Below are 1,153,433 nucleotides of genomic sequence, written 5' to 3' on the forward strand. Positions count from 1 at the left end.
ACAGCTTCCTAGCTGCAGACAACTTACCCCATGAAGTCCCAAAGCAAACTAAGAAGTTACATCACTTCCACTCTGGCTTCCTACCCCAAAGTTCTGCCTCCTCCTCATTGAGAGTGAAAAGTCAGAAAGGGTAAATTGCCTTTCCTGAGCTTAGCACTTCTCCACTGTGAGAAGTTTAAACTGACTGTGTGTTTGTCTCTGGGCTGGGATACTGTGAGGCTCCTTATGGATAGAGGATCTGGATTGGAAAGCAGTATCAGGAAGTGTAGGTTCTGACTCATCTGGTTCATAGGATTCTTGACTAGTGGATACATAGGGCTACCAAGTCCCTGGTCCAGGTGGGGGTTCTCCCGCCTGGGAGGTTCCCAATCCGCTGAACCTCTCCTGATATCATCAGCGTGATAATGTCACCCAGAAGTGATGTCATCATGCAGCAACATCGCTAATGACCGCTCTAGGCATTTTTGGGAAAGTTCTTTGGTTTTCCCAGACTCTCTAGCCATTTGGGAGGAGAAACTCTATGGTACAATGTTGGGAACTTGGCAACCCTATGGATACATGCCCTTATCTGCTTTGCTTCCAAGTTGCTCTGTACATATATTTGTGAATAAACAAGTATTACAAAAAATGCTGTACTTCCTCTGTGTATATGGTGTTACTTTTTCACTACAGGGAAACAAAGCTTGTATAGTGCTAATCCTCAGAACTTCCTTCCACTTGAGCAAATGGGATGAAATAATTCCCTTTATTATGATATCATTCCTTATTCTCAGCCCACTCCACACATGTAGTAAGCCAGTATCTATGGAGAGTCATGCTTCTGTTAATTAGTTTAGTCTCCAAGGTGCTACACGGCTTTTCTGTTTCATTTATTTTATTGGATTTGTTGCAACATATAATTAATTGCAATGTTCATGTATGATGTCATTATTTGTAACTTGCTCCCAAGATATAGAAAATATAAAATATTCCTTCAATATCACCTCTGGTTCTAATACACCCTAAAACAATAGAAGTGGTTGGTGTATGGTATTGAAAAAACCCTGCATTCTTGTATGAACTAGAAGGGCTAAACTATTTTTCTTTTTCTTTTTTTTTGGGGGGGGGGGTGTCCTAGTATTTAAATGTTTAAAGATAAAGAGAAGTCAAAATTCTAGACCATTCAGACCACCCAAATCACCAATCCTATGTAACTAAATTTGTTTGAAGCAATATAATATATACATATGGTTCTCTTCTCATGTGAGGCAACAACCCCATGAGGAACAGATATGCACACATGAAGCTGCCTCATAATGAATCAGACCAGTCGTCCATCAAGGTCAGTATTATCTATTCAGACTGGCAGCAGCTCTCCAGTGGCTCCAACGGAGACCTTTCATATTACCTTCTATCTGTTTTTTTTAAAAAAAACTGTAGATACCAAGGATTGAATCTGGGACCTTTTGCATACAAAGCACATGCTCTTCCACTGAGCCAAGGCCTCTCCCTTGATTAGGTAGATCAGGGAGAGGGATAGTTACTGGCCCAAGGTCACTGTTGGGATTTGCAAGTTCTTTGCTTTAAGCCAAGAATGAATTAGCATGTCTGTTTATGCATGCTAATATCCTTGCTAGTTAGGTTTAGGGACCCAATGGTAGAGCCTGCACATATTTGCCACCAGAACAAGGTGACAAAGCACATAATTAGATAGTATTGGAGTTCTCCAATTGGGTAATCAATACATTGGGATGGACTGGAGAGTAAGGATTAAGTTTCAGTTTATGTTCCTTCCCCTCTAGTCCATGCCCACAAGAGGTTTAGAAGTACTACAGTAAAGATGTAGGTTGGAGGAGGTAGTCAGGATGTCAATCCTTTTTTGTTTGTTTGTTTAATCCCGCAGTTTACCCTCCCTTATTAGTAAAGTAAAGTTTATTTTAAAGCTACTACACATTTGTGTGGCTCTGTAATCTATATCTCTTCTACCCTGCATATCTAACACTTACCCAGTAATATTAAGCTCTTATTCACACATACACACATATTTTTTGTGTGCTGAATAAATTAGCATAAGAAAATGAAAACTGTGCTGGATCAGACTGATGGTTCTTCTAGTCCATCATCCTGTTTCATATAGTGGCTGACCTGATGCCCTCAGATGGTCTACTCTACTGCAAGCAAAGTAAATAGGCCAAAGCCTTCTACTGTTCTTGTCCCCAGTCAATGGTATTCAGAAGTAATGGCTTCTGAACATGGAAGTTCCACATCATCATAGCTAATAAATATTGATGGATCCCTCCTCCATGAATTTGTGTGAAAAACACCCATACCGTTTTCGCACACAGCTCACCTCGCAGTCACAATCCTGTTCCCTCCTCAGCGTCTGGTCAGATTTCCCACCATCTGCGCCAAAGTTACAGGAAGTGCCGCAGCTTTTGCGTAGCAAACATAAACCGCTAAAACCCAGTTTACATTTGCTACGCAAAAGCCGCGGCACTTCCTGTAACTCCGGCGCAGATGGTGGGAAATCCAACAGATGCTGCGGAGGGAACAGGATTGTGACTGTGAGGTAAGCTGTGTTCGAAAACGGTTCCAGTATCACCTCAAAATAGTTTGGTCACTTGGGTGAATACAGATTATAATTTTATCACACCTTCTTTGCACATTTTGCCACACAATGGCCCCTGAAGTGTGGGAAAATTATCCTTCTCAATTGTCAGAATTGTAACAAGCTGCTATAGAGTGAGTAGTTTACCCATAGGTAGTTTTGGAATGTCTGCATCATCATCCTATCAAGTAGTAAAAAAAAGTGTACTCCATGTGCAGATGTCTGTTAAAGAGCCAGTTTGATGTAGTGGTTAAGTGCCTGGACTCTAATCTGGGAGAACCAGGGTTGATTCCTTGCTCTCCACATGCAGCAGCTGAAGTGATCTTGGGCTGTTCTGCTCAAGAGCAGTTCTTGGAGAACTCTCTCAGCCCCACCTACCTTACAGGGAGTCTGTTGTGGGGAGCAGAAGAGAAAGCAGATTGTAAACTGCTCTGAGACTCCTTCAGGTAATGAAGGGTGGGATATAAATCCAATCTCCTTCTCCTCCTCCTTTTTAAGTGTGGTGTGAAATAGATATCTGCAAGGCTCATTAATGTTTAAGTTTCTGGCAATATCATAGCTAGGCTAAGTCACTCAGGCATTCATGAAGCTCGGTGGTGGTGGAATGTGCCCTCAAGTCACAGCTTATGGCAACCCAGTAGGGTTTTCAAGACAAGAAACATTCAGAGGTGGCCTACCATTGCCTTTCATGCACCACAACTCTGGTATTCCTTGGAGGTCCCCCATCCAAATACTGGCCTTGCTTAGCTTCCCAGATCTGATGAGATTGGGCTAGCCTGGGCTCAGTTAGGCTCTTAAAATAAAACATGGCATTTTGTAGTTAGTTTCCCTTTTCTTGTTGATATAGAAAGCAGCAAGACAATGCATTGTAATGCGAATTCCATTGATTTGCTGCTATAAAGAGTTACAAGAAACTTTTGAATGAAATGCAAGCTTAATTAACTGAAGTCGATTGTTTGTTGGACAAGGAAGGGTGAGTAAACTGTGTTCAGAAATGCTGTTACAATTCTCATGGTCACGAGATCAATAAAACAGACTGGGGAACCAGCTAATAAAAAAGTCCCACCCATTATTCATCTATTTAAGGATGGGCGTGATTTGATATAACAGGCATAAACCCTGCTGTAACAGAGAAGGATATCCACAATAAAGAAATAATTTAACTTTTTCACATCTCTTTCAGACTACAGATAGATAGATAGATAGATAGATAGATAGATAGATAGATAGATAGATAGATAGATAGATAGATAGATAGATAGATAGATAGATAGATAGATAGATGATAGATAGATAGATAGATAGATAGATAGATAGATAGATAGATAGATAGATAGATAGATAGATAGATGATAGATAGATGAATTTATTGTCATTGTTCTCAACAAAAAGAGAGCAACGAAATGAGGTGCTCTTCCACAAACATACCAACACATCAAACACACATATTCATAAACCATTTAAATACATCTGAAACCATTAAACCATTTAAACCATTAAAACCATTTAAATACATCTAAAACGGATAAACATTCATAAAACCATTAAAACCATTTAAACCATTAAATAAACATTCATAAAACCATTAAACATTAATAAAACCATTAAAACCATTTAAACCATTAAATACATCTAAAACAGATAATCCTTCATAACCCTGCATTTAACCTAACCACAGCACTTGGATAGAAACTGTCCTTAAATCTGTTTGTCCTAGCCTTTTGTCCTATAAACTCTGAACTACCACTAGTGTTCAAAATGGACTCAGGAGTAGGGGTGGGTATGAACTGGAAAAATGGAAGTTTGTGGAGGTTTTCACAAACCACAGACTTCCATGAACTAGTCCATTACATGAACTGGTTTGTAGGTAGGAAGTGAGCTCCAAAGGTATTTAAATGCCATCAGAGCTCACCAACAGCCCTTGGCCTGACCCGAGTGAGCTCTGAAGGCATTTAAATACCATTGGAGCCCTCATAGATGTTTGTGGGTTGATTGTGGGGAGAGAGACACATCATCCCAAATTCTGGTTCATGAACCACAAGCTGGCCTGATTCATCGCAAATTTTGGTTCGTGGTTTAGTTCATGCCCATCCCTACTTAAGGAATGAGATCTAAAGAGGGTAGTAGGATATATCCCCCTCCCTGTGTGTTAGAAAGAAAAAGAAACATGTTTATTCTTCAAGAGCCTCTCTATTTCTGGCTAACTAACTGGTTCTACTCACTAAGCATGGTTGCCAACACAGGGTTGGAAAATTATTGGGGATTTTTGGGGGGGCAGTGGAGCCTAGGAAGGACAGGGTTTGAGTAGGGAGTGGACTTCAGTGTGGTATAATTGTAAAAAGTCCACTGTCAAAAGCAGCCATTTTCTCCATGGGAATGTATCTCTGTCATCTGGCAATCCATTGTAATTCCAGAAGATCTCCAGGCCCCACTTGGAGGATAACAACTCTACTACTGAGTGACCAATGTTAAAAAATTATTGATGGGTCCCTATTCTAGGATTCAGCCTTTGTGCAGAATGGAGCAAGATTGAAGACTTTTGCAAGGCAAATGAAATGGACTTTGCTTATAAACTGACTCTCTATTCTACCCGCAGAAGCCACGGAGGAAGACCAGTTGCTCTTATCTTGTCATAGGCTGGCTTGAAGTTTAACTTTATCCTTCCATTCACCGTGTACAAGGAGTTTTGAAATGCCAGTTACTGAAAATGGTCAGACAGCCTAAGACAGTTAAAATGAGCACTTTAACTTTTAGATGTGATTATCAGCCTCAATTTTATTTAATATATGTAACAGGGGGAAAATCACGGAATAGGGTGCTCTCAAATACTTGCCATTTAGGAAAGAAAACCGAGGTGGTGCTCATTATGATCTGCTTCCTCCATCCTACCCCACCCGGTCCCCTTGCTTAATAAATCTTGGCCTGCTGCCCTTTCACTGAAAATCCCTTGTAGTAATGTCCCATTAAAGGAAATGCTAATGGCCGTGTAAATATATTAGTGGGAGATGTTATCCTTACCCTTCCATTTACAACCAGAACACTCATTTTTCAGCTTGGTGCTTTACTTGACAGACTGGTGGTAGATTTGAAGGTAAATATACTCCTGTTGCCCTCTGACTCTCTCCAGCTGAGGCTGATGGAGACCTGATGTGCAATACCAGACTGAGCCGAGGATCTCTGGAAGGCTAATTATGCCAATGTTGTAGCACAGGCTAATAAGATGCTGTGTGAGGGCAAAGTAGCAAGGGTGCCTCTCCAGCATTATGTTTAAATTAGGCCTAACAGAGGACAAAGAAAGGACATGATGAAGTTCATGGATTTCCACTCATCTGTTGAAGGTAAGGTGTGCATGCTGCTATTCAGATGGCTGCCACACAGGTGGGATAGAAGAGATCTAATTAACCCTTCAACTGCCCCTTGGTTTCACTAATCAAAACTGGGCTTCCTGCATTAGCAATTAGCATTTTAAAGAGAAAAGGACAGTATTTTTTTTAAAGGACAGTTCTTTTCCTCTTGGCTATCACTAATGTTAGCAGAGGAAGTCCAATTAGCAAAAATGAGAGGGGCTTGAAAGGTTAAATCCCACCTTCTCTTCTGACGCAGCTCTTATCCAAATCACAGCTACACATATGTGCAGCCTGATATAGTTTACACAGGCTGATGGAGATCCACGATTCAAGCTTAAAACATCTCTATTTCAGATTAAAAAATAATCTTTATAGAGCATTTTGTTTGCTCAAGTCTAAATTATATTGTTTTTATGACTTTGCCATTTGTTTTGACTTTGAGAATTTTCTTAAGCAGGTCACTGGAAAGCCACCATGTAAATATTCTAAATAAATAAATGATGGTTCTTATACAGAGTAAAATAATCAACTTGTGCTGGATCCATCACCTTTGGAGAGGATTACAGTCTCATGTACATGCAGTTTGTTCCAGAAACAGCTTCCAAGCCACCTGCTCTTATCCTCTGTGTTCTCCATCTCTGAATGAGACACATGCATTTCACAGTGCCTTTAAATAGAAATCAGTAACATTAACATGGCCTGATTAGATATGTTGGCTTGTATATTAGTTTACCACAGGTGGGGACCTGCAAGAAACTTGTGGGAGCAGCTTTCCCATCCACCCCAACCTTTGCTTCCTCCCTTCTCCCCCTACTTAGCCTCTCACTCTTTCTCCCTCCTGCCACCCCCTTTCTTACTGTCCATCCTCCATACCTTCATTCTCTCTTTCTGCCCCCACCTCATCACTCTTCCTCTTCCTGCCTCTCATCAGTCTCATGGCCTCCCACCTGCTTCCCCCCTCCCCTGCCAGTAGCAGTGGTGGCTCTCCAGGAATCACAATGGATCTCCCAACTACTGAGATCAGTTCCTCTTAGGGTTGTTAGCTCCAGGTTGGAAAATTCTTAGGGATTTGGGGGTGGCACTTAGAAGGGTGAAGTTTGGGGAAGGAAGCAACCTGAGCAGGTAATAATGCCATAAAGTCCACTCTTCAAAACTGCCATTTTCTCCAGGGGAATTGATCTCTGTCATCTGGAGATTAGTTATAATTCTAGGTGATCTCCACTCCTCACCTGGAGGCTGGCAATGCTAGTACCCTGGAGGAAATTACTACTTTGGAGGGTGGAGTCTATGGCATTACACCTCTCCTCAAACCCCTCCTTCTCCAGGCTCCACCCCACAAGTCTCCAGGAATTTCCCAATCTGGAGTTGGCAGCACTGTTACCTTCCCATCCAAGAGCCAACCTACCTTTATCTTCCCCTGACTTCAACTTTCCATTTCCCCCCTTCCCTTGCCACAGCCTTTACCTAGGAATACTTCAGTCTTTCTCCACAGTGGGGACCAAAGCAGCTTACATTATTCTACTTTCCTCCTTTTTATGTACACAACAACCCAGTGGGGTAGATAAATCTGAAAGTATGAGCGGTCCAAAATCACCCAGTGAGCTTCCTCAGGAAGATGGGGATCTGAACCTGGGTCTCACAGACCCTACTCTGAAGCTCTAACTGCTAAACTACACTGGCTTTCATAGGATGGCTGCTGTTGAACAATATCAAGCAGTTGACCCATGCAAGTTGGGGGTATCAAGTCACTCAGTCTGTTGTCAGGCTAGAGTTCCCAACCTCCCACTGGGGGTGGAGTTTTCCCCAGTTTGGGGAACCCCAACCCACCAGCATGAAGCTGGCCCTCAGGGAGATCCCCACCCTCAAAGAGCTCCGTGACACATGGCATGCCTGGTGTGATGATACCTAGAAGAGACATCAACACACTGGGCTTCTTGCAGGGGGATGTTCTAGCAACTTGGGTTAAAACTATGGTGCAATGTGCCCAGCATGATGATGTCACTTCTGGGTGATGTCATCACACTGGGCATACTTCACAAATGCAAAGGTTATCCCTCACTTAGAGCCTGGTAGGACCTGGCAACCCTATGTCAGGCCTAAGGTTGCCAGCCTTCAGGTAGGACCTGAAGATCTCCCAGAATTACACCTGAACTCCAGACAAGAGACGGTTGTTTCTCACTGGAGAAAATTATTGCTTTGTAGGGTGGACTCTGTGCCATTATTCCATGCTGAATTCTCTCAGTCTGGGAGGACGCTCCTCCACTTTTGTGGGCTCCTCCCTGCTTGCAAATGCCCCAAAACGTGGTGCAATGATGTCACCCAGAAGTGAAATCATCATGGCAATGCCCTAGGGGGTTGGGTTTTTGGGGTTTTTTTTTTTGCAAAACTCTACGGTAAATTTGGGCTCAGACCATAGTGTTTTTGTCCAAAACATAGAGTGTTGCTGTGTGATGTCAGCAGCATGATGATATCACTTCTGGATGACATCATTGCTTTATGAGCATGGCAGAAGCTGCCAGGAAAGCCCGAAGATCCCCCCGCTGGGAAGAAGGTAGGACCTGGCAACCCTAATGCTGAGGACTCTCCCCTCCCCTAACCATGCACTCCTCAGACTGAACCACAAAGTATCCAGGAATTTCCCAACCTGGATCTAGCAACCATAGTCAGGCCTGACCCAAAGAAATCTTCCCTTAAAGGCAAAAATAGGCCAAAAAGGGGCCCCCCCTCCCTCTAACTTTTTACTCAATAAGGGAATCCAGGTGCTTCTTTTACCATTTTCAGATTTTTTTAAATTCCCCCATGTGGCTTTAAAAAAAAAAAGATTTCACATTTTCCTGCAAACGTGGAGCCCTTTTCTCTCTGTCCATTCTCTCTACCCTGTGCCTAATTTTATAAACTTTTATCACGTCTCCTCTTAGTTGCCTCTTTCTGAAACTGAAAAGCCTCACTGACTTTGCTATTAGAATATAAGATTAGGTTTATCTGTAATTTCCGTTGCCTAGAATTACCTGCTCTGTGTGTGCTTTATTGTTTCCTTCATTCTACTTATGGCATGCTTGTCCTTTGCACTGTGGTGGGCTGTATCACCTGGGCCAGTGGACCTCCATTTACTGTGCCATCAGACCTCACTCCTCACAAGTTCACAGGTACATTCCAGTTCCATCTCTGAAATGTCAGCGGGCATGTGGTGATAATTAAGCATGTCTTTAAGGTAGCAGACAAAAGTAGACTTAGCTGATTTAAAGAGGTTGGTTTTATTTTATTTGTTTGTACCCCACTTTTCTTCGTGGGGCCCCAAAGTGGCTTACATCACTCTGCTCCTCAACACAACTCTGTGGGATAGGTCATACTGATAGAGAGAGAGATTGACCCAGAGTGCTTCATGGCAGAGTGGGAATTCTCAGACCTGGGTTTTTCACATCTTAATCCAGTACTCTAGCCACTATACCACACTGGCCTGGTTTTCACATTATCCCAAATGACACGGAAGCATCTGCATCTCCTTCCTGTGCTATTAGGCAAATGGGAGAAGCTTTTTGGTTTCAGAAAGAGACAACTAAGGGGAGACATAATAAAAGTTTGTGAAATTAGGCACAGGGTAGAAAGAATAGATAGATATAATTTTTTCTCACTCTCTCAAAATACAAGAACTCGAAGGCATTCAATGAAGCTGATGAGCAGTAGATTCATTTTGGACAAAAGGAAATATTTATTTACACAATGGGTTATTGGTAGAAAAGATCAAGAGTCCAGAAGCACCTTAAAGACTAACAAAATTTGTGGCAGGGGAGGAGCTTCCGTGAATCTGAAGAAGTGAGCAGTTACTCTTTTCTACTGCTAAAAAAGGTAAAGGTAGTCTCCTGTGCAAGCACCAGTCGTTTTCAACACCAAGAATACAGAGCATCACTGCCCCAGACAGTTCCAATAATATGCTGTGGCTAATAGCCACTGATGGACCTCTGCTCCATATTTTTATCCAAACCCCTCTTGAAGCTGGCTATGCTTGTAGCCAATTCTTGGCTCTTGTCTGTAATGGTTTTTGGGCTGACATTACTGCCTTCCCATTATAAATATAGGCTTTACAATTGAAGTCACCAAGTTCTTTTCAAATGGTCTAGTCATATAGATTAGGGCATGCCCTTTCAGAAAAGCCCAAAATCGCCGTCCTCCTATGCCCCTGGGTCCAGATATTAATTTTTAAAAAGTTATAGTTTCCCAAAATGGTGCTCGATGTTTCTCTATGGCTTAGTCCTAGAGGGGCTTAAAAAAACTTGTAGTTTTCCCTTCCTTTGATAGCCTCTTCCTCCCACACTTGCCACAAAGTCTTGTTATCTATGGTTATGAAGTCTCACAATGTTCCCAAATGCCATTTCCTGTAATAACTTGTTGATCTGCAGTTCTTCCACTCTTGGGGGGAGTGACCACAAAAATGCCAAACAATATCAGCTTTTGCCTTTTTTAAAGCCTTATATCTGTTTAACTCAGTCCAAAATTTCCCCCTCCTCCTCCTTCTTTATTATTACAAGTTGTTTATGTGTCCAGACCTTCGTTTGCCTTCCAAATATTTCCCAATTTAGTCCCGGAGCAACAGATAAAAATCTCTTTACCTTTGAAGTCCCGACATCAAACACACTGGTCTGTTTCTCATCCACGATTAATTAGCCCTTAAGAAGCTTGGCACACGTTGAATTTATGTCGATTTAACGATCCCAGATACCCTCTATAGACGTTGGAAGCGGACCTTCTCTGGAGATTCTTCAAAGCCAAATAGAAACGCCCCCTGGGATTTCTCGTTAGCCAAAGTATGTCTCCTCAAAACTTTAAGCATAACTTGGCCATCATCTTGCCTAGATGATGTAGACAGCAGGTATTGAAACACCTTCTCTGTCCAGAACAGAGGGTCTGGTGAGCTCCCCCACTGGAAAGCTCGTCAATTCTTCATGAAATCCAAACCAGAAGTCCCAATGCTATAATATCCTTTTTGAGGTGCGGTGACCAGAACTGTACACAGTATTCCAGATGAGACCGCAGCATTGATTCATTCAGGGGCATTATGATACTGGTTGATTTGTTATTAATTCCATTCCTAATAATACCCAGCATGGCATTGGCCTTTTATATTGCAATCGCACACTGTCTTGACATTTTCAGTGAGTTATCTACCACAACCCCAAGATCTCTCTCTTGGTCAGTCTCTGTCAGTTCACACCTCATTAACTTGTATTTGTAGCTGGGATTTTTGGCCCCAATGTGCATTACTTTGCACTTGGCCACACTGAACCTCATCTGCCACATTGACGCCCACTCACCCAGTCTCAACAGATCCTTTTGGAGTGCCTCACAATCCTCTCTGGTTCTTACCACTCTGAACAATTTAGTGTCATCTGCAAACTTAGCCACTTCACTGCTTACTCTCAACTCCAAATCATTAATGAACAAGTTAAAGAGCATGGGACCCAATACTGAGCCCTGCGGCACCCCACTGCTTACCATCTTCCACTGCGAAGGTTGCCCATTTATACTCACTCTCTGTTTCCTATTAATTAGCCAGTTTTTGATCCACAAGAGGATTTTACTCCATGACTCTTGAGCTTACTAAGGTGCCTTTGATGAGAAAATTTATCAAAAGCTTTCTGGAAGTCAAGGTAAGAACATAAGAGAAGCCATGTTGGATCAGGCCAACGGCCCATCAAGTCCAACACTCTGTGTCACACAGTGGCAAAAAATTTTATATACACACATACACTGTGGCTAATAGCCACTGATGGACCTGTGCTCCATATTTTTATCTAAACCCCTCTTGAAGGTGGCTATACTTGTGGCCGCCACCACCTCCTGTGGCAGTGAATTCCACATGTTAATCACCCTTTGGGTGAAGAAGTACTTCCTTTTATCCGTTTTAACCTTTCTGCTCAGCAATTTCATCGAATGCCCATGAGTTCTTGTATTGTGAGAAAGGGAGAAAAGTACTTCTTTCTCTACTTTCTCCATCCCATGCATTATCTTGTAAACCTCTATCATGTCACCCCGCAGTCGACGTTTCTCCAAGCTAAAGAGTCCCAAGCGTTTCAAGGTAAACAACATCTATTGGGTCCCCTTTGTCCACATGTTTGTTCACCCCCTCGAAGAACTATAACAGGTTAGTGAGGCAGGACTCATGCTGAGTCTTCCTCAATAACTTGTGTTCATCAATGTGCCTACTCATTCTGTCCTTGATAATGGTTTCTACCAACTTTCCCGGCATTGAAGTCAGACTGACTGGCCTGTAATTTCCTGGATCTCCTCTGGAACCCTTTTTAAAGATGGGGGTGACATTTGCTACCTTTCAGTCCTCAGGAACGGAGGCAGATTTCAATGAAAGATTACATATTTTTGTCAAAAGATCCAGAAGTTCATCTTTGAGTTCCTTCAGAACTCTTGGATGTATGCCATCCGGACCTGGTGACTTATTCGCTTTTAATTCATCTCTCAGTTGTAGGACCTCCTCTCTTACCTCAATCTGACTCAGGTCTTTCAACACCCTTTCCAAAATTAGCAGTTCTGGAGTGGGCAAACACTTCTCATCTTCCACAGTGAAGACTGAGGCAAAAAATGCATTCAGCTTCTCAGCCAGTTCCCTATCCTCCTTCAGTAATCCTTTTACTCCTTGGTCATCCAAGGGCCCCACTGCCTCCCTGGCTGGTTTCCTGCTTCTAATATATTTGAAGAAGTTTTTATTGTTGGTCTTTATGTTTTTTGCAATATGCTCCTCATAGCCCCTTTTTGCCTGCCTGATCACAGTCTTGCATTTGATTTTCCACAGCCTGTATTTCCTTTTATTAATCTCACTTGGACTAGCTTTTCACCGCTTAAAGGAGTCCTTCCTGAGCTTCTAGGATTGTAGTTTTAAATAGCCTCCAAGCTTCCCCAAGGGTTTTGACTGCATTTACCTTTCCTTTCAGTTTCCTCCTCATCTCAGAGAATTTACCCCTTTTAAAGTTAAAAGTGGTTGTGCTGGTCTTTTGGGGCAACTCCCTATTTATACAAATGGTAAAATCAATAACGTTATGGTCACTGCTTCCAAGCGGTGCAATCGCTTTTACATCTCTCACCAGGTCTTGGGCTTTACTTAGGACCAAATCCAGGATTGCCCCACCCCTGGTAGGTTCTGTAACCATCTGCTCCATAGCACAGTCATTGAGAGCGTCTAAAAACTCAATCTTTTTCTCTTGACCAGAACACATATTGACTCATTCAATCTACGGGTAGTTAAAATCACCTATTATGACACAGTTTTTACGTTTAGCCACTATCTTGAATCCTTCCATCATATTATAATCATCCTCTATCTTTTGATTTGGTGGGCGATAAACTCCCATAGTTAAATTTCCTTTTGGGCCTTCTATTTCGACCCAAAGCATTTCTATTTATTTTTTATATAACATTTTATTATTAAAACATATAATACACCACTCAGAAAATAAAATCAAGCACTTACTTATGTACAATATACACTGAAGCATAAGGATCATATTAACTTCTATACATCATTTTCCATCTTTTATCTATTTAAAGGACTTATAGTTTTAAATCAAATTTGTTAATATTCCAACTAATTCCATTTTTCATATCTTATTATTTTAACTAAAACATCTGTTTCCTAAATCAACGTATGACCTTCATCCACTCATATAATGGTTTCCAAGTTACTTTACATTCTTGTATATTGCCCTCCTTCAATTTAACAGTTAAGAAATCCATTTCAGCGGTCTCCAATAATTTTTGAAGAAATTCCTCCCTTTTGGGAATCTCCTGGTTTTTCCAATACCTAGCATACACCAATTTAGCTGCCGTTACAGCATTAAGTAAAAATCTGTTGATCAATTTGGGTAATGAATTCGGGCACATATTCAACAAATACAATTCAGGTGAAAACTGAACATTTATTTTCAATGTTTTTTGGATCCAACTATTTACCTGTCCCCAGTATTTTCTAGCCTTCTCACATTGCCACCAACTGTGGTAAAAAGTGTCCTTTACCTTTTTACACTTCCAACATTTGTTTGTTGTGTTCGGAAACATTTTTGACAATTTCTCTGGTGTGATATACCATCGATATACCATCTTATAAAGCTTTTCCTTAAATATGGATGATCTTGTTATTTTTATATTCTCTCTCCATAATTTCTCCCATTCTATCAACTCTATATTATGTCCAACATCTTGCATCCATTTCATCATATTTTCTTTAATAGTTTCATCCTGCATTTTCTCATTTAACAAAAAATTATAAATTTTTGTAATCAATTTCTCATTGGTTCCTAAAATTATTGCATCAAATTCATTCATTTTTTTTACTAAATCCCATTTCCTTGCCACTTTTATATCTGGATGTAACTTTCAAGACCCAAAGCATTTCTAGAAGGGAATCTAATTCTCTGACCTCAGTCTTACTGGACTGTATACCCTCTCTGACATACAGAGCCACCCCATCTCCAACCCTTCCCTCCCTATTCTTTCAATATAATTTATATCCAGGAATCACCGTGTCCCACTGATTCTCCTCATTCCACCAAGCTTCTGAAATTCCCACAATGTCTATGTTTTTCCCCAACACTAAACATTCCAACTCACCAATTTTACTCCGAACACTTCTAGCATTTGTATACAGACATCTATAATTTCCCAGGCCCGCAACCTTCCTCCTTCTGCCTCGAGACTTTGGCAGACAGTCCATACTGTTTGTCACCATCTCAGTGGACAACTCTGATCCATTACCCGGTAGAAATGTAACAGCTAACCCTTCATCTCTTTGAGATGAGTCCTCCCGAACCAGAGACATTTCATCTCCTGTTGGCTTTCCCCCAAGATTTAGTTTAAAAACTGCTCTGCCACCTTTTTGAAGCACCAGCAGCCTGGTTCCTTCTGGGGACAAGTGGAGACCAACTCCTTTGTACAGTTCCCACTTGTTCCAGAAAGCATCCCAGTGCCTAACAAACTTAAACCCTTCCTCCCTACACCATCATCTCATCCACACATTGAGACTTCTAATTTGTGCCTGTCTCTCCAGCCCTGCACGTGAAACAGGTAGCACTTCTGAGAAGGCTACCTTGGAGGTCCTGGCCTTTCCTGCCTAGCAGCCTAAATTTTTCCTCCAGGACCTCACAACTGCATTTCCCCACATCATTGGTGCCAACATGCACCACGACCACTGGCTCTTCCCCAGCACTGTCTATCAGCCTATCTACAACATGTGTAACGTTCGCTACCTTCACACCAGGCAGACAAGGCACCATACAGTCAGTACGCAGTTTTGCCAGCCAGCTGTCTACTTGCCCAAGGATCGAATCACCATCTACCAAGACCACCCCTCTGTTCCAGCCCAGGGATGGCTCCTTGGTGCGAAAGGATACCCGCTCACCAACTGAAGAAGAGGTCCCTTCTGAGGGTGCATTCCCCTTGTCTTCAGCATGGTGCCCTGTTCCCTCTCGACCTTCATGCTCCCTGGCAGCAACGGGGCTACCATATTCAGAGTGGGACTTATCTAACACATCCTCGAGAGTCTTCTCCGAGTGCCTGACTGTCTCTCCTTCTCCAGGGTACTCATTTTACCAACCTCAGAAGGATGGAAGGCTGAGCCAACCTGAGTTGGCTGCCTGAACCAGCTTCCGCTGGGATCGAACTCAGGTTGTGAGCAGAGGGCTCTGACTGCAGTACTGCAGTTTTACTGCTACAGACAGACTAACATGGCTATCCATCTTAAAGAGTAAAGTTTGAGTCCAGTAGCACCTTTAAGATCAACAAAGTTTTATTCAAGGTTTGAGCTTCCATGTGCAAGCACACTTTTTCAGATAAAAAAAAGAAGCGTGCTTGCACACAAAAGATCATACCTTGAATAAAACTTTGTTGGTCTTAAAGGTGCCACTAGACTCTAACTTTATTCGCTCCAGACCAACACAGCTACCCACCTGGATCCATCTTAATGAGTGATTAGAATGTGGCATTTGCTGCTAGAGAATGTCATGATGACATAGCTTTAAAAAGGGATTACGTAGATGGATTCATGGAGCGGAGTTCTGTTAGTGGCTACTAGCCATGATGACTAAAGAGAAATTCCACATTCAAAGGAGGTAAATACTATACCAGGAGGTAACACTGGAGAAGGCCACAGCTTCTATGCCCTGTTGTTGGCCCTCAAGAGGAACTGGTTGGACAATGTGTGAGAAATGATGCTGGATTAGATGGACCACTGGTCATATCCAGCAGGGCTCCACGTACGTTCTTAGCCGCCAATTATATGAGAGAAGCTCATCCTGCAGCTATCAGATAACTGGATTAACAAGGACATAGAATCATAGAGTTGGAAGGGACCTCCAGGGTCATCTAGTGTAGTCCAACCCCCTGCACAATTCAGGAAACTCACAAATACCTCCGTTTAAAATACCTTCCGTCTCACAAATACCTTCCGTCTCTGTTTAAAAACCTCTAGAAAAGGAGAGCCCACCACCTACCGAGTAAGCCTGTTCCACTGAGGAACCGCTCTAATGGTCAGGAAGTTCTTCCTAATGTTGAGCTGGAAACTCTTCTGATTAATTTCAACCCATTGGTTCTGGTCCTACCTTCTGGGGCCACAGAAAACAATTTCAACCCATTGGTTCTGGTCCTACCTTCTGGGGCCACACCATCCTTCATATGACAGCCCTTCAAGTACTTGACATAGATATCTCCTGTTTTGTCACATTTTCAGTGATGCAGGATACTGCCGCTGCTCCCATGATGCCAGAGTAATGTGAGAATCCATCTTTAGTAAGAACAACAGACTGGGAAGGTGACACTACTACAACTGCTTATTGACTGAATGTCCCCAGCCTAACATAGTAAGGTGCACCCAGGCACTAAGTACAGAAAAAGAGAAATGATAAAGAGGTGAGAGGAGATGGAGGAGAAAATGACCTATTACTCTGGACAGATTAGAATTGAAAGCTTGACCCACTTACAGAAATGGCTAATTATGGCATTGGACAAGAAGTCACTTCTATTACTTGTACTGCGATTCCCAGGTTTAGGAACCGCTGCATTACTATGAGCATCAATACTGGAAAATTCTGAAACCATACCAGAGACTGTAGTTCTAATAATAACGTTTTTATTCTTGCCTAGGATCATACAGACTTCTCCCTGGTCCCCTTCAGACATTAGAATTGCAGGTCCATTTTATTTTTGCAAAGCTGGCAGAAGCTGTATGGATACAACCCCTTAATTTCTTTGGTTCACATTCGCCTTACGTGCTGCTACAAATATAGATTAGGGGATAGAAAGCTAGCAGTTTGTTGCTTAATCTACTAAACAGCCTGCTGAATCCTGCAGACCTCAACATCTTGTAAGGACTTAATCTAATCCCATTCTCAACCACAACTCCCCTCCCCAACAAGCAGCATCCAATTAATTACTGTGATTTTCTAGCAAGTTAGATCCAGGGAACCTGGCCTTCTAATATATTTGAAGGCAACAAAATGACTGCATGAACATGCCACAATCAAATAGTTCTCTCATATGCTACTTGATCATTATACCTTTTGTAACAGGGTTCTGAATCAGCTGCTGTTTGCCATATTTAGACTGTAGCTACATTATTGCACTGTGCTCCCCTTTTCCTGCTTGCTTTCCATAAAGGGTTGATTCACATATAACAAAAAATGTGTTCTAGAGTTCCATACCTCTCAGATGCCCATGTGTCCAATTGAGAACATGGGGTGTGCAAGCAAGATGCTTAAGCCTCCTTCCACTGTAGTGCCCTGCCATGAAACAGCCCCAAGGAGCTGCTGTTTGCCTAGCTGGGAAAACTTGCAAATGCTGTTTATTACATATAAGTTTCCCCAGTGGGGCAAACAGTTGCTGCCTTGGGGCATTTCTGGTTCGGGAAATGGCATGGATAAATGGCTGAAGTCCCTTCTCTCCTTGCTTCACATTCCTGGTCTGAATTAGACACATAACAGGCCTGACTTTCTGTTCAACTTCATTGTTGTCTGCTGGAGTGCAGTATTATTAATCCTACTTTTTGCCACATCCAAAAATAAATGATGCAAAGAGGAAGTTGAACACTGAAGTGCTCAGCCTGGCATCCAAGCAGACACTATCTTGTCTCCCACTGTGGAGACATTTACTTTTGTTATTCTGTCAGGATCAAGAATGGAATGCCTGGGCTACATTTCCCCTTTCATCCCCTAATAAATTTGTGATGAACTCTTACAACCAATCTGTGTCTGGGGGACACAGAAGGACTCACATGTGGGCCTGAACTTCTTACCATGAGCACAAATTCTGTAGATCAGGATTTCAATTTCAGCCAAAGACAACGATGACCTGAACTAGGCATGTTGGTGGCAGCCACATATTTTTAAATGAAACCTGCTTAGTGAATGGTTATATATAAAACTTTCTGTGTATGTGTGTGTGTTATGGAGAAGCAGTGGACAACAGGAGATAATTCCCCATGCCTGGCACTGCCATCACCCCCGCCCCCTTTATGAGCATCCTCTTTTCTCAGACATGCCTTAATTCAGGAGCTTCAAAGCCCTGCTAAAAGAACAGCAGCTAGAGGTGGAGCTGGGGGGGGGGCAGTGGAAGTTAAGGACTGTTTTCGCACACAGCTAACCTCACAGTCACAATCCTGTTCCCTCCGCAGCGTCTGGTCAGATTTCCCACCATCTGCACTGAAGTTACAGGAAGTGCCGCAGCTTTTGCGTAGCAAATGTAAACCGCTAAAACCCAGTTTACATTTGCTACACAAAAGCCGCGGCACTTCCTGTAACTCCGGCACAGATGGTGGGAAATCCGACAGACGCTGCGGAGGGAACAGGATTGCGACTGCGAGGTAAGCTGTGTGCGAAAAAGGTAAAGGTTTAGCACAATCATCCTAACAAACACTTCTCCTCTGGAAATCCTACCTGTCATGTGGCTGTTTGGTATCAATCCATATCTAAACACATGGGGCTTCCATCAGCACATCTAATTTTGTATTAGAAGAGGATATGATAGGTTGCTATCATTTTCTGAAGGGTGTTGAGAAGGTAAATATGGAAAAATTTCTCTACCTCAGAAAACTGGAACTGCCCCATGAAACACATGGACCAGTAAGACAACACTACTTTTTTTTCATTACCCATATGAAATTCATTGTCACAGGCTCCTATGAAGGCCACCAGCAAAAAATAGTCTTAACAAATGAATGACAAAATTTATGATGGATTGTTTGATCAGCAGCTGTTAACAAATGGCAGTCTGTAGTCATGAGTGCTTAGGTAAGGTAAGGTAAGGTAAAATTTTATTTGTATCCTGCCCTCCCCGCCTAGGCAGGCTCAGGGCGGCTAACAACATCTTATACATATACAACAATAAATGTAAAAACTTTAAATTTAACAATAAAACTTAAATTTAACATCATAAAAACCCGTTAATGTATTTATGTACATTAATGTAATGGCTTAGAGTTGCCAGGTCTGTGTTGTAAAAGCCACAGTTGGGGGTAGAGCTGAGAAAGGGCAAGGTTTGGGGAGGGGCCTCAGCATGGTGCAATGCCATAGAGTCCACCCTTTAAAGCAGCCATTTTCTCAAGGGGAGCTGGTCTCTGCCAGCTGGAGTACAGTTGTAAAAGCGGGGTTCTCCAGGCCCCACCTGGAGGCTGGCAATCCTATGAGTGTTAGATGTTAGAGACAGACCAGAGGGTATATCTCTAGCATGCTCTACTTGGAACTTTCCCAGATACCTGGCTGGTCTCTGTTAGTGATATTTTGATACCCTAGGTGGACCTTTGGATTGATTGCAAAGGCAATTCCTAAATTCATATGATGTGGTCTGTACAACAGGTGTACAAAAAGTGTGCTTGCATTTGTGATGGATGATTGTACAAAGCAATGTACAGTGTAATCAAGGCAGAGGGTGGCCATTCTTAGGTGGCCGGAGTCCAAGCCTGCCATCTAGTGATCACGCCAGTGGCACCTCTATTATATTGTGGACCCAGAATAGGGAAATAGTGAGACAGAAGGAGGAAGCTAACCAGAGAGAGAAGGGAAAAGAGGGGATAGGAAGAGAAACCAGGTAGCTATAACTCAGATACAATTTACATAAAAAATTTAAAATGTCAGTTTGATCCCACAATAAGGATGCCATTCAAGATGGATTTGACAAGATTAACAGCTACTATGCAAAGTCAAAGTTTTATTTGGGATTTCAAGGAACTTTAAGAAATGGCCATATATGGGGTTATCCCTAATATTACTGTATAAAATAATGGATTCAGTGTGAGTTTCTTATTTTAGAATCCTTCCAGCCAGGGCTTTTTTTGAGCTGGAGTGCAGCTCCACCTGGAATGGTCAGGGTTCCGGCTTCCTCCTGCCCTCCTCCCAAAAGTTGGATTGTCAGCTGACCTCCCACGTAGTCCATGTGTCTCCTCCTCCTCCACACTGGCTAGGCTTGCAGGGCTGAGACACACTGCAGTGGCAGCTTCCTGGAGCCCAGCTCACTAGCTGAGCTTGCAGGGCCGAGCCGCGGTAGCTTCCTGAAGCCCGACTTGCCGGTGAGGCTCGCCGGGCCAAGCTGCGCAGATCTGTAAGGGGCTTGCTTCTGGCTAGGATTGGGGGAGAGGGTGCACCTGCAGTCCTCAAGGTCAAGATTGCAAGTAAGTATTTCACAAATTATAAATAGTGAAGTTTGTTGCTTTAATTTTGGGCAAGGACTGTGCCTCTCTTGATTTCCATCCTGATACCTACAGCACAACGCTAAAGCAGAGTGATGCCCTTTCAAGACAATTTACTTCAGTGATCTTAAATCATATAACCCTACTTAGACATGTGCTGTTGGTTGGTTAGAAGCATCAGCGGCTGCAGCCTTTCACTTTAACCTTAATCCCTTCCCTTTTGCTACTGGGGAGTCAGTCCCATAGATTACTGTGGAATCCTTCCAAAGAAGTGTACTGGGCAGTTTGGGGCAGCAGTTTGGGGTCGCTGTCATCCTATGCATGCTTGCTTGAGAACTAGACTCACTAAACACTTTGGAGCTTGCTTCTGAGTAGACCTGCATCGAACACAGTCAGGCATGCTTAAGCTTGTCTATTTTCATTGGGTGCCTAGCTGATGTCACTTCTGGTGATGTGGCAAGGTGGGCATGGCAGAATGACAATGCTTCTGGTGATGTCAGGGTGTGTGGCCTACTATGCAAATGAGCCCCTGCTAGACTTTTTCTACAAAAAACCCTGCTTCCAGCTATAAAGTGTCCTGAGGCCCCAAGAGTGTTGGTGGATGGAACAGGGATATTTTACTAGGTCCAGATATCCAAATGGGTCACAATCCAGGCCACAAGCCTATGACCATGCTATGGCCTATATGTTTCATTTTAGTAACAAGAAATGCATTTTTTTCCTTTCATGATTCATGAGACTCTGTGTATGGGATAGGATCGAGGATGTCTGAGATAGTACAAACGGTGTTTCCACACAACTAGGAGAAGGCTAAGGGGGCATGGGGTGTGTTGGCTGATGGAAAAACCAAGTTATATCTGTCCTATTTAGGAATTACCAAAAACTCTTGGGTTTTAGCACAGAATTTAGGCAAATTCCTAGGGAGGCAAGACATCATGCCAGCCACTGACAGCCATTTTATTTTATTTTTCTGCCATCACAACACCAGCTGGGGTGAGGCAGCCATTCCCCCCACTAAGGGGCTGGCAACCCTAATTGCAAGTTTTTTCTGATCCAAGAGAACCAATGCGTGGGCAGTGAACAATGCCCATAAAAGAGAGAGATCAAATGCTAGAGCTGCTGATGAACCCTTCCTTTCCAAAAATTTTGAGCTGGCAGTACAAGCAGGGCTATTAAGTTTTGTGACTACAAGTAACAGAATATATAATCTATTACTCTGTTTTCCTGTTCACCAGCAACACTAATACTGCCCTCCTCCCCAGCCTAGCACAATGTTTTCTTTAAATGTTGCCTTTCTCTCATCTGTGTGTGGATGAAGTGAGGCCTATAATAAAAATCAAGATTTATTAGCCTCTCCCCAGTGTCCCCAAGGCTCAAGAGAGAGAAGATTATTGGAGTTACCACATCAGACAGTCAACGTTCCTGCAACAGTCATAAAACTTCCATTAGATGCTGAGAGGAGGGAGGGAGTGGAGGGATATTTACTCCTGCATCCGCTGCCAAAGCCTGAAGTCAAAACCAAAGATATTGGCTCACTTCACAGTGCTTTGATTCGACTGTGTATGAAATAAATAATGTAGAATTAAAGTGAATCCCAATAAAAAAAATATGCCCAGGATATTGACGATCCTATTTCTCAAATGGCAGGTTATTGAACGTTTAGGGTCTACTGCGTACAAGAAGAAGAAAATGGTGTTGACTGTTTGTTGTTGCTTTTTTTAATTTGGTCTATTTGCACAGAGTGGATGTTTTCAGGCGGAGGGGGTGAATTTAATATGTTATTTATATGGTCTATTATCTAAACAGCTGGGTCTGTGTAATGACACACTCATCTTTGTAATCATTTTGTGTACTTTTAAAGCACTGGATCTGACTCCCATTATGCTCAAGAAGACCTGCATTGGTGATCAAGAGGATTCAGGATCAGTCCTTTAATCTGCAGTATTCAGATCATGGCTTCTATTTTGAGATGTTTGCTGTGGTTTCAACAATATAAAATTCAGTTAGATATAAATAGATTAATCAAATCATGACAAATCAAAGGAGGTCAGAAAGCAGCATTTGAAATCATATCTTCATACTTTAAAAAAATGCTTAAATTGTAAAACCTTAATGCACTGTATAATCATTAAAAATGTACATTTTTAAAAAAAAAATCATGAAGGAGGAATTCAACTTATGTCTAAGGGTTCTAGTATATTACCAAGTACCCAACATTTATGTAACTCACACTCTGACAACCATTCTGTAATGCACAAGAAATTACTCAACTCCAGGAGTGACATCCCTTTTTATTTTGGATGAAATGAATCTGAATTTTCCTTCAGCTGTTCAATATGAGAAAAAGGCAACAGTGTGTAGAAAAACTGAGTCTACTGATGTTTCTCCCTTTATTACCTGTACATACCTTGCCTATAATTTTCATCCAGGTCTAAGGGACTGTGGGAAAACCAGCTCCCTTCAGTGTGCCCATACTTTCCCCCTCTCCTCATGAACCTGCCTTCCACCAATAATGGAGCATTTATTACCAGCTTTTGAAACCAGTCAAGTTTCAAATGGGGAGGGTGATTAAACTACTCTCTTTGAATGTAAATGGGTTGGCCTCAGATGTCAAAAGATATAGATTGAATAAGCTACTGCAGAATAAAGGAATAGAAGTATTATGTTTACAAGAAATGCATAAAAGTAAAAAGGATTTGAGACCATTATTTAACTCTTGATTTCCATCCTGGAGAATGGAGAATGGAAACGGAATCAAGGGGAACAAAAAAATCAAGAAGGGTGGCTATACTTTTTCATTCTAAATTAAATGTGAATATAATAGAACAGTTAAAAGATAGAGAGGGGAGGTTTATTTTTTATGAAATTTAGTTTGAATGAAAAAATATATACTTTGGCAAACATATATACCCCTAATAAGGGACAAGAGTCTTTTTTGAATCAAACTTTTCAAAGGTTGCAGTCATTTTATGAAGGAGAATTATTGATAGTTGGATTTTTTAATGCTGGTATTAAGGGAAACAAGCATTTGAAATTTTAAAAATGGAAACTTAGTGAAGTATATGAGTTCCTGCAAAAGGAAGAACAACCTACTTATTTCTCTAAAAGGGTTTAAAAAATCTTTTACATAGACCATATTTTAATAAAAGAATCTAGTGAGACAAAAATTACTAAAATAGAAACAGGATCGATATAGATCTCAGATCATGCACCGATTACTATGGAAATGGAATTAGATGAGGAAAGGAAGATTAAAAGATGGAGATTCAATCCTAAGGTGTTTTTTTTTCATCAGGAAGATAAAGATTTATTTAAAGGGGTGGAAAATTATTTTAGGGAAAATAGACAATCTGAAGAAGAAGAGATAATGTGGGATGCTGCAAAGGCAGTTATTAGAGGAATCTGCATATCTAAAGAAGTTCAGCTTAATAGGAAAATAAATATTAAGAGAGAGGAAAGGCTGAAAGAGCTATTAGAACTTCAGAGGAAGTTACAAAAGAAATATGAAAAACAAACTCAGGAAAAACTGTCTAATCTGAAAAAGGAATTGCAGGAACTGGATCTGATAACCATGTGGAAAAGAGACTAAATAGTGAAAAATTAATACCAAAGGTCCAATATAAATACAATGAAAAGATTGGCAAATTATTTAAAAAACAGAAGAGAAAAACAAAGGATAGGGTCAATGAAGAATGAAGAAGCTGAGAAAATTTATAAAGATAATTAGATAAGGGAGGTCTTTGCCAAATATTATCAAAATTTATTTAAAGCAGAAGAAAGTAAACAATTCGTTGAAATTATAAGAAACAAAGTTAGTCGGGAGGAATTAATGGAATTAAATGAGGATGTCACACAACAAGAAATATTAAATGTTACAAAAAACTTTAAAAATGGGAAGTCACCAGGATTAGATGGGTTTAAAGCAGAATTTTATAAATTGGTGGGAAATTTGATAGCCCCAGAATTACAATGGTTGTTTAATAAAATTTTGAATGAAGGGAAAGGCCCAAACTCCTGGAGGAAGACAGATTATTACAATCCAAAAGCAGCAAAGGGATCCAGAAGATCTGAATTCTTATAGACCAATAAGTTTGGCAAACCCAGATTATAAAATTTTTGCAAAGGGCCTAGCAAATAGATTAAAGAAGGTATTACCAAAGTTAACAGGAGAAGACCAATATGGATTTGTAAAAGAGAGATATATAGGGCATCCTATCAGAAATGTGATAAATGCTTTATGCCATGGAAATAATAAGAAAAAATTGCCTTATTAAAATTAGATGTACATAAAGATTTTGATACTTTAAATCATGAATATGTGTTTAAAGTGCTACATAAATTTGGTTTTGAGGGACAGTTTGTGAATGCAATAAGAGAAATATATAAGAATGGGAAAGCAGTGGTTAAAATAAATGAAGGACATACTAGGGAAGTTATGATTCAGCGGGGGGGTTAAGCAAGGTTGCCCCCTATCACTGATGCTTTTTGTCATGGCTATGGAACCTCTGGCTGATAGAATTAGGAACAGTAGTAGAATACAGGGATATAAGGTGGGGAAGGAGGAAATTAAGCTGAATTTATTTGCAGATGATATATTATTCGTTTTAGAGAACCTCCTAAAGGCTATGAAAGAATTAATAATAATTTTGGAAGATTTTAAAGAATGTTCAGGACTGGGAGCAAACATTGGGCGTTTTCGCACTCACCTTCAGCCGGCGCGACCCCCCTCTTCACCGTGCAGGATCTGTGCGGATTTTGCACTAAATGCCGCGGAGCAGCCGGAAGAGCCGGAAGCTCCCGGCGCAAAAGCCGCTCAAACGTAAACCGCCAAAAAGCAGTTTCCGTTTGCGCGGCTTTTGCGACGGGAGCTTCCGGCTCTTCTGGCTGCTCCGTGGCATTTAGTGCGAAATCCACGCAGATCCTGCGTGGTGAAGAGGGGGGTCGCGCCGGCTGAAGGTGAGTGCGAAAACGCCCATTGAGAAATCAGAAATAATGTTCAGTAAAATAGATATAAGGGAACAAAAAGAAATAGTAAAGTTAACAGCCATGAAATTAGGAGTTAAAAAGTTGAAATATTTAGGGGTAATTATAACAAGGAATGTTAAGAAGTTAATGACATTAAATTATAAAATAGTTTGGGAAAAAATAGAAGAAACTTTAATTCAATGGAAGGACAAGTATATGAGTATATTAGGAAAAATAAAAGCAATTAAAATATTTATAATACCAAAGTTGATGTATCTGTTTCAGGTACTCCCAGAGTGGGTGCCCAAGAAACAACTGACAATATGGGATAAGGTACTTAGAAACTGGGGTTTTGGAAAGAAACAAGCTAGAGTCTCAAAGAATGTGATATATACTTCAAAAGAAGAACTAGGTTGGAGTGTACCACAGTTGGAAGCATATTATGAAGCATTCCAAATAAAAATGTTGATGGAACTGGATGGAAATAACAGAGATAAATGGGTAAGATGGGAAGATAGTATAAATAAAGGAGAAGGTAGATTTGGCATATTTACACAAGAAATAAAAAGGGATAAGAATTACAATAGGACCAAGACAAGAGGGACTAAAAATATGGGGGGAAAAGAAGGCAATGTGGATGCCTACAGTTTCAAAATGTGTACCATTAGAATCATTAAGTAGGGAGTCAAAACAAATTCTCCCAAACCTTTTGGGAGAAACTGAAGGAAAATGATATAAGGAAAGTGAAAGATATGTATGATATCCAGGGTACTTTAATACCAATGCAAGATTTATTAAGAATAGCAGGGGGTCAATATTGGTTAGGTGTTAATGGTTTATATAGTATGTTGAAACACCAGAAATATTCTGGAATATTTAAGGATGATACCCAGATGGAAGAACTGTATAGAAGTAGGAAAGATGACAGAAAAGGTTTAACAAGAAAAATATATAATATTATGAGGGGAAGTAAAGATTATATGATGTATAATACAGTCGAAGTGGGAGAAAGATGTGGAACTCTCGGAACAGGAGATAAATAAAGTAATGAGAAATATTAATGATATAAAATTGGAAAAATTTAGAGAATTAGAAATGAAATTAATTTGGAAGTGGTATAGAACACCAGCTCAATTAGCATATATGATTAAGGAATTGAGATCCAATTGTTGGCATTGCAAAAAGGAGAAGGGACATTATGTGCATTTATGGTGGGAGTGTTCAAAAGTGGCTGAATTTTGGCAGAAAATTTTGGGAGAGGTGCAAGACGTGTGTAAAGTTAAAGTGAAACTTTTGGGAAAGGTATTATTTATGGGAATATTGGGGAACCTTAAAGTGGATAAGCCTTTTCAGGAAATATTTAAGGCTATGATTTTGACAGCCCAGGCTCTCACAGCATTTGGTTGGAAAGATGCCACGAAATGGACTTTGGATAAATGGAACAGTTATTTATATGAATGGATTCAGTCAGATATATTATCAATACTAAAACAAGGAAAGCAAGGAGAGGACAAGATTGAAGAAATTAAGGAAAGGTGGTATAAATATATAGGATGGGTAAAAACAGGAGGGGCCAATAATGAAATAAGGCTCAGGCTCCAAAGGGTGTGCATGTGATTGAAAATATAAATGGGTTCTATAATGGTTAATTTGGGAGGGGTAGGAGGAGGGAGGGAGGTAATTGATGGATCTGGAATATTTTTTTATATATGAATATATTTATTGTTTTAGTCATTTACATTGAGCTTATCCTTTTTCTCATACAGAGTATACATCTGAATCTCTATCTCCCTTTACAAAGTATTCTTGCTCGGTCCTTTTAGTTTAAATGTTCTTATATCAGTCCATATTGAGGTCTTCTTGCTTCCAAGTAGTACCGTCGTTCTTTAGTCTTCTCCTTCTAGGCCTTATTAAGTCCATTTTCTCTTTCACCTTCATATTCTTGTCACTTCCGAGCTTTTCCTGCCCTGACGATAGGGATGAGAATGTTTTAATACATAGGATTTGATTTCCTATCACATTCATCAATCTATTTTTCTCTTCCCTAATCCCTCCCTCCCTCCCTTGCGTGCTCAACTTTCTAGCCAGGGGCACAAATTAAGAAGCTTCCACCGAATGTCCCGCCGTTGACCTTCTAGTGACCACTTTAAATATGGAAACCATTTCTCCTTTATCCTTTTTGTTTTTGACCCCCATTGTTCATCACGATTAAGCATAGCTATAATGTCCGACTGAACATATTCAGATAAATAATTATGCCAGTTTTGCTCCGTCCATTTGGTTTTATCCTTCTAGCCAAAGGCTATTACAGCCTTGCCAGCTAGCACCATTGCTTTGAATAAATCCAGCCCTTCTTTATTGATTCCGTATTTATTTAATATGCTCCCGAACATTAAATCTAGATCTATCGTTGGTCTTATAGCAAAAAAGTTATGGATATGCTCTATTACCTTTTCCCAAAAGGGTTTAACTTCTGAGCATTCCCACCATATGTGGGAATACCATCCTTTTTTCTTTCCACAGTGCCAACAGTTAGAATTCAAACCCTGGAACATATTGGCTAATGTTGCTGGTGTTCTGTACCATTTTGTGAGGAACTTTAACTCCAGTTCTCTAAATTTATGCATTTTGAGCTGATGTATACCTTTCTTGAGACTGTCAAATACATTATCTGCTAAGTTGGTTTCAGAGCTCCATTTTTTTTTAACTAAATTTTTTATCTCCTCCTTATCCGTCGTCATTTTTCTATATATCCTTCCTACTGTCCCTTTCTTTGTTTTTATCATCCCTTTTAACAACTCCTCCATTGGTTCTCCTTCAGTCACCAATCTGTCTTCTATTGTCTTCCTAATTCTGTTATATAATCCTGTTATTTTCAGCCAATATTTCCTACCTATTTCATCGTATAGCGTTTGCAATGGTTTGAGTGTCTGCCCAACTAACATATCTTGTAGCTTGTTATACCCTTTTTTACTGAGTAATCTCCACCATCCTTTATCGTCATTCTTTTCATGATGGATCTGGAATATGAATATAAGATACTGTAGGAATGTAAGATGGAGAAATAACATGAGTTATATTACAAAATAAAAAAAATTATTTACAAAAAAAAATGTGCTCTTTCACGCATATTGTGTGGCTCTCAAAGCCCCCACTGCCCCATCTGCCAGGTTGGAGAAGGCATTTGTTTCCTTAAATCATTTCTTCAAGCCAAGCCAGCTGGTGGCTTGCAGAATGCATTTAAAGTTAAAGTTCCTTTCTTTCTACCTCTCCCTCCCTCCTCTCCATGTATTTGCCTTCCTTCCCTCTTTCCTTCCCTTCTTCCTGCTCTCAAACATCTGATGTTCATGTCTTGTGGCTCTCAAACATCTGACATATATTCTGTGTGGCTTGTACATTAAGCAAGTTTGGTCACCCCTAGATGTTCCGAGGACTACCTCTTATGGCTAATCATGTTCCCTGACTGAGACATAAGACTTAAATTACTTAATAGCCATGAAACAAGAAACCAGTTCAGTCTCTAGAGATGTCATCTGCCAAGCACATGTCCTTATATCCCCTCATCAACAGCTGAGAGAGAGTCTGGATAAGAAAGTCTCCTGTGGAAGGCCAAGACTGGACTAGTCTCTCTTTTCTGATCATTGGGTTGCCCAGCTTTGTGAATTATGAGCTGGGGGAAGGAGCTATAACAAGAAGTTGACGAACTAGTGACAGAGTAGATTAGAGAGATTTCCATCTTCTTTGTAGCATGACTTAGGACCCCATCACGGTATCTGATCATAAACCATCCATTTTTAGGCTTATAGCTCAGAATGGTTTAATAATGTTTCATCAGTGAGAGTTACTGGTTAGGAAGAATAGTGGTATGGAGATCAGGTGAAATCAGGTAAAGAAAGGAAATAAGATAAAGAGGCAGAAGTTTATTTATTTGTTATTAGTATTCAGTTTAATTTGTAGAAGACAACAAGCAAAAAACAAAAAGTATTTATATGAGATATATAAATGTATAAATCTGTTTATATACTGTATGTACACTTAATAAATTATTATTTTTTAAACAAAAATTAAAAAGAAGAATATTTCCTAATAGGTAAGGAATCTGTCTCAAGGATTTTTACCTGAGGATCTGTTTACTAATCAGAGTTTGGACAAGCTGGTACTCTCCAAATGTGTGTGTGAAGAGAGAGTCTGGAAGAAAACAACAAAAAAACAGATCAAATTTGGTTGAAGATGAAGCGGAAGGAATGGATGGAAGTGGCCCTCAGGTACTCTAGTCCTAAGGCATTTAGAGCTTCAGTCAGTATCAGCATTTTGAATTGAACCTAAAAAAGAATCAGCAGCCAGGAGTATCTTCAGTCTGCGGCAAACCTAGTCCTTCATTGTCACAACCCCCCATTATGTGTTAGTTGAATTATAAAGCTTAGGCTTTATTGCCTGTTCTCTATTGTTGGGAACCAAAATATTACATATAAAAATATTTCTATATTTCTGTTACATGAAAAATATATGAGAAACACCCAAACGATGATACAATGACTCAAATCCCTGTAATGACAAATTTCAAATAACATGAAACTAGGACTCCTCCTATTTATATCAAACAAAGCATGGAAAGTGAAAGTCCAAGCAAACTGTAGAAGTAGCTTGTGAAGCAGAGGGTCCATTCCAAGAAGAAAGATTGCAGATAAAAGTGTAACAACCAATGTGACTTCTGGATGAATCCGACATTTCAGGATCAAGCCCTTCTTCAGGAAATAATTTCACTCCAAACCAAAGTTTCATTCATCAAGGTCCCAATTTCAAAATTCCAACTGGCATAGCTCACAAATATCTCTTGATCTAGTCCAGTCTTGGCCTTCCACTGGAGACTCTTATACCTGTGGTATTTGAAATTTGAGCCATTGTATCATCATTTGTGTGTTTCTATTTTTAATGTAATTGAAATATTATTATAGGTAATATTTGTAGTGTCTTAGAACACAGATTTTAATTGGTTGTTCTCTACTGTTTTCAGATTCAAAAACATTGTATGTTCAGTAGTATGTAAATGTATCCCACTATCGATTTTTCCTGCATACTGAGTGTACAAACAGTCAAATTAGAGAAAGGGTTTTAAAAAAAGATGGCCCTTGATGATGCTCTACTAATGTCTGTAGCCTTTCATAGCTTTCACTCTTTTTTCAAAATATTAGAGGAAAGTTATGCACAATTTCATATAATATGTAGTCTGACAAGGCTGCAACCTTGGGAACGCTCACTTTAAAGTAAGCCCCATTGGTCTCACTGGGACACTTCTGAGTCATCATATAGAGAGGATGCAAAGAACCTTACAAATAAACATTTGGTATCTAATGGACATGGGACTGCTTGAAATCATAGTATTAATTTTAAGCTGCTCAGTGTCCTCTAAGGGATGACTGATCAGGTGAAAACACAATCAGATCAAGAAAGCTGGAGACCAAAACATATAAAAACAAATGAACAGAGGCATTAAAAGGTATTGAAAATTTCAAGACCAGATTCATTATAGGTCGATGGCGCTTTTGTGCTTTTACAATGATGCAGTACAGACATAAACTGGGGTTAACATGCCAATTAAATGGGAATTTCTGAAGCTTTACCTTGTCAGCAGCATTAGCAGACCGATGTGATGGGACTCTGGAGTAGAATATGACATGTTCCACATATCCTGCATGTGTCTTTAAGATGGGCTCAAAACACATTCAATTTCATTAATGAAAGTTGTTGACACTGTGATTAGATATATGAGAGTCTGTTTCTGCTGGACTCGGAACCAGTGGATGCTGTTTATTGATAGAGGGGTGGAGTAGATTGCTTGTGTCCATTTTAGCATTCAGAAATCTAAATCCAAATTGATTTTCTTTAAAGGAAATTGGACACCTGAATGTCATTTTTACTTCCGGATATTAACCTCATAGGGCAATCATGATCAATTATTTTTCTCTCTGTAGAAGAAGGTCTGCAAAGGAATACACATAGAAACAGGGTACATCAGATTTAGCACTCAGTATTAGCCTTTGGGTAGACTGGAATAGACTAATTAATTTGATTAAGCTAATACAACAGCATCTTCTTGAATTCAATGGCTGTTTGAAAGCTCCTTTCTGCAAAGACAGATGGAACCAAGAGAAGATGTATAAAGAGGAGTATAAAGGTTTCAGTATTCAGCTCAAAATGTTATTTACAAAGGAGGAGCATCTGATGTAGTGGCTATAAAGGCAAATGCAAATTTGGGCTATATCAACAGAAGTATAGTGTCCAGATCACATGAAATGATGGTATCGCTTTGCTCTGCTCTGGTAAGACCTCACCTGGAGTATTGTGTTCAGTTTTGGGCACCACATTTTAAGAAGGACATAGACAAGCTGGAACGGGTCCAGAGGAGGGCGACAAAGATGGTGAGGGGTCTGGAGACCAAGTCCTATGAAGAAAGATTGAAGGAGCTGGGGATGTTTAGCCTGGAGAGGAGGTGGCTGAGAAGTGATATGATTACCATCTTCAAGTACTTGAAGGGCTGTCATAAAGAGGATGGTGTGAAATTGTTTTCTGTGGCTCCAGAAGGTAGGACCAGAACCAATGGGTTGAAATTAAATCAACAGAGTTTCCAGCTCAACATTAGGAAGAACTTCCTGATTGTTAGAGCAGTTCCTCAGCAGGCTCTCCTTCCTTGGAGGTTTTTAAACAGAGGCCATCTGACAGCAAAGAATATCCTGTGAATTTAGGGGGAGGCATTGTGAGTTTCCCGCATTGTGCAGGGGGTTGGACTAGATGACCCTGGAGGTCCCTTCCAACTCTATGATTCTATGTACCAGCCAATTTGTGGGAAATGCGAGTAAATGTGTAAAAATTCTTCTCCACCACAGAAATAGTGGAAGCCCCACTGAATGGTGCCTCTGACAATCCTACAAGTCTGAAATGTATCTCACAGTGAGAGACAGGTGAGAAGAGTGGAGTATAAAAATTCAGTATTCAGCTCAAAATGTTACTTACAAAGGAGCTGAAGCAGCTAGAATGTTAGAAGAACCCTGCTGAGTCAGACTAATGGTCTATCTAGTCCAACATCCTTCTTCCCACAGTGGTCAGCCAGATGTCTCCATACGGACAACAAGGAGACCTGGAGGTCAAAGCCTTTTCTTGATGTCACTCTCTCCTGCAACAGATATCAAAATAGCTACATTATACTAATCTGGAACCAAAAGTACTTGAGGGCACACCTGCAAGTTTCTTAGCATTATTATCATACATACTCAAATCCTCCAGATCTTCAGCTTAGGTAGGAAAAGCAGAGTGGTAAAGGAACATGCAGCAAATTCCCATTGTCTCACAGCTGATCCAGCTATTCTGCTCGTATAAATTTATTTATTGGTGGTATTTATATGCTGCCTTTCTAATAAGGGAGGCTTACAAAAATTACAATACAAGATTAAAATGAGTAACACAAGAAAAACACTGACAATCACATCAAGCTCTAAAACATTAACCACTTATTCAAACCAGCAAAAACAGCAATATAAACTAATAAGATGAAAGCGATAGTTTATCAATGAAATTTTAAAACAGTTACAAAAGAGAGAGAAATCCTCAAGCCTATTACCAACATCATCCAAAAGGGATTCAGACTCCGCTTGCCCAAAGTCCCTTTTGGAAAGAACACCACCCCCCCCAACCCCTACCATTTTCTTCAGGGCCTACAAGCAGGTTCATGGCACAAATGATCATTTCAGATGCCATGATTATGGGGACATCCCAAGACATCCAGCTACCTTTCCTCTGTTTCAGGCAGTTGAATGGCTTTAGCCAGCTGACCAGGCCTCAAGGGGAAGGAAATTCCAAGGCTTAGGAGTGAGATCTGTGAAGGCCTTCCTCCCACATATCCACCTGCCTCACCTTACTCATACTAATAAGGTATGGAGGGGGACAAGACCACCTCAGCCTACCACACTACAGGTCTGATCAGGATTGGGGCCTCATGGCAGTTTAAAATGGTGGCTGCATCCCCACGGTGGCTACAAGGATGTTGCCACATCTAGTTTGGCCCTGACATTTTACATTATGCTGTTAGCCGCCCTGAGCCTGCTCCGGTGGGGAGAGCGGGATACAAATAAAATTTTGTTGTTGTTGTACAGAATATTGTAAGTTTCAACTAAACCTTCTCCTGTAAAATGCCAAGTGTAGTCCATCCTTCAGTGATACAGTCCCTAAGGCAATTTACAATGCAATAAAATACAATTACTGTATTTGCTTAAATGCAAAACTAGGTGTGTCATTTTTGAAGTATGCCACCAAAAAAAGGAGGGAGTCCTCTAAAATTCACATACAAATTACAGTTTCAGAGAGTAGTCAAGTCAGTCTGCAGAAGAATTGCTAGTGGCACCTCAGAGACCAACAAGATTTCAGGGGTATGAGCTTTTGAGAGTAAAAGCTCCCTTCATCAAATCTGACAAAGGGAGCTGATGAGGTCTGATAAGATCTGAAGAGAGCCTTGACTCTTGAAAGCTTATACCTCCAAAATCTTGTTGGTCTCTTAAACTGCTAAAGGACATGAACCTAGCCATACAAATTACAGTTGTGTCCACTATTTTTTTAAAAAACGTTTTGTGCATAACATTGGGGGAGGGGGTCAACTTATACTTAGATTTGTCTTCCTTTCAAGTAAATATGGTAAAATCAATTTTTTGTGTGTAAACTGCCGTTCAGCTGTACCTTACATAGTGACAACAGCAAGAGGCTTTCAAGGCAAGTGAGAACCTGAGGTGGTTCGCTGTTGACTTCCTCTGCAGAGTCTTTCTCCGTGGTCTCCCTCCTGAGTTCAGATGAGACTGGGCTATACCATGCCACCTTCTCTCCCTAAAATCAATATTTAAAGTCAGTAAAATACAATAAAACACAGAAAGCATTTAGGGAAACAGTCATTCTCAACTCTGGCTGGAAGAGTTCCAAAACAAGGAAGAGGAATATAAAAAAAATCCATCCTCCAAGTTTCTAGCGGCAGACCCTCTGGCAAAGCTGGTGCCTAGTGCCCAGAGAAAGGCCCTCTGGACCAACCTGATCCACAAAGTGCTTAGGGCCAACAAGAAAGGGAATGAAGAAAAGGAAGACAATTACAATTGAACAGTGGGGGTAAGGACTAAGTAACCAAAGTTGTAAAATGTTGTAACACAAAGACTTGGATCCATACTACTGTTTCTACAGGTGCAAGGATTTCTGCTTGCAACATCTGACTTTCTTGCCTCTATGGCAGCCTGGATGATGCAATGCTGTTCCTGTGAGTCCCTGTCCACAGGGAACAGGATTTTTGGGGGGGTGACATTTCTGTCTGTTAGAAGAGAGAATGTCACATATTGCAGGGAGAAATCCTTGCATCAGTGGAAACACTATTCTGGATCCAAGCTAAAGTCCTGGTTGGTTGACTGGCAGTCCTCATCCATTTTCACAAACTGTGAATTGGCCTGAAGTGAGGAGGACAGCTTGTGGTTTCTTTGCCTGATATATATATGTGGGCCAGCTGTGCCCTCTGCCTTTGGCTCCTGGTGGAGGCATCCAGGGACAGAGATGCATTGGCAGCTGCAGTTGTGACTCTACTGCCACTTGGAATGACATTGTCATCCATAAATCCTAACAGATAGCTTCCTCCACAGCTGCTACAAGAACCATGTGCTTGTGATTAATGCATCTTTTTAAAACTGTCTACTTTTTTTAGCCTTATTACGGCCAGTAAATCTTTGTGACATGTGGGGTTTCTCCCCATCCCCATCCAGTCTTATTGCATCCAGTAAATCTTTCTCTTTTTTTACTTTTTAAAACCTTTTGGTTCCACAGTTCTACATATACAGATGAGCAACCATTGTTCAACAGTTCTTTTTCCATTGGGTTAATGTCTCCAGCCTCATTTGGATCATTAATCACTTGGCCATTATTGCCCTTGAACCAGGCATTGGCTTTGCTTTCCCCCTGCCTTCTAATGCAGATGAATAAATAGCCTCAGTTTGCCCTCTTCAAGTCATAGGGTCACAGTAGGTGTCAGGAAGGAGAGCAGCTCCATGTCCCACTATCGAATTCTTACTGCAATCTGCACACAGCACTTTGCATTAGGGATTTGTTCCAGTCATATTACAGACATATCAAATAGTAATTAACATGTGGAATTCACTGCTGCAGGAAATGGTGGCAGCTACCAGCATAGACAGCTTGAAGAGAGAGTTGGATAAATGTGGAGCAGAGGTACAACGGTAGCTATTAGCCACAAGGTACCGATGGAACACTATGTCTGGGGTAGTGGTGCTCTGTATTCTTGGTGCTTGGGGGGCACAGTGGAAGGGTTTCAGAAGTTCTGGCCCCTCTGGTGGACCTCCTGATGGTACCTGGGTTTTGGCCACTGTGTTACATTGAGTGTTGGACTGGATGGTGAGCTAGCTCACAATTTTTTAGCTTCCAGCTCACACATTTTTGTCTCATCTCAGGAAAAATGCCCCCAAAGCACACTAATTTATGCAGTAGCTCACAACTTTAATGCCAGTAACTCACAAAGTAGAATTTTTTGCTCACAAGACTCCACAGCTTAGAGGGAACATTGGTCTACAGTATCAAAGCTACATCTGCACCCATGGACTACAGCTGTTCAGTTTTCCATCATCATTTCCCACAGTGCCTCCCATTTTTTGGCTCATACTTCTGGCTAAAATATTGGCTTTTCAGTTACATTGTCTGAGTTTGGCCTCAGTGGTGAGATTCTGTAGCTGCATCTGTTTGGCTGTATGATATTTTGAATTCTTCTGTTCACCGGAGAATCACAAACTGGGTGGGATCACACAGTTAACTAATTCAATCTGGTAAAAACAGCAACAGGTTAGGAAAACCATGGTGCTAAACAGGACTGGGAAAAGTGGATATTTTAACAACCAGGACTATCTTGCCAAGACTGCTACTTTCTAACTAGAGAACAAAGTTGGAGAATATCCAGTCTGGCTTCTAGGTTAACCATTTGAATATCCAAGCACCACACTTTCCAATTTGTATGATATCCAAATACACATTTTTTTTAAAAAAAAAGATACTTTTGCATTGCATCATAGTAGGTAGAGAAGACTATGTGAGTAAGCCTTAAAGATGGAGATAAGTGAATTCAAATTTATGCAACTGCTTTGTAATAAATCAGACTTTTGGATCATCTGGTTTTATGCCAGGCTCTCAGGCAGAGGAAGTTCATCACCTGCAACTTAGATCCTTTGGCAGGAAATGCCAGGATTGCACCTGGGGCCTTTTATGTAGGTGCTCTACCTCTGAGCCATGGCTTCTTCAGCAAGTATGGACAGAATGCCATATAAATTTGCTTAGAATATTTCAAATGTACATTTCCATAAACCCTAGAAAATTTATAATTGTATGCTTATATAGCATGGCTATGTATGTATGTGGCCATAGAAAAATTAATTCTAAAACACACACACACACACATATTTAAAATCACCATTCAGTAGATAACAGGAAGTAGTTCATCTCGTACCAGACCAGGAAAGTAGAATACCATTGATACGCAGATACAATGTGACAATATTCCCAGGTATTTTATATAGGGCTGGTATACAGCAGTGAACTAGTGATAATAGTAAATAGGTTGAGGGAATGAAACTGACCACCCAAATCCTGAGTGTGCAATGCTGGAGCTCGGGTTGCAGTGAACAAATCCCTACTATCATCAGGGGTCATTTCCTAGAAAAAGAAGCGCCGGAGCTCATTAGCACAACTCATTTACTTATGCCACATACCCCTGACATCACTGGAAGGTGTACTAAATTATATCATCTCATTATCTACCTTAAAATGCTTCTTGAATTATAATTATTTTAATAAAACCTTATTCCCATCATAGTTTTTAAATTACTTTCTCTTATGTGGCCACAGTAGCATGATGAAGATTTCCATCTGTCTGCTTGATATGTTTTGGTTCTTTCCCTCTTTTTTGTGAGAAAAAATATTAGAAAGTTTGTCAAAACTTAGAGTTCAGCAAAATTTTCACAGGCAGTTTGAACAATGGAGCCCAGAAGCAAGTATTTGGGGGGAGGGGAAGAAAAAGAGCACAATAAAATGTAGAGGTTCTGGAGCTTCTGCCCAAAATGAGGCCTGATTATCATGCTATCACAATTCCACAATTACTTCCAGACACCATGGAAACTTGGTAAGCATATTAAAAATGCTTTCTTTACTGTCATAAATGCAACCTGGAATTACACCAAAGAATATTTTCAGGAGCTGTGAAGATAAGTTACATTCTTTCAGCCAAAATGAGGTCCCATTTACCAGAATCATCTTATCAGGTAATGCATATTGCAAGTGGTCTTGTTTGGGAGAGATGATGTGGCATGGTTGATTTATTCCTAGTCAAACAGAATTTGGAAAATTTACGTAAGTGCTTCTCCCCCACATCCTGCTTGGTTCAGTCCACTGGGTTCATTAAGGCCTTTCTATTTGGTTCAAGACATTTTTAAGGATTTTTTAAAAAGAACTTTGGATAATTCCTCTGTAATCTTTGTTGGCCAGAGCTGATCCAGCTATAGAGGCAGAACAGCCTGTTTGTAGAGCTGCACAACTTAAAGGATGTTTTCCTGCCAGACACACTGGCCAAATTTCATCTTCCCAAGATATTCTACCACGGACAGCTCCCCACACTTCAGATATTCAAATACCTTCACACTATGAAAATAGCCTTTTAGGGAAAGAGCAGGTTGTAAGAGGAATAAATAAGTACATTTTGGGTCTTTCACATGATGATACTTCAGTATTCAATGGTATGATGATACTTCAGTATTCAATGGTATCTACTGAAGTGCTTTGGCAACTTTCATGCTGTCCCTTAATTTGCTCTTTCTTTGTGCCTGCTACATTTTTGTAGCCTCCTTTCCTTTACACATGATGCTGCATTCTTTGCTGGCTGGTGATGATGTGCTGGCTCCCACCCCCACCCCTCCCTTCAAGTCTGCTGTGATTGGAGAATTGTGTCCTGCCTCTGAACCCACAGGACTCTTGGCTGCTTGCCCCAGGAGATAATTGAGAAACATTTCCAGTTGGTTATAGTTTCTCTAAGAGCCCCGTGGCGCAGAATGGTAAAGCTGCAGTACTGCAGTCTTAAGAGCTGCTCATGACCTGAGTTTGATCCCGGTGGAAGCTGGGTTCAGGTAGTCGGCTCCAGGTTGACTCAGCCTTCCATCCTTCTGCGGTCAGTAAAATGAGTACCCAGCTTGCTGGGGGGAAAGTGTAGATGGCTGGGGAAGGCAATAACAAACCACCCCATAAAAAGTCTGCCGTGAAAATGTTGTGAAAGTGACGTCACCCCAGAGCTGAAAATGACTGGTCCTTGCACAGGGGACTACCTTTACCTTTTTATAGTTTCTCTGGATGGACTTCTCTGGATTATTGTTGGAAATTGTGAAAGGAACATGATGGGCAACAAGACTGTATGAATGCAGGGGCAAGCAATCAATCTGCTGCAATTGGGAGCTCAAACTGGAGCAAAAAGCTCATGTGAAAATCTCCATCGTGAACTGGGAATTTTGGTAACAAAGAAAATGGGAGAAGCACAGGGGCTACATCCACACATGGTTGGATATTGCAGCATCAAGGTGCTTTAGCAATTATTTGCAACTGATTTTTTTTGTCTGTGGGCAAGACAATTACAATTGCAAATGATTGCTATATTATAATACCCAACCATATGTGGGTGAAGCCAGGATTTGCCTATGCACAAATGCTATAATGAGCAAGCCATTCATTCAGTTTTGCAAACCAGAGAAATTTCCACATTGTCAAAGGGATATTTCTGGTCACAGACATAGCCACAGTTGTCCACTTGTTGCAAACAGGGGACTGAATTAGATTAGCTATATATCCCATTCAGCAAGGCAGGTCTCAGGCTAAAACCAATCATATCTCCTTAGTTTACTGTGGAGCCCCAGACAGGCCCCGTGAGGGTAGAATCATATGAGAAAAGGGGGAAACAAAAACAACAATTTTAATTCCCTGGTGGTCTTATATAGTCATCTAGTTTTTCTGATTATTTTATTTTGGAACAGAATTCATATAGGCATGAGGTATGTCAAAACCACACAGTGTCTTATAGATAATGAGAATGAGCCTGCATGAGAAAGAAATAGACAGCAAATCTAATAAAATGTCTCTAACGATGGCAATTTTCAGACCCATATTAATTTATTACACCCTCTGGGGAATGCTTTGTTACAAAGCTATTGCATCCAATACTGGCTTGCTTTATTGAAAGGTGATAACCAAAAAATAAAAAAATCCCAGTGGTGACAAAGGAATCTGAGAGCTTGTTCCCCCCACACGCAACTTGAGTAATTTACTGCCTCTTTTGACATATGTAAGGGAGTATACCAGAGACAGAAACATGCCCTTGCTGTATGTTAACTGTAATTGTAGCCACGTCATTAATTGTAGCCACATTGACTGTGAACATAACCAGCTTGGTAGCAAAGCCTATTTAAGGTCAAAAGATTATTTGAAAACATTAAGCTGTTCTTTGTGCCTAAATGTATATTAAAACAATTATTACAGATTATATACCCTCTAAATCTTAATTGAAGCTTTATGTATTAGAGATCTGAATCTATCTTTAGCATTTGCTAAGTGTAGTGATATGATTACAAACCTGATTCTTCTGCCTCTGGATTGTGTTAAGTCTTATACTAAATGTTATTAGAACTGGAGCTACAAACAGGCTATTTTTTTAAAAAAAACTCAATCAATCAAAATGAGGTCATGGCTGATTCTTCTTCAAAGAACACTTTCTCTTGATAACAGGTTGGTTTTTCTAACTGCGGTCTCTTAGATTAGCCTGCTTAATTGACCAGCTTGCAACATAGACATTACATCTCTTCTGACTGAGAAATGGGAAATGAACTTTATTCTCAGAGACAATTTAGATAAACCAGTGCTTTATCTGTAATTCTGAGGCCATTTTCCACTCATGAGTTAACTGCACCCCTGAGTATGATGTGCTACGTGGAAATGTTAATGTGAGATAAGATGTGAAAGAGAAATGGAATATACTTTGTAGGTAGTATAGACTTTACATTTGTATTTTTTAGTTTAAATAATTTGTATTCTGTGTTTTTATATGAAAGCACCCTTTCAATCATATTTGCTTTCTGTTCTTCCTCCATGAGTTCAGACCAACAGATGAAGGGTAATCCTATTTTTTCATCATAGCAGTCATGAAGGATAAGATTGCGAAATTGTGAAAGGTTTCCCAGCAAACATAATAGCTGAACAGGGATCTAAGGCTAGGCCTTCCAAGTCCAAATCCAATGTGCCACCTAGTTCATCACAGCCCAACTTAAGCCATCACTGATTTGAAGCTTCATTATGAAAATCACATGTTTTAGTGTTATAGAAGAAGAGGAAGAGGAGACTGGATTTATACCCCACCCTTCACTACCTGGAGGAGTCTCAGAGCAGCTTACATCTCCTTTCCCTTCCCCTCCCCATAACAGACACCCTGTGAGGTAAGTGGGTCTGAGAGAGCTCTCTAGAACTGCTCTTGAGAGGAACAGCTCTGAGAGAGTTATGGCTGACCTAAGGTCATTCCAGCTGCTGCATGTGAAGGAGTGGGGAATCAAACCCAGTTTCTTTTTCTTTCTTTCTTTCTTTCTTTCTTTCTTTCTTTCTTTCTTTCTCTTTCTTTCTTTCTTTCTTTCTTTCTTTCTTTCTTTCTTTCTTTCTTTCTTTCTTTCTTTCTTTCTTTCTTTCTTTCTTTCTTTCTTTCTTTCTTTCTTAAAAAGAAAACACTTGGCAGACTTAAGGAAAGATGTCGGCAGTGCCATGGTGCCCACCCAACACCATTTTGCGAACCCTTGCTCTAAATCAATGCATTAATTAAAATGTTGCCTTGTGGCTCTTTTTGACATGCCTACATTTTTGTTCTATCTCCTAAATCTACCTTTTGTTTGCTAGATGCTTTGTTTGCTACTGGGTTGTTTAAAATTCTCAACAGACCTCAAAACCTAATAATTCCCTCCCTCCCCCCTCTGAAATCTTACTCTTGAGAAGATAGACTGTGGGGTGGAGAGCTACCTGGTGTACATGGGAATGGTGTGCATAAATTAGATTAAGTGCCTGATGCTTGGATTAACAAGAACCCACTTGTTTGTAAAGGGGGAGGGGAGGCAGCTGCATGAATTCGGTTCCAGCCTAAAAGATGTTTGGCCTAGTTTTGCTCAAGAGTCCTGGGGGGTGGATTCTAAGTAAGCAAGTTTGGCCACCCAGAGTGCTCTCTAGACTCAAGACAAGGAATAAGCATGAGACAGTACCAGGAAATGGAGATGGAGGAAGTACAGAAGTAATTGCAGCATTTCAGAGAATATTTCGAGATAAACACATGTGAAAAAAACTGTGAACCATTTGTATACTGGCATGATTTTAAAAAATGCAGGAAACTCTGTGTAACACTCAAGGAGCCTCTGATCTCAGAGAACACATTCTTTCTCTGGGAATGGAGCCATAAGAACTCCTCAGAGTTTAGGCTGAGAGCAGATGAGTTTCCTTTATGGAAACCAAAAGCAAGGATGTAGAGGACCATTAGCCCATCTGTCAGAAAGAAGCAAGCTAGGTGGCTAAGTGGATATCTTGAGTTGGGCCATAAAAGTTTTGGAATGTGCACCTTAATTTGACTGGAGAAAGGATGCAGAGTAACACATGTGGGAACTACTCCAAATTTCATCATAGAGCAAAATGAAACCTTCCCAGAGTGGGCAGAAATGGTTATAAAATCTTAACACGCTGTCAGAAGTACACAAGCCAAGGTTTGGGGAATAGGGAGCAATGGAGTGAAGTCTGCTTTATCCAGCCTCTATTTTCCAGAGTTCCAACAGGCTTGCATCCATTCCAGGGAAGGGAATGACAAGACAACACTGGTATAGCTTGGTTAGCCTCATGTCTTTTATTTCTTTTCTTAGCTCTGCAATGCCCCGTAGTATTTTGATATAGTTTTCCAGTTCCATTGAGCCCTAGTGATGTGAGATTGTATTTTGATAAAGAAAGATATTTTCCTTTTAATAATTTCAGACTGGTCAGAAATCTCACTCAGGAGCCTGACTGCTCATCTACACAATAGACCAGGCCTGTAGCTATGGGGGGAGGGGAGACAGGCCACTCTCTTTTTAAAAAAAAACCTTCCCTCTGTAGGGCCCCTCCATTGGAGAGCCTCCAGGACTGGAAGAAAAGGGAGGAAAGAGAGAGAGAGAGAGCACATGAGAGAGCAACAAGAGCAAGAGAGAGAGAGCACAAGAATGAGAAAGTGCCAGCGAGCAAGAAAGCAGCAGCAAGGGGAAGAGCGAGAAAAAAGCAGTGCGAGACAGCAGCAGTGAGAGAAAACAACAATGAGGGGGAGAGCAAGAGAGCGGCAGTGAGAGAGAGAGAGAGAGAGCGACAGCAAGGGTGGGGGAGAGTGGCAGCGAAAGAGAAAGTGGGATAGTGACAGTGACAAGGGGGAATAAAAGAGCAACAGCCAGAGGGAGAGTGCAAGAGAGAGCTGGGGCTGGGCAGGCTGGCCGCTAGAGGGAAGAAGCAGCCAAGCCCCATGCCCCCCTCCCATTTTTTTAAATCTCCGAGGCCCCTCCACCCAAAATTTTCTGACTACGGGGCTGCAATAGACCAGAAACTCCTGCCTGGACTACAGACAGTTACCTGGCCAGGAAGAATAGAAGTTGTAAAGCAGTACATGAACACCCCCACATTCATAGCCAGGCCCCTATCTGTTCCTCAAGCCACAGGTAAGAAATAAAGGACAGAGTTTGGTGGTGGTGGCTTGGGTGGCTACTTAAGGAAGACAAGAAAGGGTGAAACAAATGGGGCAAGGTCTCTTTCTGTGACATATACAGATTTCCCTCCACCTCTTGGGCAAAGTGGCTGGAGGGAATTGTAGTTACATATACAAGAAACAAAACAACATTACTTCTTGCCTAAATATTTTGAATTGCAATCGTTAAGCATCAGATACTTTATAATTTAAAAAATCACATACACATCTATAGCTACAGCTCCGTGAGCATTAACTATTTGCATGTTTTTTTTTTTAAACCTTCCAGTCTTATTTAGCTATTTCTTAGTTTTCTTTCTCCCACTGGTAGCACGCTTTGGCTTCTCTTCCTCCACTTTTGTTGCATCCACCAAAAGTTCTTCATCTCCCAGAGACCCCCTGACCCTAGGATACAAATCAAATGCAGAGAAAAATTAATGGAGCAGGTTGCATTTTAGACTTCTTTCAGCCAAATAAGTTATTACGAATATTAAATGTCAAAGATACTGTCCATAGCTGTAAGAATCAGTAGGCTGTACATGACAGCCAAGAAGCAGAGTAGGATCCAGAAAATGAAGGTTTGAATTCTCCCTCTCCCAGGGATGCTTGCAGAGTGATCTTGAGTCAGTCACTTCCTCTCTCTCTCTCTCTCTCTCTCTCTCTCTCTCTCTCTCTCTCTCTCTCTCTCTCTCTCAGTCTAATTTAACTCACAAGGTTGTTGATGGGATGGTAAAAAGGAGAAGGTGCTGAAAACTGCTGCCCCCCCCTCTCCTTCTTTTTAAAATATATTTATTCAACGTATCATTTGCTAAACAGTTAATACAGGGGAAAACTGACATTAATATCACATGATTATCATGACAATTCTGAACCATTACCTATTTTAACACAGAACGTTTTAAGGATTTATAAAACTATAAATATATAGCACAGTACTTATACCAGCCTTTACTTACATTTAGCTCTTGGAACCAAGCATCATTGAATGGTTTCTAATTGTTTTAGGGGCATGTTTATATTCTGTTCTATGATATTTTGTTCCTTTAACCGCATGATCACCATGACTTTGCAGACTTTATTGCAATTATTACAGTTGGAAGAGCATTCAAACAAGACTAAGGCAAACTAGAAACTTCTATTACCATAATGAAAGGAAAAGATCTGAACACCTTTTACAGCCCATAAGAGATCAGTTAATGACTGAACTATTATATACGGACACACACACTACTGATTGACTGTCTTCATATTCCCTCAAACCATCTCCCTTTTTTCCTGCCCTCTGATGCTTATTGTGTGGGGGAGGGGGAATTTTGCAAGTGAAGTACTTTAAAAAGGTAAAGCTAGTCCCCTGTGCAAGCGCCAGTCGTTTTTGACTCTGGGGTGACGTCGTATCACAATGTTTTCACGGCAGACTTTTTACAGGGTGGTTTGCCATTGCAGTCATCTAGTCATCATTCCTGTCTCTCACATAGCCTGGCTCTAAACATACGACTTAGAAGAGTGAATATCAGGTGCTGCCTTGTGCTGAATCAGACTATCTGTCCCAGCATTTTCTATGCTGACTGGTAGAACAAAGCAGGAGACAAGTGCACCTTTAAGACCAACAAAGTTTTATTTAGAACGTGAGCTTTCATGTGCTCCAAGCACACTTCATCAAACTAGGAACAGTGAGCTACATATAGCTGGTAGGCAGTGGTTTGAAGTCAGACAAAGTCATGCCTTGAGATCCTTAAATTGCAGCTATCAGCGATTAGATGTGGGACCTCATACATGTAAAATATGTGTTTTTCCATTAATCTGCTATCTCTCCCAAGTGAAGCTAAGTAATCAGTTGGGAACATAAGAACTGCCTTGCTGAATCAGGCCATGCAGTTCAGCATTCTCTTTCCATTAATGAAAATAAGCTAGGATTCCCTAACAATGCACCCACGGGAGCCATGGCCCACTGATACTTGCTGTGGCACATCCCCCACAGAAGAAGCATGGGGAAGGGAGTGCAGCACACCAATTTGCTGGGTAGTGGGGGAGCAGAAAGCAGTAGCACCCCAATCTACCATGTGATAGGGAAAGAAAGGATTCAAGGTAGGTGAACAGAGGTCCCCCAAATCAGCTCTGCAGCAGGAGAAGAGGGAGCCAGGGCAGGCGAGGAACCCCAGATCAGTGGTGTGGTATGGAGAGAAGGGAGCCAGGGCACCCCCATCAGCAGTGCTTTACTCAGTGACCAGCATCTCCACCCTGGGGCTCTTCTCAAAGTCAGGGAATAAAACAAAAAAGGGATTGATTTGCCTGGGCTGAATCCCATTAGGAAGGAAGGAAGGAAGGAAGGAAGGAAGGAAGGAAGGAAGGAAGGAAGGAAGGAAGGAAGGAAGGAAGGAAGGAAGGAAGGGAGGGAGGGAGGGAGGGAGGGAGGGAGGGAAAGAAAGAGAGAAAGAAAGAGAGAGAGAAAGAGAGAGAAAGAGAGAAAGAGAGAAAGAGAGAAAGAGAGAAAGAGAGAAAGAGAGAAAGAGAGAAAGAAAGAAAGAAAGAAAGAAAGAAAGAAAGAAAGAAAGAAAGAAAGAAAGAAAGAAAGAAAGAAAGAAAGAAAGAAAGAAAGAAAGAAAGAAAGAAAGAAAATAAGTGTTAGGGCAGGAAGTACAGCCTTGCACCTCCTAGTCCAACTCTTCTCTCCCCCCACCACCACCAGCCAGGGCCAGCCCTAGACTGTCTGGCACCCTAGGCAAGGCTAACTTCTGCCCCCCCCCCCTACACACTGATAATGTAACTGAGTCACATGGGGAGCACCCAATTTGGCACCCCCAGAAGGCTAGCACCATAGGCATTTGCCTAGTTTGTCTAATGGCAAGGCCAGCCATACCTCCAGCAGCAACCTAGGTGCAGCACAAGTCAAGCACCCCTCTGCTCTTCTTCCTGCTTGGCTTTGTGGAGAGGTTCTTGGCTTTCTCCTGCTGTGCCCCAGCAGCTCAACTTTCCAAGCCCCAGCAGCTCTACTCTTGCCTTGGTGTGGATACCAAGGCACGGCTTCTGTGGAAGTTTGTGCATATATACATAGCAGGAACCCATGTGCAAAACATATGACATGAGTGATAGTGGTGGAGAAGAGAAGGTCTCCAGGGAGAAGGAGAATAAGACTGGCTTTGTCCAGCCTTAGGAGTCAATGACAGTTCAAATCTATCTGCTACACTCCTCTGGTGCATTCAGTAGGTGCTTCAATTAACTCCAGTGTTTTGACAGATGTCACTAGGATTTTCCTTTTCCAGCATCTCAACCAGCAGAGCTTGCTAAAGTTAAATTGAGACAGGAAATATAATTTGCACTTCCTAAAAAGAATTAACATACTCCTGACAGGCTGACAATTTTTAAAAGCTGATAACTGTCTCCTGGTGAGAAATGCTACAAAGTCAAATCTAATGTTTACCAGGGGGAACCCCCCCCCCCCGTTAACGTGGATTCCTGATTTGCAGACTTCTTATATTCACATCTTTGAACGGTATATCAGTTTCCCCAAAGTAACTAAATATCACATTGGGAAAAGAGCAAAGCTCACGAACTCTTTGTTGATTTGCTAGTTTTATCCTTCACATGATAACTACAGTCACTTTACATAATTGCATCATCTCCGCTCGCTTTGTTGTTAGTAATGCTTTCTAAGGCCCATTTGACTTCACACTCCAGGATGTCTGGCTCAAGGTCAGTGATTTCACTGTCATGGTTGTCAAAGACATTGAGATCCTTCTTGTATAATTCTTCTGTGTATTCTTGCCACCTCTTCCTGATCTCTTCTGCTTCTGTTAGGTCCCTACCATTTTTGTCCTTTATCATGGCCATCTTTGCACAAAACATTCCCTTGATTTCTCCAATTTTCTTGAAGAGATCTCTTGTCCTTCCCATTCTATTATTTTCCTCTCTTGCTTTGCATTGTTCCTTCAGGAAGGCCTCCTTATCTCTCCTTGCTGTTCTCTGGAAATCTGCATTCAGTTGGGTGAATTTTTCCTTTTCACCTTTGCCTTTCGCTTTCCTTCTTTCCTCAGCTATTTGTAAAGCCTCATCAGACAGCCACTTTGCTTTCTTGCATTTCTTTTTCTTTGAGATGGTGCTGATTACTGCCTTCTGTACAATGTCATGAGCCTCCGTCCATAGTTCTTCAGGCACCCTGTCTATCAACTCTAGTTTCTTAACCTATTCTTCACCTCCACTGTATATTCATAAGGAATGTGATCAAGGTCAAACCTGAATGGCCTAATGGCTTCCCCAGTTTTCTTCAGTTTAAGCCTGAATTTTTCAACGAGTAGCTCATGATCTGAGCCGCAGTCAGTTCCAAAAGTAGTGGAAATTGCTAATATGGTAGCTAAAGGGCCATCACAAGCTACAGAGGACTGTGGGAGGGTAGTCACCTTATAATTTGAGCACTAGCACACAGTAAACATAGAGGAATGCAGTCACTGCCCTTTGCAGATTAATATCCTGGGTGCCCACAAGAAAAGGGAAAGTTGCCAATGCTTCAGTTAATCTAGTAAAAATAGTTCACAGGGACAAAACAAAGAAGATTTTGTACCCCCAACCAAAGATTAGAAACCTGTATGTTCCCAGGTATGTTCTATTAATACCCAGCAAACATAATTTTAAACAAGTGCAAAGCAAGACTCCCCTAGAGCCCTTCAGGTCTTCCTCTCCCTCCCTTGCTCATTATGAACAGGGTGCTAACATACTCCTGATGTCTTGTGGTAGAGAGACTCCTGCCGGCCTGCTGTTCTTCCTCACTCTCTATGATATTATTTTAGGGCACCATCACTGACACTCTGCTGTATTTGAAAAGAATTGGTGAAAGGAACTGCCTTGCAGTATTCATAGTAGGCACTTCAAACCAATCTTTCCCCATCATCTCCCCACTGACTGTATTTATTCAGGGGGGGGGGGGGTTTGCCAGAGCTGTCAAACTCCCACCTTAGGCAGAGAAATCCAAAGCACTAGGCTTCTGTGAAAACCAGCCTCCATACAAAGAAGCAAACCATGTAAACAATGAATAAATATACATATATTGATTTACAGCAGACCATACAATTGGTCCTCTATAACAAATAAGGAATGTTTTCACCAGAAATTAGTCCAATATTCTCAGCAAATCCATGCCAAACTCATCCAAAATGTTCCAGGTGAATAAAAATAGTTCACTGTCTCTTAATATATGCAGCCAGCAGTCCAGAGAAGTACAAGGTCATACTGGAACCCTTGTTTTGCCTCAGCTTCTTCGAGCTTTTAACATTATTTTCATGCACTGGGTAAGGATGTCATTTAGTTACAGCACTTAAATGGTGCTGAATGGTGTTGGTTGCATAAACTCCCACCTTAGGCAGGGAATCTCCCAGCCCAGACCAGCAGTGGAAGAAAGAAAGAAAAATCACCACCCAGGCAAAAGTGTGGGTTGACTTCCAAGGGAAATCTCAAAGTGACATCAGACCACTTTAGGGTTTTTCAGAAACTCTGTGATTTTCCCCCCTCCACACACACACACAGTTTCCAGTTTTTCCTAGAGCAGCATGACATCACTTCCAGGTTTTTCCACAGAAGTGATATTATGCCATTGCTGACAGTGTCTCCTCATATCCCTGCCCCCCTCCAGTCTCCTGCTTCAAAAAAATATTCTTTAATTAGATAGACACACATCAGTACTAGAATACACAGCAATATTTTAATATTTAAAAAAATAAACTGGCAGTTCAGTGGTTTTGGAGGAGTGTTGTCTATATTCCTACATAATAAATGAGAGGTCAAATTGCATCAGTACTGGGAGAAAAGGGGATCATGTGCAAGTACCCTCTTTCACAAATTTAGGCAAAACCCTTAGCATTATTAAAATTAACTCCTTAAGCACTGGTGCTTTATTTAAATAAACAAAAATCTCCCTTTTGGGACCTTTTCAATCCATTTATGAAGCAATGACAAATAAGTTTTTTTTCCATGAGAAAAAGCATAACCATTGCATATTTATTTTAAGATTTATTTTAAGATCCACAGGATAAGATCCCCACTACAGCTCTTGGTGCCATTTATTACATGCAAACATATATCCAGATACTGTTAGTGTACTGCTCTTGGAGAAAGAGAAAGCTCTTTTAAAAATTATCCTATCTCCAAATCAAACTTTTTAAGATTACTAACCTGCTCTGTGTAACAGGAACAGAAGATGCCTTCTTACTATCAACACTGGAACTAGATGTAAAAAATTAACAAAATATGCTTTGAGGAACACAACTAGGTATTTTATGCTATTATCTATATTTTAATGAATTGCTACAATTTCTCTTTTGTCTTAATAATAATAATAATAATAATAATAATTTTTTATTTATATCCTGCCCTCCCCGCCGAGGCAGGCTCAGGGCGGCTTACAAGACACTGTCTACTTATCATAGACACAAATTACCTAGAGTAAGTAAAAACTTCCTGAGTAAACACTTTCCTTTCCCACTTCACACATTGTTTTAGGACTCATACACATCTTTATTCATTTACTAAAGTATATAAATGACTCCTTCCCACCCCTATAAGGAAGTCCCAAGCTGCATCAGAACAATTATAGCTGAAACCAAATGCTTCTTTTAAAAGCAATTTACAATCAAGTTAAAACCCCACAGTAAGGGAATATCACCCTCAAAGAATAGGATACTGACTATCAGACTTGACACTTAAACCAAATATAAAACAGCCCTTACATGCTATTCTAAAGGCTTGCAACAGAGATAAACTCCTAATGGGATAGTGTTCCATAAGACTGGGGTAATGGCCCAAGAAGGCCTGTCAAGGGTTCTGAAGGTACTGAGAGATGGCAAGTGCAACTAGTCCATAGGTTCATTCAGGGAAAGGCAGGGAAAGGAATATTTTAGAGGGCTAATACATTACTAATACTTACCAGAAAACCTGCAGAGATCTATTTTAGAATGGATATTATCTTTGATATAAAAGCCAAAATATTTGATCAAATAAACCTGATATGATTACTCTTTATTTGTTTATTTACATTCTCTATAGTCTGCTTTTCTCAGTTAGGCTAAAAGCAGATTATGCATGGTAGGTCAATGCAATCAAAAGGAAGAGACCTCTAATAAGCAATGCAACATGGTTGGGTTTACAGCAATCAGAAACGTAAGTATTACACATAATATGTAGCATAACTTAAATCCAGGTGCGTAGCCATGTTGGTCTGAAGCAATGTGATGAAGTCCAATAGCACCTTTTAGAACAACAAAGTGTTATTCAGGATGTGAGCTTCTGTGTACATACACACTTTGTCAAACTGAATGCACCATTTTTGGCTTAATCAAAATTGAGTACATATTTATTCACAGATATAACGGTTCTAAGTTGCACACCCCAAAGTTCATGCTCTACACACATTTAAAAAGATTCCCACTATCTATGTTCAGTTCAAGGTTAGTTTTCTGCTGGCAGGAGCATCTGCCTGTGCCAATCCAGTCCGTTGCCTTGGATACCAGATAACAACATTCTTTGAAGAAACATTCTAAGGCCAATGCTCCCACCAGTTCTCTCCTATAGCTAACAATACTTAAAATTACAAAATAAAGTCTGGCTACATGGTGATCATAAAATGAATAAAACATGTGGTGACTTGCCAAGGAATATGGATATAATGATTAAATGAATAAATGAGCAAACAGAATAATAACAAAATACAATATAAAATAGGATTAATAAGCAAGGAAAACCATGCAAGAATATGTGATTAATGAGCAAGGAAAACAATACTCCAACTGCAGAACCTGTGATCAATGAGCAATACTAGAATCTAAGAACTCATGTTAGGAGGCCATCCTGACCTAGACCTAATATGTTAAATAATGCAGAAAATGGTATAGTGTGTAAAGCGCCATCAAGTTGCAGCTGACTTATGGCAACCCCAGCAAGGGGGTTTCAAGGCAAGGGAGAAGCAGAGGTGGTTTGTCTTTGGCTTCCTGAATTCCAAGAACTGACACTGCTTAGTTTTCAAAATCTAATGAGACCAGGCTACACCATGATGCCTTTGCTCCCCCAAAATGTTATTACTTAAGTGCACAAAGCGCAGAGTTTCCCATTTTATCTAGAGCAGCATGATATCACTTCTGGGTTTTTCCACAGAAGTGATATCATGCCAATCGCTGATTGTGTCTCCCCATGTCCCTGCCCCCTCCAGTCTCCTGCTTCAAATAAATGTTCTTTAATTAGATCAGTGCTAGAATGCACAGCAATAGTTTAATATTTTAAAAAATAAACTGGCAGTTCAGCTGTTTTGGAGGAGCATAGTCTATATCCTACATAATAAATGAGAGGTCAAATTCTCTCAATACTGGGAGCACCCTCTTTCACAAATTTAGGCAAAGCCTTTAGCATAAGTAAAATTAACTCCCTAAGCACTGGTGCTTTATTTAAATAAACAAAAATTACTCATCTCCCTTTTGGGGTCTTCTCTATCCATTTATGGGGGAAATGACAAATAAGTTTATTTCCATGAGAAAAAGCATAACTATTGAAAATTTATTTTAAGATCCACAGGATAAGATCCCCATTACCGCTCTTGGTGCCATTTATTTCATGCAAACATATATCTAGATACTGTTAGTGTACTGCTCTTCATCGCCTTGCTCTTTTTTTCATTCTCCTATCCTCAAATCACACCTTTTAAGATTACTAACCTGCTCTGTGTAGCGAGGACAGAAGGCTCCTTCTTATTTTCAGCAACGGAACTAGATGTAAAAAAATGAACAAAATATGCCTTAAGGAACACGACAAGGTATTTTACGCCATTATCTATATTTTAATGAATTACTGCAATTTTTCTTGTCTTAAGCCACTATCTATTTATCATAGACACAAGCTACCTAAAGTAAATAAAAAATTTCCCCTGAGTAAACACTTTCCCTTTCCCACTTTTTAGATTATTTTAGGAAGCGTACACATGTCTTTGTTCCTTTATTAAAATATATAAATACCTCTTTCCTGCCCCCATAAGGAAGCCCCAAGCTGGATCAAGAAAATTATAACATGGTGAAATAAAAAAAATGGTTTGGTTTTGTTTTTTAAAGCAATTTACAATCAAGTTAAAACCCACAGTGAGGGAATATTACCCTCAAAGAATAGGACAATCAGACTTGCCACTTACATTTGACAAAAACACCTAATATAAAATAGCCTTTATATGCTGTCCTAAAGTCTTGCAATGGAGATAAACTCCTAATGGGATAATGTTTCATAAGACCGGGGTCAGGGCCAAGAAGGCCTGTCAAGGGTTCTGAAGGTACTGAGAGATGGGTCAAGAAGATGACAAAGTGACAAGCACAACTAATCCATAGATTCATATAGCGAGAGGCAGGAAAGGGAGAGTACATTGCACGTACTTACCAGAAAACCTGTATAGATCTATTTTAGAATGGATATTATCTTTGATATAAAAGTCAAAATGTTTGAGCTAATAAACCTTATTTGATTATTCTTTCTTTGTTTATTTACATTCTGTATGGTTTACCTTTTCCACTTAGACTAAAAGCAGATTATGCAGGGTAGGTCAATGCAATCAAGAGGATCAGCAATGCAATAGGGCTAGTCAGGGAATAAGGGTGTGCAAAAAAAAAAAATTGGAAAAAATTGGATTCGGAAATATACGGGGCCAAAAAATTCAGAATACTGTATTCAGGACAATGAAAATTAGCCCCCCCACCGCCAAGAACCAGAACCAAAAGAGAAAAGGAGCAACAGCAGCACAACACAGCAGCAACAAATCAAACACAGAATCCTTTTAAAACCGTAAAAAACTTGACTTTAACAATATAGGAACTTTACCAACCCCTCCCCCCAAAAAAACCTTCACCCTACCCCCAAGAAATCCAAGCCACCCAAATCAGGAAAAGTTAAAGGACACTGCACTTTTAAAAGTCCTCTCACTAAAGTAAGATATAGGCAAATTGGCAAAAAACCCCCACCCCAGGCCCCCACCCCCCAGCAGAACCTTCTAACCCCAAATAAGCTACCCAGTATCCACCCACCCAAATCTGGATAAGTAAAGGGACTCTGAGTCTTAAAAAGTCCTTTTACTAATTAAAGAAAAACAAGAACCCTAAGACTGTCTTACCTTAGATGTCTTCTCTTCTCTAGGTAGGTCAGGCAAGGCTGAGAGAGAGCAGCAGCAGCTGAGGCCAAGGGCCAGCACAGCACAATCTCTCTCACACACCAACACCAACACAGCAGCAATGGAATGGAGTCCAGCCAAGCAGACTCCTTTAAAGGTTCTCTGGCCCTACACAGAGCAATTTCAAAAAATGTCACTGCTCTGTGATTGGCCAGAGAACACTGTTTACTTGGATACCCAAGTAAACAAAAGAACAACGATGTTGCTGATGGCTGGGGAATTAGCCCAGCCATCAGCTACACAACAGCCCTGCAAAGCATGCATTTGCAATGCATTTTGCAAATGCATGCTTTGGATTGGCTGCTGGGGCTTCTCTCCCCCTCCCTCCCTGATCCCAGCGAGGCTATGGGAGAGGTGGGAAAAGGCTACCTAAGGCAGGAAAGGAGGCAAGCAGCTCCCCTGAGGCTGCAGAAGCTTCTTTTCCGCCTTTTTTATTGACTTCCGTATACTTCCAAATATTGATTCGGAAGTATACGGAGAGCCGTATACGGCTCTCATATTATGGCTGCAGATTGGATTCGGAAGTATATGGCGCCATATACTTCTAAATCAGGGGTGATTTGGATGTTTCTTCGGTTCAGCTGAACCAAATGCACACCCCTAGTCAGGGTTACAGCTATCAGAAACACAACATAAGTATTAGACATACTATGTTAAACAATGCAGAAAATGGTATTGTGTGTAAAGTGCCACCCCAGCCTGGCAACCCCAGCAAAGTTGGGCAAGTCAGAAGCATAGGTAGTTTGCCTTTGCCTTCCTCCATTCCAAGTACTGACCCTGCTTAGCTTTCAAGATCTGATAAGACCAGGCTACACCATGACGCTCCCCCAAAATGGTATTACATAAGTATACAAACAAAGCAGTGAAAGTACATACATACATACTGTGAACAGATAAGACATACTATCCACAGGGTATAGTTCACAGTCCCTTTCCTTTTATAACAGGACCTGAGATTACTACTGATCTCTAAGCAACAGAGATCAGTTCACCTGGAGAAAATGATGTTTTCAAGGCAGACTCCACAGCATTATACCCTACTGAAGTCCCTCCCATTCCCAAACCCTGACCTCCTAAAACTCCACACATACCTCAAATCTCCCAAGTATTTCCCAACCTGGAGCTGGTAAACATGCGCCTTAAACTGAATGCAACCCTTTAAACAATCGAGGATTTGATAAGCTCCCTAATTTTCTGGCATTTGGGGACTTAACAAGCATTTGGCAGGACAAAATGCAGGGCTCAGAAGTTTTACCCAATTTAATGAATATCTAGTATGACATAATGGTTCATGATTGGAGAGCCATGTTTAAAATCCCAGCTCAGTCATGAAACTTCACCAGGTGACTTTCTTAGCTTGATTGCTGTGAAAATAAAATGGATGTCACTGAGCTCCATCAAGGAAGGGCAGAAAAAATATCAGACAGATAAAAATTGTGCAGATCTGACTTAGTAATTGCTGCCCTTGATTCACAAAGTTATATAATAGCAAGTTATTGTCAGGGTTTAGAAATAAATGCAGTTCTGCAATCTCAGCCAAAATTGTTCAAGGGGAAAAGATCAGGAGAACTCTCTTCTGTCACTTACAGGACATGAACAAGTAAAAGTTACAAGCATGCTCTTATGGTTTTTGAGAGCATCCCATGGATTTCACTGAGGCACATCCCTATGGTCACAATCAAAACATTCATTCAGTTTTTCAAACTGGAACAAGATCTTTTGGAAGATAAGAAAAGCAAAAACAGGGTGTCTGTGTACACACACTACCTACAACAGAGGTCACAGATTATTGGTCTGATCCAGAAGGGCTCTTCTTATGTTGATCTCCAGAAAAACTGAATAGTTTTGTAACTTACAACTCTCAACTTGAACAAAATTAATTCTTCCCCTTAATTTGGTTTTTCCAGTCTATGAAATAAGCAGGAAACATATTGTCTACATAGATAACACATGCTGCATTGACTACTTGATAACAAATGAGGAAAGGTGGTCCCTGGGTCTCCAGGTAACTTACAAATAGAGTTGAGAGGAGGCAGAAGCTCGCAAATCTCTTTGCAACAACCCAAGATTTCCTGGGAAGGCTTGTCTCATCCTTCCAAAGCCAGGGCTCTGCTAATCAGTTCTCTCTCTGCTTAACAGACCTAACAAGACTCACCTCAAACTAGGAGTGGTGATGAATAGGGATTGGCAGGTTCTGTAGAGGACATTCTGAATCTTTATGAGTTGCACAGAAGGTACATGCTATGGATGAAATTTCCCCGCTTCAAAGTAACTGAATTTTATAGAAGCCTTGTTCTGTCTTTACTCTGGAACTGCCAGCTCAACCAAGATCTTGATACCTCTCTTTGCATTTCTTGCACCTATTTAGAAAGGTTTTCCTTCACACTTTGGACCTCCATAAGATACTAAATCTTTGCACTCAACTGTCTTCACATCATTATTCTTAACAGGAGAAAGAGTGCAACCACAGCTCTCATTTTCATTCACACTGGTACGCTGGGGGTGGCAAGCTCTCTCCTGAATGGAGGGAGAAGGATTGCACCTTGATCTAAAGAGACACCATTAATTTCTTTGCCTCTTATCCCTTGCACAAGTCTAAAAAAGATTTCATTTACAATTGGGTGAGATAAAACCCAAAAAGAAATCTCAGGAGGTCAGCAAAGCAATTCACTCTCCTGACCTATCCTGCTCTGATGCTCAAGACCTTGGTGTAGAAGAGAAAATGCCTTTTTGCAAAGAGAGTTCATCACTTTGGTGAGGATGTAGGGAGAAGGGCAAATCATTTCTGGTAATGAGGCCATGGCCTTTCCACAGGGAGCTCCTTGCTTTTGAGAGAGAAGTTGACACAGACACAGTATACTTAGGTAATAGAGATGCTAGCCTCTGGGGGGACCTGTGGATCCCCTGGAATTACAGCTCAGCTCCAGACCATAGTGATCAGTTCCTCTGGAGAAAATGGATACTTCAGAGGTTGGACTCCATGGCATTGAACCCCACTGTAGTCCCTATCCTCCCCAGGCTCCACCCCCCCAAACTTCCAAGAGTTTCCCAACCTAGAGCAGGCAATTTTACCTTTCCACCTTCTGCTGGTGGCCAGAAGGGACCTGGAAACCCTATCAGATGAAGAGTTGTCTTTGGGTTTTGCCCATGTTGTTGTTTAGCCCATCACATTAATGACTAGTAACACAAACAGTGCAGCCCATGGGAACTGGGAATATCTCTCCACCTAAGTTTTTACTAGCACCCAATTCTAAGCTAAGAGTCAGTCCTGGCTTTCCCCCACCTTTCTGTAGCAAGTTGTGTATTGCCTATATGTTTCTGCAGGGAGCAGCTGTTCAGAATCCCTCTCCTAGGAGAATGCTAGGCTTGGAACATCCCAGCATCTTGTGACCAGAACCAGACTCAGTGGCAGCTATTTTCTGGTGTCACCCATTTCAAAATTGTAAATGTGTGGCCAAGGGTTTCTTTCTAGCAAGGATCCTGTCACCAGACCTCTTAGCCTTTTGCAAGTCAAACATGAAAATTCTGCAACCTGGAAAGCTATTTATTTCAAAGTTTGCTCAGAGCAGAAGAAAGCATGCTGATGATATGGCTCATCTGACCAACTAATTTCAGAATTTGATTGAAACACAACCCAGGCTCTCCACCCATTCCGATAACTATACTACACAAGACAATGGGAACCAGATTCCATGATACATAATATGGATCCAGCCATGATAAATGACTTTCTGTAAGACTTCTGCTTAGTGATTGTCTCGATGATGCATTCTCTGCAGTGGGAAAGGAGATTCTTTGGAAGAATGTCAAATGAAAAATACATGAGAAAAACTAAAGGTTTGTGAGAACAAGTAACAGAAACAAGCTCCAGTTCCGGGCCTTATGAACCTTAGCAGTTTGTTTCTGTTAAGCACCTTCTTTTACAGCTCTTTCTACTGTTTTGCCTCAAGACAAAGCAGTGCAGCTTTACAAGAAAACTAATTTTGAAAGGGTGAAGTGAAGAGGGAAAACTTCATTACAGCAAACTGGGATGATGGGTTTGCGTAATGAAGTGATCAGCAGAGCCCATTATGAAGCCCACCTGGGCCCAGATCTCTTGTTAAGGCTGAACGCTCACTTACAATTCTCTTATGTCAGCCATGTTCTCTTTCTTTCACAGATATTGGGGAGTAAAGGCCAATTAAACTGTAAACCTGGCTGCTTCTCCAAACCCAGCATGGAGCAGTCGTAAAAGTACAACGAACTGTTAATTTGTGTTGGGAACATACCAAGTTGGCAGCTATATCCCTAAATAGAGTAATATAGTTCTGTAAGCCACCTAAGAAAGCTCTAGTGAATCAATTGGAGGAGATTTAAAGAAGAAAGGTCCCCTCCCATTTTGACAAATTTTGTGGGGCCTGGAGAGTGAAGGAAACATAGCATGGTTCTCACTCTGAACTTGGTCCCAGAGCAAGGGTTTGGTCAGGAATGTTAATGATTATCTCTAGAGATAGAGTATGGCTCAGAGGAAGAACCTCTGCTTTGTATGCAGAAAGTCCCAGGTTCAGTCCTTGGCATCTCCAGTTAAAAGAACCAGGGAGAAGGTGTGTTGTGAAAGATCTCTACCAGAGACCTTGGAGAGCCACTGCCAGCCTAGTCCAGTAAACAGTACTGACCTCAATAGATTGATGGTCTTATTTAGTATAATGCAGCTTTCTAATGTTCTGTTCTGACTGTCCAATATCCTGCTCAAGGGGCAAAGAGCCAATTACAGGTCCTCCAGTGTTTCATTTAAGGATTGCCTTGGATGATAGTTTGGAAGTCTCAGTTGGTGCAGAGATTGCCTCCACACATCACTGGATACTGCACTAACACACAGTGGGGAGGCAAGTCCAGGAGGCAAGGCTTGCCTCAACCTCCACCCTGGATGAATCACATCTGGCTTCCTCTTCTTCTGCAGATGCTTCAGAGGGAGAGGCACTGCTCACTTCCCTGTCCCTCTCTGGCTATCTCTCTGGCTATCCTCAGGGAAATGAGCCAGCTCACAAACTTCCTCTCTAGCTTCTGCCAGAGCTTAAATAGATCCTGGAACCCCCTGCATTCTCTTCCCTCCCAACCCCACATCCAGTGCAGCTTCCAGGTCCCTGAGGGACCTTGTTTCCATAGCACCAGCATAGAAATACTTAGCTGCATTGCCAAGCTCAGCCTGCCTGTAGTTGGAGCTCTCTGCACCGTCTAATGTCCTTTCTTGTTTCCTGTCAGCCTGGGGGGCATGGTCCCACCTGTCAGCTGTGCTACAGGATTTTAGACAAGGCCAGAGGGAGTAAATTCTGGACGTACACTGTAGCAGTCATTTGTTACTGGATTGCCTTGTCTATACAGGGAAACTCAGCTGTGAATGACTGCTGTAGCACAACAATACCCCTAATCGAAGGCTGCTAGCAATTGTCTCATAAGGAAAACATCAGAATGTCCCTGATTAGTAAGGTTGCCTGGATGTTGCTGGTGTGGTAGATGGAGGCAGGAACCTCCAGCTGGTCAGCAGGGGGATTTGCTTGGAGAAAGAGAAAGACCCAGGCCTCATCATTGGGACTGCACAGGAAGTGACATCACTACACCAGCAACATCCAGGTGATACTGGTATTTGGGCAAAAACTCTACAGAAGCTGGTTTTACCATAGAGTGTTTGCACAGACACCAGAATGTTGCCTGGACACTGCACACCAGTCATGAGGACTTGGCCTTTCTCTTTCTCCAGGTAAATCCTCCCCATCCCCTGTGGATTGCCAGGAGGGTCCTGGTAACCATACTGATTAGCTCCCTCTGATGTACTCAAAGCACTTCAGGAAAGCATACTGTCAGAAAGGTGCAGTGATACAAAGGGTGACTCATACTGATCCTATGCTTGGAGCCCCATGCCCACCCTTCCTGTTCCTAATCCATGGCTAGACTGGGTCCAGTTCTTCCCAAGGAGCTGCAAAATGACTTAGATGGATCCATCACCACAACAGCAACCAAGAGGGTTGCTGCTCCAGGCTGGAAGGAGAGGGTTGGATCCTTGCACTGGTGCCAGGGGATAAATCCTGCCTTCACTGTGGTGTCACTGACACCGTGTCAGCCCCCTTCTGCCAAACTTTCAGCACAGGCATTTGTAGTACAAACCTCAAGTGCTGCTATTTGTTTTATGAAGAGCAGAGAGGTTGTGCTCAGGGATTTCTGCAAAAATGGTCTAGCTACAGGGCTTTTTCCCCCAAGCTTCCAGCAGGCAGCTACAAAGCCCCAAATTGTCTTGGGATTGAGGCATGATTTACAGGCAGTTTCCAGATTTCCTCCCATTACTTGCTTTAATTCAAAAAGCATTTTAACTATTAGCAAAGTTCCAGTGTGTGTCACTGCACTCAATTATTCACAGCAATGGACAGCGACGTTGACGGACTGCACAAGCATTAATGCAATTTAGAACCGGGGGCTGCTAGCTCCCTGATAATTTATTATGGCTCATTATGCAGACCAGGAGAAAGTCGGGGACTTACTTACAATAAATGTGCAATCCATAATCCATCACTACCTGAAACAGACCCTGGATATCCTAGTTCCTCAGCTTCACTGGGATTTAAGGCCTTATTAGTTGAAACTATGGTAGTTTCATTCATGCTAGAGTCTGCTGTCCGGGACACTTAAGAGAACTAAACTCATTACATTTCTTCCTATTAAAGTATGCCAACATAAAACAGGGGTAGGCTATTATCAGACCCCTGAGGCGCATTCAGCCTCCATTACAACTGATGCAGACATTTGCTCAGGGTCCACAACAACCCTCAGAATGTTATGAACAGGTTTCCAGTTGCCTTCTTTAAAACAGTTTGAAAATGTAAGAAAAAAAAACCCAACCCAAAAGGCACATCATAAAACATCAAAACAGACACTCAAAGAACTGCCACCTTAATAGCCCAGTCCTACAGAAAGGGTGCTTAATCTAGGGATCTCACACAGGCTATAGCTGATGCCACATCTATCTGCTACTGCCACCAGTTCTTCCAGCTTTCTAACACAAGAAAGGAGAGTCAGTGCCACATGGCATTCATTGCTTTGCACTTAATACAGAACCCTGCTGCATCAGTGGCATTCTCAATCATCAAAGGGCCCCTGATTTTGTAACAGGAAGTGTTGCAGGTCTGTTGCCCCCCAAAGCAAACAAAAATAAGTCTCCCAGCACCTTAAAAGATTAACTGTATTTGGTTCCAGCATAAACTTTCATGGATCAGAGCCTACATGCTCAGATGAAAAGAGTGGCTTTTCACTAGGCAAACTTTTTGGGTAGGAGGTATGAAAATAAATACCCTGATTTGGACAATCCAGGCTAGCCTTATCTCATCAGATCTCAGAAGCTAAGCAGGGTCCACTCTGGTCAGAACTTGGAAGGGAGACCACCGAGGAAGTCCAGGGTTGCTTTGCAAGTAACGCCAAACCCACCTCTCTTTGTCTATTGTTCTGAAAACCTTATGCAGTTGCCATACATTTGACAGCATTTTCCACCAGTTTGAAAATAAATAAGCAGCAAGGTCAAAAGGCCACAAAAATGCAGGAAGTGCAAAGCAACATGCAGTCATGTAAAATTCAGACCTGATCAAGAAAAATTAAGAGACCGTTCATTACTTATGCTAAACTAGTTAATCCCAATAAGTGGTGTTCCAAATGCTGCTAAGAGTATTTTACAACAGCAGTATGGCATAAGAATTGTTGGGAAGAGTCAGAAGGCTCAGGAAGTTCTGGATTCATATCCCTGTTCAGCCATGACTCTCACTGGGAGATCATGGGAAAGTGGCTATCTTTTAGTGTGATTTATGTTACAGAAGTTATTGTGAAGTTACAAAAGAATAATTCCACTGTATACTGCCATGAGTTTCTTGGAGAAAGTATGGATACAGATGCTATAAATACCTTTGGGGGGGTCTCTCTCAATACAACCAACAATCTGAGCCTTTCTGTTCTGTTTAGGATTTTGTGGATGAATTGTGTCCAGCATATTACAATTGTGGCTCTTCCCAACATAAGGAAGTGACATCATCACACTGGGGACCAGTGCCTGCGCTCCACCCCCACTCCTTGTAAAAAAAAAAATTAAAGGATCCCTTTAAATGCTTTGGGGGAGAAGCAGAGATGTGGCATGCACCTGCTATTTAAGCTGTGAACTCATGCACGCGTGCGTGCATGCACACACACACACCAGCTTCTCAAAAGGATTTAAAGACACGGCTTTTTTGAGCAGGAATGCACAGGAATGCAGTTCTGGCTGGCTTGACCAGGGTGCCACCACCAGCTCAAAAAAAAAAAGCTCTCCGGCAGAGGAAAGGCACTAGGCAGCCACAATCTCCCAGATTGCATGCTCCATCCTCTCTGCCACTTTCAGCTTCCAAAGGGCTTGTGAAGAGAGTGAGAGATGTGCAGCCAACCATGAATGCCCCCTCCTGGAAGCAGCTGGGCCTGCTGCTGCCTGCTGTACCACACATGGCTCTCTCTCTATGGCCGTGTTTTTTGGGAGTGTGAATCAAGGGCTCTCATTGGGCTGTGTGTTCTCACACATCCAAGAAATGCAGCTGATGGCACTGTATTGTTCTGTGTCAATATGCAGAAAATAACCTACTGAATGGGTGATGTCACTTCTGGTGATGTCAGGGGGTGTGGCCTAACATGCAAATGAGCTCCTGATGGGCTTTTTCTACAAAGTCCTGTTTAAAGGGATTCTTTAAACTCCTTTGAGAAGAAGCAAGGGTGGTGCCTGCCCCTTCTCCCTCCCTTCTGCAAGATTTAAAGGGCCCTCCAGCTGATTAGTGGACCACCTGCTCCCCACTGATCAGCTGAAGGGCCCTTTAAATCTTGTAGGAGGGGAGGGAGAGGAGTGGCTTCCAGCACTCTGGCTTGCAGGCAGGGCTTCCCCTCCCTGCCAGCTGAGCAGTGGCATATTGGAGCTCCCCAAAAAAGGGGAACCCTCACCAGGACCGGGGGGATGGCAACCCTGCCATGTTGATAATTAGATATAGTGATACCCTCCTCCAACATATACCTTCCAAATTAGTTATTCTGCTCACTATGGTTTTGAAATATGGCTCTGCAAGTCATCTGTCTGCCTGTCTATCGTCTAAATTTTACCAGTCTGTATTATGACAGAGTTTTTATGTGTATGCCTTGTTCTCATCTCCTACAATCTGATTTGTTTCAACAAGAAGCATATTGATTATTCACTATGCAATCTGAGCACAGGGCAGGATGTGGAATGTGGTTGTTTTATTTTTTGAAGTCTGCTCCTCAGCAGCAGCTTGGCTACCTTCACCTCTTCCTGACACCCAATATCACCAGTTTGTGTTGCTGACCTTCAAACAGTCAGATTTTCCTTTCTGCCATTTTCAACATTCCTTTTGGTATGTCAATTACATCCTATTACAAAGGCCATCAGCCCATTTTCCTGCTCCCTACCCCAGACAGTTCACAAGGGCAGGCACAAAGAGGAACACAGCTGCTGTGTTTTCATACCCCTGAGTCACTAGCTGGCCTCAGACTATCTCTTTCTCCTTATTGTAGTTTTATCATTACAAACAGGAATAACTCCATGGGATTTGCAGGACATTGACTGTATTCCATACTCAGTTCCGGATTCAATCATTATTCTGTTTTAAAGAACATGCTATCCTTCTCCTTGATTGATCTCACACCTGCAGTTACTCTCGTTCCAGAAACTCAACAGAACTGCCAAAAGAAGTTTAGCATGATGATAAGGTAAGTCCTTATCCCCCATTTGTGCCTATTATTGTCCCATATATATAAATTATTGTGCCTATATATACAAAGGAATTACAGTTGGCTGTGGTCTTCCCTATGGTCACACATTTCCCCAAAGCCATCAACCCTTAGCAAATGGCTCTTTAATCTCAGTTATCTTCTCCTTATGGTCGTCCTTCCATATGCCTCTCTGTTCTTCCTCCTATTAAAAAGGTAAAGGTACTCCCCTGTGCGAGCACCAGTCATTTCTGACTCTGGGGTGACGTTTTCCCAACATTTTCATGGCAGATTTTTCCATTATTCTCCCAAGGGTTCAGCTTTGGTGGGAACAGTGGCACAGATTCCATTTCCATATCTGGAATCATTCAGGAACTCTATGAAGACTAAAGAGAGTGCTTGTTTCAGGTCAACAGAGGGAAAGATTGAAATTGATGAAACAGAAAGCATGTCATTACCAATTGTGTCAGCAAAACAAAATCTCTAATAGTCTTTCACAAGCGGTAGGCCGTTACTTGGTTGTTACTGTTACTCTTCAGCAAACGGACCACCTAAGAGACATAAGGCAAAGAACCAGACCCCCAACACCCTGACAATCTAGATGTCAGCTCTGTCCTTACATCCTACTCAAGCAACACTATTGCAGGATATAATAACAGGGGTCATGCAGCTATTCATTTTCCAATGTGACATATGCAATCATTTGTTAATAATACCATTCTGCTGTCTATGCAGAACAAACAGGCCAGTCTCTTACAAAAGAATAAATGGACACAAATATGACAAAACAGCAGCATTCAGAAACTAGTGGGACAACATTTCAGTGTAGAAATGCACCGTAGAAATGCACTGATTGCACTGTACTGATTCCTTGAAACCAATATAGCTGGGATTTGAACACCTAGTTGGGACAAGTAAGTCTAATCGATCTGTTTATACTAGCTATGCCACCTCACCTAATGCGAGCTGTGGCTTAATTGTCTTAATTTTAAACTATTTAACTGTTTTAATTGTTTTAAATTGGTTTGATTGTTTTATTGTGTTGGAAGCCGCCCTGAGCCCACTATGGGAAAGGGCGGCCTATAAAGCTACAGAAATAAATAAATAAAGGACACACTGACCTGAAAGTCTCCATTCTTCACCAACAAAGGACACTTAAATGAAGACTCTAGCTAGAATTAGGTTTAATTTATAGTTTTAATTTATTAACCAGGTTTTAAACTGTCAACATGTTTTCTAGGTGTTAAATAACATAACTAGACAGCTGTGTGATCCATGATTATAGCTGTTCTGAGTGGTCACTGGGTTCATCTTGTATAGTGGAGTTCTGCACAGCCTTTTGACCCCGGTTCACAATTTTTCTCCTTTGTGTATGTGTGTATATAGACACGAGCAGACTGAAAATTCAATTTGTGCCTCTGATATTCTGCTGGTCTTTGTGGTGCCTCAAGATCCTTTCTTGACTTCTCTGCAACAGACTACCACAGCTACTCAATGCCAAACCTCAAATCTGGAGGAATTCTTAACAGCTGATGCCTTGAAATGGACAGGCTGAATGCATGCCCATCTGTTACCAGGCTCAGGTTAAGATATTGCCTATCACATACAAAGTTCTTCATGACTTTTTCCCTTCTTATTTGAAGGATGGTCCCTCTCCCTATGTTCCAGCATGACAACTTTGCTCATGTCAGCAGTGGCTTCTGCAGGTGCCAACCTGCAAAGGGGCAACATCAACAACTGCACATTCATGTGCTTTCTCCATTGAGGCTCCCACTTTGTGGAATGGTTTGCCCAAGGAGCTCAGGAAAGCTCCTGCTCTTTTCGCTTTCCACAAAGTATGCAAAACTGAACTATTCAAGAGAGCTTTCCTGCACAGGTAGTAGGATTGCAATGTACAACATGGTTTTAGAAACTTGCTTGGGTAGGTGATCAGGGACTGTGGTCTATACTGCTGTGTATAGCTTATTGTAAGTAGGATTCTATTTATGTAATTTCTGAACCGCTTAATGTGTCATGTGACTACTTAGGCTTCAGTTCTTTCTGGTGGCTCCCCACTTCTAATGTCTTAATGCATTGGTTACTGAATGTTTCGTTTCATTGATTTTACCAGCTCACTCTGTGCAATCCGCCTTGAATCCCAGTAAGGAAGGGTGACTATAAATAACTAAAATAAAACAAATTTTAAAACACCAAAGTTCAGGAAGGAGGATGCATTGTGTTATTGGTCTGGGGCTCTTGCCAAACTTCATTTGACCTACACTTGATTATCACTTCAGAACAAAGTTCCAGAACAAGGGCAAGTGATTACATGGAAGGAAAATGACCTCAGACACCTTTTCCTGTGCTCTACAAAAGTTCTAGAATAATAGCTACCCTCTAAAATAAGAGGATTGTGGAATGTGGAAGGGATACATAAATACATTATTCACTGTGGAATGGATCCTACCACTCTGCTCAGCTGAAGTCTTCCTCCATCCCAAGAAGACTTACTTATGTGCCTTCTCCTGTTGCTGAAAGAAGGCTGTAGTGGTAAGACTGTAGTGGTAAATTCCAACTCATTGTTTCTAAAAATAGGATCAGATTGGTCACAATGTATATATACTTTTTGAAAGTAGATAGGATCCAGGCCCCATAAAATCTCATGGCAGAAACCACAAAGGCTGTATTTGACCCTGTGAAGCACTACTGTGAAAGCATCAGAACCTACTTCCTTTCTTTCTACATTCAGATTATGTTGCAGAGAGAATAAACAGGGTCCAAAAGTTTCCTGACTTTTCCTCTTCTCTCTGCCTTATCTCACAATAAAAACTGATGAGATCACAAACAAGCTCCAGTGATGCACAATGAAATTCTCAGCCCCTCGGTCCCACACAGAGACATGTTATCAATAAAGTACTGATCAATTCATAAAATCCATGGGCTCAATCCAGGGGGGGGTGGAAATCGGTCATGACTAAATCCTATTGAAAGCAATGGGACTTTCTCAAGAGTAATGAAACCTATTTATTACTATGGGACTTGCCCAAATAACTTTTGCCAGATTGCACAATCTGTGTTTAGAGATGCTTGGGTGCTTGTCAATTTTCCTGTCTTCAGCACAAATTGCTATATACTATGCAACACAATAAGATTTTCAACACTTTCACAGTACCACCACCATGGTGCCATATGCTTAAGGACTAAAATATGTCATCCTTAAATTCCTACACAATACAATATTTTCTAGCAATGAAGGATTCCACACCCCTGGCTGAATCTATCTAACACACTGCTACAGTTTTAAATCCAACAGTGGTTACTTTATGAAGGGGAGACAGAATGAAGTAATGTTGTTCCCAGATATCTGAGGGCTTTACCCCTCCTGAACTGAGTGCAGAGAATGAACCACCATTAGTCTCCCCACAGCAATTGGTTTAGCAGACCATCCTGGAGAGGATGTTACATTTTCCACATCCACATTTTGATAGGGCTTTCCTCTTCCAAACTACAAACTTCCCAAGAAGAGGCTGTAAATCTTTTCAGTACCAGACCTGCTGTTAATGGGGCCCATGTGACACAAAATAATATAAGGCTATAATAGCACAGGAGAGGACTGCCTCTCATTGCTGAGGGGAAATTGGAGCATGAGCTGCATTTACCTAGAACAAATTCTGAACAAAGCCTTCGCAATGGAGGACGGTAAGCAGTGGGGTGCTGCAGGGCTCGGTACTGGGTCCCATGCTCTTTAACTTGTTCATAAATGGGATTGAGCAGTGAAGTGGCCAAGTTTGCGGATGACACTAAATTGTTCAGGGTGGTGAGAACCAGAGAGGATTGTGAGGAACTCCAAAGGGACCTGTTGAGGCTGGGTGAGTGGGCGTCAACGTGGCAAATGCAGTTAAGTGTGGCCAAGTGCAAAGTAATGCACATTGGGGCCAAGAATCCCAGCTACAAATACAAGTTGATGGGGTGTGAACTGGCAGAGGCTGACTAAGAGAGAGATCTTGGGGTCATGGTAGATAACTCACTGAAAATGTCAAGACAATGTGCGATTGCAATAAAAAAAGGCCAACGCCATGCTGGGAATTATTAGGAAGGGAATTGAAAACAAATCAGCCAGTATCACAATGCCCCTGTATAAATCGATGGTGCGGTCTCCTTTGGAGTACTGTGTGCAGTTCTGGTCGCCGCACCTCAAAAAGGATATTATAGCATTGGAGAAAGTCCAGAAAAGGGCAACTAGAATGATTAAAGGGCTGGAACACTTTCCCTATGAAGAAAGTTTTTTTGGCCACTGTGTGACACAGAGTGTTGGACTGGATGGGACATTGGCCTGATCCAACATGGCTTCTCTTATGTTCTTACCAATGAGTATAAGCACTGTGAATAAATAATTAAATGTATGTAACAGTTTCGTTATTCAAAATACTTCACATATGTTATCGCAATAATTTTTACAACCAGCCCATAAGGTTAATCAATGGTGTTTATCCTGTGACTCCACTGAGCAGAATGTTAAGTTTTCCTGCAGCTTCAGAGGTCTTCCTCCAACTTAAGTGGCTCTTTCTGTGCTGGAAAAGTTGGAGGATGGCTTCTTAGGCTGGTGGAAGGCTTCAGACTTTGCTGAGTGGAATGGTAGAATCTACATCACCACTCACTTCATGCCAGGGATACTCTGACCTTCTGTTAATTCTACTGGATGCTCAAGTGTATTTTCTAAGGTTGCCTGCACAACGGACTGAAATTCCTGTAGGACTTAATTAGGCAGTTGAAACATTTCAATACGGAGGCAAAAGCAGTGTTGGGAAGCAAATGAGTGGCTGCTGCTTAAAATTTAAGGACTATATAACAAAGTTATATTTCAGCTCTTCAGGGAAACCACATACTGCAGAGCTATAGTGAAAAACCTGTATGCGCAGCTGTGTTGTATGCTGCCTGTGGTCCCCAATTAGACATCAGTTTCTGCCTTTCTCTTTAAGTTTCTCCTTTAGAAGTTCTTGTAGCCTTTCTCTACCATCAGAAAGGGGAAGAAGCAAACTGAGGGGAGGAGGAAGAGATGGAAAGGGGCTAAAAAGAAAAGAGCAGACTCAAATGCTGTATTCACCTCTGCGGAATTAAGCTACAACTCCAGCTACATCAATGGGGACACCTTTGGAGAGACTCCATCACATTTTTCCTTTGCCCTTCCTCCTAGCAGCTCAGGGAAGCATACATGCAGTTCTGCCTTTCTCCATTATATGCTCCCAGTGATCCTATGAAGTAGACTTCGGTGAAAAATTGACTACCACAAGGTTATCCAGGGAGTTTTCTGGTTGATTTGAACCTGGATCTTCCAGTTTTAGTCCAACACCCTATCCACCACACCCTATTAGTTTCTTCTAGATTGGTGACCCTTCTCAGAAGGTCAAGGAGAAAATGAGATAACTGAGCCTTGGAAATTGCTTCAGTGAAGCTCATATCTTGAAGGAAACTTTGTTCGTCTTAAAGAGAGGTGTTCTAGCCTAACCTGTTTTTTGCCAGGAAGTATGCTTACGAGAAGCAGCAATCAAACATTTGATCTTTCACCTGTTTTTATTTTTATTTTATTTTATTACATTTATATCCCACCCTCCCCTAATGGGCTGAGGGCAGCTAACAACAGTTAAAACAACATAATGTTAAAATAAAGGTACAGTAAAATCATTAAAATATTTCAAAAAGTTCATGCAGTTTAAACATGTAGTACAGTTTCAGGTTCACTCCCTAGGATCCAAGATGGTGGATTTTAGTTCTTATTGAGCACTACATATAATGATGTTACAGGATGTTATTTGGCACTCTGCATTTGTACTGGGATAGGTTCAGATGCCAGTGCTGTGGGATGGTGGAATAGTGGTTGCCTCCCCATTTTTTCAAGTAGCAGAATCCTGAAAGGGTTGTATCATGTGGTTCTGCTTAATGTTCACCTCATAAGTAGTAATTGCTTCACCTTACTGGGTGTTTCCTCAATTACTATTCACATCTAAAGGAACAAAGCAACATCCTCTCCCACCAAGTGGGAGGCAGGCAACCCTTTGGGAGCCAAGTGACGGGGGGGGGGGAGGAAATGGCAACATCTGTCTGCAAAGATGCCTGTATATTAGCAACAAAAGGGAGGGGAGTAAATAAAGGTTTTACTGAGCCAGGCTCACTTATGAGCAAACAAAGCCCCAGCAGCACTGCAAGTGCCTCAGGAGCAGAAGTGTCTCCCAGTACTGGCTCTCATTTCTCATCACCACTTTACAAGATGGTGGGAGGGAAAAAAGGGGGGTTTGTGGGTGTCTCACAGATGTGGAACTTCATCTGCAGCACAAAACCAGAACTGGTGTCATCTATGGTTTACCATAGAGTTTTGGGCTAATCTTAGAATGTTACCCCAGCAATGACATCATTTCTGGTTTGTGCTGGAAATGACATCATGCATTGGTGTGATGCTGGCAAACCTGTCCCCACCCCCAAATTTTTAATCAGGGGCTTGCCAAGGGTCTGGCTGGCAGCTACAATGGTAGGCATAAGCCATGCCTATCCCATTCTCCTATGCCATAAACCCCACTGGTAATGTCTCAAAGGCTTGCCTCAGTGCTTTGGCAGAGAATCAATTTTGTATGCTCAAAAAAATAGCCCAGCATTTTGTATGCTGTTAGCCCAGCTTACATTGTTCAGCTTGCATGCCAGAAGTAGCCAGGGCCTTTTTTCTGCAAGAGCCCATAGGAGCGGAGCTCCATCTGGGCTGGCCAGAGCTCTGGCTGGCCCAACCTGCCATGTTGCAGCCAAGTACTCCTAGGTCAGGTGGTGCAGCTAATGTACAAATGAGCTCCTGCTCAGCTTTTTCTACAGAAAAAGCACTGGAGGTAGCCATCTTCAGTACTAGACCAGTGAATTTCCCAGCATCTTCTGGACTCCAAACATATATATTCTTACAGATGGCTTACCGTGGATCCTTAGTAAATTGACCAGAAGCAGGAAACCAAGCTCATATATGATTTTTCTGGGGAGAGGGCAGGCCTGCCACTGTCAACATGATACCTCCTGGCTTTAAAGGGCTATTCTGTGCAAAGTTTCTCCATAGTCCCATTGATTTCAACTTGCAATGCCTATTTTGTATAAGAAAGACCCTCCATATTGTGTTTCCAGTAGTTGCCTCTCTAGCATCCCACTGCAATTAGTTCAACATCTTCTGTAGAAGATTCAGCCACTCCACCAGCTCATGGTAAATATCTGTAGTTCTACGCTGGAGATGTTTAAGCTATGCAAGAGTTCTACACTGTTCTCTTTTATTTTATCTGGATATATTCTTGTCCCCAAGATACTCATTTGTAAAACAAGTTCCACAATACCATGCCAGTAAATTTCACACTAGAACATTGCAGTAAGTAGATGTATAATACATTATCCATTCTTTTTATTTATAAGGTTATGCCTGGTTTCCAGAAAAACCAGAAATCAAAGACAAATATGGGAGAGGCAGTGAGAGAGAATTGGTTGTGGAATTTGGGTTCTGTTTTCTGAAACCAGGTCTTTTGGTAAGTCTGGGCACAGCAGATTTGTCCGGAGATTCCTATAATCTTGCATAATAAGAATATGCTACAAGACTCTGGAATAGCAAAGCAGAAGTCCAATTGAAATCTGAATAATCTAAAACAGTAGCTCTCAACCTTTTTGGCACTAGGGACAGGTTTTGTGGAAGACAATTTTTCCATGGACTGGTGGGGGGCAGTGGTGGGGTTTTTGCCACCCCAGGCTGCCCCCACACCCACACCCCATCCCTGACCCCATGAGGGTATTTATATGGGGGGGAGGCTAGGTGGTCAGGCAGCAGAAGGCCAATCAGCCTCCTTCTCTCATTTAAAAACCCCTCCAGTCATCTGATTGGGTCCCGGGTGGGCGGAAGGGGCAGTAGGGCTGCTCTGCCTCACTCTGAGGCTGCCTCCTTGCCTTGGAGCAAGGCCACACTGTCTCTTTTGTCCGTCTGATCCTGGGCAACCAGGGGCGGTGCGGTGCCTCTGCCTTGCTCTGCGGCCCAGTTAATAGCAGGCCACGGACCAGTACCGGTCCACGGACCAGTGGTTAGGGACCCCTGATCAAATAGATTCAAAATATTAGTAAACCAGACCCTATAGAGTTGGGGGTATCAAACATGCAGCTTGGGGGGCAAATCGGGCCCCTTGAGAGCTCCTATCAGGCCCCCAAGCAACTGGCTGCTATCTGCTTCCTTCTCCCTCTCTCTTGCTTCCTTCTGCATCATAGCTTGCTTTGCAAGACTTGCTCAATCGCACAGGAACTACATAGCAAACCCTCTATTTTCTCCATTGGATGAGGTTCCTCCCTTGGGGAGGAAGGGGGGAGGCCGAGCTTGCTTTGCCAGGCTCTCTCAATCACACAGCAGAGCTACTGAGCCAAGCCTCCCTTCCTTCTAATCTGTGTCTCTCTTTCCCAGGCCCTAGTGCAGAAGAGATTGCAAGGTGGCTTCTGGAAGGGGATCACCAGCTAAACCCAAAAAATTAGGAAGACTTCATGTCCAAAAGATCCTAAGAAGAAGGGTTGGGGAAGCTGCAGTATCTCCATGTGCATTTGAATCTCTGATAATAGCACCCTCCTGCTTTTTATACTGAGGTCCACTCTCCCAACTATACTGAGTCCTGCAGTTGGAAATGCTTTTGTTCCTGCAGAATGTGTACATGTTGGGAAAGTGAGTGAATGTGGCATGGTGATAACCTGGTTTGCTATGCACTATCAATTTGCCAGCCTCTAATATCTCCCTCCCTCAACGTCACTATCCCCTTGTCCATGAAAGAAAAATTCATTATCCTTGTGGGCAGGAATCACATTATTAATTATTTTTATACAGCAGCTATTGAAACTCCTACCATTTACCAGGATCAATAAATTCTGTGTCAAACGCTTCCCTAAGTAGTTAAGAACTCTCATGTGTTTCTTGAGAATACTGATGTAATTTCAGGAATATAAGAAGTGCTGGACAGGGGCGGACCTGAACTGGATAATGGCAGACACGTAATCTGAGAGCTCCATGCGTAGACACTGAAAAAGACTCTAAAATGCAAACTTAATAGCACTTAATGGATGAAATATTGGCTGCAATAGACAACAGATGTCCTAAAGAACTCAAATATTTAGAGTCAATGGACTTAAGCATTCAAAGGAATATTTGAACAAATTGACTCCCTTTCACAGAAGCAAGAAGATAAGATGGCTGTTAAAACCACAGAGAAAGAAAACATTGAGAGCAAAGCTGAAAACATCTTAAAAGGTATGCAAAAACAACTATCGCTTTTAAACAATTATTTGAAAAATAAAAAAGGATAGGTGGGAGGAAAAGGTAAAGGTAGTCCCTTGTGCAAGCACCAAGTCATTACCGACCCATGGGGTGATATCACATCACATTTTCTTGGCAGACTTTTTATGGGGTGGTTTGCCATTGTCTTCTCCAGTCATCTACACTTTCCCCCCAGCAATATGGGTACTCATTTTTACCGACCTCGGAAGGATGGAAGGCTACCTGAACCCAGCTTCCGCCAGGATCAAACTCAGGTCATGAGCAGAGCTTGAACTGCAGTACTGCAGTTTGCCACTCTGCACCATGGGACTCCTGGATGGGTGGAAGAACCTACTAAAACCCATAAATAGCCAATTAAAGGAAATGACTGATAAAATGAAAAATGTGGCTGAAACTGCCAGGCAAGCTTTTGATATGAGCAAAACTCAGCATGAGGCAATTTTTTTAAAAAACTGGAGAGCCAAAACAGAACTATGAGACTAAAATTAGCAGATTTGGAAGACAGAGACCATTGTATAAATCCACATTCATGGGTTGGCGGAGAAGGTTGAGGGAGATAACATCATGGGATTTCTCACTGACTGGTTTAACTCCCAGGTTCTGGACCCCCCCCCCCCCAAAAAAAAGTAAAACGGATCTTGAAAGAGCTCACAGAATTGCAATTCCAAGAGGAATAGATACCTCAACTCACAGAGACATTGCAATATTTTTTTTACGATATGCAGTGAAAGACCACTTCCTTAACAAACAAACATAGCCTTTATTGGCATAACAGAAAAGAAATACAAGATACAAAGGAACTTCAAGATAGGACAGACAATCCACAGTAATTCACCAGTATAGGCCCAGGCAGCATGGGAATATATAGTGGCAAACAAAACTTAACTAAGAAAAGTGGAGTGGGGTATTCCCCTACCTGGCTCCATTTTTAATTTCTTTCTCGCTCACTGCTAGGGCCAAAAACTCCACAACCTGCTCAGTAATTGAGAGACATTTGTCAGCCAACAAAAACTCTGTCCATTTGTTTGTCACCAGATTGGGGGTCAAGAGAAGTAGTTTGATCAGGCGGCATCAGTGAGGGGTAAGTAATGAAGAGTCTAATAGAATGTGTCTTATAGAATCAGATTCTCTACCACAACTTCACTGTCTCTGTTCGTAAGTGATATCCTTATACCTACCAGAGACCACAGATGAAGGAAACATATTGAGTCTGGCCAACATAAATTATTTCTTTCAAACACTTCCCATATCTATCAAACCAAAGGACCTGGGCAGCTGGCAAATTTTTTTACCAATTTTATTTACTAAGGTAAAAGACCAAGACTTATGAAAGCTATAAGATACAAGAGGATGGATCAAGGAGGATGGGAAGAACCTAATACCGTAGAAGTAAATATTATGAGGAAAACCAGTTGATTGCTTTGGTGTCATACTTAAATGAATCTTTTGATAAGTCTTGAGTGAGCATGGAAGCAGATAGGAAACATCTGAAATTAATTGAGAAAATGGTTTTTGGTGGGGGGGAAAGCAAGAGATATAAAGTGGGTAGAGAACCCCTTTCTATATACCACATTAAAAGTTTGGATTAAATGGAAAAAATAAATTAATCCCAGAGATATCCCCACTGCTTCCTTTCATGCTGAATCCCAATTTTTCTTATTTGGAAAAACCAAAAAGGTATGTTAAATGGAAAGAAAAGGGGCTTTATAGAATAAAAGATTTTTATGTTGATGGGACTCCCCTTACTGTAATGCAACTAAAAGAAAAATTGCAATGAGAGTTAACGAATTGGGTTTTGCTATATCAATTACACTACTCAATTGTAAACTCTATGGTAAAGCAAACTATAACCAGAAAGCTGTTGAAATTTGAACAAATCCTAATGCAGTATGTGACCAATGCAAAAGGAGTAATCTCTAAAATATATGCTTACTTAATTGAGATAGACTCAAATACATTAAATGTTTGAAAATAATATGGGAGAAAGATATTGGGATAAAAACAAAACAAAATATTTGGAATAAGATATGGTTTACCCAAACAAGGAAGATTATCCATAGCTCTTAGAGAAAACTCATTGAAATTATTACATAAATGGTATTTTACTACAGCATGCCTTGCAAGAATATGTAACACAAATAATAAAAAAGAGAAATTGTAATCAGCAATTACATCTATATGTGGTGGTCATGCCCAATAGTGTCACAGTTTTGAGAGAAAATCTTTGCAGAATGGCAAAAATTACACATCAAACCATCCGTATTACACCAGCTTTGGCTCTATTAACAATATGGGAGAAACAAAATGAAAAACTGTCATCTAAAGGATTAATAGTGTTCATGTTAATGGCGGCCTGTAGGGCAATAGCAAAAAGTTGGAAATCTGTAGAATTATTAGCGTTACAGTCTTGGTATACTGAATTATGGCAGATAGCTATGGCAGAAAAATTAACAAGCCAAATTAGAATAATCAAAGACAAAACCTCAGATTTTTTTGAAATGTGACATGACTTTATTTTATGCATAACTCAGAATAATACTCAAAGTATGTTTAAGCCCTTCCTCAGCCTATGGAAAAAATCAAGTAAGCTGCTCTCCATTCTTGAATTATATTTGTTTAAAGGTTTTTTTTAAAAAGAAAGAAATCCTTTTTTTCTGTATATATGCTGTATGCTGAGCTCTCTATCAGTACTTCAATATGTGAACTTTCCTATTATTATATGTTCTCTGTAATTTGTATGTATGCATATGTATATGTGTGTGTGTGTATACACATATATGTTTATAATTCCTTCCCCCCTCCCTTTATTTTGGGAGGAGGGCGTGTTTGTGCTTGTATATGTATCCTTGGGTTTTCCCCCCTTATGTTTCCTTTAAAAATCAATAAATGTAAGAAATAATAAAAAGGAATATAAAAAGTACCCCACTGGATCAGATGAGACTGGTCCATCAAGCTGGACATCCTGTTTCACACAGTGGCCAACCAGTTGTCCTGAAGGGCCACTGAACCAGGGCAATGAGGCCTTCCCCTGATGTTGCCTCTCACCATTGGTATTCAGAGTTCTACTGCCTCTAGCTAGGGAAGTTCCCTTTGGTTGTCTTGATATAGCCCTACGTGCATCCCATTCCTGGAAAACTATGGTCATGTGGGTAGCTGTGTAGGTCTGAAGCAGAAAAATGTTTGAATCCAGTGGAATAAAACTTTGTTGGTCTTAAAAGTGCCACTGGACTCAAACTTTGTCCTAAGGTTCTTGGCTTCCTCTTCTGCCCATAAAAATGTTGGCTGACTCTTTGGAACATTACTGGCAGTGCCAGGCACTCTATAGATATAATTTACCAGCAGACACAAGCCATGGGAAGGGAAACCTCCTCCAAGCCATTTTCAATTTTCATTAGAAGTTTTGTCTCCAGCTTCAACTGTGTGTGATGAGAGTCAGCATAGTGTAGTGGTTAAGAGTGGTGGCCTCTAATCTGGGAGAACTGGATTTGATTCCCCACTCCTCCACATGAAGCCTGCTGGGTTACTTTGGGCCAATCACAGTTCTCTCAGAACTCTCTCAGCCCCACCAACCTCACAAAGTTGTGGGGAGAGGGGAGAGGAGGGAGATGAAAAGCAGAGTAAAAAAAAAACGCACTATGTTTCCTCTTCTAAATTTACTAATTATATTTCTCTGACTTCCCAGAACAGAATCTTACCTCTCTGCTGCACAACTTTCAAGACCTGGTTTGGAGAGTGTAGACTGCACTTTGCGGGTACCCTCACACAATACACTTGGAGAGCTATAGACATAAAAAAGAACATGTACAAAGATTTAAAAAAAAAAATTCAGTGTAATACTTATGTGCCTACAAGACTTGAAACGATGGTGCCAAGGTACTTAACCAAGTGATCAGAGTGAATCAAAATCACCATTTCCTTCCCTGAAGGAGGTGACCATCAGCCACAATCCACAAAACCATATCACTTAAATAGAGCCTTCATTGCATTAAAAAAAAGATACATGGGCAAAATAGTTTAAAACTCAGAGCCTTTGCATATGATCTCTAAACCAGTTAAGCCTTTCACTTGGATTCAAGTTTCATGTCAGTGGGACTCAACCTGACTAAAGCCCTAGGATGCTGTGGTTCCTATAGACTAAAATATCAAAAGATTTTACCAGCTCATAAACTACTTGAAAGAATTTGGATCATAACATAATTTAACACTGGAGATTCTGATTTGTTTATATATCCCTATAAATTTAGGGGGATTAGGATGATTTGTTTTACTGTCTTCCTCATCCAAAGGCTCAAGGTAAGTAACATATTTATACAATAAAGCCTTTTAGAATTATTAGCCATCTGCATTCCACTCTATCCCTGGTCTTAAAAAGCCATTTGAAGTAAAAGTGCCTTACACAATACACAGAAGATGCTCCGACTTGACCTCTCTTTCCACATTCTTAACTGTTCCTCTGTCAATTGAATAATAGTCTTGTGTGTATGAACTTTTACACTTTCCAGTGGGCTATAGTTTCCTGTGCCTTTAAAAGCTTGAGGAAAGGGAACAAGATGTGGGTTTTTTTCTTCCTCCGCTTACAGCCAGCTTTGATCAGTGTACCTCCATGGCCCTTGCCAGCTTTTCTGATGTACAAGCCTGACTACAAAGGGGGGGGGGCAGCCTTTCAGCAGTAGTAGAGGACAGAAAGCCTAGAATTTCTGTAACAAAATTCATAAAGAATACAGGAGTTTGGGAACTGGCATCTCAAGCAACAAGTCTCCATGCCATTCTGTGATGTGGACAAGTGATTGACAATGAAGAGGCAAGTGGGCAACCAGGTGATCAATTTCAATTTGAAAAAACACAAATTGCCGTCCTTTGTATTTTTGCATTGCTTTAAAATGTCATAGCAGCCTCATACCCCAGACTAGTCTGATCTTGTCAGAGCTGAGAAGCTCCACAGAGTCAGCCCTGGCTAGAACTTGGATGGGAGACCACCAAGAAGACTGACCTTGCTATGTGTTTATTTATTTGACTGGTCGATGGTGTTCTGCCATTTGAGATCTAGCCAGGTTCATGGGAATTGCAGATGTATCTTCATAGGATTCTTTCTTTCCAAGCAACACTGCCTTCTGGAGCTGAGCTGGTGTTATTTGCTCAATGCACAGGTGTTTCTTAAGACTTCTAGGCGCTGCTCCAAAGGCTGCAGTGACATATGGCATGATGATAACCTTCTTTTTGCATAGGTGCTCTTATTCATAGGTCTTGCTTTTTGGTGATCTTCTCCTGCTCTTTCTTTTCTATTTTGCTGTCTTCTGGGATTGCAGTGTCAATTATCCAAACTCTATTTCTCATTTTGTTGTTGTTTTTGTTGTTGTTCAGTCGCACAGTCAAGTCCGACTCTTTGCGACCCCTTGGACAAAGTCACACCAGGGCCTCCTGTCTTCCACTATCCTCCGAAGTCTGCTCAAATTCGTCTTTGTTACATCAGTAACGCTGTCCAGCCACCTCATCTTTTGACGTCCCCTTCTTCTTTTGCCTTCTGTCTTTCCCAGCATCAGGGTCTTCTCCAGTGAGTGCTCCTTTCTTATTTGGTGGCCAAAGTATTTGAGCTTCAGCTTCAGTATCTGACCTTCCAGGGAACAATCTATGTTGATTTCCCTTAGGACTGACTGATTTGATCTTCTTGTAGTCCAAGGGACTTTCAAGATATCTGTGATATTGGGGGGTGTTATGCTCCAGGTATTTATCTGTTTGCAATCGGAAGTCCCAAAGTATCTTTGTTTAATCATTCTCCATGATTTTGTCGAGTTTGTGCTCCCATTAATTCCTGGTTGATGGTAAAGATTGTTGTTTTTGCAAAGGTTGTTGTTGTTATACCCTCACACACTTCCTCAGATCATCCCAGAGACGATGATTTACAGATTTTTTTCTGTATTTGACCTTTTGAACATTATGGATTTTTAGTCAGGTTATAAGCATGAACAGATTCAGATGGCAGATTAATCAACTTCCACTTTCAACTGATTAAAATCTGCACATGCACATGAACTCATTTTATTAGCGAGGCTAAGAGTAAATGATATATCACAGTGCAGTTTATGCACAAGCTCTCTTCTTCATCCATCAGCTCTAGGGTTGCCAGCCCCCAGGTCCCAGTGAAGGTTCCCCCACTTTGGGGGGCTTTGATCCACTGCCAGCTGACTGGCAGGGGAAACCCCACCCCCACCCCCAAATAGGGACGCCACTGCATGATGTCCCCAACATGATAGCATCACTTCTGGGTGACATAATTGTGCTGGGTACATTGCATGGTGACTCTATGGTTTTGAAGGGTAACAACTCATACAGTTTTGCCCCCAAACTAGAGCATCACACATGATGTCACTGATACATGATGCCACTTCCTGGTGACATCACTGCATCAGAGACATTGCACACAATGTTCCACCCACCCCCAGAATGCCTCCTAAATCTCCCCATCAAAATGGCGAGGGGATCTGGCAAAAGAAATTTATAAATGGTTTTTCCTTACAGTCAGTACTCCAGAGTTGCAGGTATTCCATTCTCCAGCATAAAAATGCAAGCCTTTGTTTCTAACAAAGGACACTGTCAGCTCTGTTGAAATCAACCTTAACACATCTTCTCAATCCAGATCTTCTAAAATACTAATGGAATTGGAAGATGCTCACTTTTAAAGTCATTTGAGGTCTGATGCCTTAGTTATAATTGGAAACATTCTAATAACCTTAAATTGGTAAAGAGGAAAACAAATTTAAAATGGTGTTATCTTCTAACAATGAGTGATGGCATTTGCTTAATGAAGGTATAATCTATCTCAATCTTACCACAATTTTAATAGATTTAACATGCATTTGTACTAAATTTTTCATTAAACGCATTTTTAGTAAATATAATTGATTGCCTGATTAAAAGATAAATGATTAAATCTTCAGTCAATGGACAACCCTCGTCTTTGAAAATCTCAAACACCACAGGGAAGAATTCCATTCAGTTCTGGCTTTTCTACTGTTCTTCTCATTCCCTTGTTGGCAACTTATGCAAATTTTTGCTTCCAAGAAACATTCCATCCTCTTTGTCACAGTTCACCCTTCCCCTCTCCCCATTTTCCTCTTCCCCTTCCTGGTTTACCTAAATTTGAAACTCTGAGGCAGGAAGTGGCCCATCTTGCAGTCTAGGCGAGCTTGGCGGACTTGCTTCAAAAAGTCCTTCTTGCTGTAGCTGTATCCATTGAAAACACAGCCTCCAAAGACTGGCTTCCCTCCAGAGTACATCTGTTGACAAACAGGCAGGAAGGAAGAAGAGGACAGACATGTTTTGCAGTAAAAATTAAAAAAATAAAATAAAACTAAGTCTGAGAGCTTGGGCCAAACAGTTTCCTTTTCCTGTTTTGCACAGGACTCTGAAATGTTTTCACCAAGACATAAGGGGCTGTGACAGTTGCACATGCATACTCCCTCCCACACATCATTGAATGTTGAATATATAATGCTCTTTGCTACTGGGAAGCAGGAAGCATGCAGGTTCAAAAACCTGACATTAGAAGCTGGAACAGCAAGTGAGAAAACACGGAAGTTGAAAGGTAGAAAGGGAAAGCAAACAGCTAACGTGTCAACAAAGCCTCAGATTCAAAGTCAACAAAACTGCACACTCTATTATATGAATTATTCAGAATTACTCAAAATATATCCATGATATGCATTGCATATACAAAAATTGTGGAAACAGGGAAACAAATTACAATTGCCTAGAACAGAACAGAGAATCCAAAAGTATCTACATAGCTGACACTGAAACTATGTTAAACTGAAGCCAAGTGTGGTGGACTTTTTCTGTTTTGGATTCCTCCACATTAAATTTTCCAGTACAGAAGATATTCATCCTAAAGAAAGTTGATTTGGTGCAACTGTGAAAGACTTGCCTATGTGGGTACTTTTGGATTTTCAGTTCTAGGCAATTGTGATTTGTTTCCCTGTTTGCATAATTTTATATACATACTACATATTGTAGATTTTTTTTTAATAATTCTGAATAATTTGTATAATAGTGTAGTTCTATTGGCTTTGTAGTTGAGGCTTTGTTGATGTGGTAGCTGTTTGCTTTCCCTTTATCTCGGATCAGGCCATCAGTATTAGCTTCTTTGACTACCAATAGCTCAACAATGTTTCAGGCAGAGAAAGACCTTTTCCAGCAGCTGCTACCTGAGACCTATCAGCTGGAGATGCTGGGGAACAAACCTGGCAGTGTATTTTCCAATGCTCACATATTTTCAAAGCCTCTCTCCAATATTACAAGAATGAGGAATGGATTCTATGTAGAGTTGCCAGGTCCCCCTGGACACCAGCAGGAGATGTGTAAGGTTGCTAGATCCAGGTTAGGGGATTCCTAGAGGTTGGGGAGGACAGAGACTTTGGTGGAGAAGTTCTAGGGCTGCCTCTCACCAACTGTTTTCTCCCTTCACTGCATCAGCAGCTCCCTCTAGTGGGCCATTGATGCAAAAACTGTCAGCATGGACAAGAACCCTGGGATGCGAAACCATTCTTTCCACAGTTCATAGAAGGCAGAGTTGATTTTTAAAACTTAGAATCCCACTTCAAAGAAAGCTCAGTATTGTTGCAAGTATCAAGTCACCCTGCCAGAGGCAGTAACTAACATTTTGGTAGGTCCATATGTATGTATGTATGTATATATATAAGAACATAAGAACATAAGAACATAAGAGAAGCCATGTTGGATCAGGCCAACGGCCCATCAAGTCCAACACTCTGTGTCACACAGTGGCAAAAAATGTTATATACACACATACACTGTGGCTAATAGCCACTGATGGACCTGTGCTCCATACACTGTGGCTAATAGCCACTGATGGACCTGTGCTCCATATTTTTATCTAAACCCCTCTTGAAGGTGGCTATACTTGTGGCCGCCACCACCTCCTGTGGCAGTGAATTCCACATGTTAATCACCCTTTGGGTGAAGAAGTACTTCCTTTTATCCGTCTTAACCTGTCTGCTCAGCAATTTCATCGAATGCCCACGAGTTCTTGTATTGTGAGAAAGGGAGAAAAGTACTTCTTTCTCTACTTTCTCCATTCCATGCATTATCTTGTAAACCTCTATCATGTCACCCCGCAGTCGACGTTTCTCCAAGCTAAAGAGTCCCAAGCGTTTCAACCTTTCTTCATAGGGAAAGTGCTCCAGCCCTTTAATCATTCTAGTTGCCCTTCTCTGCACCTTCTCTAAAGCTATAATATCCTTTTTGAGGTGCGGCGACCAGAACTGCACACAGTACTCCAAATGAGACCGCACCATCGATTTATACAGGGGCATTATGATACTGGCTGATTTGTTTTCAATTTCCTTCCTAATAATTCCCAGCATGGCATTGGCCTTTTTTATTGCAAACGCACACTGTCTTGACACTTTCAGTGAGTTATCTATCATGACCCCAAGATCTCTCTCTTGATCAGTCTCTGCCAGTTCACACCCCATCAACTTGTATTTGTAGCTGGGATTCTTAGCCCCAATGTGCATTACTTTGCACTTGGCCACATTGAACCGCATCTGCCACGTTGACGCCCACTCACCCAGCCTCAACAGATCCCTTTGGAGTTCCTCACAATCCTCTCTGGTTCTCACCACCCTGAACAATTTAGTGTCATCCGCAAACTTGGCCACTTCACTGCTCAGTCCGAACTCTAAATCATTTATGAACAAGTTAAAAAGCATGGGACCCAGTACCGAGCCCTGCGGCACCCCACTGCTTACCGTCCTCCACTGCGAAGACTGCCCATTTATACTCACTCTCTGCTTCCTATTACTCAGCCAGTTTTTGATCCACAAGAGGACCTGTCCTTTTACTCCATGATTCTCAAGCTTTCTAAGGAGCCTTTGATGAGGAACTTTATCAAAAGCTTTCTGGAAGTCAAGGTAAACAACATCTATCGGGTCTCCTTTGTCCACATGTTTGTTCACCCCCTCAAAGAAATGCAACAGGTTAGTGAGGCAAGATCTTCCCTTGCAGAACCCATGCTGAGTCTTCCTCAATAACCCGTGTTCATCAATGTGCCTACTCATTCTGTCCTTGATAATGGTTTCTACCAACTTTTTGACCACTGTGTGATACAGTGTTGGACTGGATGGGCCATTGGCCTGATCCAACATGGCTTCTCTTATGTTCTTATGTTTTACTGTATAGCCCCCATATATGTTCTTATGTTTTACTGTATAGCCCCCATATAAATGCTGAGTAGGATCTCCCCCCCATTTCTTATTGATGTCTCTGTACAAAAGCCCTGTCTTGTGTTCCCTATATAGGAGGCCCAAGGTTGCTAGCCTTGCTCAGTTTTTATACCCCAACTCTGAATTTGAAAAGAAGACCACAATGCTCAATATTATGGACTAATTCAGAAATAATGTAGCGTTTTCATTTGGCTGTGCTGCCGCAGAACTTTGCACAGTTACTGACATACTTTAGATTCTTTCCCTCTAATTTGAGTGTTTTTAGGTGGGTTATTTCTATATGTTCACTTCGTGGTTTTGGGCGGTGGGGATGTTGTAAACTGCTTTGGCTCCCCTGTCAAAGCGAAATGTGAGGTATACATTTTTGACAGAACGAAAGTACAGTTCTTATAGGGCACAAATCAGCTGAAGCCTGGCCTGAAAATATGCCCTGCTGAATACAGTGGGTGTTTCTAAGTAAACATACTGATAAGACTGGGCTGCAAGACCTACCTCCTCTACTGACAAATTAGGTGTTCTATGAACCATTGTACTTGCCTTGCAATATATTCATTACAAGGCAACTAAAGAGAGCCAGTTTGGTGTAGTGTATTCATTACAATAAGATAAAAGGATAAGAATCCTCTAACCATATTTTATAAGAATCCTCTAACCAAGGGATTAGCCCCATGAATACATGGGTAATTGCTAAGGGCTACACACTTACAAATAATGTTCCTGTTCTTTTGAATTGGAGGTACAGATTTAAATGAATGATCCATTCACAAAGTGATAATTTTCCAGTTAATGTTAGTTACTAGGAAATCTTTTTAAACCAACTCCTCGGTCACATGACAACCCTGGTTTTGCCAATGGCATAGAATAGCAAGATGCCATCTAAGCATTCCATACATAATTCTTCATATGAAGGCATTCTAGCAAGAGTACAAGAACCCTCTGTTGGTTTCATTCTTGGAGTGACAAATATTTTGTGTATGCCTTAAGGAATTAAAAACATTTTCAGGAAATCTGTTTCAGGAAAACAGATCCTCTGTTTTGCATGCAGAAAGCCCCAGGTCCAATCCCCATCCTCTCCAGGCAGTAAAAAGAACCAGGCAGTAGGTGATGTGAAAGACCTCAGCTTGAGACCTTGGAGAGCCACTGCCAGTCTGAGTAAACAATACTGACCTTGATGCCTCAAGGATCTGATTCAGTATAAGGAAGCTTCATGTACCCTGAAAGATAAACTCTACCTAGAAGCTAAAATGACTAAACCAAAGCTAATATATTTTGGTCACATTATGAGAAGATTCACTGGAAAAGACAATAATGTTAGGAAAAGTTGAAGACAGCAGGAAAAAAGGAAGACCCAGCATGAGATGGATTGACTGGATAAAGGAAGCCACGACCCTCGGCTTGCAAGACCTGAGAATGGCTTTTAATGATAGGACATTTTGTGTTTAAAACAATTTATTATACTGTAATATATTGTAATAGCACATTATCACTTGTTATTAAAAATTAATACATATACATTACATTTTCTCCATCCCTCCCCCCTTTTGGTGACCCCCGGCAGTGTATTTTATTTAAATTGTTAAAAAGGTAAAACTTTATCTATTAAAAAATCTTACTTCATAGAAAAAACATCAAAAAGAAAAGAAAAAAACCATAGGTTATAATTATAATCCATTTTCATAGCAGTCCTTTAGTCATAAACAAAAAACCGAAAAAGATATATTCCAATAATCTTGCTTTTTTACTATAATCCATATAAAGTTTCTTTAGAAATTAACCATTGTCAAAAATCGCCAAATATCGCCAAAAATCGCCAAACATTCCATTGTTTTTCAACACACTTTTGGAACTTTGCGAACTCATTTTTAAACTTCTCTAAGTCTTGTTCTTTTAAGATTCTTGTAAGCTTGTCCATTTCACTCCAATGCATAACTTTCAAAATCCACTCCCACATTTCTGTTATTTTGTCTTGTTTCCACATCTGCACATATAATGTTCGTGCAGGTGAAAGCATATACCAGATTATCATTCTATCTTGTTTTAAAAATGTTTCCATTTGTAATCCCAACAAAAAAATGTCTGGTGCCTTCTTAATATTATATCCCAAAATTTTTGAAATCTCTTGCTGAATCATTTGCCAAAATTGTTTTGCCTTTTCACAAGTCCACCACATATGGTAGAAAGATCCTTCTTGTTTTTTACATTTCCAACATCTATCCGACACCTGATTGTTCATTTTTGCCAATTTCTTAGGTGTCATATACCACCTATATAACATTTTAAAGCAATTTAAAGCAACTCTTTTCATAGAGTTCTTCCATAAATGTTCCCCTGACTCCATCTGTATTTCTTTATTTATGTTTATCGCCTATTTTATCATTTGTGATTTAACTACTTCATCTTCCGTAGACCATTTCAGTAATAGTTTGCATGTCTTTGAAATCAGCTTTTCATTCTCCCCAAACAGCATTCTCTCCAATTCTGTTTGTTCTTGCGGTTTTTCTGTCCTTTTTTTTAAAAAAATCCTTTTTTCTCCAAAATTGATTCTAAACATATAATCCAATAGATTTAACCTTTTAATAGTGATATCTGCCGGCTCCACTATTTTTTAAAGTCCTGATTTCTTTTAATTAATTTTTAAAATTTTGACCTTCTTTTAATGGCCGCCAATACTTCTCTATGATTTAAAATCCTAAAGAGGGCTGGGAGGCTTGCTGTTTTCCCTTCTCTTAATGGCTTCTTCCTTCCTTTCTTGCCACGAAGTCTCGTTTTCAATGATTAAGAAGTCTCACGTTATTTCTATGACGCCATTTCCTGTGTCGTCTTCACCAAGTCAGCAGTTCTCTTTGGAGGGGGTTGTCTGCTCTCAACCACAGGTATTCAAAACAATAATTGTTTTTCCTCTTTTAATCTTATTCCTCCAATTCCACCAGTCCCAATAATACCCCCTCCTTTATCTTCCTTAGTTTAAGATGATATAATTTGATCCAGAGCTTTGTTTTTATTTTAAATTAGTCTTATATTAGTCCCGGAGTGATAGATATAGATCTTTTACCTTCAATGCTGATATCCTTCTGCACACTGCTCTTTTTGAAGTTAGATGTTAATCAGTCCCAAAGAAGCTTTGAATCTTGGTGAATTTAAGTCAACTTAATGACCTCAGAAATCCTCTGTAGATGATTGAATGCAGTCCTTCTCCGGGGACTCTTCAAAGCCAAAAAGGAACCCCACTGGAGTTCCTCGTCAGCCAAAGTAAATCCCCTCAGAACTTAATATGCATACCTTGGCCTTCTCCCTGCCTCGAAGAAGTAGGCAGCAGGTGTTGCAATCACCTTCTCTGCCCAGAACAGAGGCTTTGATCTACTCCTCTGCTGAGAAGCAGCTCAATCCACCATGACCAAAACCCGGAAGTCCCATGATAGGACATTTTCAGAGGGTCAATATAACTTCAAAGCAACTTGGTGGCACTTAACAACACACATACACAAACATCTTGAAAGGGAATCATCACCACATGCTTCTACCCAGGGGTCATTTTCTAGAAAAATAGGTGGCAGAGCTCATTAGCATAACTCATTAGCATATTCCACCCCTTCCCCAGCCAAAAGCAACCCTATGCAAAAAAGGGGAGCCCTGGGCAAGGGAGGCCTGCTTGGGCTGGCTAGAGATCCAGCTAGCCCAAGCAGGCCTCACTCACCTGGGGCTCTCCTGTGCTGCCCCCCCCCCGTCAAAAGGCCAGCAAGCCACCCACCACCCAAAATCACATCAGAAGTGGAGAAAGGGTGGCACAGGCTTCTCCAGGGGTTAATGAGGGATCCTGGGGGCATGGCAAAGCCCCTGGTGGCTGGCTGGCTTCCATTCTCCTAATCCAGGGATTTTTATGCAGCTGTACCTACTATTCAATGGACAAGGTATGTGGGGTGGAAGAGGGGGAACTGTCAGAAAAGTTCAGGAGCTGTGCTCCTGTGAGCTCCTGCTGAATCCGAGGCCTGCTTCTACCTTTACTTGTTAATGGCTTGTTTGTAATGACTTTAAGTATTTATTTTGTTTTTATATTGATAATTTATTATTTTTTATGACTTGATGGCATTATTTTTACTTGTAAGCCACCTTAAGTAGAACTGGACAGGTAAGCATATACATTTCCTAGATAAATAATACCTGGTTCACTCATCCAGCTTTAAGGAAGCCATTCTAAGTATGTTTACTTGGAAGCATATCCCATTTATTGCCAAGTAGAGATAGAAGACTGGCCTCTTAAAGGGCTCCTAGTTGCTGAAATGTGCTTTCAGAAACCCACAATTGTAGTAACCAGTGCTAAATGTGACCAGAATCATATTTGTAGGGGAGAAGCATTTCTAAAAAAATCTTTAAATGTTCCACATTCCATTGCCTTAATTTTTCACGTGTGGAGATATTGGGGTGTCAGCCTGTTTTTGAGATGAATCAAAATACTCAGGCAATGTTTATAACTCTCCCGCACCCCATATTCATGATGTTCAAGGGCTGTTCTAACAGGGCAGATGTATCAGAGGCAACCTCAAGGCTGTTAACAATATGATTAAATGTACTGGAGGGAGGTCAGCCAACAGATTTTGGCATGTTGGAGGGGGTGAATAACAGCATCGGAACCCTCAAAACTGTAAGCTTGTCCACCCAATGAAACTAATGTAACATTTCTGCAGACAGGGGATTTACAAGCATCTAAAAGAAATGCTTTGGGACACAGAAAGGCTTTCATTGGAAATCTCTGTCTTTCTTATCTGATTTGGCGCCTCTGTCAGCAAACCCAAATAAAAACATCTCTCCTTATGTGCCAAGGCTCCCAAGAAAGGAGCTTTATCTTTCCAGGCATAACGGGAAAGGGTGAGATTCCCAGCCATTCAGTTAAGTAGTATATTTTCTGTATAACACGTGAGATTAGGGACAATGAATCACATCCTGGACAACACCTTCTGTTGTTATCCCCATTTTCTTGTCCTCTAAAACTGAGATCATCATACCATTTTCGCAACCTGGATGGTAAAACAGATCAAGGAGAAATTGTGCCTTTTCACCTTTCTTTAGAAGGGCTATTAAAAGAGAGGAAGCAGGTGTTGCACATCAAATTAGAATGGAGTAGGAGTGCAATTCATAATCTTCAAGTGATTTAGGAATAACTAATGCCAGAACGTTACTCTACTGATGTATTAATAATGTAGAAATGCTGCATTAATATTTGATGCCAAATCCTAATATTTGTATTTAATTTAATCCCTACTGATGTTAATTCCCTGCAAAGCCTGTGAGTCTGTCCAGTGAACATGTGCTCCAGCTGCCTTTTAACTAGTTCACGATGGTCCACACACCCCTTCAAAGGTCAAAGTACAATATCTACGCCACAAATAATGGCCAGAGGGAGAGCACTGCTGTGCTTCCTCTGTCTCTCAGAGGAAAAAAATATCAACTGTACTCTACAGTACTAGACAGAAAAGCACAGCCCTCTAAGTACACAGCCTTTTTGAAAAGCAAAAGATTCATGAAGCAACAGTACATCACAACAGGGGGTGGCACAGTTTTACTCATGCTTAGCTTTTTGGTCTGCATGACCACTCCTACACTGGAGTGAAAGGTTCGGAAATATTCCTCTGGTGAAGAAATAAAGAGCACAAAATGGCATGATGGATGGACACTGCATCACTTGCGACAAAGGTCACATCCAGTAGGTGCTCATGATGCTCACATAACATAAAAGAACCAGTTTGGTGTAGTGGTTGAGTGCCCGGACTCTTATCTGAGAGAACCGGGTTTGATTCCCCACTCTTCCACATGCACCTGCTGATGTGACCTTGGGTCAGCCACAAGTTTTCTCAAAGCTGTTCCACAGCTCTGGGCAGTTCTAGGAGAACTCTCTCAGCCCCATGTACCTCACAGGGTGTTTGTTGTGGGGAAGAGAAGGGAAAGGAGATTGTAAGAAGTGTAATTTTGAAGGAAAATATCTGGACTCCCTCAAGCATATGGATAGTAACTACACTTTCATCATGCTAAACATTAGTAGTCTGGAAAAGCTCTCAGGTAAAGAGGTAATGAGAAAGAGCTCCAAGAATATTTCATTATTGATTATGTTTGCTGTTCCTTTATAAGGCAGTTTCCATAACCAGCCTCCCCTGGATATGTAAATAGCATGATACATGATCCTCTGCAGGTTCACATGAGGTACATCTGCCACAGAGCATGTGCCTTTAGCAGTTCCATATGTAATCTTTCCATTTTAGCAATCACTTGAAGATGTGAACCTTGATGCAGTAAAACCATTTACATGCCACATCTATGAATGCTGGTGTGCATTAAGCATCTTCAAGTCACTTCTGACTTACAGTGACCCTATGAATTAATGATCTCCCAAATGCCCAGTCGTTAACAGCCTTGATCGGCTCTTGCAAACTGACAGCTGTGGCTTCCCTAACTGAATCAATTCACCTCATGTAGGCTCTTCCTCTTTTCCTGCTGCCTTCAACTCTTCCTAGCATTATTGTCCGTTCCTGGGACTAGGGCTGGATCTAGGGGGGGCAGAGGGGGGTGCTTGCCCTGGGCGCTGATGGAGGGGGTTGCCAAATTGAGTATGGAGTCCATTGTTTTCTATGAGAAATAAGATAGAATGGCCCATAAGGTGGCATCATTTTTTAATTTTGCCCCTCCCCCCTCAAAAAACGTGTAGATCCGGTTCTGCCTGGGACTCCTGCTTTCTCATAATGTGAACAGAATACAAGTTTCAATGAGTTCAATGGTACTTCCTTCCAAATATGCATACCCACGATTTCAGCATTACACATGTGCAAAGCTTTGCATGCTGAGAGGTCTGTGTTAAGTTTCACTGTCACATTCCCCCTACACAGTTTCCAGCATCCCCACTCCATTCATTTTTTTTAAAAAATGATAACACACTTTTGAGTAGGGTTGCTAATAGGATGGAAGGAAAAAGTGACTAATTGCTCAAGCTGACAAATAATGGTTCATTGGAATAGAGAACATATGCAATAGCCAGTCAGTACAGGGGGAACAAAAGTCAGCAACAGCCCAGGCTGAAGTACAATTGCTAGCCTTACTTGCGTGTGCTATAGGGAATGAACAATAAGAAACAACCTTTATAATGAACTTGAACATTAAGGAACAATAAGCTAGAGTAAAAACTGACCACCCACATGCCTAATGTCTTTCTCAGTAGTGGTACAGAATTTTGGAAGTGCCTCCAAGGAGAGATCCATTTGCTTCCTTCTCAGGCTCCCTTTAGATGGCAGCTGAAAACAGTGCTATTCAAAAGAGAATTGTGTTTTTGAATTCTGTATGCTTTTTATGTCCTGGTTTTAAATGTTTCTGGATTTTCTCTCACTTTTGAAATAACCTGTTACATCTTTTTTTTTTAATTACCTTGGAACTTTGGTGACGAGTGAGAGATAAACATTTTAATAAACAAAATATACAGTAGTAAATTAAAATAGATGATGGCAGCTCACCTGCTGACTGCATCACCTGTATAGGTGAGCATAAGGCTGGCGCTCCGTGACCTGCACTGGCTGCCTATAGAGTACCAGATCCATTTCAAGGTGTTAGTTTTTACTTTTTTTGTTTAAAACAATTTTATTTAGTAACATATGGTAACAATATCTATTTCTTGCATAGTTAATAACTTATTTTTATCTATCCCATATATTACTTTCTAACCCCCCTCCCCCCGTTACTTGACCCCCATCGGTGTTATTTACTTAAAATACTAACATTTAAAGGTACCCTTAACTAATAAAAACAAAGATTAATATTCTTCTTCCTTCTAAGACTTAATCATTATCAAAAATTGTCCAATGTCCTTTTATTTTCTACTCTTTTTCTACATATCTTCTAAACTTTTTCCACTCCATATTAAAAACTTCTAAGTCATAGTCTCTTAAAATTCTTGTTAATTTGTCCATTTCACTCCATGTCATAACTTTTACAATCCAATCCCATTTTTCTGGTATTTTTTCTTGCTTCCACAACTGCGCATACAGTGTCCTAGCAGCTGAAAGCAAGTACCAGATTATAGTTCTATCTTCTTTTGGAAATTTTTCCATTTGTAATCCCAACAGAAAAGTCTGCAACTTTCTTAAATTTGTATCCCAAGATCCTAGAAATTTCTTGTTGAATCATCTGCCAATACTTTTTTGCTCTTTCACAAGTCCACCACATATGGTAGAAAGAACCTTCATGTTTTTTACATTTCCAACATCTATCTGGCATTTTATTGTTCATCTTTGCCAAATTTTTAGGAGTCATATACCATCTGTACATCATTTTAAAACAGTTCTCTTTAATACTATGACACGTCGAAAGCTTTATAAAATTCTTCCACAAATATTCCCAAGTTTCCATCTGTATTTCTTTATTTACATTAATTGCCCACTTAATCATTTGAGATTTCACTACTTCATCTTCCGTAGACCATTTTAAAAGTAATTTATATAATTTTGAAATTAATTTTTCATTGTCTCCAAGCAGAACTTTTTCCATTTCTGTTTGCTCTCTTCTTATTCCTTCAGTTTTAATATCATTTTCCACCAAGCTCTTTATTTGTTGCATTTGGAACCAATCATATTTATTATTCAGCTCTTCAGCAGTTTTCAATTCTATTTTGCCACTTTGTATTTTTAATAGTTGATTGTATGACAACCACTTTTCTTCACCCATCACAGCTGTTATTTTTATTACTTCTGCTGGTACTATCTGTAACGGTTTTCTCTCATCCCTATACTTTTTATATTTCATCCAAATATTTAGCAGATTATTTCTTATATAATGGTGAGAGAAAAAACCATCCATCTTTTTTTTCCCATAGTACATATAAGCATGCCAGCCAAATTTATTTCCATGACCTTCCAACGCTAAAAGTTTTTTGTTTAACAGCGTCACCCATTCTTTTATCCACACTAGACAAACTGCTTCATGATATAATTTTAAATCTGGCAATTGGAATCCTCCTCTCTCTTTTGCATCTGTTAAGATTTTCATTTTGATCCTTGGTTTCTTCCCAGCCCACACAAACTCTGAAATTTTCCTTTGCCATTTATTAAATTGTTTACTGTCGTTCACAATCGGAATAGTTTAAAACAAATACATTATTCTTGGCAAAATATTCATCTTAATTGCAGCTATTCTGCCAAGCAATGACAAATTAAATTTATTCCATTTTATCATATCTTCATCCATTTTACGCCATAGCTTCTCATAATTGTTTTTAAACAAGTCAATATTCTTCATTGTTATCGCCACACCCAAATATTTTACCTTAGAGGTAACTTCACATTCCGTTATCTTCTGCAGTTCATTTTGTTTGCTTACTTGCATATTTTTACATAGAAGTTTTGATTTTTCTTTATTAATACACAGTCCCGCCAATTCCCCATATTCTTGTATTTTAGCTAACAACAAAGGTGTAACTTGTATGGGATTTTCATTTATAAACATTATATCATCTGCAAATGCTCTATATTTGTAAGTAAATCCTTTTACTTTTAATCCTTCTATTTCTCTATCTTCTTGGATTTGCATCAGTAAGTTTTCAAGAGTCATTATAAACAAAAGTGGGGAAAGCGGACAGCCTTGTCTTGTACCTTTGCTAATTATCATGTCTTCAGTAAGATCTGCATTTATACATAACCTTGCACGTTGTTCAGTATATATTGCTTTTATCATCCTTATACTGTTTTCCCCCAACTCCATTTTCTCCATTACTGCAAACATAAAGTCCCAATTTAAATTATCAAATGCTTTTTCTGCATCCGCAAAGAATAATGCTACTTCCTTTTCTGGATGTCTTTCATAATATTCTACAATATTTACAACAGTTCTAATATTGTCTCTTATTTGCTTTTTGGTGAGAAACCCCGCTTGATCTTCCTTTATAAAATTTATCAAATATTGTTTAAGCCGTTCTGCCAAGATTCTTGTATATATTTTATAGTCATTATTTAATAGTGAGATTGGTCTATAATTTTTTACATTCGTGACATCTCTATCTTCCTTTGGAATCAACGAAATAACAGCTTCCTTCCATGTATTTGGTATTTTTCCTTTTATTCTTATCATGTTCATCAATTTCTGAAGTTTTGGAATTAACTCCTCTTTGAAGGTTTTAAAAAATTTAGCTGTATATCCATCTGGCCCAAGTGCTTTCCCATTTTTCATTGCATTAATTGCTGCTTCAATTTCTATTTTTTCAATTGGATCATTCAAGACTTTTCCCATATTTTCTGTTAAGGGTGCTATTTTAATCTTTTGTAAATACTCTTCCATCTTTTCTTTATTTTAACACCCTTAAATAATTTGGCATAATACTTAAAGAATTCTCTTTTTGTTCCTTCTTGATCTACCACCTCTCTTCCCTCCACCACAATTTTATTAATAATTGTACTTTCTCTCTTTTTCTTCAATTGTCAGGCCGAATATTTTCCTGGTTTATTTGCTCCCTCGAAAGATTTCTGCTGCAAGCTTTTCAGATTCCATTCCAGTTCTTTATTTAACAAATGTCTCATCTGTGTTTGTAATATTGTAATCTCCCTCATAATTTCATTTTTCCCTAACCTTTTTCTCAGTTCCCCTTCTTTTTTCTTTATTTCATTTCGAATGTCCAACATCTGTTTTTCTTTTGCCCTCTTGTCTTTATTATTCAATGTAATCAATATTCCTCTCATTACTGCTTTATAAGCATCCCACACCGTCTGAAATTCTATATCTTCTTTGTCGTTTATTTGGAAGAAAGCTTTAGTTTCATTTTCTAGAGATGTCACTATTTCTTTATTCTGTAGTAAATCGTCATTCAATCTCCATCTTCTCGACTTTTTAGACAATTTTGTAATCCACATTATTGAGTTATGATCAGCCCCTATTTTAGGTAAAATGTCTATTTTTTTGTTATATATAATCTTTAGTACCCCACAACATGTCAGTTCTGGAAAAAGTTTTATGTCTTGCTGAAAAAAAAGTATAGTCCCGCACTTCAGGATTAAATTTCCTCCATATATCCTCCAAGTTTTCTTGTTTGATCAATTCAAAAAAAGACTTTGGCAATTTTTCTTCCTTATTTTTTTCCCCCCAGACCATATGTCACTTCATCAAATTGTTGTATAATGTCTTTTAAAAAGCATCCTTTGCTCCATTTGGTGCATACAGTCCCAGTAACAACTTTTTTTTGCATTTAATATTATTTCTACCGCTGCAAATCTTCCATCTTTATCTTTAAACACTAGTTTCGGGTCTAATTCTTGTTTAATATAAAAAATCACTCCCCTTTTCTTCTGTTCAGCCAATGAATGAAATTCTAGACCCAATTGTTTATTCCATAAAAATTTGTAATCCTTTTGTTTGATATGTACTTCTTGTAAACAAACTATATTACAATTTTGCTTTTTAATCCAATGAAACGTTGCCTTTCTTTTTTGTGGTGAATTTAGTCCATTTACATTCCAAGATAATAATTTGTAATCCATCATGGTGCAAATTCTTTATGTTCTTCATAAAATCCACGCAGTTCCTGTGTGTTTGTAATTGTAATCCTTTTTCCTGGTAGCTCAAAGCTCAAACCTTCAGGTATTATCCATCTATACCTCATTTCATTGTCCCGCAATTTTTCTGTCAGTTTCTAATATGCTCTTCTGTCATTTATCACTTGTCTTGGCAACTCCTTCATAATTCTTACTCTGCTGCCTCCCACTATCAATGTCTTTTCAAAGTTTTTATTCATGATTTTTCCCACCATTTCTTTTGTCATATATCTTATAACCACATCTCTTGGTAGATTTTTTTTTTTTACATATAGTGAGTTCACTCTATACATATAGTCATACATGTTTCTAGTCCCTTCAGAATCTTCCTCCAAAAATTCTGCAATTATTTTTATTATATATTCTTTCAAATCAGTTTCTTCATCCACAGGTACTCCTCTCAGACGTATCTGGGTCTCCATCAATTTGCAGTCATGAATTGCCACTTTTTCTTGTATTTTTAACAAGGTGGAATCATGTACTTTCACTCTCCCTTCCATCTCTTGCACTTTTTTTGATGTCACCACAGTCTCATTTCTGAGATCCTCTATATCTTTTTTTAGCTCTTCAATATCTTTTCTAATTTCTTTTTTGGAAGCAGTTATCATCTCCCCCATCCCTTTCATTATCCTGGCTTCCATTGCATCTAATTGGTCCTGCATTTTCTCCAGTGAAGCAGTCCTTGCACGGGTTTGCTTATGGTCTGACATGTAAAAACACCGAAATTTTTGACCTCACCAAATTAAGTTTCAACTATCAGATTTAAAAGAGTGAGGCTTGCTCTTTTCAATAAGCCTAATTTCACTGTCCTCAGAGCCTCCTGAGCTCAGATATTAATTTTTAAAGTTTTTATTTTTTCCAAAATGGCAGTTGCGACATTCTGCCTCACTTTAATTTTTTTTCCCTTTTTCCTCTAGAGGCTTCTAAAATAGTTATTAACAGTAATGTCCAATAGTATTTACCTTATAATCGTCACCTCTGTCAGCTCCACCAATTTTTAATGTCCCGAACACTTAAAAAAATTATTTAATTTTTAGCCTCCTAGCAATGGCCACCAATGTTTTTCTATGATATTATAGTCCTAGAGTAGGCTGGCTGCTTCAATGATTTCCCTTTTCCATCCGATACTTCCTGTGTTGCTTGCCACCAAATCCCGTTTTCGCTGGTAGAGAGATCTCATGATACTTGACGTATTTCCTGTGTTGACTATGGGAGCTGCAAGTCTATGACGATGGGGCTTTTTCTCCAAAATCGCAAGTAGACAAAACAATAAATTCCTTTCCACTTTTTAGTACTGTCCTTTAAATTTACAAAGTCCAAATTTCGCCCCTTCTCCCCTTCTTCTTCCAAGCTTTCTAGATTTCAATTTCCAACCTTCTGATTTTATTTTGTTTAACTTTAATTAGTCCCAGAATGAAAGATAGCCATTTGTACCTTTTCTGTAGTTATCCAGATCAACACTGGTCTTGTATAGCTTTAGATGTTTAGCAGTATCAAAGAAGATTAGGATCCTGTCAAGCTTATGTCAAATAAATGACTCTGGAAACTTATGTAGATGATGAAAATGCAACTCGTCTCCAGAAATCCCTCAAAGGAGCCCCCCCACCCCGGGACTCCCTTTTAGCCAAGGTAAATCTCCTCAAAGTTTCCTGTGCATATCTTGGACTGATCTCTGACTGAGAAAAGTAGGTAGTAGGCATTAGATTGCCTTCCACTTCCCCGAATAGAAGTTCCAGCCTGCTCCCCTTCTGAGAAGCAGTTCAGCTCGGCATTTTCCAACCCCGGAAGTCAAGGTGTTAGTTTTTACTTTTAAGGCCTTGCGCGGCCTGCGACCAACATACTTATGGGACTGTCTCCTCCCATATATGCCCGGAAGGTCGCTTCATTCAGCCTCCCAAAATCTTCTGATAGTCCCCGGCCCGAGAGATGCCTGTCTTGCCTCTACCAGGGCCAGGACTTTCTGGTGGAATCAGCTCCCTATGGAGATCCGGGCCCTACCTGGCTTTCTGGCCTTTCGTAGGGCCTGCAAAATGAAGCTGTTCCGCCAGGTCTTTGGATGAAGCAGCAGGCATCTATTTATCAATCAGTTGGCCTCCCCCCTACTGCTCTGCTGCTCTACTGCACTACTGTACTGTGATGCTGTATTGCAGTACTATTTTGTGCTATACCACCTTGCTGTCATGTCATCTTGCTGAATCATCCTGCTGCACTTTGATGAATGTTGTATTTGGTTTTATTATGATTTTATTGTGATTTTATTTCTATTTGCTGTACTCCGCACTGAGCCCCCAATGGGGCAATGGGTGGAATATAAATAAACTAATAATAATAATTTAGTCAACGGTACAGGTTTTTATTAATTATGGGTTTAAGTCATAGAATCAAATGTTAATTTACTAGTATCAGTTGTCATATCCATCCAAACTAATACTCCACCCTTTATTTTTATGTTACTTGAGGGTCATTTGTGAAAGGAAACTAATTAAGAAGCTGGAGCCTTCTGCTTTGCTTGCTCCTCCTGCCCTTCATTAGTTGCCTATAGAATTTTTCCTTCCTCCTTGACCTATCAGGTATGTTCTTTAAACTTTATGCTATCACTTAAAATAATTAACTAGATTGGTTAATTAGTTGCTTTAAATGTTAACCTTTTCTCATCTATGGAAGTTGCAATGACTAGGTTTAGTACATAGACCCTATGTGCTTGATTAAATGTTAATTAATACTGAAACATCACCAGCAGCCTGTGAAATCTGCAAAGGCATTTGCCAGTTTCATGAAGGATTTGTTAATTTCCCTCCTTGTGGTGACCTACTGCTGCTGACTGTAGTCTTGATAGCTGCAGTGACTCTACTTAAAGAGAAGAAGCAGACATGGACTATTATTCTCAGAGCCTTCTTTATTTTTGAAGAGGAAATAGCTACTACATAAGCCTAGAACTATGAATATGTGTGTGTGGCTATTTTAATGTTCTGTTGCCTTGAACTGGGATTCCCACATACAAAACCAAAAAAAGATGATGAGCTCAATGAATTCACAAAGCCCACTTGTGGATGTATCCCCCATAGACCATAAAAGATCCAATTTACCCTCTCTCTGCTCTCAGACACTGCCAGGCCATTGTGGGGAGTGGGAAGCTTGTGCATGCCTCCTCTTTTCCAATCAAGTCCACCTTTTCTCCTTATTCAAAGAAAATACACATACCACCACCATTCCTGGAATGACACCATGCTTCTGGATGAGAAGAGGAGGCTTCTTGTTCACCGGGCTGTCTAGGTCATATTTCAGGAAACGGAAGGGATCGTGCTTGCACTGAAAGAGAAGTCAAATGTTCAACCTTAAGGCCATGAGGTCTTCACTCCAAACAAATATGTGAGACTAGGAATAAGGCCTGTTGTGATAGAAAATACAATGGGTTCTAGAATGAGGCTGCAGGTGAATGCTCCAGCATTCTTGCAGTCTTTCCATCCACTCACCCAAGTGAAGGTATTCGCTTCCCCCAACCTTGGTGTCTTCCCACTACCCAAGGTGGCCATTTTCTGTAGAGGAAGTGATCTGACTTCAGCTTTCCATCTCGTCTTTTACACAAAGAGTGTATATGCAACCTACATTTTTCAAAATATGTGTAGCAATAGCCATCATTAGTAACTTGTTATCCACTCATTTCATTCATTGGGGGAGTGAACGGAACTCTATGTCCAGTCACGTTTGTTGAATCATGTATTATGAGCATTTGTTGAATTAAGTAATATGAGCGAATAACAAGTTACTAATGATGACTATTGCTACACATGTATTTTGATAAATGTAGGTTGCATATACACTCTTTGTGTAAAAATAAATTCCGGTGATTTTTGGCTTAATTTTCTCCAGGGGAGCTGATCTTTGCCATTTGGAGAGCAGTTGTAATTCTGAATGCTCTCCAGCCCCCACCTGGTAATTTTTTTTATTTAGTTAGTTAATTCCATTTATATCCTGCCCTTCCCACCGAAGCAGGCTCAGGGTGCCAGCAACAATGATTCCCCAGGAGGAAATGGCTGGTTTGGAGGGTGGAGTGTATGGCATTGTACTTGTCTGAGGTCCCACCCCTCCAGCTTCCCTCTTCCCTTTGCTACCACCCCCTCACTCTCCTTCCTCCACTTGTCACTGCTGTTTCCACTAGCTCTGCTCTCTCACATCCTTGTTTCTTTGAGTGTTTGTGCACCTTTTTGGATTGCTTTTTGTCATATGCCAGCTGTGACTTGACAACAACAAGAAATGACTGAACTCTGGCTCTTTGCCTTTTTTTGTGAAGTCTACATGTGCACTAATCAGCTTGCGGTTTTTACCCCTCGGGCGGCCATTGCCCTCTCTTGACTGTCCCTTGTTTGGGAGGCAGCCAGGGGGTCTCAGACTGGGTGGGAAGGCTGGGTTGATGTCACCCTCATCAGCTTCTTCCAGGTTGCCCTCTCACCTTGTCTGCTTCTTTCTCAGGTCCTCAGCCTCTTGCCAGCATGTTGCTCCATCAACTCTCCACATTGCCTCCTTGCTTTGGCTGCCTCCTCCTTTTATTTCCTGCCCTGCTCCCCCACTGGTCAGTCTGCTAGGCTCCGCCCCCTTTTTAAGCCAGGATACCCAGCGTCGGCTCCTGGCAGCCATGTGGGCTGGACCTGTCCCCCTGTAGTTGGGCGTTCTCTACTGCTTTGCGGCAGGCTCCTTCCCTTGCTGTCTAGGAGCGGCGATGCTGGCCATGAGCCCCACTGGGTTCCTGGGGCTCAACTTGGCCTTCTCGGCTCTTCCAGGCTTTTGGGGGGGCAGGTGTCACTCTGCACACTCCCAGGGCCTGGTGCAGGGTTTCTTCAGGGTGGGGTTGGCCCTGCCAGCTTCACAGGGCCCGGCCACCTCCATGACCAGCTGTTGCTCCTCAGCTACCTCCCAGATGGCTCCCTTCCCAGGTGGTTGGGTTGTGGAGCTGGCTGTTCCTGGGGCGAGGGCCACAGCCAGGGGTCTGGGGGACAGCAAGGAGAGTCCCAAGTGTGTGCTAGCAGGATATTTTCTTATGCAAGAACATAATAGCCAGCAGCTTTTGGCTATTATATTCCTGCAGCTGCACCTGAGTAAATACATGATAGGTCTAAAGAAGCATATATTGGTTTACATTCCATAACTTAGTCAGTTTCTAGAGGAGGGGCAGGTGATATACACAGAGAACAGAAAGCTCCATCCATGACCAGAAGGCTTTGCCTATCTTTCCACTCTTCCTTCCCCATTCCACCCCACCCCCATATCTGTTCACATGCTTCTCTCATTCTTAGTGTCCATATGATCTGGAAACTTTTTAAAATGAAGGACACTGGCAGCATCCTGAATTCTGCATCAGATATCAAATTGCAGTGTAAACATGGGGCTGGGATTGCACACATTCAGTCCACACGTTTAGTTGCTTTCCTCTGTCAGAAGGATACTTGGAAGACTTTCTTACACCAGAGACAGACTCTTTCTGCCAGAGAAAAGCACCTCTGCTCATGGAACAGATCTGCAGGATTCAGCCCATAGGTGTATATTCATGCAGCTCTGATCTTACTGAACATGGTTTGTGGACAGCACTTATGCCATCACATAGAATAGCAACAGTTATCAACCAGGCAAGAATGAGTGAGCTCTGAGGAAAAACCTATGTGCCATTCACGCTATGGCTCTCCAGGATCTTGGATCGAGATGTTTCAATTCACCTGTTACCTGATCCTTTTCATTGGAGATGCTGAGGACTGAACTTGAGACCTTCCTCATGTAAAGCGGTTGCTCTACCACTGAGCCATGGCCCCACCCTGATACTGCAGTTCTGAATGCCAGATTAAGCTTACCTGAATGCAAGGGGAGGCTCGACCATGCTGCATCTCTATATATATCTTTTCTAAAGACCACTCAAAGAATGGAGAATAGGACTGGGTTTTGGATGACAGCACGCATATCACAAGGATCTGATGACGATCTCTCGGGGCAGCGACAAACTTTTCAAATTCCAAGTCTGTGATTGATGGGATTTTCACAACACACTTGCAACCTACAATATCTTCTTCTTTGGCCATTATTTTGCGCAGCACTATTGGACAGTCTGCAGGAGAAGTTGCCCAGGGACTTTGAAGTTGTGTTTCACCACCTGCTTCTGCTTTGTCTCTGGGAAGCGTATATTTGAGAGGGGGAAAGAGAAAATGGAAAGCCAAATAAATATGAACACACCCATGACGCTGCTTTATATTGAATCAGACCCTTTATCCTTTAAAGTCAGTTTTGTCTACTCAGACTGGCAGCAGCTCTCCAGGGTCACAGGCCTGAGTTTTTCACATCACCTTCTGTACAGTCCTTTTAACTGGAGGACTGAACCTGAGACCTTTTGCATGCCAAGCAGATGCTCTACCACTGAGCCATGGCCCCTCCCCAAATGCAAGCCATGTGTCTTTAATTATATGGTTGGGAGGGCTTTTTTGTAGCAGGAACTCCTTTGCATATTAGGCTACACCCTCCTGATGTAGTCAGTCCTCCAAGAGCTTACATTAGGCCCTGTACTAAGAGCCCTGTAACCTCTTGGAGGATTGGCTATATCAGGAGGATGTAGCCTAATATGCAAAAGAGTTCCTGCTAGAAAAAAAGCCCTGATGGTTGGCAAATGCTTGTATCCTACAAACTGTAAACACAATATGGCTTTCCTGCCTGCTATCAAAAAGTCATTGCCAGGACCCATGCAAGCCTTGTGGACAAAATGCTCTTCAACAGAAGAGTGGGATAAAAATGAGACATATACAGTATGTCACAGAAGTGAGTACACCCCCTCACATTTTGTAAATATTTAAGTATATCTTTTCATCTGACAGCACTGAGGACATGACACTTGGCTACAATGTTGAGCAGTGAGTCTACAGCTTGTATAACAGTGTACATGTGCTGTCTCCTCAAAATTATGCAACACATAGCCATTAATGTCTAAACTGCTGGCAACAAAAGTGAGTACAACCCTAAGTGATAATGTCCAAATGGGGCCCAAAGCATCAATATTTTGTGTGGTCACCATTATTTTCCAGCACTGTCTTAACCCTCTTGGGCATAGAGGTCACCAAAGCTTCACAGGTTGCCACTGGAGTCCTCTTCCACTCCTCCATGACGACATCACGTAGCTGGTGGATGTTAGAGACCTTGCGCACCTCCACCTTCCGTTTCAGGATGCCCCACAGATGCTTAATAGGGTTAGGTCTGGAGACATGCTTGGCCAGTCCATCACCTTTACCCTCAGCTTCTTTAGCAAGACAGTGGTCGTTTTGGAGGTGTATTTGGGGTCATTATCATGTTGGAATACTGCCCTGCGGCCCAATCGCTGAAAGGAGGGGATTATGCTCTGCTTCGGTATGTCACAGTACATGTTGGCATTCATGGTTCCCTCAATGAACTGTAGCTCCCCAGTACCGGCAACACTCATACAGCCCTATACCATGACATTCCCACCACCATGCTTGGCTTTAGGCAAGACACACTTGCCTTTGTACTCCTCACCTGGTTGCCGCCATACATGCTTGACAACATCTGAACCAAATAAGTTTACCTTGGTCTCATCGGACCACAGGACATGGTTCCAGAAATGCATATCCTTAGTTTGCTTGTCTGAAGCAAACTGTTTGCAGGCTTTCTTGTGCATCATCTTTAGAAGAGGCTTCCTTCTGGGACGACAACCCTGCAGACCAATTTGATGCAGCGTGCAGCGTACGGTCTCAGCACTGACAGGCTGTCCCCCACCCCTTCAGCTTCTGTAGCAATGTCATGGTCTGGGGCTCCATGAGTGCTGCTGGCACTGGGGAGCTACAGTTCATTGAGGGAACCATGAATGCCAACATGTACTGTGACATACTGAAGCAGAACATGATCCTCTCCCTTCGGAGACCGGGCCGCAGGGCAGACTTCCAACATGATAACGACCCCAAACAAACCTCCAAAATTACCACTGCCTTGCTAAAGAAGCTGAGGGTAAAGGTGATGGACTGGCCAAGCATGTCTCCAGACCTAACCCTATTAAGCATCTATGGGGCATCCTGAAATGGAAGGTGGAGGTGCGCAAGGTCTCTAACATCCACCTGTTACGCGACGTTGTCATGGAGGAGTAGAAGAGGACTCCAGTGGCAACCTGTGACGCTCTGGTGAACTCTATGCCCAAGAGGGTTAAGACAGTGCTGGGAAATAATGGTGGCCACACAAAATATTGACACTTTGGGCCCCATTTGGACATTATCACTTAGGGGTGTACTCACTTTTGTTGCCCGCAGTTTAGACATTAATGGCTGTGTGTTGCGTAATTTTGAGTGGACAGCACATTTACACTGTTATACGAGCTGTAGACTCACCACTTTACATTGTAGCCAAGTGTCATTTCTTCAGTGTTGACACATGAAAAGATATACTTAAATATTTACAAAATGTGAGGGGGTGTACTCACTTCTGTGACATACTGTAATTGTGGGGGTCTTTTTTAACTTCTGACTTGTGCACTGAACTACAAACAAACACTTCATCACAACGCTAGCCCCACTGGTTCTATATGCCTCCCTCCATCGTCAAAGAACTGCTTGGTTTATCACTCTTGTAACGTTTGTTAAAAGATTCCTCCTTCTAAAGTCTCCTACTTACATCTGACCTACTGCAGTATTTATCTTATAAGAATCCTCTCACCAAGGGATTAGTCTTGTTTCTCCGGACCAGCTGCAGAAAAGTTGACTATAATTTTTTCCTCCTCCCCCCCCACACCACCCCCCCCCCCCCCACTCACTGTGAGGAGGTCTTTATTTTTTCTTTGAGGGTTCGGTGATAGACAGTGCTCCGCCTCATGGGAATTTTGGGCCTTGGCTTCATTTCTGCTTCTGGAAGAGCAATAGTTTCTTCTCGGAACTTTCGCTCCCAGGCCTGAGGTGAAGGCTCCCTTGTCTTAAACCTCACTTGCTTTGAACTTTCTCCAAGTGGGTAATCAACACAACATATACCTGCCAGACAAATGAGGCATGAATTGCCAATTTAATTTTTTATGGAATGGCATCTACAGAAATGCCTAACAACCAAGATTTTGATTTCCTTTCAGAATGTCCCTTAACTCTAGGCTTCTTAACCTTTGAGTGACAACCACAAATCACCCTCCAGTAAGCATTAAAGAAATCCAGAGGATCAGTGCACTAAATTTTTTTTTAAAACTCAGCTGAAAAGCATTAATTGATTGATCAGCCTAACTTTACTAAGGAAGTTGTTGGTTCCTTCTTCTATTGCCTGCCCTACTAGGCATAGAGTTTATGCCTACTAGGCATAGAGTATGTATAGAGTTTTGCTTTACCTCTGGATGGTAGGAGGAGCTAAACCAGGGGTGGCCAAATGGAGGCTCGGGAGCCACATGTGGCTCTTTCACAGATATTGTGTGGCTCTTGAAACCCCCACCACCCTGTTGGCTGGCTTGGAGAAGGCATTTGTCTTTTTAAATTGCTTCTCTTAAGCCAAATCAGCCAGTGGCTTGGAAAATACATTTAATGTTATATCATCTTGCTGAATCATCTGTTGCACTTACTGAATGTTGAAATTTATTTTATTATGATTTTATTGTGATTTTATTTCTATTTGATGTACTCCGCCTTGAGCCCCCAAATGGGGGAATGGGCAGAATATAAATAAACAGATAATAATAATTTAAAAGTGTTAAAGTTGCTTTCTTTCCACCTTTCCCTCCCTCATCTATTTTCTCTCAAATATCTGACATTCATTTTTTTATTCAGAATGTAAACTTTCATGTGCATTACATTCTGAATAAAACTTTGCTGGTCTTAAAGGTGCTACTGGACTTTTATTTTGTTCTATTGCATAGAATTCATTCTGAGTCTGCGTCTAAAATAGTAACAGCTCACTGGAAATCTCTTTTCTCCTAAGAAAAGGGATTATTCTGCAAACTGTCAGCTACAGTGTGACCTGCATGGGTATTGATTATACAGCACTAAAATATATTCAAGTCAAGGCAGTGTATATTCTATGCCTAATTCTGCACCAAGAAAAAATAAAGGTCTGAAACTTGTATAAATTATGCAAACTGAGTGGACTAACATGATCTATCTGCATAATTCATTCTGTAGATCCTACTGTTCCATAAAAATTATTCTGGTTTTGCTAGACAGGTTGAGACAAAGAACAATGCAGGGCATTGACAATTTTTTTTATTTATTAATATAAGAAAGGATACAATATTACATTAAATATACAGTACTTAGGTTCAAAAACATTTTCATATAAGCTTAACCCTAAAGTACATTTGTTGGTGGATACCACTCCACAAAGAAAAAAGAAAAAGAAAATTGAAATATATTAGGAAGCATGAACAATATTGAAATAAGTTTGTTCAAGGAAACCAATTTTAATAAAGGTTTTCAAGTGGTCTACTGCGCAGCCTTCAGCACAGATCTTAAGGACAGTTAAACAGTCAACTCCTTTCAAAACACAGAATCACAACTAGAAATAGTATAGAACCCCCATCACCCCCCCCCCCGAAACACTCAGATGTGCAACAGCAGCACCCACTGGTAGCATGGGCTTATAACACAGTCCCACCCCACCCCACCCTGTCAATTAAGCACCTACAGTATATATCTATTCCTCAAGTGTGGCCACTGTGGCTGAATGGGCCTGCTTTGGCCTGCAGCCCCTATTCTACCCTGCCCTTCAAGGTTTCCCCAACACCTGGAAAGGCTTTTCTTTCTCCCTCAGGTAACCTGCTGCCACCACCTGACCTTTGTAAGGAATTGCCCACTGAAGGGTCAGGACTGTTCCAGCTTCCCTTCCAAGACAGTGTATCTCCCACTGTCTAGCACCTGATCACCACAGGGACCGCTTACTGCCTTGTGAGCCCTTAAAAGAATAGCAGTTGCCAACTGCCTTCCTTCCTCTGGGGCTCCTTTTAAAATAGTGTGTTGTAGTTTTATAAATTGTAAGCTATAGACCGTTATATGGAGAATTTTATGCATTTATTGTGACATTTTATTGTATTTATGTTGTTATCAGTCCTGAGCCTGCCTCAGAGGGATGGATGGATGGATGGATGGATGGATGGATGGATGGATGGATGGATGGATGGATGGATGGATGGATGGATGATGGTACAGTGATTCCTATAGCACACTGGTGTCACTTTCTGGGTTTTTCAGTTTTACCATAGAGTTTTACTGTAGAGTTTCTGACAATTCCTAGAGCAGCATGACATCACTTCCAAGTTTTCCCTGGAAGTGATGTAAAGCTATCCCATCAATGGCATTTTTTAACTTTATTTTTCTCCAGCTAGGCACCAGAGCAGCGGCAAGCAATGGAAGCTGGAGACACAAGATCTCCCACCCCCAATGGATACCTGACAACCCTATCACCCCCTGAATTTGTGTGTGTCAGAGCCACCCTGCATGAAAAAAGTAAATCTTGTATATTGTTGACATTATAAGAGCAGCAAAACTCATGACTATACCTGCAGTCAGCAAAATAGCATTGGCAAACTGTTTCACAATTCTCTCAAACCTCCTCTTACTGTCAGCTATGATTCTAGTCCACTGACCTTCATCCTCAGTTTCACTGGCCTTTGCAATGGTCTTTAGAAAAGGAAAAGGATAAATGAAATCAGACTTAAGGAATGTCAGTATTGGTCTGAGGGTTAAAAGTAGCAATTTATATGGCACATTCCAAGTGTTCCAAGTGTATATTGCATACATTGGGCAGTATCCTACCACAGGCTGAAGTTCTTCCTGCTTATTACCATGGTAACCTGGCAACCAGTAGAAGACAGGGTGGGGACATAGGTGGGCCACCATCGGTGATGTCAGTTCTGTCTAGGAATCACCAAAAATTGTATGGAAAAATCACAGAATTTCTGGCAGTTCCTAGAGAGGACTAACATCACATCTGCATTTTCCCTGGAAGTGACATCACACCATCAGGCTGATGGCCAAAGTGGTGGTGGGAAAAGGTGGTTGGAGGCAGGGTTCCTACTAAGGTACCCTAGTAAGGAGTATTCCTCCAACTTAAGTGGTTCTCATGTTAGAGAAAGAATTGTATAATTTAGAGAATGGTACCTTAGGTTGGAAGAAGGCTTCAAATTTTGCTTAGTTTGCAGCCATTATTTCAGTCAGCTTTACAACACCCTTTTAAGGCAGGACAGTATTATTATTTCTGTTTCTGATCTATTTTTCAACCTGTACACTGGGAAATAAAGGGTTGTAAGGATAAAATGGTAATAAGTCTCTTTGGATTCTCATTAGGGAGAATGACAGGCTATAAATGAACTCACTGAATACATAAATAAAATGAGAATGGCTGAGTGCTGGTCCTAAGATATAATGGGAAACAACCTCTGCTTACTATTCATACTGAGGAGAATTTTGTACTATACAATATCACACTGAGGTAAACAGGTAGGATCTTCCTGGTGATGGCCTCTATTTAACTGGTTTTTAAAAAGAATTAGACAAACTAATAAAGCATAGGTTTATCGACTCTTATCAGTCATAATATCTACGTGGCACATTCATAGGCAGAGGCATCATAGCTCTGAATACTTGAAGATACTGGGCCAAATTAGACAAGGCAGGCACCTCCAGGCTCACCCTGGGGATGCGCCACCATTTTGAAGAGTGAGTTCCCAGCCAGGAACTCCTTTAACTGTACTGTGGGAGGAGAGTCAATTCTAGTCAGGAGGACCTCTGTACCATGGTGGGAAGCAGGAATTTTGTCTTCCCCACAAGCCATGCCAGTTCAGAAAAATGGTGCAGGGGAAAAACAACATCCCACCATGCTCCCTGTGCCACAGTAGTCCCAATCAGAAGCCAGCCCCCACGGCACAGTTTAAAGCAGTTACTGGCTGGGTACTCACTGTTTAGAATGGGGATGGTTGTTTAGTTTGGCCCATTTCTGAGGCTCTCCTGAAGAGTGGCCACAGTTTGGATCAGAAAGCCAGACTAGATATATAGTTGCCAACTCTAGGTTAGTTTGGGGGATACAGCTTGGAGCATGGTTTGCGGAGAAGATGGACCTCAGTTGGGTGTAATGCCATGGAGTTCACCATTCAAAGCAGCCATTTTCTTCAGAGCAATTAATCTGTGGAGTCAAGAGATAAGCTGGAATTCCAGGAGATCTCCAGGCCCCACTGAAGTTTGGCAACCCTAACATCCATTGTCTGACCCAGCATGAATACAATAGTTACAGTCTTTTAAAAAAATTAACAGGATACTTTGAAGCTACCGAAATAAGACAATTCTGTCTACTAGAAATGGTGTGATGAATAGGGTTGCCAGGTTATACCTGGCTCCCAGTGGCTCACACGGCACAATGACATCACCTGGAAGTGACATCACTGCACCAGGCACATCACACAGGGTCTCTCTAGAAAGTTGCATTAAAACTCTATGGTGCCATAGAATTTTTACCCAGACTGCTAAAGTGCCCCCATTTAACATGCCTGGTGTGATGCTGTCACTTCCTGATGATGTCATCATGCCAGGCATACCAAGCACGATGGAGTTCATTGGGAGTAAGCTCTGTGCTGGTAGGTTGGGGACCCTAAAACCAGGGGAACTGCTGCCCCCAACAGGAGGCTGGGAACCCTAGTGGTGAATATAGGACCCTTGTGTTTGATAAGAAGACACACAGTTGACTGTACATTTTTTAAGTGTGCAGTTATTCGCCTTAATGCACTACAAATTTACAATATACCAGAAAATATCTATGTAGTTTTCTATATATTTTTATTTCCTTAACATTTACACCTACACCTTTATTTTTGTACAATTGCAATGAGTATTTTTATATTATTTATATGTGGGTGTACGTGTTCTGTATTTTAAAAAGTGGGGGCAGGGGGGAGAAGAGGCCACCTGGGACAATAGTGAATTCTTAATCTAAAAAATGGCCCAATTAACACCAAGTGGCTGGAAAATATGTCATTCAGCCAGCCTACAAGAGCAGCCTGTGGGGTAATAAAGCATTTTAATGGAAACACTGTCATTCCACAAAAGTGCATACACAATATAAATATTTAGGAAAAGACCTGGAAATAGGCTCTTAACAAAAAGAGGTTCCCTTTAATGTCAGTTTCAGTGTAGTTCCTGGGGGTTACTCTTCAAAGGTCAATGGATCTCTAGGGAAGCAATTGGAAAAACAGCCCAGTATGGAACACTGTGGGGCTTTTTTTTCCTCCTCCAGCGAAGGAGAGAGAGATAGAGGTATGATTTGTCAGCTAGCCTTTATAGCAGAGTTTGCTTTTTCTGATAAGTATAAAACCAGGCTAGGGGGCTGTGTTAGCTAAAGGGCACAATATTGTAATGCACAAGGCTTTAAGCAATGCTCTGTTCAAGTACTGGAAGACACAGAAAAGGCTCATGGTGAAATCCTCGGCAATGCTACATCATTCTAAGCCAAGTGACTTTTTAAAGGGTTGCACTATTACTTTTATTGTCTGCCCTTATTTCAGCATCCTGACTGAGAGTTTTGAAGATCCTCTTTCCCCAACCATCCTGAAGCTGGAGGCAATCTAGATAAGGCAGCTATCATGCAATACTGCTGTTGTAGAACAGGATCCTGCACAGTCAAGAGCCTTAGTCATAATCAACACAATCAATGCAAATGACCAGGGCTTTTTTATTTTTGTAGCAGGAATTCCTTTGCATATTAGGCTACACCCCCATGATGTAGTCAATCCTCCTGGAGCTTACAGCAGGCCCTATACTAAGAGCCCTGTAAGCTCCAGGAGGATTGGTTACATCAGGGAGGTGTAGCCTAATATGCAAAGGAGTTCCTGGTACAAAAAAGCCCTGCAAATGACTCCCTTCCAACTTCTATGCAGCACAAAGCAATGCTAAGTTTACTGTTGCAGTCTGGGCCATTGTGATGGGACATCCCACTATGTGTTGCGGCATATCTCCATATATCTGCTTTTCCCTATAGGAAAAGGGTCACTACCACATCATTACCTGTGTCATAAGTTAATAGGGTCTCCAACGACCCAGATATTTAGGAGCTGAGCTCAGAGGGTGGAGTTTAGCAAGGGGAGAGATCTCAGTGGAGTGTAATGCCATAGAATCCACCCTCCAAAACAGCCATTTCCTCCTGGGAAACCGATCTCTGTCATCAGGAGATCAGTGGTAATTCCAGATCCCCCATATCCTGTTTCCCACCATCACTCTGAGGGGCAGTAGGGGAGAAAAATGTTGAAGAATGGTTGTTGGGACAACAGCATGATATCACTTCTGGGATCCCTAGTGAGGCATGATATCACTTCCAGTTTTTCCCAGGAGTGATGTTACACAGTTGCTGACAGTAGGGTTGCCAAGTCCAATTCAAGAAATATCTGGAGATTTTGGGGGTGGAGCCAGGAGACTTTGGGGGTGGAGCCAGGAGCAAGCCTGTGACAAGCTTCATTGATCTGGCCATCGCATTGAAAGGGACCACACTCCTTTTAAATGCCTTCCCTCCACTGGAAATAATGAAGGATTGGGGCACCTTCTTTCAGGGGTCATGGAATTGGACCCCCTGCTCCAATCCTTTTGAAACTGGGAGGGTATTCTGGGGAGAGGCATCGGATGCTGTGCTGCAAATTTGGTGCCTCTGCCTCAAAAAAAACAGCGCCCCCCCCCGGAAGCCCCAGATACTAGCAGATCAATTCACCATTATACCCTATGGGAATCGGTCTCCATAGGGAATAATGAAGTGCCCAGCAGACATCCCTCCCTGCTTTCTGATGACCCTGAAGCAGGGGGAGGGCCTCCAAACCGGGAGATCCCCTGCCCCCACCTGGGGATTGGCAGCCCTAGCTGATAGCCACCCCCTGCCCATGTTGATGCCTTCCATGATCTCCTGCTCTCTCCCAGGCCAGGCCTAGAAATCCAGCAAGCCTCACTTGGAGTTTGGCAACCCTGGTAAACAAACATTTGTACTCTAAAGCCAGGTCCATCTCTGTGATGCTCACTGTTGCCTCCACTTAATAATAATAATAATAATAAAATTTTATTTATATCTTGCCCTCCCCGCCCAAGCAGGCTCAGGGCGGCTAACAACATCCATAAAATATACAATACAATAAATATACAAGACTTTAAAATCAACATTATCCAAAAACAATTTGACATAATTTGACAGTAACAGTGATGTTCCTGGCGCTATTTCCCACTTCCCTAATACCTCTATTTGTAAATTATGCATGTACACTCAGATGGAGTTCACACATGCTAAATGCAGTTTCAATCCACTTTCAGTGCACTTTCCAACTGAATTTTGCCAGTTCACACAGTAAAATCCAGTTAGAAAGTGGATTGAAACTGCATTATTTAGCATGTGTGATCACAGCCTCTGTGTACAGTGTACATTTGATTGTTCTTTATACATGCATTGTAGGCTTCCCAATCCCCAGGTCCCAGCAGGGGGTCCTCCGGTTTTACAAACTTCCCCTCCCCCACAGCCACCATGTACCTCTAGAGCTCCAGCAGGACCTGCAAAAAGGTCTGGTTTTAAAATGTGTGTGTGCCTTTAAATTGGAGCAGGAAGTACTTCATGGGGAAGGCTCAGCAACAGCAAACTTCATCAGAACGCAGCCTCCCCGTTTGTTTTGCTTTCGTTCCAGAGCAAGTGAGTATGTATGTAAAAGAGAGCAGCGTAGCCCCTGTACTTTCCAGACCTCATTGTGGAGGTACCAGAGACAGTTAAGCGTGTGTGTGAGAGAAAGAAAGCGGGGGGAGTGGAGGGAACTCTATTATTCCCTATGGAGACATATTCTCATAGGAAATAATGGAGAATTGATCCGTGAGTATCTGGGGCTCTGGGGGGGCTGTTTTTGGAGATAGAAGCACCAAATTTGCAGCATAGCATCCAGTGCCTCTCCCCAAAATACCCCCCAATTTTCAAAATGATTGAGCCCCAAAAGAAGGTGCCTCTATCCTTCATTATTTCCTATGGAAGGAAGGCATTTTAAAAGGTGTGCAGTCCCTTTCAATGTGATGACCAGAACTCCCTTGAAGTTCAATTATGCTTGTCACACCATTGCTCCTGGCTCCACCCCCAAAGTCTCCTGGCTCCACCCCCAAAGTTCCCAGATATTCCTTGAATTGGACTTGGCAACCCTAATGCATTCTCACTTTACAGTCATCACATGTACAGCAAGTGTGATTGAACCCCCACATTAGTCTACATACTGGTCCCTTGTTTCATTTGTTAGATAAACACGTGTTGGCTTTTTCCTACAAACAGCATGTGCACACTCACATGCAGGTTATATGAACATTCACTGCAGAAGTGCTGAAACAATGAACACCTTACGCCCTCCATGGCCAGGAAATTCTTGCTTTCCTGCTTCTCCTTTAACATGAGGCTCAGCTGTTGAATTAAAAAGCTCATATAAGGCTGGAGGAGGAGGGAAAGGGTGCTTAGCTCTGTCATTTTGAAGGCAGAACTTAGCTCGTCTTAGCCCTCTCCCTGGATGGGCTGAAGGCCAAACATCCACACAAATATCTGCCCATAGCCATACCACTGTTTTCCATTTGAGCCAGAGCAAAGGGGTAGGTGGGTTTTGCTTCGGCTGAAAGCCATTGGAATGATAATGATATTGAGTGCAAGCAAACAAATAAATCACTGAAATTGGGGAGGGAAGTTGTATGTAGAAGGTGCCAGAGTAGTACTTCAAAAGACAAGCAATTTTCGAAGATTCCATTCTCCTTGTGTTACGTAGCCAAGATCAAAATTATTTCTATTCTTCTTACCCGTTTTTCAGTCTTGGATTCATGTGGACATGTAGTGCTTGACACAGAGACAGTGATGGTTTCATTGTGAGAAGTAAAACTCAGAGTCATGGACTGTAGACTAAGAACCTTTAGTTTTACCTGTTCATTTATCTAAGGAACAAACAAACAAAATAATTAACTTGCATTTTCAACTGGCCTTCTTTTCCATATGTAAAGATTCCCTTACTTGGAACACAAATGGCACATGTGTAGGTTACAGTCATGTGCAGTGTTTACCCGCATTTCAGATGGAGGTTGTACATAGGTTAGGCTTCACATCAGATGCTGGCCAAGGGAGCATTTGAGATTAAGATGAAATAGGCAGTTTCAAGAAATGTCAGGGAAGTAGCTGCACTATGCTTTCCCAGTCTAAACCATTGGTTCTGTTCCTCTGTTCCTCTGTACCTAATCCTTATATCTAGCCAGCATGGTATAGTAGTTATAGTATTGGGCTAGGATCTGGGAGACCCAGGTTCAAATCCCCACTGAGCTATGGAATCTCATTGGGACACCCTGAGCCTGTCTTTTTCTCTTAGCCTCATGGGATAATTCTGAGGATAAAATTAGGGTTGCCAGGTCTGACTCAGGAAATATCTGGGAACTTTGAGGCTGGAGCCTGGAGACTTTCACATTCCCTAAAACAAATAAATAAAAATACCGCAGTGCAGTTCTCCTGAATACAGTCTTCATTTCCTCATCCCCTTTTTTTGCCTACCCTGGCAGTTGCATTGAATGAAAGTGAAATTTGATATATCCCCACAAGTCCCCTTGTCAGGCTTTGGAAGCATTTCCAAGCATGGCTTTTTTAAGGGACACACACACACTCACAAAGCAGCCAAAATAAACAGAGTTTGCAAGCACACACTTTTGTGATCTCACTGGGACAACTTACTCATGAGAGCTGCTGCATGTAACCATTTGCTGTATTTCAGCCATCTTCTTCAGTCATGAACAGGAAAGGAGAACATCCCATAATCAGGTTTTATCTAACTCTTTCCGATCCATTTTACTATAGAAACGACGTCTGAAGTGAATGCAAAACAAAGGGACTCTGCTCTCTGCCTTTGTCACAGCTTCACACATTTGTGGCTCTGCCTGCTCACCTTACCCCCTGCTTTCCTGCTGCTGAGATTTAAAGGCACACACACATGTTCCAAAACACAAACAGTTGCAAGCATTTTCTAAGCCAGCTGAGGTTTAAGGCCACATGGTGGCTGTTGAGGTGGGGTGGGGCTTTTCCCTGCTGGCCAGCTGACTGGCAGTGGGGAGGAGCCTGAAAAGCCAGGGGGTCCCCTGCTGAACCTGGGGACTGGCAAGCCTAGGTAAAATGGAGGAAGGGAGAATTATTTTTAAGTTGCTTTGGGTCTCCCATTGGGGAGAAACCCAATGTGTACATGTGCATTTTTGCAGTCTTTACCCTCTATATGAAGTAGTTCTTCATCTCTCCCTTGTTGTGCCATCGCATTTCAGGCTTCATTAGTTAGAATCAAACTAGCCATTGCACTAAATGTGGTGCTGCTGCCCAAATGGAAACCATCCCTTTAAATCCCCCTCCCCTCATATAATATAATTATCCTCTGTTTCCTGACATCATATTATTCTGCATTGCTCTGTCTGCCCTCTCCTTCCCATTGGAAACCAATGATGTGGAGCAGAGATGGGGAACTCTAGTAAGTCATGGCATCAGACTATGACACAGTTCTCCCAGGAGTTACAGAGAAGGAGCATGTCCATTCACTGCTTTTCATGGTAGTTATGGCTTTAGTGTAATGTCTAGTTTGGCCTCCATAGATGGGGCTTACTGAAGAATTAAGACCAAGCTAAATATTACACTACAAGTGCAGCAGTTCCCCCCACCCCACCCTGCCAGCTGTGCATTTAGGTCCCATGCACTGAACTATCTAGTCAAACCATGTTGAATTTGCATGGCAAAAGTGGTCTGCAAATACTGCAAATAAACATGTTGACTGTGTCCCACCCACTGCCATATCATTCTACATTCAAAACAGTTGTAAAAAGTGCAGGAAGCCATCCTACTCATTTGGCCCACAGTGTGGTGCCCCAAGGCTTCCTCTCCCATTGTGATGAGAGTTAACACAAGTGTGCACTGGAGCCTGAGACATTTGCTTCCTCAAGCTGGGTTTCTAATAGATGGGAGCAAGGAAGAGGGCATAGGCCCTCTTTTTTCTCCCCACTCACAACTCAGAGTTGGTAGCCTTCATGGGAGGACGGTCCTCAAATTCTACTATGGTACTTATGTCACTACATCTCTGTAGGCTTTAGGTCTTAAAGCTGGGTGACCTGTCCCATTTTTATCCTGAACATAGCAATGGATCAAGCAGGAACAGAAGCTGTTCAGATCATGCGAACCAGTCTTTTGTGGTTCTCCTGGCCCAAGGACATTTGTGGGTGGTTCCATACCTGAAATTCTAGTGACTGCAGAATTTGTTGTTTTGAATACCAGCTCCATTGGTGGGTCAAAATTCCAAACTGGTCTCTAACTGTTCCTCCATCTTGAGTCATCAAGAGCGCTAATGAGCACCTGAGTAAAGGAGGAAGCAGTTAAACCACACATTACCATACTAAGAAAGCAGAATTACATGAAACACAACCCTTGTTTCTGGTTCAAGTGACAGTTGCTATTATTGCAACATGAATATTATAATATAGTGGGTTCTAGGCATGGCAGAGTCTCACGTAGTGATAACAAGCTCTTTATTAGGAATCAGATAGTAAAGGTTACAATACAAGACTGAGAATGGGGCCTGCAGGCCCAACTTATATACATCTCTAGGTTCCCGCGCTAGCACATCATTGGGTCATTCAAACTGGTGGGGGCTTATGATTGGTCTAGGGCTGCAGAGATTTGGATCCTGCAGCCCTTTGTTCCCATGTCCCCAAGCTCAGTCTGCCTGGCTCAAATGAGCCGGCAGGAATATCCAAGTCTTCTCTTGAATCCACATACATAACAAATATCTTAAATGCAAATACTGGAGATTTATAACAAGACTCCTGAGAATCTCTCTCTCTCTCTTTTTAAAACCCACATTCTACATATGAACTAACTTGCAGATTCATTGTCCTTGCAATATGAATGGGATCCAACATCTGATCTTCCATGACATCACAGTGACACTGCGTAGGCATGGCTGCTATTAAGAGAACTACTCTGATAATGCAAATGAGCAAGGCAGCCTAAGGCTAGGAAGCTGTCTATGAGGAGAGGCTTGGGGAAGGGCCATGGTTTAGTGCCAGAGCATCTGTCTGGCATGCAGAAGGTCCCAGGTTCAATCCCTGGCATCTCCAATTAATAGGTGATATAAAGACCTCTGCCTACGTCCTTGGAGAGCCACTGCTAGTCCGAGTACACTATATGGATCTTGACAGATTCAGTATAAGGCAGCTTCATGTGCTATATATTGAAAAGGAAAATCAGTGGACTACTTTTCCAGAGATATAAAAATAAACAGGAGTCTAGTTCATGCCTAAACCCTTGCTGGCTTCAAAGCCACAGTCTAATCCTGCTATCTCATATAATCCCCTTCTATATACACTGCTTATTATGACAGCAACCTTTTCCCTCCCAGAGCTGCACCATGTGGTGCACCCATTAGTTACACCCAGTGGGGTTAAGCTTTTAACATCTGCCATTAACAGCTTCTCGTACCACACGCTTCGGAGACTGAGGATCGGGATAATTAATTGTCTCTCCTATAAAGAGTGATAGATGGGAATCATAACAATAAATGACCAGTAACGGCAGACTAAATGGATCTAGACAACTTGGTTTTGAAAGTCTGCCATAAAATGATAAAATGCATTTGATTTTATTGAAGGGATGACCCTGGCTTTTCTGTCTGTGTTACTGACTAGCTCCCTGACCTTGGAAGAGTCTCTTAGCCTGTATTTCCCAGTTTATTCATGTGTAAAACTCAGCTAATGCCTCTCTTGTAAAAAACCCAAGCGGGCTAGAAAGGGAAAACTTCTATAAGTGGTCCTCTTTCTACAAAATCAATGCCTTGGCAATGCAGTCCTTCCATCTCCCTTCTAAATCTCTTAAATCAATCATCTTAGATGGGTACAACTTTGGTTTGGATTGTACAGTTAAGGTTTTGGGGTTCTTACCACCAAGTGAAGCTTTACCTAAGCAGGTTGGAATCTTCTTCTCAGAGGAGAGTCTGACATTGCTATATCAGGACAATCAAGCAGCGTTCTTAAGGTGAACCTGGCTAAGGCTCAAGCTGGTTTAATATAATGCCAATATCAGCATAATATTATGTAATCAGATTTAACTTGGACTGTCTTCTGATTAAAGATATCTTAGTCAATTAATCAGTTAATGGATCTATTGCATCTATATACATCAGCATACGAGGAACAGCAATAGTTCTAATGAGAAAAGTATGCTTTATTCTAAGAGCAGCCAGCATAATTTTAGGAGATTATTCCCCACCCCTCTCAAACTGGAGAGAATACTTCTTCTAAGATGGGGAGGCTTCTGCAACTTTTATGCAGTTTTTTAATTAAAATATTCTGCTTGATTGATCTAGCTGAGTAAATATTGCAGCCCTGATTTTAACTACTTTTTTTCAGTTGAAAACCTTCCATTCTGGGCTTGCTGACAACAGGCAAACCTCCACCCCCAGTTCCCAGGCTTTCATGATTTGAGGACTGGAAGATAAAATGGGGAGGGGGGATAACATTGATGGTAAAGACCATAGGTTCCTAGAGCATCATCCAGAAGTGATATCACATCCTCCATGACGCTTTAGGGATTTTCCCAGTATCTGTAGTCGTGGCTGGTGGATGGGAGTAGGCCATGTAGGCAGCTGCCTAGAGTACTGCATGGCCTATGGGGCGCCCCCAAGTGCCCTCTCCCCACACACCAGCCAGCCCAGTGCTGCCTCTTTCACCCGCCCAAGACTCAGGCGGAGGAAAGAGGCAGCTCGGCCTCACTCCCAGGCTGCCTCTCCTGCAAGGGAAGACAGCCTGACAGTGAAGCAGAGGCCCCACACCACCTCTTTCACCTACTGGGGATCCAACAGGTGAAAGACAGCATGCGGCAACCCCCTCCCCTCCCATTTAAACCCCCATCACTCAGCTGATCGGCAGGGGTCTTTAAATGGGAGGGAGGAGGCAGATCAGCTGCTTCTGCCACTTCTCTGTCTAGCAGGGAGGCGGCAGAAGCAGCCCCACCTCCCCCCTCATGGAGGGTGGGGACAGGGGGGCACGGGTGGAAGGGCGGCCTGGGGTAGCAAAAACCCCAGCGCCACCCCTGGCTGTGGTTTTTGCTATATGTGATGTCATATCCTCTGCCCTCCCCAATTTCTTGCCACTTGCTGGCACAAGACTGGCAACACTACTCCATTCCCAGACAACAAGTTGACCATTGCACCTTCTTGTACCCCAGCCAAAACAGAAAGGATCCATTAGTACCACTCACCTGGTTTTAAAAGAGTAGTGTACACATGACTGGCCATACGATATAAATGTACCTAGAAGAGCTGAACTCCGAGCATCATGGTACAGAAGGGTGATTGTTTTTCCTATGCAGCATACAGGAAATTGGTATATCGCAATATTTCCCGATGGATAACTTTTACTTGGGTCAAGCAACATTACATACGAAAAAAGGGTATTCATCTAGTAATTGTTCAAAAAAATGTGATAATTCTTCACTCTGTTGAACCTTTGAAATGGACAGTTTCTGTTGTTAAGATTGCCAGATATAGAAGCGTTCTCACTAGTCACAGTCTGACAATGTAACGAGAGCAATAATTATACAGGAGAAAGTACAAGACACAAGCATTCTAATTCCTTTCCAGAAGTCTGCATTTTCAGATCTGGGAGACTTGCAGGTAGAGACTCCAGTGCTGGGAAAATGCAATGTTCATTGTATTTATTGAGACACCACATGTTGTCCTAGGTAGTCTTGCAAACTGATAAAGAGAAGTAATATCAGCCCATTAAACTCTACCCATGGTCAAATACTCATCTTAAACAGTTCTGTCTTATATTACTTCCAAAATTTGGAGCAGACCATCTGATCCCTTCTGGGCAGCTATTCATCTTATACTGGCTTGGAAGGCCTATGTTAGGAGGGACTCAGGTTGCCAACTCCAGATGGTGCCTGGAGATCTCCTGCTATTACAATTGATCTCCAGACAATTGAGATCAATTGCTTTGGAGAAAATGGCCACTTTGGAAGGTGGACCCTATGGGATTGTACCCCACTGAGGTCCTTCCCCTGCCCACGCTCTGCCTCCCAAATCTCCAGGTATTTCACAACCCAGAGCTGTCAACCCTATATGTGGGGCCTCTTGGTTCAAGCACTTTGGTACAATGTTGTTGTTAATTTGATTTGCTTAATTGTCCCATCCCAGCCTAGACTAAAAACAATGAAAAGACCATGCAATTCTCAACAAACATATATATAAAAGTATATTACAGTGAAGAATAGTCAAACAATATAGATGAAGTTACAGTCCATAAATGGTGAAAAACCTTTTCAGTCCAAAAACAGGCATTCTACAAATATAGTCCCAATAGAGAGTGCTTTCCTCCTACTAGCCAATGGAACTTCTCTTGAACAAGAGACAAGCTTCCAAATAGGAGAGAAGAATCCCTGAGCCCAACTTGCTATTCAAATATAAGCAGTTTCATGTCTTCCTCAAGAGCTCTGTTCTTTCTCAGTTAGTGTCTCAATCAAGCTCAGGGAGCTTTCTCTCCTATTTGGAAGCTTGTCTCTTGTTCAAGAGAAGTCCCATTGGCTAGCTGAAGAAAGCAGGAGAGCACTCTCCATTGGACTATATTTGTAGAACACCTGTTTTCAGACTGAAAAGGTTTTTCACCATTCATGGACTGTAACTTCATCTATATTGTTTGACTATTCTACACTGTAATAATATATATGTTTGTTGAGAATTGCATGGTCTTTTCATTGTTTTTAGTCTAGCTTGGAGATTGTTGTGCCTTGTGTTTTATTAACCATCCCAGCCTAGGCCAGGTGATGTACATCAGTATTACTGGACTGTACCGCCCTCAGAATGCATGGGAGAGGAATCACACCTGTTTGAAAATTTTCTTTATTTGGAAAGCTAACACGCTGAACAAGAGCTATCATTTTAGCCTCTTCTGAGATGCAGCTAAACCAGCAAACACATATTCTCCTTCCAATAACCGTCCCACTGCCTGTTGTCTATTGTATCCTTTGGGGCACATATCCTTGCCATAGTGAAACTTCGTTCAAGGCAACTAAATAAAGACTGTGTGCCAGAGCAAAGCATAGCTCTGTCTGTGAAACAGCGGCATCTAAGGGATTGTTTCCCTGACAGCGCCATGGCGGCAAATGAATCTATTAGCCAAAGTGATGAGCTAGAAAAAGAAGGGATGTAAAGGCCATTGAAAGAGTCTTTGTGCTTAACACGCCGCATTCGAAAGCAGAGACTGATAAATGGAGTCATTGGAGCTCCCGAAGTAATATGAAATCTTGCACTAAGAGCCTTTCATTCTTAATTCTCAGTTCAGTGGGAAGATCAAACGGAGCATGTACTTTCTGTGAAATAACTCCAAATGAACCACAGCCAAGTGGCTGTCAAAGAAGTTAAAGGGGGGCATAAGAGGGAGAGAAACAGAGCAAGCGATTCTAACAGTTCAGTTCTATGCTGCTGCAATGGGAACAGAGGCTTAGGCTGTAAGAAGGAATACCCTAGGAAAGGGAAAGGGAACTTCAGCAATTTTTGAAATATCCCTGATTACTGCCTATTACACTTTTATCTTTCCCTTCCTCTGAGGAAGTTTTCTCTCGCCACTGTATCCTCACAACAACCCTGTGAGGCAGGTTAGAGTGTGAGATGGTGACTACCCACAATGTTCTTCATGGCAGTCTAGGAACTTGAATTCTGGATCTTGGTCTGATACTCTAACCCTGTGAGACTCATTCAGTGGCTTGGGAGCTCCATGTAGTTTTTCTGAGTCCCAGAGGGACACAAGCTTCATGGATCAGAAAAGTGGGCAAGACAAAGCCATTGCAAGTAGAAAACTTAGCAATGAGAGAGGCTCTAGCCACCACATCTCCTGCAATGCTGGAGTTCAGCTTAATGGGAACTTTTGGCATAGGGAATTTTTGTTCTTGTTGGGGTTCTTGTTGGGCATCCAGTCTAATACAGAGTTCTGGAGAACTTGAAAGTTTGCATACTATTTGGGGTCCTAAATCTGACTTGCGAGCCCTTCTCAAGGGCTGGTTCAGGTTCAACAGTGGTGGGGAGAGACATATTCTCAATCTTCTGCTCAGAAGTACTCTGGTGATTTAAGAGGTTATTGTTAAATATTATATTGTTGGGTCTTATATTATTTTGTGTGCTGAGTGTCATGCTGCACAGATAATACTTTAATCATGTGGCTCTTGCAATTTATGGTGATTGCAATGTGGCTCTCCACAAGCTCTGACCATTGTTCCACACTGTCTGATTCCACCACTGTGCTGAATTGTGCTGCTTCTGATGAGTAGGAAAACTTTTACTCCAAATACAAACTTCCCCTGTACAAGCCTCAGAGTCACCTCTGGACAGGAAACAGAAGAAACCTGCTATAGCCAAGATTCTTCCAATTCCCAGTGCACTATCACCAATGACTGCAGCTGACCCATGTAAGATATTTCAGAGGAACAGTAGGATGCGGTGAAGTTGTCAGTGAAGTGCTGTTGGAAGTGAAGGGCTGTGCACTCTCTTAGCCTCAGCCTTCAGAGGGGGACTATGAGACAGTCAGTGAGAGATGGGTTAGGACACTGAGCATTCTTTCCTTCTTTCCTCTGATGCTATCCCTTTGATGTGTAGATTGCTACTCTTAGGGAAACTTCCTTCTTTCTGACCTAACACCTTCTCTCCACACACAATGCCAGACTTGTGGCAGAGAGGAACGGAAGTCTACTGGATATGGTAAGCTGCATGCTTAAGGATGCAGCCCTTACAGACAGGTTCTGGGGAAAGTGCATCATCACAGCCACATACATACAAAACAGGCTACCCCAAAAAAGTCATAGACACTACACCATATGAATTTTGGCATGGACATAAGCCAAGCATGTAGCACCTACATGTGTATATCCCAAAAGAGAAAAGGTCCAAGCTATGTGATAGGGCCCCAGAAGAGATAATGGTTGGCTATTCAGCGAAATGTAAAGGCTACAGAATTCTAGAGCCATGCACTAACAAGATCAGCATCAGCAGAGCAATTTACTTCGATGAAAGCAAGAAAGCCCCACCTTCAGAGGGGTCCTGTGCTGAAGTGAACAGCCATATTGTGAATCCTGATGTCAGCAGTTCTAAGAAGAAGAAGATATTGGATTTCTATCCCGCCCTCCACTCCGAAGAGTCTCAGAGCGGCTCACAATCTCCTTTACCCTCCTCCCCCACAACAGACATCCTGTGAGGTGGGTGGGGCTGGAGAGGGCTCTCACAGCAGCTGCCCTTTCAAGGACAACCTCTGCCAGAGCTATGGCGGACCCAAGGCCATGCTAGCAGGTGCAAGTGGAGGAGTGGGGAATCAAACCCGGTTCTCCCAGATAAGAGTCCGCACACTTAACCACTACGCCAGACTTAACCACTACGCCAGACCACTACACCAGGAGGAAGAGGCAACAGATCCTGACATGATCCTACTTGATGGAACTCGAGTATTCAACCAGATGTTCCTGTAGAAAAATAGGTGGTGGAGCTCATCCAGGGATTGTTATGCAGCTGCACCTACTATTCAATGGACAAGGTGGGAAGGAGGAGGTGGAACTCTTGGGAAGGTTCAGGTGCTGTGCTCCTGTGAGCTCCCGCTGAATCCGAGGCCTGTTCCTGACCAAGAAAGAGAGACCACAGAGGGTGAAGTGAGGTGATCAATGTGTTCAAACAAAGGTATTCCAATTCCAACTACCATCACAAGAGGCACAAAAGTGGAAGTGAGCTGCATGAGAGGAACTTGAAGCTCTGCAGAAAAACAATATATGGACACTTACAGAGCTACTTCTGAAGAGGCAAGCTATAGGTTGCAAATGGGTTTTCAAACTGAAACACAATGCAGAAGGTAAGATCCAGTTCTACAAAGCCAGACTGGTAGCTAAAGGATACTCACAGAAATATGGAGAGGACCATGATGAAACTTTTGCACCTATAATTAAGCACACAACAGTGTGAACACATCTAAGCATCACAGCAACCAAGGGAATACACGTCGAACACCTAGATGTGAGAACTAGAAGAGGAGATTTATATGCAACAACCTCTTGGATTAATAGAAAAAGGCATAGGAGCACTTGTATGCAAACTTCACAAAATATACAAGCTTCAAACAAGCTGCTAGAGCATGGAATGTGAAACTGAATGATAGGCTACTTCAAGCAAACTTCAAGAAAAGTGAATCTGTACACCAAGTACAAAGATGGTAAATGGACTTACATCTTGACTTGCACTGATGATTTGATTCTAGCATATGAAAATCCAGGTGACAGCAAAGAAATTGAATCATCTGAACAAGTAGAAATCAAGCAACTAGGCAACATCACACACGACCTGGGCCGGGGGTCAGGAACGTACGACTCGAGAGCCGCACGCGGCTCATTGATGACTTTCTTGAGGCTCTTTGGCTGGCTGACTGGAGCAAGGAGGAAATGTCATCGCGGGCTCGCACTGTTATCTCAACAGCAGCATCTCTGGCTCACAGCAGCAGCACAGAAGGAAGGGGGGAATTCTAGTGAGGTTTGGGTGCAGGGGGGAACTCTCGCGAGGTTTGGGTGCAGAGCATCGTTGGAGTGGTGCATTTTGGAACTGGCTGACTGGAGCAAGGAGTTGAATGTGGCGGCAAAAAGAAGCATTCAAATTCAGGACCCCACTTAAGCTGCGAGCTTTGCTGGGACTTTGGCTGGCAGGTTAGAGCCGCACTGCAGGGGGTGAAAATGGTGTGGGGGGGGAGAGGGAGAAAAAGGAGCGTCTCTGGGGAAGGGATGGTGGTGCTGGCACAGCTCCTCCTGCTGCCGGGCTTCTGGGATGGCAGCACCTGAGAGCAGGTGGGCAGGCTGGTGGGGCGGGGGCTCCCTCTCCTTTCCCTCCTGCTGCTGGAAGATTTATTGTACTCTTTGACCCCTGGTAGGCCAACCATGAATAAATCCAAGAAAAGAAAAATTTCAGAAGAAAACAGAAGATTTATTGGAGCATGGATAGATTCATTCGCTTTCACTACTGACGAGACTGGTTTACCATTATGTTTAATATGTAGTGAGAAATTGGCAAACAACAAAAAGTTGAATGTTGCAAGACATTTCCAAACTAAACACAAAGCCTTTGCTGAAAAATATCCGGATGGAGATGAGAGAAGAAAATTTGTTTCGAAACTGATATGTAAGGTTGATTTGAGTAAAAATCACTTCAAGAAGTGGATTAAGTCTGCCAATTCAACTACATATGCTAGTTTTGCAGCTGCTCAGAAAATAGTCAGGCACGGGAAGCCATTCACAGATGGAGATTATATAAAAGAATCATTCATGAAGATTTCAGAACATCTATTCTCGGACTTTAAAAACAAGAGTGAAATTGTGCAGAAAATCAGAGATATGCCTCTCTCCACATACTCATGTGAGCAGGTCTTCTTCCACATGAACTATATTAAAAACAAACATCGCTCATGCCTCACAGACGACAGTTTACAATCCTGTGTGAAGATGAAGGTGACGTCTTACAGCCCCGATGTACAGTTGTTGTGCGCTGAGGTTCAGGAGCAAAAATCACATTAACCAGGTAAAATAAATATTTTAATTGGGTATTATTTTTCAAATATATATTTTACATTGTTCAGTGAAATAGTCCTTTTATTCCGGTTGACAGCTGACTGCACACTCCAGTACACGTGATAAAAGGATGGCACACAGAAGCAGACAGCATTTTTGGTTTGCTGCAGGTGGATAATTTAAGTCTGGTTTTTTATTTCATAAATATGAGGAAGACTCAAATAGACACTGAGTGTTTTATTTGAAAATAACTTTCAACCCACCGGGTTTTTTTCAGAGTTCAAAATGTTTATGTTGCATGCAGAAATAAAAATTTGTTTTCTCTGCAGCAGTTCATTGATTTCATAAATGCAACACACTATCATAAAGGTAAAAAATGATAGATGCATTGTTATCTTCATTTTATATGTCAAAAGGGTTTTGCGGCTCCCAGTGTTTTCTTTTCTGTGAGAAATGGGTCCTAATGGTTCTTTGAGTGTTAAAGGTTTTCTACCCCTGACCTAGGCATTCAAATACAGAGGGAAGAAGATAGGTGTTTTCTTATCAACCAAGAGCGAAAGATAAAAAAACTGATAAAATACCTGAGAATAGAGGATGTCAATCATGTACCAACTCCAATGGAAGTAAGCTACATAAAACAACAAGGAGTTGCCTACTAACAACAGAAATCATGAAGCATTAGGTAAGCTTCTCTATATTAGTACACTGACTAGACGAGACGTTAGCCCTGCAGTAGGATTACTATGTAGAAAACCAAAGCTGCATTCAACTATCTAAACAAGATCTGAACATGCAAACCAAGCATACTGATACATAAAGTATCAGCTAGTGAGAAAGCTGCAAAAGAAAGAAGTTATCAAGCTGCCCTACTGTCCAAGAGAAGAAGTGATTGCAGACATTCTCACTAAGCCAGTTTGATGTAGTGCTAAGAGCACAGACTCTTATCTGGGAGAACCGGGTTTGATTCCCCACTCCTTCCCAGGTTTGATTCCCCACTTGCAGCTGCGTAATAGCCTTGAGTCAGCCATAGCTCTCGCAGAAGTTGTCCTGGAAAGGACAGCTTTCTGTGAAAGCTCTCTCAGCCCCACCCACCTCACAGGGTGTCTGTTGTGGGGAGAGAAGATAAAGGAGATTGTAAACTGCTCTGATACTCTGATTCAGAGAGAAGGGTGGGGTATAAATCTGCGGTCTTCTTCTAGAATTTAGTTTGAAGTTCTTAGAAAGAAGATGAATATTGTGAGCTGAGTCACAAGACATCAAGAGGGGGTGCTGGAAGTGAAGAATTCACAGCCTCAGCTTTTAGAAGGGGGCTATGAGAATTTCAGAGAGAGAGAGAGTAGGCTACGACACTGAACATCCTTTCCTTCTCTCCTCTGATACTATTCATTTGATACATATATTGCTACTTCTAGGGAAACTTCCTTCCTTCCGGTCTGACACCTTCTCTCCACACACGGTGCCAGACTTCTCTATCTTGGCAGCATGAGAGCAGGTCATGCGTCCTGTATCTCCATCTATCTTACCCAGTTAGACTAGATTAGAAACCTTTCTCTACTCTATCCTGTCTAGAATGAAGTTTCTTAAATAAAAGAACTTATATTAGTTTACAAAGATAAATTTGTAAGAGAGCCAGTTTGGTGTAGTGGTTAAGTGTGTGGACTCTTATCTGGGAGAACCGGGTTTGATTCCCCACTCCTCCACTTGACCTGCTAGCATGGCCTTGGGTCAGCCATAGCTCTGGCAGAGGTTGTCCTTGAAAGGGCAGCTGCTGTGAGAGCCCTCTCCAGCCCCACCCACCTCACAGGGTGTCTGTTGTGGGGGAGGAAGGTAAAGGAGATTGTGAGCCGCTCTGAGACTCTTCGGAGTGGAGGGCGGGATATAAATCCAATATCTTCATCTTCTTCTTCATAAATGGCTCCATCTGTAATGCTGTTTCTGGGTAGCACACACTAACCTGATGGGTTCTGCTGCACTGTAAAGCCTTAAGCGCTCTGCTATCCTAATATTCCAACAACAACAATCAAGCAGAAGTGTTTTATAAAAACAACCTGAATAAAGTAGGGCTGCCAACCAACAGGTGGAACCTGGAGTTCTTCCAGAATTACAAGTGATCTCCAGACTACAGAGATCAGTTCCCCTAGGGGCAACAATGGCTGCTTTGGAGGGTGGAGTCTATGGCATTATACACTGCTGAGATTCCTCCCCTGCCCTCTCCAAACTCCACCTTCCTCCCCTCCAAAGCTCCATAAATTTCCCAACCCAGCACTGGCAACCCTAGCTGCAAACAGGAATGTAACATTGCATCTACTGGAATCTTGCACGGATAAGTCCAAGTCTTATGGCCAAATCCAGTCTTATGCTATTTCTGGGGGTCCCACATTCCCCCAAAGCAGCATTTTGGTGGTTATTTACATCTACAGCAGAAGTGTGGCTGTCTGTAGTAACTGTAAGTGGGATCCAAACCTGTATGTGGAGTGATGCAGACATCCCACGTTCCCTCCAATAAGCTCAAGGCAACACATACAGCTCTCCCTTCCTCTGTTTTATCCCCACAACCACAACTGTGCAGTGGGTTGAACTGAGATCAATGGACCAATAAGCTTAATGGCTGATGGAGATTCAAATCTGGGACTACAAAGTCCAAGTTTAACTACTATACCACAGAAAGCGCATGTACAGCCTGAGCTGGAACTGCTACAGAACACACCACAGACTTTTAAACAGTACATCCCCCACTACAGGGTGAATGGCTGGGTCTCAGAGCAAGGCAAGAGATGCTTCCTGATTTAATCTGAGATTTTGAGTTCTCCAACTCATATATGTCTGTGGAGAGCTCAACAGGCATGGCCAAATTTTGTAACTGGATCCCATGGAAGAGTAGGTCAAAGGCACAGCAGCTGATTATGTGCCCTCAGCTCTGCCACTAGCAAGCAACCTCCACACTGTCTGCAGTGTTGGCAATAATCCAGCCCTTTTGGTTCTACCAGAACAAAGGATACAAGATAAATGATGTCCCGTCAGGAAAGGCATAGTGGAACTTCTTCGACTTTTTGTGTGGTTTAGGTTCATGGAAAGTTGCGGATGATGATGATGCCCCTCTTTTCATGGCTGCAGATGGCGTTTTGATGATGACCGGGTAGTGTCTCAGTGTTAAGGGCCTTGTATAGCCTTTTGCTTTGTAGAAAGCCTTCTCCTCCTCTCTAGAAAGAACAGAAACATTGCATCTTCTGTCCGGGATATCAGGGAGAGATCTTTGCATCTTCTGTCAGGAGTGCTTACCAGGATAGAGGGTCACAACTTATTGAGTACGCTGTACATTACTCTTCATTTAAAAAACATTTTTAAAAGTTGGGATTCACAACTACCACAAGGCAGCCAGTACTTTTTTTAAAATATGGGTTTATATTTGATTCACACAGGGAGAACTGATACAGGATGTGTCTAAGAACATGTGCTGGGAAGTTCCCAGTTCCATTCTCATCTCAGTCACAAATAGAGTAGCCAGATTTTACACTGATCCTTATAGATATTTCTCTAATGTAAACTTGATTTGCAAACAATTATCAAGTGATGTTATTTGACTATATAGCATGAAAAGTTTCAACTATTTCTAGCCATTAAATCTCTATTAAAGAGACAGTGGTTTTCTTCCCCTTTCCACCTGGCAGCATTAGCCTGAAACTTACTGACAATGTTGTTCACTTTCAGTGTATTATGACCCTCTGAAACTGGCCTGCCATTCGATGTGAAGGGCATACTCTATCCTTGAACCTTTGGGGATGCTTACATACGTTGGCAAATTTCTCGGAGCTTTTCCCTGGCTTCTGGACAGGGGTCAAGTCTTTCATCATAATGGACTGCATCTTGACTAGCTCTGCGTTTTCCTGCACCTGCAAAAATATATTTGAAAACAAGGTTGAAAGAAAGCAACTCGTCCAGTAGCTCAGTAGATCTGTGAAGACATCCAGGTGCCCATTTCCTATAAAACCACCGGGAATGCCAGGACTGGCCTGTCTACTAGGCATCCCCAGGGCACCAGAGGCCAACCAGACCTGTTGATGCCCTGCTGGTCTGCCTACAGCAGACTCTGGAGATATCCATAGCCCCAGTGGCCAGCTTGCCAGAAGCCTGTTCTCTCCACCTTTGCAGTAGAGGAAAGAAGGGCAGGCAATGGCTTCCTGCCCCCCCCCCTTGAGATCCAGAGGGTGAGGAGAATTGGTGACAGAGTCACCTCTTGCCCCTAAAGGCATGGGGAGGGTGAGGAGGATAGGCAGCAACCTCATTTCCCACCACCCTGTGGTATAGGGGGGAGCAGGAGAATGGGTGGTAGATTCAGGACATCTTTCTCTTGGAGGCTTAATCCTATGATTCCACTAAAGAAATCCCTCTCAAACAGTCTAATAGCTGACAATACAACAATGATGTAGGCTAACAGGCTATCCTCTGGGATGCCATGGAGGAGATATTTCGATTAGAGAAGTCTCTGTGAACAAAGCAGCAAAATGAAGCTGCCAAGGAAAAGCTGTAGAAGGAAATCATCCATTTGGAACGAAGGCTTGGAACGAAGGTTTAACAGTGCCGTGAAAGACAAAAAGACTGTAGCCAAAGACTAGGATTGGGTTAGTAAAGACAAAGGCAAAATTTAAGAAGCAGTGACTTATCTAAATGAAATCGATTATGAATCTGGTGACAAAAAAAATCACAATTAGCTAGGCATAGAAAGAAGAATGCAAAAGATGTCAATCAGCTCTTTGTTACTTTTCATGAATGCACACTTCATATGCCTCCCACCAGCCCACCAAGATTAACAATATGTACCTTGACGAGCAGAGCGGTCAAGCACCAAAAGAGGATTTTCGCCCACTCCTAAACCAAGAAAGATCCATGCAAAATGTTAAACAAGCCATTTGCAAGGTTTTTTAAAAGCAAATCATAAAACGAGATTAGATCCTGAGTTTATAAACAATTTATGGGACACTATAACTCCACATCTTAAAAAAATTGCTTACTAATGCAATGGAGAAGGGGCTAGCCTGGTCACAAAGAGTCAATTCAGACTACCCACCTGCCAAACAGACCAGTGACTCCCATGCACCTGGAACCTCACTGGCCGCAATGTGCTTTGAACTTTTCACAGCATTTTTGGCTGGCAGAAGAAATTCCATCATACAAAACTGTATTTTTAAAAGATAAGACAAAGTATTTCCCAAATAGACAGCTGGGAGATATGACCACAACTAGAGCCACAACTGAAAAAACTGGCTGAGTAATAGGAAGCAGAGAGTGAGTATAAATGGGCAGTCTTCGCAGTGGAGGACGGTAAGCAGTGGGGTGCCGCAGGGCTCGGTACTGGGTCCCATGCTCTTTAACTTGTTCATAAATGATTTAGAGTTGGGAGTGAGCAGTGAAGTGGCTAAATTTGCGGATGACACTAAATTGTTCAGGGTGGTGAGAACCAGAGAGGATTGTGAGGAACTCCAAAGGGATCTGTTGAGGCTGGGTGAGTGGGCGTCAACGTGGCAGATGCGGTTCAATGTGGCCAAGTGCAAAGTAATGCACATTGGGGCCAAGAATCCCAGCTACAAATACAAGTTGATGGGGTGTGAACTGGCAGAGACTGACCATGAGAGAGATCTTGGGGTCATGGTAGATAATTCACTGAAAATGTCAGGACAGTGTGCGTTTGTAATAAAAAAGGCCAACGCCATGCTGGGAATTATTAGGAAGGGAATTGAAAACAAATCAGCCAGTATCATAATGCCCCTGTATAAATCGATGGTGCGGTCTCATTTGGAGTACTGTGTGCAGTTCTGGCCGCCACACCTCAAAAAGGATATTATAGCATTGGAGAAAGTTCAGAAAAGGGCAACTAGAATGATTAAAGGGCTGGAACACCTTCCTTATGAAGAAAGGTTGAAACACTTAGGGCTCTTTAGCTTGGAGAAACGTCGACTGAGGGGTGACATGATAGAGGTTTACAAGATAATGCATGGGATGGAGAAAGTAGAGAAAGAAGTACTTTTCTCCCTTTCTCACAATACAAGAACTCGTGGGCATTCGATGAAATTGCTGAGCAGACAGGTTAAAACGGATAAAAGGAAGTACTTCTTCACCCAAAGGGTGATTAACATGTGGAATTCACTGCCACAGGAGGTGGTGGCGGCCACAAGCATGGCCACCTTCAAGAGGGGGTTAGATAAAAATATGGACCAGAGGTCCATCAGTGGCTATTAGCCACAGTGTGTTTGTGTGTGTGTGTATGTGTATATATATATATTTGGCCGTTGTGTGACACAGAATGTTGGACTGGATGGGCCATTGGCCTGATCTAACATGGCTTCTCTTATGTTCTTAACTCAGTGGGTTAGATCCTATGCCAGGGGTTCCCAACCTATTTGAGCCTGCAGTTACTTTTGGAATTCTGGCACAGCATAGTGGGCACAGCCACAAAATGGCTGCTGCAGCTTACCTTCAGTTACATAGTTAAGATCCTTGTGCTGTGGAGGCAGCTGCTGCAAAAGCAATGTTTTTAGAAATCTGCACAGTCAAATCTCCAGTGGCCAACAGAAGTCTTGCTGGGCAAAAGTCCCACCTGGCTCCACCCACTTTCTAAGAAAAACTTGTTGGGCACCAGGAAAGGTGTTGGAGGGCACTATGGGATCCCTTTTCCTAGGCATACATTCTGTGTGTGATTCTCTTCAGCCATCGCAGAGGCTGTAATGGAGCACATGTCTTCCGGCACTAGGCACTTCCACTTGTGCAAGACCAGTGTTTTTTAAGTGCCTGGCAAGAAAGGAACATGCTCCACAGGGGAAGATGACCTCCATGATTGCCAAAGATAAATGCTTGGGGAACAAAGGCATAGGATCCATGCCATTGGATGGGCCACAGTTACTCTCTTAACCCTCAGATGTCCTCGAGACATTCTTAGACAAATTACTCTGAAAAACAAGCATGGACCAACAGTTTTGCATGGCACTAAGCAACTCTATGCACCCTCCAGAGCTATTGTTGGTACCACTGCCATGGATTTATCATTGTGTCCCTTGTTGAGGGGTATCAAGAGGCCACTGTCCTTCTTCTGCATGTTGTTTTGATTGATCACTTGGTCAAGAGCATTTCAAAGGTCTGTCTGCAAACAACATTTCAAAATAACTAGATATCAGTATCCTTATAAAAAGTTTCCCATCTCCAGAAGTTCAACACAAATGCAGTGGTATAGTATACAGGCATACAGAGACCCCAACCTATACAATCTAGGATGGCAGAACTGCAGCAGTAAAGATTTATTTCTTATTTTTCTTATTGATACCCTGCCTTTCTTCTAGATGGGGATTCAAAGCAGCTGACATCCATTTTATCCTCACAACAACCACCCTGTGAGGTAGGTGAGGCTGACAGCATCACCCAAGGTCACCCAGCAAGCTTTCATGGCAGAGTGGGGATTTAAACCTGAATCTCTGAGATCCTACTCTAACCACTACACCAGTCACATAAATCTGCCACTGATCTATCAAGGTCAATATTGTCAACTCAGACTGGTAGCAGCTCTCCAGGATTTCAGGCTGATGTCTTCTGAATCACCTACTGCCCACTTCTTTTAACTGGAGATGCTGGAGATGGAATCTGGGACCTTTTGCATGCAAAGCTCTTCCACTGAGCCACAGCCCCTCCGCATTCAAGACAGCACCCAATTTATTTAAAGAATGGCATTGCATGGCTGAAAAATGCATAGACCAGAGGTGGGGGAATCTGTTTGCCGTCTGAACTCCTTGGAGAAAGGGCAGGATAATTTGTTTAAACAGTATCTATAGATAGATGCTAAACTTTGGTTCTATTCTCAGAGGCCTGCGATAGGATCTGGAAAGCAAACCCCCTTTGTGTAGCATCTCCTTCAATTAGGCAAAATACTTTGAAGCTACTGCTCTGGTGGCATCTCACCCCACTAAAACTCCATCACATTTACAAGACCTTTCCACTTAGCGTGGGATATAAAGATCGTTCAAGGGTAAGGGATGCAACAAAACTGTGGACACGGATCTTCTGTGAAATAGAATTGCAAAGTAAAATTTAACTCTTGACCCTCAAATAGCCCTTCTGAGTAGTTTTACAGGCAACGAGCACAAGGCCTTGATTCATAAACTCTCATGATATTTTTTATGCCTGTAGCAGACTTGATTGTAGCCCAGTATTGGAAATCCACAACCCAGCTCACCGTTCAAACATGGAATGACCTTTTCTGGAATTATATTCTATAGCAAAAGAATCGATCACAGCCTATTACACAGTTTTGTACTCCCCCCCCCCATTCCTTAGAACCAAGCCTGATACATCCTCCACCCCACAGAAAACCCTTTGTAAAGACGATCTAGTGAACTAGTTCATGGGTGCACAGATTAAGGGTTGGATCCATCCAGACTCAATTTTCCAAAAGCCAGAAAGAACTTTCCTACAGTCTCCTCTCACATTGCAGTCCATTGATCTGCACGTTCTCTGATTCTATAAAGGGATGGGAGATCCCAAGAAATGACATGAAGGGGAGTTTGCTGGGGATTGAAAGCTGGGTCTCCCATATTTTAGTCCAGCCCTCTAGCCCCTGCCCCACACTGCTTTCTTTGTGACTCATCTGAACTGCTATAAGTCAATTTTATAAGGAAACAAGATAAGTTCATCAAACTGCTAATAAGCAGTAGGAACAGGAACTACCTACTACCTTTTAAAAGGATGTTACTTTCTAATGCCTGGCAATTTTAAGCACTTTATGAGAAAAATCGATGATAATAATTATGAGATATTGGGAAAACTCCCAAAATGTCCTTTAAATAAACTTTCTTTTGCAATTTGGCATTGAATATGTGCATTTTTTTTTACCTTGGTGGTAATATTTCCTCTCCCCCTTCCACCCAGTCCTGATATGATGCCACAGCTGTAAACAACTTTGGAGGGAGTCCTTTCTGCTCCCATAATGTCATAGATGTTGTATTTACCCTTGCTCTGCTTGCTGTCTTTCAGCGCCAATGAGAAACACAGACAGGAATAGGATACTTGTTGGATCAGCAAAGTGGTCGAGTTAATAGGAATTGCCGGCACCATTGGTACTGCAGTCCGCCCACCTGCAAGTAGAAACAGGGAGTTAACAAATGTTATTTTACAACTCAAATTACTCCAGAAGAAGGAGCCAAGAGAGCTACAGTGGCCCTTTCTGCATTCTATTTTTACTCCATAGTTTCCCAGTAAAGTTATGTTTTCGATTCAGATTAGTGACTGAAAAGTGGATGAGAACAAAGAACCGCAACAAAAGGAGTTCTGTTTATTACAGGGCAGTAGAGTGCTGAAAGTGGTCAGAATGCTGGTAAGCAGGGCTTTTTTTGTAGCAAGAGCTCCTTTGCATATTAGACCACAAACCCCTGATGTAGCCAATCCTCCTGATCTTACAGTAGGCCCTGTACTAAGAGCCCTGTAAGCTCTTGGAGAATTGGCTACATCAGAGTTGTGTGGTCTAATATGCAAAGGAGTTACTGCTACAAAAAAAAACCCTGCTGGTAAGCAAATGCAGAGGACATAACAAGGAGTGCAGCAAGACAGATGTGAAAGTGGAATACAGTACAGAACGGAAGACTTGGATGTGCTCAGAAACTGAGGCAAAACACAAATGCATAAAGGGCCGGTGACTAGAAAGAGAAGTGCCTTAGAGATACCTGAAGAAAAGTCTCAGGAAGGAACACTCATTCACACATCTACAGTTCTTTTTTTTCTTTTTTTCTTTCTTTTTCTTCTTCTTCTTCTTTTTTTTTTTTTTTTGCTAATCGTTGAGTTGTAGGGTTTCGAGGCAGGACGCTTACTGCCTGAATAAATGGAATATCCATTTCTGAGATTTCCCATGTTCTGGGAAGGGACACTCAGGCTGATTTCGCACTGACCTTTTACTGGCGCGACCACCCTCCTCCCACCGGCGGATCTGCAGGGATTTCGCACCAGAAGCGCCGGCGCAGCCAAAAGAGCCGGCAACTTCCGTCACGAAACCAGCTCAAACGGAAACCGCCAAGAAGCAGGAAAACGTTTGAGCGGGTTTCGCGACGGAAGTAGCCGGCTCTTTTGGCTGCGCCGGCGCTTCTGGTGCGAAATCCCTGCAGATCCGCCGGCGTGAGGAGGGTGGTCGCGCCAGTAAAAGGTCAGTGCGAAAACGCCCTTAGTGTTCTCAGGTATAACAATATCACAGCAATGGTGGTGATAAACAAGGTGGTTGTGGGGAATTAATAATACAATTAGAATTGCCAGCTTCCAGAAGGCGACTGGAGATCTCCCAGAATTACAACTATTCTCCAGACTACAGAGATCAGTTTCTCTGGAGAAAATATCTGCTTTGAAAGACAGACTCTATGACCCTATACCCCACTGAGGTCCTCCCTAAATCTTCCCTCCCTAGGCTCTACCCCCAAATCACTCAACATTCCTCAGCCCTAAGTACCAACCTAAAGAGTTACACCCTTCAAAAGTCATTGTAATTCTGATTGGGATTGAACTTTTAATCATTGTTCTGCAATTCAACAGAAGTTGCTTTGGTTCTCTTTGTGCTATGGATCTTGCATTTGGATCATGGGCAAGTCATGAAAGAAGAAGAATAGTTGGTTTTTCTGACCTGCTTTTCTCTACCCTGACAAGTCTCAAAGTGGTTTACAATCTCCTTCCCTTCCTCTCCTCAGAACAGAAAACTTGTGCAATAGGTGGGGCTGAGAGAGCTCTGAGAGTCTGTGACTGGCCTGAGGCCACCCAGCAGACTTCATGTGGAGGGCTGGGGAATTAAACTTGGTTCTTCAGATTATAGTTTGCCACTCTTAACCACTACACCATGCTGGCTCTCTGGGCAGCTGTCAGAAACATGACACACAGTTGAAGTTGGAGACAAAACTTTTAATGAGAATTGAAAATTGCTTAAAGGAGGTATCCCCATGGCTTGAGACCACTGGTAAATTAAATCTATGGAGTGCTTGGCAGAAATGTTCCAAAAAGTCAACAAACATTTTTGTGACCAGGAGAGGGAGCCAAAAACTTACTAAATGTTCAAATAGTTTTCCAGGGATAGGATGCACATAGGGCTAGTCAGTGATGTATGGGCCAGACTGTGCACTAGAATTCAAACTCAGATACAGACACAGAGCAAGGTTTTAAAATGAGACTAGACAGCTCACAGAAGATAGGTCCAGCAATTAGGGTGGCCAGACCGTCCCGGGCGCCCGGGAATGTCCCGGTTCTGGCCCCCTATTCCCGCCTCCCGGGCTGGCTATACCGGGACCATTTAGAGGTCCCGGTTTAGCCAGCCCCGGAGGCGGTGGGCCGCGGGCGCCGGCGGGGAAGGCGGCGAGTGAGGGAGGGAGCGTCCCTGCGCATGCTTCGCGCGCGCACCCCTGCCTCCCCCCTTCTCCCCCAAGGTGTCCCTGGCTGGCCTTCAGACATTATGGTCACCCTACCAGCAATGAATATATCAAGATGAGTGAAGAGAACTTTCCTATCCAGAGGCAGTAGAGCTCTGAATATCAGTACTAAGAGGCAACATCAAGGGAAGGCCTCATTGCCCTGGTTCAGTGGCCCTTCAGGACAACTGGTTGGCCACTGTGTGAAACAGGATGTGAGATCGTGTGACCAAATACAAGTCAGCCAATTAAGAACATCTCGAGCGGCTTGGGTAACGGATCTGTGTTTCATGATACCAATGGCCACCCTTGAACAACTAACTAGAGAACACTGACTCACCACCCCTTTCATACTCTCGCCATCCAAACCCTTCACCATTCTGGATATTAAGTTCGTCTCCTGGAATGTGGTCGGCTGGCAGAATAAGGCTAAGGATGCTTATAAGATATATTAAGGGGTTTGATGTTATACTACTACAAGAAACCTGGACTCCACACCAGATCCAACTAGAAGGGTACAAGTCCTATTCCCTCCCAGCCTTCAGGAGTAATACAAGGCGTCGTTTTCAAGCAGGATTGTCTATACTTGTCGCCTCACATTTACCCTTGGAACACATCACTCTACAGACAAACATCTCTATGGTGCAGGTCATCAAGCTTCTCCTCAAAAAATTCTCCTTAATTATTGTGAATGTATATGTACCACCCTCTCTAGATAAGCTAACTCTTTTGCAATATTGGGAACACTTGGCCACACTCACAGAGGAATTAGAGAGGAAATTTCCAACTATAGAAATAATTCTAGTGGGCGACTTTAATGCTAGGGTAGGGAAGGACTGTAGCATATTTTAAAGCCCTTGATTTTAATCAAGACTACACCCTTCCACCCATTTTCTCCTATCCAAGATACTCCAAAGATAGCCTTCTAAATTCAGCAGGCATTTGTCTTATCAAATTCTGTACGCAATACAACATAATTTGGTTAAACAGTTTGATTGGCTACCTGTAAAGTACTGGGGTCGGCGCAGTAAGAGACCAGAGTTGGAGAGTGATTTCAGCAAGCTTTACTTCAGGAACACCAACACAGACTGAGCTCTATTCAAACCTCCCGCTCTTTTATGCCATTCTTGCCCCCTTCTGATTGGACCTTAACTATGTACATGGATTGGCTATTTACAGAGGCCTAAGGGCCTATCAGGGTACAGTATGAGCCTAGATGTTGATTGGCTACTTATGTTTCAATCCTTCCCCTGATTGGGCACGCTTAGGCCTTCTCTGGAACCCTGGTGTGGAGTACAAGCTTGGCTTGTTCAGCTTCCCTCCAAAAGTAACAGTTCTCCATTTGAACCTAGGACACAACACCCCTCCCCCCATAGTTCCAGCTATCAGGTGACATAGTCCTGGAGATATGCCGGAGGGCGGCGGTCTCGTGTCGAGCGTCGGAGCTCCGAGGGGACTGGGCGTTCCGACTCGGTTGGTGGTTCCGCGGCTGCAGAGCTGGAGACATCTGGGACGGCGGCCCCGGGAGACCTGGGTTCAGCTGCGCGGTCGGGGGTCTCCTCCTGCTGGGCCGAAGCGGGCTCTACGGAACCCTGTTCTGTGTCAGGCTCACAGGGACTTACGTTGTCCGGATCTGGAGCCTCTGACCTTGGCTCCCCGGCAGGCAGGCGACCTCGGAGTTGGTCGATGTGTCGCCTCAGGAGATGTCCACCCTCCAAGGCCACTGCATAGGAGACCGGTCCGGTGACGTGGTCCACCTTTCCAGGGAGCCAGGCGGGGCCAGTGGAGGCATAGTTCCGTGCCCACACTGTCTCACCTGGGTAGAACCCTCTGGGGGCTTTAAGGTGTTCCGGCGCCGGTCGCCTGTCTGGGGCTCGGTCAGGGTGCAGCTTGTCCAGCAGGGTGGTGATGCGGCGGCCCATGAGGAGTTCGGCTGGACTACGACCTGAGGAGGCGGTGGGTGTGGTCCGGTAGGCCATTAGGAAACACGCCAAGTCTTTTGGCCAGTCTGAGGGGCCCAGACGGTTCAAGGCCTCCTTTGCTGTGCGCACCATCCGCTCTGCCTGGCCGTTGGTGGCTGGATGAAACGGGGCAGAGCGAATGTGCCTGATGAGGTTCCTGGCTAAGAAGTCCTGGAACACTGCGGACGTGAATGCTGTGCCGTTGTCGGTGACGATGGTCTCCGGCAACCCGTGGGTTGCAAAGATGGCCCTCAGAGCCGTGATGGTCGCCTGCGAGGATGGCGAGGGCACCTGGACCACCTCCAACCACTTGGAGTATGAATCCACTAGTATGAGTAGAGTCCGCCCATGGAAGGGGCCAGCAAAGTCCATATGCAGTCTTGACCAGGGGGTTTTGGTGGATTCCCATGGTTGCACTGGGCCACGTGGGGGGTCAGGCCTTGACACCTGGCATGTCGGGCACCTTTTAACCCAAACCTCAATTTCTGCATCGAGGCCAGGCCACCAGACATAGCTCCGTGCGAGAGCCTTCATGCGGACTATGCCCGGGTGTGCCTCGTGCAGGGCTCTCAGCACTTGGTCTTGCAAGGGTTTGGGGATGACGACTCTGTTGCCCCATAGTAGGCAGCCTTTGTGGGTGGATAGTTCGTCTTTCCGGGCTGCAAACGGAGTAAATTCCGGCCCAGTCGAGCCCTTGGGCCACCCCCTCCCCACCCAGTCCAAGACACGGGAGAGGACTGGATCACGAGAGGAGCGGGCAGCAACGTCGCGGGCGAGCAATGGCCTGTCCGGAAGCATGTCCATCAGTAGGATCTGATGAGCCGGGGCTGGATCAGGATCCACGTCAGGCAAGGGCAAGCGGCTCAGGGCGTCAGCATGGCCCATTGCCTTGCCCGGGCGATGCACTAGGGTGTAGGTGTAGCCGGCTAGAAAAATGGACCAACGGAGGACCCGTGGGGACAACACCTGAGGGGTCTGCCGGTCCGATGCAAAGAGGCCCAAGAGGGGTTTGTGGTCCGTATAGAGGGTAAAGGGCCGGCCGTAGATGTAATCATGAAATTTTTTGATGCCGGCCACAACTGCCAACCCTTCTTTGTCGATTTGGGCGTAGTTCTGCTCCGCCGACGAGAGGGTCCGCGAGTAGTATGCGATAGGGACTTCGGTCCCATCAGGGAGTCGGTGGCCCAGAACTGCCCCCACGCCATAAGGGGATGCGTCGCATGCAAGGACCAAGGGCAGGGTCTCGTCGAAATGGGCAAGGACGGAGTTGGATATCAGGAGGCCCTTGATATCCTGGAAGGCTTTAGCATGCTGGCGGCCCCACGCCCAGGGTCGGTTCTTGTCTAGAAGCTGGTGCAGGGGTTCGGCCACCGCTGCCTTGTGGGGGAGAAAAGCATGATAAAAGTTTAGGAGGCCGAGGAAGGCCTGGAGTTCTTGCTTGTTGGTGGGCGCTGGAGCATCTCTGATGGCACGCAGCTTGGCGTCGGAGGGGTGGACCCCCTGGGCATCGATGGAGAACCCCAGGAATTCCACCCGATCCACGCCCAGGAGGCACTTCTCCCGTTTGACCTTGAGGCCGGCTTTTTCAAAACGTTGTAGGACTCCTCTAAGGCGGGTGGCGAATTCTTCAGGCGAGGCTGCAGCGATCAGCACATCATCGAAGAATGGAGTGACTCCGGGAAGTCCTTTTAAAAGAGAGTCCATGAGTTCCTGGAACAACCCCGGGGCCACACTCACGCCAAATTGCAACCGCTTTACTCTAAAGGCCCCCTGGTGGGTCACAATTGTTTGGGCGTTGGCCGTGGCCTCATCCACCGGCAGCTGTTGGTAAGCTTGGGCCAAGTCCAACTTGCCAAAAAAATTTGCGCCGGCTAGAGTGGCTAAAACGTGGCTGACGATGGGCACAGGGTATGCGTGGGCCTGAAGAGCCTTGTTGAGGGTGCACTTATAGTCTGCACAAATCCGCACTTCCCCACTGGGCTTGACTGGAGTCACGATGGGAGTTTCCCAGGCTGCGTAAGTGACAGGCTCTAGTATTCCCTGTGCAATCAGTTTATCCAGTTCCTCCTCAATTTTAGGCTTGAGCGCGAATGGAACTCGCCGCGCTTTAAGCCTAATAGGCCGCACTGTGGGGTCAAGGTGTAGTGTAACCGGGGGACCCGTGTAGCAGCCCAAGGTGCCATCGAAAACGGCCGGGAACTCTTCACAAACCTTGTTAAAGTCCACTCCGACAGTCTTATTGACCCCCCTGATCTCTATTCCCAGGGGCTTGAACCAGTCGAGACCCAAAAGGTTTGTAAGGTGGTTCTTGACCACTAGCACTTGCAGCTGGCCCTTGAACCCCTTGTATTGGACTGGGACCGGGCCCACTCCCAAGATAGGCACCTTATTCTTCTGGAAGTCCACTAAGGTAAACCCCGGGTCCCTGAGACGAGGCCTCAGCCTGGTGGGGATTTTAAAAAATGTCTCTGCCGCTATAATAGATGATGCTGACCCAGAGTCCACCTCCATTTGGCAGGGCACCCCCCCGATCCCTACATTGACCCGGATTTTGGAGGGCCTGACTGGCGAGGGTAGGTACTGTACCGGGTATGGGTGGGCGTGGAGAGCGTCGGTCTCGAAGTCTGGCTGGCCTTCGGAGTGCGCAGATCTTTGCGGGACGCGTGCTCGGGATGTGGATCTGCAGGCACAGGCGATATGGCCTTCCTTGTTGCAGAGTCGACAGGTGGCATTCCGGAATCGGCAGGTCTTTCGCTCGTGCTGGCCCCCGCAGCTTGCACATGCAGGTGGTGTCTTGTGTCTTATGCCCTGTGGGGCATGGGTGGTCTTCCTTCCTGCTGAACGATAGCCAATTTGTAGAGCTTTGTCCTCGTCTGAGTCCTCTGTAGATGGTTCAGGGTTGATCTGGTGTGCCGCAGCCTGTCTTGTCAGCTGTGGCTCTGCTGATCTGCCCTTCTCCCAGCTGGTGGCCACATCGATTGCCTTTGTTAGGTCGCACTCGGAGAGGGACAGGAGTTTCTGTACTAGTTTTTCGTCCCTCAAGCCCCATACAAACTGGTCGAGAAGGGCTTCGTTGAGGTCTGCGAAACTGCATCGGCTTGCCACCCGGCGCAGGCTTGTCAAGAATGCCATCGTGGTTTCGCCTGCCTTCTGTGTCCTTTGTCGGAAGTCCCAGTGCCGGGTGAGCTTGGTTGGCTGGGGCTGGAAATACTTCTCCAGAGCGCTGATGATGTCGTCCACCGGCGTCTCTGAGAGCTTCCTGGGTTGGAGAAGAGCCCTGGCTAAGTCCACGGTCTCCGTGCCACACGTACTGATAAGCAGAGCTCTCTGCATGGTAGTCTCTGTAATCTTCCGGAAGGTCAGGTATGACTGGAAGCCTTCAACCCACGAGTCCCACAGCTCGGGGCGATCGATGCTAAAGGGCTGCAGGAGGTTAGCTGAAGCCTCCATTCTTGGCAGCGTGTCTGGGCGGCTTGAGAGATGGGGTGTGCGCAGAGCGGAGGTGCGGACCCAGATGGCTTGGATTTAGCCACCTTTCCATGTTCCTGGTTCTGTTGCTGGTTCTTACTGGCATCCCATCCTCGTCGCCAGTGTAAAGTACTGGGGTCGGCGCAGTAAGAGACCAGAGTCGGAGAGTGATTTCAGCAAGCTTTACTTCAGGAACACCAACACAGACTGAGCTCTATTCAAACCTCCCGCTCTTTTATGCCATTCTTGCCCCCTTCTGATTGTACCTTAACTATGTACATGGATTGGCTATTTACAGAGGCCTAAGGGCCTATCAGGGTACAGTATGAACCTAGATGTTGATTGGCTACTTATGTTTCAATCCTTCCCCTGATTGGGCACGCTTAGGCCTTCTCTGGAACCCTGGTGTGGAGTACAAGCTTGGCTTGTTCAGCTTCCCTCCAAAAGTAACAGTTCTCCATTTGAACCTAGGACACAACACTACCCAAATTCAGGAGAATCCACCTTTGTCTCCCTGAGGGGCTGTAGTGTAATTGATTACGTTTTAATCTCTCCTTTATTGAAACCTTATGTCAAAGATTTTACATTGGGGGATTTTATTGTTAGTGACCATTTTCCCCTCATTTTGACTCTTCAAATTGGTCCTCACATTTATCCCTCCTGTAACTTGTCCTTGCAACCTTACAAGACTGACTTATTGCCCAGAATTCCAGGGAACGATCACACAGTTTGGAAAACCCAACAGCTCTTCAGATCTGGTCTTGCTGTAGAATACAGATCCTCTTTAATATGTGCATCTGTCCCTAATGTATCTGTATCAACTTACAATTCTTTAACATCTTATATCTCTGAATCACTGAGTGTCAGTTCAGGGTGCCCAAGCAGAGGTGCAATTATTCTAGTAAATTCTGCACACCGATGGTTCAACAGAGAATGTAAAGAAACAAAAACTCTTCTGCGTAAAGTTTTCAACCAATACTGCAATTCCAAGGCCCTGAGCTTGCTATCACAATACTTTGTGCTTAAGACTCAGTTGCACCACCTTATCACAAAAAAAGAGGCACAATTATATCAAAACTCAATGGGAAGAGTTATACCATGCTACTACCTTAAAAAATTCTAATAAGTTTTGAGCCATAGTCTTGGGTGCATTCCGGGCCGATGACCCATCTATGTCTGCCATTTCCTCTTATGTTTGGTTTCAGCACTTTTCAGTTCTGTTCCATCAAGATCTAACTTGTGTTTTACCATCTGATTTTCCTCTAGCCGATTTACCTGACTGGCCTCCTGTCCCTCCAGAGGAAATAAAAGAATTAATTACACAACTGAAATTAGGAAAGGCTCCTGGCCCGGATGCCATTTCCTCCGAAATCTTAAAATTAGACCCAGACTGGTGGGCTTCTCCCCTTGCATCTCTGTTTACAATTGTAGATCGAACTGGCATAATTCCCTTGGCATGATTGAATGCAATAGTGGTCCCGCTATACAAAAAAGGTGCTCACACTAACCCTGCCAATTACAGGCCGATTAGCCTACTCTCCATCATTGATAAGTTTTACTCCAAACATCTATTTGTCAAGCTCAATCTTTGGATGTTGCAGGAAAAAATTCTAGGCCCTGAACAGTTGGGCTTCTGCAAAGGGAAGACCACTTTAGACCACTGCATTACCCTATCCCATCTAGTCAACAAGTGCACTGTGCATAATAACCAGAAATTATTTGTTGCTTTTTTAGATTTAAAAGGCGCATTTGATTCAGTTGACAGGGACCTCCTCTGGATTAAGCTAGATAAACTAAACATGGATAAAAAACGCCTTATGCTTATTAAGAGATTACACACTTCTACCACCTGCCAGATCAAATGCTCATTAGCAGGCAACCTAACATCGAAGACTGCTGCCAATAAGTGTGTCAAACAGGGTTGCATTTTGGCTCCCTTTTTATTCAATCTCTTCCTTAATGAACTGGCTATTCAGTTGTCTAGTCCTGACTGCCATAGTCCAAAACTCGGTGCATTACATGTACACTTGTTACTTTATGCTGATGATACGGTGCTGTTGTCCTGCTCTAGAGTGGGCTTAAGACGTCTGTTGTCCCGTTGTGTTCTGTATTTTACTAGTAATAAGCTCCAGCTCAAGTATGAGAAGTCCAAAATCTTAGTTTTCTCAAAAAAAGTGGAGACTTTACAAATGGGTTATTGATGGTAAAGAGATAGAGCAAGTCAAGTATTTTAAATACTTAGGTGTTTATTTTCAATATAATGTGACTTGGTCTACCCATCGCAAGTATACAGTGAAGATAGCTAACATAAGTTCATCTGCCATAGCTCGCTTTTTTATGGCAGAGGTAACCAATTTGTGCCAGCTGCCATAAAAATATTCAAAACCAGAGTGATTTCACAACTTCTGTATGGCATTCCAATCTGGATTGGATCTTATGAAGGTGCTATCAAATGTGTCCAATCCAAATTCTTGCATAAAATTCTGGGCATGCCAAAATGTGTCCCATATTCAGTTATCTGCTTAGAAATTGGCATGTCTTTAATGGTTACTAGTGCATGGCTCATGACCTTCAAATTCTGGTTACGCTTGCACTACAACTCTGAACCGGGGAGGTATCTCTCTTAGTACTGGGAAAATGGCCTCATATCTATCCATCTTGCAGGTGCCACAGCAGCGTAGAGCTTTTTCCCTCGCCAGATGCAACACCGTGCCCTCGGCCATTCTTTATGGCAGATTTAACAAGATGGCCTACTCAGTCAGATACTGTCTCTGTAAGCAAAAATGTGTGGAGTCAATTACTCATATTCTTCTTTATTGTAATTTGTATACAGATCTTCGTCACAAGTATTTACATCCTCTTTTAGTTAGCATGGTTGATTGTTCTGATGCACTTAAGGCCTATAATCTTTTAAACGATACTTCATCTAGTGTCACTGAGAAAGTGGCTAAGTTTCTTTATTCTGTTTTAAAGGCACGCCAGAGGATCTCATAGAAATAGTTTATGTTTATGCTTTTCCTGATGTATATGTATGCAATCGTTCCATTTTATCTTTTTTTTTTAAAACCAGTTTGCTCTGATATATACATCTATATATTTTATGCCAATAAAGGCTAACTTGACTTGACTTGACTTGAAACAGGATGCCCACTCTCATCTGATCCAATGGGGCACTTCTTATGTTCCTGAAATCACATCAGGATTTTCAAGAAATACATGAGAATTCTTAACTTCGTAGAGAAGCTTCTGACACAGAATTTATTGATCCTGGTAAATGGCAGGGGTTTCAATAGCTGCTGTATAAAAATAATTAATAATGTGATTCCTGCCCACAAGGATAATGGATCTTCCCTTCATGGACAAGGGGATAGTGAAGTGGGGGAGGGAGTTAATAGAGCCTGGCAAATTGATAGCGTATAGCAAACCAGGTTATCACCGTGCCACATTCACTCACTTTCCCAACATGTGCACATTCTGCAGGAACAAAAGCATTTCCAACTGCCAGACTCAGTATAATTGGGAGAATGGACCTCAGTATAAAAAGCAGGAGGGTGCTATTATCAGAGATTTGAATACATGCGGAGATACTGCAGCTTCCCCTACCCTTCTTCTTGGGATCTTTGGTCATGAAGTCAAATGCCTCTTCCTGATTTTTTGGGTTTAGCTGGTGACCCCCTTCTAGAAGCCGCCTTGCAATCTCTTCTGCACTAGGGCCTGGGAAAGAGAGAGAATGATTAGAAACAAAATATTCCAGGACTATTTAAGATGCAAAGTTTTATTTTTTTAAGTCCTTACAATGATGTATATGTGTATTAATTAAGGCAGAACATATTCATCAATTACCAGCATGAACATTTAAGATGAGGGGCTGTTGCTCAGAGGTAGAGCCTCTGTTTTGCATGCGGAAGGTCTCAGGTTCAATTCCCCACATCTCCAGTTTAAAAAGGACCAGGTTGTAGGTGATGCAAAAGACCTGACAGCCTCTTGTGTTCCCAGAGAAGAGAGCCATAAAATGCACCAAGAGAGCAGTTAGAGCTGAGATGCTTTGCACAGATGACCATTTGCTCTACTTGCCAGGAAGGGCAAGATGAATAGCTGTTGAAAAATATGGTCTGGGTATTGAGATGTTTGGAAAGGTTCTTAAGCTAGAGCAAGTTTTCTTTATTAAGACTGTGTTTCAGATTCTTCTCCATGTGTCTTGGCCACTTGCTCCTGCTGATGCACATACATAGTGAAAGGGCTGAAGTAACTGGGAAGCTCTGCCCTTTGGTACTTGCTTTGAGGCAGCCTTTATTAGTATTCCCCAAGTTACTCCTAATGTTGGAGACTGGATTTAATTTGGAATGGTGGCACCAAAGAAGGAACACTTTTATATGCACATGAACACACTGCACAGATGTAACAAACATAGACCCAAGATCCAGATCAAGTGAAATGATGGTATTGCTTTACTCTACTCTGGTTAGACCTCACCTAGAGTGCTATATTCACAGTTTTAGAAGGATATAAATAAACTGGAATGTGTCCAATGAAGATGGCAAGGGGTCTGGAGACAGTTCCCAAAAGGAAAGGTTGAAGGAGATGGATATATTTAGCCTGGAGAGGAGACAACTGAGAGGTGATATAATCACCATCTTCAGGTACTTCAAGGGTTGTCATATAGAGGATGGTGCAGAGTTGTTTCCTGTTGCCCCAGAAGGTCGGACCAGAACAAGCGGGTTGAAATTAAATCAAAAGTTTTCAGCTAAACGTTAGGAAGAACTTCCTGACAGTTAGAGCAGTTCCTCAGTGGAACAGGCTTCCTCAGGAGGTGGTGGGTTCTCCTTCCTTGGAGGTTTTTAATCAGAGGCTAAATGGCCATCTGACAGCAATGCTAATTCTGTGAACTTAGGCAGATCATGAGGAGGAGGACAGGAAGGGTTGCATCAGTGCTTAGCTCCCGTGACCCCTTCTTACACACCCAGGGCAATGCTGATTGCCACTTTGGGATCTGGCAGCAATTTTTCTGCAGGTCAGTCTGACCAGAGATCCTGGATGTTTTTTGCCATCTTCTGGCATGGAGCAGGGGTCACTATGGGTGTGTGTGTGGGAGATATTTGTGATTTCCCTACATTGTGCAGGGAGTTGGACTAGATGACCCTAAAGGTCCCTTCCAACTCTATGATCTCCTCCTGCTGCTGCAGCCTGAAATGCTGCTTCTGGGGGATGGGAGACCTCCAGGAGGGCTGCTATAGGAGGGGGACATTGGTGAAAATCACCCTCCCACCTTGTGCATGTGTATCTTTTCCATGGAATCTAACCCCTTGATTCCTCCTTTGGTGTTTGGCCATTATACTACAGAACTTCAGGAAGCTGCCTGGATTTTTGGATGTTTTAAAAAATTGAATGCTAGGATAGAAACATTGAAAAATAAATAATAATGAAAAGGGGCCTACTGCCTTTAAAAAATCTAGTTGGTGTAATGATGCTGCAAAACAAATTAGTGGATGAATTAATAAGCCATTATCAGGGCTTTTTTTTGTAACAGAAACTTCTTTGCATATTAGGCCATACACCCCGATGCAGCCAATCCTCCTGGAGCTTACAGTAGGCCCTGTACTAAGAGCTGTGTATGCGAATGGAGGATTGGCTACATTAGGGATGTGTGGCCTAATATGCAAAGGTGTTCCTGCTACAAAAAAAGCACTGGCCATTATCCAAACAGGGGATTTTAAACCATTCTTTATCACCACCTCAGCACAGTGATCAGAAAAATATAGACTGAGAGCTACTGAAATATATCAGTCACCTTCTATATTCAGGTAGGCCCACTTTACTCAGGACCATTAAAGTTTTTTTTTCAGAATTGCCCAAATTGCTGTGTCATATGTACATGAAATGAGTGGACTACATGGAGAGACAAAGTCTATCCTTCCTCACAGGGTCATCAGCTTCTTCACCTTGGTGGAGTGATCTTATAGCTAAACAGCTCATGTTTAACGAGTATGACAATCTCATAACAACAAGCCAATTTGGAGTGAGGTAAATGCCTTCATTGTTGCAATGCTCTTATTATAAATGAGTGTTAGGGGGCTGTGTGGAGAGAAGAGAGCAGCATCAGGAAACTTATGGAGTCATGGTGAGATGGTTCTATGCCCTCATTGCTTTGGACTAAGCTGGATGCATCCACATCCAGCTGGTGTTTCTTTTGCTCTTTTTGGAGCTTTGTCCAAAAGCTGAACTGGAAGATTGCTTTTCATTAGAAGTACCCCCCTCCCATTTTATTACAGCCTGTCACAGATTTTAGAAGAGTCTCTCCTGAGATTACTTCCTGAACTTCATTAGTAATTTGCAAGCAAACAGCCTTATTTAAGAGATCTTACCAGCTACTGCATTGATCATTATCTTCATCTTCATCTTCAGGAGTTCAGACAGCAGATGTACAGACCGTTGCTGGAACTTGAGGAGCATCTGTTGTTGACTATCAACTGATGGGGTCACGTAGGTTGGCTTTATCCCTGATATTGTGACACCAGGCTTGTGAATTTTTGAAGCAGCGGTGGTGGGAACAGAAAAGTCTTCATGCGGGGAGAATTTGACAACGGGACAATATATACCACTGAAAGATTTCCTGGGCAATGACGCCAAGAGTTCTTCCCATGTAAACTCAAAGACGTTCTTGACTCCTCGTGGTACGTGGAAGCCCATTTTCCGCCATGTGACAAGCATGTGTGCCATCTCAGACAAAATGCCTGGTGCCTTGGCTTTCATGAGTTCATACTCAAGATTTTTTTTGTGTGTAGACATATCTCCTAGTGGCTCATTCAATAGACTGTAGATATCAGAAGATCTAAATGAAGTGAATGTGGGAAAGATGTCTCCATGAAGCCAAGTTTAAGAGGAATATGTCATTTCATAAGTGAGCACTACAATCTAGTAACACATGTATGGAAGAACCATATAACACCATAACAAAGGGTATGCAATAGATATTAGCCAAAGAGAATAAGCAGAAAGGAAGAGCAAAGGGACTGCCAAATAAGAATTAAAGATGGATCTTGGCAGAAACAACTGGCAGACAAAATGTAGACAAGGAAAGAATGAATAGGTCAAGAAAGGTTTTGATGAGGAACTGAAGTCTAAGAAGGATTTCAAAGTAAGAGAAGAAAAAGATTGAGAGAGAAGAGCTAGATAAATGTTTAGGGCACTTAATACTTTTTAAATTCATCTTTGACTAAACTAACCTGGGCATAACAAGCAAAATTCCTAAGATCTCTTCACATAAAGCCTTTCCAAAAGGCATTTTTCCCCCTGAGCAAATGATAGTACCATTAATAATCTGTCTTGTTTTATTCTCAAGGCTGTGGATTCAGCCTCTGAGGCAGGTGTGGGTGCCTCTTCCTCCTCTCCAGCTAGAGCCTCAGACAATTTCAGATCCCCCACCTTTGAAGGAAGGTTGGGATTCAAATGAGATCGATAAACACCGAATGCAAACACAGGTCTCCCCCACAAAGTAAGGCTATGCCTCAACAGTGCAGGCAATCCTATCGTATTTCATTATTTTGAGGCAAAGACATTGGATCATATGGTTGAGATCACATAACTAGACCCAGTTTAAAAAAAATGTCTAGGAAGGGACATTAAGTTCTACATTCAAAGCTGCTGACAGGTCCGCATGAAATTGAAAATTACTAGTACTGTACTTATACTAACCTGCAGCAGAACAAGCAAAACACAGAATGCTGTTGTCTTGCCATCCCTCGGTTTAAAAAGTAATCATTCAAGTAAAATTGGCACACTGAGCTGCAGCCATGGTCTTTTTGATCCAGACTGAATTAATCTCTTGTCAGGGAACACTGCACTAGACCTACTTTTCCAGTTTGTAATGTTACAAGGGAGGAAGGGATTGTACCTTCTGAGATAGTTAATTATAAGGTGCACTTCACATAAGAGCCTATGAATGCAGTCTGCATTTGTACAGAAGCCCCCAGATGGGTCAGCTATCAGCTATGAGAGGTGCCACAAGTACCCCAAAACCCTTTCCCAGATCCCCCAGCTATGCTGCCATGACCTCTAAGGAGGAAGAGAAGGGCATCCTTTCTCTGTTATCTGACAAAACCTGCTGCTGAAATAAATGAAATAGGACTCTCTAGGTGCCCGTGGCAACCCTCACAGCCAATAGCTGCTACAATCAGAAAGAGAGGCTTCTGTATATGTATGGATCTTGGGTGAACCGGTCTTTGGGTTTACTCTCCTCTTCAGTGACAATCAATTTATAGAACTGACCAGTAGTTTAAATATATGTAAAAATGTTTATTGATTTAAAAAACAAAGGCTAAGCCACCATTCCAGCAGTTCAATGCAGTTTACATGAGAAAAAGCAATTATATATTTTTTAAAAAAATCTCTATGTGGCAATCATGTTACAAATACATTAAAGCAAACTAGCAGAAGCAGTATCACCAACATTGATTGTCACTCTGCAGACATCTAACTACTGCTATCAGTAATGTAAATAGGAAGGTTTTAAAAGAAAGTTAGCCTTCTTCACCTCCTCCAGAAGACAATTCCAGAGAGTACGAGCAGCCACAGAAAAGGTGTTGATATTTCTGGTCTCTGCCGATGTTAGCTTTGGAGTTCAATCCAGTGGTCTGAAGATTGCAATATGAGATGCAAAAAACAAAGTATTTAAGAAACACTGACTGTGGTGGAACATGCTGTCAATTCACAGCAGACTTATGGTGACTCCATAGGGATTTTGAGGCAAGAGATGTTCAGAGGTGGGTTTTGCCATTGCCTACCTCTGTTTCACAACTTTGGTATTCCTTGGACGTTTCCCACCCAAATACCAGCCAGGGCCAACCCTGCTCAGCTTCTGGTGAATTCAGGCTCCAGGTTAGGGTAAGAAACACTGACTATATACAGAAACATTGACTATATATAGATAAAATAGCTATATGTCTTCTGTTTCCTTCTTGAAATTTAATGAATAATTGTTTCAGAATCACAGGGCCAGTTTCAGCTGTCTGCCTCTGAGCCAGTCCTTGAGTTTTACTTTTCCTTATAATTGTGCCCGATACTCTTGAAAGCACATTTTAGATCAGATGGATTGCAACAGACCAGGAGAGAGAAGCTAGCAAAACTCTGGAGGCTTGAGGAACAAGATGCTAATTGAATTACAATGCTTAATTGAAAAGATTCAGAGAATTAAAGCAGGGGATTAAAGAGACATTAAAACTTTCCAGCATCGGCTGCCATGCTTGTTTCTAATGCTTTTATATTCACCAGTTCAGAAGTCCAAAAATAGTTCTAGGCACTGTGGAGGGGAGGGTGAAGCAGGCATCAGATAAATTACTTTTGATTTAATTATAAAAAGCTAGTGAAGCACTTTCTTAATTACAAAATAAACTTTCAGCTGGAACAGATAAACTGTCAATCTTAAGTTTTATGTAAGTTCACATTTCTATGACTGGCTGGAGGCGAATATCCTGTGTAGAGATGGATGCCTAATTAATTTCAGCCTCCTCATCCAAGCCGCCAACTCTTAGATTTGTTTTTGCATTCATTTAGGTCTTGGTGCCTTCAAGGCATTTTTGCTACGTAAAATGGAAACATGATGGTGGAAGAGGCCTCCAAAGCAATCTAGTCCAATCACTGAAAGGCTGGCCAGATTCAGACTACCCTCCTTACTGTTATCCTTATAACACAAACACATAACGAGCTGCCCCATGCAGTGCCAGTTTTAGACTTCCCATACCTGGCTCTTCTATTATGAAACTGGATTTTTTTCAAAATAATAGCTCATGCATAGAGCTGGCAGCAGCAGATGGGAAAAGGGAACTTTCTCTAGAATATTACAATTTGATCTACAGGCATTGGCAGTGCTGCTAATTACTCAGTGATTCTTAACCATCTTATACATTATTCCAGGTTTTTTCTCCTCCCTCCCCCTCTTTCTTGGCTTAGCTTTTGCTCATTGCAGGCTTAATACGCATGATAAAGATTCTACTGTTATTGGGTCTTTACTCACAACAAAAGGGTAAGCCAGCTTGAGGGTGCTTGCAGAAAGGCAATGTATAAATAAAGTGAGTAAAGAAAATGCATCCTTGAATACTTGTTAGGCTTGCCATTCCCCAGGTCTGGGCAGGGGATCCCCTGGTTTTGCAGGCTCCTCCCCACCACCAGCCAGTAGGGGGAAGCCCCACTCCAACAGCCAGGATGTGCTTTTGGATCTCAGGTGTGTGTGTGTGTGTGTGCGTGAGAGAGAGAGAGAGAGGGTAAGAGAGAGAGCCCAGTCCCTCTCTTCGTTTTGCATTCCTTTCAGAAACTGTTTGTATAGTAAAAAAGTTTGTAAAGAGTTAACTAGAACCTTATTACCGGATTGAGGAAAACTCCACCCCCTAGACCTTTCTCTCCTTAAGTCGGTTGAAACACAGCAAATTGTTATATTCAGCAACTTTGGTGAGTGAAGCTATCTTTCTATATCATTGCCCCATGGAGACCACAACAGTGTGGGCATGCAAACGGTTTATTTTGGCTGCTTTGTGAGTGTGTGTGTTCACTTTCATTTAGTGGAAGTACAGCCGCTAGGGAACAAAAAAGAGGAGGAGGAAATTAAGACTGTACTCAGGAGAACTGCACTGCTGTGTTTTTGTCTATTTATTGGGAATGGGAAAGTCTCCAGGCTCCACCTCCAAAGTCCCCAGATAATTCCCAAGTTGGACCTGGCAACCCTACTTCTTGTAGATGTTTCTCCATGGTCCAAATTGCCCTGCTGGTGGTCAGGAAGATCCTGGCAACCCTGTCAAAGACTCAAATTGCAAATTCTTATATTTTTATCTGCCTGTCTTGCAAAGGACAGGCCCTTGGATCCTTTCATCTTCATAACAATCCTGCAAGAGCAGAGATGGGCTCAACATCACCCTGTTAACTTAACAGCGGAACAAGGAGCTGCACCTCTACTGTCTAAGTTTGCCATTCTGCTTGCTCTCTCATAGTGCAGTCTTAAGCATAATCCTACATAGTTCATTTAGTAAAGACTCCCAAGAGACGTTTCTTTTCTCTATTCTAACCTATGCTTCCTGAATTATTCCATCAACAACAGTACAGAAATCCTTCCAGCATTTTATGGACAGTTTATTTAGATGAATCAGGAGCTTGGATCCCACACAAAATATCTGCTGACAAAGATTTCCATCAGCGGGGCATAGCCTTCTTACTTTCTCCCTCCTGTTGCAGCCCCAAATGCCACCTGAAATGCTCCTGGCAACAGGGGACAGCCAAGAGAGCATAAGAGAGGAGTCAGCAAAAATTACCCCCCTGTCCAATACAACATTTAGAACAACTTTGAGGAAGCCATTAGTTCTGGATTTTGTATCATTTCTGAGCAAGATATAGGTTGCCAGCTCCAAGTTGGGACATTCTTGAAGATTTGGGGGTGTAGCCTGGAGGGGGGGGGAGTTTGGGAGAGGAGCTCAGCAGGGATACGATGCCACAGAATCCATCTTCAGAAGCTGCCATTCCCTCCACGGGAACTGGAAGGCTTCTAATGTCCTGGCCCCATTGATGGACTTCTTGATGGCACCTGGGGGTTTTGGCCAGTGTGACAGAGTGCTGGACTGGATGGGCCGTTGACCTGATCCAACATGGCTTCTCTTATGTTCTTAACTGATCTCTGTAGCTTGGAGATCAGTAGTAATTCCAGAAGCTCTCCAGGCCCTACTTGGAGGTTGGCAACCCTATGCAGCTTTTAAAAACCAAAATGAGACAATAAAGTGAAGGTCATGAGATCAAGGGCAAAAAGCTTCTTTTCAGCAGCACAAACAGCAGGAAATGGAGAAAATCCTCTGTAGGAAGTCTAAGAATGGGCATGCTGGAATGGAGGTGGCAGTAGTTCCCTTTTCACATTGTTTGGAGCTCTCGTTAAAACCTGAAACATACATCCATGCCCTTTTTTTGGTCTGCCATCATTGTGAATTTTCTGTTTTGTTAGTTTTCATTGCGGTTCCCCACTCACTCATTTTTGTCCTGCCATTGTTAACTTATTGTATGCTACTTGCACACTATGCACCACTTCTGCACAATTGCATCGTCAAAACTGCAAATGTTTAAGAGAATTTCAGCACAAGGAAGCTTAAATGGTGCATCCCAGAAGCTCTCCAGGTTAGAATTGCCCAAGAGAGAAACAAAATCAGAGCAAGGATTTTCAAGCCAAACAGCAGGAACAAGAAACATGAAGTTGTCTCAAGTTGCGCCCAATACACACTCGAGAGAAGATCTTGTTTGAGTTGCTTTCTGTAGCACATAGCAAGAGCCAAACAAAACACTTTCAGGTAGGGCTTTTTTGTAGCAGGAACTTCTTTGCATATTAGGCCACACCCCCTAATGTAGCCAATCCTTCTGGAGCTTACAGTAGGCCCTGTAAGCTCTTGGAGGATTGGCTACATCAGGGGTGTGTGACCTAATATGCAAAGGAGTTCCTGCTATAAAAAAGTCTTGCTTTCAGGGATGGAGGCCTTGGCTTGCATCAGGGTTTTACATCTAATTCCCACTTTTGCCTTTGTTGGAAGATGAATGAGTTATAATGGAGTGTGTGTGTCTGTGTGTGTCTGGGGGGGATGAAATAAAAAGAATACCACCTCATTTCGTTAATATACAGGAGGCTGCCATGTAAGTTCAGAATCTGACTCGCTGTGAAAAATTGTCTATGAACAGCTCACCTCAATTTAATTTTCATTAGTCATAAATCAAAAACTGCCTATTATTACCTTCAGGCTTATACATAAAATGGCATGTCTTTAAAAATTTAAATATCACAGGCACCAATCCAGCTACACAAAACCCTCTGAGATTAAAAAAAAAAATCAGCAATCACACCAATTGCAGAAATGTGACATCTAATTCAAAGGCCTGTGTGCAACCCTCCAGTGGGGCAAATAGCCCCAGGGCCATTTCACACCTGAAAAACAGGAGGGGGGAGTGTTAAGCTTGCCTCTCCAAAAGCCAAGATCCCAATCTCAACTGGACCTGTGCAGCTTTATAAAACACAAACACACCTAAGGTTGCCAACCTCCTGGTGAGGTCTGGAGTTCTTTCACTGTTATAACTGATCTCCAGACTACAGAAATTGGGTCTACTGGAGAAAATGGTTGGTTTGGAAGTGGGCTCTGTGGCATGCTGAGGTCCCTCCCCTCTCTGAACCCTGCCCTCTCCAGGATCTACCCCCAAAATCTACAGGTATTTCAGCCCACAGCTGGCAACTCTACCTGATCCAGAAATGTTCCTGGTGGAAATATGTTTATGTTTAGTGAGACCCCCAGAGTGTTAGACTAGGAGCTGATAGGATTATTACTTTCCAGGTGGGGCTTGGAGTTCTCCCAGAATTACAACTATCTCCAAAACACAGAACTGAGCTCCCTTGCTGGAAAGGGCAGCTTTGGAGCATGGACACTATAAGCATCACATCCCCGCTCAGCTCCCACCCCTCCCCAACTCTCCCACCTGATCTTGGGGATTTGCACATCCCAGAGTTGGCAGTCCTTGGTTTAAATCCCCATTCCATCCTGGAACTCACCAGGTGACCTTGGACCAGCCACTCTCTCTAACCCTTACCTAGCTTACAGAGTTAGTTTAAATCCCCCCCCCCCGCCTAGATCTTTCAAAGAGCAGGATAAAAATGCACTAAATAAAAACCATGTTCAGAGGAGAAAGGGGACTAAATCCCTCCCTGTCAATACAGGATATGCCTTTACTGCTATATACATGCACTGTGCCTGGGGCCAATCTGTGTCTGCAACTGCTCAGTGGGGTAGGGGTGTGTGTGTGTGGGAAGGCCTGGTTGTACATACATTTCAGTGTTCAATGAGCCGAAGTACCAGCCTTCCTTTAAAAAATTAAATATATTTTTCAGATTGGGAATCCAACCTTAACATGAGCTCTTTCAGTGAGAGTGGGGATTGCCTACCTTTTGACAGGAGGTGTTTCAATAGTAATACAGCACGAGCAGGTGGAAAAGACTGCACATTCTGTACCACGACCATTCTGTCTTAGGTCACAATAAGGAGAATCCTCAGAACAGATTCTATGGTAAAGACCTATGTTCTTTTGATCAATCACGCCTGTTGAGTCCTTTTTTATAGTGGAACTGAAGCAAAGGCACTTGGTTTTTGAAGATCTACCTGCTGCCTCCTCAACACTTCACTCAGAAGAAAACAAACGGATAGAGAGGTATGAAGGCATGCCAGCTGCACAGTGAGCTGAAGAGCTCTGGTTTTACAACCAGTTCCCTCTTATCTTGGGTAACAAGTTTTAGAGCAGTACAGATCATCTAAGCAATTCTTTAACCTCATACGGACATAAAAACCAGCCTCATGGTGGGTCAGGCAATTGGTCCATCTAGCTCACTATTATCTATTATTGCTGGTGGTCATTCACTGGCCTCTCAAGCAGTGAAAGGTCACAAGGACTTCAGACTCCACAGGCAGATTTCCTCCCTTCCTGTGGCAACATAAACTCCCCCTCAAAATCCTTCTCCTGGAGGAGGAGCAAGATTTCAGAAGCCATTTCACTGGCTGTTGAGTGAAGTGGGAAAATCACACACTGCAGGTGGAAAACCTTGCACCTGTGGAAGTGCTAGTCTGGGGACCTGACCTTTTAAATGGAGCTATCATGCTTGAACCTGGGATAGCGTGCCATCTCAGGGTTGGGGAATTGCTGGAAATTTGGGGTGAATCATTGGGATAACAAGCTATGGGGAACAGAGGGACTTTAGCAAGGTATAATGGTATAGAGTCCATCATATAAAGTAGCCATATTCTCCTGGAGAACTGATCTCTGTGGCCTGGAAATCAGCTCTAATTCCAGATCTCCAGGCCCCACCTGATGTTTGGCAATCCTAACCTGGGACCTTCTGGATATGGACCATGCATTCTACCACTAAGTCATGAACCATGTCCTTTTAATTCATCCAGACTACAGAGCTACAGCTAGTGTTAAACCTTGAAAAAAAAAAGACAGCAGCAGAACAGACAAGAGGAAGGATATAATGGAAACAGACCTAGATAGCTCCCTTACTAGCTCTACTACCCTCTCTGGAGTACTGGTGTGCTTTGTTCAAAGCGACATAGCACAGTCCATTTCCAACAACACCCCCCCCCCACGAAAGTAAATAGAAAGACATCAGGAGCACTGAGAAATCATTGATAACAGATCAGATCCCCATTTGAAAGCAGTTGATTCAGGACCCACAATCTCACACCTCTATTTGCATTTTAAAGCACTGCAGAGTGGTGGTAGCAGCAGATACACACAAATGCATGCCTTCACATGTAAATCAGGTAGTTGCACCTGTCTAGTTGAAAGCAAAATCAGAGAGCATGGGTGAAAGATGCTTACATGGGTACTCTCAAATTTTAAACTACACACCTCTTTGTATACACAGGGTAGATTTACTGCCTACTCCGCCCCTTTAAAGAACCCCGATATGTAGATCACCCACAATACGCATGTACTTGCTGGGGCAACAGTTGAAAAAGCAGAGTTCAGTTTGGTTTGCCTGCTGCCTATCAGAAGGATCCCCATAGATGGCATAAAGGCAGAAATTCCACTGACAGTGCTCCATACCCAGATCTGGAAGTATCTTCACTGAATATGCCTTTTCTACCCCACTATTCCAGGAAGACTGACAAGGCAGTGGGATTGCTAACATCCATCAGTCTAATAAAACTACCCTGAAATTCTGAAAATGTACATGATAAACAGAATTCCCACTTCCTCCAATGTACAGACTTTAAAATTTAAGCTATCTGCTGCCCTCTAGTGGACAATAGTAATTATAGGGATTTTTATTTAATTAAAACTTTCTCAGAATGGTGGGATGAAGAGAAGAGGCAGATGTAGGGCGGAGATGCACACACTTAGGAGGACCTTCGCAGATTTATAAGCATATCTACTGTTGAGCAATCTCAGAAATATAGTTCCTTTCTTTAGCATTATGGCAGACTCACAAAGCAAGCAATAGCTACAAGATCATTTGTCAAAGCCACTGCTAGCAGCTGAGCTTTCCCACAGTTGTTCATCATGCAGAAAAATCCCATGTGCCTCATGAATCCCACCCCCTGACCATCATTACCATGGAGGATTCTGGCAAAGACCTGTTTGCTTTTTCTGCACTGGCAGAAATCCAGATGACTACGGAAAAGCAACCCATCCTGTTAGTCTTAATGGAGTTTAATAGATAGCACACAGCCATCATGGCAGCGGAAGACTTTCAGCTTTCCTGTGAGTTAGTGCATACCAATATTTTCTTTGAAAACAAAATCAAAGTTATCGAGCAAGCTACTTTAATGATGAGATTAAAAAGCAAAGTAAAACTAGCTCTGTGTGCCCCCCCCCACCATGCAGTATAGCAAATTACAGCTAAATTCAAGGGAATTTCACAATACTGTCTTTATAGTGGCAAGAGTGGGTTATTGATGTATTGTTTTAAAAAGTCAAGATCCCCACTAAGCATGGGGGGCCAACAGTAATATCTTGAATGCCTGCCTAAGCTATGGTGAAGAGCTGCCAAATGAAGAGCAATGAATTGTAATAGATGTATTATAAACACACTAGAGGAATATAGCATCATTACAATAGAAGCCTTTACTGTTAAGAAGGTAACAACAGGAGTCAATCGGTTGTCACATGTACAGTTCATGCCACCTCATGGCAAAGGTATTTGATATCTAGGCTAACATTTTTTTCTGCTGTGGTCTTTAGGGTTCTCACTTCTGCTGCTGCTCAAATGTAAGACTTCCCTTCAGCTGTCAAGGTACTGGCCTTGTGCACAGCATCTCAACACTCATGCCACTTGTTTGTAGTACGACAGCATGTCATCTAAACTGTGGTAAACAGGCTGCTCATTCTGCAAGTCACTGCTGGAGGCCTGAGAGGGCGGGCACCAGCTGCTCTGTGTAGTGCCACCGGTGGTCTCTGCTGATGGGGAGGGTGAGCTATCTCCTGGATTCGGTTCCCTTTTGTCATATGAGGATCCAGCTTTGATCCAATAATGGCTTTCCAAGTCAGGCACTCTGCTTTGACCCATATAATAACTAGATGGTGGTGCAAATTCTGGGTCTCGTTCATTCCTGAGTTCTGACTGCTTCTTTGACCAAAGTCCAAAAGTGAATTCTAGGAAAGGAAAAGAGGAAGAAATCATGGGAAAATTCAATGTTTACAACTCAGCAATCCAGAGGAAACCAAGATTAATTGCCTCCTTCTCCCCACCCCACCCCCTTTTTTTGTGAAGAAGCTTTATTCCAGCATACATCTAGTGTGTGAATACAGAACTAATTGAAAAGGCAGCTCTGAAGAAAATCTGAATTATGGCCTTCTGTATTGTAGTATCTGGGAAAGACAGAAGGCAAAAGAAGAAAGGAATGGCAAAAGATGAGATGGTTGGACAGCATTAATGATGTAACTAACACAAATTTGAGCAGCCGTCGGAGGATGGTGGAAGACAGGAGGGCCTGGACTCAACTCAACTGTGCTACTGAACAACAACAAAAATTGTGGTAATGCTGGATCTGGTGTGCCCTCTAGTGGCGGTGAAGGGGAACAAATTTGTTAAGTCACTAGATACGGCAGTTCAATCCTTACTTCACACAGCTTTTTTATTTTAAGAGAATTTTTTGAGGATTCTAGTCTGCTTTTACCCTCACAATTTTTGAGGACTCTAGTCTGATTTTACCCTCACAATCTAGTTCTTACTTAATTTTTAAAGTAAGAGCTAGAATGTGAGGGTAAAATCAGACGAGAAGTCATTCCCCACCTGTATGCATATGCATAGAGCATAGTCTTCTCTCCATTATGTAAGCATTTTTTAACACACAGGAACAAGCCATTCCCATTCCTAAAATGGTAGACTCAAACTGCAGACAGCTTATACCTAGTGATTTTTGTTCTACTGTGACAGCCTTCCAACTGAAGGGTCTTATCTCCTTCTCATGTTGTGGCAGAGGCCCTGTTCCACCCTAGCTAGCCCTCCTGAGTTTTCCCAACACCTGGAGGGGCTTTTCTCTCTCTGTTCAACTGCTGCCACCACCTGACCTCTGTAGGAATTGCCCACTTGGGGGGGGGGGGGTGTCAGGACTCCCAGCATCCCTTTCCATATTATGAGGCCTTGCCTCTCTGTCTCCTGTTACCCAGCATCTGGTTACCATGAGGCCTTGTGCACCACTGGGAGAGTAGCCACTTGCCAACTGGCGGCCCTTCCCTTCCCTTGGTGCTCCTTTTAACATAGTGTGTCCAAGATGGTGGAGGTGTGATATGGCACAGAGAACCACTACCAAAATCAAAAGTTACAAAGCATTTATTAAAAAGGAAGTGTTTACTAGCATACTTTTTAGCAAAGCACCAAACTGAGCAAGGAATTCAAAAGAAATGGGTAAAATACAATTCCTCTGTCCCTCCTTCTATACATGCCCTATCAGTTGTTAAATATAAGGCAAGCTCCTTAACTTAGCAAGTTACAGATTTTTGCAGGATATTAATTACCTTCAAGCCTCTTTCAGCTGTGCAGGCCAGCATGTGGCACTGGTCACCTCCTCCAGAGCCTAGTTAAGAGTTCTGTCTGCCTCGATGGAATCAGCGCGTGCACACACACACACAAACCCTCTTCCTCCTTGCTCTCAGCACTTTTATCATCCAACTTTTCCCCACCCACTGATCAGGTCAGGCTGGGTCAACAAAGCTTTTCCTGAAGTCTGCAGAAGTTTCTTCCTGAAGTCCTTCTGGTACTTAATACTTTCAAATTTCTGTTCTTTACTGAGGGGGGCTTGACTATCCCACTGTCTTTAGCTAGAGCTATTAGCATTTGTAAAAAGGTACGGCTGGAAAGCGACTGAACTGCCTTTCCCCCCACTCCTGCCTGTTCTCTGCCCAGAGAGAAAAATTTCTTAAAACTCCTGGTGAAGGTTTTACTCAGTTCAAATGTCCAAAGAAAAAATCCATTTCTTCTCTCTCTCACACACACACACGCAAACACACACTTACCTTTGCCTCTGTCCCACTCGCGAACATAGGGTATCCCAGGTTTTGTATCTTTCCGCTCCTGAATGACAACCTCCACTTTCCTGCTTTCTGCAGCAGATCTTGCCACTTCACTGGGGGTGGGTTCCACAGGTGCTGGCTCAACAATTTCTTCCTCTGTTTTGTGAAAGAAAAACACAGCAGATGTTATTCAAAATTCACATTTTGCCATTTCATAGGCAAGTGTGCCCAACTGTTACCCATTAAAGGCAGTATTTCTCACTGGGATATGTTCCCAGATCACCATGAACATCAAAATCCAGGAATACTGGTAGGCATTTTTTTTTTTTTGGGGGGGGGGGGAGGTATCTGCTGGCTCCCAGTAGCCAGACAACTAGATTCCCTGCAATGAAATGACTGTGACAACAGGCTGGAGATTGCACTGCATGATTGTACCATGGGCTGCAAATAAGTGAAACTGCAAGTCATGAATCCGCAGATGGTTAGGTCTGCTGTATAGAAAAAAATTACTGTTAATAAAGATGGAAAATAAACTAAAAGGATAAAATAGAAATCACATACTCTACCACAATTACCCACAGATGCAAAAGGACAGCTCAAAAGGTATTTCTTGGCAACACAGTTTGGACTGACAGCATCATCACATAAGAGGTGGAAAACAAGGCAAGAATAGAAATACACCAGCAGCTTCTCCCTTATCTAGACTTCATGTACCCTGATTACTCCATATTACGAACACACTTCATTCCTCTCAGTTTCAGCTGCTCTTGCTAGCTTTTCCAGAACCCAGTTCTCAGTATCAACAAGCTGCATAGAGAGTTGCCTGAAGCAGAGGCAAGCACTCAAATAAGTCGTTCTGGAACCAAGAATTAACCTTAGACTGCACACAGACTTCACTATACGGATAAACGTGAGGGGGGGGGGGGGAGAGACTAGATCCTATAGAACCCCTTGCTCAAGAAATGAGAGGAACAAAACATGTACCAGTTCCTTCTTCTGGTAGACCTCTTCTCCACCATGCTGTATCCCAAGACATTCCCAATGATCCCCAAGAGTGGCTTTTAAGGAATCACAATGAGGGTAAAGAGGCTGCAGAGCAGTATGTTTTGCCACCAGTCAATTCTGTTTAACATTCTTCAGGATTTCATTCAGTCTGTTCGGCTCCTACTTGCATTAGTTTGTATCCTTTCATCACTAGGACTTCTCAGAAGTTCCCTAACTGTGCACCTTCTCCTTCCTTCTTCACCAGCTGCAAGCTACAAGTGGAACACTTTATCTCAACCACTCACAAAAGCTGTAAGTATACCCCTATGGACAGACTGTACCAAGTCAGCTTTGGAACAAAGAAGTTTTGTAGGTTGCTTCACGTGCTAAATCAAATGCTGTTTTCTGACTGGTGTAACCAAAACCTTGTTTGCATTTCAGTGTCATGAACACACAAACATGGATCTTTTATTCTTGGCATTCAAATAATTTTTAAAAAGAGCATACCTCCATTTTCTACTGGGTTGCCCTCTTTTAAGCGCTTTTTTGCCCGAAGCTTGGACAGCCGTGCCTCCAGAACAGCCTTGCGTTTCTCCTTTAAGTGCTCACGTTTCGCTCTCTGATCTGTGGTCTTAAGAAGCAAAACAAAAGTAAGTTATTCTGCGATTCCAACATTATACTGCTCACAATATTTACACACAGACAATCCATCAGTCAGCAATGTCATTTCCTTTTACTGTTTCTTCCCACATTATTGAAATGTGAGCCTAAATGTTACAAACACTGCTATGGGAAAAGTAGATATTTCATAAAGTTGCAGAACAAAAATATTCAACTAATGAAAAAACTACTTACCTGGCTTAAATTGACTTGTTTTGTTTAAAGCATCTCTGAATATGCCTGTGTTCATTTATTAAACATTTATCCCAGCAATTACTGTGAAGTTTATGGCTATAACTCTAAAGGCACTTACTAGGGAGTGTGACCCACTGAACTCAGAGGGTACACTTCTGGGATTGCCCTGCATACATGATTCAGCTGCCCCACATGCATTACTCAGGTGGCTTTCTGAAAGGCTGGAAGGCTATTTTGGGCTAGTCAGGATTACACAGCTTAGCAGAGAAGGGCAGCACTTAAAATAAAATTAGCCACCATTCTCATGTAGCTGCTAGCAAAAGCCTCCATACTGAATACTCTTCTAGCATATGTTTATACTACTTTCAAAACCTCATACCTGGTCTCTTAGCATTTCTAATGTTTCCATCTGTTTTTTCCTCAAAGCTTGGTCACGGGCAAAAGCAAAATAACCAACACCAAGTTGCCGGGCCTCTGAAAAGGAAAGATTTTGCACACTGTTAGAAAGTACCCATATATTTATAACTCCAGGATGTACATCAGTACAAACAGATGCTCTACATCATGGGTCCCCAACCCCCAGGCCGTGGACCAGTACCGGTCCATGGCCTGTTAGCAATCAGGCCATGAGTTGTATAATTATTTCATTATATATTACTATGTAGTAATAATAATAAGACAACATTGGATTTATATCCCACCCTCCACTCCAAATCTCAGAGGGGGTCACAATCTCCTTTACCTTCCTCCCCCACAAAAGACACCTTGTGAGATAGGTGCCGCTGAGAGAGCTCTGACAGCAGCTGCCCTTTCAAGGACAACTCCTATGAGTGCTATGGCTGACCCCAGGTCATTCCAGCAGCTGCAAGTGGAGGAGTGGGGAATCAAACCCGGTTCTCCCAGATCAGAGTCCGCGCACTTTGCCACCACACCAAATTAACAGAAATAAACTGCACAATTATATCATCCTGAAACCATTCCTCCCCTGTCCTCCCTGGTCCATGGAAAAATTGTTTTCCAGAAAACCGGTCTCTGGTGCCAAAAAGGTTAGGGACCGCTGTTCTACATCTTCCAGTCCAAGGGATAGTCTCTTCATTTTCAAAGAACTAGAAGAGAAGTCAAACTCATACCTTCAAATATATCACCATTTTAAACCATCTTTTTGTATTTCAAATGGGTTTTTACACTTCGCATATACTTATAGGTAAGACCAAAGAATTCTGCTCTTTGACTGTGATTAGAGAACTGTAGGTTATTCCAGGTCAAGTAATCCACAGCAAGATGTCCAGTAAACATACTATAAGATACTGAACTTATTTTTCCATCCTGAATGCATAACAACTTGAGAATTCTGTAGGGACAGAATCTAGTTTTGTGGGCTTCAACAGGGCAGCACATCAAATGGTATTGTTACACTAGGAATAAAAGTGCACTTTTCTCCCCAAGACAAACACTTCTAATGGAAGGAGTGCACACCATGTTCACGAATGTCCTCATAATGTATTGGTCCCACAGGTCTCCGCATGGCCTCTTCTTCCTCTCGTTCCCACTGCTGACGCTGAAGCTCCCTTCTCATATCTTCAGACAAAAGAGTCTTCTCTTCACTCATTTGCCTAATTAAAACAAAACAGAGGTACTGCTTGAAAACTGGGAAGCAATGAATGGTAAGGAAAAATTACCTGAACAAGACTAATACATTCTAGGGGAAAGCACTCAATAACTGCATTCAGAAGACTAGTCCAACAGAAAACTCTGTGTGAATTTCTAGAAAACATTCTGCAGAGCACTGTAGAGTACCCAGTGAGAATGTTTCCTTATATGCACTTATTAATTGGCCTTAGAATAGTTAAGACAGTGCTCTCAGCCAATCTTTAATATGGCAACAGGACACAGGGAGGAGACATTTGCTTCATGGGAAAGAAAATTCATTCGTTAGCCACTTCTCTGGTACAACAGGTATACATTTCAAGACTCTTTACTTCTCCTACAGATTTATTCAGAAGCAAGTCTCACACCCTTGTAAAATTGCATAGGATTGTACTGGCAATCTAGCACTGCAGTCCTGTGCAGAGCTACTTGAGTTGCTCTACAGAGGACCTCAGGTGCATTTTAGCAACAGGCTGCCTTTGAACAATGAGCTGCTCAGACAATGGTGCCATCTATATTTTAACTATTTCCCCCATAATGCCCGGCTTGGCCAGGTCCAGTGCAAAATTAAATGGCTTAAACAAGTGGCTTACGCTTAATATCATGTCCTTAACTGCATTACAAGCGTCAAGTTCCATTCACTGTCTGAAGGGGGAACCCCTATTGGAATTCATTGGGACATATTAAAATTCAGTCTCATATAGAAGGGCCATTGCTCTAAAAACATGGATAAAATTTCTTTAGATAGTTAATTGGTCTGTGAAGAACACATTAAGAGCCTTTTCCCCTTACACAGAGCATTTTAGATTTTGTCAGCATTATTATCCCATTTTCAAATAAGTAGAAGGGATTTTAAGAAGTAATAGCAAACGTCCCCATAAACAGTCATCATCGTGTGCTCCTTTTTTGAGACATCCTTTTCATTTCTACAAATTATTTCCCTGTTCTTTAAGTGGTGTACAAAACCTCAGGGCCAATTCAACAACATCAGTTAAAGACTATATAGCTACCACTTCAGCTACTAGCAGAAAATGGAGACATTGCAGTCAACACTGATTTCACCCTAAGATTTACCACCACTGTAAACCGTAATGTACATAATCAGGAGAACTACAGCTGTGCCTTAAGGGAAACAGACTACACAACCCAAAAGTCTAAATTTTGCAAATGGCATATGATATGGGAAAGGCAATGATGCACCCTCCTGTTTAATATATGCATATTGGGAATGAAAGGGAGAAACAAAGATCTGGTTACTGGTACCAATGGAGTATGAAATCACAGAGACTGACAGATAGGAAACAAGAGCAATGGAATGCAAAGGCATTTTGCCACACACACACACACCCAGCTCCTAAGAATCTCAGCCCAGCCTTCTCCAAATTTGACACAGTGAGAAGCTACCAGAGATATTTTCTTCTCCCAACAATCTGGTTTCTCCAAGAGTTTGCATTTTCTGTATTATGTCCCCAGAATCCATAGCACAATCACATCATTATCTATCTCAATCACAGCCAAGAGAATTTAAGAAATCTGCTATTTCAGTCTCTGTCTCTTCCCTTACCCCACTTGCAGCATACTTCCACATTACCGACACTCCTGGGAACCGGCAGACTTAGATTCCCAAGTTCTCCCCATTGCTATGCAATCAGAGCAGCTACTTAGCTACACATTTTAAGGTTCTAGCACCAGCTCTTTGCTAGTTGCGCCTCTCCTCTGAGACCTCCTTCACTACCCCTCTACCTCTATGCCTCATCTACTCTGTTTAAACGGATGAGGGAGAAAGTCTTGCTCATGGAGGGAGGGAGAATGAGTGCCCACAATGTCAGGACCAAGGAAAGGAGGTAACTACAACAGACCTCCCTCTGCTTTTCAAAACTGGTGACACAGATCAGCCCCCAAGGAGAAGTAGGGTGAGGTATGAAATGGAAAGGAGTCAGGGTCCCTGGGCAGTAGCTCTGGAACCAGGCAACCACTCACAGACCCAACAGAGAAGTAGGGTGAGGTTTGAAATGGTAGAGTCAGGAGATGGCATTCCAAGCAGTAACTCTGGACCAGGCAGACAAGCCCCCCAGGAGAAGTGGGATGGCATTTGAAATGAAGGAAAAACACCGCAGGCAGTAATTAAGCTGAAGCCCTCCCCCCCCCCAAAAAAAAGCAGCCCAAAAATCCCTCTACTGCAGCCCAAAGGAAAGGGAGGGAAAAAAATTAAAAGAGAAGGGAAAGCTGACAGCAGCAAACTCCCGCTAAACCAAAATGCTTGCTATGTGAAAGAGAAATTTAATTCCGATTTTCCTGGAACACTTCTGCTACTCCCAGTGGCTGTCATTCTACTCTGCAACCTGTCATTCTTGTCCTAGAGTGCTGAGCCTGTTCCCAGGGGCTCTCATTTCATTCCCAGAATGCTTCTGCTACTCTCAGGGACCATTCATTCCACTCTGTGATCTGTCATTCCAGTCCCAGAGCACAGGTTCTATTCCTAGGGACAGTCATTCCACACGGGAGGCTCTTTCATGCACTAGTACACCTGCTCTATGCCAAACCACCACACTCTGCCAACAAAGGGAATGTGTCCGATGCTTATATAAATCATCCTCTCCCATTGCAAGCAAGAAGGGAACTCTGTTATTGGCAGGCAGTATTGCCTGTAAGCGTTGAAGGTCCCTATTCATGTTTTCAAGCCTGGAAAACGTTACCACCCCCACTGTTATCTAGCATTTTCACTTTGTGGGTTGGTTTCACTTTCTGAGCTGCTCCGAGCTTAGAGATGTGTTTGGTGTACATATGAGCGACGAACCTCAGCTCACAAACCTTGAACTGGGCAACGTTCAGTTCTGATTTTGGCTCATCACCTAGTTCATGCCCATTCCTAATGGGGAGTACTATAGTATGAATTATCTTAATCTTGGCCACCAGTAGCACATCCATACACGGAAGGATCTTTTCTAGCAACTTCATGGCTGCCCTTCCAGGTCTCAGTCTTGTTCTAGTTTCTTGGCTGCAGTCTCCCTTTTGGTTGATGACTGAGCCAGGGAATAGAAAACCTTTCCCAGTTTCAGTTTCCTCATCATCAGTCTTAAAGCTGTATAACTCTAGAGATTAAACTAGGGTATAGGCACAGATTCAAATCCCCAGTAAGCCAGAAAGCTCCCTAGGTACCCTTTGGGCCAGTCACCCTCTTTCATTATGACTAATCTAACAGATGGTTGCTAGGACAAAAAGGAGGAAGGGAAAACTATGTTAGCCACTTTGGAAGATAGGAAGGATAAAAATGCAGTACATATATGGATCTAAAGTTTCCTTTGATTAGAGAGATATATAGGGGGTAACAAAAGCAAAGATCAAATAAGACCCTCCCAAATGAAAAGGCTGGAAGCAGGCTGAAGGCAAAGACATTGGACAAAAGGGAGAGCCAAGTTACTTTCAAATATAGCCATGGGAGGGAAAGGGAGAAGTTTAAGACCCAGGTGAGCTATTCTTCATAGCAAGAAAAAACAGGAAGGTGAAAAGCAAACCTGAGGGCAGCAAGAGGACAGTGGAAATAGAGGAGAAAAGGAAACCATAGCAAATGAAATTAGTAGCTGCTTTCAGATTGAAGAGTGGAGGAATGATACACCAGAAGAAAAGCAAATTAAACAATGACAAAAGGAAAGGTTCCTCAAAATTCTACACCCTTGTTTTGACACAGGGCTAAACATGCTGAATGGATTTTTTTCTATTTTCAACTGCATTATCAATGCTATTGCCCCATACTTGCAAGAGTCTACAAGAGTAACAGGGACCAACATCACCTCTTCCCCTGAAGTTCTTTATCCATTTGAAGCAGATGTGGCAAATCCTTCTTCATACAACGTCTTGATCTCCCCAAGGAGTCCACATAGTCAACCCTAGAGTTGAAAGCAAAATGAACTTCATACAGAACCCCAGATTTATTCACTAGAATGATACTACTTACAGAATCACTAACAGTACACTCATATCCCTTTTCAGTCTGTAGTTGTTAATTACTAGGATGGACGTAACTTAGTAGTGCAATCCTAAACAGAGTTACACCCATCTAACTCTACATAGTTAGAGACAGAAAAGTATAGCTCTGCTTAAGGCTGCACTAAATTACCTTCATTCTAATAACTCACAGCTAGAGACTGATGCAAGTACCCCTTAAAACAGTTGCCAACATGTTAAAATTTTAAAGGCAGTCACTGTGAGGCATCTGTCTGCTTAGATAAGGTAGCTAGAGAAATGTTAACAAGTTATAATGGCACTTCACTTTCTAACTTTGCCAGCACAGAATATCTGCTCCCTGTGGAAAGAATAACGATCCACCATTGACTTTCCACACTAACATTACACTGCAACAATAGATTTCAATTATCAAGACAAGACTCATTTAGTGATTGCTTCAGCAACTGTTCCGCTATTTTAACGAAAACTGAAAATAAATGCAAAGCGGGACTTCCATTGAAGTTCTTTTGATGTGAAACTGTTTTCCCCCTGCTCCCCAAAATTCACAATTGAAAACTGTTAAGAGATTCAGATAAACAACAGTATTTGCTGCCCATTAATAGTGGCAAGTATTCTTTAACACTGAACTCTTCCCCAATTACAGTGGCGCAGACACACAGCTGTCCAGGTGCTGATGGGCCCAGCATGCAATGCTAATGGTTAACCATTAATGATTTATACTTCCATTAAGTTGCTTGTTACAAGAATGTAAAGGAGACAGAAGTGGCTGTTTGCTTTCTTTTTAGTTCTTGAAAATGGTTGTTGCTGGGGGGGCGGAGGGGAGGCTCCTACTGATGAGTGTGCAGTTAGAACATCAGAAACAAGTTTCTTCAAGGATTTCCCCCCCCCCCTCCAACTATCAAAGCAGAGCTTTCAAAACTTGCAGCTTTTCCAAAACTCTTTATCTTACTGATGTTAGTGGCAACTGAGAAAATAGATGTCCAGTTATTCAGAAAACCCAAATCATGTGGTAATTACATGTATGCATTTTCTACCCCAAGACATTTAATTTGGTGATGAAATGACTTGCCTGCTCATGATGGCCTAGAATACCAATTATGTGGGCTGGGGACTACTCAAATAGTTCTACTTGGGAAAGACTGATAGATACGCATACTTCTAGGTGTGTTCTTTTTTCACATGGAGCCTCATGATATATTAAAAGACACATAGACTGATTTCCCACTAGCCTTATGCTGCTCTCACGCTCCTCTTCTCAGCAGGGCTTCCGTTGGATTTCACACTAGCTGTCCCGGGGCAGCAACTAGCTTTGCCTTTTTCGCAAAAAGAAAATGGTTTTTAGAGGATCCTGTTTGCTGTGCAAAAGAGGCAGAGTGAGTCGCAGCCTTGGGGCAGATAGTGTGAAATCTGACGGAAGCCCCATGGAGAAGAAAAGAGTGAGAGTGACGTGAGGCTAGTGGGAAATTAGTCATAATGTTTTTTCCCTAGCATTAACTTCCATGGAGTTTCAACTCAGTTCACCAGATGATTATTGCTATTTAAACTATACTGGTAGTATATTTAAGGAATCTAGTACATAACGAATAGAGGTCTTGTGAACCAAATTCCAGCTAGTTAACTTCGTAGCTTCTACACATGCTAATTTATATGTGCTGTGTGGGGGTGGGGAGAATACTACAATAGAATTGCAGTCTAAATTGAAGTAGAATTTTACTTACAGCTTCTAAGAAACTTATTGCTTATTAATGGAAGAATAAAAATACACCAACAATAACTCAATGGTATGGAAAATTGCAGGAATTTCTATTTATGAATAAGATTTCAGAGAAAGTACAGTTATTACAATTAAAAAGTACAGTTACAGTTATCAGTGGTAGAGCATCTGCTTGGGAAGCAGAAGGTCCCAGGTTCAATCCCCGGCATCTCCAAAAAAGGGTCCAGGCAAATAGGTGTGAAAAACCTCAGCTTGAGACCCTGGAGAGCCGCTGCCAGTCTGAGAAGACAATACTGACTTTGATGGACCAAGGGTCTGATTCAGTATAAGGCAGCTTCATGTTCATATATGTTCACAAGTTAACCACTTCTGTTCTAAATTTATAGGAAAATGGTCCCCTTTTTTTTATGCTCCAGAATCAAATCTGCTCAAACTGGATATTCCAAAAAAGTACAAAAGTATAGTTCTACTTTGGATTGTTGCAGAACATATGTCAGAGACCACCATTATACATAACCTGAATTTAAGACATGACTTTCTTTTGTTTATTGTTATCAACAATGTAATGTTATTTATAAAGGTAAAGGTAGTCCTCTGTGCAAGCACGAGTTGTTTCCGAATGTGGTTAGATGTCGCATCACGACATTTTCATGGCAGACTTTTTACAGGGTGGTTTGCCATTGCCTTCCCCAGTGGTCTACACTTTACCCCCAGCAAGCTGGATTATTTGTACATAATTAAAACAAAGTGTTTTTTTTAAAATAAACTGAAGTAGAAGGCAATTTCCAGTGACTTTTATTGGGAAACCACAGTTCACTTTGTGCATCTGACAAAAAGGACCATGGCTCAGACAATCTCATGCCCAATACACCTATTATTATTTAAGGTATCTTAAGAGTCTTTGTTGTTTTCATCTTCTACTGGAATCTCTTCTGCAAGGCAAGGAGAATGAAATGGCAGGATATTTCTTGATAGGAAGGAAGGTTTATCACAGACTTATAGGGACTAATGAAAGAGATTCCTACAGAGATTTGTGGGCTTAAAACAAACAAACAAAAATAAGAATCCAGAGAAATCACACAAAACTAATTGTACCCCTACAATGTTACCACTGACCATTCTTCAGTGGGGTCCTGCGGAGGCGGAATCTCCATTTCAGAGTGTCTCTCGTCTTCATTCTCCTTCTCCGCTGCTTTCCTAGCAGCTTCATTTGCACATAGCTCTTGTACTTCTCTCTGTCTGTCTATGATCTTTTGAGTGAAATCCACAAGGTACAAATCCTCAGTTTCTTCGTCTACAACAGAAAATCAATTCTTAAATAACAGGCATCAAAAAGTACCCAGCTGAGATAGGAGTCAATATGAAATTGCAGCAATCAGCGCTATTGCTGCTGACAATGCCCTTGACTACAATACAGGACAATGGAAAGAACACAATGAAACTACCCAAGCAATCCTTGTGCGTTTCTCCAGTTCTACAACAGCCAAGCATAATTATGGATTGTGCTGCTTTTGTTAAGGAAAGGGCCCCAGAGCTCATGGAATATTGTCTTCTATGGCCCGTGACTTGCAATTCCAACTCAACAAACAAGTATTCCAGAACTAAAGGTTATGGGGAATGTGCAGCAGCCACTGAATACAGCAGCCCAACACTACTTCCTCATCTCTTCCATAACATAATAATACAAGACCAAGGGCATGATGCCATCACACTGTGAATGTCCCTGCACCTACAAGAAACAGCTAGTGAAGCAGAGCTAGGGCGGGAAAGCTCACATTCAGCTGACACCACACCCGGAGTTCTGTATAATAGATGTGGCTGAAAGAAAAGAAGAAATCCTTTTTGGGCTATGCACCATATACAGTAGGTCACAGAAGTGAGTACACCCCCTCACATTTTGTAAATATTTAAGTATATATTTTAATGTGACAACACTGAAGAAATGACACTTGGCGACAATGTAAAGTAGTGAGTCTACGGCTTGTATAACAGTGTAAATTATGCAACACACAGCCATTAATGTCTAAACTGCTGGCAGCAAAAGTGAGTACACCCCTAAGTGGTAATATGTTCAAATGGGGCCCAAAGTGTCAATATTTTGTGTGGCCACCATTATTTTCCAGCACTGCCTTAACCCTCTTGGGCATAGAGTTCACCAGAGCTTCACAGATTGCCACTGGAGTCCTCTTCCACTCCTCCATGACAACATCACATAGCTGGTGGATATTAGAGACCTTGCACACCTCCACCTTCCATTCCAGGATGCCCCACAAATGCTCAATAGGGTTTAAGACTGGAGACATGCTTGGCCAGTCCATCACCTTTACCCTCAGCTTCTTTAGCAAGGCAGTGGTCATTTTGGAGGTATGTTTGGGGTCGTTACGTTGAAATACTGCCCTGCGGCCCAGTCTCCGAAGGGAGAGGATCATGTTCTGCTTCAGTATGTCACAGTACATGTTGGCATTCATGGTTCCCTCAATGAACTGCAGCTCCCCAGTGCCGGCAGCACTCATGCAGCCCCAGACCATGACATTCCCACCACCAGGCTTGACTGTAGGCAAGACACACTTGTCTTTGTACTCCTCACCTGGTTGCCGCCACACACGCTTGACACCATCTGAACCAAATAAGTTTATAAGTAGGATACATCTATACTCAAATTAATAAAAACATGTGAGTTAACTTCCCATGTGAAAAAGGAATTACTGACTGGATGGACATGACTCCATAAAGTGTACATGAAGAATGTGGGGGGGGGGGGGGAGAGATAAGAAATGGCGCAACTAACTTTCGACACCATGAAGTGGCTTAGAGAGTATATTAAGCATGTATGTAGTGCTTTTTCCAAGGGCTCAACTCAGTTTGCATGAGATCTCTGAATTATCTTTATAATAGCCTTCTAAGATACATAACTGTTGTTTACATATGGAAGACTAGAGAGAGAACGTAAGGCCACTCCATAAACTCACTGATGATTCAACACCTGAATGAAGAACTTTCACGTTAACAGCTAATTCTGCTGAGCAGCAAGCCACTAATGCTTTATAAAAACTGGTACACAGACATGGGACTACTACACACAAGCTTCCCTTCTCCCAAGTCACTGAATCACACATCATTGAAACCTTTTCTTAAGCTTCCAAATTTCAAATCCAAAGATGAAACTGAAAGCCCATATAATTATCTTTCATGCGCATTAACAACCAACATTTTCCTCCCCTCCCTTTTTGTGGAGTGATATGTATGTGGTATGTTCTAAATAAACTTTATTAAAAAAAATTTCTTTCAGTGCAACAGTTATCATGTGAAAAAAACCTATCCTTTTCAAAATAAAGGATACCTTTCTTAATTAAAGAAGAAATTTGAATTGTGTTTTAAACCTTTGGGCCAGTTGCAACAGAAAACTACATTGCAATGTCTGAAGCACTGTGAGGCAAAGTGCAGTGGTAAGGAAAACAGGGATCTGGGAGACCCAGGTTTGAATTCCCACTTTGTCATGGAACACTGCTAGGTGACCATGGGCCAGTTACACAGTCTCAGTCTAAGCTACCTCAGGGAGTTGCAGTGAGGATAATGTGGAGGAAAGAACAATGTAAGCCACTTTGGGTCTCACTAGGGAGAAAGATGGGGTACAAACAAAACATGGCTATTTCGAAATTCCATTAAGCCCAAGGGTACTGTTCCCTGGTAACAGTGATGTGGGCTGAAGTCTTATATTAATGAAATGTAACATCAGGCAGAAATAATTAACTAGCAATGAATTCCATGATCATAGGTGCACTTATTCAAGCTGTTGCACTGAGAGAGGTCAGAAAACAATTAGCTCCAGCTACATATAATTCTCATTGTACTTTGGAAGGTCATCTCTCTCATACATGTATCCAGACTCAAGAGTCAAGACTGCAATCCTAAGTACTTGTTAGGGAGCATGTCCCTAACAGAAATATAGTTTTAATTACCTGGAAAGTCTCCTTTTGTCATCTTCTCGTACAATTTTGCTTTCTCTTCCAGTTTCTGTCTACAAAATAAACCCCAAAATATAGTCATATAAATGTGAATTTGCCACTACACAGTAGTAAACTTTTTAGTATTTTGAATTCAAGAGATGTATGTCATTTCTTGGAGCCAATATACATAGCCAAAAAAGTCACCACATAATACTATCAATGCTGTCCTCAGCACACATGTGCCTCTAATTGCATGGAAGATTCCAGGGGTAATCATTCACCAAGCAAAGCAATAATTAACTAGCAATGAATTCCATGATCATAGGTGCACTTATTCAAGCTGTTGCACTGAGAGAGGTCAGAAAACAATTAGCTCCAGCTACATATAATTCTCAGTGTACTTTGGAAGGCCATCTCTCTCATACACGTATCCAGACTCAAGAGTCAAGACTGCAATCCTAAGTACTTGTTAGGGAGCAAGTCCCATTGAACCAAACTGAACCAACTTCCAAGTACACATCACACAGCATAGGGGACTATATTTATTCCAAAGCCATTTGTCACATAACTACACATCTGAATCTGAATTCTAGCCTCTCAAGCACAACAGTTTGAAACGCACTATTAGAAATGACCTCCATAGTCTGAACCACATGATTAGAAATGGCCTCCAGATATGTATTAGTGAACAAGACATTCCTGCAAAGATCCCCCTACACAAATTCTTATCCATCTGGCATGAGGATGATCATCAGCTATAGCCATGTAGCCCCGACCTGGATAGCCCAGGCAAACCCAATCTCATCAGATCTCAGAAGCTAAGAAAGGTTGACTCTGGCAAGTACTTGGATGGGAGACTCATTGGAATACCAGATGTGGGAGGTGGAGGCAGGCTTTATTCAGCCACCTCCCTGAATATCCTCCAGGCCCCCAGTAGGAGTCAATCACGAGATCACCATGACTTACAAGTGCACACACATACGTGCACATATAAATATTAAAAAATACCAAAAAAGAGAGAGAGACTGGTGCTATAGCCATGTATATTTCAAAGCCTGGAACACAGCTGGTTCCAGAAGCAAAGAGCCAAGTTGACACCATGATCCTATTTTCCAAATAATATAACCAGTGCAAACTCAATAACAAACATTTCAGACCTGCTCTTCACACAAGTGAAGAATTACCTTGCTTTATCCAATGTTTGCTGCTCTTCTATCTTCTGCTCAGCATCTTTCTCGGCTCGATCTGAAACACCTTTGTTCTGCTTAGTCCAGATGCTCGGCTTCTGTAATATTTGGTTTTCAGAATAAAACACAGATCTTGGGAGTAAAACAGCCTTCCTGACTAACATAATCTATGCCTAGCTCATCAATATTTCACCCCAAACAGTAATCAATGCTAGTCCAATAGAGCAGCAATATACTACCCCCCCCCATTGCATTAAACATTCTGAGGCTTTCCCCATGCAAAGCTTTCCCACCTACAACAAAACGCCTACAAATAAGTTGCTAGGCAGCCACAGGGAAATGACTACCCCTTGCTTTAAAAAAAATGCATTTAACAGTATAAGCTAGTTGGTTTTACTTTTAGTATCTTCCTTGAAAATCACATGTGTTTTTTTTTTAATCTATAACACTTTATTGCTACATCCACTGACATTTCTTACATTTTAAGTATGCTATTTGCTCACGATTGGTGATTCCAGAGATTTCTGAAATTCTCATTATATAAATAACTAGCAGCAATGACTTGAAAGTCCTTACTTTTTATTTTTAACACATGGTAAGTTTATATTCATTTATTATATATTTCAGAATTATATCTACAAACAAAAAATGGTGTGGCTGTGGGCAGTGTTGAGGGAATGGCCTGAGTCGGTTGGTTCCCCAAGCCCTTTCAGCCTGGGAACGCCCCCTGCCAGAGGCAGAAAGTTACACCAGGAAAAGCATGCCATAGCCCATAGGTACACATTGACCTTGAAAATCAAGTCTTCCGTCACTGCTGCAGCCTCACCTATTAGGCTTGGAGGAGCTCAGGATGCCAAGTACAGACTCGGCCAATCATCTCCCTCCCCAGAACGTCCAAGCCCCTTCCCCAACACCCAACTGCAGCCTCCTCATCCTACAAAAAGTTTCACCAGGACACACTGCAACTCAGTAGTTAGGGCATGGGGCTCTGTGTCAGAGCTCCCTGCTGTTCAGACTCAGAGCAAGTGGCAAGGAATTCTGATGGTGGGAAAAGCACAGACAGGGCATGGCACTGACACCCAATGAGGAGAGCTAAGTCCATACTATGCGGCTGCCCTCTCCCATTTCAGAACCCTAACAGGTACCACACCTTTGGAGGCTCATGCCATAGAAGCTACCATGCACTGACAGGTAAGCAAGGGCAATGATCCCAAACCTGCTCCCCCATTCACCTTGCTTGAAGCTGAGTGCTGTGAAAGCATCTCATGTCCAAGTGTGGGACAACACAAGCCATGGCCACACAACACCATGGTCCCTGATATGCCATAGGAAAAGTTCCCCTGGAAGTTTTCCTAGAGATCAGGGGGAGGGAGGGGATGCTCTGTCATTTGCCTGGTTCCCACCCTCAGCAGAGCACAGGGTATGTCTGTGAATTGCGGGGTGGGGAATCTGGCAGTTGCTCCATTGCACACAGTGACCCAGCTTGGCAAGTGTTCCTTTAACTCAGGGGTGGCCAACGGTAGCTCTCCAGATGGTTTTTTTTGCCTACAACTCCCATCAGCCCCAGCCAGCATGGCCAATGGCTGGGGCTGATGGGAGTTGTAGGCAAAAAACATCTGGAGAGCTACCGTTGGCCACCATTGCTTTAATTCATTCCCTAGCAGAATCAGAGGTTTGAGCTGCAGCTACCACAGCACAAGACAGGTTGCGAGTTGGCTGGTTCCATCATGCACCTCAAGGGCGTTTATGGCAAGCCGCCCCCCTTCCGCCATGGGGCTGCATTTGCAAACCCTGTCATGACAACACACCCATGGCTGAGCCTTGCATGGCACTAGCACCCAGTTGCCATGACGATTTTACTGTCTTGAGATTCAACAGAGAGACTTTTGAGTGTGGCAAGACCGCCCCCACCCCCACAACCACTCTGCTCAGTTCACTGTTCCAGCCCTTCCAAATTCCACCAGCATACCATGCTGGAAGTAGACAGAGATGCATACCATGCTGGAAGTAGACAGAGATGCATACCATGCTGGAAGTAGACAGAGTCCTCACTCCTTGCCATGGATTCCAGTGCAATAAAGCCTATGTTGAGCCACATCTGTGTCTCTGCTGCTTGGTTCCTGCTTCATAACAGGAGCCCCACACCCCTCCATGCCCCATTCCCTCCCCACCCCATTTGCTACTCTCCCTGTGGGCTTACCAAGGACACATTGAAGAGGAAGGGCTCGTGGGTTCTGTGAGTGGCTGGGGAGGGTTGCACATGTTCCACTGGTCATAGTCATCTACCATACATAGCATGGACTCAGATGCACAGACAGATTCCCTCTCAGGCTTCTGTGTGAAGGGGGGAGGGGCCAGAGACTCGTTTGGTGAAAAGCAAGCATGTTGTGCTGGTTAGAGATTGAGGCTGGACCTAAGAGATCCAGATTCTGTTCTCCATTTGTACCATGGAAGGAAGGTAGGTGGCGTTGGGCTTGATAGGGCTGTTGTGAGTGTGAAATAGAGGAGAGCAGAATGATGCAAGCTCGGGGGGCAAGCTTGCTACTAAAATGAGTGAGTAGATGAGGTTCCTAACTGTGTGTCTGCTCCATGAAGGGGATCCTCTGGCACCTAGGGGGAAGGCATCTGTGCAAGTAGAACTGGGGAGGCAGGGAATCATGGAAATGTCATGAGACAACGGTGGGGGGAGTCACTGCAGTGGGTGGACTCAACATATTGGGGGAGCGGGGGGGCTTGACCATGGGAAATGCAGGAACAATAACTGACAGCATCTGAATGCCTATCATCGCTGCGAGTCTCTTTCAAGGGGACAGGAGAGGAGAATGAGGCTTCCCTGAGCTGCTCTTCCCCGCTTCCTAGCTGTGACATGCAACAGCATCTGTCCTAAGGACTGGATGCTCCCATCAATTCAAAGTGCCCCTCCCATCATGCCACCCCTACCGCACCACTATGCTGCAAGACCATGCTGCAGCAGAATCACCACAAATGCAGCCTTGCAAGCATCCAGCTACACTCACCATCACCACCACTCGCCCCCGCTCTACTGCTGTGTGACTTGTCCCTTAGAGAGCCAACTAGCAGTGCTGTGGCTCACTGCTGCAGTGCAGGCGTGGCTCAGAATTGCTCTGTCAGTGTTGTTAGGCAAACCTCACCTCCACTATGGACAAAAGCTTACCTACTTTACAGGGCTATTACAAAGATTTCTATGATAATATACATAAAGAAATCTGAAAGTGCAATAGAAGCAGTAGGTATCATCATCAAAACAGTGTTTCAAATGTCAGAAGTAAATTTTCAAATGACTAAGTATTCTCTCTGCTTGGAAAAAAATTTGTTTCGAAGGAGTCTAATTTGACCTGACTTCTTGTTTTCATCAGTTTAAACAATATTTGAACCAAACCTGTTAGTGTCTGAAGTCTCTATACAGTTGGAGAGAAAACTATTAAAATTCAACGTGTGGGGTAACCAATAATTTCTATTCATCTACCTTGTTTGTTGCTTTGGGCTTTACAAAGGTTCCAGCATCTTTCAGAAGTTTTTCTTTTTTGAACTCTTCTTGTTTTCGGAAAAGCTCAGCTTTCAAGTCTACCAGCTGAATGAAGTAACAGTAAAGAAACAACAACAACAAAAAAGTCAATCCACAATGGAACAAGAAACATAAAAAGTTTATAGAGAGGAAAAACAGTTAAATGTTTAATACTACCGTCAGATACTAGCAGCAGCAACACCAACATCCTTTGGAAATTTATATACACCTGTTAATGCAATCATGGCTCCATAGTATGCAGCCCAACAGAGTCACGTGTTACGGTCTGCAGTCATGTCCTATGAGGTTGGGGGAAGGAAGTACTGGACAGCATTCCACCCTCCCAAAAAAAACAACTTCTTGCCAAGATCCTTCTCTGGGATACAGGCCTGTTAGAAGGGTTGAAAGCATTTCATCAGGCAGCTCCCCCTCAATCCATTGCACTGCAGAGATGTCTTCTCTGCTTTATATATGTATAATCAATTGCTTTTTAAAGAGAAAAAATAAGCTAACTACTCAGGGGGGCCACAATGTGATAGTATATAAAACCATTTGCATGGTAAGGAGCACCCTTGGAAACCTGTTTGTACCGTATAAACAACTAAGCTTAGTATTAGTATGTACAACATGTGTAATTCCCCTACCAATTGTAATCCTCCCCAGAACATTTGGGAGAGACAAGGATCAAAGGTATAAAACAGGGGGGTAGGGAGTGGCTTTGACCAACATCCGGTCAAGAGCCTTTGCCTAACGCTCACCCAGCTGGCTCCAAAGTTATATTCTTTTTACCCCTTTAAACTATATTTTTTGAATCTTTGAGTGATGTCTCATAAAAGGGTGAAGAAGGGAAATAAACAGAAGGAAAAAAGCATTCAGCTTTTAACTGACTTCTTGGAATTGCCATCCACCTCCCATACAAGGTTGGAGAGATACAAGGAACCAGCAGGAGAATGTCCTCTCGCATTGAATTTATTGACGCAGGCAATGTCTAAGTTAAGACAAGAAATACGAGAGGACATAACCTCTATGTTACAACCGTTGTGTCAGCGTCTGGATGAATAGAGGAGTCTCATAAACAAGTTACCCAGACAGCACAAGAAGCTTTAAAAAGAGCTCAAGAGCGTGAAGGGAGAATATCTGAAATAACATCAGATGCATGGACGAGGGAACGGGTTTTAACAATGGACTTTCATAACCGGGAGCTGTGTTTAAAGTTTAGAGGTTTTAAATCTGATGTGAAAGCTGAAATGGACTTATATGTATTTATGGCAAATTGGCTTGCTGAAGCAACTCACCTGGAGGCCGAAGTTCTCCCACTCATTCAAAAAGTATATTGGGTCGGCAAGGTATGTGAAGACAATTTGTCTTATACTAGAGATATTTTGGTGCAGTTTAAGGACTATTGAATGAGGCAAAGAGTCTTTGCAGAGGCCAGAGAGAGGGGAGGCTTGGACTATCAGGGGTTATAGATTCAGGTCTTTCCAGATCTCCCTCCTGAATTTTTAAGAATCAGAAGAGACCTCAAGGATACAACTGCCAAACTGCGGGACTTAAAAATTAAATATAAATGGCTACAATCAGGCAAATTATACGTCCAAAAAGGTTCCACTTCATATACAGCATGATGCTCGGGTGAATTATTACTCTCCAAGTTAACTCTCTCCTCCCCTGCATCGAGAGTAAACAAGAGAAAGGAATGCTCTCCTCCCATCTCTTTAAGGACAACCCGTGCTTGTACTGAAGAAGATTATGTAAACTTGGAAGAAAGTATGGATTCTATCTAAAAAGAAACTGAAGTAACAAGAAAATGGAACAGTTGACGAAATTTATAATCTATATCTAAAGACTTTTCTTTCGGAATTTATGGTTGGGTGGGGTCAGCTGGCGTGAGCATTTGGGTAATATCCCTCCATAGCTAATTCAGTCCAGGTGGAAGAAGGGAAGTATCTCTTCTAGACCTTAACCCCTGAGGTCTCCAGGGACCAAGATATTTTGTTAGAATTTAATTTTATTAACTTTTTTTTGAGAGTAGAAGGAATAATGAAGTTATAGAAGAAGAAGGAAATATTGAATTGATTGTGGTATTAAACTTTAAAAATGTGTTAGGGAAGATAGTATTGTTAAGCTTAATTATTCCTCTACTAAAAAATATAATAATATATAGACATACATATATACATATTAAGAAGTGTGGAATGGTAACATATGATGTAATCTCCAAAGAGATAGATCAACTTTAGTTTATGTTAACTCTGGTGAGATGTTATTAAGTTTTGTTGTTTTTGATTTGTTATTGTTGTACACTTCTCTGTTGGAATAGGTATGAATTATAAAGAGTCTATAATAAAATTTTGATTTATATGCAACAACAACAAAAAAGAAAGATATAAAGCAGTCCATACAGCTCTCTAAATCTGGCACCCAGAAGACTGTAAGGCTGAAACCAGGCAAACCTCCATGGGAAGATAGTTACATAGTTCTGGCCCCATAAAGGAAAAGGTCCCATGTTTGGTGCTCATCCACCTAGTTTCTGGTCATGGAGATTAAGTAGTGCCTCTGATGACCATCTCGATTGACAGACAGCTGTAAATTACCTTGAGGCTTTTGTTGAAAGTCTTGATAGCAAGATATTCCCTAGCAGGAATTCATTTCAGCCCCTCAAGGATTAGCAGAGAAGGTCGAGAAAAAAACAAGAAGCAAGGCACAATTTATGCCCCCAAATACACCCTCAATACAATGCTCAACCCTGGTACATATTACACATGCTCTGGTTCACAGACGCTTATGCTACAAATAAATGTCTTTCAAAGCCCCATTGGGCTCTTGTACGATACTCCATTTTTAAAGCATACCGCCCGTAAACAAAGCACCCCATTCCAGTACCAGAGACTGAGACCTCCAGACAGCTATTCCTTCTTTTTGGGAAAGGCAAAAAGAAGTCGGAGCACCTTAGAGATTGTTTCGGAAGGTTTCCCGTGAACTATAAGAAGCCCGCTTAATAAGAGTAGAACCAAAGTAGGGGCGAGCCCAGCGAAATTATCCCTCCCTCCTCTCTCACCGAAGCAACTGTCACATCCAGTGGCTTCTTCCTACGATCCATGATGACGGCAGCTGCTGTTTACCGGCCCAGCAACGAAAAACGAGCGACAAACAAATAGGCTAAAAGAGAAACATCCTTAAAAACATCCTTTCTCATGCACTTCCGGGCAGAGCCGCAAAGCGCAGTTTCCGCAATAGCGACAAATTCGCTGCCCCAAAGAACAGCTTATTACGACAATGCCGGAAAACAGGGTGCTCCCTGAGAACGTTTGTGTCGAGACTTCGGCTGGTGAAAGAGATGCTGCGACTGCGCATAGGAAGAGCTCGGGCGTGGGGGAGGTGTCGGTGCGTGGAGATCATAGAGGCACCGAGTTTCTTTCCATCTAACTGCCATTCCTTAGGAAGACCATGGTTTCGCGAATATCAGTGCGATTGAATGAGAATTACCGAGCCCCGTGGCGCAGAGTGCTCACGACCTGAGTTCGATCCCGGCAGAAGCTGGGTTCAGGTAGCCGGCTCGAGGTCGACTCAGCCTTCCATCTTTCCAAGGTCGGTAAAATGAGTATCCAGCTTGCTGGGGCGAAAGTGTGAATGACTGGGGAAGGTAATGGCAAACCACCCCGTAAAGAGTCTCCCGTGAAAACGTTGTGAAAGCAGCATCACCCCAGAGCTGCTACTGAAGGTTCCCTTAAGCTCCAAGCAATTAATCACAGTATTTTAACTATCAGAGGGCTGAAATTCTGGAACTGAGGAGTCAGAAAGGGATACCATCCTCCCATTTATAATATTGAATTCATTTTCTCCCTGATTTCTTTGGAGCACTAACATATCCCCCCTAAAATATCCCCCCCCCCAACAAAGAATCTTAGTACCAATTAATTTATTGTTCTAACAGCTTTTGTGAGCAAGAGCCCACCTTGTCAGATGACCTCCAAACAGAAAGGGGGCATTATGATGAAGAAAGACCAGAGGACCTGTTATCCCAAGATACTGGTGTGTTACATATAATTGCTGAGCACAAGTGAACACAAGATCCAGAAAAAAGACTAAATGGACACTTAGAGTGGGCTGGGATCACATCCCAACTGTTGATGAGTTGACATGGTAAGGTCCATAGGGTACTTCTACAGAAGAGCAATAGCTTTTTATAATAAAGTAGCCCAAAAGTTGATAATGTCAAATAATGCACAGGGATTTCAACATTGACATTTCATGCTGGAGACCCTCTTGAAACTTTTTAATTTATTTTATTTATATCCTGACCTCCCCGCAAAGCAGGCTCCTGGAGACAATCAATTAGCCAGTGTCAATGGTTGCAGGCAAGGCTGAAACAAAGGAGAAATGAATGCAAAAGGGAGGGCTTCCCTTAGCACCTCATAATCAGAGATGGATTACTTTTGGACATGGAACATGGGAAAAAGCATAGTCCACTCTTGTCTTGTCTTGTCATAGTCCACAAAGAAGAAAGAAAAACTTTAGATTTTAAAAATTTTATGTAGCTATCTTCCAATAATGGTATAATTTCTCAATAGGAGAAGAAGATGGATTTGGGACAAGAGTCAACTGCTTTATACCCAAAATATGTGGAACAGCAGACATAATGGGGGGATCATTTAATTAAATCCTTTAATTAAACTATAATGTGATGGATTGTGCCATTTTGTAAATAATGTTTTATCAGGTGATAACTAAGAAAACTTTCTCTTCTAATGTTTGACCTGCACCCCCACACATCCCATACGTAGGATTATCCCAGTTTAAACTGTACCAATCCAGCATCCTATATCCAACATTATTTTTAAAAGAGTTGCATCTCCAGAGCATTTACTGGTGTTTCACCCAGAGGAAATGCTTAGGCACAAACATCACATAGTCTTCTGCAGATAAATTTACCTGTAATGCAAACAGCACTGGTTTCTGGGCTGCAAAATGACCGTGTTCTGTTTGGTAAGACTAAGAGTGTCCCTGGTAGGATATACATCCCAGTAGGCAGCTATGTTGGTCTGAAGCAATAGAACAAAGCAGTAGACAAGTGTACCTTTAAGACCAACTAAGTTTTATTTAGAATGTAAGGTTTTGTATGCTCTTAGGCAGACTTCATCAGACAAAATGGGAATGGTAAGCAGCACTTATATTAAGTATTGCTGCTTGCCATTCTCATTTTGTCTGATGAAGTCTGCTTAAGAGCATATGAAAGCTTACATTCTAAATAAAACTTAGTTGGTCTTAAAGGTGCACTTGTCTACTGCTTTGTCCTGGTAGGATATGACCTCTTGAGTTTTGTAGAACTCTGAACAAAGGTCAGTAGAAGAAGTGAATGTTGGAAGAAAAGCAAATCTAATCCAAATCCCTTTTTCAAGGCAGGACCAACATTGCCCACTCTTTCGGCAAATGTGAGAGCATCTCCTTTGAGCACAGGAAATCCTGAATTCAGTCTCTGCTATTTCCAGTAACCAGGGCTTTGTTTATAGAAAAAGCCCAGCAGGAATTCATTTGCATATTAGGCCACACTCCCTGACATCACCATTGTTTAACACGGCTTTTTTGTAGGAAAAAGCCCAGTAGGAACGTATTTGCATATTAGGCCACATCTCCTGACACCAAGCCAGTGGGAACTGCATTCCTGTGTGCTCCTGCTAAAAAATAAGAAGTAACTAAGAAGGGTCTTATGTAATGACTGGAACATACCTCTATCTGAATCTGAGGAGATACTTTCCCTTGAATTGACCAGCTTCTTCTAGTGCAGGGTTTCCCAAACTTCTTTCCCGTGGCCCGGTTATATTTACATTTCTCCTTCGTGACCCACTAAAATTTGGGGGTGGAGCCGGGATACAAGAATTATGTCATTTCCTGTGGTGTCAAAGGCCAAGTGATGTCACTTCTGGGGCACACTGAACCAGAACTCCACCTTTTCCTGTGATGTCACTTCCAGAATGTCCATCAGTGGGGCCAGGGCACTAGAAGCCCTCCACTGTTGCTTCCCCCCCCTCCAAGCACCAAGAATACAGACAGAGCATCACTTGCAGGGAAAGAAAGAAAGAAGGGGGGGGGGCAAAGGAAAAAAAAGCCTTCCTCACCATCAGATGACCTCAGCCAGCAACAATTCTGCCCAGGGGTCATTTGGTAAAAAAAAAAAAAGTAGCGACTGCAATGCCCACTCCCCGCCGCTCCCGGCTGAAAAAAACATACACACCCTTCTTTGCTGCCCAGGCTTCCCAGGGAAATCTCCCCAAAATAACATACTGCAAAGCACAGGAAAGCTCATACCCTGAAGAACATTTCATGGGTCTAAAGTGCCAGTGGATGCCAGCTTTTCTCTCAAACACTGGGAGGGGGGGAGAAGGAAGGAGAGGCAGCCCAGCTCCTCTCTGCACAACACAGAGATGGGGGAAGGAAGGAAGCCAAACAGAGCTCAGACTTTGCAGCCTGTGTCAGTCTTCAAGGCTAGCTTTTCTCTGCACAACAGAGAGATGGGGGAAGGAAGGAAGCCAAATGGAGCTCAGGCTTTGCAGCCTGTGTCAGTCTTCAAGGCTAGCTTTCCTCTGCACAACAGAGAGATGGGGGAAGGAAGGAAGCAGAGCAGAGGACATGCTTTGCTGGGGGGCAGGGCTAGCTTTGGCTTTTCTTTTGACCCAGTAGTGAGGCTTCCATGGCCTGGTACCGAGTCACAACCCTGCAAATGGGAAACACTGTTCTAGTGCATTGCATACAAGACTTTCAGCCAATACAATCAGCAGCCTTTATTAGCTGTTTTTAAATAACTGGATGCTGCCTATTGATAGAGCCCTCACACAACTTCTGTAAGGCTTTATGCAGCTTCTGTTAAAATGGGATTTTGTCCTTGAGATCAATGGAGGAAGAATTAGAAAGAGACTTGTCCGCACACTAGATATGAGTAGTTCGTAGTCTTTACTGCAAAGTAATAGGGAGAAAAAAAAGGAGAAAGAAGGGAAATAGGATTAGTAAATGATTCGTGTGCTTGATGGGTCATAAAAATCTCTTACCGTCTCTTCTTGACTGTAGAAAACCAGAATTTACTGCTTTTCATTTCAACTTGGTGAGGATGGCCTGTCAAGAACCCTTTTTTGAGAAAAATGATGACATATTATCCTTCATATGAGGCTTACAGGTTGACTTATTTCATAAAGAATAGGATTGGGGGGGAGAGCACCAGTGAGGTTTAGGGAGTTAGGAAGACTTTGAGCCTGTCATACAAATCTCAGTTTGCAAGTTTCAGGTTTATTTTATCAGCCATTGTGCATACCAGATTAAAGGAACAAACAATGGGCCAGCCTTTAGCATTAAAAAAAAAAAAAAAGTAGTCCCCTGTGCAATCACCAGTCATTTCTGACTCTGGGGTGACGTTGCTTTCACAACGTTTTCATGGGAGACTTTTTACGGGGTGGTTTGCCATTGCCTTCCCCGGTCATCTGCACTTTCCCCCCAGCAAACTGGGTCCTCATTTTACCGACCTCGGAAGGATGGAAGATTGAGTCAACCTTGAGCCGGCTACCTGAACCCAGCTTCCACCAGGATCGAATTCAGGTCGTGAGCAAAGCTTAGGACTGCAGTACTGCAGCTTTACCACTCTGTGCCACGGGGCTCTTTACCTTTTTTCCTTTACATCATAATTATAAAAAACAGTTGCAGTGCAGGATTCTGACAATGCATAAGGTTCTGAATTTTTCTTTTGATGCTTATTAGCCAATAGACTTTTGAAGATATGAGCAATGTCCTGTGCCTAACAAGTTCCAGGGGAGAATTTTATTCCCAGCTGATAACAGAAATGCATTTTTTAAAAGTAGTGAATAAAATCCTTGGTTTCTTTTGCATGAGGCAAAATTGGTAAGCATGTGAGATATTTCTGATGCTGCCCTCCAAAGCACAAACAACTGTTGCCAACAGTTGGCATCAAGTTAAACCTTAACTTCATAGATAATCTCCCATCAATCATGGGTATGTAAACATAGTATACCACGGGGTAATTGTTTTGCTACCTACAAGAGCCATATTAGGCTGGTTATCCTCTCTCCAGAAATTATGTATGGGCGGGCCTCATTTTGGGCAGGAGTTCACAGGAATGGAGCTCCAGAACCTCTAAATTTTATTGTGCTCTTTCTTAACCCCCCTCCCCCAATTCTTTCTTGTGGGCTCCATTGTTCAAACCCCTTGTGAGAATTTCGCTGAACTCTAAGATTTGGCAAACTTTCTAATATTCTCCCCCCCCACAAAAAATGGGGAAAAAACCAAAACATATAAAGCAGACAGATGGAAATCTTCATCATGCCACTGTGGCTCCATAAAGGTAAAGGAAGTCCCCTGTGCAAGCACCAGTCGTTTTCGACTCTGGGGTGATGTTGCTTTCATAACGTTTTCACGGCAGACTTTTTATGGGGTGGTTTGCCATTGCCTTTACCAGTCATCTACACTTTCCCCCCAACAAGCTGGGTACTCATTTGAATGACCTTGGAAGGACGGAAGGCTGAATCAACCTCGAGCCGGCTATCTGAACCCAGCTTCTGCCGGGATCGAACTCAGGTCGTGAGCAGAGCTTAGGACAGCAGTACTGCAGCTTTACTACTATGCATCACGGGGCTCTTAATGTGGCCCAATAGGAGCAAGTAATTTTAAAAGTATGATGGGAGTAAGGTTTTATTATGACAATTATAATTCAAGAAGCATTTTAAGGCAGATGCTGAGCTGATATAATTTAGTACACCTTCCGATTATGTCAGGGGTGTGGCATATGCAAATGAGTTATGCAAATGAATTGTGCTAATGAGCTCTGGCACCTATTTTTCTAAGAAATGACCACTGTATGGGAGTTACGTGCCTTACAGCTAAGTCACCAGTGGCTGTACCTAAAACAGTCTGAGAGCCAATATGGCAGAATGATAAGAGGACTGGACTACGACTGGAGAGCCTTTGCTTCAAAGCCCCTTTCCGTTGTGTAGCTTGCCGAGTGACCTTGGGCTAGACACTCTCACTCAGACTAACCTATTTCACAGGATTATTATAAAGATAAAATGAGAAAGGAACAATCATGTATAAGTTTCTTGAGGAATGTTGGAATAAAGATGTGATAGATCTAGCCTCCTGGGGCATGATGCCTAATCTGTTCCCATTATGATCTGAGAAGCAAAGAAAGGTTGTAGAGTGAGTGGCATTTGTGCCACAGAAGTTGCCATTTTGGGTTGGAGATCAGGGCAAAGTAGCCTGGTCTCATCCTCTCTCTCTTAAAAAAATAAACTCCCCTTTTTAAAAAAAAAAAAAAACATTCTGGTTGATTACTTATTAGTAGGAAACCATTCAGTGCCCCGTGGCGCAGAGTGGTAAAGCTGCAGTACTGCAGTCAGAGCCTTCTGCTCACGACCTGAATTTGATCCCAGCGGAAGCTGGTTCAGGTAGCTGGATCCAGGTTGACTCAGCCTTCCATCCTTCCGAGGTCGATAAAATGAGTACCCAGCTTGCTGGGGGGGGGGGAAGTGTAGATGACAGGAGAAGGCAATGGCAAACCACCCCGTAAAAAGTCTGCCGTGAAAACGTTGTGAAAGCAACATCACCCCAGAGTTGAAAATGACTGGCGCTTGCACAGGGGACTACCTTTACCTTTTTATTCAGTGGATCAGCAACTATGAAGTCACACTTCTGTGGAGTTCTTTGCAGCCCCTTATGTAGCTGATTTTCGAAGCAAAAGGCATATGTTACAACCTGAGTAGTCCAGAATTGAAATGAGACAATTTAACCCCAAGAGATTCCATTTTACTAGGAACTATTTCATTATCAAGTACTTAGTTCGTAGAATGTTACAGTGTGCTTGGTTAACATAAGTGTATCAGAATCAGGGTTCCTTCTAAACTGAGTTAGTGTGAGCTAGCTCACAGTTTTTTAGCCTTTGACTCACACATTTTTGTCTTAGCTCAGGAAAAATGGCTCCAGAGCAAAATAATTTATGCAGTAGCTCACAACTTTAACGCCACTAGCTCACAAAGTAGAATTTTTGCTCACAAAACTCCACAGCTTAGAGGTAGTATTGATCAGTATATATGCCATCTCTTCAGTTGCTAGTATAGCATTTATATAGAACTCTAAAACATTTATAAACTACACATGTGCATGTTTGTACATAATATGAAGCCATTAATGCAGCTAGAAAGTAGGATTGCCAGCCTCCAGGTGGGGCCTGGAGATCTCCCACTTTTATAACTAATCTCTAGGTGGCAGAGATGAGCTCCCCTGCAGAAAATTATGTAAATTATGGTTTTATATGTTTTATTGGACTGATTGTATTGTATGATGTTGTGAGCCGCCCTGAGTCTGCTTGCGGAGAGGGCGGGATATAAACTGAACGTAATAAATAAATAAATAGAAAATGGCTGCTTTGAAGATGGACTCTGTGGCATTGTATCATGCTAAGGCGACCCCCTTCCCAAATCCTGCCCTCTCCTGGATCCACTCCCAAAGTCTCCAGGAATTTTCCAACACAGACCTGGCAATGTGGAGAAATGCCATTTTGTGTGTGGGTTTAACTGTCTGTGAGTTGGGTTGCCAATCCCCAGGTGGGGGCAGGGGATCCCCCAGCTTGGAGGCCCTCCCCCTGCTTCAGGGTAATCAGAAAGCAAGTGGGGAGGGAAATGTCTGCTGGGCACTCCATTATTCCCTATGGAGATCGATTCCCATAGGGAATAATAGAGAATTGATCCACGAGTATCTGAGGCTCTTGGGGGGGGGCTGTTATTTGAGTTAGAGGCACTAAATTTGCAGCATAGCATCTGATGCCTCTCCTCAAAACACCCTCCTAGTTTCAAAAGGATTGGACTTGGGGGTCCAATTCTATGCTTCCCCAATAGAGGCAAGGCATTTAAAAGGTGTGCTGTCCTTTGGAGTTCAATTATACTTGTCACAACCTTGCTATTGGCTCCACCCCCAAAATCTTCTGGCTCCATCCCCAAATTCCCCAGATATTTCTTGAATTGGACTTGGCAATCCTATCTGTGATTTGGATGGGAGGAGACTATCAAACTTTAGGTAGGACTTGGCCTAGTATCCTCCTCATTCCCCCCCTCTCCTCCTGTCTGTATAGGCTTCCCAATCCCCAGGTCCCAGAGGGGGATCCCCCGGTTTTACAGGCTTCCCCACTCCCCCAGCCAGCTGGCCGGCGGGGGAAGCCCCGCCCCCAGAGCCATCATGCACCTCCATGAACGATTCCCATAGGGAATGATGGGGAATTGATCCGCGGGTATCAGGGGCTCTGGGGGGGGGCTGTTTTTTGAGATAGAGGCACCAAATTTTCAGTATAGCATCTAGTGCCTCTCCCCAAAATACCTCCCAAGTTTCAAAAATATTGGACCAGGGGGTCCAATTCTATGAGCCCCAAAAGAAGGTGCCCCTATCCTTCATTATTTCCTATGGAGGGAAGGCATTTAAAAATTTGTGCAGTCCCTTTAAATGTGATGGCCAGAATTCCCTTGAAGTTCAATTATGCTTGTCACACCCTTGCTCTCGGCTCTGCCCCCAATGTCTCCTGGCTCCACCCCCAAAGGAATTCCCCCAAGGTTAGAGGATATATGCACCAGAATGCTAGAGACAGAGAGCCAGTTCCTGGGTGGGAACTGCTGTTTATTGAGTTTGGGGCAGGAAGCCAGTCAGTCTTTGGTTGGAGTTTGCAACAGACAGAGCCTTGTTCCTGGGCCAGAAACAGTGGCTATGGGGTGGGGGGTGGGGATATGTTTGACCAGCTTACTCTAAAGTAACGAAGTAAGGTGCCTGCCCTGAACCCATCTTGATTAGGGCATGAATTTATAGGAGGGAGAGAGATGGAGCATTTTTACTTATGTTATTTCTTCTGTTCACTTCTGATATGCCTGTAAGTTAGGGTTGCCAAATCCCCCGCAGCCTCTGGCAGCAGACTTTTTTTTGTGTGCGTAATGCGTGTGCGGCACAATGCGATGCTGCACACCGACTGCTCTAGATGTTTCCAGGAAAACTCTGTGGTTTTCCTGGACGCTCCAGCGATTGTACCTATTGTACCATAGAGTTTTTCCCTCCCAAACTGCTAGAGCATCTGAGAAAACCATAGAGTTTTCCTGGAAACGCCTAGAGCAGCCGGTAAGTGGCGGTGCAATGATGTCACTTCCTAGTGATGCCATTGCGCAGGCGATGTCAGGGGAGGTTCCCCCCACTGGCCCAATGTGGACCAGCAGGTTGGGAACCTCCAGGGCAGGAGAACTCCTGCCCGGCCTGGGGGCTTGGAAGCCCTACTGTAAATAGTTGTGAGTTTTAACTAAATCTTTTAACTGCTGAAGGACTGAAATCCCTCTGTACCACATAGTTTCCCCAGTCACCTGGAAATGTTAGGAGTGGGTCAGGGAATCCCTAGGGAGGAAAAAAGTGGTAAAATGGCCCATTGCCAACTCTCTAGGAGAGCCCCAAATATCTCTGGGAAGACCTGAGGTAGGTTTTTAGCAGGACCAGATCTACATGTTTTTGAGGGGGGGGAGATTAAAAAATGGCGCCCCCTTATGGGCCATTATATCTTATGGTCCCATAGAATACAATAAACTCCATACCCAATTTGCCCCCCCCCCCCCTAGATCCGGCTCTGGTTTTTAGTGACACTAGAGGGAGGTTAGGAGGCTTCTTTCCTAACCAGAGCCCAAGACAGGGACAGTGGTAGCAGCAATACCCTGAGGCAGGGCACTTACTTCCTACATCTACTTCCCCCTCCCCTTAGCACCTATATATCTCTGGCCAGTTTCTACATACCCTCCATGCACCTGACGAAGAGAGCTGTGCTTCTCGAAAGCTTATGGTACAATAAAATCGGTTAGACTTTAAAGGTGCTACTGGATTCCTTAATATTTTTCAGCAACAGATGAACACGGCTAGCTCCTCTGGATCTATTTTATAGCTGATGTGTTTTGAAACAAATGTCCTTTCTTCTTCCTTTTTACTTAACAAAATACCAGTCAAAAATGCCAAAATCACATTGTGATTTTCTGTATAACTGTATGAAATGAACAGACCACTGAAATATGCATGGCATTATGTATTATGTATAATGTATTATGTAACCATAAGCCATATTATTTTATTATTATTCTGCAGCTCTGGGGATGTAAGCCTGTTCTTGAAGGAACAGTACAGTCTTATAAATTTGCCTTTTTATCTTTCTCTTGTTTTTCCATTCTCAGCCGTCTCTTTTTCTGTGGACACAAGAAATTGCTCCATCTTGTCAGCAAAATTAGGTCCTGACTGATATTTTGCTAGGAAGTTTTCACATACTGTAAACCAAAGTGGGAGTTTTTTGGCCTTTGCAAGCATTTACTGAGCTGCCTGAAGGGCCTAAATAGAACTGGCTGGCCTTCTAAGCCAAGGTGGATTACAGTTTCAGCTGCATGTCTGCAAACCCCTTCAGGAGGCTGACAGCTCACAGCTCTTCATCTCTCCAGAGCCAACATGTCACGTTGGAAGAACTGCTTCGCTTTCTGTCGGCAACGAATGCAGGATGGAGGTAAGCCTATAAATGACTGCAGTGGCTGATTTTTTTTTTGCAGTCATTAATTTAAATTTTGATGCCATTTCTCCCCTTGTCCCTTGTTAGAGAAAGAGGGCCAGCCATGCCCAGCTATTACCTGTGAATGAGGTAATAATATCGGAGAGGAGGATAAGGACACAGAATGGCTTGGCCATACTAAGTGCAGATTGGGGTTTATAGAATTGCAGCAAGGAAGCTCGGTATGTGAGTTCACTGGTAATGTGCTCCAACCAAAGACTTGCCCCCCCCCAAATACTAAAATGTCTAGAGGTTTTAACGTTAAAATGTTTTAATGTTTACTGCCATGGGGACCCTATTTGACTGGAAAGGTGACATAGACATTTTAAAAATAAATAATAAAAGAATGGTCAAGATTGAGCCAAACCCAGGCTACATTTGGCCCTCAGAGTAGTCTTTCTCAGATGACCAACACACCAGTTACCAACTCAGAGGTGAAATGGGTGGATGGGGCAGTAACTGTGACAGGGCTAATGATAACCACCAAGGGCTCCCAGACAGATTCCCTCTGACCCTCACCACCACACAGACCCAATTCATTATTATATGAAAACAAATCACATGACTTGCCTGATTCCATGGGTTCCCCATGGGCCGATAAATCTTGTCCCCCTATATCCCCCAGCAGTTCTGGGCTACAAAACAAAATGAGGCATTGAGCAACATTTTGGAGAATGAAGTTGAAGCCTTTGCCCATCAGTCCCTTCACCTTGACCCTACTCAAAATAGTTGCTAACTGGGTTACAATATTCTCAACAGCGAGTGCTGTGTCAAAATCTGAATGAATGATGCTATGCCAGCAAAAGAGGTGTATTTGGCAGGTAAGCTTCAACACTAAGAACACAATATACCACCAACCCACACTGAAAATAAGTACTGTTTTATTAAACATCTACTGAATATGTATAGTGGGTGTGTATGATGGAGTGTTCTAATGTCCAGCTGTTCAGATTTCTGTTTATTCTAACTGAAAACGTCTCACAGTATTAGAAGAAAATTATTTTTGGCCCAGTTGTCTTTTTGATAAAATTGTGCCTCAGATTGTACCTCAAGGGCTTGATTTTCAGAAGTTGTTTTCTTGTCTGATAACGCTGAAACTCAGCTATTTGTGTTCCTTCAGTATCAGATGACAGTAAAACAAAATCGTGCATGCCAGGAAAACTGTTTGTGAAATTATTTTGTGCTTGAGATGAATTAATATAAAGATGTAGGCCTATGGCAATTGGTACTAGAGCTCAAAACCTTTTGATATTGGCAGAAGCATTTGACTGGCACCTAACTTTTGGAGAGTCAGTTTGGTGTAATGGTTAAGTGCGCGGACTCTTATCTGGGAGAACCGGGTTTGATTTCCCACTCCTCCACTTGCACCTCCACTTGCAGAGGTTGTCCTTGAAAGGGCACCTGCTGTGAGAGCCCTCTCCAGCCCCACCCACCTCACAGGGTGTCTGTTGTGGGGGAGGACGGTAAAGGAGATTGTGAGCCACTCTGAGACTCTTCGGAGTGGATGGCGAGATATAAATCCAATATCATCTTCTTCTTCTTCTTCTTCTTCTTCTTCTTCTTCTTCTTCTTCTTCTTCTTCTTCTTCTTCTTCTTCTAACTTTTTCTACAATGAAAAACATCTACAAGTTAAGTCAGGCTCATAATAAATGTGAGAAATACAGGAAGCAACTTTATCAGATCTGGAAGGATTAGCGATGTATACAAGAAATGTTGGAATACAAACACTGAACTTGTTAAATAAATTACTAAATATAGTACTTCCATTATTAGACTGCATAATTATTCTTCTTGGATTTTTTTTTAAATGAAGGCTGAAAATACAACATGGAATTTATTTTTAAAGCATTATTTGCTGCTGAAGAATATGTTGAAGCAAGTGGAAATCTAATTAGAGCCTACAAATTGCCAGTGCAAGGAGTTTGGGGAAGTGGATCTTCCTCCTCCCAAAACGTTTTCTGCGGTCAGACTGAAAGGTTGGTGTGGTTTGGGCACACTAGTAATTACTCTGTTGCTTTTTGATATGGAGATTTTCAGTCAGACTCCCTCCCTGATCCAGTTTCAGTTCAGTCTTCTTCCATGGTTGACTGTTCAAATTAATGTTCCATGGTTGACATTTTTTAGAAAACGTTGACTTTTTTTGGAAAACATTTCTTGGGTGGACATATACAGTACCATTTTTTTGAAAAAACAGAATGGTAAAACAGGAATTAAAGGTTCACACTTTTGAACTGGTTTGAGCATGCTCCAGGGGAGTTCAGACATTCAGAAATATGGGATGAATGCATTATTTGATTTATAGCATTTCTAGCCCACCCTTCCTGTGAGTGAGTTCAGGGCAGGTTACAACATAACCATAAAACATTAAAAACTACATCTGATGTGTTTAAAAACTATTACAATATAAAACCATTACACTACACTCTTGCAAGCATGGACACCTGTAAGTACCAGACTTTCTCTGGTGGCTGTTTACTCTGCATCCAGCCTGCCATATGACAGGGTGAGTATGACTGAGGAACAGGAACCAGTTGTGGCTGTATGAACAATCCCATTTAATCCATTAGTGAAGAGTAACTATATCGTGCCAAACTGCCCATCTGGCCACAGCTTGGAGAGCAATTTTAAGCAAGTTTACTCAGAAGTAACTCCCAATTTTATTCAGTGAGGCTGAAAGTGGTCTTAGGAGTGCAGCTGTGACTCATGCACACTATGCCAGGTGGCCTATGATTACTTGCCCTCTGCCTTTCTCTCTTTCTTATGCAGCTAGCTCCTTGCACTGGCTGTTTGTAGCATCTGACCTATTACGTTCCATCAGATTCTCCTGACTGAAAAAGGGTTTAGAATATAGTGACCATTTCAGAATTGAATGAACTATAGTCCTAGGCACATTTGCTTATCAAAAAAATCCCATTTGAAAAGACAGGGCTACCTTCCAAGATAACATGGAAACACTAAATTGCAATTTGATGGAAGTGAGAAAAAAAGGAGAATTGGATATTATTTATTCAGTAATGGAAAACTAAATTTAATGTTGAACAATTTACACAGTTTTCTCTTTCCTAATTTGCAGTTATTTTCTCCATCAAGATGGGGACTGATCATTGCTATTGTGCTCTGAGGTTTGATCATCTCTTGGCTAATTATGTTTCCTTTTGTTAAATTCATTGTTGAGATAAAATTTATGATTTTAACAATCTGCTTACTCTCCAATATTGGCAAAGCGTCTACCTTTAATTCCAAGTGCCCATCCTAGACACTCAATCACCTGGGTGGTTTGGTCCACAAATTATCTGCTGTGGCAAGCAACTCAGTTGCACATTAGACAAACTGTTTGTTGGTACTTGGGTCATTTGTGCATGTTTTGATGGTGCAAAAAAAGTCAATTTTGTCAAGATCCCTTGCTATTTCAGAGAGCTGATACCTTAAGAAACTGCTCAAGGTAGGGTTGCCAGGTCTGACTCAAGAAATATCTGGGAACTTTGGGGGTGGAGCCAGGAACAAGGGTGTGACAAGCATGATTGAACTCCAAAGGGAGTTCTGGCCATACCATTTAAAGGGACTGTGCTCCTTTTAAATGACTTCCCTCCATTTGGAAATACTGGAGGATGGGGCATCTTCTTTTGGGGCTCACAGAATTTGACCCCCTACTCCAATTTTTTTGAAACCTGGGGGGTTTCTTGAGAAGTGGCACCAGATGCTGTGCTGAAAATTTGGTGTCTTTACCTCAGAACACCGCCCCCCCCCAGTCCCAGATACCCATGGATCAATTTTCCATTATATGCTATGGGAACCAATCTCCACAGGGTATAATGGAGTACTCAGCAGACATTTCCCTTCCCTCCCTGCTTTCTAATAACTCTGAAGCGAGGGGAGGGCCTCCAAACCAAGGGATCCCCTGTCCCCAACTGGGGATTGGCAACCCTAGCTCAGGGGATTTCCAGTGTATGGGCAATCCCACACTGGTTCCAAGCACAAAGTGATAGCTACATTCTTTAAGTACATAAAACATACACAGTGAGTGACTTGTAGATGTGTCTCTTTATGTCCCTTATGACTGCCTGATGCAGTCATAAGACAAAAGACAGAGGAGTTGCCCAGATCAGAAATAACTTGTCAGAGCCTAATAACATGAAAAGAAGTTACAGAAAACAAAACTACAAAGTCTTCATGTCCCCCTCCAATGTCTACCATGGGTCCTCAGGGTGCTCCAAACTGAATTCTCAGGTGTGCACAAGACTCGTTCGAACTGAGAAGAAAAACCAATCTGCAACTAGGACTTTTCTGAATACAATAAACCATTTACAACTAACAATATGTGATAATAATTATTGCATATAATTAAATATCCAAAGATCAAAACTGAGAGCATGGCACAAAAGAGCTTAACCGCTTCCCCATGGGCTATTTTCTTAGCTTCAAGGAGCTGCTATTTGTCCCACAGAAGGATTTACTTGTACTGATGGGCTACATGTGAGATTCCACTGTGGTATAAATAGCAGCTCCATGGGGCTGCTTAAGGTTGAGAAAACAGCCCAGTAAGGATTGCTCTCCCTGCATGCCAAGATCCCAATGCAAAATGAGCTTACACCTGGGAATTAAGTTTCAAGCCTGAAACTCCCAGAGCATGTCAGGTTGACAGGGACCATGGCAGACATGTGGACTTTGCCATGAGTGATTAGGCCCTCTACGTACTGTTGTGGAGGAGCGCAGGTCTGAGCCCAGGAACATGAAATGAAATTGACCAACACCTTCAGTCATGGAGGTGCTGCACACCTTCAAGATTTATAGAACAATAGGGAGTGTGTGTGGAGGGGATCCTACCCGTAAAGTTCAAAGGCAGAGGAGAAGAAGGAACATTGCAAACCGTGTAAGTTGGGGGGGGGGGAAGCAGAGACAACCCGTGATGACCCAGGGCACAGTAGTCAAACACATGATCATCAGTTACCTAACTGGCATGCCAAATGCAGAGCTGCTTTCAAGCGAACCTTCTAAGGAACAAAAAAGAACTGCTCAACTGGACAAAAACAACCAGGCATCTTAGTGAAGGTAAGTTTGAAAGTTGCTGATGATTTTGGCAAAATATTCGGCATTTCTTTTACTCATGAACAATCACTAATAGTGAAGGTGCATAGAATACATACATATGTAAAACTCTGGAAGTAACATGTAATCATCTCCCTACCTTTCATACAAGCTCCAGCTCTGTGGGATGGTCCAGTGATGCATGAAAAGAAATGTTACCGCAGAACACAGTTGCAAAACCTGTCAACCCTAATAATTTCTTGCACAATGTGGAAATGCAAGTTGGGATACAGTAAGTTTAATGCAGGGCAAGCTGCCAGCACAGTCTTTGCAGTGTGCTTCCACTTGCATAAGGGCTCTAGCATGTGGAAATCTCCCACTGCATTCAGCCCTATTGTTGAATACTCAGAAGGAATTCAGAGGTTTAGCTGATTTTGTATGGTTGAATAAGCCCCAAGTCCTATCATATTTCCTGCATCTCGTTTAAAAACTCAGCATCACCCCTGCTACTTCTCTATCTTTCTTAAAGGTACATCAAACTGCCCATGTGACAAGGTGAAAAGTTTTAATATTATTTCTAGTAGCAAAATAGAAGCATTGATGAGTTATCCAGTTCAACAACAAGTATTCTACCCTGTGAGCTGAAGCCAATGAGTGCAAGGATTTTGATCCTTTTTCAGCACGGCAATGCCTGTGCTTCTTTCTTTATTTTTTTAACCTCATCGCACGGACCTATTGGGAGCTTTAAAAGCTTTGAGAAATGTTTTTAATGTCATCAAGTATTCCCAAAGCAAGCTATGCCAGCTTGCACAGACACCCATGCATTCTGTACACACTTGGCTTGTTACGAGTCTAGTTCTTCTTGATTAAACAAACAGGAGGTGGGCTGGCAGAATTCATCCACATGTGACTTGATTAAGCCGATGTTCAAGGACAGCTTAAGCAGCATCCTCACTGTTCTAGCGCTGCACCATTGTTTTCTCAGCATGTGTAGCGGCTTAGCTTACTATTTATTGAAACTTATTGCCTCAGGAAGGAAGAACCACAGAGAAACAAGGCAGGCTAGGAATATACTGGAAAGCAATCCAGCTCAGCTCAGAGTCGTGCCTTAGAGGTAGAGCATCTACTTTGTGTATGGAAGGTCATAGGTTCAGCTCGCAGCTTCTCTGGTTGAAAAGATTAGGTAGTAGGTGATGTGAAACACCTCAGCCTGAGACTCTGGAGATCTAGTAGTAGTCAAAGGTACTTAATGCTGACCTTGAAGGCAGATTCATGTGTTCAATACACCTGGACGAAGAACAGCTAACATAATATCCCATTTAAAAAAAAATTTCAAGTGCACAAGCAGAAAGAAGGGTGAGGTGAAAAGCGCTCATGGTATGAATATCCAGTGGTATGGTGGTAGCATAATAAGTCAGATTTTCTTTTATTTTAAAATAAGTTAACTTTATATATGTTACTAATAACAAAGAGGCTTGTATCACAAAAGAATTACAAAGAAAACACAGGGTCAAATACCATCCTTATGTGCATTACTCTAGAACAGGGGTGGCCAAACTTGCTTAAAATAAGAGCCACAAAGAATAAAGATCAGATATTTGAGAGCTGGAAGACATGAACAAATATTACAAACAAGTCTTTATTAAAACTCTTAATATTTTCTTTGCACAGAAGGATAAAATACATATGTATGCACTTTACAATACGACCATGCTAGGAGGAGACTTTTTTAAAAAACAAAACCTGAGAAAAATAGTCCCCATAAGACTAGCATAGGATAAGGTTAGGGAATTATTTTTTGGCAGTGGGAGAAGAAAACACGTGTACTTTATAAAACACTGACCACCGTTTGCATCCTTATGCATCTCTCTTTGCTTTGACACCAAAGTTAGTAAATACAGCTATGAAACGAAAGGGGAAACCTGCACTACCCCCTTTAATTCCGTCCCGCCTTCCAGTGGCTCCCTCTGCTCTTGCACTCTCTTTCCCTCCTCGGTCTCCAGGTGACCTTTGTGATAGAGAAGAGCTTGCAAACCTGTCTTTTCCCTCTGCTTCCCCGCTTCACACACAGTAGAAATAGTCACCTATCTATGGGTTAGCAGCACTCAGTTTTGACTGAGGTCCAAATGCTAATCATGCTTACTTGAGAGTAAGCATGCATTAAGCTCCTTCTCGACCTCTGGGAGCTGCACAATATGTGTGAAAGAGCCTCATGTGGCTCCCAAGTTGCAGTTTGGCCACCCTGCTCTAGAAGATAATAAAGTCTATCATTCAAGAAGGTTACCCATAGGGAAACAATTACTTCCAGAACATACTATAGTGAGTTTAGTCAAATATGCTGTCCTACATATGCTGTACAGCTATTCTGAGATTGTGGGGATTAGTTTCCAGTAAGCTGCAATACATAACTGTGCCACAGTTAGCAGATATAGCACCATTTCAAGATCATTAGCTAGTGCATCTTTGAGATAACAAAGTCCCGAAGTCCAGATTGTATTTTCTAGATTTGACATGTGTACGTAAGATCATTCAAAACCAAAACATGTTCAGGTGCTTAAGAGTTAACTACCTATGGCTGCTTAGCAAGCTTCCTTTATTGCCAGCCGCTGGATAGGAGAAGCTTTATAATGAGGTTCCTGAATTCCCCGTGGAGCATTAGATGATGATTGCCAAGGACCTGCTCAAAAATATATCAGATCGCAGGAAAAGGAGAGGGAGGGGAGATGAAGGAGCAGCCTCAAGCAACTTTCACAGGGAACATTTCCTGCTCATGTCTACAATATTATCCGTATCTGCATGTTCAGATGTTTTATTTATTTATTATTTATTTATCTTTTCTGCAGGTTAACAGTTTCAGTTTTCCTCACTGTACATTAAGTCTTAGTGCATGGCAAACCATACACCCAAGAGAGAAGCACAGGAGCTGTTACCCTACAGAAAAATTAATGCCAGGTGATCAACCTATGAAGTGCATTGGTTTGCCAGCATTTTGACTGACTAGGGTAGCCAGCTCTGGGCTGGGAAATACTTGGAGATTTGGAGAGTGACAACTGAGGAGGGCAGGGTTTGGGGAGGGGAGGGACTTCAGTGGATATCACGTTACAGAGTCCACTTTCCAAAGAGGCCATTTTATCCAGGTGAACTGATCTCTGTTGCCTGGACATGAGTTGTAATAGCAGGCAATCTTTAGCCACTACCTGGAGGTTGGCAAGGCTATGACTGATACTGCTCCTGTGCTTTCAAGAGCTGGCCAGCATGCAGGAATTAAGCAGGTGACTCACATACACCCCTGGCCTTGGAAAGCAATGGGAACAGCTTGCTTAATCCTGCAAGCCAAGCTGCTGTAAAAGCACTGCCACAAGTCCATTGAACACTGGCTGTGTTATTAGTATACAGTCAGAAGCATAGGAATTATCCTGTGCAGCCTATCCTGATCTAGGCAGTAATGGTACAAGGGGCCTACACATCTGGGCCAGAGGAAGTAGAAGTGATGAAACAGCACATAGAATTCATGGGAATCCTGGAAGAAGAATGTATAGAGGGCATATGGATTTCTTTCTCCTGCTGCAATATGGGTTCACTTTTCCGACTTGGAACTGGTATTCTCTCAGTAGAGGGCAGTGAAAGACTATTGCTAGAGATAAGCCATTCATGCAGCACAGTGGGGTGCTGCTCTTTTAGCAAAACATACAGCTTATTAACAAGGAAATAGTTCTGCTCCTGTAGCCTAATTGGTATGGTGCATTGTAAGAAATAGACCGATCCACTGTTTTATTTTCAGAGTGCCATAAGCATAGTTTGTGCATTAAAAACTGAAAGCCCCAAAATGTGGAAATGACTACAGGCCTGGGATCTTGCACATGAAATGGGAATGGCCAGTATCACAGGTAGGGTTGCCAACTCTGGGTTAAGATATTTCTGAAGATTTGAGGGTGGACCCTGTGGAGGGGAAGGAACTCATCAGGGTATAATGCCACCCTCCAAAGCTGCCATTTTCTCCAGAGGAACTCATTTTTGGAGAGCAGTTGTATTTCTGGGAGAACTCCAGACCCCAACTGGAGGTAGGCAGCCCTACCCACAGGGATAGGTTTGAGTGGTTGTTAATTTAAGTTCAAGGTAATCAAGATAGGATAGATCTACAGATATTGCCTCTTGATGCTCCTGCAATCAGATGTGAGTGGCTAGAAGAGCTTGTACAGTCCTAAGTGAACTGCTGTATGAGCAGATTAGGCACTGAAAACTGAAGGTATTCCCAATATCGGCTGACAGAAAACTCACCTAACCCATAAGGTCAAGTAAAATAAATGTTAAAGGGCCCTTTATGTGGTTATGACATACTTATGAGATGCCCTGCTGTGTGGATATTTGTCTGGGGCCATCTTTTTGAACATTCAATGCTTTTGTTTGTTTCAGCACTGTCATCTTCTCATTATTTCTGTTGTAATGCTGCTTTGTTCCATTTTTATTGTATTTATAAAATTCACTGTTGTTGGCTTTTATTCATTATAAGCAACCCTGAATTTATTTTGAGACAGAAAAGTATCATACAGATTTTTGTAAATGAACAGCAAGTATAGAAGTGACTAAAGTTTATGAATCCTTGGCTGTGAATTGCACAGGTTACTATTGCAAAAGAATGGAAATAAGAATCGTAACAGATTCATACAGTTTTTAAACACATTTAATATATCATGAAGGATACACTATATAAAAAAGCTGATACTGAATAAGTTTTTAAACATGCTTTTTGATCTAGTCTTGTTCAAACAGCTGGAGCCAAATATCTGAGTAACCATAGTTAATATCAACCTTGCAATTAGAAAACAAATGATTTTCTTTTTTTGGTACTGAGAACTCAGTAGAGCAGCATGCAATTCATTCGTAAGTCAATATCAATTTTGGCAAAGTTCAAAGGTGTTCAATGCACGTCACAGGATTTAATGAAGTCCCCAGCGCAAGTCTGTACTCATGCTTGGCATGGCAGGACTTGCTCACATCACACATTGCACACCCCTCTCAAGGTTATGGATCAATCCCAAATGTCACCATCGCTTATGCTTCCATTTGGGGAAAAAACTACACTTGAAATGTGTGAAAAATGCTGGAGTTTTGCCAAAGAATAGGAGGGGGGAAATTAACCAAGACTGAGATAAAATGAGATTTGCAACCTGATTTACCAGAATTGTAAAATAGAAGGCATGTACAGTGAATATATCTACTGTTTATTCTGACCCTTCTTTCAAGAAGCTTAGGGTAGTGTGTATGGCACAACAACCCTTTAAAGTAGGGCTGGTTGAGAGTGACCAGCTCAAGGTCACCCAATAAGCTTCATGTCAGAATTAGGATTTGAATCTGACCTACCATTTGACACTTAACTCTGAGCATCTGGCAAATTGGGACCTGGTTCACAAAAACTTATGCCATGATAAATCTATTAGTTTTTAAGATACCACAAGGCTCTTTTGTTATTTTAGCAGCAGTAAGCTAACACAGCCGCCTTCTGGAAAACACTGCACTGGCTCTGAATGTATCAGTGATTTCACATAGAAAGTTTAATGGATAAATTTATGTGCGCATAAATTGCTGTCAATTTGCCGCTGACATTTGGTAACCCCAGCAATGGCTTTCAAGGCAAGTGAGAAGTGGATGTGGACCACTGCCTTCCTGTGCAGTCTCCCTTCATTGTCTCCCTTTAAGTACTGACTCTGCTTATCTTCTGAAATCAGGCTATACCATGCCACCTTCCTTCCATACTGATAACATTAGGCTTAAATTCATCTAACAAAGAGGCCTGATGCTTTTCAGTGTTGTGGGTGTGGGTCAAATATCTCCATGCAAATCTGTGCATTTGACCTCACATGTTCCAAACCATCTCAAAGGTTTTTTTTAAACTGTCCTAGTCCTATAAAGGACTGCATGAGGCTGAATCAATCAGAACCGACTTAGCTGTGGAAGACAATCTTATTGTCTCTGCAGAATACCCATGACTGAGACACCAACTGCCAAGGCAGGAACTCAAAATTAATCCATTTGAAATGAATGGAGGAACAGCTGCTGTCTTCTATGTTATATAATTCCAAGCAAATGTTAATGGCACAAAGCATTTGTGGCCGCCCACTGGAACTCCCAATACTTTGCTGATGACTTGGAATGAGAGATTATTCAGGATCACACAGAATATGATCAGTTGCCCCAGTATATTGAGTTATGAGCTAGCATCTCCACCGGCAGGTCAGAAATCAATATACAGTAGCTGCAGTGGAACTTGAAAGTGATCCTGTTCAAAATGTGACTGTGTTAGAGAAAGTGTGTGGTGTGCTAGAACAAAGTTAAGAGTCCAGTGTACCTTTAAGATCAAAAAAGTTTTATTCACGATGCATATGTTTTCAGATACAATGAAATGGAAGATAACTTCCAATTTATAGAGGTAGAACAGTAAATTAGCATATAACATAATGATGATCTTTTAAGATATGTGGAGATAAAACAGGAATAACAAGTTTTATAAGGATCAACAGTGATGTGGATTTTATTAAGGAGGAACAACAGCAAAGCAATGAATATGTCAAAATAGGAGATAAATGTGTGAGAGAATCCTTTCAGATTGTGGGACGTTAACTGAAACTGATTTCGCACTCGCCTTACACTGCTCTCATGTTTGTCTTCTCAGCATGGCTAATTTCCGATTTCCCACTATCTGTGCCAGGGCTGCACGTTGTTTCCATGTAGTGGGTTTTTAGCGGTTTCCATTTGCTGCACAAAAACGACGATGCTTGCTGCAGCACCAGCACAGATAGTGGGAAATTGGAAGTTAGCTGCGCTGAGAAGATGAACATGAGAGGCATAAGGTGAGTGCGAAATCGGTCTGAGACTCCATTGTGATGCTCCATTCATCTCCTCTCAAGCATGAAGGTAACATACAACAACATTCTTTTGTTGGATGGGGTGCAGTGTTATGTAGTAATTTATCCATACAACTGTTGACCCTATAAACTTAACTTGTTGTTCCTATTTTGTCTCTGCATAACCTAAAATATCTTTGTCATGTTATGCTAATTTGCTGTTCAGCCGCTGTTTATAAGTTTGAACTAGAAGTTTACATGTACCAGGAAAATTGCGGTTCATAGTTTGGGATTTTCTCAGACCAGAACTACAAACCTCCCATTAACTCCCCCATTGCCCAAACCAGTTTGTGGTTCAGAGAGTTTGGACATGAGTGCCAAAGGTATTTAAATGCCTTCAGAGCTCATTTCTGAACTCCCAATGGAGATTCATGGTGGATTGTGGGAGGTATGTTCTCCTGAATACCAGGTTCAGGAAGCATGAATGAGCACAAACCAGGTTCTTTTATGGGTTTGTGGCCATCCCTAGTTTGAATGGTTATTTTCCATTTCATCATCGTATCTGAAGAAGTGTGCACGCACACAAAAGCTCATGCCTTGAATAAAACTGTGTTGGTCTTAAAGGTGCCACTGGACCCTAACTTTGTTCTATTGCTTCAGACCAATATGGCTACCCACCTGGATCTGTGGTGAGTTAGGTTCATCTTGATTTCAGTTACATACCCCAGACTCAGGGTGTGTTGCAGCTTGCCAATGATAACACGAGAATAAAGAAGTGATTCAGAAGGTGGAATAGCTATTTAGCTGTTACTACTAACCCATGTTACCTGGAACTACTGCACTTTAGAGAGAAAACAAGAACTTATCTCTCCTGGTTGTAATGATTCCAGAGACTTCTGATATAACAGGAATTGAACTTTCTTGGAATGGAGCATGGGTTCACTCTGGACAGCTATTTGTACAGAGTGAGAACTCAGAAACTCTCATGGTGTAACGGTTAAAAGACAGGGCAATCAAATTACATTCTTCTCATCCTATTGACTTCATGTTTAAAATTGCACAGTATGCTAGAAATCTTGAAGTCCCTGGTTCAAACACCAACTTTGCCATGAGCACAATAGCAGGCCCTAGGCAAGCTGCTCAGCATCTTGGATGAGGAAGAGGCAGAGGAAACCAGCCCTGACTCTCAGATGCTGCAGTAAGACTTGCCAGACAAGGTAGGGAGACTCTGTCAGGTGCAGAGGAGGAGTCTCAGGCCCAAGTCAGCATGCCGTACTCTCAGTTCTACAGCCCTGAATCTGAAGCCCCGCAGCCACCAGCTCCCTCCATGGGGGGGGGGCGGGAGTCAGAGCCCTTGGAATGCTGGAGAAGGCACTCCAAGGGCTCTGGAGAGGCATAGGAGCAGTGTCATAGTTGGCAGCCCAGCACTGGTCAACCTCTGCCTGGCTGTGAGCCTGAGTCAGGGCTGACAGCCCTGTAGGCTGCTCAGCCACTGATGAGTCACTCCTATCCCTGAATGACTCCCAAGGAAAGTAACCTGAAAAGAGGGCACCAGTATGGAAGTAGAAGAGATTGGATTTATACCCTGCCCTTCACTCAGAGTGGTTTACAGTCTCCTTTCCCTTCTCCTCACAATAGACACCCTTTGAGGTGGGGCTGAGAGCTCTTTTGAGAACTGCTCTTGAGAAAACAGCGCTGAGAGAACTGTGACTGACCCAAGGTCACCCAACTGTTGTGTGTGGGGAAGTGAGGAATCAAACCCAGTTCTCAAGATTAGAGGTAACTGCTCTTAACCACTACACCAAACTGGCTTGTCTACAAGCTCTCTGTGTGCATGACATTGGTTCTTGTATTGATTTGAACTCTTGTGTGTTTGACTTCCTGGACAGTGACCTGATTTTTGGCTTTTGAATTTGCTGTAGTGTTTTGGCTCTTGGACTATTGGATACCTGTGCCTTGATCCCTGGACTGTGTTTTGACTATGTGCTCCCTTGGTTACCTGCCTGAACCAGGACACTGAGGCACTATGGGTAATAATATAATACTGGCCTACTTTGTAGAGTTGTTGTAGTAATATGATGGCATATGTGGAGTGCTTTGAACACAGTAAAGTGTTATATAATGCTAATTTTTAAAACTAACAAAGAACTGAGATGAAAAGAAGCTTGTCCTTCCAATGGGGCTGCTTCAAAATAGATATGCTCTTCAATAAGGATACTTTGTGAAATTTCAGTCCCAGTAACAGATACCCCACAATATAATCCTAGATCTGTTGCTTTTCCAAGTTTAGAAATGGTGGAGTAGCTTTACAGCCAACAATATATCACAAGTCCCCAGGAATGGGTTCTATTTGCCTCATTGAGATAACTGCTTACATAAATTAAATGATAGGTTGAACCCTATGGAAGTTTTGCCATAGATGTCAGAGTTTCAGGAGAAACTGAATTTTAGCAGAGGAGGATTCAAGACAGAGGTGCTAAATAGAAGAGGGTGAGGTGAAAAAAATTGACAGGTGCAGTTTGGCACTGTGGAGTGTGTGAAACTGCACCCACTGAAATTTCCTTTTCTTGACATACATTTGCATCATTTTGTTGCAGATAGTTCTCCCCTCAAGCCTCAAGCCAATCTGAATGGCTCTTGTTGGAAGGAAATGTGCTTCCAATTGTGTCTGTTAAGTGACAAAGCATGCAACGCTATACACTCTGGCTTTTCTGGATGTTTCTTTCCCCCATGTCCAGAATGCCTGAGTAATCCATAAAAATACAGAAAACTAGATTTTGGTAATCTGAGAAATGTACCATCTGTCTCAGAACCTTTCATGCAACTGCAAGAATCACCATAATGAATACATTTTTAAATTACATGTGAAATACTGTTTTAGACAACATATTCACGATCACAGCTCAGGTTAGTTAGCTACCCTATAATCAAATCATTACACTTCAACTCTCTTTTTGTTTACACAATTCAACTGGAATTAATATGATCTTGAGGCCATGTATTTTGATAGTGTTGCTTTAATAATAATAATAATAATAATCGTCATCTTCTTCTACCTCTGCTCCTTACAGAAGCTCATCTCCATTTGTTTGACTGACAATAGTCCACTGAAATGGTATTTAAAGTGGAATGTTCCTTATTGCAAAAAAAAAGGAGCCTAATGGTATGAAATAACATAACATTAGCAGTAGAAGTGATAACACATAGAAGTAAAATAGCTAGTGATATGGCAACTCCTGATGTAGTTTGACTGCAGACGAGGGCCAGTGTTAGCCTTCAACAATATTCATCATTTGTGAATTAATAAAGAAGGTAGGCTGGTGCCAAAATAACAGATAGTGAGAGCAGTTGTGCATATATATGGGAGAGAGGGGACATTAAGGAGCATAGGAAAATCTTGGTTTTGGTCTGATGTACGTATGTAGTTCAAGGATCCTAAGGAATGAGCAACAGAAACTAAGGTGAGTGGCCATTCCAGAGGACTGGATCTACTGCAGAGTAAACCCATGACTTAGTTGTTCTCATCCTGAGAAGGCACCACAGAAAAGGTATGTGATGCACAGGAGTATACCAGAAAACAAGGTTCAATAAGTATGAAGTCACTGTGCTGTGGAGCTTTAAAGATAATAATCAGCACTTTGAAATGGGCCTAGTAGCAAATTGGTAATCAGTACAATTGATGTAGCACTGGTATAGTTGACCCCTCTCCTCCCCCCCATTGTGCTGCCACATTTTGTCCCTATTCAGGCTTTCAAGACGTCTTCAAAGACATCCCTGTAAACAGCCCCTTAATCCAACCTGTAGGTTACAGTAGCACAACTCATACTAGGCAATGGTTTAAATTTATAGTATGACTGTAGTCTCTCCCTTAAAGGCTGACAGTAGAGTGGGGGAGCTAGTTTCAAGTAGCAAAACTTAGGGGAGGAGGGGCTGAAGGATTGAACATCTGCTTCCTGGGGGGGCACTGAGGCAAATTTACAACAGAAAGCTTGAAATGAGGCTCCACATCTCCTGCCGGTGAATGGGGGGGGGACCTGGCAACCCTTGATGTCATGGAAGGAATCAGTCCAGTGTTCTTACTTTCCTACGTCTGAGGTTTCAGGCATATTGTTAACTTTGTAGAGACAGATGTGGTAGCATGGATATTTGTACCCGAGTTGGCACACCCTTTTCCTCTGAACTGGCCCTTGTAGTGGGCACTATGTTGGGATCTCAACAAAATTCAAAAGTCTAATGCTATCTTGTCCCACATGTACTGATATAAGCATCCCCTCTATCTTGCTCAGATATAACTTAACTGAATGATAACATCAGAGGCACACCAGATGTTCAGAACAATATTTGTGCTTTACAGAAAGTGGCTCAACAGCTGACCTCCCTTTCCCCAGCAAACGGCAGTAATTTGTATTGATATCTGCATTCAAAGATGTGTTGAGATAGTTGCTGCTGAGCATAGTATGTCCGTTTTTCAAAACCCTGCCTTGTGTTTATTTACTGGCAGATTATAACACTCCAGCAATGCACAAATCAATGTAAATTGCTAGCTCAACTGTAGCGCAATCTGGGTTCTTTATCGGGTTAGCAATCTAAACGCAGAATCCCCACTGAGCCAAGGGGAATGCTGTATTGACACTACTCGTGGTGGGTTATGGCCAGTCTCCATGAGCTGCATTTTGTCCCTGATGCATGTCAAGGCCAGGGCTTTTTTTTTTGAGCAGGAATGCAGTTCTGGCTGGCTTGGTGTCGGGGGTCTGGCCTAATATGCAAATGAGTCCCTGCTGGGCTTTCTCTTCAAAAAAGCCGTGTGAAACAGTAGTGACACGAAGGGGTGTGGCCTAATATGCAAATGAGCTCCTGCTGGGCTTTTCCCACAAAAAAGCCCTGCGTGAAACAGTAGTGACATGAAGGGGTATGGCCTAATATGCAAATTAGTTCCTGCTGGGCTTTTTCTACAAACAAAGCCCTGGTCAAGGCCATGATTTTCCCTGCAGACCGCTGAAAATGAGGAAGACAGGAGTTATCTTGAAATTAGCAGAGAAATGCCCATCCACAATATTTGCATGAACAAACACATTATGCCGTGCAATTGTTTGCTGAGCTGATTCAACAGAATGAAGTGAGCTTGAATGTCAAAAGAACACAAGAACCTGCTGGATGAGACCTGTGGTTCATCTGCTCCAGCATCCTGTTTCACACAGTGGCCAGCTAGTTGCCCTGGAGGGCAAATGGGGCACAGAGGTTGAGGCTTTTGTTTGCTGCTATCTCCAGCGCTGGTATGCAGAGGTTTTCTGCCCTGGATATGAAGACTCTCTTCAGTCAACATGGGCACTGATGGATCTTTCCCCATTAATCTGTCTAATTCCTTTTAAAACAATTTATGCTTGTGGCCATTACTACTTCCACAGTTTAATCACTCGTTAAGCAGATAAATATTTCCTTTTGTTCTGAACATATTTCCCAACAATTTCATTGGGTGCCCCTAATTTCTAGTATATAGAAGAGGGAGAAAAAGCTCCCTCTATCCACTTTCTCCACCCCATGTATAATTTTACAAACCTCTATCATTCCTCCCTTTAACCTTTTTTTCCAGATTGAAAAGTCCTAGGCTCTTCAGCCATTCCTCATAGGAAAGGTGCTCCAGTCCCCTAATCATCTTTGTTGCATCTTCTGTACTTTTCCCCAGTTCTGCACTGTCCTTTTTGAGATATGGTCACCAGAACTGCACACAGTATTCCAAAAGAGGCTGCTTTATGCAAGGGCATTACAACATCGGTTGTTTTATTTTTTCAAAACCTTTCCTAATAATTCTTAGCATGGGGTTTGCCTTCTTTACTATTGCTGCATACTGAGTCAGAAATCCAAACTAGTAGACTTGTCTCAGCAAGTCAGTTTACCAGTGTAGCTATATTATAAACCTTCTGATAGGGACCACCCAGAACAAACCAACCTAATGTTGTATCCTAACCAACATATATTTTTATTACAGAAAATATACAAAAACCAGAAGGAAAAAAACCCAGAATGCTCTAATGTTTTTTAGAGTGCAATGCTATCCAAAAAAATTTTTTTAACTGCAGGCCAGTTCATTTCAATGGACTGGAGTAGCTCTATATAAGATCGCACTGTTAGTATTTTGATTGTGTGGATGGAATACAAAGCTGGTAAATTATAATATTTACTGCAAATGGCTTGGATCCACTGGAGCATTTGCACAGACAGAAGTATTTCTGCCTAAGGAGTGTGACTTCTTTGCCTCCCTCTCCTACTGCAGCCCCAAATGCCTCTGGTAACGCTGTTCCAGGAAGACAGGAACCCCTCCTCCCATAAGCAGCAGGGGGGGCGGGATTTTGGCTTGCAGTGAGAGGGGAGGGGGAGAAAAATGTACTCTGTAGGCCGAAATCCTTCCGTCAGCTGAAATTCTCCGCTGGATCCATACCATTTTTTAAGTTACTCCCTGTGTAAACAGCAATCTAGACACCTGGGAGATTTTCACAAACAGCATAGCATGGGAGGAGGGTACCAGCTCTTTTCTAAGAATAATCAGAAGAGGTTCCACAAATCTGGATGAGTAACTTGTCCCATGATGCAGTGCTTGTGCGAGAAGACACAGTGTGCAAGTGGCTGTTTGCAAAAGCAACATCAGGCAAATCTCTTTTCAGAGTTCAAATGGTCTTTACCTGACTTACCTACATTGCAGGGGTTCTGCAATTAATACTTTTTTGTGTCTGTGATTTTGACTTCTGTCAGCTAAAGGGTGATTGGGCCCAACAGACTTCAATGTTTTTTTAGAACTCAAAACATTTCATCCTCTCTGAAGAGGTCACGAGATAAATAAGTGATGAGTTTTTCTGATGTAGCTAGCTGTGCCATCAAGTCCACTTAGGACAAGATTCACATTTAATGTGAAAAAATCATTTCCCCTGCTTTGGTTAGGTTCTCCTTCATTTTAGTTTTCTACTCTAATTATTCATCAAGGGTTGTGATTTTTTTATGCCTTTGAAAAATTAGGAAGTTTTTTAAAAAATGTATTGCTTATTACATTATTATACTGTTTTACCTCATTTCTCTCTAGTTTTGTAATGTTGTTTTATTGCATTATTTTTGCATTTTATACTTGCCTTTTAAACACTGTCTTCTAATACTGTGATCTATCCTGAGTCTCAGTAAGATTATACATGAAGTAAGTAAATAATTTTAAAGGGGTGGTGCTTACTAAATCAATGCAGACTACAGCTCAGCTCCTCTACACCGTGAGCTGTGTGCAAGCTAATGACAACTTCATTAGTAAAATACCTAAACTGTTGAAATCTAAGGGCTTACCAAGTCATTCAGTCCCTGCAAGACCTTAAATGTGAACTAGCTAACTCTTCAGATTTAGGGCAGCTTTTTAAGCTATTTGATACATTTCCAGCAAGTAGTTCTGAACTGTCTACATTAAACTTTTCAGAGTACTGTAGTAACTTTAAGATTTCTACCTCATCTAAAGGCTTAAAATAAAACAATATTAAAACTGATAACTGAATTTCAGAGCTTCATTCCTGGATAGGCTTTGCAGAACTTCTCTTTGGGTTTTTAATTATCTTTAATCATTTCTATCTACTGCTGTGGGTATATGCCTTATTGTGCCTTTTGTGTTTCTCCTCCCATTCTCTTATCTTTATTATTCTCTGTAAATTGCCTTGCACTTTTTGGTGAGGTGGAGTAAAAGACTGAGACAGAACTAATTTCCCCCAGAAGCACTCCAGCTGCTAGAGGAGGGGTGTTAATAAAAACTCACCAGGGGATGCTCTCCCTATAGGCCTGCCAGGAAAGTCCCACCTGCTAGTTACACGGCTGTGAAAGGGACAGAGGCCTGGCCAGCAAAAATGGAGACAATACAGGCTAACAAGATAATCTCTCACACAAAATGAGCTCCCTCTGCACCAACGCAGCCACAAACATATGAGATTTTCACCAAACAAAAGATAGGTAGGCAAAATTCATTGTATATGGCCAAAGGCTGTTACAATATAACAAAAATAACTGCTTCAAGCAGCAATAAATAAAACAGCAATAAAAGCAAAATAAAACTGAGACTGAAAACATAGCATAAATTGCAGCGCACTGAAATGTTAAACAGAAATGTCACACAGATTTTCTTAGAGGTTAGTGTGTATAAAGGTGTCATATAGGTAACATCAGAAATAATAGAAATTCATTTATGTTCAGCTGAGTGCAAACCTTGCCTGGCTAAAGTGGCTTCATGAAACTTGGGACTTGGTAGCCAAGTGAAGGCAGCAAAACAGGACGTAGTAGTGGAAGCCCTCCTATTCTGGAGCTCTACACTAGCTGAGAGACTGTTTTTTGCAGCTAGCTAATATGGCAGTTGGCATTGTTTGAAATCAGATGGCAGTAAAGACTTGTTTCAGTTTACGGAAGGTGATACTAGTTAAAAGCTTTGGTGTGATCCTATTTGAGCAGTTTAAATCAAGAATAAAACCTGGTACTGGGAATAATTATCCTATTATCAGTGAATTGTTAAATATCCAGTCATGAGTTTTAGGGCCATCCAAAGTAAGATCCTAGGAGTTGCCAAAGGCTGAGCACATCTCACAGAGGTCTGAGAGGAGCAGAGCAGCTCTGATAGCTGAGACAGCTGGAGAAATTGCTGAGAATTTCTGAGTTTTGAAGGACTTCATTCTGAGGTTTGTGGGGCTGCCTAAAATTCTGAGGTGTGATAGCTGGGGAACTGCTCTTTGTTTGGTTGACTGTTCTTTGTTTGGTTGACTGCTCTTTATTTGGTTGACTGGGCTAAGGGTGAAAGAGATTGAGAGTGATTGCTGCTGATTGCTGACGAGTGCCTCTGCTCCACCCTCTTTGCATTTTAAGCTGCGCCTTGCCAAAGGCTGAGCACATCTCACAGGGGTCTGAGAGAGCTAAAGGGATCTTGGCCTGTGGCTCTTCGCCTAGGGGCTCCCTAAGGACCAGGAACCCAGATCCCTGGTGTCCTTGTTCTCCCAATAAGGTAAGTTAAGGTAAGGTAAGTTGACCCTCCAGAAGGGGAGCCACTTAAACAAACAGCATTTAAAGAGGACTGTATATATATATATATATATATATATATATATATATATATATATATATATATATATATATTGAAGATAGAATGCCAGCAGGGGGTTGGGGGCTTTCCAGTGTTTTGCACTGAGTGTCACATGTATGACTATCTGCCCAAAGGACAGAAGTCTTGGGTGTGTGCTCGATGCAAGGAGCTCCTGGTCCTCAGGGAACGAGTTCGTACCCTTGAGGCCGAGGTGACTGCCCTATAGAAGCAGAGACGGTCAGTTAGGCACTTGGGGAAGACTCTCGGGGGCGTATTAGATGAGCCCCGCTGTGAACGTGGCAGCCCCGTTGCTACCAGAGAGCGTGAGGGTCGAGAGGGAACAGGGCACCGTGCTGAGGATAAGGGGAATGCGGCCTCAGAAGGGACCTCTTCTTCGGTTGGTGAGCGGAAATCCTTTCACGCCAAGGAACCATCCCTGAGCAGGGGGAGAGGGGTTTTTTTGGTAGTTGGTGATTCAATCCTTAGGCAAGTAGACAGCTGGGTGGCGAAACCGCGTACTGACCGTATGGTGACTTGCCTGCCTGGTGCGAAGGTAGCGGACATTACGCATGTAGTAGATAGGCTGATAGACAGTGCTGGGGAGGAGCCTGTGGTCGTGGTGCATGTTGGCACCAACGATGTGCGGAAATGCAGTCGTGAGGTCCTGGGGGAAAAATTTAGGCTGCTAGGCGGGAGACTTAAGGCCAGGACCTCCAAGGTAGCCTTCTCGGAAGTGCTACCTGTTCCACGTGCAGGGCAGGAGAGACAGGCACAAATTAGAAGTCTCAATGTGTGGATGAGACGATGGTGTAAGGAGGAAGGGTTTAAGTTTGTTAGGCACTGGGATGCTTTCTGGAACAAGCGGGAGCTGTACAAAAGAGACGGTCTCCACTTGTCCCTGGATGGAACCAGGCTGCTGGCGCTTAAAATCAAAAAGGTGGCAGAGCAGTTTTTAAACTAAATCTAGGGGGAAAGCCGACAGGAGATGAAATGTCTCTGGTTCGGGAGGACTCGTCTCAAAGAGATGAAGGGTTAGCTGCTATTTTTCTACCCGGTAACGGACCAGAGTTGTCCACTGTGAAGGTGACAAACAGTATGGACTGTCTGCCAGAGTCTCGAGGCAGCAGGAGGAAGGTGGCGGGCCTAGCTCGCCTGGGAAATTATAGATGTTTGTATGCAAATGCTAGAAGTGTTCGAAGTAAAATTGGTGAATTGGAATGTTTAGTGTTGGGAGAAAACATAGACACTGTGGGAATTTCAGAAACTTGGTGGAATGAGGAGAATCAGTGGGACATGGTGATTCCTGGATATAAGCTATATCGGAAGGATAGGGAGGGAAGGGTTGGAGGTGGGGTGGCTCTGTATGTCAGAGAGGATATACGGTCCAGTAAGACTGAGGTCAGAGAATTAGACTTCCTTATAGAAATGCTTTGGGTTGAAATTCAGGGCCCAAAAGGAAATTTAACAATGGGAGTTTGTTATCACCCACCAAATCAAAAGATAGAGGACGACTATAATATGATGGAAGGCTTAAAGATAGCGGCTAAACGTAAAAACTATGTCGTAATAGGTGATTTTAACTACCCGCAGATTGATCGGGTCAATATGTGTTCTGGTCGAGAGAAAGAGATTGAGTTTCTAGATGCTCTCAATGACTGTGCTATGGAGCAGATGGTCTCAGAACCTACCAGGGGTGGGGCGATCCTGGATTTGGTCCTAAGTAATGCCCAAGACTTGGTGAGAGATGTAAAAGTGATTGCGCCACTTGGGAGCAGTGACCATAATGTTATTGATTTCACCGTTTGTATAAATAGGGAGTTGTCCAAAAAGACCGCCACAACCACGTTTAACTTTAAAAGGGGTGAATACACTGAGATGAGGAGGCATGTGAGGAGGAAACTGAAAGGAAAGGTACATACGGTCAAAACCCTTGGGGAAGCTTGGACACTATTTAAAACTATAATCCAAGAAGCTCAGATAAAATACATACCACAAGTTAGGAAAGGCACAAACAGGCATAAGAAAAGGCCTGCATGGTTAACAAACAAAGTAATGGAAGCTGTAAAAGGTAAGAAGGACTCCTTTAAGCAGCGGAAAACCAGTCCAAGTGAGATTAGTAAAAGGGAACACAGGTTGTGGCAAATCAAATGCAAGACTGTGATCAGGCAGGCAAAGAGGGACTATGAGGAGCATATTGCAAAAAACATAAAGACCAACAATAAAAATTTCTTCAAATATATTAGAAGTAGGAAACCAGCCAGGGAGGCAGTGGGGCCCTTGGATGACCATGGGGTAAAAGGATTACTGAAGGAGGATAGGGAAATGGCTGAAAAGTTAAATGATTTTTTTGCCTCCGTCTTCACTGTGGAAGACGAGAACTTTTTGCCTGCCCCAGAACCACTAATTTTGGAAGGGGTGTTGAAAGACCTGAGTCAGATTGAGGTGACAAAAGAGGAGGTCCTACAACTGATAGACAAATTAAAAACGAATAAGTCACCGGGTCCGATGGCATACATCCGAGAGTTCTGAAAGAACTCAAAGTTGAACTTGTGGATCTTCTAACAAAAATCTGTAATCTTTCATTGAAATCTGCCTCCGTTCCTGAGGACTGGAAGGTAACAAATGTCACCCCCATCTTTAAAAAGGGTTCCAGAGGAGATCTGGGAAATTACAGGCCAGTCAGTCTGACTTCAATACCAGGAAAGTTGGTAGAAACCATTATCAAGGACAGAATGAGTAGGCACATTGATGAACACGGGTTATTGAGGAAGACTCAGCATGGGTTCTGCAAGGGAAGATCTTGCCTCACTAACCTGTTACATTTCTTTGAGGGGGTGAACAAACATGTGGACAAAGGAGACCCGATAGATGTTGTTTACCTTGACTTCCAGAAAGCTTTTGATAAAGTTCCTCATCAAAGGCTCCTTAGAAAGCTTGAGAGTCATGGAGTAAAAGGACAGGTCCTCTTGTGGATCAAAAACTGGCTGAGTAATAGGAAGCAGAGAGTGCATATAAATGGGCAGTCTTTGTAGTGGAGGACGGTAAGCAGTGGGGTGCCGCAGGGCTCGGTACTGGGTCCCATGCTCTTTAACTTGTTCATAAATGATTTAGAGTTGGGAGTGAGCAGTGAAGTGGCCAAGTTTGCGGATGACACTAAATTGTTCAGGGTGGTGAGAACCAGAGAGGATTGTGAGGCACTCCAAAGGGATCTGTTGAGGCTGGGTGAGTGGGCGTCAACGTGGCAGATGCGGTTCAATGTGGCCAAGTGCAAAGTAATGCACATTGGGGCCAAGAATTCCAGCTACAAATACAAGTTGATGGGGTGTGAATTGGCAGAGACTGACCAAGAGAGAGATCTTGGGGTTATGGTAGATAACTCACTGAAAATGTCAAGACAGTGTGCGTTTGCAATAAAAAAGGCCAACGCCATGCTGGGAATTATTAGGAAGAATTGAAAACAAATCAGCTAGTATCATAATGCCCCTGTATAAATCGATGGTGCGGTCTCATTTGGAGTACTGTGTGCAGTTTTGGTCGCCGCACCTCAAAAAGGATATTATAGCATTGGAGAAAGTCCAGAGAAGGGCAACTAGAATGATTAAAGGGCTGGAGCACTTTCCCTATGAAGAAAGGTTGAAACGCTTGGGACTCTTTAGCTTGGAGAAACGTCGACTGCGTGGTGACATGATAGAGGTTTACAAGATAATGCATGGGATGGAGAAAGTAGAGAAAGAAGTACTTTTCTCCCTTTCTCACAATACAAGAACTCGTGGGCATTCGATGAAATTGCTGAGCAGACAGGTTAAAACGGATAAAAGGAAGTACTTCTTCACCCAAAGGGTGATTAACATGTAGAATTCACTGCCACAGGAGGTGGTGGCGGCCACAAGTATTGCCACCTTCAAGAGGGGTTTAGATAAAAATATGGAGCACAGGTCCATCAGTGGCTATTAGCCACAGTGTGTGTGTATATATAATTTTTTTTGCCACTGTGTGACACAGAGCGTTGGACTGGATGGGCCGTTGGCCTGATCCAACACGGCTTCTCTTATGTTCTTATGTTCTAACTGATATTGGATGAGGGGAGGGGAGATAATCAGCAACCCAGACACTATTTTTCTGCTGCTGAGTAAAACAACACCTTCATAGATGACTAGATGGAGGAAAGGCAGCTAATGCACCTTGAGACAGAGTCAAAATTCTCCTTTAAAAATTCTGTCTTATCTACAGATTCGTGAGTGTGCTGTCATCTCAGCCTCAAATATCAACCCTGTAGAAAAGCTGAACAATAACTTTACTTAGATTCTGCCTTGAAACTGTTTCAATCAGTGTAAAATAGTGAGTTCAGCCATGGGTAACAAGCATAACTGTATTAAGCAGAACTGAACTGGAGAACAGGCAATATATACAGTGAGTTGGGGAAGGAATAACATACTCCCTTTAGTTGGTGGCAATCTGCCCTATTGATCTCTCTAGGATCCTTCATTTGAATGTTCATTGCTACATGCCTTGCGTCCCAGTTCAATTGGCCAATTCAAATGAACAGCCAATCAGAATGCAGGCATCAGGATCCTGGAGGGTAATGGAGCGCTTCAGTTTCTAAACACTTGCAGAAGAACTCTGGTTAAGTACAATACATAACAAATCAGGAAACCTCCTTTGGACTGATAGAATTTAAGAACTGCCCCAGTCGTACTTGTGACTAAAGTCTTCGTTATCATCAAATGTTTTCAGAAAAGATTATGAGACTTCTGTCCAGAAACCATCACCTTGGACTTAGTTGATGCATCATCACCATAATCATCTTATTATTATTATTATAATACAGAAGGGACTATACAACACCCTTATGATGCCTATGTGAGTAAGAGACAGCAGAACCATGTCTATGACCTTGGGCCAGTCATTCTAGTCAGCCAAACCCCTCATGGGGTTGTTTTGAGGATAAAATGGGGTAGGGGAGAACAATGTATACCAACTTGAATTTCCTGGAGATAGGACAAGGATAAAAATGCACTAAATAATAAATAAATTACAAAGATCTTATATAAGAAACAAGAAGTTAGACTTTACTAACCCAATGGCAAAACAAAGCTGGACCTAACCCCCCCCCCCAAACCTATAAAAGAAGCTTCACTTACAGAATAGATCTTTTCTATGTATGACAAAAATTCTTAGTGGAGAGTCTGAGGAGGTAATTTAGGTGGCTCTGTTTTTTTTAAAGTGCCTTCAAAAAGAACTTGTTGGGGAATAAATGAAGCCAAAATTACAAAACAAACAAACAAAAACTTCCATGGATCATGATTTATTTAGGTCAGTTGAGGCAATCCATGATTTTCATCCAGTCCATGGTGACTTTTTGCCATTTCACCACAGTTGTGTCTATGATAATGTCCAGGGCTTTTTTTTTTTTTTTGAGCAGGAACGCACAGGAACGTAGTTCTGGCTAGCTTTGTGTCAGGGATGTGTGGCCTAATATGCAACTATGTTTCTGCTGGGCTTTTTCTTTTAAAAAGTCCTGTGTGAAACAATGGTGATGTCAGGGAGTGTGACCTAATATGCAAATGAGTTCCTGCTGGGCTTTTTCTACAAAAAAAAGCCCTGATAATGCCATATGTTGAAGTAAACACATAACCAAATCAACCTATGGAAGCATGGCTAAATTCATCATGGGGTTATAAAATGTGTCTGCAGTGGCCATGTGAGTGGGCTCTGAGCCTCTCACAATGGCTTCCAAGGAAATGCTCTCTGCATTTGCAGAATTTAAGGATTATTCTGCTTGGTTAGATAACTGTGTCATCTACCCTAGCTTCTAATGACCAGTGAATAACCAGACAAATGACAAAGGGAAGCTTCAAAAGCATTTTTGTAGCTCTGTTTAATCAGGTGTATTTTTTAAAATATTCTTTATCAAGTGAGTGAACTGACTCCCCCCGTCCCCGCAGCAAAGCCCCACAAATGACATCAGCAGGCATGAACCAGCATTGGAAACCAGGTGTCTTTATTGCTTTGTAAATTCAATAATAAATGAAAAGACATGAACATAAAAATACTGTTTTATTGTTTGACTTATGCATGATTCATAATTAACAAAAACTAAACAGTAGGGGTTTATACTGTAGCCTTTGAAAAGATGTTGCACATCCAAAAATGGCAAACATGGAGATGACAGTGGGAAAATGTCAGATCTGGTCCACAACTTGGTTGTAACGTATGTGCAGCATGGTATGGTAAGATCTAAATTAGAGACACACATATGAGGAAGAATAGACCAGTTTCTTCCCCTGGTTGCCAACCTAGTTCCAGAAAAGAGGGACGGAATAATCCAGCTGGCCACTTTGCATATGGGGCGATATGGGAATTTAGTGCTTTCAGTGTGCCACAGCCCCTCTTCAAAATGGTCTTAACATAACTAGTTGTTACCCAAGAAGATCCTTAATGTTCCTACTTCCTCAAGGTGAAGGGAAGGGAAAAGGGTCCTCAAAGAAACCAGGTCGCAAATGTGCTGAGTTATTTGCACTGCCATAAAAACAAGAGTTTGGTTTGTAATCTTGCAAAGGTTATCTGTCGCTACACACATTGGAATCACGGCTTCAATGGAAACAGATCCATACTGAGACCTACCAGTCTGTTAATAAAGGCTTGGTGAAGTAGTGAAAGACCTGCCAGTCAAGTCTAAGGAATTTTGCCCCCAGGAAATTAAAAACATGAACACTGTGGCAAGCACAATAAATAGTTTCTTTGTTATCCCTGTTTTTAAGGCTCTGGCATAATAATATTAAATCAGTGAGATATTTTTGTTTCAGCAGACAGAAATTCTTAACTATTTATGAGCCATTGTAAAAATGCAAAATATAAAACCATGGCCTAGGTCTGCCACTGTATTCAAACAAATAGGTATGTGCATGTGCAGATATATGTTTGCTACCCTAAAGACAAAACAGTGAACTTCAAAGCTGTGATTTACTTAGCTGTATGCCAGGGGTCAAGGAAATCCAATGCCTTATAAATTCAGAGAAAGGATTTTTGATTATGTTGTATCCTTCCCACAACAGTGTCTGTTCCTTTCAGCTTGGAGTATCAAAACCAATGATGCATGCTTCACTTGTTTGTAGACTGTTTCACTTCAGGCTTCCACTTATAGGTGAGAAATGCTTATTTGCTTAAAACTAAGACAGCCACCTGAACTGAACTTGTTCCTTTCTCTCTTTTTTAACAGAGCATATCATAGAAGCATCACTTGTGGTTCTAGGTCATCCAGTTAATTAGTCTGAAAGTACAAACTTGTTTCATACCATGTGAAGAAAAGGAAACCTTTAAAAAAGCCATTTCAGTTTCTGTTATTGTTGCTTAGCCAGAAGATTGCAACAAAATGGCAGCATAGAATTTGGTGGCTTTGCACATGAGGCCCAGATGCTGAAGGTGGTATTCTTTGGTTGATTTCTGCCACTTTTAATAATGAAGTATTGCTGATTATAAGCTCCTTTTGACTGTTTGGTGTATACCTTGGGTTGCATTATGACTGTGGTCTACTTTTACTATATATAAATACCACAATGGTTCATGACTGTGGTCTGCTTTTGAATTAGTTGTTTTATGTCAACTGAGCTCACCATGGATGAAGGAAGGCAGTAAAAATGCATGTTAAAATTCAGCACTCATGCAAAGAAGATATTTTCCAGTACGCCATCATGCTTCTGCAAAATGTATTAATTTACTCTGTAATAATAACCTGGTTTTGCACTGGGTCCTTTCTGAAGCGGAATGTGCTGGAAAACTGGCTGAGACCAAGTCCTATGAGGAAAGGTTGAAGGAGCTGAGTACGTTTTGCCTGGAGAGGAGACGACTGCGAGGTGATATGATCACAATCTTCAAGTACTTGAAGGGTTGTCATCTAAAGAGGATGGTGCAGAGTTGTTTTTTGTTGCCCTAGAAAGTTGAACCAGAGCTAATGGATTGTAAATAAATCCAAAGAGTTTCTGGCTGAACATTAGGAAGAGCTTCCTAACAGAGTGGGTGCTCAGTGGAACAGGCTTCGTCAAGACGTGGAGGTTTTTGAATAGAGGTTAGGTGGCCATCTGACAGCAACGCTGATTCTGTGAATTAGGCAGACCATGAGAAGGCGGGCAGAAAGGGATGCATCAATGCTTAGTTCTCATGGCCCTTTCTTACACATCCAGGGAAATGCTGACCTTCACTGTGATCAAGAAGCAATTTTCTCCAGGCCAGTTTGGCCAGGGATTCTGGAGGTTTGTTTGTCATCTTCTGGGCATGGAGCAAAGAGTCACTGGGGATGCGAGGGAGTATTTGTGAATTTCCTGCATTGTGGAGGGGGTTGGACTAGATGACCCTGGAGATCCCTTCCAATGCTATGATTCTATGAGACGTGTTCCATGGGAACACGCACATGCACACATTTCCTAGAACATTTAATCTTAAAATAGAAGAGCTGCCACACAAACACATTTAGGTAGTTGTGGACAAGGATGGAAGGACAACAGGGTGTTATGTAGGAAACTCAGTCACAGCCTTGGTCTGGTTACATGGCTTTAAAAACAGAGATGTTATTTTGTTTGAGACTATATACCAATTGTCTTATATGCTACACAACCAATTTGCTGCCCAGTCTGCAGCATGTGAAATGGCAGGATGTACTTTGTGTGATACCTTAGCACTCATGTACATGCATCAACATGCAAATACACTAATGACAAATAAGAGCCTGACAGCCAGATCCTAAGCATGTTTGCTCCCAAGTACATCCCACTGTGTCAAGTAATTATGCATAGAGTTGCAGCTGATAAAAGAATCTGCAGGTAGCTGCCATGATCCAAAGTAGAGAGGATTTCAGAGCTGGCCCTCAATCATCTTTTTTTCCCTTCCTCTTTTCTTTTCTAACATCCATGACAAAGAGTTCTGGAGAAGCTGAACACTTGCATACTGTTTTGTGTGTTTCTTGGATGGTTTTCATAATGAAAAGGCTTTTGACTTTCATAGAAGAAAGGAACTGGAACCCACCCACATTCTTCATACAAGGCATCCCCAAAGGCAAAATATGGACAGGGACTTACCAAGGACAGGTACCAGGTGTCCCTCTATTTGTCATCCTTAAAAAAGCCCATATGAGCACATGTATCTGCACCCCAAGGAAAAAAAGCAGCAGAAGAATCAAAGTGGTACATTTGGCAGCTCTGCATGCAGTGCGCCTCTGCAGTCTGTGGCCCAATGAAGTCCAAACAGCACATAGTGCTAAGAGGCAGGACGTGTGGAATGCCAATGGTACTGTTAACACAGATCTTTCAGTCTTCTTGGCTCAGCTCAGTTACTATAAACCATCCCTGTTGAACTCAGAGGGCCTCACTTCTGGGTAATCATACTTAAACCTGCACTGCCCAAGTCCATTTTTGCATCCCACTTTGCCAAAAGTACATGGCTCAATAATGCCTAATGTTACTTTCCCCCCTCCCCCTCCCATTCCCCGTCCCTGGAGGAGGGGGGGGGGGACACAACAGCATGGACCAAGTGACAGCTTTTCCCTCTGCTTGTCAGACGGGTCTTGCGGTCAGACTGCGTGGGCAATGTAATGAGATGCAACCGTGGTGGTTTGAAAGCCCCCGGAGGCCCTGACAGAGCGCACGGTTGAGGAGGAGGCAGCCGCCAACACTTCGCCTTGCTCAGCTCCCTGGAAGTGCGACTACCTCCTCTCACCCCCCCACCCCACAACTTTCCCCGCTGTAGAATCAAAGCGGAAAACCTCTTTCCTACAGGCGCCACTATGAGGTCTACCACAGATTTTCTTTAACCACATATTCCGTATGCTTCCTAAGAGACCCCCCCCACTCTCAAAAGGGGGGGGGGGTCGATGTTGTCTCTTGTAAAGCGGCCTTTAAATAAAAATACTACGCGCCGCCCAAGTCTCTGGCCTTTCTGTTCTCACCCCAGAGACTCACGCACTCACACGTGCTGCGGGAGGCCGAGCTTCCGCTTGAGACTCAAACAATACTCGCCGCCACCCGCTTGGGCGAACGGCGCCTCCAGGCTGCTCTCTTCCCAGGCTCCCGCTCGGCTATGCCACAAGGACTCTGCCGCCGCCGGGCATGAAAGGCGAAGGCTGGCCGTGGGCGTGCAGCCAGCGAGGTGGGCCGGCCACCCAGCCGCGATTGCAGAGCCCGCGGCTCTCCTTCTCCCACGGAAACCTGGAGTCACAAGCGTGAACTCCTCTCCTCCTGCTCCCCTAGTACGACACCTTCCCGTTCCCCTCCCCCCCCCCTGAGACTGGGAACTGCAGCTTCCTACTCCCGAGAAGCAGAAAGACTTCGCTGAACCCTGGTCCCGTGCAATAGACCGGGAGATCCCCACGTCGCACCCCGCCAGCCTTATTTACTGAGCCGCCCCCCCCCCCTTCGTCGCCGCCTCGGCCAGCCCTCCTCCCCACCCCTCCCCGCCTTCCGTGGTTTCCTACCGGTCCAAAACACAGATGGAGCACGCTGCACACATCCATGCCTAGTCTTGCAAAGCCTCTCTCGCTCTCCGTCGCCAGCTCGGCGTCGCTGGAGCCGCTCGCACTTTTGGCGTGGCCTGGCGGGGGGGGGACTCTCGGTTAGGCTTGCGAAGGAGAAAAGCTTCACCCCCACTCCCCTCCCCACCAAGGCTTATATTTCTGAGCTACAGCAGGCTGACCCTGTGCCGGGATGCCGGGCTGGAGGAAGAACCTGACCCTGTGTTTGCAGAGAATGCAGGATGAAGGTAAGGTCGGCTGCAGAAGCCCTCGGGGGGCAAAGCCTACCGCCGGAGGGCATGTCTGTTGCATTGCATCGTCCTGCATTCAGAAAGTGCCATGAAGCTTAGCGTCATGTCTTGTGTGTGTGTGTTGCAAAGAAAGAGGGGAGGGGAGACGAGAAGGTTGGGGGGGGGGGATTTCAGCATTGGTCTGTTTCGCCTCTGTCCCTGGGGGCATGCTTGAAAATGCAGGCTGAGGCCCCCTGCGTGAATGACTGTGTTACTGTTTGATTTGAGATCCGCTGCATTTCAAACGGGTTTGATGTCACCCTGAAAGGGAAGTCATCGTTGCAAACTGGATGATTCCCTGTTGCTTTAAAAAGAAAAGAAAAAGAAAGCCCAGTACGCCTCAGACGGGCGATGAGGTGGGCAAGTAGCTGACGTGTCTCAGTGGCCGATTTGAGGCTGCCTTCTGCAAAAAAACCAAACAAACCCGTAACGCTTGGGAGGTGATTGAGTTTTGGGATAGGAGAGCTTTGTGTTGGACGCTTCCGCTTGCAGTTATGCTCTGCGAGGAGGATCAGCTTCAAGAGGTCGATTAAGGTTCACGTGAAAGGGCCTGGTGGTCCCGCATGACTTGAGGCTGGTCTTAGCTGGGGACCGAGGATGCCGGCCGCGTGTGCTGCAGAGAGGGGGACGTGAAATTAGTGCAGAGCCTCCGGCTCATAAAAGTTTGAGGAAATGTCCCACCAGGTGGCAGAACGTTGAAGGATGCTGAAAACCTGGCTTTGCAGTTTGTCTTGCTTGGCGTTTTTAGGAGTGGTGGTGAGGCGGAGGGGAGAAATGCATACGGTCTTTGGACTTTGGGGGGGCCAGTTCTAATTTGACAGCGTGTACCGAGAATACTTGGACTCTCTCCCATGCATGATGGGACTGCCAGTGTCTCAGAGGGGTGATGTTTTCTGTTCTCCCTTTTTTGCCTCTAAAAATGCTGTCTTGTCCAAGGAGGGTTAAGACTTGTCACCTTCTGGATGGTAGCCGCCACCCACAAAGCCAAAGCTTGCCCCTTCTCAGTGTACCACATGGGTTAGCTTAGGAAGACCTTTGTTTTTGTAGAATAAATGAATGACTTCAAGGACTCCGATTTCGCTCCTGTTTTTGCCACTTGTTATTGTCTATACAGCTCAGGTGTTTTAAACAGTTTTGAATGACTTTTTGAAAAGCAAAGTAGTCCTGTAAGCCATGTAATTGTAATTTCTTTGCAGTGTTAAACTTGTTCCTGCTGTCTGGATGTAACACCGTGGAAGAGTGGTTTTCAGCAGTGCCAAAGTGCCTTCCTGTTCTATGAACTGGGGGGGGGGGGGACTTTCAGATGATGTGTTTCTTCAGGGATGTTGGCAGTGCTGAACCACTGACTGAATTAAAAGTGTTGCTTTTATGATTTGTATTTCTGTTTAAATCATGTTTTCTGACTTTTTGGCAAGCCTTGAGCACCTTTTCCTCTATAAATTTGGCGAGCGACTTCATTGGATCCCATTATCCTTTGGTGTGCCATCAATAGCTGGGTGCTCCGTTGCTTGTATATTGGTTGCACTGCCTGGCTTCTTAATGTCTCCAGAAGTAAAAGACCTTAATAATTCATTTGGATCTCAGATACATTGCAGAGCTGTCCTCTGGAAAGTAGAATCAGAAGGGCCATCCTTCCAGTTCCTGATTAAGTAATGGGTGTTGCTTATTTAGACTTGTGGCCTGTTGATTCCAGAGCTCCACATCTGCACAATTTCTACAGTGGGAACATCAAATTGTGATACTATTACGGAATGAGCTTTTGCAGTGTCACTGAAACTTTGGTCTGGCAGTTCTGAGCTGATTGCTGGCATCACAATAAAAGAAAATTGCCAAGCAGAGAAGGCAAGGCTATCCTGACAGGGTTCTCTTTTGTTTCTCCTTATAACATTGTCCTGCTTTCCAAAGAATGCTCTGGAGAAATATGTCTAACCAATTATGTGGTCAGCTGTGTATGCAACAACAAGACATTTCCAACAGAATAGATTCCGAAGCTTTGGGGGGCCCATAGTAATAACCTGAAGTTAGAAGGCAAAAAGGAATTTGTTTGATCTAGGATGATGTGCTGAGTATCTTGGGCAAAAAAATTCTGCCTCTCAGCTTTTGAAATAACATCTTTTTCTTAAAAAAAAGGGGGGGGGGAAGAGAACTTAGCAAAACTGTTTTGATATTTTGCAGGCTGAGACTGTACCCTTCCAGTGGGAAAAAAGAAATGGCCCTTGCCAATATTGCAGTGTGCTGTTCAGCTGGCCTCCAGACAAACTTTCCCCATTTTACCTGGTGTAATAGCATTTTGTGCTCTCAGTCTCAGCACAGCCTTGCTCAGGTTTTTTTTTTTAATTTTAAGACCAACTCTACCTATACTCCCATTTTCCAGTTTTCTTTGCATCTGAGCAAGTTGTTTCTGCCTGTTGTTGCAGTGTACCCAGAGCAAATAGGGCATGTTTAGTTCAGCCATCCATGGCTTGGAGCTGAAGACTCAGAAGTCCATTTTTGGGTAAAGAAATGTACATTTAACTATGTGTGAAGATATACTGGCACAACCTGAGTTTATTTATGTCTGTAGGAGACATCCCAGTCCCCACCACACCTATAGGGTTGGATCCTAATGAAAATTTCCGTGTATATATGTGTGTGTGTGTGCAATTTTGGCAGATTCCATCCCCCCCTTCCTCCTTGAACTCCAGGTACCACCATTTCCTGTTCCTGGAGGTCCCACATCTTCATGAAAAGACATCAGCTACATAAATTACCCAGGGAAGATTTCAGGAGCTACACCCCAGTTTTTCTGTGTGATTCAACTCTCAAGACAATTTTAAGACCATATTTAGCAGTTGTATATTTTTAAAAAGTAGACATTTGAAATGTGGTGCTGGGAGAGAGTTTTATGGATATCATGGACCTCCAAAAACACAAATAAATGGGTTCTAGACCAAATCAAACCTGAAGCTACATTGTGGAAGCTACAATGACTAAATTGAAGCTGTTGTACTGTTGTCACATTATGAGAATACAAGAGTCACTAGAAAAGACAATAATGCCAGGAAAAATTGAAGGCAGCAGGAGAACAGGAAGACCCAACATGTGATGGATTGACTCAATCAAGGAAGCCATGGCCCTCAATTTGCAAGACCTGAGCAAGGCTGTTCATGATACGAGTGTTTGGGAGGTCATTAATTTGTAGGGTCAGAAGCAACTTGACAGCACTTAATCAAAAATGTTGACAGCCCTGCTGTGCAGACCACGCTGTACACAAGAGAAGAACTGATTCCTGGGGAATGGTGTCTGTAAGGACTCCTAGAAAATTTAGGGCAGAGGCAAGATTTGAGGTGGGCGTTCTCTCACTTAGAGGATTTAGCTCCTGGACTACATGAACTCCCAACAGCTTGCATAGATGTCATTTTTTAAAGTTGTGCTGACATGGAATATTCCAGATATTGTATACATGTTGCCAAAGATTATGATTTGGATCCCAAGCCTTGCTTCTGCTTTTGTTGTATCAGTTATGGGGGCAGCTCTTTGTTGTGCCATGCAGTACTTTTAATTCTATTATTTATTACATTCAGTTTATTTATTACGTTCAGTAATGCCAAACACTTTCCTGCTGTTGAAAGATGCTGGTCTTTTGCTTCCATCTAGTGATGGAGGAACACACTCCACATGGAGGAGCATCCTGTGCAGTGGGAAAAGGTGCAGCACAAGTGAAAGCAAGGCTTAGGATCCAAATTGGGTTATGTTGGGCCCAGTGTTTCTGCAAAATAGCATCAGGGCACACATCAAATGGTGGACACCTACATGTGATGTCCACATGTAACACAACAGTGAATTTAGCACTCCTGGCTAAAATCAAGTCAGTTGTATAGCTGGATTTCAGATTTTTTGTGCTGGGCCATTCTTTGCCAGTTATTATATGAACAGGAGACTGCAACACTTCAACTTCGTGAATAACTTTCTCTGCATGAATCAGCTGGGGAAAGGGGGGGAAGTTAAAGCTGTTCTTCAGATATTATAGGATGGGGTTGCTGCTGCATTGTTCCTTTCTTTCCTCTGCATTTCTCTAGTTTATATGGCTCTGTGATGGTTACCTAGGAAACAGCTGTAGGAGTGTACAATGGAATTTTATTGGCTGTATCATTAAGCTGACTGTCAGAGTTGAGGGGAGAGGTTTCCATTGGTAGGTTTGTGCTGGTGGAAGCCCGGAGAAGGAAACAGTTTATTATGTGTTTTGATTTATAAGATGAAAGGATGCTGTTAAGTCTTTAATAGAGTATACCATTAACATAATTTTTTAGCTGCATAAGCCATGGCACATATTAAGAGATAGAATTGGAAGAACAGAGGGTTGTTGTTTTTTTGTCTAAGAAGGGTCTTATATCCCACATATGTTTCAAACACAAAATTGCTTTCTGTCTGAGAGTCCAGTTTTTATGCAGATATAAAAAGGAGTCCATTATACTTCTTGGCTGGGTATATCATCCCTGATACGTCTTTTGGGGGTGGGTGGATATTCCTGTATTTGTTTAATTGGTTGTCATTAAGGGGCACAGACCAATGAAATTAGTGGGTTGAATGCAGCCAGTTGTTCTGCTCGATCTCTCTTAACAGTAAGGAGGGGCGCTCACTGTAGCCCCCATCCCACATGGTGTTTATCCGTGCTGGTCCCAAGACTTGTAGCATAGCCTTTTCAGTGGTCAAAAGGGACCCACTCCTCCTTTTTTCACCAGTGGAATATCTGGTTGGATCAAACTCACTGCTGAGAATATGGTCAGCAGCAGAGAAATGGTTGGTTATATCCACAGTCATCTAGTTGACCACTCTATTTTCCCAAACCATACAGAATGACTTGGTCCTGTACTTCCCAAAATAGAAACCAGAGATAAGCAGCCAAACCCAGTTTTTTAAAAGATGCAACTTTTTCTGCTCAGGAGATTTTGTTGTATACTCCCATCTTCCACACCTGGAGCAAATTCTTTTGAAAATGTATAATGTTTCCTGATTTGACTATTAGCATTAGCATTCTCAGTTACTGGGGGATGTTTGCCTAAACAGATGTATATCTGGGGATGACTAGCACTGCCTATGTGAGTGATAACTGTAACTGGTTGGATCTGAAAGTGTTGTTGTGCCGGTGTAATGGCAGTGATGCCAGCAGAACTGCTCTTCCATTGGTGAGGGAGGGAAGGACAGTTTTAGCCAATGTCTTTCTTCCACCGTGGATTTTTGTTTTGCTCTCCCCATATTATTTTTAAGTGAAGAATTTCTGGAGTCTTGGTGGGTTGGAGGAAGAAAAGGGAAGTATAGAAGACCTAGTCTGATTGCTGGCAGTGCTTTGGATCCAAATCTAACCCACTGTGTCCATTGGCTTGTAGAAATGGAGGATATTAAAGATGAAGCAATGTAAAAAATAGCACATTATCCATTGTAGTTAAATAGATGTAGGTTAAATAGATACGAAAATATTTGCAAGATTAGACCTAAACTACTAATATTCCACATAACCTTTACAGGTAAATCTGCGTTCAACGATCTGTTAAATGAGTAAATTTGGATTTAAGCTATTTAGCCAATGGGACAAAATCCTAGTATTTTGGCTTAACTGGTTTGGTTAATAGGGCCACTACTTTATTCATGAACTTTAATGAGATTTTTTTATCCATTACCCTAAAGTCTCAGCTGGATGCTATAAAGTACCACATTACTGTTAGCGGCTGTCAGCCAATAATTAGCAGGCTTGCTTTTAATCAGCCAATCAATTAATTCACTGATTAAAATAAATTGTAACATATCTCAACATAGGGACTATACAGAAGACATTTAATGAAGATAGCTTATTTCTAACATTTGTGGCAAGATTTCCCAAAGTAGGGTTGCTGAGTAGATATATATGTATATGTGTGGTGGGAGTGGAATCTGAGAAAGCAGGTGAATCCAAAGAGAAGCTGAAGGATATTGTATATGCCTAGTTCTTTTATGGTACCATGGACGTGGTTGCAAATATGTACAAATGTAACAACTACTGTGCAATCGTAAACTGAGTTATACCCTTCTAAGTTACAGGCTTCTAAATCCATTGAAGACAGTGAGTTTAGCAAGGTGTGTAAGTCTGTTCGGAATTACACTGTTAGTCTTTCAACATAGAGATGGAAGGCATAAATTCTTAATGGATCATTTTTCAGATTGATGTTATAAGTTGGAACTGAACACTTCCCTGTTCTACTGATTTCAGGTGGGAAAAGACTAGACATGGATCATACTTGTTGATCATACTTGTTTGTCTCACTAACCTGTTAGAGTTCTTTGAGGGGGTGAACAAACATGTGGACAAGGGGACCCAATAGGCTTTGTTTACCTTTACTTCCAGAAAGTTTTTGGCAAAATTCCTCATCAAAGGCTTCTAATTAACCTCAATAGTCATGGGGTAAAAGGACAAGTCCTCTTTCTGATGGATCAAATACTGGCTAATAAATAGGAAACAGTGAGTATAAATGGGCAATTTTGGAGGGTGGTAAGCAGTGGGCTCAGTACTGGGTCTGTTGCTTTTTAACTTGTTCATTAATGATTTGGAGTTGTAAGCAGTGAAGTGGCTAAGTTTGCAGATGACACTAAATTGTTCAGGATGGTGAGAACCAGAGATCAAAGGGATCTGCCGAAGCTGGGTGAGTGGGCGTCAATGTGGTAAATGAAGTTCAACGTGGTCAAGTGCAAAGTAATGCACATCGGGGCCAAACATCCTAAATATAAATACATGTTGATGGGGTCTGAACTGTTGGAGATTGACCAAGATTGGAGTTGTGGTAGATAACTCACTGAAAATGTCCAAACAGTGTGCAACTGCAATAAAAAAGGCCAACGCTATGCAGAGGATTATTAAGAAGGGAACTGAAAACAAATCAGCCAGTATCATAATGCCCCTCATTTGGTGCAGCCTCATTTGGAGTACAGTGTTCAATTCTGGTCACCATACCACAAAAACAGTGGCTACTCAAATTCCTCTAAGAGGCCCACAACCACAGTTTGAAGACATCAACACTACACGTATCTCTGCATTTGAATCACAAATGTATTTTGCCACTAAATGTAGAAGCTTCATTTCGTTATCATGGCAGATAACTGATGATTGGTCTGTCCTCTGTTATGCATTTGTCTGAAGCCTGTTCAAAGCCAACTGAACTAGTGGATCTTCATTTACAGTGACCTCATAAGTCATGTGGTTTATGAAGAAGCGCTTCCCTTTGCCTATACTGAACCCACTGCTAATCTGTTTCGTTGTGTAACCGCCCCCCATGTAAGACAAAATAAGTTGTCATTAGTTGTTCTTTTCATACTAGTAAATGTTATAAATGTTAAATGTTTTTTTTCTTTTGGGGGCATCTTTTTTTTTCTAAATACACAAAACAATAAACCCCAAACACTAACCTCACAGGTCCGTACCTGTTCTGTGTGCATGTACACACACACACAACCTGATGTACAACCTGTTGTGCATGTACCAACTGATATATGATTTTCGTTGCTGTTTTGTGTGCCTTTTCTAATCCTATATTCCCCTTTTTGAGATGGGGAGATCAAAACTTGTACGGAGTTTTCCAAATGTCAGAGCACTGTAGATTCATATAGGTTTATATTTTCTGTCCCTTTCCTAATAATTCCCAGAACAGAGTTTACCTTTTTCACTGTTCTTCTACACAGGAGCTTCTTTCGTGGGTCATCAGAGTCAATTCAAACATCAGTTCTTTGAAGAGTTTAGTCAGCTCTAAAGCCATTGATTTCAGCAGTCTTGTACTGAATTAACTCTTCATAGGATTGGGCTAGTGGAATCTCATTTGCCATTTCATTGCCCATTTAGTCAGTTTGGAGAGATTCATTTGGGGTTCTTCACAGTCTGTGAAAATCTATAAAACTTGGCTGCCTCACTGCTCATCTCCTGACTAGATATAGGAATAAGTTAAGTAGCTCTTATCACAGTGGGAGGAACCATTGCAAAAATATTTAGCACTCTGCTTCCTATCTGTTAATCAGTTACAGATCTGTAAGACACCTTGTTCTTTTATCCCTTAGTTGCTCAGTTTACTCTGGAGCTTTTGGTGAATTTCAGATCCATAGGCTGTTTTCAGCAAAGTCTGAGGCCTTCTTCCAGCCTGAGAAGTAGCTCAGTGGAAGAGGCAGGCTCAAACTTTGCTAAGGTACTCTATCCCCTCATCTGAAGAAGTATGCATGCATACGAAAGCTTACATTCTGAATAAAACTGTTGGTTTTAAACGTTCAACTTGACTCCTACTTTGTTCTACTGTTTCAGACCAACACAGCTGCCCACTTGGATCTATTTTGCTAAGGGAAGTGATAGGATCTAATGATGCCATGATACCTAGCAGACAATCCCTATCTACTTTCTCTGTGATTCAGTGATACCCTGAAAACATTCTAAAAAGTTTGCAAGGGAGGACAACTTTTATAGAAGCCATGCTGATTTGTCCTTAGCAAGGCTTGTTCTTCTGGGTGTTTAATATTAACAATGTATTGTTCTAATTTTCCTGGGAGAGTAGGTAGGTTGACTGGTCTGCAATTCTTTGTTCATCCCTCAGTTTGTTTTTTAAAAAAAATCAGCAACCTTCAAGCCCTCTAGTGAGGCAGATGAATTTAATGAAGCTGCATATTTTTGTTAACAGAACAGCAGTTTTGCATTCATGTTCTTTAAAAATTCTCAGGTGATTGACGTCTGACTCTGGTCACCCATTAATTTGTAATTGATCTATTAAGTTTAAAACTCTCCATTCTTTATCACCAGTATGTGTTGTAATTCTTCAGACATTTCCCCTGAAAACAATGATTCAGATTGGGGGTGCATTTCTAACTTCCACAGATGCAAAGAGCTGATTGAAAGTACAATCCTAAAAAGAGTGATATCCTTCTTAAACCCACTGACATCAAGGAACTTAGAATGGTGTATGTTGAGGGCTGCAGTCTCTCTACAGTTAATACAATTATTGCATTACTAGCAATGGTTAATGGCTGTGTAGTACTGACTGCTTAGAGGTTCTGCTCTACAGAATTACTTGGCTCTGATTTCCTGACAAGGCATTCCAGTGTATGATACCAGAGCAGCACCTTTTCTCAGCAAAGCCTTTGTTCCCACACAGATTGCTCTTCCCGAAATGTCCAGCAAAATATGATTGACAGCTGCAAGCATTTATGGCCACTTGTGTATACCCTGTCATATCATAATTTCTTAAATTCCAACCCTTAATTTTGGGCAGAACGCTTCAGTTTTGCCTGGGAAGCAATTGCTTAAATGGTGCATAAGAAGTTATGGGGCTGCTGTTTGTCGCTAATGCTAATTATACAGGCCACTGCTTTTAAAACAAAATGTTAAAATTGAGGCTCTGACCTCCAGCAACTTTTGCAATGTATAGTGTGGAATTAGAATGGCTTTCAAGTCTCAGCTGGTAATACTTCAAGGAAAATATTCATACATCAGACTCAGAGGACAGTTGCCCAGAGTGTGGTGTGCTTGCCTTGCCTCACTTCCCTTTGCTTTCTGTTAAAATGTTGATGGATAGAAGCAAAAATGAGGATTTGTTCATAGTGTTATCTTCTGTTCAAGCCATTTCATCAACCTTGAACCAGTAAGTTCAAATTGAATCTTTCCCAGGAACCTATTAGGCGTGTTCTCTCAGCCTCAAAACCATATCTGCAGTAAGAGGACAGTAATATTACCTTACAGGGTTATTGTGATGTTTACTAAGGAATATGAAGCATTTTAAATATTACTATCAGTGCTTAAAACAGGACAGCTAGAGCACCCAGATTATTGTTGTCCCACAAATGATGAATTATTTAAATCTGGAGCCCCAGCAAAATTGAGGAATAATACCCATGTGTTTGTAGCCAAATTCCCAGGGAGATTTTAGTGGATTACTTTGCTTGTAATCCACTGGATTCACATGTACTTTAAATGCAGCTATGGAAGTGCTGCTCTGTGGCACAGGGTTATTTCCCTTGTGTTCTGAATGCTTCTGAAGGTGGTAAAAATATGCTGTGCAAAGGGTAGCAAAATTGTGAAAAGCAAGGGATAGCTTTTTGGTTAAAATGAGAGAAAATGTGATTAGGCAATGACTAGGTAGAGAAGCGTGTTAAATGTTTTTAAAAGCATGTTTTTAAAAGCATGTTGTATTTTAGACATGGTCATTAAATCCTTAGACTTAATTTACTAATTGAAGTAGTTAATGTTTAAAATGTTCATGGGTCTGTTTTAATGCTCGTCTGACTGGAGCCCATGTATGAGTCTCAAAATGCTGAGAAGTCTCTATTTGACTGTAGCAGCCAGTAGTTTCAATAGCTTTTACAGGAAGTTATGAAGAACCTTCTCTCTATTCTGCTGCTGCTCACTCCCCTACTCCCCCCCAAGCTGTCCTGTTTTAAGCCATTACATCCTTGTATCTTTTTGTTGATCCAAGTCCTAAAAGTTTCTACATGGAAAGCGAGAATGTGAACACATGGTTAGGGCCCTAACGAAGAGTTGCAAGTGGGCTCTCCACAAGAGGTTGTATCTGTCATGCATTGTAGTTCTCAGAACTGGAAGTTATTACACTCACCATAAGGTTTCCACCATAGGTAGCCTCATTCAAGCACTTGGGGCACTAAACTTGGAAGGGGAATTGGCATGGCAGGAAAGCAGGCAACTGGCATGGTTTGTACAAGACATCACCTCTCACTAGACCTGTACTGCTGCTGCCTGGGTCTGAAATTGCCATCATGGTAGGAGACTTGTGCTACCCTTCAGACTTGTGCTACCATCAGACTCCAGGAGGAAGTTGTGGCCTTCTGTGGAGGAATGTGTGAAGTTACCCCCTTTATTCCTGCAGCTGGACGTGGAGGAGGCGGCAACATGAATGCTTGGGGTGGCAGTATAAGTTCTAGTCCTGAGCCTCATTCACAGACTCCTGTAGAAACTTTCCCTTTTACAAAATAGCTAGCATATTACTGTTATTTCAGTTATGGCTGCAGAAATCAGATCTGAACTTCACCAAAGTAAGAAATGTTACTGTGGATTTATTCCAGTTTGTGTGAGATGAGAACTCGCTTTGATTTTGCCAGAGGGTTATGATGAGAAATTCCTGGAGGGACTGTGCTTTACACTAATGTGCTGGTCCTTGGAGAGATTGATGAGCTTCCTTCTCAGCAGTGCTTGATTCAGCTGAATCACAAGCTAAACTAAAACAGATTCTTCAGAGAGTTTGCATTGTGCCCAGTTATTTTTTTGATATTCCTGTAGACATATTCTATGGGAAGGAAGAGAAATTAAAATCATAATATTTCTCCAGTCATCCTGCTTGGTGAAAGGAGCTGAACTTACCTCCAACTTCCTCCACCTCTTTTCTGAAGATGCTGGTGCTCAAATTGGATAAACGTAACATCTTCAAATTGCAGGTTTTATGATGATTCCCATTTGCCTGACTTTTTCTTTCATTAACATTAGATGTTTTTGGCAGCCCATAATTACCAGCTTTGGATCTGTACCCAGAGCTGTCTTCTGCTCAAGCAAAATTCACTGATTCCTGTGACAGTATTTAACACATTGCCTTTCGATAGGGAATTCATTCAGTGAAGCACGCTCTGCTCTGACACTTTTTGCTCCAGGTATTCTACTTTCCAGCCACACCGGATGTAAGCAGAAGGGGGCCATGGTACATTCTGAGAAGTTCAGGGACCATTTATGAATCGGGCTGTGATTAAATGCCTGAGTTAAGTGGAAGATGTCACTGGCCCTGCCAGTTGAATGGTTCTCTTCTGGGTAGCAGAGGGCAAAGATAATATTATGAAGACACACATACCCTCTGTCTCAAGCTGCAAAACAATTTCTCTCATTTATTCTTCATACAGTTAAGGGTTATCCTGTTAAATAATACACATTTTCCATTATACTTTATTGGCACAAAGCAAAGAGTTTTAGTCCCTTCCTTACAGCTGCATATGCTAACCTTGGTGTGTTTTTAACTAACTTCACTAGAAGATATTCTCAATATTTATTTGAGTTATGGATGCTGTCATCTTTTTCAGTTAATCACAGTTTTTGCTGTGGTGTTGCTTTATTTGTGGGTTTTGGTGGAGTTGTACTCTAACTTTGAAAAGATAAGTTTTGAGGACGCAGGACAGTTTTGTGGTTTTGCTTATCTGTTCTTTGAAGCAAAGATTATGTAATATCAAGATTATGGGGACTATGATTTCATGTTCATAACCAAGAATTAATGGCATTAAACAACTCTTGGGATAGGGTTTGCCCCTGATAATTTGTATCACATGAGAAAGCAGATGATGAAGATAGATGAAACCACATGATTCTTTAGTAATATTTAGCAGAAGCTGTGTTCTGGGGCATGAAGACCTATCCTATCTTATCCTAGACTGTAAAACAAAGAGTTTAGAACAGCTAACAGACTTCACCTCTCATGCATGGAAGCCTCCAGTGATATTGTCAGTCTCTGTAATGAATCAGAGTTCTGTGTGGGCCAGAGCCATCTGGGGCACAGTGGAGGATTCTGTTAGGACTTATGGTTGTTTATTGAGGGTTCTACCCAGCATCCCCTACTTATCTCATTCTCCTTCAAAAATCTCATGATAAAAATGAAGTCAAGAGTAGTTGTTGCAATCCACTATAATTTAGTATAGATAACTTATTAATATCAAAATTGTCTACCAAAGTATAGGTGAATTAACTGTTATTTGGCCAATATTAACTGTTTATCCTCTACAGTTGATAAAATGTTTATTCTCAACATGCTTTTAGGACAGCATTTCATTCAATTCTTTGTATTTGAATGATCTTTAAAAAAAAAAAAATTGATCCAGACCCCAGTGAGTCAAGAAATGGGCACATATTGAATCGTTCTCAAGACCAAGCCTGTATATGTATAAATCCACTGAAAAAGTCATTACATGTTGACTTTTAACATACAAAAATGATGGTAAGAATCCATCCTAAGGCATTTGTATTCGCTTTTCAAATAACATTTTAGGTCAATTATTGAAAACAAGCTCTAAGAAAAAACATGTCACTGATAATTTTGTCCTAACAAATGGGAAGCAATCATTCAAGATGCTTTCTCTAGAAAACCAGAATAAAAGACAATGGCTGTTTGAACTGCATAATACAGAATCAACAGAGATCACTGGAAAAAAGTGAGTGAAGATCAAAGACAAAAATGTTGCCTTTTAGCTTTTATAAATTATAAGCCTTGCTGCACTCTGCTTTTGGCTAAAGTCCAAAGATTCTGTTTCCGTGAAACACTCTAGTCCTAGGGTCTTGAACCTTGTGCTGTGTGTTTGTTTGTGTGTGAATTCATATGTAACATTAATTGTGGGTCTGAAGCACCACCTTGTCTTGGCGCTTCAGAGCTGTGTGTTGCTGAGGTTCCAACCTTTAATGGTAGGCCTCATGGTATGTACCTGTTAGGCCTATGATGGGCACTGCTTTCAGCAGTGTGGGGGCTTCATAGGGAACATATATTATTTTGGGGATTCGTTGTGGTTTACAAAATAGATGTAAATATATAGCACAAACAAGCAGACATGTATATAATGGAATGTTACAACATCCTGGCCTGGTGCTGATTTGAATAACTGACTAATTCAGGGCTATGGGCTGTGAGACATATGTACCTTCGGCCATTCCCAGCCTTAATACCTGTATCTGAGGAGGAACAAAAGCCACCTTCAGCAGGCGAGATGTTTCCAAACTTCCTCCCTAGCTTTTTATATTGCAACCGTTTTCGCACACTGCTCACCTCGGAGTCACGTCCTTCTTCACTGCGCAGCGCCTGTTTGGATTTCCCACCATCTGCGCCAGAGGAGCAGGAAGAGCCGTGGCTTCTGTGTCGCAAACGGAAACTGAGTTTTAGCGATTTCTGTTTGCGACGCAGAAGCCGCGACTCTTCCTGCTTCTCTGGCGCAGATGGTGGGAAATCCGAGCAGACGCTGCACAGTGAAGAGGGACGTGACTCCGAGGTGAGCAGTGTGCAAAAACGGTTTGCTTGTACCATGTTCTGATTTTGAAATCATTACCGTCAAAGCTTAAAAAGGTACAGACAAGACTTAAAATATCTTGATATCTGAGAGCATAAGAAGAATAATTAGATCATCTTCTCTCATATTGTAGCTTCCAAATATTTAGCATCCCCCCAATCATATTTTACCTCTGAAGCTGCAAAAACAGCTTTCTCAGGTATACTGTATGCTTACTTGGGAATGCATCTGCATTCCCTGCCATCTTGTTTAGTGGGTCTGCTTGCTTATCTTAGTTTTCCAGGCCAGTAGCCAGAATGATATGGAGCACATGTATGGCATTCTTGTGGCTGCCAACTCCTCCTCCTCTCTTACTAATATCTACTATATGTATGGAATGTAAGCACTATTGTGTGGGGGAACACGTTGCAGTGTCTCACTGCCAGTTGAGTATCCATTCATATGGCTGTATCACAAGCAAGAGTTCTTTTCATTAATGCTTAATGAGTAAACCATCATGTGGAGAACTTAAACAACCTGTCAGTCACATAAGCCATGACTTGTCCTTAAACCTTTTGCCTTTTAGGAGGCCAAATTGAGCCTTCGGTCAGTTTCATGCCAAACATATTAAGAAAGGTATCCAGTCTGATGAAACCGACTTCAATGAATCATGTGAGTTGTCTTGCTGCATCGTAGTAGAAACTCCGTAACTAATTTTATTTGGTGTGAAAAATGTTGTGAGACAAATGACCATTCCTTTGCGTTCTGAATATGTTTTGCAGGTCTGCAGTTGTCCCTGGTGGCTGAAACTCCAGATGCTTTTTTCACAGAGATAATCTTACACAAGCAGCCAACTGCTGCATTTCGTTATGGAGTATGTGATGTTTGCCAGGAACCATGTGCTGCATGGCTGTAACAGCAGACATTGACAAAACATCAACAAACAGCAGTCTTTTAATGGCTTTTAAATAATTAAAGGACGAGAGGAATGTCACTCTATGCAGAAAAGCAAGTTGGGCTGCGTTTGTTTTGTTTTGCTCCCCCCTTCCCCTTTTGCCACTCCATCTGCCATCTCAGATGCTAACTGCCATAAACATCATTGCGGAGAGCAGCTGTGGCCAGTTATATGTACACAGCAGTAGAACACACTGAAGAGTCATCTTCTTTGGCAGAGGCTGCCTTGAGCATTTTTTTCCTCCAGGTGACATATTCAGAGGTTCTCCTCCCTCTCCTTTCCCTGGCCCTGGAGCTCTTCAGGCTGGTGACCTCCTGTTTCACCAGACCTTTTTCATGAGATGCCACTACACAGAATTCTTACAATTGTACCAACCTCACCCTTATCCCATCCCCCCCCAGTCCAATTCAAGAACTGGACAAAACTAAAACAGAACTTCAGGTTTATTAGTATAGATTCACATGGTATTGGTCTGAAGCAATAGAACAGAGTTGGAGTCCAGTGGCACCTTTAGGACTAACAAAATTTAATTCTGGGTATAAGCTTTCATGAACACACACACGATAGCTTATACCCAGAACTGAACTTCCACACTCATTAAAACACTCTGACTCTCCAGAGGACAAAGTGTTAAAATGGTTTCAAGTGCATTGATTTTTGTGGGATTATTCAGCAGGAATAAATGGCTTCAGAATTGTGTTCTGGTTCTAACACTATTCCTGAGCCTAAGAACAAAGCGAATTGGACAATCACCCTGGCTTCCTGCTATGGCTGAAGTTGCTGTGCACTGCTTGTACACCCTGTGTGTTAGGATTTAACTTGGCTGTTTCAAGAGTTATCAAGTACCAAGGAAAGAAACCCTAACACTGTATGTCTGGAAGCTTAAACCAAGGGTGCCTTCACTAAATTCGTACCCCAGCCACTTGCCAGAAAAGCTGGTTTTCTGTGCCATGGGCTTCATCCAGCCGTAATGATGGCATACAGAAGCTATTGAAGTATCCCAGCTCTATTAAGATACCATATCGCAGAGTACTTGTATTACAGTCTTGGCCCAATTCTGGGTGGGGTAATTAAACTGGATCACAATAATTTGCCACTGCCAGGAGGCTGAAATCCTTATGGATCAGCATGGAAAGGAACAGTATTTTCGACAGTAGCAGAACACCAGGCTGATATTTGCAGTGAACTGTTCAGAATGTCCTCAGAGGCTTTTTTCCCAAGTAGTAACAAGTCATTTAGACCTGATATTGCCTATGCAAATTAGCATTACTTTAGTCTTGGTCCCTTTGCGCTAATTGAATTCATGAGGCCACTGTATTATCCAGTCATATACTTCGGCAACAGCCCATCTCTGTTTGGTTTTACGTTATTGCTATCCACACAGGACTTCATTCTCTGAAACAGTTTTATCTGTCAGAGAATGTTGTCATTTTTGGGGGAGGGGGAGGGTCATCTGATTTCTAGAGCCTCAGGCCTGCTTCATGTGGAGGCAGAAATCTTTCAGTCTAGAAAATTATGGACAGTCTAGCTGTTTACCTTGGCAGTTGGATAAAATAGATATGACCTCGAGATGTCAGATACAATCACAGTGTAATGATATCAGGCCAGCTCTTTGTGTTGTTTAATTATTAAATATGGGTTGGGGGAAAAATGCCATGAACATCATAGCCTTTTATTATCCTGCACAGCTGTTACAGTTTTTGGAGTGAGTATGACAGAACATAATATTACTACAAAACTTACCTTGGGTTGGATCCAACCTGCTTTCTGCTGATGAAAAAGGAAGGCAGCATCCTCTTGGACCACTCCAGAAGGCTATGCCGGGAATTATGAGACCTATATATACAAAAGTCATGTGTGATGGGGAGGAATTTGGTGACACTGAGTAAAAAAGTGGCTGGATCCAATCTCTTGATTTTTTTTTTTTTAAAAACTGGATTTTTAACATTTGAGGGTTTGCTTTTTAAAGCAGTCTGCTACTGGTCACTTGGGAGATAGTGCTGGAAAGCAGTAAAAAGAATGAGCTGTGATTCAGAAGGCCCTTTGTTCAAATTATGCCCCATCACAGATGGTGGCAGGTGGTGGCCTTATTCACAGCAGACAAGATAAATATATCTTCACACAATGTGTAAGTAACTTGTAGAATTCATGGCCACATGTAGTCATGGAGGTCACCTTAGTTTTCTTTGGAAGAAGATTAAGCACATGTCTGTTTGCCATAATGGCTAAGTATAACCTCCATGCTCAGGGGGCAGGATATCTCTGAATACCAGTTGCTGGAGGACCAACAACATGGAGAGGACTTGACCTGTGTGCCAATGCTGGTGAGCCTTTCAAGGCCTCTGCAGGAAACTGGTTGCTGGATTGAAAGGGCCATTGGTCTGATCACATAAGGCTCCTGTTATGTTATTACGTTTTCTCTCAGTCCTCACCTGCAGCATGGGAATACTAATATTGTCCTACATTACAGGTATAATTCTTACCATGAGAGTTTGTCTCTTCAGTGCCAAAAGGCCTATAAATCTAGATGAACAACTTTCACCTGTCATGAGTCAGCCAGGGCTCAGTGACAGCGAGGACTCCTCAGAGGAAAAGGAGCTCTATGTAGTCAGTGCAGATTCAATAGAAGCCAACCACCAAGATAATGAAGAATAGAAATGTCAAGACTTAGAGCCAGAAGCTAGTGCAGAAGAACCTTTGCTCTCCAGTTCTTCTTTACCCTCCAGCTCTTCCCCAGCAAGTGAAAGTCAGTTAGCCATAGAACAACACAGGCAAAGGCTGAGAAAAGAGGTACAGGCTAAAAGACGAAGTGCAGATCTCCTGGCTTGTCATCAGCTGCTACTTTCTAAGGGAGAAGATGAGGCTTCACAGGAAGACTTGTAGTTTGGCTATAAAAGTTTCCTGGGAGGTGCTATAAGGTGTGGATGCAAGGAGTACAGCAAATGCTGCAATGTTGACACCACCTTGCCTGTTTCCTAGATGTTGGACCTCAGACTGGATAACCTTGGATGACATACCTGTGGAACCCTGACCTTTTGACTGAATGACTTTGCCCTTGGAAAACTCTTCCTGCCTGGTAACTTTGGAAAACAGAAAATGACACTACCACCTGAGACCAGAAGCCTATGGAACAGTACTAAGATACTAAATATGTGTACATTTTGTTGTGTTCTCTAACTGCAGTATTTTCTGTTTGCTATGAAATAGTCCTTACCTGTGAACTACTCTATTGGGATTTTATTAGGGTTTTAAAATTCCAGAGAAGAAACAGCCTCCCAGGACTTTGACTGTATTCATTTCCCATAGAATAGTTTAGGTATTTCTGCACTTTGCTTTTGTATCCTTGCATGAGAGTGTTTATATGCTTATAAAAATCCAACTAAGAAATAATCACTTTTATTCCAATAGATCTATTTGGTAGTATCCATTTTGCATTGGAATAAGTAAACTGTTTCGCTGTAGTCCCTGTTTAAATGATTTTTTTTTTATTTTGCAAGGTGGAATCCAGAAAGAGGGTAGCCTTTAGGAATGCCTATCACTTATTTATGGCTTCACTTCTGTTCCAAGTGGAACAGTGTCTTAAACCTCCCGTTATGGGTCTGTAATTTATGTTTTCAAATTTTTTTACGATTGTTATCTTTCAGTGTGTTTATGAACTCTTTATGTGGGGTTGCTTGGATGGAGCTGTATTTTAAACATTGGCCAGTTCTCCAGGAGAGCAAGTGAAGTTATAAATTATGAGAAACTTTCTAGAATACAGGGCTTGCTGCCATCTTAGTATTTATGCCTATTTGGTGTAATGTAGACTTTGGAACCTTAATAGCGTATCTATTGGAAAGTTCAGATACTAAGATCAGATGCTGCTACCTAGGACTGGTATAGTCTAGGGTTTAAGAGAATGAGTTGTGATCCAGCTATTTGTGGGTGCAACCCTCATCTCAACCACACTCACCTGGGGGCCTTAAGCAAGTCAGTCTTTCTCAGCCTCATCTCTTCCTTCTTCAATATCTGAACAATAATGTCAGCTAATAAGGATTACAGTGTATATGCTGGACATGTCATATAAATGTTATTGTTATTGTTATTAATTTCCTACCAAGCTGTACAAAAGAAAACCCTCTTAATATTTGTCCTGCCTTCCAGAAGGAAGCACACATTAGCAGCACAAGTAGAGTTACACCCTTTTAAACCTTCAGCAGATTAAGAATGGTGTACCTATGTTTAGGATTACACTGTAAATTGATAAATAAATATCTATTTTTCTTGACTAACTAAACCAAACCAGAATGTATTCCACTGTACATTGGAGTTCATATTTCTGACCAGTGATGTTCAACTAGACACTATAGTTACCCTTGAAGTACCCTTCCCCCCCCCATTCTTCAGTAGGGTTGCCAGGTCCCACCTTGCCCGTGGTAGGGATGGGGGGTAGGGTTGCCAGATCCAGGCTGGGGAACTCCTGGAGATTTGAGGATTGAGCCTGGGGAGAATAAGGACATCAGAAGGCTACAGTGTCATAGAGTTCACCCTCCAATGCATCTGTTTTCTCCAGGGGAATTGATCTCTGTAATCTGAAGATGAGCTGCAATTCCAGGGGATCCCCATGTCCCACCTGGGGGCTGCCACTCCTAGCATTCAGAAGAGAGGTGAAATCTTGGGGGGAGCACAGTAGGTAATAGTTAAATTCAGGTCTGCCTCAGAGACTTCAGATTGACCTCAGGGAGAGCGCAGTGATAGTCTAGCTCTGCCTCAGTGAAAGAGCAGACAGTTGGAAGGGTAGCTCTGCCTAGTAGTGTGGCAGAGTTGTTAAGCTCTACCTTTGAGGGTCTAGAGCACCCAGTTGTTAGATTTGTCTCTGGTGATGAGCTTAAGAACCCTTGGTAACTGAGGGGAAGGTGTATAGCTTAAAACAAAACTGGTTCCTCTAAGTCATAGGAGGCTGTATGAATCTCTTTGGTTGAAAGAAAAGGCCTGCTGCAAAAAACTTTCAATGAGAGACCTCATTTGTTTGGCAAGATTGCACTGAATCAGAGAGAAAGTATCTCTAAGCTAGGGAGCTTGACTATTGGGATTTTTGTGGTAAGAAAAGAAATGTCAATCACTATCCTGTGTCACTTGCCCTGCAATTTTTTTGTTCGGGATTAATTTATTGTTTTTACTGACTAAAACTGATTTGGTTTTGTAGTTTTATCATGATGTTTTCTGTGTTATGTTTCTAGATGTAGCATATATTTCATTTCAGACAGCCAATGTTCTCCATAAGGCTATTGCTTTGCATCTGGAAAGTTTAGGTTTCAGTCCCTGCTCAATCTGCTCTGTGTGCTCTTGAACAAATCACCAGCCTACCAAGGTTGTTGTGTGGCAGGCCACTCTGACTTTTTGGAAGGAAGGGCAGGATAGAAACATTATAAAGAGATACATGAGTAAATGAATTATAAACAAAAACAAAAAAACCCTGTCACCTTTCCTGTTTTAAGAGTTAAATAGATAAATAAGTAAAAAATTGTAACTTTTCCTGTTTTAAATTTAATTTTATAGCTGTGAAGAACTGGTCAGGGTCAGCTTGGGAGGGTGACCACTAAGAATTTTTCCTTGTGACCTTCCCTCAGTACCTCAGGCACCCATACAGAAATCCTGTCATAAGTATAAAAAATAGGCACCAACCATTTTTAAATTTCAAAAACCACAAAAGAATAAGAGAACATAAGAACATAAGAGAAGCCATGTTGGATCAGGCCAATGGCCCATCCAGACCAACACTCTGTGTCACACAGTGGCCAAAATACACACACACACACACACACACTGGCTAATAGCCACTGATGGACCTCTGCTCCATATTTTTATCTAACCCCCTCTTGAAGCTGGCTATACCTGTAACCTCCACCACCTCCTGTGGCAGTGAATTCCACATGTTAATCACCTTTTGGGTGAAGAAGTACCTCCTTTTATCCGTTCTAACCCGACTGCTCAGCAATTTCATTGAATGCCCACGAGTTCTTGTATTGTGAGAAAGGGAGAAAAGTACTTCTTGCTCTACCTTCTCCATCCCATGCATAATCTTGTAAACCTCTATCATGTCACCCCGCAGTCAACGATTCTCCAAGCTAAAGAGCCCCAAGTGTTTTAACCTTTCTTCATAGGGAAAGTGTTCCAAACCTTTAATCATTCTAGTTGCCCTTTTCTGCACTTTTTCCAATGCTATAATATCCTTTTTGAGGTGCAGTGACCAGAATTGCACACAGTATTCCAAATGAGACCGCACCATCGATTTATACAGGGGCATTATGATACTGGCTGATTTGTTTTCAATTCCCTTCCTAATAATTCCCAGCATGGCGTTGGCCTTTTTTATTGCAATCGCACACTGTCTTGACATTTTCAGTGGGTTATCTACCAGGATCCCAAGATCTCTCTCTTGGTCAGTCTCTGCCAGTTCACACTCCATCAACTTGTATTTGTAGCTGGGATTCTTGGCCCCAATGAGCATTACTTTGCACTTGGCCACATTAAACCTCATCTGCCACGTTGATGCCCACTCACCCAGCCTCAACAGATCCCTTTGGAGTTCCTCACAATCCTCTCTGGTTCTCACCACCCTGAACAATTTAGTGTCATCTGCAAACTTGGCCACTTCACTGCTCACGCTCAACTCCAAATCATTTATGAACAAGTTAAAGAGCATGGGACCCAGTACTGAGCCCTGCGGCACCCCACTGCTTACCGTCCTCCACTGCAAAGACTGCCCGAAGACCAATATTTATTGGTTCACAAAAGGCAAGGAAGAGGGATAAAATAATATTAATTTGTTGCATTTTTTTAAAGGCTGAGATACTAATAAACTAATATACTAATATAATTATAAACAGGTAACTTTAAAACTATACAAAAACTTTGGACAGGCAGGCAGTGCCTTCTTGGCACTAGAACATTTTGTGGAGTTGATGGTCTAGCCCTATTCTCAGACTTCACAAATCATAAAAATAGTAAACTGACATTCACTTTTTCCACACACACTGAGGACTCCTGACTCATGCCAGATAACTTTTCCCTCACAGACATGCACACTAGCATACAGGATTCACATCTTTGAGGGCTAATTTCCAGCCCCTCACTCCTGTGTGACCCACCCAGCTAGATTCCTAGTCTGAATCTTGGGATTCCCTTCTAGCCACCAGAATCCCTTCTTTCAGCGTGTTTGCATGTTCTCATTTGGAACTGTTGTGCTGACAGAACCCCACAGAGAGTTTTGCCTCACAGATGTTGCCTGGCTGTGACCCCTTTCGACCAGAAACTCTCTCACTGACAGAAGGTTTTATTTACTTCTGTCTCCTAAGGAATTCAGCCCCACTGGTTGTTCTCAGCTCCTTGTCCAGTTGCTTCACACAGCAACTCTTCAGCTTTAGTACCTAGTCTCTACTCCACTGTTCAGTACACAAGCTCCCACTCCAAAACTTAACCCTGAGGCGTTTTCTCTTCTGCAAGCCTCTTCAATTCACTACATTTTAGTTACCATGGCTGCATCCCAGCCAATTGTTGCAAGGCTGTTCCCAGCTTCCAGGCTAAGTGCCTGAGTCCATTACAATAGCATAACGACCTGAGAAACTTAATTCCAAGTAGTTTCTTGCATGTGGCTTTGCTATCCCATTTATCAGGCATGGTTGCATTGAAGTTGTGTCCCAGGAAGTGGTGAAGGCACGTAGAAGAAATGAATGACCGTGACTAGTGAAATCTGTTGGTCTGGATTTATTGGCTGACTTTGGCACATCCCCGTGACTGATGAGATCCCCTCACTGTTCCCTCCCCTTCACCCTGGTTTCCCAAAGTCCTTATGTGCTGCGTTACCTTCTGTGCCTATTTCCTTCCGTATGCTGCGAGCATCAGTTTAATGAGAAATAAAATTGATTAGTGTATTCTCAATGGATCTTTTAGAATTTTGGCAGCAAATGCAAATGGTATGCATGAAGCTGTTTACTGAAGCAAGGGAAAGGAGTGTTATTCCCTTTAAAAATTGATCCGTGCTGGTCCAGCCTATTGATCTGACAGGCCTGAGCTAGCAGATGTGGTGCCAGCCCATTAGAGACAGCAGGGAAGGTGGGAAATAGGTTGTCAGAGAAACTGAGTTGGTTGAGCTAGTGGGTCAGTGCTGGAGCTGCATGATAATCTTCAATGCACAGACTGTCCTTTTTTCAGGACTGCAAAATGGGAGTAAAGTGTATCCATCTAATTAATGCACTGATCCCCAGATTAATATCTAGCTCTTATTACCTAGGCCCTAAACTAAGCAGTTTCAGACTTTGCTGGTAAATGGCCCAAAGGTTAATGATGATAAAAAATTATAAGTTAGATTCTGGTGGGTAGCTGTGTTGGTCTGAAGCAGCAGAACAAGGTTTGAGTCCAGTGGCACCTTTAAGACCCACAGAGTTTTATTCAAGATATAAGCTTTCTGTATCTGAAGAAGTGTGCGTGCATATGAAAGCTTATACCCTGAAAAGAAGAAGTAGTTGGATTTATACCCTGCCCTTCACTCAGAGTCTCAGAGCAGCTTACAGTCGCCATTCACTTCTTCTCTTTACAATGGACACCCTGTGAGATAGGTGGAGCTGAGAGAGCTCAAGAACTGCTCTTGAGAGAACAGCTCTGAGAGAACTATGGCTTGCCCAAGGTCACCCAGCAGTTGCATATGGAGGAGTGGGGAACCAAACCTGGTTCTCCCAGATTGGAGTCTGTGCTCTTCACCAGCACACCAAACTTTGTTCATCTTAAAGGTACCAGTGGGCACAAACGTTGCTCTTCAAGGATTCTAATGGAAATGTATGATGAAAATGCAGTTATCCCAAAGCAATATATACTGGAGAGTGACAAGTGGGTAGTTTGAGAACACATGAAACATACAAGTTTTTATTTATTTATTTGGGCAATCCATGTGCTGCTTCTTCGGAGACCTGCTTGAGGCAGTATACAGCAGGTATTAGCTCTTCCTGTGAGAGCCATGAATTGGCCGTGGCGCTGTGTTGAATGTACACAGTGGCAAATAAGGATTTGCTGTGTGCAATGTATGAAACAGACTTTGGAGTCAGCATCATTGCTTTTCCTGGGGGGGGAGTGCCTGTACTTATACATAAGTATGTGCTAATTTCCACCAATTCCTGTTTCTCTCTGCAGATCTCCACTAGGCTTTTCCTGAGGGTCCACTCTCTTTGGCTGAGTGGGGCAGGTGGGCACACAAGGATCAAGACTTGAGGGAAGGCCCTCAAAGGTGCCCAGTACTCAGTACCTGTGACTGCTGTCTCACACACAATCACACACACAAAGCCCTGGTCAATGCAATTCTGAAGGTTAAATGTATTAGAACCATAGAATCATAGAGCTGGAGGGGACGCCAAGGGTAATCTAGTCCAACCCCCTGCACAATGCAGGAAATTCACAAATACTTCCCCCTAAATTCACAGGATCCACATTGCTGTCACATGGCCATCTAGCCTCTGTTTAAAAACCTCCAAGGAAGGAGAACTCACCACCTCCTGAGGAAGCCTGTTCCACTGAGGAACCACGCTGACTGTCAGGAAGTTCTTCCTAATGTTGAGCTAGAAACTCTTTTGATTTAATTTCAATCCGTTGGTTCTAGTTCTACCTTCTGGGGCAATAGAAAACATTTTGACACCATCCTCTATATGACAGCCCTTCAAGTGCTTGAAGATGGTGATCATATACCTCGCAGTCATTCCTCTCCTGGCTAAACATACCCAGCGCCTTCAACCTTTCTTCATAGGACGGTCTCCAGACCCCTCACCATCTTTGTCGTTCTCCTCTAAACCCATTCCAGCTTGTCTATATCCTTAAAATGTGGTGCCCAAAACTGAACACAATACTCCAGGTGAGGTCTTACCAGAGCAGAGCAAAGTGATACCATCACTTCATGTGATCTGGACTCTATACTTCTATTGATACAGGCCAAAATTGCATTTGCCTTTTTAGCCACCGCGTTACACTGTTGACTCATGTTCAGCATATGGGCCACTAAGACCTCTAGAGCAGGGGTGTCAAACTGATTTGTTATGAGGGCCAGATCTGACATAAATGAGACCTTGTCGAGCTGGGCTGTGTTCGGCCTGGCCATGTGTGTACCTATTTAAGATTAGGTAATAGAGATATAAACTTTATAAAAGACAAAGACAAGTAAAGATTTTTTTAAAAAAAAAACCCTTAAAACATGCACAAAACATTAGCACTTTTTGGTCTTAAAGTTGTTTTCTTTGTATCTCTCCCATGTGATTCAGGGAACTGGGCAAAAGAAGCTCTTACTCTTTCCTTCCTTCCCCAAGGGACGAAGAGTGGGAGGAGCCTCAGCCAACAGAAGGAAGACAGACTTGGCTCAGTACCTCTGCTGTACTATTGAAAGAGCCTGGCAAAGCAAACTACCCTTCCCCCCTTCCTCTCCAAGGGAGGAGCCTCAGCCATTGGAGAATATAGAGGCTTTGCTCTGTAGCTCCTCTGTGGTTGAGCAAGCTTGGTAAAGCAAGCTGTGATGCAGAAGGAAGCAAGGCAGAGGGAGAAGGAAGCAGATAGCCAGTTGCTCAGGGGCCTGATCAGAACCCTTCAGGGGCCTGATTGGGCCCTGGGGCTGCATGTTCGACACCCCTGCCCTAGATCCTTTTCACATATACTACTGCCAAGACAAGTCTCCCCCATCCTATAACTATGCATGGGATATTTCTATCTAAATGCAGAACTTTACATTTATCCCTGTTAAAATCTACTTTATTGATTTTAGCCCAGTTTTTCAGCCTGTCAGGATCATCCTGTATCCTGTTTGTCATCTACTGTATTTGCAACCCCTCCCAACTTAGTATAATCTGCAGATTTAATAAACATTTCCTCTGTTCCTTTATCCAAAACATTTATAAAGATGTTGAACAATCCTAGTTCTCAATCCTAGTTCATAACCATCAGAAATAACTATACTGATCCTGTTTATGGAACTTAAGTATTCATAGAGATAACTGGGAAAGCAAATGACTCAAGTATTCCTTTGCTACATTTTATTCTAATACTTAAACTGCTGTAAAGCCCTCAATAGGCAGTAAACAAGGGACATTATTGCCATTTTGCTGTATGGGAAAACAAGTAACAGTTCGATTTGATAGAGAAGGATATGCATGCCTGAAGTTCTTCTGACTCAGCCTGCTTTTGAGCCCCATTCTGTTTGCAGCTCTCAGAGTCTGCAATTCTTGTTTAGGAAAAAATCCTCTTAGAATCCAAATTCAAGTCTGTAAGAGCATCATACAAGTATTATGACATGAGGTCATGCTTCAAGAACCCACTGTTGTGTTGAATTCCAGGTCAGTGATTGATTGCAATTATATTTATTGTTATAGCAATCCCAATAAAAACAGACCTGAAAAGCCTGAAAATAATATATAGTTTAATATTATTATATGATCAAGGCATTGAATGATTGGAGAGCACTTTTGGCTACAGCCTAAATAGGTTTTGACCTGATAAGTTTTCTCCTGCAGGAGACCAGTAAGAGCCTTTGTATGAGCCAGATGTATGGATTGGATCCAGGAACTCTGCTTATGGAATGCATTTTTGCTGCCTCTCCTTTCAAATCAGAGTGCCCTGCCCTTCAAGAAAAACAGCTCTTTAGGGTTGGGAACAGGCCTAGTTCCCCACCCAAGTGGACACTTGAAATTCAAACCAGCAGAGAGTTCTGATGTGGAAGGAGGTGACAGGTATAGTGCACCTTTCATCACCTCCTGCACCACTGGTGCTGCCACAAGGGATCCAAGAATGGCTGCAGAAGTGCTTCCTGTGCATGGCACAATGGGCCCTGCCCCAGTAGCAGGAGAGGAGACATATACCTTCTTCGTTGCCACTGCCACTTTCTCAGGATCCATTAAAAGCTGAGTTCAGGGGAAGCTCCTGTCTCCAGTGGAAGAGCCCAGAATGGCAGTAGCAAAGAAGGTACTCTCCTCCCATCCTGCTATCTGGGATTCATCTGAAGTAGGGTACATAGAAAACACCTCAGGCTTCATCCCACGGTTCCTTGGAGCTCAAGAGCCCCAAGTGATGAGGAATAGACACTTCCAGCACATTCCACTGCCACTCAGTTTCAGAGTGTGGCAGAGAGGACCTCTACAGCCACCCGGGAGCAGGTGAGAGTGCATGAGAGGAGGTATCCTGTTGACTTGTGTATCTACCATCCAGGTCCAAGAGAGAGAGAGAGAATTGAGCAGCATTGACATGAATAGAGGGACTCAGCTTCCTCTGTGTGCTGTTCCCACTGCCTGGGACAACAAAGATTTCAGCTGGCCCTACTTAGGGGAATCTTGAAAATAGTGTGGCTTGCAGGGCTGGAGTGGGAAAAGGAAACTGGCAAAAATGGTCCCCCTCCCTGAGAGAAAGCACAAATCAGGCATGTATCCAACCTACTATAAATAATTTTTGTGTGTTTAAATTCAAGACAGCAGATAGAAATAAAAGAACATTCTGCTTGTTTTGTTTGTTTTTCATAACAAGTACAATAAAGTCCAGCTGGTGTCTCTTTGGTAATGTCAGTTAGATCACATTATTTGCTCCTTCTTAGACATCTGGTTGAGCTAGTGAGGTATAGAGGATAAAGTGCTGAGTTTGTACTGGGTGGAGATAGTGGGCCCTAAGGATTACTTAAAAGTGTCACCCACGTGATCAAACCCTTGAGGCTGATCATGAGATGGAGAAGGAAATAAGGGAGATGACTTAAACAGATAATGTTATTATACTGGAAAAGTACCCTCACACTGACTGGATAAACATGTGCTCAAGTCATGCCATAGAAATGAGATTCCTAGACATCATAAATGACTGTGTACTGGAACAATTGGTCACAGAGCCAACCAGAGGGATAGTGATCTTGGACTTGGTTCTGAGTGGGTCTCAAGACCTGGTGAGAGATCTAGATGCTGTTACACCAATTGGGAACAGTGACTAGGAATGGGTATGAACCTAAATTCATCACAAAAATTGCGCAGTTCATGAGCTGAGGGTCATGTGATCATGTCTGCAGTAAACCTCCATGAAAATCATGTGTGATTCATGTTGGCGGTTTGTGCAGCAAAGATGCTGTTGTCAAATTGTTGGGGGGGGGGGGGCAGAATGAACATCTGCAGCCCTGGAAACACCAATAGTGGCCTCCAAAACTTGACAGGCAGTGCTGGCTGCCAACAAGAGAGTTCCTGTTCTGCTCTATGGGAGCAGAATGGATACATACGCCTAGATCACATGTAGCTGTTTTTATTTTACAGTAGGCAGTTAGGCCAAGAGGAAAGGGAACTGGAAGGCATTCAGCAGTGTGAAAACAGTGGGGTTGGGGATGTTTGGTGCTTATTCAGGGCTCTAAGAAGCCTACCTTTCTGCTCAAGCCAAGCAGCCAATGAATTCCTCAGCTGAGGACCCACACTCCCCCTCAGTGGGATTTTTGAACCCTCAGTTTCTCCCCACCCCCCTTTGCCCTTTGGACCATTGACTTTCATGCCTCTGCCCCCCCTTCCAGACTTAACATTATCCATTGTCCTTTTTCTGCCTGCCCCTTGTCTTGGTTTTTCAGCTTTTTACACACACACACCAGCCTCCTGCTTGATTCCCCTCTTTCTGCACTTTGGATCCTAGGATCCTCAACTTCTGCGCCTCTGGGAACCCCCCGCCCCCACTGGGCTTACCCTTGCTGTGCCTGCCCCTCATCTTGGTTTTCTAACTCTCTACTTGCCTTCTGCACTAGACCTCCTGTTGGGTCTCCCCCTCCAACTTTTGCACTTTGGATCTTAGGATACTCACCTTCCATGCTTCTGAGCACCTCCCCCCCCCCCCCACTGCTGCCAGGCTTAACATCATTATCTGCCCTTGCTGTGCCTGCCCCTTGGCTTGGTTTTTCCAACTTTCCACCCCAGGAGGAGGTGGGTGGGTGCCTGTCTCCTGAGCCCAAGGAGAGGGATTGCCCATCTGCAACAATGTCTATGAGGAGGAGGTAGACAGTGCTTGCCCCCCCCCCAAACCAATCCTCACCAAACTTGGAGGGCAGGTAGAGAGGCATCCTGAGGAGGTCTGTGAGTTAGATACCTCTAGCTTACAAGGGGACTGTTCAACACACTCCTCCTCAACCTGTGACTGTGATTTCCCAAGAGCGCTCTGATTTTCCCAGAGCTTTCCCGGGGGCACCTGCTTTGATGGGCCACCACTCACCTCCACCCCCCAGCCAATCCTCACCAAACTTGGAGGGCAGGTAGAGGAGCACTCAGGGGAGGTCCTTTGCAAGAGTGGTGCCACCATTCAACACACTCCTGAACCTGTGGCTGTGATTCCCCCAGAGAGCACTTTCCTGGGTGCACCTGCTTTGGGAGCTGTAACTCACCCCCCCAATCAATTTCTCACCAAACATGGAGTTAGAGGAGAATGGGCTGGAAAGTTGTTGTGAGTTTGGCATCTCTAGCCCACAACGGGGCTGTTCTTACCCCATCATGAACCTCATGAAATGAACTGGTTTGGTAAATGTGGCAGGATTTCTTTTGGGTTGGCCCTCTATATGAAATTGGCTACAAGAGCTTTTATGAAATTGGTAGCAAGGGGCCAAGCTTTCCATCATTATTAAGCATTCATATTGGTAACAGCTAAGAGCTTAGGCTGAGAATCTAGGTCAGTGGGTGAAAGTTGAAAGCTGTCTCAGGAGGGGTTTCCGGTTCCTGGCGGAGCGACGCGGCGGCGTCTCTTAACCTTGCTAGAGACAAAACCGAACAAAGGCTTCAGGAGGGCTAATATCAGCCCGTGCTGGGTTCCAGTTGTGGAACGAGCATATAGAAGGGGCGAAGGCAGTGACTACAATCCTTGGCCGTTGTCATACACCTTTATTCCGAAGCCGGCGGCGTCGTGAGACGAGTCAGCTCCTGCCTACCGGAGAACGAGACTGAGCGCAAAGGCGTTGGCGTGTGAAAAGCGAGGTCGGAGATTTTCTTTTTATTTTGTCTGCGGCTGTGGCTCTGTGTGCTGGGGGAAGTGCATGGTGGTCGTAAATCACCCGAGGAGGGGTGAGAAGTCCTACGAAGCCAGTGGAAGGTGCCGAGAGGCGGTGGGACGGAGCGGAGCTGAGGAGAGAGAGGAGCCGACAACAAGACTGCTGAAGCTGAAGCAAGTCTGTTGGTTAGGCGTTTGGAATTTTACTCTGAAGACGCCGTTTTGAACTCATTGGTTTGGATATTGGTTGAATCTTTATTACTGAGGCGAGGGTTGACTGCTCCGGGGACCTTTAATAAGAAGGTGGCGACAAGTAATCATAAAAGGGAAAGAGATAAAGGACTAAGCAGCTGTCTGAGAGTTACACTTCGACTCCTGAGGTGTGTGGAAGACGCTGGAAATTGGCAGAGGGGTAGGACTGGTCTCTGAAAGTTGCTGGGACAGTCTGACGAATTTGGTGGAGACAGAGTGTTAGAAGTGGGAAACAGCTGGAAGTTGTGGAAGAACGGAAGAGTGACGGAGAGAGAAGGTGTCGACGAGGCAAGAGAGTAGAGTTATTTAAAGGGACAGTAATTTATTTTTCAGGGGGATTGAGTGATGCTTAAACTGTGAAGAAACAGTATCTTTTATTAAGTTGATTATAGGGGTGCGTTGATATATTAATTAATTAACACTCTAGGGCTACTATTTGTATCTGGGCCATTAACTGTTATGTTAAATATTTTTTCCTTTGTTAGATGCTTGATATTTAATTATTAATAAGTTGATATACAGTCTGATATAGTAATAAGAGAGATGTCTCAACAAGCTAAGGCCAAATTCTCTCCTGGTCAACCTAAGGCGGTTGGTACAATGTTATCAATGGATGCTGTAAAAGAAATACAGCAGACGTTTGCAGAAACATTAGGTCAAGCTCAGAAAGTGTTAAGTGATCAAATTCAAGGTTTAGCTTGCAAACTGGAGGGGTTGGAGACTCATTCTAGAGATACTAAAAAGGAAATAGATGAATTATTAAAAGTTACTAAATCAATTGAAAATAATCAGAAAATGTCTGATAAACGTGTAGAAGAGCTAGAGATAAGACAACTAGATCAGGATAAAAAGCTATCAAAATTAGAAATGGATCGAGCAGAATATATATTGAGGTTTTTGAACATCCCGGAAGAAAAAAATGAGAACCTATACGCCATCTTAGCTGAGGCATTGACGGAATTACTTAATATGAGGCAGGAAGAGATAGAAATGGAGTTTGACTATGTATACAGAGTAAATTCATTTTATGCCAGGAAGAACGATCTCCCGCGGGAAGTCCATCTGAAATTTGTAAGGAAAAGGATTAAGGATAAGATTTGGGTAGTCACAAAGGAACAACCTCTTATAATAAAAGGTATAAAGATAAGAATTATGCGCGAAATTCCATGGTCAATTAGAAGCAAAAGGAAAAGTTACAAAAAATTAGTGATGGCCCTACAGGAAAAAAATATATCGTACAGATGGCTCACGCCAGAGGGAATATTGTTTAGTGTGGCTGATACTAGGTATAAGATTGACTCGATTTTTAAGCTTGAGGAGTTTTTAAATAGTCAGACGGGGAGTTGGCTGACAGAAATACAACGGAAGAACCCCAGAGAATTCAACAACAAAATGACTCCGGAAGTAGAGCTGAGTGAACATGAGGAGGGAGAGGTTAGTATAGAAGCAGTAAGAGAGACCAGACAACGAAAAAAAGAAAGAGAGACCGCAATTAGCAAAAGATAAAGACTGGTAATAATTAATTATGTCTACGCAACTAAAGATACTTTCGTTAAACGTAAACGGATTAAATTCTCCACAAAAGAGAAGACGTGTTTTTGAACAACTCAAAAAATTTAAGGCAGACATTATATGCTTACAAGAAACACACATAAAACAGAAGGATGTAGCTTTACTGCATAATAAAAGGTTGGGGAAGGCAATAATTTCGTCGGACAAAGACAAAAAAAAAAGAGGTCTGGTCACTTACTGTAAGGAGGAGATACAAGCTAATTTGGTTTTTGAAGCAGAAGATGCCAGATATCAGGGCATACACATTACTAAAGGTTATCATAATTTTCTTCTTATCAATATATATGCTCCCAATGGAAAACAAGGCGGTTTTTATAAGAAGCTACAACGAGTGGTTGACATAAATAAGTTGGATAACATCTGCATAATTGGAGACTTCAATGCTGTGACGTGTCAAAAAATAGATAAACAATATGGAAAAGATAGATCAAAATGTAGACCAGTCTCATGTAAAACTCTTTCAGATAGCTTCTTTAGAATGGCAGATGAACACGTTTTAGTGGACGCTTGGCGAACCTTAAATCCAGATAAGAGAGACTTCACCTTTTTCTCAAATCGACATTGTTCGTGGTCTAGGATCGATATGTGCTGGGTTTCCGCGCCACTTATGCAAGAGGTAGAAGAGGTGGAAATTTTACCCAGAACAGTAGCAGACCATAGTCCACTTATGATTCACATGAAAGGCCAAAGGAAAAAGCAAGGTTGGAGGATGGATCAGAGATTATTAAACAATAAGAAATTTGTTCAATATGCTGAAAAAGAAATGGAAGAATTTTTTCAATGGAATGTTAGAGAAGAAACAACATTTATGACGGTCTGGGAGGCAAGTAAAGCCTTTTTTAGAGGCCTAGTAATAAGCTTCAATGCACAAAAGAAACACGAAGAAAGTGGTAAATTAAAGGAAATGATAGAAGCAATAAAAGGGCGAGAAAAGAAACTGAAAGATAATCCAACAGTACTGCACATAAAGGAAGAGTTAAAAATTCTGCAACACAAGATACATTTATTTTATTTGGAGAAGATGGAAAAGAATATTAGATTTGCTAAACAATATTTCTTTGAAAATGCTAATAAGCCGGGAAGATGGCTCGCCCATAAGATCAGACAAGAACGAAATAATAAGATTATTAAAATCCTTAAGAATAACGGGGGTGAATATAAACATACACAAGAAGATTTGAAAGAGATAATAAAAGATTTCTACTCCCAACTTTATGGAGCTAAGGAGATGGACAGGAAAAAACAAGAAGATTATTTGCTGAGAAAGTCTTTACCCAAAATAACATTAGAACTACAGGAGGGATTGAATCGCCCAATAGCAATGTATGAATTAGTAGAAGTCTGGAATAAATTGAAGAAAAATAAAGCCGCCGGTCCGGATGGCATTCCACCTGAATATTATATTGTGCTCAAGGAGACATTAATTAACCACTTCAAAAGGCTTCTTGAAGAGGTGTGGTCTAAAGCGGAAATCTTGGACTCTTGGAAGATGGCGAACATTGCATTAATACCTAAAACAGCACAAGGTGCAGATGAAGTTAAAAACTACAGACCGATATCGCTTCTGAACGTGGATTATAAAATTTATTCTGCTATTCTCGCTAATAGATTAAAAAAGGTATTAAATAAAATAATTCATACTGATCAAGTTGGGTTCCTGCCTAAAAGACATATGAGGATGAACTTAAGAATGATACTGAATGTTTTGGAATATTATGAAATAACGGGGAAGAAACAGTTGGCTTTGTTTTTTATAGACGCCGAAAAAGCTTTTGATAACTTAAATTGGGATTTCATGTTGGGTCTATTGAAGATGATGGATTTTGGACAGGATTTTATTCGGAATGTGGCAGCAATATATAAAGACCAGAGGGCGAAGATAATAGTGAATGGAGATCTAACAGAGGAGATAAACCTAAGGAAGGGGACTAGACAGGGATGCCCTCTCTCGCCCCTACTTTTTGTGTTAGCTCTGGAAATATTACTGGAGTCCATAAGGAAAAATGACAAAATTAGGGGTTTAGAAATCAAACATGAAAGCTATAAAGTGTTAGCATACGCAGATGATTTGGTTTTAATTGTTCAAAATCCAATTGAAGCAACTGAGGAGATTTTACAGGAATTAAATGACTATGGACAAGTGGCAGGATTAAGAGTTAATTATAATAAATCTAAGCTTATAACTAAAAATATGTCTTCATCTGATATACAAACGGTGGTAAAAGGTACTGGCTTCCAGAGTGAATCTAAAGTTAAATATTTAGGGATAATGTTAGATAACAAGAGTAGTAATATATATGCACTTAATTACGAACCACTTCTAAAAGAACTTGAAGGTAAATTAAAAAAATGGCGTTCATTACAATTATCTTTTATGGGTAGAATTGCCTTGATAAAGATGTACATACTACCTAAGGTACTATTTTTATTCCAAGTCGTTAACTTTGCAGCTCGGAAAGTCTTTTTTGTTAAATTAGAACGTATTACCAGATCTTTTATATGGTTAGATAAAAAACCTAGAATCAGAGGGAAAATTCTTATGGATGCTAAAGAAAATGGCGGTCTTGGTCTCCCAGACTGGGAAAATTATCACACGGCTTGCGGTATTCCGTGGTTATTGGAGTGGATAGGGCTTGAAAACAAAAGAGTCTTGACATTAGAAGGTTTTGACCTATTAAATGGTTGGCACTTTAATTTATGGTATACCCGGAAAACGCAAAAGTATTTTGTTAACCATTTAATACGGAAGGGGACATATAGTGTGTGGTTGAAGCTTAAAAGGTTAATTTACAACAAAGTCCCAAGATGGATTTCTCCTTATGAGGCCTCCATACAACCTCAGTTATATGATTATACAAAAACAGTTAAATATTATGATTTGTTAGATGAAAATAATAGAATAAGAGGGAGGGAAGACCTAGAAAAGGGAGGTATAAAGATAGACTGGTGGCCCATGACACAGATATTGGCTAAGTTTAATCAGGATAAGTTGTCTGGGTTCACCAGTTTAAGATTTGATTTTGACAAAATTTTACAAAATAAGGTTGACAAAACAATTAAGTGCACATATAATTATTTGATGCAGCTCAAACTAGAGGATGAAATAGTTAAGGTAGTCATGCTAAAATGGTCCGAAAACTTAGAGAAAAATATAGATTTAGAAACTTGGATGTTATTTTGGAGATTAAATCATAAAATAATTAAGCCGATTAATTTTAAGGAAAATTTTTTTAAATTATTTCACAGGTGGTATGTAACGCCTGTTCAATTAAATAAGATTAACCCGATTACTTCACCAAAATGCTGGAAATGTGGGTCAAAAATAGGCTCATTTTATCATCTATGGTGGACCTGTGTAATTGCAAGGAAATTCTGGGTTAAAATACACGGAATGCTGAAAAATATGCTGGGTATAAATTGGCAGTTTAAACCTGAAATTATGCTCCTTTCTTTAGTGAGAAAGGAAGTCCCCAGAGAGGACGAATATCTTACGATTTACGTACTAACTGCTGCTAGAATTGTTTATGCAAGGTTTTGGAGGCAAAAAGACAGCCCAGAAATAGAGGAAGTAATAGACAAGGTTTATCAGGCCGCTGAGATGGATATTTTATCCAATATGCTGAAAGGGATTTCCAAAGTAGAAGCCACTAATAAGTGGGAAAAGTTTTATTTATGGTTAAAGACAAAAGGCAAGACATAGAGAACGATTGACAAATGATAATGTTAAGTATCTATGGTGGTCAAGTAAATGAAGTGAAGTAATAACTGGAAAGAAGATAGGTGATAAATATTTATTGGGTAATTTGTTACAGGCAATATGTGATGTTACACTGAAGTATCACTGCCCTCAGTCTCAAGCGGAAAAATAGATCCGGGTGAAAGTTTAGGTTAATTTTTCTTACTATAACTTTTTCTGTTAGTTTGTTTGTTTGTCTGTCGGTTTCATTCAATGTAAGCCTTATAGAAGGCGAATGATAAAGTATACAAAAGTTTGTAATTTTCTTTTTGTGGAGTTGAAATAAAGTTTTTTTTGCCATAAAAAAAAGAAAAGAAAAAAAAGAAAGCTGTCTCAGGACAGGAATAGCCTTATTTGGTATGAGCCTTATATGGTATGAACAGGAACTGGTAAGAATGACAGATATTGCCATCTCAAGATGCAGCTGGAGATTGTTGACATATATGATAAGATATATGATGAAGAAATAGAGATAAGTGATAAAGTTTTCTGGGGAAAAAGCCTATATAAACCTTGAAACTTTGAGCAGAAGGGGCCTAACTTGGATAGAGACAGGGGTCTCTATGCTGGTCAAGCCATGGAAGGGGGCTGAACTGCACTAGAGAACAGGAGACTGTCTCTGTGCTGATCATGCCTTTCTGAATGGGACTTGGGACTTAGATTCTGACCGGGAAAATGTAGACTAATAGGGTGAAGTCCCTGTTGGGACTTAGATTTTTCATTATGCTCTCTGCTTTACTGTAGAACTATGCTTTATGCTTGACTAAATTCTAACTGTGTAACTATTCTGAAATGTACTAATGGTATCTAAACTATTTTGCTTTTCTATCCACATATTTTAAGCCTTCTGTATGGAGTGTAACTTAAGTGTAATAAAAGCTTATTCATTCATATGTATTAGCCTTTTGATAACTAAGGAAGGTATTGATATCTTTTTGACCCAGGCTTAAAACAATATATTCATTAACAGACATTCTCACATTTTGATATATTACTGTTTTATTGCTTTTGCATGCTCATGATCAAAGTTTTGCTCAATTTGTTAATTTTATTATTTTGTCATTGAATTTGTACCATTTTGCATTCTAAACCACTCCCTACCAGATAATTTTATTATATTGTCATTGGATCTTAAATTTGTACCAGTTTGCATTCTGAGCCACTGACTACCAGCTATGTGTGACTTTGCTTACTGTATTGGATTCCTCATCTGATGAAGTTTGCTTAGAGAGCACACGAAAGCTTACGTTTTGAATAAAACTAAGTTGGTCTTAAAGGTGCAACTTGACTCCTATTTTGTTCTACTATTTCAGACCAACACAGCTAACTACTTGGTTAATTGATAGGAACAGAAAGTAATAGGGTCCTACAAGGATCAGTATTGGGGCTGATCCCATTTAATTTATTCATCAGTGATCTGGAACTAGGGCTGAGCATTGTAATGGCCATGTTTGCAGACACAAAATTATTCAGGATGGTGAAAAACAAGGCTGATCGTGAAGAGCTCCAAGAGGACTTCAACAAACTGGGTGAGTGGGTGACAATGCGGCAAATGCAGTTCAGTGTTGATAAGCGTAAGGTGATGCACACTGGGACAAAAAATCCCAACTTCAAGTATAGTATGGTCTGAACTTGCTCAGACTTGACAGGGGAAGGGATCTTGGGGTTGTACTGGATAGCTCAGTGAAAGTGTCAACTCATTGTACTGCAGCAGTGAAAAAAAATCAAATAGGAAATAGGGATTATTAGGAAAGGGATTGAGAATAAAATTGCTAATATTGTAATGCCCCTGTATAGATCTATGGTGTGGCCTCATTTGGAATACTGTGTACAGTTCAGCTCTCCATATCTCAAAAAGGATGCTGGACAGCTGAAAAAAGTACAGAAGAGGGCAACTGAGATTGTTAGGGGATTGGAGCATCTTCCCTATGAGGAACGGCTGAAGAGTATGGGACTTCAGTTTAGAAAAGAGACAACTGAAGATAGGAGGTTATAAAATTATGCATGGAGTATAGAGTGTTAACAAAGAGAAATTTCCGCCAAAGTACTAGAACTCGAGGGCATCAAATGAAGCTCATGGGCAGTAAGTTCAGGAAAGACAAAATGAAATACTACTTTACACAAAGAATGATTTAAATGTTGAATTTAGAGCTTTAAAGGGGGATTACATAGATTCATGAAGGATAAATCTATCAATGGTGACTAAGGGGAACCTCCACATTCAGAGGCACTAATCCTCTGACTTCCAGAGGCAGGAAGGTACATCAGGCGAAGGCCTCAGCCTCTATGCCTTAGATGATGTACTAGATGGACCACTGGTCTGATCCAGCAGGGCTCTTATGTTCATAATAATAATAATAATAAATTTATTCTTATATCCCGCCCTCCCCCGCCGAAGCGGGCTCAGACAACTGTTCCCCAATCTCTTAGCCAAGGAAATTATTGGGTGGGGGCTTGCCGACTTCCTGGTGGGGTCTGGAGTTTTCCTGGAATCACAACTGGTTTGCAGACTACAGAGATCAGTTTTCCTAGAGGAAATGGTGGCTTTGAGAGGGTAGATTCTGTGGTATCTCCTCCCTGCAGAACTTCTTCACCTCCCCAAATGCTGCCTTCCCCAAGTACTGCCCCTAAATCTACAGGAAATTCCCAAGCTGTAGTTGACAACCATACGGATATGATGGGCAAATCTCTCTCTCTCTCTCTCTCCCACACACACACACACACACACACACACACACACACACACGGCTGTTATGAGAATAAAGTGGGGATAACCCCACATATGTAGCACCAGGAGTTCCTTGGAGGAACAGCAGTTTTCTAATGTGATTGGCAGATACATCAATAATTGTTATGCATAAAATAACTAGGAATGCTGCTGAAGTAACTGTGTCTTTCTCCCTTGAAATAACTGATGGAGTTATTTGGTTTATGTACTGAAAATGTGTCTTGGCCTAGAGTGACATTCCATTTATTACTTTACACTCACCACATGCCTCCTGCCCTTTGACTCCTTTATTGGAGTATTGACCTTGTTTTGGCCATTGTAGCTAACTAAGTAATATCTCATTTGCTCAAGGGCAAGCACCTGCTTCAAGATCTGATGGTCACTCATTCAGATCAGTTCAGGAAGTGGTCAGCACAAGCCTACCCGCTTTCAGATTTCTCTAATAGCCTTGTGTTTTTCTGGGATGTATGTAACAGTACCATAGATCTCCATCAGTCTTGTTGGCTAAGAAAACATTATGTGATATAGTGTAACAGAGGGATGGAATAGCTGAAGCTCCTTTTCACATTTCAGTTTCTTTGACTGAAGGAGAGGAATTTGGTCAAAAACATTACAGGACTCAGGGAAACTCAGATTAGAGTAGAACTGCTAGGATAGATCACTGAGTGACTATTTAAGTAATAGTAAGAGTGACTACTTAAGTAAGCAGTAATGGCCTTGGGAGATAGCTACCTGAATACCTCTGTTTGCCTGGTGCCTTTTAAAAACTAATGGAACCTTATTGTGTCTAGAACTAAACATGTAGCTTGGCCATACAAGCTCATGGCGTCTATGTTCTTTTTGTGGAGATAACCCATGCACATAACCTTGTCACTCATTATGCTGTAGACTTTGTGGAGGAGTCCAAGAATCTCTGCTTCCCTGTCATGGAAATGGTTCAGGTGAGTTTTGGAGCAGGGTCTGCTGACTCATTGTGTGGCCCTAGGAGCGCTGCTTCAGTTTTGGAATTTAGCTGAGCTGCTATCTCTCAGCTTCACTAAATGGCAATGACCTACAAGGTAAACTTGATATAAAGGCAAATATGTTGTAGACTAAGAGTTGGATCCTACAGACTTGAACCCAGAACGTCAGGTCTTACACATTTTACCCTCCCCAACACAGCTGGGGGTCAGGGAACCTTTATGGATAAAGTGCCACATGGCATGGGGTGGGGTAGGGGCTCCAGAGAGGAATGGGGGGCGGGGGTAAGGCAAATTCCTTTTGCCCACTTGCATTACCAGAAAATTTGCTCCTCCAATTTCCTCAGCTAGCAGAAGAGGGAGGAAGGGTGGTTTTGCCTGACAACCCTCACACACTGCAGCCCACCTATGCCTTGTGGCACATTCTTTCTATTAGGGTCCCCTTGACAACCAGCATTAAATATTGGGGAGTCACAGGGGTCTGCAGCACAGGAGAAGGTGGAAAAGAGCTGTTTCTGCACGCATGAGCACTTTGTGATTGCGGTTTTCAAGTGCCAATGCTAAATAATTTGCAAATTAGAAGTGCTATGTAAATATTAGGTAGCCATGTTTTAGGCAGAGTTGCTAACCTTTGCCTGAAGTGTTTGGAAACATTCCCAGGAGAGGCCCAGTGCAGGGTGCCATACCAAAGCTCTTTGATCACCCTTCATGCCAGGAATTCTGGGCAGAAACGTATTAAAGCATTTGAAGAATTTAATAGCCCTCAACAAGAAGAGGAGGAAGGCTTTTTACATAGTGTTTCCCCTGGAAGCCATTATTGTATATCCCCCTTTCCCCACTCATTTCTGGGGTGTAGCATCCTTCCTCCTACTGTTATAATGCAACTTCTGTTCACCTTCTAGCTTTTTGTGCCTGCAGTCAGGGTGAGGACTTCCTAGAAATCCCTAAGAGAGATTTGTTCTGCCACATCAGATTTAAGACCCGTTTTGTCTGACATCTTGCAGCAAGCAAAAATAATGGATCGTGCAGTGGAAGACAACAGATAGTGCCACAGCAGTTTAATTTAGCCGGCAATGGAATGTAAAACTGCAGGAGAAATAAAAACTCATTCCTGAACCCTGCAGGTGGCTAGTTTACATCTTGAAAAACAGGATGAATCTTTAGTCCTGATCATGATACTTAAAAAAAAAAAAAAAGCGGAGATTATAAAGGCCCAAAAACTAGACTCTTAACCTTTGTTGCAGTTTTCTTCCACGCATTAGGCTTGATCTGCACATGGTGAAGAATGAGTGAGTGGGAATAGAGTCCTAAAATGGTACATTGGACTGTACCATTCTGAATGCCAGGTGGGTTAATGTTTTTAGGGCTTTCTCTTGTAAATAAATCTCTGTGTGAGTAGGAAAACTAGCACAGCAGAGAAAGGGCTAGCTAGACCTTTACTCTGAACAGGTACTCGTACTAAAAAACCTCCAGTTTTGGTACTTATGGGACAGTTTCTTTTCTTTATTGTTGGGAACCTTTTTTACTAGCATCCCCACCTGCAGCTTGTATTGTCACAACCTTCACCTCCCCAACCTTGTCGCAACCTCAGGTGGGCCCTGGAGGTCCCCCAGAATTTCACCTAATTTCCACATTACAGAGATCAGTTCCTCTGGAGGAGAGGGCAGCTTCAGAGGCAGACTCTTTCCAAATTCCCCCTCTGTAGGCTCCACCCCAACTCTTCAAGCATTTCCCAGGCCAGAGTTGGCAACCCTAGACCTGAAATATTGTATTGTATTGAAATATTGTACGACCTTCTCATGCTGCATATGGTAGAGTGCTTGTCTTAGAGGTGTGATTTTGCATTCCCACCTATTCTAAGATCTGAATGGGGCCTTCAAGGCTGCATTCCTATCTTTCATCGGTAGTGCTATAAGTGTAGATTATTTCCTTTTATTCAAGATGCGGATTAGCCCCTTTATGTGTATATGCTGTAAGAACAGGCACATATGTGAGCCCTTCATAACTATTCTTACCCTTCCTTGTAGTAGAAGAGGTCCCAAACTGAGAAAAATGGATGACAGGATTCTAGTGCTTGTAATTTTCCAGATTAACTACAGTTCACATAAAGTCAGACCAGGGTTATTCTGATATTTTGTCTCTGACCAGTATTTTAGGGCCTCTCTGCCATTTCCATCTTGACTCTTTTCCGCGGAGAGAACATCAACCCTCTCATTTTAGTTTTTCATCCTGTGAACTTATGTAGGACACCAGATGGAGTAGTTAACAGTTCATTTTTGATTCTTCGCCTAGTGATGTTGTCTCCCACTATTCCTGGGCGGGATCCATTTGCAATAACATTGATAGGGCTGAAAAATGGAGCCGCTAAATGCGGCAACCAAGCTATCCTTCACACAGCATCGTTTGTAGCTTAAAAATACCAACAATGATAAATAAGACAGAGATATCTTTAGTCTTCTCCCCGCCCCTTTGAATTTAAAAAGGGAGTTGTGGGCTCAAGAGTTAGGAAATCAAATATATAATTTATTTCTGGGCCCAATCCCATCCCTGTGCTGGTAATAACTCTCTCTCTTCAAATGAAAGTCAGGTGGGAGGCATGCACTAAAATTGAATTTTGCAAGACAACCCCATACTAAGCATCCTCATATACCATGAACCAGAGATCTGAGAGCATGTGTGTGAGTCAGGGAAAAGCTGACATAAGCTAATGCCCTTTTCAAACTGCCTTTGTGCATTCCATTTTAGTAACTGGTTGCTAATGTTTTTTTTTTAATATTTTAGACAGGCCTGTTTTAGTAATCAACTGCTAGTAATCAACTAGAATTTATTTACCCATTCATACAAACCTGCTTGTGTTGGGTTAGCAAAGTGTGGTTGAGCTGCTTTTGAGGGAAACTGCTTTCTTCCATTTTCTACCCCTTCATTGTGCTTCTGAATTGCTGTGGTGTGCTGTTTAAAATGTCTATAGTACTTCCTACAATGCCACTTTTTTACCCTGTGATCTTCCTCATACTTTGAAAAAAAACTTTCTAAGTCAAGGCTATAGCACTAAACCAGTATAGCACTTAAATGCTATAGCAGCACCACTAAGATGCCTTGACTCCATTGACTCAGTAGAATCAATGGAATCACGGAATCTCAAGTTCTATATTGATACAGTGAGATCATGGCTGTTGTTACCTGAAAACAAGAGAAGTAGCTTTTTGGGTAGCAAATTCTCAAAGCATCAGTGATTGGTGTGACAGACAGCTAAGAAAGGCCCTTTTCACATTACCATTCCAAACTGGATAGTATTTGTTGTTGGCCTGATTTCAAGTAAAGTGAAACAGGGATGGGAGTTTCATACAGCAGATTTCCTTCCATTAATGAGCCGCCTCTGATGCGCTATGGTAATTTCAAAGTGCTGCTCCCCCCCCCCTGCCCCTTTTCATTGCGTTATCTTTCTTAGAGTTTTTTAATGTTAAAGTTGAGTGCTATAGCACTAAATATAGCACTTCAGTGCTATAGTGGCACCATTGAGATGTCTTGACTCTGTTGACTCCACTGTTCATTGTCTGTCTGTACCACCAAATAAATCTTTATTGTTCTGATTTAACTATGCGAACAGATACTGCAACAACTGTATTTGGTGGGTAACATATTGAAACAAGGCAGCAAGTGAGAGTCCAGACAGGCAGTATGTTATAGGACTATATAGAACAAAAAATAAGCTAGTATTCTAAACTGTTAAGTTTAAAGTTTAACAACAAAACTGCAACCCTGTAAAGTAGACAATACACATAAAACATGCACACTACATTCCTCTGTGCATCAGCTTTGGAAGTGTACTTCCTCACCCGCAATCCCACACAAAGCCTGTTGGCCCTAGGAAACAGGGTAGACATCTCACCACTTTAATTCTGTCATCACACTGCAGCCCTCGGTAAAACAGGTAGAAATAGCACATGCATGTAACCCCACACACAACACTTTAAACTTCAGAAACTGCTTTATTCTTGCCCCTCTCTACCATAACCTGTGGAACATCTTCTAACACCAGATATGATATGCTGTTCAACAAATGACAGTGTGCTAATGAGGCAGGACCTGCGATTTAATCATCTGTCAGAAAAGACAAACAGCAAACAAATAACCCTTCAGAAAGCTACCACAGTTGAAAAATGCATGCCCAACTTAACAGGAACATTTAAGCAGATGTCCTCCGAGTTCATTGTCACCGGAGCCTCATCACAAAACAGTTATTGGAAAATCACTTCACGATGAACAGAAGAAACCGGCTTATCATCTTCAAAGGTAATGCTGTGTGCCAATCTTTTGGGCTTTATGCTAGCATCTCCTTTCAGGATGCTGTGTAACTCCCTACAATAGGGACATGTGGCTGGTGAATTACCAGACCATTAATTACTTGCTTGTATACAAGCTGCAATGTTTTTGATTTTGTGGGACATACCTCAGGTGTCTGCTTAGAGCCATGCCTGGACATCTTCTCTGAAATCCTCTTATAACTTATAATTCTTGTGAAAGGATCACAGGGCTTTCTGGATTCTCTCTCCCTCCCAAAATACAAAGATATCAAGAGTTTTGTGCTCCTTCCAAGCTGCCCCCCTTGTCTCACTCATCCTCTTTGTAACTGACCAACAAGACTAGCCTCACAGATAAGCACACAAGCACTCACAAACTTCAGCCCACAAAGAGAAGCTCACCTCCCTGAGATGCCTCTGATCCCTTTGACAACAAGTCACTTACCAGCCAGTTGTGTCTGGGCAAGGATGGGCTGCATGAGTGGGGGAGCATCAGGATGTTTGCTACAGACACCTTATGTTAGCAACAACTCACACCAATCACTGATGTCCTGAGCATCCACTGCCCAGTGAGCTACTTCTCTCCTTTTGTTTCCAGGTAACAACAGCCACATTCATACTGTATCAGTATAATGTTTGCGATGCCCTGACTCCATTGATTCAATATAGTCAAGACATCTGTGCCGCTATAGTGCTGAAGTGCTACATTGGTTTACTGCTCTACCACTCAACTTAAAATACTAAAAAAAAGTCTGAAGAAGATCACACAGCAAAAAAGGTGGTGGAAATGTAGTACTGTTTGAAATGACAATAGCACTAAAGACGCAGCTCATTAACAGAAAAAAAAAATCCACTGTATGAACCCCCTGTCCCTGTATTGCTTGTAATGTACTGTAGTCACCTCTTTCCTGCTGTTGTTGTGCTGCTGGTCTAACATATCTATGGTTTCCCTGCTTCTACTGATACCTTAGCAGACTACCTTTGGGGTGCATACATACAAGAGGTGAAAAAGCATAAATGAACCTTTCATAAAGTCCTATTGCAGCAAGATGAATGGCAGGATCAGCTACCATGAAGCGTGTGTTTGCATATCACTGGAAATAAGGCAATAGGTCAGTATTCTGAGCCTGGCTGTGAGCAGGAGAAGATGCACAAGAATAGCATGTAATATAGCATGCCTTATCCCCCTCAACCCCAAATCTGGGAAGAAGCTCTTGCAGCTTTACCCCAATCATGATTTCATTCCCCTTTTAACAGATGCTCTGCTGCTGGACAATGCAGATGGCTCTCTTTGGAAACAATGGCTCCCCCCCACCCCCACCTGGTCTTTTATGGCTAACCCATAATAGCTCAGCAATGATAATGGCTGTTGTAAGATCAGAAGAATCAAGCTGGCTTCATCCCTGGCAGACGTGGGATTGTAAAGGCAGTTTATAGCAGTGTATAAAAAGGTATTATTAAACCAGTCGTCAATCTGCAGGTCTGTATCTGTAGGCATGAACATTCAGACACTGATTTGGGAAATGTGTCTATTCCAGGGACAAAATGTTTGCTCTCGAGGGCCACATGAGTCTCTTCTCGGTGTCATTTTAAATACCAAGAGGGATCACATTTTTCATTCACCGAGCACTGGAGGTGAGTGTTAAAACAAACTCTGGTCTGACAGTTACAATTAAAAAAAAAAAGGTTAAGTACTAAGTGGGCAGCTGAACAGTACACAGTGTATTTATAAATCTTTATGAATACCATCGGGATGCCAGCTTTTCAATTGTCCTTATAAGGAACACATTTATTGCTCTCTCTTTCTCTCTCTCTCCTGGAATGTAAATCTTTATGGGTATTCCATATACTGAGAGTAGGGGAGGGGAGGGCCACCAGCTTTGTGTGCAGCCTGAAGCCAGGAGCAATGCAGGCATCAAAGATAATATAATAAAAGTTATTAATAGAATATTAAATTATGCATTTTTTTAAAGTATGAAATAACAAAATGACAGAGGGAAGCTTAGTGAAGAGAGAGGTTTGGTAAAGCAGCTCTCTTGCAATTTCTCATTGGCCTTGTGATGATCACATTGCTGTTTTGTTGCCAAGACACACATATATTTTGCTGCAAAAGTCCAAAGAAGGAGCCAAGAGAATGCAGAAATGCATCTGGCCATTTTTAAAGTTTCAGCGGGCATGGCTCTTCTCTTTTCCAGATTCATAGCTTGCTTCTCATAATGGGGCAAGTGGTCTTCCCAGGGTTGGTTAGATTTTCAATAAAGGCAGATTTATCCTTTATGCTTAGCTCTGTCATCATTTTTAAAAAGGACTTTTTTTCTTTTCCTAATACAGCTGCTGGATCAACTGGGTTTTTTTAGAGATGATTTGGGGGGGGGGGGGGCGGGGAGAGATTTCTCAATAAACAAAGCCATCCTCCAGCCCCTTTACTCCCAGTCCCATCAGGGAAAAGTTATAAGGAATGCATATCCACCCCAGGAAATAAAATTAAGTTTTAGGCACATTGCAGAGAGCTCTGGGATAGAGCAGAGAAGTGCTACAAGCGTGAGGTTTGTGGCTCAGCAGCTGGGGGAGCTGCTGAAAACTTCTGAGTTTGTGTGAAGGGCTGAAGGTGAAGGTGATTGTTGATGATTGATTAGGAGTGGCTGTGTTCCGCACCCTCTTTGCATTATTAAGCTGCACCTTGCCAGAGAGCTAAAGGGCTCTTGGTCTGTGGCTCTTAGCCTGGGGGCTGTGTAAGGACCAGGAACCCAGATTCCTTGTGTTCCCAAAAAGGTAAGTAGACTCTCCAGGTGGGGAGCCACATAAACAAACAGGGTTTAAAAGGGGACTGTATATTTTTAAAAAGCTATCATGAAGGTAGAATGCCAGCAAGGGGGTGGGGGCTTTCCAGTGTTTTGCACTGAGTGTCACATGTATGACTATCTGCCCACAGGACAGAAATCTTGCGTGTGTGCTTGATGCAAGGAGCTTCTGGTCCTCAGGGAACAAGTTCGTACCCTTGAGGCTGAGGTGACTGACCTGGAGAAGCAGAGAAAGTTAGTTAAGCACTCAGAGAAGACTCTCGGGAACGTGTTAGATGAGCCCCACTCTGAACGTGGCAGTCCCATTGCTGCCAGGGAACATGAGGGTCTAGAGGGAACAGGGCACCGGGCTGAGGATAAGGGGAATGCGCCCTCAGAAGGGACCTCTTCTTCAGTTAGTGGGTGGGAATCCTTTCATGCCAAGGAACCATCCCTGGGCAGGGAGAGAGGGGGATCTTGGTAGTTGGTGATTTGATCCTTAGGCAAGTAGCTGGGTGGCAAAACCGCGTACTGACTGTATGGTGACTTGGCTGCCTGGTGCAAAAGTAGCGGACATTATGCATGTAGTAGATAGGCTGATAGTGCTGGGGATGAGCCAGTGGTCGTGGTGCATGTTGGCACCAATGATGTGGGGAAATGCAGTCGTGAGGTCCTAGAGGAAAAATTTAGGCTGCTAGGTGGGAGACTTAAGGCCAGGACCTCCAAGGTAGCCTTCTCAGACGTGCTACCTGTTCCACGTGCAGGGCTGGAGAGACAGGCACAAATTAGAAATCTCAATGTGTGGATGAGATGATGGTGTAGGGAGGAAGGGTTTAAGTTTGTTAGGCACTGGGATGCTTTCTGGAACAAGTGGGTGCTGTACAAAGGAGATGGTTTCCACTTTTCGCCGGATGGAACCAGGCTGCTGGCGCTTAAAATCAAAAAAGGTGGCAGAGCAGTTTTTAAACTAAATCTTGGGGGAAAGCCGACAGGAGATGAAATATCTCTGGTTTGGGAGAACTCATCTCAAAGATTTGAAGGGTTAGCTGTTACTTTTCTACCGGGTAATGGATCAGAGTTTTCCACTAAGATGGTGACAAACAGAATGGACTGCCTGCCAGAGTCTCAAGGCGGCAGGAGGAAGGTGGCGGGCCTAGCTTGTCTGGGAAATTATAGAAGTTTGTACACAAATGCCAGAAGTGTTCAAAGTAAAATTGGTGAGTTGGAATGTTTAGTGTTGGGAGAAAACATAGACATTGTGGGAATTTCAGAAACTTGGTGGAATGAGGAGAATCAGTGGGACACGGTGATTTCTGGATATAAGTTATATCGGAAGGGTTGGAGGTGGGGTGGCTCTGTATGTCAGAGAGGGCATACGGTCCAGTAAGACTGAGGTAAGAGAATTAGATTCCCTTCTAGAAATGCTTTGGGTTGAAATAGAGGGCCCGAAAGGAAATTTAACAATGGGAGTTTGTTATCACCCACCAAATCAAAAGATAGAGGACGACTATAATATGATGGAAGGCTTAAAGATAGTGGCTAGACGTAAAAACTGTGTTGTCATAGGTGATTTTAACTACCCGCAGATTGATTGGGTCAATATGTGTTCTGGTCGAGAGAAAGAGATTGAGTTTCTAGATGCTCTCAATGACTGTGCTATGGAGCAGATGGTCTCTGAACCTACCAGGGGTGGGGCGATCCTGGATTTGGTCCTAAGTAATGCCCAAGACTTGGTGAGAGATGTAAAAGTGATCGCACCGCTTGGGAGCAGTGACCATAATGTTATTGATTTCACCATTTGTATAAATAGAGACTTGCCCCAAAAGACCAGCACAACCACGTTTAACTTTAAAAGGGGTAAATTCTCTGAGATGAGGAGGCATTTGAGGAGGAAACTGAAAGGAAAGGTAAATACAGTCAAAACCCTTGGGGAAGCTTGGAGGCTATTTAAAACTACTATCCTAGAAGCTCAGATAAAATATATACCACAAGTTAGGAAAGGCACAAAGAGGTATAAGAGAAGGCCTGCATGGTTAACAAACAAAGTAATGGAAGCTGTAAAAGGTAAGAAGGACTCCTTTAAGCGGTGGAAAGCTTGTCCAAGTGAGATTAATAAAAGGGAACACAGGCTGTGGCAAATCAAATGCAAGACTGTGATCAGGCAGGCAAAAAGGGACTATGAGGAGCATATTGCAAAAAACATAAAGACCAACAATAAAAATTTCTTCAAATATATTAGAAGCAGGAAACCAGCCAGGGAGGCAGTGGGGCCCTTGGATGACGAAGAGGTCAAAGGATTACTGAAGGAGGATAGGGAAATGGCTGAGAAGCTGAATGCATTTTTTGCCTCCGTCTTCACTGTGGAAGATGAGAAGTGTTTGCCTGCTCCAGAACCACTTCTATTGGAAGGGGTGTTGAAAGACCTGAGTCAGATTGAGGTGACAAGAGAGGAGGTCCTACAACTGATAGACGAATTAAAAACTAATAAGTCACCAGGATGGCATACATCCAAGAGTTCTGAAAGAATTCAAAGTTGAGCTTGCAGATCTTTCATTGAAATCTGCCTCCGTTCCTGAGGACTGGAAGGTAGCAAATGTCATCCCCATCTTTAAAAAGGGTTCCAGAGGAGATCCGGGAAATTACAGGCCAGTCAGTCTGACTTCAATACCGGGAAAGTTGGTAGAAACCATTATCGACAGAATGAGTAGACAGGTTGATGAACACGAGTTATTGAGATAGACTCAGCATGGGTTCTGTAAGGGAAGATCTTGCCTCACTAACTTGTTACCTTTCTTTGAGGGGGTGAACAAACATGTGAACAAAGGAGACCCGATAGATATTGTGTACCTTGACTTCCAGAAAGCTTTTGATAAAGTTCCACATCAAAAGCTCCTTAGTAAGCTTGAGAGTCATGGAGTAAAAGGACAGGTCCTCTTTTGGATCAAAAACGGGCTAATTAATAGGAAGCAGAGAGTGAGTATAAATGGACAGTCTTCGCAGTGGAGGACAGTAAGCAGTGGAGTGCCGCAGGGCTCAGTACTGGGTCCCATGCTCTTTAACTTGTTCATAAATGATTTGGGGTTGAGAGTAAGCAGTGAAGTGGCCAAGTTTGCAGATGACCCTAAATTTTTCAGGGTGGTAAGAACCAGAGAGGATTGTGAGGAACTCCAAAGGGATCTGTTGATGCTGGGTGAGTGGGCGTCAACGTGGCAGATGAGGTTCAATGTGGCCAAGTGCAAAGTAATGCACATTGGGGCCATGAATCTCAGCTACAAATACAAGTTGATGGAGGGTGAACTGGCAGAGACTGACCAAGAGAGAGATTTTGGGGTCAATCAATCAATCAATCAATCAACATTTTATTTATATCCCGCCCTCCCCGCCGAAGCAAGCTCAGGGCGGCTAACAACATCAAATACAGTAAATTATATAATAAATATTTAAAAACAGTAGCTAATTTTAAACAGTCTAATTTAAAATTTCTAAAATTAACATTCTGGGTCGTGGTAGATAATTCACTAAAAATGTCAAGACAGTGTGCGATTGCAATAAAAAAGGCCAACGGCATGCTAGGAATTATTAGGAAGGGAATTGCTTGGAGAAACGTCGACTGCGGGGGTGACATGATAGAGGTTTACAAGCTTATGCATGGGATGGAGAAGGTAGAGCAAGAAGTACTTTTCTCCCTTTCTCACAATACAAGAACTCGTGGGCATTCAATGAAATTGCTGAGCAGTCGGGTTAGAACAGATTAAAGGAGGTACTTCTTCACCCAAAGGGTGATTAAGGGTGATTAACATGTGGAATTCACTGCCACAGGCGGTGGTAGCAACTACAAGCATAGCCAGCTTCAAGAGGGGGTTAGATAAAAATATGGAGCAGAGGTCCATCAGTGGCTATTAGCTACAGTGTCTATATATGTGTGTGTGTATATATATATGTGTGTGTGTATAAATTTTTTGGCCACTGTGTGACACAGAGTGTTGGACTGGATGGGCCATTGGCCTGATCCAACATGGCTTCTCTTATGTTCTTATATGTTCTTAGGGTTGTCTCCCTCCTCCCACCAGGGAAACAGCAGAGGATGAAAGCATTAATCAACCCCTCTATCATTGTGTGGGGGTGGGGGGTGGGGGAAACAGCCATGCTAGCTGCATTTGGAAAAGAAGTATTTTAAAATGATTGTGAACTAAACCTAACAAATAGTACTGCTCAAAGGCACCCTGTGTATAGGTACGCCATTACACTTCCCTTCCAACTCTTACCTTGCCCTCCCCATTCCCAGTAAGGAGAGAACTGTTTGTGCCCGTCAGTTCACATTTGGGTGGTGTCTTGTGTTTTTGTGCAAGAGGAAATAATCAAGATACTGCCCTGCTGTTTGCCTTCCTTGTTCTGTCAAATGGTGGAAGTTCTTGAACAAGCAAGGCTGTCAAGACGGTTGTGTGGGTGTTGGAGATGGCATCTGTAGAGTGTTTCAGAACTGCAGGCCACTATGTGTTTGTTGAGGCTTCTGAACACAGGGTCTCTCAGGGCCAAAGTAGATGTGAAGGGTACGAGATCCATGAATCCACTGTTCTTTCTAAATAGCAGCTGTCTGGTGCCTGACCCAAGTTTGTTCTGTGCCTCATAGGGAAGGAGGTTGACACCCTGCTCCCCATTGCTATTCTGTGATATCAGTTGGCACCTGGAACCGCTGACTGCATTCATATATTGCCAGATCTAGTTTGGCTTTACGTAGAAAGGTAATGTTTTTATTTCTTAGGAGCACCTTTCTCCACAATTGGACTCAAGGCATGTTACAATGATAATTAAAAAAAAATACAATTTAAAATACACAAATAACTAGTTCATTAAGAATTAGGTGGCAGCATCAAAAGCTCTCCTGAATAATTCCACCATGAACAGCTTGCAAAACTGCAACAAAATGGAAGCCTTTCTAGCAACTTCAGGAAAGCTATTCCATTAAATAGAAGTCACTGATGAAGATGACGCAGTATGTGAACTTGGGGTGCGGCCACACCTCACATTAAAAGCGTGTGTGTAGCACTCAAATTTGAACAGCTGAATATTGATTCGATGCAGAGCTATTCAGACAAGCATCCAAGAATGTGACTCATTCTGTTGTTGAGCGTTCAGACATCCAATACTATCACGCTCTTTTCTTGGAGCATGCGTGATCAGGTGGTGATTTCTGGAAGGGGGGTGGTCCATTGAACATGCGCCCAACTGTTTGGAGGTGGGAAATCAAACGTTACTTCAGAGGGGGGGGGGGAAGTTTCCAGAAATCCTCCACATTGAAAAAAAGATTTTTTTTCCTGTTATAAATAGTGGGATAATGCCCCCCCCCCTCTGATCCTGTGTTGATTGAAGAAGCAGAAGCATCACCTCAGATTCCCGGATGATCTGGCAATGCGCATGTCTGCTGGGGCTTTTTTTTTTTTTAAAAAGGTGAGAGGCAGTATCGCGCGTGAGCTGTCCAAACAGGAAAAAGCCAATCTTGTGCAGCTTTTTGAAAAGGGACCGGACTTTATGTGCTGTCAAATTAATGCGCCATTGAGGCGTATTGAGGCGTAGGAAGCCGGGATGACCCTGGATGATGCTCGATTGCCAGATGTGGATGTCTGAACGAACATATTTAATCCGTCAGCGAGATGGAGCTGTATCGCCGCTAATGGTACGTCTGGCTGCACCCTTGTTCTATCTCTATTGTGCTGGAATAATCTGAATTTCCTACTTTTGGCCTTCAAACTTGGTGTAGTACATAAGAACATAAGAGAAGCCATGTTGGATCAGGCCAACGGCCCATCCAGTCCAGCACTCTGTGTCACACAGTGGCAAAAAATTTTATATATACACACACACTGTGGCTAATAGCCACTGATGGACCTGTGCTCCATATTTTTATCTAAACCCCTCTTGAAGGTGGCTATGCTTGTGGCCGCCACCACCTTCTGTGGCAGTGAATTCCACATGTTAATCACCCTTTGGGTGAAGAAGTACTTCCTTTTATCCATTTTAACCTGCCTGCTCAGCAATTTCATTGAATGCCCACGAGTTCTTGTATTGTGAGAAAGGGAGAAAAGTACCTCTTTCTCAACTTTCTCCATCCCATGCATTATCTTGTAAATCTCTATCATGTCACCCCGCAGGCGACGTTTCTCCAAGCTAAAGAGTCCCAAGCGTTTCAACCTTTCTTCATAGGGAAAGTGCTCCAGCCCTTTAATCATTCTAGTTGCCCTTCTCTGGACTTTCTCCAATGCTATAATATCCTTTTTGAGGTGTGGCGACCAGAACTGCACACAGTACTCCAAATGAGACCGCACCATCGATTTATACAGGGGCATTATGATACTGGCTGATTTGTTTTCAATTCCCTTCCTAATAATTCCCAGCATGGCGTTGGCCTTTTTTATTGCAAACGCACACTGTCTTGACATTTTCAGTGAGTTAGTAAGTAAAGATACTACACAGTAATCCATTGTACCAGTGTTTTTCCTTTGGAAACTGACAGTCCCACAAAACATGAGAATAAGACACTTGTGGAAGCAGTTCTTCCCCTGCCTTCTCCTGCCCTGATAAAAGGCATCCCCAGAGATTGGCGGATCCCCATGGACAAAAAGCCAGTGGGCATGTGAAAGGGAAAACAAAGTATAGCAACTGGGCAAAGTCACCATTCCCTGGGTGATTTCACACTCTTGCTAATGGAGTTTCTGCTGGTGTAAAACACTTTGTTGGTAGAAGCAGAAGAGGGAAGGTGATTTTATCTTATTGCCTTTCTACGCCTCCCCAAACCTAGTGACTTTTTACCTGTGGAGATTCCCTCAGCCCCAGCTGTGCCTTTTGGGGGGGGAGGTGTCTCAGAGGGCTTCTGTGGGAAGGAGAAGGCAATGATGATTGTTTCTCATCCTAGGACCGGCATCAGAAATAGACTCCTAAGATGGGTATTGTTGCTCCATCATGTATCTTTCAAATCATGAAAGGATTTTGTTCTGAATTGATGTACTGCAAAGTTGGCAACCCTATTCGATGTTTATATGTTTTGGATAACTAGTTCCAAACATTTCACCTTACACTTCTACCTCACTGTTTGTACATGATGCAGAGTGTAGCAGGAAGCAGCATGTTGATTCTGCTGAAATTACTGCTGTATGTCAAAGATATGCAACAAGATTTTCTTGCAAAAATTGCCCATGAAAAGCTTACAATTCATTATCTGAGGACTGTGTGTGTTCCCTTTTGTGTTGGAAATTTCACAGTACTGAAAGCTCCCAATTAGAATTACACATGCTCACAGAGCTGAGAGTTAATTTGGGGTAAGTTATTTAATGCTCGCCAAACCACAATGCTTTTAATCATCCTAATAAAATATCAGTGGTGCCTTTCCTGATTCACTCAGCCTGCTGCTGGGCGGCAGGGGACGACTTTCCAAAATCATGACCTAGAGCAAGCGTACTCTTGAGCGCCCGAATCAAAATGAGAAATGTCAATTGCGTCGTGAGCACTGTCGGGCAAGCATTTTGAAAGTCACAGATAAAAACTAATTGTATGCGACAAAGAAGAAGAAACAAACCCAGCTACAGAATACACATGAAAAGGGCAGATTCCTATTTTTTTTTCACTACATTTTTTTGGGGAGGGGGGGAAGCAGAATGTTTAACAGGACAAGTCTCAATCTGCATCAGGATGAAATGACTGGGAAGATACTTTCCTAGATGGCAGAAAGCAAGAACACAGTAACAACTTTCTCCTAAAAGAGAGGACTTCCTCCTCCCATTCAGTCAGTCTGTTTCCTCTGTGGAACAGAAGGAGTCAGCTGAAGCTTTTTGAGCTGCATCAGCAATTATTTTTCAAAAGAAAGAAGTGCAGATAATTGAGACATTAGTAAGAGGAAATGGAACTTGGTTGCCACCACTTCTATCCGTAGCCCTGTTAAGCAGCATCCATCAGGGAGAACTTTGCCTACACGCTCTCAGTGGTTGCCATAGAACCCTTTGCCTCCAAGCTGCGGGATGTTGAGGAGATCCAAGCTCCTTGATATTTTTCCACCTGGATAAGCACTAAGATCTGAAGAACATGAAGTCTATCATAGCTTCACCTTCCCTTGCCTGTGGAACCTGTTCACAGAAGCTAGACAGCAACATTTTGGAGAGACAAGAGCCAACTGAATAACATACCGAAGTCCAGAGTACCTCATGCCCTGCAACAAGGTACTTGGGTCCAATCAGAGGCTCTTACATGGGTGAAGAATATGGCTGTCCAGGAATAGGCTGTTGAGAGTGTCACTTGCATGGTTTTTCCAGAGTCAATGGGAAGGTGGAGTTGAGCTAGCTGAGATCAGGACAAAGATGGAATGGATAAAAAAGAGAATCACAGGAATGAGGTAGAAGAAGATAGAACTATTGTTGACAACACAGGGAAGTGGAGTAAACTTTTGCCTTGTGGCTGCCTAGAGGAAGTCACATGGAACATTTTGGTGAAAGGTTAGGTACCTCTGGCATGCATGTTGAAAAGTGGCACACCCGACCGTTTTGCTTAGCAGGCAGGGCTGGTTCTCTGCCCTAGGAACCAAGGAGAAACACCACTGAGGCTGGTAGTGTCGAAGGCAGCAATGGACATGGCTTGTGCCAAATATTACCTCCTAGAATCATGCAGCTCCAGCCAGATCTGAGATTCATCTTGATCTGTATAAGGCAATCCTTGTTTGTTGCCCCCATTTTGCTTGCGAATATACTGGCAATACAGGTAGATAGGCTTGTTTTGATGCTCAGGCCAAAAAGTTGCCCACCTTCTGCTATACAGATTGTCAGAAATGTCCTGGAAATGACGCTGAACAAGCTTGGTGGCAACATCCCTCTCTGTAGAAATTGTAAGCAAGCAAAGCTGAAACAGAAGTAGGGGCACATTAAATTTTAGAAATTTCCCACAGTCAGCACTTTCCAGTTTGACATTTTCCCCATGTTTGAGTGATAGGATGAAACTGTAATATTACCAACAGCTCCGTAGAAGAACAGGATCAATTTCATCCCCTTGACCCACCTCATTCCACAGATCACAAAGCCGTTTCTCTGCATGGAGCCTGCAGCCCCAGGAATCATCTCTTAGGGAATGGAGAGGAAAATGGGAAAACTTCCATGCATGCATGGATGGATACATTGTTTCTGTACTAGAGGCAGGTTGGTGGTTGACATTGCTTGTTTATGGTGCAGGGATGCCCAATGTTGAGAGCACTTTTGGAATTTTGAGAACAAAATGGTTGACATGGGCATATGGCTGCTTTAGGCTAAGTGTCTTCCTGTGATGGAGGCAGCTAGTTCTGAAAAAGTGCCTCCTGCATACGCAAAGGTAGTGGCTTCTGAGCTCTTCTGAAGTAACTAGTGCCCCAGTGAGGTAAAGGAAAACCAGTATTGTCTCTTTGCTTTGGGGAAGAAGGAAGTGGGCACCACGAGACACATTGGGTACCCTGTGGATGCAACACTGGAATCACTGCTCTGTTGAATTTCCTTTAATCACTGTTGAAAGTAAGGTTGCAGCTATGTAGAGGTAGTCAGGACAATTTATCTTTGGGTATATAATCCAGAGAGTAATACATAAATGGGAATGTTCCAGAATTTAGCAGGTGTCTAATGCACTTATGGATTTGATATGCATGGGGCTGTCCCCTAGTCTCTTCTATGCTCTTCATACACAACAAAGAACTCCATTAGATTCATGACGTATTCCCTGGTTTAAAGACTAAAACAAATAGCCCCTGAATGCACATAATTTCCTGTGAACATTATAGTCCTGAGAGCTCATATGTGCTCAAGCTGTGAGCTCTCAGAAGCAAATGTGTACAGGAGCTTTGAGACTTCAGAATTTGGGGCCAGATCTCCAGTACATCTGCCTTAATTCCACATGGTCCCATGCTCACAGAGGTTCCTTCATTTCTAAGTGGAAATGAAGCTGAAATTGAAATAAAAGCTGTTGTTTTCTACTGGCCTTTTAGTGCTCCTAGTGTAATTGGGTCTTCTCAGTGGTATTGAATTGGGGACTGAGGACGTTTATTGGACATCAGCCCTATTGGCTGTGGGGCAGGAAAGAGGGCAGGGAGAGGCAGTTGCATGCCGGCAGTAATGCCCCTGCCCCCTTTCTTTTCTGATATGTTTCCAGTTCACTTCATGCATTAAGGAGACATTAATAGTCTCTGATAACAGTTTCACGCTCTGTTTGCATTCTTTCTAACAAGTTCCCTTCACTTTTTTATGGGAATATTTTCTCGGAGATAAAAAGTGCCATCTGCAGACGAGCTGCTAAAATGCTGCCAAATAAATGAATATAAAAACACACTGAGTTTAAAACCACACTCTGTGGGTTGGTTCTGTTATATGTGTTTGGCTTTCAGAAGGACCGAGCCATAGGATACTAAAGAAAGCAGAAATATATACTAAATGATGGGAAGAGTAGCTGCTGCTTACAGTTCCTGCTTTAACACCATGCTAGGTTAGGCCGTCTCTGGGCTGAAGCACAATAGCAGCTAAAGCACTGTTGCACTTGTTCTCGTATTACATTTGCAGGCAAGAAGATTAGTTAGGAAATGGCCGCACATAAATGGCCCTATCTCAGTTGTGAACTTCATTGGATTGCTTTGATGGCAAGGCACTTTTGTCCCTGCCTGCACCCCTATCAATCCTGTTTTAGGGGGCTGAGAGTCCTCAAGGTCTGGGGAAAATTGCCAGCTGCCTAGGGAAAAAAAAGGCCTGTCTCTTTAACATGGTGTTATTTACCAGGTGGTATTATTCACCTGCATATCATGAAAAGCTTCAGCTGCCCATTTCTACACATTAAGCCTCTCTTAAGGGATGGGATACTTTTTCTCCAGGGAGTCCTAGGATTGGGAGGGAGGAATGTGCAGGAAAAGTATAGGAAATAATGTGAGCCAAAGGACATTCAGAACCTTGTGGAATTGTAGCAGGACAGATATTGTTTCCTTAACATGCTAACACTTATACTGTGGTTCACCTCTGGTTGGTTTCCAGATCTCTGCAAGTCAAATGCCTATTGCATTGTCTTTTGGATGTCCCACTCTATTGAGTATACTGATTTATTCTGCGTACACCTTGAGTCCTATGACTATAAATAAATATAACAATCAGAGCAAAGGGTGGGACCTCTCTCAAGCCTTGTAGAACTGGACCTTGTCCTGCTGTTTGGAACCTGATATGTGATACTTGTGGGCTAGAACAAGATAATTCGTACCTCAGCTGAGACCTCCTTAGGCTTTATTTTGTGACCAGTTAGTCTCAGGCTGGCTGTACAGGACAGTGTTACTTCGAGTTGCTGCTGCTGCTCTGTTGGAAGGTATTTTGGGGTCTGTTTGGAGATATAACAGTGCTTAGTCAAAAGCAAAAAAGGATAAAAGGAAAGGAATGGAAGCTCAGTCAAGGGGCTATGTAGGTTGTATGTGTGGTTGGGTTAAAGATCTGAAGAGGTCCATATTGGGTCAAAGTGAATCTTGGAGTCAAATATCTACCTTGTTCACAGTCCAGATTTGGTTATTCACATGATACTGGAACAATGTGGAGCAACTCCTTCCATACGGCTTCTTTTTTTGCTGGTGCCACTGTAACATTAGGTTTCAGGCACTACAGATACCTTATAAGTGTACATACATGTATGGATATGACAGCTGTATGGAGTGAACATGATTACTCTTAGTGCACAATACCATGCTAAAATAAGTACATCCCTTCAAGGCAAAAAAAGCCTCTGAAACAGCCAGTTCAAGAGGCCAGTTTGGCAGAATAGTTGGACAGTGAAAAATAAGATAAAATAAAAAGTTCTTGGCTTCATGGTTCATCTGAGAGAATGAAGGGCAGATGCCAGGAACAGATTTTCTGGGGCATGATCGAGTTAGTGAAGAAAATTAGGGTCTAGAACAGCTGATCACAGCAGCCAACTATCTGTAGAATGCTAGGAAAAACTTAGATGTCTGAATGAATTGTCAAAAGTAGAGTCATTGGCACATGTCTGCTCCTGGAAAATAAAGAACAGGAGATGAGCCAGGCCTAGATGGATTGTGTTAGAGCCAGGTAGAGAATGGCTTGGAGGGAAGCTAAACACCTGCAAGTAGAGCTTAATGACAGAGAAAACATTCTGGGAAATGTGTTCACAAGCATGCAGATCACAGCAGGGTATATATTCCAGGGCCTGTGATACAGTTTTGAAGGAAAATGGTTTATCTTCAGTCTTCTGGTGGGGGCAACAAAAGGTTTGCTGTTCATCCACTTTTTTTCTCCTGATCAAGTCCTAGTGAGCACAAGAATTACTGGCGTGTAGTAATTAGAGTATAAGACTAGTGTTTGGAAAACCTGGATTCAATTCTGATCTGTATGTTATGCTTGGCACATGATTTCACAGATGTCAGCTGTGAGTTCCCTATGGATAAAGACCATAGTGTGGAAAGATAATGGCTTCTGCCTTCTTTCCCATGTTGTTTTCTTAACCCAAACCAACCCTAGGAACATTATTTGGCCCTTTGGAACCAACCATAGGAACCCAAACCAAACCTAGAAGCAATATTATAACCCATCAATACATGTGTAGCCACCAACAGGACAAATATTGTCCCTACTGGGGTAAATTTGGGCTGGAAAAATGGCATGTGGAGCCCCTTGTGTACTGTGGTTCTGATCCAAATTAGGTTTGTGTGAGTTTATAAATTGAGTTGCCATGGGCAGGATTTCTCTAATTGTATGTCCCTATCACAGCCAATGCCAAATGTAATGTGTTTTATCTTGAAATTGTTTTCTAGCAGTACGGACTGGTTGGAAGCTGTTGTTAAATTTTCTTGCACGTTTTTTAAAAAGCTGCAATATTCAGTGATGTATTGAATTATTTTTGTTTTCCTTTTTCCAAATCCTACCAACCTGTGGATGAAGGGATAGAAAATAATAAAATTAAAAAACTAGTGTGTAGTTTGGTCAGCTACAAAGCTAGCTAAGTAACCATCCACTGTTCACTCCTTCTCAGGCCTAACCTATCTCAGAGGGTTCTTGTAGAGATAATAGAAGAGGGGATATGTTACCTTGAACTACTTTGAGGAAAGCCTGGATAAAATTAGCATTACTGACACAGGGAAATTTCTCTTCAGCCTGTCCACAATGTAGTTCCATCCCCACCTTCCTGTTGCTATGTAATGATGGCTTTTCAGATGTCTGATACTGTTTTTCTTTTTCAAATTTCAAATGTTATTAATTTTCAAAGCCATAGAACACAAAAAGGAAAAAAACTAATGAACGGGGGAAAAGGGATAACAAAGGCAACCAGAGGTTGTGAGAATATTGTCAGGCTCTTCCCCTGTCAGACCCTGGGAGGGGCTGGGCAACCGCGCCAGGACAAATTAAACCGGGGACCAGACACGCCTCAGACCGAGTGGGGAGGTTGTAGGTTAACGTCACCTAGACACCCCCGACTGCTCTCGCTCCTGTTGTTCGCTTCCTTCTTTCTCTCTGAACTGTCCAAAACGACAACACCGAGCTCTTTCTCCCTGGCGTGCATCTCTGGCTCCCTTTAAATTTTGTCCCTCTCAGTCCCCGCCCCTTCCCAGTTTATCTTCCCCACTTTTATTGAGCCTAGCTGCATGCAGTTGGCCCCTGTCGATGTCTGTGTTGCCAAATGGCGTCTGAGGGCTTCCTGGCCGGAGGTTGGAGATCCTTTCAATGCTGGAAATGGGTGGCAATCGGGATGGAGGCCAGAAGGGCATCTCCCGGCGATTCCCCCATTGATGGTGGCAGCAGGCAAGAGGCCGGAGGTTGGGCTGCGAGGCAAGCCCTCTGGACCCACCTTCTCTCTTTGATCTTCCTTGGCACCTGGGCTGTCCTTGTAGAATCGGGACATGAAGTCTGCATTGGCGTGGAGTCGCCCCTTCCGGTACTGGACATGAAACCTAAAGGGAAGAAGGGACAGGTACCAGCGGGAGACTTTGTCATTGTGATCTTTCATCCTACTGAGCCACTGCAAGGGGGCACGATCGGTGACTAAGGTGAAGGGATTGTTGGCCAGATAGAATTTGAGGGCCCCCACGGCCCATTTGACTGCGAGGACTTCCTTTTCTACAGTAGAGTACTTTAGTTCGGGAGGGTGCAGATTCTGGCTAAGGAAGAGGATGGGGTGTTCTATCCCCTCTTGTTCTTGCGAGAGCACGGCACTGAGTTCCGAATCCAAGGCATCTGTATGCACCAGGAAGGACACAGCAAAGTTAGGGTTGTGTAAGGCCGTGGCGTCGGTTAGAGCGCTGGCTAAGTCCACAAAGGTGGCCCTATGCGGTGGCGACCATGCAGTTTGGTTGGGCTGCATTTTCTTGAGTGCATCGGTGAGCGGGGATGCATGAGGCGAAGTGAGGCACAAACCGCCCGTAGTAGCCGATAAGGCCAAGAAAGCGCCTGAGGTGTTTCTTTGTGCGGAGTAGCGGTGTGTCGCGGATCTGGACCACTTTTGGGGGCCAGGGCTTTACCTGTCCATTTCCCACGAGGAACCCGAGGTACTTTGACTCTGAAAATGCCAACTTGCTTTTCTTGGGGTTTGCCTTGAGGCCAGCTCAGGCAAGTGCCTGCAGGACGGCCTGTACATGCTGTAGGTAGTCCTCCCATGAGGTGCTGAAGATGATGATGTCATCAATTAGGCTGCCACGAACCTATGGCATTCGGCTAAGGCGGAGTCCACCAGCCACTGAAAGGTAGCCGCCGCCCCGTGGAGCCCGAAGGGGATACGATGGAACTGATATAATCCCAAGGGGGTCACAAAGGCCGGGATTTGCCAGTATCCCTTTGTTAAATCCAGGGCGAAGCGATATCAAGCTGCCCCAAGGAGGAGCAGGTGATCCGTGTGTGGCATAGGGTATGCGTCGAACCGTGAGACCCTGTTCACCTCCCGGTAGTCGATGCAAAAACGTGTGGAACCGTCCAGCTTTGGCACCAGCACTATGGGACTTCGCCATGTACTTCTGGATGGCTCGATGATTCCCATTGCTAACATATCCTGGACCTCCTGCTCAACCTGTTCCCATCGCTTCCATGGCATCAGCCTCCACACCACTCTGACCACTTGCTGGGGTTCCATGTGGATGCAGTGCTCAGTGAGCGGGGTGACTCCGGGCATGCAGGAGAAGACCCCTGGGATCTTGGCCACTGCCTCCTGTATGGCCTGCCATTGCCCTTTTGACAACTGGTCTTCTAACTGGGGATCCTCTGTCAGGGCCGCCGGGATCCAGGGAAGCACCGGTGATGGCAGCTCTTCAGGGTGATGGCCGAGGCCACACTAGGGCCCTTCACGGGAATACCAACACTTCAAATGATTGATATGTAGCAGACGGAGGTCCTGGGCTCTCTGCCCGCACCGGACTTCATAGGTGACTGGTCCAACTTTGCAGTGGACCGAGAAGGGTCCCTCCCAGGTGTCCAGGCCCATTCCGGGGGCGGCCCTGCGGTGTACTAATACTTGGTCTCCTGCCTGTAGCTCCCTCTGGCGGGCCCCTCAATTATAATACTGGCGCTGTTCTTCTTGGGTCCGTGCCAAGTTATGGCGCACTTCCTCATGGGTGGCGTGTAGGCATCCCTGGAGGAGCTGGACGTGTTTAATACGGGTACGACTGGGGACTTCATCCGCCGCCACTGGCCCTCAACCAAGTCAAGCAGTCCACACAGTTGACACCCAAAAAGCAGTTTGAACAGGCCGAAACCTGTGGAAGCCTGTGGAGTCTCTCTGAGGGCAAACAGCAATGGGTCTAGGAACAGATCCCAGTTGTGAGGGCGGTCGTGGGCGAGGTGGCGGAGGCCCGCCTTTAGAGTCTGGTTGAACCGTTTGACCAGTTCATCGGTTTGGGGGTGATAGAGTGAGGTGAAGATCTGTTTAATGCCCAAGGAATGGCACAACTTGCACATGAGGCGGGATCGGAATGTGGCCCCCTGATCTGTAAGAATTTCTTCTGGTAGCCCGAAATGGGCAAAGATGTGGAGGAGCACCCTAGACACCAGTGGGGTCTTCAGGGACCGCAAGGGGATGGCCTCCGGATATCGAGTGGCATAGTCCACCACCACGAGGACATACAGATGACTTCGAGGCATGTGCTTTAGGGGCCCTATGAAATCTATGGCCACTCATTGGAACAGGTTCTGCTGTATGGGCAGTGAGTGCAAATCCTCCCACTGTCCACACGTGTAGCAAGGGCCTATGGGCAGGGGCTGCGCCTCTGGACGTCCGTTGCCACTGGGGTGCGGTGGAAGGGCTGGTGGATCTCCCCGGGTCATTGGTTCCTGTGGCCGGCCTTGCTGAAAGGAGTGAGCCCACCCTTCTCTGGTTGGTGGGTGCCCCGGCGTCTTCCTTCCCCCAGGTTGTCATAGCCTTTAGGGGTCTCGAGGGCCTTGCCACTCGGGTCGGCCATCGAGTAATTCTCCAGGAGAGTAACCAGGGCTTTCAAGTCCATGGGTTTATTGCGCACGACCCAGAGGCGGACTTCCCTTGGCACAATTTGAAGAATCTGTTCCCCAACAACCTTCTCAATTACCACTTCCTTTGTGGTAGTCCCAGGTGCTAGCCAGCACGTCGCTAACTCTGTCAGTTCTGCTCCATGAGGCAAGGCCAGTCCTTGGAGCCCCAACATTGAGCTCGAAACTTGCTCCGGTACAACTCCTCTGTTACCTCAAAGTGGTCTAACAAGGCATTTCGCATCGTGTCATAGTTGGTCATTTGCCCACGAGGTAACCCCCGGAATGTAACCTGGGCTCCCCCAGTCAAGTACGGGCCCAGGATATAGGCCCAATGTGCCCTGAGCCATTGGGGCATCTCAGCTGTGCTCTCAAAGGTGTCCAGGAAAATTTCTATGTCATGTTCCGTGGTGAGTTTGGTCAGTAGCAGCGGTGGGGGGCGCACGGAAATTCCAGTAGGATTGGGGTGCGTGGCCTTCCAGACTTCGCACATGTCTCTCACCAGGGTCTTTTGGGACTCCCTTTGCTGCACCATCCACTCTCGTATCATCTGGTCTTGTCGCTCCATCATCCACTGGGTGAACTGTGCCAAGTCGAAAGCTGGCGTGGCCAGGTCAGACATGATTGCAGGTAGCGTCATTGGGCGAGGCCCCAGGAAACGCGGACAGGTTAAGACCGGCCTTCGAGGCTGCCAGCCAGCGGGTGCGGGGATGGAAGGGCGGGGCCAACTCTTCCCCGTACGGACCACCAATTTGTAAGGCTCTTCCCCTGTCGGATCCTATTGGGTGACTGCTTCAGGACGGATTAAACCAGGGACCAGACACACCTCAGACCGAGCGGGGGGGTTGTAGGTTAATGTCACCTAGGCACCCCTGACTGCTCTCGCTCCTGTTGTTCACTCCCTTCTTTCTCTCTGAACTGTCCAAAACGACAACACCAAGCTCTTCCTCCCTGGTGTGCATCTCTGGCTCCCTTTAAATCCTGTCCCTCTCGGTCCCTGCCCCCTCCCAGTTCATCTTCTTCACTTTTATTGAGCCCAGCTGCATGCGGTTGGCCCCTGCCAATGTCCGTGACGCCAGAGGCTGGAGATCCTTTCGATGCTGGAACCAGCGGCAATCGGGACAGAGGCCAGAGGGGCATCTCCTGGCGATTCCCCTGTCGACGGTGGCGGCGGGCAAGAGGCTGGAGATGGGCCACGAGGCAACCCCCCCCGGACAAATATATAACTTTTTATTTTCATTTCTTTTCATTTTTCAGTTCCAAACTTTGAGAGATGTTCACAACATCTGTCAGTCTTGTGCACTGATCCTGGTGACTAGTGTTTTCTATTTTGATAAGCTCAACACTCAGTGCTTTCCATGATACACCCCCTCTCTCATCTGCTGATCTTACCCTTCTATTATTCTTGCTGGTATCCGCTGTCACACTGAAGCAACATCCTCCTGGGGTAGAGATGATTGATGTCAGTTGGCAGATGGGAATTGGTTGCTACATGGCACATGACCCTGATTTGGATGGGAGCTGGAAGACTGACATGAGTGCAACACTGGCTTTGCTGTGGTTTTTCCAAAAACATTGCAGCAAGGCAGATTTGGAAATGGTCACAGGAAGACAGGAAAACCCAGAAGGTGCATGGAAACTGGCGGTGGAAAGTGCTGTCAAGTCATTGCTGTCTTATGGCAATTCTGTAGGTTTTCAAGGCAAGAGGCATTCAGAGGTGGTTTGCCATTGCCTGCCTCTGTATAGCAAACCTGGACTTTCTTGGTGGTCTCCCATCCAAATACTAACCAGGGCTGAACTTCCTCAGCTTCTGAGATCTGGCATAGATTCATTAAGATTAATAATTTCAATTGATAGCTGCTTCCTGTTATCATTTGTATCTCTGGAACTTGTAATAATTGCAAGCATAATTCAAATACTTAAAAAGCTGGCTGTTATCTCAAGGTGGCCACTGCATTTCATATTAGCTTGACTTAGGCAAGCTATCAAAAGGAAGCAGGAAAAAGTCCTGGGGGGGGGGGAGCAAAAAGGCAGGGGTGAGGGAAATAACAACCCACAATTTAGCAAGCTGGGCTTCTGTTCATTGGCTCAAGACAGAGAAATGGCTGACAAGGGGCTTTTTATTAGGGGTTATGGGGAATGAAAAAGCAATCATATAGGAGGCTGGTTGACCTTTGAATAGCAAGGAGAAGAGGAAGGAATGGCCTAAGATGATGTAGTGGGGAAATGAATGTGTATTTCTTGAACATTGGGGTTGGGGGCTGACTCCAGTAGAGCTGACTCTTTGCTTGAAAGCAGGATGATGATTGGACAACAAGCCTGACTAATCAGAAAGAATTCATCAGGACTGTTCACCTGGACTGCAGTCCTGACCGAAAGATCCAAAGAATAATGAATGTGGTATATGAGATTAGAGAAGTCAGCACTCTCTCTTAGGTCTACACGTTAAGGGGGAGAACATATTTTGTAATGGTTAAAAGTAGCTGCTGGGGGAGTGATTCAGATCAGGCTGTAGAGTTGCCAATTCTGGGTTAGAAAATTGCTGGAGATTTGGTGATAGAACCTGGAAAGGGCAGGGTTTGGGGAGGGGTGGGGTGGGGGCTCAGCAGGGCACAATGCCATAGAGTCTACCCTCCAAAGAAGCCATTTTCCCCAAGGGAGCTGATCTCTGTGGTATTGAGATAGCTGTAATTTTGGAAGATCTTCAGGTCCCATTTGGAGGTTTGGCAACTGTATTAGGTTGTGATAAGTGAAAGAGCTTTCAGTCCTTTCCTTGTGCTGGTTTACTAGTTTAAATTAGGGACTCTGTGTTGCTGTTAGATATGGTAGGAAAACAAGTCATGTTATACTTGGCTTGTTTCTCAGGTGGGGCTAATAACAAGTAGGGGGAGGTAATTTTTTGCTGCGGGGGAGGAATGGGTTAGCTCTCTTCCCCCTGCCATTTTGCAGTGCAGATCCAAACCGGGCGGGGGGCACAGCTGCTATACATTATTAAAATACATCAGGAGAGCCAACTGAGGATCTCCCATGAAACATACAGTTTCAGCCACTGTCTCATTTGTAACATGTTTTTTCTTTCTTTCTGTGAAATGGTAATATTACAGGACTTTATTAAGGATGAATATTTTAAAGGTTTTAAAAACATTAGGATTATGGAGCTAATAATTACTACTATTACGATTACTACTAATAATGAAGTGATAGTAAAATGCTTGTGTGGGACACTCTTGGGACATATTAGTTAACTGCAGTAATGTTTGCTGGAGCACGTAATGGCTTAACCCTGAAACTCAGTTTGAATGACTAGCATTAGTCCACATGAAGATATACAAGGAAACATATATAATAAAGGATGTTGAAGTGTTTTTCTAGGACCACTGAATGATTGTAGCTAGACCCTGTACAATTCACTGTAAGGAAAAAGTGTTCTAAGACAAGGAACTTGTCTCGAACCTTGACCTGTTGAAAAATAAATTGAGTCATGCCTATAACAAGAGACACTTTTGCTCTCAACTGTTCCGTTAAGAGACTGTTTTTCCTGGAGAAAAATAGTGTTTCTAGAGGATTGGGTTTATACTTTTTGTGGCCAAAGAGGGATGGTTCAAGGATTGCTGTGATTTGTTTGGCTGCCAATATTTCAAGAATCAGCAAAGCCCCATGAAAGAATCCCAACTGGACAGGAGATAATCAGTCAGCCAAATGTATGCACTAGTAGACACACACACACACACAAACACACAGACAAGCAGGGAGCAAGCAAGCATGCAAAAGCAATTGAGCTTTAGATGCAATTTTCATTCCATTAAGTGTAAAGTTTTTCTGTTTTACATTCCTCTGCGGTAGAAGCTCTGTGCAGGAGGCATTTTCCTATTTTGATGCTTGGTAGACTATGAAATGTACTTAGTCACAGTGCTCTATCATTGATCACAAAAATTGCTCTGATCTCCCTCTAATAATATCTTCTTAAAGACAACATCTTAATTCTTTTCTGAAGGTAAATACTTATTTTCTCCCTGACACATTTGTGATTCTGCTGAATTCAACTTTGTTCTTTGGGAGACTGGAGTGTAAAACTTTTGATGTATTTTCTCTGCATCTGTGTCCTACCCTGACTGCTGCAAGGTACTGTATGGACTTTGTGGTAGCAGTAGTTACCAGGGGGCTCTATGCTACCCAATTCTTTATAACACATTTATTTTCTCAGCTGTACTTTGCCTTGAAGTTGTCTTCCCCCTGCCCCCAGTTTACTGTTTTTACCAGGAGTCCGCACGTTTTGGTTGAACTTGGTATTCAGCAGTTATCTGTGGTTGTACAGGCACATTTAAAGGATCTGGGGGAGGGACTGAGTGTTCATTATGAACCAGGCTATCTATCTATCTATCTATCTATCTATCTATCTATCTATCTATCTATCTATCTATCTATCTATCTATCCATCCACATCCATCCTGCCTGTACAGGTATACATCTGTGAGAAAGAGCCAACTCTCATTCACTTTACAAATGAATCTGGAGACCAGTACCTGGATAAATGTGGGGTTGCAGTTGTAACACAAGAATTTCCCATGTTGAAGATAATACGAGATTTACTGAATACATGTAGAAGAGTACACTGTAGCCCTGTTCACGTGTTGGAATGTTCATGCATATATCTGTTTGTAAGAAACAGCCAACCCGAATTCACTTTGCAATTGAAACTGGCAACTAGTATCCGGTGAATGTGTGGTTTGTATCATGTGTCGAATGTACTATGAGCTTTACCCAACCGATGTATTAAAAACAAGTGTAAACTGGACATAGGATGAATGGGCATTTACTGTAACTTGTGGACAGGGCTTCTACATGGATTGTACATGTATTCCCTGTACCTGATGAACCAGGGTTGAGTTCTCATGTGTCTGGTGAACAGAAAAATAGTAGGATTTCATGTAACCATGAAACAAGCATGCCAAAAGATGCTGGAGTATAAAGTGACCCTGTAAGCGTGTTGTGTAAGGGTGGCAGAACTGCATAAGCCCTAATAATGAGAGCTCTTGTGCAGTGTAGTGCCTAAGAGTATGAGCTGATAAGTCCCCAGTTATATCTCGCTTCAGACATGAATCTGCCAGGTTGCCAATTAACCTCTCATCCACAATATGAGGACAATACCAGCCTACTTTACAAGTCAATTTTAGATCATTACTGAGACAACATATGTGAAGCAGTTTGAATACTTGCAGTGTGCTGTGCACGTGTCCTTGTTGTTATTTATTCATTTATAGCTATATTCTGCAGGGGGAGCAAGGCAGGAATTCCACCCTCCAAGCCGTATGTCTAGACTGTTCCTAGGAGAAACACAGATTTATGCAGAGGTCTGAATAGAGTGTGCAGATTAATGTAGTGTGGAGTTCTGTGTCCTAAAGCCAAGAAGCTGTAATAATTCTGTTGTTAGCATTAAAGGGCATCTTGCATGGGCCTGGCAGGCTGGGAGCTGAAAGGATGAGAGTCCTTGCTGCAGACTTCTCCCATTTCTGAAGGGAAATTAGAATTTGCAGCATAGCCATTTAACCTTCGGGCAAAAACTTAGCCATGAAGGATGTCTTCCCTCTATTGTACTTGATGCTTCTGGTTTTTAATTTCGCTCCCTACAGAGGTAACAAAACTGATCAGGCTAGCATCTGTCGCTCCCCTCCCTGGAGACTGGAATTACTTGGGGAAGATAGGTGATGGTAGTTAATGGGGAGACAAGGCAAGACAAGAGAGAAGAGAGAAAATATAGGTGCAGCTTAGCTTGAAGAGCTGGGAGGGCAATGCTGGCCTGGGTTTCTTGTTTGAATCCCTCGCTCTGTCTCTGGAACCTTGTCACTGTCTAGTCAAGGCCAGGGCGAAGGCTAAGGAATGAAAGAGCTTGGGTCATTAGAGGCAGTCTATAGCCATATTTTCTAGGATTTAGTTCTTAGCTTCAGAAAGGACATTTATGCCTTTTAAAAACCCTAGCTTATAAAGGAACTAGCACCAGGAGAATTCTCAATTGTATAAATTCTGTCATGTCATATGATCAGGACAATTCCTGCTCATCCTAAAGTTAAAGGAAAAGTTATAAAACCGACCAGAGCTAGTAATAAAAGTAATCAAATCTGAAGAGTATCAAATGGCAAAGGAAACTCCATAAAGGCAGAGATGGATAAGACAGTTTAAATGCCTTGAAGCAAGTTGACTGAAAACCAAACAATGCCTGACCTCAGTAGCCCACACAGTAGCCTTAAATCTGCATTGCTTGAAGAAGATTGGGGGTACTTAACAGGTTAGCATCTCTCTCTCTGATCATGAAAATGTGGCAATTTGCTGGTTAAATTAGTTACACTCTACAAAAGAATTGCATTTAATTTTTTTTAATGTAAAATTGGGTTTTTTTAATTTATGGGTTAAAATCTAATTCCACATAATTCAATGATTGTGGGATTGGGAAAATAAAGTATGAGAGGTTGACTGATCAGCTATTGCTTTCCAGTGTTCCCTCTAAGATGCAGAGTCTTGTGAGCAAAAATTCTACTTTGTGAGCTACTGGTATTAAAGTTGTGAGCTACTGCATAAATTATTGTGCTGTGGGATCATCCTTCCTGAGCTAAGACAAAAATATATGAGCTGGAGGTTAAAAATCTGTGAGCTAGCTCATGCTAACTCAGTTTAGAGGGAAATCAGGGAACACTGCATGCAACATGTCCTATATATGTATGAAGACCAGTAGCACGAGCACGAGTAGAACTGGGATCTCTTCCCAGTTGCAAGCTGTCTAGACTACAGCCTGCCTCCAATGTAGCCTTCCAGACAGAACCTCTCAGCCTGCAGCTTCTCCTGGAAAGAACACACCCTGTCTGCACTTGGCCTTTTTAAGTTCTCCTCCTAGGTCCCACCCCTCTGGGCTAGTTTCCCTCCAAAATTTGCCATTAGGGACAGAAGGGATTGTGGGAAATGTAGGCTTTCTGTAATAATTTCTAGGCAGGCTTCTCTGGAGCCTGTAGGCCTCACTAGGCCCAGGATCATGATAGTGAAGCAAGGTTTTTTTTGTGGCCGCCATATATCCTTTGCATTGGCTAGTATTTTCCTAAGATGATAGGTGGGGTATACATGTTAGGCTTCAAGCTTTGTGCTTTTGATATTGAGATATGTTTTGAATATATTTGGTTTTAAAGACAGTGTGAAAACTTCCCTGAGTCCTAAGAGAAACTTAAATTAGCTGTCCTCTAAGGCTGGGTCCAGACTTGAATTTTACACCCGCGCAGGGATGGGACGTGGGCGGATCAAAATAGTGCAACCAAATGCATGCAGCTGCCTCCCATCCCGCACCCGCACCCACCCTGTCCCAGTTGTGCCTCAGAAAGTTGTAGTGCGACTGGGACAGGGTGAGTGTGGGAGCGGGACGAGAGGCAGCTGCACGTGTTTGGTCACACTGTTTTGGTTCACCCTAGGGTTGCCAAGTCCAATTCAAGAAATATCTGGGGACTTTGGGGGTGGAGCCAGGAGACAGGAGACACTGGGGGCGGAGCCAGGAACAAGGGTGTGACAAGCATAATTGAACTCCAAGAGAGTTCTGGCCATCACATTTAAAGGGACAGCACACCCTTTTTAAATGTCTTCCTTCCATAGGAAATAATGAAGGATAGGGGCACCTTTTGGGGGGGTTCATAGAATTGGACCCCCCGGTCCAATCATTTTGAAACTTGGGGGGCACTTTGGGAAGAGGCACTAGATACTATATTGAAAATTTGGTGCCTCTACCTCAAAAAACACCTTCCCCAGAGCCCCCGAAACCTCCAGAACAATTCCCCATTATACCCTATGAGAATCGATCACATAGGAAATAATGAAGACGTTTCCCTCTCTCCCCCCCCCTCTTTCTGGCCAGTCTGAAGCAGCGGATCAGCCTCTCTACTCACCATTTGCTGCCAGCTTCTTCACAGAAACACACACAGACACACCATCCTAAATGGAAGCCTTTCAAGTCAAGCCTCTGGAGGTGCAAAGGCACATGGTCCTTTGCAGGCGGGGCTCCCTCTCTCCCCCCCTCCCCCACCAGCCAGCTGATTGGGACTGGAAGCAGCCTGGGAAAACTGAAGAAAGGCTGCTGCGATCGGGGCTGGGTGGGAAGGGCAGGGCAGGGCAAGGAGAAGCTGCTGAGATTGGGGCTGGGTGGGAAGGGCCGCCATTCCCCCCCCCCCCCGCTTTCCAGATTTTTGGCTACCGGGGGAAGAAGGCTCCAAATCGGGGGTCATCAGGCAAGGCGGGGGATTTGGGAAGCCTAGTTCACCCATGTCCCATTCCTGTGCCGGTGTAAAATGCTGGTCTAGATCTAGTCTGAGAGCTATCCCACCCATACAAAGTCCCAAGTATGAATACAGAGTGTTGTGAAGAAGCCTAATAAGACTGGGAATCTGTAGACCGTCAGCCCATGAGATCTGTGGCTTTTAATTGGTCTGTTGGCTTCTACAAAATGACTCAGTTAATGGGCTTAGCAAAGCAATGACAGCACAGCTGTTATAATTCCTTTCTCTTTTCACTGCTTTTTGCAGTGAGAAGCACGAAACCTGGCCTAGTACCATATTAATTATGCAACTGTTCTGAACAGCCTTAAGTATCCCACATGTTTTCATCACACATATCTCCTTCCCTGTCTTCTTAAACCAGCAAACATGTACATTACTAGATTTTCTCCCTCTGTAGGCCCTCTAGAGACAGCAATACAAGCATTGAAATCAATAGTCTGTAGGCATCAGTGTGCTGTCCCCATCCCTATATATGTGCAGTTTCCAGCTTGTGAGCACAGAGTGTACATGCACAGGAAGTGTGCTCATTTCCTACAAGCATTGGGAAATCTGAAAGACCACCATTCCTGATCATGAGGTCTTTTTATGTGCATAGATTCAACTCACAGGCCAGCGAAGCCAGCATGCTCATGCTCACTTCAGTTCTCTGTGCATGGATTCCAGCACATGTCATTTTGTCAGTAGTGAGCTACAGAAAGTGCATCGTTCAGTCCATGTATTTGAACACAACATATTCCATCATTCTCATGGTGAATTACAGGTAAAATATATGAGAATTTTTTGTGACACCTGTTTTTCACTGGCTGATGTGCTGTTTTGCTGATCCCTCCTGCCCCCTCACACCATGTCCTGCTCTGTTCCTGGTGGTCTCATAGACCTCACAGGCAGTACTGGGGAGCCAGGAGGACTGCAGAAGAAAGGAGGAGATGGGAAAATTCCTTTCTGTAAATAGAGCTCTCTAGATTGTGGTACTTTGGATTCAGCCTAATGGTTATAATAAATCAACAAAGGAAATTAAACAGAAGACAAAGACTCCCAGTTCCTCAGACTTAACATCAGCAAGGTCCTGCTGTGGGACTGTAACCAGATCTTATACCAGTCAGGCTCCAGCAACTTAAAACTTAGGCAGCAGGACAAGCTCCTATAAAAAAGTGAAGGAGGATCTGGGGCTATTGGGGCTCAGGTCCATAGCTATGAGGGGGCAGGGAGGCCCAGCCTGTTCTATTTAACCCCCCCTTCCCTCTTTAGGGCCCTTCTGTTGGACCCAAGGAAAAGGGAGGGAGGGAGCGCGCGCGCGAGAGAGAGAGAGTGCACAACAGAGCAGCAAGAGAGAGAGGAGCGACAGTGTGTGTGAGAGAGAGAAACAGCGACAGAGTAGCAGCGACAGAGAGCAACAGAGTGCGAGAGAGCATGCGTGACAGCAAGGGGGGGGGGAGAGAAAGAAACAGCGAGAGAGCGGCAGTGTGAGAGAGCGACAGAGAGAGCTCAACAGCAAGGGGGAAAGTGAGAGAGCAACAGAGAGAGAGAAACAGCAAGACAGCAGCAGTGAGAGAGAGAGAGAGCATGCAACAGCAAGGGGGAGACCAAGAGAGCGGCAGAGAGAGAGAGAGACAGCGCGTGGGACAGCGAGGGGGGAGAGAGAGTGGGACAGCGAGGGAGGGAGAGAGAGAGAGAGCAACTGCAAGAGAGGAACAGCAAGAGAGAGCAAGAGAGAGAGAGAGCCTGGGGCTGGATCAGAAATGTACAGTCCATAGGAGAGAAGACACACTGTAAAATAACCTCCTCCCCACATTTTTTATTTATTAAGGTGTCAAGCACACAGGGAACTCTCCCTGATTGCCAGCAGAAGCGTGCCTTTAACAGTCTGGCAGGTACAATTTGGTACAATTTGGTGTGGTGATACAGCAGTTGGTAGAGATGCACCTGTTGAATTCTTGCCAGTTGGGCAGCTTTTAGTTACAGAGCCTCTGCCAGGAAATAAAGGTATCGTTGCCGTGTAATCATCACAGGCCATGATTGATTTGAAGTTTACATTGCAAGTTAAAGCAGGGAACCTGAGAGCTGCCTTTGGTGTGCCCTGCCTTTTAAATGAGATCTATAGGTATTTTAGAGACGGGTATTCAGTATTCACAGCAGTGAGGCTTATGCACAGGTCCATTGGGCAGATCAAACAAAGCTAACTAGTTTGTGCCAGCTTTGCCAAGGGAGACCGGTTGCCAGGAAGAGCTTTACAAGATTTGCATACAATGTAATGAGACTTTAACAAGCCTTGTGGTTTCATCTAGAACCGATGGTGGGCTTCCTGCTTCCAATGAATTAAGATAATTACTTGCGCACACCAAGTGCTAGAAGACTTTGGGCATCTAATCTTTCTGCCTAAAATCAAAACTAGCTCTGAGCCAGCTCCAGAATGTTAAATGGGTGAGACATGAATAGTTCCACCTCTTCAGAAAGCTCGTATTAGATAGAGGGGGAAAGGAAATCAGGGATTTGAACTGAAGGCTGCTGGATCATTCTAATGGATGCTTTCATAGGTAGTAGCAAAACAGAGCCTGTGTTTATGGTGGCAGGTTAGACACCTATATGGCATAATGGCTTTTGTCATTAAAAAAAGTAGAAATATTTTTTTGGTCTCAGAATGGTACAGCATTGATATTCAAAGGTCATCTGTTTGAACCAATCATCATCTGTCAGTATAAATTATAATTCTAAAACCATAGACCCTCTTGCTTATATTTGATAGATCCAGGAGGGTAGCTGTGTTGGTCTGAAGCAACATAACGAAGTTTGGAACCTTAAAGACCAACAAAGACCAGTGGAACCTTAAAGACCAACAAAGTTTTGTTATTTTATTATTTATTTGATGTTAGTCAGAAGCAGCAGGATTCTGTGCAGAGACACGCACAGCCAAGAAAAACTGAGGGGATCCTTGCAACTGCTAGCTGCCACCTTGGGGAGTGAAAAAGAAAATCCAGGGACCACAGTGTCAAATGGAAAAAAAATATTAAGACAGTACACCATGCTGCAGGGCACAAACGTACATATGATATGTGACAATAAAAAATTTATTAAATACTTGAACCCCTGAGGATGGATTGCAAGAGACAGTTTGCAGGCACGTTTGCGCAGGGCTTAAGAGTATGTGAAGATATTCCATTTATGAGACAGCATATTGTATGTGGAAGATTCTGTATTTGATAAGGAGAATGGGTGTTATGGTGCAAATGAAACTGATGGAGGACTGTGCTGAATGTTAAAGAATGTGACTTCTGAGGAAGCGAACGGGAAACCGAATTACTCATCAAGTCAATATAAGCACTGATCAGCCGATGAATTCTTCTTGGTGATGAGCCTTATAGCTGAGATCAGTTGCAGCAGCTAGTCAGATCATTGTTGCACAAAAAGTGTAGTCATCTTGACATCATATTTGGTCCATTGTGGTTTAATTATAGATTAATCGTATTTTGTATATCTCATTGTGTGGGAGTTTAACCTATCACTGAATATTTGTGAATTTTGGATACTTTGGATAATTTTGATGATTAGGGTTAGTAGAATCTTTCGGGCTTTTTGGATAATTTTGATGATTAGGGTTAGTAGAATCTTTCCGTGTTCTACTGGAGAAAGTTTTTCTTCCAGACATTTCGTTCTCAGCTGCGGAGAACATCCTCAGTGGAGTTGCAACCGGAGCAGGCGCTCTGACCTTCTTGGCTGCTGTGCATTGAGTGAGGCCAGGGCTGCTGGAGAGCTGCTATTTCTAGGCTGGAGGGGGTGTGGTGAAAGGGCAATAGGTTTGTGGATGTGCCCATGGTTTGGTGGGGCTTCCTGGAAGGGTAGTGATAAGGAAACTGGCTGTTGAATGTGACCATTGTTCTGTGTTAATTGCTGGGAGGGTTGGGAGGGGTGTGAAGAAAAGGAAGATGGTTGTTGACTGTGCTGATTGTTCTGTGGAATGTGCTGGTTGTTCTGTAAATTTCTGCAATTTATAGTCTGTAGGGCGTTTTGCAAAGCTGGATACCAAGATTGGTGGATGGAAATGCCTTCTTCCTTTCTGTAAAAGTTGTGCTGGTGTTTGTAAAAATCAGCTGTAGCTGAACGTGCACTTCAAGAAGGAGACCACATCATCCACTTTGAAAGAACTGAAGTCCTTTCTACGGCCTCACATTATCATACCCGCCTGAACAGAGAAGCTATTGAGATTGCACATAGGAGCAAACCTGGTAGTCAAGCGCCAATTAAGAAAACAGCACAATGTGGCTACTTGCATGGATTTCTTAGATGGTCTCCCCAGAAAAACATGTCTGGAAATTACAAGAAATACCTTCCTTATCCCTCCAGTGGCTTGATGAGGACTGAATATGCTCTAAGAAGCATGGAATCCATCTGCCCCATAGAATGCTGAAAGCAACTGAGCATCGTTTAAGAGGGGAAAGGGGGTGAGAGAAAAAGACCTTGCTCAAAATTCTGAGAGCTTATGGAATCCTAGAAAAAAAAAATTGGGGGGGGGGGGGTCCCAAAGTTTGCCTCCTTTGTGATTACCCCTGGCCCTTCCAACTTGTTTGAATTCTAAAAGCCACACTATTTTGAAAAACCTTTCCCTAGCGCATGCACATTCAGTTTCTTTCTTATACAAAGGGTGTGGCCTTTGGCTTTTTTAGAAGTCAGAAAGGAGTGGATTTTGTCCTGCGAGTGTTGTCCATTTAAAGGCATAATTACAAGAGGAGTAATTTTAACACAAGTGTTGCTGGGACTTTGGGTGGGGGAAGGGGATGGTTGCTGGGGAGTGTTGGCAGAATCTTTTTAGATCTCCAGGAAGATTCCCTTGAGACCTCCTGTTCTCGAAATCTCCTGGGCATGGTATAAACACAACTGGGATATGCCTTCCAAACATACAGGTTCCCGGAAAGGGCAAGAGTATTTTTTCCAGCTCATGGAGTGTGTTGTTGGTTGCTATGAAACTCACCTTGCAACCAGTCTAGAGTTCCCATGCGGAATTCTTTTTGAGGAGCTGCTGCTTGAGAACTACACCCCCCAGAATGCTCAGCGTGAGAAAGGTTTGAATATTAGAAGATTAGAACACAACAGCAGCTGTATGTTTGTGGTGGTTTCAGAGTTTAATCTTTCTGTCATGGCACTTGATCGATAGCTGAAGTTACAAGAGAAGCAAAGCAGCACTTGAAATTCATGAAGTTAACTTTATTGCAGGTCCTTGTAATTCAAAGGTAATTCTGAAATCAATACTAATGTGACTTTGCTGCTGTGTATGAACAATTCAAGTAGGTTCAGCTGTAAGTGCGTTTGTAGTTGAAAGTGCTCCTGTCTGTGTTGGGAAATCATTGTTATCCAAACTGAATGGAGGTGGCCAAGCGAAACCAGCTGGTCCTGCAGTTGAGGCAAAAGAAATCTCTGTCTTCCTCAGAGTTTTTTTCATTTTTCATTTCATTTTATTCAATTTCTATCCCGCCCTCCCCACCGAGGCAGCTCAGGGCGGCTCACAACATAAAATTCTAACAATAAGATTAATGAATATTAAAATGCATTAAATAAATTAAAGAGTTACTGGAGATCATCAGTTTCCTACCCACCTGTCCTGCCTAAAAATTTGGTTTTTTTGGGATGCAATGGCACTTATACTAAGCTCTGACTCTAGTGCAGTTTTGAATGGTGTGTGTAACCTGGAGAAGCTTACTTTTAATTGACAAAAGCAGGTTTTGATCTAATATACTTCGGAGTTGGTCAAAGCCACTTGGGAGGGGCTGAAGCTGGGTGGTAGAGCTTCTGGTCTGCATGCAGAAGGTCCCAAGTTCAGCATCTCTTGTTTAAAGGATCAGGTAACAATGGATGATGTGAATGACCTCTACCTGGCACCTTGGAGAGCTGCTGTCAGTAAAAGTAAACAATACTGACCTTGTTAAGACTGACTCAGTATAAGGTAGCTGCAGGCATATCTGAATATGTAATGACTGGATATTTGAAACCCCAGAAATTTTGCTATATGCAGCACTGCTTTCTGAAAAGGGTGTTGCAACTGGTACCAAATTCTTTTTTTTAATGTTCCCCTATAGATTCCTTTGATGAATCCACCAAAGCCTAGGAAAAGACAGTTTTTAAAGAGATTTTGAAGGGCATGATAGAGCCATTGTATCTTGTGAGCCACTTTTGTTTTTGTTTTTAACTCTCACATAATCTATTTTGAAAGGTGCTGGTTTTTGAAAAGAGGGGTAGTGGAATGCACAACATGGCCCCAAATTACCTCCATGGTCAACTTTCTGAAATAAATTATGGTCTTTTCCTAGCCAGAGTGGGAGGCAGGCTTCCACAGGCAGTGTCAGAAAGCTGACTAGGGAGGCTTATGGAACAGGACCCTTACTCTGGCCAGTCAGTGTCTTTGGGTAGGATGGAAAGCATCGTGATACAATACCTGAGACGTTCATTGCATTGCAACTGTTAAATTACTTGTGTGAGTTAACAGTTGGTTCTTTATGAATATACTCCTGGGTTAAAGCTGGGAAGGTAAGAAGCCCCTTTTCTTTGTGAAATAGGTGTGTTAGGGTGGGAGAATACTTCAGAATCATTTAGGGAGATTCATACTCATAATTTCATTTGCTTCTGAAGCTTTATCCTGAATCCAGAAAGCATGAGCTAGCTAGAGGGTGATTTATCTGTTGACAAGGTAGAAAACCAAACGAGGCCACCGAATGTACACCTGGCAGGAAGCCAGGGCCAATCCCAGCTCCCTGATGTGTATACCTGTATGATTTATGTGTTTGCAAATGCACATGAATTGAATTGCTGCTTTATGTCTACACCAAAAATTGCCAACAGGCAAAGACCTGTATGGGGAAGCATGCTTAGGATAAGAGAAAAAGGAGAAATGAAACATTTATTTTCTACCAATGCAGTAGGATGTGGATTTTGCTATTGCATGAAATTACCTGCATTGAGCTCTGCTGCTGTTGTCTCATCGGCTGCTCAACTAAATGGGATTTATGCATATACTGTACACAAACCAAATTGGCTTAGGAAAAAAATTGTCACTGACCTTATTTTCAAAAGGGACTTGGACCTCTTCCTCGACAAAGAGGAAGCTGGTGATGTTATACCTCATGTACAATCATAATTATAGTTCTTTATTAGTTTGCAGTACAAAATACTTGCTCTATCAGTGACTAAAAAACCAAGTTAGCATGAAGCTCTCAAGATTATAATACCTAGAACCAGGGCTTTTTTTTTTTCTGGAAAAAGAGGAGCTGGAACTCTCAAGAGGGAAATGAAGAAGAAAGACATGGGTTTCCTTCATGAACTTTTAACCCTTTTTTTTTTGAGAGAGAGATAATTTTGTTTCCATTAAGAGGTTCCAGAATTTCGTTCCACGGTGTTTCCCCAGAAAAAAAAAAAGTCCTGCTTAGAACTCAAATTCATGTTCTAGCCAGATGCATAGGAAAGGGCCCTGATCTCAGTAGGGTCATTCTGTGCACTACAGGTCATGAAGTTTTAACTTTTTGTGTTATCTCAACCTTTTCATAGGGAGTTCTGGTCAATTTATGCTAAACTTCAGTAATTTTGGTGGCTTCGTTCCACATATATCCAACACTCAATAAAAATTAAAATAAACAGCCGATAATAAAATAAACATAAAAACAAACCCAATACGCAGCAATTGAACTAACATAATTGGGCTGTAGAGCAGTGAATTCCACTCTGTGGTTATTTAAGTATAAATATGGAGGGCTGTCAACTTGACATGATTGTGCGAATTTATCCCTAGTTCATTTCCTCTGTTATTAATAGTGGTAGGGGAAACAAGCAAACACCCATTTGATAGCTTGTGTGTTTGTGTATGTTTTCTGTTAGAACAGTGATTTAGAAAGGAAGAGTTAAATCTTTCTTCTCCAATAACGTAGTGCCAATCCACACTGGGGAATCATAGCTTCTCTTTAATGTTAGAAATTTTAGGAGATCCTCATTCAATTACTCCCTTAGTCCAGTGCCTAGTCTGTACCCAGAGCAGTGAACTCAAATCTGGGAGAACCGGGTTTGATTCTTCACTCCTAAACATGAAGCCTGCTGAGTGACTTTGGGTGTCATGTTCAGAATGGCCAAAGACTCCTGAGGAGCTGCGTGCAGCCAGCTCTGAACCAGTTGAGGCTAGCAAGCTAGAGCTTCAGAATTCTCAAAATTCATTGCCAGCAGCTGACCCTGAGCCACCCACACCTAGCTCTGAAGTAACCAGTGAACCACAGCTGCATGAAATCAGCCCAGCAGGTTCACCCCCACCTGTCAAATGGCGAAGGCAGAGGCTTCAGCAAGAATTACAGACACAAATACAGAGTGCTTGGCTCTTGGCCTGGTGCTGGCTGCTTTCTGACATAGCTACCAAAGCACTCTCAAGCAGATGGCTGTAGATAAGGCTTGTTAAGAGAGACCTATATAAAATCAGACCAGGAGACCTGCAGATCATGGAAGCAATGTGATAGAACCCTGTGACCACAACACCAGACCCTGCCTTGCAACCTGTGACCTACAGACCAGCTTCTGACTTGCTTTTTGAACCTGCCTGAACCTTGCTGTTAAACAACCTCACTGGGCCAGTCACAGGTCTCTCAGAACTCTCTCAGCCTACCTCACAAGGTGCTTTTTGTGTGGAGAGAAAGGGAATGTGATTGTAAGCATAGCCACCTTCAAGAAGGGGTTAGATAAAAATATGGAGCAGAGGTCCATCAGTGGCTACAGACCAACTTCTGACTTTGCTTTTTGAACCTGCCTGAACCTTGCTGTTAAACAACCTCACTGGGCCAGTCACAGGTCTCTCAGAACTCTCTCAGCCTACCTCACAAGGTGCTTTTTGTGTGGAGAGAAAGGGAATGTGATTGCAAGCATAGCCACCTTCAAGAAGGGGTTAGATAAAAATATGGAGCAGAGGTCCATCAGTGGCTATTAGCCACAGTGTGTGTGTGTGTGTATATATATATTTGGCCGCTGTGTGACACAGAATGTTGGACTGGATGGGCCATTGGCCTGATCTAACATGGCTTCTCTTATGTTCTTATGTTCTTAAGCTGCTTTGAGACTCCTTAAGGTAGAGAAAAGCAGGATATAAAAACCTGTTCTTCTATCCATTCTGCTGCCATTTTGCCTACAGGCTGAAGCCCACTTAGGGACCGCGTTCCCTCCTCACCATATTTGTGAGGATGTGGCATTTTATCCTGCTCTTCCTCTAGGGAGCTCAGGGTAATGTTCATGTTTCTCCACATCTTCATTTTATCATCAAAAAACTCAATGAGTTGGATAGGATAGGGTAAGAAAAAATGGTGAACATAAGGCCACCCATGACTGAGTAGATGTTGGAAAGCAGGTTTCCCTTTTTCTCGTCTTAGAAGTTTTATTGCACTGGCCTTTCCTCTAGTCACATGACTTCCTCTAGTCACATGACTTCCTCTAGTCACATGACTTTCTCTCTCCCACTTCATGAGACATGTACGATTCATAGGCTTCATCACCACATGGACAATACAATATTAATGAGGCAAGCATGGATATAGTGGTGGCTAGCTAAACTGGATCCACCCCTTACCATATATTCTCTCAGACTACATGTGGAGTCCTGTACATTTACTCTACATTTCTGAACAATTTTTGCATGTTGCATATTAATTTTGCACATCAGAGCTAATGTTGCATTTGGGCCAATAAAAGGTCTTTTATGAAGTTTTTTCTTTGAGACCAGATAGCAGCTAAATATTTTTAGCCACAGGTTTGTGGTAGAGTTGTCAACTGCCTGTAGAAATAAAATGCCCTATTCCTTTAATAGAGCTTTAATAGGATGGTTCTTACCCAGTGATGTTATTTACCTCTACTCCCATGAAAAGCTCCAACTGCCCAGTTCCATACACCATGAATGTTTTTCTCCAGGCATGGTGGCAACCATAAATCAGTGGCTATGTCTTGTGGAATTTGTGCTAAATCTACATTGACAAGTTGTAGAAATCAGGTCATTCTTCTTGCTCATCAGTTGTTTACTTGTTGCCTCCTACTCCCTTGATGGTTCTGTTTTATTATTTTCCTCAGCCTCTGTGCTACTCAACAGGCAATTTTAAATTTACTTTGACTTAGCAAATTAACACATGCTCCTGAGCAATGAATGACATGATTTCCTCCCACTGAAAGCTCAAAGCCTGAAGAAAGGTTAAAAAGAGCTAATTCCTGGCTTAAATACATTGAGTTAAATGTAGAAAAAAGAAATATCATTTGCCTTGGAAATCACAGAAAATTTTTGCAGCATTCCCCATCCTCCACATTCTCTTGTTAAGGGAAAAATGCTATTCGGTACAAATTACAAAGATGATCTGACTCCAATGATAACAAGGCTGCAATCACACACTAAATTATGCACTTTCAGCCTGCTTTCCAACTGGATTTTACTGTGTAAACTGGCAACATCCAGCCGGAAAGTGCATTGAAAGTTGACTGAAAATGTGATCGTAGCCCAAGAGAAAGAAATTTTACTTACAAAAATAAAAGCACATCCTACATGGCATATTCATATACATACATTTGACTTATTGTGAACAGATTGACTTCAAAAAGATTCTCTTGCTATAGCTACAGAGTAAGAAGAACATGTCCCATGTAAGATAAAACAGATGACAAGCAACTCCCAAAGTGGTTCAACTTCTAACCAATGAGAGGAGGGGAGGGCCAACTGTCAAGTGTACCTTAGTGAGAGAATTCTCTTAACCCTTTCCTCCCAGATCTTCTCACATACAGAGTTACAATATCCATCAAAATATGGATGGTGAGATAAGTTATAGTCAACCCTCATCTCTGTTAGTGCCTCTCAGGGTCCTGCATCAAAACAGATAGCCTCCTTAGCAGAAAAGAACAACTGTGGGTTAGAGGACTCCACAACATTAGGTTTCCCTGTCATGAGATCCCAGATTTTGTTTATTTATTTATGTAATTCAGTTTCTGTCCCACCCTCCTGCATGAGCTTGTTTCTCCTAGGGAGATTGCTGTGTGGCAACTTGAGTTCCCGCTGCCGTTTTAGTGCAGGTGTAGTTCATTTGCAGGTGCAGTGACTAATTAGGGCATATGAAGCTGACTGCTTCAGGTTAGGAGGCTGGTTGGAGAGACGGGCAAGTTCCTAACGCAGCAGAGGCTTGTTAGTGAATCACCAGTGCAGTTGCAGCTAATGAAATTCAGACAGAACAGGTGGAATTAGATTAGCAAATAGAATTTTTCACTTCTTGGTTTAGAGGGATTCTGTGCAGGGCATATTAATTTGGCAGCAAAGCGACAGCATGTTTGAAGTCTCTGAACCCAAGCACAAGCGCTGTGATTTTAGAAACATTCAGCACATCTGAGTGAGTCTTCTATTTCCGCTGTTTAATTGTGGATATTGCAGTAGCTTAGGTGAAATATTGAAATGAGGTCAATGTGTACTGACTGAGCTGGTTGGCCTTCTTGATCTTCATCACTTGCCTATCTTCCCTTGGGAATATGGAAATGTGAAGGGACCTCATTTATCTTTCTCTTCTGGTTCTTCTTCAACTTCTAACTGTTCAGATAAACTGCTGGGTTTTTCCCCCCTCCTGATTCCTGTGCTTCTCATAGCTTTGATCTGCAGATATTAGCAGGTGATAATTGTTCATGCCCACATCTGCTGATCAAGCTGGTAAATATAAAAGAATTGATCAGGCAGTTTTTCATTTTGTTCAGTTGCCAACTCTACCATTTTTGGTGAACTGTGGCTCCTGATTGACTGCGAGTTCTTCCCTACCCTTTATATTTTTAAAAAAATCCCATTCAGGTATATGTGTAAAACCTTTCCCAACTTGCTGTGGCATTAATGAATTGCAAAATCTATTATCCCAGCTACTTTAACAGTGAAGGACACTGTGGCAAGTGTTTCATAAGAGAGACACAGAACATTTCATTTTCAGGCCTTGGCCCATGATTTATCACATCCGCTGTAAGGAATAGCTCTTATGATGCCATTAACTTGAAAGAATTTGCACATCAGTACCAATTAATGCTTGATTGCAAATAATGAAGTAGACACTCATTTTGAGCTGTTTGCAGAGATGCCCTCCTGAGATCCTGTAATGCACAGAGCATGAAAACAGAACTGGTGCCAGACCTTGCTAATATCTGAAACCTCCTTGCAGAATTTTGTGCTGCTTTTTTCCCTCTTATGATTATGCATGACTTTAAAACTCCTTTGGTACAACTGTACAGCAGGGAGAGGCTTGATAAGTGCATTTTCTCTTGTTCAAAGCACTGCAGTGGAAATGGTGGCATCTGCTAAGCCTTTACTTGCTATGAAGTTTGCTATTAAAACAGTAGAAGGGTTGGATCAGGAGATGGGATCCATTAGGTTCCCCCCCATCTGAAATAGCTTGAATGCAATGACTTGTCAAATACTACAAAATTGCTACTTGCTTAGCAAAGTCTGTAGGACGTACAGAGAATCAAAGGACTGCTTTGATTCATATGTTCACAACATAACCTTATTTCAGGAGCAATAGTCAACTGGGCTGTTGTGGGTGGAGATGTGAGTGCAAATAAGTGCATCTGAAAGTAAAGTGAAATGGAATATCTCTATCCCATTTAAGACAACAGCAGTCAAAGGGGATATCTTGAGTACCACAGACTCCTAAAGAAATCTTCCTGGTAGCTGAACTTTCTCCTCTGCTTTGTCATGCCATTTGAAGCAAAATTGTATCACATTGATCCTACATTGAAACCAACATAGAATTATAGAGGAAGGAATACAGAGGTTTAACTAAACTCACTAGCTGATTTGACTCAAAGCTTCTTGCTTCAAATTCCCCATTCTCCTGATTTATTTCTAAGCCATTTCTGCTATCATTATAAGGACAATGATATTGCTGCCTATATTGCTGTGTCTGCTCTGCAGCCACTGGCTTTGCCATGTTTCTAGCTCCTGCAACATCTTTGGCAACCATCTGTGTCCCAAAGGGAGATCCCCAAAGCCTGGCAACCTAAGAACTTACTCTTCTCAACCGTTCACTAACCATTCTGTTTACTTGATTGGATTTTGTCTTGTAGACAGCCTGATATTTAAGCCAAGCCGAGCTGCCATCTGCCTAAGGGAAGAAGATCAGCCACTGATAAAAATGCATAACTTTGAATGTTAATATCTGTAAATGGAAACAAATGTGGACTCCAGGTTTTTGTGAGCTTTCAAGCTTGCGTGGATGACAGATGGGTGGGGAGGGTTATACAGATAGCTGCTCCAGTCTTTAAGGATGCATTCCTGTTTTGGAAGGGGCCTAAGCAGACTAAAATTAGCATATACTGCCCTTGCCCTGATTCATGATTTGCTTAGGGTGTCTTGTGACTCTTGGGTATATTCTCAGCTTGATGTATGGCAGGTTAGACATTGCATATTCTGCCCCCAATGTGATTGGGCCCAGCAGGAAGCAAGACTGTATTCTTCCCCCTCTGCTGTGATGGCACAAAAGGTTCTGGAATGTGCTCTTGAACACATGTCTCAGCAAAGTCAGGCTTTGTGACATGAGACATGGATTGAGCCACCAGAGTGATATTCATAATAATCCTCAATTAGGTTTAGTGTGCGTGTGTGCTCACACACACCCCATCTTGCCAGCTGCTAGCACGAGCTATGAATATGACACTTTATATTATGAAGGCTCAAAGAGGCATTTAAAGCTTTCGGGGGAGGGAATATCTTATCTAAGAGTTCTCTGATTTGGTTACAGCTGCTATATTTCAACTGAGTCTGGGAGAGTTGTCCCATCACTATTTAAGACTAGGACTATTCTGAAATGTGCTGATTTTTGCAATGTTTTTGCACCCCCTGTAAAGATGCATTCTCACTTTTTGATGACCATTGAAGTAGGGGAATGTCAGAGGAAGTATTCTTGGGAAGGAGGGGTCATGTATTTTATTACCAAGACTGGTTTGCTGAGACAAAGAGATGATATCATGGCGTTAAAGGAATAAGAGAGATGGAAAACACAGTAATGCAATAATGCAATTCAAAACCAAGATTCCCTCAGGGCAGATTTGTTCTAGGTTTCTGGGTATGGGGGGGTTATGCCCCCAAATCCTTTTCTAATTCCCCAGGCGTTCACAGTTTTGCCTTGTTTGAAATGCAAAAAGATTGAAGATCTTTGGAAGAAACTGATATATACATGGAACCTACCAAAATTTCAGCTGAGAGTTGGTTTGGGGATATGTGTGTCATAAATCTGTTCTCAAGACTGGGAAGGGGCAAGTGCACGAAAGAATTCTTCCAGTGGCATGTTTTGTGCATGCCTGCTTAATAGCAGTTCTGAATTTCATGTTGACTGAACCCTGAGACTTCTACAGAACAGCCCTTAGGAGCAATACTGGTCTTAGCAAAGCAGTTAAAATGATCTCTTTGCCATTATCTTGTCTGTAATCAGCAAGGAAGATGGCAAGATGGAGTGAAAGGTTCCAGCTACTCATCACCAGCTCAATGACAGACTGTGCCTGTGGGAGACTATGAAACATCATAGAGATTTATCAGGGATGGCAGGCTACCAAAACCTTGTTGGGATTTGTTGCACTGACTAATGATCCATTGTGCATGGCTGCCATTAATCCTAGAGAGAAGAGAGCACTTGTGAAGGGCCTGTTGCCTCATCCCATAGATAGAAATCACAAAAGCGATCTCTTTATTTACCTATACAGAAAGCACTAGGAGGAAGACAATTTTAGATAAATCCTGAAGCTGAAAGGGGATTCTGCCACAGTTGCCAGCAGCATCTTGGGTCCCACAGAGCCATTCCATTCCATGGGCACAGCAGCATTTCCTCTGACAGAATGGCACTTCCATTGGAAATATGTATCTGTTTTGTATGTCCTTTGCAATGTTCTAAAGTTCCAGTCATTATAGGGTTAACACTGTGCCTGATTCCCTATTGTCTTCATGACCTGGGAAGAAGATACTGCTGTCAATCATGGTCTAGAAGCGGGAAAACCTGTTTTGTCTGTTTGGTCAGTTAGTCAGGTGCCTTCCTTTGTTCAGGCACAGAGGTCAAGAAGGAGGAAGTAGCCTCTATTAAGCACATGATCTTCTAGTGTAAGCATGTACCGTATTTTTCGGACCATAAGACGCACTTCTCCCCCCCCCCAAAAAAAGTTGGGGGAAAAGTGTGTGTGTCTTATGGAGCGAAGGGACGATAGGACGTACCTTCCTCCGGGGGGGGGGGGATCCACTGCCTCTGCCTCCGATCCCGGCGCTTGCTTTAAGCATCAGAGCTGGAGCCAGGCAGACAGGCACGGAGGAAGCACGCCGCCCCCTCCGCAGCTGGCGCTCGCAAAGTGCTGGGTTTGCGGAGGGGGCAGATGCTTCCTCCGTGCCTGTCTGCCTAGCTCCAGCTCTTATGCTTAAAGCAAGCGCCGGGATTGGAGGGCGGAGGGAGCGATTCTGATGCTTGCTGTAAGCGTCAGAGCTGGAGCCAGGCAGACAAGCACGGAGGAAGCACGCCGCCCCCTCTGCAGCCGGTGCTCACGAAGCGCTGGGTTTGCGGAGGGGGCGGGTGCTTCCTCCGTGCCTGTCTGCCTGGCTCCAGCTGTGATGCTTAAAGCAAGCACCGGGATCGGAGGGAGCGATCCTGGCGCTTGCTGTAAGCGTCAGAGCTGGAGCCAGGCAGACAGGCACGGAGGAAGCATGCTGCCCCCTCCGCAGCCAGTGCTCGCGAAGCACTGGGTTTGCGGTGGGGGCAGCATGGAGCAGTCCTAGTGCTTGCTGGAAACAGAGCTGGAGCCAGGCAGGCAGGCGTGGGGGAAGCGCTGGGATCAGAGGCAGCGGATCGCCCCCCAGGAGGAAGGTGCGTCCTATGGTCCGGAGCGTCTTATGTACCGAAAAATACGGTAGTTCTATAGTGTTGGTTATTTCTGTACACTGACCCATAGGAGCATAAATATCAAGGGAATATGGAAAGCTGCAGTGGACAGGGGAGGTGAGGAAATGTCCTTTCTCAAGCATATGGACATAACATAAGAATATAAGAAGAGCTCTGCTGGATCAGACTAGTCTAGATCTAGTCTAGCATCCAGTCTTACACACTGGTCAACTGGAGAGCAAAGAACAGGGCACAGAGGCCAAGGGCTTCCCCGATGTTGCCTTCTGGCACTGGTGTTCAGAGTTTCATTTCCTCTGACTCCAGTTATTCTGCTTAAGAATTTAACTTCTCAGTGGCCCTTCTCCTGGGCCAACCTGCAGAAAGGAGGGGGATGATGCTTTTCCTCACCTGGAGATATAGTTATAAGGAAGGAGATAAAGTTATATTACTGATTGAATTTGTGTTGGGGCTGCTTTTCAATCCACAGCACTAGTGGAAAAGCAGGAAACTCTAAATCAGGGATCTCAAATATGGGCCAAAGGGCTGGGTCAGACCCTCTAAGGGTCTGCATCACAGCTTGCTTTGCCAGGCTTGCTCAATTGCACAAGAGCTACAGAGCAAAGCCTCTATTTCCTCCATTGGCTGACCAGCACATGAAGCAATTTAAGTACAAAAGCTAGCAATGCCCAGCCATTTCATGTTTTCCCTTTTGGTCTTAGGCTCAAAGTATTGCCCATGAGATTTCTGTAATCAGTGGCAATAAATCAAAAATAGGTTTGAAATTTACAGACACACACCTGACCAGCATAGTCAAGATTGCTACAGCGCAGACATTGTCTCCAGATTTTGATGCAATAATTCAGAGCAAGGGTTATCAGTTATCAGAAACTGTTAAATAACCAAAATATTGCAAACATGCTAATCTTTTAAACATATTTTATTTTAAGTTTTTTTTTTAAAAAAACATCTTTATGTTTGACTGTTTCCTTTATAAATATGTCTCCATTGCCCGGCATTACATTTTATGACACACATGGCCTGGCCCAGCAAGGTCTCATTTATATCAGATCTAGCCCTTATAATTAATGAGTTTGACACCCCTGCCCTAAATTTTCTCATTGAGAACTCTCCACCTTTTTTTCTCATTTACGGAACTGGATGAACCTCAGTGGTGAAACAACTATAGGCAAAGTAAAAAAAATTGCTTGCCAGTGTTCTATTAACAGCAAAGGAGCTCTGTCCTCTGTTTCTCCTAGTTAACCTAATTTTGTTGGGATGGGGGTGTTCCCAAGGAATTCTATTATTTCTGGCAGCCTGCAGAAAGCAAATTAGGTAGACAGTTTCTGCTGTTGACCTGGTGGTCTTTTTACAAAATCCAGATTCCACTAATTTATGGTGACATTGCAAGCAAACTGGTTGGGTGCCTGACAGCATGAAAGCTTTTGAGGGCCCATTAAGAGTGAATTCAGCTGCTGCATTCAACCTCCATTCTTTTCATTAGCATTGCTGAACATTCTTCTATTTCCCTGGGAGCAGCCAGGATGCAAACAGACCCAGGACAGACAAGGGATCCAATCAGTAATTACCTCATTCCTGCTACTTTCTAAGACTTGTGCGCTCCCTTTCTCCTCTTGCAACAGCCTTGCAATAGATGAGTTTTCTTTCAGTTTAGCAAAGGACCTGAGGAAAGTGACTCTTTGCAAGAGTAGAACAAAGTTGGAGTACAGTGGCACCTTTAAGACCGCCAAGGTTTTATTCAAAGTGTGAGCTTTCATGTGCACCCACACTTCTTCAGATATGTTTAATGGTCTTAAAGGTGCCACTGGACTTAAACTTTGTTCTGCTGCTTCAGCCCAACATGGTTACCCACGTGAAGGTTACCCATGGAGGTTGAATGCAGCAGCTGAATTCACTCTTAATGGGCCCTCAAAAGCTTTCATGCTGTCAGGCACCCAACCAGATATGTTTAATGGTCTTAAAGGTGCCACTGGACTTAAACTTTGTTCTGCTGCTTCAGCCCAACATGGTTACCCACGTGAACCTATCTTTGCAACAGTGACACTCTCTGTGGGAATTTGCTTCTGGTTTGTACTGCACAGGTTTGGCTTCCTTGCTGGATCTTAACTGCCTGTGTTCTTCTCTCCCTCTTGCTGTTGTCCTCTCAGGAGGAAAGTCTTCTTGGCATGCAGAAGGTCCCAGGTTTGACCTCTGGTATCTCCAACTAAAAGAAGGAATGGGTAGTAGGTGATGTGAAAGACCTCTGCCTGAGACCCTGGAGAGCTGCTTCCACTTTGCATGGACAGTACTGACTTTGTTGGACCAAGGATCTGATTCAGTATATGGCAGGTTCATTTGTTCAGTTTCAACTGTTCAATTTCTCCCATATAAGAGAACGGTTGCAGTTCTTTTCTGTGGGAAAAAGTCACACACTGCATTCTGTTTTGTCCTGTGCTCAGCTAGCTGACACTGACCTTACTGATTCCTTGGGAGTGGGAGTGCTCTGTAGACCCTCCCCACAGGGATGCAACGCATCCGCACTCCTCAGGAGTCCATACAGAGCCCTCCCATCTTAACGATGGCATTTTGATTTAATGTGATAGCAAGACTAGAAGCCGTTGCTCACATCTGAGCATTTGCTTCTTCTTTTAATGCACTTTTCTTCTTGGTTTAAAATCCCATTGCCAGCATGATAATTGTTTTCAATGCTTCAGTGGGAATGGTGAGGTTAATATCTTGAACAGACACAATAACAGACAAGAATATGCAGCACGAGGAAATTGCATTTTTTGAAAATAGAGTTGGCTTTTATTTTTTGCTTTCCTTCCATTCTTATATTTATTTATTTTGAGGGGCAGTGACCTGTTATATTTTGTTTACAGATAAGCTTGTGGTCTGTTGGGCCTGGCTTCAGAAATGTACGGCTATACTGAATGTAGCCCTTCTGCTCCCCCCCCCCTTCATGTGTCTAGAAAACCAACCTAAATTACACCAGATATGAAGCTAACCCATAAATAGTTGTTGAATTCAAGACTCAAATTGTAAATGTATACTCTGTGAAAGGCAATTCATTCTTGCAAACCCTGTGATCAAGGCTGCAACTATCAAAGGTTTTTCTCCCTCTGTTTTTAAAGCATATGGCACTTCATGTTTGAAATAATGGAGCAAACATTTTCTGAATATTTCATATTTTTCATGACCAGAGAAATGGATAAATGCACTTATTGTGACTTAAAAGACATACATCTTGAGTCTAAGGTGTTCTCATCCATCACATGCCATTGCTTAATTAACCATCCATACAGATACACAAAAGTGGGTTTAAGTTCCACAGCCCATTCCCCTTGGAGCAGGAAGGCAGAAGTGCTCTGAGCTCAGAGTAAAAGCTTTGTTATCTGGCACTTGGTTATCCAGTTAACTGGCATTGCCCAGATGGCAAGCTCCTCCTCTTCAGCTACTGTAGTCCTGCATCTTCAGGCACATGCATGCCCCACTCCCACTTATCCAGCCAGTCAGCATGATGCCTTTGGCCACTGGTGGATTTCAAACAGCTGGTGCTACCAGCTGACATCATCTTTGAGTGCCTCCTTTCCTCTCAGCCTGCCTTGAACTATCAAGGAGCCAGCTGTGCTGGAGGGATCATGATCAGTTGGCTTGCTTGTGTACTTGCAATGTAGAATGGCTGTGTGTCCTCGGTGGAAGTGTCCCACTAAGCACAGAGGAACTGATGCCGTGTCATTTCCAATGTGTTGTGTTACGGTTGCTCTAGATTTCTCTGAAGCAGAGCACATTTGATTAACCAGCAAGCCCCGTTCCCCATAAATGCCAGTTAACAACATTTCTATTGTAATTAGTAATTTCTGGTTTTTTACTATTTACTAGTTATTAAGGTAGTTCAAATTAACTTGTCCATTTACTTCTGCAGAGAAAAACCCAGTATTAAATAATCATGGAAACAGTGTGAAGTGTTTTGAGTAACCCGTTATTTGCCACTTTTTGGAAGCACCTGCTGTATAGAGAGCAAGAGAGATGTGCCTCTTGCTTGTCTTTGCCTGCCTACTAAGAAGACCAGCAGCACTCCTCAGCACTTGTTGAAAAAACAGTTGTTGGCAACATGTTAGCTGGATTTAGTATGATTACAAAGCTACCACAGTTTTTACTATTGTTCACCTCATATATCCTACACTGATTCCTCCTGTCATTTTCCCTTCCAAGTTAAATAAGATATTTTGTTTATTTTTGAACTTTCAATAGCCTTCCGTGTGCCATTACAGGAGTAGAATATTAGCAGGTGATTTTGTCTCTTCCCTCAAAATATATAACAACGTGACAGGGTGGGACAGCCCTAGACCAACAAATAAGAAGAAAATAGGTATAGGGGCTGTTCAGCAAGAAAGAAGAAACCAAGGGAAAATCCTATGTGTGAGGGAGAGAAGAGAGCAAAATCAACATAGCAGCAATCAGCATTTCTTCATGGAGTTACATTAAAGAGCACATACCTTCAGACATTCTGTCTTTGGAAATTTGGTTTGCTGATGACTTCACAAAATCTTTTTTTAAACATCAAAACTTCAAGAGGAAATGGCACTCAGTTTGTAATACAACCAAGCAATCTGTCCTGAAGAACCAGTTAATTACACATTTTTATGCTATTGTTATTTTAGAACTGGTGCTCTTCTTAGCTTTGTGCTTCTGACCTTGGGGCTTAAATACTTCTGTCCTCCTGGCTGAGGCTTGGCAGGAAGCCCTAGCTCAGTATTAGAGTGTGGTCTGCATGAGAAAGTTTCTGACCCAATCTGGCATCTCCAGTTAAAAGTAAAAGTGTGAGAAAAGCACCATTACCTGCTGCTCCAGTTTCTGGAATTCCTGCAGGTGTCGAAGGCCAGCTCTGCTAGCATAAAAATCTAATACAATGAATTAAGTAGAAGATATGAAGCTGACATGCTGAGATCAACCATTGATCTATCCAGCTCAGTATTATCTGTTGATTGGCAGCAGATCCCCAGGTTCTCAGCTGTGACTTGAGATCCTTTAACCATAGATGCCCAGGAGTGAACTCGGGGCCTTCCATATGCAAAATATATGCTCTTGACACTGAATCATGTTCTGTCTTCAGTTCTCCTTAGGGCTTTATATCATGGATAAATGGATGTAAAACTTCAGCAACCCTCCATCTGTGGAAATGGGAGAAATCTAACTTACTTCCTCCTTTGATCAAGTGAAGCTGGAGCCAAGTTGACTCCTCAGTGCTTCGAGTATGTCTCCTTTTTGGGGGGGGATGCTCCTCCCCCTCTGATTTTCTGTTTGTCTGTCTGTCTTTACAAACATCCATATATATGCAGCAATTTTCAATGAGAGCCATCTGGGTTTGACAGATGCCTCAGTCTTTTTCTAGGCCTATTGTTAAAAGAGGGAATACTGTGAATTGGAGGAAATAGCTTTTGATGGCAGTCTGCAATTTCATGGGCTGTGAGAGTCGCTGCCTTCCTTTCAGTCAATTGCCATCAGCTTCATTCATAGCAATCCGCGTTTACTGGATGGGAAGCTTTCCCTTTTGGTTCACTGTGCTTTGGAGTTGTCATGTTTCCTAAGGAAGCTTTTATGCTTATTACGGATGCTATCTGCATGCAGCAGAGTTATGTTATTTGGGATTTCTGTGTCATGGCCTGAAAGCAATGAAAAATTAGATTTTTCTGAATGTGCTATTCATTCTTAAGGCTGCTTGTTAAAGGTATGAAATTTTGTGGCAAAGCAGGCAAATGTTGGGACCATTCCACCACTCCCTCTGTCGTGTTATGGGACAAATTATGGACATTAGCATTTATCTAATTTCCATAGACCTGATTGCAAATCTGGAATTTTTGGAAGACTAGCTATAGTGAGAGATAGACTTTTGGACCCTTGTTGTTCAGGAGCCATCTGAAGCATGGAAGCTTGGCAGTGGAGAAAATGTTCAGAGATTATTTTTCTCCAGCCACCTAGACTTCCATCATATAGCTGGCTTTCCAGCATTAGCAGATTCTTCCATAATATTTTAGAATTATTCTGTGGAAATGCGGGGAGTAGAAACCAACCTGTGTTTTCAAATGAAATTATCCTCTTCTTTTTGTGATTGACAAGACTGTGTGATTTCTAGTGTAAGATGCAAGATTGTCTTCATCTCCCCTCTTTCAGTTTATAAACTTGTGCATTCCTGTTTTTGTATTATAGCTTCTCTCCTTAAAAAGAAAATAAAATCTTTATGTAGACATTTCCTACCACTGAATAAATGATAGATTTGGCAGAGCTAACTTGAAGCTGAATGCAAATATTAACATTCTGATGGCTGATTTAGCAGGATTTTTTTTAACGTGTACTCTTGAAAACCACTCTCTTCATGAAAGAGATGATATTCACAAAACACAAGAGGGTGTTGAGGTTTTGCATGCCATAAAGGTCATGCATCAGAGGTTTCTCTGCCAAGAAAAATACCAGCCTGATAATTGGAAGAGACAATTAAGTGATCATATACACAGACTGACTCCAAAGGGACTGCACAATTGTAATTGAGTTTTCTGTGTTCTACTTTCATGCATTTACAGACAGCCACACAGTGGCTGATTTCTGCTTCTTTTATACATATTCTCAGAAATGTTTTAATGTGTTGTATTTTCCAGATAGATTGATGACTAATCATCAGCAGTGTGCAGAGCCTGTAAACAAATTACCATTTATCCAGTGGTGCCCATGGTGTGTACATGGAAAGATGGTTCTTTTAAGCAACAGATGAGAGAGTGATACACAGAAAGTCTGTGTTTCGTTGTGCTTCCCTAGCCCAATCAAGGAACACATGGACAGATCCTGAAGGAGAGAAAAATATCTAAAAGCTTTATTAATAAGAATATACCAGTACTAGTAGGAGAAGCCTAAACCCACAGAGCACAAAGGACTCCAGGACATCCCAAACTCATCAGAGAAACAAAGGGTTGCGGACCCTCTTGTACTACCAATGATGCATGAATACATTAAGCATTCAAACAAACACTATTAGACCCAAAATAAGGCCTCCTAGTTCTGACACCTCTTTATTGGCAGGTCTTAATTAGGGTGGGCTTGCTGAAATCAGATCTTGTTTTCCCCATCCATGAGAGATGCTCTGATACCCTGAAAGGGGCAATAAAATCACCTGCCTTCCTGTTTTCCTCTTGATCTCTGGATCATTTGGTGACAGCCCAGGCTCTTCCCTATTGGAATGTAGATTTACCGTATTTGCCGGCGTATAAGGCGACTGGCCGTATAAGACGACCCCCCAACATTTCTTACAGGAATTGGAGATTTGAACCAAAACCCATTATTATTAGAAAGACCAGCCACAGTTCTAATCTCTATTTGCTATTTGCCATTCCTATTTATTATTATTATAATTACGTCTATCTCCTCCTTCCCTCCCGCCTTCCCAGAAACTCTCCTCAAGAAACATTGGACAAAAAGGAAAGAAAAGCGCTCCACCAATGCGCATGAACTTTCCGCGCTCCCTCAGGGTGGGACAATGTTTATGTTTGAGGCGAGGGGCGGAAAAAGAAAAGGGGGGCCTCGCTGCGCAGGCGCAGTTGCGTCCCGTTGTCAGCCGCTTTAACACACGAAAGGGGTGTGGGGAGGCTAGGTAGAAAAGGAGAAAACGAGAGAGAGACAGAGCGCTCCCGCCCGCGAGGTGACATGACGTCAGCGCGCCCCGTGCTCGGGGTCCGGCAGGCTCTGATCCCTTTTCTCCCCCCCCCCCGTTCCTTCCCGCGCGGGTGCGTGCGAGAGCCAAAGGGGGAGGGTCGAGCGCCTGTCAGTGAGTGAGTGAGGCGCTGCTGGCTGAGGCGGCGGTGGGCCTCCTTCCCCTTCCCTCTCCCTATGGCTGGGCTGCTGAAGCGCTGAGGGAAGGGTCCGGGCGCGAAGCGGAGCGTGTGGAGACGGGGGCCATGAGCGCGGCAGCCTCCTCCGCCACCTCGTCCTGTACAGGCTCCGGTGCTGGCGGCTTCTTCCTCTTCCCGAGCGGCACCGGCGACGAGCCCTGCATGGCCATGGGGCCCGGCGAGAGCGCGGCCGGCTTCTGGGCGCTGCACTTGCTGCTGCCGCCGCATCCCGTAGCCTCCTCGGGCAGCGGCGGAGTGCACCCGGCGTATAAGACGACCCCCCCAATTGGAGGCATGTTTTTCGGGGCAAAAAAGTCGTCTTATACGCCGGCAAATACGGTATGTCCACCTCAATGTCCTGTTTCCCAGGACATATGCCATCCTTTTATGGTGTTGCTAAGAAACCCAGAGCCCTTGTGCCAAATGTGGAATTCCACCCCCCCCCCCCTTTTCTCCCCAACCAGGGCCAGGTCCTAAAGAAAGATTTTTAAAAGAAACTACTTGCCTAAGCATTCCATCTCACCTATTCTCCTAAATTTTACATGCATTGCTACTAACTATTGCTACAAATCAAGGTTGTCATAGCTAGTCTATAGGTAGTGATAGGAAATATCAGAAAAAAATATCAGAATGTGCTGGATCTCAGTCCCCACTTTTGGCAAAGCAGGAGTACCTACACCTTGCTGATGCCAACCCTATCTCGTCTTAATTCAGCACATCTTCTGGCAACCATCATCATGCATTCACGTTTTGGAGGGGGCTTCGGTACACAAGCTCTTACCCATGATATTATGAGTGGACAACACTGAATTGCTGTACATACTCCAACAATCAGCAATATTCCCACAAGTACATAAATGAGAATTGCCTTCAGTCTGGCTCCCCACCCTCCAAAGATGTTACCGATCCAACCAAACCAACTTTCTTCTTCCCTGGACTGAGTGGCTAAGTCTTGGAGGTCCCGGATGTGGGCCTCAATGGTCTGAGAGTGGTCACTTAGATTAAGACAGCACACTCCCTCAAATTCATTACATCCATGATTCGATTTCAAAAGCAAAAAGTCAATAGCCATTCGATTCTGAATGGTAGCCCGTTCAGTAGCTTTGAGGTCTTTCATTATATTAAAGACCGCAATAGATGTATCATTTATTCCACGCATCAGTTTACAGGCCAAGGCATTGATATTTTCCCCATTTAGACCTGCTAATGCAGGCACGCTCACCAAAAATCCTGTCACCAACCCATATTCTGAGGTAGAAAGTAGGGGAAGTGTTGGGTCGCAGTTATGGTCAATGACAAGCCGCTTTACCCTGTGACCTGGTAACCTTGGTTCCTGCTTCTCATCCCTGTGATCCCAAGGAACAAGAAGTGGGGTAAGTCTACCTATAGCACATGGTCCTCCATATGCACCATCTGGAAGATATGACATTGCCAGGACCCCACATAACAAAAACCAACCATCTGGTAAAGGAGAATAACTGGCAGGTGACATGACCTTGTAAGTTCCGTTACACTTCAGTCCTTCATGTGATATATCAGTGCTTTTTCTTCCAGGCCTTGATCAGGACCCAGTCACCGGGCTGGAACAGATGTACAGGACGGTCGTAGGGGAGTGGCTGGGCTCCCTCAGCGGCTCTGTGAAGGAAAGTTAGACAAGACTGCAATGCATAGACATATTCAGCTAACATTTTATCCCCAATTTAAATGTCTACGGACCCTGGCCCTGGCTGTACCAATGGATAAGGACACCCATGCATTAATTCAAATGGCAACAGACCCAATCTACCCCGGGCTGCTACCCTGATGCGTGTGAGTGCGAGGGTGAGGAGCTTAGTCCATTTCAAAGAGGTTTCCATAGTCAGTTTGGTCAGAGCTGCCTTCAGAGTCCTGTTTAGGCATTCTACTTGGCCGCTACTTTGTGGCCTCCAGGCGGTATGAACTTGCCACTGGATACCTAAGGCTAGTGCCACCTTCTGGATGAGCTCACCAAGGAAATGAGTCCCACAGTCTGAGTTTATGGCTGCAGGTAAGCTGAACCTTGGTAACAGGTCATTAAGGAGGTGTTTAGCAGCATTCCTTGCTGTGGGGGCTGTGCAAGGAAAGGCTTTGGGCCAACCTGTAAGCTGGGCTACAAAGACCACTAAGTACTTGTATCTCTCGGATCGTGGCAGTTCGGTAAAGTCCACTTGTAAGGCCTCAAAGGGCCTCTTGACCCAAGGTCTGGTTCCTGGGGGAACAGCTTTTCCCTTCTTGGCGTTCACTTGTTGGCAGATGATGCGGGCACGAGCCTCACGCTCAGCTTCTTGGTTTAGTCCGGTGGTGACGAAGGTGCGAGTCAGAGTCTTGGACATCACAATTCCCCCATGGTGGGTACCTTCGTGATACTTGCGAATAACAGTCCTCGGCAGGGAGCGGGGCAACCAGATTCTTCCATCGGGGTTGATGAGCCATCCCTGCTCATCTTCTCGTGCTCCTTCTTGGTTTGCCTTCTCCTTTTTCTGGTCAGAGTATGTGGGTTTGCCAGGCAATTCGTATGCGGCGATGAGAGTCAACTGAGTTGGGAGAGGCTGGAGGGCACCTTCCTTGGCAGCAATGTCTGCCCTATTATTTCCATGAGCCTCTGGGGTGGCGAGTTTCTGATGACCTCTTACATGGATGACTGCAACTTCCTTGGATAACAGAATGCTGTTTAGGATGGCCAGGACCCGGTCTTCATGTGCGATTGGTTTCCCAGTGGCAGTGAGGAAACCCCTTTCCTTCTAGAGGGGACCGAAGGCGTGTACTACTCCAAAGGCATACTTGGAGTCTGTGTAGATGTTAACACATTGCCCTTCAGCACGCTGGAGAGCTCTGTCAAGTGCATGGAGCTCTGCAGCTTGGGCTGAGTAGGATAAGAGGAGGGATCCTGCCTCCACAGTGTCGTGTTCTGTAGTTACAGCATAGCCAATGAATCTTTTCCCATCTCTCATGAAGCTACTACCATCAATGAACAGTTCAAGCTCTGCATTAGGGATCGAGGTATCCAGAAGGTCCACCCTGCTCATGGTGGCCGAATCAATTACGTCCAAACAGTCATGTTCCAGGTTCTCATCAGAGACAGGGAGCAGGGTTGCAGGATTTAGGTGGTTGCAAGCTTCAAAGGTGATGTCATCAGAACCAAACAGAAGGGCTTCATACTTGGCTAGGCGGGAGCTGGTCAGCCACTTGGCCCCCCTTTATTGGAGTAGGGAAGCCACGGAGTGGGGACAGTACACGTGAATTGCATGCTCAAGAGTCAATTTCCGTGCTTCCTCAACTGCCATGGCTGTTGATGCAATTGCTCAGATGCAGGCATGCCAACCTTTTGCAGTTAGGTCAAGCTGTTTTGACAAATAGGCCACAGGTTTAAGCTGCTGCCCTAGTCTTTGTGTAAGCACTGCACTCATGTGTCCTAGGCGCTCATGCACAAAAAGCTGGAAGGGTTTCCTGAGATCGGGAGTCCTAGGGCGGGAGCTGACATCAGGGCCTTCTTAACATTCTCCCAAGCATGTAGTTCCTCAGGGGTCCAGATTAAAAACTCGGGCTCATTCATATGGCATTTTTCCACTAGGGCCCTGGTCATGGCACTGAATTCTGGGATCCAACTGCGGCAGAAGCCTGCCATGCCAAGGAATGTCCTTAAAGCCCTCTTGGTGTTAGGGAGGGGCAGTTGACAGATAGCCTCCTTCCTTTCATGCAAGAGTTCCTTCTGCCCTTTTGAAATCTGGAAGCCCAGATAGGTAACTGTTTGCTGAACTAGTTGTGCCTTATCCCTGGAGACCCTGTACCCCTGCTGTCCCAGAAAGTTGAGAAGAGAGATAGAGGCCTCCTGGGCCGAATCCTGATCTGGGCCAGTCATTAAAAGATAGTCAACATACTGAAGTAAGACCACCTCTCCCCTCCTTCCAGCCCAGGAGCGCAGACTCTGCGCTAGGCAGTTCCCAAAGAGGGTTGGGGAATCTATGAACCCTTGTGGGAGGACAGTCCATCTAAGGTGTGATTTAAGGCCAGTATCGGGGTTCTGCCATTCAAAAGCGAAAAGATCCTGAGGGTTTAAGTCCAGAGGGATTCTGAAGAACGCGTCCATGAAATCTAGGACAGTGAACCACTCATGGTTCCCAGGGATGGTTGACAAGATTGTGTAAGGGCTGGGGACAACAGGGTGGGTACTTTCCACTACACTATTCATCGCTTGAAGGTCTTGAACCAGGCGCCACCTGGTCTGGGCAGCGTTCTTGGGCACAGGTAGTATCGGGATATTGTAGGGTGAGGCACACTCTTCCATTCTCCCTTCTAGGATCAGCTGTTCAATCACTGGTTTAAGTTCTGACCAACCCTTTGCAGACAAGGGGTACTGACGGACTCTTTCCTGGCTTGAGGGCTATCTTAACTGGAGGAACCCCTATGGCCCAGACAATAGGGTCAACTCCTTGGAGGGGGTCTGGCCTTGGGGACCCTGGGGATCCCTGTCTGTTGGCATCTGCTATCCTGAGAGCTGCTAAATAGTGTGGGGCATTCTGAGTGGGGAGGTGTAACTTAACTCCCTCTGAGCCAAAGTCCAAACTGGCCCCGAGCTTGCATAACAGGTCCCATCCTAGCAGGGCGATGGGGCAATCAGGGGTTAACAGAAAAGAATGTTCAAGGTGATGCCCAGCCACTGACATCTCACATCCCTGGAGAAACCTTTGTATCACTGGGCCTCCAGTAAAACCAATCACTGAAGTGGTTTTTGAGGAGGTTGGCAGTCCAGGAGGAGCCTCAGGGAGGGATGAGTAAGTTGCACCAGAATCCACAAGAGCAGTATAGATGTGGTCCCCCACTCTCATCTGTATCAAGGGCTCGGCGAGTGGGGAGTCAGATAGTCCTTGCCCCTGACCTCCCTATTCTGAATCCAGCTGCTCACCAAGTGGCATCTGAGTAACAGGTACCTGCTGAGGTCGTGGGTGAGGGGGCGGAGCTTGGCCCAGCTGGGGGTGTGTCAGGCACTCCCTTTTCCAGTGCCCCTCCCCCTTGCAGTATGCACATTGGTTGGGGCCCAAGGGGACATGGCTTGCATTCCGTGACCGCCCCTTTCCCTGCTTGGCTGACGCTGCTGGGTTGGTTTGCCTCTGCCAGGGTGATGGGCGACCCTTGAGGGCCTGTGCTAGCATATTAGTCTTATGCTTTACTTTCTCCTGGTCTCTATTAACACAGACCTTATATACAATGTCCACTAGCTGTGTTGTGGACTTGGTGCTCCAATCTTCTATTTTCTGAAGCTTTTGCCTAATGTCCTCATAGGAATTTCCCACAAACATTGCCACCAGGGTTGTTCTGTTCCCTTCCTTTTCTGGGTCTAGGTTGCCCCACTTCTTAAATCCCTCCACTAGGCGGCCCAAGAACTCAGCGGGGTCCTCATCTTTTTTCTGCTTGATCTCCCATACCTTGCTAAGATTCACAACTTCCTTCCCCAATCCAGGTGTAGTAGGTGACGCTGCACTCCCTGCCTTCCGGAGTTCTTTGGTCCCCATTAGGGTTGGACAGGGGAACAATAGTATTAATGTCTCTAGGCCCCCCGGCTCTTGCATGCTCTTTTATTTGGCACAATGCACGTGCCTTCTCTACCACAAGGGTTATATTCTCTGGGCTTAAAATCTGATGAAGTATTTGCTGGGTGTCTAGCCATGTTGGTTTAAACATTTGTACCAGGTCTGTAAATTCCTGTGCGACCCTATCACAATTTTCTCTGAACTTAGGCAGAGATTGTTTCCATGCTAGCAGATCTGCATTTGAAAAAGGGCAGTAAACAAAGGTGACTTGGCCATTAGCTGTAATGGTCTCTCTCAGTGGCATCATGCTGACTGCTTGCCCCCCTGATGCTGTTGCCGACAAGCATGACCCCTCCTCGAGTGGACTGGCTGCTTGTTCCTGTTTAGCCCCTGGAAAGGCCTCCCTGGCTGATGAAGACTCTGGGGTCTGAAATCGCCTTGTGAATGGGTTAGCCAGATTGGCAAAAGCATCTAAAACCCACCCTCGGATGGCCTGCTGCTGAGGTGTGGTGGTGGGGTCTAGTGCCCTGCCCTCAGCTGTTTGCAGGAACGAGTTGTTGGAAGAGGAAGAGACTGGCGTTGAGCTGATGTTAGTATTGGCAGGCTGACACTGCTTGAAATTGCCAGGCGTAGGGGGAGACATCTGGCCCAAGCTGCCAAAGATAGGCAGACTCTGGCTAGCAGCTCCATAACTAGTCCTTGGCATGTCAGAAGAAAGCAGTCCCTGGCTGTTTTCTGGCTAGCTATGACAGAAAAGGGTAGTTTTCCCTCCTAATTCAACCGATGAGGAAGTAGGACTAGGGTTTACAATCCCGTGCTCACGAGTAGCCATATCACCAGTAGTGGAAACCACAGAGTCCATTTGAACCTGTTGCATCTGAGGGGAAAGCCGGGTTGGGACTGTCTGATTGGTGGCTATAAACCCATGCGGCTGCTTTTGAATCATGGGCTGTGAGAAAGCATTCAGCATTTGGACAGCATTTTGTTAAGCTGTCTCCTGTGGAAGAGCATTCAGCATTTGGACACCGTTTTCAGCAGCTGAATGGGTGGGAAGCGAATCTGCTGCCAAAGGAAAACAATTGATTCCCAGTTATTTGGTTTTCTTGGATTAGTGGTGGCAAGAAGAAGATGAAGATGAAGAAGAAGATATTGGATTTATATCCTGCCCTCCACTCCGAAGAGTCTCAGAGCGGCTCACAATCTCCTTTATCTTCCTCCCCCACAACTGACACCCTGTGAGGTGGGTGGGGCTGGAGAGGGCTCTCACAGCAGCTGTCCTTTCAAGAACAACCTCTGCCAGAGCTATGGCTGACCCAAGGCCATTCCAGCAGCTGCAAGTGGAGGAGTGGGGAATCAAACCCGGTTCTCCCAGATAAGAGTCTGCACACTTAACCACTACACCAAACTGGCAACTGGGGGTTCTGGGCCAGGGGGGGTTGAGGGGGCAGTGTGAAATGATAGGAAGTCCATGGGGTCTCCAGGAGACACTATGGTGCTTATTGAATCAAAAGACTGGCTGGTGAGGAGTTCTCCCTCCTCCTTCCCCCTCCCCCTTCTTTCCCTGTTGCTAATTCTAACCAGCAGCTGGAGACATCTGGGCTGTTCAGTTTTGCAACTTACAAACTTCCCCCTTCTCACAGCATTTTGCCAAAAATTTTCATAATCTAACTGTTCCCATTTCTAGTTTTCCTGCAGAAAGTCCACAAGCTTCTGGATTTTGCTCTTATTGAAACTGCCGGCTGTGGGCCATTTTGTCCCCCCCCCCCCCGGGGAATAATCTGTCCAGACCCCCATGCAAAATTACATCAATTTATCAACAGGAAAATCTGTCTCTGCTGTGCCAACAATCAAGGTCCAATTTTGGGCGATGTGTTTGAGGGGGGTGTTAGGTTTCCGACCTGCACCCGCATCCTGTTTACTAAATAAGTTCCCCACCCCCAATGTAGTAAACGACACAAATGCAAACAAAGTGCTGGGACAAGAGGGAAGGGGGTGAGGCTCAGCTGCGACTCGAAGTGATCAGATCACTTTACGTGGACGCCCTATGCTCTTGTTTATCCCTAAGAGCTGAGTTCATTTCAGGAAAGGCAGCTGGGAAAATCTCTCTTGGATGCCGACGGAAGAGCTTTCTGCAGTGCTGATAGGGCGAGGAGCCAAGCCAAAAATGGATATGGGGGGGAAGCCTGTCAGTGGGACATGCATAAACCCCTAATGGGAATGCACCGTCTAGGTAGCTGCTCATGAAACTCTAAACATCAGCACACATTGACAGACAATCAGGACAAAATCAGCAGGACAAATTCACACAGTGCAGTTTAAAAGCAACCGCCAGAGCAAATTTAAAATGGGGAGCCCCCTCCCCATTTCTTCCAGAAATTCTCCGGGCTAGCAGCCGGCAAGGCAGTTTAGCATCACAAAGCGGTCCCAGAATAGATCCAAACAATTCTAACTAAGCCCAGATCCCAGTGCGTGTGTGTGTTTCCCCAGCTCAATCAAGGAACACATGGACAGATCCTGAAGGAGAGAAAAATATCTAAAAGCTTTATTAATAAGAATATACCAGTACTAGTAGGAGAAGCCTGAGCCCACAGAGCACAAAGGACTCCAGGACATACCAAACTCATCAGAGAAACAAAGGGTTGCAGACCCTCTTGTACAACCAATGATGCATGAATACATTATGCATTCAAACAAACACTATTAGACCCAAAATAAGGTCATAGTTCTGGCACCTCTTTATTGGCAGGTCCTAATTGGGGTGGGCTTGGTGAAATCAGATCTTGTTTTCCCCACCCAGGAGAGATGCTCTGATACCCTAAAAGGGGCAATAAAATCACCTGCCTTCCTGTTTTCCTCTTGATCTCTGGACCATTTGGTGACAGCCCAGGCTCTTCCCTATTGGAATGTAGATTTATGTCCACCTCAATGTCCTGTTTCCCAGGACATATGCCATCCTTTTATGGTGTTGCTAAGAAACCCAGAGCCCTTGTGCCAAATGTGGAATTCCACCCCCCCCCCTTTTCTCCCCAACAAGGGCCAGGTCCTAAAGAAAGATTTTTAAAAGGAACTACCTGCCTAAGCATTCCATCTCACCTATTCTCCTAAATTTTACATGCATTGCTACTAACTATTGCTACAAATCAAGGTTGTCATAGCTGGTCTATAGGTAGTGATAGGAAATATCAGAATAAAATATCAGAATGTGCTGGATCTGGATCTCAATAGTGACAGCTGATCCTGAACAGTGCCACTTCAGACTACAGGCAAGGGTGGCAGAACAGAATGTTCCTGTTTTGTAAATAAGTCTACATGTAGAAAAATGTATGTCCAAGAGAGCCCCTGTTGCCTGGGACTGCTAGGTTATGGATCCAAAGCTCACTGTGGTCTGGATCCCATTTATTTTGCGAACACCCAACTTCTCCCTGCTGTTTAGGCCAAGAATTGGACAGCATACTGGGAGGGCAGTTTATTAAGTAAGGTCTTGTGGCCAAACTTATTTCCTACCCCCCCTTTCCCCCCAAGACCTTACAAAACCAAACGGCTGGTTTGGAGTGACTTGCAGCCTCCCCAAAGAGAATCGGCCGGAAATAGAGTGCCCCGGAGCTTCCAGACGGCGCTTGGGGAAAGGGGCAGGCTGTGGGTGCCTGGGGACCATCAGGAAAGCTTGTGTGTCCTGGCCGCAGCTCCCAGGGCACTCTCCAGGTGCTTCCTGACTTTTCAGACGGTCGGGAGGCGCCTCAGAGGCACTGTAGCTAAAAGGCACCACTTTTGAAATGGTGCCTTTTTGAGACAGGTGGACAGCAGATGTTGCCGTCTGGAGGGTTTTTTTTGGGTCGACTTCAGAGTTGTCTCTGAGTCGACCCAAAGTGCTGGTCTGTACTCAGCCTATAAATCCTTAAATAAACAAATACCATCTTGGAGAAGATCCAGGGAAACTTTTTTAGGAGACAGAATCTATCAGTGCTCCAATTCATAACCCCTTTGATTTTTATTAACCTCAAAATATAATGGGCATAAGCTTAATTATTCAAATGAGGCTTAATCTGTCATAATACAAATAATCATGCAATTCCACATACCCCTCCTGTGTCTCTAAATCCATTAATCCCCTTATTTAAAGACTAATCAGGATAAAAGGACTCTTTTAAAGATTAGGGTTATTTGTTTTACAGTTAAGGTTGCCAGCAAACTGGACAGGAAAAAAATGTCCCTTTAAGGGAGACCTGACATGTGGGAGTGGGCAGCTGAAATTTTTTATGCCGCAGAAGTAAATAGCATCCTATTAAGCCTCTGTTAAAAGGCAGAATAATTTTTTTCTCCAGGTTGTTGGCAACTCTAGTAATTATAGGGGAGTTAAAGTCTGAGTTTTATTCTTACCCCTTGCCTTCTGGCAAATCACTCAGTGATTCTGAGACTTTGACTTTGTCACCTTTTGACAAAATTTAATGTTTCCTATCTGTTTTTGACCAGAATTCTCACTTAGTTTTCCAACAGTTATTGGGAAGTCCCCCTGCTGCCATTTTGCCTCTGCCTCCTTAAGCCTATTTAACAGACTCATATAGAGTAGCTGACACTCCAGTTGAAGTTCTCACTGGAATGTTTTGTACATGCATGGAATTCTTTGCCTGGGGAAGTTTTCTCCTAGTTTCAAAGATTTCCAGTCAGGTATAGAAATGGAGTAGACTTCTCATCACTGCTTGGCAGGATGTGGAGAAATGCCCTCCATGGTAGAGATCATATTTGTTTTTCAGTAATTAGGTTTACATGGTAACCAGGTTTCAGGGACTTGTCTGTAAATTGGTAGCTGACAGAGAGGAAAAGTACAGGGAATGATTCAACCCCTCCCCCCAAAGCTCCCAGTACTTCAGGGCCTACAAATGTGCACTGATCTGTCCAAAATAGAACAAGAGGGTTACCATCTCACACTGTGTTAGAATCCCCACCTGAAGAGACACAGACTTGTACAGTCAAATGGCTAAACAGTAAGTTCTTCCTCTTGAGTCAGAAAGATGACAATGACCCCAAGAGGGTTATAAATTATCAGGTCACAAGGAAGAGCTCTTTTGGCAAGGGAGGGTGAAGGACTAAAACTTTGCCTAGAGACACCATCTAGTGCATGTAGCGATGGCAGATGAGAAGTCCCAACCTGGATAACAAATGCTGCAGCTTCAAGAATTGCTTTGTTGTGTTCAGTCGCCCAGTCAACTCTTAACTCTTTGCAATCTCATGGACTAAGTCACTCCAAGCCCTCCTCTCTTCCACCATCCTCTTAAATCTACTTAAATTCATGTTAGTTATATCAGTAACGCTGTCCAGCCATCTCATCTTTTGCTGTCCCCTTCTTCTTTTGCCTTCTGTCTTTCCTAGCATCAGGGTATCCTAGTTAAACATCATTTGGGATAAGTACCAAGAAGGCTGCATATTTCCCTCTTTTCTTTGTATCCTTGCTCAGCCTGATATTTGAACAGATCATGTATCCCTTTAAATTCCATATGTTAAACTTTCTTATATTTGAAATGCTGTAAGCCTGGTCTCTGTAAACACCTCATGCCCATTTGGTCTTGCCATCCAAACAACAATAAAGTGGCAATTCCTTGAACATGATAGCTTGAAACTGTGAAGGTGTGATGATCATCCCTGGGTTGGTGAGGCCTCTAAGTGGCAGTGCAGATATGGAGTGCTAAATGTGTAAATCTATTTACGGGAGGTATCCTCAGATTTTCTAGTGCAGTGTTTGATTTTGATGCCCCCTGGGAGGAAGGGAAAGGGGCATTGGTGTTGGGTAGAGATGTGGGATGGCCACAGGAGTTTCCAGATTCTTTGGACTTGAGGGAATGGGACTTGTAGGTTTGTTTCTTCACATCGGACCATGCAAATTCCTGGCTACTCAAGAGATCATTTATATTACTTGGTAAATGGCTATTGGTACTTGGTCAGCTACACATTCCATCACAAACAGTTTTAAAACACTGACCTTTGAGGTATATTGGAAAAAGGTTTGTGTTTTTTTAAAGGGTTTCTTTACAGTAGCTAGCTGGATCTTATGGTCAGAAGTCAGCTTCCTGGCAGTATCTGAACACTAGATGGTTATGCAGAACCTTTTGTAGGTTTCCTGTACACTTTTTTTTTTTTTGAGAGATAACTTTGTGTTTAGAGATTCACCACATTGAAAAGCAGAACAAATTGGGGAAAGGCTATTGACTTTGAATGAATCATAGTTTTGTTTTGTTTTTTTTAAAAAAATCTTTCTGATTACTTTGACTCACCATACATCATGCTGACACTGTATAATATATAAAATCAAGTTGAATAAATGCTGTGCTTCTCCTTGCTGTTAACTTCTGTCTCTTACTTAACTTTTTAAAAAATGTCACAATGCCCTTGTATTATTCAGTGTTGATCAGATGTGGAAATGTGTTCTTGGCCGATAGCTCTCCATAACTGAGATCTCTAGCAGAAACTGGGATTTAGAAATTGTAGCTGGAAAGCTGAGGACCACCAGCATAATTCCAGCAAAAGGACTAACATCTGGCACATCTGTGATGGCCAGAGGTGTGAGACCAAGTATGAATCTAGCCTTAGTGGAGTATTCTTGTGCAGGTTTATTTGGAAGTGTTTGGGACAGGATAATGCAGGCATGGGGCAAAGTTCTATTTGGTCTGCAGCTAAAGAGATTTGCTATTTCTTGGGGGTAGAGAAGGAATGGTGAAGGCTTTGTAGGAGACTAGTTGCATTGGGAGAAGGTCTCTGCAACAAAGTCAGACTCTTACATGCAATCCTGTGCAGAGTTACTCTAGGCCAATCCTGTAGGATTGTTGCATGAGAGTTGTAACCATGATAGATAGATAGATAGATAGATAGATAGATAGATAGATAGATAGATAGATAGATAGATAGATAGATAGATAGATAGATGAATTTATTGTCATTGTTCTCAACAAAAAGAGAGCAACGAAATGAGGTGCTCTTCCACAAACATACCAACACATCAAACACACATATTCATAAACCATTTAAATACATCTAAAACCATTAAACCATTAAAACCATTTAAATACATCTAAAACGGATAAACATTCATAAAACCATTAAAACCATTTAAACCATTAAATAAACATTCATAAAACCATTAAACATTCATAAAACCATTAAAACCATTTAAACCATTAAATACATCTAAAACAGATAATCCTTCATAACCCTGCATTTAACCTAACCACAGCACTTGGATAGAAACTGTCCTTAAATCTGTTTGTCCTAGCCTTCAACACTCTATATCGTCTACCTGACGGTAAGATCTCAAAAAGCAAATGGCCCAGATGTGTATGGTCCCTTAGGATCATTTGTATCTTCCTTTTACATGTCATATTATACAGATCCACCAATGAGGGGAGAGAACATCCACAAATCTTTTGTGCTCTTCTCGTCACTCTTTGGAGCACCCTTCTCTCTGCTTCCGTGCAGCTCCCAAACCATGCGCAGAGGCAATAAGATAAAATGCTCTCAATGGAACTACGATAAAAGGCAACCAGCAGACTCCCTGACAGTTGTGATGGGAGTAGAGGCACATATATCTACTGTACACTCTTGTGATGGGCTCCCATGGTCTCCAAATGGAGTCGCAAATCATGAACAGGCAAACCCACTGATGGAAGACTGGCTGATTCTGAAATGGTCACAGGACATCCCTCTTTACAGTACAGAAGCTTCTTTTTTCAAGAAGGCTAAATACTTGGAAGTTGTGGTTTGCAAGCAGCTGCTTGTTCAAACTCAAGCCCAGCCTTGAACTTCAAAAACTTAATGGGAAGTAGTGGCAGTCCCATCTGGTGGCTTCTGTTGGATGTTGTAGCAGTTGCACCATTACAATGGATATCTCTTCTGAGAAGTGTCTTGCAAGGAAGTGGTTGGGCATTTAGATTACAAAGAAATAAAAAAATTGCTTAAGGAAGATGGGGGGAATGGCAGAAAAACTGAGTGAATTATTTACACCTGTGTTCACTGTGGAAAACATGGGACACATACCCATATTGGTGCTGCTGTTTTGGGGGAGGGTGTCTGAAGAACTGAGTTAAATTGAGGTGATGAGAGATGAAGCTGTAGGACTACTACAGACAAACTGAAAACTGATAAGTCTGCCAGTCTAGATGGCATAGACCTGAGCTTACTTAAGGAACTCAGTTGTAAACCTGATTATCTACCATCAGGCATGTCTAACTTGTTGCTAAAATTGGTCTCTATGCCAGATGACTGGAAAGTAGTAAATGGCACCCTAATTTTAAAAAAGGGTTCAGGGGTGGGATCCAGGGAATTATAGGTCAGTTAGCCTATAGTCTGTTCAAGTAAATTAGTAGAAACTGTTATTAAAGAGAAAATTATTAAGCACATTGAGGAACCAAGCGCTCTGTGCATGGCTTCTGCAAAGGGAGGTCCTGGCTCATTAACCTCTTGGAGTTCTTTCAGCAGGTCAACAAGCATGTTAACATAGCCTGTTAACTGTATAGAATGATGTGGTATAAACTGCCTGAGGCTGACACTGAAGGAGTTCTTGGGGTTGCAGTAGATAGCTGGATGATAATGTTGACTGAATGTATGACAACAGAGAAAAATATGAACTCCTATGCTAGGAATGATTAAGAAAGGGATCGAAAATAAAATAGCCAATATTATAATCCATGGGTGTCCAGTGGTAGCTCTCCAGATGTTTTTTGCCTACAACTCCCATCAGCCCCAGCCATTGGCCATGCTGCCTGGGGCTGATGGGAGTTGTAGGCAAAAAAAATCTGGAGAGCTACCATTGGCTACCCCTGCATAGTGTAAAGCTATGGTATGCCGCATTTGGAATACTGTTTGCAGTTCTGGTCACTGTATTTCAAAAAGGATATTGCAGAACTGGAAAAAAGTACAGAAGAGGGCAATTAAGATCATTAAGGGCTTAGAGCAGCTTTCCTACAAAGAAAAACTGGAGAGTCTGGGACATTTCAGTTCAGAAAAACACAGATAATGGGGGACATGATTGAGGTTTATAACATTATGTATGGGGTGGATAGAGGGAGCATTTTCTCCCTCACCCATTGGGTTTCCAACTCCAGGTTGGGAAATTCCTGGGGATTTGGGAGTGAAGGAGGATGAGGTTGGGGAGGTGAGGGGCTGTAGTGAGGTATAAGGCCATGTAATCTACTTTCCAAAGCAGCCATTTTATCTGATGGAGCTGATCTCTGTCAGTTGTATTTTTAGGCAATCTCCAGGCTCTGCCTGGAGGCTGACAACCCCTCTCAAAATATTAGGACTTAGGGGACCCCAATGAAATTTTTGGGAAACAAGGTCAGAACAGATTACAGAAAACACTATTCTATTTGAATGAGTAATTAAACTGTGAAATTCTCTGCCAGTGGAGGTATAGATGGCTTTAAAATAGGTTTAGACAGATTCATGGAGGAGTGGTACATCAGCGGCTAGTAGCCATTGCTGGAGTACACAGAGGCAGGAAACCTTTGAATACCAGGTGTGGGAGGTAGCATCGGGAGAGGGCCTTGGTCTCTGTTTTTTTTCGCTCTCCAGGGCACCTGGTTGGCTGCAGTATGCTAGATTAGATGGACCACTGGTCTGATCCTGCAGGCTCTAGTTATGTTGTAATGCAGTCTGGTTCTTTATCATGTGTTTCATAAATATGTAAAAATGCTTGCTTTGCAAGACATTTCAATAGTTTTGTTTATATTTATGGTTTAATTCTGCAAATGTAGTGGTTTTGTTGGAGCTGTAACAGATAGCTTCATAAGCTCTGAATATTCATCCTATATTATGGAATATTATTAGCCATTCCAAATACAGTGCCTGTAAATATAACTAGTTAAATAAATTTTCAACTGGTTGTTTTGCACCTTTCTAATTCCTCCGTAGGTTTTTTCTGTGAGGCACTAACAACACTTCACAGGTTGGATCCATCCAACTTTACACTGGTGAAGAAGGGAACCCCCTTCAGCAAAACCAAAATGGCTGTGTTGGGGATAATGGAACTTGCTTGGACAAGAGCCATGTGGGGTGAGGGTTGCACTAAGGAGGAAAATTAGGGATGACTGAGTGAAAAAGCTTTTTTGAATCCAACATCATGGATATGGAATTGATCTCTAGTTACCTTTATTAGAGGAAGCAGAAAGATTTGAGGTTTAAACTAGGACCACAGAAATGATACAGTGAGAACTGTTTGTAACAATTTTCTGAGCAGCTGCTAGAGGGAAAAAACAAACTGGTGTAACTAGTTTACTCTTGAGCAGAGTGTAACGTGGGGATGGCAAACACAAACCATTGGATTATCTTCAGTGACAAGGAGAAAAAGTGTTTTTGCAGAAGAGGAGTGAGCACTTGCCTGAGTTCACTGCTTCCACATTATGCTGCTCTTGAGAGTAGGCCTCTCAAATGCATTGGTTCTTAAACACAAGTCAGTCCCAGCATATTGTTGAAAGCGACTGTTGATTTGCTTCCACACTTTGATCATCACTGAGGGCGAACAGAGTTCTTTGTGCCTTTTTTTGGTCGCAAGCCCTTTCGCATTCTGAGTCTTCCCCCACCCTGCACATTTTTGCAAAGCGTTTAAATTCTGTTGATGCCCTAGGATCTGCATTCTTTTCCCTTAATGCTAGCAGAGGGGTTTAAAAAAACAAAAAAACCCTTCAATCCCATTCATTGATTGGTGTGACCAACAGATGCTGCTGGGCTTCAAAATGATCAAGATAATTACTGTTTCATTCTAGCTCTGCATTGTGTGGAGCGTATTTGCAAACACCAGTTGGCCAACAGTTTTTCCTCCCCAACATGTCTGTCAAATTTTGTGCTTGTTTGTTTGTTTTCTTACTCCCAATTTTAAAGCCAACAAAGACAAAGCGTATAAATCCATACAAGAAGATGATGAAGGAACTATGTATTGAATGGGGGAATAATGCAATAGAAAACATGAGCAGTCTGTTAAGGAGACATCTCATCAATGGAACAGATTTCTCTTGCTGTTCAGAGAAGGGCAAATCAAGCTGTGTTTAAGCTGAAGTAGAGCAATTTTAACAATGGCCATTGTATGAAAAATTCTAATGTGCAACAAGCAACAAAACAGGACTGCAGTTCTCTTGTAGCATGGAAAGTGGGAACAATTTTCTCACAGACAAGGCAATTCTCCCTTGGAAGGACCAGGAGACCTGGATGAGTAGGGAATATCCTTCTCCTCCACTCTTGGCAGCAGAAGTCCAGCTTTGTTGTTCTGGAGGGGAGGAGTTTCTCCATTTCCCTTTCAGTCTTCTCTTTCTGCAAATGAGAGCACATTTGAGGGATTTGCAGTAGCTATATCTACCCTGGCAGGTGGCAATAGCAGTAAAGTGTCATCAGAGGATTCCAATCCCAGTTAAAGTGAGATCATCCTTAACTTGGTGCATCAATTCCTTCACCTTTTGAGAGGCAAATTCTTTCTTCCCATACCAGAGAGGGTGGTGACTAAAAGTTTCCCCTCTGATGTGTCTGTCACTGCCCCCAAGTGGATTAATATCTGTGTGGGCTACAAGTGACTCTTCCCAAAGTTTATCATAAACCTGTATCTCTGAAGAAAGCTTATCATCCTCTGAAAATCCTCTGTTTCCTCTTCTTTGGAGGATGAACTCAGCAGAAGTGGGTACACTCAGTCAAGATTTCTGGTTCCTCCAGACAGTTCCTTTGGGATTTCAACTAGAGTTTGCCCCTCAACCTCCAAGAAGGTTTCTGCAGTTCCCTCTGCCTTCCGATCAAACAAAACTTCAACAAGTTGTTCAAGTTATCTGGCACCTTCAAGAACCTGGGACCATAGAATCAGTCCTTTAAAACCAATTCAGGTTAGGTCTATACTCATTTTTTTTTTGTGGTTCCAAAAAGGAATGGGAAAGGGTACCCCATTCTGGCCCTCCAACTGCTAAACTGGTCACTGAAACCTCATTAGTTCCAGATGGAGACTCTCAAAGTCATCATAGAAGCCAAGAACAAGAGAGATTTCTTGTTCAACTATAGACCTCACCAAGGCATATCTGCACTTTCTAGTTCGGCTTCCTCACCAGAAATTTTTGAGATTCTCAGTTTTGGACTGGCACTTCCTTTTTGGAGGATGGTTTTTGGTCTGGCATTGGCTTCCAGGACCTTTGGCAAATTTATGGTATCATTAGTCACAGCTCTTCAGAAGAATACCCTCCATATTTATCCCTACCTGAGCACCACACAGTGTGCCTTCTTGCATACAATCATGCTAGATTGGCATATATACATTTTGTTGTTGTATGGTGCTAGAGCTCGTGTTCAGCCTTTTGCTTCATTGCTTGGGAAACAGTAATTCTGAAAGAAGCGTTTTGACCTTGTGATATGTTTACAAAGTAGATAAGGGGCAAAAAAGAAAGAAAACCAGGAGCTGAAAGGTTAGAAGTTTTCTGCAGAAAGAATTTCTCACATTTTCAGTCCCATCATTATATTTCCTTTACATGTAAGCTAACATTTGAGACATGCATACCTCCCTGGAGCATATGCCCATCCTTTGTGTCAGTGGCCTACCATGTAAACATTCAACCATCTGTTGTATCTTTTTGCAGCCAATATTTTGGAGTTGATGTGGCCTACCTCAGCAAACCCTGCTAGGAAAGGGGCTGTGTGAATGGGAAGGAAGTTTGCAGTGCTGTAGTGTTGTTGAAGCCAAGTGTGTTTGGCTCTGAATAGGGCCTGAATGAAATCTCTGTGAGAGCTGTTTGAATGTCACACAAATTAGGGAGGTATTTTTCATTTCAGTGTGGGTGTTCATTTTTACACCAAATGGCACAAAAATAAGCATTGATTGTAATAGGGCTTTTTTTGTAACAGGAACACATCAGAGGGGAAAAATTTTTGTTGCACTTTTTGTAACTCTTCTTACAGGGCCTATTGTAAGCTTCAGGAAGACTGGCTACATGAAGTGTGTGGCCTTATATGCAAATGAATTCCTGCTACCAAAAAAGCCCTAGTAATAGTAATAATTTTGTTAACTTTCTTAATCTGTTGAGGGGGCAGGGAAGATGACTGAAGTTTCTTCTGCCTTCTCAGGAAGAAAAGGCTGAGAAAAGGCTGAAGGCATCTTCATTCTTCCTCTCTTCTCCCTCCCACATGGCAATTAAGTACACTTAAGCCTAACAGATCATGAAAAATAAGGGGTTGGACTGTACACAGGCACAGGCCCCTTTTAGAATGTACAAGTTTCCTTCTGTCATGGCTGGGGCCTCATTGTGCTAATTTTGGCATTTCAATTGGTCTGGCCACATCAGTATAAAATAGAAGCAGGGCTTCTAGGCCCAGCCTGACAACCAGAGGTAGACTGGGAGGAGGACATGGGGTAGGCAGCTGTATGCAACATGACATCACTTCCAAGAGGACTTGGAAGTTGTTAGTCCTCTCTAGGAATCACCAAAAGCTCTATGTTTTTACCATAGCATTTCTGGTGATTCCTAGAGGTGTAATAGCACCTCAGGGTTTTTTCAAGAAGTGACATCAGATTGTGGTTTTTCCTTCTCTTTGGCTGCTGGGGTACTAGTAGGCAACACTCACTGAGGTTGGAAGATCTCCCACCCCCACCAGACATATGGCAATCCTAAACAGAGCATATATTATATGACGCCACTTATATGGCAGACTCTGGTGTTTTTAAGAATCCGAAATGCCGCTAAACATAATTGGCAGTAAACTCTTCAGAAAATCCTACTGTAAAAGCACAGGCCTTTCAGACTTTTCAGACTCACAGCAAGTTCTAAAGCTTTTCCATAGTCAACCATCCCACTCTATCAAGTACAATCAAAGAGAGGTCAGACTTGAATGAGCAATTGAAGTTGCAGTTCTTTTATAGAGTCAGTGGCCAAGGAAATGTTCACACTGAGATGTTTAGCAGTCTTTAATAAAATTTGAGTTGGACAAGCTGACATTTCCTGCAGAGGCATATTATAGAAAGAGATGAGATAAAATAGATGCATGGACTGCTTTAGATTGTTGGAACTAGCGTTTTCAGAAGGCCCAGCAGATGCATTTTGAATTACAGGGGACTTCTCTGTGGCTCTATGAGCAAATTGTCAGGACTCCTACTATCTGACATATGTGAAGCCATCCCCCCCCCCAAAAAAAAACAAACAAGAAGAAGTAATGTACATGAAACTCCATCTTCCTTCTAAATGCAGCAAAGGTAAACTGTAGCAAGATCATGGGTTGAGGTGCTGCATCTGGCTTTCCCCAAGCCAAATCTTTTAGCATTTCAATTATAGACAGAAGAGTTTTCTAATTTAATATTAAAAAAAAAAAACTGCTGTGGAGGAGCTACTCCAGATTGTTTTTGGTGACTTTAAAGACAACATCCGCACTTGTCTACAGAGAACATGAAATATTAAGTACAGTAGCTGTGCACGTAGGACAAGTATTGTGCAGGTGCTTAATGGTGTTGTTAAATTGGTTAAGGACAAATGTAACAGGATGCAGCAAACAGGTTGCATTGGGAAAATAGAATGCTGATGTAATAAGGCTCTCCTAAAGCATCTGCTTGTACTGTAGGCTATAGTCTTCCCTTTCCTTTTCTTGTTAGCTTCTTTGACCAAATGGTTTTAAGCTCAACATAATAAACAGGACATTGAATAAAACTGCAAACAAAGGCAAATTTATGGAAACAAAATTTCACAACAGTTTAAAAATCAAGTTAAAATAAAAAATTACATAGCATTGTTATTAAAATTACATAGCATTGTTATAGCATGTTATTAAATTCATAAAACCTCTTAGAATTCAAAATGTTATTATACATTTATGTTACATAATATTGATGAGGATGGTTTCAGCAACATTTTAAGGAAAGCACTATTGACAGGTTATTTTGCCACCGAGCGGGTTATTTTAGGGTTCGTATCTGCCAATAATAGGGTTATCACCCAAGGTTCCATCAGAAGTTGATACCTTTGGAGAATGGGGGTAATCCATAAGGATCTAGAATTGATCCACTGATGGCGAAATAATATAAGATGGCCTAATATCTCTATTAAACCTGCTGCACAGTCACATAAACGGTCAGAGTATGGAATTTTAGCAAATCGTCCACTCAGCTCTGCAGTTGGGAAAGCATTCAGTCTAGCAAGTGTAAAAACATATCTAGGTCTAGGAACTGTAAGAAAACTCATATAAGGAGGAAGTTTCTTGGAAGGCACAATTCCAAGTGCAAAGCTAGAGCACACCCACCTTGCCCAAGTTGAAGTGCTGATTTGGTCTATATTTGTCACCCCTCTGTCTAGCCAGATTTAGTGCATCTTATTATTAAGCACTAGGGGGGGGAAACCAAACAGTTCCAGCCTCTTGTCCACATATCTTGCCCATATGCTATTATGATTATCCTCTTTTAAAAGATAAAGAAGACTCCCACGGGCATTAGGTATTGAGTAGAAGGCTTTCAATCTCAGTTTGAAAGCAGCCTTCCAAGCTCTAGATTGAAAAGAATATTGTGCAAACTCCTCCCTGAGAGCAGTCCCTGTAACACAACTGGGAATTCCTGCAATTCAACACAGAAACTTAATAAGGACTTCCTTTATCCAAATGGCAGAGACTTCCTTTATCCAAATGGCTGCCCCATATAGAAATTGGGGGAATTACTTTTGCGTTAAAGGCTGTTAAAGCCATTGGGACATATTGGCCACCTTTGGAATAATAAAACCCGAGGAGAGCACTAGAGTATGTTTTGGCATTTTCAGTTACTGGCCTAATATGATGTTTCCAATGGAGGTTATAACTGAAGACTATACCCAGCTATTTAAAATGTGACACTTGTTCTGTCTGCCCTTCCTTGATAGTCCATGATTTCAGGTTAGGGCGAGGCTTGGTTGAGAAGACCATAATTTTCAATTTTTCATAATTAACTGATAACCCCTCTTGTGTACAGTAATCAATAAAAAACATTTACTATCTTGTATAGGCCCTTTTCAGTTCTAGATAACAGCACCGTGTCGTCTCATTAGAGTAATATTGTGGTTTCATATCCTGCCAGTGTAGGTGCATGACACGCTAGCTTTTTAATATATGGAACCATGTCATTTAAGTAGAGATTGAAGAGCATAGGGGCTAGTAGGTAGCCTTGTTTAACACCTTTGGAAAGGCAAATGATGTTAGTAAGCTGCTCATCCAGCCTGCAGCGAATTCGTGCAATAGGGTTTTCGCAGATTTTATAGATCAGCCAAAGTAGTCTTTTATCTAGAGTTGTCTTAGATAGTTTAGCCCAAAGACAGGATGTAGGGACTGAATCAAAGGCTGCCTGAAGGTCCATAAATGCTTCATAGAGATATCCTCCCAGATAGGAGGCATATTTATCAGCAAGATGATATAGCACAAGACAATAATCTAAATCTGAAAGAATGGCTGTTCCAGTCATCAGCCATTCCTTCTCCTGACACTTTTACTAGGTACAGTATAGAGCAGTGAAGGGACATGCTCTGTGCCAGAGGTGCAAGGCTGGAATGTGGTGGAGGAAGATCATAATGAACATAGATTAAGGAGAGTCAATTCAAGGTGCTAGTGCTAAGCCATTCATGACCTGGTGAGGGTTGCCAATCCCCAGTTGGGGGTGGGGGATCCCCTGGTTTGGAGACCCTCCCCCTGCTTCAGGGTTATCAGAAACTCAGCCAGAGTTCTTCAGGAAAGAAAGAAACACATTACCAGGACAGTTCAATTAGACAGGGAAAGAAAAATGGAGGAAAAATCTTGCCTCTGGGGAAGGGAAGTGGATGGGGCCATCATAGTGCTTTCACAAGCTGTGCACGCCATCTACCAGCCACTGCCCTCAAAAGAGTATTCCTTTTTCCCAGTGGAGGGAAAATCTTGCCTCTGAAGCCAGGACACATCTTCCCCTGAGCTGCTGCCTACTAGTCGTTGCTGTAGCTCTTTAAAGAGAAAGGCTTTGGGAGTCAGTATGCAAATGGTGGCAGCCTTTCCTCTGCCCCAGAGGAACTCCCAGAAAGTCCAGGAGGCTCTCTGCCTTGTTCACAAGAGTTAACAAACTCTTTTATATTCTATCTGATATCCTCAAAACTGCTCACAAAAAACAACCATGTCCAATTAAAAAACCAACCATGTCCAACCATGTTCAATGTCTCTGAAAGAGAACAGTCTTTCAACCTTACTAAAAGGTAGGCAGTAGTAGCACTCTTCAGATCTCTGGAAGGAGATTCCACAGAGTTGGATATTCCACAGAGACTGAGGAAGCACAAGGTTGAATTGAGAAGGATTTATTTATTTATCAATTTATCCGGCTTTTGGCCCCAAAGGAATCACCACGTTGACCAATTAAAAGAACACTATAAAACACATCTTAAAATCTGTCAAAAGCAAAAATAAAATATGCATAAAAGCCAGCAACTAAAACATAGTGCAGAAAAGAGAGGTCACTGAGGGAACTAAAAAAACATCTGCTGGCAGGAGACAGAGATGGAAGAGGAGAGACAAATATCCCAGATCCCTGAGCAGCAGTCCCCCAGTACAACCTCTTGAACCTATTTTGCAGGTAAGACCAAAACTACTGCAAAATGGTGCCTCCCAGTCCCAACCCTGAAAGGTGGTCCAGAAGGACACTAATGTATCAAAAGCTGCCGAAAGGTCAAACGAGAACTCAAGGTTGCATTTCACAGAGGCTACTGTGAACAGAAGCTGACCTCAGTTACTTGTTTTTAAGCTCTTGGTTGTTGTTGTTTTAAAATCTGGTTTGTAATTAATAATTTTTAATGTTATGGTGTGTATTTTGTTTTTGAAAGCTGTCTTGGACAGGTCCCCTGGAGAGCTGGCATAAAAAAATTATTTTAAATAAATGTGTAAATGAAAAGCACCCGCTAGAATTACTACAGTTGTATCTTGATGTCAGTTCACTGGTGAATGTCATGTTACATGTGGAATGCCCTATGGATGCCAATGCAAAGCAGTAATTGTGTTTATCAAGTAGCCTCCTGCATACACTCAATTGCCCAGTCTGCTCCTGGTCTCTTGTGTGGTTGTGGGTTAGTAGAAATATTTTTTCGTCTTTTTGCAATATAGTACTGTTTGAGAGAGACTGATGTCTCTCTTAGTTCAATGGGGCTTATTCCTGGGTAGCAATTATTATTCTGTTCGCAGTAACAGAAAGCCAAGTGATTTGTTTTGTTTTGATATTTGTTCTGTATCAGGGTCAGGGTGAAAACTTTTGTTCGGGGGCCTACAGTGGCTCTCGGAAGCCTTGCCAAATGAGTGTGCCGTTTTTATATCTTAACATCACACTGTAGCAAAATACTTTCTTGAGTTTCTCTTAAAAAAAAAAAAGGTTGACTGAATTTTAAGGTTTTTTTTTCTCACAAGGAAGCCTGCTGAGCACTCGTTTGAAATATCCTCATTGCAGGATGCACTTTTTCGTGGGCACTTGGTGGTTAATTTTGGCAGACTGATTGTAGAAAGAAAGAAAACCAGAAGCTGTTTTCTTTCTCAGAACAATAACATTCAGCAACTGAACTGTTTGTTTAGCTGTGTAAGCTGCTTTTAACAGAGGAAAAGCTTCATATAAATAGCTATTGGCTTATTTATGGCATGACTGTTGCCAAGGATTACTCTCTATTAACTTTAGCATTTGGTCCCCTTTGTGCATAGTTATTTTCTGAAGACCAGATTAAAACATAATGAGGTATTAAAGGTATTAATTTGGGAAAGTCCTTGTCTTCCCTTGGCCCTCCTGCAATTCAGAAATTGCAGTTTAGAGAGGTCCTCTCACTTCTCCTCCTTCTGTATTATTTGCATGTTTAGTTGTCCATTTATGTGTCCTCTAGGTGTATTTAAACATCATCTTGCCATGTCTGAGAATTCATTCAAGGCACACTACAATTCAGTCTGCAGCTCTGAAGTGTATTGTGACCTTCTAATAGGAACAACTTTGCTTAATTTACCGAGTGAGTTCCTTGCCCTCAGTTAAAAGACTCCTGATTATGGTTACCCAGAGAACTAAAGGGACTGGAGAATCCTGAGAATGTCCACAGATATGCTTTGGAATTTTCCTGTTTGGAGTCCCTTGCATAGCAGGTACCAGTGGCCATAGTTCTGCTCAAAGAGAAGCTGAAAATATTGGCACAGTTTATATATTGCTGCATTATTAGGCAGAGGAGTTGGAGAACTGGCAGAAGGACTTGTTTCTCTGTTTCTTAGAACTACTGTCATGTCCTCCTGGACTGTGGCCATCATATCCTGGAGTCTGACTTTTACTTCAGATGGAGAGGAGCAGAGGGTGAGTATTATCCTATTCCACATCTTCTCCCCTAGTTCTACTTCACTCTGTTCTGGGAGCCAGAGCTGGTAGACTCCTCTCTCAGGGCTGTAGCTATGGTTTGGGTATGCTCCTTTTACCCAGAAGCCCAGTGGGGTTGTGGCCAAACCCCATGAGGGGCCAGTAGCAGCCTTAGAACAATCCCCTGTTGCTCCCCTTTCTAGCTCTGAGGGTGAACCTGCCAAACAGCTGGTTGTAAGATGGCTGGCTGTAAAGGACCAGCAGTTCATTGATCAGCTGGCTGGCTTGTGGCTCTTTAAAGTGCAACCATAGCCATACTGAGCCTGGTAAACACGGCCAGGTGCCATGGTGCTCTAGGAAATATGGCATCACCATGTACCTTCCAAACATTGGGCAAGGGTGCTGCTAACACCTGTACCAGTAGTAAAGAGCTTGGGTGTGGTCCTGGATGCCTCACTTTCTATGGAGGCCCAGGTCACAGCAGTTGTAAGATCTGCATTTTCCTATCTACCACAGGTCAAGCAACTGGTTCCTTACCTTTTCTCCTGTGACCTAACTACAATGATCCATGGAATGGTCACCTCCAGGTTGGATTACTGTAACTTGCTCAATGTAGGGCTGTCTTTGAGAGTGCTCTGGAAACTGTAGCTGGTCCAAAATGCAGCGGCACGTGTCCTTATGTGGATACCCTTGAAAGCACACATTGACTCCAGTTGAATTCCAGATCAAGTTCAAGGTCTAGGTTCTTACATTTAAAGCATTATGCAGACTGGGACCAAGATATCTCCAGGCTCGCCTCTCTCTGAATAGCCCCCAAAGGGCTTTACACTCTTCTGATCAACATCTACTGATCATCCCCTGCCTCATAGATATCTGCCTAGCCTCACACTTTTCAGCTCTGGTGCCTGCCTGGTATATCACTCTCCCTAGTGAAATCTGGGTCTTGTGGGATCTACTGCAGGGCCTGTAAAACAGAGATATTCCACCAGCCCTATGGTTGAGACAGCAATAACTCAACCATAATGGCCTCCCCTTCCCTGCATTGCTCTTCCTAGCTTAGCTATGCCCAGCAACACTCAGGGGTGGCTCTAGGGTGAATAGCTCCATAGGCAGCGAGAGGGGACGGAGGCAAACTAAGCACTTGCCTAAGGCACTGGAGGGGTGGAGAGCCCAATTTGCTGCCCCTGGCCTCTTAGCGCCCTAGGCAACTGCCTAGTTTGCCTAGTGGGCGAGCCGGCCCTGGCAACACTACAGTCCATCTTAGCTGCTTACTCACACACCTGCTTCTCCTGTTTCTGCTTAGATCTGCAGCTGCATCGAAATTGGAACCTCATCCTATTCAGTTGAACAAAATAAATAAATAACATTGAGTTGAAGAAAATAAATAAATAACATTGAGATACACTTTTCCAAAGGAATGATGACAAAGGATAGAAAAGGCTACGTGGTGAATTGACCAGATGCAAAAAGTTGCTTATTTTGTGTGGGTAAGAAGATATGCTCCCCTTGAAATTCCCCTTTAAAGCACAGTAGCCCTGTCTTTCTTTTTAATTTGGTTGAAGTACAATATGAATCACAAAAGTAGGCAAGGATACCTTCTGGAGAAAATCCCCCTACACTTTAATTTTGGCTTTTTTTTGGCTGATTAATGAATCAGAGCAATGGCAAAAAAAGCCAAAAGAAACCCCCAGCCCCCCCCCCCCCCACCGACTGACAAGCCAGCTGTAGCCTTTTCTGATTACAATTTAATTAATCAGTTTCCCTCTTGCACACCATACCTTAAGATGGATTCAGTGACTTTCTTCTTCAAGTGCAACAAAACAAGAGAAATGCGCGCCTGTTGTAAAGGCGGCAATCTGGTATTCCTGGCTGTGCTAAATAGCCTACTGTTATGATTGATTATGATGGGATTGACTAGAATAACCCCTCTAAATGCTGATGTTTGGCAGTAAAGAAAACAGAGCTTGGATCTTACATAAATAAATCTTATCACTCTGAAAAGCAGCAAAATTATATCCTGGGATAACCTAGAAGGAAAGGCAGAAACTTCTCTTGGAGTTTAATATAGGGCTAAACAAATATATCAAAGGTTCAAAAACTCTAGACATCCAGGAGCTGCTAGTGTCTGGATGAAACTGGGCCCACTTACTGGGTTGCTGAATAAGTGACACATTATGCATACTGTTGGATATGCAGTGAGATGCCTTGGTTCATTGAGAGTGTCCAGCTTCTGTATCCTCTGCATACATGCAGAAATAACATACAGATGCTGCAGAAGTTTCCCTGCACTCTTGATTTCACACCATTTCCTGCATGGAAGGGCTTCCCATGAAGAAATTCTGTTGGATCCATATTTGGCATTCATATGGTCTATGTGACTTAGAAAGGATTGTGCAAAGGATGGTCATCCAACAAAGCCTTGGTCACCTTGGTTGATTACTTCTATTAAGAACTAGAGAGGGGCAATGTGACCCTGCTAGTTCTGCTGTATTCCTCAGCAGCTTTCAGTGCTACTGACCATAGTGTCTTATTGAGCTGCCTCTCAGCATTGGAGCTGTGTTATGGTGGTTTGAGCCCTCTTTGGGAGGCGGGTCAGTCTCAGAAGGTAGTTGCAGAATTCTTGCTTTGCTCCGTGGGCATTGACCTGTGGGGTTCTGCTGGGTTCCATTTTATCTTCCACACTATTTAATATCTATATGAAGCCACTGGGAGAGGTCATCAAGAGTTATGACTGCAGTGTGACCAGTATGTGAATGATACCGAGCTCTACCTTTCTTTTCCAACTAATTCTGAGAATGCTATTGATGTTCTGAACTGGTGCCTGAAGTCAGTAATAGGCTGGATAAGGGTGATAAACCAAAATTTAATCTTGACAAGATAGAGCGTTTGATGACAGGAAGACTGGGAGATTAAAGATCTCTCCTGTTTTGGAAGAGGTTATACTTCCCTTGTAAAAGCAGATTTGCATTTTGGGAGTGCTGCTTGACACAGTGGTCACCTTAGAAAACCAGGTGGCTGCAATGGCTTGAAGTGTTTTTGCCCAGCTTCAGCTGGTGCATCAACTGCAGCCATTCCTGGGTCAGTCAAATCTAGCCATAGTAGTCCATGCCCTAGTTACATCTAGATTGAACTACTGCAGTGCACTCTATTTGAGGCTGCCTTGAGGAGTGTTTAGAGACTGCAGCTGGTGCAGAATGTTAGGCCCAATTAATGGGAGCATGTGACCCCAATACTACAGCAATTACACTGGCTACCAGCACACTTCCAACAAGCCCAATTCAGGTTTCGTCCTTTAAAGCCCTACATGCTTGGGATTGGGGTATCTGAAGGACTGTCTTTTCACATACTTCACTATCTGACAATTAAAACCACAGGAAGAGGCCCTTCTGTCTATCCCACCAATTGAAGAAACTTGTCTGGTGGGCACACGAGAGAGGACCTTTTCATTGGCAGCCCCACAATTATGGAACAACCTCCCCATGGAGGTGCAGCTGAAGACAGTTTCCTTTAGAGTTGCATTTGACTAATGTAGTTTTTATTTATCGACACTCCAAATTAAGGTTTTAAACTGTTGTCTTTTGTGGATTTTTGAACTGTTGTTTTATTACACTGAAAGCCGTTTTAGGTGCTGCAAGGTAGAAAGGCATCTAATAACTGTTTTAGACAAATGCAAATGAAATAAAATACATGAGAGTGGTATGGAGGAAGCAGAAGGATAAGAGGGTAAAGTGACAGCAGCAGACGGTCTCAGATGGAGGGACACTCCTTCCATGTCTGTGATGCAGCTGCTTGTCCAGCCCTGGATTCCAATGATTTTTGATTGCTCAAAGAGCTTTCATTGGAACATCAGGGTGGGAAATGAAAAGAAAGCCACTGAATATTGTTTTATGTTCATGGTTGACTCTTGGTTTGTTTGATTGCTTGTTTTGATATTGATCCTTTTATGTTCATTATCATTTTGTTGTGCTCTTTTGAGTTTTTGAGCTTGCTCAAGCAGGTCTCTGGAAAGGCGTCCTAATAATAAATTTTTCAGTAAAAATAAATGTTGTAGCAACTGCATCTCTTAAGCTGGGAAAGGTGCAGTCAGTCATCACTAGTGCTAACCCCATCCTGACTCAGTACAAATATCAGGAAGAAACAACTGCACTTTGTGTGATGATGTGTCAAAAGTTTTAGTAGATTATGCTGGAGACAGTGGTGTATCAGCATGGAGAAAACTGAATTGCAAATTTGTGGTCATATAGATGCAGATCTGGTCTTCAGTAAAATCACAGTTTACTATTAGAGGAGGGAAGAGCTGTGGCTCAGTGGTAGAGCATCTGCTTGACATGCAGAAGGTCCCAGGTGCAATCCTCATTATCTCCAGTTAAAAGAACCAGGCAGACAGTAGTTGATGGGAAAGAACTCTGTCTGAGACCCTGGAGAGCCATTGCCAGTCTGAGTAGACAATACTGGCTTTGATAGACCAAAGATCTGATTCAGTATAAGACAGTTTCATGTGTCTATGAAAACTTCTAGGAAATCCAGTAAAACAAGAAAGTAAAATGAAATTTGTTCATGTAAGGTCTGGTTGGACCTGTAAACCTGTGCTGTTTTTCCTGCAATTCTCAGTATGTCCACAGGCTGCTGCACATTCATAGTTCAGCAACTAGGACCTATAGATCTACTCTGCTCTGGATCCACTTTTAAGCTGAGATTGCTTTTTGGACATCTCCCAACAGAGTAATAAATTGTTCAACTGAATAGTAAATTGTTGTCCAAATTATTTCAAGACATACCAGGGCAGCAGCATACTATTTTTAATAGCTGTCCTTGGCTTCTCGCATCAGAATGTTCTGCATTGCTAGTATGTATAGGAATACTGCTATAGGATTAGCATACAGATATATGTTAATGATCAGCCTTTGTTAGAGCATAAGAATGTAGAATGTTTGCCAGTTCTTTACAGTTCACTATGAACAGGTGGGAGTAGCCTGTCTCATAATCTATTTTTTTTTAAAAAAAAAACAAACCTTGTTCTGGTTGTAATCCAGAATACAAACGCAAACAGTCTTCCTGCTGATGACATTTGGAAATCAGGACAAGCTTTTCCTGGATTTCGCCAGAGGCTCCACTGCTGTGTGTGTCTGACTTGGTACAGTGAGCAACTGCGAAATCTCTCTGCAAGGGGCAGAGATTTGGTTGAAATCCTTCGCACACATTATAAACCCCCTCTCACCCGCCTTTTTATTCTTGGCCAAGCAAAATTAATGTAAAGAGGCAAATCAGCTGGCATTAAACCCAGAAGGCTCTTCATGTTGTTCTTTCTGGGAAGTATTTGAAAGTAGTGATTATTTGAAGGTAATGTTTGCCCTAGAATATTGTCAAAATGAACGAGAAAGCTCAGTGACTGGAACAGCTGTAGTCATGGCATGAATGTTGGGAAGGGTTTACAGACAGAAATAAGAAGGGGAGGGGGTTCGCATCCTTGCTTATGGCTACCTACTCTCCTTTCTCTTTTTTGTTTGCATCATCCTTGGGGACAACCAGATTTCCCAAGATTCTTCCTCATTGGTTTCATTCTCTCTTTACTTTTAGGGTTTTGTCCTGATGATCTTCTATCAAACTCTGGAACTTTGTGGAACCCGAGGAGCAAAGAGAGAATGCTCTTACCCATTTTCCCAATGTCTGGAAATAGCAGTTGTGCTTTCTGCAGCTTAAAAATGACAAGAAAACAATAGGAAGCCTGAGTGCTGGGATGCTTAACCCCCCCCCCCTTAAAATAAGCTTTTCAGTGCGCCAAAGATGCATATTGAAATGGCCCCTCATTTTGTTTCTTTCTTTGTTACAACACATGATGGATCTGCTCACGGCAGGCAAAGATGCCCACAGGACCCTCCAGTGGGGTGAGGGCATGGTAGTGGTGTTAGCACAAGGGTTAAATCAGTAAATGTGTCTGTCCTGAAAGCCATCATGATGGGTGCAGCTGGCTGGTAGGCACAGGTACAGCTCTGTGCAAGGAGGGTTTCCCTTGGGCTGATGTGGGTGATGCTGGAGAGGGGCCAAACCCCTGGTATCCTAGACATCTACAGTTATTGGGGAGGGATTTAAAGGCAATCATGCAATGAAATTGGGAGGCAGAGGACAAGGTAGGCACAACATGCACAGGCAGTGAGAAGGCACTAGGAGGCTGGTGCAGGGGGTGAAATAACTCCAATGTGTTGGAGGAGATGGCAAGAGCATCCTTGGTAATAAAGCAGTGTTGATTGTACCTCAAGCCCTGTGCAGTACTTGAGGGGGGGGCATGGAGACCCATCCCCTTCTCAGCCTTCTGTGAACACACACACTGTTGTCCCCACACTGAGCTAGAGGTGGACCCAGTGACGACAGTACTTTTCCAAGATAACCCAAACTCTGGGTCATGGAATTGCATGCATGCATGCGCTTGCACACATACATGTGTTTGTTAAAAAACAAAATTTCCCTCTGGTGGTTAACGTCTCCCAGAACCCCTGGGAGGAAATCAGAACCCCTGGTAGGAAATGGGGAGGAAAACCCCATAAGTGCAAATGCTTCTTGATCTGTTCACTGGAACTTGTATAAATTGGTCAAAAAGGAATCTGGGAATCATGGTGTGGTGTGTGTGATCAAGGCTTGTTTTGCAAATTCTACTTGCACAGTTTTGTTTTTTTAATAAAGAAATATCCCCAGTCATGCCCTTCCTTCAAGGACTTTGGAGAAGCAGCGCATGAGGATTAGTCGATTTTGTCCTGGTAAGAACCCAATTAGATTGAGCTATGGTGAATGACAAAGTATTACCCAACTGACCCACATGGCCGATTGGATTTGAACCTTGGTCTCCTCAGTACCAATTGAACACTGTAGCTAATACAGCACAGTTATTCTTCCACAGTGCAATAAGAGGCACTGAATAAGCTATAGCAGGTTGTGGGAAGAAGGGAAGAGAGAATCTGCTTGGGCTTTCTCCTATAATATGATCTATAGAAGTACTTCTCTGACGGTTTCCATCAGTGCTGTATTGTGTAGTGCTGATGTGTAATAGACAGATAACTGATTCCTGTGGGCACTTTTGCGATAATCCCTAACTGTGGAATTCTATCAATAAAGGAAATTGTGTGCACTATTAATCTGTGCCATTCTGTTCCTGCCTTGTGGTTTGTTACTTGAATGTAGTCTGATGCATTCTCGAAGAAGTTTATGACCCCTCTCTGTGGGGCATGTGCATCATGACCAATTGCATTAATTTTAAAAAAGTATTCTCCCCCAGGAGGTTATACCAATACCACACTTACACACAGCACTCACAAGCAAACCTTGGAAGACCCTTCAATCCTAATCACTCTGCTCATGCCAAAAATGGATAATCCTCCAGCTATATTGGTTTTAAAGAAAATGTAAGGAAGTAGATGGGGTGGGGAGGAAAGGCAAGATAACAACATGGTACTGAGGAACTGGTGCTGCTGTTACAGAAATCCTGATGGATCTCAAGAAATACGGCCTGTGATCTTATCTTGTAATGAACCAGAGGATTATATTGTGCATTCTTGGCAGCAAGGGCATTTGACGAGATACAGCATTGTGATTCCTGTTTGGCCCCAATGAAAACAGGAATAGGAAGCCAGTAGCCGAGTGTCAACACTGTATGAAATTCTACAAGTAAATATAGCCATTACACAGCGAGGGGTGGTGAAGAATCTAAATTATGTTCATATTAGCTTCCTTGGGAGTTTTGTAATAGCAACAATGAAATCAAAGCTCCTTTGTCAAGGCTTTTATTGGGCTTGAATGCTAGAAAGAGACAAATATCAGCACTGCTGACGAGACTGACGTATATCCTCAGAATGAGTCTGTGAGAATCTATACAGGCAGAGTAGCGATGAGCGAATGTTCCTCATATTCGTTTCTTTTCATGTTTTTATGTTTTTGTCAGTGGACTTTGGTTCTCTGGTTTTCACTGTTGGTTTTGTCAGTTAGTTTTATTGTGTTCAAAAGTTGGCATGGTATTTATGCATACAAAGAACACTTTTAATAACTGAAATGTATAATGATGATTTCTTGATGTTTCAAATCATGTTGAGAAACGTGCATGTTTTAATTGGGGAAAGTTCAGCACAAGGAAACTGGGCATAATGCGAAAATGAAATTTCCCTGGTTTAATTCACACAAATGGAGAAGCAAAATCATAATGGAAATATTGAGGGTCAAAACTACAGGGATGAGACATTTTGAATTCTTCTTAAATTCAGAGAAGGTTTATCCTGTGGGCTCCCTCCCTTCTATCTGCTACTTTACATCTTACTGTGAATCTATTATGTTAGAAGAAACAGCTATGGTAGAATGCTTAGTGGTCGGCCATTATACCAGATATGACACAGAATGGCTTCAGTCCATGCATGTAAAGCTTCAGACTTAGGCCAAACTAGATCTTAAGAGAGCCAGTTTGGTGTAGTGGTTAAGTGCACAGACTCTTATCTGGGAGAACCGGGTTTTGATTCCCCACTCCTCCACTTGCACCTGCTGGCATGGCCTTGGGTCAGCCATAGCTCTGGTAGAGGTTGTCCTTCAAAGGGCAGCTGCTATAAGAGTCCTCTCAGCCCCACCCACCTCACAGGGTGTCTGTTGTGGGGGAGGGAGATAAAGGAGATTGTGAGCCGCTCTGAGACTCTTGAGTGGAGGGCGGAATATAAATCCAATGTCGTCGTCTTCTTAATTTGTATCTTCAGAAGAGCATATGATAAATAATCTTGAACGCTGTTACTTCAGAATGTGGGTGGGGAAATCAGTCTTTTCCAGGAGGGGCTGTTGCTTGGTGACAGAATGTTTGCTTTCTTTGCAGAAGGTTGCAAGTTCAACCCCAAGTGTCTTCAGTTCAAATGATCAGGTAGGTGTGAAAGGTTGCTACCTGAGGCCCTGAAGACCTGCTACCAGTTAGTGCACTACTGACCCTGATCTTCCAATGGCCTGATTCAGTATAAGGCAGTTTCATGTGTTCAGGTTAAATAGCCAAACTAAAAATTTTCCTATAAGTCAAGTGGAAGCTTGGGCAAAACTCACCTGAAATCAGTAAGTATTAACCCACTTAAGAGAGATGGGTTTAAATAAATTTCCAAGGCAAGGAATCTTTGATTTCTTGTGGTGGCTCAGCCCTAAAGAAGTCTGGGGAACTGTATTTCAGTGAATTACTGGGAATACTGAAACATCCATCTTGAAGCTCTAAAACATACTTGTAGAATTACAGTTCAAGCTTAGGAAAAGGGAATGACTGTTAAGCTGACTTCTAGTATGGTTATGCTCCCCCCTCCCCCTAATCTAAATGCAGCGGTTGCCATTTAGTACTCCAAAAGTCAGGAGTAAAGCAGGACCAGCTTTTAGACTTTCATGAAATGTGTGGAAGAAATTTGCAGCCTTGGTTTTATGGGAGCACATTCCATCATGGTCCCTGCCTATATTCACCAGACATTTCTAAAACCCTGTGTCACAGCTGCTTGCATTATTTAGATCTTTAGTAAAACATAGAAGCATTTCCTCAAGTCTCTTCATACTAGTCATACTTGCAGAAATATGACCTAAAAACAGGAGCTTGAAGCACTTCATTTGAAGATCTGGAATGCTTCCTTTATCTTCTCAATTAAATTTCAAATCACCAGCATTCCAGGAAGACCCATCTGGTAACTGGACTTGGCAGCTTAAAGAGTTTCTTCCATATATAAACAAACCTTGAGTTTAAGAGGGCGAAGGTTTTGTGAACTTTCTGGGTGTTTACCATACAATCTCCCCTCTCAGATTTGCTTGCTTGTCCATGGTTGGGTCAGTGTCTCTTCCAGATGAGTCATTCTCTGCCTCAGGAAACTCAAAACATTATATATATTGAGATTCTTGATATAAGCACGGCATCAAATTTGATTTCATCTGCAATATCCCTAGACTTACAAAGAGCTGCAATGGCTCCCAACTGCGTGCCCTTGGACCACTAGTTTTGTCAAAGTTCTAAAGGGCACAGGTAAGGGCTAGAAAGAAGATCTTCAGTGCAGATTTATAAATGTTCAGGACAGGTCTATTGCATAAGAGAGACTAAGAGTTATGGACAGGGTTTTTTTTTAAAGCAGGAACTCAGTTCTAGCTGGCTTCACATCAGGGGGTGTGGCCCAATATGCAAATGAGTTTCTGCTGGGCTTTTTCTACAAAAAAAGCCTTAGTTATGGATTCTGGTATGTTGGAAAGGACTAAAAGTTTCATTCTGTCAGGACAACATTTTCCTCTGTATGTGAGAATGTTTTCACATGCCATTTTTATGAGTATTGTGTGGGTGTAGGTATGTGCATGCCTGAAAGTGTGCATGCCTGGCAGTTTGACTTGTGGTGCCCCCTACTGGGGCTTGGACATTTAGAGAGCTGGCTCTGTTACTCTGCCTCTGCTTCCTGGTCCTGGTATTCCTTGGAGGTCTCCCATCCAAGTACTTGCCGGGGTCAGCCTGCTTAGCTTCCAGGATCTGATGAGATCAGGCTTGCCTGGGCTATTCTGGTCAGGGTTTTACATGCCATTTTAAGAACAATAAAACCCCAACAATGTTGACAACAATTAACATAACTAGAAAATTTGCAGTTGGGAAGCCACTAACAACAATCAACATACTCTTTAGCAAATGTCAACAAATGCTCATTCCAAGAAGCTTTAAATAAGCAACACACATTTTCAAAACAAAATAAAAAGGTCTGAGTTATGTCTAAATAAACTAATCCTGCCATTTTAGCCAGTCCCCCCTCCCCCCAATTTTTACCAGCAGGGTTTCCCCACTGTTGAAAATGAAAACTACTCAGGGTGGTTCCACATTAGTGAAATTTAGTACAATTACCCTAATTCTAACGTGCTTCATTCATCCATTCTTCTCCCGTTCTTTCCTCATTGCAGTGGAAAATCTTAATGGTGTGGAATTACAGTGATAGATCCACACATTCAATTAATTCAAATTGTTCCAGTGTGGGACTACCTCCAGCCCCTTCACCCTCTCTGTCCCATCTGTCCACTCAGTAAATGATGGTCCCTTGTATACTTAAGGAGAAGTGTAAATAACTGGCACCCTCTGCCTGGTCAGTGGCTTCCCATCTGCATTCTGGGCATAGTGTCTCAAGTAGGGCTTTCTTTATAGCAATAACTCCTTTGCATATTAAGCCACACACCCCTGATGTAGGGGCTTCTGTAAGCTCCAGGAGGATTGGCTACATCAGGGGTGTGTGGCTTAATATGCAAAGGAGTTCCTGCTACAAAAAAGTTTTGCAAACAGCTTAGAGCCAATAAAAATTCCCACAGAGGGAACATGAAAAAAATTCATCCTACTGAAGCCAATGGCATGGCTGCTACTGAGTTCTTTTTTTTTAAGCACCATGCTTCACAAAAATATGATTTCAATGCAACATAACTTTACAGGTAATTGAATGAATGTACTTTTCCCCACAATTTATACAATATTTTAATATATAAATACATCCAGGTGTTTAACTTTAATGCAGAGTATATACCCAAAATATTTATTTATTTGTTTGTTTATTTATTTATTTGATTGGATATGTACTCTTCACTAAAATTGGCTCAACAGCTGTGCATTGAGAGCAAATTAATGAAAGAACTAATAAGTGCATTTGCTTATCTAGAAGAAGAAGAATTGCAGATTTATACCTCTCCCTTCAGAGACTCAGAGCGGTTTACAATCTCCTATATCTTCTCCCCCCCACAAAAGACACCTTGTGAGGTGGGTGGGGCTGAGAGGGCTCTCATAGCAGCTGCCCTTTCAAGGACAACCTCTGCCAGAGCTAATGGCTAACCCAAGGCCATTCCAGCAGGTGCAAGTGGAGGAGTGGAGAATCAAACCCAGTTCTCCCAGATAAGAGTCCACACACTTAACTACTACACCAAACTGGCTCTCTGGTTTATAATCTCTGGTTTATAATCTATCCTTCCATAACAAGTTCAAGTCTCTGGATCCAGGTGAAAAGCCAATTCTCCAATTATCCCCTGCAGCTGAAGCCGCTGAGGAGAATGGGATGATAGACACTCAGCCATCCCTTCCAAGATTTTCGAATGTGGATGGTATGGGCAGGACTCCCAAAGAGACACTCTGCTCAGATTTGCAGGAGACTATTGCCTCCTCACCGGTGAAACTATGGTGGCAATTTTCAACATATAATACAATTTTCATATTATGGGCCATTTTGAAACAGTTACAAGGATCAACTTTAAAAAAAAAACCCCTTCAGGGTCCTATTTGCATCCTTTGCATCTTGTGACAGCAGTTTAATATTTAGGACTCCTCCATCTCAACCCCCATTTAGCATTACCTTTTTTTGTAGAAACCAGCAAACATGTTCCTCAAAGGCTATGAGATCAACTAACCCAAGCACAGCAGTGTCTCAAGGATTAGAAAACTCCCAAGAGTTATTTTGAGTTTTCTCCTATAAAATGCACTGTGTGTGGAAAAATATATTGACCAAGCAGAGAAGGAACATTTTTTTGCTGCAATTAATTGAAGGCTGGGGATTCTGAAGAACTTCCTGACCGTGAAAGAAATGTCATGAAGAGCAGAATTGAGGATTGTGAGGGGCAAAATTATAAAAAGCTGTTTCTGTAGGCTAGAAACCGATTATTGGATTTTTGCGCAAGGGCAGCCTTTTCATCGCTGAGTCAAGGATCCTCTGTATAAATCCATTTGAACATAATTTTTGAAGGGAAGCAGGACCAAAAGAGCTGTGAGTAAATAATATCTTCCCATGGGTTGGGTGTAGCAGGCTGTAGGTTAGCTTGATGCAGCTCCTGAATTTGCATACTTCAGGGTCGGGGGAGGCAGCTAAAAGTAAATATAAGTGCAACTTCAACAGGAAAACCTACAGGATCCACAGCTTTATTATGAATGTATGAACCACTACTTGAGTAGAGAATGATTTTGGTAATCTTTATTTCATACATCTTTTGTTCATAATTTTCATTTTATATATCAGGCACTGAATAGTTGAGAGGTGACTTGTATGAATTACCTTTCATCCAGTGGTGCCTTCTCCCACCAGTAACTCTTCTTCTGCTTGTGATTACTTCTGCTACCAGGTGAAAAGCACCTGCAGGCAGACTAGAGTCTCAGCACCCCTTGGGACTTTTGAAATGTAGCATTTCACCCCATTTAAGGCATGATTGGGCAAACCTAATTTTAAAGATATGGCTCTGCCCTCAACATAGTCTCGTTCTAAATGTTTTCTCATGCACACTACCTGCATTCCAAAACATCTCTATAAGCACACACAACAATATTCTAACTTTCTAAATTGTTTAATTTGAGTCACAATAACATGCTAAGGCATCCAGTGGGCTTCCAAGCTGGTCAGAGATTTGAATCCAGAAGTCGCTGGTATCTAATTTTCATTTTGAGTGGGTCTTCAAATTCTATGGCTAATCCACAAATGCAATCTTGGTATAGCAATCCATTTACATGACCCAGCCTTCAGGTGGATTTTTTTTTGGGGGGGGGGGGGAAGGTGTGAGTTGTGCAAAGCTGCTCATGGGGAAACAACATGGAAATACAACTTCTCGCATGAAGAAGTTTTCACAGTGTTACATTTCTAGGGGCTACTCATATTGATTCACACAGGTGACTGAATCTTCGTGGTCCATGCTATCCATTGTATAATACCTCTGAGGACCTCAGGGAGAGAGTGCACATATAGGTTGAGAGTAGTTCTCCTTGCCTTCTTGTGTTGTATGTAGCTAAATATGCTGGCTGTGGCTGATTGTTTCCATTTCATATTTGATCATCTTTATTTGTTGTTTTCTGTTGAAGAGGAGGAATAGATTGTAAAGTGAGAGAACCTCCAGAAGAGACTTCATACTTTGTCTTCCTGAAGATGGTAGACAACTTACACATCTGCAGCTGGCCTAAGTGTAATTGAGTGTGGTTTAATGAAATAGTTTTCCTGGAGCTCTTTTAATTAAGAAGTACAAGGCTGTCTGTGGGCATGTTTATTTTTAGATTAAAATAAAATGTGTTAACATGCTTGTATGCAGGTCAGTTCTGAGAAAGTGGAGACCAGAGAACATTCTTTTAATCTTGCCCCACTAGATGTCACTGTTGCTTATCTATCTACATGATAGAAAATGTACGATTCTGGTACCAAGTGGTGCAGTTATCTTTCCTAAATGATTCTTTGCATAATGAATTCTGTGTTACCACAGCATGGGGTAACTGTGGATCCCAAGTCATGGAGCTTATAGTGAACACTATAGCTGACTTAACAATAAAATGCACTGCTCTGGAACACTTCTTGTGTTGAAATGAAATCAATGAAATGTCAATTTGAATTTTTTATTTGGACTTTGCACATTGCACTTTAGGAAAGCAGGAGAAATTTGAATATAGTGTTTGGACTGGAGTTTTCTAGGAATAACTGGGAAAGAGATAGCAAGATAGGGCTTGGCTTCATTAGTAGATTGGGAGAAAATGGCATAAAAAAGATAAAACAGATATCTGGTAATTTAGGATCATTTTGCATAGTTCTTAATTCAGTGTAATACTGAGATAAGTTTTAGAAGAATGCTTGTATTGGTCATCTTATTTTCCCTTTGGTCATTTTTGCTCATCTTAACAGCTTTTTTTTTTCAATCACTTTAATTACAACTTAGTATTTCTTGTATTTTTATTAATTCAAAGTTATTGAGTCCTTGATTTTAAAAAGAAGGTAAAGGTAATCCCGTGTGCAAGCACCAGTCATGTCTGACTCTGGGGTGACGTTGCTTTCACAATGGTTTCATGGCAGACTTTTTACAGGGCAGTTTGCCATTGCCTTCCCCAGTCATTTACACTTTACTCCCAGCAAGCTGGGTACTCATTTTACCGACCTTGGAAGGATGGAAGGCTGAGCCAACCATGAGTCAGCTACCTGAACTCAGGTCTTGAGCAGAGCTTGGACTGCAGTACTGCAGCTTTACTACTCTGCACCACAGGGCTCTTTGAATGAGTCCTTGATATCAAGGTACAAAGAGAAGGTACAGAAGAAGATTTGTTTTTAGTTATTTATAGTCTGCCTTTTTCACTGGGACTCAAGGCAGAATTCACAGTGCAAGTCAATGCATCCAAGAGGATGGGACATTTAATGAACAATGAAATAGGATTTGGGCTATAGAACCAACCAAAACATTGAATTGAAGCAAAGCATAGATGTTAACATGACACATACAATGATGCAAGATTACACAGTAAGATCCAGTTTACAGCAAACAGTAGTATTGAGCATAGTCACTAAAAAATTGTCCAGGTAATTTTGTGAATCATTTTATACAATGCTATTCCCGTGGTGCAGAGTGTTAATTGCCCCCCAAGGTTGGAATAAAGAGTCAGACACAATGCGTTGGTATAAAATTGGGCCACTTTATTAAACATCATAATAAACGGCAAGGGCAGCCAACCAGTGGCCTGAACAGGGCTAGGGGTCACCGCGACTGCTCCCCTGCCATTAGCGGGCGAGAGACCCAGCCCCCCAGTCAGAGCTGTATGACTCAGCTCCCGCCAGGCAGGCCCAGCAGGGAGGCATGCACCAGAGGGCCCAAACCCAGATGCACGTCTCGACGGAAAGGCACCCTCTAGTCGAGCCTCCAGGACGGTATGCATTCTCCACACCCTGGGTCACCAAACCCCAAGGTTGATCATGCCAGACCCCTAATTCCCCAAAAGGGGGATGCTTCACAGTCCTCCCCTAGCCGCAGTGTCCTAAACCCCCAAAACCTGCCACTACTAAGGCCACGTCTCTACTTAGGGCTTAGCGCCCACCGGCAACCCTTGCCGCAAATCTCTCAGGAAAAGCATATTACCCTTTTCTGAGAGATGCACCCCATCCCCTCTGTAGAGGTCAGGAAATTTTGATGAAATGTCCGGATGAGGCAGATAATGGCCCAACCTCCCTTCCAATACCTTCTTAAACTTTTTATTAGCTTTATACCGAGCCATCTCAATAGCTGCGGGGTCCCAAGCAAAGCGCCAAACAAGTCAAGGCAGCATGGCTGACCAAATTATAGTGGTCCCCGGCCATCGCTCCCAAATGTCCTGAAAATCCTCACGGGCCTACAAGACAACGCCTTGCCTTGTACTAGCCCGAGATCGTTCCCTCCGAGGTGAATAATTAAAACCTGAGGAGAAAGGCCCATGCTCCCTTGGACTAACAAAGGCAGCAGGCCTGGCCACTGAAGGCCCTGGCACCCCTGCCACTCGACACAAACATATTGGCTGAGTCGTGGCTGAGAGCCGAACGAAGTTCTCCGTGCCTGATGAACAGCCCAAAACACATGGCTATGGTCACAGACAAGAACTTGGCTCCTCTGGCCAGGAACAACAGCATCTAAAAAGAAAAAAAGTCAAACAAGAACATAAACCAGTAACATTACAGTCAAACAAGCAAAGCTAGGGACTGAGCAACAGTCGAACATAAGATTTGAAATACGATGAGCACCAACGTCCCAAGCGCTGAATGGAGGAGGAAAGATACCCCAGGGCAGCAGCTGTTGAAGCTGCCCCAATTCTAAATGAGTGGGTCCCAAACTGAACCCCAGACAACCCCAGCTCACCTAAAGCCTGTGACGTCAAAGCCCAAAACTGATGCTTTGTCAGTGGGCTACCCTTATTGTGACAAAAACAAAAACCCTTCCATGGGCCCCCAAACTGCCAAATAAGCAGCCAAAGCAGAACTGGGCACAGCTCAAACTCAGAGCAAGTGCCAACTCGGAGCAGGTGCCAAGCTCCAGCACAGTACCTCTTTGACATTGGTTCGTCTTAGAGCGATGGACAGTAATGACTGCCTTACCCTCAGTTAACCTCAGGTCCCGTCACAACAAAGCATTACCATAAATTAAAGGACTCCAAAAATTCTTGCCAAACCCCCAAATCTTCCCTCATGCTGCTGGTAACCCGTGTTCTATGCTGTGGCAAGTGTAGACCTGCCATTGCTTTAACTACCGGCTCTAAACCCTTAACAGAACTAAGGTTCCCAGACAAAAACGGAACCCGGGGCCCCTGAAAACGGATCCTAAAACCAAACTTGAAACCATTTAACAGGTAAACGCTGTCAGCTCTCCGTGGATACCTGGACAGCCACCGCTCAAGAGGACACACCTTTATCGGACTGGGCCCCTTTTCTAGCCTGATAACTTCCCCCTCCTGGCTTCTTTTAATTCTCATGCACCCGGGCTTTAGGGCAGTTATTGAAGGAGTGAGGCCTGCCACACATGGGGCATTCATGCTTGAACTGAGAAGCCTTTCTGCTACACACTCCCTGAGAACCGAACTCCAACAAATCAGGCGGGGTTGAATCCCCTGCCCCACAGAACTGCGGGAAGAGGCTGCAGAAGCTGAGGAGGTAGCACCCGACCTGGCCATCAAATGACTGCTATCAGAGCGGTCACCTAAATTTGGCCAGGCAGGAGACATGACCTGCAGCCACAGCTGCTGGTGAATACGGTCCCACTAAAGGGAAGGGTACAATGCGGCCCTCATCCTGAATTCCTCATCATATTGAATCCAGGCAGGCCCACTAAACATAGTGTACCCTTTATAAATTATATCCAAGTACTGGATGATGCAGCCACTCTCCAAGGCTGGGCACGTGCAATCACTCCAGCATAGATAAAAAACCCTGGCAGCCAATTCGCCCAGGTCCGATCCACATTGCGCTTCTTCAGTTTTCCTTCTCCTTGTCGTCCAGATCCTCCTTATCCTTCTTTTCCAACTCCCAAAACAGAAGGGAGAAGATATCGACATACTCCCCCTTTAAGATCTTATCTTTTGTTGCAGGCAACAAATGATCCCCTAAAGGCAAAGCAACCTCCCCAAAAGGTAAGGCGGTAAAAGGAACCATCCCATAAGGAGAAGGGGCACCCCAATTCCCGATTAAAGAACCTGCACTACCTTGCTGTCCCACACCCGGCCAAACTACACTGGGACCACATTGCCCAGTAGACCAAGGCCAATTTGATAATGGCCCCACCCCTGCAGGGGAAGCAAATCCTGTACTCACAGCAGGGATGCCCTGCCCCGCAGGCGAAGCAGGACTCCAAAGCCAAACCAGCCCTGCATACGCTTGCGAGCCTTACCGACGGATCCAGCTGGTACCACCGTTGACCCAGCTCCCGCAGCTCCAGATGATGACACCGATCCCACGTCTGGACCGCCAAGGCCCATGGCACTGCCAGTGAAGAATGCACCAGATCTGCCCTCAATAATAGACAACCTGGTTAGTACATTCGCTTGGAGCTCCCTCTTTGAAGCCCTTTCCCCTCCTGCCCCTTCAGAAGGAGAAATGCCCGACGCCTGTTCCAGCACCCGCAGCCTTTGCATAATGTTCGCATTAACAGCCTCATCATCTTCCTCATCAGAAGACGACAGCTGGGGTGGAGGCCTCTTAGCAGAGGCCTTAGGGGCCTTTGGCGCCGGCTGCTTCCCTTTTGGCTTCCCTGACCCCTTTCCTCCAGGCATCTCTATAACTAAAGCAGACCCTCAAAATGGCTTCCACACAATGCCAACTAAAATGGCCTTCCTCCCTTAACTAAGAATAAGGGGACCCAATATGGCCGACCTACAAAATATCAGGGAAGCAAAATGGCAATGCAGCTAAAACAGTAATCCTCCCCCTGCCTGCCTGAAGTAAAACCACCAAACCCAACCACTTCCCTGTCAAAAGAGGGGGGAGGCTGGGCACCCCAACAATAAGAAGAGAAAAAAGACCTCCTTGTGTTATCCTGGCTCCAAACAGCCGATGACCCTTAGTGTTCATCCTCACCGCCCCAAAACGACAAGAGAGTGCACAGCTCATAGGAGAGGCCCTTCAACCGTCAAGACGGCCGCCAAAGACGCAACCTCCGAGCCTGGGGAGCGCCCAGCTCCCAAGAGACTTCCTTCACCTGCAAAGACGGCTGCCGCCGCCACAGATGCGGTCTCCGAGCCTGGGGAGCGCTCAGCTCCCAAGAGACTTCCCTCACCTGCAAAGGCGGCCGCCGTTGCCACAGATGCGGCTTACGAGCCTGGGGAGCACCCAGCTCCCAAGAGACTTCCCTCACCCGCAAAGGCAGCCGCTGCCACAGACACGACCTCCGAGCCTGGGGAGCACCCAGCTCCCAAGAGACTTCCCTCACCTGCAAAGGCAGCCGCTGCCACAGACACAACCTCCGAGCCTGGGGAGCACCCAGCTCCCAAGAGACTTCCCTCACCTGCAAAGGCGGCCGCCGTTGCCACAGATGCGGCTTACGAGCCTGGGGAGCACCCAGCTCCCAAGAGACTTCCCTCACCCGCAAAGGCAGCCGCTGCCACAGACACGACCTCCGAGCCTGGGGAGCACCCAGCTCCCAAGAGACTTCCCTCACCTGCAAAGGCAGCCGCTGCCACAGACACAACCTCCGAGCCTGGGGAGCACCCAGCTCCCAAGAGACTTCCCTCACCTGCAAAGGCAGCCGCTGCCACAGACACAACCTCCGAGCCTGGGGAGCACCCAGCTCCCAAGAGACTTCCCTCACCTGCAAAGGCGGCCGCCGTTGCCACAGATGCGGCTTACGAGCCTGGGGAGCACCCAGCTCCCAAGAGACTTCCCTCACCCGCAAAGGCAGCCGCTGCCACAGACACAACCTCCGAGCCTGGGGAGCACCCAGCTCCCAAGAGACTTCCCTCACCTGCAAAGGCAGCCGCTGCCACAGACACAACCTCCGAGCCTGGGGAGCACCCAGCTCCCAAGAGACTTCCCTCACCTGCAAAGGCAGCCGCTGCCACAGACACAACCTCCGAGCCTGGGGAGCACCCAGCTCCCAAGAGACTTCCCTCACCTGCAAAGGCAGCCGCTGCCACAGACACAACCTCCGAGCCTGGGGAGCACCCAGCTCCCAAGAGACTTCCCTCACCTGCAAAGGCAGCCGCTGCCACAGACACGACCTCCGAGCCTGGGGAGCACCCAGCTCCCAAGAGACTTCCCTTGCCTGCAAAGGCGGCGGCCACCACCACAGACGCAGCCTCTGAGCCTGGGGAGCGCCAAGCTCCCAAGAGACTTCCCTCGCCTGCAAAGGCAGCCGCTGCCACAGACACAACCTCCGAGCCTGGGGAGCGCCCAGCTCCCAAGAGACTTCCTTCACCTGCAAAGACGGCCGCTGCCGCCACAGGTGCGGTCTCCGAGCCTGGGGAGCGCTCAGCTCCCAAGAGACTTCCCTCACCTGCAAAGGCAGCCGCCGTTGCCACAGATGCGGCTTACGAGCCTGGGGAGCACCCAGCTCCCAAGAGACTTCCCTCACCCGCAAAGGCAGCCGCTGCCACAGACACGACCTCCAAGCCTGGGGAGCACCCAGCTCCCAAGAGACTTCCCTCACCTGCAAAGGCGGCCGCCGTTGCCACAGACACAACCTCCGAGCCTGGGGAGCACCCAGCTCCCAAGAGACTTCCCTCACCTGCAAAGGCGGCCGCCGTTGCCACAGACACAACCTCCGAGCCTGGGGAGCACCCAGCTCCCAAGAGACTTCCCTCACCTGCAAAGGCAGCCGCTGCCACAGACACAACCTCCGAGCCTGGGGAGCACCCAGCTCCCAAGAGACTTCCCTCACCTGCAAAGGCAGCCGCTGCCACAGACACAACCTCCGAGCCTGGGGAGCACCCAGCTCCCAAGAGACTTCCCTCACCTGCAAAGGCAGCCGCTGCCACAGACACAACCTCCGAGCCTGGGGAGCACCCAGCTCCCAAGAGACTTCCCTCACCTGCAAAGGCAGCCGCTGCCACAGACACGACCTCCGAGCCTGGGGAGCACCCAGCTCCCAAGAGACTTCCCTTGCCTGCAAAGGCGGCGGCCACCACCACAGACGCAGCCTGTGAGCCTGGGGAGCGCCAAGCTCCCAAGAGACTTCCCTCGCCTGCAAAGGCAGCCGCTGCCACAGACACAACCTCCGAGCCTGGGGAGCGCCCAGCTCCCAAGAGACTTCCTTCACCTGCAAAGACGGCCGCCGCCGCCACAGGTGCGGTCTCCGAGCCTGGGGAGCGCTCAGCTCCCAAGAGACTTCCCTCACCTGCAAAAGCGGCCGCCGTTGCCACAGATGCGGCTTACGAGCCTGGGGAGCACCCAGCTCCCAAGAGACTTCCCTCACCCGCAAAGGCAGCCACTGCCACAGACACGACCACCGAGCCTGGGGAGCACCCAGCTCCCAAGAGACTTCCCTCACCTGCAAAGGCAGCCGCTGCCACAGACACAACCTCCGAGCCTGGGGAGCACCCAGCTCCCAAGAGACTTCCCTCACCTGCAAAGGCGGCCGCCGTTGCCACAGACACAACCTCCGAGCCTGGGGAGCACCCAGCTCCCAAGAGACTTCCCTCACCTGCAAAGGCAGCCGCTGCCACAGACACAACCTCCGAGCCTGGGGAGCACCCAGCTCCCAAGAGACTTCCCTCACCTGCAAAGGCAGCCGCTGCCACAGACACAACCTCCGAGCCTGGGGAGCACCCAGCTCCCAAGAGACTTCCCTCACCTGCAAAGGCGGCCGCCGTTGCCACAGATGCGGCTTACGAGCCTGGGGAGCACCCAGCTCCCAAAAGACTTCCCTCACCCGCAAAGGCAGCCGCTGCCACAGACACAACTTCCGAGCCTGGGGAGCACCCAGCTCCCAAGAGACTTCCCTCACCTGCAAAGGCAGCCGCTGCCACAGACACAACCTCCGAGCCTGGGGAGCACCCAGCTCCCAAGAGACTTCCCTCACCTGCAAAGGCAGCCGCTGCCACAGACACAACCTCCGAGCCTGGGGAGCACCCAGCTCCCAAGAGACTTCCCTCACCTGCAAAGGCGGCCGCCGTTGCCACAGACACAACCTCCGAGCCTGGGGAGCACCCAGCTCCCAAGAGACTTCCCTCACCTGCAAAGGCGGCCGCCGTTGCCACAGACACAACCTCCGAGCCTGGGGAGCACCCAGCTCCCAAGAGACTTCCCTCACCTGCAAAGGCAGCCGCTGCCACAGACACAACCTCCGAGCCTGGGGAGCACCCAGCTCCCAAGAGACTTCCCTCACCTGCAAAGGCAGCCGCTGCCACAGACACAACCTCCGAGCCTGGGGAGCACCCAGCTCCCAAGAGACTTCCCTTGCCTGCAAAGGCGGCGGCCACCACCACAGACGCAGCCTTTGAGCCTGGGGAGCGCCAAGCTCCCAAGAGACTTCCCTCGCCTGCAAAGGCAGCCGCTGCCACAGACACAACCTCCGAGCCTGGGGAGCGCCCAGCTCCCAAGAGACTTCCTTCACCTGCAAAGACGGCCGCCGCCGCCACAGGTGCGGTCTCCGAGCCTGGGGAGCGCTCAACTCCCAAGAGACTTCCCTCACCTGCAAAGGCGGCCGCCGTTGCCACAGATGCGGCTTACGAGCCTGGGGAGCACCCAGCTCCCAAGAGACTTCCCTCACCCACAAAGGCAGCCGCTGCCACAGACACGACCTCCGAGCCTGGGGAGCACCCAGCTCCCAAGAGACTTCCCTCACCTGCAAAGGCAGCCGCTGCCACAGACACAACCTCCGAGCCTGGGGAGCACCCAGCTCCCAAGAGACTTCCCTCACCTGCAAAGGCAGCCGCCGTTGCCACAGACACAACCTCCGAGCCTGGGGAGCACCCAGCTCCCAAGAGACTTCCCTCACCTGCAAAGGCGGCCGCCGTTGCCACAGATGCGGCTTACGAGCCTAGGGAGCACCCAGCTCCCAAGAGACTTCCCTCACCTGCAAAGGCAGCCGCTGCCACAGACACAACCTCCGAGCCTGGGGAGCACCCAGCTCCCAAGAGACTTCCCTCACCTGCAAAGGCAGCCGCTGCCACAGACACGACCTCCGAGCCTGGGGAGCACCCAGCTCCCAAGAGACTTCCCTTGCCTGCAAAGGCGGCGGCCACCACCACAGACGCAGCCTCTGAGCCTGGGGAGCGCCAAGCTCCCAAGAGACTTCCCTCGCCTGCAAAGGCAGCCGCTGCCACAGACACAACCTCCGAGCCTGGGGAGCGCCCAGCTCCCAAGAGACTTCCTTCACCTGCAAAGACGGCCGCTGCCGCCACAGGTGCGGTCTCCGAGCCTGGGGAGCGCTCAGCTCCCAAGAGACTTCCCTCACCTGCAAAGGCAGCCGCCGTTGCCACAGATGCGGCTTACGAGCCTGGGGAGCACCCAGCTCCCAAGAGACTTCCCTCACCCGCAAAGGCAGCCGCTGCCACAGACACGACCTCCGAGCCTGGGGAGCACCCAGCTCCCAAGAGACTTCCCTCACCTGCAAAGGCGGCCGCCGTTGCCACAGACACAACCTCCGAGCCTGGGGAGCACCCAGCTCCCAAGAGACTTCCCTCACCTGCAAAGGCGGCCGCCGTTGCCACAGACACAACCTCCGAGCCTGGGGAGCACCCAGCTCCCAAGAGACTTCCCTCACCTGCAAAGGCAGCCGCTGCCACAGACACAACCTCCGAGCCTGGGGAGCACCCAGCTCCCAAGAGACTTCCCTCACCTGCAAAGGCAGCCGCTGCCACAGACACAACCTCCGAGCCTGGGGAGCACCCAGCTCCCAAGAGACTTCCCTCACCTGCAAAGGCAGCCGCTGCCACAGACACAACCTCCGAGCCTGGGGAGCACCCAGCTCCCAAGAGACTTCCCTCACCTGCAAAGGCAGCCGCTGCCACAGACACGACCTCCGAGCCTGGGGAGCACCCAGCTCCCAAGAGACTTCCCTTGCCTGCAAAGGCGGCGGCCACCACCACAGACGCAGCCTGTGAGCCTGGGGAGCGCCAAGCTCCCAAGAGACTTCCCTCGCCTGCAAAGGCAGCCGCTGCCACAGACACAACCTCCGAGCCTGGGGAGCGCCCAGCTCCCAAGAGACTTCCTTCACCTGCAAAGACGGCCGCCGCCGCCACAGGTGCGGTCTCCGAGCCTGGGGAGCGCTCAGCTCCCAAGAGACTTCCCTCACCTGCAAAAGCGGCCGCCGTTGCCACAGATGCGGCTTACGAGCCTGGGGAGCACCCAGCTCCCAAGAGACTTCCCTCACCCGCAAAGGCAGCCACTGCCACAGACACGACCACCGAGCCTGGGGAGCACCCAGCTCCCAAGAGACTTCCCTCACCTGCAAAGGCAGCCGCTGCCACAGACACAACCTCCGAGCCTGGGGAGCACCCAGCTCCCAAGAGACTTCCCTCACCTGCAAAGGCGGCCGCCGTTGCCACAGACACAACCTCCGAGCCTGGGGAGCACCCAGCTCCCAAGAGACTTCCCTCACCTGCAAAGGCAGCCGCTGCCACAGACACAACCTCCGAGCCTGGGGAGCACCCAGCTCCCAAGAGACTTCCCTCACCTGCAAAGGCAGCCGCTGCCACAGACACAACCTCCGAGCCTGGGGAGCACCCAGCTCCCAAGAGACTTCCCTCACCTGCAAAGGCGGCCGCCGTTGCCACAGATGCGGCTTACGAGCCTGGGGAGCACCCAGCTCCCAAAAGACTTCCCTCACCCGCAAAGGCAGCCGCTGCCACAGACACAACTTCCGAGCCTGGGGAGCACCCAGCTCCCAAGAGACTTCCCTCACCTGCAAAGGCAGCCGCTGCCACAGACACAACCTCCGAGCCTGGGGAGCACCCAGCTCCCAAGAGACTTCCCTCACCTGCAAAGGCAGCCGCTGCCACAGACACAACCTCCGAGCCTGGGGAGCACCCAGCTCCCAAGAGACTTCCCTCACCTGCAAAGGCGGCCGCCGTTGCCACAGACACAACCTCCGAGCCTGGGGAGCACCCAGCTCCCAAGAGACTTCCCTCACCTGCAAAGGCGGCCGCCGTTGCCACAGACACAACCTCCGAGCCTGGGGAGCACCCAGCTCCCAAGAGACTTCCCTCACCTGCAAAGGCAGCCGCTGCCACAGACACAACCTCCGAGCCTGGGGAGCACCCAGCTCCCAAGAGACTTCCCTCACCTGCAAAGGCGGCCGCCGTTGCCACAGATGCGGCTTACGAGCCTGGGGAGCACCCAGCTCCCAAGAGACTTCCCTCACCTGCAAAGGCAGCCGCTGCCACAGACACAACCTCCGAGCCTGGGGAGCACCCAGCTCCCAAGAGACTTCCCTCACCTGCAAAGGCAGCCGCTGCCACAGACACAACCTCCGAGCCTGGGGAGCACCCAGCTCCCAAGAGACTTCCCTCACCTGCAAAGGCAGCCGCTGCCACAGACACGACCTCCGAGCCTGGGGAGCACCCAGCTCCCAAGAGACTTCCCTTGCCTGCAAAGGCGGCGGCCACCACCACAGACGCAGCCTCTGAGCCTGGGGAGCGCCAAGCTCCCAAGAGACTTCCCTCGCCTGCAAAGGCGGTGGCCGCCACCACAGATGCAGCCTCCGAGCCTCAGGCTCCTGAATCCCCTCAAGACCGCGCTAACCTCGACAAAGAGGCAAGGGCTCCTCCCCCTCAGCACTCCTAGCCTACGAAGATCGACCCTTCAAAACCGATCGTCCGCAGGACTGTCAGCAAAGGGCGGAGGTCTGGCCGTTAAGACAGCCAGGCCCGCCCACCACCTTGCGTGCCCAAATGGGCGAAGACTGACTCTATCCTTTTCTGGGCGGCAAAACAGGCTGTAGCAGCCTAGCAGCGAAACTGCAGGCTGCAAGCCTCATAATCTGCAGTACTGCAGTCCAAGCTCTGCTCACGACCTGATTTTGATCCCAGTGGAAGCTGGGTTCAGGTAGCTGGCTCAAGGTTGACTCAGCCTTCCATCTTTCCAACGTCAGTAAAATGAGTACCCAGCTTGCTGAGGGGAAGTGTAGATGACTGGAGAAGGCAATGGCAAACCACTGCATAAAAAGTCTGCTGTGAAAAGGTCGTGATGTGACATCATCTCAGAGTCGGAAATGACTAGTGCTTGCGCAGGGGAGTGCCTTTACCTTTACCTTTAGCCTTCACCTTTATCCTACTTATGGCTGAGGCTCCTGATGCATCTCTTACTTTGTGGTAGGTGATCAAGAAATGCCTGGGGCTATTAATTTTAGGATGACTCTAGAAAGAGAAATAGCCATGAAATTAAAAGACATTTGTTCCTTGGGAGAACAGGTATTGCAAACCTAGGCAGTATAATAAAAAGTAGAGACATCACCCTGCCAACAAAAGTCTATATAGTCAAAGTCAGGGCTTTTTTTGAGCAGGAACGCACAGGAACTCAGTTCCAGCTGGCTTGGTGCCAGGGGGTGTGGCCTAGTATGCAAGTGAGGTCCTGCTGAGCTTTTTCTACAAAAAGCCCTGTGTGAGACAATGGTGATGTTAAGGGGTGTGGCCTAATATGTAAATGAGTTCCTGCTGGGCTTTTTCTTAAAAAAAAAAGCCCTGGTCAAAGCTATGGTATTCCCGGTAGTACTGTATGGCTGTGAGAGTTGGACCATAAGGAAGGCCAAGTGCAGAAGAATAGATGCTTTCGAGCTGTGGTGCTGGAGAAGAATCTTGAGAGTCCTTCGGACTGCAAGAAGATCCAATTAGTCAGTCCTAAGGGAAATCAACCCAGGCTGTTCCCTGGAAGGTCAGATGCTGAAGCTGAAGCTCAAATACTTTGGCCACCAAATGAGAAGGGAACACTCACTGGAGAAGATCCTGATGCTGGGAAAGACAGAAGGCAAAAGAAGAAGGGGACGGCAAAAGAGAAGATGGCTGGACAGTGTTACTGATGCAACTAACATGAATTTGAGCAGACTTTGGTGGAAGACAGGAGGGCCTGGCATGACTTTGTCCATGGAGTTGCAAAGAGTCAGACTCGACTGTGTGACTGAACAAAGCAAGAGAAATAGATGTTGGTTTACTTTCCACAGGCACTCAGCTGGCATATCACTAAAATCCTCTGGTGGAGGCAGTAGTGGTAAAGGGTTCTTATTTCTGTTGGTGCAGAGTGGGGGGAGTTGCAGTAAAGCTGAAGAGATGAATTCCTCATTCATATGTAACAGCTCACAGCTGAAATCAGCTAGGTAAATTCCACATCCCCAGTGGCCATATGAGGTAACTGCCATTTCTTTTTTGCCTCAGCCTGATTGGATTAAATACATTTTGCACTTGGTAAACAGAAAGCTACAATCTCATGAATGACAGTACTGCTTCATCAGGTGATATGAGAAGTCTCTAAAGACCTGGGGGAATAGTGATAGTGTCAAAATGAAAACATGCAGTCCTGGAGCTGTTTAAGAAGAGCTGTGGTTTCACTTGGCAGGTGGCAGAGCCAAATTATCAGTATGGTAAAGAACAGTATCCAGTACCTTAGCTGGTCTATGAATTCATGTTTTGCCAAAGGTTTGGGTTTTTTTTAAAAAAAGAATATTTTAAAAATTGTGTGGGAGTGTAGAGCTATGAAGTCACAGAAAGTACAAATTTAAAAATGAAAAAAAATGCTTTGAGGCTTTGTAAAACTGCTACATTTGTACTGTGGCCTACCATTAGCCTTCTAGGGAAAGTGATTTGTGATTTGTTTATAAATTATCTGATGCCTATATTTTAGGAGAGCCTTATTGTCTTGCTGTACCTACATTCTTCTCTCAAGACTGTGGGATAGGGTTCCCAAATGTATAGGAAAAGGTGAGAAATCTGGTTTAATCATCAGTGCTTTCATTACTAAAATAAAATATTCTGAAGTTATACCTGTCTGCATATCACTCCCTCTAACCTAGACATGCACGCATGCTTTATTAGATGATGTATGCAGACAGAAAAAAGAGAAGTCCATGCCTGTTATGGTTGCTGTGTCGCCTTTAGCAGTGATCGCCATGCGGTACACAGCTTATGTTCAATACATAACAGTTGCTGACTCCAGTTTGGGAAATTCCTGGAGATTTGGAGGTAAAGCCTTGGGAAAACATGGTTTGGGGAGCTGGGGGCTTCATCAGGGTGTAAGGCCATTGAGTCCAACCTCCAACATAGCCATTTCATTCAGAGGAAATCTCTCTGTAGCCTGGAGATCAGTTGTAATTCCAGGAGATCTTCCGGCTCCACTGGGAGATTGACAATCCTAACAGGGTATTTGCAGTCTCAGCATTCAGAGTAGGCATTATTGTTGGCTCAATATTTGTAGATCCTTCCAAAAGCCTTTTTTTTTTGTAGTGAGAAGTGGTAGATTTTAAAATAGTTTTATGATCACTCAAGCCTTTGACCTTGTGCAGTAAAATGCTTTCACCATGGCACAGTTTTGAGGAACTGTGTTTTAAAGTATATGGTTTTCACTGGCTTGTTCACTTAACCTTGTTTGCAATCTGCTACTCACTTGTATCCTTTTGCATATGCCTGTCCTGGCCAAGAAGAGAGTCTCCTGTGACTGGTGTGGCCCTTTTATTATCCTTTTCCAACCAAGAAAAAGAGTGCCCTTGCTCAGTGGTAGTTTGTGTGCTTCACACATTCAAGGTCACACTCTGAATTCTTAGAACCTTCAGTTCAAAGGTTCTCTAAGAAAGATCCAGTGCCTGTAATCCTGCAAAGCCACTGGAGTTAGTGTGAAGCAGCTTCAGATGTCCCATAATTTTCTAGGAGACCTGATTCTGCTGGTCCTTGTTTACTTACTGCCCATGTCCCCACCCCACCCTAAAGAAACCCAGGATGTGCTAAAAGTAGATTTTAAAAAGTTAGAAGATTTGATCTGAGATTTGGATGGCATGGATATTTGATGTATGACAAAGTTAAAGCCAATGCGGAATTTAATAACTGTTATATTAGACATGTCATTTTGAGAGTGTAAAATTAGTATAAACCTAGATTTTGTTGGAAACTGCCATTATGGTTATCCCCACAAGAATCGTATTTCAGAAAAGAAATGACTGGTTCATATAATTGGTTAACATATCGTGATGTGTTAGAATTTCAACAGGGTGAATATAAATTAAAATCTAGAGAAGAGTTAAACAAACAAACAAAAAGGTCATACCTGTAACTGGCTCATGTACTTACAAATCTAGGAGAGGTTTAAGGTTGATAAAAAAAAAAACTTTATTTTGACTGTTCAAAGTCTGAATTTGAAAAAGAACTATGTATGAATGATGATCACATTACTGTTAAAATATATAAACATTTATTGAAATTTGAGACTGGGGAAGAATGAATTAAAGACAGTATGATTAAATGGTCCAAAAATATGGGACATGATATACTAATTAATCAATGGGAAATGATGTGGACAAAAGGGTTGAAATTTACACTTAGCTCTAACTTGAGAGAGAATTTTTGTAAGATGATGTACTGATGGTATATGTCTCCAGAGAAATTGTCTCTGGAGATTTTGTGTTTGTAATTACAAGCAAAGAAAATTTTGTAATCAAAATTATATTTGTTGTAGAGAAAATCAGAAGCCTTTTGCTTACATAAACCCTTCAGCTTTTCCTTTTAATTTGTATTTTGCTGTTTGGTTTTGGAAGTTTTTACTTTCTCTGAATGTCTTCCTTGTTTAATCCCTTTAGAAATCCTAAAATTTGAAAGAAAAGAAGAAACAGTTCAGGAGGTTAATATCTACTCAAAATGCTTTTCTAAGCAATAAACTTTTCCTATAGAACATCAGGATTCAAGCTTGGCAGTGTATCATACACAGTCATTGGAAGAGTGGGAAGTTTTAAAAAAAAACAAATAAAAGTAGTAAAGTAATAATAATATTATCTAATCATATAGTTCTGAAGACTTAATAAAGTCTTCATAAGAGAGCATGACAATTTCTGCAAATCCTACTGCAGACCCTCCACTTTTCCCTCTGCTGTTTCTGCTGCTGGGGTGGGGGGAACTCATTGGGTTGCAGTGGGAGGGGGAGGTGGGAAAATCCTGCTTTGGAAAGTTCACTTATGGCTGGATACACAACCAGTAACAAAGGCAGAAAAAGGTGTTCATCCCCATTACTAGCCCAAGAGTGCCATTGCCAGTTAAATCTGCTCTGGAAAGTACATTGTTTAGCAATAAGGTTAAATCCAGTAAGGAGGGCAAGTAAATTGCATAGAGAATGTACATTCTTGAAACAGCGTGTTTCTTTAATAAGACTGAAAATATTAATATCTGGGATGTGCCCCTTTCTCCCCATCTTCTCCAAGCTATTTAAATAAATTAGCTTGTTTTGCATTTCTTGCTCTTGAATCCACCAGTCACCTGAAACCAGTGTGCCCTTTGGTATGCAAGTGGGCTTATGTAAGAGGCTCTTGGCTCATGGTCTTTGACAATCTTCCAAACAAGGGTTTTCATCAGGGTGAACTGGCTGTGATTGCATTAGTTTAGGAGTTTTATTGTTGTTGTTTAACATAAGCATTGAACAAATTTCTGAAGTACATCATTAATTGTATGCAAAATATGGTCATCCACATTCATTATTTGCTTTATATTTTCACTGGGAGAGCTTGGGGTAATGCAAAACAATAAAGTACAAGGTATTCACCTTAAAGCAATCTTGATCTGTGTCTCTGATGAGCCGAGTCTTTTCATTCACAATCATTAACGATCAGTTTTACTTACGCAACTGTGTACTTTAAGTTCTCATGGAGAGAGTGCTCTTATTATTTTACAAAGCCTTTCAGAACACAGATCTGACTGGATGTTATGAAACTGGAACAAACACATCCCCAGCGCCATGTCATGACCATGAAAAATGTTCTTATGATTATTGGATCTAAACACAAGCAATTACTTTATTGGTCAAGGAGTTAATAGCTAGGGGACACAATCTGTAGAACCAAAGCTGGAGCATAAACAATGTCCAGAGAGTGACAGTTGGTCTAAGCAGCATGTAAGAAATTGCTGGAGCGTTCATAACTTTCTTGGCATTTACTGAGTACTCTGGGCTGACTGATCCAAGGGCTGCATTTGAGGGCAGCAAGTCTGAGATGAAAGGCTTCATTCATGGATAGAACAGTTTAGGAGCTTCCTCTGCTCCCAAAGATAGTTGTAGAGTTGAAGCATGTATCCACTGATCAAAGGAAGCAGATGGATACCTGATGATCCTTGCAGCAGAGCTACAAAAAAGAAAAAATGTTTGAACATAGTTTTGGTGAGCGTTTGTTTTGGGTAGATGGTAGTATTTCTGTTTCCTGTTGTTCCTTTTGAAGGTGTGAAATAATCAAGGTAGTGATACCAGGGATACAAAATTTGTCCTGTGCACAAGATACACAAAATTGGGACTGGGACAGGTACTAAACAGTCAGATGTTGTATTGGCCATATCCTGCTCATCTTTGTTTTAAATTGCCTGTTTTATTTGTTCTCTTTATGCCTGCTTATGTGTAGCAGTCTGCTCTGAAGAACAGATCTAAAGTTGGTGCTCACATTCCCGACATTATTCTGTGTTTCAAACTTAAACACAGCTCAGTAGACAGAATGAATGTCATATCTGAAGAAAGGCCTCTTTTCCCTGTGATTTACCAGTTATACCATGTACTTTTAACTACACCAGTGGGATGATCTTAGCTTGGCCTGAGTTAAGGAATAGGGCCTTGATTGAAAAAGGGCTTTCTCAACCACATGCACATGACGTTTCTCTTTCTCTGTTGATGTTGCAATCAGGCCTCGGATTCAGTGGGGGCTTACAGGAGCACAGCTACTGAACCTTTCTGAGAGTTCCACCTCCTCCTTCCCACATTGTCCATTTAATAGTAGGTGCAGCTGCATAACAATCCCTAGATGAGCTCCACCACCTATTTTTCTACAAAACGACCCCTGGTTGCAATGATTGCTTCTGTGCTTATATGTTTGCCTAAATCTGTCTTCTCTGTTTCCCTTCTCCCCCCCATCTCTAATAGAGATGCCAATTATTTGTGCCAATTATTCCTTGGCTTTTGTTCTGTTTTTGTCAAGTTTGAACTGTAATCAGACAGGCTGATGGTTTTAAATATCTAGCATAGCTGGTATCCACTGCTGGATATTTGTTAAATGAAGAAAATGGATGTTCAGTAGTAAGAACCAGGATCATGTAATTATGCGAGTGCTTGAACTTGTGGGGAGTCTGGCTTAGATCACATGCTCCCATCACTCTTTGGTGGACCTTTGCTATGTTGCTTAATTCCTCATTTAATTTCCAGCTGGTATGTCGCCTGACATTTAAAGATGGTGTGATCATAGAAACAATAATCATTAAGAGATGCTCAGATGGTATTAATCCAATGGCCATTGTAAAAAAATGAAATGTCGGCACGGTTAACAAAATTATATATCAACCCTGGGAACTATTTTCCCAATGAAAAGTCAAAGAGTTTATAGCAGTGGTTTTCAAGCTTTTGACTTTTTGCCTCTTCCGTCTTCTAATTTCAGCTTCTCTGTCAAGGATTTCTGAGCATCTGCCTTAGCACCTTAGAACAGAAGATTCATGGGTTTGTATTAGGACATATACTCAGTGGGCTATGTTGAGCTTCATGTTGCCCTGCACAAATTACTAGAATGGAACCAACACTGCCGCTTGTATATTGGCAGTGTCTCTTAGGTTAAGTAACCTTGAGAGCAATCCTGAACAGTTCTATTCAGAAGTAAATTCTGAATTTTTCCCAATGGGTCTTACTCCAGGAAATTTTTCCCAATGGGTCTTAGGACTGCTATCGTCCTCATTGAGGAATGCCACCAAATTTTTAGGAACCTTAGGGTTACCCAGAACACTAGCTGATAATTTTTGGTTGAAAACAATAAGAATAGCTTTCCAGGGGGCTTAGGGCAATGTTGTAAATACCATTATGGTTTGCTGTAGACATTCTTTTCTTGTCTTACATCTAAGTGTGGCTCCAGGTGAAACTTTTTTTGCGAATTTCTGTGACCCTACCAACAGATTCTGCACATGCACAAAACACCCCTTATGATTTTGGATTAAATTAAAGCTGTTGAACAACCCAGTTTATTCCCTCACTGTCATCCCTCGCTGGAAGTGGAAGTTTGTATAATTAGCACCTTGCATGATCTTGGAAGATGCCCCTTGTGGGCTGCATTGAATCCTCTGGGAAATGAATATCTGTAAATAGTTATGAAGAAGAGTTGGTTTTTATAATCCACTTTTCTCTACCCTAACGAGTCTCAAATGGCTTACAATCACCTTCCCTTCTAACAACAGGCACCTTGTGTGAGGTAGGTGGGGCTGAAAGAGTTCGGAGAGCATTGTGGCTGGCCCAAGGTCACCCAGCAGCTGTCTGTGGGGAGTGGGGGATCAAACCTGGTTCTCCAAATTAGAGTCCACTGCTCCTAACCACTACACCATACTGGCTGTCATATGAAGTATATGAAATGACACAGATTGTTCCATGCTGCTCAGGATTATTGTTAATGATCTATGAATAAAATGCATGCCTCTGCTTTTCAGTCATTAAAAATGTTTGTGGTTATTGCATATGGCTGTGAATGTTTTGGGCTTGTCTGTGGAGGCTTTGGAAGCTATTAATGGGATTAATTCCAAGGATGGTCTACTACAAGGCCCTGAGCCACAAGGAAGTGACCCATTCTCCAAGCAGGTCACAGTGGCTGGTTTTCGTTCTGATCTGCTCAGTTCCAAATGCTTATAAGAAAAATGAAAAGATTCTCTATGTGGGGATTCTTTTTGAAAATTAATCTAGAAGCTCTGTAGTCAAACAAAATTATTTTAAAATGATCCTTTTTATTTCTAACATTCAAATGTTATCACAAAATTCATACAATTTTTTTTAAACTGCCTTGTTTCCCTCTTCTGCCTTCACTGAAAAGAAAATATGGTTAATTATGTTTTTCTACAGACTGCTCAAATTATCTCACCAAGTGAATGTGAACCTGACTGGAGAGTATCCAGATTAAGAGGCTTTTAAAATGTTAGGCTGTTTGTTTCGAGGGTATTTCTTAGATCTACTTAATGGTAAGAAAATAAAATGTATGGCTTTGGTTTCCTCTTTCTACTGCATAATGTTCAGCACCTAGAATTTGTAGCCTTATACCTTTAGCTCAGCCTGTAGAGCTGCCAATCTGAAAACATGAATTGTTGGAACACAATTTGGAGGGATGGGGGTGGTGGTGGGGGGTTGCTTTCAAGTAAGATCATGCATACACGAGGGGGGTCAGCAGGTATATTCTGTAATTATCTTTGTAAACCCCTCTGAAATCTGCAGGACCTTTTTCACACACACACACACACAAAGAGAGAAAAATAAAAGGTACTGTGAAAATTATTTGTCATGGGCTATAGCTTCCACACTTGGAGAAACTAAATATGTCATGACTAATTTAGGCTTGAAAAGAAAAGACCAGGGGAGATAGGGGACAAAATTTAAAAAAAAAATTAAACAAGTGCTGAGCATATGTGACACTATTGCCTTTTGCTCTTGAGCCATATATACAACCTTAATCGCAAGAATCTGTCAATGCAAGGGACTTCATTTAGTTTTATCTTTTCACATGCTTTTGGGAGTCCAAGATAAGATTAATGAAGTAATTTGGATTGAAAGATGTTAGAGCTATATGTGATGGATGAGTGGATAGGTGATATCGGCTCATGCTTGCAAGATACCAGCTAAATGCTAGAGCTGGGGAGGGGGGATGAATATAAAGATAGTGACAATTTTTGTGTGTGTAAAGTGTCATCAAGTCACCTATGACTTATGATGACACCAGAAAGGGGCTTTCAAGGCAAATGTTTAAGAAGAGGTGGTTTGCCATTGCCTTCCTCTTCAAAGTCTTGGTTGATGGTCTCCCATCCAAGTATTGGCCTTGTTCAGCTTCCAAGATCTAATGAAATCAGGCTAATACTATACCATTCCACACATCCCACTGGCAGTTTTAAAAGGAGGTTAATCCCTCCTACCCAAGGGCCATTCACCAGGATTCTGTGCCTGATCGTTTGGATTAGGCAAGATGCTGTGCTGAAAGAATTAGTATACCCAGATGGAGAATGACAGTGCAGTCTAGGGAAACAGTGAGGTGTATCCAACCATCTGCAGACCTTACAGCTCAGGATCTCCTCCTTTTGCTGTCCCATTGAGTCTTTCACTTTTGTTCCTGAGCATGCAGAACGAAGTGGGGATCTTCAGTGAAAAGGGAAAATGAATGAAAATTACTCCCTCATGTTCTGAATACATAAGTGCCATTAATTCATTGGAATCCTGTGATGGGATAGATGCCACGGTTTCCAGTTGCTGACTCCTTCTTATGTTTAAAACAATTTTATTGGTAACATATGGTAATAAATCTATATCTTACATCTTTTAAAAAAACTTCTTTTATCTACGCCATATATTACTTTCTACCCACCCCTCCCCCCGTTACTTGACCCTCACCGGTGTTATTTACTTAAAATGCAAATATTTAAAGGTACCCTTTACTATTAAAACAAAAATTTATATTCTTCTTCTTTTTAAAACTTAATAATTATCAAAGATTGTCCAATGTCCTTTTATTTTCCACTCTTTTTCTACATATCTTCTAAACTTTTTCCATTCCGTCTTAAAAACTTCCAAATCATAGTCTCTTAATATTCTTGTTAATTTGTCCATTTCACTCCATGTCATAACTTTTATAATCCAATCCCATTTCTCTGGTATTTTTTCTTGCTTCCACAACTGCGCATACAATGTCCTAGTGGCTGAGAGCAAGTACCAGATTAAAGTTCTATCTTCTTTTGGAAATTTTTCCATTTGTAGTCCCAACAGAAAAGTCTGTGCAACTTTGTTAAACTCATATCCCAAGATCTTAGAAATCTCTTGCTGAATCATCTGCCAAAACATTTTAGCTCTTTCACAAGTCCACCACATATGGTAGAAAGAACCTTCATGCTTTTTACATTTCCAACATCTGTCTGGCATCTTATTACTCATCTTTGCCAATTTTTTAGGAGTTATATACCATCTATACATCATCTTAAAACAGTTTTCTTTAATACTTTGACCTGTTGAAAGTTTCATAGAGTTCTTCCACAAATATTCCCAAGTTTCCATCTGTATTTCTTTATTTACATTAATTGCCCATTTAATCATTTGTGATTTCACTACTTCATCTTCTGTAGACCATTGTAGAAGTAATTTATATACTTTTGAAATTAATTTATCATTGTCCAAGCAAAACTTTTTCCAATTCTGTTTGCTCTTTCCTTATTCCTTCAGTTTTAATATCATTCTCCACCAACCTCTTTATTTGTTGCATTTGAAACCAATCAGCAGTTTTCAGTTCTATTTTGCCACTTTGTATTTTTAATAATCAATTATATGACAACCACTTTTCTTCGCCTATCTCAGCCATTATTTTTATTACTTCAGCTGGCACTATCCATAACGGTCTTCTCTCATCTCCATATTTCTTGTATTTAATCCATGTATTTAGCAAATTATTTCTTATATAATGGTGAGAGAAAAAACCGTCCATCTTCTTTTTTCCATAATACAAATACGCATGCCAGCCAAATTTATTTCTGTGACATTCCAACACTAAAAGTTTTTTGTTTAACAACGTTATCCATTCTTTCATCTACACTAAACAAACTGCTTCCTGATATAATTTTAAATTCGGCAGTTGAAACCCACCTCTTTCTTTTGCATCTGTCATTTTAATCCTTGGTTTCTTCCCAGCCCACACAAATTCTGAGATTTTCCTTTGCCATTTATCAAATTGTTTGCCATCCTTCACAATAGGAATAGTTTGAAACAAATACATTATTCTTGGTAAGATATTCATTTTGATTGCAGCTATTCTACCCAACAACGACAAATTAAGCTTATTCCATTTTAACATGTCTTCATCCATTTTACGCCATAACTTCTCATAGTATTTTTAAACAGATCAATATTCTTCATTGTTATCTCCACGCCTAGGTATTTTACCTTAGAGGTGACTTCACAACCCATTAGTCTCTGTAATTCTTGTTGCTTGTTCATCCGCATATTTTTACACAGAATTTTTGATTTTTCTCTATTAATACAAAGTCCCGCCAACTCCCCATACTCTTGTATTTTAGCTAGCAACAAAGGTGTAACTTGTATGGGGTTTTCATTTATAAACATTATATCATCAGCAAAAGCTCTATATTTGTAAGTAAATCCTTTTATTCTTAATCCTTCTATTTCTCTTTCTTCTTGGATCTGCATCAATAATATTTCAAGAGTCATTATAAACAACAATGGTGAAAGCAGACAGCCTTGTCTAGTACCTTTGCTAATTTTCATATCTTCTGTAAGATCTGTGTTTATACACAACCTTGCACTTTGTTCAGAATATATTGATTTTATCATTCTTATAAAGTTTTCACCTAGCTCAATTTTTCCATTACTGCAAACATAAAGTCCCAATTTAAATTATCAAATGCTTTCTCTGCATCTGCAAAGAATAATGCTACTTCTTTTTCTGGATGTCTTTCATAATATTCTACAGTATTTACAACAGTTCTAATATTGTCTCTTATTTGTCTTTTGGGAAGAAACCCTGCTTGATCTTCCTTTATAAAGTTTATCAAATGTTGTTTAAGCCGTTCTGCCAAGATTCTTGTAAATATTTTATAGTCATTATTTAATAGCGAAATTGGTCTGTAATTTTTTACGTTTGTGACATCTCTATCTTCCTTAAGTATCAACGAAATAACAGCTTCTTTCCATGTGTTTGGTACTTTCCCTTTTATTCTTACCGTATTTATTAACTTCTGCAATTTGGGTATTAACTCATCTTTAAAAGTTTTAAAATATTTAGCTGTATATCCATCAGGCCCAAATGCTTTTCCATTCTTCATTGCGTTAATTGCTGCTTCAATTTATATTTTTTTCAATTGGGTCATTCAAAAATTTTCACGTATTTTCAGTTAAGAGCTCTATTTTTATCTTTTGTAAATACTCATCCATCTTCTCTTTCTTTGTTTTAACACCTTTAAACAATTTGGCATAGTACTTAAAAATTCTCTTTTTATTCCCTCGTGAGTAATCACTTATCTTCCATCTACCACAATTCTGTTAATAATTCTATTTTCTCTCTTTTTCTTCAATTGCCAAACCAAATACTTTCCCAGTTTATTTGCTCCCTCAAAGGATTTCTGCTGAAGTCTTTTCAAACTCCATTCCACTTCTTTATTTAACAAATGTCTCAACTGAGTTTGTAATATTGGAATTTCCCTTAAAATTTTCTTTTTCCCTGGCCTTTTTCTCAACTCCCTTTCCTTTTTCTTTATTTCATTTTGAATGTCCAACAACTGCTTTTTGTTTACTCTCTTATCTTTATTATTCAAAATAATCAACATTCCTCTCATTACTGCTTTATAGGCATCCCAGACCATCTGAAAGTCAATATCCTCTTTGTCATTCACTTGGGAAAAGGCTTTAGTTTCATTTTCTAAATATGTCACTGTTTCTTTATTCTGTAGCAAATCTTCATTCAATCTCCATCTTCTCACCTTCTTGGACAGTTTTGTAATCCACATTATTGGGTTATGATCAGCACCAATTTTAGGTAAAATCTCTATTTTCCTTGTTATAAGACCTAAATCTTTAGTTCCCCACAACATGTCAATTCTTTGTGTCTTGCAGAAAAGAAAGTATACTCCCGAACTTCAGGGTTAAATTTCCTCCATATATCTTCCAAATTTTCTTGTTTAACCAGTTCAAAAAAAGACTTTGGCAATTTTCCTTCTTTACTATTGTTTTTTTTCCCCTCCCGACCTGTCCAATGAGTTCTTAACTGTTCCATTAAAATCTCCCATTATCAAAACTTGGTCATAGGTCAATTTATCAAGCTGTTGTATAATGTCTTTAAAAAAAACATTCTTTGCACCATTAGGCGCATAAAGTCCCAATAACAACTTTTTCCCCCATCTAATATTGTCTCTACTGCTACATATCTTCCATCTTTATCTTTAAATACTAATTTTGGCTCCAATTCTTGTTTAATATAAAAAACAACTCCCCTTTTCTTTTGTTCAGCCAATAAAAAAATTCCACTCCCAATTGTTTATTCCATAAAAATTTATAATCCTTTTGTTTGATATGCACTTTTTGCAAACAAGTTATATTACAGTTTTGTTTCTTAATCCAATGAAATGTTGCCCTTCTTTTTTTGTGGTGAATTTAGTCCATTTACATTCCAGGACAATAATCCATCATGGTGCAAATTCTTTATTTTCTTCAAAAAATCTACACATATCCTGTGCATTTGTAATATGATTCTTTTCCCCTAGAGTTCAAAGCTCAAGCCTTCAGGTATTATCCATCTAAATCTCATTCCATTGTCTCTCAATTTTTCTGTCAACTTTTTATATGTTCTATCACTTATCACTTGCCTTGGCAGCTCCTTCATGATTCTCATTCTACTGCCTCCCACTATCAATGTATTTTCAAAGTTTTTACTCATGATCCTTCCCACCATTTCCTTTGTCATATATCTTATGACAACATCTCTTAGTAAGTTGTTTTTCTTGGCATAAAGTGAGTTCACTCTATACATATAGTCATACATGTTTTTAGTCTCTTTAGGGTCTTCCTCTAAAAATTCTGCAAATATTTTTATTATATATTCTTTTAAATCACCATCCTCCTTCTCAGGCACTCCTCTCAGATGTATCTGAGTCTCCATCAATTTGCAGTCATGGATTGTCACTTTTTCTTGCATTTTCAACAAGGTGGAATCATATACTTTCATTCTGCCTTCTACCTCCTGCACTTTCTTAGATGTTTTCTCAGTTTCCTTTCTGAGATCTTCCATATCTTTTTTAAACTCTGCAATAATTTTTTCCCCCGATTCATTTATCATCTCTCTCACCCCTTTCATCATTCTGGCCTCCATTGCCTCCAATTGGTCCTGCATTTTTTCCAATGAAGTAGCCCTTGTATGGGGCTGTTTGTGTTCAGACATTTAAAAAACAATGAAAATTTGGACCTCACCAATTTCCAATTCGACTATCAGATTCAAAAGAGTAGGACTTGCCCTTTATAACAAGCCCAATTTCGCCATCCTTGGAACTCCCGAAGTCAAGATATTTATTTTTAAAGTTTTTAAATCTTCCAAAATGGCAGTCACAACTTTTAGTGCTCCTTAGAATTTTTTTCCCCTTTTAAAAACATTCGAGGTTCACACCAATAATATGACAATAGTATTTAACTTCTTACCCTCTTCTCAGTTAACTCCAATAATTTTTAATGTCCCGAATTCTTTAAAAACATTGTTTTTATTTTGACCTCCCAGTAATGGCCACTGATGTAAATTCCTAGAGTAGGTTTTCCTCCCGCTACTTCCTGCTTTTGTTGCCACAAAGTCTCATTCACACTGGTAAGGAGATCTCACGATACTTGATGTACTTCCTGTCTTGCTTGAATGTGCTGCAGGTCTGTGATGATGGTGCTCTTTTTTCTAAACCACAAGTAGACTAAACAATAAATTCCTTTCCACTGTTTAGCACTTTTTAACACTGTCTTTTATATTTATAAAGTCCAAATTTCACCTCTTCCTCCCCTCTTCTTCCAGACTTTCTAGATTTTCCTTTCCCACCTTTTAAATTTATTCCATTAAGCTGTAAATAGTTCCGGAATGAAAGATAGTAATTTGTACCTTCTCTTCCAATTATCCAAGTTCCCACCGGTCTTGCAAAGCTTTAGATGTTTAGCAATGTCCAAGAAGGTTAGGATCCTATTGAGCTTATGTCAAATAAATGACTCTGAAAACTTCTGCAGATGATGAAAATGCAACTCTTCCCGGAGACCCCCCAAAGGAGCCCCCCCGCAGGACTCCCTTTTAGCCAACGTAAATCTCCCCAAAGTTTCCTGTGCATATCTTGGACTAATCTCTGACTGAGAAAAGTAGGCAGTAGGCATTAAATTGCCTTCCACTACCCGAACAGAAGTTCCAGCCCGCTCCCATTATGAGAAGCAGCTCAGCTCGACATTTTCCTCCCCCGGAAGTCCAGTTGCTGACTTCTTCCTTAGAGCTGTTGCAGGTGCAGGTACGTTGGCTCTGCCATGGTTAGCATCTATTTACTCTAGATTTCAAAGTTGTTTTTGTTTTAGTCAAAGCCCACTTGGATAAGCCATCAACCAGACTGACTGCTGTATGCAGTATCAGGTTCTAATAGATACAGAGCAGTGGGTAGAGGTAGACCATTAGAACAATCTGCATGCACAGACTCTTGAAGAGTATTGACCTGCGGTCTGGAGATTTGACACCCCTGTGCTACAGCTTCAAGCCCAGGTAAGAGAGAATAGAAGAGAGTTCTGTCAAGCATCAGATCTCAAAATAACCAAACGTTGATTTTGAAACAAAGTCTTGGTTTATTGATAATCCATTGTGCTCGGGTAGGCACCAGATTGGAAGTGATACAATGTAACTCAAGAATACTAATTTTAAGGGGGCACATCAAAGGTATTTTAGGAATCCTAACACAGGCGTGTGAAACTAACACTCTAGCTACTTTATCTGTTCTTGCGGTCTAGCAACATCCTGGGTCCAGGTTTAACCCTGGGAAAGTATCCCAGGAGACCTTATTTTCAAAGCAGGCATTCCTGCATTTGCTACTAGTGAGAACTAAAGAATAGGTTATATGGCTTTGATGTGCAGTATATTAGAACAACAGTTGAAAATACAGTTATACAGGTTCCATATAAGTTGAAACACGGAAGGCAAGCAATGGGCCAAAGAGGCTCAACATCTAATTGATGAGAGAGGCGTGGTGCCAACTGCTGAGTGTACCCAAGTGAGAGAATTCTCTTAATCCTTTCCCTCCCAGATCCTCTTGCATGCAGGGTTACAGTATCCAACATGTTTATCCCTTTCCCCAGGATTTAATCAATTATTTGCTCTATGAAATGAGGCTGTCACTTTGATTTCTCTACTTTTTAATAGACGTATTACTGGTTTCTTTTATTATTTGAGGCAGTTTAGTGTAGTGCCTTTTAAAATGATTGTTCATCAAAGAAAGGCTCCACTCTGTTTTCTCTTTAGGTTTTTCATCCCTCCTTTCCCTTTTGATTTTTTTAAAATGATGATTTCCAAGTAGTCAATGGCTGCTGTCATGCTGTATTGAGAGTGAAGATGGGGCTGTCAATAGCAGCATGTGCTGTAAGATTTCGTGAAGAGGGAAGCCTTGGGTTTGACTGAATGGAACTCAGGTGCAGAAATTGATCAAGTACTGTTTGATTGAACACTGCGAGTGAAAAGTTCTTTTTGTCCTGGGTGACGTACAATGTCTTTGTCTATCAAGCAGGATTCAAAAGCAGAAATATGGAACCTAAACAGCATTTATTTCAACCCCTAGAATTCTAGCAGCTGAGACTCAGGAGCACTGTATGTGTTGCCAAAAATGTCTGATTCACTACTGAGAACTCTGTAGATAGTTTAAGGAGACACATTTCGTCCCCATAGAGTGCCAGCTTCACCTTGCTATATTTAGAAGATTTGTTAACGCCACTTCTGTAAACTCTGTAAATGTGGCTCAGTAGCAAACATACTTGTTGCCAGTGCCAACTCAAGGGCACGTGGCGCCCCAGGCAGGCTCCCCCCCAACAGCCCCCCTCTGCAGCGCTGCAATGCAGCACCGCACTCCATCGTCCTTTGTTGCCCCCCCATCAGAGTGCACCTTGGCACCACGCTTGCCCCTCCCTTCCCCTTCTCTTCTGCTCCATCTTCCCCTGGCGCGATCACAGTGTGCTGCACCTCGGCCCCACTGACTGCGATGCAGTGTGCATCTTATCCCTCTTTAAACAACACGCTGGAGGATGCTTCTCCCCCCTCCTTTCCAGAACTGGAAGGGAGGGGGAGCAAGGCTACTTTGCCTTAGAAATATTTGCCTTAAGTGCTTGGAATTGAATAGAGTGCCTTGTCTAAAATAATTACTTGAAAACTTAGACTTAATCACGCAATTAATTATTGGACCCACAAAATATACAGGGTGGACATAAAAACCACAATGATGGCAGAGTTTGGTACACGCCATTACTATCTGGGGTTCACTGAGGAAGAAGTCATCAGAATGAGGGATTATCTAGAATCCTCATGTGTACTAGGACTGCATATTGGACTTCTCATGGACTTGATGGCTTCCATTTGAGAACTAATGAGTGTGAACTTATAATGGACTTTGTGAATTAATTTCTTTGTTTGCTTTGCCTGTTGCTTTAATGCTCCATATTAAGAGGCAATAATATTGTGTAAAAATATAACAAGATTCTGTCATCATTGACATTAATGAAAATTGTTTTTTATTTGTGTGCTATTACAGCTAACAGTGCGTTGGTTCAATTTGGTCTTCCATGCTGTAATCCTTAAATTTTTTTTTTGCCTGGAGATTGGCAACAGTGATTCCCCAGGAAGAAATGGTATTGTACCTGTCTGAGGTCCCACCTCTTCTAAAACCCCAATCTCCCCAGGCTGCACCCCTTAAATCTCCAGGAATTTCCTAACCTGGAGTTGGTAACCCTATCTCCTTCCCGTTATTTGCCCCTCTGACTTCAGCTGATCATCTCCTTCCCTGCAGCCTCTACATAGAGAAATGACAGCCTCTCTCCACAGTAAGGGAGGGGAGGGGAACCAAAGCAGCTTACTTCAGAGAGCCAATTTGGTGTAGTGGTTACATGTGCGGACTCTTATCTGGGAGAACTGGATTTGATTTCCCACTCCTCCACTTGCACCTGCTGAAATGGCCTTGGGTTAGCCATAGCTATTGCAAGAGTTGTCCTTGAAAGGGCAGCTACTGTGAGACCCATCTCAGCCCCACCCACCTCACAGGGTATTTGTTGTGGGGGTAGAAGATATAGGAGATTGTAAGCCGCTCTGAGTCTCTGATTCAGAGAGAAGGGCAGGGTATAAATCTGCAGTCTTCTTCTTCATTCTCCTCTCACAACCCGGTGTGGTGGGTTAGGCTGGAAGTCTGGGACTGCTCTGAAATCACCCAGTCAGCTTCCACAGGACCCCACTCTGGGGCTCTGACTCCTCTGCCCTCCTTAAGCTCCACCCCAGAACCTCGAACTGGCAGCCATAGTCAGGACTGGCCCCAAGGAATTCTGCCTCCAAGGCCTGTATGGAGACCTTTCAGACCAATAGTCTGGTCTTAAGCACAGAACTTCAGTCTCTCTCTGTCTCTCTCTCTCTAGATCTGGTCTTTTGGCACAGGACGCCGTCCCCCCCCCCACCTTTTAAGAGGAGGAGACGGAGGAGTCCTCAGCCACTCAAGCCTCTTTCTACTTGCACCCACAAACCTCCCTTATTAGCACTCTGATTTCATAAAGGGGAAAATGGTTGAAATCTGGTCAAGTAATGCCTCTGGGTATAATTTGGTTACAACCCCCTTCTTCTCACATTCCTGTAGCATCTGGCAAAAGATGTTTACTTAAAGGAATTGTTTTGCTTTGTTTTAGTACCAACACTCCCCCTAAAAATCCCAGGCCTCTCTAGGTCTTATCTTGGTCACAGGCTGGCGTTAGAAGGCTATGGCTAGGTAGAGGAAAATTACTGCTTTGCCCTTTGAACTCAGAATTCCAAATGTGTCTGTTTGTATCTATATAGCTGGCTGTAACCGTGTCTTTTTTAATCTTCTCAAAGACAATGTCATCTGCAACATGGAGTTTCAATAAAGAGCTAACTTTGATTAAAAACAAAGGAGTCTATTCTTGAACTACCTGTGCTTGACATTTTGAGAAGACTCCCTTTTGTGAGATTGCAACCAAATTTGGAAACTCTGTACGCCATAGCTGATGGAGGTCCAGACAATGGAGAAGCTCTCACAGACCCTGGCACTCCGGCAGGCGGAGATCCAGATCCAGGAGCAAGACCCAGGCCTTCTCCGTAGCACATCCTAGACACTCAGACACAAGTCGAGAGAGGCTCCCCGCTACACGTGCAGCGGCTTTGTATCACTCTGAAAGATTGTGGTCTGCGCCGATCTACCACGCTGATGGATGAGAGGCCGGAGCACAGGGAAGCGATCCTGGAACTACCCCCCTTAAGAGCACGGTCAGAGGAGGGGAACCCAGGAACCTTGGAGGTGAGCAGAGATGATGGCCAAAAGGATCAAGGCATGGACCCGATCCCAGAGGAGGAAGGAGAAGATCAAGACCCTGACCCAAGGGACTTCTTCCAACTCATAAGGTTCCAGATGATGGAAATTGCCCAGGATCTGAGAGACGAGATGCAGGCGAACAAGGACTTCATGATCCGGGAGATGAGGACCAGGATCAACCAGGCACTACACCCCCTGGCCCCTCCCACAGGGCAACCAGTACCGCAACAACTGCCACCCCACCTCAGCTGCCTCAACTGCCGCCGCCGCTGCAACAACCTCCAGCTAGACTGGTGGATTTTGGGAGAGGTCAGGAGTTGGCGGTCACCTTCGATGGTGACCCGGAAGAAGTGGAATACTTCACCATACAAGCTAACAGCCTTATGCACTATTGAGGTCACACTTTCCCAGATGAGTTTAGCAGAGTGGACTATCTGGGATTGAAACTGGAAGGGGCACCTCTACGAGACCTGCAGCCCTGAGCTCAATATGGCGGCGGCGTTCCTGAGGGCCATACTGATACAATATGAAGATCCACTCCAAGAGACCCGAGCGTTGACTGCCTTAAAAGACATGGAACAAGGGTCCAGATCGGTGAGAAAGTACGCCGCCGATTTTCGTGCCAACGCCGCAAAAGTGAGAGGGTGGCACGAGCAGATGAAGATCAAGCTGTTCCAGGGGGGCCTAAATGCGAGCATACTGGATTGAGCCCTCCAATAGGCCCAACCGACCACCCTAGTGGGGTGGATACAACTGGCCAGTGAAGTAGAAACCATAATGAAGAGAGTGGCTCTCCAGTGACAGCAGCAGAATGGGGGAAAGGGGGGATGTGAGTCTCGGTCTGGGGCTAAAACAGAAGCAAGGAAACCCACCGCGGGGGCAGGGGGATCCCAAACCCCTGGGCCCAGGAAATGCTTTTGGTGCAGGGATCCAAATCATCTGGCTGTAAATTGCACGGAAAGACATTGAGCCCCCCCCCTCCACTCTGAAGCCCAGTGCTCCCAAAGCAAAGAAGCCAGAGGGACACTCGCAGGAGCCAGCCAAAGGGACATTGCCCTCCCAAGCCCTGGCGAAGAGGGAATAATCATCATCACCGAGTTGGGAGAGGAAAGCTGGGAGGAAGAGCTGGCGGAAAATGGGAGCGACCTGCACTGAGCGGCGCCGAGCCGCAGGAGTTAACAGTGCCATTATGGGTGAGACTAACAGGGACTTCATTCTTTATACCATTGACTTTAATGAACCCTGGGTGGAAAAGATTCATACACGCCTGAGCATTACTGGATTCCGGGTGCACGAGAGGCATCATCACCCCAAAACCTGTGGAGACTTTAAGTCTTCAAAGCAGCCCGTTGCGGCACCCTGTCCAATTTGAGCAGATGGATGGGACTATCATGAAAGGGGAACCGTGCACCCACCAAACCCAAGGGATGCTGGTGGGAATAGTAGACCACTGGGATACTGAGATTTTTGTAATCGTCCCCTCCTCCTCCTTCGACATAGTATTAGCTGTGGGTTGGTTAGCCAAGCATGAACTTGACATCCGGTGGGGGGATCAAATCATTGATTTTAAAGATCCCGTGTGTGACGACCACATATGACAAAAGGCTTGGGGGCCTGATCCCCCACCGATTAATGAAAACTATAGAGGAGGTGAGGTCAATTCCCAAGGAGTACTAGGACTTAAAAGCAGTGTTCAATGAGGAGGAGGCAAATGAACTCCCCCCACAGAGACACGGATTGTGCAATAGAGCTAATCTCGGGCCAGGAGCTACCTAAGTCAAAAATTTATTCTATGAGCTGGGTGGAGAAAGCTGAGCTTAGGAAATTTTTGGACAAGAACTTAGAACGGGGATTTATCCACCCGGCCACGTCCCCCTCACGCTGCCCCTATGTTATTTCATAAGAAAAAAGACGGGGGGCTCTGGCTCTGCACGGATTTCCACGAAATTAGCGCCATCTCTTCCTCGAACGCTGTGGCAAGGGGAAAATATTCACTAAGCTGGATTTGAGACACGCCTATTTTAGGGTCCTCATAAATGGCATTCAATACTCCTATGGGTCACTTTGAATACTTGGTGATGCCTTTTGGATTACAAGGGGCCCCAGGGGTGTTTATGAACTTCACCAATGAAGTGCTGAGGAAATTTCTGTACCAAGGGGTGATAGTGTACCTGGACGACATAATTTATTTCGAGGATCTCCCCTCTCACGTCAAACTAGTGAGGGAGGTTTTGGAAACGCTGTATGAGCACAAACTGTTTGCCAAATTGTCTAAGTGTGAGTTCCACAAAATGGAACTCAATTATCTGGGATCCAGAGTCTCGGGGAAAGGTTTAGGGATGGACCCAGCAAAAATACAGGCAGTACTGGATTGGGAGCCCCCCCGTCCCCCTCAAATGCGTAGACAACTCCAGTTCTTCATCAGATTTGCAAACTTTTATAGGGGATTCATTCAGGGGTTCACCTCTATCATGCTACTGCTAACTGACCTGAAAACGAAGGGGAGGGGCCCAGAGGCATAATGTTCCAGAGCAAAGCTCTCATGGATGAGTAAATGCCAAGACGCATTCAACGGCTTGCAAAGACTATTCACTACTGAACCGATATTAATTCACCCTGATGAGCAAAAGGGTTTTGTAGTGCAATGCGTTGGCAGTGATGTCACTGTGGGGGGAATTTTCATGCAATTAGATGATGAAGGGGCTCTGAGACCCTGCACATATATATCTAGAAAGTTCTCCCTGGACCAGCGGAACTGGTCAGTATGGAACAAAGAAGCATTTGTGGTGAAATTTGCCTTAGAGACGTGGAGATCATGGCTAAAGGGAGCAAGGGTTCCCTTCAAGATTTGGACAGATCATAAAAATCTAGAAGCCCTAACAGGTCGAAGGAAATTAACCGAAAAACAGATCCGGTGGGTGGGCTTCTTTTCCAAATTTGACTTCACGTTAAAACACATTCTGGGGATGAAAAACTTTCTGGCAGATGCACTAGCCCGCCTGCCTCAGCATAACAGTCAGAAGGAAGCCGTCATGAACTCTCTAATTTCCCCCTCTCACTTAGGATTGCAAAAGCTCTGGCAAGAGACTGAGAATCAATGGGGAATCAAACTTAAATTGGAAGTAGACAGAGAAGGGGAAAATAAGCCCCAGGGAGTCAAACAAGGGGAAGGGGGTCTATGGTATAAAGACAGCGAACTGTATGTCCCAGAGAGCACGTGCCAAGAAGTATTACAGGCTTGCCACAACAGCAAAACAGCAGGGCACTTTGGCTACATAAAGACTTTGCACCTATTTAATAGACAGTTCTGGTGGCCCTTGATGAAACGGGACATTTCGGAGTACGTGGCCTCGTGCCCGGTCTGCCTAATGGCCAAAAGGATGGGAGGAACCACCAGGACTGCTCCAACCTTTAGAATCTCCCGCAAGGCCATGGTCGATGGTGTCACTAGACTTTATAGTGGAATTACCCCCCTCACAGGGGAAAACCGTAATTCTGGTAGTAATGGACACTTTCTCAAAACAAGCACATTTCATCCCTTGTTCCAAACTCCTCATCGCTAGAAAGCTAGCTCACTTATTCTTTCAACACGTGGTCCAATTACACTCGTTCCCAGAGAAGGTAATTAGCGACAGGAGGGTTCAGTTCATTGCCAACTTCTGGCGGGAGTTTTGCAAACTAGCAAGCATTGAACAGGGATTGAGTTCCGCCTACCACCCCCAGACTGACAGACATACAGAATGTACCAATGCAGTGCTAGAACAGTATTTGAGATGCTTCATTAACCACCAGCAATCAAATTGTGTGGGATTACTCCCCTTCGCGGAATATGGATACAATAATAGTTTACACAGCTCCACCAAAACCACTCCTTTCTTGGTGGTAAATGGCTATGAGGGGAAACCCTTCCCTACCCTGCTGGGAGGGAAAGTAAGCAGCCCCTCTTCATTTGAACAATGGTGGGGTGATTTGGGGAAAGCTTGGAGGAGCATACAGGAAAACCTGAACGCAGCTAAAGAGACTTACAAAAAACATGACAAATCCCACTCCCCTGCCTGGAACTTCAAAGTGGGAGATACTGTGTTTTTGTCAACAAAAAACTTACCAGTCACCCAAACTTCAAAGGAACTGGCATATAAATTCATTGGTCGCTTCCGGATTAAATGGATTATAAACAAAGTAACTGTAGAGTTGGAGTTGCCTAAAATGTTTAGTAAAGTTCATCCTATTTTCCATTGCAGTTTACTCAAGAAAGACCCTGTGTCGACGCGTTGGCACCCTCGACAACCAGCCCCGGACCCGATCCCAGTAGGAAACCAGAACCATCATGAGGTGGAGGAGATTCTCAATGCTAAAATGAAACGGGGTGTATGTGTTGCATTTTCTAATCCGCTGGAAACATTTCCTGAAATCCCATGATGAATGGGTTTCAATGTAGAGGCCCCAGCCCTGATCAAGTAATTCTACGCTAAGTTTCCTAAAAAAACCTCGGGGGAGGGCCTAAGTGTGGGGGGGCAGTATGTCAAGCACTCTAATTTCATAAATGGTTGGTCAAGTAATGGCTCTGGGTATCATTTGGTTACAACCCCCCTCTTCTCACGTTCCTGTAGCATCTGGCAAAGAATGTTTACTTAAAGGAATTGTCTTGCTTTGTTGTAGTACCAACACTCCCCCTAAAAATCCCAGGCCTCTCTAGGTCTTATCTTGGTCACAGGCTGGCGTTAGAAGGCTATGGCTAGGTAGAGGAAAGTTACTGCTTTGCCCTTTGAACTCAGAATTCCAAATGTGTCTGTTTGTATCTATATAGCTGGCTGTAACCATATCTTTTTTAGTCTCCTCAAAGACAATGTCTTATCTGCAACATGGAGTTTCAATAAAGAGCTAACTTTGATTAAAAACAAAGGAGTCTATTCCTGAACTACCTATGCTTGACACATCTGTGTGGTCTGCCAAAGTTTTCTGAATTGAGCATGCAGTTTTCTTGTTTTCTTTTTTTAAAAAGTTTTCAAAGATTTTATTGGTTAACTATATTGACAATACAGAATAGATATAAGGAGAAATATTTTAACAACCTGCAATATAAATTACTGAGCAAGCATGCAGTTTTCTGACAATACAAGTTCTACATTTTGAGGAAACTATGCAGACCTTGCCTGATGTGCATAACTGATCCTCTGTTTTCTTGGGGTTTTTCTTAATGCTTTCTATTGATGTTGTTCCTTTAGTATGTTAAGAATTTACAGAGCAAAAGTAATCCCAGGGAAGCTTTCATTGCTTAGAATGAATGAACTGTGTTCAGTGAAGTAGTGACTTGTCCATCATGGTAAGACCACAGATCTTTCAGAATGCAATGATGTGTTAAGGCTTCATACTCTGCAATCTAGTTTTTTCTGCCACTTAGCAAAAGAAGATGTGGATTATGGTATCCATGTGCTGGATAATTTCAGATAGTGCCCAGCAATGGGACATGGCAAAATTGCAGGTGGTCATTAAGCATATCACGTTTTCTTTTACTCTGTAACTTATGGAGCAATTTTAAAAAGTGTGCTATAAAATATGATGTATTAAAATTAATAGAAAGAAATAACATCATTTTAAATTTAAAGAAATAGCATTCAGGACGTTAACATATAGAAAAAGACCTAACAAAAATGCCTCACAGTTGGAAAATGAAATAATAACATACTGCAATGTTATGGCAATATTCATAGATGTGCCTGCTTATGCAGGCTGTAGGGTTTTAAAGGGGCAGTATGATATTAGCATATGACAGGCATTCTGGGTAGTTTAGAAATAGTACAGGAGAGGTATTCTGGACACCGAAAGATCATTCAGGGTCATAGAAAAAGGAGAAGGCTTGGTACAGACAAGCTGAAGCTGACAATGGGCAATTTATTTCTTCCCTTTCTGATAAATATGCATGTTATATAAATAATATATCATGCATAACCTGGTAGCTAAATAAATAATGGTCTGTGTACAGCATGTGAGCTGATCTGCTTTTCTCCTCCCTTTTGAGCAGTGAGGAAAATTGATGAGCCAGTACAGGCTGCTCTTATGTGCTGGCATATCCCTCATAGTCATGCTCAGTGCTTACAAAAAAAGAAAAAAAGAATGTGTACAAGACAATAAGACCATGTGGCCTATTAGCCCTCCTTTCCACATGACAAACATTGCACAAGATATCTCTCACAGTCTACTATTGTGGCATTGCATTTACCCAAAATATTTAAAGCTTTGGGTATGGAGAGATATTGTTTTAGGTACTGGGATGCCCTACCTGTTCCTTTCCTATCTGTACGTTATGGCACATAAACAAAATAGTAGAACAGAATATTGAAAAGTTACACTGAATTGTTCATCTCTGTGTGCTTATATTCATACTTATATTCTTAGCGTAAGGTTGCCAATACTCAGTTGGGAGCAGGTAATCCCCTAGTTTGAAGGCCCTCCCCCCACTTCAGGGTCATCAGAAAGCAGGGATGGGAGAAGGAAATGCCTGCTGGGCACTCCATTATACCGTATGGAAACCAATTCTCATAGGATATAATGGAGAATTAATCCATGGGTATCTGGGGCTCTTGGGGGCTGTGTTTTGAGGTAGATGCACCAATTTTTCAGCATAGCATCTGGTGCATCTCCTCAAAACACTCCCCAAGTTTCAAAAAGGTTAGGCTAAGGGGTCTAATTCTATGAACCTCAAAAGAAGGTGCCCCTATCCTTCATTATTTCCAAATGGAGGGATTTAAAAGGCCTGCAGTCACTTTAAATGTGATGACCAGAACTCCCTTCTGAGTTCAGTTGTGCTTGTCATACTCTTGCTCCCGGCTCCACCCCTGAAGTCCCCAGATATTTCTTGAGTCAGACCTGGCAGCCCTATCTTAGAAAGCAACCCAAAGCAGCTGTACTTGGAAGAAAGGCCCATTTTAATAGTGCTTACTTACAGAGAAATAATCTTAGGACTGCAAAGTCCCTGTATATTAAATGGTGGAATCTTATCCTTTTTCCTCATGATAAGAAGTGGCGGTAGGTTGAAATGTGAACTTTCCAGAAATGTTGAAGCTATGGGGAAAAGGAAATGGGTGGTTCCCAGAAAAAAAATTGAAAATTGAAGTATATGAAATATTTAATTTCCCATCAAACCTAAATATAAAATGCATCATTTATAACTTAGCATATAAAATAGTACAGTTTGGCATATTTATGAAATTTGAAAGTGTAAATGACTTCGTTTTCTACAAGAAAACCTGCAAATAAACCAGTACAAGAAAGTGTGCTATAGATTGCTATACCATACTTTAGAACATGTATCTTAATTTTTGTCATCTGTGAGGTAAGAAAGATAATATTAGAAATTAGAAAACAAACGTGGTAGCAAACAAAAAGTGTAGTTTTTGTACACATCATGAGAGTTCCTCCCTGCCAATGGGTAAGAACAGCAGCCCAGACCTAAGCTTTCTCTTTGGTGGGCCCCACCTTGTGGCATCACCCTTCTGCCATTCTGCAAATTATGTAACACAGAATTGCTCTGGAGGGCATTTCTATAAAGGGGATAGGGCTGTTTTATAATGGAATGGTTCAGGAAGGTGCTGTTATAAACAAGAGAAATGTAGAACATCACACACATAGTTTACAAGGTATGTATTACTTGCTTTTGCTGTCATGTCTTCTACTTCTGTAATCCATTTTCTGCATTGTTTAAAGTATGTAATATTTTAGACTTTTTTCTGCATTATCTTCTGTAATCATAGTCCTGTTGCATTGTTTACTGGATGTCTTATGCTGCCTTTTTCCTTTCGCTTATCCAACAAAAGCTCTGTAACTCAATGCCTTGAGCAGTATAACAATCTGTAATTTCATTCATAATCTCTATTCGTTTCCCAAAACAGAATAAAAAGGGGTTTTGCAACATCTAAGGTTATATTAGGATTTCGATCTGAGAGTAGGAAGGGAACCACCCTGCTTGGATTAAAATCATTGACATTCACCAGCCATGGTAGAATGAAACGGCATTTTAAGATTAGAATATAGGGAGCATTCCAATAAAATATGAGAAACTGAATCTATTTTACCAAAGGAGCAAGAGCAAATTCTTTCAGAGTAGGGAAGATGCAAAAAGTGGCCTCTCATAACCACTGTTGAATGGACATTCATTCTAGCAAGCCCTGAGGAGACCAGGTGAGGTCAGATGATAAGTATAGGAGGGAAGAGAATCATAGGAAAGTATTCTAAAAAACTGTGAATAATAAACTTGTAAAGTAAAAAGAATGTAATCAATCTGCCTGATTCATTTTTAATTTTAATTACTGATTCAGCGAGCCCCAATTCCTTGAAAGATTCAGTGGTAAAACCAATAGTCGGCTATTTCTTGTCCATTTTCCTAAGCCATGATGATTTATAAGAATCCTCCTTCAATAAGGCCAGATGGCCATTGCCACAGAAAAGTAACTTTAAATGCTGGATTAAATGCAGGTACCCATGCCCAGACTTCTAATGATGGCTGACTAAATTCAGTATGCAAAGTCACACCAGCAGCACAGCATGGTATATTTTGCAGCTTTCTAAGGAAGTAAAGAAGTGGGAAGTCAATAGATTCAATGACCACCTTATTGCCACCCCATATAAAATAATACGGATTACCCTTAGATTAAAAACTTGAGTAGGGGGAGGTGTTTGTGAGTTTCCTGCATTGTGCAGGGGGTTGGACTAGATGACCCTGGAGGTCCCTTCCAACTCTTAAGTAGACTCTGGTACATAACTCCTTCCCCCTGCTCAAAAGAAACTCAAAATACCCCTAGTACAGGGTTTGATTTTGGTTCTCACAGTTTTCTGATTTGGAGCCCAGTTTAGATAAGACACAAATAAGATTTCAAGATAAGAAAATTACTGAACTTGTTCTCATTCACCCCTCCCCTCCCCTCCCCAGGACCAATGGTGTGTTTTAGGATTCCTTTTTAAAATCAAAACCACTACCTTGAATTTCCAGCAGTTTACTGTCCAACCTTGTTTGCAATAGTTGTAAAAGATAAAAAAGTTTTAAGGATCTCCAAACCAATACAAGTGTGGGATAACAAGACTGCATTGTCTGCATACAGCAGAATAGAAATACCATGGTGTGCTAGATAAGGAGGATGGCAGGCTTGATCAAAATGACTTGACAGATTATTTAGGTATTTATTTATTTGTTTGATTTTTAATCCCTCCCTCCCCTGTACAGCAGACTCAGGATGGGTTACAACACAGTTAAATAGATATGGATCTTTGGATAGATATGGTGTAAGTTAAATTTATATGGATCCAGCAGGCAACCTTGTCTGATGCTGCGTTCAAGGCTGAATGAGTCAGACAGCTCTCCCCACCCCCCATCCACAATGAAACTGAGCAGTAGCATCAGAATGCAAAGACTGTATTAACCATGGAAACCTTTTATCAATTGAGGTATCTTGCAGCTTCTCCCCCAATCTAGTCTGGGGAACAGAAATGAAAGCCCCCTTTAGGTTCTTATCTTATATTTTGTAGTCTGCCTTGAGACTCAGTGACCGATTTCGCACTCAGCTTACCCCGCGGTCACGTTTCTCCTCTCTGCACAGCATTCGTCAGATTTCCCACTATCTGTGCTGGAGTTACAGGAAGTGTCGCGGCTTTCGTGCAATGAACGGAAACTGGTTTTTAGCGGTTTCCATTTGCTGCGTGAGAGCCGCGACGCTTCCTGTAACTCTGGCACAGATAGTGGGAAATCCGAAGGACGCTGTGCAGAGAAGAGGAACGTGATCACGGGGTAAGCTGAGTGTGAATCGGTCAGTGAGAAAACTGGGCTATAAATCAAACAAACAGCAGTGCAGTCACAGTAGGATTACAAGCATATTTGGATGTCGAGTTGCACATTATACAACTGATCAAACTGAACTCTTCAAAATATATTATCAAACACCTTATAGCATATTAATTGCTGCCATAATTATTCCCATTTAACAATAAACACATCCTGAAGATGCATTGTAAATTTCTACTAAGGTTGCTCACCCGATCTGGATAGCCCAGGCTAGCCTAATCTTGTCAGATCTCAAAAGCAGTGCAGGATTGGCCCTGTTTAGCATTTGGATGGGAGACCACCAAGAAAGTCCAGGGTTTTGCTACACAATATGGATGGAGACAGTCCTTCAGGTCCTGAGCTATTCAGGGCGTTAAAGATAAGAAACAATGAGTTTAGAAGAGTGTGGCTTCTTTAGGATTCTACTGCCAGTGTCTGAGATACATTGTAAGGTCACAATGTAAAGTAAATCCCATAGGTAGCCTAGGACTACTTATCATTTACAAGTGATAAATAAAGAGGCGAGCTATGTAACTTCCTAGTCTGGCTTTTGAGTATATGGCAGAACACTTCCTTTTTTTTAAAAAAAAAGACAGTTTGAGTTTTCAATTGCACATGATTTTTGGTGCTTCATATCATAGAACGACAAATTTGACCTACCAAATTTGGCATCCAGTTGCAGCTTTTCTCAGTAGAATAGTGATGAACCCAATTCAGTCTATTTTAGGCTCCTCAAATATCTGCAGGTGTTTGGCTGGAAGGACCAGTTGATGGCTGGTTGACAAATTGCCGAACAGCCATTTCATTAACAAAGAACTTTGAACACTTCAAACAAGACGGAAATGGGAATTAATGTCTGACTGTTCATATTCTACATTCTTGGAATCCACAGCTGAATGACATGTTTCCAGTTTGAAGTATATCCAGATATTTTGATGGATATTCATGTGAATGTTCATTTGCAGTCTACATAAAACTGCAGGATGTATCATGACCAGTGTGGATCTCTTTTGATTCCCATGTGAATACAGGTTTGTAGACTGCGCCTTTTAATAATAAACAATATAGATTATATGGATAGATAATGATAGCATTAGTTACAGATGAATATAGAGATATCTACTGCTTGACCTTAGGCCCCTAAATCAATATTTGGCATGAAAATAAATGGACTAGTTTTACAAAGTGCTGAGCACACAAGTGCTATCAGTAAAGTCAATGAAAACTATTGGATACTCAGCACATTGAGACTAAGTACTTATTTAGTTCTTGATTATGGTTGTGGGAGCCTAATTTTTTAGATTAGGTTGTTTAATTTTGGCTCATCCTGAGCAGGCTGTAAAACTGGCAGTGGGCATCCATAAGACAGCACTGGGTTTTCCTGATGTTCTTGGGTCAGTGCTGGTTCAGTTCACCTAATGGTACAACTTGCCCTGTGGGTACAGCGCTTTACTGTGCCAACCTAAACAGAGTTACATCCATCTAAATCCACTGACTTCAATGGAAACAGGAAAGTATTATTCTGGCCCTGTTCTAGATACTGTTCCAATGCATTTGATTCCCACAATACTCATGGGTAAGGTGCTTCATTATACCATCTTCCGTGACACCTTCGAAGAGCAGAATTTCAAGCCCTAACCAAAAACTGAGATGAGAATACATGTAAAGCTGTCCGGAGTTGACAGAAGCTCCCCTGCCTTACTTTATAAACCCTCCCAAAGAATATGGATCCTGATTAAATGAAAAGCAGAAATTTGTGCCATACAAATAAGCTTATCTTTGTGTCACTTCACCCTCTCCCCGTGGTTTTGGTTCTCCTTCTGAATTTTGTTTCGGAATCTTTACTGTACTGACTGACTTACATCCCAGGCTGACAAGGCTAACAGACACTTTAAATATTAATGCTTTTTTAAAAAAACTAATCACATTAGTAATACAGTCCCTGCCACTTAAGAGTAATCTAGGCATCGTGGCATAGCAAGAGACATTCACTTTCTCCTCAGAAAGCCATAATTCTTTAAAGAAGCATAGACAATATGTTGCACTTGTCTGATATCTCCTAGTGAACATTCTCTGCTGATGACTGTGCCATGGGGAAATTGAAAGCTCTTTTCCCCCCTAGGAAATATATAAAGTTTCTGTCTATTAAGGACATGTCAGGAATTTGACAGACTTGCAAGAAATGGACTATACTATGGCCTGTATTCATGGCCATGGTGGCTTTCAACCTTTCTACCTTCCAGAAAGTTTTCCCTGTGTGTATGAGTCTGCTAAAGAAATATGTATGGGGCCGGTGCCTCATCTCCTGATTAGTCCTGGTTAGTTGCCAGGACTCAGGGCTTCTGGGAGGACCTACTGTCAATTAGCATGCAACTCATCTTCTGCCTGCCCGCTCTTCTACTTGCTTTCTTGCAAGTTCTGTGCCATACGTGCTCCCAGCTGCACACACTGCACAGCATTGTCAGGGACTGAGTATGTGGGTGGTGCAGGCATCTGTGGGTACAGGTGGTGAAAGGGCTCATGACAGGGTCGGGGGAAGATTGCATAGGCATGTGGGTCAGTGGGTGGGAAAGGAGGCATCAGAGAGAGGGTATGCAGAGGAATGGAGGCAGACCTTGGGCATTCTCTACCCACAGCCTCCCAAAATCTGGAACTTGCAACACAGTTTTGGAAAACAGTCTGTTAAGACAAACAGCAGTCACAGAAATGAATCCTCTTTTGGAGGATGTTTCTTCATGGACATGCAGCCATGAGAAGTGGCCAGATTTTGTGCAGCTGTTATTGCAATTCTGTATTAAAGGATTACACTTGCTCATTTTAATATAATTTATGTAACTTTTTAATGTATAATTAAAAGTTTGTTGCTATTGATGCAGCTAAAGCTGTAAAGGCTAGGCTGAAACTCAAAGCAGACTGCAGATCCCGCCCTGAGCCATTCGTGGGAAGGGCGGGATATAAATCCCAAATAAATAAATAAATAAATAAATCAAAACATTGAGCTGAAGGCTACATAGGCTGAAGGCTGTACAGACATTCTATACATGTCTGACTTACAACGTGATCTTGAAGGCTAGTATGTAGTGCCCTCCTTTTAAAGGAATCTTAATTGGACTGTATCGTATAAAAACAGTGCATATTTGGTGTGTTATGTATAGGGACCTTTATGTTCTATTATGTAATGACTAAATGCTATATTTGCCAAAGATACACTGTCTATGACTCAGTGAGAGTTTCTAGGATATAAATTACAGCTATAGTGCTTTAATAAGCACTTAGGTACTTTTGTGGTAGCACATAAGAGTTTTTCATGAGATATTAGGTTTAATAGTATTATCATAATAAATTTATATTAGTTTTATTTGTTCATTGTTTAGTTATTTTCATGGAATTTTTCTTCATATGCCTTGCCTTATATCTGTGATTCTCTTGTTTTTTGTGAGCCTCCATGTGGTGACTGAAGATCTCTAGGTGACAAAAAAAGTTAATCTGGAGAAAATGGCTGTTTTGCAAGTTGGAGTCTATGGTATTATATGCCATTGAAGTCCTGCCCCTCCCCAAACCCCACTCTCCTCAGGCTCAAAATCTCCAGGTCTTTCCCAACCTAGAGCTAGCAACCCTACTTCCTACTTTTGCAAGGTGTTCAAAGTTTATAAATGCTTAAAATGACAAATAATCCGCATCATTCATACACAAAAAAACCCAACCAGTCTCATTAGCATTAGAAAACCCCCCCACAAACTCTGCAAATGGAGGCCTAGAATTTTTAACAAAGGCCTTAACTTGATCTTTGAGTCCTCTGTCCCTCAAGCAAAAGACTCTCGGTTCAGTAGGAACAGATTCCCCACATACTCTGAGGGATTTCCAGCATGACGAACACATGAGTATGTCAGCAGCCACAGATCAGATCCATGAACTCTTAAGACGTTTCACCCAGAAGGGTAGATAAATAACATGACATTTTAATAGCCTTTGGAAACGTTAGTCAGAAACCTGTGAAGAATTGGGGCTTAGACAGTATTTTAGAAAGCTAATATTTGTAGCTTGGTGGTCTTAGCCACCCAGAATCTTTCTCTTCTTTTGGTAGCTGGGAATTTATAGTATGACTCATGGAGATAAAACAAGCTAAGGCTCCACTCTCATCAAAGAGGGATTCTTGCCATGCTATTGAAGTGTGTTCTTTTTAATTCATAGGTTGTGGATGGTTAAAACCAGCATTAATCTGTCCTGAGGGAGAATCAAGATGTAAAACTAATACAAGGCCTGATCCGGATAAACCCTTTTATCTCAGTAGGATTTGGATCAAGGCCAGAGTTTAATTTGAAGCAAGGCTCTTCAGGATAAAGTCCCAGACCCTATTTTCTCTGTGAATGCTAAGCTCTGGAATGTATTAGATCATTTTTAAAAAGACTGCATTTGAGCCTGTCCAGTTCTCAGTTCCTTTCTCTTACATTTAGCATGAAGTAGAATATGAAAAAAATATGGTGCTTGGGTCAGAATAAAGCCAGAAATAGTCTTAATATCTAAGACCATGTTGCTCTCACCTTTTAAACCATGCAGCCCTGGGCAAACCACCTTAATAAGAACTAAGAAGCCATATTAGTTGGTTAGGCTGAAAGATGGGGTTTTAGCAGAAATACACAGAGCAGAAGGCAGTCTCCAGTTGTCTGCCTGAAAGGTACCACTGAATGGATAAGGAAAAAATAGTATAATAGAGAGAAGAGGGTGAATCTTGGAAGGGACAGCAGAACCAACCATAATTTGGATGTCAGGAAGAGGAAGTAAGTTTGTTAGCTGAAGAAACAGGAGAGTTTCACTAGTGATGGCATATGGTGGAAGGGGAAAGTATGAGAGTGGAATCAAGATACATTCCCTTTCCATAATGTTAAGCAGCCTATAATACTGAGCTATTAGGAATATTAGTGATGCAAATGAACTGAGACTAAACTAAAGAAGTAGAATTGTGTGCAGAAGGCAGGAAACAGATTACTGTGTTTATATCAAAAAGTGAGAGATCAAGGAATATGTCTGTTGTGTGCTCTACCAAGAGGACATAAGAGAGAAAGATCAAAGAGGATTGGGGCAGGAGCTGTACCTGGTTCTGGGAGTCCATCTGTCTTTCCCTTGCTACTTTTCCTCCTCAAAACATTTGGTTTAATTGAGAGTACAGTAGCTATTGTAATGTGTAGGAAGGCAGACATTTCTGTGTGAACTCACTGGTCTGGTGAGCACAATGACAGAATATTCTGAGCACAGCATGCTCCATCTCATGAGCTCCTGTGCCCAGGTGGATCAACCATTGTACAATGCTGGATGACTCTAAGTGTTGAGGGATTGCACTGTAAGCAGCTACAGCTCCTGTATCGATCAGTTGTTTGAGAATATGCCCAGTTTAACTGAACCGAAATGACATGGAAAATAAAAAGTTTTGATTGAACACCAAGCTGTGAGAAATAAACATCTCTCCCAGTGGAAATCAGAAATGTTTAATTCAGGACCCCAAGGTTCTGCTAATGGCTTACCTCCAGGAATCTTGCTGGAATGGCTTTGCAAAAACCAGAATTGTTCCCAATAGTCTGTCTGGACCTATAAACAAAGTAGATATTTTTATTTGGCAGATTAAAATGCTTCTATTTATTTGAGCCAGCTACTCTTACTACATCCTCAGGTAATTCTAAAGAATGGTGCTGTGTGAGAGAGACGGAGATTAAGTCAGGTTAAAGAGTCACATCCTGTGATGCATGAAAAGGGCAGTCTTTAAAATTTATATATGTATTTTCCACTGACTGACTTTATGTATCACCTTTCTACTAATGCATTCATGGCAGTTTACAATCTAAAAGAGTGAACTACCATAACAATCATGCTACAAAAGGGAAAAGATGACTGAGGATGAAGTTAATAAGCAAATTGGAATACCAGCTATTACATAAATTTTGCCTCACTGCTATATACTGATCGACTTAAGTACAATGGGACCCACCTCTTTGGTTAGGACTTCTAAAAATATCATTATACGTTTTTATAATGGATTGTAGTTCCTTCTGTTACCTTTTGTCATCTGTTATCTGTTTTTAAGCGTTATGCCATTTTCTAGACTTTTCTAGACGATCAAAGCCACCAAGTAATACACCGTCTTTCAGTTTGCAAAAATATATATTATGATTGTGTATAACACATTATAAACAATACAATAATGATAGAGACCAGCGGTGCTAGGGCCTTTTAAAGTAACAGAAACTCCAAGGGGCCAAAAAAACCCATCCCCAAGTGAATAGATACAAGTCCAAACTTGGAAATAGTCCTCCTGAAATTCACAAGGTTGATGCTCCTGAGGAGTGTAGCTTCAACATAGCCGCTTTCTTAAAAAGACGTCTCTCTAGATTTTGGTGACGTTTCAGTTCTTCAGTTTAACAGCTCAATTATTTAGGAACCCCGTTCTACATTCTCTAATCATAGCATTAAGCTTCTCGTTTCAGTGTGAACATCAGGCTCTTTTTATGCCATTTTCTGGCTTGGATCCAGACTGATGTTTCTGTGTGCACACAGGGATTTCTACCTGCACAATGGGATTTTCCTGCCTTCCGCAGCCTCGAAGCCCCAAATGCCTCCTGCAATTTTGTTCTTGGCTTCCCCTTGTCCTTCAGGAACAGGATTTGGATGGTATTTCATACTATAGAAGGCAAGAAAATCACATTTGGGAGGTGGAAATGCTAGTCTGGAGTTATGCTAGGCTGGATCCAAGCCTGCTTTAATGCTGTTTTTATAATTCTTGTCCCCTCAGTAACAAAGAAATGGAGAAGTGCAACAAATCTTGGGAGATTCCATATGCTAGTGTAATATGCTACACCAAGCGTTTACAGTTTCACTTGTTATCTGTGCAGCATTGGAAAAATTTCCACCCTTATCTAGAATTATACAAAAGAGAGATCTTATGTAAGATTACTTAATGCTTACAGACACTAGAAATGCAGAAGAGGAATTCAGTGCAGTTTGATGTATCTTCTTTTTAAATCTTTGGATTTTGCCTCCTAATAGTCAATACAAACGAGCCCCGTGGCACAGAGTGGTAAAGCTGCAGTACTGCAGTCTGCTCACGACCTGAGTTCGATCCCAGCGAAAGCTGGTTCAGGTAGCCAGCTCCAGGTTGACTCAGCCTTCCATCCTTCCGAGGTTGGTAAAATAAGTACCCATCTTGCTGGGGAGAAAGTGTAGATGACTGGGGAAAGCAATGGCAAACCACCCTGTAAAAAGTCTGTTGTGAAAACGTGACAGCAACGTCACCCCAGAGTTGAAAACGCCTGGTGCTTGCACAGGGGACTACCTTTACCTTTAGTCAATACAAAGAAGTAATTCCTCTAGGCACTTTTCCCAGGGACTGTTCCGCTACTTGAGATGCTTTTGTCTGGGGGAGGGAGCCTTCCCATGATGCAGGATGCTCTTTCAAGTATCTTGCATCAGGGGAAGGCTTTTTCCACCACATAAACAGGCCTCTGCTAGCATAACAGGTCATGGTATCCAACCTGCTGCTTCAAATTTCATTTCTGCAGTGAACTCACTGGGAGGTATTAGGCAAGATGGTGTTTCTGAGTCTTTGCTGTGCCGCTCAGCACCTGCACTATTGGGATAACAACACTGGCTGACCTGTCATAAGTCTTATAACAGTTAGTGAGATGATACATAGTAGCATTTTGCAGGCTTCTGGTTTGCAATATAGATTCTACTTTTATTTGTTGAAATTTAATTACAACTCAGAAATGTTTTCTCCTTTGAGCAACAGTAACAAAATATCATACTTTAATTTAAAAAGGCCTGCTGTATGAGAAGTTAGAAGTAACATTGGTAAGAGAAATCCTCCTAATGCCTCTTTACCCCATTTTGCTTTTCACTCTACACATTCTCACCAACAGGCAGTGTCTCCCCAAACCTTCCTGTCCTCCTGCTAGAGCACTATCCCGTAATCTGTAGCATAAAACCACTGCAAGCGCTGAAATTATAAAAGGGTGCATTGATTTCTCTTCAAGGAGAAATGAAAGGGAAATCCCTCTTTTAAAAGAGAAAGAAAGGAGCCTTAGCAGAATCAGTGGTTATATCTTAAGTGAATTTTTGGATAGAAATTCCTCTCCTATTAGTGCTAGTGTGAAGTAACCTTGGAGATAATATGGATTTTAGAATAGAAATTCCTCTCCTCTTGACAGTGCTAGTGTGAAGTAATCTTGGATATAATATGACAATCCTTCATTCAGTTTCGTTTATGAAACTGTGGCATCTTCCTCTCATTTTGTGTTCCAACTATTAAAACTAAGAAGGTGGGGAAAAAAACAAGCAAGGGTTAAATTGAACAAGAATACGAATTCTCATTCACCAGCAAGAAAGAGACAAGTCAATCGGCTACTTAAAGGAGGGAAGGAAATTTTCCTTTGGAAGTGTTAAATCTGCTTGGCCATTGTTTCTAGTACGCTTGAAAGAAAAATTAAATCTGTTCATGTGGAGGAAGTCTGATTGTTCCTCCATCCTTTCAGTTGGCCCACTGTTTGCATAGCAAATGTTACATTTCTCCATTGAAATAGGCTCAGGGAATTTTAAGCAGTTGGCTGCCATACTTTTGTCAGATATATGCCTTGCTACGTTTCCAATAACTGCCATGTACTTTCTCTTCTGACTTCCCTCTGCTTAGCCTAGGGCAACTTGTAGAGAGCCTGAGGACAAAATGTAATCTGTAACAATGCTCACTAAGTACATTTAAAGGAGGTTACTTCCCTCATTGTTCCTCTGTTCTTTCTGCTTTTCCTTTTCTTTGGGTATCAGCATTGAACCTAAGTCCATTCCCTATTTTAGGCATCCTACTGCTATCTCATCTTCCTTTCCTACCCATGCCAGACAAGTATTCAACTAGAGACTGGAGTTCCACATTTTCAAAGTTATACCTACACTTTAGAAGGGATGAAAACCTCCACCTATGGAGTACAGCATCAGCATTCGTGATCTGTATGCAATGTTCACAAAAGCAAGGGGAAATGTGAATTACCCTGATAACGTAGCCTTGGCATCCTTTCATTAGAGTGAATGCAGTCTATAAAACTATAAAGAGATCATCAGGTCAGGTTTAATGCCATGAAAGCTTTCACGCTGCCATTGTAATAGCATCAAATCTGAATATATGTGTTTATATCCGTACCGGCTTTGGAGCTCAGGAGATGTGCTGCGAGGAATGCAAAAACAGGGCAAAGGACAATTTTGAAAGGCCTGGCCAGAAATGCAATCGCAAATGTTCAGGGCTTTTTTTGCAGCAGATACTCCTTTGCATATTAGGCCACACACTCCTGATGTAGCCAGTCCTCCAAGAGTTTACAGGGCTCTTAGTACAGGGCCTACTGTAAGATCCAGGAGGATTGGCTACATTAGGGGTGTGTGGCCTAATATGCAAAGGAGTTCCTGCTACAAAAAAAGCCTGGCAAATGTTGAAGATCATTTGTATCCTTGTTGTTTTCATAATGGCATTCCAGCAGAAGGGCTTCCCAGAAACACACAGGTAACATGCACAACACTGGAGTTCTGTGAACAAAACTCTAGATGTGTGTTGGGGTGGGGGAGGTAGTCCCCTGTGCAAGCACCAATTGTTTCCGACTCTGGGGTTACGTCACATCATGACATTTTCACTGCAGACTTTTTACGGAATGGTTTGCAATTGCCTTCCCCAGTCATCTACACTCCCCCCCCAGCAAGCTGGGTACTCATTTTACTGACCTTGGAAGGATGGAAGGCTGAGTCAGCCTTGTGCCAGCTACCTGAACCCAGCTTCCGCCAGGATCAAACTCAGGTCATCAGCAGAGCTTGGACTGCAGCACTGCAGTTTACCACTCTGTGCCACTGCTGCAGAGAGGCCCAGTGTGGTGCTTGGGAAGAGGGGATTTCTCTCCCTCCCCCCATGCCACTTTCATGTTCAGAAATCCTCCTCTCCAACTCCTTTAAGCCCAAGTATGGAATTAAAAAAAAGAGGTATCCATAACAGGAAGTTGTTAAGACAAAAAAGAGGAGAGAGAATGATGTTGTAAGCTGTGTTGGTTGAGAGAAGTAGGGTATGAACATCTAAATAAACAAATAATTGTAGAAGCACTAACACCTTCAAGGAGAAACACAGATATAGATAATCAACCTAGAATCAGAGCTCATTGGTAGAAGACACTTAAAGCCTCATTCCCTGGGAGAATAATGCAAACCTAATTGACAGGGTTTAAAAGGACATTGAAACTCTGCTAAATGTATGTGGCGACTGATGCTGTCAGATCTCCTGGAATGACAGGAGACCTTCTACCAGCAGCCTTCTTTCCCAGCCCCCACTTGGAGGGCCAGTGGAAGGAGGAATGGGGGGAGTAGGTTTGCTAGATCTGTATTGAAAAATACCTGGAGACTTGGGGGTGGATCTGGGAGAGAGCAGGGTTTGGAGAGGGGAGGGACCTCAGCATGGTACAGTGCCATACAGTTCACTCTTCAAAGCAGCCATTTTCTCCAGGGGAGCTGATCTCTGTCAGCTGGAGATCAGTTGTAAAAGCGGGAGATCTCCAGGCCCCACCTGAAGGCTGGCAACCCTGAGAGGGAGTCATCTATGATGGTAATACGGTGATGTCACGTGGTCTGTCATGACCCAGAAGTTAGATCCAGGCGGGCAGCCGCGTTGGTCTGAAGCGATAGAACAAAGTAGGAGTCCAGTAGCACCTTTAAGACCAACAAAGTTTTATTCAGAATGTATGCTTTCATGTGCATGCACACTTCTTCAGACGAGGAATGAGGTACAGTGAGCAGAGCTACATATAGCTGGTAGGCAGTGTTTTAGAATGCAAAATGGTACAAAGTTAAAATCCAATGGCAGAAAAGCAAAATTAACAAATTGAGCAAACCTTTGATCTGGGTAGCATTACCGTGGGAAACCAATAAAACAGTAACATGTGAGAATGTCAGCTGATATTCTCCAAGCCAGGGTGACCAATTACATGTAGTGCTCTCAGGAAAGAAGCAAGTTTGTAGCATGGAGGTGCATTCAGATTCTAAATACAATTTGAAATTGCTTAAATGTCTTGTGCCCAGCATATATGAATATCTATTTGCTTCCAAATAAGTGCTGCACATTCATGTACCTGAGAGGCTTTTCACCTGTCTTCTGCTGGGCTGGCCCTAGACTGCCTGGCACCCTAGGCAAGGCTAACTTCTCTTCCCCCCCCCCCCGCACTGATAATGTCACCAAGTCACACGGGCGGTGCCCAATTTGGTGCCCCCAGAAGGCCAGCACCCTAGGCAATCACCTAGTTTGCCTAATGGCCAGCCCTGTAGAGGCCAGAGTTATGTCCTTTTAAGTGTGGCTTCACATCTATGGAAACCTCTACCCAGCGGTCTCCAGTAGGTAGCTTATGAACCTGCCTGCTTCAGAGGTTCAGGAAGTGATTGTGAAAATATGTACTCTAGATTTTTTTTTAAAAAGTCTTTCATGGGATTTTTCTCTGCATTGATTACCTTAGAGCTTCATTTCTGGTGTTCCATCTTGTCCACATTCTATTCTTAGGAGAGGAAATAAACTTGGTAGCATTCCAGGGGGTGGGGAGGAAGTAGCTGAGAATATTTTTCATTACTCTGAATTAGCTTTCATTAAAGAGGAGGTTGGCAAACTTTGGTCCAGGATTGCTTGGTGCCTTGGCTATTGGCATTTGGGCGTCAGGCAACCCCTTTTTTATTGTCTCTGGCATACGTTTTTTATTTCGCTGACTTATACTGCTGTTTGATTATTGTTCTGTTCTGTCACAACTGAGATCTGGTTGACTTAATCATTTTTAAAAATCTGTACTTGGTGTTTTTCGTATTGATTGTTTTATGGATTTTGTTGGCCACTTTGCGCAATTGTTTATCGCTGGGGGGAAAAGAAAATAACAGTTATTTTAATAAATATGGAAATCTGGTAAATCAAACGATGCCATGGGATACCAGGGCAAGGGAAATGATAAAGAGTCTTCAAGAGACCCCAGGGACACCCTGACCTGGACAGCCCAGGCAAGCCAGATCTCAACAGATCTTGGAAGCTAAGCAGGGCCAACTCTGGCAAGAACATGAAATACCAGAAGTCAAGAGGCAGGGGCAGGCTTTGTCCAGCCACTTCTCTGAATATCCTCCAGGCTCCCAATAGGGGTCAGTCACCAGAGGACACCATGACTTCCAGGTGCACACACACACATATAAATACAAAAATACCGCTCCTCCCAAAAAAAGACACCAGGGACATCACATCTACATAATGTAGGTGGAGCCAGAACCAGGTAAAATAGTGGCTTTTCTGTAGGATTGCCAGCCAGCAGTAGGCATGCAGGGGGGCAGGGATATGGGGTTGCTGTTATGCATCAGCATTAATTCAGTTCTGGGCAAAACCACCAGCAAGCCTCTCTAGAAATTGCTGGAAATTCAGTGGTAAAACTGTGATTTCCCCAACCCCTTCCACTGGTTGCAGCAGTGCTGGTAGGCAACAAGAGCTGGGGAGGGGATATTTCCCACTTCCAGGGGGCAAATGGCAAGCCAGCTTGCCTATTTCATGAGCTCATGGCTCAAGCTGCAGTTGAATCAAGGACTTCGAAGCTGATCACTTTAGCCATTATCCTGCTCCATATTGTGGCAGCAAGGCCAGTCTAAAGGTCTCTGGCACGTTGTGCAATTTCCCCCAGTGTCACAGTGAAGTTCTTCCCACAGGAGCTGGGGATTGCAGCACTCCTACCACCAATCCTGGATGCAGTAATGAAGAAGACCCACCACCACCACCTGGGTGTATCTTAGCGATTGTCATGGGTCAGTCAGGAGAGGAGGATTCCAAAGGAGGAAAGGAATCCTGCTCTGAAGCAGCAGAAGCCGGCAAGCAAGAAGATGCACTGTGGGCTTGTCAGAGTTCACAGCTGATGCAGAGCCACTAGCACCTTCCAGCCTCCTCCCAACAGATGAAACCAGGTGGTTGTTACCAGCCTTCCACTGCGTAATGCCTTCTGATCCTGCTCTGGACCAGGCAATAGAAGAAGGCACCACCTGTTGCATGAGTACCTTGGCACAGTGCCACCCACCCCTCCCAGTCTCACAATGCTGTGGGAAGGCTGGTTGGTGCCCCTCTAGGTCTGGGACAGGTTGGTTCCTTGGTGATTGTCTAGGTATGCGTACTTGATAGGCTGACTTTGCGTGGCTGACAGAGTATTCAGGTGGACAGAAGGTCATCTTTCAACTCTGGAGACTCGGGTTCTGTTTCTTTCTTGATCATGAATAAACTAGACAGACCTTTGAGCCACGGTTCTTTCCTTTTTGCACAATGATCCCACAATCTTGCCAAGCTCCCACAAGAATGAATGAAGTAATTAATATAGTGTACCTTGTCTACTTAAAAGGGATATAAATTATTTAGTACTTGAATTTAGCTATCAGAAGCAAAGGACCAGATTTGTACTACATTCTCTGGAAATGGTGGATGTGGACAATAATCTATTAAATTAATATTTATTATTAAATTTTATTTTTATACCACCCATTCCTTGTAAATAGGGCTTGGGGCAATGTACAACACATTTCACTTAATATTGCTGATTCCTGGAATCAATGAAGGGTTTTTTTCACTTTCTAAGTATATATTGAAAAATCTAGTGCTTTTGATTAAAATGTCATAATCTATTTTCCAGGAAAGGCTGGCTTTCATTAATGGAAGGCACATGGAGTTTTCCTGTATTCCTTTGGTTCCTTCAGCCCCTTCTGACCGCCAGAAAAGCTGTTTTGGAGTTCCAGAAACCACATGGCAGAATAGCTGTGTGGGTAGAGGGCTGGAGTAAGGAGGGTCAAGGGGAGGAAATTGCCTTTTAGTAGAGCTCTCCCTGTGGAAGGGGGAGGGAAAGCCATTTCACTCCTTTGTTGCTGTGTGCTTCTGGCCCCTTGACCTTTGCATGTCTTTCTGGGGGTGAGAATGACCTGAAAGAACAGAGAGTGGACAGGTCCTTTTTGGGGACTAAGAGAACCCACATAGCCTCTTATGATTTGAGAGGACTGCGTTTTGAATTGTAAATTGTTTTGAATTTGTTTTGAATTTTCTTCAATTGCAAGATGTTATTAGGGTAGTAAGAATAAAGAATTTGAGTTCAAGAGCCAGTGTGGTGTAGTGGTGGACTCTAATCGGGGAGAACCAGGTATGATTCCCCACTCCTCCCCCACATGAAGCCAGCTGGGTGACCTTGCATCAGTCATGGTTCTCTCAGAACTCTCTAAGCCCTACCTGCTCATAGTGCCAGTTATGGAGAGAGGAAGGGAAGGCAATTGTAAGCTGCTTTGAAACTCCTTTGGATAGAGAAAAACTGGATATAAAACCCAATTCTCCTCCTCCTCCTCTGTGTGGTGAGTTTTATGGTGAGCAAGAAGAACATAGAGATCACTGAAGCTAGAGTTGTATGTGAATAGCAAAGCATATTTATTTATTTACAGGTTTAAAAAGAAAAGATCAGCACTGTTTTCCAGATCGTAATAGGAGAAACCTGGCTGAGGCACATAATTTTAAGTTAGTGATGGCTTCAGAGTGTGGTTTAATTCTACTTAATGATTTCAGGTACAAATAAGCTAGTCACTAGGTTGGATCCTTTCATACACACAGGGTTCCACCCACACCAGCCTACCCAAAAGTAAGACTAAATGGTACAAGGTCTGCTCATCACCAGAAACAGGCCTAACAACCAGGTACTCTAACCTAGAATCATAGAAATAAATCCAAGTGGGCAGTCGTAGTGGTCTGAAGCAGTTGAACAAAGCAGGAGTCAAGCGCACCTTTAACACCAACAAAGTTTTATTCCGAACGTAAGCTTTTGTGTGCTAAAAGCAGGCTTCTTCAGACGAGGGAATCAGGTACACTGTTTTCCATGCACAGATTGTTGAATTTAGGCACCTATATCTTAATTCCATTTAAACATACTCTCCGTGGCTGTGAGTAGATGGAACTTTAAGAGAGGTGAAGAAAAATCACAGGCATGCTTTCCTGTTTCTCCTCCATTTATTTATTTATATTTGTGAATTAAGATATTTATGTCACACCTTTCCTTTCTGGTTAAAACAATTTTATTGGTAACATATGGTAATAAATCTGTTTCTTACATGTTTAAAAACTTCTTTTATCTACCCCATATATTACTTTCTACTCACCCCTCCCCCCGTTACTTGACCCTCGCCGGTGTTATTTACTTAAAATGCAAATATTTAAAGGTACCCTTTACTATTAAAACAAAAAATTATATTCTTCTTCTTTTTAAAACTTAATCATTATCAAAAATTGTCCAATGTCCTTTTATTTTCCACTCTTTTTCTGCATGTCTTCTAAACTTTTTCCACTCCGTCTTAAAAACTTCTAAATCATAGTCTCTTTAATATTCTTGTTAATTTGTCCATTTCACTCCATGTCATAACTTTTATAATCCAATCCCATTTCTCTGGTATTTTTTCTTGCTTCCACAACTGCGCATATAATGTCCTACCAGCTGAAAGCAAGTACTAAGTTACAGTTCTATCTTCTTTTGGAAATTTTTCCATTTGTAATCCCAATAGAAAAGTCTCTGCAACTTTCTTAAATTCATATCCCAAGATCTTAGAAATTTTTTGCTGACTCATCTGCCAATACTTTTTTGCTCTTTCACAAGTCCACCACATATGGTAGAAAGAACCTTCATGTTTTTTACATTTCCAACATCTGTCTGGCATCTTATTGTTCATCTTTGCCAATTTTTTAGGAGTCATATACCACCTATACATCATTTTAAAACAGTTCTCTTTAATACTATGAGATCTTCATAGAATTCTTCCACAAGTATTCCCAAGTTTCCATCTGTATTTCTTTATTTACATTAATTGCCCATTTAATCATTTGAGATTTCACTACTTCATCCTCCGTAGACCATTTCAAAAGTAATTTATATATTTTTATATATATAATTTCAAAAATGTCACGCCTTTTCTTGTGGCTCAAGGCAACTTGCCATTCACAAGTGAAAATATAATCTAAAACTTCCAGACAAAGGCCCCAAACAACTTGGTTCCAAATACTTGTAGTTCATATCCCATTAAAAAAAACTCTGGCAGCTCCTCCTAAAAATGTCTAGAGATGGCACTTCCTTTACCTCACCTGTTCCACACTTCCTTTACCTCACCTGTTCCACAAGGTGGGAGCTGCAATGCAGAACACAAAGTCTTGGGTTGATACCTGGCAAGCTACCTTAAATGAGGGAACAGCCAATTGGCAGCAGCCTGAGAACCATAGTTGGCACATGGGGACCTATGTTTGCTGCTGAATGGAAATGTGTTGTCCATTTTGATCAGCAGAAGTTGGAAAAGCACAATGACAAGAGGATGGGATAGAGAAAGTCCCAGTGGTTATGTGTCACCTTGCACTCCTGCAAAAAAGAGTAGATTGAAGCATGATGCAGATATATTCTGCCTCATTTCATCCCAGTCATTTACTGGTGGAATCATATTTGACTCTTATTTAGATGCCATCATGGCAGAGAGTTCCAGCCCACTATGTCTAGCTATTTGTTGCACTATAATTATAGACTGGAGCTGCCTATTCTTATTAAGGGAGTCAACATTAAGATGTATAGCTAAATTCCCTGCCTAGATCTTGGTCAATTTGTGCCCCTTAGGTATGTTGCTGACTTCAAGGCTGCCATTTTAACTGTAGCAGCCACATGCTCCTTTGCTTCTGACAAAACTGGTGGTGTGATATGGAGTTACTGCAGTCAGATTGACAGTTAGGATCAGGTTGTAGGGGAAAGTTTATGAGAAGCAGATTTATAGGTTGCTGAGCTCTGCTTGGGAAATGGTTTTGCTGCATTCCATTCGGTGTATTGGCATGACAGTTTGGGAGGGCTTCACTTATCCTTCAGTGAATAAGGGAAGGATCAATGTACAATTGCATTCAGGCACATCATAGGGAGAGGCAGGAGCAGCTGAGTCAGCCAGTCAGTCATTGTTTGAATTGGGCAGAAATCAATGACCCAGGGATAACATTGGCTTGCATTGACTTATTATGTATAGCTTGCTGTGGACTTGGATCCAGCCTTTGCTGGCTGTGTATAGAACGTGCGCAGCAGCAAGGAACACAAACAATATGGAGTAACTTTATTGTTTCTTGTCTTATCTGGACTTTGACTCCTGATTTCTTTCTGGTTTTTCTCAAGGCCTGCTTCCCTGTTCCTTGAATTGATTTAAGAACATAAGAGAAGCCATGTTGGATCAGGCCAATGGCCCATCCAGTCCAATGTAGCCTTTGTCCATCAATTTCCTTTCTCCATTCACATTGAACCTAAACTAATTTTTGCTGCCTTTGGGGTATTCCATTGTGTTGGCTGCAGTCTTAACTAAATATGTGACAAGCCCACTACAGATCCATTGCAGTTTGGAAGAGTGTGATTCAGTTTGAAGCAGCAGCAGGGAGGGAAGAGAACACTTAACTTGTTCTCAGCCCACTACTTCTCTGCTGTGAATACCCTCTGCCTTCATCTGTTTTTCCAGTCATGGAGTAAAAGGACAGGTCCTCTTGTGGATAAAAAACTGGCTAATTAATAGGAAGCAGAGAGTGAGTATAAATGGGCAGTCTTCGCAGTGGAGGACGGTAAGCAGTGGGGTGCCGCAGGGCTCAGTACTGGGTCCCATGCTCTTTAACTTGTTCATAAATGATTTGGAGTTGAGAGTAAGCAGTGAAGTGGCCAAGTTTGCAGATGACACTAAATTGTTCAGGGTGGGAGAACCAGAGAGGATTGTGAGGAAGTCCAAAGGGATCAGTTGAGACTGGGTGAGTGGGCGTCAACGTGGCAGATGAGATTCAATGTGGCCAAGTGCAAAGTAATGCACATTGGGGTCAAGAATCCCAGCTACAAATACAAGTTGATGGGGTGTGAACTGGCAGAGACTGACCAAGAGAGAGATCTTGGGGTCGTGGTAGATAACTCACTGAAAATGTCAAGACAGTGTGCGATTGCAATAAAAAAGGCCAACGCCATGCTGGGAATTATTAGGAAGGGAATTGAAAATAAATCAGCCAATATCATAATGCCCCTGTATAAATCGATGGTGCGGTGTCATTTGGAGTATTGTGTGCAATTCTGGTCACCGCATCTCAAAAAGGATATTATAGCATTGGAAAAAGTCCAGAAAAGGGCAACTAGAATGATTAAAGGTTTGGAACACTTTCCCTATGAAGAAAGGTTAAAATGCTTGGGGCTCTTTAGCTTGGAGAAACGTCAACTGTGGGGAGACATGATAGAGGTTTACAAGATTATGCATGGGATGGAGAAGGTAGAGAAAGAAGCACTTTTCTCCCTTTCTCACAATACAAGAATTCGTGGACATTCAATGAAATTGCTGAGCAGTCGGGTTAGAATGGATAAAAGGAGGTACTTCTTCACCCAAAGGATGATTAACATGTGGAATTCACTGCCACAGGAGGTGGTAGCAGCTACAAGCACAGCCAGCTTCAAGAGGGGGTTGGATAAAAATATGGAGTAGAGGTCCATCAGTGGCTATTAGCCACAGTATGTGTGTGTGTTTGTGTGTGTGTGTGTGTATATATATATATATATATATAAATAAATTTTTGGCCACTGTGTGACAGAGTGTTGGACTGGATGGGCCATTGGCCTGATCCAACATGGCTTCTCTTATGTTCTTAGTGGCTTAGAAATACCATCTGTTGGAGTTTCATCATATTCATTTGCATGTATCTTGTCACTGGAATGATGTGCCCTGCTTAGAGCTTCTTGGAGGATGGGAAGGATAAAACTACCTCAAATAAATAAGTGTTGGTACTCCACTCCATCCGACTTGATTGGTGTATATGATATTTACAAAATATTATTTATCTTAAAGTGTTTCAGAGAGTAACCATATTGGTCTGCAGTAGAACAGTCAGATTTGGGTGGAGTTGCACGTTAGAGACCAACAAGATTTTCAGGATGTAAGCTTTCGAGAGTCAAAGCTCCCTTTATCAAAGTCTGCCTAAAGAAGCTTTGACTCATGAAAGCTTACATCCTGAAAATCTTGTTGGCCCCTGAGGTGATACTAGATTCAAATCTAACTATTCTATGTTAGATTGTAATTTGGGAAGGGGGGCTTGGATCTGCCTGTTTCCCCCTTACTCTGAAACAGGGATGGCCATACTTGCATAATGTAAGAGCAAATTGAATATATGTCAGATGTTTGAGAGTTGCAAGACAGGAACGTCAGATGTTTGAAAGCAGAAAGGGAGGGAGTTGGAAAGAAAGCAACTTTAACTTTAAATGCATTCTCCAAGCCACTGACTGGCTTGGCTTGGAGAAGTGATTTAAAGAAACAAATGCCTTCTCCAAGCCGCCCATCGGTGGTGGGGGCTTCAAGAGCCACACAATATGTGTGAAAGAGCCACATGTGCTCTGAGCCACCCCTGCTCTGAAATATGGTGCTATGTAAATAATCATTAAAATAATATAGCCCAGAAACCAGTTTGTGGATAGATTATATATAGGTAGATCTGGTTGTTTCTGTGAACAGGATTGTTAGAGAGGTGAGGCCTATGCCAAGTATGCACAACTCTTGCTCATCCTTGACTTAGGTCAAAACTGGTTGATTGGGAGTTAGTATAAATGCTGCTCTTCAGCAGATGACAGGGAAGGAAGTTGAAGGCTGTACTGATGAAGTGCCTTTGCTTCTTCATTAATATTGTACAACACCAGATCAGTGAAGAATAAAACTACACACTGGGTTGCGGGGGGAGGGGGGATTGATCTGGATTGTACTGGATTCTGGAGCATTTTTAGCTGCTATGTGAGTCTTTCAAAGGTTGTGATTGGCCCCATAAGAGATCAACGGATATACCTTAGACTTAATTTTTTTATACCGGGCCAGGGGAGAGGTCTGGTTTGGGGACTGGGGGTTCAGTCTGTTCTGGTGCCACATTCACTCATGCTACGGACTCCTTAAGGCATGAGTGAATCTGGCACCCACACTCTGCAGGAGACATATGCATTCAGTTTGGTTCTGGGATGCACTGCGGCAAGGCATGGTGGTTAAAATAGTCTACCCATGAGACTTATAGATACTATTTGATTCTGGAACTCCATGGGGAACTCCCAAATGACAGCATCACTGGAGACTGCTGTGGGAGCTTGAAATGAGAAGTTCTGAGAAGCTATTGATATGGTTTCCTGCAGTTGAGGTAGAACCCAGCACCTCTAGATCCTTGTCCACTCTGGTTGCTGCAATCATATAAGGATCACATCAGTGAGTCTCTGATATCCATCAAAACTCAATCACTGATTCAGGGTGCCTTCCCTCAGACATTAAAACAGGTGATCAGCTGTCCATTTCTTAAAAAAACAACACCAGCACTAGCAAATAATAATGTGGCTAATTATTGTACTTTCTGGATATGATGATGAAGTGGTTATAGAACAACTCCAGGTATTCTTGGATGACTTGTTTCCTCTAGACCTTTTTCAGTCTGGCTTCAGGCTGGACTCTGGAATGCAGATTATGTTTGTGGATTTGGTTGACAATCTCTGAATGGAGATGAGCTTTGCTTCTTTGTTGCTTTAACCAGTATTGGTTGCTTGGCCAGCTGTGTCCCTTCCAAAGCATGGAATTTTGCCATTATTGCTTAATGGTGCAAGCATTGGCTTCTGCTGTAAAACTTGAGTTGCCTTTCAAGGATGTTTGGAAAATGTAGTATTCCAGAATATAGCTGCCAGGTTGTTTATGGACATAGGCCACCAAGAGCATGTTAATCTTAATTGCCAGGTTGTTTCTTGTCTGATGGACAGTGCTGGCCACTGAAATCTTAAATGGTATGACAATATCTTAAGGCAGGGGTGTCGAACTCATTTGTTATGAGGGCCGGATTTGACATAGATGAGACCTTGTCGGGCCGGGCCATGTGTATCATAAAATGTAATGCCAGGTAGTGGACATATAAACTTTATAAAGGGCACAGACACAATTAAAGATTTTTTAAACTTAAGATAAAACATGCTTAAAATATTAGCACGCTTGTAATATTTTGTTTTAGTCTCTGATAAATGTCACCTCTTGCTATGAATTATTGCATCAAAAACTGCAGACAATGTCTGTGCTGTACCAGTCTTGAATATGTGCTGTTCAGGTGTGCACATCTGTAAGTTGCAAACCTCCTTTTGATTCATTGACATTCATTACAGAAATTTCATGGTCAATGCTTTGAGCCTAAAACTCAGAGGAACATGAAGCAGCTGGACACTGTGAACTTTTGTACAAAAGTTGCTTCATGTACTAATCAAGGACATGTGAAGGCACCATGGCACAGACAGAGGGTTATGTGCTTGTCTACAAAACTATAATTTCCCCCAGAAAAATGACTATAACTAAAAAAAATACAACTTCCTCCCAAAAAACAACTATAAGAACAGAGAGACAGCCATGTACAGTGGTCAGTGACAGCCTACTATCTGGGAAGTCTAAATTCAAGACCCCCAATCAAAGGAAAATGTGAAAGAAAAAATAAGGAAAATTTGCTGGGTAAACCTGGGGTGGAACACACTCTCAGCCTAATTTTGATATTTCTCTTCTAAATAGTTCACATGCTTTCCTATTGAGAAAGACTGGAGGGCATGAGTACAGTGAAAAAGAGGAGGGGAACCCAGGCTGCTTTGCTGCTCTGGCCTGTCCGGGGAGAAACACAAAATGGTGACTGAAAAAAGCTGTCAAGGGAAGATGAAGCAGAAGGCAGCCAGTTGCTAAAGGGCCTGAACCGGCCTGTGGGCCATATGTTTGACACCCCTGTCTTAAGGAGAAGTTTGACACCCCTGTCATAGACCTGTAGCAGTGCAGAGGCTATCTTTGGAGACCCTTTTTCATGTGCTTCCACAAGTGCCATGGGGGTTTATGAGAGAAAGGCCTTCTTAATAGCAGTACCATGACTTTAGAATCCTCTTCCAAAGAAAGTCCATCTGTCCTTATTGGCACTCTGCTGTATGCTGAGCACAGTCCTCTTTAAAACAGCTTATACCAATCTGAAGTGCTAGTCATACTGTGTTTGTGCGGACTGACAACTGCTATAGTACTAATTTGTGTTAATGGTGGAGGTAAACGTTTTTATTGTTGCTGGGAAATAAGGTTCTGCTTTATCTTGCCATCATTTTAAATAGTTGTGGGAGTTTTTTTAAATCCCATTTTTAAATCTGTTTTAACCAGCCCCATCAATCAGTTTTAGGATAGAAGGATGAAATACTAAGGCTATATATTATGAATTATTATTCATGATTGTTACTAATCCATGCACTGTTTACAAGAGTTGTCAATTATTGCCACACTGCTTTCGCCTCTTTTCTTTCGGTCTGGTTCTTCCATTCAAAAAATGAATTTAGATCCTGCCTTCTTTTGAAACTGACTTTTCCAGAGATATGTGGTGGTAAATCCTTTGCAGAAGGATGCTGGCTTGGAGGGAAGTCTTCTGCTTGAATGCACTCTCTAGGTTTGTGGAGAGAGGCAGCAGTTGCTAACCCGAATGAAAATCCTGTTCTGATTCTTCTAGACATTGGAGATAACATTCAGATTTGTTGTGGCCATTCTTGAGATCAGAGTATATCTTAGCCATTCACTCACTTTTTGAGCTCTGTTGGGGGGGGGGGGGGGCGGAGTCTGTCTGATACATTAAATACTCATTTAGGAAGCATCTAGTTATGGTGAAGGACAAACCTACCTGCTGTCAAAGAAATGTGCTCCTAACTTGGCTACCTATGCTTTTGGGAAAGGGGGAGAGGGAGAGAGAACATGGCTAGTTATATAGGTGGAGCCAGGCAGTTCAGGAAGCCCAGCTATTGATGCAGTTGTAGAAAAATAATGTGGCTTGGCAGGTGGCAGCATTTCTTTCATTTTTATCTTCTGCATCAGTCCTGTGCCCAAGTTTCCTTTGTCTAATTCCAGTTTAAATCCATTCCACATTGCTTAATTGAAGCTGCCATATCTCATTTCCATCAAAGACCAGTCACTAGGACTGATTTGTATTTCAGGTTAAGAACAGCTGACTGGCAGACCATAGATCAGATCCATTTCCTTTATCCGACATTTATCCAGCTGTCCAATTTTAATTAAGATAGGGTAAAAGGTTTACCACAATTAAGATAGGGTAAAAGGTTTACCACAATTATACGTGCAGTTAAATTAGGGTTGCCAATCCCCAGGTGGGGGCAGGGGATCTCCCGGATTGGAGGCCCTCCCCCCGCTTCAGGGTCATCAGAAAGCGGGGGGAGGGGAGGGAAATGTCTGCTGGGAACTTTGTTAGCCCCTATGGAGACTTATTACCATAGGGAATAATGGAGAATTGATCTGGGGCTCTGAAGGGGCTGTATTTTGCGGTAGAGGTGCCAAAATAGCAGCATAGTATCCAGTGCCTCTCCCCAAAATACCCCTCCCCCCAAGTTTCAAAAAGATTGGACCAGGGGGTCCAATTCTATGAGCCCCAAAAGAAGGTGCTCCTATCCTTCATTATTTCCAATGGAAGGAAGGCATTTAAAAGGTGTGCAGTCCCTTTTATATGTGATGGCCAGAATTCCCTTTGGAGTTCAATTATGCTCGTCGCACCCTTGCTCCTGGCTCCACCCCCAAAGTCTCCTGGCTCCACCCCCAAAGTCCCCAGATATTTCTTGAATTGGACTTGTTAACCCTGTTAAATGCATATGATTTGTAAGAGTCGAATGCTGCACACTTGTTGCATTTCTGTGCCTGTGTGCATGTACTCCATAAATGAAAATGGGACCCCTGTCTCAGTGGTAAGCCTGTGCTTTGCATATGTAAAGTCCTAGGTTCAACTGAAGCAGGTTGCTGCTACACAACCCCCAAACATTCAGGATCTCCGTCTCATTCTTGGACATGGAGAGTTATTGGCAGTAGTCAGTGGTTGGACTACTGGGCCTGATTCATTATAAGGCTGCTTCATATGACTAATGTGAGTGCTGCTAGGAGAACAGGATGCCCTCAGGGAGTATAGAAACTGGCCTTCCCTGTAGCAGGTGAACTGCATGCAGCAGGAAAAGTAGTGGTGTTGGTTGCACAAACCATGTAATTGTTTATGTGTTACTGGAGGGGCTTAAGAAGCAGCCATGTAGAAACACCTCTAATGCCTCTTGGGTGATGTAGGAACTGGTGCAAAGAAGTGTATAGAGGCACCATGAGGGCTGCCAAAACATCTGTCCCTAGTTAGCATTATTTGGAGGTGCAGAGGGATAGAAGGAAATGCACTTGTGAATACCTCCGGTAACTCTATTAGTGCCAGCCAGTACTGCCAACTAGTAGTCCTCTTCCTGTCTTTCCTTCTTCTGGCCTTAAAAGACTGGTTGAGAAATTAGATTGGAAAAGGCAGTTAAGGCTGCAATACTGTGCATGCCTGTAATCGCCATGGAACTCAGTCGTCAGCATCCAACCACACTCCAGAGACTGAAGTTTTCTGCTAATTTCCATCTCCCACTGTAGACCTCCACTATGCTGACTCCACCATAGTAGACCTTCACTATGCTGGGAGGAGAGCACAGTGAACTGCAATGGTAAGGGGAATCAGTGGAAATCAGCCCCTTTCATAAGAAAATATCAGAACTGAACTTCTGAGTAGACAGTTTGATACTCAGCTGAAGTTGAGCCAGTAGCAGCTTGCAAGAGATCTGAAAAGCAGAATTGGAATATAAACAAGAACCTTTTGATCTCCCACCTTGTCTTCTGTATGTTGTTTCAGTATTTCTAAGACATTTGCTCCACCTCAAAGAAGAACAAAATCATTTAAATAACATAAAGCACTAATTAATAGTCAATGTCACAAATGTGCATTAAAATATAATCAATTAAAAATTCTATAAGGAACAATGATAGTATTTAGTTCATTCAAAGCAATCCCTATACATTGTCTCAATAATTCTTCTGACAGGAAATTGAATATCGTCATCTAGCATTCCATATTTATTTATTTCATTTTTGTGCCCCTCCTTCAGGGAACTAAGGGGGAATTAATTAATTAATTAATTGTTGTATGGCAGTGGGTATAGTATAGTCAGGAGATCCAACAATTGTCTGGGAGATGCACATGGTTTTCTCCTGCTCCATTTTATTCTCACAACAGATATGTTCAGTTGAGAAAGAGTGACCCAAAGTTACTCAAAGAGCTTCTGCATCTCATTGGTTTCAGACTAGCACTGTTAAGATGGCATGATACAGGGTTTGGCAGCTTTGCGGTAGATATGAATATTGCAGACCAAGTTAGGGATGCCAGCCTCCAAGTGGGACCTCAGGATCAACTGTAATTACAGCTCAGCTCCAGACTACAGAGATCAGTTCCCCTGGAGAAAATGGATGCTTTGGGGGTGGAATTCTATGGCATTGTACTCCACTGAGGCCCCTGTCCTCTCCAGGTTCCACTCCCAAATCTACAGTAATTTCTCAACCTGGATCTGGCCATTCTACCCCCCTTCTCCTGTCGGTGGCTAGAGGGGGACATGGCAACCTGAGGTCAAGCAAATCTGTGTTGTCAGCCTTGAGACAGTTTAACTGGCAGTTAACACCTGTTCCAGTCACACATAACATTTTTCCTCAAAAAGAACATTGCAGAGCTGGGAGAAGTACAGACAAGGCAACCAAGATGGTTAGGGGGTTGGAGCACATTCTCTATGATGAAAGGCTGAAGTCTGGGACTTTTCAGTTTAGAAAAGAGATAAGTAAGGGGGGGGGGGGGGACATGATAGAGGTTTATAAAATTATGCATGGGAAGAAGAGAGTTGATAAAGGCAACTTTTTCTCCCTCTCCCAAAATACTAGAACTTGAGGCCATCCAATGAAGCTGATGTACAGTAGGTTCAGGACTGACAAAAAAGAAATACTTCTTTACACAGAAAAGGGATCAAAATGTGGAATTTGCTATCAGAGGATGTAGTGATGGCCATAGGAATAAACAGCTTTAAAAGATTAGATGGATTCCTGGAGGATAGGTTTAGTGACGGCTACTAGCCATGGTTACTGAGGAGAACCTCCACATTCAGAGGCACTACTGTTGGCTGCCCAGAGGAACTGGTTGGCCACTGTGTGAGGCAGGGTACTGGACTGGATGGACCACTAATCTGATTCAGCAGGGTTCTTATTATGTTCTTATGTTCCAGTGATAAGAGAGAAAGGGATATAAATGAAAAGGATTTTTGAATACTGAACAATGATGTGTTTTTATTAAAAGTAATGTTCTAAGTGGCAAACCTGCCTCTGAAGACACATTTTTGAATGGATGTGGTTCTAAATACAGGCATTAATACTGAATAGGTAGGACTGGAAATATTAGCAGAAAATATGAAAAAAATCATACTGCCAGTTAACTTTTATGGCCCTGTATGAGAGCCTAGCCGTTAAAGAGTGTCCATTCAGAGATTTGGGTGGAATTTTTAATAGATGTTTGAAGTGACTGTGCCATCTGCTGAAATGGTGAGAGGGAGGGCTGATTGGTTGATAATTGCATATGCATATACTCCATTAGGCCATTTGCATGATCCTGAAGTATGTAGAACATTGGTTTCTTCCCCAAAATCTACTCTGCAAAAAAGGACAAGGAAGCTTCCTGATATGCAGGTGTACAGTACTGCAAATATATGGGGAAGTATATGCAGAGTTATTGGAGCTGAACACTAAACTGAATCGTTGCCTGTGGACTATGTGGCTATGCACCTGTAAGTTTTCAAAAAATGTGGCCTTAAAATGCCTGCGTGGAGCCTGTGTGGCAAAGAAGAGCCATAAAGCTGTCCCTCTTTGCTTTATAGAGTTGCAGCCAGTAATTCTGTAAAAAAAGGCAGCAAAAATTCACTGTGCAGAATTTAATATTATTGAATTGATGCCACAAAGCCAGTCTGCATATGGTCCCAGAGCAAGTTTGGCTGGGATTTTTGAAAGCAGAAATCTTTCATCTAGCAATCTGATTTCTTAGTAAAATTTTAGCTGGATTGTGATTTTTATTTTTTTTTTACTTTTGGGGTTGTAAACTTGTTAATTATTAACTCCCAAGTAAATTATTTCTTTTCAAGATATGAAATCCCCTCTTCTCCTGTGCTTCAGTAATAATCTCCCTTTGGCATGGGCAGCACCCAGAGGCGGAGAATTCCCAGCGACGGTGAGACAGTTCAGTTCACTATCTGTGACACTTCCAAAATGAAATATATCATGTTGCAAAGGTTCATTAAGAAACTCAATTCCAGAGCTCCAAAGAGCAGAGGTGGGATGTACCTTGGGCCAAAAGCTGGCACTGCATGCTGTCTGAGAGAAAGGGAGGAATGAAAAAAGCCTCACATTGCCATTTCTTTTAACATTTGTTCGCTTTTCTCTGTGAATGGGCTCTAAAGCTTAGCTGTTTATTCAGCTTTTCATAGTAGTTTCTCCCTTTATTTTGTTTATATTCCACCTTTCTCGCCAGTAGGAACCCAAAGCTGCTTACATCTAGGGCTTTTTTTGAGCAGGAACACAGTTCCAGCTGTCTTAGCATCAGTGGGTGTGGCCTAATATGCAAATAAGTTCTTGCTGGGCTTTTTCCAAAAAAAGCCATGTGGGAAACAATGATGAGGTCAGGGAGTGCAGCCTAATATGCAAATGAATTCCTGCTGGGCCTTTTCTACAAAAACCCCCCTACTTACATCATTCTCCTCTCCTCCATTTTATCCTCAGAACAGCCTATGAGGTATAAGTGAGTTTACACAGTGTTTATTTCTGTGGTTGCTCAGCCTCCAGGTAGGGCCTGGAGATCTTCTGGAATTAAAGCTCTTCTCCAGATTACAGGATTTATAGGGATCAGTTCCCCTGGAGAAAATGGTTGCTTTTTGGTCTGGTATTATACCCCACTGTGTTCTTTCCCTTCCCAAAGTCTGCCCTTCCTTGCCTCCACCTCCAAATTTCCAGGAATTTCCCAGCCCTGGGCTGACAAAACCCTGTGCAGAAGTGTGTGTGTGGGGTGGGGGGGAGAACTAAATTATTCTAATGCTTTTAGTTTTATTATGGGATGCATTTTAATCCAGTTGTCTACATTTCAAAGTTGACTACTTTGATTTGTTTTTAATTTTTGTCATTAACTGTTCTGAGCCTATATTGATAGACTTGCCAACAGGCCTGGAGAAAAGTGTGTGGAAAGAGACTTAACTTGTGGAAAGAGATGTTCTTGCTGAGCCTGCCCTGGCGGGGAGGGCAGGATATAAATCTAACAATGAATAAATAATAAAATGTCTGAAGCTTCTCGTGGCATGGAGGTCAATAACATTACCCTATTAAGCCTCTGTTAAAAGAACAAGATTTTTTGCAGTTATCCCCATCCCCACACCATATCCGCGATTACCTTGGTCATCCACTTGGGCAGGGGGACTGGGCTGCCAAGGAATAGAAGCCTTCTTGAGAACACAGTGTGACGCACAACTGAGCAACTACTTGATCAGGTAATCTGATAAGAGAGAATCACGATAGACCAGGGTTGGCCAACAGTAGCTCTCCAGATGCTTTTTGCCTACAACTCCCATCAGCCCCAGCCATTGGCCATTCTGGCTGGGGCTGATGGGAGTTGTAGGCAAAAAACATCTGGACAGCCACCGTTGGCCACCCCTGTGATAGACCATGGCAAAGCACCTTCCCTGACTGTCAGTTCTAGCCTGTTGAATGTCAAGCCTTTTGTGCATTTTCAGATTTGCATGCTGCATGGCAAAGAGTGAGGTTAACGGGATCTATGATGGGTAGGCTGATAAATATTGGGATTAACTAAAGGTTGTTGCTCATGGCTTTGTACAGTTTAAACCGAGTGTTTGTTTTTTACTTTAACATTGCAATAATTAAGGCTTCTCCCCTGTGGGCCTTCTGACAAAGCCATGATTGAATTTATTTAACTTGGATTGCTGGCCTGGGGTGGCTGTGCTGAACCATGTTCTTTTTGAGAGCCTATTTGGAATGGTAAGGTCTTAAATGGAGCAAAATGAGGAAACAATAGTAGATTGTTTACCTTCCCAGGGAAGCGCGCTCTGTTTCCAAGGGCAAAGTTAGGTACAATTAAAGTAATACTATCTGACACAGCAGTGGAGGAGAGCAAAGGTTTCTGAAACAGTGGAAGTAATTGCTTTGACTCTTGAGCTGAAGAACTCGGGGAGCTGAAGCGCTGAATGATGTTTTCTGCTCCCATCACTGCCTTTTCATTCTGTTATGTTATATAATACCAAACATCATCCTTCTTATCACAAATAAGGTTTGAGAACTGTGGTGTGTTGCCTCTTGACTGTTGCTCTGAAGCATCTAAACTTGTTTAGACACTGCTCTGAGGCTGCACCATGTGGTTAGATTGCAAAAAAGCATCATAAGCATAATGCAGTCCCATAGCTGTCCAAGTTTCAGTCATCTGCTTGCAAATTCACAAAATGCTGAGCTGGGACCACATTTTACTGCTTTATATTGAATCTAATTGAGTGCGGAGAACTTTGTGAGTGTGGTTACCTTGAACTTCTCTTGCTTCCCCTCCACATTTGCACAAGAGTTGAGTCCCCTTACTGGAGTGGTTCCCAGCCTTTTTGGTATAGTGACTCATCCAAGTCTGGCCCAAAGTTTTTGGTGTCTTAGGCAAACTGTTTCCTTGGCACCCATCTAGTTCAGCATTCCATTTTCTACAGAAAGCAATGGAAAGGACAGGTGTGGCAGTATTTATATATTTATTTGACTTTTGCCCGCCCTCCCTCCCTCCCCTGCACAGCAGGCTCAAGGCAGGTTGCAACATTCTTAGGACATACAAAGAATTAAAATAAAATATAATTGATAAAAACAATTTCAATACAATATTAATACATACAGTATAAAGCCATAAAAACTCTTGAGATGTGCCAGCTAAACAATTTAATGAATTAGATGAAATTCCAAATTATGCATAGGTGCAGATTGAGACAGAACAAGGAAAGTGAGTGGATGTGGGAGCAGCTGTGGCTATGGTTGAGGCTTGGTAGACTTCTTTGGGGCCGGGAATGACCACTAGGTGTGGTTGGGAAGAACGTAAGGTTCTTTGGGAGAGACTGTCCTGCTGATATGTTGGTCCCATTCTGCATAGGACTTTGAATGTAAGAACCAAAACCTTGAACTTGATCCACAATTCAACTGGGAGCCAATGCAGCTGGTACAGCACTGGATCATCAATTTGTCACTCTCAGTTGTGTCCCTGTGAGGACATACATCGCTGCATTTTAGACCAGCTGAAGTTTCTAGTCTCAGTGTCTAGAGAGCCAGTTTGGGGAAGTGGTTAAGTATGCAGACTCTTATCTGGGAGAACCGGGTTTGATTCCCCACTCCTCCACTTGCACCTGCTGGAGTAGCCTTGGGTCAGCCATAGTCCTTGAAAGTGCAGCTCCTGTGAGAATCCTCTCAGCCCCACTCACCTCACAGGGTGTCTCTTGTGGGGGAGGAAGTTAAAGGAGATTGTGAGCCACTCTGAGATTTGGAGTGGAGGGCGGGATATAAATCCAATATCTTCAAGGGTAGCCCTACATAAAATGAGTTATAGTAATCCAGCCTGGAGATGACCATTGCATGGATCGCTGTAGCTAGGTAAGGGCGGGGAGAGGTAGAAGACTAGTTACCTGACATGCCACAGATGGAAGAATGAAGATGCCTCCATAATGAGGCATCCAAGATCATGCCCAAACTTTTTACTGCTGGAGCAGGTAGTTTTCCAGAGTTGGGAGCTGGATCCTTAGCCCAATTACCCTACAACCAGGTACAGAACCTCTGTCTTCATCAGATTCAGTTGATTCTGCTTTAACCATGAAGTCACAGCATTCAGATCCTCGACTAGAATGTCTGGAGTGATATCCATTCATCATCCAATACAGCCGGGTGTCGTCAGCATACGGGAGGGAGTTAGATTGAAATGGGTCTGGGATAGAGGAATCTTCCAGGAAAGCCTGGAGCGATTTAGCTGCTGCTCTCTCAACTACATTACCCAGAAATGGAAGGTTTGAAACTGGGTGGTAGTTTGCTGGATCTGTGGGGTCCAAAGATGGTATTTTCAGGAGCAGTCTCACCACTACCTCTGTTGAAGTCCCTGGAAAAGTCCCAGTGCTCAGGGACAAACTGATGATATTTGCAGAGGCGGGGCTGTATTCTATCACTGCCAGCTTTCACTAGCCATGATGGACATGGGTCCAAGGGGCAAGTGGTGGGCTTCACAGCACACAAGATCCTGTCAACCTTGTCCTGGGAGAGTTGGCTGAAATGGTCCATTACTGGACCTGAAGATGGCCAAGAGGCCTCCAGTTCTTGTACTGTACCAATAGTGGCTGGCAGGTCCTAGCAGAGTGACAAGATTTTGCCTGCAAAATTGCCTCCAAAAGCCTGACAGCTAATAGCCAATTAGTGTCATTTTGGGATTCCCATGAAAGGAATGTAAGTGACCTAATTACTGGGCAAAAGCTTGCAGATTCAATGGAAGTTGCATAGAATTCCTTCTTTGTGGCTTTCACTGCCACCTCATAGGCTTTCATAAATGCCCTATAAGATGTTCTTGCAACTCTGTCAAGAGTCCATCGCCACCCTCACTCTAGCCACCTCAGCTCCCATTTCACCCTTCAAAGCTGCTTGGTATACCAAAGGGCTAATCTGGTATGGGGGCACAGAGGGCAACAGGGAGCAATCTCGTTGATGGCTTCAGAGAGATGGCCATGTCAGTCCTCTACTAGCACACCTAACTAGCACACCAGGGACATTGGATCCTGCACAGCATGAGGGAGGCCAGCCCATGACCTACTTTCAGAGGCTTCATACCCCACTTTTGGGTCCCAACCCCACTGCCTTGCTAGATCTAAAAGGAACACTGCTATACTGGATCTTGGTGTTGTAAAACTTGCTGACAAAGAGCCACAGTTTAAGCACACTGTTCATAAACTGTGGCTTTAATGTTATATTTGAATGTGAGAATAGGTTTCTGCATACACAGTAATGTATGAAGTAGGCCTTATTCTCATCTTTCTGACAGATAATTTAGGCTGGAGATAAGCAATTTGGGGGGGTTGGAACAATGAAGGTGATGTGAAATAGGATCCTTGCTTATGCTATTTATAGTCAACTCTCAGTCATCTCCGAGTAACAAGTTCTGCAGCTTTTTGTAACTTTGCAGAATTGTTTAACTAGAGACCTCAGTGGCACAAGAAAAAAAATGAGTATTCATGTAAAGTGCTGACATGATGCCAGTATGGTGGTTATAATTGCTGACCAGGTCAGAGGAGCCCTGTGTTCAAATTCTTGAAGATTCCTGGGTACTGTGAGCTATTCACTCTCAGCCTAACTTACCACACAAGGTTGATGTGAAGGAACAATGGAGGAAGCAAGAACCATATATGCTGTTCTAAACTCTTTAGAGGAAGGGTAAGATAAAAGTGTGATAAGTAGTTCTAGGGCACTAAGATGCGGTGTGTGTGTATTTTTGTAATTTGTACTTGTAAGTTGGGATACTTACGATGTGTCGTGGCTGTAAGTTTAGACTTAAAAATAAATAAATAAATAAATAAATAATTTTTTTATTTATACCCCGCCCTCCCCACTGAGCCAGGCTCAGGGCGGCTTACAGGACATGGCAAAAGCCATGTTAAAACAATAAAACAAGATAATACAGTTAAGTACAATTAACAATTAAGCATTTAAATAATCTAAAAACAGTCTAAAAGAATATAATTTAATAGTGCTACTATCTCAGTTATATGAATGATGGCGTGATGTTTATTCCAAGTTCCATCTTAGAAGGCTAGCTGGAAGAGGGCAGTTTTGCATGCCCTACGGAATTGGTTAAGATCCCGTAGGGCCCGCACCTCTTCCGGCAGCTGGTTCCAGCATTGGGGTGCCTTTATAGAGAAGGCCTGTTCTCTAGTTGTTTTTAATTTGGCCTCCTTTGGCCCAGGTACTTCCAGAAGGTTTTGTGAACTGGATCGTAGTGCTCTCTGGGGAACATATGGAGAGAGGCGGTCCCTAAGGTAGGCAGGTCCTCGGCCATATAGGGCTTTAAAGGTAATAACCAGCACCTTGTAACGAACTCGGTATACAATTGGCAGCCAATGCAGCTCCCGCAGCCTAGGCCGCACATGTTCCCACCGGGGTAGGCCCAATAGCAGTCTGGCTGCTGCATTCTGCACTAGCTGCAGTTTCCGAGTTCGGCACAGGGGCAGCTCCATGTAGAGGGCATTACAGTAATCTAGCCTCGAGGTGACCGTTGCATGGATCACTGTTGCCAGGTCATTGCGTTCCAGGAAGGAAGCCAACTGCCTCACCCGCCTAAGATGAAAGAAGGCGGATTTGGCAGTGGCTGCTATCTGGGCCTCCATTGTCAAGGAAGACTCCAGTAGCACTCCCAAGCTCCTGACCCTGCGCACTGGTACCAGTGGCGCACCATCAAAAGCTGGAAGGGAGATCCCTCCCTCCAGACCACTGTGCCCTATGCAAAGGACCTCTGTCTTCGCTGGATTCAATTTCAGGCCACTCGACCTAATCCAATCTGCCACAGCTTGCAATGCCCGGTCCAAATTTGTAGGGACATTGGCAGCTCGGCTGCCCATCAATAGATAGAGCTGGGTGTCATCCGCATACTGGTGACAACCCAGCCCATATCTTCAGGCAATCTGGGCAAGGGGGTGCATGTAGATGTTAAATAACATCGGGGAGAGAACTGCCCCCTGAGGCACCCCACAATTAAGTAGGTGTCTCCGGCATAGCTCTTCCCCAATCGCCACCCTTTGTCCCCGACCCTCCAGGAAAGAGGAAAGTCACTGCAAGGCTAGCCCCTGAATCCCTGCATCGGCAAGGCGGCGGGTCAGCAGCCGGTGGTCGACCATATCGAATGCAGCTGATAGGTCTAACAACAGCAATACCGCCACATCGCCTTGGTCCAGATGTCGCCGGAGATCATCCATGAGGGCGACCAATACTGTCTCCGTCCCATGGCCTGGGCGGAAGCCGGACTGGAATGAATCTAAAGTGGAAGCGTCATCCAGGAAACTCTGTAGCTGCAACGCCACAGCCCTCTCTATGACTTTGCCCAGAAAGGGCAAGTTTGAGACCGGCCGGTAATGAGCCAATTTGGCCGGGTCTGATGTAGCCTTTTTCAGGAGGGGGTGGACCACTGCCTCTTTCAGAGGGGTTGGGAAAAAACCCTCCGAAAGAGATCTATTTATGATGTCCCGTACAGGACATCTCAGCTCCTACTGGCAAGCTTTAATTAGCCAAGAGGGGCACGGGTCCAGATCGCAAGTTGTTGAGCGTGCAGTAGAGAGGATTCTGTCAACTTCCTCTAGGCCGAGCGGGTCGAAACGGTTCAGGGTCAAACCAGAAGACAGGCACGGAGCCTCGAGTTCACATACTGTATCCAATATGGCAGGGCAGTCGCGGCGGAGCGACTGGACTTTGTCTGCAAAACATTTGGTTTGCCTTGTGGCAATGTAGTAAGGTTCCGAATTGTCCTAAACAATTGTGCGGGGCGCGAATTTGCAGACGCAATCTTAGCCGCAAAGTACGTTTTCTTTGTGGCCTTGACTGCCATCTCATAGGACCTCATAAACTCCCTATAAGATGCTCTAGTCGCTTCGTCACGAGTACACCGCCATTGCCTCTCTAGCCGTCTGAGGCCTTGTTTCAGCTGGTGTAGTTCCAGGGTATACCACGGCGCCAGCCTAATCCAAGGTCGCAGAGGGCGTTGAGGTGCGATCTCATCAATGGCCCTGGAGAGCCGGCTATGCCAGGTCTCAACCAGGTCATCGAGGGAATCACCAGAGGGCCAGGGATCCCGCAGAGCCATTTGGAACCGTTCCGGATCCATCTGGTTCTGCGGGCGAGCCATAATGCGCTCATCGTCTAGACAGGTTTGGCGTGGAGCGTCCACACGAGCCCTGAGGGTGAGGTGGTCCGACCATGGCACCGCTTCTGCGATTATATCATCCACCATAGCCCCGGCTGCAAAGATCAGGTCTAACATGTGCCCGGCCTGGTGAGTGAGAGATGTAACAAATTGAGAGAGCCCTAGTATTGCCATGGATGACACTAGGTCCGTCGCCAAACTGGAGGCTGGGTCATCAGCATGGACGTTGAAGTCACCCAGGATCACCAGCCTTGGGTGCTCCAACGCCCAGCCTGCCACAGCCTTGAGCAGGGACGGTAAGGCATTGGCTGGTGCACTAGGCGAATGGTACACCAGCCAAATCGCCAACCCCTCTCCAACTTCCCATGCCAGACCGGCACATTCAATACCTTCGATCCTCCCCCCGCCCGCTAATCCGTGATTGGTGAAAAATTGAGTAACCCGGGGGAGCTGTTTGTGAGAGGGCCACTGTATCTCCCTCTCGAACCCAGGTCTCAGTCACGCAAGCCAGGTCCATGTCCTGCTCGAGTAAAAACTCTCGAAGGACAGAGGTCTTATTATTAATGGACCTGGCATTGCATAACACCAATGACGGAGGCGGGTCATCCAATCTGGCCCTACTACCTGTCACCGTCGGGATGGGACACAGACTGGAATGTGGTCGAGCACTGGCTGGTCTCGGCCCCCTTCCCCTATATCGTTGCCTGTTCCCACCACCATACCTCCCCTCCCCAGGAGCACTGGAATCCCTGGGCCAATCATCCCTGCTAGTGGAACCGTTGTCGTAGCCACCGCCTCCAATGCCAACTAGCACCACCCTCAAATAACTCCCCAATCCACTCCACCCGCTAGCTCCCAATTTCAAATCAACCCAATCAAGCCCAACCCACAATCTCCCTTTGTACATTAATTGGTAAAGCACGTAAGTTAAATCAAATGGCAATAATTGACTATAAATCCCTCCCTAATAAACCACCCTCAAATTAATTTGCCAAAAATTTGTATCATTCAGACCCAATCAGTACCATAAAACAATCACAATGAGTTAATTGACTAAATTCAATTAAACTAGCAATTCATGAGCGGATGGAGGTAGAAATTACAGGAAAGTGCTGTCGTGCTAATCAGTGCAAGTTCTTCCCAACCAGGATAAAGTGCGAAGTAGAGCGGTGAGTAAAGTGCTGAGCAGAGTAAAGTGCAGAGTGCAGGCGTCGAAATAGTGCCGTATTGGATGAAATACAGAGTAGCGGTCACACACCAAGGCGTAGGGTAACACATGTCCGGCAGCCAAGGGTTCAAATCCAGTATCCCTCGTGTAACCTGGCAGGTCCGGGAGGGATAACCCCCCCCTCGTGCCCCCCTGTCACGCTACAGGGCTCCACAGTTCCCCTGTGGAATTGACCAGTTCGTTAAGGTCTTTACTCTTTGAGGATCCTTGCTCTGTCCATGCGCCCAACAACTCCCGGACTCTCTTCTCTGCTAACGGCACCTCAATCGCTGCCAATCCCCCCTTCCGTGGCGCTCCTCTCCGGCGGCTGGCCACGTCAGCAGCTCAGCCCCCCGATAGTTGCGTCCGTCATATGGGAGTCTCCGGCCCTGCTTTCCTCGGCATCGGCCGGCTCCACTCAACGCCACCCGGCTCCACTCATCAGTCGGTCGGCCACGCCCCAGCCAGATCGCCGCTTCGGCTGCCTCTGCGTCCGTAACGGGCCCCACCTTGCAAACTTACTATTTGCATTTAAAATGGCTGTCTTTTTTCTTGGAGACAAGCAGATGTCCTGTGTTTAGTAGCTTCCATGGCTGATCTTAGGACTAGCTTAGACTGACTGGTGACAGGGGCAGCGGTTAGGACTGGAGCATGGGGAAATTATGGAGTTTGGGAGCACTTGGTTCTCTAACTGCAGTGAGGAGTTTTCTTCACTGATGCTCTCCTTTAATTTAGGCAAGGAACTTGCATGGAATTTCTGGCAACTTTGTCATTACCTTTGGGCCCCATTGTTTCCCTTTGCCATCAAACATTTCGAGTCTTACTATGTTGAGATTTCAAACTCAAGACAATCATCCAATTGGAAAGTATCCTTTTCATCTGACTGTTGTGTGGGGTATGTGTACTAGGTTTTAATAAAATTATCCAGGAATTCCACAGTGGAGATGGGGTCTCCCAATGCTTGTTGGGCCACACTGGTGAAACAAGCAAACCAGCCACTTATGTGTATGATACTTGCAGTGATCCTCATAAGTTTGAATGGATTCCACCATAGGATCTTAAATGCTTGTGTGGGGGGGGGGGGGGGAGTTGTATGTTAGAGATAAAAAGACCAGAAAATACCAAATAGAAGTAAGATCTTGTGTATTTCTATTTGAATATGAAATATATATATATATGTTGATGGCTGGCTCTTTGGAATAAAAATAAATTAGGAACCAGGAGTTGTGCTGGTGGCTGGCTTTAGAAGGTGATACTGTCGAAGTTTGTGTTCAAAGATATATAGTTGTGTAACCAAATTTTTTGTTTGCCCATGCTCTGTGAGAGATGTGATTTTAATGTTCCATTTTATTTAGTATTGCCAGCAAGATTGGTACATTTTTAGTTCTACCCAATTGCTATTGATTTTTATAGCAAGCCCCTGGCGATAAAGAGCAACTTCGCTGACATTTCATATCAGTGCTTATTCTTATATTGCCAATTAGACATGCAGTCACCAAAGCTGTGTTTTTGCATCATCTTCGAGTTCCAAAGCTGTATTTTGTCTTTGTGTTCCAAGGAATGAAAAAGTGGTTTTCATGTCCTGCTGCATGATATCGAGCATGTTTGCATGAAAGATGTGCCAGATCAATTAGGAAAGTATTTCCCTCTTGTCTTGTACTAACTTCATTGTCCTGACAACACAACTGAGCCAGCGTGGTGTAGTGATTAAGGTGTTGGAATAAGACCTGGGGAACCCAGGTTCAAATCCTCACTCTTAAGACTTGCTTATGGAAGATCAGGAAATTTTGGGACAGCCAGACACTCTCAGCCTAACCTACCTCACAGGGTTGTTGTGAGGAAAAAAACAGAGGAGAGGAAAACAATGTAAGCCACTTGGGGTCCCCACTGGGGAGAAGAGTGTGGGGCTGAAGACAGAAATGTGGGTGGATCACACATTTGGCATATCAGCCTGAGCCGCTCACGTTGTGTCTGAAACGCTAAAAGGGCGCAGACATCTTACACTCATATTCTTGCTTCCTTTTGCTGACATGTATTCTTGATAAATTGCTGGCTGTATCGAATCTTGGAGGCTATGAAGACATAACCTCTTGCTAGTGAACAAATGCTTCCTATTTTCATTAACTGCCTAATTAGCATCAGCTAGATGTATAAATAAAACAAGGACTTGCAGAGAGAAAAGCAAGCTTTCCTCACTTCCTCAATACACGTGTCGAGAGTCTTCATTCCTACAGAAGAGTAGGATATAAATAAAGGAAATAAATAAACTGTAGTTGTTTCCATTTATTGTCACTTACATGTTCATTCCTTCTGGTCTTGCATGTGGAGGTGAGGCAGGAGTGAAAAAGAGTATATGTCTTTAAAAGGTAAAATAGAATTAGAATTGCACCCGCGCGAAAAGACAGGTGGTGTGTAGAAGGCAGCAGAACCGCCATGACACGATAGATGCTACGCTTCAGTTAAAACAGGAAATAAGAGCTGAACCTCAAGGTGTTAGAAAACAGGAAATATGCAAGATATGCTATGCTTGAGTGCAAAAAGGTATTATGTAGCAGGGAGTGGCAAATGCTTGCTGCCTGTGCTGGAAATTGTAGATGTTAGAGTGTGAGATGAAAAGTTATTTTAACCTGCCTATGCTGACATTTGAAAGTATAAAAGTCTATGTAACCCTTATAACGGGGCTTGGCTTTTTTGGGTCACTAGACCCGTTTGAGTCTATCGGCACCATAATAAACCAGTCTGCTTCACCTGTCCTTGGAGCTGGTCTGTGTGTGTTTTTCCTGCAACATTTTCTGGTGCATTGGCCAGGAAAGGGGGCCGGAAACCACCACAGGTGGATGGGTCCTTTAGACCCTCTTGGCCCTCGGGTCTGCCGGCCTCATGCTGTGGAACTCCTGGACCTTGACTAGGCACCACAGTCCTGTTGACCAAGTCTGGCACCCTGAGTTCTGATGGTCCAATACCACCATCCTGATCGTCCAACAACCCTGGCAGGAGGCTGAACCAGACCCCTGGGAAAACCTTCCGGAGTATGAGTATAGGTAACTGGGTTTCTGGCCACTCCCGTTTGGAGTGAAGAAGGGCTTGATAACCCCCTGTATCCCGACCTTGAGAGCAGATCAGATGGATCTTGCTCGACTGGCAGTGATAAGGACTGGGGTTGGGATTTGTGGCTTGTGTGTGTGTGAATGAGAGGGTTGCCAAGTGAGAGTGGACTCCTGTTTTACGTGCATTTCCCAGTCGGGCGACTGCATTGGGTCACAGAAGGGAGGAAGCGGTTGAATAAGGGTACCCTCTTTGTGTTTTGGGGTACCAGAGCCCTTACTGGTATCCCACCACCCTTTTACCCCTTGTGTTCAGTTGTCTTGTCTGTCTGGTACCATGGGAGAGAGTCAGTCAGGACTCATAACTCCGTTGGAGTAAATAATTGCTTATTTTAAGGAACTTTTTAAAAAAGGAAGTTGGGGTTTCGAGGTCAACCCCTAAAGAAATTAAGAGCACCATTTTCCCAGAACAATTTTTAGTATTTGGTAACACTTAGGCCCTTATGTGTTGCCCCAGGAAAAGATTAGGAAAACTAGTAAACGGAAGAAAAAAGAGACACCACGCATTTTTCAAATCCCTGAGACCTCTGAAGCTGATGACTCATTTCCTTTTGTCCCCATTTAGCCTTTGTTTTCTCAAAACTACTGGGCCAGTTGCTGACATCCAATCTAGTGTAATAGTTATCAGGGTTTTTTTAGATGGGCTAGGAGTGACTCATGGATGACTTCTGTAGACATGATTGGGGGTTTTGGACACAGAAGGAGAGATTCGAGGCATTAGTCTGCCCTTGGGTAGCAACAGAAAGAAAGCTATCTTTTTGCTGGGAAGGGGACTTGTGTCCTAAATATAGGTTCCAATTCTAGAAAGGAACTGATCAAGATACAACAGCTTGGGTGATTAGAAAACAAGGGAAGACATGGAACGAGGATTGGAGGGCCTGATGGAATAATTGGTGTTTTCTTAGGGAAATCAGTAAAGATCACATTCAGGTGTGGGAAATAACTAACACAAGGGCTGGAGAGGAGACCACCAATTATACAGAAGGGTGGGAAAATCAGATTATATATAATATTCCATATCTAGACAATTTCCATTCAAATAATTGCTTCCTATGTGGAGAGGTGGAATTACATACAGGAAGTTCAGCTGAATCAGACGCGTCAAGCTCGGAAGGGTCAATAGAGTCTGAGGAGTATTGGTGAGAAGAGACCTTAAACCAGGGGCTACATCCTTGGAAACCAGAAGATGTAGAGGCAGTGTAGGAGGCCTCTTTGTTTATAGAAGAAGAACTGGTAGTAGTTGGAGAGGTTTCAGACAGTAACAAAAACAGTGAAATAGAAGTGGAATATTGAGCCATATGTTTGCCATTAGCCCCCAAGACTTTGGACAGGAAGATGACCCAGGGTGGTCCCCAACTTGGCATTGGACCATGTTTGGTTGTCAGTTTGAAGACCCCCTCCAACATCCATATGGTCCAATAATTACTGAATCAGGATATCTGTGTCCTTGGTTTAAATATAGAATTTGTCATTACGATGAAGGCAGAGCAGGAGGCTGGGGTAAGGTAGAATACAAAACCCGACTCCGCTTCCACACACGAATTTGGAAGACTCATTTTTATTTTCAACACAGACCGGGAAAGCCTGAAAGGTTCTGACTGTTCAGGCAGATATCAGATCTTCACCCACCAGAATTGTTTTTGGCTCAGGAAACATCCAGCCCAGTAATCTCTCCCTAAGGAAAATTAATAGATAAGGCAAGGTTACATTCCCTAAATTGTCCCAAGTGCACTCCACCACCCACACAGCCCCTATCCTTACAGGGAATCCCTGACTACCCCCTTTCTGAAGGAGAGCGTGCCACAAAATGATTCCAGAGGGGAATGTAACTGGAGAACCAGAGCAACAGGAGACATGTATATACATACTGGTTCCTTTTCTAATTATTTTTGCTATACTTGTTTGGATATGGGACACCTATTGGCCGTAGGAGTGGATCCCCCACCTTCTCTTGGGAGGAGGACGAGCCTCTCCACAAGCTATAAGAGCAGATTGGAAAGAAGGGAATTTTGGCTCCCTCCCCCAATATAGAACAGTTAAAAGAAAATGATGAGTGCTGAAGAAGAGCCAAACATCCAGTTGAGTTATGGGTCAGCCTTATAAATAAAATTTTAATATTAACTAGGCATAAACTTATACTACAAGTATTATGTAGCAGGGAGTGGCAAATGCTTTCCGCCTGTGCTGGAAATTGTAGATGTTAGTATAAGTTTATGCCTAGTTAATATTAAAATGAAGACACTTAATAGAACAAAGAAAATTAAGTAGTGGTGATAAATGTTTATGCCCTGAAGTCAGAGGAGGATGTAAATGCCCGGGTGGAATGGGAAGTCAAATATACTGCAGCCAGATTGAATAAAAGCAACTGTTATGCTTAATGTATCAGGCAGGCTAGTATCGCTGGTGATTCCTATCCCGTTGGGACACAATAAAGACCATAGCACAGCATGATCTTACCTCCACATCAGCCAAAGGCAGCCTGGAGCAACGAGTTGTGGAGATCTCTCTCTCATTGCTCTCTGCCATCTCTTAAGGATAGGAACCTGGGGTACCCCCTGCATTCTCAAAGGCCTGCGGTAATCACTCTGTTTGCCTGAAGAGGCAAGGAATTAATACACCAAAGGTGTGGGCACTCTGGGAACATGCACAGTGATCCTTGGAAGCACAGAGGTGAGAGCGGAGGAGAGTATTTGCTCCTGGATGGGAGACCCTTGGGCTGACCTGTAGCGATGTTGTGGAGGAAAGTGTTGGGGTATACTTTTCTGTCCAACTGGTCTGAAATCTGTGCAACCAATTGGCCATACCTTCTACTCTGGCATTTAAACAAAAGTCTACACCTAAACAAAGTGAATGAATTATATTACTTATTACATGGTAGGTGCACACTTATAGGAACATGACTAGAGGCAAAAAGCCATATGAAGTGTTTATAATTAGGAATAGAGAAAATAAGTTTGCTTGCTTGTCGGGGTTGCTGAGGCAGTTTGGCTAAACATACATTTTGCTAAAGTCTCGCTGAGATTGTTAGGATCAGGGAACACAACATAAGATACTCTGTCATATGAGGAATCTAGTAAATGAAAGTTAGGGGCCAAACAAAGTAAGTAATGAGAGATTGTAAATAGAGAAGAGACTTTTTGTAATGTACTTAGGTGTCCCAGAATAGCTTGTGAACTGCAAATGGAGGAGGGAACTTCTCCGGTTGGGTAGGAAATCAAAGGTTTAAATCTTGACCCGTTGAGTGTGCCTACATTTTAAGAATACCTTTAAAAGCCCGAAGAGCCACAACTGAGAAAACAGTGAAAAATGTGCTCCAGTTTGTGAACCATTTGTCAGTGTTTGACTTAAAAATCACACACCAAAAAGAGGAAGATACTTATCTGGTTCAGTTCTCCACTCCTCATTCATCACAAGGCTATTTAAAGAAGTCTCTAATATACGAGATAGCCTACGGGCTGAAAGCGCCAACTGGACCACAAGTGGCAAGACCAAGGTATTTCAACATGTTCCATTAATCCTTCTGAAATGGGAACTGCAGCCAAGCATAATGTATAAACTTTCAGTCCAAGCCCAATGATCACTTTTTCAAAGGCTCGTGGAGTGAATGGAGCTCTCCTGCCTACATCCAGACTGCACAGCGAATGCCAAAGGAAATAGATAATATAGTCCGAATGGTAATATCTTCTGTGGCCTTCCTTATGCTGCTTATTCCTAATATTTGACCCTAATATTTTGGAAGAGCAAGATTAAACCCATTGTGTGGCCAACCATTCCTAGCCATGAGGAAACTCTGGTTGAACTTTCTAAATTGGGAAAGAACTCTGAGGTAATAGTTTTTAACCCGGAGAGTGTTGGGGATGGTCACATCCACAAGGTGGACAGCATTCAAGCCAAAGCAGAACAGTGACAGTCTCAACAGTTGCTGCTTCCTATTGATATCCCTGAGACAGCTGGGAACAGCAGCAGCGATCAGTTCATCCATGCCAATCCACATACCCCTTGCCACCCAGTGTACGCCCGCAGTCAAGTTGAGGATGCTTATGTCAGTCCGAATGTGACATTTGCCTGCCAAATAGAAGGTCAAATCTCCCCCTTCGAGGCAATGTTTGGTCGTCTCCCTTACCCCTGATTATTAAACCGGGGGGGGGGGGGGAGAGAGCTAGAACAGTTGGGCAATTTAATCACACAGCAAAAATTATAAGCAGTGGGTAGGACTATAAATAAGATCTTGGACTATGTGCAAGAGAGCCTCCCATACCAAGTGGTCACCCCTATGCATTCTTATCGACCAGGAGATTTTGTTTGGGTCAAAAATCGGAGAACACAACCCTGGCAGTCTAAATGAAAGGGTCCTTACATGGTGTTGTTAAGTCCTCCCTCCCCACAGCTGTTAAGGCTTCTGGAATTGCCGCATAGGTCCACTGGTCACTCTTAAAAACAGCTGCTAAATCCTGGGCAGTGCAGCCGGTCCCTGGGGAACATTTAAGACTCCAGTTCCAGAAGACAACCTCTGGCCTCAGTCCACCGGAGGCGGCTGAAGGTCACAGGCAACGCTATAGGAAACAACCCCTGGCCCCAGCCCACCAGAAGTGGCTGGGGGCCACAGACAACACTGCAATCCTTTGCTCCTGTTACACCAGAAGCTAACAAGTTTATGCACAGGCGAAGATGAATTGGGACCAGTCGATACTGTTTACTATATTAGTAGCCATGTTCTTAAGGGAAAGGGAAAGTATATATGCAAATACAATAGATGCCAAATATCTGATGCCCCTTGGGGATGATGAACCAAGTAATGGAAATCCATGAGTCCTTAAAGCAGGGTGACCAGACTCCTCTCTTTAAATCAAGAGAAAACTCTGGAGTTCCAGAGAGAATTCTGGAAGGGGGGAATGAGACAGCAGTGAAAAAGAGTATATGTCTTTAAAAGGTCAAATGGTATTAGAATTGCACCCATATTAGGGTAGAAGGCAGCAGAACCGCCATGACGAGATAGATGCTACACTTCAGTTAAAACAGGAAATAAGAGCCAAACCACAAGGAGTTAGAAAACAGGACATGTGCAAGATATGCTATGCTTGAGTGAAAAGGGTGTTATGTAGCAGGAAGTGGCAAATGCTGGCCACCCGCGCTAGAAATTGTAGATGTTAGAGAGTGAGATGAAAAGTTATTTTAACCTGCCTATGCTGACATTTGAAGGTATAAAAGTCTGTGTAACCCTTATAATGGGGCTTGGTTTTTTTGGGTCACTAGACCCGGCTGAGTCTATTGGCGCCGTAATAAACCAGTCTGCTTCACCTGTCCTCAGAGTTGGTCTGTGTGTGTTTTTCCTGCAACAGAGGCACATTTAGTGTATACCTCCTTGTGCAATCTGGCCAGGTGGCGTGATATTCAGGTGCCTTTTACTGCCAGAAATCAAGGATTGAAAACTGGCAATACTGTGTGGCTGTCTAATAATGACTACTGAGGGCATTCCTTTCTTAACTCTGCTTAGCGCTGCTTTTATTATTTTGGGAGGTTTCAACCTCCAGATAGTCAGTCAAGTCAGTCTGTCTATCTATCATCTACCAATAATCTATCTATTTATCTTACTTTTTTCCAGGATTGTCTGCAAACGTGGGGTGTTTTTCAGGTTTGTAGAAAGGTATGTCTTGTTTGTCCATACTTCCAGGCTCCAGGTTTAAATTTCCACTGATTTGGCCATGTTGAGATTTAGGTATTTATATTAGATATTGTTTAACATACTAATGCTTTTGCATCTTTCTGTGCCGCACCCAGACCCTGCTACAGTGGTTTGGTGGACTTCTGAGGGAATAATGTATTCCTGTGTTCTGAGAACACTTGTACCTATCACTTTTTCAGAATCAGATAACTAATGAGATTTTCATTTTTGTTTATTGAGAAAAAAACATCTTTTCCATCTCAAATGTGGTCACCTGAACAAACACAAAATGCAGTTAATATAAAACTATAAAGTAAAAATATAAAGATCCTGCACACCACTTCATGATTTTTTGTACTAATGTAGTAGACAACTTTGACTATTAGTTTTTTGTCTTTTTCAGTCCAAATCCCTGGGTGACATTACTTCTTTTATGAAACAGCTTCTGACAACTGAAAATATATTTCATCCCTCTGATGAAGTAGGCTCTTGTCCATAAATGTTGATGCCACCATAAATCTGTTAGGGTTTTAAGATGCTATAAGGTTCCCTTTTTGTGCTGCCTGAAATGGACAAAAATTGCTGTGAAATTTGTTCTAGAGGTTATTGCTTTTATACCATCCTGCAGAGGGTGCTTGTTCTTTAGATAAAAGGTGTGGTATTAAATGCCAGAGATTGATAATAATTTTAAGAAGATACAAATAGTTTTGAAATTGGAGGTACCCCCCCCCCCCCTCACTGTATAAGTAGATTCTGTGCATCCAGTTTGGTGTAGTGATTAAATGTGCGGACTGTTATCTGGAAGAACCAGGTTTGATTCCCCACTCCTTCACTTGCATCTGCTGGAATGGCCTTGGATCAGCCATAACTCTGGCAGAAGTTGTCCTTGAAAGGGCAGCTGCTGTGAGAGTCCTCTCAGCCCCACCCACCTCACAGGGTGTCTGTTGTGGGGGAGGAAGATAAAGGAGATTCTGAGCTGCTCTGAGACTCTGAGATTTGGAGTGGAGGGTGGGATATAAATCCATATCATCATCATCATCATCATCATCATCATCATCATCATCATCATCATCATCATCATCATCCTGTTGCAAAGCCAGAAAAACAGAAAATGGTGGAATCTTGATTTCATTTGTATACTGTTCCATTGACTTGGCTTAATTTACTGTTATTACTTGGCTAAAAACCAGCATTGACTACTGAAATTTTAATTTACTGGCAACTAATCTTGTATGCTTTCCTTGATTCTTTCAACAATATCACATGGATTGGCAAATATCCTGTTGCTGTCCTGTGAAACATCAAATATACAGAGCCACACACAGAGCCAAGCTGAATGGAAAATTTAAGGTCAAACAGGATCATATATTAAAGTTTGGCTGTCAGGCTGCCACCAAAAATTGCAATAATGATTTCCTTCTGGCAGTTTTTGTGGTGCTATGTTGGTAAAGGATGGGTAAATGTGCAGCTTTATGCCCTTTGTTGCCAGGTGAAATAGTGGAGGGGATAGGGGAGAGATAGGTTGTGCCCGTGCAGACATCTAGTCTGGATGCAAGCCAAGATAACGAAATGCAGAAACAAGAAATGCTTGTGGTCAGCAGACAATGATGACTAGAATGTTTTTATTAACTTTGTGTTCCAGATTAGCAACTATTGTCAGATTAGGAGCTCGGCACTGGAGGCACCATCCATTTCTCAGGATGTGATATTAAAAGATAAGGAGTACACTTAAGAGAATACAGCAATCCTGAGATTCAGGATTCAGGAGATAACTTTTAGAAGAAGGGTTTTATGGAACTCACCTGACGTTGTGCCCATGGGAAGCCTACTAAAGGAAGTAGAGTGTGTTGACAGGATAGGCCTTGGTCCAAGTACCACAGGAGGGGTGCTGTTGTATGAAAGAAACAAAAAAAGGGATCCACTAGCACAGGGGAAAACAGCAACAGCTTTGTAGACAAAGTAGCATTTTTAATTACTCAAGGGAAAATTGCAGTTGAACTATGTCAGTGTCTCATTCTGTTATGCAGCCTTATCTTGATAAAAGGTTATGAAATATACATAAGGCACAATATTGTACTCTATCAGTCTATCAAATGACTGAGAAATCTAACTGCTTTTTGTACTTGTAAAGCAATTTTTCTCTTGAGAGAACTTGGTGCTTGAAATGCAGTGGGAGTTAAGATTTTCTTTGGAGTTTTTTGCCTGCCCAGCTGGCACTGCTGTTGTTTCTTTCCTGCATTGAGGTGCGGTCCATTGTCTTGTTATGATGTGAGACCTAGGCCATAGGCTGTAGTCCCTGTATTGAAAAGGCCAGGACTTTGCCCTAAATATTTTAAGCCATGGTTTGTTGCTGTCGTTTCTCCTTTCAGTCATTACACTACATTTGTATCTCAGTCTTCTCTCAAGAATCTCAGATTGGTGTGTGTGGGATTATCCCCTTCTTTGGAGAGTGTATTTCTCTCTGCCGAAAATGCTTTATTATCACATTGTTCAGGAACAAAGTGTTCAGGTGCCTGTTTTTAATTATAGTACAGGAGTGCCAGACAGTGTTACCAGCTTGAAAGAGGAAACTTAGAAGAAGCAACTGATTTTGTAGCAATATCAACATTGGTATAAGAAATTAGGAAGCTGTTGATCCTTCAAATCTCAGTTCTAAACTTTACAGATTGAATGATTCTTGGGATTGAAAAGGTGGTGTAGCCTAAATAAATAATATATTTATATTCTCAGATAAACTGTGATGATATTTCCAATTATAGAATACCACAGAAAACAAGACAGGCTATATTGCCAGGCATGGATTATGTCAGGGTTATCAGGACAAAAACACACAGGAATCAGACCATTGCTTAATAAAACAATCAATTTATTTGGGAAATATCAGTTGAAAGGAATTATTGCCAACACATTACTCTAAAATCATACAGAATAGAAAATACCAACAGCTATCTTTAGCTACCTAACACTTTCAATAAACATATTAGGTGGCACAAACCTTAATTTCTAATGGAAGGCCTCAAACCAGCATTGTCTATGTTTCTAGCAATTGCAGATCATAATCTTGGCTCATAGTCCATGGAAATCTCAGCTAGCATCTCGCCTCCCAGGCCATAGTTCAGTTATAATTTTGGTAAGCACGTCAGGTGATGATGATATCCAATCTGCACATGTCTTCAGAAGAACTCTCCAGAACATTACCTTATGTTCTTGACCTCCCCCCCCCCCCGCCATTGTTGGCTTTGAATATGAGAAGAGATATGCAGGCTGAGAAACCAATTAACGAGTTCAGGCCCATTGGAAAAGGAAAGGTCCCCTGTGCAAGCACCAGTCGTTTCCGATTCTGGGGTGATGTTGCTTTCACAACATTTTCACAGCAGACTTTTTACAGGGTAGTTTGCCATTGCCTTCCTCAGTCATTTACACTTTCCTCCCAGTAAGCTGGGTACTCATTTTACCGACCTCAGAAGAATGGAAGGCTGAGTCAACCTCGAGCCGGCTACTTGAAAATCCAGCTTCTGCTGGGGATTGAACTCAGGTCATGAACAGAGCTTATGACTGCAGTACTGCAGCTTTAACACTCTGCACCACGGGGCTCCATTACCAGCCACTTAACTCTTGAGGGGAAGGAGGGGGGAGAGGTGCTTTGCCTGACAACTATGTTCTGATACAAAGATTCAGGAAGGTGGTTTAATAAAAGGAAAGGACCTGTGGGCTCTGCTACTGTTTATGTCATATGTTAGCTATTTGCTCTCACTACATCACTATCTACCAATCTAATTGCAACTTTTGGCATTGTTAATATATCTTAATACTTATGATTTGTTTTCAGATTTTTACATTGTGTGATCCACCTTGAGTTGCAATGAGAAAGGTGGACTATAAATAATTTTAAAATAATAAATAATAATAAATTGTCACTGGGAACATTTCATGCCAGTGCATGTCTACAAAGAGCACTTTATGTTCATGCATCTCCTTACATGGTCACTCAAATTTAGAGAACTCCTCTCTCAGTCCTTGTATTAGTATTGTGAACATTGGACAAGGAAAAAAACTGCCAGGAATAAGCATGGGCACAGACTGGGAAAACCTGGTTAAGTCAAGGGCTTGCAAATTGGGTGGCCCCAGACTGAACTCCAAACCAACCCCCTGAACAAATAACCACCCAAAATGAAGTGGTGTGGGTGGTGCCAGGCCCTGTCCCCAGCATTACCCAAAAGTGACATGAGCATGTTGGTGATACACTTGCATCACTTACGGATGACATGTGTTGGGGTGGGACCTGATGCCTCCTGGAAGTGGTGTGCTGAACAGCAAGCCAAACTGAGAAGAGAAGTTTGGTGAGTGTTTTGGGGAAGGCGTCTTCTCTGAACCTTGGCTTGCAAACTCTGAACCAGGCAAAGTTAGGCCCAGTCTTTGACTCAGGTTTGGGTCTGTGCCCATCTCTCACCAGGAAGAACATTGATTCATTTGAAATGTGGTACTACAGGAGAGTTTTACAGATATCGTGGACTCCCAAAAGGACAAATAACTGGGTTCTGGATCAAATCAAACCTGAATTCTCCCTAGAAGCTAAAATGGTTAAACTGAGGCTTGGTCACATCACAAGAAGACACAACTTGCTGGAAAAGACAATAATGCTAGGGAAAGTCAAAAGTGCTAGAAAAAGAAGTACCACCAACATGAGATGGATTGACTGAATCCAGGAAGCCAGTTTGCAAGATGTGAGCAAGGCTGGCAGTGATAGGATGCTTTGGAGGTCAATAATTCACAGAGTTGCTGTAAGCAAGAAGCAATTAACATGCAAGAAAACAACAGTTGACTTGCTGGATCAGACTGTGGTAATCTACTTCAATATCCACTAGTGGCCAGATAGATAGTTCTGGATGTTTCAAAGCAGGGCATAGTTGAACTAGAAGAATTAATTCTGTTGTAAGTAGCAGCATTTCTGCAATTCTAGAGCAGCAGCATGTACAGTTTGGGTTTCACACATCTTTCAGGATGATCATGACTTTTTTCACCCCTAGGCTTTACCATTGTGCCTCTGCAGTCTTGATTATTTTTCTGCAGTGTTTGACTGATGTACGTATGCCATCCAGCATGTTGTAAAGCACCATATAAACCAAATCATGGGACAATTATCTGTGCACCAGTCATTGAAAGAAGGGCATAAGGGAAAGGTGTAGCAAATAGCACATGAACACAGCTCTTTGTAGGAAATTGATTATTCCTAATTGGTTCCCTTTTGGAAACCAGAGCAGGTGATTCAGAACTGCAAATGGATAATTTTTGAAGTATCTGTAACTACAAGGTTCTGTAGTATGGATGGGAAAAAAACAACACTGGAAGAGTAAACCATGACTGATAGTGAAATGTAGTGTGTATCTAAGCCCTTGTCCCTCTATTTATCAATAATAGATTGGTGACAAACTGTTGGCATTTAGGTGCCCTGTTAGACTGGTAACTGCATGACTGGCTTGTTCTAAAGTCTCCATGAATCGATCTGCTACTGACAAGATTGCAGTTTACCCCCTTCTTTTGACTGGACTTCCCTGCAATGTAAATTCCATTGTCCTAGACAAAAATTAGCTGGTAATAAACAGAAAACACAGTGTACCAGCAAACAAGCTGGAAGACCACTTTTGATCTCTGATGACAAATGTTCTGCATTGGCAAATGAACAGATTTGTCTGGCTTCAGAGTCATCTTCAGGTTAGAGATGAATGGATATGTCAAGGTGTGGATTTCTTCTGTCTGCATTTAGGACTGATGGTTTAATTCATTGTGATTGAGCCCCAGAGGAACGTTTGCATTTTATGTTAGCAAGTCTCTAATCTATACTGACACCTGCAAAGGTCTGGCCCAGTTTTAACACCAGCCAGATGATGCTCAGCATCTCTTATCTCATGGGGATTTTTGGAGGAATATCCTGGTCGCTGAATTTTATACGGTTGAGCAAATAAAGGCAGAAACCCATTTCATGTGACTGTGCTGGCCAAAAATTGCCCTGTGCAACCAAGTGAGGAGCATCAGAACCAAGTGAAATTGCATTTCTTCATTCTCTGGCCATACAAGCCCCACATTTTAAAATGTAGGCTATGTTAATTGCATGCAATAAGAAGCTAGCTCTCCCCCATATACCTTAAAAGCAAGCAGTGTATTCACTACTTAATTTGATAAGTGAGTTCTAAATTCATTGTCCAGTGCTAACGAATGTAGCAACATACATGTAATTTACTCCTTAGTATAAGTTTGGAAGAGCAGCTGCTTAAAAACAATAAACTCTGTTATAGCGCTGTGAGCTCCCAAAATTCCCAAACCCATAAATCAAAACATCTGCAGTTATGAGACTGTCTTCTGCCATATTTGCAAATATCTATAGGGAGCTCACAGTGTTATGAATGCTGTCAGCTTTCTTTTTCAATTAACATCTGGCTCTAGCACACTAGCAAACTGAATGCTGATAAAATGGATGTATGGGCATTTATGTTCGAAGAGTTCTGCTTCATCCCTTCCTGAGTTCTTTTTCAAAAAATACAAATTGAAATTTCACTATTATGTTTTTGTTGCTCATGTTTCATTGTCTTTTTTTGTAGCCATATGGTTGGAGACATTTTAATATATATTTTAATCCTTTCTATTTCCCAGAATTGTGAATGGGCTGGCATTTTCCTGTAATGTTTGGTTTCCTTTGTTTTGCAAACTGAGCTGTCCTTTGTGCTGATCTGTCAATGGGGCTTGAAAAGATCTCATCCTCTCCTCTGTTTCAGGTTCTAGTGGATATTATTGTGAATGAATTCACTGAAAGTGAATGTTTCCATGCAGTTCTTTGCCTTTTTCTTTTGTAAGGTATCAACATGTTTTAAGCACATGTTGAAGTTTTAAATAGATCAGTATGGCCTGGTAAATTTGCTCTTCCTGTCCACAAACAGATATGCACCTTTCCTCTCCCTTCAGCTGAAGCTTCTCCTCATTTAATAGATATTTAACAAAGCCATCCCAGGGCTATTTCTGAACAACTAATGCCCAATGACAAAACGTTAGTCATCCATTCTGCACTGTTAACCTAGCAAAGGCTTGGTCAGCCAACATTTGCAACCAGGCTATTACAAATAACAGTTGGACACTTGGTATGAGATCCTGAGGGAACATTCCCAGCAGGCGGTGATAAAGATGTCCTAAGTCATGAAAGAAAGAATGACAGTAAAGGCATTTGAAAAATCAGATAGCAAAAAAGAAAACAGATGACAGAAAGACTAGGCAGTAGAAATACAATAGAAATATGCTCCCACTTGGACTTCAGCTAGCCACTGCATAAATTCAGCATGGTTTTGAGCTGAGTCACCAAATGTGAAAATTTCTTTTGCATCCCTAGTTGGTATGTAATCCTTGCTGTCCCCAGCCCCACTCACTTACTTGCTTGACATTGCTGCCTCTGCTTCCTCTGGCTGGGAAACCAAGTCAGTAAGTGGAGAGGGAAGTGATGCGCTCTCCAGTGCATCCAAATGGAAGATGCTTGGTTTTCAGCTGTAAGAGGAGCAACTGAACAGGTAAGCAAGGGGGGAGGAGCATTCAGCATTGGTATGTTTGAGGCAAGCAATGGCATAAAAAGAGAACTGATGGGATATTCAAGTTGCAGCTTCAGTCTTCAGCATCTCCAGATTTTGTTTATTTATTAACATGTTTATACTCCACCTTTCCTCTTAGCTCCAAGTTGTTTAAAGAATTGAAATATTACAAATTAAAACTACATTTAAAAGCCCCAAATGCCTTTATACCTGAATCAAGTATTAATTGATGTTAAAGGCAGCTTCATGCATTCATGTACATATTTTGTGAACGATACTCATCCCTTCAGAGAAGTTCAGTTCCAAGGTTCTGCCCTGAGCCCCCATGGGGAAATGGGCAGAATATAAATAAACTAATAATAATAATTTTAAAAGGTTCCTTGGCTAGAAGCTCTGTCAGTTAAACAGATCTGAACCTGATTTTTGTATGTTTTGTAGACTTACTCATGGAATATGAGGAAATTCCACTTCAGCAATGGGAAACATAGGTGGTCCATCACTTGAACAGTTCAGTAGACCAAAGGCAGAGCACTTCTCTGTTTGAAAGGTTTTGTGGGGCAATCTGTGCATGTCCTGTGACATATGAGAAACCTGGTCCACTATTTCTTGAGCAATGAAATAGATCCAGTGTGAGCACATACTCGGGGTATCTCTACTCAAACACCTTTGGGATAATCTGTAAGGAGGCCTCTTGGGTAAAAGTACATGAATTACTGCAAAAAAATTAAAAGTTGTTATACCATTTAAACCAGAGCTCTTTTTATTAAATATAATACCACAAACATTTGATAAAAAAGTAGATATTTGATAACACATAGGGTTACTGCAGCCAGAATATTATTTGCAAAATATTGGAAGAAATATGGAAGCGCTTATACAGAAAACCTTGGACACCACAGAAATGGACATTTTATCAAACTTATTGAAAGAAGAAAGTAAACAACAAGCTGTAGAAAAGTGAACACCTTTTTATGAATGGATAAAGAATACATGAGCAGTAGACTGATAACCAAATATGAAAAAAAAATATTGCAAGAATACCACGGTTTACTACCAAACTGTAACAAGGGAGAAAGTATAATTCAAAGAGAGAGATTGTTGTTATGAAAGTATAACTATGTTGCATTATATCGACAACATTTTGTTACCACTACCTATCTTCCATTTTACCTGACCCTTTCCCTTATCCATTTCCCCTTGGAAAAAATAAAATCTTTGGAGATGAGAAATCTGTAAGGAAATGCATTGTCACAATCCATGAATATATAAATATAAAATCAATTCATTTTTGTTGCTTTTCCATGGATGCTCAAGAGCCAAGTAGTTTTAGTCAGACAGAGAAAACACCTTGGATCAAGAATTACTGTAATGAATCATTCCAGTGTACTTGGACTAATTACTCAGCATATCTTAGTACAGTGGTCCCCAACCTTTTTTTGGCACCAGGGACTGGTTTTGTGGAAGACAATTTTTCCACAGTCCTGGGGGAGGGGGTGTATGGTTTTGGGATGATATAGTGCACTTTATTTCTATTAGTCTGGTGTGGTGGTTAAGTGTGCAGACCCCACGCCTCCACTTGCAGCTGCTGGAATGGCCTTGGGTCAGCCATAGTGCTCTCAGAGTTGTCCTTGAAAAGGCAGCTTCTGGGAGAACCCTCTCAACCCCACCCACCCCACAGCATGTCTGTTGTGGGGGAGGAAGGTAAAAGAGACTGTGAACCACTCTGAGACTCAGAGATTCAGAGTGAAGGGTGGGATATAAATCCAATGTCTTATTACTATTATTATTATTATTATTACTACTACTACATTGTAATATATAATGAAATAATTATACAACTCATGGCCCAGTTTCTAGCAGGCCATGGACCAGTACCGGTCCATGGACTGGCGGTTGGGGACCTCTGTCTTAGTTTATGTATCTTTCCCATGTGAGTGAATGGCCTACTTAAGATGCAGACCAGTCTTGCTCCTTATGGAATGATTATAGATATTGATATGGGACGGTAGTATTAGATCAAGGATATGCTGATGAATTCCTGAAACCAGCCACACCCAAAATGAACATACTAGGGCTTTCTAGATAAGTAATCTGGCATATATCCTTTTCTTCCTGTGTATTAGCTTGCCATGTAGTTCGATACTTCTATAGGCAATCAAGGAGATCTCTAAGAACCTTACCATACATATTTTCAATCCCAAATAGCAAATCAAGAATTTTATGTAAAAGTACGAGAAATGTGTTTCTCAGTTGTTCACAGTCTAGCCCTGGAGAAAAGCATGAGAGTTCAGTACTAGATACAAGTGTTCTAAATTAAACTGGCACTTTGTTTGAATCCTCATTTGCTATTTTGCTTCATTGCTTTAGGGTATAATTTGCATGGTGCTATAGCATGCAAAGGGACAATGTATGGTCAGTGCAAGTCCCTAATGTCCATGAGAGGGAAGGTTATACGCAAAGATTTTGGTAAGGAACTGATGGCTCATGCAGAGGATTAGCACTATCTGAAAATCTGGATTCTCCTTTCAATTTTTGCTTCTGGATTGGTCTTTCTTCTTGAGCTCACTTAACTTCAGTTCCCCCTATCTGTAAAAAAATGTGGATAATATTGTTGTTGATTCATAAAAGAGGAAAGTGATTAAATACTTCTATTCTTAGGATTAAAAAAGATATGCAAGTGTAATATTTTGTGAGAAATACTGATATGAACCAAAAAGTAATTTAAAAGGCAGTTGAACTAAATCTGGCTTTTTTATAGCAGGCCATGTCTGTCAGAAATTGTGTTTGTCAAGTGAAGGGATTTTTTTTTTTTGCTTTGAACAGGCATGGATGGCATTTTGCTTGGAATTAGTAAGAGGCTCTGTTTAACTTGGAGTGTTCGTCTGCAAAGGTTCTTCCAGAAGAAAATAGGGTAATATATGTGGAGAACCCCCAAATATTTGGATTTGAAGTGGTTTTCAATTCAAATATGGATGATTGTGAAACCTGAACCTTATATAGTTGGAGGTTGAATCAATTCAACATTCATACCACACATGCAAGAAGGAACATTCCCCTCCCCCCATTTAATGTATGGCTGGAAGAGTTCACAGAGGACTTACCATCTACTTATTACATCTACTTCATATTTTTAAGGCATACACATGTAAAGTATGAATGCAGCAAAAAGGTACTGGAAACCATTAGTGTCATATAAGTTCATTTGTTTGAGAGCCAAGATGAATTGTACTCTTGTTTGAGATTAATACCCATATTTGTTCCTATGTTGTTTACATATTTTTACCCCACTTTTATCTCTAGGCAGGGCAAAAAGGCTTACAAAATACAATATAAATAACAGAAAAAAATTAACAGTACAACACACCACATCCTGGACTGGTCCTAAGTCCAGTGGTCCAACCATTCAGTTTCCCAAGGCATATGCCATGGAAGTGCTAAGAGCCAAGTGCCAAGAATGGTTTGCCTCCTGCCCTCAGCTTGTGCCTGTGGTGCTGCTCAGACTTAATACCCAAAACAGAAGGTAAGCTTGGCAGCCTCCAGGTGAGGCTGGAGATCTCCTGCTTTTACAACTGATCTCCAGCTGGCAGAGATCAGCTCCCCTGGAGAAAATGGCTGCTTTGAAGAGTGGACTCTATAGCATTGTACCAAACCCCGCTCTCTCCTGAATCCACCCCCAAAATCTCCAGGTATTTTCTAATACAGACCTGGCAACCTTAACAGAAGGGGAAAGATCTCATTCAGCAGCCATAAAGATGTTTCCACCCTTCTTTCCCTATATAATATATAGCTTGAAGTATTACCTGTGACGGAATGATTGAAAGTACCTGGGTTCTCTTGTGGATAGAAATAAAAAGATATATACAAATTACATATTTTAAATATACAGCCAAGACAGTATAAGCATGTATGTAACATAATGCCAGTTGTACTATAGATCCACTTGTCAGGGAGCAGGGATTAGCAGCAGCTCTCTGTTGACTGTCAATTTGAGGGCCAGCTTGGGTCTGCTGCTATGTTATGTGTAAAAATGACTAAGAAAAAGTTCTGCACAAGGGGGCAGTTTGGTGAAATTGCAGCAAAACACACTTGCATCATACACACAGAGGATTGTTTAACTAAGTCATACCTTTCCCCCTCTCTTTGCAAAGATTATCTCCATACAGGAAGAGTAACTGTCAAGGTCTTCACTTCATTCTTTCATTGAACTTTGCCTGGGAGGTGATCATACTCACTACTGTATGTCTCAAGGACTGCTGGTACTCCCCAGACCACACCAGAGCCATAACAAGGGCCACATAACAGGCATCCCCTTTGCACAACCTCTGGCATGACACCAACAGTGTGACCACTAGCTGCTGGCAAGATGACACAGGCATTCCCATAGAAACCGCTGCTCCAGTTTTGGCATTACAAATGGTCACTCCTTCCTTAGCCTGGGGAAGGTTCCTGTAGCTGCAGCGAGGTGTTCATGTTGCTCCCTGCTTGTCTAGGAGATAGCACTGCAGGATCCAAGCCTCAGCATTGGGGACATTCTTGGGTGGAAGCATTTATTAATAACACTAAATTGTTCAGGGTGGTGAGAACCAGAGAGGATTGTGAGGAACTCCAAAGGGATCTGTTGAGGCTGGGTGAGTGGGCGTCAACGTGACAGATGCGGTTCAATGTGGCCAAGTGCAAAGTAATGCACATTGGGGCCAAGAATCCCAGCTAAAAATACAAGTTGATGGGGTGTGAACTGGCAGAGACTGACCAAGAGAGAGATCTTGGGGTCGTGGTAGATAACTCACTGAAAATGTCAAGACAGTGTGCGTTTGCAATAAAAAAGGCCAACGCCATGCTGGGAATTATTAGGAAGGGAATAGAAAACAAATCAGCCAGTATCATAATGCCCCTGTATAAATCGATGGTGCAGTCTCATTTGGAGTACTGTGTGCAGTTCTGGTCACCGCACCTCAAAAAGGATATTATAGCATTGGAGAAAGTCCAGAGAAGGGCAACTAGAATGATTAAAGGGCTGGAGCACTTTCCCTATGAAGAAAGGTTGAAACGCTTGGGACTCTTTAGCTTGGAAAAACGTCGACTGCGGGGTGACATGATAGAGGTTTACAAGATAATGCATGGGATGGAGAAAGTAGAGAAAGAAGTACTTTTCTCCCTTTCTCACAATACAAGAACTCATGGGCATTCGATGAAATTGCTGAGCAGACAGGTTAAAACGGATAAAAGGAAGTACTTCTTCACCCAAAGAGTGATTAACATGTGGAATTCACTGCCACAGGAGGTGGTGGCGGCCACAAGTATAGCCACCTTCAAGAGGGGTTTAGATAAAAATATGGAGTGCAGGTCCATCAGTGGCTATTAGCCACAGTGTGTGTGTATATATAAATTTTTTTACCACTGTGTGACACAGAGTGTTGGACTGGATGGGCAGTGGCCTGATCCAACATGGCTTCTCTTATGTTTTTATGTTCTTATTAATCTACAGTTCTGTTCTTGGCTCTGGTACCACACCTCCTGTCTGCTCTTTTGTTTCCCCTTGGATCAGGGGTGGCCAAACTGTGGCTTGGGAGCCCCATGTGGCTCTTTCACAGATATTGTATGGTTCTCGAAGCCCCCCCTCCCCTTTAGCTGGCTTGGAGAATACATTTCTCTCTTTAAATGCATTTAAAATTAAAGTTAATTTCCCTCCATCCATCTATCTATCTATCTATCTATCTATCTATCTATCTATCTATCTATCTATCTATCTATCTATCTATCTATCATCTTCATCATCATCATCTTCCTTCCCCTGCCTCTTCTCAAACATCTGATGTTCATGTCTTGTGGCTCTCAAACATCTGACATTTACTCTATGTGGCTCTTACCTTAATTAAGTTTGGCTACCTCTGCTCTGGATTCATTTTTTTGGGGGGGGGGCATATTTTTTTGTTTATATATTTGTGTGTGCGTGTGTCTGCATCTGGAAGTCATGTCAGCCACTTGTGACTGACCCCTACTGGGTGCCTGGAGGATACTCAGAGAGGTGGCTGAATAGAGCCTGCCCCCTGCCTTGGTATTTCAAGGAAGTCTCCTATTCAAGTACTAACCACAGTCAACCTTGCTTAAGCTTCTGAGATCTGATGAGATCGGGCTTGCCAGCGTTATCCAGGTCAGGGCGGTTCTTGTTAAGTTTTGCAGTTCAGTTTCATGTTAAGCAGTTGGCCTGACTGTAGAACCTTTCCTCAAGTCACCTTCAGGGTGTGCAGTGAGTGAAGAGGTCCTTGCCAGATAGCTAAAGACATGCTGTGAGTGGCTCCACTTAATTACGTCCTCCAGAATTGATCAGGTTATAGTGATGATGGCTATGTTGTAATAAGAAAAGTCCCTTCATAATGGAATAGCAACCAAACAGCTTCTGGAGTGTCTGGAATGTTGTAGTTGATTCTTTGCAGCAGGCAGAGTCACAAATACTTTACTCCCAACATACACGTAGCTAAGCATGAGTATTGTCTTGGTTGACTTCCAGAGAGGTGGTTATCAATGAACTGAGGCCTTGGGAGGCAGAGTAGGTAAGGTAAGGATGAGTTCACGCTGAAAAAGGAAAAAAAAGGAGAAACTATGAAGTAAACATATGCTGAATAATAATTACTGTAGTCTGATTTCCCCCCTAATGTATATGTACTTTATTTGGCAGCCACTTGCTTTTTCACAAGAAGGGAGGGGGAGGGATGATAACACAGAAAGGCAATCCAGCAATAATGCATTATAAAAGAACGTAAAATTTTTGTATCTACCAAGGGATAATGTTATTGCAATGTTGGTTACTTGGATCCTACATTTTGTCAGGGGAGACTTTAAAGGCCTTTTGTTCAGAATCTACCTGGAGGACCTGATAAGTCAGCCCTTGATGACTTGTGCCAATCTGGAATGAAAGGAAATTGCCATTCTAATTCCAAATGGGACAATCAGATATATAGCACAAATGCAAAATCCTTTCTCAAAGGTTTGGCAATAGACTTTAGTGAGTTTTCTAGCAAAACTTCCTGCCTAATCCTCACCTGCACCTCTAATGTTGCTTCTTCAACTATGATCACTCTGCTGATATTTTATTATTTATTTTATTTTTTCAGGTGCACTCAGGGTAGGTAACAACAACTCAAGAACATTAAAAACCAGCCAACAAATCACCATAAGAACAATTACACGATTTAAAAATTAAAAGATGGCAAAAGCTAAATAACTGGTTATCATTATAAAGCCCTACGGCTGGAGTAGATGAGATGGAGTCAAGCAAGATCTTTACAGTGCTCCAAATGCGCTGATGGGTGGGTGGTTATAGCAGGGCGGCCAGATGATCGAATGCCCACTGCGTCAACTGATAGCCTGGTGAAACAGCTCTGTTTTACAGACCCTAAAGAACTGCAGTAAGCTCCACAGGGCTCTGATCTCAGGCGGGAGCATATTCCACCAGGTAGGGGCCAGGACAGAGAAGGCCCTGGCACTGGCTAAGGCTAAGTGGACGTCATTTGGGCCAAGGATAACAAGTAGATGTTGATCAGTGGAATACAAGGCTTTCTGGGGAGCGGGTATATGAGGAGAGACGGTCCCTTAGATGTGCTGGTCTCAGGCTGCTCAAGGGACTTGAAGATTAATGCCATCACCTTGAAACAAACCTGATATTAAATTGGTAGTCAGTGCAACTGGTGGAGCACTGGCTGCTTACAAGCCTGCATAGGCATCATAGTCAGCAGACGTTCCACCACATTCTGCACTGGCTGGAGTTTCTGGGTCAGGTTCAAGGCTAAGTCCACATAGAGTGAATTACAGTAATCGAACCTGGAAGTGACCATTGCATGGGTCATTGTGGTGAGAGCCTGGGCAGAGAGGTAGGGGACCAGTTGCCTGACCTGCTGTAGATGATAGAAGGCAGATCTGGCAACCATGGTGATCTGCGCTTCCATGGAAAGCGAGGTCCCTCCCCCCCTTCCATAAATGACTGGCAAAGATATATGCAGATCAATAGGCTAATATTTTTTTGAACCTGTAAGTTATGCCAACTAACTTACTGTTGTGGGTATATACAGTCTTTCAGTACTGAGGCACTGGATTAAAGGATGTCAAAAGGCTCTGGAAATTAACAGTTTGATTTTCTGAAGCATTTATTATTATAGGTGCTTTCATGATGGGCAACTTGAATCAAATCCTAACACAAATCTCTCTCTCTCTTTCAAAGGAGCTTTTATTTGTCTGCCTCATTTCCATGCCTTGGTTGTGGCACTTCAGATCACTTTAGAAAAGCGTGCTCGTTTAATCTGACTGCTGGTTCCATGTGCATCTTGTTGATTACAGGCCTTTTAAAGATGCCATTTGTGGCTGCCTCTTTACATGCCGTGCTGTCAGCAGCTTTTTGCTCCTCTAAGCCTCTTGAACATCTTGCTTGCCAGATTATAAACCTTGCAACAAAAACAGTATGATTACTGAATGACTATGAACTTTACCCTGGAAGTGCCAGTCATTTAGGGTTTGAAAATCAGTAGCACTAGAAAGGCAAAAGGCACCTGCATTTTGTCATGAGAGGCCATCTGGAGATGCTGTAAAGAAATCCATTACTTAAATAATGACTATAAATCAATAATGAACCCAGTGCCAAAGGAGGGGGAAAATCATTGCTGACATTCATGTTTTTAAAAAAGAAATCAAAAGTAACTTGATTACCAAACCCCCCTCTGTACGGGTGATTTGTTCCATTCCCAAGTGTAAGCCACAGATATGGTAGAATAGAAAGGCTTTGAATGGTGGCAAATGGAATAAGTTGATTGGTTGACTTCTATGAATCATTTGGGGGAAAGCTAGAAATAGTTTTGCTTTGCTCAGCCAGAGTGTCCTGAGGGCAAAAATATCCTCTGTGTTCATTACAGATTACGTTTTGGGTTGACATTAACATTTTCCTGTTTGCATATGAAAAGTGTGTCTCTGAAAATGTATTTTTAACACTTGAAATCTGATTGCAAATTGTATAAATTCTGAAGGGCATTTCTTTGGGAAATGGGGGTCTGCAATAGTCAATGCTGCATGAAAAGAGAGGAGGAGGGGAAAACTTGTATTCCTTTCCTGAATGCATGGTGAGGGAAACTTTCTCCAATTTTCTTTCTGCATGCTGAGAGAATCTGCCTCCACCTGTCTGGTATCTGTGAAATGTACAGAAGCCCAGGTGGTGGTGGGGAAAATAACCTAAGGTAGGGCTAATACCTCCATCTTCCATCTGACACCTCAGATATTACAGAAGGACTGCCTGCTTTTTAGGAAAGCAAGGAAAGAAACGTATTATTGGGAGTAAGCCCTAAGTTTGACCACAAAAGACTCCTCTAGAAAGAAAAGATCTAGTGCCCTGAATGTATCTCCTTCAGTGACAGAATGTTCCACAGTAACAGAAATGCAGCTTAACCCACCTTCTGCATTTCACCTACACTGCCATTGGACTTGCCTGCCCCAAACACATGGGATCTGTATGTTAGAATGAGAAATCCATGTAGATTTTGCAGGAACTTGTGAATTGTTTTCACCATCTAGTTCCTGGGTCTGTTAAGAGCAGCCTGTAGAGGCTCCATGAGTATGAGGCTCCAAATGAGGCCACCACCATATCCTTCACACCACACCCCCTAGGACCCAGATCATACTCCTTCCCTCCTCATTTCCCTGGCACCTGTAAACACAGAGCATCTTATGAGTGTTTGTGATTTCTTATTGAGTCCACATGGCTTGCCATATGAAGATAACTGGAGAACAAGGTAGGAAATAAACTTCAGGACCTCCAGCTCTTGAATGGGGCAAGGTAGTTGCAGAGTAGGGCAGCTGCTTTCCAAAAGCTGCTGTTCAGAGCAACTGCACTGTGTCAGATGAAGCTCCCCCCCCCCCACACACACCAACATATCAAATAATGGGGAAAGCCTTAGCTGCTTAATTGCTGTGTGTCAAGCTGCTTTTCAAGGGGACTATAAAAATGTGGAGATCCATACTCTCTTGTGTGCAGGACTATTAAAGGGAGAGAATCTTGGGGACAGCACCAGAAGTTCTCTGGCCAAGTGTAATGTGAATGTGTTGATGCTGACACACTTGCTAGGTGAAGACAGGCTGGAGTGGATTTTAGTACGAGGCATACACAAGCACCTTCGTGTCTTGTCTTGGAGATAGGATTTTGCTGCATCCTGCCCTTTGAACCCCGGTGTTCCTTTCTCTCATGGCTCACAGATTCCTGGAGGCTCAAGTGCTCACATTATTGATCCAGTTTGAATGTTACTTGCATGGATGGTAGGCTTCAGCAGATGGCGTAAAAGCCCTGAGCAATAATATGGAAAGAAAATTATTCCAGGAACAAAACGGATGCAATTTAGATTAGTAAGTAAGCAAGCTCAGCAGTAGCAAATAGTATACGTAATGCTAAAATGCCCAGTGTAAATTTCTCGGTACAGCTTGACTGTGGGAAAAGGCAGGTAGCTTCCTAAAAGAATAACTGCTTTCATGATATTGAGCTTTTATCCACACAGTTGAGGAATGCAACGTTTTTTTTAATTGCATATATGTATAAAACTTTACATTTATTTGTAAATTAGAGACTTCATGTTCCCAATAGAGCCCCTTGGGGAAAACAGGGAATTAAAGTTTTGTGGTGTTTGAAGTTTGGCAAACAGGGATCAAAAATGTCTTCATGAGATACATCAAGCTCCCATCCAGTCTCTTGCTGAGCTTAAGCACTGGCTCAGGAGAACAGCTACTGCCAAACAGATGGAAAAGCAAGGGAGTGCTGTGCAACATCTGCACATGGGCATCGCTCAAGCCCAGATCTCACCCAGCAGTTTTATGTCAGTGTTAAATAGTATGAGAGACAAGATGGGATGCAGCAGAACTACATAAGACTCTCAACATTATCTTCTAAATAGGTCTTCCAGAACCACCAGAATCAGCCTCTTGGCTTGGTTCTTCAATCTGTTAAGCAGGTTTGCTTCAGTCTTGGAGAAGGGGAAGTTTAGCTCATCCTAGGATGCTTAGAGACTTCCCTGTGCCCCTAGTGGCTGCAGCCAGAACTGCATTTCAAAATAAAAGGTTGGACACCGCATGACACTGTCTTCAGGGGCCCTCCAGCTGATTTCCTCAAGCTGCGCCTGGGATGACATGGACCATATCTCCATGCCATTGGTACACCACTGCCAGTGAGAGCAAATGAAGATCTTCCCCATGAAGCCCTGCTGGTTGATTATTGGTTCCACCTCTATATAATCTATAGTTGAAAATGGAGGAAACACAGGAGATATTTGGTAAATTTCCATGTAGAAAAATGAAAGAAGGAAAGGGTTTTTGGACCACTATTCCATAAAGTTTTAAGACTACAGATGATCCTTATATTTTAGACTAGGGAAGTGCAATGAATAAGTAAGATTTTATAAGGTGACAAGGACAGAGAAGATAAAAATTAGGATGGGTGGAGGACAAGAACAGTTATGTAGAGGGCATGTGTCATAGAATAGACATCTCTCTCTTGGATAGCCACATAGATGAGAACCAAGATTTTTCTTTGACCAAGGAGGAGTTATTTAGCATTCTCAAGTGTATGGAATGTGTCTTTATTGGAGCCAGTTATGGAGGAGCTTAAGATCATTTTGATTCAACATTTCTGCATCTTCGCTGGGTATACCTACTGTCATTACTCTTGGATAAGTTGCAGGATCTGTGATTCTGTTTCATTCCAGCATATGCAGTCATGTAAACAGTTTCAGAGTTACTTTGTGGTGGTTGGACTCTACAGTTCTATAGAGAAATCAGCTGACCTGAGAGTCCTAAAAGAGTGGTTAACAAGCAGTTTCATTCCAATCCTGAGGTCAGAGAGAAGGAATGAGAGAGGCAGGTCATCTGGCCTATGGAGTGTGTACAAGACAATGTAGGAACCAAGCCTCATATAAGAATTAGGATTTTCATGAATCTCAACAGAACAAGACATTAGGTGAACAAGTTATCCTTGATCTAATGAAGACACATCTCAGTAAGAGAGAACAATAGTAAGAGAGGAGCTGGAGAATTAACTTGTGTCTCATGAAGGACACCTGATTTATACGTTGAGAGCTATGGCACTAAAAACTTTATATGATCAAGTGTGTGTTGTCATAAAGAATTATATACATCTATACATCTATAAAAGTGAATTCCTTAGTATGAGTTCTATGAAAAATAAAATAGAAAAGAGGCCATTTCCACATAGAGGCTTAGCTTTGCCTTGGCTTCCTTTTAAAGTCATTGTTGTGGGGAGCATCCACATGATGTTGTCCTGTTTTCATGCCACCCTCTGCTAAACCTGGTTTGATATTTTAGGCTTATTTGGGATGGATGAATGGATTAAAAAGCAACCACTAGAATATAATGAGTATCATAAACAGCCAGGAAAGACTTAAAAGGGTTTCTCAACTTTCTTTTAGGATGTGTGATGAAAGATTTTTTTTATGAAAGTTTTTTTTTTCGCCTTGTTTTATAAACTTGCCATAATTCTTTTACTTTAGTGAAGCTTGTCGATAGGTTAAGTTTCATCACAGAAATTGTTGAGTAAGAATCCTGACATTTAGGTTCCCTTTTATTCATGTCTGGAGGGCTGACTCCTTTGGAGAAAGACATAAAACAAAATTTCAGCTGGAGAGCGTGGCATAAAATTTAATACAATGTGCAATACCATACAGAAAAAATGAAAAGAGAGTTCCCCCCTCCTTGGCTGTCATATGTTTGGCTCTATACCAGATTTCTAAAAACATCTTGTTTGTACAAATTAACCAATTTACATGCAAAAATGCAATGGCAAAAATTGTTGCATGTGAAAAAAAACCCAACCCCAGCTCTTACTGACCAGAACACGGGAGGTATGTGCTTTTCTCCAGAAAAACCTGGGAATTTGCAGTTTTATAGAAGACTGCAAATAATTCTCTATAAGAGAACCTTGTCATGGCAGTATGATTCCTAGGATTCATTAGTCAGACCACAACACTTCAGTGTGTTCATTCAGAATATCAGGGTAATGAATAGATGGAAAGTAGGCTTTGTATGACACAGCTAAGGGAGGGGGGCATGGCTTCCCTGTCCAATCTCTTTCCTATTGTGTGAAAAATGCAATATCTATTTACTCATAATGGGTACATGCTCCTGATCGGTAACTATGTTGCAGGGAATGCTGGAAGACAGCTGTTCCCCTGTAACTAATATTGTGGCTTGGTACTGTTTATTTCACTTGGGTACTGGATCTGACAATTTTGTTAGCATGAGCTCAATTTTGAAATGCTGAAGCAATTTTGTATCTTGGAAGTAAGAAGCTGAGTGGCAATGCAATATGTCCATTGATGACACCTAAATATAAAACAATATAGTTTCTTGGATGCAGAATCATATTATTATCTCTATCATCTACATTTTGCTTTTTAACAATCCAGAGATCCTATTAGTCCCAGGGGACCTACATTCTCATTAGTCGTTTGGGAGAATTACGGTTGCTTGATCACTTTATTAAATGTCATGTGTGTTTGTTCACTTGATTGCTCAAAAATTAGTTAAAAGTATTGTCCCTGGAGAGCATAAAAAGAGACCTCCAGGGTCAGACCAATGATCCATCTGTTTTAGCATCCTATGGAACAGTGATGAACCCCCACCCTCTCCTCCCTCAACTCTAGAAGGAGGGAGAGAGAGAGAGGGAGATTGGAAATTTTTTTTAAGCTTATGAGATGTTAATTTAAGGAGTTAAATTAAGGAGTTAATGCAAAAGATTTTTTTAAAAAAGATAGGAGTATAAGTGCTGTGTTAAAATAGAGTGTATACATTTGCCTGTAAACTGATTTGTATAATTTAACCTAGTCTTTAATCCCTGTTGTTATATTGTATCATTTGCTCTGCACTACTGGGTATATATTAACCAAAAATTTCACACAGTACACTGCAGAAACTTCCTTTTTTTCAGATCTGATCCTGACCATGATAATGCTCTGTTGAAAGCCATTATTTCATTATTTATTTAGACAATGTTCATGTTGCCTCTTCAGAGTATTGCTCAAGGCTGCTTACAAGAAAAATACCACCATAAAATCACCATAAAGCATCACTATAAAAACAAAATAAGCCATTAAAAACAAGTCAAGATAAAGCATCCATAAATCAGGCTCAAACCAGAAGCAGACTATAAAATAGCTTTAAAAATTAAAACTCATTAGTTGAAAGCCTAGGTAAAAAGACAAGATCATTCTTGGATACTTCATCTTCCCTTACTGTAGCTCCCTGTCATCCTTTAAGGGACACCACTGCAGGTTGTGCCCCGCTTTGGCTTTTACTGAAGGAAGTATGAAGACATTCTATCCAATCTAGTACTTTAGGAGTTAGGACATAGGAGTTATGAGGGTTACCTTACAGTGGTTTTCCTCCTTTCACCATTGTTAGGGACAGAGCGTGGTGCTCAGTAAGATGGTCTCCCTGTCATATCCACTGGAATGTGGCGTACTGCAAGGGGTGATCCTCTCACCGATATTGTTTAACAGCTGCATGTGCCCCCTTGCCCAGTTGGGCTGGGTTGTCACCAGTATGCTGATGACACCTAGCTCTATCTGCCACCCAGACTCTGCCCCAGAAAATCTGGGCCAGGCTTTGGAGGCCCTGGCTGGGTGATTGCAACAGACTCAGATGAAACTTAATCCATCGAATACGAAGGTCTTGTGTCTGAGCCAGGGCAGGACTGGTCTAGGAATCAGACTTGCAGCTTTTGATGGGGTTCCATTGGTGCCTGCATCAAAGGTTAGGAGCCTTCAGATGATCCTGGGTGCCTCTCTGTGGAGGCTCAGGTCACCACTGTTGCCAGATCTGCTTTTATCATCTACAGCAGGTCAGGTAATTGGTTCCTTATCTCTCCTCTCAGTCCTATCCACAGTGACTCACACAGTGACTGGTCACTTCCAGGTTAGATTACTGTAATTTACTCTATACGGGTTTACCCTTGAACCTGACTTGGAAGCTCTAGCTGGTGCAAACTGCTGTGGCACGTCTGCTGATTGTGATGGCAGATATCCAGCCAGGTCTCCACCAGTTGCACTGGCTACCAGTTGAGTACTGAATTCATTTCAAGGTGATAGTGTTAACCTTTAAAGCTCTGAGCGGCCTGGGACCAGCATATCTAAGGAACTGTATCTCCCCATATACCCTGCAGAGAGCTTTGCACTCTGCTGATAACATCTTCTGGTTATCTCTGGCCCAAAGGATGTCAACTTAGCCTCAACCAGGGCCTTTTCTGTCCTGCTGTCCCCCCCCCCCCAATGGAACATGCTCCCACCTGAGATCAAGGCCCTGCAGAAGCTATTGTAGTTCTCCAGGACCTGCAAAACAGAGCTGTTCCACCAGGCTTTTGGTTGAGGAAGTGGACATTCAACTCAACTATCTGGCCTCCCTGCTTAAAACTGCCCATCCATCTGCCCATGTGGATTACTGATATTGTATAAATCTCATTGTGAATGGATTACCATCTGTTCCAGCTCATGGTGTTATATTATAATGTTATTAATGTGTCACCATCTTTTAATTGTTTTAAATAGTTTTTAAGATCTATATGTTAAGTGGTTTTTAATGTGTATTAAACTTCTTGTTACCAGCTCTGAGCCCGCTCATGGGGAGGGCAGGATATAACTCCAAATTAGTAAATAAATACATTTTGTCTCCAGCAATAGCTAACAAAATGTCCCTGGAAAACACTCAACCTGGGCATGAAAGAGGAAGAGAACCCATCTCTATTGCTTCTTCTGCTCATGCTGTTTGGGGGTATTTAATAGCCTCTGGTAGACCTATACTTCATTCAGTGGCACTGCTGGAGTATAAAAGTGTCCCATAGTTACAAGGCAGTTGTCTCATGGAAGACAATATCTCAAGAAGTGCTGCCTCATAATCATGCCCCAAACACTACACAAATGGACATGATAGTATCAGATGAGAAAAAGCACAACATGGACCAATAAAAGTGGATCAGCCTTAGATCTATACCTGGGCCCCAAAACACAGCTCAAGGCAGAAGTGCTGCAATATCTACCCTGCTGAGTGCTGCTGTTGTCACATCTGCCATCTTCAGTGTGCCATCTTCCAGGTGCAGGCAAGATGGCAACCATATTTGGTAAAGACAGCATGTAGCAGAGCAGCCAGCAGCCTTCTGTTCAGTGTCTTCTCCAAGTCCAAAAGTGGACATTTGCTCAATATTTTGTTAGTTTCTGTTTCAATTTCTTCCCCTGTAATGATATTCATAGAGGTGCTTTTATTGTACATTGATATCTGTGTACATGGAAGCAATTGATTGATGGTACATGACAAAGCATCGCAGCAGAGTGTCACACTATCACAGCAAGTTGTGTTGATTTAAATTAAAGGCTGGAAGCATCTTGAATAGAACCGATCGGTTAATCTGCAGGGTGTGTGTGTGTTGTTATGCTCAAAACCTTTCTTCTTACCTGAGGCATGACTTATTCATAAGTGTTCTTATTATTTGCATAGTGCAAAGTCAGCTGAAAGTTACCTATTTTAATCTTCACTAGTAATTAAAAAAAAAAGGGCAGAAGTTTGCTATGTCTTTGGAAGGATGGATTTTGTAACTTTTGGCTGAGTTACAAAATTGGTTACTTGAAGGAGGAGGGGGGGTGGGAGGAAGAAGTGCAGTTCAACAATTGATTTGAAAGGTGAAAAGCTGGTGCCTAGGGAGAAAGAAAGGAGGACCAGAAACAGATTCTAGATGTTATGGAACATGCACTGTAAGTTGGCTGCTTACGTTAGCAGAATGCCCATATTTAGAGCCTACCTTATACTTTGTATTCAGAGTTCTCTGGAACCAGTTGTGACTAAGTGGGCTCTGCACCTCATGTTTATTGACTAACAAGCACCGAAGCAGATCCTCAGTAAACAGCCTCATCTGAATTTAGTAATGCCTGGCACTTTTTCACCTCTGGGAGCTGGGGGAGGCAAAACTGCTGTACAATTCTTCTTATCAGGACAAACTTCTGAGTGGTCATTTATCACCCTTATCCAGCCAAAAGCTAATTAAAACTGTGGCCTGAAGGAGTGGGTTTTTAATGAGGCATTTAGTCCCACATAGAAAACCATTCAAAATAAATCCCTCACTAAAGGAACACTAGGCGAAATGCAATTTTTCCAAACTGGTTTAGCATACAGTAAGAGGAGAAGTCAGTTTGGACCCCAAGAGATGACTTGGCTGAGAGGGTCCCTTTTTGTGTTTTTTCTGTGGGAGGGTGATAGAAACTCATTAAGGATTAACTTACCTCTGAATTAAGTCTTAATGAGTTTCTGTCCTTCCACTGAGAAGTCTTAAAGCAGTCTTTATTGCTAGATAAACATATATGGCAAATGAGATAGTATGACCAGGGCCATCCTGCAGGCTGCTCCAACCACTAGGCAAATCTAGGCAATTGTCTAGGGTGCCAAATTTCAAGAAGGTCCCAAAGGGTGAGAGGAGTCTCCAAGTGCCTTTGTCTTGCAGACTGAAGGGAAGCCACCACTTGCTCACCATCCTTCTTTTTCCTTCCTCCTCCTTGTCTAGCCCAAATTCCATCTGTCTCCATCCTCACTGCTCTGCCAGCACCACCCAGGTGGGAGAGTGGCATAGTGTAGGACTGAAGCTGTCTAGGAAACAGTTGCTGGAACCAGTGAGAGGAAGCAACCATGGACAAAAGCACTTAGTTAAGCAGGGCCATGGCAACAACAGCAACAGCGTCCAGTCTGCTCCTGCCTCACTTCAGGGCCCCCATTCACAGCAATGGAGAGTGAACATTCTAGCTCTACTCTTGATTGTATCATCAAGAGGAGGGATGCAGGGCCTGAATGTGGCCAAGGAAGACTCCCACTTCCACATGAGATCCTGTATGCTGCCTAGAGTGCCATAATGGAAGGAAGCCAGGATGTAAAAGTAACAAGTAATACATTTTGTGATTCACTAGTGCTGGGGCGATGTACAAATCCCATCTCCCCAGGTTGGCCCTGCTGATTCTGGACAGCCATACTGCAACGATGGCTTGAAGGAAAGCTTGGCGTTAACTGGCTTCTGGAATCTGTTAACTGTCTTCTTCTGTAGCTGCCATGATGCAACACAGAAGGCTTTTGAAGAGCTATTGTTTGAATGACCAGTATGTAAAGCATTCATTTTAGACCTCACATTTTCTCTTTGTTGCATGGGTGTGGTAAGTAACAAAGTTATAACTTGCCTTGGGTGCAACCCCCCCCCCCCCTAACTTTGGGCCAGCCCTACCATCTTACCACTCAACTGTAGCCCCATTCCAAATTCCCAAGTTAGACAAGCTCAACTATGATCCATGAGCAGGCAATGAACACTGCAAGTTTGGATAGTGAAAGGAAAAATCCTATGGAGAGATCAGTCGATTTAATAGTTTATCACGTAAGCCAATCTGGTTTAAAATTTGGCTTGCCAGTTAGGTCCGTAACAGACCATGATTGAAGAATCACCAAAGAGTACAAATTACTGTTCTGGAAATTATAAAAATCCAGGAAATGCTATGTATCTGACTAAGTACATCAATTTCTAAGAAACAGTAAGGAAATATCTGTTATAAATAATTCTCCAGGTGTGGTCGCAATTCTGACCATCCTGAATCATTGGGGCTCAATGGGACTGTACGGCACAAGTCTTTGGCCCATCAAACTATCCATCAAGAGTACTTGCATTTCATTGGTTGAGTCTGCTCCTCTCTCCCGCCAAGTGGCTGTTGCCAGCCAGCAAAGCTGATTCTCTCAGTAAAACACAACCAACCTTAGTTCTGGCAGTTACTGTGGGAACACACTACTGGCCCATCACATATTGATCACCCAACTCTGGCCTCCCATTGACTGACTCCCTTGCCCCCACCTCCAGCAGGCCCAGGAATGTTGAACAAATTGCCAGAAGCAGTCTTGCCTCAGAGACAGCCACATCTCTTAGCTCTTCTCTGTCAGCTGGTCTCAGAAAGGTCTGCAAAGCCCCTGCAGCCTCACAAAAAGCCTTATCAACAGCCCACACAAATGGCCTTCTAGCACACATAGCCTCCAAAGGCCATTGCAATAGCCAAGAAGCCTGGCACTGCCTCAGAGGAGGCCTTACTCCTAGTACATGAATAATTCCCAGAAAGATATGGTATTCGCAAAAACAACAATTAAAAAACACAATGGAATTTTCCATAGCATTCTCTGTTAATTCTGTACTGCATTTTGATTTGAGGATGTGGGGAAATGAGAGGGCCACCCAGCAATTGCTAGTTTTGAGTCAGATTCTTATCTAAGTCAACTCATAAAATTGTAATGAACATATGAAACTGTTGGTGCAGTGGCAGCAGCAAAATATGCAGTCTAGCAGTGAACCCTGGTCAGCCCCCTGAAATGAAATCAATTGTTTTAGGTTATTGATACCTCCTGAGGTTGTGATCTGAGGGCTCTGAGGTATGCAATAGTGGTGAACTATCAACATATCTCAAAGTAAATTGTCCGCGGCTGAGTCAGTGCAGAACTTCATCTGGACAACATCCAGAGACTCTCTTCCTTTCTGGATCTTTCCTTGCACTATCTACTGGGCTAGGTTGTGTTTGAGGGTTGCTTAGAGGGATGAGAGGTAAGCCTTAATGAGTTTCTGTTCAAGAAGCATCAGGAAAATAAATGTCATAGCATCTCCTTTCTCTCCTCACTATGCTCTTCCTTTCTTCTTCCGCCTACCTGTCATCTGAGCAATCATACAGTCATATGTTGCCGAGTAAACAACAAGGCCCTAATGTTCTAAATGTAGTTTAAACAAAACCATTATGACAAACACCACAGATTTTCCCTTTTGCAATAAACAACTGCTTGCAGGGAACTGAATGAATTTGTTAAGAGATGTGGAGCGTCAGTTCCACTGACAGCTTGTCAGGGGTCCCACTATAACTGGGAAGTGAAGTTGTTCTACAGAATGAATGTCTGAGCTATGCACACAACCTTCTCAGTCTTCAAAATCTCTGCTTTATCTGAGGAGCAACCTGGGCCAGGCTGCAGGGCTGAGTTAGAACTGTTTGCTAATTCACATAACCAAACAGATGCTTTGTGAATGTATTCCCATTCAACCAGACATTCTGTAGTCTTGTATTCCCATTCAACCAGACATTCTGTAGTTCCCACATGACCATTATGTTTACCACACTCCTCTCTGATATGTTTCAACATGATGGTAGGATGAAAAAGATGGGTAAATGATTTGCAAAACATGCACAGCTAGGGGAACATGATGGTATACCATGCAGAAGGATAAAAATGAAGACTCTTGTGGATGTTGCTGGAACATATTCATAAAAATCTATAAATGGGAAACAGCTGCAGAAAAACAAGTTTAGCCAGAATTTCCATGTTCAAATTTTGAGAAGCCATCGGCTTCTACCCAGAATATTTAAATTCAGTAAATTCTTCGGGGGGGGGGGGAGTTATTTTACAAAAATCCTGCTGTTTTTTCCCCTAGGAAGCAGATGGTGCTATTGGTCCCCACCCCACCCAAGCATCTCTTTCTGGAGGTTGCTTCTGCTTCTTCTTGCCTGAATTAGTCATAGGAGTGATCCCTCCCAGTCAGAGATCAGTGAATGGGATGGGATTGTAATGCCGCACAGTCAAATGGATTTGGCTGCATGATGTCATGCAAGCAAGGGCAATGCAAAGAATATGGGTGCAAGGATTACTGGGGGGGCATAAGAAATGGGGGGGGGGGATAGATAGCATTGTCAGGGGTTTTTTTTAGATTCATCTGACCACTACTGAAAACAAAAACAAAACAAAACAACCCCTCCCTCCCATGAGAGTCAAGTCTAGTAGCACCTTAGAAACCAACAACATTTTTTGGGATATAAGTTTTGAGAGCTAAGTCTCGCTTCATCAGACAGGGCTTTGATTCTCAAAAGCTTATACTAAAAAAATGTAATTGGTCTCTAAGGTGCTACTGGACTGGAATCTCACAGTTCTACGGCAGACCAACACAGCTACCCTCTGAAGTCAGATTTATGAAATTACTTCAGACTATTCTTAACAGAAATTCATACAACATTTGAGAAAACAGCCAAAGCTGGTTGTAACTGCCTTTCATCTTTGGAGGCTTTTCAAATCCTCATAAAGGCATTTGTTAAAAGTTTGCTCCTGAAGGATTAGAGGTGCTGCCTTGGAGATTAAGGATCCTGCAGTCAAGACTTGTGTGGTATTTTCCATGCACACTGGTTCCTGCCAGCCCATATTGATGACAAGTTAGGGCAGAGGATGCCAGCAGGCCATGCAGTTTTACACCGTGAACCTGGATATGCTGTAGAGAATATAGGACCTGTCTTACTCCATCTATGCTTGAGCTGGCGCTTTAAAAACTCAGTAATTGCAACACAATGGAGGATCAGTAATTGCAACACAATGTCAGTATTTCTAAATAAAACATTTTAAAAATAAACACAGTGCAAAAGAATGTTTAAAACCCACAGATCTACCTGATTGTGTTCCCACAAAGATACCAACATTGTGTATGTGTTAAGTGCTGTTAAATTGCTTCTTACAACAACCTGATGAATTAATGACCTCCCAAATGTCCTATAGTTAACAGCCTCCCTTGTTAAGATCTTGCAAACTGAATATCAGCCTTACTATTTTAATATTAGATTAGAGAAATGTAGGTGGCATTTCCCTGTTGGGATGAGGGCTTTTTTTTGTAGCAGGAAAGAACTCCTTTGCATATTAGGCCACACACCCGTGAGTTTACGGGGCTCTTAGTACAGGGCCTACTATAAGCTCCAGGAGGATTGGCTACATCAGGAGTGTGTGACCTAATATGCAACAGAGATCCTGCTACAAAAAAAAAGCCCTGGCTGGGATAGGAAGAATATACTCCTCTGCTCCTATCTTGTCTGTGCCACTCCTATCCCTTCACACATTGACCTGAGTCTCTTATTTTTCCCTCTGGTACTAGTTGTCTCTTTCCCCTCAAGCACTCTGGTTTTATTCCCCTTGCAACCCCTTTTCTGGCTCTCCCTTCCTTCAGCACAAGCCCTTTACTTTCTACTAATACAAATCAATGGTAGCTATTGAACTATGTGGAGAAAAATACTAAGTGGGCTCAGTGGGATGTGTGGGATGAGGCCAAAGCTGCTCTTCTGTGCATAGCTCCATTGAGTCACCTAAAGTGTGATGGAACATTAGTAACCGGAGTTCTGTAGTAAGAGGTTATTTTAAAAGCTTTCTTTAAAAGACAATGAGACGATGGTGCAAGGAGGAAGGGTTTAAGTTTGTTAGGCACTGGGATGCTTTCTGGAACAAGCAGGAGATGTATAAAAAAGATGGTCTCCACTTGTCCCCGGATGGAACCAGGCTGCTGGCGCTTAAAATCAAAAAGGTGGCAGAGCAGTTTTTAAACTAAATCTAGGGGGAAAGCCAACAGGAGATGAAATGTCTCTGGTTCGGGAAGACTCATCTCAAAGAGATGAAGGGTTAGCTGATACTTTTCTACCGGGTAATGGAACAGAGTTTTCCACTGAGACGGTGACAAACAGAATGGACTGCGTGCCAGAGTCTCGAGGCGCCAGGAGGAAGGTGGCAGGCCTAGCTTGCCTAGGAAACTATAGATGTTTGTACGCAAATGCTAGAAGTCTTCGAAGTAAAATTGGTGAGTTGGGATGTTTAGTGTTGAGAGAAAACATAGACATTGTGGGAATTTCAGAAACTTGGTGGAATGAGGAGAATCACTGGGACACGGTGATTCCTGGATATAAGTTATACCGGAAGGATAAAGAGGGAAGGGTTGGAGGCGGGGTGGCTCTGTATGTCAGAGAGGGCATACGGTCCAGTAAGACTGAGGTCAGAAAATTAGACTTCCTTACAGAAATGCTTTGGATTGAAATAGAGGGCCCAAAAGGCAATTTAACTATGGGAGTTTGTTATCGCCCACCAAATCAAAAGACAGAGGACGTCTATAAATTGATGGAAGGCTTAAAGATGGTGGCTAGATGAAAAAACTGTGTCGTCATAGGTGATTTTAACTATCCGTAGATTGATTGGGTCAATACGTGTTCTGGTCGAGAGAAAGAGACTGAGTTTCTAGATGCTCTCAATGACTGTGCTATGGAGCAGATGGTCTCAGAACCTACCAGGGGTGAGGCAATCCTGGATTTGGTCCTAAGTAATGCCCAAGACCTGGTGAGAGATGTAAAAGTGATCGCACTGTTTGGGAGCAGTGACCATAACGTTATTGATTTCACCATTTGTATAAATAGGGAGTTGCCCCAAAAGACCAGCACAACCACATTTAACTTTAAAAGGGGTAAATTCTCTGAGATGCGGAGGCATGTGAAGAGGAAACTGAACGGAAAGGTAAATACAGTCAAAACCCTTGGGGAAGCTTGGAGGCTATTTAAAAATACAATCCTAGAAGCTCAGATAAAATATATACCACAAGTTAGGAAAGGAACAAACGGGTATAAGAGAAGGCCCGCATGGTTAACAAACAAAGTAATGGAAGCTGTAAAAGGTAAGAAGGACTCCTTTAAGCGGTGAAAAGCTAGTCCAAGTGAAATTAATAAAAGGGAACACAGGCAATGGCAAATCAAATGCAAGACTGTGATCAGGCAGGCAAAAAGGGACTATGAGGAGCATATTGCAAAAAACATAAAGACCAACAATAAAAATTTCTTCAAATATATTAGAAGCAGGAAACCAGCCAGGGAGGCAGTGGGGCCCTTGGATGACCAAGGGGTCAAAGGATTACTGAAGGAGGATAGGGAAATGGCTGAGAAGCTAAATGAATTTTTTGCCTCCGTCTTCACTGTGGAAGATGAGAAGTGTTTGCCTGCTCCGGAACCACTTCTATTGGAAGGGGTGTTGAAAGACCTGAGCCAGATTGAGGTGACAAAAGAGGAGGTCCTACAACTGACTGATGAATTAAAAACTAATAAGTCACCAGGTCCGGATGGCATACATCCAAGAGTTCTGAAAGAACTCAAAGTTGAACTTGTGGATCTTCTGACAAAAATATGTAATCTTTCATTGAAATCTGCCTCCATTCCTGAGGACTGGAAGGTAGCAAATGTCACCCCCATCTTTAAAAAGGGTTCCAGAAGAGATCCAGGTAACTACAGGCCAGTCAGTCTGACTTCAATACTGGGAAAGTTGGTAGAAACCATTATCAAGGACAGAATGAGTAGGCACATTGATGAACACGAGTTATTGAGGAAGACTCAGCATGAATTCTGTAAGGGAAGATCTTGCCTCACTAACCTATTACATTTCTTTGACGGGGTGAACAAACATGTGGACAAAGGAGCCCCGATAGATATTGTTTACCTTGACTTCCAGAAAGCTTTTTATAAAGTTCCTCATCAAAGGCTTCCAGAGCCTACTAAAGACATCCACAGCTGGATTCTAGCAAGCTTCTTTCAGGAGAACAAGAAAGTAGTCTTCTATGTGCAGAGAAGAGTCAGGCTTGTTTATAAACCTCTAGTTAATTAGCCAGCAAGTTATCTTTCCAAAGCACTTGTGGCCATCTATTGTGGTCTGATTTATAAGAGGTCCTGAAGGAGTCAATAAATGTGTAGATGTTTAATAAATTACCATGGCTTGGGTTTTCTTTTTTGTCAAAAGCCCTACAAAAGAAGCTTTTAGACCTGTTTATAGCCCTAAGTAAATGCCTTCTGTTGATAAGCTTGTTGTTAATTTTTGGTTGGGATCTGAGCAGTTGTTCTTGAAGATTTAAAGATTATGTTAAGGTTTGTGGATGACTGAGGAGACTGGGACCAAGGAGATTGGTGGTGTGTATATTTGCAGTGGGTTTGATTGAGATGAGGGCTACCCTCTGAGGACTTTATAGAATGTTTTAAAGCCACACTCCCTGGTGGATTGCTGCACTCCCTAGTGGATTGTCTTGTACTGTACCCAGCTAAGGATTCCAAACCAGTAAAAACCAAAACCCACCAATTGTAAATTGCCTTCATCTGAGTTTAAGCTACTGAGAAAGCCTCTTAATAACCCTTATGGCATCTAGAACATTTTTAATAACCTTCTTCTTTAAGGAGCAAAGAAATCCAGTATTAAGAGAGAAAACTCATAAACGTAGCCGAGGCATAGCACAGGTAGGCAAAGGTAAAGTCACAGTTCAATACTTGAAAAGTAAATGCTATTTTATTAAAAAGACAAATCAGAAATGTACCCATCCAGCACCATCCCAGTCCAGGATTCACACAGAACTAACAGATGGGGACTTTAGATTATGTTGCCATGCAGTTTCTATCAATATATTGAAAATATATCAGTGGTCCTACCTTGTTATGGAATGTCATTGTTTTATAGAATATAATAGCTTGTCACTTAGCTTCAAATCATTATACAATAGAGACCACAGCTCTTCATTTTTAAATCTTAGAAATATTAGATCAGCCGGCTGTTATTCCTGAAGACCTGTTTAAAAAAATCAAGTAGCTGCCTTTGAATTTCAGTCCACTTCTTTATATTATGTATCAGCTAACAGAGAAGAAAAGAAAAACTGGCTCTCAATTTTTTCTGTGGGGGTTGTAATTATTTTTCAACAGCCTTTATTCCTCTGCCCCTCAGCAAACTGAACTGCAAAATGTTTTATAGACCTAATGAATCAGAAAGGAGATAGGCAGCCCAATCCAGACATACATGGCAGCCGGCCGCTCGGGCATGGGCAGATCTATGGTGCCACTCATTGACTTTCAAAGGGGAGATGTTACGCCACTAATGGAGGGAGAAGAGCGGCCCGACAAGCGAGAGAGAACCCGTCGCCATGGTAATTCCACCCAGGCGCATGCCATTGGCCTGCTGCTGAGGTGGAGGTGGGGGAGGCGCAGGCTCGCGCAGGACTGCAGGATTGGCCAGCCCGTTGCATATGACCAGGCGAGGGGGCGGAAAGCCTGTGCCTGAGAGGCTGTAAATCCCCCCACTCCCTCCCGCTGTCAGAGACTTTGCCAATGTACAAGGAACACCTCCCCAGGGGGCTGCAGAACTCAGAGTGCAAGCCACTGGGCATACATCCACTTCAGTGCCCCCCCCCCCCAAGTGCCCAGCGCACAACAGCCCTGTGCGGTCAGATAGACCGTCAACCCAGGCAGAGATCAAGAGCACCTGCAGGGGTGGCAGATGGAAGAGCAGGCTGCATTTCAGCCTGGCGCCCTCTTAAAGGAACAGTCTCTGACCCAACTCCCCACATCAGGGCAGCTGCCACACACCCCCTCCCCCGTTCCCTTTCAGGGGTTGGGAATGCAGCAGAGGGCAGACCAAGGGAAGGGAGCAGGCAGCAGCACAGGGGGTGGGCTCAGCAAATGCCCCCTTATAACAGCGCGCCTCGCGGTCTCACAGGATCGTTTCTATATGAGGCTTATGGCTACCCCCGCCCCTCTTCCACCTCAGTTCTTCCTCTTGAATTTTACCTCACAGCTATGAAACTCAAGGGGTGGGTGAAATATGGATTTCTCAATACTAGTCTCTTTGGGGGTTTTGTTTTGCTTTCTGATGCATATAAACTCAGTTTGTAGGTAGGGGACCACAGCAGCTTTGATAGCTTTCCCAATATACTGGCACCAGAGAACTTTAAAGTAAACCACAGAAATTTATTAACGTACACACACCGTCTTCAACTGGGGAATGGGAAATATATACATGGGCTATATTGTATCTCAAGCAGTTAACAGTTTTTTCGTAGTTCAGGCTTTATAATATCAAGTTCACTTAGGTCTCTCAGATTCACAGTTCATATAGATTCACTCTCCAACACTATTCTAGGTTGGCCTCTTGGGTATAATGTGTCAAGTCCCTTAAGTCGACTGGTGTCTCTTCTCCCAACCCTTCAGACTTCTAGACCCACATCTTTCCCTCAACCACCTCTTTAGCTCTTAAGAGAAGTGTCTCTGTGTCTGTGACCTCTCAGGTCTTTTACTGTGACTCTCCTTTAGTCACACACAGCCCCTTGGCTGTCTTTATAGGGTGAACAGTGAGCTCTGCTTCTCTCGAAGACTCTCCTCAGCTCCTGTCTCAGCTCTTTCTCAGACCAACTGCTCTCTTCAGCAGTCTCCCTCAGACTCTGTCTGACACTAACTGCCATCAGCCATTAGCTGTCAATCACCTCTGAGAGTTCTGAGCACTCTGGCCCCCACCCTCAGGTCATCTGACGCAGGCTCTATGTGTCCTTAGTTTTCTTGTTAACCCGTTCATTACTGTCATACCCCTATTGCAGCCCATTGCCGGGTTCAAGTGCCAGAGATGCTCGCACACCGAGTAGTCAAGAGCGAGGAGAGTGGGAGGACAGGGGGGGACAGCGCCGGTCGTAGCAAACCCTTCCTGCACCCACGTAGCGGCTCGTCTGCTCCCAAAAGACTTTCTGCCCCCCCCCCCCCTGGATTGTGCTGTTAAAACTTTCTGATCTGGGTTAGTCATTTCTGAAAGTCAGCCAAGTTACATTTGCTTCAAGAAATTCAGAGTAACCAATTTTTTTAAAACACACACACACACACACACACAAAGCTGCCTTATACTGAATCAGACTCTTGGTCCATCAAAGTTAATTCATCTTTGTGGTTTCTGTGAAATCCCACATGGGACTGTGCTTGCGGAGACCTGCTGTGGAGATCCTTTTCTCAGGCTCTGTAGAATGTTTGGAGTGCTCCATTCCTCCCCTCATGGGCCGGCTCCTTCCTGCCCAGCTAACAGGTGATGGGGCAGGGCGAGCGCTCTTTCCTTCTGTTCTTTCTTCACCACTGTAGAAATCAGATATGTTTGCTCTCCTCTTTTTGTCACAGATTTAGTGGTTTTTCTCTCTCCTTATTTTTCTTCCCTTCATTTCTTCAGCTGCTTCATTCTCATTTGCATATTAGGCCACACCCTCTGATGGCAAGCCAGCTGGGACTGTGTTCCTGCTCAAAAAAAGCCCTATTCATTCCTATAAAAAGGGGAATTGGAAGGAAGACTTTATTATTGGGCATGGCTCTCTTCAAAAAGTACATCAACTGGGACCTAAAATGGTTCAAATGGTTGGATGACCACGACCATTCTCTCTTATGCTTTGGTGAGGCAACAGTGTCTCTGACTGCTCTATTTGCAAGCAGTTCACTCCAAAGGCTTGGTTGGTCTGGGCTTCCAGACCAAAAACTGCCCTTTGGGAAAAGACTTTAACAGCTCTAGGCAAAGATCAGACCCCTTTTAAGGAATCGGAAGTGGACTGCTGGGCCCATATCCCCCCTTTGGGGTCAGGGCCATCAGGTTCTGTGTCAGAACTGGGCCTGCCCACTATCAGCTCCAAAGAAGTCCTTGGTGGCAAGTAATACATTGGAACCACAGCTGCCAAAAAAAAAAAGACTTCTCTCCTCCAGTCAACTGGGAGTGGATCCATCTCCTATCTGGCAACTGCAGACCCCTTCAATTTATAGACAGGGAAGGCTTTTCTTCCTCAGAATAGAGTAGCCTCCTGAGGTTTACCTCCAATAGAGTTGGCAACCTAGGTGGTGTACATGATTCTTTCCTCTATTTAATCCTATGGTAGGTTAGGCTGGGAGAAAATGAAAGCCTCACTCATGTATGATACACTAAGCCCCTACACCACATTACTTATAGGTGTCAGCTTACTGGCATGCCAACACTATTGATGTGTCCTGGTTCAGTTGCTTGAGTTGTACAGATCCTTTTATGTGCTGCATCTCATTCACTCTTACCGTATTCTTGTGGCATAACATAAGCTGAATTAATGTGGGTTAACTTGTAGAATGTCTGTACATGGGGACTGGGGGAGCACTGTCCTGGGACTTGCAGGGAGAGATACCCTTTGAAAATTTCCATCTCATGGCAATTACATGATTTTATTAGGTATTGTAATTCATGTTACCCAGGTAGGTCCAGAAACTGGCGTGAAGTGAAAAGAGGAAAAGAATTAGGAAGGGGAAAGACAGACTCATCCACCCCATTCAGCCTTCAGCAAATTCCCTCATGGTTGGGATATATTGAGCCCACTGTAGAAGACAGTGGCCAGGGGCTTGGGTCCACCTACCCTCAAATTTCCTCAGCCCATTGAGCAGTTGCCAGGATTTTGCTGTGTCATGGTGTAGCATCTTAGATCCTTTTTTTCCTTGTATGTCTTGGAAGAAGAGTAATGTAAGTAAGAGGAAGACAGTTAGGATGGAAGACTGGAAACTCAATGAAGTTGCAGAATACATCCCATTTTATATAACAAAGATGTTCCCTACACCTAGCATGACTTTATGTGAAGCAGCCGGGGGGAGGGAGGACTGTGAAATAAATTGGTTGCCCAAACAGGTTAAGAGCTGTATGTCAATTGAGCAATAAAGAAATAAAGAATTTCCCTAACAAATAAAAATACATGCCCTTTAATAATCCACTATGAAATTGCCTTGAAACCCAAAGCTCCTTCAGCACATTGCCTATCTGTAGAGAACCCATACATTATTTTGTCAGATTGAATGATACCCTGTTTTGCTAAACAACCGGAGTCATTCATTACTTCTAGGGTTATTTCGGTGCTGGAAAGATGGCAACTTCAGCAGAGCTTCCCCCCAAATGGCTGAAACTGACTTTACAAAAGGCAGTGAAAGGAAGCTGGTAAAGCGACAGAAATTGTACACTTAGAAGTAAAAATCCTCTATCTGCTCTTGTATTGAGTGGACCGTTATAGAACAAATTACTTTCTGATTTGTCAGTGAAGGTGTAATCAGTTCCACCTGTCAAATTCTGGTTTTAGTCTCTGTTATGGAGGGGAATGGATACAAACAAATTAGAAATCCAAATGATTAAGTGTTGCTTTTCTTAGCAGTTGTGAAGATTCTCATGGAGTTTGCCAAATGGGAAATAATGCTAGGAAAGGAATGAGTTGGAGGTGTTGATGACCATGACACAAAGATCTAGGAGAACAAATGAGTAGGCAACAGCATTACCAACAATTGTATATACCAATAAGAAACTGTTAAAACCAAACCTCAGATTCAGCAGGAGCTCACAGGTCACACGTTGGTGACCTCCTTGGAATACCAGGAGTGGGAGGCAGAGCTAGAAAACAGAGCCACCTCTCTGAACATCCTCCATGCCCCAGAAGGGGTCACCAGAAGTCACCATGACTTCCAGACACACACACACAAATACAAAAAATACTAAGGTATGATATCATCTATTTGATTCTCCATTGTACTTATTCAAGAACAGACACAGAAAAAAATGAGATTAATGAACAGAACAAAAGAAGCAGATATTGATCTTGAAGTTTATACTGATCATAAAGTGATTTTGCTTATGCACGAGAATAAGTAATGAAAATAAAAAATCCATGAATTGAAGCAATATAGACATATTCATCTAGTCTGGTGTAAAAAGTGGGAGAGAATTAAAATTATCCTTTGTAAATAATTTTTGTTCTGAAGATATAACATATGGCTTGGGATATCACAAAGCATTTCTAAAAGGACAATTCAATGGGACTTCTTTTTTTCCTTTTTCCTTTAAGACCACATCTAATGTGAGGCACAGTGTTGCACTGGTTAGTGACAGATCAAGAAGACCTGTGTGAAAATCCCCATGTTCCTATCATCTTCTCTGAGTGTCCTTGGACCACTTGCTATCTCTTAGTCCAACTTACCTCACAGCACTGCTGTGAGAATAAAATTGGCGGGGGGGACTTGTATGAATACATAAAGCTGCCTTATACTGAATCAGACCCGTGGTCCATCAAAGTCAATATTGTCTACTCAGACTGGCAGCAGCTCTCCAGGGTTTCAGGCAGAGGTCTTTCACATCACGTACTGCCTGGCCCTTTTAATTGGAGATGCCCAGGACTGAACCACTGTGTGACACAGTGTTGGACTGCATGGGCCATTGACCTGATCTAACATGGCTTCTCTTATCTTCTAGATAAGGTACATGGGCTAGATGAGGTACATTTGAGTATGTGTTTGTGTGTGCATGTGCATGCATGCATGCAATAAAACAGTGGATTTTGTTTGGAAGAGACAGAGCCATACAGAGACTGCCATGGATTGTGCTCTACTTGTGTATTTTTCAGAGAGCAAGTATTACAAAAAAGACTACAGATGTTTAAAAGAAGTAACTTCTTGGAGCAAAGTGAAAACTGAGATGACACAGAGATGTGAGCAAGAGTCATTGGTCTCATCACAGTCCATTTTCATTCAGCATCCTTAGAAGTTATTCTCTAAAAGTTCTCCAGCTCCCACAGAAACCCTTGCCATCACCACACAACCCTCTCACATGGCAATGGGCATATCAGAGCATGTACCAGAGTTCTCAGAGTCAATCTCTTAGGGCAGCAAACGGTTCCTAAGCTTTAGCTGCTGAAATCGGCTACAGGTTCGCCTGCATCTAGTCTCTGTCCATGGTCCTGACCTCTGGCTTGCCATCCTGGACTCCTGAAGAACGCAGAAATATAATATTTAATAACAAAACAAAAACAAAAATGGAGTTTTATGGCACATTAAAGAGTTATATATCAACAGTCACACCCTTCAAACCTGTTGATTTAGGTGGATGTAATTGATTGTGCTATTGTATTAAAACCCTTTTCGCCAAATACATAAAGGGCATGCTTTGTTGCAGAAATAGGTAAAATGAACATATTATAAACTGTATGGCTAAAAGAACAAGAAGGCACAGCCTGGGGCATTCCTATGGAAAAACCAAATATATGCAAAGGTAAGCAGAGTGACCATTCAACTGAAGAGACCAGGATCGCTGTTGTAGGCATAGCAGATATATATGAATTCTGTCAATTCTGTATTTGGTTCCTGAATCCATGAAATAACGGGCAGAGCAATCCTAAGCTACACCTATGGCTGCAGCAGCACAGCTGTGGTGGTGCTAGTCACCTCCCTAAGGGGATAGTTACATGGCAGCTGAATGAGGGAAAAGGTGCCCCTGTAGTGTTGCCAGCAGCTGCTGTGGTGTGTCTGGCAATTCTGCTGCAGTGTTCCAATCTGAGGTGGGGGTGGCATGATAGAGAGGGCAGGCAGGATCAATGGGAATCATGAGTTGAAGAGGCTGAGCCAAGCATCTGTCACTGGCGGAGGGTGGAGAGGCGCAGGCCATAGGAGTGACACCCCTCCTTTGCCGCAGGCACATCCTTAAAGAGATCAGCTACTGTCACAAGTCCCAGCCACCTGCCAATAGGTGGGGCACGCAGCCTGGTGCAGTGGTTGCCATCTTCAGCCCCCTCCCCTGGCAGCTGCTTCAGGCAGCCCTCAACACACTGAACTGCCTGGTGAACAGGGTCCATGTGTGTCTGGGGTAGTACTCCTGCTCCCCCCACAACTGCTGGGTTAAGGAGTGGACATAAGAACATAAGAGAAGCCATGTTGGATCAGGTCAACGGCCCATCAAGTCCAACACTCTGTGTCACACAGTGGCAAAAAATTTTATATACATACATACACTGTGGCTAATAGCCACTGATGGACCTGTGCTCCATATTTTTATCTAAACCCTTCTTGAAGGTGGCTATACTTGTGGCCGCCACCACCTCCTGTGGCAGTGAATTCCACATGTTAATCACCCTTTGGGTGAAGAAGTACTTCCTTTTATCCATTTTAACCTGTCTGCTCAGCAATTTCATCGAATGCCCACGAGTTCTTGTATTGTGAGAAAGGGAGAAAAGTACTTCTTTCTCTACTTTCTCCATCCCATGCATTATCTTGTAAACATGGACGATGCCATGCCCAGTGCAGCTCAATGCCATTGTTGTTTTCCAAGAGGGGAGTGGGGGTTGAGGAAAGGGTTCCTTGCTCACCTGTTTGTGCATGGCTTCTTCTTGGGATCCCAGCTGATGAGCTGCTGTACCAGTGGGGCCTGAAATCTGGGAGAGGTCAGCCACATAGTGTGGACTTTGTTCTCTCAGTGGTATCTCTTCCCCAAGTGCTTGCCCAGTGGTGCTAGGTGTCCTTTTTGTGTGTTGCCCTCCACCAAGATTCATGTGCACTAGCTCTGAGTCCACATGGCAGGGAGATGTAAGGCAGCAGCCAGTGCCATGCACATTACCCCTGGAGTTATGGAACCATTTGTAGGATGGTGCAAGCCATTATTGGGTGCCACAGAGGGGCTGGCATGGAGGTCGTTGACTGGGTGTGCATGTGGTTGGTATTCTGAGCTGCTTGGGTTCTTGAGGGCATGGCCACAGCTGAGTGGGGGCATGAATTGGGAGTTACCATGGCCACCAATGGGCTGTGCTGGCATTTTCCCTGCTGCAATTCTGTGCCTGTTCAGGGTGGGGCATTCCTATGCTGAAAATGCTTTGGGAGTCAACTGGCTGGCTCCATGCCCCCAGGCACACTCACATTTCCACCAGTGCAGGGGTTTGCACCATCACTCCACCAGCATGTGGCCGTGGTGCAGCCGCATCATTGCAAGTATATTAACCCAGCATATTATTATTATTATTACACCCATTCCCCCATGGGGGCTCAGAGTGGAACACATCAAATATATGATAATAAAACAAACAATTAAAACAGCTAAAATCATAATAAAATCAGTTACAGCATTAAGCTCAGAAACTAATCAGCACTTTACCTATCATGTATTATGATGTTACATAACCCACTGGCCCCCGTCAGTAACAACAGTCCAAATAATGATGAAATAGCAATGCTGTATTAATAGCATAATTTTTTCAGCATTGATGATGGTACGACATGATGGTACAGCAGGGGAGGCCAACTGATCTAACAAATGGACGCCTGCTGCCTCATTCAAAAGCCTGGCAGAACAGCTCCATTTTACAGGCCCTATGAACGGCTAAGAAGCCAGGTAGGGCCCGGATCTCCATAGGGAGCTGATTCCATCAGGTTGGGGCCAGGACTGAAAAAGCCCTGGCCCTGATAGAGGCAAGATGGGCATCTCTTGGACCGGGGACAGTCAAAAGATCTTGAGAGGTCGAACGAAGTGACCTCCAGGGCATATATGTCTGAGTTATGCCGACGTAGAGATCCGTTGGCTCCCTAGTCCGATTTGGCCCCCTGGGCAGGATTGACATTCCACATGTATAATTATTAATACTTTTTGAGCCACTGGGGGGTTTTTTGTCTAATTGGCATAATTTCTCTTGCATACTATAGGGTTTTTTTGGTGAATTTAGTGTAGAAAATGCCATCTATATTTTAGAATACTGTTAAAAATAAAAACCACATTGTTCTCAGTAACACTATAACCATCCCAGTTCTCCCTCATTACATGATACAGCGACCCAGTTTTTCTCCCTCCCTATAGTGTTATGATGTCCTATTATCATTATTATTGGAATTACAGTGTCTGCCAAACAAATTCCCATCTGCCAGAGTCAGCACAAATTTGGCAGCTTAAGGGATGCTTCAGTCATTCACTAGGTAACACCTTTGCACCAGAAACTATTTCAATCAGAAACCAAACATGGGGTGGGGGTGGGGAGCAGAACTCTTTTAAACTCTGTTTAGTTGTTTCATGCGTTATTGTGGTTCATGTTCCCACAGTAACCAAACTGCACTCATATATGCTGATGCTATCACCTCCACTTGATGTGGAGAAACATCACACAGATAAGATTAATGCCCTGGCTGATGTCAAGCTTGTTAGTGGTAGAGAAAGGAATGGAACCCAAACAATATTTCAGCTATTTCTGCACATCTGAAGCTTTTTCAGGCGTATAGAAAGATGTATCTTGTCTGTTCCTGGCTCCAATATCCAGTGTCTGAATCTGAAGATTCACAGATTTGGCTATGTTGAGAATTAGTTATATTGATGCATGGTTTGGCTCTGAGTGGTATTAAGAGGAGCCTAGAGGGAATCTGTTTGGGTGCTCATAATGGTTCTTGAGAGCCTTGCTAAAAAGCACAAAGAGTTTGATAAACTGAAGCAACTATGGATGAGACTATTCATGTGGCCCAAACAGACCATTTCTTTTTTAAACATAAACTTGGATCCAGTAGAGGATTCCCACAAACAAAAGAGAGATGGCACAGCAGACCTCTCACTCCTCCTCACGCTGTTCCTGAGGGGGTCTCCTCTGCCCCTTAAGCAGCATTTGAGGGCATTTGGAGCTGCAGCAGAGGGAGAAGATGAGAAGTTCTGCTGTGTTTACCGAAATCCCTGCCATCAGCAGAAATTACCTCAGGATCCAAGACATAGCCAGCCTTAATCTCATCTTTGTCTCCTTTTGCTGCTTTAGTCCTTTTTTCAAGCAAAATTATTCCGATGGCAAACATTGTAGAATAGTGCTGAACTAGACTGCTTTGAGGCTTGCTCCTTCCTTCCTTCCTTCTAGTTTAGTGTAGTGGTTAAGTGTGCGGACTCTTATCTGGGAGAACTGGGTTTGATTCCCCACTCCTCCATTTGCACCTGCTGAATGGGCTTGGGTCAGCCATAGCTCTGGCAGAGGTTGTCCTTGAAAGGGCAGCTGCTGTGAGAGTCCTCTCAGCCCCACCCACCTCACAGGGTGTCTGTTGTGGGGGAAGAAGATAAAGGAGATTGTGAGCTGCTCTGAGACTCTGAGATTTGGAGTGGAGGGTAGGCTATAAATCCAATATCTCCTTCCTTCCTTCCTTCCTTCCTTCCTTCCTTCCTTCCTTCCTTCCTTCCTTCCTTCCTTCCTTCCTTCCTTCCTTCCTTCCTTCCCTCCTTCCCTCCCTCCTTCCCTCCTTCCCTCCTTCCTTCTCTCCTTCCTTCCTTCCCTTCTTCCTTCATAAGAGATACAGAATAGGCAGAGATTCACCAGGAAAAGTTCCTGAAAAGGTGCCTTCAAGGTGCTTCTGCTCAGGACAGAAGTAAGTCTAAATGCTGTTAGATCTTGGTGGGTAGTCATGTTAGTCTGAAGCAGCAAAACAAGGTTTGAGTCTAGTGGCACCTTTAAGACCCAACAAATTTTTATTCAAGGTATGAGCTTTTGTGTGCACACACACTTCTTCATATACAATGACATGGAAATAGAAATAACAGCCATACATATAGAGGATAGGCAGTAAATTAGCATACAGAATAATGAAGGTGTTTTTGACAGATTAAAAAAACAGTGAGTTTACTATATATGGCTATCATCTATTTGGGTTCAACTCAGGGGACAAACATAGCATAGGTATTAAATATGCCAACTAGAAATTAATGTATCCTTAATTGTGGAATGGAGAGAGCCTGTCTCTTCTCAAGCATGGAGGCAACCTTGCAGCATCTTTTTCTTTGAAGTGGGGCAACTGGCTGTGTAGAGTTATTTTCCTTGTCCCCAAACTAGAGACATACATTTAAAATCTATCATTCTAAATTACATTACATACTTAATTACATTCTTAATTATTAAGAATAGTAAATTGAGTTGTTGTTGTTGTTGTTGTTGTGAGGTTATGGCACACAGGGAACCGGTGGGAGCGGCATGGCAAGGAAAGGGTGCAGCCAGAGGAAGTGCGTGTTTGGTGTGTGTGTGGGGGGGTCATTAATTAGGCAGGGCTGTTTGCTGGACTTAAGGGTGGGGCTAATGGGGGAAGGAGTTCCCTTAGGCTGGCAAAGGGGAGAAGGGTGGTGGTGACCTGTCCAGGTGGGAGACAGGTCCTAAAAGTTTATTTAAAGGCAACCATGGTCAGGAGCTGGAGAGATTAGAAGGTGTGGCATAGGTGGAGACCAGACAGTGTGTGGTAGGTGAGGGAACCAGACGGCTGATTGCAGGGAGTGGGGCAGCTCCCCTGCATGGAAAGACTGTGGAAGGCAAGACACGATCGAATAAAATGAAACGCTGAAAACCAGCCTGCATGTGTGTCGTCTTCTGAGGGGAAGATATTGAAGGGTGTCTTTTACCCAGCCTGTTGAAACCTCCCACTCTTAACTGATCCCTCTGCCCAGGCTGGGCTGGGATGCCAGCTGGTGGATGTAGACGTATTTCTGGTAGTAGAATTATTTTATGCATTTTGCTATGTAAAGTATGGTTGCAACTGCTTTGCATAGACTCTCTAGTATACCTGCACTGTTTATGTAACATCCAGAGTATAACTATAGTGGGGGAAGAAAATTTAAATATTGCTGGCAGCATAACTATACCCCTAGGAGAACATAACTAGCAGCATAGATGATACTCTCAAGATAACTATACCCAGAGGATAACACAAACATTGAAATAATAGGCAGAGCACAAAGTGCAGTATAAAAGTCAGAAGGCCATAATATTGATGCACAAACAAGTCATGAGACTTTTACCCAAAGGGACAAGATATAACCATCTTTATAACTACATGGCAGTTACAACAGTGATAAAAAGCATGATGCTGTAAATTATGATAGTGTTTATACTTTTGTTACCCCAATAGTCAGGTCACTGAGGAAAGTAATAAGCTATTTAAAGTCTCATTATGTTGAAGTGGTCGGGAGGGTATCTTAGACATTGCCACAGAAGGCTTTCTATTCAGGTATTGTGTTTTTAGGTGTACACCTCAGGGTAGAAGGAGAGGATATGAACAACACAGAATTGCCATCCATAACAGCAAAGCCCATCTGTTCTTTATCACTCTTCCCTTGATGTATGGGGGAAAACACAATGGTTTTTGTGATGGTACACACTGGTACTGCCTACTGGAGCCTTTTTTTGAGGCTCTCCCAAATCTTCATACTTACTGAGATGGTGTCTGGATGGTGGTGGGGCCCAGAAACGTATGCAGTGGCCACAACAGAGTTTGGGAGGCTAGAGTATTATCCTGAGCCTGGTGTGTTGAAAGAGAGAGGAGGAGGTAGGCTGGGGCAGGGTGCACCATGAGTTGAGTTGCCACAGGTGGCAGACATGGACCTGGCCACACGCAAACCAGGGTGTGCCCCAAGCTGCTGTGCCTGAGCCAGGTGAGAAGAAGGAGTCTGCCCACCATTCCCCTGTAAACTGGCTGGGGACCTGCTTGATCTCTCTGCTTTGTAGATGAGGAGTGGGGTGGGCCAGGTGATGGCAGGCCAGTTGATGGTAAGTTGCCATGGGTGCAGGCAGGCCATGAGCTGGATGGGCTTGGAGCCTGGCAGTGGGAGTGGAGAAGCGGGAAGAAGTGACCATATGTGGGGAATCATCAGGGGAAGAGCCATCAGGGAAAGAGCAGAAAAGTAGGTGGCAGTCTCCTACTCTTCTTCCTTCCCTTGTGGAAGTATGGAATGGGAAAAGAAAGCCAGACAGGCCAAAAGACTGAGCAAGGAAAGACATGCCAGGCATTGGTGCATGCTGCTGCTCCCTTCCCCAAGCAGCCTAAGAGCCTCTGCTATCCTTGAACTGGGTGGATGTGGACCCCAATGAGGAGTTGAAGGGAGAAAAGGTTGGGTAAGGAAAAGTGGTGGCAGAAGAGTCAAAAGTGAAGGTAAGTCACTCTAGCAGTTGCTGGAAACTCTAGAGTTTATGGGAGTTGCTAGTGCTACCTGATGCCACTTCTGGGTTTTCCCCAGAAGTGATGTCACAGCGCAGACAATGCCAATGTTTTTTTTAAATATATTTTTCTTTTGTCACCACTTGCAGTGGTGGTGGGCAATAAAGGCTGCTGGAAGGAAACCTGCCAGCCCTATATCTGGAGGTAGAATCACAGAGGCTGGGGCTTAAGGAGAGAATCATTACCGGTTTGCTGTGGGAGGGCTGCTCCCATGAGCTACTGCAGCATAGTGATTGACAGTTCAGTCCTGTGCAGAGGGATTTCAGTCTAAGCCCCGTTACTCTGCATAGGACTGCACTGTGACTGAACTGTGAAAGTCTCCAGTTCAGATTTTCCCCTTCATAGGAACTAACCCAAGTGCCTTTTACACATTATCCAACACATGCAAGCACCACCACTAGATAAATCTACATTATAAGGTTATTGTGATTAAACATATGAGACCTTGATATTGAAAACAAACACACAGCCTTCTAAGACCACTGAAGGGCAGTTTCATGAATGGTGAATAATGCACTTTCAAGCCATTTTAGTGATTGCAATTGGATCTTGCCATTTCACACAGAGCTTTTCCACATTCTCATTACACTTTCTTGCAGTCCCCTGCATTCTTCATGCATTTTGTACCCTCTAGTGGTCGATTCAATATCACACCTGTTTATTTCCAGCACATCTCCCTGCAGATTTAAACTGCTGGCTTTTATACCAGACATAAACCTCTGTGATATCAAATCAACCACAAGAAAAAGCAAAGCACGTACAGAACAGGGGGTGGAACGCTGAAGAAACAGGAATTTACTGGTGAGTAAAATGAGAATATAGAAGAGCCCACAGTAAAATCAAGTCGCAAAGTGCATAGAAAATGGATTAAAAGTGCATTTTTCAATGTGTATGAAAGAATGGACTTAGAGGGTTGCTTAGAGTTGCACTATGACAGTGCAATGCTAAGGGATTTTTAAGACCATTGACTTCAATAGAATCAGAAGGCTGTCACTCTTAGGACTGCTCTGTGAGTGCTATAGAACATTATATAAATGCTCAAAATTACAAGTCTGTACTTGCATTAAGAGAAATGGTGTCTTGCACAATATTTAAACTTCTGTGTGATAGGAATGTGGAAAGAACTATCCTGTGAACATAGAAGCTTAAAAGAGATGGATTTTCCACTTAATGAAATGGAAAGTGAACACTACTGAACACTAGGGATGACACCATATTTTGAAAGCTAGCTGATGCAATTAGAATACTCTCATTTTGATTTAATTTCCCTTTGTGGGAAATGAATCTACAAGTCTTCGTTTTCATATCAGTTTCCTTTCTCACCATTTCCCCATTAAAATTAATGTATTTTCAAATTTTATTTGTGCTTTTGTGGCATATAAATGGCATAAAATGGTGCATAGATGAAATTAAATGCTGTGTGCATATAAATGGCTACAAAAACAAACAAAAAGTAAGGGTTGGTAACCAGACTGAGACAAACCATAATGGATGGTAATGTATGTATGAAATTAAACAGAAATTAAAATAGCCTTAACAGGTACATATTTTTCCAATATTGCCAGACACATGGCAAACCATTTGGCCCTGTGGGAATCATGCCAGAAGAACCAGCATCAACCTAGATCAGTTTCATAACCAATGTTCCCTCTAAGCTGCAGAGTCTTATGAGCAAAAATTCCACTTTGTGAGCTACTGGCATTAAAGTTGTGAGCTACTGGCATTGAAGATGTGAGCTACTGCATAAATTATTGTGGTCTGGGGCCATTTTTCCTGAGCTAAGACAAAAATGTGTGAGCTGGAGGCAAAAATCTGTGAGCTAGCTCATGCTAACTCAGCTTAGAGGGAACACTGTTCATAACACATCCTGCTGCTTGAAATATGTGCCAAATATCTGTTAGTTTTGTCTGCCTTTGTTTATATCTACTTTGGTGTGTTTATTTTTTATATAAGTCACTTTGAGTCCCTGGTATGATAGACCAGCAAGGTACACACATTTAGATAAATTTAATTTTTTAAAAAATCTGCTCCTCTCATTGAAGATTAGTGGCAGGACACTCTGTTGGGTTCATGGGACCCCCCCTCCCCCACCTTTAAACTTTTCACCTAAAGCCTGATCTGATCTGGTGACTGAAAAGTAAGACTGCATGATACTGGTAAGTTAAGACTTCAGAAATGCAAGAGGCACTATAAGTAGAGGAGTAGATGGGTGGGGGGAAGGATAGGCTTGGTATAGCAGGAGTCTCAGATCCATTATTCACTCATTTCCTTCAAGCCAGCTGGAAGATTCATGTTCTGCTCCATTGCTTCCTGAAATCACAGGGGTGGATGTTCCGTACAATCCCCAAGTCGATTTAACAAAGCCAATTGTTGGGTTTACCAGATGGCATCAGATAATCAGTAGGGATGTTTGACAGGGACTTGTAATCACCATTTAGGTTGATTGAGACCAGGGCATCTGGAATGACACTTATGTAATGGATACAGCCAGTTCATATCGAACCAGGAGTTATTACACACTCAAGCATGTCCATGGCAGAAGAGAAGAATCAGAGATCTGTTATGTTAATTAATAGCATAGAAATTTTGTGGTCAAGTTTTATTGGAATGGTTACCCTTTGATCACATGAAGCACAAGTCTTCTCTGCGATTAATATCTCTGAACTGTGAATGAAATAAATGTTTTTGAGGTGTAATATCCTGACTCAGACCACATTCCTGTGTTGTTAAGTGAATCAAGCAATGTAATAGGTCTGACAAAACAGATCTGCCCTATTTTTTTTTCCCCTCTGGGCAATATTCTCATATGATCTTTGTGCACAGTTTTAAAGATAAGACTGGAATTGTATTTCTGACTGCCATGCAGTGAAAACAGGCAGCACTTGAAAACAGACTGGTTTTATTATTTAAAAAAAATCTGTCTGGAGGTGCTGGGATGGAATTGTATAATCTGGCGTTATTTTTAAAAAGATTGATCCCATATTCCTTAGAGACAGAGAGAGCTGTGTAGGTAAGAAAATGTGCAAATATTAGTTTTGAGGCCTCAAAGAAGAAGAAGAAAAGTAACAGTCATTGGTGCAGACATCTTCTTAGAACAAATGCAATGTTGTATTAATGACCTTTGTTCTCTGTGCTGCTATTTATATTCCTATAGTTGTAGGCTTGGATTATGGTTACTGTAGGTCTGTTAGTTTGCCTTAAAAGTAACATGCCTTGCAGGAAGCCTGAGTCCATGGCAAAAGGAATGGTAAAATTATCAAGTTGTAAGCATTATCTCAGTGGGTCTGAATTTTTAGGAAATGGCTCAGTCAAAGTACCCCTCAGGACATGAGAGAGCTCCCCTCCCACCCCAGGTGAAGGGAGAGCATATGTGTATCATTCTATGAAGAAACAGTAATTTGGGTTCTGGAGAAGAGAAATGGGGGCCTGAGTACCTGAGAATGTTGGCCCGACTTGGGGAAGCTCTGTCCCTGGAACCTCTTGCTTGGCACTTGGAGAAGTGTGGAAAGTTTCAGGCATTCAAAGCTTCTACAGCAGGGATCCCCAACAGTTTTGAGCTGACACACCAGTGTGGTGGGTATAACCACAAAAAATGTCTCCCACAAAATGGTTGCCATAAGAATGGCTCTGCACCTTAACTTCAGGTACACAATGAAGCTCCTTGTGTTGTGGTAGCAGCTGCTGCCAAAGCAATATTTTTTTAAAAAAATCTGTGCAGGCAATTGTCCAATCGCCAGCTGGAAACCATGTTCAGAGTGGTAAGAACCAGAGAGGATTGTGAGGCACTCCGGGATCTGTTGAGGCTGGGTGAGTGGGCATCAATGTGGCTGATGAGGTTCAGTGTGGCCAAGTGCAAAGCAATGCACATCAGGGCCAAAAATCCAGGCTACAAATACAAGTTGATGGGGTGTGAACTGGCAGAGACTGACCAAGAGAGAGATCTTGGGGTCGTGGTAGATAACTCACTGAAAATGTCAAGACAGTGTGCGATTGCAATAAAAAAGGCCAACACCATGCTGGGAATTATTAGGGAGGGAACTGAAAACAAATCAGCTAGTATCATAATGCCCCTGTATAAATCGATGGTGCGTTCTCATTTGGAATACTGTGTACAATTCTGGTCACCGCACCTCAAAAGGGATATTATAGCATTGGAAAAAGTGCAGAAAAGGGCAACTAGAATGATTAAAGGTTTGGAACACTTTCCCTATGAAGAAAGGTTAAAACGCTTGGGGCTCTTTAGCTTGGAGAAACATCGACTGTGGGGTGACATGATAGAGGTTTACAAGATTATGCATGGAGTGGAGAAAGTAGAGAAAGAAGTACTTTTCTCCCTTTCTCACAATACAAGAACTCGTGGGCATTCAATGAAATTGCTGAGCAGTCAGGTTAAAACGGATAAAAGGAAGTACTTCTTCACCCAAAGGGTGATTAACATGTGGAATTCACTGCCATAGGAGGTAGTGGCGGCTACAAGCATAACCAGCTTCAAGAGGGGTTAGATAAAAATATGGATTAAAAAACAGAGGTCCATCAGTGTCTATGAGCCACAGCATATTTTTGGAACTGTCTGGGGCAGTGATGCTCTATATTCTTGGTGCTTGGGAGGGGGCAAATGGAAGGGCTTCTAGCCCCACTTGTGAACCTCCTTTCTTTTTTGGCCACTGTGTAACACAGAGTGTTGGACTGGATGGCTTCTCTTATGTTGTAATAAAAAAAAGTCCCACTTGGCCCTGCCCATTTTCTAAAAACATTTGGCAGGAACCAGGAAAGTTGTCAGTGGGTGCCATGGCACACCATGCTGGGGATGCTTGTCTTATGGCATAGCAAGATATACATGACCTGAGGGATCCAGCTTACGATGAAGCACAATTATTTTTAGAGCACTGTTAATGCAAACAGTTCCCACATTCCCCTGGTTACTCTTACACTAAGGAATGTCAGCCTTTTGACTCCATTTTGAAGTCTATACAAATTTCCTTGGAGGTTTTGCATGCTATTCCCTTCTCATCTGTCTTGTGGCTTCATTGTATAGATCAGGGGTGGCCAGCGGTAGCTCTCCAGATGTTTTTTGCCTACAACTCCCATCAGCCCCAAACAGCATGGCCAATGGCTGGGACTGATGGGAGTTGTAGGCAAAAAACATCTGGAGAGCTACCATTGGTCACCCCTGGTATAGATTGCCATTTGTTCCAAAGGTGTTTTTTTAAAAACTGTGGTTACAATGGCTATTGTTAGAGCCCAGAGGCACCTTTAAGACAAACAAAGTTTTATTCAAGGTATGAGCTGGACTCTAACTTCTGCTTCAGATCAACACAGCCACTTACCTAGATCTATCAACAATGGATACTGATCTGCATATGAAGTTTCTAACTGGAGATTTTCAGAGGGTTCCCCCCCCCCCCAACCTAGGTACTCAGACCAGCTTTGATTAGCAGGTTTTACCATTCCCAAGTAAAAATTCAATTATTCCCCAGAAAAAAAATATATGGCCATGAGCAGCTGGTAAGCAATTAGGGGTATTTTGGTAACAATCTCTTGGAAATCTTGACATTTTTTTCTTGCAGAACACAAACTAAGGAGGAAGGAATTCAGAAGGGGGCTGAGGGAAGAGATGGAAGGAAAGATAAGATGATCTAAGCATGGCTTATGGCTTCACATTCTGTATCCAGCCTCATTAGAGTTTAGCCACCAGCATGGATTATTTGCAAGGCTGTATTTCTGTTGTTTAATATTTCTTTTCTTTTTTTTTTTGGCAATTAATGAACTGCCTTTACACTTTGCTTTTGTGTGTGTACTGCTTTTATCTTGCTGTTGCTTAACATGCTTACAGCATTTCAGCTGCTCTCAAAACTATCTTGGTCAATATGGTTCCATCACTAGTTTTAATGTAGATGCTTTTTCATACTTCAACTGTAAAATAGCCATTTTGATGTCTTGCATATTAAAAAAAAGCATTTTTTTTTTAAAAAATGCAATTACTGCATCTTTTTTCCTTGAAATGACTAGGCTGCTGCCAGGACTACACACACACACAGAACACATCTCTTTCATAGCCTCATTCTTGGAAATAGCTGCATCAGGCTAGCTGAACTTTAAAAAGGGAAATTAAGCCAGAGGTGGCCACCTGATATAACAAATGTATGCAGAAATTGTTAAAGTTAAATCTTACAGTTGGACACTTAGACTGAAAAATATTGTGGAACATTACAAATTTTATTGCCAGGTCTGAATATAATCTGCCATCATTCTATTCTGTGTGCATTTTTGTTCACACAGTGGGGCAAAGCAGGAACTCCTGTTTTGTTTTCTCTGTCTGATATATGCACACACATGCAAACATACCCACCCACTTACACACAGAGCTTCCATTTTGTTTGATCATATAGACCACAATCCACTAGTAATTTGGTTCAGACATCAGAGATGGGCTGATTTGGCCATTTTAGCTTCTTTTTCATTCCATATGTTATATTTGGCTTTAGTTTACCTCATTTTTGTTTGTTGTAGATGACTCTTTAAGCCATTTGATACATTTTGAATATATAGGGATAGGAGTGAGAAGGGGAAAGAGTGTGAGAGGAAGGAGAGCCAGGAGGGGAAAGTGGCGACTGTGGCAGGTGGATGGGAGTGGAACAAAAAACAGTTGGAAGAGGGAAAGCATAGGTCAACTCATTCTGGCCCCCTCCCCTGCAGAAAGCATTAAAAAAACCATAATATTTTTTTAAATGGCAGAGATCTCATATCTTCCATTTTCAGTTTCAGAAGTAATGTTGATTGGAGTTCTTAGGTAATCACAAATGGTGTTTGGGAGATATCAGTGCTTCTAAATTATTTTATACAATTCTCCCACCTCCTGGTTAACCCTTTAAGGCTTTTTTTTTTTTTTTTGGCAAACCTGGGATTTCCCTTGGGTTTGCAAAAATCTCCCCTAATGCCAGGTGTCCACCTTCAAGATTTTTTGTTCTGCCTGATGTGTCTGAAACTGAACATATTTGAATTTTGTAACTATAATTTCTGGGTACACAAACTCCATTCAGAGAGTTAATATTCTAGATCCCTGGCTCTTTCCTTAAGAGGGCTGATTTTTGTGTTGCCAGCTTCTTGGTGGCACCTGGAGATCTCCCGCTATTATGGTGATCTCCAGATGGCTAAGGTCAGTTTTTCTGGAGAAAATGGCTGCTTTGGAAGGTGGACTCTATGGCATTATATGCTGCTGAGGTCCCTCCTGTCCCTCCATAGCCTCCGCCCCCAAACTGTCCAGGTGTTTCCCATCCTAGAGCTGGCAACCCTACTGATTAACAATAACCAGTGCAGTGAGTTCAGGGCTTGCCATCTAATGGGTCAGCACACACTCCAGAATAGAATAGTTTGCCATGACCTTATTGTAAAATACTTAAATAATTTTGCATGATGCATAATTAACCTATGCATAGGTTAATGTGCTAGCCTCTAGCCTAGGTGAGAAATATGAAGGCTGCTGGATCTTTTATTGGTTATAACTGTGGCATGAGAATGATACATTTTAATTGGATTCTAAAGGAACTTTTATACCATTTTCCCTCAAGTCAGTAGAGAAATGAGCAGCAAGAAGTACTAGGAAGCTTTTCATTCTAATCTTCACTCACCCATAAAGTTCACTGGATGACCTTGGGCCAATCAGCCTTCTTTAGGGTTGCTAACTCTGGGTTGGGAAATCCCTGGGGATTTTGGCACTGGAGCCTGGGGAGGAAGGGGTTTGGGGAAAGGAGGAATCTTGAGGGATATAGTGCCAGAGAGCCCACCCTTCAAAGCAGCCATTGTCTTCAGACTAAGTAATATATAAATAAATGATCTCTGTAGTCCATAGATCAGCTGTAATTCCAGGGGATCTCCAGGCCCCATCTGGAGGCTGGCAACCATATAATTTCATAAAGTTTTTTGTGAAAGTAAAATGGAGTGGGCGGAACCACATGTGTCATTAGGATTGCCAATCTCCAAGTCTCAGTGGGGGATCTCCCAGTTTGGCAGACTCTTTCCTGCCCCCAATCAGCTGTCCTAACAGCTTCCACGTTCCTTCAAACCTCAGAAGGCTTAAGAAGGCACTGGGGACAGCTTGCTTGTAGAAAAGTGTGTGTACTTTTAAATCTTTGAGCCAGGCTGAATAGGGGCAGGGTGAGCCTGCAGAACAACGTGCCTGTTGAAAGGGAGGGGAAGGAGCCCAGAACCTCCATTTGTTTTACAGTCCCTTAAGAAGCTGTTTGCACACCAAAATAGTAATGTTTGGTTTCCCTGTGTTCGTCTGATGAACTGAGTTGGGTATAGAGCAGTCAACAACTTCCATGGTGAGTAAATTGCTCCAGTGAGACCATAAAGTATGTGCTTCCAAACTGTGTTTATTTTGGCTACTGTGTGCATCCGTGTATGCATGTGAGAGTTGTAGTGGAAGTGCAGCCAGCTGCTGGGGGATGACAACATGTATTCAGGGGAACTGCACTGCTGTATTTTTATTTATTTATTTTAGGGAATGGGAAAGTCTCCTGGCCCCACCCCCAAAATCCCCAGGTATTTTCTTAGACTTGGCAACCCTACTGAGCTCTTCAGAGAACAGACAAGATAAAATATACAGAGATAGAAATTTGTATTCCAATTGAGGCTGATTTTCTTCTAGATCTCTAATGCTTCTATAATCATTCAATGCAGATAATGCTGTTATTTTCCAAATAATCTTGGGTGAAAGAGGTAAAACTGAAGCTGGAAACACAGAGAAGTGTTTCTCTACACTGGCTGGGGGAAAATACAGCCTCTAAATCAGAGGTGTTAAACGTGCCATCTGGGGATGGAATCAGGTTCCCGAGCAACTATCAGGCTTCCGAGCAACTGGCTGTCACCTGCTACCTTCTCCCTCTCTCTTGTTTTCCTTCTGCATAATAGCTTGCTTTGCAAGGCTTGCTCAATTACACAGGAATTACAGAGCAAAACCTCTATTTTCTCCATTGGCTGAGGCTCCTCCCTTGGGGAGGAAGGGGGAAGGAGGCAGAGCTTGTTTTTCAAGGCTCTCTCAATTGCAGGGCAGAGCTACTGAGCCAAGCCTCTCTTCCATTTATTGGCTGAGGCTCCCCCCCAAGTCCCCTGGGGAAGGAAGGAAAAAGAATTGTGTTTTTCTATGTCCTTTATCAAATTTATGTCTCTGATATCTAATTTAATAAGGTACACACATGGCCCAGCCTGACATGGCCCAGCCCAACTAGGTCTCATTTATGTCAGATCCAGCCCTCATAATACATGAGTACAACATCCCTGCTTTAAGCGTTCAAAACAGGAAGGGGCTTGGTGGGGCCAGCAATATGGGCCTAATATTCATCTTCCAGAGACACCCATGACACTTTTCCAGCTGCAGAGCTCTATGGAGTTTAAGACGATTGTATCAGACTTGAGCTGGGGCTGCTTCCGTCATAAACATATTTTTTCTCAAGCAATGTAAATTTTGGAGTGAAGATAAAAAGGCTTCCCTAGCTATCCCTGGAGATCTGCACTGGAATTTATTTTTAATTGAATTAGTTGCGTATATATGTAAATCGAATAACACATTTCACTAGAAAAAAATTAAAAGAAAACACTTTCAGTAGGCTTGAGGCAATCTTGTTGTCGGCTTGCAGGGCAAAACTGTGCGGTGCTCAAAGTTTGACTCCTTTATTGTTCTTTTTTTTACACATGCTAGAAACCATTTTGGTAGCCATGCCCATATTCCTTTCATGGTGCCATTAGCAGAACTAAATGGTACCTGAATCAGTGGAAATGACATTCAAGTAACATGTTTATGAAAGAATTCAGGTTTTCACGGCTGGTAACATCATTAGGGTTTGTAGAATCTTTCGGGATCAAGTGCCGTGTTCTACTGGAGAAAGTTTTCCTTCCAGAAAACTGGAAGGAAAACTTTCTCCAGTAGAACACGGCACTTGATCCCGGAAGATTCTACAAACCCTAACATGTTTATGACTTTTACCTTTTAAACTTTGGTAGCTGGCTCCCTTACTGACAGATCTGCAAGTAGGAATACCAGCCTACAGGTGGGGCCTGAGGAATCCCATGGAATTACAGCTGATTTCCAGACAACAGATATCAGTTCCCCTGGAGAAAACGGATGCTTTGGGGGGTGGCCTCTATGTCATTGTACCTCACTTTAGTCCCTGCCCTTCCTGGGCTCCTTCCCAAACCTCCAGGAGTTTCCTAACCTGGATCTGGCAACCCTAACCCCCACCCCACTGGTGGAACTTGGCAGCCCTATCTCCAAGCTGCATGCAGCTCTTGAGGCAACTTTGGTTGACAGACTAAAAAGGTTCTAGTCCTCATGTGCTTTTAATATGTGAGAGCAAAAACAATGAAGACGCAAAACACTAAGTAATGTTTGTTACCTTCTAATGAACCAATCTTTATTATCTGAGTGGGGCCACTGAGGCAGCAAATGAGGTTTCATCATATTGGGATCTGATTCTAGCAGGCACTCACAATGAGTTCCCCTGTGCCATTGATAGTGCTTTGTGTGAATTTTGACAAATTATCTTGGATTCAGTGTTCCCTCTAAGGTGAGTTAATGCGAGCTAGCTCACAGGGGTTTTTTTAGCTTCTGGCTTACAAATTTTTGTCTTTGCTCAGGAAGGATGGTCCCAGAGCAAACTAATTTATACAATAGCCAAATTGCTCCCTCACAAGAGTAGCTCACAATTAGAATTTTTGCTCACAAAACTCCACAGCTTAGAGTAGGGCTGCCAATCCCCAGGTGAGGGCAGGGGATCCCCTGCTTCAGGGTCATCAGAAAGTGGGGGAAGGGGAGTAAAATGTCTGCTAGGAACTCCATTATTCCCTATGAAGATCAATTCCCATATGGTATAATGGAGAATTGATCCATGGGTATCTGGAGCTTTGTGGTGCTGTTATTTGAGGTAGAGGCACCAAATTTTCAGAATAGCATCTGGGGAATCTCCTCAAAACACCCACCAAGTTTCAAAAAGATTGGACCAGGGAGTCCAATTCTATAAGCCCCGAAAGAAGATGCCCCTATATCCTTCATTATTCCAAATGGAGGGAAGGCATTAAAAAGGAGTGTGGTCTCTTTAAAATTGATGGCCAGCACTCCCTTCAGAGTTCCATTGTGCTTGTCAAACCCTGGCTCCTGGCTCTACTCCCTAAGCCTCATGCTTCCACCTCCAAAGTCCCCAGATATTTCTTGAGTTGGACTTGGCAACCCTAGCTTAGAGGAAGTATTGCTTGGATCCCAGTACTAATGCAGCCCTGTTTCATTGGTTTACAGTAGTGACAAGGTCTTTGGACCAATGGCAGTCTGGTGGTCCATAGAATAACAATGCAGAGCTGCAATCACCTAACTGGGTTTTTCTCTTCATCCACAGTAGACAAAATGTCCCTGGCTCACGCTGTTCGGCGGGGGGGAAGGGGGGGGGAAATTCCTGCTTCCCCACAGCATCATGCACCTCCAGGGAGTTTTCTGGCTTTTCTTCCATTTTTCTCAAATCTACTTTGCTCTGAGGTTTTGTGAAAATCACAGTAAAACCTGGATTTGGATTTCTCTATCTACATGGCAGCTTTTTTTTTTTTTTTTTTTAAAAATTGACACTAGCATATTATTATATGAATATACTGTTGTAGGGGGGGAGGGGGGGCTCCCTCTTGGGTATCCTGCCCCCCCAGGGAAAGTGTATGCGCAATACATAGCCTCTCCTTCCCGATGTAGTGAATGCCGCGTGGTCACTGTCCGGCTATGCCTGGCAGATGGTCACTGCAATGGCCTCTCCTGCATTACTGCATCTGTGGCAACACCTTCCCGCTGGTCCCCCCCCGTTTCTCACAGAGTTTGCCACGTCATGGTGCGACCGAATGTCCAGCGGTATAACTGGATGGGCAGGCTGGGCTCACCAACCTCGCCAGCCAAGAGAAGGAAAACTCTAACATCAAACCCGGGCAGATAGAGCTCGTTAATGTAACACCTACCACCTGGAGGACTCGCTGCCGGCGTCCCGGCTTACTGGGCCATGGCAGATGACCCCAAGGTGAAAGGGTGGAGCCAGTACTGCACACACTGTGCTTCACCTAAAAATTCCTCTGCGCAGGCCTGAAGGGCATATCCACATCCACAACCCACAACACACCAAGTCCTGCAACGATGGGCAAGGGGCAAAACGGCAGGTGGAAGATGCCACTGGAAGCCGCAGTCCCGACCCTGCATGTCGGCGGTTCAGGGTATTGGTCGCCTGATGCTGACCCGGAGACGAAAGCATCTTTCGGCAGCACCCTGAACGACCAAGCAACCTTATCTAGGGACAGCACTGCTTGCTCCACACGGAGAGGGGCCTAGAAAAGGTGGCCTAAACAAAGCTCGTCTCCCCCACCCCAGTTGGCTAGCCGCGGTCAACGGGCATCCTTACTTGCGGTCAAAAAATAACAACAAAGAAAAGGCATGCACCTGCCTCACAAAGTGTGCAAAGACTTAAGCTTGCATGTTGGAACATCAGAACCATGCTTGACACAGTAGACAGTGGTCGCCCTGAACGACGCTCTGCTCTAGTTGCCCACGAACTTCTCAGGTTGAATATTGACATAGCAGCTGTCAGTGAGGTCCGTTTCCCTGAGGAAGGTAGTCTTCAAGAACATGGTGCTGGCTATACCCTCTACTGGTCGGGTAAGTCAAAGGCTGAGAGCCGCCTTTCTGGCGTTGGCTTCATGGTCAGGAACTCTATTGCCTCCAAACTCGAAAACCTGCCAACAGGTCACTCAGATCGCATCATGTCCATGCGCCTCCCACTTCAAAACAAGCAGCATGCAACACTCTTCAGTGTGTATGCCCCAACCCTTCAAGCAGATCCTGCAGAAAAGAACAAGTTCTATGCTGATCTACGCAACCTCGTACGGAAGACCCCTACAGAGGACAAGATGATCATCCTTGGCGACTTCAATGCCAGAGTAGGTAAAGACTCGGAAGCCTGGAAAGGAGTACTTGGCAAACACGGCATTGGCAACTGCAATGATAACGGGCGCCTCCTGCTAGAATTCTGCACGGAGCACCAGCTCACCATCACCAACACTATATTTCAGCAGAAGAAAAGCCTGAAGACAACCTGGATGCACCCACGGTCCAAACACTGGCACCTTATCGACTACATTCTGGTGCGCCAGAGAGACCTTCGAGATGTCTTACACACCCGAGTAATGCCCAGTGCGGAATGTCATACGGATCATCGTCTTGTACGCTGCAATCTCCATCTTCACTTTAAACCCACACCCAGGAGAGGAGGTATCCCTCGGAGGAAGCTTCAGGTTGGCAGCCTTCAGTCAGCCGAAGTTAAAGCTGCCTTCCAGGCAAAACTCCAGTCAAGAATTGAGGACCCCAGTTGCCCCACAGACCCTTCTCCAGAAGCACTCTGGGAACACCTAAAAACTACCATCCTGTCGATCTCTAAAGAAGTCCTCGGGTTCTCCACAAGGAAAAACAAGGACTGGTTTGACGAGAACAATCAAGAGATCCAAGAATTACTAGCGAAAAAGAGATCTGCCTACCAAGCACATCTTGCTCAGCCCTCCTGTCCCGGGAAAAAAGCAATCTTTCGCGCTGCATGTAGCATCCTCCAGCGCAAGCTTCGAGACATTCAGAACGAGTGGTGGACCAAGCTTGCAGAGAGAACCCAGCTGTGTGCAGACACTGGTGATTTAAGAGGGTTCTATGAAGCCCTGAAGGCAGTATATGGCCCATCATATCAGGCTCAGAGTCCCTTGCGTAGTGCAGACGGCCAAGTACTCCTCACAGACAAGGCATCCATACTGAATCGGTGGTCGGAGTATTTTCAGGCTCTCTTCAGTGCCAACCGCGTAGTTCAAGATTCAGCAATCCACCTCACCCCACTTCAACCAGTGAAAACAGAGTTGGATGAGATCCCCACCCTAGAAGAGACTGTTAAAGCCATCAAGCAACTGAAAAGTGGCAAGGCAGCGGGAGTTGATGGAATCCCACCAGAGATCTGGAAGCATGGGGGCACAGTACTACATAGCACACTTCACAAAGTACTTGTCACCTGCTGGGAACAAGGCAAACTACCACAGGACTTTCGCGATGCAATCATCATCACTCTACACAAGAACAAAGGAGAAAAGTCAGACTGCTCCAACTACCGGGGAATAACCTTGCTCTCCATCGCAGGCAAAATCCTTGCCAGAATACTCCTGAACAGACTGGTGCCCACCATTCCAGAAGAACTCCTCCCAGAGAGCCACTGCGGCTTCAGAGCTAACAGGAGCACCACCGACATGGTATTTGTTCTCAGGCAGCTCCAAGAGAAATGCAGGGAACAGAACAAGGGTCTATATGTGACTTTTGTTGACCTTACCAAAGCTTTCGATACCGTTAGCAGGAAAGGCCTGTGGCAAATCTTGGAACGTTTAGGATGTCCCCCAAGGTTCCTCAGCATGATCATCCAGCTACATGAAGACCAGCGAGGCCAAGTCAGACACTGCAACAACCTCTCGGAGCCCTTCCCAATAGGCACCGGTGTAAAGCAAGGCTGCGTTCTCGCGCCAACTCTCTTTACGATCTTCTTTAGCATGATGCTTCAAAGAGCCGCAGTAGATCTAGATGATGACGATGGTGTCTACATCCGCTATCGCACTGATGGCAGCCTGTTCAACCTGAGGCGACTAAAGGCTCACTCCAAGACAATGGAAAAACTCATCCGAGAGCTACTAAAGGCACAAAGATCAATGTTTACAAAGCGGTTGTGATGACAACCCTCATCTACGGCTCCGAATCGTGGGTTTTATACCGTCATCACCTGCGACTCCTTGAGCGCTTTCATCAGCGCTGCCTTCGTACCATCCTCAACATCCACTGGTGTGACTTTGTGACCAACACTGAAGTCCTCAAGAGGGCGGAGGTTACAAGCATTGAAGCACTGCTGTTGAAGACGCGGCTGCGCTGGGCAGGGCATATTTCTAGGATGGAAAACCACCGCCTTCCCAAGATTGCTCTGTATGGTGAACTTTCCACCGGCCATTGAAATAGAGGGGCACCAAAGAAGAGGTACAAGGACTCCTTGAAGAAATCCCTTGGCACCTGTTGCATCAACCATCACCAGTGGTCTGACCTAGCCTCAGATCACAAAGCATGGAGGCACACCATCCACCAGGCTGTCTCTTCCTTTGAGAACGCACGCATAGCTGGTCTTGAGGACAAAAGGAGATTGAGGAAGAATCGCACTGCTACAGCACCAACCCCAAATCAGACTTTTCCCTGCAGCCACTGTGGCCGGATCTGCCTGTCCCGCATTGGTCTTGTTAGCCACCAGCGAGCCTGCAGCAGACGTGGACTACTGCACCCTTCTTAAATCTTCGTTCGCGAAGTCAAGCCGAGAGACTGTTGTAACAATATGTGTAACAGGTTTTTTAATTATTATTTGTTGAAAGTAAGCCCCTTACTTAATTATTTGTTGAAAGTAAGCCCCTTCCCATTTAAAATATAAACTGAAAGGCATATCTCCACAACAGAAAGACTTACTTAAAATAATAATTGATATTCTAGTGCCATTTCAAAAAGAAATTGCAACACGCTATGGGCCAGAGGAGGGGGGGCAGCCACTGCTGTGGGATTGGGGCAGGGCAACCATGTGAAAACATTTTGTTTGGAAGCCGCATTGCATTAGCATTTTCTCAGCAGCCACATCAGCAACAAGGAACCCGGACAAGACCATCCCTGTGTGGAGACCACCATTATTTGCACCATTTATCTAAAGTTCTTTAGCATTGGCTTGTTAAACTACAACCACCAACACATGTACCAAACAATGCAATATCAGACTATTTGTGTCCATAAGCAGCCAAGGCATATTTCTAAGGTACTAGTAGTTTGGGTATTTATCCCCCATTTTTTCCTCCCCAATGGAAACCCAAAGTGATGGGTTCTAATTGAAGTCAATGGTCCTTCTCTCCTCCTCCATTTTATCCTCAACCCTGTGGAGTAAGGTATGGCCTATGGTTGCTGTGATGGTTGGGTAGAGGGGGCACCCCCCAGGTCTGTACCAGTGAATGCTTGCTTGCCAGAATTCATGCAGGGTGAGTCTGCAGTTGAGCTTGATGGAGGAGAAGCGTGTGGCCAGCAGCCATAGAAGCCAATTGGATGTGCATGGCCTTGTACAAGCTGGTTAACCTAAGGAGTTCCTCCAGGTGAGGCTGCTAATATCTTTGAGGCAGAGAGGTCAGGCAGAGAGCACCAAGGTGGAACTTGTACAAAGAGGCACTATGGAGGGACTTATAAAGCACCCCCTTGACATAGTTTGGGACTGGCAGGTGAGTAGGAGTGAGGAAACTCTTACTTCTGATATGTTGTAACCAAGAGGGACAAAGAACCCCAGTGGGGAATTGTTACACCAGACATGATTGTATCCCACTCACACAGCTGGGATGGACCAACAACTGCTCCTCAGTTTACTCTTTGCAGCAGTACTGTGCCCTTGTAGATCCTCAGCAGTGAGTCTCATTAGTGTTGGCATAGTCACTCAATACGTTCCATTCCAGAAGCAAGATTTGAACTTAGATCCACTCAGCTGTGGGGGCAGGGTTTATTCCCTATGTATCTAGCCAAGAACAACCCTAATTTCTCATTCCCTCTTCTAGGTGAACTAACATCTTCACAGACAGATGTTGAATTTTTGGCCCACAAAATGTTTTAAATGATGGGTTCATTGCATGGAAGAGGCAAAGCTGCAGTGATCAAAGTTCTTTATTGCAATAACAGAATTGTAACGGTTAAACTAGAGGCTGCTGAATGGGGCCAATGGGGCCCAATATATACACACTCAAGTTCCCATGCTGGAATGCCATTGGGTCATTTGAACCAGCAGGGGGCTGGTGATTGGTCCGGGGAAGTGGGAACTTGGATCATGCTTCCCATTGTTTCCAGTCCCCAAGCTCGGTCCTATGGCTCCAATGAGCCCGGCAGGAACTACCTCAAACATGAGGTCCACATACACAACAAAATGTGTCCTATATTTGGTGCAGACAATTCCTGCATTATGCATCAAGCAAGGGAAGTGCCTCCTCCCACACATTGCCCTCTGCATTGTTACACTGTGCTCCACTCTGCTCAATAAGTCACAGTCCCCCAGGTTCGTTTCAGGATACTTGTGAGATCAAGACCAACAAGTCATCTGATTTGTCACATGTACACATCAAGCCAGTCTGTCGAACACAGCAATAGCAAATTCCTACCCACTCCATTCCATTTTCCTCCTATCTTTGCATATTGCTTCAAGCAGCTGTTTCTGTTTTGAATATTTCTTTGTGTGAGCCGTCCCCCAGTTTTCCAGATATTCCAGTAAAGGGATCCCCAAGAATAAACTTTGGCGCTCTGGGTCTGGCTACATACACAAATTGCTTCATCTATCTGTTTATCCTTGATACTTACCAGAAGCTTTTTCAGTAACTGTCTACATCTGTAGAACAAAGGTCTTGAAGGTGCCATTGGACTCTAACTTTGCTCAATTGCTTCAGACCAACACAGCTACCCACCTGGGTCTGGCTACATCTAGTTTCACTGCAAACTTACCAGTCTGTAGCAAATCTTACCAGACTGTAGGCCTCTTTTTACAATAGGAAAATTTTATTTTCACAGCTGTAATCTTTGACCCTTTAATTCCTTAATCAAGTTCTGATTTAGGCTGATTCCGCATTTGGCGTTGTTCCATGCGGGCGTGATTTCCCGATTCCGCACTAGAGGATTTCTCCTGGATTCATTTCCCAATCTGTTCCGTGTGTTCTGATTCCACATTACTGCTGCTCCCGGAGTTTCCCCCACAATCGTAGCAATTTTCCCCTCCCTCATATGTTTCCCTTTTTTTTTAAAACATGCATGCGTGTTCGCGGTACAACGCGATAGTCTTTGTTTGCGTTACAACGTAATGCCAGAGGCATAATACTGGCAAAGTCACGTGTTTTCCTTTCGCCCTGCCATTGGCAGGTTATCTAAGCCCTGGGAAATCTGAGTTGGCGATCCACCATTTTTATCCACACACACTGAATGTTAAGCACACAGTTTTCCATTAAAAGCTATAACAAATTACAAATAGGTGCATGAAGGTTGGGGGGGGGAGATTTATGCTGAGGGGTTAAGGGAGAAAGTTTCCCCAACCTATCAAAAATATAAACCTATAAATATAATCAAATTCCCATTCCCGTTTGAGGCCATATGGGGGGGAGGATCAATAAAGGTGGCAATCACACATCTTTAAAGTAGTTCATGTAACATCGCTGTTTATTTAGTTGCATTTTAACGATCTTATTTGAAAAAATAATTATAATAGTCAGGAGTGATTTAATCGGAGGGGGGAAGTAATCACAATGTAATGACACATTATCAAAATCATGTGGAATACCATAAAGAATGGGGGCGGGTGGAAGCAAGGGATGTATTCATAAAAGAAAATCACGTTACATCGTTATATATTTTTCGCATTGTAACGCGAAATGTGATTTGTTTTTTAAAAATTACTTTATTTCTGGAAAATATTGGATAATTTTTAAAGGGAGTAAAATTAAGGAAATATGACGAAATAACTGGGCAGAATCATGGACGTGGAGTTATGTGGGTGTGTTCTACTGATGCGAGAAGTTTGACAGTGCATTGGCGTGAGTTCCGCACATAAATTTCGAGCCCCGAAACTGCATCAAAAATAAACTTCTCGCTTTTTAAGTATCTCCTAAATGCGGGGCAACACCGCTTTGGAGGCGAGTCAAAGTGCCGCCCCGGGTCAAGATATGTGGAAGCCAACACAGCACTGGAGCCGGTGCAAAGGCTAATGCGGAATCAGCCTTAGTTATACAGTGGTGGAAGTTCTTCAACTCCTAAAATTCTGGGATCTCCCATGTAACTGCTGTTTGCTTGATTACTTCATTTAAACCCCCATTCCCCCAATGAGAACCCAAAACAGCTTACATTGCTCTCATCTCTTCCATTTTATCCCCACAGCAACCCTGAGAAGGTTGAGAATGTGAGACTGGCCCATAGGGTTGCCAGGTCTGTGTTGGAAAATACCTGGAGACTTTGGGGGTGGATCCAGGAGAGGACGGGGTTCAGGGAGGGGAGAGATCTCAGCAGGGTACAACGCCATAGAGTCCATACTTTTAAGCAGCCAGTTTCTCCAAGGGAGCTGATATCTTCCAGCTGAAGATCAGTTGTAAAAGTGGAAGATCTCCAGGCTACAAGCTTCCAGGTAGGGCTGCCAAGCTCTCACTGGGGGCGGGGAATCTCCTGGTTTTGGGGGCCCCAACCTGCCAGCATGGAGTAGGCTGCCAGGGGATCCTCACCCCCAAATGACCTTGACACTATGTGTCCTTGTGCCCTGCGTGATTTCATCACCTGGAAGTGATGTCAGGGACACTCTAGGATTTGCAGAGTTTTTACAGTGAATCCTAGAGCATTGCTCCAAGGACATTCTAGGATTTGTGATAAAACTCTATGGTACCATGAGTTTTTACTGTAAATCCTAGAGTGTTCCCGCACAACGTGCCTGGCACAATGAGATCACTTCTGGGACGATGGAGGGACTTGGCAACCCTACTTCCATGGCAGAGTAGAGATTTGAATCTGCATCTCTCCCAGATCCTAGGTCAACATTCTAGCCCAGGGGTGTCAAACATGCACTCTGGGAGCCAAATCAGGCCCCCAGAGAGCTCCTATCAGGCCCCTGAGCAACTGGCTGTCACCTGCTTCCTTCCTTGCTTAATTGCACAGGAGCTACAAAGCAAAGCCTCTATTTTCTCCATTGGCTGAGGCTCCTCCCTTGGGAAGGAAGGGGGGAAGGCACAGCTCAATTGCATAGCAGAGCTACTGAGCCAGGCCTCCCTTCTATTAGCTGAGGCTCCTCCCCCTCCTGGTCCTTTAGGGAAGGAAGGAAAGAGCCAGAGCTTCCTTTGCCCAGTTCCCTGCATCCCACAGGAGAAATGCAAAGAAAGCACTCTAACACCAATGAGTGCTAATGTTTTAAGTTTTTTTAAAAAAATATTTGTCTTTGTCCTTTATAAAGTTTATATCTCTGCTACCTAATCTTAAAATAGGTACACACATGACCCGGCCCAACATGGCCCATCCCAACAAGGTCTCATTTATGTCAGATCCAGCCCTCATAACAAATGAGTTCGACATACCTGTTCTAGCCATTCTGGCTCTCTATCCAGTGTACTAGGATGTCGAAAGAGAATGCCTTTTCACAGTGCTGAAAAATGAGATGGTAGAGGTATGGTAATCCATAATATGCACCCAGACTGTTAAACAGTTACCGGAAGGTACTATAGTGCTTCAAAAATCTTTGACTACATATGATAATAGGACAAAAAGATGAATATATACACACTGAGTAAGTACACACTATAATCACACAACCTTCAACTGTCTGTCTTCATGCTAGTCTCCAAATTCTTGTCTGTCTCCAAACTTACAATCACTTCATGTTCAAAACAGCTCTCTTTCTATGAGATTTGGGACAACTTTGTGCCCTTTGGTGAGAAGCTAGACTTGTGTGAAATCTTTGCAGTAAGTATGTCAACACTGGCATTTCTGCCCTCGCTGCATTTATTTTTGTCATCAGTATCCCTAAGGCTGAATTCACAGCCACCATTGTGTGCAGTCTGTCAGGGTTAGGAGAAGACAGCAAGCTGGAATGCTGGTGGGATAGGAGGGTTCCTTCCCAAAGGCCATCATCCATACTTTCCTGAAGCAAGAGAGATTACAGGAAACAATCAATTGGTTACACCTTGAACATCATTTCTTTAAAAAGCAATTCAATAAAGGAAATACTTCTTTTCCACTTCAAAAAATGTCTCTTCCCTTGGTAGTTTGTCATGGACTTTTTGCTCCAAGAGCAACATCGCTAGCGGCTGAATCATTTTATGCTCTGAGTATTAGCTAGGAACACAGGAGGTCTCAGCAGACGCTTCAGCAGATGTCAAATGTCAGACTTGAAGGGTGATACTTAATTGCTCCTTGCCAAAGTGTTGTTGTTCCGAAAGTGCTTCCCTGACAGTGTAAAATGCCCTTTCTCACTCAACTGTCAGTTCAAAGATACAGCCAGGGCCTCCTGTCCACTGGGAGAAGGCAACAACAGAAGAAATGCAATGCCAGAGCTTTACAGAACTGCATGACATCATTTCATTTTTTAAAAAAATTATGTACATTATGTTTTGTTATCTTTGTTCTATTTTGTTTTCAAATTCCTTCAAGATATTAATTGTGAAAGTCCTAGAATCATTACCACTTTCATTCCCATTAATTATTTTGTGTGTTAGAAGAACCCCAGATAATTTTAATCTAACTTCTAATTGTTGAGATTACTTAGTTACATTCTAATTGTCAGAAAGCCAGCATGATGTAGGGGTTAGAATACTAGATTGGGATCAGGAACAACCCGGAGGAAATTCTACATCTACAGAGAGCAGAACCAGAATGTTCCAGAAATACTAAGGTGAAGGAAAATACAGCTAGGAATCTCACACATCAAACACTTTGCCTTCCGCTGGGTCCCCTGTATTACAAGGCCAGCTGGTCAGAAGAAAGTTTTGTCTTTGCTGCAATGGAGTCCATCAGTTCACACCCCTTCCAGACCTAGGATGTTAGGTAACACTGTTGTGTCAATCTTGTACCTTTCAGTCCCTAAAGTAATGTCTTCTTTCAGCCTCTGGGGGAGGCACCAGATTCTTCCACATGACTCTACCTAACTGCTTGCACTCAAGCCAGAATTCCTGACATGGAAATAGTGAGTTGACTTTATGACAAAATTTCCATAGGCCAGTGGAGCTGATCTGTTAGGTTCTGGCCTGCAGAAAGAGGTGGACTGTTCAGTGACCTATTCTAACTGCTTTGCTCAGCACTTTGCAGATAAAATTTCTTGCATCCGTTCCAACTTGTACTCTGTGTTAGCAGTGACAGAGTTGGATAGTGCTAGGATGCCAACCAGTCCAATTGTTTAGGATACTTCTCAGTTAATTCAGTCTGAGGATACAGGCAGAATCCTTGGAAGTCTGAGGCCTACCACCTGCTTGTATAACCCTTGTCCTTCCTGATTGCTTAAATCTTGAGGGGACGGCTGACTGGGTTGAATAGATAGTTAATGTTTCCTTAACAGAGGGAGCGGTTGCCCCACCTTGAAATGGGCTGTGGTGCATCCACTTCTAAAGAAGCCTGCCCTCAACCCAGGCAACCTTAGCAATTATTGACCAGTTTCAAGTCATCTTAGTAAGGTAATTGAATGGAAACTCCAAGCTTCCCTGGATAAAGCAAATTGTTTAGATCCTTTCCTGTCTGGGTTTAAATCTGGATATGAGCCTGAAACAGCCTTGGTCATTATGGTGGATGAATTAAGCCAGGTAATGGACAGAGGGAGTGGCTCTCAGTGGTTCTCAGTGCCATCAATTATGGCATTCTTCTGAACTGATTTTCTGGGCTGGGATCAGGAGGATTGTTCTGCAGTGATTCTGGACTAGGGTTGCCAGTCTCCATGAATTACAGAAGATCCCCAGATTTGAGAGATCAGCTCCCCTGGAGAAAATGGATGCTTTGGAGAATGGAATATATGCCACCCTGAGCACCCTCTGTTCCCTAAACCCTGATCTCCAGGAATTTCCTAATCTGGAGTTGGAAACCCTATTGTGGTCCTGCCTAGAGGATAAGTTTCAGAAGGTGGTTTTGGGGAACTGATGCTCAGTTCCTTGTCCTTGTCCCTTGGGGTCCCCAAAGGTTCCACTTTCTTCTATATGCTCTTTAACATTGACATGAAACTGCTGGGCTGTCACCAATATGCAGATGATTTTGGTCGCACAGTTGAGTCCTTCAGTCGCACAGTTGAGTCCAACTCTTTGCGACCCCATGGACAAAGTCACGCCAGGCCCTCGTGTCTTCTACCATACTCAGCTCTATCTTGTACTTCCAGCTGATCCCAAAGAAGCTGTAGAAACTCTAAACCAGTGCCTGGAGGCAGTTATGGGGTGGATGCTGGCTAATAAACTGAAGCTTAATCCAGCAAGACAGAAATTCTGCTGTGGGAGGTGGACCAGAATTTAAGGTGTTACCCATTCTGAATAGGGTTGTACTCAGGGGTCATTTTGTAGAAAAAAGGTGCAGGAGCTCAGTAGCATATCTCATATGCCCCTGAAACTGCATGCAGACCCTGGCTGGAGGTTCAGGAGCTGTGCTCCTGTGAGCTGCTGCTGAATTCAAGCCCTGCTTGTACTCCTCTTGAAGGAACATGTCTGTAGTCTGGGGGTGCTTTTGGATCTAAGCCTACTGCTGGATAAGCAGGTTTAAATATGGGTTTAAGCAGGTTTAAATATGGAAATTTTAAAAAGCAAACCATAGAAATGCCCTTCCCTTCAACTATTATCTAAAGTAGACATCCAAATCACATACCTAGGAATAGAATTTCAGCTAAGATGTTTTCTCCCACTGGGCCTTTTAACTTTTAGAACATTTTCCATTCCTTCTCTCAAGATAAACCCAGACTGTTTTGCTTTGATGTGTAAAGAGTGCATTAATTAAATGACTGAATTAGCTGCTGGAACTCTCAAGGAAGAGAGCCGGGGGAGCCAACTGGCCTATATTTCACAATAATAACTAAGCCCGAGGCTGCAGGTAGAGCCCAAGTTTTCCTTCTTCTGTGTGCTTACAGACTCCCAGCCCCTTGTCCCTGCACAATTTTGCATTTTTGCACTCTCCTCGAAAGGAATTTAGTACAGATGAGTGTCAAATCAAACTCTCAGCCTTCTTTGCAGCTGTTGCCACTGGATGTTGGTTACTACCATTTGGGCAGATGGAGACAGAGGATACAACTTCCTAGTCCTTAGGCACAGACACACACAATGGTATCTGCAATAGCTGTTCAAAGGATGCCCTAATTTCTGCTTTGTTAAGCACCCTTCATGCAGAACCCATGCAGAGTGATAGCATAACCATAAATAATGTAACCAGTGTGCTTGAAAATACTTTTTTTTAAAAGCCACCAGTTTTCATAATGACTTTTGTCACATATGGGGTGAAAGAACCTGCTGCTAACATAGCATAACATTTCTGATTAATCAGTGCCCCCTATGGCTTTAATATTTCCACCCTCAATGCTTCTCTTAGCTAATTGAAACATCCTGGATGGTTCCCTTGTTGCGGCCAGCACAGCAGATCTGTCACAAATGACAATCTCCTGCATACAAATGTCTTTGAAATCAATTTTTTTTGGGGGGGGTGGGGTGGGGGAACCAGCAACAGCAAATGACTTGGGTTAGGGTTTGAAATTGTCTCACAGCTCTATTTAAATATGCCACCTGCAGTGTTGTTTTGAAGAAGATTTCTCTTAAGACATTACCTGCATTTTGTCCTGTGGTCATTCCTGGGGTGATATCAGTGATTCTTCCATTTTATCTTCCTAACAACCCTGTAGAGTATGCTAGGCTGGCCATTCAGTTGACCCACATTTGCCCAGTATGCTTCATGGTTAAGTGGAGACTGAGTCTCCCAATTGCTAGCATGGTACTATAACTACTGCAGGGGTCTATAGGAGACTGTATATGAAACATAACATGATGTGTGGTTTGTACTCTCTATTTGTACTAGGCGCAACCAATATTTCTCTTGGTTACAAGGTTCCTTTACACATGTAAATGTCTCTCCATTCTGCCTGATTAAGAATTCTATATAATCAGTAAGTCTGAACATTCCTTATTAAAGAGAAGCAAGGTTGCCCCTCCCCCAGTGTGTTGTATCTATCATTTGCAGGGGGGGGAGACAGAACTGTTACCTGTTCAAACCCTAGTTTGATTTCCACATCCTGAAATTGCATGAAATATTTTAGAGCCCCTAGTTTGTGTTGAGAAAAAAGTAGTTGGAGGCTGACACAAGATACTGTGATGGTAAAAAGTAGATCTCTTCCTTGCCTCTCCAGTTTTTACAGCTGGCACTGCAGTCTGTAGCATTGAACCTGTAGGCTCTTTTAGAGCAGTCACCACAACAAAATGGTTCCGGGGTGGAACGCATCATAAAATGGCTGCAATGTAGGCTAAGTCTAATTACACAACATTAAGAGGAGCCACAAAATGTTAGGTAGTTCCAAGCCAAGCATCCTTTTAGGATGGAGACATCTGTTTCCAAAAGGTTGCTCCTTGTGGAGATAAATGTGATGCCTCCTGGACTCTTCCAAAGCATCTCTTACTCCAATGAAGTGGTGAAATACCAGGACTAGCTTTTTGCTTTGCTTTGGGGAAGAGATATTTTGGGAAACAAATTAGTGGGTGCCTTGAAACACATAGCTGCGTGTCATGCTGGCGATCTTTATTCTGAGAGCCAGTTTGGTGTAGTGGTTAAGCGGACTGTTATCTCAGAGTACTGGGTTTGACTCCCCACCTGCTGATGTGACCTTGAGTCAGTCATAACTTCTCACAGAGCTGTTCCTCTCAAGAGCAGTTTCTGTTAGAGCTCTCTCAGCTCCACCTACCTCACAGGTATCTGTTGTGGGGAAGGGAAGAGAGAGGAGATAGTAAGCCACTCTGAGACACCTTTGGGTAGTGAAGGATGGGATATAAATCCAATCACTACTACTACTACTATTACTACTTCATGATTATCTCTGGTTAGGTTTATGCTGTTCACATCTGGAACCTTTATGGGAATGCACTGTACCAAGTCAAGTAACAAATTCTTCATCTAATCATAGGCAAGTACTAGCTGCAGGAAAAAGAGGAGGACTTTACTTTGCCCCTACCTTTCTTAAATCTGTTTGTATTTCATACAATTGTACTGTGACGGGAAATGATTTCTGCACTAACATTGCTTCCTGTCTATGAGGATATCTGAAACCTTTTTGCTGTAAGAATTTAGAGCTTTTTTTTGCTCGCGCTTGGTAGGGTGTCCCCCCACGTAAAATGGGATGATCCACAAATAATAGCTAGGTTGGGCAAGAAAGAATGAAACAATTTATATTGTTTTCACAGCAGGACTTCATAAAATCTAGTTGGTTTCCTCCAGTCTCTGTATTTATTTTAGTAACAGCCCATTGAGAAAACAGATTGCATCCCCCCTTCTTGGATGACTTGCCCACGTCTAACAACGCCAGTTTTTAAGAACTGAAACAATACCTTAATCCAGAGAAAGCCACAAGCTGCTTCCTTTTCACTGTGCAATCTGCTTTGCTGCTCTGGAAGCAGCCAGTGGTTTTATTGTTGTGCTGGTTTGCTTTTGAAGCAAACTGGAGCCCTCTATTATTATTAGCCATATGATAAATAACAATAGAGGGCCCCAGTTTGTTTGAAAAGAGGCTTGTAAATTCCTACATAGGTTAAGCACTTATTTGTTCATATGCACTCTTTCCCTTAAGTTTAAATGCAGTCCCTTTCCGGTTTCATTTGATATTAGAATACTGAAGTGTATTGCCAAGTTGCCTCTGCATTTCATCGGTGTCTTCCATTCTATCCCATGCAGCTGCTGCTCCACCCCATCAGCTGGTCTGAAATTCACACAATTGCATGTACAAAGTTACCCTGACCTAGATAGCCCAGGCAAACCTGATCTCGTCAGAGCTTGGAAGCTAAGCAGGGTCAAATTCCGGCAAGTATTTATCGTTTCATTCTGCCAGCATCCAGGTGGGACCTGGGTATCTCCTGGAATTATAGCTAATCTCAACAGACTACACAGCTCAATTGCCCTGGAGAAAATGGCTGCTTTGGAAGGTGGACTCTATGGCATTGTACCCCACTGAGATCCCTGTCCTCCTCAGGCTCTATCCCCAAATCTCCAGGAATTCCCCACTCTGGATCTGGCAACCCTATGCCCCATGTCCCTTGCTGGGGGCTGACCGGTATCCGGCAACCCTAGATGGGAGACCTTCTTGAAATACCAGGACCAGGCTGCAGGGGAAGGCAATAGCAAGTTACCTCTCTGAACATCCAAGCTCCACTAGGGCTCACCAGAAGTTGACTATGACTTCCAGGCATAAAAACAACAACACACAGTTGCATGTGCAAAGTTAAAACGGTGTGCTGCAGGGAGCTATTCTCTCACCAATGATGTTTAACATCTACATGCGCCCCCTGCCCAGAGTGCCTGGGGTTTCAGGATGGGTTATCACCAATATGCAGATGACACCCAGCTCTATCTGTTGATGGATGGCCAGTCGGAAGCCACCCCAGACCACCTGACCAGGGCATTAGAAGCCGAGGCAGGATGGTTGCAGTTAAACTGGCTGAAGCTTAATCCAACTAAAACGGAGGTCCTGTACCTGGGTCGGGAGGATTAGGATTGGGCATCTGACTTCCCACCCTAGATGGTGCCTTTTTGGTGCCAGCTCAGCAGGTGAGGAGTTTGGGGGTGATACTGGATGCCTCCCTTTCCATGGAGGCCCAGGTCACTGCAGCTGTGCGATCTGCCTTCTTCGGCAGGCCAAACAGCTGGTGCCCTATCTGACATCCCAGGACCTAGTTTCGGGGATCCATGCAACAGTCACTTCCAGGTTGGACTGCTGTAACTCGCTTTACACAGGCTTACCCCTGAGACTGATCTGGAAACTCCAATGGGTGCAAAGTGCAGCAGCACGGCTCTTTGTGTTAAAACAATTTTATTTGGTAACATATGGTAACAAATTATATTTCTTGCATCATTAATAACTTCTTTTATCTATCCCATACATTACTTTCTACCCACCCCTCCTCCCGTTACTTGACCCCCGCCAGTGTTATTTACTTAAAGTACTAATTTTTAAAGGTACCCTTAACTAATAAAAACAAAAATTAATATTCTTCTTTTTTCTAAGACTTAATCATTATCAAAAATTGTCCAATGTCCGTTTATTTTCCACTCTTTTTCTACATATCTTCTGAACTTTTTCCACTCCATCTTAAAAACTTCTAAATCATAATCTCTTAAAATTCTTGTTAATTTGTCCATTTCACTCCATATCATAACTTTTACAATCCAATCCCATTTCTCTGGTATTTTTTCTTGCTACCACAACTGCGCATATAATGTCCTAGCAGCTGAAAGCAAGTACCAAATTATAGTTCTATCTTCTTTTGGAAATTTTTCCATTTGTAATCCCAACAGAAAAGTCTCTGCAACTTTCTTAAATTCATATCCCAAGATCCTAGAAATTTCTTGTTGAATCATCTGCCAATACTGTTTTGCTCTTTCACAAGTCTACCACATATGGTAGAAAGAACCTTCATGTTTTTTACATTTCCAACATCTGCCTGGCATCTTATTATTCATCTTTGCCAATTTCTTAGGAGTCATATACCATCTATACATCATTTTAAAACAGTTCTCTTTAATACTATGACGCGTCGAAAGCTTCATAGAGTTCTTCCACAAATATTCCCAAGTTTCCATCTGTATTTCTTTATTTACATTAATTGCCCACTTAATCATTTGAGATTTCACTACTTCATCTTCCGTAGACCATTTTAAAAGTAATTTATATAATTTTGAAATTAATTTTTCATTGTCTCCAAGCAGAACTTTTTCCATTTCTGTTTGCTCTTTTCTTATTCCTTCAGTTTTAATGTCATTCTCCACCAAGCTCTTTATTTGTTGCATTTGAAACCAATCATATTTATTATTCAGCTCTTCAGCAGTTTTCAATTCTATTTTGCCACTTTGTATTTTTAATAGTTGATTATATGACAATCACTTTTCTTCACCCGTCTCAGCTGTTATTTTTATCACTTCTGCTGGCACTATCCATAACGGTTTTCTCTCCTCTCCATATTTCTTATATTTCATCCATGTATTTAGCAAGCTGTTTTTTATATAATGGTGAGAGAAAAAGCCGTCTATCTTTTTCCCCCCATAATACATATAAGCGTGCCAGCCAAATTTATTTCCATGACCTTCCAACGCTAAGAGTTTTTTGTTTAACAACATTATCCATTATTTTATCCATACTAAGCAAACTGCTTCATGATATAATTTTAAAAATCTGCCTCTCTCTTTTGCATCTGTTAAAATTTTCATTTTAATTCTTGGTTTCTTCCCCACCCACACAAACTCTGAAATTTTTCTTTTCCATCTATTAAATTGTTTACTGTCTTTCAAAATCGGAATAGTTTGAAACAAATACATTATTCTTGGTAGAATATTCATTTTAATTGCGGCTATTCTACCCAACAGTGACAAATTAAGTTTATTCCACTTTAACATATCTTCATCCATTTTACGCCATAGCTTCTCATCATTATTTTTGAACAAATCAATATCCTTCATTATTATCTCCACACCCAAATATTTTACCTTGGAGGTAACTTCACAGCCCATTAGTCTCTGCAGTTCTTGTTGCTTATTTATTTGCATATTTTTACATAGAAGTTTTGATTTTTCTTTATTAATACAAATTAATTAATTACTAATTTTTCTTTATTAATATACTCACATCCCCGCTTGTCACTGAGTCATCTTGGGCTGGTCCCTCTTTCTTCAGTCTTCAACCTATGTTGCTAGGATGTTGTGAGAATACAGTGGAAGGGAGAACCACAGACACTGCTGTGCACTCCGTGAAGAAGTAGCGTAATAAACATAATATCAGTAATCTTTCTCAGACGGAAGTCCATTGTCTTTTTCCTTGAGAGCTGGGAAGCAGGAAGAGAGAGGAGCTTTGGAACAAGTGGGCTGTGTGTCAAGGAGTGAAGTAATGGCAGGGAAGTGGGGTGCATGGGAGTTGCAGAAAGCACTGTGTTGCTATGTTCATATCGTACAGAGCATGTCTTGCAGAGGAAAAGAAAGAATTCTGTACATTTTTTTATTCTGTTCTTATTTCTGTTTTCTTTTCTTTTCTGTGAATGGTTATAAATCATTAACAGTGGGGAAGGAGGGGGAGGTCAGGGCAATAATGAAAGCCTTTTCTCTTCCTACTGGCTGCACTAAGAGTTACGTGTCATCCCTGTAATTGTAACATAACTAATGAAAGAGGAATGCAATGCTCCCTGTGGAACTGGCTAAGGTGGCAGGAGCCTTCTTCTTGGCAATGACCCAATTCCTTGGGATGCTGTAATCAGGGAATAATCACACGCTTGAAGTATCAGAGGCATTTGTTTGAACCTTGCGCTTCGAAAGGCCCCAGAGAGGCAATTAGCTCATGGCTTCCACTTTCTCTGACAGACCTTGTTGCTTAAATATTTTACATGGGGATATACAAAAATATTAAATATTCATTTTGATGCCACCCTTGTCTGAAAAGCTGCAATTTTTGTCTTTTGAACTGAGAGTAACCTGAGTTAATCAAAGCTTCAGGGATGAATACAGCTGACCACAGAGTCGTGACATGTTCAGTGCCATCCCAGGTTGACATTAAGTGGCTTGGGATTACTCAGGTATGTGAAAGAATGGTCACTGAGCCTAATATTGTCAGATCTCAGAAGCTAATAAGCAAGATCGACCTAGTCAGTATTTGAATGGGAGACCACCAAGGTATTCCACAGTCATTATGCAGAGGCAGGCAATGGCAAACCACCTCTGAATGCCTCTTGCCTTGAAAATGCTATGGGGTCACCATAAATCAGCTGCAACTTTTGCAAAAAAAAAGGAATGAATGAATGAGTAAATGCATACCTCAGCCAGATGTGTGATGAATATTCTGCAAATCTTAATTACCTGTTAAGGTTTCCTCTGAAAATCTCTCTGAAGTGAATGCCCTTGCTTTCTAAACTTAATGTGAGAGTGGGAAACTGTTCTTCTGTGAGAATTGCCATTTGCCAAATACTGAACCACCCAAGCGTGCTGTAGATCTTCATTATTATCTTAACCATTCTTGGGCCACTAGCCACGTATTTGAGGCTGAGAAGTCTTCTGGATTTGGTGCATATCTGGAACTACAAAAATGTGATGAGAATGGTGTATCAAACACCTAGCAGGCCATAAGGCATGATGGGAGTGAGTTTAGTATGGTGGGCTATAAATTACAGAAGATGCTTTTAAAAGTGGCTGCATCCAACTTGTCCAGACTGAAGCATACCCTTTTCCCATATAAGATCTCCAGTTCTTAACCTAGAGATCCTGCTGATATCTTTAAATACTATTGGAAAGTATGCAACTGATATGCCTTCTGTCCCATTCCTGACGTCTGTCTTTATTGCACTAGTAATTCTATCCTCCAGCAGGTGTTTTCCCTCTCTTCTTGCTCTGTCTGCTGTGGGCTAAAATCAGAGTTCTAAGTTGGGGCGAAAGTAATGTGTTGGGAAGCACAACAGCTGCATCTCATCTTGCACTTTCAGAAAGTATGAAGGGTCTCTGGCAGCTCTATAACTATTCCTTCATCTTTGGTGCAGGACTGGCCATGTCCTCTGTGTCTCCCAAATTCTGAGACCCATTCCTAAGCAGCATGACACATGTTGTCTCTTTGGGAGGCAAGCCAAAAAACCAAATGTGACAAACACCTGTTTGCAAACACGTATATTGGTCTGGAAGACAGGATTGGCTGGCGCATCTGAATGTACAGGTAGTGACAATCCTGAGTTTGCTGCTGGCAATGAATAAAACACCCCTGTATATGCATGCTACCTCTGGAGTTTCTGGTCATGTCTAGCACAGAATGCTACAATCTAAATGTAGTATGGGTCACCCTTCTTAGAGTGGTAAATGTGAACCTATAAAACTACTGAGTCGGACAAGTTATTCATCTAATCCAGAACTCCCTGCACTGTCTTGTACTAGCTTTTCAGAGATTCAGGCATAGATCTTCTTCAGCATGCTACCTCCAGACCTTTAACGGGATATACTCAGGACTGAAGCGTGGACCTTCTGAATACAAGGTATACATGCTATGGCCCTTTGGCCTTGACTTGGATAGTCCAGGCTAGCCCAATCTCATCAGATCTCGTCAGAAGCTAAACAGGGTTGGCCCTGGCTAGTATTTGGATGGGAGACCTCTAAGGAATACCAGGGTTATGATGCAAAAGATGGCAATGACAAACCAACTCTGAATGTCTCTTGCCTTGAAAACCCTACAGGGCTTCCATAAGTCAACTGTGACTTGTTGACACCTTCCACCACCATGTCCCCTCCTTCATTAACTAGAAGTGCCAAGAATCAAAGGTAGGGGTTTGTACATGCCTAACATGTGCAGTGCATTTTTAATGTAATCCTAAGAATGCTTTCCTATGAGTAAGCCCAGTTGAGGTGTCTGCCTTGCTGGTATAATATTATCCTTGTCAGTATCTGCATAGTTTCAGAGTCTTGTTTGCTACCTCTGCAGGTATCTAAATGCCTTCCTGTAGAAGAATGAAAACCCCTTTTCAACCATGTTCTGAAGTGAAGCTGAGGAATCAAAGAAAGGAGATTCCTTGGAGTTTCCCCAATAAATGCATTTGTTTTTCATTGCCTCATTAAGCCAAGTTATACAATCTGACAATGCAACCCAACATCACAGGATGTTGTCAGAAGTTAAGGAACAACAGTGATCTATTCATATAATTCCTTTTAGTATCACCCCCCATTGGCATGTAGCTGCACAGATCACATGGAATGGTTATGCCCTTTAAAATGGACCCTGTCATGCACCATTCATGTGGTTTGTCATGAGAATATGCCTTGTTCAACTAGTATCAGTGCTTTCTCTTTTGATGAGTAAGGAAAAAAAGAGCAAGGCTGTCATTGCAAAATTGCAGCTTGCTCAGTAGATGCCCTGTCTAAAGAAGCTCTTTTTCTTGGCACTGTTTGCTTGATAATTTTATAAAGCTTGAAAATAGTGGAACACCAGCTGAAGAATCCTTGAGCAGGTCTAAAAAGGCTTTGACAGCACCAGAGGCAAAGTTGATGAACAAAGCACTTTACCTGATAAGCTGAAGAACACTCTAGAGCAGTATTTCCCAACCTGTGGGTCAGGACCAATGTTCCCTCTGAGCTGCAGAGTCTTATGAGCAAAAATTTTACTTTGTGTGCTACTCACATTAAAGTTGTGAGCTATTGCATAAATTAGTGTGCTCTGGGGTCATCCTTCCTGAGCTAAGACAAAAATGTATGAGCTGGAGGCTAAAAATCTGTGAGCTAGCTCACGCTAACTTAGCTTAGAGGGAACACTGGTCAGAACCCAAAAGTGGGTTTCAAAGTCTCTGAAAGTGGGCCACTGGCTAGCCCTCCCTCACTTCCTAATGGCTGCCCTGCCTTTTTCATTTTTTTCTTTTGTATTTTGGGAACCAAGATCTAACCCTGGAAACAGTATCTTCCATGTTACACATCAGTAGTTTTTAATGTCACACATTAGTAGCTTTTATCTTCACTACACATACACATTGATCAAGTAAAATGTGCCCTGATGGTTAACAGAGTGAGTTGCTTAGACTCTTAGGGGCAATCAGAGGGAGTAATGGAGAAGAAAAGGTGGTCAGTGGTTGGAATCTAACCTCTATAAGCAACGTCTATGAATGTCAGTTGCTTGGAGTTCATAGTGGGGTCAGCTGTGCCCCTTGTTGGTTTCTCAGAAACATCTGGTTAGCCCTCCATAGAAAATGGAATGCTGAACTAGATGGGTGCCTATGGCACAACTCCCCCCCCCCCCAACCTTTTAGCCAGACCTGGCCAGGTCATTATACCAAGTACAAAGTTAGAGTCTACTGGCACCGTAAAGACCAACAAAGTTGGTATATACCAAGTACATTTGGACTTGCGGCTCACCATACCAAAAGGGTTGTTAACCACTGCTCTAGTGACAGTCAACCAAGTTTCTTGGACTGCTTGGCAGTCAGTTGAACAAGCTGACTGCTCATTGGTTTGGGAGCAATTGTCAGCATCACTTCACTGGCTTCTGGTCATTAGAATGGCAAATGTACCCTTAAGAGATCAAATGCAGCTTATCAGGAAAGGGTTGCCAAATTTTGATTTCAAAAAGTCTGACCCTTCAGCATGGCTAAGGGATGTCAGATGGTAATGCCACAGAGAGACGTAGCTGTGAGGTGAATTCTCACAGTTTTTGCTGCTTCATTAGTATGACTCAGTCATCACTTGCCTGCCTCTCTTGTCTCCATAGGTGATAGGACTATCAGGAATTAGCAGAAAGGTGATTGGCAAGGTTAGTTTATGGGTTGGCAAGGAGATGACAGGCACTGTGTCCTCAGCCTGGTCAGAAGTCATGGATGTCTGCAGAACAAGAAATAGAATCTATAGGAAGGAACTGAGTGGATAGGAGTGTAAAGGGCTATTGTTCATTGGAGGAAGGAGTCACTGAAGCTCTAATGGAAAGAAAAGAAGATGCTGCTTGGGCAGTTCCCAAAACAACAGTGTTGTTATTCCATGGGTATGTAACAAACTGCCATTATTAAAACTTCCACTATCTAGAACAAAGGTTGCACAAGTTATTCTCTGGGTGAGATCACACAAGAGATTTGGCCCGACCTAGCCATGCCTCCCCTCCAGATTTAATGTGCACGATCAACATGCACACCTGCCCCATGAGTCCTGCCTCTACTTTGTTTTAGGATGGGCTGGGACTGGATTAAAGCACATTTAGGACACGTTTCCTGGCACATGATGTACCTGCCATACACCCACAGGAGCAGTCTGAATGCACCTCTCATGTGTGTGCAGCCCATGCCTCTCTTGGCAGCAGGGCAGGGACTGTGTAATTGCAGTAGCATGCATCAAAGAGCACTGGCTTTTTCCAAGTCGGGATACTGCCACACCCAATTCCCAGTGTGATCCCACCCTCTATCTCCTCTGACACTCCCTTGAGACAAACCAGATGGTGAGCAGGTTCTCCTACAGTTTTTATTTACTTCAAAGCCATTTTGTGGGGATTTAATTGAGGAAGTGGAACCACAAGAGGGTTAGGTGCGGGGGAGGGGGGGATGCTATCCCTGTGCCCCTCAGCTTGGGGCATTTATTAAGAGTGGGGAAGCAGAATAGGAGGAAATTTTTAGAAACCCCTCTCCAGTGTCCCCCCGTGCAGTTGGATGAGCAGCCCCATGTGGCTGATTTGGAGTAAAACAAAAATACAGATCTCCTGCGTCACAGCTAGGTCAACCCTAGGTAGGGCTTTTTTCCTGCTTTTCTGTCCAGCAGCAATAGTGGTGGCAGTACTCTGTGTAAGTACTGCAGGGATTTGATAGGAGTTACCTCCTAGACTGCACCACTGCTTTTAAAACAATCCAAGCCACTTCAGAAAGCCCTTGTGACTACCATTTGAGCCAAATAAAATTTACTTTCCCTTGAGCTCCTGTTCCATCCCTTTCCTAGATTCATTAACTGTGAATGCTTTCAGGCAGCCTCAGAGTCTGAGTGCTGGGACTAAGTATAAGCCTACTGACTGTTCGTTGACAATTCTTTGCTGCAGTGCTGATTGCATGTCCTGGCTAAGGTCAGCACGAGATCTGGCATTAAAGTCAACAGAGCTGGGATTTCATCTCAAATGACTGGTTAATTTCTGTAGTTTCAGTCTCCCTGCTGCTGTTAGCGTAATTTCCATTTGCTATAGTAAACAGGTGAAGAAAGCTAGCAAAGTTCAAGTCAATCACCAAAGCCAGCCCAAAATGGCACATCTCAAGGGTACTCTGTGAGTCAGCTGTCAAAACTGTCCACATGCTCAGCAATTAAAGAGCATCCTTTGGTGATACTATGTGAAAGACATTCACTTTACCCTGTGACTATATTGAATAAGACCTCTATAAGATTCACCCTACCACCAAAGCATCTGAGAAAAAGATTAGGAGGTAGAGCATTTATGCTTTGCATGCAGAAGGTGTCCGGTTCAGTCCCCAGCATCTCCAGTTCAAAGAATCGAGTGGTGGGAGATGTAAAAGGCACATGAAACTGCCTCACACCAAATCAGACCATTGGTCCACCAGGATCAGCCTTGTCTACTCAGACTGGCAATGGCTTCCCAGGATCTCAGGCAGAGGTCTTTCTCATCACCTACTGCCTGGTTTTTAAAACTGGAGATGAGCCTAGGACCTAATGCATGCCAAACAGAAGCTCTTCTGTGGACCACTGTCTGAGACCTGGAAAGTTGCTGCCAGTCAAAGTATACAATGCTGACCCTGACATACTGATTCAGTATAAGGCAACTTCCTGTAATAATGGGAGCAAAAGTGAGAACTTAGGGAGATGCTGGAGACTGAAAGGAGAATGCTGAATGGTTGAGAAGATAGCCATCAGATAGTAAAAGCAGACATTTTCATATTTCTGGCCTTCAGAGACAACTTTTCACCCATGCATACCAAAGCTGATTTCTATTGAATTATTCAGCAACAGCAAGAGTGGTGAAGAAGTCAATATGAAGTGGGTAAACCTTTTGTGGAATATAATAATTATTACATAGTAAGGACTACATAAATGGTATGATCATAGTGTTTCGCTTCTTTAAATAGTATCCAGAAACCCTAGCAGCTGTTTCACATGTGAAGTTGCCTGGGCTGAGTTAGACAATTCAAGATCGGTATTGCCTGCTCTGACTGGAAGCCTTGCCTGCTTTTGATAACTACTAAATTGGCAGACTGAAGATGGGAGTCAGTTATCTGACACTGAAAACTCATCCACATTTTATACTTTGTGGACAGTTAATTTCCATGTTAACTGGTTGTAGGGTGAATAGTCCATCTCTTCAAAGCCATATCACTGTGTCTAACTACATGGCACATGGTCCTGTTGTGTGACACCACTAGGTGTCTCATTGTGAATGTCAAGTCTGGGAATACTGAGGACTTGGCAATCCTAGCCTAAGATCACCTGGGGAGCTTAAGGGCTGAGAGGTGGAATGGACTCGTGTCTCTCCAGGCCAAGTCAGACACTGCACTGCACTGCATCTTTATGCAGTGTATTTTTTTGCCTGAACCTCCCATTCCATGGTTGAATAAACCCATGGAAATCCACCTATTGATGGGTAACTTCAGAATGTGTGACTGTGCTGGATTCCCTCCTTCGCTTTAAGGGTCTCAAATATCCTTTTTTAAATTGGCGTTCTATCAGATTTGATTAAAATGTTATGTTATTTGAGCATCATTGTTATATACCCTAACCTTAAGAGATACAGAAGCCTAATTAAAAAAAAAATTAAGAAGGAAGCAGGTTGTAACTAATATTCCTGCTTCATGTCAGGCTACATCCAGCACATTGCTAAGTGAGGTGGTATACTGACTGAAATTAGAGCATGTTTCGTTCCAGTTACTTTATATTTTCTTTATTCTTTTAATAAGACAGCTAGTGCTTTGCTAGTCTTTTTGAAGGGAAGGGGGAAAAGATGCTGTGGAAGTCATAATCTGAAAGCTTGAAAGTGTGTATTCTTGTTTTGCAACCTCATCTTTTCCTTGGTGTTAAAAAATCCCATCAATTCTCAGCTCAGAGAGTGGAGCTTCTGATCAGTGGCACTAAACTGCTGCATTCATTTCCAAATGTTCTCTCTTAAGAACATTAATAGCAACACAGTGTCTCACCGAGGCGTTCAGGCAATACCCCAGCTGCAAGACGTGGGCTTCAGCAATCAGGCAGTCTGGTAATTAATGGGAAGTGAAGTGCCAGCTGGAAAACACATAACTCTACAGGAAGGTGGGATGTGGGGAGATAATTTTGGAACATTTGATGAGCACAAAAGAGAAAAAATTTCTGCAGAGTTGTACCATAGACTTTTGAGATACCAAACATTCATAAATTAATGATATCTTATTCATTTGATTTTCATTGTAATTCCTCTTTGGGGGTTTCCCCACAATGCCTCTTTTAATAGGAATTCTTCTTTTCCTCTCCACTTATCTTTTATTTCAGATTATCTGAAGACTGTGCTTGTCACTTTGGTCGTCAATGATCAGTGATCAGATTGTTCCAAATCCAAAATATTCTAATCACTCAGGCTGTTATAGCAGAAAATGGACAATATTTCAAGAGGATCTTTGGGAGATTTATGAGCAGTCATAGAGAGGAAATCTCATTTCTCCCCCTCTTGCCAGCTAATGTTATCCTTACAGTTTTTGTGTCTTACAGTGGCAATCCAAAATGAAGCTTAAACTCCAATACTTTGTATTTTGTGTCCATATTACATTGGGGGTTACCTCCCTAATTATTTTTAAGTAAGATTATTCTGCAAACCTGGGATTTCCCTGAGAAGACTCAGCATGGGTTCTGTAAGGGAAGATCTTGTCTCACTAACCTGTTACAGTTCTTTGAGGGGGTGAACAAACATGTGGACAAAGGAGACCCAATAGATGTTGTTTACCTTGACTTTCAGAAAGCTTCTGATAAAGTTCCTCATCAAAGGCTCCTTAGAAATCTCGAGAGTCATGGAGTAAAAGGACAGGTCCTCTTGTGGATAAAAACTGGCTAATTAATAAGAAACAGAGAGTGAGTATAAATGGGCAGTCTTCGCAGTGGAGAACGGTAAGCAGTGGGGTGCTGCAGGGCTCGGTACTGGGTCCCATGCTCTTTAACTTGTTCATAAATGATTTGGAGTTGGGAGTGAGCAGTGAAGTGGCTAAGTTTGCAGATGACACTAAATTGTTCTGGGTGGTGAGAACCAGAGAGGATTGTGAGGCACTCCAAAGGGATCTGTTGAGGCTGGGTGAGTGGGCGTCACCGTGGCAGATGCGGTTCAATGTGGCCAAGTGCAAAGTAATGCACATTGGGGCCAATAATCCCAGCTACAAATACAAGTTGATGGGGTGTGAACTGGCAGAGACTGACCAAGAGAGAGATCTTGGGGTCGTGGTAGATAACTCACTGAAAATGTCAAGACAGTGTGTGATTGCAATAAAGAAGGCCAACGCCATGCTGGGAATTATTAGGAAGGGAATAGATAACAAATCAGCCAGTATCATAATGCCCCTGTATAAATCAATGGTGCGGTCTCATTTGGAGTACTGTGTGCAGTTCTGGTCGCCGCACCTCAAAAAGGATATTATAGCATTGGAAAAAGTCCAGAAAAGGGCAACTAGAATGATTAAAGGGCTGGAGCACTTTCCCTATGAAGAAAGGTTGAAACGTTTGGGGCTCTTTAGCTTGGAGAAATGTCGCCTGCGGGGTGACATGATAGAGGTTTACAAGATAATGCATGGGATGGAGAAAGTAGAGAAAGAAGTACTTTTCTCCCTTTCTCACAATACAAGAACTCGTGGGCATTCGATGAAATTGCTGAGCAGTCAGGTTAAAACGGATAAAAGGAAGTACTTTTTTACCCAAAGGGTGATTAACATGTGGAATTCACTTCCACAGGAGGTGGTGGCAGCTACAAGCATAGCCAGCTTCGAGAGGGGATTGGATAAAAATATGGAGCAGAGGTCCATCAGTGGCTATTAGCCACAGTGTGTATGTGTGTGTCCTTCACTATTAAATACATGTTGCTTCCACATATGGACAATTCTTCATTCTCCTTCATTCATTAAATCCAGAGGCATTCCCAGTGATAATTCAGCTTCCATGGGTGTGGGTGTGTGTGGATTCCCTGCAGTATCCACACATGCCTGCCATTTCACCCCTCTTGCCACAACAATGTTTTTTTGCCTTTCCTTTAAAGGTAGTAGCTAAACTGCTATGCTTTGACCTAGATAGCCCAGACTATTAGATCTTGGAAGCTAAGCTGGGACAGCTCAGGCTAGTATTTGGATGGGATATCTCCAAGGAATACCAGGGTTGTGATGTGGAGGCAAGTAATGGGAAACCACCTTTGAAGCCTCTTGCCTTGAAAACCCTGTGGGGTCTCCAGAAGTCAGCTGTGACTTTATGGCACTTTCCTCCACCATATAGTATAACAATGCTATATCTATAATAGGGTTACAATACCAGGTGGGGAAAGGGGATCCTTTGCTTTCATAGGCTCCTGCCTGCCAGTGACCCACCCCTGCAAACAGCAACATTGTGTACAGTGCGCTGATGTCACCTGGAAGTGGTGTCGGCATGTTGATGACATGGGGGTGTGATGCCCTGTTTTTTGAACAAAATTCTATGGTTTGAGGGTGATTTTTACGATAATGTTTTGCCCAAAAACTAGAGCATCACTCCCAACATCACGTCTGGGTGACATATGCACATTTCCCAACCTCCCTGCCTGCTCCTGGAATTGCCCCACCCCCCAAATCCCCCTGCTAGTGCAACGATTGGGCCTGGCAACCCTAGCTATATATCTACTGCCAATTAAAAAAAATAGCCTCCCAAAGGATGTTGTGGATGGCACAAGGAAAAATGGCATGAGATATGGTGTTTGATGTGGGCTGGGAGGTGTGGAAATCCTCACCTTTTCATTCATATGAATCCCGAAGCTGTTTTGAGAATAATCTTTCAGGAAAAAGCATCCCAAGGCAGAGTTGGGAAAACATGGCCAAGGAAAATACAAAAGGTAGACTACTTCACAACAATCTAATGCAGAATCTCCACAATAGGGGGGTGGGGGTTTAGAACACAACAATGAATGGGGGCAGGGGCTTAGAGCATGACTTCTGTATGGAAGAAACCCACTTCCTGGGGACCAGGGGTCCATAAAAATTAATATGTATTTATTTACTGGATTTGTATCCTGCCCTTCCCACTAGCAGGCTCAGGGGCGGGGGAGGGGTTCCATCACAGAGTCACAACATTAAAATCACATTTGCAGATTAAAATACATCTAAAATGTTCAGAACAGCTAATTGGTGCCTCAACAGATACAGACAGTTGCATCCCAGGTGGTCATTCAGGTCTGAGGTCATTAGAGGGGAGGCATGATAGAAAGGAGACACCCACTGCCTCAACTAAAGGTCTGATGGAAAAGCTCCATTTTACAGGCCCTCTGGAACTGTAGTAGGTCCCACAGGGCCCTGATCTCTATTCTGGCCTCCTGGCTGTACTCTGAATTGGATCTGGTATTCAATAGGCTGTCAGTGCAGTTCACACAGCGCAGGGTGGATACATGTCCACATAGATGAAATCAGCACCCATGCTGCTGTGTTCTGCACCAACTGCAGTTTCTGGAGCAGAGTCGAAGGCAGCCCCACATAGAGAGAGCTACAATAATCCAGGTGACCACTGCATTGGTCACTGTAGCCAGGTCACGGGGGGCAAGATATGGGACCAACTGCTTGATCTGTCTCAGACTGAAGAAGGCAGACCTGGCAGTGGTGGTAACCTGAGCCTCCATAGACAGTGAGGCATCCAGGAACAACCCCAAGCTCTTCACCATCAATACCAACACCAATGGTGCCCCATTGAAAGCTGGGAACCTGATTCCCAATCCCAGTCCTCCACAACCCCTCTGCAGGATCTCCATTTTTGATGGACTCAGTTTCAGTCAGCTCTGTTGCAGCCATCCAGCCACAGTTTATAATGCCCCACCTAGATCTTCTGGGGCAGAGTTGGGGTGGCCATCTATCAGTAGACAGAGCTGGATGTCATCTGCATTTTGGTGACAACCCAGCCCATACCTCCAGATAATCTAATCCCCCTCCCAAGAACCATCCTCTGTCCCTGACCTTGGAGAAAGGAGGCCAACCGCTGTAAGACAAGCCCCCATACCCCCATATCAACGAGGCGTCATGGTCGATCATATTGAATGCTGCTGACAGGTTGAAAAGTATCAGCAGTGCCAATCTGCCTTGATCCAGATGTCTCTGGAGATCATCCGGCAATGTGACCAGCACCATCTCCATTCCATGGGCAGGGCAAAAGCCAGACTGAAAGGGATCCAGGATGTTAGCATATAAAATTAATATGTGAGATTAGATTAGTGTTGATCTCTGCTGCCCAGACCCATGTTGTCTGTTTTTTAGAGGGCTCCTTGTTGAGTCTTAATCTCTTGTCGGTTAAGCAGTGAGATGGCCAAGGGGCAACGTAGTTGGGCTGTGTTTAGAACATCAATTGGCCTTAATCCAGCCCTGATGTTCCATGAATGGAAATCTGCAGAAACACTCCATTGGATCCAACCCATTATTTGCCACAGTGTTTTTAGTAGCATTGTCGATGGCCCTTATAGATAACTTCTTGCAGCAGAAACTGTTTTATGTAGGTGTTTTACCTGGTATTTATATTCAAAAAACCTTTTGGTCTTGTTGTATTTTTATATTGTTGGTTTCTTTTACTTAAAAGTAAAAGTAAAGGTAGTTCCCTGTGCAAGCACCAGTCATTTCCGACTCTGGGGTGACATTGCTTTTGCAACGTTTTCACAGCAGACTTTTTACGGGGTGGTTTGCCATTGCCTTCCCCAGTCAACTACACTTTCCCCCCAGCAAGCTGGGTACTCATTTTACCGACCTCGGAAGGATGGAAGGCTGAGTCAACCTCGAGCTGGCTACCTGAACCAGCTTCCACTGGGATCGAACTCAAGTCGTGAGCAGAGGGTTCCGGACTGCAGTACTGCAGCTTTACCACTCTGTGCTACCGGGCTCTTTGGCTTCTTTTACTTACTGCTGTATTATTTTACAGTTCCTAACTAACCATGTCTTGGATATAAAAGAAAATAACAAGCTAGGTTTTCTAGAGTTTTTCTGATACTGAAAATAAGGGGAATTTTAGATACCCATAAGAGGGAGCAGAAATACCAGCGAGGGTTGTTGAAAAATGAAATGAGGTCTGGCTCTCTTTTCACTGAGATTTTAAAAAATTTAATAAACCAGTAGATATGACCTCTAATTATCATGACCCTTTTTTCTTTTGGACACTAGGTAAAAATGACAATCATGCCCATCTGTGCAAAGAGTGAATACTTGACCTTACCTTTGGAATCAATACTGAAGTAGAAAGGGTCTGTACAGGACTTTGTCATATATATATATTGCTAATTAAAGAGGACCTTTTCCATCTCCAGTGATACTGTTCCCAAGGTGATTGTGAATGAGTTAAAATGTTTCTTTGCTGTAGACAGACTTGGACAGAAAAGGTTAATCAAACGATGTACTCTAGGGAAGAGGAAACTGGAGGATCTGTAATAGGCCAAGTATTGATTTTATGGTTTCATATTTCATATTTTTCTGGCAAGTAGGAGTTAGTCTTGCAAGGGGTTGAGTTTCCATTGGGCTTACTTATAATAAAGGTCACTCAGGGGCATTAATACCTTACTATGCCTTTTGCTAACAGAAAAGTAAAGAAAATAGAGGGATACGAGAGGCAGGTTTGATTAAATTTGTGTCATCATTTGATTGAGTAATCTGTAGCTATTTGCCAAAAAGCTGTTTTCATTGATTGTATATGCTATTATCTGGGACCTTCTGTGGTGGAATGATGGGGAGATCTTACTTGGGAGCAAGTGGTTAGTACTGATGGTCTTTTTGGTCCTTTTTGGATAAAGAACGGGACAGGAAAACCTGTAAACTAGAGGTGGCATCTGCGTTATTGTTATTGGTGAAGACATGAATGATTCATATATGAAATGAAAGATGTAGGGATAACAGGCATCTGGGCATGCTCTAGTGGAACTATTATCAAAACTTGTCAACTACCACACTACTATGTGGATATATTTCAGCTTTTACAAAGTTGTTACTCAAATGAAGAGTAATAAGCATCATATCCTAAAATGTGTTGTCCTTTTGGGATCTGCATTACTGTAGAGTAGTGCCAAAGCCTTTTTGTAAGCATAGAACTTCTGTTAGGAGGACAGGAGGTCTTTTTTTTTTTTTGCAATAATAGTAATTAGTTCTCTCTAGTTGTTAGCTTTTTGCCTTGTCAGGCAAAAGGCTACCCTACAATCTACTGACTCACATAATGGCCATTCCCTTATCATTTAACCTCAAAATAAATTAAGAGTAATGTGAACTGTGGGTGGGTTGCTCTTTTAAACAAGCTTAAAAGGAACCTTGTAAAATGGTCCACCAATCTGATGTGATGGTGGAAATTTGAAGAAGAGTTGGCTTTTATACCCCACTTTTCTCTGCCATAAGGAGTCTCAACACAGTTTACACTCTTCTTTCCCTTCTCTCCCCACAACAAAGGTAGGTGGGGCTGGGAGAGTTCAGAGAAAACTGTGACTCACCCAAGGTCACCCAGCAGGCTTCATTTGAAGAAGTTGGGAATCAAACCTCCTTCTCCAGATTATAGTTTTAGCCAAACTGGCTCTTGAGATTTTCAAGAAAATTGATTGCAATATAACACTGATTCTCCAGACCCAACATTTCTTAACATTCAAGTCTTTCCCCCTCATATGTCCATATTCTGTTAACAGACACATATTTTTTTCAAACTTGTGATCACCCAAATAATTTTTGATGTTGCCACAGGCTACTTATATATAGCTGAGGGACCATATATAGCTGGGGGACCATCAAATCCACAAAACTTCATTGTACATTCTGGGAATGAAGTTTGAAGGCTGCGACTTTGAAATAGAATAAGGAGAATCAAAAAGGCAGGCTATCTAATGAAAAGGACTTCACTGTAATCAACTGAATGAAGCTAAACAAAAAAGAGGGCTGCCTACTCAAATAACGTACTGAGGCAGGATCTTGCATATCCAGCATGTCTAAGGAGCTTCATTACAGCAGCTGCATGGAGAATTTTTTCCTTCCTTTTGCGTCCACCTGAATCTCTCAATGAAATAAATTGCAAGGGGGGGGGGAATCTAAAGTCTTACATTCTTTACTGAGGCTGGGGAATTGTCTGCTGCTTCCAGCCCTTCCATTACGCAAGCTTTCGTTACGGCCCTGCGACATTTTTATATTGATGTCAGTGGAATTAGCAGCAGCAAACTGAGCATGAATCATACACCTAAATGAGGAAATAGCAGTACTAATTGCATTGTGGGGGATCTGTTTGGAGGAGGCAGGCAGGCCTCCAATGTACCCAGAGACATTAATTCATGCTGTGGATTAATGGCCCACAAACAATCACAATAAGTTTAGAAAAGCAAATCTGCTTGGGAACCAAGAGGCCTTGGTGGTGGAAAGGGCAGGTGTTGCCTCACTGTTTTATAAGCCACAAAACAGGCACATTTATTTCCACATAGCTCTGCTCACAACTTGAATTCAATCCCATCAGAAGCTGGGTTCAAGTAGCCGGCTCATGGTTGACTCAGCCTTCCATCCTTCCAAGTTTGGTAAAATGAGTACCCAGCTTGCTGGAGGAGAAGTGTAGATGACTGGGGAAGGCAATGGCAAACCATCCCGTAAAAAGTCTGCGAAGAAAACATTCTGAAATCAGCGTCACCCCAGAATTGGAAATGACTGGTGCTTGCACAGGGGATAACCTTTACCTTTATTACCACTAACACTACTACCCTGTATTCTACCACTCCACTAAGCAATGTTTGAAGCCATGTTTCACCTTAAGAACTCCCCTGCCCAACTTAAATGGCATGGCTCCAACAAAAAAGCCACTTGAGTTGGAAGCAGGATCGTTAGGCTGGAGGAACTTTCTGCAGAACCAATACTGCCAAGGTAGTCAAATGGATGTTTGGTGTTCCTCATAGCTGTCTTGCCTATTTACATTCGGCTTTAGAATGTTCACAATGCTTTAAATATGCTTGGGGATGGAGAAAATGTCAGGAACATCTGCATTTGCCAGTGCCTTCCTCTGATGGCTGCATTGATCTGGCCTAGAGTTGCCAACCTCCAGAGGGGACCTGGAGATCTCCCAGAATTACAACTGCTCTCCATACCAGAGATCATTTCACCTGGGGCAAATGACTACTTTGGAGGGTTGTACCCTGCTGAGGTCCTTCCCCTCCCCAGGCTTAACCCCAAATCTCCAGGAGTTTCAAAACCCAGAGATTGGCAGCCATAATCCAAGCCATATCAATAATCCTTATAACAAACCTGTACAATACCCACTGAGTGCAGGGCAGAGCTGTGAACTGGTGTCATCCTAATTCATTGCTTTGTCTCTTAGCCATTATGCTACACCCACACAAGGAAACCATTTAAGGCCTTCCTCTACAAAAGGGTGAGATTTGACTGACAGAAGTAGCCTTTTAATAATGATCTTTGCCAGGGAATGCAGCATGCTTGCTTTTGTTAACAGGTGATATCATCACAGAATACTTCAGAGCACTCTGCCTAATATTTTATCGAATGACAGTTCACAAAAGTAAAGTGATCCATTGGCCTTCAGTGAACAGTTTTGACAAGCATCTCTCTTTGCTTGCATGTGTACACGCACACCATCTGGCCTTTACCCTAAGGGAGGAACAACTGACAGACCAGGATTCAGATCTGTATTTTTTTCCACATTTCATGAACACCCCCCCCCCCAAACAAACAAACAAAAACCTGACCAGGCATGCAGAAAAACAATCAGATTCCAGATTAAATCATCATTGCTTGTGTTGTGGGTGTTTATAAAATGTAAGCACTGGCCTCTATCTGTCAAAGATGTTCTCTTCAACCCCTTGGAGAAAGTAAACCTTTTGATTTGCCACACATCAGGCAGGAAAAGAGGAAATGAGGCAAAGCCTGGGTCCAGAGGCCTTGCCACTCTGGGCAGACAAAGGCTCACAACTAGAGATCCCAGCCTCCAGATGGGATCAGGGACTCCTCAGAATTACAGAGCATCTTTAGGCTACAGTATTGTATCCCACTGAGGTCTGTCTTCTCCATGCTCCACCCCAGAAGTTCTGAAACCTGGAGCTGTCAACCCTACTTCCTGCCCCCTACCAGCAGCTGCGAGCGGGGGGGGGGGGGGAGGCTGACAACCCTACCCAAGACCTACAGATGAGAAGGGACTGCTAGACATAGTGTTGCCAACTTCCAGGTGGGACCTGGAGTTGTCCCAGAATTACAGTTGATCTCCAGATTACAGAGCTCATTTCCCCTGAAGAAAATGAATGCTTTGGAGGGTACACTCTATGGTATTATACCCCACTGAGGTCCCTCCCCTCCCTAAGCCCTGCCCTCCCAAAGTTCCACCCCAGATCTCCAGGAATTTCCCAATCTGGAGCTGACAACCCCCTGCTGAAAGGTAAAGTTCATTGGTCAGTATATACAAACAGAACCTGCATTGGAATTTAGGGGCCAACAGATACCTTGTATAGGAACCTGCCCAACCAGAGATGTGTGGCACTTATAGACAAGGGCAGCTCAAGCCTACTCCAAGTGCTGTCCTTTTGTGCTGCTTCACCGTCTGCAAGGTGGCTTGCAGTATCAGCCAGCTGACACCTGAGGCCAACAGAGAAGGCCTGTTGCAGTGGAATGGGAACATGCCCCTTGAAAATGGTGGCCATCTGGGTGAAGGCAGACTACAGAAGTAGCCTCCTTTATACTTGAGCCAGGAAGCAGAGTGCCCAGGGGTGAGGGACATACTTCCTTGATACCCCTGCCAATTTGGAATTCCAGAACAGCTTTTTACTTTGCTTGGGTATCAGACTGGCTATCCTTATAGGATAGCAGGGTAGAAAAAAGAGAGTCTTATAAAGAGAAGACCGCAGATATATACCCCGCCCTTCTCTCTGAATCAGAGTCTCAGAGTGGCTTACAATCTCCTTTATCTTCTTCCCCCTCAACAGACACCCTGTGAGGTGGGTGGGGCTGAGAGAGCTCTCTCAGAAGCTGCCCTTTCAAGGACAACTCTTGCAAGATCTATGGCTGACCCAAGGCCATTCCAGCAGCTCCAAGTGGAGGAGTGGGGATTCAAACCCAGTCCTCCCAGATAAGAGTCTGCAACCTTAACCACTACACCAAACTCTCAGAAGAGGTAGGACAGTTCTATGGAAGACATGCTATCAACCTTGGAGACCTAGCTGGGTAGAGCCAAAGTACTTTTAATGTTCAGATGCTGTACCTCCACAGGTATGCAGAGTTTCTTTTGAATTGGATTGTGATCATTCTAGCATTACAATAATGTTATTAGGCATAGAAATGGTCCTTCAGGCATTCCTTTATGTTGCTCATTGGCAAGGAAATACCTGTTACCCTGCAGCTCCCTGGGCCAGCTTTTATTATACGAGAAAAGTGCTGTTGCTGATTAGGCCCCGCTAGTGGTAACATGAATTGATTGTGTCAGCTCTAACTAATGAAGCCGGAAGCTGATAAAATGACTATTACATCGGTTTGGCATTATTAGCCTCATTGCTAATTATGTAGACACAACTGCAGTGCTAGCGTTAGAATTAACCATCAAAATAAAATGGAATTGTAGTCATAAATCTTGTTGATGAGGAATTTATGAAGGATTATTGCCACTGGCCAAAAAAAAAATCAATCAATACATCAGTACAAATAGAAAGGTGGCTCTGAATCATTATGTAGAAACAGAATTTGGGCAAGGACAGCTGTGATGGACTGCACTTTTTAAAAGCTTAGAAGTGCTGTACAAACAGCTAAAGGACTGTGAAGGGTTAATTCTTCACAGAAACAGAGTCTTGAGTGACAGGCTGCTTCAATGAGGTTGCCAGGTCTGACTCAGGAAATATCTGGGGAGTGGGACTTTGGGGATGAAGCCATGAGACTTTCCCATTCCCTAAATAAATAAATACACAGCAGTGCAATTCCCCTGAATACAGTCTTCATTTCCTCCTCCTCTTTTTTTGCCTACCCTGGCAGCTGCAATTCCACTAAATAAAAGTGAAATTTGTCATATCACCACAAATCCTCTTGTCAGGCATTGGAAGCAGTTCCAAGCATGACTATTTTTAAGGGACACACACACACTCAAAAAAGCAGCCAAAATAAACACAGTTTACAATCCCACACTTTTGTGTGATCTCAATTGGGGTAATTTACTCACTGGGAGCTGCTGAATGTAACAATCTGCTGTATTCAACCAGCTTCTTCAAACACAGGAACACAAATGGAGAGCAGCCTAGGGGGTGGAGTTTTCCTCCTTCCCATAATCAGATTCTAGCTAACTCTTTACTATCCATTTTACTGTAGAAATGACTTCTGAAGCAAATCCAAAACAAACAGAGGGACTGTGCTTGCTTCTGTGCCTTTCTCACAGACTGATTCACAGCCACATGGCTCTGCCTGCTCACCCTGCACCCCCTGTAACTTTTCTCAGTTGATTTAAAGGCATATACACATTTGGAAACACAAAGAGTTGCAAGCATCTCCTAACCCTGCCAAGATTTAAAGACACATGGGGGGCTGTTGGAGAGGGGCTTCCCCCTGCCAGCCAGCTAACTGCCAGTGAGAAGGAGCCTGCAGAATCGGGGGGATCCCCTTCCCAGATCTGGGGACTGGCAAGCCTAAATCTGATTTGTTAGCATCAACTGAACAGAGAAAGACTTGAGAGCTGCATGCTGAGGAGAGAGTCCATCATATTTCTGCCTTGACTGAGTTGAGTCAGTTTTTGATTTCAGCTTAGCTGAGAGCAATTTTACACAGATGGAGAACTGGGGGGGAAGTTGGCAATGAAGTTTGGGAAGTGGGGACAGACTCCCATTGGGCCAAAGAAAGATCTTCTAGTGAGAGGAGAATTTCCCTACCCAGTCAAGTAGGGAGTTAGCTCTGAAGAATGGAAAGATTGGTTTGATTAGAAACTGCCTTTGGAGACCTTAAGAGTCAGTTAAAAACTCAAGATAAGTATTGGTGTTTCAAGAGAAGAGGTTTGGGTACTGGAAAGAGTGCACCTCTCAACATTAAGATTTTAAGCAACTGTGAAAAGCTTAAGAAACTCTCATTAGCCTAAAATATAAGAACTAAAGTCTGTGAATATACTAATTCTGCCTAAGAGTTAACTACATTGAGTTACCTGATAAATTTTACCCCTGATTTCACCTGACCTTTCCCCTTTATGTTGAATAAAATATCTTGTTAATTTGGAATATTTATTTATATGTATAAATTTCTATTCTGCTTCCCAGCATGTGGGCTCAGGGCAGATCCCAACACAGTATAAAAACCATTAAAATAATTCAATAATTTAAACAGTTAAGCCAATATAAGGTAGCACTGTCAATAGGTGCAGTGTGTAAAATAGTTGGTAGAATGAGTACCCAGCTTGCTGGGGTAAAGTGTAGATGACTGGGCGAAGGCAATGGCAAACCACCCCATAAAAAGTCTGCCAAGAAAACGGCATGATCTGACATCGCCCCATGAGTCAGTATTTACTTGGTGCTTGCACAGGGAACTAACTACCTTTACCTTTTTAATATATCTAGGTGTGTGTGTATATATACAGGTGTATATAGGTGTATAAAAGCTTCTCAAATGTCATTTAAGTCATATAAGTTAAAAGGGGTTTCCATTCTTTCCTTCACTCAGGTTCCTGGGCTGTTATACTGTGTCAGGATGGGACAGCCAAAATTATTCATGAAAGAAGAAAACAGATAATTAGGGTGGCTTAGTCATAGAAGGGAAAGAAAAATGGAGAGAAGATCTTGCCTCTGAGGGAAGTGGGCAGGGCTGTCATAACAACTTTTCATAATGAAAAGAGAAAAATGGCGGCTGCTGAAATTCTCTCTTCTGTACATTTCTAAAAGATGCAGGGACCTTGCCTATTTTGTCTACAGCTAAGTTTGCCAGTCTCTAGATTGTGGCTGGAGATCTCCTGGAATTACAACTGGTCACCAGTTTACAGAGATTAATTCCCTGGAGAAAATGGCTGCTTTGGAAGATGGAGTCTATAGCATAGCATTATATCTCACTGAGGTCTTTCCCTTACCCAAACCCCACCCTCCCCAGTTTCCAGAGCTGACAACCTTACATACAGCCAAGGATATGTGCTTCTTTAGGAGGAGATGGTGGTATCTACACCTACTGACTTGCTACTATCAGTCAGAGATGGCTTTGAATTTGGGGCAGGATCTGGATGCTGAGTTTGAGAACATGCATGGGGACAGAAATACTAGAGTAACACATGTCTCTTGAAAAAACAGAAGTCTGGTGACACCTTAAAGACTAACAACATTTTTTTCTCATTCCAGCTGAATCTGAAGAAATCAGCAGTGACTCATGAAAGCTCATACCCTGCCACAAATTTTGTTAGGCAAAGTTGATACTGGACTCTTGCTCTTTTCTACTGCTACAGATAGACTAACACAGCTACTCATCTAGAACATTTTTTTCCAGCATGATTGATTTTAAAAAACCATTAATTTCTGCTTGACCTGGCTCCTGGATTGTGCTGGCCCTGGTGCTACCATCAAAAATTATCCTGGTATGATGAGTGGGGCTGGCTATGGCTGTTGATGCTTACTCTAACCTTGGCAGTGCAAGGGCACAACTTTCACTTCTGACCCCATACTTATGCATGCCAGTGATATGTATCTATTGTGCCACTAAGGCTGCTGGAGTGTCACATGAGTGTAAGTGGGTAATGAGTCACCTCACATTAGTGTTTCAACATTATCTCAGTCCCTCCAACCACTGCCTTAGCTCAGGATCAAGCTAAAAGTGGTTGTGGAATTCTGGCTTGGCTCAGACTGTAGAGCAAACTCCCTCTCCCCGCCCCCATCTTGTGCATCTAGAAGAGTGGTTTCGTGATATGCCTAAGTGTTATAATTCTTTTTCTTCTTCTTCTGTCTTTGGAATGAACCAATTATTCGCAGATGGATTTCTGATTTTTCCCATTAATTGGTTTTGCAGCTTCACAAATCATGGCAAACCTGGGGTGACATTTCTCAGTAGGCAATTTCACTTCCAAAGGGCTAATTGAGTCATAGGCCACAATATGATAAGTGAAAGTTAACTGAGGTCACAAAATAAGCATGGTATGACTAGTGGGGAACAAGAGACTATGTGGGGTACCTTTCTTCCACATCTCAACTGATATTTTGTTCTCTGTGCTGACTATTTCTAACCCTTCGAGCAAGTCTTCTTGTGTTGGGGAAGAGTCGCTGCTTCTTCTGTACCAGCACTGACTCTTTATGCCCGCAGAACATTTGAAATCTGCCAGAATGTATACAGTGTTGAAAGCAGACACTGGAAACCTTGTAAAATGAGCTTGCTGCCTTTCAGAGTTGTTTGCTCTCACAAGTTCCCAGCAAAGAGCTCTATGCGCTCGCACTTTTGAGAGTGCCACAGCGGGCTGTGGTTTCATGCCTTGTTCTTTTTTTTCTTTCTCACCACATGCTTCCATTGAGTGATGAAAAGATTTTGTGCTACCTTTTTGTACAGCTATGCCTACGCTTGTGGGTGTCACTGAAATGACTAGGCTTTTTTTAAAAATAGACTTAATGCCATTCCGTTTTTTTTAAAGGAACCAAGATTGCTAAAATGTAGGCTCCCAGAAGATTTTGTAGATCTTGTGCTTTCTCTTTCTCTCTGCGGTGGTGTGGACCAATGAAGAAAGTTACGAAGGTCTTCCAGATCGTTAAAAAGTCCTCAAGAAGGAGGCGATGGAAAGAGGAACTCGGGGTGGAGGAGGAGGAGGAGTTGGAAAGCCAGGGATCCTGTGAGCAAATGGGTTTGTGCAATCTGCATCTCTGTGGCAGGGGTAAGGAAAATGTATTAATGAGACTGCTAATTGTCTAGCATTTCATGGCAGGTGGTGATTTTTGTCAAGGTTTCTAAGCCCATTGACAGATGATGCTTAAAGTGAGATATGGGTATGTTTACTTAATATGTTTGCTTAATGTGTGGGACTTATACTTTAAATATGAATCTTACATTGGCTGGAATTAGGGCTGAATGTAAGCTTCTCTTGCACGTCTCATTTCTTTTTCATTGCTGATGAAAATTATTTGAGGCATTTGAGCAGCACACGCCTCGACGCTTTACTCTTCCAAAAGATGCCCTCGCTGTTGCTATCACGTGAAATTACAGAACAATACTAAGATATGCCAACAGAATTGCAGGATGCTGTTTTCTGGTTTTGGTCCATCAGGTTTCTATACTGACACTCACTGAAATAATGGCATTTTAAAACCTTTTTGGGGTGCATTAATCCATGTGATTGTGCATAGAAATGAGCCTGAAAATTAGGAAACCAGTGCTTTTAAAAGACTTGTAAACTGCTGTCATGTGATGTCAGTGGAAAGTATTTTAAAAAGCCACACAAGATATCCAAATGAAATGCCAATATGGAAAAAGAAGTTAGTGTATTTAGCAAATGTACTCAGGCCCCTTATTCAGGCTGACAGTATGGGTGCTTTCACATGGCGACCATTTGCAAGTGGATTTTTCCATTTCACACAGTAAAATCTAATAGTAAATTGTATTAAAATGGATTATTTAGTGTGTGTGAAAGCACCCTATGAAAATTCTGCTGTGCCTTAACCACAATGGATATTCTGTTTACAGTTAGTTCCCTTTCATACTCTGTCCTGCATTCGCCAGTGGTGTACTTTTGACTCAAAGCTGTTTGTACCCTCACTTGCATGAATTCCCTGGAAAGGATCACACGGCTTTAACTGGCTTTAACTGCTAAGGATGGTCCAACTCCTGCAGCCACATTTCCATTTCAGATGCCTCATGAAGGCCAATGCAACTGGCACCCTCTGCCAACTCATTTTCTTCAGGGAATGCCAAAGTGTTTGGGTGAAAAGCCAACTCTTTGAAGTGAGGTTCAATTCTGTGTTTACTCTACTTTCAGGACCAATGTGCAAAGTAGTGCCATGCTGCTTAATGTTGAACAAGTGTATGTGACATTTTAAAGTATTTTTAATATTTATAAGTATCAAGAATTCTTGAGCAACGAGCTGTATTTCATGGCCATTTCACACGTTATGTTGCAGCAAACCCAAATTTACCATCAAGCCTGTCAAAGTCTCCTTTCTCAAATCACCTCCTCCCTCTTTGTCTCATGGCCTACCTGTGAAAAAGTCACTTTTGGGTTCCAAGAACCACTGAGATACATTGTCTAGCCAGAAATATGAGATGCTGTGTCATGGATACATACATACCTTGGGTGTGTAAATGTGGTGTCAGGGCTGTTGTAGAATGTCCCCTTAAGGGGATAAAATTTGGTGGCTGCATGACAGTGCATCTGTGCAGGTGCACAGATCTTGAGGGGATGGGCACAAGTATAATGAGTCTTCTGAGAAAACTGCACAGTTTTTGTAAAAATGTATAATTTATTATTCATTAAGATACCTGGGGGTTGCCCATCTCTCATCAAATAGCGAAGAAAACCAGGAAGCCAAAGACAGCTGGAGGAAGATAGGCTACCTTAAACTCCAATGCTATAGCACCATGCATATTTCTCTCTCTCTCTCTGCTTACTTTCCGTTGTCCCAAAATCCTGTAAGGCAGGGTTTCTCAAACTCCCCCCCCCCCCGCGTGGCCCAGTTATTTTTACACTTCTCCTTCATGGCCCACTAAAATTTGGGGGTGGAGCCAGGAGACTTTGGGGGTGGAGCTGGGAGATAGGAATTATGTCATTTCCTGTGGTTTCACTTCCAGATGTCACTTCTGGGGCACACTGAACTAAAACTCCACCTCTTCCTGTGATGTCACTCCCAGGGCACCCCCCCAAACCTTCCTCTTCTTCTGAAGTAACTTCATTTTCAGAAAAATCTCTCTGAAACTCATCCTGAGCCAAATGGAGGTGGAAAGTGGGTGGTCTGCAAGTTTTTCATACATTCTCAGGGTCCTCTCTTTCCACCCCCACACCTGCATGCATCTATCTTTGCCAGTTTGGTGTAGTGGTTAAGTGTGTGGACTCTTATCTGGGAGAACCGGGTTTGATTCCCCACTACTTCACTTGCACCCGCTGGAATGTCCTTGGGTTAGCCATAGCTCTGGCAAAATTATCCTTGAAAGGGCAGTTACTGTGAGAGCCCTTTCAGCCCCACCGACCTCACAGGGTGTCTGTTGTGGGGGAGGAAGATAAACGAGATTGTGAGCCGCTCTGAGATTCTGAAATTCAGAGTGGAGGGTGGGATATAAATCCAATATCTTCTTCTATCTGTTTGTGTTCTTCTCTAGCTTGCAAGCACTCCTAATCCCCGTGTTCAATTGCCTGCACCACCTACACACCCCTTCCTCAACAGCACTGGCCAGTGTATGCAGTTGGGAGTACTGTTGCCATTGCCATCAGGAATCCCAGCACTGTGTACCACCCACACTGGGCCCTGGCAGCTGCTCTACCTCAAAATATGCTGACACATTTAGTAGGCCCTTCCTTCAGCTGCTACTACTGGGATCCTGCCTCAAGCTACACCCAAGCTTGCTTGGTTTCAAGAAAATCTTTTGACAGCTATTTTTCATACTTTTTCTTGGCTGAAACACTGGGAAATTGCTGTGAAAGGTAGCAGAGAATTGTACTGCAAATAATGAATTAATTTCAAATTATATGAAGTTCATACAAGCTTTTCTGCAGTTATCCCAAAAAGGATATTTATGAGGGGCTTGCAGCTTTTTACTGGCTGTGTTTCCTATGCCTTTAAAAGCAACCTGTTGTGCAGATATTTAGCCAGTGAACTTCTTTCATCCTTTTTAATATCTACAGGAGGAGTTTACCGTATTTTTCGGACCATAAGGCGCTCCAGACCATAGGACGCACCTTCCTCCTGGGGGCTATCCGCTGCCTCCACCTCCAATCCCGGCGCTTCCCCCGCGCCTGCCTGCCTGGCTCCAGCTTCTTCCAGCAAGCGCTGGGATCGCTCCACGCTGCCCCCACCGCAAACCCAGCGCTTTGCGAGCGCCGGCTGCGGAGAGGGCAGCGTGCTTCCTCCGTGCCTGTCTGCCTGGCTCCAGCTCTGACGCTTACAGCAAGCGCCAGGATCGCTCCCTCTGCCCTCCAATCCCAGCGCTTGCTTTAAGCATCAGAGCTGGAGCCAGGCAGACAGGCATGGAGGAAGCACACTGCACCCTCCACAGCCGGCGCTCGCGAAGCGCTGGGTTTGTGGAGGGGGCGGGTGCTTCCTCCATGCTTTCTAAATGCTTCTAATGCTGGTGTTTTTTAATTATGTTGTTTTTAATGAGACTGTGATTCTGGGAGCGCTTGACATTAACTTTTTGGAGAGGTGGAGGTTAGGTCTTCCTTTAAGCAATCAGCCTTCCCCCCCCCCCCCTTTATCTCCCTGATTCTGCATGTCACTACATCTTTTTGTTACCACCTGAAGAATTGGGAAGGCTGAAAAACAGCTTTTCCTTATTCTGTGTAGCAAGGAAATTAGAATTAAAGGCTCAGGCCAGTTTTAACCACAGACACAATACAGAGGAAATTGCAAGTGTTCCTGATATAGGTCATAGCTCTTTTCAGCATTGAGATTTAATGACATGTTTTTGTATAATATTGTATACAGTGCTTATTTTGTCACAATGCAGGGGATTTCTCCTTACACATCTTCCTCATGCAGTCTTTATCTACATAATTAACTTTGGCTTTTATTTATGGCCTTAGCACCTTATCGTGCTTATATTGCACAGTATCAGTTTTGAGACTGGGCAAAAGGGTTGGCCTCATTTTATAGAAAAATAACAGAGGCACAGAGAGGATAAAACACAGTGGATAATTTAACCATATGTTTGCTGAATGCTTGAATATTGTTGGACAATATGTGGCACAAATCCTGCTTGCCATTGCTGCTGGTTAGAAAAGAGAACCAGAGATAATCCCAGCTGAGGTACATACTACCCATAATGCTCCTGACCTGGGAAATCAGGTGATAGTACAGAGCCAATCCAGAGACACCAAGTGATATAAAGTCCCCTCAACACCCCCCCCCATCTGCTACCTCAGTTCAATTTTAAAAAAATTATCACCCAGGAGAAATCTGTATTTGAAGTCAGGAGATCTATAAGGAAATCTCTTGCTGTTTTAAAAAAGAAATAAATAACAGCTGTAGCAGGAGCCTTTAATTCTGCCTTGATAACCTCCCCCCCCCCCCCGGAACACTGCCATTTTTTCAAACCTGGAACCTTCTCTGCAACTCTTACTTGTCTTGTGGAATCTAGGAGAGCAACTTTGACTGGATAAGTAGCACATGGGAAAGGGTTAATTCCTCCAATTCTGCAGCTGTAATCTTAACACCTGGAACTACTCTTTATTCATTAAACAAGATCTGTTCACAGGTATTTGATTGTCTTGTCTGGTTTGGCCTGAAGCGTGGCTTTTCTGTGTACCACCAAAGCTTCAATCTGCCAGGGATCTCTGTCATCCACCTACAGGCTTGAGCCTTTGACAGCTTTGAGCCCAGTGCCAGATTAAACCCTGTGGAGGCCCCTAGGCAGTCAAAATCTTGGGGGCTCCCTCACAAATTATCTCAGAGTTGAAGCACACGCCCCACTGCCCATGCCCCACACTGCAGCCTAAAGGCACCAGTGACTAAAAAGGCTAATGCAATTTGGGGTTTTAACAGACGTATAGTGTGAAGATCATGGGAAGTGATAGTATAATTTACTCTGCTCTGGTAAGACCTCACCTGGAGTATTGTGTTCAGTTTTGGGCACCACATTTTAAGAAGGATATAGACAAGCTGGAACAAGTCCAGAGGAGGGCAATGAACATGGTGAAGGGTCCGGCAACCAAGTCCTATGAGGAAAGGTTGCAGGAGCTGGGGATGTTTAGCCTGGAGAGGAGGCAGCTGAGAAGTGATATGATCATCATCTTCAAGTATTTGAAGGGCTGTCATATAGAGGATGCATGGAATTGTTTTCTGTGGTCCCAGAAGGTAGGATCAGAACCAGTCAGTTGAAATTAAATCAAAAGAGTTTCCGACTCAACGTCAGGAAGAACTTCCTGACAGAGTGATTCCTCAGAAGAACTGGCTTCCTCGTGAGGTGGTGGGCTCTCCTTCCTTGGAAGTTTTTCAACAGAGGCCGGATGGCCATCTGACTGCAATGCAGATCCTGTGAATTTAGGGGGAGGTATTTGTGAATTTCCTGCATTGTGCAAGGGGTTGAACTAGATGATCTTGGGGGTTCCTTCCAACTCTATGACTTTATGGCTGGTAACGACTGGGAGATTATTTTAAAATTTTCCGCATATATGAGAATATCCTTACAATTCATGTTGAAGATGAATAGTTAGCACATAGTTTCTAATGCAGAACAGAATTCACAGAATCTGGCATGCACTGGACAGTAAGTGTGGAAGAGGGATCATCAACCATTTTGTGACTCTTTAACTACCCTGATTGCAACTGCAAGTAGAAATAACCTTCAACAGATAAGCATCCTATTTAAAGGTAAGCATGCATACATATTCTACAGAAAGGAGGTGCTCTAAAACTGTACTGAGCATATTGATATGGGTCACATGTCCCATTTCTTGTAAAGGTGCCTCATATTCAAGAAAAGTATTTTATGTACTACAGGGTACTTCATATTTGTATTTTAAAACTAGCCACAAATCAGATTGATATCATCACCCAAAATATAGAAATGTAACCAGAGAAATTCAGAGGAAGAAGAAGAAGAGCAAGAATGTTTGGTACCAGAGCAGCTGGTTGGCTCGCCCAAATTCATTAGAGCTAGCAATGTCAGCCTCCAGGTGAGATCTGGGGATCCCCTGGAGTTGCAGCTCATCTCCAGACTACAGAGATCAGTTACTATGGATAAAATGGATGATTTGGAAGCAGGGATGGCCGGTCTGTGGCTCGGGAGCCACATATGACTCTTTCACACATATTCTGTGGCTCTCAAAGTCCTCATCACTCCATCAGTTGGCTTGGAGAAGACCTTTGTCTCTTTAAATCACTTATCCAAGCCAAGCCAGCTGGCAGTTTGTAGAATGCATTAAAGATTAAAACTGCTTTCTTTCCACCTCCCATCTATTTGCTTGCCTTCCTTCCTGTCTTGTGACTCTTAAACATCCGACATTCATGTCTTGCAGCTCTCAGACATCTGACGTTTATTCTGTGTGGCTGTTACGTTAAGCAAGCTTGGCCACCCCTGGACTAGGAAAACCAATAGTTAATTAACAGCACAGTTTTATCCATAAATCAGTCTCATGGTTACTTCTGGTCTTACAGATGAAATACCTAGGATGCTCTCTGTTGCTCCACCGCTATGTTGCTCAGCACAGCAGAGCTGCCCGGCCAGGCCCAAAGCCAGAACATTTTAGTTGTGGGGGCCCAGGGAATAAAATTTTAGGTGGAAGGGCTCTGGGGCTCAAAATCACGTCACACACTTTAAAAATAAATTAAAAAGGAGAGTGGCAGCAGCAGCAAGGGTGGCAAGAGCAATGGGGAGAGTGGGGGTGGCAAAAATGGGCAGCAAGAGCAGCAGGGTTAGCAGGAGAGGCAAAAAATGGTGGCAGGGAGATTGAGAGAGGTGAAAATGGGTGGCAGGGAGAGCAGGGGAAGTAAAAATGGGTGGTGGGGAGAGCGGGATGGATAGCGGGAGAGGCAAAAACAGATGGAGGGGAGAGCAGGAGAGGCGAAAACGGGCAGTGGGGAGAGTGTGAGAGGCTAAAATGGATGGCAGGGAGGTCAGGGGAAGTGAAATGGGTGGTGGGGAGAGCGGGAGAGGCAAAAACAGTTGGCAGGGAAAGCAAAAACGGGTGGCGTGGATATCGGGAGAGGTGAAAACGGGTGGTGGGGAGAGCAGGGGAAATGAAAACTGGTGGTGTGGATAGTGGGAGAGGCAAAAATGGGCGGCGGGGAAAGCAAGAGAGGCTGCCCGAGGTAGCCGCCTCTTTTACCTTGTGGGGAGGGAAGCTGACCCGGGGCCCCCAAAGACATGAGGCCCATAGGCAGGTGCCTAGTTTGCCTTATGGTTAATCTGGCTCTGTTTGAGCCAGTGGTTACCCTTGTTTCTTTCCCTCCATTACTACACATGAATGGGATATGTCCCACACTTGGTTTGCATCCCAAAATAGATATCATATGCAATAATGAAAATAGAACAAAGTAACACCTTTAAGACCAACAAAATTTTATTCAGAATGTAAGCTTTTGTGTGCTAGAAGCACACTTCATCAGATAATAGTATGGAATGGCGAACAGTCCAAATATAGAGAGAGTGGGCAGTGAATTAGTGTGCAAAATCATGGAAATGTTTGTTAGCAGATAAAAAGAAGCACAATTTGGGATCTTGTTATTGTTAGTTTATGTTAACTGGACTGCATCAACAAAGGGGCAATATAAGTCAGAATAGCAGACTGATGTCTATGTGAAGTGCCATTAATAAGAGTATGTTGTGATGTTAGCTCTGGGTTTAAAATGTGGGCATTAGTTTCTCAAGAGGTTTAATTTAAACACGTAACACACATATGAACATCATTCTAGTTTGCCCTTAGAAAAAAAGAATATATCAACATATAGTGGAAGATGGGTTAGTATATGTGATGAGATAAACAGCCAATATCTCTTATTTGAGTAAAGGTAAAGGTAGTCCCCTGTGCAAGCACCAGTCATTTTCTACTAAAAACATTATTCTGATACACTATTCTAAAAGAGAAACACATTGGAGTACTATGGATATATAGCTATACTCAGTGAGAGTGGGTTTAGCATATGTAATGAGATAAAAAAAACCCAATATCCCTGTTTAGTCCTGGGGAGGTGTTTGTTCCAAGTTTCATAATAATTTGTAATTCAGCAATTTCTCTCTCCATTCTGTTCTTGAAGTTCCTTTGCAGTAAAACAACTACTTTGAGGTCACCCATTGAATACTCTGGAAGGTTAAAGTGTTCTCCAACAGGTTTCTCAGTTCTGTAATTCCTGATGTCAGATTTGTGTCCATTTATCCTTTGGTGCAGGGTTTGTTCTGTTTGCCCCATGTAGAGAACTGAAGGGCATTGTTGGCATTTAATGGCACATATAATGCTGGAAGATGAACAAGTGAATGAGCCTGAGATGGTATAGTTAATGCTGTTAGGTCCAGTGATTGTGTTGTCTGGGTGTATGTGGCAGCAAAGTTGGCACTTGGGTTTATTGCAAGCTCTGGTACTGGTGTCCATGCTCAGATGAGATGTTGTATTGTTGTGGGTGAGGAGTTTAGGGGGCTGTCTGTGTGCAAGAAAAGGTTTACCCTCCCAGTACTTTTGAAAGAGCTGTCACTGTCCCACAAAGGTTGTATGTTGCTGATGATACATTGAACTGTTTTCACTTGAAAGTTGTGTGTGACCACCAGTGGTGTTCTGTTATTGTCTTTTTTTGGTCTGTCTTGTAACAGGTTTTCTCTGGGTATCATTCTGGCTTTGTTAATCTGTTTCCTGACTTCATCAGGTGGGTACTTTAGTTCCAAAAAGGTTTGTTGTAGATGCCTCGGGTGAGAATCTGTCAGTAGAATTGGAGCAAATGCAGCTGTAGCGTAGAGCCTGGCTGTATACAATGGATCGTTTGGTATGTTTGGGATGATAGCTGGAGGCATGCAGGTATGTTTATCAGTCAGTAGGTTTCCAGTATAAGGTAGTGTCTATGCGTCCATTGTGTATTTTTACAGTGGTGTCCAGAAAATGTAGACTGGTTCATTGTCAGGTTGATGGTAGGGTGAAAGTCATTGAATGCTTGGTGGAATGCATCCAGGGCTTCTTTACCATGTGTCCAGACCATAAAGGTGTCACCAATGTAATGCAGGTATAAGGTAGGTATGAATGGGTGGGAGTCTAGGAAGCATTATTACAAGTTAGCCATAAAAATGTTAGCATATTGTGGGGCCGTGCAGGTGCCTATGGCTGTACCATTGATCTGTAGGATGCAATGCATACATATACTCAGACAGCACAATCACTGCACCTAACAGCATTAACTACACCATCTTGGGCTCGTTCACTTGTTCATCTTCCAACGTTATATATGCCATTAAATGTTCATGCCATGAGAACCAGCTTTGTCAGAGGTCTTCATCTCCACCAACACCACATAAGTGGCCAGGGAAGAGAGCTCCCTGTGAGTTCTTCAACTTCTGCAAACTCCCTGTACAAACTATAGCTGGTGTTGATTTTGTGCTAGAGGACTAAAGACAGATAGGGCATTCTGCTTGTTTAATGGCCACACAGTTCCCCAGTGGGCACTGTCTGAGTTGGTAGGGGTGTTCTTGGATGTGGTTCTGGAGACACCCAGACTGATTGTTCTGAGGGACTTCAACATTGATATAGAGTGCTCCTTGTCAGATCTGGCCCATGATTTTATAGCATCTTTGGCTGTCCTGAGCCTGTCTCAAATCATGATGGGCCCAACACATGAAAAAAAGGGCTGGAAGACATCTAGAAAGATGCAGGTGGGAAACTCATATTCGAAATTAGTCTTTCCATTAAGAAATCCTGGCCTTTCAAAAGATACAGGAGTCAAAGTCTTGGGTACATCACAAATCACAGAACAATGGAGTTGGGTCATCTAGTCCAGCCCCCTACACAATGCAGGAAATTCCCCCACACACACCAAGTGACCCCTGTTCCATGCCCAGAAGATGGCAAAAAACCCCTCCAAGATCCTTGGCCAAATTGTCCTGGAGAAAAATTGCTGACTAACACCAAAGTGGCAATCAGCATTTCCTTGGGTGTGTCAGTAAGAACTAAGCACTAATGAAACCCTTCCTGCCCACCTTCTCATGATCTGCCTAAGTGCACAGAATCAGCATTGCTATCAGATGGCCATCTAGCCTGTTTCAAAACCTTGAAAGGAGAGCCCACCACCTCCCAAGGAAGCCTATTCCACTGAGGAACCACTCTATCAGGAAGTACTTCCTTATGTTTAGCCAAAAACTCTTGATTTAATTTCAACCCGTTGTTTCTTATCCAACCTTCTGAGGCAACAGGAAATGACTTCATATTATCCTCTATATGACAGCCCTTCAAGTACTTGAAGATGGTGATCATATCACCTCTCAGTTTTCTCCTCTTCAGGCTAAACATCCCCAGCTCTTTCAACCTTTCTTTATAGGACTTGGTCTCCAGACCCCTTACCATCTTCATTGTCCTCCTCTGGCATGTTTTAGCTTATCTATATCCTTAAGTTGTGGTGCCCAGAAACTGAACAAAATACTCTAGGTGAGGTCTAACCAGAGCAAACACATCACATGATGTGGACACTATACAGCTCAAAATCGCATTCGTATTCTTAGCTACTGCATCCAGGGCTTTTTTTGAGCAGAAATGCAGTTCCAGCTGGCTTGGCATCAGGGTGTGTGGCCTAATATGCAAATGAGTTCCTGTTGGTTTTTTCTACAAAAAAAGCCCTGCGTGAAACAAGGGTGACATCGGGGGGGGGGGTTGTGGCCTAATATGCAAATTAGTTCCTGCTGGGCTTTTTCTACAAAAAAAGCTCTGACTGCATCACACTGCTGACTCCTGTTCAGTGTATCATCCAATAAGATCCCCAGATCCTTTTCACACATACCACTGCCAAGACAAGTCTCCCCCATCCTATAATTATGCATTTGATTTTTCTTACCTAAATGCAGAGCTTTACATCTATCCCTGTTCAAATTCATTTTATTTGTTTTAGCCCAGTTTTCCAGCCTGTCAAGATCATCCTGTATCCTGTTTCTGTCATCGACTGTGTTTGCAACCCTTCCCAATTTAATATGTGCAAATTTAATAAGCATTCTCTCTATTCCTTCATCCAAATAATTTATAAAGATGTTGAGCAAAACAGATCCCTGAGCCACCATTTGTCACTCTTCTCCAAGAGGATGAAGAACCATTAGCAAGCACTGCTTAGGTGCAATCTGTCAACCAGTTACAGATCCACCTAACAGTAATAGCATCCAAACCACATTTTACCAGTTTGTCAACAAGAATATTATGTGGAATCTTATGGAATCATAGAGTTGAAGCTCCAGAGTCATCTAGTCCAACCCCCTTCACAACGCAAGAAATTCACAAATACCTCCCCCTAAATTCACAGGATCCACATTGCTGTCAGATGGCCATTTAGCCTCTGTTTAAAAACCTCCAGGAAAGGAGAGCCATCATCTCCCAAGGAAGCCTGTTCCACTGAAGTCAGGAAGTTCTGACTTTAGCACTGACTGTCAGGAAGTTCTTCCCAATGTTGAGCCGTAAACTCTTAATTTAATTTCAACCTGTTCTGGTCCTACTTTCTGGGGCCACAGAAAAAATTCTGTACCATCCTCTATATGACAGTCCTTCAAGTACTTGAAGATGGTGATTATATCACCTCTCAGCCACCTCTTCTCCAGGCTAAACATGCCCAGCTCCTTCACCCTTTCTTCATAGGACATGGTCTCCAGCCCCATCACCATCCTCGTTGCCCTCCTCTGGACCCGTTCCAGTTTGTCTATATCCTTCTTAAAATGCCATGCCCAAAACTGAACACATTACCCCAGGTGAGGTCTTACCAGAGCAGAGTAAAGTGATATGATCACTTCGCATGATCTGGACACTATACTTCTGTTGATACAGCCTAAAATTGCATTTGCCATTGTAGCCACCGCATCACACTGTTGACTCATGTTCAGTGTATGGTCCACTAAGACCTCTAGATCCTTTTCACACATGTTACTGCCAAGACAAGTCTTCCCCAACCTATAACCATGCATTGGATTTTTCCTACCTAAATGCACAACTTTACATTTATCCCTGTTAAAATTCATTTTATTAGTTACAGCACAATTTTCCAGCCTGTCAAGATCATCCTTTATCTTGTTTCTGTCTTCTACTGTATTTGCAACCCTTCCCAATTTAGTATCATCTGCAAATTTAATAAGCATTCCCTACAGGGCTCTTTTTCTAGCAGGAGCTCATCTGCATATTAGGCCATGCCCCCCTGATGTAGCCAATCCTCCAAGAGCTTAGAGGGCTTTTAGTACAGAGCCTACTGTAAGCTCCAGGAGGATTGGTTACATCAGGAGGGCATGGCCTAATATGCAGAGAAGCTCCTGCTAGAAAAAGAGCCCTGATTCCCTCTATTCCTTCATCCAAATAATTTACAAAGATGTTGAACAAAACAGGTCCCAAGACAGATCCTCAAGGCACTCCACTGGTCACTCCTCTCCAAGAGGATGAAGAACCATTCACAAGCACTCTTTGGGTGTGATCTGTCACCAGTTATAGATTCACCTAATGGTAACAGGATCCAAACCGCATTTTACCAACTTGTCAACAAGGATATCAAAAGCCTTACTGAAATCAAGATAAATAATGTCTACAGCATTCCCCTGATCCTGCAAGGTAATAACTTTCTCAAAAAAAGATAACTTATTCTTGACTTGTTCTTGAGAAACCCATGCTGGCTCTTAGTAATCACAGGTGTTCTTTCTAAATGCTTGACAGGCCGTTTGATGATTTCTTCTAAAACTTTTCCAGGTATAGTTGTCAAGCTGACAGGTCAGTAGTTACCTGGATCCTCCTTTTCCCCCTTCTTGAAGATGGGGACAACATTTGCTCACCTCTGATCTTCTGGCACATCACCTATTCTCTAAGAATTCTCAAAAATAATAGCTAGGGTCTCAGAAATTATGTCTGTAAATTCTTTTAGTAACCTTGGTTGGAGTTCATCTGGCCCTGATGACTTAGTTTCATTTGAAGAAACTAGTTAACATAAGAACATAAGAGAAGCCATGTTGGATCAGTCCAACGGCCCATCCAGTCCAACATTCTGTGTCACACAGTGGTCAAAAAAATTATATATATATATATATACACACACAAACACATATATATACACACTGTGGCTAATAGCCACTGATAGACCTGTAGTGTATGGCGTTCGCAGAGCGCAACCAGTTCATAATGGCCACAACAGCAGAATGACATCAGTCCACCCCAGCCGCGGAGGTAACTGAGAAACATCCAGGTGCCTCCGCGCTGGGCGCAACGATCCGCCAATCACAGCTTGTGGCGGGAAATACGGCTGGTCGGCATTGGACCGGCCAGCAGGGAGAATAGTCCGGCAACTGTATATATGCGGGATCCGGCCCGCGTGCTCGCTCTCTCCATCTTGTATTGTACCATGGAATAAACTATGTTGCCCTACGCTCGTCTCCAAGTCTGGTACTTTACAGTGGCGACGAGGATGGGATCCTAGCCTCATCGGCTACGACAGAGACCTTGGGCAACGAACAACCGGACACGACCGCCGCCGCCACCATGGCCAACCAGGGCGGAATCACCGGCTACCTCGAGCCCTTCGACCCTGCAAATCCAGAGGGCTGGGAGTCCTACTCGGAACGGGTCGAGTTCTACCTCCGGGCCAACAAGATCACCGACGCCGGAGCAAAGAGGGATGTTCTCCTGAGCGTCTGCGGGCCAGCCACGTTCGAGATCGCCAAGGGTCTCTCGGCGCCCGCCCGCCTGGCGGAGAAATCCTACGAGGAGATCATCAGGCTCCTCACGGGCCACTTCTTGCCGCAGCCCTCACGGGTGGCTCGCCGATTCATGTTCCACAAAAGGGACCAGACCGCAGGAGAGTCAGCCGCGGACTACTTGGCAGCCCTCCGCAAACTCGCCGGGAACTGCAACTTTCCCCAGCTGGAGGAAACCCTGGCCGACCGATTCACGTGGGGCCTCCGCGACGAAAGGCTCCAGCAGAAGCTCTTCGCCAAAGAAGAGCTCACCCTCCAGGGCGCCTTCAGCGAGGCGGTAGCGTGGGAGAGGACCGCCAGGACGTTCCCCCGGGCCAAGACCGAGACCGCCCACCACGAGGAGCTGGACCCCGAGCACCAGGACGAGGGAGAAGCCTTCCAGACGCGACGCGCCGCAGGACCCGCCGCCCGAGCTCCACAGCGCCCCCGAGCCCACGAATGGCCAAGTCAGCGCACCAGCGAAAGGGCGAAATGCGCCAGCTGCGGCGACCCCCATGATCAGCGGGACTGCCAGTACCGGACCTGGGACTGCAGAAGCTGCAGGAAGACCGGCCACATAGCGCGGGCTTGCCGAGCCAAGCCCAACCGACCGCGACCGACCGCACACCACGAGGCCGCAGAGTCCCACTCCACAGCCTCCACCTCACTTCAGGTACTGAATTTGCCCCTGACCACCCCCAACAAGATAACGATGGCGGTCCTCATAGACGGGGCCCCCTGCACCATGGAAGTGGACTCAGGCTCCTCCATCTCCATAATAGCGGAGGAGACCCTGAGAAGGCTACGCCCCGGCCAAGGGCTGCAGCTGCGACCAGCAAATTTCATATTGCGGGACTTCCAGCAAAACCCGGTCCAAATAGCGGGGTGGGCACGGGTGCTGGTGGAGCGGGGGTCCTTCAAAGGCCCCCTAGACATCCTGGTGGTCAGGCGGCCGCTTACCACCCTGTTGGGTCTTGCATGGTTTGGCCCCTTGGGAATCCGAATAGAGGTGGCGCGCACAGCCACAGCAGGAGGGTTCGGGGAGGTGTGCGGAGAGTTCCCCGACGTATTTGATGGGTCGCTGGGTAGTTACAAGGGCCCGGCCATCTCCCTACCGCTCGACCCGACGGTCAGACCGATCCGGCTCAAGGCAAGGAGGGTCCCCTTCGCCTTGAAGCCCAAGATCGAGGCAGAGTTGGACCGCCTAGTAGCCCAAGGGGTCCTGGAGCCGGTCGATTACGCTATGTGGGAGACCCCCATAGTGACTCCGGTCAAACCAAATGGAGACGTGCAGATATGTGCAGATTACAAGTGCACAATTAACAAAGCGCTCCAAGACAACCCATACCCGGTGCCAGTGGTCAGCCACGTGCTGGCAGCCCTGGTGGGGTCTAAGATTTTCGGGAAGTTGGACCTGGCACAAGCCTACCAGCAGCTCCCGGTGGACGCCAAAACGGCGGAGGCACAGATGATAGTTACCCACAGGGGGGCGTTCAGGGTGAACAGGTTACAGTTTGGGGTCAGCGTGGCTCCGGGAATCTTCCAGAGTATAATGGATGCTCTCCTTAAAGGGATCCCCGGAGTCCAGCCGTTTTTCGACGATGTTTTAATCGCCGCCCCGGACCCCGAGGAATTCCGCAACCGCCTCCGGGAGGTGCTCCGCCGTTTTCAAGCCGCTGGACTAAAAGTTAAAAGGGAGAAGTGCATGCTGGGGGTGCCGTGGGTGGAGTTCCTGGGATTCACAGTGGACGCGGAGGGAATCCACCCGACCAAGGAAAAGACTAGGGCCATTGTTCAAGCCCCTGCCCCCACGTGTAAAGCGGAGCTACAGAGCTTCTTGGGGGTCCTCAATTTCTACCACATGTTCATACCCCACAAGGCGGCCCTCGCCGAACCCCTACACCGGTTACTGGACAAAAAAGCTCCATGGGTGTGGGGGAAGAAGCAAGCCGCCGCCTTCCAGGCAGTTAAGGACGTCCTGGTCTCCAACGCGGTGCTGCACCACTTCGACGAGCGCCTCCCGGTCATCCTGGCATGCGATGCATCGCCGTACGGGGTGGGCGCTGTCCTGGGGCACCAGTTACCGGATGGCCGGGAGGTCCCGGTCGCATACTACTCACGCACCCTGACTTCGGCGGAACGGAACTATGCGCAAATCGACAAGGAGGCCCTGGCCATAGTAGCGGGGGTCCATAAATTCAACGATTATTTGTATGGGCGCCGGTTCACAATAGCGACGGACCATAAGCCGCTTTTGGGTCTGTTGGCCCCAGACCGCCAAACCCCCCAAATCCTGTCCCAGAGGGTGTTGAGGTGGAATCAATTCCTCAACTCGTACACCTACACGCTGGTACACAGGGCGGGCAAGGCAATGGGTCACGCGGACGCTCTCAGCCAGTTGCCGCTCCCTGACACAGGCCCCGATCCAGCCCCAGCACACCAGGTCATGTCAATCGAGTCACTTCCGGAGCAGCCCCTCCACGCGGCGGAGGTGGCTAGAGCCACCGGAAAAAACAAAACCCTAGCACGGGTGCTCGACTGGGTGGTGAGGGGGTGGCCAGAGAGGGACATGGGGGAAGAGTTCAAACCCTACAAAATGCGAAGGGAGGAACTCGCAGCCCACAAAGGGTGCCTACTATGGGGGAGCAGGGTAGTGGTCCCCCCCCCTCTACAGAAACGGATCTTGGAATCACTCCACGAAACACACCCAAGCATAGTGAGAATGAAGGCCCTGGCCAGGAGCTACGTATGGTGGCCGGGGATGGACGGGGAGATAGAGAACTGGGTCCGGAGATGCAGCACATGCCAGGAGTCGCGGCCGGATCCACCCAGCGCCCCGGCTACACGGTGGGAGACCACAAGGAAACCGTGGTCCCGGCTCCACATTGATTTTGCCGGGCCGTTCCAGGGACAGATCTTCCTAATCATTGTAGATGCATACACAAAATGGTTAGAGGTCATCCCCGTAGGGTCTACCTCGTCAGCAGCAGCCATTAGAGCACTACGCAGGGTCCTGTGCACCCACGGTATTCCGGACACCATAGTCTCGGACAACGGGGCAGCGTTCACCTCGGGGGACTTCCAGGCGTTCCTCCAGAGGTACCTCATTAGACACATCCGGTCAGCTCCCTTCCACCCGGCCACCAACGGCCAGGCCGAGCGGATGGTCCGAACAACAAAAGAGGCCCTGGGCAGAATAGTGCAAGGCGATTGGGACCACCGGCTAGCCGCGTTCCTCTTCGACAACCGGGTCATTCCAAACCCAGTCACCGGGGTCAGCCCAGCCGAGCTCCTCATGGGACGCAAGCTCACCACAAGGCTAGATCGGCTAAACCCCGACAGAGCCCCCGACATGCGAGGGTCCCCGGAGGTCAGAGACGCGGCTAGGGGGTTCTTCGCGGGGGACCCAGTGTTCGCCCGCAACTACGCTTCAGGCCCAGAGTGGGTAGCCGGGCGGGTACTACGGGTCATGGGTTCCCGCCACTACGAGGTATCCACCGAGGGGGGCCAGATCCTACACCGGCACATCGACCAGTTACGCCGCCGGACTCTCCCAGAGGTACCCACGGAAACAAGGGAGGGGGCAGGGTCCGAGGGGCACCCAACGACCCCTGCACCAGCACCACGGCCACACACACCGGCAGAGGCGGACCAACCCTCGGACCCCGACCCACAACCCACCAACGCTCAAACCCCCGGGGAAACCCCAGATGCGGAAGTAGCCCCGGCACCACAAGCAACTCCTAGGCGTTCAACATGGGAGCGCCGGCCTCCCGCCTACCTCCAGGACTATGTCACTAACTAAGGGGGGAGGAGTGTAGTGTATGGCGTTCGCAGAGCGCAACCAGTTCATAATGGCCACAACAGCAGAATGACATCAGTCCACCCCAGCCGCGGAGGTAACTGAGAAACATCCAGGTGCCTCCGCGCTGGGCGCAACGATCCGCCAATCACAGCTTGTGGCGGGAAATACGGCTGGTCGGCATTGGACCGGCCAGCAGGGAGAATAGTCCGGCAACTGTATATATGCGGGATCCGGCCCGCGTGCTCGCTCTCTCCATCTTGTATTGTACCATGGAATAAACTATGTTGCCCTACGCTCGTCTCCAAGTCTGGTACTTTACAAGACCTCTGCTCCATATTTTTGTCTAACCCCCTTTTGAAGCTGTCTATGCTTGTAGCCGCCACCACCTCCTGTGGTAGTGAATTCCACATGTTAATCACCCTTTGGGTGAAGAAGTACCGTACTTCTTTTTATCCATTTTAACCTGACTGCTCAGCAATTTCATTGAATGCCCACAAGTTCTTGTATTGTGAGAAAGGGAGAAAAGTACTTCTTTCTCTACTTTTTCCATCCCATGCATTATCTTGTAAACCTCTATCATGTCACCCCGCAGTCAACATTTCTCCAAGCTAAAGAGTCCCAAGCGTTTTAACCTTTCTTCATAGGGAAAGTGTTCCAACCCTTTAATCATTCTAGTTGCCCTTTTCTGGACTTTTTCCTATGCTATAATATCCTTTTCGAGGTGCGGTGACCAGAATTGCACACAGTATTCCAAATGAGACCGCACCATCCATTTATATTTATAGTTCTTTATGTACTACCCCTGTGCTGATCCTAAGCTGCAACCTCCTTCCCTCATTATGTGTTCTATTTTTGCCATGTTGAGAACTATTTCCCTCGCAAAAGAAGACTCACAAAAAGTAGGAATTGAGCAGTTCTGCCCTCTCTTCATCATGTGTTACAATTTCACTTTCCTGTCCCCGCAATGGGCCTACCTTGTCCTTGCTCTTTTTCTTACTGAACATAAGAAAAGAACCCTATTTTGTTGTTTTTCGCTTCTCTCACTAACCTAATAGCTGATTTCACTATCTAATTTAACGTTGGCATTTAAGAAAGTGCAGAGATAGTGGGAAGATTCTGTGTGTGACTTTTCAGATACTGCTGCTTCTTGCAGTAGAAGAGAACTTTGCTGAGGTCATGAAGGTATTTTTATTTATTTTTTTAAAAAATTCACTAAAGAGTACTTTCATAATCTGTGCTGCCTTCCAGATTGTGAAAATTATGAAGATGAAATAGTGTGAAAAAGCGGCTGCAGAAAATGGGAAGAAAACTGGAGCATCCTTGCCTTCACATTCACAGAATAGTTATTGTAGCCAACTGAATCTGGGAAATAACATGTAAATCAATGCAAAACCATACTTTTGCAGCCCGAAGGCCTGGTGGTGTGAAAAGATAAGACAGCATTTCCCCATTGTTTGCATAATGGAGGTGTCTCTTCCACATCTGCCTGGCAGATAACTTGAAGCATTTAAAAAGCATATATAGTAGGACAGTGTTTTCAGAAGATTAGCATAGCATCTTCATGAATGCTGGGTCTTCAAGGTTCTCTGCCTTCTTATTGTTTCTTCAGGAGCAGTGCCTAGGAACCCAAAATGTAATTGAATGACTAACATTTAGATGAAGTAGTTCACAAGAAGGTAAGATCCGTTTTCCCTAGTTCACCCTTCATGAACATTATAACTAATGTGCTAAAGAAGGATGGTTTAGCAAAATGGAATTGTTGTACCTTCCACTGGGTTGATCAAGATGGGTAGCCGTGTTAGTCTGTCTGTAGCAGTAGAAAAGAGTAAGAGCCCTAGTGAGCAGTGATTCACAAAAGCTCATACCCTACCACAAATGTTGTTAGCCTTTAAGGTGGTACTGGACTCATATTATTTTCTACTAGGAGGCAGAGCTCTATAGAGAAGTTGTGGCTTCTGATACTCAAGCAGGATGAAGGTATAGGTGAAGAGTAAAATAACTGGGAGAATGGGCAAGGAATGCAAGCCGTACAAATACTGGTGACACCCCTATTGCTCCCCCTGCCTATATCCAGACTACTGAGGCAGACCTGGAGGGACAGAGTAGCCCAATCTCATCAGATCTCAGAAGCTAATTGGGGCCAGCCCTGGTTGGTATGTGGATGGAAGACCACCAAGGAATACTAGGGTTGCTATGCAGAGAAAAGCAATGGCAGATCACCTCTGTTAGTCTCTTGCCTTGAAAACCCTACAAGATTGCCATAAATTGGGTGCAGCTTGACTGCACTTTACACACACACTTCTGCAGACAAAGGTGGAATTAAAAATTAGAAAAGATGCTCTGACAAAGCCCTCAAGGCAAATGAGCAATTTTTGAACAATGCCTCATAATCTCATTTCTCAATGGAATTTATATCTACTTAGGTTTCTTTCTTTTTTTCTCTTGCAATGCTTTAAATTTTGACAGGTGATTTAGTGCCCTGCTGTGGTTCTTCCCTTTGTTTATATCACATTTGTCTTTTTCTGTTGTGACTGATCACTGGAAAGTTGATAGCTTTGCTCTGATGGCTTTGCTTCAAGCTATAAATCACAACTCGGGGTGGAGGGGAAGATAGATTCCTCTTTCCTGTACCTTAAAATCATGTGCATCATTCTGTAAACAATCATCCATAAGTAGTCAACTGTTGTGACCCTTATATAATAACATGAATTTAATTGGTCACCTTTTCCATCATAAGTCCCTAGAGTGGTTTGCAAAATGGCAGCAGTTTCCCCAAATTGGCTTGCAAGTGTTCCTTTCCCTGTAGATTCACAACTGCCTTTTCTATTGGTTTGCCAGTTGGAGAGGGCTGTGGCTCAGTGGTGAAGCATTTGCTTTGCATACAAATGTCATAGGTACCATCTCTGGCATCTCCTGTTGAAAAGATCAGATAACAGGTAATGTGAAAGACCTCTCTACCTAAGACCCTGGAGAATTGTTGTCAGTCAGAGTAGTCAATACTTTTGATAGACCATTGTCTCACTCAGTAGAAAATAGTTTCAAATGTGTTCTATTATCCAGTGTTTCTAATTTTCTTAGATCAAATGTCTGTGCCAAAAACATGGAGTTTTGTCACTTATGGGGCATCTGTGGATTTGTGAGGAGCTGGAAATATTATGGTGCTTCAGTATATGTCTGCTTTTCTGCCCTTGGAACCACAAAGAGTGGAGCAGAAAGACTCAGATAGTCTCTTCCAGAGTATCTTAGAGAGCTCTAAAGCTATGTAGTTATGAACCACAGATCTCTCTAGGAAGTCTGCCCTCCCTCAGATAACTCAGAGGCAGAGCAGGTATTTGAGATAACAGCACTCTCTTAAAGTACTGAGGAAAGTATACTGGGAATATAATGTTATTTTCTTCCTTCTTTTGCTGTAGCAAGAGATCTTAATGTTTATTTAGTTCCTTCCAAGTCTCGTTTCTGAGAAAGGCTAACTAGAAGTCTCTAGTGACCATATCCCAATGTTCATAGCCACTCCTGGGTTATAAGATGGGGTAAAACCAGGAACGCTTGATTGTTGAGCTGCAAGCCAGGATGGGCTCCTAAACTTTGCACTTTTATCTGTACAGTGTCGTTCTGAAGCAGAGGAGGTTGGTTGTTGGATAGACCATATTGATATTCTTATTGGAGGGGACCCCTGCCCCTCAAGAGTTCTGTCAGCTGCCAAGAGGCTTGACACAATGACATCACATGGGGAAACTCTATGGCCTTATTTCCACTTCTTGCCAGGGTTTTTTTGGGGGGGGGGGGGGAGGGACAGTTAATTCCCTGCTGGCAAAGGGTACCCAACAGCTATCCCCCCCTTTCTGATAGCCCTGAAGTGGGGGAGGGGCTCCAAACTGGGTGATCCCCCACCCCCAACTACCTGTTTGCCCTCCTTGGTACATTTTCCAGTTCTGCAAGGTCTAGGGTGGCCAGACCGTCCCGGTCTCCCGGGAAAGTCCCGGTTCTGGCCACCAATTCCCGGCTCCCGGGCTGGCTATACCGGGACCATTAGAGGTCCCGGTTTAGCCAGCCAGAGAGCCGGGGGCTGCGCGCGCGGGCGGGTAAGGCGGTGAGTGAGGGAGGGAGCGTCCCTGAGCGTGCGCAGGGCGATCGTGGCGGCCTCTGCGCATGTGCGGGGACGCTCCCTCCCTCACTCGCCGCCTTCCCCGCCCGCACGCGGGGCCGGTGGCAGTGGCGGAGGCCGGGGAAGCGGCGGAGAGGACAGTGCTGGTCGCTGGAGGGCCTCCAGCGACCAGCGCCGGCCTCTCCGACGCTTCCCCGGCCTCCGCGATCGCCGCCGGGCACCGCGCGCGGGACTCCAGTGCAGGCGGAGACCGGGGAGGGCATCGGAGAGGCCGGCGCTGGTCGCTGGAGGGCCTCCAGCGACCAGCGCCGGCCTCTCCGACGCTTCCCCAGCCTCCGCGACCGCCGCCGGGTCCCATTATCGGTCCCATCGTTGTGGGGCCCAGGGGGCCAGCACAGCAGCACGCTGAAGCAGCCTGTCGGTCACTTCTGGGTTCCTGTCCTGCATCTCGACCTGTGTTATTAGTGACAGGCTGCTTCGGCGTGCCGCTGCGCCGACCCCCTGGGTCCCACAACGATGGGACCAATGCCACAGGGACGGGCTCGAAACATTCTATAACCCCTCAAAAGAACAGCAGTCTAGCTCGCTTCCCCCGAGCCCTGCCGCCATAAGTCTCAAGGGGGCTCATTTTGCGGCATCTCCCGGCGGGAGGGTGGCACCCGCACGGGACACATATCAAATGAAAGAGGGGGCGCAGGGCTATCTGAAACAGCCAGCGGAGGGAGTCGGGAGACCACCCCACTGGGGGATCCACACCCCGAAAGTGATGAAGGTGGCGCAGATAGAGCCAACAGAGCAAACAGGACAAAATAAATAGGCTGCATTATGCAGCACAGTCTCACTGGAAGCTCACTGGAATCTGACTGGCTTCTCAGCGTGGAACCCGTTCTCTCTAGTCTTCTCACTTTGAAAAAAGTAAAAAAAGAGTTTTATTTAACTTTATTTCCCCCTTTCCCTCTCTATAAATAATCTTGGTGTTTCCGGCGGTGATATTTGGGGGATTTTTGGGGACGTCACAAGAAGTGCTGTGAAGTCACTTCCTGTTTCCGGCAGTGGCATTTGGGGGAAATGATGTCACAGGAAGTGATGTCACTTCCTGCTTCCGGCAGGCGGCGCGGGGGAAATGATGTCACAGGAAGTGATGTCACTTCCTGTTTCCAGCAGGTGGTGCGGGGAAATGATGTCACAGGAAGTGACATCATTTCCGGCGGTGGCATGACGTCACTTCCTGTTTCCGGCGGTGGCGTGATGTCACTTCCTGTTTCCGGCGGCGCGCACGCTTCGCGCGCGCACACCCCTACCTTCCCCCCCAAAAGGTGTCCCTGGCTGGCCTTCAGACATTATGGCCACCCTAGAAGGTCCTTTTTGAGGTAAAGAAACCAGAACTGCACACAGTATTTCACAAGAGGCTGCATCATAGATCTATACAGGGGCATTACAATATTGACCATTTTATTTTCCATCTCTTTCTTGATAATCTGTAACATACTGATAGCATACTAATAATTCATAACATACTAGCATACTGAAGCAGTTGTGTGAACATTTCAAAATGTGGCAAGTTACACAGCTCCATATTGTTCACATTTTGGCACACTGATATGAATGAACCCTTGTACTTCACTTATGTGATGCAAGCAGTGATGAGAACATCTAGGAAGTGGAGAGGCACAGAAATGGGCTTTAGTCAGGACTATGCTAAATAAAATCTTATTTCAATGCTGCTACTTCAGTGTTGTTATTTTCCTATTTAGATCTTTTTCACATTACTCGCATGGCTGTACCCAGCCAATTTGAGGTCACTTGTGGGAAGCCACTTGTGGGAAGGGCGGGATATAAATCTTAAATAAATAAATAAAAATCATCATGCTACATGTTGATGTCCCCAAGGGAAGAGTCACTACAGGGATGTTTCCTGGATTAATTTCATTATCAGCACTGGCTTGTTTGGAAATTGTGTAGCAATGTGATGAAGCCACAGTGCTATCCAGCCAATCAATTTTGGTGAAATGAATTTCAAGTAAGGAGGATGATTTCTGAAAGATAACTGCTTTCAGAGCCGTGTTTGAAACATCATTGAAGAAAGGGATGTTTTTTTTATCTTGCTTGCTTCCCTTTGGATGGAAGTACTTTCGGCCCATTCCTCATTTCCAGAAAGATCTTTCAAGTGGGAATGATGAAGACAGCCTAGTCAGTAGAACAGCTGCTCAGAGAGAGAGGGAAATTACATGACAGGGAAGGAGACCAAACCATCCACTGTGTGGAGATTCATGCATGCAATAATAGTTTTCTTTAGAATGCCTTTTGAATTTATGTGTTTGTGTCACAGAACCTACTGAACCAGAAAAAGTTGGGTTTTTTGTCCATTCATAATGATTTCCCCTGTGGTGGCTGGCCAGTAGAAGAAGGATTTCCTTTAATCCTGCCTTTTTCAAAAGGCCAGGTATCTTAGAGCTCTCTCATGAGGGGTTGTAGCATTAGGTTATTTACAGTTCCTCCTGGGACTACTTGTCTTCTGTGTCTACAGCTGTTGTCATTTCCAAGAAAAATCAGCTAGCACATGCTGGAAAGGTGAGAGATTCTGAAAGTTAATTACTGTCTGTGATGCTGATAGCATCTAAACAGGAAAGAGATACAGTTATACAAAGTTTATGAGCAAATATAGACCATTCTAAGCAGCAGATGTTTCTGTGTAAATACTGCCCATTTTGGTATTTTCAGTAATGAAATGTTGTTACTTGCACCCTATAGAGTGGAGGGACTTTGTGATGCTACAGTATGTCATCCTCCACAAGCGCTCTTGTGCCAGCAGAAACAGACTGTAGGATCTTTTGCTGTTGTATTGCTACTGTCCACTTCAATAATTCTTTATATAAATGGTGTTTTTCATTTTAGTTGTTTATTATTGCTAAGTTTTAGTTCTTTATTATTATTTCATTTCTTCTATTTTACAAGGTCTCGGTTGGAAAATACCTGGAGCCTGGAGACGTTGGGGGTGGATCTGAGAGAGGTGGAGTTTGGCGAGGGGAGGGGCCTCAGCACGTTACAGTGCTACAGAGTCCACCCTTCAAAGCAGCCATTTTCTCCAGCTGGAGATCAGTTGTAAAAGGAGGAGATCCTCAGGCCCCACCTGGAGGCTGGCAACCCTTTAACTTGCTGCCATTTTTAGTTTTGTGAAGGGCAGTGTTGTATACATTTTGTAAAATTAAATAATAATAAATGCATGGGATTTCTTTTATGTTTTCCCCACCTTAGGGAGGGAACTCAAGACATGGGCTACACAGTTTTGTAGCTAAAGAGAGACAGACCTCAAATGCTGGCAATAGCTATAGGTTGAAAAATTTCTACTCTGGATGTAAAACTCTACTGAGTATTCTTGAAATCCACATCCATAAATGATTTGTTTTCCATTTTTTTTAAATGTTCTAGCTATCTTCTTGAGGCAGCCTATGAACATAACATTATTGACTTGGTAATGCTGCAGAGAACATTCATCAGGTTGCTAGCAATCTAATTCTACTGTGAAAAACCATAGAATTCTGAATAGGGCCCTGGAATCTGCAGCTACCATTTAGCATACTCAGAATTAATCCTTTATATATGGAAATAAATTGCACATAGAAATGACTGTTGACTAGCACAGGAAGGTCTTTCAGTTCATGCGCTTCCACAGAATTGAAACTCTGCTATAAATTCACTGTGTGAACTTGAACAAATCACTTCAGGCTTGGATTTTTCTGCTGCGCATAACTGGTGCAACCAGACCAAAGGCAATGGAGCTCTGCCGATTAAACTCAGCAGGAAATGCAATTCCTTAATGTCTCTGGGACTCAATATTCCATCTGTAAATTGAGGATAACAGTTTAGCCTTTCCCTTAGCCTTTGCCTTGTGCTTTCAGCATTTCTGGAAGAGGTCTTTTACAATATTCTTCTCCAACACCATCAAGCCTCCAAATGTTCAAGCATGTGTAGTCCAACATACAACATGGTAAAACTAGATAGCTGTCTATCATATCATACATCCTCAGTTCCTACTGAATAGTCCGTGGGCCAGACCAGATGTTGGTGTCAGGTAAGGTGGCAAAAGTTCTTTACGTTTTTCTGAAAGGTGGATTTCAATGCATTATGTTTTTTATGTGATAACATGTTCTGATTGGTGTCATAAGTTCCAGATTCTCCTATACAGTAAAAAGGAAAGGAAACATGAGCCTTTGTAACCCTGAACTTCCAGGAGATAGAGCAACAGCATGAAGCGCTACCCTTCTGAGAACTTGGGCTAGCTGAGCAGAAAGCATTTTACCTAGCCCTGAAGTTTTGCAGTCTGACACTATTGCACCCCATTGGAAGGATTCCAAGTGATCACCCAACATATAGAAATATCATACTTATCTTCATATCCATCCACAGGTGCACATTCTCAGTGCAGCAGATCCTTCCTTCCCTGCAAAACCTATTTTAATTCTTAGCAGAGTCAAACCGCATCCCACAGTATCCTCTACATGCCCCTAGGGTTGCCAATCCCCAGGTGGGGGCAGGGGATCCCCCGGTTTGGAAGCCCTCCCCCCGCTTCAGGGTCGTTAGAAAGTGGGGGGAGGGGAGGGAAATGTCTGCTAGGAACTCTGTTATTCCCTATGGAGATTTATTCCCATAGAAAATCATGGAGAATTGATCCGCGGGTATCTGGGGCTCTGGGCAAGGCTGTTTTTTGAGGTAGAGGCACCAAATTTTCAGTACAGCATCTAGTGCCTCTCCCCAAAGTATTCCCCAAGTTTCAAAACGATTGGACAAGGAGGTCCAATTCTTTGAGCCCCAAAAGAAGGTGCCCCTATCCATTATTTCCTGTGGAAGGAAGGCATTGAAAAGGTGCCGTCCCTTGAAATGTGATGGCCAGAACTCCCTTTGGAGTTCAATTATGCTTGTCACAGCCTTGATCTTGGCTCCACCCCAATGTCTCCTGGCTCCACCCCCAAAGTCTCCAGGCTCCACCCCAAAGTCCCCAGATATTTCTTGAATTGGACTTGGCAACCCTACATGCCCCTGAAATGTTCAGGTTCCTAACAGACACTTCATAAAACATGCTAACATGCTACAAAAATAAACACTTCACCTTGAGCCAGGGTTATAAACCTTGATAAATAACACATGCCTGATAGCAGAACAGTAGCTTACCAAGGGAGATTTTTTAAAAAAATGCTTTTCCACTTAAGTCATTGAAGCAACTGCTTGCGTTAGTTCACCGCAGGGAGTAGAGAACAAGAGCTTCAATAATATCTCAAGCAGTTTAAATGTGTTCTTAGAAGCAATGTGGTAGGATACTTAAGGATACTTAAGGCTTTTCTTCCCCCATCCTCCTCACCCATTTATATCAGCAGGCAGAAGAGGGCAAGTTTTCAACTGTGCAAAGTGGCATAGGATTTTCTTTCTGGTGTCATTGAATGATAGTGTGTGATGCCTGTAAGTTCATGAAACACATCCCTCCTCCCGTCATGCATTCCGGACTGCTCTTGAAATCATCCGCAAAATACATGGGGCTGGTTTGCACAAGATGGGAACTGGTCCAAACCATTCAAACATACGTAGTTGAGTATGAGCCAAGCAGTATGGCTGGATGCGGTTTTCATGGTCATAGTTGCTGACAAATGGGTTACTGTGCCACCCTGCAAATGGGCAAAATGTACAATTGCCCATACACATACATTCTGTGCTGTGGGCCCCGCCTTATGGAGTAGACTGCCTGAGGAAGTCCCCTCCATTTTCTTTCAAATGAGATTGTTTGGTAACATGGGACACAAGGAAAAGGAAGGAAAGAGCAAGAGTTTCCTTTGCTCAGTTCCCTGGATCACTCAGGAGAGATACAAAGAAAGTACCTTTGAAACCAACAAGTGGTAATGTTCTAAGCATGTTCTGAGTCTTTTTTTAATTAAAAAAACTTTAATTGTGTTTGTCTGTGTCCTTTAAAAAGTTTATCTCTGCTATCTGGCATTGCATTTTATGACACACATGGCCCAGCCCAACAAGGTCTCATTTATGTCAGATCTGGTCCTCATGCCAAGTGGGTTTGACACTCCTGGTCTAAATGATACCAGCCACTTTGGATCACCATTGGGGGAATGCAGGATACAAACAAACAAGTCAGTAAATATCTACAAACACAAATAACAATGCCAGCAACTGGGTAGCATTTCCAAATGCTGCTGCTGCTCCCAGCGCCAAGACTTTTACTACTTGGTGGGGAGGGCAGGATATAAATCGAATTAATAAATAAAATAAATAATAAATAAATACTTGAAGGAGTCGAGTGGATCCAAACTAGTCCTTGGGGCGAGCTGTGCTTTCTGTGCCCAGATTTCCCCTTCATGGCAACCTTCTTCTCACTGCATCCCATGCTGTTTCCAGTTTCCACCAACTATCAGGCGAAGCTTTGAGGGGAACACATCAGGATACAGAAGACAGGAGGAGGTGTGAAAAATGTTCAGCAACTGGAATTCCACTCACAGCTCTTTGGATTTAACCAGAGTCATAAATATTTCCTCTGGCTATTGTGTGGCTCAGTGCACTAAGTACACTCTCTGTGTGTGAGATTTATTGGTGCAAAGTTGTTCCCTTTTTGTTTAGTATTAGAACTAGATGGTATAATCTATCATTTTAGGCAATACTGTGCATGGCAATTAGTTACTAGGATTGGTACTGTTTAAAAAGTTATGTCTTATGCATGGTGTAAGTACTGTAGGTACATCCTATGTTGGAGAGGAATTTTTTTTTACTCTTCCAAGATAGCAAAACCTATTTGATACAGAGAGTTGGGTCCTGCAGAGGATTTCCACTAACAAAAAAGGGGAGATTTTTTACTTATTTCCTCCTCATGCTGCAGATCTCTATTCATACTTCATGCTCTCCTGGTGGTGTGTGTGTGTGTGTGGGGGGGGTCCCCTGTCTGCCAGGAGCAACATGTGGAGAGGGGCATTTTTGCCACATTGCAATGGGGAGATAAGGAAGATCTGTTCTGCTAACAGAATTCACTTCCATCAGTGGAAACATTCGTCAGGATCTAAGCAAGAGTATACAGGCTAGACACATAGGAGTAAACTCTTTTTCATACATCCAGCAGGACTGCCCATTAGGGTTGCCAGGTAAAACTCAAAAAATATCTGGGAACTTTGAGGGTAGAGCCAGGCTTTCCGATGACCCTGAAGCAGGGGGAGAGCCTCCAAACCAGGGAATCCCTTGTCCCCAACTGGGGATTGTCAACCCTACCCATGGCCTTCCTTTAATGCTTTGGAGGCTGTGCAAAACAGCATTGATCTGTGAATGGGAGAAGATGCCATTCATCATATTTCTGTAAAAGTATTTTATTTTTTCGTACACTTGGATGCTTAATTCCTGCCCAAATGAGTCTACTGTAGCAGCCTTGGCAGCTTAAAAGGTGCAGCAGTTTTCTGGGGAAACAACTAAACGGATGCCAGGGTTGCTTTGATGGGCGGGGGGGGGGGGGAGCAGGGTTCCTTTCCTCCATCACAGTTGTAATAATGGATTGAAGAGTTTGCGTTTACCACTGTGCTCTTATTTTCATATTATTTTATCTTAAGTTTCAATAATGCTTAATAAATAAGAGAATTATCTGTAAGAACATTTAGGTTATCCTTTCAAGGCATGTAAGAGCCCCGTGGCGCAGAGTGTTAAAGCTGCGGTACTGCAGTCCTAAGCTCTGCTCATGACCTGAGTTCGATTTCCGGTGGAAGCTGGGTTTTCAGGTAGCCGGCTCGAGGTTGACTCAGCCTTCCATCCTTCTGAGGTCAGTAAAATGAGTACCCGGATTGCTGCGGGGGAGAGTGTAGATGACTGGGGAAGGCAATGGCAAACCACCCCGTAAAAAGTCTGCCGTGAAAACGTTGTGAAAGCAATGTCACCCCAGAGTCAGAAAGAACTGGTGCTTGCACAGGGGACCTTTCCTTTCCTTCAAGGCATGTAGTTAGTGTGGGCATGAGTGCATGGTTGTGTGTGTATGAGGTAAGCTAATGAACACCTGCTTGTGAGGTCAAGGTCTTTCAGCCTTTGGCTCTCTTCCTCTGGCACACCTTTGCTAACATAAGGCTTTATTAATATAATCTGGAGGTGAAAATACAAACAGAAGGCGGTTAAGAGTAATACATGGAGGCACCATGACCACAGACTGGGAAGTCATTTGTTTCCAGTAGGGTAAAAGGAGGCCTGTTTCCTAACCTTTCCAAAATAAATTGGCAGGGAACGCAAGCGGCAATAATGCACACAAAGATAAGGCTCGTTCGATTTCTTGCTTCAGGAGGCTCAGCTGTTTCCCTGGAAAGAGCAGTTGAGCCTTGTACATGGATTTGTGGATTGAGCAAACATCCTGTACCATTTAATTATTAACAAAAAGCTGCACTGGCATTTGCCACTTTCTCAACGTAATAACGTGCATTTTTCAAGCTGAATTCACACGCTTGCTTTGCCGCTTCATAATCCCCCTTTCCTCAGATTGCCAGTTGCATAACTACCCTCTTAAGGAATCATCCTGGTGCTGAGGCCCTATAGATGCACTTGATTCTGAAGGATAATTTCAAGCTGGTGATGCAGAGGGCAGGGCCTGCGCACTTTTGCCCTGTCTCCCTTCCACAGGTTCAGCCGGTGCACAGAGGAGTCATGTGCAGAGAGCTAGTCTTAGCCCTGATCCCTGACATCTTCATTTAAAGGCTCTGGAGAGGAATTGTCAGCTTGCTGGCCCAGGCTTCTGACTCATCTGGCAGCTTCATACACTCATAGGATAACAGCAAAGCTATTTATTTGTAAGAAGTGCGACATGCTGTGGCAGCTTATATCATTTGTATTGACATTATATTTGTGATAACAGAACACTGTGAATAGATCAGATTGTCATTCATTTCCTTCCAATATATTGAATCTGCTATTTTTGGATGAACCCATGTTCCCAGCTAGTGCTGATGCTGCATGTCACACTTCAGTGGAGTTAGAAAGTTCTAACAGTGTTTAGGATTGCACATAAAACAACCACAAAAGTGAGGATTCTTGCCTCACTGCTTTTGAGTATCTATCACAATGCTTCATGATTATTTTTTAAAGTGATGACCAAAATCCCACTATTAGTTCATATTAACATAGCATCCCAAACTGGGAGTACATATTTATAGGTCAAGACGGCCATGTTAGTCTGTATGTAGCAGTAAGAGTCCAGTAGCACCTTTAAGACTAACAAAATTTGAAGAAGTGAGCAATGACTCATGAAAGCTCAGACCCTTCCACAAATTTTGTTAGTTTGTAAAGTGCTACTGGACTCTTAACTCTTTTCTACATCTCTCCCCCTAATATGCTGTTTCAAAATGTCCTGTGCCCAGACCAATACGATGTGAGGGAAAGAGTTGGAAGAGTTACGCCATAGACAGAGATACATCCTACATGGTGCAGAACAACATAAGAGTAGAAAGAGTAGAATGAAAGGACTGTCTATAGTAGTTGCAGCCAGCAACAGAGGGTTTTTAAAAAGGGCTTCAGGAAAATGGCATACTTTATTGACACTCCCCAAAGAATTCCTTTTTGTTACCAGTTCAGTTTCATTTGTGTATCAAATGAAGATAAGTGTCCAAATAACAATGTTCAATATACATTGCTTGATATTGATTATGAACCTATTGAATTCCTCTCTTAACTGCAGTGAATGTGCACATCCATCTTTTCATCGTTATTTAATTTGCTCCACCTCACTGGAAACATTTCAAATACCAAACTTGAGAAATACAAATGGATCTTGCTACATATCTTTTTAAAAAATTCCTTTTATTCAATTGCTGCTCCGTTGGCTTTGTGCACACATAGGCTGCTCTTTCTTTAACTAAGGATTTGTAAGCAGCAGGAACTCATGAGTGCATTGGATTCAGTGTCTGGGGAAGAAGCCTCCTTTTATGGATAGAATAATGGCCTCAGGAAAAGCAAAAGTGAGATATTATTCAGAAAAACGGGGTCTTCTTGAAGTAGGAAAATAAACCACAGTTTAAAAGACATAATCTGGTGATCCTGAACAGGAAAAAGACATAGCAACTGCTAGGTCAAGATAGTATATAATCACAAACAAGAAAGACAGAGACCAACAGTCATGTAGCTTTATGATGCTGTTTGTGACAATTATTTCTTCAAAAGATTGTTTTGTTTGGGGAGAGTATATATGATATTATACAGCATCTAAAAAACAATATTTTGAAGTACAGGGAAATCACTGTCTGGATTCTGAGCATCTCTTAGGGCACATCAAATGTAGGCCCAATTGCAAAATCCTTGTAGCCACCATGGAGCTTGTTGCCACATGTATGCTGGTAATTCTGTGCTTGGAACTTGTCCCACTAGGAAAACCTATGTTTACCGATGAGGTACATGAAAATTTTCCTATAGCCACTCTTCAGGGCCATTTCTGGTTGGAAAAACAGTTTAGAAAGAAAGCCTTAAGTTCTTTCTCCTTGCATGCTGTGTAGAATGTCAGCAACCAGTGGGAGATGGGGGAGTGGGGACAGTGCACTGATTTCTGTCATCATCAGGGGAAACTGGAATGATGTCCCAGTGCTCTAGGAATCACTGGAAACTTTGTGATAGACCCATAGAGTTTCTCCCCCCCCCCCTCTGATTTTTGGTGAGTATTTGTGTGTGAAGTGGTGTGTATGTGAAGTAGTGTGTGTGTGTGTGTGTGCATGCGTACATGCCTGGAAATCAAGGCTGACTTCTGGCAACTCCTATTAGGGCTTGGATGTTTCAGAGAGGTGGCTTGCTATTGCTTGCCTCTGTGTCCCAGCCCTGATATTCCTTTGAGGTCTCCCATCTAAGTACTTGCCAGGGGCAGCCCTGCTTAGCTTCCCAGATCTGAGGAGATCAGGCTTGCCTGGGCTATCAAGGATAGGTCAACCCATAGAGTTTCAAGTAATACCTAGAGTGACATGACATCACTGCTAGGTTTTCCTGAGAAGTGATGACATGTTGTATACAACAATGGTGATTTTTTTTTTGTCTTCCATGACCCAAAGGAATGGCCATGTGTACATTGTCCACAGAAGGTGTCCTGCCATAGCTGGAGACCAGGCAACTCTAATGCCATGGTCCTGATCAAAATCAGACCTGCTTGTGCCTGGGAATTAAAGTCTGACCATGGAGTAGGGTGGCCAGACCGTCCCGGTCTCCCGGGACTTTCCCGGTTCTGGCCACCAATTCCCGGCTCCCGGGCTGCCTATACCGGGACCATTACAAAGTCCCGGTATAGCCAGCGGGGAGCCGGCGGGCCGCGCGCGCCGGCCGGGAAGGCGGGGAGTGAGGCAGCCAGCGTCCCTGCGCGTGCGCACACCGCTGTGCGCACGCGCAGGGACGCTGGCTGCCTCACTCCCCGCCCGCGCGCGGGGTCCGGAGAGGCCGGCGCTGGTCCCTGGAGGCCTCCAGAGGTCAGCGGAGGCTCCGTGGAGAGGCCAGCGCTGGTCCCTGGAGGCCTCCAGAGACCAGCGGAGGCAGCGTGGAGAGGCCAGCGCTGGTCCCTGGAGGCCTCCAGAGACCAGCGCCGGCCTCTCCGGCCTCCGCAGCCGCCGCCAGCCCCGCCAGCAGCCCGGAGGAGAGGCCGCCACCGCCCTGGATCCAGGTAAGCCAAAAGCGGGGGGGGGGGCGGCTGGCCTTCCTTCTTTCCTTCCTTCCCTCCCTCCTTCCTTCCTCCCTCCCTCCCTCCTTCCTTCCTTCCTTCCTTCCTTCCTTCCTTCCTTCCTTCCTTCCCTTCCTTCCCTTCCTTCCCTTCCTTCCTTCCTTCCTTCCTTCCTTCCTTCCTTCCTTCCTTCCTTCCTTCCTTCCTTCCTTCCTTCCCTCCCTCCCTCCCTCCCTCCCTCCCTCCCTTCCTTCCTTCCTTCCTTCCTTCCTTCCTTCCCTCCCTCCCTCCCTCCCTCCCTTCCCTTCCCTTCCCCCCCTCCTTCCTTCCTTCCTTCCTTCCTTCCTTCCTTCCTTCCTTCCTTCCTTCCTTCCTTCCTTCCTTCCTTCCTTCCTTCCTTCCTTCCTTCCTTCCTTCCTTCCTTCCTTCCTTCCCTCCCTTCCTCCTCCCTTCCTGACTGAATGGGCCACTGGCCTGATCCAACAGGGCTTCTCTTATGTTCTTATGTGACACAGTGTGTTGGACTGGATGGGCCACTGGCCTGATCCAACAGGGCTTCTCTTATGTTCTTATGTGACAATACTGACTTTGGTGGACCCAAGCACTGATTCAGTGTAAGGGAGCTTTGTGTTTGTGACTGGAGTGGACAATACTGACTTTGGTGGACCCAAGCACTGATTCAGTGTAAGGGAGCTTTGTGTTTGTGTCTTCTGGTGCAATTTTGTTCTCAGATCCTGTATTTACTTCATCAGTATATGGGATAAGGCACTTTCTCAACTGTGCTGCATAATGCAGCCTATTTATTTTGTCCTGTTTGCTCTGTTGGCTCTATCTGCGCCACCTTCATCACTTTCGGGGTGTGGATCCCCCAGTGGGGTGGTCTCGCGACTCCCTCCGCCGGCTGTTTCTGATAGCCCTGCGCCCCCTCTTTCATTTGATATGTGTCCCGTGCGGATGCCACCCTCCCGCCGGGAGATGCCGCAAAATGAGCCCCCTTGAGGCTTATGGTGGCAGGGCTCGGGGGAAGCGAGCTAGACTGCTGTTCTTTTGAGGGGTCATAGAGTGTTTCGAGCCCGTCCCTGTGGCATCGGTCCCATCATTGTGGGGCCCAGGGGGCCGGCGCAGCGGCACGCTGAAGCAGCCTGTCGGTCACTTCCGGGTTCCTGTCCTGCATCTCGACCTGTGACAGGCTGCTTTGGCGTGCTGCTGCGCCGGCCCCCTGGGTCCCACAATGATGGGACCGATGCCACAGGGACGGGCTCGAAACACTCTATAACCCCTCAAAAGAACAGCAGTCTAGCTCGCTTCCCCCGAGCCCTGCCGCCATAAGCCTCAAGGGGGCTCATTTTGCGGCATCTCCCGGCGGGAGGGTGGCACCCGCACGGGACACATATCAAATGAAAGAGGGGGCGCAGGGCTATCAGAAACAGCCGGCGGAGGGAGTCGCGAGACCACCCCACTGGGGGATCCACACACCGAAAGTGATGAAGGTGGCGCAGATAGAGCCAACAGAGCAAACAGGACAAAATAAATAGGCTGCATTATGCAGCACAGTTGAGAAAGTGCCTTATCCCATATACTGATGAAGTATATACAGGATTTGAGAACAAAATTGTTTCCGGCGGTGATATTTGGGGGATTTTTGGGGACGTCACAGGAAGTGCTGTGAAGTCACTTCCTGTTTCCGGCAGTGGCTTTTGGGGGAAATGATGTCATTTGGGGGAAGTGATGTCACAGGAAGTGATGTCACTTCCCGTTTCCGGCAGGTGACGCAGGGAAATGATGTCACAGGAAGTGGTGTCACTTCCTGTTTCCGGCGGTGGCATGGCGTCACTGGAAGTGATGTCACCGGAAGTGACATCACTTCCTGTTTCCGGCGGGCGCGCGCGCGCGCTCCGCGCACGCGCACCCCTACCTTCCACCCACCCCCCCCAGGTGTCCCTGGCTGGCCTTCAGACATTATGGTCACCCTACCATGGAGCATGTCTATCAACAGGACGTGTGAAGGACATGAGAATTGTGTAACATGTGAATTCACCCTAATAGATAGCACTGAAAGAGTTTGCCTTTGCAACCAAGGGAAACTGCATTTATTACTTTTGTAAATTATATGCAAGCTACATTTTTGGTAAGGCAGTTCTAAGTAACCAGAAACATATACACTGGGAATTTATGAAATGTATGTATTTCATTCTGCGTAGTCTTTTAAAATGCAATTAAAAGATAACATTGCAGTAACAGGGAGGCGATAAATTTAAGCATGCTTACTTAGGCAGAAAATACTACTGATTTTAATAAATCTTTACTCATGAATAATTGTGTTGAGGATTGTGGCCTTGGTCCAAAAGACCATGTGTTTGCCATTTAGGGCCTATAATTCATATAGGAATATTTAGGGGCATCATTCACAGATATTTTGAGACGTGAGAGATATAATTGATTGCACAATCAATGTATAAAGGAGGGAGTCACAGCTCAGTAAAGGAGTCCATTCTTTGCATGCCAAATGGTCCCAATTTTATCCATGAGATCTTTAGGTAAAAAGAGATCTCAGGTAGTAGGTATCAGAAAAGGCCACTGCCTGAATCTAGTTTCAGTAGACTGTGGTGGACCAGATGGTCTCATTATGAGGCAGCTTCCTGTGTTCATCTGAGATGTAATATACCTTTATCGTCTGTAATTAATGATACATCTCAAGGTCACTCTATACCTCATGATCCACATATTCAGGAGTGGAATTCTAGCAGGAGCTCCTTTGCATATTAGGTCACACCCCCTGATGTAGCCAATCCTCCAAGAGCTTACAAGGCTCTTTTTTGTAAGTTCTTGGAAGATTGGCAACATCAGGGGGTGTGGCCTAATATGCAAAGAAGCCGCTGCTAGAATTCCACCCCTGCACATATTTATTTATTTATTTCAACCAATATATCCTGCCTTTCTTCTTAGTTCATGGCAGCTTACAATAATAGCTAAACATTTCCAGCTAAAACTAAATAAAAATAGCAAGCTCCAGATCCCCCCCTTAAAAAAAAGATGCCTGCTATCCAAACCCTTTCAGAAGCCCTGACAAACAAGCAGGCATTGCAGTGTCTTATGAATATCTCCAAGGAAGTGGCAGGCCCCTCTCATCTCTTCAGTGAGTCAGTTCCAGAGAGCCAATGCCAGAATGGAAAAGGCCTGGGTTCTGGTCAGTGCCAAATAGGCCACCCTAAATGGTGGATAACCAGCAAATGGCTGCCTGATGATCATAGTTGGTGCACTGGAAAATACAAAAGGAGATGGTCCTTTAAATATATGGGTCTGAGGTTGTGAGGGGCTTGAACTGAACTAAGAAACTAGGATTTGAACTGGACTAGGAACAAAATGGCAGCCAGTGACACTGTTTCAGAACGGGCAATATATGTTTCCAGCAGCTAGCCCTTGACAGCATCAGGCTGCTGCATTCTGAATCATTTGTAGTTTTCCATTTGTCTTCAATGGTAGCCACACACTGAGCATGTTGCAGAAATTCAATATGGATCAGGGTCACTAGATCAGCTGAGTTTAGGTAAAGAGAAAGTTAGTGAATCAAATACAGCTGATAGAAGGTGCTCTTGGCCCCTGTGCCAACCAGCTTTTCAAATAACAAGGTGGGGTCCATGAACACCCCCAACATCACTCCATCTAGGACAAGGGGATTCTGCCCATCTAGAATATCAGCCTTCCCAAGCAGCTTTACCTCTATCTTGTTTGAATTAAACTTCAGTTTTTCTGCCTAAACCATCTGACCGCTGCCTCAAGACACCATTTCAGAACCAATAAAGATCTGTCTGGAGGCTTGGATAATGAAGTATAAAGCTGGGTGTAATCTGCATGTTGATGACACTAACCTCTATCTCACTTAGTGACCTCATATATATTAAAGAGCATAGCCAAGAGAATAGAATCCTGTGGTACTCCACAAGACAAATTCCACCCAGTTGATTCTGCACCTTGGTGGAGACTCTTTGTGTCCAGTCAGACAGAAAAGAACAAAAGCACTGAAAGGCTTCACCCTTAATACCAACTCAATATTCAAGCAGGTGGATACGAATGAAGTGGTCAACTCTATCAAAGGCCACTGAGAGGTCCAACAGTATCAACAGGGAAGATTGTCCCCTGTCCAACTTTAATGAATATTGTCCACCAGTGCAACTAAAGCCATCTCAGTTCCAAACTCAGGTCTGATGTCTCATTCAGGAAATCTTGGAACCTATACTCTGCCATCACATGCTCTATCACATTTCCTAGCAAAGGTAAATTGGAATCTGGCTGTAATTGGCCACTGTATTCCTAGCCTATTTCCATCAAAGGCTTAGGGAGAGCCTCCTCATTTTTCACCAAATATTCCATTACCTTTTTCCAGGAAGATTTCAAAAGCCAGGGCAGCCATTGGCCCAGAGAACAAGTAGTAGACCTTAAACTTCCAAGGTCTGTGTTAGCATGCATAGGCAGCATCAGTTTGAAACTATCTATAACAAAAGGATAATCAGGTGCCTCTGACACTTCAGGTACTGAGTGCTCACTCAACTTGGCCTCCAAGTCAGAAGAGATGAGAGAGATTTTGTCTGCTGGGGGCCAAATTTTCATCACCCACAGAGTTGTCAAGTCATGAGCTACTTTGAACAATTGAGCTTGATGAGATTCTGCTGAGGTGAATGTCTTCTTCACTGCCATCTCCACCACCTCACAGGCTTGCAAATGAGCTTTATAAAATGCTGTATCTGATTCATCCTGAGTATTCTTCCAAGATTGCTCTAGTCATCGTTCAGTCCACTTTATGTCACCCAGCTCCCCGGTAAACAAAAGAGAGTGGAAGAGAATGCTAATAAGCAATTCTGTGGCCGAGGTCAGATGCAAATAAACTGACGAGATGGGCATGGATGAAAGCCAGATGCATGTCGGATTTTATGCGGTCGTCCAAACATCAGCATCTGGCAATGGTCATTGGCTCGTTCATGTCCCAAACTGCCACGACTGAGACGTGGACTTTTTTGATAGTACATTAAATCCGGAATAAGAATGCTTCCGACGACTCCTGCACGTGCTTTCTATGTTTGAACGCTCCATTGTAGCCGACTCATCGCAAGCGCACATCCGCTTCCCTATGAGAGCCCACTCCAAATGATATCATTGCACCAGCAATTGTTGACTCAGCCTTCCAAACCTTCCGAGGTCGGTACCCAGCTTGCTGGGGGGGGGAAGTGTAATGACCGGGGAAGGCAATGGCAAACCACCCCATAAAAGGTCTCCCGTGAAAACTTTGTGAAAGCAGCATAACCCCAGAGTTGAAAACAACTGGTGCTTGCACAGGGGACCTTTCCTAAATGGGGCGGGAGGCAGATCGCCCACCTTTGCTGTCTCCCTGCCAGGGGAGGAAAATGACCCACCTTTGCCGTCTCCCTGCCAGGCAGAGAGACAGCAAAGAGAGTTGCCGTGCTCCTCCCCCATTTAAACACCACGTTGGGGTGTTTAAATGGGGGGGAGGAAGATCACCCACCTTTGCTGTTTCCCCGCCAGTTGGAGAGGCAGCAAAAAGAGGTGCCGTGCTCTCCCCCCATTCAAACACCACGGCGGGGTGTTTAAATGCGGGGGGGGGAGGAAGATGACCGACCTTTGCTGTCTTGCCACCAGGCAGAGAGACAGCAAAGAGAACTCCTGGGCTTCTCCTTCCTTTCCGGGTGTTTAAATGGGGGGGGGGGGCAGATTGTCCACCTTTTCTGGCACCTTTAAAAAAAAAAAGCCAAGCACGATATTCCACGGTACTGCGCTTGCGCAAGTGTTTAATGCCATCTCAAAAAATGAGGTCCAGTTGAGACCGCTGGGGTGCGGTCACACTCACCATTAAATCCATCTGCAACGTGCCTCTATTATAATCCACACAACCAATTTCCTGATCAGACAACAGCCGGGCTCCTGTTCTATCCCATGTGAGTCCCATCGCTGGTCGATCAGAGTGCTCTACCGGACCTCGTTTCATCAGACGTCAATCTGCATTAGCGCAGGTGCAGTGATGCCCGCTATCTGCATTATCGAACAGATCCAGCGTCTCCTCCCTTCTCCACGAGAGACCTCGCACACCCACCATGACCTTATTCTTGAGGGCGGGGATGGCGTCGCTTTTAAATGGGTCGGATCACTAACAGTTTTGCTAGTCCGTTGGCACTACTTTTCCAGCACGAGCACTACGCCTGCAGAAAAAAAACCAGGAATTCAAATCAGTTCACATCTAGTTCACATCTAGTTCACATCTAGTTTCAAAAGTGAGTTTTGTTTCCGGACATAGAGGCGGATAAACGATTTATCGAGCCAACATTTGCTCGCTCATTCACTGGCGCAGTGATATCACTTGCAGGGGGCTTTGGATGGGAAGTGGTGGTGCGCTTCCGACGAGTCACCAATGATGGAGTGTTCAAACAGAGAAATTCCACTCAGGAACTGTCAGAAGAATTTTGTTCCAGATTTAAAGCAGTATCAAATTAGTCCCCGCCCCAGTCGTCTCAATGCAGGACTCGAACAAGCTAACCACCATTCACAGATGCTGACGTTTGGACAACCGCTTAAAATCCGACATGCTTCCGGACTCCACTCATGCCCATAGAGGGATTTTCTGAACGTCTGACCTCACCCCAGATCAACCAACGACGGGACCAACGCTGCTTAGAACTGAAGGATGGAGGGATGTCTGATCAGGAAATTCATTGTAAAAAAGCTGCAGGGTATAATAGCGACGGGTTAGGGATGGATTTAATGGTGAGTGTGACTGCGGCCTGTTTCTAGCACCATTCAGCCCATCATTCCATGCAGCTACAAGGGCCTCCACAGTGTCCCCATGGAAGCTCTCAAAATCCCTAGAGCTACCTGGAAACCAACAGGATCTGCTGATCTCTGAAGGCAGGCCATCCAAATCGATCCACTGCTCATGAAGGTATGAACTTGATGTAAAGTAGACCACTCTGGTAGCATAATCACTTTTTTATGAATAGAAAGGAGTAAGATAAAGGGGGAAATGGTATGTGGGGTAATTTTAATATTCTATGTTTCAGTTAAAGGCAGTTCCTAGGTCTGAAAAGCTGATACTACTGACTGGAATGATTTAGAGTTCTTCCAACAAAGAAACAAAAGAAATAATTATTGGAGTTGTGGTAAGACTGTTTCGCAAAGAACTGAGAATGTCCAGCGTACTTGGGTCCACATGACCACCAGATTAGGAAAGCTGTTCTGAAACAAAACCTTTAAGCAAGGTTGAACTATTGTAAATGTAATTCATCCTGACAGCTATCACAGAAGTATTCCTTGCCCTTCTGTGAATTTCATTTCCTGTTCATTTCCAAGAAAATTCTAAATCTGGTTTCATCCCATCCTGTTACTACAAAGGTATCGTACTTTGTGGAGGCTTAATGAAGCCCCTTATCAGTGTTCATCCTGATAAATCTATTGGCTGAAATATCTGAGATCCACCTTTTGTAATTTATATGCCTCACAGAGCTATCTCATTGCAAATGTGTTAAAAGCAATAACTACGGCTTTTATTTAATAGCTAAATGTAGACAGTGGGATTCTTTCCCTTTCAAGAGACTGCCACAAGACTTCTGCTCTATTTGTATCACATTTCAGATCTAAAAATAGGAGTTAAGTGAGATTCATATGTTGCATGGGGCTCATGATGTGCATTTGAGGAATCCTTCAGTGAGACAAAACAAGCTAGAGGAAGGTCAAATGGTCACTGAATCCTGGAGCTTGGAAGGAACCATGACATCTAGACCAGTCCTCTGCTGCACAAACATCCATCTCCCAGGTCTTCATCAATTCATACTGCAAGCAGAGACCCTATCAACTGTAGCAACAGAGCAGACATCTTGAGAGTACTCAGAGGTGTAATGATCCCTGCTACTTGGCTTAGCTACATGCACCAGGCTATCCCAGCATTTTGAAAACTACTTCTTGCCTTTTGACCTGGGAATCCTTTCCCCTTCTTGCTACTAAATCAGAAAGTATTACTGGTTCCTTTGTTTGGATTCCCTTCTCCATCAACATATTAACAAATATCCCTCTTGAAATTAGCTTTGTTTGGATTCCCTTCTCCATCAACATATTAACAAATATCCCTCTTGAAATTAGCTTTTAGCCCTGGCAGACAGTATATTCATGGAGACTGAAAGGTGTGTGTGTATACATATGCATTTAGGTTCTATGAACAGGTCATAAGTAGGGCCATAATGCATGATCCCAATCCCTGCCCCATATTTATTCTCCCTGGATAATATCACCTGCACAGGACTGCTGTTTGACTTCAAGCTGATAACACACCCATGTGGTGGCAGCAGATAAGCGTTTCTGTGAAATGGTAATCCATACACCAGATACATCTTTTGGAAATTCTCATCCTGTGGGCCATGCCAAACACATGTCACGTCTTCATGTCATCACTTCATAACCCTGGCAGTGGTTGCTGTATGTGATCAGGGGCTTTTGCAGTGTTACCCTTGAAGTGACATAGGCAGTAAGGGGCTTTCCAGTGATATGCTTGCTACATAGAATGACATCTAGTGAAAGCAAACTGGGGGAGTATTTTGGAAAGAAAGGAGGTCAGGCTGTATGGTTTAAAGCAACCCTATATAGTAGCCTCTTGCCACTTTAAAAAATCAACAATGCCTCTTTGGGTTTTTGGTCTTACATGATTTTAGGTGCCTTAATTTTTTTCAATATCTCACTGCTTTTAAGTTCTGTAATCTTTAAATAGGAGTGGCAGTACTACACTGCTTTCAGAATACGTTCCAATGATTTTTTTTTAAAATGTGAAATATGCATTCTTTTAATGGCTACAAGAGAAAGCTCTAATCCATATTTATCATTGATGCATGGAGTTATCTTGCAAGTGCGGTACTATGCTTAGATTTCTATGTCTGGCTAAGTCTGCATAACTTTGGCAACTTAACACTCATATATTCGCACACAGGACAGCAAACAATTCAGCTGTGGCCATCTGGCAATGTCAGGTTCTGCCATCTGCCCGGTAAGGCTTAACTCCATGTTCTGCCAGTCAGCATTGCTCCCCCATTGTAAAAAAAGTAGGGCAGAGAACAGTTGTGGGAAACACTGAAGGATCAATTGACTTTGTAGAATGAATCAATCACGGAAGCCACTGGGGTTGCAGACCAATGCAATCCATCTGTTTTCTATTGTCCCAGCACTGAGACTTTGTACAGACAATAGTTTTTCAGGGAGCTGTCATCGTCTATGGTACACATGTTTATTATTTGTGTCCCATCATGGTCTCTAATCAAACCGGCTTTGCAGCTTTTAATGCTGTGTCAAGCTGAAACAAGCCCCTGGGATGGTGACCAGCACTGTAACCTGTCTGGCCATGTAGAATGGGATCAAGATTCTGTTCCATCCATCAGCAAAGAGGAATCCTACCTCATCTGTATCCAAGAAGGCAGCTCATTGTCTAGCTGCCTTAGGTACATTCCTGTCCATGCCTTTACCCTCACTTTGGGCAGAGACTCTTGCTAGTGTTTTATCACATGCTGAGTGCATCTATCCTGTGGCTTAAGGGAGTCCATGCCTGTCAAAGAAAGAGCAACATTTTATAGGTTCATTATTTACCTTCTTGCTTCTTCTCCTTTAGCCAGTTCGTCAAGGAGATAAGTGATTATTTTGATAGCACTTTTGCACATATGCAAGAAATAGATGCATCTACCACATGATCAACTATAAAGTGTGAACTGCCCCCAAAGAAAAGCCATCTCTTACTGCAGATATGTGACTCTTGATATAGGTAACTAGCATGTCTGAGCCTATTGCCTGGTCCAGCCTTAGCCATGACACCTACTTCAAGGTCAAGGCTGTTCCTGCCAAGCCAAACCCCTACATCTAATTCAGAAATGTTCATCTGTATCCCAAGCAATACTGATCCACTAACTTTCAGACCGGTCTGCTGTAACACACCATGGGACAGCCTCTGATGGTAACTAGGAAACTCCAACTTCTGTGAAATGTGTGGAGGCTTGCTTTTTAACTGGTGTCAGGCAGTGTCTGTGTAGGCTGCCAGTTCTGCAACAGCTGCATTGACTACCTGTACATTTCTAGGCTTTGGACAACTTTTAAGTCCAGCGGCACTTTGAAGGCCAACAAAGTTTTTTTCAAGGTGTGAACTTTCATGTGCATGCACATTTCTATTTCTAGGCTTAGTTCAAGTCGCTTCTAAAGCCCTTCAGAACTTGGGGCCCACATACAATAAGGACAACCTTCTTGCCCACTTAGACTGGTTCAGCACTTTCTTTCAAAGCTGCCTTCTTTTAGGGAGGCCTGCCCATAAAAATCTCAGACTGATTTCCCACTCACCATACGCCGCTCTCACATTCGTCTTCCGATTTCACACTATCTGCCCTGGGTCTGCAGCAAGCATCGGCGTTTTTGCCCAGCAAACTGGTTTTTAGCAGTTTCTGTTTGCTGCGCAAAAACACTGATGCTTGCTGCAGCCCTGGGGCAGAGAGTGTGAAATCGGAAGGAAGCCACGCTGAGAAGATGAACTTGAGACCCCAGCATAAGGTGAGTGCAAAATTGGTCTCAGTGTTTTCATTAGTGGCACCCACCCTTTGGAAGGGTCTAGTTAGAGCATTTAAGAGCCCCATGGCACAAAGTGATAAAGTTGCAATACTGCAGTTGGAGCCCTCTGCTCATGACTTGAGTTTGATCCCAGTGGAAGCTGGTTCAGGTAGCTGGCTCCAGGTTGACTCAGCCTTCCATCCTTATAAGGTCGGTAAAATGAGTACCCAGCTTGCTGGGGGGAAAGTGTAGATGACTGGGGAAGGCAATGGCAAACCACCCCTTAAAAAGTCTGCCGTGAAAATTTTGTGAAAGCAACATCACCCCATAGTCCAAAACGACTGGTGCTTGCACAGGGGACTACCTTTACCTTTTAGTTAGAGCATTTACCCTGCTTAGATTCCTCTGACTGTTCAGGACTATATTATTCCAGCAAGCCATTTTCCGAAGCTTTTGAGTCTTTGTCATTTTGGTTTGTAAGAAGCTGCTGTCTCCTAAAAGAAGGACATTTCAAAGGAATGAGTGCCTCTGTCAGATGCTTTTGTAGTGTATTGGATAATGAGCCTGACCTGGATAGCTTTAAGCTAGCCCAATTTCCTCAGATCTGTGAAGCTTAGCAGGGTTGCTTCTGACTACTACTTAGATGGGAGACTTCCAAGGAATCCCAGGGTTATGATGCAGAAAGAGGCAATGGCAAACCACCTCTGAACATCTCTTGCTTGGAAAACCCTACGGGGTTGCTATAAGTCAGCTGTGACTTGGCAGGGGGGGACTGGATAATGATTATCTGGTTTTATTCATCTGCTGTTATTGGTTATCAACTATTTTCTTGTCTTTTTATTATTTTTATTGTTAGCTGCTTTGATCAGAGACCAAGAAGGGGCATTGTCGTAAATCAATAAATAATTCTAATAATTTGTACAGATCTTGAATCCTGTGCATCATAGAGACTGCTTCCTTCTCTGTGTCTCAACATAATCCCTACAATAGCCCTTGTTATAAATATACCACCAGAGCTTAAGAGTGCAACCATCAATAGCACACATCTCACTGGAAGTGCTCCATGTATGAAGCTAATTTCTCCTGCAGCATTATCCTGATCACATTCAGGATGCTAATTCCTTTCAGTTTAAGCAGGAGCTTAAAACCCATAGCCCAATGAATAGGTTTGTCATTTTTTAATCTCCTCCCCCTGCCCCTGCTGAATCCCACAGGGTATGTAATCTCACTGTTTCTGGCATCGTCCGCCTCTACCAGCACGGACTCTGGTAGAGTTGACTTTGGGCCCCATAAACATTCTGTTTCCTTGTTTGCTGTGAAATTGAGAGTTCCTCTTTGCTAATGAACCCCTTTAAGGTTTATTTTTATAGGGAGACACAGATAAAAATAACTCTACAGTTGCTAATTAGTATGTTAATGGATAGGATTCACAGAATGCTAGAGATGGTATGTGTGTTAAAAAGTATTATAAGATTTTTTTCATGTGGACTGGATGGTACAAATAACAAAATACAACCCAGGATTTTTATTTTCAGATGGGACTGTGCAACATCTGGGTCTTCTTTGTTCCTTTTTTTCTCCTCCTCTTTTCTTCTCTTTTTTTCCTCTTCCCCCTCTGTGTCTCTCTCCTTTTGCCCGAACATGAAGCACAGCTCCATTTCACAGTAATCATAAATTAATTTAAAGCCGGCAGCCCCTCACAGAGTCAGGCAGAGGTGTTGAGGGAGAAGCTGTACAGAGCCATGTGAACCAGACACTGGAAAGACAACGATCCAGGGAAGATGTTTGCTGTGTCCCTGAAGTGCCGGCTAGGGGTGGTGAAACGCCGGAACAAAGGTACTGTGTGACTGGAGGTTAGGGCAGGTAAGGCAGGTGAGGCAGAAGAAGGATATGAATTGGTTTTCTTTTTTCTTTGTTACTTTTTCTGTAGTCATACCCTAAAAAACTAGGTTGCTGCGTGCCTTCTGATTCTTTTGTATAGTATATGTTTCGGGAGCAGAGAAGGCTAGTTTCTCCACCATTCTTACAATATTGGTTTAGTTAAGGAAAAGGATCTGAAAGCTTTGTCCTTGCCAAATATAGGTTTGTTAAAAATAAAACAGGATTTTCATACATCTCTACTGAAATTTTCCAGGGAGGATTGTTTGTACTTTGTGTGGATAGAAACAATTTTGTATGTCATTACTTTCACAACATTGCTTGGTACTTGCAGTTGTTTGACAGTTGTTTCCTTGGAAGGCTGGGATGGAAAAGGGTGTGTGGGTACACACACGTGTATGTGTGTGCAATGGATATACAGAGGTGCTCCCGGTAATTATAGGATAAATCTTTGACAAGAGCTGAAAATCATTAATAAAGGGAAAGAATTTCTGGCAAAATAAAGACAGTTCGCTTCCTATCACCTACTACATCTTGCTAAGAAAAAAAAAATGAATTGAATTGCTTTCATTGGCCCAGAGATGCCAGTGCTGGTTGCAAACCCACAGCGCTCAAGCACAGGGGGGTTGATCTCAGAACTTTTTACTGCAGTGACAACCCTGTTCATTTTATTCCTTCCTGAGATGGGTTGTCAGATCACTGTAGTTGGGTGCTGATAAAAATGGGGGGGGGAGCCCTTTCCTGCAGGTTCTCTAATACAATGAAAAATTTAAATATACAAATTGGACATCTTTAGCCCTGCAACGTCTTTCTTGTGATCCCCAAAGCCAGGCATAGAGGTTGCATACTGATAAACTGAGGCTGAATCTTATAAAGCCACGGGAAGCTTTAAACACACACACACATAGACATAAACCCTTACAGAATAATAATGACCGGGGACTTAATGTAGGTGGGTGTTATTGATTTCCTGAATCGTACATGCTCAGCTTCTTTTCCTCATTTAGAACAAATCTCAGTGACTGATGTCGAGTTTTGATATAGCTTATCTGCTCAGAATTCATTCAAGAGACCCACAGGCTCCGCACTTCATGTGGGATAAAAAGGGCCCAAGATAATCATATATACCTGAGGTCAAACCCAGCTGCCATGTAGCTTATTTGCTAATGTGAGAGATTTCCCAGGGCCCAAGTGCAGCTGGACTTTCCACCCTCTGATCATCCCCAGTATGGAGGCTGACTGTGGTGTGAGAGAGGTAGTTTGTACAAATTTAATCGGCTTCAGGTTAGACTTTTATTGTTTCAGATATTCTTCTAGCTCCTTCTTCTCTAGCTTTTCTCGTTGTCATCCAACTTTCTCAGGAATTAAACCTGCAGGTGGAGGGGCGGGGGGACTAAGCTAAGAAAAGATTTGATGTGGCATGGAAGTTGACTCAGGTTCTACAGAATCCCAGATGAAAATGCTTACCTGAAGGGAGTAGTGTTTGAGGAACATTGTTACCAACTCCAGGTTGAGAAATTCCTGGAGACGTGGGGGTAGAGCCTGGGGAAACTGGTGTTTGGGAAGAGAGGAAGCTCAGCAGTGATGTGATGCCATAGAGTCCACCTTCTAAGCCTGCCATTTTTCCTTCAGGGAAACTGACCTCTATGGTCTGGAGATCAGTCATAATTCCAGATCTCCAGGCCCTACCTGGAGATCAGCTACCATACCAAGGGATCTGATTCAGAGAGCTACCAAATGTACTTGTCTAATTCCAAAAGCATGCTAACATATTAATACTGTACATGTGAGAATCAACTACTTTTCAGTAGTTTGATATTGATGTTGATTTCCAGAGATGATAGGAACATATATCTATGTGTGTAGTACTGGCAGCATTGTGCACATAAAAATCTTTGTATGCAATGCACAAACATGCAGCTGTCTTATACTGAGACAGACTCTTGTTCTATCAAAGGCAGGATTGTCTACTCTGACTGGCAGTAGCTCGCCAGTGTCTCAAGTAGAAGTTTTTCCAGCTGAACAGCTACCTTATCCTTTTAATGGAAGATGCAAGGAACTGAATCCAGGAGACCTTCTTCATGGCAGATGCACTATCACTGAGCCACAGTGCCTCCACAGCTTCTCTCCTGATAGAATGTACAAATCCACCCTAAGGGTTAATAGAATTTTTTCCATTATCTGAGAGTGTTTGCCCGAGTTTGCCTGATGTCTATGATACTTAGAGTTGAGTGAAATACGGAAATAGCTAATCCACTGCTAATTTTACTACTTTGATCAAGGATTAAATTGGGCTGAAATTGGTTTTCAAATGAAGTGAAGGGGGGAAAGAGAGCAAAGTATATCTGCTATACAATTTCTGCATATTTGGAAACTAGATAATAAATTAGATACTTGCAAAAATCGTAATTATAACCATCTTTTAGACACTTCCTTCTATTGAAATGTAAATTTTGCTAATATGCGACTAGCAATGGATTATTATCTCCAATGAAGAATATAGTTGTTTTCTGATCCATAAGTATTCTGATTTTACATGGTTTAAAAAACTGCCTTTTTGCGTCCCTAGAGAGAAATAAACCCAGAAGAGGCATCCGTCAGTTGGCATGCAAAACAACACATTAACAACCCACAAGGACTATGCTTCAAAGGGCTAAATATGTGCAAATAAGAAGAAAGATCAAAGAAGTACATATAGGTGAACACTTTGCAAGCAGTGAGTTGGATCCAGCCAGTTTTTCCATTCACTCTCAAGGCTCTCTGTCTGATTATAGTCCCTGTTCCATGCATGCGGCTTTGATCCATGCAAATCCCATAATACCCAGCATAGCCTTTTTGATGGTTAAAAGGACTTTCCTACCAAGGGGAAAGCTGATTGGATCCAACCCATTCTCTCTGATCCAACAAGAGAGATCCTCATGAGTAAATGATATTCAGTGCTTAAATAACCTTCCATGTGCACAACCAGTGCAATTTGAATGTGCATTCAGATCACAGAGCTCACTTGAGCCCTACCAAAGTAGCTGTATGTGCTCTTTGGGATAAATTGGGAGGGGAGGGGTGCTAATCCACATCCAGGACCACCAACTGTTACACAAAACAAATTGTAAATTATAGCTGGATGTATTTAAGGGAAGTGATCGCTTATATGTCTTTCATATAACTGCTATATAAAAAGTTACTCCTTTGGCATGAAAAATAGAATGCTAATGACTTATCATTCAAGACATGTTCACAAAGGTCTTATTTCAAGAACAAGATGTGCTTCTGATAGCTTCAACCAACGGTAGGATTACCAGCCTTCAGATGGGGCCTGAGAATCTCCTGAAATTACAATTGATTACCAGTCTATAAGCAGTTCTCCTGCAGGAAACGGCAGCTTTGGAGTGTGAACTCTACAGCATCACATCCTTGCTGAGCTCCCTCCTCAGACTCTGTCCTCCCGAGGCACTGTCCCTAGATCTCCAAGAGTTTCCCTAGCAGTAGTTGGCAACTCTAATCAATAGAGGCTACATGACAGTCCAGATTGTTGATAAGAACTGAGGCTCTCTAGCATAATTAGTTTCAGACTGCATGTGCAGCATTTCCTGAAGTAGATGGCGTCAGTATAAGAACAGAAACCAGAGCCTCTTTCCCCAAAGCAGATTTATTTAAGTACATTTTTAACTTCAGCATTCCTCCAAAGAACTCAGGGTGGTGTGCATGATTCTGTCCCGTTCTACTTTTATCCTCATAACAACCCTGTGGGGTATGCTAGACTGAGAAAGCAACTAGCCTAAGGTCACCAACTAAGTGGGGATTTGGACCTGAGTCTCCCAAGTCAAACTGTTACGTCTCACAGGCTCTTCTTTGTACCCTAGCTCTCTCCATTCCCATTGAAAGACTAGGAGTTAGGATTACTCCAAACCATCCTGAAGATGGCAGTCAGCATACTTTCCTTCACTACCTTCTTTTTCCTGGCTTCTCTTACTCCACATGTACAATAAAATGAGAACACAAAATGCCCTCTTCAGATGTATTCTCAACTGGCCTTCTAACTTGAACATATCACCTGCTTCAGATCCTTTGGAAGAAAAGTGATCTAGAAATATCACAGACAGATAGATGATAGATAAGCAATGAATTGAGCCCAAATCCTCTTCAGACTTTCCTCTCCTTGCTGGCTCCATTGATCACTCCACACACACACACACACACCCCATTCAAGGAAACCCTTTTCAGGCACCCTTTGGTCAGCAGCTAATAGGCTGTAATGGGCAGGAAGAGACGACATTGGGAGTGACACTGAAAAGCTTCCTCCAGCATGCAGTTCCCTGCTGGACCATCTGAGAGGCAGGTTTGAAGGCTGGCTTAAAGCCCTTTGAAAGTGTTCTGAGCTCCTTTTTATTGTAAATCTGTCTTCCTGTTAACTTAGGGGTTTTCTTCCTTTCCAAGGGGTTTTCTTTCCTTTCCTGGGTGCCCAGACAGGGTATTTTTTAGAAGTGACAGTGTAAAGTGCCAGTTAGTCTAGGATGTCACTTCTGATTGTCATTCTTCTTTAAGACAGAAAGTAGAAGAAATGAATTTAAAACTGAATGCATATTTTAGTCAGGGTAACTTCATCCTTCAGTTTATGGGCACAGTCAAGCAACCCCCCCCCCCCTCCAATTTAGTCTTCCTTGTAGGGAATCACACTTGGGGAAAAAATGGAGTTTTTCAGATTTGGATTTCAGGAAGCATTTCCATGCCAGTATTCTGGATTATTCAGGCCCGCCTTACCATTTTGGATTTGGGGTTTTCTTGAAATTCTGAAATTGTTTGTCCACTTTTGGGGGGTGGGGGGGAGGGTGTGCTAGAGTAGCTGTTTGTCAAACAAATCACTCCACAGTCGCAAGACAATTTCTCCTGCCTGTCCACTAAAGATCCACCCAAATTTCAAATGAATTGGCTAAGGGGTTCAATTCAGAGGACCTCCTATTTGTCTTCATTGTTTCCTATGGAGAAAAATTCTCTAGGGCAAAAAAGCCAGTATTCAAACACACAAGAGCAACCACTGGCCAAAAGCCTCAAAATGTAAACAGAACCAGTAAGCCCAACAGAATGTCAAAACAGAATACCAGCTGAACCACATGCCAGCTCATGACAACCAGCGTTAAAACAGAGAATCTAAGCCAAACCAATTTAAGCCAGGGACAAACCTTAATCCCAAACAAACCTGTAAAATTGAAAGAAAGAAAAGATGCCTGGGAGCCTCAAAATGCCAGCCCTGAATATTCCCAAATATTTCTGGCCTTTTTTGGAACCTACCTGTCAGTATTCAAAAATAAATAAATCAAATATTGCTCCAGATACCAAGAGAGTATTTTTCAAGAATTATGTTCTGATTGGAAGTATCCAAATACACAAATTCCTCATAACTATACAAGTGGGCCATGGTATCCTTATGATTCAGAACTTGATGTTACAATTCTTCAGCTTCTCTTCCATACTACCAATAGCCTATCCCCTCTGTGGGCATTATTATGACACCACAGAAGATATTTTTAAAATCTTGAAAATTTAATGACTATAATTACAATTGTTCTGGTGAATTTCCCCACTATAAGTATTCAGGATACAGTCATTACTGTCAAACCTTTCTCCCTTGTGTTGTTCCCCTCCCAACTGGTCGGTGATGCTAATAATTCTTAGCTGCCAGCCTCAGGTCTAGTTGTTCTGGGGGAAGCCAGTAAGATCAACAACATGGCTGAAGGCCCAAACAGACTTTTTCAACTGAGGGAAACAGAAAGGAAGGCCTTAGGCATAGCATTGATGTAATGGTTAGTTAGGGCAGCTCAGAAGTTTGTGCATTTTGCTTTTAAAAAGCCCTCTTAAAAACTAATTTTGTTAGAAACCTTAAAAGAATTCCTTTATGTAAAAATAAGTCTTTCCCCCCCAAAAAAAGGGGGGGCATTCATTTTCTACACTCTACACTATTCATTAAGAGATTCCACTAGTCTTTAAAAACATTCAGACTATAAAATACCCTAGGAGGAAAGTTTACAACATATTTCTATGAGAAAAGGAAAATGTCATATCTTTGGACCACTTCTTAAGGAAGGTTTCCATCTTTTCCCCTTGACATGGGATTTGTGAGTTACCATGATGACCTTAATGACACAAGTAAACAGGAATGATAGGGATAGATGAGTGACATGTTCACATTCCATACTAATTTTAGCCCACTTACATCACTCCTGAGTACAGGTGTTAACTGGTATGGGCAGGCCTCAGATTCAGAGGGAGCTCACAGGAGCACAGCTCCTGAACCTCTCTGAGAGTTCCACCTCCTCCTGAGATTTCCACCTCCTTGTCCATTGGATAGTATTGCAGCTGCATAACAATCCTTGGATGAGCTTCACCACCTATTTTTCTACAAAACAATCCCTGGGTATGGGCGATGACCTCATAGAAGTTGCAATCATATAACAGAAAGCCTGAATGAGATATTAGGAAGCCATAACAACCAAAGCAGAAATTTCCTTATAGCAGAAATTTCCTCTCAAGGCATACATTTCTTGTCAAATCTTGTTTGAGTTTCAATTCTTACCTCAATTAATGCACCCTGCATGCTATTCACATTTTTTTTTGCTTTTTGTAATCAAGTTGTTTAAATTAAACAGATAACAGCTTAAGACTGAAACTCTAAATCATATTAAATGTAAGCTTAAATGAATGCAAACTGAGAAGTGAGCCAAGCCAACAAGCTTTCAGCAACATTTGTTAAGAGATCTGGGTTAGCTTTGCAGGAGCTGATGAATCACTAACACGTCAGTCAGAAGAAGCAGAGCTTTCTTCATGCCATTTTTTTTTAAATCCAGTCACCAAGGAAATCCTTAACAGTGAATGCAGCCAATCTTACTAGAATGACAGTTCTCAAAGTGCGTCATAAGAACACTCCTTAAGAAAATTTAACAGCTGTTATGGAGATTCAAGTCCATTTCTTGTTGCTATCAGTTGGGGCTGCCACCTTTGGACATAGTTCTACATTAACACCAAATCATAGTTTTACACTGCATGAATGAACTCTGAGTGTCACTGAAGTACTTCTACTTTAGGCCAAACTATACTTTGGAATTACATCTGAATTGTCAGAAACCCATTTCCTAAAACCAAGATCTCCAACAGGATTGAACTATGATTTACAATATGTTTGCAGAAGAAGCAAAAACCATTCTTTTAAAATTTGAATACGATATTAAACTGGAGTCTAGCAAAGCAGAGGTCATAAATTGATTCTGAATAAGTGAGAGTGAGGGGAGGAGGGTGCATACAAGCTCAGGGTTTTATGGGCATAGAAATAGCCCATAGTTTGATATTACATCAGAAGAGTTTCCATTTCCTTAAGAGCAAGCTTGTCCAACCCGTGGCCCAAGGATAGGTGTGAATGCGGCCTCAACACAAACTCATAAACTTTCTTAAAACAGCGCCTGGAACTGTGTGCTGCAGTGGCAGCAGATCCTGGGACTGAGGCTACATCTGATTGCTTTTTCCTCCTGCTTGCTTTCCTCCCCTATCACCAGAGAGGGTACCAGAGCTGACTCAGAGCATGTGTGTGTGAGTGCTCTTCTTTTGCTCCTGGGCACTCTCCAGCTCTTCTTTCTTCCTGCTGTGGCCCCTCTGGCTCTCCCACCCAGGACAAAGAGCCCTCGGCTGTGCTCTGGAGGTATCGGGGTGGCTGTCTGCCCCTCTCTGGGAAAGTTGGGAAGTAGCAGAGCCAGCCTCCCAAGCTCCTGGGCGGGCTTGTGGGGTGGGAGTTTTCCTTGTTGGGAGGCTGCTGGCCCCTCTCTGTAAAAGTTGGAGGTGAAGTGTGTGCAATTTAGCTGAGCTTGCTGTCCCCAAAATGGAGATGCTCCACTGCCTCGGGTGGATTCAGTTGCATTCCCCCTCCATCTCTTCACTGTGGGAGTTCCAGAATCCCCTTACCCTTCTCTGTAGCTGGGACTGGATGAGGGACACACAGAAACAGGTGGATTCCCCTCCCCCAGAAGTTTCTGGAGAGAGAGGTTTTTTTAAAAAGCATGTAGAAAAAACAGGTCTCCTGCTTTAAAAACAAATCAATGACCCACCCTTTTTTGTTCCTGACAGTGAGTCTTCTGGGCTCGGGATGGCTTTAAAAGTAGGCCTGTGTCTGTCAGCAAAAAGCCAGTTTCAGTTGGAAAGCAGAGGCTGGCGTGAAAAAAGAAAAAAAATTGCCTACTCCCTCCCCCCACCTCTGCTTCAAGCTTCTGAGAGAGGGCATGGAGAGGAAGCAATGATTTCCTTTCCCCCTCGGTTGGAAATTTAGAGGCATGGTTTGGAAACAGAGCAAACCAAACATCTCTTCCACCCAACCCTGTAGCTACCAAGAGGCCTGCCTGCCTAGCAGTTTTTATAGGCCCCCTCTGCAGCCTCAGTCCCCCCCCCCCCGCCCCTTCTGGATTCCTCATTGGTACCACCTGTTGGTGCTAAACAGACTGAATGCTGAATTAAATTCGGCTGGGACAGGCTGCAAGGAGGATGACAAATCAGGAAGGAGGAGCAGAGCCTGAGTCCCTCTCAGACTGCCTCACACCTTCAAATGGGCAGTTTGCTCCTCCCTTTGTTCCTGCTAACCAAAGTGCCCCCACTGATACTTTGTGTAAGGAGTCCACCCTCACCTATCTGAAAGAAACAAACATAGTGCAAAGAGAAGCATGCAGCTCCAGCATTTGGGATCATCAGACAAAGGAAACCAAACAGATAGGGTTGCCAAGTCCAATTCAAGAAATATCTGGGGACTTTGGGGGTGGAGCCAGGAGACATTGGGGGCAGAGCCAGGAACAAGGGTGTGACAAGCATAATTGAACTCCAAGAGAGTTCTGGCCATCACATTTAAAGGGACAGCACACCTTTTAAATGTCTTCCTTCCATAGGAAATAATGGATAGGGGCACCTTTTGGGGGGCTCTTAGAATTGGACCCCCTGGTCCAATAGTTTTTAAACTTGGGGGCTACTTTGGGGAGAGGCACTAAATACTATATTGAAAATTTGGTGCCTCTACCACAAAAACCAGCTCCCCCAGAGCCCCCGAAACCTCCAGAACAATTCCCCATTATACCCTATGAGAATCGATCTCCACATAGGGAATAATGAAGATGTTTCCCTCTCTCTCCCCACCCCCCATTTCTGGCGAGTCTGAAGCAGGGGATTGGTCTCTCTACTCACCAGTTGCTGCCAGCTTCTTAACAGCAACACAGACACACCATCCCAAATTGAAGCCTTTCAAGTCAAGCCTCTGGAGGTGCAAAGGCACATGGTCCTTTGCGGGTGGGGCGGGGCTCCCCCCCACCACCAGCCAGCTGACTGGGGGCGGGAAGCAGCCTGGGAAAATGGAAGAAAGGCTGCTACGATCAGGGCTGGGTGGGAAGGGAAGGGCAAAGAGAAGCTGCTGCGATCTGGGGTGGGAAGGGAAGGGACGAGGAGAAGCATCGAGGATCAGTGGGAAGGGAAGGGGCAAGGAGAAGCTGCTTGGATCGGGGCTGGGTGGGAAGGGCCGCCATTCCCCCTTCCCCCCCCCTGCTTTCCGGATTTTTGGTGAGCGGGGGGAGAAAGCTCCAAATTGGGGGTCCCCCGCCCAGGTGTTTCACTGTGGCCTGGTCTGGACCAGTAGTTTTATGTTGCCCTCTTTTTTTTTACTTTTATAATTTAAAATATTAAGTTTTATTAGAAGATATTGGATTTTTATCCCACCCTATATTCTGAATCTCAGAGTCTCAGAGCGGTCACAATCTCCTTTACCTCCCCCCCCCCTCACACACACACAACAGACACCCTGTGAGGTAGGTGGGGCTGAGAGAGCTCTTACAGCAGCTGCTCTTTCAAGGACAACTCCTACGAAAGCTATGGCTGACCCAAGGCCATTTCAGCAGCTGCAAGTGAAGGAGTGGGGAATCAAACCTGGTTCTCCCAGATAAGAGTCCGCGCACTTAACCACTACACCAAACTGGCTCTAGATATGTTTATATGTACAAACTGGCTCTAGATATGTTTATATGTACAAACTGGCTCTAGATATGTACATATTACCTAGATAGGTACATTTTCTATATCAGTGATCACAAACTCGGGACCTGCTTGGCGTTTTTTAAAAAACCCTCCAAATGGGGTGGTGCATAATTAGATTATTACACAAGAGCTTTTCTGCTTATATGTGGTGGCGGATATCACAAAAATTATGCATGGACCTTTTTTAGCTCATCATCAGCTATTGTTAGTGTTTGTGTATTTTATGTGTGGCCCAAGACAATTCTACTTCTTCCAATGTGGCCCAAGGAAGCCAAAAGGTTGGACACCCCTGCTTAAGAGCCACCACCATGGAACATACTGGTTGATCTAATCACCACCACCAAGAACTAACCAAGCAGCAAAACTACTGAAGGAATTTCATACCTCTTGTATGCTTGCCGTTTCAATGCTGAATCTTTTAGTGACCTTTGCAGGTATGAACACTGCTGAATGTCACCACAGACTTTCTGCTTGTAGTGAGCAATTTTCAGAGGACCTATTCACTATGTGTCCAGACCTATCAAAATCTGAGAGGTAAAAGGCAGCTGCAACAAGGAGGCAGTTCCTCTGTTGTCATACTAAAGGCTGATTCTTAACCCACATCTTCAAACAGATTGTTGTTTTTGGATTTATAAACAGAAACTGCTTAGACATTAGCAGTGGAGACTTCTCAGCAGTGGTAAATGGCCATGTGCTTAAGTATCTTGGCTGCCCCTGCAGGGAAAGCCTATATCTGTTCTGTTGTTCACTATGTTTTGGAATCTGTGTTATGAGCATTCAATTATAAAAGCTGATCTCTGATAACAGGAAAAGAAATAGCAAGTGTTATAATTTCTGTGTAGTGTAGGATTGAACTTGACTTCCAGAATGATAATTTGATTGATGGAGTCCTGGGTGACCACTAAATTCAGGAGACTTCATTTTGTCTTTTTGCAATCTGACAAGGAAGTAGTTGGTGTAAGTTAAAGGAACAAGCACAGAACTAAAAAAAAATTGAGTTATTTAAATCTAGGGATATTGGCTAATTAATGCCACAGCTGTAGTAGTAGTTGGTAGCTCTGCCACAGTCATAATCATTTTGATCTGAGTGAACACTGCCCTACTTTTCCCAGCCTTGCATTAAAACTTTGCATTGATCCTTGTATTTAAGAGTAGGGAGTAACTTTCCTTGGACATATTGAGGAAAATTGAGAATTATTATTATGAATACAGCTTTCAAACACTCATCATTATTGAAATACTAGGAATAAGGGCCATTGAAGAGAAAAATACAATGGACTCTAGAAAGAGGCTCTGGGCAAGTGCCTCCTCATTGTTACTGTCTTCCCACCCAAGTGTCTTCGCACTCCCCCCCCCCACACCTCAAGGGGAGCTGATCTCTGCCACCTGGAGAGCAGTTGCAATGAGTGATCTCCAACTCTCACCTGGAGATTGGCAACAATGCTTCCCCAGGAGGAAATGGCTGGTTTGAGGGGTGCAGTATATCTGTCTGAGGTCTCACCATTCTTCAAACCTCACCCTTTCCAGGCTCCATCCCTTAAATCTACAGGAATTTCCTATCATGGAGTTGGCAACCGTATATCCTTCCCTTATCTGCCCCTTTGACTTCAACCTTCCATCGCCTCCCCTCTCCCTCCAGCCTCCATGTAGGAAAAGGACAGTCTTTCTTCACAGTGTGTGTGGGGGGGACCAAGGCAGCTCATATCATTCTCCTCTGCCCCCTTTGATCTGCACAATAACCCCATGAGGTAGGACAGGCTGAAAGTCTGTGACTGGTCTGAAATCACCCAGTCAGCTTTCACAGCAAGAACTTTGGTCTGGCAGACTCCATTCTGAAACCCTAACTCCTATGTCCTCTTCAGACTTCACCACAGAATCTCCAGGAATATCCCACCAACCATACTGGCAGCCCTAGTCAGGAGTGGCCCTAATGAGTTCTCCCTCATGAGGCCTTTAGTGATATCTTTCAGACCAACAGTCTGTCACTGATAATGTGGTTGATCTTAAGCACAGGACTTCAATTTCTCTCTGTCTCTCACTTTCCTTCCCTATCTCTCTCTCTCTGTATCTGACCTAGTACTACAGGTTGCCATTTTTCCCCCTGTCTGTCTGTTTTCCTTCCAGAGGAGGATAGGGAGGAGTCCTCAGCCAATCGAGGGAGTCCTCAGTCAATTGAGAGAAAGCCTCCCTCCCTCCCTCAGCCAATCATGTGAAGGCTTTCTCTATGGCTCTTTCCTTCCTCCTCTGTCCCACAGCCAGTCAAGGGAAGACTTTCTTCTCTCCTCTGCAAAGCAGAACAACAGCCAGCTAGCCAGTGGGAGAGTAGAGAGAGCCAGAAACTGCCAGAATCAAGGCTGGTTGCCATTTACTGACAGAATCAGCTTGGCTGGCTAGCAACAGCACCCGGGTGGGAGAGAGGAGCAGAGTCAACCAATGAGTTCTCCCTCAAAGGCCAAAATAGGACTTGAAAGGGCCTCCTTCATTAGCTTCTACTGAGAGAACCAAGCTTGGTTGCTTTTTACTGAGAGAAGCAAGATTAGTGGCCTAGCAGCAGTCACTGCCTAGCAATTTCCAGAGTGTCAGTCCTTGTCTGTCCTGGGGCCAGCAGTGGGCGGGGGAGAGCAGAGCCAGCAAGACCAGTTGATTGATGGTGTGACAGGTCAAAGGTTGATGCACCACAGTCCCAACCAATCAGGTTGCTCGGTTTTGCCAAGATGAAAAGGCTTTTATTATATCTACGATGATAAACATTTGTGAAATCTTTAAATATCATGGCATACATAGCTAAGGGTGTAAAAAATCTAGGTGTCTAATTGCCACTGATGCCTGGGTAAAATGGTCTTGGCTATTGAAGAAGGCAGGAAGCAAGTATTTCTTTCTCCCATGGTTGCTACTGGGGTGTGTGTGTCTTCATTTCTTCATCTTTCCTTCTGAGCTCCAATAAGCAGTCAAATCAAAGTCTGTGAGCCAGTGTTGCTCAGTGGTTAGAATATTGGTCTAAGATGGGAGACACTTGGGTTCAGATCCCCACTCACTGTGAAAGTCATTGGGTAATCTTGGAGTAGTTACTTTTTTCTCAGCCTAACCTTCCTCACAGGGCTATTGTAAAGATGAAATGTAAGAGGGGAGAACTATGCATATTACCCTGAACTTCTTGGAGGAAGGGCAATATTAAAATATGATACATGAACAAGTATTTCAAAGTATTTTCAGAGTGGCAAAATAAGACAGGAAAACTCTATATTTTTGAGCAATTCCAAAACCATCAAAATTCAGATTTGGATTTTGTCCTCTAATTTTCCCATTGAACTCTGCATTGGGAGTAAAGTTCAGATATATTTAAGACCAAGTCTTTTGTCCAGTGGTTATTGTCAGATATCTTCTAACCAAATGTTAATTTTCCCTCAAAAAGGTTTTATATATTTAGCTCCCCTGTATTTGAGATGGGAAAATGTACTGAAGGGAAGAGTGGAGTTGCATTTCGGCCTTTTACACCACATGCTTCGTGGATTGTACTCTTTAAATCCTTCCTCTGTATGTCATGTTGTGTTGCCTGTATCTGTGACCACATTTCAAAACCTTGTGTCCCACATATGAGCCTTAAATTGGATTTCATCTCAGTTTAGAGTTTTAGCATTAAATGCTGAACTTTATTGGTTTTGATTTCACAAATGAACCCGAGGGTTATTTTTAACCTACTTTTTTTGTGTGCTGTTACTTTGTTTCATGGATTAATTATGAAAAGCCAGCAACTTTTGGAATACCATAGAAATCAGCATTTCTCTGATTGACATACATAGAGTGTTCTCAATTCCTTAAAATCCCAATAGGCATTCTCCAAGGCTTTTGGTTTCCATTGTCAGGGGTGGGCTGTTTTCTAAAATAGTGTTATTTGGCTCATGTGGATCAATGATACTAGCAGTAAAAGACAAAAAAAAAAAGAAAAACCTTATATCAATGAGAACAGATGAGCAGGAAGAGGACTGTGGAGAGTGTGAAGAGATGATGAGACACAAGTCTTTCATTGGCAGCTTTTCAGGCAGGACATAGTGGGCAGGTTCAGGAGTGTCCATAATGTAAATGGATTGCAATCTCTCACTATTCATTTCTGTCTGGTTTGCACATAAGGCTTAGGTAGTTTCCAGACAAATGGAAGATGGGGGCATTGATCCAGTATGTGATTCACAGAGACTGCCAGTCCCCATGCTGAGAACACTTTGAAGTCTAATGACAGACTGGAGAATATTGGGTTAGAGAGACTATTGTACAAATTCATGTAGCTACTTGGTACTACCTTTCTTGCAACAGGAAACGTTCCAAATTACAATGATAGCCAAACAATACTTTCCATTATACAAGTATAATTATACATCTAGGAACAGGCCATGGCAAGGGCTATGCCATTCTAACTCAGCAGGAATGGTGTCATTCACACACACACAATTTCCCTTTGCCTGGGCTCATATTTTTGCTTACTCTGAGTCCATCATGTACTTTTTTGATTTATGAAAAAGAACCATATTTGCATTGCATGCTATCCCTTCCTTTTGTCTACCTATAAAGACATCAGTCATTCTCCATCTGTAGCATCACAAGCATGGCAGCTATTCCCTGGGATTGGGGTAGTAGTCCCAGTCTTCACCTGAAGAAGTCTCGGGTCCAATGTGTTTTCTTCAGAGAAGTCTTCAAAAAGGTTATCCTCAGAGTCTGTCTGAGTAGGGATTGGAGGACTTTCTGGGTGGGTCTCTCCACTTCTAGGTTACTGATTGTGGCTCCAGTGCTAAGGAGAGGGGCCGAGGTGAGCACCCTAGGCAAAATTCCTCTATACCAACATAGTTTGATTTATAGTTTCAGTTGAAATAACACCTGAGCACACCATTTTCAGAAAAAGTAGAATAAAATTGGCTACAACTTTATTGGTTAGAGTAAACCTTGGCACAGCATGGGGTAAGGATCCCACTCATCAACTGACCCACCTGCCAGTTGATGATCCACTGGTCACCTTGGGACAGCAGGTTTGGGATCCCACTAGGGTGGAAACCCAGAAGTGGTCTCCCCTGCCACCTGAGCATGAGGGTAATCTCTCATAACTCTGGGCTGGGCATATCAGTTGCCCCTCATGCCAAGATCCCTTAAGGAAATCTCCACACTCTGGAAGTGGGCACACAGGCCAATTTTCCTGAGAATGGATCCAGTCCCATGCTGATACTGCCAAGTTCTGACAAGAAGATCAAGATAACCCATATGCAACCCCTGAAAAAACCAAAAACTAAATAAAGGGCTGGGAGGGTAGGCCAAGCTAGCCAATAGCCAAAGAGGGCAGGCGGCAGCGACACTGTGTCTTAAGTAGCTGCTGGCTGTCCATGCCCTCTGATCCTCCCCAAAGACAGCCCATAGGGGTGGGCCCCTGCTTCCTGCGCTTGGTCCTGCCCCTTCCACCTAGCAAGGGAGGGGGGAGCAATGGCTCTTATTCCTTCCCATAGCACCGCAAATGGGACCTGGGTGGATCCATATCCCTACTTCAAGGATGAGTCACAACATGGAGAAATGGTCCATTAGAAAATTGGCCCACTTTTCCCCTTGGTAGAGCACAGTTCTTGCACGCAAAGAAGGCAAAGGACATAATTCTGCAATGAAATATAATACGGATGATGGGGGTTCCTTTGAGACTTCTGGTTTTGGAGGAGTCCGTTTCATTGGACTTTCACCCCACAATTTATGCCTTGTTCAAAGTTCAGTTTGCTCAGTGAGAGGCATGCTACTTAGGATGCTCTGAAACTTTTCCTTGAAGCAAAACTGATTTTTTTTAGTGGGAGGGGCCAAATTGATTCCTGAAAGGGGAAAAAAAGAACAGATGAATTGTTTTTTCAGTACTTTGATCTAAACTTGATAATTTAAGCATCCATAAACATGAGAAAATTGCAGAATATTGTGGATTTGAAATGCTATATTCATGTTTTAACTTGCAAAGCAAAACACTATTTCACCCAATTAATATATTGTTTTTAAAAAATTATACCCTGCCCCTTCAGATATTTGTAGCATTCAAAATAAAGGAAGTTGCCTTATAGTGAGTCAGACCACTGATACTCCAAGGCCAGTATTGTCTACTTTGACTGGCAGTTGTTTTCCAGGGTTGAGGTGGAGTTTTTTCACATTTCATACATCTTGGTTCTTTTAACTGGAGAGTCAGAGATTGAATTTGGGACCTTCAGCATGCATGCAGATGCACTACCATTGAGGACACACACCCCTCCCAAGAGTAACTATCTTGATATTGCAGGGGGGAAATGACAATAATAAGCAGGCACTCTCACCATTAATCACCAGTAGCCTTCCTAAAAAGGGTTGTCTTGAATAATCTGCAAAAAACAAGAAGAAAGGAAATCCAATGAACTTCCTGGTGAGATCAGTCTCTAAAATGGGGCCATAATTGTGACAGATCTTGGTGTAGCTGAAAAGAACCACACCTAACAGATAAAGATAAGTAAGGTAAAGTGTGCCATCAAGTCAAAACCAACTAATGATGACTCCTTGAAGTTGCACCTCATGGGGTTTTCAAGGCAAGAGATGAGCAGAGATGGTTTGACATTGCCTGTCTCTACATAACAGCCCCCGTCTTCCGTAGTGGTCTCCCACCCAAATTCTGATCAGGGCCATTCCTACTTAGCTTCAGAGATCTGACAAGATTGGGCTAGCCTAGGCTATTCAGGTCAGGGTTTAAACCCTTATACTCTATGCCAATTTGTACAAACTACTACTCCTTGGCTTACTAGTCTTTAAATGGAAGTTTACTTAGGATTAAATCCTGTTGAGCACAGTTGGAATCACTTCTAAGTAAAGATGCATAAAAATAAATCTGTGCGGGGCATTAGAATTGCTGTTTCTCCAGTGAGAATACCCTGAAAGGCGGGCACATTTTCCTCACTTCTCTCTCAGTCTGAGCATGGCAACATAGCTGAAGCATACCGATCTGAACCATGTTATGGGATTTGGCATGGAAGACTCTAAATCAGGTTCTACTTCTAAGGCAACATATATCTCCAGTATAAGCAGCTTCAGTTTCAGAGTTCCTGAGTGTATACAAATGGCATAACTGGCAGGCAGAGCTGTAGCTAATGGTGTGCTTGGAATCCAGGTGCTTGTTATATTGGTGCTTAACTTTGGTCTTGTTGTGAAATCACCAGTCTTAGCCTTATGATGGCTAGAAAAGAAGTGGAACAGTAAGGATTTTAAGAGAATTTTATCCTTGGGGATTATTATGCAGACTCATACACTCAGGCATCCTCTCCATAAATTATCAATTACAGGTGGCCCTGTAGTGCCATTTTAGTATGGAATGTGTGTGAGGTCAATAGATAACTGTGTAAAGAGAAGGGTAGTTTTGGAAGTGCTGTAAACATGGATAATAGTGTGATGATGATGATGTTGATGATTATGAAAACACCTGGAAGTGGCTCCAAAATGAAGCATTATAAAGCTGCCTTATACGGAATCAGACTCCCGGTCCATCAAAGTCAGTATTGTCTACTTAAGACTGTCAGCAGCTCTCCAGGGTATCAAGCTGAGTTTTTTTCATGCCTACTTGCCTGGACCCTTTTTTAAATGGATACTTGAAGAAAGAAACAGACTCATTCTAGCTGCACAAGAGCAGGCAATTGAAACAAAAAGTATGAATGCTAAGATTCAGAAGACCAATGATAACAGCAAATGTCAATTTTGCAAGACAGAGGATGAAACAGTCGCCCACATGTTCAGTGCCTGCAGTAAAATTACTCAAACTGATTATTAAAAAAAAAAATCACCAGCTATGTTGGCACTGGAATATTTCCATGATGTATGGCTTATCATCAGTCAGAAATTCGTGAGAGCACAAATTGGACATCATGGAGAATGATGAAACAAAGGAAATTTGGGATTTCCAATTACAAACAGGTAAACACCTGGAACATAACACCCCTGAAATCACACTTGATGAAAAATTAAGGAAGAGTTTGGATCATTGACACTGCAGTCCCAGCAGACAGCAAAGAAAGAACAAGAGAAAATCACCAAATACCAAGACCTGCAAATAGAGTTACAGCACTTCTGGGAGAAAAAGGTGACCATCATGCCAGTTGTCATTGGAGCTCTTGGAGCAGTGCTCAAGAAACACCGGCACATTCTGGGCATTGAGCAAATAACACCAGCTGAACTCCAGAAGACAGAGTTGCTTGGAACAGCAAGTATCCTGTGAAGATACATTGGCAATTCTCAAGAATTTGGCTAGATCTTGAATTTCAGAACACCATCTATCAGCCAAACGTCTGACTGTGACAATTCATAATAATAATAATTTTATTTAAAAATTTATTAGCACCCTTATAGAACTCAGTGTGACTTTGGGGGGGGGGGGCTGTCAAGTTGCAGCTGATTTATGGCAACCCTGTAGGGTTTTCAAGGCAAGGGACGTTCAGAGGTGGTTTGCCATTGCCTGGTTTTGCATAGTGACCCTGGACTTTCTTGGTAGTCTTCCATTCAAATGCTGACCAGGGCTGACCCTGCTTAGCTTCAGAGACTGAGCTAGCCTGGGCTGTGCAGGTCAGGGCTCAATGCACCTTACAGTGTATTAAAATTATAACAGAAACAAGTCACTGTCCTCTTACATTTTGTTCACAGGATGAGGTTTGATAGTAGTGGTGGTGTGATGTTATTTCAACTTTCTGGATGTTTGCAAAGAATGCATTGATATCCAAGCCTTTCCTATTACCTTGGGGCAGCAGTATGCTTCCAGTTTGCACAAACTGCCTTTTCTTCCTCTATCCCCTAGAACCGACACATCAAATGCTATTTACCACTCATTCCATTGGCTGCTATTTAGGTGGAGGTTTGCAGTTACTTTTTGGCACTTTGGGGACTAATTTAGCTGCACTGAATCTGTTTTGGACTTTTAATTCCCTGTTTTCAAAGAGAAACTATTTCCATTTCAGTTGAACCCCTGCTTACTGGAGTTTTCCAGACTGCCAGCTGTGTGAAGGCTTAGGAGGGATGTAGCACAAATATGCGCGCACACACACATACTCTCTCTCTCTCTCCTTTCCTCTCTCAGAAGCCCCAATTATGCAAACAGATTGGGGGACTTGAAAGTAAGTCAGAGAAGCGGGGGAGTTTGCAATGTAAATGACTTGCCATCAGGGACATGACCTCCTTTCGATATTCAGGGGAGGTGGCTGTTTACGGGTGGGGGAAAACCACCCTACATTTGTGTAGCATTCATGTTGTAGGTTGATACCACAATCCTTTGTACATTTACTTGGAGACTTTAATTTAGTTAGTGTTTACTTCCCAATAAGTACATTTAGGATCAAGGGGCTGGGGCTGCAAGTCTCATATTGTAGTGACTTCACTATTATTGAAATGTTAAAGGTAGACCCCTGTGCAAGCACCAGTTGTTTCCGACTCTGGGGTGATGTCACATCATGATGTTTTCACAGCAGACTTTATGGGGTGGGTTGCCATTGCCTCCCCCAGTCATCTACACTTCCCCTCCAGCAAGCTGGGTACTCATTTTACCAACCTCAGAAGGATGGAAGGCTGAGTCAACCTTAAGCCAGCTACCTGAACCCAGCTTCCTCTGGGATAGAATTGAGGTCATGAGCAGAGAGCTTCAACTGCAGTACTGCAGCTTTACCACTCTGCGCCATGGGGCAGAAATGTTACCGAGTTATAAAAGACAGTTCTGTCTTGAGCTATGAGAAATCAAATGTGACACAGCACACATGACTTCTGTGAATAGTGGGTCATAGAAATTGTTGAGCTTTGATCATCCCAATATGGTATGCCATAAAATGGCAGATTATCATGTGTGTCCTGCAGGCTTCCATAGAAGTATTGTATGTTTTGATCCTCATGAGGCTCTGCTCTACCTTGCTTGTTGCTATACTCATTTTGGGATAAAGTCTCATAGATGGCCCAAAATGTAATCTTGAGATGAGGCAGAGCAAGAGAATGCTGTCCAAGTGGATCAAACTTTAATTCTTCTGCAGCGCAGTTAATCAGGCTGAAAGCATGTGAATGGATCCAGCAGTGAGCCTATGAAGAATCAAGGCTGAGAATTTAAGTAGTTCCAAGAACCACATTCACACAACTGTTTCTTGATCACCCAGTTAGATGCTATAGCACACCAGATCAAACATTATCAGTGGAAGGAAATAACCTTTTCTCAAACATTATTATATAGATATTTTATATAAGACAGTCATGCTGGTCTCCTTTAGTTATTTTAGGCTTGCCAATCCCCAGGTCTCAGTGGGGGTTCTCCTGCTTTTGCAGGCTCCTTCCCACTCCCAGTCAGCTGGCCTGTGGAGGGAAACCCTACCCCAACAGCCTCTATGTGTCTTCAAACCTCGGAAGGCTTAAGAAGACACTGGGAACAGTTGCTTTTAGAAACGTGTGTGTGCATCTTTAAGAGTCAGGCTGAATGGGGGTGGGGCAAGCCTACAGGACAACCAGCTTGTTGAAAGGGAAGGAAGGGAAGGAGCCTAGAAGCTCCATTTGCCTTCCAGTCACCTAAGCCGTTTGCACACTAAAATAGTGAGCTCTGGTTTCCCTGTGTTAGTCTGACCAACTGGGTTGAGTATAGCGCAGTCAACAATTCCCATTGTGAGTAAATTGCCCCAGTGAGACCACAAAGTGTGTGCTTCCAAACTGTCCTTATTTTGGCTGCTGTGTGAGTGTGTGTGGGTGAGAGAGAGAGAGAGCAAGAGAGAGTGGAAGTGCTGGGGTGAGGAAATGAAGTCTGTGTTCAGGGGAACTGCACTGCTGTATTTTTATTTATTTATTTAAGAGAATGGTAAAGTATCCTGGCCCAACCTCCAAAGTCTCCCTGGCCCCCACCCCCAAAGCCCCAGGTATTTTCTGATTTAGACTTGGCAACCCTAAGCTATGTAGACCAAGGTAAGATGGCTAAAGCAACCTGCCCATATATGTAATACTAAAGGGATCCAGAGCATAGAAATTCCAATTAGTTTCCAGTTTGATTATAGAAATCTATCAATCAGTCACCATCTGATCTGCCTTTTTGGCGGGGCTGGCCTTGCAGCCAAACTGACTTAATCTGGTAGATGTGGCCAGTTGTGATTGGTGATACTTACAGTAAGGTTGGTATTTCAAGGGCATTGTGATAGTTATGATTAAGTGATTTCTTGTTCTTTGGGGTTTTATATCCAGTGTGAATGATTGTCTCTTATGACTGTTGGGGGGGGGGGGGGTTATGTAGTGGAGCCAGTGTGGCTTTGAGGAATATAAACATTTTTTAAGAGATACCTTTTCATAATTCACTACTTCACATAAATTTTCATTGAATTATTGTAAATCACCACCCCTGGCTTCATTCGTACTGAGAAAGCTCCCTAGGACATGGTGAGCTTCTAAAATTCACAAGAGTAATCAAAACAAATGTCTTCTGCAATATAATTCCACATTAAAGATTTAAGGAGACACTTTGGGCAGAGTAAGTCTGAGTCCAGAAGAAGAGATCTGGTTTTGTCCCTTCTCACAAATGGCCTCGTTTCTAAGTCCATGTTTATAAACCACCAGCCTCTAAGCTATGATTCAAGAAGGATCTGAGCAAAGACTAGCCCCAGAGAATGAGAAATATCTACTGTTTCTATCAGCAGAAGTTTTAAGTACTGGAAATCTTAAACCAGCATAATACATATATGTATACATATGCAGAAGTTTTAACATTTTTTTACCATTTATCTCCTGGACACCAGAGAGCTATATTATTCAAATGAGGTTTTCAGTGTATTAAAGAAGTGGGAGGTGCTGGAGGAGAAAGAAATTCTTCCATCTTTCATGCAGTTTGATCCAGCTTGTTAGCTCTCTGTTGCTGTTGTGATTAATTATTTACTCCTTGCCCCTCATTGCTGGGGTACAATAGCAGCCCCCATTTCTGCTGAGCTTCACAGATCTTTAAGTTTTCCCTTGAGCCCTTTGTAGCATCGTGAAAAGCAATGTATTGGGCTCTGAAATTAGACTCTTAAAAAAGATGGCACATTCCAGTCTCAGCATCCTTCCCTTGCTTTATTCATTAAAGCTATGCTGTCCTCTGGATTTACTCTCCCCTCCTCTGTCAAGCATCCAGATATAAGCTGTGCACAGAGCAAAATTTGTGATGGGTGCTGGAGAACTGACTGTCAGCCCACGTCATCTTGGTTAGCCATTGAGTGATCCTGAGTGTCTAAATGCTGCACAGCTTTCGGCTGCCTAGGCATTACAAACCAGGGGACAATCTGACAGATATAAGGCCTTATTTCAAAAGTCAGACTTGTCACCTAACCCACCCCCATTATTTGCTGCTTGAGGTTTTTTCTTTCCCCCAGTGGCTTTTCAGCTTACATAGTCGTAATATTTTCCTTGCAGCTACTTCCATGTTTGTGTGTGTTGATGCTTTGTTGTTCCTTATTTCTACATGTGGATGCATTATAGATCTGAAAACCTGGCTGCTTGACAATGCTTTAATGTTTTTAAATATAACAGAAAAGGGGTCATAAAAAATTGCACTCTCTTGGGGGAGCTGGATTATTCAGATCTGTGGGCTTTGAGTGATTCAAGTAATTTAGAGTCCAGCAATACCATCCTGAGTGTCCATCAGAGACCATCAACCTCAACAGGTGGGTACCCTGGGAGAGGCTTCTGCACCTCCTCCGTTATCAGGTTCTATTCAAAAGAGATCTGAGACCTGTACAACTTAGGGGAGGGGATGTGGCTTATTGGTGGAGCATCTGATTTGCATACAAAAGATCCTTGCTTGAATCGCTGGCATCTTTAGTTGAAAGAATTAGGTAGTCAGTGATTTGGAAGACCTCTACCTAAGATCCTGAAGATTCACTGCCATTCAGAATGGACAAAATTATCCTCGATAGACAGATGGTCACCTAGTATAAGTCAGCTTCATTTGGTATGAAGCTGAATTGCATTGATGTTTCTGTAGAAGGCATGAGGGTGTCTGAATGAGTAAGGGTTGGGGTGGATTGACCATTAAGGCTTGCATGCACACGCACACACACACACATCACCCAGCTCACCCCAGCTGAACAGCATGCATGAAAGGCTGCAACCAGCCTGATCAGGTTATAATGGAATGGGTTATGTGGGCAACCAAAGAGGATGCCATGGCACCTCCGTTCTTCCATTCTCACTCCAGTGGGAGAGTAGGGCCAGGGTGAGCTGAGGGGTAAGGCCCTTTTCCAGGGCTGTTTTTTCTGTCTATTCCACCCCTTGTGAGGGTAGTTTTAGAATAAATGGTGATGGTACTGTATGAAGTTGGCTGGAATATAAAACCGTATTTCTGAAAGAATCCAGTCCCAATGCCACACCATTTCCTAGTCTCTGTGGTAAAGGGATTTGATTCTCTCATTTCTTCCCATTAGGTTTAGAAAGCAGTTGTGGAATAGGGTGTCCTCAGGCCCATATCTAGGATTTTTTTTTCCTGGAGGGGCACCATGGGATGCTAATTTAATTTATGAAGCATAAACAAGAGGAGAGAAGGGTTGGGGGACCAGGAGAAGGTGTGGTTGGCAGATCTGGAAGAGGGTGCCACCCCCACAGCCCCTGCCTAGATGCAGCCCAGGGTGCCCTATGCGTAGGCTGATTTGTGCAGCTCTCTGAGGGGGGGGGGGGGTGGAGGACAATGAAAACCAGGTCTCTGCAAGGCTCTCTCATCAGACAATTGCCAAGGTGCTTGTGAATGGTGTGTAGTGTAGAGCCAGGTGAGAAAGGTAGTCAAATCATAACCGAAAGCAACTAAGATGAAGTGCTAGAGTAGGGGTCCCCAACCCCTGGGCCGCAGACCGGTTCCAGTCTGTGGCCTGTTAGCAACTTGGCCGCAGAGTGAGGCAGAGGTGCCACACCACCCCTTTCCCCTGCTCGGGACCTGGGTGGACGAAAGAGGCAGTCTGGCAGTGACCTTTGCCTACCTAGCGGGGAGGCAGCAGAAGCAGCCTCAGTCCCCCTCCCATTTAAAGACCCCCATGGGGGCAGGGACAGGGCAGAGGTGCAGCAAAACTCCCACCGCCACTCCCCCCCGCCAGTCCATGGAGAAATTGTCTTCCACGAAACTGGTCCCTGGTGCCAAAAAGGTTGGGAGCCACTGTGCTAGAGAACAGAAAGCTCGGAGCAGGGATCCCTCCACTCTTTACTCCCATGGTGCCTATCACTACAATGTAAGTAGACCAGGACTCATTCATCACCTGTATTTTAAATGTACCATGTGCTTGGCAACTCCTATCTCAATTTATCCCTCCAAGAATACTTTGAGATGTTTCGAAATTTGATCTTTATGACCAGGCCATTACTAAAGCTTTGCCTATTGCACTGTATTGGCTCCCAACAGAAGAAAAATGCTATGTGTTTACTTGGATCTGGACAGGATTTTGCCAGTCCAGCAAGAGTGTTCTCTCCTGAGGATTTTTTTTCCCTGCACACAGTCATTGCCCATGCTGAACAATCACTATTAATAAAATAGTATCTCTGCATCTTTGATTCAGATCACTGAATCTTTAGCCTTTTTGTACAGGGGGGCTTCTGCCCTTTGCTACTGAAATTCTTTCTCTGCTCCATTCGTTCCGGGGCCCACTTTGTGCTACGTCAGAAAGCCTGTGAGCCAGTGTTTCCCCCTTGGGTTATCTTTTTTCTTCTTTTCTCTAGCTAACTCATTCCTGTCAGATTCATTGTGGAAGCACTGAGTGACCTCCGGGACTGTGCTTCAGTGGAAACTTTTATAAAGCTTTCCACTCCTGAGGCCCTAAAGACTACACAGACTCTTGAGGGATACCATTCTCCGAAGTATGTGTGTTACATCACAGTGTGTTTCTGCCAGACTCTGCTCTTCAGAATTGATGAAGATGTTTACAGAAGGACTATGAATGTGCTCTGCCTTTTCAAAACAATGTGCACTTGGCAGACACCCTGAGGTAAAAGACAGAGCTGGCAGTCTCTAGAAGGGTTGAAAATGAGATTGGGGTTACTGTGACACAGGCCCAGATGGGATTCTAACACAATAGCTGGGTTGAGATCCGACTTTTAACTGGCTTTGAGCCAGGATTTACACAGATCAGGTTTGTTGCTGTGCAGGCGTGCACATCCTTTCTTCTTTTGGGGAAAATCCTAGTTAGAATAAGTTATGACTGTAAGTAGTATGGGTTACCTTTAGTTAATTTCTCCTCACCCCACAAACTGAGAGTGGATTTAAAGCTGGATTCAAACCCCAGCTGTCCATTCCACACATTAAGCCTTCATTAAAGTGAGAGGATATTTTTTCAGGCCTGTTGGCAAAACTGTATATCATAAGGGGCATCAAAATGCAGCTGAAGCAGAGAAGCAGAGATGCAGAAGGACAGGGCTCCTGTTCTTTCTGCCATTTTAGAAAGCGCATTTGCCTGAAGGAGCTTTCCCATATAAAGTCCCTGTTCTGCACAACAGGAACCAACAATCCTTGCATCTGGTTACCCTAATTACTACTAGTGCTATTATGGATACAAAACCTTGAGCTATTCTGAAGTAATTCCAGCTTTATGGGAGCTGCCAAACAACACAAATAATAATTGGAAGTGGACCGTTAGCAAGTGAAAATATTTCAAATGTGCATAAGTTGCATGGTATTGGTGACTAGGGATGGGTGATAGAGGCTCAAATTCCACTCAGGCATGATAATAAATTGCTTTAGGGATGGCAAAATAGGGGGAAAGAGGACATGTATACCACCCTGGGCTCCTTTGGGGGATAATTTGCAGGGACTCATCGCAATTTCAGTTGCTTTTATGGCTCTGAACAGATTAGAAAAGAAAATTAACTAGTGAGCATGAGATTTAGTTCAGTACCACAGCAAGATCCTGAAGACTTCTTGGAACCCCACCCCTGAAATTACTCAAATTAATATCTAAATATTTTATTGCATTTCTATTTGGTTTATTATGTTGTAGGATGCCCTGAGTACCTTGACTTCATAAATAAGATTAAGACATATACTGAAAGACTTTGTTGCATAGTAATTAATGTTTTAATGCTAGGGAGTTATAAAAATTTCAGTAGTCTTTTTTTCTTTAACTAATGAATTTGGGGGGGGGGGGGTTTAAGATGTACAGCTCCAGTTAATCAGATGTATTAGGCCAGTAGTTAAAAGTACAATTTTTTTCTGCTTCTGTGAAAAGGCTGCATGGATTCACAATAATAGCAGAAATACAATATGGATATAAATAGATTTCTAGTGCATTTCTAAGGAGAGTTACCATCTTCTTAAGCCCATCACCATCAGTGAGGGATCAAGGGGCGATCAAGGGGCAGGAGAGACAGCCGCCATCTACCTGGCCGCCCTCCGCCAAATCGTGGGGAACTGCAGCTTCGACAAGCTGGATGAAGCCCTGAGGGATTGCTTCGTCTGGGGTCTCCGAGACGAAAGACTGCAGCAAAAGCTCTTTGCAAAGGAAGAGCTCACCCTCCAACTCGCCTTCAATGAAGCCACCACGTTTGAGAGAGCAACCAAAGCTTAAAACATCCCGCGAGCGGAAGCCGTCCACCAGGAGGAGATGGCACCGGGCAACCCAGAGGAGGAGAAGGCAAACCAGCTACATCGCCAACCAGGAATGGGGCCGAGAGCACCCACTCGGCCATGAGCGACAGAGAGACCAGCCAACACCAAGTTCGCCAGCTGTGAGGATCCACACAGTGCCAGGACTGCCCCTATCGCAATGTGGACTGCAGGAACTGCGGAAGAGTGGGCCACATAGCATGGGCTTGCTGGGCCAAGGCCACCCGCAGGCGCCAGTCCACCAACCACGACTCGACCGATGCCTACTCGACCGTATCGACTAGACTGCAGGTAATGAACTTGCCCCTCACCACCCCAGATAAGATCAGGGTGTCAGTCCTAATTGAGACCGCTCCATGCCTAATGGAGCTGGACTTGGGTTCCTCCATCTCCATAATTTCGGAGGAGTCTCTAAGAAAACTTTGTCCCCGTGGCCGGCCCTGGCTGTGATTGGCGGACTTCATACCGCGGACGCGGGACTTCCAAAAAAACCCTGTACAGATTTTGAGTTGGGCCACTGTAAGGGGAGAGTTTAACAACTTTAAGGGCAAGCTAGACATTCTCGTGGTCAAACGCCAGCTCACCACATTACTGGAGCTGGCCTGGTTTCGACCGCTGGGTATTCAAATAGTGGGGGTGCAGCAGATGCGAACGCAAAATTTCGAGCACATGTGCCGGGAATTACCAGAAGTGTTTGATGGGTCCCTGGGGTGCTACAAGGGGCCTCCCATCACCTTACCCCTCGATCCCCACGTGAGACCAATAAGACTGAAGGCCAGGCGAGTTCTGTTCGCTCTTAAACCAAAAATAGAAGCGGATCTGGACTGCCTCACAGCCCAGGGAGTGCTAGAACCGGTATCCTATGCTGCATGGGAAACACCCATAGTCACTCCAGTGAAGTTGAATGGAGATGTGTGCATATGCCCTGATTACAAGTGCACCATAAATAAGGCACTTCAGGACAACCCATACCCTGTTCCAGTGGTCAGCCACATACTGGCAGCCCTAGCAGGCTCTAAGGTTTTTGGGAAACTGGACTTGGCCCAGGCGTACCAGCAACTCCCGGTGGATGCCAAGACAGCAGAAGCCCAGACATTATGACTCACAGGGGAGCTTTTTGGGTGCGGCGGTTGAAATATGGGGTTAGTGTGGCTCCAGGGATTTTTCAGAGCATTATGGATTCTCTTCTCAAAGGGATCCCCGGAGTGCAACCGTTTTTTATGACGTTTTGATTGCTGCCCCCAACGCTGAGGAGTTCAGCAGCCGTCTGCGTGAGGTACTCTGCCGTTTCCAGGCGGCGGGACATAAAGTAAACCGGGAGAAGTGTTCCCTCGAGGTGTTGAGGGTAGAGTTCTTGGAGTTTGCAGTAGACACTGTGGGAATCCACCCGACAGCCGACAAGGCCAGGGCTATTGTCCACGCCCTGGCCCCCCACTTGCAAGACGGAGTTAAAAAGTTTCTTGGGATTATTAAATTTTTATCATTCATTTTTGCCTCACAAAGCAGCCATCACAGAACCCCTTCATAAGCTCCTCGATAAAAACGCCCCGTGGGTCTGGGAAAAGAAGCAGGCCACCACTTTTCAGGCAGTCAAGGACCTCCTAGTTTCTAATGACGTGCTCCACCATTTTGACGAATCCTTACCAGTGATTCTGGCTTGCAATGCTTCTCTGTACGGGGTGGACGCCATTCTGGGGCACCAACTCTCAGACGGGAGGGAGGTTCCCGTGGCCTATTATTTGAGGACCCTGACCCCCGCAGAGCGCAACTATGCCCAGATAGACAAGGAGGCCTTGGCAATAGTGGCGGGTGTGCATAAATTCAACGACTACCTGTACGGTAGGTGTTTCACGATCGCCACAGACCATAAGCCACTACTGGGCCTCCTCGCCCCAGACCGCCAGACACTGCAAATTTTGTCACAGCGCGTCCTGCGGTGGAACCAGTTCCTCAACTCTTACACATATGCCCTGGTCCACCGCCCCAGCAAAGCTATGGGATATGCGGACGCCCTCAGCCGCCTGCCGCTGCCTCTATGGACCCGGATCCCATCCCCGCCCACCATGTGATGCTTATAGAGACTCTACCAGAGAGGCCCCTCCATGCCACTGAGGTAGCTAGGGCCACGGGTAGAGACCGCATCCTTGCACGCGTTTTAGACTGGGTGGGAAGGGGTGGCCCACGGGCAAACTGGACGCAGAATTCAGGGCATTCGCATCACGCAGAGAAGAACTGTCCATGCACAAGGGGTGCCTTTTTTGGAGTCGCAGGGTTGTGGCCCCCCCCCCCATTGCGGAAGCAAGTGCTGGAAGCCCTACACGAAACACACCCGGGGATAGTGCACATGAAGGCCCTGGCACGCCACTGAGGTAGCTAGGGCCACGGGTAGAGACCGCATCCTCGCACGCGTTTTAGACTGGGTGGGAAGGGGTGGCCCACGGGCAAACTGGACGCAGAATTCAGGGCATTCGCATCACGCAGAGAAAAACTGTCCATGCACAAGGGGTGCCTTCTTTGGGGTAGCAGGGTTGTGGTCCCCCCCCCCAATTGCGGAAGCAAGTGCTGGAAGCCCTACACGAAACACACCCGGAGATAGTGCACATGAAGGCCCTGGCACGTAGCTATGTATGTTGGCCGGGAATGGACGAGAAGATAGAAGGGTGGGTTCGAAGGTGCCAACCCTGCCAAGAGTCCCGACCTGATCCACGCAGTGCCCCTGTCCACCGCTGGGAGTCCAACAGGAGGCCGTGGTCCCGGTTACACCTAGACTTTGCAGGGCCATACCAAGGCCAAATATTTTTTATCTTAGTCAATGCATACACCAAGTGGTTGGAAGTGATTCCCGTAACTTCAACCTCCACCGCGGCAGCAGTCAGAGCCTTGCGAAGGGTCTTTTGCACTCATGAAATTCCCGAGACCCTCATCATGGACAATGGGACCGCTTTCACCTCCCGGGAATTCCAGGAGTTCTTGAATCGGTACCTCATCCAGCACATTCGGTCCGCCCCTTTTCATCCAGCCACCAACGGCCAACCAGAGTACATGGTGCACACCACTAAAGAGGCCCTGGGTCACATTGTACAGGGAGACTAGGATCACCGCCTGGCAGCCTTCCTATTTGATAACAGAATCACCCCCAACCCCGTCACCGGGTTAAGCCCTGCCGAGTTACTAATGGGGAGGAAGTTGATCACGAGACTAGACAGGTTGCATCCTGACCGGGCTATGAACCTCCTCAGTTCCCCCGAAACCAGGGAAGCCGCTAGGGAATTCTTTCCAGGGGATCCGGTATACTCAAAGAACTTTACAAGTGGGCCAGAGTGGTTAGCCGCCCGGGTGCTGCGGGTCACCAGGTCCCGCTCCTACGAGGTCTCATTGAAGGGGGGTCAGATCCTAATGAGGCATATTGACCAGCTGCGCCATTGCACACTGCCGGAAGAACCGACAGTGATCAGGGGAGCAGGAAGCGGGGGGGGGGTACTAATAGCAACACCCCCGGAAGCTGTCCAGCCTATGCCGGCCCCACTGACTATGCGGGTGGAAGAGCACCACAGCGGAGGGAGCACCCCCCAGAGAGGAGATTCCGGAACAGCAACAGGTGATGGACAGCCCTTTTCCGGCATCACCCCACCACGAGGAACCAGCCGCCCCGCCAGCCATGGCGGCCGCTCCAACTCCCCAAATAACCCCGAGGAGGCCGACCTGGGAACGCAGGGTGCCAGACTACTTGAAAGACTTCGTGTCTTGAACTGGGGGGGAGGAGTGTTGTGTCTTGCATTTCAGTCCCGAAATTACAACACAGTGGACGCTATGGAGGTGACCAGTGGAAGTCCACTGGTCCCCGGATGTAGCTCCGCAAATACGCTCCGCCAATTAAGATCTGTGGTGGGAAGTTTAACTGGCCAGGATTGGACCTGGCCAGACTGAGGGTTGTTCCAGGGTATGTATATAATCGGGACCCGGCCTGCGTTGCCTCGCCTTGTGATGTACTCGCTAATAAAGCATGTTTCCTTCAACACGTTTCGTCACTCAGTACATTACACACTCCTCTTCCAAAGCTGTGTCATGAGGCTGATTATTGCAGCAAACTTTTAAAAGAGAGAATCAACATGATACTGAGCCTGCTTAGCCAGTGATTCAGAGGCATTCAGATTGCAACATATTACTTGCTAGTTCCAGAATACCATGAGTCTGCAACATGAACACATTTTGAAGCATTTACAGGATTTACAAAATCCAGTATGCCCAAAGTTCTGCAGGGAAAAATTCTATTCAAATAATAATGGGCGTTTTCGCACTGACCTTACTCCGGAGCGACGTCCCTCTTCACCGAGCAGCATCTGCGCGGATTTCGCACTAATTGCTCCGCAGAACCCGGAAGAGCCACAAAGTCCCGCGGCTTTTGCGTCGCAAATGTAAACTGGTTTTTGGCGGTTTACATTTGCGACGCAAAAGCCGCGGGACTTTGCGGCTCTTCCAGGTTCTGCAGAGCAATTAGTGCGAAATCCGCGCAGACGCTACGCGGTGAAGAGGGACGTCGCTCCGGCGTAAGGTCAGTGCGAAAACGCCCAATGTTAAATGGGCATCACGAATTCCCACTCTGAGGCTGAACTATGTGATTTGTCTTTTTAAATGCTGAACTATTGATAATGTATCACTTTTTTTTCATAAACTCCGCCCCCCTTTTCCAAGCCTTCTGAGTCAGCATTTGGTAATTAGGCTGTGGAACTCTGCCTGTCAGATGGTCAAAAGGAGGTGTTAACATGTATTCAACCTACTTGTAGACCTAGTCGTCTTAGAATTAAGGGAACATCCCCAGAAGCAGTTAAGTAGATCTATGATATTTCCTGAACTTCTTAACTGATCCCTAAGAAAGAGTTAATTACAGCTTTCCCCCCTTCTTGCTCAAACTTGGTTGGGTATTATCATCAGAGCTGTAATTATTCATGCTAATTGCTTGTTTGGGGAGTTAGAGAGTGAAGGGGGGGGGGAGGAAGCTTCTCATTTTCATATCAATGATTAGCTGATCAGACTAGATGTACTTCCTCAGAGCTGGACGGATGCTGAAGTGACCAAGTGGTGTGAAGTAGAGCGTGATCAGGTCAGGCTAATGTTGCTTCCTCCTCTGGGACTGAAAAAAAAGAGCATGCACTTCTTGCAGAGCTTCCTCCGGTGGAGGGCACTCCGAGGTAATTGCACTCTTGATTGGCCCTTTCCTTTGTCTGGGGGCTTAATAAGTCACCTTTAACTGGGGACCACTCAGAATTTGCTGAGGATTGCTTCTAAACTGCACCACTGGTGCCTGTTAGAGGGCTGCATGTAATGCGGTGGTAGATTCCTGATGGTGCAGAGGTTTTATTTAAGTGCAACAACTCACGTTCTCTTGATGGGTATGGTATGTTAATATACTGTTTGAGTTGGTTGGGGGATGAATAGGGATATGGTCCTTTTTCTGGGTGTGTATGTTTTGTGAATGCCTAGCTGAAGAGGAATGGGGTCTGTGAAAATGGTTTCTAACAGCTCTTTTGTCAGAAAGATTTAAATGTTTTGCATTAGTGATATGAGGCATTCTAAGAAACTACTTTATTCCTGTTTAGCAACAAAAATCCAGTGGAACTGCAGTTTTTCTGGCTTGGAAAGCTGAAGAGTTTTAGCTAAATCTCAGTTCATCAACTGGTATGTAATGGGACATGGTCCTTGAATAATAGGAATACTTTTGCAGGTTCCAGTAAGGGGTAAGTGGGAGATAAAGACAGTGATTCCCAATTTGTTAAGTGGTAATTTTGGTGTTTCAGTAGTCACTTCTATGCTTCATAGTGGCTTCTGAGTAGTAACTGCATAAGGTCTGAAATGTTGCCTGTGGCAACAATTGGCATCCCTCTATGGTTTTCTTCAGAAAATTGATCCTAGAAGTTCCTTATGCAATGTATATGCTAAAACTGTGGTGCTAGTTGGTCACTGGCCCCAGGCTTTGATCCTGGCACTATTTAGGAATGCAATACTCACTGTGGAGTAACTAATTTGAAAATCTGAGTCTAGTGGCACCTTTAAGATCAACAAAGTTTTATTCAAGGTATAAGCTTCCATGTGCATGCACACTTCTTCAGATACAATGAATCCAAAGCCATTTCATGTGAATTTGAGGAAGTTTGTGCAGACACAGAAGCTTATACCTTGAATAAAACTTTGTTGGTGTTAAGGGTACCACTGGAATCAAACTTTGTTCTGCTGCTTCAGACCAACCAGGCTTCCCACCTGAATCTAATTTGAAAACTGACGGGGCTGTTAAAGTGACCATGTTCTCAGGACTGAAGGCTGAACTGTTGGTAGTTGCAACAGTCTGACCAGTTTCAGTAAGGTCCAGAGTAACAGTGATTCTGATCTGCAGTTGACATCTTTACGTTTGGTAGTGATTTCAAGTTATAGCTGCTGAAGACTGTAATCAAAGCAGAGATGCACAAGGCAGCACAAACAGAACATGGGCTAGATGCCCTTGTAGCCAGAACTGTTTGCCTCTCAAACAGTTCTTCTTTCTCACACTAGGTTATGTAGCCAAAGCTTTTCTTGCTGTGCAAGTAAAGGAATGCAGGTGGCTTTGCTTCCTTTCTTTCTGCATGCCTAGTCATTACCAGAAGAAAAAATTGGCAACGTACTTGACATGGAGCTGTTATGACATGCTAGGTCTTTGGCGATATCTGTGTATTTACAGAGTATTTTTGCTTTGTTTGCCATCATCTTGTGTTCTATGTGTGACTCTAAAGAAGCTAGGTGGAATGTCTATGTACTGAAAATGCCTGTGATGTCTTTAAAAGGATCTTTTTCATTTTCTGCTCATGATGATAACTTAGTGATAAGCAATCTATCAACTTTAACCATAAAAATGAGGGATTGCTTCTCATTCGAGAGGGAAAAAATGATTGTACCTATCACTTGAATGTGCTGATATTGGGGGGGGGGGGGTACTTACATACTTACTTACAAAATTAATGCACTCCATGATTTTCTCATCTGGGTGTGTTACTGCTTTGCAAATGCAGCCTTTCTAGAAAGTTCCAAGGCAATATTAGATTCACTGCTAGATCTGTAAGGTGATTTGGTGTGTGATAGTGACATACAACTGCTGGTAGGAAGAACTGGAGAGGGAGGCTTTGACCGTATTAAAAATGTTAGGATTGCATGGTGCATGCTTTTCCTATAGCAGCATAAAATGGGGGTATTCTGCCATGCATAGGTGTGGGAGGCAAATATCTATTTTTCTATATTTTTAAAAATCAAAGGATTTTATTTCCTTTCAATCAGCCAAAGAATATGCTATTTTTTGCTTTAATACCACAGATATTCTCAAGAACATACGATTCTCTACAAATACAAATGTAAAGATTATGTTGCTGACACTTTTCCTTGAACATCTCTGAGTGCCTCCATGGTTTTCTGCTTCATGATATCAGGAAGCTTAAGAGGTGCCTTTATTTACCATCTCCTTTGAAGAACTGTTTAGGGATTAGGAGGGTGAACTGTATAGCACTACATGTGGCTGAGGCCCTTCCTTTTCCCAAACCCTGCCCTTCCCAGGCTTCACCCCTCCCAGTCTCCAGAAGTTTCTCAACCTGAAGCTGGCAGCGTTATCCATAGGAACAGGCTCACAGGTCTGACCTGCCCCTTGCCAAAGCTGGATACTGATGCATGCAACTGTTGCCTAGTGGTATTTTCTTAGCACCTGTGCACATTAGGGTTGCCAATAGGCTTGGAGGGAAACACCCTGTCTCTTGCATAGATGCTTAATGGGTGAATATGTCCAAATTAAGCAAGGGGTTCCCAGCCTTTTTGAGCTTTCAGGAACCTTTGGAATTTTGACATAGGAATGTGGGTACAACCACAAAATGGCTGCCCCAAGAGGCAGAGCCAGCCACAGTACGGCAGCAAGGTTATGCATAAGTCTAATAGTAACTGGTCAACATTTCAGGCAGAAACTCTGTTAACAGGATGCCTTTTAAAATTAGCATATGGTTGAAAAATACTTTCTTGGATATGCACACCTTACATTCAGTCATGCAGTGAAGTTCCTTGTGCTGCAGTGGCAACTGCTGCCAAAGTATCTTTTTAAAGAACAGCACAGACTATCAGATCTCCAATGGCCAATCTGAAGCCCTGATGCGCAAAAACACTTTCTGCTGCTTCAGAAAAGGCATCATGGCACCCACTGGTGTAGCAAATGGACAAAACCCCCTCCTTCCAAATCAAGGGGCTTTCCAAACGACCGAGGCACAGAAGAGTTGATTTGCAGATTCCTTTTTTTTTTTCCACATTGAATGTGGGAAGGAGAAACAAACCCTTCACCCCCTTCTCCGTTCTCCTTCAAAATTCTTCCCCATAGTCACATCTTATACCTTTTTGTAAACAAAGGCCAACTCACAGATTGGCTACACCGGTCCTCGCCTTTGACATTCTGATTACATTCATTGGTCAAATAAGTCCCATATCCCAACTTAGAAGTGAGAGATGAATAGATATCACCCAGGGGCCGCTAATCTGGACCCCCAAGTCCCACTTTCCCATACTTCATATCTGCGGTTTATCCCCCTTTCCTGTTCGACTCCAGGATGAGTAAGCACAGAGCTTCTGCTGTAGCAGGGGGATTTGACCTTCTCCAAGAGATAGGCTCCCAGAGACTTCCGGAGGTAGAAGATAGCTTACTTTCCACCAAAAGATGTTTACAGAAAAAAAAATGAAGATAACAAGTATCTGTTAAAGAAGAGACTTCGGGCGTTTTCGCACAGAGCTTACCCCGGAGCGACGTCCCTCTTCACCGCGCAGCATCTGCGCAGATTTCGCACCAACTGCTCCGGAGAACCAGGAAGAGCCGCGAAGTGCTGAGCCTTTTGCGTCGCAAATGTAAACTGCTAAAAACCAGTTTACGTTAGCGACACAAAAGGCTCGGCTCTTCGCGGCTCTTCCTGGTTCTGCGGAGCAGTTGGTGCGAAATCCACGCAGATGCTGCGCGGTGAAGAGGGACGTCGCTCCGGGGTAAGCTCTGTGCGAAAACGCCCTTCCTCTCATATCTAAAATGCTTAGCAAAGATTCTAACAGTAGCCCATTGTTCTTTGTTAGGACTTTGGAACCAAAATCATAGAAAGGCCCTATAATACTTTTAAGGGGAGCTCAGCAAATATAATACTTTGAACACATATATAATACTTTGTTAAGGCAGGTTAGTGCAAATGATCAAAATTAGTGGAATTCTATTTGGTACTCTGTCCATGCTCTAATACAAATCTGAACCTACGTCCAACACTGGTGCCACCTGGGGACCTCTGATTTAAACTTTTCATGGCATGGAGGTAAATAACATTGCCTGGTAAATTTGTTGATGGGATGTTTCCCATTAAGTCACTATTAAAAGAATAAGGCATTTTTTTCTTCTGGCAATGTACATGCTAGCATTGTTGCAGGGGTGGCCAACAGTAGCTCTCTAGATGTTTTTTTGCCTACAATTCCCATCAGCCCCAGCCATTGGTCAAGCTGGCTGGGGCTGATGGGAGTTGTAGGCAAAAAACATCTGGAGAACTACCGTTGGCCACCCCTGCTCTAGTTCTTTTTCCATTTTATTTTTGCAGATATCAATGCACCCTTTTATAACTTCAGCCCTCAGAAGTGTTTTGTTACACACCACAGGTTGGTGCATGAGTAGGAGAACAGGAAGGTTTGGGGAGACATGGCCTGCCTCTGAGCATTGATAGTGTGAAAGTCTGAAATTTTGCAGAATCTCCACTTCCACGGCTCTCTGAATTTCTCTTTGGTCAAAATGGGATTGATTAGAAACCAACTCCTAATTCCTAAAAAGATGAAAAGAAACAGACTATTGGATTTCAGGGACAACCTGTGTAAAGAGGAATTAACAGCACTAGTACTTCCCTACTTTTTATTGCTTTTTCTTACTATATGCATAGAATAAAATTTATAAAATGAGACAAGTCTGGGCAGTTGTTACTAATCTCCCTTTCCCCCATCAGCCTAGTCTAATTTGGACTGTAGGTTACTTGGACAAGTTGGGAAGAGATGCCACAATTCCCCCACTGGAGAGGAAATCTCACTTTAGCTACATGCAGCTGTAGTATATACTATACTATGAAGTCCTTAGGAGTCTCTGAAGGCCTTTCTTGTCCTTGTGTGAGGGCATCCTGGTCTTTTTCCTTGACAGCAGACCTCCGATTCAGTGGGAGCTCACAGGAGCGCAGCTCCTGAACCTTTCTGAGAGTTCCACTTCCTCCTTCTGAGAGTTCCACCTCCTTGTCCATTGAATGGTAGGTGCAGCTGCATAACAATCCCTGGATGAGCTCCACCACCTTTTTTTCTACAAAATGACCCCTGCTTGAGAGGATTGTCTTCTGAATAAAACTTACAGTATAGTCCTAAAATAAGCTACACCTTTCTCTGCCCGTTGACTTCAGTTGATTTAGAAGGGTGTGAATCTGTTTAGGCTTGCATATTGGTGGCATCTTGGTAGAAAGGTGCCTTATACTGGCCGCCTTGATGTTCTAGCTTCCATGTATAAATCCCAATCCCACTTAATTTGGAACTGGCAAGGAGGCCTTTCCTGTTCTCTATTCTTTGTCTGCATATACAGTGAGTGTGCGTCTGAAAATCAAAATTATGAATTTTGACTATGTGCCAATTCAGGTTTCTCAGGACACCCTACTAGAAAAGCTAAGTGCCCCGTTACTAGGCAAAAGTTAAACATCCGTGTTCCAGAAGCCTTTGTGTTAAGGATGGCAACTTTGGATTTGGGGCAGAATTTGGGGAGGGGAGGGAACTCAGCTGGGGTGTTGCCATAGTCTGAAGATCTGTTGCAAATCTGGGAGAACTCCCGGTCTCACCTGAAGTGTGACCACTAAGCCAATGAGAGCACTCCATTTGGCCGCCACCACAGGGGAATTATCTATGATGATCCCCTGTAGGAGGACTTAAAAATAGGGCCAAATAGTATAGAATTTTAAGTCAATCAGTCTTGGGCCTGTCTTGTAACTAGGGTTCTCAGGTCAGACCTCCTCCCCAGCGGGGGAGTTTGGGGGGTGTTCCTGGAGGGGTCAGGATGTCCCCAGTACAATGACATCACGTTGGGCATGCAGCCTCACCCCCAGCAATGCTGACTACATACCTGAACTCCAAGCAGCACTTTAAAGGTGGTTCTGTAAGTGCTTTTTGCAAGTGAGGCTGGGGCTTGTGCACCTGAAATCCAGGTGGCAGTGCTCGCTTGGAATTCAGGCGTGCAAGGCCATCCCAGTCACCTGAATTCTAAGCAGTAAATCACCACTTGGAATTCAGGTGGTCAGCCTCTGCCCCTCTTCCTCTCCTCCTGTCAGATTTAAAGGGCCCTTCAGCTGATTGGCTCCTGTGATCAGCTGTAGCATTCTTTAACTCTGGCAAGAGGGAGAGGGTGGCTGCTGTGGCTTCCCCCACTGGGCAACTAGCCTGGGGGTGAGCCCCCCAAATTGGGGAAAACCCCATCCAGACCAGAAGGCTGGCAGCCCTACTTGTAACCTTTTAAAAATACTGAAGGTAAAGCCCATAAGGTGTTTCACCTCCTCAATCAATAATACATTTAAAAACAAAAAAACCAAGAGATGGATTCTTTCTGCCTTTTTTTTTTGCCAGATCTTGCCCCATTCCCCTTTTTTATTAAGGCCCCTCTCACAAATGGTTCAAGTTCATGCAGGTCTTGTGACTCCCCCCTCCCAGAGCCTTTTTGGTAGCAAAAAACCCCTGTCAACTCCCTTTTGTACCAGCATAAAAGCTAGCTGAATCCACTATGCGGTGTACAACTATACAGTCACTGAGTGAGTCTTGTTTCTTCTTCTGGACTTACATATAAAGGGGTTTTTCCTTGCCCCCCCCCCTTTCATCTCTGTCTTGTTGATTCAAGAGGTACAGATCTTAAGTATAAAACTGCCTACCACTTCTGATATGTTTTGAATTGGTTTGTCAAATGTAACTTCCAAGCTAATAAATTTCTAATGGTATGTCTTAAGGTAAAGTGCCTCATTCCTATACCAAGCATGGAAAGAGTAAAACAAGGCCACCAGCAGCAAAAACTAGCCTGATGGGGAGCAACGACACTCCAAGAGGCACAGAGTATTGACCATTGGCTAAAGAAAGTGGGAAAAGAAATTAGCCCACTTACGCTCCTCACAGTTTAGCAAACTGTAGAAGGAAGATCTTAAAGATGAAAATGGATTTCCAGATTATACCTTCCTGGAATTTTTTATGGGCAACCAGTTTGTGTTGTATGTTTATTTGTGGTCTGCCTTTCTTGCTGAAACTCAAAACAGAATACACTGTATGAATCAAATGTAAACAAAAGAAGGGGACATCCAATAAACAAAGCAAAAAGATTTGGAGTGTGAAATGTGAAAATGTGCAGAAATTTGAAAATGGAGTTAAGTACAAGTTTAAGTATCATTGACTTGTTCAGTGATGCAAAAATTGTGTAGTAGGATCATACTTTACAGCAGGAGACAATGGATGGGCATGAATCAGGAAAATGCAGTTCAGTCCTTGGTTCCTCATGTGCCCTGTTCGCAAACCATGAACTGACACAAATTTTTAGCTGTCTTACAAACCGGTTCAGTTCCTGAGGTTCATGCCACCTCAGCATGCTAGAAGCACCAAACTCACAGAGGATCTCTGTCTGACTCTCCTCTACCTACCATCCAAATGTGGTGGGGATTGGATTTACAGGGTCCAATTTATGACCCCCAAAAATGCCCCTAGGAAAGCACTGTACTGGGGGTACCTTCTTGGGGGGGGGTATTACTCAGAGGCTTTAAATTGAATCCTCACTGAACTTAGAGGGCATGTAGAGGAGCATCCATGGAGGGTTGGTCCACTGTGAGTTTGGTATCTCCAGGATGCGCAGGTCCATTCTATAAATTTCTGAACCTGTGCCTGTCAAAATGACCAAGGTTCAGTTACGTATAGAACAGATTCCTTGCAAGCTAGAGACATCAGAGTCAGAAGGGACCTCCCCTGGATGCTCTCCTACACATTCTCCAAGTTGTGACTCTGAAGTTTTGTAAATGTTTTGATGGAGCAGAGACAATCTGTCTGGGAATGTATCCATTCACAAACCAGCACAAACCTCCATGAACCATGTCAAAGTTTGTAGAAAGTTTGTGCTGCTTTGTGGTTCGGTTTGTGTCTTTCCCTACAAGAGGCAGTATGTACAACACACAGTAGTATAATCTACACTTCTTCTTACCCCTTTCCCAAAGGAATTTTCAGAACCATTTTGTGACAGGATGTTCCTAATTGCCTGTGTAAGAAAGCTCCCCTGAATAACTCAGTTTTCTATAATCTGTGGAAAGACAGGAAGGTGGGAAACTTCTTTGACCTCACCAGGTAGACCATTCCATGAGGTGGAGGCCTCACAATGGAGAAAGCCCATGTACAGACTGCTGCTGTTATTGTATATACTACAAGCATGATTTATTTAGACTTTATTCCTGGTTATATACAAAGCAGCTTTGTAAAGTTTTCACCCTTCTGCTTTTTTAAAACTGGAAATGGTTTTTCTTGCTCCTTTTTTCTGGAGTTGTCCAGTCAATGTATTTTAATGTGGGAGGCCTTTTAATGTTATAATCCTTAAATTGTGTATCTGGGTAACATGCTTTTCCGCTTCCCTTGAAGGACACTGAGATATGGCTTTTTTTTTTTTGTTAAAATGCTGCTATGGCAAGTTGACTATTGGTTTTTGTTACTGGCTATTGAATGCTGTTGGAATGCTGTTCACATGTCAGTCAAGCAGGGCAGGAAGGTCTTGATGAGTTTGAATTGTTATATAATCTAGAATAATTTTTTCAAAGAATACTTTTTATTTTTATAAAAATCTCTTCTAAAAATTGTGTTGCTCTTAAGGATGCCACTCAACTCAAACTCCATTCTTCTAAAAGTGTTATGGTTTTCAGCTGGCTGAATACTTTGATTTCTCACACCCTTTCTTGAAAAGGGTTTCATTCATGGAGATCACAGAACCTTGACTGGGGCATAGGTTTTTCTTCCCACATGAACACAGGGAGGGCAGTTAAAAGTAATACAGAAGGCAGCTATGAAGGGTTCCAGACACCGAAATGATATGGAACTGCAGAAATGGGTTAGGTTTTATGCCTTTGACTTCACTAGAATGGTTTCTTGCCACATGTAGTGGAACTTGGCAGAATAATGCCATGCAACTGATATTCCCATTTAATTAACAAAGTATTTTCACTTCTAATAATAAATCATGGCAATCAGTTCTCAGTTTAGGAGGTAATATATTGGATCATATGGGAATATGAAAAAAATCAGTGCTACCTTGCTTTGAGCTTGTTTAATGAATGGTACAGAAAAGGACAGTTCTTGGAGGGAAAAGGCAGTCAAAAATGTTCAGAATCTAATTATGCCTTGAGGTGGGAGATTTCCTGGGCCAAGGAAAGAAAGGGCGGGGAGCTGTGTTAAATCTTCAGTGGTTTGGACAGTCTTAATTTCTTCCTCTTTCCTGGCAAAATTAATTAGATAGAAGGCTACATTTGTCAACACTTATTGAGTTTGGCAGGCCTGACACAGTGATGATTTATGAAGCCATTTTATTCTATATTTAAAGGGCCAAGGCAGCTGGTAGGCAGGTATTTGAAAGAGTGAAGAAAAATTGGATCAAAATATTAGTAAATTATAACTTGGATATTACTTGAGAAGTCTGGTACATAATAAAATGGTATAAATACAATGTACATGCTGTAGTATGGGAAGCGTACATGATTAAGAACTAGGCTAAAACCAATAAAATGAATTTTTACAGGGATAAATGTAAAGTCCTGCTTTTATGTAGAAAAAATCCAATGCATAGTTATAAGATGAGGGAGACTTGTCTTGGCAGTAGTATGTGCGAAAAGGATCTAGGGGTCTTAGTGGACCATATGCTGAACAGGAGTCAACAGTGTGATGTGGTGGCTAAAAAGGCAAATACAATTTTGGGCTGTATTAACAGAAGTATAGTGTTCGGATCATGTGAAGTGATGGCATCACTTTGCTCTGCTCTGGTAAGACCTCATCTGGAGTATTGTGTTCAGTGTTGGGCACCACATTTTAAGAAGGATATAGACAGGGCTTTCTTTGTAGAAAAAGCCCAGCAGGAACTCATTTGCATATTAGGCCACACTCCCTGACATCACCATTGTTTCACATAGAGCTTTTTGCAGAAAAAGCTCAGCATGACCTCATTTGCATATTAGGCCACACACCCTGGCACCAAGCCAGCCGGAACCGCGTTTCTGTGTGTTCCTGCTAAAAAAAAAAAAAGCACTGGATATAGACAAGCTGGAACGGGTCCAGAGGAGGGTGACAAAGATGGTGATGGGTCTGGAGACCAAGTCCTATGAAGAAAGGTTGAAGGAGCTGGGCATGTTTACTTGAAGTAGAGGCGGCTGAGAGGTGATATGATCACCATCTTCAAGTACTTGAAGGGCTGTCATATAGAGGATGGTGCAGAATTGTTTCCTGTGGCCTCTGAAAGTAAGACCAGAACCAACAGGTTGAAATTAAATCAGAAGAGTTTCAGGCTCAACATTAGGAAGAACTGACAGTTAGAGCGGTTCCTCAGTGGCTTCCTATGGAGGTGGTAGGCTCTCCTTCCTTGGAAGTTAGGCTAGATGGCCATCTGACAGCAATGTGGATCCTGTGAATTTAGGAGGAGGTATTTGTGAATTTCCTCCATTGTGCAGGGGGTTGGGCTAGATGACGCTGGGGGTCTCTTCCAACTCTGATTCTATAATGTAAGAAGAGCCTGCTGGATCAAATGAATGGTTCATCTAGTCCAGCATCCTGTCTTATGCAGTGGCCAACCACCATAGACTCCACCCACCAAAACAGTTATTTTCTCCAGGGAGAGAGAGTTCTGTTGTCTGGGTGACTTGATTCCACCTGGACTTTCATGACTTAACTAGACTGGCTTGCTTGCTGCTGTTCAACTGCAGCCCTCCATGACAGCCAGTGTGATGTTTGTTAGTGTTTCAGAGCAGGGTCTGCCAGACCCAGGTTCTTGCTGTAGAAGCTGACTGGGTGATTTTGGAGCAGTTACAGATTTTCAGCCTTACCTACTTCACAGGGTTGTTGTGTAGATCAAAAGGGGGGGGGAGAAAGACTGTAATTTAGATAGACGCTGCAGGAATTGGGGAGGAGATGGAAAGTTGAAGTCAGAGGGGCAGATAAAGGTAGGTTGATGGTTGGCTGGGAAGGAGGTAGAGTTGCCAACTCCAGGTTGGGAAATTCCTGAATATTTGTGTGGAGCCTGGAGAATGTGGGGTTGGAGGAAGGGTGGGATCTCAGACAGGTACAATGCCATAAACTCCACCCTCCAAACCAGTCATTTTCTCCTAGGGAACCTTTGCTGCCAATCTCCAGGTGAGGACTGGAGATCACTCAGAATTACAACTGCTCTCCAGATAGGGTTGCCAAGTCTAACTCAGAAAATATCTGGGGACTTTGGGGGTGGAGCTAGGAGACTTTGGGGGTGGAGTCAGGACCTTCCCATCCCAAAATAAATAAATATTTTCAAACAAGAGTTTTTCCATTCCTTGAATTCAGTCTTCACTTCTGCCTCTTTTTTGCTTTCCCCACTAACTGAAAGTGTCATTTGTTGTATCCCACAACCACAAGTCCCTTGTCATGGTCTGGTAGCATTTCCAAGCGTGGCTTTATTATGGGACACATACACTGCAGCCAAAACAAACAATGAATCTGCAACACAGTTTTGCAAGTGCCCAGCATGCTCAGCTCAGCACCTTAAGCAAGAGCAAAGAGGCACTTCCTACCTAAGTTATATTTAAAGCAAAAAAAAAGGCTTTTATTTTCTTCTCCATACAGTGTTCTGCCCCTCTCAAAAAACCCCCCACCCTATTTACACAATAAACAGACTTTGGAGAAACCATGGAGAGACTTGCTCCATGCCTGTTTCCCTCCCCCGCCTCTTTCTTTTTGCAGAGATTTTAAGGGGGTTGCTTGGGCTGGGTGAGAAAGAGACTTCTTAGTAAGCACGCTGGAAAAACTACAGAGGGGCTGTTTTCTCTCTCTCTGGATCACTGCAGCCTCACACCAGAACAGCAACATTGCTCCGTGCCTGCTTCCCCCCTCCCCTTTCCTCTCCCAGAGATTTTTAAGGAGCCTGCCTGACTCAGAGGAAAAGAGACTTCTTAGTAAGCAGAGGCACACTGGAAAACCTATGAGGGACTGTTCCCTCCCTCTTTTTGGATCAGTGCCTAGATATCATCACCTAGAAGAGCAACATTGCTCCCTGCCTGCCTTCCCCATCCCTTTCCTGTTGCAGATTTTAAGGAGCTTGCGTGGCTGGATAGGAAAGAGGCTTCTCTCCCTCTCTCTGGTAGTCGTTTCCAACTCAACGGCAGCAGCAAGAAGAGATAGCAGCTGCATGCTGGGCTTGTCCTGGCAGGATTGGGGGCTGGGGGGGCGGGCTTAGCTGTCCGTGAACAGAGTTTCACATTGTCACCAGATTTTTCCTCACCAGTTGCTCTAGCCTGCCTGTCCACCCTCCTCTTTGCTTTAAAAATTTTTTTTACTAGCTCTCTGCTTTCAAAATGGGGTCCTGGGATGCATGGGGCAGAAGACAGCTTTGGGAGCCCTGAGCCGCAGTTTAGCCACCCCTGTTCTAGTTCTAAAGTGGAAAGGCAGGTGCTGGCTGTGGGGGCGGGACTTCCCCCCACCGGCCAGCTGACTGGGGGTGGGAAGGAGCCTTCAAAAGCGGGGAATCCCCCGCTGGGACCTGGGGATTGGCAAGCCTATCTCCAGATGGCAGAGATCACTTTCCCTGGAGAAAATGGCTGCTTTGCAGTGTGGACTCTGTGTCATTATACCCTGCTGAGGTCGCTTCCCTCCTGTTTTTGTCCCTCCTGTGGAGAAAGACTATATTTTTCCGAGGTAGAGGCTGCAGTGAGGAGGAAGGAGATGGAAAGCTGAGGTCAGAACAATTCATCTACAGAAATTAGCTGCCTTGAGAGGCATATTCTATGACATACCATAACACAACCACGCCAGGCTCCTCCCCCCCACCCCAGATTACTCCTTGCACTCACACTGATGCTAAATACTGCAAGGCTGAATATGACAGAAAAAGGTGGCAACAATTATTATCTCCATTCTGCCCTCTTTCAGGGCTTTAAGCCACCGCAGACATGAGGACACACGACATGCGGGGGGGGGGGGGAGAAGACAGCATGTGATTCAGCTGCAAGGTGGGTGGAAAGACAGCAAGCATGGGGGAGGTGAGTGAATACTAAGGGTTGCGGGGTGGAGACAGCAAGGGTGAGCAGGTGAGTGAAGGCCAAAGGGTTAATGGGTGGATAGGAAGACAGCAAGGTTGAGGTGAGTGAATGTCACAGGTGGGGGGAATAGTGGAGTGCCAAGGATGCAGAGGTAGTTGAGAGAAAGAGGTGATGGGGATGGGTGAGGGAGTGAATGCCTTCACATGGATGGCTGGGTGGGCACTTGCCTAAAGCCTCTTTCTGGAGTCCATTGTATTTTCCCCCACAACAGTGTATTTTTCCTCACTTATTCCGAATAATTTTATAAATCTCTATCATGTCTCCCATTAGTTGTCTCTTTTCTAATCTGAAAAGTCCAATATTCTTCAGCCTTTCCTCATAGGGAAGTGCTCTGAGCCCCTAATCATCTTGGTTGCCCTCCTCTGTAAGTTTTCCAGCTCTCCAATGTCCTTTTTGAGCTACAATGACCAATGACTGTATGCAGTGTTCCAAATGAGGCCACACCATAGTCTATACGGGGGCAGTACAATATTGGCCATTTTATTCACAATCCCTTCCCTAATAATCCCTAACACAGCAGTTTTTCACTGCTGCAGCCCACTGGATTGACACTTCCATTTAGCTATCCATTATTACCTAAGGATTGTTTCCACTCTCAGTCTCAGCAAGTTCAGACTCCATTAGCCTATACTTGAAGTTGAGGGTTTTTTTGTCCCAGTGCGTATCACCTCACCAACACTGAACGTCAATTGATACATTGTTGCCCGCTCATCCAGTTTGTGGTGGATTTATCAGTTTTTAATTTCCCCATTAGGTCTTGAACTTCATCTCTGGTCGCTTTAATTTGACTCAGTTCTTCTGACTCCCTTTCTGAAAATAAGGGCTGTGTCTCCTTTCCTGGCCAGCCAATGACACCATTTTTAAGAGGACTCTTTCTGCTAGCAAGGATAGGGGCTTTACTTTATGAGGCATGGATAATGGAGGGAAAACAAGATGTGTAGGGCTTGGGGTGTACTGAGGGAGGAAATCTCTCTTTCCCCTCATAACTGGAATAAGATACCATGTGGCTAATCACCCAGTTTGATTTATCCATATTTCCAGTTTACAAATGAGAATTTCTGGCTTCTTAACAATGGAAACGTTAGCATGTCAATACTGCCTTCTGTTGGATGTCACAGCTGTAAACTCTCGCTGGCAAGGATGTTACTTGTTAGAGAATGTGCTTGCTAGTGAAACAAATTAGCTTCTGCAAATGCGGACTTGAAAGCCAGTGGCTATCTGGATAAATAAATTAGGAAGCTGAAACAAACTGAAATTTACTGGGTTTTCCCATCCCTATAGTCTGTCTCCCTTTTCCTTCCCTCTGCCCACATCCTAGACAAACTGACCTGAATGACAATTTCTGCATCTTCTTATTCTGTCTTGTTGAACAATGTGAAGCCCTGTGTGCTTCTTTTGATGCTTCATTGTTCATTTCACTTGGTGTTTTCTGAAAATTCTTTCTTGAACTTGAAATTTTACCCAGTGACCTATTTGAGCTGGTACGAGATGGCTGCTTTGGTCAAACTCTTTCACCTCACATCATGTGTATAATGTGTATCCAAAGGCTACTGGGCATGTTTGTGCACTCTCCCTTTCAGTCTGTTCTCCTCAGTAGCTCCCCTTTCTTCAACAAACCTAATGATACTACAGCATGACTGTGTGTGGGCTTAAATCTAATCTCCAGTATAATAACAGCCATTTTAATACTTTCCACAGGCCAACTCCCAGCTGAAGGTATATACTGCTCTCTAGTGGCTTGTTCAGAACTGCAGTGCCAGGAAAATATGGAGACAATTTATTTCATAGGCAGAATTAGCTGAGGAAAAAAGATTTTGCGTGTGTATGTGTGATTAACACTTTTATGGCTAGGCTGTAAATAAATGTGAAATTCATATTAATTCTTTGTGGTGGGGAGAAAGAAAATGTGAGGTAATGAAATAGCTGTTCAGGGATCTTTGTTCTTTTGACTCAGATGGTAATCAATATAAAATCATCTGGTTCTTTATTGGTTTTGATTTCATTCCGCTAATCTAGGAACTGAATTTCTCCCGTGAGAAATATCACATTCTTCAGAAGAGAATGCAGTAAATAGGATGTGTTGTCAAGACTGTGCAGCTTTTTCTAACAGCTACAGTTGTGTAAAAGCCAGGGGAAAAGAAACTGGAGGCATGTGACTTCTGGCCATCCTGGGAAAATTTAGTAGGATCCTGAGTTTAATAGGTAACTAAACCACTGAGAATTAATCCCTGTTCAGAATGCTGAATTCTTTAAAATCAAGATGTACATTTCTTGCAAATTCAGGAGATATTCAGCTTTGGTCCGATATGAGAGATTCCTGTTACCTGTAGTGATCTCACACAATCAAGGTATTATGTTGAAAACAGTGACATTCAAACACTCTGCTTGAAACATATCTTGATTTTAAAGTACAAATATCACCCTTGAAATAAAGTACAAATATTTATATATATATATATATATATATATATATATATATATATATATATATATATATATATATATATATATATATATATATATATATATATATATATATATATATATATAATATTTTAAAATAAATATTTATATATTTATTTAAAGTACAAATACTATTTTTTTGTTAAAAAATCTTTCTGTTTAGCAGTCACAATTGTTCTTAAACTGTTTTGAAAATGTTTTATGTATGTGTGGCCCTGTGCTGGTGGGGGCAGAGAAGACTTTGCAATATATTGAAGTTAAAAAGTGACATCCAGTTTCAGATTTGATTTTTGTTGTATGTACTATTCCAGAACTGAAAATAGTAAAAAAGATTAAATAAGTACAACAACCAACATCAGTTTCTACTTAGTTAAGTTTCATGAAGAGAAAAGGGTTTGGCATGCCAACCAGTAGGGTCTAGATGGGCAGGAACATGAGGGGGGGGAGCAACATCAATTCAGGAGAAAAACCTGGAAATGATGTTGCTTGGTTGGCAATGGTGACTTTTATTATTGTTTCTCCCACTGGCTGCTGGAGTGCCAGTGGGAAACAGCCACCAGGGTCAAGAGATTTCATGGCCCCAGTTAGGGTTGCTAAGTCCGCTGTGTCCCACAACGGGGGACTTTCGCACACGCAATGCAATGATGTCACCCGGAAGTGACATCATCACGCTGGTGATGTCCCTATGTGGCCGCTCTAGGCGTTTCCAGGAAAACTCTATGGTTTTCCTGGACGCTCTAACTCTATGGTTTTCCTGGACCTATTGTACCATAGAGTTTTCCCTCCCAAATGGCTAGAGCATCTGGGAAAACCATAGAGTTTCCTCAGAAATGCCTAGAGCGGCCACATGGGGACATTGCCGGCGCGATGACATCACTTCTGGGTGATGTCATTGCATCAGCGACATAGGGGGAGGTTCCCCCCACCAGCCCTATGTGGGCCGGTAGGTTGGGAACCTCCCGGGTGGGGGAACCCCTGCCCAGACCGGGGGCTTGGCAACCCTAGCCCCAGCAGACCTTTGATAGTTCTACACAGAAACTATGGTAGTGGCCTGACTGCAGCACTTGCTATTCACTGTTAGAAAAAAGCTGTTCCAAAAATGCTAAGGAAAACATGATGCAGCTGGGCAGAGCTTTTTTTGTAGCAGGAGCTCCTTTGCATATTAGGCCACATACTCCTGATGTAGCCAATCCTCCTGAAGCTTACAGTAGGCCCTGTGCTAAGAGCCCCGTAACCTCTTGGAGAACTGGCTGCATCAGGGGTATGTGGCCTATTATGCAAAGGAGTTCCTGCTACAAAAAAGTCCTGCTGCTGGGTGTGCAATTTCTAGTTGACTCAATTAATTTTGAAAATCAATTTTAAAGGTAACCCTGGTTAGCTGGGTTTTAAAAAAATGCTGCATTTTATTTAAAACACTCCTCTATGTTTTCTTGCCACCCAGTTCAGGGCTCCAAGGCAGCAAATATTAGAAATCCGTAGGCGGTAGGCAACTTCTTGGATAAAGCATTGTTTCTTGACTGTCACACTGGAAGGGATGCTGTTTGGAGATGGTACCTGGTATAAATTAAGGTTCCCAGCCATTGATTGTCATAGACAGACAACCAGTTGGAGAGGAAGTGGGCGGGGACAGGGGGAATGGCATCTCATCAACGGAGCCTCAGTAAAAATAATCATAGCAGAGCTCGAATTAGGTTCAAAAGTGGTTCGAATTAGGTTCAAAAGTGGGGTTTCCAAAATAGCTATTTTGTACCATTTGGTGAACTTTGGTGCCTAATGTTGCCAACTCCCAGGGGTTCTCTGGGAACTACAAGAGATATGAACGCTATGGAGATCTGTTCTTCTGGAGAAAATAGCAACTTCTGAGGGTGGACTCTATGACATCACATCCCTGCTGAATTTCTTCCGCCTACCAAACTCCTTCCTCCTCGGGCTGTACCACCAAATCTCTAGGAATATCCAAACATGGAGTTGGCAATCTTATATGATGCAGGACTTGTCACTGGATAAAAGATTTCTTAGAAATCCTGAGAATGGTTAAGATTTTTGTACATAAGACATCTCTCCTCTTATTTATGCTGAAGGAACATTGAGAGCAACTTTACTGATGGTTCCAGCTGGGGCATGTTTCTGTTGGAAGTGGTACTATAGCAACATCCTTCCTTGCCTCTGCACAAAGCAGGAAAACTAAATGTACACATTTGGCATTGCTGAATAAATGTGTATTACATATAGCAGAAATTTAAAAATAATCTTGGCTTGTGCATTGACTGTAATGAATATAAATATTATCTAACTATACACAAAATGTAGTCCTGCCACATCAACTGTTTTGAGAAATACACTTGTGGCACAGTTGATCTTACTCTCTGCTGTTCTTCTTTTTCCTCCTCTTTATTTTTTTGTGTGTGTCTTGCTCTGTTTAAGCAGAAAAATGCTTTGCAGGAGTAGAGATGCTAGATTACAGTAGCAACAGAGAGAATCTAAATTTTAAAAAGAAATCAGTGAAACTTGTGTGCGGCAATATGAAACATGCCTGGGTCGGTGGGCAAGTTTCAACATCAGCCTATCTGTGACTAAACGTTTGCAGCATCCTCATATGGAACTTCACAGTTTAGAATGAATTGGCTCTCAGCCTCATGCCACAAATGAGGCACAGAAATACAAAACTTAAAGGAAATAACTTCTTAGCCTTGTCTTGTACTTGGAACACTGTTTGTCTGTGTTTCTCCTATATAAAAAGGATGCAATATAGGCATGCAGTACACCTGAATAGCATGCAGTAGAGCTTCAGTGGATCCCATCCCCAAACCTTCTTTACTAAAAACAGGGAATTGAATTTGTCTCTTGAGCAACAAAACTGTCCGCACATCACCCCTTTCACTTAACCATGTCAGCAATGAAAAATGTGCGTTTGATGGCAGGCACATCAGGCGCGCAGTTTTCATTGCTGCCATGGTTTAATCAATTCATTTATGCTCCCGCCCTTCTCCCCAGTGGGGACCCAGAGCAGATTACATTGTTACCTTCTCCCCCACTTTATCCTCACAACAGCCCTGAGGTGGGTTAGGCTGAGAGTGTGTGTGACTGGCCCAAGGTCACCCAGCAAGTTTCCATGACAGAAAGGGGATTCAAACTTGGGCATTCCATGTGCTAGTTCAACACTTTAACTGCTATACCACGCTGGCTCCCTTCTTGTGCTGAAAAGCTAAGATAACAATGTTTTACTATTTATTTTGGGGGGGTCAGTAAGCCAAAAAGTCTTTTAAAATAAATCAGTACAGTTTGCTTTCAGTCAGTTGTGTGATCTATCCTTACCAGTTCCTTCCAGAATGTAGAACTGGTGGTGTTAATGCTCTCTGAAGCATGGTCTTATTAGCAACAGAGTTTGTTTCCCATAATGCATGTGCAATTTTTATAATCATCTACCTTCAGTCATCAGCAGGCTTTGCATGAACTTGTATATGTTTGGTTCTTCTGGGTTCCTTCACATGTTTCCTACCTGAATTTTCCAATCCAAATGTGTTGTGGCATTTTAGTTATTTCTTTTACATCTGTCATTTTTATAATTTGGCACTTTTCCAGATTAGTGTAATGGCTCGTGTGTATATTGCATCAGCCTTCCATGCTTTTTAGGGTGGACAGAGGCATTATCTCAACATTTAAACCTTATTGAGAAAACAGCTAGCTATTCTGAATCAGCACCCTGGATGGCCTGCAGAGTTGCAGGTTAGTAGTAATGAAGTGGGAAAAGGTAGTGGTGCAGTTGCAATCACATATGAAGAAGACTGCAGATTTATACCCCACCCTTCTCTCTTAATCAGAGTCTCAGAGTGCCTTGCAATCTCCTATATCTTCTCCCCCCACAACAGACACCCTGTGAGGTAGGTGGGGCTGAGAGGGCTCTCACAGCAGCTGCCCTTTCAAGGACAACTCCTGCAATAGCTATGGCTAACCCAAGGCCATTCCAGCAGCTGTAAGTGGAGGAGTGGGGAATCAAACCCAGTTCTCCCAGATAAGAGTCCACACACTTAACCATTACACCAAACGGGCTCTCCACTTTCATCTCCATATGAAGTGGAGATGAAAGTCTTGGCCAGTGAAGAGTGCCATCCTAAGCCTTTTAACTCCATTGAAGTCCCCTCTGCTGAGATGGCACTGTAATTTACATTAACACTTTGCTATATAAGGGACTGGGCAAAAGGTTATGATTTGAGAGCCAGTATGGTGTTGTGGTTAAGAGCACAGACTCCAGTCTGGGAGAACCAGGTTTGATTCCCCACTCCTCCACATACACCTGTTGGTATGACCTTGAGTCAGTCACAAGTTTTCTTAGAGCTGTTCCCTCAAGAGTGGTTCTCTCAGAGCTCTCCTAGCCCCACCTACCTCACAGAGTGTCTGTTGTGGGGAGAGGAAGGGAAAGGAGCTTGTAAATTGCTCTGTGACTGCAAGTGAAGAGTGAGGTATAAATCCAACCACTTCTGTACCCCAGAGAGGTTTATCTCCTGCTCTTCGAAAATGAGGGTAGGGCTCTTGATTATTCGTTTGGTAGTGAGGATCTAAAGAGAGGCTCATTGTTAAATAAGGCTGTGAATGTGCTTGCCTAACCTAGTTGCTTCCCAGGGACCTGATGTGGAAGGTTAGGTTGCACACCTATATGTGGTTTTGCTGAACTTCTATATCAGCCATTGGTCACATTGTTATTGTGTACCACTAAGAGATACTGGAAGATATGTTTTGTGGTGGCTCTGAGAGGTAGATCTTGGAAGGTAATGATGAGAGATTGTGATTTTACCCCTTTGTTGTTAAAGGGACTGAAAAGTTCTGTCTAATTTCCCATAATATCTTCATGAAACAGATGTTTGGGGTGCAACACCATTGATGTGCTATCTATCCTTTCCATCAAATTTCAGATAAAAGGGATGTAGAAGCCCTGAATTGGTGTCTGGAACCAGTGAAGAAGTAAATATGGGCAAACAATACAATATGGCAGTGCTGTGGACTGGAAATATGGCTGACTGTAGAATTGCTATACGACCTGTTCTGGGTGAATTGTACTCTTCTCCCCTGCCCCAAAATATAAGATTTGCAGTTTCCAGTGATCCTGCCCATCTTCACCTGGTGGCATCTTGCTTTGGGAACATCTTACTGCAAGTGAGGCTGGTGGATTTGTAAGACACAGCCTTTTCACCTCTTGTCTCCATGCTGTGGAACTCTTTGGAATGCTTTGCACCCTGAATACTGGCTGGGGCCCCTTTCCTTTTATTCTTCAAACACATGCCTATTCTGGAGAGCTTTTGAAATTCTGTCTTGTACATTTTGTGGTGCTCTCATTTTTGTTTTTATTGTTACTGGTTGCTTCTTATCTGGAGTCATTCTGTGTGTGTTTTTAACTGATGCTATGTTTCATTGCAATTAATCTTAAAAGGCTGCTTCAGGTACTTACTGAAGGAGGAAGGCAGAATATACATATCATAAATAAAATATAAGAATACAGCAAGTAAATACTGTGTGAGTCAAAATGGAAAAATTTCCCCCTTTAGGTACCTTACAGTAGCTTACTTGTCAGGTGTGGCAGTGTGATCTGTTATGAATTCTTGGGTGGTCCTGTGTATGAAGGGGAAATGGATGACACCTGTGGTCTCAAAGTAGAAAGAGCACCACTGTAGGTATGGTCTCGAGGCATATTTCTTGCTTAAAGTGATTAACAGCACACAATATAATAGGCCTTCTTTGCCTATGATGATATGTAGCCAAGGCCAGCTCACCCACTAGGCAAACTAGGCGGTTGGCTAGGGCTCCGGGAGGGTGGGGGCACCAAATTGGGCTCCCCCCTCCTGGTGTCCCAGGCAAGCGCCTAATTTGCTTGCTTCCTCTGCCCTCCCATACCTGCTGCCCCTCTTTTCCTTCCCCCGCTGAGCTCTGTCCCACCTGCCCCCTCCATGCTGCAATGAGGCGAGGCACCCAGTCGCCCCCTCCTCCCTTCCTGTTGCCACCCGCCAGCCCGCACAATCACAGCATGCTGCGCAGGGGCCCTGTGGCATTCCATCCCACACCCCCGTGTCACGCCAAGGTGTGGCACCCTCCTCCTCCCCCCTTTCCCATCCCTTCCCCTCCTGTCGCCACCCGTGTGATCACAGCACTGCACCAGGGCCCTGCGAGCCTCAATGCAGCGTGCATCTTATATTGAGAAGAATGGGCTTCTAAAGATAAGAATAAGATACACGCTGCATCAGGGCTCACAGGGCCCCTGTGCAGCGATTGTGCAGGCAGTGATGGACGGGAAGGGGAGGAGGGGGTGACTGGGCACTTCGGCTCTGTGGGGCATGGGGGGATGGAACATGGCACTGCATTGTAGTGCCGTGGGGGGCAGCAGGGGGTGCCTGTCTAGAGCATCATGCACCCACGGGCCGGTGTTGTATGTAGCCAATTTGTATGATTTGAACTCTCAATTAATTCCTGTTCCAGTTTGTGTAAGTCTGTTGGCCACATAGAATCATAGAGCTGGAAGGTAAATATACCCCTCTCAGCTTGTCTTCATGTTGACAGATGATGGCCTCAAATAGGGGAGCATCTTCATCCAGTTTGGGTTTAGTGTATATCACCCTTGGAACTTGATGCACACTCTGGGTCCTTTGCCTTATCTGATCCCTTTTCCTCGAGTCTGCTTGTCATTGGAACTAAGATAGCAATAAGCTGCTGCTTATCCTGACAATACTTGGGATAGCTGACGACTTTCACTATGGCTCAGAGGCAATAATGTAAGAACACCCTGGCTAAACTGATCTTTTGAAACAAAGCACTGTCTTCCAAAATTTCATTTACAAGATTATATTGGCTTCCCAGGCTTGCCCACAGTTCAGCTGAATAACCTGTGACAACTGTTGTGGTTCCATTTCCATTGCAGAGATGTACATTTGGTGGCTTGTTGTAGGTAATCCTAGCTGATAACTGTGCAAAAACCAATCTAGCTGTCAGTCTGTCAAATTGGTCTCTGGTGCATCTGTGCTAATCAGACATAATAAACAGATGAATATTTCAGATTCCTTCTTCTAATGAGGCAACAGTGGATTTATCTTGCCATTAACCCTCTTGCCTTGCAGTAATTATTCCATTTTTGATCACCTGGATGTTAATCTATTAAAACGTAGGAGTCAGGAGACCAGGAAAGCAGAGTATAATAGCATTCAGGAAATCATACCAGTTTAAAGCTGAAGTATTAATCCATTTCTGTAAGAAGGCTGGTAATGGCTAAATATCCCCATTTTGCCTGTTGAGTTAAGGATAAAAAGTGAATATGGAGACAATGGACAGATGTTAATTAAAATGTTCCATATTTCTACCTATTCACATTATAATGCTTATCTAAATCCCCTCCATGTTTGAACAGACAGCTTTTGAACAACACTGTCTTCTAAGTTGTTTCTTCGTTTTAAATGCAAAAAGAGAATAGGGCTGTTAAATTTGCCAGAACCAATTAATGAATGTTTGAGGCGGGGGGGGGACCCCTCCTGCTCAGTAACCAGGGAGACAGATAAGAGAATGGGGATCCTTTAGATCTATAAGATTATACAAGTAAGGCCTTTCTTGAAACTGGTAGGCTGGAAGTTGGTTGTAGATAGGCTTCCCAACCCTCCCGCCCTGGCGGGGGACCCCAGGATTTACACCCTCTTCCCCCGCTCTCCAAAAAAAATGGAGGAGCAGCTACAGTGACCCAGAGAAGAGGCGGCAGCAGCGCAGCGGCATCGCCCGCTCCGCTCCACCTCTGAGGTAAAATCAGAGAAGGGGAGGGTGGAGGCAGGCCAGGAGCGTGGCAAGCCGTGAATCTGGGTCCTTCTAGGATCCGGACTCGCGGCTCACCACGCTCCTGGCCTGCCTCCACCCTCCCCTTCTCTGATTTCACCTCAGAGGCGGCTTTTCTCCGGGTCACTGTAGCTGCTTCTCCGAGATGGGCTCAGCCTGAGCCCATCTCGGAGGAGCAGTTACAGTGACGCGGAGAAGAGGCAGCAGCTGCGCAGCAGCATTGCCTGCTCCGCCTCTGAGGTGAAATCAGAGAAGGGGAGGGTGGAGGGAAGGAAGGGGTTCAGTGATGCTTGTCACACCCTTGCTCCTAGCTCCACCCCAGTGTCTCCTGGCTCCACCCCCAAAGTCTCCTGGCTCCACCCCCAAAGTCCCCAGAGATTTCTTGAATTGGACTTGGCAACCCTAGTTGTAGACAAGACTTTTTTTCTGCTGGAGCCCACAGCAACAGAGCCCCATTTGGGCTAGCCAGGGCTCCGGCTGGTCTAACTCGCCATGCGGCAGCCATGTGCTCCCAGACCAGGTGGTGTGGCCTAATATGCAAATGAGCTCCTGCTGGGCTTTTTCTACAAACAAAGCACTTGTTGTAGATACCATGGAACTTCATAGAGTTCATTGGTTTGTCTTTTGGGTTGCTACCCTCGTATCCTGGCTCACCAGTTATGGTACTCTGGGATTTCATAGAATCGTAAGAGTTGGAAGGGGCCCTATAGGCCATCTAGTCTACCCACTGCTCAATGCAGAAATTTATAGAAACCCCATAGAGAATTTCCAGGAGGTCTCCAATCCAGGTATGGGACAGACCTCTGTCTGTTTAGCTTCAGCGAAGCGGCTGCATCATGTGTCTTCCAGTTATACCCTTCTGCCCACTGAATCAAATTCTGCAAAGTTCTAAGATTTGGTTCAAAATATGAGGCCTGCTGTATTGGATCAATAGTATTTCTAGTACAGCATCCTATTTAGCACAGTGGAGTGTTACCATATTCTCCCTCAAAGGGTAACCTACTTTATTCTAATTGTTTGCTAATGATGTTGATCAAACACATCAATTGTTGCAATATCTAACCATTGTTTTGAACCCCTTCCTGTTAATAATGACAATACCTGACTCCTTTGCTCATACCAGGATTTGGTCAGGCTGTCTTCTGATGCAACATCAAAGCTTGTCTAGGAAAGTGAAAGATGGAGCAAAGCCCTTTGCTTTATGGTCTCTGAATTTGTTGCTCTAGCAACACATGGCTCTGCATCTGTTCAGTTAACATATAAGTAAAGGTTTCCACATAAATTTTTCTGTTCAAATGATTAAACTCTTCACAAAAATTAGGATTAATGTATCAGTCCATAATCATAAGCACTTCACTGAACCCCAAGAAAAGCTGTCATAGCTCACTGTCGGCAAGGAGTCTGCTCCCCCCCCCACACACACAGCCCACAGATTCTGCAGCAAAGAAATGTGCTTTTTGTTAACATGGCCAATCAGAGCACAAGTTTAAAATCTGGGTTGGGAAGATCATAAAGTAACAGAAATGACGATATTTCTGTGGGGTGTACTGAGGTAGATAATTACCAGTATACAATGAGGAGGAAGAATCCTGGTGTCCAGACCTTTAAAACTTTGTGAGATTTTAGAGTTATTGAATCCTGCTCTCCCCACCCCCCTTTTGAAACTGGGCTGTGCACAAAGGAAACAATTATGAACCAGTCAACTTTATTTACAGTTACTTACTATCGGGTTGTCTCAAATCTCCATAGTTTCCAAAGGTACTTGAAGAACTGCAGTAATTACATGCCCTCCATTCCCTTAGGGAATGTTATTCAATTTGGCTCCTTTTCACTCACTAGTGCAACATTTCAAATTGTATTTCAGTTTTGGAAATATAAAGGTAGCTTGATTTTTTCTGCACTTCTTTATCTTACAGATAAAGCTGGGGAAGGGGCTGATGAACACTGCACCTTATCAAAGATTGTTATTATTTGAGAGCCATCAAGGTGTAGTGGGTTCAGTTGTTGAACTGGGAGATCCAAATTCGGATTCCTACTCTGCCATGGAAGCTTGCTGGGTGACCTTGGGCCAGTCATCAGCTTCCAGTCTAACTTACCTCACAGGGTTGTTGCCAGGATAAAATGGAGGAGAGGAGAGTGATGTCAGCTGCCTTGGGTCCCCACTGGGAACAAAGGTGGGGAATAAATGAAGTGAATAAATTTTATTACTGTTGAGTTATGCAGTAATTTGGTGTTGTGAGACATCGGGAGTGATTACTTATGATTTTATTTTGCTCTAGAGTTGCCAAGTCTGACTCAGGAAATATCTGGGGACTTTGGGGTGGAGCCTGGAGACCATGGGGGTGGAGCCAGGATCAAGGCTGTGACAAGCAAGGCCTGTAACACTGAGCTGTTCCACTAGGCCTTTAGTTGAGGCTGTGGCATCACCAACCATCAATATGGGCTCCTTGCCACGTACTGGCCCAATTAGGATTGTTTTGATCATTATCATGTATTATCTATTTATTGTTCATCCATGGGCCAGGTTTTTGAAATGGATGCCATCTGAAACTGTATTGAATTTTGATTGCAAATTGTTGTGGTTTTTTTTTTTTTTAAATCTCTGATGTAACTCTCCTGAGCCCATTTCGGAAGGGCAGGATAGAAATGTGAAGTAAATAAAAGCACAATTGAACTCACAAAGGGAGTTCTGGTCATCACATTTAAAGGGACTGTGCTTCTTTAAAATGCCTTCCCTTCATTGGAAATAATGGAAGATGGGGGCATCTCCCCTTGATCCAATCTTTTTGAAATGGGGGGGGGGGAGAGGTTTGTGGTGAGGCCCCATATACTGTGCTGGAGATGTGGTGCCTCTATCTGAAAAAACAGCCCACCCAGAGCCTCAGATACCTATGAATGGTTTCTCCATTATACACTATGGGGACTGGTCTTTATAGGGTATAGTGCCCAGCAGACATTCAACACTCCCCCCACTTTCCACCTTAAATCCTGTTTGCCTTCCTTTGTGACCTGCCCCCTCCCCCCTTCCAGGTGCCGTATGACTTGTTGCACTTGGAAATTCACAAGAAGGCATTAAATACTTTGCCTTGGAAATACATTGTTTTCGAAGCCAGTTAAAGCCTTAGAAGCAGAAAATAACACAGACTTAACCACCAGTTGCTGCTGCACGGCCTCAACTAAGGCAAGCCTCTAAAGAAGCAGCTTGGAGCAATGGGCAAGTATAGCATTCCCCTGGGCTTCCCATTCTTGTCAGTCATGACTGTGACACCCCTCATTGCTAGAACAAAGGGAAGGCAGAAGAGGCCTTTTTCCGTAGCATAAATTAAATCGCAAACTGTATTCATATTTTGCCATCAATTACATAAAATCTAGAAATTTATTCTTTTTTTAATGAAAACGGGGAATTCCAACCAGCTGCCCATCTAGTTAAGTGGCTGGATTTCCAAATTCTGGCTGCAGCCCAGCCAACCAGGCAGTATGGCATCCCTGCCAGAGTGGTTAACTGGATGCTCCCAAAAGTGCACAGGATGGATTTTGTAGCCTGACCTCAGTGCACTGAAAAGACTAAATGTATACATGAGAACTGCTACATGCTCTGTGCATGTAATTTCCCCCACCCCGTTTTCCATAGCCCCAGACTGTGCATCTGAGAGCTTATGCATGTCCTTATGTACATGCAGAGGTTTTGAACATGCAAGCCAGTGCTGTCCATTCTGTCCTTTCCCCACTCCATTATTTATCATAGCTAGATTTAGAATCTTCATCATTATGTGGTGGTATTCTCCCTATGACTCCTTGACACCCCCTCATTTTTTCAAACAAACAGTGAAGGAGGACTCGCAGTGTCCTTCTGCTTACAGGCAATCTGGACTGAAAAATCATATTTAGCTGAATAAAGAATGTAGGTGCTTTTGCCTCCCTCTCCATCTTTTAAAGAGGTGTTTAGAAATCGTTGCCTAGGGATTTAAATGGTAATGTGATGGGAACCTGAAAGAAAACGACTGTGCAATTAGTAAATCTCTCCTATTGTGACAGCTCTATTATTAAACTGTCATAAATGCAAGTCTGTTAATCAGCTGTCTCCTCTATTTCCCCCACGCTCCCTCTCTCTGCTAACCCTTCTTGCTTTGGCTCTCTAAAGTATAACCTGCTTTATAATTCTCAACTCTCCTGCAGAGGGAATCCTTTGTGAAGCTGAAACATTTAATGGGGGGCAAGGAGGGGAAAGCCCTGTGAGCTGTCAGACTTTTCTTTCCCTTCTGAAGCTTTCAGTGTGCCTCTTTGAAGCTGAAGGAAGTGCAGTGGGGGAACTTGCTCTGTTTAAGCTCAAATTAAGCATTTGTCTTTGGGGAAGAACATGGGGAGGTGGAGAAGGAAGCTAAGAAGTTGCTGGCCATTTGTACGACCTTATACCTTTCCTGAGGTAGGGAAGACATTAAATTGAGCAGGAGTTAAAACCATTTGGCTTTCCTGGCTTAATCCAGAGGTCTAAACAAGGAAGTAGTGGAATGTGATAAAGTGAGAGCCTTTAGATCTAATTTTCCTGACCTGGATAACTCAGGCGAGCCTGATCTCATCAGATCTTGGAAGCTAAGCAAGGGTGGTCCTGGTTAGTATTTGGATGGGAGGCCACCAAGGTTGTCCAGGGTTGCGATGCAGAGCCAGGCAATGGCAAAACCACCTCTCAATCTCTCTTGCCTTGAAAACCCAGCAGGATCACACATGTCAGCTGTGACTTGACAGTGCACATAGATCTACCCTGGAACAATGGAAGCTGTGTTTTCCTACTCCAGTGAAGTCATTTCTGAGTAGTGTGAAAGTACATTCAGTTTTCCCCCCGTTTCTTTAACATTGAGGTGCTAATCACATCTGCTGGAGTTCCATTTTCCTCGAACAGCTGTAGGCAGATCCTAATGGAAGATCCCCAGTTCTTATTTCCATACATCCATATAGACAGACAACATATCTGTGGTATTCGGAAGGTTTCAGTTACCACACAGAAGCTATTTGAAGTAGGCAGCTATGTCTGCATTGTGGCTTGCTAGGCAGAACCTTCAATCTTTGGGCTGTTCTTCCATCACACCAACTCTTTTATAGGTCCCATCAGACCTACTTGTGGATCAGTCCCCATATATTTTGGAGTGGTCACCATGTAGCTCAAATGGGGAAGGAAAAGAAAGTGTCATGTGATCATGTGATTACTGTTGGAGGAGAGCCCCCCCCCCCCAACTGAGGACGTCTGAAGTAGCTTTGAATTAGCCAAAACAGAGGCATTTGTTACCAGAGGCATGTGTTCCTTAATTACAAGACATATTGGTTTTCTGGTTTACATAGAAGTTTGATAGGACCGTAAATACTAACAACATTTATTTCATTGTGAACTCTGAATTCAAAAATCACCTTCTGAAACGTGTAGTAAGCCTTTAAGGTGTTACTGGACTCCAGAGCTACTTCAGAATAACACAGCTACTCCTCTCAAAGTCCTCAAGAGTCCAGAAAGGTTGTTAATTGTTACCGGATACATGTCTATGTAAACATGGTAAATATTATTCATCCTAATCCTGGATCTAACAGTTTTGAACCAAGTACTTATTTCAGTTATTTTATGGGTATTTTATCCAAGTGATTAAACTGTCCCCCATACAATGAGGAGAGGAAATCCAGTCCTCTCATTTTAAGGCTGTGTCCACTAGTGTCTGGCTAGCTCATGAAAGGGTCAAAGTCCCCCCCCCCCCCGCTTCGTTATGTTCTTGTGCCTACTTACACTCCTCCTTTTCATCCAAATCTGGAAGCAAAGCCTGGCAACAGCTTGTTAATCATCTTTCTATCCCGGGGCTTGCAATAGACATCAGCTGGCTGAAAGGAACAGGTCTTGCAGAACCTGCCGCTTGCTAGGCGACTGAGATGTGCTGTGGGGGTTACAAAACATTTCTGTGCAGTTTGCTAGCCTGCTGGGAGTGAGTTTCTGACAGTTATTTATTTTATGTGCGATATTTGCACACTTCTTTTTCTCTTCAAAAGAATCCACAGTAGCTCACACAGATACCCAAATATAAATTATTGATTTAAACAAATAGTACAATTAAAGAAACAAGTCCAGGGGGTGTTCCTATTTGATACAGCTGCCTAACAGAGGCCCTAGACTGCAAGCCACCATCCAAGAGCCCTTTGGCTCCAGCCTCTGGCTGTGCCAAACATCTAAGTACCTGCAAAAAGAAAAATTCAGACCTAACCCAGATGGAAGGGCTGCCAACCTCCAGGTGGCACCTGAAGATTTCCTGCTGTTATAGTTGATGAAAAATTGTCTTCCACAAAACTAATTCCTGCGGTAAGAATATTCACCACTAAAATGAGCAATGTGTCTCTGACAAATCAGAAATGCAACTGTCTTCTAGTGTGAAGATGACAGTGGTTTCCACCTCTTTTATTGGAGGAGGGAATGAGAAGATTTTGCTGGCTGCCAACTAGCTGTAGTCTAGGGTGATGGTCCCCAACCTTTTTGGCACCATCACCCTAGACTACAGCTAGTTGGCAGCCAGCAAAATCTTCTCATTCCCTCCTCCAATAAAAGAGGTGGAAACCACTGTCACCTTCACACTAGAAGACAATTGCATTTCTGATTTGTCAGAGAGACATTGCTCATTTTAGTGATGAATATTCTTACCCTGGGGTTTCTGTATACTTGTTGGAATGTTGTTTGCTAAGAAATTTGCACTTTTAAGACTTAACTGTGTGAGATGCAAATAAAGAGAGGGGGTAGAGGGAGAGGAGTAGCACAACATTGTCATTCAGTATCTTGAGCACTGGATGTCAAATGTTGAAAGTAGGTAGTTTCAAGTCCAAGATAGTTGGAGTTGATGTATGTTTTGTTTTTTTTTAATTCCAGTCTGTGTTTTCCTGCCTGCTGGCTGGCAAAAAAGGAAAAGAAAAATCTTGTAGTTACTGATGTGCAGTTTACCACATAGGGTAAAATAAGTGTGCATTCAGTGCATTGGGTTCCTTCCTCATATGCCTTCCCCTATAAATCCCCTTTTGGCCTGCTTGTAAACAAAGGGATTGGGGATGATAGAAATTCCCCCAGATGAGGTGGCTGTGTGAAAGGTAATTACTATGCTTGGTTATGTTCATTCAAAACCCATGTGTAGAATCCCTACTTGTCTGCTCCAAGGACAAATGTCCTGGTGGCATGAGGAAGCCCTTTTATTTGCCTTGCAGCTTCTCCAGTGAGGAGTGCCAACCTCCAGGTGGTGGCTGGAGATCTCTTGCTTTGACAACTGAGATCAGTTCACCTGGAGAAAATGGCCACTTTGGAAGATGGATTTTTGGAAAGTTGGATTCGACTTTGAAGTCCTCCCTCCCCAAACCCTGCTCTTTTCAGGCTCCATCCTCCAAATCTCCAGGTATTTCCCAACCTGGATCTGGCAACCCTATCTCCAGTGATGGATATGGAATTTCCAACAATGTGTTTCTGCAGTGATTGGGTGAAGTCCCATAATGTGTGGATTTAGATTGTTGCAAGGTATTTTATATCGATACTCTAAAATCTGTATTTTAAAAGGACTTGAAATTGATGGAGAGCTGTTTGGGGACACAAGTGCTGAGCACTTTAGATGCCTTCAAAGTTTTGAGAGTCCGAGAACACTGAGTGATGACAGCTGACCAAGGCTATGCTGAGTGGCTGAATCAATAGCAAGGTTTTTGAGCTTCACCAAGATCATGAAACTTTAAAGATCTCCATGGAGGATAAAGAGTGGGAGCCAGGATGATGGGAGAGCAGAGGCCCGGAATGGCTACCACCTTTTGGAATAAGTCACTGGGAAGCACTACTGTCGGTTCTTTAGCTGGTCTGGCATAAATCAGATGTGCTGTGTAAACACTTGCATTATATTTGCATTGCGTTGCTATGGTAACTTAGCTATGTCTTCCAGTTGTGACTCCAGGCAATGCTTTCAAGCTGGAGACTATCTGGTCAAGAAGAGAGCCTGCTGTATGGTGTGGGTCTCTTCCCACCCCCCAAAAAAAGAATCTTAAATCTCTGTGCTAATGAAAAGCTGGTAGTAGAGGTTTGTGTTTGTGTATGCCTGAACGGCTATACGCTGACAACATGCAGAAGTCCTTTTAATCCTCTTTTTGTTTGAATCCCACATTTTCTACTTTTTGGTTCCACAGTGAAGTCAGGTAAAGGTACACATTAAAGATGTACCTACTGAGCAAAATAAGCTTCACAACAGATAAGCTCCATGTCATGGTTTGGCTTGCTGGCCTAGAAGCTATAAAGGGGATGGAGCAATTGGTGGAATGAACATCTCACAGAAAGGACTAGTAGTGAAGCAGTTCCCAGTCTGACTTGGAAACCAGACAGATGTAACAACTAGCATTTCGTGTAACAGAAGCATAAAGAGTTCTTATTAGGGTGAAACCTGTCCCATGGCACACAACGAGTTGAGTTTCTATCACTCTTAATCGGAGATTGCCTCTGTGTGATCACAGAAGGCAGAGCTCTATCTCCACTGAGACCTACATTGACCCAAAAACCTAAACTCCCCTCTACCAGCCTGCAAACTCTAACTTTCTTTGAAAGGGATGAAAATTCCATCAGTAATTTTTACCATGTTCACAAAGATATGATTCCTTTGATGAATGGATCCTTATCTGTTGAAGTATTACAGGTATGTACTGCTGAGGGGGGAGAGTATGTGGCAACCATGTGCAGCGTGACCAGTGGATGACTATTCTGGGTTAAGAGCATAAGAGAAGCCATGTTGGATCAAGCCAATAGCCTATCCAGTCCAACACTCTGTGTCACACAGTGGCCAAAAAACTCAAGTGCCATCAGGAGGTCCACCAGTGGGGCTAGAAGCCCTCCCACTGTGCCCTGCAAGCATCAAGAATACAGGGCATCACTACCCCAGACAGAGAGTTCCAACAATACGCTGTGGCTAATAGCCACTGATGGATCTCTGCTCCATATGCTTATCCAATCCCCTATTATTATTCTAGGTAAAATGAAGAAGCCCGAGACCTAAAGTTCCACTAGCAATGCTAAGGAGTCTCCTATGAAAGGAATAGGGCCTGTTGTGAAAATAAATACAACAGGCTCTAGAAAGGGGCTCTGGGCGAGTGCCTAAGCCTTAGTGGGTGGGATCATACAAGGAATCTGGCATGGCAGTATCTCAGCTTTGATGCATGCAGGGCATTCACACAGCCCCTGCCCTGCTGCCAGGAGAGGCACTGGCCGCACATGTGCACAACGAGCATTCAGACTTCTCATGTGCATGTGGGGCAGGCATATCAAGCACCCAGCCATTCAGATGGCCAGGAAATGCACCCTACATACAGTTTAGAGATTTGCTACTGGGAAGTTCCCAGTAGCTATTTAATCTGGACCCAGCCCATCCTAAAATGAGGTAGGTATGGATGGGACTCAGGTGGCAGATGTGTGCATATGATTGCACACATTAGATCTGAATGGGAGGTGTGGCTAAATTGGGCCAAATCTCTCATATGATCACACTCAGTTTAATTTGCTGTGGTGTAATAGCATGATTACGATCACATAGCTGCTAAAGCTCAGGATTCCTTTTGTCTACACTGTATTGTTGCTGCCTTTTCCTGTCATATTTGGCTTTACAACTTTTAGCATCAGCGTGAGCTTGTGGCATGATCTGGGTTTTTTTGCCTGGCGTGGTTGTGTTATGGTCTACCATAGAGTATGCACTTCAAGATGGCTATTTACTATAAGGAAATTGATCTGACTTCAGCTTCCCACCTCCTCCCCCCCTCACTGCAGCCTCTACATAGGTAAAATGTAGTCTTTCTCCACAGTGGGGACCAAAACAGGAGGGAAGTGACTTCAGCACAGTATAATGACACAAAGTCCACCCTGCAAAGTAGCCATTTTCTCCAGGAAAAGTGATCTCTGCCATCTGGAGAGCAGTTGTAATTCTGAGTGATCTCCAGCCATCACCTGGAGATTGGCAGCAATGGTTCCTCAGGAGGAAATGACTGGTTTGGAGAGTGGAGTCTATGGCATTGTACCTGCCTCTCCACAAACCCCACCCACTCCAGGCCCCACATCTCAGATCTCCAGGAATTTTCCAGTCTGGAGTTGGCAACCCTATCTACTTCACAGCCAACTATAACCTAACTTTATCTGCCCTCTGAATTCAGCTTTCCATCTCCTCACCACTCTACACAGCTTTCCATCTCCTCCCCCCTCTCCTCCCCCCTCTACACAGTGAGGACCAAAGCAGCTTACATCATTCTCCCCTCCCCCTTTTGATCTGCACAACAACCTTGTGAGGTAGGTGATGCTGAAAAGCTGTGACTGGTCCAAAATCGCCCAGTCAGCTTCCACAGCAAGAAACTGGGTCTGACAGACCCTGGGCTGCTGCTGAACAGTAGCAAGCGTGACAGTCAGGTGGCATCAGGTAACCCAGAGCTGGCAACCCTCATCAGGGCTGTGCCCAACGAGTTCTCTCTCAAAGGCCAAAATAGGCCTGGAAAGGGCCTCCCCCTACATCATTTACTAACAGAACCAAGCTTGGAATATTGTGGTTGCCTAGCCACTTAGTATTACATAGGAAATTGAGAACCTGGTGGGACAGGCCAATAGGATGCGAAGGCAACTTTCCCAGTGGCTCAGTCCTTGTCTGTTCTGTTGTTAGGGGGGTAAGAAAAGGCATTCCTGCCTGTTCACTCACCTCATTAGCCAACCAACTGCCCAGTAGCCAAGCAGGAGAAGGAGCAGCAAGTGCAACCTCTTTTTGCAACCCAGGTCTCCTCCATATGACTGCTGTTGTCTGCCAGACGTGCTGCCACTTGAGAAGAGACAGGCAGTTTCTTCAGCCAGGGGAGATGTGGCCCAGGCATGGCGCTACACTTTCCAGCGCCCCAGGCCAGATGCCACTCCTCCGCCCCCCTCTGTATTAATTGGAATCGCACACACTCTGCATGCACACGCTGATGACATCACAATGACATCATGCCCCCGTGGGACTTTGCAGAGGCCACCTGAGCCTCGGGAGGCCTCCACAAAGTTCCGATAACAGTGGGTGCACCCAGAGCACCCTCGCTTCCCTCCCCGCCTTTGCAAAGGCTGCCCGAGCCTTGGGAAGCCTCCGCAAAGTCCCGATGGCAGCAGGTGCATCCAGAGCGCACTCGCTTCCCTCCTTGACTTTGTATAGGCTGCCCGAGCCTTGGGGGGGGGGGGGGGCTCAGCAAAGTTCCGAAGGCAGTGGGTGTGCCCAGAGCACACTCGCTTTGCTCCCCGACTTTGCGGAGGCCGCCCGAGGCTTGGGAAGCCTCCGCAAAGTCCTGACAGCAGTGGAGTGTGGGGAGAGGGGGAGCCTCATGGTGCTCCTAGGCCATGGCACCCGAGGTGGCCACCTACTTGGCCTGCTCCCACGCACCGGCCCTGATGTGGCCAGGCCATCAGTGGGTGGGGGAAAGGAGTGGACCCAAACAATGGGACATAAGTATAGTTGAGTGGTGGTTGGTGGGCCAATGAGTAAAGAGGTGAGCATCATGGACCAATGGGAGAGTCAGAAAGCACCAACACACCTGGGCTTTATATCTATCTGTCTTTGTCTGTTTATCTTCTAGAATTCTTTCTTTTGGTCTCCATTCCCTTTGCTTCCATTTTAATCTGTAGTGCCAGATGTACAGGAATTCTTATTTGAATGAGAACTGAAGGCCTTTGTATGAGACCACTTGAACTTGATCCTTCCCCCCCACTTCTCATCTTTTTATTCTCTGTTCTCTGTAACTACAACACCTCCTTTTACAAAGTTATTTATTTAGAAAGTTACATTACTTGTGTTGCACACAACCTGTGAGTCAAATGTGCTCCCTTACCCAATTCAGAGCACACTTGGAGTCCTGTGAGAAAATGGAAACTGATTGATTGATAAGTGAAAAACTGTACACAGGGATAAAAACCCTCAGGAACCAATAGTTCTCTGAGGAATACAGGAAGTGCAGGTCATTTTATACCTAAATTATACCACTCAAAATTATACAAAACAGTTATAATTGGTCCATCAGGTGCCTGACCTGATGACTTGTCCCTATCTTATTGAATATGCCCTCCTCAGGTTACTTGAGCTGATGTGAAAATGTCTTGCTTGCATTTTTCAGAATTGCATTCTACAGTTTGATACAGCATATGCAGCTCTTTTAAAATATGCATACATTTAGAAGTCCTTTGGCTTGCAAGTTTGAGATGTAACTTTGCTTGCAGATTCCAGATGGCACATTCCTTTGTCCTCTTCTCGCCTTTTGCTTGCCTTCCTGTTGCCAGGAATTAAAAATGCTATCTAGCAGTTCCTGCAGCAAGAACAATGGCCCCTCAGGAGTGCTGGCTGCTGTCTTAACATTTTGTGTCTTGTTTGTGTCTGCTAGTTTCAATAATCCAGCTGGAACTGCACATGACAAATAAGCTCTAATACAGAGATGCTACATGCCTAATCAATATGTCTCCGATATTCTGATGTGACTCTGAATGTAAAGTATGATTTCTTGATTTGCTTTTGGGTTGGCAGTGCAAGCTAAAATATGCTAATAAATGACCATGTCTATCACTAGGTGGAAGTTGCTGAGCTTTGACAACCAGCAGGAGTATTTTGGGCGTAGGTACTGGGGAAACAACACCAATTCCAGTTGACTACCCAGAAGAGGTCAAAATATGACATTGTTTCCCACCCTATTGTGTATTGGTTTGTTTTGATTGCTGGTTTGTTATGTCTATTAGTTGACCTTGAAGCATAGTTCATTGCCCTCCAGGACCCTGATGCCTACATTCCAACTAACTGTTCTTTAGAACCAGCCAATTGGGATGCAAAGCATTTCTCTCAGGAAATGCAAATAAAGGATCCTGGAGAGACCAATAGGGTGGATTGCTGCCCGCATAAGGGGGTGTGTTTAACTCAGGCCAATTTTTTTTTATTATTATTTATCTAAGATTTATATCCCGCCCTTCCCACTAGGTGGCTCAGGGCGGCTTACAACATATAAAACTAACATGGAATCTAAAATTAAACATTAAAATTAACATTTCATAATTTACAGTTAAAAATCTAAACAATTGTTATATACATACACATTAAACTCAGACGGCGGTCCTACAGCTACACTCATCGGTTACAAGTTCAGTATTTGATGTTCAGTCTTCGATATTCAGTACTCAGTGCTGATTAGTTGTGGGCCAGCCGGAAGAGGGATGTCTTACAGGCCCTGCGGAATTGAGTAAGATCCCGCAGGGCCCTTACCTCTTCCGGCAGCTGGTTCCACCAAGATGGAGCCATTACGGAGAAGGCCCGGTCTCTTGTAACTTTCAAGCGGGCTTCCTTTGGCCCAGGGACAACCAGGAGGTTTTGGGTTCCTGATCTTAGTGCTCGCTGGGGAATGTGTGGGAAGAGACGGCCCCTCAGGTATATATAATGTATATAAGGAGTTGCCTGTTTGTGTTCAATTCAGTTCTGCTCTTGTTCAATAAATGTTCTTGCTTACCTCAAGTGCCTCTGTTAGGGCTTGGAACTCAGAGGTAGGAGAGTGGCCCAGGGGAAATGGCACCCCTACAGTATGACAGAGAAAGAAGAAGAGTGTACACGAAGAGGCAAGTCAGCCTGAAATTGCATTTTTGGGCAACCACAGAAGCAGTTTAGCAATAGCAAGAGGGAAGTGTGCATATCTCTGACTGGCTTTGTTCCTTTGCTTGCTTCTGTAGGAGCTGACTTCTTTTCTACACTTGATGTTGTTTGTTCCAGTACTTGTCACCTCTCTGTTCTCTAGCTGGCTTGTTAATGCACCATAGTAATAATTGTTGTTCTGGAAGTGCATGGGAAGTGGGGCACCTACGTCTATTGGAATGAGAGATAGAAGATATAGACAGTTATCTTCTGAGAGTAGCACTACTTACCAAAGAAAATATGGCATATCACTAGTCACTTTACACATGCACTTTATCCTGTGAACCTACTAATCTTCATAGGAAGGCTTATACCTTGGGATATCCTCCCTGATATAAGATACTTGGGAATCATCAGATTCGCATGGCAGAATATTGTTTGTTCTTTACCTACTGTGATGTCCATTGAAGTAGGGCATCAAAGTTCTTAACTGTGTCTTGCTGATGCTGCCCTCTGTCTATTAGCAACACATAACACTGAAAGCTGAGCTGAGTCTCTGCACAGCGGAATTCTGTATTCTGGCTGCTTGAGGAATAATTTCACACTGAGGCTTGTTAACTTAGAAAAGAAATAGATGTTCTTTATTGTAAGAGAGCACCATAGGAAAGGCAGAGGAAAGGCTTCTATCTGAGCTAGGATGGAGAGAGATTGCAGAAGGCATGTAGGGTTGTCAGTTCCAGGTTGGGAAATACCTAGAGATTTTAGGGGTGAAGCCCTAAGGAAGGCAGGGTTTGGGAGGAGAGGGACTTCAATGGGGTATGATGCCATAGAGTCCACCTTCCAGTGCAGCCATTTTTTCCCCAGGAAAACTAATCTGGAGATCAGTTGTAATCCCAGGAGATCTCCAGCTACCACCTGGAGGTTGGCAACCCCATGCCCAGCCTTCATGGTGGCCAGAGGAAGAGTGAGAAGGGAAGTGACTGGAAGGAACCCCTGAGAGTAGCATTCTGGGTAACAAAATGAGAGTGGCATGAGTGGACAAAGGAAAGACGAGGGAGGACCCTGTTTAGCCCTTTACTAACTCTCTGCTGCCCTCCCTTGAGACTCAGAACTCTGTGCTAGCATTAAGGGATCTTGCACGGCCCATTCTTCCAACAAATAATCCTGTGTTAGCTATCAAGGCTAGAGATGTGAAGGGCCAGAAAAATGAACAGACTCTGAAAGTATAACATCTGTATCCTGTTTTATATGCACCAGAAGTGTCTGTTCCTTTGAAATGTGTAGCCCCACAATACTCCTCACAGGTCATTTGGATTATTATGAAGGTAAATAAGTGGAGGCTTGGGCACATATTGCTTGCTGAGGCAGTTTAGGAGGTTACAAGCATTCAGCAGTATCTTGAAAATACTATAATTGTAACTATAATTGTGCTATAATTGTGTGGTGGTGTGAGGTTTTAATTCCAGGGAAAAAATTAAGACCCTAGCCAGTTCTTTTTGTGTATTGAGTCATATTTCAAAACAGGACTTGAAAGCTATTGGGTACATTTCATCCTAGCAAGTCTTTATGTTGAATGTAGCCTAGGGTGGCCAGACCGTCCCGGTCTCCCGGGACATTCCCGGATCTGGCCACCCAATCCCGGATCCCGGGCTGCCTATACCGGGACCATTAAAGGTCCCGGTTTAGGCAGCCCCGGAGCCGGTGGGCCGCGGGCGCGGGCGGGGAAGGCGGGGAGTGAGGGAGGGAGCGTCCCTGCGCCTGCGCAGGGCCCCTGCTCCCTCCCTCACTTCCCGCCTTCCCCGCCCGCGCGCGGGGCCCGGCGGCAGTGGTGGAGGCCTCTCCGGAGAGGCCGCGGGGCACCCGGCGCTGGTCCCGGAAGGCCTTCCAGAGCCTCTGGAAGGCCTTCGGGGACCAGCGCCGGCCAGTGAAGGCTTCCCCGCGGCCTCCGCTGGTCCCTGGAGGCCCTCCAGAGTCTCTGGAGGGCCTCCAGGGACCAGCGGAGGCCGCGGGGAAGCCGCGGGGCACCCGGCGCTGGTCCCGGAAGGCCTTCCAGAGGCTCTGGAAGGCCTTCCGGGACCAGCGCCGGCCAGCGAAGGCTTCCCCGCGGCCTCCGCTGGTCCCTGTAGGCCCTCCAGAGTCTCTGGAGGGCCTCCAGGGACCAGCGGAGGCCGCGGGGAAGCCGCGGGGCACCCGGCGCTGGTCCCGGAAGGCCTTCCAGAGGCTCTGGAAGGCCTTCCGGGACCAGCGCCGGCCAGCGAAGGCTTCCCCGCGGCCTCCGCTGGTCCCTGTAGGCCCTCCAGAGTCTCTGGAGGGCCTCCAGGGACCAGCGGAGGCCGCGGGGAAGCCGCGGGGCACCCGGCGCTGGTCCCGGAAGGCCTTCCAGAGGCTCTGGAAGGCCTTCCGGGACCAGCGCCGGCCAGCGAAGGCTTCCCCGCGGCCTCCGCTGGTCCCTGGAGGCCCTCCAGAGTCTCTGGAGGGCCTCCAGGGACCAGCGGAGGCCGCGGGGAAGCCGCGGGGCACCCGGCGCTGGTCCCGGAAGGCCTTCCAGAGGCTCTGGAAGGCCTTCGGGGACCAGCGCCGGCCAGCGAAGGCTTCCCCGCGGCCTCCGCTGGTCCCTGTAGGCCCTCCAGAGTCTCTGGAGGGCCTCCAGGGACCAGCGGAGGCCGCGGGGAAGCCGCGGGGCACCCAGCGCTGGTCCCGGAAGGCCTTCCAGAGGCTCTGGAAGGCCTTCGGGGACCAGCGCCGGCCAGCGAAGGCTTCCCCGCGGCCTCCGCTGGTCCCTGTAGGCCCTCCAGAGTCTCTGGAGGGCCTCCAGGGACCAGCGGAGGCCGCGGGGAAGCCGCGGGGCACCCGGCGCTGGTCCCGGAAGGCCTTCCAGAGCCTCTGGAAGGCCTTCGGGGACCAGCGCCGGCCAGCGAAGGCTTCCCCGCGGCCTCCGCTGGTCCCTGGAGGCCCTCCAGAGTCTCTGGAGGGCCTCCAGGGACCAGCGGAGGCCGCGGGGAAGCCGCGGAGCAGCCGGCGCTGGTCCCTGGAGGCCAGCGCCGGCAGCTCCCTCCCTCCCTCGCCGCGAGGCCGCCGCCGGAGGACTCCCCGCCGCCGCCGCCGCTGGACTCCGCCGCCCTGGAATAAGGTAAGGGGGCCAAAAGCGGGGGGGGGCGGGGGGCGGCCTTCCTTTCTTCCCTCCCTCCTCCCTTCCTTCCTTCCTTCCTTCCTTCCTTCCTTCCTTCCTTCCTTCCTTCCTTCCCTCACTCCCTTCCCTTCCCTCCCTCCCTCCCTCCTCCCTTCCTTCCTTTCTTCCTTCCTTCCCTCACTCCCTTCCCTTCCTTCCTTCCCTCCCTCCTCCCTCCCTTCCTTTCTTCCTTCCTCCCTTGCCTTCCTTCCCTCCCTCCTCCCTTCCTTCCTTTCTTCCTTCCTTCCTTCCCTCCCCCCTTCCTTCCTTCCTTCCTTCCCTCCCTCCCCCTTCCTTCCTTCCTTCCTTCCTTCCTTCCTTCCTTCCTTCCTTCCTTCCTTCCTTCCTTCCTTCCTTCCTTCCTTCCTTCCTTCCTTCCTTCCTTCCCTCCCTCCCTCCCTCCTTCCTTCCTTCCTTCCTTCCTTCCTTCCCTCCCTTCCTTCCTCCCTCCCCTCCCTTCCTTCCTTCCTTCCCTCCCTCCCTTCTTCCTTTCTTCCCTTCTTCCCTCCCTCCCTTTCTCCCTTCCTTCCTTCTTTCCCTCCCTCCCTCCTTATGTTCTTATGTGACACAGAGTGTTGGACTGGATGGGCCACTGGCCTGATCCAACAGGGCTTCTCTTATGTTGTTATGTGATGCAGAGTGTTGGACTGGATGGGCCACTGGCCTGATCCAACAGGGCTTCTCTTATGTTATTATGTGACGCAGAGTGTTGGACTGGATGGGCCACTGGCCTGATCCAACAGGGCTTCTCTTATGTTGTTATGTGATGCAGAGTGTTGGACTGGATGGGCCACTGGCCTGATCCAACAGGGCTTCTCTTATGTTCTTATGTGACGCAGAGTGTTGGACTGGATGGGCCACTGGCCTGATCCAACAGGGCTTCTCTTATGTTGTTATGTGATGCAGAGTGTTGGACTGGATGGGCCACTGGCCTGATCCAACAGGGCTTCTCTTATGTTATTATGTGACGCAGAGTGTTGGACTGGAGGGGCCACTGGCCTGATCCAACAGGGCTTCTCTTATGTGACAATACTGACTTTGGTGGACCCAAGCACTGATTCAGTGTAAGGGAGCTTTGTGTTTGTGTCTTCTAGTGCAATTTTGTTCTCAGATCCTGTATTTACTTCATCAGTATATGGGATAAGGCACTTTCTCAACTGTGCTGCATAATGCAGCCTATTTATTTTGTCCTGTTGGCTCTGTTGGCTCTATCTGCGCCACCTTCATCACTTTCGGGGTGTGGATCCCCCAGTGGAGTGGTCTCCCGACTCCCTCCGCCGGCTGTTTCTGATAGCCCTGCGCCCCCTCTTTCATTTGATATGTGTCCCGTGCGGGTGCCACCCTCCCGCCGGGAGATGCCGCAAAATGAGCCCCCTTGAGGCTTATGGCGGCAGGGCTCGGGGGAAGCGAGCTAGACTGCTGTTCTTTTGAGGGGTTATAGAGTGTTTCGAGCCCGTCCCTGTGGCATCGGTCCCATCATTGTGGGGCCCAGGGGGCCGGCGCAGCAGCACGCTGAAGCAGCCTGTCGGTCACTTCCAGGTTCCTGTCCTGCATCTTGACCGGTGTTATTAGTGACAGGCTGCTTCGGCGTGCCGCTGCGCCGGCCCCCTGGGTCCCACAACGATGGGACCGATGCCACAGGGACGGGCTCGAAACACTCTATAACCCCTCAAAAGAACAGCAGTCTAGCTCGCTTCCCCCGAGCCCTGCCGCCATAAGCCTCAAGGGGGCTCATTTTGCGGCATCTCCCGGCGGGAGGGTGGCACCCGCACGGGACACATATCAAATGAAAGAGGGGGCGCAGGGCTATCAGAAACAGTCAGCGGAGGGAGTCGGGAGACCACCCCACTGGGGGATCCACACCCCGAAAGTGATGAAGGTGGCGCAGATAGAGCCAACAGAGCCAACAGGACAAAATAAATAGGCTGCATTATGCAGCACAGTTGAGAAAGTGCCTTATCCCATATACTGATGAAGTATATACAGGATTTGAGAACAAAATTGTTTCCGGCGGTGATATTTGGGGGATTTTTGGGGACGTCACAGGAAGTGCTGTGAAGTCACTTCCTGTTTCCGGCAGGTGACGCGGGGGAAATGATGTCACAGGAAGTGATGCCACTTCCTGTTTCCGGTGGTGGCATGACATCACCGGAAGTGACGTCACCGGAAGTGACGTTCGCGCGCGCGCACCCCCCCCCCCCAGTGTCCCTGGCTGGCCTTCAGACATTATGGTCACCCTAATGTAGCCTTTCTTCTTTGCCTTTTACTCCAAGGACTTTGTGAGTAGGTGAAAGACACTTTCATGCAAACAAAAATGTCTCCTCTTTCACTACTAGACACTGCATGATAGAATCTTTTTCTTAATGGAAATGACAGGATTCTTTCACTAGTTTTATGTCTTGGATGTGGTTCAAGCTTTCCAGTAAAAACCTGTGAGCTGCGTATTGTGACACTGTGATCTTGAGGCTGCTTGACGGATATTGTTACCTTAACCTGTTGCAATGTTTTAGAAACTAGGTCAAGTCCAATTTTGCTGCAATTGCTTTTGTACATGTAGACAAAACTGGTTTGTGAATACTTGCATTTCTCTGTGCTGTTTTTTTTCTAATTCCCTGCCAACTACCATCAAATGTCTTCATTTAATTTCTTCTTGTTTTTGTAATCTCCCTCATGTGTTTATGAGGAAAGGAAAGGTCCCCTGTGCAAGCACCAGTCGTTTCCGACTCTGGGGTGACATTGCTTTCACAACGTTTTCACGGCAGAATTTTTACGGGGTGGTTTGCCATTGCCTTCCCCAGTCATTTACACTTTCTCCCCAACAAGCTGGGTACTCATTTTCCCGACCTCGGAAGGATGGAAGGCTGAGTCAACCTGAGCCAGCTACCTGAAACCAGTTTCCGCTGGGATCGAACTCAGGTCGTGAGCAGAGCTTAGGACTGCAGTACTGCAGCTTTAACACTCTGCGCCACGGGCTCCTTTTATGAGGAAGGACAGACTGTAAATGAGGAAAATGAGAATGGTTTTGCTTCTTTTCAAATGTGTAGCAAATGGCAGGGGGAAGGAGACTAGGAAGAGTAAAGATTTGATGTCAGTAAAGTTTTTACTTAACTACCATGCTGCAAAGATGCCAAGGGGCAGGAGTTGGAATAAAAATTATATTCAGTTGCACATGCCTGCCCTGTGATCTTTTCAAATCTGAAAAGCAGCCATGAAGGAGGAAAGAGAGGCTGGTTAACTCTCTCCCTTTCTTCTGGTTGCACTTTCAAACCATCCTGTCTTCTCCCCAAGTTTCTTTTACACGCTTTTATTGGGAGAATTAAAGCTGCTTCCCAATTAATGTCCCCTGTTATTTCAACAAGCAGTAATGTCACTGCAGCCCATATTTGTAGGGACAGCATCTCTGTCAGCCCCTTTTTTATTGGGAAAAGAGCATGACATTAAGAGAACTTTCAGGGGTACAGGTTTATATTGCTGGAGCAGGTAAAGAAACTTCATTTGAAGTGTGGGGCAAGCTTAGTAGGAAGTGATTCATTATATTTTAGAACTTTGATCTTGCTTTGATCTTATTTGAAAGGAGAGCTGAAACTTCAGTTTACAATAACAATGTTAGGTCTTAGAAAGAAAGAGATCTAGTTATGTTGCTGCACCTTATTGGAAAGTCTGCAGAAATTAGTCTGCAGAAGCTTATATAAGACTATTCTCCATTCCCAGAACACAGCATAAATACCCAAGCAAGGAGAGAGCAATGGGCTAGTAAACCCTTCACCAACCCACCAGAAGATTAGTTGTTTTCAATTAATGTATTTTGCCTGGAAAGATATTGATGTAAAACTTCCATATTTGTGTATTTTGCGTTTTCTTGGTTGAATATATTGCTTTCATTTTACAGCCGACTTGCTTCCACTTGCTTGCTAGCCTTTACTAAGCATGTTCAGTTCTGTTGCCATTTTGCAACTGCTTTTTCTCACCCTAAAAACATGAAAGCTAAATCTCACTGCTTCTACTAATACCAACTGCAAGCAAATCTCTTGGAGTTCTTTATTTTAATCCTACAAAAGTATGGTCTGCCTATGGCCAAACTAAGACAATACACTAATAGGCATTCTTACTCTCATCTGTTAAAACTGGAGGACTGCTGCTGCAAATGCTTCTTTTGCCATGTCACTAGTATACAAATATGAAATATTCTTACATTATACCTATCACTCCCCCCAACCTAGAAATTAGCTGCCAATACCAGCTAGGTAGAATTGGGTAGATACGGGGTGTGATGTCCAATCTGCACACTTGCAGGGTTGGCCCTAGGGTTGTCAGATACTCACCATACTCTGGCAGGGGGTGGGGCAGGGTTCTGCCTTCAAACAGTAATGTTGCCAATGCAATGACATCACATGGAAGTGACACCATCACAGTGGAGGCCTCATATGGTGATGCTCTGGTTTGAGGGCAACAGACCATCACCGTGTGACATCCACAACATGATGATGTCACTTCCGTATAACGTCATTGCATTGGTGATGTTTCATGGCTGCATCTCTACCTGGAGAATGGAAACCCTAGTTGACACAGACCCTCAAAGACTTTGAAGTGGTGTCTACGTTTAACTACTCTCACTCAACACTTTGCCTTTCTGTAGTAAATGACGACTTTTTCTGCAGTGAGACGTTCTGGCATTTAAACTTGTCTGTTGCTTGCTCATACTGCAAACAAGGGCAGCCAACCTCCACATAGTCTCACTCCCATTTTTCTACCTAGTGTTCAGCCCACTTGTCATGACGGACATTAAAGAGGGCCAAAACAAGGAAGAGACAAAGGACCCAGGGAGAGAAAGGTGATTAGATGAAGCAGAGAATAATGAATTTGGTCAGGAAAGGGTTAAATGGCTCAGGTGCAAATGACTACAAACTTCTCCCATTCCAGACAGTTGGGATAAAAACTGCTTCCACCTGTTCCTTTGTACCTCCCAATGAAAAGGTCTAGATATTTTATTTTTTTCACGAAAGCTAAATATTTAGGGAGGGGCATTGCCTCTATGTGCCTGCCATCCTGATGATGTAGTGGCTCCTCTGAGATAAAGTTACCAACTTGTGTTCTTGTTTCCCTAATATGTTGGCTGCTATAAATGCGATAAAAGATCCCCCATTACAGCCGGCTTCATAATGTTGATTAATGGTGACACAGGGGTGCCAATCAACACAAGCAAAGAAAAGCCTGAAAAAGATGAATCTTTTCTATTAGCCTCTTCTCTCCCCATGGAGTGTTCCTACTCAAAAACTAACCAAGTTCTGTTCTCTTGAGTAAATGCAGTCCTCCCCTGGAAGCCAACAAAAGCATCCAAGCTACACAGATATGTCACAGAAACTCTCTGTGTCCCTTGAATATTGCTGCTTTATTATGACCAGGTTATTGCTGGCTTTTATCATAATGCATAGTTTAATTTATATTTCCTCTTTTGCAAAAGGGGAAAATTGGCTTTTAAATTGTATCCTGTTGCAATGCTTATTAAAATGAAGCCCTGGGAAGAGACGTTTGCATGTGAAGTAGTTCGTCTATAGCACCTTGGAGGAAAGGTGTGTGATGTGTTAGCATAAAAAACCCAAAGTCTTATTAAGCAGAAAGGCACGGCTTCTGCTGAATACCCCGGCAATTAAATTTTATCTTGATTCGTATGCAGGTCAGGACACTTTCAAAGGAGAACGGGGAAGCAAAGCATCATGGTTTAATGGTATGCAAATTAGTGTTAACATGGTGTTTCATTTCTCGTTAATGCATTGTTACACTGTTACTCATTCAAAGGAAACTGTTCGACACCTATTAAGAGCGATGACCTCCTCGCTTCGTTTTTCCTTTTTGGTTTGGCATTGTGGTCCCAGCGAAGATGGCAGTGCCAAAGAATTCTTGAAACAGACTTTCATATAACACTCTGTGGAATTGCTGTACTCTGATAGTTACATTTCAGCAAACACACTAATAATCTCTTCCAACAATGGCTGTCAACGTGGGGTTGATGAAAAAATTATTTATCTCTTGTGAGGCACATGAACTATTTCTTCATTTTAAAGTCTTTTATTTAACAGACTTTTAGGCTGCCTCTGTGTGCACTGCTCGTGAGGCAGTTTCCAAAGTGAAAATTGTGGTGACTTTCCTGCCACCTTTCTTCTGAGGATTACCAACCTCCGGGTGGTGGCTGGAGATCTCCAGGTGAGAGGGATCAGTGGAGAAATTGGCTCCTTTGGAGGGTGGACTCTATGGTGTTATACCCAACTGAAGTCCCTCCCCTCTCCAAACCCCACCCTCCTCAGGCTCCATCCCCCAAATCTCCAGGTATTTCCCAACCCAGAGTTGACAGCCCTATTTCTCCCATTTCAGTCTCTGTCATTCCCCCCACCCTAAAATTTGTTCCTGTTGTTCAGTGGACCACAGGATACATCATGAGGTGAAAGGGGTGGGGGCTGTAGTAAGGGGAGAACTGGCAAAAGCTGTCTTCTTCCTTCTGCAAGTCCCTGCTGCTCATAGAAAGGGCACTTACTTTCCAAGACTGTGTGTACGAACAATAAAAGTGGTCTGAAATAGCAGTTTTAAAAGTATAATGATCATTTTTTTAATTATTGGAAAGGTGGTACATGAGCCACAAATATGTTGTAAAATCCATCATGTTAATAAGATCAGCAGCCAAGAATATCATTAATAGTCAGTAGCTCAAACTGGAAATCATCAAGTCTAGAGAAGGAATATCCAGGCACCTGAAGGACTAGGTAAAATGCAAAGTCATCACCTGACACCTACTGAGAAGGCCCTGTATGTACAGGCCACACACATCTGATAGTGAGGACAACAAACCTGAGAAGCTGGACCAGCCACCATGAGTTTTTGTGTCTGAATGGAGATCTGAGCTTGGGTCTCTCAAACCAAGTTCAACTCTGTGTACTGTCTATAGCACAGTTAACCATTAGAGCAGCAAATGGGCACTTCTGTTCACTTCTCTTATATTTATTCATAGTTTTAATTGCTCATCACTGGATTTTTTAAAGGGTTGGAGGGTGTTTTTTTAAATGCAAAAAACAAAACACCACCTTAGAAATCCAGTAGCTAACTTGATTCCAAAAAGGTATGGTTTGTGTCAGGCAGGAGGCTGCACCTCTGGCATTATGGAAATTCTAAGCATGCTGGGATAAAGAAACCAAAAATAAGTGAATAAAGGAAGGAAACTGTTCATCGCAAATGTGAGCCAGGTTGTGAATTGACCAACGTAACTGTTTTAAATCTTTTTATCTGCTTTGAAAATCCAGGTATTCCAGAGCAGAAAAAAATCCTAAATAGCTACATTGCTCCATACTATTTAGCCAGTCGCTTGATTTTATGGTACCAGTACAGCATGAGGTTATTCTGAGTGTAGACACTTCGGTATGGGAGGAAGAGTAGATAGGAAGCAAAACAGATGCAATAGATTGGAAGGGGGACAGGGAATGTAGATCTCAGCTTATTCAACTCCCAAAGCAAGCTTCACATCCTATTGGTGATAGTGTCAGATATTGTCAGTCTTCTGTTCATGGAAATCCCCACTGCATGTATTACCTCCACTGCTACCACTCCATGCCATTTGGTATCTTAAAACTTAGTCTTCCTGTTCATCTTCATTTCACAATATTTAAATAATTTAAGCAAGTGGAAAAAATCACTTTAAAAGATATTTTGACATTTTCTGGTGGTGCTGGCATGTCTGAATTCCTCAGTAAAAGGCTCCATCTGACAATATCTGAGGTCTTGTAGGTCTTCTAAGACTTTTGATCTTTCACTGGCTTTTGGGAACTGCTGAAAATCCACTTGTTAACTTGACATGCATTCCAGTTTGGTGGAGCTGCTATACATGAGAAATGAGTGATCGGAGAAGCTACATAGAGGATGGTGTCAGATGGAGGGTCACTTTTAAACCTCATCCCCCCCTTTACCCATAACCCTTTGATCTTTCTAAACAAAGCCTCCTAGCTGCGGGTATTGCCAATGCTGCTGCTGCTTGTGGCCAGAGATGGATGTGGCTGCTTACTAAAATGTTGCATAGTCCAACATGTGTAGTAACTTTCATTGAATTCCAATTCTAAAGAAGCAGAATGCTAATGGAAGGGGTATGGCTAAAAACAAGAATTCCCAAGAATACGCTTCCCTCTTTTGTGCTCTGGCGGCATCTGTCTCTGAATTAAGGGTTATAATTGCTTGTTGGAAAGGTCCATTTATCTTGCCGTGCCAATTATTGAAGATGAATTAGCTTTTAAGAATGACTAGTGGAATCCCATATTCATGGAAGGATACCCAGTAAAATGCCATGGTGCTGTGATTGGAGACCCCAATCTTGAAATAAATATCTTTTCTTAAATGATCTTCTTGTGCTTTTTGTAATCTATGAATTTCAGCTGGAGTTTGAAGTGGTTGTGAGCATGTGCAAGCCTTTTTGATTTTGCTCCAATAACTGCAGCATCTTAAGACAATATTGGGGAGGATAAGTGAATGCCCCCCCAGGTAGCTGGAATGAGTTCTGCAGCAGTGCTGGATCTTGCAGTTGGACTCTAGAAATACTGTACGTGCAAATGTGAAATGTTCAAGTCTAATATTGTTAGGAGCTATGATATCCATGGGACATGATATCCATAATGGTCTCATGGAACTGGAGTTTCCATGGAGCTTAAACTCTTGCAATTTTAAACAACCATCTTAAATAGAAGATGGATATGATCCAGCTAACACATGACTCACGATTCCATTGTTGTGTGAAGCAAAATAAAACCCCCCAAATGTCTCAAAACTACAAACCTTTCCATAATCCACGATGGGAAAATCCTGGCTATACTCACTCACCTTTGAAATTTCTCCTTTGGTGAAACCACTGTGGCGGCAAAGGCACAAAGTGAAACTGTTCAGAGCAAATTGAACTGTTAATTGATCACTTCTGCTTGTTACCTTATCAAAGTCCCAAAAGACTAAAGGGAGTGGAATATATGAAAAAAAGGCAATTGTTTGCATGGCATTAGGGACAAAGGCACAATTAAACTCTGGTTTTAAAACCTCAGGAGTACTTTACTGGGGAAAAGAGGTTCTGGTGTTCTGATATATCCTTGGCTGATACAGACATATACAGTGTCTTTCTAGGCAAAGCTACAGCCTTCTAAGCCTGCTGCTTTTTTCCCATGCATTTATCTTTGCTGCAGAGTTCTGCCTTGATATTTGTAGTTGAACAAAGGTAATGGCCAAATGCTTCTAGCACAATAGAAAATAGTGTCATTGTACTTGGGTAACAAGGCCTGTAATATGCAGCCTGTAACTCTTCAGAATCCTGGATAGAAGGGTCTTCCCAGCTTGTTCCCTACAATCATCATTACTAAAAAGATGCCAAGAATTTGTACTAACTTTACAAGCAAAGTGTTCTGTATCCCTAAACTGCCAACTAGAGCGCAGTTTCTTTTTTGAAAACTTGTATCTTGGATATTATACCTTATCATAAAACAAAATGTGGGGGGAAATTATCAAAGGCAAACCTTCAAAATGACAAAATGTGAACTGCCAGAATTATTTTGCCTGCTATCCCATTTGGCATTTGTGATGGAACCGGCCCGATTCTGCCTTCAGACCCGGTCCCGTCAACTCCCTATTGAGTCGCCAACTCCTGGAGGGAGCTATTTCTCCTCCGGCCACTTGGGCTCGCTGCCACCACCTGCTCAGTCTAGGGGTTCAGATTGAGAGGAACAGGACTCCCAATCCCCCTCTCCAGCTATGAGGCCAGGCCTCAAGGTCCTCTGCCACCCTGTACTTGGGTATCACAGAGACCACAGCACTTCTTCGGGGAACCCCTGGAGGATTGGCACCTTATCCAACTGCATGCCTTCCCCCTTCCCCGGGGCCCTCTTCATAAAGCAGCGTGGTCTAAGCAGTTGGGATCTATGTGGTACAGAGTTTGACTGCCAGCATTCAAAACAGTAAAAATGTTTAATAAGAAGAGAAAGAAAAATAAAAACAAAAACAGTTACATGTAAAAGTTTAGCACAGCACCTGATCAGCAACAAGAAGGGCAAATAAAAGGTGGATTTAAACGCATCCTCTCATCCCTGGTGTAAACTTGGTCTACCTTGTGAATTACTTACTCCGTCTGACTGCCTGGGGTCCTCCTCCTCTTGAGTAGGCCTCTCCCACAGTCAGGAGCCCACAGACTCACAACCTCTCTCTTTGAGGGCCAGCTGCGAACTGGCCTTTTCCCGCCTAATTCAAATAAAAAAAACCCAAAAGAACTTCCTGCCCCTCTAGGAGGCTTTCCCCCTAGAGTTGCTGGTTTAACTCCAGAAGGGAGAAGGGAATGAGAGGAAGGCTAAAGAACTTCCTGCCCCTCTAGGAGGCTTTCCCCCTAGAGTTGATGGTTTAATTCCGGAAGGGAGGGCGGGGGAAGTGAAGGGAAGGCTAGGCCACACAGCCTGCCTAGTAGTTTCATGTTCCCCTCCAACTAAGCACCAACATTAACCAAGATGGCGTTTCTCCACAGCATTGATGGGAGGAAAATAACCTGTCTCTGTTTATGTCTGAGCTCTGTGCAGATGACCCATCCATATGTTGATCCAATGTGTGGGGGATGGAGAGTGAGCATGAGTGCATTAGCCCTGCGCCAGGCCTCCATGCCATCACCAAGTCATCTGTGTGATGCAAACATGTGCAGAAAGTGCCCATGTAGGCACTTCCTATGTGCATTCTCACCACGAAGACTTGACAGCCGTGCCAGTTTGCTCCTGTACACTCTCCCTTCCTGCACAATGGGTCAGTGTGCAGATGCATCATCTGCACAATATGAATGCAGGTAGAGAAGAAGAATTGCAGATTTATACCCCGCCCTTCTCCCTGAATCAGAGACTCAGAGTGGCTTTCAATCTCCTATGTCTTCTCCCCCCACAACAGACACCCTGTGAGGTGGGTGGGGCTGAGAGGGCTCTCACAGCTGAGAGGACAACTCCTACGAGAACTAAGGCTGACCCAAGGCTATTCCAGCAGCTGTAAGTGGAGGCGTGGGGAATCAAACCCGGTTCTCCCAGATAAGAGTCCGCACACTTAACCACTACACCAAACTGGCTCTGGTAGGTGGGTCAGAGAGATGTAAAGTTTCTGGGATAGGCTCATCCCCATAGAGAATAAGTAACTAGCACAGTTTATTGCTGCACAAGGTTTTCATAAGTCAGAGCTCACTGACAGAGCTCCTCAGGTGCATGAACATTCCATGCATTGGAGAAAATGAGCTTTGAATCAGGAAAGCTTCTGTTACAATAAACTGTGTTAATCATTGAGGTGCCAGTGGATCCTCTATATTTTACTGCTGCAGACGAACACAGCTGGCCATTGGGAATGTTCTGTATTGCTTTCCTGAGTACTTTTGGGTAAGTTTTCACCATTCTACTGATAATTAGTTTCTTTGTGACAGGACAGATGTTGACCTACCAGTCCACAAAGAGTATATTGCAGGCAAAGAACAATTGCCATGTGTTCTGATCTCTCACAAGTGTTTTAAGAGAAGTTCTTTGCTTCAGGGGACTGTACTGCTGAATTAGTTTGATAAATGGTATGTCTTTGATACCTACATCTTCAATCAACTTTAAAGGAGAAGGGGGGGAGAATCTGATCTGTTTTCATAGAGGTAGAGCATTCGGATTCCTTCATGCATTTGTTAGGCTTCTTGGGAAAGGGGCAAGATTCTTTGTAAAGGAATCCACTGTTAATACAATCAACTGTATTGTAATTTGCAACAGTACAATGCATCCACCCCAAATTAGTAGTTTCCAAAAATATCCATTTTCTGAAGAATTTCCAAAGCTCTCACAATTATTCTTCTTGGAGAATTATGTGCGATATGAAGGGATTCTAATTGCAATTTCCAGCTCTGTTACTAATTAAGTCTATCAAAAGACGACCATGGTGTTTTTCTCCCTTAATAACAAATTACAGAGTAAAGTTATCTTGTATGTGCTTTGGGTTTTGATTTGTTCACTTTACCTTTCTATTCAAGGCAGCTGAACCCAAAGCATGTGAGTTGGTTTCGAGGTACAGATGTTACTGCTTCTGTATCACAGTACCATGAGTCACTTTCACTGTCTGAAGTTTTATGCTTTTGGTCTTGGGGTTGGCACACAGGTTGAGGATCTTTACATGGAGGCCTTGCTTCGTGGGGCAGACATTGTTGTGTAGTGAGCCCTCTGTATGCTAGTATCTTTGGGTGATATTTTGCAGTGTCCAAATACCGCCAAAAAATAGCCTAATGAAGTCTTTGGTGGTGTAGCCTGAACTACATAGGTAGCCTCTGCAAATACTGTTCACCATTCTTAATAACCTTCACAGAGAACAGTGCATGCTACAAGTAATAAACATAGAGCTGTCTAGCTTCCCTGATACTAACTAGTGCATGAAAGAGTGGAGAATTCATATAACTTCTTACAATTCCTTATTATAGTGGGTCCTGTTCAGTACTAGGTTCTCCCACAGCCTCACTTCTGCTTCATTAAATAAATTTCCCATCTTTAATCAGGACAAAATTCTCACACTCTCAGTGTTAGTTGCTGCTTTCTCTCCCATCCTCTTTACAGTCAGCCTTTCCTTAAAGGGGGAGGCTAATGTGGAATTTGCACCATTGTACTATGCAGCATTGACCTTGAGCACCTTGCTAACTTTCTTATCAGAATCTTTTACCAAGCTCTTTTATGATCCTCTTCCAAGGTGTCCCTGCACCCTTTAAAACACACTGCACAGAACTAATTACTGCACATGTAAGGGCACATCATTGTGTACTTCCTAAAATTATGAACAGTCTGTTTGAAAACTCAGGCTTAAAATTCCAGGATGAGACAGTACATAGGAATGGAAAGTGCTTGAGGATGATGATGAAGGGCCAGATCCACTGATCTTAAACATAATAAATAATGTAGCTTTGTCCAGCTCTTGGTCATCTTTCTGGATGCATTTCCCCAGAGCAAATTTTAAGGGAATGCTAGATGGGTGCCTCTGAAAAGACAATGTTCAGCTGCTATGGGCCAAATAACCAATGTGAAGCATTCTGAATTCAGTTGGTTTTAATGGATAGGACTAAAATTAGTGCTTAACTTGTGGACATGCATGACACTTAAGCACTAAGCTATGGCCAGATCATGTTCAGCATCCAAAGTCTGGGAAAATGAGGTCATCATTAAAGGCCCACTGCATTCCTTACCTTGAACTGGTGCCTTTGTTTAGCGTTCCCTGGCCTTTGGTGCCTCATTGCTGCTAGTTGCACTTAACCTGAAAGTGACAGGTGCATGCTGAGCAAGCACAAGATGTGCTTCCCTTCCGATCAGTTCCATGACTGTGAAGGAACTGTTGATGCAACCTTCTGCAGTCAGAGGTTGCAAGAAGAGGTGTGCAGATGCCGGGGGTGGGGTCAAGCCAATGAGTGCCAGCTGGCTTCTTTTCATACACTGGGGAGGTAATGCCTGTGCATTGGAAACATGGACTGACAATCTGTATTTCTCATGTGTGGGAAGTGAAGAGAACTTCTTACCTCTCCCCCCCCCCCTTTGGTCAGGGTCAGGACAACTAGCAAGATGGAAAACTGCACCTGCTGTCGAATGAAGCATGCAGTGTTAGCAGTCTAAGGACTGAGGTCTCTTTCTGAAGGAGGGGCTTGCAGGAATGTGCTAATGAAATTGACAGGGTGGTAAAATTTAAATCTTAAGCTCAGGCACCATTGCTGGCCTGGCATTGTTGAAAATATCTCTTCTGCTTAAGGTATGGCGCAAATAAGAGCTGGAATGCATCTTTCAGCAACAGCCCCTACTGTTTTTAGATGGCAGTGGGTGTGATTAAATCACGATTAAAGGACTCCCCCTCCCCCAATGAGAACTGTTGGTTTAATACTACAATTGTTTGGAACACCTATTGTTTGGTAGCCATACAAGCCTCCCTTATCTCCCCCCCCCCCCCAATTGTGTAGGGTATTCAGAACTCCGTTGTCTTTAGTGGTTCAAACGCTGTGACTTTGAGAGAGCAGAAACTGGGCAGTGTCAATCAACTTGTGTAGCTGTGGCCAGTTCGCCCTCCCGAGGAGAGTTCAATCGAGTCATGGGCAAATGTGCTGGACCGGCTGTGGAACTGCAGCGTTATGCTCCTGTGCCTGCGTTGAGGGAGGGAGCATAATGCTCAGGCAGCGGCTTGACATTGCCTTGAAAGGTGCTGGAGGCCGCGCAGTCGGTTGCCGGAGGGGGGTGGGGGAGAGTCAAGAGTGTCAAAGCAGCAGCACTGCAGCGCTTGCGGTATCCCTCCTCTCGCGCTCGGAAATGTTGCTGCAACTTGGGAGGTTTTGCGCCGTTGTCCAAAGTGCGCGGCTGGGCTGAGCTAGGGAAAGGGGCCCTGGGTTTAGGCGCGCAGCCCAGAAATCTGAGCCCTCCGGGGATTGTCCTGAATTTCTGAGCGAGAGCAACAAAAGGCTCCGCCGGAAAGACGAGCTCACCTCGCATGTGGGATGATGGCTGCTGCTCTCTTGCAACGTGGTCGAAGTTGGAAGATCGCTGGAAGTGAAGTCTCCGCGAGGCGTGGGCTGTGCTGGCTGGGGAAGCGGGGTGCCGCTCCGTCGCTGCCCCTCCGGCTAGCCGCTGGTTTTTAATGCCTGCCGCCTTCCGAACTCTTGTTCGGTTTTTCTGCGCCTCGTGGCAAAGCAGGGTGATAGATTTGTCGCTGGATTTGTTCTTTTTAAAGCTGTTTTATTCCGAATTCCTTTTTAAAAAAAAAATGGTACCATACTGAGATCCTGATTTGAGTCTTCCTTGTTCTGCTTTGTGACTCGAGTACAGCATTTGTTAGGTGTCACTCCAGGGGACTCAATAGGACTTTGTTCCCTTTAAGTGGCGGAGCGTATCCTTCGGGCAGGGTAAGCCCCTTTGCTCTCTGATGGGAGACGGCCTGGGAATGAGACTGCTGTAATGTGATTCCCGTGCCAGCCAAGGCGAAGCAGAGAAAGGAGCGCCTCTCGCAATTTAGCTGAATGCTTTGATAGATAATAGCAGACATGCTTTGTGGACTGAAAAAGGATTTGCAAACAGATTTCGGTGAGTGAGACTGTCTCTCCCCCTCCCCCCGCTAATTTCATCAGATAACCTTTTTTTTTTTAAGGCAACTTTATTCTTAAAACTTTGTGTTTATAAATTCTAAGCCTGATCTTAATAGGAGGGTAACAGTTAATATCCTTAATACAAGACCTCAGTGGAAATCCGCTCAGATTGTATGCTAAGACTTCCATGCTTTGATACAGGCAGCTCTTGGATGTGCCTGGTTGTTCTCTTTGCATATAAGGAATTTGACTTTGTAACCTTGGAAACTATGCCATTCTGTACGGAGCTCTCTTACAAGTCATTTTTACCGCGTACATGTTTTATGGGGGCTTTGAATGTAGCTGGGTGCCCTTTTCATTTCTCCTGTTACTATGAGACTGAATTTCCACTGAAAAAGCATGGTGTTACTGTGTGTGAGAGTATAGTAAGTGAGCATGCTAAATATAGACAGATAACCAACTCTGAATCTTGACGTCCAGTGCTGCTTCCAGAGATGATTTTTCAGTCTAACTTGCTGTAATGCATCGCTGACTCTTATGTGCTAGAAAATTGCCTGTTTAAGAAAGGCTCTTTCACACTCTAAGTATTATGGCCATTCACTTGTATAGAGCTGCTGCACACATCTGAAATGGCTTTATGTGTCGCTTTTACCATGTGTACACACACGCCATAAAGTTTGTTGTGGCTTTGACAAATGACTCTCCTCTACTTTACTTTCAAAGGCTACTTTTATTTCTGTCTTTTCTATCCCAGAAATAGGGTTTACTAGCCATTTTTAAAATGTTACGGATGTCCCAGGAAACCTGGTTGTAAAATGCTTGAAAGAAGAAGGTGGTTGGCAATAAAACACAGTTGCACTAAGCGTTGCCACTTTCATCCTTTTCTAATGCACTATGTGTGAAGGTTTTTCTTTTTCTGCTTTACCCGCTTCCTGTCTGAAAACTTTCACTGTGGGAGAAAAGGGTTTATCCCAAATTTGGGAAGAATGATTTATTTCCAAACTGGCTCTCTGATCTAGATCAATAAAATGTCAGCAGATTTTGTGATCTCTGCTGTCATCTGAAAGCTATTTTATTTTTTGAAAGCACAGTTTAGGTACATTTGCCATAGTAGATGGTGCCTGCATATTGCTTAAAACAGTTAATGACCATTAGGTTAGTTATCCACTTTCATTAGGAAACTGCTTCTCTTGCAAGTTCTTTGACTGTCTAAATAGAAACGAATTAATGGAGAAAGAAGGAAAGTGCCCTTTTGTGAGATGTCTGAAAACATTGGGCAGCATGGCTTTTGTAACAGTTACTAAAATACTTGGTCTGTCTTTGTTTCTCAGGTAAGCTTGGTTTTAAGCAGGATAACTGTCCGTTCTGTAGACTCTACTTTAAGCAAACTGTGAAGAAAGTTAATTCTAAACTTCCACTCTGGAAAACCCCAACAATTTTTTGTGTGTGTGAAGGTCTTAAAATACATATTCCTTCACTGTTGAGACATACACCAGTGAATGCTGGCAGTCACATTGAGATGTCTGTCAGTGTTCATCAACATCTCTTTCATTTTGTAAACTACCAAAAATTCAATTTTGGATTGTTGGCATTCACATTCACATCTTTCCGCAGCATCCATTGAATTTCAGACTTTTTTTTGTAATGTGGAAATATTTTTGTTGGTAATATTGAGCCTAATAATGTTTGTTTTGCTGATTGCCAGAACCAGCATGAATACAGGGAGCCAATTCTGGTTTTATTGTCTGCATAGATGTTAAACTTTTTACAGTTTCCTTATTTCTAGTGAACTGTACCTGTTTTATACTGGCTTCTGTTAATGCATATATCACATACTGGGATTTCTGGAATTTGTCATGATTTAGTTTGAATTCTGGTAAGATAGGTGATGTCATTTGACGACACAACGGTTTTATTATCCTGCTCATTGACTTAGTGTTGCTTGTGGCCCAGTTCTGAGGAGGAGAAATAAGTCTGTTAAGTCTGTAGAGCCAGAAAATCCATTCCCACACCCACCATGCCATCTTCTTTCCTTTGGATTTATAACTGAGGATTGAATTTCATACTTCCCAGTGAATCAGATTTGATCCTGAGGGCCTTCAGTTGCTGGTGTCAGAGGCTTATATCGTGGTATGAGATGACCTATCCTAGAAAATTGTGTAGGGTTGTATGCTCTTGTACCCTGAAACTGTTGTCAGGCACAGATGGAGACAGGAGTACACAACACTGGCTGCTTTTAAAATGCAGGATTCCAACTGTATACAGAAAGTGGCCTTAGAGATGTATCTTAGCTTTAGAAATTGTGCATTTGTGCAGGACTGTCCATGGCGCTGCTCTGACCCTGACTCTATGGCCTTATTCACTCATGCAAGAAGATGAGATGGTAGAATGAATTATTGCAATTCCGTATACTGTAGATTCTAGTTTTGAATATTCTTTCACACAAAAACCAAAGGAATAGAAAACTAGTATAGCAGGGACATAGCCTCTTTTACTTGCTGTGCTGTCTTTCTAGTTTCAAATAATTTTAACAAAGAGGAATCTGCTATCCTCTACCTCCTTCCTGAAACAATACAGGCCACCTCAGGTCTCTGCATGTATGAACTAGGCCATATTAATAATGATGTGAGTCATGTGATCTATGGTGAACTCTAATGAGTCTTTCATTCTGCCTTTGTATCAGATGCCTCCAATAGATGATCATGTTAACAGGTCAGAGTGTGGAGTTTTATTGTAAGCCACCCTGAGCCAGCTTGCGGGATAGGGCGGAATATAAATAGAAAAATTAAATTTGTTTTTTGTAGAAGGCTGTTTTACATTAATTTGAGGATTTCACTGAGTGATAATGACCCTGATGAAGTAGCTTTGCACTTGCCACTTCCGTAAGAAGTCTGTGTTCCGTTGTAGCCAACATCACTGGATTTAACCAAGGTGATATCTTTGATAGCTTCACAGCCCAATCCAGACATACGGGGTGGCCGGCCGCTCGGGCATAGGTGGATCTACGGCGCTGCTCATTGACTTCCAAAGGGGAGACGTTATGCCATGTTTTGAGGGGGAAGAGCAGCCCGACGAGCGAGAGAGAATCCGTCACCGTGGTGATTCTGCCCAGGTGCACGCCATTGGCCTGCTGCCGAGGTGGGGGTGGGGGAGGTGCAGGCTCGTGCAGGACCACAGGATTGGCCAGCCCGTTGCATGTGACCGGGTGAGGGGGCGGAAAGCCTGTGCCTGAGAAGCCATCAATCCCCTCACTCCCTCCCGCTGTCAGAGACTCTGCCAATGACAGGCAGGCAGACAGAGGCATGCGTGGACAAGCAAGAAGTGCCAAGTGCAGGAGTTCACTGTCCCAGACAGCGGCTGGAATGTGTGTCTGGGAGCAGCCACACTAAGTGTGAAAAAAAACCCCTGGAGCCCCCCCCCCAGGTGTTACCCTGCTGCCGCCCCCTTCTATGTGTAAGGAACACCTCCCCTGGGGGCCGCAGAACTCAGAGTGCAAGCCGCTGGGCATGCATCCACTTCAGTGACCCTCTCCTTAGTGCCCAGTACACAACAGCCCTGTGTGGTCAAATACACCATCAGCCCGGGCAGGCTGAGGGGCAGCACCCTCCCTCCCCTGTCCAGCCACGCGGTGGAGCAATACATGTGGAAGTCTCTGTGTTGGAGTCCCACCTGCAAAAGAGAGACAGAGATCAAGTGCACCAGCAGGGGCAGCAGCTGGAAGAGCAGCTGGGTGCTCTCTTAAAGGGACAGTCTCTGACCCACCTCCCTTCATCGGGCCAGCTGCCACACACACACACCCCGGTGCCCTTACAGGGGTTGGGAATGCGGCAGAGGGCGGACCAAGGGAAGGGGGCAGGCAGAAGCACAAGAAAGTGGGCTCAGAAAATGCCCCCTGCCGGAGCCACCTGCCTGGTTCACGTGCCAGGGACGCTCGCGCACCAAGCAGCCAAGAGCGGGGGGAGGGGGAGGATAGTGGGGGTGCACAGTGAAACTTACCCAGCCATGGGCAACAGTACTTGCTCACATGCAGAGCCTCTGTGAGCCCAGAACCTGTGGAGACCTGGAAACAAGAGCAGTTAGCCCCAGGGGAGAGACCTCGCTCTCCTCTGCGCAAGTCAAAGATACAGTTAAAGCTACGGCGCAGTACAAACTGTCTTGAATCTGGGTATTTTAGGCAAGTCACTCTTCCTCAGTCTAACTTACCACACAGAGTTATAAGAATGAAACGAGGGGAAAGAACAGTATACACCACCCTGAGTCGATCAGGTGAAGGAAAGACACAATGGAAATTGTGATTTCTAATTTGTCATCTAGCAGAGACATAGCGTTCCCAGCAGTCTAAATCTCACTAGATAATGATCCATCTATTATAATAGGAACTACAGAAATATTACCTGCTCACCAGATCACTACTCCCATCCTCAGCAAAGAACAGTAGTGTTCTATATTACATGTGTGAAAATTATTAGGACCCAAAAATCCTTTAACTGTGCCTAGTATAAGCTTGTAAGATGGTGTTCATACGTTATGTGAACCTCAAGAGTCATAATTTATTTTCTTTTGGAAATGACAGAAATAGTTTGGCTGCTAGGAACATGATTAACCATTGCTGCATATTAACTAGAATTAAACATTTGCATTTTCAATACTCACACATCATTTTTATGCCAGTCAAAATAAAACTTGACCAGAAATGTCAATCCATTTGAAATGTTTGAAGGGGAGATAAATCTCATAGGGTTCCATTTTATACGCTCTCAAAAAATAGGTGTGATCTCATTGAAAAAAGAGTAATATTTAATTGTTTAAAGAGGAGAGCAAAATGTTTAGGTTTTGAAGAGCTAAATAAAACCCTGATCTACAACTGATAGCACAATCCATGGGGGGGGGGGGGCGGAAAGTCTTTTGGGAGCAGACGAGCCGCTACGTGGGCACAGGAAGGGTTTGCACCGACGTATGACCAGTGCCGCCACAGTGGAGGGGAGTTACATGGGTGGGGGGCTGCCTGAGCGCCACTTCACACAAGGGCAGTGGTGCCTGAGGGCTGCATCTGAGCATGGGCAGAAGTGAGGTGGAGCGCTGTATTCAGGTGGAGGAGGGGTAGGGTTGGGGGCACATACCTAACAGAGCAATTAATAGTTAGAATGTCATTCTATAGCAAGCTGTCTTGAACTAGTACAAAATCCGTCACCAGTGTCCCTGCCTGTCCCTCGTTCTAAGTTCGTATGGCCGGGAGCTTGCCAGCAGAGCTTCCCGCCACATGCTCCTCTCCCTAACAACTGAGTTGTGCGAGGCAGAGCAGAAGTACCAAGACATTAACGGAATACAGTTCAAAAGCAGTCTTTCCAATCACCAAGGAGTGACAGTTTTCCAATATAAATTTTACAGAACATGTCTGTAAGATTTCCAGGTTCTCCCTTACAGACATGTTCTGAACCTTGTTGGTCTCCTGTGAATGTATTGTAAAGATTGGGTTCCAGTGATAAATAAGCCTCCAAACTGAAGAATGACGGATGACACGTCTTGATATCTAGAGCAGACATCTTTGGAAGGGCTTCTTTAGTTCCATGAGCTAAATACTGGAAAATTGTCACTCCTTGGTGATTGGAAAGACTGCTTTTGAACTGTCTTTCGTTAGTGTCTTCTTGCTACATGCTCTTGTCTATTTGAAGTTCTATGTGCAAGCTTTGTCAGAACACCACTGACCTTTACATTACACTGTTTTGTTTAAAATTTATGGTATCTCTTAGCGGTTTTTTTATTTACACAGCTGTCCGCTAAGATCCTATATGGAGAGCCAGTTTGGTGTAGTGGTTAAGTGTGTGGACTCTTATCTGGGAGAACCGGGTTTGATTCCCCACTCCTCCACTTGCACCTGCTAGCATGGCCTTGGGTCAGCCATAGCTCTGGCAGAGATTGTCCTTGAAAGGGCAGCTGCTGTGAGAGTCCTCTCCAGCCCCACCCACCTCACAGGGTGTCTGTTGTGAGGGAGGAAGATAAAGGAGATTGTGAGCCGCTCTGAGACTCTTCGGAGTGGAGGGCAGGATATAAATCCAATATCATCATCTTCTCCTTCTCCTTCTCCTCCTCCTCCTCCTCTATACTCTTGGATGAATGGCTGCAAAGTTGTAGTGCACCCAATCAAGGGCTAACCATACTGTGTTAAGCAGAGTCACATCCTAAACCCATTGACATTGATGAATTTAGAAGGATAAAACTCCATCTAGGATTGTACTGTTAGCCTGTTTTTTCCTAAGTGCTACTCATATTGATTTTAAGAACTCATAATGGAACTTTGAATGTAAAGACTACACTGGCTAGAAGAAGCATTCAGTTAAAAATGTGCCTTCTTCTGCTGTGAGTCATATTGAATGAACCCATACTGTTGTCTGATGAAGTGTGGTTTTAGCATACAAAAGCTTACATTCACAAGTTGTGCATTCCAGACTAGCATCAGTTCTGACACTGAAAATTGTTGTGTTGCAGTTTGGTGGACATTTATAAATTGCATTCAGAACAGTTTCTTAACATTACTGTTGGGACTTGCATCTGTTGTGTGCTTTGGAGAATTTTAAAATATCTCACTATTCTATCTTAATTTAATTAGTTTAAATTACATTCATTTGCACATCATTAATTAATGAATAAACAGAAACTTAACTGCAATAAACTATTATGTCTCTCATGTAACTGGAAAGTAAATTATTTTTAAAAAAATAGGTGTTTACTTCAAGGGTACCATGAGATATGAAGAGCAAGGTCAAGGATACCACTATGTCAAAAAAGTTGGGAAACACTGCTTTAAAAGGTTGACTAGCAGTGCTAGAGATTAGAAGTGCAAGCTCTACTGGATTACTGCTTCCTTGTAAATGTTGCATTATTGTTGTTGGTTCCCAGCTCTAGCAGTGCTGCTGTTTTAATAGGCAATTAGATTTTTAGTAGATTTATTTGACATCACACATTATAAGCCAGGGATGGCGTAGGTAAATGTGTTTTTTAATGATTAAGGAGCCCTGCTGTGCCTACCATATACAGGTTTGCCCTCGTCTCACTTGCATTGACTTGAATTTAACGTAGGTCTCGAGACTGCTATGCGACCTGCATACATCACTGTTTGAACTGCGCAAAGGTGGGCATAAAAATTAGCAGCCTAATGCTCTGAAGAGTTGGGTTTATGAGCCACTTACAATACAGAAGATTAAGAATGAGGCCGAGGCCAAGTCGAGCAATGCAGACAAGGCCCAGATTAGACTATAGTATTGCATGATGTACATGGAGCTACCTTAGAGTTTTGGGGAATTTCAGGGTAGCTCAGAATTTGGCCATAGTTTATAAACAGGGTTGTTACCCAACTTGAACTGCAGTCCTAAGCAATGTTCCCTAAGCTGTGGAGTCTTTTGAGCAAAAATAATACTTTATGAACTACTGGCATTAAAGTTGTGAGCTATTGCATAAATTAGTTTGCTCTGAGGCTATTTTTCCTGAGCTAAGACACAAATGTGTGAGCCAGAGGCTAAAAAACTGACCTAGCTCACATTAACACAGCTTAGAGGGAACACTGCCAGAGTTAACACCCTTTTAACCCAGCAGTCTTACAATGATATAACTGTATAATGCTTCACTGTTTGATCCATATCACTTTATAACTACTCTAATATTTAGCACTAGCCACTTTGTCCAAGTTATACCAATTATGCCCCAACCCCCTGGGCTTGCTATTCATTTCCAGGCTTAATTCAAATTGCTGGTTATGTCCCAAATGGTTTGGGATGAGAGTACGTAAAGGATTGTTGCCTTCAGCATGAGCCTACTTAGACACTAAGGTACTAGGATGAGTACACAATAAGAGGCTCATCAACACAATGCAGTGGCAGCACTGAGACTGTAAAATGCTGCTCCCTGCATGAGAAAGGTGTCACTTTCTCTCTCTGGCTTCTAAGAGGGACCATAAAAACTTTCATATTCCAGTGACCATTTGTAGTAAATAATATGGATGTCAGCATGGTTGGACACAGATTTGACCTCAACAGAAACTGATGTCCATTATAGGCATTAGCTTGGTTTGATCCTTATTGCTAATATGTTGTCTGTGTTTGTTTATTTTACCCTTGACACTTCTGTGCCCAAAGTAGAATATAAATGGTTTTAATAAAATCAAGCAAGGTTCCCTCTCCAGTAGCAGGAGAGGCAACAAGTACCTGAAATAGGAGGCAGCCAAGGTACTGGGTAGGGAAAGGTATAGCTTTGTGTCTTCCATCAGTAACAAATTGCAAGGGGATCTTTACAGTGCTTAATCTAGTACTACTTCTGGCACAGTTATTACTTCACTTTTGGAATGCCTTGATCTTTTCTTGGTGTCCTTTGGACACTGAGTTCCCATTGAAACATATCATTGAGGTCTGCATGATGGTTCTGAGGCATTTTCAGCTGTGTATGAATTCACAGAGAAGGTAGCTGTACATACTTGCAGGCATCAATATATGCTGCCATGCACTGATAACATATCATCATGAAAGCAGCTTTTGTCAGTTCATTGTAGCTGGATTCTGATTAGCATATTGGATACTTGCATCAATACATGACCCATCTTGTGCATAGAAAATGGCTGAAGATCTGCATGCCATGATCATCTTAAACCTTAGCAGAGTAGTCTCTGGGGTGTAGGTCATATGAACTGATCTTATAAGCTAAAGGTGGTAAAATTGGAATGGTCAAAATAGAGGCATTAGTTGTGGGTGAAGTTCTGAGTGTGACATGGGTTCCAATTGTTCAATTTCTAACAGAAAACTATTTCCTTCCAGGTAACTGTTTATAAGGTCATGATTTTTAAAAAGTTATATTTGACTCTCTATTGTTGCACATTTTGAATTATAGAACACTCTCTTATTCCTGTAATTTTAATTTTAACTTAATGTTAACTCTTAATTGGTTAATATGTTTTTAATATAAAAAAGTGCTGAGAGCCATAGACAACTTTTTACATTTCCTGTAGAAATGCTGCTTTTGGCTTGGGGAAATCTGTGAGTTATCTGTTGTGTTATTGCCTGATGGTCAGCGTATCTGCTGAGAGCATGATACATAATGACACATTATTGGAGACTTATAGAGATAAGTTATATAGAAAAGCTAAGGCTCTGACACTTTTAGGTCTTTTTTCATTTCTCTTTTCATTTCAGGACCTTTGTGGGAATAAAGATCCAAAGTCAAATAGCAAAATATGTATCTGAATAGAAGCCTCCCACACTCCCACAGCCCTCCAATTCTCAAAGTCTTTCATAGTTTAGTTTAGTTTATTCAATTTATATCCCACCCTCCTTGCCAAAGCAGGCTCAGGGCGCCTCACAATACATAATAAAACAACAATATAAAACATTAGGTTAAAATAACAATCAGGTGCTATACTAACTAATAAACAATTGGGTGATATATTAAGGGCGTATTTATAGTACAGACTAAAACTAGTTTCAAACACGTGTAACTCCTACACACACTGTGTCCGTCTGCGATGGTACAGTGTGGCTAGCACCCTACCAGAAATGCCCTACAATTCCAAGGGCACATTGCAGAAACCCCGAGTGCTTTAAGATATTTTCAAATATTGTGATGTTAAGTGCCTCAGGCTATTGTAACCAAATGAAAGGAACTGAAATTGGCTATCCATATGGTTGTCCTTGAGACCATTTCAGTAAATGAGATTGTACTGTTTAGTGAAATTAAATGGGCTGATGAAGTAGAGGGAGAGAAATTGGTTTTAGTTATTTTTTTTATTATCTCATAATGAACCTGTATCTATAGAAACCTAGTAACCATAGATCAAGTTAATGTGTCACTTCACCCTGCTTTCTGCACTCTTAGCAATGTACCTTTCCAGTTGGGAGACAACCCAGCCTGAGTTTGTTCTAAAACTTAATCCAGAGTAAAAACATGAATTTCCTGGGTGGTCAAGAATCTGACCCGAAATGGATCAGGATGGGGTCAGCTAGCTTATAGCTAGCTAGCTTATACCTAGTCTACATCTAACTGATACGGGAAATGATAGGTAGCTTACCATGTAGCTCTGTTATACATATTGTTATACTGTTTAATGTTTTTAGGTTTTAATTTTTTGAATGTTTTAAATCTTAATATTTGCTAGTTTAAATTATGTCTAATTATTTGTTGTGAGCCACCCTGAGCCACTTGTGGGAAGGGCGGGATATAAATTATTAAATAAATAAATAAATAAATAAAAAACCCAGTATTCAATCCCTCTTCCTTTCTTGAAGTTAACTCCAAGAATGGGGTGAACAGATCTCAGCTACATCAATCAGTGAAAAGGCAGAGTGGATTTCTTGGTTTCTGGAAGTGAACAGGGTTAAGACAACCATCAGGGCTTTTTTTGAACAGGAACACAGTTCCGGCTGGCTTGGTGTCAGGGGAGGGGCATGACCTGATATGCAAATGAGTTCCTACAGAACTTTTTCTACCAAAAATACCCTGTGCAAAACAATAGTGATATCAGGGGATGTGGCCCAATATGCAAATGAGTTCTACAAAAAAAGCCCTGGCAACCATTATTGTCCTGTCTGCTGGTGTAAGCAAATTCTATGTATATTGGGTGTGTGATACACTGCATCATACATAATGGTGGCTGGAGCTACAATTCAGGCTATGATTTTTTCAATTGCTTTTCATGGCACCAGGTAGATGACTTGTGCTGCAGCTCTGTTCAGAGGCTGAGGGTGGGGGTTCTATTGCTGTCATTTTTCACCTATGACTTAGAAGTATCTGACATTCTCATTAGCTACATATTATATATAAATGGGAATGAGCTGTTGCTTTTCTCCTGTCTATTACCATACCCCATCTTTTCCCCTAGTCTTCAAGGCTTTGCAACATATGTGCAGATGTATTGCCTCCTTCTATTGACTGCAAGGATATGATCAGTATTTCTACAACTGTTGACAACATCTTTGTCTCTGCTGGCTTAAAAGGATCCCCCACAAATCCATGGGCCATTGTGTAGTGGATGGTTTCCGTGCTGAAATCTACATATGTTTCTATCAGTTCTAAAGTGCTAACATCTGGGGCTTGTCTTTTCATTTCCTAATAACTTAAAAAAAATTGCCTGGATGCATAATCCTGCTCACACAAATCAGTATTTATTTCTTGAAATATTGCTACTTAACTGAACAGTGGTAAAAGAATAATCTTTATGGGAATTAAGTACTCGTATGATTTAAGAGAGATTGAGCGGAGCTTTGCATGTACAATGAAAGGCTGTAAGAGCCCAAGAAGTCTGTGTAGTGTGCTAGAACCTCCTTAGTCTTCCACTCTCATTCCTCCTTGACAAAGTCTGCCTTTCAAAGTAGCTCATGTGCATCACCTCTTGAACAGAGATCTACTGACTCACTGCCAGTTCACTTACGCAGGTAGCTTCTGCAGGCTCTTTAAAACTATTTAAAGTTTACTTAACACCCACAAAATAGATTGAAACAGTAGTTTAATCCCATAAATTGTAAGGGTTTTAAAGGCTCCAACAAAAGCAGAGTTCACAGAGAGGTGGAATAGGGTTGCCATGTCTGTGTTGGAAAATACCTGGAGACTTTGGGGATGGATCTGGGAGAGGGTGGGATTTGAGAAGGGGTGGGTCCTCAGCATGGTACAATGCCATAGAGTCCTCCCTTCAAAGCAGCCATTTTATCCAGGGGAGATTAGCTGTAAAAGTGGGAGATCTCCAGGCCCCATCTGGCAACCCTAAGGTGAAGGGAGGTTGGGGCTAGGTCTGATGCCACGATCATTCATGGAAATGAAACCAACAAGCTCACAGAGAGGCTGGAAGGTAAAAAGCCATGAGATTAATCCAGGCAGGAGTGTCCTCCTCTTCTCTATTACACTGTAACTGTTAAATCTGGCCAGGGTGTGGTGAAGTCCAGCAGGAGATGAATGACTGGCGGATGGAGGGCTCTTTATGCACACACTGCTTACTGTGGAGAATCCCAGCAGTCAAGCTTTTCATCTTGATTTTGGATCTGTTTGCCTGCTGTTCACCACCATTTTTTCCTCTGTTGTATTTATTCTGTTTTATTCTGCAGCTGCAAGGGAAAAACACAGATTTTAAAAATTGGGGTGGAACATCACTTGTGGCATGTTGGGAGGTGGCATCCAAAGGTGGTTTTTTATTATTTATGCAGTCGCCCTGTGGTAAGTGTGCATTAGCACCGAGGAAGCACTTTCCATTTAAATCCTTGTGAAAGGGAACACAAAGGCAGGCAGGCAAAGTAAAAATAAATGCAAGGAAGGCTTGAGGGGAGCACATCCAGGGCAACAGTGAGGCCATGTCATCCGACCTGCCCATGATGGTGAAGAAAGAGGCTTATTCTGGTGGAGAGGCCATGGCTGAGCAGCATGGAGAAGCTGGGTGAGGAAAGGGGAGGGGGAAGGAAAGGGCACTACCGAGTGAAGCTCAGGGAGAAGGATGGGCAATGCCTTCTTGTCGTTTCCCAGCTCCTGCTGCAATGAAACATCCAGGGAAGAACTTGTTTGCAAATAAAAATGGCAGAATTCCTTTTTTGTTTACATTTTTTTTATCTGAACAAAGTGGAGGAGCTCGCAAAGTGGTATCACTGGTCTCTCTCTCTCTCTCTTTTTTAAACAAGCCAGCAGTCTAACAATACGAGAGACTATCACAAGACTTATATTGCTGGCTTAAAAAAAATCGGAGTGGCAGGAACCAGTGAGAGACAGAGGGATCCAGTGGGAGATCAGTGCTGCTACTCCAGTCTCCCACTGGTTCCCTCCACCTCTCGCTGGTCCCTGCCACTCCAATTCCATCTTCAGTGTTGATGGAGGGAAGAGGTGTTTGCTCAGGCTCCTGCTGCCTCCTCTGTACCTTGCTAATGACCATCACATGTCTCTGTTACAGGCTCCCCATGTGCAGTGCAAACAGTCAATTCATTAGGGAAATCTAGCAGGCCTGGGGAACAATCAGGCCACTTGCAAGGATAGGGCTTGGTAACCCCACTCAACCGGAGCCAGGAGAGCCTTGGCAGTCCCAGGCAGGCTGTATCCTGCACCCTCCCCCCTCAAAGCAGGGTCCTGTTCTGGCTCAGCCCAGTTGGGAGTGCACTTAGCTGGGGCCAGGTGCCTGCTGATGCCACAGTAACCTGCAGATCCTGGGCAAGTCAAGCAGTCCTGCAGGGCATTCCCAGGAGTTTGCAGGTGCCAGAACAAACAGGTTGTTTGTGTTTTGGGCCTGAGCCCAGGCATCTGGTCTGCTGGTTGCTATGGTGTCAGCAAGTACCTGGGCTCAGCTGAGTGCACTCCTGGCTGAGCTGGAAAATCATAGGCACTTCCTGCTTGCCCCCCAAAATCACACGATGGGGAAGTAAGCCCCAATGAAGGTGGGAAGATAGTGGAAGGTCCAAAGTGGGAGGAACTAACAGAAAACAAACAGAAATCTGAAGGGACAAAAAAATCAATGCAGAACAAAAAACAACTACGAACATGCGAGGTGAAAGTGGGGGCAAATGCACAATGAAAAAGAGAATGTGCTGAAGAGGTGCTACGAAAATGAGGGAAACCACTAGTGCTTAAAAAGCTAAGGTCTGAGCCCAGAGAGAGAAGGCAAAGAAAATTCAAAGCCTTCCCAGATGTGTATTTTTGATGTACAGCTGCTATGCCTTTGCTGGCTTCCTATTGTTTCCCCAGCATTTGGACTGGCATATTTTTGAACTGGGCTGTAAATGGTTGTGACTCTTCATGCAGTTAATACTGTTGTAGATGTGATGCCACCTAATAAAATTATATTTCATGATTTGAAATATTGCTCTTTTTGGTTATTTTTATTCAATTTAAAGTATTTCTAGGCTGCCTTTCTACCCAGTCAAGGGCTTCCAAAGCAGTAAGCGTTAATATAATACATTAAAACATTTACTTAAGACATTAAAGATATACACACAGGTCTTTTTTTTTTTGCATATTAGGCCACACACCCCTGATGTAGCCAATCCTCCAAGAGCTTACAGTAGGCCCTGTAAGAAGAGCCCTGTAAGCTCTTGGAGGATTGGCTACATCAGGGGTGTGTGGCCTAATATGCAAAGGAGCTCCTTCCTGCTAGAATTCCATCCCTGTGACCTAATATGCAAAGGAGGTGCTGCTACAAAAAAGCCCTCCTTCCATAATACATACACACAATATTGCACCTTCATTCATTATGCTTGCTTGGAAGAATTTTCTGTCAATGGCACTTTATTTCCAGGAAGATGTGCATGGTATTGGGATGACATAGCATTCCTTAATAATATTATTATTTCTGCTTCATATCTCTTAAGTGATCAGAATGGTTTAGTAGTCAGCTTTTGTTCAAACCCCTCTCCTTTTGCGTTTCTTCACTGATTTTAGTTTTAAGTAATATCAGACTGCAGTCTTTATTTTCAGGCTTGCCTTGCTTTCTTAACTTTGCATAGAGCCATTCATCTTGGCCGTATTGGAGCTGTCACTGTCAAATTATTTTATGTATTTTTGTCCATGTGCACCTTCTGTACCTGCTTCTTCTTTGGCATAGAAAATAACACTGCTGCCTCATTTTGTGTAAAACTGTGGATTATTGTTAATAAGGAATACTTATTAAAACATTTCTTCCTGTTAATATGTATCCTTGATCCCTTTAGGCCTGGTGGCAGAGAGAGAGGGGGGGGCAACTTTAGTGGCACTTGTGGATGATCTTCATAACCCAGTGGATAAGGGGGAGGCGTTACTGCTACATATTTAGATCTCTTGACTGTAGTGTTGCTAGGTCCCTCTCAGGAACCATTTGGGGATGGAATGGGGGAACTTATTGAGAGCGGGATGGAGGCCCAGCCAGCATTTAGTGATTTGCCCATTTCACTGCCCACAGGACAAGGAAGTGACATCATCATATTGGGGCAACCTTCTACCATTTGGGCAAAACCTCCATGGTAAATTTGACTTTTGCCACAGAGTTTTTGCCCAAATACAAGAATATAACCCTGATGTCCCTGGCATGATGACATCACTTCCAAGTAACATGGGCAGTGACATAGACAGGACTCTGCATGCCAGCTGGGCCTCCCACTTTTTAAAGGGAAGTTTCCCCCACTGGTCCCCACCATAGGGACCCCAGCAATCCTATATGACTGTGTGTGACACTCTGGACCACACCATACATAACACCTTGAAGAGAAGGTTGACTGGAGCAGAGCAGTATTAAAATGATATAGGTTCTTTCTGGCAAGCTATACTTAGTTAGAAGGATAATGAGATGCAGAATTAGATCCTTGAACTTTTCAGTGTGGGGGAGTGGTCCCTCAAGGTTCAGTTCTTTCCTCCGTATTGCTGAATATCTGTGAGACTCCTAAACAAGATCACATGTAGACAGGGCTGGCCATGCCACTAGGCAAAATAGGTGATTGCTTAGGGTGTTGGCCTTTGGTGTGCATCAAATTGGACACCCCCATATGACTCAGTGACATCATGCCATTGCCACTTGCCTACTTCCCTCCTGGGCTTCCCCGTAAGATGCACCTGTGCAACAGCGGCAGAGACCTGGCAGCAGCAGCACATGTGGTCATCTGGCTGCAGGGTCATGGAGGAAGGGAGGGAACTCATGGGCTGGCAGTGGCGAGGCAGGTTTTTTTTTTTTTAATTGTGCCATCTTTCCACCTATATAGGGTGCCCTGAGGGATGCATGCTTAGTCTGGGCAATCAGAGACTGACCAATGTTCACTTTCTAGGCTGAGTGCGATGACCACACTTTCCCTCAGTTGCGGGGCAAATGCATCCGCAGGCACATTTGAGCGTGTGGAGACCCCAATTGCTTACATTGCCACAGAGGCAGCTGCAGGTCACCTTTTTGCAGGGGTTTTAATGACTGCTTGCGTGTTTGTGTGGGTAGGTTCGCAAGGAGGAGCTTGGGGGCCATGTGGGGCTGTTGAAAGAGACCCACCATGAGCACACACACACACCCCTGCACATATAAATATAAAAATCCTAAAAGAAATAAATAAAGCCCACCTGGAAGATCAAGGCACACGAGCCCAGTTCATACGTTATTTGTGAAAACATACCCAACTTGCATGGTGAGAAAGAGCCAACATGGATTGGCTTGACAAATGAAACTAAGTACTGATTCCTGGAGAAACGGAGGATTTCAGTCACACATTCAGCTTGTACATGCATTTAACGTGATGTGAGAATTACTCAATGCATGTGCAGAAAAGTATCAAGGCTACGATGTGCGCAGATTGTACGTGATGTAGACGCAGAATGGAATAGCATCAGCAGGCTGATTATACCCAGTTCTGTATCACCTTGACTAAACTGCCAGAGACAACATGTCTCTGTTCTGAGCCAGTGCCTCAGTATGGTAGTGAAGTGACTGAGGTAGAATTAACTGAATCCAGATGAGTTGAAGATGATGCTGGCTGGTAAGATATCTGCATTGAATAGGGTAGTTTTTTCCCTCACTATTGATAAGATGCAACTTTCATCAGACTGTGTTAAATAAGGTTTGGAATCCTACAAGATCCAAGTCTCCTTTTAGAACAATATGTAACTATAGTAGTGAAAAAATATTTCTTCCAGCTGCATTTAATTTGGAAGTTAATCCAGTTTCTTCAGTCGTCTGGTCTGCTGAAGCCGATCAGTGTTATGGTAACCATCAGGCACCATTGCTGTAACATTCAACAGGGGGCTGCCCTTGAAGATTCAGGAATTCCAGGTGGTGCAAAATATAGTAGCCTGTCATCAAAGACCATCCATTGGGACTACATTACATTTGTCTTAAGTCTCTTCATTGACTGCCTGTTTCTGGGTCCAATCAAGTGTTCACCTTTGAAACTTTTAAATGACCTGGGGCCAACACACTTGAAGCACCATCAGTTCTGACAGAAATCCACACAGCATTACACTCTTCACGATAGTGTTTCCCAGCAGTACACTTTCTCTTGAGAATACTGTAGCATGGGCCTTTTCTGTTGCTGCTGCTTAGTGTAGAGCCAGTTTGGTGTAGTGGTTAAGTGTGCGGACTCTTATCTGGGAGAACCGGGTTTGATTCCCCACTCCTCCACTTGCACCTGCTAGCATGGCCTTGGGTCAGCCATAGCTCTGGCAGAGGTTGTCCTTGAAAGGGCAGCTGCTGTGAGAGCCCTCTGCAGCCCCACCCACCTCACAGGGTGTCTGTTGTGGGGGAGGAAGGTAAAGGAGATTGTGAGCCGCTCTGAGACTCTTCGGAGTGGAGGGCGGGATATAAATCCAATATCTTCTTATCTTCTTCTTCTTCTTCTAGAGAGACCTCTTGAAAAGGGTGAGGCAGGTACCTACCTCTGAAGTCTTCTAGTAAGGCTTTTTAAAGAGAGCTTTATGGGATAGCTTGAACAGATGGGGGCTCTTGCTTATTTATGTAACCACTTTAATAGATGATGGTTGCTTTTTGTTAGGAGTTTTGGGTCTATGTGAACCTGTACACACTACAACTAATATAGAATTCTGACATTCGGATTTATTCAAAATGTTAAAATTATTCAGCTGAATCTTCAAACTTTTAAGATCCGATGTTGAGACATAAATGGAAACTATGAACAGCAGCTATTTTAGCTTTACATAAATATGCTAGATTAAGTTAGTGGTTCATTTGGCAGGGCAGGATGGGCCGTAGTGAAGGATTTGAATAAGCTGTTTTAAGATCAGTGACTAAAATAGTATTCCATCTGGGGCAGCATTCCAGACTCCTTTTTAGTTTTCAACTGGGCCAGTTCTCTCAGGTCCTATAAAGCTATACTTCTTAGTTGTGGCTTCACCCCTAGGTCCTACTATCCTCTAATATACCTCTGTTGGACTATTTATTGAGTTCAAATGATGGTGCAGCACTGACTGCTATAATTGCCAAGATGGTCCAGCACTGACTGCTATAATTGCTGCAAGAAATATTGATTTTTTACATTGCTGTTTTACATAACAAATATATCAACCATGAAAGCAAAACATGATTAATATGCATCTGGGGCAACTGGAGCCAATCATGTACCTGCTCTCTGTGTTGCTGTTTGCTTTGGAGTCCAGTGTTGAGCAATGGAGTAACATGTAGTTCAGTCATCTTGTCTCCATCTCAAATTTTGATGAAGCTTTGTTAATAAGGGGTTCATATGGACCAGTTCAAATTATTTGGGTGGCACTCATCACTGTGAATGTAAACACGATATCTTGATTTCTTGGAATCATAGTGACCTTCAGCCTTTTCTGACCAGCACATTCATATTTTGATGTTTGCTCTAAGCTACCATGACATGTGTACATAGGCTTCCCAAATCCCCCGCCTAGCCGGGGGACCCCCGATTTGGAGCCTTCTCCCTCCGCTCGCCAAAAATCTGGAAAGCGGGGGGGAATGGCGGCCCTTCCCACCCAGCCCCGATCCCAGCAGCTTCTCCTTCCCCTTCCCTTCCCACCCAGCCCCGATCGCAGCAGTCTTTCTTCAGTTTTCCCAGGCTGCTTGCCGCCCCCAATCAGCTGGCTGGCGGGGGGAGGAGAGGGAGCCCGCCCGCAAAGGACCATGTGCCTTTGCACCTCTGGAGGCTTGACTTGAAAGGCTTCAATTTAGGATGGTGTGTCTGTGTTTCTGTGAAGAAGCTGGCAGCAACTGGTGAGTAGAGAGGCCGATCCGCTGCTTCAGACTGGCCAGAAAGGGGGTGGGGAGAGAGGGAAATGTCTTCATTATTCCCTGTGTGATCGATTCTCATAGGGTATAATGGGGAATTGTTCTGGAGGTTTCGGGGGCTCTGGGGGAGCTGTCTTTTGAGGTAGAGGCACCAACTTTTCAATATAGTATCTAGTGCCTCTCCCCAAAGTACCCCCCAAGTTTCAAAACGATTGGACCAGGGGGTCCAATTCTACGAGCCCCAAAAGAAGGTGCCCCTATCCTTCATTATTTCCTATGGAAGGAAGACATTTTAAAAGGTGTGCTGTCCCTTTAAATGTGATGGCCAGAACTCTCTTGGAGTTCAATTATGCTTGTCACACCCTTGTTCCTGGCTCCGCCCCCAGTGTCTCCTGGCTCTACCTCCAAAGTCTCCTGGCTCCACCCCCAAAGTCCCCAGATATTTCTTGAATTGGACTTGGCAACCCTATGTGTACATCAGTGTTTTGTCATCTACAAGACAGGAAAAATAAATAAAAAGAAAGCACAAACTTAATCGTAAGCACAATAGAGTATATCTGGATAGGAATAGTCTCAGTTAAAATAACAAACATAACAGGTTAGACTTTGACACTGAAAATATTGAACTCTTCAATTTGTGGAGGGTATTTCATTTTCCTCTCTTCTATTATTTCCACTTTTCCTTTTCTGAAAGCCTCCATAGATAATCCCCTTTTCTTGTTTCCTTCATTCCTTCCCACTCACCAGCCAACCTAGGTTCATATCCACCACCACCCTACCCAATCACCTTTTCCTTCTTTCTCTCCCTTTGTCAACTTCCCTCTGGGAAAACACTGACAAGATTGCACTGTGTTTTCTGAGACCCAGTTGCACAGTGGGAAACCTGCATGGACTTGTATGGGGTGCCTCACTTTCCCCTGTATCCCTTCACATACTGTTCTCTATTTCATTTTTTCCTGGCAGTCCCACTATTTCCACTATTCCCTGTTTCCAATAACACCCATCCACTCCCATATTCAGCTATATTGATTATTTTCTTCATTTATATACTGCTGTTCTTCATAGTGAGGACCCAAAGCAGTTTACACCATTCTCTCACCTCCATTTTATCCTCACTATAATCCTCTGAGGTAAATTAGGCTGAGAGAATTACTGGTCCAAGATCTTTCAGTGAGCTTCTCTGACACAGTCAAGATTTGAACTTGGGTCTCCCAGAACCTAATCTGAAAGTCTAATCACTACACTACACTGAGTTTCCTGAGACGGCTGATTTTGAATAGTAGCAAGCAGCTGACCTGGGTGAATTATGCAAGTTGTATGGTTGCAGCTGGGACTGCCTTGATGTGTCTTCCCCTAAAGGCCAAAAAAGCCTTGGAAAAGGCCCTGCCTCATCCCCCTGCCTTTTACTGACAGGAACCTAGAACGCCATGCTAGACCTTTTGATGGGACTGCTTAACACTGAAAGCATTTGTTTCTTAAAGCTTACAGGCACTCCTTTATCCTTTTTTTTTTGGGGGGGGGGACGCGGTTTACTTGCCCAATGTATCAGTTTTAGATTTCTGGAAATCTAGGGCTTTTCTCAGTTTTATAGAAAGATCTGTCTTTTCTAGAGTTCAGTGTCCACAGATAGGGATACATTGAAAATTAGATATATTGATAATGGTAAGTCTAGCAAGACAATGAAAAAAGCTGGTTCCTTTGAAATATGTTTGGAGGAGAATTTTACACATAGCATGGACCACCAAAAAGACAAATAAGTGGGTTCTAGGTCTAATCGAGTCTGAACTCTCCATAGAAGCTAAACTGAGGCTATAGTACTTTGGTCATATGATAAGAAGACAAGAGTCACCGGAACATGCAATAATGCTAGGAAAAGTTGAAGGCGGCAGAAAAAGAGAAGGACACAATATGAGATAGATTGAGTCAATCAGAGAAGCCATGGCCCTCAGTTTGCAAAACCTAAGCAAGGCTGTTAACACAATAGGATGTTCATAGGTCATTAATTCATAGGGTAGTCATATATCTGAAATGACTTAACAGTACTTGCCACAGATGCAGGTCTAACAAATGCCCTTGCCAAGCCATTGTGAGCTGTAAAGAGCTTGTTCTGTTAAATGATACAGCAAGTAGAAGATTTCAACAGGTTAATTTAACCTATTCCTTATTCAAGAGTTAATCTTCATGAATTAAGGGAATCAGGTTTCTTTCAGATTGGTTCGCTATGCTTAGTTAAACCCTCACACTGCATAACCAACTCTCAACAGAAGCTAACGTTTCTGTGAATTCTCTTGGGAGATGATATTATGTCAGTAGCACATTTACATTCAGAAGTGCTACCGGAATAAAACAAAAGGCTTTCTGCTACATATAAGAAGCAGCTCTCTTCCCTTCAGTGTTTCTAGTTTCATAAGCTGGGGTTTTTAAATGAATACCAGCTGCACCTTCCTCAGCGTAATATGGACCATATTATATATGTCATTTGACAAGTGACTTTTAGCCATATTTAGATAGGGTTAAGCTCTTGAGGAGAACAAATAAAGAGCTTGAGGGTGCTCGTGGACCTGGTGTTGTTGGTGGACAAAACAGGTCAGTGTTTCTTGCTTGGAAGGCCTTCTTTCAATTGCTTCTAGCTCACCCCTTCCCTCATCTCAGCCAATCCAGCCATGCTGATCTGTAAAGCAATAAAAACAAGGCTGAACTACTGCAATGTCCTGAAAGGGACGCTGACTTTGAACATGTCTTGGAAAATTCAATTGATACAAAAGGCAGGAGCAGAACTACTATTGGTCAGCCACTGGAAACCAGGGATGTAGTGAATTTTCCTATGAAAGAGTTCACCAGGTGAATTTACTACAAAAAGGGAGCCAGCCTGGGGATTAGTAATGCACATTGGGGCCAAAAATCCTAACTATAAATACAAGTTGATGGGGTCCAAACTGGCAGAGAATGACCAAGAAAGAGATCTTGGGGTCATGGTAGATAACACGCTGAAAATGTTGAGACAGTGTGCAACTGCAATAAATAAAAAGGCCAACACTATGCTGGGGATTATTAGAAAGGGAACTGAAAACAAATTAGCCAGTATCATAATGTCACTGTACAAATGTACAAATCGATGGTGTAATCCCATTTGGAGTATTGTGTACAATTCTGGTCACCACACTTCAAGAAAGATATTATAGCATTGGAAAAAGTCCAGAAAAGGGCAACTAGAATGATTAAAGGGTTGGAACACTTTCCCTGTGAAGAAAGGTTAAAGCCCTTGAGGCTCTTTAGCTTGCAGAAACATCACCTGAGGGATGACATGACAGGGGTTTACAAGATTATGCATGGGACAGAGAAAATAGAGAAAGAAGTACAAGAACTTGTGGACACTCAATGAAATTGCTAAGCAGTTGGGTTAGAATGAATAAAAGTAAGTATTTCTTCACCCAAAGAATGATTAACACATGGAATTCACTGCCATAGGAGGTGGTGGCAGTTACAAGGTAGCTTCAAGAGGGGATTGAATAAACATATGGAGCAGAGGTCCATCAATGACTATTAGCCACAGGGTATAGATGGAGCTCTCTGTCTGAGGCAGTGATGCTCTGTATTCATAGTGGTTGGGGGGCACAGTGGGAGGGCTTCTAGTGTCCTGACCCCACTAGAGGACCTCTTGATGGCACCTGGGTTTTTTGGCCACCGTTTTTTGGACTGGATGGCCATTGGCCTGATCCAACATGACTTCTCTTATGTTCTTATTAGTGTGGCAGACCACCCCATCTCCTTGCAAACTCACAGGGGCATTTGCGACTGAAGACAATTGACCTGCTCCCTCCATTGCAAACAAAACAAGGAAAGGATCACGAAAACCAAGGGAATGGTTCAAATGCTATGTTTGAAAGCAGAATGAGGTGCAATCCTCTTTCATAGGAGTAAGTCTCATTGAATAAAATGGGACATTTAGGCATAAGACTGCTTTCTCAGTTGCCAAGGTCTGGAATGACAGCCCCCAGACAAGAATGATTTGGAAAGAGTGCTGGATTTGGAAAGAGTGCTTTTTGAAGGCTATTTTGAGCGCCAACGTCACTCCCTGGATTTGGAAAGAGTGCTTTTTGAAGGCTATTTTGGGCGCCAACGTCACTCCCTAATCTGGTCAACTTCTGTAGAAGTCCCCTTTTATTCAATAAGCTTACTTGCAGGAAGGACTCCATCTTTGTTCTACTTACAGGTCTCATTCTCATGTAATAAATTAGGTGAAGAACGGACAATGTGCAATCTATACCCAATGACTGACCAACGGCTTGATCACTAGTAGAAATTGATATAATTCACTGTTAATTAATTTATTAAGGAATTTAATTCAATCAATTGTAATTTAGATTTATAATATATATTTATATATATTGGAATGTAGTTATTGACGCTCAGCGCATTAACAGTGAGGGGATGAGAGGGAGGATATTTTATTGATGCTGGGAAGAATAAATTTATAGAAGATTTCATAACAATTGATGAATAGATTGGGGGAGGACAATTAAATTAATTAATTTAAGATATAGGAAGTGGGTCTTGCGGTTGGAGTCAGAGGGGTTAGTAAGAGGACAGTTAAAACGACAGACCGGGGAGAATCGGTGAGGAAGATCTGAGAATTCTACTTAGTGCAGCCGCAATGTCCGGCCAAGGGATTCCAGTGCTCCTGGGGAGGGGAAGGTATGACGGTGGGAGTAGACAGTTATATAAAGGAAGGAGACAGAGACAAAAAGGGGCTCGGTCGCCTTCCAGTCTACTTCCCATCCCGACGGTGGCAGGTAGTGGGACCAAGAGGAATTGCTCGCCTCTGTCATTGGTGTTATGCAACGCCAGGTCCATAAACAACAAGACCGCGATCCTGAGGGAGTTTTTGCTCCAGCAGGACGTGGACCTGGCTTGCGTGACCGAGACCTGGGTGAGGGACGGGGAGACAGTAGCACTCTCCCAAATGTCCCCCCTGGGATACTCGGTCTTTCACCAATCACGGATTAGCGGGCGGGGGGGAGGAGTGGCGCTACTCATACGGGAGGATTACTCCTTTCGGGCCCTCCCGGACCCAAAGATTGATGGTATTGAATGTGCCGGTTTGGCGTGGGATGCCGGAGAGGGGTTGGCAGTCTGGTTGGTGTACCGTCCGCCTAACGCACCAACCAGCGCCTTACCATCACTATTGGAGGCAGTGGCGGGCTGGGCGTTGAGGTTCCCGAGGCTTATGGTCCTGGGTGACTTCAACGTCCATGCCGATGACACGGCCTCCACTCAGGCGATGGACCTAGTGTCTTCCATGGCGACACTGGGGCTCTCTCAACTTGTTACGACTCCCACGCATCAAGCTGGTCACACACTAGACCTGATCTTTGCGTCCGGGATTTCGGTGAGCGATATCGCGGTAGAAGCGGTACCATGGTCGGATCACCTAGCCCTTAAGGCCCGTGTGGGGACGCCACTCCAACCCTGTATGGGCGGAGAGCCTATTTTGGCTCGCCCCCGGGGCCTGATGGACCCGGAACGGTTCCAAACGGCCCTGGGGGATCCTTGGCCCACTAGCAATTCCCTCGATGGCCTTGTGGAAATCTGGCAAGACCGACTAACCAGGGCCATCGACGAAATAGCACCCCGGCGCCCTCTGCGCCCTCGTACGAGACTGGCGCCATGGTACACCTCAGAACTGCGCCAGCTCAAACAAGGGCTCAGACGACTAGAGAGGCAGTGGAGACATACTCGGGACGAAGCAGTGAGAACATCCTACAGAACGTTTATGAAGTCTTATGAGATGGCAGTCAAGGTTGCAAAGAAAAATTACTTTGCAACCAAGATTGCATCCGCAGATTCGCGCCCAGCACAATTGTTTAGAATAATTGGGGATCTTATAACATTGCCACAAGGCAAACCAAACATTAGGGAATTGGAGATCGGCTGTGAGGCATTTGCGAAATATTTTGCGGATAAAATCTCACTGCTCCGCCAAGACCTGCCTACCACCTTGGAAACAGTGAGTGAAATTGAGGCTCCGTGCCTGTCTTCGGGCTTGGCCCTGGATCATTTCGATCCGCTCAACCTGGAGGAAGTCGATGGGATCCTCTCCGCTGCTCGCCCAACAACATGCGATTTGGATCCTTGCCCCTCTTGGCTGATTAAATCTTGCCAGAGGGAGCTTAGATGTCCTTTACGGGACATCATAAATAGATCCCTCGTAGAGGGGCACTTCCCAACGCCTTTGAAAGAGGCGTTGGTTCGCCCTCTCCTAAAAAAAAGTACAGCAGACCCGGCCGAATTGGCAAACTACCGTCCGGTGTCTAACTTACCATTTTTAGGTAAAATTATTGAGAGGGCAGTGGCGTTGCAGCTACAGAGGTTCCTAGATGACGCTTCCGTTCTTGACCCGTGCCAGTCTGGGTTCCGACCGGGCCATGGGACGGAGACAGTGCTGGTCGCCTTGGTAGATGACCTCCAGCGGCATCTGGATCGGGGCGGCGCCGCGGTACTGATGTTATTAGACCTGTCGGCGGCATTTGATACAGTCGACCACCAGTTGCTAAAGCGTCGCCTCGCCGACATAGGGGTTGGGGGGTTGGCCCTACAATGGCTTTCCTCCTTCCTCTCTGATCGGGGACAAAGGGTGGCCATTGGGGGTGAGCGATCCCAGAGGCGCACACTTGACTGTGGGGTGCCTCAGGGAGCAGTTCTCTCCCCAATGTTGTTCAACATCTATATGCGCCCCCTTGCCCAGATTGTCCGGAGGTTTGGGCTGGGTTGCCATCAATATGCGGATGACACCCAGCTCTATCTGCTAATGGATGGCCGGCCTGGCTCCGCCCCGGGGAACCTGGATCGGGCCTTACAGGCTGTGGCGACGTGGCTCAGATTGAGTGGATTGAAGTTGAATCCAGCGAAGACAGAGGTCCTTTGTGTGGGTCGTGGCGCTCGGGGAGGGGAAATAGCTCTCCCAACTTTCGATGGCGCACCATTGGAACCAGCGCGCCAGGTAAAAAGTTTGGGTGTTTTACTGGAGCCTTCATTATCAATGGAGGCCCAGATAGCAGCCACTGCCAAGTCAGCATTCTTCCATCTGAAGCGGGCAAGGCAGTTGGCCCCCTTCCTGGAGCGCCGGGACCTCGCAACAGTGATCCATGCAACGGTCACCTCAAGATTGGACTACTGTAATGCCCTCTACTTGGGGCTACCTCTGTGCCGGACTCGGAAGCTACAGCTGGTGCAGAACGCGTCGGCCAGGCTACTGTTAGGGCTCTCGAAATGGGAGCACATACGGCCGGGGCTGCGCGGACTGCACTGGCTACCAATTATCTACCGAGTCCAGTACAAAGTGTTGGTTATCACCTTTAAAGCCCTATATGGCCGAGGACCAGCCTACCTAAGGGACCGTCTCTCCCCATATGAACCCCAGAGGGCACTGAGGTCAGTGGGTAAAAACAAAATGACCATCCCTGGGCCGAGAGAGGTCAAACTCCAACATACTAGAGTACGGGCCTTTTCAGCGGCTGCACCGGCATTGTGGAACCAGCTTCCGGAGGAGGTGCGGGCCCTGCGGGACCTCGGCCAGTTCCGCAGGGCCTGCAAGACCGCCCTTTTTAGGCAAGCTTATAACGACACTGACTGCTGAGTTGCCTGGTGTAAGAACCGCCATCTATAAGACTACCTAAACTGGCAGAACCAGCGCCATAACAGCTCAATCGCTGCCAGATACACTCATATATATCTAGGCTAACGAAAATCATGTATTTTAACTTAACTGACTGGTTTTTATGCTTAATTTTAATTGTTAAATTTAAAGTTTTATCATTTATGTTAATGTCTAAGTTGTTGTTAGCCGCCCTGAGCCGCCTAGGCGGGGAGGGCGGGATAGAAATAAAAGTTATTATTATTATTATTATTATTATTATTATTATTATTATTATTATTATTATTATTATTATTATTTATGTCTTTGTATTTATTTTGATGTGTGTTGAGGGGCTGATATTAATGATTTTTAAAATGTGATTTTATCATGTATGTTTCAATTTGTTAGCTACCTTGGTGACCCTTGCCAGGGCTGAAAAGCAGGATATAAATTTGTAAATAAATAAATGCTTGGTTACAATTGCCTTTTATTCCATAACTTTACTCTCAGGAAGAAGAACCTCATTTTTATTCTGCTTGCTGAGTCTAAATTAGAGTTATTCCCATGTTCTTGAGAATTGTTTTCAAGTAAGCATGCATAGATTTGCAGTGTTCACCTTTTATTGCCAAAATTGACTAGTATTTTGTTTGGAAAACAACATTACAAAACTAAGAGAGAAGTGGTATGACCTATTAGTTGGAGGGTTGCTCTCCTGTCCTCTTCTTCCAACCAAGGAATACAGGACTGTGGGTGGGATCTTTCCAATCGTGGTTCAACTTCCCAGTCCATCTTAAAGAAGATCCCAGCCTCGTAGCACATTTCAGAGACCATGTTAACCCCATTTCCTTGTCATTCGAAATGGTTCTGATGAGATAAGCAATAGAACCATGCTGGAAGTTTATAGTTAAAAACCATTGCAGGCACAGGACTTAGTAAGGAGAGGTCTTATGAAGATTCACAAAAACAACACCACACATCTTTTTTGGAATAAAATAAGGCCACAGCTTTTATTGATTACAAACCAGGGAGCATTGGCAAAGCATGGGGGCGGATCCAAGGAAATCGAACGACCCACCTGCCATTCGATCAAGCCATCCCACAGCCCACCTGCTGGGGAAAACCTGGGAGTGATAAATATCATTGGTAACACATGGGCGGATGCCTATGAGTGGTACCCACTTGCCACCTGGGTGAGCCTGGGCATGACCCCCAGACCCCTTAAGGGAATCCCCATAAAGGGAGGATGTGGGCACGCAAGCCCGTCTCTCCCGAATGGATCCACCCCGATGTGCAAAAAAACGCCAGCTGTGACAAAAAGAAACCACCAGAACCTGAAAAAGAGGGTGGGTGGGTATCCCACAAAAATCGCACTGCTAACCTACCAGCAGTGCAGCTTTAAATAATCTTGGGCAGGCTCCACATCAACATTATGTGGTGCCCGCCAAAATTCAAACTGACCAGATGATGCAGGGCCAGCCAGCGTGGTCGCCTGAGGCTCCTGCCATTCTCCTGCTGGAACGAGGTGAGGGGGACCTCCTCCAGCCCTCCCCTGCCCATGCAGCGATCCGGCCCCTTCAGGTGAGTCTTGGCCGCATTTAATGAGGACAAAAGGTAGAATCCATTTTAAAACTAATTCATATTGGAGGATAGATTTAAGGATGGTTGTAGAGAAAATAAGTGTGTCTGTGCAGTACTGACAATTGCAGACAATAAGCATGTCCGAAAGTTGAGCATGTGTAAGTGCTGTCCTGCAGCCACTGCACCCCACCCCCCAGTAAACTCCAGTGATCAGTCAATAAATCAGTGACATATTCAGGCCTGATTATTATGAGGCAGTCCAACCACAGAATTTCAAGCATTCCTGCTTGAAAGGTATAATTCCAATGCTGCCTCCGATGCACTGGTTACCTGTTTGCTAGTAATTACCTTTAAAGCCCTTATGATGTAGGCCCTCATTATGTCTCAGCCTGCTTTCTCCTGGTGAGTTTGTGCATGTTCTCCTGGTATGTTTGTACATGCCAACTACATTCTCTAGACAGTGCCCTCTCTTAGGACTGTCTGTACAGCAAATGTTTAGTCACAGGCTTTTCCTGTAGGTAGGTCCAGTCCTCTGGAATGACCTACCAAACAGGGAGTAGAGGACACCTTTACTTAGGAAGATGGTTGTATTTCAGAGGTTATTTGATGGAAGGTACACTATTTGGGTGGACTTGGCTGTATTGTTAAATCTGTGGTTTTTAATCTGTGGTTTTTATTTTGTTAATGGACTACTATGTTTTATGTTCTTGTAGTCGTTTTGAATTAGTTTTATTTATTGCTGTCAAGTTTCAGGAGACTTGTGGCAACCCCATAGGGTTTTCAAGGCAAGAGAGGTTCAGAGGTGGTTTGCCATTGCCTGCCTCTGTGTAACAACATTGGTATTCCTTGGAGGTGTCCCATCCAAATACCAATTAGGGCCAACCCTGCCTAGCTTCCAAAATCTGACAAAATAATGTACTGCAGTTATTTACATTGTTTTATTCCTCCTGTTAGCCATTTTGAGCAGATTTTGAGTGGGATGTAGAAATATTCTAAATAAGCATCAAGATCAGTATTAGCAACCCAGAACCCATTGAACCCATAGCAATCCAATGAAACAATGGCTAAAGCCTAACTTAGGCCAACAGTATCCTCAGCATCCAATCAACCAAGGCATTGTAAGCAGGGCAACCAAGGTAAGTGTAAGCAGTCTGTAACAAATAAAATCTTCGCTTAGTGGCAGAAAACGTCAAGCAGTGGTGCCAAGTGCAGAGGACATGAAAAGTGTTCTGAAGCCAAGAGACATCAGTTGAGAAAGTCCGTCCCTTGTAGACAGTCATCTCACTTCTAAAGCTGGGGGAACATGGAGAACTGTCTGCATTGGCAAATGTAGTGTCTGGGCAGAATTATATACAAGCAAGCAGTCCAAGTTTGAACTTGCTGAATTCTCATGCTAAATGCAGGTAGGTTTGAATGTATTATACAAGGTGGTGAAATGAATGAATGTTTTCTCTCAAAGCCCAGGATCACATAAAAACAACTGGTTACTTTGCTCTCTATGGCTTATTTCTACCTGTGTACTGATTAATAGCTCCTGCAGTACAGTATCTAGAAAGAGATTCCCCAGTGAAATGGTTTTATTCTTGGCCATTTCTCACAATATTAGTGTTGCTCCAGTTGAATAACTTGCATTTCAGACAGGTTTTTATTGTGACTTATTTTCTGCAGACTTTCTTTAGATAAGTCATTCTTTTCTGAATCTGTGCTTACATCTGTCCTATGCAGGCATCCGTTGCATAATACTGAATAGCCTAGGCTTCCCAATCCCCAGGTCCCACAGGGGGATCCCCTGGTTTTACAGGCTTCCCCCCTCCCCCAGCCAGCTGGCCGGCGGGGGAAGCCCCGCCCCCAGAGCCATCATGCACCTCCACGAACGATTCCCATAGGGAATGATGGGGAATTGATCCACGGGTATCGGGGGCTCTGGGGGAGCTGTTTTTTGAGATAGAGGCACCAAATTTTCAGTATAGCATCTAGTGCCTCTCCCCAAAATACCTCCCAAGTTTCAAAAAGATTGGACCAGGGGGTCCAATTATATGAGCCCCAAAAGAAGGTGCCCCTATCCTTCATTATTTCCTATGGAAGGAAGGCATTTAAAAATTTGTGCAGTCCCTTTAAATGTGATGGCCAGCTTAGATGAAGTATTTTCTTCCTACTCTGTCCATTGGGCGTAACTGAACTACTAGACATTCTCCCTCAGAGGTTGTCGGACATCTCTGTGGGTTATTCCTACTGTTCTTTCAGGGAGGTAGGAAACACTTTTTTCACCTTCCTGTTGGCACCTTGGGAATAACCCCGCCCTCAGTTTTGTTCCTGCCTCTACAGAGAGCAGCAGCATAAGTCTAGGCTAAGCCCTTTTTCTTCTCTACTTTACCTTCCATATCTCTTCCTCCTTTTTCTTTTTCCCCTCACTGGGCAAAAGCAACAGGGAGGATCAACTTGGCCGTTTCTAAATGGCTTGCAACAGAGACAGCTTCCTCTCTGACGAGGAGGGAGAGACGCACGGCCACGCCTCTCACGGTGGCAAATTTCATCAAAGGTGCCGACTCGCCCTCGTGGCTTGTTCGCACCCTTCCCAACATGGCCGCAGACGAATCGACTGCCGGCACCAAGAAACAGTGTGTAATGGAAGTCCCTGCTACATGCCTAGGGGTGGGAGAGAACAGCGACGGCCATTTTGGAAGTGCGAGGCTCAGCTCTCAGACCTTCCGACCCCTAAGGGCAGGCACTCCGGAGGCTCGGACCTACCTGCAGCCACAATTGGAAGATTTCCAAGGCGGGGGTGACATACCAATGAGCAACGCTCTAAATCCAGAGGCTATGCTCTTTATTAGGCAAGCGATGCAGGAGGAGATGGGATCCTTTTGTGCCGAATGGGGCTTTTCCCACAGGGATCGTCTTTTCCCTTAGATCCTCCCCGCTCTTTCCCTACTTTCACTTGGCCTACCAAGGCAGCACACCCTTCTCAGCCTCTACCTGCTGAGCCTGAATCTATAGCTTCTGTCTCTGATCAGGATAGGGAAGAGGGGGAATGTTTCTCAGAGGAGGAACAGGAAGAGGTTAAAATACCTGAGCAGGCTAGTTCTTCTGTCAGGAAGATTACCAATTTTTGCTAACCAAAACTCTTTCAGCATTAGAAACTGAGGAGGGGCCCCATTGATGAGGAAGCCAAGGTGGCTAACTCAAAGAAGATTAAGTCCAGAACCAGTGGAAATACTGAGTTCTTGCCCCGGGGGGAAACTTCTGAGCAAGTATACCCATTCCCAGAATATTTTGAAAAACAGGTTAGAGTTGAATGGAAAAAGCCAGCTTCCCTTACGCAGTTTCCTCACTTAATCAAAAAGTTGTACGCACTTCCTGCTTACACTAATGAGTTATTACAGGCCCCAACAGTGGACGGTCCAGTAGCGACTCTACAATCCTTGGGCCTGGTATCTGAGGATGGCCAGGGTTCTCTTAGAGATCCCTTGGACAAAAATGCTGAGGCAACCTTGAAAAGACTAGATGAATCTGTTGCCCTGATGGTGAAGGCATCCTCTACGGCCTCCCTGATTTCCAGGGCGTTCATTGTTTGGGTATGTAAGTTAATCCAAATGTTACCAGAGGACAATAGGCATCTGTTAGAGGGCACCTCACACATCCTTAAGGCGGCATCATTTACTGCCGATGCGACCTTAGACATTCTGATGTTTGCTTCTAAGGCTATGGCGTCCACTACGGTGGCTAGATGCCTTTTATGGCTTTGGGTTTGGCAAGATGACTTTCTTTCTAAGTCTACAGTGGCAGCATATCCTTTCCAAGGGGATCGTCTCTTTGGGGATGCTTTGGATAAGATCCTCGTAGAGACTCGCGACAAAAAGGCAATGCCCAAATCCATTCGGAGAAATGATAGAAGGGGTCCTCAGTCCTTTCGGACTCAGCATTCCCTGGCCAGATATTGCACCGATTCAAAAAAGTTCAATTAGGAGACATCAAAGAACTCCTTCAAGAGAGGTTTATTCAGCTCCGAATTCAATCGAAACAACTTCTCCAAAATTGACAAGTCTGATCGTGAGTCCAAGTCTAAATAGGCATGACTACGATCAGATACCGGTGGGAGCTCGACTACTCTATTTTGCATCAACTTGGGAGGCTTCGCAGGCAGATCAATGGTCTTTAGAAATTGTACAAGAGGGATATTCAATAGAATTCCACTGCATTCCACCAGACAGATTTGTCAGATCACCTACCCCCAAGCAAGGCCACAAACGTGTCATTACCACAAGAGCAATTCAGCATCTCCTTGACATTCGAGCAGTCAAACTGGTCCTGGGGTTGGAGAGGGGGAAAGGAGTGTACTCCATCCTCTTCACTGTCCCCAAGAAGAATGGCGACTGGAGGGCCATCTTTTATGGACTTAATTCACCTCCATAGATTTGACCAAAGCTTATCTTCACATAACTATCCATTCTTCCCATCGTTGTTCCCTGAGGTTTGTGGTACTGAATCAACATTACCAGTTCAGGGCATTGCCCTTTGGTCTATCAACAGCTCCCAGAGTCTTCTCCAAGATCTTAATAAATCCAGTAGTCCAGCTGAGAAAGCAGGGGGTCCACATCCATCCCTATCTGGACGACCTTTTAGTCAGATCCAACAGCAAAGAGAAGTCTCTTCGGGACACAGATCTGACCATTCAATGCCTTCAGTTGCACGGCTTCATTGTGAACATAGCAAAGAGTTTGCTGCAGCCGAGCCAGAGGTTGGAGCATCTAGGAGCGGTGATCAACTCCACGTGCAACTCGCTATTTCTATCTCTGTCCAAGGCCAGGGCATTCAGGGATCTGTCTATCAGGGTCATTCAGAGCCAATCATCACAACTGATGTTGCTTGCCAAACTAATGGGACTATTGATTTCAACCATAGACATGATACAATGGGCCAGATTCCACTCCAGACCTCTTCAAATGTTCCTACGGCCATTTCAGCTCCAAATCATGGAGAGAAAGGACATGAACTTGACAATTCCGTTACCAGTAAAAAAGATCTTTCTGTGGTGGACAGAATTGACTCATCTTTGCCAGGGCAAGATGTTTCATCCTCCCTCACCCCTAGAGCTGTTCACAGAAGCCAGCCTAGGCAGGCTCAGGGCGGCTAACACGACACGGTATATACCATGATAGTAAAATACGATATTACAACAACAATTAAGCAATTAAAACAAATAAAATTACATTCATAAGTTAAGTTAAAATTAAATTAAATAACCTAGCAGTAACTGAGTAGGAAGCTTTTTACATTCCTGAATGTTTTAAAGGAAGATTTTTTTTTGTGACTTTCCATTTTCAGCTTCTTAAATCAACTGTATAGGAGTGTACACGAAACATACACAGCTTAGTATATAGGAAAGAATAAGAACCTCAGCCATACTGGGATGGTTCTTGCTGAATCTGTGCTCCCTCATTGTCATTTTGAGACACATACAGAGCCTCATGTTTTATCAAAATGTGTAGTTCTGTTCTCACAAATGTCTTCCTCTGTTTCACCCTGCCCAGAGTGTAGTCAATCCAGCAGCTGTCAAGATACAGGAGAGTGTCTAAGCCAGGGGTCCCCAAAATTCTTGAGCTGCAGGCACTAGGGTTGCCAGGCCCTACCTGGCTCTGGCTGGAGATGATGCCATAGAATTTTTACCCAAATTGCTAGAGCACCCCCCCCCCCATGCAATGTAAGGAAATGCCCCTAAATTCCAAGAACATCGTAGTCACCCGACTGGTTGCCAGAGTGCCTGGAGACAGAGCTCTCACACATCTGCCAGGAGGACATGGGTTTGTCTACCAGAATGGAAAGGACTTATGAATACTAACAGCCACAATGCTAAAGCAGTGCTCTGTGTCCCTGGAAGAGCGCCAGCAAGGAGAACGGATGGTTTCCAGTTTTGTCCGGGCGAACGCATTCTCTATCTTGGAGCGGAAGAAAGCGCGCCGTTAGGAGCTATCCAGGCCATGCGGTTTTCAGCCTCAACCATAGAATCCACTTTGGGAGGCTAATACCAGCTATCTTCCAGCAGTGCCTAGGCTCCATTTCAGCACAGCAGGAAACACACGTATGCAACAGATGTTACCCACCCATGGAACCATCAAGCTTATCCAGGCGTGGATCCTGCCGGACCGCCTAAGCCTTTGTCTAATGGAACTCAAGACAAAGACTGGTAGCAAGTGTCAAGCATGCGGGTTCAATGACGAGTTGAAGTTGATACAAACACTACGTTTATTGATAGACCGATACTTTCTGTGTAACAGATTCTTGAGAGTAATACTGCATATATATATTGATACAATACTTTTAAGGCTTACTTCAAAAGGATTCCAAAGGATGAGGCTGCGGAGTAGCTCTCACACATAAACTATTATAAATGTCTACATTCCCACAGTGTTATCAGGACTCTGTCCTTGCTTTCCCCAGATGTCTCACACTCCCTACCGAGAAAGTATGGGAAGGTGCTGATTACTTCTTCTCAAGTTAGTTTCATTTCTCACTACTTCTACTCTTTAGGCAATAAAGCAAAAAGGGGGGAGGGAAAGAATAACAAGGCTAACAAAACTGGGTCCTCCATGATACTTCACAGACCAGGGTTAGGTAGGACCCTATAACAATCAATTATCAATGGAATTTCACCATGCTTGACACCAAGAAGAACACAGAAGAAGAGGAAGACCATCTTCAGCCAGAGCCAAGTTCCTTTGTGTAAATCGGGTGTTACCTAGGCAATCATTTGGCCATCTGTTGTCACCTTTTTTTTTAGAGAAGTTTAATAATCTTAAGCACCCCTCCACCCAGTAATTTCTCCTATTCTTCTCCCCAACTGTCATTTTGGAGCCTCCCCCTTGGCCCATGGTTACCTGTACAGCCAATCAGGTAACCCGGTTCCAAGCTGGTTCATTGGTCAGTTATGGGTACCCAATTAGGTGCCACAATCAACTTGCTATTGGCTACTGCAGAAGTCCAGCCCTTATGGTCACTGCAGAGCCTCCCTGTCCTCCTCCCTCGTACCTCCCATCCCCTGAGGGTTTAAGGTAGTCTATTTAACCTCTGACCCAGCTCCCCACATGTGTGAATCTAGCAGTACCCTATCTCCACTGTCTAGATCCATCCCCGATTCTTGGCCAGTTGAGGGCCCCATTTCCCCCGTCCTCTTTTGTCGCCATTGGAGCCTTCTTTGAAGACTATAATAGGTAATTATCACCCTGTTTGTCTGCCCATGTGTTGTCTCTATATCTCTCTCTATTTTTCTTAGGACTGTATGAATGATTTTATGAGTATTTTATCTTGTATGTAAGCCTATATTTTTCTGGAATAAATTTTAATTGTTTTACTTAATTAGAGTCCCTAATATTTTAAGCATTAATTTCTGGACGTGGAATCCTGTATACACAGATCCTGATTAAGCCAGGTGCCCACCTCACAATTCCCCAACCTCAATTTTGAGGGCATTTTGGCTTACAGCAACATGCCTGGAACGATGACATCACTTCTGGGTGATGTCATTGCGCCAGGCATGTCACATGCAATCGAGTTCTTTGGGAGTGGGGATGTCTTCAGTGGCCAACTCCATGCTGGTGGGTTGGGGGTTCCCAAACCAGGGAAACCCCCACCCCCAGCAGGAGGCTGGGAACCCTAACAGGCACATTTGGAATTCTGACATGGCATGGTGGGCACAGCAACAAAATGGCTGCTGTAGGAGGTGGAGCCAGACACAAAATCATTGCCACCAGTTTACCTTATAGGTTGCCAAGTCCAATTCAAGAAATATCTGGGAACTTTGGGGGTGAAGCCAGGAAACATTGGGGTGTAGCCAGAAACAAGGGTGTGACAAGCATAATTGAACTCCAAGGGAGTTCTGGCCATCACTTTTAAAGGGACAGCACACCTTTTTAAATGTCTTCCTTCCATAGGAAATAATGAAGGATAGGGGCACCTTCTTTTGGGACTCATAGAATTGGACCCCTTGTCCAATCGTTTTGAAACTTGGGAGGTACTTTGGGGAGAGGCATTAGATACTATATTGAAAATTTGGTGCCTCTACCTCAAAAAAGAGCTCTCCCAGGGCCCCCGAAACCACCATATGAACATATGAAGCTGCCTTATACTGAATCAGACCCTTGGTCCATCAAAGTCAGTATTGTCTTCTCAGACTGGCAACGGCTCTCCAGGGTCTCAAGCTGAGGTTTTTCACACCTATTTTCCTGGATCCCTTTTTGGAGATGCCGGGGATTGAACCTGGGACCTTCTGCTTCCCAAGCAGATGCTCTACCACTGAGCCACCGTCCCTCCCCAGATCAATTCCCCAATATACCCTATGAGAATTGATCTCCACATAGGCAATAATGTTCTCAGCAGACGTTCCCTCTCCCCCTCTGGTTTCTGGCGACTCTGAAGTGAGGGATTGGCCTCTCTATTCACGAGTTGCAGCCAATTTCTTCCAAGTAACACAGACACCCCATCCCAAGAGGAAGCCTTTCCAATCGGAGACTGGAGCCTCTGGGGGGGAAAGTCACATGGTGATGTTGGGGGCAGGGCTTCCCCCCGCTGGCCAGCTGACTGGGGGCTGGAAGGAGCCTGGGAAAGTGGAAGAACCCCCACTGGGACCTGGGGATTGGCAAGCCTAGATCCTTATGCTGTGTTGGCAGTTGCTGCCAAAGCAATACTTTTAAGAATCTGCACAGCTGATCTGATCTCCAGTAATCAGTAATAAGCCCTGCTGGACAAAAGCCCTAACTGGCCCCATCCACTTCCTAAAAACACTTGGTGGGGACCAGAAAAGGTGCCATGGCATTTAAGGCACCATGTTGGGGACCCCTAGTCTAGGCTAATGACAATCTTGGTCAGTCTTAGTTTTTCTTTTTTTGCTTTTCACAATTTTTAAGAACCTAGCAAAAATGAAAATGGAAGCAGATGGGGAAGGATCTAAAGACAAGTAATAGCCCTTTCTTGCACCAAACTTGATAGAATCTATTGTCAGGTCTCTTCTTATAGGGTAATTTTCCTTCTTGTTTTTTTTCCCTTCCAAAATTTTTTCCCCTTCCAAAATTTGCTTTGTGTAGAACTTAATAACTGTTAGAGAAAACTGCATTATGCATTCGACCAGATATGCTGATTAGATAAGTGAGTCTGCTTAGGGCTGCTGGGACTTCAATGCAATAATAGACTTCAAATGTCGTATTCTGTAATGGTTATAACCTTTGGTAGCATTCAGTGTTCTAGGATGTGAGTCTGACAGCAGAATAGCTTTAATTGTTAAAAGAAATCCCAGTTTCTAATCTTCACAGGATGTGTGCATGCACATACTATTGTCTTTCCAATATACGGAGGGGGGAGGAAATACCCCACTGAGGTAAACTTCCTTGTATACTTATTGCACCTATTTTCTCCAGGAGTACACCTCTCACTTGCTCCTTATTTTAATTGGTACAGCACAGAAAAATGTGTGAATGGATCTGAAACCAAAATAAGTCAATATACAGCTCCAAATTGAGACATACCTAGAGATTTTGGAAGTGGAGCCTGAGGAAGACAGGGTTTGGGGGAGGGGATGGACTTTAAAGGTAAAAGGTAAAGGTAGTCCCCTGTGCAAGCACCAATAGACTTTACTGGGGTATAATGCAACCTTGGAAGGTGGACTCTGGCCATTTTCTCTAAGTGAACTCTCTGTTGCCTGGAGATCAGTTGTAATCCCAATAAATCTCCAGCCACCACCTGGAGGTTGACAACTCTAGTAAATATAAAATATTGTAAACAATTTAAATCATTATACTTGAATTTGAAAAAAATATTACATAGAATGTACCTGATTTACAGCACTGGCCCAGCTTTCTTCTTCCTTCCTTGTGCTGCCAGAGCATCTATTTTAATTTCTTGCAGCTATATAAAAAGGACATCCAGTTTACATGTTTGTTTCACATTAAAAAATTCTGTGAGCTCACACTTGGCAACCTACTACACTTTGTCCAATAAGTATTTATATGGTTGTTATATTTACAACCTAATTTTCCACCAGACGTTTCTCCCAAGCAGCATAACAATATTTTTAAAAATGCAATAATAGCTAGTATAGTAAGTCTGGGCTAATGCATCCCTCTCCAGGGCTTCTTTCGCACAATTGGGCTGCCTCTCAGCCAACATACTGTTCCCTGCATTTCTGAATCCTTGCTTATTTTATTTATTTATTTTTAAAGTAATCATAGCTACTTTTTTTCTCAGTTGTTCACTTGTATAACCTTTTCCTCCATTGCATTTCTCTGCTCAGTCTCCACCAGCAGTTGTTTTTGGTACTATTTCTTTGACAACTTGGGTCCTTCTGAACCACTGTGAGGTCTCAAGTTCAATCCATAGCATCTCAAGCTAAAAAGAACCAGGCAGTCGGTGATGTGAAAGACCTTTCCATGAGACCAGGGCTTTTTTTTCTGGGGGAACGTGGTGGAACAGAGTTCTGGACTCTCTCTGTGGAAACAAAATTCTCAAATAATGTTAAAGGGTCATGAGGGGCACCCATGTGTTTCTCCCTTCATTTCTCTTTTGAGAGTTCTGGCATCTCTTTCCCATTAAAAAAAAACTGCCTGAGGCCCTGGAGAGCCACTGCCTCTAAGTAGACAGTACTGACTTTGATGGACCAAGGGTGTGATTCAGTACAAGGCGGCTTCATGTGTTCATATATGGTGAGGTGGTGCAGAATTTCATCCACCCACATCTCCAGATTCCTCTGCTCTGTCAGAGTAAACAAGTTACACTTGATCTGCTGAATGTTCACAATAAAGTGAGAATTTTCTAAGTCTGCCTTTTATATGCTTAAGGTTTGTGAGCATGTGAAAGTCATTGACTTCTGCTCCCTTTTCCATCTTAACAATGTTATGTTATGCCTTTCAGTAACCAAGTTCTCCTGATTTCCTCAGTTCTTCTATAATTCATTATTACAAATGGTTGCTTATAAGGCTCTATCAAATGTAAATGTGCTTAGAAGTCAATTTTCTTTTTGAAAATCTCACAAAAGCAGTTTCGAGTGCACAAAGAACAGAGCTCTTAGCCGAACAATAAACTGTCGTGCACCTTACAGGTCCCCTTCTCATGAATAAAGCAGCAGGTGGTTATGAAACCTGCATGCTTCAGAAGAGTTGGTGGGAAAGTGGATAACAGCATTAGAGCAATGGCAGAAGAAAATTTTGAATACGTGGTATGTGTACTGTGGTAGGAGAACTGCAGTGAAAGCTTAATGCCTCCTGAAATTTTACAAGAAATCTTGGTGGAAATTTTTCAGTGACTTAACTGATTGCAAAAGCAATGGCAAACATCAGGCAGGATGTATTTGCACTTGTGGTTCTTGGGGAAATTTAGATAGTGCTGGGAAGATTATGCGAAATGAGAAACGTGCTGACCAGCTCTCCAGGAAAAAAAAGATGAAAAAAATGAGTGAGATGTCTGGTTAAATAGGTATCTCTGTGCAGTTGTCTTGAATGCATTTCTCTATTAGAAGAGATGGTGAAGGGCAGTACAGTTATTGTAAAACGGGGCACTTTGAGGTCTGGGTCTGGGTTACTAAACAACCAGACTGATTCCTAGGTTCAAATCTCCATTAAGCTATGTTGCTCACTGGCTGAACTTAGGCTGGTCACATTCTTTCAGTCTAAGCAACTTCATAGGGTTGTTGTGAGACAAAATGTTGTAGAGAAACATGTGCACTTCTCTTGACATCATTGGAGGAGGATAGAAATATGCTGATAAGTAACTAATCATGGGAATGATTCTTTGTTAACAATAAAGAGCTGTGAATATTTGGGCACAGGTAAGGAAGTATAATATGAAAATGACTAAATCTGTAATATATAAAGAGAATATACACAAGATGTGTTATAGATGGCATTTGACACCAGAAGAGTTAGTGAAAATGTATCCTAATATGTCTAATAGGTGTTGGCAATGTAGAACTCAGGCTGGAACTTTTTATCATGTTTGGTGGTCTTGTGATGTAAGGAAAAATACTGGCAAATGGTGCATGAATGTTTACAAAAGATATTTTGAAGAGCTGTTTCTGTTAAATATAATACCTATTGACTTTGATAGGAATGTGAAATATTTATTGATCTGTGTAATTACTGCAGCTAGAATTTTATTTGCAAATGTGTGGGGAAAGTCTGTAATACGCTTGAAGGCAGAACTTATTGAGAAGATTATCAGCACAGCTGAGATGGATACTTTTTTGACAATTTTGAAAGAGGGAGATACTCAAAAGAATTAAGGACATTTGGACATCCTTCTATAGGTGGTTTAAATCTTAGGTTTGAATTTTTAGCGGAAATTTAAAAAGACTGTAGGGGAATGAAACTCACAGTTTTATATGAATTATTTTGGCTTATTACGAATAATATCAATGTATTTTAATGCTTACGGAGAACAATTCTTTTCTTGTGTACCGACGTAACTGATATGTGTTTTACGCTCGACGAGTGTGTTATTCTGTTAATGTTATTTTATCTTTTATCCTCTTCCCTTTTCCCTAGCTCTGTTTCTGAAACTTCAATAAAATATGTAAACTGGATAAACATTTAAACCAGAAGACAGATAAAAATGTTTGTGTTGAGATAGCTTGATTTATTTGTTTTGCTGGTCTGGAATTTTTATACTTCACTGCTAGTTGGTTGCATTTACTGATTTTTTGACAGCCTGCTCTCATTTAGGTATGATTTTTAAATGGACCAATCTCCATTCTAAATAATATATACATGGGGAAGAGACACAAAGCATTATGTAAAAAGACAATACCATTGTCTTTGATTTTTCCCCCCTCCACCCAGTCATGGTGCTTACCTTCCCTCAACTTGCTGTCACCCTCACCACTTCAGAGATTCTGTGTCAAATCTTGAGTCAGGCATCTTGGCATGCTTAATAGTTGCTGTGGAAACCTGAACTAGCACCCAAACTCCTGCCAGTTTGTTTGGTGGTTTGTTGCAAATTCAGATCTTGTGAGCCTAGGGGCTCCCATGGGTTTACGGAACTCTCATTGTGAATTGTGGCTGGCCCAGTTGGGTGGATTTCACAATCCACATAGGAACCAACATTTTGCAGGTAGTTGTACAACAACAACAAAATTTTATTTGTATCCCGCCCTCCCCGCCGGAGCAGGCTCAGGGCGGCTGACAGCATCAATTCAAATTTCAATTATACAAGGAAAAACAAAGAAAACAAAATTACATTTAAACATTGAACATTAAAAATTCTGGTTAAGTTTAAAATTAATTAAATTAAATTGGTAAAAGTGCTAATGCTATTTGTTCTTTTATGATGGCGGTTGTCATTAGCAATTTCTTTCTTCATCAGCGAAAGCCAGTCGGAAGAGGAAGGTCTTGCAGGCCCTGCGGAATTGTTCAAGATCCCGCAGGGCCCGCATGTCCTCTGGAAGTTGGTTCCATAGGCTCGGGGCTACAGAGGAGAAGGCCCGGTTACGGGTGCTTTGCAGCTTCACCTCTCTCGGTCCGGGAGTAGTCAACAAGTTTTTCCCGGCTGACCTCAGTGCTCTCTGGGGTTCGTATGGGGAGAGACGGTCCCTAAGGTAGACAGGTCCTCGACCATATAGGGCTTTAAAGGTAATGACCAGCACTTTGTAACGAACCCGGTATATAACTGGCAGCCAGTGCAGCTCGCGCAGTCCAGACTGTATGTGCTCCCATTTAGGAAGCCCCAACAACAGTCTAGCCGCTGCATTCTGCACCAGCTGCAGCTTCCGGGTTCAGTACAGAGGTAGCCCCATGTAGAGGGCATTAGTTGTAGTGATAGGAAGTGGGTCAGATGTTCACTCATCTGTGAAACTGGTCTCAGTACCAGACTGTATTGTCCTCATATGGTTGTTATTTGAAAAGACAAACTTTCATAAACCCAAAACAAATATACATTTCTGCAGCAGGTACCCAAGTAGGTGCTGCCAGCGCTCTCAAATTTTAAATATATAATGCAGTTCCTTAGGCCTGCTTCCTTTTACTGATTTTTTAAACATGGTTATCTAAAGGAAAAGGCAGCAGCTTTGTTAATGCAAGATTCGGGGCCTTAGTCCCTGAACTGACCAGATGTTAACTTTACCCATTCTCATTTTGAAAATCACTTCATACATTTTAGCTTGAGCAACTCCAGTTTTTGAAAGGCTTTTCTAGGGAGAGGGATTTTTGTTTTGGTCAAAGCATCAGTCAGGTCTGGCCAGCTTCCAGTCGGAGAATGGAAGTGATAAACACCTGTCTGAGCTTTGAACATGAAGGCGTCTGCTGAATATAGCTGCATATGTGACGTTTGTGTACCATCCCGCTTTGGAGATGATGACAGCCCAGTGAAGCTTGAAATGTCTCCAGACATACAGTTGTGGATTAAAAAAACACTCAGTTTCTCCCCACCTGATATCTTTTAACATTGTGTTATTTAATGAACAGAGAATTAATAGACAGGATAACAGCTGCAGGGTCTTCATGAGCAAATTCTGTAAAAAAAGCTCAGCTAGTATCTTTTATTTTAACTAGATAGATTAATATACGTATTGTTAACTTATGGTGAATCCAATTTGAGATTGTGCAACACTAGTAGTACTCTTATTATTTGTTTCTTTTGTGCAGGGGTGAAAAGTAGGGATGTTGCTACTAAGATGTTACAGAATGACTAATATAGCTGGAAGAATTGTTTTGGGGAGCTGATTAAAAGTGAATATCTCTGCATTTAAAATATCCCCTTTAAAAAGAGAAACCAATAATAGAATATATGCTTTATTATATTTATACCCCACCTTTCCTCTGATGAGCTCAGGGTGGCATTCATCGATAACTCCTCATGATCATAACTTTATAAGGTAGCTTTGGCTGAGGGAGTTACTAGCTCCAGGTCAACCACCAGTGACCTTCCGCCGCAGAATGGGGTATCAAATAAAATAGTTTATTACAGTTCATGACCAGAAAACAAGAGATAACAGATAAAAACACAGATATATATATAACAAAATATATATATAAAAAACAAAATATATATATAAAATCAATACATTAACACAGATTGGCAAATACCAACCAAGGAAAAAGCCTCTAAAACCGAACAGTGTTTACAATGTTAATATTAATTCTAATACAAAATCTACTAACCTCTAACCTCAGATGGATAAAATGGAGTATCTGAATCTCAGTTTTGCAGAGCCTAGTCACACCTTAACTACTATGCCACACTTACTCTTGTTCATATATACTTCCCGGAGAGACCTTAGCATATACCATGTGTGATTTCATTACTGTTTTTTCTTCATGATATGCTCTGCAAAAAATAATAACTTTGCTGCATTTTAGTTTGTTAGTATAGGACCCACCTTTTTGCATATGTTTTTATCTCTTTATACATTTTCATAGCTAGACTGAAAAATGCTTGGGTTAACAATCCACCAAGACTTTGCAAGCAATACTGGCTTAAGAAGAATGTTATCTCTGAAACTTGTCTAGGGTTGTCAGGTCTTAGCTGACTCCTGGTGGGGGGAATCTTCTTGTGCACGCTGGGTGCTCTAGCAATTTGGGTAAAACTCTATGGTGCCATAGTTTACCCAAATTGGCCAGGTGGTGTCATCGCACCAGGCATGTCAGGAGCAATGGAGCCAGGCCTCAGATTCAGTGGTAGCTCACAGGAGCGCAGCTCCTGAACCTTTCTAAGCGTTCCACCTCCTCCTTCTGAGAGTTCAGCCTCCTTGTCCATTGAATAGTATGTGCAGCTGCATAACAATCCCTGGATAAGTTCCACCACCTATTTTTCTACAAAATGACCCCTGACAGAGCTCTATGGGGGTGGGGATTCCCTCACCAGCCAGCTGCATGCCCAAAACCAGGGGAACCCCTGCCCCCAGTGGGAGGCTGAGAAGCCTTCACTTGTCCTAAGTATTTGCAAAAAAAAATGCAAGAGTTGTGTGAAGGTGCGATATCCCTTACTGTTAATAGACATTTTAAACTGTGGGCCAAACTAAATGGAATGGTGACATCTGTATGTGTTAAACATGGATCTGTTCCAATAATTTGGTTTTCTCATTGCAGCCTGCCTCCTTCCCAAGGCATTCATTTCATCAGCTAAGCTCTTATCTAGATGTCCTGGGGGACTGGCTTAAGGGAGTGCCTGCAAGTAGGGGCAACAATGGGACGTGGGCAGGAGTGGGTTTGGAACTGTTTCCCAAAAGTTCAGCTGTTTATAAAACAGGCAGATACTAAAGAAAGGCAAGGTTGCATGCATTACTGTGTAGTGAATCTCAAGGCTGAGCAAGTGTGGTATGGTCAACAAAGTGATGAACTTAGACCAGAGAGGTCTGGATTCAAATACGAGTTCGTTTGTAAAGCTTACTTTGGCAAGTCTCTTTCTCTTGACTCTCTCATGATTGTTGTGACAATCTCAGGCAGTGTTTCTGATAACTTTGCAAGAAATTTATTTATTTTACAGACTAAACTTTGAGATCATCCTCCTCTGTGTGCACAAGGCCCTTGTGTAGGGTTGCCAAGTCCTCTTCATCCCCCAGCGGGGAACATTCGTGTGCACGATGCATGCGCGTGATGAAAGTATGTCACCCAGAAGAGATATCATCAGAATGGTGGTGCCCGTGTGGGGCCACTCTAGGTGTTTCTGGGAAAACTCTATGGTTTTTCTAGACACTAGCCATTTGGGAGGTTAAAACTCTATGGTACCTAGTACAATAGTTTTACCTCCCAAATGGCTAAAGCGTCTGGTAAAACCATAGAGTTTTCCCTGAAACGCCTAGAGCGGTCCCGCACGGGTGCCACCATTTTGATGATGTCACTTCCAGGTGGTGTCATCGTGCCAGCGACGCAGGGGGAGGTTCCTCCCATTGGCCCAATGTGGGCCAGCGGGTTGAGAACCTCCCGGGTGGGAGATTCCCCACCCAGACCGGGGGTTTGGCAGCCCTACCCTTATGGAAGCAGCAGAAAATGGAGGGGGGGGGGATTCAGATGAGGTGGACCCAGGCGAGGTAGAATGTGAGATACAGATCAATTAAATGTACTTATTACATTTTTCCCCTCTTGTACATGGTCTTTCTATCCTCCATTTTATTGTTTTAATAACTTTTTTGAGTTAGGCTAGGTTGAATGAATGACAAACCCTGGGTTACCCAGTGAATTTCATAGCAAAATGGGAAATGGTTTGGGTCTCTTCAGGCCTATGGCAGCCCTTGGGTCTGGATCCTGCCACTGATTAATGAGTTTCAGTCAGCAGAATAAAACTTTTTTGTCTCTCCTTCTGTAGCCCAAAATGTCCCCTGAAATGATGCTCTTAGGAGTTAAGGGGACATCCCAAAAACAGTGTAAGTGGGAAATTGAAGGTCTGCAGCAGGAGAGGAGAATCTGAATATCGCTCCTTCCCTCTACCCGCAGAAATGTTCAACAATAGCCAACCCTCAGTTCCAAGAATTAAGAAGTATTCTCCAACAAATTTCAGTTGAAACTGTTTTCTAGTTAGAAATGTAAATGACTTCTTCTAATGGGACTAAAGTCTCAAGGACAAATCTTGCATCATTTGTAGCTACTTGCACAGGATAATTTTCTTTCTTGTCCACTTTCTTATTGTATAACTTTTTTTTAAAAAAAAATACATTTTAGTGGCAGATTAATATTTGCTTCATTTTAAAACTGAGGTGTAAAGGGTAACTAGAATCATGTTCAATTATAAACAGTTCATGTTTCATTTTCTTAAAGAAAAAAACTTTTTTTTTTTTGCCACAGAGCGAAATATGGCAATAAATGTGTTCCTTTGGAAACACACTGTCTTGTCATGGCTTCAGTATTTATTTATTTTGTAGTTACAATGTAAAAATTTTCTGGAAGAGTGTTTTTTTTTGTAAGCAACTGTATTGAATTTTTTTAAAGATACATTTTACTACTTTTTTCTGATCCCACTAGGATTAATGGATTTGCCTGTTTATCTGGTTTGGGACTGTCGGTAATAAATTCAGGTTTCAGAAAAATCTGGCTGCGGCTTTTTAGTGGCAACTTCAGAAATAGTATTTTAATAGATAAGGAAATGCCAAGTTAGTGTCATTCCTAAATGAGCTTATTCCTTCACAATTGTTGGTCTGATAAGTAAGTGTGACAGAAGGGTTCTTCCTTCAGAAGGGAAAAGTAAGCATGTTTGGGTTGCTTCTAGCTTTATAGCGTGAGGGAAACCTGACACTCAAGACATCACCTCAGAGGAGGGGCATTCAGTGTACTAATATAAGTTTCTAATTTTTTAAATTAAATTCTTTCATAGTCATCTGCAGGGCCTTTTTTGTGGAAAAAGTCCAGCAGGAACTCATATGCATATTAGCCACACACCCTGCCATCAAGCCATTCTCACACAGGGCTTTTTTAAAAAGAAAAAATCCAGCAGTAAGTCATTTGCATATTAGGTCACACCTGCATTCCTATGCGTTCCTGCTAAAAAAAAAGCCCTGGTCATGTGTAATGAACAGTGAATAGTTGTTTTAAGCCAGTCTGAGAATTTTGATTGACAGGAGTTTCAAATAGAATTCTACAGTTGAAAGTGGCAGTTAGGTCTGTTAAAAAGGGGAGGTAACCAGAGTGAAAGGATCAGAGAGGATCCTGGAACAGGGAAGTGGAACAAGTAGTCCTTCCCTGAGAGAAATAGTAAAAAGGAGGGGGGGGGGGCGTGATCCCTGACAATTCTTAAAGAAGGAAAATTGGAACATGCGTGTCTGTTCCTGTCTTCACATACTTAAGTAATTTTGAGACAAGAAAGCTAACGCTTGTTAATATCAATAGTGACTACCAAGAGATTTCTCTCCACAGTTCTAAAAATCCATATATAGAACCAAAAAAATCTATTTTATTGTGGCAAACTCTGTTGTTTATAGGTACAAAGTTACCTCATCCCTGTTGCCTGTTTATCTGCCAACTTGAAGCCTGAAATCTACCTGACAGTCTGACTTGCCCATTTCCCCAAGAAAAGTGAAATAAAGCAATTTGTTTGTATTGAATTACTATCAGCCTCTCTTGTGTCATAATCTGACATATACAAACAAAGAATTTCTGTCCGTTCCTCAGTTCCCTAGGCTGGGTCAGCATATATCAAAATACATGCGTGGGATAGACAGCAAAACAAAGGTGAAGAAAAGGGACTGCCCAACTAAAGAAATAGAAAAAGGGAAGTTGGGAGGAATCATTATACCATGTTTTGGATTTGGGGCTTGATCCATCAAGCAGAGGGGAGATTGCTGTATTTACTCTGGTGGACCCAGTCTTTGTTTACTTCCTGCCATCTAATTATTTCAGTACTGTGCTGAACAGGTGATAAATAAACACAGACCAGAACCAGGTGAAATAAGGTAGGAAGTTTCAATAAGATAGGGCATCCTTGCATTATACATAGGGTAAGGGAACATTTTGTTTATATTTATTGGAAAGCTGAAAGCACTTTTAAATCAAAGCACTGTCCATGCTTGCTTAGCTTCAGCTGTGCTACAGCATCAGGTATCAATACACCACTCTCTTTGGAGCACTCAAAATCAGGTAATGCAGATTAATTAAATCACCTGGTGTTATTCCTGTGATGAGAATGAGCTAAAATGTTTCTATAGTTCTGTAATGTTCAGTGGAACACTGCATCTCTCCATTTTGTGACTGCATTCACACTGAAATCAGGGGAGATTTTATTTATGCATACACTCATTGACTTTCCAGGTGTGTAAGGCCGTATGCAGAACCTGAATAAAAAGCAATGAATGCATACAATCAAATTAAAATGGATTGGCACATCAATCAGTTAACCAGATAATTAGCCAAAAGCTTGCTGTGTAAGAAGAAGCAACAGTAACTTGAAAACCTCTTCCTCAGGCAAATATATTTCAGAACATTGAGCAGCCCCTGAAAAAGCACATGATCTTACCACTGTTGTACATACCTGTGTAAATGTAGGTATCTCCACAGAATCTGATTACCAGATTAACTGTCTTGTTGGTTCATATAAGGAGAAATGGTCCTTCTTGTATGTGGATTCTTGGTCATGAAGAGCTTTCAAGACCATGAAGTTTACTTGAAAGCAAACTGGTAACCAGTATGACTACCACAGGGACATACTGGTTACCAGTACCAGATCATGCATTGACAGAGGTTGAAACTTCTGAGTTGTCTTCAAAGGCAGGCTCATATATTGAGTCATCCAACATGGAAGGCATGAATACATAGTTCAGAATGGCCAGTTCAGATGAACTGAGAAGGGAAGATGACCCACAGACTAGTATAAATCAAAGGAAATGTTCTTGGCAATATCTCCAACATGCTTTTCCAGCAGAAAGGCAGTGTGCAAGAGTGCATTGTCTAGGAAGGGTCACCTGAAGAGTGCATTGTTTAGGAAGGGTCACCTGGACACTATCCATCACTAGCATTTTTCAATTTTAACTGAATTTGGGATTATATAATCTACAGTGACTAATATGAGTAAGGTTGCCAACTCTTAAAATGGCCCTCTTGGTATCCCTTTAATACTTGTTTAATCTTCAGCAAATACAATGATGTAGTGGTTAAGTGCACGGGAGAACTGGAAGAACCTGGTTTGATTCCCCACTCCTCCACTTGCATCTGCTGGAATGGCCTTGGGTCAGCCATATCTTTTGCAGGAGTTGTCCTTGAAAGGGCAGCTGCTGTGAGAGCTCTCTCAGCCAGCCCCACCTATCTCACAGGGTGTCTGTTGTGTGTATGTGGGAAGGGGGTAGGTAAGGGAGATTGTGACTGCTCTGAGACTCTGAGATTCAGAGTGCAGAGCAGGATATAAATCCGATATCATTTTCTGCTGCTGCTGTTTTTGCTGCTGCTGCTTTGGGGGCAAAATTCAATAGTTTGAGGCCAATTTTACCCTAGAGTGTTGCCCCGAATTACATGCTGATGTCACTTCTGGGTGACAGGGATGTTGCGCATGTGACATCAGCATGCTGCACAACATCCCTGCCCACTCCTGGAACACCCCCTATTCTCCTGCCAACACAATGAAGGGACTTGGCAATCCTATCTCGATGCCGTGAAACTGCCCTTGATGGGTTTAAGATAATGGTGATTTAGCAGGAATCTGTGCTCTCCATCGCAGGCAAAATCCTTGCCAGAATACTCCTGAACAGACTGGTGCCCGCCATTGCAGAAGAACTCCTCCCAGAGAGCCAGTGCAGCTTCAGAGCTAACAGGAGCACCACCGACATGGTATTTGTTCTCAGGCAGCTCCAAGAGAAATGCAGGGAACAGAACAAGGGTCTGTATGTGACTTTTGTCGACCTTACCAAAGCTTTCGATACCGTTAGCAGGAAAGGCCTGTGGCAAATCTTGGAACGTTTAGGATGTCCCCCAAGGTTCCTCAGCATGATCATCCAGCTACACGAAGACCAGCGAGGCCAAGTCAGACACTGCAACGACCTCTCGGAGCCCTTCCCAATAGGCACAGGTGTAAAGCAAGGCTGCGTTCTCGCGCCAACTCTCTTTACGATCTTCTTTAGCATGATGCTTCAAAGAGCCGCTGTAGATCTAGATGATGACGATGGTGTCTACATCCGCTATTGCACCGATGGCAGCCTGTTCAACCTGAGGCGACTAAAGGCCCACTCCAAGACAATGGAAAAACTCATCCGAGAGCTACTGTTTGCTGATGATGCTGCACTCGTCTCCCACTCGGTATCAGCTCTGCAGCATATGACGTCCTGCTTTGCAGAGGCTGCCAAGCTATTCGGCCTAGAAGTTAGTCTGAAGAAGACAGAAGTTCTCCACCAGCCTGCACCCCAGGAAGATTATCACCCTCCCTGCATCACTGTGGGTGAATCAGTTCTGAAGACAGTCCAGCAGTTCAGCTACCTGGGGTGCATCATCTCCTCAGATGCTAAGATCGACAAGGAGATCGACAACAGGCTGGCAAAGGCAAACCGTGCCTTTGGCCGACTGCACAAAAGAGTGTGGAGCAACAAGCATCTGAAAAAAGGCACAAAGATCAATGTTTACAAAGCGGTTGTGATGACAACCCTCATCTACGGCTCCGAATCGTGGGTTTTATACCGTCATCACCTGCGACTCCTTGAGCGCTTTCATCAGCGCTGCCTTCGCACCATCCTCAACATCCACTGGAGTGACTTTGTGACCAACACTGAAGTTCTCAAGTGGGCGGAGGTTACCAGCATCGAGGCACTGCTGTTGAAGACGCAGCTGCGCTGGGCAGGGCATATTTCTAGGATGGAAAACCACCGCCTTCCCAAGATTGCTCTGTATGGCGAACTCTCCACCGGCCATTGAAATAGAGGGGCACCAAAGAAGAGGTACAAGGACTCCTTGAAGAAATCCCTTGGCACCTGTCGCATCAACCATCACCAGTGGTCTGACCTAGCCTCAGATCGCAAAGCATGGAGGCACACCGTCCACCAGGCTGTCTCTTCTTTTGAGAATGCATGCTGGTCTTGAGGACAAAAGGAGATTGAGGAAGAATCGCACTGCTACAGCACCAACCCTAAATCAGACTTTTCCCTGCAGCCACTGTGGCCGGACCTGCCTGTCCCGCATTGGTCTTGTCAGCCACCAGCGAGCCTGCAGCAGACGTGGACTATTGCACCCTTCTTAAATCTTCGTTCGCGAAGCCAAGCCGAGAGTGCTTCTCCTTCCCCATCATCAGTTAGCTATTGGACCATTTCTCTGTGTATATTTAAAAGCTTGTTAGATAACTGAAATGAAAGCAGTGGTCTTCTTTAAAAAAGCAACCTAGGAGAGCTAACAAAAAACTTCTGACTGGATGGGGGAAGCTTTGTCTCTGCCTTGGAACAGGTTGATGATGTTAAACTTATTTTGGATCATCCTTCCACACCACCCCAAATTCCTTTAAATTGAATAGTAATTAGAGTAAGAAGTTTCCTGGCCCAATACTGCTGAGAAAGCAAAAAGAGGCAAGGCATGGGGAAAACTGGAAAGCAGGTGGTGGTAAACTTTTATGATATCTGTAACATTGCTGACAAGGATTTAACAAACAATGTTTAGAACATCTGATCCAGGTTTGACTTTGTGGTCCCTTGACTGCTCGTAATATGAGAGGTATCTGTTAGTAGCTCCTACTGCTCCTGTCTTGCAACCACATAATGATGCTAACTGCTGAGCTGTGTTCCCCCCTCCCCTTCCTGTAGCAGCTACCTACAGTAAAATCTTGGCATGAGTCAAGCAACAGCAGAGAGTGCATTGCTGGATAAGATACACATTACTGTGTTCTGCAACTTTTGGGATCCAGATTCATTTGTAATGAGTTATTTGTAAAGAAGATATCAAAGCAGCCGGCTTTCCTCTTTCCCACAGAAGGGGGAAGATGTCAGTGTGTACAAAGAGAAGGCAAACGGCTTAATTTGACTCATTATGGAATCAAACACTATCTGGTTTGCCCATTACAGCTGCACGCTACCAGTTTCTCTTTAGAATGGATGCTGGCAGGATCTCCTCAGTGAGGGAAATGAATTGTTATATGCTGTGGTCTGGTTTTGTTTTTTAGTCTCAGTGGTTCTTCCTAAACGGCACTTCCTATCTGAGTGCTTTCTCCTCTGACTTTTTACGCGTAAAGCTATTTTTGCTCTCATAAAAACAGGCTGAAATGATATGGTACAGCTTTTGTTTCTGTTGGCCATTTATTATAACACCCTGGATCCCTAAAGTGCTTGATGGTCTTTCTGATTTAGCTGTTGCAATAACCTTCTGAAGTAGGTCACTCTGCCCCCATTTTAAAAATTGAAGCTCAGAACTTGTCCAAAGCATTCAGTTTTAGCCCATGGCTTCCTGACAAAGGTTCAGTCCTCTCATGCGTGAACACCACACACACACCCCTTCTACATCTATAGCCCTTGGAAGTAACTGCTTGGGTCCCACAGAGCATTTGTGCAGGTGGAAAGATTTCTGTTGCATGACTTCCTTGCCTCTCATTTTAACTCAAAATGGCTCCCCAAATGGTTCCTGATAGTTCTCTTTCCCCATGGAGCAGCGTTGGGGGTGGGGGCAATGGGGGAAATTCTTCCATCAACAGAAATGGGTTGGGAAATAGATGGTGATTTTGAAGGAAGAACCTGGGGAGAAGAAGGATCTCAGCAGGATACAATGCCATAGAGGCTACCTTCCAGGGAACTGATATCTGCTGTCTGGAGATCACTTGTAATAGCAGATCTCCAGGCCCCATGCGGAGGTCGGCAACCCTTCTTCTCTCCCCTAATGTCCTCCTTCTCCACCCACCCCTGCTGCAAACTTTATCAAAGTTTCATGGAAGAGGATAGATGGTGCCATTTCTCATTTCCTCTGTGTCATAACACTACAGTTCAAATTCAGTTCTCTTTGTATAGATACAGTAGCTTGATTTTTCATATTCATCATGCTGGATTTGGAAGGTTTGGGGGTTTTACGTTTAGTTGTTGTTGTTTTTAACTATTCTTAATGTATGAGGCAGGACTAATTTTTTTTTCAAAAGAGAAATTTTATTTACAACATCAAAAGACAAAAAACAAATAAACAGTAAAACAACAAATCAACAACAACAACAACAAAAAGAAAAGGCATTGTTAGTGAACCTATATACATTTTATCTAGTGGAGCGAAATTACTAAGACTAATAGAAATAATGTTATTTTATCCATTCAAATCCCAATTGTTTAGCCCATTCATACATTGGATACCAAGTTTTCTTACACTCTTCCAAATCACCATCTTTCAACCTATAAGTTAACGTATCCATTTCTGCAGCATCAAGAAGGTTAAACATAAACTCTCTTTTAGTCGGTATCTGAGACATTTTCCAATATTTAGCAAATAAGATCCTCGCTACTGTAATAATGTGGAGTAGTAACTTTTTCGTTGTTTTAGGTAGTGGAACTTTACATATATTTAATAAGTATAATTCTGGTACATGGGGAATACTAACTTTTAATATCTTTTTGCACCAGAGTGATACTTGTATCCAGTATTTTTTGGCAAGGTCGCATTTCCACCACATATGAAATAAAGAACCTTTTGCTTTTCCACATTTCCAACATTTATCAGATGTATTCGGAAAGGCTCTAGAAAGCTTTTCCGGAGTGAAATACCATCGATGGGCCATTTTGTATAAATTTTCTTTAAACTGGGAGGATCTTGTCAATTTCAAATTCTCTATTTTCATATTCATCATGCTGGATTTGGAAGGTTTGGGGGTTTTATGTTTAGTTGTTGTTGTTTTTAACTATTCTTAATGTATGAGGCAGGACTAATTTTTTTGTAAGCTTCCTGCTCATATCCTTGTGACTCACAGTGCTCATATCCTTGTGACTCACAACTGTTGAAACTTTGGTAGATGTGAGTGCTGTCGAGGTATGGAGGGCTGCTTGTGTTTCTTCTACAGAAACTTGATATAGAATACTGGAATTTTTGCAGTAATCTTCCTCTGTTATGCTTCAGTTATATATATAATTGAAATACAGCTTTTGAAATATTTCTCTGAATCTGTATTCTTTCTTGGTTTTGAGGTTCTGCTGAATACCTTGATCTCACTCAGGTTTTAATTGTGTTTTGTGTTTTTTTATTAATAACATTACAACTTGTTTTCTCTCTCTCTTGATTTTATGTCTAAAAAACTAAAAGGGAATTCCCTGGATCTTATCTGATATGTCATAGTGTCTTTTACTGCATAGAGGAGAAATAGTCTGTGTGTAATTAATATCTCTATAAACACACAATAATATTATAGGTAATATATGACTTTTAAAAAAAATGGCAAAGCAATTTTCTGTCAAACACTTGTGAGTTATGTGAGTTATGTGAGTAGATTGTAATACAGCTGATGGAAAATATTCTGAATAACTGGGATCAGAAGTTTCAAAACATTTAAATGTTTCAGGGACACACTTCTTGCACGTATAAGCAAGAAAGAAGGAAACTCCCCGTGGGGAGATCCCTAGTATGCTCCCAGCAGGTGATGAAATGCCAAGTGGCATTTCATCTGATCTGGGCAAAACATGGCAGAACTTTTTAACTGGAAGAGATTATATATTTTATTTGCTTAACTTTTATTTGCTTAACCCACTGGGAAGCAAAGCAGCTTATATTGTTCTGCCTTCCTGCACTTTATCCTCACAAGCAACCCTGTGAGGTAGGTTACACTGAGATTGACTTGCCCAAGGCTACCTAGCAAGCTTCCTTGGCAGAGTGGAGATTTGAACCTAGAACTCCCAGTCCTCTATAGCACTACACCACATTAGTTCTAGTAGTAGTAAGGGGAACAGCTGTGTTCCAGTGAGGCTCCTTCGACTGTGTTTTGAGATGACAGGCAAAGAAATAAGATGGGATATTGCTGAACACATGGTATAAGAGCCTTCATCGTGGATATGGTGTTAAAAGAAATCTCTCATAACATAAATGTGATTGACAAAGCGGGAAGTCAGCCAAACATGAACAAAAGGCGCGCAGCAGGGAAATGAATGCAAGCAAATGCCAGTTCACACTTCAACAAGCACCTTCCTTGACTGCTCAAACATTTCAGTCAGCTAATGAGCAAAAACAAACACTTAAGCATCCTCCCCTGGGCTGGGGAGAAGAGTCGAGGTGGAGAAAGGGAAGTCTTGGTGCTGCTAATTGTTTGCCATCTGAACTGTCAGCGTGTAATGCCAGAGGAGTTTGATGACCAGCATCCTCCTTGAATGGCTAATTGCAAATAGCCAGCATGGATTTAGTATTGCTGACTCAGACCATTCAGCTGTCTGCCAAGGCTCTGGGTGGTGATAAGCGGATTTGCCTAGGGCAGGATTTTGAGATACTAGCTTAGCTGCTGAGCTTGTTTTTTGTGGCACATCTCAAGCAAGGACTCGTTGATTTTGAGGGGGTTGCATTCATCATAGTCCTGGCATTACCAAAAGGATATTTTGACATTTTGGGATTGGTGTGGGACTTCTAAGGTGATTTTAATGAGAGGCTGGTGGCTGATTGATTCTATGTATCCACTGAGCCAGCTTCTGTGGTTCTAACCTTTGCTGGTTAGAGTTCTGTGTCTACAATAGCTATATGGTGTGCTGATCTGATCCACAGCGAAGTTCTGTATCATTTGATTCTTTATTTTAAAGGCAAAACTTTACCCTTGGCTTCCAGAAGAAGAGTAGATTTTTATACCACACTTCCCCCTGTAAATGTCAAAGTGGCTTACAATCACCTTCCCTTCCCCTCCCCACAACAATCACCTTGTGAGGCAGGTGGGACTGAGAGAGTTCTGAGAGAACTGTGACTGGCCCAAGATCACCCAGCAGACTTCATGTGGATGAGTGGGGAATCAAAGCCCATTCTACACCACTCTTAACCACTACTCATGCTTGTAAATGGCCAAGTTACATCCTGAGCTAGATGGTGCTTGTAAGTCAAAAATTCCATATCATTTTCTCTGTGAGCCCATAGGAACTCTGGGAGACTCTGAATTGTTCTGATGAGCATAGTTAAAACCCTTAAGGAGTCTCAAAACTTTGTCAGTCCACTTGCCTATTTTTGGGGGGAAAGTTGTACTTATTTTTCCATTATTTTTAAATCAATTCTAGTGCTTTGGAATATAAATTGTAAATAAGTTGCGATGGCAATTCAGCTGCAGAGTTTTTTGGATGATGCTTCCATATTAGATTCATTCCAGTCTGGCTTTCGCCCAGGCCACAGGATGAAGATGGCACCAGTCGCCTTATGGATGACCTCCGAAGGCACCTGGATTGGGGCTGGTTGGCAATACTGCTGTTGTTAGACCTGTCAGCAGCATTTGACGTGGTCGACCATCAGTTACTGATCCACCGCCTCACTGACGCTGGAATTCAGGGGTCTGGCTTGTACTGGCTTTCCTCTTTCCTTTAAGATCAGGGACAAAGAGTGGCACTAGGGGAGCAGCTGTCCCAAAGGCACCCGCTGGTATGCAGAGTACCACAATGGGCTGTTCTCTCCCCAGTGTTATTTAACATCTATATGCGCCCCTTGCCCAGATTGTTCGGAGGTATGGGCTGGGTTGTCACCAGTATGCGGATGATGCTCAGCTCTGTCTGTTGTTGGGCAACTGGTCTGGCTCTGAACTGGAAGATCTGGACCTAGTGCTACAAGCCGTGGTGGGGTAGCTCAAATTTAGCCAACTAAAATTGAATCCAATGAAGAGGGAGGTACTGTATCTAAGTCGCAGTGGCCCGGAGTCAGGTATCTCACTCCCAAGCTTTGATGGGGTGCCATTGGTGCCAGCACTGGAGGTTAGGAGTTTAGGAATGCTCTTGGATGTCTCCTTAACAGTGGAGGCCGACTGCCAAGTCAGCTTTTTACTACCTTTGGCTGATCAGGCAGTTGGTTCCTTTCCTCAAAAGTGGCAACTTGGCAACAGTGATCCACGGGATGGTCATCTTGAGACTGGATTACTTCAGTGCTCTCTACATGGGACTGCCCTTGACCCAAATCCAGAAGCTGCAACTGATGCAGAATGCAGCAGCCAGGCTGTTATCGGGTCTCTTCTTGAAGGAGCACATTCAGCCTGTGGTGGGTTCACTTCAAGGTGCTGGTTCTTACCTATAAATCTTATCTGCAGGACCGCCTTTCCCCACATGTTCCCCAGAGAGTACTACGATCAGGATCTCAAAATCTCCTTGCACTCCCCAGCTCCAAAGATGCCAGACTAGCTATGAGTCAGGCTAGGGCCTTTTCGGTTGCAACCCCACACTGGTGGAATGGGCTCCCTGAAGACATCAGAGCCTGCAGGATCTTTTACAATTCCACAGGGCTTGCAAGATGGAGCTCTTCCACCAGGTTTTTGACTAAGATGCTGCACCCACCAATCTAACAACAGCCGTTTGGACTTGGTGCACTTTGCACCAGGGAGCCTAGACTTTGGATTTCCATCTAGTATTGACTGGATCTTTTATATGTATATGGCAATCATGGACTGCTGCATTTTGCCATCGCACGTATAATGCTTTATGATGTTTTTACTGTTCTTAATCATTTTTAGATTGTTTTATGGTGAATTATGCTGGTTTGGCTCTTGTAAGCCACCCTGAGCCTGCCTCAGCAGGAAGGGCAGGGTATAAATGGAACTAAGTAATAAATAACAAATTATTTTTGTATTCCTAAGCACACCATTAGCTGTTGTGGCTAAACAGTAATTTGGTAGATAAGGCAGTGGTGCATGGAGTCTCTTCAAGATGAATTGCTTTGGAGAATGGAAAACTTGCCAGGGTGATAGTTCTGGAGCACTGAATTGATATGGTGGTGATGCGATATAATCCAGTCCTCTATAGCTCTTCTGCTAGTGAGGCGAGTGCTTACAATCACCATTTAATGGATCTACTTTGTCTGGTAACTGCTAGTCAGAAGAGACAGTACTTTGTTAGATGGAACAGTGGTTAACATGAGTTCATCACATTATAAGTCTATCCACAATCAAATAGTGCACTGAGTGAAAATAATTGTAGCTTTAGGAATTCAAGCATGTATCTCCCTTCTGCTAAGTTTCCTTCTGTGGAGTGAAAGTCAGAGTATATCTGAGGTCAAATAGTATGTTAGGTTATGCAAAATATGAGGCCATTATTTCCGTGGCTTCCATTCTCGTGGTGTTGCCTTTTTTCCTGAGAAACTTACAGCCATCAAAATAACATCATGTGAACAAAGAATGCTCCTTCCCCTTGATATTCTTGCCAGGCCTGGGGGCTGCCCCAGACTCAGGTGTGGTGCCACCATTGGCAGAGAGCCCAGTGCAACTCCTGGGTTGTGCTGCTGCTAGTGGCATGTGCTACATGACTCCCATGCTCATGATCCCTGCACCAAGCTGTGACGGTAATGAATGGGTTAACAAGAAAACTAAGGACGCATAGAGTCTGCGTCAGATGATCAGAAGGTGGGGGCCAGAGTGCTCGGAACTCGGAGGTGATTGACAGCTAACGGCTGAGGGCAGTTAGTGTCAGACAGAGTCTGAGGGAGACTGCTGAAGAGAGCAGTTGGTCTGAGAAGGAGCTGAGACAGGAGCTGAGGAGAGTCTTCGAGCGAAGCAAAGCTCACTGTTCACTCTATAAAGACAGCCACAGGGCTGTGTTTGACTAGAGAAGAGTCACAGTAAAAGACCTGAGAGGTCACAGACACAGATACACTTCTCTTAAGAGCTAAAGAGGTGGTTGAGGGAAAGATGTGGGTCTAGAAGTCTGAAGGGCTGGGAGAAGAGACACCAGTTGACTTAAGAGATCTGGCACATTATACCCAAAAGGCCAACCTAGAATAGTGTTGGAGAGTGAAAGCTGTATGATCTGTGCAACCTGAGAGACTTAAGTGAACTAGATATTATAAAGCCTGAACTACGAAGAAACTGTTAACTGCTTGAGATACAATATAGCCCATGTATATATTTCCCATTCCCCAGTTGAAGACGGTGTGTGTACATTAATAAATTTCTGTGGTTTACTTTAAAGTTCTCTGGTGCCAGTATATTGGGAAAACTATCAAAGCTGCTGTGGTCCCCTACAAACTGAGTTTATATCCATCTGAAAGCAAAACAAAACCCCCCGAAGAGACGAGTTCTGAGAAATCCATATTACACCCACCCCTTGAGTTTCATAGTCATGAGGTAAAATTCGAAAGGAAGAACTGAGGCGGAAGAGGGGCTGGGGTAGCCATAAGCTGCATATAGAAGCGATCCAGTGAGACCACGAGGCGCACTGTTATAAGTGGTTGCCAGTGTCAGGATTTCGATGAAAAACCCCAAAATAAGTGTCACTAGGACACACAGAAAATAAAGGGACACTGCAGTAAAGGAATTAAGACAGTTTTTTGAAAAATTCCTGTCAGAAATGGCTCCTCCTAAGAGAACTACCACAGCCACTGGGGATGGGCAGACGCAAGAAGAGATTCCTGAGGAAAATCCTAGTCAGAGCATGGAGGCTATGAAAATGTGGTTAGAATTGGCCAGAATAGAATCAGAAAAAGAAATTCAAATGGCCAAAATTCAAGCAGAGGCAGAAAGAGAACATAGAGAAAGGGAAGCAGAAAGAGAGAAAGAAATACAAATGGCTAGGCTGGAAGCAGAAAGAGAGCATAGAGAGAGAGAACACAGAGAAAGGGAAGCAGAAAGAGAGAGGAATACAAATGGCTAGGCTAGAAGCAGAAAGAGAAGATAGAGACAGAGAACATGTGAACAAAGAATGCTCCTTCCCCTTGATATTCTTGCCAGGACTGGGGGCTGCACCAGACTCAGGGGTTGTGCCACCATTGGCAGAGAGTCCAGTGCAACTCCTGGGTTGTGCTGCTGCTAGTGGCATGTGATACATGGCTCCCATGCTGCATGATCCCTGCACCAAGCCCAGCTTAATTCAGGGACTATGCTGCCGGTGGTGGCAAGCCCAGCACAACTCCACAGTTGCCAACTGCCAGTGCATGTATCTGTGGCTCCTGGGACACGTGGTGGCTGCCAGCAGGGCTCCTGGGCTGTGCCACCTCCACTGGCATGCCCCACCTGGGTCTCAGGTTACACAGCCACCCCAGCAGGGTTCCTGCACTGTGCAATGTCACTTCCTGGCCCAAAGTGACTCAGGAACTGCAGTGGCTGCTGGAGGTAAGTGCATTCTCTGCACATGCAGAGGGAACCCTACTTTACTTCTTGAGGGGGAGTTAAATTTTTCTACAAACCCACGGAGTGCCCCAAGTTTGAAGAAAGATCTGTTTAGCATCCACATGGCTTGAATCCGCAGATTTAGCTATCCATAGATGGAGGCTACCGGTGGCTAATAGTATATAGATCTTTGCCAGTTGGGCTTCCTGAGGCTTTATACATACAAAGCCTATGCTCTTGTCATTGAGTTTTGGTCCTTCCTCTAAACATTTTAATGTATAGGTCCCAAGTTTCTCTTAAAGCCTGTAGAAGCCTATAGTGTTCGAAGTAAAATTAGTGAGTTGGAATGTTTAGTGTTGGGAGAAAACATAGACATTGTGGGAATTTCAGAAACTTGGTGGAATCAGTGGGACAGGGTGATTTCTGGATATAAGTTATATCGGAAGGATAGGGAGGGAAGGGTTGGAGGTGGGTGGCTCTGTATGTCAGAGAGGGTATACGGTCCAATAAGACTGAGGTCAGAGAATTAGATTTCCTTCTAGAAATGCTTTGGGTCGAAATAGAGGGCCCAAAAGGAAATTTAACTGTGGGAGTTTATCGCCCACCAAATCAAAAGATAGAGGACGATTATAATATGATGAAAGGATTAAAGACAGCGGCTAAAAGTAAAACCTGTGTCATCATATGTGATTTTAACTACCCGCAGATTGATTGGGTCAATATGTGTTCTGGTCGAGAGAAAGAGATTGAGTTTCTTGATGCTCTCAATGACTGTGCTATGGAGCAGATGGTCTCAGAACCTACCAGGGGTGGGGCGATCCTGGATTAGGTCCTAAGTAATGCCCAAGACTTGGTGAGAGATATAAAAGTGATCGCACCGCTTGGGAGCAGTGACCATAATTGATTTCACCATTTGTATAAATAGAGAGTTGCCCCAAAAGACCAGCAAAACCACGTTTAACTTTAAAAGGGGTAAATTCTCTGAGATGAGGAAACTGAAAGGAAAGGTAAATACAGCCAAAACCCTTGGAGAAGCTTGGAGGCTATTTAAAACTACTATCCTAGAAGCTCAGATAATATATACCACAAGTTAGGAAAGGCACAAACAGGTATAAGAAAAGGCCTGCATGGTTAACAAACAAAGTAATGGAAGCTGTAAAAGGTAAGAAGGACTCCTTTAAGCAGTGGAAAGCTAGTTCAAGTGAGATTAATAAAAGGGAACACAGGCTGTGGCAAATCAAATGCAAGACTGTGATCAGGCAGGCAAAAAGGGACTATGAGGAGCATATTGCAAAAAACATAAAGACCAACAATAAAAATTTCTTCAAATATATTAGATGCAGGAAACCAGCCAGGGAGGCAGTGGGGCCCTTGGATGACCAAGGGGTCAAAGGATTACTGAAGGAGGATAGGGAAATGGCTGAGAAGCTGAATGCATTTTTTGCCTCCGTCTTCACTGTGGAAGACGAGAAGTGTTTGCCCGCTCCAGAACCACTAATTTTGGGAGGAATGTTGAAAGACCTGAGTCAGATTGAGGTGACAAGAGAGGAGGTCCTACAACTGATAGACGAATTAAAAACTAATAAGTCACCAGGTCCGGATGGCATACATCCAAGAGTTCTGAAAGAACTCAAAGTTGAACTTGTGGATCTCCTGACAAAAATCTGTAATCTTTCATTGAAATCTGCCTCCGTTCCTGAGGACTGGAAGGTAGCAAATGTCACCCCCATCTTTAAAAAGGGTTCCAGAGGAGATCCGGGAAATTACAGGCCAGTGATTTCAATATTGGGAAAGTTGGTAGAAACCATTATCAAGGACAGAATGAGTAGGCACATTGATAAACACGGGTTATTGAGGAAGACTCAGCATGGGTTCTGTAAGGGAAGATCTTGCCTCACTAACCTGTTATAGTTCTTTGAGGGGGTGAACAAACATGTGGACAAAGGAGACCCAATAGATGTTGTTTACCTTGACTCCCAGAAAGCTTTTGATAAAGTTCCTCATCAAAGGCTTTTTAGAAAGCTCGAGAGTCATGGAATAAAAGGACAGGTCCTCTTGTGGATCAAAAACTGGCTAATTAATAGGAAGCAGAGAGTGAGTATAAATGGGCAGTCTTCGCAGTGGAGGACAGTAAGCAGTGGGGTGCTGCAGGGCTCGGTACTGGGTCCCATGCTCTTTAACTTGTTCATAAATGATTTAGAGTTGGGAGTGAGCAGTGAAGTGGCCAAGTTTGCAGATGACACTAAATTGTTCAGGGTGGTGAGAACCAGAGAGGATTGTGAGGCACTCCAAAGGGATATGTTGAGGCTGGGTGAGTGGGTGTCAACGTGGCAGATGGTTCAGTGTGGCCAAGTGCAAAGTAATGCACATTGGGGCCAAGAATTCCAGCTACAAATATAAGTTGATGGGGTGTGAACTGGCAGAGACTGACCAAGAGAGAGATCTTGGGGTCGTGGTAGATAACTCACTGAAAATGTCAAGACAGTGTGCGATTGCAATAAAAAAGGCCAACGCCATGCTGGAAATTATTAGGAAGGGAATAGAAAACAAATCAGCCAGTATCATAATGCCCCTGTATAAATCGATGGTGCGGTCTTATTTGGAATACTGTGTGCAATTTTGGTCACCGCACCTCAAAAAGGATATTATAGCACTGGAAAAAGTCCAGAAAAGGGCAACTAGAATGATGAAAGGGTTGGAACACTTTCCCTATGAAGAAAGGTTAAAATGCTTGGGGCTCTTTAGCTTGGAGAGATGTTGACTGCGGGGGTGACATGATAGAGGTTTACAAGATAATGCATGGGATGGAGAAAGTAGAGAAAGAAGTACTTTTCTCCCTTTCTCACAATATAAGAACTTGTGGGCATTCAATGAAATTGCTGAGCAGTCAGGTTAAAATGGATAAAAGGAAGTACTTCTTCACACAAAGGGTAATTAACATGTGGAATTCACTGCCACAGGAGGTGGTGACGGCTATAAGCATAGACAGCTTCAAGAGGGGTTTAGATAAAAATATGGAGCAGAGATCCATCAGTGGCTATTAGCCACAGTGTGTATATATATATGTGTGTGTGTGTGTTTATATATATATATAATTTTTTTGGCCACTGTGTGACACAGAGTGTTGGACTGGATGGGCCATTGGCCTGATCCAACATGGCTTCTCTTATGTTCTAATTTAAACTTTCATCTCATGTAGCTCATTCTGAGCAAGAATATGTAAAACATTGAACCACATTTTCCAGAGCAAGATTATAATAAAAAGCTGAAAACATCTTTGCATGGCACCTAAAACTCAAAAGAATAGGTCCCAGATGAATAGAGAATTCCCAAGATGCTACAACATGAACAGGTACAGGTGAACCTCCAAAGATGGAGCAAGGAACTAGTTCTGACTCCCCACCCCTATTTTGGACATGGTGCTGCACACAGTCTTCACAATCAGTTGCAGGCTTGCCCTCCTGTGCTACCACCAGTATTCTATGCTTGTTGCGTGGTGGCATTGTTTGATTTACATCTCTCCAAGAAGTTTTTTCCTCTTTGTGAGTAGCAGCATCTTCTTTGTCAATAGATTGCTATGAAAGGTAGGCATATTCTGTTTGCTGCTGTAGGAGCAGTGCTGCCCTTAGCAGTCACCTAGGGGTTTTTTGGTGGAAGGGCTTGGGCTTTTGCCATTCAGAACCTTAGGATGTTTTCGTATTATTCTTCCCCTTTCCTGAGAAGTTCAGGAATGTATGTCAAAATTTCTTAGCCATCCAGTGCTGTTCTCCTTAGAAGTCATTGAAAGCAAAATGGGAAGCCATAAGGGAAGTTTAGGCTGTATGTTTGATCATTGAATAGAAAGGCATTGCTTATGCTGTCTGGAAAATAAATATGATGCTTGCAAGTTTAAGATTGTCATGTGTCCCAAAGGAATACTGTGGAGGCCAATCAAGCAAGACAGTGAAGATCTGATTAGATCACCAGCAGTAGGCATATGTGATTTGGACCAGGATAATATCTTGGGCTGAGGGGAGGGAAGGCTTTTCCCCTTCACCCTTTTCCAGAGTGTAAAGTGACACCCAGTAATATTATTTGGGCCAGGAAAACAACCGGTGATATTATTTATTTGGGCCTTGATCCTCAGTAGCACTCTGTAGGTATATTTTAGTAGAATTCATGGGAAGGGTAATTGACTATATGTTTGAAATAGAATCTCTGTGAACCTCCAGAGAATCTTAGCAGCTGATCAGGATGCCATTCTTCTCAATGGTGAACTAATTTCTAGTGGGTGCTGCTATGAACAGAAACTTGAAAACACTTTTCTTAAGGGAGTTGATGGGGATACTTTTTCTGTGCACTAAATTATTGGCACCAAACCAAGCGGCAGCAAGGTACATTACAACTACTGTCCCCTTGGGTTCCCTGAAAACTGAATTTTAGTCAGTCTATTCTGAAGTTTCTGTGATTTGAAGCAGCTAGGAAACATGGAAAAGAAATTTAGGAGTACATATTTCTTCATTTAAGTATCCTCCGGAGAAGAGGGAATTCACATAAGAAATAAGCCATAAATTTGTGCCAATCTGGTTTTTAAACTACTGTTCTTTCAAAGGTTGTTTCTCCAGCTTTTGTGTGTGTGTGTGTCTGTGTGTGTCTTCTTCCTTTATTCTGCACTGGCTGAAGATGCAGCCAGAAGAGGTGACTTTGAACATAAGAGCATCTAAGAATAGGAAACTAAATTCAAGGATGAAGATTTAGTGCACTCTCGGTATCCTGATGTATTATTCCATTTTCTGAGCCCATGAGTTTCTTCACAAATATTATGACATTCTAAAATCTTACGGGATTGATGTTCTTTCACCCTTAAAGGGTTATCGCCTTCAAAAGAAATCAAATTGGGTAGTCACTGGCTGTTCTCCTGGAAGGGGGTTACAGAGCTGGAGAAGTAGTATTAGTCTTGTGCTTATGGAAACTTCCCATACTGGTGTTAGATTTTGGCTTAGTGCAGAATCACTGTCTGCCGTCTTATCAGCAGTGATTGCAAGTTGCACTAATAGCTTCTTATTTGATAGAACCGTGAGTTGTTGCTTGAGCTCTCCTGTCAGAACCCCCAGTGTAAAGGGAGACTGGTGGAAGTAGGTGTCTTGGATCTGCATTATTTAATAGGCTTTCTGCTAGTTTCCATGTCTACTATTCCTTATGCATGCACCTGAGGCAAGGAAAGAGCCACTGATGATCCATGGGCTTTTTATCATTTTAACTCACTGCAGCTTCTGATTCCCTTGCACTTAAGGATAAATCTGCAAGTCACTCAGCATAAGCTGCTACACACATTGCCCTTTCCAGAAGAATGCGACTGAAAATGGCACTTTCCCTGCCATCGCCCTGCCATAATCTGTAGTGGCTCATATAACATTGCAAATAGCTTTGATAGTGCTTGAAAGTGGAACAGGAGTGTGGCAGCTTGCTATACAATGAGCCCAATATGTGCATTAAGACCCTCCTTGTAGAATTGCCAATCCCCAGCTGGGGGCAGAGGATCCCCCAGTTTGGAGGCCTTCCCCCTGCTTCAGGGTCATCAGAAAATGGGGGGAGGGAAGGGAAATGTCTGCTGGGAACTCTGTTATTCCCTATGGAGACTTATTCCCATAGAAAATAATGGAGAATTGATCTGTGGGTATCTGGGGCTCGGGGGGGGGGCTGTTTTTTGAGATAGAGGCACCAATATTTCAATATAGCCTCCAGTGCCTCTCCCCAAAATACTCCCCAAGTTTCAAAAAGATTGGACCAGGGGGTCCAATTCTATGAGCCCCCAAAGAAGGTGCCCCTATCTTTCATTATTTCTTATGGAAGGAAGGCATTAAAAAGGTGTGCAGTCCCATTAAATGTGATGGCCAGAACTCCCTTTGGAGTTCAATTATGCTTGTCACAACCTTGCTCCTGGCTCTACCTCCAAAGTTTCCTGGTTTCACCTCCAAAGTCCCCAGATATTTCTTGAATTGGACTTGGCAACCCTACCTTCTTGGCAAATTTTCTTTGGCTATAGAGCCAGGCTTAGTTTTCAGCCTTCAGTGTTTTGTATTTTAATCATATTGTATCATTTTTAATAATATAAAACTTAATTCTAAGCTCTACAGTTTCTTGTAAATTTATTAAAGCTATGACAAAAATGTTGTATATTCACATGGGGTACCCATGGTTGTCATCACTGCCACAAAGAGCTATCCTGTAGCAATAGCCTAACCTTCCCTGTTTCTCATAACTTCGTTATTGCTTTAAAATGTTTCTTTCACTTGAACATCGGAACCAGTAAAAAAAGCAACTGGCTAAGAAAAGAATGCATCCATAGTGTAAATATAACATATAAACAAGCAGTGATAAGAACTTCATGCATGTGCATTTCTGTGTCATGCTACAAAATATATTCTGCTGTGAAATGATGAATAAGTGTTGCATTTCTAGTAAAGATCATTGGGAGACACTACAGTAAAACCATTGCTGAAAACACTAATAGCCCCAATGAAATTTCTAGGTGTTGTGATGTCCTGGTGTCTAGGATTTGTCAAACTCTGCCCTAAATGTTGTTGCAGATGTAGTGAAGAAGTCACCACAAGGCCCTAGTTTTTAATCATCATCTCCGTGGCAATAGTATTGTGCACACTCACTCCAAAGAAAGGATTGTAAAAGAAAGTTTTCAGGAACTGTTAAGAATATTTTTTTAAAAAAAATCCTTTTGTGTTAATGTTCTTTGTATCTATTTTTCTTTTTCTTGTAGATGATGGCCCTTATTCAAAAGGGAACAAAGACTCGGGAGGACTGGATACAGCATTAGTTTCAAGAAGGCAGAGTATTCCAGGTAACAGCAAGAATGCAGGATGGTTTTGTAAGCTCCTCTGTTGTCTCTTCTGTTGCTGCTTCTCGTCATGTCTAAGCTGAGCAACACCAGTACCACTGATGCTGATACTTGCGTGGGTTGGTTGTGATCACCAGCGGCCCTTCAGGGCAGTAGCCCATTGGAAACTGTCCCAGCAAATTAAAGGGCCTATTTCCCACTGTCTTCTTGTTTGGAGGCCAGACATTTGTACCCTTTAAGGATTCCACCCCTATATCAAAAGCCTTCCAAATGAGGCAACCCTAACATAATGCAACCTTTCTTCCTTCCTGTTTGGGTTTATAGCATATCTATAATGAAACACTGGCTTATTATTAATGAATTTGTATATCATTATCCCTTTGTCATTTTGGTGGTTAAAGTCCTACTGTCTCAAACTGCCAACAAAGCTTTTGCATAAGGCAGGCTGTATCCCCATTACAACTTTCTACCTAGAACCTGCTACATAGCAGAATCAGAGGCTGCTTTGTTTATATGTGGTATGACCATGGAGCTAGAAAATTTGACATACACACCTGATCAGTCAGTTGCCTCAAAAGTCTATTACAGCCATGTTTAACTTGGAGAGAGGCAGTTTCCCAAGAAGTGGGGATTAATTAAAAGGGAAAATGCAGTCAGGAGACTCAGATCTCTTCAGCATGCTTTTAGATTATTTAAAACCAGCAGAAAACCAGCTAATACTGTACTGTTAGATGATGATGATGGTAGAAGATTTTTGCAGAGTGCTAGGGACATTGCAGGTATGCTGAATAAATATTTGTTTCTTTGATTACTTTGGAAGAAGTTGGGCAGGCATCTGAGCCAAACTTTTCAGAATGGTGTCCAAAGTAGCACCTTTAGGGCTTACTGAAAAATTTAAAATTAACAAATATGACTGTTCCGCATGCTATGTACCCAAGAATTCTTAGTGAAGTAAAAAAATAAATAAATTGCTGACTCTAAAATAACCAGCATCATGCCATTTTTTTTCTTTTAGAAAGGATATAAGGAAGACCCAGGAAAGTACAGACATCAGGGCTAACCACTTTTATGTTTATCCCTGGAAAATTAGTAGAAAGTGTCTTTGGAGACAGAAGTGTTAAACAGATAGATGAACAAGTCTTGCCAAAGGGAGGCTCCTTAAAAAAAAATTGATAATATCAACGAGCATGTAGACAGGGGTGACTCAATAGACACTGTGCTCTTGGACTTTCTAAAAGTGTTTGACAAGTTTCTTTACCAAAGGTTCTGAATAAACGTAAATTCTAAGATAAGAGGATGTATGAATTGGTAACTACTTTAAATAGCACTAGTGGGTTCCAGCACCAATCCACGGGAGATCTGACTATTTACCTCGCTCAACTCTGAAAACTGTTCATTTATTCCTCCCCTGTGTTTTCTTTTTTAATGTGCTTCATAACTGATCTGGAACTGAGGGTAAGGCAACAGAACCATGTGTAACACCAGATGGTTCAGGATAGTGAATAGCTCTGTGTGAGTGACCACTTTGTGTGTTGTGTTTTGTGATTACCTGTTGCTCAGAAAATAGTTTTGTAGAAAGCTCTACCATGTATCGTGGAAAGATCTACGCCATAGTGCCATGTGTATCCCACCTTGCCCTGACTTTTCTTTTTAAAAAGCTGTCTTTTCTCCTGGATTCTATGGCATTGGCCAAGATAACTTAACTCTTAGCCATGATAGACGGTCATACTCTTCTTGTTTAAGTTTTAAAAAAAATCCTCCATGTTTAGAATGTAACTTAGATATCTGAGAAGTGGCTTATGGTTTCTTACCATGAGGGAATATCTTGTTTTCTTTAGGTTTGTAGTGATGGATCTTGTCACATACTGAGAGAATTTATAGACACTGCTGGAGTGCCTTGGCCTTCTCTTCCTTGTACATATGATGCTTGTAGGGAATGCTGACAGCCTGAAGGGAATGAGTTTATCTGTGAGAGATAGCACTGTCTAATTGGTTATGCGTTGTCTTGGACTTGGCTTTGCTCTTGAGTAGATTAGAATTGTTGTCAGTAGTGCTTTCACTGGCCCGATTCATGGTGCTGGTGTTGACCTTTAAAAGCCCTTCACAAGCTAGGGATGCCAGCCTCCAGGTGGGACCTGGAGATCCCCCAGAATTTCAGCTCATCTCCAGAATACAGAAATTATTTCCCTTGGAGAAAGGGGATGCTTTGGAGGGTGGATTCTATGGCATTGTTACCCCACTAAGGTCCCTGTTCTCTCCAGGCTTCATCTGCAAATCTCCAGGAGTTTCCCAATCCCAACCTGGATTTGGCAACCCTACCCCCACCCCCCTCTGCAGGCTGAGGAAACTTGTCAACTGATACCTTCACATTTCACTTTGTAACACCTCTAATCAACCAAGGTCTTGTCAATGGCTCATGCTCATTCTTCTGTCTCTCTGGCAGCTTAGGACAATAGTGGCAAGAAGGAAGCTCCTTATGGTTATAGTTATCAAAACTATGGAGCTATCTCCTTATTACAATTTTGGAAAGTTTGTAAGATTTTATTGCAACAGGCATTTGCCTAGTTTAGATTCCTGAGGGTGTTACTTTGACTATTTGTGTGTGTGTGTATTTTAAAAAACTATTGTTTGCAAATACATTAAGGTTAACTAAATTGTTGTGAATTGGCTAAAAAAAAAGTATAAAAATATCTTAAATATATATATGTAAATGTTGATCAGATGCTCTGAGAGAATTCTAAAGAGACTTTCTATTTGAGCCTCACCCACGATGGATTTGTGCTTGGGTGATTTTGTGAGGCAATTTTTAGAAACCAGTTGTTAACTCCCACTGAAAAAGCCAATAACATTTTTACTGTGACACTATCAGTGTTGATTTGTCACTTCTTACAAATTTCTTCTTGAAAAATTCAGAGATCATGCCAGATGGCATTCCATTTAAAGCAGCAGGGGATGGTGGGAAGATTTCTTGCACTCACCAAGATTCTAGATCAATAAAATGAAAGCATACGTTGCTGTACTTGGCCGTTAATTAAAGTAGTTTGATATTTTAACGAGAGCATTAGGAAGGTAGGAGATGTTGTTTCTGTGTTTAACAGGGATATAGTGATGAATGAATGCCTTCTGAACCAGCTTTTTCATCAGCACATTATTCCTTATATAAGCTCTTTAACAAGGTCTGCTTTATCAATTAACACTCTGAAAGCTGAAACTAGTGCACATGGTCCTTTCCTATAATGGCATCGTACAAACCAAAGCATTCTAAGCTCAACATTCCAGATAGTTTTAATGCTGTATAGTGTTAGCATAGTGTTTTAAAGAAAAACAGAAAGCATTAGCAATCACTGTAGGAGAATTCTGTCTGAATGCAGTAACCTGTAACCTTAGATATGAGTATATGATATTCTAGCCACAATTATGAGGAAAGTGAGGGTTACCTGTGGAAGGCCACAGTGGTTTGGTTCCAACGTATAACTGAAGAGCGCACAATATAGTCTGGAATGTCAGACTATGATCTGGGAGATGCAGGTTCAAATCCCCATGCTGCCGTGTAGCTCACTGACTGGCCTTGGGCCAGTCACTTTGGGGGGTGGGGGCTAGTGTACGTTATAGGGTGGTGGCTGTGAGGATGAAATGGAGGAAGGCTCATTGGAGGGATGGGCAGAATTAAAATAGATGAGCTAAATAAGCAGAATCCTCATTGAACCTTAGCATGTTTGGGTCTATTCAGTGGCTGGATAGGAGACTTCCTTGGAATGTTGGCCTCCTTTGAATGCTGCCTTGACTTTCAAGGAGTGGATATAAATGCAATGAAATTATAATAATATTACTATCCTAGCATCAAGCAGGGTGGTGTAAATCTGTTACCAGCTAAAGTCCATCTGAAATTTCTCTATGGACTCAGTTGCATTTCTGAAATGGAAATTGTTTGAGATTGTTTTCTTGGAGCTGAATAAAAACTGTCTATGTGAATACTACCACTAAGCATAAAAAATTCAGTGCTGTAATGTATTCTAAGGGCTTCACATAATGTTATCTTGTGGTCCTTACAGCAGCCATGTATGATAAGTTACTAATTTCTTCAGTCTCCAGATACAAGGGCAGAGGCTGAAAGAGGCTTCCCTATGGATACTGAGCTCAGGACAGATTGAAACTAGGGTTTCCTGATTTTCTTAGCAACTGTGCTTCATTCACTCTCAAAAAGATGAGTTTCCATAGTCTCTCAGTTACATGTCTTGCTGACTGTTTGGGTTGGTCAGGTATTTTGAGAGGAGAGTCCAGGTCCCACTCAGCCCATAGGCTTACTGGCCATGTCTGAGCTGCAGTCCCCTTCTTTAGGGGGCTCCTGGATAGGCCAACAGGGAGATGCCACCACTTGCACTTCTCTTGCCCCCCCCCCCATGACAGCAATGGCACAGGGCCACAGCATGTCCTGCTGGGGCAGCATTGGCTTGGCAGCTTCTCTCTAGGACACAAGAATTTACTTATTTATTATTTATTACGTTAAGCTTATATCCCTCCCTCTCCGCAAGCGGACTCAGGGCGGCTCACAACATCACATTACTTCTATTAAAAACCAATAAAACTTATAAAACATAATTACATATTACAGAAGTTGAAAGGTAGGCCCAGGGATTGTTTACACTGAAGTAAATGGAAGCTTTGGAGGCTAGAGGCTTTGCATCCATGCTGAGCAACCTTCCCCAATCTCCACCATTCATGGGCTCTCCCACAAATGTCCAGGAATTTCCCAGCTCGGAGTTGGCAACCCTAAACCCCATTCTGGTCTAAGGCTTTGTGGGCCTTCTGAGGGAACCACTGGAGGGCTCCACAGCCCACTGTCTGACAGGTTCCCTGAAACAATGTGCCTCATTACAGGAAGCATGCATTCTGAGATGGCTCACTTCATACCACCACTTCTGAATTTGCTTAATATTTAATAGCTGCTTTTCCCATTCAACTTTTAAAAAATCACTTCTACTTTATATGTTTCCTAAATTACCAGTCTTGGAGACCAGTTGAACCTTCAAGGTCTCACTGAGAGCTTTAGCGTACATGTAAGTTTCCAAAAAACAAAATACTGATCATGTGCTGAGGTTGTTTATGTAGTAATGTCTCATATTGACCATTGATTTCAATGGACAGTAGGAGGATGTAACTGTTTAGGGTTGTACTGCTAGTAGTGGTAAGAGGCAGATGTTTAGAACAACTGTCCTGTGAAAAGAACAATCTGACTTAATGCCAGAGTGAAGGAAAATAAGTACTGCATAATGGGCTCCCTATAAATATTTATCACTCTTCAGCCTTGTGATTCATTTGAATCAAGTATGTTTTACAAGTTGCCAGTGTGAAGGGCTCAAACTGGTACAGAATGTATTACAACTCATGTGACTCATCAGTCAGAAATGAAGGAGCAATAAAAATGAGTAACTGTTGAAATGTATTAACTTCCCCCATACCTTTTCATCTTGGTGCATTCCTGAATACCTTCACTTTTTTCTTCCTGTGTCCCTTTAAAAAAAAACAACAACTTCCAGACCTAGTACAGGTGTAATGCTTGCCCAGTCTCCCAACCATGGTTGAAAAATCAGGAGTGTCCAATCCAGGACCGGATCTACATGTTTTTTTGAGGGGGGGGCAAATTTTAAAAATAGCCATTCTATCTTATGGTCCCATAGAATACAATGGACTCCATGCCCAATTTGGTGCTGCGCCCCCCCCTCTGTCTGCACCCGGGGCAAGCACCCCCCTCCGCCCCCCCTAGTTCTGGTCCTGGTCCAATCACATGGTTCCTTCCTCCCCTCCATGTTTGGATCTAATAATGGTATAGCATTCCTTATAACATCATTACTATTTTCAATAACTGACATTAGTTTAAGCCATAGTTTGCAAACTGTTTTGAGCTTGATTGTCCATTGTACTACAGCCACTGTATTGTGGTGTTCTGGTGTGAAGAGGGGAACACTTTACGGCACTCAAGCTTCTTGGTGGAAAAGTGGCATTATACGTACTATACAAATAGAATCATAGAATCATAGAGTTGAAAGGGACCTCTAGGGCCATCTAGTCCAACACCCTGCACAATACAGGAAACTCACAAACACCTACCCCTAAATTCACAGAATCTTCATTGCTGTCAGATGGCCATCTAGCCTCTGTTTAAAAACCTCCAAGGAAAGAGAGCCTACCACCTCCCAAGAAAGCCTGTTCCACTGAGGAATCGCTCTAACGGTCAGGAAGTTCTTCCTAATTTTGAGCCGGAAACTCTTTTGATTTAATTTCAACCCATTGGTTCTGGTCCTACCTTCCGGGGGCCACAGAAAACAATTCCACACCATCGTCTATATGACAGCCCTTCAAGTACTTGAAGATGGTGATCATATCACCTCTCAGCCACCACCTCTCCAGGCTCCCAGCTCCTTCAACCTTTCCTCATAGGACTTGGTCTTCAGATCCCTCACCATCTTTGCCACCCTCCTCTGGACCTCTTACATATGAACATATGAAGCTGCCTTATACTGAATCAGACCTTTGGTCCATCAAAGTCAGTATTGTCTTCTCAGACTGGCAGCGGCTCTCCAGGGTCTCAAGCTGAGGCTTTTCACACCTATTTGCCTGGACCCTTTTTTGGAGATGCCAGGGATTGAACCTGGGACCTTCTGCTTCCCAAGCAGATGCTCTACCACTGAGCCACCAGCTTGTCTATATCCTTCTTCCAGCTTGTCTATATCCTTCTTAAAATGTGGTGCCCAAAACTGAACACAATACTTCAGGTGAGGTCTTACCAGAGGAGAGTAAAGCGATACCATCACATCACGTGATCTGGACACTATACTTCTGTAGATACAGCCCAAAATGGCATTTGCCTTTTTAGCCACCGCATCACACTGTTGACTCATGTTCAGCGTATGATCCACTAAGACCCCTAGATCCTTTTCACACATACTACTGCTAAGACAAGTCTCCCCCATTCTATAACCACACATTGGATTTTTTCTACCTAAATGCAGAACTTTACACTTATCCCTGTTAAAATTCATTTTATTGGTTTTAGCCCAGTTTTCCAGCCTGTCAAGGTCATCCTGTATTCTGTTTCTGTCTTCTTCTGTGTTTGCAACCCCTCCCAATTTAGTATCATCTGCAAATTTAATAAGCATTCCCTCTATTCCTTCATGCAATCATTGATAAAGACGTTGAACAAAACAGGTCCCAGGACAGATCCCTGAGGCACTCCACTTGTCACTCCTCTTCAAGAGGATGAGGAACCATTCACAAGCACTCTTTGGGTGCAATCTGTCAACCAGTTACAGATCCACCTAATGGTAACAGGATCCAAACCACATTTTACCAACTTGTCAACAAGAATGGTATGTGGAACCTTATCAGAAGCCTTACTGAAATCAAGATAAACAATGTCTACACCATTCCCCCGATCCAGCAAGGTAGTCACTTTCTCAAAAAAAGAGATCAGGTTAGTCTGACATGACTTGTTCTTGAGAAAACTATGCTGGCTTTTAGTAATCACATCCATTCTTTCTAAATGTTCCAGGACTGACTGACGATTTGTCTAAAACTTTTCCAGGTATAGACGTCAAGCTGACGGGTCAGTAGTTACCTGGATAATCTTTTTTCCCCTTCTTAAAGATGGGGACAACATTCGCCCGCCTCCAATCTTCTGGCACCTCTCCTGTTCTCCAAGAATTTTCAAAAATAATAGCCAGAGGATCAGAAATTACATCCGCAAGCTCTTTTAGAACATTGGATGCAATTCATCTGGCCCTGAGGACTTAGTTTCATTTAAAGAAAGTAGGTGTTTATGTACTTGCCCTATGCTGATCCTAGGTTGGAACTTCATACCCTCCTTATATGTTCTGTTTTTGCCATGTTGAACACCGTTCCCCTCAGAAGAGAAGACTGAGGAAAAGTAGGAATTGAGCAGTTCCGCCCTCTCTTCATTACCTGTTACAATTTCACTTTCTTGCCCTCGTAATGGGCCTACCATATCCTTGCTCTTTTTCTTATCTGAACATAAGAAAAGAACCCTTTTTTGTTGTTTTTAGCATCTTTGTCCAGCCTAAGCTCATACTGAGCTTTAGCTTTCCTAACCTTTTCTCTACAAGCACTGATGATTTGTTTATATTCATCCTTGGTTATAAGGCCCTCCTTCCAATTCCTAAAGGAGCCTTTTTTATTTCTCAAGTCTTTAGAGAGCTGTTTATGGAGCCGCTTTGGCTTCTTTAGACTTTTTCCATTTTTTCTTCTCATAGGAATCGTCTGTGATTGCGCTTTCAGTATTTCGCTTTAAAGGAACTCCCACCCCTCCTGAACCCCCTTCCTCCTAAGTATTTCTGACCATGGGATTTTACCCAACATAGTTCTAAGTTTATCAAAGTTTGCCTTTCTGAAGTCCAACCTATAAGTCTGACTACGTATAGCTTTTCCCTTCCCTAAAACTGTAAATTCCAAAATCACATGGTCACTACTGCCCAGGGTGCCCACTATTTCCACTTCTTTAATCAATTCTTCCTTGTTGGTGAGAATCAAATCCAAGATAGCAGATCCCCTTGTTTCCTTCTTCACTTTCTGGAAAAGGAAGTTGTCAGCAAGACAAGTCAGGAATCTGTTTGACTTTTCCTTTTTAGCAGAGTTGGACTTCCAACAGATGTCTGGGTAATTGAAATCTCCCATGATCACTGTATCCCTTCTCTTGGAGAACTTTGCAGTCTGCTGTAGAAGTATCTCATCCAAGTCCTCTGCCTGACTTGGTGGTCTATGGCAGACCCCCACAATAATATTACTATTGTTTCTTAATCCTTTTATTTTTACCCAGAGACTCTCAACTGAGCTGCCATGCTCCGGTTCACATATTTCCTTACAAGTATATACCTCCTTCACATATACTGCTATGCCTCCACCCTTTCTCATTTGCCTGTCCCTTTTAAATAAGTTGTACCCCTGAATCCTAATATTCCAGTTGTGAGTGTCATCCCACCATGTTTCAGTAAGGCCTATTATGTCACAGTCTCCTTCCTTTATTAGGACTTGCAGTTCCTCTTGTTTGTTTCCAATACTCTGTGCATTAGTGTAGAGACATTGGAATCCACGTTTTATGCATCCTGAGGGTTTGGTTTCCTTACAAGCCTGCAAGTTAACATTACCTAGCATATGCGCCACTCTCTGCAAATCTTTAATGTTCTTATCCCCAGTTTCTGGCATCATAAGAGGCTCTGAATTATTGTCTCGCTCCCCCATACAATTTAGTTTAAAGCCCTCCTTATTAGGTTAGCAAGGCTGTTATCAAACACCCTTTTTTCTACCACCGTAAGGTGCAAACCATCTCCCGATAGAAGACCACCATCTTGAAAGCGTAAGCCATGGTCCAGAAATCTGAATCTTTCCTGATGACACCACCGACATAACCAGTCGTTTATTTGAAGTATTCTTCTTTCTCGTCCTAAGCCACGGCCTTCAACACGAAGCACTGACGAAAACACAATGTGTATGCCCAGCTCCTTCACCTTCTGACCCAGAGCCACATAGTCTTTTCTAATACGTTCAGGGCTATGATGGGTAGTATCATTCATTCCCATGTGGATCAGCAAGAAAGGATAGTAATCCATGGACTTGATAAGTCTACCAATCCTTTCTGTCACATGCTGGATGCATGCTCCTGGCAGACAGCAGACCTCTCAGGATGACAAGTCTGGTCGGCACACTTGGAGCTCCACCCCTCTGAGCAAGGAGTCTCCAATCACCACCACCTTCCTCTTTCTATATTGGCTTCTTATTCACAGGATCCTGAGAAACTTTGTTCAAGCTTCATGGAGGCTGGGGAAGTAGGCCTTGTTCCAATGGTTCAAAATCAGTTACTGTGGGGAGATCCTGGAACCTATTGCTGAGCAGCAGGGGCTCAGAACATCTCCTGATTTTCTTTCTCCTTCCATACCATGGCTATCTGTGGCATTAAATAATACCATACCATGGCTATCTGTGACATTAAAGAGCAGAGGACAATTCACACCTTTAATGAAGTGGGTAAGGAAAGATCAGGTGAGAACATGGGGATCTCCCAGTGATCAGGAGACCAGAAAGTGTTATATCTGCACTGGGCCACGTTACTTCAGTCTGAAGCTAGAATTATATGATTGAGTAATGCCCCGCAGGATCAAAAATTCTATGTATGGAAAAACTATCACAAAGGTTAGGCTCAATCTAGTATTTTCTGTGCAGTCCAGGAACAGTTTTCCCATTATTTATCTGCTCTTCCTGTCAAACTGCCCTAACATCCCTCCTGAAGCCCTAAGGTTAAAGAACACTTTTTCCACAATCACAGATAATAGTCATTCAGAGTTGTTCTGGTTTGTTATCATGAGGGTTATTTAAAAAATTGAGTCATTTTCTCTAGTTTTTCCTGTTTCTCCAACTCTTCTTCATACTCACTGACTGGGGGTGTGATGGGGGTGTTATACCAAAGATTGTATCCTTGCAATGCTACCAACTTTTCATCATAAACATTATTGTCTGTTATTTTTCATCTAGACTAACAGTGGCCTTGACTTCTTAGGCCTGCTGAAGAGTCTAGTGATCTGAACTGTTCCCAATTTTTTGTCCCCCAGAGGAATTCAGAGGAGTCACAATTGTGGAGCTGATCAAAAAGGAAGGAAGCACCCTTGGATTAACTATATCTGGTGGCACAGATAAAGATGGGAAGCCGAGAGTCTCCAATCTGAGACCAGGAGGGCTGGCGGCAAGGTAAGATAACCTCAGTGGAAAGTATAATATTCAGAGAAAAGGGGTTGCAAAAGATAAGCAGGGGTTGGCAGGGTTTTTTCTTAATTTTTTAAACCCTTGAGTTGTGTCAGATAGCTGATACAGTGCTTGCCAAGTTGTAAAAGAACTGCTGAAAAGGCATGGCCTTGGCATTCCACTCCGGTCTGTTTGCTTGTGATCAAAGCAGTGGCTGCAAAATTACATTTTTAGAACCTTATTTTTGGGATCGTTTTTGAACACTGCTATCAGCCTCGGCAGCCAAGAGATCACAGCATGTAAATCTAAGAAGTATACATTTAAAAACACTGTGTTCCTTTTCCCTACCTACCACCCCCACCTTACTACTTATTTATTTGCACATGGAGTTGACACTATTCAGTGAGTAGGCTGAAGAAGGTGATGGTAGAGGTAGAATGTGGTCTATGTCCATTTGGTGTTTCAGCATTAAATAACACTATTTATTGTTATTGGAGATATCAGGTAGTTAGCTAGAAAGGATCTATGGATAGGTATTAAATGGACTCTGGTAAGAAATTAACAGAGAATTTGTTTCATTTGTTACAGGAGCGATCAGCTAAATGTTGGTGACTACATCAAGTCAGTGAATGGGATTAACTTGACCAAACTGCGACATGATGAAATCATAAGCCTGTTGAAGAATGTGGGAGAAAGAGTGGTACTGGAGGTAGAATATGAGCTCCCCCCAGCTGGTTAGTTCTTCCATTTTTAATAATCCATTTTTAATACTTTGTCACAATTCAGTCATGCTTCAAGAAGGAGATGGCTTCCCTTTCCCTCGAATATGTGAAACTGGCTTTTATTGATTATTCTGAGCTCTGATAGGCAGTGGGTTTCAGGCATAAGGGTTTTCCAAGCCTATTTTTCTGTCCAAGTTCCTTTAAATAAAGATGTCTGGGTCATTTGCTTGCAAAACATGAACTCTGTTGCTGAGCTGTCTCTTCTATTTGCTTGATCTTTTCCCTTCTCCAAAGGGGAAGCATAGTGTTCTGTGCACAGTTGTATGGATGGTGACCATTGCAGAATGGTTCCTTGAGGGAACAACTTTTTCCTAACACGATGGGTGTGTGCTGTTGTGTGTTGTCCTGGAACAAACTAATTAGATCTCTCTGCTTTGCCATCTAGCAACTCATCAGCTCTCTCCACCATTTTGGCAGTGTGTCCTGTTGTGGAAAAAAAATGTGACTTAGAATCTCAAAACCACCCTTTCAGCCAATTTGAATTTTGTTTTAATATTGTGTGCTCCCAAAAAGGCTCAACCTGTGTGTGCTCATTTAACCTCACTGTCACCGTAGCTTGAGGATCTGGGTGTGAATTCATTTGTGGTGTGTGAGATTATTTTCCTTTCACTCATGCTGAATGCTGTTGCTTATAAACATTTGACAGTTGTTGAGATTTTGTAAGCATAGGCAAGTGGAGCAAGTATTTTGTGATTATTTACACCTTGGGATATAAAGGATATTTCAGCAGAAGGACTGATAAGATTCTCAACTGTTCACAAAATTGCAAACACTCTTCTTACCCCACAGATTGAAATATGAGTTCATGCTATTCAAGTGTTGTACTAGAAGCTGACAGCCTGCCCAGACTTCTCACAATCAAATGAAATTTTGCTTTTCTAGTCAAACCTGTGAAGTGTGTTTGTCACTTCTTAAAATATTCTAAAGAATAAATTTAATTTGGGTGATGAAAGATTGTAAAGAGTTACTAATGAAATAGTGTAGTATAACAAATGTAAAGTGTTATTTTTCTGTTACATAAAGGCAGACTTGCAGAAGGGTAGCACCAAAGATGAAAACCTGAGCTATTGGCATAGGGAGTGCAGATAAGTAACAAACTCTGGCTTGTACATGAACACATGAAACACCTTTACCCTATCAAACCATTGGTCTGCCAAGGTCTCTGAATGGAAGCAGCTCTCTGGGGTCTCAGGCTGAGGGCTTCCTTTCAGCAGGAGATGCTGGAGATTGAACCTGGAACTTTCTGCTTGCAAAACAGATGCTCTGTCAGTGAACCACAGATCGTCCCCTAACCCCTGGTTTGTCTGCTTGTTGCCTCTTTTCTGTCTATACCAGGACAGAACACATTCTCCCTGTACAGTCTGTGGCCAAATCCTATAAGGTAGTGCTACATAACAAATTGCTGTTCATGAATTGAATTGTCACAGCATATCACAGTAATGTTAGTGATTAACAAACCAGCTATAAGACCCTAGTTTGAACCCTGTGTTCATTACCAGCTGACAAACTTTGATTTGTTGGATTGTCTATGTTTGGAAGTCACAGATAAACTATGTTTTAATCAAATGCCATTTATCATGACAGCTGAATTCAGCCTTGGACTTCATACATTATACTTTGCTTCCTTGAAGTACCAAATTAAGAATGAACTGATTTCCATCTCCTTTAGAATTGGGTTAAACTATTTAATAATTATCTCAGTTGAAATGAAGGCAAAACTGCTCTTCTAGCAGTGAAGATACGACTGTATCCTTCTGAGGTCAGAAAAGACTAAAAAATCAAGCACTGTAAGAGCAAAGACCAGTTTCTGAAAGCTGGAGACTGCTTTGAAGCTTGTAGAGAAAGGAAAATGGTGGTTCTTAGTATGATGAGTGTCTTCAATCTGCTTTAACACAATCTAGAACTGCTGTCTTTTAATACAAGTATCTCATAGATTTGTATGTTTAAGGCAATTGTTGTGTTCCTCTAATTAAAAATCCTTTCATATTGAGAGATGTGTATGAACCATGAGGCAACTTCTCTATAAAGCCCACAATTAGGAAGGAAGAAAAATGGCACTTCAGAGCGATAATTTACCTCCATGTCCTTCTAATTTATAGCCCCAGAGACCAGTGCTGGCATTATTCCAAAGACCATTGAAGTGACCCTGTACAAAGAAGGCAACAGTTTTGGGTTTGTGCTCCGAGGTCAGTACCCTTTCAGCATATAATGATGGTAACCATGTTGCTAGGTCAGCTTTTGAAAGTCAGGGAAGGAAACAGGGTATTACGTGGAAATCAGCCTCAAGCCTAATGCAAACACAAAGCAATCCTCAAAAACCGCTTGCTTTATTATTTATAGTAGAGCTTCGTATGTATTTGTTGAAATATTTTGACTGTTTTCCAAAACCTGCTTCATATGTGCCACTGTAGTAAAATAGGTTTCTTATATTCATGCGTTTTACAACTTTTGCCATTTTATTACAGGAGGAGCCCATGAAGACTGGCACAAATCCAGGCCGTTAGTATTGACCTATGTTAGGCCAGGTGGCCCAGCAGACAGGTAACGTTTGTATCAGACTGCACTTTGCAGTGGAGCTTGAGCAAATCACTCTTTCTAATAACAAAATGGCTGGTTCCTGTTATCACAATAAAAACAGGGAAACAAAGACATCTAGGAAAGGAGGTTTCTACATACTCCTTGGACTCTCCAGATATGCAAAACAAAATTATTTTGTATATTAACCAAATGGGAAGCAGAGAACTTGATGAATATGGAGTATGCTCCAAGAAGCACAGAAAGCTGAGAACACCACAGTATCCATTCAAGAGGGTAAAAATAATAGTTAACCTGTTCAAACCCCTGAGAGCTTGTAGGATCCTGTAAGGGGAGATTGTAGAGGATAGGATTTTCAAATTGTCCCCTTCCCTATTCTTTGCAAGTCACCAGCTTGTAGATGGTTAAAGCAACTCTATAGGAGCATGAAACTTTAGCAGCTTTATATCCCAAATGTGTTACTAAAGTTGACATTTGGATGTAGCGTTTTACTCAATATGTCACTCAATTTCCAAGTGATCACTTGAATGCAGTTCTCCCAAGAGACAGAGGGTTTTTTTTAAAGCCAAATCAAAATATTGACATTTCAAATCCATTAGTAATTTAGAAATCAGCTGTTGAAGTATTCAGTTAGCTGTATGTACCCTCTGACTGAGTTCACACTGATTTATTGTAAGATCACTTTCTAATGTACCTGCTAATAGCAAATTCAAATGTACAGCTGTTTCTACAGTGCAGTCCTTCATGCAACTCTACCCAATACTGAAAGGATGTGTGGGCCATTTTAAAAAAATTATCCATATCAAAATTTTGCTCAGATGTGGAAAGTTTGATATATCAGTCAAAAGCTTCTGCTGGGGAGTACTACACCATATGCACAGTTGTATATTTTTATGTGCTCTTATTTAGTCTTTACATATATGGTTACAGGTATAATTGCTGCTACATCTGTGGCTGCATCCCTCCTGTCCTGGTACATGTTTATTTATTTATTTCATAGTCCACCTTTCTTGCTGAGACTCAAGGCAAACTGCAGGATGTAGAACAATGCAATCAAAACCCATAAGATGTTTAGTAGACAATGGGTTAAGATTACAAAATTAGAAAACAACGAGAGCAACAAACGAAGGTATATTATACTGTAAACAATGCAGAAAATGTGGAATTATGTGTGACCCAGTGAACACTATATACCTGGACTTTCAAAAGGCTTTTGATAGTGTACCTCACCAAAGACTCCGAAGTAAACTCAGTTGTCATGTGATAAGAGGATGAGTCCTCTTATGGATTAAAAATCTGAGTAAACAGGGAAAAAAGATGTCACAATGGAGGGGAATAAGCAGTGGGGTCCCACAAGGGATCAGCACAGGTACCAGTGTTGTTTACTTTGTTCATAAATAATCTGAAACTAGGAGTGAGCTGTATAGCAGCCATGTTTGCAGATGACACAAAACTATTCAGGATTATGACAACCAACTGGGGAGAGCTCCAGGAGAATCTCCACAAATAGGACATGGGTAGATGTGACAAATGAAGTTCAGTATAGGTAAGTATAAAGTGGTGCACACTGGAACAAAAAATCCTAACTTCAAGTATATGCTAATACACCTAAATAATATGACATGGTCCACAATACCAAAGCTTGCTGATAAATGCAATAAGCACAAAAAAAGTGGCATGACCCTTGTACATTCAAACAGAGATAATTGACTAAGCAACTAGTACCATCCCCATCCTCTAGCCCAGTGTGAAACCAGAACTGGATCCTAAACAGAGGAGTTGTCTAGGAAGACCTGGGGGTTCTGCAACTGCTGTCTATCATCTGGCTGAGGACTGCCAAAGAAATCCACTTGTTCCCCACATAGTTTGGCTTCCCAGTGTATTTTATGTAACGTTTGAGTGACAAGTCTTTCAGTGCAACAGGAATTCTTTGAACAGTTTGTGAATGTACTAGGAAGTTGTATCATGTGAGCCTGAGCCATTTTCAGACTGCTCCCACAAAAATAGCAACAACCATGCCTATGAAAAGTAGGTGTGTTTGGGTGAGGGCTTACGAATGCTGAAAATAGGAAAATGTACTATTTGAATATGTTCAGATTTTATGCTTGCCTTGTTTCTTGCAGGGAAGGGTCTCTGAAAGTTGGGGACAGGCTGTTAAGTGTTGATGGAATCCCCCTCCACGGTGTCAGTCATGCTGATGCACTGAACATTCTACGTCAGTGCAACCAGGAGGCCCTCTTTCAGATTGAGTATGATGTCACCATAATGGGTAAGATGTCTTTGTATGGCCTTTCCCTAGAAACTTGGATCACAAGAAGGAACAATAGAACTGTATAAAGCTACTTAAGTGTACAGTTAAAAAGCATTTGTGATAAAGTATGTGTAGCAGAATTCAGAACATTTCCCAATCCTACCAGAGTTCTGTTCTCAATAGGTAATTAGTGAAGATTAGGCACAAATATAGCACCTGTTTTCTCTCCACTCACACAGTGAAGCCTGTATGTTCCCTTTCCAGCATACCTTTTATGATTTTCCTTCTACTGCTTATATACATTGTGTGCGTCAAGATCTTGAGTGTCTGACCACACAATGCACTTTTCCAGGTGCATTCAGCAGGTATGGTCCAGAAGCACTGTGCTGGGACCTTGATTCCCAGGTATGGTGGGACCTGATTCTTACTGGGACTGTGGTACACAGGACAAAGGGGTTTAAGTAGTCTCTGTATACCCAGAGTGATGCTATTTATCCTATTCGGGAAGAAAACTTTTACCTATTAGATTTCACCAGTGGGACAGATAGCCCCAAGTTGGGAAAAGAACACTGGGGAGAAAGCTTAAGCCATTTTTTCTGCATGCTGTGGCTCTGAGCTTCATTGTCCTTCTATCCATCTGAGAAGCACTGAATTCCCAGACCATGTCTCTCTACTGGACCTGGGGCATACCTGGGAGAAGGAGTGTTGTGTAGTTATTTAGACTCTAAGAGAAATTCATGTCTCCCTGGACTCCTTGGAGGAGTAATTTAAGTATTCAGTAATAGAGATGAGCACAAACCAAATTCTGAACCAAAATTTGTCATGAACTTTGTGGGGGGTGGGGGGGTGGAGAAGGAAGGAAGGAAGGAAGGAAGGAAGGAAGGAAGGAAGGAAGGAAGGAAGGAAGGAAGGAAGGAAGGAAGGAAGGAAGGAAGGAAGGAAGGAAGGAAGGAAGGAAGGAAGGAAGGAAAGTTTAGGCTTGCTTTAAAGGTAACATAAAATGTTAGAACAAATGAAAAAGAGTAAACCACAGTGCAAATGTATAAAATATTGTCTATAATTTAATAATATATTCAAAAGTGCTAAAATATCATTTAAAAACAACTATCCTGTGGTTCAACCTATAAGTACCTAACCCCAATATAAAGACAAATGTCCATTTACATAAATACAGATTTTAAAATATATACTGTCTCCATATGCAAGAACTAATACCAAACAAATTTCAGCACCTGGCCTTCTTCTGTGGTATAACCCAAACTGACCACTCCATTAATTTAACAAAACTGATCATACATGGAATGGACCTGAAATGAAGGGAGGAAAGAAAAATAATTATCTATATATATGTTAAGAAACAGAATTAGTTTAAATTTTTAAATAAATGGAACTAAAATAGCTACTGTACTCACACGAAGATATCAACCATAGAGTAAGTGGTGGCAGATTTTCTTGTGGTACAACATGGGCAGCCTATTAAGATATAAAATATTGCCTGGATCTAAAATGCACATAAAACATGTGACTAAGGAATTGCTAATTAAAAAGTCTCCTAATTATTTTAGGAAAAAGGGTATGTAGTCAACTGTAAAAAAAAATGAAACTAGTACAGTATTTATCTTCTTTGGTCCAATCTGAAATGCTCAAAGCTCCAATGGAGTGCTCAAGTACAGCAAGAAAAGAATAAGCATTATAGCATTCCACCCCCTGAATATATGGAAAATGTGATGCAACAGAAGAGAGACAGAAATGACGCAGAGGTCATCAGCAGCACCTGAGAGAGGAAAATTGCATCAGCCTACTTGCACACCTTAATCAAAAAATCAACCAAGTACATCAGACACACAGGCAATCAATTGTGTGTCTCGATGTTTTCCCCCCAAAAAGAAAATTTCTGCCAGTAGCAAACTAGTAGTTCAGAGAAATGGCTTAAACTGCTTGGAGGGAGGTATTTGTAAATTTCCTGCATTGTACAGGGGGTTGGACTAGATTACCCTGGAGGTCCCTTCCAACTCTATGATTCTAACCCTAAGATGTAGTCTTTTTTAAGAAGAAGAGGGGTTTTTTATGGGGGGAGGCAATACAAGGAAGTATTCAATCCAGCCACTCCCCGTTAGCAGCCTGAATGTGGCAGGCCTAAAACCCAGAAGTCACCTCTAGCTAAGCACTTTAGTGACTCAGGGCTTGGAAGAGCCATATAGGCATTTTCTGTTGGGAGTGTGTACCACTGTATTTGCCCGTTCCAGTGCATGCTTATGTCCTGGGGCTTATAGCCAGATAAGCATGCCTACAATTGCTTTCTCTCTATGACTTCCCCTGTGTTTTTAAATATTTTATACTGCTGCCTTGACTGTTTACTGTTGTATTTTTGCAGAGGATTTAATTTCTGAAGTTTTATCAGTAGTTTTAATCATTCTATGCCAATTGTAGTATTTATGATTAGCTACTTTGGGGAAACCTTTTGGAGAAGTTGAGATAGAAATGTTCTAAACAAATGCCAATCCCTCTGTAAATGGCTACAGAGAGGTGTTGCAAGAATCTAGTTTCTAAACTCTGGATTTCTGCTTACAGAATCCAGGTTGGGTTTTTTTAGACTACAGAACATGTTCCTTATCTCTTCCTTTAGCCAAAGGTGCCCTGACTCTGCATACCACCTTTGGGACGGAAAAAAGGGTGTGATTTGCATAGCACACATGGAGCTGAGAAAACTGAGAACTACAGAGATGACTAGATGTGAATTGACAGAAATGATCAAAATATGATTGTAAATAACACATTTAAGAATAGGCTTTCAAGTCTCAGGTCTGATTCATGTTTGCAGCATGCAGTTGGTTGATGCTGATGTAGCTTGGCTTATTGAAGTAAAATACATCAGAGTGAATATTTCCATGCTTTTCTGCCTCGTAGGCACAGATGTCTTCCATTTCTATTTGGTTCTCTGTGTCAGCCTGTGACACTTTTTTTTTCCTGCCATAAGTTTTCTGTAGGAGGTGATGGTGAGGCCAGATGTATCTAGTTCCTGGGTTTTCATTACAGCAAAAGGTTCCTGATCTTGTTCTGAATAGGGCAGGGGAAAAAACTGCTGGGAAGCTGTTCTTAGTGAAGGAAAGCTATTGAACAGAGATCTTGGGGAAGTTTAAGCTACAGGCCTGGTGGTATGTAGAGCCAATAGCCCAAACTGGCATGCTGTCTAGAGCACAGCTTAAGTGGTTCACGATCTTCAGATCTGAAGTGAGGCTTTTCTCTCTCTCTTCCAATTTTCTTTTAATCTGATTTAGAAATATTTTTTCAATATACATGTGCTTGCTTCTCTCTTATCGTCCCCATGGGTCAATCTCTCACTGAGCACGAATTAAGCTCATCTTTTTCAAATCACTCAGCTGCTAACTCCTAATCCAGATGGAATAAAACAGCTTTTCCAGGGGCTAGGCTGAGAATTAAAGTAACTGATGATGGGCAAAGTGAGGCTTTGATCTAAAAACATATACGTGTTTAATCCTTCCTGCACTCCACTGAGAAAGGTGCATATCAACATTTTGCAGATGGGGAATCCTGCAGCTTGTCAAAGATCTGCAAAGATCACTTTGTCAGGAAGAGGTAGTAGTAGGATAATCCACTTGCAGTACAGAAGCATGATCTGGGTTTCTTATTAAGACCCTTGGGTCTTCTGCAGTTACATAGGAAGTAATGGATGTGATGGTCTGATGTAAGGAATGAAAAGGTGAGGAGGTTTAATGTCTCTATGCATTCAGGACCCTGCCTCCAGGATGACCATACCAGAAAGAGTCCCTGACTGATAGAAGAGCCCTTTGGGAAGAGGGACTGCAGGAGAAAAAAGAGAGCTCCGCTCCCTTGTTCTCCAGTGGTCCCAGGAGTGGGCCAGTCCTCACTCTTGGGATCATAGCTCCTCCTCTTCAATTGCAGGGCTTAACAAACTTGAGGTGCTTGATCCTCAGAAGTCAGTCAGTTTGTTTAGCCCTGCCATTGAAGCAGGATGTGCTATCAGAGCTCCTTTGAGGCTCTTGACCTGATTAAAAAAAAACACACAGAGAAGAAAGGAAACAGAAACTTACTGGTGTTCAGTGGCAAAGGAAAGCTCCTTGCATGGGAGAAAAACCGCGCCGCTGCTTTTTCTAGGGAGGAGGGATGTTTCCCTCTCGTGTCTGGGCGAAAGTGCTTGAGTAGCCTCAGGGAAGAGGCATGTGCACGCACCCTGTTCCTCCCAACTTCTCATCGGCCCGGACGGATGTGCAAGGATCGTGGGTCGGTTTCCCCTTCCAGCTTCCCACAAAGGCACCCTGGCAACCCCGGGGGTCTAGGGAGCAGCAGTTAAAAAGGGAAAGAAGAACGGGGGACTGGAGAAAGGGAGAGGACTTCTGCTTTGCACGCTGCCCTCCTGGAGCGCCGACGACAGTGCGTCTGGCACGATCGCTTCCAGCTTCGGTAAGCCTTAATGGAGCGCCCCAGGGGATGGTAAGGGATTAGAGGGGGTCTCCAGACCTAGCCCGATGTCCCTTCTCTTGGCACAAGCCGGCAGGATGCTGAGAGCTTTTGGAATCAGTCGCTTTATCAGTGCCCCCTCTCCTTTCCCCCCCTTCCCCCCCTTTTCTTCCCTCTTTCTTCCCTTGTACTCCTGGCACCAGGAGGTGTGGCCCTTGTTGGTATGGCCTTTTTTGAGAAGGGAAGCCTTTTTCTCTTGGGAAATGAAAAGGGAATTAACCGGCATTATGCTGGTGGGGGGAGAAAAGGCTTGGACGAACTGTTCTGTACTTTTGGAGGGAAGGGAAGCCATTTTGCCTGTCCTTTTTGTGTTACAGGGCCATTCCCTCTAAGATGGCCGCCTCCAACAGATTCCCCAAGGGAGCGATGCTGGAGGAGGGCACATGTGATTTGGAGTTGGCTGATTCACCAGTACAGGAGGAGGGGACAGAAGGCCATCAGGCTGATATCTCAGCAGATGAGGCTAAGTCCAATCTCCTTTCTTGGATTCAGGAACTGGTTAGAAAAGAGGTTCAAGCAGCTTCTGCTACCACCCCAACCCCTCCACTAAAGAGAACATGCAAACTTAGGCACAGAGAGGTAGATAAGGAAGAGGAAAGTTTTTCCCCTAGACCTCTTAAGCGCAGCAGGTCAGTTACATTCTTTTCACACTGATCAAGAGGAAGAGGATTCTGATCTGTCTGATGGCTCTTCGTCACCAGACACGGGAGAACTCTCTGAGGAAGAGGAGGGGGTAGCCTCTACTCATTCCAAACTGTTTCCAGCGGACGTGTATTCACGCCTGCTCCCAAAGGTGGTTAGGACACTACAAATTTAGTATACTCCCAAATCTAAGGATGAGGAAGATGCAGCGTTTCCCTCGGCAATGGAGGATATCATTCCCAAGTCGGGTTCCAAACCCCTACTGGTCCCATTGCCCTCTGGATTTTTCTCTATAATCAGGTCAGAGTGGGAACATCCGGCCAAGCCAAAGATGGTCCCATCAAATTTCTCTAAGTTCTTTTCATTCATCCCAGAGGCGGCCAAGCGGCTGAAGTTGCCAGTGGTAGATGACCCAGTCAATAGTCTGGCCTCTAACTCCATACTCCTGATGGATGCGGATGGGATGCCAAGGGACCCGACGGATAAGCGCATAGAGCAAGCTTTGCGCTGGGATTTTGAGGCCTCAGCTAACGCTTTGAAGGTGTCGGCTACCACGTCACTTTTCTGTAGGGCTTCGTATATGTGGCTCTCTGACCTGGCTAAGAGGGATGACCTACCTAAGGACGTTAAGGATTCCCTTAAGAAAATTACGTTAGCCACGGCTTTTGCTTCAGACTCTACCCTCGAAGCAGTTCAACTATCAGCTAGGGCCATGGTGTCTAGCGTTACGGCCAGAAGAAGTATCTGGCTATGTAATTGGGATGCGGACCCTTCAGCTAGAGCTAAAGTGGCTGCTGTGCCGTTTAAAGGGGCCTCACTTTTTGGAGAAGGCCTAGATAGATACCTTATAGAGGACAGAAATAAGAAAAAAGTCTTCTAAGAGACGGGATAGCAGAGGGAGACAAAGGTTTCAGTACTTTCGGGGAAATCGGAGAGACTCCAGGCAACCCTCCTTCAAGCAATACAGAATAAAGTGGCAATCAAAGACCAGAGACGGTAGAACTTCCTTCGGGGGGAAACAAAGTCAACTAGTTAAAGGACAGAAGAAGTCCACATCGGCATGACTGGGAGGGTCCACTGGATCCAAGTCGGATAGGAGGACGACTTCAGAACTTCTCTCATGTGTGGCATCAAACGATATCGGACAGATGGGTGTTGGACACGGTGACCAACGGTTACTCTCTGGAATTTTATTCGCCTCCAAGGCACCGTTCCTTAGAAGTACAGAGATCTCTGTCTCCCGAGAAGCACCGAACATTACTGCTGGCCATCGACCACCTGGTATTGATAGGAGCCATAGAACCGGTTCCAACAGTAGAGAAATTTCAAGGCACATACTCAGTTTTCTTTGTGGTTCCCAAAAAGAATGGGGACGTCCGGGCGATACTGGATCTGAAGTGGGTGAACAAGTCGGTGGTTACGAAGAAGTTTCGAATGGAGACTCTGAGGTCCATACTACTGTCCGTTCAGCGGGGAGACTTCATGGCCTCAATAGACCTGTCGGAAGCCTACCTTCATATTCCTATTGCCAAGGAACATCGAAGGTTTCTTCGTTTTTCTTACGACGGGTGTCACAGAGCTCTGCGCTTTGGTCTGAAATCATCTCCAAGTGTGTTCACAAAAGTCTTAGTCACCCTTGTGGCTGTCATAAGGTTACAGGGGGTGGCCCTGTTTCTATATTTGGACGACATCTGGTCAAGGCCCCATTGGTGGAACAGACAAAGAAAGACCTTGATTTGACCATAACAACTCTAAGATCTCACGGGTTCGTAATAAATGTTCAGAAGAGTTGGTTTCAACCTTCCCAGTCTCTAACACACCTAGGGGTTCAGATCGACTCCAGCATGGACAAGGTTTTTCTGACCCCAGAAAGACGGTCAAAGATCTTGCAGCTGATTTCGGAAGTCAAGCAGCGGAGGAGAGTCAAACTGATGCTTCTGGCAAAGTTGATGGGTATGATGGTATCGTGCCAGGATGTAGTTCAGTGGGCACGGTTTCACACGAGGCCACTTCAGAAATTCCATTTGCCCTTCCAGTAGCACATAAGTTCCAAAAGTCCGATCTCACTGACAGCCAACCTACTGAAAGATCTCGAATGGTGGCAAGCTCCCGGTCTTTTTTCCTCGGGGCAGGAACTGCGGGAACCCAAGAAAGTAGTGCTGACCACAGATGCCAGCCTTTTTGGTTGGGGAGCACATATGGTAGGAGCTGCAGTGAAGGGTCAGTGGAGCGCTCAAGAGGCCAAAGAAAGTATAAATCTTCTAGAATTGAGAGCCATACATCTGGCCTTCATTCAAATGGAAAAAGGGGTGGCTGGAACCCATGTACTGATACAAACAGACAACATGACGGCAAAGGCCTATGTGAATTGCCAAGGAGGCACCAGGTACCGGAAGCTTCAAGTCGAAGCACAGGGCTTGTTCAGATGGGCAGAAGTACATCTTCGATCCATCAGAGCCACTCATGTGGCAGGAAAGGACAATATAGTAGCGGACTGGCTGAGTTGGCAGTCGCTGGACCAGTCGGAATGGTCACTTCATCACGAGATGTTTCGGGCGATTTGCAAAAGATTCGGGATGCCGGGAGTGGACCTTTTTGCCTCGGACGACAATCACCAAGTGCGTCAGTATTTCTCAAGGATGAGAAGCAGAGGAGTGGTGGCTATCGACGCTCTGAACTCAGACTGGCCGAGGACTCTATTGTACGCTTTTCCTCCGTTCCAAATCATCCAGAGGTTTCTGCAGAGGGTCCAGGAACAAAAAGCGGAAGTGATTGTAGTGGCCCCCTTTTGGCCCAGGAGAGCCTGGTTCCAGGAACTTCAGAGTCTGTCAGTAATACAACCGTGGCGGATTCCTTTGAGAGGGGAGTTACTGTCTCAAGGCACACTGCATCATCCACGACCAGAAATGCTGCAGCTCACTGAGCGGCAGCAGTTGATTAGTCTGGGCTATTCTACCCCTGTAGTAGACACCATGTTGTCTTCTAGGAAGAGTTCCACTAACTAAAGCTATAATGTTACTTGGCAGGTTTTTCATTCCTGGTGTGTGGAGAGGGGGGGGGGAAACCCTTTACAGACCAGTTTCTTTTATTTTGTCCTTCCTACAGGAGGGACTCGAAAGAGGTCTTAGCACCAGTACGCTGCGTAGACAAGTAGCAGCCATAGCAGCGGTTAGAGGGTCCAGGAAGGGCAAGTCGATTTCTACACACCCTCATATCAGGAGGTTCCTAAAGGGGGTGGCTTTGGTTAATCCACCGCAGGTGCATAGGTTCCCGTCTTGGAATCTGAACACGGTGCTGAAGGCGCTCTGTGGCAAGCCCTTTGAGCCTATGGCATTGTGTAACCTTAAGCTACTGACCTTTAAGGTGGCGTTCTTAGTGGGCATCACCTCGGCGCGCAGGGTATTGGAGCTCCAGGCTCTCTCTATACATAAGGATCTCTGCATTTTCCATCAGGATAAAGTAGTTCTTCGCACTGATCCAGCATTCATTCCACAGGTGAATTCTCGTTTTCATAGGGCGGAGGACATTGTGCTGCCTTCTTTCTGTCCTAATCTAGTTCATGAGAAGGAGAAGTTGTGGCACTGTCTGGATGTCCGTAGAGCCTTTAGCTTCTATTTGGATAGGACCAAGGGGTTTCGCCAGTCTGACTCTCTGTTGGTTTCCTTCAGGATTTCAAACAATGGACGCAAGGTGTCCGCCTCCACCATTAGCAGGTGGATTAGGGGATGCACTTACGAGACTTACAAGGCAAAAGGTTTGGAGCCCCCGTTAGGGGTGACAGCCCATTCTCTCAGGGGGACAGCCACTTCAGCGGCCTTTCCCTCTTTGGAGGTGATGTGTAAGTCGGCAATATGGAAGTCAGTTCACTCCTTTACTAAGCACTACAGGATTGATAAGGCGGCTTCGGCTGAGGCCGCGTTTGGCAGAAAGGTGCTCCAACACGTGGTCCCGGGGCAAAGCTGAAGTGCCCACCCTGGGACTAGGCTTTTTTATGTCCCAAGAGTGAGGACTGGCCCACTCCTGGGACCACTGGAGAACGGAAGATTCTGTTCACTTACCATGAAGTCTTCCTTCTCTGTGGTCCCGGATTGGTCCAGTCCTACCCACCCAGATGTGTCAGGGGGTATCAGCTTTGATTTGGGACTCCGGAGTTGGAGATTGTCACTATTTTAGTTAGCTTATCAAGTTGGGTTAATGGGTCCCTCAGTAGAGCCCCTTGGGAAAGGGTCAGGATAAGCTCTGGAGGAGGGGTACCATTTTTTCCCTAGGGGTGTTTTTTCTCCTGCTGTTGTTGGAGTTATTCTTAGGGAGGTGAGATAGCTGGCAGAAGAACTGACTTCTGAGGATCAAGCACCTCCCCTTCGGGTCAAGTTTGTTAAGCCCTGCTATCGAAGAGGAGGAGCTATGATCCCAAGAGTGAGGACTGGACCACTCTGGGACCACAGAGAAGGAAGACTTCACGGTAAGTGAATAGAATCTTCCGTTCTCCCTCCATGCTTTGCTCCTTAAGTTGGGCTTCTGTCTTTACTTTGTGCTTGATTACATCTGATCTGGGTTTAAACACACTGATCTGCAGCCATCACATCTACTTTGGCCCTCGAGAAGTGAGGCCTGGCAGCCGGCTGTCCTAAGTCATTTGTGGGGAGCGACGCAATCTAATACGAAGGATGCACAGCCTTGTGCTATCCTTTCTGAAGGGAACTTTGATGTCACATCTAAGAAGCAGGATGTGAATCGCAATGCATGCATCCAGAGCAGAAGTAAGAATAATATTTGTTACTGACGGGGCCCTCTTATATAATGTATCCGAGGGAAAGAATGTACAGCAATCCCAAATAGATGGGTAGAAACTGTGTGGCTTGAAATTAACCTTGGCTGCTAAGCTTGGGGCAGCCAAAGGCAGCTTTCTGCTATCTGAGCTGTGTTTCCTTTTGTAATCAGCCAAAGGAACGACCCTCAGGAGCCTATTGGATGCATAGGTAGGCATGCTATTCAGTAGGCAGTTACGTTGAAATTTTAACAGGTGCTTTAAGGGAATGCTGATCTCTTTGAAAATAAGCCCCATTTCTCATTTTCCCCCTGCAACTTTCATCTAGTGATAGCAGGACCACATGCATGGGCACATTATTGCATTGGCTTTGTTTTTTGGAGGCCTGTGTGAAGGACACAGGAAAATCACGAAGTATTTTGTGAGCAAGGGCCAGATATCAAAATGCAGGATATTGCTCTGATGATCCGTGGGCGGAATTGTTTGCAGGGAAGACAGATGAACTCAACGAAGCAAAGAGGCTTTCTGTGTTCTTCACTTTTTTGATGGTTTACACATTTTAGACTGAAACTGGATCTACCATCCTTCCTGCTAGGAGCAATCAAGGGATTTGAGAATTCCATGCCTCAATGTAAATGGGGTATCCTACATTAGGGACAGGACTATAGAGTTACAAATGGTGCATAATGTAAGGATTAGACATGAGAGAACACCCACCGATTCAGCTCTCCTCCTGCTCTCTGCTTGTAAACATGAAACTGATTGTATAGCAAGCTGTTCAAATGGAGCTACATGAATTCAGATATGCCTGTTGGCATGATTACACTGTCCTCTTGTGCAACTAGACTTTTTCTTGCCTTTTTCACACATGCAGACCTTGCCACACAGATCAACTGTTGCTGTCACCTTTATTTTTTAAAAGGTCATATAGGAAAAAAAATCAGTTTGAGAAGATGAGCTCCAAATCATCTCAGATTGATTTTTTTTTTCTATATGACCTGTGTTTGCAGTGAATTTCAGCAGGAAACATAGAAGCAATCTGAACTGGAGCTCACCTCATGTGTAACTGAGGGAGGAGTCTGAATATCATATGTTTCTCTGACTAAGTGTGTGTGTTGCAAAGTTCTTGGCCTACCCAGTCAGGATACCCTGTATAGAAACTGTACTTATCTGAAGAGACACCGTTATCCTCCATCTATATTAAAAACATGTAGCTTTCTAGTTTAAGCCCATGTAAACGGTGACTGTGACTTCAGGAATTGCGAACTGAGAGAATTGCAAATTTTAAAAGCTGTTCCCGCAGAAAGTCCTGCTCCTCTGACTTGGAGCACAGTTAGATTTAATTGGGGAGGGACAGTAGCTCAGTGGTAGAGCATCTGCTTGGGAAGCAGAAGGTCCCAGGTTCAATCCCTGGCATCTCCAAAAAAGGGTCCAGGCAAATTGGTGTGAAAACCTCAGCTTGAGACCTGGAGAGCCACTGCCAGTCTGAGTAGACAATACTGACTTTGATGGACCAAGGGTCTGATTCAGTATAAGGCAGCTTCATATATTCATATGTTCAATTACAATAAAACAACCAGGCCCATAGCTCTGGAGGGCCTCTGGGGGCCCCACCCTCAACTTCCACCCAAAGCCCCTCAACTAAGGGCCCCTGACTCAAGGAGGGCAAGAGGTGGCCATGGTGGATCTTCCTGTGTTGCAAACACAACCTTTTCCAGGCCCCTCAGGCAACCAGAAGCATGGAAGCAGGCAAGGAGGGTGCCGCCGCTGTGCTCCTCCTCCTCCTGGCCCTGGCCTGCCTGGTGGCACTGAGGGAAGTGAAGTTGGGATGGGATGGAAGGGGAGAGGAAGAAGTGGAGTCCATCCATCTTCCATCCTCCGCTGACATGCCAATCAGGAAGCAAGATGGGTCAGCCCATCTAGCTAGCCACTTACTCTTGGGAACTTTCTCCAGTGCGCTGCCCAAGGGGGTCCAGCAGGAGACTCAGAGGGGAAGCCAACCTGGTGGGGTGGAAGACATCTCTGCTGGGCTTATATGGCCAGGCTGTGCTGCAGCTGCAGCTTCCTGGAGCCTTCTGCCACCTCTCAGGTCTTCCTGGCTAGGCTCCAGTCTGGGCTGTGCCACACCAGCAGCTTCCTGGCACTGCACAGCTCGACCTGCAGTAGTGGTGGACTCTTCAGCAGCGGTGACCTCTTCCTCCTCCTCCTAGTGGCTACTCCTAGTGGCCGGGCCATGCTGCAACAGCAGCTTTCTAGTGCCATACAGCTCGTCCTGCAGCTTTCAGTTCTCTCAGAACTCTCTCAGCTCCACCTCCTCACAAGGTGCCTGTTGTGGGGAGAGGAAGGAAGGAGATTGTAAGCAGCTTTTAGACTTCTTAGGCTAAAGAAAAGTGGGTTATAGAAACCAATTATTATTGTGATTGTTAAATTCTGTTCTCCGGACAAATTGTGGACATCCACATGTAGTATGAATTAAAACAGAGAGGGTGTTCTAACTAGGTGGATAGTCCCTGGATAAGATGCTGAAGTTTGCTTTGATTGGAAGGTTTAAGGGTGGTTTGGGAAAGAACTGGGTGGTTATGAAGGAATTTAGAAGATTATCCCAAAGTTTGAAAGCTAACGGTGGTTAGGTCAGATTAACATGCTCAGATCCCCTTCCAGCATCTCACATGTAAAGAGACAAGTTCAGCTTTTCTGCACGTTTGCGCCACAATTTTATGATGGAAGGTTATATGAATGTAAATTGCCACAAAAATGATGTCAAGTGTATAGCATTCCCACAGCTGGTCCATGCACCGTAAACAGGATTGTCACATTATTTGACCTGGAGAACACTCCTTCAGTGTTGCAGTGAATGTTCATATTTATCTGGCTGTTTAGGTCAAATGAACCCATGAGTACATATACTAGAGATTCTGTGAATGGATTAGTTCCTCTAGCAGCTGCACATTTGTTAGATATATATCTAAAAGGTGCAAATGTGAAAAACACATTTATAATAAATGTTATTAACAATGCAGATACACTCAGGGAGCTGAAGTTGTCTGCAGCATTCTGTTAAGTATATTTGTTGACAGATCTTTTTTTGGTCTGTGGAATATGTGGGTTTATTCAAGCCCACTGGGGTCATATTGGATCTTCCCTCGTTTTTGTTTGCAAGCTCCTTATGAATGTTGCTTGGGCTGCTGTGCTGTCCTGAAGATGCATGCAACTCAAAAACAGATGTCTCATCTCCAGTCAAAAACATCTGTCTTCAGACGTGTAACGTCATTCACTATTAGAATCAGCAAATGCTTGCCACTGGAAAAGAATAAATTCAGCCTTGTTCACCAGCTCCCCAAATTGTCAGTTTGATGAAATTGTTGAAAGTTGGATAATCTTTTGGAGGAAGGATGTATTCCCATTCAAGTGTTCTTTCTCTTTTAAGACTTTCTTTTCTGATCATGGGACCTGTATGTTGAAACAATTCACCCTGCTTTTTTCTCTTCTCTGTGAATTACAAGCCATCTTCCCTCCTAATAGTGCTGAGAGGCCAAATGCATTGCTTGTAAAGCATTTTGCAATTCTTTCAGTGCAGTCGATACAATTGTGCATGACATTATTAGCCTTTCAGGGGCTAGCTTCCTTTATTGATCAATGCTGCATGAATTATAAAAGCTGCTGCTATGGGGCTTTTTGGGGAGAGTAGTTGTACATCTCTACTCCTTTTCGGTATGTTAGCTCAGCAGTAACATGTCAAGCCCTTGGTAGATGCAAAATAATATCCAATCTGAACTTTCTGTAAAATACCCAAGATTGAATTTCTCTTAAGTACCAATAGACTAATACCTTATGAAAGGCTCTGTTCTGAGCACGTCTTGGCTTTGCCTGTTGGCTTTCTCCCTGTTCTGTATGTCCACCCAAACTGCTCATAGGAGCATTTTAAGCTTTATTTTCTACCACCATATTGTCACTTAGATAGGCACCTGGTGTCAGCATGCCTGCCAAGACCCACATTGGGATAGCAAAGGGAAAGTTCTGTGATCCTTCCTGATGTGTAGCTGCAGTTAAGGAAGAGGAGAAGTGGATCCTGATTCAGAAGGAGACAAAGGTGGTGACTGAAGGGGAGGATGGAGCTAAAGTGGAAGGGGGCCAGGGATACCCTGTGCCCAAGAGCTTATTACAACTTATTGCCACTGAGAAATCCATGCAATGCCAGTGGACTTTCATAGGCAGTACCACTGCCCCAACTGTTTTTTACCCAGAACTGGGTTCTGTGCAACTTGTCCATTCTAAATAATTCTTTCCAACTGATTTGGACTGAACATTCCGTTTAACTTCCATTAACCAGAAGTGAGTAGATCCGCCTTTGAGATAAATCAGAACTGTGCTCTATTGAGGGGCAGGACTCGATGTTACAAGAAAGGCACAGCTGTGCTGTTCAGAGTTTGTCTCCTCTCTCCCACACAACATGTTGTGTGATGATATGTCATAGTGAATTTCCCCCACCCCCTGGCTCTGATTGCCAGTGATGTGAGGCAGAGGCCAGGGAACTCACAGCATGATGGCATCACTTCACATGTTATTTATATTAGACTAGAAATAGGGCCTGTTGTGAAAATAAATACAATGGGCTCTAGAAAGAGACTCTGGGTGAGTGCCCCCCTTATGGTCTTCCCACCTACCCCAGTGAAGACATTCATCCCCACCACCACCTCCAGGGGAGCTGATTTCTGCTATCTGGAGAGCAGTTGTAATTCTGAGTGATTCCAGCCCTCACCTTGAGATTGGCAACAGTGGTTCCCCAGGAGGAAATGGCTGTTTTGGAGGGTGCAGTCTATGGCATTGTACCTGTCTGATGTCCCACCCCTCCTCAACCTCCCCCCTCTCCAGGATCCACCCCTTAAATCTCCAGGGATTTCCTAACATGGAGTTGGCAACCCTATGGCCTTCTCTTTATCTGCCTCTCTGACTTCAGCTTTCCATTGCCTCCCCCCTTCCTATAGCCTCTACGTCAGAAAAGAACAATCTTTCTCCTCAGTGGGGGGACCAAAGCAGCTTATATCATTCTCCTCTCCTACCTTTGATCTGCACAACAACTCTGTGAGGAAGGTTAGGTTGAAAGTCTGTGACTGGTCCAAAATCATCCAGTCAGCTTCCACAGCAAGAAACTGGATCTGGCAGACCCTGCTCTGAAGCCCTAACTCCTATGCCCTCCTCAAACTCCACCACAGAATCTCCAGGAATTTCCCACCAACCTGGAACTGACAGCCCTAGTCAGGACTGGCTTCAATGAGTTCTCCCTCAGAAGCCTTTAGTAATACCTTTCAGACCAACACTTTCTCTCAGATAACATTTTTAGTTAAGGTTTGTAGAATCTTTCGGGATCAAGTGCCGTGTTCTACTGGAGAAAGTTTTCCTTCCAGACGTTTCGTTCTCAGCTGCGGAGAACATCCTCAGTGGTGTTGCAGCTGGAGCAGGCGCTCAGACCTTCTTGGCTGCTGTGCATTGAGTATCACTCAATGTGTATCACTCAATGCACAGCAGCCAAGAAGGTCTGAGCGCCTGCTCCGGCTGCAACACCACTGAGGATGTTCTCCTCAGCTGAGAACGAAACGTCTGGAAGGAAAACTTTCTCCAGTAGAACACGGCACTTGATCCTGAAAGATTCTACAAACCCTAATGATGTTACCAGCCGTGAAAACCTGAAATCTTTGATAACATTTTTAGTCTTAAGCACGGGACTTCAATCTCTCTCTGTCTCTCGCTTTCCCTCCCTAATTTATTTATTTTATTTATTTATTTGTAACTTAAGTCTCTCTCTGTATCTGGTCTGCTGCTACAGGATGCCATTCCGCCCCACCCTCTGGTCTCTGTCTGTTTCCCTTCCAGAGGAGGATAGGGAGGAGTCCTCAGCCAATTGAGAGAAATCCTTCCTTTCTCCCTCAGCCAATCATGAAGCTTTCTCTTTGCCTGTTTCCTTCCTCCTCTGTCCCTCAGCCAGTCAAGGGAAGACTTCCTTTTTCTCCTCTGCAAAGCAGTGCAACAGGCAGCTCAGCCAATAGGAGAGCAGAGAGAGCAAAAACTGCCACAACTAAGGTTGGTTGTCTTTTACTGACAGAATCAGCTTGGCTGGCAACAGCCACTTGGGCGGAAGAGAGGAGGGAGCTCAATCAGTGGCACATAAGTACTCTTGATTGATGGTTTGATGGGCCAAAGGTTGATGGAGCACACCCCCAACCAATGGGAGAGCTCCATTTTGCCAAGACAAAAGGGCTTTTATATCTACAGGATACTGCCAGGAGAAACAAAAAACCTATAGTCTGTAGCTCCATATCTATTGTAATGGCTAGTTTCTCCTTAAAAAAAAAATACCATCCTACTTCCAATGACATAAGAACATAAGAGAAGCCATGTTGGATCAGGCCAACGGCCCATCAAGTCCAACACTCTGTGTCACACAGTGGCAAAAAATTTTATATACACACATACACTGTGGCTAATAGCCACTGATGGACCTGTGCTCCATATTTTTATCTAAACCCTTCTTGAAGGTGGCTATACTTGTGGCCACCACCACCTCCTGTGGCAGTGAATTCCACATGTTAATCACCCTTTGGTGAAGAAGTACTTCCTTTTATCCGTTTTAACCTGTCTGCTCAGCAATTTGATTGAATGCCCACGAGTTCTTGTATTGTGAGAAAGGGAGAAAAGTACTTCTTTCTCTACTTTCTCCATCCCATGCATTATCTTGTAAACCTCTATCATGTCACCCCGCAGTCGACGTTTCTCCAAGCTAAAGAGTCCCAAGCGTTTCAACCTTTCTTCATAGGGAAAGTGCTCCAGACCTTTAATCATTCTAGTTGCCCTTCTCTGGACTTTCTCCAATGCTATAATATCCTTTTTGAGGTGCGGCGACCAGAACTGCACACAGTACTCCAAATGAGACCGCGCCATCGATTTATATAGGGGCATTATGATACTGGCTGATTTGTTTTCAATTCCCTTCCTAATAATTCCCAGCATGGCGTTGGCCTTTTTTATTGCAAATGCACACTGTCTTGACATTTTCAGTAAGTTATCTACCAGAGTGGCATACATTGTTCTCCTTTCCCTCTTCTCATTCTCACAATACCTCTTGAGGTAGGTTAAGTGGAGAGAGGAGGTCTGGTCCAAGGTCACCCTAGGAACTTAATGGCTGAGCTGGAGAAAGAACTACTACAGCACTGAAGTGTAAACTTGAGTGGGTGATCTCTCTTCAGCATTGCCTGTAGGAACTGGAGCCAGAGAAAGCACAAGCCCTGTTCACTTTACCTGATGTCAGCAGCATGTGGTGTCTGAGACGCTTGGCTCCTGGCAGTGTTGCTAGAATGAACATTGCCAAGCAGTCTGGATATCCTGGCTGGCGGAAATGAAAGCATATGATGCCTTTTGGGTTTGTTACATATCTTTCTTTTATGATTTGCCAGAGCCAGATTTTTTTTGGGGGGGGGGTGTTAGATTTTCCCTGCCACTTTCAACAAGAAGTTTACATTTTTGATGATGCTGGTGTGCCTTTTTTACTTGACAATTTAAAGCAAAATTATCCTTTAAGCAAGCCCCAGAGGTTTTGGGATGCCTAGAAAGGCACTACATGTAACATGTAAAGAGTTAAACTAGTGCTAGTTCTGGGCCAGTCCTAGGGAGGGGAAGTCCAATTCTGGGGTGAGAGAAGGAACTGTGGTGGTGTTACATGTTTTGTTGTTGTTGTTTGTTATCAAACCCAAGCCAGTGTATAGTGACCCTATCTGGTTTTCTAGGCAGGAGACATTCAGAGGTGGTTTGCCATCGCCTGCATCATGAACCTGATATTCCTAGGCGGTATCCCATCCAAATACTGTCCTGGACTGACTGTGCTTAGCTTCTGAGATCTGACAAGATCAGGTCAGCCTGGGCTATCCAGATCAGGGCTGTTGCAAGGTAGATAGCAGGCATTACTACTGAACAGGAGAGGTATGCATTGCAGCACCAGAGAGAGAAGATACAAGACTCAGAGAACTAAAGAGAAAAGAGCATGAGGTGATGAACCATTACTAAAGGTAGCACTACATTAAAAAAAGGCTGCACCTGCATTCCTGTGTTAGTGGTGGAGCACTGAACTGTTAATGAGTCTCTTTTTTCACTTGAGAAGAAGTAGAGGTAGGAGAGGGAAGTAACTATTCCTTGTCACAAGTGACAATAGGATCACCAGCTGTGCATTCAGACATCATGAAAAGCTCCAGTTAAGCCAAGGTTCAAATAGAGCTTGGTGTAATATTCATGCATGCCTCAGTTCTCCCTCCCCTTCTCACCCTGCGCATAATTAAGGATCCCTGATCTGAAAGGAACTGCAGTTTCCTGTGACTCATGAAGGCAGGCACCTGAGTAAATTGTAATTTGTTTAGTCCTTGCCAGCCAAGATCCTAAATCATGGTTTAACCTTGACATCTGTGGAAGAAGCAAATTCCAATTCTTCCAGATGCCTGCCCCCATACTTCACAGGGAACTGGGATGTGTTGCAAAACCCAGCTATAAGCATGGCAAGAAACTGTCTTTGTAGACAGTCTCAGCTTAATTGGAGTCTATGGCTTCTGAATGCTAGCCCCTTTTATATTTGAGTGCTGGAGGGAAAGTATCACATTTTCCATGCAAGCAGCACTACTGGAAGGTGCTGAGAGTGGCATTTAGATCCCCTGGGGTAGGAAATAAGTTGGCAACAGCTGCAGATTTATTGGTCAAGGAAAGGGTAGACTGCAAAGGCTCTTGGAAGGAAGGTAGACATAACAATGGAGTGCTTGTGTCCATTCACATAATGCTCTTCCAGTAAATTGGTAAGCTGTTTTTTTACTATGTAATTTTAAAAAGTCACATTGCTTTCTTTTTTTGTCATAAGTAGTGCCATAATAACTTGTGTAAATTCCTCCAATAAACTCTGAATCGGTGGTATAGAATTTACAATCCAGAAGCAGTAGACAAATCATGTGCTTTGTAGCTATAAAGAGCTGCTCAGAAAAATTATGCCCAAAGCAGTGTTCCCTCTAAGCTGAGTTAGCGTGAGCTAGCTCACAGATTTTTGGCTTCCAGCTCACACATTTTTGTCTTAGCTCAGGAAGGATGACCCCAGAGCACACAAATTTACACAGGAGCTCACAACTTTAATGCCAGTAGCTCACAAAGTAGAATTTTTGCTCACAAGATTCCCCAGCTTAGAGGGAACATTGGCCCAAAGTGGTAGAGATCCCATGCTCAGGGTGGTATATATGTTTTGATTTGATTTATTTGATTTTTAGCCCATCCTTACTGCGAACAGGCTCATAACAGTAAAATATACATATAAACAGATTTACAACCAACAGCCTTAAAACCACAGTCTAATGTACAAAGATGGTGACTAAAATTAATTTCATATAATCTGATAGATCCATCACATATTTCATATCTTGAGGAACAGACATTTCATATATGCACCTAAAGACAGCTGAGATCTAAACATCATAGATTCTGAAAAGCTGCAGAAAATCTGGGTTCCTCTAGCATTTTTTGTAAAAATAAACAAACAAACCAATAATCTATCTCTTAGCATTTCTGGAAACTGTCTTGAAAATTAAAAAGTGGGAGGCCAAGCAGCTGGGTAGCTGCAGTTGCGGTGGTGGAGAGTCAACCCAGCTGACTAGGGTTGCCAGGTGAGGCCAGCAAGTGGGTGGAGGACTTACCAGGAGTCTCCAGAGGGGAGGGAGGCTCCAGGAGAGGGAACTCTGAAGCAAGTTCTGGGTGAGCTGCCATTGCATTTAAAGGGACCATGTTCCTTTTAAATATTTGCCCTCCATTGGAAGGAATGGAGGAATGGGCACCTTTTTGGGAGGCTCAGAGAATTGGACTCCCTGATCCAATCATTTTGAAACTTGGCGGGGTGAGGGTTTGAGGAGGAGAGGCACCAGCAGCTATGCTGAAAATTAGGTGCCTGTACCTCAACAAACAGCTCACCCACAGAGCTGAAGATACTTGCGTTATACCTTCTGGGGACTGTCCTCCATAGGCTATAATGGAGCACCCAGCAGCTATTTCCCCCCCCCCCCCGTTTCTGATTGCCCTGAGGCAGGGGGACGGGCTTTAAACTGGGGGATCCCCTACCTCCAACTGGGGATTGACAACCCTGCAACTGACATACGGTGAGATTTTTAGAGGTATTTTGCCATTGCCTGCCTGTGCATCACAACTCTTGGAGGTCCCCCATCCAAATACTAGCCAGGGCCAACCCTGCTTAACTTCTGAGATCTGATGAGATTGGGCCAGACTGGGCAACTGCAATGACAATTGCGGACTACAGGGCGGGGGGGGGGCGGGGTTTGCAGTGCTCTTTCGTGAGTCTTTTTCGTTCAGGGCACTTCCTGCCCCAAATATCACGGGCATTGAATGTGCCAGTCTGGTTTGGGAAGCCAAGGAGAGTTTGGCTATCTGGGTAGTGTACCAGGCACCCAACGCACCCTCAGAGAGCCTGCCCGCCCTGCTGGATGCGGTATCGACCTGGGCACTGGACTTCCCTAGGCTGTTAATCCTGGGGGATTTCAATGTCCATGTTGATGATACAGCATCCTTGCAGGCCCAGGACCTAGTGTCATCCACGGAGACACTGGGATTCAGCCAATTTGTTTTTGTTCCCACTCACCAGGCTGGCCATATGCTCGACCTGATCTTTAGGGCTAGGATAACACCGGATCTGGTAGCTGTGGATACAGTTCCATGGTCAGATCACTGTGCCTTGAAAGTCTGTCTGGACTTGCAGACCTCCTCCTGTTTGGGTGAGGAGCAGATTTATGCTCACCCGCAGAGCCAACTGGACCCGGAGCCGCTTCAGTAGGCTCTGCGGGATCCAGTGCCTCCAGGCGGTTCGTTAGATGAGTTAGTGGAAGACTGGTATTCCACGGCCATCGTTGGCTCTCCACGGCCATCGTTGATATCATGCCCTTGCGCCCTCTTCACCGCCGCACCAAAGCAGCCCCTTGGTATACCTTGGAACTGCAGAGGATGAAACAGCAGCTTAGACAGCTAGAGTGAGTGTGGTGGAGATCTTATGATGAGGAGTCTAGAACTTCCTATAGAACATTTATGAAGATCTATGAGAAGGCAGTGAAGTCCGCTAAGAGAGATTTCTATGCAGCTTCCATTGCATCTGCAAAATCACGCCCTGCTCAATTATTTAGAACAATTCAATCACTGACTACGGTGCCAGCAGGCAATCAAAAGCTTAGAGAATTGGATATCAGCTGTCAGGCTTTTGCGACCTATTTTGCAGATAAGGTCTCGACTCTCTGCCATAACCTTCCAGCCACAATTGATACAGTATGTGAACTGGAAGCCCGTTGTCCGTCTTCGGGTCCCATGTTGGACCGTTTCAGCAGTCTTTCCCAGGAGGATATCGAGAGGATCTTGACTGCAGTGAAGCCCACAACCTGTCTCCTAGATCCGTGCCCATCCTGGCTTGTTAAGGCAGGTGGGGATGACATTCAGGGGCCCTTGGCAGAGATTGTTAACCTATCCCTGTCATCAGGGGTATTCCCAGCCAAGTTAAAAGAGGCAGTGGTGCGCCCGCTTTTGAAGAAGTCTTCTCTGGACCCTTCGGTCCTAGCCGATTATCACCCAGTCTCAAATCTACCATTTCTGGGTAAGATAATTGAGAAAGCAGTGGCAGAGAAGTTTCAAGCTTTCCTGGAGGACACATCTGTCCTCGATCCCTTCCAGTCTGGCTTCCGCCCTGGTCATGGGACAGAGACTGTTCTGGTCACCCTCACAGATGACCTTAGAAGGCACCTGGATCAAGGCAAGTCAGCACTGCTATTACTTTTAGATCTCTCAGCAGCATTTGACACAGTCGACTATGATCTAATGACCCACTGCCTTGCCAACATTGGCGTTCAGGGGGTGGCCTTACAGTGGTTTTCCTCCTTTCTCCGTGGTCAGGGACAAAGGGTGGTGATTGGCGAGCAGTCCTTCCTGTGTCACTCGCTAGGGTGTGGTGTACCACAGGGAGCTATTCTCTCGCCAATGATGTTTAACATCTATATGTGCCCCCTTGCCCAGATTGCCAGAGGTTTTGGGCTGGGGTGTCACCAATATGCAGATGACACCCAGTTCTATCTGTTGATGGACGGCCATTCAGACTCCACCCCAGACCATCTGACCAGGGCACTGGAAGAAGTGGCTGGTTGGTTGAAGTTGAGCCGGCTGAAACTTAATCCAACTAAGACAGAGGTGCTGTATATGAGTCATGGGGGGCTGGGACCAAGCATCCAACTCCCCACTCTGGATGGTGCACCTCTTGTGCCAGCTCAGAAGGCGAGGACCCTGGGTGTGACACTGGAGGCCCAGGTCAAAGCTGTTACACGGTCTGCGTTTTTCCATCTCCAGCGGGCCAGGCAACTAGCGCCTTTCCTAGTTCCTCAGGACTTAGCTACAGTGATCCATGCAACGGTCACTTCCAGGTTGGATTACTGTAACTCGCTCTATGCAGGCTTACCCTTGAGGCTGACCCAGAAACTCCAACTGGTGCAGAATGCAGCAGCACGATTGCTGACTGAATCACCTGTACGGGTGAGCAGTTGACCGATGCTGCACAGTCTGCACTTGTTACCAGTTGACTACTGGATCCGCTTCAAGGTGTTAGTACTGACGTTAAAAGCCTTGCACGGCCTAGGACCGGCATACCTGAGGGACCGCCTCTCCCCATATGAGCCCCGGAGGTCGTTTCATTCAGCCTCCCAACATCTTCTGACCCCCACCCCCCGACCCAAAGGACGTCCGCCTTGCTTCGACCAGGGCAAGGGCTTTTTCAGCCCTGGCCCCAACCTGGTGGAATCAGCCCTCTGGAGATTCGGGCCCTCCCGGATTTGTTACTATTCCAGAGGGCCTGTAAGACGGAGCTGTTCTGCCAGGCCTTTGGCTGAGGCGGGTGGGTGTCCTTAATTAGTCACACCATGTAACTGACCTGGCCACACTGATACTGACTACCATCTGAACAGGGACTACCATCTGGACTGGAGGAGATCGGGCCAACATAACTGGCATTTTTGGACACCTAGGTTAGGTGTTTACCTTTTCCACGCTGCCTTGATTTGCACTTAAATTGAGCTATTGGCTCAACTGTTTAAATTTTAATTTTTTAAATGTCTTAACTCTTTGTTTTATTTATCTATGGCTTAATTGTTGGTTTTAATTGTGTAATATGTTGGAATCCGCCTTGAGCCCTTATGAGAAAGGGCAGAATAGAAATCCACCTAAATAAATAAATATAAAATAAAATAAAATAAATTGTGGTTAGCCTCGGTCTTCCTTACAGCTGAACTCTTCGGCTATGGCACCTATTCACTTGAACAGTCTTCCAGGGAGGTCAGAAGAATTCACATGCTGGTACAGTTCTTGAGGCTCTGTAAAGCCTTTTTTGTTCAAGGGGGCTTTTAGAGCTTTAAAACAGAAATAAAGTTACACAGGTGTGGATGTGCTACCCTTAATGGAGTCTAGCCTGAGTCATTTTTTTTCTTAACTGTTTCCTTGGTATTTATATTGTGTGTAAAATGTTTATAGGTAGGGTTGCCAACTCTGGGTTGGGAAGTACCTGGAAATTTTGTGGGTGAAGCCTGAAGACAGGGGAGGGACTTCAATAGGGTATAATGGCATACAGTCCATCTTTCAAAGCAACCATGTTGCCTGGAGATCAGTCATAATCCCAGGAGATCTCCAGCTATCACTGGGAGGTTGGCAATTCAGAACTGTGGTATACATCTGTGTTTGTAGGCCACCTTGATCCATGGTTTGTGTATGGAAATGGCAGGGTATATGTATTTAGTGAGGGGCCATGGCTCAGTGGTAGTGCATCTGCTTGGCATGCAGAAGGGTACAGGTTCAATCTCTGGCATGTCCAGTTAAGGATCAGATAGAAGGTGATGGGAAAGACCTGTGCCTTGAGACTAGAGCTGCCAACCCCCAGGGGATACCTGGAGATCTCCAGAAATTACACATGATCTCTCGTTGACAAAGATCAGACTACAGATCTCAAATTACAGGCTGTTTAGGAGGGTGGACTCTGTGGCATTATACTTTATTGAGGTCTTTCCCTTTCCCAATGCCATCTTCGTCAGGCTCCACCCCCAAATCTCCTGGAATTTCCAAACGCAGAGCTGGCAACTCTGCTTGAGACCCCAGAGAGCCACTGCCAGTCTAAGAAGACAGTACTGGGTCTGATTCAGAGTAAGGCAGCTAGCTTCATGTGTATTCATTTAAGTTTATTTAAAAATTAATCATACCATATCCTTCCCCCTACCCCAGTTCAGTAACATAGGGAAAGGCCCGGGAAGACACCTGATGCTCTGTTCTGAAAGCAGCTTTATTTTGATGATTTAGTTCTTAGTGTAGAAGTCAGTGCTGCAAAAGCAGAGGCGGGTAGCTGCAGGGAGATCGTGCTTGCTAGTTCCTCCCTCAACGAGTAATTTGGTTTTATTCAGGCCAGACCCCACCAGCTCCTCCTTCAGGCAGATGGCCCACTAAAGACCAGCACAGCCATTGTATGGCTGGTGGGTGCTAAGCACACTGAAAGCCACACTATATATGACATTTTTTCACAGGTTGTCTCTCAGCTGGGGAGCTAATTTCCCAAGTACCACAAGGGCATGTGCCGTTCCTCAGCATGGTGAATAATATCCCAGGGCTGTTTCCATCAGGAAAATGGTGCAAGAGCAAACCCCCCTCCCTACCCCCTGTTGCCATGGTTCTGATCTGAGTCAGGCCCCTAAGGCACTCCTAAATTAATTTCCAGCAGCTGCCCTCTGACTGAAGGGAATGAGAGGGAAGGTCAGGAGAACCTCAACATTATCAGTATGTCTGTCTCTTCAAATGGCACAATACTCAGAGGGTGAGCTGTTGTAACCCACAAATGTAACAGTGCAGTTGGGTGACATTTTCATAATGTTTTTGAAGAGAGCAGAATGCTCCAGTGGTATGGGAGACGAATTCCTGCTCAGACTCATCAGGAGGCTTGTAGGTAAGGAACGCAGGATTTCCTTTAATCAGTAATTCAGTTACTGTGAGATTTGATAGCCAGTGTTTGTGTTGCATGGACTGAGTGATCCTAATGACAGACTGTACCATGATGAAAGTTTTTGCCTGTTGTGATGTCCTTCTCCTTCAGTGGGACAGAGTGGGGCTTAGACATTCAGCTGCTTGCTGGCCAGCGTGTCTTCCACCTTGCAAAGGCATTCAGATTCATTTCCAAAAGCACATTTCTCAGATATATTTTCACCCAAAGCAAGCAGTGCCTTAAGGTAACATAGTTTTAAGCAACTAAATTGATCTAACTTCTAAAATGAGACCATGTATAGCATTCTTCATGACTGTAGAACTGGTTTTGTCTGTGGCTCTGATTAAGTCCCAGATGTCTTTGTGTGTAAGTGAATGTTAAGTGCCATCAAGTCACTTCTAACTTATGGCAAGCCTATGAATTAATATCCTCCAAAATGTCCTGTCGTTAACAGCCATGCTCAGGTTTTGCAAACGGAGGGCTGTGGCTTCCTTGAGTGGGTCAATCCATCTCATGTTGCCTTCCGTTTAAGACTATTATCTCTCTTTTTTTGTAGCAGGAACTCCTTTGCATATTAGGCTATGCCCCCCTGATGTAGCCAATCCTCCAAGAGCTTACAGCACAATAAGTACAGGGCCTTCTGTAAGCTCCAGGAGGATTGGCTACATCAGGGAGGTGTAGCCTAACATGAAAAGGAGTTCTTGCTACAAAAAAAGCCCTGATCTCTCCTGTGTTGAGATTTTGTTTTCTGGGCCAATTTAACATCTGCTATAGCTTTTCTAGAGAAAACTGTTTCCTAGGTTGAATTGTTACTTTGTCCTGCTGGCATACTTCCACACAAGACAAATACTGAACAGCCATTCTGCAAGCTTTGTATCTGATTTGCACCCCAACAGAAGAGAGCTTTGCTAAATTTTAACAGGTCGATAAGGTCTTGCAAGTGGCATTTGCTATCTCTAATTTATTCAGATTTAATGTACTTAAGAAATATCAGAGATATCTGAGGGGGGAGTAAAGAGGAGGGGGAAATAAAGAGGAGGGTACCCCTTGGGGGGAATAAAGAGGAAGATACCTAGATTATAATTTATAAAGGGAGAGAAATAATGTTTGGATTTATGATAAAATCTTAAAGCTAACTCTATGGAGCATTTTTTTGTTTTTGCTGTTAGCCTACATTTGGTAAGATGATAGGAATGAATGCAAATACAGATATATCCACTTGAATTTTCTTATTTGTGTTTTTGTTTTGTGGGTGAGGTAGTAGAAGCCAGAGAGCTTCTAGTTTGCACTGCCTACATCCTTAGGCCTGAGTCTTGAGTGTTTCTTTTCTTTGGAATTTTCTAAAGTCAGCATATATATGTGGGAACTTCTACAAAGGTGTATGAGACTGTATGTTTCAAGAATCGTATGACCAAGTTGGAGCTATGCTGTGGTCATTGCTACCTCTTTCTTACCCAATGCCATGTTTGGGAAGGATGAAACAAAAGCATCTTAAATTGTTTGTTTTGTGTTTTAGACACAGTAGCCAATGCCTCGGGCCCTTTGCTGGTGGAAATAGCCAAGACTCCAGGTTCTGCACTAGGAATCTCGCTGGCAACCAGCACTCATCGGAATAAGCAGGTCATAGTTATTGACAAGATCAAGCCAGCCAGTGTAGTGGACAGGTATGAAACTGAACTGCCTTGTCTTTCCCCATTTTGATGTCAGTTCCTCAATTTCCCTCTTTAAAATACATGTTTCAGTCTGGAAAACTGGGTGGAGGGGGGAATACAGATGAAAGTTTGCCGCCACATGGCATTTTTACAGGTATAAGGGATATTGTGCAAGGAATATTGTGAATATTCCTTCTTCAGGAAGTTTCACTGATGTGAAGGACCGCTTTCTTTTATGCTGTCCACTATATCTGGTCCTCATATAAAGTATTGCTCCTGGTGCCCCCCCCTACCTACAGAAAAGAGGCTAGCGTTGACCAGAATGGGGCCTTCTTATTAGTGGCACCAGACCTGTGGAATGCACTCTCCTTGAAACTTGCTTTAAGGTGCCAGGCCAAAACAATGTTCATTGACCCAAGTTTTTAATTGAATATCATATTTTCCTATTTTTGTCCCACTGTTATGCTGGTTGCTTTCACACTCTGTCTTGAAACTGCTGACATTGCTGTGATAAATACTGAGGATGGATTTTATCGTGGGTTTGGGTCTTAAATTATTTGAATTGTTTTTCTAACTTAAAATTGCATTTATTGTTTTATGCGGTTAGTGACCTCAGAAAAAATTGGGGGAATGCAGAATAGAAGTCTTTTAAATAAAATCAGAATATAAGGCAGTGGCTTTATATACTGTGTTTGGTTCTATTGGATGCTTATCAGTGTATATTTTGTTAGCCCTCTAGAACCAATGTTCCCATGCAATCCGCAGGAAGAAGGGCATGTTAAAGCATGCTCCTGGGTGCACTACATAAACTGACCATATGCCCCAGAATCTTCTGCCAAGCCCAGGAGCCCTTGTGAAGGATTCTTTTATGGTCAGATCAATGTGGAAGGTCTTTTCTCAAGGTAGAAACTTATGACCTAGGAATTTAAAACTATTGCTTGATATCAGTAGTTTTACAATCAGGAACATCTGACGGTACTACTGCTAGCAGTTTAAGTTACCATGTGGTCCAAGATAACTGGATTTGGTTTGGCAGAGATTAATTAGGCCCAATGGAATATGCACTATAAGCATAAATTTGAACATTAATTTGGAGAGATCACAGATGTCTGTTTTGAGATGCTGGCTGATGAGGAAAGATAACCTGTTGCGTGAAGGGTAAATAGCCCGAGTCTTTCTTTGGTTTTATTCCCTTCTCAAATAATTTGCCACAATGGAGTCTTTACAGACTGCAGGTGAGCGTGCTTTTGAGCGCTATAATGCACCGTTGTTCAGGATGCAGACATCCTGTGCTTTTAGCAGTGGGATATTTTCAAAGCACCAAAAAGGTGCCATACATATTGCCCTTGGGTAAGTCTGTTTAATTACAACATTTATATCCTGCCTTTTCTCCAGTCAGGGCTATCAAGGTGAATATTGGTGATTGCATGACTATAAATGATCCAAGCTCTATAACCCTTTTGTAGTCTCTTAGGAGAAAAGTGTTAAACACTAAAAAGGATAACTCCCTCCTCTTCCAACATAGGCCATTTCAGAAACCTTTTTTTTGTTAGTTCTTTGATTTGTCAGAAAAACCATGTTTATGCAGCTCTCTTTAAGCATTCTTCTCTCCAGTGCTAGACCATGCATTTGCTCTGATTCTTTTTAAAGTACCAAATGGCTAAGTGAATAAAAATAAATTTTGTGGTTGTTTATTGTCAGCAAAGACCTTTGATTCTTGCAATAAAGATAGTGTGCTGTCTAACACATGAGTGAGTTTTCTTCAGTGCAGAGAAAGGCATCTTAATTTTTTTAGCCAAGCCATTTTTATGTGCTTTTGTATAAAATTTCCGTGCTTCCATGGCTTTCCAAATGAAAGCCAGCAAATAATATAAGAGACCCTCCAACATTTCTTAGAGAAAATAGGACATGAATGTAGAGGTGGGACCAGCACAATGCAGACTATGGATATGCTACAGGCAGAAACCAAAACATAAGCCTCTTCCCAAGCCACCCAAACTTGGGACATCCCTACAAAGAATGCAGCATGATTGCCATCATGATTGTTTAAAATCTTTTTTTCCCCTGAAACTGGATCCAAAACAAACTGCTCTTGATTTTTTTTTTTTAATATAGCTAGTGTCCAACTTTTATGACAGAGCTGTGCGCCTTAATAGCTTAAAATAAGAAATTCTGATGAAGCCTTTGCCTTTGTTGCACCAGTATTCCAGGGAAGACTCCTCTGCCAAATTTCTGCTTGCTATGAAGTTACTAAAGGGATCCTTTTAATTAAAAAGAGAATAAGCCTGGTGAAGAAATTGGAAAGAGGGGAGCTGTCTAGGAGAAGTCTAACTTCTGCTTGGACACCAAATACAGAACTCAAGTCACCTACACACTCCTACCTTGCCCACAGAGAATGAGATGCATCTCAAAGTAACCTTTGATCAGCAGTGTCACTTGGACATTTCCAAGAAAAAGTTTTGCATGAAACACATCAGGAAGAAAATTATGTTTAGACACAAGCCTTGGGTACAGTGTGTATGTGTATAATTGTCCCTCTTCATAGTGAAATCACATTGTTGGGTTATAGATTGTTTATAGTATCATTTTGTTTAATTTGCAACTATCTACCAAAAGCGACAAATGTTCTTAAGATTCTCAAGAGCCTCACCTACCCTTTATTCTTTCACTCCCTCTTGTACATGCTTGGATTAAACACAGGCTAGTTAACCCTCTGTATGACTCATTGAAAGAAATCTAAAGATCATTTTTAATAGAGGAGAGAAGTCATCATAGTTACTCTGTGGCTATCATGAGGATTTGTGGAACAGTCAGATTGCTTACTTCAAGGATTGTGAAAGTCAGGTCCCCAAACTGAGGAAGAATTTGTTGGTTTGAGATGTTAGGATAGCTAGACAGTCTAATATTTTGCCAAGCAGAACAGATACATCAGTGTGAATAAGCTCCTGGTTGTTACCATTAGGTTGTTACCTCATGAAACATGAGGACAGAGGAAAATCTGGTATGTAGCTAAGACCAGCAATCTAAATGAGGTGCTCTCACCTGCTACCCTTTCATGTAAACACCACAGATTAGTTGGAATGTTGTTACCCTGAAGATCTCCGTCATTACTAGGGTTCCCAATCCCCAGGTCCAAGCAGGGGATCACCAGGTTTTACAGGCTTCCCCCCACCCCCAGTCAGTTGATTGGCGGGGAAGCCCCACCCCCTCAGTCACCATGCAGCTCTAGGTCTTGGGCAGGTTTAGAAACCTGCAAACAGGTCCCTTTCAAAATGTGTGTGTGTCTCTGTGCCTTTAAAGTTGAGCAGGAAGTATTTCATGGGAAGGGTCAGCAACGCTTGTTTTGCTTTCGTTTCAGAGCAACTGTGTGTATGTGTGTGCATGTGTGTGAGTGAGAGTGAGAGAGAGAGAGCAGCACCAGACCCAGTAAGTGTGTGAGTGTGTGTGAGAGAGAGGGTTGCCAATCCCCAGGTTTGAAGGCCCTCCCACTTTAGGGTCATCATTAAGCAGTGGTGGAGTGGAGGGGAAATGTCTACTGAGCAATTATTCCCTATGGAGAACGATTCCCATAGGGAATAGTGGGGAATTGAGCCGCGGGTATTGGGGGCTCTGGGAGGGGCTGTTTTTTGAGGTAGAGGCACCAACTTTTCAGTATAGCATCTAGTGCCTCTCCCCAAAATAACCCCCAAGTTTCAAAGCAATTGGGCCAGGGGGTCCAATTCTATGAAACCCAAAAGAAGGTGCCCCTATCCGTCATTATTTCCTATGGAAGGAAAGTATTTAAAAAGGTGTACTGTCCCTTTAAATGTGATGGCCAGAACTCCCTTGGAGTTCAATTATGCTTGTCACACCCTTGCTCCTGGCTCTGCCTCCAAATGTCTTCTGGCTCCACCCCCAAAGTCCCCAGATATTTCTTGAATTGGACTTGGCAACCCTAGTCATTACATTGGTGTGAAGTGCTGAGGTTACAGAGAACATGATGGTGCTTGCATCAATTTTTGATAATTCGGATGAACTTTAGGAGAAGGATCTACAAGGTTTTTTAAAATGAAAATCTGGCCCATTCCCTGGGCAGTTAAATGTCCAGAACAACTCTCAGAAAAACCTGGCTGAAGATACAGTTGGAAGGTATGATACAGCAGAAAACAAACTTGATGCAATGTCACAGTAGTTTGGATAAGTCACATGTGAGAGGAAATTTGCTAGGTTTTGAATGTTGTAACTGCCAGAGGTGACTCCTCTGTTTCTGTGTCTCTCCTGCAGATGTGGGGCTTTGCATGTTGGCGATCACATCCTTTCCATTGATGGTACCAGCACAGAACACTGTTCATTGTTAGAGGCTACTCAGCTTTTAGCTGCAACATCAGAAAATGTAAAGTTGGAGATACTACCTGCCCACCAGAGCAGACTTCCCCTCAAGCCTCCAGACACAGGTATGGACCAAGACTAATTGTAAAATACAAAGTACTGTTTCTTCCTGTGGGATACTGATGCACAATAACTGTACTACAGGCCTTGTGAAACCATGCTATAGCCCTCGTCAGTATCTGAGGAAATATTAATTTTTATTGTGACAATAATGAAACATGCTAGAGTAGGTTTAAAAATTTCCAGAAACCTAAGAACATATGGTAGGTGATTGAACCCTGGTCCTTTTATTGGAGCATAAGCAAATCTTGAATAACTTCATTGCATATATTTTTTGATCTGCATGTGAGTCATCCATGTTTATTAGATATATAGATATTCAGTATGGCTTCAGTGTGGCTAGTTAAAAATGTCTATAGCTATTTCAGTACAATTCGCAGGCAAGGCTCCCCGGTCCTTCTTTTTATCCAGCAGTATAATATGAAGTTTAGTTTCATTATGAATTGGCCTCAGGTCCTTTTAACCTTGCTCAGACCAACAGCCATCCTTCACGGATGAGATACGCTCCACAAATTGAGCTTTCTAATACAGTTTAAAATGCTGGTTGCACATACAGTACCAGATAATATGGAAGGATAGCTCTTTGTCATTTGGGGACACCCTCACGACAAGTGGCTGCACTGCACTGGATACATGTAACCTAAAAAAATATTTCCATGGATGACTTAAATATCAGTGACACATTCCCTTTGTCTGCTGCCCAGTGTACCCTAAACTTCAATGGTCAATGTATAGCACTATGAGTCAGCTGTTTGCAACTGTATCTCTGGACTCTCTCATCACTGGCTTTATCAGGGACATTTTCCAGCTGAACATAGGAAAAAAGGAGGAAAGCATCAAAGATTTATGCCATTTAAACAGCACTTGGTAATAATCATTTCCATGTTTAAAGAGCATTTATATGCTCTTCTTGCTGGTTAAAACATAATAGGGAAAATGGATGAATGACATGCCCATCTCAGCATGCAAGTCTTTAACGGACTTGAAAGATTATTTGTCATCTTTTACTTTAAGGCACAAGAGAAACTTCTGCTGCTGACCAGCATGCAACAGTGCTATTTGAGACTATGGTGGGAAGGGTAGGGAAACTCCATTCAGCACCTTCCATGTCAGAATCCTTTGTCTCTTAAAGTGATGTCTTGCAATCACTGTTTTGTAAAACTGATTAGAATGAGTTTGATTCAAGCACCCTAGAGACCAAACAAGAGCTTCAGGGTATAAGCTTTCAAGAGAGCTTTGACTTTTGAAAGCTTTTACTTTCTTATATGCTCAGAAATTGAAACCTTCAATATTATCTACAATAGAAGAATGGCTGGTGAAGATGTGGAACTTGCTGAGATGGCCAAACTTACTTCTTTGATCAGGGAAAAAGTATTAGCTATATTTATTGCCAACTGGAATCCCCTTATAGACTTTTTGTGTGAAACTGAAAAAGATAAATTGATGTTTTGTGGTTTTGAAGAATAAGAGAGAGGAAAAGATTATAGATAAAGGAGAGATCTCTTATGTAGCTATAGAAAGGGTCATTAGAGTAAACTAAATTGTCAGTCATAGACAAAAATGGAAATATATTCCCTTATTTTCCTTCATGTTTTTCTTTTTTATTCCATTTCTTGTATTTTCTGTTTTATTTCTTTTTAATGTACGTATTAAAAATCTTTATAAAATTGATAAAATGAATGCTTATACCCTGACACTCCTGTTGAACTCTTAAGGTGTTACTTGAATCTAGCAGTTTTACCACAGACCAGTATGGCTACCCTCTGAAACAGATTGAAATAAGAACATCTCTTAACCATTTAACTTATTTTCTTGTTCCTAAATCATTCTTCCTCAATTGTTATCCCCCAAATCCCTATATACATGCATGCATGACCAGATGATAGGTTCACACACTTAACAGGAAGCAGTGTAATTCTCAGATTTGGAGCAGGGGGAAGGTATGCTGTGGAGAATGGTTAATTCTTTCCTTTTCCCAGGACAACCCCACATCCACTATTGGATGACCTATACTTTTACAACCCGTGCTGATTCTGTGCAAGCAGTGGGAAGAAGGAGGTTATACGATTACATGCAGCTCTTACGCTCTAGAGTGTCAATCAGAATCTCCTCTAGAAAGAAAACATGAAATAAATTTTAGCTGCTGCACAGCTCCCAGATTACCAATACTGCACAGCTAAAAGGAAAGCAGAATTGATGTGGGTTGATGTAGACTATTTATACAACTTGCAAAAGTGGTTTTATAATGATCTTCCAATAGAGGACTATTGCTTGCTGTATGTATTCTGTATGCTTATGTCTTTCCCTGTGGCTTTTATTCTTTCCTGCATAATGCGGAACACAGTCAAAGTGCAAAAGAGTGACCATCACCATTGTTGGGATCCTTGTGTCAGCTACTGTCACACTCATCATCCAGGACACTGCAAGACACCCACTTGGAATCAAACTTCTAGCCAAGATTATTGCAAATGTAAGGAACCTTAGCGGGATTTTTTCCCTATTCATTTGATCTGCACTTCCATATTTGAATCTGGGAAAGGATACACTGCCAGACTTTTAACCAGTGCCAGGTCCAGGTATCAAAGAAAGCAGGAAATGAGTACACTTTACCAGGGAGGGGGGCTGCTGGGCCTGGGTTGCTGGCCCATTCTCATAATTATATGTTTTTAGTCTTTTTTAAAAAGAAAGGTTTATACATTAATAAACAAAATGTACATCTGCATGTTGAGCTGTTTTCCCTCACTCTGTCCATCCTGAAGAACTGTGTTTTTAATAACTCTATTAAGTCCATGGATGGTTTGTCCAACCATCCATGGACTTCATGGAGTAGGTCTTTCACACTTCCCCCTCCAGGAGAGAGGAATTAGCAGAAACCATTGCTCAACTTAAATAGGCAAAAACCTTCTCAGCCCACCCCCGCCACCCCAGCTCAAAGGTTTAGCCCCAAGATCAGACAATAAAACCTCTTATTTTACCTCAGTTATCCCTGTCCTGCTTTAGTTGCTCCTCTGGCAGCCATATTATACCCTAATTCATTCTCAATAGTCAATGGAAATCCATCCCTTCTCCCCACATCCCACCTTTATTATATATAGATTATAATCCTTTTGGGCACAGGCTGTGTCATGGCTATATTCTATACAGTACCATAGGCACAGTGAATATTTGCAGTGGTAGTCATACAAATCTCTCAAATTCTTTTCTGAAAGATTTTCACTGATGTATAATCTGAAGGATAAGAGGTGGACAGGGAATGATAGACCTGGGAACATCCTTTGATAATGTGAAGTATGCCAGGCCTACTGTTTCATAGGTCAGTTGTGATGCTAGTGTTTTGCATGAAGGAAAAGTTCACAATAACAATTCTTAACATGCTTTGGGAATGAGGAAATAACTTCCAGTCAGCTACTCCTCTCTGTATGCTCTCGGGCAACTCTGTGGTATACACAAGCTGATTTGGCAGCAAGAGCATTGGAGCATGTTAAATCAGGTTAAAAAGTTAGTGGTAGCAAAACTTGCCAGATGGGTTCATTCTGACCTTTTGACTCTAACTCTGGCTGTTTTGCACTGTCCAGCTCTTGTAGCTGCCAATTTTTCATCTCCCACGATGAACACATCAGGGTTTGCCTGCCAGAATTCCAATACTCTACCTCGGAGCAACCACACCATGAGCCCACGAGCCACCATGCTGAGGAGAAGACAGAGGAAGAAGGAGCACAAAAGTTCACGTAAGAGGAACAAACATTTCACGGGGAAAGTAGGGAGGGGCTGCTGTGCTTGCAGCTGCTTCAGCAGGCTAGTTAGATGTCCTTTAAATTTCTGTCCCACTTGATGGTTTTTGTTGTTGGATCACAAAAGGAGAATGAAAACCTGCCTATCTTTATTCCACTGTCCTCTGTGATTCACTGTCTGGATCTTTAGAATTCCCTCCAGTCTCCAATCCCTAAGAAACACTAATAAGTCAGGTGCTCTTTCTCCCCCACCTCATCTTCCTAATGAGAAACAAGCAACAGTCCATTCTGAAAGCACATTGACTACATGCACACCACATCAGATATTGAACAAATATGGTGCTTAGCACTCATTTGCAAATGGATTTTTCCTGTGTGGACCAGTGACAACTGCACAGTCTATTGAGGAATGGATGTAGCTGTGCAATCTGTTCTTCACAGTCAACCTCCAAGAGAACTGGTTCTGTTAGTCTTCAACAGAAGCTAGCTTGTAACTGCAAAGCGACCTTCTCCTGGAGTGCCCTTTCAGTTTTGAATATACTAATTGGGTTTCTTAGACAATAAAGTAAAATAAGGTGCTGGATGATCTTTTAAATTTATAAATGTGCAAACAGCTTTTAAAACTAGATTGGTTGCCTGGGAAATGGGGGTGGGGTAGGCTGGATCTGAACAGAAAATCATCATTCAATGTGAAAACAGGCTCACAGTGCAAACTCAAGAGAAGGAAGAAAAGAAGCTCAGTTCATCCTACAAGACAAAAACCATGGTAGTTCTTGTTTTAAGATACACCTAGATTCTTCCTGAGAGGCCTTTTAGTGAATAAGATCACAGCTTTACAATGGAGGGTCTTTTATTTATTTATTTATTTATTTAATTTGGTTTATACCCTGCCCTCCCCACCGAAGCAGGCTCAGGGCAGCTCAAAACATAAAATCCCACAAACAATTAAATTAATGAGTATTAAAATTACACATTCAATAATAAAATAGATATACAATGATTAAAACAGTTAAAACAGAATAAAATGGAATATTGAGTTGGTGCTATTCTGGCGGCGATGGCCTTCTTGAACATATGAAGCTGCCTTATACTGAATCAGACCCTCGGTCCATCAAAGTCAGTATTGTCTACTCAGACTGGCGGCGGCTCTCCAGGGTCTCAAGCTGAGGTTTTCCACACCTATTTACCTGAACCCTTTTTAGTTGGAGATTGAACCTGGGACCTTTTGCTTGCCAAGCAGATGCTCTGCCACTGAGCCACCATCCCTCCCCTTCTTCCACTTCTCTTAAATACCAGTGCTGAGTCAATTGAGTGCCAGCTGGAAGAGGACAGTCTTGCAGGCCCTGCAGAACCTGTGTCTGAACTGAGCAAAAAAACCATCACCCTCTCCAGTTTGGCAAGTGATTGAATTTTCCTAGGGCAGAGCAGTCTTTATGTACCCAGCTGCATGTGCATGGAGGGGGGAGGGAATGTAAAAAGGACCACTGAGAGAAAACCAAGTCTCTGACACTTGCGTTCAGATGCGAGATAGGCTGAGACTATCTAAGGGATGCCACTCTTGAGATGCTGTGTGCCATTCTAGTGGGGTTTGTGTGCTACTTTCCTTAATTATTCTCAAGAAATTTGTTTTATTAATGATGAATTATCCTGAAGTGGTCATCATTATGTGTTAGGTCCTATTTCTTCTTCCATTTGTACAGCTCTAACTTCCATTGTGGAGCCGGTACATCTGGTGCTTGGTGCTTTCTGGCCTTGTGTGAGGGGAAGATTTCTAGTAGTGGAGGAGCACCTTCATAACAGAGGACAGTGCTGCCTATGATCCAAGCCTATGAGATGAGAAACTGAGCTCAGCTAGCTGCTGATCAACTTTTACAATGCAAAGGAAGGAGGATGGTGCAAATGAGCTTGAGACTGCTTCAAGGATTGTTTGTGGTTTTGCATATTGGGATGCATCTAGTCTAAATTGGCAGTTTCTACCAGTTTTTCCTTTCTTGCTCTGCAGAACTCTCCTTATGCTGTCCCTGGGTGTCTCCTGCCCACTGAGAACAGCATTCCATAGAGATCAGTCTTCTGTGTGGAGAGGGTGGGCTATGTTCTGCTCTGCTGATGGAAAAGTCAGGCCAGATCCAACACCATGCCTGAACCAAGACAAAGCCTTAAATGTATAGTGGGAAAGGAACATCTATGCCCTTCCCCATGGAATAGTTATCTTAGGAACAAACCTCAGATCATTCACCTGTTTACTAGTATAGTGGATTGTTTACATATGTTGGGCTTAGCTTTTTCTCCTTTCAGGCTTCTCCCTGCCTCTTGACCTGATTTCCCCCACAGCAGCTACTGAAGGAAGACAGTGTAAACATCACAATAATTAATCTGATTGTCTTGCTTATATCTGCCTTTGAGCCTTCAGATAGTCCCTGTGGCCCCCATGCCCTGTATAGATGTAGCACAGTACAATAATAATGGCTTTTGTTTCTGTGTGTGTCAAATGAGGGCAAAAATAGATGGATGTTCATCCTGTTTCACAGGATAGATCTTTTGCACAATGATTGATGCAAATTCTGGCTTGCCCAATGAGGAGCCATTCTACGGTCTGGTTTTTGGTCCTATTAATGTCCCTAGCTCTGCAGAAGGCAGTGCTTGGGAGGAACATTTTGCTGAAAGAATAGTAGGTTTATACTTACAAATAGCTTTGGGTAGGAAAGGAGTGCTGCTGCCTATGTATTGGCAGATACGCCAGAGAACTGTATTGCTAACTTGAGTATGTCTCTTGTTTCAGTGTCACTGGCATCCAGCACGGTGGGTCCAGGTGGGCAGATTGTTCATACAGAAACAACAGAGGTGATTCTAAGAGGAGATCCCTTGAATGGCTTTGGACTGCAACTTCAAGGGGGGATCTTTGCTACGGAAACACTCTCTTCTCCCCCCCTCATCCGATTTATTGAGCCTGACAGCCCAGCAGAAAGGTTAGAGACCTTGCCCTTGAGTTTCAAATGATGATGGTGGCATTTCCTTTAGTTAATAGAGGTGTCTTCCACACACAGAGGTCGCTTTTTTTATTACCTTCCTCTGAATTCTAATTGTTTGTGACTTGGAGCTCCAGCATTCATCAAGGGAGTACTAATAGGAACCTCGTACCTGCTGTAAAATATTCATCAGCGGAAATGAGATGATGAAAATATTCATCAACACCTCTTTGTGTTGCATTTAACATCACTTGCTATATTGCTGTGCTGGGTTGTACCATGTAATTTTGCAGCTTGGTTCTCCCCCCACCCCCCCCACCCCCGCCAAATTTATTAGCAAAGAGTATTGTGATTTCAGACTTCACCATTCAAAAGTATCATACCATGAAATTGTCCGAGTCCATTGAAATTGCACTGTACTATTTTTGACTGGTCAGCAGTATGGTTAAACCAAACGGTATTGTTTTGTGGTCTAAATTTTTTACTACCCTTCTGTTGCACCAGAAGGTTTGCATTCATTCTGCATGAGAGCAAAGGCCTTGCATCTTCTGCAGAACAGCGGTAGCATTTTACAAGAGGCATAGCAGTGCATTTTGATTATGAATAATTAATGTTGGGGCCATCATGTTGTGTGATAAGTAAGGTGATATTGCTCTTAAAGATTTTCCTATTTAGTCCTTGGAAAACATGATGCACACATTAATTGCAGTGCTGATGGTTGTGGTGTGTGTTTCACTGGTAGTGGGTGAAGGAGGCATTTTGTTATGAAGAGTAAGCTAGTTCTCCGATGATGTTCATACATGCATGTGCAAGGATGGGCTTTGCTTATTCAGAAATTTGTACTATTTTACATTTTTATTTCATTTTTATCCCATTTTTCCTCTGTGGAGCTCAGGGCAGTATACAGATTTCTACTATGGTACCTCACTTTTTTATTCTCACAGGAAACCATCTGCAGAAGGTTAGGCAGACAAACTGAGGAGTCAGATCTCAACTGTTCAAGTGTGTCACTGATTGTCCCATGAAACAGTTACAAATGCTGATACAATTGATCTGAAGGGAAATTTTGTGTTCTCTCTCTTTCTGGATGCTGTCCCACTCCATTGCCTTCGTTTTCAAGAGTATTCGGGCCTTCCTCTCATGAATTTTCACTAGTGTACCCATTTGCTGCAAAACTTCCACGCAACCTTTTAACATAGTCTAGTATAATTACTCTGGGAGCAAGGCAAATATACCATACTTCATCCCTTTTCAAGATTTGTTTCCTCTTATCAGTAAAGGGTGTCAAATTTGTCAGATGGTATAAGAATCTTGGTAAATTCAGAATATGCTTGAAATTTTTATTTTTTATAATATTACAATTAGAGCAGGACAGAAAATATTTTTTGATAGAGATCTTGATGAAAATCTTCTCACATACTTTCCCTAGATAGAGGGGACCAATTAAATGCTCAAGCCCAGGAGTCATTTTGGAGAAAAAGAAGTGCTGGAGCTCATTTGAACAACTCATTTGCATATGCCACACACCTCTGACATCATTGGAAGGTGTACTAAATTATATCAGCTCAGCATCTACCTTAAAATGCTTCTTAAATTATAATTGTTGCAATAAAACCTTACTCCCATCATACTTTTAAAATCACTTTCTCCTATGTAGCCACAGCAGCATGATGAAGATTTCCATCTGTCATCTATATATATATATTGGTTATTTTCCCATATCTTGTGGGGGGAAATATTAGAAAGTTTGTCGAATCTTAGAGTTCAGCAAAATTCTCACAGGGGATTTGAACAATGAAGCCCGGAACCAAGTATGGGGGGAGGAGTTAAGAAAGAAACAGCACAATAAAATTTAGAGGTTTCAGAGCTCTGCTCCTGTGAGTTCCTGCTCAGAATGAGGCCTGGTCAAGCCCTTTTTCTTTTGTTTAAACTTGAATTCATCCAAGTATTGCTGTACTTGTTCCCTATTAATTTGGCAGTCATGAACTACATGTACTGTGAGGTTGGCATTTTTAAAAAATATATTTTTATATATGAATGCATTAGGCATTAACAAAGCTTGCAACCCCAGGGGCCTTGGAAACAACCCAATTTGTCTTATGCTCTTTTCAAGCCATAAGCAAGAGCAAAGCTCTCTACTGCACTGCATGGGCTTGCCTGACTCTAGTGAGTCATGCATGTCACTTTTCCTCTAAAATACCAACCCAACATGACTCTCACTTTGCTTTCTATTTATGCCGTTTGCTCATGATTGCGGGGAACATTCTGCACTGTTTTGTTGGACCAGGCTGTACTTTGTGGGAATCGTGTCAAGGAGTAATTTGGGCTTACCCTCCACAGTCTGTTCTAGGCTTACCCTCCACAGTCTGTTCTAGGCTTACCCTCCACAGTCTGTTCTAGGCTTCACTGTGGGTTTTTTTGTTTATGTTGCATAATAGAATCTTCCTAGTTCCTGTTGGGGATGGCACCATTTGGGACCCAGTGCAATGAAAACACAACCCACTGAACATGTGTGTTGGCTCACCAAATGCTCAGTAAATCTCCTGGTTTTGCTGCTTGCTTGTAACTGCAAAAATAGAGGGTTTCCCAAGGCCACTATATGCGGCTGGTGGGCTGCATGATTTTTTTATCTTTTTTTTCCTTCTCATTCTTGTATTTGGCACCTGTCATAAGGGGGGCGGGTTGTAGCAGGAACTTCTTTGCATATTAGGCCACACACCTGATGTAGCCAATCCTCCAAGAGCTTTCAGTAGCCCCTGTAAGAGCCCTGCAAGCTCTTAGAGGATTGGCTACATCAGGGGGGTGTAGCCTAATATGCAAAGGTGTTCCTGCTACAAAAAAAAGCCCTATCATAAATTGGATTTATTATTTTTCTTGGAGGGGATGTGTATTTGGCATGAATTGGATTAAGTGTATGTAACATCCTGCCTTGAATCTGCAAATGATTTTTTTAATGACAAATGAGAATGGAAAAGCTAGTTTGCATTAATGAACACTGGTTAACATAGGTTTTAAAGGTATGACAGTACAAGCATTGAATTTGCTCCCCAAAACCGATTAGTCAATTACTCTGGAATGGTTTTGTAGGTCCCTAGTTTGATGTAGGAGTCATACTTCGGGATTTCCCAAAGAATTCTTACTTTCATTTCCTTGTAATAGTATACCTCAGTCTGGATTTCTTATGTTCTCTGGTGAATAAGCAGGGGCAAAAGCAACATGTATTTACCCACATTTTTGGTGCCTCAAGGTTTGCTGCTGTGGTGTTCCACTTCTGGGAAGCAAAATCCCAGAATTCTATTTATTGTCTTCCTCTTCAGCACTGTCTTCCTTTTCAGTGCTGATGTTATTATTTATATAATCATTGCGCACAGTTGTGCCTGTGGAAACAAATCTGTTGACCCAATTTTGCACACATGTGCAAGAGGCTATTCCAGCAGTTACTTATTCATGCATGGTGGGTGGTCTGCAGAAGTCCAGTGAAATGTGTATGAAGCAAGGCAGCCATTTTGAATTTTAAAAAAGGGTCTCTTTTATTAGTTTTTACATGCTAACAGAAGGGAGTGTCTATGTGTTCTTTTCCCTCAAGCTATTCTAAATTCTTCTCAGCTAGTCAGAATATGAACATTATATTTAATTGCTCTTAATGAACGAAAATTGACAAAGCATCAGGCAAAGGTCATCCGTATAATTTAAGTAACCTTTTTCTTCACCAGTGCTTTTTCCTTTTGTATCTCATATTCCATAAAACTAGCATACAAAAAACTCTAGTGTATATTAACTATCCCCACCCCCCAGTCACAGAGCAGCTCTGAGCTGAATCTATGATGTCTGAACACATTTGGTGAATGATAGATATAATGCATCTACTCAAGTGCCTGCAGGACAGATACCTTCCTCTTTTTTATGGGGTGAATTCTTAGGGCCAATCAAGCAGTCGCAGTCTGTTAGATCACATGGCAAAACACTTTCGCTATAAGGTAAAGTCGGTTTGAAAGTTCTATATTGCTATGAAAGGATGCATAAGTATTTTTGAAGCATAGAAGGGGGGGGGGAAGCAGTTCTGTAATATTCTTGTGCCTACGTTTAACAGAACTTCTGTCAAGGAACCTGAATAATTTCCTGCGCATATGATTGGGGCTGAGTTTTTGTATGCATTGGTCAGAGGACATTTGATTTGACATGTGTGTCTTTGTAGCAGGATGTCAATTCTGCCTTCTGTCACTCAGAGCCAGGCACCATTTCTCCTCACTCTTTTACATGGGAACATAGAAATATGCCTTTATACTGAATCACATTGTTATTGTTTCTGGGCTTCTCCGCACTTTAGGTTTGATAGCTAGATACAACTGACTTTATGTTAATTTATGAAGGAATTATGCATCCTCCCATTTCCCCACATCAAAGGTAAAAAAGAGAACTGAAACTCACCTATATTGTGAGGAGGTCTGAGCATCTCAAGAGTGCAGTGTGATGCCAATGAGCCCCTGGGAGTTGCCAGCTAGTCACCACAACCAAACTTGAAAAGTGCTTTTTGTGAAGATTTCAGACTCAAGAGAAGGCTAACGTAGATCACTCTGAACTTGTGCCCCCCCCCCCCCACCGGCTTTACCTACCCTGGTGTTATCTATTTTATTGGCAATGGAGTCTTATGTGAATGGAAAGCATATATTCTGCCTCATAGCCCAGGCCTCAAAGCTTTATACAATTTCAGATCATCTGAAGAGCTGCCTTTTTATGCATTTGTTACATTATCCACCCGCCCCCCCCAATACAGTGTTCAGAATTCTTGAAATTAGCTCTAAGAGCTACTCTTGATTCAGCAACGGCACTGAGTGTTCCTTGAAAGTAGCTTTTTTTTACCTCAGCTCAAGATAAGGTTTCCATACTAATCCAATATCATCATCATAATTGTTAACTTGTGTCAACAGTTTGTCGCCTCAGATAGAATATGGTGTGGCACAGTACAAACTGAGTGAGGATAAGTAGTCCAGAGATTACCAGAGCACTGCTATAGTGAGAGTCCAAACAGAGGAGAGGCCATTTGATTCCTATCCCCTGAAGGATATTTTGATTCAGGTCAATGCTTCATATCAGGCTGTGTTTGGAGAGCTAATTTAGTGTGCCTTTCAGTTAGTACAGAGAAGGCACTTAATATCTTCTTCCCAGTATCTGTAGAAATTAATTTGTATCCCATCTGGTGTCCAGTTCTGACTGGCCTGTTGAAATTAGCAAAAGGTACACTGAGGGCTCTGTTCCAGCTGGAAGCATCTTAAAAGTATCTGTCTGCATGCCAACTTCCAAATGAGGGCCAAACTTTGTGCAATACACAGCCATACATTTTCCCCTTGACATTTTGCCTTCAATGAAAAGCAGACTCTGTTGGCTGCAAATCTGAGGGGCAGGACATCAGGGGAAGGTGCTGCTGAGACCTTTCTTCTTTTTGCCGTTTGTTCACAAACCATGCCTCCCAGCTGCTTTTTCATTTGTGGTAGAAAATGGGATCTGTGAAGGATAAGAAACTATTGCTGGGAGCAGAATACATCTGCACAATTAGTTTGATCTGAGTCATTTGTTGATAGCTATGATATTTATGTAGTTAATAAACTAGTGCAGGTTCCCTGTGACATCTTTTCGATGATGGAGTGAAAAACACGTGGAACCCATTTTGAGGTCGCCAACTATTGCAGACACTGCTTGTCCCTTGTGTAACGACTAGGTTAGGAAAAAAAAAAAAGTCAGGCACTTATCCAAATCAGTGATGTGATTAAATTTTCATAGCATTGCCTGCTATTCTCTACAGCTGAGCCAAATGTAAGTGATCAAGATGATGATTCTAAAGCAAACAACATAACCAAGGATTTGCATTGAATATCACCTCTAACAGAATGCAAATCATGATTGCAAGATGTTTTAACACTTAATCTAACCACCTCACAGAACTGTTGTAAAGATAAAATGGGGAGAGGAAAGGAAAATGGTGTAAGCCACTTCGAGGTCCCTGCTGGTGAGAAAGGCAGAGTATAAACAAATAAACAAGAATTGCCAGAGGTTGGTTGGTCCAAAATGTAAAATATTTTCAGAACTAGTGACTTTATAAGCAGTTCAAGAGCATCATGGTCTGTGGCAAAGCTTCTTAGTCAAATGAGCTATGCCAGAGTTGGGAAATGGCTGTCCTGGCACTTTCAACTAGCTGTCTCTAATCTTTGTGAATTGTTCAGTGTTTTATATGTTATTTTATTTATAAATAGATTATGTCTTGTAATCAATTAAAATTATGCTAAAAATGAACTGAGCATCACTTTTTAAAAAATAACTATTCTATGTCAAAACTTCCACCAGCTTTTTGGGAAGAGGTTTTTCCTGTTCTCTCAGGTATTGGGGGGAATCCTTAGGTATCTTCTGCAGCACATGAAGTATGATATAAAAATCAAAGAATGCAGTACACTGTGTTAGATATTCATGGCCAGATGTTTCTATGGAAAGTGAGAGATGGATACTTTAATCCTTTCCTCCTTTGCCATCTTATCAGTAGAAAAAGCCACCGCCAAACTGCTTTTATCCCCACGGGGGAGCATAACTATGAGTACATGTAACTTTTCACCAATTGGGGTAAAAGCAGCTCAGGGTGCCTTTTTTCCAGTGATACAACAGAGGAAAACGGGGGAGAAAAAGCTTTAAATTTCTCTGCCCTCTCTACTGAATTCATAAAGTAGTCTTGGTAACTAAGTTTGTGAAAGAAAACAAAAGTTGTTCAAAATGAGCAAGATGATGAGCCCAGAAGTGGAGACCGGTGCAGGAAGAGATGGGCTATTTAACTCTTGTTTCCTCACTCCATTTTCCTGTTGAAAATTGGGAAGCCCACAGGTTAGAGGTGTTGATTTTTTTGAGGGAAAATGAGGTTAGGGGGAAGACTACAGTATAGAGTTGCCAATCCCCAGGTGGGGGCAAAGGATCCCCCTGTTTGGAGGCCCTTCCCCTGCTTTAAGGTAATCAGAAAGTGTGGGGGGGAAATGTCTGCTGGACACTCCATTGTACTCTATGGAGACCGATTCCCATAAGCTGTAATGGAGAATTGATCCGTGAGTATCTGGGGGGCTATGTTTTGAGGTAGATGCACCAAATTTTCAGCATTTTATCCAGTGCCTCTCCTCAAAACTTTCAAAAATGTTGGACCAGAGGGTCAAATTTAATGAGCCCCAAAAGAAGGTGCGCCTATCTTTCATTATTTTCAAATGGAAGGAAGGCATTTAAAAGGCATGTGGTCCCTTTAAATGTGATTGTGAGAGCTCCCTTTGGAGTTCAGTCGTGCTTGTCACACCCTTGCTTCTTCCACCTCCAGAGTCTCCAGATATTTCTTGAGTCAGACTTGGCAACCCTACTTCAGTAGCCCCATAACCTTGGAGATGATTGCATTCTGAACATAGAATCACAAAACTATGCACAACTTTTTTCATTCTGTGTTTGAGCACTGGGCACAAGTAGCATACAAAGTATGAAACAGCTCATCCTGGAGCCCTTGAAGAGGAAAAGCATAAGACAACATCACAGCTGCCAGCCTTAGAGAGCAATCCTAAACAGGTCTACTCTGAATTTATTCTATAGGATTTACTCCCATGAAAGGGTTCTTAGGATTGCACTGTTACAGTGCAGCAGGATTGTGTCATTGTGTGGATAATTTTTGCAGGGTGGAGTCGCCATCTCCTGTTTTTAATTTTAAATTCTCTATAATGAATAGTGAATGAGCAGTTTTCATTCAACACAGCTATCATTATTTGTTTCACACATAACTTCTGTCTGTTACGTGTGGCTAAATATTTTGAGGGCTCTCTAAGATCAAAACAATTGTTTCACTGCTGAAGTGACTCATGCTGTGTCATTCTTTTAAAAACTGAATAGCTTGAATTTTGTAGTACTTTTACTAAAAGACAGAATATGAGAAAGATGAAAGCTAAATTGTTGAAATAAAAACCAGCAAAGGTTTTATAATTTTTTTTACAGACCTAATAATTTTCTGATAATTTCATACTTGGATTTTTAGGGGAGGGGTTGTATTACATTTTAAGATCCTGCCCCTAACCATTGCAAATGTACTTGCACAGAACTTCCAAGCAGATATGCCCATATTATTATTTTTATAGTGAAAAAAAAACATTTCCACATATTCTGTACAGAAAAAATGCTTTCCAACACTAGCTCAGTACAGCAGCCAGAAGAATTTATACTGGCCTTCTTCACCATGCCACATTGCGTTGAATTAATTTTTTAAAAAGTTGATCACGGCACTTGTCTTCATTGGGGAACAGCCAGTTATAGTTTCACTTCACAAAATTTTATAAAACTGAGTGGTGAAGCATTCTGTTAACTTTGTTCAGTCCATAGATCAAATGCTTGTGACTCAAGGCAATAAACCTATCTAGTCAAGGCAAGTTTAAAACTATGGAAGAAAACATAAAACTCATGCCGAGACTTTTTCTTACTTGTCTATGAAATGAACAGTTAAAGTAATAGCTCTGTCATGGTCCCATAATGATACTTCAGGAGCAATTGCAAAAGCAACTTCTAGAGTTCCTCACACTCTTTCCCAGCCATTCCTAACCTAATAACAACTGAAGAGGAAGGAACTTGGGAAAAGAGAGATACATGCAGAAAACCTGAGGACTATGCTAGTTTACAGTAAAGTTACAGTAAAGACAATCAGACTGTGCCAGTTCTCAAGATGTGAACTTGGATCCTAAACTGCCATGTTTTCTTGGGATAACAGCAATTTCGCCAATGGCATATCAATTTCTTTCAGTCCCCTCACTATGTTCTTTCCCCATACAGTTCCTAAAATTCACTGACATACAGGAGCACAGTTTTGCCTGCAGAGAGAAGAGGAAGCAGAGAAATTGCCTTTCTGTAGCATAACTCCTCCCATGCTGCCTAAAATCCAAGTCATAGTATCTAATCCACATGTAGTGCCAATAAACTGAGGGGGAGGGAAAATGGCTGCCTGTATTGTTTGTATTTTAACACTTAGGGTGATTGCCAAACTTTTTTGATGGAAATTGGAATATTTTGATTGAAAGTCAGCAGCTTCATCTGTTAGGGCCAAACTTGCCATAATGAGTATGCTGTGTTTTAGGGTTCTCATCCTCCCGCAAGGGATGGGAGTCAATGTTCCCTCTAAACTGAATCATTGTGAACTAGCTCACTAGTTTTTAGCCTCTGGCTCATCCATTTTTGTCTCAGCTCAGAAAAACTGGCCCCAGAGCAAACTAATTTATGCGGCAGGTCACAACTTTAATGCCAGTAGTTCATGAAGTAGAATTTTGCTCACAAGACTCCACAGCTTAGAGGGAGTATTGGTGGGAGTTCCCCTGATTTCGGGGCTTCCAACCTGCTGGCACAGGATTGGCAGGCAGGGAGAGCCCTGCCCCCAAAGAGCTCCATCAGCACCTGATGTGCCCAGCATGATGATGTCACTCGGAAGTGGCATAATCTCTCCAGGCACATCACATGGGGATGCTCTAGCATTAGTGTAAAAAACTCTATGGCAAAGGTAGCTGAAACTTCCTTTCTTTTGCCTTTCTCCCAGATTGGTGTAGCCATTTTCCTCCCCAGCCCAGCTCACTTCTTATATTGGAGTTCAGCAGGCAAAAAAATGTCTGAAGCAATGTATGTGTTCACTACTTTTTGGAAAGGAAAAAAAAAATCTATCAGCACCCATCATTTGAGCCATAAATGGGACCAACAAGCATAGAACAATCATCTGCCCTGTCCTGTCTACTGGCTCTTTTGGATAATCTGTAAAGGCCTTGGGCAAAATATAAATGGGAGATCAAGAACATCTGTCCTGCTCAGCATTGTGACTGACTGGGGGCAAACTGACCATTAACTTACAGGGAAATTTCCTGATGGGCTGCTAAGCCTGGAAGGTTGCTGGTGGCCAGCTGTAAGCACAGCCAAGCTTCAGCAATTCTACCAGTGCTCCAAGGGCCACTTAACTTGGACCCTTCAGAAGCATGGTGACTGTCAGCTCACCAGTTGTCTCCTCATGGCTTCAGTTTGTGGGAAGAGGTAATAGGTGAGCCTGTTGTTGGCTTGTAGCTCCACTCAGCTTGGCTTGTTCAAAGGCCGTTTTAACTTACCACTCTACCCGCATGTATATTCTGGCTTCAAGATGGGAAATTACAAGGGATTAATGATTTACTGAGACATTGAACTGAATCAATTGAGTAGTAGCTTCTGTATTACCTATATATTAGGCAAAGGAGTTTGTAATTTCCAGTGTCATCAGTCTGGCTGCAGCTGGCTTTAGGCTAGCTTAATATGACTTTTATAGTATTCAATGTGGTTTCAAAGCAAGGGCAATGGTCAATTTCCTACTTTTCTGAAATTTTGATTTTGGTTATAAATTAACATAGATTTTTGTGGATGGCAGAAAATCTCTTCTCTACAATGGGAGATGATTTCACTAAGAATCATTGCTGACTTTCAGAAAGTTATGGGCAACATATCAAGGTCTACCATCAGCACATCTCCCATGTTGGGTAATTTCTCTGTGATGTGTATTTTATCAAAGTACACTGAATATCTGGGTTGCTCATCTGACATCAGTGTAACTACCTTCTTTGAAATGTCATGGTTTTTGTGGGCATCTCTTGTTATTGACCCTTCCTGTTGCCTTTCCTCCATTCTGGACTCTGTAGGTGTGGCCTTCTACAAGTTGGAGACAGAGTACTTTCCATCAACAGTATTGCAACAGAAGATGGCACAATGGAAGAAGCCAATCAGCTCTTGCGGGATGCAGCACTTACTAACAAGGTTGTGCTAGAGATTGAATTTGATGTGGCAGGTAAGGAAATAATTTTTCATTGTTGTCCCATTTTTACTTTTCATAAAACATGCACGAAGCTGCCTTTTACTGATTCTGACCATTGGTCCATCAAAGTCAGTATCATCTACTCAGACTAGTATTAGCTCTCCAGGTTTTCAGGCAGAGGACTTTCAAATTGCCTACTGTCTAATCCATTTAACTGGTGATGCCAGGAACTGAACCTAGGACCTTCTGTGTGCAGTGCAGATGCTCTTCCACTGAGCTATAATCTCTCCACTAAAGTCTTTCTTGGTTTCTATCAATTCCTTAAATTTGTGAAGTTATGGCAGCATGGAGAAGCAGAGGACAGATTATTTTCAGTTATCCAGTGATCTATAAATCTGAATGAGGTTATGTTCTTAGTTGGTCTTTGGTAAATGCATATTTTTTAAAAATAGAATGAGTGGTTTTCTTAGCTATCTAGTCTGACTGCAATGTACACATATAGGACAACCTAGATAAACTTCAAAGATAACTGTGGTAGTAATGGAGGTCTAATAGGAGAAGAACTGTAGCTCAGTTATAGCATATATGCTCAGTAGTTTAATGATGGGCGACATATCAGATGCCACAGTTCCTGTTACCTTAGACATCAAGTTTGGGAAACACCTTATCTGAGAACATGTAGTGCTGTCACTGATTCAGCTAGTTAGATTACTGATATACATATGAAACAACTTCTTGTTATTCTTACAGAAAGCTTTTGATTGATACTTAGAGCTGCAACTTCTGATTCAAAACATATCCAGAATATGGCATGAGAATGTATGGTTTTTCTTATCCTAGCGCTGAAGCAAGAAAAGGCATAAGAGTGCATAGCAATACAACTCTTGTTGATTGTGTTTAGGCTGAGAAGCCTAAACAAAGTCCCATCTGCAAATAATATGGCATGTATCCATTGCATTATGAAGCTTTAATCTGGAAACCAGCCTTGCCCGTGTAATTTATCAAGGGCTCCTCCCTTGCCCACCTTGCCCACCTTCTAACAGCCATCTTCCTCCCTCATGGTATTATGACTAAGTAATTCATTTCAGATCTGTGATTTCTTATTGCAAAAATCAATATGGTTAGGCTTTGGGAAAAATTAATATGTAGCTAAATTTAGTGTTCCTATTTGTTTTTAGAATTGGGGTTACCACATAGTAAAAAAATCCACTTGCTTTCAAGGAGAAATCACTGTTTATCTGCACTAGTTTCTTTCTGGGCATAAAGTACACTGTGCTATTTTCATAGCTAATTCTAACGTAAATGCTCCATATGGTGTTTAGAGTTAAGTGCAGAGAGATGTCAGCTATAATTTTAGATATGAATTAGCATTAAATAATTCTGATAGTCACTGTATTAGAAGAATATATATACAGTTCCCTAATAAGGAGGATGGTTTGGTTAATTCATTAATTAAACTTGGATGGTGAATTGTGAGGTCCTTTTGAGCTGCGTTTTAGGGTCAAGACTGACATAATATTTTCATTTCAGAATGGTGAAAATGATATGAACTCACATCTCCCGCAATCAGAAGCTTTTGTTTTCAGGGCAGAAAATATGTGTGTCAAATGCTTCCATTGCATATGGAATGTCCGTCTGTCTTTACCAGTTGTAAGTGAGAACTAGAGGCAGTTTCATGCATTACAATCTCCATGTGGGGGTTGCCAAGAACTACTTCTGTGGGCAGTAGTTTTGGAAGCATGTACTGGCCTGGGTGTCTGTAGAGTCTTAATGTTAACAGCCACCAAGAATGTGCAGTGTTAAACGTGGAACCAAACAGATCAAGCCAATGTATGTAGTAAGAGTAAGATATTATAATCCCCAACAAAACATTTTTTAAAACTAAATGAAGCTGCCTTATACTGATTCAGACCACTGGTTTATCAAGGTCAGTACATTGACAAGCTGTCTGGAATCATAGGTGGAGTTCTTTCACACAGACAACTATATGATCCTTTCAGCTTGGTACTGAACCTGGAACCTCCTACATGTGAAGCTTGTACTGTACAACTGAGATCTTCTTCGTGGTCTCTGTGCTTCACACTCATGGGATAGAGCACCTGCGCCGATCCCCGAATCGGTACCTAAAAAGCCCGGGATTTTTTCACGCTCAGCACCAGTGGGCATGTGCAGGGATCCCAGTACGCATACTCGCCGGCACTAGCGCGAGGATCCCGCCGGTTCCTTTCTGACCGCTGTGCTGAGAGGATCTCCTTACATGTCCCCGGTCGGTAAAGTAATCTTAGGATTGCCTTTCTTGTTGTATATAGCCCATTTGTTATTTTCTTAGTGTAGTTAGTTAATTGGTTGTTAGATAGATAGTGTTGTAAAAAAAAAATTGTTGGACTTTGCCCTTCGGGGCCCAGTTTTTCGCCCGTTTTTCCCCTCAGAGTTTTCCTGTGTGGGTTTTTCCTTGGCGTCTATGGAAAGGCGTTGGGGGTTTTTATTAAGAGGTGATGTTCCTGTGGAAAGAAGATTGCCCCTCCTGACGGCCTTTCCCTCTGTCTCCTTTGTTTGGACGAGGGACATCGTGTTGATTCTTGCTCGCACTGCCTGAATTTTTCTAAACAAACTCGCAAGAATTGAGCGGCGAGGCTTTCAGCCGCGTTGGTTGAGTCGGCACTTCGTCCTCAAAAGATGGCATCGGGCCCGTCGGTACTGATGGGAGAGGCTGCAGCCTGACGGTCACATCAGCCGATACATCGCCGAGCAGGACCGAGATGCTGGTCGAGCGCGGGCGCTCCACTTAACAACCATCTGAAGGGTCAGTGGACACCCCAGCTAAGAAGCATCGGGATGACTCGGGGACCCAATAATCCGCACCGAAGAAGGTGAAATCCAAGGAGAAGCGGAAGAAGAGATCGTCCCACACTCTTTCCCCTTCTCACGACGCTTCAACATCGATGTCGACCGCTCCACCGAGGAAGATCTTGGCGTCCCCACATCGTAGCCCTTCGGTGTCGAGAGGCAGTGCTTCGCAGCAGTTGCGTCTATTGGCATCGGAGCAAGAGATCGATCTTACTCAGTGTTCCCACTCTTCAGGGTCGAGGCGTCGGAGGGAGAGCGACTCTGTCTCGGAGGTGGAGGTGTCGGTACTGATGGAGCCGTCGGCACCTCTGGATCAAGCTAGGGGTCAGAGAGAGCTGGAACCAACTACCATAGCTCGTCGCTTCCCACCGCTTCCACCGTGGGAGCAGCGCCAGTGGCCTCCCTACGCCTATCCATACCCGCCGTACCAATGGTACCCCCCTCGTGAGTTTGCAGATTGGGACCAGCAATCTGAGGCATCCCATATGTCAAGGCTTTCTCAGCACTCTAGGCGGCGTCCCTCGGCATCGATGTCCGTTCCACCCGAAAGACGCGGCATGGTGGTGGAGGAAGTCCAACCTAGGTCGTCGGTGTCGATCCGATCACCCGTCAGAGAGTCAACGCCGGTGCTCTCGGAACATTCCTTGAGGAGAGAGTCATCATCGTCGGACTCCGAGGTCAGTACCGACGATCCGGACAGGGCTTTGGAACTTTCGCCAGTGTCTCATACTGCTGAGGATCTTCCCATTCACCATCGGAGGATCTGAAGTCATATGAGGACCTGGTGAAGAGGATGGCACTCTCCCTGTCTCTCCCGGTGACACAACCGCAACCCATTGTAGATGATACCGTATTCGACATCATGCAGGAGGATACGTCTACAGCTGTTGCCCTGCCTGTTACGAAGGTCATCTTACAGGCAGTGAAGGAGCCCTGGGCAAAGCCTGCTTCTACACCTGTGTCATCAAGAAGATTGGACCACATGTACCGTGTCCAAGAGGCCAGTGCTGAATTCCTTTTCACACACCCGAAGCCCAATTCGGTGGTCGTATCCTCTTCGTCAAAGGCCCTCAAGACTCACTCCTCCCCACCAGACAAGGAGGGAAAGAAGTTGGACAACGTTGGGAGGAAGTTTTATTCTGTTGGAGCGCTGGGAGTAAAGGTATCTATCTATGCTGCATGCAAGGCTAGATACCAATACTCAGTGTGGGAACAACTCACCCCCCCCCCTCCTGTCTTCCCTGAGTGAGGAGAAGAGGTCTGCTGCAAAGAAGTTGCAGAAGAAAGACTACTGCAGCCAAGCAACAACTGGCTGCAGCAAAGCATATGGTGGACGTCTCAGCAAAAACCATCACATCTGCTGTCTGCCTCCACCGCCACTCCTGGCTCAGGTCAATGGCCCTCCAGCAAGACACCAGGGCCTTCATTGAAGATCTGCTCTTCGAGGGCGAAGGCCTCTTCAGCTCGACCACCGACAACGATCTTCAGGAAATGGATAAGAGCATAAAGACCTCGAGGAACCTGGGTGTCCCGGCGTCTTCCAGAGCTGCTAAACCAAAACAATGGCACAAACCCTGGGCCAAGAAACAATATCAAAAGTTTTCCCCGGAACATCAATGGAGACCTTGCTCTGCCCAGCCTGAGAGTAGATCCCCATACAGGAGGAACAACAGAAACCGATATGCTTCAGCACAGACCACTGGCAAGTCTAAGGGCGCTCGCCCCCAAAAGCAGGGCCTTTGACTTTCCAGTAGCACGCATCATCGTCCCCACTTCTTCTTCTATCCGCCTCTGCCCATTCCTGCCGGCCTGGGAGTCCATCTCTACGGACAGGTGGGCTCTTTCCATCATCGCGGAAGGCTACATAATAGACTTCATTCAGATTCTGTGGTAATCATTCAGATTACCAATCTGTGGTAATCACTGCATCCCCTTCCCCACCTCTGCTGGCGGAGGTGAACAACCTCCTACAGAAACAAGCCATAGAACGGGTTCCGGTGGAGGCCAGAATGGGAGGCTTCTACTCTCGTTATTTCCTGGTTCCCAAACGGGATGGGGGTCTGAGACCAATCATGGACTCACCTCGGAAGAGGTTTGTAATTCCACCTGTGACACTTTGAACACTGTGGTGGTGGAAATCAAAGGATAACATCTGTCAGGGAGCTCTCTTCCACCTACCTGCAAAGACAGTGACGATCACAACAGATGCGTCGTTGTGGGGTTGGGGGGCTCACATGGACTCTCTGTGTGTGGGGGGCCCTTGGTTTTCTCAATTGACTCACCGTCATATAAATTACGTGGAACTGCTGGCAGTTCACTTTGCTCTTCGGTCCTTCCGCCCCAGGGAGGAACAGTCTCTCGACGGCTCTATGCGCTGGCACTGGAACTGTGGTCGGAGTGCCTAGAGCACAACATCTTTGTGAAGGCTGCGCACCTCCCCGGGGTGCTCAATCTACAAGCAGACTCGCTCAGCAGGGGTACAGCTTCCCCACACAAGTGGGAGATACAGTGGCGCTTCCTTCACCCCGTGTTTCAGCTCTGGGGGTACCCTCAGGTGGATGTGTTTGCCACAGCCAGAAACCGGAAGTGTCCTCTGTTTTGCTCCAGGGGAGGCACAGATCCAGAGTCATTGGGAGATCGTCTACTGTTCCCGTGGGAAGGTCGGTTCCTATATCTGTTCCCACCTCTGCCACTACTGACAAGGGTGGTCAACAAGATCGCAAGAGAGAGACCATGCTGCATCCTGGTGACTCCGTGGTGGCCTCGGCAGAACTGGTTCCCGATCTTGCTCCAACTGGTGAGGGGGGTCTTCTACCAGTTTCCGGCAGAACCGGACCTTCTGTCAGCTCAGGACGGTTATGTATTCCATCACAACGTGCCTCACCTGAAGCTGACAGCGTGGTTCATCGACCCTGTGAGTTCTCCAGCAGAGTCCAACATATTTTCCTGAACAGCAGGAAGTTGTCTACCCGCGCTTCCTATGATAGGAAGTGGCAGAAGTTTCTTCAGTTTTTAGTTAATCCTACAGTTTCACACCAAAAGGTGGGACTTTCGGTGATTTTTTAATTTTTGTTATCTCTGGTGGATGCTGGCCTTGTTTTTTCTTCCATTAAAGTTTATTTGGCAGCAATTTCTGCATTCCATGAGCCAATTGAGGGGCATTCAGTTTTTGCACGCCCTCATTCTAAAAGATTTTTGAAGGGTTTGCTTAGGCTTCATCCTCCATCGCGATCACCCCCACAGTTGTGGGATTTGACTTTAGTGTTTGACAGGCTGACACGGCGTCCTTTCGAGCCAATGGCCACATGTTCGTTACAGCTTCTATCTTGGAAGACTGCTTTTTTGGTAGCCATCACATCCGCACCCCATGCAGGGGAGCTCACGGCTATGCGTTGTGACTACCCATATATAGCTTTTCAGGAGTCTGGAGTGTCCTTAGCTCCTGATATTTTCTTTCTCCCCAAAGTGGTTTCTCAGTTCCACCTTAATTTAGAAGTTTGGTTGCCCATGTTTTATCCTACACCTTCCTCGGATGACGAACGTAGGTTGCATGCTCTAGATGTTAAGCGTGCCTTATTGTTTTATTTGAGTCGCTCCAAAAGTTTTCGTAAGGACCAGCATCTTTTTGTTTCTTATGCTGCTCCTAAGTTAGGTTCCAGAATCTCATCTCAGCGGCTTTCAAAATGGCTCACTGGGCCTATTAAACTGTGTTATTTGTTGGCGAAGAAGCCGTTGCCTGGGCCTATTCGCAGACACTCTACAAGAGTGATGGCGACATTGGCGGCGTTCCTGAAAGGCGTATCCCTGACGGATGTTTGCAAGGCTGCCACCTGGTCCTCTCCACATGCCTTTATGAAGCACTACGCGCTGGATGTGCATGCTCATCAGAGGACTTGTTTGGGAACTGCAGTGCTGCAAGCTGTTTCTTCTGGTTGACCATCTTCCCGCCTCCAGGTATGTCTTGCTTGCTAATCTCCCATGAGTGTGAAGCACAGAGACCACGAAGAAGATAGACAGGTTGCTTACCTGTAACTGTAGATCTTCAAGTGGTCATCTGTGCATTCACACTACCTGCCCTCCTTCCCCACTGCTGACGGTCTTCCTCCAGTAGGGGCTTCCAGCGGTCAGGAAGGAACTGGCGGGATCCTTGTGCTGGCACTGGCAAGCATGCGTACTGGGATGCCTGCACATGCCCGCTGGTGCCGAGCGTGAAAATATCCCGGGCTTTTTAGGTACCAATTCGGGGTTTGGTGCAGCCGCTCTATCCCATGAGTGTGAATGCACAGATGACCACTCGAAGATCTACAGTTACAGGTAAGCAACCTGTCTTTACAGTCCCTGCAATACCATTTAAAGCAGCCCCTTTTATTATTATTATTATTATTATTATTATTAATTATTAATTTTATTTGTATCCCGCCCTCCCCGCCTGGGCAGGCTTTGCTCTGTGTGCTCCTACTTAATATGACCTCAAAGCAGGGAGCTCCTCAACAGCTTACCAAAGCCATCTCCATCCATTCCTGTGGCAGTGCTTATCCATTTGACTTATTTTGTTCTATAGAATCTGTCATTCCTAGCAGTGGTACCTTTCATGTGAAGCTGCCCAAGAAACGCGGTGTGGAGCTTGGAATTACCATCAGCTGTAAGTATTGTTCAAGTTATAGCTAGGTGATGTAGTTTACACTTTTCTTCACAATGAAAGAATGGGTTATGGATACTTTTTGCATCTAGTACTCACTGGATAAAACACATCCAAACTTCTTAAATAGGGAAGATCAGAAGTGCTGTTTCATTTCTTTCTCTATTGTATAACAAAATAAATCTCTCAAAGTTTCTGATGAAGGTTTTTTTTTTCAAAACTGAAAGTCATTTTTCATCTTTTCAAGGAGGTCTGTAAGCAGAGACACCAGCTAGTCTGCAAAATTAAAAAATCTAGTGCTGATTAGAACTAAGGCTACACTGAATTTTCTTCAGGTTTACTATTTTGCAGCACATGGTGCTTCCTGTACTCCCAGTTAGGTATGGACAGTTGCTATCTGGATGGTATCCTGCTTTCAGCTGAAGAGTGGGTACAGACAGTGGGTTCTCCATATAGCATGCTAAAAAATTAGACCTTGTTTTTTCGTGAATGGGATCTCCCATGAGATGTAACTTCTGTAAACCCAGTTGTTCACTTTGATTTTCACCCAGTGTTCATCTCCTTCAACCAATCCAAGAACTGTCTGATTAGATTAAGAACTATATCAAACATCTCCTGGCCGTTCTGTGTGGACCCTCCACCTTCGACCTTCAGATACTAGTAGAGTATTCATAAAAGTGTTGAAGAGAGAACAACTTTTCACTCAGTAGCCATAGCCATATCACTGTCTCATTTACGGTCTATAAAATGGAGCCAAGAGAGACTGACCTTGTGTGAATATGACTGAGATAACAATCTCAATCTCAAAGCGCATGGCAGAGATAAATGATAACTGATTGTAATTTGTCCAGTGCAAATCTGCCTTTTTGATCAGAGTGCAAATCTTTTTTTAAAAAATAAATAAATAAAAGATTTCCTCTTTTAGTATGTGTTGGATGTTTTCAGCAAGATGATGTGCAGTGTTTCACTTTGAGTGGAGTCAATAACTGACATTTAAAAATAAGTTATGCATGCATATGTCTCTTCTAGCCTTAGGAGGATGATAGCTGGTTAAATTTATATGCTGCTCTTTCTTAATTATTTGTTGAAATAGCTTCTCACAATGTTGCTTGTGAGGGACTATGTATTGAGGCATAATGTGGGGGGATTTTTAAAATAGATATTCTTTGGCTCTGTACGGTGTAATTTCGTAAAGCATTTGAATTTTAAAGCAGCTCAAGGCCAATTCGTGCATCTGCTTTCATTATGATAAGCTAGTGATGGGCAAACTCCCACCATGCTGTATTATGATTGGGATGAGCAAAAGATGAGGACAGAAATTATTCTTTTCTCAGCTCAAAAATCACTTGTAGTTGCCAGCCCCAATTAATTTACCCTATCGGCTCCTGAGGAGACTCAGCGACTGTGGTGGTGGGAGAATGGGAAGGTAGTCTCTCTCTAGGTTGGATCCAGACTAAATTTTCCACTTGCACAAGAGATGAGATAATGGCCACTGATTCCCTTTTCCTGCTACAGAAGTCCAGTTTCCTCTTATGCTGGTCCCCTACCTCCTAGATACAGCATTTCAAGAAGATCAGTGGGTTGTAGTAGGAAGGGGGAAGGCAGGAATGTTCTGTTCCGTTGACAGACATGTCTTGTGCAAGCGGAAAACTTAGCTGGATCCAACACTCTGACTGTGTATCTCTCCTCAGCTTCTTGCTCTTTTCCCTGGTTTTTGATTGCTGTATTTGCATTCTAGCTACTGGGAGTAGTCAAGCACCCTGGGAAAACTAAATGTCTCAGCAGTCATAGAGCTGCAACACAAGCATAGCAGCATTCTAGAATGGTCAAAGAAAAAGAACCATCGAGAAGAAGTAAGAAGGATGACAGAATAGCTATTCCCACATGAACCTTATGCATATATTGGGGCCAACCTCTGTGCGCCCCCACTTTTGCAGGCCAGGCAGGTAGTTATCAGACACAGGTTGCTATGCCCAGGTTCTGGCGTAGTTTACCTGGAGGTTTTGCTTGACTCCTATTCATAGTCAGGGCTTTTTCTTTACTTTTTTGAGCAGCAATGCGCAGGAGCGCAGTTCTGACTGGCTTGGCATCAGGGGTGTGTGGCCTAATATGCAAATGAGTTTTTGCAAATGGGTTCCTGCTTTTTTTCCTTCAGAAAGCTTTATGAGAAACAATAGTGATGTCAGGGGGTGTGGCCTAATATGCAAAAGAGTTCTTGCTGGGCTATGAATCACTATGAATCACTGGGCTATTTACTATGAATCATAGTTAATATCAGAACCAAGTTTAAATCATTTTATTTGAAAGAGGATTTTAATGGCAGATAGCTTGAAGGGTTTTCTGCTATGTATTTCTTGCCTATTTGTTTGGCTCTGGCTATATTAATGTGTGTGTTTATCAGGGCCAGATCTAGGGGGGCAGAGGGGGGGATTTTGCCCCGGGCACTGGGGAGAGGGGGCACTGCCAGTGAGCTGCTGCACACGACTCGCAAGCATACAGACAGCAGCAGAGCATGTGCTGCTGGCTCCAGCAAAGGGATCGCCTTACTCTGCACTGTGTTGCAGGCACCCTAGGGCAGCAGCTGCCTCCTCCCCCCTCAGCCCTTGCCTCCGTTGGCCTCTCCGTCACTCTCGAGAGGCCTGTCCAGTGCCTCCCTTCCTTCCCTGGAGTGTGGGAAGCCAGAAAGGAGAGCAGAGAGGAGACAGGGGCGCCCTCCTCCCTTCCCTCAGGAGTGCTGCAGGTAGGTGGTGAGAACGGGGCTGAGTGGGGGCAGCAGTACAGCATGGCAGCGGGTGCACTTCCCCTGTAGCTGGGGGAGACCCATTTCCCAAGGAAGCCTGCTGAAAAGAGATGTACTGACCCGGCTCGCTCAGCTGCCTGCTGTGACGGCCCAGGCTGAATAAGTCCTGCTTTTGCCACCTCCAGCCAACCACTTGCCTCACCTGAGGTACCAAGGCAGCTGGCTGGGGTACCAGTGATACGCTTCTTGGCTGGAAGTGTGTGGAGGGAAACGGAGAAGCAGCAGCCACAAACTTTCTCTTTTTGGAAGCGGGGCCCGGGGGTGGGGGGAGAAAAGCAATTGCCTTAATTTTCTTTGGGAACGCACAAAAGCTGTGCTGGGAAATTGACACAAACAAACCCAACACACACACCCCTTCTTCTGCAAGCACACATTCTCTGCTAACTCCTGTAGCAATAAAGCAGGGGTGGGGGGGGGGGGACAGCTTGATGGTCATTGACAGACTCTCCTCTCCCATCCACAAAAAATGAGGTGGGAGTGTGAGCTGTGGGCCTCTCTTTCGCTCTCTCTTTTTTTAAAAAAAGAGGAGCCAGCGATAAGGGAGTGAACAGACATGCACACACAGGGAGGAGGAGACTCTCCTTTCCCTCTCTCCCCTTCCGCCCTCCCAATCTCACTTCACAGGCCCCACACCCCTGTCCACTCTCCCTCCTCCAGGGTAGGGGGAGGAGGCCCCATGCCTGCACTCTTGAGTCTCCATCTGCTCCCCCCACATTTCGACTGGTGCCTGTCCATGCCCCCTTCCTGCCCTCCCCACCTCTTCCTTCTCCTTCCAGTGTGCATGAGAAATGTTTGCCACCAGCATTGACACCCCTCCCACCCCCGACAGGGGTCATTTTGTAGAAAAATAGGTGGTGGAGCTCATCCAGGGATTGTTATATAGCTGCACCTATTATTCAATGGACAAGGTAGGTAGGAGGAGGGGGAACTATCAGAAAGGTTCAGGTTCTGTGCTCCTGTGAGCTCCTGCTGAATTCAAGGCCTGCCCCCAGGTAAGTGGTAGGGAGAAGGAATGAGAAGGGGAATGTAAGCTCCTGTGAACTGCCTCTCCCCTCCCTCCCAAGCAGTCAACTCTATCTTCTTGAGTCTTCCTTTGCCTTCCATGCCCCCTGTCAAATCATTCCCCCATCTCAGATCTCTTCCTTTGTATGTGTGTTCTTCAATCTGACCATGACTGCAGGAGCCTGGGAATTACCTGCCTGTCCGTCTTCTTCCTTCTTTCCAAATACACATTTTCATTATTTGTTTTATTTGCTTTTGCAGATGTGTGCTTCCCCCTTCCCTCTTCTTTCCTTTTCCTCTGCCCCTGTAGCATGTTTGAGCTATTTACAGTGCTGCCATACATGAGAGAATATACATCTTATAATGCTACAAGTACACACTTTTAAAAGTTATATGATGCTGGTATGTGCAGCCTAAGTAGGTTTACCCTTCTGTACTGTCCTTGAATGTGTTCCAAAACTTAGTATCTCTACATCATCACTAACTCAGAAGTTGTGCAGTATTCATGTTTAGCTCATGCACAATGTCTGTGTTTGGCCTTATCTGTCTTTACTTCCTTACTTAGTTTGGCATGCCCCCCCTTTATTGGAAATGAATATGTGAATGAAAGCACATCCTGAAATCTCTGTCTTGTGTTGCTCTTAATTTCTGGTTAGAGTTTTGGACTTGGATCTGGGAGAAACAGTTTCCACTCTGCTGTAGAAGCTCAAAGTGTGACCTTGGGCCAGTCAAACAGTTTTGGCCTAACCTGCTTCACAGGGTTATTTTAAGGATAAAATGGAGAAGAGACTTCTTTAAGATGTTTAGGGATAAATGTAAATAAATAAATAAATAAATAAATAATTTGGAGCCTCTTCTGATGTCTTTTACAGTCTGAGCCTATGAATGTAGACCTAGAAGTCTAATTGTGTTTAACTAGCTAATGATGGAAAAGACAATGTAAAAGTGTTATTATTAACTACTCATAGAAGTCAACACAGTTTATTCTGTTGTTTAAAAAAGTTATTGTATATCTATAAAAAGGTAAAGGTAGTCCCCTGTGCAAGCACCAGTCATTTCCAACTCTGGGGTGACATTGCTTTCACAATGTTTTCACGGCAGACTTTTGAATGGGATGGTTTGCCATTGCCTTCCCCAGTCATCTACACTTTCCCTCCAGCAAGCTGGGTACTCATTTTACCGACCTTGGAAAAATGGAAGGCTGAGTCAACCTGGAACTGGCTACCTGAACCCAGCTTCCACTGGGATCAAACTCAGGTTGTGAGCAGAGCTTAGGACTGCAGTACTGCAGCTTTACTACTCTGCACCATGGGGCTCTCATTATATATCTATATACATGTGTAGAAAGAAAAAATATAAGGGGGCACCATTTTTTACTTTTGCCCCCCCCCCTCTCAAAAATATCTAAATCCGGCCCTGGTGTTTATTGTACACTGCTGCTTTCCCCAGATTATATTTTTACTCTTATGTTAACTACCATGTAGGTTATGAACATATGAAGCTGCCTTATACTGAATCAGACCCTTGGTCCATCAAAGTCAGTATTGTCTTCTCAGACTGGCAGCGGCTCTCCAGGGTCTCAAGCTGAGGTTTTTCACACCTATTTGCCTGGACCCTTTTTTGGAGATGCCGGGGATTGAACCTGGGACCTTCTGCTTCCCAAGCAGATGCTCTACCACTGAGCCACCGTCCCTCCCAGGTTGCACAATGGTTAAGGCAAGATACAAATATAGTAAATCAATATGGGATGGGGGAGGGATTTCTAGTTGTCAAGGGCAGGCCTTTAGTGATATCCTGTTTAGATCCTTGCCCCTCTCAGGGCTGGATCTGGGGGGGGGGGCAGAGGGGGGTGCTCGCCCCAGGCACTGGCAGAGGGGGGCGCCAAATTGGTATGGAGTCCATTATATTCTATGGGACCATAAGACAGAATGGCCCATAAAGGGGCATCATTTTTTAATTTTGCCCCCCCCCAAAAAAAAACCAAACAAACATGTAGATCTAGTCCTGGCCACTCTCCACAAGGAACAAAACACTCAATTATGCAAAGTTGTACAAATTGTAGGCTCAATTATGCAAACTAAGAGAAATTATGTAAAACTTGATTAATTACTAAATTTATATGGATTATGAAATTGAATTTTTCTGACACATACACTGAGCCACATTTATGGATGTCCCTCCCTTCCTCCCACTCTGTGACAGTTATTGATGACCTCTGTGGAAAAGCTTGAGAAGTAACAAGCTCTCTGATACATTAAATACAGCTGTCACCATCTGGAAGGTAAATTCAAAAGTGTGAAACTGATGAAGTAAAGTCACCTTGTGCTGACTTCACCACATCAAAAACTAATGTCTGAATTAGCCATCAATCAAGAGAGAGAGAAGGACTAGCAAATTGGGGCTAGGAACTCACCAGCTTCAGATAGCATGGGGGTCCTTATGTGAGATCTGTAATTTCTTACAGATTTTGCCATTATCTTTTAAATTTCTAGTTCTTATGTTTCTGGAGGCAAGTATGAGAATGTAGTGCAACCAGTCAAACGCTCAATAACAAGAGCATAGTAAGAAGATTCAGTTCTTCTATTTTATGGCTTGCATTTCTTTCAGATTTCTTTTTAGAGAATGTCCAGCAGAAACTCATTTGCATATTAGGCCACATCCCCTGACATCACCATTGTTTCACAAAGGGCTTTTTTTGTAGAAATAACTCAGCAGGAATTCATTTGCATATTAGGCCATATCCCTGCTGCCAAGCCAGTCAGAACTGTGTTCCTGTGCATTTCTGCTCAAAAAAAGCCCTGGCTATTAGGGGGTCTGCCCTCTTTGCAGCTTTAAGTGTTCATAGACCTGTACATGCAGTTCATTAAGATGTGCTTTCCCTCTGATTCTAATTAATTCCTTCATGGTTCTTATCACTAAAGTGATTAGAACTCTTAAAAAATTATATAATTCTGAACTGGTAATCTCTCCCTCTAGGATATTACAAACTACTTGGAGCAGTATCAGGGCAATAGCTCCCTCTGCTCTTTCATTTTTAATTCTTTCCTTCTTTTGACATTCTGTGTCTTCTGAAAGGCAAGAGAGTGTTCAGTGTTTGTTGGGCTCTGTAGTACTGGGGTCTTTTTCTTCTTTTTTAAACCCACCTTGTTTCAGGGTTGGATCCATTTGGTACTCTACTGATGTGTGGAGACGGAGTGATGGGTGGGCAAGTTAAAGTGATATCAAGGGCCACAGTCACAAATTCCTCTCAGTCCTGTTATCAGGAGATGCTTTCAGACACCTGCCATTAGTTACCCATATGATTAAGCTAACCATTTTTCAATAAATTTGCAAATTCAGAGATTGCTCTTTAAAATTCTTCCGTGCCTTAGAATATGCTAGAAAAGTGGTATCTATCTTCCTGGATGTGGTAAAGAGCCAGTGTGGTGTGGTAGTTATAGTGTCAGACTAGGAGAAGAGAGGGCCCTGTTTGAATTCTCACTCTACCATGGAAACCTGTTGAATGATGTTGGGCCAGTCCCTGACCTACCTCACAGGTTGGTTGTGATGATAAAATGGAGGTCAGGAGAGTGATGTAAGCTGTTTTGAGGCTCTCACTGTGGAGAAAAGTGGGATATAAATAAAGAACTTAACATAACAAAACCAATTCAATCCATTAAAATTGATAGATGAGAGGGAATTTAACTGACTTTCCCATTTCAAAATGACTGTGTGAACTGGCCAGTTGTATCTTGGTCTCGGATTTGGAAAATATATAGCTGGATGTTCATATCGAACTGCAAGCACATTTAATGTATGATATCTCTTCAGAATTAATGTATTCTTCAGATGTATTCTAGTAGTCCAGGTATTTAAGATGACTGCTATTCTCTTGTAATTCAGATCTGAAATAGAATTATCCCCTGGGCATCTGTTTGTGTGTCCCCATTCCCTTCATTCAGCTGTACTTGGATTCTTTTCTTTCTTTGGGTCATTTCTTCACTTCTTTTCACTCCTAAGCACCTCCTTTATGAAATTAAGTTTTATAGCATTATTAGGCTTAGTTTAATTACGCATTTCCCAAATGCTGCTTTGTCCCAATCAACAGAGGAAGGAGTTTTATAACTGGCAAAGTGTGAGTTATGTGTCTGAACTCCTCTGAGGGAAATAATTTTCCCATCTAAGTCATTATGCATTGCATTAAAAACACAAAACGGACATGTGTTTCAAGGCAGTTCATCCATCATACCATAAAACAGAGGTAGCCTGGGTCCCTCAAGAGATTACCAGAGCCTTTGTGCAGAGCACTTGAGTATCTTGCTACTGTGTAGCAGCCAGGGCCAGATAGCACTCTCAGTCTTTCTCTTCCCATAACTCTCCTATGTCAGCTCTCAAGAGCTGCTTTGTGGTGCAATGTCAGGAGAACCAACTAAATTATGCAGCTGTTAGAAAGCAAGTATGTGTGTCCGGATATGGCCATGATGTGGGTGGACCTTTCTCTGAGCCATTTCAGAGAAAGGCAAATGGCAACATCTGGGAGGGACAGTGGGTGTGATCTTGGTCACACCCTCCCTCCCAGGTGTTGCCATTTTCCAGAATAGAGCCTGCAAATTGTCCCCATGGCTTTAATAGTAGACCCAGGGACTGGCTGAGGTTGGGAAGATGGTACTGGGGAATGGTAAAATTCCCATTCCTCAAAGCCATGGTCCTTATTTGAATTGGGTGGACTTGCAGCTCTTATTTATGCCTTTTTAAAAAAAAAATGTGAGAACATCTTTCTTCTGACATGTTTTGCCACTAGTCCTTAGTGCAGTTTTTTAAATGTGACGTGTGACTTGATAACAATGCTCAGTACTAAGATGACCAGCAAGCCAATTCATTGCTCAAAACAGAAGTGTGAGGCTCAGTAGTGCGGTTATTGGAAAGGATGCGATCTACCTTTCAGTTTAGGCTTCCCAACCCTCCCGCCCCGGCTGGGGACTCCCGAATTTTCAGCCTCCTCCCCGGCTCTTAAAAAGTCTGGGGGCGGGGGAGAGAGAACATACCTGCAGGCATCATGTTTTACAGCTTGGGATCCGTTTTTAAGGCTGCACAGGAAACAGGAACGGCCCTTTAAGGCTGCACAGGAAATAGAAACGGCCCTTCCCTTTCTTTTCCTGTGCAGTCTTACTTTCGTTTTCACAGCCAGCAAATTCTGCTGGAAGAAGACCAAGTATAGTAAGTGTTTGTGTGTGTGAGAGAGGGAGGGGGCAGGGAGGGGGGAATTCCCTGGTATGGAGGTCCACCCCCCCCCTTTAGAAAGCGTGGTGGGGGGGAAAGGAAATGTCTACTAGGCACTCTATTATTCCCTATGGAGAATGATTCCCATAGAGAATAATAGGGAATTGATCCATGGGTATTGGGGGCTCTGGGGGGGCTATTTTTTGAGGTAGAGGCACCAGATTTTTAGTATAGCAGCTAGTGCCTCTCCCCAAAATACCCCCCAAGTTTCAAAAATATTGGACCAGAGGGTCCAATTCTATGAGCCCCAAAAGATGGTGCCCCTATCCTTAATTATTTCCTATGGAAGAAAGGCATTTAAAAAGGTGTGCTGTCCCTTTAAATGTGATGGCCAGAACTCCCTTGGAGTTCAATTATGCTTGTCACATCCTTGTTCCTGGCTCCACCCCCAAAGTCTCCTGGCTCCACCCCCAAATTCCCCAGATTTTTCTTTAATTGGACTTGGCAACCCTATTTCAGTTGCTCAGACAACCAATAACAAGACAAAGGGAAAAAGGGAATTGTACTGCTTACGATTTAGTGCAGTGGTTTGAGAAACATTTACATTTCTGCTGCTAAGGTGTCCAGTACTTCTTTGTAGTGATGTTATAATTTAAGAACATTTTCCTAAAGTGAATTTAAGAATATGTACAGTAAATAAAGAGGAATGTTAATTGTGGGCAAGTTAGAAGTCTTTGGTTCATCTTTGTGGCTTCTGGGCAGGCACACATGGAACCACACTTGCACAGGCCTGCCAGAGAGATCTTTTTCAAATATCTCTAGAAGGTTTTGAGTACTCAACTCACTCACCTCTTAGGTCAGCTCCTTCCCACCCAGCTGACACATGACAAATCAGAGTGAGCATTCCTTCCCTCAGACCTTTCTGCTGCCATGGAGATGTGATGTCTTCACTCTCTTCTGATTGCTGCATGTTTTTCTTTGGTGATTTTCTCTAATTATTTGCTCTTTGATTCTTCATCCTTTTTTCATTTCTATATAAAAGGACTGGAAGGATGATGTTTGGATACAGTTATGGCTCTAATTAAAAACTGAAAGCAACGAGGGAGCAGGCCTTCTCAATATATATATATATATATATATATATATATATATATATATATATATATATATATTACTGTAATGTAGCACCTTTAATTATTGTAGTTTTTAAATATTTATGTAACTGTCTTTTAACTGTATTTATGAATTGTATTTTATTATATGAACTGTATTACTATAATTATGATATACATGTCTTGTGAGCCGCCCTGAGCCTGCCTCGGCGGGGGGCGGGATATAAATAAAAGCTTATTATTATTATTAAAAAAATGTGTTAAATATAGTCTAAAAATGGCCCAGTCAGACGACCACAGTTGCAGCCTCCAATGCCTGGGCAAAGCTCTATTTACAAGCAGCTTACCTCAAAAGTTCATATTGGTTGATCTTCTATTAAAAGCTGCCCTTTGGGAGAAGGTTCTAGCAGTTCTGGGCAAAGATCAGACCCCATTTAAGGAAGCTGAACCAGACCACTGGGCCCATACCTCCTCTTCAGGGTCAGTGCCATCAGAATCTGTATCAGAACCTGGCCCAATATCAGCCCCAAAGAATTCCTTGGTGGTGTGTAGTGCCTCAGAACCACTGCTGCAAAACAAGGAGTCAAAGCTGACACTCAGGGCTTCACATCTCTCCTCCATCCACCCAGGTAAGAATCCTTCCCCCACCCACCAACCCAAACACTCTCTTCAAATCACAGGCAATTGCCATCTCCTTCATCTGACAATGAGGTCACTCCTCAGTCTCCTTCAGAAGCTGAAGGTGCTCCCCCCAGCTAAACAGCATGGTAAATCTTCAAAGGCCTCCCAGTATTGGAGACTTCCACCTCCACAATGGTTCCAGTATGCTCCACCCATGTTCTAGTCCATGCAGTGAGAACAGCACCACCACCACCTTCCATGGAACTGGGCTCATGGCCACTGTGCCCCCCTTGAGTCCATTCACTATGGACATGAGCCCATCAGAATTGGACAAAGAGGGGACTCTTTTACAGAGGATGTCAAAGACTGCATGAGAAAGAACAGGATCCCTGCAAGGCCCTTTGACATAACTGGCCACCCACCCAGACCCACAAAACTCACTACTCTCCAAAACTTTCCACTCTTTCACAATCATCACCACCCTGTCGGTATCAACTCTATTACTCTGAATCTTCCCTATGCACTTCACTTTCATACCCGCAGGGCAAGAAGCATCAGGGTCATCCCCATTCTAAATAGGACTCCATTGTGTCTTACAAGGCTTCTGGCAAAGATAACCTCCATTCTGATTATTCTTGACTCTACCCATTCTATCTCATTATTTTCTTGTTTAGGAGTCAGTTCCTACTAGGGTTGCCAGGTTCAATTTTCTCCACAGAGGGGATTTGGGGGGGTGTTCCAGGGGGGCATGGCCACCCCCAATATGATGACATCAGGCAGAGTGATGTCATCGTGTTCCTGATGCTTCCGCACCCCTCCCCCCCTTTTCTCCAAGGGAGTGGGGCTGCAGGCTCCTACCCTGCAAGAAAGAGGCAAAATTGCCTTTTACAATGTGGGAGCCAGGGACACCTGCTTGGAAAGAGCAAGTGGTTTCCACTGGCTTGCATCTTGCAAAATGCATTTTGCCTCTTGCAAGGTAGGAACTGGCAACTTTGGCTTGGAAAGAGTTAGTGCCACATACTGCCACCCTACAAGAGGCAAAATTGCCTCTTGCATGGCAGGAACTAGTGGTACTAGACAGCTGGCTGTCATCGGGGAGGAGGAGCCCTAAAAACAGGGGGAATCTCCTCCAGCGCCTGGGGACTGGCATCCCCAGTTCCTACTGACACCTGAGTGCTTAGCATTGTTCAGCAAGGATATTTCCTTCAGTTCCATGTTCCTCCTGGTTTTGGTTGTTCCCCTGTTTCTTTCCTACCCATACCTTCCTCAGAGTTTCAGCAAGTGATGCTCTAACTTTTGAATAAAGGGGCCATTGAGCCTGTTTCATTGCATGAGACCAAATCAGTTTCTGTTCTCATTACTTCTTAGTTAATAAGAAATACAATAGTAAAAATCCTATTCTGGACCTAAGGGCCATTAATGAGTTGCTCATGGTTCCTAAATTTCACATGAACACATTACAGGAGGTCATAGGTCTGGTTTGTTCCCATGACTGGTTTGCTATTATTGATCTTGAAGATGCCTATTTCCATATCCCTATGCCTTCCAGATCTAGGAAGTTCCTCCATTTCCAGTTTGGCCAGGGAAATAACCAGTATGCTGCCCTCCCTTTTGGTTTGGCCACTGCACCAAGAGTGTTTACAAAGTTCATGTGGACTGTAGTTGCTCATCTGTGTTTAAGGCACTGTATTTTCTACCCCTACTGGATGATTAGCTTTTCTCTGCACCCTCCTCATATCTACTAACTGACCACATTTCCCTAGCTGTTTCCACCCTGACTTCCTTGGGTCTCCAGAGCACCTGGAATAAATCCAGTATATATTAAACTCAGTCCATCTTACTCTTTGGGGCCCTTTGAGGGCACCGACAGTGGCAAGGCCTTTCTCCCCTGGCGTGGGACATCCTCCATACAAACCATGGTTCAGAGGTTCACCTCCAACAGATTTCAATGTATTGTCACTACAGAAGCTTCTGAGCCTCATGGGCTCCACTACTGCTATAATCCCCTTCACCGGACTCTCCATGAGACCTCTTCCAATTTTTTTTTTTTTTTGGAGTAGCCAACTTACAGACAGACCTTCCTGGCAGACATTCTCCATCCCTAGAGCCATAATCCACTCCCTAGGGTGAGGGTTGTCTTGGGAGAACTTACCAGCTGATTCTCTATTTGAGATGCCCTCCCATGACATTTAGGTTTTTCTGGATGCATCACTTTTGGGTTGGGGGGATCATGGTGGTGCCAAAGGGTCAGTGAACATTGGTCTCCCTCTGAATGGGGCATGTATATTAATCTTCTAGAACTCAGGACAGTCAGATATGCTTTGGTTTCTTTTACAGCCCTAGTTTTCAGCAAAAGGGTACTAATAGCCACAAACAACACCACAAATAAGTTCTACTTTATTCCTTTGGCACTGGGCCTTCTTGCTTACCATCTAATTGGAGGCTATCTGTATCACTGGAGTAGCAAATGGTACAGCAAACACTCCCAGCAGAGATGACACATCTACTCACAAATAGCTTCTCAAGTTCAACTACTGACTTCCTATGTTCGGACACTGGGGACAACCCTAGGTGGTCCTATTTTCCTTCTCTCAAAATTTCAAGTTTCCTCAGTTTTGCTCTTTGGCAGGGGTGGGTGCTCATTCCCTAGGAGACATGTTGCAACTGACATGGTAAAGAACTTTATTCTATGCTTTCCCCCAATCTCCTTACAAAGGAAGGTCCTCACAAAAATTCAAGAGGACTGGTCCAACTGCATTGTGCTGCACCCTTTTGGCCAAAAAAAGTATGGTTTCCAACATTGTGATCCCTGTCCTGAGGCCATTATATCTCTCCCTCCCAGCAGCAGACTTGCTCCTTATAAACCTCTCCTGCACAATATCCAATCTCTGCACCTAACAGCCTGCCTGATACATAATTACTAGAGTGGCTGGATAGGATTGCTCACATTCTATAATCCTCCAGGCTCCCTCAACAAGGAAATCCTACACTGCAAAATGGTTGATGTTTTACTCCTGGGCAGCTGCCTGTGGCCTTCCTCCAGTCCTACCCACTAAATCATATTTTCAAATATTTGTTATATGTGAGAGATAGTGGCTTGGCTGCTACTTCAATCAAGGTCCATTTTCTGACCATTTCAGCCTTCCACAACCCTGTTGCAGGATTCTGTTTTTTCAGGCCTGATTTCCAAAAGATTCCTCAAGGGATGCTTTAACTTAGACCCACTGACACACCCTCCTGTTCCCCAGTAGGGTCTTTTGTTGGTGCACTCTGCACTAATGTTCAAGCTCTTTGAGCCCCTCTCCACATGTGACTTGTCTTTCCTTTCCCATAAGGTGACATTTCTTCTAGCAATTACTTCCATTCAAAGGGTAGGATAACTTAGTGTGTTATGGTCTACTCCACCCTTTACAAGGTTTCACCAGAATATGGTGGTTCTCCGTCCTAGTCTAGATTTCCTCCCAAAAGTTTTGTCTACCCTTCATGTTTCCCAGGACATAGTCCTGCCAGTGTTCCCCCCACACACACACTTTGGACATAGAATTAACTGCACACTTTAGATGTTTGTAGTCACTGCTTTTTTATTTAGACCATACTGCATCTTTGCAGAAAGTAGACAGGCAGCTTTCTCCCAAATCATCTAGTGTTGGCCGGTCAAGGCCATCCAGTTGGCATGCTCTGTCTCCAAAGTCAAATGCCCACTCCATCTCAGAGTTTACTTAGCCAAGTCTCAATCTTCCTTCGCAGTCTTCATCACCAGCATCTCCTTGGACAGCATTTGCAAGGCAACCACTGGGTCCTCCTCATCAACATTCATCAAGTACTATCCAATCAAAATGTATTCCAGATAGGATGCAGCTATGGGGGAAGTGGTTCTTCAGTCCTTATTTAGCAGAAGACCCCATGTCTACCTCCTGTTGGTAAATGAGCTTATTGTCCCATGTGGGATGGCACAGAAGCCACTAAGATGAAAACAGGGTTGTACGTAACTGTAACTTTTGTTCATTGACTGGTCTTCTGTACAAGTCCTGGATTCAATGGCTGGCTCATACAAAGGCACAGGTTGCAAACCACAAAGCAGGAGAGCCAGTTTGGTGTAGTGGTTAAGTGTGCGGACTCTTATCTGGGAGAACCGGGTTTGATTCCCCACTCCTCCACTTGCACCTGCTGGCATGACCTTGGGTCAGCCATAGCTCTGGCAGAGGTTGTCCTTGAAAGGGCAGCTGCTGTGAGAGCCCTCTCAGCCCCACCCACCCCACAGGGTGTTTGTTGTGGGGGAGGAAGGTAAAGGAGATTGTGAGCCACTCTGAGACTCTTTGGAGTGGAGGGCGGGATATAAATCCAATATCTTCTTCTTCTTCAAGCCCTTCAGTTGTGTCTAGAAATGTGAAGACCTGGAAAAAACCGGAAAAATTCAGAAATAAACCAGGTTTTTCCCATTTTTTTTCCTGAAGCCTTTTTTGTTTTTTTCCGAAAAATTGAAAAAAATAAAAAAAATTGTTTATAGAATGTTTTATTTTAACATGACAAGTAAAATATTTTAAGACAAGGTGTTCAAATATTTTCCAAATCATTTCTAAAAAGATATGTATGGTGTCATGAGCCTTGATGAGGGGGAGCTGGAAGGGTTAACAGACCTGGAAGAGTTGCCAGCCAATTATTCAGCTGAACAAACAGCAGCTGGCCCATCAATCACTCCCCAGGCATCAGTGTCAGCTGTTGAGATCAATCTCCTCCAAGCTCTCCTCCTCCCATCTCAAGAGTTTGAAGCAGGCTCCGGAAAGAACTTTCAGAGCGAAGACATGAGGCACGCCAATGCTTCACATCTCTCAGCCCTGAGTTCTAGCAGAGTCACTGCCACCCAGGGAGCAGGCCGATTGAGACTCCCATATAGCTCCCACCCAGGACCTGGTAAACATGTGGAAGCAACAAGTCTAGTCTCTTGCTTGCATCCACGCGCCTTCCTAATTCCTGATCCTGACCTGCTTGATTTCCTTGGCACCTTGACCTTTTTGGCTTTTGGACATTGACTTCTGATTCCGGTTTGTGATTCTGCATTGGTGACTTGGCTCCTGCTTGAGATCCTGGACTTTGACCTTGGACTGGCTTTGGACTCCTGCCTGCACCCTGAGAACGTGACATATGGTATCAGATTGTTCTAATTTCTGTGCACTGGTGACAAGCAAGTCCTAGGTCATGCCCATTTATTGAAACTTAGTACTTCACTCCCTTCTATACACTTCCCCCATCTTCAATTATTTTTTATGAGAATGAGTTCTTTTATTTTTATTTAATACTGTGGAGAGAAAATATGAATAATTGTTTTGTGGAGGTTTTTTGCCTGTTCCACATAAACTAGTAAACAATTCAGGAGATTGTTGCTCCATTTGTTACAATTACAAATAAATATTATTTAAGTAAATTCTGTTTGTAATAATTGTTTGGATACACTATATTTTTAATATGCTAGTTGTGATAATTTCATGCCAAGTAAAATTGTCCATAGTCATATTTTAAGTTCCTAAAGTAACAGAATGTCTTTCAATCTGGAAAAGGGGGGGGGAAGTGCTAATGTAGCATTTGTTTTCAATTTTTCCAAAAATTTCCGTTTTTTTTCTGGAAATTTTACATCTCTAGTTGTGCCACAGGGCTCGTGTCTTTGGTCACTCTCAAGCTTTATAGTACCTGGAACAGGAGGGAGAAAGCAAATGTTCAGCAAGATGATACAGCTGGAAAAGACTGGTTCTTCCCAATCTTTCCCTCCCTGCTGTAGTAAGAACCAAATATAACAAAACTGATTAACTTCAAATAAATTAAATTGTTATATTACATATCAAAGATTCGTAACTAAAGAGTGGGGTGGGGTTGAGTTAGTTGCAGTATGTTTTAAACTTTGAGCTCTCAAATAAAAATTGGAGATGATTTCCTGGGGTCAGATAATTGGGCTTAAGGTCTTAAAATGGCTCAAAGTGCTAAAAGCAAAGCAAACTGATCTATGTTTCAGGAGTTAAGTAAAACCCAGCTGGAAGCCCCTGAGTGAATAAAAGGGACAGTAGCTTGCCAATGAGAATTTAATTTGACTAATAAGTACTAATAGGGTTAAATTAATACTAATTGACTACTGAGCCATCTTCCAACTCCTCTGAGCTGTTTGCGTTTGAGGAAAATGTCACCGAACAGTCTGCAACAGAGCCGTATTGAATTAGTTTTAACAAACATTTTCTACTGATAATGTAACTTGTTTAAAACTAATAATAAGCTTTATTTTGAAAAGCATGTTAATTGTTCATGACTGCTTCAAGCCAATTAAGTTGCTACTAGTTTAGTTGAAATTTGATTTGGAAACTCTTCAGTTATCAGCATGCAAATAGCCTTTTGGATGTATACTACTACATCTAAATTAAATGTCATTAAGCCTCTTGGGAAAGTGTAATTCAAACTGTTCCCATAAATAAAGTCTTCTAAAATGTCTTAATCTCTACTAAGGCAGTTTCTTCCTCTGTGCTTCTTTCTCCTCTCAAAGTAGTAAGGTGGGTTGTCTATGCAATAATATTTGCAGGATTATCTGTCTGTCTGTCTGTTGATGGATGGCTTCCTGGATTCTGCCCCAGAGAATCTGGCCAGGGCATTGGAGGCCATGGTTGGGTGGTTGCAGCAGAGCAGGTTGACTTTATCCATTGAAGACAAAAGACCCAGTGCCTGAGCCGGGAGGGGAGTTGAGTAAGGAATCAGGCTGCCCACCCTGGATGGTGCAGCACTTGTACCACTTGGAAAGTGAGAAGCCTGGAGGTGGTCTTGGATGCCTCACTTTCTATAGAGGTCCAGGTCCCCACAGTGGCCAGATCTGCCTTTTATCATCTTCAGAAGTTCAGGCAGCTGGCTTCCTCCCTCTCCTCCCTAGGATTTAGCTACAATGACCCGTGCTATGGTCACTTCCAGACTTGATTACTGTAACTTGCTTTTCTCGGGCTTGCCCTTGTGGCTGATCTGGAAATTCTGGCTGGTGCAAAATGCAGTGGCATGCCTGTTGAGGGTGTTGCCTGTGCAGGCACCTGTTCAGCCGGCATTCTGCCAATTGCACTGGCTACCGATTGAGGACCAGATCTGCTTCAAGGTACTGGTACTAACCTTAAAGCCTTGTGCAACCTGGGACCACATCTCCCCATATGTGCCCCAGAGAGCTTTGTGCTCTGTGGATCAAGAATGTCCACCTAGCCTTGACCAGGGCCAGTGCTTTTTCTGCCTTGGCCCCAGCCTGGGGGAATGTTCTCTCATCAGAGATCAGGGCCCTGCAGGACTTACTACCATTTCACAGGGCCTGTAAAATAGAGCTGTTCTGCCAGGCTTTCAGTTGAGGCAACAGGCATCCAATAAGACCTCAGCCTCCCCTGCTGAAACTAGCACAGGGTAGCCCAGTCTTGTCAGATCTCAGAAACTTAGCAGAGTCAGCGCTGGTTAGTATTTGGATGGGAGATCCCCTAGGAATACCAGGGAGATCCCCTAGGAATATACAGAGGCAGGCAGTGGCAAACCACTTCTGAGCTTCTCATGCATTGAAAACCCTACCGGATTGCCCTGTCAGTTGCGACTTGACATCAAAAAAGTCATATATTAATATTAATAGTTTGACTTGATACTATTTGTGTGTGTGTTTGGAGAAGGCACCCAGTCCTGTGGCTCTTTTGGTTGATGGTAAATGCAAAGTGGATACCACTGCTTTAAAATAGGGAAGTGAAAGCCATATCGTTTCCCATCCAGCATTACAATGTGTTTGAAAAGGAAATGTATCTAATTACACATATATTCAATTGAGTTAAAAGCCTCATCTATCACAGTTAGCTCTCTGTGCTGCTCAGTGGTTGCATGTTTTGTCAGCACTCCCAAAATGCCTTACCACGTTTCTGAGAACAAAGCTAGGCAAGGCATTAGAAATCAGTGACCAGATAAACCCTCTTTTTAAATGATTGTTAATAGGCGTTGTATGTTCGGTCAAATAGCACCCTGGGGAATTGACATCAGGAAATAGTGCAGAGGGAAATAAAGGCTTCAATGTCACCACCACCCTGCCTGTGCCATGGTTCTGATCCAATTTCTTTCTTACCCCACTTGGTCTTTAAAAAGTTTCAAAAAGATGGGAGATCCATCCACTTGTGCTCTAAGCTGATTGATGAATGTGGATGGAATATTTTGCCTTGATGTTGGAGCTCCACATTCCTGTCAGTTTCTGCCTCTATTTGCTCAGGATGTAATTATGGTTGGTTGAGCTGTGTGGATATTGACTGGCTATGCTTTTTACATTATCTAATAGGGAGGAATTTGTTCAGGTAGCATGAGGCGGTTCTTGGGGATCTTTTGGAATAGATTCTTACTAGCTCCATTTATATGTTTTAAATTGCCCTGTTTTCAAAAGCTTCATACAGATGGGTTTGAGATTGGTTTTAAGCAGACTGGATAGCTCAGTCTACCAGATACCAGTTCTGACTATGAGACAGTAAATGAAATGAAATGCTTCCAGCCTGAAAGGTATCCATGCTCTTGGTATTGCTCTTCTTTCCTTCTAGGAGTATAATTTCTTGTTCTATACCCAAAACATAAAGACTAAACATCTGTACTGTCATTTTTACTCATTCTGCAGTAGAAGCACTTTGAGAAGGGAAAGTGCATTGATTTGTTTCAGTGCATTTTTATCATTCAAGAAACTTAGGGTGGTGTTTGTGGTTCTCCATTCCTCCGTTTTATTCTCAAACAGCCCTGTGAGGTAGATTAGGCTGGGAGAGACTGCTTTGGCCAAGGTCACATTCTAGGGATGCCAGACCCTTCAGTGGGGGCAGGGGTCTCCTGCTTTCAGCCCCAACCTCTCTGCTGCCAACCGGCTGGCTGACAGGGAGAATTACTGCCCTCAAAAGGGTGGAACACTAGAAGTTAATGTGCCTACGTGACCCAGAAGTGAAGTAAGCATGTTGGGGAGCAACACTCTGGTTTGGGGGTAAAACTCTATGGTAAAGGCTCTGCCATAGAAGCTACATCACTTCCAGGTCAACTAGGCACATCATGATAATCTCTAGCATTCCTCCCTGCTTCCGGTAAGTGTACCTCATTCCCCACCAAGCTGTTCCAAAAGACCTGGCAAGCCTATCACCTACTGAGGCCCAAACTACACAACATGTTTTGCCATGAGTTGCGTCAGAAGGAATCTCAACTCCTTTTGGTTAAACTTGTTCTGTAGTTCAGGCCTGAGTTTCATGACAAGTGAAGATTTAAATCTGGGTATCCTCAGTCCCATTGAAATACTCTTACTACTACACCACATGAGAAGGTAATTCCTGCTGGGAGTCTCTTTGCCTGACATTATCAAAGATGTTAATTAACTGTAATTCTCATGCTACAAGGACAAGCAAGAGACTTGGAGCTGAAGTGTATATTATTATTTTTTAGGTGTTTGATCCAAGTACTTTAGAACCAACTTGCTTTCCCCACAATCACATAGCCACTGTGGAGAACTGCTTTCTAAGGGCTGTCTTCCCTTGTGCTGTTGTCCAGACCCAAAATACTCCCAGGGCAAATTTACTTGCTCCATTTTGGAGTTGCACATGTTTGGCTCACTGTTACTGGATCAGTGCAATACCCTAAGTTTCACCAAAGTTCTGTGGTTTAAATGCAGAGTTAACACTGTCTTCATGTCACTAGAGTTAACACTGTCTTCATGTCACTAGAGCATTACACTGTCTTCATGTCAAAATTGATCATACACCCCTATTTCCCCCCACTTCCCTGTTGTGTAGGAGTGGGGAACAAGGTCCAGGGCAGGAGATCTACTGCTATAGCAGGAGACCTGGCTGCTCTAGTGCTTGTGCAGCTAAGGAAAATGGCATGTGGGGGGAAGATAGGAGCCCATCTCCCCCCATGTTGCAATCCTGGCCAAATTGGACCCCTCCGATCTCTTTAAAAGCAGCTTCCCATAGCTGATGTGTAGAGAATGAGTTAGGTTCAAGGAACCCAGAGCCAACTCATTAAATTGTAATATATTCTTTGTCTCTAGGCTTGTCTGGCAACATAGCTTTCAGATTTTCTTTCTAAATGTTACTGAGCATGCTCAGGTAAATGGAGCATGCTCAGTAGCAGCAGTTGAAGTCCTTTGTCCATTGTTGCCTATATCTGAACCATTAGGAAAAAAGGAACAGAGGATTTGCAATATGCTGTGTGTGTTTGTTTATGTTTTGTTTTTTGCCCCCAAACAAAGCTAAAACTTATGGAGAAATACAGTACTGTTGCACCACCCCCAGCCTTCATTTGTTTCACATCAAGATGCAAGTTGTATGTGTGTGTTTAAATTATGGAATGAGATCCTTAAATAATGATTTTTCTTCAAGATATTGTATTTCTCATTAGTAGGGTATGATGGTAGTCCAAAGCCTAAACTTAAAAAAAAATTATCTATATCAGTTGTCTGGTACAGAATGCAAAGATTTGTTCTTGGATGCCGTTCTAAAAGCATGTAGTGCCTGTACTTCATTTTGGTGAAGTATCGGTAGTTCTCAATGTAAATCATTCATTGCATTTTAATGCAAGGGCAAGCTTAAATGATCTCTGTTGAAGAATGTTCTGTGGACTTGTAGCTTCCTGAGCTGAGCTTTGACTGCATGTCTCTCTTCTGAAACAGCGAGCAGAAAACCTGGGGAGGCTTTAATCATCTCTGATATCAAGAAGGGGAGTGTGGCACACAGGTTAGTAAAGCTCTCCATTCGTGAATCTTCTTCAATGGAAAAGTTTAATCTCTGCCCCACTGCACAGTCTGTAGGGGTGCAAGATACAGACATGTGGCTGAGTCCTCAGAAACAAATACTGTGAGACTACCCCCAGTTGTTTTGAGTAATGGCTTTTTGCATCCTTTTCTTCTGTGCATAACAGTACATAACAAAAATAGCTTCACACATCTGGTACACGCATTTGATCATGACCTGTTACCTGCAGTGTTAGATTTAGTAAAATATACTTTCCAAGTGGGGAGAGTGTGAAGAATTGCTGGGTGGATGGAGAGTTCCCCATATTTTACTAAATCCTCAGGGACTTGAGCAGGATAACTTCCCTCCTCTCTTATACTGAAAAGGATGCTAACTTCCAGGACTTGTCCCCGCACCCTTAAATAAGCCCACCTGATTCCACTATGAGTGTTTCTGTCATTAATATTCCATTATGTAGCTGTTAGAACATGCCAGCCTTAAAAGGTTTTGCTGTCTAGCTGCGTCTCTGCTAGCCAATATTTCATATATTACTTTTAATATACTACTGGTGGGTACAGCAGTCTGCTGCTAATAATGGTACAAGCTGATGTGGTTTGGCCTAGCCCTGAATTTTATACAGAGAAAAATGGAGCTGCAATTGTCATCCTTCACCTTTGCTTCTGATTCCAGGCTGTATGATAATGTGGAATTGAAGGATTTCCTGAACTTTGGGGGATACTCATCCCAAAATATTGAAAAGCATTTAATTTTTCACCAGTTGAGGAATACCCTTCAGAAATGAACTAAATTCTCAAGCTGATCTTTAGTCATTTGAATGTGTGCAGGGTTTATGTAAGAACACTGATTTCCTCACACTTCATTTTCAGATATTAGACTGAGAAAGATTCTCTTATATCCAGGAGGTGAGATACTGCTAACATTATTGCAGCAGTCTTGGAAAAGGAGGGGGACCCCTTTTTATCTCTCTGGAATGTGCTGTAAACAGAAGTGTACTCTTTTATACCTTTGTACTCTTTTATACCTTTGTACACAGAACTGGCACCTTAGAGCCTGGGGACAAGCTGTTAGCCATTGACAATATCCGTCTCGACAACTGCTCAATGGAGGATGCGGTACAGATTTTAAAGCAGTGCGAAGAGCTGGTCAAACTGAAAATCAGGAAGGATGAGGACAATTCTGGTATACATCTATGAATCCAGCTGTCTGCAGACTAGAATGTTTCTTAGAAGTAATGATAAAATTGCGGGGACAAATGAAGAACCATTATTCCGTTTTAGTAGTATGTATTTGTGTGTGAATGTGCATGCATGTGCATCCTTTTGTGTGCAGTTATGTACACACAGGTGCAGAATCACAGAATATCTTGTTTGGTCTCTATGCAAAACATAATACTGTTATATGTGGGTCATTTAGTTTGATCCAGCAAGGCTGTTCTTATATTTGTATTCAAAGGCAGGAACTACTGTGCAGGCAAATACCTTTGAGTTCTCACTTAGGGTTGGAGCATTTCTGTCCTTTTCTCCCCCTCCCAAACAGATGAACAAGAAACTACTGGTGCCATTATCTACACAGTGGAACTTAAGAGATATGGTGGGCCCTTGGGGATAACCATTTCAGGGACAGAGGAACCTTTTGATCCAATCGTCATCTCAGGCCTGACAAAACGAGGGCTGGCAGAAAGGTGAGAGTACAGCTGTGTCCTGTGGCAGTGCCGCTTTGAGCATAAGCCATTGAACAGGTTTCCTGTGTCAGAAATGAATCAGAGCTGCTTAAGAGGTTTTCTGCATAAGCCCTTATTATGCAGGTACACACAGATTTTTGTTTGTTGCAAGTAATCTTAAGAAGATGGGAAAACCATGCCTGTCAATGAAGGGAAATCACATTTTGTTAGATCTTGAAGTGTACTTTTTGTGGGAAGGGATGTGATTCTTCCATCTGATGTCATTTATGAAGGTGCCTCATACCAAATCAGACCATTGGCCCATCTAGCCCAGTTTTAACAGGCAGCAGGTCTCTGAAGAGAGGCCTCTGCTACCTGCTACCCTCCAACTGGAGCACCTGCAGCCTTCTAAATGCAAAGCATTTGCTTTAACAGCTGAGCTGTAACCTCTGCCCTCTCTAGTACATTAACCACTTTTGTGAATGCTACATGGAATGTGGTGGTGCAAATTCACAAGCATTAACTGTTGCAAATGGGGGAGACCTATGAGGATGGCAATGCTTGAATTATCTAACTGCATAGCTGTTGGGTATACACCCAAAATTGCTGGCAGAGAAACTGCCATGATGTACTCCATTCATTCCAAAGGAAATCATAGAGAGGTTTACAGTCTCCTGGGACTGAATTCTCCTGACATGCCAATTAATTATGTGATCCAATTCCCATGAAGAGACAAGCTCATTGTTGCACTCTTGGGAGCCCAAATACTGTATCTGTGGCTGGATTCTTATAAACAATCCTCCCTGACATGATGTATTTCCTGTGCTTTTATGTCTTGATATATTGGTTTTTCTTCTTGTTAATTGCACATATGAGTGACCCATCCATATTGACCTGGAATATTACAGCACTGCTTATACTGCTGTTGTATATAATTTGGCTTTACTAGATTAAGCTTCTAAGTTTTCTGCCTAAAAGTGGCAGTGATACCCTATGATCTGAGGGTCCCTTTCTAGCACCCTGCAGGAGAAGAGCATTAATTCTTCATAACAGTCTCTCCATTTGTCCATAACATCCATCCATAACAGTCTCCATTTGTCGTGCGAAGTTATCAGCAATAGCCATACAAACACCATTTATGTGTTTACAGCTAATGTTGTAATGGAAAGAGGTGTGGGGGGGATAAACCTGTTTTCAGCAGTATATCAATAATTTATCACATTGTTAAGACAGACAGAATGGAAGCATATCAAAAATCTTTGTTCTAAGATAAAAAGTAAGGTGTGCAGTAGAAACAGCTAGGCTTGTACTGCCCCCACGGGAGTCTGTCATGGATCAGAAAGGTTAGGATATTTTGCTGTGTTGGTTAAGAGCTCCACTCCTGGAATTGCATATACCGCCTTTGTGACAGCTGTTTGTTCCAAACTATAATGTAGAAATGAGATCCTTCCTTAAAATGAAGAACATTGCAGTAGTCCTCAGGTGAGTTCTAACTTTTCATTTGGGAATCAATAGTGTTGCTTTGGGGTTTGACTGACATCATACTGCCCTCTAGTGGATTGCTAGGGAAATCAGTGTGTTAACTGTATGCGTACTTGCATGCCCACAAACACACACACACACACAAACCTCCACATCCATAGAAGCTGAACAAATAAGTTGTCAACAGATTTTGCACATTGATTATAGTAGGCATAGCTTTTGTTTAGCTGAAAGGAGATTATTTTCTTTTGTCTGTGGAAACTGTAAGCAAAAATCGTTTTCCCATGAAAGGAAGTAGAATTCAACAAGAGACTATTCTGATGGGAAAATAAAAAATACTTTTAAAAGACAAATCTTAACAATTCTGTCATGCCTGGTTGCTAGAGCATGAGAATTAACAGGGAAAGCAGGCCTCTTTTCTATTGTCTCAGAGGCTACCTACAGCAAACAAGCTGTGTATTCCCCCAAGTGGGCTGTGACTTTTTCCTGCTCAAGGTACCTCCAAGCCGTCCACTAAAAATACTTCTCAGTATCATAAATTTTAGCATCCACAAAAATAAGATGCTGGAATGTCTTTTTAGCTGAATGGAAGATATGGCATGATTCCCCACTGGGGGACAAGCCTCGGGTATTTCTGTATGTTGTGTGAGATCAACCTTTTAGAACTGTAAATACAAGCAGGAGTCTTTCAACCTATTAATAATTGTTTATTCAAGCCCAAGTTTTTGTAGACTCCAATCCACTTAATCAGATATGTGGGTTTCCAGTTGGTGGTGAGTGTCTGCGCACACATGGTTATGAAGAAAGAAGTTACAAAAAGGCAAAGTCAAAAAACCATGGAATGCAAGCAGTGCTGCTTATTATGCAAAATGCAAATATGATCAAGGAAAGTAGTCCTATTCCACCTCATGCATCTGAAGAAACAGCCTCTAATCCAGAGAAGCTTATGCTGGGTTTTTTTTTTTTTTAAGTTACTCTTGAAGTCTCCTTCCTGCTTGCTTGCTTCTGCTGCTCTGGAATTTCTTATTGTATAGCTCTCTAAGAACCAGTTCCTCAGTCTGTGACACTAATGGGGAGGACAAATTAAGCTTGCTCAAGTTATAGCTAGGGCTGCAGCAAATATTCTTTCATTCTAACATCCAGTTAGAAAATAACTTCTTCAGTATAGTTCCTGTGTAGTATGGATTTGGGTGAAAGAATATGATTCTGTACCCAGTTGAGCATTTGCTCCACTGAAAATGAAACAGAATGTACCTGATCATTGTAAAATAGCAACCTAAGCTTCTATGCATTTATTACATTTTACTGACAATGCGACTGTAAATTTTAGTTGAGGCAGTTGCACTCATTGGATAAATAGAAATTTTAATATCTTTTTTTTCCTCTGCAGACCACAATAATAATAGCGGTGTATATAAATTAACCGAACGTGGTTATCTCTAACAATTATTAGAACAGGCATGTTTCAATTGGTGCCTGACTTTTCAGTAAAATTTATGATCATGTCCAAATAGCTGCAATTCTCTTTCCTTGCTCTTCAGAACTGGAGCCATACATATAGGAGATCGGATATTAGCTATTAATAACGTAAGCCTTAAGGGGAAGCCACTGAGCGAAGCCATTCATCTTCTCCAAATGGCTGGAGAGACTGTAACGCTAAAGATCAAGAAACAAACCGAAAGTAAGTTCTCTGTCTTTCTTTGTCTCCCTTTTTTCTAACATCCATATAGGATGGCCAGCAAATTGGAATGAGAATAGATCATTATAGCAGAAGATACGTCATTTCTGGGGTGGGGTGCGAATTACATGTATGCCTGCTGATCCATCCATCAATAAAAGATTACTGGGAGAATCTTTATAGTTTTGTAGTCAAGAACAAAATGCCTTAATGAATGATGATTATGTCTCTTTTCTATAATGTCAGATTTGTTTCTTTTGCTGGCAATGTTGTATAGCATGACTAGGTAAATGGTAGAAAATTGTGAATGTTTCATTGTGGGTTCTTGGTATATATCGGCAGGTGTAATCTCAAGTACACATTTGAAATTCAGTTTTGAGATGTTGACTCCATTTTTGAGCTGTTTCCCCTATAAAGAAAGAATTCTTTCAACTCTATAATGTATCTTCAAAACTGTCAATCTAGACAAATTCTGTTCCACACATGGTATTTTTCTCCCTTAGTGCTGTTCAATCACCTCTACTTTGATGCAGCATTACATTTCTAAAAGAATTGCTGAAAAGACAGTTGGAGAAATACATTAGGCATTCCTTCACTGCCAGCTTCCTTGTCAGTCAAACACTGTGCCACAGGATCTGAAGCTGTGAAGTGCCCCCTTATTTTGAAATTCAGATGCAACACCCCTTTTTGCCATGCTAAGGATCTTGGCCTGAATCATGAAATGAATACCTTTCAAGTACCAACTGTTCTAGCGTAAATTTGAGGAATATATCTCTTTCCTCCCATCCTTTGACTTGATGAAGACTGTTTTGGTAGTACTCATGCAAACTTTGTGGGCCCGTTAGTTTTTAGTCTCATCCATTTTTCTGCTTCCTTCGATAAGGGCTTGATTTTTCATGAAAACAGAAAACTCTCCTTGCTTAATCTTTCTTCGTTTCCTGCTTAGCTATTGACAAATTGCTTGCTCAGATCCTAACCTTCCCTCTTCTCTGACAGTTCCTTTTCCCTGCTGCCTTTTTTACACTTTGTGCCCCAACAAGGATAAAATGCTTGCTCTCACTTCTGATCTTTTTTTACTCCCTTACATGGGCATACCCAGGATTTTAAAAGCCGGGGGGATTTTTAAAAAGTGGGGGGCACCCTTTCCCATCCACGGCAGGGCTTGCCGGTTCTCAGGAGCTTTCTGGGGTAGGGGAAGAAGCTGGAGGCTCTGAAAGTGGTCAAGTCAAGGCAGCCAACCCTAAAACTTTGGAGTCAAGAAGGGACTGCATCTTGCATGCAAGCAGGGGGGTTTCCTTCCACCTCCCTCTCCTCCACCCTGGCACTTTGCAGCCAGCAGCTCCATCCATCCCCCCTTCTCCAGCCCATTCCATGCAGCATCCTCCGCCTTCTGCTCCTCCACTTCCCTCCTCTCTGCCTGCTACAGTGTACTGTACCCTGCTCAGCTCTCCCGGCTCCAGCTGCTGCTGTTTCACCAGCTCAGCTATGGCAAAAAAATAAAACAGGCTGTGCCCTGGAGGGCCCCCTGGAAGTTGAGAGGGCCCACCCTGGAAGTCGGGATGGTCCAGTGGCTATGGGCTGCTCCCTTCCCTAGAATATGGAGTTCTCTACCAGTTCAATAACCATATTGCAGATGTAATACATTATTGTACCTTCTTTCAGTCTCCCATCTTTTTAGCATTAAGTCTTTTTAGCATTTCAGCCTCCCATCTTTTTAATGTTAAGGCTCTGGTCTAGTTGGAAAATGAAAGTGGATGAAAACAGTTTACAGTTGCTACATGGGTACTCCCCATGACAAAAATTGCTGGTATTGAATATGTTGGCCTAGTGTGAGAAGCCGAGGAGAGTCTAGTTGTCTGGCTGGTGTACTGACTGCCTAACGCACCAACCTATTAGAAGTTGTATCTGGCTGGGCATTGGAGTATCCCAGGCTTTTGATCCTGAGGGACTTCAGTGTCCATGCTGATGGTCTGACCTCCTCTCAGGCAAAGGACCTAGTGTCATCTACAGAGGCACTGAGACTCTCCCAGTTTGTATCAACTCCCACACATAAAATGGGCCACATACTGGGTCTTATTCCATGGGGATTAGGGTAGATCTGGATTCTGCCAAGGCAGTACCTTGTTCAGATCACTTCACCCTGAAGGCCTGTCTGAGCAGCCTAAACCCTCCCTGTTTAGGTGGTGAATGGATTTATGCTCACCTGAGGAGTCTAATGGCCCCCATTAGGTTCCAGGAAGTTCTGCAGGATCCGATGTCCCCTGGTGATTCATTAGATGAGCTTGTGGAGAGTTGGCATAACCAGATCTCTGCTGCCATTGAAATTGCTCCCCAGCGTCCTCTCTGCCCTTGTACCAGACTAGCTCCGTGGTATACCCTGGAGCTATGGAAAAAAGAGAGCTGAGATGACTAGAGCTAATGTGGCACCATGCTCGTGATGATGCTTCAGGAACAACTTATAGAATGCATATGCAAGTCTATGAGATAGCAGCAAAGGCCACCAGGAAAGTTTTCTATGTGACCTCCATTGTGTCTGCTAGCTCTCACCCAGCCTAATTGTTTCAAACAATTTGATCTTTTACTTCTTTGCCAGAGGGCAAACCAAATGTGAAAGGAATTAGTTATAGGCTGTGAGGCATTTTTGAGTTTTTTTGCAAAGACTAGTCTCTCTGCCATGACCTCCCAGCCGCAAATGATTTAATGATAGAACTGGAAGCCCCTTGTCTGTCTTCAGGTGCAATCTTTGACCAATTCGGCTGGCTCTCCCTGGAAGCAGTTGAGAAGATCCTGGCAGCTGTGAAGGCCACCACTTGCCTCCTTAATCCATGCCCTTTCTGGTTGGTTAAGGCCTCCTGGGAGAGTACTGGGACTACTCTGTGAGATATTATCAACCTATTCCTATCATTAGGGTCCTTCCTGGTTAGTCTAAAGGAGGTAATGGTGTGTCCTCTCTTGAAGAAGCCATAATTAGACCCATTGGTCCTTACGAACTATCACCCAGTTTCAAACTTCCTGTTTCTGGGCAAGGTAGTGTAAAGAGCAGTTGGGGAACAGCTCGAAATTTTCTTGGATGAAGCTGTTATCCTGGACGTATTCCAGTCTGGCTTTTGCCCAGACCATGGGATGAAGACTGTACTGGTCACTCTCACAGATGATCTTTGGAGACATCTGGATCAAGGCAGGTCAGCACTGCTGTTGCTTCTTGATCTAACTGCAGCATTCAATGTGGTTGACTCTTTTTTGACCCACTGCCTCACCACTATTGGGATATGGGGAACTGCCTTGCACTGGCTTTCCTTCTTCCACTTTGGTCAGGGACAAAAGTTGTTACTAGAGGAGGAGTTGTCCCAGCGGCACCCACTTGAATGTGGTGTGCCTCAGGGGGCATCCTCTCCACAATGTTATTTTACATCTATATATGCCCTCTTGCTCAGTTGGTCCAGAGGCATGGGCTGGGTTGTCATCAGTATGCTGGTTATACCCAGTTCTATCTGTTGATGAATGGATGGACTCCACTGTAGAGGCATTAGCCAGGGTGTTACAGGCAATGGTAGACTTGCTTAAACAGAGCCAACTGATACTCATTCTAATGAAGACGGATGTTCTGTACCTGGGTTGTGGAATTTGGGATTGGGAATCCAGCTCCCAACCCTCAACAGGGCACCTAAGGTACCAGCGGCAAGGGGGAAGAGCCTAGGGGTTATTCTGGGTCCCTCCCTTTCCATGGAGGCACAGGTTACCTTGGTCATGAGATCAGTCTTTTACTTTCAGACTTGGTTATTGTAACTCACTCAATGTGGGGCTGCCCTTGAACTTGACCCAGAAACTGCAGCTGATGCAGATAGTGGTGGCATGTGTGCTGATGTGGGCTCACATTCAGCCAGTGCTCTGCCAACTGCATTGGCTACCTATAGAGTACTGGATTCAGTTGTTCTAGTGTTGATTTTTAAAGCCCTATGTGGCCAGGGACCTGCGTATCTCAGGGATCGTCTCTTCCTGTATGAGCCCTGTAGAGCTTTGTAATCAAGCGATCAACACCTTCTGGTTATCCCTAGCCTGAAGGATGTCCAAATGGCCTCAACTAGGCCCCACTGTGGTGGAACAAGTTTTCATATGAAATCAGGACCCTGCAGGATCTACTGCAATTCCACAGGGCCTGTAAAGTTGAGCTGTTTTGCCAGGGCTTTCAGTAGAGGCAATGGACATCCAAATCTCCATCTCTTGGCCTCCCCTGCTGTCAGCTCAGCCTAGTGGCAAGCAGCTCAACATCTCGCAACACTGCTCAGAAGGTGTCTGTTGGTGTGTTACCTCAGTGGTAACTTCTGTTTTTAGTATGAATTTAATTTTAATTGTCTGAGTTTTAAATCTTGTTGTTTGTTTTACTTATTATCTGTTCTCATCACAATACTTACCACGTGATCTGTAAGCTGCCCTTCACAGAAAGGGTGGAATATAAAGAAAAGAAAAGAAAAGGAAGGAAGTAAAAAGAGAGAGAGAGAGAAAAGTCAACACTACAGTAATCACATAAAAAGCATGAATTTGACATTACAGGGGCCAAAATTTTCAAGTGTGTCCTTCACCCAGTGCAAAACATGGTTCTTCTCATTTAACCCCCCCCCCCCAAGTTTCTCCAGATTCTAGAATGAAGGGAAATGACTTTATTTTGATAATTCAGCATCTAAATAATCTAAATTTAGAATTCCACAGCCACTTCAAGATAACTTAATTTGTCCTAATTTTGGAAGTCTATCAGTATTTTTTTAAAGAACTGTTGCTCTCTCAGAAGATGTTCTGAGGTAAAAGAGCAAATTTTGAAGAGATACTTGGTTCAGTATTCAGTAAAGAATTATTCTTTTTTCCGCCTGACTTGAAATCTGAAACCTTTTTTTAGAAAATAAGTCTAACTAGTTCCAGTGAAAGCACGTACATTCAGGATCATCCTAATACTGTGTATCTCTCAGCTTGACTTCGCGAACGAAGATTTAAGAAGGGTGCATTAGTCCACGTCTGCTGCAGGCTCGCTGGTGGCTGACAAGACCAATGCGGGACAGGCAGATCCGGCCACAGTGGCTGCAGGGAAAAGTCTGATTTGGGGTTGGTGCTGTAGCAGTGCAATTCTTCCTCAATCTCCTTTTGTCCTCAAGACCAGCTATGCGTGCGTTCTCAAAGGAAGAGACAGCCTGGTGGATGGTATGCCTCCATGCTTTGCGATCTGAGGCTAGGTCAGACCACTGGTGATGGTTGATGCGACAGGTGCCAAGGGATTTCTTCAAGGAGTCCTTGTACCTCTTCTTTGGTGCCCCTCTATTTCGATGGCCGGTGGAAAGTTCGCCATACAGAGCAATCTTGGGAAGGCGGTGGTTTTCCATCCTAGAAATATGCCCTGCCCAGTGCAGCTGCGTCTTCAACAGCAGTGCCTCGATCCTTGTAACCTCCGCCCTCTTGAGGACTTCATTGTTGGTCACAAAGTCACTCCAGTGGATGTTAAGGATGGTGCGAAGGCAGCGCTGATGAAAGCGCTCGAGGAGTCGCAGGTGATGACGGTATAAAACCCACGATTCGGAGCCGTAGATGAGGGTTGTCATCACAACCGCTTTGTAAACATTGATCTTTGTGCCTTTTTTCAGATGCTTGTTGCTCCACACTCTTTTGTGCAGTCGGCCAAACGCACGGTTTGCCTTTGCCAGCCTGTTGTCAATCTCCTTGTCGATCTTGGCATCTGAGGAGATGATGCACCCCAGGTAGCTGAACTGCTGGACTGTCTTCAGAACTGATTCACCCACAGTAATGCAGGGAGGGTGATAATCTTCCTGGGGTGCAGGCTGGTGGAGAACTTTTTTCTTCTTCAGACTAACTTCTAGGCCGAATAGTTTGGCAGCCTCTGCAAAGCAGGACGTCATATGTTGCAGAGCTGATACCGAGTGGGAGACGAGTGCAGCATCATCAGCAAACAGTAGCTCTCGGATAAGTTTTTCCATTGTCTTGGAGTGAGCCTTTCGTCACCTCAGGTTGAACAGGCTGCCACCGATGCGATAGCGGATGTAGACACCATCGTCATCATCTAGATCAACTGCGGCTCTTTGAAGCATCATGCTAAAGAAGATCGTAAAGAGAGTGGGCGCGAGAACGCAGCCTTGCTTTACACCTGTGCCTATTGGGAAGGGCTCCGAGAGGTCGTTGCAGTATCTGACTTGGCCTCGCTGGTCTTCGTGTAGCTGGATGATCATGCTGAGGAACCTTGGGGGACATCCTAAACGTTCCAAGATTTGCCACAGGCCTTTCCTGCTAACGGTATCGAAAGCTTTGGTAAGGTTGACAAAAGTCACATATAGACCCTTGTTCTGTTCCCTGCATTTCTCTTGGAGCTGCCTGAGAACAAATACCATGTTGGTGGTGCTCCTGTTAGCTCTGAAGCCGCACTGGCTCTCTGGGAGGAGTTCTTCTGCAATGGTGGGCACCAGTCTGTTCAGGAGTATTCTGGCAAGGATTTTGCCTGCGATGGAGAGCAGGGTTATCCCTCGGTAGTTGGAGCAGTCTGACTTTTCCCCTTTGTTCTTGTGTAGAGTGATGATGATTGCATCGCAAAAGTCCTGTGGTAGTTTGCCTTGTTCCCAGCAGGTGACAAGTACTTTGTGAAGTGTGCTATGTAGTACTGTGCCCCCATGCTTCCAGATCTCTGGTGGGATTCCATCAACTCCCGCTGCCTTGCCACTTTTCAGTTGCTTGATGGCTTTAACAGTCTCTTCTAGGGTGGGGATCTCATCCAACTCTGTTTTCACTGGTTGAAGTGGGGTGAGGTGGATTGCTGAATCTTGAACTACGCGGTTGGCACTGAAGAGAACCTGAAAATACTCTGACCACCGGTTCAGTATGGATGCCTTGTCTGTGAGGAGCACTTGGCCGTCTGCACTACGCAAGGGACTCTGAGCCTGATATGATGGGCCATATACTGCCTTCAGGGCTTTGTAGATACTGTGTAATACTTCGTAATACTGTGTATAAGCTGCTGTAGAATCACTTTCTCTACCCTTAAATTAAGGAGAGGACCTGGCCCCTGTCAAAGCGAGCACTTTCATATGATCCTCTGTGCTTTGGAAGCACAACATTTAGTCCCAGACCCTAAGATATATTTGCCAAGCATTCTTTGGTTGTAAGCTGCAAAGTGCCAAAAAGTCTGTAGTATTTTGTACTCCAATTCCAATTCCAAAAACCTTCATTGGCATAACAATTTTTTTTAAAGTAGCAGTACAAATCAGCCTATATGCCAAGAAGGCATAGATTCTAATCAAGTTACAATGGTTTGTAACGTTAGGTGTAGTAATAATAATAGGACAAAGTGATGAAAGATTGGAACAGTAATTTCATATTACAGTAGTTAAAATAGTTATAGTAAAAAGCTTAACTATCCAAAGAGGGATCATAGATACACCTTATTTCTCTCACTCGCTCTTCCCACCCTTTCCTCTTCCGTCTTTTCTTTCCACTTTTTCTTAGCCCCTGAGTACATTTTGTATTCATTGTACATTTGTCTTTTTGTTCCAGGAATCTACCCAAAAAAGTCTGCAAGTATGAACGAAGTGAGTGACCCAGAAGATGACCTAACAGACTCTCAGAAAACCAGCAAACTCTCTGAGATCTATTCCACCACGATCCCCAGTGTGGACAGTGCAATGGAATCCTGGGATGGGTCTGGCATTGATGCAGGTTATGGAAGCCAGGGTGAGTTGCTCTTCCTTTCCTGGGTCTATAGGACAAACTGCCCATCTCATACCTGACCTGAACCTTTCTGAGAGAATCGGTTTGCTCTGTCTAACTCTGTTAAGAATTTGGGGGGGATAATTCATTTCTGTAGAAGTAATGCTCATCGCCATGCATCATGGCAATAAAGTATTAAGTTGGAAGGTGGTCATAATTATTAGCCTCTAGTTAGTGTGCAGTAGGTGCAGTTGAGAGCCAGTTTGGTGTAGTGGTTAAGTGTGTGGGAGAACCAGGTTTGATTCCCCACTCTTCCACTTACAGCTGCTGGAATGGCCTTGGGTTAGCCATAGCTATCACAGGAGTTGTCCTTGCGAGAGCCCTCTCAGCCCCACCCACCTCACAGGATGTCTTTTGTTGGGGGAGAAGATATAGGAGATTGTAAACTGCTCTGAGTCTCTGATTCAGAGAGAAGGGTGGGGTATAAATCTGCAGTCTTCTGTATTGTGCATTGTGGGAAATGGCAGTATGATAGATTACTAGCATATGATTATCAGCACAGGAGAAAAAGAAGCCCTACTGTTACAAAGCAGGGTGATGGCCACTGGCTGAATTGCTTAGAATACAATTAAACATACTTATACGGAAGTAGGTCTCTGTTCAGTGCTATCAACCATGGTAGTTAAATAGAACCTCTAGGCAATGCTTGCATTATCTGCCACTGCAGGGCAAACAAGAGAAGATGCTGTTCTTAGAGACATGCTAGACAAAAGTGGGCCTTCTGGTGTGATTTCATGGGGTTGTCCTGTGTTCATCTTTATCTTTCAGATGGATACAGCATTATGTAACTGACTGAGACAGCAACTGTACATGCTCAGTTTTCTAGTTCTAGCATTGTGTGCACCATTAAAAGCATAGCAAATGCTTTTAATGCAAAGAAGTTAAGCCAATTTGTGAAGATTCTTGCACTTGTTTTCTCTTTCTAAACTTGCCCTTCTTTCCTGATTAACTTTGCATGTTTCTGAAGGTCACAGTACTACATCCTTTCAACAGGGACAGTATATAAGACCAGGGGTGATTCTCAGTGCAATTCTAATTGACCTCAGTGGACTCAGAAGTGTGTAACTGTATTTAAAATTGCACTGTATGTTGGTTAAAGATAGGGGGCAACATTTCTTAGTCTGGTGTTTTCCACTATGAGAAGAACAAGTTAACTGTGACTCCGTTTTTGTAACAGGAGCCTTGTGAGCTCTCTCTGACTTCTCTCAGTGAGAAGTCAGTCACTCAACAGCGGATGAATCTTTAAAGAACTTAGCCTCATTAATCAAACCAAAAGGAAGTAATAATTAACAGGTGGGAATATCTTGACCTATACCTTTCCTTTTCCTTTTCTTCCTTTTCTGTTCTCCCCACTTTTTTGAAGACTGGAGTATCTCCAGGTGGCCAATAGTTAAAATCCTTCAACAATATAAAATTGATACAGGAAGCCTGGGTTTGCATTCCTATTGATGTGAATGTAAGATTTTTGCTTTACCAATAACAGTATCAACCAGACTTCCTTAAAAAACAGGATCCTTCCTGTCTGTCTGTCTGTCTCCTCTTCATCATATCCCAGTAGGTACTTACATACCTCAGGCTGTTGGTATTGCTCTTCATCCACACGAGTGGAGATCCAGCAGACAGAAGAGCAACACTCCTCCTGGGGATTCCAGGAAGAGTTACCCATTTATGGATGGCACTTTCAGTGAGGAGGACTGGGAGAAGCCCAGCAGGTATGTTAGGACACTAAATGATGTAGAAAGGTGGTAGCAAATGTGCATTCAGTTGGTCAGAAGATACTTTGAATATTTTGTTTTAGAAAAATGGGGCATAAAAGTATTTGACAAGAATGCGTGTCTATATGTGGTGTAGGATCTTGACTGGGAATAGGGAAGGCTGCTAGTGGTCCTCCCCCCCCCCCCCCCCCCCCGCATCATAGCTATTAGATAGCATCTGTGTTCACACAGAAAAATCAGGTCCATTTAACACAAATAACTGTTAAGGCTTACTGATGTGTAATGTTGACATGAGGTGTTACTGAAATACCGTCTCGTATATGTGACTGGAAAAGATTACACAAAATATCACAACTCTAGATCTAAAAGCAGATATTTAGAAGATTATCTTAATGGATACAGAAATGCAGTGAAATCATTTGACAATTAAGAATTATTAAACAAAAATCTCACATTTTAAACAGAAAGATCAGGTTTTCATGATTGCGCAGGAATCGCTGGATCTTTCTCCAAATTACTGTCTCCATGAAACTCCCAAAAAATCTTCCTCTTGAAGTACAAGCTTTTAGATTCTTAGGCAATTTCTGCATCTCTTCCTTCCATTTCATGGAGGACGTTAGGACTGAAAGCAGTGAGGGGGCAGATTGTGAGGCTCTTCTGAATGTCTAATATAAGAATTTGTTTCCCTCAGAGTGATGTTTGGTTGTCCTCATGAGTGGAGATGATCAGCCACTGTTGAAAGCTTCAGTGCTTGATAAATAACCTTTTTTGCCACTAGAAAAGAGCAAGAGTTGAACAGCACCCAAAAGACTAACCAAATTTGTGACAGGGTATGAGCTTTTGTGAGACACTGCTCACTTCTTCAGATACAGAAGCATGCAGTGCCTCATGAAATCTCATACCCTGCTACAAATTTGGCTAGTCTTTCAGGTGATGCTCGACTCTTGCTGTTTTCTACTGCTACAGTCAGACTAACACGGCTACCCATCTGGACTTTTTTGCAACTGAATGGCAAATTGGTTTTATTTTAAGAGCTAGATTTGAATCCAGTAGCACCTTGAAGACTAACAAGATTTTAGAGATAACGAATTTTTGAGATTCAGAGCTCCCTTTTTCAGATAAGAGAGCTTTGACTCTCGCAAACTCAGACCCTGCCCCAAACTTTGATGATCACCCAGGTGCTACTGGACTCGAATCTAGCCCTTCCACTGCAGACCAGCATGACTGCCCTCTAAATGCTTTTACTGTATCTTTCTGTCTGTAACATTATCTGAATGTTTCTGTCCCCAGATAGTGGTGTGGACAGATAACAATTTTACCAGTTATTAAGCGAATTTGTTCTGAAAACATTTGGATCTGTCTAGGCTTAACCAAACAGCATAATGCTTCAACAAGTGTTTTGAGCAGTGAATTGGACCTGCAAATTGAAGAAAACAGATTTCCACAACTGGCATTTTATTGGGCAGGCCTTGGTCTGTCTTCTTATACATGCTGTTTAAAAAAAAATAGCTAAAATGCCATTAACATTTTGAAGCCAGTGTTTGGCCTTTTGATTATTCAGGCACTGGTGTAATTAGCTTGGGGAATACCCTTTTAATAATAGAGGTCAATTAACTGGAGGAAAGTAACCTTTTTAATTTGACTCACATTTGAGCTTGATTACAAGGTAACCTTTTTTTGCTAAATGTATTAATGGCCAGATGTGAATGTTCCATGTAAGAAGCCACAGTCATTTGTATGTGTAGTGTAGTGTACTTGTGTGACTCAGCATGAGGCATACAAATGACTGCAGCTTCTTGTATGTTAGTGTACATCCCAAGTGTATAAAAGTAGTTTGACTCAATCGGAACTCTTCAATAGCTTTGTTAGTTTTTTTACGACTAAAGTCAGTCTGGATAAAGGTATTAGGTTGCTGCTACCATAATGGATCCATCATGGCTACCTGCTATTGTTTTTCAGCATTAGAATTGTCTACCACCTGTTAAACATGAATCCAAATGATGGGTTTCTTCCAAGCTGTGTGTCAAAGCACAAAACAGTAACACTTGCATTAGGTTTTGTGCAACAACTTTTTGCCTGGGATTTGTTGCCAAGACTGACCTCACTAGTCTCCCAGATTGCATACAGGGACTACTGGTCTTCATGTGGCTTTCTTAATTCAGTGGTTTGCTTGTGTCTCAGTGGCTCTGTCTCAGTACTGCAGCCATCCAGAGAATGATACCCAGGGAGAATTTGGATGAGAGAATAAAACAGAAAGCAAGCCAACAGAAGGGACTTTCTTAAAATATGTACATACCCCAACTCAGCATCCCCTGTGTTTGTGTCACAGTTCTCTGTAGTGTTGACCCATTAAACAGTAATCATCTCCTTGGCATGAAATTCCAAAACCATTTCATACGACTTTGGTTCACCTTTAATCCCTGTTTTCCCTTTAGTGTGCAGAGGAGAGATGCCAGATCATCTAATGTAGTGACTCTTCCATGTGCTTGAGAAGCCAGTGTTGCTATTCTGTGCCTAGTGTATTTTACGTCTTGATAAATAACAATGAACTTGCACAATACCAATCATGGGTTTACTTGCTGAAACACAGTTCACAACTCTGGTTTCACTGTCCATGAGGGCCAGTCCACCCAGTGTTCAGGGGCAAAAGAAGGCTTTATCTTCCCTGTTACAGTATCCACACATGCAGTGCTTGACTTTGCCCCACAGGAATGAATAACCACAAAAGGAGCCATTTCCCAACAGGGCTTTATCAGCCTTGTTGCCATTTCCCAACAGGGCTTCGTCAGCCTTGTTGCCAGCCTTGTTGCAAGACTCGAAGTGAGCTTTTTTTGACTGTATGAATTGTCCCAGAATATGCACCTGACGAAGCCCTGTTGGGAAATGGCTTGGTTTGCCGGCTATCCATCACGTTCCTCTACTTTGGGACGACTGGACTGAATTCTTGAGACTGTACATGTGCAAGGAGAAGAGAGCCTAGTTCCAATGTATCATTAGCAGTCTTTGTATGGACTTTCAATTTTGGTATTCAAGTCTGCATAGAGTGTTTTTAGGCTTTCTGTGTACAGCTCAGGTTTGAATGGTGTTATAAGCAATTCACACAATTTATACTTACAGCACTTTATTACATATTTTTGCAAACACACACATATATTTTGCAGCATTTGACTGTGAGCTTTTACTTCTGGCACAGGAATGAATGGCATCAGTTCACTTATATAGAAGTTAAGTAAAGAGGTGCACTCAAAGACACAACTCAGGTGGGGGCAAAATTTGCTTCTTGTCCTGATTGAATCCAGCTATGGAGAATCAAGCCTCTATCAGTACAACCCATGACAGGTTCTGTCGCTTGTTCAAATTATGTAGATGAAACACTGGACCAGCTTTTGGAGAGCTGGTTTCTAACATGGGGGGAGGTGGTGATTGGCAAATAGGCAAGCCTGACTCTCCTTCTATGCAGAGGGATGTTTTATATAAGGGGCAAGGGCAATAGATGTATCAAAAACATAACTATTGGCCCATAAAAAATTAGAGATTATATGTTGAAGGAGAAACATGTCTGGGCAGCTGATGGTTCTTGTTAAGTCTTCTGTCTATGATCATATACAGTGTTGAATTGGTGGCTGAGTCTAGGGAAAATCATTTTATATACATCTTTTTTTGCATTTACTCCCGCAGAGACCTGATGTATTTATCATTTTCTCACCATGTCTGTTACCCTCTGTGTTTTTCTCTCTTTTCTCAGGTGTTCTGTGTCTCAGATCTGAACTCTGTCCCATCCGCCTTTGTACTAACAGTCTCTGAGGCTCCTGGTTTACCCATAATGCATCCTTTTTTTTCTTTTCTCTATTTCACCAAAACGTCTTCCTAAACCTACAATCTTCCTACAGGCACTTTTTTATTTACCCTTTTGAACGTGACATTTACTACACCAGTTTAATTCTTCCTTTTGAAGGACTTTTGCCCTGTTAGTAAAAGTGCATGGAGGTTTTGTATTTGGACTCTCTTGCCTGAAAAAGTTCACATTGTTTGCTTTTGTATATGAAGACTCTGTCAAGTCTCTGCTTTTACTGGCGAGCCACTTGCTGTAGCCTTGCGGCTTCCATCCCGCTGCAGAAGAGTGCTGACAATCTTTGGTTCCTACGTTACAACAGATATCCCAACCGCCAAAATGGCCTTGAGACCGCGCACGAGGATAATTTTTGGCGTGTTTTTGGAGAAGCTTTGGAAGACTTGGAAACATGTGGCCAGTCTGAACTTTTGAGGGAAATTGAGGTAAATTTAGCACCTGAAAACTCAACTGCTGTGGCCACTTTTAATAAGCTATTCCCCGCCCCCCCCCCCCTTGTGTGTTTTGAACTGAATCTCTCCAGTTGGGAATAGGACAAAGAACAATGGTGGGGTGAACAGACTCTCTCAGACCCTTTTCTTTCCTTGAGTAGTTCAGAAGGGTAGGACTGCTCCTCTGGTTTCTGAGCTCACTCTTGGGCAAGTAGATGGCAGAAGGCAGTTCCACAGTTAGCCCTGGAGCTGCAGCCAGTGTCCCGTGCTTTTTCCCGGAGGCTGATGAGGGGGCATAAGGGCCTGCAACAGCTGATGAGGGGGCATAAGGGCCTGCAACAGGAATGGTGGAGGTGGGAAAGTCCTGTGTTATAAAAGCTTGTGGTTCATTGCATCCAACCCCATGTATCATTTTTCTTTGAAGGGAAGACTTAGATCCAAGTTGAGCAGACAGTAGAAGGGTGCAAAAATGAGCACACTGGCAAATCAGGCCCACTGGCCCCAAGTCTGCCTGTGTCCACTAAATCCAGACTTCCAAGAACTGGTGTTGCTTGCATGCACACAATCCCAGTTTAAGCCTCTTGTAGACAGAGGATTCTGCTTACATTTCTAATGCATGAGCCACCCTGATGGACATGTTGCCAAATGCCTCATCTTTTACAACTGCAGTACAGGAGAACAGTAAAGGAACATGGAGGAAAGAAGATTAACTCTTTCTTCCTTGCCATTTTTTTTCCACCGGAGAAACCTATCTATGAGTTGTTTTTACTCCTGCTGGGGAAGGGATACTGGCGCCCAGAAGTTTGTCACTGGAAAAGGCAATCATGCTAGGAAGAGTTGAAGGCAGCAGGAAAAGAGGAAGATCCAACATGCGATGGATTGACTCAATCAAGGGAGCCATGGCCCTCAGGTTTCGAGTCCTGAGCTAGGCTATTTATTATAGAACATTTTGGAGGTTGTTAATTCATAGGGTTGCCATGAATTGGAAGCAACTTGATGAAACTTAGCACATGCACATCCATACGTTTTTCCCACAAGAATAAAAATACCTCAGACGTTACTTTTTCCAGTAAAAAAGCAACAGGGGGAGAGAAAAGATAAAGTCTAGCTCTCTTCCCACACCATTCTACTCTATCAGGCAGTCCTAGAGGCTGCATTTGCAAAATAAGGTAGTGAGTCATTTAAAAAAAATAAGGAAAGTGTAGTAAATCGTTGTGCAGGCTGACATTTCTCATCTACCTAGATACAATTTTGCAACATCAACTCCAAACCCAAACCACAAGTCAGCATTTGTGGTAAACAGATGTGCTCGTAGTTCTCTTTTTAACCTCCTGTTGGTCTTTTCAACTTCTTGGAAATTGCAGGGGGAAGCTGGTCGTAAAAGGGATGAAATAGTCATCATCCTTTAAACATGCTGAATGTTACATGGCAGGAGATCTGAAACCTGCTGAGAAAATACTGCCTCCTCCTAAAGTTGGACTTCACAAGCTTTACTTCTTTACAAGGTTCACGTTGCCAGTTTGACTTTATTTTATTTTTCCTGCAGGCATCCATCATGACTGGAAGTGTACATAATCTGGGTCTGGATGGGGGCAAGTTGCATATGAACTCTGTTAACCAGTCAGGATTGAGCCCATCAAGGAAAGGGAACTCTAAGAGCTCAGGTGAAGGGCAGGGCCACAGCAATGTCACTCCCACCAAGAAAAATGATAGGAATTTGGAAATCAAGATGATGAAGGAAGAGATTCAGGAAATCATGTCTCCCACTCCTCTTGAACTGCACAAGGTGTGTGTGAAGGGTTCCATTATAGGCTATAGGTATTTCTGACATGAGAAAGTGGTCTTTATCCAAATTTAATTCATTCTTAGGTGAATAGTAAACAGCAGCTGCTTGCTGAGATGCTTGATTTAATACAAAGATGACACAGTTGCCAAGAATATTTAATAGTGACTAAGAGTAAAGAGGTATGTAATACATTAACCCATGTGTGGAGGAATGCTTACGGTACCACTAGCCTCTCCAACAAAGAATTTGGAGGTTGAAAAATCTTCATGAGAGACATGTTGGGTCAGACGAGTCATCCATCTAGTCCAACATTCTGTTTCACCCAGTGGCTTTCCCTTGATGTTGCCTCCTTTCAGAGGTTTACTGCCACTGAATATGAAGGTTCCCATAACTGAGCATGCATAATAGCCATTGATGGTCCTTCCTCTGTGTATCTATTTAATCCCGTTTTGAGGCCATCTATGCTCATAGCAATCATCTGTGCTGTATCTATTGTCCATCAACTCAATTGAATGCCCCCCCAAGTTCTAGTATTATGGGGTTTAGTTAAAAATGAGCCATTATTATTGTTATTAGGTTATTTGTAGTTTGCCTTTCTTGCTGAGATTCAAGGCGAATTACATAGTGTAAATCAAGTACAGGCAAAAGAATGGGACATTCAATGAGCAATAAATAGGGTTTGGACTACAGAAATCTCAAACAGACCTGAAGGCATTCAACAGAATGTTTGTTCTGGAATGAGCTATAGTAATCTCTGATTGTTTCTTTAAGACTAGAGATTTGCTTTCACAATATTGTTTAAAGATAAGATTAATTGTAAACTTGTTGACTAAAAATTCTGCCTTCATACATGAGGCTGTAAGCTCAGTGGAAGAGCCTCTGCTTTATATGCAGAAGGTCCTGGGTTCAATCCCCAGCATGTCCAATTTAAAGGACCAGGCAGGAGTCAAAAGTCCTCTGCCTAAGACTCTGGAAAGCTGCTGCCGGTCTGAGTAGACGACACTGATCTTGATGGACCAATGGTCTGATTCAATATAAGAGAGATTGTGTTCATGATTTTGAAGAACTGGATTTATTTTTATTAATTTATTTTTTGCATATGTGCGACTTGCTAGGGAATTTGCTCATTGACATAGATGGCTTAATATCTGGTTACCATAGTTACTTTTAATTTTTGCTTCATCTTCATTGCATAGTACATATTCAAGTGTCCCCAATTGGCTGCAATTGCTGTTAACCTTTAGGGGACCTATTCAAGTTCATTTTTTTTGCCAGAAAGAACAGTTGTGAGAACACATTCATAAAAAATAACTGCCGTGTAATCACCAAGAAGGAAAAATCACTTGGGATCACTTTACTATGTTAATAGACATAGGAAAAACTGGGCCTAGCGCTCTTAAAAGAATGGCATAGGTTTCCCCTTAGGCCTCATCTGTCACTTTATTCACCGTTCCACTTTGTTTCTCCCCCACCCCCCAATCAGATTGCCATTTTGCCCAAAATCAATAAAAAAAATTTCCCTTGAGACCCTTAGCAGAATCCTGTTCCTCTTATCAGCCTTGCAGAAAGGGTCATGTCATGTTTTCCCTTTTATTCCTGTTGTTTGTAATAGACTTGTGTTTTTTTGTAGATGACTATCTACAAAGATCCAGAGACTGAAGACTTTGGATTCAGTGTCTCAGATGGCTTGCTAGAAAAAGGTGTCTATGTTAACATGATCCGTCCAGAAGGGCCAGCTGACCAGTGTGGCCTCAAGCCTTATGACAGAGTCCTTCAGGTAATTGATACAAGGAATGGGAAGAGTTTTAAGAAACTGGAATGGATGTGTTTCAGCAATGTATAGTATTGTGCATTATTTACCTGGTAAGCTCTCCTTTGATTATGCTATGGCAATATCCCAAGATAATGGGGTAGATCCAGTGCCGCATATATGTGAGCTCAAGGACTTCTATCCATAGATTGCAACTTTTTTCATCTCTCTCCTCCTGAAGCAGCCCAAAATGGCCCCTGAAATCCTCTTCCTGGGGGTCTTCTCTCCTCCAGGAGCAGTATTTTTAAGGGGGAGTTTTTGGCAGCTATGCTATAAGGAGGGGTGGAGATAATAGAGGCAGTGCTCATTTTGTAGAAAAATAGGTGGTGGAGCTCATCCAGGGATTGTTATGCAGCTGCACATACTATTCAGTGGACAAGGAGGTGGAACTCTCAGAAAGGTTCAGGAGCTGCGCTTCTCTGAGCTCCCACTGAATCTGAGGCCTGGATAGAGGTATGCTTACTCCTACAGAAACATGGTGTTTGATTCAGTCCAATGAATTCAGCTGCCAAGGGTTTATGGGAGGAGTTCTACACTGACACCCCCCTATTGGGCCCTGTATGGTTAGTACCTACAGCTGTACCCTTTGGTGCCCGTTCTCAGTTCTGAAATTTCACTGGTGAAAAATCCCACCTGCTCCTATATAGCAATCATTTTCATTATGTTAGACAGAAGTTTTGACATTCCCCTTTAATTCCTCCTCTTTGCTTTTTGGCATTTGCAGAACTTTATTGGCTGTGCCACAATCCGCACATATAGGGTCTGTGACAGAAAGCCTGGCAACAACCTTGGGACCCTTGTTTGTGCTTATTTTAGTTCATAGCCAGCTGACGTGCTGTGCACTTGTTCTTTCTCTGCATAAGATGAAAGACCAGCAAAATAAAGGGAAACCCCCCCCCCCCCAATTAATTGGGCTATCAGCCATATTTCTGCTGAATGCTGGCATTGTCACAGACTGTGCAAGCATCAGTATTCTTCAAATGAATAGAAAATCCAAGGGGGAGCCAAGAGAGAGGCATCTGGGATACCCCTAACTGTAGTTAGTTATTTAGTTGAAATATGTATTCTTTTCTTGCAGCACTTAAAGCTGATAAAAAGACCATCACATGGCTTCAGGTTGATAATGTAGAAGTATTGAGCTTTGAGGAATTGTTCACATATTTCCAAATGATAAGGGGAAATTAAGTTGTTTGGATTAAGCAAGTACTAATCGTGATCCTTGTGCAGAAGAATTAGCATCATAATAGCATTTGATTCTTTAGGAAAGTAGGGTTGGGGGAGGGACCCCCCAAAAGAGAATATGCAAGACTTCCGACTTGATTGCCAGTATGCCATCTACTGGAATCTGTTCATCCTCTTTGTTTTTTTCATCCTGCAAATATGAAGGGAATGTCCTGAAGCTGTCTTGGTTGGGGGGGGGGGGTTAGACTCAGATATACAAAGAAGTCTCCAGCTGTTGCTGTTATCAGAGAATTACTTCTGCATAACAGCTTATTCTGAACTGAATTTTGATCTAACCTGCCACTTGAAATGGCCTCATTCACCTAGTCTGCACTATTTATCTTACAGCAATGATTTATTTTCTTAAGAGAGTGCCTTTCTCAACTGAGACTCAAGGCGGATTACACTGCGTAGATAAGAGTAATCAGTAGAATGAGAAATATCTAATAAGAAATGCAAATGACAAGGCAAGGAATGAGTCTGTTTTCCCCACCCCACCCCAATTCCTGAGAAATTTGAACTGCTTCCTGGCAGACATGCAGAATTATAACCAGTTTGCTAGGAAAAGATGTCTATGTTAACATGATCCATCTAGAAAGGCCAGCTGACAAGTGTGGCTAGTTTGGTGTAGTGGTTCAGTGCACAGACTCTTATCTGGGAGAACTGGGTTTGATTCCCCAGTCCTCCACTTGCACCTGCTGGAATGGCCTTGGGTTAGTCACAGCTCTCACAGAGCTGTCCTTGAAAGGGCAGCTTCTATGAGAGCTCTCTCGGACCCACCTACCTCACAGGGTGTCTGTTGTGGGGGAGGAAGGTAAAGGAAATTATGAGTCACTCGGAGTGGAGGGTGGGATACAAATCCAGTGTTGTCATCTTCTTTAGGCTAAATAGTTTGTCTGCAGTTTTATTGCTTGTAAGAAAAAGAAAAATGGTTTCAAGGAATGGAGTATTCCACACTTATATATGACATGCAAAAGCCAAAACAAATGTAACATATATGCAATACATTATTGTATGTGCTTGCTTGGTGTCATGTAATAGGATCCAGTACTGCTGTCTATGACACACACAGAGTATCTTTTGTCTTGCTTTCCAAGACTGTAAAAGAAAATGGCACAATTGTTTAATTAGTTCCAGTTGACACTGTATCCCCCAAAATGAATTTTCCATCTACTCCTTCAGGTCAATCGCATCCGAACGAGAGACTTTGATTGCTGTTTGGCTGTTCCTCTGATATCCGAGGCAGGAGACAAACTGGACCTAGTAATCAGCCGAAACCCCCTAGCCTTTGCTGCCAATGCCCGGTTAGATGACCATGGAAATCTGTCTGGCCAGTCATCTGTTAGTATGGAGGTCAAGGCCAACATGCAGACACTCTGAATGGAGGCCTTGTTGTCAGCTGTCCTTGAGGCTCTGCAAAGGAGCTTCTGGTTGTCTCTCGTGGTTGGTTTGTTTTTTCTCTCCAGTTTTCTGTTTTTCTTTTGCACTGGTATTTGTGGTTACTCTTTGTAGTATAACTTGCCATGATGAAGTGGGTCTCCAGTTAGCCATGTCTTGAAGCCTATCAGACTTGGCCTTAATGTTCCAATGAAGAACTTTGCCTTTGGCTAATGCAGATGATGGAATGTGCTGCTGGCTACAGAAAGCAGCATCCAGTGCATCTCACCTGTCGGGAGAGCATCTTTCTTCAGTCCATCACTCATGGTTTGCCTGAGCTTCTCCAGTGCATGGGCTAATAGGGAATTGGCCATCTCTTTGCCCCAATCTGAAGGGCTTGGACACATGGTGCTATTTTTGTTATTGTTGTTTACTTTGTTAAATCATGTACAGTAGAATTTTAAATAATTCCTTTGTTTCTGTGAAAGACCCCCTCCCACACTATCCTATGGCCTTTTCTTAAACAATTGCAAGAACCTTGGATCCCTTCTCCAAATTAACTCTTTCATCATCACTTTCTCACTGTGCCACATTGAATTTCCCTTAAAACTCAAAGCAGATTTCACTTACTAGGGTTTTGTTTAATGTTTTTAAAATATACGTGAGCCCATTGTCAGAGTTCCGACAGTTAAAAAATCTTTCCCCCCACCACACGCACTTGATCTTTGGGACACAAGTGTACACCTTCCCCACTGTTTGACTAAAGATACGGTTTATTTACTGCATTTTCAAAGAAGGCACTTAATATAGAAGACAAGATATAGGTGAATAGCTGTCCTGGGCCAGCAGATGGCCTTGTGCACACATGGGGTACTACTGAGCTGTTTCCTCACTGTGCCCCTAATCTGTTCTTTATGAATGGACATGAGAAAGCCTTGTATTCCCTTGTCACCACTGGCATGAGAGACAACCCTCGCTAGATTGATATTGTGTCCCCCAGTGCGCCTTCTGTGGGTCATCTTAGTGGAAGTACAAGTTTTTATCACATGATTATGAGGTGTGACACTCTGTTGTACCACTCCTAGCAGCAGCCCTAAGTTTTCGAGTGTTACCTTCTCTGTGGCCTGTAAGCATGATGCCTTTGTGACCCTGTGCCCCATCCCCTGCATCTTCTTTCACCAGCTGTATCCCTGTATAGTGATAAATGGGTGTGATACTCACAGTCAACATGCAGTTGACTGATCTGCCTGCAGTGAAAGGGTTTGAACACAATCAAGGCTGTGATCTCTTCCTTTTTTTTATGTCTTGCTTCACCGCAGAACATTGCCAGGTTCTGCAAATCTTTTTCCGGCCTGTACAATTGCCTGTGCCAGGGTTTCTGGAATAGCGCTTTATTGTAGTGATTTCTGATGGACCCTGTGTGGGAATTTGAGTAAGTCCTTGATCTGGCCTCTGTCCCTTTGTATTCAGTGTGGGTTTATCTTTTCTTGTACAGTGTGATTAATCTTAAGGAGCCATTTTTTTGGTACAGGTTGGAAATCCCTGCTCAATCAAGGCTAGGCCAGGAGCAGTTCCCAGGGCAAGCTGTGAATGTGTCTACTTTCCCCTCGCACCCTGCCTCTTTTCCACTTCTTGGGTCATTTTAAAGTATCTGTGATCCCTTAAGATGTGCATGGAGTCCCAATGGGCCGTCTCTAGATGTAGCCATTCTCTCTTTGCAAAGTATGCAATATTCCATACCATTGCTGCCATAACCTAGATAATGTGCCATAAAAAGAAGACTGCAGAGCATTGGCAGTTGAGCAGAAAAGGGGGTTTTATATGCAATATTCTCAAAACGGCAGAAGCTCAATTGTGGCTTCAAATAGGTTTTTAATGAAGACTTTTAATAAGGCTTTAAAAAAACAATTGGTCCTTGTATCCCTTCCTATGCATTTTGAATGATATGAAAATGAAATGGATTACTTAAATGTGTATTTTTATCTATATATTAGAGTGTATTCCTTGTAAAGTATTTTTATATGCTGATTTTCTTATGTATCTATAAAAGCACAATATTCAAAGAATATTTTAGTCCTGTTTTGGACATATTTGTAAATCTATGTATCTAAATGGTATTGCAATTCCTTTGATTTTTTTAATTAAATAAAAATAAATGAAACAGATGTCTTGTATTCTGCAAAAAAACCTAGACTCTAAATGGTGTGTCTGTATGGTCTACATCTGCTTGCTTTTTTTGGCCAGCAGGAACTCATTTTCATATTAGGCCACACCCCCTGACACCAAGCCAGCCAGAGCTGTGTTCCTGCTCAAAAAAACCCTTGCCGCCCAATAAATTTTTAAGGCCCTTTATGGCCTGGGGCCTACATATCTTCAGGACCGCTTCTCCCCATATGAGCCCCCCTGGGTGCTGCAGTCAGCTACGCAACATCGTCTTGCGATCCCTGGGCCTAAGAATGCCTGTCTAGCTTCGATGAGGGCCAGGGCCTTTTGGGTCCAGGGCTCTACCTGATGGAATGAGCTTTTGTTGGCGATCCGGGCCCTGCAGGACCTATCCAAGTTCCACAGGTCCTGTAAGATGGAGCTCTTCCACCAGGCTTTTACTTGATCCAGTGGGCGTCCTATGAAGCCATCTCTCCCCCAGCACCCTACCATCAAGGTGCTCAAGATGTGTTGAAAGCTTCCAGCCTACACTATGTTGTGTGGTTTGTTGTACTGATTACTGCTCTTGAATCTGATCAACATATCTGTGGTTATGATGTTTTTGAAGTGATTCATTTTAGTGTTGTTTTTAATGTTGTAAGCTGCCCTGAGCCTGCTTGTGGGATAGAGTGGGGTATAAATTGAAAAATTAAATTAAATTAAAATGCAACAGTGCAGTTCCCCTGAATACAATCTTCATTTCCTCATTCCCCAGCAGCTGCCTGCACTTCCACTAAATTTATTTATTTATTTATTTATTTATTTATTATTTATAAATAAAAGTGAACATGCACACACACCCTCTCACAAAGCAGCCAAAATAAACACAGTTTGCAAGCACACAATTTTGTGATCTCACTAGGGTAATTTGCTCACTGGAGCTGCTGAATGTAACTATCTGCTGTATTTCAACCAACTTCTTCAGACTAACAGGAAAACAAAAGCAGAGCAGCCTAGGAGGTGGAGTTTTCCTCCAAACAAACAGAGAAACGCTGCCTGGTTCTCTTCCTTTTACACACTCACTAGGAAGACCCAGGTGGCTCTGCCCACTTGCCCCATCCATTCTGCTTCCCTCTTGGCCGCCCATCTAAGTATCTCAAATCTATCTGCCCTGTTTTGTCACACTAAATATCTCTAGCAACAGGCACTTAGGAGAAAACAAAGGCAGCTTCCCCAGTGGCTCCATACTCACTCTCTCCTCTCTCTCTACCTAGAATAAAATGTTGTTCTGCTGCCAAGGGATGCATTTTTTTTGTCCATGTCTCTCTTGTTATTTGGTTCCCCAGAGTGGGGGAAGAAACCCTCAGCCAAGTGAGGGATGGTTTTCTGTGGCTGTTTTCCTCCTCCTCCCTCCCTCAGTCAATTGAGGGAAGGCTTTCTTAATCTCTGTGAAAAAGCACCAATCAAGGGAAGGCTTTCTGGGACAGTTTCCCTCCTTCCTCTGCCAGCCCATTGAGGGAAGGCTTTTTCCCTCTCCTCCATGAAGCACTGCCTCAATCCTCAGCCAATGGAATGCAACAGACCTTGAGTGGCAATTGATGGGCTAGTGGCTGATGGCGTGCACACCACAGCCAGTGGGAGAGCTGGAAAGTACCACTATCATAGGGCTTTTATATATATGGGATGATCAAGCCCTGCATCAACCAGGGGGAGGTATTTTGTACCCTGTCAGGATGCTTTGTTCCCAAACAGGGATCACCACTATATGGTGACTGACAAAGAAATTGGTTTTTCCTGTTTTTCATGCATCTAGAAAAAGATTAATTATGGGGTCAAAGGATTACTGAAGGAGGATAGGGAAATGGCTGAGAAGCTGAATGCATTTGTTGCCTCTGTCTTCACTGTGGAAGACAAGAAGTGATTGCCCATTCCAGAACCACTAATTTTGGGAGGGGTGTTGAAAGACCTGAGTCAAATTGAGGTGACAAGAGAGGAGGTCCTACAACTGATTGACGAATTAAAAACTAATAAGTCACCAGGTCCAGTTGTCATACATCCAAGAGTTCTGAAAGAACTCAAAGTTGAACTTGTGGATCTCCTGACAAAAATCTGTAATCTTTCATTGAAATCTGCCTCCGTTCCTGAGGACTGGAAGGTAGCAAATGTCACCCCCATCTTTAAAAAGGGTTCCAGAGGAGATCCGGGAAATTACAGGCCAGTCAGTCTGACTTCAATACCGGAAAAGTTGGTAGAAAGCATTATCAAGGGCAGAATGAGTAGGCACATTGATGAACACAAGTTATTGAGGAAGACTCGGCATGGTTCTGTAAGGGAAGATCTTGCCTCACTAACCTGTTACAGTTCTTTGAGGGGGTGAACAAACATGTGGACAAAGGGGACCCAATAGATGTTGTTTACCTTGACTTCCAGAAAGCTTTTGATAAAGTTCCTCATCAACGGCTCCTTAGTAAGCTCGAGAGTCATGGAGTAAAAGGACAGGTCCTCTTGTGGATCAAAACTGGCTAATTAATAGGAAGCAAAGAGTGAGTATAAATGGGCAGTCTTCGCAGTGGAGGACGGTAAGCAGTGGGGTGCCGCAGGGCTCAGTACTGGGTCCTATGCTCTTTAACTTGTTCATTAATGATCTGGAGTTGGGAGTAAGCAGTGAAGTGGCTAAGTTTGCAGATGACACTAAATTGTTCAGGGTGGTGAGAAGCAGAGAGGATTGTGAGGCACTCCAAAGGGATCTGTTGAGGCTGGGTGAGTGGGCGTCAACGTGGCAGATGAGGTTTAATGTGGCCAAGTGCAAAGTAATGCACATTGGGGCCAAGAATCCCAGCTACAAATACAAGTTGATGGGGTGTGAACTGGCAGAGACTGACCAAGAGAGAGATCTTGGGGTCGTGGTAGATAACTCACTGAAAATGTCAAGACAGTGTGCGATTGCAATAAAAAAGGCCAACGCCATGCTGGGAATTATTAGGAAGGGAATTGATAACAAATCAACCAGTATCATAATGTCTCTGTATAAATCGATGGTGCGGTCTCATTTGGAATACTGTGTGCAATTCTGGTCACCGCACCTCAAAAAGGATATTATAGCATTGGAAAAAGTGCAGAAAAGGGCAATTAGAATGATTAAAGGTTTGGAACACTTTCTCTTTGAAGAAAGGTTAAAACGCTTGGGGCTCTTTAGCTTGGAGAAACGTTGACTGCGGGGTGACATAATAGAGGTTTACAAGATTATGCATGGGATGGAGAAAGTAGAGAAAGAAGTCCTTTTCTCCCTTTCTCACAATACAAGAACTCGTGGGCATTCAATGAAATTGCTGAGCAGTCAGGTTAAAACGGATAAAAGGAAGTACTTCTTCACTCAAAGGGTGATTAACATGTGGAATTCACTGCCACATGAGGTGGTGGTGGCTCATATATATATTGACCACTGTGTGATACAGAGTGTTGGACTGGATGGGCCATTGGCTTGATCTAACATGGCTTCTCTTATGTTCTAATGTTCTGGATTTTTCAACTTTGAGGTGGAGGTAGATCCTATTAGGAGAGCATATCCGGGTGATGTTTGCCCAGTTTTCTTGTTGTTTGAACCCTGCATCCTGTGAGCATAAATCTTCCAATGGCTATGTGACTAATTGTTACACCATCTAGATATGAAACCCCTCCATTTTAGCTGATTGGATACACAAATTTTGTTTACTTCATTTATAGTCTGCTGTTCTTGCTGAAATTTAAGATTACAACTCAAGATTACAGAAAAATTCAAAATTTCAGATTACAAAATTTAAAACCATTAATGCGTACAATAATATAATTATCATAACACATAGTCTGAGAATAAGAGCAAAAAATATCAGCTGCCCTGCTGTATTGCTGATCTCCTTCAGGAATCACTAGTGTTTTTTATCATGAAGGCAGTTTAATACATTATGGGCTTGTTTAATTTATATAAAGTTCTCTGGATTGCTTACTTTTGCAGTTTTCATGTAATCAGACTCATGTGGTTCATTCCACTTATAATTTCCACTCTCATAATCAGACTTATGTCATTAAGTTTATAATTTCCAGGGAGTTCGAGAGGAGTTGGAATGTCTTAAAAGCGAAAAATTGAACGTACAATCACAAATTATTCCTATGAGAAGGGAAAATGGGAGGAGCCTAAAGAAGCCAAGGTGCTGCCATAAAAAGCTTTCTAAAGATTTAAGAAATAAAAAAGACTCATTTAGGAAATGGAAGGAGGGCCTTATAACCAAGGATGAATATAAACAAATAACCAGTGCTTGTAGAGAGAGAATTAGGAAAGCTAAAGTTCAATATGAGCATAGCTGGTGAGAAATACTAAAACAACAAAAGGGTTCTTTTCTTATGTTCAGAGTAAGAAACAGAGCAAGGACATGGGAGGCCCTTTCCAGGGACAGGAAACTGAAATTGAAACAGGTGATGAAGAGAGGACAGAACTATTCAATTCCTACTTTTCTCCTCAGACTTCTCTTGCAAGGGAAATAGTGGTTAATATGGCAAAAACATAACATAAGGGAGTTGCAGTGTAGGATCAGTGCAGGGGTAGTTCATAAACACCAAGTTTCTTTAAATGGAACTAAGTCCTTGGGGCCAGGTGAACTCTGCACACAAGGGTACTAAAAGAACTTGCAGACATAATTTCCCACTCCTCTTGAACTCCCTAGCCATTATTTTTGAGAATTCTTGGAGAACGAAAGATTGGAGGCAGGCAAATGCTGTCCCCACATTCAAAAAGGGGGGAAAGGATCCAGATAACTACCAACCTGTCAGCTTGACATTTATTCCTGGAAAGGTTTTGGAACAAATCAGCAGTCAGTCAGAGAAAATTTAGAAAGCATTTAGAAAGGATGGCTGTGATTACTAAGAGCCAGCATGGGTTTCTCAAAAACATGTAGTCAGACTAACCTTATCTCTTTTTTCAGGAAAGTTTCTACCTTGTTGGATCAGGGGAATGGTGTAGACGTAGTTTATCTTGGTTTCAGTAAGGCTTTTGATAAATGTTCTTGTTGACAAATTTGTATGGTGTGGTTTGGAACCTATTACTGTTAGATGGATCTGTATCTGGTTGATAAATCACATCGAAAGAGTGCTTGTGAATGGTTCCTCATCTTCTTGGAATGACAAATGGAGTGTCAAGGATCTGTCCTGGTGGGACCTGCTTTGTTCAACATCTTTATAAATTATTTGGATGAAGGAATAGAGGGAATGCTTATTAAATTTGCACATGGGACTAAATTGGGAGAGCTACCAAATACAGTAAAAGACAGAGTCAGAATACACTATGTTCTTGATCTCAGGGCCCTTTCTTACCCAGGGAAATGCTGATTGCCACTTTGAGATCAGACAGCAATTTTTCTCCAGGCCAGTTTGGCCAGGGATCCTGGAGGTTTTTTGCTGTCTTCTGGGCATGGAGCAGGGACCACTAGGGGTGTGGGGGGTGTGGCGGAACCGGCCCGATTCTGCCTTCAGGCCCGGTCCCGTCAGCTCCCTATTGAGTCGCCAACTCCTGGAGGGAGCTATTTCTCCTGCCCCTTGGGCTCGCTGCCACCACCTGCTCAGTCTTGGGGTTCAGATTGAGAGGAACAGGACTCCCAATCCCCCTCTCCAGCTGTGAGGCTAGGCCTCAAGGTCCTCTGCCACCCTGCACTTGGGTTTCACAGAGACCTCAGCGCTTCTTTGGGGCACCCCTGGAGGATTGGCACCTTATCCACCTGCATGCCTTCCCCCTTCCCCGGGGCCCCCTTTATAAAAACAGCGTGGTCTAAAGCGGTCTGGGGATCTAGGTGGTACAGAGATTAACTGCCAGCATTTAAAACAGAAAAAACATTTATTTAAAAGAGAAAAATATAGGAAAAGAAAAACACAAAACAAAACCAGTTGCATTTAAAAAGTTAGCACAGCACAGCACCGCACAGCAAAGCACAGCAAACAGCATAACAAAATAAAGGTGGTTTTTGAACGCATCGTACTGTCCCTGGTCTATACTTGATCTGCCTAAGAAAATGACTTACTTTGTCTGCCTGCCTGGGGGCCCCCAGGCAGGAGCCTCCATTGCTCACCACATGCTTGCTCGAGCGCTGGCTCAAATCTCCCCCCTCTTCCTGCCTAACACATGGCAAGAACAACAGCCCTTCCTGCCTCTCTAGGAGACTTTCCCCCTAGCGTTGTTGGTTTGGCTCTGGAAGGGAGGGGGGGAGTGAGGGGAAGGCTACAAAGCCGGCTGAATGGATTTACTGATCCCTGCCTTTTTGGATGAAGCACCAACACTCTCAGATGGCGTTTCTCCACACGTCCCCCTCCTTAAATTCTGAGCCGGAGGGGTTGCCTCCTACAGAGGTGACCCCGTAGCAGAATCCAAACAAACAAGGAGAAACCCGTTAACCAAAACATTACACAAACATTCAGGTATTTCTCCAATAATACACAAAGTCCAGCACCCTAGGTGCCCATGTCCTTTCTGGACAAAACGTTGCATGGCTGCATGCAGCAGGAATGTCCAGTCTTTAAGATGTACTCCTCCATCTCCCAGGACCACCTCTGGAGTTTGGTGCTCTCCCTTCGTTGCTGCTGTTGCTGGGGTGAGGGGTCCATCAAAGGAGGAAATCCCTGGCCCCACATATGGGGTTGGAAACTGCCCAGTTCCCACACAGTTGCTTCTTCTTTATCCCTCATTGGTGGAATGTTCCCTCTGTCCACTCTGACCTCCCAGAAAACCACCTCTGGGGCTCCAAACAATTGCTGTCCCAGCTTCTTTTTGTCTCCTTCCTTCCTACCTCTATGCAACACCATGGACCTCGCAGAGACTGGCTGTGGTACATTCACCTGCACCACTTTAACTGCCTTTCCCATTTTCTCCATAGCCCCCACACAGGTAGCATCGTCTAGGTCATCCACAATCACATGGGGTCCCTCCCATTCCACTTTCCGTTCACCAGTATGAAGTGGCAGGGAGACCATCACCCTATCCCCTGTCTCAGCTTCTGCGAACTCCACTTTCTGGTCCCTTGCCACCTCACACAGTGGTTCCAGCCTCGGGTCACTTTGAACCTCAGACAGGAACATTTCTGGCTCCCCCAGACTTCCTACCATCTGTTCCTTCAAGCCACCCCTAGTCCCACTGTTTCCAGAACACCCAACCAAAGTTTGATCTGGGTTCTCCGCCCCCTCAGTTGGTTTTTCAGTGTCAGCCAACTGAGCTCCTTCCTGCCTGGAAGGTTCCACAGCAACCTGCTGGCCTTGCGGAAATTGGCACCCCTCTTCCCATTGGGCACACCCTCCTGCAGGGTTTGAGACAGGCTGGTCCTCCCCCTCCCTGGTTGGTGGTGAGGTGGCTTCCCTAAAGTTGTCCTCCTCCCCCCACCTTCCCCTGAGGGTTTGGCTTGGGTTCTCAGTCCCCTCGGTTGGTTTTTCAGCACTACCCAACTGACCCCCCTCTTGCCTGGAAGGTCCCACAGCTTCCCAGGACTCCTGTCTGCCCTGCTTCAAGACAACCTGTTCTGAGAGCGTCTCGGACGATCCCACTTCCTGATCCACAGCTACTTGGTGAACCGGTTCCAACCTAAGGCCGCTCCGGACCCCCTTCTGGAACCGCTCCCGTTCCCCCAAGCCTTCAGCTATGTGCTCCTCTGAGCCCACATTAGCCTTGCTGCTCTCAGAACCTCCTGTGAAATCTCCACTCTCCACCTCGGTCTCTTCAGCTTGCACATCCTTTACGCTAGACAGGTTCCCTTCCTCGCTAGGAACATCCACAGCCTCTTGCTGCACTTGGGGAAAGCTACACCCCTTCTCCCCTTGAGAACACCCTACTCCAGGGCTTGAGACAGGCTGGTCCTCCCCCTCCTGGGTGACTGCCCTCTCTTCGTCCTCAGTAACCTGGGCTACCTCCCCCTCCCTGGTTGGTGGTGAGGTGGCTTCCTTAAAGTTGCCTCCCTCCTCCCACTTTCCCCTGGGGGGTTGGCTGCGGGGTACAGCCTTGATAGAGTACTGGCCAACCAACAAATCCCGGCCCAGTAACACTGGAACTGTTTGTTCCTTCATTACCCCACATTCAGAATAGGATTTACCTTCTTGTGGAGCCAAACCCCTGAACTGCTTTCGGGAGTGGTCTGGCCCCAGTTTAAACCTTTTAAATACAGTGGCTTTATAGGCCGCAAAAGTTATCCCCCCATCTTCCATAGGCATGCTGTAATAGATGGCTGAAAGCTCTCCAGTCAGGTTGCTACAGAGGTAAGACATATAGTCCTCCTCTGCAATCCCCCACTGTTTGGCTGCCCTCTCAAAGTTGGAGAGGTATGTGGAGGGGTCTTCTCCCTCCTTGTACACTGCAAAGTCTTTGGGGGTGACTTGGATCTCTTTGCTTAGTTCAGCTTCCAGACGTAGCACCTCAAGCTCATGGCGACGTTGCTCTTCCTGTTCCCGTCTGCGGATCTCTGCTTCTTCCTGTCTGCGGATCGCATCCCTCTCTGCTTGTCGTTCCTCTCTCTCTCGTTCCTCCCGTCTGCGGACTGCATCCCTCTCTGCTTGTCGTTCCTCTCTCTCTCGTTCCTCCTGTCTGCGGACTTCAGCTTCCTCCCGTCTGCGGACTGCATCCCTCTCTGCTTGTCGTTCCTCTCTCTCTCGTTCCTCCTGTCTGCGCTCTTGGTACGCCTTGGTACGTATTCTTGCCAGTTCCAACTGTAGCTGCAAGGTTACTTCTGACTGGGTGGGGGCCACTTTTGCAAGTGCCCCTGCATGCTGATGATACTCCAAAAGGATGTCTTTCATATCTACTACAGTCATGTTGTCACACTCCAGCTTGTGCTTTGCACACTCTTCCTGGAGCTGTGGCTTTGTCATCTTCAGGATTTCCAGCCTCTTAGCACGCTCCATCCTAACTAGCTAAACTTTCCCTACTCCAGTTGACCCGAAAATAAAACAAAACCGCTGTTGCTTCCCCTGGGTGCTTGCACGTATCAAAAAGCAAAAATGCCTGGCCAATCAAGTTCTCTGTTTGTTCTCATCCCACCGCTACCGCCAAGTGTGGCGGAACCGGCCCGATTCTGCCTTCAGACCCGGTCCCGTCAGCTCCCTATGGAGTCGCCAACTCCTGGAGGGAGCTATCTCTCCTCCTGCCCCTTGGGCTCGCTGCCACCACCTGCTCAGTCCCGGGGTTCAGATTGAGAGGAACAGGACTCCCAATCCCCCTCTCCAGCTATGAGGCTAGGCCTCCAGGTCCTCTGCCACCCTGCACTTGGGTTTCACAGAGACCTCAGCGCTTCTTTGGGGCACCCCTGGAGGATTGGCACCTTATCCAACTGCATGCCTTCCTCCTTCCCCGGGGCCCCCTTCTCAAAAACAGCGTGGTCTAAAGCGGTTTGGGGATCTATGTGGTACAGAGTTTGACTGCCAGCATTTTAAACAGAAAAAACATTTATTTAAAAGAGAAAAATATAGGAAAAGAAAAACACAAAACAAAACCAGTTGCATTTAAAAAGTTAGCACAGCACAGCACCGCACAGCAAAGCACAGCAAACAGCATAACAAAATAAAGGTGGTTTTTGAACGCATCGTACTGTCCCTGGTCTATACTTGATCTGCCTAAGAAAATGACTTACTTTGTCTGCCTGCCTGGGGGCCCCCAGGCAGGAGCCTCCATTGCTCACCACATGCTTGCTCGAGCGCTGGCTCAAATCTCCCCCCTCTTCCTGCCTAACACATGGCAAGAACAACAGCCCTTCCTGCCTCTCTAGGAGACTTTCCCCCTAGCGTTGTTGGTTTGGCTCTGGAAGGGAGGGGGGGAGTGAGGGGAAGGCTACAAAGCCGGCTGAATGGATTTACTGATCCCTGCCTTTTTGGATGAAGCACCAACACTCTCAGATGGCGTTTCTCCACAGGGGGTATTTGTGAATTTCCTGTGTTGCGCTGGGAGCTGGACTAGATGACCCTGGAGGTCCTTTCCAACACTATGATTCTCCATTAAATGAATATTTGTTTCCTCACTGATTCTTGATGCAGTACATTTTCTGCCCAGAAACCCCAGAGATTATACTTCCATGCATCTCTTGTCTCTCAGACAACTGATCCAATTTCTGAATACCTTCCTAATCAGATGCATGAAAGCCAAAGTTGTGAGCACACTGTGTTGTTTAGGTATGTGATAAAATTCAGTGATCTGTGTAAAAGCAAGTTGTGTTGTTTACCACTTAAAATGAATCCACTATTCCAGGTAGGCAAAAATTTGTAGATCAAGTTTTTCTAACTAGCCTTTCATGTGCCAAGCAAGCAGGATACTGATTCATTTGAAACAGCCAACAAAACATAATCACTTCTCTTCTGGCAGCACAGCCTGCATATGATCAATGAAAAATCAGGGATGTTGTTAGAAACTATTACTTTTCCAACAGATAAAGTGGAAGAGTGTGCAGACATTTAAAATAAGAACTTAATCTTTAATTGCTGAGATTTGCTGGGAAGATTGTCAGGTTTTTGTTTTTTTCTGGAGGAAATGAGCAGAGAATTTGGAGTTGATAATGGGAAATTACTCCAATGCAGGGTTGTTGTTTTTTTGTAGAAAAAAACCCAGCAGAGACTCATTTGCATATTAGGACACACACCCTGATGCCAAGCCATCCAGAACTGCGTTCCTGCTAGAAAAAAGCCCTGCTCCAATTAAAGAGGCTACGAAAGAAAGAGGCCTAAACATGGCCTGTAACAGAAAAATGCCAATCACTTAATTGACCATCACAAAGAAATGTGTTTTAGACAGGTCCAGGTGGGGATTTCAGACCCCCACTCCCACTTTTTAAGAATTGGCCTCATTCCAGCATTTCCCAGCATGTTGTTTTACTCCCAGTTAATCCCATCAGTGCATTGTGTTTGTGAGCAAATACATCAGCATGCCCCCAAGTAACATTCATGCCTATATCTGGTCTTCCCCATTGTGAGTGTGACCCATCTCAGGTGAACTCTGGCATCATGCCCCCAAATTTGTTTTGGTCATTTTTCATCTTCACAGCCTCTGTTCCATGGACTTCTGGACCTCTTACTCATATATTTCCTCAAAACTCTTCCTAAAGTCCCTCTCACCCCTGTATTTTTGCAACTTGTGCATATGTTTTCCAGTGTGCATTTGTTCTCTGCATGTGTGCATCATTTTATTATTTTCTCTTAATAAAACAAACTCTCTTAGGCTGTGATCACACACACTAAATAATGCACTTTCAATGTACTTTCCAACCGGATTTTGGCAGTCACACTATAAAATCCAGTTGGAAAGTGCATTGAAAGTGCATTATTTAGTGTGTGTGATCACAGTCTTGGTTAAGCAACAGTCTTGTTAATTTTGAGAGTTCTCTGTGAGAAAAATCCTGGTATACAATTTGTGGAGAGATCTTGCTGTTATGCCCTCTTGCTAAACTTAAAGGTCTCCTGTAAGAGCTAATATTCTCTCAAATATTAGGAAACCACTCTTTTGGGTAACAGCTAAAGGGAGGGAAGGAGGGAAAGCTGAAGGGAGGGGGGCAGATATAAGAAAGTTGGCTGGAAGGAGGAAAGGGAAAAAAGGAAGCAGGAAAGGGGAGATAGGCTTGCAGGTCTGTCTCCCTTTGTTTATGTGTGTGTGTGGGGGGGAGGTGGATTAAAGCTGAAGAGTTGAACTCAGCAGGATGTAGTGCAGGGGTGGCCAAACTTGCTTGACATAAGAGCTGCATAGAATATGTTTGAGAGCCACAAGACATGAACATCAGATTTTTGAGAGCAGGAAGGAAGGAAGGCAAATAGATTGCGGAGGGAGGCAGAAAGAAAGCAACTTTAACTTTAAATGCACTCACCAAGCTGCTGTCTGGCTTGGCTAAAAGAAGTGATTTAAAGAGACAAATGCCTTCTCCAAGGCAGTCGACAGGACAGTGGTGGCTTCGAGAGCCACACAATATGTGTGAAAGAGCCACATGTCACTACATAGCTTCAATTTGGCCACCGCTGATCTAGTGGCTTGAGACTGGGCCAGCAGTGGAAATTCCACTTCCCCATGATAGAATAAGATGCCTGCAGAATCCATTATGAGACAGGGTGATTTTTTGAGAAGTTCTAAGAGCAGCACCACAGCTTATGGTTTCCTTTGGAGTACTATAGACTTGAGATACTTTAAAAGTATCAAAGAGCACATTGGGGGAAAATATTCATTTAAGCAGATAGCATAGTAGCTGATCCTGCATAAATTTCCTCAGGAGAGTTAAGACTTAATTGTCACAATTGAAGTACTTTCATTAGCAATATATATGGACATGTGAGAGAATGGGTCTGTTTAAAATGAGCCAATGTCTAGTTTCTGACATGTGGAAAAATGAAGCTATTCCCATCTTTGAAGCTCAGGTGTTTCCGTTTTCTCCTAATTTTTCCTGAAATAACCTTTTCATCCTTTTATTTCCCAATACATCTTATGTTTTCACCCTCCAGAGCAAAGAGACTGTCATGTCTTGTTTTGTTTTTTTCTGGGTACAAATCACCATAAATTATGTGCCTGGGTGCATTCTTGAGGTGAATAGAAGGGTTGTCCATAGTGTGCATCAAACCCAGTGATGGGGGACGACACTGCCAGGTGTTTTTAACTGCTTCTATTAAGCAGGCATAGAAAAGAAAGGAACGGGGAAGAAATTTCCAGAAGGGCAGAAAGCAGCCTGTGGAAATATTTTTCCTGTCCGCATCCCTTTTTGCTTCATGATTGTAGGACTGTATTAGAATTCCTTCCCAAACAAAAGTTTTCTGAACTCTTAGGCACTGTTATAGAAGTTCAGGGGCTATAACCTCTCTCTCCCTCTCTCTCTCTCTCTCTCTGTCCCTACTTGCACCAGCTTTGGAAAAAAAAATACCACAAGAGTTGTAAACAGAATAGTGAGATTACTGGTGTAGTGCCTAACTTAATCAAGGTTTTCAGTTATGAGTGTTCTTCATCAGGCAATTAATATCAGAGTTGGCAGAACAAGTCATTAGCTGCTTTTGGTGAGTTGACATTCCCTTACAGAACATGGTAAACATCTTGGGCCATGATAGACCAATAGCTATAGCTGCCTCTACTGGTCATGTAACAGAGTCCTCATATGAAAGGAAAGGTCCCCTGTGCAACCACCAGTTGTTTCCGACCCTGGGGTGACGTTGCTTTCACAACGTTTTCACGGCAGACTTTTTACGGGGTGGTTTGCCATTGCCTTCCCCAGTCATCTACACTTTTCCTCCAGAAAGCTGGGTACTCATTTTACTGACCTCAGAAGGATGGAAGGCTGAGTCAACTTCAAGCCAGCTACCTGAAAACCCAGCTTCTGCGGGGATCAAACTCAGGTTGTGAGCAGAGCTTAGGACTGCAGTACTGCAGCTTTAACACTCTGTGCCATGGGGCTCCCTAGTCCTCATAGGAATGAATAAAAACGAAGTTCCTCAGAGTGCTGACATAATCTAATTTTGCAGTAGTCATGAGAATGCTAAGATGCAGTAATCATAGTCCAAGAAAAGCAGAAACAACAAAAATTATGTATATGTGCCCGAAACCATGTGCACACGCAGAAAGTGTTTATTTTCTTCTCTCTACCTCCCTCCTTGATTAATGTTCAGTGAGGAAGAGTGCTGGTTCCATCAAGCAACTCTTATCTGTGATCTTTGGACACTTTTCCAGGTATGAATTTATAGCAGAACAAAAACCTTTAGAGGTATAGCACCTGATAGCCAATTCCATCTCTTTTTCAAGACAGATCTGAGGCATTTCTGTGAACTAAAAAGGTGCACGTCAACACTTAATGTGTGGCAAATGTGGCTTCAGCATTCAGCCAAGGTACCTATATACTCGAGTATAAGCCGACCCGAATATAAGCCGAGGCTTCTAATTTTACCCCAAAAATCTGGGAAAACTTATTGACTCGAATATAAGCCGAGGGTGGAAACGCAGCAGTTACTGGTAAACCTATGGTACCTTTCATATACCCTATACAGTGAATTGTTTTACTTCGTGGCTGGTGCTCCCGCGGCTCCCGCCTATGCACCAAACCCAAGAGATGTTTTCCTGAATAAAACAGCTGCTTTGGAGGCTGGACTCTATGGCATTATTATAACCCACTGGGGTCCCCTCCCCAAACTCCAGGAATCTCCCATCTCAGTTCCCTATAATTGAAACTAAATTTTTAGGCTGAAACTCTCCTCCCTAGCTTTAAGTTCTGAATCCGGTTCGGGATAGATAGGTAGATTTCCTGTTCTCTTTATACATGTTCAGCGTGCTCCCCGCCTTTCCCCAGACTTGCCTGCCAGCTCCAACGCCCGCAGCAGAGACTTTTCGGAACTGAAAGCAAGCACTCTAGACATGTGCAGAAGCCCTCTTGCTCGCCCGCCCTGCAGGGTGGCGCTTGGTCGCCGCTTCACTCACCCCAGGCCAGGAACTGCTGCACGTTCCGCTCCCGCCGCAGGGGGGCGCCGCTGCATTCCTGGTGGACGCACAGCAGCAGGTCGAGGAGCGCCTCCAGCCCCGGGTCGCCCGCGGTCCCCTCGCCCGGCCGCGCCGACAGCAACTCCCGCAACCCGGCCAGGCGCCGCTCCACTGGGCTGCACATGATCCTCCGCTCGCCGAAGCCGCCGCAGGAGCAGTTGCGGCGAGGGAGCGAGGAGGCTGCCGTCAAGGCAGAAGGAAGACGAGGAAGAAACGACGACAGCGCCCGGCCAGCCCGAGCCAGATCTGCTGCCTCCAGCACCTGAGGAGCCACTGGGAACAGGGGTCCAGCCAGGAGCGGCTGCGGCTGGGAAGGGTCGGTGGCCAGTTCCGCCGATGGTCCCCGGCAGGGAGGACCCCGCCAGCCCCCGCGGGTGGCACCAGAGGAGCCGGGCGACGAGGAGGCGGTGACCAGAGGGCCGGAGAAGCGAGCTCGGCCATGGGGCCCTCTTCCGCAGCGAGACGATGTGCGGGGGCCCCCCAGACACCCCAGACCTGGGGCGACCCGCCCTCCCCGCCCCCCCATCCCTACACCACTGACTCGAGTATAAGCCGAGGAGGGGAGTTTTCTGCCCAAAATTTGGGCAGAAAAACTCGGCTTATACTCGAGTATATACAGTAAATTGTTCTCTTTTGAGAGTGTCACTGTTCATAAAAGTGTAGAACTAACAGGCCTGGTCTACCATAGAAGTAGTTTGTGTTACAAAATGTTTATGGCAGCAATTTGCTACAACATGCCTTTTGTACATACAAAGCTGTGAAAGGAAACCACAAAGAATATTGTGTGATACAGCAGATGGGTGAGGTATGTAATAGCCAATTATGTTTGGTAGCTAGAGAGTTCAAATCTTCCCATAGCTGCAAAGTGCAGTTAGTAATCTTTAACTGATATTTGTCCCTCAGCCTAATTGACCTCACAAGGTGGCTGAGAAGATAAAAAAAAATTTGGGGAGGGATTCCAATGTTGCCTTAAGAGTGCCAATAAGAGTGGTCACAGCGGGGGGGCGGGGAGGAAAGGCAAAGCAACTGTTGGAACAGGACAGGAGTCATAGTGGATGACTTCCCCACCTCACACCTTTTAAATATGTAAGTGCCTCAGTTAAGATCTACACTGCGCACGACTGGATTATAGTAGTCTAAAACAATGACCTGGATTAGAGGAACTGAGTTGTCACAAATAGCACACAAAGTTCACCTCTTAGTGCCAGGCAAAGGATCTCTTCAGTAGCAGCAGATAGGAAACCCCTTTCTCTTCTTGGAGAGTTGTCCACTGGACCAGATAGTGCTGGTCTGACTCATGTGGCCAGTTTTGAGGTAGATTTCTATTTCGCTTCTTCAGGTTTTGGTGGGGGAGGGAGAGTATGGAAGGTTTTGCAGCATTCGGTCCTTTATTAAAAAGAAACTGTAAGGTAGTCACTCTGGATCCCAAGCCCATGAACTCTAATACAGGAGGTGGGCCACCACTTTACTCAAATGGCTCCCTATTTGGTGTTACCAAAAGGAAACTTGTGTCAAGAGGATATTCAAGAGCAAGCATGCATACACACTTGTAAGTCCAGACACTGCTTTCTGGGGGATTGCATAAGCAGGAGCACAAGGCTTGATTATATTTCCAGAGAAGACAAGGGGAGGGAGACAGATGCTTAACCAGATGGTAAACTTTATTGTCTTAACCAGAAACATAAGCACTGTAAAGAAGAAATTGTAACTTGCAACTCAAGAACAGTTCTAAGAAGTAAAAAATACAAGTGGCAGTTCAGCGATAAAGTGTGGTAGCAATTTACCTATAGCTAACAAAAATTCATTAATAACACTTGAACAAAAGTTTGTCCAAAACGATGTTCCTCCTGTGCAGCTTGGCTTGGGAAAGAACACCCAGGAAGAGGGGAAAGTTGGGTGAATCCTTAAAGGGATGGATGGAAACTGAGGGTAGGAGAAAGAGAGAAGGGTTGAAAGGATATTGGAGAGGTGTCTCTGGTCTGCAACAGGGGAAGACTACGGGAACCCAGAGGACAATGGAGCTGGCTGATCAGAGGATGGAAAGGGAGTCAGCAAGATCAGAACTAAGAAGCAGGGATAGAGGTGAGATTTAGGGAAGGAAAGTTGATGGAGAAATCTAGGTCACAATGGGTCCTGAAATGGGATGTTCATCTCATGCTAGCAGCAGAAGTAAAACCTACTCAAAATAGTGGCACCTGGGGAGCCTCTCTTTTACTTTCCTATGAGCCCTGACCTGGATTGTCTAAGCTAGCCTGATCCCATCAGATCTCAGAAGCTAAGCAGAGTCGGCCCTGGTTAATACTTGGATGGAAAACCATCAAGGAAATCCAGGGTCACTATATGGAGGCAGGCAATGGCAAATTGCCTCTAAATGCCTTATGCACTGAAAACCCTACTGGGTCACTCTAAGTCACCTATGACTTGATGGCACTTTCCACCATGACCATAAAAGCCAGGTGATTGCAACCGAGAGGTGTCAGACTCCTTGTGGGGCAACCTGTATGATGGATGCCACTGGCAGGGTCCCTCATGGGGTATTCTGGAATGATTACTATCCTAAGGAGTGGGGGGAGGAACTAATGGGTCTGGAGATCATTATGTATTTTACTTAAAACATTTTTTATCCCAATTAGGGTGCTCAAGATGGCAAATGGTTAAAAAGACAATGGTTAAAAATCCAACCCCCCCCCCCCTAAAAACACACACACACATATAAAACAGCAATTAAAACATAAACAGGAAGGAGCGTCAGTAAGGGAATGTCAAACAAAGCAAAACAAAACAAAAAAACCTTCACCCACTGCAGAAGACAAAGATAGATCAGGAACAGATGACTCTCCTGGAAGATGGAGTTCCAGATGTGATGCCATGATCAAAAAGACACTTCCTTATATTGGCACCCATCTCACCTGGACAATTCCCTAGAGTGCCAAGGGATGTGTGTCAAAAGAGGTTCAGGGAAGGTCCTAGCCAAGCCTGGATAAGCCATGGCAGGCACCACCACCCAGGTACATTGCTTGATTATTGATGGCACTAGAGGCCAGGGCATACTTGCCCACCCTGCATCCTCCTGCTCCAGTCTGCCATACTTTCAGCAACTGTTGGGGAATTGATCGCTTGAGCCAGGGAAAGCAAAAGCCTGTGGGCAGAGCAACTGTTAGTGAGGAATCAGAGCCTTCAGTGAACACTGCCGCTCGTGGTCTTATCCTTTTCTGCCTTGGCTGGTGACAGCATATGGCACTTTAAGGAGCCATAATGCTGAGTCAGTGTTATGTAACTCCTACTATACAGACTAATGAGTAGCATGTGAGTAGCATGTGCAGCTAGTTAACTGATTAAAGAATATGATTGGCTAGCTGCAGTATAACAACAGAGGCCAAACTCTCTGTCTCTTGTGGGTTGAAGAGAGAGGAGAACGGAGGAGAGGAGTGAAGAGATATTTGGATCAAGACTGTTACTTTGTTGGACTGGATATTGATATTGATTTATGGACTGTTATGTGTGAACTGCTCTTCTGGATTGTGATTCTATACTGTTGACTTGGCTGGACTGATTATCTGTATACTGACCATTGGACTGACTCTAACTACTGCTTATGCCTTAACCCCAAATATATCTGTTGAAACAGCTTGTTATAGTTTGTCTTCATTAGGACAGCAGCTGGAGCTGAATTTATCAGAGTACTCAAACCTGCAGAACTTCCCACGCACTGACATCGGTTATGGGCCCAGCGTGGTCTACAGGGGTGTAAGCTCTGTCTATTGCAGCATTTCCAGCGTTCTACTCGTGAGTAAGACAAACGGAGTTTTGGGTGTGGCAATTTGTATCTGTGTAGGTCAGAACAATGGAGTCCAGCGTTCAGGTCTCCGGCTTCTTGATAACGAGGCTCAACGGAGAGAATTACAGTACGTGGTCCGAGAAGGTCACCATGCTATTGAAGTTTCAAGGTTTGTGGGAGTCTGTGGCGAATCCATCAGACTTAACTGTGTTACATGCTGTTGATGATGCAGATGTAATAGCCAAGCATCGGAGTAATGATGATAAGGCATTCTCGTTAATTGGCTTAACCTTGGAAGACTCACAGCTTATCCATGTTAAAGAGTCCAACAGTGCCAAGTCGCGTTGGGACGCTCTAAAGGCTCTATATGTGAGGGAGAGTGTCGGGTCCCACATTTTCCTAATGAAGAAGCTCCTAAGTGCACGTCTTGAGACAGGTGGAGATATGATGACTCACCTGGAGTACATGAAGCGCACTTTACACCAACTGCAGGAAAAGGAGGTAATTTTTTCTTCCCTGCAGCAAGCCTACATAATCCTCTGCTCTCTGGACCAGAGCTATGATCAGTTCGTGGCTAACCTTGATGTGCTGCCAAGAACTGAGCTCACTGTGTCGAGCATTTCCCACCAACTGCTGAATGAGGCCATGAGGAGGAAGGACACCGCCCTATTTCGGGAGACTCCAGCCCATTCAACAAATGTTCCTGCCCGGGAGGTCCTTAAAGGGGCAGACTTCAAAGCAGCTGCAGCCAAGGCATATGCTGTACGTAAGTGTTACATGTGTGGAAGCACCAAGCACTTAAAATGCCAGTGCAGCTTGAACAAAAGGAAACATTCTCCGGCTACTACTACAGGAGGTGGGTGTAATGTCATAATTAATGATTCCTCCTGCAGTAACCAGCAATTCCTGATCGACAGTGGTGCGACTGTGAACATTGCCAGGGATAAAAGGCTTTTTGAAACATTCACCCCCACACAAGGTCAGTGTGTGAAGCTCGCTGATGGGATATGTGCCAGCGTTGCAGGGAGTGGAATTGTCAACATTCCAAGCCTTGGGAGAAAGTTACACATGCTTAATGTTCCAAGCCTGAATTATAATTTGCTTTCAGTATCAGCTTTGACTGAACAGCACTTTAAAGTTTCTTTTACAGCTGCAGACTGCAACATATGTGCAGATGGCATATCTGCAAGGGCCAAGAGGAAAGGTGATTTATATTTCCTTGAGAAGGAGAGTACAGTGCAGCATGTGAGTATGAATAGACCACCACATGATGAATGCATTCACATATGGCATCGCAGACTTGGGCATATTAATTTCCAGGTGGTGAAGAAGACTCTTCAAGCTGCTGGAATTACCCCCAAACCATGCGGATGTTTTATAGAGTGTGAAGTATGCAAGGCTGTCAAGTCTAAAGCTACTCCTACAATATCTCCCAGCAAGTTCCAGACTAATGAGATACTTGATTTAGTGTTTCTTGACCTGATCGGCCCTTTCCCAACGAGGAGTTTGGGCGGGGTGAAATTTTGTTTATGCATCGAAGACCATTTTTCCCGGTATGGTTTCTGCTTCCTTCTTAGGTCCAAGGCGGAAACATACCAGGCATTCCACAACTGGCTTCGCTTTGTGCATCGGAAGACAGGCAAGATTCCTAGATCTATTTTATCTGATAATGGGACTGAGTTTTGTAATGAAAAGATGATTTCTTTGTGCAGGAGATATGGCATTGAACGCAAATGTACTGCTCCCTACAGGCCACAGCACAATGCTTTCTGTGAACGCAGAAATCAGACTTTATACAACATGGCTATGAGTATGTTGAAAGATAGTGATTTACCCATGAGTTACTGGGGAGAGAGCATTATGTGTGCATCTCATGTATTAAATTTGGTCTGGTCATCTGCTACAGGAATGATTCCTGCAGAAGCCTGGTATGGCAAGAAACCCTCCATCGAGCATGTAAAAATCTTTGGGATCCCTGCTTACGTCCACATCCCAAAGGAGCTTAGACGGAAGGGGAAGGACAAAGCTGTCAAATTATTGTTTATGGGTTATTCTAACAATCATAGAGCTTACAGGTTCTGCCATGCTGGAGAGAAGAAGATAACAACTAGCAGTTCAGCTAAATTTCTTGAGAATTCCGTTGGCTGGCAGCGAACATCCTCATCTGTAATCCTGCCGACAGCAGAGAAGCAAGATTTACAGCTCGTTTCCAGAAGTAAGAGGAGGAGCCCGTCGCTTAGCAACGGAGGAGTCAAAGAAGAGCCGTTAACCCCTGCATCTCCAGGAATCGGCGTTTCCCAGCCGCAGAAGGTAGCACAACAGACGGTGTCTGAGGAGTCTGCAGAACTGGTGCTCAGGAGGTCTACTCGTGAGACGAGGCCACCGGATCGCTACAGTCCAGGGCAGGCATGTGCCGTGCTTGCAGAGCCCTCTAGCTTTGAGGGAATACGGCATTTGTCCCAGGAGGAACAGTCTGGATGGCATGCTGCAATGAGATCTGAACTTGAGTCCCTGCGAAATCTGAACGTCTATGAGGAGACTACTCTACCATCCGGTCAGAGACTCATAGGTTGCAGATGGGTGTATAAACTCAAATCTGGCACAGATGGTACTACACAGTACAAGGCCAGACTTGTAGCCCAGGGATTCTTACAAGGGGGGCAAGATTACGATGAGACATTTGCACCAACCCTTAAAGCCACTTCACTTTACTGTGCTTTAACTATTGCAGCAAAACAGAACTGTTTTATTAGGCATCTTGATGTAAAGACAGCCTATTTGCATGCCCCATTAAGACACTGTATGTATATGAGAAAACCACCAGGTGCCTCTGGTGATAAAGACAATACATGTTGGCTGTTAAAGAAATCCCTGTATGGTTTAAAACAGTCTGGGTACGAATGGAACCAGCATTTGATAGATAACCTAAAGTTGTTTGGATATAAACAAGGAGTTGCAGACCCGTGTGTTTACCAAGGGGAAGGGGGAGCAACAATGCACCATCCTAGTGTTTGTGGATGATTTGGCGGTGATATGCAAATCTGCCAAGGTAATGGATGCTACCATAGATACTCTAAGGTCCAAATTTACTGTAAGAGATCTAGGGGAAATTAAGCAGTATGTTGGCCTAGAAATAGAAAAAGTAAATGGTGGTTACAGAGTATCACAGAGGGCAAAAATATCCCAATTGCTGAAACAATTCAAAATGGATCAGTGCAAGGGGGTACAAAGTCCTATGTTCCCATGTAATGAGTCAGACAGTGAACAGAGTCCACTCTTCGATCAGGAGATATACGAATCCCTGATTGGAAGCTTGCTATATCTTGCTAATTGGTCCAGACCGGACATAGCAATGTCAACAAATCTGTTAGCAAGAGCAGTGAAAGAACCAAGGCAAAAACACTGGTTGGCTGCTAAGCATATTTTAAGGTATTTGAAACAGACCATGGATTTAAGTTTGTTTATTACTCCTACTGGAGAACTTAACATGTATGCTTACGCAGATGCTAGCTTTGCAAACGACCCTGATACTAGGCAGTCTACTACAGAGATGGCAATTTTTCTGGGTGGAACCCTAGTTGGATGGCGGTCTCTTAAGCAGAAGCACGTGGCTCTGTCAACTTGTGAGGCAGAATACGCAGCTTTGAGCACTGTTTGTACAGAACTCATATGGTTCAAACAATTGTTGTTAGATTTTGGAATACGTCATGTTAACCCCATAACTGTAAGGGAGGACAACCAAGCTGCCATTCAGTTAGCAACAACTCTTGGTGTCAAGGGTAGATCCAAACATACAGACGTACGTTTCCATAATGTTAAACAGTGTCTGGAAGAAAAGCTGATTGTATTGGAGTACTGTGCAACTAATGAGAATGTTGCAGACTTGTTTACAAAGGTACAAACGCATGTGAAACATAAAGAGAGCTGTCTAGCTTTAGGACTTAAATAATGGGAAGGCAGTAATGTAATACTGTGTGCAATGTTTAACTATGTGTGTTAAAGGTATATGTCACTGTATAGTCTATGTCGTTACATAGGGGGAGGATGACAGCATATGGCACTTTAAGGAGCCATAATGCTGAGTCAGTGTTATGTAACTCCTACTATACAGACTAATGAGTAGCATGTGAGTAGCATGTGCAGCTAGTTAACTGATTAAGGAATATGATTGGCTAGCTGCAGTATAACAACAGAGGCCAAACTCTCTGTCTCTTGTGGGTTGAAGAGAGAGGAGAACGGAGGAGAGGAGTGAAGAGATATTTGGATCAAGACTGTTACTCTATTGGACTGGATATTTATATTGATTTATGGACTGGTATGTGTGAACTACTCTTCTGGATTGTGATTCTGTACTGTTGACTTGGCTGGACTGATTATCTGTATACTGACCATTGGACTGACTCCAACTACTGCTTATGCCTTAACCCCAAATATATCTGTTGAAATGGCTTGTTATAGTTTGATAAATTCAGCTCCAGCTGCTGTCCTAATGAAGACAGAGTACTCAAACCCGCAGAACTCCCCACGCACTGACATCTGGTGAAACCCTGCTGGCTAGAGATCCATTTATGGATCTTATTAATATTTGTGTGAGGACTAACTTTTCTAGATCTTTGATGGGAAATGTCACCCGTCCTTTTTAAAAGAAACTCTCTTTGGATAGGAACGATGTGCCTAATTAGACCAGCCTAGGGTTACCAAGTCCAGTTCAAGAAATATCTGAGGACTTTGGGGGTGGAGGCAGGAGACTTTGGGGTGGGGCCAGGAGAAATTGAGGGTGGAACCAGGAGCAAGGTTGTGACAAGTATAATTGAACTCTAAAGGGAATTCTGGCCATCCCATTGAAAAGGACCACACACCTTTTAAATGCCTTCCCTAATGAAGGATAGGGGCACCTTATTTTGGGACTCAGAGAATTGAACCCCCTGGTCCAATCCTTTTGAAACTTTTTGAGGAGAGGCATTGGACGCTATGCTGAAAATTTGGTAATTCTACCTCAGAAAACAAGCCCTCCAGAGCCCCAGATACCCGCAGATCAATTCTCTATTATGCTTTGGGAATCGGTTTCCATAGGGAATAATGGAGTGTCTTGCAGACATTTCCCTCTCCCCCCACCCTGCTTTCTGATGACCCTGAAGTGGGGGGAGGGCCTCCAAACCGGGGGATCCCCTGCCCCCACCTGGGGATTGGCAACCCTAGACCATCCTGAAGCCTCTTTTTTAAGGGAAAGGAATTGAGGCGGTTCTGGCAGAGCAACTCTGGGATCTTCTGCCCTTGATGAGTTTTAATTGGGCTTCAGGCCTGATTTTGGAATAGAGATGGCCTTGGTTGCTCTGGTGATGGCCTCTATTTGCAGGTTGATGAGGGTTATGCTGCTCTACTAATATTACTTGGCCTCTCAGAAGACTTTGACATGGTTGACTACTTGATACTATTAAAGGGAGTAAGTGTCAGGGTAAAATGTTTGAGTGGTTTAATTACTTTCTAACTGATTGCTGCTTTCAGAGGGTTGTGACGGAGAAGACCAAGTGTGCTTAACAGGGCTGCATTTACCTGTAACAGTTATTCATCAAGAGTCCTCCACACTGGGACTGCCCAAGAGCACACCAGCCTCAAAGAGAATACACTAAAACTTATGTGAATTTTAATTTATTTTTCACTGCTGACTATTTTAAAATGTATTATAAACTGCCTTGCATCCACTTGAAAGGCAGGGGTAGAAACATTTTAAAATTATCTTTGGGCATCAATGAAACTACAAGCCAGTTAGTCTGATGCATGTTCCAGGCAAATGGCTAGAAATTATTAAAGATATCATTATTAAGCCTAAGAGGAACATGCCCAATTGAGAACAAACCAGCTTGATTTTTTCTGAAGGGAAGTCTTGTTCTGTCCAAGTTATTATTCTTCAGTAGTGTTAATAAGCATGTAGATAATGTTAAGCTGGCACACATTTCAAACTTACAAAAAGCTTTGGATGCGTGAGTAAACATAGCAGTCATAGAATCAGGCCAAGTTACCCGGCGGACTAGTAACTGATTAAACTAGAGGGCAGAAATAAGTGGGTATTTTCACAGTGAAGGAACGTAAGCAATGGAGTTCCCAGAGGTGAGCTATATTAGAACCAGTGCTGTTTGATTTGTTCATAAATTATCTGGAATCAAGAATGATTAGTTTGAAATACCAAGTTGCTCACAATGGTGGAAACCAGAATGAAGTTTGAATTGCTCCTTGTAGAGTTCTGCAGACTGCATGACCATGTAGTAAATGAGGCTCAGCGTGACTGTTAAATGATACACATTGGTACAAAACATATATGCTGAATGGGACTAGATGTGTGACTCAGGATATCTTGACTCCATGGTGAAATGCAAACTCTATGCAGTAGTGAAAAAAGTGACTTCTGTTCTAAAGATTATTAGGAAATGGGCTGAAACCTGTGTTGGCCTGTGTTCAGATGTAAGGTGTGGCAGAATTTGAGGTTACATGAGTCTTGCCCTTTCTGTTCTTCAATATTATGAAGATGTTGCTATAACCGACTTTGGTTTCTTGGTTCTAAAGTCCCATAAGATTTGCTTTTTGCTGGCAGTCTACGTGTAAAACCTAAGGCCTTGCCCTGTAAGTGCACTCTTGCTTGAATTCATATTTGACATTGCCCGTTCTCTAAGTGCCAGGCTGCAAAATCTAAACATATACCACTTTGGAAGTCTTGCTGACATTGCAGTTAAATGAAATATATCTAGACAAAATGAAATATATATAGATATATACTGGTGGGCTGGACTAGTATATTCTGGATTGACTCCTCTGTTGGTTCCTATAGACTGGAAAGAGTATAAAAACGTGGCTTTGTTCTGAACTGTTTGGCCAACACCCCAGCAGTGTGTATAATGGTTTTGATCAGGGCTTTTTTTAATAGCAGGAACTCCTTTGCATATTAGACCACACACCCCTGATGTAGCCAATCCTCCAACAGCTTGCAGGGCTCTTAGAACAGGGCCTACTGTAAGATCCAGGAGGATTGGCTACATCAGGGGTGTGTGGCCTAATATGCAAAGGAGTTCCTGCTACAAAAAAAGCCCTGGTTTTGGTCCTGCAGTCCAGGAACATTCCTTGTGCTTTCTAAAAGTGTACAATTAATCAGATATTGAGCTCTTTATTGCTATTGGGTATTGAGTATTACCTGTGTATGGTTTTAAAGAGTTGATAAACATTTTGAAAGTTAAACTGTTGTTCTCTCTGGCCCTTTCCCTCTGGAGGTCTGAGTTCCTTAGCTGGACTCAACCCATCAATTGAAAAGAACCCCATAGGGTTTGGGATATTCCCCAACAAAAGTTACAGTTAAGTTTGGAATATAGCATATAGTTTGAATCCCAACCTCAAAAAAGGTATCACAGAACTGGAAAAACTGAAGAGCAACTCAAATGGTCGAGGGATAGCAGCGCCTTCTCTGCAACAAAAGGCTGAACAGAAAAGATTACTGGGGTGTAGGTGGGGAATGAAGACAATTAATTCTTCTTTTCCTAGAATAGCAGAACTAATGTTGATGGGCAGTTGGCCACTGTGGGAAACATGATGCTGGACTAGATGGACTCTTTGTCTGACCCAACAGGACACTTCCTATTGCTCTCCAAGACGATGGATGCTGCAGAAATCTGCCCTATGTTTTATGAATGTCAATGGATTGGCAACGATCATAAAATAAGAGGTGGTCCAGCTTTACTTATATTCTAAAACTGCTGTTTCTTAAATCATGTACATCTTATGACTCTTAGGAGTGGAAAACGAAACCAAGGCTCATATTGTAGAGGAAAGGATTTTATTTTTGTTTGTGATGATTACAAACTCATCTAAAAAAGCAAAAAAATGACTTTAATATATCAATATACCTTTTTTTATCTAAAAAGCAAAACAGATAAACTGCAAAATACAAACATTTACTGTATACACAAAAGAAACCTAATTTTCAAGGGTACACTCCAAATTTTTAATCCTATACAAATATTCCTTATTGGAACAATAATGATGACAAGTAACAACAGGTCTAAAATGTCTTTTTAAAAATTACTTTAAAAATTTTTTAAAAGGAGGACCATCTGGTGTCCTCTCAAATCCACACAGCTATTTACTACAGACTGTAGTCACAAGTGAGAATTTAAACAATAATTTAAAAAATGTTCACCCATATTTTCAGCAGAATAGAGGTTTGTCCGTACTACTTATAACCATGAACCCCCTGGAGATGCATTCCTCTCAACATTGCAACAGCATTAATACAGCAGCAGCAGCAGCAATATTCTACTACAACAGCAAAGGTTATCAGAGCACTAGATTGACTGCCTGAGGGGAGATGGAGGAGGAGACATTAAGGAACAATCTCAGCTGGCCATTTTGTTCTCTTACCCCCATCCTCCAACCTACCCTCTCCTTAGTTAAAACAAGTCAAACACACACACAGAAGAGTCAGCATTGAAATGTTAGCTTCTGCACTGCTTCCCTGCAACTGATCATTAGCCAGCCACTTGGGAACCAATCAGGCAGGCGGCTTCTCCAGAAAAAAAGATTTTTAACTAACTTATTGGGTCCTGCTTAACAGAGGACACAACATGCAAAATGGGTTATTCTTCTGCATCACTGCATGTTGGAAACAAAGGAAGTCAGCAGTCTGCCACAGAACCTCTTGTTGCAAAAATGCTCAGATCTCAGTGAATTCATTTGTGTTGGAAGGTTTTCCTCCAGCCCTAATCTCTTACCCAGCGTCCTATTACCACCCCCCTTCTGATAGGTTTTTTTTTTGACAGAATTTTCAATAAAACCCTGTCAGACTAAGGCTGCAGTTTTAAACTTGCCTGCTAGGAAGAAAGTTACACTGAATGTAGTGTGGCTGTTTTGCAAATAAGAATGTTGAGGGTCAAAGCTACAGATCTGTGGCTCAGATTCCTCCCAGAGCATTTTGCAGACAGGGGGAGTTTTACCCATGGGAAAAAAATTACCTTCTTCCCTCCACCCCTCCCACTGCAGCCCCAAATGTCCCTTGAAAAGCAGTCTCTTGGCATTTCTTGGAATGCTGGCATTTAGGGGGCATTACTGGCTGCTCTGGGGAGGGGGGCAAGAAAGTCACAGTGTACAGGTGGAAATCCTTCCATCCATAGAAATGCTCTGGTGGATAAAAGTCTGCATTTCTGAAACCTGGATATAAACATCTGTGAGATCACTGTTTATGTAAGTTTACCATTGCCTTTTAGGAATGGATTTCCTTCTTTTTGTGTGTGCGCGGAGGGAGTGCTTTTCTGTTTTAGTTCTCTCCCCACCCCACCCCCGGCCAAGTTTTCTGTTTTAGTTCCTTGCAGATTCCAACCCCCCCCCCCCTTTTTTTTCCTCAGCAGACTTTTCTGAATGGGCCCTTCAGGGGCATGGCTATTTTTAGTATTTAACAAAGACACCAGTCACAAAAAGCTTGATCTTCTGCTAAATGTTTATTTGTTTGAATCATTGGAATTAACAGAAATGGCTTAAATCAAAGTGCCTTTGGCTTGAATGAAAATACATCCTGGGGTGTCTGTGGTTTGTTTTAAAGTTGGAGTGGGCAGAGACAGGAGGAATACCCTAAAGCTTCATCAACAGTCAAACTATGAAACTAGCATGTACTACAATTTAAAACTGCATTCTTCACACAACATTTGTCTGCACTTTAGATTCAAACAGTCCAATATAGGACCCAGATGGTCATGCCCTGGTGACTTCCAAACCTTTTTTGATCAAAGCGGTATCAGTAATCCTAAATGAAAGCTTGAATTCTGCCTGACGAAAGGCTGAGCCTCAGCTGTGAACAGACTAGGGAGCTTTCAGTTATTGGTGGTGGAAGACTTTGCCCATTATGTGATAGTAAGGTTGCCTATCCATGGACTCCAGCCTGGATTTGGTTCTCACTTGCCTTCAGTCCAAATAGGTGGCCTCAGTTTCAGTTTCTAATCTGCACTAATAGTCTGACTTTTTGTTGTTGCTGGTTGAAAACACTTCTGGGGTGTGTGCTTTCCTTTATACCCTCTCCTATAGCAAAAAAAATCTAGTTTGGTTCTGGGGTTGTCTGTTATTTTTGATTCTGAGGTTTGATTACTATTTTTAAGAGCTACACAAGTGGTTTCCCCCCTCCCCTCTGTTGGTTGTTAAAAGCCCATTTTATTTGCTCTGTGCAGTTTTGTCAGCCAACGCACTTTAGTTAGTGCAACATGGAAAACTCCTTTGATTTACATGAAGTCTTGAGCTTGTAGCAGCCACGAGATTGGAGAATGGCATACAAAAGTTGGTAAAGAGAAATGGAGATTGTTAACTAAATGCTTTCAAGCTGAAGTCTTCCTGGGTAAAGCAAGATATGCATCTGCTCAATATCCTGTCAGATGATCGACAGTTTAAAGTAAGAAAGCAGATATATTTCTTACTTCTTTAAGTTAAGAGATGTTAGATTCATGCACATGTACCTAGAGACGTAAAACCACTGAATTCAATGCAATTTTCTTCCAAGAAATTACAGCTAAGGTCAAGTTGTAGAATACAACTATTTATCTTTAAGCAGACTGTTGTTTCCATCGTTTATATGCAATGCTGTGCTCTCTGTTGTGCCAATTCACTACAAGTTACCTTCTGCTGGAAGCACAGGGGCTCCGCCTGTCCCCCAGCCACTCCTCTTCTATCCCCCCCACCTTCACCCTGGCCTGCCTCACAAGAGTTGCATCAGTTGCAGCTCCAGTAATAAACAACAGGTTTTCAGCTGGGATTTAACATTCGTGCTCCAATTCTTATTCTGCCTTGTGGGTTAAACTGGACCAGAATCCAAATACAGAGATTTGGGACAAGTTGTTAAGTAGTAGGCATAAACACAGCACATTTACTTTGTATAAACAGTAGAATATACACTATTGGTGATGATATTATTGATGCCATCCAATTAGATTATGAATGAATGTTAACAGTTCAAAAGATTTCCTTAAAAGCAGAATGCATGTTTTGGAAGACTTGCAACTACTCTGCAAACAAGTGTATATTCTGCTGATTTTAATTATATATGAGCCGGTATGCCTTGCTAGCTCTGGATTTCAGCCAAACCAGTGAATGAGCCCACAAAGCATTAAAGGTGCTCTCTCTCCCCCCATATTCTTTTTTTGGAAATGAAAGTGTTTCTTTGAATAAACATTCAGTTAATTCCACCCTCCCACCCGCACCCCCAATATCCGAACCAGCTCACCAACAGTCACAACACTGAATATTTAACTTCTCAGTTACAAATGACAGATAAAATAGGCCACAAAGTTCTACAAAGTAAATTAGAAAAAAATCAGATTTTTCTTTTTCTTTTTTTACAATCATAAATAAGTAGAAAATACAAATAGTTGTTTACAATGTTCCCTTACCACCCCCACCCCCACCTCTTTAATTTGGCAGAATCTGTTATTGACAGTCAGATTTACCACATTCTATTATCCAGAAACTGTGTGATGTGAAAATGTGCTCCTTAGAACAGAAAACTGGGACTGAATCTGGTTGTGTTATATGGTAATTTTACAACTTCTTTCTCTGAATCCAAGCTTTACTTTTGCGGTCAAGTCTAAACAGCCAGAGTATGTTTTAAGGTCATGGTGGGCATGCATAAATAACCTCTTCATGCTTAACATGGAAGCAACTGATTCTAATGGCACAGCTTATCCAAATGGGGCTGGGTTCTCCTCTGCATTAGTTGGAACTCTACAGGTACAGTGCTGAGATTCTCTGGTTTGTTCTGCTCAAAGCATACCCTGGTTGACCCAGATGTTTACCTGGTGCATTGGCTGTTTTTGAAGTTCTGAACTCCCTTTCCTTATTGTTAACAAACTATTGCAACATGCCCTAGGCACGTCACATGAAGTAGGATGTTCCTCACTTTAAAAAAAAAAAAAAAAACAAAACCTCCCCAATGAGCTCTTATGCCCAGATCAAATAAATGAAAGATTAAGCATCTGACCTATGTTTCATTGAATTACATTGGAGCCTTGCTTTGGTGTTGGACTATGTGTCCCTCAGTGCCCTAGCAGAAATTAAAGAAAATGATAACTTCTTCTCAGTTGGCTTGCTTTTCCTGGTTACCGAATTCACAGGTTTTTCAGCAGGAAGATAGATAGCAATTTCAACTGGGCTGGGGTCTGCTGAGGACGCTGCAAGATCCGCAGCTACCCCAGCAGTGCTGGATTTACAGACCTCATAGTAGAGCAGTCACTGGAAAGCAAAAGCACCCTGTTCTCACCTACTTGTGTTACCGAAAGCGCAGCTCCCTAATGTGCAAGAAATTGCAGTCTCCAACTACAGAAACATCCGCTGTACAAGACAGTTGAAACTGCTGTGCTTTGGTCCTTATTTTAAAGTTATCCCTTCCATTTTATTTTTTTTAAAAATGACATGACTTAGTAAGCAAGTGCATAGCCAATGTGCTGTGGCTTTAAAAAAAAATGCATTTAGGAATGTTTAAATACTGGCTAGGCTCCAGTTTATACTACGGCATCTGTGACTGACAGACTAAACTGGCAACAGATTATTTTATTTCTGGCTTCTAATACTTCCAATATTACAGTTAGTACCAATACTCACTCAGAAGGCGACACCTCCCAAGAAAAATGCCCATATAGAAGGGATTAGAAATTTTATCCAACACAGAATGCAAGGATAATTAAACAAACAAAACTTAGGCTTGGCAAAATCTGAGGTGAGTTTACTAGAAGCAAATCCTTATTTCTAAGTTAAATGGCAAAATTCTTAATATTTAATTTACCTATAGAAATCTTGTTCAAGTACATTTGCACTTTTATCCACACTAAAATATCTCTGCAGCTCAGTCCATCTCCTTGGGCTTCCTCCTCTTCTGAAGGTCACGACTTACAGAGCTCCTATCATCTCTTCTGAATCTGCCTTGCTACAAAAGCTTCCTCCACAGAGGTTCCAGAAGCGTTCTCATTATGAAATTAGCAACCTGGCCTGGCTGGTATCGTCACAGTGCCCAAAAATCCTTTGCATTTCCTGATAACAACAAATTTTGGCAAATTTGGGAGTTTTAAGCAATTTTTGAAATTTAACAGCACTTTTTTTTGCAGCATTTCTTTGTAAATTCAGTATTTATATGTGCTCTTTGACACTACCCTAGTATTCTAAAAATATTCAAGTCAATACCAGTTTGTCTTGAGTACAGCAAGGAGCCTATGAAAAGTGGGTCACTTTCTACATGACATTATCTAGCGATGAGTTATCTGTCAGTTTACTCCCATGTCTAAAAACGTAACATGGAAAGCTACCAGACACACAGATGCTTTTCAGAGAAACGCTTCCAACTTTGACACAACTCAGTTGTATGATTGTGTTCCTCAGAAACTAATCCATGTAAACCCTTTCAGGGATAATTAGGCACAGGGCTGACATGGGAAAGGACTTCTGTGATCTAGAAAGTGGCCCAGAGAAGCAAGTAATGGGCAAAAAGAGAAAAAAAGAGCCCCCAAAACATGAATAATTCTGCCTCTTACCCTTGTACAGGCTGTTCACACATGCACTGTACTCTGAAATGGATGTCACTTGGATTGTTCCCTTGGTTCATAACTGCTCCCACCTTACACCCTATATTGCCATTTTTCCAATTCTACACACATGCTCATATAGTCTGACATGGACCACAGCAAGCCTAAAAGCATGTACCCGTTGCCTGTTGTAAACCCCCCCCCCACCTTAACCAGAGGAAGATAATGCTACACCTTTGAAAACCAGTTTCTTAAAATACCATATGCATGCTATCTTTTAAAAAAGCAAATCCCTTAACTGAAAGATCTGTTTTTTTAAAAAATAAATTTAAATTCTACCCTGTTCCCAACCATACCAGCACCTAAAGATATCTGAGATTTGTAGATGCATATTTTTTCCTCTATGTGTGTGTGCCTGTGTATATTGCTGGCAAGAAAATCAACATTAGTGGCCAGAAATGATGAATAGGAGTTAAGATATGTTATGTGGAAAAAAAACAACTAGTAATCCTGCAATGTGCCTAATTTGATATGAAAACTCTGCCTCTGAATACAGTGAGAGGCATCTGCTGTGATTTACTTTACAAAATATTAAAAAATAAAAACCAAAAACACACAAAAAAATAACTTTCTCTGTGAGAAATAAAAATAAACCTAGTGCAAATATAAAGCTCTGTAAACCTGGTCCTATGAGAGATTCTATGGTTAGTAAACGGCAGTTTTAAAGCAGGTGTCTTCCTCTCATAGAGAGAGCTCACATCATAGTCTCCACGATGATATGAGTTGGCTTGATCAGTCCCCCGTTGGCCACGGCAGCAGGATAGAATGGGACAGCACTTTCCGATTCCCTGGCCCACCGGTCCACTTCGCGTGGGGCAGCAACAGCTTTCACCCTCTACCAAGAAAAGGAGAGAAGAAGGTTAAAAGAGGAGATCTTCAGACAGCTGGGTTGTGCATTTATGGGCACACCTACAAATAACAGACCACAGATGAGAGCTGTCAGTTATCAAATAGGCAAATGGGGGAAGCAGGAACTTACCAAGAGGGGGCACAATTGTCATCCCCATGCAATGACAGGTCTTCCAGCATGACCCAGAAGCAACATTGTCACTTCCAGATTATGCTGGAAGTTGCATTATCATATAGGGACAACTATCACCCCCAGCCCCCGTTTGACTGGCTAGTTCTGCCCACTGACCAGGTAAGCATCAGTAGGCAGCAGCCAGAATTACCTGGAGATCTCCCACCATAAGTGGCAAATGGCAACCTGAGTTATCACACAGTGGGAAGACTAGACAATTACTGAACCTGAGGTGTAGCTGGCCACTGGCCACAGGACAACCCTGGGCTGGAAGTTAACTACTGAGGGAGATGTTATGTGCAAACCAAAGAATGAAGAATCAAAGTCACAGTATCTCCCAGGAAAGAGGATGCTTGCAAACTGGCAAAGGAGATTTCTTTGGCCCACAGGAGTTGATTAGTTAAATTCTCCACTAGGTGGCTCTCTTAACACAGTTCTGAAGCAGCAGCAGCAGTCACCCACGGCCTTCCGCTGCAGCAAGGTTTTTCATTTCCCATGCAGCACGATAGAAGGGGGCAAAGAAAGCTTTGTACTTTGCAGCAAGATTCTGTGTGCCTTCAATTTATTGGTGTCCCTTTGCAATGCTGATATCCCTACCATGCTGAACTGTCTGAGATTCAAGAAGTATTTACCTTATTTAAGCTTCACCTTTCCTCCCAATGGGGAATCAAAGTCACACATGGTGTTTTCCCCTTCCCTGCCTCATCCTTGTGAGAATCTTGTGAGGCAAGATCCTGTGAGGCAAGCTGACAATATGTTACTGGCCCAAAAGCACCTGGAACTTCCATGGCCAAGGGAAGATTCAAACCAGAATCTTTTAGATCCCAGTCCAACATTCTAACCACAACACCACACTAGCATAATAAGAATGAGGGCAGCTTCTCATGCAACCAGTTGGCTTCTCTACCTGTGAACAGCTTGCTTGTCCTTCTGGAAAAAATACATTGAAATGGGAGTCCTCTCTTTCCTCTTTTATAGTTAAAAAAAATCAGAAGGGGCCTAAAGACCATCTAGTCCTACTCCTTACATTATGAAGGATGACCTAAAGTATCCCTAACAAATAAATGTCCACTCTTTGGTTAAACACTTCCAAGGACAGAGAACCCAAAACATCCCTGGGCAACTGTTTCCACCACAGAACTGCCTTTATTGTTAAAAAATTTCCCTAAAATATTGCCAGTATCTCCTCATCCCTAATTTAAACCTATTATTATGAGTTCTCTCCTGCATGACCAAATGAAATATTGCTTCCCCCTCCCCTAAATGACAGCCCTCCAAATACTTAAAATGAGTAATCCTATCCCCCCTCAATCTCTTCTCTTCCAGACTGGCCATTCTGAAATCTACTAGTCTTTTTTTGTAAGACTTAGTTTCCAAACCCCTAGTCATTCCTATTGCTCTCTTTTGCATCTAAAGTTTCTATGTCCTTCTTACAAAAAGGCCTCCAGATCTAAACATAATACTCCAAATGGGGTCTGACATCACATTTTGTAATATCACATCTCTTGTCCTGACGCTATGCGTCTGTTGATACACCCTAAGATAGAATTTGCCTTCTTCACTGCTGCATCACACTGGCTACTCATACTCAATTTGCAGGCCACCAAAACCCCATGATCCTGTTCACATATGCTATTATTAAGAAGGATATCCCCCATCCAGGATAAATGTACTACAAAGTTTTCCTACCCAAATGCAAAAGTTTACGTTTATCTCTATTAAATCACATCTTGTTCATATCTGCCAATTTTCCCAATATATCCAAGACTGTATTTCATCTGTCTTCTGGAGTGTTTGCTATGCCATGCAATTTGGTATCATTTGCAGATTTAATTAGTCCGTCGCACCCTCAACTAGATCATTGATAAAAATATAAAGAACGCAAAACCGAGCCCTCTGGCATCCCACTATATACTACCTTCCCATCAGATAAGGAGCCATTAACTACCACTCTTCAGGTGAAATTATCCAACTAATTCCTTACCTGCCTAACCATACTAATTTACAATGCCTGTTTATTTTGAAAAATAACACATTGGCATCTTACCATTTATTTTGTACTTGTACACGTCTATTCTAGGAGCTATGGTTCCATGAGCAGCCACCTCAATAATTAGCAATGTAAGAAACATTGCTGCTTGAAGGATCGCCTGGGACAAAGGGCTTTTTATCTACAGCTCTATGCTATGAGAATTAGTGATCTAAATGAGCTTGTGTAAATTATTTTCACATGGGTGTCTAATGTACTCCAACTATACAATACAAAGATAAGACTCTAAGCTGCAGAGTCTTGTGGGCAAAAATTCTACTTTGTGAACTACTGGCATTAAAGTTGTGAGCAACTGCATAAATTAACTGTGTTCTGGGGCCATCCTTCCTGAGCTAAGACAAAAATGTGTGAGCTGGAGGCCAAAAATCTGTGAGCTAGCTCACACTAACTCAGCTTAGAGGGAACACTGATGTAAGCCACTCTAAGACTCAAAGAAGGGTGGGGTATAAATCCAATCTCCTCTTCTTCTAAGCTACAGTGACACTGCAAGCAATGGACTTAGATATCTTTAACTCTATTTAGGATGGCACTGTGAGCCTTGCTCTGTCCCACAGAGAAACTGGAGAACCAGGTAGACATGATACATAGCACAGTTGAAACTGCCTCATATGCCAGAATGAATGACTTGGAAAACCATTTGCAGGTTGGGCCTATGTGGCCTAGAACTCCTTTTGGCAAAACATTACCAGTAACAGCTGCACAGAAGATTGCCAGTTTGCTTAAGTTTATTTTTCATTTTTCTAAAAAACAAAAACAAACTTACCTCAATGAGAGACCCATCCGACTGTAGTATACGGATGACCATAACTAGAGGGATGCAGATCATAGAAGAGAGCGCAAGACCCCAGCCTAGGCCAATTGCCCAATCAGGATATATGTACACCTTATTGTAGGTCAATGGTGTATACTTGGCCAAAGAAAAGATAAAGCATCCCTGTGTAAAGAGACCAAAAATACAAACATCAGATTTAAGATGTGCCACAAGAACTGTGGTCTGACAATGTTTGCTGTATGGCTAGGGAATGTCAATGTATTAATGTTATCACTTTATATACAATGAAAATAATTAGCTGACAATAGGACATATTGCCTATTACACTTCTATTCCACTAATCTTCATTGCCATTCAAGGGAGTGTATATGGTCCTCCCGTTGATTGGCCCAAGGTCAGCAGGGGAGCTTTATGGCTCAGTGGGGGGTATGATCTGGGCTCTCCCCAATCCAGCAGCTACACTTACTGTAATTTTACTAACAGCAGGAAGGGGGGGTTGTTCTCATCCCAATCCCTGCACAGTGACCTATGTGCAAATAGGGGGCCATGGTGTGATACAGGGGCCTCTGATCTGTAAGAACCCATACTTTCTTTTATCTACTAACACGCAAGCCCTCTTTAAAGGATCAGGTATTTAAAAAGCCACATTGCTCTGACCTCTTTCTGTTTCATGCACCCCTATATCATCTGTTCTGCCCTGATAGGCCAGAGGAATGAATGCACCAGTTTGATGTGTGCATGCTCATGCTGTGTAAGAGAAATCCCCCACTTTGTAGCTTGTCATCCTTTTGAGAACCGTGATGTAATAATTTTAAACTGGAGGACGGGGGGGACTCCTCTATGTTTTAGCTGTCCTTTTTTAAAAAAATCTAAGCAATACTTGTTGGAATAGCTCACTGTAGCCTAATTTGAATAGAAAGAGTGAAGAGTAATTGCAGGTGGAAAAGTGGCTTGATACATTGTATAGCGTCAGTTTGTTTATTTGCTCCTGTTGAACTGGCCCCTCCCTGCTGTGAATGAACATTCTTTTATGTCAGTTGAAGAGAAGGAACTGCTACTGTTTGTCACATAAAAATGTTTTCTCTTACAGTTTACTTTTTGCTTCATTGCATATAGTTATTAACAAATGCACAATGTTACTTAAGCAAATACGTGTGCCAAATGATATTACTTCACAATGGATTCAGCTACAGACTCTGCTATAAATGAAGAGGTGGAATATTCTGCACCTGGTGAGTGAAGGGATATTGCCCCAAAAGGAGGATTAGTTGGCATATTTATATATAGGATATATATACCTCCCTAACACTTCTTTCATTTAAGTAAAAACTGTTGCCTCTTCTGCAGCCAACACTATGCTGAACTAGTGTGACAACCTTGCTTGCACCACACTAGCACATTCTGTTAACAACAAAAATGAGTCTCAAAGTCTAGCAGATTTATCATGCCATAACATTTTGCAAGCTAGAGACCAATTCATAGGGTGCAGCCTACAAAAGCTTGTGCCACAATAAACCTGATTAAATCTTTCAAAGCACAAAAAGACATTTTTGTTTGTCAGGCTCCCTCTTTGGATTTGTATCTAGCAAGAAGGAGGCTTTTAGACATTTTTGCTTGTTTTCTACCTGATAGGAATGTTTTAGATTTTGAAAGTTGTATAATTGTGCTGCTCTACCACATCCCTATGTCTTCGACAATGTTGCTTTACAATCCTTCACTGATATAATACAGAAAATTATACACACACACAAACATATAGAACATTCAAAGATTTCAGGTTTTCACGGCTGGTAACATCATTAGGGTTTGTAGAATCTTTCGGGCTCAAGTGCTGTGTTCTACTGGAGAAAGTTTTCCTTCCAGACGTTTCGTTCTCAGCTGCGGAGAACATCCTCAGTGGCATTGCAGCCAGAGCAGGCACTCTGACCTTCTTGGCTGCTGTGCATTGATGCACAGCAGCCAAGAAGGTCAGAGCGCCTGCTCCGGCTGCAACGCCACTGAGGATGTTCTCCAAAGCTGAGAACGAAACGTCTGGAAGGAAAACTTTCTCCAGTAGAACACGGCACTTGAGCCCAAAAGATTCTACAAACCCTAATGATATAGAACATTCATTTATCACCTCTACAGAGACCTGAATATTTCAGCACCCACCATGCAAAGAACTGGTGTAATTATCATCCAGCTCCATTTCATCCATGGACCGGGCCTATAACCAATCATATCTTCGATGGCATCGTAAATATTATCAGCGCCTAAAATTCAAACACAGTAGAAGTCAGATTTGTTAGTCTCAATAAAAGATTCCTCCTTCACTTTGTGGGCTGACCTTATAACACTAGAGCAGAACTGAATATCTTAAGTCTGGTTTTGAATGATGTGAAACAAATAACAGAATCACACCAGGATGGGGTGGGGGGAGCTACCTTACTCCTTTTTGTATTCAACACTATTGTTCCCCCAACCAGTTGCTGAACATTTTAACATTTACAGGGCTTCTCCTTGCTCTTTTACTATATAATCTAGCAAACCAGAGATCACACATTGATAATCACAGAGCCGTACTGTTGTCACTGTTGCTCTGCTCCCGGGTTTCTGTTTTCGTTGTATCAAAACACTGATTCCCCATCTGCTGCTGCATGGGCACATTTTGATATGTGGCTCCCTCCAGTTCTCCCCGCACCTTCCCAATCTTGTTTTTTTATAGATCAGGAAGGCGCGGGGAGATATTAGGGGAGCCACAGTTCAAATTAAACCTGTGCAGCAACTGGTGGGGAATCAATTGCTTGATCTGACAAAAGCGGAAGCTCAGGGGCAGAGCAACAGTGACTGCAGAATTGGTACCAGTTGTATTTGGCTATGCGATAATGCTAGTGACCAGAGACAAAGCTACATTGCCCTCACAACAGAATGTGCATCCCAATGAACATCCAATCCAATCCTCCCAAGTTCTGCATTTTTATTTTTACTTGGCTAAACAGGTAGACAGTTTTAGCTCAGTCATGGAGAATATGTTACTTACTTATATTGGATCTATATCCCGCCCTCCACTCCGAAGAGTCTCAGAGTGGCTCACAATCTCCTTTACCTTCCTCCCCCACAACTGGAGAGGGCTGGAGAGGGCTCTCACAACAGCTGCCCTTTCAAGGACAACCTCTGCCAGAGCTATGGCTGACCCAAGGCCATGCTAGCAGGTGCAAGTGGAGGAGTGGGGAATCAAACCCGGTTCTCCCAGATAAGAGTCCACACACTTAACCACTACACCAAACTGGCAAACTTAACCACTACACCAAGCTTCCCTCTCTGCTGCCATCAAGCTTCAGGAACTGAACCTTTGGCAGACCTCCAAACCCAAGATCCAGTCCCAGAATATTACAGAGCAGAAATTCAATGTATTTGAGCAGGAGCAGAGCTCTGGCACTATACTGTGCATGGTAGGTGGTGGTGAACTCTGTCTGTCTTGGGTCAAAGCAAAACATGTCCCAAGAGATGCGATGCTGCTGGTTAAATCCCAGAAACACAAAGGAACAGGGTAATAACTCTTTGTTGTTGTAGAATTCTGATCACTTTGCACTCTGCCATTTTCTACTTTTTTCTCTCTCCTATTTAACCTCCCACCTCCTGGGCTACCTGATTACCCCAGTGGCTTTGGCACTGTCCTACAACATCTTTCCTCTTTCTTGCAAGGAAAGTAATCAGACTATAACTTTACTTACCATAAACCCAGGCTACAGCAATGCATTCAAAGAATGCAACCCACAAGAGGCATACACCACTAGCTGCATAGTAGTCAAAGAGTTGAAATACATACATGCCACCCTGCAAAAGAGGAACACCATGAAAAACACACATTACATGAGTACAGTTCATATGCTATCAACACACACACACACAAATTGCAGAAAGCAAGCTGACCTTCACCACTATCTTTCGTATCTATGACTCACTCTGCAGAAGATTACCCATCCACAAGTATAAATGCCAATCAACCCTTGGAGTTATTCAGTGCATACTGTGGTCCTTTCAAAAACCTGCACTCAATTTGTTTTGTTTTTTTCTGATACAGAAGGCATTTTGAAAGAAATTGTGATTGACCAAAATTAAGTCGCTTAGTGTAATTTACTGAAACACTGAAGCACTTCCTTCATACAGGATAGTATTTTAGGATGGGCATTTTTAGAAATAAGAGAGAAGCATATAATTGGTATTTCACATAAATAACTATGAAACTTAAATACGCAAGTAAAGTTCACTAAGGAGCTCTCTAATGCATGGAGCAATATTTCTTCCCCAACCTACCATTTCTCCTTCATGCACAATAATGACTTTTCTAATTTTCCATGCACAATAATGACTTTTCTAATTTTCTAGCCTCCCTAATGGGCTCCAAATCCAATGTGACAGATTGCGCCCTGGACATGTCCCACATGCCTTAACTTTGACTCACTTTTTTTCTATGATAAAGGTTGATTCTAACCAGGTTTTCAGCTGGTGAAAAAGAAAGGGCAGGGTCCTTTTTGACCACCAAAAAGGCTAAGGGACCTTCATGGTCAAAAGCCATGTGGGACAGGAGTTGCAGTAAGAAAGGGAATTGGGAGAGATTGAGCAAAATAGCTGGCTGGATCCAAATTCATGTCAGTAACACAACATAGCCCAATTCCTTGTACATGGTGGGAAATACCATCAAGTAGCAATTGAGGCAAGGGACGCCATTGCCTGCCTCGGTGTAGAAACCCTGGACTTCCTTGATGGTCTCCCATCCAAATTTTAATCAGGGCTGACCCTGCTTAAGCTTCCAAAATCTGACAAGACTGGCTTATCCTAGGCCATCAAGGTCAGGGCAACTTCTTGAATAATCAAATACAATTTTTTTTTATAAAAACGTGCACTGGAGGTAAGATCAGACTAAATGGGGCACTAATAATACAGAACTTGAGTTGGCATATGCCTAAATTAGCAGAATTCAACTAAACAGGAAAACTGGAATCTGGATCAAGAGCATGTCTTTTTTTTTTTGGTTTGCAGAATGCTCCCTTACAGAGCACTGCTGCTCTTTTGGGTTCTGCCTCCTGCCTTCACAGCATGGATTCACTGTGCAAAACACGGCAAAGCGAAGCAACTTCTGTCACAGTCTTACTTACTTCAGTCACCATAGTTAGTCCCAGAAGATAGCTGAGGAAGCATACTATAGCGATGAAGATTTCCCGTCGGTAACCCTTCCTTAGGAAGGATGGGTACAGATCAACTAATGATGTGATCTGTCCTTCAACTTCAACAAACTGGAAGGGAAGAAGAAAAGAAAATGCACTGAACAAATGCACAAGTAGTTCATTTTCTTCTAACAAAGCACCCCTTGGAACCAGTGTCAGTCATTCTAGCAAATGAGTAAAATCCACAGTCTCCTTGCAAACAGTCAAAGATTTCAGCCAAGTTTGATTTTGAGCCATGCTTTCTGGATGCTTGCTGACTTCCTCTTTACCTTTTATAGATAAAACTTTATTATGCATGTATAGATCACTGATTGGCACATTCACACAGGTAGAACACTAGGGCAGTTCAAGGAGAGGAACATCCATATGTACATTTCATATCCTGATCTAGTCCACCCTCTGTGCTCAATCAAGTTATACAAGTTTGTGCAAAGTGGCCCATCAGAGTTAGAAATCAAGACAGGGAACTGAGGGGTATGTGCAGACCACCTAGTTTTCAGACTGCTCTTGTACACGTGTAAATACTCAGGCATTTACACTGAAGAGAGGGAAGAGGGGAGAAGCAGGACTATCTTCCCATAAACAAGCACTGTACATACGGAAGCCTCATACTCCTCTCCAGTAAGCAGAGAAACAATCTGATTTGCTGCCCGTAACAGCATAGCCTGTGGTTAAAGAAAAAAGTGACCATGTGCTCAGACTGCCAGATTATTAATGCATTTAAGTTTTGCTTTGGATTCACTGGGAAATCTCTCTCCCCTGTCATTTAGAAACAACCATTTCTTCAAGCTGAAACAGTTGTGGAAATCTAGGTAAGAAACTCAATATAGGCAAAATTCCCTGGGGTGTGGATGTGTCTCCTTGTAGGACCAACTGCTTTTGCTGTAAACCTCCAAAATAGGCTACTAGAGAAATACAATGATAAGTATGCCCAGTTTGTTCCTGCATTCTTTTAATAGATGCCAATTTAATTAAACAACACCAAGTATGATACTAACTGAATCAGCCACTGTAGCAGGAAAGCACTCATATGGCCATATTAAAGAGAGAAGCCCAGAGAAAGGTCACCTTTCAGATTCCTTCCCCAAAGGTAACTGTTGTTCAATTACATTTATGAAGTGACTGCAAGGCAGTCATAACTCCAGCTTGGCTTATAATGTAACAATAGAATTCAATAAAGCTGTGAGCAAGAGTTTTATTAATGATTTGCAATAAACAGCAATGCAAGACCTAATGGGTCCAAGATCTAACTCATTCTTCACATAACCAGGGCTGGTGCGTGGGAGTAAGCCAGATAGGCAGCTGCCTAGGGAGCCACCTGACCTACACAGGTACTGCCGGGTGCCCCCTCCCCCACCCCTCTCAGCATCCCAGGTCTGCACAGACCTGGGAAGCTGAGAGCACTTGGTCTCCTCTGGCAAGGGAAGGCGGGCTCAGAGGAGAGCACTCCCCACCCTACCACTCTCGGCTTCAAAGCTGGGGGGGGGGGGGGTGCAGTGGTGTGTGTGTGCTCCTCAGAGCCTACTGAATGCACAGGCCACAGCTCCACTGTGCTCTTGGCTTCTCGGGTCTCTGCAGACCCAGGAAGCCAAGAGCGAGGCAGCATGTTGCCATGTGCTCCCCTCCGAGCCCACCTCCCCTTGCAAGGGAAGGTGGGCTTAGAGGAGAGCATGCCCCGCTCTGTCACTCTCAGCTTCAATGGTGAGAGTGGTGGGGCAACATGGCAGCGTGTGTGCTCCTTGGAGTCCACAGGCCACTGCTCCACCCTCGCCTTCCCAGGTCTACCTGGGGCAGCGTGGGGCCTAGGACACCTGGAACTCTGGCATTGGTCCTGCATATAACTTCTTGGTAGGTGGTGCTTCCTTTAGTTCAATGAGAGAAGGCTGAGCTGATTCACAGATTACCGCCTCACCATAATAAGAGGTCTCCTTACATTAGAAAGCAAAGTGTTCAGTGGACCTACTGCCTTTGTTGTTTTTGCTGGGAAAAAAACAGCTGGCCTACTTCTCTGATGGTTCTTATTCAGCAATCACTAACCAAAGACACATAAATCCTGCCCCCCCCCCCAGCAAAAGAAACCAGTGCAGCCACTTATCTGTTGCAAGACTTTGTGATGGACAAATATTTTCAAAGTGGCCCCATTACCCCATACATTCTTCTTTTCATCATCCTATACATGCAATATATTAATTTATTTTACACACATTTACACCATCTTTCTCTCTCTGTTAAGCAGCCACTAGTTCTTTGTGGTTCACTTTAAAAGACGGTGTCAAACTCCTTTCCTAACCTACATCCTTACATAAAAGTCTGGGCAATTTCAGCTGCAATGTTAACTATTGGTCCAGCTTGTTCCTAAGCTGCTCTAGCATTCCAAAATCCTGCTTGACAGCACTCCAAAAGCAAACAAAACATTAAGTGCTCCAATTAGTTTTAATTATTCGACACAGCGAGAAATGACTTAAAATTACTAGGCAACCCTCAATTTACATAAGTACTTGGTTGCAGAACCAAGCGTTTGAGCATGTTTTAACATTCAATTTGGAAGTGATTAAAAGTCACTCACTGAAGTTCAAAGATTAAGCACTAAAGAGCCATTTAAAACAAATGGAATGCTTTGACAATTTAAGAGATCAAGTGAGTAACAACCAGAGGGGAAAACTCCACTAATCTCTGCTCATATGAGGGGTTCTGAATTCAGTAAACAGTTTGCCCCTGTCAAGTAGATTTATCTGACATTAAAGCTACTTTAGCAAAGAATAAATGGGAGCTTGTTAATTTAAAATCTTAACCTCAAAGAAATACCCCTAAATCCCCAGTACAGCAATTGTCTAGAAATTATTAACAGGTTTCTTTGTGTAGAGGCCTTATGGAAAAAAACAAACCTTCCATTTTCCCAGAGAGTAACAATAACTGTATGAATTGTACAGTAAGTTAGTCCAGCTATACAAAAACAGTCTATCCACTGGTTCCAGAAAGTTGTTTTTTCAAAGGTGCTGGAACTCCTTGTGACCTTGAAGAGGGTGCTAGTATCTCAGAGAACAAGCTGAAAAGTGTCTTTGCCCCTCTCTTAACCAATAAATAACCTATTTAACAACAGCACATAGTGTAAAGCTGGTGATAGTGACAGACACCTATCAAAGCCTCTTGATTAATCATACTTTGTTTAATAGCACAGGAAAGGATAAACAATGCTGAAAGCCCAATCTGGTCTCTTGCAATTCCCTCCACTCTCTGCTAATTTAGGTCCACATTACTTGGGTCAAGCTGCACATCATCTGTGTTGTGCTGTGTTGTGTGGATAGAAGATTTATAAAGAACGTAAGACCAATGCTCCATCCAGAACTGGCACGTGAGAGTAGGCCAAGTAGACGGCCACCTGGGGCGCCCCTTGGCCTAGGAGCACCATGAGGCACCCCTTCTCCCCACGCCCCGCTGCCTTCGGGACTTTGCAGAGGCCTCCCGAGGCTCGGATGGCCTCCACAAAGTCAGGGGGCAGCGAGCATGCTCTAAGTGCACCCGCTGCCTTCAGGACTTTGCAGAGGCCTCCCGAGGCTCAGGTGGCCTCTGCAAAGTTGGGGAGGCAGTGAGAGCACTCTGAGTGCACCCACTGCCTTTGGGACTTTATGGAGGCTTCCCAAGGCTCAGGTGGCCTTTGCAAAGTGGGAGAGGGTGTGACAATGATGTCATCATGATGTCATCCGCGCATGCTTTGTGCACATGAATTTAGCCATGGGGGGGCAGATGAGCGAGATCCATCCTGGGGCGCTGGAAACTCTAGCGCTGGGCCTGGCTCCATCTAGTCCAGCATCTTGTCTCATACAGAGGCCAACCAGGACCAACAACAGGGCATAGAGGCTAAGACCTTCCCCTGATGTTGCCTCCTGGCTCTGGGATTCAAAGGATTAATGCCTCTGAATGTGGGGGTTCCCCTTGGTTACCATGGCTAGTGGCCACTGATAGACCTATCCTCTATATAAAGAACAAAAGCAACAAGTATGCTAAGAAGGTGAACCAATACAATCCTCTGTCCATTAATTTTGTTCATGTCCTCAGGAAAATGATGAATTTACTGGGGGGGGGGTGGGTGCAAATTTCTATGACTGTGTGCAAGTGCATGCCTGGTGAACAGTTTGAGAGCCACCAAGGTAGGTTTGTTTTTATATCTGTGCATATCATGGTAGAACCTTGGCTTGACTTGGGAAACTGCTTAGGAGCTGCCTGAAGAGATGGTGCAACATAAACAGCATGTATGTAGGGGTGTCTGCATATAAGGAAGAGAGAACACGTGTATTTCTCACTTATTTAAAATTGGCAATGAGGTTTGAATTGTAATGTAATTCCCTTAGTAGGTTCTGAAAACCCAGTTCTCATGAAGTCTAAAAGGAACCTGGTACATTATAACTCTATAATTTAATGTAAAAGTTACTTTTTAAAAAACCAGCATTGTACATAACATACCAAATACCCTGTGCTCTTTAGATTTAAAAAAAACACATTTAAACTGCAGAACCAGCCTAGAAACTTGATGACATTCAGTCACCTCTTCCCTGCCCAGAAAAATACACAATCCTTTCCTGGCCCATCTATGATGTGTTTGATTCAGAGCAAAAAACACAATAGAAGTAATTTCACATGCAAATGCAGGTGTTTCATCACTGTGTATTACCATGGTGACTCACCTGGCTATCCAGGCCAAGCAAAAGAAGCATAATAAAAAAAAGAATAGCCCAAAAAGTTGGCAGTGGCATCATGCTCACAGCTTTCGGGTAGGCAATAAAGGCGAGTCCTGGACCTAGAGGAATAAAGAGAGAAGAAAGGGGGAAAGGGAAAAGAGATAGTAAGTAAGCAGTTCCCCTTGAAGGCAAGACCCCATTTTTCCCACTAGGGATGCCTGGTTCCATTCAGATAAACCCAAACCCAACTGAAGATCCTTTTATCTGACATAGAAGCATGCATGGCTGCAATGGGAATTGCAGTCCTCAAATCCCTCCAAAAGCCATTGCTTATCCATTGCCAGGCTCATCATCTCGCTCAAGCATGCCAAAACATGCACATGTCTTTCACAAACAAGCTATGATGGGAGAGGGGTGCCTGGCACGTGACATGCAATTATGGCAGAGGCCAGTTCCTGAACTCTTTGGACAAAGCAAAATCCACCCAACGCCATCTGTTTCTACAGCTGGATAACAGAACAGTGTTTGCATAAAACAGCAATGAACTGACTTAACTGGTTTCCTTTCTAATAGAACAACTGATTATCTGAATAACGGTTACGTCTTATCTGGTGATGTAATTGGTAGCCATGTTGTGTTAATGGTTTAGCATGCACTACTGCCACAATACATCCATTTGCTAGTATCTGATATTTCTCGCTATACATAGCAACTGCCACAGAAATTGTATTCTGTTCCTTTAACCATGAAAATAAATTTCTTTAACTGAAACAAGGCTAATGTACCTCCCACTACAATTAGTAACAGCAAAGTCAAGGGTGGGTTATTCTGTTATCCCTGTGGACAAGCCGCTAGAAGTCAAAACTATGCTCAGTTTTAAGGCACAAAACATTCATTGCATTATAATGAGATTTCTCATTTTATTTTCAGTATCACTTTACCAGGTGCTAGAACTGATGGAAATATTATAAAGACCAAGAAGCTGCAAGAAGTTATTTACTTTAGAATGTTTTGGTTGTTTTGAAAACAGTGAACACTAAATCAACAGTTTTCATGCAAGCTTTGTTTAAAAAAGAAAGTACATTAGAGTGTTTGAATCTCTGAAAGTAAGATTAAAACACCATTTTTTTCTACTGAAAGCATATCTTCTATCTGTACAGCAGGAGAATTTTAGTCATGGATCAGCCCTCCTCACTCACTTCTGATGCTCTTGCTACCTTCCATTTTCTTTTCCATTTAACCAAGGTGCAAGGGAAGGATAAAGAAGCTAACATCTCATAAAGCCCTGGACTCCAAACCACAGGAAACAATTTGTGCTTATGTCTCAGTAAAATAAATAAGTTAGTCACTACCACCCCATCCAACAGATTTCAATGGGACTTGAGCACAAATAACTTTCTGTGGATTGGGGCAATGAGGCTTAATCCAGCTAATGTTATCCTCATGAAAGTTTGTGCCCCATGTATATCCCTAGCTGCACGAGAAACCTCATGTTTCAATGGGCTCTGTGCTAGTGATTCCCCATCACAATCAAACAGTTGAAGATATTCATGTTTTATTTTTGAAGATATTCATTTTATTTTTTTAAAAAAATAAAAAATCCAACCATTCAATTTTTTAGGAAGGTAAGTAGGAGGTCTAAATTCAATTTTTCAATTCCCTGCCAAAGTCCAGTTCAGTCGGATTTTAGATTCACAGACATTTCCAGCTGCTCTGAATGTGTTATATTAGATTACAGCTGCATAGAACTGATAACATTTGGCTCATCTGTCAGGTAACCCAACTTCTGCCACGTTTTCTTGCATGCAACTCACTATGACCAACTATCTTGTTATTTAGTTGTCTGCTCATTCACAACGTATCTTAGGGTAATATCCTAGCCACATACACTTGGAAGTATGTATCACTGGACCATGTGGCACTTACTTCTGAGTAAATGTGGCTAGGGACAGGTTGTCAGTCACCATTTCAAAGAAATGGATTTCAAAGTGATAGATGAGTAAAAGACTTGGGAAACTGAAGCCAGTGGCAACAATCCAGCACTAGCTAGGATTGCTTAGACCAAGTGAAAATCAACCCTTAAGCAAGTCTACCTCTGTGCTGGCTTGTGGCCAGGGTTTTATAAGAAAACCCCCCCACAGCTAGGAGTCAAATATCCAGGTTTACATGCCAACAGATTAAGAGATGTTAAACACCACACTCCCACATTATTATTTTCCTTCCTCTGCCTAGAAGAATAGTGCTGGATTTGTTTATTAAAGAAACAGAAGGAGAAACAAAAATCTCCATTGGAATTCCTTGTCACTACTGAAATGGCTCCACAGGAAGAAAAAGGAACCTCTCTGACAAAATAGTATGGAAATTACAGAGCAAAAAAATACTTTCTCCATAGTACCCTCCGCATTAGCCTGTGTCTGCAACTCTAAGTGTGTACTCACACTTAGGACAGTCTTAAAGATTTTCTGGGGCTTCACACTTGGGCACAGTTCACATTTCTTCCCTTTCTAAAGCTTTCTCAAGTTTGCATTCAAATGTGTCATCTGGATGGTAATAGCCAGCGACAACCTTTGGGATTCAACAGGATACTTTTTTCCAACTACAGCCATCATTTGCACAAATTGCTGCCAGTTTAATCATTGCACTCTAGACTTCAGTACACAGACTGAGATATCAGATGACATAAGATAAGCATCTGTCTTAGGGTGTCAGAACTTCAAAGGCATAACAGCTTAGGAGTGCCTCACTTGCTCAAGTGCTACAAGGGAAGTCCAAGAGAATTTGCATGTTGTGCTCAAAACAAACAAAATGAAGATATATATTTTGGTTTGGTTTTTTCCAGTAGCTTGGGAGTATTAAACAAAACTATACAATAAGTAAGAAATGCATCTTTATGTCTAATCTGACCTTCCAATGGAAATGTGTGGTGAACAATTCTGAGCACATGCTCACAGCACTGCTCATACAAAGAGGGACCAGTAGGCAGATGCACATTGTGCATATACTGACAGTGGTGGTGGGAAGGACATGACAGGTAACAGATCTGTCTACTTCCCCCCGAATTCTATATGGGCTTGTTACAAATCACATAAATTCCAACATGGTTTCACAATGAAACATGAGAGCTGCAATTTTAAAAATACCAGACATTTTTTTCTAGCATAGCTTCCATCTATGAACAAACATGGTGGGCCTGTGGAGATCTCATAAACCTATCTATTAGGATCAAAACCAAAGTAGATTGCAGTCTTAAGAGGTTTAAGTTTTATAAGATGTACACATTTCAAGTCTGTTTTATTTCTATTAAAATTTATTTTGCATTTAGCTTGTTTTGAAAAAAACAACAACAAAAAATTCAACCTGTTATGCTGTTTGAAACAAATTAGACTTTGAAATAAATTAGGCTTACTGAAAGGAGTTTTCTTTTCTTAAAAAAAAAAATTCTCTCTCTCTTTTTTTGGGATGATTTTGTTTGTAGTACTTTGCTCACACACTGGGTGGCAGTGCCCACCATCACTGCCACCGAAACCATCGTACCTGACTCTGCCACCTCAGCAATGTCCACCCCTTGCTCTTGTGCCATGAAGCCCAGGACGGAAAAAATTGCGAAGCCAGACACAAAACTGGTACCACTGTTCAGGCATCCCAGCAGCATACAGTCCCTAAGTCACACATATGTCATGGAGGAAGTTAATTAAAGAAAAAATTTGAATCCATGGTTCCCTACACATCATTTATTTAGCTAACACACTAAACCCGTATGGAAGGAAACTTGCCTATAGCAGTTGTATTTGTATTTGTTGTAGCTCCCCAAGGAAGTCATTGCACCTAAGCAGATTGCATAGGAGAAGAAGATTTGTGTTCCGGCATCTATCCAGACCTAAGGAAAGAAGGAAGAAAACCTCCATTGGAAAATGACATTACCCAGACTAGGCAACCTATAAGCATCTTCTCACCTCCAAGAAACAGCATCTCAGCAACATACTCAGAAACTCTAGCAGATATATTTGTTTAGCACATCTCCCTTTCGCTTCAATCACATCTTTCTTTAACTTACAACATTTTGATGGAAAAATGTAAAAAACATGACTAATTTGAAAATAACAGAGCATTATACACACACATATTATATACACACATATATATATATACATATATTGCCCAGTTCTGTTCATCATCATTGTGCAGTAACCAGTAGTATATGTGGAAATACAATAACAGCAAACTCCTTAGAATTCAAACCTTTTTTTACGTAGCGGACAACAGTACATTCATCCTACCCTTCTATTTGTTTCTTGCTCCTGGGCATTAGAGCCACTTATGCTCAGGTGGACAGAAAACTGCCTAAATCTTTTGAAAAGCAAATAAGCAGTAGCTTTTAAAGTATCCCTTTGTGTTATCTCCCATCCTTCAAGGTTGGTATGAAAGGTTGGTATGTTCCTCTGTCTTGCATGGTCTTCTCTTTTACTGAACTGATCAACAATAATTTTTTTTTAAAAAAGAAACAGATTCTTATTTGCATTTTTGTTTTTCATCTGTCAGTTTCGTATTCTCCCACTGCCAGGGAATGGAGGTTATGGCTGACAAGAAAATGTGCTGTCATATCATTTGTAAGAAACTACAGTCTTACTGATGTAGCAGGTACCACTGGAAAGAAAAATTAAGCACTAGACTCTCCCACCTTTTTCTATGTGTCTTCCAGGCATTTGTGTAAATGGTATTCACTGTCTTCCATTTTTTGACCTTAACTATCTACTATCTGTCCCAGATACATCCATATAACATGGTTGCAATCAGTTGCAAATACTCACAATTGCTTCTTACCGTTCTATTTGCTGCTCCACAATTTTGTTGCCCTTCAGAACTAAAGACTGAAGCAAAAATTATCTCCCTTACCTTGTCCAGTCTAATACCAACAAAAAAGTTGAGATGCTATATTTGGACAGAGTCTACAAGCCTCAGAATCCTTTTAATATAAAAAGATATACATACATGGAAAAATGTATTAACATATTAACAATAATAACCTTTCAACATGATATAGCGAGGGAGGGGAGAATGATACAAGTAAATTTAGCTTTTGATTGCTTAAGACAAGTAGGAAGATCTATTATGCCACAACCTTACTCTCCTCTTCAAATTTTGTTCTAAAAAATAGGAAGAAAATATCACCACTATCAATTCCTAGCAACCCACCTGAGGATCAGCTAACCGAGCCATGTGAGGATAAAGATAAAACTTGATGCCCTCTGCAGCTCCAGGTAACGTGACGCCACGGATTAACAGTATGAAAAGCATGACGAATGGGAATGTTGCTGTTACGTACACAACCTAGGAATATTTAAAAAAAAATGGTAAGTTATCACTTTTACTAGTAAGAAGCCAGAGCACAGGGATTCAAAGATATTAATTTGTATACACCTGAAATTTGAGGTCATGATTGGAATCACTCCTATTTAATTGTCTCATCTTCCTGTTTACCTTTGTCTTGGACTTTTCAGTGGAACACCATGGTTTCCGAAACCTGATTTAAATGCATAAATGTTTATCCATCAAGCCACAGGAAATGCTCTGTCTGTCTCTCTCTCTCTCACACACACCTTTTTTCTCATTGAAATTCCTTCTGGCAAATACAAATCACTGTTTTATATAAATGGCTGCTCTTCCTTACACACCTTCTCAATGAAGATTTCTAAAGGTAGTAAAGGGGGAATCTTCTCAACATGGAGAAGATGAGAAAAATGACAGGCCAAAGCCCCACTACTATTTATTAAACTGAGACAGTCTATATTAAACTGAGACCTCCTTGGCAGCAACTTCCTGCACTGCTGACTCAAGCCAACAAACTAGCCTACTTCATTGCTATTATATAAATGCATGCAGAACAAGCTAATGAAGCATGCAGACTCAAAAACAGAGAAACTACAAAAAGAAGCAAGTGAAAGTTGAGTGATAAAGATCTTCCAGGCTCCATTTTTTCCCTGAGCTATAGATGTCTCCTATGCAATACATATTCTCAAATGAGTATTTCCAAATGAAGAAGGACTTGGTTTGATTTCACCAGAAAATTAGAGCATATTTCCAAGTGTATATTTACACGGCCATACTCCCCTGTTATTTTTGTTGAAATCCATAGTTCAATTGGCTACTTAACAACTCAGTTAAATATGGATCAGTTCAATATGGGTGCGCAACAACAGTTCACTGGTATCAACTTGGAACTGAATTATCTGAAGGAGCCAAAGTGTGATGGCTTGCACGCCATTGTGTTTTTGCCAGAAGCAAAGGTGTCATTTATACTCATTTAATTTGCTTAATTGCCCCATTCTGGCATAGGCTAGGATCTGAGTGATGTACATCAGAATCAGCTAAGTCTTGGCCCACTTTGGAGAACCCATCAGACTCTTGCTACACTCTTTGGAATATATCCTGGGATATATACCCTGAGATCTAAACTGAACATGTGGAAGTGTAGAAAAGGTGTCACACTAGAGGAATGAACAACAGAGATGAAAATACATGTAAGCATGCAATGTTTAAATGGGCCTTGTGTGAGGAAGGCTCCCAGCAGGAGCACCTTGTCTGCTTCTGGCTGTGCTTGCCCCAAAAGCTTGCCTGCCACATCTCAACATGCACTCCCCCCACTGAAATCCCGATTAGCTTTTCTTTTCTTCTCTTAATAGGGTCACAACATGCCACCTGGTAATTACAGCTCTGCTGCTTTGTTTAAAAGAGTTTTGTTTTTGTGAAATTGGTTTAGCCAGCTGAAAGCTCCTGAGATGCATCTTCTTGCCTTTTAAGTGAATCTCAAGAGATTAACAGGCAGATATAAAAGGCAGCTGTATCATAATGACTCCAGCAGACAGCCCAGTCTCTAAATGCAACACTTGTAACTACATCAGTCTTCCCATGCCGTTTCCAACCCTGTGGGCAGGGGAATTGTGTCTTAAAGCATTCTCTATGGTAGTTCATAATCTCCCCTACTTTCGTACTGACCACATTAAAAATGCATAAAACTAGGCTTGCCAATCCCCAGGTCCCAGCGGGGGTTCTTCCGCTTTCCCAGGCTCCTTCCCACCCCCAATTTGTTCAGATGTTAAAGAGTTCTTGAGTTTCCAGTGCACCAACCTGAAGATGAAACTAAAAAAAAATGAATGCATTCTCAATGCTTGGATGAATAAGGAATAGGCTGAAAAATCAAAATAACAAACAGGAACATAACCTTGACCAGGAAGACAATTCTGTAATTTTAGACACCAAACTTTGTTTGTATTTAGGCACCTGATGAATTTGACTCAACACTTCATGGTCATTATAGTTTGGCCTTGTCACATGATAAAGCCTATCAAAGTGAGTCATCAACATATTTAATCAGTATGGAACAGATTACTTTTTAAATAATGAATCTACTCTTTAATCCCAGTCACATATGACTTTTTAACATGATCATGATTGCAAGTAATGAGAAAGGCAGAGAACACTCACTTTCCCAGTGGACTTGACACCTTTCCATATGCAGAAGAAACATATCACCCAGATAAGGAGGAGACAGAGAGCCAGGTCCCACTTGACAACACCAATATCATCAATTCCTGAAGACAAGCTCAATACGTTTTGCCTTAAAGTGTGAAAGGAAACAAGAAACACAAAAATACAATAAAATAATCAGTTCTTTCTTAAGAACCAGTGTTTAAAAGCAAGACTGGGGGGCAAATAATAAGGTTTAAACTGATGTGCTTGTTTAGTTCCTTGGAAACTAAATTTCAAACACAATTAGATTAAATGGAAAGAATCCACTGGTTAATGTGACTTTTGATATGTGGTCCTTCAGATACTCAGGGGTGATGATGATGAGTCACTTGCAAACTGGCCATTTTCTCTCATGCATTCAGTCTCTTAGAATTAGATCTCAGATACAAATTACGCCACCTTCAGGTAGGCATGTAAGACTGTTTTGTTCCAGAGGGCATTTGGTGTCTGGCTGCTTTTAAGCCTTATATTGTTTACTGTTTTTAACTTATTGCTGGATGCACATGATGTTTGTGTTGTTACAGCTTTTGCTATTTTGTAGCCACCTTGCATTTGAAAAGACAAAGCAGGGAACATCTTAAATAAAGCACTAAAATGACAGATCCAAGTGGGTAGCCATGTTGGTCTGAAGCAGTAGAACAAAGTTTGAGTCTAGTGGCACCATTAAGACCAACAAAGTTTTATTTAATAAAAAGAAGAAAACTTTGTTGATCTTAAAGGTCCCACTGGACTCAAACTTTGTTCCACTAAAATGACAGTCAAGGTAGTGAGCGGCATACATATGATATCACTTATCCTAAACTGTCCTATAATAAATATGAATTTTGCCTCCATTTCAATGTATGTGGCTGTCAGGAACTCCAATCTAGTTATAAGATTCCTTCTGAAGTTAATAAAATTATTCCAAGCTGATGCCAGAGTAAGTGATCTGTGAAATGCAACTAAATTAAAAAGGGAAAGGGAAAAATCCTTCAGAACTTGTTACTACTTCTGTAGATGATTCTAATTTAATGTGTGTATTTGTATGTATACATTTCTGTCTTTATTAGATATTATGTCAAGATATAAGCAAATTCCTATTAAGTTTTCTACAAATAAATTCACTTTATTTAAAAACAAAAAGACTGCAATCTGAAGCCCAATCACTAGAGGTCTCATTCCAACAACTTCAATGCAACTTAATTCTGAGTAAACATGCTTAGGACTGCACTGCAAACCTGAGCACAGGAGAGAACTGTATATAGAACTGTCACTAGCATGACTCTGTAGAGTCCAGAAATATGATCATGGAGTCATCAGCTTTGTCACTGACTTCAGAACACAAACAAAACATAGAACTGGAGGAGTTGCATAAGGATATCCCATTTCAACCAAGATGAAGAGGCGTTTAAAATAGCATAGTTCATAATATGCTAGTTTTGGTAAAGAATTTCACCCAAGAGAGGGGGGAAAGTAAGACATTTCTCCTCCCAAATTAATGGCTGCCTTCAAGGGCACATGAGCCTAAAGCAGGTCTTATTTAGTCCTGTCCTGTTTTCTCTAGATTTTTATATCCAAAACACATGAAGAGCCCCTCTGGATTTTAGATGACCCAGGTGTCTGATGATTCGGAAGCACGTACAAGCCTTTGGGAACAATCAAAGCTCCTGGTTACTGGTTAATTGTCCCCTGCTTCTTGCTCTTTGATACTGCATCTACAACAAGATACTACAAAAGGCCAACCTTTAAAATTACAAAATTGAGGCATGTGATGTGATCCCAAAGGGTAAGTCTCTAGAAATAAAGCCAGAGTTGCTTATTCCCAATGACTGCTCAAACAAGCATGAGATTTGCACAGGCCATTAACTTAAATAACCTATAATGACAGTCCCCAATGCATAATCAGCAGCATTACCAGGAAGAGGGTGTCATTCAGCACATGGAAGTAAACATTTCAATAAAGCAAACCATGTCTAAGATGTGTCATCTTCCAAAAGGTCTATTGATACATCCTACATAAAAGACCACATTAGGTTTCAAAGCTCAAACATCAACAACATATTCATGCTATGGACAGCTGTCTTCTATTAGTTTCAAGTGAAATCCAAAAAACAATAGGGTTTTTATTAAGTCCTATCAAAATAACAGTGTGCAAACTTTAGAGTTCTCCAAAAATTCTTTTTCAGGGTAAATTTCCACAGAAGTGGGAGTGTGAAAAGATCATCCAGGCCATGATCCCAATGAAGTTTTGTCTGTACTTCAGAATGAGTGCTCAGCTGATCTCAGAGAAAGCAAAGTATCAAGGTGCACCCACGGCATGCTCTTTCCCCCCATAATGCCATAGTTGCAACTCCATACCATACCCTGTATCCACTGAAGCCAGTTGAACATTCTACCCAACATTCAGACAAGGGGCCTCAGGATTGTGGCCAGAATTTTTACCCCCTCCCCGCCCTTGTTCTTGAACGTTCACCCTGATCAATGGCACTGGAGATATCAAAAGACTGCACACTGTCTTGCGTTAAGCTGGCAAGTCTTAATAAAAGGTATTATATGGCATGTGGATTTTTGCTACAGACCTGCACAACTACCCACATCTTCTTTAAATTTCAAGTGAGTTAATGTCTGATAAAGAAATTTATATGCTTGCAAGGTAAGAAGCACTATCCCACGCTTGTTAAATGAGCTCTGTAACTTATTAGCTAGCTCTGAGGTTTTCCTTGATCAGTTAATAAGTATATTTATAGGTCACTGAATTTTTTCCATTAATGCAAGATGCAAAGTCCTTTGTTAAGTTCTCTCAGTGTCATAAGTATTCAAATCTTTCCCACCATCCTCCCGTGTTATGTGCCAGCCACTGCAAACCCAACTTATTTCCACCCACTGTGCAATGGTTAAGTCTACTGCAAATGTCTTATTTACCAACTTTACAGTATAAACTTCACTTTCTCATCTATCACAGACATCAGCAGATTATGATATATTTATAATCCAAGGAACATTCTACTTAAATGGTTCAGAACAAATGCCAAACGTCTAGCGTACAAATATCATTCCATTAGTAACTATCAACTTACATTTATTTATGGTTAGTCAATTCCTTTCAATTCCTAAGCTTCTACTTAAATGAATGAAATAAATCCATGCTGGAAGCAAATGTTACACATAAACCAAGATTGGTTTTTGCTGATAGAACCATTGGCATCCATCAATTTCTACATAATATACTTCCTAACACAGAATCATTTAATGGTGTCAAAACCCTAATTAAGCAAATAGGGAAGTCACACAAGTAAATAATTTTTGCTTAATATCCTTGGGAAAGGATATTTATTATCTTTTCAGTCTGTGTTATATTTCCTTAATTCTGATGTGGGCTATCACAATGTTACAAACAAAATGGAAACACATGAATTAGAACTTATTAACTATTGCCTATCCATCTGTTAGGGTGTGTACACAGCAGCAAGGAAATTCTTTAACTGATAATCCAACAGAATTAAAGAAAAAAATATTAACTCAGATTCTTGCAGGTTATATTTCATATTTACCATTACAATTTCAATAAAAGTTGCTGTTTTACGCTGCAATCCAAAACAGAGATACATCTTTCTAAACCCACTGAAGTCAATGGGTTTAGAAGGCTATAACTCTGGCCATTTCAATATGGGTTATTTGTACAGAGTTTGACGCTGTTAGGAAATGATATTTTTTTTTGTGCTTCCCTCAGCATCGTGGTGCATTCAGGGGTCCCTTTCTCGAATCTGTTTTGCTGCAAAGGTTTGGGAAAGACCACAGTAAAGCCTAATTAATGGCCATATGGATTACAAAATTTGGATTTTCCTGTCCACGTGGCAGCCGTCATCCCCGCCCCTGCCCGCAAGGCTGACATTTCCTCTCACTACCACCAGGGGGGCTTTAAAAACCAGCTACTGAGTATCATATTAATTTATCTTTATAGCAGGTTCTCTGAATTTCCAGTCTTCATTTTCAGAAAGTTAATCTCAGTCTCTAGGGCTTTCATTGAGCAGATATCTCTGCAACAAAGGACTAGAGTCTTTTTTTTCCTAAAATGAAAGCTGGGAATTTAGAGAGTCTGTTATAACATATCAATATAACTATTCAATTGCTGGTTTTTTTTAAAAAAAAAACCCCGAGAACAAAAACAGTGACCCACGGGAGGAAAGGATGGCTGCTACTGAAGAAGGGCAGAGCAACAGTGAGGAAATCTGCCATGTGGAAGCTCCACTCTGCCACTGTGCTGTATCAGCAGTTGCAGCAGCAACAGGTTAACCAACTCTATGTAGGATTGCAGTGCTAATCTATGCTCCATGCCCCTTATACTCAGCATTGCACCCACTAACAATTAAATTGCTTACTCCCAAAACTCTGTGACAGGAGATGTGAAGTTGGTGACATTCATTGACAGCCAGAGTGTTTTGTTTCTCCTGAGAGTGTCGTCCACACAGGAATCCGTGTTCCACTCGTGGTGACAGTGAGACCAGGGCAGGACACTTGTAAAAGACTGGAACAGATAGTACAGTCCCCAAGCCAGGATGACGATGTAATACACATTCAAAAGCGAAACAATTACGATGGAAGCATAACCTATTCCTGTTTTTTTAAAAGAAAAAAATGTATGAAATAATGCACATAAATACAGCAGTCTTTGTTACAGAACATGAGGATCAAACTGATATTAAAGGGTCAGCTAGAGGGACCAGTAAATTGGCAGCTTAAAGCAAATTAATACCACTATGATAACCTAATCAATGCCTTTTTGTATCATCTTTCCTCCAAAGAGTTTAGAGAGGTACAATCCCTTTTTGTACTCAGAACAACCCTGCGAGGTAGGTTAGGCTGAAAGACTTACTGGCCACTCATAGTGCAATCATAAGCAATTTAACACCATTCTATGTCCATTAAATTCAACAGGCTTAGGACAGCATATCTTTGTTTAGGATGGCATTGTCAATTTTAGTTTAGTTTATTTATGATTTATATCCGCCCTTCCCACCAAGTGGCTCAGGGCGGCTCACAACATAAAATCCAACATAAAAATTAAGTTTAAGCATTTAACACAGTTAAAACATTTAAAACATTAAAACATTAGGAATAACAGAGTGAGTTATCAATCAATGAGTTTTATGGGCAGGTGGGGATTGGGACTCAGATCTTCCAGGGTACATTAGACACTCCACCACAGTGGTAACTGTATGAAATGTCCCTAAGAGGATCTGGAAGCTGAAATGGAACAAATTCAGTTCAAAACATAATTTTAGGCCTACTGACAGAACACAGAATTCCATGCTTTTGTTTCTATGGTAACCCTGGAGCATGATATTAATATATATGGTTCTACTGCTATGTGTAAAGAACAGTTTGTAACTAAAATCCAAAGAGCTGTACAAACAGCTCCACTCACAGATGGGGGCTTTGGGCTTGTACTTTGCCCTCCAATGCTGCATCTCAAGCTGTTTGAAATTAAAGCGATTTTAATACCAGCTTTTGAAGGGGGCTTAGATTTGCTGTACAAAGAAAAAGACTAAAAAAAACCCCTACAGGTCAAATTTAAGTCCACAAGTGCGCCTGAAGTAGCGCTTTCAGTCCAGGCCTGTGTGCTGGAGACATCCTACCCTTCATCTATGAAAGCTTTATGTTTAGAGCCCTCAAGTGCAGAAGATGAGGTGTCTTATCTCAGTGAAACCTTAGGATGAAAGTAAGGTTGCCAGCTCCTTGCTGGGAAATACCCAGAGATTTTGGGGGTGGACACTGAAGAGGGTGGGATTTGGGGAGGGGAAGAACTTAGTCATAGAGTCCATTTCCCAAAGCAGCCATTTTCACCAGGTGAACTGGTCTCCATCACCTGGAGATCAGTTGTAATCCCAGATCTCCAGCCATCACCTGGAGTTTGGGAATCATAGGTAAAAATAAATTTCATTGGTATGTGGGATTCAAAACAGGAGAGGAGAAGTAGCACTTTCTTACTAGCTCATACTGGCTTACTTTCACCACATCAAGCCCTACTTATGACTTTACTTGAAGCATCTGCTTGACCTTTGGGAAGATCTACTGGATTAGACCTGCTTGTGATGACCTAGTAAGGCAAGTCTTGTGTCCTTATGACTATCTAAATAACAAAAATGTGAAGCCTCTGACTGTAACTATTACAAACAGCAGCCAGGTTTGGAGGTATGGTAATAATATTTCTCAGTAAAAAAGCAACAAGTCTGTGCCAGAGATAACAAGGAGGTCACAAGGCAAATGGGCAAGGTCAGCAAAGTGAAAGCTGCAATTCATGTAGTCATTCTTTTTTGCAGAGGATTGGTGCCTATTATATCTAAAACTAGTTAAATGTTTAATGCTTGGCAATTTAAAAAAAATATCCTGTTTTTCAAAAACAATGTCTTTGGTAGATAAGACCACATCCCCTAGTACTCAAAACAGCATGAAAGAAGAAGAAGAAGATGATATTGGATTTATATCCCGCCCTCCACTCCGAAGAGTCTCAGAGCGGCTCACAATCTCCTTTACCTTCCTCCCCCACAACAAACACCCTGTGAGGTGGGTGGGGCTGGAGAGGGCTCTCACAGCAGCTGCCCTTTCAAGGACAACTTCTGCCAGAGCTATGGTTGACCCAAGGCCATTCCAGCAGGTGCAAGTGGAGGAGTGGGGAATCAAACCCGGTTCTCCCAGATAAGAGTCCGCACACTTAACCACTACACCAAACTGCTAATTAGGTATTTATATCCTGCTCTAAATATTTAACTATCTTCACAATCCTAGCCCCTTATTTATTTGGAAATAAGTGCTACTGATTTCAGCAGAGGGTGCATTCAAGTAAGTATTTTGGAAGACATGACCCATCGGTAATTCAGCAAGCTGTGTATGCTCCAATAATCATTGTGTGAACTTGGGTTGTAGCAGTCAATCCACAGTTCAGCCCAGACCATTTGTGAGGTAACATCATACTCATAAAAAAAATCAACATTTCAGAGATGATGATCTAGGAACCTCCATTTGCCCCGAAGGGTGCAACTTAACAAGAAGATAAATACTGAAACTTATCAGAAATCTAGTACTGTTATTATTTTTTAAAATATAAGAAAAGCTTATACTGTTTTAAGATTTTTAAGCATTACAATCTAGGGGGAGAAACACATCCATGTTTCTTTGAATGTCTTTTCTCATATATGTAAGCTTCAGAAAATCTAACATCTCTTAACATCCAGCAAAAGGGCATGTTAGGCCCTGTTCACACAGCGTGATGAGTCCGTGTTAAACTGACCCGGTTCTGTTCCGAATATCTTTGTTCCGGATATTATCGATCAGACTGCCATACTGCAATTCTCATCACTCTGCGGTGAAACCATCTTCTGCCGTCCACACAACGGCACCATGCAGTTCTTTTTTTTGTTTCCTCCACCATTAGGTGCATAAGAGCATGATGCACATGTGCACATGATGCGCATGCGCATAGGTAAAAACATTATGTGGTTATGCGATTATGTGCATATCGCTAAGTAGTAAAAAAATGGCAACTGTAAACCAGATGTCTGAGGCTTTTTGCTCTGGGACAGCCTTCAGACATCCAGAAGTTGGTTAATATCGCAGCAGACCTATCCAGACGGAAATCGGAAAACTCAAAAAACACCACAAGGGAGCAGGTAACAAAATAATTCAGTTTGGAGAAGGATTGGCGGGGGGCGACAACAATTGACTACCGGGAGGCAGATGTTGCTGTCTGATCAGCCACTTTTAATCTGGTAGGAAACAGCAGCGACAAATGATTAAACTGTGTCTGAACAGGCCCACAGAAAAATATTCTTTAAATAAACTTTATACTTTCTGTTTAATAAAAGAGAAGGATTTTGTAGAGATTGATAGGACATGTTTAGGAATATTGAGTGACAATTCTTAAAAAGTCCTACTTGTTAAAAATGAGATGTCCCATCATTGTTCATTGAAGCATATAAGGGCATGATTGATTTCCAATGACACAAAAATTTCCTAAATAAAAGCCAGTTTACACAAGTATTTTACTGAATATAGGAGTAGAAGGAGATAGCACTAAGTGGGGAGAATGAAAGAAAGTCCAAAATATCTCTGGAAGATCCTAGAGTATTACAAGAATAAGCATTTTGTTCAGCTTCACAAAAAAATCTAATTGATTTTTTTGGAAACAATGCATTTATTTGACACTTGCACCCTACTGTGGAATTCCTAAACCAGGCTGAGAACACACTTTGGCTTTTGATGCAACACAGCCTCCAAGATCACCACTTAATTCTTCCCTATAGGGCTGAGTAATACGCATTAAGTTGGAAGAAAAAAAGCAAAGGGATATATTGGGAAAACAACTAGGATGAGGAATAAACCCATCCTGTTGACTCCAGCCACTGAGAATCATGTTGTTCTGATGTACACAGCACTATGCTTCCTCTGCACAGTCCCATCCTAGGCTCAGTATCTTGATTACACTGCAATGTGACAGAATATTGAGAGCTAGCCTTTATACAGGCAGATGTCCATAGCATTATGCAAAGGCAAACAGCTTACCGGTGAAAATAGGGCAGATCTTTTCCCAGCATGTAATTCCTCCTTCGGAGGTATACTGTCCTAGTGCCACCTCCAGAAAAAACACAGGAAGACCTCCCCCAAAAAGAAATATGAAATAAGGTATGAGGAATGCACCTATAGAGAAAATACAAGGGTGATTAGAGAAGTTCTGTGACTCAAGTGAAATAAAACATCAGCACAGCAGCTGATAGTGATATATAAATATTGCTGAGAAAACTTTCTTGTGCTTTTCCATCAGCATTTCTGAAACTGTTGTTTGCATACAAAGATTAATCAGCAGATTTTGATGATGTGAAGAAAACATTCTCCTTTCCCCCAATTTAGAGAATAAATTCTCAGTAGAGAAGATAGGATTGGCTTTCATTAATAAAAACCAAACCTTCCTTTTTAAAAAATAAAGAACATTTTTGTTACTATTTCAGTCAGTGTTCCCTCTAAGCTGAGTTAGTGTGAGCTAGCTCGCAGATTTTTAGCTTCCAGCTCACATGTTTTTGTCTTAGCTCAGGAAGGATGACCCCAGAGCACACTAATATATGCAGTAGCTCACAACTTTAATGCCAGTAGCTCACGAAGTAGAATTTTTGCTCACAAGACTCTGCAGCTTAGAAGGAACATTGACTTCAACAGCACTTTGAAGTTACTTTGCAATCGTTTTCTCACTAGTCTTTAGAAGCCCCCCACCTACCCACAAACAATTCATACTCTGCTTTGGAAGTAATACCTAGAAAGCAGTCTAGTATACATTCAAAATAAATGAACACAAGCAGCAAAAAAATCTGAAAACTATAATGGCACTCACCTCCGCCATTTTTATAGCAGAGATACGGAAATCGCCACACGTTGCCCAAACCGATAAATCCTCCAGCCACGGACAACAGAAAGTCAATCTTGCTTGCCCACTTCTCACGCTGTGGTGGTTTTCCCTCCGCCTCATCCTCAGGCCGAGTTCCGGGGCTTTTGCCAGGAGAAGGCTTGAGAATATCCTTATGGAAATCTTTCAAACACTGAAGTTTCTCCTTTGTTGCCATATTTTTGCTTTCTACAAAAAAGGAAACCACAATGTAGGTTTTATTAACAGTTTTCACTTGGTCAACCTTACTCAACAGATACTGCTGCTTATGAACTACTTAAGAATGTAAAGCAGATAACGCACATGGTTTCCTTCAGGATCATACACTCTTTCAAGTTGATATGGAAAAGAAAGATGCAGTACTATCTGAGTACAACAAATGGGTGAAAATTACACTGAAACCTCTTGACACCTATGAAGGATCTTTTCAGGATATGATTTTAGCTCTCCCGGTCTCTGGATTCTTTGGAAGGGCAGCCAAAACATCTTAATTCATTACATTAATATTAGCTTTTGATTCAGCAACTGAACTGAGCACTGGAAAAGTGGCAGAATACAATTCAGACATTCTTAAAAGACTGTTAAAAACAATAAACTAGTAAATAAGTTATCTACTTCTTTTTCTGAGACAGTAAGGATGGGAAAGCCTCAGAATCTTTTTTCTGTCTTAATTACTCATTGAACAGCTATGACATTTGTCTCCAGTAAGTCCTATGGGTGATGGTAAATACTTGGTGGACAGTATTAAGCAGTGGAAAACCAGTCCAAGTGAGATTAATAAAAGGGAACACAGGCAGTGGCAAATCAAATGCAAGACTGTGATCAGGCAGGCAAAAAGGGACTATGAGGAGCATATTGCAAAAAACATAAAGACCAACAATAAAAATTTCTTCAAATATATTAGAAGTAGGAAACCAGCCAGGGAAGCAGTGGGGCCCTTGGATGACCATGGGGTAAAAGGATTACTGAAGGAGGATGGGGAAATGGCTGAGAAGCTGAATGCATTTTTTGCCTCCGTCTTCACCGTGGAAGATGAGAAGTGTTTGCCCGCCCCAGAACCACTAATATTGGAAGGGGTGTTGAAAGACCTGAGTCAGATTGAGGTGACAAAAGAGGAGGTCCTACAACTAATAGACAAATTAAAAACTAATAAGTCACCGGGTCCGGATGGCATACATCCGAGAGTTCTGAAAGAACTCAAAGTTGAACTTGTGGATCTTCTAACAAAAATCTGTAATCTTTCATTGAAATCTGCCTCCGTTCCTGAGGACTGGAAGGTAGCAAATGTCACCCCCATCTTTAAAAAGGGTTCCAGAGGAGATCCGGGAAATTACAGGCCAGTCAGTCTGACTTCAATACCGGGAAAGTTGGTAGAAACCATTATCAAGGACAGAATGAGTAGGCACATTGATGAACACGGGTTATTGAGGAAGACTCAGCATGGGTTCTGCAAGGGAAGATCTTGCCTCACTAACCTGTTGCATTTCTTTGAGGGGGTGAACAAACATGTGGACAAAGGAGACCCGATAGATGTTGTTTACCTTGACTTCCAGAAAGCTTTTGATAAAGTTCCTCATCAAAGGCTTCTTAGAAAGCTTGAGAGTCATGGAGTAAAAGGACAGGTCCTCTTGTGGATCAAAAACTGGCTGAGTAATAGGAAGCAGAGAGTGAGTATAAATGGGGAGGAACTCCAAAGGGATCTGTTGAGGCTGGGTGAGTGGGCGTCAACGTGGCAGATGCGGTTCAATGTGGCCAAGTGCAAAGTAATGCACATTGGGGCCAAGAATCCCAGCTACAAATACAAGTTGATGGGGTGTGAACTGGCAGAGACAGACCAAGAGAGAGATCTTGGGGTCGTGGTAGATAACTCACTGAAAATGTCAAGGCAGTGTGCGTTTGCAATAAAAAAGGCCAACGCCATGCTGGGAATTATTAGGAAGGGAATTGAAAACAAATCAGCCAGTATCATAATGCCTCTGTATAAATCGATGGTGCGGTCTCATTTGGAGTACTGTGTGCAGTTCTGGTCGCCGCACCTCAAAAAGGATATTATAGCATTGGAGAAAGTTCAGAAAAGGGCAACTAAAATGATTAAAGGGCTGGAACACTTTCCCTATGAAGAAAGGTTGAAACGCTTAGGGCTCTTTAGCTTGGAGAAACGTCGACTGAGGGGTGACATGATGGAAGTTTACAAGATAATGCATGGGATGGAGAAAGTAGAGAAAGAAGTACTTTTCTCCCTTTCTCACAATACAAGAACTCGTGGGCATTCGATGAAATTGCTGAGCAGACAGGTTAAAACGGATAAAAGGAAGTACTTCTTCACCCAAAGGGTGATTAACATGTGGAATTCACTGCCACAGGAGGTGGTGGCGTCCACAAGCATAGCCACCTTCAAGAAGGGGTTAGATAAAAATATGGAACAGAGGTCCATCAGTGGCTATTAGCCACAGTGTGTGTGTGTGTGTGTGTGTATATATATATATTTGGCCGCTGTGTGACACAGAATGTTGGACTGGATGGGCCATTGGCCTGATCTAACATGGCTTCTCTTATGTTCCTCCCAGAGCCAGCTTTCAGGAAGTCCTTGGAAGAAGAGATCATTGGACTTGACTCACTCATTAGCACCTGCATCATGTTTATTTTTAACCTTCCTTATCTCTCTCTCTCTCTCTGTTACTAAGAAAAAGATAAGCTGTAGGGAGCAAGAGCCAGGAGACTGGGAGAGTCCCAAGGGCATGTGTTCATGTGTAGAGGGAGAAGCAACTGGAAAAGAAGTAGCAGAGGTTCCTGGAAAAGGAAGAAAGAAGCAGTACATATTGAGGGGTAGAGATGGGAATGCTCAGTGGGGGAAGAAGGCCAAGCTTATGACCAAAGAAGACAAATACCCAGAACAAGCCCTAATATCATTCAGGACCTTGGCTTAGAACCATTCTAGCCTTTCTACACATGTAAGGATTTCTCACCAAGCTGAATGAGTTCCCCCACTTCTGTAGTGGCCCAAAATGCCCCCTGAAATCCTATTCCTAGGATCCCCATTCTCCCAAGAACAGGAGCTGAGGGGCATTTGAAGGTTATTGGGAGAATCATGCACCTTGGACAGAAATCCTTGCACTCACAAAAATACTAATCTAGACCCACGCCCCTGAAGGTCATTTTCATTCTCAAATTTTCAGGTATTCTGTAGAATTATGTGAAGATTAGCAACTTATAGTTGTTTCTTCCAGCAAATTTCTCCATGACTCTTTGGTCAGAATTTTGCAAAAGTTCCCTCTAAGCTGCACAAGCGGGTGCTGGGACACATTTTAGCTGGCAGCTCAGGGATTTTTGCATCAGTCCAAAAGTGAGCCCATTTTGGGAAAGACAGGATAGAAATGTAAATAAATAAATGAACTGAGAAGGTATTTCCCCCCCTCCACTGGAGACAATGGAAGACAGGGGCACCTCCTTCAGGGGCCTCCAGGTCCCATCTCTCCGAAACTTAGAGAGAGTTTTGAGGAGAGGCACCAGCAACTATGCTGCAAATTTGGCGCCTCAAAAACAGCTCTCCCAGAGCCCCAGATCAATTCTCCATTATAGCCTATGGGGCTCACTAACTATAAGGGTCTCACTCTCCCTAGGCTATAATAGAGCTGGGGGGAAATAAAAAAAAATGCACAGCCCTATTATGTTTTTCAGTATGATTTGTGAATGCCTTGAGTTCCACCTCTGTTATACTTGACCTGTAATGATGGTTGTCATATTTCACTTTAAAAAAAAAAGTAGACTGCAAGTGTTTCCTCCCTAAGTGCTGGTATGTTTTCTAAGGCTCAGCACAGTGCAACAGTTCGTGGCCAGGCCTACTAATATAGTAGACTGTGGTGGGTACACTTGTTCTCCAGAGGCCAGGTCTACCAATATAGTGGAAAGGGGCAGGAAAGACCACCTCTCTGGACATGTGGTCTACCCCCCCCCCCCACACACACCATACAGGACATGTTCTGTAATAAAATGTTACTTGATTCTGTTTTCTCTTATGTTTAAATAATTCTTAAAATATAGTTTAAAAGAATTCAGAGATTTTTAAAAGGTTATGGAAGTAATCTAAAGAACTAATTTACACAAAAGTCAAATGTAGACTCGCTCACAACTTTAATACTCCTAGCTTTTTCACTCATGAGGTAGAACTTTTGCTCACAGCACTGTGGAGCTTAGAGAAAACATTGTTTGAGAACTGACCACTATAAACATCTGCTTCCAGATACTCAACCATATCGCCTTGCTCCATCCCACTTCCAGTTTCTGTTCTATGTCTGTAATTCTTTCTCAAACTCTTGTATTTTGCATTGCAAAGGCGTTATCATGGTGCTTCTACTAAATGTGAAATTTTCTTAAACAGTGATTTAGCATATTGAGCAGAAGGCTATGAAGCAATGCTCTTTCCCCCCCCTCCTATTTTTATCTTGGTGCTGATTTTTAAAACCTCCTGCATGAATAAACTTTTCTATTCACTTGAGTTCTGACATACGCCCCCGCCTCACTCCACTGCCATTTCAGCAACTCACTTGTATTTCAAAATAAATAGGTCTGAGTCATTCTGATACACAATTAGAACCACATTCTTTGCCAGAGCAGTGGCCAGCAAAATTGCCACTGAATCCTTGCTCTGAATAAACCCCAAAGCAAACTAAACCAATGGTTACCTGTACATAAATGCTGTTCTCATTACTGCAATGTATATACAACTATCTACCAATCTACATATCTGGGTAAATCAAACATTTTACACAGAAATCAGTGTAAGACAAAACACTTAAAGACTCCAAATGTGGAAGTTTTGGTAGGTAGGCAAAAAGATCTGAGGAGGAGAGGCAATTTGTACTGAAATGCCGAAGTAAATGTTCACATATTGCTGAGATCGAGATACACACAGGTCACTTGAATTATGCTCACTTCCATGGATTTAAAGTGTTGTACATTTAGAGGCAGAGTAATCAACCGGCTTTCCTATCTATTTGGGACACTAATTTTCCCAAAGAGTGATCATATATCAAGTTGTGTGTGAACACCCAATGGTTTTCCCATTACTTTGCCAATTTGCTGAATGATTCTGTGAGGATTTGCACATATGGAACAAGCTCTCATAGAGCAGAAGAAAAGTATTTAGCAGTACACACGTATGCCTAACCTTCCAGATAAAGGGCAGTAATGACCAGTTTAAATGATATAACTATATGTGGGAGGTACTAAGAATATATTAACCCTTTCCATTTGTAAGTGATAAATTATGTGACAAGGTCCTAAGTTTTCACTTATACAAACCTGGTATTTATTTCAGCCTGCAGAAATGTTCTTCCTGTTTATGTATACAAGGGTATCTATTTACTAAGAAAAGCTATACAATACTATTCCACTGAATGCCTAGAGTTAATTGCTGCTTCCTGATCTGTAAGCAGATTTATCTTGTGTAATAGTGACCTGAAACTTGAATTGATATCAGATTTGCAGAAAATCTCAACTGGAACAAGACAGATATGCATCGATGTATCCATGCAGATTAAATGCCTTCCATAAATCATGCAGTTTAGCAAATCCAATCCAGGACATACCATTGATTGCTTACATTTGTGTCTGTGTTTTAGTTGAACATCTGAAAAGCAGTTTAAGCATAAGATACAACCAAACGTATCCTCAGGCTTTAATGTCTAAAGAGAAATGTATATTCACTTTTAATGATACTATATTCTGAAGAACGTTTATTGGTATAGTGTATTTATTGTATACATTACAACAATACAGTTTGTTCCCTCTGCTGATATTTGTTGGTTTAGTCTGTTCCTATTAGTCAGGTTTAGTCTCTGCTCCTGTTTGTTAGTTAGAAATGAACACTGCCTGAGAGTCCTTGTTTCCAAACAAAATGCTGCCCTCCCTCTATCTTCTTAATAAATGGATGTTTATGCTTGAGGCTGTGGTCAAAAGAGTTGTACCATTAAAGGAAAGGGAAATAGATGTTGTTTTGAACTAACCTGTGTCCCTGCTATGTGAACCCAAGAGTAGGAACCTGCTTAAGTCCTCTATTCCTGACTTGCAAGCAAAAGGGAACATCACAATCAGGGCTGTTTAATGCAAACCTTACAATGTGTGTCAAGAAAGCCTATGTATGGAATAAGTACTGCATGCCAGACAACAGAAAGTTAACCCACAACAATTATTCGCTTTGGCTTCAAAACTCAGTTTATTATGTTATATCCCTTCCAAAATTAGAGTTGACAGGCTGACTCAAATTAGACAGTTAGTAGCGCCAGCTGCATCACTGTAGGTGAAAAACAGAGCTCAGACTTCCTGTGCAATGGATCTCCCCAAAGGTCACTTTCACACATCACTGTAGATGGATTTTCAGGATGAACAATGGAAAAAACTGGTGTCACAGATCTTGGTTCTAAGCACATACACGGGCAATCAGAAACATTCATCAGTCAAAGATGATCAAGAACAGCAGAACAGGAGAAATATTTTACATTCTTAAAAATAAATGTTTTAATGCCCAAATCACCTGTATTTTTTTCTAGTCTTAGTTATAAAGGTAAAGGTAGTCCCCTGTTCAAGCACCAGTTGTTTCTGACTCTGGGGTAACGTTGCTTTCACGTTTTCACGACTTTTTACAGAGTGGTTTGCCATTGTCTTCCCCAGTCCTCTACACCTTCCCCACCAGCAAGCTGGGTACTCATTTTACTGATGGAAGGCTGAGTCAACCTTGAGCCGGCTACCTGAACCCAGCTTCCGCCGGGATTCAACTCAGGTCATGAGCAGAGAGTTTGGACTGCAGTTTTACTACTCTGCGCCACAGGTTATAGGCCTCTCTGTTTACCAATTTGTCAGCAACAGGTGACATGGAGATCTCTTAGAATCACAACTGATCTCCAGATGACAGAAGTCAGTTTCCTTTAGAGAGTAGACTCTATGGCATTATACCACATTAAGGACCACACCCTCAAGTTTCACTCCAATATTTCCAGGAATTTTCCAACCTGGAGTAGGCAACCCTATTCAGCAGGGTACAGGACCTCCCCTCGCCAGACCCCTGGTCCAGGTGGGGGAAAGTCCCGCCCCCAAGAACAAGCATCCACAGCCACCCCTCTCCCCCCTCTTGTGAGATTTAAAGGGCCTTCCATCTAATCTGATCTGACCACTTTTGTGGTCAGTCAGCAATTTTTCCCCAGGCCACTCTGGCAAGGGATCCTGGAGGTTTTGCCATTCTCTGGGCATGGAGAAAGGGTTATTGGGGATGTATGTGTGGGGGAAAGCATTTGTGAAGTTCCTGTACTGTGCAGGGGATTAGACTAAATGACCCTGGAGGTCCCTTCCAACTCTATGATTCAGGGGACCACATGGCCTACCAATCAGCTGGAAGGCCATTTAAATCTTGCAGATGGAGGGAGAGGGGCAGCCACTGGCCACACACCTGAACTCGAAGAGGAATGATTTGCCACTTGAAATTCAGGCCCATTCAGCCCTGCTTGCCTAAATTATTTAAAGGGTGCCTTTAAATGCTTTTGGTGAGCGGGAGCCAGATCTCATGCACCTGCATTCCAAGTGGCATTGCTTCTTGGAATGCAAGCATGTGAACCACCCCGCTCACCAAAAGCATTTAAAAAGTCCCTTTAAAAAGCAGGGGCCAGACTTTGCACGCCTGCATTCCAAGCAGCATCACCATTTAGAATGCAGGCAAGCGAAACCCCCACTCAACAAAAACAGGGGCCAGACACTGCTGTCTGGAATTCTGGCATGTGGCCAGCAGCCACTGCTCTCCCTCTCCTCCTGCAAGATTTAAAGGGCCCACCAGCTGATTGGCCATGTGCTCCCCAAATTAGCTGAAGGGTCCTTTAAATCTCGCTGGAGGGGAGGGAAGGGGTGGCCAGAGATGGTTGTTGTTGGGGACAGAGCTATCCCCAAAATGACACCATCGTGTTGGGGACATCGCCACCCCCTCCAAGAATCCTTCCAAAGTCCCCTGCTGGGGATGAGGCCAGATCCGGCAACCCTACTCCCCTGCAACCTCCTGCATGGTAAAATAGTTCTCTGCATTACACTGGACAGGCGGCTGCAGCTTGACAGACATATGCTGCTGCCCGATTTAAGTATGCAGCCAAGCAAAAAAGAAGACATTATTTGTACAGTGCTGCACCTCCTTGGACTCTCATTTATCGCTGACCACCACATATGTGAGTGTTGTCAAGCTAGCAGTCCTTAGACTGGCGAAGTGTTCTCCTGGTCTCTAACCGCTGTAGAAGATTAGGGACATGCTTTAAACAGAGCCCCAGGGTGCAGAGTGTTAAAGCTGCAGTACTGCAATCCTAAGCTCTGCTCACAACCTGAGTTCGATCCCTGGTGGAAGCTGGGTTTTCAGGTAGCTGGCTCGAGGCTGACTCAGCCTTCCATCCTTCCGAGGTCGGTAAAATGAGTACTGGGGGGAAAGTATAGCTTGCTGGGGGGAAAGTATAGATGACTGGGGAAGGCAGTGGCAAACCACCCCGTAAAAAGTCTGCCGTGAAAATATCACCCCAGAGTCGGAAATGACTGGTGCTTGCACAGGGGACTCTTCCTTTTTCTTAAACAAAATGTTTGCTATCTGCAAAACAGCAAAGGTAAATTCTTTTTGCTCAGCTAGCATAAAGCTCCCATACATCTATCACTTCACAGAATGTGCAATGGAATTGTTAAGGAGGGTATTTTTTTTATAAAGCAAACAATGTTATAGTTATTGTTATTGCATATATTGTACTGTTTTGTTGCATTGTTCTTTAATTTTGTGATCCTGGTTTGCTGTATGTAAGATATCAGGGCCTTTTTTGGTAGAAAAAGCCCAGCAGGAACTCATTTACATATTAGGTCACACACCCCTGATGCCAAGCCAGCTGGAACTGCATTCCTGCTCAAAAAAGCCCTGTATGATACCATTTCTACTACGAGTTCTCTAATTTTGTAATCCAGTTTTTACTGCACAGTTTGTATGTATGTTTTTATTACAGTTTGTTGCATATTATACCAATTGCATTGTTTTTTAACTGTGCCTTGAGCCTCAGCAGGAAAGGCATATGAAAGTAAACAAATAAATGCTTAAAAAAGACCTGTTTTTGTATGCCCCAAACCCCATGAGAACCACCCTTGTGCACATGCACATACTTCTGAGCCATCTGGCATATGCAATGGGCATAAATCTTGACTGACTACCACAAGCGAAAATCTGAAAACTCCTTGCTTGGACAAAGGCACCTGAAGGGTTTTTATTTCATGTTTCCATAGGCTTAAATAGCGATGGAAAGAATACATTAGAAAATGAATGCCATTGTCTGGATTAAGTGAACAATATTGGGAAATCCTTGATTTAAAATGGAATTACTTCAGATTTTCTGAATACCTCTGCCTTGTTAAAAACTGGGAGCAAGATGCCTGTTTGGCCTTAGGCTGGAGAAAAAAATGACCAGATTGTCTGGAAGTAACCATGGCTCTTAATTTGCTGATGAGTAAATGCTTTAAAATGGGTGTTGAACTCATTTGTTATGAGGGCCAAATCTGACATAAATGAGACTTTTTCAGGCCTGGCAATGTTGGGCTGGGCAACGTTAGGTCAGGCCATGTGTGTACCTATTTAAAATTAGGTAGCAGAGATATAAACTTTATAAATATTTAAAAAAAACAACAACCTTAAAGTCAAACATGCTTAAAACATTAACACTTGCTGGTCTTAATGGTGTTTTCTTTGGATCTCTCCTGTGTAATTCAGGGAACTGGGCAAAGGAAGCTCTGGCTCTTTCCTTCCTTCCCCAGGGGACCAGAAGAGGGAGGAGCCTCGTTCAATAGAAGGAAGAGAGGCTTGGCTCAGTAGCTCTGCTGTGCGCTTGAGAAAAACTGGCAAAGAAAGCTATTCCTACCCCCTTGCCTCAGCCAATGAAAAAAATAGAGGCTTCACTCTGTAGGTCTTGTGCGACTGAGCAAGCCTAGCAAAACAAGCTATGACACAAATGGAAGCAAGAGAGAGAGAAGGAAGCAAATGACAGCCAGTTGCTCAGGGGCCTGATTCAGTCCCCTGGCCGCACATTTGATACCTCTACTTTAAGACATCACAGAATCAACTAAAAGCAGTGCATAGATATGGAGTAACAGTAAACATGAGGTAGTTGTGTTATTGCTTGATATGATTAACATGGCTTTGAAGTCATGTAGCCTTCAAGTGCCAGATTCTGAAGTCTCCATTGTTTGTAGCAGTGTTTGTATAACTCATGGTACTGATCACTCTCATAATATTTGCATTAAACAGTATCGCAGTTCTAACATAAGACAAAAATGAGTCCCTTAAAGCACTAACTTTTATTGGATTTGAGTCTTGAACTTTGTCCTATGATACAACCCACAGCCTCTTAGCTATTGCCAATTACAGGAAAAGGAGGCAGTCTGAGGTATCACAGTATTGAGGGTAATTCCAACAAAACAGAGTTTGTTTAGTGAAGGGCATTGTCCTGAATATTAATGGGATTTGTGTTTAATTTCCTGCTCTTTTATTTCACTGATTGAAACAACAATACCATTCAAGAGATAACAATCAGTATATATTTGGAAGTTATTTTGTGGGTTATAACTATAGCCATTATTATAATATCAGTTAACAGGGAACAAAGTCTCCCAAAGATGGCCACAATATATTTAAATATAACTTGCATTCATAAAGCCTAAAACAGGTCATTCTATCTCACGCCAGCTTCTAGGAGACATATGTCTGACTTCCTTTCAAGAAATTAGGGCTAGGCCCAATAGATGGATGAGCACTTAGACAAAGCTGCCATTTATAGAATAAAGCAAGCCCAAATGCAGCCAAAGGCATTCAAAACAAAAAGAAACTTTTTCACACTAATATTTAAAGTACTGTAATTATGCCTTTGGGAATATGTCAATCCCACCAAATTCAGAGAATTTAACCAGGATTTTCTACAATGCTGTATGGAGGGCAAGGTGCATCTTGTCTTCCTTTCTGTACCTGTCCATAGCCAAAACAACACACACATTAGGCAAAAGGACTTACACTGCATCTATAAGCAAGCAAGCCAAAGACAGCATGATAACTAATTTTTTTTAAGGGAAATTAGTAAATCCTGCTATATGAGTAAAGGAGAAATGGCATGGTTTATAACAAACCAACTTCTGATCCTAATTAACTGGGGAGAAGGAGTGCTAGCTAAAAGTCTAATGATTGACAATAATCTAGAAAGGAACATTGGCTGTTTGCACCCCAGAGTCGGAAACGACTCGTGCTTGTACAGGGGACCTTTCCTTGCCTTGATAACACTGCAACTTTCAGTATGTCATCGCTCCAGATATAAATGTGCAAAATTGTTAATCCAATGAACAGCACAGTATTTCAGAGGGCTTTTCTAAACAGCACCTGAAAAACTTACCAGGTATTATTCAAGGGACAAAAAGAATGATGTGAACAAATGATCATATTGTTCAGTTCTGGATGGAGAAGTCTTGCAAATAAATTCACAAAGTTAAATAGCCCTCTCAGCTGATTTAGTTAACACAGTTGCCTTACAGATATTTGTCATTCATCTTTGGACAAAAAAAAAATCTAATCATTCCCTGTCTAGTAATTAACACTGCAATCCTGAGAGCACTTCTCTGGGAGTAAGCCCCAGTTAACTGAACTGAATAAGATTCTGCTTAAGAATTGCTCACATATCAGAAATGACTAGTATTTACAAAAGAAACAGAAATGGCAGGATTCAAAATTGCTGAAGCTATGATTCAAGAAGGAGCCCACTTATTCTGTGTCACTTCAGTTCACTACATTCCATCCTCCCACAGTCTACTTTCAGTGGTGGGTAATTTGTTTTATTCTTCAGGCCACTTTCCCATCTGATTCAAGGGCAAGCTTGTCCTGCAGTGATGTCATGGCATTTGAGATCACTGAGAATTCTTTTATTTGCCCTGACACATCAGAAGGAAATTCCCTAAGGCCAACTCTCTGCTTCTGTTGGACTAATGAAATCAGAAAAAAAAAGTAGATCTAAAAGCCATAAACCTCCATACTACATACTGTCTTGTTTTGAACATATCAGATGTGACACAAGACAGTAATTTCCTGTACTGTATAGGCCAATCCTAGATGTCTGACAAAAAGGAGAAAAAGCCATCAGCTGAGTTTTCCCCCAAAATCCACACAGAAAAAAAATGTAAGAGATTTACAATTTTAGAGTTGGAAGAGAAATCATGTAGTTCAACCCCCTCCCTCCCAAGTGCAGGAATATGCAACTAGTTGCTGCTTATAGACCTCCAGAGAAAGAGAGCCCACCATTTCCTGAGGTTTCACTGTTGAATTGCCATTAGGAATTTTGCCCTAATATTTAGTTTGACATCTAAATCCTTGTCATTTTCACCTGTCAGGTCTAGTCCTGCCCTCTGGAGCAAAAGATAATACATCTGCTCCAGCGAGATGATGGCTCTGTTAATGTTTTGTAAACTGAGTCCTATGAACAGCAGCATTTCTAGGAAACAACCAGCAAGCATACAGCTGCACTTCAAATGGGATTCTGCTACATCACTAATAAAACACTCAGACCTACAACAGGAAATGGGGCCTTGTGCAGAGTAATAGAGCACAAGTTTTACATTCACAGGGGTCTGAGTTAATTCTTGGCATCTCCAGTTGAAGTGTTTGTAGAAAGTATGGGAAACACTGGAGACACTAGAGAACTGCTAAAATCAGGTTGGGCAGTACTGGACTTCAGTGGAATAAGGTTATGACTCAATGTATGACTCAGCCGCCCTGAGCCACTTGTGGTAAGGGCGGGATATAAATTCTAAATAAATAAATAAAAAATAAATAAAAAATGTATGGCAGTGTATGGCAGAAGTAACACACTACTTCTACAACCACACAAGTCAGCAATATCAATATAAGGTTGCCACGTCGAAGTTAAAAAAAAATAATAATAAAGGTTCAGGGTAGGATTGTTATCATGAAAAAGAACCAATAAGTGGAACTCTGGCAAATCTATTTCCTTAAACTTGGACGTCTCTATTTAAAGAAATAACTGAAGGGAGAAAAAAATGAACAGAAACTAGATAATTGCTGTGTTTTTAACAGGAAATGAAGCCCTGCAGCAGTTACCGAAGTACAGGAAATGCACAGAGAAAGAGAAAGGGACCAGGATACTTCTATAGAGAAAACTTTTTTCGTTTTGTTTTTTTGCTGTCAAGTTACAGCTAACTTCTGGTGAGCCCTGGTGGGGCTTTCAAGGACAGAGAAGAACAGAGGTACTTTCCCATTAACTGCCTTTGTGACCTTGGTATTCCTTGATTGTTTCACATCCAGATACTGAGGCCAAGGCTGACCCTGCTTAGCTTAGATCTGATGATATCATGCTAGTCTGGAGCTCCCCACCTGAGGGCAAAAAAATGACATAAGTCTGCCAGCAAGGAAGCTCACAATGCTTTGTTTCTTCTCTTCTGAATGGTAAAACAGCAGAAAGAAATGCACAAAAAAACCTGTCATTTTTTGCTTTCACCCACTTCAACACACTAATGGTGAAATGGTAGCAATGCAAGTGAACACATAGAACAGACTGACTCAGAGGTAACATTCCCTGTTTCTTCCTCCTCTATTCACTGAAATGAATTGATTCTTCATCACCATGGGAGCTGTAAATTGGGTAGAAAGGTAACATTAAAATGTTTTCAATTAGTAAGCCAAGTGAACAGCCTGGAATGAAATAATCTTTCATATACCTCAGTGCCAGTCCAATCTCTTGAACTATCTTCTGTGGCTTCTGAAATATAAATTCTAATATCTGCTCCTGCTCAGCTTTGGATAATTTTAAGACAGTAGCATTTATAAGAGAGCCTTTGGGATGGATTGGGATGGTTTGCAACAACTTCCCCTGAAGCCCTCTCCCTTCTCGTTTCTAGTCCTTCCCCCCTCTTCCCCATTGGTCTTTTTAAATTAGCTCTGAGTCTTTAAGAACCATTTAAGTACTCTGTGAGAATCTGACTGAGAAAAAGAGAAGCCACGAAAGGTACAGAGTATCAGAGGTCACAAAGAAAAGAAGTTCAGGTAAACCAACAGTATAATTTGCTACATATCTACCTACTCTGGTACATGTTTCCATTTTAATCAGGTGAGCAAATGAATAGCAGTTCTTGTTCTTTCTTCATGGTGGAAAGTGTTGTCAAACAACAACCAATTTATGGTGACCCCAAAGAGTTTTTTAAGGCAAGAGACAAACAGAAGTGGTTTGCCATTTCCTACCTCAGCACGTAGAACTTTGGCCTCCTTGGTGGATTCCCATCCAAGTATTAGCTAGGACCAACCCTGTTTAGCTTTCAAGATCTGACAATATCGGACTAGCCAGGGCTGTCCAGGCCAGGGGCCACGCAGGGCTGTCTTAATGCATGGGCTTGATGGGCACTTGCCCGTGGGCCCCATGAGCATAGGGGCCCCATACTAATCTGTGTATGATGCAGTGCTAATAACCATTTACACTTCTCCCCTATCAGAAATAGAACCTGGCCAAACATTAAGACATGATTAGCATGGGCAAGGCATCCAGGAAAACCTTATGTGACTAAGAAAGAAAACAGAGCCATTCTATTTAAGATTAGAAGAGACAACAGGTAAGTAGACAGACAGTAGGGGAAGTAAGCAGGGCAGACTGCGTATGTCTACTGCAAGGATGGATCAAGGAGGTAGGAGTCCACAGCACCTGAAAAGGGAGGCCAGCTGTGTAATCCAGAGTAGCAATGCAGAAAAGCTTATGTTCTGTATGTGTGCGCATGTTCATCATGAATCTGGATTCCTCCAACTCTCTGAAAACGAAAGACTGCTATATAATTCCCAACCCCTTAAACCAAATCATCCTTTTCCTGAAGACCATGTGATTCTAAAATTTTAATTCAGAAACATGTTCAACACAGCATGACAACAAACCTTTGGCAACTGATTGTTATATAAGAAATAAGCTTTTTAAAACAATGCTTGTCTGTTGACTAATAGGAAAAATCAAGTAATTCTCAAATTAAGCATTTCACTTCCCTAAGGAAACCGAACACATAGCCCACTTCTATTAAACATGCTCTGCAAATTTGCACACCTTATGCAAATAAATACTATACCCTATATTTTGAACTATAACAGACAAAATTCACTAGAGTACCAGTTCCTTTTAAGTCAACAAGTTCAAACATGAGGGAAAAGAACCCCAGAACTCTATGAAAACATTTTTCTAAATTTCAAAATAGATGACAGTGCTGTCTGTTCTCGCTAAGGCTATTATTAAAACATCTGGTGTAAAATGAAAGAAAGAAAGAAAGAAAGAAAGAAAGAAAGAAAGAAAGAAAGAAAGAAAGAAAGAAAGAAAGAAAGAAAGAAAGAAAGAAAGAAAGAAAGAAAGTTTTGACAGTTTTGTCCTTCTGATTTCATATTACAATTTGGATTCTATTTATATATTTGTGTTTCCTCATTTAATTTTTTGTTAATTTTACAGAACAGTTATGGAATCTTAACAAAATGAATACCGATACATTGCAATTCTGGCTGCTCAACCTTTGGTACATTAAAAATTATATTTTGAATTTCTATTCCTATGTCTTGAGTTAGAGAATGAAATGTTGGCCAGGTGGGAAACTGTTTGCCATTTTATTTCTTTAAAAGGCATAGGCCTATGAGTTGTCATGACAACAACTTTGATTTTCATTCTTTGTGTTTGGTTTGTACAAGATGTTAAAGGCTAATACTAAAAATGTACTTGCAGGGTTGGAAAGAAGGCACTACTAAGGCTGGGGGTAGGAAATAGTTTCATATAAATCCTGGCTGTTTATAAGTCTATATGAATTTTTCCTGCTTTCAAGGAAGTCAAAAGTGGGTCCAATAAAAATGTATAATAAATCCTCACATTGGAAACATTGTTATCTGATTTTAGTGGAGCTAGCCCAGATTTTAAAACAAACTAACATAAATGTGATCTAGAATAAAATAACAATGAATGACTGCATAGGATTTAAACAGTATGGATAAAAGGTGAAGGTTAGTGAAAAAAAATAAACATTAAAGCAATAAAAGGAAAGAAGAAAAGAAACACTTCCTGTGATGGACTTGGAAAAGCACACTGCAGAATTCTAAAAATTCACACATGAAACCAACATAGTGTGTACAAAGTATTTTTATCATTATAGTGGGACACATGAAAAATTTAATTCTTTTATTAAGCCAATGACACATCCAGGTGATTTTAAATTTGTCTTTTAAAATAAAACTTATTTAGAGATGAATTGTGTTCTAAGGCATTTAAAAAAGAAAATCCAGTTGATGCCATATGAAAATACAACTTTGCTAGCTCTCATCTTTATTGCATCTGATGTTTATTATTTCCCTCCCTGAATGCAGTTCTGATGAAGTAAGGGTCTCAGATTTCTACTTTTAAATATGTTTACATCTTCTCAAAGCTTCTGGAAAGTAAGCAGTTTATAGTCACAGAGAAATCAGACAAAGTTCTAGAAGTACAGAGAAAGAAGGATTGTAGTTTAGCTCCTGAATCCCACAGTCAGCGAGCACAAGGTACAGCACTCTTGCTGATGTTAAAAAGGTCTTGTTCTGGCCAGTGCCTGGATGAAGACCTCCTGGAATGCCCCAGGAGGATGTTAAGATCCACCAGAACTAAACAGCTGTCCTGTACCTGCTCTTTGGTCCACTTCTTTTGACTGTTTGTTCTTTTCAGAAATTCTGATCGTTTTCCATACCATCATTTCTGAAATTCATAGTAGTAGCAGGTAATCAATGAATAACAGATGGATGGGGGACGAGGAAGGGAGAAAGAACCTAAGGCTCCAATTCTATGCAAACTTCCTTGGGAGTTCACCTCAAGGCACTGAAGTCAGATTATATATTAGCCTGATTGCCCCAAGACACTGAAATGACTGGCGCTTCAAGATGGAAATATTTATTAATGGGAACTGAGAGGTGCTTGGAAGGGAGGGAGGGAGGGTAAGCTTTTTCAAGAAATCAAAACCCTCTTGATCACACTGCAGTCAGATTTTCAAATGTGAACTCCTCTTGCCAAAGAGGAGCAATGTCGTGGAAGAGACTGGGTGACTACACTGCCTACATAGCTCCAGTTTTCATAGAGCCTCCATTATGATAGAAAATAAATGTCCTGAAGAGGTAGTAGGGTTTGTGTCAGATTTTAAGAACAAATTTGTTTATTTTAGATGAGTGCGAACCAGGTTAATACTTAGTCTCAAAAGCTATTCCTCCTGATTCCCCTCATGGGGTGGCATCATCAATCTAATGTCAGTTAGACATGTCATCCAAATGTGTCATTTTTTATTTCTTTCAGAAAAAAACTAGATTTCTTAACTGAGGTGTGATCCTAGTTAAGAATCCCAGTTACTGCAATAAAAGTAAACCTCAGTAAGTAACAATGCCAAGCAGTCAGTCACTGGAACTAGTTGTTAGACCAAAGAGTGTATCTTCACCAGTAAGTGGCCCCTATGGCAAAGTGAATGTCTGAATTGACACTAGCACAGAGGGCAAGCTTCTTAAAATTAATGTAAGAAAAATGTTATATACATGGATGTCAGGAATTTATAAAATAATGGGAGCAATCCAGTGAGACTCAGAAGTCATATGTATGCTTAACATTCTTTGGACTGCACAATTCTCTGCCATCAGGACAGACAGGAATTCCTATACTCATTAGAATGGCAATACTAATTGAGAGCTGGCAACTCTGGATGTAATGATATGTCTGTGATAAACAGAAGAGTGGTGTGTGACAGCCTATGCCATAATTTTTTTCTCTGATCAGCTAAAAATAGCACTGCCAAAGCAGCAGCTTTTAGAAAAACAGTAATACAAATCTAGACAGACAAATATATAGAATGCTTGAGTAACACTTAACAGAATTTTCAGTGACATGGATAAACACAAACAAGCCATCATGCTCCATGTACCAACATGACCCCACCCACCTCTTTCACAAGCATCTATCTTAACTGCACTCACCCGTTGGAACGTCTGTCCCCTCCTCAATGTGGATGGGCAGTGCTGGTTCCTCCATAGGGTGAGGCACTGATAGAAAGTAATGAATGATGGTAGTATTTGTCGCACAATGATCACAGTAAGATGATGCCTTCTTAGCATTACTTTTACAAATGAGGTGGCGATGGCAACAAGCAGTCTACTTTTCCCCCATAAAGACTTCCAGACTAAAAAACAACTGACTTCAAAATATTTCACATGCTTTGCTATATCTAGGATCACAATCCTGAATTCTTTGAGAATTCATTCCTGTTTTAATCATCAGTTCAGTACTTGGGCACAGCTGTTTTGGAAGCACCTGTGGCTTGGATGCAGCAGAGGATGCCCACAAATGCATGGGAGAGCCATTTTTGGCAATCCCCCCTTCTTGCTCTAGTTCCCATGCTATCCTGGGGGAGGGGTGTCCCCCCATTCTCCAGAAACAACATTTGAGGGGTTCATTCTGGGCTGTAGCAGGGATAGGGTAAGGCAAGGAAGTCCTGCTCTGCTGGCAGAAGCCCCTTCCATTATTTCTAATTTCTACTGGGATCCAAGTCTATGTTTTATATACTGCTCTTACAAATTAACTTTGCTAAAGAGGGCTTTTTATTTTAATTAATTTTGATTTTTTAAAAAGATATTACAAACTAAGCATCAGATATCATTCCAAAATTATTTGGACCATTTTAGACAAGCATCTTAAACAAACCATTATTGTGTAACTCCCTGGCGTTCACTTAGCTCCTATTTAAAAATTCATGCTGTACAAGTCAAAAGGAGCCAAAGCAACAAGCCATACAAAGAGATTATGAACAGAAAGAGATGTATACATCAAAGGTGAGCCTTCTGTTATGTGCAGATGCAAGAAAAAGAAGCACCAGCATTTCAAATCTGCTACATGCCAAAGCAGGCAGTACAGGCCCACACGGTATGTATTACATGAAGTCCGCAGGTTGTACATATGTGATATGCATGTGTACAAGAGTAGACCTTTTTCTACATTTTGCTCCTACATTTCTTTTTTGTATCCCATCCCCTATTTCATGCAGGCCTATAAAAATATCATGGAGTGGGCAAGGAGAAAGAGACAGCAAACTTTCTCTCCTTCTGTCTCCCCCACTTGTGGGGATGGCAGAATATAAATCTGAAAAAAAAACCCAATAAAAATCTTGCCCCCTCCCACTCATGCATCCTTGCTTCATACAACCAAGGAGAGCCATGCACAGAAATAGGCTGCTTCTACTTCTGGACTGGGATTTGCTGAAATAAATCACATACACAATCGGGGCACAGAGGCCGTCTTCTCCAACTGCACTAGCATGGATCCAAACATCCTTTCTGTGATAAGGACAGTTTAACTCATTATACCCAGATGTCTTTAGTTGAGGAGGCCTACCCTTCTGAATCTCCTCTAGAGACACCTAGCACTTCTGCCCTTCTGAAATTCAAAGTACTCAGCACAAACCGGGAGGCTACGGCTCATCTTCTGTTGGAAGGAAATTGGGCCTGTGGAAGGGCTGTGTCTCAATGGTAAAACATCTGCTTTGAATGATGCTTATTTTTAATTTATATTCTGCTTTTATTTCTGGTTGAGGACTCAAAGTGGCTTTTCACTTCATTTCTCCATCCTCCATTTAATCCCCACAACAACCTTGTGAGGATATGTTAAGCTGAGAGCCTGTGATGGGCTGAAAGGTCACTTGGTGGGCTTCCATGACTGAATGGGGGATTCAAAGCCAGTCACCCCAGGTCCTAGTCTGACACTCTACCCCCTACGCTACACCAGGGATAAGGGCATGAAAGAGGTCCCAAGTTGGCATCTCCAATTTTAAAAGGATCAGGTAATAAGCATTGTGAAAGACTTCCACCCAGGATCCTAGAGAACCACTGCCAGTTAGAGGAGACAGTACTGAATACTGGCCTTGGGAGACCACTATAAGGCAGTGTCACAGGTTCATGTGTAGGACTGCAGGATACATGCTTGAAGTTCTCCAAGACCTACTACCTTCCCTCTTCCTGCTGTGGTCCTTTACAATGCAAACAAACAACTTTCTTCACATTTTAAAACTTATGGGAGAAAGAAATTGGACTTGGAAAAAGTGAACATCAGGGTGTGTTTCTCTCGGGAGATGAAAGTGGCATGTGTTTTCAGGCCAATCCCACCTCTCAAAAAAACTGCCATAATTTAAGGTTCCTGTGGGATGACGGAAGTTTGGGCTCAGAAGATACATGCCTGACACACTGCTTGCTTCCCTTTAGCCTAACTCCTAGTTCTAGTGGTTGAGGCCTTGTGACATTCCTGGCAACAAGCAACCTCAGAATGTTTAATAAGCAGGTACAGGAGGAAAGGGGAACTCTCCTCCAGTCTCCTGCCTTCCCCTTTCACCTTGTAGGCCATTGAGTTGGCTGACCTTTCTTATACCTACTCAGTGGCGGTGGTGCAAAACAGATGGAGGGGAGGGCAGGAATCCTGCTCGTGCATGTCCAGCCATCAACTATGCCAGAGGAGGACAGGAGATGCAATCCATATGCTTCTCAGAACCTATATTCTGGAGTACTGCAAAAATTCACTGGAGAAAGAAGCCAGGGTAGAAACAGCTCATCAGCCTCTCTGAGCAAACTAACACACTTCAGCAGTCTGAGGAGGGAACTTCTACTGGCAGATATTTATATGTATAGCAGAACAAGAGAAGAAATATCGCACTGTACATTGCATGCACAGGGATGCACTCAACTTTCCATATGACATCATAGACTCTTTCCAGGGGACAGTAGGATTTGGCAGGCAACTGGGATTGGAGACACAGCCTTTTCCCCAAAGTTTATTATTCAGCCATTGCTGCTGCCACAGAGCGAGCATGGATTAGACTAGGCTGGCATGGAAAAAAAGGCTCAGGTTCACTCCTCCATGACCAGTGGGGGCAATTTGTGTGAAGATGGGCTGGAGTATGTGAGAGCTTTCACCCTGTCTTGCAAACTACATACAAATTTATAAAAAGCATACAAATGAATTCACTGCCATTGAATCTGAAATATCCCAGATTAAACATCAGCCTGGTAGGGAAGGGACACCTGTACCTCCAAGGGATGAGGCTGAATGGGGGAAGGAGAATTCCAGGACCATCTGTCTGATTCTGTACCTTATTGTTTGAGATACATGTAGGAAAGGGCTATAAGGGGCAGGGCAGGACACAGGGTTGCCAGGTCTGTGTTGGAAAGTACCCTGAGACTTTGGGGCTAGATCCAGGTGAGGGTGGGGTTTCAGGAGGGGAGGGTCTCAACATGGTACAATGCCACAGAGTCCATCCTTCAAAGTGGTCATTTTCTCCAGGGAAGCTGATCTTTGCCAGCTGGAGATCAGTTGTAAAAGCAGGAGAGCTCCAGACTCCACCTGCAGGCTGGGAACTCTAAGCCAGGACAGCCTCTTTCCTCCCTTCTGCCTCATCTCATCCTCTATCACAATATTTTGCAGATCCTCTACATCTGAATATGCTCCTAGCTTAAGGTGAAAAACAAGAACATGGCTTAAAGGTAAAGCAGAAATAATTTATTGTACAGATTACTGTAAGCACAGAAATAATCACCTATGCAGGGTATGCTGCACAAGCTGCTTTTATTCTAAAAGCTCAACAAATAATTCAGGCCAACAATAGCAAAAAGAAAAAAAATTACTACATAGTTTTTGCTACACATTAATAAATTGTTATTATGCAAGAATAATGCAGCACAGTAGTTCAATGTGTGTTATTTTCAAATGAAAAGCATATTAATTTATGAAAAAGTTGCCTGATGCAAACGTTCCAAGGCAGAGTGCACAGGAAGAAAATATACAAAATGAAATCCACACCACAAAAAATGCAGTAGTTTCCCACTCCAAGGCTTGATTTTGTGGTATCAGAGCAATGTTCTATACAGAAGCCTTATCAAGTTCGACTGTACTTCACAATTTAAAGCAGGGCTGCATTAAAAAAAAATATAGTTCCATGTTTCTAAGAGGACTTTGGGTATGTTTTCCAAACAGCAGCCCTGCATACTGCAAGGTCAAACACTTTGAAATTGATGAGAGAGAGAGAGACAATCTCAAAAACACTCACTGATATGGCAATGGGATCACTGTTCTTTAAAAAAAGATTAAAGATCCCACCAATGTACTCAAGTGCTTCAACTCAAGTATCTCTTTGGAACCTGCCCCTGTTTATAAGCAAGCCAAATCCATGATTAGTGTATAAAAATGTTTACCACAACATGATGTTCCATTTGGCCTAAGTACCACACTCATGCAGTGGGGGAGAAATTTAGTATAGAGTGTTGCAAATGTTCTCAAAACATCTGCAACATTAGCCAATGATAGCTGCTTTAAAAGGTTCTCCAAAAAGTTCTTTCTTACAACCTCATAGTTAGAGGTTTGCTGTTCCATCTGCATGATTAGTCTGCTACCTCAAACTGCCCTAGGATGCAGGGGTGTACACAGAGAATTGGCTGAGTTTTGGGCTAGTAAATAGATCCAGGTGGGCAGCTGTGTTGGTCTGAAGCAGTAGAACAAAGTTTGAGTCCAGAGGCACTTTTAAGACAAACGAAATGTGCGTGTGTGTACACAAAAGCTCATACCTTGAATAAAACTTTGTTGGGCTTAAAGGTGCCACTGAACTCAACTCAAACTTTGTAGCTAGTAAATGTTTATACTTCAAGTCTTTAATACCGTTAGCAAGTAATGCAAGAAATCACTGGTAAAGCCTGTAATATCTAAGCACTATTTGAGGCCACACACATACACACACAACCAAAACCAAGTTTGCACATAGTAACTTGGATTACGTAGCAGAATCCAAGATTTTAAAAAGCATATCTTGGTGCAGCAGCAGGGAAATCTTATACATTCTATGTTGTCATACATTGGTTTGTTCTGCAGTCATAGACAATTTTAAATGTTATTCATTTTTACCCCCTTTTTAATAAACAAAGAGCAATTGGTACTTATCTTACTTCTTTTTAAGAATCCATCATTGAATATATAGGTTCTGAACATCTGACTTTCACTGCTAATATCTCACTAATTTCATTAATGAGCATAAATGACACTTACATGAAGAAGAGTCTCTCCAGAATGGATTTTCTCTTCCTGTTTCAGAAAAAGAAAGAAATAAAATAAAATAAAACAAACAAAAACAAAACAAAACAAAACAAAAAAAGAAGACACTGGTGGAGAAAATAAGGATATGAACATAATCGGGCCAGAAGAGCGTAGCCTGTGAACGTTTTTAAAAACTTAATCAGAACAATGGGAAATAGTATTGATTCTGCTAATAGATTACACGTTTTTCCTCTAACTTTCTACTTAAATCTTCAAAGTACCATGCCACAAATAATTTCACTTCAGACTGCCTCAAAGGAAAGCAGTGTACAATGGAACACATGTGAGTTCCCACACCATCCTACCTTACCTTCCAGAGTCTTTGTTTATGGTTCATGGATATTTGCCTAGGAGCGCCATCTTTACCAGCCCTGCTCTAACACCGAAAGGTCTACAGGGGCCTATAACAATGAATCTGAACTTTCAGATTTGATAACGGAAGGCTGCAAACCAGCTTCTTTTGTTCCACAGATAAAGGAGTTTGTGGCCAAAATCGTTGGTGGTTTGCTTATAGCCTGCCAGAGCTGTGGGAGGACTGAGGAAAGCAGGAAGGATTGCTGAATCTTTCCTTGGCAGAGGGCCAGACTGAAGTTGTAGTCTGTGACTAACTTGCAGTTGAAGTCCTTTACAAGCAGCAAAATGAAATGGTAATGGGTGGCAGAGTTCTGAGGTAACAGAATGGATTGAAGGGGAGGGGTTGATTTCTCCTACCATTCTTCTAGATTAATAATTCCCTAAAAATGGAACCCTATCAGTATGGAAAAGTTAAGATAGAAGCTTTCTTCCTGAAAGGCTACTTTTAATTTGCAAGAGATTTTTAATACGGGAGAGCATTAAACACGTGGTTCCCTCTTCCCCAGTCAGAAGAGCTACACCTCATGTGATAAAAGAACTAGTTAGGCTTGGCTTCTCATTCCATGGATCCTTGAACATTGCAGCCAGCCCAGCAAGGTTCATGGCCCAACAACAGGGAGGCCAAGTGATCTTTTTAGCCACTAATGTCCTCAACCATACACCCAACAGAACATTTTGGTCCTACAAGCCCTACGGAACTGAACCAAATCCTGTGGGGCTTGAGTTTCCATAGACAGAGAGTTCCATCAGGTTGGTGCAGGCCTGAAAAGCTCCTGGCCAAGGACAACTGGACTGTTCTGGGGTCAGGGACTATCAGTAAATTACTACTAGATGAGTGTAATGCTGAGGGATGTAAAGGTAGAGGCAGTTTCACAGATACAATGGTCCCAAACCATTTAGGGCTTTACCTAAACCTTGAACCTAAATCAAAACCTTGAACTTGATTCAGTACTCAGTCTGCAGCCAGCACAGCTGGTAGAGCACAGGTTGTATATATGGGTTTTTGGGGGGGAGGGGATCCAAGTAAGAACCCGTGCTGATGTATTCTGGACCAGCTGAAGTTTCTGGAGCAAGTTCAAGGGTAGCCCTGTGTAGGATGAGTTACACTAATTTAATCTAGAGGTGATTTTCCATCATTGTCACACTGCTGACAGCGGAGGAAGAAGGGAGTGATTTTGCCACCTTTCCTCTTATTCTCTACAGCCCACTGTATGGCCATTAGTCCACAGGGGCCCCATCATCCTGGGAATAAACTTTCTCAAGGTTGGAAAGGACTATTAGGTTGAGGGGAATGCAGGACAGATATGTGGTCCTTGTGTTCACAAACCACAGGATCCAACCCAATACACTCAAATCCAAGTGAACGCAGCTCTCAAAACAACCTCTACAAACCCTTCGCTAAGGTTCAGCCTCCTGAAAACATAATGATGGCAGCAAAACAATGGTGGTGGTAGCAATTTGGGTGAAAAGGTACCATATAACTGTTTTAAATAAAATTAGCAAATAAAATTCAATATGAAAGCAATATCCATAACTGAAAAGGAATTCAGTATTCAAAAGATAATCTAAGTAAAATTGCTATTTTTAGCTGAATTATTAAATGTTAAACCTTTCTTTAGCTGAATTATTAATGTTAAAGCCTATAAAGTTTATCTCAGGTTACACCAGGGAAGAATCCTAACCATCATAGGACAACAGAGACACTTGGGAAACAACCATGTTATAGTCTGGCTGATCAATTATGAACACAAAGCATTTACTTCTGCTGAAATAAATAGGCCAATGCTGTCACCCAAGCAAAACCACAAAGTCAAGTCAAGGATAAAAAGAAGTCAGTTTTCATACACTACACAGAACAATCTTAAACAGATCTACTCAGAATCCAACTTGGGTCTATTTAACGGGGTTCACTCCCAGGAAAGTGTTTCTAGGTTTGCACCAAGATTTAGTTTTAAATACATCTAGAATAATAATGAGTGATACTGCTTCTCAGACGATTTCTCCAAATTTTACTTTTCAGTCTTTGTTACTTGACAGTACAATACTGATTTAAAACACATTAAGATTTAACATGTTTGGAAAGACAGAATATCTGAATATTTAAGCAAAGCATTCTGTCTGTTCACTTCAATCATTCAACAGGGCCCAATCAGTAGGGTATAGCAAGGGTAGAAGCATCTATCCTTAATATTCCCAACATACTAAAAGGAGTGGTACACCTGTTATTTCATCTTTTGAACATAAATTCAAGTGCCACACAAGTGGTAAATAGTGTGTTTAACTATAATCTGCAAAAATATTAGGGAGCTGCAGCCAACAAAGGCATATGTGTATAACAACAAGCGGCCCTTAACAGCAGATACTAAATTTATGTGTGGTGTGGTAATGGGCCCTTCTTGAGTCATTCCAGAATGCCCTTGTTTAAAGTTTGGGTGGGGTTCGCATGCTACTTCTGCAAATCAACTGTATGTCATGAAGCAAGCTGCTTCTATAAAGCAAGCTTTCATTCCCATTGCGAACTATAAAACAATGTTCCTAGATGAAGGCAAGCTAATTCTATGTGGATGCTTGAGAAAGGGAGAGGCAGTGGATAGAGAAGGCTGGTTACATGTGAGCAGCCTTAAACTTGCCCCCAGGAAACATTTTCAATAACTGCTGGAGGAGATTATTCAAGCATGTTTGATTTTAAAAGTAGAGTTGGGAGGGATAGGCACGAGAACAAGAATGGTATCAGCCAGAACTGAAAGTGTCAGGAGATGTTCACCAAAGTGTGTAGTGTTGCATCAATGGACATATTATTTCAAATCTAAGCCATCCGTGATATCTATTTATGAAGTTATGGCTCCCAAGGACCATTTAATTCATGGTTATATAGAACAAGGGTGTCAAACTCATTTGTTATGAGGGCCGGATCTGACATAAATGAGACCTTGTTGGGCTGGGCCACTGTGTACCTATTTAAGATTAGGTAGCAGAGATATACACTTTATAAAGGACACAAACACAAGATTTTTTTAAAAAACAAAAACTTAAAGCATACTGAAAGCATTAGCACTTCTTGATCTTAAAGGTGCTTTCTTTGTATTTCTCTGATGGGATCCAGGGAACTGCGTAAAGGAAGCTCTGGCTCCTTCCTTTCTTCCCCAGGGGACCAGGAGGGGGAGGAGCCTCAGCCAACAGAAGAAAGAAAGGCTTGGCTCAGTAGCTCTGCTGTGCAATTGAGAGAGCTTGGGAAAGCAAGGTCTGCCTCCCCCCCCTTCTCCCCAAGGGAGGAGCCTCAGTCAATGGAAAAAATAGAGGGTTTGCTCTGTAGCTCCTGTGTGATTGAGCAAACCTTGCAAAACAAGCTATTATGCAGAAGGAAGCAAGACAGAAGGAGAAGAAAGCAGATGACAGCCAATTGCTTGGGGGCCTTATTCGGCTCCCAAGCAGCATGTTTGACACCCCTGATCTAGAGTATCTAATGGCAAGAAAACTGGTGAATAAGAGCAGGGGAAAGCAAAACAAAGGCAGGCAGGATGTTACAAACATCCTTTATGTACACCGGTCATTATTAGAATGTTTAAGTCCCTGTTTCATTTTCATTTCCAGTGTTTGTGTGGTCAGTGATGAGGAAGGGTCATATTTGAAGCACTTCTCAGCCATGATAACGAGATGTTTGGGGCAATTCATGGGTTAATTGATGTAGGGTGATTGATAGGCTAGAGTACTGAAATACTAAATCACTGTACAGTTCTATTGAAATTCTATGAAAAGAAGTTTCTAAAGGAAGAGAGGTTCTAGTTCTTTGAAAATATGTCCCTGCATCCCTCCAAAAACCTAAATGAATAGAAAATGGATATAAATTTTAAAAATTCAAGGTGTTAAAAAAAGTTCAACTCTCATAATATCAAGAAATGCCCACAATCCTTAGCTCCTGCCATTCCCTCCTCCTCTCCATCCACTGTCTCACCTCAACTCTCACTTCATGCCCCAGCATTCCCCTCCTTCTATTCCATTCAACCCACCTCTGTTACAATGGTAGTTAAGGAAAAAACAACAACACAATTGTGACATCAGCAGCTGTTACATCATTCCTCCTTCTTCATTTCAGATTTTCTTGCTGCTATCCTTAGGTGTGCCAAGAAGTCTGAGATGAGAATAGGTGTGTGTGTGCATGCTATAATGGCCACTGATGGAAGAAAAAGCACTTTAATTCCCCTACCCTTTTAAGCAAAAGTTGGTCCTTCTGCCCTATGCAGTTATGATGTGAATAGCTCTCTAGAATTCAGATGCCTCTCTTCTAGGAAAGGTCACATGCCCCCAAAACCTACTAATTGCCTTTCCCTTCCTTTTAAATTTTGCTTCTGCCAGTGAAGTGGCTCAGGAGGAAAGCTTTTCCTAAGGGAAGAGGGCATCTGAAGGACTCTCTGAAATCACAAGCCTCTGCCATTGAACCACTTTGGAAGGAAAAAAGATAGACTCGTGATGAACTTGCAGACATCTGAAACATTATTAAAGGTAAAGGTAGTCCCCTGTGCAAGCACCAGTCATTTCTGACTCTGGGATGACGTTGCTTTTAACAATGTTTTCACAGCAGACTTTTTACGGGGTGGTTTGCCATTGCCTTCCCCAGTCATCTACACTTTTCCCCAAGCAAGCTAGGTACTCATTTTACCGACCTCAGAATGATGAAAGGCTGAGTCAGCCTGAGCTGGCTACCTGAAACCAGCTTCCACTGGAATTGAACTCAGGTTGTGAGCACAGAGTTCATACTGCAGTACTACAGCTTTACCACTCTGCGCCACGGGGCTCGTCTTGAACCATTACTATAGAACTAATAAGATTACAATGAAGATTATATATGTGAGTGTGTGTGTTTCTGCCATCCCTCAAGGTAGGGTTCCCATCCCTCGAGTTGTTACCTATGCAAAAGACCACTGGTGCACGGAAATGGTTCAAGACACATTCATCATTTGTTATGATGGACTGCTACATGGAATATTGTGGATTGCAAGTTAGTTGCTGGGTCACATTTGGCTCTGCATGCTGTACTGTTAACCTGTCATATCAACAAATTTGCCAAGTCAATGAAGTAGACAAAGCAATCTTATCCCACAACCTCAAAAGTCCTGTGACCCAGCAACTAACTTGCAATCCACAATATTCCATGTAGCAGTCCAGCATAACAAATGATGAATGTGTCTTGAACCATTTCCGTGCACCAGTGTAGCACTTATTAATTTGTAGGCATTTTCCAAAACAACTGTAGACATTTTCAGCACCATGATGTTCTGGTGAACGACCTGAATTTATTACTTCATATGTTATACACAAACTTGAGCCTAGATTTATATCACTAGATATTGCATAACCTCTTTTCTCCTTAGGTTGCAATAGCAATATAAACTTAGGGTGAAATAAACAATATAAATTTTAAAAAATATTTTTCAGTTGATAAACTACTTTCATTTACACCACCATAAACAGAAGAAAAATGAATGCACTCATTCTACAGGAACTGACAAGCACAGCTTTTTAACAGAATGTTTAGTAGACGTAGTCCTGAGGTGAAGGTTCACCAGATAATCCAGTTGATCCATATAGGAAATTGGTTGGACATGTTAAAGCAGCAGAGAGAAACCATGACCACATTTTTAACAGCAACCACACGGCCACATCTTAACTTGTTCTACCTCCCATCATATAAATTACAGTATTCCACAAGCAGAAATACAATCAAAGGTAAGAAGCATCTACAATGTTTTAGAAATCAGCATGGGAAACTCAAGCAAGTAAACTGATCCACACATTGGATTGTGTCTCACAGCAAATAGTTCCTGAGGGTCTCCGCCGTCTCCAGTATCTTAGCAGCAACTTTCAGAAGGACTTTTTGGCTACAGGAGGAGGGGGTAAGCAAGGAAGGCCTGCTGCATTTCACTGATGGGAATCCTTTCAGCTAGCAGAAATGTTCTGCAGGATCCAAGCTTTAGAAGGAAAGGCAACTATGTCCCTACCCTAAAACCATAAGCCAATCAGTCCTTGGGAAAACCAGCTGTTCCCCATTCCTAACTATGATGATCTGATCACCCAGTTCAGTGGCAGCTAATCTTTTGGGGAAAGAGAGCCACAAGTCAAGGTACAACTTGGTATATCTCAAGAGCATTCTTTAGCACAGATCTCCTGCTCTGAATGTCTAGATGTGGAAGGATATTGCCTCCAGCTGACTGAGTCAAGGAGCGGGTAAGAACAGAAGGAAAAGACATAGTTTCCAGGAGTGCCACAAGTCCTCACTGCCTATGCCATGTCTCCTTTGGCATTCAAAAACACATTGACTTTGCCCAACAAAAGTCCCCCAGTTATGGCAGTTTCTAGTGCCTCTGAGGAAAGGAAGAAAATCTTAGGAGATATTCTGAGAACATTTGCAGGCTATGCAGGAGATGGACTCAAAACTGTGCCCAACCTTCTTTTCTACCACACAAAAGGCAAAACCCAGGTTGGGGAGCAACTTGGGTGGGGAAAAATGGTACAGGACAAAGACTTGTGTAGTCTCTCTGATCAAACCAGCAGCCCTGTCCTCCTTTCTTTTTTTAAAAAAAAAATAAACCTGGGAGTTCCAGTCACAGATTTCCCGTGACCTGTAGTTTGACCCTGAGCTTTTCTGACATCAATGGGCCATAATTGAGATGCCACTAATGATTTGGCAAGCAATCACTGAATAAGCCCCAAAGCGACTTATACAAAAGTCTCTCATCAGAGCCTTACTGGAGCAAAAGAAGAAGACAGACTTATGCCTCATTCATCTATTTTTAACATTCCGGTCACATATTTTTCCCTGTATGTTCCAACCTCTCAACCAAATATTCTTTAATTAGTTATTAGCCTCTTCTACCCCAACCCATTCTCCTTCTACTATAAAGAAAAGGGAGATGGGAAAAGGAATGCTAAAGATTTCTAATCGTTGCAGGGAAATGGTATTTCATAACCAGACAATATCACATTTCACTCTACTCCAGGAGTAAATCAGCTTTAGTAAACTTCCTCAAGCTTTACCAAAATGTGCCCAAAATCTTTAAAACCAAAGCAACTCATTTTATGATCAGCTCACAAAACACTTCTGGATATTTGTTCACATCTTAATGCTCTATACAGGCATAAAACTTAATATTCTTTAGATCGTATCCAAGATCAGAATGCAGTTACGCTCAATGCAATAAGAAACTCTCCAAAGCCTACTGTCTAAGTCACCACATTAGAAGATATTGGCAATATAACCTGTGGCCAAGCAACAAGTGAAAAATGTTTTCTTTCTGTATGTTCTCTCCACATGGCATATTTAAAGAAGTACTGTGTTAGTCTCATCCCACACAGTGCCCCCACAGGATGGGATGTTATTTGTCAGATATGCTTTTGTTGGCCAGCAAAAGTGCCACAGACTTATTTCTCCCTGTACTCTTATTTCAGTCTAACAATTTGCCTTAAACAAATGACATTGTATTACAGTAGATGTCCAGCTCATCTCATATACAAACTAAAACCCATTCTCTTTTCCTGCTACAGATCACCTTCCAAACAACATCACTCTGGAAAATTTTTCCAATCATGTTCCTTTGAAGCCCTGTTATGCAATGAACCCATCTCCATCCCATACAAACCTAAATACAAAAAAACCATTTGCCAAGAGCACAGTGGTCTGGCCTAGACTGGCTTCATTTCTCAAACATTATCCATTAATGACCACACATTTTTAATAAAGTAATTTTTTAAAAGTAGTAAAATATTTCCTAGCAGCAATTCATTGAACTTCCAGATTATACAGCCAATTTCATGGCTCCTGGAACAAAGCTATTTCAAATTTTTGTCAGACCAACACTCGAGATTATTTGATGCACAGGAACAAGAAAGTATGGTGGGGACAAATGCCATCAAGTTGCAGCCAACTTGTGGCAACCTCTCATGGGGTTTTCAAGGCAAGAGACATTCAGAGGTGGTTTGCCATTTCTGTGCACAGAGCCTGGACCTCGTTGGTGGTCTCCCATCCAAGTGCTAACCAGGGTCAACCCTCAGCTTAGCCTCTGAGATTTGATGAGATCAGGCTACCTTGGGCCATCCAGGTCAGAGCACAAGAAACTATATTGGATACCAAAATAGCACATTAAGCACAACTGCCTTTTCTTAGCACACTTTCTTAATACCTTTTCTGATACAGTTAAAAAATCAGCAGCTAAGGAAAAATAAAAAGCTCTCCCTCACTCTTTTTTTTCACCTTGGCAAAAACTGTTACCTCTGCCTTTTCATTTCACTGAATGCTGAATCACATTATCTTCAGAATTCTGAAGATACAGATCCTAAGCATGCCTACCAGGAAACATGCTGTTGGAAATATATGGGCCTTCCACCCAAGTGTGCATTATTAGACTGCAATATGATAAAAAAATAAAATCCTGAGCATCTGATATCAGTATTAATATACCTTGTCCAAAACACAGGTTTTATAGGTAACAATTTCATTCTCCGCTTTATGAGATAGTATAAAGAGAAGACAATGTCCTCAACCAGCTATCAGCTGATCCTTTACATGCATACAAAGTGGCTTCCTCTTTATGTTCTTATATGGAAATTTAGATGGTGGTGTATCAAAAAGTCTCCAAGCACCGTTTGTTCAATCATCATACACAGCAGAATATTCATTACCTTAGTGTTGGCTTCTGATTCCAGTAACAGTTGCAAATTCAGAATCACTTCGTTGACACTGAAATGTCCCTGAGATTCAGTTCTTGCCAGCAAAGTTTCTGAAAGTATCCCAATCCCTTTCCTTTTCTCTCTCCCCCCTTTAAGAAAATGAATGAAAGGGTTTGCAAATGGGCTACCACCACACAGGACTGGCAACAGCTGCACAGCAACGAGCCAGTGTTTTCTAACTAATTCAGAGGAGGGAATCACAGCTTAAAAAAAAAATAATTTAGCAGCCTACTGCATGTGTGTGTGGGGGGAGTACATGCTCACAAACAAAAGAACAAAATGTACCAAATCAGGCAGAAATTATTACCATACCACTTAGCTAATATCTCTTATTAAAAAGTTAACACAAGGTGTCAGAGGGCAAGGGCAGGGAAAAAGGAAGAAATTACAGCTGAGCCAACTGTACAGTGTACCAAGAAAGGTGTAGGTACATACAATTTTTTTCTTTGCAAAAAAAGGGGGGGCACATAAAAACAGCTCCTCCGTGCTCTCCAGAATTGAAACCAAACGTTGCATCCTAAAGGTAAATGCAAAAAAACCCCCACCCCAACAACAAAAAACCCCACATGCCTCTGAAGAAAGGACCGCACAGAAAGGGAGTGGGTATGCAGGGGTTGGATGTGGGGTGGGGGTTACTCCCAGGAAGAAACCTGGCCAAAGAAGCCCCTGGTAAAAGGCTTTCTTCCTTCCCACCTTGACTGAGGGGGTGCCACTAGAGAAGCCAGAAAAATCCGCGTCGCCTTTCTTCAGAGCTACAGCTCCTTGTCTTCAATAACGCCAAGGAAGAGGAGATCCATATGCGTGCCTGCCTGCTTCCTTTGTTCCTAAATGCTGGCAGGGAGCGCGGAAAAAACGTGCGAAGTAGCGGCGGGGCTTCTGCCTGCGTGTGCCCACCCCCCCTCGACTTTCTCTCTCTCCCCCTAAACCACAGAAAGGGCAGCCGGGGGTACCTGCAGCAGCTGTTTGTCCCTGGCCAGGTAACTGTCCAGCTTCTTAGCTGTCGGCGGCTTTGTCCTACGTGTCCCGGGGAGAGTGGCAAGGCGACTAACCGGGCTGTGAGGGAGGAAACGGTAATTTATAAGCGCTTTCTTCCTGACCTCTCGTGTCTGTTGTCTAATGAGGGAGCATTGAGCATCACCCATCCTGCTGAGTGGAAAAACACCAGCTCGGTCTCTTGTTTGGCGGGGGGAGGGAAGGGGGAGGGGCCAGGGCTCAGGCGGCGGGCGGCCTCAAACACGCACGCAGGCACACGCGGAGCGGGAAAGAGGCAGCCTCGCCTGGCAGGCAGCCCGTGGGCCTAAGCGAGGCAGGGAGGGACTGCTGGCCACGAGGAGCCGCCGCCCTAAGCGGCGGCGAGGACTACTGCCACTGGGAGGCGGGAAAAGGAGCTGTAGCGCGAGGCAGGAAAGCGGAAAAGTAGCAAGTGGCCCGCGGCCAATGAGAAACGCGGGGGGGGCAGGGAGGGAGGGGGGGTTGCAAAGGTGGGGGAGGGGAGGTCTCTGGGGTGCGTGGCGAGAGACGACGGGCGGCGTCGCAGGCTTAGATTCCCCCTTCGCAAAGACACCCCAGGTGAGGGAGAGTCAGCGAAGCAATTTCGTTGCAGGCCTTGCTCTCGCCCCCCCCCCCCCGCATTCCACCTCTTACAAAGGCTTCCCGCAGATGAGTTCCTTGAAGCCTTGAGCCCTAGCAACCAATTTCACACCTTACGCAGCCAAACCTGCGTTTGCCGTAGCCCACGCTGTGCAGCCGATCATGGCGCTGTGGGGAGTGCAGCTGCACTGCCCCACGTTTGCTTGTAGCCTCATGAATTACCTTTAGCAGTGCTGTTCAGCAGTTTTAGACTCTGGAACGAGCGACCTCTCTATGACGATGGATGCTGCGAATGCAAAATTGCAACCTGCGCGCCCGGACCCCCCCCCCCGACCCCGTTGAGTCTCTGAACTAGTGTCTCCTCCCCAAGGCCCGTTCGGATGGCACCACTCTTTACCGGCAAAATGGACGCCTAAATAACGCCCCTTCTCCCCCCGCAGCCACTCCCAAAGAGACTGATGCAGTGGGCAAAAGTGGGATGTGGCCGAGGACATTTCTCAAGGTCAGATTCCTGCTCAGCTATGTCCTTGGGTAAGTCCTTCTTCCCTTTTCACCTGTTCTGCCTCACTGTATGATCGTGAGATTTTAATATTGCTCCGAATTTCTTAAGTGAAAGGTGATGGGTAGTAGAAGAGTAACCGATAATATAAAACCGACCAAAGAAGTTTCAGGGAAAGAAAACATGAGAGAGATGGCCACAGCTCAGCCATGCTACCTGTTTTCACACAGTAATGTGGCTCAACAACCCTGAAACATGTGGAGTAGTTTTAAAAAATATAGTTCCTGAATGTTCTCAGATTTCATTCGGTATTGGGTGACTACAGTCCAAGCACATTTAGAATTAGCTTCCCAGGAAAAGGATGAGATTTCCCTACCCACATGGGATGTGGCATCTCTCACTTTACATATTCCTTTCCTGCCAGAAAAAATATGAGTTCATTGAAGCCTTGAGCCCCAGCATATTCCTTTCCTGCTATTTGAAATTCTGCCCCTCTTACCTTTCGTCCACAGTTTAAAGTCTTTAAGTGCTATGAGTTTTTTGTCATCTTGGTTGGTCTTAATAAAAAGGTATTTATTACACGGATTTTGGTTTTGGATTTTTCTGTGGGCCATTGTGACTACCTGCTAGGGATGCCAGCCTCCAGGTAGGACCTGGGGTTCCCCCAGAATTATAGCTCATTTCCAGACTACAACGTTCAGCGCCTCTGGAGAAAATGGATGCTGTGGAAAGTGGACTCTATGGCATTGTACCCCACTGAGGTCCCTGCCCTCCCCAGGCTCCACTCCCAAATCTGCAGGAGTTTCTCAACCTGGAACTGGCAGTCCTGCCTCCCATCCCCCACTGGTGGCCATGGACGACCTAGCAACCCTACTATCTGCAACTTCTCTTTACTGTTTTTACGGGGCATCTGGTGACTCTTCCAGGATCCAAATGTATAGTGTTAGGGGGTTGGCTCCAAGGAACTGCAACAAGTTCTAGGACAAAAGAAGGTTGATGTTCCTTATGTATCATAGATGCATTCTTCCTGGAGGCTAATTGTCCAAAGATGGCTCTTTTGAAATACATGGCAGAGCATGGAGAAGGTGACTTCTCTGAGATGAATGCAGGACTCATGTCTCTGTATGAGGGGAAAAAAACATTTTTGAGCCTGGCAGGAAAGGAAAAGCTGACGCAGTTGTGAGCTGGCCGAAACATTTTGTGGTGCAGGGGTCGTCTTGGTATCTAATGTAAAATGTTAGATCTCTTGCTTTGTAATAATGCCTCTGTGACTCCCCGTATGCACTGCATGCATTTTTGCAGATGTAGCAAATATTGGCCTTGTAGATATGGCAGATATTGGCATTAGGAACAAGAAATATTACAAAAACAGCATAGGTGTCCAGTGGTCTCTCTTCCAAAGAAAACCAGTATGGAAAGTCTTTCCCTTGGAACGTCTTGTCCCTTGAAGAATGGGGAATGCATAAAAACAGAATTTTAAGGGGAGGGAGGATCAAAGTTCCTAGAGAAGTATACTGAGATGTTCATATCATATCCCCAAGTGTTCAGGAATTAGAAAGGGATAGAAAGTGTGACTGAAAGGCAATGTTGCACCACAACAGAAGTGAGTCAACTTTTTTTTTTAATGAAACTAAATTTATTATGTCCCCACAATGAATTTGACAAGTATACAGAGAAAATAGAAGTTGATATTGCAAAGAATGCTGAAGAGCAAATGCATTTTCCAGAAGATACATTTCTTCCCTCAGAAGAACTGGTTGCTCCAGGACACCCCAAATCAGCAGTGCTTTGGTCAGTCATATCTGTGATTGTCACTATTGATTTATTTACATTTTTTGTCTTATCTTTCTCATTGGGACTCGATGCACTCAGAATGATCAAAGGTGATCTCTGTTTAGACAGTGGATCAGCTAGCAAGGAAAACAGATAAGATCATTAGGAGACACCTAGGACTTTAGTACTCAGGGGTCCCTCAGTCCCTTTCTCTTGTACTTGGTTTGACTGCTAGGGGACACTCATAATTGCATTGCACGATCACTACACAAGAGATTTTTAAATCTTTATTATCTGCTTTATTTTTACCCCATCTTTCACTCCAGTGAGAACCAAAGCAAAATACATAGGTCTCCTCTTCTGCATTGTAGTCCTTTGACGTAGAATATGCTGAGAGTGTGTGACTAGCCAAAGGTACCCACCAACCCTCCTTGGCAAAATGGGAATTTGAACCTGGGTCTCTCAGATCCTAGTCTGGCACCAATCTCATGATTTCTATTCTAAGCCTCACCATTTAAGTGAGTCATCAGGTTCTGACAGTGGTAAAACATTGCATAGACGAAGATTATTGTACCAAGAGGGTTTCTCTTGCATTCTGCAAATAAGTAAGCAGAACTATCTTGCCTCACTTTCCTTGTGCAGAATCTGACTGTTTCTGTTTTGGTTCATGCCTCTTTTTGCTTTGTTGAAACTGGCCAGCAAAAGTAAAAATAATCAGACTGCTTTGGACACCAAATGTATAAGAGGAAACAAAGGTGTTTTGAAATCAGGAGCACGTAAACATTACCTGGAACAGACTAAAGTCATAATAATCTTCATCATTCCTACATGACATAAAATTGGGTACTATTAATCCATATTTTATTAAACCAAGCCACTCAAAACAGTCTTAGAGGATGATAATGTGTGGGTCATGTTACACTGATAAACTAGTCCCAAAAAATCCTGCCCATGAGCACATTACTTCAGATAATTGAGACCAATTACAATCAAGTATGTTTCAAATTCCTGGTTGATTGAACTCAATAATTTGTAGCTACCAGTATACATTTGGAATAATCCTAATTTCTGACTGCTTTATAGGAATAAACATGAGATGAGCTTGTACAGGAAGCTCCACAATTTCTTGAAGGAGTGGAAATTTCTAGACCCATTTCAATCTGTATTCAGGCCTGTATTTCATATGGAAACAGCCATTATTGTCCTAACTGATCCCTTCTGGCAATGTGACAGGGAGAGTATGCCCTGTTGATTCTCACAGATCTTTTGGTGGCATTCAGTACCTTCAACCATGGTATCATTCTGGAGAGGCTGGCTCAGTTGGAATTAGAGGGCACCGTGCTTTAGTGGTTTTGCTCTTCCTTGACTGGGCGATTCCATAAAGTGGTACTAGGGGACTGCAGACCTTTGGAGTAATGCTTGGAAGCTGGTGCCCCCACCTTCAAAAGATAAGGCCTTTTCAGTGGTGGTGCCCTCTTCATAAACATGTACGTATATAGTAATATTGTTATTTTTGAGTGAATGACTTAACAGGTGCTGGGGTAAACTTTTTAAGGCGAAGACCCTGGTAACCAGCTGACAGTCAGCAGATAATATTAAGCTAGACATAATGTTGATATAAGGCAGTTCCAGAATATTCATATATTTAAGCTGCTGACAAAGACAATATTGCTATTGTCCAGTAAAGAACACATGGCTGGATCAGTATGGATTAAATGACTGTTATTCTTTGCTGTTTCATGCAGAGAAGAAAGGTAATGGCTATCCACTCTTCCCTTGCATTAAATGATGTTGAACAGAGTATGCTCCTTTGAAAAGGCACTCTGCTCAGCTACCAATTAGAAGGAAGGAGCTTTTTTATCCTAGGGACATCCAAGAGGGAACTGGAATTATAGTGCCCATGCTAATGCACCCTGAGAAATTTTTTTATAGTAATGCATTTCCATCAAAACTTTGTAAACTAGTGAATTTATTTTGCATTCTGTGCTTTTTATCTAGTTGTATTTTAAATAGAATCTTGTACTGTTGGTTGCTTTAAACAAATTTTTATGTGCCTGCAGCGTGCTTAACAAAAGGCCTGCGTGCATTTCTGCTACATCTACAATACCCACAGTTCGGAGGTGTACATGATGAGAAATGGGTTTGGGTTTTTTTTAACAATAGCACCAGGCCTTCATTAATTCTTTTCACTGAACTACACCCTGCTTATCCTAATTGCCTTATGTTTTCCAGGAATACACGGTCATACCATTCATCTATTTTTTCTGGATTACAATACAAATCACGTTGGGCCTAAAGCAGGAGGCATTCACATGTGGGGAAGGAGGATTTTATAACAGGAAAAAGAACCACATGACTCAGCTGTCCTCCCTTGGCTTTTAAACAGCCAGAGGTTTTGCTAGGAGAACACAGTGGTTGATTGAATTAAAGATAAAGATTCTCAGTCTCTGTGGAGGCCCGGGTCACCGTAGTTGCAGGGTCTACCTTTTATCATCTTTGGTGGATCCGGCAGCTGCCTCCCTATCTCTTCCCCCCAGGACCTGGCTGCAGTGATCCCACACAACTGTAACTTCCAGTCTTGATTTCTATAACTCACTCTACGTGGGCTTACTCTTGAAGCTGATCTGGAAACTCCAGCTAGTGCAAAATGCAGCAGCATGCCTGTTGACTGTGACATGTGTGGATGCATGTTCCACATCAGTTGCACTGGCTACTGATTGAGTACCAGATTCGCTTTGAGGGACTGACATATCTGCCTCTCCCCTTGTGTACCCTGGAGAGATTTACGCTGAGTGAACCAGCATTTGCTGGTTGTCCCTGGCCCAAAGGATATCCATTTAACCTTGACCAGGGCTGGGGCTTTTTCTGCCCTTGCCCCAGCCTGGTAGAACATGTTCCGCTTGAGATCAGGGCCCTGGGGAACTTACTACAGTTCCAGAGGGCCTGCTAAATTGAGCTGTTCTGCCAGGCCTTTGGGTGAGGCAGTGATGCCCAATTGGCCTTCCTTGCTGAAGCTCTCTCTTTGTATGGCTCAGACTAAGAAGATCTCCATAGTTTTGGTTGCAGCTACGTCAGCTACTTAAGATTATTATATCTCTTTGTTTTTAGTCCCATTTTAAATTACTATACTTTTTTGAACTATTTAATTATAATTGTTTTAATGATTTTGTAGAATTTCTGATGTCATCTGCCCTGAGCCCACTTGTGGGGACGGGAGAATATAAGTTGAAAATAATAAATAAATGCACACCATTTTTTAAGTCCCAACTTCCAAGCGGTAGAAATCCCTTATCTGAGAACATATTACGAATATTGGACTAATAGGTTCCAGCGTGAGCTCCTCATTCCTGGTCTTTCCCAATTTGCTTTTGGCATGACCATCTATTTTGGCATGAGCATCATTTTGCTAGGTGAACACAATGGTTGATTGAATTAAAGGTTAAGATCCTGAGTCTCTGAGCTTTTGGCATGGACATTATTTACATTATACTTCTCTGTGTACACACCTGAACAGCATACTCAAGATAGCTACAGCACAGACATCTCCAGATTTTGATGCAATAATTCAGAGTAAGAGGTGTCAGTTATCAGAGACTGTTAAATAAAATATTGCAACAGTGCTAATCTTTTAAACATGTTGATTCTTAGTATTAAAAAATCTGTGTTTGTGTCCTTTATAAAGCTTATATCGCTGCTACCTGGCATTACATTTTATGACACATGTGGCTCTGCCCAACAAGGTGTCATGTCAGTTCTGGCCCTCATAAAAATGAGTTTGACACCCCTGCTTTAGAGTAATTATTTTATCATTGTAAATCACTGTGCGCTTATCGGGTGGGTTGCTCATTAAATATACATACAGAATTGATTATGATAGCCTCTTTTGGCGCTGCTAAAACACTGCAACCACTTGAATTGTTTCCCAAGTTAGGCTAGACCAGGACCTAGCTATTTCCTGGGTTTGGGGTTTATCATGTTACACTATCTTGCACTTTCATGATGCAAAAGGGACCTGTGGTTGTTGCTTCAGATTCCAGGACATATCATTTGGCCTTTTGGCTCACCCCGCAGCTTCCAGTTATGAACTAATGAGAACCCTGTTGTCAAATAATTCTCACTTCGTTGTAACTGCTGGCACCATATTCATCTTTTGTGATTCATATCCGTTTTCACTCATTTATTCCAAATGCAGTTTTTTTAAAAAGTCTGGAATTCTGTATTGGTGTGACCACTTAAAACACTGTAGCCCTAAAATCTCCAGTGCCTCATTGCTGATACTCATGCAGCTGCATTATAAAGTGAATGAACGACATTACTTGATGACCAGTGTAAATGATAAGTGAGGAGGAAGTATGGCCATTAAGAGGATTTGATTTATACAACAACATATTCAAGGTACAATGCTACTAGCACAAGCAGAATCCAAAATATAACTCAAGAGGGCTAGCAAAACATCCTGGGCTGTTGCATTAGCTTATATAACATTATGGAACCCAGAAAACCCAATTCTCACATAAAGTCAAATGTCTGAAGTGGGGATGGCACATTCATAGTAAGACACAAGGCAGAAGATTCCAAGATCAGTCTGGCATCTCCAGCTAAAAAGGCTCAGATAGCTGGTGCTGAAAAAGAGCTTTTTTTGACAGACCCCAGCTACTGCCAGTTGAAGTAGGCAATATTGAGGTGGACCAATGGTTTAGTGTGAAATAAGGCAGCTTCGTGTATTCATATGACTACTTTTTGGATCTGGAGAACTGTACATTTCCAGGTCTCAAATAAATTAATGACTTGATATGCTCACTACACATTTTTACCAATATTATAACTTGTGTTTTCATGAGGTCTTTATTTATGGTCATTTTATTTGCATAGGGGACCTTTCCTTTCCTCATTGCTGTGGTAATCTGGGGGGTGGGGGGGGAGAGCTGGAATCTTTTCTAACATATTTGTTTTCAAAAGATGGTTTGCCAGAAACAGCATGCAATTAATCCAGAATGAATGTGGTGGCTTTTATTGTAATTTATGGATTCTGTGCATTCAACAAGCTAGAACAATTACTTTTTAATTGGTTCTTGGCAAGCTTACTGTTATATCAAGATACCACATTCCTACATTTTATTGGATAAACTGTAGCATCATTTGGAATTTATCTAAGACTGTGGGGGAAGAGGAGAAAAGCCAGCTGTTCTATCAAGCAATAATGAGCTCTAGACTGGTATGTTAATTGCTGTCTATCTACCCTGGAAGCATGACCTGCTCTCAGATTCCTCATTTCTAGGTATAAATTAAGAAAAGTACACAGCTGATTCCTTTAAATAAATGAAAACTTTGCCATTGAGTGGGTTTCAACTTTATATACCTCAAAGCCCAAAATAAATTATATAGACTTGCACACAAATAAGTTGGCAGTTGTGTTTATCTCCATTGACCATAAAAGACTATAAAAATAAGCAAATTAAAATCTCTATTTAAAATGCACTTTATTATAAAAAAAGACCCAGAAAATATAGTGGCTGCATTTGGACATCACAAGCAATCTGGTTTATTCAAGATAAGAACAAAGCAAAAAGTTGTGTGCTCACTAATTCTCCTCCTGATGCACAGTATGAAGAAAGAAAACTTTCAGAAGAAAGCCCGATTTTAAACCAGGATTAAACTGTCCTATAGAGTTGTGGTTTGTAGGCATGGCAACAACCACTGTATTACCTACTAAATGTGGTCAAAGCTACATCTGTCCTTAACAATTGTCAGTGTAAATGTGGTCCATTTTCCAGTTGGAATCCAGATTCACACTAAATACTCTGAGCATAAGAAGAAAAGCCTCCTACCATTTCTTAGCCTTGTGTTAGTTGCTACTGACTTACGTTCTAGATTGGGGGAGAGATTCAAGTCCTATGGCATTTTATCACCTGAGTTTAGGAAGCAAGGAATTAATTGACTATTAGCATAAGGATAGTTCTCTGCCCAAAGACAACACAGCCAAGTGTAAATAAGCAGGGTTCTCTTTATTCTAAATTTAGCATGGGTCTCCTGCAAATCAGAAAGTTGAAAAGATGTTAGAGATTAATATTCCTTGTTTCTTTATGGGCTCATACCCCATATTCACAGTCCCCCACAACCCTTTACTGGCACTCCCTTCATTTTTTCTAATAGCCAAAACAAAACAAAAAACTTACATTACAATGAACCTGACAATCTGTCATGCTACAGCCATTTTTGCCTTGTAGTTTTTAAACATATGGTTATACAGCTGAAGTCAATGGCAAAATGCCCAGAGATTTAAATGGATCTTGAGATTTCTTCTGGTGACTTAAAAGGATGAATCCAACCACTTCATTGGGTGTTGAACAAAGGAAATGTTTGGAAAGCCTCAGTGCCATTTACCAGATTTGAAGCATTAAGATGTCAGGTGGGTGGAATTTTAACATCAGCTACTAAACAAAATTTGAAGAGTGCCCAGTGTCACTTTTAAAAAAAAATTCCTGGGGGCTTCATGAGATGAGACATGAGGTAGTCATAAAGCTCCCCAATGAAGTCCAAGATCACAGCAAAGAGAGAGTATTAACTTCGTTTCCCTAAGCATTTTCTGAATTTCAGTCTTCTGGATATGGTATTTGCCCCAAATGCTATATAGCATGGCATAAGGGTGCATTCCACTGAGAACTTCTGTACAAGCCCCATTGAAGGGTAAAAGGGGATTAGACAAATTAATGGAGGATAGGTCCATCAATGCTATGATGATTAAAGGAAGTCATAAGCATCTGGATATCAATGCAAAATAATCTGGGGAAGGGCTTGGCTTCTATACCCTGTTTGTTGGCCCTCTAGGGCAATTGGTTAGCTGCTGTGTAAACCAGGATGCTGGACTAGACACACTATTGGTTTGATCCAATAGGGCTCTATGTAAATCAATGTGTGCTATGTTTTCTCATTGATTTCACATAGCTCCCATTAATTTCCCCAATGTGTGTACAAAAGAAGAAGATACTGGATTTATATCTCGCCCTATACTTTGAATCTCAGAGTCTCGGAGCGGTTGCAATCTTCTTTACCTCCCCCCCCCCCACAACAGACACCCTGTGAGGTAGGTGGGGCTGAGAGAGCTCTCACAGAAGCTGCCCTTTCAAGGACAGCTCTGCGAGAGCTATGGCTGACCCAAGGCCTTTCCAGCAGCTGCAAGTGGAATCTAACCTGATTCTCCCAGATAAGAGTTCACACATTTAACCACTACACCAGACTGGTTCTCCTGCTTGCTGGAATGTGTCCATAGTCATTTCTACCCATATGGATTTTTTTTTCTTTGTATAGTTTCCCCCCCCCCCCCATCCTCGAACAGCAGAGCTTTCTGTCTAATAAATTGGCCTGTCTTCCCCTACTGCATCAATTGCCAAGCAAATGTCATGGAGACAACTACAAATGTGTAGGATAGAAATTCCTCAGAGGTTACAGGCTGCTTTTAACACAACTTCCCTCCAGCAAATTTGTTGAGGCTTCTTAAAGCATACTGCTTCCATCTGATATGGCCAGAATTATTTTTTAAAATTCTGTCAGTTCTCAATAGCGTTATTGGAAAGTTTTCTCCTAGGAGAGCTTCTAGGTGTGACATTCCATGATGTGACCCTGGAGGACCATTGGGAGGATTGTATGTAATACTAATGGGAGAGGCAGTTTGCTTGGGTGCTGTTGAGAAAGTATTGACAAAAGCTTGCGTTACTGAGAGAAGCACCTGGCCACTACTGAAAACATGCCCATGTTGACCTACCAAACAATACAAAAGCCTTAGGTGGCTGGGAAATATTGATTCAGAAGGGTGTTCAGAGGAAACAAATGTATACAAGTAGTTCAGTCAGTGATTTAACAAAGGGTTTTATTACACAGGTATCAGATAAGTACATGACACAATGCTTATTATACCTGATCACTGGGGCATGACTGCTGAGAGCCCCTCACTTGGTGCTCCTGTTAGAAAAGAGCAACTAACTGGGTTGGAACACTTTCCCTATGAAGAAAAGTTAAAATGCTTGGGGCTCTTTAGGTTGGAGAAACATTGACTGAGGAGTGACATGATAGAGGCTTACAAGATTATGCATGGGATAGAGAAGGTAGAGAAAGAAGTACTTTTCTCCCTTTCTCACAATATGAGAACTCATGGGCACTCAATGAAATTGCTGAGCAGTTGGGTTAGAATGGACAAAAGGAAGTACTTCACCCAAAGGGTGATTAACACATGGAATTCACTGACACATACCCAGCTTCAGGAGGGGATTGGGTAAACATATGGAGCAGAGGTCCATCAGTGGCTATTAGCCACAGCGTGTTGTTGGAACTCTCTGGGGCAAGTGATGTTCTGTATTCTTGGTGCTTTGCGGGGGGCAACAGTGGGAGGGCTTCTAGTGTCCTGGCCCCACTGATGGACCTCCTGATGGCACCTGGGTTTTTTGGCCACTGTGTGACCATTGTGTTGGACTGAATGGGCCATTGGCCTGATCCAACATGGCTTCTCTTATGTTCTTATTTTGAGGACAGCACTGTTAGCCTGCTCCACAGTCCTACCTTATTAATCTTTGTATCTGCTGAAGGATTTTTTAAAATACCTAGTGCTTCTTATTATTCCCACTGTGAAGATAAGGGACTGAAGCTGAGAAATGGTGAGTCACCTAATGCTGTCCAGCACAGGCCTCCAGATGAGTAAGGTTTTAAATCTCATTTCATGTCCAGAACATTTTTCCTTGTGCACTCAGCCTTGCTCTCTGAGGCCAATGGTAATACAATATGTAAACCTTGGGCAAGTCCAAACATGCCATGCTTTTATGACTTTAGTTGCCTTGCTTTCCTGGTTCCATCTTAAGCTCCACAGAGACTCTCCCCATACCACCTCAAATCCCATCTGCCATCACTCATGCTTAGAGTTCTTATCCTGGTGGTTCCCACCCCCTTGGCATTAGCTGCCCTGGTCTTTCCATCCTTTGTACCCTGTCATTGCACAGTTCCTCTGACTGCCCAGTCCCTTTTAATATTGGGGAAAGTTCTTTCTAGCCTGGATATGCATGGATGGGGAACAGTGCCCCAGCTGATTTTAGACTGCCGATAAGCTGTTTAGAGGCAAAGAGATTCTGTCCATTAAAAATAAAACTAACACTTCTACATTGTGTACGTTGCTGGAATCCCCCCAACAGCCAGTGATATTTGCAAACACAACACATGATAATGTTTGTGGTTATTCACATTAAAGGCTATTGGAAGGTCCAGAATGATTAAACAGGACAAACTAAACAAAATCCCTTATGTGCAGGTTGGGTGGTCATGGAACCATTCCACAAGGGGCCAACCAGGAGAGGGAAGCTTTTGCTACCATTCTACAGCACCATCTTGAGCATGTTAAAGCAAAGAAGTGGCTGCCTTTTGAATCCTCCCTTCACATTCTCTGCCTATCACCCAGAAGGAAAAAGAAGCATCAAGCAGAGAGGGATCAGTGCATGAGCCTCCATATGCTTCATAGGAAGTGTCCTTGCTCGCATGTCTGTCTGATTTTGAACATGTGGCCACATGCCATGCTTCTGTTGTAGGGGGCCAGGGAAGACCTTTGGCTTCTTTTTTGTTTGCCAATAGATATATTTATATTATCATAATTTTTGTAATAACACTACAACAATGATCAAAATGAAAGCAGTACCTGACACACACAATCTGACAGTAACATTTCCTGCCATAATGCTGTGACCAGGTCTGTGAGAGAACAGGAAGTAATGCATCAAGCTGGAACCAGAAGAGAAATATAAAGAGATAATGGCTCTGAGAAACTTTTACAGTACTTTGTCCACACTGGACAATCTGGCCTGTTAGTAATAGTTTATAGGGTTTTTAAAAAAAATGCACAAACCAGATCTGGAAAAGATGGCTGGACAAGAGGAAAACATAATGCAACATCATATGCAAAACATATGCCAACATCATAATCTGAATCCCCATTTAAAACTGAAAAAATGTTTTGTTCATTTTTATTTAAAACATTTTTATACCACTGTCCCTCAAAATAGGGTTTCCCACAGGCAGCAATTTGAGACTTACTGGCTAGTGTGGAAGCATTCTCTACTGCTTCATTAAGAACAAGTGTAAATATACAGTAAACTTTAGGTACCTGAGTTCTTTCTATTACAGATCCGTTACAGGCAGCCACTCACAGTGGGTAACAGCTGATCTGTCTGCCATGAATGACAGTGAATGTTTACACTACTCATGGTTTATTCTAGGCAACACAAACCTCATATAAGAGGAAGGCAGAGTTACAACCCACTCTTTCTGCCTGAGGAATAGATCAAACCAGGAGTATTCAGATTTTCGCATAATAAACTCCCCCAAAGCAAGCCTTCTTGGTTGAAAACGGTCCAAATAAAGACCACTGACAGACTTCTTTCCTCTCTAAACTTGGTGGGCTGCCATATCCAAGGAAAAGGACTCCAGGGTGCCCTTCTCCCCACTTCTCATAAAACACAACACAGTGCTCAATTTCTGCAGAGAAGAGTCAACACACCAGCTGAAAGCCAAACCTTCTGAACTGCACACCCTTTCCCTTCATCGTGGATTTGATAAGGCTGTGCTACATGGAAAGAAAGGTTCTTCACATATGCTCACTTTTGTCTTCAGTGTTATGTCACATGCCACAAGCTTCAGTGCTGCTGTACGGGTTACAACTAAACCTAAGCTGTGGCTAAAATCAAGCCCTGGCTTGCTGGAATCAAGCCAAACAAGCCAATATGAAGTGTTCCATTGGTTCCCAACATTACCAAATGTCTTAAACTGGATGAACCATGGTACACAGACCAGGGAGGGAGATTACCGTATTTCTGAATCCTGCTGCTGAAGAAGAGTAACAGGAATGGCATCTGCATAATGGGAAGGGACGGTGGCTCAGTGGTAGAGCATCTGCTTGGTAAGCAGAAGGTCACAGGTTCAATCCCTGGCATCTCCAACTAAAAAGGATTCAGGCAAGTAGCCTTGAAAAACCTCATCTTGAGACCCTGGAGAGCTGCTGCCAGTCTGAGTAGACAATACTGACTTTGATGGACTGAGGGTCTGATTCAGTAGAAGGCAGCTTCATATATATGTTCATAATGCAAAGGTTGGCTATGCCCATGCTCAGCTTGTGAGTTCGCAGAAGCATCGGACTGACCATTGCTGAAGACCCAGCACTGGACTAGATAGGCGGTTGGTCTGATACTCTCTTATCCAAGCAAGACAAGTATGAGATGTGTGTGAGAGAGATTTGGGGGGGCGGGGGCTACAGCCCAGGCCATCCTTAACAACTGCCAAGGCTAGCCTTTCGCAGATTAAAGAAAACTGCCTGTTGTAGCACTACACTGATAAGGAAACAGAACATCTGCTCCTCCCACTAACGCTCTGCATCTCCCCCCCCCCCCCCCCGCAATACAGTATGCTAGAGTAATAATCTCCTGTACAAAAAGCCTCAGTCTGGCTTGGACTGCAGAATTGGAGAGCTGCTGAAGCTGCTCTCTCAATTTCTCCTCTGCAGGGTGTCAACCAAGCTTTACAGTTTGCACAGTCTGCTCTGGTGCTTGGGTGCCAAGAATGTTTATCCACCTATTCCGACCTTGCACTCCGTTGGCTTCAGTAAACAATGATCCATGTGTGTGTTTTAATAGCAGATTAAGGTCTGTGTGTGCGTGCACTTTTGTTATTATTAACCACGGAGGCAAGTACGCACCCATTTCTCTCATTGTACTTCAAAATCAGCATGGTTCTTTATGAAGGATAAGTGGAACGCATAACAAAGAGGGAATAATTTAATTGCATGTTGACACAAGAAAAGGAAGAACGTATTTATTGTTTATGATATAATGAGAGCAGTATTTTCTTTCACTGGCATCACCATCTGATTCCAGTAAATCTATTACTTCAGCAGAATGGATTCACTCTGTTAATTGCAAATCTCTTCCACATAAGGCATGCCAGAGCAGGATAAAGCACCATAGATGTTTAATCTGCTTCCAGTGATGGACAAGCATCTTTAGGTGTGTTTGCAAACATTCTAATATATACACCCATTTCAATGTGTACAGCCTTGTCTTCCCTAACCTCTGAATTCTGTCACCTTTTCATCCTGGGGTTATCATTGGTACCATCTTCAGCCGTAGTAATTGATTTGTATGTGAGAATTCTATGCAAGATTACTATAATAATCATATTCCCATGCGGGAGTTCAAAAAGAATACAGAATTGTTATTTATCCTTTCTATTTCAGGGGTGGTCAAACTTACTTAATGTAAGAGCCACATAAACGTCAGATGTTTGAGAGCTGAAAGACAAGAACATCAGAAGTTTGAGAGTTGCAAGACCAGGACAGAAGAAAGGAAGGAATGAGGGGGAGAGGTGGAAAGAAAGCAACTTTAACTTTAATTGCATTCTCCAAGCTACCGGCTGGCTTGGCTTGGAGAAGTGATTTAAAGAAACAAGTGCCTTTTCAGAGCCAGCCAATGGGGTGGTGGGGGCTTTGAGAGCCACACAATATGTGTGAAAGAGCGCCACATGTGGCTCTTGAGCCATAGTTTGGTCACCTCTGTTCTATTTGTATTTAATTTATTTATTCATGTTATATTTATATCCTGCCCATTCTGTACAGACTCAAGGCGGCTAACAGCATAAAATAGACAGTAAAAAAAGCAATATTTAAACAATAAAACAATCAGATAAATGGCAATGGTGCTACTTCAGGCAGATCATGTAATATTTTCTTTCTCATGTGCACAGATCCTAGGCAGTAATAAAAGTGCAATGGATCCAGATGTGGTGGCAGCCCTCTCCCATTGGATGTTATATGCCATCCGAAACTGTTCAGTCTTGCAGGCCCAGCAGAACTGCGATAAATCCCTCAGGGCCCTGATGGCTTCTGGGAGAGTGTTTCCAGAATGAGAGGTAAGCCACTTCAGGTCTCTAAAGAACAACTTAGTAGGTTAAATTAGGTTGAAGGATGGTGATTTGACCCAAGGCCTCCCTTCTATTGAGCTTTGTAGCTGAGTCAGGATTTGGATTCAAATACACACACAGGGTGCTAAAATGAGGGTGCTTCCTAGTGTTGCTGTTGAAGTGACTGTAGTGGGGAAGGGGGGGTGTCACTGAACTTAAAGTGGTGGAAGTGCTGTCAAGTTGCAACCAGCAACCCCATAAGGTTTTCAAGGCAAGAGACAAAAAGTTGCAGCTTGCCATTGCCTCCTGCATAGCAACCCTGGACTTCCTTGATAGTTTCCTATCCAAGTGCTAACCATGAATGACCCCGCTTAGCTTCCAATATCTGACAAAATCAGGCTAGCCTGGACCATCCCAATTAGGTCAAATGAAAGTACCTGTTTAAAAAGTCACTTCCTTTACTTTTGAATTACTGATATTCTTCGAGCAAGAAAATAGCTCTCACCCTACATGCTGATCATGCCAGTCACATTGGTCCATAAGAACTTGTGGTGTGAGCTCTGAATCATTGTGTTGGTTACTGACCATAGCACTATGACAACCAACCTATGGATATGACTATTGGTGGGTATGCTTCCTCCAGCCTCATTCAGAATGGCTTTGACTCCATCCAAGCTCTGCCATCTAGATCAATGGGTATGCTCCATCCATGGAGAACAAATCATCTGCTGCACAAGTGCAAATCCCATGGGACTCACACTTCAAGGTAACAGAAAGCCGTTGAAAAGAGTAAGAGTCCAGTAGTACCCTAAAGACTAACAAAATTTGTGGTAGGGTATGAGCTTTCGTGAGTCATTGCTCATTCCTTCAGATACAGTGAGAATGCGGATCCATCTGTTCTATGTATTGGAAGGTGGAATGATTTCAAATGACATTAGCAGGCAAATGATAATAGAAACTATAGTATAGTGGGTTCTATGCAGTAATGAGGCGAGGTGGTAGTGAACATAGCTCTTTTATTGAATACAGCATGGTATAGTGCTGCCTACGAAGACTGACTACTAGGGCTGCAGAGCCCCCCCTATATATACACAATAGGGGTGTGCATTTGGTTTGGCCGAATCGAAGAAACCTCCGAATCACCCCTGATTCGGAAGTATATGGCGCCGTATACTTTTGAATCCAATTGGAAGTCATTATACTTCTGAATCAAAGTCCATAGAAAAGGTGGGAAAGGAGCTTCTGCAGCCTCAGGGGAGCTGCTTGCCTCCTTTCCCACCTTTGGAAGCCTTTTCCCACCTCTCCTATAGCCTCCGTGGGATCAGGGAGGGAGGTGGAGGGGAGAGGAGCCCCAGCAGCCAATCCAAAGCATGCATTTGCACAATGCATTGCAAATGAATGCTTTGCAGGGCTGTTGTGTAGCTGATGGCTGGGCTAATCCCCCAGCCATCAGCAACATTGTTGTTCTTTTGTTTACTTGGGTATCCAAGTAAACAGTGTTCTCTGGCCAATCCCAGAGCAGTGGTATTTTTTGAAACTGCTCTGTGTAGGGCCAGAAAACCTTTTTAAGGAGTCTGCCTGGCTGGACTTCATTCCATTGCTGCTGTGTTGGTGTTGGTGTGAGAGAGAGATTGTGCTGCGCTGGCCCTTGGCCTCAGCTGCTGCTGCTCTCTCTCAGCCTTGCCTGACCTGCCCGGAGAAGAGAAGACATCTAAGGTAAGACAGTCTTGGGGTTCTTGTTTTTATTTTAGTTAGTAAAAGGACATTTTAAGACTCAGAGCCCCTTTACTTATCCAGATTTGGGTGGGTGGGTACTGGGTAGCTTATTTGGGGGTTAGGGGGTTCTGCTGGGGGTGGGGGCCTGGGGTGAGGGGGTTGCCAATTTGCCTATATCTTACTTTAATGAGAGGACTTTTAAAAGTGCAGTGTCCTTTTACTTTTCCTGATTTGGGTGGCTTGGATTTCTTGGGGTTAGGGTGAAGGTTTTTTGTGGGGGAGGGATTGGTAAAGTTCCTGTATTGTTAAAAGTCAAGCTTTTTACTGTTTTAAAAGGATGCTGTGTTTGATTTGTTGCTGTTGTGTTGTGCTGCTGTTGTTCCTTTTCTCTTCTGGTTCTGGTTTTTTTTTGGGGGGGGGCTGTTTGCCCTAATTCTCATTGTTTAAAAGGTCACTTTTTTAACAGTTGAGTTTGTTGGCCTTTTCTCAGTGATCTGGATCTGTTGCTGATAGTTTTGCATCGTGTCCTGATGTCCCTTTTCCTGGTTCTGTTTTTTTTTTGGGGGGGGGGTTGTTGACTGATTTCGCCTGAGGTTTTTTATTGTTGAAAAGGTCACTTTTTAACAGTTGAGTTTCTTGGCCTTTTCTCAGTGATCTGTTAGGATCTGACCATCACTTCTCTTTTTTGAGAGTTGTGTTGTTTGGGGCAGGGCTTGCGAGCTGGCATTTGTAGATAGTGTGTTCTGTGGCAGGGAAGCTGGCATCTGGGTGAGAGACCCAGAACCAGCATGCTTATTGTGCTTGGCCAGCTCTCCCCGCGTTGTTTGGGGTAGGGCTGGAGAGCTGGCATCTGTAGATTGCACGTTCTGTGGCAGGGAAGCTGGCTTCTGGGTGAGAGACCCAGAACCAGCATGCTTGTTGTGCTTGGCCAGCTCTCCCAGCGTTGTTTGGGGCAGGGCTGGAGATCTGGCATCTGGGTTTGCTGCAGCCAGGTCTGCAAAGTAGACCTTGAGCAGATTGTGTTTTGCGTGGCAGTGACATTGGCAACTGGGTCTATATTGGTTCCAGGCCAGCAGGGTTCATAGAGTAGATAGAGGGATGTAGTGCATTTGGGTCCTATAGAGATTCTCTGGTGTGAAGTTAGGTTTGGCTTTGGGTGCCGCAGGAATTGGACTCCCTGACCCAATCTTTTTGGGACTTGGGGGTTTTGTAGGGGAGAGTCCTCTGCAGGTTCCCTGCAGTTTTGGGGGCTCTCCCTCAAACCCCCTGCCCCCCAGTAGCCTCTAATTATGCCCTATGTTGCCATTGATTTCAATGGCCTATAGGGTATAATGGTGGGATGGGGCACCCTCTTTGGGTGCCCCTGGAATGGGACCCGCTGGCCCAATATTTTTGGGACTCGGGAGGTATGTAGGGGAGAGTCCCTTGCAGGTCCCCTGATAATTTTGGGGCTCTCCCTCAAACCCCCTCTCCTCCAGGCGGCTTCCAATATACGTTATTTTGCCATTGATTTCAATGGCCATAAGGTATAATGGGGCCATATATTCGGAAATAGCCATACATTACCATATATATGGCTATTCCGAGTACCGGTATTCGGAAATATATGGTATTCCGAATATTTTGGCCCCATATATTTCCGAATCCGATAATTTCTGAATTATTTTTTTTTTGCACACCCAAAGTTCCCACACTGCCTGTGACTGGACCATTTAAACCAGTCGGGGGCTCTTGATTGGAGCAGGGCAGCAGGATTTGGATCTTGCTGCCTATTGTTCCCGAGTCCCCCAAGTTCTGTTCTTCAGGCCGCAGTGAGCCAGGCAAGAACTCTAGTTTATAGATACAAGCACATATACAATATCCCTCCACCCTTAGTTTGCAAGCCTAGATGACGTAGTCCTTGAGGTAGGCTGGCTTGCGATGCTCTCTGGTGGATCGCCTGAGCCCGGGGGGGTGGGGGTGGGGGAGCGGACGCAGTCACAGCGGCGGTGAGTGGAGGGGCTGCCACTGTATCGCTCTCAGCCGGCAGTTCCTGGGCCTCTGTGACCGCTGGCTCTGCCTGAAGGGCAGGGTTCGGGACCCCTGCCTCTGCTGAGTTGGTTGGGGAAGGAGTGGAGGTGGCAGTCTGATTGTCAGGACTGTAATCCTCGACTTCTACCCCGGGGCTCTTGCAGGACCTCAGTTGGTCAATGTACCTCCTTATGGTGGACCCCCCTTCTGTTGTAACCTCGTACATTACGGACCCCAGCACCCTGGCAACCCTTGCTAGAATCCAAGCGAGCCCCCCCCCCCAAGTTTTTAACCATAACCTGGTCCCCTGTATCTAGTCCCCGAGGTGCCCGGATCAACTCTAGAACCTCCTGCAGGTCAAGGGCTCTGTCTGGGTGCAATCGGTCTAGTTGGGTGGCTACCTGGCGGCCCATGAGGAGTTCGGCAGGGCTGTGGCCCGTGGCTGAGGAAGGAATACTGTGCTGTGATAGTAAGAATTCTTCAAGGTGGCCCTCCCAGTCCCCCGGATGGTGCGGCGGAGCAATTCTTTAGTCGTCCGCACCATCCTTTTGGCCTGGCTGTTGGTGGCCAGGTGGAATGGGGCTGACCTAATGTGCCTAATGAGGTTGTGAGCGCAAAAGTCCTGGAATTCTCCCGACGTGAAGGCCATCCCATTATCTGAGACCAGCGTGCTCGGGAGGCCATGCGTGGCACGCACCCGGAGGAGACCGCCAATGGCAGCCTGGGAGGAGGTGGATGCCACCAGAAGCACCTTCAACCATTTCGAGTATGAGTCCACAATTAAGAAAAATGTTTGTCCCTGGAAGGGCCCTGCAAAGTCCAGGTGCAACTGGGACCAGGGGTTTCGTGTGGATTCCCAGTGCTGCCCCGGAACCCAGGGCGGCACCGGCCAGGTCTCCTAGCAGGGCTGACATCGAGTGACCCAAGACTCGATCGTATCATCCATCCCCAGCCACCATACATAACTGCGGGCGAAAGCCTTCATGCGCACGATCCCCGGGTGGGTTTTGTGCAGCGCCGTGAGGACTCGGTGTCTCAGAACTGCAGGCACCACCATCCTGTTCCCCCATAGCAAACACCCCTTATGGACAGAGAGCTCATCCCTGTGCGACGTGAACACCCCAAACTCCGGTCTTCCATACCCAGTTCAGAACTTGGAAGAGTATTTTGTCCTTGGCCGAGCAGTGTGCAATGTCTTTCGCATGCACTGGGCGGTCTGGGAGGGACTCTAGAAGCAGGTTTTTGTGTGCTGGGGCTGGATCCAGATCTTTCCACAGCAGTGGCAGGCAGCTGAGGGCATCTACATGGCCCATGGCTTTCCCTGCCCTGTACTGAAGACCATACTGATACCTTGCCAAGAAAATGGACCACCGTAGTACCCTGGGTGACAACATCTGGGGCGTTTGACGGTCAGGGGCGAAGAGGCCGAGTAAGGGCTTGTGGTCTGTATGGATGGTGAAAGGCTGGCTGTATAAGTAATCATGGAATTTTTTTACTCCCGCCATGATTGCCAGGCCCTCCTTGTCTATTTGCACGTAGTTGCACTCCGGTTTCTGCAATGTTCTGGAGTAATAGGCCACTGGGACTTCCCTGCCATCTGGCAGCACATGGGCCAGGACGGCACCCACCCCATAAGGGAAGGCGTTGCAGGCCAAAATGATGGGCCAACAAGCTGTTGGATGTCATGAGGTCTTTAACGGCCTGGAAGGCGGCAGCTTGCTGGTGGCCCCAAACCCATGGAGCCCTTTTGTCTAAGAGCCTATGCAAGGGTTCCACTACCACCATTTTGTGGGGGAGGAAGGCATGGTAAAAGTTGAGGACGCCAAGGAATGATTCCACCAGCAAAAGAAGGTCTCTCAATCCGATCGAATGATCGGCTTTGTTTGTGGGGGCTGGCATGTCACAAATGGCTGTGATTTTGTTCTTGGATGGGTGGATCCCGTTCGCATCCACCGTGTACCACAAAAAGTCTATTGTAGGGACCCCCAACAGACATTTCCCCCTCTTTACCTTGCACCACGCCTCGTTGAAACGTTTGGGGCAAAGTTTCTTTAGGGTCTGGGCAGAGATGATGGTGAGTGTGGCCCCTGAGTCAACCTCCATCCAACAGAGTGCGCCCTCAATAAGCACTGTCGTTTTGAGTTTATCTGGGGACAGCATGGGGATGTTGCATATCTGTCCGACTGATGCGGTGATGGTGTTGATATCCTCTACAACGGCGACCTCGTGGTGGCAGTCATTCCCCCCCCTTCCGATGGGGGGGGTGCTCTCTCGGGTTGGTGCTGTTTTCAAGTGGCAGACCCTGGTGAGGTGACCCATCTTCCCGCACTGATGGCAGACAGTGTACCGGAATTGGCAGGAGTGGTGCTTGTGGTTTTCCCTGCAACTTGCACACTCTCGAGCTGGTGCATTTTCGGTCACACATGGCGGCTGGCACTTTGCGGCAGCATGGTGGAGCTTGAGAGTGTCGTCTCCCCAAGTCGTTCGCGACCGAGGAGAATGAGGCGTTTTGGTGAGCCTCCGCTGCCATGCACTTTCCCCACGATTTCTCATAGGCAGTAGCCACTTTGATCGCCTTGGGGAGGTCCATCTCATCTTCCCAAGCAGCTTCCTCCTCAGTGGCTTGTAATGAAGCCCGAAAATAAACTGGTCCCTCAGTCTTTCCTCCAATCGGTGAAACTCGCAGCGGAGTGACAGCCAGTGGAGGGCCGCAATGTAGTCAACGGCAGACTCGTTGGGCTGCTGCCTGTGCTTGGAAAAGTCGAAACGACGGGTCAGGACTGACGACTGTGGTGCGAAATGGGTTGTCAGGGTGGTGGTGATGTCCATGTAGGAGGCATCCTTGAGGAGGATGGGCACTATTAGCCCCTGGGCTAGCTTCTGGGTGTTCATCCCACATAAGCTGAGGAATAGCGATCTCTTTTTATCCCCCACAACTCTGTGGTAGTGGATGAAGTTCTCTAGTTGATCCAACCAGGTCTTCCAGCTCTGGGCTGGTCACATCGAACTCGGGAATTGTTCCTGGTGTAGCGGCCATTGTCAGCACTGGTGGTGCGTGTGTGGTGTGGAACGCCCGTAGCTGCTGGCCTTGCTTACCAGGTTCCCATCTTCGTCGCCACTGTAATATAATGGGTTCTACGCAGTAATGAGGCGAGGTGGTAGTGAACATAGCTCTTTTATTGAATACAGCATGGTATAGTGTTGCCTACGAAGACTGACTACTAGGGTCTCAGGGCCCCCTATATATATATATACACACAAAGTTCCCACGCTGCCTGTGACTGGACCATTCAAACCAGTCGGGGGATCTTGATTGCAGCAGGACAGCAGGATTTGGATCCTGCTGCCTATTGTTCCCGAGTCCCCCAAGCTCTGTCCTTCAGTGAACCAGGCAAGAACTCCAGTTTATAGATACAATTCTAAGCATATATACAACAGAAACTAATTGCAAATAGCACACATTGCGACACAGTTGTACATGTATTAAGTATCTGTCATTCCAGCACAAGCTTATAAGAAGCTGAGGCACTGTGACACCAAGTCTTTTTCTAATGAAATAACTGCTAAGCAATTACATAGAACTGCTTTTATTACAGAACTTTATTTCAAGCCATAGTACATACAGGCATTCTATGCTGGCTTTCAGTTTCTTATTCTTTTATTTAAAGTCTCATAGCATTATCTGTTTTCATACTCTGCTTATTAGAGGAACTTGGCTCATTTTAAGGAGGGAAGCTGTGGCTCAGTGGCAGAGCCATCTGCTTGGTGTGCAGAAGGTCTTGAATTTAATCTCTGGCATTTCCAGTGGAAAGGATCAGGTAGCAAGTGATGGAGAAAGACCTTTTCCTGAGACTCTGGAGAGCCAGTGCCAGTCAAAGTAGACAATACTAGCCTTGATGGACCAAGGGTCTGATTCAATATAAGGCAGGTTCATGTGTTCATCTGTGTGTGTACTCTATCCTTCTCCCCCCAAAACCCACTAAACCATAGCTTGTTGCACGAATGACCAAATTTTTCAAGTTGTTGATTAGCAAACATGTAAATGAAAGATTTGCCACATTCAGACTGCCACATTTTCAAAATTCTAGAATATAAACATGATGTCCACATTCCCCAGTGGCAATTTTCAATACGTTGTTCTTTTATTTTTATTTGTTATAATTTAAGTTAAAATACTCAGTTCACACTAACTTGTTGAGAATACATTCTGTGGATCAAATACTTTTTCATATTATTCATTTATTACTGATTTTCATTAGCACACCACTTTTTGATCTATGGGTTCTCAGAACAGTTTACTGAACATCTCAGATGAACAGCTAGCATATCAAGCAAAGGACATGTGGCACTGTTTCCAAGCCTATGCCAGAAAACTCAGCCTGTGTGTGCATTTTGTCAAAATTGGGGATTGTAGAGAATTAAGTGTATTGTATCAATAAAATGTAAGGTTGTTCTACACATTACAATGCAACAAACCTAGATTTGCTATTATGTGGGATATTTGCCATTAGGCCACCTCACATTTTCTCTTTTAAAATGAAAATGCTACAACGGGGGTGGAGGGTGCAAGCATGATCAGAACATGCAGTGGAGGGGGGGGGGTGGATGTCTAACTCCTTCCCCAAGGCCCATTTCCTGATACAGATTTTGCCCCCTCTTCAATTATTTGCAATGCTCGAAAAATATAGGTACCTATACTTTCCCCTGTGTAACTAACAGTATATATTTTTATTAATATTGGGAAAATGGCAGTGGGTTCAAACACTCTTTCCTCTCCTATTGCTGCTCTGATCAAATTGGCACCCCCATGGGTACATTTCTTTAAAAATAGATCTAATTACAGATCTCCTGCATAACATGTAGGCTGGCCTTGAGTCACACTTAGCGGAGAGCCCCAATCAATCCTGGTTCCCTGATGAGTGTGCCTATTAATTAATTAAAATGTTTATATCCCACCTTATTTTCTTAAACTCCAGGTGGCTAACTGAGCAACAAATTGCTAGGATGCAAAACAAAAGAGTCTATTTTTTTAAAAAAATGTACAAATGAAAAACACACAGATTAGAAACACACAGCCAAATCTACTGAAACAGAGCTGTCTTGCATGACTACCTAAATGTAATCAATAATGTTGCCTTCTTGTACACTTATTCTGGTAGTCATTTCTAGAGAACTGGACCTACTACAGAGAAAGCACATGACTTAATGGCTTCCATACGAACAATCCTAAGACTGGACACCGCAAGGAGAATGCTGTCTCAAAAATCTAGCCGGCACCTGGCATTATACTGGGAGAAGCTATTTGATAAGCATTCCATATACAACAGTCATATCACATTTTACGTTTTCAGATGTTCATGTAGAACAACACATCACAAGCTTCTTATATTTGAGATGCTCTTTGTTGTGATTTACAATTGAAGGCACACTTTACTCAAAAACCCTCAAAGTGCGTACAATAAAGAATTGCTCACCTTTGGTAGAGCCCACCTGTTGTGTTTCTTCATGAATTGCCATTCTAGACATTTAAGGAGGCAATACCAGAGAAGCGACTCATGCAGAAGGGCCATAAAAGGCAACCTAAATGTGAGTTATCAGGCCTGCGCAGCTCAAAACACACCAGCAAAGCTCTTCTAAGCATTAAGAATCACTTGGTGTTTTGCTGGCTAGGTAAAGAGATTTGTGCCCACAGCTTTCTTTTCAACATTTCCTTTACTGCCAGTTGGTGCTTATTCTCACCATCTCTTCTTAACCTTATGTTGCCGTTTGCGTCACAACAAGAATTGATTCATATGACTCCAGTACATTGTTTTTTAAGAGGATTGGGTGAGTAAAGAGGCACCAGCCCTTTTGTTTATACACAAACAGCCATGCTCATTAGCAAATAACATGCCATGAGGCAAATTATATTGGGGGGGGGGGGGTGGAATATGAGGAAAGCCAATAGATTTGAACCTAAATCGGATAGACCTGGACCTTTTCCTCAGTATGTAGAACTTTTAGTAAAGCTGAGAGAAGCTGTCTAGTGACCTGAGCTCCTGTAATTCCTGGATTCCAGTCCCAGCTCTGCCATTAATGCCACTTAATCCTCTGGCTTAGACATTAAGGGCAAAACTTTAGCTGACACAGGTTGGCATGGCTCCACTGGCATCTATGGAGCTGTGCTAGATGCTCAAATGGGCATGTGTGTTTTAAATGCATGCTCAGTTTTGGAGTGTTAGGTTAGAATAGAATTTCTATCTCTTCTGTGTCTTATCTCCTTTTTAGACAAGACTGGTGAACTATATTGGCTTAGTATCCCAGTCTGGCGTCTTTAGGCTTAAAAAAGAATCAGCTATGTAGTTGATTATCCAGGAATAAAAACAGTAATAATTTTTTACTGGAAATTTGTTGATGTTAGGTCATTTCCTCTTTTTAAAAAAATTGAAGGAGGGATGGTTGCCAGCAAATATAAATAATGGAGTCACATAATAATGGGCATCTCAGAGCAATTATATGAACTGAGGGTAGAAAGAATAAATTCAGTGTTTTTCCTTATTCAGAATTCTTCATTGGTCTTCAGAACAGTAAAATTAGATCTCTGTATAAGACTTGACATTTGGGGAGCTGAATTTGACTGGAGGAACCTGTTGCTTCCTGTTCTTCCAGCTGTCACGGCAGTTACTGCTTTCTACTACTTGGTGTCTCCACTGTTGCCCTTTAGCCTAAGGTTGCTGCCATGCCTTTGGGTTGTTGTTGTTTTACACACTGCATTTTAAACATCATTCAAAATGGCAGTGGTGTTCTCAGGAGGCAGGAAGTGAAACTACAAGGCATTAGTTGGTGCAGTGGTGGGCTACTTCTGAACTGGTTTTGCCAGGTAGGTTGGGTTGTATCCACACCAGGATTGCCATTCACACAACCTTTGTGGCTTCAGGACTCAGAGCTCTGTGATGGTTGGTGTCATTAGAGCTGAGGTGTCAGATTTTGAGAAGATTCTTCCTTTCCTTAAATTTTGTTGACCATTTATTATGTATTTTAAATATGTTGGATAAATTCATGGTCCCCAGGGTGTTTAGATAAAAACACAAGAAAGAAAGAAAGAAAGAAAGAAAGAAAGAAAGAAAGAAAGAAAGAAAGAAAGAAAGAAAGAAAGAAAGAAAGAAAGAAAGAAAGAAAGAAAGAAAGAAAGAGTTACAGACTGTAGAAGGCAATGTGCTGGCATGACAGGAGGGGCAGGAGCAGCACCAGATCAAGCAGCATGGGAATGGGGCACATGGATGCCACTATTGCCTGTTTCTGCTGTGTTTGTTGCTGCCAGATGAGGGTATATTTTTCACCCTCATCTGGAAGCAGTCTAAGACAGTAAAATGAACAGAGGAAGAGAAGGACAGTAAAAGAAGGCAGTAGAAAAGATACAATCAAAATGTTATCTTAAAACTCCCCGATCTAATAAGATAGGTGTCAGGTCTTTGGTGCCCCTCCCGGTCCCCCGGCGTCGCCGTTGCCCCACCCGGGCACTCTGGGGCGTTCCCCGGAGGTCTCAGAAACAGGGGGGTGGGCACTGGGTTACTTCACCGCAGGCCCCCGTTCCCTCCTGGCTGTGCTATGGCTCCTGTCCCTCTCTCTCGCGAGGCAGCCTCTTTGCGCATCAGCCAGCTCTCCTCAGCGACCTCCTCCCTCCCTCCTTTTATGCTTCCCGACCCATCCTCCCCCCTCCCAGGACCTGCCCCTCCCTGGCTCCTCCCCCCTTCAAAGCCCCAGACGCCCAGGAGAGGTGCGTCGGGGCCGGGCTGACTGGGCGTGCCTCGGGCGTCCCAGCCCTCAGCGGCGTGCTGCAAGGGAGCGTCTCGTGCTGCGACGAGCTGAATGGCTCTCCCTCTTGCTCTCCGGCGTCTTGCCCCGGCCAGACCTCACGAACTCGAAGCCGGGCTCGCCGTCTGGGAGGCGTCGCTCGGGTGGCTGCTTTCGCCCCGTCAGTCGAGGTGAGGGGTGGGGCCTCCACCGGGGCTTGGAGAGGTGGGGAGGGCTCTTGGGGCGATGCCGGGGGCTTGGAGCGGCTGGCAGGCGCCGGGGGGTCTCCTCCGCGCAGTCCCTGCCCGGGCTGGGCGGGACAATAGGGTTAAAACAAAACATGAAAAGCCAGTGCAGAATTAAAATTTGGTAACAAAACCCCCACAAAAAGAACAACAGAATGCCTAGGAAAATAAGTGCATTTTAACTTGGCCTCAGAAACCAACATGGGGAAATCAAGGAAAGGGTTGGACTACTGACTAAAACATGAATTATGCTACAATCTTTTATATATTAGCTTATAAAGTCTAAGGATGATTCAGAACTGGGGCTTTGCACTTTATCTTTTTGCTCCTGCAGTAGTGTGGGTTAGCAATACTACCTGAGGGTCAGTGTACTACTGCTGCAAAGTGGCTCAGCCAGACATTACGTGGGATGCTTGTCTCTATGTCTCCCTCATTTGTCTCTCATGTAACAACCAGTACAAGAAATGCAAGATGGAACATCATCATTTCCCTCATTTAGCCAACCTCCTGGAAGCAGCAGCTGATGAATTGGTGAGGTATGGAAAACACTGTATGTGGTGATACATCCTTGTCTTACCTTACTTTTACTAGTTGGCAGGAACCAGCTATGATTTTTGCTGTGAATGATGGATATTCTCATTTCAAATGTTGCCTGTATTATAAGCTAATGCATGGTGCTGCCCAACCTCTCCTATCTGTAACATTAACACACCTTACAGGGTTCTTATAATGATAATGTAACTGAACATTCTCAAGCACTATGCACATTCTAAGTATCATTGCCCTAAACTAGGGTTGGCAAGTATCTCCTGGCCACTCGTGGGGGATGGGGAGGGGGGGGGTTACTGGTTTCTGGTAAGGAAACTCCTGGAGATTTTGAGATGGAGCCTGGGCACAACAGGGACCTCAATGGAGTACAATGCTATAGAGACTGGAAATGAGCTGTGATTCCAGGGGATCCCCAGGTCCCTCTTGGAGGCTGGCATCCCTACCCTAAACTAAGAAAAAAGTTCCACATTATAAATTGATTCTAGCTTTCCGGGTTATGTCGCCTTGAGCTCAACAGGGGTCTGCGGACCGTCTCTCCAGCGGCCCCCCCGAAACAGGCGGTTGGAGGAGACCCTGAAGGGGTTTTCTTTCAGCATGGGACTTTTGCAAGAAGCCAGGGGCATAGTGGCGGCTGTTCCTGTCCTTCTTGTATGCCCCGAAGCTCCACCGCCATGATCGCTAACACAGCAGTAACACAGCACCTGACTAACACAGCACCTGACCGCTTTCTTTCTTTTCTCTTAATACACTTCTGATGTATCGCTTCCCTACCTCAAGCATGGCAATTCTACTTGGCAAGTAAGTTTGCTTTCAATACCACTGGCTAATGGGTCATTTTACATAACAACCAGCGGGTCAGTTCAAAGGAAGGGAAAGAGGTGGATTCCCCCTCCCCACTTTTCTTGTGAATGAGGCTTCAAAAAGTTAAAGAACAACTTTGAGCATCGAACAATCTGAATTAGACTGAATACAGATACCCAAATCGACCCGGATTATAATTGGATATGTGTTAAAGAGGCTATTATCTGGCTTCAATATGGTCTGAACAAAAACGAGATATATTCTAGAGAGATCTGTCTTTGTCGTCTGATTGCAACTGAAATGGTAACATTCAAAATCACAGCTGGAGGAGATTTGGAGAGGCAGACTAACTGGGACTCTGAGCTACTTTTCAACTTGGATTAATAGACTGAGTTTGTTGACAGAGAAAAATGGCATTACCCAGTGAAATGTTTTATAAAAAATATATATTACGTAGCATAATTTCTCTGAAGCAGGATCTTGGTCCATTAACAGAGTTGATTAAGAAACAAATGGGAGCTTTTATGCCGAAAGCTAGCAAAATCTCAAATATATATGAGCAGAGTGTTAAAGAGATCCTGGTGATGTCTGTGGAACTGAAAATGGAGGGTGATTCGCTGGGAAACAAAAGAAAACCAAAATGGAACCTTATGGCGCAGTTAAAAAGAAGGACTGGAAATTGAGACTGACTGGAAATTGAGACTGATTGAAGTTTTTTCGAGAGGAACAAATGGCATGGAATTCTTCCTACTTTTACCAAGAGGGATGATTGCATTAAGGAGAGAGAAGGTGCATCTCAGCCAAAAAATCAAGATGTGGAAATTTTTCAGGAAGAAGGGTCTTTGAATTGTCTCTCTCTCTCTGGGTAGTTGGATATAGAACTCTCAATAAGAACTGGCATGCAATCTTAAAAGGCTAGTGAGATTTTTGGGTTATATTAAGTTGTTTCTCCTAGAGTAATATGGATATAAGAGCTAACGGATTGAAAAATTTTAAAAAGAATTTTATGTAAATAAATAGTTAACTTGGATTAACTTTTAAGAAGGCAGACAACATAATTATCTTGTAATTTGATAGATTCGCTCTTAGCAGATAAAGATATTTGTTTCTTATGCTCATTTTAATGACGATATTGTTAAATTAACAAGCTAGTCTGTATTTTCAATATGGTTGAGTTAAGCAGCAAAAAATCAAGATGTGGAAATCTTTCAGGAAGAAGGGTCTTTGAACTGTTGTTCCCTCTGTGGGTGATTAGATACGGAATTTTTAATAAGAACTGATATGCAATTTTAAAAGACCAAGTGAGATCTTAAGGATTGAAAGGTTTTGCAAAAAATGTTATATAAATAAATAGCTGATTTGGATCAATTGTTAAGGCGGCAGACAGAACAATCATTTTATAATCTGGTAGATCTGCTCTTAGTATGTTTGTTTGGAGAAATTGTTTATGCTGAGACAGATAAACTATTATGTTTTATCTTTAGCTTATTTTTTTTTCTCCCTATGTTCTATGACATTTTAAATCTGTTTTTTTTCTTTCTTTCTGCTTGAATTAAATTAGTTAGAAGGATAAAGATATTTGTTTCATATGCTTATTTTAATGACGATATTGTTAAACTAACAAGTTAGTCTGTGCTTTCAATATGGTTAAGCTGAGCCAGCCAGTTCTGTGTTGAGACTGCTCTGACTCTTTTATACTTATATGTGCTGAAGAATTGTTTAGACTTGTATTTTAAGTTTAGTAAAAAATCTATAAATCTATGCTTGTGCCTCTTCTTTTTGTAGTTAAAATCAATAAAAATTATAAAACTATAAATTGATTCTAATTATTAACAGTTCCTCCCCACCCCCGCCAGGTTACAATGAGTGATTAGAATAGGGTTGCCAAGTCCAATTAAAGAAAAATCTGGGGACTTTGGGGGCGGAGCCAGGAGACTTTGGGGGTAAAGCCAGGAGACATTGGGGGTGGAGCCAAGAACAAGGATGTGACAAGCATAATTGAACTCCAAGGGAGTTCTGGCCATCACATTTAAAGGGACAGCACACCTTTTAAAATTCCTTTCTTCCATAGGAAATAATGAAGTATAGGGGCACCATCTTTTGGGGCTCATAGAATTGGACCCTCTGGTCCAATCGTTTTGAAACTTGGGGGTATTTTGGGGAGAGGCACTAGATGTTATACTAAAAATTTGGTGCCTCTACCTCAAAAAATAGCCCCCCCAGAGCCCCCAACACCAATGGATGAATTCCCTATTATTCCCTATGGGAATCGTTCTCCATAGGGAATAATAGAATGCCCAGTAGACATTTCCCTCCCCCCCATGCTTTCTAAAAGGGGGGAGGGCCTCCAAACCAGGGAATCCCCTGCCCCCTCCCTCTCTCTCTCACACACACACACTTACCAGATCTTCTTCCGGAGAACTCTTGCTGTGAAAGCGAAAGCAAAAGAAAGGGCGGGGCTGTTCTCCCAAGCCCTTCCTGCTCCCTGCCCAGCCTTAAAGGAGCAGACATTTTACAAACGGCTCAGGAGCTCTATAATGAAGCCTACAGGTATGTTCTCCCCTCCTCCACCCCCCACCCCCCCGCTTCCCACTTCTTGAAGACCAGGAGATGAGGCTGCAAACCCAGGGGACTCCCGCCAGAGCGGGAGGGTTGGGAAGCCTAGATTAGAAACAGCCTTGGTAGACCTACCAATGGCGAAATGAATCGACACAGATTGTCTATGTACCCGTTCCAAAGAACCATTGGTAAGAATGTCTGGAACATTATGAAAAATAAAAGCTAATGACTAATGACTTCAAATCTGCACGAAGCTCTTCCTTTTCCTCCCTCCCTCCACCTCTTTACAAACTGTTGATTTGGCAGTGGTATAAAATAGTTGAATATCTGTGGCAGGACTTCAAGAGAAAAATATCAACAGACACAGTTGGTAAGTGCATTGCATAATGCTCCAAACCTTAACTCTCTGGCTGTGCATTACTGAACAACAATCAGATGATCTCTCATACTTTGGAAAATAAGAACAGGCCAGAGGGGGGAGTGGAGTCTTAACCACAAGGATTTTTTTTTAAATTTCCACATGGATTTTATTGCTGCATTGTTCTGTGTTTCCTGCTATTTATAACATTTGTGCTGCTTTCATGTCTCTGTTATATCTCTTCCTAAGACATAACTTCACCCCAGTGCTTCCCCAGAGCTATATCTATAATGGCCAAGGAAGCCATTTTCTGTGGTGGATTCTGGATTGTTGTTTGCAGCTCTGGGACTGAACTACCTGTTTAACCAATGGAACTGATTTCAGTGTCTGTGATTGTTCTGTGCACCATTGTATAACCCAGCTTCTCAAGATACAAAGCATTCTGTGGAAGGTGGGCTTATTTCATCAAACTCCTCAGTCACCAAGAGATTAGATAGCAAGTGTGACTGGAGAACAGAAGGAGCTACAGTATGGAAACAACAGAACAAGCCTGATCAGTCTGGAGGCTGGAGACATTGGGGGCGGAGCCAGGAACAAGTGTGTGACAAGCATAATTGAACTCCAAGGGAGTTCTGGCCATCACATTTAAAGGGACAGCACACCTTTTAAAGTGTCTTCCTTCCATAGGAAATAATGAAGGATAGGGGCACCTTCTTTTGGGGCTCATAGAATTGGACCCCCTGGCCCAATTGTTTTGAAACTTGGGGGATACTTTGGGGAGAGGCACTAGATACTATACTGAAAATTTGGTGCCTCTACCTCAAAAAACAGCTCCCCCAGAGCCCCCGAAACCTCCTGATCAATTCCCCATTATACCCTATGAGAATCGATCTCCACATAGGGAATAATGAAGTGCTCAGCAGACATTCCACCCCCCCCCCCCCCATTTCTGGCGACTCTGAAGTGAGGAATTGGCCTCACGAGTTGCAGCCAACTTCTTTCAAGTAACATAGACACACCATCCGAAGAGGAAGCCTTTCAATCGGAGACGAGCCTCTGGAGGGGGAAAGTCACATGGTGGCTTTGGGAGCGGGGCTTCCCGCCGCCGGCCAGCTAACTGGGAGCGGGAAGGAGCCTGGGAAAGCGGAAGAACCCCTGCTGGGACCTGGGGATTGGCAAGCCTATTTGAGACCCCTAGTAGGATTGCCGGCTCCAGCCTGGGAGATTCCTGGAGATTCAGGGACAGAGCCCCCAGGGACAGTAGAGTATCGGAAAGGGGGGTGGGTCTCAGCAGGGATGTGATACCAGAGTCCAGCCTCAAAAGCTGCCATTTCCTTGATCTCTGTAGAATGGGGATCAGTTGTAATTCAGGAAGATCTCAATGCCTCACCTGGAAGTTAGCAACCCTAGCCCCTAGCTATACTTTAAAATAAATAAATAAATGGTACTTAGAAACAAAATAAGGCATCAAAAAAGAGTGAGACAAATTGCAAAACATATTAAATGCCAAAAATATAAAAAATGTTTACACTTGAGTGATCGTCTAAAATGGCCCTCCTGCCCTCTCCCCTCCTGCTGATCCTGTGTGGAAACAGCCTTAATTGGTCCTAATAAAAAGTAAGGTGGTTTTATTTTCCTTTATCTTTCTTTTGGTAGCTTTGGCCCCATTCTCAAGGGGGGGAAAGGACAAAGCTACAATTCACTGCAATCAGTAATTGTGGAAACTATAGCTCTGCCCACCTCCATGAGGGACCTGGAGAACTTCCAGAATTTAGGTGATCTCCAGACTACAGAGATGTTTCTCTGGAGAAAATGGTTGCTTTGCAGGGTGGACTCTATGGCCTTATACAGAGCTGAGGTCCTTTCCCTCCTCAAACCCTGCCTTCCCCAGGCTTCACCCTCAAATCTCCAGGAATTTCTTGCCCTGGAGTTGGCAACCCATCGTAACTGGCTTTTCTCTATAGAAATAATCATCTGCAGGTTGCCTTACAGACTCCAGTTGTGCCACTTTGAATAAGTGATTTGTCAATGGTGGCACATGTCAAGCTGCAGAGTTAAGCACTGGAAATGATGCTAGTGGTTTCCTCGGTGATTTCTTGATATTTTAAAGCAATATACACATAAGAAGAAATGTAAATGCTCAGTCTCTCTTGCCCTTAAAAACAGGAGCAAACGCAAATATGAAAACACCAAGTATACAGCATCTTTCACATACACAATTGGCTTCCACACCATTGGGACTTATCTGGTGAGCATAAAGCACCCTCAGTAAATAGCGGAATCAATGAGAAGCTGAGTGTGCTGTTGATCATTTTATGGATTAAGGACCCAAGCTAATATTTAAGAGGGGGCAGAGAGGCTAGTTTCCTTGTTTGCTCTTTCCATTAGGATCAAAAGCTTTATCTCTAATGTTAGTTCCCTCACATCCCTAAGTAAACCTTTTGTTGTTGTTATCTTCCAAGACACATTTCAGTGCAATCAGTGCAATTTTCCAAGATACATTTCAGTGGCTCCTTCTCATACAGCCACTAAGGGACCAGGAGCAGATGTTAGTTAGTGAAATCTTTATGGGTTTAGCCAACAAGACTGTAGCAACCATTGCAGTTACACAGGAAACACACAAATACATTAGCTCTATACAAGTTCCAGATAAATTAAGAGAACGAGATTAGGAGAAACAAGATAAGTATCAAAGAAACTTTCATGCAGGTAGCAGAAGGACCCTGTCTATGGGACTCCATGTTTGCTTTTATATAACCCAGATATCTAATTCTCAACATGGCTCCATCTATGGCTACTTAAATCCGGAGACCGGAGCCATGAACAGATGAGACAGAGCTTTCTACAAAACTGGAAAAAAACCCTCAGGTTTGCAGAAAAATCTGAAATCTTAAAACAAACCAAAACTAAACAAAAAACATAGGGGATTAAATCTCCCAAACAACAGAAGCAGTACCTGAACCTTTTAGAAATGAATGCCCTCTGCAGTGCCCACTGTGGAGGTTGCTAGGCAACCATAACAGTATTGCCAGCCTTCAAGCCTTGGTTTGTGTCAGGAAAAGGCAGAGGGAGGTGAAGGGCCCTTTCCAAGCCTGTATCAGCCTTTGAAGGAAGACTAATTAGAGTGAAGTCCACCAGGAACCACTGGACAATCCGATACCACACAATTTACATGACTTACCCATGACTGGCTTTCTGCCACTGTTCAACAGCAGCCACCCCATGAATGCCAGTATGTGTAATGGTTAGACTTTCTGACTAGGATCTGGGAAACCCAATTTTTAATGCCTATTCTGCCATGGTGCTCAAAGAGTGATCTTGGGCCAGTCACACATTCTCTGCCTAACCTACTGCACAGAATAGTTATGGATAAAATGGAGATGACAATGCTGTAAACTGCTTTGGGTTCTCACTGTGGAGAAAGGTGGTGTACAAAAGAGGTAAATAAATACTATAGCTGAAGATCAGGGGCACAGAAAATGTAGGTGGGTGGGTAGCTGAGAAGGAGAGAAGGGAGAGGCTATGAAGGCTTTCAGATAAAGTATTGTGGCTACCATTCAAGTACATTTTTCTGTCCTAGAGCAAATGTAGAACACACATGTACTGATTATGTTTTAATTTGAATGGGGAGGTGGGGAAAACAGCTATGGTATGATCTGACACATCTCATGAGTGTGAGACGCAACCCACCAACTCAATATATGACTTCAAGAATCTCATTTACACATTACAAAGTTTACATGGTAGACATAAGGACTATCAACAGATGTGCACCTGGGGTTCCATGTTGGGAGTTCAGTTTTCAGGTGCATGAGGATCCCATTCAGAATGGGAACATGGCACGTGAGGAGAGAGTGCTGAGCCCCACCCTTTGTTTTCATGACCTGAGATGGATTTGGGAACTGCTATTTGCCCTAGTGGAGAAATTTAGCTCTCAGTTCATATCAGTTTTCTCAGCTCCCTGGAAATGTTTCAGTTTGGGACAATATCATAGGGGAGAGGAAGTTACTGTTTCTACACACATACTGCAGTACAGATCTAAATTGGGTTCCTGTGTGCCTGAGAACTGGGTTCCCAGCATGAAACTGCAGGCACACGGCTTATTCAAAGTTCTCATGCCGGCTGCATGCCTGCCACATAGACGTGAACTGGCTTTTGTTCTCTGGACCACTATTTGCAAAGTTGGACTTACACCATAGGTGATGAACCAGCTGTGATCTCCCTTAAAATTAAGTGGGTTGTGATCAGATGGGAGTTTTGCCCTGCCATAGCAACCACCCACCTCCAGATTTTACAGGTGTGTTCACTCACCCACAACCACACCCCCCCCCGAACGACACACATCCCCACCTCATCTTCTGATGACTCAACACTGCATTAAATAGATACATGGGAAGCTCTGACATGGATGGAGTTATTTAAGAATTAAGTAAATAATCAGTTTTAAATGGAGATTTGCTGCTTCCTGGTAGCAAATTGCTGATGAGCTTTCATGTCTTTGGGCTGTCTGAAAGGCCAGGATGCGCCATACACATGCTGTACATTTGCAGGAGCAGTCTGAACACTCCTCTAAGTGCATGTGTAGCCTGTGCCTGTGTCAAGCGCAGTCTGATTGCCACAGTGTGTCTCTTTCTGGCACGGCTTTTTTTAAACCCAAGAAACCACTGTGGCAAATCCCCTATGCTTGTCTACACAATTAGATTCTGAACAAATTTACTTCTGGCAGTCCCTTCTATCAAATTGCAAGTAAATATTCTCATGAAATTTCAGCTGACAAAACAAAGGTGCAGTCTGTACCTCTAGCAGAACGAGATAGTAAAATTATAAGGTGGGTGAAAGGACTACAGCCCTTTAGAGTGCAGGTGGAGGAGGCTATTTTTTCCCTTGCTATTCTGTGTTTCTAGATACAGAAGAAACTGAATGCATTTAACACACACACCTCCAGTCTGAAATGAAAAGCCTGTTCTATCACTTCAGAATCTCCTTACCTTACTGGGCTGCTTGTTGGACCAGGTCAGTAACTAATGTGAGGAAAACAGTCATGTTTTTTCTCCTGAGTTTCTGAAATGGGGCTATTTGTATTTCTATTACTGTGAGATCTGATTATTGTAATTCTGTATTGGCTGACTTCCCTAATAAGATTCTGCACACACTCCAGATGGCATAAAGTGCTGCTGCTAGGATTTCAAAGAAGGCCAGTGTCACCCATTTTGTGAAAAATCTTTGTTTTGGCAATGGGATCAATTGCTTATGAATCTCAGAAGTCTGTTTCTTTAAGTATTTAATTAGAATAAAATTTTATGTGGGGAGTCTTTTAAAATTGATTATTTACTTAATTCTTAAATAACTCCATCCATGTCAGAGCTTCCCATGCTGAGGAAGTTTGTTAGAATTATAGAATACCACTCATGCAAGGGAAAGGCCAGAAAGGATAGGTCTGTTGATAACTTAAAAAAAACAAACCACTTTGGTCCACCGTACAGTTTGATCCAGCACTGATCAGTTGAAATGACTTATATGGCAATAATGAAGAGTATTTTAAAGTTATGGCAAAAATTTTATTCACATCGCACATTAAAAATGACACTCCTTTTTGAAGCATCAAAGTATGTGTGTTTTTTAACAAAGACCACACACACCTATGGGAAGATCAGAAGCTGTTAGCTAGAAGTGAAGACATAATCTTGGAGACTGCAAGAACTGGTATCTTAGACAGAACCCCCCCCCCCCAGCTTTTTCCAGATGCTGGGAGTGAGCAAGAGAAGACTGTTGCCCAATTCTGCCATGTACACATTTCTCACAATGTATCCAAAGTTAGGTTAAATTGCCAGTTGGTGACATGAACCATAGTGGTGTCACATTTTAGTCATTCTTCTGATTTTTCTCTTTGTTTTCCAAATGGGCTTTGAGATTCATCTCTGTCTATTCCATGGCCAACTCCTAACAGACTTTCCTCCTGAGTAGGCCTCAGTCTAACCCTTCTATCTAAGGTTGCCAATCCCCAGGTGGGGGCAGGGGATCCCCCGGTTTGGAGACCCTCCCCCCGCTTCAGGGTCGTCAGAAAGCGGGGGGAGGGGAGGGAAATGTCTGCTGGGAACTCTGTTATTCCCTATGGAGATTTATTCCCATAGAAAATCATGGAGAATTGATCCGCGGGTATCTGGGGCTCTGGGGGGGCTGTTTTTTGAGGTAGAGGCACTAAATTTTCAGTATAGCATCTAATGCCTCTCCCCAAAATACCCCCAAGTTTCAAAAAGATTGGACCAGGGGGTCCAATTCTATGAACCCCAAAAGAAGGTGCCCCTATCCTTCATTATTTCCTATGGAAGGAAGGCATTGAAAAGGTGTGCCATCCCTTTAAATGTGATGACCAGAACTCCCTTTGAGTTCAATTATGCTTGTCACAGCCTTGATCTTGGCTCCACCCCTAATGTCTCCTGGCTCCACCCCAAAGTCTCCTGGCTCCACCCCCAAAGTCCCCAGATATTTCTTAAACTGGACTTGGCAACCCTACTTCTATCCTCGAAAAATCAGGACATGTATATTTTTCTTTAAAGATGAGGAAGCCACAGGACTGCCAGCACGTCATGAGCTTCCTGAAATCAGGCACATAGTGTGACAGTGAGAGGAAATAGTGTACTCTGCCTGTAAAAAGGTCAGCATGAGACACTTCATTGATTGGAACTCTGACTTGAAGTGCCTAAATAAATAACAATAATAATTGTATACAATTAATTGCCATTTATAACAGCTTTAATATAGGAAACAATTAATTTCGAAGCTCTTTGGTCAAGATCCCTGGTGAGGCGAACTGGCATAGGTCCATTACCTCATGAAAACAATGTTAATTTACAGCGTTGGACACTCTAGCTCCCACTTAGTTAAGTGTGTGTGTTTGACTACACCAAGAAAAGGCAAAGCCTCCTAGGAGGGGAAACGCTAAAGCTGTTTAATGAGACCAGTACTAGTACCCCACAGAGCTTGAAAGCAATTTGACTAATTGAAACTACAGGGTAGTATAAGTGGGAAAGTGTACTTCATAATTACCAGTGTTGAACGTTAGCCAAGAAACTATGGCTAGAATTTATTCTCAAGGAACATGTGAAGGACCCTGAGCAAACTATACTTCCAGTCTGCCTGCAGCCCCCACCTTTAATAAATGAACAGAAATCGTGGTGGAGTGTACATGTGTTCTAGGTAATTTCAGTTACCTCTTTCATTAATGAATTCTCTCCGTATTTCTCAAAGTCCAGTCTCCTCATGCCAATCCACTCTTTTGACAACAGCACTGAGGTGAGGCCTAATTTGTCTTCGGATTGAAGGATATGTGAAAAACATTCAGTGACTGAACAAAATGGAAGCAAGTGCTGAATGTTCACCCTTCATTTGTCATATTAGAGCTTACATAGTACAGCTATTGATTACCATGCTACAAAGAAAACATGGAGCTATAGGGTTGCCAAGTCCAATTCAAGAAATATCTGGGGACTTTGGGGGTGGAGCCAGGAGACATTGGGGCGGAGCCAAGATCAAGGCTGTGACAAGCATAATTGAACTCCAAAGGTAGTTCTGGCCATCACATTTAAAGGGATGGCACACCTTTTCAATGCCTTCCTTCCATAGGAAATAATGAAGGATAGGGGCACCTTCTTTTGGGGCTCATAGAATTGGACCTCCTTGTCCAATCTTTTTGAAACTTGGTGGGTATTTTGGGAAGAGGCACTAGATGCTATACTGAAAATTTGGTGCCTCTACCCAAAAAAACAGCCCCCCCAGAGCCCCAGATACCCGTGGATCAATTCTCCATGATTTTCTATGGGAATAAATCTCCATAGGGAATAATAGAGTTCCCAGCGGACATTTCCCTCCCCTCCCCCTGCTTTCTGACAACCCTGAAGTGGGGGGAGGGCCTCCAAACCGGGGGATCCCCTGCCCCCACCTGGGGATTGGCAACCCTATGGAGCTACAACCAAGTTCATAGGTGCATACAAATACTGCCAAAAGAAAGAATGGAGAGAACCACCCAAGACTGAAACATTGGAAGACCAACATATAAAATCATTAAAGAAAATGGTTCTAAAAGAAATTAAACAACTGAAAAACCAATTAAATTTTATTGAATTGGAGGGAATCTGGGGGGTGGAATAAGATTTACTAAACAAAAATATTTTGAACATGCAAATAAGTTTGGATGTTACTTGGCTTATTGTTTAAGAAAAGAAACTGAAAGATCAATAACTGGAGTTTAAAAACTAAATGAAATTACCTATCAACATACATTTACAATTTATTTCTTTTTTCTTACAACTTTATAAGAAAATTTAAATGAAATTAAATTAAATGAGTATATAAAGGATACATCCATACCTAAATTTACAAAAGAAGATAATGACAGTTCGAATAAAAATATTACAATACAAGATATTTCTCAATCAGTAAAGAGACTGAAAAAAGATAAAGCTCCAGGCCCCAGTGGTTTATCAGCAACATATTATGAATGTGTGAAGGATTAACTAATTTTGCTGCTGCAAAAAGTGATGGATCAAATAAAAGAAAACTATATCACAAATGTGGCAGGACATATCTTTCTTTCAATAGGGATACAGAAAGGGAAAAGAGGCACACATAACTTTGATGCACAAAGAATGGAATGATCCAATGCTACCACAATCGTATCGTTGTTAAATGTGGATTATATTTTTTTTTGCTTCAATAACAGCAAATTTAAGAAATATATAATAAAAGTAATTCATCAAGACCAAACAGGTTTCATCCCAAAGAGATATATAAAATACAATCTTCATTTTATAATTGATGCAATGGAATTTGTGAAAAATAAGGAAGAAAAAGCAGCTTTTATTTTTCTGGATGCTGAAAAAAGCCTTTGATAATCTGTATTGGACTTTTATGCTAAAAGTATTACATCATATAAACTACAGACCCAGATCCCTGAGTTGGATTCAAGGTATGTACACAAAACAAAATGCAAAACTCTTAATTAGTGGCATGTTAACTGCTAGATTTCAAAAAGAAAAGGGGACAAGAATGTCCTTTATCACCATTATTATTCATTCTCACAATGGAAACTTTTGCTTCTTGAGTCATGGGATTAAGAGTTGACAGAGAAGAATTTAAATTAAAGAGTTATGCAAACGATGTACTTCTGACAATTCTAAACCCACAAGATAATACACTCTGTTATGGAACATATAGAAAAGTTTGGTTCTTTTTTGGGATTTAAAATTAATAAGAAAAATACCTAAAATAATTTCAAAGTGTTTATCAAAATAATAAGAAGATAATATTAAAATAGTCACAGGCTGTGATCTTGTTTCCAATTCACTTAAATATTTGGGCATAAACATGTCCGGGGGGGAAGAAACACCTTTTCAAGATAACTATGAAACAATTTGGAAAAAAAATCAAATGGATTTGGAGAGATGGTCTAATTTAAACATGCCATGCATGCCTTGGGGAAATTTCTGCAATAAAGATGAAAATTCTCTCCTCATTTTTTTAAATTTCATATGCTTCCAATTGAGATACAGGGCAAGATTCTGAAAGATTGGCAAAGACAGATAAATACATTCATATGGAATGGTGAGAAACCAAGGGTCAAAAACCAAGTTTTATAAGATTTAAAAAAATTAGAAAGATTGGTGGTCCCTAATATCAAGTTGTACTATCAAGCAGCCTGATTGGTTTGAATCTCTGGATTAAAAATTCAAATGAAGGATTGATTAAACTGGAAGCTGAAGATTTGACTGAAGGCTTACATAGACACCTTTGGATTAAAACAATTGGGAAAACATGTAAAAAAATCAAGGGATGTAATTGTCATGTTATTAGAGACAGTTAGTAGAAAAACTGGTGGTCACTTAATACAAGAATAAGTCCCCCAATATCACCTATAATGTCACCACTAGATGCTTATCATGACAAACCTGAAAGGAAAAATAATGACTTTATAACATATTAAAATATGATTAACCAATATTTAGAAAATTAAATCTTGGCAAGTTACTAATGAAGAAAGGCAAAAGGTACAATAGTTAACATATCTGCAACTTTCATCAAGGCTTGAAGAAGAAATGCATCAAGAAGGAATCACACTAAGGAATCTGACTGAAAAGATAATGTTGAATAAAAAAAGACCATCTTTTAGGATGTATTTATAAACTTTTTCTACAATACGACACAGAAATAGAACAAGACAAGATATGCATGGTGAAATGGTCACAAAACTTTGAGAAGTAGGTTTTTTTTCAGCAATGGAAAAGCTATGGACAAAAGACATAAAATTTGTTGTGAGTCCAGCATTTAGAGTCCTCAAAGCCCTGAGTGAGTCAGTGATCAGAATATCAGTGATCACTGGATTTAACCAAAAATGAATGGTTTAGCAAATGTTGCTCAAAAATATTAGTTATATGTATGGCTTTTTTTGAGCAGGAATGCACAGCAATGGAGTTCCAGCTGGCTTGGCATAAGGGGTGTGGCCTAATATACAAATGATTTCCTCCTAGGCCTTTTCTACAAAAAAGTCCTTTGTGAATCATTGGTGACATCGGGGGATGTGGCCTAATATGCAAATAAGTTCCTGCTGGCTTTTTCTGCCAAAAAAGCCCTGGCTATATGGAAAGATATTTAATCAAGGAAGGGGAGCTCATATATAGTTTGAGCTTGGAAACAGCCAGCATTACAATGTAATTAAGAGAAAGAACAACATATGAAGTTGCCTTATATCAAGTCAGACAATTGATCCATCAGGGTTAGTATTGCTTGCTCTGACAGCAGATATCCAGGGTCGAGGGCTGAGAAATATCTCCCCCCCCCCCGCCCCCATACACACACTCACATACAATGTCACTCCTGGTCCCTGAAAGTCAGCTTGCCCACTACTACTACTCTCTTCCTGTAATGAAAATTCACAAGCAGGTCTGATTTAGGGTGCACTGTCCATTCATACAAAGTCATGGTGATCTGCAGACAAGGCTAGTGCCTTTTAAGACCAGAGCATATGTTCCCAACACATGCTCAGAGTTCCTCATATTATCATAAAGCACCACTGCTTTAGGACAAGGCCTCCTATCCAACCACCATTCCTTCTGTCTGATTTACACACAATTCCAAAATAAACTCATTTCAACCAGTTCATAGAATCATAGAATTGGAAGGGACCTCCAGGGTCATCTAGTTCAATCCCCTGCACAATTCAGGAAATTCACAGATACCTCCTCCCCACACTCCCCCACACCCCAGGGACACCTGCTGAGTTCAGTGGTTGCAAATCCTTAGACTTCCAGTTCCCTATTGGAAAAATTCAGTTGAAGGGCACAAAAGGATGCATTTTCTTTATACTATTTTCAGTGACCCTGAATATCATTAAGCAAATGACCGAAAATTACAGAAAATTACTGCGCTCCAGTGAAGCAAAGAACAAACAGGAACCAAGCCATAACAATTAAGAAACTAACAATACCATTTCTAAGCAGAGTTCTACCCATCTAAGTCCATTGATTTCAATGGATTTAAAAGGGGTTAACTCTACTTTGGATGTCACTGCAAATGGCTGTGGTTGTGTTTCCATGTATTGTTCATTTCTTTGTATCCAGTACTGAATCCAAATGTCCTACTTAAAACAAGATCCTTTTAAAACAGAACATATCAGCTGGGAAGTGTTTGAACTATTTACTAAGAATAATATCCATTATACATTTTAGTATTTTTGTCAGTTTAGGACACCACTGCAAAGTAGTCAAATATTTCTCAAATGTAGTTGTCAGTCACATGCAATGGTCTGCTGAGAGATTAGACTGGGAATAATTTGGTTTCACAGTACTCTTCCACTATTGGCTGGTTTGGTTAAGCTACGTAATTTAATTCTGTGTCCCTTTACTTGAAGATGCTGGCGGTACTCTAGGTATGAGACAAGCTGAGACTTTGTAAATCTACACCTGACTCCTAAAGTCCTGGATTCAAATCCTTACATCTTCAGACAAGAAATTTAGTTAAGGAGGTGTCAGAAAATATATTTCTCATCCCTAGACCCTTGATATCTGCTGTCAGAGCAGGCAATACTAACCATGATGGAGCAATTGTCTTACTTGGTATAAGGCAACTTCATATGTTGTTCCTTTTCTTAATTACCATGCCACAATGCTGGCTGTTTCCAAGTTCAAAATATGTATGTGCTTGCCTTTCTTGCTGGAAAATCTTTCCATATAGCCAATATTTTTGAAAAATATTTGCCAAACCATTCATTTTCAGTTAAATTCAGTTTAAATACCATAACAGTTAAACAATTTAACAAACTTTGAGTCCAGTGGCACCTTTAAGACCAGCAATGTTCAATTCTGGGTATAAGCTTTCATGTGCATGCACACTTCTTCAGATATCCAGAATTAAACTTTGTTGGCCTTAAAGGTGCCACTGGATTCAAATTTTGTTCTGCTGCTTCAGACCAACATGGCTACCCACCTAAATCAAAGTTAAACAATTTTGTAACATGTTTGCAGCTTGTGATATCTTTTGTGCCTGCACAGTCGGTAAACCTTCTTGGTCACTGAAGGCATGCATCCCACAACACTGTTTCCTCATTAAAGTCTTCCTCTTTTTTGGATCTTTCTCTGTGCACCATTAAAATGATAGTTGAGAAGGGGGTAAAACTACAGTTCCCATGAAGCAGTGCAAGAATAGACATGCAAGAATTTTCCAGGGCTGGACAATTTGCTTGCTTTTGCCATGAATTTACGCTAAGCCAGGTAGCCATAAGAGACACAGGGAGATGCCTCACATCTGTAAGTTAATGTGACATGTTTATGTACACAAAGAATGCAGTGAATAGCAAGATTGGAATGCAGTAGTAGCAGCAGGAGGGAAGCCATATGAAAGCTGTATGAGAATTCACATGTACAATTAGCTTTTTTGCTGATGTACACATGCAAATTATTAAAACATAGGCAGTTTGAGCAACATTTGACTGCATGAAATGCAGACCAGGGATGGGGAATGTCCATCCCAAGGGCCTTATACGGCCCTCGAGACCACTTGGTCTGGCCCGTGGGGATTGCTGGGCCAAGCCGAGCCACATGGCAGCCTCCCTGGGGCCCAGCTGGCTGATGAGGATCGTGAGGCGCAGCCATACTGTGCAGTGGCCTCCCCGGGGGTTGGCTGGCCAGCAAGGATCATAGGGCACAGCCATGCAACGGCCTCCCTGGGCCTGGCTGGCCAGCCAGGATCACTGCAGGGCCTGGAAAAGTCACTGTCACAGTTCAGATTAGTTTTCTCCCTCATTTCTTTATTTCCCTTTCTTTTTCTTTCTTTTCCCCATTTCTTTGTTTCCCTTAATTCCCCTGTCTTTCCCCCATTTCTTTATCTCCCTTTATTCTCCTTTCTTTCCCCTTTTCCTTTATTACCCAGCTACCACCAGTTCAATTTGCACTTGATTATCCCAGATGGTGTGGCTTAATATGCTAATGAGTGTGTGATCTAATATGCTAATATTAGGAGATGTGATCTAATATGCTAATTAGTTCCTGCTGGGCTTTTCTACCAAAAAAAGCCCTGGACCTAGGCATTTGCCTATGGTGGTGGGTTGAGTTTGTGTGTGTGTGCGCGCTTGCCAAATTAGGCTCTCTCCAAATGACTTCAAAAAGAAAAACAATTATTTGCATTATTTTTGCTGGCTTGAATAATTCTCCCTCGACGGAGCACTGTTTTTTAAGCTGATAATTTTGTATGGCCCGCGAATGATGTTATAAATATCTAAATGGCCCTTGGCAGAAAAAAGTTCCCCACCCCTGCTGTAGACAGACTACAAACTGGAAGTGTGATCAATCATCTCTAAATTGAGTATATAGTATCAATTTGGGATCCCAATATTAATGTATTATTGTGTATTATAATGCCTGTTTATGGTAAAAGTTGGAAGTGGCAAAAGTTAATTTACTTAAGGTAGCAATGCCAGTCTGAGTCTAAGGTGGAGATTGGAATAGCCACTTCTTTGCAAAGGTACTGATGACTCCTTTCAGTACTATTCCATTATGCAATTTTTTGTGATTTTTTTATTTTAAAAACAAAATAGTAATGTAAAAGGGGTGCAGAAGGAAAGAAAGGGGTTATATAGGGATTATAGAACAATTTATATTTATCAAAGATTATTATACTTGCAAGTTATATTAAACAAATAAATAAATACTTTCCCCCATCATCCCCTTCATTCGAAGTTTTAAGACATTTTCTACAGCAGTTTTATCATTAGTACATTTTCTGTATTACATATTTAATCAATACTAATTATTAGTTATAATTTTAATATACTAAAATTTAAAGGAAAAACTGTTATCCATTTTGCAATGAAAATAAAAAAATGAAAAATATTTTGTTTTGTCCACTTTCTTATACATTTATTTTCAAAACTTATCCTTCTTTTGCTACATTATACAACATTTATACTCTTTACAATACATTTATAAACCATTTTTGACTGTTTCTGAGTTTATCTCTTGCTTGCATAATAGACACTGTATCTCACCAAATTTCCAGATAGATCTGTTTCTCAAGTAAGTTGTTAATTTCACCATTACTGCATACTCAGGAGGTTTGTTTTCCCATTCTTCTAAACTTGGACAGACAACAGAGATCAGTTCACCTGGGAAAATGGCTGTTTTGGAAGGTGGATTCTATGATGTTATACCCCATTGAAGACCCTCCTCTCTCCAAACCCCACCTTTCTCAGGCTCAACCCCAAAATCTCCAGGCATTTCCAAACCAGTAGGAGGTAACCCTAGGTACAGTGGTGTAAGAACAAATGAAATGTAGGCTGCAGAACACTTGTAAAAACTGTTCTGTTTATTCATAGATTATCACTACACATGTGTGAGTTAATAAACACATGACTTCTATACATAATGTGATTTGGCATTTTGTTTTTTTGCTAAGAGTCTTAAGTACACTGTATCCCATTTCCATTTTATTTGCTTCTGCCAGAGATCACACAGCCTATTATTTTGTTCTCATTAGTTTCCATTAAAAACACAATGGCCTGACAACTGTGTATTCTGTTAAGAACTCACCCTGGAAATAATACCTCTGCCTACCCATGACTGTATTTACATTTTGATACTGAAATGCAATTCAGCTTTGATTGGGGAAAGAAGAGTTTGGTTTGTTGTTATAGCAATCAGCACGATGGGGACTTCTATAATAAAGCAGATAAAACTGACAAGGAATGAATCCCAGGAGATGTTTAAGGTGTACCTGCACAGCAAACTTATTTGAATTTTATACCAATTTCATTATCATGCTTTCTCTCAAAGAGTCTGGAAATTGTTTCCCTGAGTAGTAGAACTGCCTATTAAATCAGTTTGTTTGTGATATAGTTATGCACTTGGAGAGAAATGAGGATTCCACATCCATTTAGCTTGAAAATGTACTGAATTCTACAGGAGCTATAATGGAGAGATCATTGAAGTATTATGGAAAGTGAATAATGGTGTTTGTTCAATTATGTAGGTAACCAGTACCTTTGACCAGTATAACTGATTAGCTGCAAAATTACAATAAGGAAAACAACAATTATAATATACAAAAAACAAGTATGTAAAAAAGACCCAACCTATATGCTTTACACTCAAATTACAATCTGATTGACAAAGAAATGTATATTAGCTTATTTGAATTATGATCCCAGCTTTCAAGAATTATATTACTAGATAACTAATAAGTATTATGTTATTATTATAACTAATAACTATTAGTTATAACTAATATTATAATATTATATTAGTTATAACTAATATTATACTATTATTATAACTAATAACTATTATTATAACTAATAAGTATTATGAAGTGGCTCAGCTGCAGTAGAAGGTGTTTGGATCTAGAACAGAGCTGCTGGTAAGGTGAGTGAGACTTTATTTGCTTTTCAAAAACTGCTAGGGAGCATTACCCAGGGTTGCTCTGGGAGGTAACAGTGTGAGTGCTTGGTGCTTGCTGGAGAGGGGTTTCTGATTGCTTTTGTGTGTCTTTTGTGTAGCTGTTGCTGAGTGAGGAGAGCTTGTTTGCCTGGGGGTAATTGCTGGCCCCACCCTCTGCTGTTGCTCTGGCTGTTGAGTCAGAGGTGGGTGGGGGCTTGAGCCTTTAATTTGCAAGGCTCATCCTTGCCAGAGGCAGAAGTGGCTCAGCTGCAGTAGAAGGTATTTGGATCTAGAACAGAGCTGCTGGTAAGGTGAGTGAGACTTTATTTGCTTTTCAAAAACTGCTAGGGAGCATTACCTAGGGTTGCTCTGGGAGGTAACTATGTGAGTGTTTGGTGCCTGCTGGAGAGGGGTTTCTGATTGCTTTTGTGTGTCTTTGGTGTAGCTGCTGCTGAGTGAGGAGAGCTTGTTTGCCTGAAGGTAATTGCTGGCCCCACCCTCTGCTGTTGCTCTGGCTGTTGAGTCAGAGGTGGGTGGGGGCTTGAGCCTTTAATTTGTAAGGCTCATCCTTGCCAGAGGCGTGAGCCAAAGGGCTCTTGGACTGGGGGTCTAGCCTGGGGGTTCTGTAGAAAGGTGAGTTGTTACTCAAAAGTAGTTTCAAGTGGCAGTTGGTAGTAGGATTTAAAGAGAAGTGAAGATAAAGAAAATTTTGAAATGGATTGCAGCAGTATGACTGGTGAGGGAACAGAGGCAGTGACGTGTAAAGACTGTGGGATGTTTGTATTTTTACCTGAGCCTAGCATGAATTACTCTTGCAGCAAGTGTAAGTTAGTGGCCCTGCTGGAGGAGAACATACAGGGACTGGAGGCACGATTGTCCACACTGCAGTGTATAAAGGAAGGTGAGAATTTTCTTGACAAAACACATGAGGCACTCTTGAAAGGACAAGAGGAGGGAGAGGAAATGGTATCTCAGCAATAAGAAGAGAATCCAACACAGGAGGAGGGTTCCTGGGAAAATGTAACTCGAAAGAGAAAGAAAATCAGAAGATGTTCTGAGCCCCTGCTGCTCAGCAATAGGTTCCAGGATCTCCCCACAGTAACTGATTCTGAACCATTGGAACAAGGGCTACTCCCCCAGCCTCCATGAAGCTTGAAGAAAGTTTCTCAGGATCCTGTAGATAAGAAGCCTGGAGCTTCTGCTCCCCAATATAGGAAGAGGAAGGTGGTGGTGATTGGAGACTGCTTGCTCAGAGGTGGGAGCCCAAAGTGTGCCGACCGGACATCATCCCGAGAGGTCTGCTGTCTGCTGGGTGCATGCATCCAGCACGTGACAGAAAGGATTGGAAGACTTATCAAGCCCACGGATTACTATCCTTTCTTGTTGATCCATGTGGGAACGAATGATTCTGCCCGTCATAGCCCTGAACATATTAGAAAAGACTATGTGGCTCTGGGTCAGAAGGTGAAGGAGCTGGGTGCACAGGTTGTGTTCTCATCAGTGCTTCCTTTTGAAGGCCATGGCTTAGGACAAGAAAGAAGAATACTTCAAATAAACGATTGGCTACGTTGATGGTGTCGTCAGGAAAGATTTGGATTTTTGAACCATGGCTTATGCTTTCCAGATGGTGGTCTTCTATCAGGAGATGGTTTGCACCTTATGGCGGTAGAAAAAAGGGTGTTTGGTAACAGCCTTGCTAACCTAATAAGGAGGGCTTTAAACTAAATTGTATGGGGGAGCGAGACAATAATTCAGAGCCTTGTATGATGCCAGAAACTGGGGATAAGAACATTAAAGATTTGCAAAGAGTGGTGCATATGCTAGGTAATGTTAACTTGCAGGCTTGTACGGAAACTAAACCCTCAGGATGCATAAAATGTGGATTCCGAAGTCTCTACTCTAATGCACAGAGTATGGGAAACAAACAGGAGGAATTGGAAGTCCTGATAAAGGAAGGAGACTATGACATAATAGGCCTTACTGAAACTTGGTGGGAGGACACTCACAACTGGAATATTAGGATTCAGGGTACAACTTATTTAAAAGGGACAGGCAAATGAGAAAGAGTGGAGGCAAGCAGTATATGTGAAGGAGGTATATACTTGTGAGGAAATATGTGAATCGGAGCATGGCAGCTCAGTTGAGAGTCTCTGGGTAAAAATAAAAGGAGTAAGAAACAACAGTGATATTATTGTGGGGGTCTGCTATAGACCACCAAGTAGGCAGAGGACTTGGATGAGATACTTCTACAGCAGATTGCAAAGTTCTCCAAGAGAAGGGATACAATGATCATGGGAGATTTCAATTACCCAGACATCTGTTGGAAGTCCAACTCTGCTAAAAATGAAAAGTCAATAGATTCCTGACTTGTCTTGCTGACAACTTCCTTTTCCAGAAAGTGAAGAAGGAAACAAGGGGATCTGCTATCTTGGATTTGATTCTCACCAACAAGGAAGAATTGATTGAAGAAGTGGAAATAGTGGGCACCCTGGGCAGTAGTGACCATGTGATTTTGGAATTACAGTCTTAGGGAAGGGAAAAGCTATATGTAGTCAGACTTATAGATTGAACTTCAGAAAGGCAAACTTTGATAAACTTAGAACTATACTGGGTAAAATCCCATGGTCAGAAATACTTAGGAGGAAGGGGGTTTAGGAGGGGTGGGAGTTTCTTAAAAGCAAAATACTGAAAGCACAATCGCGGACGATTCCTGTGAGAAGAAAAAATGAAAAAACCCTAAAGCCGAAGTGGCTCCATAAACAGTTCTTTAAAGATTTCAGAAATAAAAAAGACTCCTTTAGGAATTGGAAGGAGGACCTTATAACCAAGGATGAATTTAAACAAATCACCAGTGCTTGTAGAGAAAGTTAGGAAAGCTTAGGCTGGCCAAAGATGCTAAAAACAACAAAAAAGGGTTCTTTTCTTATGTTCAGAGTAAGAAAAAGAGCAAGGACATGGTGGGCCCATTGTGAGGGCAAGGAAGTGAAATTGTAGCGGGTAATGAAGAGAGGGCGGAATGTCTCAATTCCTACTTTTCCTCAATCTTCTCTTCTGAGGGAAACGGTGCTCAACATGGCAAAAACAGAACATATAAAGAGGGTATGAAGTTCCAACCTAGGATCAGCGTAGGGGTAGTACATAAACACCTAGTTTCTTAAAATGAAACTAAGTCCTCAGGGCCAGATGAATTGCATCCAAGGGTTCTAAAAGAGCTTGCGAATGTAATTTCTGAGTCACTGGCTATTATTTTTGAGAATTCTTGGAAAACAGGAGAGGTGCTGGAAGGTAGGCGAATGTTGTCCCCATCTTCAAGAAGGGGAAAAAAGAAGATCCGGGTAACTACTGACCCATCAGCTTGACGTCTATAACTGGAAAAGTTTTAGAACAAATCATCAAACAGTTGGTCTGGGAACATTTAGAAAAGAATGGATGTGATTACTAAGAGCCAGCATGGTTTTCTCAAGAACAAATGTCAGACTAACCTGATCTCTTTTTTTGAGAAAGTGACTACCTTGCTGGATCAGGGGAATGCTGTAGAAATCATTTATCTTGATTTCAGTAAGGCTTTTGAAAAGGTTCCCCATACTATCCTTGTTGACAAGTTGGTAAAATGTGGTTTGGATTCCGTTACCGTTAGGTGGATCTGTAACTGGTTGACAGATCGCACACAAAGAGTGCTTGTGAATGGTTCCTCATCCTCTTGGAGAGGAGTTACAAGTGGAGTGCCTCAAGGATCTGTCCTGGGACCTGTTTTGTTCAACATCTTTATCAATGATTTGGATGAAGGAACAGAGGGAATGCTTATTAAATTTGTATATGATACTAAATTGGGAGGGGTTGCAAAGAAGAAGAAGAAGAAGAATTGCAGATTTATACCTCGCCCTTTTCCCTGAATTAGAGACTCAGAGCGGCTTACAATCTCCTATATCTTCTCCCCCCACAACAGACACCCTGTGAGGTGGGTGGGCTGAGAGGGCTCTCACAGCAGCTGCCCTTTCAAGGACAACTCCCACGAGAGCTATGGCTGACCCAAGGCCATTCCAGCAGATGCAAGTGGAGGAGTGGGGAATCAAACCTGGTTCTCCCAGATAAGAGTCCACACACTTAACCACTACACCAAACTGGCTCCACCAAACACAGAAGAAGACAGAAACAGAATACAGGATGACCTTGACAGGCTGGAAAACTGGGCTAAAATCAATAAAATGAATTTTAAGGGGGATAAATGTAAAGTTATGCATTTAGGTAGGGAAAATCCAATGCAATGTTATAGGATGGGGGAGACTTGTCTTAGCAGTAGTATGTGCAAAAAGGATCTAGGGGTCTTAGTGGATCATACGCTGAACATGAGTCAACAGTGTGATGTGGTGGCTAAAAAGGCAAATGCAATTTTGGGCTGTACCAACAGAAGTATAGTGTCCAGATCCGTGATTGAATGGTATCGCTTTAATCTTCTCTGGTAAGACCTCATCTGGAGTATTGTGTTCAGTTTTGGGCACCACATTTTAAGAAGGATATAGACAAGCTAGAACAAGTCCAGAGGAGGGCGACGAAGATGGTGAGGGGTCTGGAGACCGAGTCCTATGAGGAAAGGTTGAAGGAGCTGGGGATGTTTAGCCAGGAGAGGAGACGGCTGAGAGGTGATATGATCACCATCTTCAAGTACTTGAAGGGCTGTCTATATGACAGGGTGGTGTGGAATTATTTTATGTGGCCCTGGAAGGTAGGACCAGAACCAATGGGTTGAAATTAAATCAAGAGAGTTTCTGACTCAACGTCAGGAAGAACTTCCTGACCATTACAGCGATTCCTCAGTGGAACAGGCTTCCTCGAGAGGTGGTGGGCTCTCCTTCCTTGGAGGTTTTTAAACAGAGGCTAGATGGCCATCTGACAGCAATGAAGTTCCTGTGAATTTAGGGGGGAGGTGTTTGTGAGTTTCCTGCATTGTGCAGGGAGTTGGACTAGATGACCCTAGAGGTCCCTTCCAACTCTATGATTCTCTATGATTCTATGTTGTTATATTTACATTGTCAGCAGCACAATCGTATTGCTACTCAGCCTGACAAATGGGTTTTCACATGTGATCATGGGGGTTGCAAAAGGTGAAAGTAGTTAGTATTTGCCTGGGGTACTAGGATTCTACTTTTTCTTAAGATTTACTGTTATGGAATTTAACCTGTTTCCTTTTCAGATAGGTTCATAGGAGCTGTATAGCTAACTGTTGTTCCAAAGCAACCGGTGAAATCATGATTTTTGTGTGTTGATTTTTTTGCTTCAGTTTTTCAGCTAGATTGACTTTCACTAATTCTCAAGTGAACACATGAACAGATGAAGTTACTTTATACAGAATCAGACTATTGCTTCATCAGTATTGTCTGCTTTGACAGCAGCACTCCAGGGTCTCAGGTTTTCCCCATCCCCTACTATCTGATCCTTTAAAAACTGGAGATGCCTGACATTGAACCTGGGGCCTTCTGTGTACCAAACACATGCTCTGCTGCTAAAAACTGGTCCCTCCCCAACGGGGAGGATTTTGAAGACACATAAGACACCACAGTTTCAGGTCAAAATTCAGTTCTAATGTCCTTGGCTTTAATTCTGAAAGTTTGCCAAAAACAAAAAAGAGCACATGGACTCTGCATCACTAAGAGCAAACTGTTTTATTTTCTGGTTGCACTGCTACAATCAGGTTTCATTCATCATCAAACTTGGTAGCTTTTAAACTGTGGGTTCCCTTAAATCTTATTTGAGGTTTCTCAGTGAAAAGATCAGCAGTGACAGATAAGAATCCCTGATAGAGAGCTTTCCCAGCACTAACAATTATCTCCTAAATTGTACTGCCTCAGGAAAACCTTGTCTACTCTAAAGCACACTCTCAGTTTAAATAGAGCAACAATGACACCCACATGGGCCTGTCCAGCACCCTGCATTTTGTGAGTGTTCTAACTAGAAAACATCCCAGAGTTCTTTATAACAGAGAGGGATTCCGTGGCAGATCAGCAGGGGGTTTCTCTGCCTGATAATTTAATGTGTAAAGAATTTCTTGGAGCTATAGGGTTCAAAAGCCAAAGCTCTAAAATAATTTTTACTGGTCCGATTAATAAGTACCATCATTATACTGACTAAAAATATAACTAATGTAGGAAAAGGCATTGTTCCAGAAAAGAGATTCTTCTTATGCACATTAGAATGCCCAGTTGTGGAATGCAGGTTTCCTGTGTGTGGAGCTCTAGAACAATTGCAAGGGTTTTGTAGAGCTCCACCTTTTCCAGGAGGAAACAAACACCAAGAGTGCTGTACAGAACTCTGCCCTACTATTGTTTTAGCTCTTCATTCTGGTATTTATTGTATTTCCACCCTGTGTTTCAGTTAAAAAAAATTGGCTCTCAAAATGGCTTACAGCAACTTAAAACCATGACGGAGATCTAAAATAATATATCAAAAATGTGCCAAGAGAGAGCATTCTCAGCAAGGTCTGGGACCAGCTTTCTCTACACATTCTCTCTTTCTCTCACAACTCAGAGTGGCAGAACAAGTTTCCACCCTTTCAGTGATGGGTGTGACTCACATTCCTGGAGCTTGACCTTTAATATCCATTGTCCTTCATCCCAACTCTGAGCAGATCAACCAAATGTCACTCTCCTCTTTGATTAACAGCATGGATCAGAGCAGCTTTTTAAGCCAGTTAACTAATGGGCATCCTCCATACATTCCATGAAACCTGTCTTGAATCTACAACTCATCAACTTCATTGGATATATAGTATTATGAAAGAGTCAGAAAACGTATGCTCTATGCACTTACTGTGTATCATACACACATATCACATTCCTTTTTAGTCATTATCCTTCTAAACTCAGATGTTCCAGGCTCTATAATGTTCCTTGTTTAAAAAGATGCTTTATTCTTTGATCATATTGTCTGTATCTTTTCCAGCTATATAATATTGTTTTAGATCTAGGGCACTCAGGAGTGTAGCATTATTCTGGATATGGCTACAGCACATTTGGAAGGATACTGACCATTTTATTTTCAGTCCCTTTCCTATATTTCCCTAGCATAGATTTCCTATCATAGATTAAATCAAAAGAGTTTTTGGCTAAACATTAGGAATAACTTCCCTTTCCTATTATTCCTATTATTATAGATGCCCTAAAATAGATTAAATCAGAAGAATTTTTGGCTAAATATTAGAAAGAACTTCCTAACAGTCAGAGCGGTTCCTCAGTGGTACAGGCTTCCTCAGGAGGTGGTGGGCTTTCCTTCTATGACCATTTGATAAGATTTCCAGGTTTGTGTTGGAAAATATCTGGAGACTTTGAGGCTGGATCAAGGAGAGGGCAAGGTTTGGGGAGGGAAGGGGCCTCAGCATAGCACAAAGCCATAGAGCCTACACTTCAAAGCAGCCATTTTCTACAGGGGAGCTGATCTCTGTCAGCTGGAGATCAGTTGTAAAAGTGGGATAACTCCAGGCCCCACTTGGCAGCTGGCAACCCTACCATCTGACAGCAAGGCTGATTCTGTGAATTTAGGCAAATCATAGGAAGGAGGGCAGGAAGGGATGTATCAGTGCTTAGTTCTTTTGACCCTTTCTTACATGCCCAGGGAAATGCTGGTCACCACTTTGGGGTCAGGAAGAAATTCTTCTCCAGGCCAATTTGCCAGGGATCCTGGGTTTTTGCCATCTTCTGGACATGGAACAGGGGTCTCTGGGTGGTGCTGGGGGGAAGGTACTTGTGAATTTCCTGCATTGTGCAGGGAGTTGAACTAGATGATCCTGGAAGTCCCTTCCAAGTCTATGAGATTTTGCATTTTTAAATCACTGTTGCAAACTGAGTTCAAATCTGCATTTAGAACTTTGTGCACTAAAGAAATACAATATTTTAATGTAATGGGTTTCTGTGGGACTTTGAACCAAAATGGTTCTGTGTCTGCAGCAATAAAAATAGATCTTGATGATAAAGATTTGACTCCCTGCTTGACCCTCAGTGAGCAGCCTTGGGCAAATTACTGTCTTTGAACCTCCAGCTGTAAAATGGGGGTAAGAACCTATTTCATAATATTGTTGTGAAAGCTACTGGAATAAGGTTCATAAATCATCACACCTAATTCTTACCTGGGTTCTAGTATAGATTTAAAAAATCACACACAATGGGGCCAACAACTAACTGGTGGTGGCAGGCGGGGGGAGCTTATCTGAAAAGCCTGGGAAAGCCCACAGGTTTGCAGAAAAATCTGGGGAACCCCCCCCCCCCCAAAAAAAAACCTAGAGGGTTACAAAACCCAAAATAATAAAGTCCATGTCATCAAGGTCTTGCAAGGCAACTTTGGGGAAATTTGTCAAATTGTGGTGCAGGAGAAGACTCTTGAGAGTCCCTTGGACTGCAAGAAGATCAAATCAGTCAGTCCTAAGGGAAATCAACCCTGACTGTTCCCTGGAAGGTCAGATGCTGAAGCTGAAGCTCAAATACTTTGACCAACAAATGAGAAGGTAGCACTCACTGGAGAAGATCCTGATGCTGGGAAAGACAGAAGGTAAAAGAAGAAGGGGACGGCAAAGGATGAGATGGCTGGACAGCATTACTGATGTAACTAACATGAATTTGAGCGGACTTCGGAGGACCATGGAAGACAGGAGGGCCTGGAGTGTCTTGGTCCCTGGGTTGCAAAGAGTCAAACTTGACTGTGTGACTGAACAACAAAAGACAATCACAACAATATTGCTTGAATAGGCTTGCTAGTCCCCAGGTCCGGGTGGGTATCCCCCAGTTTTGCAGGCTCCTCCCCACCACCAGCCAGCTGGCTGGTGGGGAGAAGCCCTGCCTCAACAGCCACCAAGTGCCTTTAGATCTCAGGCAGGTTCAGAAGCTTGCAATTGCTTCTGCTTTGGAAGCTGTGTGTGTGCCTTTAAATCTTAGAAAGACTGAAGGTGCTGGGGGGGGGGGTGATCAGGAAGAGCCACGTGTGAAAGAGAGGAAGCCAGAGAGCCCAATCCCATGGTTTGTTTTGCATTTCTTTGAGAAGTTGTATAGTAAAAGGGATAGTAAAGTGTTAACTAGAACCTGAGAGTGGGATAGAGGAAAACTCCATCACCTAGACCTCTCAGTAAGTTGGCTGAAATACAGCAGATTGTTACATTCAGCAACTCTGTTGAGTAAAGCTATCAATACCACTGCCTCAGGGGAATCACAAAAGTGTGAGCATGCAAACTTTATTTTGGCTGCTTTGTTAGTGTGTGTGATATAAATCCAATATCATCATCATCTTCTATTTTTATTCATTTATTTTAGCGAATAGGAAAGTCTCCTGGCTCCACCCCAAAGTCCCCAGATACTTCCTGAGTTGGACCTGGTAACCCTTTGCTTGAAGCTTCCATCTCTGTTCATGAAAGATGGTAGGAAAGGTAGCAGAGAAAGAGGAGAGAAGGTTTTAACGCTGGAGAGGGAGAGAACAGAAAAGATAGGTGAGTGGATGAGTAAGAAGTTGAAAAGCTGCCTTTGGGAGAGGAGGGAAAACTAAAGAATGGGGAGCTAGATAAACATACATTAATTGTGGGGGGAGGAGAGAGGCCATATTGGCTGCCAGGGGGCAGGAAAGAGTAATGTGAGAAAGGGAGCTAGGGTTGCAAGGTCTGTGTTGGAAAATACCTGGAGACTTTGGGGGTGGATCTGAGAGAGGGTAGGGTTTGGGGAGGGGACAGGCCTCAGCATAGTACCATGCTGTTAGGCTTGTTAAACCCCAGTTGGGGGCAGGGGATCCTCTGGTTTGGAGGCCCTCTTCCTGCTTCAGGGTCATCAGAAAGTGGGGAAGGGGGGGGAGGGAAATGTCTGCTGGGCATTTCATTGTACCCTATGGAGGTCGCTTCCCATATAGGGTATAATAGAGAATCAATCAATCTGTGGGTATCTGGGACTCTGAGGGGGCTATTTTTTTAGGTAGAGGCACCAAATTTTCAGCATGGCATCTGATGTCTCTCCCCAAATAAACTCCCAACTTTCAAGAATACTGGACGAGGGGGTCTAATTCAATAAGCCACAAAAGAAGGTGCCCCTATTCTTCATTATTCCATATGGAGGGAAGGCATCTAAAAAGCACACAGTTCCTTCATATGTGACTGCCAGACCTCCCAGAACTCCCTTTTGAGTTCAGTCGTGCTTGCCACAACTTTGTTCCTGGCTCCACCCCCAAAATTACCAAATATTTATTGAGTCAGACCTGGCAACCCTAAATGCTATAGAGTCCACCCTTCAGGGAAGGACCTCGCAGGGTGCAATTCCATAAAGTCCACCCTTCCAAACAGCCATTTGCTCCAGAAGAGCTGATCTGCCAGCTGGAGATCAGTTGTAAAAGTGGGAGATCTCCAGGCCCCACCTGGAGGCTGGCAACCCAGGAACACAGGGAAATAAGTTGTCCTCACGGGTCCTTCATTTGTTCTGCATTATAAATGTTTAATGATGACATTTAACATAAGACTAGAAGGTTTAGCCTTGTGCTCTAAAAAGAGGTAATCAAGAAATTTGACATTCACTTTAATAATACATCACTAGCCTGGTGCTTTTCTTAATGTACAATTATAATGCAATCAGCATGCAGTGCATTTGTGTGCTTTTTATTTTAGTCCTTCTTGAATGGCTAGAAGCTATGGGCATTGTGGCTGAAAAGTTTCAGAAGCTTTAACTTTTAAAAGGTGGGTATTTCTGTGAGATTAAATTGCAGGGAGGTGCAAAGGAAGTGAAAGTGAATGAAGAACAATGTTTATCTTACATGAAATGCTTATGAAACAGCTCAGCAATAACAAGTGCATTCTGTGCATGACTAATAGATAGGAGTTGTTTTGCAATGATATCAAACTGAATGTTGACATGCAAAGGAAGGAAAAGAAAAAAAGGAAGGCCTTAACCACATTTGGAAAGCAGTTGTTGACTCTGACCTTGAGGCCCTTGTAGCTAAGGTAGCTTATATTTTCAAGATGGCTAAAGCTAGCCTGATCTCGTCAGATCTCAGAAATTTAAGCAGGATCAGCCCTGGTTAGTACACGGATGGAAGACCACTGTGGAAGTCCAGAGTCACTACACAGAGGCCAGCAATGGCAACCTAACCACCTCTGCTTGTCTCTTGTCTTGAAAATCCTATGGGTTTGCCATAAGTGGAGTAGGACATGATAGCACTTTCCATTGCCAAATGTTCAGTAGAACCACGTAGTATGGGCTTCATGGAATGGATCAATTGCCTATAACTATCCATTCTTTTCCCCCCTACATCTATAATTATACCATATCAAAAGCCATTTTTCATTCTGTATAATAGAACTGATGACAGGCTGACTCACAAATACCAGATATTCAGAGGAACAGTCAGAGAAACAAGGCATGAGCTGAGTTTTATTTACACGCAATGATTCATTTTAGAGTTTCTTATAGGAAAACAGTCCCATCTTTAGGGTTGCCAAGTCCAATTCAAGAAATATTTGGGGACTTTGGGGGTGGAGCCAGGAGACATTTGGGGTGGAGCCAAGATCAAGGCAGTGACAAGCATAATTGAACTCCAAAGGGAGTTCTGGCCATCACATTTAAAGGGACAGCACACCTATTCAATTCCTTCCATAGGAAATAATGAAGGATAGGGGCACCTTCTTTTGGGGCTCATAGAATTGGACCCCCTGGTCCAATCTTTATGAAACTTGGGGGGTATTTTGGGGAGAGGCACTAGATGCTATACTGAAAATTTGGTGCCTCTACCTCAAAAAACAGCCCCCCCCCACATCTCCAGGAATTCCTCTCGCCCAGCTGGCAACCCCCTCCCCCAAGAGGAAATATTCTCCTCCGAGCCCTTCTCCCCCCCCCCCCCGCCCAACTGTAGAAATCTTCGTCGTGTCCTGCAGGCCAGCCAGTGAGGGCATGCAGGCAGTTCCCTAGAACTACAATGAATTCCCAAAGTCCAGATTCCCGGAGGGGGGGAGGGCTTAGGTCCTGCCGAGGAGGTCTTTTGTTCTCCACCCAAAGCAACCCCCCCTGCACATTTCTAGGCATTTCCCATCCTGGCTGGAGCTGACCTCCCTGCCGCCCTTTACCGAGGCTCTCCAAATGGGCCGGTCGTGCGCCGCGCCTTCCCTCTGCAGCGCCACAAGAGCCTTCTGGCCACAGGGCCAGCCCGGCTGCGCGCCGCCTTCCCAGCTGGACTCCGCTCCGTTCCCGGCGCCTTGGGTCTCTCCAGTCCCCACCCCCCGGCCTGGCTGAGTGGCGAAGGCTGCAGGTAGGCTGCTGCTTGGTCCCCGCGCGCCTTCCCCGACAGTGCCCACGACGCCTGACCGGCACTCCTCCAGCCACTGAAGGCAAGGGCAAGGCAGGAGGCAGGGCCCCAGGGAAGCACTGCGGCTCGCCTCTAGCTCCGGCCACGCTTTTGGAAGCAGCAGCAGCAGGCAGCCAGCCGGGAGTGAGGCACGCCCGGCACCGCTGCCGCCTTTGGAGCCGCTGGCTGGGCTGCCCTCAAGGGTGGGAAGGGAAGGGGCGAGGAGAAGCTGCTGGGATCGGGGCTGGGTGGGAAGGGCCGCCATTCCCCCCGCTTTCCAGATTTTTGGCGAGTGGGGGGGGGAGAAGCCTCCAAAACGGGGGCCCCCAGCCCAGGCGGGGGATTTGGGAAGCCTACCCATCTTTGACCTGTTCATAATTATGAAAAGTGCTATATTTGCTATAGGATTATATTTGAGGGGAGGGGGTGGCAGTTATAGCTTCTTCTTGCTTACTGTGCTGCCCTGTTTGTTTTTAACACAAGAGAGCATTTTGGGTACAATATTTACATACTATTTATATAACTTACCTGGGAATTGCCCTCCCCCTTGAGACTCACCTGATACCTACTTTCTTTTCCTATCCTTTAGGTAGCTTTTAACTAAGATGTTCCATTTTTAAGGACTGTTTTTATTAATATGTTAAGACTGCTCTGTTTTATGGGCTGCTTTTAGTGATAGTTTTATGGGCATGTTTTTTCTTATTATTTACCAGCTTGTTTTATTACATTTTTACTGCTAACAATTTGTCCTCCTTGTTTTTATTATAGGCTGGGTTTGTTTTATTGTTGTGAATCACCTTGAACAGGTCTAGAGAGGTAGCATACATTTTTTCCCAAAGAAATACTCATGTATGGCCTCAATGGCTAGCCTGTAAGGCACAAAAGAGATTAGATTTATACCTCACCCTTCACTCGGAGTCTCAGAGCAGCATACAATCTCCTTTCCCTTCCTCTCCCCACAACAGAAACTCTGTGGGGTAGGTGAGCTAGGTGAGGTTCCTCTCTGAGAATTGCTCTTGAGAGAACAGCGCTAAGAGAACCATAGATAAAAATATAAATTCAATAGGTTCCGATGTGCAAATATGGAACAATACAATCAACACTGGAAATATACTTATTATCATGACGAAGTGTGCACAAACATATATTTTAGTGACAAAGACTTAACAGCATTTAAACATACAGTAATGCTCCCAGAATAGCAGCTGGTTACAAAACACAATCATGGAAGAAGTATAATGGTGAAAAAGACCACACAACATATATGGGGCAAAGCCCGCTTCCTGTGCACATCTCTATGTCCTGTCGTCTTCCATGCTGCTACCAAGGAATCAAAAAAATTCCACTGGAGAGAGAAAGGGGACCGCATTCCTAGGTCAAATTACAGTTTTGTTCCTTGTCCCTTCATCAGCCTTGTCCCATCCACAACCATCATTTCATGGAGCCACAGGGAAATACTTTTGCTTTCAGATCAACACATTTCTTTTTTGCTTTGCACCCAGATTGTTTTATTGTTGTGAGCCACCTTGAACAGGTCTACAGAGGCAGCATACATTTTTTTCCAAATAAATAAATACTCATGTATGGCTTCAGTGGCTAGCCGGTAAGGCACAAAAGACGAGATTGGATTTATACCTCACCCTTCACTTGGCATCTCAGAGCAGCATACAATCTCCTTTCCCTCCTTCTCCCCACAACAGACACCCTGTAAGGTAGGTGAGATAGGTGAGGTTCTTCTCTGAGAATTGCTCTTGAGAGAACAGGTCTAAGAGCTGTGGCTGACGCAAGGCCACCCAGAAGTTGCATGTAGAGGAGTGGAGAATCAAACCCAGTTCTCCAGATTAGAGTCTGCCACTCTTAACCACTATACCACAGCTGGCAATGTCATCATCGCAAGGTAGTGTGGATGTGTAGGGGAAAGGGGGGCTTTTGTAGAATGACATGAAGTGGTATGCTGGCCTTGTGAACATGGCTGCTGTAACATACTCGAAGCGGAGACGAGAGTAGGGCAACATAGTTTATTAGGAGCACGTTGCAAGAGAGCGAACACGCGGGCCGGGTCCCGCTTATGTACAATCTCCGGTACAGCCTACTGGACAGGTCGGGCCAATCCTGACCTGTTAAACTTCCCGCCGCAGCTGTTGATTGGCAGGGATTACGCGCCCCGCGCTGGAGGCGCCTGGGACGGCCCAGTCGCCTCTGCGCATGGCGCTTGTGGCTGCCGATACACTACACCTCTCCCCCCCTGGTTAATGAACATAGTCTTTAAGATACGCGGGAGGCCGGCGCTCCCTGGTGGACCGTCTGGGGAGGTCCTGTGGAGAGGGCGTGGTCGCTGCTGTTGGTGCGTCTGTGGATCGTGGTGCGGACGGGGGCTGCGGGTCTGGTTCTGCTGGTCCCTCGGGCTCTGTTGGCCCCGGCGCTTCTAGCGGGGGTATAACTGGTGTTGGGGCCGCGTCCTCTGATCGGTCTCCAGTCGGCTCCACCCCTGCTCTCTCCCCCTCAGTGTCTGCTGGTTCCTCTGGTAGCGTGCGGCGGCGCAACTGGTCTATGTGCCGCCGTAATACTTGGCCCCCCTCCGTGGATATATCATAGTGGTGGGACCCAGTTACTCGTAGCACTCGGCCCGCCACCCAGTCGGGGCCCCTCGCGTAGTTCCGGGCGTATACGTGATCGCCCGCAAAGAACCCTCTGGCCGCGTCCCGGACCTCTGGACTCTCGCGGGTGTCTGAAGCCCGGTCAGGATGTAGTCTGTCCAGTCGGGTTATGAGCTTGCGCCCCATGAGGAGCTCTGCCGGACTAACCCCTGTGACCGGGTTGGGTGTGATCCTATTATCGAAGAGGAACGCGGCCAACCTGTGGTCCCAGTCGCCCTGTACAATTTGGCTCAGGGCTTCCTTTGTTGTGCGGACCATCCGCTCTGCCTGGCCGTTGGTGGCCGGGTGGAAGGGGGCCAACCTTATGTGCCTAATCAGATATCGCTGGAGGAATGCCTGGAAGTCGGCTGAGGTGAACGCGGTCCCGTTATCGGAGACTATGGTGTCCGGGATACCGTGTGTACATAAGACCCTGCGCAGCTCCTTGATTGCGGCGGCTGACGAGGTGGACCCTACGGGAATGACCTCCAGCCATTTGGTGTAGGCGTCCATGATTATCATGAAGATCTGCCCCTGGAATGGCCCCGCGAAGTCGAGGTGGAGTCTCGACCATGGCTTCCTGGTAGACTCCCACCGTGTCGCGGGGGCGCTGGGAGGCTCGGGCCGCGTTTCCTGGCATGTCTGGCACCTCCGAACCCAGGTCTCAATCTCCCCGTCCATCCCCGGCCACCAGACGTAGCTCCTGGCTAACGCCTTCATTCGACTATGCCGGGATGGGTCTCGTGTAGGGATTCCAGGACCCGCTTCTGCAGCGGGGGCAGGACCACCACCCTGCTTCCCCATAATAGGCACCCTTTGTGGGCTGCTAGTTCCTCCCGCCTGGTCTTATATGGCTTGAATTCTTCCCCCATGTTCCCTTCTGGCCAGCCCCTCACCACCCAGTCGAGCACCCGTGCCAGTTTCTTGTGTTTCTGTGTGGCCTTGGCTACCTCCGCTGCGTGGAGGGGCTTGCTCCGGGAGGCTCTCCATCAGCATGACCTGGTGTGTGGGGGTGGGGTCTGGACCCGTTTCAGGAAGCGGCAAACGGCTGAGCGCGTCCGCGTGACCCATAGCCTTGCTGCCCCGGTGGACCAGTGTGTACGTGTATGAGTTGAGGAATTGGTTCCACCTCAACACGTGCTGTGAGAGTATTTGGGGGGTTTGTCGGTCTGGGGCCAGTAGACCTAAGAGGGGCTTGTGGTCCGTGGCAATGGTGAACCTTCTCCCGTATAGATACTCATGGAACTTGTGGACCCCCGCCACGATTGCCAGGGCCTCCTTATCTATCTGCGCGTAGTTGTGCTCGGCTGGAGTGAGTGTGCGGGAGTAGTAAGCGACCGGTACCTCCCTCCCGTCCAGGAGCAGGTGCCCCAGGACTGCTCCCACCCCATAAGGCGACGCATCGCAGGCCAGGATGACGGGGAGGCCCTCGTCAAAATGGTGGAGCACCGCATTGGAAACCAGGACGTCCTTGACCGCCTGAAATGCGGCGGCCTGTCGTTTGCCCCAAACCCAAGGGGCTTTTTTGTCCAGCAGCCGGTGAAGGGGCTCTGCCAGGGCTGCCTTGTGGGGGAGGAATGAATGGTAAAAGTTGAGCACCCCCAAGAAGCTTTGTAGCTCCACTTTACACGTGGGGGCCGGGGCTTGCACGATGGCTCGGGTCTTTTCTTCCGTTGGGTGGATTCCTGCCGCGTCGACGGCGAACCCCAGGAACTCCACCCGTGGGACCCCCAGCAAGCATTTCTCCCTCTTAACCTTGAGCCCCGCTGCCTGGAACCGGCGGAGCACCTCTCGAAGGCGGTTGCCGAATTCTTCGGGGTCCGGGGCGGCGACTAAAACGTCATCGAAGAACGGCTGGACTCCTGGGATCCCTTTAAGGAGAGCGTCCATTATACTCTGGAAAATCCCCGGAGCGACGCTAACCCCAAACTGTAGCCTCTTCACCTGGAAGGCCCCCCTGTGCGTCACGATCGTTTGGGCCTCCGCCGTCTTGTTGTCTACTGGGAGCTGCTGGTAGGCCTGTGCCAGGTCTAGCTTCCCAAATATCTTAGATCCCGCTAGGGCGGCCAGGACGTGGCTCACCACCGGCACTGGGTAGGGGTTGTCCTGTAGTGCCTTATTAATGGTGCATTTATAATCGGCACAGATCCGCACCTCCCCGTTTGGCTTGATGGGGGTTACGATGGGGGTTTCCCAGGTGGCGTAGTCCACTGGCTCGAGGACACCTTGGGCCGTGAGGCGGTCTAGCTCTGCCTCTATTTTAGGCTTCAAGGCGAACGGGACCCTACTCGCCTTGAGCCTAATCGGCCTGACCGTGGGGTCTAGTGGTAGGGAAATGGCCGGCCCTTTGTAGCTCCCTAGAGACCCATCGAACACGTCCGGGAACTCTCAGCATATTTCCCCGAACCCCCTGGGCTTTAGGGTTTGCTCCACCCCCTCCACGCGGATCCCCAAGGGTTTGAACCATGCCAGTCCTAGCAGGGTGGTCAGCTGGCGCTTTACCACCAGGATGTCTAGTGGGCCGTAGAAGGACCCCCGCTCGACTTGCACCCGGGCCCACCCCGCGATTTGCACCGGATTCTTCTGGAAGTCCCAGAGTGTTAAGTCCGCCGGCCGTAGTCGAAGCCGCTGGCCGGGGCACAGTTTCCTCAGGGTTTCCTCGGCTATGATGGAAAGGGAGGAACCTGAGTCCACCTCCATTTGGCAGGGGTTCCCTTCTATGAGGACCGCCAGTTTAATTTTGCCGGGGGTGTTGAGGGCAAGTTCAGTACCTGCGGGGTTGTGGAGTCTGCGGTGTGGAACTCCGCCGACTCGCGATGCGTGGTCGGCCTCCGGCGGTTGGGCTTGGCTCGGCAAGCTCGTGCAATGTGGCCGGTCTTTCCGCAGCTCCGGCAGTCCCAGGTCCGGTACTGGCAGTCCCTCCGGTCGTGTGGGTCGCCGCAGCTGGCGCACTTGGTGGCAGGGGCTCTCTCCGCCGCTGGGGGTCGTTCGGACGCTCGGGGCCGTTGGGCTGCTCTGCTGGTTTGCCCGGCTGGGCGGCGCAGCTGGTGGGCCTCTCCCTCCTCTGGGCGGTCGTGGTCCAGCTCCTCGTGGTGGACGGCTTCTGTCCAGGCCTTGGGAAATGTCCTGGAGGTCCTCTCGAACACCACGGCTTCGTTGAAGGCGCTCTGGAGGGTGAGCTCTTCCTTGGCGAAGAGCTTCTGCTGAAGCCTCTCGTCGCGGAGGCCCTACGTGAAGCGATCAGCCAGGGTGTCTTCCAGCTGGGGGAAGTTGCAGTTCCTGGCGATCCTGCGGAGGGCCGCCAAGTAGTCGGCGGCCGACTCTCCCACAGCCTGGTCCCTCCGGTGAAACAGGAACCGACGGGCCACGCGTGAAGGCTGAGGCAAGAAGTGACCGGTGAGGAGTCTGCTGATCTCCGCGAAGGACTTCTCCATGAGGCGGGCGGGGGACGTGAGACCTTTGGCGATCTCGAATGTGGCCGCCCCACAGATGCTCAGGAGAACGTCCCTCTTCATGCTGTCCTCCGTGACTTTGTTGGCCCTCAGGTAACATTCGACCCGTTCCAGGTAGGACTCCCAGGCCTCTGGATTCGCGGGGTCGAACGGCTCAATGTGACTGGTGGTTCCGCCCTGGCTGGCCATGGTGGCTGCGGCTGCGGTCGTGGCCGGGTGATGCCCTTGGTCTCCGATGTAGCCGATGAGGCTAGGATCCCATCCTCGTCGCCAGTGTAACGTACTCGAAGCGGAGACGAGAGCAGGGCAACATAGTTTATTAGGAGCACGTTGCAAGAGAGCGAACATGCGGGCCGGGTCCCGCTTATGTACAATCTCCGGTACAGCCTACTGGACAGGTCGGGCCAATCCTGACCTGTTAAACTTCCCGCCGCAGCTGTTGATTGGCGGGGATTACGCGCCCCGCGCTGGAGGCGCCTGGGACGGCCCAGTCGCCTCTGCGCATGGCGCTTGTGGCTGCCGATACACTACAGCTGCATTGATTTACAGCCTCAGCAGACATTAATAAGATGTTATCCAACTTGCCTTGTCTCCAAGGAGCTCAGGATACCATACATAAAAGAACAAGATTCAAGTCCAGTAGCTTCTTAGAGACCAGCAAGATTTCCAGAGGCTTTCAAAAGTCAAAGCTCCCTTCTGGTATCTGATGAAGTGAGCTTTGACTCTCAAAAGCTCATACCCTGGAAATCTTGTTGACTGCTAAGGTGGTACTGGACTTGAATCTTGCTCTTCTACCACAGACCAACATGGCTATCCATCTGAAGCTATCATACATAAAGGGTATCTTTTTCTCCTAACAGCCCTATGTGATAGCTTGGGATAAGAAGCAATCACTGGCTGAAAGTTATTAAGTAAACTTTCTGCTTGAGTAGGGATGTGAATGTAGGTCTCCACAGTCTAAGTCTGGTGCTCAAGCTTATATACCTTACTGGCCAGTAGTACAATTTGCCCCTTTTGCCATCCAGGCAATCCCATTGGGTTTCCAGGGCAAAAGTCATTCCATGGTAGTTTGCCATTGCCTGCTTGCCTCTGCATAGCAGTCCTGGACTTCCTTAGAGGTCTCCCATCCAAATATTAACCAAAGTACTGCAGCCAGGAATTTTTCTTGGTGGGGAGGCTGGCAGGGGTCAGTTTAGCACAGTGGAACTTCCAAGGAAGCAAGCAGATTGGGCTGTGGGAAAGAATGGAGAAGTTGCTCTTGTTTTGTTTTGACTGAGCAGCCACATTTTCCCAGGTCAGGGCTAACCCTTTTGAAATGCTAATGACCTCCCTGGCTGGGCTGGACAAACTGGGGGAAAGGATGTTGCCTGGTGAGAGCCCTCTCCAGCTATGGACCTGACCTGTGATGCCATCAAAGCAGTACATTGAATCTCACAAAATATTCAGTTAGATAATTGCATTTTTAAAAAACCTTGGCAGTACGAAGTTTGATTTTTAAAGATGAAATCTCTAGCTTCTGAATTTTCTTATTCTTCATTTCTCTTGGAAACTCCTGAAGATGACATGCAAGCTAAAAATTGACATTTTAGAAGCACCAAGAGCATGTGTGTTTGTTAATCTATATGTTTCAATTAAAGTGTATTTGTTATATGTGTCAACACACAACACATAATTTTGAGTGCTACTGGGCAAGTGTTACTGGCTATGCTTGACTGAAATGGTCTTCTTATTCAAAGTAATGGATCTTGGAGTGATAAAATGAAATCATGGGCCATTCTGGAGCAATGCTCACTGCATTTCCAGCTTAAGGCCAATTTTAGTAGAAGACGGGGCAAAATGTGTTTTGTGTTTCACACATATGTCTTCTTTTCATTTTTTTGTGCTTTTCTATTCTTCCCCTTCTTTCTCTTCTCCAAGTACATTGGTTACTATGGCAACAAAAGCATCATTCGAAAGGGCAGAGCTTCAAGGCAGCCACGAATATAAATTGAATGCCATTTATATAATCATTCCCTACACTTTATGCCATAATTTGAGGGAAGTGATGGGATGATTGCACTTCTGCGAGTGCTTATGTATAGATACAGTTTTTATGCATAAGGCTGCCAAGCCAGAATTTCATCCACCTGGCTTGTCCCCCACCCCACCCAAGACAATTTAAAGTCAGCATGAAAATAAGTATATTTGGCAGTTTAATTGCTGTTTCCCTATTTCGATATGATTGATTTTACATTTTTTTTAAAAAAAGGGGGGACATTTTTCAGTCAAAGAGGAAAGGGAGCATTGCACATGCCTCAGAGGCACTGTGCCCTTGCATGCATTGTTTAAAACAGGATTCTTTCCAGAAGGGAATGCTCAGTGTACACTCACTGTGTCCCGTGGGTGGAAGGCAAAAAAGAATGTATGGCAGCCCATGAGTACAGACATGCAGCGCGAAGCTCCAGAGTTTTGGAAAGCAAGCCTGTACATAAACCTATGAATTAGGAATGAAAGGAAGGGGCATCAGATTAAACACCCCAATCAAACAAATTGGCAGCGATGTAATAGCTTATGGGGGAGGGGGTAGGATCGGTGGTGTTATTCTGTCTTAGGTATTGTAGCTGGTACATTCCATTTTCAGCCCTTAACCTATTGCATAGCGGATCTTGGGAGGAGTCACAAGAATGCACTTGTCAATTATCAGCAGAGCCCCCACCAGCACAAGTCTCTCTTTACAATTCAAGCTGAGTTCATCAACTGTATGGCTTGGAATCTGCTCTGAGCTTCTCAGAACGACAGAGCAGAAATATAATGTGAAACCCATCAGCCTCACTCATTTCATGACCCTAGCCAACCTTAAGAACCAGTTTGGTGTAGTGGTTAAGTGCATGGACTCTTATCTGGGAGAAATGGGTTTGATTCCCCACTCCTCCATTTGCAGCTGCTGATGTGACCTTGAGTCAGTCACAAGTTCTTGCAGAACTGTTCCTTTCAAGAGCAGTTTCTGTCAGAGCTCTCTCAGCTTCACCTACCTCACAGGGTGTCTGTTGCGGGGAGGGGAAGGGAAAGGAGATTGTAAGCCACTCTGAGACTCATTTGGGTACTGAAGGGCAGGGTATAAATCCAGTCTCTTCTACTTCTTCTTAAATCACATATGCCTGTGCTGATTAAATGGTTGCAGAGCATGCCTGTCAAAAGGTCAAAGTCAGCCCGCTTCTTCCCAGATCATGAAGAGAAAATCCATCAAACTGAATGAAAACATGTTCTTGAATAAGCTGGTCCCAAAATTCTCTGAGGGCAAAGCCATCCAATTTAGCCACTCCCACATCAGAAGCATAGGTAAAGCAGGGATCCGTTATCATTAGTAGAAATATGCACCAAGTTTTTATCCTGTGGGTATTGTTAATTTTTTTCCATTTATAATGGCTATTATCTTTTTATTTTGGCTATTCTTTATTTGTTTCCTTTTTTTTCCAGTAGGAAACACATTTCTGGCTGTAACATTGTACTTCCTCCCCAGCTGGGATGAAATTTGCAGGGATTATCACCCTCCCCCGAAGAATCCTGCATGCCAAATTCATACAGATAGGAAAATGTGCCCCTATTTTACAGGCAATTAATTTCCTCACTTGTAGAGCAGGCACAGGGAGGCATATTCACTCCAACAAAGGTAAATGGAGTTCATGTGTAATTGTCACAGTCAACCACGGTTAAATTCAGCTTTCAAAGATGTTCACCACAAAATTCACAGTCTCTCTAGTGACAGGGAACCCATTAATGCACAATTTATCAGGGAGAAGGAGATACTGGGTAAGGCAATGAAATGCTGATGCTCCATATTTATATAAGATCCCTACAGCATTCCCCAGCTGAGTAATGACTGGCATAAATACTGTGCACTGAAATGAAATTTACCATCTTCAGGGCAAGATTAGTGCCTCTCTGTCACTTTCATTTCCTGCTCATTCACTGTCTCCCTTCTTCCATGCCACTCTCCTCTGCTCTTGGTGTCCTGCCTCATGGTACTGAATCAGCACCAGAGAGGTGATATAATTTGTTTAGTTTTTATGCACATTCTGTTAACATCCTTAATAACCAAATCACAGTTTCCAAACATCAAGTCCAGATTGGGTCTTGTTGTGACATATGTGTAGCACTGGCAAGTGCCATCAAATTGCAGCTGACTTATGGTGACCCCATCAGGTTTTCAAGGCAAGAGATGTGCATAGGTGATTTGCCATTGTCTGCCCCTGCATTTCAGTCTTGGACTCTCTTGGTGGTCTCTCAGCCAAATACAAAGTAGGGCCCTACTTAGCTTGATCTGACAAGATCAGGCTAGACTTAGCCATCCAGGCCACAGTGTGACATATGTGGGACCTATTATCTGAGATCCACAGATGTGGGGAAGGTTGGGGGTGCTGTTACTGACAATGTGCCATCAATTCCAGGACAATGGCAATATGGCAACCCCTACCATGAGTGTCATGAATGTATGTCAAAAAGAAAATCTGAGGCTACCATTTAGTTTCAGTATGCATGATGAATTCACTGAAGTACAACGGGTCTCTGAAACACAAGGTCAGCTGCAGGTTTTTGGGGATTTTATGCATGGTGTCCATGGCCCCCTCTGTTCATAGAATCGTAGAGTTGGAAGGCACCTTCAGGGTCATTAAGTCCAACCCCTGCACAATGCAGAAAATTCATAAATACCTGCCTTACAAGTACCCCGGTTGCAGATTCCTTCTCTCCTCCAAATACAGAATGGCTTTCTTGTTCTTTTGTGCTTCAACAATGCCAGTGCAAGTCTAAAAAAAAGCACCAGTCAGGATTTTGATGGATGTGAGACCTGAAGGAAGTAACCAGATATGTGGTTTTCTTATACTCTGCCTTCTTCCTCCAGTTTGCAGATTATCTTGGCATCTCCCCATGATGGCAGATCTTCAACCAGGAAATGCTCAAACATGTTGGACAACATCCCAAGTAAGAATTCAATGAAATATCATGACCAGCTCAGATAACTTGGCTGTAATCTGGGTAGACTGTGGGTGGTTGCTACACCAAGAGAATCCCTAACTTATCCTGGTCTGTTAGCTATTTGGAATTTTGAGAGATGTTCATCCACAGTTCTGGTGCCACAAATGGGGGACTTAATGTGCACAGTGGAAACTTGGTCTCCAATCTATTATTAAGAAATAAATTGAATTTGAAGTTCAGTAAGATAAAGAAGAGTTAGTTTTATACCCTTCTCTTCTCTACCCAAAGAAGTCTTGGAGTGGCTTATGATTGTCTTCCCTTCTTCTCCCTACAACATATACTCTGTGAGGTAGGTGGGGCTGAGAGAGTTCTGAGAGAACTGTGACTGACCCAAGGCCGCTTTGCTGGTTTCATGTGGAGGAGAGGGAAATCAAACCCAGTTCTCCAGACTAGAGTCCACCGCTCTTAATCACTGCACCAAGCTGGCTCTCAAGGTCTAGAGCAAAACATCTGGGAAACTTTTCCTTTTCATAAAGTCTCTAAGACCTGCAGGAGAATGAGGGGATGCAGGAGAATGAGGGGATGACACAGTGGCAGAATGCCAAGTTGTAGAAATAACTGATCTCTGTCAAATGGTAGATGCAGGATTTCATTTCTGATTGCTCACTGTGTTGAAAACCCCCTACCAGCACAGCAAGTCAAAGAGAAGAGGCAGAAGCTTTTCTCCTGCTACACTAATTTTCTATTTGCACAATGTTTTTCTTTTTAAATAAAACCAGCTTTAAAAATTGGAACTCACCACTTTGCAATATGTAGAGTTGCAGCCCATTCTGCTACCTCAGTCTCCTGGGTATGTCCATTCATACTTCATGATATTTTCTTTCCCTCAAGACCATAAGAGGTTTATTTTGCTTAGGTTAAGATAGTGTTGTTGAACAATTATGGCAAATGAAAAAAAAAAGAGTTCTCCAACACTATAATCCTGGTTGTGGTTTTCTATTCCCTGTCACTGCTCAGCCCAGTGATCAATCTGGCCCTGTAGTTTTATGTTTTAATAATTGTAGAAATATAAGCATTTCCTGATAGATGTACCAAACAGGAACAAAATGTTCCTGTTATTCTTTTTGACTGTTTCATAATCAGATGACTCAGAAATCATGGTCTTTACCAAAAAGGGGAAACTATCAGTAATTATGTTGAGGAACATCTCAGTTACATCCCTGGTAAACTTTGTGGTGCTTTCTCATCTTCAAGGTATGCACTTCGCTTATTATCACTGTTTACATCATAATCATGGCATATATATATTTGCACGCCACAATCTGTTCTCACCCTTTGCTAGTATTCCCCTTCGCCCCTTGAAGTCCAAATCTATAATAATGCCTGATGGTTTTGCTTGTCACAAGTCCAGGGATTGGTCTAATGGAGAAAGCACTTTAAACATATCTTTAACTTTCTCCCAAAGGTATTTTGTAGTGCCTGATTTGGGTTGGATCGTTCTACTGAGTAACAAAAAACAAAACTGAACTGTCCCCATGTTATGTAATGCAGGGATTTCCCCATTACTGCTGCCTGTTGTCAGAATGATTCATATCCAAATAGTATTGAACCAAATAGGTACAGCCTCCTTTGGGACTGGCCCAAGTTTTTGAATAACCCAGGGCAAAACAAGTAATCTCAAGAAGAAAAGGGAGGGAGAGGTTTATTTGGAGAAGACAAAAAAATCTGGCATGAAAGAAAATGAACTGAAAGACAGTCTTTCAGAAAGGCAAGATAGTAATATTAAAAGATTTCTAAAAAGAATTAATTTTCCATTAACAGGTATGCACATAATTGTTCTCCAATCTCCACTGGTTGCCAGCCTCCAGATGGAGCCTGGAGATCTCCTGTTTTTACAATTGTTCTCCAGCTGGCAGAGATCAGCTCCCCCAGAGTAAGTGGTTGTTTTGAAGGGTGGACATTATGGCATTGTACCATGCTGACGCTGCTCCTCTTCCCAAACCCCGCTCTCTCCTGGATCCACCCCCAAAGTCTCCAGGTATTTTCCAACACAGACCTGGTAACCCTACTCCACTTTTTAAAAAATTGTGCATATAATTGCAAAGATAAATGGTGAAAGCTACTGCAGAGCTTTGCAAGTCACTACCTGATTTTGGTTTGGCTGTGCCAAAATGAGGAAGGAGGAGATTTTTGTACATACTCATCTTGACAAGTTCATGGGGTTCCTGAAGAAAGTTTGTAAAATTCCATTGCAACGCCTGTTGTAATTTGTCTGAATCACTCAACATACATCTGAATCACTGTGGTAGCTGCTCTTCCTTGTGAGAAAAAGTATAGCGTAACAGAGAAAACATCTAGCTCATGTCTAAATTCCCCTAAACAGCATGCAACATTTGCACATGGAGTCCTTGAACTATACATGTGTCAGCCAGTTTCTTACACTGATGTTTTGCATAAAGGAGGCATGAGTGTTACAGAGGAAATGCAGTTGCAATGGAAATGCAGATAAATCACATGGTACAGAATTCCAGCTGAAGTGTGATGTTGGAGGAGATACTGACCGTTTTCACACACAGCTTACCTCGCAGCCAGAATCCTATTCCCTCCGCAGCGTCCGGTCGGATTTCCCACCATCTGCGCCGAAGTTACAGGAAGTGCCGCAGCTTTTGCGTAGCAAACGTAAACCGCTAAAACCCAGTTTACATTTGCTATGCAAAAGCTGTGGCACTTCCTGTAACTCCGGCACAGATGGTGGGAAATCCAACAGACGCTGCGGAGGGAACATGATTGTGACTGCGAGGTAAGCTGCGTGCAAGAACGGTGCCTGTTGATACCAAAAAAAGACAAATAGGTGGGTTCTAGATGAAATCAAGCCTGAACTCTCCCTATAAACTTAACTGGCTAAACTGAGGCTATCATAATTTGGTCACATTATGAAAAGACAAGAATCTCTGGAAAAGACAATAATGCTAGGAAAAATGGAAAGCAGCAGGTAAAGAGGAAGAGTCAATGTGAGGTGGATTCACTCAATCAAGGAAGCCATGTCTCTCAGTCTGCAAACTGGCTGTCAAAATTAGGACATTTTGAAGATAATTAATTCATAGGGTTGCCATAAGGATTCCTGGTTTTGTACTATTTCAGACTGTGGGGGTTCTAGTTTTCAATGCTTTTTTGAATGTCAATGGTTGTCCTGTCACACACATATTTTTCATGGGATTTGATGACATTGGAACATGACTGCACACATTGACTCTACTGGAATCTACATGATTACTATGAACTGAGTATTTTAATATTGGACTGAGTTTCAGTGGCTTTATATTGAGGATTGTAGTTTTAGCCTGTCTTTCTTGTAATAAATATATGTTTATTATTATAGTAATTTGGGTCATAGGAACCCTTTGGGTTTATGTTAGCCCACCTAGAAGCTGGCAACTCTATGTGGCACCTTTCCTGTGGACTGTCTTTTCATTTTAGGCTATCTGTGTTAACTCTCTTGTAGGCAGTAGGCCAAAATGTTTCCTTTTCTCCAAGGCTTTTAATTAAGGAGTTGATCTTTTAACACCATTTTTATAGAGTGCTTTTAGTCCGGAAACTGCTGTTCATTTTAAGCCACTTAATGATTTACACTGTGCTGTGGCTGGGTTTTTAATGTTGAGTTTTAATTAACAACTTTTTATGTTTTATTTTGTACACTGGCTTGGGTGTACATAGGAATTCTGGAAATAAATAAATAAAGTATAGAGGTTACTTGTTTTGAGGTACCGCCCTGGTCTATGGGCAGGATTTCTCTACAGTAGATACAGTCGCAAAAACAAACAAAAAAACTCAATACAAATCCCCTAATTCAGTGTCAGCTTGTCAAAGTAATTGCATACTGAAAGAAATATTCAGCTACAAAATGACCTTTGGGAGGGGCTGTGGCTCAGTGATAGAGCATCTGCTTGACATTCAGAGGTTCAATCCCTGGCACCTCCAGTTAAAAGGACCAGGTAATAGGTGATGTGGAAACCTCTGCCTGAGACCCTGCAGAGCTGCTACCAGTCTGAGTAGACAATACTGACTTTGATGGGCCAAGGGTCTGATTCAGTATAAGGCAGCTTCATGTGTTCTTGTGATTTAAAGGACAAAACACAGAGCAGTAAAGCTAATTGGATGAAACTGCAGATCTTTTTAAAAAATTGTAAACTCTAAAGCTTTTCTGAATGTTTATCTGATTAAAACATTTTCTATTTTCTTTTTTTAAAAGTTAAAATAGTCTATTTTTTATAGCATATGGACAAATACAGCATTAATAGAATCTGGATCTGTATTCATCCTTCATTGATGGCTGCAGATTACTAACTTTGAAGCCAGTCTGTAGGGAATGCTAGTTGCATTTACAGTTATGCTGACCTTTACTACTACAGCAAGGTCATGAGTGGAATGAAATACATAACTGCTGGGACTCACATGGCCAGGCACAGCAAGCTGTCATTGCTGAACCTATTGACCGACATGGGTTTCCACAAGCCTTACATACATTCAACATGGAAGTTAGGCCAGATTTTTTTCAGGAGGGTAGCCATGTTGTTCTTCAGTAGAACAGCTAAATTTACATCTAGGTATCTTTTAAAGACTGATGATATTTTGGATGTATAAGCTTTTGACAATCATATTTTATTTATTTATTTATTACTTTCAATTTATATCCCGCCCTCTCCGCAAGCGGACTCAGGGCGGCTTACAACATCATAAAATACAATCAATCCAATAAAACATATAAAACCATAATTTACTTATATCAGTTTTAAAACCATTCTATAGCGATGTTTCAGTACAGTATAGGCGGTATTGAATTCTCGACTGTGATCGCCAGCATTCTATAAGATGTCCGGTGGCAGCCCTTTTTCAGTCAAACAGCAAAGGCCTGTTTAGATAGTTTGGTCTTACAGGCCCTGCGGAACACAGACAAATCCCGCAGGGCCCTTATGGCTTCTGGAAGGGTGTTCCAAAGTTCTGGTGCTACCACTGAAAAAGCCCTGGATCTTGTCACACACCGCCTGGCTTCTTTTGGGCCAGGGGCAGACAACAGATTTTTTGTCCCTGATTGCAGTGCTCTCTGGGGGATATATGGGGAAAGGCGGTCCCGTAGATAGGCAGGTCCCTGACCATAAAGGGCTTTGAAGGTTAATACCAACACCTTGAAGCGAACTCAGAACACAACAGGCAACCATTGCAGCTCCCTCAGCACTGGCTGAATGTGCTCCCATCGCGGCAGCCCCATTAACAGCCGTGCCGCAGCATTCTGCACTAGTTGTAGTCTCCGGGTTAGCATCGAGGGTAGCCCCATGTAGAGAGCATTACAGTGATCTATTCTTGAGGGGACTGTAGCATGGATCACCGTCGCTAAGTCGTTGCGCTCCAGGTAAGGGGCCAGCTGCTGCGCCTGCTGAAGATGAAAAAAGGCAGATCTAACAGTGGCTGCTACCTGGGCTGTCATGCCTGCACCAGACCCAGCCCTCCATTGTAAGGGAGGACTCAAGAAGCACGCCTAAGCTCTTGACCTTAGGGGCCGGTATTAGTGGTACCCCGTCAAGGGCCGGCAGCTGGATCTCTCCCCCCGGACCACCTCAACCCAGGTAGAGAACCTCCGTCTTCGTCGGATTCAATTTCAGCCGACTCAGTCTGAGCCAAGAAGCCATGGCTTGTAGCGCCAGGTCTAGATTTTCCAGGGTACAGGCAGACTGGCCACCCATCAATAGATAGAGCTGGGTGTCATCCACATATTGATGGCAACCCAGTCCGTACCTCCTGACAATCTGAGCAAGGGGGCGCATATAGATATTAAATAGCATCGGGGATAGGACCGCTCCCTGCGGCACCCCACAACTAAGAGAGTGCCTCTGGGATGCTTCCTCCCCTATCACCACCCTTTGTCCCCGATCTTGGAGAAAGAAGGTCAGCCACTATAAGGCAGATCCCTGAATCCCCACATCAGCAAGGTGGCTGGTCAGTAGCTGATGGTCAACCGTGTCAAAAGCGGCTGACAGATCTAATAACAGCACCGCAGAGCTGCCCCGATCCAGATGTCGCATGAGGTCATCTATGAGAGCGACCAGAACTGTCTCCGTCCTGTGACCTGGCCGGAAGCCGGACTGGAATGGATCCAGTGCGGAAGTGTCCTCCAGGAATCCCTGCAGCTGAGTTGCCACTGCCCGCTCTATGACCTTACCCAAAAAGGGAAGGTTTGACACCGGATGATAGTTCGCCAATATGGCCGGGTCTGCTGATGGTTTTTTTAAGAGGGGGCAGACCACTGCCTCTTTAAGAAGTGTGGGAAAGATCCTTTCAATCAGGGATCTGTTGAGAATGCCCTGTAGTGGTTCACGCAGCCACATTTGGCTAGCCTTTATAAGCCAAGACGGGCACAGGTCCAACCTACAGGTCGTAGGGTGCACAGCTGCAAGGATCCTGTCGACTTCCTCCAGACTGAGTCGACTGAAAGAGTCCACTCTTTCAGAATTGGACCAGAAGACATGCTCGGTGCCCCAAGTTCCTCTACTGTATTAATTATGGCGGGTAAGTCGTGTCGGAGCGACGAGACCTTATCTGCGAAAAAGCTCGCAAAAGCCTCACAGCCTATTTCCAATTCTCTAATGTTTTGTTTGCCCTGCGGCAGTTCTGTTAATGACCGAATTATACTAAACAATTGTGCTGGGCGCGAGGTCGCAGATGCGATTCTGGACGCAAAGTGATCCTTCTTTGCAGTCCAAACAGCCATCTCATAGGTCCGCATAAATGACCTATATGATGTTCTTGTAGCTTCGTCATGAGCGTGGCGCCATTGTCTCTGTAGTCGTCTTAATCATCGCTTCATTGATCGCAGCTCCGGGGTATACCACGGAGCGGATCGTGATTGAGGATGAAGAGGACGTCGGGGAGCGATTTCGTCGATGGCCTCAGAGAGCCGGTCATTCCAGGTCTCCACTAGCTCATCCAACGAGTCGCCGGAGGGCCAGGGATCCCGTATAGCCATTTGAAGCCGCAACGGGTTCATCTGACTACGCGGGCAAGCCAAAATCTGCTCACCGCCTAAACGGGACAGGGGTGGCATGTCCACACGGGCCTTCAGGGCCTGGTGGTCAGACCATGGCACTGCCTCGGCAGATATCTGACCCACTACTACTCCCGCCGCAAAGATCAGGTCTAGTGTGTGCCCAGCCTGATGCGTGGGCACTGTTACATATTGGAAAAATCCTAGTGCTGCCATGGAAAGCACCAGGTCCGTCGCACGAGTGGAAGCTGCGTCCTCAACATGGACATTGAAGTCACCCAGGACTATAAGTCGAGGGTGCTCCAATGCCCAGCCTGCTACAGCCTCCATCAGGGACGATAGGGCACTGGCCGGTGCATTAGGCGGACGGTACACCAGCCAGATTGCCAAACTTTCCCCAACGTCCCACACCAGGCCCACACACTCCACGCCCTTGATCTCTGGCGGTGGAAGTATCCTGAAGGAGCAATCCTCCCGTATGAAAAAGGCCACCTGCTCTCTGCTCATCAAAGCTCTCTGATGAAGGTATCTGACAATGGAAGCTTCAACTCTCAAAAGCTTATAACACCAAAACATCACTTGTCTCTAAGGTGCTACTGGGCTGAAACCTAGCATGATCAAAACTGTGGTGTTCAGGCATTCTGAAATTCTAGAACACCTAAGGCATTCCATTTGCCTTCTTCCAAGGACCTCCTTCCTTCTAAACTGTAGAGTGTTGTCACATGCATGGAAGCGGAGGAGCTAGGCAGTCTCAGGTACTGTAAACTTTACTGAGCCATGGACTCAATTGTGTGTTTTAGGGTCAAAGGGGTGTTGGGAGAGCCTGGTATTGCATGCTGTGACAACAAGCACAACATCAATGTGCATAGTTCTTTACAGATACAGAGGGACAAAGCTATGGAGGGCGTTAAGCAGGGCCAAACTCCCGCCAGGGGTGGGGGATCCCCTGGTTTGTGGGGCCCAATCCATTGGCATGGAGCAGATTGCTGTGGGGATCACCACCCCCAAAGAGCCCCTTTGTCACACAACGTACCCTGCATGATGACAGGAACGTCATGCTGGGGACACTCTAGGAGTCACAGTAAAACTCTATGGTACCAGAGTTTTTACCATGAATCCTAGAGTGTCCCTGGTGCGACAAGCCCTGCACAATGATGTCACTTCATCATGCCCCACACATTTTGTGCATGTGAAAGGACTCCCCCGCCACTGTGGTGGAGGGACTTGGAAACCCTGGCATTAAGGAATTGTCATGATCCTAGGCCTACTGAAGCCTACAGGCTCCTGGGAAGCATCACAGTAGCTATAGGGCCTACATTTCCCAGGATACCTTCTGTCCCTCTGATTGGGTGGCTGAGATTTAGAAAGGAAAACCTGCCCAGAGGGGTGGGACCTGGAAGGAAGGAAATAACAGCCAAGCTACAGACAGGGAAGTGTTCTCTTTGAAAAGGTTGGGATGGAAAAGGCCACAGCTGGGGATAGATCCCCTACTCAAAGGGAGTGATGAGTCTTTGGCATTAGAGGAAGAGAGCATTTAGTTAATCATGTGACGGCTATTATTTTCTTTGCATCACCTTTGCTGTTCCCACCTTTCACTGTTGCACTAATAATTAAAACTTACTTGTTTGTTTTGAGCACTTACAATAAACTCATTATTGTTATGCTGCCTGGGTCTTCACGCCTCTTCGGTCACAGATAAAAAGGTATTTGCTGAGTAGGAAAATGGGTCAGATGGGTGCTCTGGGCCCTCTCAGACAGACCCTTACAAGAGTGGTGGCATCCAGTAGAAGGGCCCTCCCTGGTCCCCTGCTAGCGTCACAGGGATGGCGAGTTTGTGCTAAATTCAGGGGAAGAAGGGAAGCCAGTGTAGCGATTTATGGAGGGGCATGATACAGCTGGAATGGTGATTTGATGAGGTTATTCAGGGGCCTCAGGCGGACAGAGCGAGGCTATTTTTTAAAAGCCAAGGGAAAATCCCTGGTGGACCCCATCACAGAGAAGAAAAGCAAAGGAAAAGGTTCTTCCTGTGGAAACTTTGAACAAATCATTAGATGGAGAAGAGCAATAGAAATTGAGGACGTGAAGAAAGTCAAATAAGATGGAGCAATCAACCGTGTTGATGGTTACATCTAGGCCAAGGAGGATGAGGACAGTGCAGAGAATTTTGGATTTGGCAGTGAAGAGATAGTGATTTGGTACATAACAGCTGCAGGGTGGAGAGTGGAATGAGAAAAGTTAATATTCCCCCCTTTCTCCTGAGTTCAAATGACCCTTGAGAGTTTCTATCCAAAAGGATCCATTTTGAAGTGTAAGAAAGTAAAGGCAGTCTTGTTTTTCTGTTCTGTCAGATACGTTCAGCTCTGTTCTTTATAGCAGACGCTTGGGCCTTGGGGGATCTTTATAGTATTAGGATGCAAAAATGTTTCACTGCTGACTCCCTTGGCAAGAGAAGAGGCCATTCCATAAACAAGAGATTGGTAGGGAATCCCTGTGGCCCAATGACGGCTGCAAGTGTTGCTCCTGGGAGCTTTCAGTTCAAACTACTGTTCAGTAGCAGAAGGATGTGGAATTCTCCCTGCCCAGTTAGAGAAGAGTGCAGCATTTCAATGGGGAAAGGTGCTAATCTCTTCATAGCCAGGGTAGAAGCTCACTTTCTGTTATCAACCCTGATGCTGATCTCCAGCTCAACAGAATTACAAAGAGTACTTGCTTGCTGGTTATTTCTTTCAAAGGTGTTCATCTTGCCTGTTCATCCAGTGGACTCAAGGCATCTCACAACATATTAGCATTAAAAGGGAGGAGGGAGACTTCAGCAGGGATGAAACACAAAGCAGCCATTTTCTTCAGGGGAGCTGATCTCTGTAGTTTGGAGATCAGTTGTCATTCCAGGAGGTCTTCAATTCCCACCTGAAGGTCAGCAACCCTAACTATGTGTATAAATAAAGGGTGAACATTTAAGAGAACTGAAACTTCAAGTAGAAACAGATTAACAAAGGAGAGGAAGGGCCTGGAAAACCAACTGAAGAAAGCAAAGACATCTAAATGCACATCAGAGAGATTCATATGGAAAATAATACCTGTGGAGAATTAACTAGAATGTAAAGTAAATGTGTAAAGTGATCCTGAATGCAAGTTATAATGGGCCTTTTTATGTATTTTATAATTTCATATATAGTCTGCCTTTCTTGGATGAAGCACAAGCAAACACTGCAATAGGAACTTCTTAAGACATATGCCATGAAGGGCTTTGTAGGTAATAGTAACTACTTGGAATAGAATTGAGAAACTAATTGGCTCTCAATACGATCACTTGTTTCACACATTCCTTTTCTCAATGTGGGGATCTACCCAGGGAATACTGAAAATGACTCTCTTATATGAAGGGAAGGTGATAGCTTGATCCTGTCAGATCTCAGAATCTAAGCAGGGTTGGTACTTGCATTGCAGACCATCAAAGAAGACTCTACAGAGCAAAACAATGGCAAACTGTTTCTGCTACTCACTTGCTTTGCAAAGAACGTTAATCTTTTGTTAACAGTTGGCCATTTTAAGGTAACTCATAGTGAGCTGACAGACTCATTCACACACAGCAGTCTCACAACACAATGTTCAGTACCTTCTAGTTTTCTAGCTTGACTTCTAGGATAGCAAACACCGAACCCAAAGAGGGCCCTGAGATGAATGCACAGATTCAGCATGTGTGGCTTCTTCCATCACAGTGAGCTGCACCTGCTAAATATTTTTATTCTACAGCATTCCATTTATGGCAATGCATCAGCTGTTCTATTTCTGCCTCCAGTTCGGGGTCATAAAATGAACATCAATACGTAAGTGCCCAACATTATAATCTGTGCAATCATGGTTTTGTCTGGATAAAAAATAATCATGTCAGCAAATGAAGTGCCCTTTATTGTAGTTAATTAGTCTTTCTTGCTGTGCTCCAAGCCCCCATAACATGCCATTGTTTTTGTTTTGTTCTTTTGGATGGAAAAACAGAATGTCCTGCCAATCTGAAAGCATGAAACTCACTAAGAGAAGTAGAACAAAAACATTGCTCTTGGCACCAGGGAGCAGAGTTATCCCTTGCTCCCTGCACCAACCCCAAAGAATACATGAAGATGGGAGTATGCATCACAGTTGTTGACCTATCACATTGTGTGATCACAAAAATGTGATGAGGGTATGCTTTGAATGACTGTGAAAAAGCTGGGAGAAATGACTTTGGGATTATCCAGAGAATCGGTTCAAAGGTTGGCTTCACACATTTATTTTAAACGTCTTTTTGAGTTTATTGGTTATAAATTCTTCATACAATTACATCTTTATACATAATATCCTGATAGTTATATCCTAATTCATAATCCAATTGAAAAGAATAAAAACAAAACCATGAAATTATTAAAACAGAGAACAAAGGTAGTTATTTCATAAATTCCTACGTTATTTAATATCCTTATACCATCCGTCCATTCTTTTAAATTTATTTATCCTCTATTAATCATTTCTTCCAGATTTAATCCATTACTAGCATTGTATTCCTCATCTTTACCTCTATTTTGTATCCACTCGTATAATTTCCCCCATCTTTGAGTGGCCAATTTTTTTTATTTCCCATTAACAATTGTCGTAAGTATATCTGCTTTTGCAGCTTGGAGAACCTTATCTGTTAATTCTTCCATGTTTGGAGTTTTCTCCAGTCTCCAATATTTTGCTTATAGCATTCTAGTGGCCCTGAGGACATGTATTACTAAGTGAACATTTTCCTTTGCCACATTCTTAACCAGACTTAATAAAATAATTTCGGGCTTGAACTGAATTACCGTTTTCAACATTCCTTGAAGGAGTTCATGAACTTTAACCCAATATTTTTTCGCCCTTCTGCACATCCACCACAAATGGTAGAATGTGTCTATATTTTCACCACATTTCCAACACTTTGGCGATACTCCTGGGTATATCGTGGCTAACCAGACTGGTGTGATATGCCATCTGTGAAACATCTTGAATAAATTTTCTGTAAAGTTTACCGCCTCTAAAGTTTATCTTACAGTTAATCTGCCATACTTGTGCCCATTGCTCTAAATCTATGTTTTGTCCCAATTTTTGCGCCCATTTTATCATTACTTCTTTGACAGTCTCATCCTCCAATTTCAGTTGCATAAGATAGTTGTAGAATTTTTTTTATTAATTTATCCTCCTTACTCATTAATTTATCAAAATCAAAATTCTCTTTGTTAAAACCGATTACTTTATCTTTATTAACTTTTGAATTGATCTGCATTGTTAGCCACCAATCCACTTTCATACCTTGATTCCCTAGCTCTTCAACCGTTTTTAGGGTATCATCTTCATTTAATAACTCTTGATATCTTAAGTTCTTTGACATTAAAAACAGTTGTGGTTGAATAGAAGCTTCAATAGGAGAAAGCCATCTTGGGGTCTTACTATATATTTTCTTTTTTACTTTTCCCCAACTGTCCAGTGATGATTTACGTATCAAATGATTACTAAAATATTTGTGCCCTTTAACGTTATACCACATGTTTGCATGCCATCCTGCTTTGAGATCATATCCCTCTATTGCTGAATTTCTTGTGTTCTCCAATCTCACCCAATCACATAACCAAACCAAAGCATTTTCTAGATAATATGTCTCCTAGTCCGGCAGGGCAAGTCTACCATTTTCTTTTTTATCCCACAAAATTTTACTTTTTATGCTTGGTTGCCTACCCTGCCATATAAAGGACATAATTACTTTATTTAGCTTTGTAAAATAATCTTTTCTTAACATAATATTTATGGTCTGAAATAGAAACATTATTTTTGGGAAGATAGCCATTTTTATTACTGCAATGCGTCCCATAAATGACAACTGCAGGTTACCCCACTTTTTAAAGGGTTACTTCTATCTCTTTTAAAAGCTTCAAATAATTGTTTTCATAAAGAGTACTACATTTATTAGTTAAATATATTCCCAAATATTTAGCCTTCTTTTCACTTTGAAAACCTGCCTTTTCTGTTAACTGTTTCACCATAGGATTTGTCATATTTTTGGTGAGCATTTTAGTTTTTTCCTTATTTACTTTCAGGCCTGCCACTTGACCATACTCTTTTAAATCAATTAATATCTTATCAATAGATTCCAGTGGGTTTTGCAAAAGCAATACAACATCATCTGCATATGCTTGTATTTTATATTCCTCCCCTTTTACTTTGAGTCCTTTAATTCCATTATTATTTTTAATTGTTATGTTGAGGGCCTCTAGCGACAATATAAATAACAGGGGGGAGAGAGGACATCCTTGTCTTGTAACTTTTAATAAATTTATTTAATCTCTGTGTTCGCCGTTCACTATAATTTTAGCTTTTTGTTTACTATATATAGTCTGAATCAGCCTTATAAATTCATCTCCACATTCTATTATTTTTAGCTGTTTTATCATAAAATTCCAGTTTAGATTATCAAATGCTTTTTCATTATCTAGTAAAACTAATACAACCTGCTTATCTGGATTGGTCTCATAGTATTCCAAGGCATTTAAAATAGTTCTCATATTATTCCTCATTTATCTTTTAGGAAGAAACCCGTTTGATCTGGGTGTAAGAAGGACTCCTTTAAGCGGTGGAAAACTAGTCCAAGTGAGATTAGTAAAAGGGAACACAGGCAATGGAAAATCAAATGCAAGACTGTGATCAGGCAGGCAAAAAGGGACTATGAGGAGTATATTGCAAAAAACATAAAGACCAACAATAAAAATTTCTTCAAATATATTAGAAGTAGGAAACCAGCCAGGGAGGCAGTGGGGCCCTTGGATGACCATGGGGTAAAAGGATTACTGAAGGAGGATAGGGAAATGGCTGAGAAGCTGAATGAATTTTTTGCCTCTGTCTTCACTGTGGAAGATGAGAACTTTTTGCCCGCTCCAGAACCACTAATTTTGGAAGGGGTGTTGAAAGACCTGAGTCAGATTGAGGTGACAAAAGAGGAGGTCCTACAACTGATAGACAAATTAAAAACTAATAAGTCACCGGGTCCGGATGGCATACATCCGAGAGTTCTGAAAGAACTCAAAGTTGAACTTGTGGATCTTCTAACGAAAATCTGTAATCTTTCATTGAAATCTGCCTCCGTTCCTGAGGACTGGAAGGTAGCAAATGTCACCCCCATCTTTAAAAAGGGTTCGAGAAGAGATCCGGGAAATTACAGGCCAGTCAGTCTGACTTCAATACCGGGAAAGTTGGTAGAAACCATTATCAAGGACAGAATGAGTAGGCACATTGATGAACATGGGTTATTGAGGAAGACTCAGCATGGGTTCTGTAAGGGAAGATCTTGCCTCACTAACCTGTTACAGTTCTTTGAGGGGGTGAACAAACATGTGGACAAAGGAGACCCGATAGATGTTGTTTACCTTGACTTCCAGAAAGCTTTTGATAAAGTTCCTCATCAAAGGCTCCTTAGAAAGCTTGAGAATCATGGAGTAAAAGGACGGGTCCTCTTGTGGATCAAAAGCTGGCTGAGTAATAGGAAGCAAAGAGTGAGTATAAATGGGAAGTCTTCGCAGTGGAGGACGGTAAGCAGTGGGGTGCCGCAGGGCTCGGTACTGGGTCCCATGCTCTTTAACTTGTTCATAAATGATTTAGAGTTGGAAGTGAGCAGTGAAGTGGCCAAGTTTGCAGATGACACTAAATTGTTCAGGGTGGTGAGAACCAGAGAGGATTGTGAGGAACTCCAAAGGGATCTGTTGAGGCTGGGTGAGTGGGCGTCAACGTGGCAGATGCAGTTCAATGTGGCCAAGTGCAAAGTAATGCACATTGGGGCCAAGAATCCCAGCTACAAATACAAGTTGATGGGGTGTGAACTGGCAGAGACTGACCAAGAGAGAGATCTTGGGGTTGTGGTAGATAACTCACTGAAAATGTCAAGACAGTGTGCGATTGCAATAAAAAAGGCCAACGCCATGCTGGGAATTATTAGGAAGGGAATTGAAAACAAATCAGCCAGTATCATAATACCCCTGTATAAATCGATGGTGCGGTCTCATTTGGAGTACTGTGTGCAGTTCTGGTCACCGCACCTCAAAAAGGATATTATAGCATTGGAGAAAGTCCAGAAAAGGGCAACTAGAATGATTAAAGGGCTGGAACACTTTCCCTATGAAGAAAGGTTGAAACACTTGGGACTCTTTAGCTTGGAGAAACGTCGACTGCGGGGTGACATGATAGAGGTTTACAAGATAGTGCATGGGATGGAGAAAGTAGAGAAAGAAGTACTTTTCTCCCTTTCTCACAATACAAGAACTCGTGGGCATTCGATGAAATTGCGGAGCAGACAGGTTAAAACGGATAAAAGGAAGTACTTCTTCACCCAAAGGGTGATTAACATGTGGAATTCACTGCCACAGGAGGTGGTGGCGACCACAAGCATAGCCACCTTCAAGAGGGGTTTAGATAAAAATATGGAGCAGAGGTCCATCAGTGGCTATTAGCCACAGTGTGTGTGTGTATGTATATATATATATAATATTTTTGCCACTGTGTGACACAGAGTGTTGGACTGGATGGGCCATTGGCCTGATCTAACATGGCTTCTCTTATGTTCTTATTATATCTATCAAAATCTTTTTTAATCTAGTTGCTAAAATAGTTGAGTAAATGTTGTAGTCCATGTTGAGGAGAGATATGGGGCTGTAGTTCTTAAGTAGTTCTTAAGGTCCACAGCTTCAAGATATGGGCCTGTAGTTCTTAAGTAGTTCTTAAGGTCCACAGCTTGGCTGCCAAAGTGGACAAGATAGTGGAAAATGAGAAGGAAGTGGCCAGTATAGCTAGGGAAAATAAAGTAAGCCTGGCCCAATTGGAGGAAAGAGTAATAAAATTAGAGATGGAGAAAGCAGCGTATATATTGCGTTTTCAAAATTTGCCGGAGGAAAAGGATGAAAAAATAATAGAGAAAATTACAGACTTGTTGACGTTTGAAGATGAAGAATGGCTGGAAGAGGGAAGAAGAGAGATTGAGTGGGCAAAAAGAGTTTCCTCTAGCTATACGAGGAAACATAACTTGGCAAGAGAGGTACAAGTTAAATTTACCCACCTCACAACGTGTGAAAAAATATTGAAAAAAGTAAAAGAACAGGAGCTGAAGTGGAAGGAGACCAATATAAGGGTGTTGAAAGAAGTACCTTGGGAAGTCCGACAGCGGAGGACGAAATATCGTAAACTAACAACATGGTTGATGAAACACTCTGTGCAATTTAAATGGTTAATCCCGGAAGGGGTATTTTTTACATATCAATCTAGAAGACACAATATAATCTCACTGGAAAAATTAGAGGAATTTTGGGACCAATACGTAGACCCAAGTAGCCGTGAATCTGGAACAGGGGACGAGAAGGAAGAACAAGAAGAAGAAGATGGTCAGAGCCAGACAGAAGAAGGAGCTGTGCAGAAGCTCTGGAAAGGAGGAGTAAAGACAAGAACTAAAATCAAAAAAGGTCAGAAAATAATACCCGATAATATAGATCCGTTAAAATGAAAACCAGGCTGAAGTACAAATAACATCGGTTAATGTTAACGGGTTAAATGACCCTGGAAAGAGAAGAAGGACCTTCCAACAACTGAAAAAGACGGCCTCCTCAATAATTTGTCTACAAGAGACACATATTCAAGAAAAAGACGTAAAATATTTACACAATGAGAAGTTAGGAACACTTTACCATTCTTCTGACCCAAGAAGGAAAAAGAAAGGGGTAGCTATATATGTGTCTAAGTCCTTACAATCCAGCTGTCTGTACACGGATAATAAGGGAAGAATAGTAATAGTGGAAATAGATCATTGCGGCAACAAATTGATACTAGTGAATATTTACGCCCCCAACGAAAATCTTGGAAAATTTTACAAAGCCTTGCACAAAAAAGTGATGGAATTTGAACCAAAAAATTGCTGCATTATTGGAGACTATAATGCGGTTTTTGACACAGAAAAAGATAAAAAATTTGAAGAACAAAAAAAAAGGAAGTTGCGAAGTAGATTACCTAAAGAATTTCTGAAGCTAGCTGACGAACTTAATCTATTAGATGCATGGAGAACGAAGAATCCCTCAACCAAAGATTATACTTACTATTCATCTGTCCACAAGTGTTGGTCGAGGATTGATATGTGTTGGCTATCGGCTGATTTAATGTTATTAATTCGACAGGCAGATATCCTACCCAGAACATATGCGGACCACAATCCAATTCAGATCAACTTATTAGGAGCGTCAAAGAACACACGATGGACTCTTAATTTACAAATCTTGAAAGAGGCAAAATTTCTGGAATCTGCCAAGAAGGAAATAAAAGAGTTCTTCCAACATAATTTAACCAAGGATACTAGTATGCACATCATCTGGGATGCATTTAAAGCCTTTTTCCGTGGGGTTGCAATAAGATATACAGCAAGCAGGAAAAGAGAACGTCTGAAGTCCTATAAGGATCTAGTCCAAAAATTAAGTCAGCAAGAAAAGCAGTTAAAAATAAGGAACGTGGAAGAGATAAGATTAAAGATTTCGGCCATTCAACACCAAATTAATTTATTACTGATGGAAGAAGTAGAAAAGAAGATGAAATGGATGAAGCAAACACACTTTGAAAGTGCAAACAAAGCTAGCAGATGGCTAGCATACAAGCTAAAAAAGGAAAGAAGCAAAAAAATTATAAAGTTGCTTAGAGATGAAGATGGGAATGAGATAACACAAGCCAACCAGATGAAGATAATAATTCAAAGGTTTTATCAAAAACTATATAGAGGACAAGAAATACCTAATCAACTACAAGAAGAATACTTAGCAAAAACCAAATTAAATCAGTTGACAGAAGAACAAAAAGAAAAACTGGATGCTCTGATTACTATGCATGAGATTGTGGAGGCGATTAACCAACAAAAACTGAATAAAGCACCTGGGCCGGATGGCCTTCCAATAGAACTTTATAAGAACTTTGAAGAAGAAATACTTATTCCGTATAAAAGCGTAATTGAGAACGCACAACATAAGCATGAAATCCCAGCATCTTGGAAAGAGGCGTTTATTACATTGATATACAAAGAAGGCACAGATCCAGCGGAGGCTAGAAATTACAGGCCTATTTCATTGTTAAACAGTGACTACAAAGTTTTTGCTACTGTACTAGCGAATAGGCTCAAAAGAATTATTAGGGCGGTTGTTCACGAAGATCAAACTGGTTTCGTCCCAAACAGGCAAATGAAGCAAAATGTAAGATTTTTAATGAATGCAATAGAATATTATAAAGAGCACCCGGAAAAGCAAGTGGCACTAATATTTGTGGACGCTGAAAAAGCCTTCGATAACGTAAATTGGAGGTTCATCTTGAAATCGTTAGAAGCAGTAGGTTGTGGAAAAATCTTTTGTGGATTGGTGGAAACCATCTATACGGAACAGAATGCAAAGATCAGCTTTAACAATATTCAAACGGATTCGATTGTCATAGCGCAGGGTACAAGACAAGGCTGCTTCCTATCACCATTATTATTTATAGTAACACTGGAGCTCCTAATGCAAAGAATAAGAGATGAAGATAGGATAAAAGGTATTAAAATTAGAGGAGAGGAGTTGAAGATTCGAGCTTTTGCAGATGACTTGCTATGCATCTTAGAAGACCCCAATCTATCTATCGGACAACTTAAAGAAACACTTAAACATTATGGACAAGTATCGGGACTAAAGATTAATCTGCAGAAAACGAAATTTTTTACAAAAAATATGAATAAAGAACAAGTTAACCAATTTGAAGCTCTATCAGAATTCGCATATGGAAAAAAAGTAAGATATTTAGGAATCCAAATGACTAATGACCTTAAAGACTTGTATTGGGACAATTACGAGAAACTATTAAAAGAAATTCAAGAGGATCTAAGTAAATGGGAAGATCTGCATATCTCGCTTCTAGGTAGGATTGCAACTATAAAAATGAATGTATTGCCAAGAGTTTTGTTCCTTTTTCAAATGATTCCTATTATGCTGCCGAAATCTTTCTTCCAACGGATTAATAAAACAACTTCATCGTTTATCTGGCAAAACAAAAAGCCTAGGATCAGGCTGAAAATACTTCAGGACAGTAAACTTAGGGGTGGTTTTGCCTTACCAGAATGGAACTTATATCATAAGGCCTGTCGTATTGTATGGCTGAAAGAGTGGTTTACATTGAAAGATAAGAGAACATTAGCCATTGAAGGGGCAGATCTGGGGAAAGGATGGCATGGATATCTTTGGTATCAGAATCCGCCTCCAAAGAGCTTGTTTTGGAGACATGAGATAAGAAAATCCCTATATAGAGTTTGGACGGAAATTAGAAAATCCTATTCTTATACCCCATTATGGTTATCGCCAGTCGAGGCTCATACGCACCCCAATCTGTACAATTGGAAAAATTTACTCGATTATCAAAACTTATTAGATAAACGAAGTAATTTAAAAGCGGAAGAAATGACCCAACTTGACTGGTGGTTGAAATGTCAAATACAATCATGTTATCAAAAAGATAAGGAAAGAGGATTCCCCAAGAAACTAAATGACCTTGATCAAATTATTCAGGCAGATCAGAAGTTAATTTCTAAAATATATGAATGGTTATTAAGAGAAAAAATGCAGGAAGAGCAGGTAAAAGAATCATGGATAAAATGGCTAAGAGATTTTGGATTTAATATTTGTTTAGATGACTGGGAGAAAATATGGAAACGAAATGTTAAATTAATGACCCCGGCTTTGTATAAGGAAAATCTATACAAAATGATGTATCGTTGGTACTTAACACCTGACCGGTTAGCTAAGATATATCCTAGTTACTCCAATAAATGTTGGAAATGTAAAAAAATTAAGGGTTCACTAATCCATATCTGGTGGAAATGTGAGCGCGCCAAAAAGTACTGGGCCTTAATACATACTTGGACCCAAAAATTTTTAAAGATTAAGCTGAATCATTCACCAGAACTATATCTTCTAAATGTATGTAGAGAAGATTTTCCACCTAAAATAATTAAGATATTGATGTATATTGTTACCGCTGCGAGAATATTATTTGCTAAATATTGGAAGTCCCCGCAAATTCCGTCAAGGGAAGAATTTATTGTTAAACTTATTGAAGCTGCGGAACTGGATTTGATGACTACAAGAGTACGTAATGGTAATATATTAAAATGTAAAGAAAGTTGGGAACCAATCTATTGTTGGGTTAAAAGCAAAGGATTGATATTGGAACAATAGAAATAGAAGAAGTTATTCTCCAATCGCTCCCGGGATGTTTGGGAGTATGTTTGAGGGGTGGAGGGAATTTGCAACTTTTAGGATGTGTGAGATGGGAGAGAGGACTTTTATGTATTGTATTATGTATATTATGATATGTTTTGTGTTTTTTGTTTTTTAGTTTGTTGTATTTTGTCTTTTCACTTTGGTGTAATAAACTTGAAAATTTGGAAGAGTTCTTAACTTCTTCCAAATCAGTATTTTCTTTTGGAATCAGAACTATATCCGCCTGTTGCCATGTTTCTGGTAAGTCCGCCATTTATTTATTTATTTATTTATTCTATGACTTATATCCCGCCCTTCCCATAAAATGGCTCAGGGCGGCTCACAACAAACGATAAAACAATACACAAAGTGCAAAATTGTTACAGTTAAAAAGTCAAAACATTTAAAAACCTTAAAATCTTAACATTAAAACTATGCCGTATATGTCACTAAAGTCTGATAAGCCACATTAATCTAGTCAGGCGTAGGCTAGCCGGAAGAGGCTTGTCTTACAGGCCCTTACATACATTGCCCATATGTATTCCATCAGATGTTTAAATGGAAGTTAAAGACATTCTTTAAAGGTGAGATAATATTCAACTGGAAGACCAACGGGACCTGGAGATTTATTCTTTTTTTGTTTATTCCATGCTTCCTCAATTTCCTGCATCATTATCGGACTATTTAACAATTTTTTTTCTGTTCTTCTTTCAATGTTGGGAGATCCCTAGTTGACAGATAGTCTTTTTGTTTAAATGTGTCAACTTTGGTTTTGTTATATAGCTATGTATAATAATCCTTGACAATTTGTTTGAGGTCTTGCAATTGATGCTTCTGCTTCCCTTCCTTATCTTTCAAAATATTTGTCTTTTTCCCCCCTCCTTCTGGATTTTATACGATAGCCACCTTCCAGGCTTATTTACCTTTTCAAAAAAAATTTTGCCTTGTGAATCTCATTTTCTTCTCCATTTCCTCCAGATATATCACGTGTATTTTATGTTGTAACATTCTTATTTCATTTTTAATCTCTACCATATTAGGTTTCTCCTTTAATTGTTTTTCTTTGCGGGTCAAGACATTTGTCAATTCTTTCACTTTCTTTCTTTTTCCGGTTCCAGTAGAGTGAGGTGGCAGCATCCCGAGCAGTCCCGAGTGTTCCGAGCAGTCTGTGCTGAGATGGGCCATACCGGGTGGTTTTGGGAGGCTGTAAGGTTCTAACGAAAGTTCCAACAAAGCTCCAGTTAGGGAGCAGTGTTGGCAGTGTTGGAAGGTTCTTAGGGACGAGCGCTGGGAGTTTCGGTGACTCCTGGTTCCCTCCCTGCTTACCTTTGCACCAGTCAACTCCGGACACCATTAGGTGAAAAAGCTCTAGCCTCTGGTATCAGAGGGGAAGGTGGAAGGCAATTGGTGGAGTAATTGCAAGGAAAAAACCCAAACGACAAGCAATAAATATGGAATGTTAAAGATTTTGTATCCCTGAAGAATGGCAGAAGCAGGTAGCAGATATTGTTTGAAACTTCCTGAAGAAGGTAGAATGATCTTGTGTGAAGCCGGGCAGAGCCGAGCGGCACCGACGTAAGGAGAGAAGGGAAAGGGGAGCGACAGTGAGACCGGCAATCTGTGAGAGCGGCGATCTGCATGACGCAGCAAAGTTTTTGGTTTTTTTTCTCTCCTCCTGCCTCATTTGACTTTGGAAGATATAATAATAATAATAATTTTTAATTTATATCCCTCCCCGCCGAAGCAGGCTCAGGGTAGCTTACATAGCATAAAATACGACGTTACAGTAATACAACAATAAAATACCCCAATTTCACAACAGTTAATTAAATATACAATTAGATTTAAAACAGCAATTAAAATATCAATTTAAAACCACAATTTGATTTGGTGCTATGATCTTGATATAAAACATAGTTTTCATGGTGATGGTACAATAGTTCCATATTAAAAAGCCAACTGGAAGGGGATGGTCTTGCAGGCCCAGCAGAACTGGTTGAGGCTCCGCAAGGCCTGTAGCTCTTCTGGTAGCTGATTCCACCAGTGGGGAGCTGTAATCGAGAAGGCCCTCTCCCTTGTAGCTTTCAATTTGGCCTCCTTCGGCCCAGGGATGGTCAGCAGATTTTGCAAGCTAGATCTCAGTACTCTCTGGGGAACATATGGGGAGAGATGGTCCCTAAGGTAGGCAGGTCCTCGGCCATATAGGGCTTTAAAGGTGATAACCAGCACCTTGTAATGAACCCTGAACACAATTGGCAGCCAGTGCAGTTCCCACAGCCTAGGCTGTATATGTTCCCACTTAGGGAGTCCCATTAATAGTCTGGCTGCCGCATTCTGCACTAGCTGCAGTTTCCGAGTTTGGCACGGGGGCAGCCCCATGTAGAGGGCATTACAGTAGTCTAACCTCGAGATGACCGTTGCATGGATCACTGGGTCTGAATAATAAGACCAGAACTTAACTACTTTGTTTTTGTTTTTGTCTTTTTTGTTGTTGTTACGGATGGAGATGGAGACAGGATGGATGGAGACAGGATGGAGACAGGAAAGCACTCAATGAGGACAAAACACAGAGTTCGTGAAGACGGCGGCGGTAGTGGCAGTATTGGCAGCTCAAACGGGGTTTTTTTTTAGTGTTATTTTGGTTCCTTCTCTATTGAACATTGAACATTGTATTTGCCTGACAAGGAGATGTCAGGACTTTCTAATAAGGCAAATTCAAGAGAACATAACTTAGGAATAGGGAGGGCAGAGTACAGAGACTGAGATTGTAAACAACTAGAAAGTTGTAAAGAAAAACACCAAGGACTTTAAGGATTGGAAGTTGAAAAGAAGAACGCCAAGAACTTTAAGGACTATAAGGTCTATAAAGACATCTAGAAGTTGGGGGAAGAACTTGAGAAGGAAAGAAGAAGGTCAAAAGGAAAAGGAAACCAGAAGAAGCCTGAAGAACAGAAGAGAAGGGAAGAAACAGCTCTTGGGTTTTTTTTGTTCTTTTAAAGCTTAACTGTGTTGATGTTGTGGGTGTGGATGATTGTAAGGGTAGATGGATGTAAGATAGAATGAATATATGGTAGATGTGTATGTGGGATGTAAGGGAGAAACTGATTAAGGTGAAGCAAATAGATTTAATAGTGTGAGTAGAGCATTGAACTGGAAAGAAGCTGGGGAGACAGTGTATTGTATGAGTGTGTGTGTGGAAGTGGTCAAGAGTGGAGTAACAAGAAAAAAATAAAAAAATTATAGTGACCCAATGGATTGGAATTTGGGGAGATAAAAGAATATTGAGAGGTTGGGGAGGGGAAAGGATTAATAAGGTTTTGGATGATTTATAAACAAAAGGGAATAGTGTATGGTAATAGATTGGTTGGATTGAATATACAAACATATAAATAGACAATAGTATAATATTAGAGGAAATTTCATTTATAAAATATATAGATCTATTGTAAATTTTACATTAGGTTGACCTACTTTTTTTCTTGCTTTATCACAACATAATTAATTGAATATATAATTGATTGGTAAAATGGCTTTGGGGGAAGAGGTGGAAGTTATTTAAGATATATGTAAGGATTCAGAGATTAATGTAAAGAAATAGAGTGTGGTAACACAGCAAGAATTTTGTGGTTGAAAAATCGAAAGTACATTAAGGATGACCCAACAGATAAGGGCAAAATTCTCCCCAGGACAACCCAAAACAGTAGGGATGGCATTGTCTCAAGACTCATTTATTACTCATTTCAGAACACAAGATATAAAATTGATTCAATCCTGAAACTAGAAGCCTTTTTAAAGAATCACGCAAAAAATTGAAACAAGCAGAAGGAATATAAGAATCCAAAAGAACCACCTGGACAGGACGATAATGAAAATATGAAAAAAGCCTCTGATATATTATCAGTATCAGACCAGGAAGAGGAAGGGGAAAAGCCTGGAGAAGAAACAAATCAAGTGGAAACCAGACTACAAAAGAAAAAGAAAAATCAGAGTTTAGAGGTGCACAGTGTTAAAAAATGGCCAATAAAATGAAAATTATATGAATAAATATCAATGGTTTAAATTCTCCACAGAAGAGGAGGAGATTGCCGACTCAACTAAGAAAAATAAAATCAGACATTATTTGTCTCCAAGGGACACATATGAAGAGGAAAGACCAGCAACTCTTGGAAGATAAAAAGCTAGGGAAAGCCTTTATTACATCAGAGCTTGAAAAGAAGAAAAGAGGCCTGATAACATATGTCAGGGGAAACATCCAAACTAAACTTTTGTTTTCTTCAAAAGAGGCTAGATTTCAAGGTATTGAAATAGTCAGAGATAACCAGAATTTTTTATTAGTTAATATATACGCTCCAAATGAAAGACATAAGGTATTCTTTTAAGACTTACATCAAGTACTATTAAAGTACGAACATCTGTATGTAAAGTACAACAACATCTGTGTAATAGGGGATTATAATGCAGTGACAACTAATAAAGAAGACAGGAAAGTAACAAAAAAATCAAAACATTAAGCAACAGGTGGAAATGTACTTTCAGGAAGCTTTTTTAAGGTGGCAGAAGAATATACATGGGTTGATGCATGGCGAACATGTAATCCTTTAACAAAAGACTACATTCTGTTCACATAGGCATTGTTCATGGTCACGTATTGACATGTTCTGGATGTCGGCTGGATTAATGAGAAACCTGGAAGAGACTGAGATATTACCAAATACATTCGCTGATCACAATCCAATAACGTTAAGTCTGAGAGGAGGAAGAAAGGAATATAGATGGAAAATGAATTCCATGATAATAAGGAACAAGAAGTTTTTTTTTTAATCCAGTACAACAATTTACCATAGACCTTTATTGGCATTAAGAAGTTTGTGGAATATGCAGAATGAGAAATGAAATTGGTTTTTGAAATAAATAGCCAAAATGGAATGTCCCCAAAAATAGTTTGGGAAGCAAGCAAAGCTTTTTATAGGGGCTTGGTTATAAAACATAAGGCTTCACACATTTGACTGTATTTTAGGTCCTGATTCAAAGTGTCCAATGGACCGAGAGTTTCTTGCACCAGAAGGTCAATAGGTGCTGCCTCTACTCTTTTTAGGCCACATTTGCTCTAGCAAACAAGAGGAAGCATTCAACAGGCCAAGGAAAGACTTGCATGAGAGTTCCAACTGGAGCTTGAAGAAATACCTTAGTGGTAAGGAGTGAATCCAGCTAAAATCTCAAGGCAAAGTCTGAAAACCTGCTCCTGATTGCATGTGCACAAATATAAAACTGACAGATGCTTTTCCAGTCATACTATGTGCAAAATACAAGCACACTGAAGCTCTGTAGATGATGTAGAAATACTATAACTGTTTTGAAGTATATTTCATGTATTTTAAGGGAGAGGTATACATGCATTGTGTTTCCAGAATCCATACCATTGTACAAGGTCGTGGATTACATGAAGAACACTGCAGGTTTCTAGTTCCCAAGGAAGTACCATAACAGTTACTAACCTTTGTCAACAGTCAGTCAGTACATCCAAACATCTTTGTATATATAACACAGGGTAGCCAGTATTTTTCAACATGTCTGACAATTTTAAAAGCGTCTTCATGTTCTGTTGGCTCATCTTAGATGAGGCAGAGTAAGAATCAAGTATTATCTAGTGATTTTATCTTACATGATCTGTTGTCTGTTTTATTCATTCTGTGGTAAATAGAAGAACATTATTTCTAATTAAACTCATACCAATCTAAGGTGCAACTATACGAAACGCTGGAGGTCTACTATATCTCCAGATACTTTAATTTTTTTAAAAAAGTAGCTCCTGGAGTCCTTGATTTGGATCAGTCCCATTTTACTGGGGGGAAGTGATTTCAATAATTTCCTTCTTCATTGTTTCTCTTGAGTGAAATCTCCCTGGGAACAATTTACCCTGGAAGAAAGGGGGGAAAGACAGGTTGCCAGTCTTTTCCCCCTTCTGCCACTAATAACTGTTTAGTGGTGAATGGTGATGGTGTCATTTTTTCCATTTTAATTTTTGAATCACCATCCTATTTTATAAATAAACACAAGCACTTTTCATAAAGAGAAGGTTAGATCCATAATCTTCAGAACATCTTTTCTAGGAGTTTTTGAACCTTCTCTTGGTCTTTTCTATGGAATCTATCTACAGGGCCAAATTTGAATTTCCTCTTTGTTTGTAAATTGGGCAATTCAACAGGTAATTACAGTGTCCTCTGCTAACTGTAATCTGCATTTACATAACCTGTGATGTATGTGAATCCCAGCATGCAACAAATTATGACAGCTGGTTCTGAATTCTACCGTACATAGTATATGTGTGGGTGACTTTGTATCCATAGCACCTTATGTACTAGAATACATAACCACATGGGATTATGATTAGACCAGTGGAGATCACCAGTAATGCCATCTTCCCCCTCTCTGTCCGAAGGACTTGCTCACTTATTGTACTTATATTTTAATGCTGAAGACAGGGAAGTTGGGTTTGGATTGGGGACCACTGAGGAAAAAAAAATTACAGTATAGTGCTAATACAATGCTAATGATCCTGAGGACAGATTCAAAATCTAAGTACTAAATCCAATTATTCCTGTTTAATTCAATTGTGTATTACAGCAATTGTGCATTATGCATCTTAATGGTTCACAATTTTTAGGCATTTGATTTTAAATTGTATAAATCACAGACTTGTAGTCACTGGATAATATTGTTAGTGAAAATCAGAATTGGCTAAACCAAGGAGGCAGGTGCCAAAGGCAGCATAATGCTCACTCAATGCCTGTTTAATAGGTAAACTAGCCACAGGGCTTAGAATGGTAGACAGTTGCCAGTTTGTTCAGGAACAGAGAAACAAACCCCAAATGTATAACTGCATCTGTTGTAATGAAACAACATCTTTTTCCTCCCTCGTGCAACCATCTCTGCTTGACCATAAGAGTTTAAAACAATTACTTACAGATCCATGCTGTGCTCCCAGAGTCATAACCTTGGGGCATGTTCTGTCCTTGGACTCACTCAGCATGTATTCTATTAACGTCAATGCAACTACTGCTACTGAGTCCAGCAGCAAAACTAGAATAGCCTTAATTCCAAGGGGGACTATATCGGATATATTTCAAGGGGGCTCCCTGGCTCCCATAAGAGAACCTGGAAAACTATGTATTTGATAAAAGGCCTAAGGGTTTGGCTTGGTGTTCAGTTGGTTCCCTGCCTCATGGTCTGTCACTGGGATTAAAAATGGAAAGTTGCAAATGTGAAAGTCAAAGAAGGAAAGTCAGAAGCTAGATTTAGAAACTGATTATGGATTCTGAAGTCCTGTTACCAAACTTCAATGCAATCTAGACCAAACTAAAATCAGTAGGTTTTTCCAATAGAGGTGCACATAGGTTTCCTGTCCAACAGTTTACATGTGAAATGTTAAAAGGTTAATAATGAGCAAAATACTAATACTTTATTCAGATCACAATGGCTAAAGCAGGGGTATTGAACTCATTTGTTAGGAGGGCTGCATCTGGCACAAATGGGACTTTGTGGGGCCGTGTGTGTCATAAAATGTAATGTGAGGTAGCAAGAAGAAGAAGAAGAAGAAGAAGATATTGGATTTATATCCCGCCCTCCACTCCGAAGAGTCTCAGAGCGGCTCACAATCTCCTTTACCTTCCTCCCCCACAACAGACACCCTGTGAGGTGGGTGGGGCTGGAGAGGGCTCTCACAGCAGCTGCCCTTTCAAGGACAACCTCTGCCAGAGCTATGGCTGACCCAAGGCCATTCCAGCAGGTGCAAGTGGAGGAGTGGGGAATCAAACCCGGTTCTCCCAGATAAGAGTCCGCACACTTAACCACTACACCAAACTGGCTCCCCAGAGCAGAGATATAAACTTTATAAAGGACACAGACAAAAACAATTAAAGGTATTATCAGAGCTTTTTTGTAGCAGGAACTCCTTTGCATATTAGGCCACACCCCCTGATGTAGCCAGTCCTCCAAGAGCTTACAGTAGGCCCTGTAATAAGAGCCCTTTAAACTCTTGAAGGATTGGTTACATCTAGGGATGCCAATCCCCAGGTAGGGGCAGGGGATCCCCCAATTTGGAGGCCCTCCCCCCGCTTCAGGGTCATCAGAAGGTGGGGGGATGTCTGCTGGGAACTCTATTATTCTCTATGGAGACTTATTCCCATAGGAAATAATCGAGAATTGATCCATGGGTACCTGGGGTTCTGCAGGGGCTGTTTTTTAAGGTAGAGGCACCAAATGTTTGGCATAGCATCCAGTGCCTCTCCTCAAAATACCCCCCATGTTTCAAAAAGATTGGACCAGGGGGTCCAATTCTATGAGCCTCAAAAGAAGGTGCCCCTATCCTTCATTATTTCCAATGGAGGAAAGGCATTTAAAAGGTGTGCGGTCCCTTTAAATGTGATGGCCAGAACTCCCTTTGGAATTCAATTGTGCTTGTCACAACCTTGACCCTGGCTCCACCCCCAATGTATCCTGGCTCCATCCCCAAAGTCCCCGGATATTTCTTGACTTGAACTTGGCAACCCTAGTTACATCAGGGGTGTGTGGTCTAATATGCAAAGGAGTTCCTGCTACAAAAAAGTCCTGGATATTATGTTTTAACTTAAAATACAAACATGCTTAAAACCTTTGCAATATTTTATTTAAAATGGAAGGGTGGGGGAATAATGGGATTTGGCAATGCAATTTCTTAAATAAAACATCAAGAAAAAGCACAAGGATCACAGCAGAAACTGAAAATATAAAATGCTCTGAGCCTGAGAAAACAATTAAATGGCATTGCAAGATTCTCTCCCCACCCCCCGGTCTACTCACATTGACAATGGCTCTCCAGTGCAATATCTCCCTTTGGCTGTGGGTTCCTAGGTTAGAGTACTTACTGGGCACCAGTTCTCAGGTCCATTCAGCAGAGACAAGCTGGCTCAAAGCATCAACCCTTTATTTGCAAGGACACAACACTGAAAAGTGAATCTGATCTCCACGCCATTGAATCACATTGCAGCACAGACAAAGTTGCAAGGAAAACATGGAATGGATTTGCCATTAAGGTCTCTGGGCCCTATCTATCTGGGCACAGATACCTTAATGGAAAATTCATTCCATGTTTTCCCTGCAGTTTTGCTTCCTGCTGCAGCCGACAAAGACAAGGCAGAAAGAGCAGGGAACTTTGGCAGCCTCAGAACTTCAAAGGGTGAGGGCAGGAGGGGGAGAGAGAAAAGAACCCTGCAGGCCTGAATAAAGCCTTGGTGGGATGGTTCTGGCCCATGATATTTGACATCCCTTGGCTAAAGTGACAGTTGTATTTCAACAAAGAAAAATAACTGTAAGTATTTGGACTCCATGGTGACAGATCCATTTTTGCATCCAGAATTAAGTTCAGAGAAATGCACAGTTCTCAAAGGCACATCTACATTACACTGTAAACCACATTGGAACTAGGCTTCCCAAACCTCCCGCTCTGGCGGGAGACTTCTGGGTTCGCAGCCTCATCTCCCGCTCTTCAAAACTCTGGAAGCGGGGGTGGGGGGTGGAGGGGGGAGAACATATCTTTAGGCTTCATGTTGTAGAGCTCCTGAGCCGTTTGCAAAATGTCTGCCCCTTTAAGGCTGGGCAGGAAGCAGGAAGCAGAAAGGGCTTCTGAGAATGGCCCCTCCCTTTCTTTGCTTTCGTTTTCACAGGAAGTAGAGTTGTCCGGAGGAAGATCTGGTAAGTGTGTGTGTGTGAGAGGGAGGGGGCAGGGGATTCCTTAGTTTGGAGGCCCTCCCCCCCTTTAGAAAGCGTGGGGGGGGGGAGGGAAATGTCTACTAGGCACTCTATTATTCCCTGTGGAGAACGATTCCCATAGGGAATAATAGGAAATTGATCTGTGGGTATTGGGGGCTCTGGGGGGGCTATTTTTTGAGGTAGAAGCACCAAATTTTTAGTAGAGCATCTAGTGCCTCTCCCCAAAATACCCCCCAAGTTTCAAAACGATTGGACCAGAGGATCCAATTCTATGAGCCCCAAAATATGGTGCCCCTATCCTTAATTATTTCCTATGGAAGAAAGGCATTTTAAAAGGTGTGCTGTCTCTTTAAATGTGATGGCAAGAACTCCCTTGGAGTTCAATTATGCTTGTCACATCCTTGTTCTTGGCTCCACGCCCAATGTCTCCTGGCTCCACCCCCAAAGTCCCCAGATTTTTCTTTAATTGGACTTGGCAACCCTAATTGGAACCTTCCCTCAAAGGCCTTTGCGAAAATTCAGAGAACCTTTCAGTGATTGTAGGAAATAGAACTATAGTAGACTCACAGTGCAATCCTAATCAGACATCTATTGAATTGGAACCGGAAGGCATAGAACTGCACTACAAGATCCTTGGTTGGGGTCCATGGCAATTAACAGATTTAATTAGTTTAAACAACTAGCATAGATATAATGTTATCTAAGCATCAAGAATTGACTATGTAGAAAGACTTGATAATGCTTAGAAAAGAGAAATGAATCTGTAAGTGGGTATGTTTATCTGGACATTTTCTTCTAGTTATGTCATAGTAGCAGGAGGTCATTATTAGGCATTATTGAGCAGGGGCAGTAACAAATTTACTCTGCCTTACAGTTTGCTGTGTACTTTACTTTGGATATGGGTTAAAAGAATTAGTTTTAAGAGGTTACCTAACTCACCTTTTCCTAAGGTAGGATATTGTTTCTCTCAACGACACTTGATAGATGTTTGCAGGTATGAGCTGAGCTGAGTTTTAAGTCTGAGCTTGCTAGGTTTTTGATTGGAATGCTTCAGAAAAGAACTCAGTAACTTGCATGATGTAACTTAACTTAAAAAGTAGCAAAATGGTGAGAAATGGTTCGTTCTGGCAACTTGTGAAATATTTTTAAAATGGCCATTTTTTTTTTTTGCTTCTATAGGCAAAATCCATCCAACAATTGTTATTTTAGCCCTTTTTTGCATGTGGGGTTCAGTTTCTCCTTCAAAGTCTAAACATCAACACTTGCATCTGACTGGTATTTACATTTTTGCATTTGGGGAAAAAAAGTTTGACTAGGTTGCATTTTTGAGAACAAATATAACCCTCAAAAGCCTTATATATCCCTATCCTTTACCCGTTATTATGATGTCGTACACAATCTCTGCATGACTTTTCTAGCTCTCATTTTGTGTCCTTTTACTCTGGAGAAAATATAAACCTCCTAACCCTCATCTTCATCTAGCCCTAAATGGCCTTTCTCTGTAATTTTTTTAATTTCATTGTTGGGGCCACCCGTGGGACCTGGATATATGATTCTGCACCCACCATAAGCTTTTGGAGGTTGCTAAATGCCTTCTTGTGTCAGTGAGAAGTTCAATTACCTACAAAATAAGGTACCCGGCCCCCTTTGCCTGATTTTTGACACAGAGGAACTCTTGGCTGAGGTACTCAGTTCTAGAGAATTACATCGCAATGGAATGTAAGGGGTGGGAAGTATTTCCCATTGAAGCAAAGGGAAATGAAAACTAAATTATTTGAATAGTGAACTGGATAACCATATATGAATCACAGGGGTTTTTTTAATGTAAAAGGCCCAGAAGGAAGAAGAAGAAAAATTATGTATCTCCTTACTTACCAGTATTTCTACTTTTTGTATATGCCCCGTTCCTATATTTAGGTGGTTACTGAAACCCTAATTCCAAAGAGAATTCTTGCAGTTTGTCTGCAAAGTTTTCTACTCAAGAAGATTCAGCTATTTTCACCCAAGTGTTCTTGTTTAACTTTCGGGATGAGGAGATGCTCGGCTTCTCACATGACTTTGCTAGAAGACTTGAGGGAAAAAACAACAACCCAGTATATCATACCGGACTATTCTGTAGTTCATACATGGCTTTAGGCTTTTTTGCAGAGGAGAAAAAAGAGCTCATGAGGACAGTTTTTTCTACTCATTCAACAGTTCTGTAGAACGCTGCTGATGGAATAGTTCACATTGCTGCTTAACTGTGGAGAAGTGTCACAGAGAACATCCTAGTAACAGTTTTTTTCTCATACTTTTTCCTTCATCCTTTGCATGGATGTCTTCATCCTTCTAACTGGGGTGAGGGGTAGCTTTCCCAGTAATTTATACTATTCCATTTTAAGTCCTCTCTCTAGGGTTGCCAGCTATGTGTTGAGAAATACCAGGCAATTTGCGGGGGTGGGGGAGCCTGAGGGTTTGGAGAGGGAAGGGACTTCAATGGAGTATAATGCCAGAGTTAGCGTTGCCAAGTCCAGTTCAAGAAATATCTGGGGACTTTGGGGGTGGAGCCAGGAGACATAGGGAGGGGAGCCATAAGCAAAGTTGTGACAAGCACAATTGAACTCCAAAGGGAGTTCTGGCCATCACATTTAAAGGAACCGCACACTTTTTAAATGCCTTCCCTGCATTAGAAATAATAGATAGGGGCTCCTTCTTTTGGGGCTCATAGAATTAGTCCCCCTGGTCCAATGTTTTTGAAACTTGGAAAGCATTTTGAGGAGAGTCATCAAATGCTATGCTGCAAATTTGGTGTCCCTACCTCAAAAAACAGCCTCTTCAGAGCCCCAGATACCCCCAGATCAATTCTCCATTACACCCTATGGGAATTGATCTCCATAGGGAATAATGAAGTGCCCAACAGATGTTTCCCTCCCTCCACCCCGTTTCTGATGGCTCTGAAGCAGGAGAGGGCCTGCTTCCACCTGGGGATTGGCATCTCTACTCATGAGCTGCTGAACTTCCAACTTCTTCAAAGTAACATAGAGCAACCAAAGGTTCAAGTTTACCTTTTCTATGCAAACGGCCTCTGAAAAGATTGTGCAACCAATGGAGGGTCTGGGCTGCTTTCACAGCCCCTGGAAGCAGCCATCTTGTTCTGCCTGCTTCCCCCATCTCCAATCAGCCTTAAAGACACAGACACACCATCCCAAGAGGAGGCCTTTCTGAGCGGAGTCTGAAGCCTCCGGTGGTGGAAAGGCACATGGTGGCTGTGGGGGCGGGGTTTCCCCCACTGGGCAGCTGACTGGAAGTAGGAAGGAGCCTGGGAAAGCAGGTGAACCCCCACTGGGACCTGGGGATTGGCAAGTCTACCTAGAGTTCACCTTCCAAAGTGGCCATTTTCTCCAAATGAATTGATCTCTATTACCTGGAGATCAGTTGTCATCCTAGGAGAACTCCAGTCACCATCTGGAGTTTGGCAACTCTACCACACTCTTCCCCAACAGTCTCAAAGAGGCCTACATAATTCTTCTTGTAAGATGCTGCAATCATCAGAAAGATACTGATGGTCTAATAAGCATATATTAACTTTATTCTAAGGTTGCCAGGTCCCTCCTTTCGGCTCCCTCCTGGCAACAGCGAGGCTGGGGGTGGCAATTTACCAGGAACAAGAGAGAGGCCCAGACTATGTTGCCGGAGATGTGATGAGATCACTTCTGGTGTGTACTGGATGTGATGCCATCATACTGTGATGTCATGGCAACACTGGTATTTAGGCAAAAATTCAGTGGTAAAAAAGGTTCCTGCCATAGACTTTTTGTCCATATTCTAAAACATCGCCATGATATCACCAACATGATGATGTTACTTCTGGTATATTCTGGAAGTGATGTCACCAGATTGCCAGTGACATAGCCTGGGCCTCCCTCCTGCTCCTGGTAAATCCCCATGCTGGCCATGTGATTGGCAGTGGGAGGGGGTGGGCTGGAAGCAGGGAATCCTCCACCTCTAGCAGGGTGCTGGCAACTCTACTTTATTCCAGATAAATGAATGAAGGGACACAAGGCCTTGGAGCAATATAATACAATGAATGGGCTCGCAGCTACAAAGATAAAGATACAATGAATAGTCCGAGATGATCTGAAATTGGTAGGCCTGAACACAAGGCCCACCATCGACCTTCATAGCAGTTCTTCTAGCTAATTTATCTTGAAACTTGACTAAAACCCTGACTGGAACTTCTTCAAATTCTAGTATCCTGGATCCAATATAAAACATGGAGTAGATTTCTGCACATTACATCCCCCTCTCAATTTTAACCTCACAACAACTCTCTCAATTAGGTAGAGTTGCCAAGTCTAATTCAAGAAATATCTGGGGACTTTGGGGGTGGAGCCAGGAGACTTTGGGGGTGGAGCCAGGAGCAACGTTGTGACAAGCATAATTGAACTCCAAAGGGAGTGCTGGCCATCACATTTAAAGGGACCACATGCCTTCCCTCAATTGGAAATAATGAAGGATAGGGGCACCTTCTTTAGGGACTCATAGAATTGGACCCCATGGTCCAATATTTTTGAAACTTAGAGGGTCTTTGGAGGAGAATCATCAGATGCTATGCTGCAAATTTGGTGCCTCTACCTCAAACAACAGTCCATCCAGAGCTCCAGATACCTGCCGATAAATTCTCCATTATTCCCTATGGGAATCGGTCTCCATAGGGAATGAGTGCCCAAAAGAATTTCCTTCCCCTCCCCCTGCTTTCTGATGACCCTGAAGCAGGGGGAGGGCCTCTAAACCAGGGGATCCCCTGCCCCCACCTGGGGATTGGTAGCCCTACAATTAGGTTAGGCTGAAAGAAAATAATTGGCTCACAGTCATTGTCTCTGAACAGGGATTTGAGCATGAGTCTTCCTAGTTCTAGTCTAACCACACTGCCTTCTAATGGCCAAAGAGATATTAATTCCTCATGTTTCTTCCAAGAAGCACAGGGGCTTCCTGTTCTACCCTTGGAACAACCCTGCAAGATAGATAAGGCTATGAGAATGTGGCTTGCTCCCTTTGGAAGCATCATGGCCAAACGGGATTTAAATCTCAGTTGTCTTGCTCCAAGTCCAGCACTCCATGAACTGCTACTCAACTTTGACTTTGCACCATAGTTATTCCAATGCAAACCCTTGCCTTTCTTTGAAAAGGGCCCTGGAAAAATTGAGTTATCTAGCCCATGCATGTTCCCTCTTCTTATGTTGTTGTTGTTAATACATAATATTTTGGCTTTTCTGTCCTTTTTGCTGAACTCCTTCAAAGGATAGTCAGATATAATTATACAGTCATGGGGATTTTTGATGTCTGATTTCCAATTGCTCTGCAGTGCACCTGCTAGCTTTGTAATGTGTTCTTTCTAGGCACCTGAATTGGATGATAAAGCGGGTTTGAATTCTGTCACTTTGATTAACATGAAGGAAGAATTGTGGGTGTTTTCAGCTGGATTGACATGTTAAACAGCCTTCATCCTTATATCGTTCTATTTATAAAATGTTAGTGAGAGATACATGAGCGAGATGTCTGTGTAGAACCTGTCAATATAGCCTGGTTAGAATTTTTTCCATGTGGTATAACTCCATTTAGCCCATCTTTCATTAGCATATGACCCTTACAATGTGTCATCAAAACACAACTGGGCCTCCAACTGTGGAAAGGAAACTGAAGCAACTATGCCTCCTCTTTCAGTGATATTTGAAGGATGATACTAGTTTGAATGTGGCCCACTGTGCACAGGAGTCATACATAATCTTTTAGACAATAAAAGCCCTACTGTGGTGGCAAATCTGAGGATTTTCATTGGTTGGATGTGGGCTATGCAGGATTGGCTCACTCTCTGTCTCTGGTGTGCTATTGGCCAGTGGCGGACTGGGTCTAAAAATATTGGTTGCTAGGAGACATAGGGGGCCCACCCACAACTATAAGGCTACGATTTAATTTTTGTAAAAAAAATTAAATAATACATAAGTGGAAAAAGGTACAATTAAAACTTTTGCAAAATAAATATATATTTAATTACAGTGTACATATATTGTGCATATTCCTGGCACCAAACAGTAGATATTAAATGTAAATACAGATTGCATTTTCTCCAGGGGAGCTGATCTCTACCAGCTGGAAATCAGTTGTAAAAGTGGGAGATCTCTAGGCCGCACATAGAGGCTGGCAACCCTAAATACAACATAAATTTTAGTTGTATTACAGTAATAATACTGGAACTTCTGATATATTTTCAAACTACTAAAAGTTCATTAACATTTTAAACATATTGACTAATGTTTAAGGTTGCCCACTTCATCAGGGGCCCATTGGGCAAGCTGACACACTGGCAAGTCCGCCACCGGTATTGGCTGCTTCTGCTTTCCTCCACCCACTGCTGGCCCCATCAGGTGAGAACCCCACCAGATGGCCACTGACCTCTGAGGGAGATAGTTCTCTGCTGACAGGTTCTCCTGGGGGCTTACTGATCACTACTGCCTCTCCTTGGGGCCCGTTGTAGGAAGTCTGGGACAGTCCGTTCCCACCCCCCCCACCACACACACAAGCAATGCTGCCACGAAGGAATCAGTGAAGCAAACAGTAAACTGTGAGAGACATGTTCATGAGACAAACAGTAGCAGTTACTTGTCGTCAACTGACAAAAAATGAATGTTTGTTCAACAGCAGCAGATAAGCAGACTGACACTATGCAATGTCAGTTTCTGACATTGAATTTTCTGAGATGACTTGACAAAATAGCAGCCTGTTTTGCATGCTCATTAATGGTATATGAGAATAACAACCATAATAATTGAATCTAAACATAGGGTGCATAGTTACCAGTCTCTAGGTGTAGTTTGTTTCATACTGTTACCTCCCAGATACCTCATACAGGTACCTCTCAGTTTGTGGTGTTTTGTGTCATCATTTATTTTAACATTAAATATCCAATAAGGGGAGGGGATTAACCTGCCCTGAGCCTGCTTGCAGGAGAGGGTGGGCTAGAAGTCTGATAATAAACAAACAAATGTTGTGAGCCATTTTGGGTTCCCATTGTTGAGAAAAGTGGGTATACCTGAAGCCAAGACATTAATAAAATATTTGATTTTCCCATCTACAGTCCAAAAAGTTAAAACCTAGTAATAAATACTTCACACAAAACTTCTGCTCATCTATCTCTATTCTAAAGCTGTGATGCTGCACATCCTTACTTGAGAGTAAATCTTATTGAATTTGGTAGGAATTACTTTTGAATAATTGTGTATAGGATTGTGCTGCAACTGTTTGCAGAATACGGTACCCTTGGGACATGGAGACAGGTCTCCCGATTCAAGGGTAAATAATCTGAAGCCTGTTGGTTGAGAAGCACTGCATCTTCTAGTCTAACGCACTTACAGGGCACATCCCAAGACCATTATCTCATGGGTCCCCATGGCAACAAGTTTTGGAAGACCTGGCTATTTGGAGCACTGCTTGGCCAGTTCCTCATACTGCATTCCTGGCTTAACCACTGCTGCTTTCCTAATGGAATAGTTGAGTGCTATCACTGGCTGGTTTGTGCAGACAGCAACAAGTAAGTTAAACAGGTGTAATGGATGAAGTTTGAAAAGACAAACCTAAAATGTTATGGATCAGACACAGCCACTTCCATAGTTGCATGATGTATGCAAAGTCCACAACTATCTTAGAATGTTATCAAGCCAGGAAACTGATCCAAAAATCCTCTCGCTGTTTAGTTGGCTGAAAGATCTCAATAGCATCGACTGACTAACTGCAGTGCGGTGGTCTGTACAGCCTTAATTCCTTACAAATGTGAAACTGTTTTGTTCAGGGCTGACTCAGAAATTACAGTCCTTGCCAAGTTGGAGAGCCCAGGGATGTTTGGTTCAAATGGTATCCCTGGCAACCAATTTAGATGTCACATTCCCATACGCAGCCCCTTATATATTGCTAATGAGATTAAGAGCGCAATCTACAAAATGCATGTGTTAGGGGTCAGTCCATGGGGACATCTGCAGCAAGAGGTGATTAAAGGCTGTGAGCTAAAGGTCATAGCTCCTTAAAGGAAGTCCAGTTTCTAGATATGGCATTTCAAAGGGTCTGCTGCCTCGAAACCACACTCTCATTCCCCAAGCAGTTTGTAAAACGAACTAACTGCCTGCTTCCAGTAACAGATTTTATGACTGCCAAAGGACACAAAAGAATCTTTCTTTTTTTACCATAACTTGATGCTGCAAATAAGTTAAAAACATTCCATATATAAGGGCTGCAGGAGAAAGGGATTGATTGGTTAGGAAATATTAAAGCAGATTTTATTTATTCCATCTGCATGTATGGCTCAATCCAGAGCCTGTAATTTGATACAGAATACAATTTCTTCTAAATTAGCAAGAAAACTCCCATGCTTCTATAGTTGTACTCACAATACAACACACTGTCAAGGAAATGGTCCCCAGAGAACCTGGGTAACCTGTATTCCATCATTCTGCTATCTGACTTCTGACCTATCTCCTTCCCTTGGGCTTGCTCCTCTCCTTTCATTTGCAGCAGAATTTAGCATACCCAAATTTATGGGAATCCTTCTTTGCCCCTTTCACCTACACTTACAAATACTCACTGTGCTGGATTCCTCAAAGTGTGCTTAAGAGCACATGAAAGCTTACGTTCTAAATAAAAATTGGTTGATCTTAAGGGTGCCGCTTGACTCCTGCTTTGTTCAACTTACAAATACAGTCCTTCTGGGACTCTTTTTCTACCACATTCATCTATTTTTATTGCTTGACCAAGAGAATAAAGCATCCCAGGAGGTAAGCAACTTGATTAATCAAATGCTGCTTAGGCAATCAAAAAAGATGGTCCAGATTGCTGCAGAGTTTCTATCAAAGGCTGCCTTTGATGTCCAGCTGCAAGGATGAAATCAAAGCTAAATAAATTGGTTGCTCCAAATAGGATTCCTGCTGAAGCCAAATGGGTTCACCTTCTTTATGGACATTCATTTCACATATTAAGTGCTGATTCACACACACACACACACACACATATGGCTTGACATTTATTGATTTATACCACTTGACAATTATTGATTTAGTTGAGAAAGAGTCTGTAATAACCTACCAAGGTTAGGGTTAACAGAATAAACAAAACAGCCAAGCTTAAACAACAAATCAATAAAATTGTACCAGCAAAAAAGCCTTTTCTGCAGTAACTACCTGTCACATAGACATGTGCCTCAGTTGAAGAACATAGATGGTGGGCAAGTTAATAGAGAGATCTCAGATGGTTTAAGCTTTTAGGTTGGCACCAGTACTTCAAATTGCATTCAGACCCACTCAGATCCAGTGAGGTCATTTCAAAACTGGGAATATACATTGCTCCAGGCAAGTGAAACCTCATTCATTTCACTGATTTACCTATATCCCACCTTTTGATTGATTTAAAGGGGAAAAAAACAAAGTGACTTGCTAACATAATAAGATGTTAAATGGCCAGAACAAAACAATCTAAATAAAATAATTCCATGACTTATCACATGGAGACATATAGCCAACTTGCATGAACTGCCTCCACTGAAAAGCATCAGAGGAGATATCATGCACTGCAAAAACTTTCCCTTTGGTGTTGATCCATGATGATTACTTATTTATTTGCTGTATGCCAATAAAGGTACTAAAATTGAAACTGTTTATTTGCAGCAGCTTTATAATGCTTCTCCAGTTCTTTCTGAAGCTATTTCCAAGAACATAAAACACATAAATTTCACATAGGTGAGTGTGAGCCACTAGTTGCTGCTGTACATAATGAACACTCAGGGGTCTCAACCAAAATACTTCTGTTACTGTTGCTGCAGCTAAGACTTAGTTGTTGTTACTACCTAGGGTCAAATTACATATGACACTGGCAGATCCATGTCTTTCAAACTCAGGCCTGCTCCAGTCATGTCTGAAGAAGGTCTTTGGGGTGGGGAGAATGATATTTTAAAATATTGATGTGGGAACAGAAGTGGACAGTGCTGAAAATTCGCCCCCCCCCCCCAGGTTCTGTTTTCTTTTGAAGTCTTTCCCCAAGCACTTTTATCCCAATTAGTATCCATCTGACTGAACTGGAACACAACTGGGGAGGATGATTTCAAGAATTGAGCTGTGCTGGTTGGGGTGGTGGGCCCAGCATCCCCTATTTTGCACTAGGGTTGCCGAGCCCAGCCAGGCAGACAGCAAGAGGCCAGGGGTCAGGGACTTGAGAAAACCCCAAACTCATGTCACACCTCTCTAGGAATCACCCCCAAGTAAAACCATAGAATTTTCTGCTATTCCTAGATGGGGTTGGCATCACTTCCAGTTTTTCCTGGGAAGTAATATCATAGCATTGGCCCAGTGACTTTTTTTTTTTTAAATGAGATTCAGGGGTAGGGGATACCTTGCCCCTCTGCCGGGGGGGGGGGGGGCTGGCAACCCTAGTTACCAACTTCCAGGTGGGACCTTGAAATCTCATGGAATTACAACTGATCTTCAGAACACTCAGCAGTTTCTCCTGGAGAAAATGGCTGCTCTGTGGCATTATATCCTGCTGAGGTTCCCCCTCCCAAACCCAGCCGCCCCAGGCATCAGCTCCAAAACTCCAGGAATTTCTCAACCTAGTATGATTTGGAGTGATTTAAAGAGTATGATATGGGTGTACTATGCATCATTTAAAATCACCCCGTATCATACTTTAGATGTGTCTCTCTATCCATCACATTATTTTGCCTTCCTCCAAGAAGTTTGCACATAGGTACCCCTCCCTCCCCTTATTATTACAGTAATTTTGTGAAGTGAAACTGACTGGCCCAAGGACACCTCACTAACTTTATGAGGAGCTTAATGACTCGGATGACAGACCCATGCTTTAAGACCCTGTTTACAGATTTAGTTATGTGTACAGACCTAATTTTCATGTCAATTTCACACAGGCTTTCTATTTCCTAGGTCAATATTACCGCATGTTTACCAAGGGTGAAGAGAGTTTTGATAGAACTGTAGGGCTACCTGCTTTACTCGAAATGAGTACAAGTGCTATTTGTGAACCAATGTTTTCCAGGTCAGCTTGATCTGTATTGTAGCAAGGTACACACTAAAGCACTTTGCCCTTAGTTCCGCATCCATAAAATGGGCAATATCATTGATTTCCCAGAGTTGTTGTGAGATTTAATGGGATGGTTGCTACAAAGTGCTTAGTACATCCACTCTCTCAAAGAAGTTGCTAGTAGTGGCTTATTTCTATACTTCAAGATAAAAGTCCATGTCTCAGACAGGGATCATGAACTTTTATTACTTACAGCTGTTCCAGTTTTAGAGAATTGTAAACCAAATGAACAGAGCTTGAGGTTTGAAAATATCTCATCTGTTTGACCAACAGCAGATGGGCCAATGAAAGGTATGAACTCACAAGGTTTGTGCCTTGCAGTCTCCCAGTATAGCATTAGCTTATTGGACTAAGCTAGGATCAGTAACATAGGGTTCATCAAGGCCATTCCTTATAAGTCAGATCACCCCTAGTGTGGTGTAATGGTTAGAATGTTGGTTTAGGATTAAGCAGAATCAACCATGAAGTTTCCTGGATGACTTGTCATTGTCTGCATTGTTGTGAGAATAAAATGGAGGAGGGTAAAAGTATGATTATTACTTTTGTGCTCCTTGGAGAAGGGGTGGGGTGGGGGAAATGTGACAGATGAACTTCTCCTCCCTTCCAGTCAGAAAATACTGTCATTCTGCATCATTATGTGCCTGGGCTGAATCCTTCTACAACAGGGTTCCTATTTGCCTGTTTATGGCAGGAGACCTCCAGGTAATTGGTGCCCTTGCCCACCAATGCTGACCTGATCCGTGGGGAGAAACTGGGGCCAAAGGGGATGTAGTGATCATCCTAGGGACAAAAATTTAAAAAACAGAAACAAACAAAAATAAATGTCTCCTTACTGGAAGTTTTGACCAGAGTTTCTGGCAACTCCTACACCTACACCCCAGGGATTCCAGTGCTCCTGGGGAGGGGAAGATATGACGGTGGGACGAGGCAGAATTATAAAGGAAGGAGATCGAGACATAACAGCGCTCAACCCCCTTCCAGCCTTCGTTCCATCCCGACGGTGACAGGTAGTGGGGCCAGGTTGAATTACTCGCCTCCGTCACTGGTGTTATGCAACGCCAGGTCCATTAATAATAAGACCTCTGTCCTGCAGGAGTTTCTGACCGAACAGGACATGGACCTAGCTTGCGTGACCGAGACCTGGGTGCGCGAAGGGGAGACGGTGGCTCTCTCCCAGACCGTTCCCCCGGGATACTCGGTCTTTCACCAGTCACGGACTAGCGGGCGGGGTGGCGGGGTGGCACTTTTCATACGAGAGGCTTACTCCTTTAGGGCTCTTCTGGCTCCAGAGATCCCAGGCGTTGAATGTGTTGGCCTGATGTGGGATGTTGGGGAGGGGTTGGCGATCTGGCTGGTGTACCGACCGCCTAACGCACCGGCCGGCGCCTTACCATCCCTGGTGGAGGCCGCGGCGGGCTGGGCGTTGGAGCACCCAAGGCTTTTGGTCTTGGGTGACTTCAATGTCCATGCCGACGACGCGGCATCCAGCCAGGCGATGGACCTGGTGTCATGCATGGCGACACTAGGACTCTCCCAGGTTGTTACAACACCCACTCATCAGGCGGGACACATGTTAGACCTGGTCTTTGCGGCCAGAATATCAGTGACTGATATTGCAATGGAAGCAGTGCCATGGTCAGATCACTGTGCCCTTAAGGCCCGTATGGAGGTATCACCCAAAACCCGTTTAGGCGGAGAGCTTATTTTAGCTCACCCGTGGAGCCTGATGGACCCGGAACGGTTCCTAACGGCTCTACGGGATACCTGGCCCGCTGGCGATTCCCTGGATGATCTGGTAGAGTCCTGGAACGATGGGCTCTCCAGGGCCATCGAGGAGATCGCACCCAGGCACCCTCTGCGCCCCCGCCCGAAACCGTCGCCTTGGTTTAACCGGGAGCTGCGGCAACAAAAGCGGGGGCTCAGACGACTAGAGAGGCAATGGCGGCGTACTCGAGACGAAGCGACCCGAACATCTTATAGAGAGAGTTTGAAGGCCTATGAGATGGCAATCAAATCCGCAAAGAGAGTATTCTTTGCGGCTAAGATTGCGTCCGCAACTTCGCCCCCGGCACAATTATTCGACGTAATTAGAGGACTCACAACGCTGCCGCAAGGCAGGTTAAATTCTATTGAATTGGAAATTGGCTGTGAGGCTTTTGCGAAATTCTTTGCGGATAAAGTCGCGTCACTCCGCCCCGACCCCCCTGCCAGTTTGGAGACAGTTAGCGAACCTGAGGCCCCGAGCCTGTCTTCGGATTATACTCTGGATGGCTTTGGCCCCCTCAGTCTGGAGGAAGTTGACAGGATTCTTGTATCTGCTCGCCCAACAACTTGTAAATTAGACCCATGCCCTTCCTGGCTTATTAAATCTTGTCAGGGGGATCTTAGATATCCCGTGCGGGATATCATAAATAGATCCCTAATGGAAGGGCACTTTCCAATGCCACTCAAAGAGGCTGTGGTCCGACCCCTCTTAAAAAAGCCATCTTTAGATCCGGCCCAATTGACACACTGGTGATGCAGTTACAGACTTTCCTGGAGGACACTTCCGTCCTTGACCCATTTCAGTCCGGCTTTCACCCGGGACACGGGACGGAGACAGTGCTGGTTGCCCTAGTGGATGACCTTTAACGGCATCTGGATCGGGGTGGCTCGGCGGTGCTGATGTTGCTGATGTTAGACCTGTCGGCTGCGTTCGACACGGTTGACCATCGGCTACTGACGTGCCGCCTCGCCGACGCGGGGATTCAGGGGTTGGCCTTACAGTGGCTTTCCTCTTTCCTGGAAGGTCGGGGACAAAGGGTCGCAATTTGGGGGGAGCTATCCCGAAGGCGCACACTCGATTGTGGTGTGCCCCAAGGGGCAGTTCTCTCCCCGATGTTATTAAACATCTACATGCGGCCTCTTGCCCAGATTGCCCGAAGGTATGGGCTGGGGTGTCACCAGTATGCTGATGACACCCAGCTCTATCTACTGATGGACGGCCAGCCTGTCTGCGCCCCGGAAAATCTTGACCAGGCATTACGGGCCGTGGCTGAGTGGCTCAGACTGAGCGCGCTGAAGCTAAATCCTACGAAGACAGAGGTCCTTTGCTTGGGTCGCTGCGGCCCGGGGAGGGGGATCCCCTTGCCGGCTTTTGATGGTGCACCGCTGATGGCGGCGGACAGGGTCAAGAGCTTGGGGATGCTATTGGAGCCTTCCTTAAAGATGGAGGCTCAGATAGCAGCCGCTGCCAAGTCCGCATTTTTTCATCTTAGGCGGGCAAGGCAGCTGGCCCCCTTTCTGGAACGCGATGACCTAGCAACAGTGATCCACGCTACGGTCACCTCGAGGTTGGACTACTGCAATGCCCTCTACATGGGGCTGCCCTTGTCTTGGACCCAGAAACTGCAGCTGGTGCAGAATGCCGCGGCCTGGCTGCTATTGGGTCTCCCAAAGTGGGGACACATCCGGCCGGGTCTCCGGACTCTGCACTGGCTTCCAGTGATATACCGAGTCCGGTACAAGGTGCTGGTTATTACCTTTAAAGCCCTATATGGCCTGGGACCTGCCTACCTGAAGGACCGTCTCTCCCCACATGTTCCCCAGAGAGCACTGAGGTCAGGAACACAAAATCTCCTCACTATCCCTGGGCCAAAAGAAGCCCGTTTGAAAGCCACCAGAGAAAGGGCTTTCTCCGTTATGGCCCCCGTATGGTGGAATCAGCTGCCGGAAGAGGTGAGGGCCCTGCGGAACTTGGCGCAGTTCCGCAGGGCCTGTAAGACGACCCTCTTCCGGCTAGCCTATACTTAGCTAGGACGACAACTCGATGTAACTGGCCAGCCATCTGTTTACAGGAAATTGAAATATTCTGTTTTTAAGGTTTTAACTGTTTAAATATTTAATTGTTTTATACTTGAAATTGTTTAAATTTTATGTTTGATTAATTGTTGGAAGCCGCCCTCAGCCATTCCTGGTAAGGGCGGGATATAAATCTCGAATAAATTAAAAAAAAATCCTTTCTCACTTCCAGGTAGCTCTAGAAATCACCAGAAACTCTATGGGCAAAACTTCTTATAAACTGGACAAGGCCCTATTTTTCTTTTTAAAAATTTTCTCCCAGAATGGTGACTCTTCTCAACCCTCCCACCAGTTACCAGGTACTGCTTGACAATCCTATTCCAGACACAGAGTTCTCACCAGCCTGCAAGTCAATAGTCTGCATGCAGAGATAGGCATGTGGTCTGGAATAAAAATGTATGATTATCTGTCATAGCTGTTCTTCAGTCACCGCTGCAATATAAAGACATCAAGGCATGCTCCAGGACTTCAGGGGATGAAGATGCCTTTTCTGTGACCGTGTTCCACAGATGGTCTTGAAGGAGCAGAAGACACTGGCCATGGAGAAGACCTCTGTATTTTAATGCAACAAATCAGCAAGCGAAGGCATAGCCAGTGTACTTCCAACTATGCCCTTTCATTTTATTTATTTATTATTTAAAACATTCTATGCCTCTTTTCCACTGAAGTAGGGTCCCCAAGGTGGCAAGCGTAGAACATCTAAAACATTTGAACATTAAAACAGCATTTAAAACAATAAACAATTCAATAAAAATGCATAAATGTGCACATGCACAATACCAAAAACAAGGACGGTTATTGTGGGTGTGTCAACCCCCCCCCCCAAAGTCTTCACCTACTGATGGAAGACAACAATAGAGGGAGATGGACGAATCTCCTTGGGGAGGGAATTCCAAAGTTTGGAGTTTAGGGTGGCCAGAGCGTCCCGGGCACCCGGGAATGTCCCGGTTCTGGCCCCCTATTCCCGCCTCCCGGGCTGGCTATACCGGGACCATTAGAGGTCCCGGTTTAGCCAGCCCCGGAGGCGGTGGGCCGCGGGCGCCGGCGGGGAAGGCAGCGAGTGAGGGAGGGAGCGCCCCTGCGCGTGCGCAGGGACACTCCCTCACTCACTCGCCGCCTTCCCCGCCCACGCGAGGGGCCCGGCGGCGGTGGCGGAGGCCTCTCCGCGGCCTCCGCTGGTCGCTGGAGGCCCTCCAGAGACTCTGGAGGGCCTCCAGCAACCAGCGGAGGCCGCGGAGAGGCCGCGGAGGCGCCGGCGGTGGTCCCGGGAGGCCCTCCAGAGACTCTGGAGGGCCTCCGGCGACCAGCGCCGACCAGCGAAGGCCTCTCCGCGGCCTCCGCTGGTCGCTGGAGGCCCTCCAGAGATTCTGGAGGGCCTCCAGTGACCAGCAGAGGCCGCGGAGGCGCCGGTGCTGGTCCCGGGAGGCCCTCCAGAGACTCTGGAGGGCCTCCGGCGACCAGCGCCGACCAGCAGAGGCCGCGTAGAGGCCGTGGAGGTGCCGGCGCTTGTCCCGGGAGGCCCTCCAGAGACTCTGGAGGGCCTCCGGCGACCAGCGCCGACCAGCGAAGGCCTCTCCGTGGCCTCCGCTGGTCGCTGGAGGCCCTCCAGAGGCTCTGGAGGGCCTCCAGCGACCAGCGGAGGCCGCGGAGAGGCTGTGGAGGCGCCGGCGCTGGTCCCGGGAGGCCCTCCACAGACTCTGGAGGGCCTCCGGTGACCAGCGCCGACCAGCGGAGGCCTCTCCGCGGCCTCCGCTGGTCGCTAGAGGCCCTCCAGAGACTCTGGAGGGCCTCCGGCGACCAGCGCCGACCAGCGGAGGCCGCGGAGAGGCCCCAGTGGCGCCGGCGCTGGTCCCGGGAGGCCCTCCAGAGACTCTGGAGGGCCTCCGGCGACCAGCGCCGACCAGCGGAGGCCTCTCCGCGGCCTCCGCTGGTCGCTAGAGGCCCTCCAGAGATTCTGGAGGGCCTCCAGCGACCAGCGGAGGCCGCGGAGAGGCCGCAGAGGCGCCGGCGCTGATCCCGGGAGGCCCTCCAGAGACTCTGGAGGGCCTCCGGCGACCAGCGCCGACCAGCGGAGGCCGCGGAGAGGCCGGCGCTGGTCCCTGGAGGCCCTCCAGAGACCAGCGCCGGCCTCTCCGCCGCCTACCCGCCCTCCGCAGCCGCCGCCAGCTTCGCCAGCAGCACCAGCAGGCCGGAGGAGAGGCTGCCACCCGCCCTGGAACAAGGTAAGTAAGCAGGGAGGGGGGGCTGCTGGCGGGAGGGGGTGGCCGGCCTTCCTTCCCTCCCTCCCTCCTTCCCCTCCCTCCTTCCTTTCTTCCCTTCCTCCCTCCTCCCTTCCTTCCTTTCTTCCTTCCCTCCCTCCCTCCTCCCTTCCTTCCCTCCCTCCCTCTTGCCTTCCTTCCCTCCCTCCCTCCTTCCTTTCTTCCTTCCTTCCCTCCCTTCCTCCTCCCTCCCTTCCTTTCTTCCTTCCCTCCCTCCCTTCCTTCCCTCCTTCCTTCCCTCCCTCCCTCCTCCCTTCCTTCCTTCCCTCCCTCCTTCCTTCCTCCCTCCCTCCTTCCTTTCTTCCTTCCTTCCCTCCTTCCCTTCCTCCTTCCTTCCTTCCCTCCCTCCCTCCTCCCTTCCTTCCTTCCCTCCCTCCTTCCTCCCTCCCTCCTTCCTTCCTTTCTTCCTTCCTTCCCTCCTTCCCTTCCTCCCTTCCTTCCTTTCTTCCTTCCCTCCTTCCCTCCTCCCTTCCTTCCCTCCCTCCCTCCTCCCTTCCTTCCTTCCCTCCTTCCTTCCCTCCCTCCTTCCTTCCTTCCTTCCCTCCCTCCCTCCCTCCCTTCCTTCCTTTCTTTCTTCCTTCCCTCCTTCCCTCCCTTCCTCCCTTCCTTCCTTCCCTCCTTCCTTCCCTCCCTCCCTCCTTCCTTCCCTCCTTCCCTCCCTCCCTCCTCCCTTCCTTCCCTCCCTCCTTCCCCCCTCCCTCCCTCCCTCCTTCCTTCCTTCCTTCCTTCCTTCCTTCCTTCCTTCCTTCCTTCCTTCCTTCCTTCCTTCCTTCCTCCCTCCCTCCCTCCCTCCCTCCCTCCCTCCCTCCCTCCCTTCCTTCCTTCCTTCCTTCCTTCCTTCCCTCCCTCCCTCCCTCCCTCCCTCCTTCCTCCCTTCCTCCCCCCCCTCCCTCCGGCCACCCCTGGAGTAGACAATACTGACTTTGGTGGACCCAAGCACTGATTCAGTGTAAGGGAGCTTTGTGTTTGTGACTGGACTAGACAATACTGACTTTCGTGGACCCAAGCACTGATTCAGTGTAAGGGAGCTTTGTGTTTGTAATGTTTGTAAAGCCTTGTGTTTGTAATGTTTGTAAAGCAGCCTGACGGTCACTTCCGGGTTCCTGTCCTGCATCTCGACCTGTGTTATTAGTGACAGGCTGCTTCGGCGTGCCGCTGCGCCAGCCCCCTGGGTCCCACAACGATGGAACCGATGCCACAGGGACGGGCTCGAAACACTCTATAACTCCTCAAAAGAACAGCAGTCTAGCTCGCTTCCCCCGAGCCCTGCCGCCATAAGCCTCAAGGGGGCTCATTTTGCGGCATCTCCCGGCGGGAGGGTGGCACCCGCACGGGACACATATCAAATGAAAGAGGGGGCGCAGGGCTATCAGAAACAGCCGGCGGAGGGAGTCGGGAGACCACCCCACTGGGGGATCCACACCCCGAAAGTGATGAAGGTGGCGCAGATAGAGCCAACAGAGCAAACAGGACAAAATAAATAGGCTGCATTATGCAGCACAGTCTCACTGGAATCTCACTGGAATCTGACTGGCTTCTCAGCATGGAACCCGTTCTCTCTAGTCTTCTCACTTTGAAAAAAGTAAAAAAAGAGTTTCATTTAACTTTACTTCCCCCTTTCCCTCTCTATAAATAATCTTGGTGTTTCCGGTGGTGATATTTGGGGGATTTTTGGGGACGTCACAGGAAGTGCTGTGAAGTCACTTCCTGTTTCCGGCAGTGGCATTTGGGGGAAATGATGTCATTTGGGGGAAATGATGTCACAGGAAGTGATGTCACTTCCTGCTTCTGGCAGGTGGCGCGGGGGGAAATGATGTCACAGGAAGTGATGTCACTTCCTGTTTCCGGCAGGTGGTGTGTGTGTGTGGGGAAATGATGTCACAGGAAGTGATGTCACTTCCTGTTTCCGGCGGTGGCATGACATCACCGGAAGTGCCGTCGCCGGAAGTGACGTCACTTCCTGTTTCTGGCGGCACGCGCGTGCTCCACACGCACGCACCCCTACCTTCCCCCCCCCCAAAGGTGTCCCTGGCTGGCCTTCAGACATTATGGCCACCCTAGGAGTTATTACAAAGAAGGCCCTTGCTTGGATTGCCACCTGTCTAGTCTCAGATGGCAGGGGTACCTGAAGGTGTGGAAAGAGAAATGGCAGGTACTGTCACTTGGCATTGTGCTCTAGTGTATTTACTTCTATGAGCAACATCTCCAGGAGAGTGGCTTGCCACCCTTATGTTATGGGCAGTTTTCGTCTTACCAAGAAAACTCCGAACAAGGATGGTCAGCAACATGCAGGTTTATTTTTAATACATGTTTTTTGCAAAAGCATGGAGAGAATGCACCCAAGGCAGGGGCGGACTCTGAAGTTTGTGTCGCAACACAACTCAATTTAAGGCTCCAGACATACATCCCCCTCTCTCTGTCCCTCTGACCAATCAGGCTGTAGATGGAGGGCTCCCAGTTTTATTCTATAATGGTCATATATGGACATTCCGTCCTTTGCGTCACACTTGGTTAATATATGCTGAAAGAAAAAAAAAAATACTTTATCTGCAGACACAGCATTTTAGCAAACTGGGGCTTTCCAGCTGCTATGGACGAATAGTTGCCGGTTAGGCATTTATTTTTTTAGCCTGGTCAGTTAAGCAATTGCTGATGTATACATGTTATAACCTTGTGCTTTTCTTAGGGACTTTTCTTGGGTATGGGGGTCTTTTAGGGGTGGTGGTCAAGAGACCTGTATTTAACCATATCACTTATTTTTACAAGGATACATTGTGGTGTCCTTTACTATCTTAATGGTAGCCATTAAGTCTCAGAGCTTGATTGCTTTTGTTTGTTGGCCAACTGGTTCTTTATACAGACTTTATGGCTCCCACAGGTCCACCCTGGTACTGTTGATCAGATGTACTCTGGTTGTTTTGTTTGCCCTTAATTCACAGGCATGTACAGGCCAGATTCTGATCAGGGTGGTGGCATGCAGTGATACAGGGCTTAAACCAACCACCCCCACAATTTTCTATTCTGAAAAAGCTTCAAGGAGCTGTCATGTGCCTGTTGGGGGGGAAATTGTGTTTATTGATAGACTTCATAGGTATGGCGGGCTACAGCCTACATAGGTTTTCCAACAGGGCAAACAGCAGCTCTTTGGGCACTTCAGATCAGGAAAATGGCACCAGAGGAGGTTTAACACACACCCCTTCTTTTTTGCCCTGTTGTTGGCCCTCCAGAGGAACTGGTTGGCTGCTTTGTGAAACAGGATGCTGGACTAGATTGACTACTGGTGTGATCCCAGCAGGGCTCTTCTGATGTTTTTAATGCTGCAATCCTGATCTGAACAAGGCCCACATTCAGCTGTGAATGAAGTTGCAAGTGCAGAACCTTGAGACAACATTTATTGACAGGACAGATGGAGACAGTAAGTATAATGTATAAATTGGCCATATGCCAAGCGTTATGCTTAACAATAAAATGTGTTTGAGAAACATGAATTATGCTTCAGACAGCAAATTCTGACCTCATGCCCTCTTACTTGGCAAGATTCTAGGAGAATCAGGACATTGTATAGCCATAACATTGCACAATGTCTCTAACCTACAAAGCTGGGAAGAGTTGATTAGCACTCCAGTGTAATCTTAAATCAACCCCTCCATGCACAATAAAACCAACCCACCTTCCAGTGTTGTTTTAAAGTCTGTTTTATGACCCAGCTACCCTGAGACTGGATTTTGTGATCTTCCTTTTGCGCCCCCCCCCCCCTTTGGCTTGTGCAAAAGAAAGCTAAACATAAACCTCTGTTTCCCCAGCAGCTATGAGCTGCTGTATGGACCTTAGATAGTAAATCATTTCTACCTCATAAAACATTGGAGGCAACTTTGCTGATTCTCCCTCCTTCTACAGACCTTCATTTTGTACCTCCCCGATCCTGTGTGAGAATCCTTTGAGACCCAGGAGCAGAAGGGGGGAGGCAGATCAGAGGGCTAATGGAAGAAGCAGGAAAGTCCTGTTCCACAAGCCTGGGCCATTTATGGCTTGTGGGATACCAATGTTTCAAACCATCCTCTGAAGTGTTTTTCATTCCATTTCCCGGCAAGACTAAGCAGCAGCAGTTGCACAAAGCTGATGTTGGAAATAGCTTGCACAGTTGCATCCTCTTCTCCTTGCTTATTTCTTTGCCTCTGACCACAAGCTCCTTCTTCCATATGGTTTCCTAATGTTCTAAAGCCACTAAATAGGCCTTTGCAGGACTTGAATACCTTCTACATTCTTTTTCTTCAGGTGGAAATGGCTACTAAAGATACAAGAAAGAATCTGGCCCATGTACAGCAAAACTGTACCAAGAAAGAAGGTGGCTAATGGGGTCACAAGATGTTTTTATGGAACTTAGAGCTGTTATTTTACTGGCCATGTCTTCCATGTCACCAGCCAGTATCTGTTATAGGACAATTCCTTCAGATCAGGGGGTATAGCCAGAAAATTTTGGGTGGTAGGGCATTGGGAAATCCCCCACCCACAGCCCTTGTGACTCTACTGGCTTCCTTGTCAGAGCAAAGGATCTGACATTTTAGATCCTTTCCTCAATAGGACAGCACCTGTCAGGGATGACAGCATGTCTCTCTCCAACACATGCTGTAATCATGAGACAGGTGGTCTAGTACCCCAGCTTCACACAGCTGGCAGACTAAAAAGCTTTCCTAACACACTGTTTGAGAATCACAGGGCAATGACAGAGAAACCTAGGAAATAGGAGATACTTAAAGCAACAGCACTGTTTTGAAGGACTAGTAGTTTTCTGATTTGTCTAGAGAAATGTTTGCTGTTCTGCAAATAACACTGTCAGAACTCTGTGTCAGACATGCAATAGGAGCTCTTTGCCTCCTGGATGCAGACAAAACCAGCCCCTCTAGTTCTGCCCCTGTGACACATGAGGACTCAGAGAAAAAAAAAAGTGTGGACAGTGGCACTTATACACAGTGAAAGTCAACATCTGTATACAGTGGAGGGTATCAGGGTTTTGTTTTTTTTAAAATAGAGGATGTGGCAGAAGGTGAAAGCTCCCCCCCCCTCCCGCTCCAGTCTTGGTTTCCGCTGTCCTTGCATCTTTAGCTTCTGGTAGCACATGAGCTGTTTGGGAATAATCCCATATTAGAGAGACTCAGTCTCCATGTGAGGGTCAAGCATCTGACTCTGGTTGCTGCCAGAAAGGGAGATTAGGCTACATACATTCCAGGAGGAAAGGCAGCCACCTAAGACAGTGTTTGGAAACTCTGAAAACAAGGGGCAAAGCCTTGTAGCTTGGTTGGAAGCACAGAGCAAAAGCAAAGGATGAAAACAAAAAGAGAACAAGAAGGATGATGCTGAATTGAAGCCTGGGTAGAAAATTAGATTGAGCAAATAAGAGCAAGAAGAAGCACATCTCATTTGGGAGCTCTTTCAGCCAAGTGTTTGGGGCAAGTATTGGAACCAGAGCAATAAATGTTCAATAAAACTATTGTTTTATTGAACAGCTAAGGCCGGATCTAATATTCTCTAATTTTAATTTTGAGTGGGAAAAGCAATGCCAATGGAATACTTTTTTAAAACACAAAAGAACCCATAGTTAAGGCAATCTAATAGTCCTGCTATGCTGATGGCCACCAATTTATTTATCTAATAGCAATGTGTGGCCCTTGTCTGAATACTGGGACCATGCCGATGCTAAACAGATTTTTCTGCAAAATTGAGGGACTCCCCAGGTTTGCAGAAAAATGTGAAATGTTAAAAAATTGAGGGTTTACATCCCCTCCAAAACATTTTTTAAATTTATTATTTTATTTAAAAATTAAATTTAAAAACACAGACACAAAAAAACTGCAATGCGCTTACCTCCTCTTCCTGTGTCAGTACACCATGGAGTCCAGGAGCTGGTGGGGGGAATGAAGAAGCCTCAGAGACTGGGATCTGCACAGTTCTCAACCACTGAGGCCATTAGAGTTTGTAGAATCTTTCGGGATCAAGTGCCGTGTTTTACTGGAGAAAGTTTTCCTTCCAGACGTTTCGTTCTCAGCTGCGGAGACAGTGGCCGTTTTCCCACTCACGTTTTACTGGCGCCACGACCATCCTGACGCCGGCGAATCTGCCTGGATTTCGCATCAGAAGCTCCGGCGCTCCCAGAAGCGCCGGCTACTTCCGTTGCTAAGCCAGCGCAAACGGAAATCGCAAAGATGCAGGAAAACGTTTGCGCTGGCTTAGCGACGGAAAGCGCCGGCGCTTCTGGGAGCGCCGGCGCTTCTGTTGCGAAATCCAGGCAGATTCGCCGGCGTCAGGATGGTCGTGGCGCCAGTAAAACGTGAGTGGGAAAACGGCCAGTGAGGATGTTCTCCTCAGCTGAGAACGAAACATCTGGAAGGAAAACTTTCTCCAGTAGAACACGGCACTTGATCCCGAAAGATTCTACAAACTCTAATGATGTTACCAGCCGTGAAAACCTGAAATCTTTGATAACTGAGGCCATTGTCAGGGGGAAGATTCAAATATTGGGAGCTCTGCAGCTCTTGGCCTCCAAGGCCAGTGTTGTGAATGCAGGGGTGGGGGTTGAGCCTCAGAGGTCAGGAGCTGCATGGCTGTTGGCCTCCACTGCTGGTGTTTGTGGGGATGGGCAGAAAGAGCAAAAACAGAGGGGGGGGGGGTAAGTTGCCAAGGAAGGGAAGAGGGAGTTTGATGGATAAGGGGTGGGGAGCGAGGGTAGGATGACAGATAAGGGGAGGAGGAGAAAGAGGTAGATTGTCAGAGAAAGGGAGTGGGGAGAGAGAGGTAAGGAAGGTTGACAGAAGAGGAAGGAGTGAGAAAGAAGGGGAAGATTGTTTGAGGGGTAAGAGAGGGAAGCAAGCAAGAGAGGGAAGGCTATTCACCCTTCCCATAAGTTTCTTGTGGATCCCCACTTGTACCAGTATAATACAATTGAGATCCTATGTAGTCTAGCAAAATGACACCCCTTTCAACAAACAGTAAAGTAGCATTGCCACTGCCACAAAATCCAGAGTTATGCTGCTGACAACCAGCAATCATGGAACTACACACCAACAGTACCCACACAGTGGCCAGACATGGAAGGAAGCAACAGATATGTGGTTAAAGGCAATATGTATGGCAGTGTCAAAAAGGGTGAGCTAGTGTGGTACAGGGGTTGGACTCATACTGTGGAGTTCCATGTTTAAATGTTCACCCTGTCATGAGGCTCACTGGGTGACCTTGGGCAATTTTCTCTCTCTTACCAGGGCTTTGAGTAGGAATGCACAGGAACACAGTTCCGGCTGGCTTGGTGTGAGGAGGTGTGCTAGACTTTTTCAACAAAAAATCCCCGTTCGAAACAATGATGATGCCAGGGGGTGTGGTCTAATATGCAATGAGTTCCTGCCAGCCTTTTTCTATAAAAAAGCCCTGATCTTAGCCTAATTTATGTCACAAGGTTGTTGTGAGGCAGTAAACCTATAAATACCAGTATTGGGAGGCAACATGGTGGGGGGTGGAGGCTTTGCCTCAATGCCGTTTATTGGTCCTTTACATTAATTCGTTGGCCGCTGTATAAACTTGCTATACAAAATTGACCAGTAGTCTGAGTCAACAGAGCTCATCTTATCTTATATATGAGAACAATATGGAGGAACAAGGAATAATATATGCCACCCTGAGCTTTTTATAAAAATAAGCCCCCCACGCTTCCCTTCTTTCTCCCACAAAGAACTCCCACTGCCTCTCAGCAGTCCCCTTCATCTCACTTCTCCTAAGAGACCCACTGCTGTCATTCAGCAGCCCCCATGCCTCCCCCTCCTTCACAGACCCACCATGATGGTTCAGTAGTCCCCTCCCCCGAAATCCCTCTCCCTCACAGCCCAACCACTACTTTTCAACACCTCACAATGCCTCCTATACCCCCAGACCTTCTTTTTAACACTCCCCCTTGCTACTTGGCACCTTCTCCCATGCCCCCTCCAGCTACAGACTTGCCCCTCAACACTCACTGTTTGGCAGCTGCCTTGGGCTAACTGCAGCAAGATGCAAGAGGAGGCTCAATGCACAGGCAGTATGGGAGATTGCCCATAGCATGCTTCCATGCCCAAACTGCCCATTGTGGCACCCCTACATATGACACACAGCTTGGCAGCTATAAGCACTTTAGAGCAGTGTTTCCCATTTGCAGGGTCATGACCCAGTACCTGGCCAAGAAAGCCTCACTACCAGGTCACAAGAAAAGGCAAAGCTAGCCCCTCCCCCCCACCAAAGCATGACCTCTGCTCTGCTTCCTTTCTTCCCTCATCTTTCTGTTGTGTAGAGAAAAACTAGCCTTAAAGACTGACACAGGCTTCAAAGCCTGAGCTCCATTTGGCTTCCTTCCTTCCCCCGTCTCTGTGTTGTTCAGAGAGGAACTGGGCTGCCTCTCCTTCCTTCTCCTTCACTCCCAGTGTTTGAAAGAAAAGCTGGAGTCCACTGGCACTTTAGATCCATGAAGTGTTCTTCAAGGTATGAGCTTTCATGTGCCTTGCAGTATGTTCTTTTGGGGAGATTTCTCCAGGAGGCCTGAGCAGTAAAGAAGGGAGGGGATGTTTTTTTCAGCTGGGAGGGGTCGGGAGTGGGCATTCCAGTAGCTATTTTTTTTTTTACCAAATGACCCCTGGGCAGAATTGTTGCTGTCTGGGGTCATCAAATGGTAAGACTTTTTTTCTTTGTCCCCCCTTCTTTCTTTCTTTCTTTCTTTCTTTCTTTCTTTCTTTCTTTCTTTCTTTCTTTCTTTCTTTCTTTCTTTCTTTCTTTCTTTCTTTCTTTCTTTCTTTCTTTCTTTCTTTCTTTCTTTCCCTGCAAGTGATTGTCTGTATTCTTGGTGCTGGGGGTGGGGAAGCAACAGTGGGAGGGCTTCTAGTGCCCTGCCCCCCCTGGTGGATATTCTGGTGCTTTTTGGGCATTGTATGAGAAAACTTTGGACTGGATGGTCCACTGGCCTGATCCAACATGGCTTCTTTTATGTTCTTATGTTCTTTCTTTCCATGTCTTTCTTTTCCTTTCCTTTCCTTTCCTTCCATTTCATTCTTTCACTTTCTCTTTTTTTCTTTCCTTCCATTTTTACTGGATGTAACTTTTCTGTTCATCAAACTGTTGTTGCAGATATAGGAGCTCTGCCAATGAAAAATTGGCACCCCCAGTTGTTGCCAGCTGGTCTTTCTATGAGATTTCTGTGTGAATGAGTGAGAGTGAGAGATGTGGGGCAGAAAGGGATTATTGGAGATTACTGCTGTATATCTCAACAGCACTGGAAGTGATGGTACTATGAACTGGGCACCATTTTACTGGTCCTGCTTTTAACAGCTGTCTGGCACCGAAATTAAACTCTTCCTGTAGATATTAAAAAGGATGAAAGAAGTTCACTGGCTAAATATCTGCACAACAGGTTGCTTTTAAAGGCATGGGAAACACAGCCAGGAAAAAGCTGCAAGCCCCTCATAAATATCCTTTTTGGGATAACTGCAGAAAAGCTTGTGTGAACTTCATATAACTTGAAATTAATTCATTAATTGCAGTACAATTCTCTGCTACCTTTCACAGCAATTTCCCAGTGTTTCAGTCAAAGAAAAGTATGAAAAATAACTGTCAAAAGATTTTCTTGAATTTGTAGCTTGAGGCAGGGTTCCAGTAGTAGCAGCTGAAGGAAGAGCCTACTAAATGTGTCAGCATATTTTGAGGTAGAGCAGCTGCCAGGGCCCAGTGTGGGTGGTACACTGTGCTGGCATTCCTGATGGCAATGGTAACAGCACTCCCAACTGCATACGTTGGCCAGTTCTGTTGAGGAAGGGGTGTGTAGGTGGTGCAGGCAACTGAACATGGGTATTAGGAGTGCTTACAAACTGGAGAAGAACACACAAACAGATAGGTGCATGCAGGTGTGGGGGTAGAAAGAGGACCCTGGGAATGTATGAAAAAGTTGCAGATAGCCCACTTTCCACTCCTATTTTTGGTTCAGCATGAGTTTCAGAGTGTTTTTTCTGAAAACGAAGTTACTTCAGAAGAAGAGGCAGGTTTGAGGGAGTGCCCTGAAAGTGACATCACAGGAAAGGTGTTTTGGTTCAGTATGCCCCAGAAGTGACATCACTTGGCCCTTGACCTGGAAGTGATACTACAGGAAATGACATGATTCCTGATTCCCAGCTCCACCCCCAAAGTCTCCTGGTTCCACCCCCAAATTTTAGAGGGCCACGAAGGAGAAACATAAAAATAACCGGGGCCACGGGAAAGAAAAATTTAGGAAACCTGCTTTAGAGCACTCCCTTAGGATACGGTTGCCAATTCCATGTTGGGAAAATCCTGAAGAAGACGACTGCAGATTCATACCCCACCCTTCTCTCTGAATCAGTCTCAGAGCGGCTTACAATCTCCTTTACCTTCTTCCTCCACAACAGACACCCTGTGAGGTGGGTGGTGCTCAGAGGGCTCTTACAGCAGCTGCCCTTTCAAGGACAACCTCTGTGAGAGCTGTGACTAACCCAAGGCCATTCCAACAGATGCATATGGAGGAGTGGGGAATCAAACCCGGTTCTCCCATATAAGAATCCGCACACTTAACCACTAAACCAAACTGGCTTTTATAGGAGACGACGTGATTTCTATTGGGAATGGCATATATCAGGGGTGGCCAACAGTAGCTCTCCAGATGTTTCTTGCCTACAACTCCCATCAACCCCAGCCATCTGGAGAGCTACTGTTGGCCACCCCTGGCATATATTATTCCCTGCTCCTTTATATGGCATTATACTCCACTGAGTTCCCCAAACTGAAGATTTGGCGGTGGAGTTTGGGGAACTCAGTGGCGTATAATGCCATCGAGTCCACTCTCCAAAGCAGCCATTTTCTCCAGGGGAACTGATCACTATGGTCTGGAGATCAGTTGTAATTCCAGGAGATCTTTGGGCCCTACCTGGAGGTTGGCAGCTGTACCTTAGGACATGCCTGAAAACACATGGCAACTGTCCAGGCCCAGAAGCCTAGCCGAGATTCTTATCAACCTTCTCATCTTGTAAACCCCCCCCCCCCAAAAAAAAAAACCAAACAGAAATCCTGGTGGCATCTACCATCACCCTCACCATTCTAGGCAGCTAGAGATGCCTCTGTTTCTCTCCTTACAAAAATGGTCTCATGGAGCACATAACGCTCAACATGAGTGGACCAAGGTGTGGCCAAGCGGAGTTACTCAGTCCATTTCCAAAACCAAATTACTATGTTCAGAAATGAGTTTGCAAACTGCCATTGACTGATGGAACGAGAGATTCACTCCACAGCCAGGAAACTTGAAGGGCCTGCAAATCTCTCAGTGAACCAGAGCCCCTCCTGCCACAGAAAAACTCACTGCTGCACAAGCCACAGTCTTTCAACCTCACAGCCAATTATGCAGACCAGTGGAAAGCCAGTTCATGGTCCTCAGAAAAGTGAACAAAGCTGGGCTTGTGAACATTCAGTCAGGCCTATGGAAGGAATGAGTAGCATTATTTAATTGTGCTTTGGAAGAAACGTTTGCTTAGCAATGGACTTCAACATTTGAATTCAATATTCCAGGAAAGGAAGGTAGAAACTGGATGGATTCAGGCATCTCTCTCACACACACATGCATGTGCATGCACACAACACACACACACACTAGTTTGTTTATGATGACAATCAGGCAGGAAGTCACCAGGCGCAGATTTTCTTTATTCAGAAAATTTGTGTGCCCTCTCTCCAATCCAGAATCTGCCTGAGTCATCTCACAAGGAAAACAAGAAAACACCTTCCACATCTAGTCATGAGATCTGAACTTCAACCAATTGTCGTTAAGTTTCTTGCCTACAGATTCAGGTTTAATGCTGGCTCTGAATCCTAATGAACAAACAGGCATGAAATGAACTGCAGTTCTAAACTTCAAGCATTTGAACATCATGGCCTATTAGAACTCAGCTGGAGACTTCCCCGATCAGCAGGTTTTCCATTGTGCTTCATGAATGAGGAGGAGTCAAGGAAGCGCACGGCCACACAAGCAATGGTTATGCCTGCCACAGATAAACATTTTAGAAATCTTTAAGCAATGTTTTAGAAATTGCTGAGCCATATATTAGAATTTTTGAGCAATATTTGAGCAAAGTTTTATTTGATAAGTATTTCAGAATTGCAAGTGGAACATTTCTGTAGTTGAATAAAAAGAGAAAAGGGGGGGAGGGAGAGAATTCACTCAGCGTTGGAGACTGTGCTCTTGTTGTGCTATAACAATTATTCATCTTCTGGACTGTCTCACAAGAAAACCTCTTCGGCAATTAGTGCCATATCCAACAATGTGTAGGTGCAGATTAGGGAAAAAAAGGAAGTCAATACCAAAGCAGCAGGAGAAGGGTAAACCAATAGCTCACTTTTAGATAAATCAAGTTTAACATAATGTGAAGTCATCCAGACCAAAATAGAAACAAGGCAGTAATAGCAGCAAGAGACAAGAAATGTAGGTCAGATAAATATTTCCTAGAAGGGCTTAGGGATCACTAAGCTTAAGAGCCAATTTAGTGTGAGAATTTCAGGGTCATCAGTGCACTGCAGTGGCTATAGTGCTGGGTTAAGATCTGGGAGATACTGGTTTGAATCGCTACTCCAACTGGAAAACATGCTGAGGGACCTTATGCCATTCATTCTCCTTTAGCCAATCCTACTTCACAAGGTTATTGTTGTGAGGATAAAACAGAAGAGGGGACAATGATGATGTAAGCTGATTTGGGTTCCCACTGGGTAAAAAACATGGAGTGTGTAGATAAAGGCTTTTCAGTTCCTTCATCAGACTACAGTCTCCAGAACCCCTTGAAAGAACTTATTTTGAAACAGCTCATATTTCCAGTGGTAGACTGGGTCTTAAGTATTGGGCAGCCAGTGCCACTGGTTCAGTGAACTACTATAGCTTGTCTGGAATGTCCGATCCTTTGTCCTGCGATGCAAATCTTATTATAGGCCAGATTAGCCTGGAAAGCTGGCCATGTGCTTTCAGGCGATCTTTGAATTAATACGCTAAGAGCCATCACAGAGGTCAAGAACTAATGCCCCCATGCTGTTACAAAGCTGAGTCCCAGAATGTGAATGTCCCATTTTAGCACACAGGTTTGTTTGTTTGCTTAAATACGCAGTACAGCCTTATAACTGCTGAGGGTACTCATCTGTTTAATAGGCAAAGTCCTACTTTTCTTTCTGACTGCATGATGACTGTCCACATTGCTGAATGTATGCCTAACACTGCGTGCCTGCCAGCCATCCTAGCCTATTTGCCTCACCTAAAAATGGATGCTACGACACTGAGGTTGTATGTTGTATTTTGAACCCCACACACCAACTGTGTATGTTTTCTTTCAGGAATTTAGGGAAATTTCTTTTCTGAAATTTCAAAATGATTTTGCCTCAAGGAAAAGAAAGGGGGGGAGATACCTGCTCTTTTAAAAACACTAGAATATGGAATCATCCAATAAAATAGATTAAGTACAGATTCAGAGTTGTTGTTTTTAAAAAGAAGTACTTCACTCAATGAAATCATTAACCTACTGAAAAGAAGTCCTTGATTTTTGGGGAAAAAATAGATTAATAGAACAAAGCAGGAGTCAAGTTGCACCTTTAAGACCAACCAATTTTTATTTAGAATGTAAGCTTTCATGTGCTCCTAAGCACACTTCATCAGATGAGGAATCCAGCACAGTGAGCAAAGCCATACATGGCTGAGCAGAGCCATACATAGCTGGTAGGCAGTGGCCCAGAATGCAACATAGTACAGATTTAAAAACCAATGACAGTGAAGTAGAATTATCTGGTAGGCAGTGGTTTAGAATGTAAAATGGTACAATGACAGAATAGTAAAATTAACAAATTAAGCAAACCTTTGATCTGAGTAGCATGAATGTAAATCTGTCTTTCTGTCTGTCTTGGATCTATCTAGATTAATAGAAGGCATGGTTACCAAAGGGACTTCCATCATCAGACACAACACTGCTCTTCTTACTGGATGCTGGGATGGGGAGAACAGGAAAGGATTGTCATTTTCATAATTTCCCCATGAATTTCTCAGGATGATCTGGCTCATCTTGGAGACAGAATGCCAGATCTGATGACAATTCTCATGCTTTGTTGCCACATAAGTGTCTTACCTACACTGTTCAACTAATAACTCTATGTTCAGCTAATTTTAAACAAATACTAAATGCTGGGGAGTATGTGCATCTTGCCCAAATACCTGCATTGCAACTGACTACCCCCCCACCTAGTTTATAGCCCAGATCATCTAATCCAAAACTAACAATTCCCAACTGACAGCAGGTGTCTAAGATTTCAGAAGGAGGTTTCTAAAAGTGCATGGGACATTGATTACACAAAGCATGCGCTCTACAGACTCCAATGGAAAAGCCTTTTAATTTGGCAGAAGGTTCCTTAGGCTGAAGAAATGTTATCCAGCCTAGAGAAAGATACGTTACTTTGTTTTCTGGACCATTTCAATTAGTTATTGAACTAATCTCTTTCCCCCACCAGTGGTTCACCATTTGAAAAAAAATGAAAAGATCATTGATCTGTTTCATGGGTGTGTGTGTGTTGTGATTTGTTTTATTGGGGGGGGGGGTGAACATAAGAGGGATGTTGTGAAATAGGTTGCCTTTATTTCTGTTGTACAGATTGCAATGTGAATATGGGAAAAAATTATTTGCCTAGGGTCACGAAAAAAGAGTATAGGATGCAGAAAAATTAAACATGGGTCTCCACACCACTATCTGTTGGACAGCCCTTGCTCCTGCACTTATTCAAACCATTGATCTCATTATGACAGAGAAGGCGCTGATTGGGCTTCAGATTGTAATCCTTGTTTTACAATCAAGTTAAACTAATATATACACAGATGGAAGCAAAACCAAAGGATCTAAATAGCAACTGTCCCTCTGCCCTGTGTATTGAAAGGAATTATATAACATAAATAGCTCTCTGCCAGTGCACTTGTGAGGGGGGTGGGTCTTTTTTTTTTGCATAAAGGTTTTAAAATGGAGATTAAGCCCTTTAAAAAAAAAAATCACTCCAACCTTTTAACATGAAACACTGCCATTTGCTAATAAATAATAAGCTTAATTCTTACATCACAGTTTATTTGTAGCTTATAGCGTAGTTAATGGGTTGCTGCTTATCTAAGAGCAGAAATGTGAAACCAGGGAATCCTGGAGCAGTGGAAATTCAGCTGCCTCTCCAGTCATCAGCTGCCTGGCTAGTGAATCATGCCTCTGAAATCAAGTTTACCCAGAAGGTTCCTGGGTAGGGAGATTGATAAATTCTGCAAAAGCATAACACTGCTCCCAAAATTTGCCTAGTTAAAAGCCAAAGGGATCAATGACAAGAACAATTATTGTGGAGTAACTATGAGCAGGAGCAATGGCTCTGTGAGAGAGCCTCTGCTTTGTATGTAGAAGGTCCTAGGTACAGTCCATGGCATCTCCAGTTAAAAGGATCAGGTAGTAAGTGATGAGAAAGACCTCTACATAAGACCCTGGAGATCCACTGACTGGACCATTAATGGCCAATGGTCTGATTCAGTATAAGGCAGTCTTATGTGGACTATTATGGACATCCTCAGGCTTCTTTAAAAGGTGGAACTATCTGTATAGTTAAATATTTTAGTTCTGTTGACGTAGAAGAGCATGTCTAGTAGTGCATAGCTTGCTCTTGGTCTTCACATGGTGGGAGGGTTGCCAGGTCTGACTCAGGAAATATCTGGGGACTTTCGGGGTGGAGCCAGGAGCAAGGTTGTGACAAGCACAATTGAACTCTGAAGTGAGTTCTGGCCATCACATTTAAGGGACTGCATCCTTTTAAATGTCTTCCCTTCATTGGAAATAAAGGAGGGCGGGGGCACCTTCTTTTGGGACTCATAGAACTGGACCTCCTGGTCCAATCTTTTTGAAACTTGGGTTGTTTTTTAGGAGAATCACCAGATGCTGTGCTGAAATTTTGGTGCCTCTACCTCAAAAACAGCCCCCCAGGTACCCACAGATTGATTCTCCTTTATACACTATGGAAACTAGTCTCCATAGGGTATAATGGAGTGCCCAGCAGACATTCAAATAATCTCCACCCTACTTTCTGATAACCCTGAAGTGGGGGGAGGGCCTCCAAACCAGAGGATCCCCTGCCCTAGGGTTGCTAATCCTCAGTCAAACAAACCTCTCTGATGAAACAATAGATAAAGTTTATTAGTATTAAAAAAGCAAGAGCCAATCTAACTACATGAGAATGAGGACTAACAGTTGCAATAGGGTAGATATAGAACATTCATGCAGGTATGGTAATTCTGGCGCTTTCCCATCCCGCCTTCAAGATATTCAAACTTATCCCCACCAAGTAGTGTAACAGTGTTTTCTCAGTCCAGTCCAAGGTCATGACAGGAAGGTATCTGTTAGGGCCTAGACACTGGTTGCTGAAGCAATGTGATAACCAAGCAAGCATGGGGTACACAGGTTACACAAATTCTGAGTTAGCTGCAAAAGCAAAAGTAAAGATGCTTTCTTCCCTTTCCAAACAGCATTTTTTTATAACAGACATCAGAAATACAGTAGGTTTCAAGAACAGAATGGCAGGCACTCCTGACAGTTTCCAAATGACAAACTATTTTTCTGCAATCTGTAGAGAGGTTGTATGTGGAAGGCAGCAGCCACCAGCCATCACCTACTACTGATGCTTACTCAGAGCCCTTTAACAAAAATCATTAGATAGCTATTGCCCATACAAAAGACTTGAGGAAAAAGATTATCTCTTGCTGTAACAGCTGTACCATTAATGTGACCCCTTCTGCTCCATGGCTTCTCTTCTCCCATCATTCTTGTCTGTCTCGAGTCCAACTTCTCCTTCCTTTCCTCATTTTGTCATCAATTAACCTCTTCCCATCTTCTCAGAAACTCAGATCCACTATGACACACTTGTAATTCATGCTACTTGGAATGCAGGGCTGGATTAACAATTAGGCCAAGTAGGCACTGGCCTATGGGCCCCACACTTTTAGGGGCCCCGGGCTGGCTCCCCACTGCTTGCAACAGAGCTGCTCTGCCACTTGCCTAGTGCAGCTGCTGCTGGCAGCGGTGCCAAGTTTGCTTCTCTCTGCCTCTCCCCCACAGTTTTATCAAAGTGGCTTTTGAGAAGGTGCTTGCAGGCTGCAGCAGGGCAGGTGCTCCGAGATAATTTGCAAGGGGCCCCCAAGATTTTGACTGCCTAGGGGCCTCTATAGGGTTTAATCTGGCCCTGGTGGAATGTATGGCTTAGATCTCACTGAAAATCTCCACTGAGGGAAGAGATTTTGGTCAGTCAAATGGGAAGCCCTTGACTCCCTCCTCCCACTGTAACCTCAAATGATCCCTGGCGGAGGACAGTCATTTTGCAGTGGGTGGGGTAACTGGCTAAAATTCGATTCCATCAGCCAAAATGATCAGGGGATTCTAACTCCCTGTTATTATACTGGCGGGTATTGTGTGGTGGTGGGGAATAAAGGTTTGATTGGAGCACAAGATACATAGGGTGATTACAGACCAGCACTTGGGGCTGACTCAGAGATGCCTTAGAAATCGACCATATAAATCCTTCCACGACATCTGCCGCTTGTCTTTGTCCCGTACTCACCCTGTCCTCTGGCCTCTGCAGGGCGGCTCAAAAAGCTACCACTTCCGAAGTGGTAACAAATTTTTGAGCCGAATGCTAGTCACCTCCTCACTGTCTGGAAGCGGAATGGCACAAGCGAGGTGCCTTAGTGGTGTGAAACTGCCAAGCCACCCCAAGCCGCATCCGGCATGCGCATGACCACTACAAATGTATGGGGGGGAAAACCAAGCCAAGCCCCAGGAATGGTGCGTGACAGCCATCTGATTGCAGCCGTGTTACCTTGTGGATGGGATGGGACGGCTTGCGGGTGAGTGCGTGGAGGCTTCAGGATGGCTCTTTTTGAGCCAGCCTGATTTGGAACATCTCCCATCCACCCCACATTGCCCGTCTGTTATCACCCATAAGGTAGTGTTTTTTTCCTGTGTTCCAGGTCTTGGCAATACTCTATGGTAGCTTTTCAATCAATTCAGCACAAAGTTTCCTATGCCATTGATCAAGACATTAGAGGGAGAGCAGGAAACAGCCAGACACCCTTCCCTCATGCCTAGCTTAGCTAAGAATGCCCTCCGCAAGGGACATTTGTCTTGAATGCTAATATTATTTGTGGTTTTTAAAAATCCCTTTGTGCCTCTATGGGAGGATGGAATTTTGGATGGAAAGCTGGGTTAAAAATATAATAAACAAATGAAATATGTAATTCCACCCCCTCATTCAGTCCTCATCTGAAGATCCCTCTTTGTGAGATCTACATCTATGTGTAACATAATGCTCTGCTCCTTTGTTGGGAGCAATAAGGAGTGGATAAGGAAATCTTTTTCTGTCTTAAAACTATGTACCCTTTTCTGAAAGCAGCAGACTAGGAATGCCAACAATCAGCTGCATCCTGGGAAAACAAAACTGAACTGCTCTCAGAAGGGGAATGTCATTGACACATTTAGCCGCTGATTCTTGACACATTATTTATATGTACTGTTGCTTTTTTTGTTAAAAAAAGAGAGATAAGAAAGTGATGGACTGAGAAACCAGAGAAGCTGCAGAGCTTAAAAGTCTCTTATGCCCCATATATATCAGATCACAGTTAACTGTGACAGGTGGGCATGAATTTATTACCAGAAAAGAACATGAAAGCCACAGCCTCACAAGAAAATAGCAGGCCTTGGAGAAACCAAGCAATGAAGGTAATCCTTTTGTTGTCTGAAGAGGAATACTCATATTTTCACTTTAAAATGGGGGGTGGGATGTGTGAAAGGAGAATAACACTTTGGAAAGTTAATACTGCAGAAGTATGTTCCCTCTCTCTTAACTAATTCTACAACACTGTTTGAAGACCTGATGATTTCAGTGCATTGGCCAGTAAAGAAGGTCTATCTTGTGTTTGTATGAAAGGAAACATCCCTTTTGACCCTTTATCTGCATTCTTACAGTGAATAAACTCAGGGGGTTTTTGCATGTGTGTATTTTAAGTTGGGTGTTCAGGGCAAAGCTGTAGTGCTGTTACTACACTTTGACAACATGAAACCATATTTTACTAATTAACATATATTGGCACCCTAGAAGAAGAAAAGGGGGCTCCTTGAGTTTAAGCAAAGCTATAATAGATGAAACAACAGGGTGAAACAATAAACACTATACTATCAAAACATTTATTACAAGAAAATAATGGAATGAAAAGAAAAACCTGTGGTCTCTACTTCTAAGTAGCCTCTACTTCTAAACAGTCAATAATGAGAAATATAAGTGTGCACTCAGACACTTTAACATTCCAAAGTTTCTACCTTTGAACAGACTGCAATTAAATACACAAGAGTGCACACAGGCACTTTAACATAACCTCTTTTTCCAAACAGTCTGCAGTAGAATAAATCAGAGTGCACACAGGCACTTTTAGAGTGCACACAAGCACTCTTAAAGGTTAAGAGTCTGCATGTGACTCATAAACCAAAACATTACAAACAGTCTGTAATGGATTCTTTTATCAAGAGTGCAGCAGGCACTTTATCACACAAATTATTCCACTTCACAGTCATGCACTCTTTGTCCACTATTGTTTCAATGAGGTGTTGGGATAAAGACTAAGTTCATCCACATAAAGCCAGTCCATGTTAGCCGGTGTCAAATGTTTCATTGCCTTTATCAAGACTGATGGCTTTTAAGTGGAACAGTGGAAAAAATACACAGCATTCAATAATACAACAAATACAATTAAAGTTATACACCTTTAATAAAAGTTACATATTATTAATCCTTACCCCCCAAATCCTTTCTCTTCCTCACAAGGCTCTAGCTCATTCTTTGTAAAGACGGAGTGGGTTCTCAAGGAACCATTGTATCTCACTCTCTCTATAAAGGTTGCCTTCCTGATTGCATGCAGGTGTAGCAATTTAAAGCTCTCTCTCTCGTTTTTACAGGAATGGTGAAAAGTCCAAACATTGATTCAAGACCAGAGGGAAGAAAGTTCTTAATTTAAAAATAAATTCTGTTTTTTCCTGCAATAAAGCCTTAGAGACATTTTCCCAACTGTATTGTCTAGTCTTATGTGTGTATATCACACAGAATTTCATGTCATCTGCAGTGTACCCAGCTTTCATATAATGTTCCACAATGGGGGCATCTTTGTCTTGATTGTGAACCCATGATTGCTGTTCTAACACCCATGTTCATATTGCATATGTGGAAATTCCTGTGTACAGGAATCCACAGAGGCAGACCAACAAATAAACAACTTGTTTGGTTGCACATGTAGCTAGGAAAGAAAATGTTAGATTTATGCCTTTAACTGGATCTGTAAAACTATCACCCTCAAGCATAAATTTGCTTGCTCCACAATGTCCCCATCGGATGTTGCCTTTTACACTAGTTACCTGATCTTTTGTTTGACTTGAGATGTCTGCTTTCACTAACATGTTTTTTTAAATTCTTTCCACGCCTCAATCCTATTTCAGGTCCATTTTTACATTCTGGCAGATGTGAAATAATGTGCCAGTGTTTCATTATTTTGTTGATATCATAAGAAAGTCCTGAAAACTGGAAGGCACATGTAATCTTGTCTGACTTCAATTTTTGTTTGTATTGTAACAACTGCCTCCTGTCCCCATGTTCAACTTCCCTTTTGGCTTTTTGCACAATATTATTGGGATAGCCCCTGTTCCTGTGCTTAATTTCCAAAGCCTGAGATTTCTTGATATAATCTTGTTCAGTTGTAGAATTCCTCTTAATTCTAATAAACTGCTCTAGAGGCAACCTTGTTTTCAAATGGTATGAATGATATAAAGAAAAATGTAGAGTGGAGTTTCTGTCAGTGGGTTTATGAAATACTTTGATTACTAAATGTCTTTGGACATCTGTGAGTATGTCTCTCACTGATCCTTCAGGCATATTTTGTAATATTTGTAATGTTCTAACTTTCGGGGAATGTATATTACAGAATAGTGCAATTACACAGTAACATAGTATGTGTTCTCTGCAGGGCTTTTTTGTAGAAAAAGCCCAGCAGGAACTCATTTGCATTTTAGGCCACACCCCTGACATCACCATGGTTTCACACAGGCTTTTTTTGCAGAAAAGCCCAGCAGGAACTCATTTGCATAATAGGCCACACCCCTGACACCAAGAGAGTCGAAACTGACATCAAGCCAGCTGGAACTGTGTTCCTGTGTGTTCCTGCTCAAAAAAGCCCTGGTTCTATGTATTGCTTCACTGTTAAAGATTTTTCTACTTGGAATGGCAGGGGAAGGGGATGGCTGCATTTCAGTACAGCCCAAACTGCAATTTTTTTTCAAAGGAAAAAAGTGTCTTGGAACAGCACAATCACACAACTTCCATTCCACTGGCAGTGTGTGTCAATACTGTGATGTTGTTGTTGCACTCTCACATGCTGCACACCACCTGGAAGTTTTCCCTCCTTCCTAGCCACTGTCTTCCCAACATGATCCTGATATTATCAGGACTGGAAATAGAATCAGCAGTTGTCAGGGTATCAGATATTGCTAATCTGATCTGATGCTGGAAATATTAGCACTTTATTGGGCTAATGATACCCAACTGCACATCCCTAGAATTCACCAACAATTGCACTGGTAACATGATGACCATCATATAAAATTCTCTCTGTGTAGCATCAGCCACCACCATTACTTACATTCTTTAATTAGCTGAACTGTACAAAATGATGCATGACAGCTGGAACCTGGAATATCCAAAATGAGAATATCCCCATTCATTCTAGTGCAAAAGATCTACCATGCGGCCTAACTGTATCATCTGCTTTTCTACCTTTCCATACATTCACTGGATGCAGTCGTGCTTCCAGTATTCCCAGTCACTCAAAACAAATGTACTTCATAGTGCTTTTACAGGCCTTAAATGTGTCTGAATAATTGTGGAAAAGACGAGCTCACAGTGGAAACATCCTAGTGACATCTTTTGTTGCTTGGAGTCTACAGTGCTGACGATACATGGGTTATGCTTAAAAATATGTTCAGGAAAATTGTACTGCAGGCCAAACTTGCTCCTACATGTGATCATATCATTTTACATTAATAAGCATTACTTTCCAACATCAGTGTTCAGAGTGGGAGGCATCAGGCATCCATCACAATTATCATCTGACACAATGAATGACAAGTACAAGGCAAATGACCTGTACCTATCCTCATGTATGCTCCAGCTGCGGCTGGAACACAGCTGATTACGAATGATTGTGCTTCCAGCATCAGTTATAAATAATCACAGTGTATTTGTACATTATGTATACATTATTGTGCAGGTACAGATACATCTTTTTAAATAATGTTGAATCAGGGGCTGTGTGGATGGTTCCATTGTGTAGTGAGTACTTCTTTTCTTCTTTTAACACATTTTAAAAGTGGCAAATGTGTGGGAACCAGCGACTTGGTGAATAATTTGCACTGTCTTTTAATATCCGTACAACGCTTTGCATACAAAATGTACCACTTTATGCATTCTTTATTAAAGTAACTGGAACTGCCATTATGCAGTCAGGAACCCCTTAACCCATAAAATGTAAAAGTTGCCCAATCCCTGAAATGGGGAGCAAGACAAAAATAAATTTAGCAATTATGTTGGGTCCAATACCTACATAACTCTGCAGTATTCCTAAATAGGAAACACATTAATCCACCCCTTGCATTTTATTCCTTGCAGTCTCCTTTGGTCCATCATTTTCATGAAAACATATTGTCAATTTGGGTTTTAGAGTTTTCAGGGTGAAAAGACTGAAATACAGTCTGCCATAGTTCAAACTGGAATTCAGCTCAACCATCACATATATAAATGCCTTTGGAGGGTGGGGGTGGAAATCAAATAAAAAAGTTTCCTATAAGAGAGCAGTATTTATTGTTATGAATGTGGGGGCTGAGTTTTTATTATACAGGAAAACAGAAAGTTCAGAATACAGCACAGAACCAAGAAACTGGAAGGTAATTACTTATCTAGCACATTTGTCTCTTGCCCTTCCTCCAGGGTACTCAGGGTGAAATGCATGGTTCTCTCTTCCCCATTTTATCCTTACTGCAATGAGACATAATGTAATATTTTTCTCTTAATTAAAAAAAAAGTCAGGTTGTCCTATGGCAGATGTTTCTCCTCTTTAAAACAGCATGAGGGAGGAGTCCCTCATCCCCCTGTGCCATGGTTCCCATCAGAATCTTTCCCCCACAGCATTTTTTAAAAGTTTTTTTTTTAAAAAATGATATAAAATGGTCCCCATGGTAGACCCAGGGACACAGTATTGTCGAGTTTAGCTGATAGAATGGTGGCACTCTGCATAGGATGGCAGCCTTGGTAGAATTCCTATTCTCTGATCTTTAGATATGTGAAACATGCAGTTGTAGCTTATTTTAATCTCAATTTATGTTTGAAAGTTTTGGCTGTACCCCAAGCCATTCAGATATATGCACAGCATAATGAATTGTGAAACAGTTTATGCCTCTCCCTGGAACTATTGTTTACAGTTGGCAGACAGGGTTGGCCTGATTTTTTTTTTTAAAAGCTTTGTTGAAAGTGAATGAAAAAAAAAATATGCTGAAATGTCAAGCTAGGGTCAAGCTTTCTCAAGTAGAATAAATAGTCCATGTATGTCCCATTGTTTTCATTCTGGTGGCACAAGGCTGACTGTATATTCATTACTGTTTTCACTCAGTTGACATGACAATGCAGACATACCTGCCAGCTTTTGAAAAACCCAAAGAACGAGGTTTAAGTGCCCCTTCCTAGTCTTTATATCATCCTGATTCTTGCACAGACCTCCCCAACACTATAACTTGCCCCATGATTAAAGCAAAGCCAAGGAAAAAAAATCAATGTTATATATTTATTACATTCATTCAGATTACATTTCTGGTTCCATGAGAAGTTTCTTTTCAGGCCAAAAAGAACTGCAAAGCCCTTTTGTATATAAAGAATATGTTCACAGTACAAACAGAAACCAGTTTTACTGTCTTGGCTTTCTCAAACAAACTAAGAAGTACAATATCAAAAGTTTCCTAGAATTCTTTATGAAGTTTTTCTTTATGTCCCAAAAGAATTTCCTGTCAAAGTTGAAGGTTGAACTACATATCAGGCTGGATCCAGACTAGATCTTCTGCTAATTGATGTTACCAGCCATACATTGGCAAATGCCAGGAGATTTGGGGGACAGTGCCTGAGCAGTATGGAGTTTCAAGAGAATGTAATGACACTCTAAAGTCTAGAAGTTTCCCCAATCTCTACAGTTTTAACCATAAAGATCAGAAAATTCCTAGAGCAGCATGGAGGATGCAACATCATTTCCTTGTGAATGTCCCATCCCCCGTAAACCTCCTTGGTATGGAAAAAGACAGAGAAACATATTATATGGATCTTTTTTTTTCTTCTTTACCAGGGCCCTGGAAAAGATTGTATTGGGAAAACTATGTTGGGAAAAGAATCCCTTGATAGCCTTCACACTGTCTTCTCACCCCTCTCCACACAGTTGTTTTTTGAGCAGAATGCACAGGAACACAGTTCCGGCTGGCTTGGCACCAGGGGATGTGGCCTAATATGCAAATGAGTTCCCACTGTGCCTTTTCTATTAAAAAGCCCTATATGAAACAATGGTGATGTTAGGGGGTGTGGTCTAATAATGCAAATGAGTTCCTGCTGTTCCTGTTGAACATTAATATTGAGAAGTTGAATCATGGATTTCTAACTTAACATTTTGTTCACTTTATTCAAACCTATGCTTCCCAGGATTTCAGGAGGTAATGTGGTTGTTTTTATATCAGCAATATCACATCTTCCAGAATCACCATCTTAAGACCACTGATAATCTTTTCCCTTCTCAACACCTTTTCCCCTTTGAGTTCTCCTGAGGAAGAGTTCTGTAAAACTTGAAAGCTAGCTTGCTGTTGACAGGTCCCAATAAAGGTATTATGACATCATTCCAGAATGAATGAACTAACCATTTCAAATTAGGGTTTGTAGAATCTTTCGGGCTCAAGTGCCATGTTCGACTGGAGAAAGTTTTCCTTCCAGATGTTTCATTCTCAGCTGCGGAGAACATCCTCAGTGGCGTTGCAGCCGGAGCAGGCGCTCTGACCTTCTTGGCTGCTGTGCATTGAGTTGGGAGTCCCACAGCACTTGAGCCCGAAAGATTCTACAAACCCTAATGATGTTACCAGCCGTGAAAACCTGAAATCTTTGATAACCATTTCAAATAGCAATACTTTCAAAACAGAAAGTTTGTCTGCTGCTTTAGTAGTCTCTCTCTCTCTCTGTGCCTTATGTCTTGTGTGGTGATGTTGGGAAACACACATACCCATAGGGGGCCAGTTTGGCATCAGCTTTGGCGGAGGAGTAGAAATATACACAAAATTATTGACAGATGATATCTGGGGAATGAAATTAATTTCAGTGCTCCAATATCATGTAATTCAGATTGAACACAATGTTTGAGACAATGTAAGTCTGTTATTAAATGGCCTGTTCCCTGAAGCAATCTCTGGCCATAACAAGAAAATAAATGTAGAAAATTACTGTCTAAAAAACCCCAAACTCATCCACAGACATTCACAAACAAGTTTAAGGCAAATGGTGGGTACTTCTTCAGAAAATATAACCTATGGAGAGTATTGTCACACCAGCTTTTTAAAAAGTGCATTGGTGAATATATGGCAGGTGAATTCTTCAAACTTAGTGTGTTGTGGTAAATAAAGTGAGTCCTGCTGGTCCTGTGCTTAGCCCTGAAACTCATCTTTAGCCATGAAACTCAGGGACCTCCTTGGGCCAGTTGCTGTTTTGCAGGATTGCTGTGAAGATAACATGAGGGAAAAAATTAGCTCTCTTGAAGATGGGTGAGATATAATACACAGACTATTATTATTACCTGCCTCACCTCCATAGCTAGATAAAGGCAGGCAACAAGTGTCCTATATAACAAAAGAAATAAGTTGTCACTATCTATAATAGATGAAAGCCCAGTCTCCAAGTTTAAATACTTCTGAGCACCAAATGTTGCAAATGAATAGCAAAGGATGGATCACACACTTTTGTGAGCCTCTTTATCACTCATTGCCCCTCCATTGGTTGCAGAATTCTAAACTAGACCAGCCACTTCAGTCTGATCAGATGTAGTTTGGAAAGTTGTGCTGGCTACCCTGACTAAAATTACATTGTGTTGAATGCTATGCATTGTGAGTACAGTTGTGCTTGCAAAATAGAAATTTCCTGCTTATTTCTTCTCCTGCTGTAGCCCTCAAAACCCTACACTTGGGGAGTCCATAGGAAACGTGAGTAGTCTGCAGTGGGATGGGAGAAATGGCAGAAACTGTGCGAGTGGAAGTACTGCTTGTGTGACTCGAATGGAGCAAAATGGTTTCAATTTGTTATGCACTGCTCTCTATGCTGCTTTGGATCAGCCTTCAGTCTCCACCATGGGATTGTTACATAATCCTGCTGTCCTCTAAACAGAGGCAAGAATAGTGTTCCTAATTTGCCTGAAGATCTTTCCCTCATTTACAAGTTCACTGCTGCCACCCCAACACTACAAGGGCCAAGCAAAGGCCCTCACTCTGTGCAAAGCAGGTGGGAACCATCTGTTGGAAACCATCTTCTCAAGCCTTAGACAGAGCTGGTGTAAGAGGCTGCCAAGTCCATGTTTGGTGGTGGGAACCTGGTATTTTCTTCTCCTATCAGGGGTTATGCAGTTGTTGGTCATCAGGGGCCCCCAATATGTTGTCTGAGGCAGTTGTCCCAGTTGCCTATTGTCTAGTTATACCACAGTCCATAGTTAACCTACTTTTCTACTTACCATGACAGGAAATGACACAACCAGGTGGATTCTGAGTATAGAGACACCTCTTACCATGAATCCCTTGAGAGGACCTCAAAAAGCCCAATTTTCCTTGTAAGTGTGTATGTACCTTGCATAGTTGTTATAGGAACAAAAGAGAAAAATAAAGCCTTTGAATCAGAAGTAATTTTAAAAGCAAAGTAATTCTTCCTGTGGTGAGCATTGAAAAATTAAGTATATAAAAAGAATCTTTTGGCATATCATGTTGCTCTTAATCTTAAGTATAGTAGTGGATATAAACAACAGCATTGAATTGACTTTAATGGACTTAGAAGAGTTTATTGTTTCTGAAGCTGGCACTGGTGATCTGGTAGGGCAGAAAACAGAAAGCGGAAATGAAGAGATTTGACTGGGTCTAGTCCATCTTACTGAGAGATTCAGCAATTGTGCCTCTTTAAGATATATAATAATCTTAGTTTGGAATTTAATTGTACTCTAGTGCTTGATGTCAAGTCTGTCTGTAACTCTGGCTCAGTCAGAGAGCATTCTGGGTAGAACCAAAGTATATTCAATTGCTGCTAGCTTGTACCTTCCCTACCCCTCCCTTCCTGTAGTGAGTGTCCTTGCTTTGAAATGGAAAGATGTGAAAAGTCTTATCTGTGCCTTCTCAGGCCTGGCTCTCAGAAGGGAGTCAGGAGCCTGCTATGATCAAGGCCACGCAAGCCTGAGAATGAATTGGTAACATCAATGTGTGAATGTGCCCTGCATAATCCTCCCCCCTTAGGAATCCCTTTGAAGTGTCCCATATATGCCATGTATCTACAGGTTATTCTTTAGTCTTTCAATGCTGGCCTAGCCTCAAGTATCAGTATCAATAAAGTAGTTTCTTTGTATCAACAACGACTCGTTATTGAATCTGCCGACTTGACATTTGATGTAATACACAGGTTTTCTTTGACCATATCACCAATGCTGGTAAGCGTAGCTAGCAGCAATTACATCTCACACTAGGGATCAGAACTGCTTACTCAGACTGGGCACACGATAGACATACAGGAGCAGTCTTAGTCCCCCAAAAGGAAGGGACACTGGAAATTAACACAATATGCGCATGTGACCTGGAAGCAGTGTAGGCACATTGAGGACATCGAGGGGATGCTCTACCATAGAGTTTTGGCCAAAATCCCCCCCCCCCCAATGTCTACATCACTTCTGGATCCCATAGGCGTGTTACATTGATTTCTGGTGTTCCTTCTCACTCCCAATACGTGTACCCCCAACCCCCCTCTGGCTGCTCTGAGGGACCTGAGAAACCTAGAGCTTGGGGAGGACAGGGTTTGGAGAGGGGAGAGACATCAGGTGGGTATAATGCCACAGAGCCTACCCTCCAAAGCAGCCATTTTCTCCAGGGGAGCTGATCTTGGTAATTTGGAGATCAATTGTAATAGCACTGTCTGGAGGCTGGCAACTAAGGCTGCCAGGTCTGTGTTGGAAAATACCTGGAAACTTTGGGGGCGGATCTGGGAGAGGGCAGAGTTTGGGGAGAGGACAAGCCTCAGCAGGAAACAATGCCATAGAGTCCACCTTTCAAAGCAGCCATTTTCTCCAGGGGAGCAGATCTCTGCCAGCTGGAGATCAGTTGTAAAAGCAGGAGATCTCCAGGCCCCACCTGGAGGCTGGCAACCTTATTTGAAGCTCTATTCAAAAGCCAGAATGACTGACATCACATGCAGGACCTCCTAGCCAGGCCCTTGCTGTCTCTCCTTTTCCCTGCTGGGGTCACCCTAAGGCCAAGCAAGGGTGGTCCTGACCTTGTGCAATGCAAGCAGGAGCCACCATCACCATCAGAAGCCAGATGCTCACGTCCTGGGCTAGATGGATGTGAGGGGCAGCAGCCAGCTGCCTGAGCCCCAAATAGGGTCGGCGCAAACAGCATTGGGAGTCTTTTCTTTTTCCTCCCATCTGTCAGAGGTGGGCTGCAGCTGTGCACACTCAGGGCCCCCTCTAGCATGGGGCCTTGGGGCATTGCTTATTGGTTAGGACTGTCCCCTGTGGACATAATTATAGAAATATTTTTAAACTGGTTTTAATGCCTTTCCCCCCATGGAACTCTGGGAACTGTAGTTGGGGGAGGGGGCAGGGGGCAGGGATCTGAAGCATAGAATTCTAAGCCTTCCCAAAACTACACTCCCCTCAATTCTTTGAGGAAACCAGGGCTTAAACACATGATGAAATAATATATCCAATGTGTTTTCACCATTAGAATGCTGATGGAGCCTCAAACAGTTGAAAGTTGTGTCCAACTGACCTGTTAACAAAGAGAGCTGAGTAAGCCAGAATGTAAAATTTCAGGCACCTCCTTTAAAATAACCTACCATTTCATTTCAGAGTTGCTGGAGATGAGAGGGAATTCACATGGAAGGAGCTGGGATGGGAGCTATATTTAAACTCAAGGACAGTGCAATTAAAACTGGCCAGATTTACACTGCAGTCCTTGAAACTGAACTTGATGAGTACCAGGCTCTTGTATCAGCTGCCCCTGCCTTGTTGAACAAATGCTTGGGTTTCATCAGCTGTGGTGTCTGACACAGTCCACTGTCATAAGTTCAGCAATACTGCCTGAGTGAGCTAGACTGCAATCTGGCAAGGACAGCTAGGACATGCTGCTCCTGAAACACTAGCCTTCTCTTGATTTAGCACCAGCTGAAAAAAATGCAGAGACTTCAGTATTCATGGTGGGATTTCCCTGAGCTTTCCTACAGAGGCATAGGAAGGGTAGGAGCAAGAGATAGCTAGACCAATGAAGTATCGCTAACAAGGCAGCCAGTGAAGGGTAGCTAAGTGTGTTTGACAAGGACCAGAGGGATCCAGATTCAAATCTATCCCTGGTCACAAAACTCACCATAGAATCATAGAGTTGGAAGGGACCTCCTGGGTCATCTAGTCCACCCCCTGCACAATGCAGGAACTACATAAATATCTCCCCAATAGAATAGAAACATCATAAATACCTATTATTAAATCACAATATACATTCATACAAAAATACCAACAGAACAGTACATTTCAAAGGGAAAGCAACAGTCAATTCTCATACAGTTTACAATTCAACAGGTAAGTCCAGTTCCTTTTCTTTCTAGGTTGACTGTTCATTTCTTCCACTTTATGTAGAAAAAATATGCTCCAGTCCAAAAGAAGGTTCTTCAATGTACTATAACTTCAATTTTTCTTCTCATAGGAATTGTTTGTGATTGTGTCTTCAATATTTTACTTTTTAGGAATTCTCACCCCTCTTGAACTTCCTTCTCCTTAAGTATTTCTGACCATGAGATTTTACCCAACATAAGTTTGTCAAAATTTGCTTAATCTGTGTGTCTGACTGTGTACAGCTTTTCCAAGACTGTAAATTCCAAAATGATATGGTCACTACTACCCAGGGTGCCCACTACTTCCACTTTATCAACCAGTTCTTCCATGTTGGTGAGAATCAAATCTAAGACAGCAGATTCCCTTGTTTCCTTCTTCACTTTCTGGAAAATGAAGTTGTCAGCAAGACAAGTCAGGAATTTATTTGACCAGATCAATTACTCTTTCTGAACTTAACAAGGTTGTTGTGAGGAGACAACAGAAGGGAGGAGAACCATGTATGCTGCCCTATTAAAACTCCTAGTGTAATGTACTGAGTTACTAGACTTGTAGAAGGCAACATGCTTTATCGGCGAGTACATCACAAAGAGAACATGGCGGGTCTGGGTCCCCGATTATATACATCTCCCGGAACAACCCTCTTACCTGGCCAGATCCAATCCAGGTCAGTTAAACTTCCCACCACAGATCTTCATAGATGGAGTGTATTTATGTCCTTACATCTGGTGACCTGCAGTCTCCCACTGGTCACCTCTGTGCGCCTGCACACGCACTGTGTTGTGAATTCAGGGACCGAATTGCAAGACACAACACTCCTCCCCCTAGTTCAAGAAACATATTCAAGTAAGCTGGTGCCCTTTGTTCCCTACTTAACCTCGTAGGTTTTATCTGGGGAACTGGAGCGGTTGCTGTGGCTGCAGGGGCCGCTGGTTCCTTGTTGTGGGGTGAAGCCAGAAGAGTGCTGTCCGGTGCCTGCAGCTGCTCCGGGGCATCTCCTTGCACCCCCATGAGGGAGGGGTCACTCCAGCCGCTGCTGGGCTCCTCTGCTCACAGAGCCGGCGTGGCCAGCACTGGCTGGGTGGTTTCTGGTGGCGTTACTGCTATTACCCCGCTGCCTGCTCCCCCGGTCTCTGCCTGTTCTTCTGGCAAGGTGCGGTGGCACAGCTGACAAATGTGCCTCCTCAGGATCTGGCCCCCCTCTGACGAGACCTTGTAAGACCGGGACCCGGTGACCTGCAGCACCCAGGCTGGTAACCACTCCTGCCCACTTGCAAAGTTCTTCACGTAGACCAGATGCCCTGGAAAGAATCCCCTAGAGGCTTCTCTTGTCTCGGGGGAGCTGCAGAGGTCCGGGGCCCGGTCTGGATGCAACCTTTCTAGCCTAGTGGTCAACTTCCTCCCCATGAGCAGCTCTGCAGGGCTTGAACCGGTGACTGGGTTGGGGGTGATTCGGTTCCCAAATAGGAAGGCTGTAAGGCGGTGGGGTCCCAATCCCCCTGTACTATGTGACCCAGGACCTCCTTGGTGGTGCACACCATGTGCTCTGCTTGGCCGTTGGTGGCTGGATGGAAGGAAGCAGACCATATGTGCTGGATGAGGTACCTATTCAGGAACTCTTAGAAGTCCCAAAAGGTAAAAGCAGTCCTGTTGTCTGTGACTAAGGTCTTGGGGATCCCGTGGGTGCAAAAGACCCTCCGTAGGGCTCTGACCGCAGTCGCGGTGGAGGTTGAAGCTACAGGAATCACCTCCAACCACTTTGCGTAGGTGTCCACCAAGATAAAGAATATTTGGCCCTGGTATGGCCCTGCAAAGTCTAGGTGTAGCCGGGATTCCGGCACACGATTGGACTCCCAGCGGTGGACAGGGGCGCTGGGCAGATCTGGCCGGGACTCTTAGCAGGGTAGGCACCTTCTAACCCACCCCTCTATCTCTTCATCCATCCCCGGTCACCATACATAACTACGTGCCAGGGACTTCATACACACTATCCCCAGGTGCGTCTCGTGCAAGGCTTTGAGCACTTGCTTCCAAAGTGGGGAGGGGAACCACCACGCTGCTACCCCAGAGAATGCACCCCTTGTGTATGGACAGTTCTTCCCAGCGGGATGCAAATGCCCTGAAATCAGCATCCAGTTTGCCCGTGGGCCACCCCCTACCGACTCAGTCGAAAACGCGTGCGAGGATGCAGTCCTTGCCCGTGGCCAGAGCTACCTCAGCAGCATGGAGAGGCCTCTCCGGTAGAGTCTCCAGTAGCATCACGTGGTGGGCAGGGGCTGGGTCGGGGTCCATCGAGGGCAGCGGAAGGCGGCTGAGGGCGTCCGCATGTCCCACTGCTTTACCGGGGCGGTGGACTAGCTTATACGTGTACGAGTTGAGGAACTGGTTCCACCTCACGATGTGCTGTGACAGGATTTGCTGTGTCTGGTGGTCTGGGGTGAGGAGGCCCAGCAGCGGCTTGTGGTCTGTGGCAATCATGAAACGCCTGCTGTAGAGGTAGTCGTTGAATTTGTACATGCCCGCCACAATTGCCAATGCCTCCTTGTCTATTTGGGCATAGTTTCGCTCTGCGGGGGTCAGGGTCTGAGAGTAATAGGCCAAGGGGACTTCCCTCACATCCGGAAGTTGGTGCCCCAGGACAGCACCCACCCCACACGGGGAAGCGTTGCAGGCTAGAATCACTCGAAGGGACTCATCAAAATGGTGGAGCACCGCATTGGAAACCAGGATGTCCTTGACCACCTGAAAAGTGGTGGCCTGTTTTTTTCCCCAGACCCATGGGCCGTGTTTATCGAGGAGCCTATGTAGGGGTTCTGTGAGGGCAGCTTTGTGGGGCAAGAAGGAATGATAAAAGTTCAAGAGCCCCAAGAAACTTTGCAGCTCCGCCTTGCACATGGGGGCCGGGGCGTGGACTATCGCCCTGGGCTTGTTGGCCATCGGGTGTATTCCCGCGGCATCCACTACGAACCCCTAGAACTCCACCCTTGGCACCCCGAGAGAGCACTTCTCCCGCTTCACCTTAAGTCCCACTGTCTGAAAGTGGCGGAGTACCTCTCGCAGATGGCAGCTGAACTCTTTGGCATCCGGGGCAGCAATCAAAACGTCATCGAAAAAAGGTTGTACTCTGGCAATCCCTTTAAGGAGAGAGTCCATTATGCTCTGAAAGATTCCCGGAGCCACATTAACCCCAATTTGCAATCGCCACACCCTGAAAGCTCCCCTGTGCATCACTATTGTTTGAGCCTCAGCTGTCTCAGCATCCACTGGGAGCTGCTGGTATGCTTGGGCCAGGTCCAGCTTCCCAAAAACCTTAGAGCCGGCTAAGGATGCGAAGACATGGCTGACCACTGGGATGGGGTATGGGTTGTCCTGGAGCGCTTTATTTATTGTGCATTTATTGTCTGTGCATATGCGCACATCCCCATTTGGCTTCACTGGAGTGACTAGGGGGGGGGTCTCCCATGCCGTGTAGGATACTGGCTCTAGCAATCCCTGGGCCAGAAGGCGATCCAGCTGTGCTTCTATTTTTGGTTTTAGCGCAAACAGAACTTGCCTGGCCTTGAGCCTTATTGGTCTCATGTGCGGGTTAAGCTGTAAGGTGATGGGGGGCCCCTTGTAGCACCCCAGGGACCCATTAAATACCTCTGGGAATTCCTGGCACACATTTTCAAAATTGTGTGTTTGTATCTGCTGCACCCCGACTATTTGTATGCCCAGAAGTCTAAACCAGGCCAGTCCCGGTAATGTGGTGAGCTGGTGCTTGACCACTAGTATGTGCAGGGCACCCTTAAAGTTCTTGAACTCTACCCTCACAGTGGCCCATCCCAAAATCCGTATGGGGTTTTTCTGGAAGTGTCGCAATATGAAATCAGCATGCCGCAACCGGGGCCGGCCGTGGGGGCAGAGTTTTCTTAGGGACTCCTCCAAGATTATGGAGATGGAGGATCCTGAGTCCCGCTCCATTAGGCAGGGAGCACCCTCGATTTGGACTGACACCTTGACCTTATCCGGGGTGGCTAGGGGCAAATTCATTACCTGGATGCTGGTCAATGCGGTCATGTGAGCATCGGTCGAGTGTTGGTGAGTGGACTGGTGCCTGCAGTTGGTCTTGGCCCTGCAAGCGTGCGTGATGTGGCCCACTTTTCTGCAGTTCCTACAGTCAATGTTGCGATAGGAGCAGTCCCGTTGCTTGTGTGGGTCTCCACAGCTGGTGCGCTTTGTGCTGTCGGGCCTCTCTGTAGCTTGTGGCCGGGTGAAAGATTTTGGCCCATTTCCTGGTTGGCGGCGGAACTGGTGTGCCTCTTCCTCCTCGGGGTCACCCGATGCCGTCTCCTCCTGGTGGACGGCTTCCGCTCAAGGCTGGAGTGAGCCTTGGCAGCTCTCTCGAATGGGATGGCTTCATTGAAGGCGAGTTGGAGGGTCAGCTCTTCCTTTGCGAAAAGCTTTTGCTGTAGCCTTTCATCCCGGAGGTCAGGAGTTTGACTACCTCCTCGTACGTTTTCGCGGTGACCTTCGCGGGGGCCGAGAGACCTTTGGCAATCTTGAATGTGGCATCCCCGGAGACACTCAGGAGCATGTCTCGCTTCCGGCTGTCGTCCATAATCACGTTCGCCCGTAGGTAGCAGTCGACACGCTTTGCATTGGCCTCCCACCTTTTGGGTTTGGCAGGGTCGAACTCTGCAATGTGGCCCGTCATTCCAATCAGGGTTGCCATGGCAGTGGCGGGCGCTTCTGCCTAATTGGGCTGCGTGCCTTCTTTGTCTCCGGCCAGGTTAGCGATTTCCCGATGGGGGAACTACCTGGCTAGCATCCCACCTTTGTCGCCAGTGTAATGTACTGAGTTACTAGAGTTTATTGGTGAGTATATCACAAAGAGAACATGGCGGGGCCGGGTCACCAATTATATACATCTCCCAGAACAACCCTCTTACCTGGCCAGGTCCAATCCTGGCGAGTTAAACTTCCCGCCATAGATCTTCATAGGCGGAGTGTATTTACGTCCTTATATCTGGTGACCTGTGGTCTCCCAGTGGTCACCTGTGTGCCCGCACACGCACTGTGTTGTGAATTCAGGGACCGAATTGCAAGACACAACACCTAGAAATAGACTGAAGGGACACTGATACGCAGAACAGACAGCAATAGCAATTTAAGCCTCTAATAAAATGTCACACCCCTGATGGCCCCTGCCACGCCCCGCCATGGTCGCTGCTCTCCTTGTGACCTGGCTCGGGCCTAGGCCCGTCTAGGTGTCCCAGAGGTTTCAGAATGTGGGAGGACAGGGCTGGGTTACTTCACCCCTTCTTGCCCATGCCCTCCCCGGCTGTGCTTGGGCTCCTTTCTCTCTCTGTCTTTCGGCTGCCCTTCTGCAGCATCAGCCTGCTTCCTCCCTGACCTCTCAGCCTCTGGCCTTTTATAATTCCCCCGGCCCCCTCCCTTTCTCCTAGGTCCCACCCCCGGTTATCACCGCCCCCGCTTATAAGCGAAGATGCTGTGGAATGACTTCCTGGGTTGTGTTCTCCATGGGGCGGCCGAGGGGGCTGGCACGCTGGCGCTGCATCTGGGCTCGAAGCTCCTGACTTCCCTGCCATCTTCGTGGGGCGTCGTTCCTGTCTTTCTCGCTCCGCAGCTGCAGCCACGGCTCGGCCACTTCTCCCATTGGAGTCCCGTCTCAGCCGGGACGGGTCATAAAAGTAAATTAATAAAGTGTTTGCAAGACCTTTTCATCAGAGAGAGAGTATTGTGGAGAGTATTGTAGAATACTGGCCTATGATCTGGGAGACCCAGGTTTGAATCCCCACTCTGCCGTGGAAGCTTGCTGGGTGACACTCTCTCTCAACCTAATTCACTTCCCAAATTTGTTGTGAGGATAAAATGGAGGTAGGGTGACAATGGTTTTATAAGCTGCTTTGAGCCCTCATTGGGGAGAAAAGTGAATCATAAATGATGTATATAAAACAAAATAAATATTACATCACATTTTATATCCTCTCAACTGAGCATGTTTATAGGGATTAGGCATATAATCAAGACTCGGAGAGTTATGCTCTCAGAACCCTGCCCCTTCCAGCCAAACTCAGATCCAGGAAGGATTTATTTGAGGATGACCAAGATAAATCAGGGTGCATCCTGGGGGATGCTCAGGGGACAGCTGACACCACTGAACTCCCTTCAGATCCACAGTGGTTTGTGCCATCAACTCCCTTCAGATCCATAGCACTGGATTCTGAGGCCTCCATCAAAAGATCTCCCCCTGAAGGCTCAGCTCCAGATGGTGCTACCAGCATGCCAAACTCCAGGTCAGCCAGCCAATGACCTCAGAGGGCCAGATCTTTGATAGCTAGTTTACTACACTCGGCTCCCCCTAGGTGGGTGTGGCAAAAATGGCAAGCCCACAAGGAGGGAGTTCAGCAGCTATGGAGCACTCAGGATAGCAGCCTGTGTTCCAGCTGCTGAGTTACATCACTGCCTGAGTGTTTACAGTGCTTCACAGGATCATGTCTCAATCAAGCTGGAGGAAGCTGAGCTCATGAATAGGTGAGGTGTCTACCTCTTTAGACTCCTTTATAAGCCTTCCAGGTGGTGTGTCTCAGGTGTTTCTGTACTCTATTGAAGCATGGAATGATTTCCTGAACTTGCACACCAGCTTTCAAATTCAACAGAGATGGCACACTTCAGTGCAATTTACATCTCTGCCAGTGCCCCTCCCTAGAGATCCCTTTGAGCAGCCAGTGGGGGATTACTTCCTCCAGGAAAGCTTGAAGATGTCCAGAGCTCACCCACTCTATCACCTTGCTCAAGAACAGAACATATGAGGTTGGCTGATATTGACTGAGATCTCCTGGGTTGAGGGTAGGCTTCTTTCTAAGCGGGCAGACCACAGCCTGTTTCAAACCTGGGGCAACCACCCCCTCTCTCATAGGGGCCTTAACAATCTCTTGGACCCAGTCAGACAGCACCTCCAAGAAGGGCAAGGGTCACACAAGCAGGTGATAGACCTCAAACCTCCAAGAATCTTGCCCACATCCTCAACTTGAATAAATTGAAAAGTATCCCAAACAACTGGAAAAGTTGGAACCCCAGCACCATCTGAACCTAAGAACAAGTAGGAATGGATTCAATAGATTTTATCTGCAAAGAGCTGTCAAAATGGTCACAGCAGGTGTAACACCAAATACTTTTTGTTGAGCAGTCAGACTAGGCACGCTCCTGAGGAAGATGGGGTTAGTTCAGGCTTGTTTCCAAAATTGATCTATTTATGAGACCGCAGTTCAAATAAAGCAGATTTATAACCTTCATCTGCTGGTGTGGACTCCAAACTTTACACTGACAATGAAGAAGCTGGCTGCAACAGCCTTGCCTGTCTAAGTAGAAATGCAGAATGCTGCCTATGGAATTATGATTTATTATATTATAAACAGAGGCTAGATAGCCATCTGACAGCAATGAAGATCCTGTGAATTTAGGGGGAGGTATTTGTGAGTTTCCTGCATTGTGCAGGGGGTTGGACTAGATGACCCTGGAGGTCCCTTCCAACTCTATGATTCTATGATATTTGATGCTGATCAGGAGAATTGGGTCCAGAATGCAGAGAGGCTCTCCCAGTACATCCTTGCTAATGATATTGATGATGATGGTGATGATGAAGATAAGGAGAAGGAGGAGACTGGATTTATACCCTGCCCTGAGTGGAGTCTCAGAGCAGTTTACAATCTCCTTCCCTTCCTCTTCCCACAACAGACACTCTGTGAGGTAGGTGGGACTAAGAGAGCTTTGAGAGAACTGTTCTTGAGAAAGCAGCTCTTTCAAGAACTCTGACTAACCCAAGGTCACTCAGCAGATGCACGTGGAGGAGTGGGGAATCAAATCTGTGTTTCTCATAAGAACATAAGAGAAGCCATGCTGGATCAGGCCAATGGCCCATCCAGTCCAACACTCTGTGTCACACAGTGGCCAAAAAAATTATATATACACACACACACACACACACACACACTGTGGCTAATAGCCACTGATGGACCTGTGCTCCATATTTTTATCTAACCCCTTCTTAAAGCTGGCTATGCTTGTAGCCGCCACCACCTCCTGTGGCAGTGAATTCCACACGTTAATCACCCTTTGGGTGAAGAAGTACTTCCTTTTATCCATTTTAACCTGACTGCTCAGCAATTTCATCGAATGCCCATGAGTTCTTGTATTGTGAGAAAGGGAGAAAAGTTCTTCTTTCTCTACGTTCTCCATCCCATGCATAATCTTGTAAACCTCTATCATGTCACCCTGCAGTCGACGTTACAGATTAGAGTCCACACATTTAACCACTACACCAAACTGGAAGGTTTTTAAAATGTGCAATTTTCCTGAGTATTTGTGGAACGATGACTCATGGCTTACTTAGAAGTCTGGTGGCACAGTGAAAGCACGGTACCAAATCTTTTGAAGAGCTGATCGTAATAGTCTCATATCATCACAACCTCAAACCTTTATTTATTTATTTATACTTTAAATTTCTATCCCACCCTCTCTGCAAGCAGACTCAGGGCGGCTCACAGTCAGTTCAGACATTATAATTACAATTAAAACCAATAAAGTACAATTACAATTAAAACATTCCATGGTGCTGTACAACTTCAATATAGGCAGGCTCTTCTTTCCTGATGGTGATCATATAGTAAGCGTAGCTCTTTAGTGATCAGAAATTGTACAACACTTTTACAGTTTTTCATGCCCATCTGGAAAGCCAGTAGCTGTTTTTGTAGCAGAACTATGCCACCTCTCAGAATGTTGTACATTTGGAAACGCTTTGAATGCTATGCTGAGGGACAGGGTGGTTTGTGCCATCAAATATGAGAGGATTCTGAGATGCCTACTGGCAGAATCCAGCCTAGACTTTTAAAAAACTCTGGACTTCACATAATATATTGAGTTAGCAGCGGGGCACACTTTAAAAACACAGGGGATCTCTGAACCATCTGAGGATGCCCAGGTACTCAAGCAATTATGCTTACATTGACCAAAGCCATGATAGCTGGAAAGGAGCTGCCAAGAGAACAGAGGTGCACCTCCAAATGTTGTGGAGGGAAACATGATAGTCGGTCATGCCCCACAGGAATTGCAAGTGCTGGGTATACCAGAAACAGGGCCATGTAGCCAAGATGTGCCATAGAAAAAATATAAGGGGGGTGGAGAATAGAAGGAAAGCCACAAAACAGAGGTTCACCAAATTGCAGGTGAAGATGATACTTCTGAAAGCAGAGGTGAAGTGTACACTGTATTTAATGTTGTTAGAAAAGCAACAAGGAAAAGTAAATGCATGTGGAAATTACCAATGTAGGTGTGACAAAGAAGAAAAGGCTGTTGAGAAAAGCAATTAAGTATACAACATTACTCAGCCATAAAGTTTTATTAGCCTGCCTGTAGCTACTTACCTGTATTAGTTATTTGTGGAACACTGATGACCAGAGAAGCAGACTCTTAAAGTTTACAAAAGCTTAACTGCTTGATCACCTGCAGTAGATTCTTACTTAGCATAGGTGTACAATAATTTTAGAAACACCCTTAGCATGTCCCCCGTCATGTTCTCCCTACACTAGAAAGGCCCTCTCTGATTTGCATCATAACAAATGTGCTCTAATACATCCCCCATTGTGATCACCCATTTCTATCTCTTCACCAAGATTGTAAGGATCTATTTTTGTCATGAAGACATAGGGATTAGGGATATTAAATAGGCACCTTTTGTTTTCTTTTTTGTTTTGTTTAATTTAATTTATACCTCACTTTTCCCCCAATGGGAATCCAAACTGGTTTACAACATTCTACTCTCCTCCATTTTCTCCTTACAACAACCCGGTCAAGTAGGGCAGGGTGAATGTGTGTGAGTGACCCAAGGTCACCCAGCGAGCTTCCATGGAGAAGTAGAGATTCCAGCTTGGGTCTCCCAGATCCTAGTCCAACACTCTACCCGACTAGCTTTCTGACCTTAAAGACTAATTTTTTTTCAAGGTAAGCTTTCATGGCACTGATCTGGGTGGCCCAGGCAAGCCCAATGTTGTCAGATCTTGGAAGTAAAGCAGAGTTGGCCCTGGATAGCACTAGTTGTAGTACTGACCCTGGTTGGAGACCACCAAGAAAGTCCAGGGTTGCTATGCACAGGCAGGCAATGGTAAACCACCTCTGTTAATATCTTGACTTGAAAACCTTACAGGGTTGTCAGAAGTCTACTGTGACTTGATGGCACTTTCCACCACGAAGCTTTTTTCAAGATCACTTCATCAGATTCAGGGACAAGACTTCATATAGACTATAGTGGTCCATTTATAGGGGAAATGTTCTCAATAATAATTGATGCACATTCAAAATGGATTCAAGTTCACTTAATGACCTCCACTATAGTAGAAACTATTGATAAGCTCCACCTTATCTTTTCCAGTTTTTGGTTTTCTGAGACAGAGGTGAACAGTAATAGATTCACAAATGCAACTTCCGGGGTTGGAAAATGCCGAGCTGAACTGCTTCTCAGAAGGGGAGCAGGCTGGAACTTCTGTTTGGGGTAATGAAAGGCAATCTAATGCCTACTGCCTACTTTTCTCAGTCAGAGATCAGTCCAAGATATGCACAGGAAACTTTGAGGAGATTTACTTTGGCTAAAAGGGAGTCCCGGTGGGGGGGACTCCTTTGAGGCTTTGAAGAGTCTCCAGAGACGAGTTGCATTTTCATCATCTGCAGAGGTTTCCAGAGTCATTTATTTGACTTAAGCTCGACAGGATCCTAATCTTCTTTGATTCTACTAAACATCTAAAGCTATGCAAGACCGGTGTTGAACTGGAAAACTACAGAAAAGGTACAGATCACTATCTTTCATTCTGGGACTAATTAAAATTAAACAAAATAAAATCAGAAGGTGGGAAATTGAAATCTAGAAAGCTTGGAAGAAAAAGGGGAGAAGGGGCAAAATTTGGACTGTGTAAAATTAAAGGACAGTGTTAAAAAGTGAGAAGGAATTTATTGTTTGGTCTACTTGTGGTTTCTGAGAAAAAGCCCCATCGTCATAGAATTGCAGCCTCCACAGACGACACAGGAAATACGTCAAGTATCGTGAGATCTCTCCACCAGTGAAAACAGGATTTGGTGGCAAGCAAAGCAGGAAGTATTGGGTGAAAAAGGGAAATCATTGAAGCAGCCAGCCTACTCTAGGACTGAAATATCAGAGAAAAACATTGGCGGCCATTGCAAGGAGGTCAAAGTTTAAATAATTATTTTTAAGTGTTCAGGACATTAAACATTGGTGGAGCCGGTAGAGGTGACGACTATAAGGTAAATACTATTGGACATTATTGCTAAAAACTATTTTAGAAGCCTCTAGAGGAAAAGGAAAAAAATTTTTTAAAGAGAGGCAGAAAGTCGTGACCACCATTTTGGAAAAAATAAAAAAAATAAAAATAAATATCTGAGTCCAGGAGGCTCTGAGGATGGCAAAATTAGGCTTATTGAAGAAAGCAAATTCTATTCTTTTAAACTTGATATTCGAAATTCAATTTGGTGAGGTCAAATTTTTTAGTATTTTTACATCAGACCATAAGCAAACCCGTGCAAGGACTGCTTCACTGGAGAAAATGCAGGAGCAAATTAGATGCAATGGAAGCTAGGATGATGAAAGGGATGAAGGAGATGATAACTGCTTCCAAAAAGGAAATCAGAAAGGTTATTGAAGAGCTAAAAAAAGATATAGAGAATCTCAGAAATGAGACTGTGGTAACATCAAAGAAAGTGCAAGAGGTGGAAGGGAGAGTGAAAGTACATGATTCCACCTTGCAAAAAATACAAGAAAAAGTGGCAATATATGACTGCAAATTGATGGAGACTCAGATACGTCTGAGAGGAGTACCTGAGGATGAAGAAACTGACCTGAAAGAATATATAATAAAAATAATTGCAGAATTTTTGGAGGAAGATCCTGAAAGGTCTAGAAATATGTATGACTATATGTATAGAGTGAACTCACTTTATGCAAAAAAAAAAAATCTACCAAGAGATGTGGTTATAAGATATGTGACGGAACCGGCCCGATTCTGCCTTCAGACCCGGTCCCATCAGCTCCCTATTGAGTCGCCAACTCCTGGAGGGAGCTATTTCTCCTCCTGCCCCTTGGGCTCGCTGCCACCACCTGCTCAGTCTAGGGGTTCAGATTGAGAGGAACAGGACTCCCAATCCCCCTCTCCAGCTATGAGGCCCGGCCTCAAGGTCCTCTGCCACCCTGTACTTGGGTATCACAGAGACCTCAGCACTTCTTTGGGGCACCCCTGGAGGATTGGCACCTTATCCAACTGCATGCGGTGCCAATCCTCCAGGGGTGCCCCAAAGAAGTGCTGAGGTCTCTGTGATACCCAAGTACAGGGTGGCAGAGGACCTTGAGGCCGGGCCTCATAGCTGGAGAGGGGGATTGGGAGTCCTGTTCCTCTCAATCTGAACCCCTAGACTGTGCAGGTGGTGGCAGAGAGCCCAAGGGGCAGGAGGAGAAATAGCTCCCTCCAGGAGTTGGCGACTCAATAGGGAGCTGATGGGACCGGGTCTGAAGGCAGAATCAGGCTGGTTCCGTCACACTTGGCAGCAGCGGTGGGATAAGAACAAACAGAGAACTTGATTGGCCAGGCATTTTTGGTTTCTGATACGTGCAAGCACCCAGAGGAAGCAACAGAGGTTTTGTTTTATTTTCGGGTCAACTGGAATAGGGAAAGTTTAGCTAGTTAGGATGGAGCGTGCTAAGAGGCTGGAAATCCTGAAGATGACAAAGCCACAGCTCCAGGAAGAGTGTGCAAAGCACAAGCTGGAGTGTGACAACATGACAGTAGTAGATATGAAAGACCTCCTGTTGGAGCATCATCAGCATGCAGGGGCACCTGCAGAAGTGCCCCCCACCCAGTCAGAAGCAACCTTGCGGCTACAGATGGAACTGGAGAGAATGCGTATCGAGGCGGACCAAGACCACAGACGGGAGGAAAGAGAGAGAGAGGAAAGACAAGCAGAGAGGGATGAGATCCGCAGACAGGAGGAAAGAGAGAGGGAGGAAAGACAAGCAGAGAGGGAGCTGAGACAAGCTGAGATCCGCAGACGGGAGCAGGAAGAGCAACGTCGCCATGAGCTTGAGGTGCTACGTCTGGAAGCTGAACTAAGCAAAAAGATCGAAGTCACCCCCAAAGACTTTGCAGTGTACAAAGAGGGAGAAGACCCCTCCATATACCTCTCCAACTTTGAGAAGGCAGCCAAACAGTGGGGGATTGCAGAGGAAGACTATATGTCTTACCTCTGTAGCAACCTGACTGGAGAGCTTTCAGCCATCTATTACAGCATGCCTATGGAAGATGGGGGGATAACTTTTGCGGCCTATAAAGCCACTGTATTTAAAAGGTTTAAACTGGGGCCAGACCACTCCCGAAAGCAGTTCAGGGGTTTAGCTCCACAAGAATGTAAATCCTATTCTGAATTTGGGGTAATGAAGGAACAGACAGTTCCAGTGTTATTGGGCCGGGATTTGTTGGTTGGCCAGTACTCTATCAATGCTGTAACCCGCAGCCAAACCCTCAGAGGAAAGTGGGAGGAGGAGGGCAACTTTAAGGAAGCCGCCTCACCACCAACCAGGGGGGGGGGGAAATAGCCCAGGTTACTGAGGACGAAGAGAGGGCAGTCACCCAGGAGGGGGAGGACCAGCCTGTCTCAAGCCCTGGAGGAGGGTGTTCTCAAGGGGAAGAGGGGTGTAGCTTTCCCCAAGTGCAGCAAGAGGCTGTAGATGTTCCTAGCGAGGAAGGGAACCTGTCTAGCATAAAGGATGTGCAACCTGAAGAGACAGAGGAGGAGAGTGGAGATTTCACAGGAGGTTCTGAGAGCAGCAAGGCTAATGTGGGCTCAGAGGAGCACATAGCTGAAGGCTTGGGGGAACGGGAGTGGTTCCAGAAGGGGGTCCTGAGCGGCCTTAGGTTGGAACCGGTTCACCAAGTAGCTGTGGATCAGGAAGTGGGATCGTCCGAGACTCTCTCGGAACAGGTTGTCTTGAAGCAGGGCAGACAGGAGTCCTGGGAAGCTGTGGGACCTTCCAGGCAAGAGGGGGGTCAGTTTGGTAGTGCTGAAAAACCAACCGAGGGGACTGAGAACCCAAGCCAAACCCTCAGGGGAAAGTGGGGGGAGGAAGGCAACTTTAGGGAAGCCACCTCACCACCAACCAGGGAGGGGGAGGACCAGCCTGTCTCGAGCCCTGCAGGAGGGTGTGCCCAATGGGAAGAGGGGTGCCAATTTCCGCAAGGGCAGCAAGATGCTGTGGAGCCTTCCAGGCAGGAAGGAGCTCAGTTGGTTGACACTGAAAAACCAACTGAGGGGGCGGAGAACCCAGATTAAACTTTGGCTGAGTGTCCTGGAAACAGTGGGACTAGGGGTGGCTTGAAGGAACAGATGATAGGAAGTCTGGGGGAGCCAGAAATGTTCCTGTCTGAGGTTCAAAGTGACCCTAGGCTGGAACCACCGTGTGAGGTGGCAAGGGACCAGAAAGTGGAGTTCGCAGAAGCTGAGACAGGGGATAGGGTGATGGTTTTCCTGCCCCTTCATACTGGTGAACGGAAAGTGGAATGGGAGGGACCCCATGTGATTGTGGATGACCCGGACGAGGCTACTTATGTGGTGGCTATGGAGAAGACGGGAAAGGCCGTTAAAGTGGGGCAGGTGAATATACCACAGCCATTCTCTGCGAGGTCCATGGTGTTGCATATAGGTAGGAAGGAAGGAGACAAAAAGAAGCTGGGACAGCAATTGTTTGGAGCTCCAGAGGTGGTTTTCTGGGAGGTCAGAGTGGACAGAGGGAACATTCCACCAATGAGGGATAAAGAAGAAGCAACTGTGTGGGAACTGGGCAGTTTCCAACCTAATATGTGGGGCCAGGAATTCCCTTCTTTGATGGGCCACTCACCCCAGCAACAGCAGCAACGGAGGGAGAGCACCAAACTCCAGAGGTGGTCCTGGGAGATGGAGGAGTACATCTTAAAGACTGGACATTCCTTCTGAATGCAGCAATGCGACTGTTCGTCCAGAAAGGACATGGACACCTAGGGTGTGAGACTTTGTGTATTGTTGGGAAAATTCCTAATCTTGGTGAATGTTCTGGTTGGGTTAATGGGTTTCTCCTTGTTTGGTTGGATTCTGCTACGGGGTCACCTCTGTAGGAGGCAACCCCTCCGGCTCAGAATTTAAGGAGGGGGACGTGTGGAGAAACGCCATCTCAGTCAATGTTGGTGCTTCATTGGGAGGGATCACTAAACTGCCAAGCAGGCTTGGGCCTAGCCTTCCCCTCACTCCCCCCTCCCTTCCAGAGCCAAACCAACAACGCTAGGGGGAAAGTCTCCTAGAGAGACAGGAAGTTCTTTTGTTCTCTGCATGTGAGTTAGGAGGAGGAGTTTCCAGTTCTCAGCTAGCACTCAACGGAGAAGGATGTGGGACTGGGAGCTCCTGCCTGGGGAAGAGGCCTATTTACGCAAAATGAGGCCCCCAGGCAGCCAGACAAAGTAAGTCATCCAAAAGGCAGGGCGTGTTTAGACCAGGGACAGTAGGACGCGTTTAAAACCACATTTTGTTTGTCATGCTGTTTGCTGTACGGGTGCTGTGCTGTGCTAACTTTTTAAATGCAACTGTTTTTGTTTTGTTTTTCTTTCCCTTTCTTTTTCTCTTGTAAATAAATATTTTTACTGTTTGGAATGCTGGCAGTCAAACTCTGTACCACATAGATCCCCAAACCGCTTAGACCACGCTGTTTTAAGAAGGGGGCCCCGGGGAAGGGGGAAGGCATGCAGTTGGATAAGGTGCCAGTCCTCCAGGGGTGCCCCAAAGAAGTGCTGAGGTCTCTGTGAAACCCAAGTACAGGGTGGCAGAGGACCTTGAGGCCTGGCCTCATAGCAGGAGAGGGGGATTGGGAGTCCTGTTCCTCTCAATCTGAACCCGTAGACTGAGCAGGTGGTGGCAGCGAGCCCAAGGGGCAGGAGGAGGAATAGCTCCCTCCAGGAGTTGGCGACTCAATAGGGAGCTGACGGGACTGGGTCTGAAGGCAGAATCGGGCCGGTTCCACCACAAGATATATGACAAAAGAAATTGGGGAGGGACGGTGGCTCAGTGGTAGAGCATCTACTTGGGAAGCAGAAGGTCCCAGATTCAATCCCTGGCATCTCCAAAAAAGGGTCCAGGAAAATAGGTGTGAAAAGCCTCAGCTTGAGACCCTGGAGAGCTGCTGCCAGTCTGAGTAGACAATACTGACTTTGATGGACCAAAGGTCTGATTCAGTATAAGGCAGCTTCATATGCTTCATATATGTTCATATATGTGGGAAAGATCATGAATAAAATTTTGAGAAAACACTGATAGTGGGAGGCAGCAGAGTAAGAATCATGAAGGAGTTGCCAAGACAAGTGATAAATGACAGAAGAGCATATAAGAAACTGACATAAAAATTACGGGACAATGAAATGAGGTATAGATGGATAATACCTGAAGGTTTGAGTTTTGAATTTCAAGGGAGAAGGATTACAATTACAAATACACAGGAATTGCGGAGATTTTGTGAAGAACATAAAGAATTTGCACCATGATGGATTACAAATTATTACCTTGGAATGTAAATGGACTAAATTCACCACAAAAAAGAAAGGCAACATTTCATTGGATTAAAAAGCAAAATTGTAATATAGTTTGTCTGCAAGAAGTACATATTAAACAAAAGGATTACAAATTTTTATGGAATAAACAATTGGGACTAGAATTTCATTCATTGGCTGAACAGAAGAAAAGGGGAGTGATTTTTTATATTAAACAAGAATTGGATCCGAAACTATTGTTTAAATATAAAGATGGGAGATTTATAGCAGTGGAAATAACATTAAATGCAAAAAAAAAGTTGTTATTGGGACTGTATACACCAAATGGAGCAAAATATGTTTTTTTAAAAGACATTATACAACAATTTGATGAAGTGACATATGATCAAGTTTTGATAATGGGGAATTTAATGGAACAATTAAGAATGCATTGGATAGGTCCGGGGGAAAAAATAATAAGGAAGGGAAATTGCCAAAGTCTTTTTTTGAACTGGTTAAACAAGCAAATTTGGAAGATATATGGAGGAAATTTCATCCTGAAGTGCGGGACTATACCTTCTTTTCAGCAAGACATAATACTTTTTCTAGAATTGACATGTTGTGGGGTACTAAGGACTTAGGTCTTATTACAAAGAAAATAGAGATCCTACCTATAATAGGAGCTGATCATAACCCAATAATGTGGACTACAAAATTGTTTAAAAAGTCGAGAAGATGGAGATTGAATGAAGATTTACTCCAGAATAAAGAAATAGTGACATCTCTAGAAAATGAAACTAAAGCTTTCTTCCAAATAAATGATAAAGAAGACATAGAATTTCAAACGGTTTGGGATACTTATAAAGCAGTAATAAGAGGAATATTGATTACATTGAATAATAAAGACAAAAGAGCAAAAGAAAAACAGATGCTGGATATTCAAAATGAAATAAAGAAAAAAGAAGGGGAACTGAGAAAGAGGCCAGGGGAAAAAAATTATGAGGGAGATTACAATATTACAAACGCAAATGAGACATTTGTTAAATAAAGAATTGGAATGGAATCTGAAAAGATTACAACAGAAATCTTTTGAGGGAGCAAATAAACCTGGAAAGTATTTGGCCTGGCAACTGAAAAAAAGAGAGAAAGTAAGATCATTAATAAAAATTTTGGTTGATGGGAGAGAGTTTGTAGATCAAGAAGGAATAAAAAGAGAATTTTTCAAGTACTATGCCAAATTATTTAAAGGTGTTAAAGTAAAGAAAGAAAAGATGGAAGCGTATCTACAAAATATTAAAATAGCACCCTTAACAGAAAGCATGGAAAAAGTCTTGAATGATCCAATTGAGAAAATAGAAATTGAAGCAGCAATTAATGCAATGAAAAATGGAAAAACACCTGGACCAGATGAATATACAACTAAATTTTTTAAAACCTTCAAAGAGGAATTAATACGGAAACTTCAGAAATTGATGAACATTATAAGAATAAAGGGGAAAATACCAAATACATGGAAGGAAGCTGTTATTTCATTGATTCCAAAAGAAGCTAGAGATGTCACGAATGTAAAAAATTACAGACCAATTTCATTATTAAATAATGACTATAAAATATATACAAAAATCTTGGCAGAACGGCTTAAAAAATATTTGATAAATTTTATAAAGGAGGAACAAGCGGGATTTCTTCCCAAAAGGCAAATAAGAGACAATATTAGAACGGTTGTAAATATTGTGGAATATTATGAAAGACATCCAGAAAAAGAAGTTGCATTATTCTTTGCGGATGCAGAGAAAGCATTTGATAATTTAAATTGGGACCTTATGTTTGCAGTAATGGAGAAAATGAAATTGGGGGAAAACTTTATAAGGATAATAAAAGCAATATATACTGAACAACATGCAAGGTTATGCATAAATGCAGATCTTACAGAAGATATGATAATTAGCAAAGGTACAAGACAAGGCTGCCTGCTTTCCCCACTTTTGTTTATAATGCCTCTTGAAATTCTACTGATGCAAATCCAAGAAGAAAAAAAAATAGAAGGATTAAAAGTAAAAGGATTTACTTATAAATATAGGGCATTTGCAGATGATATGATGTTTATAAATGAAAATCCCATACAAGTAACACATTTGTTGCTAGTTAAAATACAAGAATATGGAGAAATGGTGGGACTTTATACTAATAAAGAAAAATCAAAACTTCTATGTAAAAATATGCAAGTAAGTAAACAAAAGGAACTGCAGAACCTAATGGGATGTGAAGTTACTTCTAAGGTAAAATATTTGGGTGTGGAGATAACAATGAAAAATATTGACGTTTAAAAACAACTATGAGAAGCTATGGCATAAAATGGATGAAGATAAGATAAAATGGAACAAACTTAATTTGTCATTGCTTGGCAGAATAGCTGCAATAAAAATGAACATTTTACCAAGAATAATGTATTTGTTTCAAACTATTCTGATTGTGAAAGATAGCAAACAATTTAATAAATGGCAAAGGAAAATTTCAGAGTTTGTGTCGGCTGGGAAGAAACCAAGGATTCAAATGGAAATTTTAACAGATGCAAAAGAAAGAGGAGGATTCCAACTACCAGACTTAAAATTATACCATGAAGCAGTATGTTTAGTGTGGATAAAAGAATGGGTGATGTTATTAAATAAAAAACTCTTCGCATTGGAAGGTCATGGAAATAAATTTGGCTGGCACGCTTATATGTATTATGGAGAAAAAAAGATGGCTTTTTTTCTCACCATTATATAAGAAACAATTTGTTAAACACGTGGATGAAATATAAGAAATATGGAGATGATAGAAAGCCGTTATGGATAGTGCCAGTAGCAGTAATAAAAATATCAGCTGAGACGGGTGAAGAAAGGTGGTTGTCATATAATCAACTATTAAAAATACAAAGTGGTAAAACAGAGTTCAAAACTGCTGAAGAGCTGAATAACAAATATGATTGGTTCCAAATGCAACAAATAAAGAGCTTGGTGGAAAATGATATTAAAACTGAAGGAATAAGAAAAGAGCAAACAGAAATGGAAAAAGTTCTGCTTGGAGACAATGAAAAATTAATTTCAAAGCTATATAAATTACTCTTAAAAAGGTCTACAGAAGATGAAGTAGTAAAATCTCAAATGATTAAGTGGGCAAGTAACGTTAATAAATAAATAGATGGAAACTTGGTAATATTAGTGGAAGAACTCTATAAAACTTTCGCCATGTCATAGTATTAAAGAGAACTGTTTTAAAATGATGTATAGATGGTATATGACTCCTAAAAGGTTGGCAAAGATGAATAATAAGATGCCAGACAGATGTTGGAAATGTAAAAAACATGAAGGTTCTTTCTACCATATGTGGTGAACTTGTGAAAGAGCAAAACAGTATTGGCAGATGATTCAACAAGAAATTTCTAGGATCTTGGGATATGAATTTAAGAAAGTTGCTGAGACCTTTCTGTTGGGAGTACAAATGGAAAAATTTCCAAAAGAAGACAGAACTATAATTTGGTACTTGCTTTCAGCTGCTAGGACATTGTATGCGCAGTTGTGGAAGCAAGAAAAAATACCAGAGAAATGGGATTGGGTTGTAAAATTTATGACATGGAGTGAAATGGACAAATTAACAAGAACTTTAAAAGGCTATGATCTAGAAGATTTTAAGATGGAGTGGAAAAAATTTCGAAGATATGTAGAAAAAGAGTGGAAAGTAAAAGGATATTGGGTGATTTTTGATAATGATTAAGTAATAGAAGGAAGAAGGATACTTAATTTTTTGTTTTAGTTAAGGGTACCTTTAAATATTAGCATTTTAAGTAAATAACACCGGCGGGGGTCAAGTAATAGGGGGAGGGGTGGTTGGAAAGTAATATATGGGATAGATAAAAAGAAGTTATTAATGATTCAAGAAATGGATATTGTTACCATATGTTACTAAATAAAATTGTTTTAAACACAAAAAGTAATAGATTCACAAATGCAACTTCCTAAGAATTAATGGAGAGAGAAAAATCAAGCATATAAACAATTAAACAAAAATGAACTTGCTAGACCAACAACCTGTTTAAATGGCACCACTATGTCACACTGGGGTACTGATTTAAATTATGCACTACTGCTCCCATGAGGCCTTACTTATTCCTTCTGATGATGATTGCAACCATTCTAATTATGCTGAAACTTAATAACCATCAGTCATCATACTATAATGGTTAAACTCTGTAGAACATTCTGTGTGCGGCTGCCCTTTATAATGCCATTATACTAGATTGGTTAGGGTTGCCAGCAGTGTCTGAACAAATGCTGGGAGATTTTGAGAACAGTGCCTGGAGAGGGTGACATTTGGGGAACATGTGATATCACTTCTGGGAGACACTCCAGGAATTTCCCTTAATTTCTATGGTAAAAACCATAGAGACGTGGAATTTCCTAGATCATCACTATGGTTGCCATTCACAGCCATTTCCCCCTCCTCCTTTTCTGAAGGACAGGGGATTGGGGCCGAGTGTGGGGATTTATCTGCCATGAGTAGGCAACTGGCAAGCCTAAATGGAATAAGTACTTAAATTATGCCTGCACAAACTGAGGAGGAGGACTTTTGAATGCCAGTACTAGGAGGCAACATCAGAAGAAGAAGATATTCAGAATTTCAGAGTCTCAAAGCAGTCACAATCTCCTTTACCTGCCCCCCACATACACAAGAGACACCATGTGAGGTAGGTGGAGCTGAGAGAGCTCTTATAGCAGCTGCTCTTTCAAGGACAACTCCTACAAGAGCTATGGCTGACCCAAGGCCATTCCAGCAGCTGCTAAGTGGAGGAGTGGGGAATCTAACCCAGTTCTCCCAGATAAGAGTCCACACACTTAACCACTACACCAAACTGGTCTCTATGTCCTATTTGCTGGCTCTCCATGACAGCTGGTTGGCTGCTGTGTGAAATTAGATGGATCAATGGTCTGATCTAGCAGGGCTCCTCTTATGTTCTCATGTATGTTGAAAAAGGTTAGACCAGGGGTGTCAGACTTATTGGTTATGAGGGCTGGATCTGACATAATTGAGACCTTGTTGGGCCAGGCCATGTTGGGTTGGGTCGAGCCATCTTGGGTCAGGCCATGTGTGTACCTATTTATGATAGCAGAGATATAAATTTTATAAAGAACACAGTCAAACACAAATATATATATATATATATAAACTTAAAACATGCTTAAAACATTAGCACTCATTGGTCTTAAAAATGCTTCCTTTGTATTTCTCCCATGGGATCCAGAGAACTGGGCAAAGGAAGGTCTGGCTCTTTCCTTCCTTCACCAGGGGATGGGGGGCGAGGGGGAGCCTCAGCCAATAGAAGGAAGAGAGGCTTGGCTCAGTAGCTCTGCTGTGCAATTGAGAGAGCCTGGCAAAGCAAGCTATTTCTCCCCGCTTCCTCCCCAAGGGAGGAGGCTCAGCCAATGGAGAAAATAGAGGCTTTGCTCTATAGCTCCTGTGCAGTTGAGCAAGCTTTGCAAAGCAAGCTGTTATGCAGAAGGAAGCAAGATATAGGGAGAAGGAAGCAGATGACAGCCAATTGCTTAGGGGGCTGATAGGAGCCCTCTGGGGGCTGGATTCTGCCCCCAAACTGCATGTTTGACACTCCTGGGTTAGATTGTTATGGAATGAGTTAGACTGGCAGGGAGAACATGCGATAGAATCTGCACAAGCTCAATTAATTGTTTCGGCCTATTAAGCTGCAATACTTTGGAATTAGCATACCAAAGATACCACATTTCCCCCTGTATTTACCCCCATCTAAATGCATATGGCCAGTGCTTCAGGAAACAAAGCATATACATACACTGTCTGGAGATGCCCAGGGTCTCAGACTCTGGAGCAGAGGTGGCCTCACACCCAGGGAGCCTACTTGCAGGTAAAACACACCAACAACTTCCTCCAACTCAGGAGCGCCAGGTGGGACAAGCTATCCTTGTGAGGCAGAGGCCAGATGGGGATTAGGCCAGGTGCAGAGGATAATGGAGAGAAGGGTGAGGAATAGGGTTATCAGCTTCAAGAGAAAATACCTGGAGATTATGTCAGTATTGTCTACAACTAGCAGTGGCTCTCCAGGGTCTCAGGCAGGGGTCCTTCACATCACTGACTACTTGACCCTTTTCACTGGACATGTCCTGATCCTTCTGCATGCCAAACAGATGCTTTGCCACTGAACCATAGCCCATTTCCAAAGAAGCTAAAGTACTCCCAACGAAGCCAGCCTTCAGTTCGGACCTGGGAATCCCCCTGGAATTACAACTCATCTCTAGACTGCAGCAATCATTTTCTCTGGAGAAAATGGCAGCTTTAGAGGGTGGACTCTATGGCATTGTAATGTATCCCACTGAGGTCCCTGTCCTAGGGTTGCCAAGTCCAATTCAAGAAATATTTGGGGATTGGGGGTGGAGCTAGGAGACATTAGGGGTGGAGCCAAGATCAAGGCTGTGACAAGCATAATTGAACTCCAAAGGAAGTTCTGGCCATCACATTTAAAGGGACGGCACACCTTTTCAATTCCTTCCTTCCATAGGAAATAATGAAGGATAGGGGCACCTTCTTTTGGGGCTCATAGAACTGGACCCCCTGTGGGGGGTATTTTGGGGAGAGGCACTAGATGCTATACTGAAAATTTGGTGCCTCTACCCCAAAAAACAGCCCCCCCGAGAGCCCCAGATACCCGCAGATCAATTCTCCATGATTTTCTATGGGAATAAATCTCCATAGGGAATAATAGAGTTCCCAGCAGACATTTCCCCCCCCTCCCCCCGCTTTCTGACAACCCTGAAGTGGGGGGAGGGCCTCCAAACCGGGGGATCCCCTGCCCCCACCTGGGGATTGGCAACCCTACCCTGTCCTCCCCAGGCTCCATTCCCAAATCTCCAGGAGTTTCCCAAACTGGATCTGGCAACTGTCTCAATCCAGTGGCTGGAGGGGACCTAGCATCCCTTACAACTGGCCCTCTTTACCCACTATACCACACACTTGGATGTCAGTTTGCCATGGTTAAAGTTGTCAACTCCCTTGAGGGGAAAAAAAGCCCTGTTCCATGAATAGAAGCTTAATGGAATGAAAATCATCATGTCCACACATGAAACCAAGAAGTCATTTTTCTCCAGGCCTGTTGGCCAGACTAATTCAGAGTTTATATCAGCAACAAATATTAGTGACTGTTTACCAATTTCCTCAAGTATACATGTTCCTTTTGAAACACACTATGCCTTCTTATAATGTCCAGTTTTGGGTTTTTGTGCTCCAGTCAGAACTTTAGTATCTAATGACAGTGAGAAAAACAAGTTTGTAAAACTAATTACATCCTCCTTTAGGGTAACTGTCACTGTGTTACCACACCACAATAATTTTGAATCTCCTGTACTCTTTCAATACATGAATATCACCCTGGGGAGCAACAGTGCTTCAGAAGAAGAAATATGTCAGCATCATAGTACACTTTGTGAGTAATAAATATGTCAACACTCCTGCTTTGCAGGAAAATCAAACTCTGGCTCAGTAAGGATACTTACATCAATCTCTGTGCGCTGTGCCAGAGCTTCAGGGGCTTTTTTCGGGGGGGGGGGGCAGAAGTATGAACAGAACACAAGATTGACCAGACTCAGATTTTTTTTTTATTTTTTGCAATCCAATTATTTTAATTAAAATGATTTTTCCAGTTCATTTGTGGCTGAATAGTTATTTGGCATATCTATCCCTGGTCTGGATTATATTAAGGTCAAGGAACTCAATCACAACACGAAGGCATAATCTAAATCACACGTAGGGTCCCCCCCCCCCAATTTTTTTTTCATGCATATTCATCATAAAATAATTATGTCAAGTGGTAGAAAGTTGTGGTTCTGTGTCATCTCTGCCTGCTTTAGGTCTCAAATCAAGATCTCAAAAGAGGTACTTGTACAGACAGGCCTTCATTGTTCTGACTTCCATTGTTTTATAGGCACTTCTAAAAAAACTGAAACCAACCGGAAATAAAATCAGAACTGAAGCAAAGCATAGGTGTTCACATGACCTATTAACCAATGCAAAAATGTCATAGTAGGATCCTATTTTCATCAAGTTCCACTAAAGAGTATAGACCATAATCTCCAAGCATTTGTGAACCATTTTGTACAGTGCAACCCTATTACCTGTATACAGCAGCCCTCCTGAATATTTTGGTTTTGCATCGTTTGTAGTAAGTCAGGAGACTGGAAACCTTTCTGACTTCATCAGGTAGGCCATTCCGTAATTTAGGGGCCACAACAAAGAAAACACATGTACAGACAGTTGTTGATTTTGCCCATTTGTATGTTGGCACTAGGGTTGCCAAGTCCAATTCAAGAAATGTCTGGGAACTTTGGGGGTGGAGCCAGGAGACTTTGGGGGTGGAGCCAGGAGACATTAGGGGTGGAGCCAAGATCAATGCTGTGACAAGCATAATTGAACTCCAAAGGGAGTTCTGGCCATCACATTTAAAGGGACAGCACACCTTTTCAATGCCTTCCTTCCATAGGAAATAATGAAGAATAGGGGCACCTTCTTTTGGGGCTCATAGAATTGGACCCCCTGGTTCAATCTTTTTGAAACTTGGGGGGTATTTTGGGGAGAGGCACTAGATGCTATACTGAAAATTTGGTGCCTCTACCTCAAAAAACAGCCCCCCCCCAGAGCCCCAGATACCTACGGATCAATTCTCCATGATTTTCTATGGGAATAAATCTCCATAGGGAATAACAGAGTTCCCAACAGACACTTCCCTCCCCTCCCCCCCCCCGCTTTCTGACGACCCTGAAGCGGGGGAAGGGCCTCCAAACCGGGGGATCCCCTGCCCCCACCTGGGGATTGGCAACCCTAGTTGGCACCTGCAGAAAGCCTTCTCTGATGAGTGAAGTTATTGTGGCAGAGCATTGGGGGAGAGGTAGTGTTATAGATGCGAAGGACCAAAGCAACAAAGGACTTGGTATGTGACAGCAAATACCTTAAAACTGAGCCTGGTAATCAATGGGCAGCCAATGGAGTGTCTGCAGAATGGGCGTGCTTTCATGCTCCACCTAACTCCCAAGAATATGGAGCCATCATGTTCTGTACCACCTGGAATTTCCAAGTTGATTTTGAAGGGAGATGAATGCATAGACAGCTTCAAGAGGGGATTGGATAAACATATGGAGCAGAGGTCCATCAGTGGCTATTAGCCACAGCATATTGTTGGAACTGTCTGGGGCAGTGATGCTCTGTATTCTTGGAAGGGCTTCTGGTGTTCTGGCCCCAGTGATGGACCTCCTGATGGCGCCTGGGTTATTTTGGCCACTTTGTGACACAGAATGTTGGCCTGGATGGGCCATTGTCTGATCCAACATGGTTTCTCTTATGTTCAATGTATAGTGCATCACAGTGATCTAGTCTTGAAGTTACTGTGGCAGAGGTCCAAGTGGTTAGATCAGCTGCATTCAGGGGTATCTTACAGGTTAGGCTGAGTTGGAAGAAAGACTTTTTTGCAGCTACATTCTTGCTTCTCCAGCAATAATGTTGGGGTTTAAAAGCCCCCAAGGCTTTTAACAGAGTCAGAAAGGGTCAGGTGAACATAAAAAGATCTCTGCCTTTCCAGACATCATTAACTCTGTCTTTTCAGGATCTAGTTTCCATTTGTTCACTCTTGGCCAATTACCCAAAGCTGCCAGGAAGTGATTCAGACTTCTACCACATCACCAGGAGATTTTTTTGAGGATATATAGAGCTGGGTATCATCAGTATACTGATGACAGCTGACCCCTAAGGGCTTTACATAGAGATTGAAAAGCATGGTGGATAGAATTGTGCCTTATGAAATCCCGTATTATGAAAGGTCCCACGCTGATGATTACTGGTGGTATCACCACAGTATGAGATCAACAACCAATTAATCTGTGGACAGAGAACTGTGACTTTGCTTGGATGTCACTGGATAAATTACATTCGTTTTTGCTGGGACAGGATGCAATTAATGGAGTAAGGATGGATGGTTGCTTCTGTAGCTATTAATGCATTTGAAAATATTTGGAAGAGAGAACCACAACATATGAATTAGATACAGGAATTTCAACAGACCTTCCTAACCATTTAGTATATCAAATTGAAGGTTGGCTCTATTCTAGGTCTTTCCTAAACAGGCTTTTTATTCAATAAATTGCTACTACTGCTTGATTTGGTTGTACAGTATCTGGATACCTTCATCAAGCAAATGATGCTATTGTTTAGTGGGAGCAGCAGACACAATCTGAGGCATCCCTGTGTTTAAGAAGGAGATTCATATTGATTTAAAGAACTGAAAGTCCCAGCGCAAAACATAAAATGGTGTAATAAACAGGAAAGGAAAAGTCCCCTGTGCAAGCACCAGTTGTTTCCGACTCTGGGGTGACGCTGCTCTCACAACGTTTTCACGGCAGACCTTTTTATGGGGTGGTTTGCCATTGCCTTCCCCAGTCATCTGCACTTTCCCACCAGCAAGCTGGGTACTCATTTTACCAACCTCAGAAGGATGGAAGGCTGAGTCAACCTCGAGCCGGCTACCTGAACCAGCTTCCGCTGGAATCAAACTCAGGTCGTGAGCAGAGGGCTCCAACTGCAGTAGTGCAGTGTTTTTGCTTTGCTCAACATACATCATTTCAGGCCTCATTTTGGGCAGGAGGTCACAGGAATGGAGCTCCGGAACCTCTACATTTTATGGTGCTCTTCCTTTCTTAACCCACCCCACCCCAATATTTGCTTCTGGGCATCATGGTTCAAAATCCCTGAGAGAATTTTTCTGAACTCTAAAATTTGACAAATTTTCAAATATTTTCCCCAACAATAAATGGGAAAATAACCAAAACATATAAAGCAGACAGATGTAAATCTTCATCATGCTGCTGTGGCCACATAGGAGAAAGTAATTAAAAAGTATGATGGGAGGAGGGTTTTATTATGACAATTCCAATTCAAGAAGCATTTTAAAGTAGATGCTGAGCTGATATAATCTAGTACACCTTCCGGGGATGTCAGGAGTGTGTGGCATATGCTTACTGTGGCTGCTGCTGAAAGTGGTGTGTTTTTGCTGACTCAAAGTCAGGCTTTTTTTGTGGAAAAAGCCCAGCAGGAACTCATTTGCATATTAGGCCACACCCCCTACTGCCAAGCCAGCCTGAACTGCGTTCCTGTGCATTCCTGCTTAAAAACAAACAAACAAACAAACCCCCCCCCCCTGTTCGCAGTACTACAAAACTGCTGAAAATTTCTCCAAAAACTGACTGCTAAAAAATGTAGCAAAGGTAAAGCATAACTGGTAATGTCAGGGGTGGATTGGGAGAACCAAATGGACCTGGAAATGGCCCTGCCCCCATCCTTGTGTGTTTTAACAATTTATTAATAACACATGGTTACAATATTTAATTAACTTTTTCTTATACTAAACCATATGATATTTCACCCCCCCTCCCTCCAATATTGACTTCCCGAAGTTATAAATTTCCAGTTAATTCTAAAGGTTCCACTAATCTATCAAAATGTAATACTTTTGATTAATACTAAAAAATTGTCCAATGTCTTTTTACGTTCCACTCTTTCTCCATATATCTTTGAATTTCTTCCACTCCTTTTTGAATAAGTCTAAGTCATAGTCTCTTAAAGTTTTAGTTAATTTGTCCATCTCACTCCACGATAAAACTTTCACAATCCAGTCCCATTTCTCTGGTATTGTTCCTTCTTTCCAAAGCTGCGCATACAATGTCCTAGCAGCTGAGAGCAAATACCAAATTAAAGTCCTGTCTTCCTTTGGAAATTTTTCTAATTGTAATCCAAGCAAAAAAGTCTCTGCAGTTTTCTTGAAGTCGTAACCCAAAATTTTGGAGATTTCTTGTTGTATCATCTTCCAATACTCCTTCGCTTTTTTACAAGTCCACCACATATGAAAGAAAGAACCTTCATGTTTTTTACATTTCCAACACCTATCCGACATCTTTTTACTCATCCTAGCCAGCTTTTTCGGAGTCATGTACCACCTATACATCATCTTAAAACAATTCTCCTTAATACTCTGACAGGTTGAGATCTTCATCGAGTTCTTCCAAAGGTGCTCCCATGCATCCATTTGTATTTCTCTATTCACATTAATTGCCCATTTTACCATTTGAGATTTTACTACTTCTTTTTCTTTAAACCATTTCAATAATAATTTATATACTTTCGATATTAATTTTTCATTAACTCCAAGCAGGACCCTTTCCAGTTCTGTTTGCTCGTGTCTAATTCCATCCATTTTAATATCATTTTCCATCAAGCTTTTAATTTGTTGCATTTGAAACCAGTCATATTTATTATTTAACTCTTCTGCAGATTTTAATTCAATTTTGTCTCCTTGAATCTTGAGCAGTTGATTATATGACATCGCTCTTTCTTCATCAGATTCAGCTGTTATTTTTATTACTTCCGCTGGCACTATCCAAAGCTGTTTTCTTTCGTCGCCATATTTCTTATATTTTATCTAAGTGTTTAATAAACTATTTCGGATATAGTGGTGAGAGAAAAAACCGTCCATCTTGTTCTTCCCATAATACAGATATGCATGCCAGCCGAATTTATTCCCATGAGCTTCTAACCATAAAGGTTTTTTATCTAACAGCATTATCCAATCTTTGATCCATGTCAAACAAACCGCATCATGATACAATCTTAAGTCCGAGAGCTGAAAACCACCTCTCTCTTTAGCATCTATTAAAATCTTCATCTTAATCCTTGGTTTCTTTCCAGCCCATACAAAATCAGAAATTTTCCTTTGCCATTTGTTAAATTGTTTGGTATCCTTCACAATCGGGATAGTTTGGAACAAATACATTATTCTTGGCAAAATATTCATCTTAATTGCAGCTATCCTGCCCAATAAGGACAAGTTAAGTCTATTCCATTTCATCAAATCTTTGTCCATCTTACACCATAATTTTTCATAATTATTTTTGAACAAGTCAATATTCTTCATAGTTATTTCCACTCCAAGATACTTGACTTTAGTCGTGACTTCACAACCCGTCACCGTTTTCAATTCCTTAAGTCTATTTGGTTGCATATTTTTACATAAAAATTTCGATTTTTCTTTATTTATATATAGTCCTGCTAGCTCTCCATATTCTTTATCTTAGCTAACAGCAACGGTGACACTTGAATCGGATTCTCTATTATGAACACAATATCATCTGCAAAAGCTTTATATTTATAAGAGAATCCTCTGATTTTTAATCCTTCTATTTCATTGTCATTTTGTATTTGTTGTAATAGAATTTCAAGAGTCATTATAAACAACAATGGTGATAACGGACATCCTTGTCTTGTACCTTTGCTTACCTTCAACTCTTTTGTAAGAACTGCATTTATACACAATTTTGCATATTGTTCCATATATATTGCTTTCGTCATCTTTATAAAATATTCCCCTAAATTTATTTTTTCCATCACTACAAACATAAAGTCCCAACTCAAATTATCAAAGGCTTTTTCTGCGTCTACAAAAAATAAAGCAGCTTCCTTTTCTGGATGTTTCTCATAATATTTCACAACATTAATAACAGCTCTTACATTGTCTCTTATCTGTCTTTTAGGAAGAAATCCGGCTTGGTCTTTTTTTGGCCCTGCCCCCATCCTGATCAACAGAGCACTGATCCAGGAGTGGAGGGTGGGCAGTGCCACTCACTGGGAACAGGTGAGCTTGGGTTCCTAACCTCCAGGTGGAGCCTGGAGATTTCCTGCTATTACAACTGATAGTAGAGGTCACTTCCCCTGGAGGAAATGGCTGCTTTGCAGGGTGGACTCTATGGGAAGTCCCTCCCCTCCCCAAACCCCATCCTCTCCTGGTTCCACCTCACAAATCTCTGGGTATTTCCCATCCCAGAGCTGGCCACAGAATTTACTGGGTGAATGGGCAACAGAGCCAGGGCTGTAGCCAGGATTTTAAAAGTTGGGGGGCTTCTTAAAAAGTTGGAGGGCACCCTTTCCCATCCATTGTCAGGTAGGGGCAAAAGCTGGAGGCTCTGAAAGTGGCTGAGGCAGACAACCCTAAAACTTTGGAGATAAGAAGGGACAGCATGTTGCATGAAACAGGGGGGTTTCCTTCCACCTCCATTTCCCCCATCCTGGCACCTTGCAGCCAGCAGCTCTATCCATCCCATCCCTCCACCCCCAGTCCATTCCATGTGGCTTCCTCCACCTCCACCTCCTGCTCCTCCACCTCCCTCCTCTCTACTTGCCGCTTTTGCTGCTGCAGTGCACTGTGCTCTTCTGGCTCTAGTCAGGAGGCCCTGCCTGGAAGTCAGGGGGCAGTGCCCCCACAGGCCCCCCTGTAGCTACAGGCCTGAACACAGCTCACCAGATCCAGGCTGGGTGAGCAGGTGGTTCAATTCAGCAGGTGAACTGGCAGTGTAGTTGTACAGGGCCAGGCTGGGTGAGCCGTGAGCAGGCAGAGACACTCAGCAGGCTGGGGATAGGCAAGTGGACAGTACCATTTTCTGGGCCTGGACTAGGGAGCTGGATGACACTACTGCTCCCTGGGGCTGAGTAATCAGGCAGTACTACTTACAGGGTGAGCAGGTGGTGAAGCTCCCTGGGGCCAGACTGGGTGACCTGGTGTTGCAGCTCTTAAAGTTGGCTGGGCCCAAGTGGTTCCCCCAGGCCATCAGCCTACCTGGATTTTACCTAGTGCCCATAATGGCCAATCTGCTTCTCCCTGGTAATGTGTTCTCTTAGTGCTCAAAGCCCTAGGTTTATTGTTATTATTGCTATTTATTACCATTATGAGACTACCATGGAATGCAGCTGCCAATACCTAAGGAACCAGTAGGCTAGTGTTTGTGACATCACCTGTAATGCATAACACTCTGTGACAACATAATTTTATAAACATTGAACTATATTTAATTATTTTTGTTTTTTGTATTTTGTGTGTATGTGCCTGCCTACACCTGGAAGTCATGTCAGCCGCTGGTGACTGACCCCTACTGGGGGCCTGGAGGATACTCAGGGTGTTTTCGCACTCACGTTTTACTGGCGCCACGACCCTCCTGACGCCGGCGAATCTGCATGGATTTCGCAACAGAAGCGCCGGCGCTCCCAGAAGCGCCGGCGCTTTCCGTCGCTAAGCCAGCGCAAACGTTTTCCTGCATCTTTGCGATTTCCGTTTGCGCTGGCTTAGCGACGGAAGTAGCCGGCGCTTCTGGGAGCGCCGGAGCTTCTGGTGCGAAAGCCATGCAGATTCGCCGGCGTCAGGATGGTCGTGGCGCCAGTAAAACGTGAGTGCGAAAACGGCCTCAGAGAGGTGGCTGAATGAAGCCTGCCCCTGCCTCCTGCCTCTGGTATTCCATGGGAGTCTCCCAGCCAAATATTTGCCAGAGTCAACATTGCTTAGCTTCCAAGATCTGATGAAATCAGGCTTGTCTGAGCTATCAAGGTCGGGGACGCTATATTTAAATTATTTTAGTTTATTTATTTATTTATATCCCGCCCTCCCTGCCGAAGCAGACTTAGGGTGGCTGAGTTGGTATTAGTTGACTAATAACTTACTGTTTCCCTGCTGCATAAATGATTGCTCACATAAGCTTTTCCCCCCTGCTTTAAAACACATTTGTCTGTAGCAACACAAGGATTCTTTTCCTTTGGGAAACCTCATAGGGTTGCCAGGCCATTGTTTGAAGGCAGCACCTTTAAAGGTATCAGGACACAGAGCAAATCTACAACTGCTACCCTGGCCTATCACCCGTCTTCTTTCCCACGCTCTTTCCCTATTTGCTATGTTCTCCAAAATTTTAATTTTGCTCCACAAATGCAGGAGGAAGGTTGACAGGATAATTAGTGGAGGAACAGGGGCAGGAGTTACAGTAGTTGGAGCTTCACTCAGAGCTTTCATACATTAAAAACAGGCTGTGATCTAGCAGCAATTACGGATGAACAACTGGTGGCCTTTGATGTGAGTGCACCTCCTCATTCAATCAAAGGATGCATCCTACCAGTTCTGTTAGGCATGGATGAACACCAGTTCTGTTAGTGCAGATGAAGGCCTTGCAGTAACATCAACAATACGTACATCAAATACTTCTAAATCTCTATTGTAATTATAGTTGTAAGGGCAATTGTAATAATCTCTGAGTGAGGAGAAGGCAAGTGCTATGCTATGTTTCTGTTTTAAGGATTTCTTTTATTTCATTCATTGATGAATATCACTTTGTCTTTTTTTAGACAAGGAGCCACCATCCTTGTCTGTTTTCTACTTTCCCAAAGAGTTCTGGCCATCCCACCCTGCCACAGTCTAAAATTTTGGCTGTTTGCTCAGCCAAGGAACCTGAGGGAAGGAATGGGAGCTTTCTTTAACTTACATGACTTAAATGGCACTCAAAAAAATTTAATATTCCAAATTAACAAAATATTTTATTTGACATAGAGGCGGGAAATTGGGTAAAACCAGGGGTAAAATTTCTCAGGTAATTCAATATTGATAACTGGGATAAAATAAGTATATGCACAGACTTTACTTCTTATATTCCAGGCTAATGAGAGTTTCTTAAGTTACCTAGTGGCCATAATGCTCAGGGTGATCAAAGCCCTATTGTTATTTATTGTTTATTGTTATTGCTATTGTTATTTATTACCATTATGTGACTACAATGGAATGTGGCTGCAAATACCTGAGGAACCAGCTTCAGCCTCCTGCTATGCTCTTTCCAGTTTCTCTTGAAACATCAGTACCCATCTTAAAGTTTTTTACCTGAGTCTTAAGGTCTAAAGCAGGTGTCCCCAACCCCCCAGCCATGGTACTGGTCAGTGGCCTGTTAGCAACTGGGCCATGAGTTGTATAATTATTTCATTATATATTACAATGTAGACAGAAGAAGAAAAAGAAGGCAACATTGGATTTATAGCCTGCCCTCCACTCCGAATTTCAAAATCTCAGAGCAGCTCACAATCTCCTTTACCTTCCTCCCCCACAACAGACACCCTGTGAGGTTGGTGGGCTGAGAGATCTCTCCCAGAAGCTGCTCTTTCAAGGACAGCTCTTGTGAGAGCTATGGCAGCTGCAAATGGAGGAGTGGGAAATCAAACCTGGTTCTCCCAGATAGAAGTCTGCACATTTAACCACCACACCAAACTAACAGAAATAAAGTGCACAATTGTATCATCCCCAAACCATCTCTTCCCCCCCCCCCACCCGTGGAAAAATTATCTTCCACAAAACCGGTCCCTGGAGCCAAAAAGGTTGGGGACCACTGGTCTAAAAGAAGTTTCTAACCACCTCAGATGAAGGATCTCTCCAATCTTCAGAGCTATCTCTCTGCTTAACTGGGTAGGGAAATTCTCCTTTCACTAGAGGAGCCATCTCCTTTCTTTAGCCTGAATGGAGTCTCCATCACACTACCCACTCATCCTTGCTAACTTCCCCAGTTCTCCTGTCTTTGTTAAACTGTTCTCAATCAGGGCTGAATTCGGAATCTGTCAGTACTTGACTCTTCTCAGCTAGAAGGCTGAAATCAGACTGAATTCTCCACAGCATCCAGTTCAGAAGTCTTTCTCTGTTCAGCTGATGCTATCCAATCAGATTCCTTGGAGCAGCCTGTCACTCAAGGCTCTCTGTTTCTGTGAAAAATTAATGATTCACAGTCCTTTAGCTGTTTGTACAGCACTTCTAAGCTTTTAAAAAGCGCAATCCATCACACCAGTATTATACCAAGGAAATGATTTGGACAGAACTTGGGAAGTATAGCTTGCAGACTAGATTTATGGCAGATTCCCAGATAAATCTTTATATTACTCCTGCTGTTCTTCCAAAGTAGCTTAGAATATGACCTTGGAAATGTATTTAGGGATTGTTAGGGTCATATAGTTTAATTGCCAGCTGTAATGTCATTAGATGTATGGGAACCCCATTCTCCTTTGCATCTGGTCACACATTAAATTTTTCATCTCTGAATAAATGACACGGCCCCTGGTCAGTGTTTGGATAGGAGACTCTCATGGAATCCCAGCTTTGCTACACAGAAGCAGGCAGTGGCAAACCACCTCTGAACATCTCTTGCCTTGAAAACCCTACAGGGTCATCATGTCAGCTATGACCTGATGGAACCCATCCCTCAACAAGAGTTGTTTTTACAGAATTAAAATTCAGGGTCATTCAGCTGTAGAACCAACTGATAATACTTTAAGGCTGAAATGAATTTGAGGCTGAAGTAAGAGAGCATAAGCTTGTAACAGAGAAGGACAGGTGAGGGTGTGTTGATAATGCTAGTTTGGTCTTTGAACTTTTGACCTTCCTGCATTTCACCATCCCCACATAGCTCCTATGCTTAAAACAATATTAGGGACATGTACAGAGTGCCCTCATATCACTGAGAAGCCTCAGATTAAATACCATACCATACCATACCTTTAATGGCATAACAGTTGCAAATAAAAATACACAGAATATAAAAATTTAAACATTGGAGATAAAATCAAAATGAAACTGAGCTTACAGATGCATTCATACATGGTCCGATTTAAATTTAAGGATGTCAGCCAAAATTTTTGCCACAGCCTCACTAACCTCCCCCTCAGTATCGTTCAATAAATAATAACAGGGTGGCAGAATAGACAAATCTGGGGAGAAAGAAAGCTTGCAAAATAAATCTTTACGGAGATTATGATAAAAGGAACAATCAAGCAATATATGCTGAATTGAGTCGGGAATATTCGCTCCACAGGAACAGAGTCTGTCGCCTAAAGGGACTCGATAATATCTCCCTTGTAAAACTTTGGAGGGAAACGCATTTAGTCTAGCCAACATAAATGCCCTGCGATGACTTGGAATGGTTAAGTCTGATAGGTAATGGGGCATTTTGCTGCAGAAAGCATAAAGACCTAAGGAAGCTGGGGAGCAAATATAAGGGTCTGTTGGACGTAGTTTCGTTTCCTCCAACTCCAACGGTCTCAATTTAATACATCTGAAGATATGTGACTCGTCAGAAGTAAAAAATCATCAACCTCTAACCCAACTGGTTAAGTTTGGACATAACTGCTGATCAGGATGAAATATATGGGTCTCTTTTCATACAATCAAGAAGGCTATTAGGATCTGTTCTAAAGTGAATTTTGAGCCAGAATTTAAACACTGCAATCCAGGCTTTTGTCTCCACCAAAGACTGGCCCACTTCAGAGCAGACAGCAAAGTAGGACACACATTTTGGCATACCAAGAATTTGTCTAAAGAATGAGGCTTGAATGCCCTCCACTTTCCTGGTAAATGCTGAGATCCATATAGGGATACCATAGAGAATTTGGGCTAGTGTTTTAGCTTTGAACACCTTAATTAATGCTGGAACTAAATTGTTGACTCTTGCAAAGAAAAACTGTTTAATTTGAGAAACCAAACATTTAGCCAAGTTGATGGTGTTGTTATGATGTGAAACCCAGCTTAACTTGTAATTAAAAGTGATCCCCAAGTATTTAAAAAAATTTGTTTGCTCAGTTGTTGAGTTGCCAGTAAACCATCTCTGTGGGCACCAGCAATCTGCAAAGACAACTACTTTAGATTTGGCATAATTGACAGAGAGTGAATTACAAGTACAGTAGTCATAGAAGGCATTCAAATACCTTTGCAGGCCCACACTTGTGCAAGAGAGGATGGTAGTATCATTGGCATAAAGTAATAACGGGACCACTCGGCCTGCTAGTTTAGGCGGATGACCATTAATAGGGTTCAAAAATTGTACCAGGTCAGTTAAAAATAAATTAAAAAGATACAGGGCCAGCATGCAACCTTGTTTAACCCCCTTTAACACTGGGATTTTACTAGTCAAGTCACCACTAGAAGAAAATTTCACTTGGCAAAAAGTATTAGAATGAAGTTTCCTCAAGAGAAACAGCAGATGAGGGTCCATTCCCAGGTAACCTAGCTTAATCCATAGTTGGGCTCTATCTATTGAATCAAATGTACCCTTCAAGTCAATGAAGGCAGCATATAATTTTTTTGTACCGGTATGCATATATTTTTCAGCAAGGAAGGCCAGAGTGCACCAATAGTCCATAGCAGATCTGCCTTTGGAGAAGCCAATTTGTTTAGAACCTATGATGTTGCCTAGGTGCATCCAGTCAGTTAATCGGAGCTCTAAATGTCTGGCATACAATTTGCCCACTATAGATAATAAACTAATGGGGCGGGAATTTTCTGGTAACTCCAACCCCCTCTTTTTGTAAATTGGGATAATTATAGAATCTAGCCAAGAGTCTGGGATGGAGCCATGCAGATCAATGAAAGAGAACAATTTTGCAAGGGGCAAGAGCCACCAATCAGCAAACTTTGTGAATACCTTAGCGGGAAGGCCATCAGGGTCTGGTGCTTTACCTGCTTTTAAATCCTTCAATAAATCACTGATTTCCTCTAGAGGTACTGGAGGCCAGACCAGCATATCAGTAACTGTGGGGTTTGCTAAGATAGGAGGGGATGCACATGGAGAAGCAAAAATGTTAGAGAAGTAATCAACCCATGTTTGCGCAAAAATATTTGGGTCAGTAACAGAATTATTTTTTAAATTACCCGAAATGATTCTCCAGAAAGCCTTATTATCATTAGATTTTATCGAGTGGTAAAGTTGGTCCCATTTATTTTGAAAGAACACTTTCTTTTTGGATGTAATAAGCTTCAGGAAGGCTGTCTTACAAGCAATATAGGCCTTAATTTTTGTTGGGTCTTTGGAGTGACAGGCCTCTTTAAATAGTGCTCTCAGTTCTTGTTTCCAAGCTATGCAATCTGTATCAAACCAGCTAGAGAAACTGGAACTTGACAATATCACAGGTTTAGCTTTAGCACTACAGTAATCAATTAATAATGAGAATCCAGAAAGGATGGTATCATCTGAATTGGAATTTATGATTGAATCCCTTAATCTGCATAGTGCTTCAAAGCCAAAGAGGGGAGAAAACTCCCTTTCTAGGGTCGGGGACCACTTGATTTTTTTTTAGAACATTCTCAGAGGCCTTCACAGATTGGGAAGATGATACCATATTAACCTCCAGATCCAATCTTAAAGATAGAATTAGGGGCAAATGGTCACTTTCCGTGTGTGAATCAATGTAAAAGTTATCAATAGATGACAGAAGGTTGGGTGAACCCAAACAAAAATCTATTACACTGCAACCCCATGTGGGAAAAAAAGTAAAATCAGTTGCAGCCAGAAATTTGGAGAGACCATTAAATATTATAGCATTGTGTGCTATGCAGAATTCAATTAATCTAAGACCTGCCTTATTGGTTAAAGTATCTTTAGAACCACAGGGCAAACATAATTGTAGTGGAAGGGATTCAGCCGCTTCAAAGCCAAAATGAGAGATCCATTTCTGATTATTACTGCCTATCCAAGCATTAAAATCACCAACATGGTGATTTTAATGAACAGCATGAAATTTCCTAGATAAAGGCATCACATAATCAGAAAATTTCTCCCAGACAGCATCATACTCCAGCTCTCCATTAGAAGGGGCTAAATAAACATTAATCATGTTTAGAGTCAGAGGAGAGGACAGCAATAAAGCCTGGGCAAATGGTGGGCAAGGATTCAAGAGGACCACCTTAAATGGTAAGTTGGATTTCACCAAAGCAGCCAGGCCTGCTTTACTGCGACCTTTAGAATGAGTTCTATAAGCAGGGAGATTAAAAACTATAAAATCCATCAGTCTAAAACTGTCTTCCGCCCATGTTTCCTGAAGGAAGACACAATCAAAGGATTTCAAAAAGTCCAAAAAATCCACTTTACTTTTCCACCCAGCTATGTTCCAGGAGACAATGTGGATATTCCTTGTGGCTTCCCTAGCTGGTAGTCAATCGATAATGGATATCCTTTCTAGCACCCTGGCGTCATCAGTGAAAATACAGCCGTTATGTTGGGGTGCCCTTGAGCCAGTTAGAGAGGCTTCCATAGTCAGATCAATTAAGTCAGCCGATGGGGGACAAGGGGACAGGGGGTTGCCTGCAGGATCCAGGTTGATTGAAGGAACTGATTTCCCCGGCTCTAAAGACCTTTGCAGCTGCCGCTTAGTACATTCAAGTCTCACGAGGATTGCCTGTTGTTCTTTTGCTGGAAGGCTCCCAAATGACTGCAGAAGGTCATCTTCTATTGAAACATTAAGAGGACTATGCATCACTTCCATAGAGGGCTGCACTAATGGACTCATTATCCAACTCGGGGTTTGATTGGGACTGACCAGAGCATGCTCTGGATACCTTAAAACACATTGAAGCCTTATATTTTGCCGCTGAAGATGATGCTTTCTTCAAAAGATGAGGATTACTTTGCGTACTGTCCCTTGTGGACAGGTTAGGCAGCAGAGCTTTAGTTTAAGAGTTAATAAAGGATCGCACAGGGAAAACCCCCTTCGACTTCAAGTGATTCTTTCACCTCAAAATTAGTGAAGGAATGTTGGGGGATTGAAAGGTATGCAGAATCCTCTGCATTTGAGACTGATCATTAAGAGATTCGATGGTAATCAAGTCAATTTTGTGATAGTTCAGATGAAGAAGTTCACAGAGATGAGATTTAACTAAAAGTTTACTTCTCCAGCATGGGGTCTTCCCGCCATAAGGACAAATTGTAATGCATACCTTATTGGGCTGTAGAACCAATTGTTGCACATTCCTTTCATGGCCCACACTGACCTTAGACTCTGTAAAAGAGTTCCAGGGATCCACATCCTGTGTTGCAGACAGATACCGCTTTAAAGGGGCTAAAGCTCCAATAGAGGTATCATCCAGCTGGGCTAAGTGAACTTTAAACATTGACACTGATAGTCTCTTTATTTCCAAGGAAAGGTCAAGAATTTGATCTTCTAATCCCTTTAACTTTTTAAAGATACATTCCACTGTGCTTGCAATCAGGGTAATTGGGGTGAGCTCGTCAGAAGACATGGATCTTTCTTCATTATCACAGCATATCTGTAACTCATGCTGTCTCTGCTGCACCTTTAAAGCCCCCACCCCAGACTGGAGTTGAGAGACTACGACATCTTTGTGGTCAGACTCATTAGTCAGTTACTCCATTTCTGCTGGCTCTATCTCATCTTCTAGAGGGGAGAAGCGATTTGATGTTTTAATAGCAAATGACAGCAGAGCAGATTTGAACTTGTTTAAGGTAAAAAAGTCCTCTATCCTAAACTGTTTGCAAACTGGCAAAGAAGCAGATTCCTCCTCCACTTCTCTTGGCTGCTTGCCCGATGCCATTAAGAGGGTTCTGTTGAATGGCAATTGGCACTGTTCTGATAATTTTTTAAAAAAAATATATAAATAAAACAAATACCAGACAACTAATGTCTTAAAACTTACAGATAAAAGCCACAACGTCTGCTAAGAATATCATGAAATGTCTTTAAAAGCCAAATTTGTCAGAGCCAATGCTGTAGCTCAGATTAAATAACCACAGTCTCCAGGGCTTTTCTTGAAGAAAAAGCCCAGCAGGAACTCATTTGCATATTAGGCCACACCCCTGACTCCAAACCAGCTGGAACTGTCTTCCTGCTCAAAACAAGCCCTGAGAGTCTCCCCCCACCATGACAGTATTATTGCCATGAAACTTTTTTCTTTTAAATTACTACATTTTCTGTCTTACATTGGGTAAGCACACACACAATAGCATTAGCTATGATTACCACCCATGGTTTGTGTACATAAGCCCTGAAGAATGTAAGTTTGCTTCATAGCAACTAAAACCAAGATGCACAAGTGATAGCTTTGTCTCATTCCTCATTAATTACCTGCTGTACAGAGTTCTTGATCAAACCAAGGGCAGGGGAGTATGCCCTGGAAATACAGAGGGCAATGTCAGTAAACAATATCAGAGGGAAATAGCTGACATGGAAAAACTTGTGAACAAAGCCATTGCCATTTGCAATTTTGTATTCTGAGGTTGCTTAGAGACACTGAAAAAGTAGCCACACTCACTGGATTCAAGTCAGTTTAGTGTTTACTGTTAAGATCTGGAATGCAATACCTCTGCTGTTTACAAATGGGCTGGACAAAGAGTAGCTCCAGAAAAATCCAGTTTAAAAAAAAACCCTTTTGTGCCTGCTTTTCCTTTCACGTATCAACCCTTTGTTTATATATATGCATGCCTCCACCTCTTCTGTTGCATGCTTTCTATGTCTCCAAAAGGTAGAAAGTTCAAAGGGCCCCTCTATTAACCAGTACAGAAGTACAGCAGAGGTGGAGGAAACAGGCACTCCTGTGGTCCAGCAGATATGCTCACCCACATCAGATCCCAGAGAGAGAGAAAGAGAGAAATTCTGCACCCAAATGCTTCAGCCAGCTCACAGCTGTCTCTGTCTAACACAACTTCCCCTCTGGGATCTGTCTCTGCTTCCCACTCTGTGTCACTTCCAAATTCAACTGTGCTGTATTTCATCACACACACACACCTGCCTACTCTTGTTAGCTCCTCCTACATCTCCTAACACCTAGCATCCATGAAGGAACATTAGTGTTCTTTAGTCATAGGTTTTGACTCCCACCAACTAGTCTGATGGAAAATTCTGGAGAACTTGACAGCTTGCACACTTGCGGGGAGGCGGAGGAAAGACGCGCTCGCGAGCCGCCGTGCGGGGAGCCCGGCGAGGGGAGCTTGGTGAGACTGCGGGTTGCAGGCGGAACGGAGCTACGGACAGTGGGCTGTGGAGGCTGGAGGCTTGGGAGGTAGGAGGCTGCTGCGATATAGAGGCAGGAGCGGCCCGGCTAGAACGCCGAGGACGAGCTGTGGGCGTCGGCCGAGAGCTACGACGAGCGGAGGCTAGGAAACGACGGCGAGGCTGGGCGAGAGGAGAACACGGAGGTTCGTCCCTAGGGCGTTTTCGATCTTCGCCCTCATTTCCCCTACTGTTTCGGGGCTTCGGACACCCTGACTCTCGCCCCCCCTCGCTTCCTCCTGCTCCTTACTCCTGCTCCCTCCACCTTCGCTCGCCTTCCCCTCCATTTGTCACGCCCCCACCGACGGACGTGGTCTGAAGCGGCGGATCCAACGGCTTGGTTATTCCCCAGCGGAGAGGCCCTGTACGGGGCCCAGGGGAACCCAAGAGCCTGCCGGCCACAAGAGGAGAGGAATATGCTCAATTACCGACTGCACTGGTATCTGCATTCTGCCAACATTCTATCAACCGCACTTTACCAGCTGCACATATTAACTGCACTGACTTCTGCACTTTATCAACATCTAAGACTGAACACGATTTTAAATCCTACAACCCAGAGACAATATATACTGCCACCCCTAAGGACTAGAACTTGAGTTAAACGACTGCTAGCTGCTAATGGAATTTTACTAAAGATATTTATTAATTAATTTATTGGATTTTTTAGCCAAATAATTAGTGATTGATTCCTACAATATATTTATATATATCAATTTATATGTAATTATATTTATAATTTCAGCACATCAATTGGTAAGGGGGAGGGATGGTCTGTTTATTAATGGTGCTGAAATTGATCAATTTAATATTATACTAGTTAATTGGAAGGGAAATTGAGTAGACTACTAAATTAATTACTTATGATAATTGATTAACTGGCAGCAAGTATTGGAAGAACAGACAGGGGAGGATAGAGTGAAAGCCAGGTGAGGATAACTGGGAACAACTGTGAGGAGTATACTGCGAGCCCACTCCAAGTGAGTGCAGATGTTGGCCCAGGGGATTCCAGTGCTCCTGGGGAGGGGAAGATATGACGGTGGGAATAGACAATTATATAAGGGAAGGAGACAGAGACAAATCAGTGCTCGGCCACCTTCCAGTCTATTGCCCATCCCAACGGTGGCAGGTAGTGGGCCTAAGAGGAAATGCTCGTCTCCGTCACTGGTGTTATGCAACGCCAGGTCCATCAATAATAAGACCTCGACCCTTAAGGAGTTCCTGCTTAGGCAGGACGTGGACCTGGCTTGCGTGACCGAGACCTGGGTGCGGGACGGAGAGACAGTAGCTCTCTCCCAGATGACCCCCCCAGGTTACTCGGTCTTTCACCAGTCACGGAGTAACGGGCGGGGGGGAGGGGTGGCATTACTCATACGGGAGGCTTACTCCTTTAGGGCTCTCCCGGCCCAAAGATCGATGGCATCGAGTGTGTCGGTCTGTGGTGGGATGTTGGAGAGGGGTTGGCGATCTGGCTGGTGTACCGTCCGCCTAACGCACCAGCCAGCGCCTTACCATCACTATTGGAGGCAGTGGCGGGCTGGGCATTGGAGAGCCCGGGACTTATGGTCCTGGGTGACTTCAATGTCCATGTCGACGACACGGCCTCCACTCAGGCGATGGACCTAGTGTCTTCCATGGCGACACTAGGACTCTCTCAATTTGTTACAACACCCACGCATCAGGCCGGACACACACTAGACTTGATCTTTGCGTCTGGGATTTTGGTGGACGATATCGCAGATGAAGCGGTCCCATGGTCGGATCACCTAGCCCTTAAGGCCCGTATGGAGATGCCGCCCCAACCCTGTATGGGCGGAGAGCCTATTTTGGCTCGCCCTCGGGGCCTGATGGACCCGGAACGGTTCCAAATAGCCCTGAGGGATCCCTGGCCCACTGGCGATTCCCTCAATGACCTGGTGGAAGTCTGGCAAGATCAGCTATCCAGGGCCATCGACGAAATCGCACCCCGGCGCCCTCTGCGCCCTCGTATGAAGCTGGCTCCATGGTATACCTTGGAGCTACGCCAGCTGAAGCAAGGGCTCAGACGGCTAGAGAGGCGGTGGAGGCATACTCGGGACGAAGTGACGAGAACATCCTATAGAACGTTTATGAAGTCATATGAGATGGCAGTCAAGACTGCAAAGAAACAATACTTTGCAGCCAAGAATGCATCTGCAAATTCGCGCCCAGCACAATTGTTTAGGGTAATTGGAGATCTTATAACACTGCCACAAGGCAAACCAAACGTTAGAGAATTGGAAATAGGCTGTGAGGCATTTGCGAAATATTTTGCAGATAAAATCTCATCACTCCGCCAAGACCTACCTATCACATTAGATACAGTAAGTCAGACTGAGGCTCCGCGCCTGTCTTCGGATTTACTGCTGGACCACTTCGACCCACTCAGCCTGGAAGAAGTTGATGGAATTCTCTCCGCTGCTCGCCCAACAACATGCGATCTGGACCCTTGCCCCTCCTGGCTGATTAAATCTTGCCAGAGGGAGCTTAGATGTCCTTTACGGGACATCATAAATAGATCCCTCTTAGAGGGACGTTTTCCAACGCCTCTGAAAGAGGCCTTGGTCCGCCCCCTCTTGAAAAAATCAACAGCAGACCCGGCCGAATTGGCGAACTATCGACCGGTGTCTAATTTACCATTTTTAGGTAAAATCATCGAGAGGGCAGTGGCGTTGCAGCTACAGAGATTTCTAGATGACGCTTCTGTCCTAGACCCGTGCCAGTCTGGCTTCCGACCGGGCCACGGGACGGAGACGGTCTTGGTCGCCTTGGCAGATGACCTCCAACGGCAACTGGATCGAGGCGGTGTAGCAGTGCTGATGTTATTAGATCTGTCGGCTGCATTTGATACGGTCGACCATCGGCTACTGATCCACCGCCTCGCCAACATTGGGGTTAAGGGGTCTGCTTTACAATGGCTCTCCTCTTTCCTCATGGGTCGGGGACAAAGGGTGGCGATCGGGGGTGAACGATCCCAGAGGCGCACACTAGATTGTGGGGTGCCTCAGGGAGCAGTCCTCTCCCCGATGTTATTTAACATCTATATGCGCCCCCTTGCCCAGATTGCCAGGAGGTTTGGGCTGGGCTGCCACCAATATGCAGATGACACCCAGCTCTATCTGCTAATGGACGGCCGGCCCGCCTCCCCCCCGGAAGACCTGGATCGGGCGTTACAGGCTATTGCAACGTGGCTTAGACTGAGTGGGCTGAAGCTGAATCCGGCAAAGACAGAGGTTCTCTGTGTGGGTCGCGGCGCTCCAGGGGGGGAAATATCCCTCCCGACCTTCGATGGTGTGCAGCTAAAGGCGGCGCAGCAGGTGAAGAGTCTGGGTGTCTTACTGGAGCCTTCATTATCAATGGAGGCCCAGATAACAGCCACTGCCAAGTCAGCTTTCTTCCATCTGAGGCGGGCAAAGCAGTTGGCCCCTTTCCTGGAGCGTCGGGACCTAGCAACGGTGATCCATGCGACGGTCACCTCACGATTGGACTACTGTAACGCCCTCTACATGGGGCTGCCTCTGTGCCGGACCCGGAAGTTACAGCTAGTGCAGAACGCGGCGGCCAGGCTGTTGCTTGGTCTCCCAAGATGGGAACATGTACGGCCGGGGCTACGCGAACTGCACTGGTTACCGATTGTATACCGGGTCCAGTACAAAGTGCTGGTTATCACCTTTAAAGCCCTATATGGCCGAGGACCAGCCTACCTGAAGGACCGTCTCTCCCCGTATGAACCCCAGAGAGCACTGAGGTCAGTAGGAAAGAACAGACTGACTACCCCTGGGCCAAGACAAATTAAACTACAGAACACTCGCTCTCGGGCCTTTTCGGCCGCAGCCCCACATCTTTGGAACCAACTCCCAGAGGAGGTGCGGGCCCTGCGGAACCTTGATCAGTTCCGCAGGGCCTGCAAGACCACCCTTTTTAAATTAGCTTATGAATAACTGGAAATCCGCCATCAGCATCAACTAGAAGAGTGTCAAGGATAGCGTTATAATATGTTTTAGTTAATTGTTTTAATTCAGGCTTTTAAGGTTAATTTAATGTTTAATTTAATGTTTTCAATGTAACTGTTTTATTGTTGGTGCACCATGGGGCACCGTATTGTTAGCCGCCCTGAGCCTGCTTCGGCAGGGGAGGGCGGAGTACAAATAAAATTTATTATTATTATTATTATTATTTTGCAGGGCTTGCAAAACATTTCTCTTTCAGTTGGCATTTGAGACAACATGTGGTAATTGAATTGATATAGAACCGGATCAACGAATGAACAGATATTTAGCCATCCTAAATACATCTGGATTACATCATTCTAGCACCTACCTTAATATATCTTATTATATTTTATTTGTTTTTATGTATTTTAAATAACTATTTGTAATTAATGTCAAATTATTATGTTTTATGAATCATGGGACTCCCATGTCTGTTATACTGTCCAATAAGAATCATGGGATTCCCGTGCCTGTTAGCCGCCCTGAGCCCGCCTGGCGGGGAGGGCGGGATATAAAAATAAAATATTATTATTATTATTATTATTATTATTATTATTATTATTATTATTATATTGGTTGGTCACTATAAAAGGTATGACATGGCTTTTGTTTTTGGACCCCACCAAGTGTGTCATTTCAGAGTAGGCTAAGCCCAAAGCAATAGACCAATTAAACAATAAGCAGACAACAAACCCCAAACAATCCATTCATAGCAGATGCCTGGGAGGTGATGTTGCAGGGGATGTGTTCATCCAGAGTGGTACACAGAGTCTCCCCCCTGTTTTATCCTCTTTATTATTTACACTTGTTTACAAAACTTATATCTTGCTCTTCTGCTCTGACGAGGGCTGCCAAGACAATTTAAAAGAGACATGATAAAATTACACTATAAAACTGTTACAATAAAAACATTAAAGCATAACATTATTAAGACAACTTTCAAAAGATTTTAAAAACAGAGTTAAGACATCAATAAAACATTTAAAATAAATATAAAAAATAAAAACATTGGTTAGGAAGGAGGGATCTTTGAGGAAATGACAAATGGAACAAAAAATTCTTCACCTGTTGGCAGAAGACGGGAACAGAAGGGAACAGATGAATCTCCCTGGACAAAGAGTTCCAGAGCTTTGGTTCCATGACTGAGAAGGGCATTTCCTGAGTTGCCACTCACCTAATCTCAGAAGGTGATCGCACTTGAAGCAGGGCCTCAAAAGCTGATTGTAATGGTCAGGCAGGGTCCTAAGGAATTAGGCAGTCCTTCAGGTATGTTGGTCTCCAATCGTATAGGGCTTTGAAGATTCAGAAAGACTCCATGATCATTGATATCAAAAGCCACTGAGAGATTACAGTTGCCAGCAAATGTCACAGAAGGCCACAGACAGTACACCTTCTTCTGCAGGTCAGGTCCCAGTAGGCCTCCAGCTATCCAGAACACCTTTGCCGGCTTACATTTTGCAGATGCTTTGTTTCCTTGCTGCCATCACTACCAAGAAGTAAGCTTTAAAACACCCTTTTGCCTGTGCCCTGCTGCATTTAGTTTGAGTTTTCTTCCATTGTTGCCCTAACTGCCAAGTGCCTTCCTCCTGCCGGTGGCAGGATTTGCAGGGTGTTCTTGAGGGGATGGGGGGTGGACATGGAAATTGGCAACACACTGTCATAACTTCCAGAAGTGACATCATTGCATCGGCAACATCGAGGCAATGCTCTATTTTTGGGGCAAAACTCTATGGTGAAAATGGTTAAAAACCAGAGTTTTGCCCAATAGAGTGTTGTCCCTGACATCACTGACACGATGATGTCATTTCTGGAAGCGACATCAGCATGTCACCGATGTCACAGGGGGATGTTACTTGTGTGTGGGGTTTCTTCAGTTGGCAAGTGATGTGCAGGAGCCCTCAAAACTGGGGGATCCCCACCTCCACCAGGCAAATGTCAGCCTGGGGCTACCTGAGCTCCAATACTTGAGAAAGGGCACCTAGGAACAATTGTGTCAACTGCCCATAAATAATAGCAGACATCCAATCCAATCATGTTCAGAAGACTCCAAAATCAACAGAACAAACCAGACATGGGGCACTATTAAGAAGAAACTATCACTGAAAATACCTGTGAATATTTGGATAGTGCAGGCTAGCCTAGTCTCATCAGATCTTGCAAGCTAAGCAGGGTTGGCCCCGGTTGGTATTTGAATGGAAGATCTCCAAGGAATACCAGGGTTACTATGCAGGGGCAGGCAATAACAATTCACCTTTGAACATCTCTTGCCTTGAAAACCTCATGAAGTGTTGAATGCAACTTGATGGCAAAAAAACAAACAAACCCAAAAACAAAACCCACCACAAACAATACTCTGAAAAGTTTGATAAGGAAAGGAAAGTGATGTTAAAGTTCCCCCTATTCCCTATGGCTTTGTATCTATGCAGAGCCTCTGATCCCCAATATAGCCTTTTGGTGGTCAAAGGGTTCCCTTCCTCCCCTTTTCATAGGGTTGCCAAGTCCAATTCAAGAAATATCTGGGGACTTTTGGGGTGGAGCCAGGAGACATTGGGGGCAGAGCCAGGAACAAGGGTGTGACAAGCATAATTGAACTCCAAGAGAGTTCTGGCCATCACATTTAAAGGGACAGCACGTTTTTAAATGTCTTCCTTCCATAGGAAATAATGGATAGGGGCACCTTCTTTTGGGGCTCATAGAATTGGACCCCCTGGTCCAATCGTTTTGAAACTTGGGGGGTACTTTGGGGAGAGGCACTAGATACTATATTGAAAATTTGGTGCCTCTACCTCAAAAAACAGCTCCCCCAGAGCCCCCGAAACCTCCAGAACAATTCCCCATTATTACCCTATGAGAATCGATCTCCACAAAGGGAATAATGAAGACGTTTCCCTCTCCCCCCCCCCCCCCCCGTTTCTGGCGAGTCTGAAGCAGGGGATTGGCCTCTCTACTCACCAGTTGCTGCCAGCTTTTTCACAGCAACACAGATATACCATTGAAGCCTTTCAAGTCAAGCCTCTGGAGGTGCAAAGGCACATGGTCCTTTGCAGGCTGACTGGGGCTTCCCCTCCCCCCCACACCAGCCAGCTGACTGGGGGAGGGAAGCAGCCTGGGAAAACAGAAGAAAGGCTGCTGCGAGAGGAGCTGGGTGGGAAGGTAAGGGCAAGGAGAAGCTGCTGGGATCAGGGCTGGGTGGGAAGGGCTGCCATTCCCCCCCCCCCTGCTTTCCAGATTTTTGGCGAGTGGGGGGAGGAGGCTCCAAATCGGGGGGGGGGGGGCGCCCAGGCAGGGGATTTGGGAAGCTTACCTTTTCATCAGCCTTTTCTTGTATGTGACATTCTTGTTCCATATCTGGCCCACATGCATGGTGCACCTTGGAACAGAGTTCCCAACATGGAATTCCAACATACATCTGATTGCATGGAAACCAGGGAGGGCTAGGGGAAAGCTTAATGTATAGTAAGGGCCTAGGATGAAAACGATAGAACATTATATAGAACCATGGGGTTGCTGTAGAGCAGGGGTGGGGAACCTTTTTTTTCTGCCAAGGTCCATTTGAATATTTATAACATCATTCGCGGGCCATAAAAAATTATCAACTTAAAAGACAGTGCTCCGCAGAGGGAGAATGATTCAGGCCAGCAAAATTAATGCAAATAATTGTTTTTATATTTGAAGTCATGTGGGGAGAGCCTAATCTGGCGCGCACACGCACACACACACGGCCTGCCACCCTAGGCAAATGCCTTGTAGAAGAAGCCCAGAAGGAACTCATTAGCATATTAGACCACATCCCCTAATATTAGCATATTAGCCCACATTTCCTAATATTAGCATATTAGGTCACGCA

The 1,153,433-nt window shown here is 43.5% G+C and overlaps 4 protein-coding genes, 1 non-coding gene and 1 pseudogene across 15 annotated transcripts; 2 read left to right on the plus strand and 4 right to left on the minus strand.

Annotated features, from left to right (window-relative positions):
• Nucleotides 1-43,702: 43,702 nt before the first annotated feature.
• On the minus strand, nucleotides 43,703-147,630 carry C5H3orf20 (chromosome 5 C3orf20 homolog). Its single transcript, XM_060237641.1, has 18 exons — nucleotides 147,171-147,630; nucleotides 144,412-144,522; nucleotides 132,956-133,081; nucleotides 128,787-128,834; nucleotides 127,756-127,858; nucleotides 126,968-127,168; nucleotides 117,645-117,797; nucleotides 114,623-114,743; nucleotides 112,181-112,312; nucleotides 105,910-106,030; nucleotides 103,201-103,411; nucleotides 100,256-100,568; nucleotides 97,617-97,724; nucleotides 79,757-79,899; nucleotides 76,321-76,404; nucleotides 52,091-52,141; nucleotides 49,563-49,613; nucleotides 43,703-43,808 (listed from the first exon to the last, which is right to left on the minus strand). Exons 1-18 carry the CDS (start codon nucleotides 147,592-147,594, stop codon nucleotides 43,703-43,705), a joined length of 2,607 nt encoding a protein of 868 aa, XP_060093624.1. The 5' UTR covers nucleotides 147,595-147,630.
• Nucleotides 147,631-157,409: 9,779 nt separating this feature from the next.
• CCDC174 (coiled-coil domain containing 174) lies at nucleotides 157,410-180,990 on the minus strand. The gene is made up of 11 exons (XM_060239636.1): nucleotides 180,701-180,990; nucleotides 177,604-177,708; nucleotides 174,114-174,214; nucleotides 172,942-173,000; nucleotides 170,099-170,276; nucleotides 167,094-167,189; nucleotides 163,132-163,268; nucleotides 162,035-162,129; nucleotides 161,308-161,431; nucleotides 159,820-159,972; nucleotides 157,410-157,956 (listed from the first exon to the last, which is right to left on the minus strand). Exons 1-11 carry the CDS (start codon nucleotides 180,740-180,742, stop codon nucleotides 157,628-157,630), a joined length of 1,419 nt encoding a protein of 472 aa, XP_060095619.1. The 5' UTR covers nucleotides 180,743-180,990; the 3' UTR covers nucleotides 157,410-157,627.
• Nucleotides 180,991-222,609: 41,619 nt separating this feature from the next.
• GRIP2 (glutamate receptor interacting protein 2) lies at nucleotides 222,610-860,162 on the plus strand. Of its 8 annotated transcripts, none has more exons than XM_060239631.1 (24): nucleotides 222,610-222,931; nucleotides 739,324-739,404; nucleotides 750,018-750,153; nucleotides 750,736-750,881; nucleotides 753,029-753,115; nucleotides 753,395-753,470; nucleotides 755,588-755,733; nucleotides 782,206-782,353; nucleotides 786,605-786,774; nucleotides 789,114-789,239; nucleotides 790,345-790,497; nucleotides 793,280-793,466; nucleotides 804,158-804,303; nucleotides 811,679-811,759; nucleotides 833,151-833,214; nucleotides 834,266-834,411; nucleotides 834,769-834,913; nucleotides 837,916-838,055; nucleotides 845,595-845,771; nucleotides 847,363-847,519; nucleotides 851,677-851,797; nucleotides 853,350-853,589; nucleotides 855,220-855,366; nucleotides 857,803-860,162. In XM_060239631.1, the coding sequence occupies exons 1-24, from the start codon at nucleotides 222,877-222,879 to the stop codon at nucleotides 857,998-858,000; spliced, it is 3,273 nt and encodes a 1,090-aa protein (XP_060095614.1). In that variant the 5' UTR covers nucleotides 222,610-222,876; the 3' UTR covers nucleotides 858,001-860,162. The 8 variants fall into 8 exon arrangements, with proteins under 8 accessions (XP_060095614.1, XP_060095618.1, XP_060095611.1 ...); XM_060239628.1 differs by lacking the exon at nucleotides 222,610-222,931 and adding an exon at nucleotides 540,158-540,357 and having other exon boundaries at nucleotides 847,366-847,519; XM_060239627.1 differs by lacking the exon at nucleotides 222,610-222,931 and adding an exon at nucleotides 540,163-540,357.
• Nucleotides 854,445-854,514, plus strand: TRNAI-UAU (transfer RNA isoleucine (anticodon UAU)). The gene has a single exon. It is a non-coding gene; the product is annotated as a tRNA-Ile (tRNA).
• Nucleotides 860,163-886,195: 26,033 nt separating the features above from the next.
• Nucleotides 886,196-956,060, minus strand: SLC6A6 (solute carrier family 6 member 6). 4 transcript variants are annotated; one of them, XM_060239651.1, is made up of 16 exons: nucleotides 955,847-956,060; nucleotides 945,774-945,809; nucleotides 940,676-940,741; nucleotides 922,594-922,833; nucleotides 921,774-921,908; nucleotides 917,594-917,828; nucleotides 913,191-913,323; nucleotides 910,902-911,036; nucleotides 909,482-909,585; nucleotides 909,243-909,367; nucleotides 905,715-905,827; nucleotides 900,964-901,101; nucleotides 899,539-899,641; nucleotides 897,977-898,077; nucleotides 895,817-895,987; nucleotides 886,196-892,817 (listed from the first exon to the last, which is right to left on the minus strand). In XM_060239651.1, the coding sequence occupies exons 3-16, from the start codon at nucleotides 940,728-940,730 to the stop codon at nucleotides 892,677-892,679; spliced, it is 1,929 nt and encodes a 642-aa protein (XP_060095634.1). In that variant the 5' UTR covers nucleotides 940,731-940,741; nucleotides 945,774-945,809; nucleotides 955,847-956,060; the 3' UTR covers nucleotides 886,196-892,676. The 4 variants fall into 4 exon arrangements, with proteins under 4 accessions (XP_060095634.1, XP_060095635.1, XP_060095636.1 ...); XM_060239652.1 differs by lacking the exon at nucleotides 940,676-940,741; XM_060239653.1 differs by lacking the exons at nucleotides 940,676-940,741; nucleotides 945,774-945,809.
• Nucleotides 956,061-1,013,039: 56,979 nt separating this feature from the next.
• LOC132572009 (uncharacterized) lies at nucleotides 1,013,040-1,022,175 on the minus strand (annotated as a pseudogene).
• Between the last annotated feature and the right edge of the window lie 131,258 nt (nucleotides 1,022,176-1,153,433).

This window comes from Heteronotia binoei, chromosome 5 (assembly GCF_032191835.1).
Source record: "Heteronotia binoei isolate CCM8104 ecotype False Entrance Well chromosome 5, APGP_CSIRO_Hbin_v1, whole genome shotgun sequence".
NCBI classification, from domain to species: Eukaryota; Metazoa; Chordata; class Lepidosauria; order Squamata; family Gekkonidae; genus Heteronotia; species Heteronotia binoei.

Coding starts and splice junctions, on each gene's coding strand:
- SLC6A6 (XM_060239651.1), bottom strand. CDS start 940,730: ATGGAGGAACCAGCACTGCCCATCCACATTGAGGAGGGGACAGACGTT. Junction 922,834..940,675: donor GGGGACAGACGTTCCAACGG/GTGAGTGCAGTT, acceptor CCTTTTTTGTAG/AAAGCAAAAATATGGCAACA. Junction 909,586..910,901: donor CTCGGTTAGCTGATCCTCAG/GTGGGTTGCTAG, acceptor TTCTTTCCTTAG/GTCTGGATAGATGCCGGAAC.
- C5H3orf20 (XM_060237641.1), bottom strand. CDS start 147,594: ATGTCTACACACAAAAAAAATCTTGAGTATGAACTCATGAAAGCCAAG. Junction 144,523..147,170: donor AATGATCAATGCAGTAGCTG/GTAAGATCTCTT, acceptor TCTCTTTCCCAG/GCCCTAGTGCAGAAGAGATT. Junction 76,405..79,756: donor CCTCAGAGTTTCAAATTTAG/GTAAACCAGGAA, acceptor TTATGTCTATAG/CTCTCCAAGTGTATTGTGTG.
- GRIP2 (XM_060239627.1), top strand. CDS start 540,204: ATGAAGAAAGTTACGAAGGTCTTCCAGATCGTTAAAAAGTCCTCAAGA. Junction 750,882..753,028: donor ATATGAGCTCCCCCCAGCTG/GTTAGTTCTTCC, acceptor TCTAATTTATAG/CCCCAGAGACCAGTGCTGGC. Junction 755,734..782,205: donor GTATGATGTCACCATAATGG/GTAAGATGTCTT, acceptor TTTGTGTTTTAG/ACACAGTAGCCAATGCCTCG.
- CCDC174 (XM_060239636.1), bottom strand. CDS start 180,742: ATGGATCGTAGGAAGAAGCCACTGGATGTGACAGTTGCTTCG. Junction 170,277..172,941: donor GACAAAAGGAGACTTTCCAG/GTAATTAAAACT, acceptor TTTCTGTTGTAG/ACGAAGAAACTGAGGATTTG. Junction 157,957..159,819: donor CGAGTGGGACAGAGGCAAAG/GTAAGTGTGTGT, acceptor TTCCTTTCCTAG/AATTCACTTTTGGACTTTGG.